General features: G+C 38.8%; 7 protein-coding genes, 1 long non-coding RNA gene and 6 pseudogenes across 33 annotated transcripts; 6 read left to right on the top strand and 8 right to left on the bottom strand.

Moving 5' to 3' along the window:
• Positions 1-56,910: 56,910 nt before the first annotated feature.
• LOC101434038 (UPF0547 protein C16orf87) lies at positions 56,911-93,226 on the bottom strand. 2 transcript variants are annotated; one of them, XR_189043.5, is made up of 5 exons: positions 93,003-93,226; positions 87,203-87,299; positions 67,118-67,300; positions 62,516-62,700; positions 56,911-60,614 (listed from the first exon to the last, which is right to left on the bottom strand). XR_189043.5 is itself a non-coding variant. In XM_004479675.5 (4 exons), exons 1-4 carry the CDS (start codon positions 93,066-93,068, stop codon positions 60,496-60,498), a joined length of 465 nt encoding a protein of 154 aa, XP_004479732.2. In that variant the 5' UTR covers positions 93,069-93,196; the 3' UTR covers positions 56,911-60,495. The 2 variants fall into 2 exon arrangements, 1 of the variants encoding a protein (XP_004479732.2); XM_004479675.5 differs by lacking the exon at positions 62,516-62,700 and having other exon boundaries at positions 93,003-93,196.
• A 22,958-nt stretch (positions 93,227-116,184) lies between these two features.
• Positions 116,185-149,653, bottom strand: LOC131274336 (histone-lysine N-methyltransferase SETMAR-like). The gene is made up of 3 exons (XM_058280068.2): positions 149,500-149,653; positions 125,883-125,979; positions 116,185-116,768 (listed from the first exon to the last, which is right to left on the bottom strand). The coding sequence occupies exons 1-3, from the start codon at positions 149,533-149,535 to the stop codon at positions 116,386-116,388; spliced, it is 516 nt and encodes a 171-aa protein (XP_058136051.1). The 5' UTR covers positions 149,536-149,653; the 3' UTR covers positions 116,185-116,385.
• An 8,721-nt stretch (positions 149,654-158,374) lies between these two features.
• Positions 158,375-162,533, bottom strand: LOC101437869 (glycerol-3-phosphate acyltransferase 3-like; annotated as a pseudogene).
• A 34,296-nt stretch (positions 162,534-196,829) lies between these two features.
• On the top strand, positions 196,830-363,351 carry GPT2 (glutamic--pyruvic transaminase 2). 6 transcript variants are annotated; one of them, XR_011646317.1, is made up of 13 exons: positions 196,830-196,971; positions 197,190-197,453; positions 204,622-204,711; positions 206,728-206,836; positions 211,226-211,359; positions 213,418-213,661; positions 218,106-218,185; positions 220,004-220,140; positions 221,210-221,384; positions 222,452-222,607; positions 223,746-223,858; positions 224,791-225,054; positions 239,464-243,044. XR_011646317.1 is itself a non-coding variant. In XM_004479680.5 (12 exons), the coding sequence occupies exons 2-12, from the start codon at positions 197,211-197,213 to the stop codon at positions 224,879-224,881; spliced, it is 1,572 nt and encodes a 523-aa protein (XP_004479737.1). In that variant the 5' UTR covers positions 196,830-196,971; positions 197,190-197,210; the 3' UTR covers positions 224,882-227,275. The 6 variants fall into 6 exon arrangements, 2 of the variants coding, with proteins under 2 accessions (XP_004479737.1, XP_004479736.1); XR_011646316.1 differs by lacking the exon at positions 239,464-243,044 and adding an exon at positions 362,244-363,351 and having other exon boundaries at positions 196,842-196,949; XR_011646315.1 differs by having other exon boundaries at positions 196,842-196,949; positions 239,467-243,044.
• Positions 227,943-228,663, top strand: LOC101436184 (large ribosomal subunit protein uL6 pseudogene; annotated as a pseudogene).
• Positions 247,833-262,756, bottom strand: DNAJA2 (DnaJ heat shock protein family (Hsp40) member A2). The gene is made up of 9 exons (XM_004479681.5): positions 262,034-262,756; positions 260,534-260,593; positions 260,000-260,223; positions 257,391-257,471; positions 257,015-257,148; positions 255,399-255,595; positions 250,476-250,620; positions 250,181-250,308; positions 247,833-249,704 (listed from the first exon to the last, which is right to left on the bottom strand). The coding sequence occupies exons 1-9, from the start codon at positions 262,109-262,111 to the stop codon at positions 249,513-249,515; spliced, it is 1,239 nt and encodes a 412-aa protein (XP_004479738.1). The 5' UTR covers positions 262,112-262,756; the 3' UTR covers positions 247,833-249,512.
• On the bottom strand, positions 283,264-327,990 carry LOC101438307 (estradiol 17-beta-dehydrogenase 8 pseudogene; annotated as a pseudogene).
• Positions 363,352-390,721: 27,370 nt separating the features above from the next.
• Positions 390,722-393,667, top strand: LOC131274155 (target of rapamycin complex 2 subunit MAPKAP1 pseudogene; annotated as a pseudogene).
• Positions 393,668-478,955: 85,288 nt separating this feature from the next.
• NETO2 (neuropilin and tolloid like 2) lies at positions 478,956-558,147 on the bottom strand. 3 transcript variants are annotated; one of them, XM_004457058.3, is made up of 9 exons: positions 553,651-558,147; positions 542,124-542,180; positions 539,863-540,003; positions 538,940-539,188; positions 536,018-536,062; positions 535,807-535,934; positions 515,018-515,246; positions 493,353-493,466; positions 478,956-483,502 (listed from the first exon to the last, which is right to left on the bottom strand). In XM_004457058.3, the coding sequence occupies exons 1-9, from the start codon at positions 553,682-553,684 to the stop codon at positions 482,922-482,924; spliced, it is 1,578 nt and encodes a 525-aa protein (XP_004457115.2). In that variant the 5' UTR covers positions 553,685-558,147; the 3' UTR covers positions 478,956-482,921. The 3 variants fall into 3 exon arrangements, with proteins under 3 accessions (XP_004457115.2, XP_004457116.2, XP_004457117.2); XM_004457059.3 differs by having other exon boundaries at positions 536,039-536,062; XM_004457060.3 differs by lacking the exon at positions 536,018-536,062.
• Positions 554,133-592,060, top strand: LOC139436861 (uncharacterized). Its single transcript, XR_011646313.1, has 4 exons — positions 554,133-554,372; positions 572,994-573,095; positions 589,464-589,817; positions 591,787-592,060. It is a non-coding gene; the product is annotated as an uncharacterized lncRNA (long non-coding RNA).
• Positions 577,668-846,196, bottom strand: ITFG1 (integrin alpha FG-GAP repeat containing 1). Of its 3 annotated transcripts, XM_004457050.4 has the most exons (18): positions 845,683-846,196; positions 843,932-844,004; positions 840,664-840,809; positions 839,427-839,484; positions 837,735-837,809; positions 817,751-817,845; positions 751,513-751,574; positions 744,633-744,714; positions 717,519-717,613; positions 715,048-715,214; positions 656,058-656,208; positions 653,976-654,084; positions 626,428-626,471; positions 611,283-611,361; positions 584,620-584,744; positions 583,948-584,030; positions 581,381-581,498; positions 577,668-579,115 (listed from the first exon to the last, which is right to left on the bottom strand). In XM_004457050.4, the coding sequence occupies exons 1-18, from the start codon at positions 846,194-846,196 to the stop codon at positions 579,056-579,058; spliced, it is 2,136 nt and encodes a 711-aa protein (XP_004457107.3). In that variant the 3' UTR covers positions 577,668-579,055. The 3 variants fall into 3 exon arrangements, 2 of the variants coding, with proteins under 2 accessions (XP_004457107.3, XP_004457108.3); XR_011646312.1 differs by lacking the exons at positions 583,948-584,030; positions 584,620-584,744; XM_004457051.4 differs by lacking the exons at positions 577,668-579,115; positions 581,381-581,498; positions 583,948-584,030; positions 584,620-584,744 and adding an exon at positions 599,488-602,143.
• Positions 787,165-788,240, bottom strand: LOC105745984 (serine/threonine-protein phosphatase PP1-gamma catalytic subunit B-like; annotated as a pseudogene).
• On the top strand, positions 845,972-1,104,641 carry PHKB (phosphorylase kinase regulatory subunit beta). Of its 16 annotated transcripts, none has more exons than XM_004457055.5 (32): positions 845,972-846,931; positions 848,365-848,459; positions 876,446-876,535; positions 878,461-878,599; positions 897,742-897,841; positions 910,543-910,650; positions 912,255-912,335; positions 923,361-923,476; positions 957,174-957,237; positions 967,849-967,944; positions 969,041-969,238; positions 974,220-974,277; positions 974,786-974,863; positions 977,003-977,161; positions 997,703-997,797; positions 1,044,489-1,044,544; positions 1,045,042-1,045,135; positions 1,049,724-1,049,807; positions 1,050,247-1,050,351; positions 1,051,383-1,051,465; positions 1,052,212-1,052,302; positions 1,061,081-1,061,142; positions 1,061,232-1,061,394; positions 1,062,507-1,062,588; positions 1,064,005-1,064,062; positions 1,066,215-1,066,305; positions 1,069,109-1,069,311; positions 1,087,490-1,087,624; positions 1,096,541-1,096,670; positions 1,099,870-1,099,977; positions 1,102,288-1,102,428; positions 1,103,075-1,104,641. In XM_004457055.5, the coding sequence occupies exons 2-32, from the start codon at positions 848,405-848,407 to the stop codon at positions 1,103,210-1,103,212; spliced, it is 3,261 nt and encodes a 1,086-aa protein (XP_004457112.1). In that variant the 5' UTR covers positions 845,972-846,931; positions 848,365-848,404; the 3' UTR covers positions 1,103,213-1,104,641. The 16 variants fall into 16 exon arrangements, with proteins under 16 accessions (XP_004457112.1, XP_058136039.1, XP_071065278.1 ...); XM_058280056.2 differs by lacking the exon at positions 1,066,215-1,066,305 and adding an exon at positions 1,065,176-1,065,266 and having other exon boundaries at positions 845,974-846,931; XM_071209177.1 differs by having other exon boundaries at positions 846,099-846,249.
• On the top strand, positions 1,053,061-1,053,160 carry LOC111763812 (U6 spliceosomal RNA; annotated as a pseudogene).
• Positions 1,104,642-1,143,521: the final 38,880 nt, after the last annotated feature.

The raw sequence follows: 1,143,521 nt of genomic DNA, 5'->3' as shown, positions 1-1,143,521 counted from the left end.
TTTATTATTGTTCTTTTTTTTTCCCTCTTGGCTTCAAGTTATAGTCCAGTGTCATTTTTTCAGCCTGATAAATTCCTTTTAGCATTTCTTATAGGGCAAGCCTACTGGTAACGAAATCCTTCAACTTTCATTTATAAGCAAGTGTTTTAATTTTTCATTCATTCTTGGAAAGATCACTTTGCCAGATACAAAATTCTTGGTTGAAAGTTGTTCCTTTATAGACTTGAAATATGTCATCCCACTGCCATTTGGCCTCCACGGTTTTTGAACTCATATTTCTCCTCTTCTGTCTTGGTCTACAGAGTATATAGCAAGTAGAACTCTCATGGGTAAATGTCAGGATAGATTCTTCCTTTTCTGAGACTGCTCCTGTTTTAGTTTCAAAGCGAATACCAGAAAATGGTTTGGCTTAAACAATGGAAATTTATTTGCTTATGGTTTTGATGCCAGGAAAATATCCAACTCAAGTCATCACCAAATTGATGTTTTCTCTCCAAAGACTGAGACATTCTGGGGCTGACTGCCAGTGGTCTTTGAGTCCTCTATCACATGGCAAGACACATGGTAATCTTCCAGGATCTATTTCAGCATCATGCTTCCTGCGGCTTTCTTTTTCTCTCTATCTGAATTTCATTCTCTTGTAAAGGACTCCAGTAATAGGATTAAGACCCATACTGATTGCTGTATAGGACACACTTTAACTGAAGTATCCTCATCAAAAGGCCCTACTTACAATATGTTTATACCTTTTACTTTCTATATGCAAAGTACATTCATTCCATCACAATAGCTCAAAAGTCTTATGTCATTTCAGAAACAATGCTTAGGACAAAGTACCATCAAAATAAGTTATGGGTATTGTCTGTCCTGGGGCACAATTTCCCTCTGTGGACCTGTGAAACCTAGAGAACAAGTTACCTGCTTTTGATATACAAGGAGGGACAGGCATAGGATAAACATTCCCATTGCAGAAGGAATAAATTGGAAGGAAAACAGGAATAACAGATCCCAAACAATTCCAAAGCCCAGCATGGCATACTCTATTAGATTTCATGGTCTAAGAGTCATGTTTAGAATGAGGTTTTGTTCTCTGGACCTGATGGAGTGGAAGTCCCACCCCTTCCAAGTGCTTTCTCAGCAGCCATTGCTCTTCCTGAACAATGGAATGAAGGCTTCACCTTTCCCTAACACTGGGATGGCCACCAAGCTCTCCACAAATGCCAGGACATAGGCTCCATCCTCTCAGAGCATTGGGGTGATGGCCAGCCTCTCCACAATCCCTGGGTCACAGATTCTAGCCTCTCTGAGCACTGGGGTGGCAGCACCCTTCTTCAACAATGGGGTAGAAAGCCCACCCTTTCCAAGCACTGGGGCAGACTCACCCTTTCCACACACATGGGTAGTCCCACTCTCTTGGCTCAAGAAGATGTCTTTGTTTCATACCTAAGCTTCCAAGGTTCTGCTCTTAAAGAGATTTTTTCCTTTGATCTGTCCCTTTTAGGCTAGTTTGGCAGTGGTTCCATGCAAATAAATTATGCAACAACAACAAAAAAGCAAACAAACAAACAAAAACTTGTTTTGCATATAGTACACAGAGTTCCAAACTATCAGAAAGTAGAACTTTCCACAGATCCTTCCTGAATTACACAGAATTAGCTGACTTATCCATGTTTAATGCTACTTTACATGGAGCACTGTTCTCTGGGAACCCACTTTCCAGAAAGCTCAGAATTTTCCATTCTATCCATTTCTAGTTTCTTTGTGCCCAGGAGTTCCATTCACAACTTATCTCTTTCCTCTCACATTTTACTATAAGCTGCAAGAAGAAACGAGATTGCACTTTCTACACTTAGTTTGGAAATCTCTTCAGCTAAATACCAAAGTTTATCAATTTCAAAATCTGTCTTCCATCTAACATCAGAACTCAATTTTGGGGAGAGTATATGTGGCTCAAATGGTTAAGCACCTACTTACCACACGGGAGGCCCTTGGTCAGTCCTGGTGCCTCCTAAAACAAAAACAAACAACACGCAAAACAAATGAAAAAGAACAACTCAGGGGAACCAATGTGGCTCAATGGTTGAGCACTGGCTTCCCACATACAAGGTCCTGGGTTCAATCCCCAGCCCCCAGTACCTCAAAAAATGAAGCAAAACAAAACAAATGACCTCAAATTTTGTGTCTGAAAACAACAATAAAACATGCATTTAAAAAAACACAAGTCAATTTTGCCAAGTACACTGCCACTTTAAAACAAGGTTTGGGGAAGCACTTGGCCCAGTGAATAGGGCGTCCGTCTACCACATGGGAGGTCCGCGGTTCAAACCTCGGGCCTCTGTGACCTGTGTCGAGCTGGTTCACACACAGTGCTGATTCGTGCAAGGAGTGCCCTGCCACACAGGGGTGTCCCCACATATGGGAGCCCCATGCGCAAGGAGTGCGCCCCATAAGGAGAGCTGCCTAGCACAAAAGAAAGTCCAGCACGAAAGAAAGTTCAGCCTGCCCAAGAATGATGCCACACACATGGAGAGCTGACACAACAAGATGACACAACAAAAAGAAACACAGATTCCTATGCCTCTGACAACAACAGAAGCAGACAAAGAAGAACATACAGCAAATAGACACAGAGAACAGACAATGGGGGGTGGGGAGGAATAAAATAAAATAAATCTTTAAAAAAACAACAACAAGGTTTGCCTTTCTTCCAGTTTTCAATAGCATACTCATCATTTCCTTCTAAGGCCTCATGGCAGTACATTTAGCATCCATATTTCTACCATTGTCTCTTCAAAGCAATCTAGGCCTTTTATATCAAGAACCCCAACATTCTTTCAGCCTCCTCACATTATCCAATTTCAAAGATGTTTCCATATTCTTGGTATTTGGAATAGCAGCATATTCCCCTCTCCTGCTTTCAAAATCTGTTTATTAGTTTATTAGGCTTCTCGAGCAAATACCGTGAAATGGTTCAGTTTAAACCAAGGGTATTTACTCACTCAGTTTTGAGGTTAGGAAAAATGTCCAAATCAAGGCATCATTCAAGTGGTGCTTTCTCCCCAAAGACTGTGACATTCTGGGGTTGGCTGCCAATGATCCTTGGTTTCTCTGTCACGTGGCAAGGAACATGTAGCATCTCCTGGTCTCTCTCCTCTCCTGAGTTCCATTTCAGCTTCTTTCCTGTGGCTTTCTCTTTCTCTCTGCCTGAACTTCATTCTCATAAAGGACTCCAGTAATTGGACTAGGACCCATCCTGATTGAGGTGGGATGCACCTTAATTGATATAACCTCATAGAAAGTTCCAATGTACAATGAGTTTACATCCACAGGAATAGATTAAATTTAAGAACATATTTCTCTGGGGTACATACCGCTTTGAACCACCACAGCTCCTAACACTCATAGGTAAACTCCCAGAAGCCTTAACTGTATTATAGGACTCTGGCCCCCACCTGACAGTCCATGACTGTTCCAAAGGTACATTTCTGATCTAAAACAATTGGATTTACCATCCTGAGAAGTTGAAAATTGGTCCTCTAAGGCAGAGATCCTAGAGACAGTCTCAAGACTTCAATCAAAAGAGAGGGGCCATGAACTCCCATAAATTGAAAGGAATGTGGTGGGAGAAAAAACATAAATGAGAAAGTACAATACAAAAGACTTAAAGTACATTTGTCAAGAACCAAGACAGATAGTGGGACTATGATTTAGCCAAAGGAAGAGGACATAGAGATTTTCAGACTTCAAATGAAGAAGTCAATCCATTAAAGACAGACTTACATAAGCCAGCCAAGGATGAGAGGTTTAAAGAAGAAGACAAGGTAATAATTGTTAAGAAAGCAAACTTTTAAAGAGAAGTTTTGTTCAGGTAACGCAGTGAGAACATAGTAATTGTGATGGTTAGGCTAATGTATCAACTCAGCCTGGTAATGGTCCCCAGTTGTTTGGTCAAGCAAGGACTGGGCTAACTGTAATACAAGGGCATTTCATGTACTTTAATCATCAGTGAGTTGATCGCATACATTGCTGACTACATCTACAATCTACTTAGGAGACTGCCATGAGCAATAAGTGACATCTCATCCAATCCATCGAAGGCCTTAAAAGAAGTGATTTCAGCATTCAGAGAGAATTCCCATCTCTACTTCAGACAGCCAGCATCTCCTGGGGAATTCATCAAGGACCTTTATCAGAGTCCCTGCCTTGCAGCCTGCCCTACAGAACTTGGACTTGTGCTTCCCCACAGTCACATGAACAATTTTATAAAATCCCATACTATTTACAGATATCTCCTATTGTTTCTGTTTCTTTAGAGAACAAGCTGACGAATACAGCTTGGTACCAGAAGTGATTCTTAAGAAACCGAATCTTTAAAATGGGATTTCTGAGTTGGTCCTGGGATTTTTGCCATTAGCTCTCTACTCTGATCAGATTCAAGGGAACTAATGACTCCTTCTAATAAAAGGCCACTGACAGTCCATGGTGTGAGCTGGCAATAGAGATTTTACCAGATAAAACTGTAATGGTCTGCCCTGAGGAGACAACCACCTGACCTCCTCCCTGCCCTAAAATGACCACCCGATATTAAGGCTGCATCACCTAACCCCCAGCCTGCTCCAAGGAGTACTTACTTCCTCCCCACCCTGAAGAGAGGACCACCCAACCTCTAGGCAGCCCCAAGGAGTCCAAACCTCCTCTCTGCCCTGAGGGGTATGAGATCCAACCTCCACCTGAAGGATTAATCCTGTCTCACTAGATGAAACTGTAATGGAGTACCCTGAGATAACTAGCTTGCAAGACACTTCTAATGCTTCTCCTTACCCACTTCCACCACCCCTCTTTTCTTACACACCTATAACTAGACAAAAGTCACAAGTCCCCAAAGTTAAGTACAAAGTATGTGGGAATGGATATTATGGGTATGGGATAATGGTGGAGGGAATATAAAGTTGGATCAGGCTGGATTTGTTTATATGGGCCCACTAGGCAGAGATTGTGGATTCAATGTTGTATTAATAGCTCAAAGGGTTAGAAAGGTCTATAACAGTTTGTTCAGGTGGCTTGCTGAAACATGGACCAAAAGATGGCCGACACTGTCTGAGGTCAAGATGCCAGAATTTCCCTAGTATACTGTAGATGACAGGATCCAAAGGCATAGAGAAATTGGAATGTTAGACTGGATTTACCATCTAAGACATGCCCACTCACTCCAGGACTATCCAGAGGAAACACCTTTCACCAGAACTGTGAGGAAAAAATTTGTAAATACATTTGCAAGACTAATTCCATCTTCCCTGAAGAGCTCTGTGGTTGCTCTTCTCTGTAGTTTAGGTATTACCCTGGGAACTGCTGTTATGGAACAAGGATCCTTAGATACTATGGGAATAATTGGATCCTGGGCCAGCAGAAGGCAAGTGGCAGCACTTAACTGCCAAACACAAGGTGGGTGTGGTTGCCACAATGAAAAGGAGACTCAATGCAACAATCAAAAAAGTCTAAGCTGCACAGGCCTATGGCATTGGCTAATAGATCATGGGGTACCTAGAAGCAAAATAGATGGCCAGTCTATTAAATTCCGACTTGATATGTATAAGCATAAAAGTTATACAATGAGTGAACAAAAGCCTAACTTGAATTACAGAAACAGAGTCATGTCCCCTTAATCATTTCCCAGACTTGAGTCAGTTTGCAGAGATAGAGCCACTTGAATGAGGGGAAGGCCAGGTCCCCTTGGGAAGCATCCTGTTACACTGCCAAAAATTTATGCAGTTAATCTTCCTCCCAGCATTCCCCAAAGAGACCTACAGCCATTTACCAGGGTCACTGTGCATTAGGGAAAAGGAAATAATTAGACATTTCAGGGATTATTAGACACTGGCTCAGAAATGACATTAATTCCAGGAGACCCAAAATGTCACTGTATTCCACCAGTCAGAGTAGGAGCTTATGGAGGTCAGGTGATTGATGGAGGTTTAGCTCAGGTCCATCTCACAATGAGTCCAGTGGTTACCTGGACTCATTATGTGGTTATTTCCCCAGTTCCAGAATACATAATTGGAATAGACATACTCAGCAACTGGCAGAATCCCCACAATGGTTCCCTGACTTGTGGAGTGAAGGCTACTAACGAGGTTGTGACTCCAATTGCAGCTGCTGTTCCAGATGTGGTATCATTGCTTGAGCAAATCAACACATCCCCTGGAACCTGGTATGCAGCTATTGACCTGACAAATGCTTTTTTCTCAGTCATCATCAATAAGGACCACAGAAACAGTTTGCTTTCAGGTTGCAAGGCCAGCAATATACCTTCACTGTCCTGCCTCAGGGGTATATCAAGTCTCCATCCCTATGCCATAATATTGTCTGCAGGGATCTTGATTGTCTCTCCCTCCCACAAGATATCACACTGGTCCATTATATCGGTGATTCTGGCAGTTTGAGTTTCTTTATGAATTCCAAAAAGAGAGATTATATTTGTAAACTGGTCTTTTCCTCTGGGTGTGATCCCCTTTGATTGTATTAGATTCAGCTGAGATGTCTTTGATTAAATTATGTTAAGATTAGGGCTTTGATTTGGGTATAACTCAGTTTAAGTCTCTGCCTGCTCTACAAATGGACACTCACTCAAGAAGACACATAAAAGAAGGCACAGAAAGAAAGAGAGCTCCATGGACACGGCAGAGGAGAGAACTTGTTCATTTCAGTCCTGCCATGTGACAGAAAGAAGACTCATACAGCTAAAGTTCCAGGGAGAGCTGAGCCAAATGCCTGATAGTTTGCAGCTGAAGAGACAAGCACCCTGAGCAGCTGAGAAGTCCTGGAAAGAAATGAGTCCTTCAGCCTACAGATGAAATCAGGAGAAGCTAGGCCCACAGAGCCTTAAGAAGAAGAAGGAAGGCTGAACCCTCACAGGGATCTGTAACCATCTTGCTTCAACACATGGCAACTAACTATGGTGAGAAATTAACCTTGAGTTGGACTCTTTATGGCCTCTTACCAGTAAGCTTTTACCCCAAATAATTACCCTTTATAAAAACCTGCAGATTTCTGATACTTTGCATCAACACTTCTTTGACTGACTAATATAACGATATCATGCTGATTAGACCTACTGAGCAAGAAGTAGCAACTACTCTAGGTTTATTGGTAAGGCATGTGAGTGTATGGGAGATAAATCCAATAAAAATACGGGGGAGTGGCTGTGGCTCAATCAGTTGGGCTCCCATCTACCATATGGGAGGCCCGGGGCTTGCGTCCCAAGCCTCCTTATGAAGGCACGCTAGCCTGCATGCCACAGAGAGCTGCCAGCCCACAAGCACCACAGAGTGTTGAATACCAGCTTCCCACATACAAGGCCCTGGGTTAAATCCCCATTCCCCAGTACCTCAAAAATAAAAAAAAAATTTTTTAAACAGGGGCCTTCCACCTTGGTGAAATTTCTAGTTGTCCAGTGGTGTGGGACATTTGCGATATCCCTTTTAAAGTAAAGGATAAGCTGATGCATCTGACCCTTGCTATGACCAAAAAAAGAGGCACAATAGTTAGTTGGCCTCTTTAGATTTTGAAGACAACCTATTCTTCATTTGGGTGTACTATTCTTGTCCATTTACCAAGTGTATTATCAGCCAAAGGTGTGCTCATGCAAAATACCAGAAATCAGTTGCCTTGCTCTCTCCACAAGGTCAGCTGTAGATTATCAGACAGCTGGCTCTGTCTCCTCTCCCAGGGTTCAGTTCTCTCTGGGTTCAGCTGCTCTGTTCCTCTGTGTGCTTACTTTCTGGGCTCCAGCTCAAAACTCCCACTCTCTTCTCTGCTTTGTGGTTTTCTCTGTTCCCTTGGGGGGCAGGGACTCAGTGTCGTACTGACATGGCCCAATCAAAGCCCTAATCATCATTTTATCATGCAAAAGTGAAGCCTCTGAATCCAATATAATCTAATATGCCCTGAGGGACAGACCAGTTTACCAACATAATCCAATATGTATTTTTGGAATTCATAAACAATATCAAATTGCCAAACTGAGTGACCAAAAAAACAACAACAGGAGACTCTGCGTCAGGTCCAATCTACTGTATAAGCTGCACTGCCACTTGGGCCATATGATCCAGCAGATCCAATGGTGTTAGAAGTGTCAGTGGCAAATAGAGATGCCATCTTGAGCCTTTGGCAGGCCCCTACAGGAGGATTGCAATGCAGACCCTTACAGTTTTGGAGCAAAGCCACCATCCTCTGCAGAGAACTACTCTCCTTTTGAGAAACAGCTTTTGGCCTGGTACTGGGCCTTAGTAGAGATTCAATGCTTTATGGGCCACCAAATTACCATGAGACCTGGGTTGCTTATCATGTGCCAGGTCCTGTCTGACCCACCAAATCATAAAGTTGGGCATGCACAGCAGCACTCCATTATAAAAAAGAAGTGGTATTTATGAGATAGGGCTCAAGCGGGTCCTGAAGTCACCTGCTTTTTTCTCATTTGGTGGCCCATATGCCCATGGTCACCACTCCTGCCACATTACCTTATTTTTCCCAGCCCACAGCTATGGCTTTTTGGGGAATTCCTTACAATCAGTGACTAAGGAAGAGAAAATTCAGGCCTGGTTTATAGATGGTTCTACATGATATGCAGGTACCACCCAAAAGTGGACAGAAGCAGCAATGCAGCTCTTTTCTGGGATATCCCTGAAGGACAAGAGGAGAGGGGAAATTCTCACAGTGGGCAGAACTTGGAGCAGTGAACCTGGTTGTTCATTCGCTTGGAAGGCCAGAGATGGATCTGTACACTGATTCATGGGTGTTGCCAATGGTTTGGCTGGATGGTCAGGGACTTGGAAAGAACATGATTGGAAAACTGATGACAAAAAGGTCTGGGGAAGAGGTATGTGCATCCACCCTTTGAGCGGGAAAAAATATATGAAAAGATATGTGTCCCACATGAATGCTCACCAGAGGGTGACAAGAGCAGAGGAAGATTTTAATAATCAAGTGGATAAGATGACCCACACTGTGGCTAGCACTCAGACTCTTTCCACAGCCATCCTTGTCATTGCCCAAAGGGCCCATGAACTAAGTACCATGGTTGTAGGGATGAGGGTTATGCATGGGCCCAGCAACATGGACTTCTCCTCACCAAGGCCAACCTGGCTACAGCCACTGCTGAGTGCTCAATTTGCCAGCAGCAGAAACCCATGCTGTCCCCACTAAGGCACCTTTCCCTGAGGTGATCAGCCTACTACCTGGTGGCAGGTTGATTACATTGAACCACTTCCATCATGGAAGAGGCAGCAATGTGTTCTCTTTTTCACTTTTTCTCCTCTAGTATTCACCGGGATTTGATCCTGGGGACCTCTGATGTGAAGACAGGTTCCCTGTCAGATGCGCCACCTCAGTTCCTGGTTTCTACTGAACTTCACCTTGACCCTCCCCTTCATCTCTCTTTTGTTGTGTCATCATCTTGCTGCATGACTCACTTGTGCGCCCGGGCACTGGCTCACTACACAAGCACTCTGCTCACCACTCAGGCACTGGCTCACTGTGCAGGCATGTTTTCTCTTCTTCTTTTTCACCAGGAGGCCCCAGGGATTGAACCTGGGTCCTCCCACATGGTAGGCAGAAGCCCCATCATTTGAGCCACATCCACTTCCCAGCAGCAATTTGTTCTAAGTGGAATAAACACATACTCCTGACATGGGTTTGCCTTCCTTGCACATACTGCTTCTTTCAAAACTATCATCCATGGATTTGCCAAATCTCTATCCACTGCCATGGTATGCCACACAGCATTGCTTCTGATCAAAGAACACACCTCACAGCAAATGATATGTAGGAATGGACACATGCTCATGGAATTCATTTATTTTTACCATGTTGCCCATAATCCTGAAGAAGCTGGATTTATACTACAGTGGAATGACCTTTTTTTTTTTAAGATTTACTTTTATTTCTCTCCCCTCCCCCCTTCCCCTCCCCCCACTGTTGTCTGCTCTCTGTGTGGACTTGCTGTGTGTTCTTCTGTGCCCATTTGCACCCTTGGTGGTGCTGGGAAACTGCATCTTTTTTTTGCATTATCTTGCTGCGTCAGCTCTCCGTGTGTGCAGCACCACTCCTGGGAGGGCTGCGCTTTTTTCACATGTGGTGGCTCTCCTTGTAGGGCGGACTCCTTGTGCCTGGGGCACTTCCATGTAGGGGCGCCCCTGCATGGCACGGCACTCCTTGTGCATGGCAGCTCTGCATCTGAGCCAGCTCACCACAGAGGTCAGGAGGCCCTGGGTATCGAACCTTTGACCCTCTCATATGGTAGGCAGACACTCTATCAGCTGAGCCACAACCACTTCCCTGGAATGACCTTTTGAAGACTCAATTACAGCATCACTTAGGTGGCAATACCTTACAGGGCTGGGGCAGTATTCTCCAGGAGGTTGTGTATGCTCTAAATTAGCATCCATTCTATGATGCTGTTTCTCCCGTAGCCAGGATTCATGGGTCCAGGAATAAAGGGGTAGAAATGGGAGTGGCACCACTCACTGTTACTCCTAGTGATCCACTAGGAAAAATTTTGCTTCCTGTTCCTGCAACTTAAACTCTTTTGGTCTACAGGTCTTAGTTCCAAAAGAAGGAGTGTTTCCACCAGGGAACACAGTAACAATACCATTGAACTTGAAGATAAGACTGCCACCAGAACACTTTGGGCTCCTCATGCCTCTAAATCAACAGGCAAAGAAGGGAATTACTGTACTGGCTGGGGTGACTGGTCCTGGCTATCAAGGGTGAAATAGGACTGCACCTACACAATGGAGGTAAAGAAGAGTTTGTCAGGAGATCCTCTAGTGTGTCTCTTAGTACTACTATGCCCTCTTATTAAAATCAGTGGAAAACTGCAACAACTCAATTCAGGCAGGACTAACAATGGTCCAGAATGTACAGCAATGAAGGTTTGGGTCACCCCAACAACATGGTCACCTGAGGTGCTTGCTGAGGGTAAAGGAAATATGGAATGGGTAGCAGAAGGTAGTGATAAATATGAACATTGACCACATGACCAGTTACAGAAATGAGGACTGTAATGATCATGGATATTTTTCCTTGTTTTAATATGAGTATGTTTGTGCATGGGCATAAAATGAATATCTTTGTTTTCTTCCCTATCCTTTCCCTTTATCATAAGATATGTTATATTAGTTTCATGTCATAGTATTTAAGGATGTCAAGTTTAAGAGTGAATATTACCCAAGGACTAGCACCCTCTTCTGGAGGGATTCAGTGTGTTTCCAGTTGTATGCAGGACAGTTGAATATTGTTAGGTGGGGGGGAAAAAAAAAAAAAAAATATATATATATATATATATATATATATATATGTAGGTCTGTTTTTATGGAGGACTGTGATGGTTAGGCTAATGTGTCAACTCAGCCAGGTAATGGTGACCAGTTGTTCGGTCAAGCAAGCACTGGGATAACTGTAATACAAGGATATTTCATGGACTTTAATCATCAGTGAGTTGACTGCATATATGATGGTTAGGCTACTGTGTCAACTTGATCAGGTAATTGTGCCCAATTTTTGATCAAGGAAGCACTGGGCTAACTGTAATACAAGGACATTTATGGACTTTAGTCACCATTGACTTTACTACAGTGGCAAATCATAGATAGCTGGTTATAATTACATCAGTCAGAGAGATTGCCATCAGCAGTGAGTGATGCTTAACCCAATCAGTTGAATCCCTTAAAAGGGGGAGTGATTCCAGCATTGAGAGAGAACTTCCCAGCTTGTCTTTGGACAGGAAACATCTCCTAGAACTCACTAAGAATCTTCACTGGACTTTCATCGGAGTTCCTGGTTGCAATCTGCCTGCGAAACCTGGACTTGTGCATCCCCATGGCTGCATGAGAGAGACTCTGATAAATCTATTACTATTGACAGACATCCCTTGTTGATTCTGTTTCCCTAGAGAACCCTGACTAATACAGCTTAGTACCAGGAGTGGGGTTCCTCTGTTGATCCAAGGTGAAGTCTTAATTCCAGATCTCAGCTTCCATGCTTTTCCTCTTAAAGCTGTTTCTCCTTCAATCTCCCCTTTCCATGCCCTTTTTATTCCAGGCTGACAGTGATTTTGTTCATACATCTCTCTAAAAAAATCTGTTGGTTTAGCATGCAGGAAGCAGGGGTCCGGTCCAAGCCATCAGACATTAAGATTTTCCACAAGTATTTCCAACATAACTGCATTTTCCATTCTGATTTACATGTTCAAAATTTAGTTAAGTCCTCCAAAGGGGCACTTTCATCTGGGAGCCTGATTTCCAGAGGCTTGGAATTTCCAGAATCAGTTTCTGTTTTCTTTGTGCCCAACAATTCAATTGTCAGCTTATTTTGCTCATCTAGCATTTTGCTATAAGCTGCAAGGAGAAGCTGAGCTGCATTCTTAAAGTTTACTTTGGAAATTTCTTCAGTTAAATGCCCAAGCTCACCATTTTCAAATTCTGCCTTCCATAAAACACCAGGAGTTAATATTGCTAAGTTCTCTGCAACTTTAAAACACAGATTGCCTTTCCTCCAGTTTCCAATAATAGTTTCATCTTTTACTTCTAAGGCATCATAAAAAGTCTCGTTAGCATCCATATTGCTATCAACAGTCTCTTTAAAGCACTGTAGGTCTTTTCTTTCAAGCATCTCACAATTCCTCCAAAAAATATCCCTTACCCATTTATAAAACCATTCCAGCATTGTGGTAATTGCAAAAGCACTACCCCACTCCTCGTACCAAATTCTGCTTAGTCAGCCAAAGGCATGCTGATGCAAAACACCAGAAATCTGCTGGGTGTTATAAAGGGTATTTATTTGGGGTAGGAACTTACAGTTACCAGGCCATACAGCATAAGTTATTTCCCTCATCAAAGTCTATTTCCACAGGTTGGAGCAAGATGGCTGCTGACGTCTGTGGGAGTTCAGGCTTTCTGGGTTCCTCTGGGCTCAGCTACTCTGTTTCCTCTGCAAGATCAGTTGTAGACTATTAGGCTTTCTAGGCTTTGCCTCTCTCCACAAGGTCAACTGTAGACTATCAGGCAAACAGCTCTGTCTCTTTCTCCGGGGCTCTAACTTAAGACTTCAGCATCAAACTCCAACATCAAAACTCCAACATCAGAAACCTGCAACTCTGTCCTTTGTCATGCCTTTTATCTGCAAATCTCCACCCACCAAGGGGTGGGGACTCAATGCCCTAACGACATGGCCCAATTAAAGCCCTAATCATAACTCAATCAGGCCCAGGTACAGATCAGATTACAAACATAATCCAATATCTATTTTTGGAATTCATAACCATATCAAACTGCTACAGCATATATAGCTGATTACATCTACAATCAACTGAGGAGACTGCCATCAGCAATGAGTGACATCTCATCCAATCCATCAAAGGCCTTAAAAGAAGTGAATTCAGCACTCAGAGAAAGAATTCCCATATCTACTTCAGACAGTGTCTCATGGGGAACTCATCAAGGACCTTCATTGGAGTCCCTAGCTTGCAGTTTGCCCTACAGAATTTGGACATATGCGTCCCCCTGGTCGTGTGAGACAATTTCATAAAATCTCATGCTACTTACAGATATCTCCTGTCAGTTCTGTTTTCCTAGAAAACCCTGACTAATGCAGTAACTGAAGTAAAAGTCAATTAAAATACAAACAAAATATTTGTGCCCAAATTTTGAATCTGAAAAGAAAACCTGCAGCATACTTGGAGAGGACACCAGCATCCATCAGGAAGGTGAAAATGACCACTTGGCTTTTGTGTTTCTATGCTCCATTCCCAACAGTTGTTTTTTTGTTTTGTTTTGTTTTGTTTTTAAGTCTTTTTATCTACTTAATGCAAACAGAATATCTGATATTTTTAGATAATGTCTCAGTAGTTTCCCTAGCCAGTTGCAATAATACTAAACTTTTGAAATACATTTCCCTGTTTCTCATCCATCTTACATGCTGTCAGTACTTCTGTTATGAACCTGGAGTCCCTTTTTCCTATGTTAGTATCCAGGCTCTACCACTTACCAGTATGTGATCCTATAATCTTTCTTAACTAGCTCTTTGAGCTTCAGTTTCTTAATTAATAATTATTAAACACAATCATACATGTAAAGCATTTAGTATAGTGATGGAGATATAGTGAGTTTTTACTATTATTTCTTTTTTTCACACTCAAATATGAACACTACTATAAAGGCATAAATAATTGCACTCAAATATGTTCAACTGATCCTTTTAATTTGTTACAAATGCTAATTTTACACTTTTAACATGTTTTATATTTCCACAATCTTAAAATTGCAATTAAAACTTTTACACTGAATTTCCTAATGAAGGGCAGGAATTATATTTATATGTTTCCCTAGCACTAGTATATGTGGCTCCTGGCACAAAAGAGGCACATAACATACTTGTATCAGAGCTTGTGCTGCTGGAGCTAGAGCAGATTTTCTTAATGATAGCATGTGAAAATTAGAGAATTAGTTTCTTATTTGAAGATCTCATTAAAAACCAGACGCCAAGGAATGAGATTTGTTTGTTTTATTTTATTTTCTATTTCACTGCAGAGATAAAATTTCCCAAAGGAAAGAAAAGTGAAATTTTACAGTTTATCAGTGGAGACTTTGGAGAATCTCAACCCCAAATCGCATCCTGTTAATCTCAATCAGCCCTTGTTTTCTGGAAATTAGGGATGTAGAAAGAGAGGGAGCACACTCTGGAAACAGCCCAGGTACATGTGGAGAAACCTGGAATTACCTTTTACTTCATCTCTTGCAAAGAAAGATCTGTCACTAAGTGGACATTTATCATGGAAGCATGAAATAATTTGCTTTGGATCATTTCCTAGTATAAAAAGTATATAAAGTATATACTTTTTTATATACTTTATAGTATATAAAGTATAAAAATGAAATTCAAAACTCCCAGATCTTTTGGAGAGAAAATTGGTTTGGGCAGTAAAACATGACTCCACCCCAACCCACATCAAATTAAAATAAGGCTTCTAAAGCACCAAGGACCATTGATAATTCCATAAAAGTGTGTGTTCTGGTTTGAGTCTTTTATGGAGCCCAGAAAATCATGTTCATAAAGTTAATCCATTCCTGTGGGTGCAACTCATTGTAAGTAAGATCTTTTGGTGAGTAGGATCTTAACTTAAGAGGTGACCCACCTCATTCAGGGTGGGTCTTAATCCTTTTACTGGAGTCCTTTATAAACAGAGGACTGAAAAGCCACAGAAAGAAAAAGAAAAAAAAAAGCCTCATAAAATGGAGAGGTTCCAGAAGCTGAAGGATAGAGTCAGTGGAGCACAGCAGCACAGAAAGAGGCCCCCAAGAGGACTGAGACCCACAGAGCACCTTGAAGTTGAAGAGATGAGGCCTGGAGGAAAGGGGAGAGACCAGCAGACTAGAAGTGAGACAAGCTATGTGCTTGATCATCCACAGCTGAGCTCTGAGAAAAAGCCTGGAGGAGAAAGCTGGGACTGGCTATAGTTTTGCCTTACCCCGCAGCAGAAATCCAGGATTGCCAGCAGCCAACCTTTGGTAAGACACCATCTCTGATGATGCCTTGGTTTGGACATTTTTACAGCCTCAGAACTATAGGCTTTTAACCTAATAAATTCCTATTATAAAAGCCAAACCATTTCTGGTATTTTGCATTTGCAGCCTTTAAAAAATTAAAACAGTATGTAATAACTGCATCTGGGAAGCAACTAAGCCCAGAATTGTGATACTATAATACCATAACAAATACCAAAGGGCTCTGAAACACTCTACACCTTAAGTAACTTCAAAAAGAAAAGCAAAATAAACCCAAAGCTAGCAGAAGGAAGGAAATAATAAAGATTATAGCAGAGATAAATAGAAAATTTAAAAACAATATAGAGATTCAGTGAAACTAAAAGTTTGCTCTTTCAGAAATCAACAGAATTAACAAGACTTTAGCTAGATTGACTAAGAAAAAAAAAAGAGATGATTCAAATTACTAAAACCAGAAATGAAAGAGGGAACATTAATATTGACTTTACAGAAATTAAATGGATTTTAAGAGAATACTACAGACAACTGTTACACCAACAAATTGGATAATCTAGATGAAATGGAAAAATTCCTAGAAACATACAAACTACCAAAACTAACTCAATAAGAAATGGAAAATCAGAATAGACCTGTAATAAATACGGAGATTGAATCAGTAATCAAAAGCTTCCCAACAAAGAAAAATCTAGGAACATATGACTTCACTCATGAATTCTACCAAACTATCAAAGAATGAAGAATAAACGTCCCCAAACTCTTCCTCAAAATTGAAGAGAGAACACTTATTAACTCATTCTATGAGGCCAGCATTACCCTGAGACTGAAGCCAGAAAAAGACACTATAAGGAAAGAAAACGACAGACCAACATCTCTTATGAAAATAGACAGGAAAATTCTCAACAAAATACTAGCAAATGAAATTCAGCAGCACATTAAAAGGTTTATACACCATGTTCAAGTTGGGTTTATCCTTGAAATGCAAGAGTGGTTCAACATAAGAAAAGCAATCAATTTAATATATTACATTAATACAATGAAGGAAACACCATATGATATCGCAATTGATGCAGAAAAAGCATTTGACCAAATCAAACACTGTTTTGTGATTTTAAAAAAAATGCAGCAAACTGGGAATAGAAGGGAACATCTTCAGTGTTGTAAGTACTATATAATAAAAACCCATAGCTAATATTATACTCAATGATGAAAGACTAAATGCTTTTCCCCTAAGATCAATAACAGACAAGATGCCTACTTCCACCACTTGTATTCAACATAGTACTGGAAGTTCTTGCCAGAGCAGTTAAGCAAGAAAATAAATAAATAAATAAAAGCATCCAAATTGAATAGGAAGAAGTAAAACTAGTAATAGCTTTATTCAAAGATGACATGAATTTGAATGTAGAAAACCCTAATGAATATACATGCACACATACATACACACAGGTTCAAGCTAATAAATTCAACAAAGTTGCAGGGTATAAAATTAACACATATCGGGGAGCGGATGTGGCTCAACCAGTTGGATGTGGCTCAACCAGTTGAAAGGTCCCGGTTCAGTTCACCCCATGCCTCCTAAAGAAGACAAACAAACAATCAGCAGACAAATAGACAATGAGCAAAAACAATGAGCAGACAATGAGTGCAAACAATGAACATAAACAAGCAAACCAACTGAGGGAGCCATTTCAGGAGCGGGGCAGGGCGGGGGGGGGGGGCGGTTAACACATAAAATCAGTTATATTTTAATATACTAGCAATAAACAATCTGAAAAGGAAATTAAGGAAACACTTCCATTTACAATAGCATCAAAACCAATAAAATACTTACTAATAAATTTAGTCAAGGAGGTACAAGACTTGTACATTAAAAACTACAAAACATTGCTGAAAGTTTTAAAGATGATGAATAAATGGAAAGGCATCTTGTATTCAAGGATTAGAAGAATCTTGTTAAGATGCTAATACTAACCAAAGTGATCAACATATTCAAAACAATCCCTAGCAAAATTCTAGCAGCATTTTTTACAGAAATGGAAAACCCATCCCAATATTCATATGGAATTTCAAGAGACACTAAATAGCCAAAACAATCTTCGAAAAGAACAAAGTTGGAGAACACACACTTCCCTAGTAAAGCTAGAATAATTACAGCAGTATTGTATTGGAATCAGGATAGATATATAGACAATGGAAAAGAATTGAGATCCCAGAAATAAATCCTCACATCTATGGCTAATTGATTTTTGACTAGGGAGCCAAGTCCATTCAATGGGGAAAATAACAGTCACTTCCACAAATGTGCTGAGAAAACTAGACGTCATTTATAAAAAGAATCAAGTTGGACCCTTATGTTATATCATACACAAAAGTTAATTCAAAATGGGTCAAAGATTCAAATTTAAGAGGTAAAACTATAAAACTCTTAGAAGAATAGAGGAGTAATCATTTCTTACATATGGCATCAAGAATAAAAGCAACAAAGAAAAACTAAATACAAAAGATTTTATCAGAACTAAAACTTTTTTGCATAAAAGGACACTATTAATAGGATAACGAGACAAGTCACAGAAAGGGAGAAAATATTTGAAAATTCTATGTGATAAGAGTTTAGGGAAACGGACTTGGCCCAGTGGTTAGGGCATCCGTCTACCATATGGGAGGTCCGCGGTTCAAACCCTGGGCCTCCTTGACCCGTGTGGAGCTGGCCCATGCGCAGTGCTGATACACGCAAGGAGTGCCCTGCCATGCAGGGGTGTCCCCCGCGTAGGGGAGCCCCATGCGCAAGGTGTGCGCCCATAAGGAGAGCCGCCCAGTGCAAAAGAAGTTCAGCCCAGGAATGGCACCGCCCACACTTCCCATGCCGCTGACGACAACAGAAGCGGACAAAGAAACAAGACGCAGCAAAGAGACACCGAGAACAGACAACCGGGGGAGGGGGGGGAATTAAATAAACAAAAAAAAATCTTAAAAAAAGAAAAAAAGAGTTTAATTCCAGAATATATAAATAATTTTTACAGCTCAACAATAAAAAGGTAAACAACCCAAACAAAAACTGAGAAAAGGGCTTGGACATACATTTCTCCAAAGAAGATACATAAATGGTCACTAAGAACAAGAAAAGATGCTTAACATCATTAGTCACAAGGGAAATGCAGATACCCCTTCACTACTACTAGCATGGCTATGAAAAAACAAATAAACAAAAAACAAAATAATAAGTGTTGGTGATGATGTGTTGAAACTGGAATCCTCATGTATTCCTGGTGGAAATGTGAAATGATGCAGTCACTATGGGAAATAGTTTGGTGATTCCTCAAAAAGTTAAACATAAAATTCCATATGGGGAAGCGGATGTGAGTCAAGTGATAGAGCTTCCGCCTACCATATGGGAGGACTGGGTTCAATCCCTGGGGCCTCCTGGTGAAAAAGAAGAGGAAGTATGCCCGCATGGCAAGCCAGTGCCTGCGTGAGTGCCCACATGGTGAGCCAGAGCCCACACAAGTACCTGCATGGTGAGCACAAGTGCCTGTATAGTGAGCACAAGTGCCTGCACAGTGATCTGGTGCCTATGTGAATGAGTCACACAGCAAGTAATGACACATCAAAAGAGAGACAAGGGGAGAATCAAGGAGAAGCGCAGCAGAAACCAGGAACTGAGGTGGTGGATTGACAGGGAATCTTTCTCCCATCAGAGGTCTCCAGGATCAAATCCTGGTGAATCCTAGATGAGAGAAAATGGGAAGAGAAGACAACACAGACAGCAAAAACAGCAGGGCAGGAGGAGGGAAAGGGGGAAAATAAATAAATCTTAAAAAAAAAAAAAATCCACATGACCCAGCAATCCCACTCCTTGGTATATTCCCCAAAGAATTGAAAACAGGGACTCAAAACATTATTTGTATGCAAATGTTCAGAACAACATTATTCAAAGCAGTCCAAAGGTGTAATCAACCCAAGCATTCATCAACAGTTGAATAGGTAAACAAAATATGGTTTATCAATACAATGAAATTTTTTCAGCCATAAAAAGAAGTGAAGCTTTGATACATGCTACGACATGGATGAACCTTGAAAACATTCTGCTAGCTGAAATAAGCCAGGCTTAAAAGAAAAATATTGTATGATTCCACTTATATGAAATATCTAGAAAAGGCAAATTCATAGAGATAGAAAGTAGATAAGAGGTTTAACAGGGGCTGGAAGTAGGGGGCAATGGGGTTCACTTTTAATGGATACAAAATTTTTGTTTGGGGTGATGAAAGGGTTTTGGTGTTAGACAGTGGTGATGATTGCATAACAGTATAAATGTAATGGATGCCACAGATTTATAAACTGAAAAATGGTTAAAATGGCAAATTTTATGCTATATATATTTTTACCACAATAAAAAGAAAAAAATCGCATGGTACAAAAAAGTCTCTAAAGTTGATTTCTCTTATCAGTAAGAAAAAGGTAAATTTTTAATTTAAAAAAATAAAGATAAAAATCCAAACTTTTTGATGACTATGTTGTTTTAAAAAATAGTATCTGTACAAAGGTTAGTATAGAGGCCAAAGAGAGGGCCTGTGCTTTCCAACGCATGAAGAAAGACATGTAACATGAAAATCTAAAGGATTTTCTATTGATGGCAACTGGTTAAAACCAGTACGTGAGGAACGGATGTGGCCCAAGCAGTTGGGTGCCTGCTTCCCACACGAGAGGTCCTGGGTTTGGTTCATGGTGCCTCCTAAAAACAACAACAAAAAACAAACAGAAGCAAACAAACAACAAAAACCAGTATATGACTTTTTTGCACGTTTTAAGATCTGAAAGTCAATATAAGCTAAAAAAAGTAAAGGCAGGGGACTTCTGATTTTATCTAAGATGGAGGAAAAAGGACTGGACTTTTCCTCCCACCTGAAACAATAAAAAATCTGACAAAATATCCAAAAGAAGGATACTCAAGATATTGGACATTAGGCAATGAAGGGCAGTGATGCTTGACAGATGGGGAACAAATGAGGTGAGTTCTATAATTGCCCCAGTTTCCAAGAAGCTAGAAAAAATGTAGAACATGCTAACTATAGACATGGAAGATATAAAAACTTCCAAGTAGAAACTCTAGATATAAAAACTACAATGTCCAATATGAAAAATACATGGAATAAATTAAAGACAAGTTACATGTGGCAGAAGAAAAGATTATTAACTTGAAAACAACAATAGAAGCTACCCAAAAAGAAACAGAAAGAAAAAAAAATTAAAAAAAAAAAAAGGAGCAATGGTGAGCTACTCCTAGTGGACTGATATACATATAATTGGAGTATATATGTATAAAAGGAGAGGAGAGGAAATGGTCAAAATTTTTCCAAACTCAATTAAAACTATAAATCGACAGATACAAAAATCTCAAGGAACCATTATCATTGAGGTCTCTACTGAAATGTGACCATCTCAGAGATGTCTTCCCTGACCACTAAGCATCAAATATCATTATGAAATTACATTGTTTTTTTAAAAATTTTTACTATTTTAATTCTTATCCCCCTACTGCCACTAAACTGAACCTAAGTTCCATAAAGACAGGGACCTTGTCTGCATTCTACACCACTGTGTCCCCAAAACCTAGCACAGAGAGGATGCTCAATACATATTTCTTGAGTGAATGAATAGATGAATGAAGATATGGCCTTTTCATCCATTCCTAACCCTTAGGAATAAGTTACTATTTCAAAATCCTCCTCAAATTATCAATTCCATTCTTTTATCCCAATATTTCCTTTTCTTCTCAAACTAATATAATATGTTGTCATTAAACAATATTCTTTCTTATTAGTATTAGTTCTTTTTGCCTAATGTCATCTCACCATTTGTAGTGGTTTGGAACTGTATATACCCCAGAAAAATATGTTCTTAAATGTAATTCATTCCTATGGCTGTGAACCCACTGTACACAGGACTTTTTGATGAAGTTACTTCAGTTAAGGTGTGGCCAAACTCACAGGATGGGTCTTAATCCTATTACAGGAGTCTTTTATAAGCAAAATAAAACTTAGAAAGATAGAAAGCCACAGGAAGCAGGAGCTGAAGATCAATGGAACCAGAAGAAGAGAGGCAAGGAGAGGTCACTATGTGCATTACCACGTGACAGAGGAATCTGGGACTAAGGAATGCTTGCATCCAGTCCCAGAATGCCAGTCTTCAGGGAAAAAAAGCATTGCCTTGATGATGCCTTGAAATTTGGACTTTCTCTTAGCCTCAAAACCATGAGCAAATAAAGTCCCATTGTTTAAGCCAACCCATTGTACGGTATTTGCTTAAGCTACCAAGGAAACTAAAACACCATTTCTTCAGGAATGATCTATAAGAAAATCTTCTCAGTTGAAACTCACTCAAGGTAAGGCCCTGGCAACTCTTCTGATAAGACTAACTTTCAGTTCTCCAGAAAACATACTCTTAGTTCCCTAGTAAAGCATCATTTTCATCATAACAATGACTATTGGCAGGTGCTTTGTGCTTTACTTATCTATTTAATCTATGATAAGGTTACAGATGAGGAAATTGGGGTCTAGGAGGTAAAATAACTTGCCTAGTCACACAGCTACTAATGGCAGAATCAGAGTACAAACTCATATCTCTTTGACTCCAAAATTTTGTTTTTTACACCACACCAAGATGAAATTTTTTGTTTTTTTTAAAGATTTATTTATTTCTCCCCCCACCCTTGTTGTTGCACTTGATATCTGTTCTCTCTGTCCATTTGTTGTGTGTTCTTCTGTGTCTGCTTGTCTTCTCTTTAGGTGGTCCTGGGAACTGATCCTGGAAACTTCTGGAGTGGGAGAGAGGTGTTCAATCTCTTGCACCACCTCACCTCCCTGGTCTGCTCTTATTGTCTCTCCTCTGTGTCTCTCTTTTGTTGTTGCATCATCTTACTGTGCCAGCTCTCCATGTGAGCCAGTACTCAGTGCAGGCCAGCACTCCTGCACAGACAAGCACTTTGCGTGGGCCAGCTCTCCGCTCAGGCCAGGTCACCACATGGGCCAGCTTGCCTTCACCAGGAGGCCCCAGGTATTGAACCCTGGGCCTCCCAAGATGAAGTTTTAATGTTATGAAATTGTAGCCAATGTCAAACAGTATACATCTCACCAGAAGAGATATAAACTTTCAGTTACCTTTTCCATCTGATAAGATGAAAAAGACCAAATTCTTAATATGTGTGCTCAGCAGCTAAATTATAGAGCCTCCACTATTACCTGAAATGAGAAATAACAATGAATCCTTGCCTCAGGCAAGGTATTTTCCTCTTAACTATCAAGATGAAAAAATCTTAAGCCATGAGGAAAGGGAATTTATTTTACAGTAATTCATGTGTCAGTCATGTATTGTAACAAGAAAAATATGTTCCTACATTTTAGAGGATTGGCTGAAGGAAGACAGATCATATTTCATTGACTTTAACATGTACTTTTTTCTCATGTTTTAACAACTCTGAAATTGATGTGCACCTTACAATCAAATGGTGTCTGACCAGTAGTTATCACTGCATATGAATGTAGTCATGATTGCACATGAGTGAACTTGGTCAAAGCTGTTAATATTGACACTGTTCCTGTGTCTAAATAGGTGAAAATAGTTCTTTAATAAGTATAAAATTAAAATTCTAAAGGTTATTCGGCTTATTTCTGAGTGGTACATAAAATAATGGCATATTTTACAGTAGATAGTGTCTTCAATTTAATGAAGTACAACATTTTGTTTAGGAAGACACTTTCACTGGCCTTTTTTTCATTATGAACAGGTTGGGACTGATAGCCCCTCAACTTCCCACTCCCACGATAGAAGGCACATTAGTCAGCATAGCAAAGTACAGGAATTTTCCATTTCTACACATACACACAGGTGCACACATATTGGGGAACCTGAGAAAGATGATGGGGCTAAGAGAAAGGCCTCTGTAAGGAAAGACTAGACGTCAAAGGGAGAAATTATAAGTGAAAGTTCTTTAAGCTAAAGCATTCAGCAATAGGAGCAACAGCATAATCATACCAAACTCTGAGAACCTAAGACGTGTATCTTAAGTTTCCCAGGGCTACTATCCCAAAACACCACAGATTGGTTGGTGTAAGCAACAGGAAATTATTGTCTCACAGGTTTGGAGGCCAGAAGTCTAAAATCAAGGTATTGGAAGGCCATGCCTTCTCCGAAATCTAAAGCAATCCAGAGCTGCCTTGCTTATGATCAATCTCTGCCTCTGTCACATGGTGATATGCCCCCTCTACGGTTTCTACTTCTATGCAGTGGTCTCTGTCTAGATTTCCTGTCACAGTATATTAAACTCCACCCTGATTCAATTTGGCCTCATATAAACAAGATCTTCAAAATCTTATTACAAACAAGTTCACACCTATAGGACCAGGTGCTACGACTTGAATATGACTTGTAGGGTCATGACTCAATCCCCAACAACATGCCAGGCACTAAGTGCTTTACATTAATTCAATTAATTCTCTAACAATTAGGTACTATTATTATCCCCATTTTACAGGTGCAGAAAGATTAAGTAATGTGTTCAAGGTCATATGGCCAATAAGAGTGACTTGAGCAGGTAACTTTAGCTAAGCCAGTTCATGGAAGTCATGATATCTATAAGTTTTCTTGTTGTTGCTGTTTTTTAAAGATTTTTAAAATTTATTCTCCCCCCCCACGCCCATCATATTTGTGCTCACTTTCTCTCTGTGTCCATTCATTGTGTACTTGTCTTCTCTTTAGGGCACACCAGGAACTGAACCTGGGACTTCTCATGTGGGAGGGAGGTGCTCATTCCCTTGAGCCACCTCCACTTCCCAAATATTTATTTATTTATATTTCTTTATTTATCCCCACCTCCCCCAGATGGTTCTCTCATCTGTCTGCTCATTGTTTGCTCACCTTTTTCAGGAGGCACTGGGAACTGAACTTGGGACCTTCCACATGAGAGGCAAGTGCCCAATGACCTCAGCCACATCTGCTCCCCCTATAAGCTTTAAAGACAAGATATATGCAAAAGACCACAGTCAACTAGAGAGTCAACCAGGTGAAAAGTTACTGTCAATGGCAAAAATGTGGAGATGAGTCAAGACATCTTGAGGGCTTAGGTTCCTAGTAAGGAGAAGATTTGGAGAAGATTTAGAGAAAACTTAGAGAAGTGTGAATTAAATTAGTACGTTAATTGATGGAGATAATTCTCAAACAAACAGAATTTTCACCTGGAATGGCATTCCAAATGGGTAAAATGGAAGGATGCTTAGTGGATGAAGACATTAAAGCACAGTCCTAATCATCCATCTGTAGATCTGAATGATTTTCTCATAGGGATTAAAGTCTTACTCAAACATCATTCTGTTCTCTTAGGAAGATTATCTAGGAGGACAGGAGTCAATCTTCAGCTACCTCCTACATATCTGTGGCTTTATATCAGGGCCTGAAATTTGTGGTCAAGAATTGACTCCCTGTGCTGAGTTTCCATTCTGGGGAACTCTGTTGCACTCGCCAATGGAGCAGCAACAATCCCCCAAATGCAAGGGCAAAGACCAGTGAAGAAGAATGGTCCAATGATGGGCCCTTGATACTGATGACTATGCTTAGGAGCCTGTGTGCTGGAAATATCAACTAGGCCTAGAGCTGCAGGGTGCCTGAGTTACCTCCTGAAAGGCTCCATGCTGCTCAAATGTGGCCAGTCTCTAGCCAAACTTAGCATATAAATGTATTACCTTCCCCCCAGCATGGGGCATGACTCCCGGGGATAAGCCTCCCTGGTGCCAAGGGATTTCTACCAAGCACCAGCTGGTGATGCAACTAGAAAAAGACCTTGAATAAAAGGGGGAAATGGTAAAGACATAATGAGTTTATATGGCTAAGAGGCTTCAAAATGAGACAGGAGGTCATCAGAGGGGTCGTGCTTATGTATATCTCAGCAGGATCTCAGAGACAGCCAAATAGATACAACCCCAAGTAGTGACGCTCCTGAGGGCTATGGAGACATCCAGGTCCTATGGTCATGGCAGATGGCTCTGAAGTTCAATGCCTACCAGTGGACCCTACTTTGGAATTTGTGCTCCTCAGTGTGATTGAGTTGGACTCAGATGTGATTTCTCTACACATGCCTCTTCTGTCACTTTTACTGAACCTGTGGTTGGTGCTAGGGTTGGTGTATGCTCAGGAGACTTGAATCTCTGGACTGTGTGCAGGCTGGGTCCCAAGTCTCAGCAGAGTAGCAGCATCTACTCTCTGGTTCATTGGACTTACCCATGTCAGCTAACAGGGGTTGGTAACCACCACACCATGGAACCAACAGAGTCTACAACTGCAAGCAGGAGAATCACATCCATCAGCCATATGGGATCTAAGCCCCCTCTCGAGTTAGAGGCAGAGTGGGCATCACCATCCCAGGGTCCTCAGGATGGAGGAATAAAATATGGATTAGAATGGACTTACTGGTGTTCTGCTATAGAATTACTGTTACTCTAGCAATGGAAGAAACTGTATCATTGATGTGGAGACAGTGGCCATGGGAGTTGCTGAGGCAAGGAGAGGGAAGAAGAGGTGTGATATGGGGGCATTTTCAGGACTTGGAGTTGTCCTGAATGATATTGCAGGGACAGATGCAGGACATCACATTTCCTTCCATAACCCACTGAATGGACTAGGTGAGAATGTAAACTACAATATAAACTATAATCCATGCTGTGTAGCAGTGCTCCAAAATGTATTCATGAAATGGAATGAATGTGCCACACTGATGAAAGAACTTGGTGATGTGGGAGAAGTGGGGATGGTGGAGAGTGAGGGTGTATGGGATCCTCTTATATTTTTTAAGGTAACATTTTGTATGATCTATTTATCTTAAAAAAATTTTTTAAGGTAACATTTTGTATGATCTATTTATCTTAAAAAAATTTTTTTAAATCTATTAAAAAAAAAAAAAAAAGAATTGACTCCCTGATTTTGTGAGATTCCACCATTCTTAACATTACTGGGCTGTCAGGTAATCCAGCAAGGAACAGTGTACTCCATCCCAACAATCTAATTGAAAATAATCTTAGTTATAACACATCTTCATTAACTGCCAAAATAAAATTAGGAGTTGGGAGGGTTTATACATTAAATGGATCCTCTTGCATCCCTACTTAAAAAGGAATTAATCGATACTAGACTTGATGAAGGCAGACAGGTTAATGACATGACCCCAAAGCCTGTTTTTGCTTCTTTACTCTACCTTCTCCTATGTAATAATTACATACGCCTAGCACTATGCTACACACTATACAAATACGCATTGCTTCTCCAAAGAAGAAATTTCACCAATGGACAGCAGATTCACCCCATGCGAGAAATTTCCAACCTATCCTACCTGACGGCCTGCCCTATGGATTTCAGACTTGTCTAGCCAGAACCCTCAATTATGTAAGACAATTCCCAGCAATAAATCACCTCATATGTATTTCCTACTCGATCTGTTTCTCAGGTTGAACTCTGACTGATACAGATTATGGTCATGGAAGTGGTTCTAGAGGGCGGAATATTCAGGAGTTCTGTGAATTGGTTCTGGGTTTTCTGGAATTGATTCTCTAATCTTCTTAGATTTAATGGCATTAATGACTGTTTCTTGTAGTAAACAAGCCATGGCATCGTATGGCAATAGAGATATACAAAATATCACCACTGGGGAGATGATGTCTTCAAGATGAAGGAGTGAGATGCTCCAGGGTTCTGTCCCCACAGAAATTTTCAAAAAACAAACTAGAACTTGAAGAACCACCTCAAAGTTCCAGAAAACAGTTAAAAGTTGCAGTAACAAGGTGAGTGCCAAATAAAGAAAAAGGCAACTTAAAAATGGTAGGATCTTGGTTTGATACACGAATTCAGCAAAGTGGTGGGGTACAAAATCAACATGCAAAAATTAGTTGGCAAGATGGTGGCTGAGTGAGCTTGCCTTGCCATCTCTCCTGGGAAGAGGCAGCTGGGCGCCGCCGGAGGTTCTCTGGGACTAGGCTTTTTCTGGATTTTTGCAGGGCAGGAAGTGTCTGGACATCGATTTGGTGGGAAGGTAACAGAGAGGATTGGTCTATAAGATATAATTTGGGTTCTATTGCCCAGAGGAGAGACCTGCACACGGGTTGCTCCCTCCTTGGGGGTGGGTGGAGCCGCGGAACCTGCACTGCCGCCGTGCTTTTTGGTGGCTCTGCGGTGTTGGGGAATTTGCGAGTCCTGGGCGGGCTGTTGGGGGGTTGACGGGACGGGACGCCTTTGCAGATCGATTTGGGGAGACAGGCGGTGTTTTGTTGTGAAGCGGGGGAATCTTTGATTGCGGACACAAATAATAGCGCTTCTGCCTGGAGCCCCACCCCCACAGGCCCGGCTGCCGATCTGCAATGGAATTAGATTGTGGGCAATAAAGGGACGTAATTGGGAAGTTGTTACAGGGTGCGGTGAGGGAGGGGGACATGTCTGGAAGTTGATTGGGGAATATTTTGCAAAGCTTGGGAATTCCGGTTGTGGAATCTGTTTTCGGCGTTTCCAACTGGAGCCCAACCCACGGGCCGGGCTCCGGAGCTGCGTCATTAAATTGGCTGCGGTGTAGAGGCGCCCCCAGGTGGCCGTTTTGTGGGATCATAGGGTGGGAGTGGTCCAAAAGCTGAATTGACGAAATATCCACAAAAGTAAACCCTAGTGAGTAAGTGAATTGCAGGGTTCAGACATAATATAGAGTTTGCGGATCTGACTTCCCCCATAGGACTGGCACCCAGCTGTGGGGATCTCTGAGGGCTGTGTTACACTGCGGGGCTCCTAGGCTTCCTGTTGACCAGATTAGAGGTTGCCGGGTCTGAATCCCCTAAACTCTGGTGGCCCACACCCCAGAGTCTCACACCTCTTGAGCCTTCAATATCTCAGACTTTCCACCCCTGAATCCATCATGCCCTGAGGTCCATCTGAGGTCCTTAAATGCCCTAGCCTTCAACATTTGCATTTTTTCTTTACCGTTTCATTTTGTTTTGTTGTTATTTTCATTTTATCTTATTTTTTACTTTTTTTAATGTCCTGGTTGCTAATATTGCATTATTCCCTAGTCTTTTCTCCCAGCATATCCCCCAAAGTCTTTTTTTTATTCAGTTATTTAGGGTTTTTTGTTGTTGTTGTAGTTGGTGTTGCAATTGTGGTTCACGTATATCTGTTTTTTGCTTACCCCTACCTGTTCCCCACCCTTTGCCCACCCCCCTTTTTCTTTTTTCCTTTCTTCTCTTCTTTCTTTTTTTTTTCATTTTTTTTCATTTTTTATTTTTTCTTTTTCTGTTTTTGCTCTCCCTCTTGTCCCTCATTTTCTACTTATTTTATTTTAACTCAATTATACAATAGGTGCTGCAGGGAACACGTCACATTTGCTGGGTTCTCTCATCCTCCACTGCATCGTTTCTAAGTGAACTGATTTAGGCTACCTACACTATCCCCTCTCGCCTACATCTTAATATCTGCCATCATCTACTGTCTCTCCTATATTCCACCTCCCATCTCCCTTTCTTTGATCCACAAAGTATCTAACTCTTAATTCCTAATACCCTTGTTTTGTTTTCTGTCTGTTATCCACTCTGAAAACTATTACCTTTCTTTTCTCTTTCCCTCTCTCACGAAAACAATAGCTTTTTAGCTCATACCATATTCCTCCCATATTCAGTCAGCTACTCATAATAGGTACTCTACCTACTGCTATAACTCTACACAATTTTACATGAATCTAACCTCCATCCTCCCAGATCTCATATTTTTGCTTTGTTAACATATGCCACCAATCCTACCTTACACTTTTTCCTTGCTTACACAATTACCTTTCCCCAGCACTAATACTTTCCTTTAAAGTGAATGTAACCAGCACCAAGAAATTAGAATAAGAAGAACAAAGTGACAAAGAGAAGATATAACACTTATGGCAAAAACAACAGCTAATCAATCTCCAAGAGTAGACAAAGAAGCTAAGGAACTGATTAAACCCATCAAGATAAAATGATGACCAGACAGCAACAAAAAACTACAAACCAAACCAGTAATCAGGAAAACATGGCTGAATCCAATCAACAAACTAAAAATCAGGAAGGGGAACAGAACTTCGCTCAAGCAATGAAAGATTTCAGAACATTTATCACTGACAAATTTGATGAAGTAATGAAAGAGGTTAACAACATGAAGACAACACTTGGAGGGGAAATTGCAGACATACGCAAAAAGATAACAGATATGATGGGAATGAACACCACAGTTCAAGAAATCAAAAATAGGGAAACGGACTTTGGCCCAGTGGTTAGGGCGTCCGTCTACCATATGGGAGGTCCAGGGTTCAAACCCCGGGCCTCCTTGACCCGTGTGGAGCTGGCCATGCACAGCGCTGATGCGCGCAAGGAGTGCCGTGACACGCAAGGGTGTCCCCCGCATGGGGGAGCCCCACGCGCAAGGAGTGCGCCCGTGAGGAAAGCCGCCCAGCGTGAAAAGAAAGAGCAATCTGCGCAGGAATGGCGCCACCCACACTTCCCGTGCCGCTGACGACAACAGAAGCGGACAAAGAAACAAGATACAGCAAATACCTGGCCAGGGGGTCACTGTTGTGGGCCCTGGGAGAGCAGCGGCAATCCTCCAGGTGCAACGACAAGAACCAGGAAGGAAGGAGGGCCCAACAGTGGGCTCTTGATACTAATGGCTACACTTTTGAGCCTATACACCTGCAATAAGAACAAGGCCTAGAGTAGCATTGTGCCTGGGGGTTTCCTCCTGACAGCATTCATGTTACTCAAATGTGGCCACTCTCACAGCCAAACTCAGCATGTAGATGCGATGCATTCCCCCCAGCATGGGACACGACACCCGGGGATGAGCCTCCCTGGCACCGAGGGATCACTACCACATACCAGCTGAAGAAGCAACTAGAAAATGACCTTGAATTAAAGATTCAATGCGGAACAGCAGAATATACCTGTCTACATATAATAACATGACTTCGGGAAGCAGTTTGACCTAATGTAAGGGGGAAATGGAAAGGAGAAATGAGATTATAAGGCTGTGAGTCTCTAAAAAAGAGTCTGGAGGTTGTCAGAAGGAATACCCCTATGTACAACTGAACAGAGTCTAAGAGACAGATAAGGTAGATACAACCCTAGGTATTGGTTCTTTTGAGGGATAAAGAGACCCACGGGTTCTATGGTCATGGCAGAAGGGGTTCACTGCCATGACAGATGGCCCTTCTTTGGAGCTGGTGTTTCTGCGTGATGGAATTGGACTCAGAGGGGATCTCTTTTCACAAGACTTGCATGCTACTTTATTGGAATTGTAGTTGGTGCTGGGTTTAAGATATATGTAGGGGATTTGAATCTCTGGACTGATAATATGACACCCAGGCCCAGAGCCTCAACAGACTTCAGCTCCTACACTTTGATTTATTGGACTTAGTCCACTCAGCTAACATGGAGTTGAAGAAGGTCAACCACCACGACATGGAGCCTAGAGTGTCTACAACTAGAAGCGGGAGGAGTGCATCCAGTACCCATGTGGAATCTAAGCCCTCACTTGACATAGGTGTGCAATGGACACAACCAATCCAATGTCCACAGAGAAAATGTGGAATGGGTGTGAGAACGGTAGCCATGGGGGCTGCTGGGTTTGGGGAATGGGAGGAAGAGATGAGATGTGGAGGTGTTTTCGGGACATGGAGTTGTCCTGGATAGTGCTTCACGGACAATTACGGGACACTGTAGATCCCCCCAGGGCCCACTGGATGGAACGTGAGAGAGTCTGGGCTATGATGTGGACCATTGACTATGGGTTGCAGTGATGCTCAGAGATGAACTTACCAGGTGCAATGGATGTGTCATGATGATGGGAGAGAGTGTTGCTGTGGGGGGAGTGGGGGGAGTGGGGGGTGGGGGCGGTGGGGTTGAATGGGACCTCATTTTTTTTAATGTAATTAAAATAATAATAATAATAAATAAATAATTTTTTTTAAAAAAGATGCAGCAAATAGACACCAAGAACAGACAACCAGGGGAGGGGGGGGATTAAATAAATAAATAAATCTTTTTAAAAAAAAAATAGATTAAAAAAAAAAGAAATAAAAAATACACTTGCAGCAAATATCAGCAGACTAGAAGAGGCAGAGCAGAGAATTAGTGATGTGGAAGACAGTACATCAGAAATCAAACAGATAGTAGAAGGGGTCGATAAAAAGATAGAAAAAATCGAGCTATTACTCAGGGACCTGAACGACAATGCAAAATGCTCAAACATACATATTATAGGCATTCCAGAAGGCGAAGAGAAGGGAAAGGGGTCAGAAGGAGTGTTGCTGAAAACTTCCCAAATTTACTGAAAGAGACAGATGTACATATCCAAGAAGCACAGCGCACTCCACTAGTCATAAACCCCAACAGGCCCACCCCAAGACATATACTTGTCAAATTATCCAATGCTCAAGACAAAGAAAAAAATCCTAAAAGCAGCAAGAGAAAAGAAAACCATCACATACAAGGGAAGCTCCATAAGATTAAGTGCTGATTTCTCATCTGAAACCATGGAGGCAAGAAGGCAGTGGTATGAATAATCAAAGTACTAAAGGAAAAAAATTTCCAACCAAGAATACTCTATCCAGCTAAACTAGCACTCAAACATGATGGAGAGTTCAAAATATTCGCAGATAAACAGAAACTGAAAGAGTATACCAACAAGCAACCTCCCCTTCAAGAAATTCTAAAGAGAGTTCTGCAGGAAGAAAGGAAAAAACAGGACAGGCAGAGTTGGAGGAGAGTATAAGAGCAAAAAAAAAGACAAAAATAGAAGGGAAAAAAAATACAAACAAAATATGACAAACACAAACCCAATCAAAATATGGCTAACACAAATAATTCCTTGAAAGTAATAACACTGAATGTCAACGGATTAAACTCACCTATCAAAAGATTCAGACTGGGACATTGGAGAAGGAAATATGACCCATCCGTATGCTGTCTACAAGAGACACATCTTAGACCCAGAGATGCATGGAGATTGAAAGTGAATGGCTGGAAAACAATCATAAAAGCAAACAATAACCAAAAAAAGGCAGGAGTAGCTATATTAATATCAGACAAAATAGACTTTAAAGGTGAAACAATTGTGAGAGACAAAGAAGGATACTACATTTAGTGAAAGGGAAAATCTGTCAAGAAGATCGAACAATCATAAATATTTATGCTCCTAACAAGGGTGCCTCTAAATATGTGAGGCAAATGCTGGAAAAACTAAGTGAAACAATAGATGCATCTACAATTATAGTGGGGGATTTTAATACACCACTATCTACCTTGGACAGAACATCTCAAAAGAGAATCACTAAAGGAACAAAACACTTGAACAGTATATTAGAGGAGCTGGATCTAATAGACATATATAGATCATTACACCCAAACACAGCAGGATATACATTTTTCTCAAGCGCACATGGATCATTCTCCAAGATGGACCATATGCTAGGCCATAAAGAAAAGCTTAATGAATTCAGAAAGATTGAAATCATACAAAACAATATCTCTGACCACAGTGGACTCAAGCTGGAAATTTGCAAGGGACAGAGGCCCAGGTTTCACACCACGATTTGGAAATTAAACAGCACAATCTTAGAAAAACAGTGGGTCAAAGAGGAAATATCAAAAGAAATCAATGACTACCTTGAAACAAATGATAATGATAACACAACATACCAAAATTTATGGGATGCAGCAAAAGTAGTACTAAGAGGGAAATTTATAGCCATAAATTTATATATCAAAAAAGAAGAGCAAAAATTGAAGAACTAACTGCACATTTAAAGGAATTAGAAAAACAACAACAAAGTAACCCAACAGGAAGAAGAAGGAAGGAAATAACAAAGATAAGAGCAGAACTAAATGAAATAGAAAATAAGAAAGCACTTGAAAAGATAAACAAGACCAAGAGCTGGTTTTTTGAGAAGATCAACAAAATTGACAAACCTATAGCGAGAATAACAAAGAAAAAAAGAGAGAAGATGCAAATACATAAAATAAGAAATGAGAAAGGCGATATCACCACTGACCCCACAGAAATAAAGACTATCATAAGAGGATACTTTGAAAAACTATATTCCAACAAAAATGACAATTTAGAGGAAATGGACAAATTCCTAGAAACAAATAAGCAACCCATATTGATGAAAGAAGAAATTGATGATCTTAACAAACCAATCACAAGCAGAGAGATAGAAATCAGTCATTAAAAATCTCCCAACTAAGAAGCGCCCAGGGCCAGATGGCTTCACAGGAGAATTCTACAAAACATTCCGGAAAGAACTAACACCAATCCTGCTGAAACTATTCCAAAAAATCGAAACAGAAGGAACATTGCCGAACTCCTTCTATGATGCCAACATACTCTAGTACCAAAGCCAAACAAAGATACCACAAGAAAGGAAAATTACAGACCAATTTCTCTAATGAACCTAGACGCAAAAATACTTAACAAAATACTTGCTAATCGTATCCAACAACACATTAAACGAATTATACACCACGACCAGGTGAGATTTATTCCAGGTATGCAAGGATGATGCAACATAAGAAAATCAATCAACGTAATACACCATATAAACAGATTGAAGGAAAAAAATCACATGATTATATCTATAGATGCAGAAAAAGCATTTGACAAAATACAGCACCCTTTCTTGATAAAAACACTCCAAAAGATCAAATACAAGGAAAGTTTTTGAACATGATAAAGAGTATATACGAAAAACCTAAAGCCAACATTGTTTACAATGGAGAAATCCTAAACCTTCCCTCTAAACTCAGGAACAAGACAAGGATGCCCATTGTCTCTGCTCCTATTTAACATTGTCTTAGAAGTACTTGCTCAAGCACTGAGGCAAGAACCAGATATAAAAGGCATTCAAATCGGAAAGGAAGAAGTCAAAATTTCACTATTTGCAGATGATATGCTCCTATACATAGAAAACCCTGAGAGATCTATAACAAAGCTTCTAGAACTCATAAATGAGTTTAGTAAAGTCGCAGGTTATAAGATCAATGCGCAAAAATTGGTAGCATTTCTGTACACCAATGATGAGCAAGATCAGAAGGAAATCAAGAAACAAATACCATTCACAATAGTAAATAAAAAAATCAAATACTTAGGAATAAATTTAACTAAAGAGGTAAAAAAGTTATACACCGAGAACTATACAAGACTGTTCAAGGAAATCAAAGAAGAACTAAATAAATGGAAGAATATTCCTTGTTCATGGATAGGAAGACTGAATATTATTAAGATGTCTATCCTACCAAAACTGATCTACACATTCAATGCAATCCCAATAAAAATCAACACAGCCTTCTTTAAGGAACTAGAAAAACTATGAAATTTATTTGGAAAGGAAAGAGACCCCGAATAGCCAAAGACATACTGAAAAAGAAAAACGAAATTGGAGGAATCACACTACCTGACTTCAAAACCTACTACAAAGCTACAGTAGTGAAAACAGCATGTTATTGGCATAAGGAGAGACACACAGACCAATGGAATCAAATTGAAAGCTCAGATATAGAACCTCACATATATAGCCATATAGTATTCGATAAAGCCATCAAACCCTCTCAACTGGGAGAGAGTGGCCTATTCAACAAATGGTGCCTGGAGAACTGGATAGCCATATGTAGAAGAATGAAAGAGGATTACCATCTCACACCTTATACAAAGATCAACTCAAGATGGATCAAAGACCTAAATATAAGAGCCAAGACCATAAAAACCTTGGAAAGCAGTGTAGGGAAATATCTACAGGACCTTGTAATAGGAAATGGCTTCATGAATATCACACCAAAAGCACGAGCAGCAAAAGAACTAATAGATAAATGGGACTTCCTCAAAATTAAATCCTTCTGCACCTCAAAGGAATTTGTCAAGAAAGTAAAAAGGGAGCCAACACAATGGGAGAAAATATTTGGCAACCATATATCTGATAAGAAACTTATAACTTGCATATATAAAGAACTCCTATATCTTGAAAATAAAAAGATAAACAACCCATTTAAAAAATGGGAAAAAAGATTTAAACAGACACTTCTCCAAAGAAGAAATACAAATGGCTAAAAAGCACATGAAAAAGTGCTCCAAATCTCTAGCTGTCAGGGAAATGCAAATCAGAACTACAATGAGATACCATCTTACTCCCATAAGATTGGCAGCTATGAAAAAAACAGAAGAATACAAATGCTGGAGAGGATGTGAAGAAAGGGGAACACTCATCCACTGCTGGTGGGCATGCAGAAGGATCCAACCATTCTGGAGGACAGTTTGGCAGTTTCTCAAAAAACTAACCATAGATTTGCCATATGACCCAGCAATACCACTGCTGGGTATATACCCATCAGAACTGAAAACAAGGACACAAACCGATATATGAACACCAATGTTCATAGCAGCATTGTTCACTATCGCCAAAAGTTGGAATCAACCCAAATGCCCATCAACAGATGAGTGGATCAATGAAATGTGGTATATACACACAATGGAATACTACTCGGCTGTAAGAACAAATACACTACGAACACACGTGATAACATGGATGAATCTTGAGAACTGTATGTTGAGTGAAGCAACCCAGGCATTGAAGGACAAATACTACATGAACTCAATGACATGAAATAAGAAAACTGCCTCAGAGAGCTAGAGACTGAACGATAGGCTTACAGGAAATTGGGGGGTGGAGGAAGGATGTGAGCCAACGTCTGCAGGGGTGGAATTTATGATGAGCTGGCAGTAAGTATGAACACAAAGAAGAGATAAAATGGGGATAAGGGGTTTCCTTTGGGTGGGACTTTATGGGTTTGAGGGGGGCTGGGGATGGGCGGATGGGTAATATTGCCCAAAAGTGGGGGGAGGGAGGGGTAGCATATGAACATAGGAAAGTGTCAGGTGTTGGTTGAGAGTAAAATGCTGGGAAAATCGTATCAAAATATAATTAAGAGGGTTGCCTGTTTAGGATGCTCGGATGGGATGGTCGGATGCGAGACGGGCTCCTGGGGAATGTCTGAATGCTCATTTTGCCAGAGTAGGTGGTACCATTGGGTAGAGACCCAAGGAATGAGAGTGGGGGTGGACCCACATCCTGGGGAGGACTAATGCCATCAGATAGAGGGAACTGTATTGCTCAAGAGAAAGGGTGGCTCCCAGGGCATTGGGGTAGTTGAGCAAGTTAGGCCCTGAACACTGTTGCAAGTATCTCTGGACGGGGCTCCTCGGGAAATGGAGGTTGGCTGTCGCTGTGGGCCCCAAGGGGAGGGGAAAATGGATGTTAAACGTGTGGAACCAAAGTAAATGTGGGGTAAGGGAGGAGTTTCACGAGAGTACACAAGGATGGATATAAAACATGTAATATTACACCATAAACATATAGGGGACGACAGACTAATAAAGTAAACCACAATGTAAAACAAAGGATAACTAAAAATTTAGAAAACTGTAAATCCTAAAGTATGGAACACAATGTAAGCACAGATGTCACCTTATTTGAAAGCTATTGTCTCGGAGTCTGTACATCACTTTAAGTAAATATGATATGAATAAGTTATAGGAATATCGCTGTGGAAGGGAAAAGGTTTAATGGTAGATGTGGGGGAATACTGTATATTGTATATATGAATTACTGTGGACTAGGGCTCTTGTGAAGAGAAGTTCAATAATTAGGGGAAAAAAAAGAAAAAGATAGGATGTAGAATTTTTCCAAGTCAACACATATTCAATATCTAACCTTTAAACCCATCGCTATACGCCATTTTACTAGTAAGGGAACCTGACATTATATTGGGCTTCAATTTTCAGGAAGTTTTGGATCACAGAGTGGTACAACAATGGCAGCAGAGGAATACTGGTATAGGATACTATCGACAGGTGATATATAGCTGACAGGGAGCTGTACAGGGCATATGTCCAGGGTGCATGGTAATGTTTGGATATACTCATAGTGGCAACAATTAGAAACTACAGCTGGGGGGGTACTGAGTTCCTGGCCGGAGGTGCTCTGTCGTGGTCCCTAGGGGAACAGTGGCAATCCCCCAGGTGCAACGGTAAGGACCAGGGAGAGCATGATACTAATGACTTTGCTTGTGAGCCTATATACCTGAAATAAGAACAAGGCCTAGAGCAGTACTGTGCCTGGGAATTTCCTCCTGACAGCCTTCATGTTACTCAAATGTGGCCAGTCTTGAAGCCAAACTCAGCATGTAGATGCAGTGCATTCCCCCCAGCGTGGGACATGACACCCGGGGATGAGCCTCCCTGGCACTGAGGGATCACTACCAAATACCAGCTGAAGATGGAACTAGAAAATGACCTTGAATTAAAGGTTCAATGCGGATCAGCAGAATATCCCTGTCTACATATAATAACATGACTTTAAAATGCTGTTTGACCTAATGTAAGGGGGAAATGGAAAGCAGAAATGAGTTTATATGGCTACGAGTCTCTAAAAAAGAGTCTGGAGGCTGTCAGAAGGACTGCCCCTGTGCACAGCTGAGCAGAGTCTGGGAGACAGATGGAGTGGATGCAATCCCCAAATGTTGGTTCCTTTGAGGGCTAAAGAGACCCACGGGTTCTATGGTCATGGCAGATGGGGTTCACTGCCATGTCAGATGGCCCTTCTTTGGAGCTGGTGTTTCTGCGTGATGGAACTGGACTCAGATGGGACCTCTTTTCATAAGACTTTCATCCTACTTTACTGGAATTGTAGTTGGTGTTGGGGTTTAAGATATATTTAGGGGATTTGAGTCTCTGGACTGACAATAGGATAGCCAGGCCCTGAACGTCAACAGACTCCAGCTCCTACAGCTCCTGATTTATTGGACTCACCTCACTCAGCTAAGATGGAGTTGAAGAAGGACAACCACCACACCATGGAGCTATGGATGCCTACAATTGAAAGCAGGAGGATTGCATCCAGTATCCATGTGGAATCTGAACCTCCTCCTGATATAGAGGTGCAACAGAGACAACCAATCCAAGGCCCACAGAGAAAAGGTGGCATTGGAATGGGAAAAGTGGACATGGTGGCTGATGGATATGGGGAATGGCAGGAAGAGATGAGATGTGGAGGCGCCTTTGGGACTTGGAGTTGCCCTGGATGGTGCTTCAGGGGCAATCACCGAACATTGTAAATCCTCCCAGGGACCACTGGATGGAATGTGGGAGAGTATGGGCCATGATGTGGACCATTGACCATGAGGTGCAGAGATGCCCAGAGATGTACTTACCAAATGCAATGGATGTGTCATGATGAAGGGAGTGAGTGTTGCTGGGGGGGGAGTGGTGGGGTGGGGGTGGTAGGGTTGAATGGGACCTCATATAATTTTTTTTATGTAATATTTTTACAAAATCAATAAAAAAAATTTTTAAAAATTAGTAGTGTTTCTACACATTAGAAATGAACAATCTCAAAGCAATCAATGTACAGAGGCAATGTAATCCCAATCAAAATCCCAACAGACTTCTTTGCAAAATGGAAAATTTAATCACAAAATTTATATGGAAGGGTAAGGGACTCTGCATAGCAAAAGCCACCTTGAAGAAGAAAAAAGAGGCATACACACTTCACAATCTTAAAATTTATTACTGACTTCAAAAGACAATGTAGACTAGAAAGAAATGGGATTCTCTTCTCTTCCAGAAAAGTAGCTAGAGAACAGGCTGAAATGGCCTGGAAAAAGTCTTCTATGGTTAAGGACCCAAGGCAAAGGCTGGACACAGCCCAGAAGAGAGAGGGACAAAGGAGAAGAATCTCAACAGCAAAACTCTTGAGTTGAAAGCCATGGTTGCTACTACCGGCACCCTCCCCTACACTAAAGACACTAGAATTCTCAGGTCTCTGGTCCAGCTACAGACAAAGGGGGCTCCAGGGATCCAGTGCCTCAGGAAAGGGGAGAGAAAGGGACACAGCCTAAGGTTGACTCAACTTCTGACCCACAAATTTGGTCTGCTGAGTCCCACGAGCCCTTCTAGGCCAGATGGAGTCACACCACTGTTTGCCTTGGGAGCCGGCTCTGAACTAAAGAGATCCAGGACTAAAGAGCTTCGGCCTCTCAGTGGCCTTGTCTACTGACCGGGCTTGATTATTGAGGATGCAGAGGGGAGTGGAATTATTTCCTACCCAGAGAAAGGGACTTTGCTGCCAGTGAAGGCTGTCCCTGGTAAAGTTGAATTACAAGCCTCTTAGCCTCCAGGCAGGAAACTTCATCACATTGATCTGGTTGCCGCAAATACACTTTAACCAAGCACTGAAATGAGAGGGCTGCCAAAGAGCACCATCTGCTGGCAGACCAAGGAAAAGTATGTGAGAAAATTAAAAGTAAATGAGAGAGGGGAGACAACAGCAAAATGGTGACAGAGTATGGAGCTCCTAGAGTCAGCTCCTGATACAGGGCAGTTAGTAAACACCCAGAGCTATCTGGAGCTAGCTGAAGCACGTATTTGGGGGCTTCAGGAGGTCAGAAGGGCATCCTACAACATCCTTGAAGGAATGGAAGAAGGAGGCTGCCCATCTGCAGAGAAGACTCATAATTAGAGCACTCCATGCTCTAATAAAGCCAGAGGCCAGTGCCCATTCTCCACTGGAGGCACATGCCACCTCGGGAGCTGTTCTGCGGCTGGAATCGAAAGCTCCACTTCCCAAAAACAGGGGAGGAAGAGACAATTGGGCACCAGCTTCAGCTAATCACGAGTAAAATTCAGCGGGCTAAAGTATGATCCTGAGAACAGGTAAAATTTGAGTCTGTCCAAGTCAGAAAGAGGCCCGGAGCCACCATCTTAACTCCATACCTGGCACAAGGGGAAGCGGGGCAGACTGAAAATCCCAGTGCTGGTGGGGACTGGCTTCTTCCCATCCAGGTCAGATTGTGAGTCTAGCCTAAGACCCAGTGCCACCTCTGACAGGGAAGAAACTGCAGGGACCTGTGCCAGCCTCTCCAGACAATTGCCAGCCAAGCCATGGAGGCCGGTGATTGTCCTACTCTGGTGGTGCAAGCCACCCCAGGAGCTGTTCTTTGACCAGAATTGGAAGATCCATTTCCCAAAAATGGGAGGAGGAGATGGTTGGCTGCTGATTTCAGCTACTGATTGGTAGACTCAGGTGGCTAAAGAATAACCCTAAGAACAGCTGGGGTGTGAATTTGTCCAAGTTGGAAAAAGGCTGGTGGTCACCATTTTGACTCCACCCCTAGCCTAAGGGGAAGTTGGCCTGACCAAATATCACAGTGATGGTAGGAACTGGTTCCTTTCACCTGGATCAGCCTGCAGCCCTAGCCTACACTTCAGTCCCACCTCTGGCAGGGAGGAGGCTGGCAGGCCCTGCACCAGTCTATCCAGGTAATGAAGGGTATCTCTGGCTGGCACAAACTGAATAATTAAAAAGTCTACTGGGGCAACTGCAGTCATCTTGGACCTGCAATGCATAGATTGCTGCCCACACCAGCAGCTCCATCCATGTCCCAGGCAGGGGAGAAAGGGGTGTGAAGCTTCATCAGTCTCTCTGGGCAACTACAATCTAGGCCTGCATGACTTGATTATTCCACACAACTGTGACTCTGTCCCTACCTCCAGGAAAGGAGAAAGTTGGGAGAAGATTCACTGGTCCCTGGGGCAATGAGGGCAGTTTGAGCCTCCACAGCTTATAGCACCAATTACATCCTTGGCCCCTACTGCACAACCAGCAAAGCAGAAAGGGCAGGAAACCCTAAACTAAAGAGAAAAATCGCATCCAGAATAAATACTCTAGTAAGCCAGATGCCAAAACACCAACAAAAAATTACAATCCACACGAAGAAACAGGAAGCTATGGCCCAGTTAAAGGAACAAGATAAGCCTCCAGATGACATAAAGGAGTTGAGACAACTAATCATAGATGTTCAAACAAATCTCCTTAATAAATTCAATGAGAAGGCTAAAGAGATTAAGGATATTAAGAAGACACTGGATGAGCACAAAGAAGAATTTGAAAGCATACTTGGAAAAAAAGCAGATCTTATGGGAATGAAAGGTGCGATAAATGAAATTTTTAAAACCTTGGAATCATATAATAGCAGATTTGAGGAGGTAGAAGACACGATTGTTGAGATTGAAGAAATGGCCTCTGAAAGTGAACATACAAAAGAATAGATGAATAATGGAAAACACTGAGCAAGGTCTCAGGGAAATAATGACAGGAAAAGACATGCAAACATATGTGTCATGGGTGTCCCAGAAGGAGAAGAGAAGGGAAAAGGGGCAGAAGGAATATCTGAAGAAATAATGGTAGAAAACTTCCCAACCTTATTGAAGGACATAACCATGTCCAAGAAGCACAATGTATTCCCATCCAAAAAAATCCGAAGAGACCAACTCCGAGACACATACTAACCAGAATATCAAATGCCAAAGACAAAGAGAGAATTCTGAGAACAGCAAGAGAAAAGAAATGCATAGCATATAAGGGACACCCAAAAAGATTAAGTGCTGATTTCTCACCAGAAACCATGGAGGCAAAAAGACAGTGGTATAATAAATTTAAGATACTACAAGAGAAAAACTCCCAACCAAGAATCTTATATCTGGCAAGATTGTCTTTCAAAAATGAGAGCGAGTTTAGAATATTCACAGATAAACAGAAACTGAGAGATTTTCTAAGCAAGAGACCAGATTTTCAGGAAATACTAAAGGGTGTGCTAGAGCCTGAAAAGAAAAGACAGGAGAGAGGCCTGGAAGAGAGTCTAGAAATGCAGATCAATAAAAGTAACCAAGAGTGTCAAGAGAGGTGAAAACAAAATATGACAGGTAAAACTCAAAATAGTCAGGAATAAACTTAACCAACAATGCAAAGCACCTGAATTCAGAAAACTGCAACTCAATGTTAAATGAAATAAAAAAAGGCCTAAATAATTGGAAGAACATTCCATGCTCACAGATTGGAAGACTAAATATCATTAAAATGTCAATTCTACTTAAATAGATATACAGATCAATGCAATCCCTATAAAAAGCCCACTGGAATTTTTTTAAATTGAAAACACAATTATCAAATTTATTTGGAAGGGTAAGGGGTTCTGAATAGCCAGAAACATCTTAAAAAGGAAAAGCAAACTCTCATCTCTAGACTTTAAATCATATTGCCTAGCTATAGTGGTAAAAACAGCATGGTACTGGCATAAAGACAGATACATAGACCAATGGAACCAAATGAATGGTTCAGAAACAGACCCTCACATATATCATCAAGTGATTTTTTTTTTAAAGATTTATTTATTTATTTCTCTCCCCTCCCCACCATCCCGGTTGTCTGTTTTCTCTATTTGCTGCGTCTTCTTCTTTGTTCACTTCTGTTGTTGTCAGCGGCATGGGAATCTGTGTCTCTTTTTGTTGCGTCATCTTGTTGTGTCAGCTCTCCATGTGTGCGGTGCCATTCCCAGGCAGGCTGCATTTTCTTTCGCGCTGGGCAGCTCTCCTTACAGGGCGCACTCCTTGCGCGTGGGGCTCCCCTACATGGGGGACACCCCTGCATGGCACGGCACTCCTTGTGTGCATCAGCACTGCGCATGGGCCAGCTACACACGGGTCAAGGAGGCCCGGGGTTTGAACCGCGGACCTCCCATGTGGTGGACGGACGCCTTAACCACTGGGCCAAGTCCGCCGCCATCAAGTAATTTTTGACTAGCCTGTCAAACCCACACAGCTTGGGCAGAACAGTCCATTCAACAAATGGTGCTCAAAGAACTGGATATCCATAGCCAAAGTAAGGAAAGAGGACCCCTATTGCACACTTTATCAAAAAATTAACTCAGAATGAATCAAAAACCTAAAAATAAAAGCAAAAACCATAAAGCTCCTAGAAGAAATTGTAGGAAAATATCTTCAAGACCTGGTGGTAGGAGGTGGATTCTTAAGAGTTGAGAGGAGGACTGGGATGTTTAATGTATGTTTAATGTATGTAGAAGTTTTAATTAGCTTTACTGTAAAAGTGTAGAAATGTATAGAGTGGATGGTGACACATAGTAAGTAACAGCTAGTTTACAAATGGGGATATGGTTGAAAATGGTAGTCTAGGGATGTAAATGCAAATTGATAGAATGCTAGAGAATAATCAAAGAATAGCACAGTAAACCAAGAGATGGATGAGAACTGTGGTTGATAGTATAGATGCAAGAGTGTCTTTTGTGAGCTGAGCAAATGTATATCACTACTGCAGGGCGACGGGAATGTGGAGAAGCATGAGGAAACTACAACTGGAATGATCTATGGACTGTGGTTAGCAGTAATAATATAATATTCTTGCATCTATGCCAAAGATGTACTGTGTTGATAATGGGGCAGTATGGAAAATGTGTGCCAAATGTACACTTATGGACATGGTAACAATCAGATGATATTATTATCTATAACAAATGTTCCACCACAGCGTGGTGTGTTGATAGAGGGGTGCTGTTTGGGAATTCTGCACATGTGTATGATAGATTTATATATATTTTAAAAATAATAATAGAGGGAAGTGGATGTGGCTCAAGTGATAGAGCTTCCGCCTACCATTGGGAGGACCTGGGTTCGATCCCTGGGGCCTCCTGGTGAAAAAGAAGAGAAGGTGTGCCCACACGGCAAGCTACCCACATGCAAGTGCCCATGCAAGTACCCACATGGTGAGCCAGTGCCAGCATGAGTGCCCCTATGAGTTCCCACGTGGTGAGCCAGTGCCCCGTGCAAGTGAGTCACACAGCAAGATGATGACGCAACAAAAGAGAGACAAGGGGAGAGTAAAGGTGAAGTGCATTAGAAACCAGGAACTGAAGTGGTGCAATTGACAGGGAACCTTTCTCCCCATGAGAGGTCTCCAGGATCGAATCCCGGTGAATCTTAGAGAGAAAATGAGAAAAGATGACAACAGAGACATCAAAAACAGCAGGGTGGGAGGAGGGGAAGGGGGAAAAAATAATAACAGTGTGGGCTGGGAGAAAAAACATCAAATGTAAGATAAGAACTATAATTAGTAGTATGATTTTGACAATATTCTTTCATAATTTGTAACAAACACCTCACGACAATGCAAGGTGCTGGTGGAAGGTTGATGTTTGGGACCACTGTACGATGTTATTATGCATGTTATTTTGTAAGTTCACGACTTTTACTATATACTTGTTTACGTATGTTCATATATAAATGACAAAGACAATAATAATTGGGAGGGTTGGGGGAAAATATTTTGGTTAATAGTAATATTTTGACAATGTTCTTTAATCAGTTAAAAATGTTTAACAACAATGTAAGGCATTGGTAGTAGGGTGAGGTACGAGAGTCCTATATGATACAATGTAAGGCATTGGTAGTAGGGTGAGGTACGAGAGTCCTATATGATATCACATAAGTTTGTTTTGTAAGTTCACAACTATTACTATACACTTACTATGTATGTTTATGTATGAGTGATATATTTCAATAAATTTTTTTTTTTAAAGTAAATGACAGGCTTTTTCCAGCCTTTATATCCTCCCTTGCAGAGGGCCTAGGAAGTGGGTCTGCAATCTGTTACAGTGTCCAAAGCCCAGTTTGGAGCAACTAGCAGGGACAATCTTAACAATCCAGGTTGAACCAAGAATCAAAGAGCAGCAATAACACAACCTCCTGCCACTAAATCCCTATGAAAAAGAAAATTTAAGAATCTGAGTAAACTACCATCCAAATCAGATGCCTGGACATCAGAAAAAAATTACAAGTCACACTAAGAAAATGGAAGACATGGCCCAAGAAAAGAAATATACCAAAGCCTTGAAGAGACAAAGGATTTGAGACAACTAATTAATCAGATGCACACAAATTTTAAAAAATCAAAATAATGAGCTGAAGGACAATATGGCTAAAGAGATGAAGGACATCAAGAAGACATTCAGTGAGCACAAAGAAGAATTTGAAATCCTGAATAAAAAAGTAACAGATCTCATGGGAATGAAAGACACAAAAGTTGAGATAAAAAAACAATTAGAGACATATAACAGCAGATTCAAAATGACCGAGGAAAGAACAGGCAATACCAAAGACAGAACAGCTGAAATTGAAGAGAGAAAAGAATGGAAAAAATTTGAGCAGGGGCTCAGAGTTGAATGAGAACACAAAAGTCAACAATATATGTGTCACAGGAGTTCCAGAAGGAAAAAAGAAAGGAAAGGGGGCAGAAAGAGTATTTGAGGAGATATAATTCAAAATTTCCTAACTCTCATAAATGAAATGACATGTCCAAGAAGTGCACCATACCCCAATTAGAGTAAATCCAAATAGACTTACTCCAAGACTCAGACTCAGAATGTCAAATGAGAGACTTCCGGCAAGATGGTGGCTGAGTGAGCTTGCCTTGCCGTCTCTCCTGGGAAGAGGCAGCTGGGCACCGCTGGAGGTTCTCCGGGACCAGGCTTTTTCAGGAATTTTTCAGGGCAGGAAGTGTCTGGACATCGATTTGGTGGGAAGGTAACGGAAAGGACTGGTCTATAAGATATAAATTGGGACTGTTCAGGAGGGGGAGGCAAGATGGCGGCTGAGTGAACTTCCCGGTTACTAGCTCCTGGGGGGAATTGGCTGGGAGGCGTTGGAGACTCTTTGGGACCGGCTGTTTCGGGATTTTTCCTGGTCCGGAGGTGTCTGGACATCGATTTGGAGGGAAGGTAACAGAGAGGATCCATCTGTGAAATATACACGGAGATCCCAGCTACGTGTGGAGGATTCCCTCCTTGGGTAGGCGGAGCCAAGGCAGCTAGCACCGCGCGGAGCCCTGGCGGGCGGCGGCCAGGGTAGCCGAGTCCGGCCGAGCCCGGCTGAGCCGCGGCGAGCGGGGGGGCAGAGCCTGGCTGAGCTCAGCCAAGCCCAGCCGTGCCGCGCCGTGAGCGGGAGAGCCGAGCCGCGCTGCGCCGCGCGGGGCGGCGGGCGGGAAAGCCAAGCCCGGCCGAGCCCAGCCGAGCCCAGCCGAGCCGCGGTGGGCAGCGGGCGGGGGACCGGAGCCCAGCTGAGCCCAGCCGGGCCTGCGGGGTTTCTGTTCTTTGGTTGTTTTTTTTTTTTTTTTTTTTTTTTTGTTGTTGTTCTTGTTCTTTTTTTTTTTCAATCCTCTCTTTCTTGTCCCCAATATTCTTCTTATACTATTTTACCTTAACAATACAATAGGTCCTACAGGAAATACCTCACATTTGCTGGGTTTCCTCACCCTCCACTGCCTCATTTCTCTGTGAATAGATTTAGCCTATCTACACTATCCCCTTTCCCCTACAACTTGATATCCTCCACCATCTGCTATCTCTCCTATATTCCATCTCCCTTTCTTTGATCCACAAAGTGTCTAACTCTTAATTTCTAATACCTTTGTTTAGTTTTCCATCTGGTATTCGTCCCTGAAACTATTACCTCTCTTTTCTCTTTCCCTCTCTCACGAAAACAATAGCCTCTTAGTACGTACCACATTCCTCCCATATTCAGTCATCTACCTCATTATAGGTACTTTCCTACTACTATAACTCTACACAATTTACATGATCTAACCTCCATCCTCCCAGAACTCATATTGTTGCTTTGTAAACATACATCACCAATACTACTTCACACTTTTTCCTTCCTTACACAATTGACTTTCCCCAGCACTAATACTTTCCTTTAAAGTGAGCTTAACTAGCAATAAGAAATTGGAATAAGAAGAACAAAGTGACAAAGAGAAGATATAACACTTACGCAAAAACAACAGCTAATTAATCTCCAAGACTAGACAAAGAAGCTAAGGAACTGATTAAACCTGTCAAGAAAAAATGTTGACAAGACAGCAACAAAAATCTACAAACCAAACCAGTAATCAGGAAAACATGGCTGAATCCAATCAACAAACTGAAAATCAGGAAGGGGGGCAGGACTTCGCACAAGCAATGAAAGATCTCAGAACATTTATCACCGACAAATTTGATGAAGTAATGAAAGAGGTTAACAGCGTGAAGACAACACTTGGAGGGGAAATTGCAGACATGCGCAAAAAAATAACAGATATGATGGAAATGAACACCACAATTCAAGAAATCAAAAATACACTTGCAGCAAATATCAGCAGACTAGAAGAGGCAGAGCAGAATTAGTGATGTGGAAGACAGTGCATTGGAAATCAAACAGATAGTAGAAGTGGTCAATAAAAAGGTAGAAAAAATCCAGATAGGACTTAGGGACCTGAATGATAACGCAAAACGCTCAAACATACGTATTATAGGCATTCCAGAAGAAGAAGAGAAGGGAAAGGGGTCAGAAGGAGTGTTGCAGGAAATAATGAATGAAAACTTCCCAAATCTACTGAAAGAGACAGAAGTACATATCCAAGAAGCACAGCGCACTCCACTGGTCATAAACCCCAACAGGCCCACCCCAAGACATATACTTGTCAAATTATCCAATGCTCAAGACAAAGAAAAAATTCTAAAAGCAGCAAGAGAAAAGAAAACCATCACATACAAGGGAAACTCCATAAGATTAAGTGCTGATTTCTCATCTGAAACGATGGAGGCAAGAAGGCAGTGGTATGATATAGTCAAGGTACTAAAAGAAAAAAATTTCCAACCAAGAATACTCTATCCAGCTAAACTAGCATTCAAACATGATGGAGAGTTCAAAATATTCACAGATAAACAGAAACTCAAAGACTATATCAACAAGAAACCTCCCCTTCAAGAAATTCTTAAGGGAATTCTGCAGGAAGAAAGGAAAAAACAGGACAGTCAGAGATGGAGGAGAGTGTAAAAGCAACAAGACAAAAATAGAAGGGGAAAATAAAATAATACAAACAAAATATAACAAACACAAATCCAACCAAAATTTGGCTACCATAAATAACTCTCTAAACGTAATAACACTGAATGTCAACGGATTAAACTCACCTATCAAAAGATTCAGACTGGGACACTGGATAAGGAAATACGACCCATCTATATGCTGCCTACAAGAGACACATCTTAGACCCAGAGACTCATGGAGATTGAAAGTGAATGGCTGGAAAACAATCATACAAGCAAACAACAACCAAAAAAAGGCAGGAGTAGCTATATTAATATCAGACAAAATAGACTTTAAATGCGAAACAATTGTGAGAGACAAAGAAGGATACTATATTTTAGTGAAAGGGACAATTTGTCAAGAAGATCGAACAATCATAAATATTTATGCTCCTAACAAGGGCGCCTCTAAATATGAGGCAAACGCTGGAAAAACTAAGTGAAAGAATAGATGCATCTACAATTATAGTGGGGGATTTTAATACACCACTATCAACTCTGGACAGAACATCTCAAAAGAGAATCACTAAAGAAACAAAACATTTGAACAGTATATTAGAAGAGCTGGATCTAATAGACATATAGAGATCATTACACCCAAACACAGCAGGATATACATTTTTCTCAAACGCACATGGAACATTCTCCAAGATTGACCATATGCTAGGCCACAAAGAAAGGCTTAATGAATTCAGAAAGATCGAAATCATACAAAACAATATCTCTGACCACAGTGGAGTCAAGCTGGAAATTTGCAAGGGACAGAGACCCAGACTTCACACGACAATCTGGAAATTAAACAGCACACTCTTAGAAAAACAGTGGGTCAAAGAGGAAACCTCAAAAGAAATCAATGACTACCTTGAAACAAATGATAATGATAACACAACATACCAAAATTTATGGGATGCAGCAAAAGCAGTACTGAGAGGGAAGTTTATAGCCATAAATTCATATATCAAAAAAGAAGAAAGAGCAGAAATTGAAGAATTAACTGCACATTTGAAGGAATTAGAAAAACAACAACAAAGTAACCCAACAGGAAGAAGAAGGAAGGAAATAACAAAGATAAGAGCAGAACTAAATGAAATAGAAAATAAGAAAGCACTTGAAAAAATAAACAAGACCAAGAGCTGGTTTTTTGAGAAGATCAACAAAATTGACAAACCTTTAGCGAGACTAACAAAGAAAAAAAGAGAAAAGATGCAAATACACAAAATAAGAAATGAGAAAGGTGAAATCACCACTGACCCCACAGAAATAAAGACTATCATAAGAGGATACTTTGAAAAACTATATTCCAACAAAAATGACAATTTAGAGGAAATGGACAAATTCCTAGAAATACATAAGCAGCCCATACTGACGAAAGAAGAAATTGATGATCTTAACAAACCAATCACAAGCAAAGAGATAGAATCAGTCATTAAAAATCTCCCAACTAAGAAGAGCCCAGGGCCAGACGGCTTCACAGGTGAATTCTACAAAACATTCCGGAAAGAACTAACACCAATCCTGTTGAAACTATTCCAAAAAATCGAAACAGAAGGAACACTGCCTAATTCCTTCTATGATGCCAACATTACCCTAGTACCAAAGCCAAACAAAGACACCACAAGAAAGGAAAATTACAGACCAATTTCTCTAATGAACCTAGACGCAAAAATACTTAACAAAATACTTGCTAATCGTATTCAACAACACATTAAACAAATTATACACCATGACCAAGTGGGATTTATTCCAGGTACGCAAGGATGGTTCAACATAAGAAAATCAATCAATGTAATACACCATATAAACAGATTGAGAGAAAAAAACCACATGATTATATCTATAGATGCAGAAAAGGCATTTGACAAAATACAGCACCCCTTCCTGATAAAAACACTCCAAAAGATCGGAATACAAGGAAACTTTTTGAACATGATAAAGAGTATATATGAAAAACCTAAAGCCAACATTGTTTACAATGGCGAAATCCTGAAATCCTTCCCTCTAAAATCAGGAACAAGACAAGGATGCCCATTGTCTCCGCTCCTATTTAACATTGTCTTGGAAGTACTGGCTCGAGCACTGAGACAAGAACCAGATATAAAAGGCATTCAAATTGGAAGGGAAGAAGTCAAAATTTCATTATTTGCAGATGACATGATCCTATATATAGAAAACCCTGAGAGATCTACAACAAAGCTCCTAGAACTCATAAATGAGTTTAGTAAAGTCGCAGGTTATAAGATCAATGCGCAAAAATCAGTAGCATTTCTATACACCAATAATGAGCAAGATCAGGAGGAAATCAAGAAACAAATACCATTCACAATAGTAAATAAAAAAATCAAATACTTAGGAATAAATTTAACTAAAGAGGTAAAAAACTTATACATCGAGAACTTTACAAGATTGTTCAAGGAAATCAAAGAAGACCTAAATAAATGGAAGAATATTCCCTGTTCATGGATAGGAAGACTGAATATTATTAAGATGTCTATCCTACCAAAACTGATCTACACATTCAATGCAATCCCAATAAAAATCAACACAGCCTTCTTTAAGGAACTAGAAAAACTAACTATGAAATTTATTTGGAATAAAAAGAGGCCCCGAATAGCCAAAGACATATTGAAAAAGAAAAACGAAATAGGAGGAATCACACTTCCTGACTTCAAAACATACTACAAAGCTACAGTAATGAAAACAGCATGGTACTGGCATAAGGAGAGACACACAGACCAATGGAATCGAATTGAAAGTTCAGATATAGAACCTCATGTATATAGCCATATAATATTCGATAAAGCCACCAAACCCTCTCAACTGGGAGAGAATGGCCTATTCAACAAATGGTGCCTGGAAACTGGATAGCTATATGTAGAAGAATGAAAGAGGATTACCATCTCACACCTTATACAAAGATCAACTCAAGATGGATCAAAGACCTAAATATAAGAGCCAAGACCATAAAGACCTTAGAAAGCAGTGTAGGGAAACATCTACAGGACCTTGTAATAGGAAATGGCTTCATGAATATCACACCAAAAGCACGAGCAGCAAAAGAACAAATAGATAAATGGGACTACCTCAAAATTAAAGCCTTCTGCACCTCAAAGGAGTTTGTCAAGAAAGTAAAAAGGGAACCCACACAATGGGAGAAAATATTTGGCAACCATATATCTGATAAGAGACTTATAACTTGCATATATAAAGAACTCATAGATCTCGAAAACAAAAAGATAAACAACCCATTTAAAAAATGGGAAAAAGATTTAAACAGACACTTCTCCAAAGAAGAAATACAAATGGCTAAAAGCACATGAAAAAATGCTCCAAATCCCTAGCTATCAGGGAAATGCAAATCAAAACTACAATGAGATACCATCTTACTCCCATAAGATTGGCAGCCATGAAAAAAACAGTAGAATACAAATGCTGGAGAGGATGTGAAGAAAGGGGAACACTCATCCATTGCTGGTGGGAATGCAGAAGGATCCAACCATTCTGGAGGACAGTTTGGCAGTTTCTCAAAAAATTATCCATAGATTTGCCATATGACCCAGCAATACCACTGCTGGGTATATACCCATCAGATCTGAAAACAAGGACACAAACCGATATATGTACACCAATGTTCATAGCAGCATTGTTCACCATCGCCAAAAGTTGGAATCAATCCAAAAGTCCATCAACAGATGAGTGGATCAATAAAATGTGGTATATACACACAATGGAATACTACTCAGCTGTAAGAACCAATACACTACAATCACTACAATCACACGTGATAACATGGATGAACCTTGAGAATCTTATGTTGAGTGAAGCAACCCAGGCATTGAAGGACAAATACTATATGACCTCAATGATATGAAATAAGTTAACTGCCTCAGAGAGCTAGAGTCTGGAAAAGTGGCTTACTGGAAATCGGGGGGTGGAGGAAGGATGTGAGTTAATGTCTGTAGGGGTGGAATCTGTGATGAGCTGGGGGTAAGTACGAGCACAAAGAAGGGACAAAATGGGGGCAAGGGGTTACCTTCGGGTGGGGTTTTCTGGGTTTGAGGGGGGCTGGGGATGGGAAGAGGGGTAATATGGTCCAAGAAATAGGTGGGAGGGAGGGGCAACATACAAACATGGGAGAGTGCCAGAAGTTCGTTGAGAACTAAATGTTGAGTAAAACATATCAAAGTATAAGTAGGAGGGTCACCTGGTTAGGACGCTCAGGTGGTATGGTCTGATGCGGGACGGACTCCGGAGGGAATAGCTGAAGGCTCATTTTGCCAAGGTGGGTTCTACCATTGGGTGGGGTGGACCCATATCCTGGGGAAGACTAGTGCCGTCGAATAGAGAGAACTGTATCTCTCATGAGAAAGGACGGCTCCCAGGGCAAACACCAGGAAGGAAGGAGGGCCCAACAGTGGGCTCTTGATACTAATGGCTACACTTTTGAGCCTATGCACCTGCAATAAGAACAAGGCCTAGAGTAGCATTGTGCCTGGGGGTTTCCTCCTGACAGCCTTCATGTTACTCAAATGTGGCCACTCTCACAGCCAAACTCAGCGTGTAGATGTGATGCATTCCCCCCAGCGTGGGACACGACACCCGGGGATGAGCCTCCCTGGCACCGAGGGATCACTACCACATACCAGCTGAAGAAGCAACTAGAAAATGACCTTGAATTAAAGATTCAATGCGGAACAGCAGAATATACCTATCTACATATAATAACATGACTTCGGGAAGCGGTTTGACCTAATGTAAGGGGGAAATGGAAAGGAGAAATGAGATTATAAGGCTGTGAGTCTCTAAAAAAGAGTCTGGAGGTTGTCAGAAGGAATACCCCTATGTACAACTGAACAGAGTCTAAGAGACAGATAAGGTAGATACAACCCCAGGTATTGGTTCTTTTGAGGGATAAAGAGACCCACGGGTTCTATGGCCATGGCAGAAGGGGTTCACTGCCATGACAGATGGCCCTTCTTTGGAGCTGGTGTTTCTGCGTGATGGAAATGGACTCAGAGGGGATCTCTTTTCACAAGACTTGCATGCTACTTTATTGGAATTGTAGTTGGTGCTGGGTTTAAGATATATGTAGGGGATTCAAATCTCTGGACTGATAATATGACACCCAGGCCCAGAGCCTCAACAGACTTCAGCTCCTACACTTTGACTTATTGGACTTACTCCACTCAGCTAACATGGAGTTGAAGAAGGTCAACCACCACAACATGGAGCCTAGAGTGTCTACAACTAGAAGCGGGAAGAGTGCATCCAGTACCCATGTGGAATCTAAGCCCTCACTTGACATAGGTGTGCAATGGACACAACCAATCCAATGTCCACAGAGAAAATGTGGAATGGGTGTGGGAACGGTAGCCATGGGGGCTGCTGGGTGTGGGGAACGGGAGGAAGAGATGAGATGTGGAGGCGTTTTCGGGACGTGGAGTTGTCCTGGATAGTGCTTCACGGACAATTACAGGACACTGTAGATCCCCCCAGGGCCCACTGGATGGAACGTGAGAGAGTCTGGGCTATGATGTGAACCATTGACTATGGGGTGCAGTGATGCCCAGAGATGAACTTACCAGGTGCAATGGATGTATCACGATGATGGGAGAGAGTGTTGCTGTGGGGGGAGTGGGGGGCGGGGGCGGTGGGGTTGAATGGGACCTCATATATTTTTTTAAATGTAATTTAAAAAAATAATAATAAATAAATATTTAAAAAAAAAAAAAAAAAAGAATGTCAAATGACAAAGATAAGGAGAAAATTCTGAGAGCAGTAAGGGAGAAGCAAACCATCACAAACAAGGGAAGCCCAGTAAGACTTAGTGCAATTTCTCATCAGAAACCATGGAGACAAGAAGAAGGTGGTATGATATAATGATGATATTAAAAGAGAAAAACTGCCAGCTGAGAATTCCTTATCCAGCAAATTTAATTTTGTTTTTAAAGATTTACTTTTTTTTAAATCCCCTTCCTCCCACAGCTGGTTCTCTCATCTGTCTGCTCAATGTTTGCATGCCTTCTCCAGGAGGCATCGGGGACTAGAAAAAAGAACAGCAAACCAATCTACTACAGGAAAAGAAAATTACAGACCAATCTCTCTAATGAACATAGATGCAAGAATTCTCAAGAAAATACTTGCAACTTGAATCCAACAGGAAATCAAAAGACTTATAAACATCACGACCAAGTGGGATTTATTCCTAGTATGCAAGGCTGGTTCAACATAGAAAATCAATCAACATAATATATCACATTAACTAATCATACGGAAAAAAACACATAATCATCTTGATCAATCCAGAAAAGGCAGTCAACAAAATCCAGCATCCTTGCCTGATAAAAACACTTCAAAAGAAGTAATAGAAGGAAAATTCCTCAATATGGTAAAAGGCATATATGAAAAAACCCATAGCCAAAACCATACTCCAATGGGGAAAGGTTGAACACTTTCCAAAATCAGGAACAAGACAAGGATGCTCACTGTCATCACTGTTATTCCATATTGTACTAGAAGTTCTAACTAGAAAAATAGACAAGAAAAAAAATTAAAGGCATCCAAATAGGAAAAGAGGAAGTAGAACTCTCACTATTGGGGGATGACATGATCCTATGTTTAGAAAATTCTGAAATGTCTACAACAAAGCTACCTGAGCTAATGAGTTCAACAAAGTGGCAGGATACAAGATCTACATGCAAAAATGTTTTTGTATACAAGCATTGAATAATCTGAAGAGGAAATCAGGGGGGAAATTCCATTTACAATAGCAACAAAAAGACTCAAATACCTAGCATCAATTTAACCAAAGAAGTACAGGACCTCTATGCAGAAAACTACAAAACAATGCTAAAAGAATCAATGAAGGAAGGTGGGGGGGGTATATGGAGACCTCATATTTTTTAATGGAACATTTAAAAAATAAAGACAAAAAAAATTGAAAAAAAAAGAAATCAATGAAGACCTAAACAAATGAAAAGACATTCCATATTCATGGACTGGAAGACTAAATATCATGAAGATGTCAATCCTACCCAAGCTGATTTTATAGATTCAATGCAATACCAATAAAAATTCCAACAGCCCTGAGCAGCTAAGAAGGCCTGGAAAGAAATGAGCCCTCCAGGCCATATCTGAGATCAGAAGATGCTGGGCCCACAGAGTCTTAAGAGGAAAGAGGAAGGCTGAATGCTTGCAGACATCGCCTGCCATCTTGCTTCAACACATTTTGCAACAACAGATTTTGGTGAGGAAGTACCTCATAGGGTACCTTGAGTTGGACTTTTTCAGGCCTTGTAACTGTATGTTTCTACTCGAAATAAAAACCCTTTGTAAAAGCCAGCAGATTTCAGGTACTTTGCATCAGCACCCCTTTAGCTGACCAATACAGGCAGTTTGAGATTATTTTATGAATCCTAAAAACAGGAAAACTGTAAACCATCTATTCCTCTGGGTGTGATACCCTTTTACTGCACTAAATTAAGCTGCATTGCATTTGATTGCATTAAATTATGTCTTTGACTAAATTATGTTAAGATTAGGGCTTTTTTTTTTTTTTTTTAAAGATTTATTTTTATTTAATTCCCCTCCCCTCCCCCAGTTGTCTGTTTTTCTGTGTCTTTTTGCTGCGTCTTGTTTCTTTGTCCGCTTCTGTTGTCGGCACGGGAAGTGTGGGCGGCGCCATTCCTCGGCAGGCTGCTCCCTCCTTCGAGCTGGGCGGCTCTCCCTATGGGTGCACTCCTTGCGCGTGGGGCTCCCCTACGCGGGGGACACCCCTGTGTGGCACGGCACTCCTTGCGCGCATCAGCACTGCACATGGGCCAGCTCCACACGGGTCAAGGAGGCCCGGGGCTTGAACCGGGGACCTCCCATGTGGTAGACCGACGCCCTAACCACTGGGCCAAAGTCGGTTTCCCTAGGGCTTTTGAATTCAACCACTCAGGATGAGTCCCTACCCCTTTGGTGGGTCTGATATAAATGGACACTCACATGGACAGACACAAGAAGACACAAAGAGAACTTTTGTCATTTTGATCCCGTTATGTGACAGAAAGGAGAAGACTCAAACAGCTAAAGCTCCACAGAGAGATGGACATTTGCCTTGCCTGGATAGCTCACAACTGACCTTGAGAAGAGAACAGAGACTGATATAGGAAGCCTTGAGAGACAAACTCTATGCCAGCCTGCAGCCGAGATCAGAAAGAAGCTGGGCCCACAGAGCCTCAAGATGAAGAGGAAGTCCAGAGGGGAAGGCTTCAACACAAGGCAGCTGACTTCAACACATGGCAGTTGACTTTGGTGAGAAAGTGCCTTTTATGGTACTCTAAGCTGGACTTCCCATGGCCTTGGGGTTGTAAGCATTTACCCCAAATAAATACCTTTTATTAAAGCCAACAGATTTCTGGTACTTTGCATCAGCACCCCTTTGGCAGACTGATACAGAAAGTAAAATGGAAGGAAAAATAATTTTAAAGAATGATAAGCAAAATGTTTTAGGAACAAACACATTAAATTTGGCAGGATTAGTGTCCAGAGCATATTTTATAAGCAGAATCAAACAAATGTGATTAACACATATGCAGTTAAGTGTTTATAAAGAGCTTGATTTCTCCAAATTTAAAATAAACACGTGCAGGTTGGGAGGCAAGTCAAAGTTAAATATATCATTAAAACATTTTCACAGTAAGAATTAAAGAAAATCAAGTGCAATTATCTAGCATTTGGGAGTCAATACTTTCCAGTATTTGAATATAATTATAATGTCTTTTATAAGACATTATATAAAATTGCTAAAACTCAGTCACTTTAGGAAGCAACACTAGTGGCATGCCATACTGACCATTATTTTTTTAAGTATTTCTAAAATTAAAAGAAATTGGAATTTACTCTGGCTGAATTTTTAAAGTCATTTGTAATTTTTTTAAAAAGCTCATCATGGGAAGTAGATGCAGCTCAAGCAGTTGGGTGCCTGCCTCCCACATGGAAGGTTCTAATTTTGGTTCCCAGTGCCTACTGAAGAAGATGAGCAAGACAGTGAGCTGGCACCACAAGATGATGTAACAAGATGACCTAACAAGGAGACACAGCAAGAGACACAGCAGAGAGTGGATGTGGCTCAAGCAATTGGGTTCCTCCCTCCTACATGGGAGGTACCAGGTTTGGTTCCCAGTGCTTCCTAAAAAGAAGATGAGCAAACACAGAGAGCAGACAGCAAGCACAAACAAGCAGGGAAGGGTGAGAAATAAATAAATCTTTAAAAAAAAAAAAAAGCTAATCATAATACAAACTGCCACAAGTCAATTGATCTTTTCCAATGATTGCTAAGAAAGAAATAATTTACATTATTTCCTTCTCTGTTAGATAATTTAAACAGTCTAAGGCCTCCCTGCACATTAAAACATAACATGTTGATGTTTAAAACAAAAACCAAACCTCAAGTTTTTAAGTGTTCCAAAAAACACTAAGAAATACCACAGGGTAGGGGGTGGGGGATACATAAAAATTTGTATAGTTTACCCCTAACAAGTCCCAAATAAGGTTTATTTAATCTTGCTTACATTTTTAGCAGATCTTCAACACATCTAATCTAATCACAGAACCATTTCAGGACATTTTTAATATTCAATCCATTTATAGTCATTAGAGCAGAACAAATTTAGAAATAAGCAATTAAAGAACTACAGGGGAAGCAGACATGGTTCAACTGATAGAGGAATCGTCTACCACATGGAAGGTCCAGGGCCTCCTGGCCCGTGTGGTAAGCTGGCCCATGCGCAGTGTTGCCGTGTGCAAGGAGTGCCGTGCCACACAGGGGCGTCCCCACACAGGGGTGTCCCACACGCAAGGAGTGCGCCCCATAAGGAGAGCCCCCCCGCGTGAAAAAAAAGCACAGCCCGCCCAGGAGCGGCACCGCACATATGGAGAGCTGATGCAGCAAGATGACGCAACAAAAAAGAGATGCAGTTTCCCAGTGCCAATGGATAATGCAAGCAGACACAGAACACACAGCAAATGGACACAGGGAGCAGACAAGGGGGGTAAATAAATCTTTAAACAAAAACAAAAAAGAACTACAGTTATGTCTTAGGACATCAAGAGAGGTTTCTACAGTACCAGTGACAAAGTAATTTTTCTGAGACCAAATTAAATTCGTTAGCTTTCTAACGAAGCAGATTATAAATATAGCTACTTATAAAAATTGTTAGAGAAATTAAATAGGTTATGTTACAAATAGGGGAAATCTAATTTGCCCTCTGCCAAAAATTTTTTTAAATAAGCCTATGATTTAACATTATGAGCATTTGAAGTAAAACAATTAATTTTCTACATGACAACCTCCAATCTAATTACCAGTCTCCTTCCTTACTATAACCCATTAAAGTTTTCACATGACTTTCCAATTTGATCTTCAACTTTAGACTCTGACATCAATAATCTTCAAAGAGATCATTAAAAAGCTGTTCTTGCATTTTCTGAAGTTATACATTTTTGCAAGGGTTTTTATATATTAATTATTTTTAAGGTTCTCCTAAAATAAAAATAGTTTTCTGTTTCAAAGATAAAATCAAATCAGGATTCTTGGGAGTAAACTTCATTACTAGGACTTCAAAATGTACACAAGATCATTGCGGTAGTACCTTCAAGAAAATATGGGGAATAGACTAAGGAATTCTTAGGAAAATTCTATATCCTACCAAGAGTACCTCTTAAGGTCCCTCTGCTGGCTACCATTTAAATAAAGAGGGAAAAAGTAGATTTTTCTTTTTGGGGAGGGATGGGAGGTTCAGGATGAAGCTGACAATGCTGTTACTGAATTCATTCATTTGTTTGCTTGTCTGTCCGTTTTAGGAGGTACTGGGGATTAAACCCAGAACCTTGTACATGGTAAGCAGGTGCTCAACCACCTGAGCTACATCTGCTCCCATGTTGTTGAAATTCAAAGGGATATTTTCTTAAGTAGAGGCTATCTAACTGATATGTATTTTCCCTAATGAGGCTTCAAGACTTCCAAACAGATTCAAGAAAAATCCTGAAAATATAGGGATTACTGTCAAGTTTGAATATATAAATCCTTAAACTGATATGCAAAAATGCAAAAACATTTAGTATAAATCAACTATAAAGTTATGATTTAATACAAGAAAATAATTTATTTCATAAACTTGATTAGAAAAAAAGTTTATACCACAGTTTAATCTACTTAGTTTCAATGTTTATTATTTCTTTCATAGTGAGGTTAAGTAACAATTTAAATAATTATCAGAATGATAATTTATCCATTCAGTTAAGCTTCAAAGTGACTAAGAAATATTGTGTAATAAATATACCTTATGTTTAGGTTAACAGGCACCATCTTGAGAGCAGAAAATTTTTTATTTTAAACCAATAAATAAATTACATTTAAGAAAAAGAGGTTTATATATCTGAAGTATGATATATCCTTTAAAAATAGGATATTTATCCTATTTCTCTTCATGTAGCACCCAAATTTCCAAACTGTCTAGAAAGCATCTTCCAAAACAGAATTCATGCCTTAAGTCATAAAAATAAAGGCCAAGAAAAAGAATCAGTTTAAGACAAAATTTACAGTTTATATTCTTAATTCCCCATTCAATAAAATATCAATTGCCAATTTATTAAAGGTAAACTAACTGTATATATGTAATTTGTTAGTGCTGAAAATCTGAAATATATATTTTTAAAAGTCACTCTTTCTGAAAGTATTTAAAATATTGCATCTCTGGTGGCAAACCTGAAAACTATCAAGCACTTTATTTCCCTATTTTTCATACCCCCCACCCCAACCCTTAATCCTTTAACATCCATCCAGCATTTTTTTAAAAAGGTAAATACACTTATATCCCAAACACGAAACACTGACAATGCTCCTTGGTAAACAAGGAAATCCCAGAACAGTCCAAGCCTACTAAGCTTTGCTCCCGAAGTGTAGCACAGGTTAAATGATATGGAGGATAAATAGGTGGGGTGGGGTAGGGGAATCAATGGCCCTTATTGATGCAGTGGAAATGCTCTTAAGAGTCCATAACTGTTTGACAATTTGCTGATGTAATCCTGAAGAAAGTTTGAACAGATTTTGCAGACAATTATCAGAGAATAAGTCTTTGATTGATAATTTTTCTATTTATTTCTGCCAAGGCGACTGAAAACACGAAAGCCTTTTCATCAGAGAGGTTAGCATAGATGTCAATTTCCTTTTCCTGTTTCTCTGTTAAAAGAAAAAGGGAAAGCTTAATAAAAGGGGTAGTAGAAACAATAACCAAAAAACTGTTAAATGCTTCAGATAATTCTTTAAATGTTATTACACATAATACCATACTGTATGTTAAATGTTATAAAGTACTACTGAACTGAAAATTTTTTAATTACACAAAGGAAACTGAAAAGTCATGAACCAAATACTAAAACTAAAGGGATATATACTTCTATGCAAACACACAATCTAATTCTACTACATACGTCATTTCTATAAGAATCTAAAATATTTTCTCACTAGAATGAGCTCACTGAGTCAAAATTAATTTTCTCACCCTAAAAATGGTCCTCTATGAATATCGATGGTGACTTTATGAATATATTAAGTTTTTCACCTTAGCTCTGCTACAGAAAATAAAAATAACCAACATTTTTCTTTTTAAAAAGTTACCAATATGATCTACTCCTGATTGACGAAGTAAAACAAAGCAAGAGAAACTCTTTAAAAAATACCATATAATGAGGGCTTTTCCCCCTCTCCTAATTACAAAGGTAACCTAAAATCATGGTAGAAAATCTGAAAAATACAGAAAAACAGAAAGTAAAAATCAGGGAGCAGGTGCAGCTCAGTGGTTGTGCACCTGCTTCCCATGTACCAAGGTCCTGGATTCAATCTCTAGTATCTCCTTAAAAAAAAAAAAATCACCTTATCTCATGAACCAGCTAAAATTACAGTTAACATTGTGATGTACATTCTTCCAAATTCTTTTCTCAGGCTCTATTTTGATTCTATTTTAGTTTTGTCTTGACTTTATCAAGAATTTTTTTTTATTAGAGAAGTTATAGGTTACAGAAAAATCATGCAGAAAACAGAGTTCCCATATATCCCCCTCACACACGCAGTTTTCCCTATTATTAACACTTTGCATCAATGTGGTAAATTTGTTACAATTGATGAAATAATACTATTAACTATAATCCACAGTTTGCATTGTTTCACTATTTTTGTTGCACAGACCTACATGTTTTGTTTTGTTTTTATTCTAGTAACATATATACAACCTAAAATTTCCCCTTTAAACTACATATGGTTTTGGGTTTTTGTTGTTGTTGTTGTTGTTGTTGTTGTTTTAAGGACATACTAGGGATTGAACCCAGGACCTTGTACATGAGAAGCAGGCCCTCAGCCACTAAGCTACATCTGCTCCCCAATGAGAGGTGTTTTTTTTTTTTTGTTTTTTTTTTAAGGAGTTATCGGGGATCAAACACCAGACCTTGTACATGGGAAGCAGGCACTCAAACGCTTGAGCAACATCCCCTCCTCGGTTAATTTGAATTATATTCAATGTTGTGCTACCACTTGTTTTGACTTTTTAAACAAAGTTAAAACATTCATATAAAGACTCAAATCATTTTTATCAAACGTGTTAGCAAAAATGGAAATCCTTCCCCCCCATGCACATTTCCCACTCTCTAAATGAAACATTTTTTTCGTAGTTCTTCCTTTTCATTTTTACCTATTTCTAAGGGATATTTTTATATGATGCGGTTTCTTGTTTTTCTGGCTTTAAGCATTACTTAGTTTCCACCTGAGAAAGTTAGGATTTCATTGATTCACCTCTCTTGTCCCTACCACAAACACTCTTTCCATTCCCTCCATCCTTCTTAAACAAAAACAGCAGTGAGATCAACTTTCAATGCTTACATACTTTGACTACATAAATGATTTTCACTCTTCTTTCCATTTTGTTTTCACTCAGGTGATTCTTTTTTTAATTTGCTTAATTTTTATATACCCATTTCTAATTCAACCCAAACTCTCCCCTGGTTGTATAAATCTTCTTTCAGAATGTAAACACATTATGAATTTTATCAATTTCATCTTCTTGAAGAAATCTTTACAAATCTTCTGACCTGTCCAATATGAAATGGCTGCTCTCTAGTCCTGCTGCACAATTATCATCTTGAGATCTCTCTTCAACATCAAGGTGGAAATCATCCTCATCTCTCTCTTGAGTTGGATCCTCTGTGTTCTGGATCCCAGTATCCTTTGTTGGTTTACTTCTTCATTTTAGTGGCACATATCTTGTAGGAGCTTCCTGAGAAAGGGAGCACGGGAAGCAAATTTTTTGAGATCTTAAATGTCCAAAAGCATCGTTAGTCTACCTTCACACTAATTAATAGTTCTCAAGTAAAGGCTTTTAGGTTTCCCCCGAACGGTGGAGGCAATAAATTATCTCCTGACTACTGGTGCTGCTGTTGAGAAAATCCAGTACCTTTTTTATAGTTATTTTTTAAAAATTATTGATGTATTTACAAATAGTGAAATACAAAGATCTTAAGTATACAATTTGATAAATTTGGAAAAATGTATATTGTACACTTAAGTAACCCACCTCACAATCAAGATATAGAAAATATCCTTCACTCAGGAAAATTCCTCATATTCCTTTCATCAATCCCTCCCTGTTTCCCACCTATAATGACTGTTTTGAATTCTACCACCATAAGTTTTCTTGAACTTCATACAAATGGTATAATAAGGCACATATATATTTTTATGTCTAGTTTCTTTCACTCAATATCATGTTTTTGAGATTCATCACTGTTGTTTATATATCAGTACTTTGTTCCTTGCTGGGTAGTATTCCATTGTATTAATTACAATACCATGTTGGTTCTTTTCTCTGAAAATCTGAAGAAGTATTTTCTCTTTACCCAAGCCATGTGAGATATGATGATATGCTTTGGTGTAACTCCTATTTTTTTTCATCTATTGAGCTGGGCATTTGATGAGCCCTTTCAATCTAGAAACTCAATGTCCTTCAGGTTTGGGAAAATTTCTTGTACTATTTCACTGACGACTTCCTCTCCTCCATCGTCTCTGTTCTTTTTCAAAAACTTCAATTATTTATAGATGTTGCACCTCAGACTGGTCCTCTAAATGTCTCATCTTTTCCGTTCTATGTTTTTTTTTCCATCTCTTTTCCTTTTGCTCTACTTTCTGAAACATTTTTTGAATTTTATCTTCAAACCTTCTATTAAGTTTTTTCATTTCTGCAAATCATTTTATAAAATTTTATTCATTTTATTAGAGAGACTGTAGGTTTACCAAAAAAATCATGCATAAAAAAGAGTTCCCTTATACCACCCTATTATTAACACCTTACATTAGTGTGGTACATTTGTTAAAACTCATGAAAGAACATTTTTTATAATTATATTATTAAGTATAGTTCTTCATTTACAATCTCTGTAAACCATATTTTAAAATTCATGTTCCAGGAGCTTTTTTGACCTTTGCAATTTCCTTTTAAATGTCATCTTGTTCTTGTTTCATGACTACAATATCTTCTCTTGCTAAGGATACTAATGATAGTTTTAAAATTTTCTTCTCTCTGCAAAGACTTGTTTTCTCCAAATTACCTTTGTTCCCTATTGTTTTGGTCTCAGCCTTTTATACTAGATGCTTTCTTCCAGAATTAGAAAGAAGCTCGTGCACATCTGAAGAGTTTGTCTCTGTCATCACTTTAGAATGATATGACTGGGCTGTTTCTTTGCAAAATCCCTAATGGAAGTATCTCTATTTTAGACCTTTTTTCTTGGGTTGTTCAAATTCTTTAAAGAAGATATTTCCAGTCTCTTACTTGGAAGTTATATATAAGCCTGGCTGCAGAACTTAATATTCACCATATCCAATTTTCACCTACACTTCCTGATTTTAATATAGTAACCTCTGCCCTCAATGATGGCTGGTGTTTCCTAAATCAGACACTGTTTTGGCTCATCCTTTCCAAAGGATAAACTTGGGGGAAGGGGAAAGTAAAGGCCCTAGTGGGCTGTTCATAAACAGAATTTCAGACAACCTTCCTGTTTTTAACTCTACCTTCACCCTCCATTTCCTAGCATAACTGATGTAGTTCTTAGCTCTCCCAAAAGGAGCTTACAAATTTAAGTTTTGCAAGTCCAAAGTACTTTCAAGTTTCCAGAATTTTGTCACTATTGTTTCTTCTCCCATTCCTTGTCCTTATGGGACTTTTTTGCCCTTAAAAAAAAAAATCCCTTTTTTGTCATTTTACTACAATTTGGGAAGGGAGCAGAGCTAGATGCTTATTCAATCCATCATCTTTAACTTGAAATCTACTTCCATACCATAACTTCATTAAGATATTCAGAATTGTCCAACATATTTTAATAAATCAAAATGTCATTCCTACATCATAATGGCCAGAATAATCTAATCCCCACATAGAAAACAGAGACTTTCTTATAACAACCAAAGAATGATGAAGTTTAATGATTAGATTTTATGATTTTATTAATGTTATTTTATTGGTATCTAACAACTTTTCCTTTTCCATTCTTTTTTTAAATACAGAAAACAATAAAGCCAATTAAAACAGCTTTGTTTTTTAGACAGTGTCAGGTTTCTTTAACTCATATACTAAAATAAAGTTAAACATTGTCCAAATTTTTCATGTACCCTATCAGCAGGGAGTCAATAAAAATAAAATTAAATGATTACTTAGCACTAAGAAAAACATATCCAAAATATATAGCTATTTCAAAAGCTCTTATTTCTTATACCTATTTTAATTAGGTAGTCTACATCAACCTATAGCCCGCAAGCCAAATCTGACCCACCATCTCTTCTTACAAGGTTTCATTGGAACACAACCAAACCAATTTATTTACATATTATCTATGACTGCTTTCCAAATACAATGGCTAAGGTGAATAATTGTTGACAGATACTGTATGGCCCACACAGCCTAAAATATTTACACTCTGGCCTTTACAAAAAAAGTTTGCTGACCTCTGGGTCCACATTAAAATATTCTAGTTTATGCTACAAAAATTGCTTTGACCAGCTTCCTTCAATTTGTATAAAAAGCAAATAAATGCTTATCTTACTCTAGAAATGGAAAGATTTCTTAATTTTTTTCTGTAGTAAACTGAAAATAACTGAAAAAATTATAGCCAAATAAATACTTCTTTCTTTTTTCAAGTTAAAAAGGAATAAACATTCAAGCCTGTCTTGCACAACTACACAGACTTCATTTCTGTGACTAAATGGCTGTCATTATCTGTTTTCTCATCTTTCACCCACCATTAGGAACATTCCTTCTCTGTTCTTTGGGTTTATATTCCGGGTTTATATTCCCTTTACTTCAACTGAAAAGAATGTTCTATTTTCTGGGCCAAGCAGTATTTCTCCTCTTTTGTTTTTCCTTTGTTGACTTTTCTTTACCCAATTTCCCTTCTGGAACAAACTTTGGCAAAGATTTTCTGATCATACCATTGTTAAAGAAGTATATTCAAATTGAGAGGATGATTCAAACTCTCTGGGAAAGCATAATAGAGGAAAGAGAAAATTATCTAAAATTATCTAAGAAATTTAAGGAGTATAGAGCACTTAAGTACAGCTTTCACAGAATACAGTCAGATATGATATAAATCGTATTCCTTTAGTCACACATTAAGATATCTTTAACTTTGATAGAAGCTAGAGGCAGCTATATACCAGTAAAGTTATCATCCCTGGAAACAGTTATTCAAATAAAAGCAAACAAAGCAGAGAGAAATGGTAAACAAGCAAAAAGAATTCTGTCTGAAATAAGATAAATTTACATTTATTCAGAAAACATTTGAGTACTTAAGGCAGAATATCTTAAGAAGCAAAGCATAACTCACAAATAAAGTAAGATACTATAAATGTATTTTGAAGATTAAATCATTTTAACAAAGAAGTTTTTTTTTAAAAGATTAATAAAGAGTAACTATACCCTTTTTAAAATTAACTACTTGCTTGAAGTTCTCAATTTTAAAAAGATATTCTTGGGTCAATGCAGTTCATTATACTATTCTTCCTAGTCTTGTACATGTTTAAAAATTTCCATGGTACAGAAGTTTTTTAAAGGATGTATAAATCAAAGAAAGAAGAAAGCTGAAGTTTCAGTTAAATGGTTAAAAACAAGTTATTGGTAGATTTACTATTTATTAGAAGAAAGAAGACCTATAAGAGAAATACAAATATACTTTGGACCAAGAAACATTCACCTAACTAACCAAAAGCTGCCTCAAAATAGCACACAAATCTCCCAACAAACAATTTAAAAATCCATACTTTCAATAGTAAAGTTTTTAAACTTCTACTAAGAGTTTGAAATAGGTCTTAACAGAACTCAAAGTTGCCTTTAAAAATATTAACGACCAAAGTAACATTTTAACAGACCTCTCCTGAATGTCATATAGAAATTAAAATCCCTTAATTCTACTACCATCAGTTTATAGCAGGTAGATGTTATCTTCAAGCCTTTAGGTTTCCAATATGAATTAAATTTCTGTGATTTTTTTATAACCATACACCATAGAGGAAATGCTTTTAAACTAAAATACAAGTTCTGACTTTAAATCCAGGAGCTCAATGCCTACCAAACACTTTCTTCACTACTATCTAATTAAAGAATTCAGATCAATTTAATACTTGGAAAAACAGCTTAAATTTATTCATACCTCTTTCTTCCTCATGTTTTTTGGCAGATGCACTTTTAGGTCTTCCTCTTCCTCGTCTGATATGACCTGAATGGCTGTTACTCCGAGACCTCTTTCTGTTCTCTAAGTCCTTATTTACAGTAGAATTTATCTTCTCTCGCCTAACTCTCTCCGTTCGCCTTCTCTTGGCCTCATGCTTGTTTTCTGTATGGATGAATAAAAATGATAACTTTTAGGGCTTAGAAAGAACTCTTTGCCCAATTCCTCATCTTCTCCCTTTTTCTTTCTATTACAACTAGAGTTCACTGCCTGGCATATTTTATAAACTCAATAATAACATATATATTCCCAAATACACACAGGAAAAAAAGAAATTCAGTAGAATTCAGGTTCACAACATATGAGGTAGGTAGGTAGGAGTAAACTTTGAAGAAAAGACTAGTTTCTTCATTTAGCAGGTTTAATTTTAATACCTACAAGTTCATACAATTCCACAGCAACCTTTCTGCCTTTTTCTTCCTCTCTGCTTCCAAGCTAAACATGGAAATTAGGAAATGAAAAAATATATATTTATATATTTTTATATATATTTCCAATAATTTTTTTTCTCTATCTGAATACCAGAATGAAATAATTCAAATATGCAGATAATTAATCTTCTCTTACAAAAGAAAAGCAAAGCTGAACTTAGCCATAATATACCAGGATTACCGATAAAAAGCAAACAGAGGGAAATGGATATGGCTCAACCAACTGGGCTCCTGTCTATCACATAGCAGGTCCAGGGTTCAGTGCCCAGGGCCTCCTGGGAGGGCAAGCTGGCCCATGCGGCATGCCAGCCCATGAGGGAATGTGGCCCTGTGCAGGAGAGCCACTCTGCGTGGGAATGCCACCTCACACAGGAAAAGCCACCAGGCAGGAGTGCCAGCCAACACAGAGAGCTGGCACAGCAAGATGACACAACAAGAAACACAGAGGAGAGAAAATAAAAAGACCCAGCAGAACAGGGAGCTGAGGTGGCGCAAGAGAGTGACTGCCTCTCTCCCACTTCAGAAGGTCCCAGGATCGGATCCTAGAGTCACCTAATGAGAATACAAGCAGACACAGAACACACAGTGAATGGACACAGAGAGCAGATAATGGCGGGGGGGGGGGGGGGGGAGAAGAAATAAATAAATCTTAAAAAAAAAAAAAGCAAACAGAAAGCATCCGGGAAAATATAAAGGCACTAGGAAAGTGAATAGTTTTCACTGTATCCCCAGATGAGGTCATTTCTGACATATTAAGAGCATGTTTTTCCAAAAATAGAATGGCAATAAAGGAATTTTACTCAATGCTTTTTATTAATGTAAGAAACCACTTTTCCCCACTCAAAAAAAATCAAACTGAATTTGCTTTTATCCCTTAAAAAGTCCTGCAGATGAATTCACTTCAGTACACAGAAAATTTCCTCACTCTCTTTTTATAATTGAATAGGTTGTCATTATGTGGATATACCATATTTATTTAATCTTTCTCCAACTAAACTAATTTGTTTTTTCAATTTTTGTTATTCAATATTATACAGGTTTAGAGGTTTATTTCAAATGTTTTATGGTTTAATATTAAGTGAGAAATATAATGTTCTCAAACAAAGATTAATATAAATATTGGCATTATCCATAAAAAAATTAAAATGCTGGATAAGCTGTAACAACAAATTTTAAGAAGGAAAAAAAACCACTCCTATTTTAATACATACCTGAATTCAAAAGCAAGAAAGAAAATTCCAAAAATGTCTAAAATCATACCAGTGAAGAGGCAAAATTAATATGAAAATCTATATCCCAAGTAACTAAAGGGAAAAATTGGAAAGACTGTAAAAAAGTATGCTTACTAGGCTACTGGGAAAAAAAAAACTAACCACAAATTAAAATAGTAACAGCTAGTTCCAAATACCACATCCTTAAAGAATTAGTTAATTCCAGGTCTCAGTTAAGATTTTATACCATATGATGTGGTAGCACTTAATTATTCCAGATTGCAAGAAAGCTATCAATGACAACTACGGTCTTATTAAATAAAGGACTCAGAGGCTAACATAAAAAGGTTCCCACTGACCAACAATAGGACAATTTGAGCATCAATAAAAACATTAATAGGGTTGAAATATATGAAATATATTTAAAATCATGAGCACATGATATTAAAAACAAAAGCTAAATCAAAGTAGTTGAGGGAAATGGGTGTAGCTCAGTGATTGAGTGTCTGTTTTACATGAACAAGGTCCAGGGTTCAATCCCTGGTACCTCTTTAAAAAAATTAAATTAGTTGATAACCACAAAAGAACCAAGTCATTATTCTGAAAACTTAAATAAGGGAAAAGATAGTGTCTTTTCTATTTAAACTGTACTACTAGATAACCAAAAGGTAGATAAAGAGAAGTTTCTCATTTAAAAATTATTATAGGCTAACAAAATTTTCAACTTGTAATGAATTAAAGGATCCATGCACTAAACACCAGCAGTGTTATACACTAACATCATCAAAAGAAAGATAAACAAACTTTAGTTCTTCCTAATGGAAGAAACACCAATATCTATTAAGTAGTCTTGTCAATAAAAATTTTTTTTAAAAAATCAAATCTCATCAAGCCTATAGATTCACCTTATACTTTACAGGATGTACACAAGTCAGAGGACTGTGAACCTAGATAGTAGGGAAGGAAACAGCACAACCAAATGGACAAACACCACAGTATTTTTACTATATAACATGCATGGGAGAAAAAAAGAGAGAAAATAATATACAAAAAGAGACTTTTAAAAAGATAGCAACCATATGCAATGCAATGTGTGAACCTTATTTCAAATCTGTTTTTAAAAACTTTAAGACCATTTAAGACAAAACTGGAAATTTGAATACCAATTGAATATTTGATATTAAGGAACTGTTAATTTTTTGTGTTATAATATAGTTTGGTTATGTTTTTAAACTCTATCTTTTATGTTCTGCATGATTGTGCAATGATGGATACAGGCCAAGTTAAATTTCACCAAAAATTTATAAAAGCGTAGTCTAAAATGGAAACCATAATGGAAATCATAATGGAACCATGGTTAGTAGCTATGTTTCAATATCTGTACATCAGTTGCAGCAAAAGTAACATCCACATGTAAAAAGATCATTGCTGGGGAAGGGGGAGAAAAGTTTGATGTTGGGTACATGGGAGTCCCCTATATTCTATATGTGACATTACTGTGACCTAAAACTTTTTGGAAGACATATAATCTAAAAAAAAAAAAAAGGATGCAGACAATGAGGAAGAAATGTAAGAGACTGCCTTGCCACTGTACATACAGGGCAACACCTATTATAGTGATAAAAGATAAAACGCCAAAAAAAATTTTTATATTATTTTTCATTTTTTTAATACCCCAATTTATTTTTTACTTTATTTTAGTTTTTCTAAATTATTATTTTATTTCTAATCTTTAAACCTATCATTACTATTTCATTTTCCTATCAAATGAATTTGACAATATATAAGGCTTCACTTTTTAAGAAGTTCTGTATGACAGAGGGGTTCAGCTATGGCAGGGGAGGAGCACTGGTGTGGCTGTCATTGATGGGGGATGCATGGGTGGGAGGGAGTTCTCCAGGGTATGCATATAAGGCATATAGATATATTTGGATGTTCGTTAGGTATGACATAGTTGGAAGAGTTTCACACAACAACTGAGGGAGTACCCAGTTCCAATCTCAGGAGCTCTGTTACATTCCCCAATGGAACAGCAACAATCTCCCAAGTTAAGGGCAAAGCCCAGTGAAGGATAGTCCAGTGATGGGCCCTTGATACTAAAGACTATGCTTATGAGCCTGCATGCTGGAAATTTCAACTAGGCCTAGAGCTGCAGGGTACCTAGGAGTTACCTCCTGAGAGTCTCCATGTTGCTCAAATGTGGCCACTCTCTAAGCCAAACTCAGCATATAAATGCATTACCTTCCCCCCAGCAAGGGACATGACTCCCAGGGATAAGCCTCCCTGGCGCTGAGGGATTACTACCAAGCACCAGCTAGTGATGCAACTAAAAAAGACCTTGAATAAAAGGGGGAAATAGTAAAGACAAACGAGTTTATATGGCTAAGAGACTTCAAAATGAGAGGGGAGGTCATCAGAGGGGTCATGCCTACACATCTCAGCAGGATCTCAGAGACAGCCAAAGTAGATACAACCCCAAGTAGAGGTGCTCCTGAGGGCTTTGGAGATACCCATGTCCTATAGTCATGTCAGATGGCTCTGGAGTTCAGTGCCTTGCCAGTGGGCCCTACATTGGAATTTGTGCTCCTCAGTGTGATGGAGTTGGACTCGGATGTGTTTTCTCTACACATGCCTCTTCTGTCACTTTTATTGAACCTGTGGTTGGTGCTGGGGTTGGTGTATGCTCAGGAGACTTTAATCTCTGGACTGTCCATGTGCCAGCTGGGCCCTGTGCCTCAGCAGAGTTGCAACACCTACTCTCCAGTTCACTGGACTTACCCAGGTCAACTAACAAGGTGAGGATGGTCAACCACCACACCAAGGAACTGAGAGAGTCTACAACTGCAAGCAGGAAAGTCCCATCCATCAGCCATGTGGGATCTAAGCCCCCTCTCAATTTAGAGGTGGAGTGGGCATCGCCATCCCAGGGTCCTCAGGATGGAGGATTAAAATATGGATTAGAGTGGACTTACTGGTATTCTATTATAGAATTATTGTGAATCAAGCAATGGAAGAAATTATATCACTGATACAGAGACATTGGTCACAGGAGTTGCTAAAGGCAGGGAGAGTGAAAAAGAGGCATGATATGGGGGCATTTTCAGGACTTGGGAGTTGTCCTGAATGATACTGCAAGGAAAGATGCAGGACATTATATATCCTGCCATAACCCACTGAATGGATTGGGAAAGACTGTAAATTATAACATAAACTATAATCCATGCTGTGTAGCAGTGCTCCAAAATGTATTCATCAAATGCAATGAATGTACCACACTAATGAAAGAAGTTGTTGAAGTGGGAGGAGTGGGGGGTGTGGGTAGTGAGGTATATGGGAACCTCTTATATTTTTTAATGTAACATTTTGTGTGATCTATGTAAAAAAAAAAAAAAGATAATAAAAAAATTCCCTTTTAGAAATATATAATGAAATATTTGTAACTGAAATATGGGATTTGCTTCAAAATAATAAAAGCATAGAGAAGGAGTGGATATGGATGTGGATAAGACAGGGTTGGTCATGTACGCTTTTATGTATGCTTGAATTCCCCTAAAAAAACTTTTAATTAAGGTGATAGATAAAGCTTTATATATCATACCTCTTAAAGTTTAGCATTGAATTTAGGTTTGCTCCTCTAGCTATACACCCATCTTTCAAACTTCATAGCCAGACTTCTCAAAGAAGGTGTCTCTCCTTTGTGTCTTTACTCTCACCTTCCATTTACATACCAGTCCACTCCAGTATAGTTCCCAACCCAATGAAACTGATCATCAAGAAACAAAAACCTGTATGCTATCAAATCCAAAAGATACTTCTCTTTTACAATCGTAAAAGCACATCTCTTAAAAGCACACAACAAACATGACTATTCCTTTCCTTGAAATTATTTCTTCAAGTGATTCCCAGCACTGTCTCCCCAGCCATTCCTCCTCATATCTTTGCTGAGCCCTTTTTATTTATATTCTACCTATATAATCTTGTAATCTCGTAAGGCCCATAGCATTAAACACTATTGCTATGGTGGCTCTAAAATTTATACCTTCAGCTCTCAGCTCTTTCAAAACCTCTAGGCTGCCTACCCAACAAATTCACTTGAATGTCTAACAAGCATTTCAAAAGTATCAAAGAACTCTTGATTTCCTCTCATCTAAGTCTGTTCCTCCTCCAGCCTCCACCATATTAGTAAATAGCACCAACTGGGTTCAAAAGCCAAACAACATGTAGTCCTTTGTGACTTATCATGCCTCTTATTCTGATCAAAAAATCAACAGATACTCCCTCCAAAATATATCTATCATTTATTTACTTCTTTCCACCTCTATTAGCAATATCCTAGCCGAACAAACCATTCTCTATATAGCAGTCAATGCTATCTTAAATATATATAATAAATTGTATAGCTGCCCTTCTATTAAATAAAATAATTCATTAGCTTTTCACTATATTTAGAATAAACTTAAAATTCCTTAACAAAAACTACAAGTCTCTATAAGATCTGACCTTCTCCTCTCACCAATCTCATATCATTTTGTTCACTACACTACAGACATAACTTCCTTTTAATAAAACAAGCTCCTCTTGACCCCTGAGTCTTTGCATTTGCAATTCCTCTGCCTGTATCTCTCTTTCCCAAAGGCTCTTCATGAGCTAGGCTGTTTTTCCCTTCAGATATCAGTTTATAGGTTACCCAATCCCCCCCTCAGTCTCACAGCCAAATTATTTTCTATAATCTACTACTACTACTATAATACATACTACTGTAATCTGTCAATTTTTAAAATGTATATGCTTACTATGTCTCCCCCATCAAAATTTAAGCTCTAGGAAAGTAGGGACCAAGTGTGTCTTTTTTGCAGAACCTAAAACATTACCTACATATTAAACATACAATAATATTGCTGAATGAATGAAAGCAGAATTGAGCATATGCATTTACCTCACCAAATTCCTAAAATCCCACGGGCATGAGTTGAAATTTGGAAGGAAGAAAGAAAATAAATCTGTAGTGATGGAAACAAGGAAAAGATCAGAAATTACAGAATTTCAACAAACTAGCAAGCTGAAGTGTTCTTATTGAGAAACCAGAATAGAAGGAACTGTGATCCAAAACAGAAATTAAAAGATGCCTCCTATAGAAGGGACAGCCATTTTTCCCAATGGAGTATCGCAAAGATACTGCCAGAGGTGGCAAAAAATGTACAAAAAGTAGGAGCAGGGGAAGTGGATGTGGCTCAATCGATTGGGCTCCCATCTACCATATGGGAGGCCCTGGGTTCACTTCCCTGGCCCTCCTTGTGAAGGCAAGCCTACCCGTGCCCGCAAAGAGCTGACGGCCTGCACCCATGGAGAGCTGGCACAGCAAGATGACGCAACAAAGGGAGACAAGCAGACACAGAAGGCGGCACAGCGAATGGACAAGAGAGCAGAAAGCGAACAAGAGGCAGGGGAAGGGGATAAGTAAGTTAGAAAATATAATAAAATAAATAGGTAAATCTTTAAAAAAAAAAAGTAGGAGTAGGCCATGGATGATCATCAAGGTAAATATAGGACTACTGCAAACAGTTGGGCCAGGCATTTTCCTTTTTATTCCTGTGTATAGAGAACAACTGACATAAGGAAGTGAAATTCTCTAAACCTAGGCCAAAGCAGGAAACAGAGCAATGTTCAAAAGAATTTTAAACATCCATAACAGAGAAAGAGACCAAAAAGTAAGGCAGTTCCTCATAAGAATGAAATACTGTAATGGATTTCACTTTCTGTCCCAAAATAAAGCGTTCCTTATTTTGGCAATGATGGAATTCACCGGCTTCCTATCTGCTCACCTAAGATAAAACCAAAAGCCTGCCAATTAACTCCTTCCATTTATATAATAAATGGACCTTTAAAACAGTATAGGATATTTGTACAAACTCATACATATGTAAATATCAACAGGCAAATAAGATTACCTGGGGAAAGTAAAAAGCATGAAAGAGAAGAACCAAGATAAAACACAGAAAATAAAGTTCAGGAAACAAGAAAAAATTTTAAAACACTGTAATGCATACCTTCAGAGAACTCTGAAAGGATTATATTACATCATTAAATATGAAAAAGCTGTTATGTAAAAATAAGAAATTAGAAAAAATGAATTAAAGTACAGAAGAGGAGCTAAATAATGGACATGTCTAAAGATTGAATTATAGGTTTAGAAAAGAAAGTAAATGAAATTTTCTGGAATAAAGCAAAAAGACAGAAAGGTAGGATAAGTGAGAAAATAAAGAAAAATGAAAAGATCCAAGAAATCTATTATCTATAACGGAACTGCAAATTATCTATCCAATATTTATTCTTCCCTTTTTCATTAAGAACAGAATCCTGTTCCTTCAAGATGGCAATTGCCCAGCTAAAACATACACATTGTCAGACTCCCCTGAAGGAAAACTGCCCATGAAATTTGGTTGACATGTAAGTGGAAATGGTTAAAGTTCCTAGAAATTGGATAAGCATGGCTGACATGCCCCTTGGTCAATCTGCCCTTCCCTTCTGTCTGCTTGAAATGCTTATGGAATACCTGGCGGTACAACTGCTACCTTGTAACAATAAAGATGAGCCCCACATTTTCTCATGATGGAAGAGAAGAGCCTAGGTCCTTGAAGATTTCACTGAGATACTGTATAAGTCCTGGCTTGCCTACCTTCACAAGTCTTCACTAAATAGGAAAAATAAACTATTTGCCCAATCCAGTATCAGGGTTACTGTGGATGGCAATCCTGATACATCATCCAATAACCATTCCAGAAAGAAAAGAGAATGGGTAAAAGAAATAATACATGAAAATTGCCCTGAGGAATTTTGAGTCTTCAGATGGAAAGGACCCACTGAATGCCAAGGAAGAATGAGAATGACGTTTAAGTGTGAGTAAAAAATGCTATTCTCCATGATCAAAGACAGGAAACATACTACCACCTGTCTTTTCTGAAAATTTTTTCCAAGTCTGAAACAATTTCTGGAAAGCGTGTTCTAGAAATAAAAACACATGGCTTGGGAGTGGATGTGGCTCAAGCAGTTGAGTACCTGCTTCCCACATGGGAGGCCTGGGTTCAGTTCCCAGTGCTTCCTCAAGAAAACAAAAGCAAACAACAAGCAAAACAAAAATAAGCAACTTGGTGGAACCAATGTAGCCCAGTGGTTGAGTGCCGGCTTCCCACATATGAGGTCCTGGGTTCAATCCCTTGCCCCCGATACCTCAAAAAAAACACACTCCTGTTGTCAGGAAGTGGATGTAGCTCAGTGGATGAGTGCCTGCTTCCCATGTACAAGGTCCAGGGTTCAATCCCTGGTACCTCAAAATAATAAAATAAATAAAATAAAACAAAACTATTGCCAAGAAAAACAACAAGTGTTGGAGAGGATGTGGAGAGACTGGAACATTAATTCACTTTCGGTGGGAACAAAGAATTGTACGGCCAATGTTTGGCAGTTCCTAAGGAAGTTAGACATAGATCTGCCGTGTTACACAATAATAACACTACTAGGTATATACCCAGAAGAATTAAGAGCAGTGACACAAAAAGACATCTGCACACACATGTTCACGGCAGCATTAGTCACAATTGCCAAAATATGCAAATAACCCAGGAGTCCATCAACCTACAGATGAATAAACAAACTGTGTTATATATACACAATGGAATATTGTGTGTTTATAATATAGCTGTGGAACACACAGTTATAAGAAGAAATAGGGAAGGGCTCAATCAGTTGGGCTCCCATCTTCCACATGGGAGGCCCTGGGTTTGTGTCCCGGGGCCTGTATGTGAAGGCAAGCTGGCCAGTGCGCCACGGAGAACAGACGGCCTGTGCACTGCAGAGAGCTGACGCAGCAAGATGATGCAACAAAGGGAGACAAGCAGACACAGAAAAAAACGTGCAGCATATGGACAGAGAGGACAGCAAAAAACAAGCCACAAGGGGGGAAATGAATATATAAATAAATCTTTAAAAAAAGAAGAAATGAAGTCGTGAAGCATACGACAACATGGATGAACCTGGAGGACATTATGCTGAGTGAAGCACGCCAGGCACAAAAGGACAAATATTGTGTAATTTCGCTATTATGAACTAAACATAATAAGCAAATCCATGGAGTTGATAGCTAGAATATAAGTCACCAAAATGGAAAGCTGAGGTTTAATCTGTGCAGAATTGGTAAAAAGTTGTTTGTAAATGTTTGGAAATGAACAGAAATGGTGAAAGCACATCATAGGATCTGTAATTAGTTGTGTTAACAAATGGATATGATAGTAGTTTGTTGTTTGTTTTTTTGGAGTAATGAAAACAATATTGACTGAAGTGACAAATGCACAACTCCGATTAGATTAAATGCCATTAACTGTACACTTTAGATAAACAAAAATAATAATAAGGTGGGTTGGAGGAAAAATACACCAAATGTAAGATACAATTAGTAGTAATATTTTTTGATGATGCTCTTTTATAATTTGTTATAAATGTTTCACAACAATGCAAGGTATTGGTGGTGGGGTGATGAATGGGAGTCCTGTATGATCTTTGTTTTTGAGGTTCACAACTTTTACTACATACTTGTTGTTTATTTATGTTCATGTATGAATGATATATGTAGCAGTTTGGCATTATTTATGAATTCCAAAATTAGATATTGGATTATGTTTGTGAACTGGTCTTTTCCTCTGGGCATGTTAGATTATATTGGATTCAGAGGTTTACTTGATTAAATAATGATTAAGGCTTTGATTGGGCCACATCAGTAGGACGTTGAGTCCCCAACCCCTTGATGGCAGAGAAGGGAGGTTGTAGTTCTTGAGCTAGAGTCCAGGAAGTGAACACATAGAGAAGAACACAGAGGAATAGAGAAGGCTCCTTAAACAAGGTAGAAGCCCTGCGGAGAGAGACAGGGCTATTCACCTGATAGTCTAGAGCTGGTCTTGTGGAGAAAGCACAGCAGCTGAGCCTGGAGAGAAACGGAACCCAGGGAAGAGAGGAACCCAAGAAGCCTGAATTCTTGGCAGATATCAGCAGCCATCTTGCCCCAACATGTAACAACAGACTATGGTGAGGGAAGTAATTTATGCTTTATGGCCTGGTAACTGTAAGATTCTATCCCAAGTAAATACCCTTTATAAAAGTCAAGAGATTTCTGGTATTTTGCATGAGCACCCCTTTGGTTGACTAATATAATATACTTCAAAAAAAATTTTTTAATCAAAACACAAAACTCTCTTGTCAAGTAACTCAGAGATGAGGACCACCTGCTACTGAATTAAATCACTCTGAATTTATAAAAGGTGCTAATAATCATTTCTCCATTATTTTTTCTTAATTAAAAGTGAATTTGTCATTTATAGACTTCTTTGCTTATGTATCAGTCCTGGCCAGTAAACTTGTCTTAAAAAAATCATTTAAAAAATAGGTTTTAATTTTTTTCCCTCGGTTTTTTCCCCATTAATATCGGGAGGTTGTTGGTCTAAGTTTAACCTAAAACTCATGCCCATTGGGAAATAAATACACAAACTATTAATAAGCAACTTCAAAATTTTTTTCTTACCCTCAGAGGAAGTCTTTTATGAGCTAGTATCTCATTTAAAATTTCATATAGTTTTTATAATTAAAATTTTTTTAAAGGAAAAAGGTATACCGAGGGTTATTAAATGCAAAATGGAAGCCTTGATGTCATTTACCACCTGGGATACCCCCATCTGGAAAACCAAATTTAAAAATTTGGAACAGGATGAGCTAATTACTGCTTCTGTCAATATCTGGTGAGTGACCAAATATTTGATTAGATAACTACAACAGAGTGCAAGGTTTTATCCACAGAACAGACACAATTTTAGGAAATACAGTATTTCCTAGTAATCCCTTTTTAAAAAGAACTCTGTAAGACTTAATTTCAAGGCTACTTTTAAACCCTCAGTCAACCATTCAATTTAGAAAGCCTATATAAAAAAAAATTTTTTTTTTAACATTTCAATTTCACTAAAAAAAAAAAAAGGATAAAAGAAACAGCACATACCTAACTCACCTGGGAAAGTATCAAATAGTTAATTGCCTTGAGACTCGATGTACTTGTACAAAATCCTGAGCATTTCTTAACACAACTTTATTTGTAACACTTATTTCTCCTTCACCAAAATTAATTTTAAAACTTAATTACCACAATAAATTCTATTTGTTTATATATATTTTCAGCTACACTAACTTCTACATAGTTCTATTCTATCATCTCCCTATTTCTAGGTATGTTTTGAAGGTATAAAAATAACTAGCATATTTTAAAACATGAGTTTTTTAACAACTCAAACCAAATTAGCTTAAAATTATCTTCTCCCTGCATGTCTCAAAATGTGTACAATAATCAATTACAAAGTAGGTTTCAATCTCACCAAAATTTAAAAGCAACTTTTATAGTTTGATTTCATTTTTAAAATAAGTGAATTTGAGCTTTAATAATGGTCCTCTTTGTTCTTTTAAACTTTTTTTTTTTAAGATTTATTTTTTATTTATTTCTCACTCCCCCCCGCCAGTTGTCTGCTTTCGGTGTCCATTCGCTGTGTGTTCTTCTGTGACTGCTTCTATCCTTATCAGCGTCACCAGGAATCCGTGTTTCTTTTTGTTGCGTCATCTTGCTGCGTCAGCTCTCCATGTGTGTGGCTCTCCCCACAGGGCACACTCCTTGCATGTCGGGCTCCCCTATGCGGGGGACACCCCTGTGTGAAAGGGCACTCCTTGCACACATCAGCACACACAGTGCTGTGGGCCAGCTCCACACGGGTCCAGGAGGTCCAGGATTTGAACCGCGGACCTCCCATGTGGTAGGCAGACACCCTATTCATTGGGTCAAGTCCACTTCCCTTTTAAATTTTTAATTATGCAAAAAGTCTTCCTTGACTTCCTCCTTGTTATTCAGTGGTCTATCTCTTTACGCATTTACGCATTTACTAATTAATACCACATATAATAATCATTTTGGGGACTTGTAACACAAACAGGCTCATGCTGCAAATATGCAGCATCTTTCTAAAAATGTTTTAATGATCTTCCCATGTTAGTACATAAAAATCTATACCATTCTTTCTAACTAGTACATAGTGCTCTCTAATAGATGACCCATACTTCATTTAACCATTCCCCTACTGATAATATTTGGCTTATTAACAACTTTTTTGCTATTACTTAGTGTTAGTTTAAAAATCCTAGTAAATACTTATTATGCATAAAAACAATAATATCTCCCAGCTACACACCGATTGCGAAAGCACTCTAGATTCTAGGGTAGGTGCATTTAAAACTTTAAACAGCTATTATACAGGATGCTCTCCAAAAAGGCTGTGCCAATTTACAGTCCCACCCACTGTATAAAAATACCCATTATACCATACTCATAAAAGCACTTAGAAATCCTTTACATTTTTGCTAAGCTATGGGCAAAAAGAATGGCATTTCATTTCAACTACATTTCCCTGATTACTAGTGAAACAGACTTTCCAGATATATATTACTGTGTTTGTGTGTGTGTGTATATATATATATAAAATTTCTTGCTCTAATTTGCTTTCCTTAAAATTGAAATATTAAAGATATGCCACAAATAAATTGAAAAGCCTTGATAAATTGAAGTCCTTAAAAATTACATTCTTCTCAACTCCATACCTATGGAAAACCCAAGGCAAATATTACTGAGAACCTATAATGTGCCAAGCTTTGCACATTATAACATTTTCATATGTACTTCAACTGCACATCAATCCTCTAAAGTAGTTACTATAAATCCATCTTACAAACTAACAATCATTACTCACAGAGGTTCATTAACTTGTTTAGAGAGTGGCAAAGTTGGAATATGAATCTGAAGCAAGATCTTCTGACTCCTATGTCTGTACTCTATAAAAACTACTTATCCAGTTTTGGTTTTTTTTTTTTTTTTTTTTTTTTAAAGATTTATTTATTTATTTAATTCCCCCCCTCCCCTGGTTGTCTGTTCTTGGTGTCTATTTGCTGCGTCTTGTTTCTTTGTCCGCTTCTGTTGTCGTCAGCGGCACCCGCTTCTGTTGTCGTCAGCGGCACGGGAAGTGTGGGCGGCGCCATTCCTGGGCAGGCTGCTCTTTCTTTTCACGCTGGGCGGCTTTCCTCACGGGCGCACTCCTTGCGCGTGGGGCTCCCCCACGCGGGGGACACCCTTGCGTGGCGCGGCACTCCTTGCGCGCATCAGCACTGCGCATGGCCAGCTCCACACGGGTCAAGGAGGTCCGGGGTTTGAACCGCGGACCTCCCATATGGTAGACGGACGCCCTAACCACTGGGCCAAAGTCCGTTTCCCCTTATCCAGTTTTGAATACTCTTATCTCTCCTTAAAACCCTTTCCTCCTTTGGTTTCTACTCTACAAACTTTCTAGCACAACCTCATCCATTTCTATGATGTCAACTATAAACTATTCACTGATAATTCATAAATTTTATCTCTAGCTGAGACTATTCCCTGAGCTTCAGACTATATGCATAATTGGGGGAAAAAATCTACGTGAGTGTTTCACAACTATGTCCAAAACTAAATTCTTCATCTTTCCCTCAAAACTTGTCTTCCATCTTATAGTCCCTTTCTAAGCAATAATCCAAAACAGAAATCTGAGAATTATTCAAAACTTTCTCTGGTTCACCTGGTTCTGACTCTTTTAACACTTATAGTGTCTGTCCCTCCTCTCTACCCTCACTGGGTTTCTTCCTTACCTCATTTCTCACCTGGATCACTGGTACAGAGAAGTGTCAAAATAAATATTTGTTGAATAAAAAAAGAAACCAATAATGCTCTGTGCCACTAACAGCAGGCACCATTCATCTTTGGACACTCGGCAGTGAATTGACATGCCACCTCAAAATGTTTACTGAATGAATCATCATTCCAGGATTCTCATATCTGAATGAAACTTTGAGGGAGTTAAGACCCAAGAATCCATTTTTAACAAGCTCTCTTGATGATCCCTATATAGCCAATCCAGCAACAGCCTTTAAAAAACAATGAATTGGGAAGCAGATGTGGCTCAAGTGATAAGGCCTCTGCCTACCATATGGGAGGACCTGGGTTTGATCCCTGGGGCTCCCTGGGGAAAAAGAAAGTGTGCCTGCACAGCAAGCCAGTGCCTATGTGGCAAGCCGAGTGCCCACACGGTGAGCCAAGTGCCCGTGCAGCAAGTCAAGTGACCATGTGGGTGCCCACACAGCAAGCCAAGTGCTCACGTGGTGAGCCAAGTGCCCACGCAAGTGCCAGTGTGGCGAGCCAAGTGCCCATGCAATGAGGAGAGTGCCCGCATGGTGACCCGAGTGCCAAACGCCGCATAAGTGCCCATATGGTGTGCCAGTGCCTGCAGAGCGAGCCAGTGCCTGCAGAGCGAGCCAGTGCCTGCGTGGCGAGCCGAGTGCCTGTGCAAGTGAGTCACGCAGCAAGATGATGATGCAACAAGAGAGAGACCAAGGGGACAGTCAAAGTGAAGTGCAGCATAGAGTAGGAATTGAGGTGGTGCAATTGACAGCGAACCTCTCTCCGCAACAGAGGTCTCCAGGATTGAATCCTGGTGAATCCTAGAGGAGAAAGATGAGAAGACAAGAAGAGAAAGAAATAGAGAGGATCATACAACAAATGGACACAGACAATAAAAACAGCAGGGTGGGGGAGAAGAGGAGAAGAAAAAAAAAAGACATGAGAATGGGTGTGGCTCAAGGAGTTGAGCACCTGCTTCCCACACAGGAGGTCCTGGGTTTGGTTCCTAGTGCCTCCCCCAAAAAAATCAAAAACAAGCAAAAAAGCAAAAGAAACAAAAAAAACCAACTCAACAACTCATAGGAGTTGATGTGCTCAGTGGCTGAGCACCAATTTTCCACACGAGGTCCCAGGTTCAAACCCCAACCCCAGAACCACAAAAAAAAAAAAAAAAGAATGAAGTCCATTCCCATGACACAAAGTGAACAAAATGAAGAAGAAATGGAATTAAAAGTTTTCCTGCCATCTCTAAATAAACCTAGGATAGATCTCTCAAAGACATAAATATAATTTTTGAATCATCTACGAACATTTTTTTTTAAGATTTATTTATTCCTCTCGCCTTCCTCTCCCCCCTGTTGTCTGCTCTCTGTGTCCATTCACTATATGTTCTTCTGTGTCTGCTTATATTGTCAGGTGGCACTGGAAACTGTGTCTCTTTTTTGTTGCAATTTCTCGCTGCATCAGCTCTCCGTGTATGCGGCACCACTCCTGGGCAGGCTGCGCTTTTCTCACGCGGGGCAGCTCTCCTTGGGGGGTGCACTCCCTGCACATGGGGCTCCCCTATGTGGGGGCACCCCTGCGTGACACGGCACTCCTTGCGCACAGCAGCTGTGTGTGGGCCAGCTTACCATATGGGTCAGGAGGCCCTGGGGACTGAACCCTGGACCCTCCAAATGGTAGATGGACGCTCTATATCAGTTGAGATACATCGGCTTCCCCAAACATTCTTTGTCTAAATCAGCATCCTCTTTCAGTTAACCCACTACAATAGCCCACTTCCCATCTTTGTACCCCTACAAACTATTCTGCACATAATTGCCAGAATGATCTTTCTAGAATGCAAATCACAGCATGCCATCTCCCCTTCCCCCCATCCCATGTACCAAGGATAGTTTCTCATCACATTTTTAAAATAAAACCCAAACTTCTTCCTCGGTTTACAAAGCCCCTGCCTATCCCTCTGACTTCATGTCACACATTCTCCTCCCCTTACTGTCTATACTCTAACTACACTGGTCATTTTTTTTTTTTTGTCTTTATTTATTTTTTTAATGTAACATTCAAAAAATATGAGGTCCCCATATATCCCCCACCCCCCTCACCCGACTCCTCCCTCCATAACAACAACCTCCTCCATCATCATGAGACATTCATCGCACTTGGTGAATACATCTCTGAGTACCGCTGTACCTCATGGTCAATGGTCCACACCATAGCCCACACTCTCCTACAGTCCACCCAGTGGGCCATGGGAGGACATACAATGTCTGGTAACTGTCCCGGCAGCACCACCCAGGACAATTCCAGCCCCCGAAAATGCCCCCACATCACATCTCTTCCTCCCACTCCCTACCCCTAGCAGCCACCATGGCCACTTTCTCCACATCAATGTCACATTTTCTTTGATTACTAATCACAGTAGTTCATGAATAGAATATCGATAAGTCCACTCTAATTGATACTCTATTCCTCTATCCTGTGGACCTTAGAATGGTTGTGTCCACGCCACATCTATATCAAGAGGGGGCTTAAATTCCACATGGATGCTGGATGCAATTCTCCTGCTTTCAGTTGTAGGCACTCTTGGCTCCATGGTGTGGTGGTTGACATTCTTCACCTCCATGTTAGCTGAGTGGGGTAAGTCCAATAAACCAGAGTGTAGGAGTTGCCAGTCTGTTGAGACTCAGGGCCTGGCTATCACATGGTCAGTCCAGAGATTCAGGTCCCCTGGGTATACACTAAATCCCAGCACCAACTATAGGTCTGGTAAAAGTAACAGGAGAGGCTTGTGGACAAAGACCTCATCTGAGCCCAGCTCCATCACACAGAAACACAAACTCCAAAGTAGGGCCAACTGACACGGCACTGAACTCCATCTGCCATGACCATAGAACCTGTGGGTCTCTGTAGCCCTCAGAAGAACCAATACCTGGGGTGGTATCTACTTTATCTGTCTCTGGGACTCTGCTGAGGTGTGCATTAAGGGCAACCCCTCTGATAACCTCCCGGCTCCTTTTGGAGACTCATAGTCATATAAACTCATTTGTCCTTTCCATTTCCCCCTTTTATTCACACTGGTCATTTTTATTTCTAAAATACACCAAACTGGGAAGCAGACTTGGCCCAATGGATAGGGCGTCCGCCTACCACATGGGAAGTCTGTAGTTCAAACCCCAGGCCTCCTTGACCTGTGTAGAGCTGGCCCATGAGCAGTGCCGACGTGCACAAGAGTGCCGTGCCACGCAGGAGTGTCCCCCGTGTACGGGAACCCCACGCGCAAGGACTGCACCACATAAGGAGAGCCGCCCAGCGCAGAAGAAAGTGCAGCCTGCCCAAGAATGGCGCCACACACACAGAGGGTTGACACAACAAGATGACACAACAAAAAGAAACAGATTCCCAGTGCCACCAATAAGGACAGAAGCGGTCACAGAAGAACACAAAGCGAGTGGACACAGACAGCAGACAACTGGGGGGGTGGAGAGAAATGAAAAAATAAAGTAAAATAAAATACACCCAACTTTTTCCAGGCTTAGAACTTTTGCATTTACTATTCCCTCTGCCAAAAATGTTCTTCCTCAATGTTCTCACTACTCGCCTATTCTTATTCAGGCCTCAGCTTAAATGTCACATCCTAAGGGAAGCCTTCTCTAACCACCCAATCAAAAGCAGCCTTCCAGGGAGCAGATGTGGCTCAAGCAATTGGGTACCCACTTCCCACATGGGAGGTCCCAGGTTCAGTTCCTGGTGCCTCCTGAAACAATAAGAACAAAACAACAAGCCAAACAAAACAAAACAAAAACTCAGGGAAGCCAATGCGGCTCAGTACTTCAGTGCCAGCTTCCCCACATACCAGGTCCTGGGTTTAATCCCCAGCCCCTGGTACCTCAAAAAAAAAAAAAAGTGCCTTTCCAGTTACATATGAAGATGGAACCCTATTTTAATTTCCTACAGGGCATTTATTACAAGCTATTTTTCCCATTTTTTTTTTCATTTTCCATCCTATCTGCCATCAAAATGTAAGCTCCATGACAACAATGAACCTGCTTGGTAGGAGAGTCACTTCTTTATGCCTAAGTCTTAGAACAGTGTCTGGCACATAGCTAGTACTCAATTAACATCTGTTTTCCTTCCCACCCCACCCCCCAAGTTGTCTGCTCTCTGTGTCCATTCTCTGTGTGTTCTTCTGTGTCTGCTTGTATTCTTGTCAGTGGCACCAGGAATCTGTATAAGACTCTTTTTGTTGCATCATTGTGCTGCATCAGCTCTCCATGTGTGCAGCACCACTCCTGGGCAGGTTGCACTTTTTTTGCGCTGGGCGGCTCTCCTTTCGGGGCACAATCCTTGCACATGAGGCTCCCCTATGCAGGGAACACCCCTGTGTAGCAGGGCATTCCTTGTGCGCATCAGCACTGCGTGTGGGCCAGCTCACTACACAAGTCAGGAGGCTTTGGGTTTGAACAACGGACCTCCCATGTGGTAGGCGGACAGTCCATCCACTGAGCCAAATTCGCTTGCCTAAACATTCGTAATCAATCTACTTTTATTTTGGAATCATCACTGTATGAAGTTCTGATTTTATCAAAGAATAAATAACAAAACCTCATAGTTTTATGAATAATTCATTGAATAAATCCAATTTGCCTATATTAATGAGAAAGTAACAAGTTCAAACAGAATTATAACAATTTTTTACATATTCTAAACCAACCAACTGTAGAAAAATAACCAGTATGTCTAACAACTGTATTCACACCAAAACCAAGCTATATTTTTCTACAGTCACTAGTTTAAAAAAAAAAAAAAAAAACCCAAAACTTTAAAGTTGCTACAAGTTTTACCCACATTTTGAGGAAAATATCCAAATGTCCATCAACAGATGAACGGATAAACAAATTGTGGTATATCATACAATGAATATTACTAAGCAATAAAAAGGAATAAACTATTATTGATACAACAATATGGCTGAGTCTCAAATAATTATGTTCAGTGAAATATGTCAGGCAAAAAAAGAGTATATACTGCATATTTCCATTTACATAAAGTGCTAGAATAGTGACAGAAATCAGAGCAGTGGTTCCCTGGGATAGGAGGAGAAGGAGAAGGGATTATTTTGATTGTGATGACTGTCTGCATGGTGTATACACATCAAAACATAAACTGCACACCTTAAATATATGTGATTTATGTAAATTATACCTTAATAAAGCTATTTTTAAAAATCAGATCAGGTGATCCTCTGCTTAAAACCCTTCAATGGCTCCTATCTTCTCCCCTGCATGAGCTGCAAGCTTAATCAGCATTGTAAGGGAGTTAACATTTAAATGGAATGAACAGCAAACCAAGGCCAGAAGCTGATTTACTATAGATAATAAAAGCCAAAGACATATGTCAATAGATTTAATTTTTTTTTTAAGGAGGTACTTGGGATTGAACCCCAGACCTTGTACATGGGAGGCAGGAGCTCAAACCACTGAGCTACACCTGCTCCCCCTAGATTTTAATTTTTAACTTCATTGAAAAAAACATAAATAATAAATCCACAAAAGTTTAAATTTCTAATTAAAAAAGCTCTCACAATTACCTGTAGAAGGTGGTGATTTCTCTGAATGTCTTGCATTTAAAAGTTTTCTGCTAATAAATATGTAACCACAGGGACATGATTTACATGCAACAGGAACCTATAGATAAAAAAGGAAAATACATTACTATTTTTCTATTGTTAAACCTATTTGTGATAACCTCAACTGAATGATAAATTACTTGAAGTATAAATCATAGACTTATTTAAATCCCATCTTCTTACAACAAATTGAGATGAGAATCATGTCCTAGACTTCTTCACATTCTCCTAGTGCTTAACAATACCATACATACAGTGATTGCATGATGTATATTGCTGATGTGAATGACCAACAGAAAACTATATCAGCATGAGAGCCAGGGGAAAATGTAGAGAAAAAGTAGTATTTCCTAAAATGTCAACTGATAGCAGTTTATGGTATAGAACAAACTGAAAAAGGTTAGATTGGTTAAGAGGCATTAAAGTAATTCCAGTGTAAGATTATAGGGCTCAGCTAGAAAAATGAGCACGGAAATGTGAAAAGGTAAATCTGACAGACATTTCAAAGGGGAGAAAACAAAGGTAGGCCCAAACTGACTTTTTTTTTTAAGAACTTTTTTTTCAAAGATTTATTTTTTATTTAGTTCTCTCCTCTTCCCCCCCAACACCCCCTCCCAAGTTGTCTGCTCTCTGTTTTCCATTTGCTGTTTGTTCTTCTGTGACTGCTTCTATCCTTATCAGTGGCAACAGGAATCTGTGTTTCTTTTTGTTGTGTCAGCTGTCCGTGTGTGTGGCGCCAATCTTGGGCAGGCTGCACTTTCTTTCGCACTGGGCAGCTCTACTTACAGGGTGTACTCCTTGCGCGTGGGGCTCCCCTACACGGGGGACACCCTCTGTGGCACAGCACTCCTTGGCACATCAGCACTGTGCATGGGCCAGCTCCATACGGGTCAAGGAGGCCCGGGGTTTGAACCGCAGACCTCCCATGTGGTAGGCGTATGCCCTATCCATTGGGTCAAGTCCGCTTCCCCCAAACTGGCTACTGATGATTAAGTAGGAAGTAGTGAAAATGACTCTCATGGTTCTAGCATGAAAGGGCAAATACAAAGCACCACTAACAGAAAATGAATAGTTTGTAACAACAGCTTCAGAGCAAAAGTATAGTATAAGCAAAAGGGACTGTAGAAAAGGCAGTAGTTGAAATCTAGGTTCTTCTCCTCTGAGCTCCAGAGGACCTTGGATAAAACATTTAAGCTCTTTCATGCTTCTATTTCCTCATCTGTATAATATTTACAGTTTCTTTCTCTACATCAAGCAGTCTATGAGCCTATACATATGTTTTAAGCTGAACTTTATTGAAAATTCAGTCTGTTCACATGCCAGTTGAGCACTGAATCTCAGCAGTGCTGCAACACCTACTCTCTAGTTCATTGGGCTCACCCAGAAAAACTAAAAAATGATGTACAACACCCATCCCAAAAAACAGAGAGCATCTACAACTGCAAGCAAGACAGTTCCATCCATCTGCCCCACAGGATGTGGGACCCCTCTTAATCAGAAACAGAGTGGGCATTACCATCCTAAAATTTTCAACATTAAGGAATGAGGAATGAACAAACATATGAACTAAAGTAGATTATTCTAGCAATGGAAGGTCTTATGATATTAATATAAAGGCAGTGGTCATCAAAGGTTCTGAAGGGAGGGAGAGGGAAGAAGAGGTGTAACATGCAGCATTCTGGGGACAGTGGAATTGTTCTCAATGACAGTGCCATGACGGATACAGGTCTTTATACATTTTGTCAAAACCTATAAAAATGTGTGGTGCAAAATATAAACTATAATATAAACTATTGATCATGGTTAGTAGCAATGCTTCAATGTGGTCATCAGCTATAACCAGTATAGCACACTAATGAACGATATTGTTAATGGGGAAAAATGTGGGAGGGGGAGGGGATGAGCTATATGGGAATCCTCCTATATTTTCAATGGTCATTTACGTATTATAAAGCTCTTTAAAGATAAAAAATAAAAAGATAAAAAAATTTTAAGTCAAAAATTTTATTGAAAATCACTGAAAAAAAAAAAAGATTTTCTCCCATAATCACTTCACAAATATTAATTAACCTTACTGATCCTTAGACTCCAAGACATGTTCACCAAAAACCAAAAGTAAAAGTCTACAAAAAAGTACTCACTGAATTACAGTCAGAAAATTGCAGTTGCATTTGTAAAATAAATTCCATCTGTCCATTTTTCTTCCTTGTGTAAAAGTTCAGTTATAATTATAAAGCTTTTTATCCATATATGTACAGATTGCCTCATATTCTAAATACTTGGTCTAATTAAATAAGCTGAAGTATTGACTGAAGAGTTCTTTTTCTTTGCATAAAAATACTGAACAAAGGATCTCTAATTTTAAGAGAAATAATGAATCCTATAAAAAATAATTAAACTTCAGATATGTCCAAGAGCTTGCTTTATTTAAAAAAGGGATGAGGTTCCTTCATAACTGAACTATGGCTTAAATGTAATACATTTTTTTTAATAATTTTAAATCTGCCCAAAATAGTCCTGTTTGTCATTTTTTAAATTTCAGTTCTTCATAGAAACTAATCTCAAAGGTACTGACTCATTTCCTTTACACCAAAACACATCATTAAACACAGTCACAATAATGAAAATTGTTTTAATTAGTGCTATCCAAAAAACACAGGAACAAGATGTTCTTATGCCACAGAATCTTTGCTACTCAGCAAGCATTTTCTTCTAGCTACTGAAACTCAATAAATTTCAAAATAATAGGTGCTCTGTCTCATATACAAGAAAACAATAGCAACCTATATCCAGAACTAATAAAGAGTGCTGCAGTTAGATGTGAATTACACATTTAGCTTTGGGATCCAGAATACACAAACACTAATTCAACTGACACGTTAATTTTTATCCCCTAACGAAAGTGTTTTATGTTCAAGAAACATTCATATGCATGAGCTAATTGACTCGCTTCATTCCTCTAAAAAACAACCACCCACCACTACCACCACCAGATCCTTTAAAAAAAATTATCTTTCAGGTTAGACAACTTTGGTAATACTAATCTCACTAAACTCATTATAATTTACATTTAAAACAAACAGGCTAAACTTCCTTTAAATTTCCGTTGATAATGCTTAAAATAATGCTACACTTTCAGACTTTTAAAATAAAACAAAATTTTAAAAACCCACCAAATTATTCTTTACTGAAGGTTTACTGTGGATGTACTCTATTCACTCCTTGAAAAGTATATATAGATTGTTTATATGTTTTACAAGTAAAACAGGTAAAAAGCTTCAAGAAAAAACATCTTGGTCATATACTGTCTCACTGGCTAAAAAAGTTTTAAAGCAAACATGTTATAGAGAAGTCATTTATATTCTTGCTAAAAGAACTGAAGTTACCTATAGCAGACATATTTCCATATGTCACTTAAAATTTCTTTCAATGGGAAAAAAATCTACTCTTTAAAATTAAGGCAAAAACAGAAACCCACACAAAAGATATCAGAAAAGAATCCTAAATATTACTACACACAAAATGCTTCAGTGAATTTTGAGTGGTTAATGGCTGTAAAGCCCCTTGAAATGAAAAGTAATATGGTTTAGATATTTGAGAACTACAATTTCAATAGAGGCCTACAAAGGGGGTGTTATAAGGCAACTGAGAATCTCCTAGCTTTCTTCTTTGCTGGTCTCTGTACCTATGTTTTTAAACTTCATACACATACACAAGACATATGGAAATCTATTCAACTGGGGAGACTTCAAGTTTTAAAAATTTTACATTTATGTATAAACTATATCTAAATTATAATTTAATATTCTTTAGGCTAATTAGAATCACAGCAGTATTTTAGTATGTTGTTTTAAAAAATCTGATAATTTTTCCAGTTTATAATTAAAGGAAGATTGTAGTTTTAAATAATGATAGCTACAACTATAATTATATTTTAAATATATTTATAATATAAAATTTTCTTTAGCTCAGAAAAACCACTTTTAAAAATCATCAAGTTAGGTTAAGTATTCAGAATAAAGAATAAGTCAACATTTTAAATTATATAGCAACTGATTTTACATAAAAGAACATAAGTAGTGTGTAGTGTATGTGTATGTATACGTGTGCAACAAAATTAATGTAATCTTTCCAAACAAAATGTTGATGACATTTTGTTGAATAGTTGTTAGGGCCTCCTACAAATTTATCTTCCTTTCCTCTTTCTTTAATCAGGATATTAAAAACAGGTTTTCTTCCTGAAAGGTTACTTTATGCCAAGTAAAAGAAGGTCAAGATTTGCAACAACTTGTGCCCTTACAGAAACTGGAATGCACACTGCATACCATGTAAACCTTATACTTCCACACAATTAACTGGAACAAATGGAAATGATTTAAATACTGAAATTAATCTCCTGCAAAACGACATATCTCAAAGTCCAATTTTGTAAGGATTAATTTAATGACAAGAATGGAATTAATTCTTTGGAAAATATGACTAAATTATTTTTATGCTGCATACTGGTAATGCTCAAAAAACTGTGGCACAATGTTTCTCTGATGGGCATTTCTACCACTGTCCCTGAAAAATACTGAACAAAACAAGTAACAGATTTGGTCAACCCACAAGAGTATTCCCTAAAGAATGCACTAAAATCAGCTTTTTGTTTTTAAAAGTCTGCAGTCATTTCAAATTACTCTTTATAAAAAAAAAAAAAGGAAAGGAGGAGGTGAGAGAGGTAGTCATTTCGAAAAAATTCACACAGTGGAAATGGAAAAACACTCAGATCTGCATGTTGGCATGAAAAGAGGGTCTCACGAATGGTTTTAATTGAGTTTTAACTCTAAGACTGTAAGGCTTAGAATATCATTAATATATTCTAGTTAAAAGGAATCTCACGTTTAAATGCAGAAAACAGCAAACGTATTTTTTTAAATTGCAGTTATGAAATGCATTCAGTAAGAAAACATTCAAAATTCACAAAACTACATGTATATTAAAAGATCTGGATGTAGACATGCCAAATTCTTAACAGTGGATGCCGCGGGGGGACGTTATTCAATAATGTTCTGTTTAAAAGAATGCAAAAACTGATTTACAATTACTTAAAACAGGAAAAAAATAAATAAATGTATCTAATAAAAAATATAATAAATACATTTAGGAGAAAATCTCCAAATTCGCCGAAACTTAAAATCACATTGCCGTCCCTTTTGTCACATTTTAGTGTTCGCCCAGGTCGCCATGGGGGGCGGGGAGGGGACAGTTAGGGGTCCGCTATACACGTCTGAAATGGGAACAAAGCAATCCTGCGTGGCAAGAGGGGGCTTTGGTAGCCAGGGGCTGGACTCGGAGTCGGTCACACTGGGCATTCGAACCGGGGCAAAAGGGGGCTACTGGTTGTTAGGGGTCGAGCCAGTCCACTAGGGCCAAAGCCCAGGCTCCCGCCGCTGTCACCCGGAGCCAACAGGGTCTGGACTGGGCGTCCGGTCGCTCACGACAAACCCACGCCCCCTCCCACGCTACCGAGCCACAAGAAGGACCCACTCGCCCATCAGACCACCGCCAAGGCGGCGCCGACCAGGCTGTCGCCTGGGACGTCTCCCGGGCACCCTCTCGGCGCAGCCCGGCCACCGAGCCCAAGGGCCAGCCCCCCGCCCGGACCCCGGAGAGGCGGCCTCTCCACAGCCAACTGCCGCCGCACAACCGCCGCTCGCCCGCGCATCCGCCCGCGCATCCGCCCGCCCCGCAGACTCGCGAGTCCAACCCCGGCGCCCACCTGTTGGTCGCACTCGGGGCATGATTTGGTGGCCATCTTCACTTTCTTGGCTCGAGTTGCAGACATGCTCCTCTCCCCTCTGCAGCTGCGGCGGCGGAGGCGGCGGCGGTGTCTCGGGCTCCTCCCCTAGTTCCTCAGCCGCCTAACGCCCGCCCGCCCTGCCCCGCTGTGCGCAACGGAGTTCTGAAGGCTACGAGCGCGCGTGCGTGAGCTCGCGCGGAGCCTGCGTGGCGGGCGGGGCGTACAAGGAGGCGGGGCGTACGAGGGGGCGGGACACTGCGCGCCGAGGGTCTCGCGGGTCGGCTCTTGGGGTCCGTGAGCCGAGCTGCCTATGCTGACCCGCGGTCTCCAGTCCGAGACGGCCTGGAGCCCGCCAAGGGCCCCACGAAAGGATACTGTCCCGATCACCTGACGTGACAACGGCCACGCCTTCTCCCAACCCGGAGGACCGCGTAGGGGCGTGGTTTGGGCGGGGCCCGGCGTAACGGGAGTCCAGTTCCACCAACGAATGCACAAAGAGGGCCGGTGGTGGTGCTAGACACGCCCCTTCTTGGGGAGAGGAGAAAGTGAGAGTGAAAGAGGAAGGGAGAGGAAAAGCGTTGAGCCCTTACCATAGCATTTTATAAACCTCAGTAAAGCTGGCAAATCTAACCATTGAGGAATTATCATGGACATTTGCTAAACCTACTGTATGTAAAGCCCTGAGCTCGGTGCTGCGAGAGATTAAATTCGTTAAGTCAATAAAATTGACTAAATTTATTGAAGGCCAATTGTGTCAGACAAATGTGAATTTTACTAGGTACCTGTCCTCAAAGAACACACATTCTAGTATGCAGATGCTGTAACATTCGAATACAGAGGAGTTGGATTGTTTGCTGGAAAGGGTAAATCAGTTGGCTCTCTTAAGAAGACAATATGTATCAAAATTTAAAATGCACTTACCCTTTGACCTAGCAATTCTATGCTCAAATGCAATGTGCAGAAATGTTGCAAAATGCAGCATTTTTATTAGAACAAAATTTCAGCCCAGGTGCCTATCAACATGAAAGTGTTTGAGAAAATTAAGGTATGCATACAATAGTTTTTCAAAAGAATGAGATAGATCTATATGAAGTTATACGATGTCCAAGACATAGTGGTAAGTGAAAACAAAGGGACAGAACACCGTGTTTAGAATGTTACTATTTGTACAAAAATAATATAAAAATACATTTATGCTTGCATATATGTTAACTATATTAGGAAACACAAGAAACTGGAAAAGGAACTGGAGGGCAGGGATGGGTGGGAGGTTTACTTTCCATTCCATATCCTCTTGTATTATTTGAATTTCCTACTAAGTCAATGTAGTATGGCCTTTTCCCCAGGAAAAGGGGAAAAGATTTGTTCACAGCTACTGTGGAGGCCACTTGATCCACCGTGGGGGGAGTTGCAGATCCTGTAAGGCTTCCTAGAAGATATGTCTCCTAAACTGAATCCCTAAGGATGAGGTGGAGTTGCCCAATAAAGAAAACCTATCAAATAGATGGGACAGTGTGAGCAAAAAAGGGGAAGCTAGCAGTTTAGTCTTGTGGATACACCAAGTCAGGAAAGAGAGATAAGATGGAGGGTGGGCCATTTCCAGTTCTGCAGGGCTTTTGGTACCAGGGAATGGAGTTTGGGCTCCATCCTGAGCGAAAGCGGGCAATAAGCATTTTAAGATGGGGAGTTCACAAGATAGGATTTTAAGTCAAGAATAATAAGTCTAGCAAAATGCCCCAGGTGTCAGACCTGAGGCAAAGGGAGAGGAAGGGCAGTAGCCAAGAAAGAAAGGAATGGGGTTGAAAAACATTAGCAAGACTTGAGGGGCTATTTTGCTGTGGAGGTGAGGAGACCAAGGTGAGGGGCTATTTTGCTGTGGAGGTGAGGAGACATTTCCAGGGTGACTCTCAAGTTTTTATTGCAAGGGACTGGAGCAACAAAAGTAGAAAAGAAGATAGTACCTGAGTTTCCCCCTTATGAAACTGGAGTAGGGTGTGAATCAGAAATCCAAGCCCTGTAGCCTGAGGTCAGTCTGAGGACAGCTTTTTGAAAGTTTCATTTAAATGGGTCCTTTCTCTGAAGATCTCCCAGAAAGGACACTTGACTGGAGTTGTGTGGAGGGATAGGCCTTTAACTGTGTGGGGTCTATAGAATGGTTGATATGGCAGACACTGAGAGCTGGCTAATGTGACTCCATTCAAATCCCGTTCCTCTCTACCTACCTACTAGTTTTGAGTGGTCATATGCCACGTGGTCCTCTGGCCAATAAGACATAAACCAAAATCTGCTGGGTAGGTTTTCTGGCAAGATTTGTGATTTCCTAATAAAAATGGACAGATTCATCTCCCCCTCAAAAAAAAAAAATCTTTGTCCTTTGCTTTTCATACTTTCTCTTACAGCCCAGAGCAAGAAAATGAGACCCTAAAAGTACATCTCTTATAACAATGAGATAATGAGAAGTTGTATTATGTATTGTTACATAATAAGTTATCCCAAAACTTACAGCTTAACACAACATACATTTATTATCTCACCGTTGCTGTGGGTCAGGAATCCAGGTGTGGCTTTGTTTAGTGCCTCTGCTTTTGAAGTCTCATTTGAAGACTCCACTAGGAGATCTGTTTCTAGGCTCAATCAACTGATGTTGGCAGGCCTCAGTCTCTCACCATGTGGCCCTCTTCATAGGGCTGCCTCACAACATAGCAGATGGCTTCCCCTAGAGTAAGACATCCAAAAAATAAAGAACAGGAGAGACTACCCAAGCCAGAAGCCTTTTTACAAACTAATCTCAGTGGTATCCCATTGCTCAGTGGTATCCGATTACATAAGGGTGAGAAAATCAAGAGACAGAGATCATTGGGGGCCATTTTAGAGGCGGCCTATCACAGGTGTCATTCATGGGAACAATGGCCAATTCACTAAGAGGCATGAACAGAAAGCTAAAAAGCGCCTGAGTCCCCAGTCCTAGCCTGCTTCCCTAAAGAATATGTATAGGGGGTGGAAAGGGGAGGGTATAGGTTACAACCCACCAGAATGGATAAAATTAAAAAGATTGACAACATCAAAGATTAGTGAGATTGTAAAGCAACTGGAATAGTCATTATTGGAGGGAGTGTAAAATGGTGCAATCACTGTGTAAAGAGGTCTGCTAAAACTAAACATACACAGTTTATGACTCAATATTGCTAATCCTATGTAGTTACCCAAGAAAAATGAAAACATAGGTCCACAAAAAGACTTATGTGAAAATATTCATAGTAGCTTTATACATAATAGGCTCAAACTGGGGGTCGGGACAAATGTCTATCAAAAAGGTAAATAAGGGAAGTGGACTTGGCCCAATGGATAGGGCATTGGCCTACCACATGGGAGGTCCGTGGTTCAAACCTCGGGCCTCCTTAACCTGTGTGGAGCTGGCCCATGCGCAGTGCTGATGTGCGCAAGTAGTGCCTGCCATGCAGGGGTATCCCCCGCGTAGGGGTGTCCCCCACGTAGGGGAGCCCCACGCGCAAGGAGTGCACCCTGTAAGGAGAGCCGCCCAGCACAAAAGAAAGTGCAGCCTGCCCAAGAATGGTACTGCACACACAGAGAGCTGACACAAACAAGATGACGCAACGAAAAGACCTGTGCCCCTGATAAGGATAGAAGTCGTCACAGAAGAACATACAGCAAATGGACACAGAGCTGATAAGAATAGAAGTGGTCACAGAAGAACATACAGCGAATGGACACAGAGAACAGACAACTGGGAGGGGGGAAGGGGAGAGAAATAAATAAATCTTAAAGGGAAAAAAAGGTAAATAAACGGTGGCATATTCATTCAACAGAATGTTAATCATCATTAAAAAGGAACAAATGCAACAACGTGGATGAATCTCTAAAACATGCTGAGTGAAGGAAGCAAATATACAAAAGAATACCTATTGTAGAATCCCATTTATATGCAGTTCTAGAAAAGGCAAAACTCTCCTAAGGTGGAAAAAAAAAAAAGCAGAGCAATGGTTGCCTCTAGGAGGTAAGGCTGAGAATTAACATAAAATGGGAATGAGAGTACTTTCTAGGCTGATGATATAGTCTATATCTTGATAGGGGTTTGATTTACACAAGGGTTTACATATGCCAAAATCTAATGAATGGTATACTTAGGATTTGAACATTTTATTGAATTTAAATTTTATCTCAACCGAGAATCTTAAGCAAATATTCAACTCTAGTAAATGATGTATATGCTCAAAAATTTAGGGTAATATATGCTGATGCTGCAACTTACTTTGAAATGCATTAAATAAAAGATAAGATTGATGGATGGATACAAGAATGGCTAGAAAGATAAGTGATTTTTAAAAAGTAAAAAATCAATGATAGAATTTAGTTGGTGGACATATGATGTTCACATTAAAATTCTTTGAAATACTTTCTATGTTTGAAATTTTTCAAAGATATTGGAAGCAAAACCTACTTGTCTAAGCCATTGTTCATTAGGTTTTCAAGTATTTGCTTCCTTACAATGAGTCAGATACAAGGGTTTTCCACTAAGTGGATGAAATGTGCCTTTTACACTAAGTTATTCATTCAACAAGAATTTACTACATACATACTATGTGCTGGACCTTATGCTCTTGATGGGAGTACAATCTTGTGAGCAAAATAAAGTCCCTGCTGTTGCAAATTTTGTTACCTTGTAGAGAATACAGATACTACATAAACATTCATACAAATAAATATATAATTACTGTGATCAGAATTTTGAAGGAATCATACCTGTTTTCTAAGGCAATTCGTCAGGAGGACTGGCCTTTTGTAGGGTGGGGAATCAGGGAAAACTGTCCTTGAGGAAATATGCATGATGGGTAGAGTTAAAGAGGGAAAGGTTAGCAAATATTCCAGGCTGAGACAACAGCATAGGTAAATGTCCTGAGGAATAAGGAATTAAAAGAAAGCTATTGTGGCTGCAGCAGAGACAGTAAGAGAAGAAAGAATCCCAAAAGGGCAGGGTAGAGCCCACAGGGATTAGAGGGCCCTGAAGGAAATACTGAGGACAGTTATTGGAGGAATCCACTTTTCAGTGGCATTAGATGCCACTAATTTTGCTCAAGATTTTTCATGCATACTGTTAAAGTGGCTGTGGGTACTCTAATCTCACAATAAACAATTAGACCAGGCAGGGGCTTCTTTAATAACAAGTATTATGTACCAGAGGAACCGAAATGGCTATTCAAAGCCACTTTTTCTCTCTCATAATTAGGAACCAATCTACCTCAAGGAGGCTGGGGAAGTAAAATGTGGCAGCGCCATCTCCAGTTCCATATTTATTTTGCTATTCAAAACTCAAAGTTTCTATCAGGGAGTCTTTTTTTTTTAGATTTATTTTATTTATTTCTCCAACCCCCACCCCTCAATTCCCCACAATGTCTGCTCTCTGTGTCCATTCGCTGTGTGTTCTTCTGTGTCTGCTTGTACTCTCATTAGGTGTCTCCGGGAACCAATCTTGGGACCTCCCAGAGTGGGAGAGAGACAATTACTTTCTTGCACCACTTCAACTCCCTGTTCTGCTATGTCTTCTTATTTTCTCTCCTCTGTATCTCTTGTTGCATCATCTTGCTGTGACAGCTCTCAGCGTTAGCTGGCACTCCTGCATTGGCCAGCACTCCTATGTGGGGCGGCTTTCCCACGCAGAGGGGCACTCCTGCACGGGGCGGCATTCAGCGTGGGCTGGCACTCTGCATGGGCCAGCTTACCATGTGGGCCAGCTTGCCCTCATCAGGAGACCTTGGCATCAAACCCTGGACTTCCTATATGGTAGATGGGAGCCCAATTGGTTGAGCCACATCCATTTCCTGCCAGGAAGTGTTTTTAACCTCTAGTTTTTGCTTTCTCAAAGAAGAGAATGAGACTTTTGGAACACTTGGCAGGTCTTTATGGGCATTAAGTATTCTTCTTAACTATCCAAAAGTAGCTCCTGTATTAAAGGTTAAAATTTATAAATTTAATTCCTATTTTTCCAAAGCAACATAGAGATGACCATCGCAAAATTGAAAATGCAGTCATTTCATGTTTATTTTGTTTACAATATTTATCCTCCATACTTCCAAAAAGGAACAGTTCATGATTTTAAAAACAATACAAATAATTGTCAAAGTAAAGAGAAAGAGGGTGAGAAGCTTAATCTCTGACCTGAAGGAGGACTTTTCTTTTCTCTTGCTTGGCTAATAAAACCAGGTCACCGAGCACTCATTAGAGAAAAGCCTCAGGCTAAAAGAGACTTGAAGAGGCCAGCTCTCCTTTACATCAGGGTAACTCTAGACAGTTCAAGTCAGGCACCAGCTTTCACTGAGCACTGGCCTTAGCTCAATGGCCTGCCCTAAACACAGAAGGGCTTCCAGAGGACTCCCACACCTTGTATATTAATCAGCCAAAAGGGGTGTTGATGCAAAGTATCAGAAATCTGTTGGTTTTTATAAAGGATATTTATTTGGGGAGAAGTTAACAGTCACAAGGTCCTAAGGAGTCCAACTTAAGGTACCATAAGAGGTACTCTCTCACCCAAAGTGATGTCTGCAAGATGGTGAAGCAAGATGGCAGGTTATGTTTGCAAGGGTTCAGCCTTCCTTCTTCCTCTTAAAGCTCCATGGTTCCAGTTTCTTCCGATCTCAGCTGTAGGTTGACATAAAATTCATCTCTCTTCCCAGGGCTTGTTTCTTTCCAGGCTCAACTGCTCTGGTCTCTTCACAAGGTCAGCTGTAAACTATCAGGCTCATCTCTCTTCCCAGGGCTCCAGTGTCAAAACCAAGTTCTCTCCTCTGCCATCTATTTCTCTGCATCTACTTCTCTGTGTTCTTGATTGAGCGTCTGTTTATATAGCCTACCAAGGAGGTGGGGACTCAACCCTGCACACCCTAATGATGTGGTTGAATGAAAGCCCTAATCTTGATTAAATAAAGTAAAAGTGAAAACTCTGAATTTAATACAAACAAAGGGGTATCATGCCCAGAGGAACAGACCAATTTACAAATATAATCAATATCTCTTGCTGGAATTCATAAATAATATCAAACTGCCATACCTTGTTTTTGCCTCCTTTCTTTTATTTTCACAGTATTACTTTTCCTTGTATTTCATTGTCATCTACTCTGTTCCTTCTCCTTTATTTTAAAGATTTATTTTATTTCTTTCTCTCCCCTCCACCCCCCCCCCCCCCAGTCCCAGTTGTCTGTTCTCAGTATCTATTTGCTGCATATTCTTTGTCCACTTCTGTTGTTGTCAGCAGCACGGGAATCTGTGTTTCTTTTTGTTGTGTCATCTTGCTGCGTCAGCTCTCCATTTGTGTGGTGCCATTCCTGGGCAGGCTGCACTTTCTTTTGCACTGGGCAGCTCTCCATACGGGTTGCACTCCTTGTGCATGGGGCTCTCCTACGCGGGGACACCCCTGCGTGGCATGGCACTCCTTATGGGCATCAGCACTATGCATGGGCCAGCTCCACAAGGGTCAAGGAGGCCCAGGGTTTGAACCACGGACCTCCCATATGGTAGACGAACGCCCTAACCACTGGGCCAAGTCTGCTTCCCTCCTTTATTTTAATTGTCACTGTTTTTTCTAAACTCTGCAAGGTATCATCATGAGCTTCATTTTACAGGTAAGGAAAGGGAGCATATCAATCCAGAATCTTTCTTTTGCCAAAGTGGAAAAACAAATTCAAAATGGTTTAAGCAAAAAGGATGTTTATTGGTTCACATAGCAAAAAGAAAGACACAGCATACCAGTTTCATGCACCACTGGATCCATAAGCACAGTTTGTTTCTTGGGCCTGCACTCTTTGTTGGAAGTGGTAGGGCAGATCTCTAGGATAGCTCAATGACCCATATCTTCTTTTTTTGTCTCATCATGGTTTACTCCTGCTGTTTGGACTTTTCTGCACATCCCTGAACCACTCATTGGGGCTGGAGCATTGATATCCATTGATTGTTTTAGACCCAAGTTCAGTATACCACTCTGGAAGCCTGACAAGGGCTCTGGAATTGGCGAAAGGATGGACTGTCATAAAACAACTACCATTTAGGTGGGAAGATGGTAGAGTAGAAACGTCTAGGAATTAGGATACATCCACCAAAACAACTACTGAACTGGCAGAAACTATCTGAAGCAAGTATGTTGGAATTCTGTAGTCTAGTTGAACATTGGCATTTTCCAGAGAAGAGCTGAATAAAAAAGAGCCTGGAAAATTCTGGTAAATATCAGCGAATTTCACCTTCCTTGTAGTGGCTATCATCACCCATTCCCCAACCATGTGTGGCAGGCATCTGTGAGGAGTGCAGCCTGCTATCCTGGTGCAGCTTGCTGGTGCCAGGGTGAGCTAATAGGACTTTGTCCTCCAAAAAATGTGGTCTGACTGCTCTTGGCTGCTTTTGATTCCTGAGGAGGATAGTATGGAGGGTAGCCATTGATTCAACCCCTACAGGCAGAGGACTCTTAAAGAGAGTAAATTTTTCCCTCTATTTTCTCTGTTTGGGAGCAAAAATCATTTCTCTGTTTGGGAGCAAAATTCAGATGGATGGGTCTAGCCCTCAAGGAGAAACACAAAAACAAACAACAAACCAAAAAACCAGCAATCTCCGAGGAAAGGAAAAATTAGACTTCCAGAGTTAACAATATAATACTTAGAATATCCAGTTCTCAACAAAAAATGACAAAACACACAAGAGAGAGGTACATGTGGATCATTTTCAGGGAAAAAAAAAAGAATTTGACAGAAACTATCCCTGAGGAAGCTCAAACATGGGATGTATTAGTCAAAGACATTAAATCAATTATTTTAAATACATTCAATGAGCTAAAAGAAAACATGGACAAAATGAAAAAAAATAGAAATTATGAAAAGGAATCAAACAAATTCTGGAGCTGAAAACTGCAATAATTGAAATGAAAAAACTTACTAGAGGGACACAACGGTAGATTTGAACAGGTAAATGAAAGGATCAGTGAATTTGAAGAAACACTTGAAATTATCCAGTCTGAGGAGCAGAAAGGAAAAAAAGGATGAAGAAAAATTAGCTGAGCCTGAGGGACGTGTAGTAGAACAACAAGCATACCGACATATGCATCATAGGAGTCCAAGAAGGACAAGAGAAAGAGAAAGGGGCAGAAAAAAGTACTTAAAGAAATAATGGTGGGAAACTTCCCAAATCTTACAAAAGGTGAATAAACACATCCAAGAAGCTCAAAAGTCTTCAAGCAGAATAAACTCAGAGATAACCTCACAGATACATTATAAGGAAATTGTTAAAATCCAAAGACAAAGAATTTTTAAAGTAGCAAGAATGAACCAACGTGTCAGTACAAGGAATCCTCAATAAGATTATCAGCCAATTTCTCATCAGAAAACAATAAAGGCCAGAGGCAATGGTATGACATATTTAAAGTCATTAAAGAAAAAAACCTGTCAACCAAGAATTCTATGTCCAGCAAAATTATCCTTCAAGAATAAAAGAGAAATTAAGACATTTACAGACAAATAAAAACAAAACTGATAGAGAACATTACCAAAAGACCTACCCTGCAAGAAATGCTAAGGGAATCTTTCAGGCTGAAACAAATGAAACCAGACAGTAAGTAATCAGAAGTAATTAGAAGAAATAAAGAACACTGGTAATGGTAACTACATTAGTAAATATAAAATACTGTATTATTGTACTTTTAGTTTATAACTGCTTTTTATTTTGGTTCCACTATATGACTTAAAAGGCAAATGTAGTTAAAAGGAGAAATGTTAGGTAGTATATATGGTACTAGATTTTTTTAAAATTTTAAATGCCATGGAACTGCACAACACAATGAGCTCTAAGGTAAATCAAAGACTGAAGTTAATAGTAAAATAATTAAAATTTGCTTTTATTAGTTGTAACTAATGTAGTACATAAGCAATGTGTTAATAATAAAGTGGTATATGGGAATCCTGCATTTTATGCATGATTATTCTTTAAATCCACAAATTCTCTAATAAAAATTTTACATAAAGGAAGGAGAGGTAAACAAATAATTCTTCCTAAGCAAAATGTATCCACCTGGTTTTTCTTAGTATTTATTAAGTGATTTTTTAAAAAAAGATTTATTTATTCCTCTCCCTCGCACACACCCCCATTGTCTACTCTTTGTGTCCATCTGCTGTGTGTTTTTCAGTGTCTGCTTGTATTCTCATTAGACAGCTCCAGGAACCGATCCTGGGACCTTCTGGAGTGGGAAAGAGGCAATCATTCTCTTGCACCACCTCAGCTCCCTGGGCTCCTATGTCTTTTATTGTCTCTCCTCTGTGTCTATTGTTGCATCATTTTGCTGCACCAGCTCTCCGTGTCAGCTGGCGCTCCTGCGCAGGGCGGCACTCCTGTGCGGGGCAGCACTCCCATGTGGGCCAGCACTCCCGCATGGGCCAGCACTCCACGTGGGCCAGCTCACTGCACAAACCAGCTTGCCTTCACCAGGAGGCCCTGGGCATCGAACCCTGGACCTCCTATATGGTAAATGGGAGCCCAACTGCTTGAGCCACATCCATTTTCTTATTAAGTGATTTTTGAATAGAAATTATAGTAATCTAAGGATACAGGGTAGTGCCCAGGATGATGAAGAAACTGTTTTCTAGGGAAGAGGGGACATTCTTAAATGGGGGAATTCCTAGGGCCACAGGCATGCCCAAGACAGGATGCATGTGGAGAAAGGACCAGGGTATTCCCTACTCTTTGGGCCTGGAGCTATTCTCTAAACTCATTGTATGGATAAGCCCTGAAGAAGACCATTCACACAAGTCAATCTGCAAAGACTGGAAAAGGTGTGGTTCCCACCCCCGCCCCCTTTTTGTTGGTGTTGGTGTTAGCTCCTGGCATTCAAAAGAAAGCTCTGTTATAACACTAGCTGGGTACAAGTTGAAGGAACACAGACACCTTGGATTCTAAATTCCAGTGTTAACACATTAAATTTTAAAATGTCCAGATTTCAACAAAAGATTACAAAACATACTAATAAATTCAAAGCAAAGAGAATGGCAAAGCATTAGAAACCACTGAGGAGGACCAGATCTGGGTATACCAGATAAAGACTTTTATTTTTTTATTTTTTATTTTTTTTAAAGATTTATTTTCATTTATTTAATTCCCCTCCCCTCCCCCGGTTGTCTGTTTTCTGTGTCTTTTTGCTGCGTCTTGTTTCTTTGTCCGCTTCTGTTGTCGTCAGCGGCACGGGAAGTGTGGGCGGCGCCATTCCTCCTTTGCGCTGGGCGGCTCTCCTTATGGGTGCACTCCTTGCGCGTGGGGCTCCCCTACGCGGGGGCACCCCTGTGTAGCAGGGCACTCCTTGCGCGCATCAGCACTGCGCATGGGCCAGCTCCACACGGGTCAAGGAGGCCCGGGGCTTGAACCGCGGACCTCCCATGTGGTAGACCGACGCCCTAACCACTGGGCCAAAGTCGGTTTCCCAAGACTTTTAAATAATGGCCATTAATATACTTAATGAGCTAATGGAACACATAGACAAAGAACTCAAGGAAATCAGAAAAATTATAGATGAACACAGACAATATCAGTGGTGGAAATTATGAAGAGGAACCACAGGGATAAAGGCCACAGTAACAAAAATTTCCTAGAGGGGTTCAAAGCAGGTTGAAGCTGATTGTGGAGCTAGGTGCTACATAGTACATCATGGGAACACAGGCTCAGGCACAAGAGAAACTTTCGGCAAATAAATGCTTTATTACTAACACAGAACAAAGGGCCCAAAAGAGCAGGGGAAGAGATCCCACTGTGGCCAGTCTCCTGGGAAGGCCAAAACTGCTCAGGTCAAGATCAATGGATAGCATCTTTGTATGCCCCACTTCACATTAGAGGAGAGAGACAAATCTGTGCTGCCAACTGTGGGGTATTTATTACAATCAGGGAGAGGTAAGCCCTGCCACTGAGATTTCCCACCCTGATAAGCAGTTGAGGCTGCCTGTTCTCAGTTTCCAGGTTTAATGTCTGGTCAGGTCTTTTCATTAGACCTAATGTCTCCCCCGGGTTGTGGAAGGGAAACAGACTGAAACATAGTCACTCAATAGAAAAAGAGGCGGGGGTGGGGGGGGCCTTGAGGGGATAGGCGGGGGCTAGGAGATGGTCACTAAACATGTGTCCGCAAATCGCCATTGTTCCCTTCATCTGCGAGGGACCAGTTGTCCTGGTTCTGGGCAGCAGAAACCTGCAGCTCAACTGGAGACTCAGGCTCCAAAGGTCCCAGAGGCAGGGGTGTTGAAACAGTTGCTTTTACCTTCTGTAGGGCCTGCTTGCTTCTGCTCCATTCCCCAGTTGAAAGTACCTTCCTTTTGTGTCACTCAATATAGAGGTGCCAGGAGGATACCAAGATGAGGAATATGCTGGTGCCAATATGCAAGTGGTACAATGTCTAAGACTGTAGGCAGCCAAGGGGACACTTCTGCATTCAAGCCATGCTCCACTTGCCTTTTTCACTGGTGACACCAGGCTATTACAGGCAGAGATAGTGGAGCAGGGGATACCCATGGATAGAAGTTCCTTTTCGAGTTCATTGATGTCCTTTTCCCAACCCAGGATGTGGTATTGCCATTGCTAGACGTGACAAGGAGATGGGAGCACTGAGGGTGCCTGGTCTGTCACTTGCTCAACTGTGATGGCCAGAATTTGTTGGGATGGGTATGGGGAGGTATATCCTTGCAGTCGCAGCTGGGAGGTGCAGGAATATAAGATATCGATTCCTATAAGACATTCCTCAGAGGAAAATGTGACCACAAGGTGGCCAGAAAGCCATGGAAACCAACCCATAGGGAAGCAGTGACCTATTGTTCCCATACCCATGTGGAATGACCAAAACCTGCCAATGCTAACTGCTGCCCTCTCCCCTCTGCCTCTCCTAGAATGATAGTGATCTGGGTGTCTGTATCCAAAAGCACCATAAGGGTTTGTTTACTGCCCCCAAATTGTACACATACTGGGGCATATGGTTTTCAGTCTCTGGGGTGGTGGCTGGGTAAAGAGGTCCCTCCCAGGGACCAGACTCTTCAGTCAGGCAGAAGGGAGAGGTGGAAGATCCACAGAATCCTCCTTCCACTTCACTGCCCCCATCAGAATATTGTGGGGAGGTGGCTAGGCAGGGCCAGACTGTTACTGCCAAACATACAGCTCTGCCCCAGGCCATCTTCCCCATTGGAGTCCCTGCCGATGGCATCCCCCAGGACCCTGGCTCAATCAGCCATAATAACATAGCTCCCCAGGTGGGAACCCCAAGAAGAACTGCCAACATATCCTCCAGTTCCTAGGTTAACAGGCATGTGCCTACCACCCTGTAGCCCCCTCCCGTGCCAGTTACCGCAGTGGCCACTCTTCCAGTACAGGAGCCCTTGTCCCAAACAGGAAGAGTATTACAAACCCAGTGTTGTGATCTGAAGCTGTATATGCCCCAGAAAAATAAACATGTTCTTTTTTTTTTTTTTATAAACATGTTCTTAAATTTAATCCCTCCCTATGTGTATAAACCCATTGTAATTAGGACCTTTAGATGAGACCACTTCAATTTAGGTGTGATCCACCTCATTCAGGAGGGTCTTAATCCTATTACTGGAATCCTTTAGAAGTGGAGAGAGAAAGAGAGAGAAAAATAGAGAGAGGGGGAGGGAGGCAGGAAGGGAGAGAAAGGCCAGGAAGCAAGAAGCTGAAATCAACGAAACCAAACGAGAAGGAAGAGATCAGCAGAGCCGCCAAGTGGCAGAAGAGCCAAGGATCGCCGGCAGCTAGTCTTTGGGAAGAAAGTATTGCCTTGATGATGGCTATGATTTGGACATTTTCACAAACTCAAAACTGTAAGCCGGGAAGTGGACTCGGCCCAGTAGTTAGGACATCTGTTTACCACATGGGAGGTCCACAGTTCAAACCCCGGGCCTCCTTGACCCAAGTGAAGCTGGCCCATGTGCAGTGCCGATGCACGCAAGGAGTGCCCTGCCACGCAGGGGTGTCCCCTGTGTAGGGGAGCCCCATGAGCAAGGAGTGCGCCCCGTAAGGTGAGCCGCCCAGCGCGAAAGAAAGTGCAACCTGCCCAGGAATGGTGCCGCACACACAGAGAGCTGGCACAACAAGATGATGCAACCAAAAGAAACACAGATTCCCGTGCTGCTGACAACAGTAGAAGCGGACAAAGAAGAACACACAGCAAATAGACACAGAGAACAAACAACTGGGGCAGGAGGGGGGAAGGGGAGAGAAATAAATAAAATAAATAAATCTTTAAAACAAACAAAAAACTGTAAGTCAACCCATTTCATTTTATTTGTTTGAAGTAGCCTAGGAAACTAAAACACCCAGCTCAATCATGTGTCCCAGGCGTGAGGAGCAGAGCCAGCCCATTGCCCCACTCAGGAGAGCCCCCTCCAATAAAATCATCAATGTCCCATTGTGAAACAGGAATCTGGCAGGGATGGAACACCCACACACCAACACCCAGCCATCAGAGCACAACCACGACTTTCTCTTCATAACTTCAAGGCTTAGGGGGGATCTGGCAGAGGTCGCCCTGATGGTAAAAATCAGGACAGCCATGAGTGGGATCCTCAGCCAGAATCCTCTCCTGGCTTCTGCCCATACCTATCTTTCATATCCTGTATCTCCTTCTCTGTAAAAACTCGCACTTTTGTTTCCAACTCCAGTTCCCCATCTTTAGTTCTAATAATCTCTTGAATAATGACCAGCCTCACATTTACCACAAGATCAGTCTAGGTGACCTGAGTGCGGGTATGCCTGGTTCCATAATGAGAACAGATATTAGAAGCCATGAGCCAGGAGAGTATAGGCTTGGCAGTGAAAGCTCCAACCTCACTGATCTCAGCGTGGAAGCAGCTAGCTAGCTCTGTGGTGCTCGTGGGGGGATTCTCAAGTCCCTTTTATTGTCACCCTTCCCCCAGAAGATGGAGACAGCATGCCCTACATCCCCTAGCCATGGGTCAGTACCTCTACCCAAGCTGATAGGGCAGGAGTGACCCCTAAATTTAGCACACAAAGCCATGAGTCCTGTGTTACCCAAATGCTCCTGTATAAAGGAATGCAGGAGTGATTTTAAAAACACCAAAAAATCAATCCATCCCATACTTCCACACGTACCCTCCTCACTGCACCAAAATCCATGGAACAAGTTGCTACACAGTGCATCATGGGAACACAAGGCTCATGCACAACAGAAACTTTCAGCAAATGACCACTTTACTTTCACAGCACAAGGATCCAAAAGAGCAGTAAAAGAGGTCCCATTGTGGCTGGTCTCCTGGAAAAGCCAAAACTGCTTGGGTCGGTGTGATGGTTCGGCTAATGTGTCAATTTAACCAAGTAATTGTGCCCAGTTGTTTGGTCAAGCAATCTCTGGGCTAATTGTAATACAAGGACATTTATGGACTTAAGTCACCAGTGAGCTTACTGCATAGATAGCTGATTATATCTATATCAATCAGGGAGATTGCCATTAAGCAATGAGTGATGTTTTATCCAGTCATTTGAATGCCTTAAAAGGGGAAGTGAGCTCAGCATTCAGAGAATTTCCCAGCTTGTCTTTGGACAGCCAACATCTCCCGCAAACTCATCAATGATCTTCATTGGACTTTCATCAGCATCCCTGGTTTGCCTGTGGAACCTGGACTTGTGCACCCCCATGGTCACATGAAAGACTCTTACAAAATCTCATACTATTGACAGATATCTCCTATTGATTGTTTCCCTAGAGAACCCTAATACAGTTGGGTTCTGGATGGCAGCTCTGCACTCTCTACTTCATGTCAGAGGGGAGAGACAGATCTGTACTGCTCAGAGTAGGGTATTTATATAACCCAGGGAGAGGGATCCTTGACACTGAGATTTCCCACCCTGATAAGCAGCTGAGGCTGCTTGATACCAGTTTCCAGGTTTAAGGTCTGGTTGGGTCTTTTCATTAGACCTCATATCTCCCTTGGGTTGTGGAATGGAAACAGACTGAAACATTATCACATAATAGAAAAGAGGCGGGAGATAGGCAAGGTAAGGAGATGGTTATCGAGTGTGTCTGTGACTTTCCAAGCAATGGCAGTATACTTGAAAATAAGACAACTGAAATCATCCAGTCTGAGGAGCAGAAAAAAATGAAGAAAAATGAACAGAGCCCAAGGAACCATCAAATGTACCAATATATGCATTATGGGAGTCCTAAAAGGAAAAGAAAGAAAGGGACTGAGAGGATATTCAAAGAAATAATGGCTGAAACTTTCCAAACTACTACAAAAGACTTTAATATATGCATCCAGGATGTTCAATAAACTTCCGAACAGAATAAATCTAAACACACACCAAGAAATATTATAACCAAACTGTCAAATGCCAAAGATATAGAGAGAATTCTGAAAGTTCCAAGAGAGAAGCAAAATGTCATGTACAAGGAAGCCTCAATATGATTAAATGCCAATTTCTCATCTTTATAGACAGATAGATAGGTAGGAAGAGGGATTGGTGGACAGATAAAATAATGAGGCAAATGTAAAAAATGTTAAAATGGGCGGATCTGGATATCTGGGAGTGGAGTTTGGGGTATATTAGAGTTCTCCATATGGGGTTTGTATTATTTTTGTAACTGTCCTGTTAAGTTTGAAAGTATTTCAAAATAAAAAGTTAAAAAAACTACATTGAGGTAACACTTTATGTCCACTAGGATGGCTATTATTAAAACAGAAAATAACAAATGTTAGGGGGATGGTGTCTTAAGTTTCCCAGCTGCCATCACAAATACCACAGAATGGGTTTCCTTGAACAAAGGGAATTGACTGACTCATGGTTTCGAGGTGAGAAGTCCATCTCCACTGCTTTCTCTCTGATGAATGTACTGTTCCAGTGCTGGCTGCCAGTGATCCTTGGCTTTTCTGTCATATGGCAATGCACATGGTGATGTCCTCTCCTTTTTCTTTCAGCCTCTATCCATGGCTTTATCTCGTTATGCCTGAATTTCATTCTGCATATAGAGGACTCCTGTAATTAAAACTAAACCCAGCCTAAAAATGAAGAGTAAAGTAGGACTCTCATTGCCTGACCTTAAAGCATATTACAAAGCTTCAGTGGTCAAAACAGCATGGTACTGGCATAAAGATAAGATACCTTTATCAATGCAGTAGAATTGAGAGTTTAGAAATAGACCCACATCTCTACAGCCAACTACTTTTTGATAAACCCACCAAGTCCATGTTAATGGGACAAAACAGTCTCTTCAACAAATGGTGGTGGAGAACTGGATATCCATAACCAAAGGAATGAAAGAGGACCTCTATCTCACCCCCAATACAAGAATCAACTCGAAATGGATCGAAGACCTAAATATAAAAGCCAGGACCAAAAAACTCCTAGAGGAAAATGTAGGGAAACATCTTAAAGACCTTGTGGTAGGTGGTGGTTTCTTGAACCTTACACCCAAAGCACATACAACAAAAGAAAACATAGATAAATGGGACCTCCTCAAAATTTAATACTTTTGCATCTCAAAGGACTTTGTCAAAAGGGTGAAAAGGGAGCTGACTCAATGGGAGAAAATATTTGGAAATCACATATCCAATAAGCATTTAATATCCATGATATATAAAGAGATGCTACAACTCAACAATCAAAAGACAAATGACCTGATTAAAAAATGGGCAAAAGACTTGAATAAACATTTGTCCAAGGAAGAAATACAAAAGGCTAAAAAACATGAAAAAAACGTTCAACATCACTAGCAATTAGGAAAATGCAAATCAAAACTACAATGAAATATAATTTCACACCTATTAGACCAACCACTACAAAAAAGTCAGAAAACTGTGTTAGAGAGGAATAAGGAACACTTATTCACTGTTGGGGGAAGGTAGAATGGTACAGCCACTGTGAAGGACTGTTTAGGAGTTCCTAAGGAACTTGAATATAGACTTGCCATGTGACCTGGCAACACCATTATAGGTATATACCCAGAAGAACTGAGAGCAGTGGCAAAGACAGACATCTGCATATCGATGTTTATAGCTGCATTATTTATGATTGCCAAAAGTTGGAAACAACACAGGTGTCTATCAACTGATGAATGGATAAACTGTGGTGTATACACATGATGGAATATTATGCATCAGTAGCAAGGAATGAAGTTGTGAAGCATATGACAACATGGATGAACCTGGAGGACATTATGCTGAGTGAAGCAAGCCAGACACAAAAAGACAAATACTGTATGATTGTGCTATTATGAACTAAATATATTGTGTAAACCCATGGAGTTAATAATTAGAATATAGGTCACCAGAAAATAACAGGAAGGTAGAGAATGGAAAGCTGAGGGCTAATCTGTGCAGAACTGGTTCGTAAAGAGGTTTTTTGTAAATCTTTACAAATGAATAGAAATGGTGAACACACATTATAGTGTCTGTAACTAGCAAAGCTCTTATATGGGTATGACAATGGTTAAAAGGGTAAGTCTAAGGTCATGTATATTACTACAAGGAAAGTTTAAAAATATAACTTGGGACTGAATAACAAGTGAAACCTCATGTAAAATACAAATATGAATGATCCTGCATATAAAAGATTATTTTTACAAAATATAAATACAAATAAACTAGAGAGACAGAAACAATAGCAGCTATATACGGCAGGAGAAACACATAGGGATTGAAAGGTAACGATTTTTTAAATTATCATAATGAAAATGCTCTAAAAATTGAAGTGATGAATGCACAACTATGTGATTATACTGAATACCATTACTGATTGTACACCTTGGATGAATTTATTCTTTATTAATATGTATCAATAAAATTGATTTGCTAAAAAAAAAAGCCAAACCTGATTTTAGTTCACCATGCCTTAACTAAAACTAACATCTTTGAAAGTCCTATTTACATTTTTTTTTTTTTTTAATTTCTCCCCCCTCCCACCATTGTGTGCTCTCTGTATCCACTCACTGTGTGTTCTTCTGTATCTATTGTGTTCTCATTAGGCAGCTCCGGGAACCAATCCTGGGATCCCTCAGAGTGGGAGAGAGGTGCTCAATTCTCTTGTGCCACCTGAGCTCCCTGGTCTGCTGCTTCTCTTATTGTCTCTCCTGTGTCTCTTTTTGTCACGTTATCTTGCTGCGCCAGCAGTCCTGCACAGCGCAGCACTCCTGCGCCAGGCAGCACTCCGCGTGGGTAAGCTCGCCACACAGGCCAGCCTGCCTTCACTAGGAGGCCCTCAGGTATCGAACCCTGGACCTCCTATATGGTACACAGGAGCCCAATTGCTTGAGCCACAACCACCTCCCCTTATTTACAATTGATTCACACCCCACAGGAATGGATTAAGAGCATGTTTTTTTCTGGGGTACATAATTCAACCTACCATATATGGAGAGAAATAGGAACTCTTATAAATTATTGGTGGGGAAATAAAACAGTGAAACCACTGTGGAAAACAGTTTGGCAGTTCCTCACAAAGTTAAACATAGAATTACCATATGACCTAGCAATCCCACTTCTAGGTATATATCAAAATAATTTTAAGTAGATATTCATATACCAATGTTCCTATCAGCATTATTCGTAATAGCCACAAGGTAGAAAACCCAAGTATCCATCAATAGATGAATAGATAAACAAAATGTGTTATATCCATACAATGGCTATTATTCAGCCCTAAAAAGAAGTGCTGATACATGCTACAACATGGATGAACCTGAAAACATCATGTTAAGCAAAATAAGTCAGACACAAAAGAGCAAATATTGTGTTATTTCTCTTATATGAAAAATTCATAGAGATATAATAATAGAAAACAGAAGAATGGTTACCAGTTGTTGAGGGAAAGGGGAAAAGGGAGGTATAATAATGAGTTTCTGTTTGGGGTGATGAAAATATCCTAGAAATAGGTAGTGGTGAAAGTTATACAACATTATCAATGTACTTAATGTCACAGAAAATGTGTACATTTAAAAATGTTTAAAATGACCTTTATGTTGTGTTTTACAATAAAAAATTTATAAACCAACTACTATAGAGACTAAGTAAACTACAAAACACCGTTTCCTTTCACATTGGCCACACTATTGCTCTGCCCTCTGTGACCATTTAGCTTCAGATCGATGTTGCCTTTCAAAAAAGTCCTTCCCACACTTATAGTCTTAGCCCTGTTACCCTACCATTCTGAGCAAGATCAGAAACTTCCCTGTGTTGAGAGAAAGGAGTATCCACCAAAGGACTGGGTAGATATATTCCCTGACAAACCCAAGAACAGAGTACTAAACAGACAAGTACTTCAGGTCAGGGCATCTAGCCAAGAGGGTAAAATAGGGCTGAAATCAGGATAAGTTTTGCTCACCAAGCCTTGTGTCATGGTGCAGCGCAGCTTCCACCCAAAAGAAGGGGCAGCTTTTTTTTTTTTTTTTAATTTGCACCAAAGCCCAGCACTATTACCTGGCAATGGTCCTGTTCCAAGTAGGTCACAGCCAGCTCTCCTTTAAGGGATTTTCATTTTATATGTCTCCAGGTAAAACAAATTTCAGGATGCCCTCCATTAATCTTTCAGGCTTCCTTAATCTCCCCTCCTTCGTTGAAAAGACTTATCAGGTTGTCAGGAAGGAGAGAGGCAGGAAGACTATCCACTATCTTTACCCCAACCTAATCTCTGGAGGCCAAAGAGAATAACTGCAATCTAGCTACATCATAAGGAGGCCATTAATTATGGTCTACAGAAGGCTCCCTACATTTTTTAAAAATCTAGAATTGGGGGAAGTGGATGTGGCTCAACTGATAGAGCTTCCACCCACCATACAGGAGGTCCAGGGTTTGAGAGCCAGGGCCTCCTGGACCATGTGGTGAGCTGGCCCATGTGGAGTGCTGCTGCATGCAAGGAGCGTTGCCCTGCACAGGGGTGTCCCCCACGCAAGGAGTGGCCCCTGCTCAAGGAGTGCAGCCCCACACAGGAGAGCAGCCTGCCTAGGAGTGGTGACGCCCACATGGAGAGCTGACACAGCAAGTTGACGCAACAAAAAAGAGACACAGAACATATAATAACATGACTTCGGGAAGCGGTTTGACCTAATGTAAGGGGGAAATGGAAAGGAGAAATGAGATTATAAGGCTGTGAGTCTCTAAAAAAGAGTCTGGAGGTTGTCAGAAGGAATACCCCTATGTACAACTGAACAGAGTCTAAGAGACAGATAAGGTAGATACAACCCCAGGTATTGGTTCTTTTGAGGGATAAAGAGACCCACGGGTTCTATGGCCATGGCAGAAGGGGTTCACTGCCATGACAGATGGCCCTTCTTTGGAGCTGGTGTTTCTGCGTGATGGAAATGGACTCAGAGGGGATCTCTTTTCACAAGACTTGCATGCTACTTTATTGGAATTGTAGTTGGTGCTGAGTTTAAGATATATGTAGGGGATTTGAATCTCTGGACTGATAATATGACACCCAGGCCCAGAGCCTCAACAGACTTCAGCTCCTACACTTTGACTTATTGGACTTACTCCACTCAGCTAACATGGAGTTGAAGAAGGTCAACCACCACAACATGGAGCCTAGAGTGTCTACAACTAGAAGCGGGAAGAGTGCATCCAGTACCCATGTGGAATCTAAGCCCTCACTTGACATAGGTGTGCAATGGACACAACCAATCCAATGTCCACAGAGGAAATGTGAAATGGGTGTGGGAACGGTAGCCATGGGGGCTGCTGGGTGTGGGGAACGGGAGGAAGAGATGAGATGTGGAGGCGTTTTCGGGACGTGGAGTTGTCCTGGATAGTGCTTCACGGACAATTACGGGACACTGTAGATCCCCCCAGGGCCCACTGGATGGAACGTGAGAGAGTCTGGGCTATGATGTGGACCATTGACTATGGGGTGCAGTGATGCTCAGAGATGAACTTACCAGGTGCAATGGATGTATCACGATGATGGGAGAGAGTGTTGCTGTGGGGGGAGTGGGGGGCGGGGGCGGTGGGATTGAATGGGACCTCATATATTTTTTTTAATGTAATTAAAAAATAATAATAATAAATAAATATTTTTTTTTAAAAAACCATTAAAAAAAAAAAAAAAAGAGACACAGAGAAGAGACAATATGAGATGCAGCAAACTAGGGAGCTGGTGGAGCAAGAGAATGATCTCTCTCCCACTCTGGAAGGTCCCAGGATGGGTTCCTGGAGCCGCCTAATGAGAATGCAACAGACACAGAAGAACACACAGCAAATGGACATAGAGAGCAGACAACAGAGGGCAGGGAGAGGGGAGAAATAAGAGAAAAAAAAAACAATAAAAAAAAAATTTAGAATTGGAATGGAGAGCACATGAAAGGACTGGCTCTTTGCGACAGAATAATTATCATCATCTAAAAGCATTCACTGGGCCCTGTCTACTGTGTACATCTGGCTTTAAGTATTACAGAGAAAACATGCTTTCATTTCTTTATTCCAAACATTTCTTCTGAGAGCCTGAGGGCCTTTATATAGCTCTCTTTACTCAGATCTCTGTTATGACAGATGATCTCTGAGATGACTCCTAGGCCTCTTTCCCACGCATACGTACTTTGGTTGTTCTACATTACTCCAAAGAAAAAGCCATAAACTCAGAAACACCTTTTAGTTTTACAACATTCTGGATACCTTTCAGTCTTTATGCTCTACCACCTGGAAAGGTATTAGGTTAAAACCTATGAAATTCCTGTTTTATATAGGTCAAAATGAAAATGCTATACTTTCAAGAATTTTTTTTCAATCAAAATACCATTAGCACACTTACTCTAATGGGGTATTAAGTTACATATACCATAGTTACAAAATTCAGCATTTTTAAACTGATAAAATTTACTCAAATCCTCCAATTACTACCTTTCAGCTGGGGAATGTTCTGTTTTCTTAGAGTTCCAAATAATGAAAAAGGTGGTAATATGTTGAAAAGAGGTCCAGTGAGTATGATGGATGTGGCAAAACTTCTTAGCTCAATTAACTTTGCTATGGTGTTTTGTGATGTCTGTGGTCTAACACTGTCATGGGAAAATATGGGTCCATGCCTTTAGATCAATTTTTGATACATAATTTCAATTTCTTGGCAATAAGATGTTATTGTTTCACCTAAATTAAAAAGCGGCAATGAAATATTCCCTTTGCAGACTACCATACAGTTGTCAGAACATTTTTTTATTTCAATGACAGTTTTGACACGTTTGAAAACTTCATCAACATCCAGCCATTGTCCAGATCACTTTCAACTGTCATACAATTATCCATTTTTTATCATAGATTATAATCTTCTCCAAAATAGGTCTCTGCTTTTTCAAATCTTAAAGGATGAGCACATCTCTAACCATCTCAGTTTATAATCATCCATCAACTGGTGTGCTACCAACCCACTTGTCCAATTTTTTCACCTTCCCTATTGCAGCCAAGTGTCGAGAAATTGTTGTAGCAGAAACTCCTAAGTCGGCTGCAAGGGCTCGAATTGCCATTTTGGGGTTAGCTTCCACCACAGCTCTTAACTGATCTTCATTTAAAACAGATCTGGGTCTGCCACGAGGCTCATTTTTCAGACTCATATCCCCAGAACGAAATTTTTCAAACCACCACCGGATAGTCCTTTCACTAACTGAACCTTTTCCAAAGACGAAATTGATATTTCTACTTGCCTCAGCTGCATTATGTCCCAGTTTAAATTCATATAAAAAAAGTATTCGCAAATCTTTCAAAGATATGGTATTGTTCACATCTGTGGAGAAAATAAACAAGAACTCAATTAAGGAAAACTGAATAGTACACCATTATGAATACTAAAAAGTACAACTGAAAATAGGTCAGATCACTTTACTAATCATGGTCAATTTTCAATGAGTCAAATATTAGCAATTTCATCTGAAGGAAAGATATCTTTTTATTTTTAAAGATAGACATCTTTATCCCTGTACTCTGCTGTCATCAGTTTATATCAGATGGATGTTATTTTCAACCCTTTTAGCTTTCTAATAAGAAATATAATTCCCTGTAATTTTATAAACATGAAGGAAATGTTTTCAAATTAAAATAAGATTTTTAAAAAATTTTTTAAAGATTATTTTTTTATTTTTCTCCCCAACCCCCCCACCAACCCAGTTGTCTGTTCTCTGTGTCTATTTGCTGCATGTCCTTCTTTGTCCACTTCTATTGCTGTCAGCGGCACGGGAATCTGTGTTTCTTTTTTGTTGTTGTTGTTGTTGTGTCATCTTGTTGTGTCAGCTCTCTGTGTGGGTGGCGCCATTCTTAGGCAGGCTGCACTTTCTTTCGCGCTGGGTGGGTCTCCTTATGGGGTGCACTCCTTGCACGTGGGGCTCCCTACGCGGGGGACACCTCTGCATGGCACAGCACTCCTTGTGCGCATCAGCACTGTACATGGGCCATCTCCACACACATCAAGGAGGCCCAGGGTTTGAACCACGGACCTCCCATGTGGTAGGCGGATGCCCTAACCATTGGGCCAAGTCCGCTTCCCTAAAATATGATTCGAAAGCAGTTAAAATGAGAAATTTTGAGTTGTATATATCTTACTACTTTTTTTTTTTTTTAATTAAAATGTGAGTTGTGCCTTTTTTTTTTCCTTCCTTAGAAGGCACTGGGGATTGAACCCAGGACCTCATGGGAAACAGGCACTCAACCACTGAGCTGCATCTGCTGCCCATGTATTGTTCTTTTAAATTGAAAAGCTCAAATCCTACCAAACAATTTTTTTCAGTATTATAAAATTCAGACCTAAGATCAATTTATATTTGAAAAACGTTCTCCAATAGTGTGTTGATAATACTGTTTCTTGTGTTTGTTGACAGAAGTATTTTAAGTCTTCCTCTTCCCCATTTCATCTCAATGGCTTTACAACCTCTGTTTTCTAAATCCTTATTTACTGTAGAATTTATCTTCTTTTGCCTAAAAATGTTTGACTCTTTTGGGTTTCATGCTTATTTTTGGAAGGATGAATAAAAATAATGTATTTAAGGACTGTGAAAGAACTATGTGCCTAAGTTCTCAAATTTCACCCTGGCAGTTAAGTATTCTAAATGGCACTAGAGTCTACTCCCTAGTGTACTTTTTTTCTTTTAAGATTTATTTTACTTATTTCTCTCCTCCCCCCACCCTCCCGCCACCCCAGTTGTCTGTTCTCTGTGTTCATTTGCTGCATGTTCTCGTTTTTGTCCGCTTCTGTTGTTGTCAGCGGCTCGGGAATCTGTGTGTTTTTTTGTTATTGTTGCATCATCTTGTGTCAGCTCTCTGTGTGTGCGGCGCCATTCCTGGGCAGGCTGCATTTTCTTTCGCGCTGGGTGGCTCTCCCCATGGGGCACACTCCTTGTCCTATACGGGGGGCACCCCTGCGTGGCATGGCACTCCTTGCGCACATCAGCACTGCGCGTGGGTATGTCACGGTTCTAGTGTACTTTCTGTAACTACAACCTTGACATGCATGTCCCCTGAGCCCATCAAGGGGTTTGAAGGAAGAGAAAGATTCAGCAGAATTCCTATCTGCAAAATGCCTGAGGTAATGAAGAATCTTAGGATGGAGAAGAAATTTATTTTAGTAGCCTTAGCTCCACCTATTATATATAATAGTAATAAACTATAAGTGTATATTATTCCACAGCAACTTTCATGCCTTTTTTCTCCCCTCTGCTTCTAAGACGGTGAACGGAAAGGGAAAATTCCTTTCTGTTCTCACTCAAACTCGATTTATCTTTTTCAAATATGCAGATTCTATTTTTTTTTTAAGATTTATTTTTTATTTATTTCTCTCCCCCCTCCCCACATTGTCTGCTTTCTGTGTCCATTCACTTTGTGTTCCTCTGTGTCTGCTTGCATTCTTGTCAGCAGCACCAGGAATCTATGCCTCTTTTTTAGTTGCATCATCTTGCTGCAACAGCTCTGTATGTGTGCAGCGCCATGCCTGGGCAGGCTGCGCTTTTTTTGCGTGGGGTGGCTCTCCATGCAGGGCACACTCCTTGCACGTGGGGCTCCCCTACGCAGGGGATACCCCTGCATGGCAAGGCACTACTTGCTGTGCATCAGCACCAGGTGGCCCAGCTCACCACATGGGTCAGGAAGCCCTGGGTTTGAACCCTAGACCTTCCATTTGGTAGGCAGATGCTCTATAAATTGAGCCTAATCTGCTTCCCACTAATCTTCTATTACCAAAAAATAAAAATAATCTGACCTTAATCATAATATATTGTTACAAGAAAACAAGAACACTTATTACAAACATAAATTAAGTATAAGGAAAGTAAGTAGCTTTAGCTCCTGATACACTGAAAGCAATTATCTTGTTGCTCCTATATGTAATGAAAATGAGGAAGAGGAGTTTCTAGGAAATAGAGTAGATTTAATTGATGTAAGATGTCACCCCTTCTACTGCTGATAAGCAAACATACTAGTTAAGATAAAATAAAAAAACAATTGAGGGACACTGGATGTGGTTCAAGTCACAAGGCGTATGGAGGACCCAACCTGGTTTGATCCCTGGGGCCTCCTGGTGAAAAAGAGAAAGCATGCCTGCGCAACGAGCCAAGTGCCCATGTGGGTGCCCACACACCTGAGTGCCTGTGCAAGTGCCTTTGTGGCGAACTGAGTGCCCATGTGAGTGCCTGTGTGGCAAGCCAGTGCCCGCATAGTGAGCCAAGTGCCTGCATGGAGAGCCAAGTGCCCACATGAGTGCCTGTGTGGTGAGCTAGTACCCACATGAGTCACTCAGCAAGATAATGATGAAGCAAAAGAGAGATGAAGGGGAGTGTCAAGGTGAAGCACAGCAGAGACCAGGAACTGAGGTGGTACAAATGACAGGGAACCTCTCTCCACATCAGAGGAGGATTGAATCCTGGTGAATCCTAGAGGAGACAGACGAGAGGAGAAGGTAAGAGAAACAGATACAGAGGATCACACAGCAAATTGACACAGACAGCAAAAACAGCAGGGTAGGGAAGGGGGAGGGGAAGGAAAAAAAACAATTAAAACAAAACTAGTTTTAGTTGAGTCCAAAAGCAAGAAAGAGCATTTACCAAATGCAAAGAAAAAAAAAGGATGGAGAGAGGGAATCGGATGTGGATCAAGCAATTGGGCTCCCATCTACATTTGGGAGGTCCAGGGTTCGATTCCTGGGGCCTCCTGGAGAGGGTAAGCTGGCCCGAGTGGAGAGCTGGCCCAAGCAGAGTGCTGGCCTGCACAGGAATGCTGGACCATGTGGCAAGAGGGCCAGAGCAGAGAGCAAGATGATGCAACACAAAGAGACACAGAGGAGAGACAATAAGAGACACAGCAGACCAGGGAGCTGAGGTGGCGCAAGAGATTGAGCACCTCTTTCCCACTCTGGTAGATCCCAGGATCGGTTCCCAGTGCCACCTAAAGAGAAGACAAGCAGGCACAGAAGAATGCACAGTGAATGGACATTGAGAGCAGACAATAAGGGGGATGGAGAGAAATAAATAAATAAATCTTTTTTAAAAAGGGGGCAATGGGGGAATGGGAGCAGATGTGGCTCAAGCAGTTGAGTACCCACCCCCTGACATGGGAGTTCCCAGGTTCCGTTCCCAGTGCCTTCTGAAGGAGCAAAACAAACAAGAGGCAAAACAAACAAAAAAACCAACTCAGGGGAGAGCCATATCAACTGCCCACATACAAGGTCCCACCCCAGTACCTCAAAAAAAGAAAAGGATAGGGTAAGACAGACTCAACACCATAGTGGTGAAGGGACACATGAACAGAAGAATTTATATTCCAGAATTATAAAGAATAGAACAATTCAATACAAAGATATTTAAAAATAACTATGCTTAAAATGTTCCAAGAAAAACACTTAAAAATAGAATCCATTAGGCAAGAGGGCCAAAGTAAAAAAAACAAAACAAACCCATATTGCATTCATTCATTCATTCACTCACTCACTCACTCACTCACTCACTCACTTACTTATTTATTTAGAGGTCCCAGGGCTGGGATTGAATTTGGGACCTCGTATGTGAGAAGCTGGTTTTCAACCACTGAGTCATATTGGCTCCTCTGAGTTGGTTTTGCTGTTTTTTGTTTTAGGAGGTACTGGGCATGGAACCTGGGACCTCCCAAGCAGGAAGCAAGCACTTTACCACTTGAGCCATATCCACTCCCCCCACATTGCATTTAGATTTCATGTCTCTTTATTCTCTAATCTGTGACAGTTGTTCAATATTTCCTTGTTTTTCATGACCTTGACTCTTGAAGAGTGCTATGGAGTTTGCCAAATGGTGATTTTCTATTTTCCCCATTCCGTCTACATTTATTAAAGTTGTCCCTTCTCCCTCATTTACTTAATTATATCAATATGGACTCATGGATATTTACTTTATTCTACAGATTACAAACCAATGACTATTCATTTTGTTGTTCAGATTGCTTCATTTTTGGCCATTAGGAGTTCCTTCAAGTTGGCTTCCAAGTTGGTTCTCATTCTGTTTTGGGGGGTTTTATTTTTGTTTTCTTAGCATTTCCTTAGTTCTGGCACCTCAAGATGTTCCAGCCTCTTCTAGTATTTTCCTTGTCACAATCCTGAAATCAACCACATCCCCAAAGAGCCTTGGTTTCTTTTATTGGAGAATGGTATTTAGAAATCCAAATCTGGGTACTAGGTTTGTTCACTACTACCGGGGTGTCATTGCTTTTAAATACATGAATGCATACTAACCTATTGGTATACCGGTATCTCAGGTTCTAATCCAACCCCACAGAGTTCATTTCAGCCTTTCTCTTTCCTCATTTATGAGGAACTTGGTTCTTATTATCTAAAATATATTTATCTATTTGTTCAATCCTAATATTCACAAAAGTATTTCAGAATTACTAAGGCTCTGAGAAACACATTCACTGATTCTATTCCAGTATTTATGTCCAGTTCTTTTTGTCTTTAGCTTTACAATATCTAGTCAAGATACAGTTTTCCAAAATTATTTAGGTTTATTATTTTGTTCCCCACCCCCTTCAGTGTCACTCCTTCCTCACCCCTGCTACCCAGTTCCCATTCCCCATTTCTTTGCACTCCCTTTCCTATCCGCCCCTACAAGTAACCAGCCACTTAAATTTCTGGATTATCCTCCCAGTATTAAGTTTGCATAAATGAGCAGATATGTATGCCCTGTCTTTTTTTTAAAGATTTATTTTATTTGTTTCTCCCTACCCCTCATTGTTTACATTTCCTGTGTCTATTTGTTGTGTGCTGGTGTTCTCTTTCTAGGAGGCACCAGGAACTGAACCCAGGGACCTCCCAATGTGGGAGGGAGACTTTAACGGCCTAACCCACCTCCATTCCCAATATGTACTGTCTTATATCCCTTTCTTTCTTACATAAAGAGTAGCATACTAGAGATACTCTTGTGCTTTGCTTTTTCCCCTTAATATCATATTCTGGCAAACAGTCCATATATCAGTACACAGAGATCATCCTCATTTTTTTTCTTTTTTTTTTTAATGTATGACTATACCATTGTTTATTAAATCATTTTCCTATTTAGGTTGTTTCCAATATTTTGAAATTACAACGATGCAGAAATGAATACCTTGTGCATATATATTTTCATATGGCCAAGGTATAGTTTCAGGGCAGAATCCCAGAAATGGCCTTACCTATTCTTTTTTTTTTTTTTCAGGAGGTACCAGAGATTGAACCCAGGACCTCATACATGGAAAGCAGGCACTCAAGCACTTGAGCTACATATACTCTCCCCTTGCCTAGTCTTTTAATTGGGTTATTTGTCTTTTTATTATTGCGTTGTAAGAGTTCTTTATATATCCTGGATACAGGTACCTTGCATTATTAGATATATGAATTGCAAATATTCTGTCTTTTCACTTTCTTGGTAGTATTATTTGCAACAGAAAAATTTTAAATTTTGATGTAGGCCAATTTATTTTTCTTTTGTTTGTTATTATTATTTATTTGTGAAATTGTTGCCTACTCCAAGGTCACAAAGATTTACAGCTCTGGTTTTTTTCTAAGTTTTAGAGCATAAAACTCTTATAGAATAGTATAGCTCTTAAATTTAGGTCTATGACCAATTTTAAGTTAAATTTTGTGTACATTGTGAGATAGAGGCCCAAATTCACTGTTTTGCATATGGATATCCATTTGTCCAAGAAACATTTGTTGAAATGACTATCCTAACTCCATTTAATTGCTTTGGCATCCTTGTTGAAAGTCAGCTGGCCATTCTTACATGTTTGCTTTTCCATATGATCGCCAGTATCGGCTTGCCTAACTATAAAGTAGCTTGTTGGTATTTTTATTAGGATTGCTTTGAATTTAAAACTTAACTTAGGGGGGATTGACATCTTTATGGTGTTGAATAATCCTATCCAAGAACTGAGGATGTCTTTCCATTATTAAAAATCTGCTTTAGTATCTTTCAGGAGTATTTTAAATTTTCCTTGTAAAGGTTTTGTACATTTCCTATTAAATGTATCTCTAAGTATCATATTTTCTATGTTGCCATTGTAATTGGGGTCTTCTCAAACATTACATGCTTGGTTTATTATTTATGTATATGAAAGCCACTGATTTTTGTATGCTAATTTCATATTCTACTACTTCATTGAATTCTTTCACTTAAGTTAGATTTATCACTGATTTTCTGAAGTACAGGTATACTATCATAGCATTTGGAGATAGAGGTAGGTCTACTTCTTTGTTAGCTATTCTTATGCTTCTCTCTGATTTCTCTTGTCCAACTGCATTGGCTAATTTACCTCTAATATAATGCTGAACAGTAGTGGAGACAGTGGGCATCCTTACTTTTTTCCTTATCTTAATAGAAATGCCCCTAGTATTTTCCCATAAAATAAGCTACTAGCTTTAAAACCAAAGCATATAGACTTATCACACTAAAAAAAAGTATTCCTCATTTCATATTTTCTAGTATGTTTTTTAAATCATGAATGGTACTGAATTTTGTTAAAAGCTTTCTCACCATCTATGGAGATAATTTTGATTTTCTTTTCCTTAGGTTTATTAATAGGATATATAATATTATGGATTTCCTAATACTGAAAAAAACCTTGCATTTCTGGAATAAATCCAGCCTTAGAACTTTTTCATTTGCTCTTTCCCCTGTCTAGAATTTGCTTTCCCCTGGTTTTCACTTGTCTAGCCTCTGAAACTGTGAGCGAATAAATTCATGTTTTTAAACCAACCCATTGTATAGTATTTTTTTATTTTATTTTTTTAAAGATTTATTTATTTATTTCTCTCCTCTCCCCTCCCCTCCACCCCGGTTGTCTGTTCTCTGTGTCTATTTGCTGTGTCTTCTTCTTTGTCCGCTTCTGTTGTTGTCAGCAGCATGGGAATCTGTGTTTCTTTTTGTTGCATCATCTTGCTGTGGCAGCTCTCCGTGTGTGCAGTGCCATTCCTGGGCAGGCTGTACTTTCTTTCGCGCTGGGCGGCTCTCCCCACAGGGCACACTCCTTACGCATGGGGCTCCCCTACACGGGGGACACTCCTGCGTGGAACGGCACTCCTTGTGCGCACCAGCACTGCACATGGGTCAGCTGCACACAGGTCAAGGAGGCCCGGGGTTTGAACCGCGGACCTCCCATGTGGTAGACGGATGCCCTAACCACTGGGCCAAGTCTGCCACCAGTATAGTATTTGTTTTAGATGCCCAGCAACTAAAACAATCCTATTCAGGCCTTAGCTAAAAATGTCAACTCCTCAGAGGCATTTCCTAACCATAAAGGTAGCCTTCTAATCCTCTAGGACAGTATCCTTTTTTAATTCCCTACCCAGCACTTATTACTAGCTGATATTTTTCTTGTATATTCACTGTGTATCTCTCTCCACTAGAATGTAAGCTTCATGACAGCAGTGAACTTGTCTCAATAGATTTACTGCTATATGCTCAAGACATACAGTACCTGGCATATGCCAGGCACTCAATAAATGTAATAACTTCTGTTTTGAGTTCAAAACTGTAAGAATATCTGATTTCATCATGGGAAAACAATAACAAAAGCCTGCCTTCTCTGAACAAATTTAATGAATAAATCTAGATTTGTCTACACTGAAAACAAAGCTACAAGTTGAAACAAAACTATAATCAGCAATTTTTTCATCTAAATCAATGAATTAAAAAAAAACTACTTGAAAAAGTATATTATATTAACACTAACACCAAGGTTCCCTTTCTTTTAAAGTCAACATTTTCAAACTAAAATTTCTCATTAAAATTTTTTACAAGCTTTATCATTATGGTGCAGTAATTAATATTTAAATTGGATAAGGAACAAACCAACATCATAAACAGACTTACTGTCTCTAACAAAAGCCATACAATAGTTAAATAGCTTTTAATATTTTAACTTTGGGAAGTGGGCGTGGCTCAACTGATAAGAGTGTCCGCCTACCATATGGAGGGTCCAGGGTTCGATACCCAGGGCCTCATGACCTGTGTGGTGAGCTGGCCCATGTGAGTGTTGCTGCAACACAAGGAGTGCCATGCCCCTAAGCAGGGGCGCCCCACATGCAAGGAGTGAGCCCTTCAAGGAGAGCTGCCCCACATGAAAAAAGTGCAGCCCACCCAGGAGTGGTGCCACACACACAGAGAGCTGACACAGCAAGACAATGCAACAAAAAGTGACCCAGTTTCCCAGTGCCGCCTGACAATGCAAGCGGACGCAGAACACACAGCAAATGGACAAAGCAGACAACAGGAGGGAAGGGGAGAGAAATAAATAAAATAAATCTTTAAAAAAATATATTTTAACGTCATCAAAAAAAAAACCTCACAAAAAGTAAATCTTAAAATTATGATAGAAACTAGAAAAGGTGGAAAAGTTGTAAGAATCTCACAATTACCTGTAAAAGGGGGTGCTTTCTCTGTGTGTTTTACTTTTAGAAGTTTCCTATTAATAAATATGTAACCACAGGAACAAGATTTACATGCAACAGGAACCTGGAAGAAAAAAAGAAAGAAAAATATATTACTATACTATTATTAAACTTTTAAGTGTTTATGCAGGCTCTTTTTTTTCTCTCTCCCCCTGCCCCCCACCGCCATTGTCTGTTCTCTGTGTTCATTTGCTGTGTGTTCTTCTGTGTCCGCTTGTATTCTTGTCAGAGGCACCGGGAATCTGTGTCTCTTTTTGTTGCATCATCTTGCTGTGTCAGCTCTCTGTGTGTGTGTGGCACCACTCCTGGGCCAGCTGCGCTTTTTTTTTTTTTTGCGTAGGGCAGCTCTCCTTACAGGGTGCACTCCTTGAGTGCAGGGTTCCCCTACACGGGGACACCCCTGCATGGCATGGCACTCCTTGTGCGCATCAGCACTGCGTGTGGGCCAGCTCACCACACGGGTCAGGAGGCCTTTGGTTTGAATGCTGGACCTCCCATGTGGTAGGCAGACACTCTACTAGTTAAGCCAAATCCACTTCCCATATGCAGGCTCTTTAAACTGAACAGTAAGTTACCTGAAGGTAGAAGTCACATTTATATTTAAATCTACCTAAATATAAAATATTATTTGAGATAGGAATTATTACTTTCCCATTCTCTTAATGCTTAACAGTTCCATGCACATAGTAAATGCTTATTATATGCTAATGTGAGTGCCCAGGGAAAGAATGTAATGAAAATAAGTATTTCCTAAATTTTGGAAATGGATGATAGTGATGGTAGCACAACATTGTGAAAGTAATTAACACCAATGAATTATATATCTGACTGTAGTTAAGGGGGGAATTTTAGATGGTATATAGATTATTAAAATTTTTTTAAAAACAAAAAACTTTCCAACCCAGAAAACAAAAACAAACATAGAAGACATTATTGGGACAACTGAAAAAAAATGGGATACGAACTGTACATTTCATTATCAATGTTAATTTTGAGCTTAGGTTAACAGTTGTATTTAAGGTAGTTACATAGTGTCTTTGTTCTCAGGAAATATAACTAGAACTGTTAAGTGTCAGAGAAGCTTAGATAACAGCTGATAGACAAAATAGAAATAATGATACAATAATGTCACAAAATGCTAAAAGTTGATAAATCTGGGCATTTAAGTAAGGGGGTATATTGGAGTTCTATGTATTGTTTTTATATTATTTTTACAACTTTCCTATAAGTTTGAAGTTATTTCAAAATAAAAAGTTTTTTTAAAAATAAAGATCAGTGAGAATAGTTTACAATATAGATTAGATTACAGAAAAGAGATTGGTTAGAAAATTATTGCTTTAATTCCAGGATGAAATGCTGTCGGCCTGTTTTGCAATGGTGGCAGGGAGAATATATTAAAGAATAAAAGATACATTTGATCAACATTTTAAATGGGGGAGGTGACGGGATTCAGGCACAGACTGATTACCAGCAATAAAACAAAATAGAAAATGACTCTCTTAAACAGTTCATCTCTGAGAGGGAAGGTGGCCAGTGCCACTGACAGAAAAAAAGAATAATTTACAATAGCCAGATTGAGGGGCAGGAATATGGAAGTGCAGAGGGAAAAAGATGTTGAGATAGAAGTTCTCCTATCTCTGCTCCAGGAAAGACCTTGAACAGATCCCATAGGTCTTGCAAGATTTCTGTTTCCCTTAACTATAAAATGAAGCAATCCATGATCTTTACTTTTTTTTTTTTAAAGTGAAGAAATGTTATTATACTATTTAACAGCATTATCAAGATATTATAAACAATAAATCGCACATATTAAAAATTCTAATTTAAGTTTTGACAAATTTGACCTGTAGAACCATCACCATATTCAAGATGGCGAACAATTCGATCATACCTAGAAGTATCTTCATGTCCCTTTGTAATCTTTCCCTCTTGCACTTCCCTGCCCCTCTTCAATATCTCCGGGCAACTACTTTCTGCATTGTCACTTTAGATTAGTTTGAATTTTCTACAGTTGTGTTTAAAGGAAATCATAAGTATGTACTTTTTTTTTGGCTTCTTTCACTCAGTATAGTTATTTTGAGACTCATCCATGTTGCATGTAACAAGCTCATTTCTTTTTATGGCTGAGTAGTATTCCATTGCAAGAATATACCACAATTTGTTTTTCTTTAACCTACTAATGGACATTTGGAACATTTCCAGATTTTGGCTTTTAGAAATAAAGCTTCTATGAACATTTGTCTGTTACGAGTCTAGTATAAACATATGCTTCTCTTTCTTGGAAAAATATCTAGAGTGGAATGGCTAGATCATAAGGTAAGTTTAACTTTTTAAGAAACTGCCAAATTATTTCCCAAAGTGGTTTTGCCATTTTACATTCCTACCATGACAGTATGAGAGTTCCAGTTCTTCCACCTAACCAACAGCTGGTGTGGTCATCTTTTTACTTTTAGCCATTCCAATAGACAGGTAGAGGGATCTCATTGTGGTTTTAATTTGCATTTCCCTGATGACTAACAATGTTTAGCACCTTTTCACGTGCTTATTTGCCATGCAGTTATCTACTTTGATAAAGTAGATGATGACAATGATGATGAAGATGATGATTCATGATGATGATTCAAACTTTGCCCATTTTTATTTTCTTATTGAGTTCAGAGAGTTCTTAATATTCTGGACACAAGTCCTCTATCAGATAAATGCTTTGCAAAGATTTTTATCCCAGTCTGTGGCTTCTTTTCATTCTCTTAACAGTGACTTTCAAAGAGCAGAAGTTTTAATTTTGATGAAATCCAACTTAACAATTTATTTTCTTTTATTGGTCATCCTTTTGGTGTTGTATCTAAGAAATATGTGCCTAACTCAAGGTCACCAAAGAGTCTTCTCTATATTCTTTTACAAGTTTTATAGCTTTATAATTTTCATTTAGGTCTATCATTTATCTTGAAATAATATGATACATATGGTATAAAAATCAAAGTACTTTTTTTTTTCTGTATGGATATCCAATAGATCCATCAGCATTTTTTAAAATCCTTTCTCTAATGTGGTCACCCCACAGAAAAGGGATGGACCTCCACCCAAACTTTCATACGTTAAAACTGATGATACCACACATACACCAAGAGGGTATGAAAAGACTTTCATGAGGTTTTCTGGAGAGAGCAGGACAGCCTCTCCAGCAGGCCCAAAAACAGTTTGAAAGAGTAAGGAAAGGAGATTATCTCAGTTTTTATTGTTGTTAGGGGGTGGGAAATGGAATGAGGGTTCCTGTGTGAAAGTCAGAGCTTGCTGGTTTGAACTTCCTGCTGACACTAAAAGAGGGAGCACTTTGCATTTTATCACCTTGCCCAAATGTGGGGCAGAGGGGAAAGGAGTGGTGATGCTTCAAAGCTGTCAGCAATCAAACATCACAAATGGAATCACACTACTACAATTCACCCTAATGTTTAACTGATGACTTTGAAATATGCCATGTTTCATCTTAACAAGAATTTGAACTTGTTTAAGCAAGTCCCTACGATGCTCTATGAAGCCTGCAGCCAGAAGCCAGAAAAGGAGGTGAAATTTCATTAAATGCCTTGTTCAAGAGCACAGGATTGTGAATTTTGAGAAGCAAAATGAGTGTCTTGGTCATTATCAATAATGTCTGCAACTCCAAAGGGGATAAGCAATGTCTTGGTGAGGCCTTGAATTGTGGCTTTAGCGTGCAGAGACACGTGCGACCTTAATTTATATTTTGAATATCCGTAAGGTAAGGGATTCCCAGAGTTCTTTACCCCAAAGTGGGCAACCCTGGGTAAAGAATTGCTGTTGACACCATTGGCCAGATCATTGACAATAGCCCAAGAGTCAGTAAAAATGGGACATTTGTTGGCCAGGGCATCCAGTGCTAAGATAACTGCCTGAAGTTTGGCTGATCCTTGATCAGGAAATTTCCCATTAAGAAAGGACAACAGCAGTTTTCCCAAGGGCTCCATCATGTGTAACAACATCTTTAAATGTACAAACACCCTTGGCTATTCACTCAGTTGATCCCAGTGGACTCTCCAGAAGAGGGGTGGCTTGTTCTAGCACTGTGGCATCTGGCAAGGGACTGAGGACAGGGAAGGTCACCACATCCTCCTACAGGTGGGATATGTCAGAGGGTCCAGATTTGGCTCTATATTGTAGATACTGTTTCCATTTTAGCAGGGAGACCTTGATGGCCATGCAGAGTTTGCAGGGTGCTGCTTCTGTGACCTAAGGCATAACAGGCAGGGCTGGGAGGGTCATAGACTCAGGGCCTGTGAGAGTCACTATTTCCAGAAGAGCCCAGCAAGTGCTGCTACTGGTATATAGCATGGGACCGAGGAGGGCAGGTTATTGTATCAAGGCTATGGATAACTTATGGCCATAGGTGGTCCAGACTCCTTAAGGCAAGGAAGGAGAGTGCTAAAGCCTCTATAGTGAAGAAGTCTCTGGGGCACTAATGGGAATGTCTGTTGTTTGCAATTTGGACAGATTCTAGAACCTTTTATTGTAGGGATCCCATTCAAAGTGGACTAATTTGTAAATAACAGCATAAAGGGATTTAAGGAAATGACGAATATGCTGCCTCCAGAAACCAAAAAGGTCTAAAGGATGTTAGGCTGGCTTTAACATTGTGGGAAGGGAAGGGAAAGGGCGGGGAGGGGAGGGGGAGGAGGAGGAGAAGGGAAGGGTGTGGGAAAGGAAGGGAAGGGCCAAAGACTTAAATTTTTTCCTTTTAGTTGATGTGTCAGAGTATCCATGCCAACTACAAGATATTTTAGGACATTGGATATTATTACTATGGGGAATTTAGGCAAATTAATAGTTCTAACATTGTCTTCTATATCTGGTAACTCCCCTGTATTAGTCAGCCAAAGGGGTGCTGATGCAAAGTACCAGAAATCTGTTGGCTTTTACAAAGGATATTTATTTGGGATAGAAGCTTACAGTCACAAGGCCCTAAAGAGTTCAACTTAAGGTACCATAAGAGGTCTTTCTCACCCAAAGTCTGTTCACATGTTGATGCACGATGGTGGGCAATGTCTGTGAGGGTTCAGCCTTCCTTCTTCCTCTTAAGGCTCCATGGTCCCAGCTTCTTCACAAGGTCAGCTGTAAACCAGCAGGCTCATCTCTCTTCCCACAGCCTCTGCCACGTCTAGTGAGCTGTCCCTCTTCCTCTGTGTTCTTCTCTGGGTTCTTGATTGAGCATCCATTTATATACAGCCCACCAAGGGGGCAAGGACTCAACCCTGCACGCCCTAATATGGTCAAATCAGAACCCTAATCTTAACATAATTTAACCAAAGGCATCTCAGCTGAATGTAATACAATCAAAGGACATCACACCTAGAGGAACAGACCAGTTTATAAACAGAATCAATTATCTATTTTGGAATTCATAAATACTATCAAACTGCCACATCCCCTAAGAGTATAGGGGCACCTTGTTTAAATTTAGTGGCATCCCCAAGTATAATTGTAATTTGAGAGCCAGTATCAATCAAGGCACTGAGCATTTCAGCAGACATTAAAGTTAATTCAGAAACTACATTCTAGAGGTGCAAAAGTCTTTTACAAACTGTTATATAAATTCTTTTAGTAAATTTTGGATTTCCAATAGAGGCAAACTGAAAAAAAAAAAAAAAAAAAAAAACCTTTGTTTCAGTTTTATTTTTGTTTTTTTGAGGTACAGGGGGCTGGAGATTGAACCCGGAACCTCATATGTGGGAAGCAGGCATTCGTCCACTAACTCAGGGAACATAGGCTTCCCTGAGTTGGCTTTTTTGTTTGTTTTGCTTGTTGTTTGTTTTTGTTTTCTTAGGAGGCACTGGGAACTGAACCCGGGCCCTCCCGTGAGGCAGGAGCTCAACCACTTGAGCCACACCTGCTCTCCTGTTTCAGTTTTTTGTTTCCTTAGTATTTTTGGATGCTTACCCCCAATCTCCTCATCTCAGAATCTGTGAGGCTACACCTGAGTATCCTTCTCTGCATCATGGCCCAGAAATTCTCTTAAAACAGTAAATTAGGGCAATCATAGGTTTTGCCTTGCTTGTGTCCCATTTCTCAAGGTCATCTGTCTTTCATTGCCTGATATCTAGTGTCTTGAAAACCACAGTTGCAAATACTTTGTCTATTTTTTTATGGTTGTTTCAGACAGGAGGGCAAAATTGATCTATTACTAGATCTTGTCCAAAAATGAAAGTCTTTCATCATATTGTTTGTTTTGTTTACTTTTTATGGGAAATAACCGTAGATTCACAAGCAGTTGTGATAAATAATAGAGAAATACCTTGTATATTTTGTCTAGTCTCCCGCCATAGTAACACTTTGCAAAGTGTTACTATTTCATCACATTTTAACACTTAAGTTCCTGAAAGGAAAACTTTTGAGGACATTCGCCTGAACCCAAAAAACAGTTTCACACATGACAATCCTTACAATGATGAAAAATATGTCAAAAAATTTAATTTTAAATTATTTTTTATCCTAAATTTTTTTTAAAATTTTGTATTTTATTTTTAAAACTATCATTATTATTTCATTTTCTTATAAATAGTAGTTGGTTATTTTCTTAGCTTCATTTTTGAAGAAGTTTTGGATCACAGAAGGTTTACAACTGTGGCAGGGGAGGATCATTGATGCAGGGTGTCAGTGAAGGGGACACATGGGAGGAGGTTCACCTGGGGCATACCCCTAAGGCAAGAATGTGTTCAAGTGTTCATCGGGCGTTGTCAACAGTGGGCGGAGATTCACACAATAACCAAAAGAATATGAAATTCCCATCCAGGGGAGCTCTGCCACATTCTCTAATGGGACAGCGAGAATCCCCTAGTTATGGAAGCACTGACTAGTGAAGAAGAATGGACCATTGATGGGCCCTCAATATTGATGAATGTACTTATGAACCACTACTTTTGAAACTGAAACTTGGCCTAGTATTATAGGATGCTTAAGCATCCTGAGATGCCTCCTTGTTGCTCAAATGTGGCTTCTCTCTAAGCCAAACTCAGCATATAAATGCATTACCTGCCCCCCCAGTATGGAATATGATTCCCAGGGATGAGCCTCCCTGGCACCAAGAGATTAATGCCAAGCACCAACTAACAATGCAAATGGATAAAGACCTTGATCAAAAGGGGGAAAGGGTAAAAACAAATGAGTCTATATGGCTGAGAGATTTCAAAGTGAGTTAAGAGGTCATTCCAGAGGTTACGCTTATGCACATCTCAGCAGGATCTCCTCGACCACCGAAGTAAATATTGCCTAAATACTGGAGACATCCAGACAACTACAGGCAGAGCAGACAGCTCAAGAGTTTGGTGCCCTGCCTGTGGGCCCTATTTGGGAATTTATGCTCCCCAGGGTGACAGAGTTGGACTCAGTTGTGGTTTCCCTACACATGGCTCTTCTGCCCCTTCTGTTTGAACCTATAGTTAGTGCTAGAGTTGATAGGTGTATGTCCAAGAGACATGTACCAGCTGGGCCCTGAATCTCAACAGAGTTGCAACACCTACTCTCCAGTTCATTGGACTCACCCGAGACAACTAACAAGGAGATGATAATGGACAACCATCCCAAGAAGCAGAGAAAATTGCAACTGCAAGCAAGATAGTCCCATCCATCTGCCCCATGGGATCTAAGCCCCCTCTCAACTAAAGGTGCACTAGGCATCACCATCCAAGAATCCTCAGGATTGGGGAATGAATGATGGACTAGAGTAGTCTTACCAGTATGCTAGTACAGACATATTGTGATTCTAGCAATGAAAGAACTTTTATCATTGATGTGGAGGCAGTGGCCACTGGAGGTTCTGAGGGGAGGGAGAGGCAAAAAATGGTATAATAGGGGGACATTTTGGGGACTTGGGAATTGTCCTGAATGACACTGTAGGAAATGCAAATCAAAACCACAATGAGATATCACTTCACACACACTATGGGGCTACAATAAAATTTTCATTAAAAAGGAAAATAACAAGTGTTTGCCAAAATATGAAGAAACTGAAACCCTTGCTCAGTGCTGATGGTAATATGAGTAAAGTCGTGCAATCACTAGAGAAAAATTTGGTGGTTCCTCAAAAAGTTAAACTTAGATCCAGCAATTTAATTCCTGAGTATATACCCAAAAGAACTGAAAACAGGTATTCAAATAAGTATTTCTACAGTCTACATGAATGTTCACAGCAGCACTATTCACAATAGCTAAATTGCCAAATGGTGGAAACTACCCAAAGGTCCAATAAATTGTGGTACATCCTTACAATGGAATATTACTCATCCATAAAAAAGGAATGAAGTACTGATACATGCTACAACATGGATAAACATTAAAAACGTTATGCAAAGTGAAAGAAGCCAAACACAAAAAAGGTCATATATTATGTGATGCCATTTATATGAAATATCCAGAATAGGTAAACCCATAGAGAAAGAAAGAAGACTGGTTGCCAGGAACTGGGAGGAGGGGGGACTGGGAAATGAAAGCTAAAGGATATGGGGTTTTCTTCTGGAGTGATGAAAACGTTTTGGAATTAGAAAGTGGTGATGGTTGCACAACACGAGATAATGTACTAAATGCCAAAAAATCGTACATTTTAAAGCGGTTTATTTTGTTTTGTGAATTTCAACTCAATTTTTAAAAGATTGTTCATCAAAACCAGAAATGAATTTCAACAAAATACTGAGCTACCAGCAAGAATGAGTAGACAGAAAACTGCAATTCCCTATGTTAAAAAAAAAAAAGCCCACACTTCTACCATTTTTCTTTGGTAAAGCTTACAGTGTTTTATATTCATGTATTTAAAAGACGTCTCACACTCAAAGTACATAAACATTTTACCTAATTAAACTAAAGCTAAATAAGCTTATCAAAATTATGAGAGTACTTTTTCTTCACATAAAAATACTAAAAAAGCAGATTTCCAGATTGTATTTGAGAGAAAAAACTTGGATAACTGCTTTCTTTTTTTTAAATTTATTTATTTCCCGGCCCCCCGCCCCGAGTTGTTTGCTCTCTGTGTCCATTCAGTGTGTGTTCTTCGTGTCCACTTGTATTCTTATCAGCGGCACCGAGAATCTGTGTCTCTTTTTGTTGCATCATCTTGCTGTGTCAGCTCTTCATGTGTGCGGCACCACTCCTGGGCAGGCTGCGCTTTTTTTGCACGGGGTGGCTCTCCATGCGGGCCACACTCCTTGCGCATGGGCTCCCCTTCGCAGGGGACATCCCTGCGTGGCATGGCACTCCTTGTGCGCATCAGCACTGCACATGGGCCAGCTCATCCCGAGTCAGGCGGATGCTCTATCCATTGAGCCAAATCCGCTTCCCTCTTTTTTTTTTTTAAGGTTTATTTTATTTATTTCTCCCCACCTCCTTCTTGTTTTTCGCTTGCTGTGTCTGTTCATCTTCCTTGTTTCTTTAGGAGGTACCAAGAGCTGAACCTGGGACCTCTGATGTGGGAGGGAGGTGCCTAATTGCTTGAGCCACCTCCACTTCCTGCTTTTGTTGTATCTCTCATTATATTTTTTCTCCCCACATCTCTTGTTGCATCATCTTGCATCAGCTCACCGTATGTGCCCATCAAGCCAGCTCACTTTTTTCTTTAGGAGGCACCAGGATCCAAACCAGTGACCTCGCATGTGGTAGGTGGGAGCTCAGTTATCTAAACCACATCTGCTTCCTGAATGACTGATTTCTAAGATACAACTGGACTCCAAATATGTTCACATCCATATTTTACTAGGTATATCATGTGGCTCCTTCAAACCACAACTAAAAATATTAATTTATTTTAAAAGTAAAATATGCCAAAATGTTTGTCATTATTTAACAAAGCTGTAAAATGAAAAAAGTTCAAAGGTATTGATTCATTTACTTTACAAATAAATATCTATCATAAAAAAACCATATATGCCCATAATCAGAACTAACAGAGACTGCTATAGCTGAATAAAATACTGACATTCAATTAATAGGTTGATTTCCATTACTAAATGAAAATCTTGAAGGTCCAAGTTAAATTTCTGTGACAAATTACTGCCTCAGAAAATGCACAAAAATGACCACTACCTTCACTGAATCCACTTACGAAAAGAAAGCGTCCTCTAATATCAATTGCAAAATGGGTTAGACAAACAGATAATATTAATCCAAGGAGTTAATTACAATGTAATTTCCATTTTGTGAAGATAAACATTAGTGCATTGTTCTAATGTTACATTTCCAGGATGTTAGAAAAGAAAAAATCCCAAGAATATACTGATAAGATTTATTGTGGGAAAAGCATATCGATTGATTGATTCCTTGACCAGTTTTTATGTTTTCCAAGTAAAACTGTAAACTATAAGAAAAAAAATCCTTCTTTAATTGTGTTTCCAAGATTAAAAGGGGCTACAAAATAGCCACATTATAAACAATTCATTTCAATCATTTATTAGAGAATGAAAATCACTGTCAGTAGACATAATTCATATGTCCAAATAGAAAAAAAAAAATTGCTCTATAAGAAACACAAACAGAAAAACACCTAAGGTAAAAATTAAAACACACATGCACAAAAAATGCCAGAAGGGTAACAATAATCGGGAAGGCTATATACTCATAATGATGCACTGAACTGAGTGATATGAATAATACATGTGAAATACCTTTAAAATGAAAACACTATGGTTTGACTCAGGATTTCTCAACTTTGGCACTATAGATGTTTTTGTCGTTGTTGTTGTTTTGAGTTGTTATGCTGTTTATTCTCAACACATCTTGGTCCACACAGTTGGTATAAAATCAGAAAAAGCAAAGCAGCTTCCCCCTAGGGCTGGCAGCCCGGCCGCGGCTATCCCTGAAAACTTTGTTGTGCTGCAGTGTTCCCAAATCCTGAGTGGGCTGTTCTGGGGGCTTGCAGGGCAGGAGGTGTCTGGATGTTGATTTGGTGAGACAAGAAGAGATTCTTGCAATAGGTGGAATTTTGGGTTTTTGACATGGAGGTCAGAAGTTGTGGGCGGGACCCTTCCCCCTAGGGCTGGCAGCCCGGCCCCAGCGATCCCTGAAAACTTTGTTGTGCTGCAAACCCTGGGTTTACCGGATGCGTGGTTCCCAGGTCTGTGTCACCTAAACCCTGGTACCCACACTCCACAGACTCACATAACTTGAGTCTGCAATATCCCAGACTTCCGATTCCTAGAACCAGGGAGCCCTGAGGTCTGTCTGAGGTCTGTCATTACCCTAGCCCTCCGAGTTTTGTTTTTGTTTTTGTTTTTCTCTTTGAGCTTGGAGGAGAATACCAGCTGACTTGGGGAGAGGCTGGGAAGAAAGAAGAGGCGAATCTGCTGAGAAAGCCCAATTTACCCAACCGTCCTGAGATAGGAAACTTGGTCAGGGAGAAAGTGGAGTTAGAAAATCAATTAGACCTCCCCTAGCACACCTAAGGGGGAGGGACTGTAGGGTGTACTATCCAAACTTCCTATAGCATATTTGAGGTTTCTGGTAAGGTGGAGGTGCTCTCAGGCTGGAAATAAAGAGTCATTGTCTTCTGTGTTGAGTTGGTTCAAAAAGGACCAACTTGAATCTCCTATTGGAACCCTCATGCAGCTTTCCTGCTGCCCTGGGAGAGTGAGAAGTGAGGATGGGAGAAAGGGGGAAAGTCAGATCCCTAAGCATTTTATTTAACTGCAAAGAGGATTCCTAGCTTGAATCGTTGGTTCTTTTTTTTTTTTTTTTTTTTTTTTTTGTCGTGGTCACTATAGTTGAATTGTCTTCTGGTTTTTCTCCTGCATTATCCCCCAGTCCCTTTTTCTTTTCTTTAGTTTTTTTCTCTTTCTTTTCCTTGCTTGCATCCCCCTCTTTTACTGACCCCCCCTTTTTTTTTTCTCTTTTTTTCCCTCTTTTTCTTCTTTTTTATTTTATTTTCATTATATAATAGGTGCTACAGGGAGCGCTTCACATTTGCTGTGTTTCTTCATCCTCCATGTCTTCCTTTCTGTATGTATTGATTTTGGCCACCTACACTATCCTCTTTCCCCTACATCTTTCTATCTGCTATCATCTACTGTTTCTCTTACATTCCACCTCCCTTTCTTTGGCCCCCAAATTGCCTGACTTTCTATTTCTAATACCTTTGTTAAGGTTTCTGTCTTTTATTCACTCTTTATATTATTGTCTTTATTTTCTCTTTCCTTCTCTCATGAAAACACTGGCCTTTTAATTTACACTATATTCCTCCCCATATTCAGTTGACTATCTCATTATATGTACTCTACTTACTGCTATAACTCTACACAACTTACATGAGTCTAATATCCATTCTCCCAGATCTCACATTGTTGCTCTGTTAACATTTATTATCAATACCACTTTATACATTTTCTTTTCCTACTCATTTTGCTTTCCCTGGCCCTAATATTTTCCTTCAAAATGAATTTAGCCAGCAACAAGAAAATAGAGTGAGAAGAACAAAGTGACAAAGAGAAGACATAACATTTACGCACAAACAACAACTAATTAAACCCCAAGACTAGACAAAGAAGCTAAGGAACTGATTAAACCAGTCAAGATAAAATGATGACAGCAACAAAAAACTACAAACCAAACCAATAATCAGGAAAACATGGCCGAAACCAATGGACAAACTAAAAGCCAGGAAGAGGAGCAGAGTATCAGACAAGTAATTAAAGATCTCAAGACATATATTAGTGACGAAATTAATGAAGTAAAGGAAGAGATTAACAATATGAAGAAAACACTTGGAGAGAATACAAAAGAAATTGCAGTCACACACACAAAAATAACAGATATGATGGGCATGAACACAACAATTCAAGAAATCAAAAATACGCTCTCAGCAGATAACAGCAGATTAGAAGAGACAGAGGAGAGAATTAGTAATGTGGAAGACAGTACATCTGAAATCAAACAGACAGTAGAAATAATCGATAAAAAGACAGAAAAAATCCAGCTGGGACTTAGGGATCTGAATGACAATGCAAAACGCACAAACATATGCATTATAGGCATCCCAAAAGGAGAAGAGAAGGGAAAGGGGGCAGAAGGGGTGTTGGAGGAAATAATGGCTGAAAACTTCCCAAATCTACTGAGGGAGAAGGATATACATGTCCAGGAAGCACAGTGCACCCGAAACAGCATAAATCCCAACAGGCCCACCCCAAGACATATACTTGTCAAATTATCCAATGCTCAAGACAAAGAGAAAAGTCTAAAAGCAGCAAGAGAAAAGAGAACCATCACATACAAGGGAGGCTCCATAAGATTAAGTGCTGATTTCTCATCTGAAACCATGGAGGCAAGAAGGCAGTGGTATGATATAGTCAAGGTACTAAAAGAAAAAAATTTCCAACAAAGAACACTCTATCCAGCTAAGCTAGCATTCAAAAATGATGGAGAATTCCAAATATTCACAGATAAACAGAAACTAAAAGAGTACGCGAACAAGAACCCTGCCCTTCAAGAAATACTAAAGGGAGTTCCGCAGGAAGAAAGAAAAAAACAAGAGAGGCAGAGTTGGAGGAGAGTGTAAGAGCAAAAAAAAGGCAAAAAGAGAAGGGAAAAAAAACAAAATATGACAAACACAAATCCAAAGAAAATATGGCTAACATAAATAATTCCTTGAAAGTAATAACACTGAATGTCAATGGATTAAACTCACTCACCTGTCAAAAGATTCAGACTGGAAGATTGGATAAGGAAATATGACCCATCTATATGCTGTCTACAAGAAACACATCTTAGACCCAGGGATTCAAGGAGGTTGAAACTAAATGGCTAGGGAAGCAGACTTGGCCCAGTGGTTAGAGCATCCATCTACCACATGGGAGGTCTGCGGTTCAAACCCCGGGCCTCCTTGACCCATGTGGAGTGGTCCAATGCGCAGTGCTGATGCACCCCGTGCCATGCAGGGGTGTCCCCCACGTAGAGGAGCCCCACGTGCAAGAAGTGTGCCCCATAAGGAGAGCCACCCAGCACAAAAGAAAGTGCAACCTGCCAAGGAATGGCACCGCACACACGGAGAGATGACACAAGATGATGCAACAAAAAGAAACACAGATCCCCATGCCGCTGACAACAACAGAAGCTGACAAGAAGAAGACACAGCAAACAGACAGAGAAAACAGACAACTGGGGTGGGGGGAAGGGGAGAGAAATGAATGAATGAATGAATGAAAGTGAATGGCTGGAAAACAATCTTACAAGCAAATAACCAAAAAAAGGGCAGGAGTAGCTATATTAACATCCGACAAAATAGACTTTAAATGTGAAACAATCGTGAGAGACAAAGATGGACACTACATATTAGTGAAAAGTATAATCTTTCAAGAAGAATGAACAATCATAAATATTTACAATCCTAACAAGGGCGCCTCCAAATATGTGAGGCAAACACTGGAAAAACTAAGTGAAAGAATAGCTGCCTCTGCAATTATAGTGGGGGACTTTAATACACCACTATCAACTTTGGACAGAACATCTCAAAAGAGAATCAATAAAGAAACCAAAACTTTGAACAGCGTATTAGAGGAGCTGGACCTAATAGACATATACAGATCATTACACCCGAATACAGCAGGATATACATTTTTCTCAAGTGCACATGCATCATTCTCCAAGATAGACCATATGCTAGGCCACAAAGAAAGGCTCAATGAATTCAGAAAGATCGAAATCATACAAAATAATATCTCGGACCACAGTGGAGTGAAGCTGGAAATCTGCAAGGGCCAGAAGCCCAGATGTCACACCAAGATATGGAAATTAAACAGCACACTCTTAGAAAAACAGTGGGTCAAGGAAGAAATCTCAAAAGAAATTAATAACTACTTTGAACCTAATGAAAATGATAACACAACATAACAAAACTTATGGGCTGCAACAAAAGCAGTACCAAGACGGAAATTTATAGCCATAAATTCATACATCAAAAAAGAAGAGCAAAAATTGAAGAACTAACTGCACATTTGGAGGAATTAGTAAAAAAAAACAACAAAGTAACCCCACAGGAAGAAGAAAGAAAGAAAGAACAAAGAGAAGAGCAAAACAAATGAAATAAAAAAATAAGAAAGCACTTGAAAAGATAAAAAAACCAAGAGCTGGTTCTTTGAGAAGATCAATAAAATTGACACACCCTTAGCTAGAGTAACAAAGAAAAAAAGAGAGAAGATGCAAATACACAAAATAAGAAATGAGAAAGAAGATATCACCACTGACCCGACAGAAATAAAGACTATCATAAGAGGATACTTTGAAAAACTATATTCCAACAAAAAGGACAATTCAGAGGAAATGGACAAATTCCTAGAAACACATAAGCAGCCTATATTGATGAAAGAAGAAATTGATGATCTCAACAAACCAATCACAACTAAAGAGTTAGAATCAGTCATTAAAAACCTCCCAACTAAGAAGAGCCCTGGGCCAGATGGCTTCACAGGTGAATTCTACAAAACATTCTGGAAAGAACTAACGTCAATCTTGCTTGAAGCTCCCCCAAAAAATCAAAATAGAAGGAACATTGCCTAACTCATTCTATGATGCCAACATTTCTCTAGTATCAAAGCCAAACAAAGATACCACAAGAACAGAAAATTACAAACCAATCTCTCTAATGAACCTAGATGCAAAAATTCTCAACAAAATACTTGCTAACCATATTCAACAATATATTAAACGAATTATACACCACAACCAAGTGGGATTCAATTGGATATGCAAGGATGGTTCAACATAAGAAAATCAATCAATGTAATATACCATATAAACAGACTGAAGGAAAAAAATCACATGATTATATCTACAGATGCAGAAAAAGCATTTGACAAAATACAGCACCATTTCTGGATAAAAACACTGCAAAAGATCGGAATACAAGGAAATTTTCTAAACATGATAAAGAGAATATATGAAAAACCCATAGGGAAGCGGACTTGGCCCAGTAGCTAGGGCATCCGTCTACCAAATGGGAGGTCCGCAGTTCAAACACCAGGTCTCCTTGACCCGTGTGGAGCTGGCCCATGCGCAGTGCTGATGCGCACAAGGAGTGCAAGTGCCATGCAGGGGTGTCCCCGCGCAGGGTAGCCCCACATGCAAGGAGTGTGCCCCGTAAGGAGAGCTGCCCAGCATGAAAGAAAGTGCAGCCTGCCCAGGAATGGCGCCGCACACATGGAGAGCTGACACAACAAGATGACACAACAAAAAGAAACACAGATTCCCGTGCTGCTGACAAAAACAGAAGCGGACAAAGAAAAAGACACAGCACATAGACACAGAGAACAGACAACCGGGGCTGGGGTGGGGGAAATGGAGAGAAATAAATAAAATAAATCTTTTTAAAAAAACCTACAACCAACATCGTTTTCAATGGTGAAATCCTCAAATCTTTCCCGCTAAGATCAGGAACAAGACAAGGATGCCCACTATCACCCCTTCTATTTAACATTGTCTTAGAAGTACTTGCTCGAGCACTGAGGCAAGAACCAGACATAAAAGGAATTCAAATTGGAAAGGAAGAAGTCAAAATTTCATTATTTGCAGATGACATGATCCTACACATAGAAAACCCTGAGAGGTCTACAACAAAGCTTCTAGAACTCATAAATTAGTTTAGTCAAGTCACAGGTTATAAGATCAATGCGCAAAAATCAGTAGCATTTCTGTATACCAATAACGAGCAAGCCCAGGAGGAAATCAAGAAACAAATACCATTTATAATAGTCAATAAAAAAATCAAATACCTAGGAATAAATTTAACGAAAAGATGTAAAAAACGTGTACACAGAGAACTACACAACACTGTTCAAGGAAATCAAAGAAGACCTAAATAAATGGAAGAATATTCCCTGTTCATGGACAGGAAGACTAAATATTATTAAGATGTCTATCCTACTCAAACTGATCTACACATTCAATGCAATCCCAATAAAAATCAACACAGCATTCTTGAATGAACTAGAAAAAGTAGCTATGAAATTTATTTGGAAAGGAAAGAGGTCTCAAATAGCCAAAGACATATTGAACAAAAAAAAATGAAATTGGAGGAATCACACTACCTGACTTCAAAACATACTATAAAGCTACAGTAGTGAAAACAGCATGGTCTTGGCACAAGGAGAAACACACAGACCAATGGAACCGAATTGAGAGTCCTTATATAGATTCTCATGTATATAGTCATATAATATTCGATAAAGCCACCAAACCTTCTCAACTGGGAGAGAATGGCCTAGTCAACAAATGGTGCCTGGAGAACTGGATATCCATATGTAAAAGAATGAAAGATGATTATCAACTCACACCTCATACAAAAATCAACTCAAGATGGATCAAAGACCTAAATATAAGAGCCAAGACCATAAAGACTTTGGAAAGCAGTCTAGGGAAGCATCTACAGGACCTCGTAATAGGAAATGGCTTCATGAACTTCACACCAAAAGTACGAGCAGCAAAAGAATAGATAAATAGGACCTCCTCAAAATTAAAGCCTTCTGCACCTCAAAGGAATCTGTAAAGAAAGTGAAAAGAGAGCCTACACAATGGGAGAAAATATTTGGTAACCATATATCTGATAGGAGACTTATAACCTGCATATACAAAGACTCCTATATCTCGAAAAGAAAAAGACAGACAACCCATTTAAAAAATGGGAAAAAGATTTGAACAGACACTTCTCCAAAGAAGACATACAAATGGCTAAAAAGCACATGAAAAAATGCTCCAAATCTCTAGCTATCAGGGAAAGGCAAATCAAAACTACAATGAGATACCATCTTACTCCCATAAAAGTGGCAGCTATGAAAAAATACAGAAGACTACAAGTGCTAGAGAGGATATGGAGGAATGGGAACACTCATCCACTGCTGGTGGGAATGCAGAAGGATCCAGCCATTCTGGAGGACTGTCTGGCAGTTCCTCAAAAAACTAGCTCTAGTGGAATGAGGGGGTGGGGAGTATACAGGGACCTCATATTTTTTTAATGTAACATTAAGAATTTTTTTTAAAAAAAAGCAAAGCAAATAATAAAAAATAAAGGTCTGGAGTCTTAGCTTCAGAAAGGCACCACATATACATCTCCAGTAGGTGGCCAACACAAGTCATTGCCAGACAGTCCTTGGGAGCAGAGAATGGTCTACAGCCACCAACGCCCTGGGAGATCCTAGCCCCAGAGAGTCTAGAAGTGTGTTTGGCTGCTCCAACCATAATAAAAATGGGAGGCATAATAAAGGTTTAAACCAGGTAATTATTTGGTGTGGGGAGCTGTCCTGTGCATCATTGTAGCATGTTTGCCAGGATCCTTGGCCTCTACCCATTAGATGCTAGTGGTACCCACTTCTCTTTCCCCTTCACCAGCACAGTGTGACAACCAAAAATGTCACCAGATATTATGAGGGATATAATCACACCTAACTGAGGATCACTGGTTTAAATGTTTCCAAATTGCATTTTAAAACACAGGTCTAAAACGAAAATTTATAAAGAAATCTTCTAGTTCTTTCCTTTTTTACAGCATTTCTGTAACTGTTTTTAAATTTTAAAAAAGTATAAATAAGTATATTCAAATGGCAAATTACTTCAAGTCTCAAAGATTTTATATTTTATGTATAATATATAATTTAACATGATACTCTTTTAGATATTGTAGAATCACTATATTCTAACATGTTTTACAAACAAAACAAAAAGATGGCTTTTTGGTTTACCAGAAAACTTTAGTTTATAACTAAAAGAAAATAATTTTTAAACAGATTTATTGAAAAAATTTACCTCAGTTTTGAAAATATAATATGAAATTACTTTCTTCACTTGTTTTTACTAAAAGAGAAATTACATTTAAGAATCAACAAATTGTATTTATTTAATCCTATTATGTTCCCTTAAATATTTATATTAAAGAACAAAACAAAAATCAACTTATATAATATTTGATATATTCAAAAGGATATATGGGTAATGAGACAAAAGTAATTCTGACGTTTAAAACATATATATATGTAATGTAATTAATGAGTTCTTTTCAAATTAAACCCAGTTCTCATTGTGATGAATATTTTTAGTTGACTTTGGGTATTTTCTTTTCATCTTTAAGTCAGCATATTAATAGGTTTTTTTCTTTAAAGATTATTTTATGACAAGTAAAACAGGTCAGGATTTGCAATGATCTGTGACCTAAAGAAAATGGAAGGGAAACGGACTTGGCCCAGTGGTTAGGGCGTCCGTCTACCACATGGGAGGTACGCGATTCAAACCCCAGGCCTCCTTGACCCGTGTGGAGCTGGCCCATGTGCGGTGCTGATGCACGCAAGGAGTGCCCTGCCACACAGGGGTGTCCCCCGTGTAGGGGAGCCCCACGCGCAAGGAGTGCGCCCGTAAGGAGAGCTGCCCAGCGCAAAAGAAAGTGCAGCCTGCCCAGGAATGGCGCCGCCCACACTTCCCGAGCCGCTGAGGACAACAGAAGCAGACAAAGGACCAAGACAACAAGACGCAGCAAATAGACACAGAGAACAGACAACCCGGGGAGGGGGGGAATTAAATAACTAAATAAATCTTTAAAAAAAAAAAGAAAAAGAAAATGGAAGACATTATGAATACAATGTCAACCATAGCTTTCACTCAATCAGAAAAAATAAAAATGTTTTAAACACTGAAATGATTTCTTCCAAAGAGATTTATAATTACTTGTGAAATTAAATTATGTCAGAATGTAATACATTTAATCTTAAAATAAGAATAGAAACATTACTTTGGAAAACCTCATGAAATAATTTTTACATGACATATTGGTAATATAAATGTGTCACTCGACAACACAAATGGTATTTCTCTTGCTTAATCTTTCTCTGACCATATTTCCAACACTGTCCATAAATCATATTTGTATAAAACACAATGCAGGGGACCAGATATGGCTCAAGCAGTTGAGCACCTGTCTACGGCTGACCTTGTGAAGAGAGAAGAGCAGCTGAGCCTAGGAAGAAGTGGGACCATGGAGCCTTAAGAGGAAAGAAGGAAGGCTGAACCCTTGCAGACTGCCCATCATCTTGCTCCAACACATGGCCAATGACTTTGAGTGACAAAGTACCTTTTATGATGCCTTGAGTTGGACTCTTCAGGGTCTTGTGACTATAAGCTTCTACTCCAGAAAAATACCCTTTATAAAAGACAACAGAGTCTGGTACTTTGCATCAGCACCCCTTGGCTGACTAATACAGAGTCCTTTATATATTCTGGGTATTAAACCCTTATTAGATATATGGTTTCCAAATATTATCTCCTACTCTGTAGGCTGTCTTTTCACTTTCTTGATAGTTTCCTTTGAGCCACAAAAGTTTTTTATTTTTTATTTATTTATTTTTAAAATTCTCCCCTCCCCTCGCCTCCCCAGTTGTCTGTTCTCTGTGTCCATTTGCTGCATGTTCTTATTTTTGTCCACTTCTGTTGTCAGCGGCACAGGAATCTATCTCATTTTGTTGCGTCATCTTGCTGCATCAGCTCTCCATGTGTGTGGCCGACATTCCTGGGCAGCCTGCACTTTCTTTTTGCTGGGTGGCTCTCCTTATGGGGTACACTCCTTGCATGTGGGGTTCCCCTACGCGGGGGACACCTCTGCGTGGCAGGGCACTCCTTGTGCACATTAGCACCACGCATGGGCCAGCTTCACACGGGTCAAGGAGGCCCGGGGTGAAGGGGGTTGGGGGTATATTGGGACCTCGTTTTTTTTAATGTAACATTAAAAAAATAAAGACAAAATTAAAGAAAGGAGGCCCAGGGTTTGAACCACGGACCTCCCATGTGGTAGACAGATGCCCTATCCACTGGGCCAAGTCTGCTTCCCCTCAAAAGTTTTTAATTTTATCCTTTTTCTTTTTTGCAAATGCTTTGGTATAAATCTCCTAGGTTTTTTGTTGTTTTTTTAAGGAGGTATCAGGGATTGAACCAGGACATCGTACATGAGAGGCAGGCACTCAACCACTGAGCTACATTCATTCCCCAATGAGAGCTGTTTTTTTTTTCCATTTGCTTGTTTGTTAGCTGCTGTGGAAAATAGTTTGGTAGTTCTTCAGAAAGTTAAGTATAGAATTAATATATGATCTGACAAGCCTACTTCTAGGTATATACCCAAAATATAACCAGGGATGCAAACAGGTATTTGCACACCAATGTTCATGGCAGTATTATTCACAATTGCCAAAAGGGGGAAGCAACCCAAATGCCCATCAGTGGAAGAATTGATAAACAAAATGTGGTACATACATACAATATTATTCAGCTGAAAAAAGGATGAAATTCTGAAAGACGTAATGTGTTGACAGTACCACAACATTATGAATGTATTTAACACCACTGTTAAATATATTCACTGATTCATTTTAGGTTGTATATATATATTGCCAGAACAGAACCATATAACACAAAGAGTGAACCCTAATGTAAACTACAGTTATTTTTTTAAAGCAAATTAGAGTTGACTTCCCAGAGTCAACTGAAAAGTGCTTGAACGTTCTTTGCTGTAAAGTCTGTCTCAACTTCCTATTTCAAATGGTTACAAAAGGGATGCGTTTGTTCCAACCCTGATTATTGAACAAAACAAAACAAAAACTAGAATATGCATTTTAAGACAGGTACTCCTAGAAAAATAGAGTGCCAATAGGAACTTAGCTTTTTCAGCAATTGTCTATTAAAAATTTAAAAGATTAGAGTATAGGTTATAAGGAGATAAGCGGAGAGTTGAAAAGAACTATGGATGCTTAATGTACATAGAAATTTTAATTAACTTGACTGGAAAAGTGTGGAGATGGATAGAGTCGATAGTAACGCATTATAGTGAGTAGCAACTGGTTTATAAATGGGAATGTGATGAAAAGGATAGTCTAGGGAAGTAAACGTCAATAGAAAGAAAGCTAAAGAATAACCTAGGGACTGAATAACACAGTGAACCCAGAGGTGGTTAAGAATTGGGGTTAAGGGTACAAACGCAGGAGAGTCCTTCTATGAGATAGAGCAGATGTACATAACTATTGCAAGGTGATGGGTATTGTTGGAAACTGAGGCACAGTGGCCTCTCAAGGAGAGACGTGCTGTCTCCATGGATACGCTTACAATTTAAGGAATGTGGTAATTAAGAGTTCCCTGCAAACAGGATGAAGCTGTGAAACGCTGAAAGAAAGGATGAGCAGATAACATTTGTGTAGTAAATAGAACACTTATCTTTGTACCTTGAGATATGATTTTTTAAATTCCTTAGACTATGAGTAATGTTGAGGGTTAACTGCATGTTGCTGCTTCTACCCATGTGGACTGGGGTATATATAGAGGCCCTTGTGAACAATAAAGTTTTCTGGGGAGTCATTACTCGCAGACCCCCTGATCCCAGCTCTCTCGTTCTTTCTCTTGGTTTCCTTCTCCTTTTTCTCTTTCTTTCATTCCCCATACCCTTCGGGTCCAAATCTCCAACAGGGTATATGGAGAAACATGGGAAAACTACAATTGATGGGACCTGTAGACTGTGGTTAACAGCAATACTATAATATTCTTGCATCAATGCCAAGCTGTACTGTATTGATAATGGAGGTGTATGGAAAAAGTGTGACAAATGTATGCTATGGACCATGATTGGTGCTAATAGTCTGATGATAGTATTTCATAATCAGAAACAAATGTTCCACCAGGGTGTGGAGTTATATGGAAAATCTACACATCTGTATGATTGTTTTGAAAGTTCACAATACCTTTTTTTGAAAGTTCACAATATTTTTTAAAAAATAGTGTGGGTTCGGGGAAAAAATACACCAAATGTAAGATAAGGAATATAGTTGGTAGTAATATTTTGATGATGCTCTTTTATAGTTTGTAATAAATGTTTCACACCAATACAAAGAGTTGGTGGAGGGGTGATGTATGAGAGCCCTGTGTGATGTTATGTATGTTATTTTGTAAGTTTGCAATCTTTACCATTCACTTATGTGTGTTCATGTATAAATGATAAAATGCAATTTTAAAAAATCAAAAATTTTTTAAAAGATTAACGATTTGTATTATAAAATTTAAAAACATTAAAAGCACCTACTTAATGAAATCTGAGAGAAAAAAAGACATTACACTGCAACCCTTTTTGCCTCATTTCAATGTCCGTCCAGTTCGCGGTAGGGGGGTGCCGGGAGCGGAGGGGAGAGTTGCGCGGTCAGCGGTTCTGGGTCTCCTGCCGTGACACAAGGGGGCTCCTGGGGTCTTGAACAGAGCTGGAATGGGCCGAGCCAGTCCACTGGGGCCACTGCCCCAGGCTCCCGCCGCTGTCACCCGGAGCCGACAGGGTCTGGACAGGGCGCCTCGTAGCTCACGACAAACCCACGCCCGTTCCCACGCCGCCGGGCCACAGAAAGGTCCTACTCGCCCGTCTGACCACCGCCAGGGCGGCGCCGGCCGGGCTGTCGTCTGGACGTCCCCCGGACAGCCCTCGGCGCAGCCCGGCCACCGAGCCCAAGGGCGACTCCTTGCCCGGACCTGGCGAGGCGGCCTCTCCACAGCCAATCGCCGCCTCCCACCCGCCCAGCAGACTCGAGCGCCCGACCCCGGCGCCCACCTGTTGGTCGCAGTCGGGGCATGATTTGGTGGCCATCTTCACTTCCTTGGCTCCAGTTGCAGAGAAACTCCTGTCCCGCCTGCGGGGGCAGCGTGGACTCCTCCCTTAGCTCCTCAGCAGCTGAGCGCCCGGCTGGGTGCACCCAGGCACTGAAGGCTGCTGGCGCATGCGCGAGCTCCGGAGGCGCCTGCGTGGGGGCGGGGCATGTGAGGGGGCGGGAAGCCCAGCAGGCCTTACAGGCTGGCTAAGGGAACCGGGCCCCAGTAACCCAATCCCACCCAAGCCCCAGAAAGTCTGAGCTCGCTAGGGTCCCTGTAGAGCAGGGGTTCTTAAACTTTTTTGCTCCATGGACTCCTTTGCCAGTCAGGTGGAAAACCCAGACCCCTTACAAAGTCCATACTATACTGTGTTATGTAATATATCACACGCACACCAACATGTCCCCACAAGAATAATATTTCTTTGACTTTCAATTCAAGCTTATGGACCCCTTGTTAAGAACCCCTACAATAGAGAAACAGTCTCAGTAGCCCCTGTTGACAAACGCCAGTCCTCTCGGGACCTGGAGGGCTGGGTAGGGGCGTGGTTTGGGCGGAGCTCAGCTCTAACAGCCATCCTGCTCCATCAAGGAGTGCAGGAAGAGGGCCGGTGGCGGTGGCGGTGGCGGTGGCGGTGGCGGTGGCGGTGGCGGTGGCGGTGGTCGTCACGGCCTTCTCCGGGAAGAGGAGAAAGTGAGCAAAAAAGAAAAAGCGTGAAGAAAATCGTTGAGGCAGTCCGTAAACATGAGTAATGCTAGCAAATCTAACCATAGAAGAATTATTATGGATTTTTGCTGTGCCAGCTGTATGCCTAGCCCTGGACTCGGCACCGGGGGATTTAAAATTCATTCATTTATTCAATAAATTTTTGCGTAGGGCCCACTATCAGACGAATTTGAATAAAATTCTGCGTCTGCCTTTAAGGAGCACAGCGTGAGTAAGCCAGTGTTTCTCATTGTCCACAATAAAGGACAAGTATTTTTTTTTCAATCCGTCAGTCACCTATATTTACTAAAATAAAATAAAAGCAAATTACTTGAACATGCAATGAAAAAAGATGTACAAACTGTGAGCCCACTTTTCAAATACTAAATTTAACGCACTTAAGATTACATTTCAGTAAACAATCAGAAAAAAATAACAGAGAAAAATAATTTAAGAAATGTACACTTTGCACAGAAAAAATTAACCAGCAAGCTAATTTTATTATAGAAAATGACTTTTCATTGACATTTTGTTCCACAATAATAATTAAAACAAAGTTATAAGTGAAGTTGCTATTCCATATATTAAATATCTGTAAACACATTTTTAATGATGTAATGCAAGTTTCAATGTGCTTCTTGTCTGTTCAAGTATTAATATCTAAACTAGGTTGTATTGACAGTAGCACTTTTTTCAAAGAAGACTTTATATCTAAACTACTTTTATGTTCTCGTGGTTAGGATACCTGTCTTTCAGAGGTATATTTGTGGAAATGGAAGAGAAATTTTAAAGCAATTTCACCAAATTCATGACATTCATTATTAACTTATTTCTCTTATCAAAGAAATATATTCCAGATCTATGACTTTCCTAGGCAGGGATTTTCTTTTCTTTTCTTTTCTTTTCTTTTCTTTTCTTTTCTTTTCTTTTCTTTTCTTTTCTTTTCTTTTCTTTTCTTTTCTCCTTCCTTCCTTCCTTTCTTCCTCCCTCCCTCCCTCCCTTCCACAGCAACAAAAAATGATTTCTTTTTGCAGTGTATTTACCAATACCAAAATACAATAGTTTAAAAAATGAGATAGAATGAAATCCTGTATATGTAGTTGTATTCATAAAGATAAGTATGTTAAACAAAAGCTACATAACAATGTGATTAATCACAAATACAAGCAAAAATGTTCCTCTGAATTCACGTTTCATGGGGCGTCAAAAACCCCCACTTTTAGTCTTTTTCTTGAATATTATTCTAGATCCACATTTTATGCATCTGATTGGATTCCTGGATTTTATTTCATTTTCTGTGTGATATTCTCCATAGATATTTATCACTGGTTGCTGCTTTGGGAGTTGGACATCATTCTCTGTATCTGCTGTTAGTCCCTATGCAGCACCGAGAACATCGAGAACATCTCTCACACAAGGGATTACAAAGAGCACCCATGGATATTCTTTTGAGGGGAAATAAAATTTAAATTTTTATATCACATTCATTAACATATAATGATAACTTTTCGCAAGTTGGCAATGTCAAGTTCATAACCTTTCACTGATAATTGTTAAAATATGATACATATCATAATAATATGTAAAATCCCTGTTCTTCCAAGTTTCTAATTTTTGTCCTTCATTCTTATCTGACATTGAAAAACATGTTGCATTCCTTTCTTTCATTAAAATATTAAGTAATTTAAAATATTGAAGATAAAAAAATAAAGCAGTTCTGACTGAACATTTTTTTTCTTTAGGAGGTACTGGGGATTAAACTCAGAACCTCATACATGGGAAGCAAGTACTCAACCACTGAGCTACACTGCTCCCCCTGACTGGACAATTCTTATCTTTAGGAAGTGGAAACCTCAACATTGTATTGGAGGTTTTAGTGAGGGCAATTATGAAATAAAAGAAAATAAAAATCATCTAGATTAGAAAGGAAAAAGTAAAACTACCTTTATTTGCAGATGACATGGTCTTGCATTTAGAAAATCCCAAGGACTTTACTCAAAAACTGTTAGAATATAGAATTCAGCAAAATTGCAGGATACAAGACAAATATACAAAAATCAATTATATTTCTATACACTTGCAGTATATAAACAATCTGAAAATGAAATTAAGAAAAAAATTTCAATTTAACTTAACATTAAAAGAATAAAATACGAATACATTTAATTCAAAAAGTATTAATACAAAGTTTATACTGTAAAAAATACAAAACAGTGTTAAGAGAATTGAAAGAAGACCTAAATAAATGGAAAGACATCCTATGCCATGAATTGGAGACTTAATATTGTCATAAAGTGTCAATTATCTATAAATCCAGTACAATCTCTATCAAAATCCCAGCTTGATTCTTTGCAGAAATTGACCTGAAAATGATATGGAAAGTCAAGGGCTGTGGAATATCCCATACAAAGTTGAAAAAGAACAAAGCTAGAGGGCTCACATCTTCCATATTTCAAAATTTACTACAAATCTACAGTAATCAATCCAGTGTAGTACTGGCACAAGGATAGATATATAGAATGGAAAAGAATTAAGAGTCCAGAAATAAACCCTCATACAATTGATTTTTGACAAGTGTGCTAAAACCATTCAATGTGAAAAGAATAGTCTTTCCAGCAAATTCTGCTGGAAAAACTGGATATCCACATGCAAAATGAAATTGGACCCCATCTAACTGGATTAAAGAGTTAAATGTAAAAGAAAGAAAGAAACAAACAAACAAAAAAACACTTAGAAGAAAACATAGGCATAAATTGACATGACCTTAAAACTAAGAAACAAACACTTCATGAACTTGGATTAGTCAGTGGTATGTTAGATCCGAATCTCAATTTCAATAAATAGGGAGGGGCTGGGCTAAGAAAGGGAGTTTCTCACCTCTATGCTAGCCTCACTCACCAGGAATTTAGCCTCTTCAACTAGGAATTGTGATATTGTCTTATATATTTAGGATGTTGATATATTTTTAGTTAATTTTTCATGTGGCCTGAGGTAGAGGTCCAAATTGCATGTGACCATCCAATTATCTGAGCACCCGTTATTGAGGAAACTCTTCTTTCCCCCATTGAATGGACTTGGAACCCTTATGAAACCCTTATTATAAATCAATTCACCATAGATGAGTGGGTTGACTTCTATTCTATTAGTCTATATTTATTCATTATGCTAGTACCATATTGTTTTGATTACTGCAGCTTTGTAAGAAGTTTTGAAATTGGGAAGTGTGAGTCCTCTAACTTCCATAAAAATTTGATGGTTGACTTTTCCATTTCTGCAAAAAAAAAGCTGCTGGAATTTTTATCAGGATTGCATGGAATCTGTAATTAACTTTGAGTAGTCTTGCCATTTTAACAATATGAAGTCTTCCCACTCATGAACACAGGATGTCTTGCTATATATTCAGGTCTTAATTTCTTTCAGCAATGTTTCGTAGTTTTCAGTACGTGTCTTTTACATCCTTGCTTAAATCTATTCATAGACATTTTATTCTTTTAGACACTACGTAAATAGAATTGTTCTCTTTTTTTTAAAAGATTTATTTATTATTTATTTATTTCTCTCCCTAACCCCCCCCAACCTGTCTGTTCTCTGTGTCTATTTGCTGCGTCTTGCTTCTTCGTCCGCTTCTGTTGTTGTCAGCAGCGTGTGTTTCTTTTTGCTGTGTCATCTTGTGTCAGCTCTCCGTGTGTCCGGCACCATTCCTGGGCAGGCTGCACTTTCTTTCGCGCTGGGCGGCTCTCCTCACGGGGCACACTCCTTATGCGTGGGGCTCCCCTACGCGGGGACACCCCTGCATGGCACGGCACTCCTTGCGCACGTCAGCACTGCGCATGGGCCAGCTCCACATAGGTCAAGGAGGTCCGGGGTTTCAACCGTGGACCTCCATATGGTAGATGGACACCCTAACCACTGGGCCAAGTTCACCACCTAATTGATTTTCTGACTCCACCTTCTCCCAGACCAAGTTTCCTCTCCCAGGACGTTTATGTAAATTGGGCTTCCTCAGCAGATTCACCTCTCCTTTCTTCCCAGACTGTCCCCAAGTCAGCTGGTATACTCCTCCAAGCTCAAGGAGAAAAAAATAACAACAAGAAAAAACATGGAGGGCTAGGGTAACCAAGGACCTCAGGTGGACTTCAGGGCGCAGTGGATTCGGTAATGGGAAGTCCGTGATATTGCAGACTCAAGGTGTTTGAGTCTCTGGAGTGTGGGCTACCAGGGTTTAGGAGATACAGACCTGGGAACCACACATCCGGTTAACACGGGGTTTGGGAACACCGCAGCACACCAAAGATTTCAGGGATTGCAACAGCTGGGCTGCCAGCTAGGGGGAGGGGTCCCGCCCACAACTTCTGACCTCCGTGTCAGAAACCCAAAATTCCAACTCTTACAAGAATCTCTTCTGTCACTGTCTCACCAAATCAGCATTCAGACACCTCTTGCCCTGCAAGCCCCTGAAACAACCCACTCGGGGTTTGGGAACACCTCAGCACAACAAAGTTTTCAGGAATCGCTGCAGCCGGGTCACCAGCCCTAGGGGGAAGGGTCACGCCCACAACTTCTGATCTCCATGTAAGAGACCCAAAATTCTACCTCTTGCAAGAATCTCTTCTGTCACTGTCTCACCAAATCAACGTCCAGACACCTCCTGCCCTGCAAGCACCCGAAACAGCCTGGTCCAATAGGACTCTGACCCTACTCAGCCACTTCTTTGCAGGAGAGATTATGAGGTGCACTCTCTCAGATGCCATCTTGCCCAGCCTCCAATGCAGCACTTTTTTCTGCCATTTTGCTTTTTGGTTTTGTTTTTTTTGTGAGTCTTTTTTTTTTTTGTCTTCTCTGTCACTCATTTCTCCATTATTGCCTACTTCTCTCTTAGTTGAGTTTTTGTTGTGAACCATTTAGAATCCCTCTTCATTTCCTTTTGAATGTATTTTTCAGATGTTTTTTCTATGGCAATTATGGGGCTTAAATTTAGCATCCTAAATCTATAACAATTTCATTTGACTTGATACCAATTTAAATTCAGAAGCATATAAAAACTATGTTCCTACACTCCTTGCTCCACTTAATGTTGTTTTTATTGCAAATTACATCTTTATTCATTGTGTACCCCAAAACAGATTTAAAATTGCTTTTTGTGCATTTGCATTTTAGATCCCTTCAGAAGTAAAAATGGAGTAACAAACCAAAGCCACCATAGTACTGGAGATATACCAGGAGACTGGGTTCATTAGGAGACTTGCTTCTAACTACCACAGCATGGAATGACAATTTTTTATCATCAGCTGCTTCCATAGTATCATCTAATAAAAAGAATAACCTTGAGTGCAATGCATTCATTTTTACATAATAACACAATTTATGCTGAATCCCTAAGGGCACTATTTACTTCAGCTGAAATTTTTTCATAGCATGATTTTCTTAATGAAGAATCAGTATCTTTTTTTTTTTTTAAAGATTTTATTTATTTTATTTAATTCCCCCCCCCCCCATTGTCTTGTTCTCTGTGTCTATTTGCTGCGTCTTGTTTGTCCGCTTCTGTTGTCGTCAGCGGCACAGGAAGTGTGGGCGATGCCATTCCTGGGCAGGCTGCACTTTCTTTCGCGCTGGGCAGCTCTCCTTACGGGGCGCACTCCTTGCGCGTGGGACTCCCCTACACAGGGGACACCCCTGCGTGGCGCGGCACTCCTTGCACGCATCAGCACTGCGCATGGGCCAGCCCCACACGGGTCAAGGAGGCCCGGGGTTTGAACCGCGGACCTCCCATGTGGTAGGCGGATGCCCTATTCATTGGGCCAAGTCCGTTTCCCAAGAATCAGTATCTTAATTCATATTCTGATCCTTGCTCCTTAACCTTGTTCCCTACTCCAAAGTGTAATTCTATTGCATCTGTGCCACCCAAACATACTACTATACAATTCTTAAACTCTAAATTGCATTTTTTGGCACTGTAATCTTTCATGGTTGCATCTACTTCACAGCTAGTGTGTTTGTGGCCAGAGAAGCAGAAAAAAATATTTTTTCATATCACCACTATATATATATTTTTTAAAGATTTATTTTATGTATTTCTTTCCCCTTCCTCCCCCCACCGCCTGTTGTCTGCTCTCTGTGTCCATTTGCTGTGTGTTCTTCTGTGTCCACTTGTATTCTCGGCAGCACTGGGAATCTGAGTCTCTTTTTGGTTGCATCATCTTGCTGCATCAGCTCTCTGTGTGTTTTGCACTGCTCCTGGGTGGGCTGCACTTTTCTTACACAGGGCTGCTCAATGTGGGATGCACTTCTTGCACGTGGTGCTCCCTTATGCAGGGGACACCCCTGCGTGGCACAGCAATCCTTGTGCACAGTGGTGCTCTGCGTGGGCCAGCTCACTACATGGGCCAGGAGGCCCTGGATTTGAACCCTGGGCCTCCCACATGGTAGGTGGACACTATCAGTTGAGCCACATCCACTTCCCACCACATATTTAAATTGCACATATTAGCAAAATCTGTGCATTTACCAAGTTGAAATGAAAAATACTTTGCTAGTTTTATTTGTTTATTAGTCAGCTCCTGAATATGTTAGACTACAGCATCATTGGAAAATAACATTTAACCTTCTTTGCTACAGATCTGCCCAATATATCCAAGCAAATATCTCTGATATTGTCTTTCATCAATGACACATGATCATATGATTGTTTTGGTTATATTAGACTCCTGAAAAGCCATAATTTTTAATGGGGAATGTTGAATATCTGCTTCTGTTGACTTTTTTATCAAAATATAATTCATATGCCATAAAATTTAAAGTGTTTTTATAACAGCTTTTTTGAGATATAATTCACATTCCATTTAAAGTGTACAATTCAATGATTTTTATTATATTCACAGAGTTATGAAACCATCACAACTATCTGATTCCAGAAAATTTTCATCACCCCAAAAAGAAGCCCTGTACCTATTAGCAGTCAGTCACCATTGCCCCCTCCCCCAGCTCCTGGCAACCACTAATTTAATTTCTGTCTTTAAGGGTTTGCCTGATGTGGACATTTCATATAAACGGAATCATACATTTATGTTGCCTTTTGTGTCTAGCTTCTTTCACTTAGCATGATATTTTCAGAATCCATCCATGTTGCAGTATGTGTCAAAGCTTCACTCCTTTTTGTTCCTGCATAATATTCCCTTCTGTGGATAAATGAAATGTCCAGACCATTATGCCTATCCATTCATCAGCTGATGGACATTTGCTCTGGCTATTACGAGTAATTCTGAGATAACCATTTGTATACAAGTTTTTGTGTGGGCATGTATTTTCATTTTACTTGGGTATAAAGCTAAGAGTAGAATTTCTTGGTGGTATGGTAACTTGATGCTAACTTTTTAAGGGACTGCCAAAATGTTTTCCAAAGTGTCTAAACTATTTTTCTGTTGGCTTCCCACCCCCCCCCTTTTTTTTTTTTTTTAACACAATAAGGGTTTATTTCTGACTCGTGTAACACTCTACTTTCTCACTCATGTAACAGTAACTCAATGGTCAGTGATTAGCTTTCCTCCATGAGGTGACTGAAGAAGCCGGACTACTTCTGTCTTGTGGCTTCATCTGTCCCTGGACCTTGGGGTTCTCTGCCTCCACCTAACAGACAGGAAGGTGGAGAAAGTATACCCATTACTTATTGACCTCACATTCTTAACAACCGCACATTTCATTGGTGAGAACAAGTCAATGGCTCCACCGAGATTCAAGAAGCAGTGGGAAATGTGGCTGGGCAGCCACAGCCCAGTGACAATGCTACTCTGTGGAAGAGGGAGCATAACTTTATGGTGGACTGCTAGTCATTTGTGCCACAGATACTTCAAGTGGTTAAGCAATTACATAAAGGCTACACAACTAGTAGATACATATATTAGTTACCTATTCCTAGGTAACAAACTACCACAAACAGAGAGGCTGGAAACAACACACATTAAGTGTCTCACGGTTGCTGTGAGTCAAGAGTCTGGGCATGGTTTCACTGGGTTCTCTGCTTCAATGTCTCACAAAGCTGCAATCAATGTGTTGGCCAGGACCTGAGTTCTCTTGTCTCTTGTGGTGGCTCTGTAAGGGAAGAATTGACAGCATTCAGTTCTTGTAGCATTCAGTTTCTATGATTTGTGGACGTTTCCTTCAGGGGAGCTCAAGCAATCCTTCTTGTGCAGCAACAACAGACTTAACCTATTAGCAAATTGGACTGCATCCTTCCTTTCTCTCTGGTGATGGGGGGAATGTACTACACGTCACAGAAGATGCCTGAGCTGGTCATCATTTGAAGCAGGAGCTCACAATGTTGAATTTACTACTGTTCCAAAATGCATCACCAAACTGAGGGTTGTACTTAATTGCAATGGATGTATGGTTCCTCTAATTTCTAAGCTTCCCTTTTTCAACATCATGACTGAAATGTTGTTGATGCAAGTTCCTTCAGGAAAGATTAATATAGGTAGTTGTTTTCCTTATCAGCAATGTGTTCTTTTAGTCTCTTGGTTACCAGGTGTCAATTTTTCATTTCTGAGTGTTCAAACCAGACATGTGGACAAGCCTTGACCATTATCTCTTTGACTGGTTCCCATCAGCCCACCATGAACCTGGCCAACCATAACACAGCACCCGTCTGTTGTCAAGACAAAATATCTATGGCAACACAAATGCTTCCCTTCTGGAATCTGTACTGCTTGTTATGGTAATGAATGGTACCAGAGAGTGCTAGCTCACAGATCTGGCAGCAAGATAGGTGGATCACAGCTGGGCCGTGAACCTCAGCAGAGTGGCGACTCCTACTCTCTGGTTCATTGGTCTTACCCAGGTCAGCTAACAGGGAGGCGAAGATGATCAACCACCACACCAGGGAATCAAGAGTGCCTACAACTGCAAACAGAGGAACTGCATCCATCATCCATGTGGAATCTAAGCCCCTTCTTGATCTAGAGGTGGAGAGGACATCACCATCCCAAGGTCCACAGAATGGAAGAATATAGACTGGAGTGGACTTGCTGATATTCTGCTATAAAACTATTGTGATGATTAGTGGAGGAAATTTTAGTATTGAGGTGGAGAAGGTGGCCACAGTAGTTGCTGAGGGCAGGGAGAGGGAAGAAGAGATGTGATTTGGGGGCATTTTTGGGATTTTGAGTTGTCTTGAATGACATGGCAGGGTCAGATGCTGGACTTTGTATATCCTGTCATAACCCACTGAATGTACTGGAGAAGAGTGTGAACTACAGGGTAAACTATTATCTATGTAGTGCAGCAGTGCCCCAAAATGTGTTCACTGAGTGCGATGAGTGTGCCACAATGATAGGGGAGGTTGTTGGTGTGGGAAGAGTGTGGGGGGGTGATATATGGGAATCTCTTATATTTTTTATGTGATGTATATATCTTCAAAAATATAATTTACAAAAATGATGTGGTGTGGGTGGGGAGTGGGTAATATGGGAAAAAAGAAAGAAAGAAGGAAGGGAGGGAGGAGAGAGAGAGAGAGAAAGAATCAGTTTGTTCAGCCAGTTTTATTTTTGGGGGAGTGGGTGGGTGGGGGACAAGTAGCGGGTTGGGGTTGAATGCCAGACCGCATATGCAGGAAGCCACTAATCCACATCAGCTCCCCTGAGGTGTTTTTTTATATATATATTTTTTCTGTTTATTTGCTTGTTGTTTTTGTTTTAAGGGGGCACCAGGGACTGAACCCGGGACCTCCCCTGTGGGAAGGAAGCAATCAATGCTTGAGCAACATTCACTCCCCAGACAGTTTTTGAGGCTGCTGTCTGGCAGCTGCCCAATCAGTGTAGTTCCTATAACCATCAAACTGATCACAATGAAAGCCAAAGTAACCTGGAGAAGTAAGAGGACACTGTAGAAACTATAGGAACTATGACAGCCAGAACCCAGACCATGGTGAGCCCCAGGCTGCTGTAGTGGAAACTTATATTGGTCCTGGTGAGGAGACACCATGACACTAGCTTCTCTCAGGAGAACCTCTGGGTCACTTCACCTTCCACAGTAGCTTCCAATCTCTTCTGGGAGAAACAAAAGCCAATTCAAAGTCCCTTCCTCACAGACCAGAGAGCTCTTTTTCTATTATCTTTGAGTAATACCAACAGAAGCTGTTTTTAAGAACCGACTCCTTTTGGACTCGTTTTTCAATTCATATTGTGGCCCACTCAAAGAGACACTGCTAAGGCCGAAGGTAAGAAGATGAGGCAAATCATCAGAGTCAGCCTGATGAAGAGGCTCTGCCCTGCTAGGTCTGCGCTTTCCACGGCTCCTGCACACACTCGGAAGAGTCCACGGAGACTACCCGAACTCCACAGCTGTCCCTGACCCCAGACAATCGGGTGGGAGCTCCAGGGGCGGAGCCGGGCGCTCTGCACAGACGGGGTACCAAAGCAACCAAAACATCCCCGCGCGTGTACGCTTTCGTCAGGATGACATGCACCTCCTGAACCTTCAGAGTATCCTCGCTGCTACCGTGCTAGCCCGTTTGAGAGCTATGCAGGACAAATTGTCTTAGTATTTACTCCACTACAGTTGACGTCTGTATAGACCTTTTAAGAACGAGCATGAGAAGGGGTGTTGAGAACTGCAGTACATAAGAAAATCAAGCTGCCCAGATCACCCCTGAATCAAACCAAAATTTCTTTTTTCTATTGGCTTTTTAATTTAATAATCTTCCTCTTAAAAATTATTTTGGTTTTGAATTTCTTTACATTTTCTATGTAAGTGTCATTTGTTTGGTTTTATTGCTTCATTAACCAATACCTCTCCACAAATACTCTTGTTTTATTATAGTTCTTGACCATCAATTTTGGCTTTTTTTGAAACATACATGCAAGAACGGTGAAGCAAAACAAGCCATATTATAGTGAAAAATAAAACAAGTTATGCTTCTCTAATTTAGCTAATATATTAAACTATTTTTTTAAAGGCTTGATTAACAATTCGAATTATTATAAATTTGGGAGCAGCGTCACTGGGTAGTTCTGACTCAGGGTTTGTCCTGAAGAGGTTGCAGTCAAGTTCTAACAAGACTGCAGTCATCTGAAGACTTACTAAAGCTAGAGGGTCCATTCCAAGATGGCTCACTCACATGGCAACTGATAGGAGACTCAGTTCCTCACCACGTGGACCCCTCCAGAATGATGCTTGAGAAGCTTCATGACATATCAGCTGGTTTACCCTTTGGTTGAGGGATCTGAGAGAGAGCAAGGGTAAAGCTGCAATTCCTTTCATGACTCACTCGAAGTCATGAATCATGACTTCTGCTATACTATTCATTAGAAGTGAGTCAATTGTGCAGGAGAGAGTGTAAATTACAATGTAAACTGTAATCCTTGCTTAGTCTCAATGCTCCAAAATGTTCATCAATTGTAACAAATGTACCACACTAATGAAGGATGTTGTTAATGTGGGAAAATGTGGGAGGGGTTGGGAGAGGGACATATGCTAATCCCCTATATTTTTTATGTAACATTTATGTACTCTAAGTATCATTATAAAAATTTTTTAAAGTATATTTTAAAAAAAGAAGTAAGTCACCAAGTCCAGCTCACAGTCAAAGAGAGAGGACTTAAGCTCTGCTTCTTGAAGGAAGGAGAATCGAAGAATTGCTAGACATATTTTTTAATATACCAATTTTACTGATACTTATTAATAAAACATAAATCCATCCAAAATACACAATCAATGGTATTTAGTATAATCACATAGTTGTGCATTCATCACTCCAATCATTTTTAGAGCATTTTCATTATTCCAGTAATAATAATAATAAACAAAAAGCAACCAAACAAAACTCATCACCTCTCAATTTCTCTATGCTTCCCCTGACATACATAGCTGCTATTCTATTTTCTTCTCTCTAGTTTGTTTTCATTTATATTTTGTAAGAACAGTCATATATGCAATATCACCCATATTCATATTTTACATGACATTTCTCTATGTTATAGTCCCATTTTACATTTTTTAGCCTTCTTTCTAGTAATATAAATGTCCTTAATCTTTCAGTTTCAACCATTGTCATACCCATATAATTATTCTGCTAGCCACAAACACCATGATATGCTCTCACCATTTCCATTTATTTCAAAGATTTACAAACAACTTTTTAATCAATTCTGCACAGATTAACCATCAGCTTTTCATTCTCTACCCTCATTCTATTTTCTGGTGACCTATATTCTAATTATTAATTCCATAGTATATTTCACTCACAATAGCACAAATCAAACAGTATTTGTCCTTCTGCTTCTGGATTGCTTCACTCAACATAATGTCCTCCAGGTTCCTCCATGTTGTCATAGGCTTCACAACTTCATTTCTTCTTACCACTGCATAATAGTCCATCATGTGTATATACCACAATTTGTTCATCCATTCATCATTGATGGACACCTGGGCTATTTCCAAATTTTTGCTATCATGAATAATGCTATGAACATTGGTGTGCAGATGTCTGTAGCACTGCTCTCATTCTTCTTGGTATATACCTAGTAAAGGTATTGCTGGGTCACATGGTAAGTCTATACTCAACTTCCTTAAGAACTGCCAAACAGTTCTCCACAATGTCTGTACCATTCTACATTCCCACCAATAGCGAATAAGCATTTCTATCTCTACACATCCTCTCCAACACTTAGTTTTCCGACTTTTTAATAGTGGCCAGTCTAATAGGTGTGAAATGATATCTCATTGTAGTTTGATGTGCATTTCCCTAATCACTAGTGATGTTGAACATTTTTTCATGTATTTCTTTGCCATTTGTATTTCTTCTTTGGACAATTGTCTTTTCAAATATTTGCTCATTTTTTAATTGGATAGTTTGTCCTTTTATTGTTGAGTTGTATGATCTCTTTGTGTATCATGGATATTAAACCCTTATCGGATATGTAATAGTGAAATATTTTCTCCCATTGAATTAGCTGCCTTTTCAGCCTTTTGACAAAATCCTTTGAGGTACAAAAGTGTTTTAATTTTGAGATCACATTTATCTATTTTTTCTTTTGTTGCATGTGCTTTGAGTGTACGATTTAAGAAACTATTGCTGGAGTGATCATGGCTCAAGCAGTTGGGTGCCCACCTCCCATTATGGGAGGTCCCAGGTTTGGTTCCCACTGCCTTCTATAGAAGACGAGATGAGGCAACAAGAAGGAAGCAGATGTGGTTCAAGTGCTTGGGTGCCTGCCTCCCACATGGGAGGTGCCAGGTTTGGTTCCTGGTGCTTCCTAAGATAAGCATACAACAGGCAGAAATGATGAGCAGATAGACAAGGGAGCCATCTCAGGGGAGAAAAAAAAGAATAGAAGCTACCTCCTACCACAGGATCTTGAAGATGTTTCTGACATATTCTTCTAGGAGTTTTATAGCTGTTGCTTTTATATCTAGGTCCTTGATCCATTTTGAGTTAATTCTTGTATAAGGGTGAGTTGGGGGTCCTCTTTCTTTCTTTTGGGTATGGCTATCCAGTTCTCCCAGCACCAGCACCATTTGTTGAGCAGACTGTTCTGGCCCAACTAGGTGGGCTTAACAGCCTTGTCAAAAATCACTTGATTGCAGATGTGAGGGTCTATTTCTGAGTTCTTAGCTCAGTTCTATCAGTCAATCTGACTGTATTTATGCCATTACCATGCTGTTTTTACCACTAGCTAAGCAATATGCTTCAAAATCAGGAAGTAAGAATCCTCTAACTATTCAGGCTATTCAGGGTCCTTTATCCTTCCAAATAAATTTGATTACTGGCTTTTTTATTTCTGAAAAAAAAAAAAAGACTGTTGGGATTCTTATTGGGATTGCATTGAATCTGTAAATCAGTATGGGTAGAATTGACATCTTAACAATATTTAGTCTTCCAATCCATGAACACGGATTGTCCTTCCATTTATTTAAGTCTTCTTTGGTTTCTTTTAGCAATGTTCTGTAGTTTTATGAATACAGGTCCTTTATGTCCTTGGTTAAGTTTATTCCTAAATATTTGATTGTTTTAATTGCTATTATAAATGGAATTTTTTTCTTACTTCTGCCTCATATTGCACATCAGTATGTATAGAAATGCTATTGATTTTTGCATACTAATTATGCCACTTTGCAGAACTCATCTGTTAATTCTAGTAGCATGTGGATTTTTCAGGAGATTCTAGATATAGGATCATGTCATCAGTGAGTAGTGAGAGTTTTACTTCTTCCTTTCCTATTTGGGTGCCTTTTTTTCCTTTGTCTTGCCTAATTGATCTAGCTAGAACTTCTAACACAATATTGAATAATAATAATAATAACAATGGCATCCTTGTCTCATTCCTGATCTCACTGGGAATGCTTTCAGTCTTTCACCATTGGGTACATGCTAGCTGTAGGTTTTTCATATACCCACTTTACCATATTGAGAAAGCTTCCTTCTATTCCTATTTTTTGGAGTGTTTTTATCAAGAAAGGGTGCTATATTTTGTCAAATGCCTTTTCTGCATCAATTGAGAGGCTCATGTGATTTTTCTTCTTCAATTTATCAAGTGGTTTTTTACACTAATTGATTTTCTTGTGTTGAACCACCCTTGTATACCTGGGATAAAACTCACTTGATTGTGGTATATAATTATTTTAACATGCTTTTGAATTCTGTTTGCAAATATTTTCTTGAGGATTTTTGCATCTATATTCATTAGAGATATTGGTTTGTGATTTTCTTTTTTCATAGTATCTTTATTTGGTTTTGATATGAGGGTAATGTTGGATTCATAAAATGAGTTTGGTAGCATTCTTTCCTGTTCAGTTTTTTGGAAGAGCTTGAGCAAGATTGGTATTAAATCTTATTTGAATGATTGGTAGAATTCACCTGTGAAGCCATCTGGTCTGTGCTTTTCATCTTTGGGAGGTTTTAAGACTGTTTCAATCTCTTCACTTGTCATTGGTTTTGCTGAAGTCTTTTATTTCTTCTAGGGTTAGTGTAGGTGGTTCATGTGTTTCTAGGAATTTGTCCATCTTGTATAATTGTCTAGTTTTTTGGTATGCAATTGTTTATAGTATCCTCTTATGATGTCTATTATTTCTGCAGGATCAGTGGTAATGTTCCCCCTCTCATTTCTGATTTTATTTATTTGTAGCAAGACATATTTTAAATCAACATACTAGTTTATGGAAGAAGACCTCAATTCCTCACAATATGAGCCTCTCCATAAGTCTGCTTTAGTGTCCTTATGCCCTGGGAGCCGCCTTCCACTGGAGCAAAGACCCAAGGGAGAGCAAGAAGGAATCCACAATGCCTTTCATGACCTAAATTTAGAAGTTACATTCTATCATTCCTTCAATATCCCGTCAGCTCTACTCAATATAGTTGGGGACTAAATAAAGGTGTATATTCCAGAAATCGGAGATCTCTGGGAGCCGTCTTGGGTGCTGGCTATCACAGATACCCAGGGGAAGCAATAATTAATTCCACCAGTGTGTGCTGGAGAGGGTTTCACAGAGGAAGTGATGTAAGAGATTGGCCTTGGAGGTCCCACTGACCCCGAGAAAAATTAGTCTATCCTTGATTTGAGAAAGTAAGAACTAGGACAGATGCCAGAGAAGTCCGCTTTTCAGTGTTTTGTTTTGTTTAAAGATTTATTTATTTATTTATTTATTTATTTATTTATTTCTCTCCCCTTCCCGCCCTACCCCGGTTGTCTATTCTCTGTGTCTGTTTGCTGCGTCTTCTTTTGTCCGCTTCTGTTGTTGTCAGTGGCATGGGAACCTGTGTTTCTTTTTGTTGCGTCATCTTGTTATGTCAGCTCTCCGTGTGTGTGGTGCCATTCCTGGGCAGGCTGCACTTTCTTTCGCACTGGGCGGCTCTCCTTACGGAGCGCACTCCTTGCGCGTGGGGCTCCCCTACGCAGGGGACACCCCTGCGTGGCAGGGCACTCCTTGCACGCATCAGCACTGGGCATGGGCCAGCTGCACACGGGTCAAGGAGGCCCGGGGTTTGAACCACAGACCTCCCGTGTGGTAGACGGACACCCTAACCACTGGACCAAGTCCGCCACCTCAGTGGTTTTTGATGCTGTTTCTAACTTTGCCTAACATTGTTCACATGTGCTGTTAAAGTGGCTGTAAGTGCTCTAGTCTCACAATATGCAATTAGACCAGGCAAGAGCTTCTTCAATAACACGTTACATACTTGATGAACCAAAATGGCTATTCAAAGTCACTTTTTATCTTCTCCTGTAATTAGGACTTGTGCTTCCTCCAGGAGACTGAAGTAAATGAGATGTAGCAGGCCCCACTTCTACTCCTATCTTTGTTTTAACATTCAGAACACGAACTCTCTTCCAAGGAACCTTTTAAAGCAATTTATATTTCTCAAGGAAGAAGGCAAGAAGAGCAGTGGGAAACTTGGCAGATCTTTAAGTGTATAAAATTTCCCATTTCTTGCAGAAAACTGAAAATATCTCCCGAGTTATAAATTAGAGGTCTTTGTTCTTGCCTTTTTAATTCACCAAAGCTTTGGAATAATCACACTGCTGAAAATGTGGTCATTTCCTGTTTACTCCTTTTATTTTGTTACAAATTTTGCATAGTTCCAAAAAGAATAGTTTTAGATTAGTCACAACAATAACAAAAACAGATACAAAGAACTGTTCAGGCAAAAAAGAAGAGGGTGAGAAGCCTTATCTTTGGTCTGGAAAAGAACCTTCCTTTTCCTCCTCCATAAAACATAAAGAACTGGATCAGGAAGCACTCATTGGAGAAAAGTCATGGGCTCAAAGTAACTCAAGAGGCCAGCTCTCCTTTACAGCTAGGTAATTCTGTACAGTCTGAGCCAGGCAGCAATCTTCACTGAGCACTGGTCTCTGTTCTCTGGCCTTCCCTGTACAAGAAAAATAAAGAACTGGGTCAGGAAGCACTCATTGGAGAAAAGTCATGGGCTCAAAGTAACTCAAGAGGCCAGCTCTCCTTTACAGTTAGGTAATTCTGGACCGTGCGAGCCAGGCAGCAATCTTCACTGAGCACTGGTCTCAGTTCTCTGGCCTGCCCTGTACATGAGGGGTCTTCAGGGGAGTCCCACACCCTGCTTTGCCTCCTTCGCTTTTTCCTTTCACAGTATTAAATGCTATTTTTTTTATCTTCCACTCTGTGCCTTATCCTTTACATTAATTGGCATTATTTCTCCTTGTCTTAGTTTCCTGACAAATACCACATAATGGGTTGGATTAATAACAGGAGGGAAGTGGATGTGGCTCAAGTGATTGGGCTCCCATCTACCATATAGGAGGTCTAGGGTTCGATACCCATGGGCCTCCTGGTAAAGGAAAGCTGGCCTGCATGGCAAGCTAGCAGGGGCAGAGAGCTGCCCCATGCAGGAGTGCTGCCCCATGCAGGTGTGCTGGCCCACATGGAGAGCTGGTGCAGCAAGATGACACAGAGGAGAGACAATAAGAGATGCAGCAGACTAAGTTGCTGAGGTGACACAAGAGAATGAGTGCCTCTCTCCCACTCCAGAAGGTCCCAGGATTGGTTCCCAGAACTGCCTAATAAGAATACAAGCAGACATAGAAGAACACACAGAAAGCAGACAATGAGTGCAAAACAATGAGGAAGGGGGGTAGTAATTAATAAATAAAATAAATCTTTAAAAAAAACCACAGGGAAGTGGATTTGGCTCAACTGATAGAGCATCCACCTACCACATAGGGGATCCAGGGTTCACACCCAGGACCTCCTGGCCTGTGTGGTAAGCTGGTCCATGTGCAGTGCTGATGCACACAAAGAGTGCCATGCCACACAGGGGTGTCCCCCGCATAGGGGAGCCCCACACGCAAGGAGTGCACCCCATAAGGAGAGCTGCCCCATGCAAGAAAAGCGCAGCCTGCCCAGGAGTGGCCCCGCACACAAGGAGAGCTGACGCAGCAAGATGATGCAGCAAAAAGAGACATAGATTCCCAGTGCCACTGACAAGAATGCAAGCGGACACAGAAGAACACACAGCGAATGGACACAGAGAGCAGACAACAGGGGGGAGGGGAGAGAAATAAATAAAAGTAAATCTTAAAAAAAAAAAAAAACCCTAGAATTTACTGGCTCACTGTTTCAGAGACTAGAAGGTTTGCCTCCTCCCAGGGTCAGTAACATTCTAGCTGGTCAGCAGTCCTTAGGTTCCTTGGCTTTCCCATCACATGGTGATGTCCTCTCCTTTCTCTTCTGGGTTCCATTGACTTCCAGCTTCTGGCTCCTTCCCATGGCTTTTTTCCTCTAAGGTCTCCAGTATTAGGATTAAGACCCATCCTGATTCAGTTGGCCATACCTTAACTAAAAATAACATCTTCGAAATGTCCTATTTACAGTGGGTTCACACCCATAGGAATGGATTAAGATTAAGGACATGCTTTTTTTTCTGGACTTTATAACTCAATCTGTCACACTCCTAAACTCTACAAGATGATATGATGAACCCCATTTTTTAGCATAGCAATCAAGAATCTTTCTTTTTCTGAATTGTAAAACCCAACTCGAATGGCTCACTTATCCAAAAAAGTCAGGCATGTGACATGCTTTAGGCACAGCTGGGTCTATGTGCTCACATGAAGACTCCTTTACAGGCAGGCTCTTCCTCAGGATTAAGGGGGAAGCATCATGACTGGGAGCGCCCAAAGCCCTACACTTCATCAAACATGATGGCCATGGATGTGCTCGTTTGGATTTCCCTTCAAAAATATAATAACCTGCCATTCAACCGCAAGGAGCACAGTTAGCTGACAGCCTCCAGGTGTAGCACCTTCAGGATCCATGCCCTTCCCAGGCAGCCATCAGCCAATGACTGCACCTAGCAAGGGGTTGTAGGGCCTTGGTCATTTCTGGCCGATAAAGCAGGACTCCTTCAATGGGCAATCCTTGCTCCAGAGTTCCTGGTAGGATTGGCCAAGACTGTCAGATCTGATTATGGCTCTCCCTGCCCTGTCTGTATCCTCCCCCTTTATCTTTCATAGGCATTATCTGCTCCCCTCAACAAATGTCTTGTACTCCAAACTTCATCTCAGAAGCTTCTTCCAGGAAGAAGAGCCTCCCATATAACATTTCACCGCCCCACCTGAAGTAGATAGTGTCCTTGGTTCACCCAGATTCCCTGGGATTTCTTTGTACTGGTTTTGGGTTTGGGTGCCCCCACCCTTTCATGTGCTTTTTTTTTTTTTTTTTTTTTTGAGGTACCAGGGCTGGAGATTGAACCCAAGACCTTGCATGTGAGAAGCCAGCACTCAACCCCTGAGCCACATTGGCTTTCCTGAGTTGGTTTTTTTCCATTTGTTTTGCTTGTTATTTGTTTTCATTTATTCAGAAGGCCCCGGGGAACCAAACCTGGTTTGGTTTGGGACCTCCCATGTAGGAGGTGGGCTCTCAACCACTTGAGCACATCCACTCCCCCATGTGCCCTTTTAACACCCAGCACCTTTGCTTTTCTTGATTGACCTGCTCTCAGAAAACTGGAGCCACGTGGCCCTAAGTGAAGATGCAGAAAGTCAGCAGTCCCTGGGGTTTACTCCTCTGCCCTTCTGCTTGGCCAATGACTGGCAGGTCAGGAGTTTCAACATTAAGCTACCTTGCCTCCAGTCAGATCTTCTGAGTCAGGGTCATGCTAAAGTTCCCTTCCACCGGATATGTCTGAAATTGCACCTGCTTGGCTTCCTTCCCTTTACTGCCTTGCTTCCCATCTGCCCTGGGAGCCCTTCCTTAATAAATCCTTTCTACATGAATCCTCATCACAAGGTGCATTTCTTGGAAACCCAGCCAAGACACAGCACCAGGGATCGCTCTCCGGTCAAGTGGCTGTCTCCTACAGTACATCTGCCACTGTGGCCTGGCAATCTCTCCAAGCCCCCCAGGCCTCTGTCACTAACCCTGGTGTGCTTTCCTGTCCTTGTTGGCTTCCTTTAGTCCCTTCCCACCCCTTTGCCAATAGCCCTTTATTGAACTCTCTCCAATTACTCCTTTTGAAGTTTGCTATTTCCTGCCAGAGTCCTGAATTTACTTTTTTCTTAAACTTTTTCTTTTGAAATCATTTCAAACTTACAGGACAGTTGCATATATTATACAAACCTCATACAGAGAACTCCAACATCCCCTCATCCCCTCCCAGATACCCAGATCCACCAATTTTAACAGTTCCTCTATCATCTATCTATCTATCTATCTATCTATCTACCTATCTATCTATCTATCTATCTATCTATCTATCTAAAATTTATAATACCCTAGGAATTTAGAATGAGACACAAGTTTAAAGGTGTGGAACTTTATCCCCATCCAGTCAATTTAGTGCTGGGACTATATGTATAATAAGCTAATTTGGAGGTGATACAAAAAATCTGATTTGGAGGATCTTCCTGAATGCGTAATCGGCAGCAAGTACCTCTCTTCCCCAATTCCCCCTTGGCCTTCAAAAGGTACTCCAGGAAAATAGCTAGTAAACAACCTGCAAAGGCTTATTTCTGACGCTAGATGGCAGCTGTGACCCACCAGTGTTAATTTGTTCGCCTCTGGAAGCTCATTTACAGTCCCAGCTTGCCTGGCCTTCCTGTTCTTAGTTCACAGTCCAGGAAAAGCGAACTCTCCTGCCACCTCTCCACTTCCAACTTGTGGCTTGTTCCACATTCCTCCAATGCAGAAGCAGTTCATGGAGATACATGGGCCTCCCTGCCCTGCCAGGACCTGGGAAGTTTCCGAGTTGTATCTCTCTACCCACCGTCCCTCAAGGCACCAGTTGCTAGACACTTGAACACAGATGCCACACCAAGGGTCTTTGCCTCTGGGGAAAAGGCTGTAGAATATAGAACCTTAGGGAGAATCCTCCTGGTATAGGAAATATGGGTGTGTTTGAGCTACCCTTCTGCCTGACTGTATGACCTCTCCAATTGCTTTAGCTGACCCCCTTCCACCTCGGGTGGACTTTGCAATGAAGTGACATTAGTTAATATCATTGTATTAATAATGACACTTTTATTTGCAAGTAACTGAAGTTGAGTGCAAACTAGCTAAAGCCTGGTAAAGTGAAGGGGGAGTCATTTAGCCAATAGCCTTAAGAGCCACAGGTCTATGAATTCAGAGAAAACCATATTCACAAGAATATTTCAGGCATGGCTGGATCCAGGTGCTAAAAAAAAAAAAAACCTCATGATCAAGAATCTGTTTGTCTCCATGAATCTCTACCTGCCTGTATTCTAGCTGAGCAGCCTTGGAAGAAATACGTGTTTTTCTTCATGGTTCTGCAAGAGCCCCAGACTCAACTTGGATCAGCTCATCCCTAAACTAAGCACATGGGAGGAAGCCTAAGGAGACAGCACACTGGCTTTGCTAGACCTAGGTCGAGTGCCCATCACTGGAAACAGGATTGGGTCAGAATGAGAATGAGGGAAGTATGACTCTTCAAGAAAAAAAAAAACAGGGAACTTTCACCTGTAAAAGGGACACAGGGCAAGCCAACTCAGCAGATGTCTATGATAGCCATGCAGCAAATTTCCTTTCCCCTCCCACTCACTTACTCACCCACTCATCTATTTACTCATTCAGCACCCCATTGGGTCTCCTACCTGGAAATACTTCCAGTCCTCTCTACCCCCAGCCTCACCTGGTAAAAGTCCTGCTTCTCTGACCCCCTGGTGCTCCTATCATCCAAACTCCTAACATCCTGTTTTTTACATTCAAGGCGCTGATGAATCTGTGCTTATATAGTGATCTGCAGTATTATTAACCTTGGGTGTGTCTGACCACCAGACTCTAAACTTCGTAAGGACAAAGGTCAGGTCTTGATGTCTCCAGGGCCTAGCAGTGTCAGGTACATAGTAGGACATGCAGTAGATATCTGTTTATTCATTCTTTCATTCATTCATTTGGTGATTTCTTATTAGACGCTGGGGTAGTAAGTCCCATGAGACATGGTCTCTGCTCGGCTTCTCCCCTAGTGAGAAAGACAGCCAAGTCAATCAATGATCACAGTCCAGTTGCAATACTTTCTCCAAGAATGGTAGACTCAAGGGAGCCTGGAGGAGGCGTATCTAAGCTAGAGGGCTCCAGGAAGTTTCTCAGAAGAATCATGATCTTGGACTAATTTCAGAAGAATGAGAAAGGCATTAGCAAGATGAAGGAGGGATCCCCTCTGAAGTATGTCAGAAAACAAGGAAATGTAACATACCCTGACATATTTTGAGGGACCTGATGGCTCTGGTCTCATTGATATTAACCCTCCCAAAGAGGAAGGGGTTAACCCACAGAGGAACTAGGTCCTTTACCTAAACCAATGTCTTTTAAAGTATAGTAAATAAAAGGGCATAGTATCCAAGCTAGAATGTTTTGGGGCAAAGAACTGGCTAAAAATGTTGTGGAGGAAGTAGATTCTCAAGTGTGTGAGTGCCTGGATGAAAGTAATTGGAGTCTCTGGTGTTTCTTCAAAGAGAGAAGTAAACCAGCCAAGGATACGGTCCATTATGAATCCAAGCAAACTCCTTGAGGCACACAAAAGAAATAAATAAATAAAGGGCAAATGAAATTACTTTAAAACAGGAAGAATTATATAACAATTTTTGTGTAGTATTAAAAAGTGTTCTCATGCCATTGGCTGCTCGCATGCCATTGGCTGCGAGGATCTGGGATTGTTGCTAAGAAAGGGATGGGAGTAGGATGGTGAGGGAAATAAGATGTCAGGCCAGAACACAACGCAGAGAGATTTCAGCATTTGAAGGGTATAGAAAAAACACCTCAATAGTAGACAATCATTTGAAACGCCATCCTCTTTTGTTTTTCAGGCTGCTCTTAATTACCATGTTTATACCTGGAATTTACTAAGAAAGTTCTATTCAAAAGGACAGTTTATACTTCAGTATAGAGAATGTTCAATCACAATCCCCAATTTTCCCTTCAGTTGCAACCTGAATCGTTTGTGGAATGGCTGTGTTAAGTGGAGGAGAAAGCTATAAATGGTTTATAAATCAGTGTGTTGCCGTCACAAATTGAAGCAGTTGCTGCTCCCCAGGTTGGCAGGGAAATTGTGAATCAGAGTCTAAAGCTCTACGAACAATGCCTCTGCAAATCGAACCTCACAATGGATTGTCCTCCATGGCTTTCAAAAGCGCACTGCTGTTGGGAAACGGACTTTGGCCCAGTGGTTAGGGCGTCCGTCTACCACATGGGAGGTCCCCGGTTCAAGCCCTGGGCCTCCTAGACCCGTGTGGAGCTGGCTGGCGCAGTGCTGATGTGCGCAAGGAGTGCCCTGCTACACAGGGGTGTCCCCCGCATGCGCGCAAGGAGTGCACCCATGTGGAGAGCTGCCCAGCTCCAAGGAGCAGCCTGCCGAGGAATGGCGCCGCCCACGCTTCCCGTGCCGCTGACGACAACAGAAGTGGACAAAGAAACAAGACGCAGCAAAAAGACACAGAAAACAGACAAGGGGGGGGGGGAATTAAATAAATAAAAATAAATCTTTAAAAAAAAAAAAAGTGCACTGCTGTCCAGACCAGCCCCAAGGTGAACCACACCATACCCTGGCATGCAAATAGGCGGAATCTGAACCACTTTTTTCCAGACTAATGAAAGCGCCACTTTCACCACATCACAGCCTCAGTCCAGAGGAACCCCGTCCTTTGTTGGATACTTGCCGTACCTACCTACCACTTTCCCCTACTCTCTCTCCTCTGAATCACTAAAGCTCAATAATGGCAAAGACTTATCAAGCTCTCCAGGCTGGTCACAGTTTCAAGTATTTTACACATATTAAATGAATTGTAGGTCACAGTGATCTTATTGGGGGTAGAGGTGGGGGTGCTAATATCCTCCATTTTACAGATGAAGAAACTGAGGCCCAGCGAGGGTCCAGCTTTGTGCCCAAGGTCACAGAGCTCTGAGATGGGAAAGCCAAAGTGCTTTGGCTCCAGAGTCCACACTCTTGACCACTATGATATGCTGCCTCTTAAAAGGGGGTGCCACCATATCCATACTGATCTATCCCTTGTCACAGTCCTCTCTGTTAACCATGCCTGATCTCCTCTTCTCTCCCTTGTTATCCAAGAGGTTCTGAAGAAGCTGCTTTCTCCACTGTCAATGACAGGAGTGAAGCCCTTAACCAGGATGAACCAGTCTGTGTATCAGCATTCCCCTGACCTCAGCTACTGGTTCAGGAGGACTGGGCCTTTGCCAGTCAGAGCCAGGGAGTTCTGACGAAACTCTTTCTGGGGGCTTCTGCGAGAAAGAAGTCTTCTGTTCTCCCCTAGTTTTGGAATGAAGAGCTGCTGCAGCCATATTACTGCCACGAGGGTAGGCTGCCCAAGGGCCAGATAATAAACAGAGAAAGCAGATCAAGTGCTGGTGGACTCCGTTCTATACCAGGGCATTTCTGGCAGTGAACCTACAGAATATGTTCTGCCAAAGTTCAATGGGCACATAAAACTGAAAAACAAAGCAGGCTACTCCATATAGCAAAATAGTAACATTTTATTAGGGAACTTACAAACTGGGAAACTGGTCCTGGTCAGTCACAGGACATTCAGAGTAGTACCCAGGTAGTTACAGGGAATCATACCAGGTAAAAACAAGGAAGGTACAGAGACAAGGCAGGATTTGCAAGATTGTAAACATTTCTTCAAAGTTACTGACATGTAGCAGGAGTACTTTAATATAGATAGCTATTGTGTTTAGGAATGTAGACGTGCACTTTAAGACGCACCTACAGGGGAGGGTTTTTATGTTTTTTGTTTTTTTTTTTGTTTTTCTTTATCTAGGAATTTATGGCTTCTCTGGTTTATGACCTCACAATCCACCCCTCAAAAAACCTACTGTTACATTCTACATGCCCCTCTTCTAGGAATATCTCTGAGTGGCAATTGAGGGGCACATTTGCAGGCAGAATCCATGACAGCAATATAAAATACATAAACTAATATCTATGCCTGCTAATGTCAAGAGGAAAACCAGTAAAGCAGATCCCCAAACTGTCAGGTTGAAAGGCAAAATTGTCCCTTTCTGGTGGAAGTCAGCAACTGTCCACACACCCAACAGTCAGTCTGGTTATGGACTGCAGCTACTTCAGTTGCCCATTTCAGGAATTCATTTCCTTTTGCTGTAAAGACTAGAAACATTAGCTTAGAGGCAAAATTCAAGATGTTTAGTAGGAACTAACATAGGGAGGTCATGACTGTTTGCTAAGATGCAACTTATAGGCCCAACTCCTGACAAGACAGTTCTCAACATTGGTTTCTTCCCCAGGAATATGTACCAAACTTTAGCCCCCAAGAGTTCTATGGCATTGGGTAGGACATTACATAAAGGAGCCTGTGTATTAAGCCATGAAAGGAATATGACTTCTGTACTGGCTTCTATAGAGGAGGCTGTCTGTGAACCAGAACAGGGATCGTCTATATATATATATATATATGTATGTATGTATGTATATAAAATAGGAGTCAGAGTTACTGCTAATTCCTTTCCCTGTCCCCAGGGAATAACAATACCTACCCACTTGGGTGGTTTTTTCCAACATAAGCCCCACCAAATTTGGTGGGTGCCTTTGCGTATAGCCTGTGGCAATCTCAATATGCGTTCCTGTTCATTTCTAACTAGAGGAATACCTTGTTCCAATGTTACTTCTATTCTTATTGCTGATGGATTGGACATCAGTGTCCTGAAACACTCATCTGCTGAGTTTTGTCCCATCGTCAGTATACTATTTATCAGCCTAATTGCCTCCTGTAAATGAGGCATCCGCCGATGCAATGAGTGGCTAGGAAATAATTGATGTCGCTTTTGTTTCAAAATATCATTTTTCCTTTCTATCAGGCCAGTGGCTGGGGGGTTATATGGCTGATGACAATGGCAAGCAATTTCTTTCTTGCACCCAGACCTGGACAATGGGTGCCTTGGTTGCCATCAAGGTGCTGTGGATACCCATACACACAGGAAAGTTTCTCGAGTCTTCATGTCATTGAAGCTTCATTTGCTTGTTGACATCCAAAGGCCTGCAGAACGCCCGAAGTGGTATCTACACAGATTAGTATGAACTTTTGCCCATCTGACAGAGGAAGGGGTCCTATGTAGTCTATTTGCCATTATTGCCCAGCCTACATTCCCCATGGTATCTGCCCTTCTGGATAGTTGGTAACATCCAATTCACAAGCTTGCCCTGCTATTAAAGTAACTAGGGGAAGTGGGTGTGGCTCAGGCAACTGAGCTCCTGCCTACCACATGGGAAGTCTGGGTTCAGAACCCAGTGTCTCCTGGAGAAGACAAGCAAGATGACAAGCTGGCACGGCGAGCTGACACAACAAGATGACGCAGTGAGGTGACACAACAAGGAAAGACAATGAGAGACACAACAAAGCAGGGAGCAGTGGTGGCTCAGGTGATTAGGTGCCTCCCTCCCACATGGGAGATCCTACGTTTAGTTCCCGATGCCTCCTAGAAAGAGACCAGCGCACAACAAATGAGCACAGCAAATGCAAACAACGAGGGGGTGGGGAGAAATAAATAAATTTTAAAAATCTTTTTTTTTTTTTAAAAAGTAACTAGGGACTGGATCTGCTTTACAGCTATTTTTGTTTGTTGGAACTCTTGCTCAACTTCAGTATCCCAATACCAGTGAACCCCTTTTTTTATCAATCTATACCAGTAAGCCCTCTTTTTCTAATCAACCTATATAATGATTGAAGTATTTGAACTAGGTGGGGTATAAAGGATCTCCAGTAATTCAACAAGTGTATAAAATCTTGCAATTCCTTTATGGTGTGAGGAGTGGGACACATTTGTACTTTATCTATGACCGCTGCCAGAATAGCCTTTTACCTGACCAAACCACCTCTTTGAATTTTACAGACTGTTTAGACCCCTGGATCTTGGCATTGTTGATGGTCCATTGACTTGTTAAAAGTCACTGTAATGACAGGGCCACCATTTCTAGAGATGTAATACTATCAGAAGTAATAATAATATCATCAATATAGCGAAACAGCAACATTTTTCAGTCTTGCTAGTTCAGCTGCCACCATTCTGTGACAGATGGTGGGGCTATGTAGGTATCCCTGTGGCAAAACCTGGAAAGTCCACTGCTGCCCTCCCCACGTAAATTCAAATTGATCTTGGCTACCTTCAGTTCATGAGATACTGAAAAATGTGTTACCTCTGTACTGTTTGGCTTTATGGGCCAATAAATGCCTTTTTTACAGCCAAAATGAGTACAGCTTTCTTCCACTTGAATCACAATGCATCTTAATCAAAACCATCTCAATAAGCCTTGAGAAAGGCAAGCCAAAGAACCCATCAGTTACAAATGCTGTTTTGGCATAGTAAGCTTCCTGATTAAAAATGCAGTTCTGAGGAATGAAGGTTGACCATGACTTGAGTCTCAAGGTCCTCCCAATGGTAAAGACCAGAGAAAGGTCTAGGAGCAGGATACTAAAATTCTCAACCAGTTCTCAACTTCTACATTTTTGTACAAATAGAGGACAGCACAGAAAATCCCCCAAAATTGCTGAGTCACTTTCATAATTACATTTAACTTTAGTTAATGTTAAAAATTACTTTAAATGCTACCTCAGCAGGACAGGGGAATGTTGAAGATGGGGCAAAGTCAAACCAGGCATAAAAAAATAGTTGGGGTATATGAGTTGGTGAGAGGTGGTCAAAGGGGACTTTAGCTTTATTCTATCTGCTAGTATCTTATAAAGGAATGTATTTGCAACTCTGATAATTAAAATTTAACTTTTAAGAAGATCAGATTAAAGGACTAGTCCTTTAACTGCACTATCTTAGATGAGTGTTTTCATACTTTTTTCTGTTAGTGGAACTCCTCAATTGAAGCCTTATATGAAATGTTGTAGTGAACGTCTCTTGTGTTTTGCCTTCTTTTGGTAACAGCACCCTAATTTTTATTTGGGAACTACTGTCTCCTATTCATGCCTAATTGTGATTTAAGTAGGGTTAGGCACATGGTCCTGTCCTGGCATGGCCTCAGGACTTTAGCCGGAGCCACTGGGAAAGAGGAGCTAATATTCTGTGCAACTGGCCCAATGGTAGAATGTGAGCCTGGCACTACTGAAGTCTTTTAAATTATCTGCAGGGAGAGTTTGCCTGAGAGCAGAGGATGATAGTAAGTTTTAACCATGACATAATCCAGTAAAATCCATGGACTTTAAAGATAAAGAACAAAGTTTTGGGAGTGGATGTAGCTTAAGTGGTTGAGCACCTGCTTCCCATGTACAAGGTCCAGATTTGATCCCTAGTACCTCCTAAAAAATATATACATAATACATACATAAAGAATAAAAGTTCTAGGGTATTTAGGCAAAAAAAAAAAAAAGCCAAGTGATTATAATACAAAGAAAATCAGATTGTCACTATTTTTCAACTGCAATGCTTTATGCTGGAAGAAAATGAAGTAACATGTTTAAGATAGTCAAGGAAAGAAAGTGTGAAGTAAGAGTTTTGTATACAATTGAGCTGAGTGTAAAGGACACAGAAACAGAAAATGTGTTATCAACATCAAGAATTCAGGGAATCTTGCTCAGAATTATAGTCACTTGGAGGGGTTGGAAGGCAGGGTTGTGATTTCTGAGTTGGTTGGAAAAGTTCTATCTCTTGTACTTAGCGATGGTTATAAGTGTGTTAACCTTAAAATAATTCATGGGCTATATGTATGTTTGGTATAGTTTTCCATATCTGTGTTTTATTTAATAGTTAAAAGTTTCATTTATTTTTTTAAAAGATTTGTTTATTTCTCCCCACCCCCTTGTTGTTTGCCCTTACTGTGTTTGTTCATTGTGTGCTCATCTTCCTTCTTTTTTAGGATGCACCAGGAACTGAACCAGGGACCTTCCATTGAGAAGGAATGGCTTGAATCACCTATGCTCCCTGCTTTGTTGTGTCTCTCATTATGTTATCCTCCTTGTGCCTCTTATTGTGTCATCCTGTTGTATCAGCTCTCTGCACTAGCCCATCGCATCAGCTTGCTGTCTTGCTCATCTTCTTTAGAAGGCACCAAGAACTAAATCTGGACTCCCCATGTGGTAGGCAGGAGCTCAATAGCTTGAGCCACATCCATTTCCCTGTAAATATAAGCTTAAAACAACAAAAAATGAAATATTTAACAATTTCATTTAGGGAAATTTATATATGGATTCATGTGGTGGCTTGAAGTTATGTACCCCAGAAAAACAGTTCTTTAATTTCATCCATTCCCCTATGTATCAATCTGTTATAAATAGGGTCTTCTGAAGAGGTTACTTCATCTAAGGTGTACAACTAAATCAGGATGGGTCTTAATTCTATTACTAGAGGCTTTTATAGAGAAGGCCACAGAGAAAGAGAGGCCACTGGGAGCAGTCAGAAGCTGGAAGTCAAGGGAACCCAGAAGAGAAAGGAAAAGATGCCACCATGTTCATTGTCCTGTGATGGAAATGCCAAGGAACCTCAAAGATTCCTGGCCAGCCTGAAGATATCAAGCCTGGGAGGAAGCAAGCCTTCCAGCCTGGAAACTGTTGAAGCCGGTGAGTTTAGGGAATGAAAAGATGAAGCTGCAACCTGGCAGAAAATCACAGCTGTGAAACTTGTGGCCATGGGAACCCTCCCTGAGGGAATGACCCCACGAGATGGCTGCTGGAAGTACCTTGCGAGAAAGCCCTGGATATTCTCAAGAGGCCTTGCCATTGAACTCTCCCCCTTCCCCTGACCCTGAACCCCCTCCTGGGAGATTGACAGGTGGGGTAATCAATCAAAAGAGCAAACAACTGGGTCTCCTCGCCTGAAAGTAGCAAGTGGAAAGAAAAATTAATAGCTTAAAAAGCCAGTGCAGAAACTAAATCCACTTTTTCAACCCTATTTTGGCCTGTTTTTGCATTTTCTTGCTTTGCCTGGACCAGCACATAAGTATACCTGGGACCCATAATCTGTTATTTTCTCCCATTTCTCTTCTCATTTTCTGAATAAACTATTGGCCTAACTAAAGTGGCATGTACTTAAATTTTTTTTTTTTTTGTAACATAGCCAAGAACCTAGAGAAAATCTGGCACTCTGTAAGCCAATAAATTCCTGTCGTTAAGCCAACCCTTTTGTTTTAACAGCTAGGAAACTAAAATAACTAGATATTTAATGATAGTAGGTAACTATTGTTAACTCTTTATGCATGATATATTGGTATTATACTTATATAATAAAATGTCCTTATTTTTTAGATGCATGCTAAAGAATTTACAGTAATTTATGTTAAAGCTCTCTACCAAAAAACCCAATATTGATTCTGTCATATTCTGTTATTTTAATTTTTTACTGAAGTGTAATACATACATTATGCATTATGGACAGACATTAAGAGTTTTAGTGAGATGAGTTTTGACAAATGCCAATACCCTATCAAAATACAAACAGAGGGAGGACAACCAGCAAGATGGCGGTGGAGTAAGGAACTCCTGGAGTCAGCTCCTGCTACAGGGCAGTTAGTAAACACCCAGAGCTACCTGGAGCTAGCTGAAACACCTGTTTGGGGGTTCCAGGAGACCAGAAGAACATATTGCCACATCCTTGAAGGAATGGAAGGAGGAGACTGCCCATCTGCTGAGAAGATTCATAAGTAGAGAGCTCCACGCCACAGAGGCCACTGCCCATCCTCCACTGCAGGCACAAGCTGCCTCAGGAGCTGTTCCACAACTGGAATTGAAAGCTCCACTTCCCAAAAATGGGGGTGGAAGATACGGTTGGGCACCAACTTCGCCTACTGATGAGTAAATTCGGCAGGCTCAAGTATAATCCTGAGAACAGCTAGTTTGAGCCTGTCGGAGTCAAAGAAATCTCCTTAATAAATTCAATGAGATGGCTAAAGAGATTAAGGATATTAAGAAGACTCAGAATGAGCACAAAGAAGAATTTGAAATCATAGATAGAAAAATAGCAGATCTTATGGGAATGAAAGTTGCAATAAATGAAATTTTAAAACATCGGAATCATATAATAGCAGATTTAAGGAGGCAGAAGAAAGGATTGTTGAGCTTGAAGAAATGGCCTCTGAAAGTGAACATACAAAAGAACAGATGAAGAAAAGAATGGAAAAAATTGAACAAGATCTCAGGGAACTTAAAGACAGCAAAAGATGTGCAAATGTGTTATGGGTGTCCCAGAAGAAGAAGAGAAGGAATATTTGAAGAAATAATGGTAGAAAATTTCCCAACCCTCTTGAAGGACATAGATATCCATGCCCAAAAAAGCACAACATACTCCCATCTGAAAAAATCTGAATAGACCAACTCCAAGACACATACTCATCAGAATGTCAAATGCCAAAGACAGAAAGAGAATTCTGAGAACAGCAAGAGAAAAGTAATGCATAACATGTAAAGGATATCCAATAAGATTAGGTACTGATTTCTCACCAGAAAACATGAAGGCAAGAAGACAATGGTATGATTTATTTAAGATACTACAAGAGAAAAACTTCCAGCAAGGAATCTTATATCTGGCAAGATTGTCTTTCAAATATGATAGAGATTTTAGAATATTCACCGATAAACAGAAACTGAAAGAATTTCTAACTAAGAGACCAGATTTTCAGGAAATGCTAAAGGTTGTGCTAGAACCTGAAAAGAAAAGAAAGAGAAATGCCTGGAAGAGAGAGATGAAGATTATATCAATAAAAGTAACCAAGATGTGGCCGCCGCTGCGGTACCGCGGGCGGGTCGCTGCCGCGCGGGCGGATCGCTGCCGCGCGGGCGGATCGCTGCCGGGAGTCGGGCCGAGCCCACGGCCGGACTGGGGCGGCAGCGGGCGGCTCAAGGCTTGGTGGGGACGCGTGGTTCGATGGAAGAAGAACCACGGAGACGAGGTCTATGCGCAGGTCTGATTTTATTCGGGAAGTACATAGGGTTTTATAGTCTCATGGAGGCGGGGAGGTTGTGGGAGGGGCATGTCCGCGGGGCAGCTGGGGATTGGCTGCAGAGGCAAGGGCGGACCTGCAGTTTATGACGTAAGCCATTGATGGCAGAGGGGGTTGTTTCGGAGGTTGTGCCGGGGCGGATACGGGATGAGGGCGGTTGGAATGAGGCGGGGAGAACAGCGATCGGCTGGGAGGGGGAAGATAACAGTGGCTGGGAGGAGGGGCGGAGGGAGGCAGCAGCATAAGCTGCTGCTGAGAAGGGCCATAATACAGAGAGATTTTGAAGAACAGGTGGGTAAAGTACAAGGAAGCGAAAAGCAGGGTGGGAGCAGGGGACACCAAGAGTGTCAAAAGAGTGGGGAAAATAAAATATGACAGATAAAACTCAAATTGGAATAAACTTAACCAACGATGTAAAGCACTTGTATTGAGAAAACTGCAACTCAGTGTTAAAAGAAATCAAAAAAGGCCTAAATAACTGGAAGAACATTCCATGCTCATGGATTGGAAGATTAAATATCATTAAGATGTCAATTCTACTCAAATTGATATACAGATTCAATGCAATCCCAATATAAATTCCATCAGCATTTTTTAAATTGAAAACACAATTATCAAATTTATTTGAAAGTGTAAGGGGTCCTGAATAGCCAGAAACTTCTTTAAAAGGAAAAGCAAACTTTCATCTCCAGACTTTAAATTATATTCCCTAGCTATAGTGGTAAAAACAGCATGGTGTTGGCATAAAGACCAACACATAGACCAATGGAACCAAAGTGATGGTTCTGAAACAGACCCTCATATGTATTGTCAAGTGATTTTTGACCAGCCTGTCCAAACCACACAGCTCAGGCAGAACAGTCCATTCAACAAATGGTGCTGAAATACTGGATATCCATAGCCAAAAGAAGGAAAGAGGACCCCTATCTTACACCTTATAAAAAAAAATTAACTCAAAATGGATCAAAAACCTAAATATAAAAGCAAGAACCATACTTCTAAAAGAAATTGTAGGAAAATATCTTCAAGCCCTGGTGGTAGATGGTAGATTCTTAAAGGATATAAGAGGAGGACTGAGATGAACTACTGATGTTTAATGTATGTAGAAGTTTTATTTAGATTTAATGTAGAAGTGTAGCAATGTATAGAGTGGATGGTAACAAATAGTGAGTAACAGCTAGTTTATAAGTGGGGATATGGCTGAAAATGGTAGTCTGGGGATGTAAATGCAAATTGACAGAATACTAGAGAATAATCACGAAACTGAATAGCACAGTAAACCAAGAAGTGGATGAGAATTGTGGTTGGTGGTACAGATGCAAGAGTGTCTTTTGTGAGCTGAGCAAATGTATATCACTACTGCAGGATGACGGGAATATGGAGAAGCATGGGAAAAATACAACTGGAATGACCTATGGACTGTGGTTCGCAGTAATAATGTAATATGCTTACATCTATGCCAAAGATGTACTGTGTTGATAATGGGGCAGTATAGATAATGTGTGCTAAATGTACACTGTGAATGTGGTAACTATCAGATGATATTATTTTATCTGTAGCAAATGTTCCACCACAGTGTGGTGTGTTGATAGATGGATGTTGTTCGGGAATTCTGCACATGTATATGATTGCTTTATAAGCTTACAACTTCTTTCATAAAAAATATATATTTAAAAAATGATAATAGGGTGAGTTGGGGGAAAATACATGCAATGTAAGGTAAGGACTGTAATTAGCAGTAAGATTTTGACAATAGTCTTTCATAATCTGTAACAAATGTCTCAAAAAAATGCAAGGTGTTGATGGAGGTTTGATGTATGGGACCCCTGTATGATGTTATGCATGTTTGCTTTGTAAGTCCACAACTTTACTATACACTTATTGTTTATGTATGTTCATATATAAATGATATAAAGATAATAATAATATGGTGAGTTGGGGGAAATACACTGGTTAGTAGTAATATTTTGACAATGCTCTTTAATCATTAGTTTAAAATGTTTAACAACAATGCAAGGTATTAGAGGTAGGGTGAGTTATGAAAGTTCTGTATGATGATATCTATGTTTGTTTTGTAACAAAGTTTAAAAACAAAGTTTACAAAATTTATTGTTTATGTATGTTTATGTGTGAGTGATATATTGCAATAATTTTTTTTAAAATTACAGACAGAGGGGAGTAGAAGTAGCTCAGTGGTTGCGTGCCTGCCCTGCTTCCCATGTATGAGGTCCTGGGTTCATTCCTCGGTACCTCCTAAATAATAACAATTAAAAAAACACAGACAAAATATTCCCCTAGAAAATTTCCTCATGCCTTTTCCCAGTCAATCCCTTCTCTCACTCTCTACTGAGGAAACCACGGTTCTGATCTAGACCTTCAAAAACATGGAATCATACAGTATGTACTCTTTTGGCACTTTTTTTTTTACATTTTAATATCCCTGCAATTACGATGTAGCTTAGAAATTGGTAGTGTCTAATAATTAAATGGCAGTTTTTTCTTTTTATGGTTTCACTTAAATTAATGGGATTTCTTACAATGGTATCTTTGATTTGATTAAATACTTTGTAGCAGTTTGATATAGTTATGAATTCCAAAAATAGATATTGGATTATGTTTGTAATCTGGGGGAAGCAGACTTGGTACAACGGATACAGCATCTGCCTACCACATGGGAGGTTCAAGGTTCAAACCAATGGCCTCCTGACCCATGTGATGAGCTGGTGCATGCGCAGTGCTGATGTGCGCAAGGAGTGCTGTGCCACACAGGGGTATCCCCCGCATAGGGGAGCCCCACGCGCAAGGAGTGTGCCCCCAAAGAAGAGCCGCCCAGCATGAAAAAAGTGCAGCCTGCCCAGGAATGGCACCGCACACATGGAGAACTGACGCAGCAAGATGACACAACAAAACGAGACACAGATTGTGGGTACCACTGACAAGAATCTTTGTAATCTGGTCTGTACCTGGGCATGATTAAGTTATGATTAGGGTTTTGATTGGGCCACGTCATTAGGGCATTGAGTCCCCATCCACCAAGATAAAAGGCATGGCAAAGGACAGAGTTGGGGGTTTTTGATGTTGGTGTTTAATGCTGGAGCCTTAAGCTGGAGCCCCAGGAAGTAAGCAAACAGAGGAAAGAGAAGCAAGCCCCAGGAAGGAAGGAACCCTGAACCCAGAAAGAAGCAAGACCCTGGAAGGGAGGAACCCAGGAAGCCTGAACCCTCGCAGATGTCAGCAGCCATCTTACGCTTTATGGCCTGCTATCTATAAGCTCCTACCCCAAGTAAATACCCTTTATAAAAACCAACCAATTTCTGGTATTTTGTATCAGCACCCTTTTGTCTGACTAATACATACTTAATATAGAGACGAAGCAAATATGGCAAATATGTTAACAGTTGTTGATTCTAGGTGGTGGGTACATGAATGTCCTATTTTTCTATGAGTTTGAAGTTTTAAAAAAAATTTACTAAATACATAAATAAAATTATACCATATCATTGTATCCTACTTTGGCCTCTTTTCCTCTTAATTAAACAGTGAGTCTCAAACAACGGAATTGGCTTGAGTCTTTCTTGAGCTCTGAGAGACCCTAGCTGTAGCAGGAATTTGAGTGCTCTAGACTGGGATAAGATTTTCAGGTCTTTGTAAGATTTGCCTTTTTCTCGCATTTTATTTTTGTCTGGTTTGTTTCCCCTAGACTTTTTTTTTAAGATTTATTTTATTTATTTATTTCCCCCATTTTGTTGTTTGCAATAGCTGTCTGCTCTTTGTGTCCATTTGCTGTGTAATCTCTGTGTCTGCTTGTCTTCTCTTTAGGAGGCACGAGGAATCGATCCCAAGACCTCCCATGTGGTAGGCAAAAGCCCAATCACTTGAGTCATATCCATTTCCCTCCCCTAGACTCTTGACTAGCCTCTGCTCTCCATATTCTAAGACAGCGAGAAAAGGTGGCCAAAGTGTCAAATCAGTTCTAACCCATAAAACTGAGTGCCCAAGTCTGAGGGGAGAAAGGAGAGCTGGAGGTACTTGCAGCTGGAAGGTTGAGGTGCCAAATCTCTAAGTATAGAAATACTCTCTCTATAGAAATAGTTCTGTATGAATGGTGCTCTTGGCTTGCCAGCTGATACTTTTCCTTGTATTTGCAAGAAAGGAGTCTGGGGCTTGCGTCACTGCTGTATCACCCAGTCAGAAATGATCCTGAAAGTTCTGTCCTCCTTTCCTGGGGGCCATTCTCCCTTGTCCCTTCTCCTTGTCACTGTCAGAAGGGCCAGCATGCCCTTTGTCCACAGAAGCAGAGAAGGCATCTCCTCACTGAATATGTGATTTCAGCCAGGAGCAGACTGACTGTTCACTGGCATAAACACAGGCTTCCATCGGAACTTCTGACTCTTGACGCTAGGAAACCTGTGTGATCCTGAAGAAACCCTTGAGCTCTCTAGTCCCATTGTCCTCATCTGTCCCACAGGCTTACAGCATTCATTTCTCAGGATGGTTGGAAAATTGAATGAGAGGAACAAAGGAAAAGCATGTAGCACACTGTAAAGCTGTTTTCCATATGTGGAGCTGGTCTTATTTCCTGAGGTGGGAGAGAGTAACACTGCATTTCTGATCTCACTGGGCTTACCGATAGACAGCAGTAACAACGTCTGGACCCCTATTCTCACAGTAAGGGGTGGGCCTAGATGACTTCAAGGGTCCTGTGGGCTCCAGCATTCTTGCCTTCTGTCATCATGGAGGATGTGGACACAAGATCCTTGGACAGGCCCTGACTTGCCCCACTTCTCAACCCATTAATTGCCTGGCAGAGAATTTACTATGGCCACACACTGTTAAAAAGCTGCGTGGGGGAGAAAAAAAAAAGGTGCTTGATCATAAAACGCCAAGGGAGGTCATGGTGCTTAAAACCATAGACCTTGGAAACAGACAGACCCAAGTTCAAGTCTCAGCTCTGCCACTCAGTAGTTTTGTGATTTTGGCAAGTAAACTGAACTCACCGAACCTCAATTTTCTGTATTAATGGGGATAATAGTGGTAAGATTGTCTGTCATAGGGTTGTTGGGAGATGCTGTAGTAAAGCACGTAAAATCCTCACATTAAAAATGCTCAATATTTTTCAAATTTGCTGACATGTTCTTCCAAAGGTCCTTAACCAGCTCAGTAAAACTTCGAAAACGTCAGCCTTTCTGTCAGATCAGAGAAACCAAAAAATGTGACATAAATGTGATAACAAGCTCTGCATTTGGTGGCGGACTTTGCCCAGTGGTTAGGGCGTCTGTCTACCATATGGGAGGTCCGTGGTTCAAATCCCGGTCCTCCTTGACCTGTGTGGAGCTGGCCCATGTGCAGTGCTGATGCGCGCAAGGAGTGCCCTCCCACGCAGGGGTGTCCCCACATAGGGGAGCCCCACACACAAGGAGTGCGCCCCATAAGGAGAGCTGCCCAGCACGAAAGAAAGTGCAGCCTGCCCAAGAATGGCGCTGCACAAACGGAGAGCTGACACAACAAGATGATACAACAAAAAGAAACACAGATATCCGTGCCACTGACAACAACAGAAGTGGACAAAGAAGACACAGCGAATAGACACAGAGAACAGACAACCAGGGTGGGGGTGGGGGTGGGGAGGAGGGGAGAGAAATAAAGAAATAAATCTTTAAAAAAAAAGCTCTGCATTTATTTTTCTCCCGCTTTGTGAACATATATCCATATTTGCCAAGTTGAAACTGTGGCATCTGGTTCAATGAATCGAAGTTCAGGATCTCCCTGTGCCCAGCCCGTGAGCAGAGGTCACTAAATGACTTTTCCCCCCACTTGTCTGATAAGCCCCAAGCCCATTGCTTTTCTAACCAGGTATCTGTACACAGTTTCTCCTTGTATAGCAGCCAGTATGAGTCAGTATGATGACTGTCAAACCCATGGCTCTTCTGTGTTATAATTTAACAGATGATGGCTGTAGGGAGAAGACAATGTAAATAGGAAACAAATTAAACTGGATTTCCATGGCCTAGGTTTTGTACATACAGAAACTGCACATATAAATTATTGTTTCTGATAATGTAAGCAGTTCCTTTAAAAACAGCAAAAAGTTTAAAAATTTATAAATGATCAACAAATATTTTAGCTGTAATCATAAATGAAGTTTTGTGCCAGAACATTCTGGTGATAAGCCCAAATCACAGATAATACTCTTGGGCAAATATCCTTTTTTGTATCTGTTTCTCTCTCCATAAAATAGGAAACAAATTTCCGTCTTTGAAACATAGAGGGAACTGAAGTATAAAGTACTAGAATTCACATAATAAAATGAAAGAGTGAGAATTATAAAGCATGTTAGCTTATAGTTATGCATAAACTTTGTTTTCTCCTGAGTTGCTAGGCTCCGAAACTATTTTTGCAAGCTCCCCTAGAACAAAGACTCGGATGCCTCATGAAGAATATGCATGGGAAAACTTGGAAAGCAAACCATTTGGAAATAATGATTTGAGCTTAATATTCTCATCTGTACCTTGGGGCCCTATTATGGCTTGGTCCTGGTCCTGTGGGTATGAGTCCACTTGTAAATAGCATCTTTGAAGATGTTAGTTAACCAGAGATGAAACCGAATGAGGGTAGGTCTCACTCCAATATATGACTGGAGTCCTTATAAGCAGAGGAAATTTGGACGCGGTTAGGAGGAGACTGATAGGGAAAGCAATGACCATGTGAACCGAGCAGAGATTGAGTTACAGATTGCTGGCAAGTCACCACCAGAAGGCTACAGACTTCAGAGAAAACATGATCCTGCCAATACCGTGATTTTGGACTTCTAGCCTGCAAAACTGTAAGACAATAATAAATATCTGCTATTTAAGCTACTCAGTCTGAGGCATTTATTAATCAGCCCTAGCAGATTAATAGACTCTCTAACAGACGAAGTCGTGAAGTTTGCTGTTAAGGCTTCTCTTATTTCTTTGGACTAAGAGAAATCATTCTCAAATGTCCTCCGTGGCAGAAGTAAAAGTCAGAGTTCTAAATCCATGCAAAACCAGGAAGCAGGAAACCAAGGAATATAGAACCACAAACAGGTTCTGAAAGAAGTCTTTTTGTTCAGGAAGTTTATACAATTGTTCTATATCACTTCTCCCCTCCCTCTCCTCCTCCCCTCATTCTCCAATACCACCTGGATTTAGCTTAGTCTATAGTAAAGACCAGAATGGGCCTGTCTCTGCTTTGAAATGTTATCAATGCACTACTGACCTGTAAATACTGCTTTTCTGAATTGTCTTTATTCAACCTCAATCTCCATAAATTACATAGATGTTGAAGGTGTCAGTTGTCTCTTTCTCACTTCACTTTGCATCACAAGTTTACCTTTAATTTACTTTGTACATCATGTTGAAAGTTTACTGAAACATGTGTCCTGGCTGTTAGCTCACCTCAACTACTATTTGCTTGTTAGACAATGATTTGTTTCAAAGGGATTCAGAGCAGGTAGAATTTCAGTGACGCCATCCTGACCCTTCCCAAAAAACTCAAGGTTGACTTTAAAAATTGAAGAAAGAAGGGATAGGAGCTGACTGAAATGGGGGGGGGGGGGGTAGGAGGGCAGCACGTGGGAGAAGAGAGCCCAGGAGATGTCTCCTAACACCAGTGTTACTGGATTTTACCTAGTTTCTTTGACTATGCTGGAGAAATGAATTTCAAGAGCACATCTGGTGAGTTAGGCCAGTAATTTATTCAGGTAGGGAGGGAAGAGAAATGGGAGAAAATAACAGAAATAACAGAGCAAGAGTCCCAGGTAGTGAGGAAGGGGATGAAAAGGGATGAAGAGGGCTAATTTACAAGGTACAATTCCCCATTATAGATTATAAGTCCCCAGGTTTACTTGCGTGGCCATGTGGCGGAGGAAAAATGGCAACAGCGGTGTACAGCGGGTAGGACAGGTGCATAGGCAAAAGAGTATGATAAAAGCCAGCTCAAACCTTGAGGTTTGCTTTTAAATTGCTAATTATTCTGCCCCCTTGCTAATGGAAGGGGAGGGAGCTCCAGCTGTTTGCTGTTTGGATTGATTACCCCATCTGTCAATTCCTTAGTGAGGACCCAATGATAAAGTTCCTAGAGAACATCCAGGCTTTTCCTTGTTCCCAGGAAGAAGTCTTTGTTCTAGGTAGCAGGATCCCGGGGGTGGGGTTCCTCCAGCAGCCATCTTGGGGGTTCCAGATGTCCACATGGACTCCTTGTCAGGTTCCAGATCCATCTATTAATTCCCTATCTTATAGCCTGCTTCACCAACACTGCCACCAAATGGCTCAGCAGCCATTGCTGAAACAAGGCCCCAGGTGTTTTAAGATTTATATAGTCTCCCTTTTTAAATTGTCTTGCATTTCTCATGAAATCCTCATTCATTATTTTTTAAAACTTTGAAAATACATAAGCAAAAAGAAAAATTAACTACCCGTAATCCCACCCCTCAAGATGACTACTGCTAACAATAGAGTGTTTATCCTTTTGGACTTTCTAAGCTACCCAAATATCCATTAGGGAAAGACTTTAAAAATATTGCTTCAAATCTTCTTAGAACCCCTCTGAGGCAGATGCTGTTTTCACCCTAACTGACAGGTAAGGAAACCGAGGCTCAGTTAGAGGGCTGCTGCTTGTGTGGGGGCATCAGTGAGGGGGCCCCAAAACTAAGTATTTGCCAGAGCCATTCCACTGAGTCTGGGCACAAGGGACTGGGAGTTACCTTTGAAAGACTCACCTAAGCCCCCAAGTCAAAGCATGATTTGGTATTCTGGGAGGTCCCCCCAGTGCCCCTTTTTATCTGAATGGTAGAATGAGGTGGGGCCACTTCTAACACCCTCTGTGGAGAGTAACTGGGGAGGGGGAGGCGACGGCTATACTCAGCGCAGCATGATGGAAAGAACTCCCTAAACCCTTTGGGCAGTCCATCAGAACTCACTAAGTTATCAGTGGGCCTGGAAACCAACACATGATCTGGGAGGCTGGGGGCAGGGGTTAAGCGGTTTGATATAATTGATGAATTCCAAAAAGAAATATTGGATTATGCTTGTAATCTGATCTGTACCTGGGCATGATTAAGTTATGATTAGGGCATTGAGTCCCCACCCCTTGGTGGATGAGGACTCACAGATAAAAGGAATGGAGAAGAACAGAGTTGAGGGCTTTTAATGTTGGAGTTTTGATTTTGGAGTTTGATGCTGAAGACTTAAACTGGAGCCCTGGGAAGTCAGTACGCAGAGGAAAGAGAAGCCAGCCCCAGGAAGGAAGGAACCTTGAAGCCAGAGTAAAGCAAGCCCCAGGAACGTAGGAACCCAGGAAGCCTGAACCCTCACAGACGTTGTCAGCCATCTTGCTCCAAATAGACTTTTGTGAGGGAAGTAACCTATACTTTATTGCCTGGTATCCATAAGCTCCTACCCCAAATAAATACTCTTTATGAAAACTAACCAATTTCTGGTATTTTGCATCAGCAACCCTTTGGCTGACTAATACACCAGCCCAGCATGAAATATTCTTATCATCCTCCTCAACCTGTCAGTCTCACTAGCTGGGACACTTGGAGTTGCCTTCCTGGCTAGCTCAGGTGAAATCAGATTAAAATTAACTTCTAAAGTAGTTGGAAAGGGAGGTGGGAAGAGCAAGTACTCAGAAATCAGGTAGAAATGCAGGTAGTTCTGCAGATGAGGAGGCTAAAGCCCCAAAAGGGGATAGCACTGTCTCAAGGTCACCTAGCAGATTAATGAAGAATTTAGAACAAGAAATCAGGACTCCCTGAGCTGGGCTTTTCCCACCATGACACCTCTGAGCCTTGCCCTGTACCTGTTGTTGTCAAACTTTATTACATATTTCAATCAGAGGGAGGCATCTGATAAGGGGCAATCTCCTGGGCCAAACTTTCCCTGGGGTTTCTGAAGCAAGGCCCTGGAATCTGTGTTTTTAGACAATGCTTTTAAAATCTGCAAACTGCACTCTAAACAAATACTCAGGCAATCTTTGGATAACAACTTTAGAATCACTGCTCCGTGCCAATTGCCGAAGCATTTGCTCACTGAGAGTACTAAGCTCCGCTTGGCTCTCCAGGTGTCCTTGGGGGCAGGGGACTAAGAGTTACCTTTGACAAAGTCACCCAAGCACCTAGCCAGAGCCTGATTTGACATTCTGAGAGTTCAGCCTTCTCTTTGCAGCCCCACAGTGCCTATGTGCTCTTCCCAGGGGACCCTCTCACTTTCTTTTCTGCCCTGTGGTTATTTATGAAGTTCCCTCATCTTCCCTGCTAAGCAGAATGACCCTCATCTGACTCCCAGGACTGGCTGGTCTGTACTCTTGGGGCTGCCCTTATTACCCTTAACACCCACAGGCCGTCTCTCTGCTGGACTGCAAACACCTTCAGAGCATTTCCTCATTCAATTCAATTCATTCGTTCATTGAACAAAAGTGTCTTGAGAACTTCTGTGTACCAGGTCATATGCTAGGTGGTGGGGATGCTGAGGAGTCTGCCCACTTCTCATCACCCACCCCCTACTCCAGGCCAACACCGAACCTAGCTAGTACCACAATTCATCCTCCTGCACTCTCCTACATCCCCTTCCAATTCATTCTCCCTGCAACGGTCAGAGAGTAAAAGATAAACCTGACCTTGTCTCTGCCTAAATCATTCCAGAGTCGTCTTTTTTTTCTCCTTTTTTTTTTAATGTTACATTCAAAAAATATAAGAGGTTCCCATATACCTCCCACCCCGCCTCAACCCACTCCTCCTACATCAACAACCTCTTTCAACATCACGGCACATTCATTGTATTTGGTGAATACATTTTGGAGCACTGCTGCACCACATGGATAATGGTTTACATTGTAGTTTACACTCTCCCCCATTGTTCTTAGGATGAAGATCAATTTACTTACCTGTAGGACCTATCTGCCTGCCCTAGAGGGGTTCACCTCTGACCCCTGTCTTTCAGATCTGGCCCTTCCTCACCATCTGCCCTTCAGTCACCTTCTTGGATTTTCATCTTCAGCCATCCTTGGCCTGGGATGCTGCCACTTCCGCCCCTTATTGCATGCTGGATGTGTGGTAGGTTCTCCAGAAATAGAAGATGAGATGGATTTTGGGGTGCAAGATGGATATTAGGGATCAACTTGTATAAGACGGATTGGGACAAAGTAGGATCTGGCAGAGAAAACAAAACAACACAAAACAAAAAAATCACAAGGTACAGGCTCAACAAAGCCTCGGTCAACCCAGTGGAAAGCCCCAGAGCAAATACCACTCCAGCATGTCCAGCAAAGTGGCCAGATCCTCAGGTCTGGTCTTGCTCAGTCTTTTCTAGAAAGGCTGTGACTTCAGTTTCCTTCCAGATGACACGTGGAGGCTGACTGCATTCCCTAGCTTGGATCTCAAGTTCTCCGGGGAAGCAGGAGGGCATTTCTCCATGCCTACCACACCCACCAGTACTGCTGTCCCTTACCATCCCTTCTAAGCTTCAGGACAGCTAATGGGCCACTTCCTCTGGGAAGTCTTCACCCAGACTTCTGTTATCAGCTTTCATAAAACCCCATCCTTTTTCTTCCCAGCAGATATCACAGTTTATAATCACGCGTTTGCATATGTGATTATCTGATAGGTGTATGCCTTCTCTAAGAAACTGTAAGTGCTCTGCCGGCAGGGACAGTCTCTGTTTGGCTCATGGTAGTCCCAGAGTTGAGTTCAGTGCCTGGCACATAAGTGCCTAGTAAAAACTTGTTGAGTGAATGAAGACTGGTACCTGTCTTGCAAACATACTCCCAACTATGTAGGCAGATGGACCATGCTGTGTATTTGAAGATCCATCCAGTTAATGGGGAGGGCATTCATGACCATTTCAATCAGATTTTGTCTTTAATAATGTTCCTACCCTACCCCCACCTGGTTTTGAGGCAAAATAAAGGCCGATTTCATACTATTACCAGTACAAGTACAGCCCAAAGCCTTTTCAGGGCTCAGTACACATGCAGTGGGCAGCCTAAAGTTCTAAATCTAGAGAGCTACACAAGCCTTGTCCCCTTATGAGTCACAATTTCTGCTCTCCACCTATTACCTGTGCTACCTGAACAAGTCACTTAATCTCTCTCAGCCTCATCTATGAAATGGGGATTATAATGCCTGCTCCTTCTACTTCACTGCTGTCTGAGTTGTAGATGCAGTGATGGGCAAGAAAGTGCTTTGCAAAAGGTAAAGTGTAGTTCTTAAGAAAGCAAGGGCGCTTTCTTATCATGCAGTTAATACAGACAGGCTGGCAGAGAACACATTTGGGACACTATCAACTTGTTTTGTATGATGGTGACGTGGGAGCTAACGTAGGTGGGCTGTGTGCTGGGTGTTGTCTTTCCCAGTGTGCGAATGGATATGTGTTTACCTCTCTAAGCCCTCCCTCCCAGTTCCCTTGTTCTTCTTGCTACTCAGGGGTGGGGACAGCAGAACAGATATGCTGCACCACCCATGGGTGGACAGTGAGAGACTGTGTTTACATTATATGTAGGCGAAGGTTTAAGTGTATTTTGGAGGGGCATGTGTGTGTGTGTATGTGCACATGTGTGTATGTCTATCTCTTTGCTGGGCAGGGCAGGTGAGGACGTGGCATTGAAGGGAGTGGAGGGAAACGGACTTTGGCCCAGTGGTTAGGGCGTCCGTCTACCATATGGGAGGTCCGTGGTTCAAACCCCAGGCCTCCTTGACCCGTGTGGAGCTGGCCATGCGCAGTGCTGATGCGCGCAAGGAGTGCCGTGCCACGCAAAGGTGACCCCCGCGTGGGGGAGCCCCACGCGCAAGGAGTGCGCCCGTGAGGAAAGCAGCCCAGCGCGAAGGAAGGTGCAGCCTGCCCAGGAATGGCGCTGCCCACACTTCCCGTGCCGCTGACAACAACAGAAGCGGACAAAGAAACAAGACGCAGCAAATAGACACCAAGAACAGACAACCAGGGGAGGGGGGGGAATTAAATAAATAAATAAATCTTTAAAAAAAAAAAAAAAAAAAAAAGGGAGTGGAGTGCTCCGGGAAGTTCAGTCCACTGGGGGATCTTTCACCTGGATAATGAATACGTCACCATTGAGACAAAGGCTGGGAAATATTGCCTACACAGGCACTGGGAGTGGAGTAAAACCAGTGGGTTAGTAGCCCAAATAACCTTTCAGGGCCCTCAGAGGGCAAAGGCAGTTTGCTGACATAGGAATACACACAGATACCCTTGGCTTCTATTGTTCTCCTCACCTCCTTTCCCCCTTTGCCAAAAACAATTTAATTAAATATGACACATTTAATGAAACTATATAGCATTCTCTTCAACAAGGATGAACAAGGACTCAGAGCACTAGGTTCCAAATGCTCTGCTTTTACAGTTACCTCTTTGCATTTTCTCTATGGTGCCATAAAGTAGATATTGTTATCCCCATTTTACAGACAAGGAAACTGAGGCTCACAAATGCTAAGTAACATGCTCAAAGTCAGCCAAGCAGTTAGTGGCTGTATGCAACATATTCAAGCCCAGATTTCTAGTGCCTTCTCCCCTACAGCCCGGGTTTATTACATGTCGCCTATCCCCAGCTTTCAAATGTTAATATGCGCATATACAGGGAGCTCTGGGCCGTTTTTCTGCCTAAAAACACCTAGACTCACAAAATTTCCATGAGGGGAAGAGACCTTGAGGTCACTTAGTTCTATTTATTTTGTGCATGGAATCCCAGAGAGGGGAAGTGACTCCTTCAATGGCCTCTCTGTGGATTCAGTAGTCTCAATTAGACCCCAGGTTTTCTGATCCCCACTCTGTATCATCTTACAGCACCTCCTACTCTTGCCGTGCACTCACTCTGGGGGGAGCCAGGGATCCTTTCGCCTGGAGACTCTTTTGCCAAAAACAGTAATTACCCTGTGCTGAGCACTTGTTCTTCAACAGTTTTCACTCAGTGCCTACTATGTGCTGGCACTATTGGAGGTACTGTTTATTGGAGGAAGGAGCTTGCATGCTTAATGGGGCAGGTAGACCATAAGCCAGTAAAAAGTATCTAACCAAGGCAATTGCAGATACTAGGAAGGCATAACAGGTGATGGAGGTGGGGAAGAGCTTCAGACGGCCAAGAGGAGCCTGGCCAACAGGTGTACGCCGGGTGCCGGGTCCTTGAAGTCTCACAAGCCCTAGAGGCTGCGGGTTATCCCCGTTTTACCGATAATAAGTGGTCAGAGCATAGGGGTTAAGATGGGATTCCCAAATTCCTAAATCCCCACTTCGGACCAGTCCCAGCTGAGCGACCGCTTCACGGTCTGGCCTGGATGATGAAACTCCGGGTGAGGACTACACCATCTGGCGGCCCGCGACCCGGCACGTACGCGGCCCGGGAATGCGCCCCCAGCGAGAAGCTCCAGAGAGCTCACATTCGCTGAAGGCGCTAAAAGAACGTCCCCCACCCCGGTCCCGCCCCGGCCCCAGCTCTCGTTCTCCAACCCAGCCGCCAGCCAGGACAAAGCGCCCTCAAGCGAGGGGCTGAGCCAGATGGACCATTCCCGCCTTCTGCCCGGCCCCCGCCCGGCCCCCTCCTGGTTCACTCCCGGGGCGACGCGAAGAATTGTGGGAGTTGTAGTTCGCCCTGTGCCCTGCGCCAGCTCCGCGCACGGCCGGCGGAACTACCAGACCCGGCGGGCGGCGCGCGGGGGCGGGCGGCGCGCGGGGGGCGGGCTCGACGGTGGTGGGTGTGCGAGCGCAGAGGCCGGGTGGTGCGAGCACCCGGCGCGGGGATGCGGCTGCGGGCGGCGGAAACCGAGCAGGGGAGCAGCTGGGGGCGCGCGTGCTAGCCCGAGCGGGGTGAGGGGCTGCTGGGCGGCAGGCACGTTGCATGCGCGGGGCACCGGCTTTACAAAGGCCGGCTGTGCGGCTCTCGGGCGCTGCAGTGGCACGGTGGAGGGTCCCGGTCGCCAGCTGGCACCGCGCGCTGAAAGAGCCCTGAGCCGGGGCTGGGGCTGAGGGTGGCGGTGGGGGTGGCGGTGGGGGTGCCCGCCTTGGCCTGTGCGTGACGAGTGTTTCTCATTCTTTTTTTGTGTTTAGGTTTCCCTGGGCAGGCGAGCAATGCAGCGGGCGGCGGCTTTAGTCCGGCGGGGATGCAGCTCTCAGCCCCGGAGCTCCTGGGGCCGCAGTCAAAGCAGCGCGGCCGCCGAGGCCTCTGCGGTGCTCAAGGTGCGGCCCGAGCGGAGCCCGCGCGAGCGCATCCTCACGCTAGAGTCCATGAACCCGCAGGTGAAGGCAGTAGAGTACGCGGTACGGGGACCCATCGTACTCAAAGCCGGCGAGATCGAGCTCGAGCTTCAGCGGGTGAGCGACGCGCCGGGGCCCGCGAACCGGAGGGCGCGCTGTCCCCTTTGACGTCCGACCACCGGGTACCCTTACGCATAGCCGGGTTCTTAAGTTAGGACGGGAGAATGCACTCCTCCCATCCCTTTACCCACGAGTGCCTGTCACTTGGCATGAAGTAAGACCCTCCAGTACGGTTCGCTTGTTGAGTTGAATTCATCTATTATGATTGAGCGGCCCATAGTGCCAGGCTCCGAGTGCACTGGGGGCTCCCTGCCCACGTGGAGCCAAGATCCAGTGGGGGCAGGAATAATCAAGAGTTTCAGGTAATGAATAAAATGCCTTGAAGAAGAAAAAACGGAGGAGGTTTTGGAATGGGGTGTTGGTGGTGGTGGGAGAGAAACCACTTGAGGTTGGAAGGTAAGAAAGGAGGCCCTGAGGAGGGTTTGTTTGTTCCAGAAGCTTGCCAGTAAGGATTCCCTGACCAGAGTGAGTGGGCTGGGGAGGGGGTTGGAGGAGCATCTGTACAATTCCTTCAGGCCCCTTGGGGAACCTTGCCTGACCCAGGGCTTCCAGCCACATCTTGTTCTGTCTGGGAGGCTTGTGCCTTTAGGGCCTTGGTGAGGTGGCACTGGGACTTTCTTCATTTTGGCAGCTGACTGGCTGGGATCTTGGCTTGAGTTCATAGTTCCCTGTAAAGTGATCTGACAGCCAGGAGTAATTTCTGGGGCGGGTTTAAGAGATGGTCCCTGTGGGATACCAGAGTCCTTTCTGGGGTGGAATTCAGGAGGCAGAGTCTAGAGGCGTTATCTACAAAAACATCACCCTCCTAACATTTGTAAGAAGCTGCTTGCTGAAGATAGTTCTCACCCAGATGGGGGCTGGGGACTCCTTGACCTTGCTCTCAGTGGCTCCAGATCCTGATCTCTCAGGTGCAATGTGGTGGTCTCCTAGTGAACTTTGGAGGCATGGGAGGAGCTGCCATGATGAGGGTTATGATTAGGCCCTATTCCCACGGGACTCTGAGGGTTTGATAAGTTCATAGCCCTGCAGAAACCTCTGTCAGGACACCCAGTTCTGCTGACATAAAAGAATGAGCTGGACAAGTCAGAGTCCAGTGTCTCCCTGCCAGCTTCTTGCCAGGCTAAGTTTAAAGCCTGGCCCTTTAGAAACCCGGCTTCATTTCTGCACTTTCTTGTCCTGGAGGTAGGCCAGGGGCAGAGAACTGTGTTTTTGCTCTGCTTCTTGTTGCCTTCAGACAGGCTGGAGCTGCTTCTCTTTGTGGCAATAGGAGAATTGAATAGGCTGAAATTAAGTTGTCCCCTTAATCACTTTTCACTGGAGAGTGAAGAAATTATCTGGACATCCCTGAAGAGATGCTGCCTTTGCCTTCAGGGAGCTGGCTGCCTTACTATTTCCTGGGTCTGAATGTCCTCTTATCCCAGTTTTTAAGGACTGCAGGGATTTTTTTAGTGGACAGAGAAAAGGAGAGAGCATTCCAGGTGGGAGCAGTGCTCTGAGCAAAGGCAGGAGGTTAAGCAAGTCCTGGGCTGGTGGGGAAGGGGGATGGTGCTATGTGGAGAGACTAGAAGAGGATGTGAGAGATGAATGGAAAAGGTGGGTGGGGTCTTCTGTGCCGAGCCCAGAGTTTATTGTGTGTTTTGGTAGGAAGATGGGAACCAGAAAAGGGTTTCTAGTGGAATGGGGCTCAATGATTGCAGGTAGGAGTACTTCTTGGTCATTTAGGCCAGATGGAACTATGCCTGGGACAGCTGCTGCCACACCTTCAACCCCTAAATTAGCTGGGTTCTTCCTCTCCACCCACAATCTCTGGTGTTTTCATTCAAGCTCACCCCTTCTTGTTCTTTTCACTCATTTCTCTTGATTTATTGAGTACCTGCCTTGTACTGGGCATGGCTGTAGATGCTAGAGATAGAGCCCTGGCTAGGCCACCATAGCCTCACTTAAACCTTCCATTACCAGGGAAACAGCCTCCTGTCCTTACTTTGGTATCTTAAATAATATCTCTTCTGAGAGAGCCATCTTTTTCCACTTTTGGGAGGTGGGGGGTAGGGGATGGGGCGCTTGGCTTGGCTTTGCACAGCTTTGTTTTTTTTTAACCTCTTGCTTTGAACTGCATTGATCAAAACTGGACTGCTGCTAAAAGGAGTTTGATTTTCTTTGAGATGGGATGGGCTAGAGTTTACAGGGTATAGGGTGACATGGGGCAAAGCCCATAGCCTGCCTAGGCCTCAGTTTCTCCAGTCTGTCAAAGAAGAGGAGGGGCCTCACTGGGCTTGGAGGTGCCCACTTGCCTGAATTTTGCATCTCCTTGTCCTGCTGTGGTGTCCTGGGGGGCCCGAGATGGTTTCTAGTTGTACCAAGCACTTGTACTATCTCATAGAATTGCTTCCCAAGTCTTCTGCAAACAGCATGGGCTATTTGGGCAGCAAGTGCTTTCTGTGTTTGACTTTGGGGGTGGCTGATGAACGGAGCTCCTGTCATTGCTATTCTGACACAAGTGGAGAATGCTCAGGGGAGCCTGAGGGAGGAGGGGGCAGGCTAGTGAGTGTGAGCTGGGATGCCCTCTTCCCCCAGCCTCTCTGTTGGTCCTCTCTGACAGCAGTGCCAAGGCAGAGAATCTCTTAGTTTCCAAATCCTGTACTTGGGTGCTGATTTGGAACAGCACTTAAAATAAGCTGTAATTAGTAGGGTTTTTTAAAAGAACTGTCAGTTCTTCCTTCAACCTGCTTTCTTTATCCTTGCTGTATTTGGAGGTGGGTGCAGGTGGAGACAGGGAAATGGCTTCACTTTTCCCAATTGTAAAATTACACACAGTTAGGGTAAGACTTTCAAAAATAGCATAATTGGTTAGCACTGTTAAAAGCAGTGAATATTACCTTCAAACACAGGTAAAGAGAGGCGGGGACACAGGTATAGCACAAGGCTGTAGCTGGCTAAGGATGAGGACTGGAACCCCTGGATGTGCCGAGCACAGATGGTTGTTTATTCTTTAGAGTTTAGATGTGACACTGCTTTAAAGAAATTTGTACAGTAGGCCTCCAGTGGGAAGACCCTTCCAGCATGCTACCTTGCCCAAGTCCCTACAGACATGCATTCTGGGTTATGCCTGGACTCGCCATGGACCCCAGGCAAGTCACTCAGAATGCTCTGTTCTCAGAAAGAGCCAGTTTCTTTCAGCTAAGGGCTTGCTAGTCATCAGGATTTGAACCTCTAGAAGCCAATTATGATTCTAAAGAGTCTTTCTTCTCAAGTTGCTTGGACAGTGAAGTGCTGTGAGTCTGGCCTCCTCAGTTGTTCTGGGTATGGGAACCTGCTCTCTGGGGCTTGCCTTCTCTGCCTAGCTCTCCTGAAATACCCTGTTTGAAGCTCATTCAGCTTTCACCCGGCTGCTTCTCCAGTTGACCCACCCACAGAGCCCCAGGGCCGGCACCCAGCCTTCTCTGCTTGGTTGCTTAAGAAAGTCTAGGAAACTCAGCCCTTGGTATTCCTACCTAATCTCTTAGTCACCTGAGCCACAGCTCTGATTTCTTCCATGCCTTCTTTTGCTTTCCCTGATGGCCCAGACCAGACCCTGAGCTAAGCCTCAGTCTCTAAGCTGTGAAACAAAGCTGCCTTCAGGGAGCATAGGGTCAAATTGGGGTTGGTTTCTGGGGCCTCTTTCTAGAACTTTCTGTAGGGTTCTTGTCTGTGCCCTACCCTCCCAGCGTGAGCCTTGGGGCCTTTTCACTTGCTGCGCTGTCTGTGGGGCCTGGTGTACCCTCTTCCTCCACCCCCTGCTGGGCCCCTTCCCCATGCCGGTGGCTTCCTCTGCTTTGCTCACCCTGTCACCTGGGCATGGGTGATGAATAAGTATTTGTTGAATGAGAAGGAGGCAGGTCTTCTGGGGGGGTGATCGTCCCACCCAGCCTTCACCCACATGTCACATGAAATGACAAGAGCCATCCCTTGTGTGAGGAAACTGCCTTTGTGCCTGTTGGTCCATCCATCGACCCCTTAACCCTCATCTCGGAGGTGGGAAGGCCAATGGTGAGCCTATTTTCTTCTACTCTCCAACATGCTCTGAAATATGCCATCCCCAGAGCCTGGGAGCCTTTTCCATGATCCTACCTAAGCATTTCCACTCCCCTACCGCCACTCCGGGCAGGACCTTCCCTACAGGGAGGCAGCTCTGGGCTGGGTGTGTGCAGATGGATTAGACAGGTGGGCTCTAGGATGCCGTGAGAGGAAAGCAGGGTGCTATATGCTTGTTAGTGCCTCTGACTCAACAGGGCCCTGGGGTCTGGCTGAGATGAGATCACCTTTGGGTGTGCCTACCAGGCCTGAGTCAGTGGGCAGGGGTCTGCCCCAGGCTTCTTGATATTTCCCAGCCCATATGTTTCATGTGGACCCAGATGTAGGTGCCCAGAACCGTGTCCTCTCTGATGGCCCTTGACTGGTGGGCTTAGCCCCGTCCCCCCCTTGCCTATTCAAGGGAGCCAGTTTACCACCACAGCTCATCCATCAGAGCAGTGTCAGGGGCTGTAGGAGCCCAGACCCAAGAAAGGAGGTGCTCCATGTTCCCAGGCTCCTTGTGACAGGCCTTGAACTGGTTAAGCAGTGCAGGGAGAGGCTCTGTTCCAGGCATTGTTCTCACCCTGGAGTGGGCTATATTGGTTCCTAGCCCTCATGTCTGTGACAGATTTATTCCCTATCAGAAAATGGACTGTGCCACCACGGAAGTCACCTGCACTCAGCCAGCCAGGCGAGGGCTGTGGCATTTCAGTCAGGCTGGCAGTGGGAGCTGGTGCCAGGGGGTGGGTCAGGCCCGCCCCTGTACCCTGTGACTTGGGCAGCTACCCACCTCCAGCCTTCTTGGCGCCCGCCTGCAGAGTGAGCCCTGGGACTGCACGCCCACAACCTATGTGCCTCCTGGCTGCCCCCCTGCCCTGGCTCACCAGACACATTAGCTTCTTCTCTTCCTCCACCTTGGCCAGGCCTGAAGAACTTGCTGGAAGGGACACAAGAGATTTAAAAGGCCCTCTTTCCCCCCTAGAAACATAGCTGTTAGAGACTTACCAGTCCCTGATCTGTTTGCAAGTGTCCAGGACCATTCCTGAGGTACCCTCCCCAACCTTTCTCCATGCCTCCTTGCTCCAGAAACAAATGGAATTTCTTCAGGCTGGGCTCAGGGATGCCTGTTTGACTGGGAACCTATGCTAGGAGACTTGTTTTGCTGCTGCTTTTGTCTCAAGGCTGCTAGTTTTTGTTTTATTTACTTGAGTTTCATGTTACTGATAAAAATAAAAGGCAAAGAATTTGCAAGTTGCTTTCATTCACACATTGCATGGAACGGAAGGGAAAAAACAGTCAAGACCATAGAGTTGTCTTTTTAGAATCTGTATTTGGAGTGTCTTTGGGGAAAGGACAGCTAGAGATGAGGAGCTGGCCAGGCCCTCTCCCCAGGCCACCCAATGACACTGACACCTCCTTGCCCCATCCCTTTCTTTTTCCACAGTGACCCTTATAACCTTATCCCTTGTCTTGATTTGTAAGACAATGATATCTGTGCTCTGTGTTCAGTCAGATAATCTTCTCAACCACCATGGGAGATTATTGAACCTGTTATTGGTTCCTGTTCTTGGCCTGGCTGTTTCTGGACTTATCAGGGAACCTCCCCCAGTTTCCAGATCCCACAGTGCTCAAAGCTAAACTGCATGTTCCGCTTTGTAGCAGCTGGCTGGCGGAGAGGTAGCCTTCAGTTGCTTCCCCAGGGGCATTGGAAGGGTCTCTCAGCCCCTCTTCTGTGACCTCATTTCTGAGCTAACCATGTTGCTCAAGCAATGGCCTTGATTTTGCTTTTCAGTCAGCCTTTTCATCCCTGATGTCTTTTGCTTAAAATGTGAATATTAGCCCTGTTCTTTCTGCAAAGGCAAGGTTGCAAGGAGACAACCCTGAGAGTTCCTTGCTGTGGATGATCCTGGATTGAGGGGTCCTCAGGGTCCCTGGCCATTTACTTAGGTGTAGAGGTGGAACTATGCTTGGGGGCAGTGCTAAGGAGTTGTGGGGTTCTCTTTCCCTGACATCTGGTGTGTTCTAATGCTGACCCCTGCTTCCTCCTACCTACCACATTTGCTCAAGAGCCTTCTTTTAGATATCATTGTGAGGCTGCGGTTGGGTCAGAGGCCTGCAGTTGGGTCAGAGGCCTGCAGTTGTCTCAGGATGTGCCAGCAGCCTGGAAATCTCTTCCAGCCTCTCCAGAAAGAAGGGGCAGTGGAGCATAATGGTTAAGCAGAGAAGCTTGGAGCCTGGCTTCCTGGGCTCAATCCCAGAACTTACCAATTCTGTGACTTTGGGCAAGTTTCTTCACCCTTGGGAGCCTCAGTTTCCTCATCTGTAAAGTGGAATTAACAGTCGTTTTGGCATGGGGTGGCTCTGAAGGTTGAGGGAGATCAGGCATATTAAGGGCTTGGCATAGTGCCTATCACCTGGTAAGGCTCAAAATATGAGTGCTTAGTTTACTACATACAGTGATATATATCTGTACGCGCACAATTCAGTGACTCTTGGTAAGTTTATAAAGCTGTTCCATCCTCACCAGAATACAGTTTTGGAACATTTTTGTTACCCCAAAACATCCTCAGGCCTGTTTGTAGTCAATTCCCAGTACTACCGTGAGCTCAGGAAGCCATTCGTTTTTTCCTGTCTCTGTAGACGTTGTTTTCTGGACATGATACATGTGAAATCATGCATGATGTAATCTTTTTCATCTGTCGTATTTTCACTGAGCATGTTTTTGAGGTTTGTCCATGTTGTAGCATTTACCAGTAGTTTGTTCTTTTTACTGCTGAGTGGTATTCCATTGAATGGCTATGCCACATTTTGTTTATCCATTCATCCATTGATGGACAGTTGGGTTGTTTCTAATTTGGGGCAGTTGTGAATAGCACTGCTATGAATATTTGCTTATCTGTGTAGACACATTATCATTTCTCTTGTGTAGGAACACGAGTAGAATTATTGGGTTGGGCAGGAGTTTTATGTTTAACTTTTTAATAAACTGCCATGCTGTTTTTCAGGGAAAAAATATATGAGTACTTGTTAATATCCTGAGGGAGCACTGCTCAGCCTCTGGAAACCAAAATCTCAGTGTCTCTAAATAACCACTTGTTGCCTTCTCTCTGCTCAGGGTATTAAAAAACCCTTCACTGAGGTCATCCGTGCCAACATTGGGGATGCCCATGCCATGGGCCAGCAGCCAATCACCTTCCTCCGACAGGTAAGCTGTCCCTTAGGGGCAGAGGCTGCTGGGAGAGCCAGGGGGTCAGGGCTGGATGGGGCCACTCTGAGGTTATAGGACCAAACAACTCCTCTTGCCTCTCCTCCTTGTCCACACAGTCCCCTTGGAACATAGTAGGCACCACAGTCCCTCATAGAGGTGCCAATGAAGTCTTAGCCCCCAAGTTCTCTCCCTTTCTCTCCCTTAAACTCAGTTTTGGGGTTGGTCTGGTGCACATGGTTCCCAGGGACGCTTCTCCTGGTTTGTGGTTGTGGATGCTGAGTTAGTCTCGGGGTTGGCAGCAGCCCAGGAGAGATGTAGAGGCCAGGGGGCCAGGAGTGGTGTGTGGTGGTCACGACGCGGCTTCCCCAGCCAGACCCCTGGCTTTGTGTCCTGGCCCTCACGCTAACCAGCTGGGCAGTTGGGCAAGTGGAGATCGCCAAGTCATCCTTTGGAGGATGGCAGGGGACTTGGTGAGATGGCGTGTGTGGGGAATGGGGCCATTGTCAGCTGGTGCTCTTCAGCAGCTCCACCCTGAAGTCCAGCTGGCTCCTGAGGGCTCCAGGAAGAGGTGGGCTTCATCATTTCAATTTGAGCATGAGGATGCTGCGTAGAACAAAATTGTGGGGTTGATGGGCTGGGGCATAAGGGAATGCCATAAGACAGCCTGTACTGAGGCTGGAGACCCAGCTGTGGGAAGCCTTTTTTTGTGTGGAGTAGAACTGAGACCTGTTTGGTTGCATAATATTGTCCTTGTCTGTGGTGAAGTTTCACAGGGCTGGGGCAGGCAGGCAAGTTGAGCACTGAGCTCCCCAGCCCCCTATTCCCTGCTCTGCTGCCTGGGGCTTCCCCCACTCTGAGGGGAAGTAGGGGGAATGGGGGCCTTAGCTGGCAGTCCCTGGGGGAGTGTACTCAGGGTCGTGGAGTAGAGGACCGAGGCTGGTAGGGGCTGAGGACTGTCCACCCACCCTCTCTTGTGGCCTTTCCTGCCTGCCCTCTGGACTGCCTGCCATGGAATCCAGAGTCCCAAGGCCAGGCCCATGGTAGGGGAGTGGATGGAGCAAGGAGGAGCCCAAACAGAGCAACCCTGCCGAGGAAGTTGGGCCGCATTCTGGAAGCTGTGGCTTTGGGGGAGGAGGGGAGTGTTGAGTGGCCTCTCCCCACAGAAGTTACCCACCCATGCCTGGTCACAGGGCACAGATGGACTCCTCTGCCTCAGCCTCTTCCAGCTGGCAGTCACATTCCCATATGCAGCCTCCTGCCCTGTGCTGCCTTCTCCACTCTTCACGCATCTACTCTGACCTTCACGGGTACCCTTGCAAAGAGGGCAGGCCTGGCCTCTGCCACTGGACCCATGAAGGAAAGCTGGCTCCAAAAAGCAGGACCCATCCAAAGCCAAGGACTGGGGTCAGAGCCGTGTGTCCTGAGCCCTCATGCTCCTGGCAGAGCCCCCTCCCCACCCCCTACTGCTGCCAGCACAAACTTGCCCAGTGAACTGGGCTTTACCAAATACTCTCACACCATTTCCTTGCTTAGTTCTCTCAATTTGTGAGGCTAGGGTGGTTTTCTCTGTTACATAGATAAGGGAGTTGATGGTTTTTGGACCTGGCAAGGAGTCCGGGCAAAGGGACCCAGAGTGTGTGGAAGGCACCTCCAGCTATAAGGAGGAACTGTGCAGTTCTGCTCCTGCCAGCTGGGACCCACCTGGCCCCTGCTCTGGATACCCTAGGTTCTTGTCCTGGGTATGTGAGCCCAGGGACTGAGTGGCCACCTTGCTCTCTGCAGCTCCACCCTTGTCTGAGCCCAGGCCTTGCTCTTATTATCTCCCCTTTGGCTGCAGGGAGCCCCGGTCCTGCTCCCCACCTACTCCTCAAGCTCCCACTGTCCGGAGAGGCCTGCTGCAGCACTGACCCTCAAGTCACCCTCTTCCCATGCCTTCTGCCCGGGGTCTTGGTGCCCTTCTGGGGTTCTGAGATGGGAGTGCGGGGAATCCAGCCCATGCTTCTGTTCCCCCAGGTCATGGCACTCTGCACCTATCCAAACTTGTTGGACAGCCCCAGCTTCCCGGAAGATGCTAAGAAACGAGCCCGGCGGATCCTTCAGGCTTGTGGCGGGAACAGCCTGGGTGAGGCCCCAACTTGCCAGGCCCTGGCAGGCGTGAGGTGAACGTGTGTCCACAGCATGGGCCTGGACTTGGCCCTGCATGAGGGTGATACGTGTGAGTGAGTGTGAGTGTGTCTGGGCTGGCCAATGTGCGGAGTAAACACCTCTGGCAGCCCCTTGTTTGCTGAGCTGGTGGTGAAAATGCAGTCTTTTGGGCTTATCAGAGCACTTTAGGTATAAACGGTTTAGCCCCTGGGAGCTAGCTTCAACAGTTGGGCTTTGCATCAGAGCAAAGGTTTAATGCCAGTGACCGGCCTTAGCAGCAGAAGGCTGGGTGGAAGCATAGCATATCTCTGGGAACCTCAACTCTGAACATACATCCCTGCACTGTGCAGGAGGCGGTGGCTGATGGTTGGGCAAGACTAGCGCTGGGTTGGCTCCTGTTTATGGCTCACTTCAGGCTGCCTGAGATCCCGTTGCCCTGGCCTTTGCTGCGCTTTGCCTGGAAGCTCACCCTAGAGCATGCCAGGTAGGTAGGATTCCGTGGAGGGAGAACCTGGAAGGTGGCCCCTGTCGAGTGAAAATGAGTCTCTCTCCCTTCCCTACTGAGATGGATTTTCCAGCCTCTGAACTCCCACTTCTTTGTTTTCATCTCATATTCTTCTGTATGTTTGTTTGTCCCCCTTCCCTTGCCCTGAGGAAATCAGTTATTCTTAGAGCTTTTTTTTTTAGGATATGTGACCTCATAATGTTCCAGATCGCAGCACTGAGGGCGACCCGGGGCTCTTGAGGCTTGCTGCCCTTGCTTTTCTCTAACCTCTTCCTGCCTCTCCCCGTACCTTTTAATGTTCTACCTCTTTACTGAGAGCCCTGTGCAGACCCTCCTGCAGGCAGTCATTCTGCTAGCCCTCTGCGCAAGCCTGGGCCCTGTCCTGTGTGGTGGTCCTCTCATCAAGGGGCCACCCATCCCTTGCATTCCTGCCAGCCAGCCTGTGTGGTGTCTGGGCCGGTGGCCTTGGGTGCCAAGGCCTAAGCTGCAGGTCGGCAGAGAACAGCCTGATAGCCTGAGGCCCCTCTCTTGCCTGGACTGGCATAGCCCAGAGGACAAAGGCACTTCTCAGAGACCTGGTGGCTGTGGATCTGAGCCTCCTGGGAGCCCCAGGCAAGAGGAGGGATGAGCGGGAGGGAGGGAGGGAGAGTTTGCCTTCTGTGTGTCAGTCGTGGGAGGGGCAGAGCTGGGGATCTTTGATGAAACAGCAGTCTGTGTGTCAGCCAGCTTTTGCAACTCTGTGTCAGCCAGGGCTGGGGGGATGGAATAGGACCTCTGGGGGAATGGAATAGGGCAGCTGAGTTCATGGGAGGCCACTCCTAGAGTGTGGTAGCAAGGGCCCAGTGAGTCCACCGGGTTTCACGACCTGCTCAGTGCTCACCAGCGCACAGGTGAGCTAGGCTGGCTCTGAGCCTCTTGCCTCATCCTTGAACGGAAAGTGCTTTGTTACCCACCTGGGAGCTGACTGGGGAGGTTAGCACTGTGTAAAGCTTTTGGATAAGGAGAAGCCCCGCCAATGGCAGGTGAGGGTGGGACATGCCAACGGGCAGGCCCGGAAGTGCTGCTCTCTGTCGGCCGAGCCCCATCAGCCTGACTACTTGCCCGTATTGGTCAGGAAATAGGCTCTCGTCCTCTTTGTCCTCCGTGTCCTCCAAGGCCATGTGGACCCAGGCACGGGTTGTTGAGTATGTACACAAGCCCTCACTTAGGGCCTTTAAAACTTTTCCAGTTCTCAAGTTGGGTCTTGGACAAAAGAGAATTGAAGGCAACTTCGCCCATGCCTGGGGGAGGCGGGAGGCATGTGTCTGTCTGCCTGCTCCACACTGAGCACACTGCATGTTCCAGGCACTGTTCTAGGCACTGAGGGCATGAATGGTACAGAGGGAGTTTCTGCTCTCACAAAGTCCACTGTTGGATTTGAGGGGAACAGACATTAAAAAGAAACCATCCATAGTAGTGGAGGAAATTGTATCATTAGTGTGGAGACAGTGGCCGCGGAGGTTGCTGGAGGCAGGGAGGGTGGAAGGGGGGTATGATATAGGGGCATTTTCGGGACTTGGAGTTGTCCTGAGTGATATTGCGGGGACAGATGGCAGGATATTATGTATCCACTGAATGGAATGGATATGTCGACTATAGTCCATGCTATGTAGCAGTGCTTCAAAATGTATTCAAGTGCATTGAATGTGTCACATTTTTTTTTTAAAGATCTATTTATTTATTTTTTTCTCTCCCCTCCCCCCCCACCCCCGTTGTCTGTTCTGTGTCTATTTGCTTTCTTCTTTGTCCACTTCTGTTGTTGTCAGTGGCACGGGAATCTGTGTTTCTTTTTGTTGCGTCACCTTGTTGTGTCAGCTCTCCATGCGTGCAGCACCATTCCTGGGCAGGGTACACTTTCTTTTGCGCTGGGTGGCTCTCCTTACAGGGCGCACTCCTTGCGCATGGGGCTCCCCTATGCAGGGGACACCCCCACGTGGCACGGCACTCCTTATGTGCATCAGCACTGCACATGGGCCAACTCCATATGGGTTAAGGAGGCCTGGGGTTTGAACCGCAGACCTCCCATGTGGTAGACAGATGCCCTAACCACTGGGCCAAGTCTGCCGCCCTGAATGTGTCATATTAATGAGAGAAGTTGTTGATATGGGAGGAGTGGGGGTTTGGGGAGTAGAGTATATGAGAACCTCTTATATTTTTTAATGTAACATTTTGTATGATCTATGTATCTTTAAAAAATAAAAAATTAAAATTAAAAAGTCATTCAAATCCATAACCCCCAGTTTTGATGAGTGCTAAGGGAAAGAGTAGGGAGCTGAGGGGTTATAACAAGGGATTCTAATGTAGAGGGAGAAAGTGGAATTCAAGCTGAGACCTGAAGGATGGGTAAGGGGGAACCTATAAGGGCATGCCAGGCAGCGAGGACAGCATGTGCAAAGGCCCTGAGGTTTAAAATGGCCCTGATGGAGTGAAGGGGCCAGTGTGTGTGGTGGCATGAGGTGAGGCTGGGGAAGTTCGTGGTGGACATGGTGCCAGTTGGGTTGTCCATGGGAGGCAGTTTGGCCACCAGGGCAGTGGGTCTTCAGTGGTGGTGTGGGGGAGCAGGGGCTATCAGTGGGCTGGCTGCTCTAGGATAAATAGGTAACAGTCCTTGCCCTCAAGACAGGGTTTCATTTGTCTAAAATAACTGGAGAAGTTATAGCCCAGGACAGGGTCTGAGGGTAGGGTAGACCCCCTGGGGACAGACTAGAACTGAGCCTTGAAGGATCAGTGTGGTTTAGAGCATAAAATAAGATCTAAGGGCAAAAGTAAACCTAGGAACCTTCTCAGAAGAGTGGAAGGTCTTTGGTCTGCAGGAGCAGGGAGGTTGCTAGTGGGTGAAGGCCTTGGAATTCAAGGGGCTGGTGGGATTGAGGCAGGAAAGAACAAAGGCCTAGCTGGGGTGGGATGGCCAGGTCCCATGGAGCAGAGAAGAGAGTATTGAAAGAAGTTGGAAAGTTTCTGAGAAAGGGAGCCCAGAAGTACAAAATAAATTGCTTGAATAGCTTTTACACATGTACACTAGTTAACATTCCCCACCCCTGGAGGTAACAACTCTTCTGACGTCCGGCACCATGGATTAGTTTTGACTGATTTTGAACTTCATATACATGGTGGCCTGACTTTTAAACCCCAGATGGCAGCTGGAGGATGTTGACATGTGGGGCATACCGGCAGCTCCAGGGATCTGTGGTTGGTGTTGGACAGGGTTCTGGGGGCTAATTATGCGTCCAGGCATTACCATTTTGGAACACCACAGGTGAGACCCATTCTCTCAAGCTCTGTGGAATGATGTGTGGCAGCAGAGATAAAAGCAGAGGACTTCCCATTGTAATGACTTATTGTTGTAGCACATGTATAAAAAGCGAGGAGAATGAGTAAAATGGGAATTTGGACAGTAGATTAGAAGCTGGGGCCTGACATATAGTAGGTACTCAGTAAATATTGGGTGGATGAGTGGACAATTTGATGGATGGGTAGATAGATAGGCAGATGAATGGGTGGGTGGGTAGATGGATGAGCAGATGGTTGGCTGGATGAATAGATGAGCAGGTAGATGAGTGGACAGATGGACGGATGGATGGGTGGGTGGATGGATGGATGGATAGATGAATGGATGGATAAGGTGGTTGAATGGGTGCATGAAGCCCAGATAGGTAGTTTAGCAGATTGCCACAATTACAAAGCCCAGAGCAGTGGGAGTGGGGCCCCAACTGCCGACCTCTCTTCCTTTCTCCCAACCCCAGTTAATTGTATGAACACTTTACCGACTCCATTGAACCAGATATCCTGCCTCTAGTGGCTGTCTTGCTTGCTGTCTTACAGGATCTTACAGTGCTAGCCAGGGTGTCAACTGTATCCGCGAAGATGTGGCTGCCTATATCACCAGGAGAGATGGTGGCGTGCCTGCAGACCCAGACAACATCTACCTGACCACTGGTGCTAGCGATGGCATTTCTGTATGTGGGAGGGTGGCTCATTGTTATTCAGTGTGTGGTGGAACCAAGAGTGTGAGCTGGCTAGCAGGGAGACAGGCCTGGGAGGAGTTGGCTGCCTTCTGTTCCACCTGCCCTGGTAAACCTATTGTCCTCGCCTTGTTTACTCTCCATGAACCTGGAATACACTGCAGCCTTGATTTCCCTCCTAAGTGTATTCAGCCAGCCCAGCTTGAGAGGAGTCATTCGGCACTTAAGGGTGCCCAACCGTCTGGCAGCATCAGTGTTCCTCTTCTGCCAGGCACTATGCCAGGTGCTAGGAGATTATGGAGAAAGAAACACATTTGGCTTCTGTTCCCACACAAGTGCTGGAGCAGGCTAGCATTAACATTGTCGTATCACTAACTTTCAGTTTCCCTTCCACAGTGCTACAGAAGAGCTGTAGGGACTCTGACCTAGTCCAGGGCCTGGGTGAGGAAGGGGTGGCAGGAGGGAAGGTGAGCCAAGGAATGCTGAGCAGAGATTTGAAGGATAGACATATAGGAGTGAACTGGGGAAGGCAGGGAAGGGAGTGTGTTCTGGACAGAAGGTCATCCTATGCAAAGGCCTTGAACTGGAGGGAGGCCCCGTGTTTGGAAGTAGAAAGAGAGGGTGGATGAGCACGGCAGTGAGAGACAGTTGCAGATATGGTGCTGGAGAGGCAGATGGGGGCGAGTCCTGCAGGGCCTTGGAGGCCACTTGAAGGATTTGGGTTTTTGTCCTTAAGAGCAAGAGAGAGCCTGTGAAGGTTTTGAAGTTAAGAGGGTGACGTGTAGATTCATCTTCTTAAATTTCGACTTTGGCTGGGAGGAGGCATAGCAGATGTGAAGGGACCATTTAGGAGGCGAGAGCGGAGGTGGGTATCGGTATTAATAGGTACTTGTAGGAGGAGTCTAAAATCCTACATTGAGTGACCTGTGGCCCCACCATCCCCCATTGGCAGGCTGCTCCCATGGCCCGGTTCAATGCTGGGTGTCACCATTTCTTTCCCTGTTCCTCAGGGGCGGTTTGCTGTCTGACCCCTTCCTTTAATGGGGTTATCTTTGTCTGCTGGCCTCCAGAGGCCCTAATTGCTTTTGATGTGTGTTCAGTGCTTTATTCCTTTTCCAGAGTATCCAAATGCATTAAACTTACTGCAGTGCATGAGGAAACTGAGGCCTGAGTTGATCTGCCTACTTTTCAGTCATCCTTCATGGCACTTGGGATTCTAACGGGGCTCCAGTGCCCACCCATGGCCCCTTCCATTTTATGTCCTGCTGTCCCTCAGATCCCCAGAGAGGCCTTGATATGGGCAGAGGCTCCTGAGGAGGGAGGAGGTATCTATAAGCTTCTGTGAAAAGAATCTAGTCATTGCCCTTTTCGATCTGGTGACATTCTTGCAGCTTGAGAAGGGACCTAAGACTGTGTATGAGGGGAACTCATCCTGCAGAGAGCTTTGGCTTATTAATTCAGTTAATTAGCTCCACCTCTAACGTTACCCCACAGGATTCCCACAGCCTGGCCTCTCTGGAATCTTATGAATGCTCAGCCCACTCAGCTTTGCAAACATCAAAACACCACCTGGTGGCAGTAGATGGTATTCAGTTTTATCCCATTTCAACGATCCCCATCTGGGGGACTTTTTAACTTGGGCTCTGATATTTACTGATAGGACAGATTCCTGGGCCCCAACCCAGACAGAGTCAGAGTTCCAGAGGGTAGGGTCTGTGACAAGTCTAGTTAAGGGACCTATTGCTTTAGAAGACTGCCACATGCCTCTGAAAAATCACTAGCAAGTACTGAGTCCTTACCTTTGTGCCACACCCTCTGATAAGAATTTGAACACACTTTCTTTTGTCTGTTCCTGGCTTCAGACCACATTTTACAGAGGAAGAAATGGAGACTTGGGGAAGTTCAGCCATTGGGGCAGGGTGGTACTGGAAGCAGGCAGTGGGGTGGCTGGTGGGAGGCTGGACTGGGGGCCGCCCAGCCTGACTGCCTGCCCGCCAGCCCCCAAGGGCTGGGGAGTGGCGGTGGCCCTCTAGAAGTGGCTTCTACTTGTAGACCATCCTGAAGATCCTGGTCTCCGGGGGTGGCAAGTCGCGGACTGGAGTGCTGATCCCCATCCCGCAGTATCCCCTCTACTCAGCCGTCATCTCAGAGCTGGACGCCATCCAGGTGAAGTACTACCTGGATGAGGAGAACTGCTGGGCCCTGGACGTGAACGAGCTGCGGCGGGCTGTGCGGGAGGCCAAAGGCCACTGTGACCCCAAGGTGCTCTGCATCATCAACCCTGGGAACCCCACAGGTCTGCGCTGCGCTTCCTTGCCAGCTTCTCGGCAGTTTCTTGGGATGGGGTGGCTGGTGTTCTGGACATGGAGGCACTTTCAGTTAAATAATGCAAGGGAGCGGGTGTAGCTCAGTGGCTGAGCACCTGCTTCCCATGTACGGGGTCCTGAGTTCAATCCTTGGTACCTCCTTAAAAAAAACAACAACAACAAAAGAAATAATGTAAGGTCCTCTCTGTGCTCTGTTTATCAACCCAATTCTGGATTTGCTCACATAAAACCATAAAATTTGCCACAGGCCAAGTAGGAGGAGAGCAAATGCAGACATTTTCTTGGGCAAGGTTGTATTAATAGGACTGTTTTTTTTTCCTGTTCTTGAATTTACGGAGTCACCTCAAGGTACAAGCGGTTTGGAACCGACACCATTAATCCTTACCTAAACAATTCATAGGTCTCATTTTACCTTCACGCCTACTTAATATTGTTTTTCTGAACTGGTTTTTGGAATGCTGAGGCATGTATGTTTGTTATTCTTTGACTCAGAATTGCTGGGTACCTTGAGGCCTGAGAAGGAAATGGCATATTAAAGACGTATACAAAACCAGGAAAAAACCCTGTTTCCAGAAGTAGAAAAGCACTTTCAATTTTGCATATTTTTCTTTTGAAAGACACACAGTCCTGCCTGTTTGGATCTTTCTGGGCTGTTGGCTTCATTTGTCTCTCATGCTGTTTGGGATGCAGAGAACAAGGGCTCCTCTTTCCTCCTTTGTTGAGCTAAATTGGGCCTGGCCCAAAACGCCTTAGAGTTGATTGTGGATTCTGGCATCTCGGGAACATCAAATGATGCTTCAATCAGCTGAAAGCACCACTTGAATTCCTGAGTGCAGAAAATGGGCACAGCTGGCTTCAACAGTTGTTTATTTACCCCATCTCCTAGGGGGAAGGGATAAAGATTCTAACTGTGGTGCAGTAGGAAAATGACATAGAGCTGGTTCTCAATACTGTCTGTACATTAGAACCACAAAGAGAGCTTTTAAAGATTGAAGCCTCCAGGCTACACCCAGAATCTTTGGGGATGGGACCCTGGCATCAGTATTCTTTGCAGCTGAGGATGACAATTCCTGCCTTAGAAAAGTGCTTCTCAAACTTGGGCTTGTAAGAAAAAAACAAAAACAAAACAAAACAACACACAGCTTGCTGGGTCCCTCAGATATTCAAATCTAGTTGTTCTGGGGTAATGTTTGAGAATTTGCATTTCCACCAAGCTCCCAGGTGATGCTGATGTTCCTGGTTCAAGGACCATACCTGGAAGAATAAGTCCTGCAGCTTAGGGAAGAGGCTCTACTACTAGTGTACAAGAGCAAATAGGTCATTTCTTGGCCAAGAGTTCATGAAGAAATTTTAAAAACATTTTTAGAGCATTTTTAGGTTTATAGAAAAATTACAGAAAGTCCAGATTTCCCATATACTTCCTCCTCACACTCACGGTTTCCCTAATTAACGTCTTGCATTAATTTGTTACATTTGTTACAATGGATAAACCAATATTAATACATTATTAGTAACTAAAGTTCATAGTTTATGTTACGGTTCCCTCTTTGTGGTGTGCTGTTCAATGGGGTTTGAAAGATGCATAATGTTATTTATCCACCATGACATTATCACATAGAATAATTTCACTGCCCTAAAAATGCCCTATGCTCCACCTGTTCATTCCTGCCCTTGCCCTTTACCCCCTGAACCCTTGACAGTGATTTTTTTACTGTCTTTGTAGTTTTACTTTTCTAGAATGTCATGTAGTTGGAATTATACAATGTATGGCTACTTTTACTTGATATGCATTTAAGGTTCCTTCATGCCTTTCTGAGGCTTGATAGCTCATTTCTTTTTATCACTGAATAATATTCTATTATATGAATTTCTTAGCTTGTTTATACATAAACAACCTGGTTATCTGGAAGAAATATCTGCACCAGAGATTTTCCTGTTCTAGACAAAGCGACCATGTGAGTGTATGTTAATTGAAGTAGTGTTTATAAAGAGTGCCTTTATGAACGGGCAGAAGCTGGTTTTGCTTTCTGCGATCTTATTTTGCAAAAAGTGGTCAGGTATTGGTAGATAGAGGATGGGAAATAGAAACCAACTTGTTATGGCCATGTGCCTTGTCCAGACCACAACTCTGCCACTTTGGCTAAAAGATGTCAGATGGTTTGGGGTGTTAAGCCAGGCTCTTTCATCTTCAAGGCAGAAACCCAGCTCAAGGCTTAAGTGATGGGTTACAGAACTGTAAAAATCCAGGGGTGAAGAGGTGTACTTGAATCAGTGTCCAGGAAGGATCTGTCCTTGGAGTGGCCTTCAATAGCTCCAGCCATTGCCCACCTGCTGAGCCACCCCAGCAGATGACCTCTCCCATAGTTTCATCAAAAGCCCCAGGTCAGCCTCTCGTTGCGCCAAGTTAGTCACCTGCCCATTCCTGAACCAACCACTTGGACCCTGGCCAGGCCTGTATAGCATGTTGCTTGCTGGAGTGCAAAGGTGGGGGTGGGGGGTTTCCCAAAGGAACGATCTAGATGGGAAGGATGCTGGGCAGGTACAAGCCACAGATGCTCCTGTCAGTTTGCTGAGCCTCTTTTCAGGGACTTTTGGGGGAAATCTCTCCCTAGCCTTCAGGGCCGGTAACAAAGCCCCTTCTGCAAGGCCGCCTTGTGTGTCCCCCAGCTGGCACAGCTGTGCCCTGGCTCCTCTAAAGCTACAGGACCTTTCCCTTCTCCCCCACACAGTTCATGTGTTTGTTCATTTGTTGGCTCAGCAGACATGTACAGTGTGCTGCTGTGTCCTTGGCCCTGGAGAGAAATAAGCTCTTTGTCCTCCAGTTTACATCACATTTGCATACATCTGGCTTTCATTTCCATTGTTGGCTGAAGGGTGTTTGAGGCCCTGGTCCCTGTTCAGTCCCCCTTTGTGTTTCCATCAACACTTAGTACACATGGTTTGGCATATTCTGGTGCTCTTTGCATGAATTCTGACACGATGCAGTTTATGTAATATAGGCATGGGAGAGGCAAGACCAGGAGGCTTTAAAGGCAGGATCTACCCTCTGGGTTGCCAGCCCCTGTCTGACTGTGAGAACAGTGGCTGGTTCCTAATGGAAACTGGAGCTGGCTTGATCTCCTGGACTCCCAGAACCCAGAGTTTGCTTCACATGAAATACGCTGACTCCTCAGAGAGCTAGGTGCTTGTTCAGTAGGAGAAACGTTGGTCCCCTTAGGAAGGGAATTGGTTCATTGCTTAGATAGTTTGAGGCCAAAATCTTGGCTGAATTTGTTCCATGCTCATTCAAGATAGATTCCTTTTCCCCCAGAAATTGTCTACATATTTTTGCATAAACAAGAATATAGTTGTTTTTATTTTTTTGACATTTCTCTATATGTTCTACATTTATCTAAATATATTTGTACACATATACCCATATATATATATATACACACACAAATGTACACACACTGAGCTAAGGATATAAATGTGTATTTAGTAAAGCCCCATAGCATTTTTAAGAAGTCAGCAGGCTTGACTGTATGGTGCTTTTCAGCGTGTATTGTAGTACCTCATATGCCCCAAGCCATGCTCACAGCATCAGGAAATATTGGGAAAGGGGCCCGTTTCTATCTTGTTCCATTGTTCCTTTCCCCAGCTAAACCCATGGTATTTCCTATAAACTGATGGACTGGTGCCTCCCTGTTGCACTCATTTGTCTAAAATGGGTGGAAAATGTTTCTGCTGTTTGTGCTGACTCAGCCCTGAAGGGGGAGAGAGAGCGTTCAAAAGCTGCGACAGGCTCCTTGTCGTCTTCAGCCATTGTAGCACCCCTGTAGCTGCTGACAGGAGACACCACCACATTGGTGCCAGGATTTTCCATTCCGCGTTTATTCCACACATATTTATTAAGCACCTGCTGTGTGCTGGCTTTGAGGATAGCCAAAGAGCCAGCACAAACCTTGTCCCTGCCTCAGGAGCTCATGCCCACCTCTCTGAGGAGAAGGTACAGTGACTTGCACCAGGTTCCATGCCAGCCTGCATTCTCTCCTTCCTTGGCTGCTGGAGTGAAGTAAGGGCAGCTGAGGCAATTGACTTAGCTCTGTTTCATTTTCTTTCTCTTATTGAAACTTCTGTGCTTTCCTGTCCTCCAGCACAGATAACCAAATGCACACACCCCTCTACTAAGAATCACAAGGAAGTTGGATGTGAAAACATGACTCCCTCCCCATTTGTGGCATGAGTTAGATGGGATGAGGTGACTTTCCGGTCTCTGAAGGTTGTACCATCAGGCACAGGAACTGGGGAGATGGTTGCTGGGGGGTCTTGAGAGAATGCAGGACATCTGAGAGGTTCTGGGTGGGAATCTGACCTGGGAACAAATCAAGTAGGATTACAACCTAAATTTTGGTTTTGTTGGGGATTTTTCAGGTCAAGTACAAAGCAGAAAGTGCATAGAAGATGTGATTCACTTTGCTTGGGAAGAGAAGCTCTTTCTTCTGGCTGATGAGGTAAGAGCAGCTCCACTATTTCCTCAGAGAGAGGAGGTGGTGAACTTTCTCTTTTAGCAGACAGGGGTCCAGGCCTGATTTGTGTTCTGTAGCCAAAGCGAACATTCTAGGTGTTGGAGGAGAGGCTCTGGCCAAGGGTGAGGATGTTTGGTACTATAACCTATGAACCTGTGACCTAAATCAGCCCCATTTTGGTTTGGACTCTTGGTTATAAGTTTTAGAAACTTAATCCAAACCACTTTAAACTTTAAAATAAAAATAAAGGTAACAGGTCACATGTATGGGACTAGATCCAGGGACTCAAACCATATTGTTGAGATTCTTTCTCATTCCATCCCCTCATGTTGGCCTCATACACAGGCCCGATACCTTCCCAGTATGGAATTCCCAACATAGAAAGAGGGTCTCCCTGATTTTTCCAGCAAAATTCTCAAAGTTGAGCCTTGCCAGTCATTGTGCCTCTGGGACACAATCAGCAAATTGGCCAGGCCTAGAGCAAGAGGCAGGGTCTTGCCCTGTCCTGTAAACCTTCAGATGGAGAACAGGGATGGGGTATTGCCTGAGGACAAACTGAGGGGCTCACCCAAGAAGGGAGAATGAGTGGCTGCAGGGGAGGCAGAAACAGTGATGCCTGCTACTCAGCCTGCAGTACTTCTGTGCTATCTCAGTACATTCTTAAAGCAGTCTTGGGGAAGGGCCCTTAACCTCTGTGTCACCCATGAGAAAACAATCCCTGAAGGCTGATTAGCTGCTGCTTCTTAAACCCCAGAGTAGAGCCAAGGCCTGCCCATCCTCCTTCTTTATAAGGAAGACATTGAGGATCTGCCAAATCCTGTTTTCCCATCATCTTCTTTTCTGCGTTATTTCTGTTTAGTTGTAGTTTTTAGCACACTTGCTTCATCTCTTTTCTATTTAGCCCCTTCCCCAAGCCCACCAAACAGTCGCCATAATCTGTAGCAGATGGCCTTGAATCATAATTTCTAAAGGAGGGAAGGAGGTAGCTAAGCCTTCTCCCCACTGGCAGGAGGACAGATGAACTCAGCCTGGCTTGTTGGAGATGGAGCTGGCCAGGTTTGCCCCCTCAACGGCAGGGCCCAGCAAGCCTGGACTTCCCAGATCTCTAAAATGGCTTTGGGAAGTTGATCTCATAGGGAGTGTGTCTGCTGTGAATGCTGGACTCTGGGGACAGAGGAAGAAAAGAGCAGATGTGGGTATTCCTGTGCATGTTTCGAGTCTAGTGGGGGAGACCTACAGTGAAAAGTGGACAGAACAAAATAATTCCATACCGAGTAAATGCCGTAAGGGAACACAAAAGGCTTGAGAGGACAACAAGGTTAGCTCTTCAAATAAGGGAGGTTAGGCAACCAGCACAATAACTGCTAATTGTTCTAATATTATAATCATTACACTTCGGGAAGAACATTTGCTTGGGAAGACAAGAGTCCCTGATATTGTCACTGGTCAGATGAGGTGAAGAGGAAGTCTGGAGATGGGTGGGGGTGAGTGTGGGAGAAATTAGATGGGCCCCTGGGGCTCAGCGTCCAGCCCAAGACCTTACCTCCTTGCTTGTTCTGGAAGGTTCCTCCTGGCATGTCCTGGCTCATCCCTGGATGTGGCATCAGAGGCTGGACTGGCTGGTCTGTTTGGGGCTGGGCCTCCCGCACACAGCCTGGCTGTGGGTTAATGCTGCACACGTGTGCCTTCCCTCTCCTGGGGCCTCCTGCGTTGCCCCAGACACACTCTTGCAGCACCCCGAGTACGCCCAGACCTCTGGGAAGGTACTTGTGGTGACAGGATCTGGTGTGTCCTCCCCTGCAGGTGTACCAGGACAATGTTTACTCTCCAGACTGCAGATTCCACTCCTTTAAGAAAGTGCTTTACGAGATGGGGCCTGAGTATTCCGGCAATGTGGAGCTGGCCTCCTTCCATTCCACCTCCAAGGGCTACATGGGCGAGTATGTTGGCTTCCGTCCCCCTCCTTCCCCTTCCTTCCCCCTCCCTCCTCTAATGGCGTGGTCTCCTCACTACCTGCTCCCCTGCCTCATTTGAACAGCAGAGAAGGCCGCCTTGGCTATGCCTTCTGCTGATCTAAGAATCAGGAAAGGGCAGGCCACACCTCCTCAAGTGCTGAACCCAAATGGTCAGAGAACAGTCCTTGTGCTAGAGCTCAAAATAAGGCCATGCTTGAAAGGAACCACTATGGATAAATGATGAAAATGAAAACAGGACCTCACAGCAGCTTCCAGCACTATGTTTCCTGCCAGCCCTGTCACTGTTGCTCTTACACTGACTGGTGTCCGAGGGTACAGGGAGGGCAGTTTGAGAGGACAAGCCAGTGCTGCCAGGCCAGTGGGCTAAGCTCTGTACGAAAGGGTCCCTAGCACTGGTGACCCCAGGGACCAAGTCAGCTTCTATCTGAATCTGTTTGTTCGTTCAGCTAATATTTATTAAGCACCTACTATAGGCCCAGTTCTGATCTCAGCACTGATGATGCAGCAGTGAAGTAAGCAATAGCAATCCTGCTCTCCCAGAGCTTATGTTCTAGTGAGAAGAGAGGCAGTAGACAAATAAGTAAGATCATGAGTCAGATGGAGAAAAATAATGGGGAAGAAGGTAGGAGTGCCAGGAGACAGGGATGGGGCTGCAGTTTCACTGAGAGGATGGCTTTTGAACTAAGACTGGAAGGAAGCTCTGCAGATACTTGGAGGAAAGGCGTTCCAGGCAGAGACACATGGAAAGGCCCTGAGGTGGGAGCATTCCTGGCATGTTCAAAGAGCAGCAGTAGGGGCCTTTTTGCCTGGAAAGGAATCAGCGAGGAGGAAAGTGGCAGAAGTTGACACCACAGAAGTCACTGGAAGTCTAATTACCTGGGGCCACCTAAGTTAGTTTTTACCTTTACTCAAGAGTGGGACAGAAGCCACTGGAGAGTTTTGAGCAGAAGAGTGACCACCTCTGACTTGTGCTTTGATATCTCCCTCTGGTTTCTCTATAACTGGTGTGTCCTCTCCCCCTCTTCCACCTCAGGTGTGGCTACAGAGGAGGCTACATGGAGGTGATCAACTTGCACCCTGAGATCAAGGGCCAGCTGGTGAAGCTGCTCTCGGTACGTCTGTGCCCACCAGTGTCTGGGCAGGCTGCCATGGACATCGTTGTCAACCCCCCGGTGTCAGGAGAGGAGTCCTTTGAGCAGTTTAGCAGGGTGAGTCAGCTGTGTCCAGGGGCTTGCCCTTGTCCCTACTGCAGCCAGGGCCACAAAGTGAATGTCTGTGATGGCCCTGTCCAGGTGGCCTCCTTAGGGTTGGCCTCTAGGGGGCACAAGGTTCCACCCCCAAAGAGGAGGCGAAATCAGGGATGAGCTGGGCTGTGATTTGAAGTGGGAGAACCACTTCTCTTGTGCGGTTGTTTGGGCACCTAGAGGGGAGGGCCATTCCCTGGCACTTGGGATAACACTCTGGGGGACTCTGTTACTAACCTAAGAAGGAGAAATGGACAGCATCACTTCCAGGCCCTGGTCTGCCTCTGGCCACCCCAGGAGTCCTTGCAGCTCAGTGTGGTATAGTCAGGACCCTTTCTATTACAAGTGATAAAAACCCAACTCTACTAGTTGAAGCTTCCAGCTGTTTCAGGTTCCCATCTTCATATAGCCCCCTTTCTCAACAGTACCTGGAGAAGTCCTGGGCTGACTCTACTCCAGCTTTAGACCTATGTCCAGCTCTCAGCCAGTCATTGGCTCTTAATGGCTTTGCCTGGGTCATGTGCTCTGTGCCCACCACAGGAACTGGGCACAGGGAGGTTTGGTCCCCCCTCATGTGCTCTATACCCACCACCTGGACTGAGGGGAAAGGAGTCCCCCAAATGAAGATGTGGAGCCTGTCATGTAGAAGGGGTACAAGCGTGTTCTAGGGTGTTCCATAAGGAGGCTGAATGCACTGAGTATAAACCCCAGGGCCTCGTCCATTCAGGGACAGGAGACCGGCTTTCCTTGTTTTCAGGAAGGATGTCCTGGGATGAGAGGAGAACCCATGACACAGGCTACCCCATGGCCTTGAACACCCTATGTTCTCACGTGCCTCTCTCCTTGGCTAGCTGGCTGGGAAAGAAGTTCCTGCCAGAGGACGTGCATTCGCCCACCTCCTCATGCCCACACAAGCGTCTTTCAACAATCTGTCCAGTTACCCTGGTTGTCAGAGGAATAGTTTCCACTGGCCAGAGTCATTCTTGGTTGTGCAGAGATGCTAACCCTGTGCTTTCTCCATCTCTCATCAGGAGAAAGAGTCCGTACTGGGTAACCTAGCCAAGAAAGCAAAGCTGACAGAACTCCTGTTTAACGAAGTCCCAGGAATTCACTGCAACCCCCTGCAGGGAGCCATGTACGCCTTTCCTCGGATCTTCATCCCAGCCAAAGCTGTGGAAGCAGCACAGGTGCGGGCACCAGGCTGGGTTCAGGTCTGGGATCACTGGGTGCAGGTCTGGGGTTGCTGGGAGCAGGTCTGGGGTAAATTACTGGGTGCAAGTCTGGGGACACTGGGCTGGGCTTGGCTGGGCACCAGGCTGGGCTCGGCCTGGGGGCGCTGGGATCAGGTCTGGGGGCATGGGCTGGGCTCAGATCTGGGGGAGCTGACACTGGATTGAGCTCCAGTCAGGACACCAGGCAGGGCTGGGTCTCCCCAGTCCCATATGTGGAGCTGCTTCTTGTCTTGGGAAGCAGAAGTGTTTGTGCCCCAGAGTCTTACCTTTGATGGGTCCCCGGGCTTTGTGGGCCTCATGGCCAGGTGGCGTAAAGATGGAGGGCCTCTTGGGGCTAGCCGACCAGTGTGCTGTGGAGGTGGGTGGTGAGCAGAGCTGATGTGGGCTCTGTTAGTACTGAAGGGAGATGCTGCTCATGGGGTGATGCGTTTGTAGCTGAACAGATGCTGGGAAGCGCCCAGAATGGTTTCCTCCACCCAGCCCCAGTGTCCTGGAGCCATGCTTCTTGAACACTCTTCTGGCTCCTTAAGTCTGCCTCAGGCTAAGAGTCTGCATTTCTAAGCAGTCCTGGGGTGGTGCCAGAGACTCCACTGTGAGGAAAGGGCCACGGGAGTGCTTCTGAAAGTACTGCCTCCCACCAGCCCTTGTCTCCTGAACACCTTGTTAAAAGTTCACACTCTGGGCCGGAGGTGATGGAATCAGAAGTCCTGATGTCAAAGCCTGAGGATTTAACAGGCTCCCCAGGGGCTGCCATGCAGGCTGTGGGAAGCGCCCGCTCCAGTACACCTCGAAAGTCCCACTGGGCACCCACCGTCAGGACCCATGTGGTGGGTGCTGTGTGGTTTGGTGTGCAGGAGGCCACCACGCATGCTCAGTGACCCGGGAAAGTGGCTGAGCACAGACGAGCCTCAGCCCATGCTTCTCCCAAGGCATCTGCAGGAACCTTGGTCCTGCCCCAGCTTTCGGCAGCGCCCCAGTGCCCTGCCTCAGGAGAGCCACCTGCCTTTAGGTTGTGTTTGACTTTGGGCTTTTAATGGCATGCTTAGGCAGTACAAAGCCAGGAACAACTCCTATTTCTGTCCTGCTCCCACAGGCCTGTAAAATGGCCCCAGACATGTTCTACTGCCTGAAGCTCCTTGAGGAGACTGGCATCTGTGTCGTGCCTGGCAGCGGCTTTGGACAGAGAGAAGGCACTTACCATTTCAGGTACGGCTTTCTCTATGCTGGGGGCTTCTCCTGGGTCTGTCTTGGGACACATGGGCTTTTTAACCTTGAGTACAAGGCTGGCTGCAGAGACCGAGATGTGTGGTGCCGCTGCCCTCCCTTTTTTACATCCCCCCATCCACCAGGGATGGGTTCAGAGGCTGCCTCCTCGGAGAGGTTTTCCTGGATCACTCTCTCTCTCCCCGCCATGCCTCCTCTGACATAGTCTTGGCAGTGTTTTTTCTTCTTTAGTCCCCTTTAAGCTCTGTAATAGTAGCACACAGCACCCAAGAGTCTTAGCACTGCCTGGCATATAGTAGGTGCTTGAGTGATGCACAGGTGCTTGAGTGTGCCTGAGAGCCTGCCAAGATGCTCCATATGAAACACGATGAACTGACCCCACTTACTGTGACACACTTTTCCAGAGCCTTTTCTTGTGCTTCTTACCCCGACTGAGCCCCCTGCACAGATGGGAAAACACCCACTTCCAGAGCTAAGCAGGCTGGAACACTGCAAGTCTGCAAGGATTTCCCAATGAGGCCATTTCTGTTCAGAACAACATCTTCCCCTTGCCTGATGCACTCAGTTGTCTCTTGCAGCAGATGCTGAAAAATGAAATGTCACGAGCTTAGCTAGCCCCAGAAGCTCAAGTGTTCCTTAGCCAAGGCCAAGGACAGCATCCCCCAGATGGACAAACTGTGTGGTTGACTTTCTCCCCTCAGTCAGGTGCAGTTCATGGTGCAGTCAAGTAGTGGTTTAACAAGTGCTGGGCACTGTCTGGGGGCTGGGGCTATGGCAGGGAGCAAGATTGATCCCTCCTTCCTCATGCAGTGCATTTCCTCTCCTGTTGGTGCAAGAACATGCTGCCGGTTCTTTCCTCTCCCTTTTTCCAAGGTAGCTTGTGTCCCAGCTGATGCTCTTTTCTTTCCTGACAGAATGACCATTCTCCCTCCAGTGGAAAAACTAAAGGCGGTCCTACAAAAAGTGAAGGACTTCCACATAAAGTTCCTGGAGGAGTACGCGTGAGTGCCCCAGGGGGAGGCCAGCCTTGGCCTTCTTTCTCATGGTGCCTGGGTCAGCCTGGACTTGCCCCCCTCCCCTGGCGACTCTGCCTCAGGCCTCGCAATCATCGTCTTTCTGCCCCAGGAGACTTCTTTCTCTGTGCCTTGATGTTAGGAGCACCTCTCTTCTGAGCAAAGGTGAATTTGCAACACCTCAGAGGCCCCGTATTTTGATGCAACCAAAGTAGAGGGGACTTACTCAGCAGACATGGCCGGGGTTCTCTGAATCTGTTGTTGCTTTCAGAAGGTTCACTTGGGGTTTTCAAACAACCAGGGTGTGTTGGGGGGTATGCTTCAGATCTGGAGAAACAAGCAGGTATTGGGAAATGTCATGTATAACTTTACCATGGTGAAGACTGGAAACCCCAAACTCACCAGCGTGATCTATGAAATAAAACTCAGTGGTGTCAAAATCTAGTCCTTCAAACAGTGGAGCCTGGAAGTCCATTGTAGGCTTGGAAAGAGTCTCCCTTTCCGGGCTGGAGGCAGGCAGCCCCTGTCAGTTCAGGGGAAGGCAGTAGCACATGGGGTGGACAGGAAGCCAGGTTAGATTGTGGCAGGCATGGGGAGCTTTAGGCCAAGGTCAGAAGGTCCTGCAGGGGATGAGGGGGTGAGCCAGGCTAAAGCTGAACTTGTGACCACTCCAGGGTAGTGCAGGAGGTGCTTGGGTACGAAGGGTTCCCTTGGACATGCTTAGGCTGAGACCACTATTTGACTGGGATCTCTGACTTCAGGGATATGAGGTGCATGCCCAGCAATGTCCCAGTTACATGGAGAGTCTCTGCCTAGTGAAGTGGATCCATCCCCTTGACAGTTTGCTGTCAAGGGCCTGAGCCTTTACACACATCGCCCCCTGCTGGCAGCAGGAAGAACAGCAAAAGGCTGAAAATGTCCTCATCAGGGCACGGGTCCTCAATGACTTGAGTACGGTCGAGCACCCGTGGCAGCTTCTGAATCATTGAATTTGTTCTGTTCCCTAGCTCTTAATTGGTCAGAATGCCTGGGAGCTTGGCTGCTATGGAGGAGGACATGTGATCTGATTCAAAATTTATCCCAAGTGTTTTAGCAAAATACAAAGTGTCTGCGTCTTTCCACATTGGCTGCTGGCTCCCCTCCCAGACTCTGTACTGTCCTGTAGCATCAGCCACCTCTCAGACCGGGGGGTATCATCTACCAGGCATGCTGCTTCCCTAGTGTTTGCAAACCTAGGAAGGGCCTAACCCAGACTCCAAGCAAGGGGCTCTGGGCAGCAGCAGGCTTGGTACCTTCTTCCCTTTACCAAGAGCCCTTCCTGCTCTCTGCCTAACTGAGCAGTTAGGGAATCCAAGGCCAGTTCATTTTGGGACCCAGCAAGTCCCAAAATGAAATTGAAGAAGCCGGAGAGAGAAATCTGAAGAGGCTCAAGAGATGAGGTTTGCAAGCAGCCTTCAATGCTGTAATTTCCATGCTGGGTCCATGCAGGCCATGCAGGGAACTGCAATGGAAAACTTAAAATTCTCATCACTCACTAACATTACAATTCCTAAGAAGAAAGCAGCCACAATTTCAAATTATCAAAGTGAATGTTTTGGAACTCTGTTTTCCTTAAAAAAAAAAAATTTGAAAAAATTATACTCACACTTGCTGCCCTGTGTATAAACTAGAATTTGTACCAGAGGTGTGAGATTTCTGCTTTGTTGCTTAGAAAGGATAGTGGTCACTCAGTACATTCTATGTGAGTGGAAAGGTCAAATGGTTGAAGCTAGTCTATTTTTTTATGTTTTTATAACAATTGCTTTTTTCATAGGGGGAGGAGGGTAAGTATTTGTAGTCTTAACAAATTTGATTGTCTTTTTTTAAAAAATAAATCTCTTCAGATTATAAATAACCCCTTTAAAGACTGCAATGTTTACATTTTTTAAAAGATGCCATATACACTTGGTTTGCTTTTTGATAAAACAAAAGCATGATAAGGTCAGCTAGTCTAGGGGGTTAATTTCAGGTAGTAGTGCTGATCTTGGTGGATTTGGTTTTCTACCAGTTCTATACTGGTGCCTTCCTTATATGGGTACCGCAAGAGAAAGTTGTCATTTTGGGTCACACTTTGAATCTACACGTGTACCGTTTTCTGTGTGTGTCCAGATCCACATGTGGGTGGAACTGGGAAGCATTGGCTAGGCTGGACCTGGTACACACATTACCTCACACCCCAAGGTGGCTGGATCTTCTGTTCCAATGTTGTGTGCAGTTTGCACGAAGAGCACACAGGCCTGCCTGTGCCTGTTGTCCAATCTGGGTTCACCCAGGCACCTCCTGACCAAGGTACTTAATGATAGCTCTGCTGGAAATTTCTAAACAATAAAATTCATGTCCAAAAGGCTGACTGTATTTAACTTTCCTTGTAGTTTAAATCTAAAAATTAAGTGGACATCGCCAATTTTACATGTTCTTCATAATTTATGTTCTTAGCACAAGAAGCATTTTTTCCAAATACTACAAACTCTAGTCAGCTCAGCTTTTATTTATTACGTGTCAACCCTAAGGGCTCTGAGCTACTGTTGTTTCGCTTGATGTAGGGAAATAGTACGGGTTCTTTGAAATTGAATGTTACTAAAATTAATACAGAGATTTGCTTTCTGGTGGAAGTGAAATAAGAATTACCGGCTTCTTATAGTAGGATAAGTTGGGGAGGAGATAAGAGAAGAAGCACTATGAAGCCAGTGGGGAGAACTCCCTATACAAGGAATTGCATTACTTTTCTCCAGGCTTTCCCATATCTTTATGTTTAATTTTAATGTGTAGTTTTGGAATTTTCCAGAATTAAAATTTCAGTCTTTATTAAAGAAAATTTGGGAAATAGAAAAATAAAAATAAAAGTAGGACTCTTTCATTTGGAAGATATAGAGACTCACTCAAGGGAGCCTAAGCAGAAAAGGGGAAATTAATGCCTCATGTAATGGAGAAGTCCTGGAGGGAAGGTTTGAGTCTTGTGTTCACACTCTTAAAATGTGAAGGCCTGTCTCATCCAGTTCCACATCAGAAAAGCCCAAGAACTCTTTTTGCCGCATCTACAGCGAGAATGAAGACCATTCTCAGCAACCAGACTGTTGACATTCCAGAAAATGTCGACATCACGCTGAAGGGACGCACAGTTACTGTGAAGGGCCCAGAGGAACCCTGCGGAGGGACTTCAGTCACATCAGTGTAGAACTCAGTCTACTTGGGAAGAAAAAGAAGAGGCTTCGGGTTGACAAATGGTGGGGAAATAGCAAGGAACTGGCTACAGTTCGCACTATCTGTAGTCATGTACAGAACATGATCAAGGTGTTACATTGGGCTTCCGTTACAAGATGAGGTCCGTGTATGCTCATTTCCCCATCAACGATGTTATTCAAGAGAATGGGTCTCTGTTTGAAATCCGAAATTTCTTGGGTGAAAAATACATTCGCAGGATTCGGATGAGGACAGGTGTTGCTTGTTTATTATCTCAAGCCCAGAAAGATGAGTTAATTCTTGAAGGAAATGATATTGAACTTGTATCAAATTCAGCTGCTTTGATTCAACAAGCCACAACAGTTAAAAACAAGGATATAAGAAAATTTGGGGATGGGATTTATGTCTCTGAAAAAGGAACAGTTCAGCAGGCTGGTGAATAAAATCTAACAGTTGTGCAGCAGTGGGAACAACAAGATTCCAGACCTATTTGTGCTACTTTAAAGATACAATAAAATTCATCTTTAACGTGAAAAAAAAAAAAAGAAAAGAAAAGCCCAAGAGCTCTGATGGGCTGCCTCAGTCCATGTGCCGTTCCCCAAACTAATCTCTGGCCCGTGTGCAGAGGTGAAAAAGGGTCTTGGGTCTGCCAGGCCCACGACAGCTGTAACATTGGAGAGAAACTGGTCCCTGGAGGAAAGGGGGTTGGAGGTGGAAGTGCACCAACAAAACTCATTTACCACAGATGGCTCTTGCAGAGGGGGTGGGGGTTGGTGAGGCTCATTGCTGGTTGATACCCAAGTGGACTGGAGATGTTTTCTCCTTCCCTCACCAAACCACAAACACAGGAACATATAGACCTCTTCAGCTGGGGTGTAAACTTGGTGCTGTTTTTTAAATATAGGGGTTGGAAAAGAGTTATTATTCTAGATGATTTTCAGTATAGAGTTTGCTGAAACTACACCAAGAAATCATTTCAGAAAATGTTCAAAAAGAACACATGATGAGCCAAAGACTTGCAGGGAATGGGTAGTTAAAAGCTAGTAAGGGGGAACAAATGTGGCTCAAGTAGTTGAGTGCCCACTTCTCACATAGGAGGTCCTGGGTTCAGTTCCTGGTGCCTCCTAAAGAATACAAAAATAAGAGGAGATGCCAAGCAGAAACAAAAAGCAGACAACAGAAACAAAAAGCAGACAACAGAAACAACAAGCAGACAACAAGCAAGGTGCCTATTGGCACCCTGTCAGTGAGCCTTACTTTGGAATTTATCCTCCCCAGTGTAACAGAGTTAGACTCATTTATAGGTTCCCTACACCTGGCTCTTCTGCCCCTTTTACTTGAACCTGTAATTAGCACTATACTTGGTAAATATATGTCCCAGAGACTTAAACCTTTGATCCATCCATGTGCCAGTTGGGCTCTGAATTTCAGTAGCGTTGCAACACCTACTCTCTGGTTCATTGGACTCTCCCTGGACAACTAATGAGGGAATGATGAACAACACTCATCCCAAGGAACAGAGAGTGCGACTGCAAGCAAGATAATTCCGTTCAGACTATTGGTTTTTGCATTTTAAATCCACTTGTATTTTTGTGTGTGTTGTACTTGAGGAAATAACTAATTGTGGAAGAAAAGTGAAGTATTCTATGTAAGTAAAATACTCATTCAGGAAAATATATACAATTTTTAAAAAATTAAACATATTCAAGGCATCTTGGGGGGCTCACTGTAACTTAGAGATTGGCACACAAAGCACAAAAAGACTTTTGTACAAATCATATAAACTGTTTGAAATTAGCAAATAATTTCCATCCATCTGCCCCATGGGATCTAAGCCCCCTCTCAATTATAAGCAGAGTGGGCATCACCATCCCAAATCTACTATAGACTTATTATTTTTCTAGCAATGGAAGAACTGTTATCATTGATATAAAGGCAGTGACCACCAGAGGTTCTGAGGGATGGAAGAGGGAAGAATATGTGTAATATGGGGGCATTTTCAGGACATTGCAGTTGTCCTGCATGACATTGCAGTGACAGATACAGGCCATTGTATATTTTGTCATAACCTACAAAATTATGCAGGACAGAGTGTAAACTGTAACGTAACTTGTAATCCATAGTAGCAATGCTTCAGTATGGGTTCATCAGTTGTAAAAAATGTACTACACTACTGAGTGATTTTTTTGATGTGGGAAAGTGTGGGAGGGAGAGGAAGTGGGGCATATGGGAATCCCTTATATTTTTAATGTAACATTTATATAACTTAAAGCTTTAAAAATAAAAAGAATTAACAACAAAGCAAGAAAACAAGCAGGGAGCAGATGTGGCTCAAGCAGTAGAGCACCTACTTCCCACACGGGAGGTCCTGGGTTTGGTTCCTGGGGCCTCCTAAAGAAAAAGCAAACTGACAGTGAGCAAAAACAATGAGCAAACAAACGAGGGAGCCGTCTCAAGGGGTGAAAAAAACCTTATAGGCGGGGAGAAGATGTAGCTCAGTGGTTGAACACCTTCTTCCCAAGTATTAGGTTGGTGCAAAAGGATACAGTTTCTGACCGTGAATTTTAAATCATTACAACTAGGCGCAAATACATCTTTATTAATCAAAATCAAAACCATTACGATCAACACATTTTTGCCAACAAGAAATAAGTTTGTGTATTCCCATAGCATAAAAATCCATGCTTTGGGGTTTGGGATGAACTCCTGGAAAGTATTTCCTGCATTCTGCTGGTTGTGGAGGCATTTTCCCTGAAAAAAAGTTGTTGAGATGCTTGAAGAAGTGGTAGTCAGTTGAGAGGTCAGGTGAATATAGTGGATGAGGCAAAACTTCAAAGCCCAATTGGTCCAACTTCTGAAGGGTTGGTTGTACAACGTGCAGTTGGGTATTGTTGTAGGGAATAATTGGGCCCTTTCTGTTGACCGGTCCTGGCTGCAGGTACTGCACTTTTCCGTGCATCTCATCAATTTGCTGAGCATACTTCTCAGATGTAGTGGTTTCACCAGGATTCAGAAAGCTGTAGTGGATCAGACTAGCAGCAGACCACTAAACAGTGACCATGACTTTTTTTGGTGCAAGTTTGGCTTTGGGGAGTGCTTTGGAGCTTCACCCAGCCACTGAGCTGGTAGTCACCAATTGTCATATAAAAGCCATTTTTCGTCGCATGTCACCATCCAGTTGAGAAATGGCTCATTGTTGTGTAGAATAAGAGAAGCAGCTGTGTGCCAGAGGCAGTGCTAAGTGATGGGGATACAGTGGTGACTAAGACAGGCTCCTGGGGCTTTTAAGGTTGATAATGACCCATGATGGTAAGAGTGGGGAAACCAACACAGATAGACTTTTGGAAAGGGTATGAATTTGTACAACCTTTTGGAAAGACAAATTGGCAATGTCAACATTAAGAATACAAATATCTGCCTATTCTAAAATGACAACAATCAAGCATGGTATTGGTGAAAGGACAGACAGTGGAACAGAACTGAGTCTGGAAATAGACTCATACATTTATCACTTTGGCATAAAATAGACCTCCACTACCCCCCAACACATGTATGTATATACTGCTTTGGCATGCTCGTACTGACAAAATAATTTTGACGGGCAAGCCAAAGCTATACAATGGGAAAGAAAAGTCTCTTCAACAAATGGTGGTGTAATCATGGATGGGGAGAAATAAACCTCATCCCCTACCTCATACATACACAAAATTTGAGATGGGGCACAGATGTAAAACATAAGCACTACATCTCTAATGTTTCTGGAAGAAAACAGCTTTGAAAATCTGAGATACGTGAAGATTTCTTGGGGCACAAAGGCACAAATCATAAAAGAAAAACCAAAGAGAATGTCATTAAAATTAATGTGTCTTTTTTGAAAGACACAATTAAGAAAATGAAAAGATAAGCCATAGATGGGAGGGCGGGGGGAGGGACATTTTTAGAACATAGATCTGATAAGGGACTTGTATCCAGAATACATAAAGAAGTTCTACAACTCAAGAAGAAGATGACAAACAACCCAATAAAAAAATGGGGGAAGGGCTTGAACAGACACTTCATAAAAGAAGATATACAAATAGCAAAAAAAACATAAGGAAGGATTCTCAGCATCGTTGGTCATCAAGGAAATGCAAATTAAACCAGTGTAAGATGGAGCGGGTGTAGCTTAGTGGCTGAGCACGGGCTTCACCTGTACGAGGTCCCAGGTTCAATCCCCAGTACCTCCTTGTGATGGTTAGGCTAATGTGTCAACTCGGCCAGGTAATGGTGCCCAGCTGTTTGGTCAGACAAGCACTAGGCTAATTGTAATACAGAGACATTCCATGGACTTTAATTATCAGTGAGTTGATTGCTCAGATGGGTGATTACATCTACAATCAACCAAGGAAAATGCTGTTAGCAATGAGTGATGTCTTATCCAATCATTTGAAGGCTTTAAAAGGGGAAGTGGATTCAGCACTAAGAATTTACAGCTCTACTTTTTTTCTATGTTATTTTTTTTTAATTAAAGTTAATAGATCACAAGGAATGCTACATTAAAAAACTAAAAAAACAAAAATAAGAGGTTCCCATATAACCCAATCCCTACCCCCCCCCCCCATACAGTTCTATTTTGGACAGCCATCTCCTAGGAACTCATCAAGGACCTTCATCAAGCACCTGGGTTGCAGCCTGCCTACAGAATTTGGACTAGTGCAACCCCATGGTCACATGAGAGAATTTTATGAAACTTCATACTTTTTACAGATATCGCCTATTGGTTCTGTTTCTCTAGAGGACCCTGACTAATACACTCCTAAACAAACAAATTACATGTAAAATAGCACTAGAATGACTAAGATGAAAAAGACTTACAATACCAAATGTTGATGTGCAGCAATCAAAATCTCATACATTTTTAATGTGGCTGAATAAAGACACAACCATTTGGCAAATGTAATTTCTTAAAAAGTTTAACATATATCTACTCTCTAACCCAGTGGAGTTCCACCCTTAGCTAGGAGAAATAAAAATTTATGACCACAAAAACCTTGTATAAGAAGGCTCTGTTTGGGGTCCCCTTCCTGGGTTGTTGCCTGGAAACTCTCTCCAAGAGGAAAAGGTCAGGTGATTCTGGGGCTCCTTTCATTTCCCCTCAGGGAATCACTGTCTTGTGCCATCTGTTGTCCAGTGTCAGAAAACTGTTGTCCTATGCACACCCCCTCCGCCAGGTTTTTCAGTTGTTTAAGCTGAGAGGGTAAATCTAGTCCCTCCTGCTCTATCATGGCCTGGAATAAAAGATCCATATCTTTTTCCATAGGGCTGTGGGATATGCTGATGTATTCATTTGTCAAAACTTATTGTACTGACCACTTGGAATTTGTGCATTTCACTGTACATGAATTATAACTCAATAGACTTAACAATCGGTAGAAAATTACATATGTCTTTTGATCTAGCAATTCTACCTCTAGGAATTTATCCCAGGATGTTTTCCCATGTGCAAAAGATATATTGTACAAGGATGCTCTTGGTAGCATTGATGGCCATAGCAGAAGGGGGAAAGAATCCTAAGTAGCCATTACTAAGGAACTGGTGTATTCCTTCAAAGGAATGCTATGCAGCTATTAATCCAAGTGACTACGTCTATATCTATGGACAAGAAAAGTCATCCAAGGTACACTATTAACTTGAAATAGCAATTGCAGTCGTCATATATAGTAGAGCAGTTGACATCTGTGGTATTGTCTGATTGGATTCTCCTTGTCCCTCTCCCGGAAGCATCCTTCCCTCCCCCGGGAATGTCTTTCTTTCCCCCAAATACATCTGGCGATGAGAAAGCGCCCTTATTCTTACATCACTCTGCATCCTCTGGTATTTGGGTGGGTCAGTGAGTCCATTCCAGGATTTTTCTAACTCAAAACACAGAATCTAATTCACCAAAGGCTGAAACTATATTAAACAAACAAATAAATCTCAAGCCCCAAAGACAAAGTTGGATCTTGCCTCATGAAGGAAAAGGGATGTTCAGCAATGGAACAAAGCTGACATTCAGAGACATGGAGATAAGAATCCACCGCCCAGAGGCCTTCATATGTTTTGCCCTGAAATCCTTCAGTTGCTTTGAAGCTACATTCCAGTCCTTCCTGGGCCTTGGTTATCTGATTTCTGGCATTCTAAGAGTCAATAAATCCTCCCTTTTGCCCAAGTTAGTTGGAGTTAGTATATGTATGGGGGGAAAACCCATTAGTTATATATATATATATGCTCTCTAGATGCTCAGACAAACCTCTCGCTGTTTTTTGGCAAAGATGATTTGGAGGAGGAAATTCTGTGACCACAGCTCTTCACAACTATGCCTAGTTTGTCAGATCAGTAAGTGTGGCTGGGACTGTTTCTGGTTGTTTAAGGCAGGCAGGGGCCTGCTGGGCAGGTTTTTATTTTATTTTTTATTTTTTTAAAGATTTATTTATTTCTCTCCCCTTCCCACCCCTCCCTCCCCCCACCCCCAGTTGTCTGTTCTCTCTGTCCATTTGCTGCATGTTCTTTGTCTGCTTCTGTTGTTGTCAGCGGCACGGGAATCTGTGTTTCTTTTTTTTGTTGTTGTATCATCTTCCTGCCTTAGCTCTCCATGTGTGCGGCACCATTCTTGGGCAAGCTGCACTTTCTTTCTCGCTGGGTGGCTCTCCTTATGGGGCGCACTGCTTGCGCGTGGGACTCCCCTACGCAGGGGACAACCCTGTGTGGCAGGGCACTCCTTGCACGCGGGCCAGCTCCACACGCGTCAAGGAGGCCCGGGGTTTGAACTGTGGACCTCCCATGTGGTAGACAGACGCCCTATCCATTGGGCCAAGTCCACTTCCCTGGGCAGCCTTTTATTCATTTATTTATTATTTTTTAAAGGATTGATTTTATTCGTTTATTTATTTATTTTTTATTTTTCTCCCCTCCTCCCCCAATTGTCTGTTCTCTGTGTCTATTTTGCTGCGTGTTCTTTGTCCGCTTCTGTTGTGTCAGTGGCATGGGAATCTGTGTTTCTTTTTGTCGCGTCATCTTGTTGTGTCAGCTCTTCGTGTGTGCGGCGCCATTCCTGGGCAGGCTGCACTTTCTTTCGCACTGGGCGGCTCTCCTTATGGGGTGCACTCCTTGCGTGTGGGGCTCCCCTATGTGGACTACCCCTGTGTGGCAAGGCACTCCTTGCACGCATCAGCACTGCATATGGGCCAGCTCCACAGGGGTCAAGGAGGCCCTGGGTTTAAACCCCTGACCTCCCATGTGGTAGACAGATGCCCTAACCACTGGCCCAAGTCCGCTTCCCATGGGCAGCCTTTTAGATAGCACTGAACCCACATACTATTTGTCTATTTCATTAGGGAAATCTCTTTTTTTTAAAGATTTATTTTATTTATTTCTCTCCCCTTCCCCACCCCCAGTTGTCTGTTCTCTGTGTCTATTTGCTGCGTCATCTTCTTTGTCCGCTTCTGTTGTTGTCAGCGGCACAGGAATCTGTTTCTTTTTGTTGTGTCGGCTCTCAGTGTGTGTGGTGCCATTCCTGGGCAGGCTGCACTTTCTTTCACACTGGGCGGCTCTCCTTGTGGGGTGCACTCCTTGCGCGTGGGGCTCCCCTATGCAGGAACACCCCTGTGTGGCATGGCACTCCTTGCACGCGTCAGCACTGCATGGGCCAGCTCCACACTGGTCAGGGAGGCCCAGGGTTGAACCGTGGATCTCCCATGTGGCAGACGGATGCCCTAACCACTGGGCCAAGTCCACTTCCCATGGGCAGCCTTTTAGATAGCACTGAACCCACATACTATTTGTCTATTTGATTAGGGAAATCTCTCTCTTTTAAGGACCAGGAATCTTCCTCAGCCCCCGTTCAAAATGTTTGACCTAAAACACTTAAGCTGGCAAATCTTAAAGAATTCTTAATTCTTGAGAGTCATTAAACTGTTAAATGCTTTAAACCCTTTTTTGTCTTTAGAGCTTTGTTGGATCCTTTAGATCTATTATTTAATTGCATAATGTCATAAGTGTGTTATTTGTTGGGTGTGAAATTGGTATGGTAAACACGGAAGAAATGTAAGGAAGTGGATGTGATTCAAGTGATAAGGCTCTGCCTATCATATAGGAGGACCCGGGTGCATCCCTGGGGCCTCCTGGTGAAAAGAAGAAGAGAAAGCATGCCTGCATGGTGAGCCAGTGCCCGCGTGGTTAGCCGAGTGCATGTGAAGTAAGCCAAGTGCGCACACACTGAGCCAAGTGCATGCATGGTGAGCTGAGTGCCCATGTGGATGCCTGTGCAGTGAGCCAAGTGCCCATGTGGTGAGCTGAGTGTCCAAACAAGTGCCTGCATTGTGAGCTGCGCAATGAGCTGAGTGCCCACACGGTGAACTGAGTGCCCATGTGGGTGCCCGCGCGGTGAGCCAACTGCCCACATGTTGAGCCAAGTGACCGTGCGAGTGCCCACTTGGTGAGCCAAGTGCCCACGTGAGTGCCCATGTGGTAAGCCAGTGCCCAAGTGGCAAGCCAGTGCCCAAGTGGCAAGCTGGGTACCCACGCAAATGCCCACATGGTGAGCCAGTGCCTGCGAGGCAAGCCGAGTCCCCATGCAGCAAGCCAAGGGCCCACACAGTGAACCAGTGCCTGCACAAGTGAGTCACACAGCAAGATGATGATGTAACAAAAGAGAGACAAGGTCAGAGTCAAGGTGAAGTGCAGCGGAGACCAGGAACTGAGGTTGCGCAATTGACAGGGAACCTCTTTCCACATCAGCGGTCTCCAGGATTGAATCCCAGGAAATCCTAGAGGCGGAAGATAAGAAGAGAAGACAAAAAAGAGAAACAGATACAGAATGGACACAGCCAGCAAAAAAAAGCAACAGGGCAGGAGAGAAAAAAGAAAAAGAAACATACTTTTTAAAGGTGTCTGTTGAGGTATGTAGGGATAAAATACAGTGATGGCTAAGATTTGCTTTAAAGTACCTCAGGAGGGAAGGGGGGAGTAAAGTAAGTTAAAAAAGAGTAGATGAACAATTGTAACAAATGTACCACCCTAACGAAGGATGTGGTTAATGTGGGAAAATGTGGAAAGTGTAAGGAGTGGGGAATATGGGATACCCTATATTTTTTATGTAACATTTATGTAATCTAAGTATCTTTTTAAAAGAATAAAAATATATTTTAAAAAGTAGGTGAAGCAAGTTTGGTAAAATATTGATTTTTTTTTTTTTTTTTTTTTATAAAGATTTATTTTTATTTATTTAACTCCCCTCCCCTCCCCCGGTTGTCTGTTTTCTGTGTCTTTTTGCTGCGTCTTGTTTCTTTGTCCGCTTCTGTTGTCGTCAGCGGCCGGGAAGTGTGGGCGGCGCGATTCCTTGGCAGGCTGCTCCCTCCTTCGCGCTGGGCGGCTCTCCTTATGGGTGCACTCCTTGCGCGTGGGGCTCCCCTACGCGGGGGACACCCTGTGTGGCGCGGCACTCCTTGCGCGCATCAGCACTGCGCATGGGCCAGCTCCACACGGGTCAAGGAGGCCCGGGGCTTGAACCGCGGGCCTCCCATGCGGTAGACGGACGCCCTAACCACTGGGCCAAAGTCCGTTTCCCAAAATATTGATTATTGTTAATGAATCAGAGCAATGGGTATATAGAAGTTCAAGGAAACCTTTCTAGTTTTTGAAAAATTTTTCCAATGTCTGAAAATTTTCATAATAAAAACTTTATAAACATCCATAATCCTCAATCCCTCCCGCAAAAACATTATTTTCAACTTTGAGTATATCCTATCAGAACAGTTATGCAGACATATATTTTAAAAATAGCATCACATCTAAAGCATTTTCAGTTATTATGTAATGAATGTCATGTCACAAAACATTGTTGTAACATTGTTTTCAATAACTACTAGCTATACCATTGAGTGGATGAAACAAAATCTAATGGAGGGGAGTAGAGATGGCTCAAGTGATTGGGTGCCTCCCTCCCACATGGGAGGTCCCAGGTTCAGTTCCCAGTGCCACCTAAAAAGATGAACAGAGAGCAGACATTGAGTGCAAACAACGGGGGGTGGGGTGGGGAGGAGAAGTAATTTTTAAAAAACACAATTAAGCAATCCTGAATAAAGTCCAACACAAATATTAAAAAAAAAAAAAATCTAGTGTAGGATATTTCCATTTCCTTACAATTATACACAAGATTTCATTGAACACTCTTACATCTAATCTTTATGCACAACCATGATAATTCCCTAAGAAAAAGGTCTAGGGCAGGAATTCCTGGATGAAAAAAATTTGAACACGAGGGGCAGCTGATCACCCATGGGATTCCCACAGATGGTGTTTTTTGTTTTTTGTTTTTTTGTTTGTTTAAAGCAAACCTTAACCCTTTAACCTAGCAATTGAGCACATCTAGACTGTCAAATTTCAGCTTTGAAAGATTAAAGGGCAAAACGTCTTGGGCACCCAGGAATCTCAACAGAGCTCTAGTCTAAGATGGACAACGATGGATTCAATGGGCATTATGGGTGTATGCCAATTATATGCATAATTATATCAACTTAGAAATTCTGTGCATTAAGAGGGCAGGTGCATGGAGTGTTCATACTCACCAGAGTCCAGCCAGGGGAGAGCACGTTTCCTTCTTTATGACTCACTGGCCTGGTGTTAGCCTACTAATGATTCTTTCTGGTACATTCTCTTATGCATAGACTTGTAGCTATTTTGACCTTTTGTCTGGCATTGGGAGCTGGATCAGACATTTTCACCAGGTTGCAGGGGAGAAACTGAGATGTTTAACAGGGTCTTGCCTCAGAGGTTGTCAGGGTTCTAATTCAGGATTCCTCAGTTCCAGGTTGTATTAGTCAGCCAAAGAGGTGCTGATGAAAAATACCAGAAATTGGTTGCTTTTTAAAAAGGGTATCTATTTGGGCTAGGAGCTTACAGATACCAGGCCATAAAGCATAAGTTACTTCCCTCACCAAAGTATATTTTCATGTGTTGGGACAAAATGGCTGCTGATGTCTGCAAGGATTCAGGTTTCCTGGGTTCCTCCTTCCAGGGTCTTTCCTCTGTGAGCTTACTTCCCAGGGCTCCAGCTTAAGGCTTCGGCATCAAACTCCAACATCAAAACTCCAACATCAAAAACCCTCAACTCTGTCCTTTGCCATATCTTTTATCTATGAGTCCCCACCCACCAAGGGGCAGGGACCCAACGCCCTGATGACGTGGCCCAATCAAAGCCCTAATCATAACTCAATCATATCCAGTAATAGACCAGATTACAAACATAATCCAATATCTATTTTTGGAATTCATAACTATATCAAACTGCTACACAGCTACTACCACAAGTCCCATCTCTGACATACATTTCTTTGACAGAAGGGGTGCTCAGAGGGTGAACTGTCAACTTTCCAACTGGTTAAAGATGGCAGTGGAAAAGATCAGAAGCACCAAGGCCACCAGCAGAGGCAGCACCAACATGCCCGCTCCTCTCTCCTCAATCTTTAACATGGAGAATTGATGTTCCTCAAATGGACATAAAGTGCTATCACCTTCAAGCCCCAAGTCCTTTCCATATGAAAATGCACTGCAATTGCCCAGGTCATTTCAATAAGGATGGCCCACCCCTCAGACTCAAGGGTTGGGCATATAAGCGGGCCCATCCAATCAATTCCCCTATGTTCTCTGACCCCAGCAATTGGTTCAAGGATGCCATATAAACCAAATCAAACCAATGAAAGCCACCCAAGACTTTGGATGGAAGTGTGGGATAAGAAGAGGTGTTGCTTACTTGGTTGTATAGCATCAGTGTTTAAGCCTTTGGGATTTGGACTTGAATTGGAATCCCTTTCTCATCACTTACTCTGTGACCTTTCTCAAATTCCTTAGTATCATTGAGATTTGGATTCCTTCTCTGTAAACTGAGGCAATAATAACTTCTACCTTACAACATTTTTATTAGTTTTGTGTGGTGTAATGTGTGAAACACTAAGTGCTGAGCCTTGTATGTATAAATCATTCAATTGTATTGGTTGGCTGTTATGATACAGCCCCACCCTAAGGTGTGTGTGTGTGTGGGGGGGCAGTAACAAGCTAGTTCCATCCTGCTAAGCCTGTTAGTCCACAGCATTACTGCTCTTTCACCAATTTTTTTTTTTTTTTTTAATGAGGCTTCACCAGATGGTGGCTAAATACCTGTGATTTTCTGGCAAACTCCTGATTTCAAATATTCAAGCCTGTTGATAGAAAATGTCAAAGGAATATAGTTCCTGTCCATATATGATGAAGATGGGCCTGAGCTGTTACTTGGGCATTTATATTAAACCATTCCAAGGAAAGAGTTATTTGTGTTGCCTACCCTTCCCCACTCCCCCTCACACACCCCGTGTCAGGGAAGACTCAATTGACAGAAAACCTAACTCAAAGTGGCTCAAGCAAAAGAGTTTAATGGGTTAATGAATTACAAGATAGTTTTGATTCACAAGGATTGAGAGTTAGGGAGGTAAAGGTCCTCTGGGCAGAAGTGGGCCACCTGTCCCGATAAAGGGCCATTTAGTAAATATTTTAGGCTTTGCAGACCACTTGGTGTCTGTTGAAACTACTCCACCGTGCTATTGTAGCACTAATGCAGCCAAAGACAGTACATAAAAGAATAAGTGTGGCTGTGTTCCAATAAAACGTTATTTACAAAAATAGGCTTTAGGCTGGATTTGGTCCATGTGCTATATAGTTTGTGTACCATTACACAAAGAAAGAGGATTGCATGAAGATGGTCAAAACCAAAGCATGCTCATTATAAATCCCAAACTTGCCTGGAATGGTCTGCTTTTTTTCTGTAAGGAAATTAAGTTACTAGCCTGGGTCAGTCTATGTGGCTAGAACAGAGAGAGGTTCTTTTTTCTTTATAGATCTATTGATATATCAGGGGTTCAAACTTAGAACCTACCTTGAAGAAGGGTAGAGTATATTCTGGGGAGCTTATGTTCTGAGGTTTTACTTCTTTGCATGCTGATTGATTTTGTGTCAACCCTAATTTCTTAGAGACCTCTGGACCCATGATTACCAGTGACTCAAGTCTCTTGTATGTACAATGGCACAAGATGATGCATTAGGGACTACTCACCCTAGTGAGGATGTGCCTCACTACTGGTAATGACTGGAGCATTTTTATTAATTTTAATCACAAGATGGCTTATATGCAAGTATGTACTGAGCAGTGTCAGCAGAATATTATCCGCCATTATCTCCCCATGCTTTGGAATGTCTCAGTTAGATAAAACTATAACATTGGCAAAGACATCCTGAAGATTTTAATCTGACCAAATAGTAAATAGTTTGAGGAATCTTTTGTAGATTTACTCCTCTGTGAGTAAATATGAGGAAGGACAAGAGAACTCTATAGATAAATTCTATCAGACAGAGGCCATTCCAAAGGTGAGAGTTAGAGGGTTTCTAAAAGGGATGATGGGAGAGCTGGCCAATGGAGCACTGCTTCTCTATCTTTTAATGTCTTGATACTTTCCCATCTCTGAAGAATCAACTATGGCAAGAAACTGACCAATAGCTAAATGTCTTCTCTTTGGATAGCAAGAAAAATGAAGCATTGAAAGTGTAAATTCCAGTAGTGGGGTCATTGCAGTAGAATGTTGGTAGACACCAGGCAGATCCAACCCTACTTTCCTGGGATGATAATTCTGGGTGTACAGCTACTAACTATTGTCCAGGATCAAGCCAGAGAGGATCCAGAACTTAAAATACATAACAATCTTCAGCTGTAAGACAGGTCATATCCCTGCACCAAGGGCATGTGAAAGATAGTAGGGTGAAGGTGTGTCATGTGGTCCTGTCACGACTGCTTCCCACATTAACAGGCTTGTTGGGGGAGCCTGGGAGTCCAGAGAGTTAGGAAAAGGGACCGGCTACACCTTTTGAGCGAATGGCCTCTCTTGGTAAGTTCTATAGAACCCATCTTTAGTTGCCTGGGAGAGGTCAGAACCTTGGAGACTCAAATACAGTTGCAATCCACTGCCCATAGGGGAAACCTAGTTCCCAGTGCATCAGGACATAAGGCTTAGTATGGGGCTTTCTGTAGTTGGGTGTTTCACTGAGAGTGTTCCTCAATTGTCTCAGGAGGTAGTCTATACAGGTAATATCCTTGACTGAATCTTGTGACCCCTTCAAGTACATAGGTCTCCATTTTGTGAGTTTGTTTCTACTGTTACATCATGGCTTTCAGGACTAAAAAATATGTCTTAGTAAAGTAAGAATTTAAATAACCATTATTTGTCTGGTAAGAAAAATATTTGCACATAAGGTCTTTGGTAGTGAAGAGGTTGAGAAATCACTGGGGCCCAATCCTGTTGGTCTGTACTCATTTTATATACATTTTGGTTCTGACTCTCAATCCTGGCATACTAACACCAACATATTGCTTTCTAGGGATTTAGGTCATAATTTCAGATCTCTCAGATTTTAGACTTGGTTAAGCAAGATCAAGATTTCCTTCCTTCATTCAATAAATATTTATTTAGGTTTTTCTATATATTGGTGTTCTATAAACAAGAAGCTTAACTTTGTAACCTGGCTTTTTATGCATTGAGTATCATTGTACAAAGACACATACATGAAGGTATTACCCATTGCATTGTTTGTAATTAAAAAATTGGAAAGGACCCAAATATCTATCAATGGAAGATTGGATAATGGTTCATCCAAATAACAGAACTTTGAAATCATTAGAAGAGATAGATCTTTATATATTAGTACACGTTAAAGGAATAAGATAAAAATAAGTTGTAAAACAAGTTACTATATCCCATTTTTGCATATACTCACACACTCTGGAAGAATACAGAGAAATTGGTAAAAGTGGTTGTATCTGGAAAAGGGAACTAGGATGGGAGATTTCATTGTATTTGTATTTAAAAAATCTTAAAAAATAAAGACTACTCCATTTCGTATTGAATATCTCCAGTGAATGGAATTTGGGTGTACAGTCTTTCCTCTGTCATATATTTCTGTAATATTTGATTTTTAAAACGATCATACTGCCTTCATAACAAAAAGTAATTTGTATCCTATTTGTAGATCACGAGGGGATAAGATGCTCATGTATGGGCTGGTATAATACAGTCCAAATATGATTTTCAACCCACTGCTGCTAAGAGCTTTCTCAGCCAGGAAGTCAGGTCTTCTAGCGTCTTTAGCCTGGTACTGATACATGGTCAGTATTGGTCCACAACCAGATTTAATTGAGCTTTCAGAATTAAAAATAAACACAATTCTTTATTAATAAAGTTCTCTAGAAATCTTTGCCAGACTATGTGGATTTGAGAATTTTATCAAATCTCTTATAACTGGAGATGATTTAATCACAAAACTTTTGGACTAAATATCAGATTACATGAGTCTCTTTGTAATCAAACTCCTTTTGACCTTTTGTCAGATATTTATATTAATATAAAATGTGTTTACTTCACAGTGAAAGAACACAAATCTTCCAAGGTAGCAATCAAAAAAAGGAAGTCTAGGTTTATGAATCTAACTTACTCTGTGTGGCACAAGTGATTGGTGACAGGGAGAGGCAAGAAAATGAAGCAGTGTTTGTTGGGGCAAAAACACAGAATGTAATTGATACAACTGTTGAAGAGCAATTTCACGTCGAATTTCCAAGTAAACTGTCATTTGCCAGATAGTCTCTACAATGCCTTACCCTCCCCAGCACCAGATGACATATATGTAAAAAACATGAATAATGAAGAAGAGCTTTAGTCTGTTTGACTAAAATTCTTTGTATGATACCAAAAGAACGAGTAACAAAAGGGAAAAAAAAGATAAATAGGACTTATTCAAAATTAAAAGGTTTGTGCTTCAGAGGACACCATCAAGAAAGTGAAAAGACAACCCAAGGGAGAAGTGGCTGTGGCTCAACTGATGGGCTCTGGTCTACCATATGGGAGGCCCTGGGTTCACATCCTGGGGTCTCCTTGTGAAGGCAAGTTGGCCTGTGCTGGTGGAGAGCTGACACCCGCATCTGTGGAGAGCTGGCGCAGCAAAATGACCCAACAAAGGGAGACAAGCAGACACAGAGTAATGCGCAGCGAATGGGACAGAGAGAGCAGACAGCAAGCAAACCGCAAGGGGGGGGGGGGGCGGGGGGAGGGATAAATAAACAAATAAAAGGGGAAGTTTGAAAAAAAAAAAGGTCAACCCCAAAAAAGGGAAAATATTTGCAAATTAAATACCTGATAAGGGATAAATAAACCGTGATATCTCCATACAATGGAGTCTTATTCAGTGATAAAAGGAAATGAGCTACCAATCCACAAAAAGACATGGATGAATCTTAAATGCATGTTGCTAAGTGAAAGAAGCCAGTCTGAAGAGACTACATACTGTATAATTCCAATTACATGAATTTCTGGGAAAGGCAAAACAATAAAAAGTGATTGCAAGGGATTCGTGTGGGGTAGGGGGGCAGGGGAAGAGTTGAATAGGTGAAACGGGATTTTTTAGGGTGATAAAATTATTCTGTATGATACATGGCACTATGACTGACAGTAGGCACTTGTCATATCCCATTGAACTTTATAGCACAAAGAGTAAAACTTAATGAATGTAAATTTTAAAATCATTTAGCAGGTGAGGGGAGGCAGAAATCCCAAGATGGAAAGCAAAATGCAACAAAACAATCTAGCTGAATTATGAGCACTTTGGAAATGAAGTCAGTAAATCTAAGAGCAAAATAGATTGTACATCAATTCTAGCTGATAAAGTTGTTTCTCATGGGGCTATGGAGTATTAATAATTAAGTAAATGGTAGATATTGGGAGCCAGGCTTCTCACTGTTGGTTTATGGTTTACAGATAAGCAAAGGGAGGAGGCTAGAAGTATGATAATGGATTACAGTTGTAGCCATCAGTATTAACTCATGTTTAGCTTAATACAGGTACAGACCATTACAAACAGAAATATTTATAGATATGTGTACATACAGAGGTTAGCATACACATGTCCTTTCTCTGTCAGCTGAGAGGACCTAGAAACTCAGTAGGATCAAACACACCCAGTGCCCAGATCTTTGTTTCTAATACCATTCTTCAATAAAAGGAACCTGGGCTCCTTAAGAGAAATGGCTGATGAAACAAACCCACAACAATGAGGATATTTGGTCAAAGTAACACAGAAATCAACAGAAAGAGCTCCCAATGACCAATGCTGTGCCAAATGGAGCCACAAAATAAATAAGATAGTATTGGATTATAAGCCTACATATAAACAACCACAGTACATACTGATATAATTGAATAAATCAATTAATGGGGGAGGAGAATCTCCGGTGCAGAAGAATTCCAAGTATTTTATGTAGATACTCCAGCCTAAAGAAGAGAAAGTATAACTACCCACTCCTTAAGTGCATGTTGTGCAGTAACTTCCCTCCAAAAAGTATGGTATAGAAAGAGGGAAAAGGGGCAACTTAAGAGGAGAAATCTGACAAACACTACCTCAGTCAGGTGATCCAGATCAACATCAACAGTGTTAATTCATGCTGATATTGTGTCCTTGATATGATGTGATGAGATTGGCACTTTACCTCTGGGGTCTTCCTCTCCAAAACCACACTAGACTAATGAGAAAACCATCAGAAAAATTTCAAAAGAAAGGCATTATACAAAATATCTAACATGGTCATAAAAAACAAGAAGTCTCAGAACTGTCACAGCCAAGAGGAGCCTAAAGAGGTATGATGACTAAATGTAATGTAGGGTCCTGGATGGAATCCTGGAACAGTAAAAGGACATGCATAAAATCTAAGAAAATTTGAATACAGTATGGACTTCAGTTAATAATAATGATACATATCTATATACACATAGATATCTATATATATAACTTGTATCCAGCATATATTAAAAACTCTCATAACTCAATAAAGACAGCCATTTCACACTCACTAGAATAGCTATTAAAAAAACAACAAAAAATAAGTGCTAGTGAGAATGTAGGGAAATAAGAACCCTCATATATTGGTGGGAATATAAAATGGTGGGAATATAAAATGGTGGTCACTTTGGAAAAGCAATTCCCTAGAAAGTTAAACATAGAACTACCATATGACCATGCAGTCCCATTTGTAGGTATATACCCAAAAGAAAAGCAGGAACTCAAATATATTTGCACACTGATGTTCAGAGTTGCATTATGCACAATTGCCAAAAGGTGGGAGTTACCCAAATGTCCATCAACAGAATGGATAAAAAATTGTGGTATGTTCTTACAATGAAATATTATTCAGCTGTAAAAATGCATGAAGTTCTGATACCTGCTACAACATGGATGCACTTGAAGACACATTGAGTGAAACTTGAAGACACATTGAATGAAATAAGTCAGACTGAAAAAACAAATTTGCATGATCTCATTGACATAATTAGAATATGCAACTTCATAGCCAGAATTAGAATACAGGTTTCCAGGGTCAGGAATGGGGATGGAGAATAGGGAGCTAATGCGCAAATGGTAGTTTGGGGTGAAACGTTTTGGTAATGGATGGTGGTGATGGTAACAAAACATTGTGAATGCAATTACCAATGAATTGTATACATGAATGTGGCTAAAATGACTAATTTTAGGTTGTATGTATGTTACCGTGTGTACAAGAGTGAACCCTAGTGTAAACTATAGTTAATATTTCATTTGTACAAAGTACCTCTAATGCAAAATGTTAAAATTTCTGCAAATATAAACTATTCTAATTTCAAAAAACTAAAAGAAGACAAAGACTGGGCAGAGGATTTAAAGACATTTCTCCAAAGATATATAAATGGCCAAATAAGCACATGAAAAGATGCATAATTTTAGCCATTAGGTAAACTAATCAAAATCATAATATCATTAATATTTCATATTCATTAGGATAGCTACAAGTGTTGGTGAGGATGTGGAAAAATTAAAACCCTCATATATTGCTGGTGGGAATGTAAAATGGTACAGCTGCTTTGGAGAAGCATGGCAGTTCTTCAAAAGGCTAAACATAGTTACTTTACTATATGACCAAGTAATCCACTCCTAGGTATATACCCAAGGGAACTGAAAACATATGTCCATTAAAGAACTTTATAAACAAGTGTTCACAGCAGCATTATTCATAATAGCCTCCAAATAGAAAAAAACAAAATAAAACATGTCCATAACTGATGAATAGGTAAACAAAATATAGTATATTTACACCAGAATATTATCTGGCAATAAAAATGAAGTACTGAAACATAGTACAACATGGATGAACTTCAAAAACATTATGCTAAATGAAAGCTGGTCAGTAAAAGCCACACATTATTATTCCACTTACATGAAATGTCCCATATAAGCAAACCCTTAGAAATAAATCAGATTGTATCAGGGGCTGGGGAAAGGTTGGAATGACTTCTTAGGGTATGATGAAAATGTTCTGGTATTAGTGGTGATGGTTGCATGACTGTAGATATACTAGAAACCAGTGAATTTCTATGCTTTTAAGTATGAATTTTGTATTATGAATTATATACCTCAATAAAACTATTCTAAAAATTTTCCTGCACTGCTGGTAACATAAATGCTAATTTTTTTTCCTACATAGGCACTTCACAATGTAGAGCAAGTAGACTGAGTGCAACAGATCTTAACCAGTTTTTCCTTTCCAAATGATGTTCTTTGATACAGTAAAAAACCTGGGTAGATGATTTAAAAGAAAGACTACACTGAACAAGTCTGTTTTATAAACCTTTATTGGAAAGGCTACAAACTTTATATTGCCACTGCATTTCTTAATCTTATAGTGGTTGTGGGGAAGTAACCTTGGATATAAAACTACTATGCTGTTGGATCTTGCCCAGGCTGGTTGTGAAATAATTTTTGTACAATGGAGGTAGAGTGGATAGGGCAATAATTTAAGCCTCATAGGTCTTGATTAGTGTCTAGACACGTTTTTTATTCATTCAGGTTCTAACAGACCTAGAAATAAACTACAATTAATATATTTAGGCTCGAGGATGGCACAATACAATTTAAAATTTTAGTTTTCAGTTTTCCCCATTTGCCTCTTTACAAACGTAAAATGTGCAACTGACTTGTCTCTCAAATAAGTGTGTTCTAAAAATATCTACTTGGGCGTGAAAAGAAGGTAAGAATCAGAAGACGGAAGAGGAACATAACATTCTTTTCATAGTAGTTTTACCTGATTTTTTTCATACCAGCCTAAGGAGTCTTAGTTTTCTAAAATATTAGTAAAACCATCACTGCTTCCCCCAATTACAGACATTCAACTTAATGGACATAGCATATCTTTAACATTTAACGAACGCAGAGTATATTAACAGGTTCTATGCAAACATCGTTCTACTCTTGATTTGATGTTACCTTATTTTTTAAAGGGGGCAGAGGGGGATACAGAGGCTTAAGTCAGCCTGGCCCTGGTGCTCTGGATCGTAGCTTAGACATTTGGATCGTAGCTTAGACATTACATAACTTAGATGTCCTTGGCTGATAGGTGCTTTAGAAAGGATCAATTGAAGCCAATAAAATGCTTGTTTCTACCAATAGATCAGACTTTTCCTTTGTCTTTTAAAATGGGCACATGCCTGAAGTATACGTTTCTGGCCAATGGGTTTTGAAGGGCTGGCTATTCAAGAACCAAAATTAAGGATACTTTCTCCAGTTTAAGGATACATTTAACAGCTCAAAATCTGTTCTTCCTTCTAAAGATGTGACGCAAGAATATTTACACCAACTGCTTTATTATCAAGTTTCAGAAGCCGTCCACAAGATAAAAAAAAAAAACAAAAAACCCAAAAACAAACCAAAAAACAAAAGAAAAAAACCCAAAACAAAAAAAAAAAACCCAGAAAAACCAACCCACAAAAATCTTTACAACCACAGCTAATGTATTTTTCCATTGTTCCCAGTCAGCTCCAAACCCATTGTGCAAAGCCCATTTTCCATGCATCTAAATGATAGATACTGGCTATGAAATTCTTTATTCTATTTGTAGCAGCTAATGCAAGTACAGCCAAACACAAAGCTTGAGGACAAATTGTACACAAACTTTACAAGTGGGATTTGAATTTAAAATACGAAACATAAAAATCTACACGAAACTGATGAAAATCAAGCAGATACCAGGATTGAAACTTATAATCCATGTATGAAAGGGAGTTTTGTTTCCTTTCAAGTGCTTTATTCTGCTACAGAACAGTCAAAATGAAGATGTAAAGCTTTGTGGTTAGTTTAAATTATACACTCTGTAGATACTATACCAATTTTTAAAGTTACACATAGACCAACAGATGTCCATCAGTTCATCTGGATTGATCAGATACTCCAGCTGGATCGCTGAAAACAAATCAGGCAAACGTGGAAAGAAAATCCACCTGTGCACTTTGCTGCAGCTGTTACTGATGGGCACACTGCACTCCAGGTCCGTGATGGCTGCTGCTTTCCTCATCAGAGCTATCATTGTAGGCTTCACGCCTCTGACCACCTCCCGAGCCCCGAGTGCTATCAAACTCCTGAAGCTCTACCTCCTCTGTGTCTCCAATGACATTAGGAACTTCTGGTCTAGATGGCAGAAGATCTTCTAGTTCCTTCATTAAAACAAGTCAAAACTATGTTAGTTGTAAGGTATTTTCATCAACTTCCCTTTTGCTACAATCCAAGTGGTACCCTCGTGGGCTCATCAATACCCAAATTGAGGGCCCACAGGCTAAATCTGCACATCTTTTGCACAACTCATCTATTAAACACACACACATACTTACAACAGAATTAGTTGCTAACATTTAAACAATGGGAAATTTCACATTAAAGTCAAGATTTCTAGCCTTTAAAAAACAAAATAAAAACTAAAAACTCTAAACATATCAGATATGCCTACTATGCATCCCAGGCAGGCCCATTTTATTCCTTAACTGCCACCAACCCTCACTTTAACAAGCAGGACAAACTGTCAGTCACTCAGGGATTTAAAAAGTAAAAATTTAAGTTATGTGATCTACAAGGTGTCAAAGAAACACAACTTCATAATTAAGTCATTTGTTGCATAAATTTAGAGAACACTTACAGAAAGCTTGTCTGGGTTAATCCAGTTGTTTTCAGGAAACTGTACATCAAACTTTATGTAAAGATCACCTTTTTCAAAGGGATTCCGGTACTGTGGCATTCCTTCACCTCGAACTACACGAACACATCCTATTATTTAAGTAAAGGAGAAACTATTAAGAATTTTACACATGAAAAGTATTCAATAATTTTCTTTTGAAAATCACCCACAATAAAAAAAATTACAAATTTGTGTAAGAATACAGGGAAACCTGGCTCAGATACAATTAAGTTCTTAAAATAAAACCAAAATTTACCTGGTTCAATTACTTTGCCAGGGGGGTATTTCACCACAATCTGACGGCCATCAAGGTGCTTAAATGTGAACTGAAATCCACACAGAGCTTCAACAAGTCCTATCTTATACGTCATGTGCAAATCATTTCCATCTCTCTGGAACACCTAATTGATAAAACACACAAGGAACACATTTTTAAAAAATCCCTTTCTAAGACCCAAATTAATTCTATCCATTTCACTGCAAAAGCCAAACTGCCACCCATCCAAATCCCCCAAGTTTATATTAGGAAAGCTAGCTATTTCTGAGAAATATGAAAGAAACTTCTATAAGGAACTAAGGGAAAAACTGGCCCAAAGTAGAGGCTCCAGAATGAATATCAGGTGTATTTTGGCAGTTATGGCCCACTTACTGACTCTGTCTCTGAACAAAAAGGTAAAGGCCTTTGACTCTGTCTCTGAACAAAAAGGTAAAGGCCCAGAAGGCTCTGCGGAGCAGGCTCACCTGGAGTATTCCCTACACATGATCCTAACAGGGGAAGAGGAGGGTACAAATTCAACATCATAAATCTCAACCTTTAATGCTCAGCCAGTAAAGTCAAAGGGCTCAAATCCATGCTTTGCATGTACATTTTTTCATCATTTAAAATCCCAAACTTGCTTTTAAATGTAGCAAACACTAAAGATGGCTTTTTAACTATTATGCTATCCTCTACATAGGCAATGCAAAAGTTATTGAATAATCACAATGAATGTTACTGAACTTTCAATAAGTAGGAAAATACGTCTAATTTCACACATGCTCAACTTGCAATTTTTGTTTAGAATTCAGAAAATCTATACTTAATTTTGATTTTAAAAATGAAGCAAAACTGCAGAGAAAGTTCATCTAGATTTAATTAGAATGCCCCTCTTCTAAAGAAAAGCATTGGCCAGTTCATTTAGAAAAAAGAGGAAATCTGAAAGACGACCTATTTTTTTTTTTAACCAAGTTTATCTTCCTAAATTTACCCATGGAAAAAAAAACCTAAATGGAAACCATTATCTTGACCAAGGGGTCTCAGTGTGTTCCTGGACCAGCAGCCTCAGCAGCACCAGGAAACTTATTAGGAATGCACATTCTTGGCCCCTACCCTTGGCCTACTGCATCAGAAACTCTAGAGGTAGGCCCAGCAATCTGTTGTTTTAATGAGTCCTTCAGGTGATTTTAATGTAATCTCAATAGAATATTATTTCTCACAAGGGTGGAAACAATGTTCAATAAGGTTTCTTTAGTAGAGGACTCCTCAATGCTTTGAAAATGTTCACGTATGATGTGAAATGCCAGCATTTCTGAAAAAGAACATCTATAATACTAGCATTCTAAAAAATATCTTTAACCAAATATCTTTTTTAAAAAATAACTTAATTCTTATTTATTAATTTCTCCCCACCCTCTCACTGTTTTGCATTTGCTGTGTCTGTTTGTTATGTTCTGGTCTTTTTTTTTAGGAGGCACTGGGAACTGAACCTGGGATCTCCCATGTGGGAGATAGGTGCCTAATCACTTGAGCCACCTCTACTCCCTACTTTGTTGTTTGTTTTCCTCCTTGTGTCTCTTGTTGCATCAGCTTGCTGTATTGCTTGTCTTTAGGAGGCACCGGGAACTGATCCTGGGATCTCTTGTGTGGTAGGTGGGAGCTCAATCGCTTGAGCCACATATACTTCTCCAAATATTTTTCAATAAAGCTGTATCAGAAGTAGGAAGCAGGAAGGCATACTATGTTCTTGGATAGGAGGGCTCATCTTGAAGTGATCTAATTAAAAAGTGGGATCAAGGTACCTTTTTTTGGTGTGATTGTTTTCCAGGGGCATGGGGAGTGAGCAGGCTAGACTATTTGATGCTAAAGTTTGAACAAAGAAATAAACAAGCAAGAACAGCCAGTTGGAAAACAAACAAAAAACAAGATAAATGAGGAGAGACTACTGGCATCAGGTAGGAAAATCTTTAAAAGCTATAATAGGGAAGTGGATGTGGCTCAACCAGTTGGATGCCCGCCTACCACATGGGAGGTCCCAGGTTTAGGTTCCGATGCCTCCGTAAGAGGAGCAGACGCCTGTACCTGCCACAATGAGCTAGATGCCAGATGCTGCACCCTGCCACAATGAGCTAGACGCCAGAAGCCACAACAAGCAGAAGCCTAAATGAGCAGATGCCACAAGCCAGCAGATGTGGCAGCTCATGGGGAGTGGATGTGGCTCAAACCATTGGGCACTTGCCTCCCATGTGGGAGGTCCTGGGTTCAGTTCCCTGTGCCTTTTGGAGAAGGCAGACAGACAAGAGAACCATCTGGGAGAGGGAGAGAATTAAAAAAAAAAAAGCTATAATAATTTCTGAAAAACAAGAATATACATAGTATATGGAGAAGCAACTAGCATCACCTGATAATGTGGTTCTGTCAAACTGGCCTACTGAAAAGTAACAGGACAAGAAAGTAAAATAAACAAGAAAATAGCACTCTAAAAATTGAATGCTTTTTTGGTTGCTCCCACCCTAACCTCACTGTAGCCTCTCATCAATTCCTTCAGCAAAAGTGCTAGGGTTAAAAAAAAAAACCAAAACCAGAATGACAGCAAGTTATTTCATGTCAAATAACTAGTTCTGTGTTCTAGGTTAAACTATTCTAGTTTTCTTCAGAAGATTCATGGTATTTTCAAAGGAAGAGATGAAACAAGATGCCTAATCCTCATCTTTGGCTCAGATTTATTTTATGTTAGAAAACTAAGAAGGAACAACTTTTGACCTCTCACTAAATAAATTTCTATTCTAATCTTTACCATCATCTAGTTTCTACTTCAGATAACCAGTTACATGTGCTTTCTATTGGAATCTAGATATAATTCCACTACTGCCAACAATTTTAAAAGTGACTTGCTTCCAAAAGGAAAGATTATTATTATCTCATTTGATTTTACAATATCCTTCAGAGGGAGGTCTATCCACAGGGAGGCTACAGCTAGCAAATGGGAGTCAAAATATAAATCAAATCCAGTGATCTCTCTACTAAAAAAAACCCAATTTAATTATACAGCAACATTAAAGACCAGATTTAGAAAAAAGATTTCAAAATCAGTATGACATGCCAAAACCCTGAAAAATTATCTTTAACCACCTCCAAGTAAGCATTCCTTCTTAACTTCCTCACTAATTTCTGTAGACATTGTTTGATAACTGCCCCAAACTGCTCTGTCACCCAAAGCACAATCTTAAAATAATACAGCTTCACCCATATCCAAGTATACTACAAACTCTTCAATTACTTGGCTATTTTTCTATCTTTCTGCCTCTTAGAATGCCTTCTTTGGTGTTCTGTACAGTAGGCAAGATTGATCAAATGAGGAAGTAGGTAAAATGTCCAGGAAATACGGAACTCATAAGTTAAAAATATTTCAACCTACGAGACTCTTAAGACAGAATTCTAAAAACTATTCTGTTTTAGCAATATAAGATGCCTTTGCCTCAATTTGAAGATTTGGCAATATCCTTGAAGAGCCAAGATACATAGTAATTTATAGCTTTGCTGAGCATGAAATCTGACGAGTATATCCTGAAAGGCTAGTGTAAGAGGAGCAATCCACCTTGTGAGAGAATCAGTCAAATTTCCAGATCCACACTCAACATGGCTTTGTTGTTTCTATTAGATTCTTAAAGTGATTTTTTAAAAAAATTTATTTATATAAGTGACCACTGAATGGAAGAGAAATTAAATTTCTAGTGTAAAGTAAAAAAGTACGTTAACCTGTAACTTGTAAAGACCTTCAGAGGAACTCTTGAGAAAATGTGATTAGGTATGAAGCCAGAATCTCCGTCAAATGTTTCTATATTCAAGAATTTGGGTGATTACTGAAGGAATGTTTCATGAATAGCTTGATAAATTCTTTATGAATAAAGATTTAGCATATCCTACAGTACAATGAAAAACACAGGCATAATAGTATAATCAATATAACATATACTAGACCTCACTTTCAGAAAAATTCATTTTCCTTGTATACAGCAAATATAAAACATATCAGAAATTAAAAAAAGTTTTTTAACCACAGAACCCTTTTTTTTCTCCAAGAAAAGCTCACCTGGATACCCAATATGTAAAACCTATCAACAGAACAACTCAGGACGGGGGCTGGGAACTGAAACTCTGTCCACTCACCACCCATCAAAGAGAGTTCCATAGGGTAAAATAAGCTGCCTTGGATTGCATGGTCCAATGTCCTTATTTTCTTAGACAAGAAATGTGAGGTCCAGAGACATAGGATTACTTAAGGTTACAGTACTCAACTAGCTGGAATTAAAACTGATTCCTGGGAAGTGGACTTGGCCCAGTGGATAGGGCGTCCGTCTACCACACGGGAAGTCCGCAGTTCAAACCCTGGGCCTCCTCGACCTGTGTGGAGCTGGCCCACGCACAGTGCTGATGCGCACAAGGAGTGCCCTGCCACGCAGGGGTGCCCCCCGCGTAGGGGAGCCCCACACACAAGGACTGCAGCCCAGCACAAAAGAAAGTGCCTGCCCAAGAATGACGCCGCACACATGGAGAGCTGACGCAGCAAGTTGACGCAACAAAAAAAGAAACACACAGATTCCCATGCTGCTGACAACAGAAGCAGACAAAGAATACTACGCAGCAAAAATGGACACAGAGAAGACAACTGGGGGGTGGGGGGGAAGGGGAGAGAAATAAACCTTAAAAAAAAAACAAAACAAAAACCTTATTTCTCCTCCTACTGACACCACTTAGACTGCACCTGCTGTGCTGGTTCACTGCAAGCAGTTTTTATGAACTCAGCCAGGATCCCTTAACTTCGTATGTTCAGTGTTGCTTCAGGGAATCCCAAAAGATCTAACCTATATCTGGCAAGCAAAACCTATTTCTTAATTTAAAAAAAAAAAAAAAGGAAATTACCTCATGTTCTTTCTCTTGTAGCAAAAGAACAATGTCTCCTGGTTCCACTCCTGGGGCCTGGTCTGCTTCCCCAGTAAATGTAATTCTCTGTCCATGTTTCATGCCTTTGTCTACGTGGACTTCAAGAATCTTGACTTCTTTAATCACTTTCTTGCCCTCGCATTTTTTACAGCGGTCTTTTTCATTAATTACCTCTCCTGGAGAAAGAGAGGTCATTCAAACTTCCAGCACTATTAAGTAAGATCACTTCTGACAAGCCTACCCACCCCCCTCACCCCCACCTTCTTTTAATAAATACCTTAACTTTGTTCAAAAAGTATCATGCTAAAAAACAAAGCTCACATCTCACTGCAGGTTACCTGAAGGACCCAGTTACCCAGTCTACTCTACTTCAGAATGTGACATCTTGAACAACACTTTTTTGGCTCCTGATTCTACTTCCTAAAGTTAACAAAACCTAAAGGTTAAGGAAAATGATAATGCTAAGACTTTCTACAAATGCTTTTTCAGTAAAAGTACTTTTAAGTTCTAGTTCTATGCAAATTTAACAAGAGATAAGCCAAATGAAATTTAATTTATATAGCTGGTATGAGATTTTATTTATTTCATAGACTAAACCCTAAACCCTGCTCAAGTGTCCTACTAGGCTTTTATTTAGGTATAATATCATTGAGAATTTCCAAAATCAATTAGCAATGGCTGAATTTCAGCTGACATTGAGCATCCCCAAACCACTTTTAGGATAACAGAGCTTCTCTCCTCTTCTATGTAATCTTTTGAAACATTTGATTAGTGGTATAAGAAAATAAAAATGAAGTTATACATAGTATATCATAAAAAAACAGCATATCAGTTTGTAATGGCTGATCACTGGCACAATTTCATGGCTTAAATGATTTTAGTGACTGTTTCTACAAGAGTGCTTTCACAAAGTATGTTCTGCAAAACACCAGTTCCTCAAAATGGTACTAGGACATATGTGGAAAATTATTTCAGCAAACTTTAGTCTCTTGATAGCAGGAATTGTCAGAGTCTCAAAATTATCTGGTCACTTCCAGGAGCAATTTGGAAAAGGATGTTTCAAAACTGGGCTAATATGGTAACCACTAGACACATGTGGTTATTTACATTTAAACAAAATTGAAAATTTAGCTCTTCCGTCACACTAGCCACATTTCAAGGTGATAGCTGTGACAGAAACCAAATGGCCCACAAAGCCTAGAATATGTACTTTTGTGAAGAGCTTCAATCCAGTACCCATCCTCAAAACCTCAAAAGTAAACTAATGTTTACAGTAAAATCCTCCACTTATCAGAATGTTAGCTAAACAATTTTCTCTCTTCCTCTTTACTTAAATATAACTTTTTAAAACACAAAGGGGCAAATAAACATCTTGCCCATTTTTGTGTAATTAAAAAAGACTAATCTTTCATTGCAAAGAATACAAATTTACTGTGGTCACTCAGCCTGTACATAATGGAATGATTTACTTTTAGAATTCACTGTATCTTTTCTTTAATAAGATAAACACAAGCAGACTCTGAAAACTTGTTACCTTCTCCAATTTCTGCACTTCTAATCCATTCAACATAAGAGCAGGGTATTGGCATGCATACCTTCTCCATTACAATCAGAGCACACGGACTGCATCTGTTGCACCATGCCTGGAGCCAGCTGTCTGATCATGATGCGTACACCTCGACCTCGACAAGCACTACACTTCTGAACAGCTCCAGACTTTCCGCCTTGGCTAAAGCAATCAAAAGTATACATTACGTTTTGCTCACAGAACATTATAATAAGCCATGACACAAACAGGAATCATGCTTTCAACCCCATCTTTAATCTCTAAGGAGTAATATTTAAATTGACTTTCAGAGGTATCAGAAAATATTCCATGTTGAGTAGTTTTAAATCATGAACAATGTTTACATAGTACAGACTTTCAATGTGCCAGATGAAATTTATTTGTAAACCACAACACAAACTTACCCACTGCATGCACTACAGAGTACATTCTTGCTAAGTTGTAGTTTGGTTGTCTTGCCATTATACAAATCTTCTAAAGATACTCTGGGGGAAAAAGAATCAGGTTCAATAAAATTTTGCTAAGTTCTTTTAAATACAAGACAAATGACAGCTGAAACAGCTAATTCCACTAAAACCTCTTAAAAGAATTAAATAATACCCCACATTAAAATGATTCAAATGAAGTATTATTTTGTGGCTCAAATTAGCAAAGACTTTTGGCTATGGACACTATATATGGTACTCAAAGCCAGACAGCATCAGGCCAACAATTTGCTCCATTTGCTGATAAAGTTGATGATGGCACAAACTCAAATTTTATAACCTTTTGGCCTCAGGCAGGAGCCCTCAATCTACTTCTCTGAAAGAAGTACAATTATTACTACCATTTTATGCCCATGATCACACATGAAGTGTGGCTCCAGTATCCATGCTCTTATTAGAAAGCTCAGCTCCCTGAGAACAATACAGAATGATTACAAAGTTACATTACAGCCCAAGGGAGGCACTTAGTTTGGCCACATCTACAATTTGACAGGAGGGAATGAGCAGGTTTTCAAGAGCCTAAAACAAGGTTTATAGAGCAGGGGTTTTTAATAAGGGGTCCGTGAGCTTGTATTGAAATGAATAAATTAAAAAAACAAAACAAAACAAAAAAAACCCCCAAACCCAAACATTATTCTTGTGGGGACATGTTGGTGCAGTGTGGTATATTAATTAAATAATACACACTATAGTGTAAACTTAGTAAAGGGTCTGTGGTTTTCACCTGACTGGTAAAAGGGTCTGTGGAACAAAAAGGTTAAGAAATCCTGGTTTAGAGGTTCCTAAGAATCTGTTGAATCATAAGCAAAACTGCCTACATGCACAGCTTTTACCAAATTGCCCAGGGGGTGTCTAAATCCAAAAATGTTTGCATAAAAAGTCTACTGAAAATACACACCTGATGAAACCTAACTTACCTTTCTTTATCCATATATCGTATATGAATAAACTAATATTAAAATCTCTCTATATATATCAAAAGTCTCAAAGCAAAATAATTTTTGTTTATCCCATCATCTTGTGTTTTTAATTTTCTTTAGTAGCATGATTTTAATAATTTAAAATTTGGTGAATTAGAAGAATAAAAATTATTTGAGTATTTTTCAAAACATCTATATTATTAAACTTTCTCAAAAGCCAAAACTTTTATCATTCTAGACAGTGTAAGAATAACACGCTTATAGAAAAAACACACTTTGAAATCATGGCGTATCTACAGCTTAGCCTGGGACAAAAACACTTTGTAACATAAATCTTTTAAACTCATTGAAAGAACCTTTAATCAAATTACTTAAAAAAGAAAAGGTAGGTTAGTTTTTCCTACATATTAAATTACAATTAGTACGAAAAGCCGCCAACCAAGAGGCCAGAAAAAAATTTTTTTTCCCCCAACAATAGCCAAGGCAGGCAAAATATAGGTAAGGGTCTGGCAAAGCTAGTAGTCTCCCCTGCCAGTGAAATCAAACTGGCATGATCCCTCTACAAGGCAATTTAGTAATATGTACCAGCTTTGAAACAATGATGCGTGCTTGGGAATTTATGCCAAGGAGAGACAATGCTGTAAAAGACGATGCTCATGGCAATACTATTTATTACAGCAAAAATCTGGTACCCTACACAAAAGGTGAATGATTGAATAAATCATGGAATAGGATACTATAAAGCCATACAAAATTACACATATGAAATGTTTATATTAAGAAAATTTTAAATAAAGTTAAAAGGAAACAGCAGGAAATAAAACTGCTTTTACTGTATAACATGAAAACTTAAAAGGAGAACTTGAAGAACCAGAAGGTACAGCAAGTAGGACTCTTTTGGTCCTATTTACTTTCTCTACCATTCTTACATCAGGCAAAAATATGAAAGCACTAATTCACATTGTGTATTACTCCAGAAATGGTAGCCAAATGATAATTTATTTGAGATAATTTAATTCTTTTAAAAGGCAAACAACGATGAGACTCAAACAAAGTAACAGGTATACATGACTTCTTCTAACTTACTTAAACCAGATAATATGAAATATTTTAAATGAGCACTTGAACTTTGGTCTCTGGCATTTCCTAGTAAGCCCATTATCAGTTCATGAAAAAAATCAACTGGGGAAGAAAAGAGCTCATAAATTCTGCAAAGTGAAATAGCTATCTTCATATTGTAGGCTTGTGGGCTCACAATCTAAGAGCAGGATCAGGCACCATTCACATATTGGCAGGTTAATTTAGGTAGGAAATCACAAGTTCCAGGAAAACCAATTTAGGAGAGTTCACACCGAGGATCAAGTAATCAGTGACTATAATACATAAACAAACTAGCCAGACCAGTCATTCATTTTTAAGTTTTCAACTAAAAAGTAACCTGAAGATTTAGATACATCAAAGAAGATAATCTTCAACTTAAAAATGTAAGGCAAATGAAAGACATATTTTTCTTCTGATGGACAGAATATTCTATATACTTTTTCTCTTCTACTGAGTATTAACATTTCAAAAGAGGTATTTAATATTAAAAAAAAAAAAGATACTCACTTGAGCGGATGCATCATGTCTTCTCCTCTTCTTCTGCCATTTCGACTTCTACTCTGATTGCCCATGAAGCCAAACAATCCCCCACCAAAAATGTGAGAGAAAATATCATCCATGCCACCACCTCCGCCGCTACCTTCCCGAAGACCTTGCTCTCCATATCTGTCATATAACTCACGCTTCTCAGGATTTGAGAGTACTTCATACGCAAAACTTATTTCTTTGAACTATAAAGAAAAAGCAAAAAATGAAAACATATGGATTTTCAAATAGAAGATGGGGGAAGGCGAAAGGAATCAAAGAGTCAATTCCCGAAGGTAACGATTCTAATAAAAGCTACATGGTATCTTTGGTTTTACCACCTACTACTACTCAGAATGTTAGTATGCTCATTACAAACCCAGAATACTCTTAAAGTAAAAAATCATGTTCTATGGGAATAGATGTTTCCCCACAACATTCCTTTTTTCAAGGAGGGCAATTTAAATTTAAAACTAAAACCCCAGAAGAAAAACAGTCTCAAATGATTTAACATACTTTGTCTCCAGCATTTGGATTTTTATCAGGATGGTATTCCTTGGCCAATTTTCTGTATGCCTTCAAGAAAGGATTAAAAAAAAAAAGTTACATACAATGACTGGTTTAAACACTTGTAATTACTAACTTAATATCCACTTTTATGAGAAGCACTTTTCCCATTATCGGAAAATTTCTAAAGTTATAACCTTGCAAAAATATCTTCTATACATTGGAATTCTTGCTTGATATATTCCATATCAATATTGTTTACTCACTAATGTAACATAACAAAGTAAATGGTAGTTATAGTTGAAAAGTTCTAAGTAACTTTAGTCACTTAGAGCCAGATACAAATAATGAAACAATATCACAGGCAAAAACAAAATACTGAAACATCATTATAAAGAAATGACTGCTAAGCTTTGCAGATAGCAAACAATATTACTATAAATTAACCCTAGTAAGAATCCAGACTCATAATGGCTCCTCCCGTCCCTCTCTAACTGTAACAACTGTAACAACAGAAACTCCTTAGGCAGTCCATTCTTCTGTGTTTTATTCTCACAAGCCGGAGAACAGGGCTCTACAGTCATCTCGGTTTTTTAGGTGCATACATTCTCAACCAGGCAGTTGGCATATACTGCACTTAAGTCTTCACACAGACACATGAATTATATAATGCAGACTAGCACTTCCGGTAAGGTAACAGGAAGTCATTTTATTCTCAATTGTACCAGTCCCACTGCTTAAGGAGCATTTTCATTTTCCTCAGCTTACAAATCCGGATATTCTAGGCCCTGTGAGGATGCTCTGTGGTTAATTAAATACTTCAAGTGCTTTGAAATCCTATGATGAAAGATCTCGCAGCGTTGCAAAAGGCGATAATAAGGCCTTCTATTTATTTTTAGTCAGCGTACATTCAGGTGTTTGGCTGGGGGCCCAAGGGTTATTCCAGAAGCGGGTTCAACCCATTTAGATTACCTGCCCACGAACAATGGACCCCCACACAGACCCACTCTACTTCAGGGTCAATGGGTAAGGTAGAGTGGAGGGCGCTCCTGCCGCCGGCGCCGCGGCGGTCACTGCTCCCCGGAAACCCGCGTCCCGCGGGGGCGGCCACCACCTCCCACCGCTCCGTCTCGCGAGCCCTAGGCCCGGCCTGACTCGCGGCGAGGGCAGCTTCTCTTCCGGGCCGGGATGCGATGGGCGCTTCGGTTCAACCTGTTTTTCCAGGGTAGTGACCTCGGCGTGGGGAGCGCCTCCGGCATCCGCCGGGACAAGGAGGAAGGGTTTGCAGCGTGTAAGCGCAGGGATGGCTTTTATTCGCTGCATCTGCCGGCGGGCGGGGCTGACGGCCCAAGGTCAGCTGAGGCTGGAAGCACCCGGCCCCTGTCGCGCCCGCTCCGCAGCCGTCCTCGTCCCCAGCCCCGGCCCGCTCGCGGGTAGCCCCGCAGCGCGGTCCCGACCTTCCGGCCGCGCAGGCCCCGCGCCCCACACCCGCCGGCCCGCTCCCGCTACCTTCTTGAGCTCGTTCTCACTGGCGCCGGGCGGGACGCCCAGGATATCGTAGAGCTTCGTGTCGGCCACGTTCGCCATGTCGGCCGGCCCGGCAGCGCGCGGGTAGGAAGGCGGCGGAGGGCACGCAGCGGAGCCGGACCCACGAGCGGCGGCGGTGGCGGCGCAGGCCGAGGCAGACAGCGAGGGGAAAGCGGGGGCGGTGCCGAACTTTGACCCGGCGCATGGTGCGCCGTGACGTCGCCGTGCAGTACCCGCCCCGAGAGGTGGGGAGTGGCCGGCGGGGTCGGTCTGGCCAGGCGGAGGTGGCGGTGCGCTCGCTTCAGGTTGGGGTCGTGGCCGCGGGACGGATTCCAAGGAGGGAAATTGGGCAGGACTCCGCCCGGCGCTTTCCAGGAATTTTGCCCACTGTGAAAGGCGTTTGTTGCGTGTTTGAAGCCCCGCGGAGCGCTCATGGCAGCTAGAGGCCCATTGCCGTCGCCTGCTCCGCGCTATCTTGGAGGCCGGCGGGAAAGAAATCCGTCCCAGGCCCTCGCTGGAGGCTCGCCGGTTCGTGGAGATCGTCCTCGGAATCAGAGATCCGGTGGACTCTTCGGGTCAGACTCCTTCCGGGCTTTCGATGAGAACTCGCATCTGGGCTGTGTGTGTGTATATATGGAGATTTTTAAACATTCACCACCGAGGATAGTATAATGTATCCTAACGTATCCATCACCCAGCTTTAACAACTAGCCACATTTTTCCAATTTTGATTCATTTGTCCCGCCCGCATACTTCCCGCCCCCCAGTGTTCTAAAGGGAAATAATTTCATTCGTAAATACTCTAAATATGTATCTAATGAGAGAACTTTTTAAAGGCACAGTCACATGATTATTACATTTAATGACATTAACTCCTTGTCCATGTTTAGGTTTTCCCGAATTGCTTTATATCCTTTTACAATTTGTTGGTAGCATTCACCTACAAACCCGAGTCCAGGCGTTGCATTTGGATCATGTGTTTTAAGTCTCGCTTGATAGTGTTAAGGCTATCTGGCTGGAGGAACACACAATCATCTGGTGACTGATGCACAAGTCATTTACATTGCTCAGAAAATGTTTTCCGCACACCCACAGTATGTTCCCATAAGCCGAAGCGGGGGAGTGGAGTGTTACAAAAGAGAATAGTCCATGATACCTGCCTTCAATTCACTAACAGTTTATGGAAAGAGAAAAATAAGGTATTCTGATCCTTTTAAACCTGAACTTGTAGCTTAGAGTCCAGCATTAGCATCTCTGTCAAGATAATCTTTGTGAACTTTGCATTCCCTCAGACCTAGTTCTGGGGTGGTTGGGGAGTTTGAAATTTACCCTGAAAATCCTAGAGAGTCATTTATGAGAAGCCATGATATTCCTCCACCACACTGTTCCTTAAATCCCACCTGAAGTATGACTTCTTTGATAGCATCATCTGGTGAAAACTGGTGTCTTGTTTGAGTTTCCATTATCCTTAGTTTGTGCCTTGTGTGGATCCCTGAGCGGTGGTGGTGTAAGTGCCTTTTATATTTGGGTGTGTGAGTGTGGACTGAATTAATAGGCTGTAGGTTGCTTAAGGGATTTTCATTCTTCTGTGTCTCACAGGCCTGCCTTTGAATGTAGTCCTCACCAGCTAAATGCATGAACGCCATTACCATTTAAATGCTGACCCCCATCTTTCTCTCATGCACTGCTATGGCATACTGCTTCTCCACTTCCTTTTCACATTTTGGGATGTTCTTAAGAAGCAGTCTAAAGTCATGGTGGAGTTAGACTGTCTGGGTTGCAGTCTGGCTCTGCCATTTATTAACAGTGTGACCCTAAGCAAGTTACTCACCTTATCTGAGGCTGTTTTACTCATGTGTAAAAATGGGGTTTAAAAATGGTATTTACACTTTGGCTTGTTTTGAGGATTTAAGAAGTTAAGCATGTAGCATACTTAAGACAGAAGAAATTGGTTAAAACTAATTATTAGCTGTTCTTTGCGGTTTCTACATCCCGATGTTGTCTTTTTTTTTTAAAGATTTATTTTGTATTTATTTCTCTCCCCCCACCCCACCATTTGTCTGCTCTCTGTGTCCATTCTCTGTGTGTTCTTCTGTGACCACTTCTATCCTTATCAGTGGCACCGGGAATCTGTGTTTCTTTTTGTTGCGTCTTCTCATTGTGTCAGCTCTCTGTGTGCGGTGCCATTCTTGGGCAGGCTGCACTTTCTTTCGTGCTGGGCAGCTCCCCTTATGGAGCGCACTCCTTGCGCGTGGGGCTCCTCTACGCAGGGGACACCCCTGCGTGGCAGGGCACTCCTTGCAGGCATCAGCACTGCGAATGGGCCTGTTCCACATGGGTCAAGGAGGCCCGGGGTTTGAACCGCGGACCTCCCATGTGGTAGGCAGACACCCTATCCATTGGACCAAGTCCACTTCTCCCTATGTTGTCTTTATTCAGTTCAATTCCTGGCCTCCATAATGGGGTTTCCCAACATCCTCTATTATGTCTTTGGAATTTTCCTCAGTCATTTTTCATGCGCTCTTACTTCCCCCATCTGCCTGCTTACACATAGAATATTCTCTTCTTCATCCTTCAGTTCCCACTCCACATGAGAAAAGGAACTGAAAACTATCTTTACTGCAACCTGGTAATGTTTATTATCCTATTTTAATCTTATTTTCTTTGTGACCATGAAGAGTTGAAAACAGCCAGACTTTTCTATTTTTTCAGTTTTACTCATTGGGTTTTTTTTTTTTTTTTTTTTTTGCAAGGGGAAAAAACTCCTCACTTGATTCTGTTTTAGCTTCAGATATTCTAATGAAGAGTAGCTGGGTAAATGGGTAAATTCACTCCCTAGCTCTAAGCTGTACTTGACACCAAACCAGACACCGCAGTTCATATTTTAAAGTTTTGTTTTCATTTATTTACAGGATTTTCTTCCTTTCTGAGTGCTAATTGTATTCAGCATTGTTATTTGCTAGTTTTATAGGTTAAATTATTTCAGAACAGCTCTGTGTGCTTCAACTAATACATGCTTTACCTCCCTGTCATCGCCTGCTGAGTCAAACCTGTACAGCATGAGCACTGTAGTGTTTCAGCCACTGGCTGTGTTTTTGAGGTGGCTCAATTATTTGAGCTCCAAATTTAGCCAGTGCCACAAAGGGCATTTATCTCAATTCATGTCTTAGGCACCATAAAATGCTGAGTCACAGTGCATTTGAGGGCTGATCCACAAGGCAGATGACTTACAGTCATTAATGACTTAAAGTCATTTAAGCTGGAGTGATTTCAGATTTCTGCCAGGGTAGACTGTTGTTCAATTCCTTTCTTTATTTTAATTTGACTTGCTTGTGTAAGTACCTTTGTGGGGGTAGGGGTGAATAGGAGGTGGATAAAGATGAGAGAGGGAGTATATGAACTACAGTATTTTTGAAGGCCATGTTTACAGAGAGTTGAATGCAGAAATGTATAATACATTTCTTTAGACAACGCTTTTATCTGATTCAGACAATTTCGCTTCCTGCCTTTAACTAATTTTGAATATATAGAGCAGATAATACAAGTTAAAATATTTTTCAGGGTGTATAAGAGAAGGTGCTAAGGACTTGTCATGTGGGTTATCAGGACACAGAATCCGTGACTGTTTGTACTCTGAAAAGGAAAAATCATGGTGGTTTGGATCACTGGATAATCTCTGAATTTTTTTGCAGTACAACTAGATTTATTCAGCGATGGGGCAGCCTGATTGTATGTGGTGTTTTAGCCTTGCCGCTGTCAAACCTACCATGTTAATTGGTGGATGGTAAAAGTTCAATTTGCTCGTACTGTTACAATGGTAGAGCGATCAGAGAAACTGATGGGATAAATTTAGCTAACTAACATTTGTGGGGGGAAAAAAGCAGAAAAGATATGTCTGTATACTCATTTATTCAGCACATATGTATTGTGGGCCCTCTGTTCAGTGCTAGAGATAGTCTTAAACAAAATCCCTGCTTTCACGATCTTACATCCTAATGGGGAGATATACAAACAAATGTATAGTATATCGGATGTTAATGTGCACTATGGAGAAAAAAGAGGGGGACGGGGAGCATAGGGACTGAGCAGTATTTTTACTTAGGGCATTTGGGGAAGGCCTTCACTGATAGGGTAGCATTTGACCAGCAATATAAAGGAAATGAGGAAGTTAGCTCTGAGATTTGAGAAAAGCTCCCAGGCAGTGGGCCCTGCGAAGGTCCTAAGGCAGTAGTACATGCTTGGCTTCTTACAGTAGCAAGGCTGGTAGGGGCTGGATAATAGCAAGTTTAGAGATAGTGGAAGGAGCAGATGTCAGAGAGATTGCGAGGGCCTGATTAGGTAAAGCCTTGTAGTTCACTTAAGACTTGGCATTTACTCTGAGTGAGAAAGGAAGCCATTAGAGGGTTTTCTGCTACAATTTTTTTTGTTTTTTTTTTAATTAAAAAAATTTTTTTTTAATTAGAGAAGATGCAGGTTGAAAGAAAAATCATAAAAAAAAAATATGCATTCCGATATATGCCATCTATTGTTAACACTTTGCATTAGTGTGGTACCTTTGTTGCAATTGATGAGAGAATATTAAAATTGTTTAATTAACTGTAGTCCATAGTTTACATTAGAGCATATTTTTTCTGATATTATAAATCATGAAATATCATTTTTATAATTGTATTAGTAAGTATAATCCATCATTTACAGTAGGGTTCACTGGGTTGTACAGTCCTATGTTTTATCTTTTAATTGTTATTGTGGTAGCATGTATATGTCCTAAAATTTCCCCTTCACATTTATAATTCCGTGCTATTAATTACTCTCACAATATTGTGCTACCATTACCACCATCCATTTCCAAAACTTTACAGTCAACCTATTAATAAGTAGAAATTCTGTGCAAATTAAACATTAACTCTCCATTCCCTATCTCCACCAAGCCCCTGGTAACCTATATTCTAGATTCTAACTCTGTGAGTTTGCTTATTCTAATTATTTCATAACAAAGAGATCATATAATATTTGTCCTTTTGTGTGTGGTTTATTTCTCTCCGCATGATGTCTTCAAGGTTCATCCATTTTGTTGCATTTATCAAGAATTCATTCCTTTTTATGGCTGAGTAATATTCCATTGTATTTGTAGACTACATTTTGTTTATCCATTCATCAGTTAATGAGTACTTGGGTTGCTTCTTGCTTTTGGCAATGTGAATAACACTACTATGAACATCGTGTGCAAATATTTGTCGGCCCCTGCTTTCAGTTCTTTTGAGTATATAACAGTGTAGTGAGATTGCCAGGTAATTTGATAGTTCTATACTTAGCCTTCTCCAGAACGGTCAAACAGTTTTCCACAGCGACTACCATTTTATGTTGCCACCAGCAAGGAATGAGTGTTGTATTCCTCCACAGCCTCTCTAACACTTATTATTTTCTGGTTTTTGTTTGTTTGTTTATTTGTTTTTGAGGTACCATGAACCAGGGATTGAACCCAGGGCCTCGTAAGTGGGAAGCTGTTGCTCAACCACTGAGCCACATCAGCTCCCCTGAGTTTAATTAACAGAACCTAGGACCTCCCATGTGGGAAGCAGGTACTCACTGCTTGAGCCAGAACCTTTCCCCTTTCCTTTTTTTTAATTGGGTTGTTTGTCTTTGTTAAGTTGAAGGATTTATTTTTATGTACTGGATATTAATCCTTTATCAGATAAGTGGTTTCCAAATATTTTCTCACATTGTTTAGGTTGTCTTTTTACTTTTACTAAGGAGATACACAGAAGTTTTTAATTTTGAGGAGGTCCCATTTAACTATTTTTTCTTTTGTTGCTTATGCTCTGGATGTAAGGTGTAGGAAACCATTGCCTAACACAAGGTCCTGAAGATCTTCCCTACATTTTCTTCTACGAGTTTTATGGTTCTGGTTCTTATATTTAGGACTTTGATCCATTTTGAGTTAAATTTTTGAATATAGTATGAGATAAGGGTCCTCCCTCATTCTTTTGCATGTGAATATCCATTTCTCCCAGTACCATTGGTTGAAAAGACTAATGTCTTCCAATTGAGTGGACTTGGAAACCTTGTTAAAAGTCAATTGGCCGTAGAACTGAGGGTCTATTTCTGAACTCTCAGTTTGATTCCATCAGTCTTTATATCTTTCTTAGTGCCAGTATCATGCTTTTTTGAGCACTGTAGATTTGAATTAAGCTTTAAAGTCAGGAAGTATGAGTCCTCCAACTTTATTCTTCTTTTTCAAGTTTTTTTTTTTTTTTTTTTGCCTATTTGGGGCTCCTTAACCTTCCAAATAAATTAGATAATTGGTTTTTCCATTTCTGCAAAGAAAGCTGTTGGAATTTTGATTGGGATTGCTTTGGATCTGTAAAATCACTTTGGGTAGAATTGCCATCTTAACAATATTTAGTCTTCCCTGAATATGGAATGTCCTATTTATTTAGCTCTTCTTTGATTTCTCTTAGGTATGTTTTATAGGTTTCCATGTATAAGTCCTTTACATCCTTGGTTAAACTTATTCCTAGATATTTGATTCTTTTAGTTGCTATTATGAATGGATTTTTTTCTTGATTTCTTCCTCAGATCGATGACTAAGGGAAAGCTTTCAGTCTTTCTCCATTAAGTATGATGTTAGCTGTGGGTTTTTCATATATGCCCTTTATCATACTGAGGAACTTTCCTTCCATTCCAAGTTTATCAAACACTGTGCTAAACTCATTTATTAGCTCAAGTAGATTTATTGTAGATATTTTAGAATTTTCTAAGATAGGATTATGTCATCTGTGAATAGTGAGAATTTTACTCTCTCTTTTCCTATTTGGGTGTCTTTTATCTCTTTTTTTCTTGCCTAATTGTTCTAGCTAGAACTTCTAGCATAATGTTGAATAACAGTGCTAATGGTGGACATCCTTGTCTTGTTTCTGATCTCAGTGGAAAAGCTTTCAACCTCTCCCCATTGAGTATGACTTCGGGCTGTGGGATTTTCATATATGCCCTTTATTATGTTGAGGAACTTCCCTGCTATATACCTATGTTTTGAAGCATTTTTATCAAGGAAGGATGCTGGCTTTTGTCAAATGTCTTTTCTGCATCAATCAAGATTATCATATGGTTTTTTTTCCCCTTTGTTTTGTTAATGTAGTGTGTTACATTAATTGATATTCTTTTGTTGAACCACCTTTACATACTTAGGATAAAACCCACTTTATCATGATGTAAAATTCTTTTAATGCATTGTTGGATTTGATTTGCAAGTATTTTGTTGAAGAATTTTGCATCCGTATTAATAAGTGAAATGAGTATTTTTCTTTTCTTGTGGTGTCTTTTTTTTTTTTTAAAGATTTATATATTTATTTCTCTCCCCTTCCCCCCCCCCACCCTGGTTGTCTGTTCTCTGTGTCTATTTGCTGCGTCTTCTTTGTCTGCGTCTGTTGTCAGCGGCACGGGAATCTGTGTTTCTTTGTTGCATCATCTTGTTGTGTCAGCTTGTTGTGTCAGCTCACCATGTGTGAGGTGCCATTCTTGGGCAGGCTGCACTTTCTTTCGCGCTGGGTGGCTCTCCTTACAGGGCGCGCTCCTTGCACGTGGGGCTCCCCTACGCGAGGGACACCCCTGTGTGGCAGGGCACTCCTTGCGCACATCAGCACTATGAATCCACACGGGTCAAGGAGGCCTGGGGTTTGAACCGCAGACCTCCCATGTGGTAGACGGTTGCCCTAACCACTGGGCCAAGTCCGCCGCCCTCTTGTAGTGTCTTTATCTGGCTTTGGTATTAGGGTGATGTTGGCCTCATAGAATGATTTAGGTAGTATTCCCTCCTGTTCAATTTTTTTGAAAAGTCTGAGCAGGATTGGTATTAATTCTTGTGATGATTAGTAGAATTCACCTGTGCATCAGTCCTGGGCTTTTATTTGTTGAGAGGTGTTTGATGACTGATTAATCTCTTTACTTGCAATTGGTCTGTTGAGATCTGTTTCTTCTCAAGTCAGTGTAGGTTCATGTGTTTCTAGGAATGTGTCCATTTCATCCAGGTTGTCTGACTTTTGGGCACATGATCCTTTTTGTTTCTGTGGGGTTAGGGGTAATGTCCCCTTCTCCTCTCTGACTTCATGTCTTCACTCTTTTTTTCCCTCTTTGTAAGTTTAGCTAAGTGTTTTAGTTTGCCAAGGATACAAAGTACCAGAAATGGGTTGGCTTTCATAGAAGGGATTTATTTGGGATAAAAGCTTACAGTTCCTAGGCTTGTGAGAAGTCTAAATCAGGGCAACGTAAAGATGTGCTTTCTCACCAAAGTCAGCTACCACATGGCAAAGCAAGATGGCTGCTGATCTCTGCCAAGGTTTCTGCCTTTCTGAAACTGTGGGCAAACCTGGCATAGGGCTTGTCTCCTACTGGGCCTCCTCTCTCTCTCTTTCTGGGCCTCAGCTCCTTGAGCCTCTCGTGGGCATTCTTTCTTTGCAGTTCAGCTGTGGGTGAAACCTCTCTCACATGGCAGGATGAAATATGGTGGTTGTCTTTTCGTGTCTGTTTCTCCATGTGTTTCTGTTTGTATCAGACCCAGGAGCAGGGCAGAGACTCAATCTGAGTCATGCCTGACTGACTTAGTTTAAGCAAAAGTTCTAAATCATCTTATCAAATAATCTAATCAAGGGAGCCGCAACAAAATTAATTTAAAAAATATATATATATATTTTTAAGATTTTTTAAATTAATTTTTCTCCCTCCCCCCACCATTGTCTATTCTCTGTGTCCATTCACTGTGTTCTTCTGTGCTTGCTTTTGGTTTTGCTAATGCCTTCTATTTTTTTAATTCTCAATTTCATTTATATCTGCTCTACTTTTTTTTTGGAGGTACTGGGGCTAGGAATTGAACCCCAGACCTCATTTGTGGGAATCTGGCACACAACCGCTGAGCCACATCAGCTCCCCTGATTTGTTTTTTTGTTTTTTTGTTTTCTTCTTGTTTGTTTTTTTGTTTTTAGGAAGCACCAGGACCGAACCTAGGACCTCCCATGTGGGAAGCAAGTGCTCAACTACTTAAGCCACATCTGCTCTCTTTTTTTTTTTTAATTTATTTTTCTCCCTTTCCCTGTCCTGCCCACCCCCCCAGTTGTTTGCTCTCTGTGTCCATTCACTGTGTGTCTTCTTCTGTGTCCTCTTATATTCTTGTCAACATCACCTGGAATCTGTGTCTCTTTTTTTGTTGTGTTATCTTGCTGGCTTCACTTTTTCGCACTGGGCGGCTCTCCTTATGGAGCTCACTCCTTGCACGTGGGGCCCCCCTACACGGGGGTCACCCCTGCGTGGCACAGTACTCCTTGTGCACATCAGCACTGTGCATGGGCCAGCTCATCACATGGGTCAGGAGACCCTGGGTTTGAAAGTTGGACCTCCCATGTGGTAGGCGGATGCCCTATCTGTTGGACCAAATCTGCTTCCCAACATCTACTCTCTTTAATCTTTTTTATTTCTTTCTTTATGCTTGCTTTGGATTTAGTTTGCTGTTATTTTTCTTTTTTAAAGATTTATTTATTTCTCTCCCCTTCTCCGCTGTTGTCTGCTCTCTCTGTCCATTCGCTGTGTGTTCTCTGTGTCTGCTTGCATTCTTGTCATGCAGCACGGGGAAACTGTCGCTTTTTTTTGCTGTGTCACCTCTCCATGTGTGCAGCACCACTCCTGGGCGGGCTGCACTTTTTTGGCCCGGGCTGGCTGTCCTTGCAGGGTGCACTCCTTGTGCGTGGGGCACCCCTATGTGGTGGACACCCCTGTGTGGCATGGCACTCTTTGCACATGGCAGCACCACATGTGAGCCAGCTCACCACACGGATCAGGAGGCCCTGGGTCATGAACCCTGGACCCTCCATATGGTAGGTGGATGCTCTATCAGTTGAGCCAGAACCGCTTACCTGCTCTTATTTTTCTAGTTCCTCCAGGCAAGTAGTTAGGTCTTTGATTTTAGCTCTTTTTTAGTATAAGTTTATGGCTATAAATTTCCCTTTTAGCACTGCCTTTGCTGCCTACCATAAGTTTTGATATGTTGTATTTTCATTTTATTCATCTCATGATATTTACTGATTTCCCTTGTAATTTCTTCTTTGACCCACTGATTGTTTAAGAGTGTGTTCTTTAACTCCTATATATTTGTGGGTTTTCCAGTTCTATTCCTGTTACTGATTTCCAGTTTCATTCCATTATGGTCAGAGAAGATGGTTTGTGTAATTTCAATCTTTAAAAAATTTTTTTTTTATTTTAATTTTTTAAAAGATTTATTTCTCTTCCCTTCCCCACCCCCCAATTGTCTGCTCTCTGTGTCCATTCACTGTGTGTTTTTATGTGACTGCTTCTATCCTTATCAGCGGTACCGGGAATCTGTGTTTCTTTTTGTTGCATCATCTTGTTGTGTCAGCTCTCTGTGTGTGTGGCGCCATTCTTGGGCAGGGTGCGTTTTCTTTTGTGCTGGGCAGCTTTCCTTACGGGGCGCACTCCTTGTGCGTGGGGCTCCCCTATGCTGGGGACAGCCCTGTGTGGCACAGCACTCCTTGTGTGCATCAGCACTGTACATGGGCCAGCTCCACACGGGTCAAGGAGGCCCGGGGTTTGAACCGTGGACCTCCCATGTGGTAGGTGGATGCCCTATCCATTGGGCCAAGTCTACTTCCCAACAAATTCAGTTTTATTGATACGTATTAATAAAGCATACATTTCATCCAAGGTGTACAATCAGTGGTATTTGGTATAATCACATAGTTATGCATTCATCACTTCAATCATCATTAGAACATTTTCATTATTTTAATAATAACATAATAATAATAAACTAACAAGAAAATTCTTTACCCCTCCATCTCTCTATACATCCCCTGCAATACATAGCTGCTATTTCTGACTATTCTTGCACAATTACTTATTTATTAAGCAGTTTTATTGAAATAAATTCATATACCATATAATCTATGCAAAGTGTATAGTCAGTGATTTTTCCCCCCTAATCACTAGTGATGTTGAACATTTTTTCATGTATTTCTTTGCAATTCGTATTTCTTCTTTGTACAAATGCCTATTCAAGTCTTTTGCCTATTTTTTAATTGGGTTGTCTTTTTATTGTTGAGTTGTAGCATCTCCCTATATGTCATAGATATTAACCCTTATTGGATATGTGATTTTCATATGTTATCTCCCAATGAGTTGGCTGCCTTTTCACCCTTTTGACAAAATCTTTGAGGTGCGAAATTTATTTTTTTTAAAAGATTTATTTATTTATGTCTCTCCCCTTCCCTCCCCCACCCCCCCACAGCTGTCTGCTCTTTGTGTCCTTTCACTGTGTATTCTTCTGTGATCGCTTCTGTCCTTATCAGCGGCACCGGGAATCTGTGTTTCTTTTTGTTGCATTATCTTGTGTCAGCCCTCTGCATGTGCGGTGCCATTCTTGGGCAGGCTGCATTTTGTTTCGCACTGGGCAACTCTCCTTATGGGGCGCACTCCTTGCATGTCGGGCTCCCCTACACGGGGGACACCCCCGCGTTGCACGGCACTCCTTGCACGCATCAGCACTACACATGGGCCAGCTCCACACAGGTCAAGGAGGCCCGGGGTTTGAACTGCACACCTCTCATGTGGTAGGCGGACACCCTATCCATTGGGCCAAGTCCGCTCCCCCCATTTATTTTTTTTTGTTGCTCATGCTTTGGGTGTAAGGTCCAAGAAACCACCACCTACTACAAGGTCTTTAAGATGTTTCCCTATATTTTCTTCTAGGATTTTTATGATCCTGGCATTTATATTAAGGTCTTTGATCCATTTTCAGTTGATTCTTGTATAAGGAATGAGATAAGGGTTGTCTTTCTTTCTTTTGGTTATGGATATCCAGTTCTCCCAGCACCATTTCTTGAAGAGACTATATTGTCCCATTAACCTGGCTTTGGTAGGTTTGTTGAAAACCAGTTGCCCATAGAGGTGAGGGTTTATTTCTGGATTCTCAGTTCTATTCCACTGATCGATGTTTCTATCTTTATGCCAATACCATGCCGTTTTTCTGTCTTTATGCCAATACCATGCTGTTTTGACCACTGTAGCTTTGCAATGTTTCAGGGTCAGGAAATGAAATTCCTCCCACATCACTCTTCTTTTTTAGAACGCTTTTGGCTGTTTGTGTGCACTTTCCCTTCCAAATGAATTGGGTAATTGCCTTTTCTATTTCTGTAAAGTAGGCTTTTGGAATTTTGCTTTGTATTGCATTGAATCTATAAATCAGTTTGGGTAGGATTGACATCTTAACAATATTTAGTCTTCTAGTTAATGAACATGGAATAGCCTTCCATTTGTTTAGATCTTTTTTTTAATTTAAGCATTGTTTTGTATTTTTCTGCATATATATCCTGTATTTTTTTGGTTAAATTGATTCCTAGGTATTTGTCTTTTTGTTGCTATTGTAAGTAGAATTTCTCCTCTGATTTTCTCCTCAGATTCTTTAATACTAGTGTACAGAAACACCACTGATTTTTGCATGTTGATCTTATATCCTGCCACTTTGCTGAACTCGTTATTAGGTCAAGTATCTTTGTTGTAGACATTTCAGAACTTTCTCAATATGTGATCATGCCATCCAATTAGTGAGAGTTTTACTACTTCTTTTCCTATTTGGTTGCCTTTTATTTTTTCTTGTCTAATTGCTCTAGTTAGAAATTCTAGAACAATGTTGAATAAAAATGGTAACAGTAAATATCCTTCTTTTGTTCTCAGTCTTAGAGGGAAAGCTTTCAACCTTTCCCCATTGAGTACAATGTTGGCTGTGGGTTTTTCATATATGGCTTTTGTCATATTGAGGAGTTCTCCTTCTATTCCTATCTTTTAAAGTATTTTTTATCAAAAAAGAATGCTGGATTTTGTTATTCTGCATCAATTAAGTGATCGTGTGTTGTTTTTCCCTTCAATTTGTTAATGTGGTATGTTACTTTGATTTTCTTATGTTGAACCAGTCTTGCGTACCAGGAATAAATCCCACTTGGTTGTGATGTATAAGTCTTTTGATATGCTATTGGATTTGAATTGCAAGTATTTTGTTGAGAATTTTTGCATCTATGTTCATTAAAGAGATTGTTCTGTGTAGCAGTTTGATATTATTGATGAATTCCAAAAAGAAATATTGGATTATGTTTGTAAACTGATCTTTTCTTCTGGGCATATTCAATTATATTGGATTCATAGGTTTACTTGATTAAGTAATTATGTAAACCTCTTGTGCCAGTAAGGCATCGAGTCCCCACCCTTTTGTGGGTGGGGACTCACAGATAAAAGGCATGGCAAAGGACAGAGTTAAGGGGTTCTTAATGTTGGAATTTTGATGTTTGAGTTTGATGCTGAAGCTGGAGCCCTGGGAAGAAAGCAACCCTCAGCCCAGAGAGAAGACCTGGAAAGAGAGGAACCCAGGAAGCCTGAACCCTGACAAACGTCGGCAGCCATCTTGCTCTAATATGTGGAAATAGACTTGATAAGGGAAATAACTTATACTTTATGGCTGGTATCTGTAAGCTCCTACCCCAAATAAATACCCTTTATAAAAACCAACCCATTTGTGGTATCTTGCATCAGCACCCCTTTGGCTGACTAATACAGTCTATAATTTCTTTTCTTGTATCTTTATCTGGCCTTGGTATTCGGGTGATGTTGGCTTCATAAAAAGGGTTAGGTAATTTTCTCTCTTCTTCAATTTTTTGGAAGAGTTTAAGCAGGATTGGTGTTAATTCTTTTTGAAATGCTTGGTAGAATTCATTTGTGAAGTCATCTAGTCCTGGACTTTTCTTTGCTGGGATATTTTTGATGACAGATTCAATCTCTTTAAATGTGATTGGTTTGTAAAGTTCTTATATTTCTTGTAGCATCACTGTAGGTTGTTTGTGCATTTTTAGGAATTTCTCCATTTCATCTAAGTTGTCTAGTTCTTTGGCATATAGTTTCTCATAATATCCCCTTATGATCCTTTTAATTCTGTGGGGTCAGTCATATAACTCCCGCTCCTCCTTCATTTCTGATTTTATTTATTTGCATCTTCTCTCTTTTTTTCTTTTTAATCTAGCTAGGGGTTTGTCAATTTTGTTGATCTTCTCAAAGAACCAGCTTTTGGTTTTGTTGATTTTCTCTATTGTTTTGTTCTCAATTTCATTTGTTTCTGCTCTCATCTTCATTATTTCTTTCCTTTTGCTTGCTTTGGGAGTGGTTTGCTGTTCTTTTTCTAGTTTCTCCAGTTGTTCAGTTAGATCTTTGATTTTAGCTCTCTCTCCTTTTTAAATATAGGTGCTTATTTATGTTTTCATTTTAATATATTCCATTACTTTTTAATATAGGTATTTATACATTTCCCTCTCAGTACTGCCTTCACTGTATTCCATAAGTTTTGGTAAGTTGTATTTTCGTTTTCATTCTTCTCAATATACTTACTAATCTCACTTATAATTTCTTCTTTGACCCCACTGATTATTTAGGAGTATGTTGTTTAGCCTCCACTCATTTGCAAATTTACCTCTTTCCTGTATATTTTATTGATTTCCAGTTTCATTCCATTACAATCTGAGAAGGTGCTTTGTAATATTTCAATCTTTTTATATTTATTGAGGGTTGCATTGTGACCTAATGTGGTCTATCCTAGAGAAAGATCCATGTGCACTTGAGAAAAATGTATAACCGCTTGAATTTGGGTGCAACATTCTGTATATGTCTGTTAGGTCTAACTCATTTATTATAATATTCTAATTCTCTGTTTCCTTGTTGATCTTCTGTCTAGTTTTTCTATCTAATGACAGTTTTGTCAGTTTGCCTCATGTCTTTTGGGGCACCCTGGTTATGTGCATAGATATTTATGACTGTTATTTCTTTCTGGTGGATTGTTCCTTTTATTAATATATAATGGCTTTCTGTATCCCTCATAACTTTTTTTGCATTTAAAATTGTTTTGTTTGATATTAATATAACTACCCCTTCTGTTTTTTGGGTACTGTTTGCATGGAGTATCTTTTTCCAGCCATTCACTTTCAGCTGGTTTGTATCCCTGGGTCTAAGGTGGATCTCTGGTAAGCAGTGTATGGATGTCTCATGGTTTTTTTATCCATTCTGTTGGCCTGTATCTTTTGATTGGTGAGTTTAATCCATTCATGTTCAATGATATTATTGTAAATGCATTATTTACTTCCACCATTTTATTCTTTGGTTTTGCATATCATATTTTTGTTTGTCTTTTTACTCTTTTGGTTGTCCATACTGCTGTTCTTTCATCTATACTCTCCTCCAAGCCTCTCTCTCCTGTGTTTTTCTTTCAGGCTCTAAGACTTCCTTTAATATTTCATGCAAAGGTGGGTTCTTTTTTTTACCAACTATCTTTAGTTTCTGTTTATATGTGAATATTTTATACTTTCCTTCATATCTGAAGGACAATTTACTGAATAAAGAATTCTCAGCGGGCAGTTTTTCTCTTTCAGTCTCCTGATTGTATCGTACCACTGTCTTCTCACCTCCATGGTTTCTGCCGAGAAACCTGCACTAAACCTTACTGGGTGTCCATTGTACATAATGGTTTGTTTCTCCCTTGCTGCTCTCAGAATTTTCTCTCTATCTTTGACATTCTAAGTAGTATGTATCTTGGAGAAGGTCTGTTTAGATTTATTCTGATTGGGGAACAGTGGGCTTCTTGGTCATGTAGGTTCATTTCTCTGGTGAGAGTTGGGAAATTTTCAGCTATTATTTCCTCAAATACTCTTTCTGCCCTCTCCCCCTTCTCTTCTCCTTCTGGAACTCCCATGACACATATGTTGTTCTTCGTGCTCACTCAATGTCTTTTTGATATCGTTCATCTTATTAGCCATATTGTCTTCAACTCATTAACTTGATTTTGGAAATTTGTGTACATCTCGTTAGTTTTCTCAAATCCTGCGTCTCTTCTAGAGCTATAATATATTCCTTTTCCTTGGCCATGTCTTCCATTTTCTTATTATGGCTCCTAATTTTTTTGCTGATATCTATACATCTGATTAGGATGTGATTTACTCAAATGCTCAATTTCTTTCTCTTTTATAGAGATTTTTAGTGGTGGGAGGCTATGTGTTATGTTGCTTTTTGATTCTTGGTTCTACCTTGATCGTTAGGATTGTTTCTGTTAGTTGCACAAAACTGGACTTTGATTCCAGTGATGTGTTGCAGACCCACTTCCTAGGGCCTTGGGAATGAGGCTATAAAGGCCAGAAAAAGCCTCTCCAAATTATTTAATTTTCTCATGTGCTGCCAGAAGATGGAATTCTCTGATAGCCCTTTCAATTCAATGCCTGGTCCAAGTGTTTTTTACTGTAACACAGACCAGATCAATTTGATAGAGTTTTCTGCATGGAGGGTAAGAGCCTTATAGTTCAGACTTTCTCAGAAACAGTTCTCCAGCCTTCTCTGGCAGCCCCCTCCCTTTTCCCAGATAAGAAATAATTTCACTCACCTCTGAGTCCTCAACAATCAGTTCTGGGTAATAGAGAATGAGACTGGGAGGGTTGGATTTCTTTAGTCCCTTGCTGGCTTCCAAGGTAAACAATGGCATGGCCCCACACAGCCTGGAATGGCTTGTGGGACACAGCAGAACACATTTGTGGGTCAGAAACTGAGTCTGCCTTAGGCTTTGTCCCTCTCTTTCCCCTCTCCTGGGGTGGTGGATCCCTGGAGCCCCCTTTGTTTATAGCCAGCTCAGAGGCCTGAGAATTCTACAGTGTCTTTACCTTGGGGGAGGTGCCAACAGTTTCTTCTCACAGTTTCACTGTCCCTATTCCCTTCCTTTGTCCCGTTCTGTTCTGGGTGGTGTCCAGTCTTTGCCTGGTGTCCAAAACCCTAGAAGATCTTTTTCTAGGCTATCAAGAAGAGAGTCTTTCTAGTCTGTCATCTTTCCAGAAGCCCTTCAGATTTATTCTGATTGAAATATGCTGAGCTTCTTGGACATGTATTCTTTTATGAGAGTTGGGAAATTTTCAGCCATTATTTCCTTAAATACCCTTTCTGCCCCTTTTCCCTTCTCTTCTCCTTCTCGAATTCTCATGACAAGTGTGTTGTTGCATTTCGTGTTACCATTCAACTCCCGAAGCCCCTGCTCAATTTTTTTCTGTTCTTTTCTCTCTTCAACTTCAGCTGTTCTGTCTTTGGTATCACTTATTCTTTCTTCTGTCATTTAGAATCTGCTGTTATATGCTTCTAATGTGTGTGTGTGGTTTTTTTTTAAATGATGTATTCAGGTTTTCAAATTCTTCTTCGTGCTAGCTCAGTTTCTTCTTGATGTCATTTATCTCTTTAGCCATATTGCTTTTCAACTCATTAATTTGATTTTGGAAACTTGTGTTCATCTCATTGATTAGTTGTCTCAAATCCTGCATCTCTTCTGGGGCTTTGATACATTTCTTGGGCCATGTCTTTCATTTTTTAGTATGGCTTGTAATTTTTTTGCTGATGTCTAGGCATCTGATTAGGATAGTAAGTTTACTCAGATGCTCAGTTTTTCTCTTTTGTAGAGATTTAGTGGCAGGAGGTTACTGCTGTTCTTTGATTCTTGGTTCAACCTCTTCTGGGTCTTTAGGACTGTCCCTTTTATTAGCTCAGTATTGGCTCTGGACCTAGTAATGGGTTGCAGACCTGCTTCTTAGACCTTGGGGAGGGAAGCTGTAAAGGGTGGAAAAATCTTCTCTTATTTATTTACTTTTATATCTTCATGTGCACTTTCTTAGTCTGCCAGCAAATGGCACTCTTTGACAGCCCTTTCAGTTTACTGTCTGGTAGGAGTGTGTTTGCTGCAACAAGGACTAGATCAAAGTGACAGAGGTTCCTGCCTAGAGGCTAAGAGCCTCCTATTTCAAACTTTCTCAGAGGCAGTTCTCAAACCTTTCCTGGCAGCCACCTCCTTTTTCCCAGGTTGGAACTAATTCCACTCCCAACTTTGTCCTCAACATTCAGTCCCAGTCAGTAGAGCAAGAGATAGAGAAGGTTGGATCTTGTCAGTCTCATGGGGACTCCCAAAGAAAACAATGGCAGGCCTGGAGGGGCTTGTGGGACACAGCAGACCAAATTTGTGGGTAAAAAGCTGAGTCAGCCTTAGGCTTTGTGTGTGTGTCTCTCTCTCCTCATCCTTGGGGAGGTGAATCCCTAGGCTCCCTTTGTCTATAGCTACCAGCCCCACAGCCTGAGAATTCAGAAGTGTCTATAGTGTGGGGGCAAATGCCAGCAGTAACAACTGCCAGTTTTAACTCACAGTTTTTCCATCACAATTCTTTTTCTTTGTCCCTCTCTCTTCTGGGTGATGTCTAACCTTCTCCTAGAGTCCTAAATCCTAGAGGATTTTTTTCCCAGGCCATTTCTGGCTGTCCTCTAGTTTTTTTTTCTGAGAGAGAAGAGAGTCCCATGTTTTTCTAGTCCATCATCTTCCTGGAAGTTCTCTCAATGTTTAAAATTTACTGAGACTTGTTTTGTGACCCAACGTGTGGTCCATCTTTGAGAGCAATTGTCTCAGTTTGCCACAGGACTGCCAATGCAAAGTACCAGAAATGTGTTGACTTTTATAAAGGGAATTTATTTGGGGTAAAAGCTTACAGTTCTTAGGCCCTGAAATGTCCAAATCAAGGCACCATCAGGGATGCCTTCTCTACCCAAATCAGCTACTGTTGATCTGGTGTCCTGTCACATGGCAGTCAGGCATGTGACAGGGCTAGTCTCCTCAGACTTTAGCTGCTCCATGGGCCAGCCCTTCGGGGGCCTCTTTCTGTTCCTCTGTGCTTCGTTGATTCCAGACTCTGGGACCTCTCTCAGCCTCTCAGTGCTTTGCTACCTTTCTGCAGCTGTAGGCAAACCTGGGGTCCTCTCTTTTATATGGCCAGGTCAAAATGGCAGAGCTCTCTTTTCCTGTGTGTCTCACTCTATGTGTCTGTTTCTATAAGACCAAGCAAGAGGGTGGAGACTCAACCTGAGTCATGCCTCACTGACATAGTCCAATCAAAAAGGGTCTCGCTTCTGGGGATGAGCCTCCCTGGGGCTGAGGGATTACTGCCAAGCACCAGCTATGATGCAACTGGAAAAAGACCTTGAATAAAAAGGGGAAATGGTAAAGACAAATGAGTTTATATGGCTAAGAGACTTCAAAATGAGTCAGGAGGTCACCAGAGGAGTCATGCTTATACATGTCTCAGCAGGATCTCAGAGACAACCAAAGTAGATACAAACCCAGGTAGTGGTACTCCTGAGAGCTACAGAGACACCCAGGTTCTATGGTCATGGCAGATGGCTCTGGAGTTCAGTGCCTTGCCAGTAGGTCCTACTTTGGAATTTGTGCTCCTGAGTGTGATGGAGTTGGACTCAGATGTGACTTCCTTACACATGCCTTTTCTGTTCCTTTTACTGAACCTGTGATTGGTGCTGGTGTTGGTGTATGCCCAGGAGACTTGAATCTCTGGGCTGTCCATGTGCCAGCTGAGCCCTGGGCCTCAGCAGTGTTACAGGGCCTACTCTCCAGTTTGTTAGACTTACCCAGATCAGCTGACAGGGAGATGTGGATGGGCAACCACCACACCAAGGGATCAAGAGAGTCTGCAGCTGTGGACATCAGAGTCCCATCCACTAGCTATGTGGGATTGAAGCCCCCTCTCATTTGAGAGGTGGAGTGTGGGCATTGCCATCCTAGGACGGAGGAATAAAATATGGATTACAATGGACTTACTGGTATTCTACTAGAATTATTGTGACTCTAGCAATGGAAGAAATTCTATCATTGATGTGGAGACAGCGGGTATGGGAGTTGCCAAAGGCAGGGAGAGGGAATAAGAGATGTGATACAGGGGCATTTTTGGGACTTGGGGTAGTCCTGAATGATATTAGAGGGACACATGTAGGACATTATATATCCTGCCATAACCCACTGAATGGACTGGAAGAGAGTGTAAAGTACAATGTAAACTATAATCCATGCTGTGTAGCAGTGCTCCAAAATGTATTCATCAAATGCAGTGAATGTGCCACTGATGGAAGAAGGTCTTGATGTGGGAAAAGTGGGGGATATGGGGAGTGGGGTATATGGGAACCTCCTATATATATATATATATATATACACATTTTTTAAAAAAATATTTATTTATTTCTCTCCCCTCCCCACCTCCCAGTTGTCTACTCTCTGTGTCCATTCGCTGTGTGTTCTTCTGTGACCGCTTCTATCCTTATCAGTGGCACCGGGAATCTGTGTTTCTTTTTTTGTTGTGTCATCTTGTTGTGTCAGCTCTCCGTGTGTGTGGCGCCATTCTTGGGCAGGCTGCGCTTTCTTTCACGCTGGGTGGCTCTCCTTACAGGGCGTACTCCCTGTGCGTGGGGCTCCCCTAAGCAGGGGACACCCTGTGTGGCACGGCACTCCTTGCGCGCATCAACTCTGTGCATGGGCCAGCTCCACACGGGTTGAGGAGGCCCAGGGTTTGAACCGTAGACCTCCCATGTGGTAGGAGGATGCCCTATCCATTGGGCCAAATCCGCTTCCCTCCTATATTTTTTAATGTTACATTTTGTGTGATCTATGTATCTTTTAAAAATAAAATATATATATTTTAAAAAGGGTCTCATACCCACAGGAATGAATTAGTTCATAAACATAATCCTTCTATTTTTGGGATTTACCAAATTCATACTGTTACGGCAATCCTTGTGTACTTGAGAAGAATGCATATCCTGCTCTTCTGGGCTGCAATGTTATATATATGTCTGTTAGATTTACTTCTTTTATCATTTTCAAGTTCTTTGCCTCCTTATTGATCTTTCATCTAGATGTTTTATCTGTTGATGAGAGTAATACATTGACATCTCCAACTATTTTTTGCCAGCATTTGCCTCATATATTTTGGGACACTGTGGTTAGGAGCATAAAGATTTATGATTGCTTTTCCTTCTTGGTGGATTGCCCCTTTTATTAATACAATGTCCTTCTTTGTCTCTTATGACAGCTTTTGACTTAAAATCTATTTTGTCTCATATTAGTATAGCTACTCCAGCTCTTTTCTGGTTGCTATTTGCATGGAATATCTTTTCCTGTTCTTTCACTGTCAGTGTAATTGTGTCTTTGGGTCTAAGATGAGTCTCTTCTAAACAACATATGGATGGATCATGCTTTTTTTTTTTTTTAATCCTCTCTGTGTATTTTTTATTTTTTGGCAGGGAAGATGATTTGGAATTTGTTAGGGTCACAAGCACCCCTGCTTCCCATATTCAACATTCCTGAGCTGTATACTGTCACCCCTTTTGTAGTGTGGAAACGTACTGTCCTCATTAGCAGGAGTCTGGGCTGAATGGTGGGGGAGTGAGCAGAGTCCAGAGTTTTTGAGGCAGTTACATGAAAAGCCTCCAGAGACTTCCATTGAGACTCCCATAATTTATCCACTGTCTTTAGATGCCAAGAATATAACCACAACTGCCACATCCTTAGAATCCCCCATATGTCCCATTGGGATCACCTTGTACAGCACTTTCTATAGCACCTTTTGTGTCATGGATGTTGTAAGGAATCCTGGGAGGACAGTGTTAACAGCATTTCCCATTTCGTCCAAACTTGGTCTGCAGTCTGGGCCAGCCCACTCATTCTAACCTTGGATGCAACATGGTTTGCCCCTCATTCCCCACTTTTCTTGTGATACTACTAATGTTGATGATGGAACCATGACATCCACTGGACACCAAGGCTTGGCCTAGAGCCTGAGTGACTGGAAAGGTGCCCTGGAGTTTGACAGCTATGACTTTTTCCAAATTATCCTCAGATGTGGAACAGAAACTCATCATGGGTGATGCCTGCACAGGACACATTTACAGATGGTGGGTGAGAAAAGTAGGCCTCTGATTTTTCCAGTAGGTGCCTGATGAATGTGTTTTGGAGGTGTTTCCCTAGGGGCTTCCCTTCAAATAGGGAACTTGATGCTAGGGAAGTCAGATGACATCCTAACCTTGGGGTCCTTAGACCCAGGGGATGACATCAGTTCCACACAGTCTCAAAGGTCTAAGAAGCCAGCAGTTTCTCTGGCCTGTAACCCTGTATGGATGCTTCTCTTTCTTCCTCTAGTAACTCCCTGAGCTGGGACTCCCCCAGCCTGTAATGAGGGACACCAAGAAGCCCATCCTCTTTCCCACAGAGGAGAATTCAGAAATTCAGTAAATCAGTCTTCCCCTATCCCAATTTGGTCCTGTTTCTCTCCTGCTCTGGGCCTGTTGCTGCTGCTTCTCTGGGTGCCAAGATGTGGGCTCAGGTGTTTTGGTGAGTTGATGATAGATACTTAGCCTAAGAGGCTAAGAAGAGTGGTCTGTCGGGCAGGATGTGGGCAGAGGGAACCGGTCCTACTTATACTAAGAAACACTGAAATCTCCTGATGGTGTCGGATTCCTGCTGGGGGAGTTTGGGGAGGGCCCTCAGTGGTAGGGTATTGGGACCTTAGGCAGATCCTAAACTAAAGGGAGCCAGAGGCTTGAAGTCATTAGTGATTTGAGTGGAGAAAGAAAAAAAGAATCTTGGAGGTCTCAGGCTGCTGGGAAGGGAATGGTGATGCAAAGCACTGAAGTGGGCAGGGGTGCTTTTTCACTCACTCTGGACCAAGGCCCTAGCTCCTTGCTAGAAGCCAAAGCTCATGGGCCTGAGGTTTTTAGCATAGCATCCTTTGTAGTAAATCTCAAGCCCTTTGCTACATTTGGCACATTGGAAGCAGGACTTATGCCAAGACTTCCCAGCACAGGTGACTTTCTCAGCAGCATCTACAGCCTGGCTGCACCAGGGGCAGTCCTCAGAGTTGCCAATCTTCTGGGCAAACTTGGATGTACTGGGGTTGTAATGGGCCTGTGACCAGGGACATCCTCATGCTTGATGTTCAGCAATTCCCCCTTGTCCGTGCTCAGCATGCTTGTGCCCTACCCAAAGCTATTGCCTTTTGGTCCATACTTTTTGTGGTAGCAGGACTTGCAGTAGATCTCACTATGCACAGCCACTGTGGTGCTATCCAGATTCTTCTTTCAGACCATGCACAGGAAGCAGGATTCATGGAAACTGTTGTCTTTGCACTGAACATCTTTAGCAAACTGTTTTCTGGCACACCCCACATTTCTGGGCTCCTCCCCACTCAGCATTCTGACAGCTGGCCCCAGCAATGTGCAGGCAGGAAGCACTGTTGGAAGTGGTGGTCTTTGATTTTTAAATGTCATATAGTTTTTCCTTTACTGCATCTTCTTTTTCTGTATAATTTATTTTTTGGTGATGTATCTGACCTTTCTCATTTCTGTTTCTGTGTGTGTGTGTATGTACACAGCCCCCCTCCCCCATATATATATATTTTTGAAGTACCAGGACTGAGGATTGAACCCGGGACCTTGAATGTGGGAAGCTGGAGCTCAACCACTGAGCCATATCTACTCCCTCTCAGTATATTTTTAAAAGATTTTCTTTGTGGGTACCCTGGCGTTTGTATTACACAACCTACATCTATAAACTACTAATTTGAAAAGATACCAATTTAGTTTCAATAGCAAACACATTCTGCCCTATCCTCTTTCCCCTGTTTATTATTCCCCCCACCCCACATTATTGCCTCTTTATGTTTTACATTTTCATTATCAGGAAATAAGCTTGTTTTTCCTCTTCAATTGTATTCTGACTCTCATAGGAATTTAAGAGTAAAATTGTATATTGAGGATACAGTACTTCCGGGTTTTACTCTTTTAGTTACCTTACTGAAAATCTTCATTTCTTCACACTGTTCCAAGCCACTCTCTCCTGTCTTTTCCTTTCAACCTGCAGAACTCCCTTTAGTAATTCTTGAGGGCAAGTTTTTTGTTGACAAACAGTTTCTGTTTATCTGTGAATATTTTAAACTGTCCCTCATTTTTGAAGAATGATTTTGCTGGATAAAGAATTTTTGGCTAGCTGTTTTTCTCTTTCGGTGCCTTAAATGTATCATTCCATTGCCTTCTCACTTCCATGGTTTCTGATGAGAATTCAGTACTTAGTCTTTTTTTATTGAGGATCCCTTGTATGTGATGAATCACTTTCTCTTGCTTTCAGAATTCTCTATCTTTGGCATTTGATATTCTGATTACTACATGCCTCAGAGTAAGTGTATTAGGATTCATTCTGTTTGAAGTGCGTTGTGCTTCTTGGACATGTATATTTGTGTCTTTCGTAAGAGTTGGGAAATTTTCAGCCTTTATTTCCTCAAATATTCTTTCCACCCCCTTTTCCTTCTCTTTTCTTTCTGGGAGTCCCATGATGCATATGTTTGTATGTTTCATACTCTCATTTAGATTCCTGTGACACCTCATTTTTTTCTATTCTTTATCTGTCTTCTGACTGTATTATTTCGATTGTCCTGTCTTTTAGTTTGCTGATTTTTTTCTTCTGCCTGTTCAGATCTGCTTTTGTATGCCTCTAGTGTGTTTTTAATCTCTACTCTTGTGCCTTTAATCCCAATATTTTCTCTTATGCTTATATATTTTTAAATTCTTCTGTATGTTCACACATTTGTCTTCTTAATGTCCTTTAGCTCTATATCCATATTTTTCTTCATCTCCATGAATTGATTTAGATTTGTTTTAACTTCTTTGGTTAGTTGTTGCAATTTCTGTGTCTCCTCTGAAGTTTTAATTTGTTCCCTTGAATGAGTCATGTCTTCCTGTTTCTTAATATGATTTGTAATTTTTTGTTGATGTCTAGGTATCTGATTATCTTGATGAATTAGTGCTGAAGGTAAGTTTCTCCCTCTTGTCTAGGGTTTTATTGTTGATTGGCTTTGGGTTAAGGCTCTTTTTTTGACGCTTGATCTAACGTCTTCTGGACCTTAGAGTAACCCATGTTTAACTTGTCAGATTTTCTCAGCTATCTTCATCTGATTCTTGCCTTGGAAACACAGTACAATTTTCGTTTTTTAAGGAGATACCAGGAATTGAACGTGGGACCTTGTACATGAGAAGCAGATGCACAAACCACTGAGATACACCTGCTCCCTGAGTACAATTTTTAAGACTGTGCTTTTTGTGTAATTGTTTCACCTACAGGAGAAAAGTTCCTTTCCTCTGTTCCTTCCCCAGGAATCTTGATCTGTTCTATTTGTTTTTGTGCAGAATTTTCTCACCAGTTCCTATGGTTTGTTTAAATTCTCTCACTCAGTGCTTTCCTTACACTCTTCAGTTCTGGGACTTGTCCTGTCTTATAGCAGGTCAGAACGTTCCCCCACCTTTTTTTTCTCTCTTTGAGGATTTTCTGCCTTTGGCTTCTTTCCTGTTAGGGCATCCTGCCTTGGGGACCCAGCTGAGGTCAATCCAGAAACATGGGTCAATTCAGAAAAGTCTGATTTGCATTTAGGTGATCCAGCCAACAAAAACTGGACTGAGTATGCACACCTCTTGCCAACAACTCTGCCACAGCCTCTCATTTTTACCTTGGGGTCCCTTTGGTATGCAGCACTTCTCAGCTGCTTGTGTTCTGCCCTGGTTGTCTGTGAACTTGGATCCCTGTGCCTGGATATATGTGTGGTTCTAACTTGCTGCTATCAAATGGCTCTGTAATCTGCATCTGTAGCAGGAGAGACCCAGGCCATGGCTGCCTTTGCATGACTCCCTAGTGGCATGGAACTTAGTGAGGGGGAGGAGTATGGACTGGCATGTCCGGGAGGAATATTTCCTACCTGATCTTGGAGATTATTTTATCTTTGATTCAGCATTCATGGATTCCTTTTCCAGTCTCTACCATCCTTCAGAGTTCAAGGAAGTGAAATTTGTCCTTTTATTGGCTGAATCTAAGGGGATGTCTTATGTTGCCATGTTGGTGACATCACTCCGTTAGAAGGTTTTGAGCAGAGGAGGGACGTAAGCCAAGTTGCATTTTTAAAGCATCACTCTGGGAGCTGTGTTGAAAAGGTATTGCAATAAAATCCAAATGAAGTGGTTGTGGCTCAAGTGATTGAGCTCCCACCTACCAGATAGGAGGTCCTGGTGTTGGTTCCTGGTGTCTCCTAAAGAAGATGAGCAAAAGAGCAAGCTGATGCAACAAGATGAAGTAACAAAGATAAACGAAAACACAATGAGAGACAAAAAAGCAGGGAGTGGAGGTGGCTGAAGTGATTAGGCACCTCGTTCCCACATGGGAGGTCCAGGTTCAGTTCTGGTGCTTCCAAAATGAAGACAAGCACACAATGAACAGACACAGCAAGTGCAAATAACGAGGGGGTGGGAGGAGAAATAAATAATATATCTTAACAATGAAAAATCCAAATGAGAGGTGACTTGGTGGCAGAAGTAGAGTTGGTGAGAAATGCTTGGATTCTGGATATATATTTTAACTTTTAGCTGAAAAAATTTAATATCGGTGGAAATAAGGTTGGGGTGAAAATAAGAGAGTTCATTTTAAGTTAGAGATACTAAACTTTCAAGGAGAGATGTTAGTAAGCAATTGGGTTTTATAAAAATGGAGTCAAAAGTAGTGAATAGCAAGATAATAACAATCCTCCATTAAGGGTGAAAAAAAAGGAAATATACTAAGTGAAAGAAACTAGACAAAAGGTAGTATTATGCATGTGGTTTGACTATCTAATTAAAATATAAATACAATTAAATTAGATGGAAACAGAATATCAGCTATATAGGGTAGGGGAAGGATAGATTGAGAGGTGACTATTAGGTAGAGTTTTTTGTTTTTTTGTCTTTTATTATTGGAGTAATGAAAACTCTACTACTGACTAAAGTGATGAAAGCACAGTTCTGTGATTATAACAAATACCATTGATTGTACACTTCTTTTTTTGATTGCACACTTTAGATGGATTGTATGTTTAATGAATATGTACCAGTAAAACTGATTTTTTAAAAATGAAGTTGAGACTGGGATATAAATTTGGGACCTACTCAACGTATTTTTTTTTTTTTTGAGATGGTAGAAGGTACTAGGGCTTGAACCTGGGACCTCATACATGCACAGCAGGTACTCAACCACTGAGCTACACCCACTCCTTGATGGTATATAAAGATATGAGACTAGATATATTCACCTGGGATAGATAGTTCACTCTTACTGCCCATTTGATTCCCTGGAGGAGCTTTTTATTTTTTTTAAATTTTTCAAAGATTTATTTTTTATCCCTTCCCCCCCCATCGTCTACTCTCTTTGTCCATTTGCTCTGTGTTCTTTTGTGTCCTCTTGCATTCTTGTCAGCGGCACCGGGAGTCTGTGTCTCTTTTTGTTGTGTCATCTTGCTGCATCAGCTCTCCGTGTGTGTGGCATCACTCCTGGGCAGGCTGCACTTTTTTTGTGCAGGGCAACTCTCCTTGCGGGGTGCACTCCTTGCACATGGGGCTCCCCTACACGGGGAAATCCCCACGTGGCACAGCATTCCTTGCGCACATCAGCACTGCATGTGGGTCAGCTCACCACATGAGTCAGGAGGCCCTAGGTTTGAACCCTGGACCTTGCATATGGTAGGCGGACACTATCAGTTGAGCCCAATCCCCTTCCCTGGAGGAGCTTTCTAAAAATTTTGGTGCTTGGACCTCTTTTCCCAAAAATTCTGATTGAATTGGTCTGAGGTAGGGTTAGAGCATTGTATTTTTATAAAACATATATTTAAGAAGTGAATGTGGCTCAAGCAGTTGAGCACCCACCTTCCACAAGGGAGGTCCCAGGTTCAGTTCCCAGCGCCTCCTAAAGAAGACAAGCAGACAAGGAGACAATGGGCAAAAACAATGAGCAAGACAATGAGCAAAAAAAAAAAAACGAGCAGGGAGCAGATGTGGTTCAAGCAGTTGAGTGCCCACCTCCCATGTGGGACGTCCTGGTGCCTCCCAAAGAAAAAAACAGTGATTATCATAGGTTCCGAGGGGAGGGAAAGGGAAGAATAAATTAGATAGAATGTAGGGCATTTTTAGGGCATTAGAATTGTTCAGCATGATCTTGGAATAATGGATATAGACCACTTCAAATTTTGTCAAAACCTGTAAAAGTGTACAATCCAAAATGTAAACCATAATGTAAACCATTGACCATAGTTAGTAGCAATGCTTCGATATTTGTACATCAACTGTAACAAATGTATTATCCATATGTAAAATGTTAATAAGGGAAAGGAGAAAAGGGGGAGGATTTTCAGTATATGGGAATCATCTGTATTCTCTATGTGGGTTTTGTGTATCCTAAAGCTCCTCTGAAGATAAAATGAAAAAAAATTAGACACTGGGGGAATATATGGGAGAAAATATCACTATACATACAAGACAAAAGTTCTTACAGTGATGAAAGACACAATGTCTAAAATTTTTAAAAAATTTTTAATTTCAAATTGTTTTAAATTTTTTAAAATGTTATTGGTTTTTTAAAAATATTTCATTTTCTTTGATTTTATTTGGTTATTTGGTTGGCTTCATTTTTGGAGAGGTTTTGGATCACAGAAGGTTCACAGCAGTGGAGGGGAGGAGTATCACTGGTGCAGGATGTCAGTAATGTGGGGACACATGGGAAGGGGGTCACCTGGGGCATGCCCCTAAGACATAGAAATATGTTCATTTATTTATGGGACATTGTCTTGGTGGGTGGAGATCCACACAATAACCAAAATAATATTGAAGGGAGGCAGATATGGCTCAACTGACGGAGCTTCCACCTACCATATAGAAGGCCCAGGGTTTGATACCCAGGGCCTTCTGGCCCATGTGGTGAGCTGGCCCACATGGAGTGTTGCCACACACAAGGAGTGTCACCCTGCACTCGGGTGCCCACCACAAGAAGTGGCCCCCACACAAGGAGTGCAGCCTGTGCAGCGCAGGAGAGCAGAACATCCAGGAGTGGTGCCGCCCACATGGAGAGCTGATATGCAGCAAGAGGATGCAACAAAAAAATGAGGCACAGAGAAGAGACAATACAAGGTGCAGCGAATTAGGGAGCTGAGGTAGAACAAGAGAATGAGCACCTCTCTGCCACTCCAGAAGGTCCCAGAATGGGTTCCTGGAGCCACTTAATGAGCATACAATAGACACAGAAGAACACACAGTGAATGGACACAGAGAGCAGACAACAGAAGGGGGGCAGAGGGAAGAAATAATTTTTTAAAAAAAGAATATTGAATTCCCATCCTGGGGAGTTCTGCTATATTCTCAGCAAGAACCCCTCAGTGCAAGGGCAACGTCTAGTGAAGAAAGACAGAACATTATGTGTGGCCCTTTCACATTGAAGACTGTACTTATGAACCTTTTCTTGTGAAATTGAAACTTAGCCTGGTATTATATACTGCCTAAGGGTTAACTCCTGAAAACCTCTTTGTTGCTCAACTGTGGCCTCTCTAAGCCAAACTCAGCATATAAACATACTACCTTCCCCCTGGTGTTGGACAAGACTCCCAGGAATGAGACTCCCTGGCACCAAGGCATTATTACCAAGCACCAACTAGTAATGTATCTAGAAATAGACCTTAACCAAAAGGGGGAAATGGTAAATACAAATTAGTTTTTATGGCCAAGAGATTTCAAAATGTGTTGGGAGGTCACTCCAGAGTTTACACTTATGCAAGTCTCAATAGGATCTCATTGACTGTCACAGTAAGCAGTGTCTCAAATAGTGGGGTTGCTGAGGCTTCTAGTGATATCCAGAAACTATAAGCAGGTCAGACAGCTCAGGAATCGGCACCCTGTTAGTGGAATTATGCTCCTCAGTCAAACAGAATTAGACATTTATACATTCTGTACACATGACTCTTCTGCCCCTTTTATTTGAACCCATAATTAGCACTGTACTTGATAAATATATATCCCAAAGACTTACATCTTTGGTCCACCCATGTTCTAGTTGGGCCCTGAATCTCAGCAGAGTCGCAACACCTACTCTCCAGTTCACTGGACTCACTCAGTACAACTAATGAGGAGATGGTGGGCAATGTCTGCAATGGCAAGCAAGATAGCTCCATCCATCTACCCTCAATTAGAAGCACAGTGGGCATACCATCCCCAAATACTCAAGATTGGAGAATAAACAATGGATTAAAGCAGACTTATTATTCTAGTGTAGACTTTATTGTGATTCTAGCAATGGAAGAACTCATCACTGATATAAAGGCAGTGGCCACCAGAGGTTCTGAGTGATGGGAGAGGGGAGAGTAGGTGTAATATGGGGGCATTTTCAGGACATTGGATTTGTCCTGCATGACATTGCAGTGACAGATATAGGCCATTGTATATTTTGTTATAACTTACAAAATTGTGTGGGACAAAGTGTAAACTACAATGTAAACTGTAGTCCATGGTTAGTAGCGATATTTCAGTATGTGTTCATCAATTATAACAAATGTATCACCCTAATGAAGGATGTTGTTAATATGGGAAGGTATGGGAAGGAGAGGGAGTGGGGTATATGGGGAAAAAAAGAATGACACTAGCAACTACTTTGAGATATGCATATAATTTTATTTAAGGAAATATTCTCTTACTATTTTACAAAGGATTATTCTTTGACATGTAGTCAATTGTACTGGTTTATTTCATATTATTAAACATTCTTGCATTCCTAAAATTAAAAAAAAAACAACAAAAAACAGTTAATGAGCAGACTACGGAAAAAAAACAATGAGTAGGCAACAAGCAAAAACAAGCAGATAACGAATGCAAGCAATGAGCAAAAACAACGAGCAAACAGATGAGGGAGCCATCTAGGGGGGTGGAGGAACATATATTTAAATGTTTAAAACATCTGTTTAAATGATTTAAACATCTATTTTGGAACATATATATAATTTACACTTTTTAAACATGCTAAGCAGTCTTGTAGTCTAATTTTTGTGTACATCCTTAATTGTTTCCATAGTATACATTTCTAGAATATTACTAACATTTTTAAGTCATCAGTTTAAGACATGAAATATACATGATTTCATTCTGACATACAATCCCTAAATTATTTGCTCTAAAGTCAGAATGGATTTACTTATTTTCATACATTAAGTGTTAGAACAATCAATAATCCTTTATATTATGAAAATATCAAAATCTGCAGTGAAATTTCAAATACCACATCTTTCTCCTAGACACAATGTAAAGAGGCTTTAACATTGTTTAATCAGAAAAAAATAAATCGTAGGTAAGAAGGAGAAAAACAATGAAAAGAAAACAGCTGATTCAGAGTCTGGGATTCAGTTTAATTTTGTCAGGTACCTTCTTAGTGAATTTAATTAGTTAAATCATAGTATCAAAGATATACTAAATAAAGTGTTGGTAAATCAAGGAAACAAGAAAATCAATCGGGAAGTAATTGCAGGGATCCAGGAGAAAGGAGGGCCTGGGGGAGGGGGGAGAGAGAGATAGGAGAGAGAGGATGGTAGGAGCTGATCTAGGATAGTAGCAGTAAAAATAGAGAGGAGTTCATGGATTTGGGATCTGTTTTAGAGGTAAAGCTTGGAAGTGAGGTAGTTGCTCCTTATTGCTCTTTCCAGATCTTTGTCTCTCCCACTTTCCAAAGGAAATGTTCAGAGGAGTTGAGGCTTTTGAGACTTTAATGGACAATGAATTTCAAGACCACAGAGGAAGAATTTCAGGCTTAAGATAATTCGGACCCAACCCACAGGAATTTTAACTTCTGCTAGTACCAATCAATATTGCTTTGAAACAGTTTCAAATTTGGCGTAGTCTGGTTGCATGAACCTTAAGGATGGTTTATTACAGAATTTTCTATTAAAAAGTCTGCTATTTTCCCAATTCTAGCTTAATCAAGAGTCTCAAGGCTTTCTCTCTAAATTTCTGGATCTGAAGGAGTGACCAGTTTCTTAAATGAAAAACGAAAAATAGACCTTGGTTTAATATCGCTTAGAAAAATGTCACTAAATGATTGTTTCATATTCAACTTTTCATAGTTATGTTTATTTTAACTTGAATATTTCTTAGACCAAATCTATGAGTCTAGGCATCTTCCTTATAAAGGAATTAAGATTTAAAAAATTATTTTCCATTAATATATTTATGTGATTCAGAATTCTAAACTATATAAAAACTATTGCCATCACCACTCCTGTTTACCTCAATACCAATACTCCATTTTATTTATTTATTTATTGTAATAAACCTTAGTTTACTTACAGACAAAGAAGGGAATATACTTTTAAATTTCTTGTTCATGTATAGAGTTATGTATTTACATATTTATTTTACTGTACTGGTTGCTAAATGTTAAAACTTTACTGTAATAAAAAATATACAACTAAAAATTTCCCTTTTTAACCACTTTCAGTTATACAACTCAGTAGTATTAATTACATTCACAATTATTGTGAATTACATTCACAATATTGTACTACTGTCACCAATATCCATTACCCCTAAATTTCATCACCTCAAACAAACTCTTTATCCATTAAGCTGTAAATACTGTCTTTCTACCCCATCCTCATCCCCACCTCTGGTAACCTACAAACTCTGTCTCTATGAAGTTTGCTTCTTCATAGAAAGTATTTTTATTTTTGAGCCTAGATTATTTCACTTAACATGCTGTCTTCAAGGTTCATCCATGTTGTAGCATTCCTCTTTACTGCTGAATAATATTCCATTGTGTATATATACCACATTTTGTTTATCCATCATCTATTGATGGACATTTGGGTTGCTTCCAACTTTTAGCTTTTGTGAATAATGCTCCTATGAGTATTGGTGTACAAATATCTGTTCAAGTCCCTCTTTTCAAATCTCTCGGATATTTACTAAGAAGTGGAGTCTCTGGGTGTATTAGCCGGCCAAAAAGGGGTGCTGATGCAAAGTATCAGAAATCTGTTGGTTTTTATAAAGGCTGTTTATTCGGGGTAAAAGTTTACAGTTACAAGGTCCTGAAGAGTCCAACTCAAGATTACTTTCTCACCAAAGTCAGTTGCTACGTGATGAAGGAAGATGGCTTCCAATCTCTGTGAGGGTTCAGCCTTCCTGTCTCTCAGCTACAGGTTGGCATAGGGCTTGTTTCTTTCCAGGCTTTCTCAGCTGCTAAGCTGCTAACTATCAGGTGAATGGCTCATCTTTCTTCTGGGGTGGCAGGATTTGCCATGTCTATGGAGTTCACTCTCTTCCCTTGTCTTCTTGAGTGAGTGTTTGTATCAGCCCACCAAGGGGGCAGAGACTCAATCCAGAGTCATACCCTACTGACATGGTTGAATCAAAGCCCTAATCTTTTATTAAGTAAACTTTTTAAAAAAAATTTATTTATTTGTTTATTCCCCCTCCCCCCAGTTGTCTGTTCTCTATTTGCTGCGTGTTCTTTTGCCTGCGTCTGTTGTTGTCAGCAGCATGTTTCTTTTTGTTGCGTCATCTTGTTCTGTTAGCTCTCTGTGTGTGCAGCGCCATTCCTGGGCAGGCTGAACTTTCTTTCGTGCTGGGTGGCTCTCCTTACGGGGCGCACTCCTTGCGCATAGGGCTCCCCTATGCTGGGGACACCCCTGTGTGGCACAGCACTCCTTGCGCGCATCAGCACTGCGCATGGGCCAGCTCTACATGGGTCAAGGAGGCCCGGAGTTTGAACCGTGGACCTCCCATGTGGTAGACGGATGCCCTAACCACTGGGCAAAGTCCACTTCCCTATCAAGTAAACTTAAAACCTTTGAATTTAATACAATCAAAGGGTATCACACTCAGAGAAACAGACCAGTTTACAAACATAATTTTTCTCTTTTTGGGGTTCATAAATAACCTCACACTCCATCCTCTGAATCCTAAAAGAGATACTGTAATATTCAAAAAACCTTAAATCCTTTCAGTTGGCAATGTTAAGTACAAAATCAGATCGTGTTATAAAAATACAATTTGTCTTGGGGCAAAGTTGCCTCTGACTGTAGGCTTGTGAAACTTAACAAAATAATTTATCTGCTTCCAATATACAAAGGAACAGACATAGGATAAACATTTGCATTACCATAAAGAGAATTTGGGAGGGAAACATGAGGCACGGGTCCCCAGCTGTTCTGAAAACCTGCAGGGCATACTACATTAGATTTCAAATCTTAGAGTAATTCTTTATGTGATGATTTCTTCTCCTTGGGACCTCATGGGGACCCACCCTTTCCACAGATTTGCCAAACAGGCATTTTCCTGGTTCTGCCCTCATCAAGCATCTGGATGGTGACTGAGCTCCAGACCTCACCTCCAAGAACATTGGGGTGATAGCCACTCTTTCCTTAATCTCTGGGGTATAGTCTCTACCCCCTTAGTACAGTGAGGAGGTAGCAACACTCTCCCTAATCTCTGGCATATAAGCCCAAATTTCTCAGAACAGTGAGGTAGTGACCTGGCCTTCCCTAATCTATGGTGAACAGGTCCACCCCTCTCAGAGAAATGGGGTGTCTCGATCTCACTCTCCCCAACCCTTGGAGAATATGCTCCACCCTCTCTATAGCCTGGGGTGGCAAAACTCCCCCTGAACAATGTGTTGGAACATCCACCCTCTTCAAATGCCAGGGAAAACTCACCCTCTCTGTACACATGGGTGGGGCCCCTCTCTTGGCTCAAGGAGATGTCTTAATTCCAGACCTCAGCTTCCATGGCTTTCCTCTTAAAGCTCTTTTCCCTTCCATCTCTTCCCTCCAATTCCTTTTCTGTCCAGGCTGACCATAGTTTTGTTTATAGAGCTCTCACAAAAAGCTTGTTGGTTTAGAATGTAGGAAGCAGGGGTTCAATCCATCAGACAATAAGACTTTCCACAAGTCTTTCCTGGATAACTGCATTTTCAATCCTGAATTACAAATTCCAAGTTTAGTTAATTCCTCAAATGGGGCACTATCATCTGGGGGCTTAATTTCCAGAGGTGTGGAATTTCTGGAATCAGTTTCTGTTTTCTTTGTGCCCAACAATTCAGTTATCACCTTATCTCTTTCCTCTAACATTTTGCTATAAGATGCAAGGAGAAATCAGGCTGCATTTTCCACATTTAGTTTGGAAATCTTGGCTAAATATCCAAGCTCATAATTTTTAAGTTCTGCCTTCCATATAACATGTGAAGTCAATCTTGCTAAGTTCTCTGCAACTTTAAAGATTTATTTATTTAATTATGCCCCCTCCCCCACATCTGCTTTCTGTGTCCATTTGCTGTGCATTCTTTGTCTGCTTGTCTTCTCTTTAGGCGGCACTGGTAACCAATCCTGGGACCTTCCAGAGTCGGGGAGAGGTGCTCAATCTCTTGCGCCACCTTAGTTCCCTGGTCTGCTGCATCTCTTATTGCCTCTTCTCTGTGTCTCTTTTTGTTGTGTCATCTTGCTGTGCCATTTCTCCACATGGGCCAGCTTGCCATGCAAGCAGGCACTCCTGTGCAGGCCAACACTCCTGTGTGGGCCAGCACTCCTGCATGGGCCAGCACTCTGCTTGGGCCAGCTTGCTGCATGGGACAGTTTTCTGCGAATTTAAAACATGGATCACCTTTCCTCCAATTCCCAGTAATAGTTTCATCATTTATTCCTAAGGCCTCATCAAAAGTCTCCTTAGCATCCATATTCCCACCAACAGTCTCTTCAAAGCAATCTAGGCCTTTTCCATCAAGCATCTCACAATTCCTCCAAAAAATACCCCTTACCAATTTATAAAACCATTCCAGCATTTTTGGTAATTGCAAAAGCATGACCCTACTCTCTGGTACCAAATTCTGTATCAGTCAGCCAAAAAGAGGTGCTGATGCAAAGTACCAGAAATCTGTGGGTTTTTATAAAGGCTATTTATTCAGGGTAAAAGCTTACAGTTAGAAGACCCTAAAGAGTCCAACTCAAGATTGCTTTCTCACCAAAATCAGTTGGCACGTGTTGTAGCAAGATGGTTGCCGATCTCTGTGAGGGTTCAGCCATCCTCTCTCTCAGCTACAGGCTGGCAGAGGGCTTGTTTCTTTACTGGTTGTTTTAGCTGCTCAGCTGCAAACTATCAGGCAAATGACTTTTCTCTCGCTGGGGCTCCGGGATCAAAACTGGCAAAAGTTCTTTCTCTTTTGTGTCAATGGAGCTCTTTCTCTTCAAGTGTATTCTTGAGTGAGTGTCCATTTGTTTCAGCTCACCAAGGGGGCAGAGACTCAACCCTGAGTCATGCCCTACTGACATGGTCAAATCAAAGCCCTAATCTTTTATCAAGTAAACTTCAAACCTTTGAATTTAATACAGTCAAAGGGTATCACATCCAGAGGAACAGACTAGTTTACAAACAACTTTTTTCTTTTTGGGGTTCATAAATAATCTCAAACTTCCATATCAGGTCATATGGTAATTCAGTTTTCAAAGTTTTGAGAAACTGCCAACTGCTTTCCACTGTGTCTGCACCATTCTTCAGAGCCACCAGCAATGGATGTGTTACTATTTCCCCACATCCTCACCAGACTGAATATTTTCTGTGCGTGTGTGTGTTTGTTTTTAAAGATTTATTTATTTCTCTCCTCTTCCCACCCACCCCGCCCCGCCCTGCCCCAGTTGTCTGTTCTCTGTGTCTATTTGCTGCATGTTCTTCTTTGTCTGCTTCTGTTGTTGTCAGCAGCTTGGGAATCTGTGTTTCTTTTTGTTGCGTCATCTTGTGTCAGCTCTCCGTGTGTTCAGTGCCATTCCTAGGCAGGCTGCACTTTCTTTCACACTGGGCGGCTCTCCTTATGGGGCACACTCCTTGTACATGGGGCTGCCTACGTGGGGGACACCCCTGCATGGCACGGCACTCCTGCGCACATCAGCACTGTGCATGGGCCAGCTTCACACGGGTCAAGGAGGCCAGGGGTTTGAACTGCAGACCTCCCATGTGGTAGATGGACGCCCTAACCACTGGGCCAAGTCTGCTTCCCTGTGTTTTTTAATAGGAGCCATCCTGGTAGGTGTGAAGTGGAATCTCACTGTGTTTTTGGTTTGCATTTCTCTTTTGGCCAATGATGTTGAGCATCTTTTCACGTATTTATTTGCATATCTTTATTAGAGAAATGTCTATTCAAGTCCTTTACCCATTTTAAAAACTGGGTTATTTATCTTTTTGTTGTTGAGTTGTAGTTCTTTATATATTATGGGCGTTAAATACTTATCAGAAAAATGGATCACAATTATTTTCTTCCATTTTGTAGGTTGTCTTTTTTACTTTTTTTTTAAGATTTATTTTTTATTTATTTCTCTCCCTTCCTGCCCCTTCCCCCAGGTTGTCTGCTCTGTCTGCCCATTTGCTGTGTGTTCTTCTGTGTCCGCTTGTATTCTTGTCAGTGGCACCAGGAATCTGTGTCTCTTTTTGTTGCGTCATCTTGCTGCATCAGCTCTCTGTGTTGTGTGCAGTGCCACTCCTGGGCAGGCTGCACTTTTGTCACACAGGGTGGCTCTCCTTACAGGGCACACTCCTTGCGCATGGGGCTCCCCTACATTGGGGATACCCCTGCGTAGCACGGCACTCCTTGCGCGCATGAGCACTGCGTTGGCCAGCTCACCACATGGGTGAGGAGGCCCTGGGTTTGAACCCTGGACCTCCCATGTGGTAGTTGGATGCTTTATCAATTGAACCAAATCTGCTTCCCTTTTTTTACTTTCTTGTTATGGTCCTTTGACATACAAAAGTTTTTAATTTTTACAAAATCAATTTTAAGTATATTTTCTTTTGTAGTTAGTACTTTTGGTGTCTTATCTAAGAAATCACTACCAAATCTCAGGTAATAAAGACTCCCTCCCAGTTTTTCTTCTATGAGATTTATGGCTGTAGCTCTTATGTTTAGGTCCTCAATCCATTTAGATTTAAATTTTGTATGTATTATGAGGTAGAGGTCCACTTCATTCTGTTGCAAGTGCATATTCAGTTTTCCCAGCACCATGTGTTGAAGAAACCATTTCCCCCCAATTAATATAGTTGGCACCCTTGTCAGAAATTAATTGGCCATAGATGTGTGGTTTATTTCTGAACACTCAATTCTATTCCATTGGTCTACATGTCTCTCTTTATGCCAGTACTGCACTATTTTGATTACTGTGTGGCTTTGTAGTAAGTTTTGAAATCAGGAAGTGTGATAACTCCAACTTTTTTGATTTGATAACTCCAAATCAATATTGATTTGGCTAAACAGTGGCCTTTATATTTTCATATGAATTTGAAACTGGCTTTCCCATTTCTGTAAAAAAGGTGCTGGGATTTTGATAAGTATAGCATGTTGAATCTGTATATAATTTTGGGTAGTATTGACCTCTTAATAATATTGTCTTCCTATCCATGAACATGGATATCTTGCCACTTACTTAGATCTTCTTTTATTTCTTTCAGCAATGTTTTATAGTTTTCAATGTACAAGTCTTTTATCTCCCTGGTTAAATTTATTCCCAAGTATTTTATTCTTTTAGGAGCTATTGTTAATTGGATTGGTTTTCAAATTCCTAATTCAGAATATTCTTTAACAGCCTATAGAAACACAACCAATTTTGGGGTGTTACTCTTGTGGCTTGCAACTTTGCTGAATTCACTGAGAGCAGTTCCAGTAGTTTTCTTGTGGATTCTTTAAGGTTTCCTATATAAGGATCATGTAATCATGCAAATAAATTAAATTTATTTCCTCCTTTCCAGCTTGGATGACTTTTATTTTTTTTTCTTGCCTAATTGCACTGGCAAGGGCTTCCAGGTATAATGTTGAATAGCAGTGGTGAAAGTGGGCATCCTTATCTGATTCCTGATCTCAGGGGGAAGGCTTTTAGTCTTTCACTGTTGAATGTGGTTAGGTATGGGTTTTTTATATATGTCCTGTTAAGGAACTTACCTTCTATTCATATTTTTCTGAAGTGTATTTCATGAAATTGTGTTGGATTTTGTTAAATATTTTATCTTTATCAACTGAGGTGATCATGTGTTTTTTCCCTCATTTTGTTAATGTGGTGTATTACATTGATTGATTTTCTTCTGTTGAACCACCTTGCATTCCTGGGGTAAATCTCACTTGGTCATGGTATATTCCTTAGGATTCAGTTTGCAGTATTTAATTGAGGAGTTTTGCATCTATATTCTATAAGGAAAATTGCTTGGTAACTTTATTATGATGCCTTATCTGACTTTGATATTAGGGTAACCATGGCCTCATAAAGTGAGGGAAGAGTTCCCTCCTTTCCATTTTTTTGGAAAAGTTTGAAAAGGATTGGTTTTAATTCTTCTTTGAATATTTGGTAGAAGTCATCAGTGAAGCCATCTTTTCCTGGACTTTGCTTTATTGAGAGGTTTTTGATTTTTTATTTAGTCTCTTTTCTTGTTATAGATGTGTTGAGATTTTCTATTTCTACTTGATTCAGTTTATGTAATTTATTTCTAGGAATTTTTCCATTTCCTTTATTTTTTTTAAGGGTTTTTTAAAAAAAATTATTTTTTTATTTTATTTCTCTCCCCTCCCCTCTCCCACCCCAGTTGTCTGTTCTCTGTGTCTATTTGCTGTGTGTTCTTCTTTGTCCGCTTCTGTTGTTATCAGCGGCTCGGGAATCTGTATTTCTTTTTGTTGCGTCATCTTGTTGTGTCAGCTCTCTGTGTGTGTGGCGCCATTCCTGGGCAGGCTGCACTTTCTTTCATGCTGGGCGGCTCTCCTTACAGGGCGCACTCCTTGTGCGTGGGGCTCCCCTACACAGGGGCACCCCTGCGTGGCACAGCACTCCTTGCACGCATCAGCACTGCGCATGGGCCAGCTCCACACGGGTCAAGGAGGCCCGGGGTTTGAACCACGGATCTCCCATGTGGTAGACAGATGCCCTAACTACTGGGCCAAGTCCGCTTCCCTCCTTTATTTTTTTGTTCTTTTTATTTTTGTGTATTTCCTTTAATTGTTAGAATACAATTGTTCACAGTATCTCTTATAATATAATGACTTTGCTGCACCCTATCAGTTTTTAAATGTTTTCATTTTCATTCACCTTGAAATATTTCATATTTTCCTTTGTAATTTCTTCTTAGACCCATCAACTGTTTGAATGTGTTTCTTTAGACTTCCACATATTTATATGAATTTTCCAGTTTTCCTTATGTTATTTATTTCTAGCTTCATTCCAATGTGGTTGGAGAAGATACTTGGTGTAATTTCAATCTTTTAAATTTTATTGAGACTTGTAACCTAACATGTGGCCTATCCTGAAGTATGATACATGAGCACTTGAGAAGAATGTGGGTGTATGTTCTGCTGTTATCATGTGTAGTTTTCTGTATGTATCTGTCTGTTAGGTCTAGTTTGTTTATACTCTTGTTCAAATCCTCTATTAATCTTTTGTCTGGATGTTCTGTTTATTAATGAAAGTGTTGTATTGAAGTCTCAGACTATAATTGTAGAGGAAACTTTTTCTCACTTCAGTTTTGTCAGTGTTTGCCTTGTACTTTGGAGTTTGTGATTAGGCGCATATATGTTTGTAACTGTTATATATTCTTGGTGCTTTGCCATTTCACTAATATATGATATCTTTCTTTTTTTGTCTCTTTTAACAGTTTTTGACTTAAAGTCTACTTTGTCTGATATTAGTACGGTCACACCATCTCTCTTTTAATTATTATTTGCCTGAAATACTTTTTTCCTCATCCATTCACTTTCAACCTATTTGTGTCTTTGGGTCTAAGGTGAGTCTCTTGTAAATAATGTAAGGTTGGATCCTGTTTGTTTTTTTTTTAATCCATTCTGCCTATCTTTGTCTTTTAATTGGATAGTGTAATCCATTTACATTAGAGTAATTACTGATAAGGCAGGACTTACTTCAGCCATTTTGTCCTTTGTCCTATACATATTTGCATAAGTCCTATACATATTTGTCCCTCTTGTCCTTCTTTGCAGCCTTTTTAAACCTATAGTTGATCTTTTGTAATGAAACAGATTGGTCCCCTTCTCATTACTGTTTCTGTATATATTTTACTTTCTTTGTGGTTATCATGGGGTTTGATAGTTTTTAACAACCTTAATCTATAATCACCTAGTTTGAAATGATACCAATTTAACTTCAATAGCATACACAGTCCTTTTGTTTTCCCTCTTCATGTTGTTTTTGTCACATTTTACCTCTTCATCTTTTATGTGCCTGCATGTGATTATTATTCAACTGTATTTTTAAAATTTTTATTTTTCCCTCCCCTCCTTGTGGCTTGCTTGTTGTTTGTTCTCTGCATCCATTTGCTGCATACTCTTCTGTGTTTTTTTTACTTGTCTCCCTTTTTGTTGCATCACCTTGCTGAGTTGGCTTTCCATGACACTTGTGGGCTGGCAGCACTCCATGGTGCTTACGGGTTGGGCGGCATTCTGCGGTGCTTGCAGGCTGGGTGGCACTTCAACTGTATTTTAAATCTTATAAGAAATAAGAAGTGGAATTACATACCAAGAATACTGCCATTTGTAATTACCAATTTGGCTACCTTTGCTAGAGATCTTTGTTTCTTCATATTCTCTACTGTCCCTTCCTCTCAACCTGAACAACTCCCTTTAGCATTTCTTGTAGGCCTGTCTTGTGGTGACAAACTCCCTCTCTTTGTTTACCCATGAATGTCCTAAAAATTTCCTCATTTTTGAAGGACAGTTTTGCTGGATATAGAATACTTTACTGGTAATTTTTCTCTTTCAGTATTTTAAATATGTCATACCACTGCCTTCTTGCCTCCATGGTTTCTGATGAGAAATCAGCACTTACTCTTTCTGAGGATCACTTGTATGTGACAAATCACTTCATTCTTGATGCTTTCTGAATTCTTTATTTTTGGCATTCAACATTTTGAATATAAAATATCATGGGTCTATTTGATTTTATACTGTTTGGAATTGTTGGGCTTCTTGGATGTGTATATTCATGTCTTTCTTCCTATTGGGAATATTTTTGACCATTATGTCCTCAAATATTCTTTCTTCTCCCTTTTTCTTTTCTTCTCCTTCTGGGACTCCCTTGATATGTATATTAGTATACTTCATGTTGTCCCACAGGTCCCTTAGGCTCTGCTCACTTTTTTCACTCTTTTCTCTTTTTTTCAGACTTTATGATTTCCATTGTCCTGTCTTCTAGTCACTGATTCTTCTGCCTCTTTAGATTTGCTGTTTAATGCCTCTAATGTTTTTTTATTTATTTCAAAATTTTTTCTAGTGTATTTTAAATCTCTGTTATTGTGTTTTTCAGCCCTGAAAGTTCTGTTTGGTTCCTACTTAAAATCTCTAATTCATGGGAGTTAATGTGGCTCAGTGGTTGAGCACTGGCTTCCTACATATGAGGTTCTGGGTTCAATCTCTAGCCCTGGCACCTTAAAAATTTTTTTCTAATTCCTTCTTCTGTTTGTGTATTGCCCTCTGTATTAGTGAGCCAAAGGGGTGCTGTTGCAAAATACCAGAATCAGTTCATTTTTATAAAGGGTATTTATTTGGGGTAGAAGCTTATAGTTACTAGGACATAAAGTGTAAGGTACTTCCATCACCAAAGTCTATTGCCACATGTTGGAGCAAGATGGCTGCTGACATCTGCCAGGTGTTAGTCTTCCTGGGTTCCTCTCTTCTCAGGGCTCATTTCTCTCTGGGCTCAGCTCCTCTGTTTTCTCCATATTATCAGCTGTAGACAATGAGACTCTCTAGGCTTTGCCTCTCTCCACAAGGCTAGCTGTAGACTATTAGGAGACTGGCTCTGTCTCTCTCTAGTGCTACATTCTCTCTGGGCTCAGCTGCTCTGTTTCTCTGTGTGCTTACTTCCTAGACTCCAGCTCAAATCTCCAGTACAAAATCTCCAACATCAAAACTCCAACTAACTCCTCTTCTCTGTTGTGTAGTTTTATCTGTGAGTCCCTGCCCCCTTGGTCCTACTGATGTGGCCCAATCAAATCCCTAATCATAACTTGATCACACCTAGGTTCAGACCAGTTTACAAACATAATCCAATATCTATTTTTGGAATTCATAAACCATATCAAACTGCTATATTTTCTTTATTTCCTTTAGTTCTATGTCGATATTTTCCTTTAGCTCATTGAACTTATTTAGGAAATTTGATTCAGTGTCTTTATTAGTTGTTCCAGTGTCTGTGTTCCCTCTACAGTTTTAATTTGTTCCTTTTCATGGGCCATCTCTTCCCATTTCTTTGTGTGACTTGTGATATTTTGTTGTTGCCTGGGCATTTAATTATTTTGGAGTACTAACTCTGGAAGTCAGTTTCTCCCTTTTCCCTAAAGTTTTAGTGTAGATTGGTTATGTATTAAGTCTCTTCTTCAAAGCTTACCCCAGGTTATACTGAACCTTTAGAGCAGTGCATGGTTAACAATTTGGTTTTTCTCAGGTCTGACCCTGCATCTTGCCCTGGGTATGCATAGTAACTTTTGAGAATTCCCTAGTATGTGCAAGGGTTTCCCATCTAGGAGAGGATTTCCCTTCTCTAATTTTTCCTCCTGAACCCTGGGTTGTGCACATTGTTTTTATAGTTTTTTTTTCCTTCCTGGCAGCTGCAGTTACATCGTTTTCACTCCCATTCTCTGGTCTACCTTTTCACTCCAGCTTTTAGTCCTGGGTCTGTGCTTGCCACTCAGTGGCTCTGTTCCCCTTTCCATGGAGCTTTTCTGCCTCCAATATTATCTGATTTAGGGGACCCAGACCCACACAGAGCCAGATAGGGCTGATGTACAAAGACACCTAATATTTCTGTTGTGCACCAGTAATCAGGCACTAAGGACACAGATTGGTCACTAAAGTAGCCCAGTGGGTCAGTCTGCCTTCTGGGAGCTGTACTTGAGTGTCTGTGTGTGGAATGCCATTGTGAGATTATGGGATTTCAGGGCCCTACATTTGAATGTACATGGTTACCCCATTCACCATCCTGGGTGGATTTATCATAGAGACCAGCAGTAGAAACCTCTCTAGCTGCAAAAAGCCCTCACATTGAGTCACACACACAACCATATACTTTCAAGTATGGGGAAGAGGCCCAGATGATTAATTTGTCCTATTGCTCTCCTGTTGTTTTTAGTTGTTTTATTTTTCTTTCTGATTCATATTCATTGAGTTGTTCCCTAGTCTTAACCATCTTCCAGAGATTTCAAAGAGTTGATTTTGCTGTGGGAAAGCTTTTAACATGATGGCTTATGCCGTCATCCTGATGACATCTCCTCCCTCTCTACTTCTTACTTAGCCTCCCATTGTTCCTTGATGCAAGTTCAAGCAAATGCACATTACATTCTTATTCTCACATTTTTAAAACCTCAAAAATAGTATGCTATACATGCTGTTCTGCACTTGCTTTGCTCACTTAATAAATTCACATCAGTTCATATTTTTCTTATTCTTTTAAAAAGTGAGTAACATATATACAACATAAAACCCTCATTCTTTTTGTTTTTGTTTTTTGTTTACCTCATTCCTTTTTATATCAATGCATTTATGTAAGAATGCACTATATTTTATTTAATCAATTCTTTTTTTTTAAAGATTTATTTTTTATTTGTTTCTCTCCCCTTTCCCCCTCACCCCCCACCCCATTTGTCTGTTCTCTGTGTCCATTTGCTGCGTGTTCATCTTTTGTCCGCTTCTGTTGTTGTCAGTGGCACAGGAATCTGTCTCTTTTTGTTGTGTCATCTTGCTGCATCAGCTTTCCATGTGTGCGGCGCCATTCTTGGGTAGGCTGAACTTTCTTTCTCTCTGGGTGACTCTCCTTACGGAGCGCACTCCTTGCATGTGGGGCTCCCCTACGCGGGAGCACACCTGCGTGGCATAGCACTCCTTGCGCGCATCAGCACTGCACATGGGCCAGCTCCACACGGGTACGGGTCAAGGAGGCCGGGGTTTGAACTGCGGCCTCCCATGTGGTAGACGGATGCCCTATCCACTGGGCCAAGTCTGCTTCCCTAATCAATTCTTTTTTGATGGATACTTGATTTATCTGGTAATTAAGATATTTATACCAAAGATGAAGTGCCTTAGAAGTTATTCTTTTTCTCCCAACTTTTGAAAAATAAGATCTAGTTCTTCTGGTGCATTCTACAAGGTGAATCCAGTTTTGAATTAATTTTGATAGTTTAAATTTTAAAGGAATTTGCTTTAATCAAAAGAAACTCTCACATTTTCTTTAGAACAGAAGGAATTAATTTAAAGATATCCTGAAGTTAAAGAGCTCCCAGGGGTCTATCTAAACCCAACAGCTATTAGCATCAGTATTTGCTATTTGAGCTTGAGGCTATTAGTTTTCTTCTCTGATTCTGAGAAAGATACCTCAAAATTGTAAGAACAGTAGCTTTGAATTATAGTTTCTAAGTCAAAGTAATGGGGACATTACTTTAGCTGTGGATTAGCTATGTTATTGGCTGGCAGATCTTCCTTACTAAAGAAATAAACTACTCAGGCCCAATTGGAAAAATTCATAGAAGAAATCCAGAGGAAAAGTTGGCATTGGTGATATAAGCTCTCTTTTCCTCTAAGAAAATCCACAGTAAGACTCTTTAGGGATATCCCTATGAGGGATGAAAGTCATTGAAATAGTTTAAGTTGTCTCTCCTTATAAACAAGATCCCATTCTGAGATTTTCTTTCAGTAAACCACTTAAATGCTCAATTTTTTTTCTGCCAGATTAGTGCACTGATACACCAAGAAGGGTAAAGAAGGAATAACCTTTCTTATCGAGAAAGACATCATTTCAGTGGTGGCCAAAAGAAAGTGCCATACCTTAACTCCTGTAAGGATTCATTAAGAGCTCTTTTCTCTCTCTTGTCAACTATCTTCTCACCTTTCTCTACATTCCTGTAAATCCACTCTGGGAAGTCCCCTTGTTGTAGCTGTTCTTCTTTGCTGAAGTGATTGTCAGTAACTAGCTAAAATTTATTGAATACTCCCTTTATGCCAGGCACTGGAGAATGGACATGGTCGCACTTTATGCAAAGACTGTGCACCATGAACAGAGCTTTCAACACTGACTATTTTCCAGCAATTGGATTCTAGGATTGGATGGAAACAAAAGTGGCTTGGCACTAATATGTAGTGTTCCATTGCTCTTTGGGGGTGTGAGATAAATGATACTATAATTGTTATGTTCTGGGATGCTATATTAGGAAAAAATCCATCCATGGATTTGTGCACAGATTGAACCATAGTTCTGAAGCAGGTTAGTAAGATAGGAAATCAATAGATGGATCTGGAACCTGACAGAGAGTCCACGTGGACATCAGTAATCCCCCAAGATGGCTGCTGGAAGACCCCCACCTCCAAGATTCTGATATTAAGAACAAAGACTTCTTTTGGAAGCCAGGAAAAGCCCTGAATATTCCCCAAGGACTTTATCATTGGGCCCTTACGGGGAATTGATGGGTGGGATAATCAATCAAAACAGCAAACAGCTGGAACCCCTCCTCTGCCATTAGCAAAGCAGTGGACTAATTAACAGTTTAAAAGCCAGGCACAGGCCTGAGCATGCATGTGCTCCACTCTCTTGCCTCTGGACTTGTTCCTGCCCTCTGTGTGCTGCTCTTGCCATTTTTCCTCTGCCATGTGGCCATGCAAGTAAACCTGGGGATTTATAACCTATAATGGGGAATTGTAGCCTATAAATCAGCCCACTTTATCACTTTTCAACCCCTTCCTCTCTACCTGAGACCCCTGCTCTGTCATTTTCTCCCATTTCTCTTCCCTCCCTGAATAAATTACTAGCCTAACTCACCTGGCGTGCTCTTGAAATTCCTTTCTGCCGCATAGCCAAGAACCTAAACAAAATCTGGTAACAGTTCCATGTTTTAAAAGTTCTTTTAGTTATGGATATATATATATATATATACACACACACACACACACACACACACACATCACAACCACTTAAACGTACAATTCAGTAGTATTAATTGTATGTGCATTGTTGTGCATTACCATCCATTACCAAATCTTTTTCATCACCCAAATCAGAAACTCTGTGCCCATTACTACTTCTACTTCTTCCCCCAGCTCCTGGTAACCTTTAAGGGAAACATCTACCTTCTGTATCTATGAATTTGCATATTCTGGGTATTTCATATAAGTGGAATCATACAATATTTTCCCCTTTATGTCTGGCTTATTTAATTTAGTGTTATGTTTTCAAGGCTCATTCCTGTTTTTGTGTGTATCAGCATGTATTTTATGGCTGAATAATACTCCATTGTACAGTATATACCACATTTTGTTTATCTATTCATCTGTCGATGGATACTTGAGTTGTTTTCACCTTTGGCTACTGTGAATAATGCTGCAATGAACACTGATATGAAAGTATCTGTTTGAGTTCCTGCTTTCAATTCTTTTGGTATATACCTAAGTGTAGAAATTACAGGTTATATGCTAATTCTATGTGCTTTATACATAGTAAGCAATCAATAAATATCTGTGGAATGAATAAATGAATTCCTTTAATAAAATATTTGGGTATTCACCCATTCATTCATTTAACCATTCATTTATTCTGCAACTATTTATTAGGTGACATATTTATTGAGGCACTGTTCTAGACACTGCAGAAAAAAAAAAATCAGTGAAGAACACCCAGATAGATCCCTGCCCTCCTTTTTTTTTTTTTAAAGATTTATTGTCTGCTCTCTTGTGTCCATTCGCTGTGTATTCTTCTGTGTCTGCTTGCATTCTCAGCAGCACCAGGAATCTGTGTCCCTTTTTGTTGCATCATCTTGCTGCGTCTGCTCTCTGTGTGTGCGGTGCCACTACTGGGTGGGCTGCACTTTTTTTTCATAGAGCAGCTCTCCTTGCAGGGTGTACTCCTTGCATGTGGAGCTCCCCTACACGGGGGACACCCCTGCATGGCATGGCACTCCTTGGGCGTGGCAGCACTGTGTGTAGGCCAGCTTACCACATGGGTCAGAAGGCCCTGTGTTCAAACCCTGGACCTCCTATATGGTAGGTGGACACTCTAGCAGTTGAGCCACATCCGCTTCCCCCTGCTCTCTTGGAGCTTACATTCCAATTGATAAACAAGATAAATAATCAAAATATATAATGAATGAAATAGTGATCTAAAGGGAGGAAAAGAGCAGGAAAGGGGAACTGGGAATGCTGGGAAAGGGTATGTTTTTGAAATCTTTGATACAGTGGCCAGAGAAGACCTCTCTAAATTTTATTTAAGTAAAGCCCTGAAGGAAGTGAGGGAGGGAAATTCTGTGTTTTATGTATGTTACCAAAACAAAACAAAGCAAAACAAAAAAAACCTTTAAAGTTTGCAAACCACAACAGTGACCCTGATCACACCCAGGGCCCCACTGCCCCTTTTCTCCAGTACTTTCACATTTACAATATAATGTCCAGCATCCTTCCAGTTACTCCCTGAGTACCACTTTCTCATTTTTCATACACTCTTGTCATTTAGTGGCTATCTCTTCTAAAACCAACACATGAAGGTCTCTATTGAGTCCATCATGGGGACTGGTGACCTGACTTATATCAAGTTCGAAGGAAAATAAAATTTAAAAAATCCTCCAGATCTCTTTCTTACCTCTCTATGACACCTGATAATGGAAAGGCAACAGGAACCTTTCCCTCACTTTCTTCCTATCCCCAGCAGTTGTTCAGATTCTCTTACTGAAAGAACTGGGCCCTGTCTAACAGACAAGATTCTTTGTAAATATTTCTAAAACTTTTGAACTCTCTATGTATACCACTTTAAAAAATAGGTCACCCTGATAAATACATACATAGTAGACAGGTGGATTGATAGATAAATGGATAGATAGATAGATAGATAGATAGATAGATAGATAGATAGATAGAACGATAGAGAAAATGTGGCAAAATGTTAAAATTGGTGTTCTGGATATCAGGGAGGGGGGAGGTATGTTGGAGTTCCCTATATGGGTTTTGTGTTTATTTGTAACTGTCCTATAAGTTTGAAGTTATTTCAAAATAAAAAGCTTAAGGTAAAAAAGATCATTCTGAGCACACATATTTATAAAATTTTTTATACATCATCTTAATCTATATAACATTAGCTACACTGTAAAGAACACCAACCACCCTTAATTTGTAAGGCTAAGGAAGCAGATACAGCAGTGAATAAAACAGCAAATTCCCTGCTCACATAGAATTTAGATTCCAGTTGTGAGTGGGAGGAAGAAAGATAAAAAACAAAAATATAAAGGACATCTAATTGTGCTAAAGGCTAAGGAGAAAATAAAGCAGGGAATGTGGCTGTGAGTGCCAGAAATGTGTGGGACTGAGTGGGAAAAGCCATTCCAGGTAAGGTGACCAGAGAAGACTTCGCCTACAGCTGACATCCTACTTAATGGCAGGAACAAGACAAGGATACCCACTGTCACTATTATTCAACCTTGCACTGGCAGTTCTTGCCAGAGCAGTTAGGCAAGAAAAAGAAATAAAAAGCATCAAAATTGGAAAGGAAGAAGTTAAACATTTCCTAATTGCAAATGATATAATTCTATATACAGAAAATCCCAAAAAATCCACAACAGAGCTCTTACAGTTAATAAATGAATTCAACAAAGTGGTGGGTACAAAATCAACACCCCAAAAAAACAATGGATATTCACAACAAGAACTCAATAACAGCAACTAAAAGAAACAAATTTATAGGAATAAATCTAACCAAGGATGTAAAGGACTTGTACATAGAAAACAACAAAACATTGCTAAAAGAAGTTAAAGAAAAACAAATGGAAAGATAGTCTGTGTTCATGAATTGGAAGACTAAATATCATAAAGATGTCAATACTACTCAAAGCAATTTATAGATTCCTTACAATACCAATCAAAATTCCAACAACCTTCTTTGAAAAACTGGAAAAACCAATCATCAAATTTATATGGAAGGGTAAGGGGCCCCAAATAGTTAAAGTCATCTTGAAAAAGAAGAATGTACCTAGAGGACTCACCCTTCCTAATATTAAAACTTATTACAATGGCACAATAATCAAAACAGCATGGTACCGACACAAGGACAGAATAGGACCAGTGAAACTGAATTAAGAGTTCAGAAATCAACCTTCACATTTATGGCCAACTGATTTTTGACAAGGTGGCAAATACTACTCAATTGAGAAAGAATAGTCTCCTTAACAAATTGTGCTGGGAAAACTGGATTTCCATTTGCAAAAAAAGAGGAGGACCCCCACCTCACATCATATACAAAAATCAGTGCAAAATGGATCAAATACCTAAATATAGGAGCTAGACCAATCAAACTCCTAGAAGAAAGCATAGGGAAGCATCTTCAGGACCTTGTGTTAGGCAATGGTTTCTTAGATTTTACATCCATAGCACAAGGAAAATGGGACCTCATCAAAATAAAAAACATTTGTTCCTCAAAGGACTTTATAATGAAAGTAAAAAGACAGCCTGCATAATGGGAAAAAATATTTGGAAACCACACATATGATAAAGAATTAGCATCCAGTATATACAAAGAAATCCTTCAACTTAACAACAAAAAGACAACCCAATTTAAAAATGGGCAAAAGACTTGAACAGAGGGAGCTGATGTGGCTTAGTGACTGAGTGCTAGCTTCCCATATATAGGGTACTGGATTCAAACCTTGGGACTTGTACCTAAAAAAAAAAGACTTGAACAGCTATCACTCCAAAGAATATATAAATATGGCCAGAAAACACATGAAATGCTGCTCAATGTCATTAGCCATCAGGGAAATGCACATCAAAACTTCAATGAAATACCATTTCACACCATTTAGAATGGCTGCTATTAAAAAAAAAAAAAAGGAAAATAACAAGTGTCGGAGAGGATGTGAAGAAATAAGGACTCTCATTCTTGCTGGTGGCAGTGTAAAATGGTGTAGCCTCTTGGAAGACAGTTTGCTGTCCATAAGAAAGCTAAGTATAGAACTTATGACTCAGCAATCCCCACTACTAGGTATATACCCAAAATTTGAAAGCAGGAGTTATAGTAAATATCTGCCCACTGATGTTCATATAGCATTATTCACAATTGTCAAAAGATGGAAGCAACCCAAGTGTCCATCAACTAATGAATGGATAAATAAAATGGGGTGTAAATTATTCAGGAAGCAGACTTGGCCCAATGGATAGGGCGCCCGCCTACCACATGGGAGGCCTGCAGTTCAAACCCTGGGCCTCCTTGACCCATGTGGAGTTGGCCCATGCGCAGTGCTGATGTGCACAAGGAGTGCCGTGCCACTCAGGGGTGTCCCCCGTGTAGGGGAGCCCCACGCACAAGGAGTGCGCCCCGTAAGGAGAGCTGCCCAGCGCAAAAGAAAGTGCAGCCTTCCCAAGAATGGCACCACACACACGGAGAGCTGACACAACAAGATGACTCAACAAAAAGAAACATATTCCTGGTGCTGCTGATAAGGATAGAAGTGGTCACAGAAGAAAACACAGCAAATGGACCCAGAGCAGACAACTGGGGGAAGGGGGGGGGGGGGGCGGGAAGGGGAGGAAAAGAAAAACATAAACAATATATTATTCAGCTGTAACATGGAACAAATCCTAATAGGTGCAACAACATGGGTGAATCTTGAAGACATCATTTGCATGGAATAAGCCAGATATAAAACGACAGATATTATATGACCTTACTTATCTGAAACAGTTAGAATAAGCAAACTCATAGAGTCAAAATCTAGCTGTGTCTTCATATGGAGACTTCACTAGGGAAAAATCTTTTTACAAGTTCCCTCAGGTTGTTGGTAGAACTCGTTTCCTTGCAATCGTGGGAATGACATCCCCATCATATTGCTGTCAGCAAGGACCACTCTCAGCTCTGGAGTTCACTTTGAAGGCCTTGCCACTTGGTACCTCACACACTTTAAATCTTTGATTTTAGGAAGGGTCCAGTGGTTTAAAGAGCCATCCAGAATATTTTCCTTTTTTATGAACTCAAAGTCAACTGATTAGGGACCTTAATTACATCTGCAAAATCTCTCCTGCTATATAGAGAAACATAGTAATGCAAGTGACATCTCATCATATCCATAAGTCCCATTCACTCTCAAGGGGAATATATACACAACATATAAAACAGGGGTGGGAATCTTGGGGGCCACCTTGGAATTCTGTTTCCCACAATATAGCATGGCAAAATAGGAAGCATATCAAAGTGCTTAAGAGCAAGGGCTCTGGAGCCAGGATGCCTAGGTTCAAAGCCCAGGACCATTTACTAGCTGTGAGGCCTAATGGCTCCATGCTTCAGTTTCCTTAGTTGTGAAATGGGAGAATGATAGCTATCTACCATGTAGGATTACTATGAGGGTTCAGTGAGGTAATGCAGGTAATTCCTTGGAACAGTTTCTGATTAATAACTGTTCATACTATTGATATGATTTACAAAAGTATGCAAGTTGTGAATTCTGAGATTTAATTACTTCATCAAATTGTTAAAAATTTTAAGAAGTGTGAAAATAGTTTGCAATGTAACATCTCTGGAAACAGTAGAACAAATGCTAATTAGAGGAGCTCTCAAATAGTCTATGAAACTCAAAATACTAGCTACAATGACAGAGAGAACAATGAAGAAGAAAAGAAAAAAGGGAAATGTTCTAGAATTAATGAGATAGAAACACCTGAGGTAACTAATCCATGAGCTATTGCCAACATTAAAATGAGACACATGCATGCCAAACCATCTTACAAATATTCCTTTCTTGTTCAAAAAATAAATCTATGTATTTAAGCATGTTGATGGTTATCCAAAAGTGATAGGGATGGATGTTTAACAGAGCCTGGTTTTCTCTTCCAAAGCCTGCTTTTGACTATCAACAATGTTATTCTCTCAGGAATTTAACAGTTTATCTCATTAAGTGGAATTGTTTATTATGTTTATAGTTTAAAAAGAAATCAGGAGTCAGTAAACTACAGCCTATGGGCTAAATCCGGACCTCTGCCTCGTATTGTAAATAAAGTTTTGTTGGAACACATCCATGCCTATTCATTTACATAAGGACCATGGCTGCTTTCATGCTACAATGACAGAGTTAAATAGTTGTGAGAGAGATCAAAAGGCCTATAAACCCTAAAATATTTACTGTCTAGTCCTTTACAGAAAAAATTTGCTGACTCCTGCAATATAATAAATAAATAAAATCATATGAATACTTATGAAGACCTGCCAGAACAGTCTGTCAACCCTGTGATATTGGATTAAGCCTGTTTGTGAGAACTGTGCCAAGAAAAGAAAGAGAAGAGGCATCTCCACTGCCAAGCTCCAAAAGGTGGGAAACACAGGGTACCAAAAATGAGTCAGATCCATTTCCATTAGAGATTTTGTTTTCAAATCAGCCTTCCTTTCACAGGGATCCATGATTTCGGTGAGGGCTCTTTGGATGACAAAGAACAGCGATCCGTTTGAGTTTGCCCAAGTCCAGATTTCATATGGGATTGGATTGTTTGAATCAAGACCAGGAACACCACCAAGAAATTGGAACCAGAACAAGTTAGCTGTCTGCCCCACTTCCAAGCCCCATTCTGTCCTCTCGACCCACCAGCTTCCTCCACTCCTAACTCTGACTTACCAATGGCTTTCTTTGGCTTTTTGTGGCCACACCTACTTTAATGTTAAAATTAAAGTAGTACATGCAAAAGTAAAAAAAAAAAATTATATCTTTCTCACTATAGACCCCCACACTCTTCCCCAGGAAGCAATTAATATTATATACAGCCTTTTATGTATCATCAGCTCAGAAATTTTCCATGCATTTACAAGCACATATATTGCCATTTTATTCACAAATAAGGACACACAATGCAGTTTTTCCATCTTCACCAAATTTTCATAAAACTCGTATCCAGGAACAGATTGCTTTACTAATTTACCTTCTTTGGCCAAAACAGAATTCTTGTTAGAAAATATTCCTTAAAATAGTTTTAAATTTTTCTATATTTTTATTCACTCTTTAGTTTCCAATTTTAGGTTTCCAAATCAGATGAGTTCCTTTTTCTTTTCTTCTTTATTTCTCTCCCCTTTCCCCGTCCGCCCCCCCGGCCCCCCTGCCGCCAGTTGTCTGCTCTCAATCAGATGAGCTCTTGAGAGGCATATTAAAGGGTTTAAAATTTAGACCAATAAGATAAAATTTTAAAAATAAAAATTAAAAAACAAATCATTCATTCCTAATAAATAGTACAGTGCCATGTCCTAGTCATTTTCAGACATGCTGACCAAGGCTGCCTGTGGCTGGGACGTGTTTTATTATTTCAGATTCACAGTGCTTTCCTCCTTGGCAAAAAACATGTCAACTTACATTTTGCAGTGGGCATAAACCTCGGTCCACAACGGAGGTGTGCAAGAAATACAACTTTCTCTATTGTTCTATAAATCAACTTAATTTTTACCTAGGACCACCCATTTGACTGAGGTTGTGGAAACTTAATTGTAGTCAAGGTGGAGTTCCTCCCTTGCCTGGGATCGTGTCTAAATTTCAGGGGCTTTTGTCAAAACAGGAACTTGGCTTTAGTCCTTGATGTTGCCCATCGGGTGTCCACAGAGCTGTGCCTTCCCCTGTCTGTCTGCCTAGTCCCTCTGGGTAGCTCTGTCTACACTGTTGTAAATGGCGTCAAGGTCATTCTCTGCAACTTCCATGGCTGTACTTGGGCTTGGGAATGACTGTCACTTTCTGAGGCCACATCAGCCTAGTCTCCTATGCAGTCACTTCCTCTCTGGACTTTTCCAACACAAGCCTACTCTGCTCTCAGTTTCTTGGGTTTTAGTACTTCTTTCTCCTTGTCTAGGGGATAGTGTTGGGGGCTCCCTTTATCCAAGAACCACCTGTGTCTTGACTTTTATCACTTCCCCTCCATGCCTTCCCTTCCCTCTCAGTATCCCAGCCCTCAATTAAGGTATCTTTTTTAGTCTGGGATGGAGGCAGGGGGGTAAAGGGCAAAGGGACAAAAGGACATATTATTCTGCTACAGTGTTATCATTCTCTTAGCATTGCTTTTAGGTTTATGTTCTGGAAAGCTACCCAGCTGGCCCTCCCTCTACCTATATCTAGCCCCAGCAAAACAGCTCCCTCCTGCTAGTTCATGTAAAGAGGAATCCATCAGAAATGCTCTACCTGGTCTGCATTTAATTTTTCAGAGAGCTCTGTTCCCTAGTTTGGTCTTCCTCTTTCCCACTTTTAAAAAAAGATTTATTTATTTATTCCTCTTCCCTACCCCCACCCCCCTCATCGTTTGCACTTGCTGCCTGCTCCTTGTGTGTGCACCTTCTTTTTAGGAGGTACTGGGATATAAAAACTAGGGGTCTCACATGTGGGAGGGAGGAGCCTAATCGCTGGAGCCACCTCCGCTCCCTCTATCCCACTTTACAGGGTTGAAAGGGGCAGGGGATTTGATGACCCTGAATCAGAGGTAAGAGGTTCTGTTCTTGGTCTGCTTCTGAGGAAAGAGGGCCTATACAAAATAGCTCAGAGGGTCCAGGCAGGAGGCTGAGCTGCCAGGTCTGGAAAGTGGTCTGTATTAAGTCTTTGGTCCTGGGATTTGGAACAGTCCAGGGGTAGGGTTGAGAAGGTACAACCACTTTTGTCTCTCCAGCTCACACTGGTCCTCTCTGCTTTCTGGACTACTGGCCTTTGTGGTTTCCAGCCTTCAGCCCCATCTTCCAGACACAACCTTACCCAGGTCCTGCTGACTTTAGACAAAGGGAGATAAAAAATCATAAGTCCAAGATACTGTGTATATGTCTCCTGATTTAGGGTTCTAGCATGCAGCCCAGAATTTAGAAACTCTTAAGACAAATGAATAAAAAGGAGTATATATTCTATTAGATTGAGAAAAGTCAGGTCCTTTTTAGGTTTATTATAGTATCATAAATTAAGCTTTTAGGGAAAAAATGTAATTATGTACAGTTTTGTTCATGACATAGACATTAAAATGTTAGTGTCCAACATAGTCTGAAAAATTGAGATGTAGACGGCCACCATGAGCTCAGATACTGTTATAGGAATTTACCATGCATGCCTCAGTGGTGCCTGCGCTGCTCTCCTCCCAGCAGGCTCTGTAATCTTAGCAGCAAAGTGTCTTATTTGTGTCACTGAGCTGTTGGTCAAAGTGCAGCAAAGTCTCTGATCTGTTTCATTATTTCAGCATCACTTACCATGTTCCATCATCTGAGGTCTGATGTTTTCTAATAATAATTACACTTAGAATTTAGGAAAACACTCAGGAAATACATGTGCATAGCATGTAATCTAAAAGTCACTAAGACTTCATAGGATCCCTTGGCAACAGGAAAAGTGGATGCTGGTTAGGAAGTGACATAGTTTTCCACGATAAACAACATTGTACCAAGAATTCCAAATTTTGGCTGGCAGGTTCAAGAGTATTATTTCAAAAGTTGTACACTTATAATAAAGTGCTGTGCTGTTATTTATTGCTTTATTCCAACAATGTGTAAAGTGATGACTTTAAAGTCTAAAATGTTTAAGTAATGGTTTTGTACAAGTTTGCACAAGGTTTGTTTTGCTTCCTATTTTTGGTTATTTTCTCTTTCTCTTTAGGACACCTCAAAGAAAATCATTTAGACCAAGAAGATATCTGGTATTCTAGATCAGGATTTGGAAAATCAATTAGGTGCAGAGAAGCATGAATGGGGTAAAATAGGTGTGATACAATATGGGTTGGTGAGCATTGTGGCGCTCTGTGGGACTCCCACATCAATTAAAGGAGGAAGCCCCTTTCCGGGTCCAGCTGTTTGTAGCCAGATGGAAATGTGAGCCCAGTGTTGCCAGGACTGCTACTTCAAAGAAATATGGAGGGATGCAGATTTGACTCAACTGATAGAGCGTCTGCCTACCACATGGGAGGTCCAGGGTTCAAACCCAGGGCTTCCTGATACATGTGGTGAGCTAGCCCATGCACATGCCACGCAGGGGTGTCTCTTGTGTAGGGGAGCCCCACGTGCAAGAAGTGCGCCCTGTAGGAAAGCTGCCCTGTGTGAGAAAAGCACAGCCTGCCCAGGAGTGGCGCTGTACACACAGAGAGCTGACACAGCAAGATGATGCAACAAAGAGAGGCAGATTCCTGGTGCCACTGGCAAGAATACAAGCGGACACAGAGGACACACAACGAAGGACACAGAGAGCAGGCAATGGGGGGGGCGGGGGAAAGGGAGAGGAAAAAAAAAAAGAAATATGGAAATCCAGATTTTCATGTCAAGTTTCAGAATTGGCCTACGGTTTGCCAGATTGCAACTTCCGTTCCAGACATTTTGGTTTATACCTCTTTTGTAATAAAAATGAAACCATTACAGCATGTTTTGGCATCATATATCAAATAGATATAGACAGTAGGGAAATTGCTTTTTTAAAAAATGTCTCCCCCTCAGATGGTTTCCTCATCTGTCTGCTCATTGTCTGCTTGCTCTGTCTGCTCATTGTCTCTGCTCGTCTTCTTTAGGAGGCACAGGGTACCAAACTCAGCACCTCCCATGTGGGAGGCAGGTGCTCAACTACTTAAGCCACATCCACTCCCAATAAATCACTTTTAATCCAATAAAGAGAGTGAGATATTAAAACCTCTTCCAAAATGGTGGCAATATTGACATCATTCTCCAGAGAATAAGAGTAGAGCAAGAAGAATTTGCAGAGGTTGGAAAATGCCTTTTTAAAAAAGTCATGACGAAAGCTGCTGAAGGAACCCTTGGAAAATCTGAATACATTCCAAGCCACCAAGTGCAGAGGAAATACCTCCAATTCCTTACATTTATAGTCTTCATGCCTCCTTGGTCTCCTCTGGTCTACAACATACCTTCAGTCTTTCCTTGTTTGTCATGACCTCGACAGTTTTTAGAGTAGTGGTCAGGTATTTTGTAGAATGGGTCTTAATCTGGCTTGTTTTAATGTTTTTCTTGTGGTTAGATTGGAGTTATGGGTTTTGGGGAAGAACATCACAGACATGAAATATGCCTCTTGCCATGTCATATCAGGGTACATGCTATCAACATGACTTATCACTGGTGGTATTAACCACTTACTTTTTTCTCATTCATTAAATTCTATTCTTTGGAAGCAAACCTACTCTGGAGATGGCAAAGGAGTTAAACTACACTCCTGGGGGGAGAGTATTTACATAAATTTTTCTGTAAAGATTTGTCTCTTTTTTCCCATTTATTTATTTGTTCAGTCATTTATTTATGTGAGGATGGGCCTATGTATATTCATATTTTGGGTTTAATCCAATACTGTTATTATAATCTGTTTTAGTTTCCTAGGTAGCTGAAATAAATACCATGTAATGGTTAGGCTTAACCATGGGAATTTTTTATCTTACAATAATGAGACTGAAAGATACTCCAAATCAAGGGGTCATCAAGGAAATGCTTTCTCTCTGAAGACTTTGTCCTCTGGGGATGGCTGCCAGTAATTCTTGGTCCTTAATTTGTCACATGGCAGGGTACATGGTGGCATCTCTGGGTTCCATTGATGTTCAGCTTCTCACTGCTCTGTCTGTGGCTTTCTTGCTCCATGTCTGAATTACTTCCATTTATAAAGGACTCCAGTAATAGGATTAAGATCCATCCTGGATGTAGCCTCATAAAAGGTCATACTTACAATGGGTTCACACGCACAGGAATGGAAAATGCTAAGAACATGTTTTTCTGGGGTACCTACAGCTTCAAACCACCACACTCCACCCTCTGGACCTCCAAAAGATGTTTTTTTCTATATGCAAAATACATTCATTCCATCACAATATTTCATATCATTAAACCAATTAAATTCCATTTAATTAAGCATAAAGTTACTCTCACATTTGTCTACAACTAATTAAATACAATTCTTGGCATAGAGACACAGACTTTTGAGTTTAAAACATTCCCAGCTGCAAGATTATATATATATATATAACTCCCATTATCATTTATGTGATGATGTGTAGGTTAATCAAATTAAAGTAGCTATACTATCTAGAATAAAATACAATGGAAATAATTTACTCATAAGATTCATATTTAAATCAGTTTTATTTACAAAATACTATCCTAAGAATTCTAATTCATTACGTGAAGAGAATTAAATTGCCCAGGGTTACATGGAAGTGGCAGAGAAGCCTGATACCTGGGTCCACTCTTCTCCACATCCTCAGCAAAATTTAGTTTTTCTTTGAGGATTCAGGAAACATTTCAGAGTCCCAATTCTGCATATTAGTGCTAAGTGGTCTGCAGATGCGTGGGTACACCACAAACCAAGATTATGATTTCTTGAATTTTATCAAGAATTTTCTTTTCTTTTTGGTTATCTGGATTTGCTTTATTTTCTATATGTTTTAAGTTTATATTAAGAAAAAACTGTAAACATTTTGTACTTACTTATTTAGAATAATGACAGTTGGCTGCTCCTCCCTATCCAGAGATTCTCCCTCTGTTTCCAGTCTTGGAATATCAGTGTTTAATTTTATTAAGGGGGCAAGTGGACTTGGCTCAATGGATAGAGCATCCGCCTACCAATGGGAGGTCCACAGTTCAAACCCAGGGCCTGCTTGACCCATGTGGAGCTGGCTGACGCACAGCGCTGATGTGCCCAAGGATTGCCCTGCCATGCAGGGGTGTCCCCCGCATAGAGGAGCCATCGCACAAGGAGTGTGCCCCCTAAGGAGAGCCGCCCAGCATGAAAGAAAGTTCAGCCTGCCCAGGAGTGGCGCTGCACACACGAAGAGCTGATGCAGCAAGATGGCACAACAAAAAAGAGAGACACAGATTGCTGGTGCCGCTGACAAGAATAGAAGCGGACACAGAAGAACACACAGTGATTGGACACAGAAAGCAGACAAGTGAGGCGGAGGAGGGGAAGGGGAGAGAAATAAAAGTAAATAAAAAAAATAAAGGGAAACGGACTTGGCCCAGTGGTTAGGGCGTCCGTCTACCACATGGGAGGTCCGCGGTTCAAACCCCGGGCCTCCTTGACCCGTGTGGAGCTGGCCCATGTGCAGTGCTGATGCGCGCAAGGAGTGTCGTGCCATGCAGGGGTGTCCCGCGTAGGGGAGCCCCACGCGCAAGGAGTGCGCCCCATAAGGAGAGCCGCCCAGCGTGAAAGAAAGTGCAGCCTGCCCAGGAATGGCACCGCCCACACTTCCCGTGCTGCTGACGACAACAGAAGCAAACAAAGAAACAAGACGCAGCAAACAGACACAGAGAACAGACAACCAGGGGAGGGGAGGGGAGGGGTGATTAAATAAATAAATAAATCTTTAAAAAAATTTAAAAAAATAAAAATTTTAATAAGAGAATTTCTCTTATACTGATACACCTTTTTTGATAATATTTTGTATATCTTCCATCTCACTTTGGCTGTTTAGAAGGTCAATATAATATAGGTTTTTATGGCCTGTTATATTATTTTTTGTCTTAATTTCCATTATTTTAACAATATTAACCCTAGTTTGGATTTCAGAATATGATACAATAAGCTAATGTGGGCCTCCCTTGTGCTACAAACAGTAGATTAAAATATTTTTAAAAATTGAAATCTATGGTCAAACTCAAAATAAATAAAGAGAATTTCTCAGATGCCAACACCAGAGTGGTACCCATGCACGTTGGTGGCATGATGGCCCAGGAGGTAGGGGATCTAGATATAGGACCAAACAGTTCACTGGCCTCAGTGAAATTACAGACATGGCCTCCAGCCCACGTGCAGTAGAAAGAGGGATCTGAATCAAGCATAAATTGAGGGCCTGGAATGGATGCACTTTTGCATCCAGGAGACCAAAAAACATTGCCTACTTACCCAAGGAAGGCCATCTTAAGCTCAAACTCCAAACCTGTGCCACACATGAATATGGAATCCAAATGTTTTCTTCCGGCTCACTGGGAATTCAGAGCCAATAAATTAACATAAAAGTGAGTCACAGACAGATGATGTCCCTGGAGTACTTAGCTGAGGCAAACTTAGACCAGCTCTATGCACCCATTTCTATAAGCCAGAGCTTACAGAACACATGCATGTGCATATTCACACTCATGAACACATTCACACACACATGCACCCATGTGCATACACACTCGCACACCCCAGGAAAGATAAACTCATGTAGAAATTGATATAACATTAAAGAATATCAGCAGACATAGCAGTAAAAGGATTAGTACCTGAGAACTTGAGATAATTGAACCAAGTGAAAAAGATCTCTGGAAAAAAATAATTAGATTTGATGAGATACTTGAGTCTCCATGTTGAAGAAACACCCTAATTCTGAGACAGGATAAATAAAACCTAATGTTCCCTTGAGGTATTTGTTTTGTCAGTTCAATTTTTCAGAAATTCCATGTACTTAAAGTGGGCCCCACAATACCAAAAAAGATACATTTGGAAGGATTTGGGACCACCTCAAAAAAAGAGGTCTCCTACACCCCAGAATGCATGGATGCCGTGACAAGAAATCAGACTCCTGAAATGCTTTTTCCCTTGAAGAGTCTCCCACAGTGCCCTGGCTCCAAGGCTTGGTGCCCACTGCATGTCTTAACCCATTCCAGCAGACACAGGATTAAAAACGTGGTGGGTCAACATAAAAGGAAGATTAAAGCAGCTGAAAATGAGTGCTTGGCCCAGTGACATATCTGAGTTGACAAGACAGCTGCCTTCAAGGTCCTGAAGCTGACAACTGATGGATCACCATATGAGGAGGGGAGGTAGAGCTCCTGTAACCACAGCCACGGATATGCTGCTTGAAACCACCCATCACTTAACAAAGGCAATCACTAAAGCTGAAAAGGGAAAGTTTAGAATGTGTGCCAGAGGGAATGTGCTGCCAGTAATACTGTCCTCTAGAAGAGAGGACATTTCCAAGGAGAGAGGACCCACCCCTATCTAGCCCATGTAGCATATAAGGGAGTTGCTGCTGCCAGTAGCTGATTAGTTAGATCCCTGGAGACAATAAGACCTGCCACTTAGTGTTCTCTTATTTCTCCTTCAGGAACCTCTCTGTCTGATCCATCCCAGGCTCAATTGAGCCCCCTCTCAGACAATAAAGGATTTGTCTGGCCTTTGTCCCCAATCCTGGGAGACAACCACTAAATCTTTGGAATTTCCCTTGATAGGAGCATCTTTGTTATTCATGGTGGGCTCCAGACCACACGTGATAGTCTATGCCATCAGATTGACTGAAGGTGGAAGGGCAAACCTTTGGTCTTAGGGTGGGGCATGGCCATACCAGAATGACTAGCCAGGTGATAGGGGGTTGGGGCTTTGAGCCACACCTTATCAGCCTTATCTTCATGGAGGGGCTGGGGGCTGGAAATTGAGTTCATACATGTGAGCATTGATTCAGTCAGTCATGCCTACATAGTGGAACCCCAATAAAAATTCAGGACACCGAGGCTTGAGTGACTTTCCTGTTTGGTAATACACATTGTATGATGGGAGGGTGTCACAGGGATAGGACATGGAAGCTTTGCATTTGGGGATCCTCCCAGATCTTGGCCTGTGTGTCTCTTCTCTTGGATCTTTCTCATTTCTATTCTTTTTGCTATAATAAACCTGCAATAGTAGGTGTATTAGTCAGGGTTCTCTAGGGAAACAGAACCAACAGGAGATATCTGTAATTGGTATGAAATTTTATAAAATTGTCTCATGTGACTGTGGGGATGCACCAGTCCAAACCAGGGTTATGATGAAGGTCCTAAGGTAGGTTAGTATAGGAAAGGAGGAAAGGCCACTGGTCAAAACAAAGCTGTAAGCATCACAACTGAAACCCAGCAAAGAATAGGGCCACAGGACCCTGCCTGGAAAACCCCTGAGGAAGGCAGCTGCTCAAAAACAGATGAAACCCTTACAGTGGAAAGCCTGCCAAGAACCTATGACATCCCACATGAAACTCCCCAGCTCAAAAGGAGCCCTGGATAACTCCAAAAAAAAAAGGCCTTGCCATTGGTTCCCTGAAACTCAGGTGCAACTTGAGTGGCCCATAGTGTAAACCAATAAGAAGACAGAAAAGCAACCAATTAGGATGGCAAATAGCTAAGATCTCTCCTTAAAATGGGGAGAGGGATGGAGGAAAGGCCAGACTTAAAAGACCCCAGCCCCAGCCCCAGGGAGCCCCTCTCTCGAGCATTTTCACACCCATGTCTCCAGTGCATACTTTCCATTTTCTCATTTCTCAATAAACTCTTTGTTTGCCTCCCCTATGGTGTGTCCTTAAATTCCTTTATGCAACATAGCCAAGAACCTAGAAACCCATCTGCTGGCAACAGTCCTTGATGAGTTCCTAGGAGTTGCTGTCTGTCTGAAGTAGAGATGAAATTCTCTCTCTGAATGCTGAAATCATTTCCCCTTTTAGGGTCTTCAAAACTAATTGGATAAGATGTTACTCATTACAGATGGCAATAAACTCACTGATTATTAAAGTCCATGAAATGCCCTTGTATTACAATTAGTCTAGTGCTTGCTTAACCAAACAGCTGGGTACCAATGCCTAACTGAGTTGATAACATTAGCCTAAACATCACAGTCCACACTTGTCAACTTGGCAGCCATACACATCACCTTAAACTATACTTAGTCTCAAAATAAAAACAGTAACAGATATCTATCTATCTATCTATCTATCTATCTATCTATCTATCTATCTATCTATCTATCTATCTATCTATCTATCTAGATATAGATATATATATAGATATATCTATGTAACAATATTCATCTGTCCTATGTACAGCCAGAAACACACTAAATCCCTCCAGAATACGGTGCAAGCCCTTGGGTAATATTCACTCAAACTTGACATCCTTAAATACTATCGCATGAAACTTACACAATTTATGTCATATGATAAAGGGAAAAGTTAAGGGAGAAAACAAAGATATTAATAATTGTACATATATAAACAAGCTCTTAACAAAACAAGGAAGAAATATTCATGATTGTTACAATCCTTGTTTCCGTAACTGATAATGTGGTCAAAGTTCTTCTTTATCACTACCTTCTTCCACTACCCAACCATCTTCCCTTACTGTCAGCAAGCACCTCAGCTAACTGTGGTTCTTTGCCTGGTGGGGTGACCTAAACTTTCATTCCTGAAGATTCTGGGCCATTGTTAGTCCTACATGGACTGACTTGATGCAATTTTCCATTGACTTTAATCACAGGGCATGGTAGTACTAAGAGACCCTAGGGGATTTCCTATATTCCAGGCAAACTCTTCTTTACCTCAATTTCAGGTAAAATCCTATTTTCCCCTTGATAGTCAGGATCAATCACCCCAGTCAGTACAGTAATTAATTTCTTTGCCTGGTGATTCAGAGGAACATGGAGCCCAAAGTAGCCAGGGGGCAGTTTTTAAGTAAAATGGAATCACTTTTTTCCCTGGTAAAGCACTACTTCCTTTGGAAATAAGACCTAGACCAGCAGAGCTTAAGGTTGCAGGGACAGGAAACAAAAATTTTCCTAGTGGATCACTAGACTTAATAGTGAGTGGTTCCACAACCATTTCTACCTCTTGATTCCTGGACCCATGAATCCTGGCTATGGGAGAAACAGTACCATAGAGTGGATGTTAATTTAGAGCATAGGCAGCCTCCTGGAGAACACTGCCCCAACCCAGCAAGGTAATGACACCTAGTTGGTGCCATAATTGAGTCTTCAAAAGGTCATTCCACCATTCTATAAATCCAGCTGCTTCAGGATTATGGGCAAAATGGTAAAACAAGTGAATTCCATGAGTATGTGCCCATTCCTGCACATCATTTGCTGTAAAATGGGTTCCTTGATCACAAGAAATGCTATGTGGAATAACATGGCAGTGGATAGGACATTTGGTAAGTCCATGGATGGTAGTTTCAGAAGAAGCATTGCATGCAGGGAAAGCAAACTCACATCTGGAGTATGTATCCTAGCTAGAACAAATCAATAGTACCCTTTCAAAGATAGAAGTGTTCCAATATAATCAACCTGCCACCAGGTAGGTAGCAATCTGATCACCTCAGGGAATGGTGTCATATTGGGGGCTGACTGTGGATCTCTGCTGCTGTTGCATTGGACACTCAGCAGTGGCTGTAGCCAAGTCGGCCTTGGTGAGAGGAAGTCCATGTTGCTGAGCCTTTGCCCTACAATCATGGTCACTTTGTTCATGAGTGCATTGGGCAATGACAGGAGAGGCTGGGGAAAGAGGCTGAGGGCTAGCCACAGAGTGGGTCTTCTTATCTACTTGATATTAAAATCTTCCTCTGCTGAAGTCACCCTCTGGTGAACACTCACATGGGACACAAATATTTTCATGTTTTTTACCCACTCTGAAAGGTCTATTGACATACATCTTCCCCAGACCTCTTTGTCACCAATTTTCCAATCATGTTCCTTCCAAGTCCCTAACCATCCAGCAAACCATTAGCAAAGCCCATGAATTAGTGTACAAATACACCTCTGTTCATTTCTCCTTCCAAGCAAAATGTATAACCAGAGCACTGCTCTAAGTTCTGCCTGTTGTGAGGATTTGCCCTCACACTGGCCTTCAGGGACATCCCAGAAAGAGGCTGCAGTGCTCCAACTGTCCACTTTTGGGTAGTAGCTGCAAATCATGCAGAACCATCTGTAAAACAGGCCTGAATTTTCTCTTCCTCTGTCAACTAACTGTATGGAACTCCTCAAGTGGCCATAGCTATGGACTGAGAAAGAAGGCAATGTGGCAGGAGTGGTGACCATGGGCATTTGGACTGCTTCCTCTTGCAACTTAATTGTGCCTTCAGAACCCACTCACTTCCACTTTATGATGGAGTTTTGCTGTGCATGCCCAACTTTATGGTTTTGTGGGTCAGGCAATACCCAGGTCAAGACAGGCAACTCAGATCTCATGGTCAGTTGTGGTTCATGGTTAAGTGTTCAGTCTCTACTAAGGTCCAGCAGAAAGCCAACAACTGTTTCTCAAAAGGAGAGTAGTTATCTGCAGAGGATGGCAGGGCTTTGCTCCAAAATCCTAAGGATCTGTATTGTGATTCTCTTATAAGGGCCTGCCAAAGGTTGCGGATGGAATCTCTTTGCCACTGACACTTCCAGTACCATTGGATCTGCTGGATCATACGGCCCATGTGGCAGTGCAGCTTGCATAACAGGTTGGAATTGTCAAAGAGCATCCTCTTGTTCTGGTCCCCATTCAAAACTAGCAGCTTTTCTTTTCTGGTAACTCAGTAAATGGGCTGGAGTAGCACACCCAAATGAGGAATGTGTTGTCTCCAAAATCTGAAGAGATCAACTAAGCATTGTGCCTCATTTGTGGTCATAGGAGGGGCCAGATACAAAAGTTTATCCTTTTTAGAAGGGATATATCTACATGCCCCACATCACTGGACACTTAGAAATTTCATTGCAATGGAAGGCTCTTTTATTTATCTCCCATCCTCTCTCATGCAAATACCTTACTAGTAACTCCAGAGTAATTGCTACTTCTTGCTCACTAGGTCCAGTCAACATGATATCATCAATATAATGGACCAGTGTGATGTCTTGTGGGAGGGAGAGATGGTTAAGTTTCCTGCAGACAATATTATGACATAGGGCTGGAGAGTTGATATATCCCTGAGGCAAGACAGTGATGGTATATTGTTGGCCTTGCCAGATGAAAGCAAATTGTTTCCGGTGGTCCTTACTAATGGCAATTGAGAAAAAAAGCATTTGCCAGATCAGTAGCTACATAAACAGGTACCAGGGGTATATTTATTTGCTCAAGCAATGATACCACATCTGGAAAAGCAGCTGCAATTGGAGTCACCACTGTGTTAGGTTTATGATAATCCACTGTCATCCTCCAAGATCCACCTGTTTTCTGCACAGATTAAATAGAAGAGTTGAATGGGGATATGGTGGGAACAACTACCCTGCATCCTTCAAATCCTTGATGGTGGCATTTATCTCAGCAATCCCGTCCAGGAATCTGGTATTGCTTTTGGTTTATTAAATGGTAGTAATTTTGGTTTAGAACATTGAGGTGGTGACCTGGCCTTCCCTAATCTATGGGGAACAGGCTCACCCTTCTCAGAGCAATGGAGTATCAACCTCACTCTCCCCAATCCTTGGGGAATGTTTTCCACCATTTCTGTAGCCTGGGTGGCAAAAATCTAACTGAAGAATGGATTGGAACATTCACCCTCTTCAAATGCTGGGGCACACTCACTCTCTCTGTACACATGTGTGGGGTCCCTCTCTTGGCCCAAGGAGATATTTTAATTCCAGACCTCGGCTTCCATGGTTTTCCTCTTAAAGCTGTTTTTCCTTCCATTTTTCCCCCTCCAATTCCCTTTTTTACCAGGCTGACAGTGATTTTGTTCATAGAGCGCTTGCAAAAAGCTTGTTGGTTTAGCATGTAGGAAGTAGGAGGTAGGGAACCAGTCCATCAGACAGTAAGACTTTCCACAATTCTTTCCTGGATAACTACATTTTCAATCCTTGTAAGTTCCAAGTTTAGTTAATTCCTCAAATGGAGCACTATCATTGGGGGTTTGATTTTTCAGAGGCATGGAATTTCTGGAATCAGTTTCTGTTTTCTTTGCACTCAACAATTCAGTTATCAGCTTATCTCTTTCCTCTAACATTTTGCCATAAGATGCAAGGAGAAGTCAGAATGTGTTTTCCACTTTTATTTGGAAGTCTTTTTGGCTAAATATCCAAGCTCATAATTTTTAAGTTCTGCCTTCCATAAAACATCCAGAGTCAATCTTGCTAAGTTCTCTGCAACTTTAAAACATGGATCACCTTTCCTCCAGTTTCCAATAATAGTTTCATCATTTCCTTCTAAGACTTTATCAGAAATAACTTTAGGCTCCATATTCCTTCCAACAGTCTCTTCAAAGAAATATAGGTCTTTTCTATCAAGCATCTCATAATTCCTCAACAACAAAAAAAATACCCCTTATCCATTTATAAAACCATTTCAGCATTTTGATAATTGCAAAAGCATGACCCCACTCTTGGTACCAAATTCTGTATTAGTAAGCCAAAAGGGGTGCTGATGCAAAGTACCAGAAATCATTTGAGGGAAGCAGAGGTGGCTCAAGCAGTTGGGTGTCCACCTACCACATGGGAGATCTCAGGTTCAGTTCCCAGTGCCTCCTGAAGAAGATGAGCAAGACAGCAAGCTGATGTGGCAGACTGGCATGGCAAGCTGATGCAAAAAGATAGTGCAGCAATATAATGCAATGAGGAAACACAACAAGAGATACAACAAGCAGGGAGCTGAGGTGGCTCAAGTGATTAGGTGCTTTCCTCCCACATGGGAGGTCCCAGGTTTGGTACCTAAAGAAAAAAAGAAAAGAAAGAAAGAAAAAAAGAAGAGAAGCACACAATGAATAGGCACAGAGAGCAGACAGTGAGTGCAAACAACCAAGGTGGGGAGGGGGGGCAAGATAAATTAAAAAAAAATTTGTTGACTTTTATAAAGGGTATTTATTTGGGGGGTTAAAGCGTACAGTTACAAGGCCCTAAAAAGTCCAATTCTCACCAAGTCAGTTGCCACATGATGAAGCAAATTGGTGGGTCTGGTCTCTCCTTACTTAGCTGCTCAGCTGCTCTGTTCTCCTTGGCTGCAAACTATCATGTGAATGGCTCATCTCTCTTCCTGGGGCCACAAGATCAAAGTCCTCTTCCATATCTATGGAGTTCTCTCTCTTTTCTTGTGTATCTGCTTCTGTCTCCATGATCGAGTGTCCATTTATATAGGCCACAAAGGGGTTCAGGACTCAAACTGAGTTGTCCTAATGATGTGATCAAATCAAAGCCCTAATCTTAACATAATTTAATCAAAGCCACCTTGGCTGAATCTAATACAATCAAAGTGTATCACACCCACAGACACAGACCAATTTACAAACATAGTCAATATCTCTTTTTGGAATTCATAAATAATATCAAACTGCCACAAATATTTTAAAAATATTTTTTCCAGCTAACTATGAAGGACAGATGTTCATCAGGAGAACCAGCAATCTATTTCTTTTTTGACTTTTTATTTTGAAATAGTTTCAGATTTACAAGAGAGTTCTAAAATAATACAAACCCCATACAGAGAACTCCAACATACCTCCACCCTCCCAGATACCCAAATCACCAATTTTAACATTTTGTCACCTTACCTGCTTATCATTCTCTCTCTCCCCTTTCTCTATCTCATCTATGTATCTATCTTCCTTCCATCCCTTCCTTCTTTCCTTCCTTCCCTTCATTCTTTCCTTCCTTCCCTTCCTTCCCTCCTTCCTTCCTCCCTCCCTCCCTCCCTCCCTCCCTCCCTCCCTCCCTCCCTCCCTCCCTCCCTTCCTTCCTTCCTTCCTTCCTTCCATTTTCTGAACATTTGAGACTAAGTTGGATGCATCATAATATTTGAACACATGATACTTCCATGTGCATTTCCTGTGAACAAGGATATTCACTTAAGTGCAGTTATCAAGTTCAAGAAATGTAACATTGACATGAAGCTTACATTCAATATTCCAATTTTTTCTTATGTCCCAATAATGTCCTTTGAGTCTTTCTCTTCCATTCTAAGATCCCACCCAGTATCATATATTGCATTTAATTGTTATTTTCTCTTAGTTTATCTTTCTTTTTCTTTAATTGTGGGACCATATATACAACATAAGTCTTCCCATTCCAACTCCTCCCAAGCATATCATTTAGTGAGATTAATAACATTTACAGGGAAGCAGATTTGGCTCAACTGATAGACCATCTGCCCACCACATGGGAGGTCCAGGGTTCAAATGCAGTGCCAGCTGACTCATGTGGTGAGCTGGCCAGTGCACAGAGCTATTGTGCACAAGGAGTGCCATGCCACGCAGGGGTGTCCCCTGCGTAGGGGAGTCCACATGCAAGGAATGTGCCCCATAAAGAGAGCTGCCCCACTCGAAAAAAAGTGCAGCCTGCCCAGGAGTGGTGCCACACACATAGAGAACTGACACAGCAATACGCTGCAACAAAAAGAGACAGATTGCCAGTGCTGCTGACAAGAATACAAGTGGACACAGAAGAACACTCAGTGAGTGGACACAGAAAGCAGATAAATAGGGGCAGGGAAAGGAGAGAGAAATAAATAAAAAATAAATCTTAAAAAAAAAAAAGCCTTTGCAATGTTGCAGTATCCTCACTACCATCCATTACTAGAACTTTCCCTTCCTCCTATGAGTTTGTGCACTTTCTGATATTTCTTTGTGTTTACCATGGGGCTTAATTTTAATATCCTATATTTATAATCATCTCCTCTCCTTTGATGCCAACTTAAGCATTTCAATACCATACTAAAATATATTCCTATACCCTCCATCCCCCATCTTTATGTAATTCTTGTCACAAATTACATATTTGTGCATTATTACTTCAAAATATTGATTTATCATACATTTAATACATTTGACTTTTTTCAGACTTTATTATCCCTTTTTAAAGATACATAGATCACACAAGATGTACATTAAAAAATATGAGATTCCAATATACCCCATTTCCAACACCTCCCACTCCTCCCACATGAACAACTTCTTTCATTAGTGTGGTACAGCCACTGCACTTGATGAATACATTTTGGAGCACTGCTACACAGCATGGATTATAGTTTATGTTGTAGTCCACACTCCCAGTCCATTCAGTGGGTTATGGCAGGATATATAATGGCCTGCATCTGTCCAGCAATATCATTCAGGACAATTCCAAAGTCCCAAAAATGCCCCTATATCCCACCTCTTTTTCCCTCTCCCTGCCTTCAGCAACTCCCATGGCCACTGTCTCCACGTCAGTGATATAATTCCTTCCATTGCTAGAGTCACAATAATGCTATAGTAGAATACCATTAAGTCCACTCTAGTCCATATTTTATTCCTCCATCCTGAGGATCCTGGGATGGCAATGCCCACTCCACCTCTAAATTGAGAGGGGCTTAGAGCCCACATGGCTGATGGATGGGATTTGTATTATCAGCAAAAGGGGTGCTGATGCAAAATACCAGAAACTGGTTGGATTTTATATAGGCTATCTATTTGGGGTAGGAGCTTACAGATACCAGGCCATAAAGCATAAGTTACTTCCTTCACCAAAGTCTATTTTCACGTGTTGGAGCAAGATGGCTGCCAATGTCTGTGAGGGTTCAGGCTTCCTGGATTTCTCTGGGCTCAGCTCCTCTGTTTTCTCCACAAGGTCAGCTGTAGACTATGAGGCAAAAGGCTCTGTTTCTCTCTCCCAGGGTTCCAGATTAAGACTTCAGTATCAAACTCCAACATCAAAACTCCAACATTAAAAGCCCTCATGCATTTTATCTGCAAGTCCCCACCCACCAAAGGGCAGGTACTCAATGCTCTACTGACACAAGAGATTTACATAATTACTTAATCAAGTAAACCTATGAATCCAATATAATCTAATATGCCCAGAGGAAAAGATCAGTTTACAAACATAATCCAATATTTCTTTTTGGAATTCATCAATAATAACAAACTGCTACAGGATTCCCCTGTTTGCAGATGTACTCTCTTGGTTCCTTGGTGTGGTGGTTGACCATCCTCATCTCCATGTTAGCTGACCTGGGTAAGTCCAACGAACTGGAGAGGAGGTGTTGCAACTCTGCTTAGGCTCAGGGCCCAGTTGGCACATGAACAGTCTAGAGATTCAAGTCTCCTTGGCATACACCAAACCCAGCACCAACCACAGGTTCAATAAAAGGGACAGAGGAGGCATGTGTAGAGGATACATCTGAGTCCAATTTCATCACACTGAGGAACACAAATTCCAAAGTAGGGCCCACTGGCAAGGTACTGAGCTCCAGAGCCATCTGCCATGACAGTAGGTCCTGGGTGTCTCTATGGCCCTCAGGAGCACCGCTACCTGGGCTTTGTATCTACTTTGGCTGTCTCTGAAATCCTGCTGAGATGTGCATAAATACGACCCCTCTGATGAACTCCTGACTCATTTTGAAGTCTCTTAGCCATATAAACTCATTTGTCTTTACCATTTTCCCCTTTTATTCAATATCCTTTTCTAGTTGCATGATCAGCTGGTGCGTGGTTTTAATCCCTTGGCGCCAGGGAGGCTTATCCCCAGGAGTCATGTCACATGCTGGGGGGAAGGTAATGCATTTATATGCTGAGTTTGACTTAGAGGGTGGCCACATTTCAGCAACGTGGAGGTTCTCAGAAGGTAACTCTTAGGTACCCTGCAGCTCTAGGCCTAGTTGAAATTTTAAGCACACAGGCTTATAAGCATAGTCATCAGTATCAAGGGCCCATCATTGGACCATCTTTCTTCACTGGTTTTTGCCCTTGCACTTGGGGGATTGTTGCTGTTCCACTGGGGAATGTGACAGAGCTCCCCCAGATTGGGAACTCAGTACTCTCTCAGTTGTCATGTGAATCTCTACCTCCTATATCAATACCCAGTGAACATCTAAACATATCTATATACCCTATAGACCTGGAAAACTCCCTACCACCCATGCATCCCCTGTCAATGACATCCCACACCAATGCTCTTCCCCTGGGGTAGTTGAACCCCTCTGTGATTCAAAACTTCTTTAAATATGAAGCCTAAAATATTGCCAAATGCAATTAATAGGAAAATGGAATAGTAATGATAGGTTTAAAGATTAGAAATAAAATACATAATAATTTCAAAAAACTAAAATAAAGTAAAAAATAAGTTGGGATATTAAAAAAATGAAAAATATAAAATTTTTTTTGATGTTTTGCCTTTCACCACTGTAATAGGTGTTGCCCTGTATGTACAGTGGCCAGGCAATCTCTTCCATTTCTTCCTCAGTGTCTTACATATATATATTTTTTATGTCTTCAAAAAAGTTTTAGGTCACAGTAAAGTCACATATAGAATACAGGGGGCTCCCACATTCCCCAAACCCTCCCACTCCTCCCCCCTTCTCAGCAACGATCTTTTTACATGTGGATGTTGCATTTGCTACAACTAATGTACAAATATTGAAATATAGCTACCACCAATGGTTATGTTATGGTTTACATTATGGATTACACTTTAGACTGTACAGTTATATAAATTTTTGGTTGCATTATGGTTTACATTTTGGACCATATATTTCTACAAATTTTTGGTAAAATTTAACATGGCCTGCATCAATCACTGAATCATCATGTAGAACACCTCCATTGCCCACCAGTTACCCCTTCTTTCATCTACTCTATTCCTCTCTCCCACTCCCCTCGGGGTCCACAGTGACAACCAAGCTTCACTGCTTGAAGGACAAGATTCATAGATACTTGCAACAAGGCTGAGGGCTTGACACACTAGTGTGTCCTCCCCCATTGGGAGCCACCCATGCTCTTGAAAGACACCCTTCCCTCTGCTTGAGAACTTCAGGCCTCTCTGGATGGGGGTACAACACCTTCTCTCTCATTGTATGGGTCTTCCCCCACTGATACAACACACTATGACAAGATATGAGCAATCACACACCCCCTAGAAGCCTGACCCAGGTGAACCCTGTGCCAGATACCCCCCATCAAACACCTTAAACCTATAACCCTTGCTTATTGTATTTTCTAAAGAGTCTTCTCATCATTATAGTTTCAACCACATACTTGACAACTTCCCATTTTCACCTGCTTCCTCCCAACCTCCCCCCAATTCAATGGACCATCTGACCCATCCTCCCAACTCTAGCCCCCCTCAAGCCTGCAAAGCCCAACCCAATAGTATCTCTATGCCCCCATCTTATCCCTTCTCTACACAATAACTTACCTCCACTATATCATAGATTTCGCCCATGTAGACACAACCTCTCCCCCCCCCCCATTTTCTGTAAGCCTATCTTCCAGTCTCTAGCTCTTTGAGACAGCTTGATTTGCTTAATTCATATCAGAGAGGCCATGTAGTATTTGTTCTTCCATGTCAGACTTGCTTCAGTCAACATAAGGTCCTCAAGATTCACCCATGTTATCCCGTATGTTAGTACTGTATCCCTTCTTACAGCTGAGTAGTATTCCATTGTACGTATATACCACATTTCGTTTACCCATTCATCTGTTGATGGGCATTTGGGTTGATTCCAACTTTTGGCAATAATGAGTAATGTTACTATGAACATTGGTGTGCATATATCAGTTTGTATCCTTGTTTTCAGTTCTTCTAGGTTATACCCAGTAGTGGAATTGCTGGGTCACATGGCAAATCTATAGGTAGTTTTTTGAGGAACTGCCAAACTGTCCTCCACAATGGTTGGATCCTTCTACATTCCCACCAGCAGTGGATAAGAGTTCCCATTCCTTCACATCCTCTCCAACACTTGTAGTCCTCTGATATTTTAATAGCTGACAGTCTAATGGGTATAAGATGGTATCTCATTGTAGTTTTGATTTGCATTTCCCTAATAGCTAGTGATGTTGAACACTACTTGCGTGCAGCAGCACTGAGCATGAGCCAGCTTACCACATAGGTCAGGAGGCCCTGGGGATTGAACTCTGGACCCTCAATATGGTAGATGGACGCTCTATCAGTTGAGCTATGTCAGCCTTCCTCTCAGGATTTTCTATGTATAGGATCATGTCATCTGCAAGTAGTGAAATGTTGACTTCTTTCTTTCCAATTTGGTTGCCTTTTATATCTGTTTCTTGCCTCAGTGCTCAAGCAAATACTTCTAGGACACTATTAAATGGGAGGGGTGATAGTGGTCATCCTTATCTTGTTCCTGATCTTAGAGGGAAAGATTTTAGGATTTCACCATTGTATATGATGTTAACTGTGGGTTTTTCATATATACCCTTTATCACGTTCATAAAGTTTCCTTCTATTCATATCTTTTGTAGTGTTTATATCATGAAAGGGTGCTGTATTTTGTCAAATGCTTTTTCTGCATCTATAGATATGATCATGTGATTTTTTCCCTTCAATCTGTTTATAGGGTGTTTTACAGTGATTAATTTTCTTATGTTGAACCATCCTTGCATACCAGGGATGAAACCAACTTGATAATGGTGTATAATTCATTTGATGTGTTGTTGAATATGATTGGCAAGTATTTTGTTGAGAATTTTAGCATCTAGATTCAGTAAACAGATTCATCTGTAATTTTCCTTTCTCGTGGTGTCTTTGTTTTGCTTTAGTATTAGGATAATGTCGGCATCATAGAGTGACTTAGGCAATGTTCCTTCTATTTCAATTTTTTGGAAGAGTTAAGCAAGATTGGTGTTAGTTATTTCTGGAATGTTTGGTGGAATTCACCTGTGAAACTGTCTGGCCCTGGGCTCTTCATAGTTGGAAGGTTTTAAATGACTGATTCTATCTCTTTATTTGTGATTGGTTTGTTGAGATTGTCAATTTCTTCTTTTGTCAATGTAGGCTGCTTATGTGTTTCTAGGATTTTGTCCTTTTCCTCTAAATTTTCCTTCTTGTTGGCATATAGTTTTTCAAAGTATCCTCTTATGATACTCGTTATTTCTTTGGAGTCAGTGGTGTTATCCCCTTTCTCACTTATTTTGTGTATTTGCATCTGTAGCAGTTTGATATGGTTATGAATTCCAAAAATAGATATTGGATTATGTTTGTTATCTGGTCTGTACCTGGGCATGATTAAGTTATGATTAGGGCTTTCATTGGACCCTGTCATTAGGACATAAAATGCATAGCAAAGGACAGAGTTGAGGGTTTTTGATGTTGGAATTTTGATGTTGGAGTTTGATGCTGATGCCTTAAGCTGGAGCCCTGGGAAGTAAGTTCATAGAAGAAACAGAAGCAAGCCCTAGGAAAGGAGGAACCCTAAACCCAGAGAGAAGCAAGACTCTGGAAGAGAGGAACCCAGGAATCCTGAACACCAACAGTCATCTGTCAGCAGCCGTCTTGCTCCAACACATGAAAATAGACTTTGGTGAGGAAAGTAACTTATGCTTTATGGCTTGTTATCTGTAAGCTCTTACACCAAATAAACACCCTTTATAAAAACCAACCAATTTCTTGTATTTTGCATCAGCACCCTTTTGGCCGAATAATACATAATTTGGTACCAAGGAGTGAGGAAGTGCTTTTGCGATTACTGAAATGCTGGAATGGTTTTATAAATGGGTAAGGGATATTTTTTGGAGGAATTGTAAGCTGCTTGGAAGAAAAGATCTACAGTGCTTCAAAGAGACTGTTGATAGCAAGATGGATGCTAAAGAGACTTTTTATGATGCCTAGAAAGTAAATGATGACACTATTATTGGAAACTGGAGGAAAGGTGGTCCACGTTTTGAAGTTGCAAAGAACTTAGCAAGGTTGTCTCCTGGTGTTGCATGGAAGGCAGAATTTGAAAATGGCAAGCCTGGGCATTTAGCTGAAGAACTTTCCAAAGTAAACTCAGAAAATGAGGCTTGGCTTCTTCTTGAAGCTTATAGCAAAATGCTAGAAGAGAGAGATAAGCTGAGGACTGACTTGTTGGGCACAAAGAAAACAGAAATTGTTTCTGGAAAGTACAAGCCTCTGGAAATCAAGCTCCCAGATGAAAGTGCCCCATTGGAGAACTTAACTAAACTTGGCACTTGTAAATTATGATTGAAGATGCAGTTATCTTGGAAAGACTTGTGGAAAGTCTTACTGTCTAATGGCCTGGACCCCTGCTTCCTGCATGCTAAATGAACAAGGTTTTTGAGAGAGCTGTATGAACAAAACTACTGCCAGCTTGGACTAAAAGGGACATGGGAAGAAGAGATTGAAGGAGAAACAGCTTTAAGAGGAAAACCATGGAAGTTGAGATCTGGAATTAAGATGTTACCTTGGGGGAAGTGGGTGTGGCTCAACTGATAGCACATCCACCTACCATATGGGAGGTCCAGGGTTCAAACCCAGGGCCTCCTGGCCTGTGCGGTGAGCTGGCCCACGTGTGGTGCCGCCACGCACAAGAAGTGCTCTGCCACACAGGGGTGTCCCCCACATAGGGAGCCCCATGTGCAAGGAGTGCACCCTGTATTGAGCCATCTGGAGTGAGAAAAGTGCAGCCTGCCCAGGAGTGGCACTGCACACATGGAGAGCTGATGCAGCAAGATGATGCAACCAAAAAGAGACACAGATTCCCATTGCTGCTGAGAATACAAGTGGACACAGAAGAACACACAACAATGGGGGGGGAGGGGGAGAGAAATAAATAAAATAAATAAATAAATAAAAAGACATTATAGTGGGCTAAGAGAGAAACCCCACCCAAGTGTACAGAGAGGGTGAGTTTGCACCAGCCGTTGAAGAGGGTGGATGTTCCTGCCTGAAGTTCAGGGAGAGTTTTGCTGCCCAAGGTACAGAGAAGGTGCAGCACATTCCTCAAGAATTAGGGAGGTTGAGGTCAATGCCCCATAGGGCTGAGAGGAAAGGACCTGTCCCCAAGGATTAGGGAAAGCCAGGTGGTCAACTCATTGCTCTAAGAGTGTTGAGCCTGTATGCCAAAGGTTAGGGGAAATGTTGTCTTCATGTCACTGTACTAGGGGGGTTAAGAATCTAACTCAAAGATTGGGTAAGGTGTGGCAATCACCCCAACAATCTTGTAGGGTGAGGTCTGGAGCTTAGTCGACACCCACATGCTTGATGAGGGTGGAACCAAGAAAATGGCCATTGGGCAAGCATGTGGAAAGGGTGGGTTCCCATAAGGCACCAAAGAGAATAAGCCATCATCTTAAGAACAACTTTCAGACTGAAATCAAATAAAGGATGCCCTGCAGGTTTCTTGAACTGTAGAGGACCCATGACTCATGTTTCCCTCCCAGTTTCTCCTTATTTTAATGAAAATGTTTTTCCTTTGTCTGTCCATTTGTGTATTGGAAACAGATAAATTATTTTGTAAGTTTCAGAGGTCTGTAGCAGACGGGACTTTGCCCTAAGACAAACTGTGTTTCTTTAATTTGATTGTGATATGATTTAGCGCTTGCATTGTTACTCATTTAAGGTTGTTTTTTTGAATATTGTAATGTCTTTTTGGAAATCAGAGGGTGAAGTGTAGCAGCTTGATATGGTTATGAATTCCAATAGTAGATACTGGATTATATTTGTTATCTGGTCTGTACCTGGGCATGATTAAGTTATGATTAGGGCTTTGTTTGGGCAACATCATTAGAGCATTGAGTCCCCACCCCTTAGTGTGTGGGGACTTATAAATAAAAGGCATGGCAAAGGACAGAGTTGGGCATTTTTGATATTGGAGTTTGATGCTGATGCTTTAAGCTGGAGCCCCAGGAAGTAAGCTCACAGAGGAAACAGAAGCAAGCCCTGGGAAGAGATGAACACTAAACCCAGAAAGAAGCAGTACCCTGGAAGAGAGGAACCCAGGAAGCCTAAACTCTCATAGACGTCTTTCAGCAGCCATTTTGCTCCAACCCCTTTGGCTGACTAATACAGCATCTTCTCTCTTTTATTCTTTGTTATTCTAGCTAAGGGTTTGTCGATTTTATTGATCTTCTCAAAGAACCAGCTCTTGGTTTTGTTTATTTTTCTGGTGCTTTCTTATTTTCTATTTCATTTAGTTCTGCTCTAATCTTTGTTATTTCCTTCTTTCTTCTTCCTATGTGGTTTTTTTTTTCACTAATTCCTCCAAATGTGCAGTTAGTTCTTTGATTTTAGCTCTTCTTTTTGATATTTGAATTTACAGCTATGAATTTCCCTCTCAATACAGCTTTTGCTGCATCCCATAAGTTTTTTTTTTTGTTTTTTTGTTTTAAAGATTTATTTTATTTATTTAAATCCTCCCCCCCCCCCGGTTGTCTGTTCTCTGTGTCTATTTGCTGCGTCTTGTTTCTTTGTCCGCTTCTGTTGTCGTCAGTGGCATGGGAAGTGTGGGCAGCACCATTCCTGGGCAGGCTGCACTTTCTTTCGTGCTGGGCGGCTTTCCTTACGGGTGCACTCCTTGCGTGTGGGGCTCCCCTATGTGGGGGACACCCTGCATGGTGCACTCCTTGCGCGCATCAGCACCGTGCACGGGCCAGCTCCACACGGGTCAAGGAGGCCCGGGGTTTGAACAGTGGACCTCCCATGTGGTAGATGGACGCCCTAATCACTGGGCCAAATCCGTTTCCCCATCCCATAAGTTTTGATATATTTTGTTGTCATTTTCATTTGTTTCTAGATAGTTTCTGATTTCTTTTGAGATTTCCTCCTTGACCCACTCTTTGTCTAAGTGTGTTGCTTAACTTCCATATCTTTGTGCCTAATCTGTTTCTCTGCTCCTTACTTATTTTCAGCTTCATTCCATTGTGGTCAGAGAAATTACTTTATATGATCTCATTCTTTCTGAATTCATTGAAACTTTCTCTGTGGCCTAGCATTCTTGTAGAATTGATCCATGCGAGCTTGAGAAGAATGTATATCCTGCTGTATTTGGGTGTAATGCTCTGTATATGTCTATTAGGTCCAGATCCTCTGATATATTATTCAAAGTCTTTGTTTCTTTATTGATTGTCTGTCAAGATGTTCTGTCTAATGGTGATAATGGTGTATTAAAGTCCCCCATTATAATTGTGGAAGCATCTATTACTCCACCTAGTTTTTACAGTGTTTGCCTCATGTATTTTGAGGCACCCTGGCTAGGTGCATCAATGTTCATGATTGTTCTTTCTTTTTGAAAGTTTACCCCTTTTACTAATATATAGTGTCCATCTTTGTCTCTCACAATAATTTTGCATTTAAAGTCTATTTTGTCTGATATTAGTAGAACAACTTCTGCCCTTTTTTGGTTATTGTTTGCTTGTGAGATTATTTTCCAGCCATTCACTTTCTTTTTTTTTTTTTTTTAGATTTATTTATTATTTAATTCCCCCCCCCCCAAGTTGTCTGTTCTCTGTGTCTATTTGCTGCGTCTTGTTTCTTTGTCCGCTTCTGTTGTCGTCAGCGACATGGGAAGTGTGGGCGGCACCATTCCTGGGCAGGCTGCACTTTCCTTCATGCTGGGCGGCTCTCCTTACGGGGTGCACTCCTTGCGCATGGGGCTCCCCTACACAGGGGACACCCCTGCGTGGCACAGCAATCCTTGCACACATCAGCACTGCGCATGGGCCAGCTCCACATGGGTCAAGGAGGCCCAGGGTTTGAACCGCGGACCTCTCATGTGGTAGACAGACACCCTAACCACTGGGCCAAGTCTGTTTCCCACCATTCACTTTCAACCTCTGTGAACCCCTGGGCCTATGGTAGGTTTCTTGTGGGTCATATTTCCTTATCCATTCTGCCAATCTGTGTCTCTTGACAGGCGACTTCAATCCATTAACATTCAATGTTATTACTCTCAAGGAATTACTTACATTAGCCATATTTTTTTGGTTTGTGTATGTCATATGTTGTTTTTATTTCTCTTTTTGTCTTTTTAGTTGTTCTTACACTCTCCTCCAACTCTGTCTCTTCTGTTGTTTTCTTTCAACCTACAGAAATCCCTTTAGTATTTCTTGAAGAGCAGGTTTCTTTTTGGCATACTCTCTTAGTTTCTGTTTATCTGTGAATATTTTGAATTCATCATTTTTTAAAAAGAATTTTAAATTATTTTTTATTTATTTCTCTTCCTCCCCCCCCCCCCCCACCCCATTGTCTGCTCTCTGGGTCCATTTGCTATGTGTGTTCTTCTGTGTCCACTTTGCATTCTTGTCAGCAGCAACAGGAATCTGTATTCTTTTTGCTGCATCATCTTGCGGCATCAGCTCTCTGTGTGTGCGGTGCCACTCCTGGGCAGACTGTGTTTTTTTCGTGTGGGGCAGCTCTCATGGAGCACACTGCTTGAGCATGCCCTAGAGGGGGCAAATGGCTGAAGCTCCTTCCTCAAATGATGGGTTTGGAGTGGAGAGGCTCAGAAGCACAGCTCCTTTCCCCAGGAGCCACTGTCCAACTCCACCAGGACATGCTCTGCTCCACACCTTGCAAAATGTCCCAGTCCTGCACTGCCTGTTGCGTAATTCTAATTCTGGAGTTTTGCATGCAGAAGTCCACTCGCATGCCAATCAGTAGCATGTGCCCAGTATCTGTTCTTTATGTTGTCTTTAAAAGTAACAGAGGAGATAGGGCCAAGAGTGCACTGTGGCTGAGGGGCATGTGCTTATTTTATTTTATTGTTTTGGGTTTTTAAAAAAATCAATTTTATTAATACATATTAATAAAGCATAAATCCATTAAAAAAAAGTTGCACAATACTTCTTGTGCACATTAGCACTGTGTGTGGGCCAGCTCACCACATGGGTCAGGAGGCCCTGGGTAGGCAGATACTCTATCAGTTGAACCAAATTCACTTCCCTCTCCATCATTTTTGAATGCCAGCTTTGCTGGACTGTGTATTCTTGGCTGGAAAAAAAATTTTTTAGTACCTTAACTATGTCATACCACTGCCTTCTTGCCTCCATGGTTTCAAATGAGAAATCAGTGCTTAGTCTTATTGAGCTTCCCTTGTATGTGATGGTTCTCTTTTCTCTTGCTGCCTTCAGTATTTTCTCTTTGTCTTGAGCATTGGATAATTTGACAAGTATATGTCTTGGAGTAGGCCTTTTGGGATTTATACTGTTTGTGGTGCATTGTGCTTCCTGTACATGTATATACATCTCCCTCAATAGGTTTGAGAAGTTGTCAGTCATTATTTCCTCCAACACTCCTTCTATCCCCTTTCCTTCCTCTTCTCCTTCTGGGATGTCTATAATGCATAGGTTTGTGCATTTTGTATTGTCATTTAGGTTCCTAAGTCCCTGCTGGATTTCTCTATCTTTTTATCTATCAATTCTACTATCTGTTTGATTTCAGATGTACTGTCTTCCACATCACTCATTCTATCCTTTGCCTGTTCAAATCAGCTGTTATTTGCCAAGAGGGTATTTTTTATTTCTTGGATTGTGCCATTCATCACCATCATATCTGTTATCTTTTTGCATATGCTTACAATTTCTTCAGTATGCTCTCCAAGTGTTTTCTTAATATCCTTAATCTCTTCCTTCACTTCATTAAGTTGGTCAATGATATTTGTTTGGACAGCTTTGATTAGTTGTTCAATGTTCTGCTCCTCTTTCTGGTTTTTAGTTTGTTCATTGGACTAGGCCATATCTTTCTGATTATTGGTATGGTTTGCAATTTTTTGTTGCTGTCTGGTCATCATTGTATATTTATGGGTTTGCTCAGTTGATTAGCTTCTCCCTCTAATCTCAGGTTTTATTTAGTTGCTGTTTTTGTGTATGTGTTAAGTTTTCTCTTTGACACTTTGTTCTTCTTATTCTATTTCCTTGTTGTTGTCTAAGTTCCCTTGAAGGAAAAAGATTAGGGCCAGGGATAGCAAAAGAGGTAAGAAAATAAAAAGTATAATAATATTATTGATAGTAAAAGTTAGCAGAAGGATCATATAAGACCTAGGAGAATGAATATTAAACTCATGTAAGCAGTGTAGAGTTATAGGAATAAAAAAGTGGTGTACCTACAATGAAACAGAAAACTGAACATGGAGAAGAATATAGTATGAATTAAAAGGCCAGTGTGATGAGGATAGAGAGAAAGAGAAAAGAAAGGACAAAAACAGAAAGATAGAAAACAGAATAGAAGCGTCAAAAATAAAAAGCCAGAAAAACTGGGGACTAAACAAAGAGAGTTGGAATGTCAGAGCAACAACAGAAGGTGGAAGATAGAAAGATGTAGCAAGGAAAAGAGATAGCATTGGTAGTCAAAATCAGTATACATAGAAAAGAGGAAATCGAGGAAGAGGAAGCACAGCAAAGAAGAAACAAGCTGGCAATAATTTTTTAAAAGGGGGGGATAAAGAGGAAGGAAAGACAAGAAAACAAAACAAAACTAGACACATCCACAAGCAAAGAGTTAACCAAACACTAAGAATAAACAGACCCTGTGGAACTTGTCAGGCTGCTGGTGTTTATCAATCAAATACTCTGCAGCTTTCTCACTGCAGATTTTGAAGTGCATTTTAGTGAGTAAACTAAATTAAATTATATAACAAAAGTAAATTTTTAAAAAGGAATAATAAGAGACCCAGGGGAAGCTAATACAAGGATAATGCCTATGTTTCCCCTGTCCTAAAATATCAACTAGATGTTTAATATCCCAGTGGGTCACTACTCTAAGAGGAGCCAGGAATTGAACTAGAGACCTGGTATATTCAAGGCTGAAATGCCTCCACTGAGCCAAACCTTCCTGCTGGGTTGATTAGCTCTTCAATCCTGGAGCAGGATTGACTCTTTGCAATTGGATAAACTGCTAATTAGGAATCTGTCCTCTCCCCACTTTTTTTCTAACTGCTTTCTCTCTCAGGGCAGCAGGAAACAACATGTGTGAGAGTTCCCTTTTGAAATTCAAATGGGACCCTGGTGACTTAACTCACAACAGAAAAAAAAATAACTCTCAGTCTCTTTAAGAGAGAGCACCTACACCTTTCCTGGAACCCTAAATAGGCTCTTGAAAGCCTATTAAGCACTTCCAACTGTTCCCCTCCCTTAGTTGAGTTGCACAGGACTAGCTAATTGCCTAACTCCACCTTCTCCCAGACTAATTTTCCCTATCCCTGGGAGGTTAGGTAAGTCAGGCTGCCTCAGCAGATTCACCTCTTCCCTCTTCCTGGTTTCTCCTCAAGGCAGCTGGTATGCTCCTCAAAGCTCAAAAAAGGGGGTCCAGACAATAGAACCCACACTCAGAGGATCCCTCTTCACCCTTCACCAGGACTCTCCCACTCTTGGAGTTAGTCTCTTCCAACTGACTGACCAGCAAGGGTCAGGGAATGCTGTGGCTTCCTGTGCAGAGGGAGGGGCTCAGCCATCCCACAATTCCAGCCTCAAGTGCCAAAAACTCATGGTTTTACCTTGAACAATCATTCTTTTGGTTGTGCTCTCTTCAGATCGATGCCCTGAAGCCTCCTGCTTTGTGGGTTCCCAAAATAGCTCACTTAGGCAGGATGTGGTTGAACTTACTCCAATGCCATCTTACCCCTTCTCCATTTGCCTTTTAGATTCTGTAGGAAGTAAAAAGTGGAGTTACAAATAAAAAATACAATAATACTTGTATTTGTAATTACCCATGTCATTAACTTTACCACAGATCTTTATTTCTTCATGTAGGTTCTATCAATTTTATAGTGTTCTTTCCTTTCAACTTGCAAAACTCCCTTTAGCATTTGTTGTAAGGTCTGTCTGGTGGTGGCCAAGTCCCTCAGCTTTTGTTTATCTGGGATTGTCTTAATGCCTCTGTCATTTTTGAAAGACAGATTGCTGGATACAGAATTCTTGGTTGGAAATACTTTGCTTTTAGCACTTTAAATATGTCTTCCCACTGCCTTCTTGCCTCCATGGTTTCCAGTGAAAAAATGGCACTTGGTACTCAATCTCATTGAGATTTCCTTGCATGTAGCATGTTATTTCTCCCTTGTGGCTCTTAGAATTATCTCTTTATCTTTGCCATTTGACAGTTTGACTGTAACATGGTGCAGTGTAGGTCTATTTGGGTTCATCTTGTTTGGAGTTCATTGGACATTTTGGATGCCTATATTCACATATTTTGTTAAATTTGGGAAGTTTTTAGCCATTATTTATTTGAATATTCTCTCTGCCCCTTTTATAAGTATAGTGAGGAATTGTATAAAATGACAGCTTTTGCCAAACTGAGAGGGATACATCAGACCAAAGAACAACTCAGACAAATCCAGCTTGGTGAATCCAGCTTGGTTTATTAGGGGACTTATGTGAGGTCCTCATCCTTGGCAGCAGGAGGAGAGATGACAGTTCCAAGCTCAATCACCTGCATCTCACTGCAAACAAGAGGGGACTTTAATAAAGCATGTTTACATGAAGATAGGGAAGGCACATGAGGGACAGCAGGACTTTTAAAGAATGCAGTGTTCTGGCAGATAACCTTCATAATGTTTCTCAGTAGGACAGAAGTTGCATATTGATAGTAACTAAGTGGGGGATCTATTGATATAATGTAATCAATGGAATAGATATTCTCACAGGTTTCTAGGAAAAGAGGTCCAGTATTTATAGTACAAGGCTGACTGATAAGTTACACATTAGCAAGCAATCATTTCTCAAGGCTTGCCTTTTACCTATTTAGAAATGGAAGAGTGCTGCAACTGAAAAGGGCGGGGGAGAAAATGCAAAATCATATATGCCACAGTGCTTTTCTCTCCTTCTTCTCCTGGGGCTCCCACAATGCCTATATCGATATGCTTGATAATGTCCCACAGGTTCCTCAAGTATTGTTCACTTTATTTTTTCCTTTTTCTCCTCCTCAGAATGAATGATTTAATTGTCTTATCTTCAAGTTCACTGATTCTTTTTTTCTGCCAACTCCTATCTGTTCTTAAACCCTTACAGGAAATTTTTAATTTCTTACACTGTGGTCTTCAGCTCTGTTTGGTTCCTCTTCATCATTTCTGTCTATTGATACTTTCCCTTTGTTCATTTATCATTTTCCTGATTTTCTTTAATTCTTTATCCATGTTTTCCTTTGCTCTTGAGCATATTTAGGGTCATTTTTAAATGTCATTGTCTGGAATGTCCTGGGTCTGATCTTCCTCATTGATGGTTTCTAATCCCTTAATCTCCTCCTTTGCCTGGGCCATTGTTTCCTATGCTTTGTGTGCTTTTTAGTCTTTTGTTGAAACCTGGACATTTTGATATTATTGTATATCACAGGAATTTTAATTCAAGGCATCTGTTCTTTGAGATAGTATCCAGCTGGTGTTATGGCAGAACTTTCTTTGAATGCCAAGAGCTAACCAAAAAAAAAAAAAAAAAAAGGGAAATACAGAAAACACCTTTCCAAGTCTTTGCAGATTGATCTGTAGAATATTCTCCATCAGGACTTATCCATTCAATGAGTTTTGAGACTAGCTCCAGGCCAAAGCATAAGGGACTCCCAGGTCCTTTCTGTGCATGCCTCTTATCTGGGCATGTGTGTGTAGCCCTAGAAATCCACCCATTTGCATAGATAGAAATGTCTCCTGTTCTCTAAGAAACAGTTTCCTCATGGTCCTGAGCACTGCACAGTATGCCCCACAGCCAGCAATTCCTTGTCCCAGCAGCAGGACTTAAATGCTCATCCACAGTGTTCTGTGGGAGAGCTTGGTGAGCAATTTTCTACATGCAAGGCAAGTTCTGGGACAAGTCCCTCGAGTCACTACCAGACAGATTGGGCTAGGCATATGTGCTCTCAAAATGTTCATGAGGTATCTTTTCCCTCCAAAACCAGTGCAGCCAGCTTCACGCCCATTGTTGGGGGAGGGGCCATCTCATGCTCCATGAGGTCCTAAGTGGGTGGCTTTTTTCTGTTGCTGAAGGCCCTTAACTCTTTTCTGGAGCTTTGAGAAAGATGTCTTTGTCTGTTCTTGCTGGTTATTCAAAGCTTCTGTGGGAGAATGGAGCCCTGAAGCAGCTCATTCTGCCATCTCGATTGGGACCCAGCAAACTAACTTTCTTTTTTGGGTGATACTGGGGATTGAACCTGGGACCTTATACATGGGAAGCAGGCACTCAACCACTGAGCTACACCCACTCCCAACAATGTATTTTTTAGGAGGTACTGGGGATTGAATCTAGGACTCATATATGCAAAGCAGGCACTCAACCACTGAGCTACCTCTGCTCCCCCGCCCCCCAAAATCTATTTTTAAGTGTTTAAGTACTGTTATATTATTTTTTTTCCAGAGGACTTAAATATTTGTTTTAGCTATTAGGTTTGTTATGGCTCTTCAAGTCTTTCTTTGGGCGGTAGTGGAACACAGAGGGTAATATTACTTTAATAGAGAGAAATACAGTCTGTATGGAATAAGCCTCTCTTTAGACAGACTCCCTGACTTGTTAAAAGTGATTCTTATCATAAACCCAATTTCATGAATTAAGAACCGCATTTGTTAGAAGCATAAGCCGGCATGCTCCAGTGCTAAAATCAGAAGCAGGCAAGAAGTTCATAAAAAATCCATTTATAAGCACATGAATTTCCTTTTCAGAAGCAGCAACTTCTCTCCTGAATTGGTTCAGACTCACAGCTCTGATTACAGAGATGGTTCTGCTCTAGAAAGCTCTAACATGACTCTAGTCTATTAATGACTTGGAGGGCACAGAATTGTATTTTTCATGCAGCTTTCGATCTAATCTTTCTGCCAGAAAGGAACCTACAGTACTCCAGGAGCCACAATTGTGCTGTAAAATTGGAGGATGACAAGGAAAATGCAGTTTCCTATGAAGCCACCTATGTTGGGCTATGGCATATCTTAAATCTCTTTCTGCGTAGGGTGAGATGACAGGCACTCGGTTTCTGTCTTCTCTGGGTTACAGTTTGAGAGGGGCATAGGGTTAGAAGGGCCTACAGTGAGCATAATCAATGGAGTAAATGCTGACCTGGGACAGAGATCATTCAATAAAGAAAGCACTTTGTATTTTCAGATGCTAATGGCTGGATTTGAAATAAGTTATGCTAAGCTGATTTAAAACAGATTGGTTGGCTTGTTGTTTAAAGTCAGTGGTTAAATTAGATCAAGGTCACATTTAAGCCTTGTGGGGACATTGTATTTGGATTTGGGGAAGCACAGTGATGTTCTATAAATGTTTTACACACCAAGCTGGGCTTCAGTCATCCAGGAAACTTTCAGAACACAAATTCATGGGTCCAAACCCAGATTTACTGAATTAGGGGAAGAGGGCTGGGTCCAGGAATTCTGTATGGAACCAATTACCTCAGGAAAAGTTCTGGCTTAGGGACAGGAAGATTTTGTTTTGAACCTTGGTGTTGAACAAGTTTCTTGACTTTCCTGAGCCTCAGAACCTCACAGGGAGTGTGGCTTTAGAGTAAATCAAGGAGATAGCAGATGCCAAGAGTCGCAGAGGATTAGCCCAGAGGTGGGGCACTGTGGGGCATTTGGGAACCATGAGTTGCCCTCCCTTCCTAACACAAGATGGTCCTGAGACCACCCCATTCAGGATTTCTGTGGACACAACGATATCAAATTAAACCATAATCAGATTGTCACAGAGCAGGTCAAGAAGCTGGCTGAATCACAGAAAGAAAGTAATTCACCACCTGGTTAATTTTGATAACCTCAGGTAAAACCTGATTAAATGCATGGTCATCCCATTAAAGGCCAACAGCAGTTGCATAGAACCAGTTGAGCAGTCTGGGATGGACCTTCAGGCATCTGATTCATTCTGAGACACCCATTACCCTGGCTCCCTCAAAAATGGGATTATGCGGGCTTCTGGAAGATGGAGGGTTAGAAAGTCAGAGGGATCACTTCTCTTCCAGAAAAAGTAGCTAGAGGACAGGAGAAAACTATCTGGAAGGCTGCTCTGGGGATCAGGACACCAGGGGAAAGCGAGACACCACCCAGAAGAGAGAGGGGATAAAGAAGGGAGTCTCAGCTGGCTGAAAAATCCTGTGAGTAAAGCCACAAAAGCAGCAGGTGCCCTTTCCCCCACCTACACAGCACAAAGCAAATAGCAGTCTGTGGTTGCAGTAGCTGTGGACTGCAGTGGATGCAGGGGTCCTCCTTCCCAAAAAGGGGAGAGGGAGGAACACAGCTATAGCAAATTCAGATTTTGGTCATCAGACTTGGTCTTCTGCATTGGAAGGGTCACACACTTCCAGGCCAGGTGGGGCTGCAACATTGTTTGCCCTGAGAGCTGGCAGGAAGATAAAAATAATCTACCTTTTCAAACAACCTCCTTACTGCCCCAGGCTGGTTGCTGAAGAGGCAGAGGGAGGGAAGGTGTGGCTGGTCAAGGGTGGAGAACAGTCTCTGAGAAAGTTTGTTTGTGACGCTTGACCAGCCCTGAGGAGATAGCTTTTGCACTACTCAACCCTCTGAGTAGTTACACTGAATGCATTGCCCCCCCTAGCACCTGGGGTCTCAATGAGAGCGCTATCTGCTGACCAGACCAGGAAAGTGCACAAGAAAGGAAAATATAAATAAAAGAAGCAAGCAGGTGCCTTTACTGTCCCCGCCCCCCCTCCCCCCCCACCTTACCAAGGCCCTTGGAAACTGACCTATGCCCCAGTACTGGGTCCTTAGCCCTAGTTTGGATGGTTAAACAGGGACAATCTTAAATATCTAGAACAAGTTGAACTAAGAGTCAAAGAACAGTAGTAGTACACAGTTACTTAACAGTAAATCCCTAGGCAAGAGAGAAACTGAACATTGGCATAAACTCAGCATCAGAATCAGATGCCTAGATAGCAGCAAAAAATTACAAATCATATAAAGAAAGAAGAAGATATGACTCAAGCAAAGGAACAAATTGAAACTCCAGATAAGACACAGGACTTAAAACAGCTAATCAATCAAGTTCATACAAATTTCTTAAATCAAATCATGGAGTTGAAAGACAACATGGTTAAAGAAATAAAAAAACATTAAGAAGACACTGCATGAGCACAAAGAAAAATTTGAAATCTTGGATAGAAAAATAACAGAGCTTATGAAAGACACTATAAGTGAGATTAAAAATACAATAGAGGGAAGTGGACATGGCTCAACTGATAGAGCATCAGTCTACCATATGGAGGATCCATGACTCAATGCCCAAGGCCTCCTGACCCATGTGGTAAGCTGGCCCACACACAGTGTTGCCATGCACAAGGAGTGCCATGCCATACAGGGGTGCCCCCACATAGGGGAGCCCCACATGCAAGGAATGTGCCCTGCAAGGAGAACCAACCTGCATGAAAAAAAAAAGTGCAGCCCATTGCACAGAAGGAGAGATGATGCAGCAAGATGATGCAACAAAAAAGAGATGCAGTTTCCTGGAGCTGCTGAGAATGCAAGCAGATGCAGAAGAACACACAGTGAATGGACACAGAGAGCAGACAATGGGGGGAGGGGTGGAGAAGAGAAGAGATATAAATAAAATAAATCATAAAAAAATACAATAGAGACAACAGCAGATTTGAAATCATGGAAGAAAGAATCAGTGACACAGAGGAAAGAACAACTGAAATTGAAGAGAAAGAAGAACAGAGATGGAAAAGAATGGAAAAGATTGAGCAGGGGCTCAGAGAGTTGAATGTCAACATGAAGGGCATCAACATACATGTTATGAGAGTTCCAGAAATGGAAGGGAAAGAAAAAGGGGCAGAAAGAGGATTTAGGGAAATAATGGCCAAAAACTTCCCAACTCTCATGAAAAACATGAATGTACATGTCCAGGAAGCACAATGTACTCAAATTAGAAAAAATCCAAATAGACCTACTCTGAGACACATAATATGTAGAATGCCAAACACCAAGGATAAAGAGAAAATTCTAAAGCAGCAAGGAAAAAGCAAACCATTACATACAAGGCATGACCAATGAGACTTAGTGTGAATTTCTCTTCAGTAACCATGGAAGCAAGAAGGCATTTGTATGATTACAGTACTGAAAAAGAAAAACTGCCAACCAAGAATTCTTTATTTGACAAAACTGTCCTTCAGCTATGACAATGAGTATAAAATAGTCACAGATAAACATAAACTAAGAGAGTTCATAAACAAGAATCCAGATCTTCAGGAAACACTAAAGGAAGTTTTGCAGGCAGAAAAGGAAAAACAATAGAGAGAGGCTTGGAAGGGAATGTAGACATGAAGACTATCAGAAAGGGTGACCAAAAAGGTAAAAAGATGGACAAAAATAAGACATGACATTGAAAGCCAAAGGATAAAATGACTGAAGTAAGTAATGCCTTTACAGTCATAAATTGAATGTTCATGGATTAAACTCAATCAAAAGACATAGACTGACAGAATGGATAAGAAAACATGACCCAACCATATGCTGTCTGGAGGAGACTCACATTAGACCCCAGGATGCAAATAGATATTTCACACAAATAGTAATCAAAAGAGGGCAGGAGTAGCTATAATGGTATCAGACAAAATAGACTTTAAATGCAAAAAATGATGAGATGTAGAAGGTGATTATATTTTAATAAAAGGGACAATCCACCAGGAAGGAGTAACAGTCATAAATATCTATGCACCTAATCAGGGTGCCCCAAAATACATGAGACAAACTCTGGCAAAACTGAAAGGAGAAATAGACATCTCTATAGTAATAGTTGGAGACTTCAACACACTACTCACTTCAATAGATAGAACTAGAGAGAAGATCAACAAGGAAACAGAGAATTTTAATAATATGTTAAACAAGCTGGATCTGGCAGACATATACAGAACATTGCACACCAGGTCTGAAAGTTATACATTCTTCTCAAATGCTCATGAATCTTTCTGTAGAATAGACCACATTTTGGGCCACAACATGGCTCTCAATACATTCAAGATCGAAATTATACAAAGCACCTTCTTTGATCATAATGTAATGAAACTGGAAATCAATAATAGGTGGGAAAGGGGAAATTTTGCAGCTATATGGAAGCTAAACAACACACTCAATCAGTGGGTCAAAGAAGAAACTGTGAGAGAAATTAGTAGATACCTCATCTCAAAATGACTGAAAATGAGAACACAACATATCAAAACTTATGGGATACAATAAAGGCAGTGCTGAGAGGGAAATTTATAGCCCTAAATGCCTATATTTAAAAAGCTGAAAGAGCTAAAATCAAAGAACTAACTGAAAACTGGAGAAACTAGAAAAAGAACAGCAAACCATTCCCAAAGCAAGCAGAAAGAAAGAAATAACAAAGATTAGAGCTGAAATAAATGAAACTGAGAATAAAAACATAAGAAATCAATAAAACCAAAACCTGGTTCTTGAGAAAATCAATAAAATTGACAAACCCCTAGAAAGACTAGCAATGAAAAAGAAGTGAGAAGATGCAAATAAATAAAATAAGAAATAAAAGGGGGGAAGTTGTGACTGACCCCACAGAAATAAAAAGGATCAGAAGAGGATGTTATGAGAAACTGTATACAAACAAACTAGACAACCTAGATGAAATGGCCAAAATTCCTAGAAATCCACAAACAACCTACACTGATGCTACAAGAAATATGAGAACTTAACAAACCAATCACAATGAACATAGATGCAAAAATTCTTAACAAAGTATTTGCAAATAGAATCCAACAGTTGGGAAGCAGATTTGGCCCAACGGATAGGGTGTCCGCCTACCACATGGGAGGTCCAAGATTCAAACCCAGGCCCTCCTGACCTGTGTGGTGAGGTGGCCCACGCTCAGTGCCAATGCATGCAAGGAGTGCCGTGCCACGCAGGGGTGTCCCCTATGTAGGGGAGCCCCACACGCAAAGAGTGCACCCTGTAAGGAGAGCTGCCCAGCACACAAAAAAGTGCAGCCTGCCCAGGAACTGCACCGCACACACAGAGAGCTGATACAGCAAGATGATGCAACAAAAATGAGACACAGATTCCGGGTGCCGCTGACAAGAATACAAGCAGACACAGAAAAACACACAGTAAATGGACACAGAGAGCAGACAACTGGGGGTGGGGAAGGGGAGAGAAATAATTTTAAAAAGGAATTAAAAAAATAATCCAACAGCATATTAAAAACAATTACACATCACTTTTCAATTGGGTTTTATACCTGGTATGCAAGGGTGGTTCAACATCAGGGAAAAGACAAAACCCCTATTTAAAAAGACTGAATAGGAAACGGACTTTGGCCCAGTGGTTAGGGCGTCCGTCTACCATATGGGAGGTCCGCGGTTCAAACCCCGGGCCTCCTTGACCCGTGTGGAGCTGGCCATGTGCAGCGCTGATGCGCGCAAGGAGTTCCGTGCCACGCAAGGGTGTCCCCCGCGTAGGGGAGCCCCACGCGCAAGGAGTGCGCCCATGAGGAAAGCCGCCCAGCGTGAAAAGAAAGAGCAGCCTGCCCAGGAATGGCGCCGCCCACACTTCCCATGCCGCTGACGACAACAGAAGCGGACAAAGAAACAAGACGCAACAAATAGACACCAAGAACAGACAACCAGGGGAGGGGGGGAAATTAAATAAATAAATAAATCTTTAAAAAAATAAAAAGACTGAATAGACATTTTTCTAAAGAAATACAAATGGTGAAAAAACACATGAAAAGTGCTCAGCATTACTGGCTATTAGGGAAATGCAAATCAAAACTACAATGAGATATCATTTCATACCTGCTAGAATGGCTACTATTAACAAAATAGAAAACTACAAGTGTCAGAGAGGATTTGGAGAGATAGGAATGTTTATTCACTGCTGGTGGGAATGTACCACCGCTGTGGAAGTCTGTATGGCGGTCCCTAAGGAAGCTAGATATAGATCTACCCTGTGACCTGGCATAGGCTTCATGACTTCTTTCTTCTTATAGCTGAATAATATTCCATCATGTGTATATACCACAGTTTGTTTATCCATTCACCTCACCTGAGTTGTTTCCACCCGGTATACACTGAGTAGTATACACCCAGAAGAACTGAGAGCAGTGACACGAATAGACATCAGCACACTGATGTTCATAGAAACATTATTCACAATTGCCAAAAGATGAAAACAACTCAGGTGAGGTGAATGGATAAACAAACTGTGGTATATACACAAGATGGAATATTATTCAGCTATAAGAAGAAAGAAGTCATGAAGCCTATGCCAAAATGGGTGAACCTGGAGGACATTATGCTGAGTGAAGCAAGCCAGGCACAAAAGGACATATATTATATGATTTTGTTATTATGAACTAAATATAATGAACAAACTCATGGAATTAATAGCTAGAATGTGTCACCAGAGCAAAGAATGTGGTTAGGGAATGGAAATTTGAAGGTTAATCTGTGCAGAATTGGTAAAAAGTTGTTTGGAAATGGATAGAAGTGGAGAAAGCACACTTCAGGAGTTGTAATTAGTAGTGTTAGCATGGGATTGATAGTGATTTGGTTTTGGTTTTGTTTTTTTTTGAGTAATGAAAATGGCTGAAGTGATGAATGTACAACTTGGTGATTATACCAAATGCCATTGATTGTACATTGTAGATAAATTGAATGGTTTATGAACAAAAAGAAAAATAATAGGGTGGGTTAGGGGGAAAATACACCAAACGTAAGATGTGGACTATAGTCATTAGTAACACTTTGATGATGCGCTTTCATAGTTTGTAACAAATGTTTCACAACAATGCAAGGTGTTTGTGGTGGGGTGATGCATGGGAGCCCTGTATGATGTCATGCATATTTGTTTTGTAAGTGCACAACTTTTTCTATACACTTACTGTTTAAGTGTGTTCATTTATGAATGCTATACTTCAATAAATTGTTTTTAAAACGAAAAAGAAAAAAATGTGATTATCATGCGTCATGCCTGCAAGCCCTCAATGTCTTCCAGGTTCACTTGAATCCCACCATAATTGGGTGAGGGGCATTTTGTCCTGGAGAGCACCTGGCTGGCCTGAGATGGGTGTTCTTGCATTTATATCAGGAGCAGAAACTGAGGAAGCTCAGTATTTGAAGCCACACGGCAGGTTTTCCTGCAGTGTCAATTTAACTCAAAGACAGGGGAGACAAACAGTATTTTTACATTAATAGTAGCTGGTATTTATTGAGTGCTTGCTTTATACCAGGCACTGTCCTTTATGTATATTATCCTATTTCATCCTATGAAGAAGCACTGTGAGATGGGTGCTATTATTATCCTTATTTTACAGATGAAGAAAAACAAAGAATGACTATGTATTGGAGGGGTGGGAGGGTGTGAGGAGAGAAGGCATTCCCAGAAGTGCGCCTGGCATGTGCAAAGGCCCTGAGGCAGAAAGAAACTGCATTTGAGGAAAAGAAAGGCCAGTACAGCTGATTGTACAGAGCTAGAAAGCAAGGGCCACCAGGACACATGTGATCTTGTGGGGCAGAGATTTTCTCTGTTATCATAAGCACGACAGAAAGCAATTGAGATTTTGTTTGTAATTTAACTTTTTATTATGGAATTTAAAAAATAATCACAAAGGTAGAGAGAAGAGTAGAATGGGCCTCTATGTAATATCACCCAGCTTCAACAATTAGCCATCACAATGTTTTAAGCAGAAAGGAGACATGGTCAGATTTATGTGAAAAACAAACAAAAACAAACCCTCAGTTCCTGAGAAGGAATTGGAGGGAGCAAAGTGGATGTGGAGAGACCAGTGCAGGAGGCCACTGCAGCAGCCCACCTAGTACCATACCTAGGTGAGGGCAGACTGAGCGGAACAGACAGATTCCAGAGAAATTGATCTGGAGAGATCTTGGTTTGGCTCCCTCAGAAGCAGACCCTGTGACAAGGGAATGTGGGAAGAAAGACAGGAAGGAAGAAGAGAAGACAGCCATTGCAGGGTGCCTGGTTACCCCTTGGACAGGGACACCTACATAATTTGCAGGACCAAGTGCAAAATGAAAACGCACGTCCTCTTGCACATAAATAACTAGGGACTTCAAAATGATGACAGCAGAGGAAGCAGCCAAGCCCAGAGCCCTTTTAAGGACGAGGATCCTGTACGACTGCTTTGGTGGAATGCTGATGAAGCTGTTCTGCCCTTGATATCCTGGACCTTCATTCTGCAGGGAAAATTGTGAAATGGTGTAAAATATCCATCTCACATTTACCCCACCCAAGAGGTGAGGGAGCTAGCAGGGCTGGGGGCTGTGCCTGGAGAGTTATAATTTCCTGTCTCTCATCCTGGCTCATCATGCTGATGTGAGCAGTTGGCAGAGTTGCCAGAGCCACTGCCATGGTCAGTCCTGAGGGTCATGGGCCAGGCACCAAAGCACCTGCCATAGGGGCTGAGAACCAGGGAGGTGTCTCAAAGGAGTCACAAGACATCTGCAGAGAGGCTTTAGGTTTCTGGCTCGAGCCCTGGAAGGCTGGAGGGTCCTTGCTTGAGACAGGTGGGAGCTGACAGGGGAAGCACCTGAGTTTAGCTTGGACACATTGAGCTTGATTCGTTCAAGTAGAGACGTCAAGAAGACAGCTGGAGTTTTGGGTCTTAGAGGAAATGTCTGGCCATGGGAGTGGATGGCAGTGCCCAGAGAGAGCATGCAGAGGGCTCTGAAGAGCCTGGTTAGCCCCGGACCAGCACTGAGGGTGCAAAGTAAACTAAAGCAGAAAGCTGATCTCCTGCAACCCCTGCTCCTCAGGCTCCTCCTCGGGACAAAGAGGGTCATGTGGACACCCCACCCATAAGGCCCTCAGGATTTTTGCTTAACACAAGGGGAAGGATGGCACCATCACCCCCAACACCATCACCTGGTTCAGCACTGCCTCCAGCCCCGTCCTGGCCCTGGGAGAAGCCCAGGCCCAGGCCCTGAGAGAACATGGTCTATACCCATTTGTTCAGGCTGACCTTCCACCACTATCTTCCATTCACTCCTCCAGCCAGGTAGAAGCCCAAAAAGGGAGATTCCAAACCACCTGCACAAATGCTGAAATTGCTCCTTTCTATTTCTCGGGCTTTCTCTGAGCAAATAAAAGTGTCTGTTTACCAAGGTTATTAAAACAATGAATTCGTACTCCTCCCCCCCTCTGCCCGCCCATGGAGACAGAGATGGCTGGAGTTTTACGGAGTCTAATTACAAGAAGCAAAGTATCCAAAACAGTACATGGTTGTCCATATGGCATACATATTCTTGCAAATTTCAATGTCTATTTAAAGAATGGCTGTCCAGGCTCTATTAGTGTTGAGAGAACTCCTGGAAGCCACGTTTCCCCCATCATTAAAGTCAATCCGAGCTTGCCAACAAAGGAGAGGTTAAATGAATCGGACCTGCCAAACTCAAGCAGCCCTGGGCTCCTTGGCCCCGTAATTGCTGCCTTATTGTTCCTTCTCATTAAAACAAAGGTCAGAGGAGTCACCAGGCAGCTGCTTTTCTCGCTTTTACAGAGAAAAATCTTCTGTGGGGAGTTGGAGATAGTGCAGAGAGCCTACGGCAGAGGGCGTGTGGGTTCAGGACCCAAGCCACAGGGCAATCTTGCATCCCTTTACTTCGGGTTTTACTGGGCAGAATTTTTCTAGTTTTCTCCTACATATAAAGAATATGGACATACAAAACCATTTTCTACGTTTTAGTACGGGCAAATTGCAGTAAACTGGAAAAGAGCGAGCGTGCATATCTATTTATCTCTAAGACATCAAGATGGAAAAGAGAAAAAAAAAAGATGAATGTATTCTATTTGTCACCATGGAAAACTAAACATCTGGCCCATTCGTTAATTTATAATCTTTTTTAAAAAAAGATTTATTTATTTATTTATATCTCTCCCCTTCCCTCCCCACCCCCACCCCGAGTTGTCTGCTCTCTGTGACCATTTGCTGTGTGCTCTTCTGTGACCGCTTCTATCCTTATCAGTGGCACCGGGAATCTCTGTTTCTTTTTGTTGCGTCATCTTGTGTCAGCTCTCCGTGTGTGCGGTGCCATTCTTGGGCAGGCTGCACTTTCTTTCATGCTGGGTGGCTCTCCCTACGGGGCGCACTCCTTGTGCGTGGGGCTCCCGTACGCAGGCAACACCCCTGCGTGGCAGGGCCCTCCTTGCGCATCAGCACTGCGCCGTGGGCCAGCTCCACATGGGTCAAGGAGGCCTGGGGTTTGAACCGCGGACCTCCCATGTGGTAGGCGGATGCCCTATCCATTGGGCCAAGTCCGCTTCCCTTTTTTTTAACTTTTTAATCCAGCTATTTTGACATGGCAAAGGCATTGCTTGAGAGGTTCTTATAATTTCATGGATGTTTTACTCAGGGGTGATATTCAAGTATTGAACATCAGGTTCAGCATGAGCACTGACCAGTAGAATGGATGCCAGCCCAAACAAGTCAGTATATGGTATTGGTGCTGGTATATGGTACATGATATTGGTATGTGGCATAGGGCATTGGTATTGGTATATGGTGTTGGTGTATGGGATAAGGTATTGATGTATGCTGGCAGATGGCAATCCTGGTTATACTCCTCCCTCAATGAGTCAAAGGAAGAAGAGGAGACATTGAGGCAGGACTTTCAAATGGCATTTCCATTTGTCTTAATGTCTTGCTGTAAGCAGGAGGTGCAATGACACTGGTGAAATGCTGACCCTGGCATGTCCCTGGTAATTCAATTCCTGGGGGCTGATGCTTGCGTGGCTGCCCACTCCCGAGGCAGGTTTGCTGCTACTTGCTGTCCTCGTTGCACTGGAGCATGAGAACACAGATACTAAGGACTTTGAATCTGAAGATGAATACTCTGTGATATAAAAAATGACAACCCAAATTGTTTCCAAATACAAGGATGTTTCATAATGGTGTTGGCACTGATTGTCTCACGTGTCCTCATACTTCAAATATTATTCAGCCAAATGAAAAGGACTAATAGCCATCAAACTCTTGTCCAGTGTAATTACTATAAATCATTATTAATGGGTTCTGAAATTGCTAGAGACAAAGATGCACTGCCATGGTCATGAACCCCCCAAAATGCCTTGCGGCTGTTACAGGTATCATCAAGTGTGGAAAAGAACCAGACTGCAATACCTTCCTGGGTGAAGAGTCAATGGTAATTCCTATCGCGGTCAACAGCAACAGTGAAAATAACATTTACCAAGCACTTACTGTGCGGCAGGCACCCTTCTAAGCACTTTACCTTATAAGGTGGGCTTGGGTATTATTCCCCTTTTAGAGATGAGGCATAGAACGGTTGCAGAACTTGTCCAAAGTGATTTAGCTTTTAAGTGCCCAGGCAGGCACTGCCTGGTGACGACTTTCCCCCTTTATATCCATTAATTTCAGGGCAGTTTTTGAGATCCAGGTGTGTTGAAAGAAACAGAGGAAGGAAACCTGATTTCTGCCCTGAAGATTGTGGCTGGGGTGATTAGCCTCTTACAGATATCCACACTCAAGGAGATCATTTCAGGTGCTGAGTGTATCTTGCAGACACAAGTAATTTTATACTGGAGGGGTGACCCCTTGAGGTTGGAGGAGCCAGGGAACGCTAGAAAAGGGCTACATTTGAGCAGAGCCTGAAGTATAGGTAAGATTCTCCTTGCTTTGAACTGTTTTCCCCATAGATGATGTGGAGTAAGCTCCAGGTGAAAATGCACAGCTTGCATTGCTGCTTTCCTCTCTTGGGTCCAAAGCTGCATTTAAAGATTTATTTATTTATTCCCTTATTGTTTGTGCTCACTGTCTGCTTGTTGTGTGTTCTCTGTGTCTGCTCATCTTTTAGGAGGCACCGGGAACTGAACCTGGGAACTCCCATGTGGGAGGAAGGCACCTAATTGCTTGAGCCAGCTCAGCTCCATGCTTGTTGTGTCTCTCATTGTGTTTTCTCATTGCTTCATCTTGTTGCGACATCTCATTGCATCAACTTTTGCATTGCTCTCTGTCTTGCTTGTCTTCTTTAGAGGGCAACTGGAACCCAACCCGAGACCTCCCATGTGGGAGGCAGATGCCCAGCTTCTTGAGCCACATCCATTCCCAAAGCTGCATTTAGAGCCAGCCCCTGTGCCCTACATCTCTGGGGTCCCATTTACCCAGCCACCTCCCACTCACCCCTCATCCTGACCAGATTGGCATCACCTCACCCAACTAAAGTGGTCACGTTTAGCAAATAAAAATGCAGGGCACCTAGTTAAAATTTTTAGTATAAGTATGCACCATGCAATATTTGGGAGATACTTATACTAAAATATACGTGTTGCTTATCTGAAATTCTAATTTAACTGGTAGGTTTGTACTTTATCTGGCAACCCAGCTCTCAGAGGAGTCTTCCTTCATCACCTGCCATCCTCCCCCACCTTAGGCCTAAGCCCTTCCAGTGACACCTTTTTCTGGTATCTCTTAAATTCATTTATTGATTCTTCAGAAAATGTCCACGCACCGGGCTCTTTGGGGTGAGATGGCCTGGCAGGGTCTGCCCTGAGAGACCCCCTAGCGGAGTGGGAGAGAGGACAGGTCCACTAGCAGCACTGAAGCAAGGCAGGAGTTGATAGAGGCCGTTGGAGGCTTCCAGGAGGTGTCCCGAAGGGGACCGCGAGGGCGAGGGGCAGGCGGTGCTCGGGAGCTGGGCTCGGGGGAGATGTAGCGCCTCTGGTGCCAAGACCCTCGGGGAACAGCCTCGAGGAGCAATGCCTTGGGGTGCGCCCTCGACGCAGGCCTCCACGAGGAGCTACCTCAGTCCCGCCCTGGGTTTTGTGATGGGAAGCACAGCAGTTCCAGCTTCCACCACCGGAGGGCGGGCTGGCCTGCGAAAAGCTTTTCCTCCGCTGCTGGGAGGAGCTTGGCGCTGGACAGAAGGGTGCCTTTCATATTTGCTCAGAAACCCGAAGAGGTGAGAGAACTGCAGGCATCGCCTCTCCTTTTGAAAAGTCTACGAGGCAAGGACGGAGTCTTTTAGGTCACAGCTGCATCCCCAGCACCCAGAGCAAGGCCCGTCCCTCCGTGGGTTGTCAGTGCTTTGTTTGAAGGGAAAGGAGGGAGGGAGAGAGAGAAGGGGAGACATTTTCTTATTTCGCAGATGGACAGGTTCAGTCATTCGCCAACAAATGTTTACTGAGCCCCCGTTTCCTCTGTTTCAGCCACAGCCCTGAAAGCCACAAGATCCTCGTGTATCTGCAGCACTTCAGAGTTTGCAAAGCAGTTGTACAGTTAATTTTTCTCCCTGTTTTAGAGACCAGGAAGCGAGGTTCTGAGGTACCACTTAGCTAATAGTGGGTCAGCACAGCCTCTTTTCAAATCATACTGGAAATGTAACCATTTGCAAAACCTATCAGGAGGAGGTAATTGTGTTTGTCCAATAAATGAGTGAATTTGAAAACTGTAACCAAGCTACGTATTCATCAACAGAGGAACAGAGACTGGACAGTCTGACTGTGGAAAGCTCCTTGCTGCTCATTTTGAGTCATCACCTTGGCCTCCCTTGGTTTAGGGCCCTCTGGGCAGCACTGGGCTCTGTGCTCAGCCTTCCACCCAGGTATCCCTTTCTCCCACACAACAGCACCCCAAGGTGGGGACTCAGGGAGGCCGAAAGGACCTGTGCTGGTGGAAGTCTTTTGTGGAACCCAGAAAGTTATGTTCTTAAGCTAGCCCATCCCTGTACACGTGAATCTATTGTATGTGGTGGGACCTTTGGGTTAAATTTAATTAAGGGACTTTTTGGTTAGATTGTGGGTAGGGGACCCTTTGATTGGATTGAATTCAGTCGGGGGCCTTTGATGGAGTACTTCAGTGAGGTATGACCCAGGGCAGGTCTCTGACGTCTTGCTGGAGTCTGTTATAAGCAGTGGGAGAAACATTCAGAGACACAGAAAGACAGCTGCCATTTTATCCTGCCATGTGAGAGAGGATTCCAGAATTCCCTTCAGCCACAGAAAGAAAAACTCTGAGAGGCCAAGAGAGAGGCCAGAGGCTGGACAGTGGAACTGCTCAAAGCTGAAGCAGCGAGGCCAGGAAGAGAGAGGGGAGAGATGAGCCATGTGCTTGATAGCCCACAGTGGAGCTCGGAGAGAAAGTGAGCCTGGAGAGAAGACAAGGATTGGCTGCCATTTGGGCTTGCCACACGGCTCCAGGATCAGCAGAGCAGCCAAACTTTGGTAAGACAGCATCTCTGGTAACGCCTGGATTTGGACATGTACTGTGCCTCAGAACTGTAAGATTTTACCCTAATAAATTCCCATTATAAAAGCCAATCCATTCCTGGTATTTTTATATCAGCAGCCTTTAGCAAACTAAAACAGGAAAACAAAAGGGGCTTCTGGGAACTGGTCATGTTCTGTTTCTTGATCTGGGTGCTGATTACACAGGTGTGAAAATTAATGATATTTCTTTTCTGTAAGTAAATTACATCAATAAACAGTTTAAAACATAGGGAGGGATGGGTGGGGTTAGATTTGTTTAATTCCAGATAATGGAATTAAGTTCCATTGGAACCCAACAAGGGCTATTTCATAAAATCCACAGGATACTTTGCTTTTCCCAAAGTGAAGCAAACCATGGAACTCTTTTCTTCTCAAAGTGCCACTAATGTAAGCAAAGAGGAATTCGGCTATATTCAAGGAAGCTTCATCCACAATGGGTTACTAAGAGAAACAGGGTTAATAACCCTTCATATGCAGGCTATCTTTTGTGGTTTTTATTTTATTTTTGTATTACAAAATATTTATTCACATAGCTCCTTTTTAAATTTTTTACTTTTTTGTCTTTTTTTTTTTTTTTAGTGTTACATTAAAAAAATATGAGGTCCCCATATACCCCCCATCCCCCTCACCCCACTCCGCCCATAACAATAACCTCCTCCATCATCATGGGACATTCATTGCACTTGGTGAATACATCTCTGTGCACTGTTGCACCACATGGCCAATGGTCCACATTATACTTTACACTCTCCCCCATTCTACTCACTGGGCCATGGGAGGACATACAATGTCCAGCAACTGTCCCTGCAGTACCACTCAGGACAACTCCAAGTCCTGAAAATGCCCCCACATCACATCTCTTCTTCCCACTCCCTACCCTCAGCAGCTACCATGACCACTTTCTCCACATCAATGCTACATTTTCTTCAATTACTAATCACAATAGTTCATGAATAGAATATCAGGAAGTCCACTCTAATCCATACTCTATTCCTTCATCCTGTGGACCCTGGTATGGTTATGTCCACTCCACATCTATATTAAGAGGGGGCTTAGATTCCACATGGATGACAGATGCAATTCTCCTGCTTTCAGTTGTAGGCACTCTTGGCTCCCTGGTGTGGTGGTTGACCTTCTTCACCTCCATGTTAGCTGAATGGGGTAAGTCCAATAAACCAGAGGGTAGGAGTTGCCAGTCTGTTGAGGCTCAGGGCCTGGCTATCATATGGACAGTCTAGAGATTAAGGTCTCCTGAGTATACACGAAACCCCAGTGCCAACCACAGGTCCAGTAAAAGTAACAGGAGAGGCTTGTGAACAAAGATCACATCTGAGTCCAACTCCATCACACTCAGGTTTTTAAACACACTCATACCTATCTGATCTTCATGCAAGAGTATGAAAAACTTATTATGTCAATGGCTGGCGCTTCTTTAGGAGGACACTATCTCGAGGAAATTCTCTAATAAACTGATATTGGGGATGGGAGGTGACAGATAGCAAGCAAAGAGTTCATCCAATAGCTCTACGTAGGATGTGCAAGGAGACTTTGGGTGAGATGGGGCAGAGTAGAGAGGAGCTGAGGTAATGGTAGGGGGCAAGATGACATAAAGCTGATTTCTAAACAATAAGTAACCCTTACACAGCAGTTCCACACACACATACATACACATATACCCCATGTATATCCCAGGATTCCAGAAACTTGGGGGAGGCTGCTGGACTTCCTGTTGAACCGGGGATCTGGGGTCCCGGCCTATTCCATTTAAAGTTCAAAGAGCAGCCTGACTGCAACTGTTATCTGGGTTACACTCACAACAGCTGTGAGATAAGGGGAGGAAAGGCTTTGTGATCCCCAGTTCAGAGTCTAAATTAAACCTGGAGATATTAAGAATGCATCCAAGGTTATACAGCAAGTGTGCTACTGTGGGGCTTTAGCCACAAGCAGAATAATGCACAGACCTAAAAACCTGGGAGAGGGTTTGTACTGACAACAGCCACCTAAAAGTACAGTCTACTAGTTTTTGCTGCCCAGGTCCTGGGCTACCCTGGCTCCCAACTTTCCCAAGGCTGACCTCTTCAGCCTTTCCTCTTGATCTGTGAGCTGTCCAGATGCTTCTACTAATTCTCTTCTTTGGCCTCAGATAGCCAGAGGTGATTTCTAAGCTGGCCACCAAGAACTTCAAATAACAGACACATCTTCCCCTGCATTGTGTCCAGCCTCAGCCAGGGCTCTGAGACCTGGATGCCCTTCTGGAGGAGCTCACAGTCAGACGGGGAGGCAGGGAGCAGCCAGCTGCACAGGAAGACTGATGAGAGGAGTGGGAACCCGAGGAGGGGCACTGGCCAGCTCACCTAGTCCTGAGCTTCCCATGAGCATTCCTCCTCAAGAAGCTGGGGCAGGAGCAGTGGAAGACGGGAGAGAAGGAAAATGACCCTCATTTGCAATGATGGGTCTGCTGTCTATAAATAGCCATCAGAAATAGAGCAGAGAGAGAAGAGAAATCATTTGAGGGTTTATATTTAATTTAACAGGGGCCTTTTTTTTCCTTCAGAGACAAGCGATTCGATTCTATTCAAACTGAAAAAAAAAATAGTAAAACCACCTTGAATTATCAAAGAATCTATTTAGCCCCCTCTCAGGCCTGAGAATTCATAGCACAGCAGCCCTTGTCCAGGGGACCGGGGTGCCTGGGGTGTGGAAGGGCCACTGCCAACACCAGCCGCCTCCCCTCAGCCCCGCCCAACAATACCAGCAAAACTAATCTGCGCTGGCAGCCCTAGTGGGAGAAACTCATTAGCAGATCTGGTTTTGCATAATTTAGTAGCTGGCATTAGCAAATTAAGTCTGCTTGGCTTCTCTCGTTGTATCAGCCATTAGAGAAAACGTGAGGAAAACACGGGCTTGTAATCCCAGCAGTTTTCTGGAGATGATAATTAATAACAACAATAATAAAGTGCTAATAAGACGACAGTTTTCCCTTCTACTCACATTTTCTTGCTGGTACTTAAGAACTGTAGAAGAGGAAAGCAAGTCCAGATCCTTCTTTCATCTGATGGACAATGAAATGAGACTGTGGAGGTGGGTACAGTGAGGCAAGGGCCTGTCCTGGAAGCTGCTTCCTCAGCGGTCCTCACTGCCTGCCTCAGGTGTGCCTGGATTCAACAGCTCTGGCTCCCGGGGCAGGCCAGTGAGTGACCGCCAGAAGCAGGACTCAGGGCCAATGGCTAAGGCCCTGCTCCACTCCCTCCCCAACCCACAGCCTCCTCAGTGGTCACCTCACCCCCACCTGGCTGGAGCAAATCCTGTTGTTCTCCACAACAGCAACAGTAGCAAAGCCTAATATTTCCTGAGCCCTTCCAGTTGCATAAATACGCAGTATCTCTTCAACATCTCACAGCCACCCACAAAGTAAGTTGATTTCAGCCCTGATTCACAGATGAAGAAGATAAAACTCAGAGAGGTGAAGCAGATACCAATTGGAATGGTTTCCTGATCTCGAAAGAGTCCCCTTCTCTGGGAGTGAGCTGGACATACAGAGGTAAGCCCCAGTGATCCTGTCTTTGTCATGTGGCTGGATTTGCCCCTCAACAAGGGACTGGGTTACAGACCCAAGCTGGGCCAGAGTCCTTGTCTGAGGCTTGTCGGGCTGGAACTAAGGCAAGGGAAGCAATCTCCCTTTGGTAATGGGAGCTGTGGGATATGAGGGCTGGAGATATGGCAGCCATGTTCTTCCAATGTGGAAGAGCCAGTCTGCAGCAGGAGATCGAAGGCAGATGCAGTGACAAGGGCACAGAGTAGCCGATGAGCATTCTTTCAGTATTTGAGTCCTTTATTCTGGTTGTCCCTGAGGAACATGAGCAATGAAAAGTCCCAATATCCTCCCCATAAGTCCCTTTTTCCTTGAGTAGGGTGGATGTGGGTTTCTGGCTCATGAAACCACAAGTCCTGAGTGAGGACCTTGTCTGAGGCCCCCAAGAAGTGTGTGGATTGGCAGGGACTGAAGTCTCAGACCAGGATCACCTGGCCCTCTCCTCATTCAGAAGATATGTCTGGGTAGGTACAGGGGCCAGTCCTCAGCTGAACCCCAAAGTCACTCATCAGTGGGGACTCAGGCCTCATTCACTCATACTTATGCTCTGGACAGGGCTAACCAAGGTGGCCTTTCTGGGCTCAGAGATTTTGAGTTTTGAGAAAACACCATGTCTTTCTCATGCTTCCACAGCTGGGTGATTCAGGGCTTGGCTAGGGCCCCCACCAGCCCATTCTACACTTTTGGGTGAGCTCGTCCACCAAGCACGAGGTACAAAGCTACACCCAGAAGTCCTGGCCTGGATTCAGTCCCTGGTTTATGCTTCAAGGACCCAGTTCCATCCTCCCCAGAGTAGGATGAGGGGAACAATGAGGGGATGGTGGAAAGATCTGGAACACCATGATGGGAGAGGCCCTTGGTGAAAGAGTTTGAAAAGTCTGGTCTTGGGATGCCAGGCTTTGCTCTAGGTGAGTCATCATCAAGGCAGATTCCGAGACTAGCAGGCAGGCCATGTGCCACCCTGACTGGCAAGTGCCCAGCCAATGCCCAGAGCTTGGTGCAGACTTCTTCACGCTGTTTATTAAAACTCGTGGACCACAGACCAACAAAAACATCAAAGAAATCCCCATGTCCTCATGTCATGAAGTCCCAAACAGCACCAGCAGAGGGGTCCCCGTGGAAAGTAACTTGCCGCAGGGCACAGCCATGAGGTCTTGTGCTCCATCCAACCCTGCAGCTCACTGAAACCTCTAACCCTCCTTGCTGCTAGACTCCAGTTCAAATCATCAGCAAGAGCTTGGTGAGCAGTGCCTAAGCACTGGTCTTGAGCCAGGCACAGCAAGGAGAGGATGAAGACACAGCCAATGTTCACATCCAGGGCCAGGAGATTAGGCCTCATCTGTTCACCTCTCTATCTGTCCACTTACCCATTTAACACCAAGTGCCCACTAGGAAGAAGTTTCTAGTGGAAAGTGCATGTAAACACTGGGGTCAGTGTGTCATGGGAAAGGCTGAACCTCAAGTGACCATGCTGTTGGTAATTTCAGCACAGACCTGGGTCCATCCGTCAGTCTCTTAGGCTGACTCTCCACCTGGTCGGCATCTCAGGGAAGCTGACTCATATCCCCAAAGCCCCCGGATGGAGGCAGAATCATGCACCTCCTGACTAATCACTAGAGAGTTGATGCTGCCAGGCAAGTTTGTGTGTCCTGACTAGCTAGCACCTTCTCTCCCTGCTGACAAGGTTGGGGCAGGCCTGCTCATTGTAAGGAAACATGGTGTACACAACTTCAAGGGCATCATTGAAGGGATGAGGCAGCCCCCAAACCCCAGTGTGGTTCTTCCTTCCTCCAGAACCCCAGGGATGAGTCCTGGGGCTACAATTTCCCATATATGCTACTCAGGAGGGTCTGGCCTGTCTCTGCTGCTGTGACTCCCCCTTTTCTATGCATTCAGAGCCAGCCACCGCCCCCCCCCCAGCATGTTCTGCCTTTGACGTGTTATTCGTTCATGTCATGGGGGTATAGTTGGTCTTGCTGAGTGAGTGTCCCTCTGTCTCTCTAGGATGCCAATGTGTGGTTCAGCTTTTCTCTGAGCTAATCTCATCATTAACTCCCAGAGAGTGACCTTCCCTCTTGTTTTCAAGTCTTTGGGGGTGCCCTCCTTTCCCCCAGCATCCTCTTCCAAGTGGCACAAAGAATACAGAGATGACTAGCACACAGTATCTGCCTTCCTTACAGTTTGGGAGGGACTTACAGGGCACACTAATGATTAATGGACTACCTTTCTGGGGGTCTCCTCTGGCTCTCCATCTCTGTTCAGGGCAGGCAGATTGTTTGCTAGGAATGACTCAGGAGGACAAAGGAAGAAGGAGCTTTCCCCTGGACCCCCCAGGCTGATGCCACTACTTTCCACCAGTCATTTTACACCTAAGCTGGGCTTCTTTCTGGGTTTCCTTGCCAGGGACCAGAGAAGCCAGGCTCTGGTTGCTTCCAGGCTGTCTAAGTCTTTGGCATGCGTGAGTTGCTCCCTCTGATCCTGGGAGGTCCTGTCCCAATCAAGATGGCCTGGCCTAACCGCAAATCCAGGGCACTTCACCAAAGTTTCTCAGCCCTTGGGGACCTGAAGACTATTTATTTCTGGTCCTTCTGTTTTTGGAGGGAGGCAGGCTGGTTGTGTGACCTCTGAGACTTGGCTTCCTACCTCCCAGGGTTGCTGGAAGGACTGAGTGAGATGTAATCTGCCTGGCACAGTGAGAATCAAAAGAAAGTCAGATATGGGTGTCCATGTGCTTGTGTTCCCTCAGCAGGGGGCTCTGGCTGGGCTGTGGGTCACTAAACCCCCATGGCCTACTCAGCTTCAAGGGCCTCATCATGGGAATGAGCTGGCCCCTGTCCTGCTCTCCTGGTGTGAAGAGTCCCTCATACTTTATGGGGTCCAGTCTGAAAAGCACTTCCATATCTATATTCTGTGGAGTCTGTCCACTACCCCCAAATCCAGGAAGGACAAGGAATATTGTACTAGTGTTTTAGGTTTGAGAGAACATGGGACTAAAGTCACCTAAGAAGGTGAAGACAGAGTCAGAATGAGGTCACGTCTTCTGCCTCCCATGGACTTTCTCCCCTTCCTCCACCACTCACTCCCACCCAAATCTGCAGCACTCCTCTGAGGAGGCTGGGCACATGGGGCATGAGCAGGCGCGCTTGCTTCTATTAATCTTGAGGAGGATAGTAAGCCATGAAAATAGGAGAGGAGAACAATGAGCATTTGAAATCCAGCAAAACATCCATGTCTCAAGGTCTCAGGGTATGCCAGTCAGATAATGTGAATATCACAAAGCACACAACCCCATCTATGATGTATTGTGGCCCAAAGTGTTTAGCTTGAATGTGTCAAGTAGAGCACCCAACTAAATAGCACTTTATGAAAGCAAGGAGACAAACTCAGCAGACGAGTGTTCTAGAGATTGAGCGGTCCAGGCTCCTTATCAAACTCAGGCACATATCAGGAACCCCATGCTAGATTAATAGAGACCCAATTTGCAATTTGTGGTCCTGGATTGGTTTAGAACAAGTAGCTGTCATCAGTGGGGAAAATTTGATTGTTGTCTGAGTATTACACGATATGAACATTAAAATGGAAGGGGGCCTGTTGACTGCACAAAGTAGGCTATGGAACTATATGTATCAGACAAATCCAAATTGAAGGGGAGGCTGCAAAATAAGTGACTAGACCATTCAAAAATGTTGACGAAGATGAACCTTGAAGACATAAGCGACTAGACCATTCAAAAATGTTGACGAGGTGAACCTTGGAAGACATGTTGAGTGAAATAAGCCAGACACAAAAGAACAAATATTGTATGATCTCACTGGTTGAAATAATTAGAATAAGCAAAACTCATAGAGTCAGAATCTAGAATATAGGTTATCAGAGGTTGGAGTGGAGTTAGGGAGTGGGAAGTTAAGGCTCCTATACAGGGCTCCTATTTGGAATGATGGAAATGTAATGGTAATGAATGGTGGTGATGGTAAGACATTGTGAATGTAATTAACAGCACTGAATTATATATTTGAATGCAATTAAAGAGGTAAATGTTAGATTGTATATTTAGTAACAGAATAACATTTTTAAAAATCCATGGAACTACACTACACAGTGAACCCTAACTTAAATAATGGACTACAGTTAATAGTGCAATTACCTCAGGGATAGAAAGCCCAACCATTCTGGTTTCATTTGATACGTGGAAGGACAGTTCTCACTTCAGAGCTTCCTACTTTTTGGGGCTTTGTCAGGCCTGCAGCGCTGTTCAACTTCTTCCTCTGCCCAGTCTTGCTTCTTCCCTCTTCCTTTCATGATGTTGATGCCTGATGAACATCTTTTTTTTTTTTTTTTTTTAAAGATTTATTTTTATTTATTTAATTCCCCTCCCCTCCCCCGGTTGTCTGTTTTCTGTGTCTTTTTGCTGCGTCTTGTTTCTTTGTCCGCTTCTGTTGTCGTCAGCGGCACGGGAAGTGTGGGCGGCGCCATTCCTCGGCAGGCTGCTCCTTCGCACTGGGCGGCTCTCCTTATGGGTGCACTCCTTGCGCGTGGGGCTCCCCTACGCGGGGGACACCCCTGTGTAGCAGGGCACTCCTTGCGCGCATCAGCACTGCGCACGGGCCAGCTCCACACGGGTCAAGGAGGCCCGGGGCTTGAACCGCGGACCTCCCATGTGGTAGACGGACGCCCTAACCACTGGGCCAAAGTCCGTTTCCCCTGATGAACATCTTATACCCCAAATTCCATCTCAGCATGTGCTTGCAGAGAATCCAACCTGCTATACCAACTGTAAAGGACAATATTGGGAAATTAGAGAATTTGGAAAGTGTACTGTATCTTTGCTAATAGTTTTTTAAAAAGATTTATTTATTTATTTAATTTCTCTCCCTCTCCCTCCCCCCCCAGTTGTCTGCTCTCTGTGTTCATTCGCTCTGTGCTCCTCTGTGACCGCTTCTATCCTTATCAGCAGCACTAGGAATCTGTGTTTATTTTTGTTGTGTCATCTTGTTGTGTCAGCTCTCCATGTGTGCGGCGCCATTCTTGGGCAAGCTGCACTTTCTTTCGCACTGGGCGGCTCACCTTATGGGGCGCACTCCTTGCGTGTGGGGCTCCCCCACGTGGGGAAAACCCCACGTGGCATGGCACTCCTTGCCCACATCAGCGCTGTGCATGGGCCAGCTCCACACGGGTCAAGGAAGCCTGGGGTTTGAACCCTGGACCTCCCAGGTGGTAGGTGGACACGCTATCCATTGGGCCACGTCTGCTTTTCTGTTAATAGTTTTAAGTCTTGGGTGTGGGGTTATATGGTGGTCATTTAGGAAAATTTCCTTGTTCTTAGATGGTACATGCTAAGGTATTTAGGGGAAAGGGCCATAATATATACAGCTTACTCTCAAATAGTTAATATATAGCTCTGTTTGTATAGCAATATCTATACAGATCTCTCTCTATAGATCTCTTTATGTATAAATATCTATATAATTGGCTGTAGATCTATAGATATCTACATATATATTGGGGACAGAGTGAATGTGGTAAATGTTACCAATTCATGAATCTAGATGAAGTGTTTATAGATGCTCATTTTACTATTGTAGGTTTGACATTTTTCAAATTAAAAGTTGAGAGGAAAAACCCAACATGTGTAGTATGATTTTATTTAGGTAAAAACAATATACATACATACCTATGAACAATGATAATCTGTGGGTGGTTAGAAATGTATTTTATTTATTTAAATTTATTTTTCTTTGCTTGTTTTTTCTTATTTTCTAAAATTCATTTGCAGTGCTTCTGTAATGAAAGATTATTGAAATAATTAATAAGGGCCCATGGCAGTGGAAAAGCCCATTCTCTTTCTAATCCTGGAGAAGGGTGCTAAACCCCACCTTGACCATCAACAAATGGACAAATCCCAATAATGTCCCTTCCTTCATTGGCTGCTTCAGCCTCAAGCCAATGTGGCACTGGCATGAGAAAATATGATCACTTGATGGGCTATAGGACAATGGATAAAAGATGAGGCTGGTCCTGTAGGCAGGATAGGCTGAGCCAGTCACTGGCTGAAGCACCCAGAGCTCTATGGCTACAGACACATGCTATTTTCCATTTCTGGCTCTGTGTGGGTGTGGGGAAAACGTATTAGGATTGCTTTGAGTTATATCTAAAAGTGAATTTTTTCACCCCTCTTGAGTGTCGTTGTGCAACCAACTGTACTGATATTTTTGTAACCTATTTTTAAAAAAATCTTTTCCATCTTATCACATTGCTTGCAGTGTTAGAAAGGTTTCTCAGCAATATTGAGTTTAAAGGGAAGATTACAACTTTTGCAAGCTCCCAGCATGAGTGCCTGGAAGAGTGGGATATTCAAGCATTTCCTCACACAGCCCTCCATGTGGCCTAAGCATCTCAACCCGCACCCTGGAGGCCCAGCAGAGCATGGGGTGGCACTGCCCTTAAGAGTGGGACTCAAGGGGATCCAGAACTGGGTCATCTGGGAAGGGATTTATTTTTTTAATTAGAGAAGTTTTAAGTTTACAGAAAAAACGTGCATGAAATATAGAATTCCCATATACCACCCTATTATTAACACCTTGCATTAGTGTGGTATATTTGTTATAATTCATGAAAGAATGTTTTTATAATTGTACTATTAACTATATAGTCCATCATTTACAACAGGGTTCACTATTTGTATTGTACAGTCCTATGCTCTGTTTTGTTTTTAATCTAGCAGCATCTATACAACTTAAAATTTACCCTTTTAACCACATTAAAATTGGAAGGGGTTCTTCTGGGCAACAGGAAATGGAGAATCAGAATTGTCATTAGGAAGAGCAAAGGCTATGCCCAGAGGTAGGAGAGGTGGAAAGAAACAGGAGACAAATTGGTGTCATGGAGAGGTAAAAGCAGTCCAGAGGAAGAGATAGAAGTGGGATGAGGCTCTGAGGGGAGTTTATGTGCCAGAGATTCCATCAAAGTCTGCCCCTCAGGGTTTAGACTCCTCACCCCTTTCTCTGGGCCAGTACCTGCCTCAGTTAGGACACCTGTCTTTGTGGCACAGGCCTGGTAACCATCACCAACAGAACAACAAATAGCACCACCCTCTTATTATTTCTTATGTGGCAGTCATCAGCTTTCTCTGAACAACCGAGTATAACCTTTGCCGAGTATAACCTATGTTTATGAAGGCATCATAAACATAGCATGTGTCTCTCTACCTCCTATAACTTCTCTTTTGTTTCAGAGTCCATTCTCATTTCTTTTCTGGCCCAGGGTTTTCTGGATACAAACCTGTCTGTGTTTGTTGGTTTCACATCCTAGGTGAACTCAGTCCTGTGTGGGCTGGGATCCTGAGAACTGGTATCGGTCTGGGCAGGAGGACATTTACCCCAAGCAGCAGAATCACATATATGTCTCCCAGGCCCTACAAATTCAACATGTCCCACTTAGAAACCTTCATTTTTCCTGGGATGACTTCCCTGAGTGCTGGACCAGATTTAGGGCCTCACCCTGTGCACCCACAGATCCCTCTAATTCCTTTAGAACATGCATCATTCTTTATTTTAATTGCTTAACAGCAGCCTTCTCTAAGAGCTTCTATGTTCCATGAGGACAAAGGACCATGAGTGTGTCTTACTCAGTAAGGGATCCTTCATGCCTGGCATTGGTAATACTCAATACATATTTTTGAATGAATGATAGAATGAAAATTCAAGTTACAGTTGAAAACAGAATCCAGAAATCAGTCCAGGAAGAGCAGCAGCCTCAAGCAAGTGCTGAGATCACAAGCCAGAGAGAAAATGAGGAAGCTACAGTCCAGTGTAGGTCAGGAGATAGTGCCAGGCAAACATGGTTTGGAACATAACCAGGGTGCTGGGATCTGATCATACATAGAACAAATCTCATGGTAAGTGGGCCAGTTTAGAGATACAGACCTCAGCTGGACACCAGCCTCCCATTGTCAAGTGCTCTTAAGTTACTCAATACTAGATCTTGGTGACTGGATTTTCACATTGAAAATGTGTGGGAGTCCTCAGCAGAAATCTTGGCACTCAGTGGGACTCAGTACCCACTCTAAATTCTAAACTCTAACCTCAAAAGAGCAGAATTATATTATCCAATCAAATAATTGTATGTTCTCTAGTTATAAGCAAGAGAAACTGACTTTGGCTCACTTAAGCAAACAGTTAGCAGAAAGAAAAGTAGAAGAAGCAGGATTTAGCATGGGTAGGACCCAGCATAACTCTGGGAGTCTGGGAATCAGAAATGATGAAGGTTTCTTCATGGGAGAGAATCTGTTCCATCTGTTCTCAGTCCTGCCAACAGTCTGTTTAATAATTCAAACACTGGGGAGGGAAGGCACCTTTACTGACAGTCCCACCAAGGCTGTATGCAATGGGTGAGGGAGCTCTACAAAGAAAAGTGGTGTGGTGGGAGGGCAAACCCCACAGACATTCACCATGCTCACCGTGTTGGTTACACGGGATTCTCTCCCACTACAGTCACGGCTGGCTTGCCTGGTCATTGTCTCCAACTCTTTCTTCTCCTTGAGTGGTTTTCCTTTCGTACACCTTGGGCTAGATACGTAGAAAGCTTTGGCTTCCAGCATCACCTGATTCGGTTCCCCTTTGCTTTGCATTTTGCATCCTTGGGCCTGGACTTCCCACTTTTAAGTTCCAGAAACTGGTCCCTTGCATGCCTTGGAGGAGAGTTCAGACAAAGATCTCAGAACATTTGATATCCATGGTTGTGATCTGACACCTTGTGCCCAGAAATGGAAAGAAACTTGCTCAGGGTCAGTGAGTGAGTAAATTCAGGGTCATAGCCCAGGTTTCTCTTTTTCTTCATATATATGTTTATGAAAGAAAATCTAGAAAACATAAGAGAGTAAAAAGTGCAACACCCACCCACATACTCCAATACTATTTATATGTTCAAACCCAGTCTTTTGGCATCTAGTTTAGCTTGGGAGGCCATATCATACAGTACATAGGTTCAGAGCATGGACTCTGGAGCTCTCCAAAGTTGCCAGTTAGGAGCTGTGTGGGCCTGGAAACATGCCTTAATCTAAGCTACCTGTAAAATAGAGGTGGTGTGAAGAAAGGGTATAGCATTATCTGTTATATAGTAATTACTCAGTAAATATTGGTAAAAGCTGAATAAATATTAAAATTCATTAACAACTTTTGTTCTCTCCATGCCTCCATGCTGCCTGTTGCAACTGTTTCCCTTAATTCCTTACGCAACTTCCCATCTCACTTTTGTGCTTCAGAGGGACGATCCACTGGTTATGGGGAGTGATTTTTTATTCACCTCATGCCCTCCTGAAAACACAACTAGCATCCACAAGACTGTATTGAGAAATTTGGATAAGGATTGTGGGGAGGATAAAACAAAGAGCACGTAAGTGTAGACTGAACTTATATTGGACCATAGCAGCTCAGTAATATCTGCTCTTCTCTTAGTAATAGCATCCCTACCTCCTTTTCCTTTGAGTCAATATGCCCCTACTCTGGATATTTTGTGGGGCTGTCAATCACATTATCTGGTTCTGCCTCATCCACACCACAGGGGTAGGCAAGATTCAGGCCCAGGCAATCAGAATATCCCTGACCTCAGAGAACAGTTCAGTAACAGGCAATTTCAACCTCAGACAAGCCCCTGCGATTTCTTCTTGGGACTTTGGAATCTAGGTACCATGCAAAAATGCACTAAACCTGCAGAGGAAGCCTCCTTGCAGGAAGAGACAATGAGATCAACACCAAGAGAAGCAGGCACATGCAGAGATGAATCTGGAAGTATCAAATACCCAGCTCCTGCCCCTGAATTCCTGGGCCTTGCGGAGATTATGAATTATGTAAGTTTTCCCACCATGCTTCCCAGCCATGTGAACCATAGAAATTTCCTTCTCTTTTTCTCATTTCTTTTTTGCTTACACTGAATTGTGTTAAGCTGTTGTTCTTTTCAAGTCAGAGTCCTGACTGATACAAATGCTTTGTTTGTAAAGAGGGAATGTGGTCGTGTAGTCATTTGTAATTTTGTCCACTCTGTCTCTGATGAGAAGCATCATTATTCCCAAGTGGGCAGGACTTCCAGCACACTGCCCAAGATAAAAGGAATCCCTATCTTTGGAGGTTCAGTCTTCTTGATTTATTATTCAGGCTCTCTTTGGAGTTGTACTCTGTCTTACTGATGGCTGATGTGATCTTCTGTATTCACCCCACTGAGCAGAATTTGAGTCTCAAGTTATTTGAAGAAACTGTGATCTTCTTATCTCTTTGGTTTCCTTGGAGTTTTCTTTTTCTATTCTCTTTCATCTCTAGCCAAGCACTAGGAAAAGGTGTAATGGCATGAGATCCTGAGTATGGATGTATATGAAAGTATTTGGCATATTCTGAGCTATCATAATTAATCACGTGGCACCTGTATCCCGCTCCCTTTATAATCGCAGTCCTTATTTTTCACTTTTATAAACAAGCCTGGGTGAATGTGACATCCCCAGAGAGGTCTTGCATAGCCCTCCCTGTAAAGCTGTAGGTAGAGGGCTGGTCACATTTAGTCAGACACAACAGGCTTCTAGTTTATTGCTGGCTTAAGGAATTCTCCCACACACCCCAATCTGCGTCTTCCCATTGTTTGAGAATCCTGCCCATCTTCTCAGCAGTTTGTCCCTCTTCTCCTTCAGAAAAATGCTCAGAACACTTCTGGAAGCTTTCATGCTTGATTCCTTTCAGTGCCAGCCTATCTAACATTTGTTTCTTCTTACATGTGCCCTTTTATTTCCTTGTGCTCAGATTCCCCAATGGACTATAAATTACTTGCAGGCAAGAACAGTGTTTCTTATGATTTCTTTAAGAACATCATAGGGAAAAAAAAAAAACAGAATAAGGGGCTCAATGGCAAAACTGTAAGTGGGAGAGATTAGTGGATGCTGGGGCATGACTAGATTTTCATCATCACTGTGAGGAAATAGAACTGAAAGGAATATATTTTGTGGTTTTTGCCTTCTAGGATAAGAAGTCTGTAAGAATTGTGTCCCAATTTGGCTTGCCAGTTTCACAACATTAATGAGAAAAATAATAAAGGAATTTTTTGAACATTTACATAGACACACATTGATGTACAAGTGCCCACAGAGACTTTTTTTTGGCTTGTTTTTTTGGCATTTGCAAATATAAATGTTATTGTGATAAGTTCACTACAAACTAGCCAACCAGTCATAACTGAACTAAAAGGCAATGAAGACTTTGAATCAATGTTACTCTTCTGGACCTTTTTAGAGCTCCAAGGAGTGGGCAGAAGTTGTGGATTCACCAGAATACAGGATCAAAGTGAAACTCTTGGAGACATCTCCCTCATACTTGCCACTACCCCTAACCTCATATGACTTCTTTAGAAATCAAGGGGATCCTTAATTTGGTTCCTGAGTTGACCAAAAATAAACCATTCAAAAAAGATTTCAAAGATGAAGAACAGATTCACATTAGAGGAGGTAAGGAAATATGACAACTGGATAGTATATGATCTGGGAGTTTCTTTTGCTAAAAAGGAGAGTTAGTGAAATCTGAATGAGATTTGTAGATTAGAAAATAGTATTATATCAATGTTAATTGACTCATTTTAATAATATTACTGTATTTATATAATAGCTTGTCCTTTTGGGGGAAATACACATTGAAGTATTTGGGGTCAAGTGGCTTCATGTTGTAAATTACTTCCAAATGATATCTATAAATGTGAGTGTGTGTTTGTATGTGTGTGAAATGAAAGGAGAAATAAGAAGCCTATAATTAGAGCTTGATATTTCAGTTTACCTCTCTTAATAACTGATTGGAAAACATTAGGTACAGAGAAGACTTAAACAACACAAGCAACACTATCAGCCAACTGGACCTAATTGATATTTACAGAACATGACACCCAGCAACTGAGGAATACACATAACTTTAAATTGCATGTGAAGTATTTACCAAGAGAGACCATATGCTGGGTCATAAAACAATTTGTAATGAATTTACAAGGGCAGAAATCATACAGAATGTACTATCTAACCATGAAAGAATTAACTTTGAAATCAACAACAAAAAGCTTAATAATAGAAAAAAGAAAAATCTAAAGCCAATGATCTAAGCCACCAACTTAAGAACTTAGAAAAAGAGTAAATTAAACCCAAATCAAGTAGCAGGAGGAAAACAAATATATAAGAGTAGCAATCAATAAACTTTAAAGTGGACAAATTATAAAGAAAATCGATTAAACCAAATACCTAGGTAAAGAATTATAAAATTGCAAATATCTAGCTGAACTGATATGAAAAAAGGAAAGAAAACACAAATTACTAATATCAAAAATGAAAGAGGTGATATCACAATGGATTCTATAGATATTGACAGAATAATGGGGTAATATTATGACCAAATGTAATACACAAAATCCTTGAAAGACATATTACCAAAACTGTCTGAAGAAGAAAAAGAAAAACTGAATAGCTCTATACTTATTTATTTATTTATTTATTTATTTATCTCCCTTCACCCCCACCCCGGTTGTCTGTTCTCTATGTCTATTTGCTGCGTCTTCTTTGTCCGCAGCGGCATTGGAATCTGTGTTTCTTTTTGTTGTGTCATCTTGTGTCAGCTCTCCGTGTGTGCGGCACCATTCCTGGGCAGGCTGCACTTTCTTTCGCGCTGGGCGGCTCTCCTTACAGGGCGCACTCCTTGTGCATGGGGCTCCCCTATGCGGGGACACCCCTGCATGGCAGAGCACTCCTTGCGCGCATCAGCACCGTGCATGGGCCAGCTCCACACGGGTCCAAGGAGTGGTAGACGGACGCCCTAACTACTGGGCCAAGTCAGCTGCCTTAAAAATGAATTTAAAATAAAATTAAAACCTTTGCAAAAATTTCAGACTGAGATGGCTTCACTAGTGAATTTTATCAAATATTTAAAGACAACACCAATTCTAAACAAAATCAGAAAATGGAGGAAGAGATAAACATCACTCAACTCATTTTGTGAGAACAGTGTTACACTTACACCAATATCAAAGAATTCATAGGAAAGCGGGAGGGAGCGCGAGAGTGGGAGCCACTGGCAGGCAGTTAGTGCCTGTCCTCAGGACCAGCGAGGGGACTTTACTGTTTACAGTGAGCCAGGCCGCTAGGAGCAGCGACCCCCACCCTGCAGTCCCCCTGCAGTCCCAGGAGTGCGTGTGCGAGCTGGCTGGACACAGGGCCCACCAAGGTCCTGCCAGCTGACTAGAAAGCACTTGCACAGCTCTCCAAGAAAGACCCACATGGATCCCAGGACTGGCTGAGTGGTGACGCGATCCTGCTGGAGCAATTTCTGGAAACTACAAAGCAGGAGGTGTCTGGATGTCTATCTGGAGAGACTGCGACAAAATTAATGCTTCCTCAGGGTAAAATTGTGGGTTTCTAACACTGAACTCGGAAGCTGTGGGAAGGTAAATCCCTTCCCCCTAGGGGCAAAGGGCTGCAACTTTCCCTGAGAACTACCGGCCACAAGGCAGAGTTCCCAAGCCCTGTGTTCCCCTAAACGCACGAGCCCTAGCCTATGTGCCCTGAACCCCTGCAACCCACATCTCACAGACCCATGTACACCGAGTCTACATTCTCCTGGGCCTCTGTTTCCCAAACCCAGTACTCCCGGAAATCTGGCATTGCCCTAGCCCGCCAGGCTAACTCCAGGAGTGGGAGGGTTAGGTGGGAGGTGCAGAGGGGCCCAAGGAGTGCAGATTCAATTTTCCGTCCCCCGCTTTTACTGAGTTTGGAGGAGCATAAGCACTGACTTGGGGAGAGCCTAGGAAGAGAGGAGAGGTGGATCTGCTGAGAGAGCCTGATTTACATAAATGCCCTGGGATAGGAAACTTAGTCGGGGAGAATGTGGAGTCAGAAAAATAACTAGCCACTCTGTAGAACACCTAAGGGAGAGGGACAGTAGGCTGTGTTTTGCAGGTTTACAAAAGCATATTTAAGGTTCCTGGGAAGGGATGGGTGCTCTCTCTCAAGAAATTAAGAGACATTTTCTGAGGAGAGTTGGTTCACTGGGGACCCATTTGAATCTCCTCCGGGGGCCCTCACACAGCCTTCCTCCTGCCCTGGAGAGAGGGAAGTGAGGAAGGGAGAAAGAGGGTAGGTCAGACTCCCAAGCAGTTTATTCATTTGCAAAGAGGATTCTTTCCTTGAGGACTTGTCTAGTCTTTCTTTTTGGCTTGTTTTCTTGTTTCTCTTTCCTCTTTATACCTCCATGGCCCTTTTATTTCTTTTTTTTCCTTTCTCTTTCTCGCTTCCCCCCCTTTCCTTTTTCCCTCCTTTTTTTCCTTCTTTTCTTTTCTTTTTTAATATTAGGTGCTGCAGGCAACAATTCTTATTTGCTGTGCCTCCTCATCCTCAAATTCCTCCTTCCTGTGTGTACTGATTTTGGCTACCAACTCTATCCCCTTTCCTTTACACCTTTCTATCTTCCATCATTTATTGTTTCTCTTGCATTCCACCTCTTTTTGTTTACCCCCCAATATTTCTGACTTTTTATCTCTAATACCTCTATTCTGTTTTCTATTTTTCATTCACTCTTTATATTCTTGTCCTTTCTTTTCTCTTTACCTCTCTCTGGACCATACTGGCCATTTAATTCATACTATATTCCTCCCCATATTCAGTTTACTATCCCATTATAGGTACTCCACTTTTTTACTGTTATAACCCCACACAGCTTATATGAGTTCAATATCCATTCTCATAGATCTCACATGGTTCTTCTGCTAATATCCACTATCAATACTATTATGTTTTTCTTTTCCCACCCCTTTTGCTATCTCTGGCCCTAATATTTTCCTTCAAGGTAACTTAGCCAACAACAAGGAAATAGAATAATAAGAACAAAGTGACAAAGGGAAGACTTAACATGCATGCAAAAACAACTAATTGAACCCTGACATGAAAAAATTAATCAACTGAATAAACCCATCAAGATATAATGATGACTAAACAGCAACAAAAATTACAAACCATACCAATAATTAGGAAAACATGACCCAATTCAATGAACAAACTAAAAATCAGGAAGATGAGTGGAACACCGAACAACTAATTAAAGCTCTCAAATGCATATATCATGGGCCAATTTAATGAAATGAAGGAAGAGATTAAGGATATTAAGAAAACACTTGGAGAGTATACAGAAGAAATTGTAATCATGTACAAAAAGATAATGGCTATGATGGGGATGAACAGCACAATCCAAGCAATGCAAAATACACTCTTAGCAAATAACAACAGATTTGAAGAGTCAGAGGAAAGAATTAGTGATGTGGAAGATAGTACATCTGAAATCAAACAGTAGAATTGATCAATAGAAAGACAGAAAAAATCCAGCAGGGACTTAGGGACCTGAATGACAATGCAAAACGCCCAAACATGTGCATCATAGGCATCCCAGAAGAAGAAGAGAAGGGAAAGGGGATAGAAGGGGTGTTGGAGGAAATAATGGCTGAAAACTTCCCAAACCTCCTGAGGGAGATGCATGTACATGTCCAGGAAGCACAACACACCCCAAATAGCATACATCCCAACAGGCCTACCCCAAGACATATACTTGTCAAATTATCCAATGCACAAGACAAAGAGAAAATACTGAAAGCAGCAAGAGAAAAGAGAACCATCACTTACAAAGGAGGCTCCATAAGATTAAGTGCTGATTTCTCATCTGAAACCATGGAGGCAAGAACGCAGTGGTATGACATAGTCAAGGTACTAAAAGAAAAGAATTTCCAAACAAGAATACTCTATCCAGCAAAGTTAGCATTTAAAAGTGATGGAAAGTTCAAAATATTCACAGGTAAAAACAAACAGAGAGTATGCCAACAAGAAACCTGCCCTTCAAGAAATACTAATGGGAGGTTTGCAGAAAGAAAGAAAAAAACAGGAGAGACAGAGTTGGAGGAGAGTGTAAGACCAACTAAAATGACTGAAAGAGATAAAAAAATCAAACAACTTATGACAAACACAAATCCAAAAAATTATGGCAGATATGTCATTCCTTCAAAGTAATAACACTGAATGTCAATGGATTAAACTCACCTGTTAAGAGACACAGATTGGAAGATTGGATAAGGAAATATGACCCATCAATATGCTGTCTGCAAGAAACATGTCTTAGACCAAGGGATTCAAGGAGATTGAAAGTGAATGGCTGGAAAACAATCTTACAGGCAAACAATAACTACAAAAGGGCAGGAGTAGCTATATTAAGATCAGACAAAATAGACTTTAAATGCAAAACAATTGTGAGAGACAAAGATGAACAATACATATTAGTGAAAGGGATAATCTTTCAAGAAGAAAGAACAATCATAAATATTTATACCCCTAACAAGGGACCTCCACATATGTGAGGCAAACACTGCAAAAACTAAGGGAAGGAATAGATGCCTCAACAATTATAGTGGGGGACTTTAACACAACACTGTCAACATTGTACAGAACATCTCAAAAGAGAATCAATAAAGAAACAAAGACTTTGAACAATATGTTAGAGGCTCTGGACCTAATAGACATGTACAGAACATTACACCCAAATACAGCAGGATATACATTTTTCTCAAGTGCATATGGATCATTCTCCAAGATAGACCACATGCTAGGCCACAGAGAAAATCTCAGTGAATTCAGAAAGACTGAAATCATGCAAAACAATTTCTCTGAATATAGTGGAATGAAGCTGGAAATCTGCAAGGGCCAGAGACCCAGATTTGGCACCAAGATATGGAAGTTAAACAACACACCCTTAGAAAAACAATGGGTCAAGGAAGAAATCTCAACAGAAAAAAATCTCAACAGAAATCAATAACTATCTTGAAACTAATGAAAATGATAAAACAACATATCAAAACTTATGGGATGCAGGAAAAGTTATACTGTGAAGAAAATTCACAGCCAAAAATTCATACTATAAAAAAGAAGAAAGAGCTAAAATTGAAGAACTAACTGCACAATTGGAGAAATTAGTAAAGAAACAACAAACTAACCAAACAAAGAAGAAGAAAGAAATTACAAAGATCAGAGCAGAACCAAATGAAATAGAAAATAAGAAAGCACTTGAAAAGATAAACAAAACCAAGAGCTGGTTCTTTGTGAAGATCAAAAAAATTGACTAGACTAACAAATTAGCTAGACTAACAAAGAAAAAAGAGAGTAGATGCAAATACACAAACTAAGAAATGAGAAAGAGGATATCACCACTGACCACACTGAAATAAAGACTATCATAAGAGGATATTTTGAAAAACTATATTCCAACAAGAAAGACAATTTAGAGGAAATGGACAAATTCCTAGAAACACATAAGCAGCCTACATTGACAAAAGAAGAAATTGATGGTCTCAACAAACCAATCACAAGTAAAGAGATAGAATCAGTCATTAAAAACCTTCCAACTAAGAAGAGCCCTGGGCCAGATGGTTTCACAGGTGAATTCTACTAAACATTGCAGAAAGAACTAGCACTGATCTTGCTTAAACTTTTCCAAAAAAGGAAAAGAAAAGGGACATTGCCTAACTCATTCTATGATACCAACTTTACCCTAATACCAAAGCCAAACAAAGACATGATAAGAAAGGAAAATTGCAGATCAGTCTCTCTAATGAACCTAGATGCAAAAATCCTCAACAAAATACTTGCTAATTGCGTTTAACAACACATTAAACAAATTATACACTATGACCAAGTGGGTTTCATTCCTGGCATGCAAGGATGGTTCAACAAAAGAAAATCAATTAATGTAATATAGCACATAAACAGATTGAAGGAAAAAAGCACATGATCACATCTATAGATGCAGAAAAAGCAATCAATAAAATATAGCACCTTTTCTTGATAAAAACACTGCAAAAGATAGGAATAGAAGGAAACTTTGTTAACATGAAAGAGGGTATATATGAAAAATACACAGTGAAGTGGACTTGGACCAATGGATAGGGTGTCTGCCTACCACATGGGAGGTCCGTGGTTCAAACCCTGGCCTCCTTGACCCATGTGGAGCTAGCCCATGAGCAAAGCTGATGTGCACAAGGAGTGCCCTGCCATGCAGGGGTGTTCCCCATGTAGGAGAGCCCCAGGCACAAGGACTGCATCCCATAAGGAAAGCCACCCAGCATAAAGGAAAGTGCAGCCTTCCCAGGAATGGTGCCACACACACGGAGAGCTGACACAAGATGATGCAACAAAAAGAAACACAGATTCCTGGTGCCACTGATAAGGATAGAAGCAGTCACAGAAGAACACACAGTGAATGGACACAGAGAACAGACAACTGGAGGGTGGAGGAGGAAAGGGAGGAAATTGAAAAAAAGAAAAAAACACAGCTAATATCATTTACAATGGTACAATCCTAAAATCTTTCCCTCAAAGATAGGAAAAAGGCAAGGATGCCCACTATCACCTCTTCTATTAACACTGTGTTTGAGGTACTTGCTCCAGCACTGAGACAAGGACCAGATAGAAAAGGGATCCAAATAGGAAAGGAAGAAGTAAAAAGTTCACTATTTGCAGTTGACATGATCCTATACATGGAAAGCCCTGAGAATCTACATTAAAGCTTCTAGAACTTATGAGTTCAGTAAAGTTGCAGGTTATAAGATCAATCCACAAAAATCAGTAGCATTTCTGTACACTGATGATGAGCAATCTGAGGAGGAAATCAAGAAACAAATACCATTTACAAAAGTAAATTAAAAAATCAAATGCATGGGAATAAATTTAACTAAAGATGTAAAAGACTTATACACAGAAAACTGCACAACACTGTTCAAGGAAATCAAAGAAGACCTAAATAAATGGAAGTATACTCTCTCTTCATGGATAAGAAGACTAAATATTATTAAGATGCCTATCCTACCAAAACTGGTGATCTACAGATTCAGTGCAATCCCAATAAAATCAACACAGCATTTTTTAATTAACTAGAAAAACTATGAAATTTATTTGGAAAGGAAAGAGGCCCTGAATAGCCAAAGACATATTGAAAAAGAAAAATGAAGTGAGAGGAATCACACTACCTGACTTCAAGACATTACAAAGCTATAGTAGTGAAAACAGCATGGTATTGGTGCAAGAATAGACACACTGACCAATGGAACTGAATTGAGAGTTCTGATATAGATACTCATATATACAGTTATCTGATATTTGACAAGGCCATCAAAACCACTCAATTGGAAGAGAATGGCCTCTTCAACAAATGGTGCCTAGAGAATTGGATATCGATATGCACAAGAAGAAAAGAGGATTACTGTCTCACACCTTATACAAAATCAATGCAAGATGGCTGAGAGACCTAAATATAAGAGCCAAGACCATAAAGACCTCAGAAAATAATGTAGGGAAGAATGTATAAGACCTTGTGATGGGAAATGGCTTCATGAACTTCACACCCAAAGCATGAGCAGCAAAAGAACAAATAGATAAATGGGACTTCCTCAAAATTAAAGCCTTTTGCACCTCAAAGGAATTTGTCAAGAAAGTGAAAAGAAGGCCTACCCAATGGGAGAAAATATTTGGTGACCATATATCTGATAGGAGATTTATATCCTGCATATGAAAGAACTTCTACATCTTGAAAATAAAAAGACAAATAATCCACTTGAAAAATGTGCAAAAGACCTGAACAGATGTTTCTCCAAAGAAGAAATACAAAAGGCTAAAAAGCACATGAAAAAATGCTCCAAATCTCTAGCTATTAGGGAAATGCAAATCAAAACTACAATGAGATATCATCTTACTCCAAAAAGACTGGCAGCTATAAAACAAACAAACAAACAAACAAAAAAAACCGAAGAGTACAAGTGCTGGAGAGGATGTGAAGTAATGGGAACACTCGTCCACTGCTGGTGGGAATGCAGAAGGATCCAGTCATTCTGGAGGACAGTTTGGCGGTTTCTCAAAAAATTAGCAATCGATTTGCTGTATGACCCAGCAATTCCACTGCTGGGTATACACCCAGAGGAACTGAAAATAAGGACGCAAACCGATATGTGCACACCAATGTTCACAGCAGCATTATTCACTATTGCCAAAAGCTGGAATCAACCCAAATGCCCATCAACTGATGAATGGATAAATAAAATGTGGTATATACATACAATGGAATACTACTCAGTTATGAGAAGGAATACAGTACAAACACACGTGATAACATGGATGAATCTTCATGATCTTATGTTCAGTGAAGCAAGCCAGGCATTGAAGGACAAATACTACTTTACCTCTCTGATATGAAACAAGAAAACCAAGCTGTCTCAGAGAACTAGAGACTGGAAGATAGGCTTAAAGGAATTTTAGGGGGGGAGAGGAAAGTTGCAAGCTGACGCCTACATGGGTGAAGTCTATGATAAGCTGGAGTTACGTATTGGTACAGGGAAGAGATAAGATGGGAGCATAGGGATAACATTGGGTGGAGCTTTGAGGGCTTGAGAGGGACTAGGGTTGGAAGGATGGGTCAGATGGCTCAAGGAATTGGGGGGAGGGCCAGGGAGAACAGTTGAACATGGAGAATCTCAGGTATATGGTTGAAGATATAAGGTTGAGAAAACTCTTTAGAAACTATAAGGAAGGATTACATGTTTAAGGTACTTAAGAGGGGGCATCTGGCATGGGGGCATGCTGCTAGGGAGTGAGTGAGTGCTCAGTTTGTCATAGTGTTAAATCATTGGGTGGAGACCATACAATGAGTGTGAAGGTGTACCTATGTCCTGGGCTCCCAAAGGGTTAGGGCAGTCTAATATGTCAAGCCCTCAGCATTGTTCCAAGTATCTGTTAATCTGGTCCCTCAAGTAGTGAAGACTGATTGTCACTGTGGGCCCTGAGGGGTGAGGGAGAGAGGTAAAGAATAGATGGAGGCAGGGCAACTGGGGAGCAATGGAAATGCTCCAGATCATGTAATGATGGATATAGGACATGTTAATGTACACCAAAAATGTATACAAGTTTATAAGCTAAAATGTAAACCATAATGTAAAACATCAGGAAACTAAAATTTAGACATTTTTATAGTCTAAAATTTAAACCATAATGTAAACCAAAATGGTACCATGTTTGAAAGCTATGTTTCAAAATCTGTACATCAGCTGCAGCACATGTAACATGGACATGTAAAAAGATCATTGCTGGGGAAGGGGAAAAGGGTTTGATATTGGATATATGAGAGTCCCCTATATTGTATATGTGAATTACTGTGATCTAAAACATATGTGGTGCTCACTTCGAGACAAACTTAATAATTAGAAAAAGAAAAAAGAAAGGAAGTAGACACTGAAGAAGAAATGGAAGAAATTGCCTTGCCACTGTGCATACAGGGCAACACCTATTACAGTGATGAAAGGCAAAATGTTAAAAGCAAATCTTTATAATATTGTTCATTTTTATTAGTACACCAATTTATTTTTACTTTATCTTAGTATTTCTAAATTAGTATGCATACGTCTGGTCTTTAAACCCATCACTATTTCATTTTCCTATTAGTTGAATTTGGCAATATGTTCAGCTTCATTGTTGAAGAGGTTTTGGACCACAGAGAGGCTCAACTGTGTCAGGGGAGGAACATTGGTGTGGGGTGTTATTGAAGGGGGGGCACATGGTTGGGAAGGAGTTCTCCAGGGAATGTATATAGGGGACATAAAAATGTTAGATAACAGTTACAGATGACAACTGAGGGAGTGCTGGGTTCCTATCCAGGGGAGCTCTGTCATATTCCTGAATGGAACAGCAACCATCCCTAAAGTGGGACAGTAAAGACCAACAAAGAAGGATTTTCCAACAATGAGCCCTTGATACTGATGACTATGCTTGTGAGTCTGTGTGCCTGAAATATGAACTAGGTCTAGAGCTGCAGGGTGCCTAAGAGTTACCTCCTGAGAGCCTCCATGTTGCTCAGATGTGGCCATTCTCTAAGCCAAACTCAGCATGTAGATGCATTGCCTTCTCCCCATCATGGGACATGACTTCCAGGGATGAGCCTCCCTGGTGCCAAGGGATTACTACCAAGCACCAGCTGATGATGTAAATAGAAAAAGACCTTGAATAAAAGGGTCAACTCAGACTGACATGTAGGATCATGTGTTAAAACTGCTTTTTGACCTTGAATAAAAGGGGGAAATGGCAAAGTCAAATGAGTTTGTATGGCTAAGAGTCTTCAAAAAAGAGTCAGGAGGTCATCAGAAGTGTCATGCTTATGCACTCCTCAGGAGGACCCTGAAACAGCTAAAGTGGAAACAACCCTAGGTACTGGTTCTCCTGAGGGCTATGGAGACCCACAGGGATATGGAGCTCAGTACCATGTCAGTGGGCCCTACTTTGGAATTTGTGTCCCTGAGTGTGATGGAGTTGGACTCAGATGTGACCTTTCTACACAAGCCTCTTGTCTCACTTTTACTGAACCTTTGGTTGGTGCTAGCATTTGTGTATACTCAGGTGACTTGACTCTCTGGACTGCTCATGTGCAACTGGGCCCTGAGCATCAGCAGAGTTGCAACTCCTCCTCTCTGGTTCATTGGACTTAGAGAGATCAACTAACAGGGAGGTGAAGATGGTCAATCACCACACCAGGGAACTGAGAGTGTCTTCAGCTGCAAGCAAGAGAATTGCATCCATCAACCATGTGGAATCTAAGCCCTCTCTCAAAATAGAGGTGGAGTGGACATCACCATCCTAGGGCGCACAGAATGGAGGAATAAAATATGGATTAGAGTGGACTTACTATATAATACTACAAAACTTTTGTGACTGCTAATGGAAGAAATTGTGTTATTGATGGGGAGAAAGTGGCCACGGTGGTTGCTGGGGATGGGGAGTGGGAAGAGATGTGATGAGGGGACATTTTGGGGAATTTGGAGTTGTCCTGATTGATACTGCAGGGTCAGATGCTGGACATTATATATCCTGCCATAGCCCACTGAATGTGTGGGAGGAGAGTGTGAAGTACAGAGTAAACTATTGTCCACGTGGTGCAGCAGTGCTCTAAAATGTGTTCTTCGAGTGTGATGAGTATGCCACAATGATAGGGGAGGTTGTTGGTGTGGGAGGAGTGGGGTGGGGGAATGGGGAGTGTATGGAAGCCTCTTACATTTTTTATAATGTGGCCTTTTTGGTGATGTATGTATCTTCAAAAAAATACAATTTACGAAAATGATGGGGGTGGGGGAGTGAGGTGTGGGTTATGTGGGAACTTCTTATGTTCTTTTGATGTAACGTTCTGTGTGATCTATTAACTTTAATTTAAAAAGTTTTATTAAAAAAAAAAGAATTCATAGGAGAATGCACAAAGCAATATCCCTGATGAGCAAACATACAACAAATCCTTAACAAAATATTAGAAAACAAATCTTGCAGTTTATACAAAGTATGTACACTATGAGTAGGTGAGTTTATCCCAGGAATAGCAGATATTTAGTTAATGGAATTATAGACTATGGAATATAAAATATATTTAAATGGCTAAAGAAGAATTTAAATACACAAGGAAAGAAAAACACCATCAACAAAGAGTAGGTATTACTTTTGGCCTTTAGCTCAAAGGACGTGAACTTTCTTCAGTCATCCTGCATTTAGGTTCAGCTGATACTAACCGCCTTTGCTATGCCACCCAAACTCTGTACCAACAAGATTGAAGTCATTTACCTGAGTTGCACCAGTCAGGAAGTCTATGCCACATCTGCCCTAGCCCCCAAGATCAGCCCCCTGGTTCTGTCTCCAAATAAGGCTGATGATGACATCACAAAGGCAAATGGTGACTGGGAAGGTTTAAGGATTATAGTGACTGACCATTCAGAACAGACAGGCCTAGATTGAATGTGGGACCCTCTACCTCTGCCCTGATGATCCAAAGCCCTTAAAGAACAACCCGGAGACAGAAAGAAGCAGAAAAACATTAAGCACAGTAGCAATATCACCTTTGATGAGATACCCAACATTGCCTGACAGATGTAGCAGCCATCTCTTGTCCAAAAAACCTTTGGAAGTATTAAAGAGATTCTGGGGACTGCCCAGTCTGTGGGCTGTAATGTCAATTGCTGCCACCTCATGCCATCATAGATGACATTAACAGTTGTGCAGTAGAATGCCCTGCTAGTTAAGAACTACAAAGGAAAATATTTTGATAAAGGACCATTTGACAACAACAGCAACAACAACAAAGAAGGGCAGATATCAACAAGTGATGCCAGGAAAACTGTATCTGAATGAAGGAGGACCCCTACCTCACAGCATATGTAATGGTTAGGCTAATGTGTCAACTTGGCCCAGTTGTTTGATCAAGTAAGCACTGGGATATTTGTAACACAAGGGCATTTCACAGACTTTGATCATCAGTGAGTTGATTGCATCTATTACTGATTACATCTACAATCAAATGAGATTATCAGCAATGAGTGACTCTCATCCAATCAATTGAAGCCCTTAAGAGGAGAAGTTGTTTCAGCATTCAGATGGAGAATTCCCATCTCTACCTAAGGTAGCCAGTGTCTCCTGGGGAACTCATTGAGGACTTCCATCAGAGTCCCTGGCTTGCAGCCTACTCTACAGAATTTGGACTTGTGCATCCCGATGGTCGCATGAGACAATTTCATAAAATCTCATACTATTTAAAGATATTTCCTGTCCATTCTGTTTCCCTATAGAACCCTGACTAATACAACATATAAAGAAATCAACTCAGAATTGATCAAAGATCAGTCATGGTGCAACTCTGCGCATCAGGGTGCTGTTCTACCAGCCAGTGGCCAGGAGCAGCAGTGGCATAAGGTCAGCCTGGAAAGTAGCAGGTGAATAGGCTGGGAGGATCGCCAGTCCCCAGAGGATGCTGAGAGAGTGGATTTTGGGGCAGGGACCAGGAGGTGCTGGGGACCTGGGCTCTCTCCTCTGAAATGATCATGGAACTTGCCTGGCCCACTGTGTGGGAGCAGCTTCAGGTATGTCTGTGGAGAAGTTTGAGATGCACTGTACTGTAGAGGTTCCCTTTCCTTGAATTTTGGCAGATGACAAAGTACGCATTTTACTGTAAAAAAAATTAAAACAATATAGGTGAGTACTAAAAAGAAAATGAATCCTCACACTCAGAGGTAGGTGAGGCTACAAAGAGGAGAAAATAGCCTTTTAAGGAAATTGGCCCTCAGAAAGGATAGCCTTCTCAGACAACTCAGATATCATTCTAGCTCATATTTGACAATCACATATGACCAGTGATTACTCAGGAATGTGTGAGATGGTTCTCATTGATCATGATGCTGACCTAGAGAAATTTCATCCTCCTTTAATGCCTGGACACCATGGGTCAGAAGTTTAGAGGAGCAATGGTGAGACTCAGATCTATGTATATGCCCAGGCACTATTATCTCAAGTTGAGACTCTGGTATTAGAAGATGCTCAAACACAGCTCAAAGATTAGAAAGACTGAAAAGAGAGAAAACCAGATCAAATGCAAAAATATTCAGTGGAAAGAAAGAAATTCTAGGCAATCAACCTAGGAGTTACAGTCACTGTTTGAAAAAAAAAAGTCCCTCAAAGAAAAACCTCTGAGAAAAAGCAGACAGTATTATCTGTATGCTGGAGCAGTGCTCCGTGCAGCTGAATAACCCTCTGAACAAGTATTCTAGTTTTGATGGCAAAGGTCATGTAGGGATAATAGTAGCCAGGAAGATCAACATCTCCTTTCCCCTGCACTTCAGCCAGGACAGACTGCTACCAATGACTGTGGTGACAATGGCCAGCTCCAGAATGCAGGACCTAATTGGGTTCATCTGTTGGACAGTGAAGGACAGGAGCCAAAGCTCAGTGACAACACCAGTGCCTACTGCCTGCACACTGCTGAGGATGATGGGGAAGATGACATAGATTTCCCCACACTGGATTCCAACAAGCCCATTCATAAGTTTGACCTCAGTACTTTGGCTCTGGTTGAAATGTATTCATCTCCCAGTCTGACATCCAAAGAGTCACTCTTTTTTGAATAAATGCCACTTGTGTTTTCTCCCTTATTCAGGTGGACACCACAAAGGTCACCATGAAAGAAATCTTGCCAAAGGCAGTGAAGTGAAGGAAAAGATCCCAGAAAATTTCAGGTTCAAAGGCAGACAGGTTTTCGAGGAGGATTCGCAAATTGATGTACTATGGTACAGGGTATGCTTAGCAGTCACCAATTACAAGTCATTCAAAGTCAGCATGATCCATATACTATGATTCACAAACAAAGTGCACTTAGGTATCTCTGGAGACAAGGTAGAACTAGATCCTGCTATGAATCAGAAAGCCAGGACTAAACTTTGGATTAAGCAGAAACCCCTCTCAATCGATTCTGACCTGCTATGTGCCTGTGACCTTGCTGAAGAAAAAAGCCCCATTTACATATTTAAACTCACATATCTAAGCAATCACAATTATAAACACTTCCAGTTTGAATCTAATGCTGCTACCATCAATGAGATCATGCTCAAGGTTAACTCCATCCTGGAATCATGAGCAAGCACCACCCAGGCTGACAATTTTGCTCAAGAACAAAGAAAACTGAAGAGACATGCAATAGTTAGCTTCCAAGAGAAGCAATGAGGGCAGCAAGGACACTGGCCTCCAACCTCAATTGTTGCTGAAGCTCAAAGTCTGTCTGCCAGGGCCCAAGTGGTCTTAGAAACTGTATCCTGCAGTCCTGGGGAGGGAGGCCACTCCCTCTTCATGGGCACAGGGCTGGTGGGCTCTTGGGGAAAGTATAGGGAGGACACTACCTAGGATGGAGCTGAGTAGCAATGGCAATGGTTAGTAGTGCCCAGGGACTGGACCACCACCAAGAGGAACCATGTGTTGCCCAACCATTTTCACTGTCTGGTGACCCTGCCTAGGATGCATATAGCTATGTCCAGACACTTCCTTGCAACCACAATCAAATTTCTAAAAGCAAATGAAGAGCAAAATTGTACTTTTCTTTTTTCCTTCTAATAAACAGATATACTCTTAAAAATTGACCAATTATAACTGGTCAATTGACCAAGTATAAAAATTATACTTAAGTATAAGAGAAAAACTATAAAACTCTTAGAGGAAAGCACAGGGAAATAAGACTTTGTATTAGGAAATGGATTCTGAGACTTTATACTAGACCATGAGGAACAACAGAAAAATAGATAAACTGGACTTCATTAAAATTAGAAATTTTTGTTTACTTAAGTACATTATCATAAAAGTGATAAAACATCCTACAGATATATTGATATTTTTATCAATATTTAAGTTCTTAAATATAATTTTACTTTAGGTATTTACCTAAACAAATATCCTTGTTCTTAGGAAATGTACAGAGAAGTATTAAGTGTTCAAGGAGCATGATGCATACAACCCACTTTCATATGCTTAGAAAATTAGTGGATAAATAGATTAGATATTAAGAGAGATAGGGAAATAGATGGAATTTATACAGCAAATGTGGCAAATGTTAAAACTGGTGGATGATTATGGGGGGGGCGGCATGTTGGAGTTCTCTGTATGGGCTTTGTATTATTTTTGCAAGTGACCTATAAGTTTGAAATTATTTCAACATAAAAAGTTTAAGAAAAAAAGAGTAGGCAGATTTCAAAAGGAACTAAATAGAATTCTGGGAAATAAACAATATAATCATTCAAAGTAATACTTGTTGGAAATTAAACAGAAAATTAGATAATACTGAGAGAACTTGTAGCATATTGAAAATATGAAGATAGGAAATTATGAGCGATTAAGGGATAGGGAAGATAGAATGAGGGATCTAACATATCTCCAACAGAAGGCCAAATGGAAAGAATAAAGATTATGGAAGACAGGCAACATTCGAAAGAGATAGTGTCAGAATTTTCCACTACTGTTGAAAGATAGGAATCATTAAATTCAAGAAGCATTTTGAGAGACTTCCAGTTGACCAAGATGGTTTAGAGCAATAATCCAGGGTTCCATTCTCACACAGAATCTATGAACAACTAGCAAAAACTGGCATAGCCATCTTTCTCAGACCTCCAGAAAACAGTTTACATATTGCAGTAACAGGGCAAGCACCAAACTAAGCAAAAGGCAATGTAAAAACAGTAAGAAAACCTTGTGGTACCTTTGCTGGTTCTTCCCCCACATCCTCCCGAGCTCGGAATGGAGCTGGTCTGTACTATCAGTGCTGATCCCTGATCTTAGTTCTGGAGAAAGGAGAGTAGACCCTATGTGCACACCAGGGTGCACATATGTCTGTGTCAGGCTATCTGGTGTCAGCCTGAAGGACTGAACAACCACATTCATTTCTTGCTCACTATCCCAGAATTCATCTTGCTTGCAGAAGCAGCTTGCAGATAAATCACTCTAAGAAATGAATTGCAGTGGCCAGGGGCAAAAAATTAGTGGATTTATGGCCTACAAAACAATGCCCAGGACTGGAAGGAAAGACTATTCATAGGAAGAAAAGGGGTTGTTCAGATGCCTGGGAGTGGCAGAATTCATGAGGTCACAAGCAAAGGCCCAAGATGAGATGCTCAGAAAGGACCAGTGAGGACCCCGTGGTTTCACCTAGGGCTGTTATTTAAGTTTACTGGTAGGAGAGAGAAGTTCTAAAGGAGAGCATCAGCCAACACGAAGTCAATCTGTAAAGGTTGTAAGTGTTGATTTTTCCATTTGTTTTCTGTTATTGCTAGCCCCTGGCATTCAAGGAAATTGCTGTCATATAACTAGGTGAATACAAACTTAAAAATCAGACAGCCCAGGGACTAAATCCCACAATTAGCATATTAAATTATTAAAAAGTATAGTGTTCATGGGCAAAAAAGATTACAAGGGGGGAGAGTAGGTGTAGCTCAGCGATTGAGGGCCTGCTTCATATGTACAACATCCTGGATTCAAATCCCAGTGCCTCCTAAAAAAAGATTACAAGGCATAGAAAGAAATATGGGGAAAAAATAAATGTGAAATAATGGCCCATCCAAAGGAATAAGCAAAAACATTTAAAAAATAATAATAACATCAATGAGAAAAGCCAGACTTTGGACATAGCAGAAAAAGATTTTTAAAAAATGATCTTAGGGGAGAAGATGTGGCTGAAGTGGTTGAGAACTTGCTTCCTACATACCATATAAGGTCCTGGTTCAATCTCTGACCCTGGCACCTCAGAAAATAAAAATAAAAAATCTTAAATATGCTGAGAGAGTTAAAGGAAAACAGGGAAAAAGTAATAAAGGACTTCAGGAAAATAATATATGAACAACAATAACAATAAAGAATCTCCATAAAGATGCAGAAATTATAAAAAGGAACCAAACACTGGAGTTAACATCCTCAATACCTGGAATAAAAAATTGTGGGATTTACAAGCACATTAGAGCTGGTAAAAGAAAGAATAAGTGAACACAAAGATAAGACTATTGAAATTATCTATTCTGAGGAGCAGAAGGGAAAAAAAATGAAGAAAAGTGAAGAGAACCTAAGAGAACTTTGGGACACCATCAAGCATACCATTATAGCTTTATGAGAATTGCAGTAGGATAAGAAATAAAGAAAGGGACAAAGGAAACATTCAAAGAAACAATGTAAAGTTCCCAAACTTAATCAAATATATGAATATACATATTCCAGAATCACAAAGAGCCCCAAACTGGATACACTTGAAGAGATCCATGCCCTGACACATTATAATCAAACTGTAAAATGCCAGCAACAAAAAGAATCCTGAAAGCTGCAAGTATGCATCATGTTCAAGGGACACTCAATAAAATTAAGTCCAAGTTCCTCATCAGAAACCATGGAGGCAAGAAGGCAGTGGTATGACATAATTACAGTACAGAGAAAATAATAGCCAATCAAGAATTTTATGTCCAATGAAACTGTCTTTTGAAAATTAGGGAGAAATTAAGGCATTCTCAGATAAAAAAAGCTAAGGGAATTCATTGCCACTTGTCTTGACCTACAAGCACTGTTAAAGGGAGTTCTGCAAGTTAAAAGGAAAGAAAACTAGAACACTAGACAATTGACTGAACCCACATGAAGAAATAAAGATCTCCAGTAAAGATAATTACATGGATAATTATAAATACTAGCGCTATTGTATTTTTGGTTTGTTACTCCACTTTTTTCTTCTTACAGGATCTAAAATGCAAATGCATGAAAATGAATGATAAAACTATGATTTTGGGCACACAATGCATAAAGGCTTAATTTCTGACAAGAACAATGTAAAGATGGGGAGAGAGAGGTATAGGAAGATAGTTTGTGTATTCTATTGAAGTTAAGTTGGATTCAACTCAAACATGATTGTTATAGATTTAGGATGTTAAATTTAAGCCCACCATAACCACAAAGATAATATATTAAAAATACACACAGTAGGAAATAAGAAGGGTCTCAAAATGGTTCATTGCAAAAGATGAACTAAATTCAAAAATAAGCAGTAATGGAAGAATTGAGGACCATAAAAGGTATAAGCCCTACAAAAACCAAGCAGAAAAATAGCAGGAGAAAATCCTGCATTATTAGTAGTTACTTCAAATGTAATGAAATAAAGGAAGGAAGACAATGGGCTTCTTCTCTTGTCCCTAATCTTAGAGGGAATGCTTTATTTCAGTCTTTCACCATTGAATGTGATGTTAACTATAGGTTTTTCATATATACCCTTTATCATATTAAGGATGTTTCCTTATATTCCTAGTTTTCTGAGTGTTTTTATCAGGAAGGGGTGTGGAATTTTGTCAAATGCCTTGTCTGTGCTAATTGAGATGACCTTGTGTTTTTTTCCCCTTCCTTCTATCAATGTGGTGTATTACATTAATCAATTTTCTTATGTTGAACCATCCTTGTATACCTGTGATAAATCCCACTTTATCATGGTGTACAATTCTTTTAATGTACTGTAGGATTTGATTTGCTGGTATTTTGTTGAGGATTTGATATCAATATTCATAAGGGATATTGTTCTGCATTTTTTTTCCTTGTGATACCTTTATCTAGATTTGGTATTAGGGTGATGCTGGCCTAATAAAATGAGTTGGGGAGTGTTCTCTCCTCTTCAAGTTTTTGGAAGCTTTTGAGCTGTATTGTTAATTCTTTTTAATTAGTTGGTAGAATTCACAAAGGAAACCATCTGGTGCTGGGCTTTTCTTTGTTCAGAGGTTTTTTGTTTTGTTTTTTTTAAAGTGTTTACTTCTCTCTTTTTCTTACAGATTTATTTCTATTTATTTCTCTCCTCCCCCCCCCACCCCCAATTGTCTGCTCTGTGTCCATTTGCTGTGTGCTTCTGCATCTGCTTGCATTGTCAGACAGCACTGGGAAATTGCGTCTCTTTTTGTTGCATCATCTTGCTGAGTCAGTTCTCTGTGTGTGCGTGCCACTCCTGGGCTGTCTGTGCTTTTTTTTCCCATGTAGGGTGGCTCTCCTTGCAGGGAGCACTCTTATGCAGGGGTGCCCCTGTGTGGCATGGCACTCCTTGCACATGGCAGCACTGCACGTGGCCCAGCTCACCACACAGGTCAGGAGGCCCTGGGTATCAAATCTTGGATCCTCCATATGGTAGGTGGACACTCTATCAGTTGAGCCACATCCACTTCCCTCTCTTTTTTAATATATATTTTTATTAGAGAAGTTGTGAGCTTACAAAACAATCATGAATAATGTGCAGAATTCTCATACTTCACCTCTCCACCAACACCTTGCATTGTTGTGGAACATTTGTTACAGATTATGAAAGAACATCATCAAAATATTATTACTATGGTCTACAGTTTACATTTGGTATATTTTTTCCATACACTCCCTATTATTAACACCATGAATTATATTGTACATTTGTTATAGTTCATGAGAGAATACTCTCATATTTGTATGGTTAACCACAGTCAAGCATCCCCCACAGGTTCACTCTGTCATGCAGTCCCATGCCTTGTACAACATATCCAAGTGTACATTCAGTAGCTCTCACTTTCATCAGAGTTGTGAAGCCATCAACTCAGTAAATTTTTGAGTGTTTTCTTAATCCAAAAGAGAAAATCCCATACCCCCTGTATTAGTCAGCCAAAGGGGTGCTGATGCAAAATACCAGAAATCAGTTGGTTTTTATAAAGGGTGTTTATGTGGGCAAGGAGTTTACAGATAACAGGCCATAAAGCATAAGTTATTTCCTTTACCAAATTTTATTTTCATGTGTTGGAGCAAGATGGCCACCAATATCTGCCAGGGTTCAGGCTTCCTGGGTTCCTCTCTTCCCAGGTCTTGCTTCTTTCCTTTATTTTCTCCACGAGGTCAGCTATAGATTATGAGGCTCTCTAGGCTTTGCCTCTCTCCACAAGGTTAGTTGTAGACTATCAGGCAAACAGCTCTGTCTCTCTCCCCAGGGTTTCTGCCAAGTCTAAGGAGCTGTCTCTATTCCTCTGTGTTCTCTCCTGGCTCAGGTCCTCTCTTCCTGAGGCTTGCTTCTCTTTCCTCTGTGTGCTTACTTCCCAGAGCTCCAGCTCAAGACTCCAGCATCAAACTTCAAATCAAAATCCAACATCAAAATCTTCAACATCAAAATCTCCAGCTCCAGGAAGTGGACTTGGCCCAGTGGTTAGGGCATCCACCTACCATATGGGACTTCCATGGTTCAAATCCCAGGCCTCCTTGACCCGTGTGGAACTGGTCCATGCACAGTGCTGATGCGCACAAGGAGTGCCATGCCATGCAGGGGTGTCCCCACATAGGGGAGCCCCAGGTGCAAGGAGTGCACGCCGTAAGGAGAGCCACCCAGCGTGAAAGAAAGGGCAGCCTGCCCCGGAATAGTGCCACACACACGGAGAGCTGACACAACAAGATGACACAACAACAACAAAAAAGAAACACAGATTCCTAGCCGCTGGCAACAACAAAAGTGGACAAAGCAGAAGACACAGCAAATATACACTGAGAACAGACAACGGGGGTGGAGGGCGGGGGGGGGGGGGAAGGGGAGAGAAATAAGTAAATAAATAAATAAATCTTTTTTTAAAAGAAATCTCCAGCTCCATCCTTTGTCATGTCTTATCTGTGAGTTCACTGGTGGGTGGGGACTCAACACCCTACTGACATGGCCTAATCAAAGCCCTAATCATAATTTAATCATGCCCAGGAACCTTGAATAAAAGGGTCAACTCAGACCAGCAGAATATCTCAGCCTACATGTAATATCAGGAGTTAAAGATGCTTTTTGACCTTGAATAAAAGGGGGAAATGGGAAGGACAAATGAGTTATATGGCTATGAGTCTCCAAAAAAGTGCTGGGAGGTCATCAGAGGGGTCGCCCTTACGCACACCTCAGCAGAGTCCCAGAGGCAGCTGAAGTAGATACAACCCTCGGTATTGGTTCTTCTGAGGGCTACAGAGACCCACAGGTTCTATAGTCATGGCAGATGGACTTCAGTGCCATGTCAGTTGGCCTTACTTTGGAGTTTGTGTTCCTCAGTGTTATGGAATTGGACTCAGATGTGATCTTTGTTCACAAGCCTCTCCTGTCACTTTTACTGGACTTGTGGTTGGCACTGGGGTTTAGTGCATGCTCAGGGGACCTGGATCTCTAGATTGTCCATGTGATAGCGAGGCCCTGAGCCTCAACAGGCTTGCAACTCCTACCCTCTGGTTTATTGGACTTACCCCAGCAGCTAACATGGAGGTGAAGAAGGTCAACCACCACACCAGGGAGCCAAGAGTGCCTACAGCTGCAAACAGGAGAAGTGCATCCATCATCCAAGTGGAATCTAAGCACCCTCTTGATACAGAGGTGGAGTGGACATAACCATCCTAGGGTCCACAGGACGAAGGAATATAGTATGGATTAGAGTGGACTTACTGATATTCTATTCTGGAACTACTGTGATTAGTAATGAAAGTAAATGTAGCATTGAGATGGAGAAAGTGGCCATGGTAGCTGCTGAGGGTGGGGAGTGGGAAGAAGAGATGTGATATGGGGGCATTTTCAGGACTTGGAGTTGTCCTGGGTGGTACTGCAGGGACAGTTACCAGACAATGTATGTCCTCCCATGGCCCACTGGATAGAATGTGGGAGAGTGTAAAGTATAATGTGGACCATTGACCATGTAGTGCAGCAGTGTTCAAAGATGTATTCACCAAGTGCAATTAATGTTCCATGATGTTGGAGGAGGTTGTTGTTATGGGAGGAGTGGGGTGAGGGAGGTGGGGGGTATATGGGGACCTCATATTTTTTGAATGTGACATTAAAAAAAATAAAGTCAAAGAAATTTAAAAAAAAGAACTGTATCAAACTGCTACACCCCCTATTATTGACACTTATCATTGATATAGGACACTTCTTTGACACTGATACAAGAATATTACAATTTTTCTCTTAACTATAGTCCAAAAGTTACATTAATTGCATTTTCACCATGCATCACCATATTCTTACCACCTTGCAATAGTATTTATATTTGTTCTAGTTCACAGAAGAACATTCTTGTATTTGTAGAATCAACCACAATCTTCACCCACATCCAGGTTCATTATATTATACAGATGTTGGGAGATTTTGTTTTGTTTTGTTTTTGTTTTTTCTTCTTTATTTTCTTTTAAATGTTACATTAAAAAATATATGAGGTCCCCATATACCCCCCACCTCCCAACCCATCCACCCCAACCCTCCCACATCAACAACCTCTTCCATCATTGTGGCACATCCACTGCACATGGTGAATACATTCTTGAGCACCACTGCACCACATGGATAGTAGTCTACATTGTAGTCCACTCTCTCCCCCAGTCCACCCAGTGTGCCACGATAGGACACACAAAGTTCAGCATCCATCCTTGCAGCACCACCAGGACAACTCCAAATCCTGAAAATGCCCCCGCACCATATCTCTTCTTCCATCTCCCTAACATCAGCAGCCACTGTGACCACCCTTTCCACATCACTACTACAGTTTCTTCCCTTACTAATCACAATAGTTCCCCAGTAGAACACCAGTAAGTCCACTCTAATCCATACTCTATTCTGCCAGCTTGTGGACCCTGGGACTCTACATCAAGAGAGGACTTAGATTCCACATGGATGATGGATGCAATACTTCTGCTTGCAGCTGTGGGCACTCTTGGCTTCCTGTTGTGGTGGTTGACCCTCTTCACCCCCCTGTCAGCTGGCCAGGGTAAGTCCAAGAAACCAGAGGGTAGGAGCCACAAGTCTGCTGAGGCCCAGGGCCTGGCTGTCATGTGGACAGTTCAGATATTCAGGTCTCCTGAGTATACATCAACCCAAACACCAATCACAGGTCTGGTAAAAGTAACAGAAGAGGCATGTGTAGAAAGGTCATATCTGAGTCCAACTCCATCACACTCAGGAACACAAACTCCAAAGTAGGGCCAACTGATGTGGCCCTGAACTCCAGAGCCATCTGCCATGACCATAGAACCTGTGGGTCTCTGCAGCCCTCAGGAGAACCAGCACCTGGGTTTCCATTTACCTTTGCTGTCTCTGGTACCCTGCTGAGGTGTGCACACACATCACCCCTCTGATGACCTTCCGACTCTTTTGGAGACTCATAGCCATATAAACTCACTTGTCCTTTCCATTTTCCCCTTTTATCCAAAGTAAAAAAGCAGTTTTTAACACCTGATATTACATGTAGGCTGAGATATCCTACTGGTCTGAGTTGACCCCTTTATTCAAGGTCTTTTTCTAGTTATATCATCAGTTGGTGCTTGGTAGTAATCCCTTGGTGCCAGGGAGGCTCATTCTTGGGAGCCATGTCCCACACTGGGGGGAAGGCAATGCATCTACATGCTGAGTTTGGCTTAGAGAGTGGCCACATTTGAGCAACATGGAGGCTCTCAGGAGGTAACTCTTAGGCACCCTGCAGCTCTAGGCCTACTTCATATTTCAGGCACACAGGCTCATAATTGGAGCCATCAGTAGCAAGGGCTCATCAATGGACCATCCATCTTTGTTGGTCTTTGCCATTGCACTTGGGGAATTGTTGCTGTTCCATTGGGGAATGATATAGCTCCCCTGGCCAGGAACTCAGCACTCTCTCATCTGTCATTTACAACTGAAACCACTATGAAAATATCCAAACCTTTCTATGTACCCTGTATGCATACCCTGGAGAACTCCCTCCCAACCATGTGCCCCCCACCAATAGCACCCCACACAAGTGCTCCACCCTTGCCATAGTTGAAAAAATAGAAGAAAACCTTTTCAAAAAGGAAGCCTAATATATTGCCATGTTCCATTAATAGTACAATGGAATATAGTGATGGTTTTAAAGGTTAGATATAGAATACATAGTAACTTAGAAAAATTAAATAAAGGAAAAATAAATTGGGGTATCAAAATGAAAAAATGGAAAAGCTTTGTTTTTGACTTTTTGCCTTTCATCACTGCTACAGTGTTGCCCTGTATGTACAGTGGCAAGGCAATTTCTTCTATTTCTTCCTCAGTGTCTACCTCCTTTCTTTTCTCTTTTTCTAATTATTAAATTTGTCTTCACATATGTTTTAGATCACAGTAATCCACATATACAATATATGGTACTCCCACATATCCAACACCAAATCCTTTGTCCCTTCCCCAACAATGATCTTTTTACATGTACATGTTACATTTGCTGCAGCTGATGTACAGATATTGAAACAATAGCTTTCAAACATGTTTCCATTTGGGTTTACATTATGCCTTATATTTTAGACTATACAATTTTCTAAATTTTTTGTTATCTTATGTTTTACATTATGATTTACATTTTAGCCTATAGGCATTTATACATTTTTGGTGTACATTAACATGTCCTATATCCATCATTGCATGATCTTGTGGAACACTTTCACTGCCCCACAGTTACACTGATTCCATGTATTCTACACCTCTTTTCCCCTCCCTTCAGGGCCCACCATGACAATCAACCTTCATTACTTGAAGGACCATATTCAGAGATACTTGCAAAAATGTTGAGAGCTTGACATACTTGACTACCCTAACCCGTTGGGAGCCACCAATTCTCTTGAGAGATACAATTCCCTCTGTTTGAGAACATCAGTCCTCCCCAGGATGTGGGTATACCTTCATTCTCATTGTATGGGTCTCCACCCAATGATATAACCCACTATGACAAAATGAGCACTCACACACTCCCTAGAAGATTGCCCTCCCCCTTAAGGGGGAGTTGCCCCCCTCTTAAGCATCTTAAACAGGTAACCTTCCGTTTTATATTTTCTAAAGAGTTTTATCTGCATTATAATTTCAACCACATACCTGACAATCTCCTATGTTCAAATGTTCAAATGTTCCTCCCACCCTCCCCCCAATTTCTTGGGCCATCTGACCCATTCTCCCATCCTTAGCCTCCCTCAAGCCCACACAGCCCCATTTTTATCCCTATGCCCCAAAGTTATCCCTATGCTCCCATTTTATCCCTTCCTGGTACAAATACTTACCTCCAACTTATCGTAGATTTCACCCATGTAGGTGTCAGCTCGCAACCTTCCTCTATTCCCCAACTTCCTTTAAGTTTTTCATCCAGTCTCTAGCTCTCTGAGACAGCTTGGTTTACTTATTTCATATCAGAAAGGTCATGTAGTGTTTGTCCTTCAATGCCTGTGTTGCTTCATTCAACATAAGGTTCTCAAGATTCATCCATGTTATCACATGTGCTTGTACTGTATTTGTTCTAATAGCTGAGTAACATTCCACTGTATGTATACACCACATTTTATTTGTCTATTCATCTGTTAATGGGCACTTGGGTTGATTCCAACTTTTGGCAATAGCGAATAGTGCTACTATGAACATTGGTGTTCATATATCGGTTTGTGTCCTTGTTTTCAGTTCTTCTGGGTATATACCCAGCAGTTGAATTGCTGGGTCATATGGCAAACCTATAGCTAGTTTTTTGAGAAACTGCCAAACTGTCCTCCAGAATAACTGGATCCTTCTGCATTCCCGCCAGCAGTTGATGAGTGTTCCCATTCCTTGTTGGGAGATTTTTTGATTACTGATTCAATCTCTTATTTATTATTGGTCTGTTGATATCTTCTATTTCTTCTAGAATCAGTGGAGGTAGTTTGTGTACTTTTAGGAAATTTCCCATTTCATCTCATTTCATCTTGTCAATTTCATTAAAAGTTTGCTGGTTTTATTGATATTTTCAAAGAATCAAACATCATTCATTCATTTTTTTTTTCTTTAAGTAGGTATGGGGGATTGAACCTGGACCTCATACATGGGAAGCAGGCACTCAACCACTTGAGCTACACCTGCTCCCCTATTGTGTTTTTTTCCCCTCTATTTTATTTGGCCCTCCTATAAATTATTTTCTTCCTTCCTCTTGTTTTGTGATTAGTATGCTCTTTCAGTTTCTCCAGATGTGGGGTTAACTCTGTGATTTGACCTCTTCTTTTTTCTTCCATTTTTTCAAATTAGGTAGTTGTAGATTTACAGAAACATTATGTAGAAGGTACTAAGTTTCAATATACCCCTCTTGCACACTCAATTTTCCTTATTAACATTTGCATTATTGTTACCTTTGTTATAATTAATGAAATAATATCATACTTATGCTATTGTATTTAGTACGCTGTTTACATCAGTGTTCACTCATTTTGTTGTACGTTCAATGGGTTTCTGTGTGTGTTTATATACAAACTAAAATTCCCCCCTTTCCTCTTTTTGAATATACAATTCAGTAGTGTTAATTACAAATGCAAAATTATGCTTCCATCCCATTATCTATTCCCAGAACTTTCCCATAACTCCAAACAGAAATTCCATACCAATTAAACTCTAATGCCCATTACCCTTTCTTACTTGTATTCTATTTTATAACTTTGTGTATATGTATATACTGTTTGTTTCATATAAGTGAGAATATACAGTATTTGTCCTTTTGTGTCTGGCTTATATCACTCAACATGATGTCTTCAAGATTCATCAATGATGTAGCATGCATAAGAACTTTATTCCTTTTTATGGCTGAGTAATATTCCATTGTATATATATTTTGTCAAATGCTTTTTCTGCATCTATAGATATAATCATGAGATTTCTTCCCCTTCAGTCTGTTTATATGGTGTATTACATTGATTGATTTTCTTATGTTGAACCATCCTTGCATACCCAGAATGAATCCCACTTGGTCATGGTGTATAATTTGTCTAATGTGTTGTTGAATACGGTTAGCAAGTATTTTGTTGAGGATTTTTGTGTATAGGTTCATTACAGAAATTGGTCTGTAATTTTCCTTTCTTGTGGTGTCTTTGTTTGGCTTTGGTACTAGGGTAATGTTGGCATCACAGAATGAGTTAGGTAATGTTCCTTCTGTTTCGATTTTTTGGAAGAGTTTCAGCAGGATTGGTGTTCTTTCAGGAATGTTTTGTAGAATTCACCTGTGAAGCTCTCTGGCCCTGGGCTCTTCTTAGTTGGGATATTTTTAATGACTGATTCTATCTTTTCCTTGCGACTGGTTTGTTGAGATCATCAATTTCTTCTTTCATCAATATAGGCTGCTTATGTGTTTCTAGGAATTTGTCCATTTCCTCTGAATTGTCCTTTTTGTTGGAATATAGTTTTTCAAAGTATCCTCTTATGATAGTCTTTATTTCTGTGGGGTCAGTGGTGATATCTCCTTTCTCCTTTCTTATTTTGTGTATTTGCATCTTCTCTCTTTTTTTCTTTGTTAGTCTCGCTCAGGGTTCATCAATTTTATTGATCTTCTCAAAGAACCAGCTCTTGGTTTTGTTTATCTTTTCAAGTGCTTTCTTATTTTCTATTTCATTTAGTTCTGCTCTTATCTTTGTTCTTTCTTTCTTTCTTCTTCCTGTGGAGTTATTTTGTTGTTTTTTTTTTTACTAATTCCTCCAAATGTGCAGTTAGTTCTTCAATTTTTGCTCTTTCTTCTTCTTCTTCTTCTTTTTTTAAAGATTTATTTTTATTTATTTAATTCCCCTCCCCTCCCCCGGTTGTCTGTTTTCTGTGTCTTTTTCCTGCGTCTTGTTTCTTTGTCCGCTTCTGTTGTCATCAGCAGCATGGGAAGTGTGGGTGGCGCCATTCCTCAGCAGGCTGCTCCCTCCTTCACGCTGGGTGGCTCTCTTTATGGGTGCACTCCTTGCGCGTGGGGCTCCCCTACGCGGGGGACACCCCTGTGTGGCACGGCACTCCTTGCGCGCATCAGCACTGTGCATGGGCCAGCTCCACATGGGTCAAGGAGGCCCGGGGCTTGAACCGCGGACCTCCCATGTGGTAGACGGACGCCCTAACCACTGGGCCAAAGTCTGTTTCCCTCTTCTTTTTTGATGTATGAATTTATGGTGATAAATTTCCCTCTCAGTACTGCTCTTGCTGCATCCCATAAATTTTGGTATGTTGTGTTATCATTTTCATTAGTTTCAAGGTAGTTATTAATTTCTTTTGAGATTTCCTCTTTGAGCCACTGTTTTTCTAAGAGTGTGCTGTTTAATTTCCATATCTTGGTGTGAAATCTGGGCCTCTGGCCCTTGCAGATTTCCAGCTTCACTCTACTGTGGTCAGAGATATTATTTTGTATGATTTCCATCTTTCTGAAGTCATTGAGCCTTTCTTTGTGGCCTAGCATATGGTCTATCTTGGAGAATGATCCATGTGCACTTGAGAAAAATGTATATCCTGCTGTATTCAGGTGTAATGATCTGTATATGTCTATTAGACCCAGTTCCTCTAATATACTGTTCAAAATTTTTGTTTCTTTATTGATTCTCTTTTGAGATGTTCTGTCCAAAGTTGATAGTGGTGTATTAAAATCTCCCACTATAATTGTAGAGGCATCTTTTCTTTCACTTAGTTTTTCCAGTGTTTGCCTCACGTATTTGGAGGTGCCCTTGTTAGGAGCATAAATATTTATGATTGCTCATTCTTTTTGAGAGATTTTCCCTTTCACTAATATGTAGTATTCTTCTTTGTCTGTCACAATTGTTTCGCATTTAAAGTCTATTTTGTCTGATATTAATATAGCTACTCCTGCCTTTTTTGGGTTATTGTTTGCTTGTAAGATGGTTTTCCAGCCATTCACTTTCAACCTCCATGAATCCCTAGGTCTAAGATGTGTTTCTTGTAGACAGCATACAGATGGGTCATATTTCCTTATCCAATCTCCCAGTCTGAATCTTTTGATAGGTGAGTTTAATCCATTGACATTCAGTGTTATTACTTTCAAGGAATTATTTATGTTAGCCATATTTTGTTTGGACTTGTGCTTGTTATATTTTGTTTTTTTTCCCTTCTCTTTTTGTCTTTTTTGTTGCTCTTACACTTTCCTCCAACTCTGCCTCTCCTGTTTTTTCCTTTCTTCCTGCGGAACTCCCTTTAGTATTTCTTGAAGGGAGGGGTTCTTGTTCGTGTACTCTTTTAGTTTCTGTTTATCTGTGAATATTTTGAACTCTCCATCACTTTTGAATGCTAGTTTAGCTGGGTAGAGTATTCTTGGTTGGACATTTTTTTCTTTTAATACCTTGACTGTATCATATCACTGCCTTCTTGCCTCCATGGTTTCAGATGAGAAATCAGCACTTAATCTTATGGAGCCTCCCTTGTATGTGATGGTTTTCTTTTCTCTTGCTGCTTTTAGAATTTTCTCTTTGTCTCGAGCATTGGATAATTTGACAAGTATATGTCTTGGGGTGGGCCTGTTGGGATTTATAGTGTTTGGGGTGCATTGTGCTTCCTGGACATGTACATCCATCTCTCTCAGTAGATTTGGGAAGTTTTCAGCCATTATTTCCTCCAACACCCTTTCTGCCCCATTTCCCTTCTCTTCTCCTTTTGGGATGCCTATAATACATATGTTTGTGCATTTTGCATTGTCATTTAGGTCCCTAAGTGCTAGCTGGATTTTTTCTAACTTTTTATCAATCAGTTCTACTATCTGTTTGATTTCAGATATACTGTCTTCCATGTCGCTAATTCTCTCCTCTGCCTCTTCTAATCTGCTGCTATTTGCTGCGAGTGTATTTTTGATTACTTGAACTGTGGTGTTCATTTCCATCATATCTGTTATCTTTTTGCATATGTCTGCAATTACCTATCCATGTGTTTTCTTCATATTGCTAATCTCTTCCTTTACTTCATTAAGTTGGTCTCTAATATATGTTTTGAGATCATTAATTACTTGTCTGATGTTCTGCTCCCCTTCATGGTCTTTAGTTTGTTCCATTGGATTCAGCCATACTTTCCTGATTATTGGTTTGGTTTGTAGATTTTTGTTGCTGTCTGGTCATCATTTTATCTTGATGGATTTAATCAGTTCCTTAGCTTCTTTGTCTAGTCTTGGGGATTAATTAGTTGTTGTTTTTGCATAAGTGTTATGTCTTCTCTTTGTCACTTTGTTCTTCTTACTCTATTTTCTTGTTGCTGGCTAAGTTCACTTTGAATGAAAATATTAGGGCCAGGGAAAGCAAAATGAGTAAGAAAAGAAAATGTATAAAGTAGTATTGGTAATAAATGTTAACAGAGCAACAATGTGAGATCTGGGAGAATGGATATTAGACTCATGTAAGTTGTGTAGAGTTATAGTGGTAAGTAGAGTACCTATAATGAGACAGTTAACTGAATATGGGGAGGAATATAGTATGAATTAAAAAGCCAGTGTTTTCATGAGAGAGGGAAAGAGAAAGGAAAGACAATAATATCAAAAGTGGATAAAAGGCAGCAAACAGAAAAAAGTATTAGAAATAAAAAGTCAGACAATCTGGGGGCCAAAGAAAGGGAGGTGGAATGTAAGAGAAACAGTAGATGATGGAGGTTAGCAAGATGTGGGGGAAAGGGGATAGTGTAGGTGGCCAAAATCAATTCACACAGAAAAGAGGAAATGGAGGATAAGGAAACACAGCAAATGTGAAGCACTCCCTGCAGCACCTATTATATAAAGCAAATAAAATAAAATAAGAAGAAAAAGAGAGAAAAGGAAAAAAAAGATAAGAAAAAGGGGTGGGCAAAGAAAAGGGAGGGAAACAAGCAAGAAAAAGAAAAGGAGAAAAAAAACCTAAATAAATGAAAAAGGACCTTGGGAGATAAAATGTGAGAAAAGACCAGGAGACAATGCAATATTAGCAACCAAGACAAAAAAAGAAAAGAAAAGAAAAAAAAACACAAACACTGAGGGCTATGGTAATAAAGGACCTCAGATGGACTTCAGGGGATGGTGGATTCAGGGATGGGAAGTCTGTGATATTGCAGACTCAAGGTGTGTGAGTCTCTGGAGCGTGGGCCACCAGGGTTTAGGGGTCACAGACCTGGGAACCATGCATCCGGTTAACAGGGGGCCTGGGAGAACTGCAGTGCAACACAGCCTTCAAGGATCCCTGCAGCTGGGCACCAGCCCTAGGGGGAGGGGTCTTGCCCACAACCTCTGACCTCCATGTCAGAAACCCAAAATTCCACCTCTCACAAGAATCTCTTCTGTCACTGTCTCACCAAATTGACATCCAGACACCTGCCCTGCAAGTCTCTGAAAACGCCTGCTGGGGGTGCCGCTGCACTACAAAGAGTTCAGGGACCACTGTGGATGGGTTGCCAGCCCTAGGGGGAAGGGTTCCACCTAGAACTTCTGACTTCAGTGTCAGAAACCAAAAGTTCCACCTCTTGCAAGAATCTCTTTCATCACTGTCTCACCAAATCAACATCCAGACATTTCCTGCCCTCTTACAAGAATGTCCTCTGTCACCATCCCACCAAATCGATGTACAGACACCTCCTGCCCTGCAAACACCTGAAACAGCCCAGTCCAGCGGGACTCCAACCTACTCAGCTGCTTCTTTGCAGGAGAGATTATGAGGTGCGCTCTCTCAGACCCCATTGTATATATATACTACATTTTGTTTATCCATTCATCTGTTGATGGACACCTGGGTTGTTTCCAATTTTTGGCAATCATGAATAATGCCACTATGAACATCAGTGTTCAGATGTCTATTCATGCCACTGTTCAGTTCTTCTGGGTATATACCTAGTAATGGTATTGCTGAGTCACATGGCAAGTCTATATTCAATCTCTTTAGGAACTGCCAAACAGTCCTCCCAGTGGCTGTAGTATTCTACATTCCCACCAATGGTGACTAAGCATTCTGATCTCTACACATCCTCTCCAACACTGACAGTTTTCCAACTTTTTAATAGCAATCAGTTTAATAGGTGTGAAATGACATCTTATTGTAGTTTTCATTTCATTTTATTTCATTTTCTTTTTAGACAAGTGAGTAAAGAGTTTATTAAGAAACAAGAAAATGAGAAAAGTACATGGTACGAGGCATGGACTGTGGGCATACTGCAGGGTGAGTTAAAAGCCCCAGGTTAGGGCTTTTAAAAGTCTTTCCTCCATTCCTTTATAATGTTGGGGTGGAGCCCCAGTTATGCTGTTCTGATTGGGTGCACCACCTGTCATTTCTCAGGGGACCAGTGGTGAGGTCTTTTGAGGTATCTAGGCTTTCTCTTGACCCCGAACAGGATTCTCATTCCAAATAAGATTCTCATTCCAAGGTCTTGCAGGATCTCTCATGAGGTTTCCAGGCAGGGTCTCACAGACATGTGGTCTGCCAGCCATGTTGTCTGCCAGATTTTCAGCTGTGATACAAGTCTTCCCTTTCCCTATACTAATCTGCCTTAACTCCCCCCTCAGGCAGTTTTTACCCTTAATCTTAAGGTGGTGCTGAAGGGTGATGGTTATTCTCCTGTAGCTACTTCCTGCTGGTTAGGGGGAGTAAGCCCCACCTGATAAGATGTAAAACTTTATGGTTAGTCTATTGCAGTTGAAGGAAGATGGGCCCAGCATCCTGGTTGGAACTAGATGAAATCCCCACATGACTAATAAGGCATTGATTCTGTAAGAAATAATCTTAATTAGAATTTTGAAGATACATGGTCCCACTAAAAGGATAAAGAAGACGTTGATAGGAAAGCCCCAAAAGGGGGCCAGTCATGACATACTGGACCATGAGAGTGAGCAAGATCAGGTGCCTTCAGATGCTGCATCCTCCCAAAGTTGATAGGAAACAGCATTCTTCCTTGAGTTCTTTTATGCTGTTGGTTAACTCTAGGGAGAGATTATGGTAGACCTGCTGGGTTTGGTATAAACTGCCAACCCTAGTTCACACAGTGGTGTGGTATAGCAGTTTGATATGGTTTGAATTCCAAAAATAGATATCAGATTATGTTTGTAATCTGGTCTGTACCTGGGTGTGATTGAGCTATGATTAGGGTTTTGGGCCACATCATTAGGGCATTGAGTCCCCATCCCTTGGTGATGGGGACTCACAGATAAAAGGCATGGCAAAGGACAGAGTTGAGGGTTTTTGATGTTGGAGTTTTGATGTTGGAGTTTGATGCTGAAGCCTTAAGCTGGAGCTGTGGGAAGTAAGCTCACAGAAGAAAAAGAAGCCAGCCCCAGTAAGAGAGGGCCCTGAGCCCAGGAAGAAGCAAGCCCTGGGAAGAGAGGAACCCTGAACCCAGAGAGAACCGAGACCCTGGAAGGGAGGAACCCAGGAAAACTGAACTCTTGCAGACTTCAGCAGCCATCTTGCCCCAGCACATGAAAATAGACTTTGGTGAGGGAAGTAAATTATGCTTTATGGCCTGGTATCTGTAAGCTCCTACCCCAAATAAATACCCTTTATAAAAACCAACCAATTTTTGGTATTTTGCATCAGCACCCCTTTGGCTGACTAATACAGGTGGTTATGCCTAGGACAGCTAGGAGAGGTATGATGAGAGGCAAGGTCCTAGACATAAATTCACAAGGACAAAACAAGCATATGGCAAGCAAAATAAAGACAGCACTTATGAGAGCCATTCTTTAGTCTTATAGGCACATTCATTAATTACTTAGAAAATGAATTACGTTTGCCAGGACTTTTAACATGTTCAATATCCCTCTGCATATGATCTAGAATAGAAAAGATATTATCCTAATTATCAGGCATATAGGTACAGTACTTAATATTAATCAATGCACAAGTTCCTCTTTGAGCTCCGGTTATTAGATCTAAGCTCCAGGTTTACAATACCTTTCATATTGTCTCTTCCTGGGAGCAGGTCACAATGCCAATTGTGCTTATTTAAGTTCTATTCACATCACTCTGGTAATCATTGTTCCACTTGGTTTGCCTTACACACAGCCAGCATGCTCCAGCACTGCTGACCCAAAAGAGAAGCTAGGAAGGTAGGCTCCAGTATTTCACTGGTGTGGTGCATTGCACCCTTCAGCACTATGAAACAGTCAGTCTGGAGGCAATGCCCATTGTATATATGGCCATATCAAGCCATTTCCAGCTGCTGCAGGACTCCAAAGCTGCAACATAGCCTCCATCCACTTCAGGAGCATAACCAGAGATGTAGTAAATACCTTTCTTATTTTAAGGGTGAGTGACCAACCTAGCCAATAGCTCAAATGGAGAGGCACCATGTAGGGTATTGAAGGCCTAGTTTGAATGTACAAGAGAGTTTAACAATACTGAAGTCTATCTCTTTTGATTTTTTATATACTTTCTAAATACTTCCAATGCAATGTTTAACATCAAATGACTTTCTTTTTTCCATGGTTACATTAATTACCATGTATTTTATTTTAGTGGTACAGGAAAAACTACTTTCTTCATTATTTTATGAAAATCTGAGACTCCCAATGGAATCAAGATTATCTTCCCTTACCACCACTTTATTTTTTTTTAAGATTTATTTTTCATTTCTCTCCCCTGCCCCCCTCCCAGTAGTCTGTTCTCTGTGTCCATTTGCTGAGTGTATTGTTTTTGTCTGCTTCTGTTGTTGTCAGCGGCACAGGAATCTTTGTTTCTTTTTGTTGCATCATCTTGCTGCGTCAACTCTCCGTGTGTGTGGCACCATTCCTGGGCAGGCTGCACTTTCTTTCATGCTGGGCAGCTCTCCTTACGGGGTGCACTCCTTGCATGTGGGGCTCCCCTATGCGGGGGGCACCCCTGCGTGCACTCCTTGCGCACATCAGCACTGCACGTGGGCCAGCTCCACACAAGTCAAGGAGGCCTGGTGTTTGAACTGTGGACCTCCCATGTGGTAGATGGATGCCCTATCCACTGGGCAAAGTCCACTTCCCAACCACCACTTTAATATGCAGATCAAGGTGGCATCTAACAGGTTTCCCTGTTATGAAGTTACTCTTTGTTATTAATATCAATTTGGGTTTCTAATTAATGATAGTTTCCTGGAATTAGCTATTTAAATGCTTCAGATTAGAAGATACTTTTAAAAACTTCTTATAATTATCATAAACAATTACATTACCTTTATTTTTTAAGGATTTTTTAAATTCATTTTTAAAAAATATTACATTAAAAAAATATGAAGTCCCATTCAACCCCACTGCCACCAACCCTACTTCCCCTACAGCAACACTCTCTCCCATCATCATGACACATCCATTGCATTTGGTAAGTACATCTCTGGGCATCGCTGCACCTCATGGTCAATGGTCCACATCATAGCCCATACTCTCCCACGTTCTATCCAGTGGGCCCTGGGGGGATCTACAGTGTCCCGTAATTGTCCATGAAGCACCACCCAGGAAAACTCCAAGTCCCGAAAACGCCTCCACATCTCATCTCTTCCTCCCATTCCCCACACCCAGCAGCCACCATGGCCACTTTTCCCACACCAATGCCACATTTTCTCTGTGGACATTGGATTGGTTGTGTCCATTGCACATCTATGTCAAGAGGGGGCTTAGATTCCACATGGATACTGGATGCAATCCTCCTGCTTTCAGTTGTAGGGACTCTAGGCTCCATGGTGTGGTGGTTGACATTCTTCAACTCCATGTTAGCTGAGTGGGGTAAGTCCAATAAATCAGAGTGTAGGAGTTGAAGTCTGTTGAGGTTCAGGGCGTGGCTATCATATTGTCAGTCCAGAGATTCAAATCCCCTAGATATATCTTAAACCCCAGCACCAACTACAATTCCAGTAAAGTAGCATGAAAGTCTTGTGAAAAGAGATCCCATCTGAGTCCAGTTCCATCACGCAGAAACACCAGCTTCAAAGAAGGGCCATCTGACATGGCAGTGAACCCCATCTGCCATGACCATAGAACCCGTGGGTCTCTTTATCCCTCAAAAGAACCAATACCTGGGGTTGTATCTACTTTATCTGTCTCTGAGACTCTGCTCAGGTGTGCATAAGGGCAATCCTTCTGACAACCTCCAGACTCTTTTTTAGAGACTCATAGCCATATAAACTCCTTTTTCCTTTCCATTTCCCCCTTACATTAGGTGAAACAGCATTTTAAACTCCTGTTCTTTTATGTAGACAGGGATATTCTTTCTACTGGTCCACGTTGAACCTTTAATTCAAGGTCATTTTCTAGTTGCATCATCAGCTGGTATTTGGTAGTGATCCCTCGGTGCCAGGGAGGCTCATCCCCGGGTGTCATGTCCCACGCTGGGGGGAATGCATTGCATTTACATGCTGAGTTTGGCTTTGAGACTGGCCACATTTGATTAACATGAAGGCTGTCAGGAGGAAACTCCCAGGCACAGTGCTGCTCTAGGCCTTGTTCTTACTTCAGGCATATAGGTTCACAGGCATAGTCATTAGTATCAGGGGCTCACTGTTGGACCCTCATTCCTTCCTGGTCCTTACCGTTGCACCTGGGGGACTGCCACTGCACCCCTAGGGACCATGAGAGAGCACCCCGGCCAGGAACCCAGTACCTCCCCAGCCATTGTTTTTAATTGTTTCCACTATGAGTATATCCAAGCATTACCATGCACCCTGGACATATGCCCTGTATAACTCCCTGTCAACCATATATCGCCTGTCCATAACATCCCATACCAGTATTCCTCTGCTGCCATTGTTGAACCACTCTGTGATCCAAAACTTCCTGAAAAGTGAAGCCCAATATAATGTCAGGTTCCCTTACTAGTAAAATGGAATATAGCGATGAGTTTGAAGGTTAGATCTAGAATACATATTGATTTGGAAAAATTCTACATCCTATCTTTTTCTTTTCTTTTTTCCTAATTATTGAGCTTCTCTTCACAAGAGCCTTAGATCACAGTAATTCATGTATACAATATACAGTACTCCCATACATCCACCATAAAACCTTTTCCCTTCCAAAGCAATAATCTTATAACTTATTCATATTATATTTACTTAAACTGATGTACAGACTGAGACAATAGCTTTAAATAAGTTTATTAAATCACAATTAGCAACCAATGAAATTTATCTTTATCTTAAAAGGATTACAAGGCAAACTGATTCTTAATTCCCCAGCCTAGAAGATAGAGTTTTAATCTGCCACACTTAGCTCCTCCCTCATAGCTCTTGCACAGAGAAAGTCCTGGGAGCTGGGTAGGTCAAAGAACTTGGGAAAATCTTTTTCCCTTTCCCAATAGTTTCTATATTCATATTTCTATATGGCCTTTCCATCTTGCTTAGTCTAATTTGGGCTCCAGGAATATTCATTAACATATATAATTGCATATTTAATTTTTAACAATTTGCATAGAGCTCCTTCAAGAATTTTCATTTGTTAATTTGATATTACCATTCTGGTGCATGAAGAAATAGCAAATAGGCAGACACAAATAGAGAGATAAACACAAAAACACAACTCATTAAAGTTACTTATAAAAACAGAGGGGGCAAGATGGCGGCTGAGTGAACATCCCTGTTAGGGTCTTCTGCAGGGAATCGGCTGGGCGGCGTTGGAGACTCTTTGGGACCAGATTGTTTCGGGATTTTTGCTGGTCCGGAGGTGTCTGGACATCGATTTGGAGGGAAGGTAACAGAGAGGATCCGTCTGTGAAATACACACGGAGATCCCAGGTACCTGTAGAGGATTCCCTCCTTGGGTAGGCGGAGACGAGGCATCTAGCCCCGCTCGGTGGGGCTGAGCCAGGCCGGGCCGCAGCGGCGGACGCCGGAGCCAGGCCGGGCTGCGCCGGCGGCGAGCGGGGCCGGGCGGGGCCGAGCCGGGCCGAGCCGGGCTGCGGTGGCGTGCGGAGCCGGGCGGGGCCGGTTCAGGCCGTGGCGGCGGGCGGCAGACGCCGGAGCCGGGCCTGGGTCGCTGTAGTGAGCAGAGCCGGGCATAGCCGGGCCGGGCCGCGGCGGCGTACGGAGCCGGGCGGGGCTGGTCCAGGACGCGGCGGTGAGAGGCGGACGCCGGAGCCGGGCCGGGCCACAGTAGCGAGCGGAGCCGGGCGTAGCCGGGCCGGGCCGCAGCGGCGTACGGAGATGGGCGGGGCTGGTGTAGGCCGCGGCGGCGAGAGGCGGACGCCGGAGCTGGGCCGGGCCGCTGTAGCGAGCGGAGCCAGGCAGAGCCGGGTCGGGCCGCGGCGGCATACGGAGCCGGGCGGGGCCGGTCCAGGCCGCGGCGGCGGGAGGTGGACGCAGGATCCAGCTGGGCCGCTGTAGCGAGCGGAGCCGGGCGGAGCCAGGCCAGGCCGCGGCGGCGTAAGGAGCCGGGCAGAGCCGGTCCAGGCCTCTGCGGCGGGCAGCGGCGGGCAGAGCCGGGCCTGCGGAGGGGTTTCTGTTCTTTGTGTTTTTTTTGTTTTTTTTAAAATTTATTTTAATTATTATTATTTTTTTTTTTTGGAGCATCTGCAGTACTGGGGAGTTCATGGGCCCTGGGCGGCCTATTGGGGGTTTGTGGGAAGGGAGGTGCTTGCAGACCCATTTGGGCAGACAGACGGGGGGTTTTAGGGCAAAGCAGGGGGAAGTTGTTGTTTTAGATAGTGTTGCAATTGTGACACGTGTGTACCTGTATCTCTCTTCCCCCTATCCGTTCCCCACCGTTTGCCCATCTTCTTTTTCTTTCTTCCTTTCTTCTTGTCTTTCTTTTTTTCTTTATTATAATTAGTTTTTTTTTTCGGTTTTCTCTTTCCCTCTTGTCCCTCATCTTCCACTTATTTTATTTTAATTCAAGTATACAATAGGTGCTACAGGGAAGACCTCACATTTGCTGGGTTTTCCCATCCTCCACTGCCTCATTTCTGTGTGAACTGATTTAGGCTACCTACACTATCCCCCTTCCCCTGCATCTTGATATCCACTATCATCTACTGTCTCTCCTATATTCCACCCCCCACCTCCCGTTCTTTGATCCACAAAGGGTCTAACTCTTAATTTCTAATACCTTTGTTCTGTTTTCTCTCTGTTATCCACTCTTGAAACTACTACCTTTCTTTTCTTTTTCCCTCTCTCATGAAAACAATAGCTTTGTAGTTCATACCATATTCCTCCCATATTCAGTCATCTACTTCATAAAAGGTACTCTACCTACAGCTATAACTCTATACAATCTACATGAATCTAACCTCCATCCTCCCAGATCTCATATTCTTGCTTTGTTAACATACATCACCAATACTACTTTACACTTTTCCCTTGCTTACACAATTGCCTTTCCCCAACACTAATACTTTCCTCTAAAGTGAACTTAACCAGCAACAAGTAACTAGAATAAGAAGAAAAAAGTGACAAAGAGAAGATATAACACCTATGCAAAAATAACAACTAATTAACCTCCAAGAGCAGACAAAGAAGCTAAGGAACTGATTAAATTCGTCAAAATAAAGAGATGACCAGAAAGCAACAAAAATCTACAAACCAAACCAATAATCAGGAAAACATGGCTGAATCCAATCAACAAACCAATAATCACGAAGGGGAGCAAAACTTGGCACAAGCAATGAAAGATCTCAGAACATTTATCACAGACAAATTTGATGCAGTAATGAAAGAGGTTAACAACATGAAGACATCACTTGGAGGGGAAATTGCAGACATACACAAAAACATAACAGATATGATGGGAATGAACACCACAGTTCAAGAAATAAAAAATACACTTGCAGCAAATATCAGCAGACTAGAAGAGACAGAGCAGAGAATTAGTGATGTGGAAGACATCAGAAATCAAACAGATAGTAGAAGGGGTCAATAAGAAGATAGAAAAAATCCAGTTAGGATTTAGGGACCTGAATGACAATGCAAAATGCTCAAACATACGTATTATAGGCATTCCAGAAGGTGAAGAGAAGGGAAAGGGGTCAGAAGGAGTGTTGCAGGAAATAATGGCTGAAAACTTCCCAAATCTACTGAAAGAGACAGATGTACATATCCAAGAAGCACAGCGCACTCCACAAGTCATAAACCCCAACAGGCCCACCCCAAGACATATACTTGTCAAATTATCCAATGTTCAAGACAAAGAGAAAATCCTAAAAGCAGCAAGAGAAAAGAAAACCATCACATACAAGGGAAGCTCAATTAGATTAAGTGCTGATTTCTCTTCTGAAACCATGGAGGCAAGAAGACAGTGGTATGATATAGTCAAGGTACTAAAGGAAAAAAATTTCCAACCAAGAATACTCTATCCACTAAACTAGCATTCAAACATGATGGAGAGTTCAAAATATTCGCAGACAAACAGAAACTGAAAGAGTATACCAACAAGAAACCTCCCCTTCAAGAAATTCTAAAGGGAGTTCTGCAGGAAGAAAGGAAAAAACAGGAAAGGCAAAGTTGGAGGAGAGTATAAGACCAACAACAAAAACAAAAAAGACAAAAAAAAATATACAAACAAAATATGACAAACACAAATCCAATCAAAATATGGCTAACACAAATAATTCCTTGATAGTAATAACACTGAATGTCAATGGATTAAACTCACCTATCAAAAGATTCAGACTGGGACATTGGATAAGGAAATATGACCCATCCATATGCTGTCTACAAGAGACACATCTTAGACTCAGACGCATGGAGATTGAAAGTGAACGGCTGGAAAACAATCATACAAGCTAACAATAACCAAAAAAAGGCAGGAGTAGCTATATTAATATCAGACAAAATAGACTTTAAATGTGAAACAATTGTGAGAGACAAAGAAGGATACTACATTTTAGTGAAAGGGAAAATCTGTCAAGAAGATCGAACAATCATAAATATCTATGCCCCTAACAAGGGTGCCTCTAAATACGTCAGGCAAACGCTGGAAAAACTAAGTGAAAGAATAGATACATCTACAATTATAGTGGGGGATTTTAATACACCACTATCAACTCTGGACAGAACATCTCAAAAGAGAATCACCAAAGAAACAAAACATCTGAATAGTATATTAGAGGAGCTCGATCTAATAGACATATATAGATCGCTACACCCAAACACAGCAGGATATACATTTTTCTCAAGCGCACATGGATCATTCTCCAAGATAGATCATATGCTAGGCCACAAAGAAAGGCTGAACGAATTCAGAAAGATTGAAATCATACAAAACATTATCTCTGACCACAGTGGAGTCAAGCTGGAGATTTGCAAGGGACAGAAGCCCAGATTTCACACCACGATTTGGAAATTAAACAGCACACTCTTAGAAAAACAGTGGGTCAAAGAGGAAATCTCAAAAGAAATCAATGACTACCTTGAAACAAATGATAATGATAACACAACATACCAAAATTTATGGGATGCAGCAAAAGCAGTACTGAGAGGGAAGTTTATAGCCATAAATTCATATATCAAAAAAGAAGAAAGAGCAAAAATTGAAGAACTAACTGCACATTTGAAGGAATTAGAAAAACAACAACAAAGTAACCCAACAGGAAGAAGAAGGAAGGAAATAACAAAGATAAGAGCAGAACTAAATGAAATAGAAAATAAGAAAGCACTTGAACAGATAAACAAGACCAAGAGCTGGTTTTTTGAGAAGATTAACAAAATTGACAAACCTTTAGCAACACTAACAAAGAAAAAAAGAGAGAAGATGCAAATACACAAAATAAGAAATGAGAAAGGCAGTAATACCACTGACCCCACAGAAATAAAGACTATCATAAGAGGATATTTTGAAAAACTATATTCCAACAAAAATGACAATCTAGAGGAAATGGACAAATTCCTAGAAACACATAAGCAGCCCATATTGACCAAAGAAGAAATTGATGATCTTAACAAACCAATCACAAGCAGAGAGATAGAATCAGTTATTAAAAATCTCCCAACTAAGAAGAGCCCAGGGCCAGATGGCTTCACAGGTGAATTCTACAAAACATTCCGGAAAGAACTGACACCAATCCTGCTGAAACTATTCCAAAACATCAAAACAGAAAGAACATTACCCAACTCCTTCTATGATGCCAACATTACCCTAGTACCAAAGCCAAACAAAGACATCACAAGAAAGAAAATTACAGACCAATTTCTCTAATGAACATAGACGCAAAAATACTTAACAAAATACTTGCTAATCGTATTCAACAACACATTAAATGTATTATACACCACGACCAAGTGGGATTCATCCCAGGTTTGCAAGGATGGTTCAACATAAGAAAATCAATCAACGTAATACACCATATAAACAGATTGAAGGAAAAAAATCACATGATTATATCTATTGATGCAGAAAAAGCATTTGACAAAATACAGCACCCTTTCTTGATAAAAACACTCCAAAAGATTGGAATACAAGGGAATTTTTTGAACATGATAAAGAGTATATATGAAAAACCTAAAGCCAATATTGTTTACAATGGAGAAATCCTAGACTCCTTCCCTCTAAACTCAGGAACAAGACAAGGATGCCCACTGTCTCCGCTCCTATTTAACATTGTCTTAGAAGTACTTGCTCGAGCACTCAGGCAAGAACCAGAAATAAAAGGCATTCAAATTGGAAAGGAAGAAGTCAAAATTTCATTATTTGCAGATGACATGATCCTATACATAGAAAACCCTGAGAGATCTACAATGAAGATTCTAGAACTCATAAATGAGTTTAGTAAAGTCGCAGGTTATAAGATCAATGCGCAAAAATCAGTAGCATTTCTGTACACCAATAATGAGCAAGATCAGGAGGAAATCAAGAAACAAATACCATTCACAATAGTAAATAAAAAAATCAAATACTTAGGAATAAATTTAACTAAAGAGGTAAAGAACTTATACACCGAGAACTATACAAGATTGTTCAAGGAAATCAAAGAAGACCTAAATAAATGGAAGACTATTCCTTGTTCATGGACAGGAAGACTGAACATTATTAAGATGTCTATCCTACCAAAACTGATCTACACATTCAATGCAATCCCAATAAAAATCAACGCAGCCTTCTTTAAGGAACTAGAAAAACTAACTATGAAATTTATTTGGAAAGGAAAGAGACCCCGAATAGCCAAAGACATACTGAAAAAGAAAAACGAAATTGGAGGAATCACACTACCTGACTTCAAAACATACTATAAAGCTACGGTGGTGAAAACAGCATGGTATTGGCATAAGGAGAGACACATAGACCAATGGAATCGAATTGAAAACTCTGATATAGAACCTCACATATACAACCACATAATATTCGATAAAGCCACCAAACCCTCTCAACTGGGAGAGAGTGGCCTATTCAACAAATGGTGTCTGGAGAACTGGATAACCATATGTAGAAGAATGAAAGAGGATTACCATCTCACACCTTATACAAAGATCAACTCAAGATGGATCAAAGACCTAAATATAAGAGCCAAGACCATAAAAACCTTAGAAAGCAGTGTAGGGAAACATCTACAGGACCTTGTAATAGGAAATGGATTTATGAATATCTCACCAAAAGCACGAGCAGCAAAAGAACTAATAGATAAATGGGACTTCCTCAAAATTAAAGCCTTCTGCACCTCAAAGGAGTTTGTCAAGAAAGTAAAAAGGGAGCCCACACAGTGGGAGAAAATATTTGGCAATCATATATCTGATAAGAAACTTATAACTTGCATATATAAAGAACTCCTATAGCTTGAAAATAAAAAGATAAACAACCTATTTAAAAAATGGGAAAAAGACTTAAACAGACACTTCTCCGAAGAAGAAATACAAATGGCAAGAAAGCACATGAAAAAATGTTCCAAATCTCTAGCTATCAGGGAAATGCAAATCAAAACTACAATGAGATACCATCTTACACCCATAAGATTGGCAGCTATGAAAAAAACAGAAGAATACAAGTGCTGGAGAGGATGTGAAGGAAGGGGAACACTCATCCACTGCTGGTGGGAATGCAGAAGGATCCAACCATTCTGGAGGACAGTATGGCGGTTTCTCAAAAAACTAGCCATAGATTTGCCATATGACCCAGCAATACCACTGCTGGGTATATACCCAGCAGAACTGAAAACAAGGACACAAACCGATATATGTACACCAATGTTCATAGCAGCATTGTTCACTATTGCCAAAAGTTGGAATCAACCCAAATGCCCATCAACAGATAAGTGGATCAATAAAATGTGGTATATACACACAATGGAATACTACTCGGCTGTAAGAACAAATACACTACAAACACATGTGATAACATGGATGAATCTTGAGAACCTTATGTTGAGTGAAGCAACCCAGACATTGAAGGACAAATACTACATGACCTCAATGATATGAAATAAACAAGCTGCCCTAGATAGCAAGAGACTGAACGATAGGCTTACAGGAAATCGGAGGGTGGAGGAAGGATATGAGCCGATGTCTGCAGGGGTGGAATTTAAGACGAGATGGTGGTAAGTATGAACACAAAGAAGAGATAAAATGGGGGCAAGGGGTTGTCTTTGGTTGGGGCTTTGCGGGTTTGAGGGTGGCTGGGGAGGGACGGATGGGTAACGTTGCCCAAAAGTGGGGGGAGGGGGGGTAGCATACGAACACAGGAGAGGGTCAGGTGTTGGTGGAGATTAAAATGCCGAGAAAATCATATCAAAATATAATAAAGAGGCTTACCTGTTTAGAATGCTCGGAGGGGAGGGTCTGATGCAGGACGGGCTCCTGGGGAATGTCTAAATGCTCATTCTGCCAGAGTGAGTGACACCATGGGGTGGAATCCCAAGTAGTGAGAGTGGGGGTGGACCCACATCCTGGGGAGGACTAATGCCATCAAATAAAGGGAACTGTATCCCTCGAGAGAAAGGGTGGCTCCCAGGGCATTGGGGCAGTTGAGCAAGTTAGGCCCTGAACACTATTCCATCTATCTCTGGAAGTGGCTCCTCAGGAAACGGAGGTTGGCTGTCACTGTGGGCACCAAGGTGGAAGGGAAAATGGACGTTAAATGTGTGGAACCAAAGTTAATGGGGGGTAAGAGAGGAGTTTCTTGAGAGTACACAAGGATGGATATAAAACATGTAATATTACACCATAACATATAGGAGATGACAGACTGATAATGTAAATCATAATGTAAAACATAGGATAACTAAAAATGTAAAGAACTGTGTATCCTAAAGTATGCACCATAATGTAAGCACAGATGTCACCTTGTTAGAAAGCTAATGTCTCAGACTCTGTACATCACTTTAAGTAAATATGATATGAATAGGGTGTAAGAGTATCACTGTGGAAGGGAAAAGGTTTTCTGGTGGATGTGTGGGAGTGCTGTATATTATATATATACATTGCTGTGGTCTAGGACTCCTGTGAAGAAAAGCTGAATAATTAGGGGAGAAAAAAAAAAAAAAAAAGAAAAAGATAGGATGTGGAATTTTTTCAAGTCAACATTCTTTATCTAAGTTCTTTATCTAACTTTATCCAAGTTCTTTATCTATCCTTTAAACCCATTGCTATATGCCATTCCCTAGTAAGGGACCATGACATTATATTGGGCTTCAAATTTCGGGGAGTTCTGGATCACAGAGTGTTTCAACAATGGCAATGGAGGGATACTGGTATGGGATACCAATGACAGGTGATATATGGCTGACAGGGAGCTGTACAGAACATATGTCCAGGGTGCATGGTAATGTTTGGATATACTCATAGTGGCAACAATTAAAAACCACAGCAGGGGGGGTACTGGGTTCCTGGCCAGTGGTGCTCTGTCGTGGTCCCTAGGGGAGCAGCGACAGTCTCCCAGGTACAGTGGCGGGGACCGGGAGGGAGTGAGGGTTCAACAGTGAGCCCCTGATGCTAATGACTATGCTTGTGAGCTGATAAACCTAAAATAAGAACAAGGCCTAGAGCAACATTGTGCCTGGGAATTTCCTCCTGTCAGCCTTCATGTTACTCAAATGTGGCCAGTCTCGAAGCCAAACTCAGCATGTAAATGCAATGCCTTCCCCCCAGCGTGGGACATGACACCCGGGGATGAGCCTCCCTGGCAACGAGGGACCACTATCAACTACCAACTGATGATGCAACTGGAAAATGACCTTATATGGAAGGTTCAATGCGGATCAGCAGAATATCCCTGTCTACATAAAATACCATGACTTTAAAATGCTGTTTGACCTAAAGTAAGGGGGAAATGGAAAGGAGAAATGAGTTTATATGGCTACGAGTTTCTAAAAAAGAGTCTGGAGGCTGGCAGAAGGATTGCCCTCATGCACAACTGAGCAAAGTCAGAGAGACAGATAAAGCAGATACAACCCCCAGATATTGGTTCCTTTGAGGGCTAAAGAGACCCATGGGAGTTATGGTCATGGCCGATGGGGTTAACTACCAGGGCAGATGGCCCCTCTTTGGAAATGGTGTTTATGTGTGATGAATCTGGACTCAGATGGGATCTCCCTTCATAAGACTTTCATGCTAATGTGCTGGAGGTGCAGTTAATGTTGGGGTTTAAGATATATTTAGGGGATTTGAATCTCTGGACTGACAATGTGATAGCCAGGTCCTGAGCCTCAACAGACTCCAGCACCTACAATCTGATCTATTGGACTTACCACACTCAGCTAAGATGGAGTTGAAGAAGGACAACCACCACACCATGGAGCCTAGAGTGATTACAACTGACAATGGGAGGATTGCATCCAGCATCCATGTGGAATCTGAGCCTCCTCTTGACATAGAGGTGCAATGGACACAACCAATCCAATGTCCACATAGAAGAGGTGGCATTGGATTGGGAAAAGTGGACATGGTGGACGATGGGTATGGGGAAAGGCAGGAAGAGATGAGAGGTGGAGGCGTCTTTGGGACATGGAGCTGCCCTGGATGGTGCTTCAGAGGTAATCACCGGACATTGTAAATCCTCACAGGGCCCACTGGATGGAATGGAGGAGAGTATGGGCCATGATGTGAACCATTGTCTATGAGGTGCAGAGGTGCCCAAAGATGTACTTACCAAATCCAATGGATGTGTCATGATGATGGGAACGAGTGTTGTTGGGGGGGGAGAGGGGGGGTGGGGGGGTGGGGTTGAATGGGACCTCACATATATATTTTTAATGTAATATTATTACAAAGTCAATTAAAAAAATATTTCCTAAAAAATAAAAAAAATAAAGTTACTTATAACTTTCATTCTCTTATAAAATAATTTTAACTATAAAATAACATTTAAAAATCTTTTTGAAGTCTATTTCTAATTACTCTAATTTGCCCTGTGAACATGCAGTTTTACACAAGAATTTCATTCCTTTTAATCATTAGCTTATAACCAAACTGTTCCCAATACTTTAAAGTGCAATTTACAACATTTTCTTTTGGTTCAGAGCTTTGCTTATTTCCCATTTTGATTTTGACACACCTTGGATTAGCAAGACTAATTCCAGTATATACTCATTGAGGTCATTGAAGTCTCAGGAAAAACTTTTATCTCATGACTTGCTGCTTTTAGGAACACCATCTTTTGAGGTGGGAGACCCCCACTCCCCAGTCCTCAGACATAACTGGCCTTTGGTGGTGGCTGGACTGGAAGAGTGGATATTCAAACTCAAGGGTTGAGAATTCCACCTGGCAGCAATCTAGTCCACACCTGGGTAAGCATGACAGAAAGCAGGATCATCGATACTGGTGGAAGGACAGGAAACAGAGATGTCCCAAATTTGCCTTCCCCTGAGACAAGGGGCAGAAGTTGTCATGAAATAACTGTAAGCAAAGACAAGGGATGAAGCTAAACCTGAAGTAACCATAAACAAAAGCAAAGTCAGTTTATAATTATCATTACAGTAGTAGTTCCAGGCTAAATCCACCCAGTTATAGCAATTTCAGATATTATCGTTCTGCTGTTTTATAATATAAAGGCTTACCTCTTAGTTACAGTTTTTATTAAGTTTTTACTTAAGAACCAGTTGGGCACTTTAGCTTATTAACTAAGCAACTAAAATTATTTTATTAGTAACATAAATGTTGCTGAGATTTTTGTTCTTCCAGAAGTTAAATTAATTTCACATTATTTCTTTTATACATCAAATTCAATTGTAAGATAGTATTGACATTTAAAGTTTCATTTTTAGGATACCTTTTACTGTTATCCAATTTGTAACAGGTGAACACCAAATATGATTTACAAGTTCCTAGCCATGAGCCGATTAAAAATTTAAACACAGTTTAAAAGTTAAACACAAAGTTAAGCACAGATTAGAACAGAAGAGAGAAATTTACACACTTAACAGCTTAAGGAAAAACCTGCCTTTAGAATCACCTAAATGCAAAGCTCCCAGTGTCTGTCCACAGCAGAAGTCTTCCGTGGGACCCAGCTTCATACCTCCAGGAAAATTCCTGGGCAGCTGCTAAGTATGGAGCTAAGAGATCCAGAGGAGCCCTGCCCCCAATGAGACATGAATTTGGGCAGTATTCCATTAGTTACCTCCTGGCAAAGAGTAAAGCCCTGCGAGGCATTTTCACTGGAAAGACTGGAGTATTAAAAGGGAATAGACAGGGAGCTAGGAATAGCCAGGAAGCTTTTAATTTTAAGTGATGGCATATGAGGAGGTTCTTTATTCTACAGGGCTGAGGTTTAGTAAATGGTTTAGATCTTGATCCCCCATTCACTCCCCTTATTAGGCACAGCCAGGGTTAGGAGAGGTATGGAGTGCAGGCTAGGAACAAGCCTGGATTTGGGTAACTCTGAGGTGACCAGTGACTTTAACGGTTGCAATTAAAAGGTGACCCTGTCCCAGACCCTGTACATGCTCTCCCTTACCTTCTCCATCTTGGTGGCATGGTCTTGATTGCTGAAAATGGAAAAGGCTGTTTCTAAAAGGAAGTTAATGGAAGTTTGGGGACCCAGGGAAAGTTTCTGCAGGTTTCTATGGATATCCAAGGCAGACAGGCATTCCTAGGAGGAACTGTCCTTTTCTAGAGGTAGGATCTGTTAAGAGGGAATTTTTATTGCCTCTACAAGCTTTCTTTGAAATAAGTCTGGGTTTCTAGGTTCTGCCTCTGAGTGACTTCCCTGAGCTTATTTAGAATTGACTGGTTTGGTAGCACATTTCCTCATCCCTCTAAGGAGTCATGACCTCATGGTCTCTAGCCCTCAGATCTGTCTGTCCTCTCCTTCTCAGGTTTAATTGCTATTCAGGATCCCATAAAGATAAAGATCCCACTTTTGGCCATAGTGTGGCCACATGGTGTGGCAGGAAAATATTAGCCTCTTTCTTTTTAGACTATTGGTAGGCAAGTTTTCCCAACTTGAAGCTGCCCATTATCTTAGGAGAAGATAAATGTGTTCTTCAGTCTGGGTGGCATCCTACTGCTAGATGTGGTTGAATGGATTGCTGGCTGAGCCAGCATCCTGAAGGTTGGGAGCCCAGTGCATTGTACACACATTCCAGGGACTGGAAGCCTTATGTCTCTGGGTGTCCCCAGAACTTTAGAGGTCTTGGGAGGCATCTGGTTCCAGGTCTGAGACCTTAGCTCCCAAATGGGGCTTTCCTGCTAGGAAAGGGCCTGGCTAGGGGCCTTTCTTTTACCTACTTTGAAGAGGTCTTAAGAGATAGCCATGAGAGAGCTCACCTCATGGCTACACCCAGGGACAAGATATGCAGTTAAATCTGAAATTATGAGGCATATTAAAAGGCAGAGATGGGGAAGCGGACTTGGCCCAGTGGTTAGGTCATGAGCCTACCACATGGGAGGTCCGTGGTTCAAAACCCAGGCCTCCTTGACCCGTGTGGAGCTGGCCCATGCACAGTGGTGATGCGCACAAGGGGTGCCATGCCACACAGGGGTGTCCCCATGTAGGGGAGTCCCATACGCAAGGAGTGCACCCCATAAGGAGAGCTGCCCAGCATGAAAGAAAGTGCAGCCTGCCTAAGAATGGTGCCATCCACACGGAGAGCTGACACAACAAAAAGAAACACAGATTCCCGTGCCACTGACAACAACAGAAGTGGACAAAGAGCACGCAGCAAATAGACACAGAGAACAGACAACTGGGGCGGGATGGGGGGGAGAAGGGGAGAGAAATAAATAAATAAATAAATAAATAAATAAATAAATAAATAAATAAAATAAAAGGCAGAGATGGTTCTGTAGTTTACAGGCTTACAGCATCAGGAGCCCCAGAGGTAGTGAATTAAGAGGAATTCCAGGGTCTCCTGGGGGCTGGGTAAGAAATAAACCTCCTGGCACAGCCCAGGGTGAGGGTCTTGGGGTTCAGGGCTTTGCTAATCACAGGCAGGCCTTAATTAAAACTCACCAGTCCTCAGTGGGGGTTGGGGAGTGCCACTTACCTCTGTCTCCTGGCTGACTCACCAAATAATGTTACCAGAGGGCTCTGGGTTCTGGGCTTCTAGCTTCTTGGCTATGTCACATAAAAGAATTTAAGGACATACCATAGGATAGGCAAGGGAGTAAAGAGTTTATTAAGAAACAAGAAAATGAGAAAAGTACATGGTCTGAGGCATGGACTGTGGGCATAATGCCCCTCATTGTAGTTTGATTTGCATTTCCCTAATTGCTAGTGATGTTGAACATTTTTCATGTGTTTCTTCATCATTTGTATTTCTTCTTTGGAAAATTGTCTTTTCAAGTCTTTTGTCTACTTTTTAATTGGGATATTTGTCTATTTATTGTTGAGGTGTATGATCTCTTTGTATATTATGCATATTAAACCCTTATCAGATATGTGATTGCCAAATAATTTCTCCCATTGAGTCAGCTGCCTTTTCACTCTTTTGACAAAGTCCTTTGAGGTGCAAAAGTGTTTAATTTTGAGGAGGTCCTATCAATCAATTTTTTCTTTTGTTGCTCATACTTTGGGTGTAAGGTTTAAGAAACTACCACCTACCACAAGATCTTGAAGATGTTTTCCTACATTTCTTCTAGGAGTTTTATGGTCCCAGGTTTTATAGTTAGGTCCTTGATTTTCAATGTGGCTTTGATTTGCATTTCCCTGATGACTAATGACTTGATCATCTTTCATGTGCTCATTGGCAATTTGTATGTCTTCTCTGGAGAAATGTCTATTCAAGTCTTAACCTCATTTTTAAACTGGGTCATGTGTCTTTTTATTGTCGTGTTGTAGAATTTTTTATATATTCTGGATATTTAAACCCTTATCAGATATATGACACCAAACATTTTCTCTCATTTTGAGGGTTGTCTTTTTACTTCCTTTATAAAGTCCTTTGTAGCACAAACGCTTTTTAATTTTGATTGTCTCATCTACTTTTTCTTTTTTGTGCTCATGATTTTGATGTAAAGAAACCATCATTTACCATAAGATCTGGAAGATGTCTCCGTATGGTTTCTTCTAGGAAACTATAGCTTTAGTTCTTATATTTAAGTCTTTGCTCTATTTTGAGTTGATTTTTGTATATGGTGTGAGGTAGAGTTCCACCTTCATTCATTTGCATATAGCTATCTAGTTCTCCCAGCACTATTTATTGAAGAGATTATTCTTTCCCCACTGAGTATACTTGACACTTTTGTCAAAGATCAGCTGGTCAAATATGTGAGGGTTAATTTCTGAACTTTCAACTTGATTCCATTAATCTATATACATGCCCTGTGCTATTACATGTTGTTTTGATTATTGTAGCATTGTTATAAGTTTTAAAATCAGGAAGTGTGAGTCCTCCAACTTTGCTCTTTTTCAAAATGGTTTTGGCAATTTGATGCCACTTACCCTTCCATATGTATTTTATTATGAGCTTTTTCAGGTCTGTGAAAGTGTTTGCTGGAATTTTGATTGGAGTTACATTGAATCTATATATCCCTTTGGGTAGAATTGACATCTTAAGAATAGTCTTCCAATCCATGAACACAGAATGTCCTTTGATTTATTTTGTTCTTCTTTAACTTTTTTTTAAAAGATTTATTTCTTTATTTCTCTCCCTTTCCTACCCCCCACCCCCCACCCCAGTTGTCTGTTCTGTGTGTCTATTTGCTGCGTGTTCTTTGTCCGCTTCTGTTGTCAGCGGCACAGGAATCTGTGTTTCTTTTTGTTGCATCATCTTGTGTCAGCTCTTCATGTGTGCAGCGCCATTCTTGGGCAGGCTGCACTTTCTTTCACACTGGGCGGCTCTCCTTATGGTGCACACTCCTTGTGCATGGGGCTCCCCTACGTGGGGGGCGCCCCTGTGTGGCATGGCACTCCTTGCGCGCATCAGCACTGCACATGGGCCAGCTCCACATGGGTCAAGAAGGCCTAGGGTTTGAACCCTGGACCTCCCATGTGGTAGATGCGGCCAACCACTGGGCCAAGTCCGCTTCCCTTCTTTAACTTCTTTTCCACAATGTTTTGTAGTTTTTCATGCACAAATCCTTTGCATCCTTGGTTAAATTTATTCCTAGATTTTTTATCCTGTTAGTTGCAATTGTAAATGGAAATTTTCTTAATTTCTTATTCAGATAGTTCATTATTAGTGTATAGAAACATTACTGAATTTTGTTTGTTGCTCCTGCACCCTGCCACTTTGTTGAATTTCTTAATTAGATCTAGTAACTTTGTTGTAGATTTTTCAGTATTATCTTTCTCTAAGACCCTGTCATTTGCAAATAGGAAAAGTTTTATTTTTCTCTTTCTAACTTGGATGACTTTTTTTCTTGCCTACTTACTGTGGCTAGAACCTCCAGTACAATGTTGAACAATAATGGTGATAGTGGGCATCCCTGTCTTGTCTCAGATCTTAGAGGGAAGGATTTCAGTCTTTCACCATTGAGTACAATGTTAACTTTGGATTTTTCAAACATGCCCTTTATCATGCTAAGGATATTTCCTTTTATTCCTAGTTTTCTGAGTGATTTTATCAAGACAGGTTTCTGAATTTCGTCAAATGCCTTTTCTAAATCAACTGAGGTGATCATGTGGTTTCTTCCTTTGTTCTATTAATGTGGTGTATTACATTAATTGGTTTTCTCAAATTAAATCACCCTTGCATAACTGGGATAAAGCCAACTTGATTATTTTGTGCTTCTTTTAATGTGCTGTTGATTTTGGTTTGCTAGGATTTTTTTTTAAGATTTATTTTATTTATTTATTTGTTTATTTATTCATCTCCCCTCCCCCCCACCCCGGTTGTCTGTTCTCTGTGTCTATTTGCTGAGTCTTCTTTTTTGTCCGCTTCTGTTGTTGTCAGCAGCATGGGAATCTGTTTCTTTTTGTTGTGTCATCTTGTTGTGTCAGCTCTCCATGTGTGCGGCGCCATTCCTGGGCAGGTTGCACTTTCTTTCACGCTGGGCGGCTCTCCTTATGTGCGCACTCCTTGTGCATGGGGCTCCCATACGCAGGGGACACCCCTGCATGGCAGGCTCCACATGGGTCAAGGAGGCCCGGGGTTTGAACCGCGGACCTCCCATGTGGTAGACGGACGCCTAACCCCTGGGCCAAGTCCACTCCCCTGCTAGGATTTTGTTGAGGATTTTTACATCTATATTCATGAGGGATATTGTTCTGTAATTTTCTTTTCTTGTGATATCTTTATCTGGATTTCGTATTAGGGTGGTACCAGCTTCATAGAATGAGTTGAGAAGTGTTTCCTCCTCTTCAATGTTTGGAAGAGTTTGAGCAGTATTGTTGCGAATTCTTCGAATGTTTTACAAAATTCACCTGTGAAGCCAGCTAGTCTTGGACTTTTTTTTTTTTTTAGTTTTAAAAACACTGATTCAATCTCTTGTTATTGTTCTGATAAATCTTCTATTTCTTCTAGAGTTTGTAAAGTTAGTTTGTGTGCTTCTAGGAATTTGTCCTTTTCATCTAGGTTGTCTAATTTGTTGGCATACAGTTGTGCATAGTATCCTATTATAATACATTTTATTTCTGTGGGAATGGTAGTCATGTCTTCCCTTTTATTTCTGATTTTAATTATTTTCATCTTCTCTCTTTTTTCTTTGTCACTTTTGCTAAAGTCAATTTTACTGATCTTTCAAAGCACAAACTTTGGGTTTTGTTTATTTTCTCTATCTCTAGTCTTTATTTCATTTATTCTTGCAAATCTTTATTTCCTTCCTTCTTCTCACTCTGGGTTTCATTTGCTGTTCCTTTCTAGTCCTTCCAGGTGTGTGGTTAGGTCTGTGATTTGAGCTTTTTTAAATGTAAGCATTTAGGTTTATAAATTTCCATCTGAGCACTGTCCTTGCTGTATTCCATAAGTTTTGATATCTTGAGTTCTCATTTTCACTCATCTCAAAGTATTTCCTGGTTTCACTTGTGATTTCTTCTTTGACTCTTTGTTTAAGAGTATGTTGTTTCACATTCATATATTTGTGGATTTTCTGGTTCTCTGTTATTGATTTTTAGCTTCATTCCACTGTGGTCAGAGAAAATACTTAGTATAATTTTTAAAAAACAAATCAATTTTATTGATATTTATCAATAAAGTATGCAATACATTCAAAGTGTACAATCAATGGTATTTGCTATAATCACACAGTTGTGCATTCATCAATTCAATCATTATTAGAGCATTTTCATTATTTCAATAATAATAATAATAATAAAAAACAAACAAGCAAGAAAATTCCTCCCTTCTCAATCTCTCTTGCTTCCCCTAGCATACATAGCTGCTGTTCCTGGCTATTCTTCTGCATGTATAATCAATGGCTTTTAGTATCAAAACTGCTGTATGTTCATCATCAAAAATTTTAGAACAATTTAATTACTCCAAAAAGAAAGATTCCAACCCCTTAGCATTCTTCTTCACTAATCTACTTTCATCTTTCTAAGCTGATTCATATTTACATTTTATATAAATGGAATCATACTATCTGCACTACTCTGTGTCTGGGCTCCTTCACTTAGTATAATATCTGATATTAACATTTTATACTATTAACTTACAATTGTTCAGCTTCAAAGAAAAATGGTCTTATATGTACAATTCTACCCATATTTATATTTCACATAATATATTTATATTTTACATAATATATTTAGTTCATAATAGGGCAGTCATATACTATAGTCCTTATGTGTCTGGCTTACTTCACTCAACATAATGTCCTCCAAGTTCATCCATGCTGTCATGTTTCATGACTTCATTTCTTCTTACTTCTGCATAATATTCCATCATGTGTATACTCCACAATTGCTTATCCATTTAATCAGTTGATGGGCACCTGGGTTGATTCCAACTTTTGGCTCTTGTGAATAACACTGCAATGAACTTCCATGTGCAGATATCTATTTGTGTCACTGCTCTTAGTTCTTCTGGGTATATATCTATCAATGGTATAGCTGGATCCCATGGCAAGTCTATATTCAACTTCCTTAGGAACTGCCAAACAGTCCTCCACAGTGTCTGTACCATTCTACATTCTCACCAACAACGAATAAGCATTCCTATTTCTCTGCCTCCTCTCCAACATTTACAGTTTTCCAACTTTTTAATAGCAGCCAGTTTAACGGTGTGAAATGATTTCTCTTTGCAGTTTTGATTTGCATTTCCCTAATCACTAGTGGTGTTGAACATTTTATGTGTTTCTTTGCCATTTGTATTTCTTCTTTGGACAGTTGTGTTTTTAAGTCTTTTGCCCATTTTAAAATTGAATAGTTTGTCTCTTTGTTGAGTTGTATGATCTTACATATCATGGATATTAAACCCTTATCAGATATGTGATTACCAAATATTTTCCCCCTTTGAACTGGCTGCTTTTTCACCTTTTTGACAAAGTCCTTTGAGATGCTAAAGTGTTTAATTTTGAGGGGGTCCCATTTATTTTTTCTTTTGTTGCTTGTGCTTTGGGCATAAGGTTTAAGAAACTACTGCCTACCATAAGATCTTTTTTAAAAAAAATTTATTTATTTTTATTTATCTCCCTTTCCCAGCCCCTCCCCACAGTTGTCTGCTTCCTGTGTCCATTCACTGTGTGTTATTCTCTGTCCACCTGCATTCTTGTCAGCAGCACCAGGAATCTGTGTCTCTCTTTGTTGCATCATCTTGTTGCATCAGCTCTCTGTGTGTGTGGTGTCACTCCTGGGCAGGCTGTGCTTTCTTCGTGTGGGGTGGCTCTCCTTGCAGGGCACGTTCCTTGCACATTGGGCTCCCTTATTCAGGGGACACTCCTGTGTGGCACGGCACTCCTTGTGTGCATCAGCACTGCACATGGGTCAGCTCACCACATGGGTCAGGAGGCCCTGTGTTTGAACCCTGGACCTCCCATATGGTAGACAGATGCTGTATCCATTGAGCCAAATCTGCTTCCCGTACCATAAGATCTTGAAGATGTTTTCCTACATTTTCTTCTAGGGGTTTTATGGTTGTTGTTTTTATATATAAAAGTCCTTGATCCATTTTGAGTTACTTTCTTTATGAAGTGTGAGATAGGGGTCTTCTTTCTTTCTTTTGGATATGGCTATCCAGTTCTTCAGCACCATTTGTTGAATAGACTGTTCTGGCCCAGCTGGGTGGGCTTAACAGCCTCATCAAAAATTATTTGACTGTAGATTGGAGGGTCAATTTCTGAGTTCTTGATTTGGTTTCATTGGTCAATTTGTCCGTATGCTAGTACCATGCTTCTTTTACTACTGTAGCTAAGTAATATGCTTTAAAGTCAGGAAGTGAGAGTCCTCTAACTTTGTTCTTCTTTTTAAGACATTTTTTGCTATTTGGGGCCTTTTACCCTTCCAAATAAAGTTGATTATTGGATTTTTGGTTTCTGCAAAAAGGCTGTTGGTTTATTTTTATTGGGATTGGGTTGAATCTGTAAATCAGTTTGGGAAGAATTGACATCTTAATAATACTTGGTCTTTTAATCCATAAATATGGAATGTTCTTCCATTTATTTAAGTCTTCTTCAATTTCTTTTAGCAATGTTTTGTAGTTTTCTGAATATAGGTCCTTTATGTCCTGGTTAAGTTTATTCCTAAATATTTGATTGTTAGTAGCTATTATGAATGGAATTTTTCACCCTGATTTATTCCTATTGCACATCAGTAGTGTATAGAAACACTTGATTTTTGCAAATTAACCTTGTATCCCACCACTTAGCTAAACTCATTAATTCTAGTAGCTTTGTTGTGGCTATTTCAGGATTTTCTAGATATAGGATCATGTCATCAGTGTATAGTGAACTTTTACTTCTTCCTTTCCTATTTGGGTACCTTTTATTTCTTGTCTAGCCTAATTGCTCTCTCTAGAACTTCTAGCACAATATTGAATAATAATTGTGACAGATGTATTGTTCCTGATCTCAGAGGGAACAGTTTCAGTTTTTCACCATTGAGTACAATGCTAGCTGTAGGTTTCTCATATATGCACTTTACCATATTGAGAATGCTTCCTTTTATTCCTATCTTTTGGAGTGTTTTTTCTCTAGAAAGGATGATGTATTTTGACAAATGCCTTTTCTGCATCAATCGAGAGGATCATGTGATTTTTTTCCCTTCAAATTATCAATGTGGTTTATTACACTAATTGATTTTCTTGTGTTGAACTACCCTTGCATACCTGGGATAAAATCCATTTGATCATGGTGTATAATTCTTTGAATGTGTTTTTAGATTCTGTTTGCAAGTATTTTGTCAAGGAGTTTTTCATCTATATTCATTAGAGGCATGGGTCTTTGATTTTCTTTTTTCATAGTGTCTTTATCTGGTTTTGGTATTAAGGTGATTTTGGCTTCACAGAATGAATTTGGTAGCATTCTTTCCTGTTCAGTTTTTAGAAGAGCTTGAGCAAGATCAGTATTAGTTCATCTTTAATGATTGGTAGAATTCAATTGTGAAACCATCTGTTCCTGCACTTTTCATCTTCTGGATGTTTTTTATGATAGTTTCAATCTCTTCACTTGTGATTAGTTTGTTGAGGTCTTCTATTTCTCTAGGGCAGTGTAGGTGTTTCACATGTTTTTAGGAATTTGTCCATCTCGTCTATATTGTCTAATTTTTTGGCATAAAGTTGTTCTTATGATTGCACTTATTTCTGTGGTGTCAGTGTTAATGTCTCCCTTCTCATGTCTGATTTTATTTATTTGCAACTTCTCTCTTTTTCTTTCTTTTTTAAGATTCTTATTTTATTTATTTCTCTCCCCTTCCCTTCTACCCTGCCCCCCCAGCTGTCTGTTCTCTGTGTCTATTTGCTGTGTATTCTTCTTTGCCCGCTTCTGTTGTCAGCAGCACAGGAATCTGTGTTTCTTTTTGTTGTGTCATCTTGTTGTGTCAGTTCTCTGTGTATGCGGCACCATTCCTGGGCAGGCTGAACTTCTTTCGCACTGGGTGGCTCTCCTTTGGGGCACACTCCTTGTGCGTGGGGCTCCCCTTCATGGGGGACACCCCTGCGAGGCATGGCACTCCTTGTGCGCATCAGCACTGTGCATGGGCCAGCTGCACACAGGTCAAGGAGGCCTGGGATTTGAACCACGGACCTCCCATGTGGTAGACGGACGCCCTATCCCCTGGGCCAAGTCTGCTTCCCCTCTCTCTTTTTCTTTGTCAGTTAATTAATGGTTTATTGATTTTGTTGATCTTCTCAAAGAACCAACTTTTGGTTTTGTTGATTCTGTTGCTTTATTGTTCTTAATTTCATTTATTTCTTCTCTGATCTTTATTATTTCTTTCCTTCAGCTTGGTTTAGGATTAATTTGCTGTTCTTTTTCTAATTCCTCCAGGTGTGCAGTTAAATTCAATTTTAGCTCTTTCTTCTTTTTTAATGTAAGCATTGAGGCCTATAAATTTCCCTCTCAGCACTGCCTTTGTGGTGTCCCATGGGTTTTGATATGTTGTGTTCTCATTTTCATTCACCTAAAGGCATTTGCTGACTTCTCTTGCAATTTCTTCTTTGACCCATTGTTTAAGAGTGTGTTGTTTAATCTCCATATATTTATGAATTTTCCCTTTTTCTGTCTGTTATTGATTCCCAGCTTCATTCTGTAATGATCAGAGAAAGTGTTTTATGTAATTTCAGTCTTTTAAAATTTATTGACACTTGTCTTGTGACCCAACATATGGTCTTTCTCAGAGAAGGATCCTTGCATGCTTAAAAAGAATGTATGTCCTGCTGTTTTGGGGTTCAGTGCTCTATAGATGGTTGTTTCACTTATCATATTATTCAAGTTGTCTGTTTCTTTATTTATCTTCAGTCCAGATGCTCTATCCAGTACTGAGAGTGGAGTATTGAAGTCTCCAAATATTATTTTAGAGACATCTATTTCTCCCTTCAGCTTTGTCAGTGTGTGCCTCATGTATCTTAGGGCACTGAGGTTAGGTACATAAATATTTAGAATAGTTATTTCTTCTTGTTGAATAGTCCCTTTTATAATATAATGACCTTCTTCATCCTATATAACAGTTTTGCATTTAAAATCGATTTTGTCTGATATTAGTATTACTACTCTAGCTCTTTTTTGGTTAGCTTGCATGGAATATATGTTTCCACCATTTCACTTTTAACCTCATTTTGTCCTTATGTCTGAGGTGAGTGTCTTGTAGACAACATATAGATAAGTATTACATATATTTTTTTTATCAATTCTATTCTATTAATTGATTTCCTTTGACTGGGGAGTCCAAGCCATTAACATTCAATGTTATAAATGTAAAGGCATTACTTATTTCATCCATTTTGATCTTTGACTTTCTGTTGTCACACTACAGTCTATCTTTTTACGCTTTCTAATATTCTTCATTTCTACACTCTTCTCCAAGTCTCTCACCCTTGTTTTTCCCTTTCAGGCTGCAGCACTCACTTTAGTATCTCTTGTTATTCTTGTCTTTTGATTACATATTCTATCTGTTATTGTTTGTCTGTGAGGACTTAGAACTCCCTTTCATTTTTGAAGGACAGATTTGTTGGATACTGAATTCTTGGCTGGCAGTTTTTCTCTTTCAGTACCTTAAACACATCATACCACTTTCCTCTCTCCTCCATGGTTTCTGATGGGAAGTCAGCACTTAATCTTATTGAATTTCCCTTGTATGTGATGCTTTGCTTTTCTCTTGCTGCTTTCAGAATCCTCTATCTCTGATATTTGTCATTCTGAATATAGGTGTCTCAGGGTAGTTCTTTTCAGGTTTATTCTGTTTGGGGTGTGTTTTACTTCTTGGATATTGATATTTATGTCTTCCACAATGGTTGGGAAGTTTTCAGTCATTATTTCCTCAAATATTCTTTGTTACCATTTTCCATTTTCTTCTCCTTCTGGGATGCCAATAATGCATATTGCATTTTTTGCATTTTGCATTGTTATTCAATTCCCTGAGACCCTGTTTCATTTTTCCCATTCTCTTCTCTTTCTGTTCACCTGTCTTTTCCAGTTCAAATGTTCTTTCTATGAAATCACTAATTCTGTCTTGTAGCAGTCTGATATGGTTATGAATTCCAAAAATAGATATTGGATTATGTTTGTAATTTGGTCTGTACCTGGCATGATTAAGTTATGATTAGGGCTTTGATTGTGCCACATCATTAGGGTGTTGAGTCTCCACCCCTTGGTGGGTGATAAAAGACATTGCAAAGGACAGAGTTGAGGATTTTTGATTTTGGAGTTTTGATGTTGGAGTTTGATGCTGAAGCCTTAAGCTGGAGCTCTGGGAAGTAAGCTCTCAGAGGAAACAGAAGCAAGCCCCAGGAAGAGAGGAATCCTGAGCCCAGGAAGAAGCAATCCCTGGGAAGAGAGGAACCCTGAACCCAGAGAGAAGCAAGACCCTGGAAGAGAGGAACCCAGGAAACCTGAACCCTCATAGACATTGGCAGCCATCTTGCTCCAACACATGAAAATAGACTTTGGTGAGGGAAGTAACTTATGCTTATGGCCTGGTATCTGTAAGCTCCTACCCTAAATAAATACCCTTTATAAAAACCAATCAATTTCTGGTATTTTGCATCAGTACCCCTTTGGCTGACTAATACATGTCTTCAAGCAGTTCAAATGTATTATGTGCCTCTAATGTGTTTTTAATCTCATCTATCCTGTCTTTCTTTTCCATACAGTCTGTTACTTTTCCTTGCAGACTTTCAAATTGTTTTTTATGTTCACTCTGTGTTGTTTTAATATCCTTTATCTCTTTAGTCATATTTTCTTTTAATTCTTTATATTGATTTAGAAGAGTTGTGTTATTATTATTGATTAATTGTCTTAAATCCTAAATCTCTTCAGGATATTTAGTTTGTGCCTTTGGCTGGGCCATCTCTTCTTGTTTCCTAGTATGGCTTGTAATTTTTTGCTAATGTCTAGGCATCTGATATGTTGGTGAATTTACTCTAATGGCCAATTCCTCTCTCTTGCCTATTGTTATTATTTTTTCACAGCTCTTTGATATTTGGTTCTAAGTCTTTAGAATTGCTCAGCTTAAGTCACCAAAATCATTTCAGGGACTCACTAGCGGAGTACAGGCTTTCTCCCAGGGGTTCAGTAAAGAGTTCTAAAAGCAGCTTTTGTCCATATAGTTTCCAGACTGGTCAGCAGATGGTGCTTGTTGGTGCACCTTTCCAAGGAGGTTTATCTTTTTCAGTTTTCCTTTGTTTTCTTCTGGTCAGAGCTGAGATTCAAAGTGTACTCCACTGGCTGAATTCACTGGAGAAAAGCCCCCTGACTTCCCCTCCTTATCCCCTTGTAACAGCTGGTGGGGAGAAAGGCATCTGCTCTCCTCTCAGTCAGCTGCAATGAGCCAGTGATTTTACCCCTACTGAATATCTCAGGGGTGGGGGAAGGGAACCCTTTCTAGCCACAGGGAGGTTTAGTAACTCACAGTCTGTTGTTTCAGCCTCTTCATCTCTCTGTCCCTCACCCTTCTGGGAGTTGTGAAGCACTGTCCTGGTCTGCTGACCCTGAAAGCAGGTCTCTTGGGCAGATTTTTTGCTCTTTATCCATTGTTTTTGTGATAGTGCTGAGCCTTATCTGCCTAATCTGATGCTGTGTTCCCACAAACCACCTTTGTTTAATTTTAATCTTTTTAAATTTATTGAGACTTGTTTTGTGACCTAACTTATAGACTGTCTTGGGTAATGGTCCATGTGCACTTGAGAAAAATGTGGTTTCTGCTGTTTTGATGTACAGTGTTCTGTATTTGTAAAGTGTAGTTCATTTATAAGACTGTTCAGTTCTCCATTTCCATATTAATTTTCTGTCTATACAGTCATACCTTGGTACTCAACTATTGAGTTAAAACTTGTTGAATTTGGCACTTGATCCATTTTGACATGAGACATTTGTCCTAGTATTCACAGTTTGTTTGGTACTAGATGTGCAAGCTAGAACTTGTCAGTTGCCTTGTGACTTGCTACCTTTCCAGCTGAAACAAAGGGTCATGCATTAGTCATGTGGTAGCTCTTGCCCTATGCATAACCCATTGTGGTCTTACCTTAGCGTCTTTGGTCATTTTGTGTACTTTTCCTTTTTTTTTTTCTCATGATGAGTCCTAAGAAAAGGAGCAGTGATAGCTCTAAGCAGAAAAGAAAATTACTTTGCACCACCATTAATTAGAAAAAAAAAGAAATAATAGATAAATATGAGAGTGGTATTTGCATTACTGACCTTGCTAGGGATTATGGTATATCTAGAACAATGTTCTCCACCATCACTAAGAATAAAGAAGCAAAAAAAAAAAAAAAAAAGGCTGATGTTGTGAAAGGAATTAAAGCAGTAACAAAGTAGCATTCCCAAACACTTGAGGACGTTGAAAAGGTGTTATTAATTTGGGTACATTAGAAGCAGTTAGTGGGTAACAGTGTATTGGAAGCCATGATATGTGAAAAAATGAAATGCTGCATGCCGATCCTTTGAAAAACAAAACAAGACTGGAACCAAGTGATGAGTGTTCAAGTTTTTAAGGCCAGTCATGACTGGTTTGATAATTTTTAAAAGAGGACCAGCATCCATAGTGTTCTGAGGCATGGTGAGGCAGTGAGTGCTAATAAAAAGGCTGCTGATGGATTCAACAGTGAATTTCAAGATTACATAGACCCTGAGGATGTTATTCTCCACCACAGTTTTAACTGTGATGAGACCAGAGTTTTTTGGAAAAAAATGCTGAATAGAACCTACATCACAAAAGAGGAGAAGGCATTACTAGACCTGAATTTGTGGCCAGGAGCTGTGACTCAGTGAAACTTCAAAGGGTTTGAGGCTCATCCCAAGCCTGCAGGTACAGAGAGTACAGTTGTGAAGGATATTATATCTTTGGGTCAATCCATGGGTCTCAAAGTTGATGCTGCTAATGTTGAGGAGTTAGTGGAGGAAAATGATGAAAAGGTCCGCACCTAGGAGCTGCAGGAACTACAGAAGGAACAGCAATAGGAGGTGGATGAAGAGATTTCTTCAGGTGATAGGGAGATAAGGGAGGGTGTTCCCAGTTCCTTGATAAAAGAAATATGTGCAAAATGGGCAGAAGTTCAACTTTGTGGAGAAGTACCATCTGGACAAAGCTCTGACAAGCAGAAATGTGAATTTATTCAATGACCAAACAATTTCACACTTTCGAGGAATTCTGAAAAGACGACAGAAGCAGCCTTCATTGGATAAGTTTTTAGTGAAGGTGACGAAGAGTGTGTCAGAAGCTGAGGTGCAAGTTGAAAAAAGGCAGAAAAGAGAACACCTGAAATGTAAGTACCCAATGTTCTGTTGGAGGGGGACTCTCCTTCCAAGCAACACTCTATGTAACCTCTCCTCACTCTCTTCCCACCATCCATTAGGCCATGGATTCTTCTCAGTACAGGTAAGTGAAGTTTTTATTTTATTTAATCTAAGTATTTTATTAATTTTTAGGTTTATTTCTCATGTAAAGTAATGATATACAAACCTATCTTTTTACATATTGCCTTAAAAATTTGTATTGTCTTTGGCTTTGGAATGCATTAAATTTATTTACATTACTCCTTATGGAAAAAGTTTGTTTGGTATACGTTGTTTTTAGTACTTGTCACAACTCTTAGAACCAATTAATGACAAATACTGAGGTACCACTTTGTGTTCTATCTATTCATGCAAGTGTTGTATTTAAGTACCTAACTATTGGTGTAGAGATGTCTATTTCTATCTTCCATATTTTCAGTGTTTGCTTCATGTATTTTGGGCCACTGTAGTTAGGTGCATAAATATTTATGATTGTATATATTTCTTCTTGGTAGATTAACTCTTTTATTAATATTTTGTTTCCTTCTTTGTTTTTTGTAACAGTTTTTGACATAAAGTCCATTCCATTTATATTTATCTATCTAAGTGAGCTCTTTTTTATTAATATTTGCATGGAATATTTTTCCATCTTTTTCCTTTCATAAACATGTTTGTGTCTTTGTTCTTAAAAGTGGGTGTCCTGTAAACAATATATACTTGGATCATGCTTTTAAGCCATCCTGCCAATCTGTGTCTTTTGGTTGTGAGATTAATCCATGTAAATTCAATGTAAATACTGATAAAGTATGACTTACTTTAGTCATTTTGTCCTTTGTTTTACATCTTATCCTTTTTGTTCCTCTTTTCTTTTATTACAGCTTTCATTTGTGTATAGTTGATCTTTTATGATATAAATGATTGACTCCTTAATCTGTATATATTTTAAATACATTTTGTGGTCACCATGAGTTTTGTGTGAAACAATCTAATTCTATAACCTACCATTTTGAAAGACACAAATTTAACTTCAGTTGTCTCTTCTCTTACACTCCTCCATTTCCTCTCTTTATGTTGTTTTTGTCACACACTACCTTTTTATATTTTGCATATCCATAACATGGAAATAGTATTATTTCTTATTAAATTGTATTTTAAATTCTATAAGAAATAAGAGTAGAGTTACAAACCAAGGATACCACACTATTGGGTTTTACATTCACTTACCTTTACTGGAAATCTGCACATCTTCATACCTCTCCAAGCTACTATTGCCTGTCCTTTATTCTCAACTTGAAAATCTCCTTTTTGCATGTCAGGTCTGTTTGATGAACTCTCACAGTTTTTACTTATCTGAGGATGCCTTAAACTCTCCCGCATTTTTGAAGGACAATTTTGTTGGATAAAGAATTTTGGGGGAAGAGGATTTGGCCCGATGGATAGTGTGTCCATCTACCACATGGCAGGTCCAAGGTTCAAACCCAGGGCCTCTTGACCTTTGTGATGAGCTGGCCCATGCGCAGTGCTGATGAGCACAAGGAGTGCCGTGCCACGCAGGGGAGTCCCCCATGTAGGGGAGACCCACGCGCAAGGAGTGCGCCCTGTAAGGAGAGCTGCCCAGCACGATAAAAGTGCAGCCTGCCCAGGAATGGTGTTGCACACATGGAGAGCTGACACAGAAAGATGATGCAACAAAACAAGATACAGATTCTGGGTGCCACTGATGAGAATACAAGTGGACACAGAATAACACACAGCGAATGGACACAGAGAGCAGACAGCTGGGGGGAGGGTGGGAATGGGGAGAGAAATAAATTTAAAAATGGAAGAATTTTTGGCTAGTAGTTTTTCTCTTTCATTTCTTTAAATATGTCATACTGTTGCCTTCTTGTCTCCATGGTTTCTGATCAGGAATCAGCACTTTTCTCTTGCTGATTTGAGAATTTTTTTGTTTCTTTTTTTTCCACATTCTAATCCATATTTTATTCCTCCAACCTGAAGACCCTGGGGTGGCGATGCCCACTCTACCTCTAAACTGAGACGGGGCTTCAATCCCAGTGGGTGATGCATGGTATTCTTCTGCTTGCTGTTGTAAACTCTCTTGGATCCTTGATGTGGTGGCTGACCATCCTCACCTCTTTGTTAGCTGACCTGCATAAGTTCAATGAACTGGAGAGCAGGTGCTGCAACTCTGTTGAGGCTCAGGGCCAAGCTGGCACATGAACAGTCCAGAGATTCATGTCTCCTGTGCATACATCAATCCCAGCATCAACCACAGGTTCAGTAAAAGTGACAGGAGAGGCATGTGTAGAGAGGTCACATCTGAGTTCAACTCCATCACACTCAGGGACACAAATTCCAAAGTAGGGCCCATTCGCAAGGCACTGAACTCCAGAACAATCTGTCATGACCGTATGACCTGGGTGTCTCTTTAGTCCTCAGGAGCACCACTACCTAGGTTTGTATCTACTTTGGCTGTCTCTGAGATCCTCCTGAGATGTGCATAAGCGCAACCCCTCTGATGACCTTCTGATTCATTCTGAAGTCTCTTAGCCATATAAACTCATTCGTCATTACCATTTCCCCCTTTTATTCAAGATCTTTTTCTAGTTGTATCACCAGCCAGTGCTTGATAGTAATCCCTTGAAACCAGGGAGGTTCATAACTGGCATTCATGTCCCATGCTGGGGGGAAGGTGGCTTGGAGAGTGGCCACATTTGAGTAACATGGAGGCTCTCAGGAGGTAACTCTTAGGCACTCTGCAGCTCTAGGCCAAGTTGAGATTTCAAGCACATAGACTTATAAGCATAGTCATCAGTATCAAAGACCCATCACTGGACTATCCTTCACTGGTCTTCACCCTTGCACTTGGGGGATTGTTGCTGTTCCATGGGGAGATGCAACAGAGCTCCCCAGAATGGGAACTCAGCACTCCCTCAGTTGTAGTGTGAAACCCTACCCACTACGTCAATACCCAATGAACATCCAAACATATCTATATACCCTATATTCATGCCCTGGCAAACTCCCTCCCACCCATGCATCCCCCATCAATGACACCCCACACCAGTGTTTCTCCCTTGCCATAGTTGAACCCCTCTGTGATACAAAACTTCTTCAAAAACAAATCCCAATATATTGCCAAATTCAATTAATAGGAAAATGAAATAGTGATGATAGGTTTAAAGATCAATAAGATTAAGTCCTGATTTCTCATTTGAAACCATGGAGGCAAGAAGGCAGTGGTATGACATAGCCAAGGTACTAAAAGAAAAAAAATTTCCTGCCAAGAATACTCTATCCAGCAAAGCTGGTATTTAAAAATGATGGAGATGTAGGGGTGTCCCCTGTGGAGAGAACCCCACATGCAAGGAGTGTGCCCTCAAGGAGACCTGCCCCATGCAAAAAAAGTACAGCCTGCCCAGGAGTAGCCCATATACATGGAGAGCTGATGCAGCAAGATGACACAACAAAAAGAGACATGGATTCTCAGTGCCACTGACAAGAATGCAAGTGGAGTCAGTAAGCGGGGCGGGGGGGGGGTGGTGGTGGTGGTGGTGAAGGAGTAGAGAAAGAAAGAAAATAACTTAAAAAAAATAAAAATGAGGAGAATTCAAAATATTCACAAATAAATAGAAACTAAGAGGGTATGCCAATAAGAAATCTGACCTTCAAAAAATACTAGAGGGAGTCCTGCAGGTTGAAAGAAAAAAAGGAGAGATAGAGTTTGAGGAGAGTGTAAGAACCACTAAAAAGACAAAAGAAAAAAGAAAGAAATAAAAACAACATATGACATACATAAATCCAAATAAATATGGCTAATTAAGTAATTATTTGAGAATAATAACACTGAATGTTAATGGATTAAAGTCAACAGTCAAGAGACAAAGATTGGCACAATGGATAAGGAAATATGACCTATCTATATGCTGTCTACAGGAAACCCACCTTAGACCCAAGGATTCAAGGAGATTGAAAGTGAATTACTAGAAAATAATCTTACAAGCAAATAATAACCAAGAAAAGGGGAGGCATAGCTCTACTAATATCAGACAAAACAGACTTTAAATGCAAAACTATTGTGAGAGACAAAGATGGACACTATATATTAGTAAAAGGGGTACTCTTTCAAGAAGAAAAAACAATCATAAACATTTTTGCACCTAACCAGGGTGCCTCAAAATACATAAGGCAAACACTGGAAAAACTAAGTGGAGGAATAGATGCCTCTACAATTATAGTGGGGGACTTTAATACACCATTATCACCATTAGACAGAACATCTTGACAGACAATCAATAAAGAAACAAAGACTTTGAATAATATATCAGAGGATCTGGACCTAGTAGACATATACAGAACACTACACCCAAATACAGCAGGATATACATTCTTCTCAAGCTCACATGGATCATTCTCCAAAAATGCTAGGCCTCAGAGAAAGTCTCAATGAATTCAGAAAGATTGAAATCATATAAAGTAATTTCTCTGACCACAATGGAATGAAGCTGAAAATAAGTAAGGAGCAGAGAAACAGATTAGGCACAAAGATATGGAAGTTAAGAAACACACTCTTAGACAAACATTGGGTCAAGGAAGAAATCTTGAAACTAATGAAAATGACAATGTAACATATCAAAACTAATGGGATGCAGCAAAAGCTGTATTGAGAGGGAAATTCATAGCCACAAATTCATATATCAAAAAAGAAGAAAGAGCTAAAATTGAAGCCCTAACTGCACACCTGGAGGAATTAGTAAAAAAAACAACAAACAAATCCCAAAGGAAGAAGAAAGAAAGAAATAGCAAAGATCAGAGCAGAACTAAATTAAATAGAAAATAAGAAAGCACTAGAAAAATAAACAAAACCAAGAGCTGGTTCTTTGAGAAGATCAATAAAATTGACAAACCCTTAGCTAGACTAACAACGGAAAAAAGAGAGAAGATACAAATATGCAAAATAAGAAATGAGGAAGGTGATATCACCACTGACCCCACAGAAATAAAGAGTATCATAAGTGTATACTTTCAAACACTATATGCCAACAAGGAGGACAATTTAGAGGAAATGGACAAATTCCTAGAAACACATAAGCAGCCTATATTGATGAAAGAAGAATCTGATGATCTCCACAAACCAATCACAATTAAATAGATAGATATAGTCATTAAAAACCTCCCAACTAAGAAGGGCTCAGGGCCAGTGGCTCCACAGGTGAATTCTACCAAACATTCCAGAAAGAATTAACACCAATCTTGCTTAAACTCTTCCAAAAAATTGAAATAGAAGGAACATTGCCTTACTCACTCTATGATGTTGACATTACCCTAATACCAAAGCCATACTAAGACACCACAAGAAAAGAAAATTACAGACCAATCTCTCTAATGAACCTAGATGCTAAAACCCTCAACAAAATACTTGGTGATCATATTCAACAACACATTAAATGAATTATATCCCTGGACCAAGTGGGTTTCATCCCTGGTATGCAAGGATGGTTCAACATAAGAAAATCAATCAATGTAATACACCACATAAACAGATTGAAGAAAAAGCATTTGGCAAAATACAGCACCCTTTCCTGATAAAAACACTGCAAAAGATAGGAATAAAAGTAACTTTCTGAACATGATAAAGGGTATATATGAAAAACCCACAGATATATTGGTGAAATCCTAAAATCTTTCCCTCCAAGATCAGGAACAAGACAAGAATGCCCAATATCACCCCTCCTATTTAACATTGTCTTAGAAGTACTTCCTTGAGCACTGAGGCAAGAAACAGATATAAAGGGCATCCAAATTGGAAAGGAAGAAGTCAAAATTTCACTATTTGCAGATGACATGAATCTATGCATAGAAAACCCTGAGAAATCTACAACAAATCTTCTAGACTTATAGAGGAGTTCAGTAATGTCGTAGGTTATAAGATCAATGCGCAAAAATCAGTAGCACTTCTGTACACCAATAATGAGTAAACTGAGGAGGAAATCAAGAAAAAATACCATTTACAGTAGTAAATTAGAAAAATCAAATACCTAGGAATAAATTTAACTAAAGATGTAAAAAACTATACACAGAAAATTACACAACACTGTTAAAGGAAATAAAAAAGACTTAAATAAATGGAAGAATATTCCCTGTTCATGGATAGGAAGGCTAAATATCTTTAAGGTGTCTATCCTACCGAAACCGATCTACAGATTTAATGCAATCCCAATAAAAATCAACACAGCATTTTTTAATAAACTGGAAAAACTAACTCTGAAATTTATTTGGAAGGGAAAGAGGCCCTGTATAGTCAAGGACATATTGAAAAAGAAAAATGAAATTGGAGAAATCACACTACCTGACTTTAAAACATACTACAAAGCTATAGTGGTCAAAACAGCATGGTATTGGCACAAGGATAGGCATACTGACCAATGGAACCAAACTGAGAGTTCTGATATAGATCCTTGCATACACAGTCATCTGATATTTGACAAGGCACCAAGACCACTCAACTGGGAGAGAATGGCCTCTTCAACAAATAGTGCTTGGAGAACTGGATATCCATATGCAAAAGAATGAGAGAGGAATACCGTCTCACACTTTATACAAAAATCAACTCTAGATGGATCAAAGATCTAAATATAAGAGCCAAGACCATAAAGATCTTAGAATTCTTTCTTTATTTTTGGCATTTGACATTTTGAATGTATCTGTCTTGGAGAATTAGTCTATCAGGGTTTATACTGTTTGGAGTTTGTTGCATTTATTGGACATGTATATTTATGTATTTAATAGGATTTTGGACATTTTTGGCTATTATTTCCTCAGATATTCTTCTGCCCCATTTTCCATTTCCTCTCCTTCTGGGGCTCCCATTATGCATATATTGGTCCACTTCATGTTGTCCCATAGGTCCCTTAGGCTCTGTTCATGTTTTTGCAGTTTTTCTGTCTGCTCTCCTGATTGTATGATTTTGATTTTCCTGTCTCTAGTTCACCAATTCTTTCTTCTTCCTGTTCAAATCTCCTTTGAATGTCTTTAGGGTATTTTTAATCTCTGTTATTGTGTTTTTCATCCCCACATGTTTTGTTATGTTTCAATTCTTTACCACCTTCCTCATATCCTTTAGTTATCTAAATTTAATTTTTCTATCCATATTTTCCTTTAGCTCCTTAAATTGATTTAAGTGATTTGACTCAACTCTTTGATTTGCTGCTCTACTGTGTGTTTCCTCTGCAGTTTTAATTTGTTCCCTTGGAAGATCCATCTCTTCCTGTTTCTTTGTATGGCTTGTGATAAATGTTAATGTCTGGACATTTGATGGTATGATGTGTTCAATATGGAAATCAGTTTCTCCTTTTGCCTGTGGTTTTAGTGTAGATTGATTGAGTGTTAAGGTGTTCTTCAATTCTTGGTTCAATTTATACTGAACCTTTAGGGCAGCCTGTGTTTAATAGTTCAGATTTTCTCAGGTATTTCTGCTCCTACCTCTTGCTTTGGGTATGCAGAGTAACTATTAAGATTACTCTGTTATGTGCAAGTGTTTCCTCTCCAGGAAAGGATATCCTTTCTTCTGTTCCTCCTCCAGAAGCCCAGGGATGTTATTTTTATTTCTATACAAATTTTCCTCTGCAGCAGCTATGATTTGCTCAATTCCTCTCCCAGACTATAGGCAGCCTTTTCACTCCAGCTTTCAGAGCTGGGTCTTTCCTGTCTGATAGTGTTTCAGTCTCCCTTTTTCATAGGGATTTTCTGACTCTGTAACTTCCACATTAGGGAATCTCAGTCCATGGAGCCAGATGTGGTCAGTGTTCAAAAACATGTGTTTTTTTCAGTTAGGTACCTTGGCAATTAGGGATCAGGCTGGAGTGTGCATAGTACCAGTTCTGCCACAGTCCACTCTCATTTCAGAGATCTGCTTTGTATGGTATTGGTAAGACTATGCTGATTGGTAAGATTATGGGGCCCTGTGTCTGCATGCCTGAATGTGTGTGGGATTCTAAGTACTGCATGAGTGCTCTGTGGTCAATGCCTATGGCAGGTGGTGACCAGGTCAGAGCACTGCCCCTATGTGTCTCTTAATCCATGAGGATTGAGCATGGGGGAAGGGTCCAGATGGGCAGACCTATGTCACTCTCTTACCCCTTTTTGCTTTTTTTTTTTAATTCTTTGAGTCAGCATTTTTTGAGTCTTTCTCTAGTCTTTATTATCCTACAGTAATATAAGCAAATTGAAATTGCCCTTTTATTTAGCAGTCTCTAAGGGGAAAGGTTCCCAGGATGTCTTGCTACATCATCTTAATGATATCACCTCCTGGATTGCTTTCTTTCTTTTTTAAAATAACAATACATTCCCCCAAAAAAAAAACTCATCCTAAGGGGGAAAAGAGGGTCAAGGTGTGCTTCAGAAAGACTGCTTAGTCTAAGGGCTGGAGAAGGAGGGATAAACATACCAATGAAAAGGGCAGCAAAACATAGCAAGTCTCAAGAGACTTTGTTGTGAGATGCCAGCTAGGTGGAACAATGTTGACTTTGAAAACCACATAAGGGAAGCAGATGTGGCTCAAGTGATTGTGCTTCTGCCTACCACAAAGGAGGTCCATGGTTTGGTTCCCAATGCCTGCTAAAGAAGACAGCTAGCTGGCATGATCAGCAGGCATGGCAAGCTGAAACAACAAGATGACACAAGAGACACAAGAGGAAAAACATAATGAGAGACACAACAAAGCAGGGAACAGAAGTGGCTTAAGCAATTAGGTGCCTCCTTCCCACATCAGAGGTCCTGGGTTTGGTTCCTGGTGCCTTCTAAAAGAAAACAAAGAGATGAACAGAAACAGCAAGTGCAAACAACAAGGGGGTGGGGAGAGATAAATAAATAATAAATCTTAAAAAAATAAAACCACATAAACTATTACACAATAATGAAAAGGAAATAAAGCATTTTCAGAAAAATAAAAATTTTAACAGAAAACTAGGCAAAGTGTCAATAAATAACTTCTAAAGGAAGGCGGGGGGAAGTAATCACAGGTGTAAAGTCTCAGAATGGTAGAAGGTACTAAGAGCAAATAAACTGATAAACATGTAGAAAATATAATATTATCTATAAAATAAAAATATTGACTCTTTGGAAAGAATAATAAACATGTTAGGCCCACCCAATCAAGATGGTAGAGTAAGTTTCAGGGCTCTGTAGACCCACAGAAGTTCTGAACAACCAGCAAGAGCTGGCAGATATATTTTTCCTAAATCTACAGAAAAGAGTTAAAGACTGCAGTAACAAGGTGAGTGCTTGATGTGGGCTATGGGTGGCAGGCTCTTTGTCTCTTCAGAGATAATCTAAACTATCTGTGACTTGTGGGTGTGGGATGATGAAAGGCTGCAGTCCTGCCTTTGGGGAGCAGGAAACAGTTTAACAATGCAAGGTCTATAAACTTTAAGTATTTAGGGGAAATGCAAACCAAATATGCTAAAGGCTTATCTAGAACGTCTGGAGTCCATGCTAAAAGCTTACCTAAGATGTGGAAGGTATATATGCTAATTGAAGCCTATTGAGAACTGAAACAAAGCGACCATTTGGCCTTTCCTCGCGGTATAAAAGACATTTGAAGATCTTGTTCAGGGCTCGGGATTCAAACAGAAAGCTCCCGAGTCCGGCCAGCCGTCAATAAACCATTTTTCCTTCTCAAAATCATTCCTGAGTCCTGGCCTCTCTATACACAAATAATTGAGCCTCTCTCAAATTCTACAACATTTTTGGTGACCCAGATGGGACAACAAACGAAGGCCAGAGACGGTAGCATTTTTCTGCCCCTTCCAAATCCCTGAGGAAGCCGGGAGGACTCGGGTGAACCCCAAATCTGGGCACCCCTGGATTAAATTTAATCCAGAAAAGATGTGGGCTCCACCAGATCTTTCCGACAAAAATTGAGGGCAATGGAAGGTCTGAAGAGAAAGATTCTGGGAACGAAAAAGAACTCCGAACATGGAAGAAGGTAAGACTCTCTGGGTGAGCACAGTCTGGAAGGCCCTAGTTTTAATTGCTAGGAAGGGGAGGCTGATCACCTCCCGAGAGAACCCTAGTAGCCCCAGAAAGTTGGGGGGAAGCCGTTCTCTCTAGGCTTGGGAAAAGGAGAAAAACCGGGAAAAAGCCCTGGTGTTTTGGGTTTGTCTAACTGCATGTTAGAATCTGGTACTAGTCTTATATCCACTAAAGGAGTGGAGTCTTGATTTTAGTAAAAAGGGCTCTTTATAGGTTCAAGTCCTAATGTCCTGGAAATTGGTCTAGATTAAGAAAAACAAAACTTGGTTACAGGAAAATGGATTGGCTTTTCTGGTGGAGCTTGGTCTGGGTGTAAAGTTTAAACAGTGGAAAAAGTCTAGTTGAAATCTTTTGTTATGGTGCTAAATTGTGAATGAATTCGCTTTATACCAAATGTTAAGTGTTCTGAGGTTTGTGATGGCTGTGGGGGCAGCCATGGTGAAAATATATATATAACTTGTGGGTCAGATTAGTGACCTTTGTGCTTCTGTCTGTGTCAGCTCAATGCTAGTGTTGGAGTTGTGTCCTTATGTAAAGTAGAATTACAGCTGAGCCCTCCCTTGCCATTGGCAAGGGGGTGAAATGATTCTGGGGCAAAACTGAAGAGTCTGGATGTTTGCGGAGTCTATATGTTTGTGCATGCTCTGCTGTCTTGTCTCTGGTCTGGCCCTTTGCCGGGGCTTGGAGGCCATCTGTGTCCACACCATGCACCCAAGTTTGTTGGGGCTGCCCCAGTCAGGGTGGCTGGGTCCCCTGGAGAGTTAATGAATTTGAGTAGGTTCTATCTGCCCATTTTGGCCTGAAAGCTGGGAAGGGGGGAGCGGCTTGCCCCTTTCCAGTGAGTCCACACCTTCTTTTCATAAGCTGCATTCCTGTTTGATTGCTGTGCACCCGACTGCCTGCTGTGAAGGGGGTAAAAAGCAGAATCAGAATAAATGCAGTAAAGTTCCCTCCCTAGGTTGTCAAAGCAAAAATACCTTTGCATTCTGCCCAGGTTCTTAGAAGGTATTGTAGTAACTTTAAGTAAGAGAATGTGTTCTGTGAAGGTAAAAATTTGTCTTAAGGGTATAAATAATTATAAAAGTTTTACAAAGCATTGTTTAAATTAAGGTATTTAAATGGCTAATTGCAGAAGGTCATTATTTAACAAAAACTGAATTGATAATAATTATAATAAAAGGCAATTTTATAACAAACTTATTCGGCAGCCAGTCTCCCCTGCCAACTTGCTTCCAAAAAAACTGTTTCTGGTATTACATGCTACTAAATATTTAAGTGAAGAAAAGTTCATTATTTTAACAAACTTGTTTAGTATTATTGGCAATTATATGTTGTAAGAAGTTTGCCTGGTAACTTAGTATGTGGGATATATGGAGTGTGTTTTTATTGTTAAGGAAACAGAAGATGATTTTGTCCTAAGATAAAATGATTGATTATTGGAAAGAGTAGAGTGTGGGACAGAACCTGAATGAATACTGAAAGTGTAGAAGGTTTGTGGAAGGAAAATTTTTATGATTAAAATTGAGTAAGATCAATATACAAAGAAAATCTTTACAAAATAGATCTTTACAAAATAGCTTCTTGTGCTTTAACCTCATCATTTCCTCAGTGTTTGAAGAAGAGTCTTACCTCTTTTAAAAGAACATTTTATGTTCTAGAAATCAAATCCTGAAAAATAGCTTTTTATTTCAAACTAACTGCAGGAGATTTATTCTTTTACTTTAAAGGAAAAATTAAAGTAATGCTTAAGTTCATTTAATATGTTATAAGTCGAATGAAAGGTATTTAAAGGTGTTATAAAACTAATAGATTTTTTTAAAAATTAATAAAAACTGTAACTAAGAGTTAAAATCATTTATAAATGCATTTATGTTATAAAACAGTGGAAAGGCAATAACTGAAATTATAGCTGGGTGAATTTAGCTTGAAATTATTAAGTGTAAACTCTAAACTTAACCTTTCCTTAATTTATGGTTACTTCAAGTCTAACCTCACCCCTTGCCTTTGCCTATGGTTATTTCATAATAGCTTCTGCCCCTATAGGCCAGAGAAGAGCTGGGACATCACTGTCTCCTCCCCTGGTATTAGTAACCCTTTCTCTCATGAATTCAAGTGTAAATTAAATAAATTGCTGCCTGATAGAATAAGGTTAAATGACCACTGGAGTTTTATTATCTCCAAAATCAAAAAGGGGGGTGGAGGGGGGGAAGTCTCCTGCCTTGACGGTCAGTGTTCCTAAGAGTGGCAATTCATGAGAGAAAGCAGTCTGTCACCCTGAGGCTTCAAATAGCCTCAGTAAATACATATAAAATTAATCTTGTTGCTTACCCAAAATTCTGCTAAATTCAAAGTAAAATATAAAGTTCTGAAACAAATAGTTCTAAAGCATTGAGAACATTTTCGTTACAATCCATTAAGAAAGAAAATTCTTGTGTAAAACTATTGCATAGTCATAGTATAAAACTGCACAGTCATAGTGCAAATTTTAAGAGTTTCAAGAGTCTTTGAAATGTTTTGCAGTCACACTTGTTTTGTAAGAATTAGAAGTTTAAAGTAACTAAAGTTATGTTGTTGTGTCAAACTATTCATGTCTGCCTATATGCTCAAATTGTTGAGGTTAAAGATGCAGTTATAAGTAATATATATTTCAGGACCCCAAATTAAGCTAAACAGTATATAAAATAATGCAAATTATAAATAATATCAATGAGTTTTGTTTCTGTGTCTAACTCTTTGTGTCTGCCCATTTGCTCAGTGTATGTCTTCATACATCAGGATAATAATATCAAATTAACAAATGAAAATTCTTAAAAGAGCTCTATTCAGATTGTTAATAAAATATGCAGTTATATATGTAAATAAATATTCTTAAAGCCCAAATTAAACTAAGCAGGATGAAAAAGTCATAGAAATCTGATTATAGAAACAATTGGGAAAGGGTCTCCTCTTTGCAAGAGCTTTAAAGGCAAGACTAGGTGTAGCAGATTAAACCTATCTACTAGGCTAGGGAATTAAGAATCAGTTTGCCTGGTAATTTCCCAGTTTAAACCTTTTGTCAGCCATAAAATGCAAAAAAACAAAGATTAGGTTAATTTTCACATAAGAAAAATGTTGATGTAACCTGGCGGCCTGCTGCCTCAGTCTCCCACTCCCAGGTTGGACAGCAGTGGAGGAGACCAGTTTAGGCCAGTCCTGTGGACAGTGGAAGGATGTCCAAGAAGGAGCTAAGTCGGTGCCATTTCAGCACTAAATTCTATTCCTTATTTGACAAAGGGGGGAGCAGGTAAAACTAAAATGGTTGGAATGTGATAGAGGAAGCAGTTAAATCAAACTTTTGCGTGGGAAAGTTAAATCTCAGATAAGCTGTAACATCTGAAGTATCCAATCTATGGAAAAACAGAGGAAGAGCTTGCATGCTAGGCTTAGGGGTATAAATTGTGTCACTTCTTTGTTCGGGGCACCAGCCATATCTGGCTCTGCGCCCCTTCTTGCAAGATTGAGAATAAATTATTTTCTTCTCCACAATCTGGTGAGCCTTATTTTCTTCCAGAAGATTTCTTTCCAACAAAATAAAGGTAATTAGTGGCTCTATTAACAAATTTCAGTAAGTAAAGGAAAGTCCATAAAAACTATGGAGAGATCTTTCCTGGGTTATGATTTTAAAAAATTAAGTAATTGTGTAATGTGTTTTAAAACCTGGTAATCAGTATGCATGTGTTTTAAAACCTGGTAGTCAGTATGCTTTTAAATTAATAATTTTCATAACTTAAAGAAAAGAAGTTTTTAGCTTCCTGTAAGGGAAAAAGAGAACATTCCTTGCATAAACTATTATGGTTTCAATTTTATTTAACTTGAGTGTAATCTCCCATAGTTAATTTATAAACTAAATTAACATTATGTATGAAATCTTTAGAGTAATGAAAATTGTAAGTTCACATTGGTGAAATTAGGCTAAAGGAAAAAGATTGTAGATATGCTCTCTTAAATAAATAGAGTAAATTTCTTTGGTAATTGTAATTTAATAAGTTTATTTAAACATGAGGTGTCTAGTCAATGTGGTTATAGTCAATTATAAGGAGTTTGTAAAACATCTGCCAAACTGAAAATGTTTAAATAGTTCTAGTTCTAGAGAAGTCATTGTTAACTAAAACTTAGATTGGTATTGGTAGCAGAAATAACTTAATGATAATAAAACCTGTCTGAAGGCCACCGCAAAGTACATATTTAAGTAAATGGTAATAAAAAGTTATCTTGATTATATTGGAAGTCTTCTGTTTTCATTTTAACAATGAAAAATAATATTTTTCCTCTATTACTAAAGTAAAGTACCTACTGTTATCTTCATAATAAAATTGTGTAAGTAGACAGTCATTTAATATATGATGTGTTGCATTAAATTGTTTAAAATATATATATATATAAACAAGGAATAAACGTTAACATTATCAAACTCTTGTGCATTCGAACCAGGCCTTGTATACATTACAGGTGGCCTCTCCATGTGAGTTATTGGCTAGGCTGGTCACTGACCCCTCAATTAAAAATATTTGCTATATCAGCCTCTGGTTCTGCTCCTGAAGTCGATGGAAACTATGTTGCAGTTTCAAGCTCCTGCAGCAGCCAATGATGACTCGGTACAGCCAAGTGTACAATGGATATCACCTCCAGACTGGCACTGTTCCATAGTGCCAGAGAGCACTATGCACCAGGCTAGCAGAATACTGGAAAATCTCTCTTAAGATCAAGGATGCTGCGACTTGCTCACTGCATTGAAGAACATGCTAAGTGGAGCCATGATACCAGGATACTGTAAGTGAAACCTAAACACAATTGGCATTATGGCCTGCTCTCATGGAGAGATAACATGTAAAGTATTACAAACCTGAAACTCAAAACTAATAATTGCAACTCCGAATCCTTATGTATTAAGTAATGCATTAGTTAATATTAAGTGCTGTACTTTTATCCTGTACTAAATATATGCCTAATAATTATAACGTTATCTTTTCTATTTTGAATCAAGTGCAGAAGTATATTAGACATGTTAAATTCCTGGTAAAATCATTTTCTAAACAGTTAATAAACATGTCTGTAGAATAAGGTGGCAGTCTCAGTCAGTCTCAGTCAACTTCTATATTCTGCTCTACTCTGCTGTGTAGCAAAAGTGAGGCTTGCTTGCTGATGGTGAGTCACCTATTGAACAAGTCAAAATTGCTAGAAATTGTACAATGAAAACCAAGGTGTAAAAATCTTTATTCTGTAGTTCTGATCACTCCGACAGGTGAAAACTAAGAGTATTTCCAAATTAGTGTTCTAATCCTGAGTGAAGCCAGTTGCCCAAGGAGTGCCAGTTCACCAGGAGCATCTGACAGAGTGAATGAGTGTCAATCATTGAACAGCTTGGAATGTGTCTTCAGACAAAGCTAAGTGTCTGTTGCAATTTCTCTCTAAAGATGGATAACTTAAAAAAGAATATATATGCTGTTCCCACCAGCTTTTAAGGAGTGCCATCTTTATAGGCACCTAAACCTTGTCTACCTCTGTAATCCAATGTGTCCTCTTTTAAAAACGGGTATTCCAAATTTTTAATTAAGTTTGTTTCTTTCAGAGTGAACATCTTATTAACCATATGAAAACTTCATCCAACTTTGTACAAAATGCCAGATCCATCTTCCCCCAGTTAGAATAAATTAAGAGTTTTACACCTTATTAGGCAATGACTACAGCCCATGGCCAGCAGGAAGCAGTTACAGAAAAGAGATCCATCTCCCTTCAGCACCCCTTTTAAATTAAAGGTGTAAACTCTTCAAGGGTAAAATAAAAGTAATAGATGGATCTGGAACCTGACTGGAAATCCATGTGAGCGCCGGTGGCCACAGGATGACTGCAGGAGGCTCCCGCCCCAGGATTCTGCTGTCCAGAATGAAATCTTCTAAACTCTTAAAAACAGTCCTGGATGCTACACTAAAGATTGATAAATAATCAATCAAAACAACAAACAGCCATCCACCTCATAGCTCCAACAATAATTATGCCAAAGCTTAGCAAGTTAAACTTTGGCAAAGGGGGGAAATGATGTGGGCTATGGGTGGCAGGCTCTTTGTCTCTTCAGAGATAATCTAAACTATCTGTGACTTGTGGGTGTGGGATGATGAAAGGCTGCAGTCCTGCCCTTGGGGAGCAGGAAACAGTTTAACAATGCAAGGTCTATAAACTTTAAGTATTCAGGGAAATGCAAACCAAATATGCTAAAGGCTTATCTAGAATGTCTGGAGTCCATGCTAAAAGCTTACCTAAGATGTGGAAGATATATATGCTAATTGAAGCCTATTGAGAACTGAAACAAAGCGACCATTTGGCCTTTCCTCACAGTATAAAAGACATTTGAAGATCTTGTTCAGGGCTCGGGATTCAAACAGAAAGCCCCCGAGTCCAGCCGGCCATCAATAAACCATTTTTCCTTCTCAAAATCATTCCTGAGTCCTGGCCTCTCTATACACAAATAATTGAGCCTCTCTCAAATTCTACAACATGCTGAATCAAGAAAAAAGCTATTTAGAAGCAGTAGGATCTCATGGCTCCCTTACTGGCCCTTCCCCCACCCTCATCAGGTTGGTACATAGCCAGCCAATGCTCCCAGTGCAGGTTCCTGGTCCCAGTTATTGAGGGAGCAGAGTAACTCTTCTGCACACACTGAGCATGCATGGCTGGCCAGTCTGTCTGGTGATGGTCTGAGGAACTTGCTGTCCCAGAAATTTCCCTGTTTGAAGAAGGCAGTTCACAGAACTCTGCTACAATGTACAGTGGGAGAGCCATCAAGAGGCTGCCTGGGAAAGGAGATTGTTGGCTTTTGGGTATTCAGTGCTGTGTCCTAAACTGTGAGGAAACTATTTCCTAGGGAAGAGGAAACACTCATATCTGTGTAAATGTGGGAATTCCTATGGCCACAGGCAGATACAAAAGACAAGATGCATGATCAGAAGGGTCAAGGAAGGCCCCTACTCCCTGGCCTGGAGCTATTCTCTAAACTCATTGTATGGATGAACTCTGAAAGAGCTCTGAAGAAGGTCAATTTGCAAAGACTAGGAAAGGTATATATTTTTATTCCTTTTTTTTTTTTCCTTGTGAGCTCTTGGCATTTAAGGAAAGCTCTGTTGTAAAGCTGGATACATTTTTAAGGAACTTATAGTCTAAATTCCAGTGATAACATTAAAATATCAAATGTCCAGGTTTCAACAAAAGATTATAAAGCATACAAAGAAACAGGAAGTGATGGTTCAGGCAAAGGAGAATATTAAAGCATTGAAAATCATCAGTGAGGAGGATCAGACTCATGACATTCCAGCCAAAGACTTTTTTAAAAAGTGGTCCTGAATATGCTCAAAGAGCTAAAGAAAAACCTGGACAAAGAACTATGGGAAAATGATAGAAGAACTCAATAGAGAGATAGAAACTGTTGGAGAAAAACTGTGCTTACTGGGACATGGAGACTGATTGCAGGCAGAAAGTTAATTGGGAAGCTCTCCCAACAGAGGGGGTCTGAAGAACAGACTTCAGCCCACTCCTGGAAGGGGGGGGGGGGGTTGAATTTATACATAACTTTCCTAGGCAGGGAAATGATAGTCAGTGGGAGGGGGTTGAGAGTCCAAGTGAGGGGCAGGGGCCAATAGGAAGCCCTAGAGGTGAAAATTTTCCTTTGTATTGCTAGACAGTAGTGAGTTAAGGAGTTAGGTTTTCTTGGAATGCTGGAGGAGTGGGTGTTCCTTTAATCTGCAGGGAGTAAAGGATTTTATCTCCCTTTGTTTTTTTTTTTTAAAGATTTATTAGTTTTTTTTTAAATTTCTCTCCCCTTCCCCCCCGCCCCAGTTGTCTGTTCTCTGAGTCTATCTGCTGCGTGTTCTTCTTGGTCTGCTTCTGTTGTTGTCAGCAGCATGGGAATCTGTGTTTCTTTTTGTTGCATCATCTTGTGTCAGCTCTCTGTGTGTGCGGCACCATTCCTGGGCAGGCTGCACTTTCTTTTCCACTGGGCAGCTCTCCTTACGGGGCGCACTCCTTGCGGGTGGGGCTCCCTTACGAGGGGGACACCCCTGCGTGGCAGGGCACTCCTTGCGCACATCAGCGCTGCACATGGGCCAGCAGCACACAGGTCAAGGAAGCTGGGGGTTTGAACCGTGGACCTCCCATGTGGTAGATGGACACCCTAACCACTGGGCCAAGTCTGTTTCCCTTTATCTCCCTTTGATATGCAGGTAGTGAAGGTTTCCCTCTGCCTTTGATCAATAGGTAGTGAAGGTCTCCATTTCCCTTTATTCCCATTTCTTTGTGGTTTGTTCAACCTTTGGGGAAGTGCTGTGCCCTCAGACATGTAGGCTTATGGGGGAAGGGGTTTGCCTTTCCCCAATGCATATCAGGGGGAACTGATTATTGTAAACCTAGTGAGGGGGAACCTCTAATAGAAGCTGTGAAAAGGATCAGAGTAGAACTGAAGACTGCAGTAACCAAAATGAAGTTAGTCTTTTTATGTAATGCCTTAACTACAGTCACCTCTCTTCCATCTTGTTATTTTGTGCAGTGTTTTTTGTTAAGGCATTGTGTGATTTTTTTTTTTAATTCTTTTTTTTTTTTTTAAATACTGGGGGCTAGGAATTGAACCTGGTGAAGCAGGCTAGATAGGGAATCAATAAATGGATCTGGAACCTGGCAAAAAGTACTGTGGCCATCAGTACCCTCAAGATGGCTGCTGGAAGACCTGCATGAGATTATCCCTTTCTGAATGATATTTCCTCTGGAAGCCAGGAGAAGTCCTGGATATTCTGCAGGGACCTTATCATTGGGCCCTCCCAGGGGATTGATGGGTGGGGTAATCAATCAAAACAGCAAACAACTGGAACTCCTCCCATGTCATTAGCAAAGGGGCAGAAAAATTAATGGTTTAAAAGGCAAGTTCAAAGCTCTTTTGCTCTCTTGCCTTTGCCTGGTCCCTGTGCCTGTTCATGCCCTATTCTGGCCTTTTTTGTCCCCACCTGGATCAGTATGCAAGTATACTTGGGGATTTATAATCTACAATGGGGAACTGTATTCTATAAATCAGCCCTCTTTATCAATCTTCAGCCCCTTCCTCTCTACCTGGAACTGTTGTGGAATTAGAGAGAAGTTCAATTATTTGAGTATAGAGAGGCCAGGACTCAGGAATGATTTTGAGAAGGAAAAATGGTTTATTTGACGGCCAGCCAGACTCGGGAGCTTTCTGTTTGAATCCCGAGCCCCGAACAAGATTTTCAAACGTCTTTTATACAGAGAGGAAAGGCCAAATGGTCCCTTTGTTTCAGTTCTCAATAGGCTTCAATTAGCATATATCTCTTCCACATCTTAGGTAAGCTTTTAGCATGGACTCCAGATATTCTAGATAAGCTTTTAGCATATTTACTTTTTGCATTTCCCCTAAATACTTAAAGTTTATAGCCCTTGCATTGTTAAACATTTCCTGGGACTGGAGCCGCTGCCACTGTCCCTAAGGGCAGGACTGCAGCCTCTTACGATCCACACCCACAAGTCAAACAACTTAGTTATCTCTGAAGAGACAAAGAGCCTTCCACCCATAGCCCACATCATTCCCCCCCTTTTGCCAAAGTTTAACTTGCTAAGCTTTGGCATAATTATTGTTGGAGCTATGAGGTGGATGGCTGTTTGTTGTCTTGATTGATTATTTATCAGTCTTTAGTACAGCATCCAGGACTGTTTTTAGAAGTTTAGAACTTTTCATTCTGGACAGCAGAATCTTGGGCAGGGGCCTCCTGCAGCTTTTCTGCTGCCACTGGCACTCATGTGGATTTCCAGTCAGGTTCCAGATCCATCTATTACTTTTATTTTACTCTTAAAGAGTTTACACCATTAATTTAAAAGGGGTGCTGAAGAGAGATGATCTCTTTTCTGTAACTGCTTCCTGCTGGCCATGGGCTGTAGTCATTGTCTAATAAGGTGTAAAACTCTTATTAATTTATTTTAACTGGAGGAAGATGGATCTGGCATTTTGTACAAAGTTGGATGAAGTTTTCATATGGTTAATAAGATGTTCACTCTGAAAGAAACAAACTTAATTAAAAATTTGGAATACCCGTTTTTAAAAGAGGACACATTGGATTACAGAGGTAGACAAGGTTTAGGTGCCTATAAAGATGGCACTCCTTAAAAGCTGGTGGGAACAGCATATATATTCTTTTTTAAGTTATCCATCTTTAGAGAGAAATTGCAACAGACACTTAGCTTTGTCTGAAGACACATTCCAAGCTGTTCAATGATTGACACTCATTCGCTCTGTCAGATGCTCCTGGTGAACTGGCACTCCTTGGGCAACTGGCTTCACTCAGGATTAGAACACTAATTTGGAAATACTCTTAGTTTTCACCTGTCGGAGTGATCAGAACTACAGAATAAAGATTTTTACACCTTGGTTTTCATTGTACAATTTCTAGCAATTTTGACTTGTTCAATAGGTGACTCACCATCAGCAAGCAAGCCTGCCTCACTTTTGCTACACAGCAGAGTAGAGCAGAATATAGAAGTTGACTGAGACTGACTGAGACTGCCACCTTATTCTATAGACATGTTTATTAACTGTTTAGAAAATGATTTTACCAGGAATTTAACATGTCTAATATACTTCTGCACTTGATTCAAAATAGAAAAGATAACGTTATAATTATTAGGCATATATTTAGTACAGGATAAAAGTACAGCACTTAATATTAACTAATGCATTACTTAATACATAAGGATTCGGAGTTGCAATTATTAGTTTTGAGTTTCAGGTTTGTAATACTTTACATGTTATCTCTCCATGAGAGCAGGCCATAATGCCAATTGTGTTTAGGTTTCACTTACAGTATCCTGGTATCATGGCTCCACTTAGCATGTTCTTCAATGCAGTGAGCAAGTCGCAGCATCCTTGATCTTAAGAGAGATTTTCCAGTATTCTGCTAGCCTGGTGCATAGTGCTCTCTGGCACTATGGAACAGTGCCAGTCTGGAGGTGATATCCATTGTACACTTGGCTGTACCGAGTCATCATTGGCTGCTGCAGGAGCTTGAAACTGCAACATAGTTTCCATCGACTTCAGGAGCAGAACCAGAGGCTGATATAGCAAATATTTTTAATTGAGGGGTCAGTGACCAGCCTAGCCAATAACTCACATGGAGAGGCCACCTGTAATGTATACAAGGCCTGGTTCGAATGCACAAGAGTTTGATAATGTTAACGTTTATTCCTTGTTTATATATATATATATTTTAAACAATTTAATGCAACACATCATATATTAAATGACTGTCTACTTACACAATTTTATTATGAAGATAACAGTAGGTACTTTACTTTAGTAATAGAGGAAAAATATTATTTTTCATTGTTAAAATGAAAACAGAAGACTTCCAATATAATCAAGATAACTTTTTATTACCATTTACTTAAATATGTACTTTGCGGTGGCCTTCAGACAGGTTTTATTATCATTAAGTTATTTCTGCTACCAATACCAATCTAAGTTTTAGTTAACAATGACTTCTCTAGAACTAGAACTATTTAAACATTTTCAGTTTGGCAGATGTTTTACAAACTCCTTATAATTGACTATAACCACATTGACTAGACACCTCATGTTTAAATAAACTTATTAAATTACAATTACCAAAGAAATTTACTCTATTTATTTAAGAGAGCATATCTACAATCTTTTTCCTTTAGCCTAATTTCACCAATGTGAACTTACAATTTTCATTACTCTAAAGATTTCATACATAATGTTAATTTAGTTTATAAATTAACTATGGGAGATTACACTCAAGTTAAATAAAATTGAAACCATAATAGTTTATGCAAGGAATGTTCTCTTTTTCCCTTACAGGAAGCTAAAAACTTCTTTTCTTTAAGTTATGAAAATTATTAATTTAAAAGCATACTGACTACCAGGTTTTAAAACACATGCATACTGATTACCAGGTTTTAAAACACATTACACAATTACTTAATTTTTTAAAATCATAACCCAGGAAAGATCTCTCCATAGTTTTTATGGACTTTCCTTTACTTACTGAAATTTGTTAATAGAGCCACTAATTACCTTTATTTTGTTGGAAAGAAATCTTCTGGAAGAAAATAAGGCTCACCAGATTGTGGAGAAGAAAATAATTTATTCTCAATCTTGCAAGAAGGGGCGCAGAGCCAGATATGGCTGGTGCCCCGAACAAAGAAGTGACACAATTTATACCCCTAAGCCTAGCATGCAAGCTCTTCCTCTGTTTTTCCATAGATTGGATACTTCAGATGTTACAGCTTATCTGAGATTTAACTTTCCCACGCAAAAGTTTGATTTAACTGCTTCCTCTATCACATTCCAACCATTTTAGTTTTACCTGCTCCCCCCTTTGTCAAATAAGGAATAGAATTTAGTGCTGAAATGGCACCGACTTAGCTCCTTCTTGGACATCCTTCCACTGTCCACAGGACTGGCCTAAACTGGTCTCCTCCACTGCTGTCCAACCTGGGAGTGGGAGACTGAGGCAGCAGGCCGCCAGGTTACATCAACATTTTTCTTATGTGAAAATTAACCTAATCTTTGTTTTTTTGCATTTTATGGCTGACAAAAGGTTTAAACTGGGAAATTACCAGGCAAACTGATTCTTAATTCCCTAGCCTAGTAGATAGATTTGATCTGCTACACCTAGTGTTGCCTTTAAAGCTCTTGCAAAGAGGAGGCCCTTTCCCAATTGTTTCTATAATCAGATTTCTATGACTTTTTCATCCTGCTTAGTTTAATTTGGGCTTTAAGAATATTTATAAATATAACTGCATATTTAATTTTTAACAATTTGAATAGACCTCTTTTAAGAATTTTTATTTGTTAATTTGATATTATCCTGATGTGTGAAGACATACATTGAGCATTTTTTAAAAAATGGGCAGACACAAAGAGTTAGACACAAACACAACTCATTGATATTACTTATAAATATTTGCATTATTTTATATACTGTTTAGCTTAATTAATTAGGGGTCCAGAAATACATATTACTTATATAACTGCATATTTAACCTCAACAATTTGAGCAAATAGGCAGACATGAATAGTTTGACACAACAACATGACTTTAGTTACTTTAAACTTTTCAAAGACTTTTGAAACTCTTCTTTTTTTTTCTTTTTTTTAATTATTATTCTTTTTATTGACTTTGTAATAATATTACATTAAAAATATATATGTGAGGTCCCATTCAACCCCACCCCCCCACCACACCTCTCCCCCCCCCCCCCAGCAACACTCGTTCCCATCATCATGACACATCCATTGGATTTGGTAAGTACATCTTTGGGCACCTCTGCACCTCATAGTCAATGGTACACATCATGGCCCATACTCTCCTCCATTCCATCCAGTGGGCCCTGTGAGGATTTACAATGTCCGGTGATTGCCTCTGAAGCACCATCCAGGGCAGCTCCATGTCCCAAAGACGCCTCCACCTCTCATCTCTTCCTGCCTTTCCCCATACCCATCAGCCACCATGTCCACTTTTCCCAATCCAATGCCACCTCTTCTATGTGGACATTGGATTGGTTGTGTCCATTGCACCTCTATGTCAAGAGGAGGCTCAGATTCCACATGGATGTTGGATGCAATCCTCCCACTTTCAGTTGTAATCACTCTAGGCTCCATGGTGTGGTGGTTGTCCTTCTTCAACTCCATCTTAGCTGAGTGTGGTAAGTCCAATAGATCAGATTGTAGGTGCTGGAGTCTGTTGAGGCTCAGGACCTGGCTATCACATTGTCAGTCCAGAGATTCAAATCCCCTAAGTATATCTTAAACCCCAACATTAACTGCACCTCCAGCACATTAGCATGAAAGTCTTATGAAGGGAGATCCCATCTGAGTCCAGATTCATCACACATAAACACCATTTCCAAAGAGGGGCCATCTGCCCTGGTAGTTAACCCCATCGGCCATGACCATAACTCCCATGGGTCTCTTTAGCCCTCAAAGGAACCAATATCTGGGGGTTGTATCTGCTTTATCTGTCTCTCAGACTCTGCTCAGTTGTGCATAAGGGCAATCCTTCTGCCAGCCTCCAGACTCTTTTTTAGAGACTCATAGCCATATAAACTCATTTCTCCTTTCCATTTCCCCCTTACTTTAGGTCAAACAGCATTTTAAAGTCATGGTATTTTATGTAGACAGGGATATTCTGCTGATCCGCATTGAACCTTCCATATAAGGTCATTTTCCAGTTGCATCATCAGTTGGTAGTTGATAGTGGTCCCTCGGTGCCAGGGAGGCTCATCCCTGGGTGTCATGTCCCACGCTGGGGGGAAGGCATTGCATTTACATGCTGAGTTTGGCTTCGAGACTGGCCACATTTGAGTAACATGAAGGCTGACAGGAGGAAATTCCCAGGCACAATGTTGCTCTAGGCCTTGTTCTTATTTTAGGCTTATCAGCTCACAAGCATAGTCATTAGCATCAGGGGCTCACTGTTGAACCCTCACTCCCTCCCGGTCCCCGCCACTGCACCTGGGAGACTGTCGCTACTCCCCTAGGGACCACGACAGAGCACCACTGGTCAGGAACCCAGTACCCCCCCTGCTGTGGTTTTAATTGTTGCCACTGTGAGTATATCCAAACATTACCATGCACCCTGGACATATGTTCTGTACAGCTCCCTGTCAGCCATATATCACCTGTCATTGGTATCCCATACCAGTATCCCTCCATTGCCATTGTTGAAACACTCTGTGATCCAGAACTCCCCGAAATTTGAAGCCCAATATAATGTCATGGTCCCTTACTAGGGAATGGCATATAGCGATGGGTTTAAAGGTTAGATAAAGAACTTGGATAAAGTTAGATAAAGAACTTAGATAAAGAATGCTGACTTGAAAAAATTCTACATCCTATCTTTTTTTTCCCCCCTAATTATTCAGCTTCTCTTCACAGAAGTCCTAGACCACAGCAATGCATATATATAGTATACAGCACTCCCATACATCCACCACAAAACCTTTTTCCTTCCACAGCGATACTCTTACACCCTATTCACATCATATTTACTTAACGTGATGTACAGAGTCTGAGACATTAGCTTTCTAACAAGGTGACGTCTGTGCTTACATTATGGTGCATACTTTAGGATACACAGTTCTTTACATTCTTAGTTATCCTATGTGAAACTCTTCTTAATTTGCACTGTGACCATGCAGTTTACCACAAGAATTTTCTTTCTTACTTAATGGATTGTAATAACCAAAATGTTCTCAATGCCTTAGCACCATTTTGTTTTAGAACTTTATATTTTACTTTGAAATTAGCAGAATTTTGCATAAGCAACAAGATTAATTTTATATATTTACTGAGGCTATTTGAAGCCTCAGGGAGACAGACTGCTTTCTCTCATAAATTGCCACTCTTAGGAACACTGACCGTCAAGGCAGGAGACTTTTCCCCCTCCACACCCCCTTTTTGGTTTTGGAGATAATAAAACTCCAGTGGTCATTTAACCTTATTCTATCAGGCAGCAATTTATTTAGTTTACACTTGAATTCATGAGAGAAAGGGTTACTAATACCAGGAGAGGAGACAGTGATGTCCCAGCTCTTCTCTGGCCTATAGGGGCAGAAGCTATTATGAAATAACCATAGGCAAAGGCAAGGGGTGAGGTTAGACTTGAAGTAACCATAAACTAAGGAAAGGTAAAGTTTAGAGTTTACACTTAATAATTTCAAGCTAAATTCACCCAGCTATAATTTCAGTTATTACCTTTCCACTGTTTTATAACATAAATGCATTTATAAATGATTTTAACTCTTAGTTACAGTTTTTATTAATTTTTTAAAAAATCTATTAGTTTTATAACACCTTTAAATACCTTTCATTTGACTTATAACATATTAAATGAACTTAACCATTACTTTAATTTTTCCTTTAAAGTAAAAGAATAAATCTCCTGCAGTTAGTTTGAAATAAAAGGCTACTTTTCAGGATTTGATTTCTAGAACATAAAATGTTCTTTTAAAAGAGGTAAGACTCTTCTTCAAACACTGAGGAAATGATGAGGTTAAAGCACAAGAAGCTATTGATAAAAGATTTTCTTTGTATATTGATCTTACTCAATTTTAATCATAAAAATTTTCCTTCCACAAACCTTCTACACTTTCAGTATTCATTCAGGTTCTGTCCCACACTCTACTCTTTCCAATAATCAATCATTTTATCTTAGGACAAAATCATCTTCTGTTTCCTTAACAATAAAAACACACTCCATATATCCCACATACTAAGTTACCAGGCAAACTTCTTACAACATATAATTGCCATTAATACTAAACAAGTTTGTTAAAATAATGAACCTTTTTTCACTTTAAATACTTAGTAGCATGTAATACCAGAAACAGTTTTTTTGGAAGCAAGTTGGCAGGGGAGACTGGCTGCCGAATAAGTTTGTTAAAAAATTGCCTTTTATTATTATTATTATTAATTCAGTTTTTGTTAAATAATGACCTTCTGCAATTAGCCATTTAAATACCTTAATTTAAACAATGCTTTGTAAAACTTTTATAATTATTTATACCCTTAAGACAAATTTTACCTTCACAGAACACATTCTCTTACTTAAGGTTACTACAATACCTTCTAAGAACCTGAGCAGAATGCAAACGTATTTTGGCTTTGACACCCTAAGGAGGGAACTTTACTGCATTTACTCTGATTCTGCTTTTCACCCCCTTCACTTCCCCCCCTTCCAGGCAGTCGGGTGCACAACAAACAGGAATGCGGCTTATGAATAGAAGGGTGGACTCACTGGAAAGGGGCTAGCCGCTCCCCGCTTTCCAGCTTTCAGCCAAAATGGGCAGACAGAACCTACTCAAATTTGGCAACTTTCCCAGGAACCCAGCCGCCCTGACTGGGACATTCCCAACAAACTTGGGTGCTTGGCGCGGACACAGATGGCCTCCAAGCCCCGGCAAAGGGCCAGACCAGAGACAAGACAGCAGAGCATGCACAAACATCTAGACTCCGCAAACATCCAGACTCCTCAGCTTTTGCCCCAGAATCATTTCACCCCCTTGCCAATGGCAAGGGAGGGCTCCAGCTCAGCTGTAATTCCACTTTACATAAGGACACAACTCCAACACTAGCATTGAGCTGACACAGACAGAAGCACAAAGGTCACTAATCTGACCCACAAGTTATATATTTATTTTCACCATGGCTGCCCCCACAGCCATCACAAACCTCAGAACACTTAACATTTGGTATAAAGCGAATTCATTCACAAATTAGCACCATAACAAAAGATTTCAGCTAGACTTTTCCACTGTTTAAACTTTACACCCAGACCAAGCTCCACCAGAAAAGCCGATCCATTTTCCTGTAACCAAGTTTTGTTTCCCTTAATCTAGACCGATTTCCAGGACCTTAGGACTTGAACCTATAAATAGCCCTTCCTATTAAAATTGAGACTCCACTCCTTTAGTGGATATAAGACCAGTACCAGATTCTAACATGCAGTTAGACAAACCCAAAACACCAGGGCTTTTCCCCGGTTTTTCTCCTTTTCCCAAGCCTAGAGAGAACGGCTTCCCCCCAGCCTTCTGGGGCTACTAGGGTTCTCTCGGGAGGTGATCAGCCTCCCCTTCCTAGCAATTAAAGCTAGGGCCTTCCCTGTGCTCACCCGGGGAGTCTTACCTTCTTCCAAGTTCGGAGTTCTTTTTCGTTCCCAGAATCTTTCTCTTCAGACCTTCCATTTCCCTCGATTATTGTTGGGAAGATTCTGGTGGAGCCCACATCTTTTCTGGATTAAATTTAATCCAGGGGCGCCCAGATTTGGGGTTCACCTGAGTCCTTCCGGCTTCCTTGGGGATTTGGAAGGGGCAGCAAAATGCTACCGTCTCTGGCCTTCGTTTGTTATCCCACCAGAGTCACCAAAAATGTTGTGGAATTAGAGAGAAGTTCAATTATTTGAGTATAGAGAGGCCAGGACTCAGGAATGATTTTGAGAAGGAAAAATGGTTTATTTGATGGCCGGCCAGACTCGGGAGCTTTCTGTTTGAATCCCGAGCCCCGAACAAGATTTTCAAACGTCTTTTATACAGAGAGGAAAGGCCAAATGGTCCCTTTGTTTCAGTTCTCAATAGGCTTCGATTAGCATATATCTCTTCCACATCTTAGGTAAGCTTTTAGCATGGACTCCAGATATTCTAGATAAGCTTTTAGCATATTTACTTTTTGCATTTCCCCTAAATACTTAAAGTTTATAGCCCTTGCATTGTTAAACATTTCCTGGGACTGGAGCCGCTGCCACTGTCCCTAAGGGCAGGACTGCATCCTCTTACGATCCACACCCACAAGTCAAACAACTTAGTTATCTCTGAAGAGACAAAGAGCCTTCCACCCATAGCCCACATCAGAACCTATGACCTGTTATTTTCTCCCACTTCTCTTTTCACCATTCCTTAATAAATTACTGGCCTAACTAACCCAGCATGCTCTTGAAATTCATTTTTTTGTATTGTAGCCAAGAACCTAGACAAAATCTGGTAATACCAGGACCTTGTATGTGGGATGACAGCACTTGACCACTGAGCCACATCGGCTTCCCTGAACTGGTTTTGTCCTTTGTTTTGCTTGGTGTTCATTTTTGCTTTTTCAGGAGGCACCAGAATTCAAACTCTGGACCTCCCAATATGGGACGTGGGAGCTCAACTGCTTGAGCCACATCCATTTCCTGATTCTTGCAGAAATTTTAATTTTATATTTGAATTATGTATGAGAAAACTTGAAGGTCAGTCACAAAAACAAGAGCAAAATAGTATATAACTTCTAAGCAATCTATACATGGGAATGATAAACACCAAAGTCTGGATCTCTGGGGGATTGGGTGGGAAAGAGGGAAATGAAACTCAGGACCGGTTCACTCAAGACTTTAATTGTATTTATAGAATACTGTATCTTAAGGAGGGTTCTGGGTATATGTTTGTCATTATACTTTATATCTTTTTATAACTCTGATATACTTCTTTAAATAGAATTCAACAGCTTTGATTTAGTAATTATATTTTTGTTAATCATTTTAAACTTTCTATAGCAGTGGTTCTCAAATGATTTTGCCACCCAGTGGACATTTAGCCATGTCTGGAGACATTTTTTGGTTGACACAACTGCAGGCAATGCTATTGACATCTAGTGGGTAGAGGCCTGAGATGCTATTAAACCTCCTACAATGTACAGGCAGCCCCCACAGCAAAGAATTATCCAGCCCAAAAATGTCAATAGTGAAAGCTTGAGATACTGTTCTATAAGAACATTTATTTTTTCAAAAACTAGCCTCACCTCTCCCATCTATGTAAAAGGAAATGAAACCCCATTTTTCAAATCAAAAGAAGTAGAAATGATGTTGCCACGTGGTGATTTAGCTCACAATACTTCTCATACATAATTATTTTCAAAAAGTAAAAATGTTTGATAAAAGTCTTCAGGAAAAACACTAATTTCATAGAAATATTTTTTAAAGAGTTAATATATTAATTTAGCTTTGGTTGATTGATAAAGTGCCATGAATATAGCAATAAATATAAAGGAATGCTTTTGACTGAAGTGTGTTGATGAGATGAGGTTTCCATGGAATAGTTGTTTTCAGTTTCTCCATTGTCAAGAAAGGAACAAAAAAGATATGAGAAAGAAGCTGTTTCTGTTCTTGTTTTCTTGTTAGTGGCCCATTAGTATTCAACAGTGGTAATGTACTCAATTCTAGGGCTGCTACTGAAATGTCGTCATTAAATCCTGACTTCGCACATCTGGCATACTGCCTAAATGTAGCTCAGTGTGTTAAAGTGTAGATTACAGTTCAACAAATCAATGCTCTTGAATTGCAGGTTTATGTAACCCTGCAATTAAAAACAGTATGCAATCACTTTCTTTGCCTACCTGATGAGAGAAGAGAAGCAAGATGTTTTTTTCCAGGTTGGAGAGGTGAGAATGCTAGCTTAAAATAGAAGCATTCTCTAGCATATCCATTAAGACATATATTTTGATAAAGGCAGTTTTGCTATATGTCTCTGAGTCCTTGAACTATTAGGTGAAGTTCTCTAATTTTCATTGACAGACTTGGGAGTTTCTTTAGGAAACTTGGTTTGGTAAGTTAGTATTTCCTTCAAGAACCTGTGAGCACTTGTAGGTAATAGGTAAGGAAATGTTCAGATCCTCAAGAAAGGAGATAGCAGTAGCAGGACAGGAAGGGGGGTATGTTTATTTAAAACTGACTGAGAGGATATTCAGGGGCTCCTCGTAGAAAGGCAGACACTTCTCTTTGCCCTGCAGAAGAAAATGAAAAGCTCAAGTATAGTTCTGATTATAGGTTCAAATAAACAGGGCAGTCTGCCATGTGTAGGGAAAGTATGAGACTGTTACAATGGGGGACATAAATTTAAAAGTAAGGCCCACTAACAGGGTGCCAAATTCCTGAGCCCTGAGGAGCCCTGCTGTTTGAGGCACTGTTTACCGTGGCAATGAGATCCTGCTGTGATGTGAGTAAGCATAAACTCTGGAATGACCTCCCAACTCACTTTGAAATCTCTTAGCCATAAAAACTTATTTGTATTTAATATTTCACCCTTTTGGTAAAGGTCTTTTTCCAGTTAGTCAGTGCTTGGTAATAATCCCTTGGTGCCAGGGAGGATCATCCCTGGGAGTCATGTCCCACACCCAGGTGGGGGGAAGGTAGTGAATCTATATAGTGAGTTTGGCTTAGAGAGAGGCCACCTTTGAGCAACAAGGAGTCTTTCAGGAGGTAACTCTTAGCTATTGTATAATACCAGGCTACGTTTCAATTTCACAAGAACAATCATCAGTATCAAGGGCCTGGCATAATGGGCTGTCCTCCTCTGCTAGGCACTGCACATGTATTCAGGGGATTTCTGCCACTCTATTAGAGAATGTAGCAGGACTCCCCAGATTGGGAATTCAATATTCCTTCAGTTATTGTGTGGGTGCCCACCCACCAAGACAACACCCCATGAACAACTGAACATATTCATCTGCCTTAGAGGTATGCCCCAGGGACACCCCTCCCTCCCACCCCCACCCCAGTGTTCCTATCCTCCCGACACAGTTGTGACCCTTCCATGATCCAAAACCTTCCCCAAAACAAAGCTCAAAAATGCCAAATAAAAATTTAAAAATAATAAAAATAACAAAATACAAAATAAAATAAAAAATATATTTTTCATTCATTATCCTTTATTGCTGTAAGAGCTGTTATCTTTATTTTTTTTAATGTTACATTAAAAAATATGAGGTCCCCATATACCCCCTCACCCCCCATTAGCTGTTATCTTTTATGTGCAGTAACAATTTCTTTCATATGTTCCCCCAGTGTCTCAGTTGTTTTGCTTTATCTTCGAAGAAGTTTAAGGTTACAGAAAAGTCACACAGGAAATATGGGCAATTCCCATATGTCCAATGCCCTCTCCCTCTTCCACTCTTCCCTATTAATAACATTTTACATATGGATGGTACATTTTGTTACAGTTGATGTACAAATATTGAAGCATTGCTATTAACCATGGCCTATGGTTTTTATTATGGTTTACATTTTGCACCATACATTTTTATTGGTTTTGACAACATTTAAAACAGCCAGTATTTGTTATTGCAAGATCATGGAGAACAATTCCAATGCCTTAAAAATGCCCTATTTTACATTTATTCTAGTCTTCCCTGCCCATCCCCTTGGAACCTTTGGTAACCACTAAGTTTCAATTTTTGAAGAATAAGGTTCATAGTTATATGCAGTAATATTGAGGGCTTGGTATATTGGTCTGTTTTCTTTTATTAGGCACTGCCTATGTTCTTGAGAGATTCTAGCCTCTCTGAGAACAAAGCAGTACTTCCCAGGATGGAAGTTTAATATTTTCTTGTTTATTGTGTGGGTCTCCATCCATTGAGATAACACACTATGACAACATGAACACTAACATATTCCATAGAGGCATGCCCTGGGTGTGCGTTTTGCATATTCCCCACCCCCAATGCCCTGCACCAGTACCCCTCCCCTGCCATATTTGCCAAAAGAACCTTCCCACCATTGTAGTTCTAATCACAGACCTACAAATCCTCAGAGTTCATCTGCATCTTCCTCTAATCCTCCCCCCAATTCCATGGATAGTCCAACCCAATTCCCCACACCCTATTCCCCCTCACATTCTTGCACCATAAAACCCAATCACATCACTGAACACTATCACCCCCATCCTTCCACCTTAACATAGACTTTGCCCATATTGAACTTTAGTTCACCTGTCTCCTGTTAAGTTATCTTTCAGACTTTAGGTCTGTGAGTCTGCTCAATTTGCTTAAGTCATATAATTGAGATCATGTAATATTTGTCTTTCAGTGACTGGCTTACTTCACTCAACATAAGGTCTTCAAGATTCATCCATGGTATTCAGTGTATTAATACTGCATTCCTTCTTACAGTTGAGTAATATTCCATTGTATGTATATACCACAATTTGCTTATCCATTCATCTATTCATGGACCCTGGGGTTGCTTCCAACTTTTGACAATAGTGAATAATGCTGCTACGAACATGCACATGCATATATCTGTTCATGTCTTTGCTTTCAATTCTCATGAACCTATAATTAGCACTATACTTGTTAAATATGTCCCTAAAGCTTCTTTAAAAACAGAAAATATATATATAAACAAAAAACCGAAAAGCTCAGAGAAGTAATAAAAACAGCATGAAACAGTCACTGACTGCCATGCGGCAGGAGGACAATGCTCTGGCATCAAGTAATTAAAAACTGAAAACAATTTCAGAAAGAAAAACTTGCCAGAGTTGGTCTTTTGATCATTTTGGCCAAAGCAAAGCAAAGCAAAGCAAAAAGAGCATTGTCTTCCTGGAAATCCACTTTTCCTTATCACGACAGAAAAATTCCTATATGGAATGTTTGGCCTACATTTCTCAATTTGGAGTAGGGTAGGATCTGTATATGAAGGATTTGTATTTCCTTTTTTCAGTGATCCAGATGGTCCCCTCCACTATAGGGTTTTTGTTTTTTTTTTGGCTCCACTGCTTTCTAAATCAATTGTCCCAACAACCATCTTTTCATGTAATTTTAGAGGAGCAACTGACCCTGCAACCCAAGAAACCCAGTGTCATTGGGACTGGAAATATGTCAGTGGTGTAATTGTGAGAATCCCACATAGGATCTGAATAGAGTTTTATCCCATATTCATTTTTAGATCATTTCATCTTACCCCCAGTAGAACTGATGAGTGACTTCAAAGGGACACTGCTCAAGAGTCAGGGTTTAATTGTATTCTAATTTACCTCTCAAATGCAGACATAAAAAATTTCTATCTTTTTTGCTATATCCTTGGAGAGAGTGAATCTGGTTAAGTGCTTTTGTCTATGGCTCGGGCAGCTAAGATAACTGAGAGGTGCTCAGGAAGGGGGAAGATCAGCTCTCCTTAATCCAGCTCTTCAGATGCTGACAGATTCGTAAGGATGATGTGACCATTGCATTGTGAGTCTTTCTGCAAACATAAATTATCAAGTTAGATTTCCATCAACTACTGGGTCAAGTTGGGATATGCCATTGTCTTCTTTTTCTAGCTTTGCAATTACTTAGCTATGGTCGTATAGCAAATTACCCCAAGATTCAACAGTTTAAAACAATGAACAACTATCGCAATTTCTACAAATTGGGAATCTAGATGTGGCTTAGTTGGGTCCTCTGGCTCAGGGTCTCTCACAGGCTACAGGTGTCTCAAGGCTCCACAGGGGGAGGACCTGCTTCCAGGTCTACTCACTGTTGTTAGCAGGATTTGGTTCTTTCACAGCCTCTTGTGATGTGGGCTATGGGTGGGAGGCTCTTCGTCTCTTCGGAGATAACCTTAACATAGGCTGTCTGTCCTGACTTGTGGGTGTGGGATGATGGGGGGCTGCAGTCCTGCCCTTGGTGACCATGGTAATGACTCCAGTCCCAAGAAATAGTTTATCAATGCAAACTCTATAGACTTTGAATATTCAGGGGAAATGCAAACCAAATGTGCTAAAAACTTATCTAGAATGTATGAAATCCATGCTAAAAGCTTACCTAGGATGTAGAAGATACATGCTAATTCAAGTCTATTGAAAACTGAAACAAAAGAACCATTTGGCCTTTCCTCTCTGTATAAAAGGGACTCAAAAATCTTGTTTGGGGCTCGGGATTGAAACAGAAAGCTCCCAAGTCCAGCTGGCCATCAATAAACCATTTTTCCTTCTCAAAATCATTCCTGAGTCCTAGCCTCTCTATACGCAAATAATCGAACCTCTCTCAAATTCTACAACACTTGGACTGGGGCCTCAGTTCCATGCTGGCCGTTGGCTGGAGAACTCCCTGAGTTTCTGCCACGTAGGCCTTTCCATAGAACATCTCATGGCTTCCATCAGAGCAAGTGAAAACAAGAGTGTGTGAGCAAGGCAGAAGCCAGAGCATTTTGGTCATCTAATCTCAGAAGTGACATCTATCATTTTTGCTGTATTCTATTTATTAGAAGCAGGTTACTAGATCCAGTCCACATTTAAGGGCAGGGTATTAGACAAGAGTGGGAATACCAGGAGGTGGGGACCACTGGGAGCCATCTTAGAAGCTCTGTCTCTTTTTAAAGTGATAAACTAATTAGGAGAGGATGTGGCACAAGCAGATGAGCACCCACCTCCCTCACAGGAGGTCCCAGGTTCAGTTCCAAATGCCTCCTGAAAAAACAAAAAAACACAAACAACAAGCAAAACAAAGAAAAAACCAATTCAGGGAAGCCAATGTGGCTCAATGGTTGAGCACTGGCTTCTTAAATATGAGTTCCTAGGTTCAAACCCCAGCCCCACGTACCTCAAAAAACAAACCAAAAAAACTAATTTCTGAAGTAAGACTGCCTTAAGACTCTGAATTTGAATAGCAGAGGCTATATATCTGAGTCAGTTTCAGTGAGCTCACCTGTGCACATTTTCAGAGCTAAATTGTTTTTTGAGGTATACACATAGGAGCGATAAAATAATTCAAGGGTACAGAAAGAAACAGATTTGAATATTGGATCAAAAAGAACCCTTACTATCTTACTAAAACTCAAGACTGTCTATATTTTTGGTCCAAAATCTGTGACTACTCTGAAACACCACAAAATACAACAGGACAAAGTTATCAATGGAATAATAAAAAGATTTGAAAAGCATGATTCAATATCTAGATTTCTGATGAAAATTCCTCCTAGCAATCAGCAATTACTCAAATCGTTTCAATATACTATATACAGATTGGGTTATCTGAGTACCAGATGTTGCTGAGTATGATAAAATTTGGTAGAAGAACACACTTTCAGATAAAACTTGTTTCTTGATCCTAAATATACAGAAAGTAACACTGTTCTGTAACTACCTGTTGAGACAGACTTGTGACAACTACCTTTTTCTTTCTTCCTTGATCTGTGGCTATCTGAGAGTAAAACTCAGGGGAGTTCTTGCCTTCCTTTGCTTACCCCTCCATTCAGTGCACACTTTTCTTGAGATCTACTCATCCATCTTAATTAAGCTGGGCTATGCATTCTGTACCTTAGAAGGACAGTGTGGGTATGACCATGGAAGTTCTCATGTCACTTCAGTTACTGGACACAGTAAAGCAGACCTGCAGGCAACCTGAGACAATTTGGTAGAAACTATATATATATATGTGTGTGTTTATCTTACTTGAGATTAATTAATTTGAAAACACAAAATGGTTCTTCCTGTAACAGCTCATGGATGCTTTTTTTTTTTAATGCTAACTAGTTATGATTACTATTTTGGAAGTTAATGGACAGGAAATATTAACCTTGCACTGATACCATCAGTGGTCTTAAAATTCTTTGTCAGGTCCAGAGATTCTGACAATCAAGGAAATCAAAACACATGTTTTTATTTCCAAGTAAGCTTTCCTAAAGGTCAAAATTCTTTTCTGTTAAATGCCAAATGCGAGATTAAGCATATGAGAATCCTCATATTGTCTGGAAGTTCAACTCTAAAAAAAAATCCATTGTTTTTTTTTTTAAATTACTCTAGACAGTACATAGTACTAAACATGCATCAACTGTTATTAAACCACAGAAATATATGAAAAGAATTAAAGGAAAGCAAATTCAGAATTCTGACTTTGTTATTAGTTAATGTGTGTAAAACATGAGCAATTGATCTTTCAGGGAGTTAAAAAAAAGATATCTGAGGTCCATTTGTCCTTTGTAGTGGCTCAAACCTCAAGTCATTTTCCAAAACTCAAGAGACATAACATGGCGCACAAATGTTTAATTTCTAGAGCATACATTGTTCCTTTTAGATTTAACAAAGATCACAAAAGCAAAAACAGTGAAGCTCTTTCTATCTAGTATCAAGCCTATAAATTAACATTATTTATTAGAAATTCACAGCAATTGTCTTGAAGAATTCGCAGGTGCCAAGAAATTATGGCAAACAATACTGCAGAATTACAAGATGTTACATTTATTTTTAAAGGTAAAATATAATGCATTGAATGAAAAGTTATTTCTATGGAACAAATTACATTTTAAATCAAAATGACTGACAAGTTTACATGGAACACCTGTGCTGCTATTTAAGAACTGCCTGACTTTTAAAACTTAAGCCAGCTAAAGCAGGGAGACAGCACAAAGCAGGTAAGGAGCACAGGGGCAGTAATTCTAAGATATGGGTACTCACTCCACTTCTCTGTGCTTCAGTCTTCTCTATAATAAAGATGGACCAGGTTACTCTTTCTTGGATCTTAAAAAAAGAAAACAACTCAAGGCTCTTTCTGGGTTGAATAAGTAGGAGTCATGGCATATTAGGTCTAGTACTTGAAATAGAGTAACATGAGGAATATGGCAGGCATTATTTTGCAATGAAAGCGTAATCTACTTTGAGAATTATTCCTGGAATCACAACCAGGCTTTCAGTTAACACAATTCTTAAACAAGGAAGCATCCTTCTCCTCAGACAAGAGTAGAACTATAAAAATGTTCAGAGACAGACATTAAGGAGGTTCTTCTACTGTCTAATAATTACATGAAACATGACAAAAACTGTTTCAAGTCAAAGAGGCCTTTAAAATCTCTTATGATATGAAATATGAAAACTCTTTTATTTTTTATAATACCTTTAGATTGAAAAATCCCCCCCTCCCACCCCCCGCCACCAAAGGAATATTGCACTTTATTGCAACATAATTTAGATGTTGGGATTAGTAAATTCCTGTAATTTGGGGAAATTTGGAGGTTGATATCTTGCATTAAAGTAGGGATTACTTGTGTCACAAATGGAAGATGATGACAATACTATAGAGGTGTCATTTTCCTTAATGCTGCCCTAAAATGGTGATATTCCCTACTCCAGATTTACATTTTGTTGGAAGATGTGTTTAACACTGGGCTACTGCACTGTCTGTGGACAGTGTAATAACTTCCATAAATGGCTAAATTTCATGTCTTCTAGTACTAAAATTTATGGCTTTCACTTTAGTAAACAATTCATAAAGTTTTCCCACTGACCTCAAATATTAAAGATTACATATGCAGCAGTTAGCAGCATTATCTGGTAATAATGCCTAAAACTTACACGTTCCATTCTCATCTTCCTAAGGTATACTGGCAAAATGTTAGACTAAGAAATAAATGAGATCTAATACCCATCTATAGTTCAGTGAAGGCATAAAATATATTACACTTTAGTGCTGGCTTATCTAGTTTTTTAATTCTATCCTTGCAGATAGATTGATCAGAAACCACTGTTCCTAGATGCCATGAAGTTGTGTCTTCGCTGGGTTAATTTTTCCATTACCTCTTTCTGTATTTTGTACCGTCTTTAAATCCCAAGGACATGCTGCCTTGCATAAAGGCTCTCTCTAACTAGTTTTCAAGGGAAAACTAGCCTCTGCAGATTAGTTTGGGTTTTCTACTATGAAAAACACTGTTCCCTGTTTGTTTTAACAGCCAGAAAATTAAGAACCAAATTTGTTGTTCAAACTCTACTTGCTAACCTGAGTTGCCTGAAATCATGTGCTTCTGTGCTGTTTTAACTTTAAATGTCTTTTTAAAAGGTTCTGTATTCTGTAGGCTTCTTCAAGCCATATTTAAAAGAAGATAGGAGACAAATTTCAAACGTAAACATACAGTTACAAGTGACTATAATGTTCAGCATACTGTATAATATAGTTTTACATAGAAAATATGCTAAGTTTCCTTTCATCATCATCATAAAGAAAGAGATCACATTTATTCTTATTATATTAAATATTTAGTATGCTGCTCAGATGTTGTCTGGTTTAAGTTATGTACTAAAAAGCCTATTCAACACAGCTACTGAAGAAAATCTGGCTCTGGCATTAGTTCAAGATATACTATATTCATTAAGACTTTTTACTTCTCCAAGCTGTATTTTTAAAATGAGAAAATTATGCTGACTTACCAAAATTAAATCATAACTATACTATGTATTGGTATTCAAATTTCTGGAGTATTATTATAATTTTTTAAAATGTGACATAAGAAAAGTTTTGTATTATACATATCTGTATCATATTTAATAAGGTCACAGTTTTCACTAATCTGCAAAAACATATTTATGTAATATTTTAAAGAATAAAATCCAGTGAAAGATAAAAAGTATAGTAAACAATAATTTACCTCTTTTAAATGGCATATCTATTATTGGCCATAATTCTGTACACGTATTCCTCTCCATACATATCTAAGACCCAAAATCTCAGTAGCATAAATAACTTGTTTGAAGGATCATGTAACAATGTATATTTTAATATAGGATTTGTGTAATGATTTAGAGCAATAAATATCACATGGTAAAAAACTTATCACAAACTAAATATAGTAACAAAAGGAAAAAAAAGCTATGTACACATTACCAAGGTCTTTACAATAAATTAGAGTGTACAGTTCCATTACAGCAAATTTGTATACATAGCTGCTAATGTGAACATTTAAAGAAATCTGCCATGTAGGTCTTTAATCTAGATTTAATAAAGTTTGTACAGTATCAAATAATATCAAAAGTCTAAAAAAAGACTGAGTTTTTATATGTTTATAAATTATTGTTTTATATACCATTAAAAAACATAAGGTCAAAAGCACAGTTTAAAAAAAAGTAAAAGTTGTTATTCTTGATAAGAGCTAGAAAAATGTACTGTCCCAAGTAAGAAGCAATGTAAAGGCTTATACAGTATCTTAGGAATTTCCCTTTAACTCTCATACAATCTTGGCTACCATATGCCATAAGATAAACCCATACAAAGGGAGTAAGCAATTTTTTACAAAAATAATAGGAAATAGATCTGGTGATGAGAAACACTGCAAATAAACATAATTACAGGCATCTCCCAAAGGGAACTAAATGATTCTTTGCTTACTGGAGTGAAGGGGTTATCACTGGATGTGACTAAATTTGAGAAACTTTGAAGGCTTGCTAGAAGTTTTATCTTTCTCAAGTTTTTAGTCATAACTGGCCATAGTGCATACATCACAAGTTTATACAATTTTCCACTATAACTAAGATAAAATATGATTAAAAGGTGATAAATCATATCATCTACTTCTCAAAGGAAATAAAGACTAACAATGCAGTAATTAAAAGGAAGTAGTATAAAAATTAGTCAAGAAGAAACAGATTGATGAAACAAAACTCTGGGTCTTAATTGGCACTTAGAGTAGCTAGCTATAATTTGACAAATTCAACAAATGTCTATTGGAATATGTATGGTACATTAATCATTTGTATTTTTTAAGAAACTAAATGGTAAAATTACAGGCTTATAAAACCAATTAAAATTAGTGGAAGGAAAAACAAAAAGAATCTAAAATGTACTGAAAAATTTTATTTTTAAACCTGTTGTGGGATCAAAACAATGAGAGAGTTATATCAATCAAGAGTAGTCTTCCTGTTGCAAAAAGTAACTGGCAGCCTGAGTGTGGCTCAACACAACCCGTTCCTTATTTAAATGGTGTCTAACTGGTGCTTTGTTTATATGAACCAATAGATGATTTTTTTTCTTCACTGAATGGAGTTAAGTTCCTTGGTTGGTTTAACATTTGGATTGCCTGAGACAATAACTTCACCATTACAATAGGTTAATGAAGATCTTCCTACTTTTGATAGGGGAGACAAGGGTTGGCTGCTGAAAACAGTATGGGTGCTCTGTAGGCTGCTGCATACATACATACATACTTAATAATTAGCATCACCTTTAGAAGATTAAAAATCAATGGATATAGATGTTTGTGCAGAATCTTCTCGCCCCCTGACATAAATTTCACAGGGAATCTCCTCCATTACTCTGTCTTCTAGAGCCTGTTCAGGGCACTCATGTGCCTGTTTGAAAGTGTAACTACTTTTTTTGAAGGTGCTGTTAAATGTTTTCATTGGTTGTGGTTGTGCAAAATCATTTCGGAAAGGAAGTTCCATTGAACTGAGGTTGGTCCTGCTTTGTTTGACACTGGATGCTTGCGACCCACAGTGATGGTCATGAATGCACCGGGAGGCAGTGGAGGAGCGCCGCATTTTCTGGTAGTTGTCCAGTTCTTCTGATAAGTCAGCCAGGTCTGCAGAAATCTCTTTGTCCCTCAGCGAAAACAGTTCATAATGAGGAGGATCAAACACTTCTTGGAACCCAGTTTTATTAAAAGCAGTTTTGCAAGCCATAACCTTTTTTCGAGGTTGTTTCACTTGTACTAAAATAGAAATAATGAGAAGGACTAAGACTATCCCTGATGTAATGCCAATAATTGTTCCATGAGTTTTAGTGATTTGTTCAAATAATCCTGCTTTTTTCTTCTCTGTAGGAAGAGAAAGAAACATTGAGGTTTTCAAAATTCATCAAGAGGAATCCTGTCACAAATTGGGAAGGAGGCATTTTTAGGTAAAGCACTTAGGTCAAATACATCATAGATAACACAATTTAAAGTTAGATTTTTAAAGAAATAAAGCAATTCTATCATTATCTGGTTAAAAATAGCCAATCATGAGGAGGGGCAAGATGGCAGCTGAATAAGGAGCTCCAAGAGTCAGCTCATCCTACAGGGCAGTTAGTAATCACCTGGAGCTATCTAAAGCACCTGTTTGGGGGCCCGAGGAGACCAGAAGAGCACCCTGCAACATCCTTGAAAGAATGGAAGGAGGAGACTGCCCATCTGTAGAGAAGATTTGTGAGTAGAGCACTCCATACCACAGAGGCTGGTGCCCATCCTCCAATGGCAGCACAAGCTGCCTCGGGAGCTATCCCATTGCTAGAGTTGAAAGCTCCATTTCTCAAAAACTTGGGCACCAACTTCAGCTACTGATTAGTAAACTCAGCTGGCTAAAGTATAATCCTAAGAACAACTAAAGTTTGAACCTGTCTAAGTCAGAAAGAGGCCGGGAACAGCCATTTTAACTTCGCCCCTGGCATGAAGGAAAGCAGGGCTGACTGAAAATCACAGTGACAAGTAGGGATGGGCTTCTTTCCACCCAGATCAGAATGCAGCATTAGCCTAAGTCCCAGCTCCACCTCCAGCAGGGAGGAAGCTGGCAGGACCTGGCTGGTGTTCATTTTACTGTGGTGGTGTAAGTTGCCTCAGGAGCTATTCTGTGGCTTGAGTTGGAAGCTCCATTTCCCAAACACACAGGAGGAAAAGAGAATCACCAACTCCAGCTACTGATTAGTAAATATGGCTGGCTAAAGTATAACCCTAATAACAGTTGAAGTTTGAACCTGTCCAAGTTGGAAGGAGGCCTGTAGCTGCCATTTTTAACTCGCCCCTGGAATAAGGGGAAGTGGGCTGACTGAAAATCACAGTGACAGTAGGGACTGGCTTTTTTCCACCGAGATCGAACTGTAGCCCTAGCCTAAGCTCCACCCCTACCTCCAGCAGGATGCATTCGCCTGGACACTGATTAGTTGGACACCCGAGGCTCCATCCCTGCACTCCAACAGGACAGGAAAAAAAGGAGCTGTGTTTCCTCAGCCTCTCTGAGCCTCTCTGAGCAACTGCAGGCACACTCAGTCCACAGACTGAACGATTGGACACCTATAGCTCTAGCTCCACCCCCAAGTAAGATAGGAGGGGAGCTGTGTTTCCTCAGCCTTTCCAAGCAACAGCAGGCACTTTCAGCCTACACAAACTGAACTGTTGGATGTCGGTGGTTCCAGTCCTACCTCCTAAAGAAAGGACAATACTCCTTCAGCCTTTCAGGGCAACTGCAGGCACATTTGGCCCACATGAATTAGATTGTTGGGCACTCCAGAGGGTCCATTCCCACCCCTGGCAGGGAGAGCAGGGCCGATGCTACATCTACCCAGGCAACTGTGGTCAATTTGGACCTGAGTGACATAGAGGGTTGTCCACACCTGGCAGGGGAGGGAGGGGCATGAAGTTCTTCAGTCTCTCTGGGCAACTACAGACTGTATTGGCCTGCATGATTTGGATTATTATACACAGCTATGGCTCTCTCCCTTCCCCTGGCAAAGAAAAAAGGTAGGAGAAGCTTCATAGGTCCCTGGGACAATGCAGGCAGCTTCAGCCTCCACAGCTTACAGCAGCAACTGTATCCTCTTCACCTACTACACAACTAGCAGGAAAGAAAGGGCAAGAAAGCCCTAAACTAAAGAGAGAAATTATACCCAGAATAAATACCTAGTAAGGATGTCAAGACCTAGCAAAAAAAAAATTACAATCCAAACCAAGAAACAGGAAGATATGGCCCAGTTAAAGGAATGAGATAAGCCTCCAGATGACAAAAAGGAGTTGAGACAACTAATAATTGATGTTTAAACAAATCTCCTTAATAAATTTAATGAGATGGCTAAAGAGAGTATGGGTATTGAGAAGACACTGGGTGAGCAGAAAGAAGAATTTGAAAGCATACATAGAAAAATAGCAGATCTTATGGGAACGAAAGGCATAATAAAATAAAAAATACGTTGGAGGCATATAATAGCAGATTTAAGGAGGCAGAGGGAAGGATCAGTGAGCTTGAAGACATGGCCTCTGAAGGTGAATATAAAAAAAGAACAGATGAAGATAAGAATGGAAAAAACTGATCAGGGACTTAAGGAAATAAATGGTGGCAAAAGATGTGCATATGTACATGTCATGGGAATCTGAGAAGGAGAAGAGAAGGGGAAATGGCAGAAGAAATATCTGAAGAAATAATAGAAAATTTTCCAACCCTACTGAAGACATAGATATCCATGTCTAAGAAGTACAAAGTACTCCCATATGAATAAATCTTAATAGACCAACTCTGAGACACATACTAATCAGAATGTAAAAAGCCAAAGACAAATAGAGAATTCTGAGAGCAGCAAGAGAAAAGTGATGCATAACATATAAGGGATACCAATAAGATTATGTGCTGATTTCTCATCAGAAACCAAGGAGGCAAGAAGGAAGTGGTATGATATACTTGATTCTGCAAGAAAAAAACTGCCAGCCAAGATTCTTATATCTTGCAAGATTGCCTTTCAAAAATGAGGGCAAGTTTAGAATACTCACAGATATCAGAAACTGAGAGGGAAGCAGATATGGCTCAACTGATAGAGCGTCCATCTACCATATGGAGGGTCCAGGGTTTGATCCACAGGGCCTCCTGACCCATGTGGTAAGCTGATCCACATGCAGTGCAGCTGCTGTGCGCAAGAAGTGCCATGTCATGCAGAGGCATCCCTGTGTAGGGGTCCCTCATGTGCAAGGAGGGTGCCCCACAAAGGAGAGCCGCCCCATGCAAAAAAAGTGCAACCTGCCCAGGAGTGGTGCTGCATACACAGAGAGCTGATGCAGCAAGATGACACAACAAAAAAAGAGACACAGTTTCCCAGTGCCACAGGATAATGCAAGCAGATGCAGAAGAACACACAGTGAATGGACACAGAGAGCAGACAATGGGGGGGGGGGCAGCGGGGAATGGGAAAAGGAATAAATAAAATAAATCTTTAAAAAAAAAAAACCCCAAAAACAGCAACTAAGAGAGTTTATAAAAAAAGAGACTGGCTTTGCAGGAAATACTACAGGGAGTGCTGCTATAGCCTGAAAAGAAAAGACAAGACAGAGAGGCTTGGAAGAGAGTATAGAAATTAAGATTATATCAGTCAGGAAGTGGATTTAGCTCCACTGATAGACGTCCACCTACCACATGGGAGGTCCAGGGTCCAAACCCAGGGCCTCCTAACCCATGTGGTGAGCTGGCCCATGCATAGTGCTGATGCACTCAAGGAGTGCCGTGCTACGCAGTGATGTCCCCCGTGTACGGAAGCCCCACACTCAAGGAGTGCACCCTGTAAGGAGAGCTGCCCCACGTGAAAGAAGTGCAGCCTGCCCAGGAGTGGCACCACGCACACGGAGAGCTGATGCAGTAAGATGATGCAATAAAAAAAGAGACACAGTTTCCCAGTGCCGTGACAAGGATACAAGTGGACACGGAAGAACACACAATGAATAGACACAGAGAACAGATAATTGGGTGGGGGGGGGGGGGAAGGGGAGGGAAAAAAAAGATTTTATCAGTGATAGTAACTAAAAGTATCAAAAGAGTGGTGAAAATAAAATATGACAGATAAAATCCAAAGGTCAAAATGCGTGAAATAACTGTCTTTAAAATAATAACACTGAATGTTAATGGATTAAACTCCCCAAATAAAAAACATAGACTGATGGAATAGATAAGAAAATATGAGCTATCTATATACTGTCTACAAGATACTCACCTTAGACCCAAGGACACCAATAGACTGAAAGTGAAAGGCTGGATAAAGATATTCCACATATGTAGTAACCAACAAAAAGCTGCAGAAGCTCTACTTATATCAGAAAAAATAGGCTTTAAAAGCAAAACTGCTATTCGAGACAAGGAAGGATATTATATATTAATAAAAGGGGCAATTCATCAGAAAGAAATAACAATCATAAATGTATATGCACCTAACCAGGATGCCCCAAGATATATGAGGCAAACCCTGACAAAACTGAACAGAGAAATAGGTATCTCTACAATAACAGTTGGAGACTTCAATATATCACTCTCAGTATTGGACAGAACATCTGGGCCTAGGATCAATAAAGAAACAGAGAGTTTGAATAATATAATAAATGCGCTAAACCCAATACACATATATAGAACACTGCACCCCAAACAGAAGGATATACATTCATGTCAAGTGCTCATGGATCTTTCTCTAGAATAGACCATATGTTGGGTAACAAGTTAAGCAGATCTCAAAAAATTCAACAAGATTGAAATTATACAAAGCAATTTTTCTGATCGTAACGGAATAAAGTTGGAAATTAACAAGAGGTAGAAAAAGAGAAAATTCACAAATTTATGGAGATTAAACAACACACTCTTAAATAATCAGTGGGTCAAAGAAATTTTGAGAGAAATCAATAAATATCTTAAGATGAATGATAATGAGAACACAACATAGCAGAACCCTTGGGATGCAGAAGGTGGTGCTAAGAGGGAAATTTATAGCTTACATTAAATTATGCTTACATTAAAATATGCTTACATTAAAAAAGAAGAAAGAGCTAAAATCAATGACCTAACTACACAGCTGGAGGAACTCAAAAAAGAACAGCAAACTAATCCCAAAGCAAGTAGAAGGAATGAAATAACAAAGAGCAGAAATAATGAAATTGAGAACAAAAAAACAAGAAAATTAACAAAACCAGGAGTTGGTTCTTTGAGAAGATTAGTGAAATTGACAAACCCTTAGCTAGACTAAGAAAAGATTAGAGAAGATACAATAAATGAAATAAAAAATGAAAATAGGGACCTTACTACTGACCCCTCAGAAACAAAAGAAATCATAAAAGGATACTATGAATAATGGCATGTCAAAAAAGTAGACAATATAGAAAAAATGGAAAAATTCCTAGGAACACATGAGCAACCTACTGGAAGAAATAGTTTTCAACAAACCAATCTCAAGAAAAGTGAATGAAACAGTCATCAAACAACTCCCAAAAATGAAAAGCCCAGGACAAGATTGTTTCACAGTTGAATTCTACAAGCATTCAAAGAAAATTTAATACCAAACTTACTCAAACTCTTCCAAAAAATTGAACAAGAAGGAATGCTCCCAAACTCATTCTATGAAGCCAGTGTCACCCTAATACCAAAGCCAGATAAAGATACTACAATAACAAAAAAAATTTACAGACCCATTTTCCTAATGAATACTGATGCAAAAATCCTCTACAAAATACTTGCTAATCAAATCCAAAAATACATTAAAATAATTATTCATCATGATCAAGTGGGTTTTATACCAGGCATGCAAAGGTGCTTCAACAAAAGAAAATCAACCAGGGCAATATACCATATATTAATAAATCAAAGAAGAAAAATCATATGATCCTATTGATTGATGCAAAAAAAAAAAGTATGTGACAAAATACAGGACCCTTTCTTGATAAAAATACTACAAAATATAGGGATTGAAGGAAACTTTCTCAACTTGATAAAGGCCATATATAAGAAACCCATAGCTAACATTGCAACTCAATGGTGAAAGACCTAAAGCTTTTCTGTTGAGATCAGGAACAAGAAAAGGATGACTAATGTCACCACTACTGTTCAATATAGTGGTAGAGGTTCTAGTTAGAGCAATCAGGCAAGAAAAAGAAATAAAAGGCATCCAAATTGGAAAGGAAGAAGTAAAACTTTCACTATTCACAGATGATATGATCCTATACCTAGAGAGTCCTGAAAAATCTACAACAAAGCTGCTAGAGCTAATGAGCGATTTCAGTAGAGTGTCAGGATACATGATTAATATGCAAAAATCAGTGGTGTTTCTATACAATTGTAATGCACAATCAGAGGAAGAAGTCAGGAAAAAAATTCCATTTATAATAGGAACTAAAACAATCAAATATTTAGGAATAAACTTAACCAAGCATGTAAAGTACTTGTATTCAGAAAACTACAATGCATTGAACATTCTATGTTCATGACTGGAAGACTAAATATCATTAAGATGTCAGTTCTACCCAAACTGATATATTCAATGCAGTCCCAATAAAAATTTCACCAGCATTTAAAAAATAAATGGAAACACTATCAACTTTATTTGGAAGAGTAAGGGGTCCCAAATAGCCAGAAACATCTTAAAAAGGAAAAGCAAAGTTGGAGGACTCCCACTTCTGGACTTTAAATCATATTACCTAGCTACATTGGTAAAAACAGCATGGTACTGGCATACAGACAGACACATAGATCAATGGAACTGAACTGATGGTTCAGAAACAGACCCTCGCATCTATAGTCAAGTGATTTTCGTCAAACTCACCCAGCTGGGCTAGAACAGTCTATTCATCAAATGATGCTGGGAGAACTTGATATCCATAGCCAAAAGAAAGGAGGAGGACCCCATCTCACACCTTATACAAAAAATTAACTCAAAATGGATCAAAGACCTAAATATAAAAGCAAGAACCATAAAGCTCCTAGAAGAAAATGTAAGAAAACATCTTCAAGACCTGGTGGTAGGTGGTGGATTCTTATATCTTACACTGAAAGCATGAGCAACAAAAGAAAACATGGATAAATGGTACCTCCTCAAATTAAACAATTTTGTGCATCAAAGGACTTCATCAAGAAGGTGAAAAGGCAGCCTACTCAATGTTAGAAAATATTGGGAAACTACATATCCAATAAGGGTTTGATTTCCATTCTATATAAAGAGATCATACAACTCAACAATAAAAGAGCAAACAATCCAATTGAAAAATGGGTAAAAGATTTAAATAGACATTTCTTTAATGAGGAAATACAAATGGCCAAAAAGCACATGAAAAAATGTCCCATATCACTAGCTATTAGGGAAGTGCAAATCAAAACAAGAATGAGATATGATCTCACACATCATAGAATGGCCATTAATTAAAAAAACAAAACAATGTAAGTGCTGGAGAGGACGTGGATAAATAGGAACACTTTCACTGTTGGTGGGATTGTAAAATGGTGCAGCCTCTGTGGAAGACAGTTTGGCAGGTCCTCAGGAAGCTAAAAAGAACTGCCATATGATCTAGTAATTCCTCTACTAGGAATATATCCAGAAGAACTGAAAACTGTGTCACAGAGATCTGCACACTGATGTTCACAGCGACATCATTCACAACTGCCAAAAGATGGAAACAATCCAAGTGTCCATCCACCAATGAAAGGATGAATAAAATGGGGTATATACATACAATGAAATACTATCATGGAGTAAGAAGAAATGAAATTAGGACACATATGATAAAATGAATGAATTTTGAACACATTATTCTAAGTGAAGTAAGCCAGACACGAAAGGACAAATATTGCATGGTCTCATTAACAGGAACTAAATATGAAAAATAAACACATGGAGTTAAAACCTAGAGTATAGTTTATTAGAAGAGGATGGCTGAGAAGGCCTACTGATGCTTAATGCATGTAGGAGTTTTAACTAACTTGACTGTAAAAGTATGAAAATGGATAGAGTTGATGGTAAAACATTCTAGTGAGCAGGATCTGATTTATAAATGGCATTGTAGCTGAAAAGGGTAGTCTCAGGATGTGAATGTCAATTGAAAGAAAGCTAGAGAATAATCTAGGGACTGAATAACACCCTGAACCCAGAGGTAAATGAGAATTTTTTGTGGCTGATGGTACAGATGCAAGAGCGTCCTTCTGTGAGCTAGACCAGATGTAAGTCACTATTCCAAGGTGGTGGGAATGTGTAAAAGCATGGGAAAAATACAACTGGTGTGACCTATGGACTGTGGTTAACATCAATACTGTAATATTCTCGCATCTATGCCAAAGATGTACTGTGTTGATAATGGGGGAGTATGAAAAAAGTGTGCCAAATGTACACTATGGACCATGGTTGGTGGTAATAGCCTCATAATTTTATCTCATAATCAGTAACAAATGTCCTACCATGGTGAAAACGTACTGTATGGGAATTCTACACATGTGCATGACTTTTTTAAGTACACAATTTCTGTAATAAAAATATATTTAAAAAATAATAAGGTAAGTTGAGGGGAAAATACACCAAATGTAAGATATAGACTATAGTTAGTAGTAATATTTTAACAATATTCTTTCCTAATTTGTAACAAATGTTTCACAACAATGCAAGGTGTTGGTGGTGGGGTGATGTATTGGACCCTTGAAGATATTATGCATGTTTGTTTTGTAAGGTCACAACTTTTACTATACACTTATTTACGTATGTTCATGTGTGAATGATAAACTTCAATAAAATTTAAAAAACCACCACCACCACCACCAATCACAACATAGCCTGATAGAGGACAGAAAAGATAAAGAACTTGGTTCCTTTACTGAAAGGCATGTGACTATATACAATTTGCAAATAAAATTAAACACCATGAATATAAAAAATGTCAAAATAAATACTCTTGTTCTATTAAGTCTAACTTTCTGCTCTATAGGAGATTTGACCTATAGCCCCTAGATGTATATTCCCAATATGTCTACTGATGATTATCAGCAAGAGAGAACCAACCCAGTCAGGTATATTATCATGGTCTCTGGTTTGGAATGATTACCTGAAAATACTTCATATCAAGTATTTAAGATAGCCAGATCAGATTATATCATGCTTTCATAGTAAGTTATTATATAGACATTTATTGAAATTTTAGAGGAAAAAATGAGGAAGAACTTTGGTTCTGATGATTTTAAAACCAACTTATAGACATTCAACTATTATCACAGGCTGTATTTATCTTTCACATAGTTATATACTAAAAATATAGAATAGGAAATTTTATGATAAAAAAAAAGTTCTTAGAGTGGGTTTGCTTTTATGTTACAATGTTGAATCCATCAGTTCATTTTTATTAAATATGAAAAATAGCATTTCCATATAATTATGAAAATAATTTAAGCTTCTTTTAAAATTATTTTGACAAGTAAGGTGTCTATGGTAGAAATGACTAATATAAAAACAACAGAAAAATAATACGGCAGAAAATATCATGATGCACTTTTGAACAACGAGGGTTTTAAAAAACATACTCTGTAAACCAAAATAATTTCTGTCGAAAACAAATATTTTTCTTTGCTTTTACCACATTCCAGGGAAGCTCTGTAATCCATTTAAAAGAACATTTGGGGAAATGGATGTGGCTCAGGTAACTGAGTTCCCGCCTACCACATGGGAAGTCCCGTGTTCGAGTCCCGGTGCTGCCTGGAGGAGATGAGCAAGACGGCAAGCGGCGCAATGGGCAGGTGCAGCAAGCTAATGTAACAAGATGGTGCAACGTGGTGACACAAAGAGGGAAGACAATGAGAGGCACAATAAAGCAGGGAGCTGAAGTGGCTCAAGCAAGTGAGCGCCTCTCTCACATATGGGAGGTCCCAGGTTCAGTTCCTGGTGCCTCCTAAGAGAAGACAAGAAGACACAGAAAGCACATAGCAAATGGACACAGAGAGAAGACAGCGAGAACGAAGAACAAAGTGGGGGGAATGAATAAATAAAATGAGACCATACCATATTTGTCCTCAAAAAAAAAAAATATATATATTATTTGTCTCATTTTCTGCCAAAATACCTATGCAAAACAGATAAAGAAAAATATATTTTAATTCTTGAGGCAGCAGCCACTTTTATCTCAAAATGGTTGGTGTTTGCATCAGACTCACCTTTACAATGATTTTCATCCCAAGGGTATGCACAGTTTTGAACACCATTACAGACTAAAGAATTATTGATGCACATGTTGCTATGGCAAAAGAAAGTGCTGCCTCTGCAGGGAGCTGTAGAAAAAAGAAAATGGTATTGCTAAGAAAAGAGAGTATAAAGATTATGAACCCATCTCAATTTATTTTACACTTCTACTTTTAAAGTCAATTTCTTACTTCAAAGGCCTCTCTAAGAATACATTTTGTAGTACATTTTATACAACAAGACAAAAGCCAATATTCTTTAGCCCTGACTCATGTAAAGTTTCACTCATGTTGGGCATCACAAGGCCATTGTTATGCAATGGCAATTTGAATATTCCATACTTCTTATGGAACTAGAATATACCCTGGCATGATGGTTAACTTTATATGTCAACTTGGCTAAGATGTTCACTTGCTTGTTCACATATTGTCCTAGATGTTGCTTTAGTGGTATTTTTTTTTTATTAAAGATTTTATTTATTTATTTATTTCTCTCCCCTTCCCCCAATCCTGGCTGTCTGTTCTCTGTGTCTATTTGCTGCATCTTCTTTGCCCGCTTCTGTTGTTGTCAGCGGCACGGGAATCTGTGTTTCTTTTTGTTGCGTCATCTTGTTTTGTCAGCTCTCCTTGTGTGCGGCACCATTCCTGGGCAGGCTGCACTTTCTTTCGCGCTGGGCAGCTCTCCTTATGGGACGCACTCCTTGCGCGTGGGGCTTACCTAAGGGGGGGACACCCCTGCGTGGCACGGCACTCCTTGCGCGCATCAACACTGCGCATGGGCCAGTTGCACACGGGTCAAGGAGGCCCAGGGTTTGAACCGTGGACCTCCCATGTGGTAGACGGACACCCTAACCACTGGGCCAAGTCCGCCACCTAGCGGTATTTTTATACATATGATTAGCAGCTATAAGTAGTTGACTTTAAGTAAAAGTGATTACCCTTAATTATGTGAGTGGGTCTCACATAATCAGTTGAAGGCCTGAAGAGCAAAAACTTTGGCTTCCATAAGAAATTCTTCCTTAAGACTACACCCTCTACTCCTCTGTGAATTTCAGCCTCTGGCTTGCCCTACAAAACTCAGATTGCCAGCTCTCACAAACACATGAGCAAATTCTTTAAAATAAATCATATATATATACACACACACATACATATACACATGTGTATATATACGTATATATGTATGTGTGTGTATATATATATATGTACACACACATACATCCTGTTGGTCCTGTTTCTCTGGAGAACCCAGACTAACAGAACTGAGTTCTTTCAAAAATTTAAAGGACTTCTGTACACTAATGTCCATAGTTGTAAAATTATTCTCAATTGCCAAAAGGTGGAAGCAACCCAGGTGTCTAGCAACAGATGAATGGACACACAAACTATGGTATATTCATACAAAGGAATATTATTCACTTGTAAAAAGGAATGACGTTCTGATAGATGCTACAACATGGATGAACCTTGAAGACATCACATTGAGTGAAATGTCAGACACTAAAGGACAGATATTGTGATTTCACTTGAAGAAATATCGAGATAGGAAAATTCATAGAGTCAAAAAGTAAATTACATGTTACCAAGGGTGGGAGAGGAATGAGGAGTCAATGCATAAAGGAAGCAGAGTTTCTATTTGGTGTGATGGAAAAGTTTAGGTAATGGATGGTGGTGATGTTAGCACAACATTGTGAATTTAATTAATATCACCGGATTGTATATTTGAAAGGGGTTAAAAATGGGGAATATAATGTATATATGCTACAATAAAAATGTTTCAAAGTACAATAAAGATATCTGAAGTAATTTCTTATTTTGTATAATCTGTTCTTTCAGCCTAAAATATTTCTTTTCCCTTGTTGGTGATCACCATTAAAATCATCTCAAATACTGCCCTCTCTGTGAAGACTTCCCAATTGTCCTAGGTAGCTAGTCATTAGTGTGTGTTCCTGTCACACTCTGTATACTCCTCTTTGCACAGTTCTCAATATATTTGTAAATATTTTGTTATACTAGATTATGATTCAATGTGTGTACTTCTGTTAGGAAATAAATCCCAGATAAGAGACAGAAATACAAAGTAGTTTAAAGTATTTCAGTGTAAAGACATACACAAAAAATCTGGAAGAAACAGGACAACTTAATTTTTACTATCTACTTAAAGACAAGAAAAAGGTATGACAGATGCCCCCAAAAGTAAACTAACCATTTTGACTTGTAAAATTATAATCTGACAAAATGTTTTTTTTCTGCTTAAAAAACTTTTTACATTTTTTATTTGCAGAAAATATGTGCTTTATCAAGCTAGGAAAATTGAGTATCACTTTCTATCAGACTGACAGAACTTGAAACATTTTTCGCATTTTCTTTTTAAAGTTTCTTCTCAAGATTTCAAGATGAAAGAAATACCTACAATTTTAATTCTAATAAATAACCTCTTCCCACCCAAGATGGGCTTGCATGGGGTTTTCTCCCTAAATATTATCTTTCTTTCATTAAATGTACAATGAATCTCATTAAAATAGCAGGCATGATGTTAATGTATCTTTTCCTGTAAAGAAAAGGCTCTTTGTTTAGGTTACCATCCCAGACCTTTGTTTGCTTACTTGTTCCTCCCGCAGGGAAGAAAAGTGAATTATTTTACTGGTAAATCTGGGAGCAGGACTTGGGGATTCATAGCTCCGTCCCTCCCCTTATTTACTTGGGGGTCCAGTGGCATACAGGAAGCCAACACTGCTCAGAACCTCTCTCTACACTGTTACTTTAAGGGTCTGACTCCCAACCAGATTGTCTAGCTCTATGCTGGTGACTGAGTGGGCAAGACTAAAATTCTGGGCTGCAATCTTAGGAAGTTTAGGGATATCTAGTCATATTCTCCAAAGGCATTATCAGTATTAAAACTGATATGTTGCTATCCACTTGCCTGTTTCCCTTTGTCTCAGCTGGCTCTGAACATGGGCTGGAAAAACTGGTACTATATTGGGTCCCCAGAAAACCCAAAAACAGAATCTGATAAATTTAAGTCAATCTTTTCTATTCCAAAATCTCCATTCTTTATCCAAAATTTTTTGGTATTAGAGTGCTGATTGATATAACTTTTCTTTAAGGAAATATCCCCCAAAAGGCATTATTCACCCACCTTGAAATGTAGTAGATTAATAATGTATGGAATCATTATGAATTAGGGCTTGTTTGCTACTTTCCCCCACTTTTAAACAACCTGAGTGTAGGCACTGACACCTTTTTTACAATTAAATAATCTCCATATTAAACTTTTTAATGTTCTTATAATGAGAGTCAAGGTAGTTACTGACATGGGATTCTAATGACAAATTTTAATTCAGAACTATAATAAAATAGATGAATAATGAGTCTATATATGAGGGAGACAGATAATAGCAAAAATAGTGCCAGTTATAAACCACTCACTACTTACAGCCCGAGGACTCTCTACCTCCTTTACTCACCCTTGGGTCATGGCACGGGAAAGAAGAGGAAGGTTAGGATTTCAGCTCCTCTCTACTTGTGATGAGATGTGGCAATGATGCTGAAAAGATGGTTCTGTCCTTCAGCTAAGCCTGGAGGCGACTCTTAGGCAATATATCACTGAAAATCACATTATGGATTCATTCTAACAAAAGTATGTACTGCTTTCACAGTTCTAATCCTTGAAATTATTTTCTTAAAGCCATATCCTTTCTTAAAGAGTCACGTATAAGAATTCAGTGCCTGGAGAGAAGTCAAACATATCCTGATTGCTATTCTGAATTGTCCTATTTAGCTAAGTGATACTATTTTAGTCATATCTGCAATGTATAATGGGTAGGCATGAAATGAATCTCTGATGCAGAATTAGCCCATTTATATGAGCCTTATTAAAATATTGATTGTTTTCATGGATGGATTCATAACAATTACAAATCATTAACAGCTTAGAGAAGATCCAAAGATATAGTTCAATAATTTGAATTAATTATAAGGATGTAAAAATTTACTGTTTTCACCTCTGAAATGTGCTTATCAAAGAGACATTTTCAAGCTGGAAATCTTGTTTTAGAAAAATCCATGAAATCCCCAAATTTATCATACACTCACAAATTTTTTGGAGGGTGTTTCCTTCTTGCTCTTGGGTAATGAAGTTAAATTTGGGATATGGTGCTAAATCTATTGCAGTCTTACAACTCAGTCTTACATTTAATGATTAGTATAAAGATATAGCTTTAGGGAGACTTTTCACCTATTTAATTATCAGGATTGTACTAAGAGAGAAATCATTAGTGTATATACAGAAAATAACTACATCAGTGTACAATTTCCATTTAAGATTTAGGCCAGCACTCTCCAAAATAAATATGAGCCAAAAAATATGAGCTAGGAGCAACATTAAAAAGTAAAAGGAGGTGAAAATAATTTGACTAATATACTTTACTTAACCCAATATATCTGTGCAGAAAAGAGTTAAAGCAGGCTTTAGAAAGGCCTTCTTGTAAGGCTGGCCCTTGGTTGGCATCTGAAAACTTGGCTTTCCTTCATTCTCTAATGATAGTTCACTGTGCCTAGACAGTTTGTGCAAGCAATGTCATTTATGTTGAACACCTGCTTTCTGGCTGTATGAAATTTTGGGGTTTGCTCAACAGAGGATGATATATGACCAGTTTCCAGTAAAAATATTGGGCACCGAGTCTCTACTGGGCTTCTCTGGACAGAACATTGCATACATGTAACATGTAACAGCATTATGTGTTGCTGGAAAAATAAGCCTGTTCAGGGTGCCCTTCATGGGAGGCAGAAAACGTAAGGAAGCTTGTGCAAGGATTTCTCTAGACTATGTCTGTATCTTTCTCCCTTGCTGATCATATATTATATCCTTTTGCTGTATTAAATCTTATGTAAATAAAATGACATGCCAAATCCCATGAATTCTTCTGGTAAATCACCAAATATGTGGGTGGTCTGGGGGAAACCTGGAAGAGTATAGAGATATTCTCATTTAAACATGTGATCAATAAAAACATAATTAAGGAGATACTTTACATTCTTTATTTGAAAGCTGGGGTGTATTTGTATAATTAAAGCACTTTTCAATTTGGACTGCCACATTTCAAGTGCTCGAACACCAACCATGGCTACTGGACACTGTCCTGGACAGGGCAGGTAAGGATGTTAGGAATAATAAATTGAAAAGTGAAAAAGACAAATAGTTTTCTTGCAACCAATGTGTTTCTATGAAGCACTCATATGGAATTACTAGAAACAGTCTTTGTGTCAATGTTTTTTTTTAATTAGAGAAGTTGAGGGCTTACAGAAAAATCATGCATAAAACACAGGGTTCCAACATACCACCCTATTATTAATACCTTGTATCGGTGTGGTACATTTGTAAAAACTGATGAAAGTCTGCCCCATGGGATCTAAGCCCCCTTTCAATCAGAAGCAGAGTGGGCATCACCATCCCCAAATCCTCAAGAATGAGGAATGAACAAACATAAGAGGAGAATACAACTATGGACTAAAGTAGACTTATTATTATTATAATAAAAGAAGAACTTGTAACACTGATATAAAGGTAGTGGTTACTAGAGGTTCTGTGGGGAAGGAGAGGGACTAATATGTGTAACATGGGGCATTTTGGGGGCATTGGAATTGCTCTGCATGACACTGCAATGAAGTATACAGGCCATTACACATTTTATCAAAACCTATAATATTGTGGGCACAAAAGTGTAAACCATAATGTAAACTATAGACAACGGTTAGTAGCAATGCTTCAATAGGTGTTCATCAATTTTAACAAATGTACCACCTAATGAAAGATGTTAATGGGGAAAAGTGTGTGAGGGGGTGGGGTATTTGGGAATCCCCTATATTTTCAATGTAACATTTATGAAATCTAAAGCTTCTTTAAAAATAAAATTTAAAAACTGATGAAAGTCAATTTTTATAACTACTATTAACTATAGTCCATGATTTAACTTAGAGGTCAATGTTTGTATTGTGCAATTCCATGGATTTAGAATTTTTAAAATCACAGTAACATATAAAAAACCTAAAATTTCCCCTTTTAACCACATTCAAATACATAATTCAGGGCTGTTGTTACATACACAATGTTGTGTTACCATCACCATCATCCATTACCAAAATGTTTTATTGTCTAAAATAGAAACTGTACATTTTAAGCCTTAACTCTCCATTCCTTACTCCATTCCATCCTTGGTAACCTATATTAGATTCTGACTATGAGTTTACTTATTCTAATTATTTCATATGAGTGAGATCATATGATATTTGCCTTTTTGTGTTTTGCTTATTTCATTCAACCTGATATCTTCAGTTTATCCATGTTCTCACATGCATCAGACCTTCATTCCATTTTACAGCTGAATAATATTCCATTGCGTGTTATCTATCACATTTTGTTTATGCATTTATCAATTGATGGACACTTGGGTTACTTCCAACCCCTGACTATCGTGAATAGTGCTGTTATAGCCTTCAAGGACCTGCTTTCAGTTCTTATGGGCTTATACCTAGAAGTGGGTCTGCCAGGTCATACAGTAATTCTATACTTAACTTTCTGAGGAAAAAGTCACAATGTCTTCCACAGTGGCTGCACCATTTTATATCCCCACTAGCAGTGAGTATTCCTATTTTATAACATCTCCTCCAAACTTGTAATTTTCCACTTTTTAAATAGCAGCCATTCTAGTGGGTATGAAATGTTATCTCATTATGTTTTTTTTTTAAGACTTATTTATTTTTCCCTTCCCCCACCATGTTTTTGCTGTGTCCATTCGCTGTGTGATCTTCTGTATCTATTTCTCATTTTGTCTTCTCTTCTCATTTTTCTCCTCTAGGATTCAAAGTGATTCAATCCTGGGGACCTCTGATGTGGAGAGAGGTCACCTGTCAATTGTGCCACCTCAATTCCTGGTCTTTGCTGTGCTTCACTTTGACTCTCCCTTTTGTCTCTCTTTTGTTGCATCATCATCTTGCAGTGTGACTCAGTTACACAGGCACTGGCTCACTGCACAGGCCCTGGCTCACTGTGCAGGCACTGGTTCACCATGCAGGTACTCACATAGGCACTTGGCTCACTAAGTGGGCACATGCGCAGGCACTCAGCTCACTTCGTGGGCACTGGCTCACCACGCAGGCCATGCTTTCTCCTCTTTTCACCAGGAGGTCCCAGGGATTGAAACTGGGTCCTCCCCTATGGTAGGTGGAGGCCTTATCACTTGAGCCACATCTGCTTCCCTGATTACGGTTTTGATTTGCATTTTCCTAACGGCTAATGATGTTGAGCAAAATGGCAGCTGAACTCTGCCTCCTTCTCTAGGCTCACTTTCTAAGCTCAGCTGTAAGCAATCAGGCATATGGCTCATCTCTCCCCAGGCTTTGTCTCTTCAGCTTTGGGCTGCTCTGCTGATTTCAGCCTCTGGTTTCTCTCTCAGCCTCATGAGGTTTCTATCTTTCTATGGCTGTAGGTGATCCTTGGATCCTCTTTCACATAGCAGGGTAAAAAAATGGCAGCTCTCTTTCTCTGTGTTCCATTTATCTAAGTCTCCTGTAAAAGGATTAGGATCTACCCTGGGATCTAAAATCTAATCAAAGGCCCTTAACTGAAGTGATCATCAAATCAAAAGTGATCTGATCCGAAGATCCCTTAACTGAACATAACCAAAAGTTCCTATATAAAATAGGCTTACATGTATAGGAATGGGCTAGCTTAAGAACTTAATTTTCTAGGGTCCCCAAAAGACTCAAACCAAGGCAATATCCATAAAGTAACAAAAAGCAGCAGCAACATTTACTCACGGCAAGGACCACTAGTGAATTCTTCGTATTTCCAAGTCCTTGAGGAACTAACTATATTTAAAACAACTCAACAGTGTCCTCATAATACCTTTTCAGTTTTAGTTTTCCAAGTCAGTCATTCAAAATTTTAGTTAACTTTTCATTCTAAAATAATTTCAACTTTATAGATAGTTGAAAAATACAAAACCTATGCAGAGAACTCCAACATAACCCCCACCCAGATATGCCCCCTTCCACCATTTTGCCACATTTGCTATATAATTTATCCACCTATCCATTTATTTTCTAATCATTTCAGAGTAGGTTGTATACATATCATGCTCCCTGAACACTTAATACACCTATGAATATTTTCTAAAAACAAGGATAGTTAACCCCCTCACGAACAGATTTCAAGTTTAAGAAATTTAACAATGATATAAAGCTTATATTCTTTATTCCAATTTTTTCTTAAGTTCCAATAATGTCTTTTTGGGCATTTTCTCCTCCATTATTAGATCTAGTCCAGGATCAGGCATTGTATTTACCTGTCCCTGTCTCTTCAGCCTCCCTCTTTTTAAATATATAAAAAACAAAGTTTCCCATTTTAAATACTCCCAAAGATAAAATCCAGTGAGATCAATCATATTTACAAGTCTATACTACCCTGACCACCATCTGTTACCAGAGCTTTCTTATCATCCCAAACAGAAATCTTGAACCTATTATGCATTAAATCCCCATATTCCCTCTCTCCTGCCCCTGGTAACCTGTACTCTACTTTCTGTCTCTATAAATTTGCATATTCTTGCTATTTAAGATAAGTGAATTAATATTTCTTATGCATCTGACTTATTTCACTCAACATTTCAAGGTTCATCCATGCTGTAGCATATATCAGAACTTCATTCCTTTTTATAGCTGAAAAGGATTGCATGTCTTGTATATATCATATTGTCTTTATCCATTCATCTTTTGATGGACACTTTGGGTTGCTTCTACCTTTTGGCTATTGTGAATAATACAAATATCTGTCTGCTTTCAGTTCTTTGGGGTTTATACCTAGAAGTGAAATTGCTGCGTCATCTGGTAGTTCTGTTTAATTTCTTGAGTAACCACCAAACAGTTTTCCATTCCTACCAATAATGTACTAAGGTTCCTATTTTTCCATATTCTTGCATTTATTTACTGTTTTCTTAATAATAACCATTCTAGTGAATGTGAGGTGATACTTCATTGTGCTTTTGATTTGAATTTCCCTAATGTATAATGATATTGATAATCTTTTCATTGGCCATTTTATCTTTTCTGGAGAAATGTCTATTTAAGTTCTTTGCCCATTTTTAAACTGGGTTGTTTATCATTTTGTTATTGAATTTTAGGAGTTCTTCATATATTTTGGGTATTATATCCTTTTCAGACGTATGGTTTCCAAATATTCTCTCCCACTCTGTTGACTGACTTTTCAATTTCTTAATAATGCCCTTTGAGGTACAAAAAAAATTTCATTTTGATGAAGTCCAAATCTATTTTTTCTTGTTATTCATGTTTTTGGTGTAAATTTTAAGAATCCATTGCTTAATACAAGGTCTTGAAGATATTTCCCTATGATTTCTTCCATGAATTTTATGGTTTTAACTCTTAATTTTGGTCTTTGATTCATCTTAAATTTTTTCAAAAAGATTTATTTATTATTTATCTCTCCCCCCTGCCCCAGTTGTCTGTTCTCTGTGTCTATTTGCTGCGTGTTCTTCTTTGTCCGCTTCTGTTGTCAGTGGCATGGGAATCTGTGTTTCTTTTTGTTGCGTCATCTTGTTGTGTCAGCTCTCCGTGTGTGCAGCACCATTCCTGGGCAGGCTGCACTTTCTTTTGCGCTGGGCAGCTCTCCTTACGGGGCGCACTCCTTGCGCATGGGGCTCCCTTACATGGGGACACCTCTGCATGGCACAGCACTCCTTGCGCGCATCAGCACTGCACATGGGCCAGCCCCACACAGGTCAAGGAGGCCCGGGGTTTGAACCACGAACCTCCCATGTGGTAGACGGACACCCTAACCACTGGGCCAAGTCCGCTTCCCCATCTTAAATTAATTCTTGTATATGGTGTGAAGTAGGGGCCCATTTCTATCTTTTGCATGTGGATATCTAGTTTTCCCAGCATGGGTTGTTGAAGAGACTATCATTGTGTCTTTGTCAAAAATCAAAATTCTATTTACAATAGCAACTAAATCAAATATCTAGAAATAAATCTAACAAAGGATGTAAAGTATTTGACACAGAAAACTACAAAACATTGTTAAAATGAATCAAAGAAAATAAAAAATAAGAATAAATTTTAAAAAAACCAAAATTTTAAAATGAAAAAAAAATTAAAAGAAAAAAATCAAAACAAAACGAATGAAGACCTGAAAAAATGAAGGAAATTCTGTGTTCATGGATTAAGACTAAATATTGTTAAGATGTTAATGCTACCCAAAATGATTTACAGACTTAATGCAATCTTAATCAAAATTTCAACAACTTTCTTTGCAGAAATGGAAAAAACAATCATCAAATTTATATGAAAAGGTAATGAGCCCTGAATTGACAAAGCCATATTGAAAAAGAAGAACGCAGTTGAAGGACTCACACTTCCAGATTTTAAAAGTTATTCCAAAGTTGTAATAATGAAAACAGCATGTACTGGCACAAGGACAGACATATAGACCAATGAATTAAATTAAAATTCAGAAATAAATCCCCAGAAGTGGGTGTAGCTCAGTGCTTGAGCACCTCCTTCCCATGTACAAGGTCCTGGGTTCAATCTGGGGTACCTCCTAAAAAAAAAAAATCCCACATCTAATAAACCCTGGCCAACTGATTTTTTAAATAAAATTTTATTGAAGTATATCATTCATACATGAACATATCTAAACAATAAGTGTATAGTAAAATTTGTGAATTTACAAAACAAACATACATATCATTATACAAGATTCCCATACATCTCCCCACCACCAACACCTTGCATTGTTGTGAAACATGTTACAAACTATGAAAGAGCACTGTCAATGTATTACTACTAACTATAACCAATATTTTACATTTGGTGTATTCTTCCCCCAACCCACTGGTTATTGATACCCTGTATTAGTATCATATATTTGTTACAGTTCATGAGAAAATGTTCTCATATTTGTTTGGTTTGTTACAGTCCATCTTCCACTAAAGGATTCACAGTGTTATACAATCCCATGCTTTGTACAATCGATTCAGTGTATACTCAGAGGCGCTCGTATTCATCACAGAGTTGTACAATCATCACATCAGTCAATTTTAGAACATTTTCATTACTCCAAAAGGAAAAATCCCACCCTCACTTATACCCCCCTATTGTTTGTTGCCCTTTAGAACTGATATAATATCTTCTTTGCCATTACTACAAAAATATTATAAAATTAATGTTAATTATACTCCATGCTACATTAGCTGTAATTTCCCCGTGTATCACCACATTTTTCGCACTTTGTAAAAGAGCACTTATATTTATACTATTAACCAGTCTTCAGCCAGTACTGAAATCACTGCTACACATTCTCTTTTCCTTTCAATTGACCTTTACACCCACAGATTATCCCTTTTAGCCATAATCACATTTATAAATCAGCAGTATTATACTCATTATAATGTGTTAACTCATCTCTATTTCATTTCCATGCTTTTACAATTAACCTTATTAATAATGCTACATACATTAAGCATCAGCTCCCATTCTCAACCGATATTCTATTCCCTAGCAACCTATACTTTAGAGATGACTGCCTCAAGTTTACTCACTGTATTTAGTTCATATAAGTGAAAACATACAATACTTGTCTCTTTGTCTGGCTTATTTCACTCAACATAATACCCTCTAGGTTCATCCATGTTGTTATATATATCCTGATTTCATTACAGCTCAATTGTATTCCATTGTGTGTATACCACATTTGGTTTATCCATTCATCAGTTGATGGACACTTGGGCTGATTCCACATTTTAGCAATTGTGAATAATGCAGCTATGAACATCAGTGTGCAAATGTCAGTTTGTGTCCTTGCTTTCAGTTCTTCTGAATATATTCCTAATAACATGATTGCTGGATCATATGGCACTTCTATATTCAGCCTCTTGGTGTACTGTTGAGCTGTTTTCCACAGAGACTGCTGCTATTCTACATTCCCGCCAACGGTGAAGGAGTAGTCCTGTTTCTCCACATCCTTTCTAACACTTGAAGTTTTCTGTGTATTTTATTGTATTTTTAAAAAATAGGGAAACGGACTTTGGCCCAGTGGTTAGGGCGTCCGTCTACCATATGGGAGGTCCGCGGTTCAAACCCCGGGCCTCCTTGACCCGTGTGGAGCTGGCCATGCGCAGCGCTGATGCGCGCAAGGAGTACCGTGCCACGCAAGGGTGTCCCCCGCGTGGGGGAGCCCCACGCGCAAGGAGTGCGCCCGTGAGGAAAGCCGCCCAGCGTGAAAAGAAAGAGCAGCCTGCCCAGGAATGGCGCCGCCCACACTTCCCATGCCGCTGACGACAACAGAAGGGGACAAAGAAACAAGACGCAGCAAACAGACACAGAGAACAGACAACCAGGGGAGGGGGGAAAATTAAATAAATAAATAAATCTTTTTAAAAAAATAAAATAAAATAAAAAATAATGGCCATTCTATAAAGTGTGAAATGGTATTTCATTGTAGTTTTGATCTGCATTTCCCCTAATAGCTAGTGATGTTGAGCAGTTTTTCATGTGCTTTTTGCCTGACCAACTGATTTTTTTTTTTTAGCATTAAAGTTTTGGGTTTTTAAAAAAAATTATTTTAACAAATCAAGTTTATTGATACATATTAGTAAAGCATAAATCCATCCAAAGTGTACCATCAATTGCATCGGGTGTAATCACATATTTGTACATTCATCACTTCAATCATTCTTTAAGCACTGTCATTATTCCAATAATAATAAACAACAAACAAGCAAACAAAACCCTCTCAATCAGTCTGCGCATCCCCTGCTATACATAGCTGCTATTCTTTTTCCTTTTCTTTAGTACATTTGTATTTGTATTTTGTAAAAACAGTCACATATATGCAATATCACCCATATTTGTGTTTTACATGAGGTTTTACAATCTTATAGTCTCATGTTATAGTTTTTTAGCATTCCCTTCTAGTCATATACATGACCTCAGACTTTCCCTTTCAACCACAGCCATACCCATAAAATAGCACTGCTAGTTACCAACACCATGATATGCTTTAACAATTTTTATTCCGTTCCAAAGATTTACAAACAACCTTTTTATCAATTCTGCACAGATTAACCCTCTGCTTTCCATTTTTAATCCTCTTTCTATTTTTTGGTGACCTATATTCTTATTATTAACTCCATGCTAACTGATTTTTGACAACGGTGGCAAGTCCACTCAATTGTGAAAGAATAGTCTCTTCAACAAATGGTGCTGGGAAAATTGCATCTCCGTGAGCAAAAGAATGAAGGAAGACCCCTACCTCATATAAAAAGATCAACTCAAAATGGATCAAAGATCTTACTATAAGAACCAAAACTATAAAACTAGAAGAAAATATAGGGAAATATCTTAAGAACCATGTGTTAGGCTATGGTTTCTTGGACTTTAAACCCAAAGCACAGCAGAAGAAAAGTAGATAAATGGGACCTAATTAAATATTAAATATTTATATAGTCAAAAAAACATAGTTTTATGGCTAAGAGATTTCAAAGTGAGTCAGGTCATTCCAGAGGTTATGCTTATGGAGATCTCAGTGGGTTTCACAAACTGCTTCAGTAAACAAAGCCCCAAACAAAAATGCTTTGGAGGGCTCAAGGAACATAGGGACACCACAGGCAAGCCACACAGCCTAATGAAATTAACACGCCCCCTCAGTGGGCTCTATTTGGGAATGTAAGTAAATCTATTTCCTCAATACAACATAGTTACACTCATTTATAATTCCCCTTTTATTTGAACCTACACTTTTCAATGTACCTCTTAAATATATTTCTTAGAAACTTAAATCTTTGGATTGTTCATATGCTGGTTTAGCCCTGAAACTCAGCAGAGCAGAGCCAACTCCTACTCTCCAGTTCTCTGGGCTTGCCCTGGACAACTAACAAAATGATGACGGACAAGTCCCATCCCCAAAACAAGGAGTATCTTCAACTATAAGCAAAATAATTCCTTTCCTCTGCCCCATAATATCTAAGACCCTCTCAGCTTGAAGAAGTCACAGCAGATATGATTCCAAATCCCTCAAGACTGAGGAATAAGAGTAGAGTGTAACCACAGACCAAAGCAGATTTACTGCTATTGTAGTTATTATCTTGTGTGAACAGAGTAACTTGTAACATTGACATAAAATTTCTGTTTTAAAGTGAAGGGATAGGGAAAGAAAAAAATTAAGATCTTTTATTCATCAAAGGGCTTTATCATGAAAGTAAAACAACCTATATAATGGGAGAAAATATTTGGAAACTATCTATCTGATAAGGGTTTAATATCCAGAATATATAAAGAAATTCTTCAGGTCAACAACAAAAAAGCAAATATTAATAATTCAGTTGAAAAATCAGCAAAGGACTAGAATAAACATTTCTCCAAAGATGATATACAAATGTCCAAAAAGTATATGAGAAGTTGCTCAACATCATTAGCTATAGGGAAATGAAAATCAAAACCACAATGAGATACCATTGTATCCACTAGAATGGCTACTATTTTAAAAAGACAGAAAATTTTAAGTATTAGAGAGGATGTAGAGGAATAGGCACACTCATTCCTTTTTTGATGGGAATGTAAAGTGTTCCACAGCTGCTGTGGAAGATGTCTCTTCTAGCTATATATGCAAAAGAATTGAAAGCAGGGATTCAAACAGGTATTTGCACACCAATGTTCACAGTGGCATTATTCACAATTGCCAGAAAATGGGAGTAACCCAGGGGTCCATCAACCTATGAGTAGATAAACTGTGGTATATACTATTTTAGGTGTAAAAAGGATTGAAGTTCTGATATGTTGTCACAACATGGATGAATCCTGAATGCATCATGTTGAATGAAATAAGCGAGACACAAAAGGACAAATACAGTATGAGCTCACTGATATGAAATAATTAAAATAAGCAAATTCAGAGTCAGAAACTAGAATACTGGCTATCCAGAGCACAGGCAGGGGTAGAGAATGGGGTGTTAATACTTAATTGGTATAGAATTTCTACTCGTGTTAATGGAAAAGTTTTGGTAATGGATGATGGTAATGGTAGCACAGCATTGTAAATGTAATTAACAGCACTGAATTATATATTTGAATGTGGTTAAAAGGGGAAATTTTAGGTTGTATATATTTTATGAGAATAGAATATTAAGGAAAAAAAACCATAGAGAAAAGCGAGTATAGCTCAGTGGTTGAGCCCTGCTTCACACGTACAAGCTCCCAGGTTCAATCCCCGGTACCTACTGAAAAATTAACAACTCATAGGACTGCACAGTAAGCCCTAATGTAAACTATAGTAAATATAATATTCTTTCATCAATTGTAACAAAGGAAACATACTAATGCAAGGTGTTAGTGATGGGGTGGCAGGGGGAATATATGGGAACTCTGTTTTTCTGCATGACTTCTTGCAATCCTACTACTTCTCTAATAAATTTTATATTAAAAAATTGGCCATGGATGTGGGTTTATTTCTGCACCCTCAATTCTATTCCATTGGTTTACGTGTCTGTCCTTGAGTCAATATCACATTGTTTTTTAAAAATATATATTTATTTTTCAAAAGATTCTTGGATTACATAAATGTTACATAAAAAATATAGGGATTCCCATATGCCCTGCTCCCCATAGCTCCCACATTTTCCCACATAAACAACATTTTTCTTTAGCGTGGTACATTCATTGCAATTGATAAACGCATTTTGGGGCATTACCACCGAGCCTGGACACATTTTTTGATTAATGTATTTGTGTAGTAGTTTTGAAATGGAGAAGTGTGAGTCCTCTAATTTTGTTCTTCTTTTTCAAGATTGCCTTGGCTATTTGGGGTTCTCTGGCCTTCTGTAAGAATTTGATGATTAGCTTTTCCATTTCTGCAAAAGAGGTTGTTGGCATTTTAATAGGGATTGCATTGAATCTGTAAATCACTCTGGGTAGTACTGACATCTTAATGATATTGTCTCCTAATCAACAAGCATGGAGTATCTTTCCATTGGTGGTCTTCGATTTCTTTCAGTAATTATCTGTGATTTTCCTTGAATAGGTATTTTACCTCCCTGGCTAAATTTACCCCTAGGTATTTTATGCTGTTAGTTGCTATTATAAATGGAATGGCTTTCTTGATTTCCTTTTTGGAATGTTCATTACTGGCATATAGACCACCACTGATTTTTGTGTGTTATTGTAGTAACTTGGCTATTTTTCTGAATTCATTTATTAGTTCTAGTACCGTTCTTCTATATTCTTCAGGATTTTCTATATATAGGGTAATGTCATCTGTGAATAGGGAGTTTTATTTTTTCCTTTCCAATTTGAATGCCTTTTATTTCTTTTTCTTGCCTAGAGCTTCCAGTACAATGTTGAAAAGTAATGGTGAAAGCAGGTACCCTTGGATGTATCCCTGATCCTAGGTGGGAAGCATTTAGTCTTGCACCATTGTGTATGATATTAGTTGTAGGTTTTTCATATGTGTCCTTTATCATGCTGAGGAAGTTACCTAGTTTTCTGACTGCTTTCATCAAGAAAGTATGTTCTCATTTTTAAAAAATGCCTTTTCTGAGGCAATTGAGATGATCACGTGGTTTAATTCTTTCATTCTATTAATGTGTATTACTTTGATTTTCTTATATTGAATCACCACTGCATTCCTGAGATAAATCCCACTTGATTGTAGTATATAATCTTTTTAATGTGTAATTGAAATGGTTTGCTAGTATTTTGTTGAGAGTTTTTGCATTTATATTCATAAAGGGTATTGCTGTAATATTTTTTTCTAAAGATATCTTTCCTTATCTGCTTTGGTGTTAGGGTAATGCTGGCCTCACAGGATGAATTATAAGTCTTTTCTCCTTTTCAATTTTTTGGAAAAGTTTAGCAAGATTAGTGTTATTTTTCTTTGAACTTTTGGTAGAATTCAAGACTGAAGGCATCTGTTCCTGGATTTTTCTTTGTTGGGAGAATTTTGATCACTGAGTATATTATTGGTCTGTTGAGGTCTTGTAATTTTTTTTCATTTTTACTTTTAAATTTTTTCTTAAGCAATTTTTAAAATTTTACTGATACACATTAATAAAGCATAAACCTATCCAAAGAGTACAATCAATGATATTCGGTGTAATCACATTTGTGCATTCACCATCCCACTCACTTCTAGAGTACTTCCATTATTCCAATAATAATAAACAAAAACCAAACAAGCAAGCAAAAAAAACTCAAACAAGCTAAAAAACTTCATCACTTCTCAATCTCTCCATGCCTCACCTGCATACATAGCTGCTATTTTTCCTTCTCTCTACTAAATTTGTACTTATATTTTATAAAAAGTCTTCTATGTGCAATATCACCCATATTAGTGTTTTACACGAGGTTTTACTATCTTATACAGTCCCATGTTACACTTTTTAGCTTCCTTCTAGTAATATACATGACTTAGATTTTCCTTTTCTACTACTGTCATACCCGTACAACAGCACTGCTAGTTATAAACACCATGATATGCTTTAACCATTTCTATTCATTTCCAAAGATTTACAAACAACTTTTTTTAAACCAATTCAATACAGACTGACCCTCTGCTTTCTATTCTCTACCCTCTTTCTACTTTCTGGTAACCTATATTCTAATCATTAATCCTATGGGTTTAAACAGTATGTTTAGTTCATAATACTGCAATCATATAGTATTGAAGAAAATGGAGAAAAACATGATCAAGATCTTATGGTAGGCAGTAGTTTCTTAAACCTTACACCCAAAGCACAAGCAACAAAAGAAAAAATAGATAAATGGGACCTCCTCAAAATTCAACACTTTTGTACCTCAAAGGACTTTGTCAGAAGGGTGAAAAGGCAGGTGACTCAATGGGAGAAAATATTTGGCAATCATGTATCTGATAAGGGTTTAATATCTATGATATACAAAGAGATGAGACAACTCAACAATAAAAAGATGAACTTACCCAATTTAAAAAATGGGCAAAAGACTTGAAAAGACAATTGTCCAAAGGAGAAATACAAATGGTGACGAAACACATGAAAAAATGTTCAACATCATTCGTGATTAGGGAAATGCAAATCAAAACTACAATGAGATATCATTTCACACCTATCAGACTGGTGAAAAAAGTGAAAAAATAAAAAAGCTGTAAATATCGGAGAGGATATGGGGAGACAGGAATGCTTAGTCACTGTTGGTAAGAATGTGCAGCCACTGTGGAGGATTGTTTGGCATTCCTAAGGAAGTTGAATACAGGCTTGCCATGTGACCTAGCAATACCATTAATAGGTAGACACCCAGAAGAATTAAGAGCAGAGACATGAACAGACATCTGCATACCAGTGTTCATAGCGGCATTATTCACAATTGCCAAAAGCTGGAAACAACCCAGGTTGTATCAACTGATGAATGGATAAACAAATTGTGGTGTATATACATGATGGAATATTATGCAGCAGTAAGAAGAAATGAAGTCATTAAGTATACAAAAACATGGATGAGCCTGGAGGACGTTATGCTGTATTTCTTTTTTGAGTAGGTTTAGGAAATTTGTATGTTTCTAGGAAATTGTCCATCTCATCTAGGCTATCTAATTTGTTGGCATGCGTAGTAGTAGTTTGAGACAGTATGTACCCCAGAAAATCATGTTCTAAAAGCTGGTCCATTCCTGTAGAAGTGAACCTATTGCAGGTGGGACCTTTTGATTAGGTTACTTCTGTTAAGAGCCTTTTGATTTCCACCAACATTCTATTTTGTTCAGAGAACATATTTTGTCTGATTTTAATGTTTTAAAATTTATTAAGACTTGCTTTGAAACCTAATATATGGTCTATCCTAGAGAATGATTCATGTACACTTGAGAAGAATATGTATATTGCTTTTGTTGGATGAAATGTTCTATATACGTCTGTCTGATAGGTTTATATATTCATAGTATTAAGTCCTCTATTTCCTTAATGGTATTATTTCCAGATGTTCTATCCATTATTGACAGTAGTATATTGCTGTCATATATTATTAATTTATTATATTATTAATTTATTAATTATAATAATTTAATTATTATAATATATAATAATCATATATTATTAATTTAGAACCTATTTCTCCTTTTAAGTTAGTCAACGTTGCTTACTATATTTTGGGGATCTGTTGTTGGTTGAATATATTTTTATAATTATTATATGTTCTTGATGAATTGACTCTCTTATCAATACATAGTGTTCTTCTTTGTTCCCTTTAACAGTTTTCAACTAAATGTCTATTTTCTCTTTGGTTATTATTTACATGGAATCCATGTTTCTCTCCTTTCACTTTCAAGTTTTTTATGTCATTGAATATAAGGTGTATCTTTTGTAAACAGCATATAGTCAGGTGATGTTTTTTAAAAATCTATTCTGCCAATATCTGCCTTTATATTCCTTGTGGGAATTTGTTAATCCTAATTACTGGCAGTCCTAAAATCTGTCCTCAAATTTCTGTACTTTTAAAGTTGGATCAGTGACTCTGTAAGAGCTACAATATTCTTTAATATGAAAATGTTCACAGTGTTCATAAAATAGTAAAGATGACTTCTGAAGAGATAAACAATTTATAAAAAAGGTAAATCCCTCTGGAGGAGTATTTAATAATAACTTAACTACATATGCAATTACCTTTTGACTTCCTGCTTCTAGAAAAGTACCCTGAGGCTACACCTCAAATTGTGAAAAAGAATGTGCCTTACATTCTTTGCAGCATCATTTATAATTGCAAAATATTTTAAATAATTCCTATGACTACATATAGGAGAATTGACTAAAGTAACTGGTACACACAATGTACTACTATGCATATTGTACGTCTTGACTTACATGAAATTACTAGAATAAGCAAATTTATAGGCAGAAAATAGATTAACTGTTACCAGGGCCTATGAGGACAGGAAATGAGGAGTCAGTACATTATGGGTATAGAGTTTGTTTAGGGTGATAGGAAAGTTTTGGTAATGAATGATGGGGATGGTAGCACAACACTGTGAATGTAAGTAATGTCAATGATTTGTATGCTTGAAAGTGGTTAAAATGGGAAATTTTATTCTGTATAAATAACAATAAAAAAATTTAAAAAAAACAGGGCATATAGAAAGGATATAGGAGGCAAACTGCAGGAGCTCCCAAAGGCCAAAGTTGCAACTTTGAACAAAATAATATCTGTATTGGATTATAACCCAGTAGAATAAAATAAATATCCATGAGCCAATACTGATATAAATAATTGAATAAGTGGAAATAAAAGAAATAGCTCTTTTGCATAGTAGACTTCCAATTAATAAGTACAGAGGAATGGTGGAATAGAAAAATCACCATTAGGCCAAACCTACAGAAATAATTGCTAGAGGCAAAAACCATCAATGGTTACTAAAATCTGTGAGTAAAAGAATATTTGCATAGTCTCAAATAAACTTATAAATAAGAAACTAAAAAATCATAACTTAATAGTGCAGAAACCTGGAATAAAGCAAATTAATGATGTGATCACTAGCAATAAGACTGCTTACCCCACTGATACGATGCAATGAATATGGTGTAATATAATTTCTTTGGTATTCTTGACAGAAATAAATGAATCCATGAGAAATATTTAGACAAACTTAAATTGACAATCTATAAAATAGCTAGCCAACTGTCTTCAAAAGTACGAAGGTCATGAAAGACAAAGAAAGACTGAGATAGACTGGAGAGAAAGCAGACATGACAACTAAGTGCAATGTAGATGGTGAGATTGGGTCTTGGACCAGAAAAAGGACACTGGTATAAAAAAATGGAAAAATTCAAATAAGGCCTGTAGATTAGTTAATATTGTATCAAAGTTAATTTCTAATTGTACCATGCTTTTGTAAGATATTAACATTAGAGGAATCTGAGTGAATGGCATATGGGAACTTCTTTGTACTATTTATTTATTTACTTATTTAATAGTCTTTTTTCTTTTTAAGATACATAGATCACAAAAATGTTACATTAAAATCTCTGTACTATTTTTGCAACTTTCTGCAAATCTTAAGTTATTTATAAAAAAGTAAGCCTATCTAAATCTTTGATAACCATGCTTCAGGTGGATTTTTTAATTCCAAGCTGAATTAAGACTGTTGATAAGTGTTGCTATTGTAGAAAATTTTGCAGGTCCCTGGTCCCAGAACCAAAGGGCACAGTGTAACCCTTGTGCACATACTAGAAGATGTATGTCTGCCACAATCTAACTGGTGGCAGCATGAGGGACTGAGCCAGGATATGCACCACAGACTAGCCATCCCAGAACTTGACCTGCATGTAGAAGGTTGCTCATAGAGCTCTCCACAGAATGCTGGATGAGAGCAGTCAAGTATATGAGTATGTAAGAGACCACTCTGCACCCATTGTCTATTAACATTTTTTATAATAGTGTTGCATTTTAAGCACTAACATGCTTTTACCTATCACACTCAATTCTTTGAGAGAGGGATCAAGTCTTAGTTACTTCAGTATCTTTTGACTGTATAGCCTTCGCAAAAATAAATGCTCAGTGTCTTTTGAATGAATAAAAATTATGCAAAATATCTCAACAATAGAGGAATATTTACTTACGTTCCACAAAGGAGGTAAAGAGCATTCTAAACCTGCTAAGCCGACTACCTTCATCTGCCCACATTCGTATTACAGCAACTCCTGTTTTAAGCATTACGTCATTGGCCACAGTGCTGCAAAACTTGGCCTTCAGATTTTCAATAGAACTGCTTCCATCATAGACTGCAACAAAGTTTCTCTTGCATTCATTTGAGTGCTCCATTTGATAATCCAGAAACCTCAAATAAATCTGTAACAATAAAACAAAGAAAAACACTGCTTTTAAAAAGACACTTTAAATTTTCTGTTTCTCTTATCCACAGTCTAGATAGACTTATAGATAAAAGGCTGACCACTAACTGTCTTAAGTAGTTAAAGAATTAAGACTATCTTTGGTTGCCTTAATAATGAAAGCAGGCATTAAGGAACCTAAAGCTTACATTAAGTTTACAAGAATAAACATTTTGCTCCATGAAGCATAACCATCTTAAATATCTTCCTCATTATAAAAGCAATCTCAAGGTACTGACAAACTGGGAAAATGATTTGAACTGTATTATCATAGTAAGCACTTTTAGTATTCTACTTTTGTTTGCATCTACTTTCTTTGAATTTTATAGGAAGTTTGCTATAAAATGCACTTTGGCCATTCTTGTTTTTAAGTTTTCTGCTTGTCCTCCTTAGATTGTAGGTTTACAAAGACTGAGTGCATTAATCCTTAAAAGAACCTAATGAAGTAGTTATTTTCTTTTTTTAGGTAAGGAGGAAATTAGGGCTCAGATACCAGGAACTTGCCCAGGGCTATGCAAGGCCATAATATGAACACAGGTTGGTCTGACTCTAAATTCAATAGGGTATCTTCTACACATACAAACATACCCATTCACTTTTTGCCTCTGATTGCTCAAATGTGATTCTACAATTAAAAGAAAATTTTAGTGAATGAAGAATAAAGGTTTCTTTTGAATTGCCACTGAAGATGTCCAGTGAGTATTCACTTTATAGCTATTATCTTTGGGGTAGCAATATGATGCCATTCCACCCTTTAATTTAAAGGGCTTTATAAAACAAAAATGTTTTCCCCCTAAAACATCTCGACTGCATAAAACTAAAGGTAAACATTGAAAAATAGAGCTCAGTGAGTTAAATTTTGACCAAATCATTTTGGCTTATTTGAAATGACCAGTTGCCACTTTCATGAGAATGGAAATTTGCAATGAAATAGGATTTTTCAAAAATTCACAGAATCTTTATACATGTATTTTAACCATAAAAGCAATGTCTTCTTAAATATATCATACATTTTCATTAATTTCTCCATCACTTATATAAACAAAATACTCTGTTTATGTTTCTATGGTAGTATCACATATACTGTATTTAATTATTTTAGGCACTAAAGAAAATGTAATTGTTTTCTTATTTTTTTGTGTGTTCATTACTGGTATATAAAGATAACTAATTTTTGTATGCTGTATTTTTGACAGATTCAATGGAGAAAGTTTTTAGTTTTAATAAAGTCCAGTTTATACATTTTTGCTTTTATAGATTTTCCTCTGTACCACATGAGAATTCTTTGCCTAACACAAGGTCATAAAAATTTTCTTACAATATTTTTTTGGTAAAATTTTATTATTTTAAATTGTGTCTTATGATCTATTTTGAGTTAACTTTTGTTTAAGGTATTAGGTCAGGTTTTTTTTTTTTTTGGCATATGAATGTCCGATTGTCCCAGTACCATTTGAAGATATAAAAATTGCTAATAAATGTATGAAAAGATGGTCAATGTCATTAGTTACTAAGGAAATGCAAATCAAAATCACAGCGAGGAAGATCCCACAGCCAGCAAAGAAAGCACTTATCAGAAAGAACGTATTTTTTGAGGACAGCATCTCACTTTGTTGGACAATGGAGAATCAAAAGACATATTATGGACACACCTGATAAAGCTGGCAGAATGAGGAGCTTCAGGTCTGACCCCAACTGAACTATAGAACAACCAGTAAGAACTAGCAGAAACATCTTTCTCAAAGTTCCAGGAAACAGTTAAATGTTTGCAGAAACAGGACGAGGGATGACTTAAGAAAAGGCTACTTAAAAGCTGTAGGATCTTGTGGCATCCTGGCTGGCCCTCACACATCCTGTGCACATCCCTGGTCCTGGTTCTGGAGGGAACAGAGTAATCCTCAGGTACATATGGGAGGAACATGTATTTCTGGCACAGTCTCACTGGTGGCAGCCTGAGGGACTGAACCAGGATACTCATCACTGACCTGCCATCCCAGAACGTGTCCTGAGGTTGAAGGTTGCTCATAGAGCTTGCCTTAAGAACACTGTGGGAGAGCATTCAAGTTATGGCTGCCTGGTACAAGAGAATGCTGACTGTAGGACATACAGGACCATAAGGAAACAATGTCTTAGGAAAAAGAGGACATTTGTGTCCACATAAATGGGGGAATTACTAAGGACACATGCACATGACTCAGGCAAGAACTGCAAGGGCCCCAAATTGTCTAAACAATCTTAAAAAAGAAGAATGAATTCAGAGGACTCATACTTCCTAATTTCAAATAGTATTACAAAGTGACAGGAATCAAAAGTGTGTGGTACTGACACAAAGATAGACAGACCAGTGGAAGACACAAAGATACACAAATAGACCAGTGGAACAGAACTGAAAGTTCAGGAAGAGAACCATATATTTATGGACAATTAATTTTTGACAAAGATACTAAGGACATGAAGGGTGAAGGGAGAATAGTTTCTTCAATAAATGGGTTGGGAAAACTGGATATCCACAGGGAGAATGAAGTTAGACCTCTATCTATATACCGTGTACAAATACTAACTCAGAATGGATTAAAGACCTAAACAAAAGAGGTAAAACAACGAAACTCTTAGAAGATAACATAAGGGCAAATCTTCATGATTTAGGATTCTACAATGAATTCTTAGATATGACACCAAATCCACAAGCAACAAAAAGAATAATAAATTTGAATTCATCAAAATTAACAACTTTTTTTTTCATTGAAATAAATTACCAAGAGAGTGAAAAAACCTATTGCAGGGGAGAAAATAGTTTCAAACCATTTTTTGGCTAAGGGTTTAATATTTAGAATATATTAAGAACTTCTAAACTCAACAACAAAAGCCAAACAACCCAATTAATAAGTGGACAAAGGACTTGAATAGATATTTCTCCAAATATACAACTGGTCAGAACACACATAAAACGATGTCCAACATCATTAGCCATCAGGGACATGCAAATTAAAACCATGAGATACCACTTCACATGCACAAGGATAGCTATTTTAAAAGGGGGAAAAAAGGAAAACAGTAAGCATTGGAGAGGTTGTGGAAAAACTGGACCTCTAGTGCACTGTTGTTGAGAATGTGAAATGGTGCAACCACTGTGGAAAGCAATATGGCTATTCTTCAAAATGTCAAATACAAAATTATCATTTCACTGGGAAACCTACTTCTTGGGATACATCCAAAGAGAGTGGAAACAGCGTGGTAAACAGATATTTGTATACCAATGTTTACAGCAACATTAAAAGATGGAAACAACCCAAATGTCAATTAACAATAAATGGATAAACAAAATGTGGTATATACACACAATGGAATATTATTCGGCCATAAGAAAAGGTAAAGTTATGAGATATACTACACTATGCAGAAACTTTGGGGGAAAAAACTTAATGAAATAAGCAAGACACATAAAGACAAAAACTGTGTGATTACTTATAAGAGATGACAGAAATAGGAAATTCACAGAGATAGAAAGCAGATTAGAAGTTATTGGAGGAAGTTATTGGAGGAAAGGGAGGTGTTTGGGAAAAAAAAGAGGAAGCTAGAGAGAGATGCTTAAGATAGCTCTACAGGTTGAAAGGAAAGGAAAATAGACAATAGACTGAAGTCAAAGGAGAAATAAAGATCCCCAGTAAGGATAAAGTGTAAATAGAAAGGCCAGAACTGTTGTATTTTTGGGCTGTAATTTCACTTTTACTTCCTACATAATCTAAGAGACAAATGCATAAAATGTAATGACAAATCAGTGGTTTTGAACACATAATGTATTAAATGCAATTTCTGACAACAACTACATCAAGGTAGATGGGGTAGAAACATAGTTTGTGTATACTTTAAGTTCTTATCAAAGCAAATGAGACTGTTATAGACTTAAGATGTTAAATTTAAGCCCCATGGTAAAAACAAAGAAAGTAATGGAGAATATGTAAGCTCATAGAGACAGAATAGAGAGTACAGATTACCAGAGGTAGGTTAAATGGGAAGTTAATGCATAAAAGATACAGGGTTTTAGGTTAGGGAGGTAAAAAACTTAGTAATGGAAGGTGGCAAGGGTACCACAATGTTATGAATGTGATTAATCCCACCAAATAGTATGTTTGGGAGTAGATGAGCAGGGAGTTTAAGTTGCATTTATGTCTCCACAAAAAAATACTTAAAAGTAACGAAAAAGACAATTAAATGCAATACAAGATCCTGAACACAACCTGACAATTGAGGAGGAAAAGGCTCAAAAGAATATTACTCAGACTTATGAAAAACTGGAATATAGACTACAAGCTTTGTATCAATGTTAAATTTCTTGAATGGTATAACAGTACTTAAGGTGGCTACATAAGTGAATATCCATCCCCTCTACCTCCCAAAAGAAAGGGGAAAAAAAAAAAAAAGAAACAAGCATAAGTGAATATCCTTAGTCTTAGGAAACACACATGGCAATATTAAGTGTTCAAGGAGCATGATGTATACAATTACACTCAAGTGCAAAACACAGATTCATAAATAGACAAATAAGTGAATGGCTAGAAGGACCAGTAAGAGTGATATAACAAATGTGGCAAAATGTTAAAATCAGTGAATCTGGGCATTTTGGGTTAGGGGTATTTTAGAGTTCTCTGTCTGGGGTTTGTATTATTTTTGTTACTGTCCTTTAAGTTTGAAAGTATTTTGGAATAAAAATTTAAAAAAAAACAAGGAGAAAAACAACCCCACAATGGTACCATTTCATACCCACTAAAGATGGCTATTATTAAAAAATGGAAAGTGTTAGTGAGAATGTAAAGAATTTGGGGCCCTTTTATCATTGCTGGTGGAAATATAAAATGGTACAGCCTCAGTGGGAAAACAGTTTCTCAAAAAGTTAAACACAGAATTACCATATTATCTGGTAATTTCACTCTTAGGTATATGCTTGAAAAAATAAACGAAAACAGGATCTCAAACAGATATTTGTACACCAAAGTTCTATGCAGCCATTATTTAAAATAGGCAAAAGGTGGAAACTACCTAAATATCCATCAACAGATGAATGGATAAACAAAATATAGTATATAAACATACAATGGATTATTATCCAGTCAAAAAAAGAGCAAACTTCTGATCATCCTATCAGATACATCTGATACATACATGCTGAATGAAGCAAGCCAGATACAAAGGGAAAAATATTGTATGACTACACTTACATGATTATCTAAAACAGGTATATTTATAGAGACAGAAAGTAAAGGTTACCAGGGGCTGGAGGGAGGTAGGAATGGCAAGTTATTATTTAATGGGTACAGAGTTTCTGTTTTGGGTAATGAAAAGGATTCAGAAATAAATCATGGAAAGGGTTGCATAACATTGTGAAATGTAATTAATGCCACTGAATTGTACAATTACAATGGTTAAAATGACATTCTTGTTATATATATTCTGCCACAATAAAAATTCTTAAAAAGTCAATGGTAAAGACTCTTATTTATAGACTTTTTACTCTGTTCCATTGATCTGTGTCTGTCCTTTCCCAGTACTACATTGTCTTAATTACTGTGGCTTTACAGTAAGTCTCGAAAGCAGGTAATGAGTCTCCCATTTTCATTCTTTTTCAAAGTTGTTTTGGTTATTATAATTTCTTTGCTTTCCCATTAAATTCTAGAATCAGTTTGCCAATATTTACAAAAATATAGCAGGAATTTTAATTGGGACCATGTTCTATCTATATAGATCAATTTCAGGAGAACTAATTATTTAACAATACTGAGTCAGTCAATATATATACTCAACATGTCTCTTTTATTTAGGTGGTCTTTGAATTTTTTCATCAGGGTTTTGTTGTTTTTAGTTTACAAATCCTGCACTTATTTCTTATTCTGAGGGGAGGGGAGTTTCTAAATTAAATGATAATGTTTTCTTAATTTTGAACTCCAATTGTTCACAGCTAATATATATACAAATGATTTTTCTCTGTTGGTCATGTATCCTACAACCCCGTTAAACTGATTTGTTATATGGTTTGTCTTTGTTTTGTTTTGTTTTTGTTTTTGGTAGATTTCACCCTAAAGATTGTGGCATTCTGGGGCTGGCTGCCAGCAATCCTTGATTTTTTATTACATGGCAAAAGCAATGGCAATGTCTTCTTCTTCTGGGTTCTGGTGACTTCTGGTATCTGGCTGCTCCCCACAGATTCTCTCTCTAGGGCCTTCTCTATAAGGCCTCCAGCAATAGGATTAAGGCCCATCCTGACTAAGTTGGGCCAAACCTGAATTGAAATCATCTCATCAAAACATCCTATTTATAATGGGTTCACACTAACAGGAATGGATTAAGTTTAAGACCATGTTTTTCTGTGACACATAGTTTCAAGCTACCGCAGTCTGCCCCTGGATTCCAAAAGACATGTACTTCACCCATGCAAAATACATTAATTCCATTACAATATCCCAGAAGCCTTAACTCATTTCAGTAAAATTGCTATACAAAGTCTCGTCTTCTAATATACAATGGAGGAATAGGCAGAGGACAAACATCCTCATTTCAGAAGGAAGAAATTAGAAAGAAAACAGGGATCACAGATGCTTAAACATAGCAAAACAAACTCCATTAGATTTCAAGGTCTGAGAGTCATGTATGGATCAATATTTTGTCCTCCAGGGTGATGGAGCAGCAGTTCCATGCCTTCAATGCACTTACAGAGTGGCCATGCTCTCCCTGAACAATGGGGTGTAGCCCCAACCCTCTCTAAGAATTGGGATGGCAGCCAATCTCCATGGATGCCAGACACAGGTTCCACCCTCTCTGAACATTGGGTGGCAGCCAGGCACTCCCCAAATACTGGGCACAGGCCTTACCATCTGTGAGTACTGGTGTAGCAGCACTCTTCATGAATAACAGCAGGCAAAGCCCACCCCTCTCCAAGTACCAGGTAAAATAGCCTACCCTTCCAAATTCAGGGGTGAACCTGTACTTTTTATACAAATGGGTGGGTCTATTCTCTTGACCTGAGGAGCTCTTTTTTGTCAAGACTCTGGCTTTTGTGGTCTGCCCCTGAAGCCATTTTTCCTTCAATTTGTCTCTTCTCTCTTTCAGTCCAGAATGGCAGTGGTTCTGCACAGAGAACTCTGCAAACACCTTGTCAGTTTTGTGTGCAGTTCATAGGGTCCAAACCATCAGGAGACAGAAGGCGCCATACACACGGAGAGCTGACACAACAAGATAACGCAACAAAAAGAAACACACACTCCCGGTGCCACTGATAAGGATAGAAGCAGTCATAGAACACACAGCGAGTGGACACAGAGAGCAGACAACCTGGGGGGGGGGGGGGAGGGAAGGGAAAGGGGAGAGAAATTAAAAAAAAAAAAAGAATCTTGCACAGATTCTTCCTGCATAACTGCATTTCCAATCTCAACTTCCACTGAAAATGGAAAGTGTTCAGTTAAACCACATGAGGACTTATTTCCAGAAGCTCAGAATTTCTTTGTGCCCAGGAGTTCAGTTCTCACCTTATCCTTTCCTCTTGCATTTTACTACAAGCTGCAAGGAGGAGCCAGGTGGCATCTTTCACACTTAGTTTGGAAATCACAGTGAAAATGACTTAAAGTTCTGCCTTCCATATGACATCAGAACTCAATTTCACCAAGTTCTCTGCCAGTTTAAAACAATGATCACTTTTCTTTCAATTTCCAATAACACAATTAACATTTCTTTCTAAGGCCTCCTGAGAAGTACCTTTAGCATCCATATTTCAACCAACAGTTTTTTCAAAGCAGTCTAGGCTTTTTCTATCAAGCACGTCACAATTCTTCCAGTCTGTAAGAAATACCCAATTACAAAGCCATTTCCACATTTTAGGTACCTGTAATAGCAGTACCCCACTCTGTGACACCAGAAACTGTTTTAGTTTTCTGGATGCTAAACCAAATACCATGCAACGGGTAGGCTAAAACAATGAGAATTTACTGGTGCACGATATGAAGCTAGTCGTAGTCCAAAATCAAGGTGTCATCAAAACACTGGCAGTCAGTGATCCTTGGCTTTTGTCACATTGCAATGCACATGGGACCTTTCCTGGCTTTTCTTCTGGGTTCTGTTGACTTTCATCTTCTTCCTGCTTGCTGTGGCTTTCTCCCTATGTGTCTGAATTTTATTCTCCTTATAAAGGACCACAGTAACAGGATTAAGACCTATCCTGATCAGTTGGGTCATACCATAACTGATCTAACCTTATCCAAAGGTCTTATTTAAATTAAAAAAAAAACAAACCCACAGGAATTAAGAACTTGCTTTTCTGGGTACACAGCTCCAAGTCACCATAGATATCAAAAACTTTTATTTCAATATGTCTAGACCTATTTCTTGGTTTTATTTTGTTTATCCATTTGTTCATCACTGAGCTTCTTCAACTTGTAAATTTGTCTTTCATGAAATAAGGGACATTTTAGCAACTGTTTGTTCAAATATCCTTTTCTGTACCAATTTTTTTCTCTTCTCCTTTTGGTACTCAAATGTTGAGCTTTCTGAAATTTCCCCAGATTCCTAAGGCTGTTAAATTTCCTATCCTTTTCACTCTGTACTTCATATTTGACAATTTCTACTGATTTATCTTCAAGTTCACCGTCTATCCTGGCATCACCTTTTTCCTATTGAATCCAGAGTGAATTAAAAAACACTTTCAGATATATTTCCCTTTTTCAGTTATAATATTTCCACCTAGTTCTCTTCTGTAGTTTCGATTTCTTGGCTGACAACTGCCTTTCTGCTCATTTCAAGAGGGTTTGCTCTACCTCATGGGGTATGGTTAAATAATTGCTTTAACATCTTTAATAATTCCAACTTTTGGGTCATTAGGGTTGGAATCAGCTGATGATCTTTTCCTTTCAGAATTAATAAGATTTTCATGTTTCCTTGTCTTTTTTTTTCATATCCTGGATATTTTGAATATAATGCTGAGGTTTGGGGTCCTGCTAAAAATCTCTGGAGAATGATTTTTGTTGTTCTGTTTCAGCAGGCAATCTACCTAGTTAGGTTCAGACTGCAAGTTCTGCCACACTTTTTATGGGTAGTATTTCCAATGTCATTCAGTTTTCAAAGACTTGGCTGTGTTGTTTAGGTATGTTCAGGATATGCCCTTCTCAAGGACTTAGATGGTAGTTTATGTTGTAATTTGATTCCCAATGAATTTACCACATATTTTTAGTCCATTTCATACATAAACAGCTCAGGGTAAATCAGAATTCATTCATTCCCTTCTCTAGCTCTCTCATCTCTAAAAATTCTCTCATATTCTCTGGACAACATAGCCTCCTTTTCTATATTCCCATGGCAAAAAAGACAAGTTTCCTTCAGAGTTTAAGCCTCCTATCTTGATGCAAGTTCTGACTGACTAAGATACCTTTATAGTGGTGAGAGAAGAAAAACAAAACAAAACACGTATTCTCCCCCATACTTTCCAGGCAATGTATCTTTTTTTTTTTTTTTTAAATCAGTTTTTCTAGTTAAAGATACAGGGTTTCTCTTGGTCATTTACTACTGCTATAGTGCTACACTGCCAGTCTGTGACTGAGGATGGCCTAGGGCAGACATGGCAGAAAAAGAGGTAAAAACAAACAGGAAACCAGCACCTGGCTCATCGGTTTGCAAGAGCTCCCTTTTCTTATTTGCTGGTTAGTGTGTTCTCTCAGATTCTGGTGTCTTTGCCTGATATATGGTTCCATGAAACATCCTGCACTCAGTTCAGAATCTCACTCCCTTTATGAGTTTTTATTCAGAACCCTCACGTAGCTGCTTTTTGTATTCTGTCCAGATGTTTTAGTTGTAATCAATAAAAGTATGCTGTATTGGGCTTATCCCATCTTGGCTGGTTCTGAAAGTTGAGAGGTTTTATTTTAACACATAAAATTGATGAATTTTATTTTTATGCTTTGTACTTTGTATGTACTGTTCTTGTTATTAAAGACCTGTTTCCTAACCAAAGTCTTGTACTTATTGTCCTATATTATCTCCTATAAGCCTTAGTTTTGATGTAACATTTAGGAACTGATTTTACGACATGTGAGATAGGGATCTAACACTGATAGTTAATATTTGCAGTGTCAATGATCAATAATCTATCCTTTTTCATCTGTAATGTTATGTTATATACCAAGTTTCCATATATGTGAAGACTGTCTTGGGGTACTTTTTCCAGGTATGAGCTGGTATACTCCCGTGACAAATTTATACTCTTCAATTACGACTTTTGTATTAAAGGGTTAAGTCCCTCCATGTTGTTTTTATTCAAAATGGTCATATTTTTGACCCTTTGTCTTCTATGGGAATATTAGACTTAGCTTGTCAAACTGTATAAAAATCCCTACCAGGATTTGGACTGGGAATTATTTTAAGTGAGATTAAATTGGGAATTAACATATTTAGGATATTGACTCTTACATTCATGAAAGTAATCCCTCTTCTCTCTCCATTTCTCTAGGTCCTCTTTTATGTCTTTCAATATAATTTTGCAATTTGTTCCTTAAAGACCTTCAACATTCTTTTATATTTATTTTTAGGTACCTTATTTGTCTATTGTAAGATGTTTCAGAAAGTTGTATATTCTAAGTGTACAGTACAGAAAAGTGCTTGACTTTTATAACTGATGGATTTTTCTCTCATTTTGTTGTACTAACCAGGATATCTGAACAACACAATAAAATACTGAAATCAGACATCTTTATCTTGTTACTGAATTTAAAGGAGATGCTTCAAAGGTGTCACCATTAATTATGTTTGGTCATACATGGATAGAATACTATTCATAATGCCAAAGACATGATATATGTTGGAGTGTTTTTCTTTTATATCAATAGATTTTAAGTTTTATTGCATGTTTTCTGCATCTATTGAGATATATGGATTTTCTGCTTTAATCTGTTAATATGATAAACTACCTTAGTTTTTCTAATATTTAACTATCATAAAATGTAGGATAGACCCAACTTGGTCAGATTTCTAAAAAGCACACAATTTAGTTGGTTGTTGCTTAGTTTTTTTGTGTGTATGACATTTTCTAAATGATACTGGCTTTTAAGTTTCTTCTATTATACTATCCTTATTTGGTTTTGATAGAATGGGTTGGGAGAGATTCTCCGTTAGTGTTCTAAAACAGATTTTATGTTCACTGAGTATTTGGTAAAAACTAGTGAGACCAGTTTTTCTATTAGAATGTTTTAACTACAAAATTAATCTCTAAATGGGTAAAAGTTTATTTAGGTTTTCTATTCCTTTGATTTAATTTTGCTAAGTTATATATAGGCAGATATTCCAGGAAACTGTCCATTTTGTCTGTTTAAAAATGTATTAACAAACTGTTTATAATATTATTTTATGAGAGTCTAAAACAGTTTTTATAGTTATGGAAAATTTCAAACATATGCAAAAGTAAAAAATAGTATAATGAACCCATGTACCCATCCCCCACTTCAACTCAGAATTATCAACTCAGAGCCCATCTTGCTTCATCTCTTCTCCTCCCCATTTCTGCCCCTCATGTTTCCAGGGAAAATCCAAATGTTATATCAATTTGTATTTCCATATGTATCACTAAAGGCCACTTAAAAATAACCCCATTACTATAATCAATACAAAAAATTCTTAATATCAATAATTTCCGAATATTAGTGTGCAGAGTTCTGTCTCAGATGTCTTTAGTTTTGTTCCTCATTGTATAGTTTGTTACTATCATAAGCTTTTTTTTTTTTGGTTATCAAGATTTACAGAAAACTAGTGCAAAAAATAGAGTAATCATTCACCCCCACTCACATGTAAAGATTTCCCTATTATTAACACTTCGCATTACTGTGGTGCCTTTGTAACAATTGATGAAACAATACTATTATGATTATACTATTGACTCTAGTCCACAGTTTACATTAGGGTAATAACTGTGTTGTAAAATCCTGTTTTTAAAGAAAATGTTGTTTTAGTAACATACATAATAACCAAAACTTTTTTCAAAATTACATTAACATTCAAATATATAATTCAGTGATGTTAGTAACATTCATGTTGTGTTACCATCACTACCATCTATGACCAAAATGCTCCTATCAACCCAAACAGAAATTCTGTACTATTTAAGCATTAATCCACACTCCCTACACATACTCCTGTTCTGGGTAATCTTTATTCTAGTTTCTGACATTATGAATTTGTTCATTTGAATTGTTTCATATTAATGAAATCATACTGTATTTTTCTTTTTGTGTCTGGCTTATTTAACTTAACATGATATCATCAAGGTTCAACCATGTTGTTACATGTATCAGAACTTCATTTCTTTTTATGGCTGATTAATACTCAATTGCAGGTATATGCCATCCGTTCTCCTGTTGATGGGGGCACCTTGGCTGTTTACAACTTTTGGCAATTGTGAATAATGTGACTATGAGCATCAGTGTATTGAGTCCCTGCTTCAATTCTTTTGGGTTTATACCTAGCAGTGAGATTGCCAGGTCACTGCTTCTCACAGCTCTACCATTTTACACTCCCATCTCCAATGAACAAGTGCTCCTATTTCTCCACATCCTATTATTTTTCATTTTTCTTTTTATAGCAGCCATTGTAATGAGTGAAGTGGTATCTCATTGTGGGTTTGATTTGCATTTCTTTAATAGCTAATGATTACTAGCATCTTTTTCTGTGGTCATTTGAATATCTTCTTTGGAGAAATATCTATTCAAGTATTTTGCCCATTTATTAATTGATTTGTCTTTGTTGTTGAGTTGTAGCATTAAAAATATATATTCTGGATATTAGACCCTTATAAGATATGTCCTTTCCAATATTATCTCCCATTCTGTAGGTAGTCTTTGTACATTCATGATCAAGTTTATCTAGTTTTTTCTTGTGTTGCTAATGATTTTGGGGTTAAAGAAATTGTCCAACACAAGGTCCTGAAAAAGCTTTCATATGTTTTCTTCTAAGAGTTTTATAGTTTTGATTCTTATATTTAGATCTTTGATAGTTTTTAAGTTCATTTTTGTGTATAGTGTGAGGCAGTGATCTACCTGCATTCTCTTGCATATGGTTATTGAATTTTCCCAGAACCATGTGACAAAGATTTTTCTCTCATTGAGTGGACCTGGCACTGGCCATAGAAAAGAAGGTTTATTTCTGAACTCTCAATTCAATTTCAGTGATCTGTACATCTGTACTTGTACCAGTACCATGATGTTTTGATTACTATGGCTCTATAGTAAGTTTTAAAATTTCTAACTTCATTCTTCCTTTTCAGTATGGTTTTGGCTTTGGGGCCCTTTATCCTTTTATATAAATTTAATGATTGGCTTTTCCATTCTGCAATGAAGGATGGTGGAATTTTGATTGGGATTGCACTGAATCTTTAAATCACTTTGGGTAGTACTGACATCTCAACAATATTTAATATTCCAATCAATTAATGCAGATGCCCTTCATTTTATGTAGGTCCTGTTTGATTTTTTTTTTTTTTTTTTTAGCAAACAATGTTTTGTAGTTTTCCACATATAAGTCCTTTACATCTTTGGTTAAATTTATTCCTAGGTTTAATTCTAGGTATTTGATATTTTAAATTAATATATGCTATGGTAAATGGAATTTTTTCTTGATATCCTCTTCAGATTGTTCATTCCTAGTGTACAGAAATACTACTGACCTTTGCAATGTTGATCTTGTAATCTGCCACTTTGCTGAATTCATTTACTAGCCTTAGTAGCTTTGTTGAATTATTTTCAGGATTTTCTTTATATAGAATCATTTTGTGGCAAATAGGAAAAGTTGTACTTCCTCCTTTCCAATTTTGATGTCTTTTATTTCTTTTTCTGGCCCAAATGATCTAGCTAGAATTTCCAGTTGAGAATAACAGTGGTGACAGGGGCATCCTTGTCTTGTTCCCGATCTTACAGGAAAAGATTTCAGTCTTTCACCATTAAGAAGGATGTTAGATGTGTTTTTCATACATGCCCTTTATCATGTTAAGGAAGTTTCCTTCTATTCTGAGTTCTCTTGTCATCAAATGGGGTGTTCAATGTTGTCAAATGTCTTTTCTGCATCAATTGAGATTTGGTTAGGGATTTTTGCATTCACATTCAAAGGTTATTGGTCTGTAAGTTTTTCTTGTGGTATGTTTATCTGGCTTTGGCATTAGAGTGATATTGGTTTCATGGAATGATTTAGTAAGTGTTCTCTTCAATTTTTGGAAAAGTTTGAGAAGAGGTTCTAATTCCTCAATGTTTGCTAAAATTCAACAGTGAAGCCATCCAGTCCAGGGTTTATTTTTTTTGGGAGGTATTTGTTGGTTCAAACTCTTTGGTTGTTATTAGTCTACTGTGGTCTTCTATTTCCTTATAGGTCAGTATAAAGTTTGTGTATATCTAGGAACTTGTCCACTTCATTCCAGTTACCTCATCTGTGGACCTACTGTTTATATTACCCTCTACTAATCCCTTTTATATCTGTGGGTTTGGTAGCAATGCCCCCCTTTCATTTCTGAGTTATTTGGGTCCTCTTTTCTTATCAGTCAAACTAAAGGTTTGTTGATTTTCTTGATCTTTTCAAAGAACCAACTTTTGGTTTTGTTGTTTCTATTTTTAAAATATATACTTCATTTATTTATGCTGCAATCATTGTTATTTTCTTCTGTTCACTTTGGATTAGTCTTTTTGTATAATAGTTCCTCAAGTCAGATTAATAATTTGAGTTAAAGAAATGTAAGCAGTTAGAGCGATGAATTTCCCTCTCAGCATTGCCTTTGCTGCATCCTGTAAGCTACAGTATGTTTTTTCAGTTTCACTCTTCTCATAATATTCCCTATTTCTCTATTAATTTCCTCTCTGACCTTTTGGTTAATAATGCACTGTTTAATTTTCATGTATTTGTGAATTTTCCAATTCTCCCTCTATTGATTTGTAGTTTCATTCCTTTGTGGTAGGCAAGATACAGTGTATGATTAAAATATATTTGAATTTACTGAAATTTGTTTTGTTACCTAACATGTAGTCTATCCTGGAGAACGATCCATGTGCATTAGAGAACATGCATTTTTTTGTAGGGGAGTTCTAATGGTGATGAACTCCCTCAACTTTTGTTTTTCTGGGAAAGTCTTCAACTCGTCTCCATTTTTGAAAGACTTCCTTACCACATATAAAATTCTTGGTTGGCAATATTTTTCTTTCCTCACTTCAAATATTTTGCCCCACAGCTCTTTTTCCTCCATAGTTTCTGATGTGAAATCTGTACCTAATCATATTGGGACTCTCCTGTAGATAGCACATTGCTTTTCTCTTGCAGCTTTTAGAACTCTCATTTGTCCCTGACATTTGACAGTTTGACTATGTGTGTGGGTTTGGCTCTCATGGAGTTTGTTCCTTTTGGGGTTTGTTGAGATTCTTGAATGTGCATATTCATGTCTTTCATTAAATATGGGAAGTCTTCTGCCATTATTTATTATTTTTTAGGAGGTACTGAAACTGGGACCTTGTATATGCAAAGCAAGTGCTCAACCATTGAGTTTCACATACTTTGCTGTCATTAATTTTTTACTTTTTAAAGATTTTTATTTATTTCTCTTCCCCACTTTCCCCCAGTTATCTGCTCTATGTGCTGAGTATTCTCAGGTGGCTCTGTCATTATTTTTTAATACTCTTTTTGCCCCTTTGTCTCTTCCTTCTCCTTCTGGGTCTCCCATAATTTATATATTGGTATGTTTGACAGCATCTCACAGGTTCCTCTGGCTCTGTTCACTTTTTTCACTTTTTCTGCTTCCCAGAATGAATCATTTCAATTGTCTTGTTTCCTAGTTCACGGATTATTTCTTCTACCAGCTCCAATCTTGCTGAAACCCTCTCCAGAGAATGTTTAATTTCAGTTATTGTGGTCTTTGATATCAGTTTTGATGACTTAAAATATTCCTACATTTTCATTGAGATTTCCATGTTATTTTCCCAATATCCTTTAATTATTTTTCTCTGTTTTCCTTTACCTCCTTTAGCATATTGAGGATTAGATTCTAAAAAATCTTATATAATGTGTTTGTTCAAAGTCTGGTCTTCTTCATGGATGGATGATTTCTAGATTTTCCTTTGGTTCTAATGAATAGGCCATCATTTCCTGTTCCTTGTTTGTCTTATCTTTTTTTGCACACAGTACATTTAAATACTTTAAAGTATAAATTCTGGGATTTAGCCCCTGAGCTCTTTGTTCTTTAAGTTGGTATCCAGCTAGAAATGACAGATTTCCTTGAGTGCCAAGAACTAACAATAGCATACCAATGAAAGAAACACCTTTTAGTCTTTGGCTTGGTGGTATCCTTCAAAGCTGAATCCTCCTAATCAAAAATGTCAGCCTGAAATGAACATGAAGTGCAGGATACTCGACATCTTATCTGAATCTGCATCTTGTCTTTGGCTTGTGCGTGCTGGCTGTCTTAGGAATCCTCCATTTAGAGGAATTTGAATACTCCTTCTATACCCTATAAAATAGACTTCCTCCTTCTCCCAGGTGCTCTATTTTATGACTTCAAGCCGGCAATCCTTTGCCCTAGGCTGCTTTCTTAAATAATTTCTGCCTGCAGGACAAGTTCTGTGAGGGAGAACCAGAGATAAGGTACCTGTTTCAATCTTTCAGGCTGCCACCTAATAATGTATCATCGACAGGCACTGCATATGAATATAAGTATTACTCTACTCCCTCCAGAATAAGAGAAGAACCCCACAATGGGAGTGGAGGTTGGCTCTACACTTCTCTGGAGTGGGATGAGTGGACAGCAAAGCTGCCACGACTTCCTCCTACATTTCAAAGCTGTGTTTTCTTGATTCAGTACTCACCTTTAGCATATTGAGGAATAGGTTTGTAAGTGTCTTTGGTGTGTATGTGCAAAGTCTGGTCTTCTTCACTGATGATTTCTATATTTTTTCCTACATTTCGAAGCTGTGTTTCTTGATTCAGTACTCACCCAGTTATAATAACCCTTTAACTGTTCTGAGAGTTGTGAGGAAAATGGCCCTTCTGGTTTTTGCTTTTCATTCAAAGAGTCTGTGGGGGAATGGTATTTTGCAGTGTTGTACACTGCCATCCTAGATGAAGTCTCATTTGTCTTTTAGTACCTCTTTTAATCTAAGTCCCCTTGTATTTTCTCCCCACCATCATTTATATATTGAATTAAGATTCATGATTTTTTTTCTCTTTTGTTTGGCTAGAATATTTCCTTTTAGAGTTAGTTTGTTAATACAAATAGTTTTAAATCTCTGCTCTACTTCAGGTTATGACCTTATTCCATTTCTAATGTCGTTTCATCTTTTTCCTCTAGATCAATCTTGACAGAGGCTTATTGTTACTTTTTCCAAAACAAAAAACAGCCTTTGCTTTTGTTGTTTCTTTCTCTTTGTAAATTTTTAAATTTCATTAATTTCTGCTTATATTATTTCCCTTTTACCCTCTTTGTAGATACCCTGGCATTCTTGTAATATCTTGAGTCATAGCACATTAAATTTTTTTTTTTAAATTTTTCTTGTAAAGAAAGGACTTAGGGTCATAAATTCCCTAAATGTACTGCTATTGGGAACCCATAATTTGTGATGTATTATCATTATTAATGAATTCTAAAATTGTTCAAATTTCCATCATGATTTCTTTTGTGACCTAATGAATTACTTATCTATGATCTATGAATTATGAAGAAGATTAAACTTTTTTCAAACACGTGCATTTAAGTTATCTTTTGATTGCTGGTTTCCCATTTAATTGTGCTTTTGTCAGAGGATACCCTGCACAAACCAAGCTCTGGTGTATGCTGAGACTTGCTTTTTATCCAATTGTGTAGAGAATGCGTGTTTTCTGGTTGTTGAAAGTTTAAGATACCATATCCATTAGGTATAATGCATTGTTTAAATCTTTTGATCCTATCTAAATTTTTTTATATGCTTAATAAGAGAAATAAATAAAATTACTATAATTATAGATTTTATAATTGTCAATTACCAGTTATGTATGTTAATAAAGAAATTTTAAAATTATTTTTCTGGTGAATTTGTGACTGATTTTGATCCCTCTCCTCACTCCTGACCCCCAGGAGATAATGGGAATTGAATCCGGGATCTCATACATGTGAAGCAGGCACTCAACCACTGAGCTACTCCTGCTCCTGATTTTAATTTTAATAGCTACATCGACACTTTTCTGGTATTTGCTATTTCTTTTCTATTTTTGTATTTTCAAAATTCCTTTAATTACTCTGTAAAATAGGATATATTTGGATTTTAACTGTAACATTTGGTTACATTTATTCATTTTGTCAGAAATGTTATCTTTTCCCTCATTTCTGAATGACAGTTTAGTTGGCTATGGAATTTTAGATTGCCAGCACTTTGAAGACCTTATTCTATTGTCTTCTGGCATCAATCTTAATATCATTCCTTTGTAGGCACGCTCTCTTTTATCTCTAGTCATTTAAAATTTTTTCTATGGTGTCTAATATAATGAGGTCTCTATTCAAAAAATGTCTTTTTCTACTAGGGAATCATTGTATTTCATGCCTTTCATTAATTCTTGAAAATTTTAATATTCTGGCACCTTCTCTCAGTGCTGTATCTAAGTAATTTCCCCGGATCTGTCAATAACCATACTTATTACTTGTGGAAGTTTATTTGGTTATATAGGTGCCTGGTCTTTTTCCTTTGTCTTTTTTTTTTTTTAAGATTTATTTATTTTCCCCCCTTCCTCTCCTCCTGTCCTGCTGTTTTTGCTGTGTCCATTCACTGTGTGATCTTCTGTATCATTTCTCTTTTTGTATTCTCATTTTTTCTCCTCTAGGATTCACTGGGATTAGATCCTGGGGACCTCTGATGAGGAGTGAGGTTCTCTGTCAATTGCACCACCTCAGTTCCTGGTCTTTGCCGTGCTTCACCTTGACTCCCCCCCTCATGTCTCTTTTGATGCATCATCATCTTGCTGCATGACTCACTTGCGCAGGCACTGGGTCACCGCATAGGCGCTTGGATTGCTGCATGGGCACTGGCTCTTTGTGCAGGCACACTTTCTCTTCTTTTCACCAGGAGGCCCAAGGATCGAATCCTCCCGTATGGTAGGCGGAAGCCCTGTCACTTGAGCCACATTTGCTTCCCTCCTTTGTCTTTTTGATTACTTATTGTCATATATTTCAAATGCCTATTAAAATATCTAAAATATTAAGATCACATACGTATGGTTTCTCTTTCTAATCACACTACTGTCTGAAGTTCTTGGGACTCTAAGAAATATGTTGTATTGTCAAGCATGTGTTTACTAATTTTAGATTATGAGTTTATCATTAGCAATAATATGATCTCTAGGGAGATTATGGATTTATTTCTGCCAGGTGCCTCAAAGTTTTTATTCCCAGGATCATTTAATAAATTTTTGGGCTTAGTGGTTTCTTGATCAAGTAGAAAAAGTAAATTCATATTTGAAACCCTAATAAAGGTAGGTTTCTAGGTGTAAAGTTTTAGGGAAACCCCAACCCCAGCCCCACCCTGAGCCTAAGTCCAGAAAGAGACCTTTCTTTGTCATCAACTGTGCTAGTAGAAGATTTTTTTCTAATCTACTATTTCATGACAAGAAATTCACTTTGAGTGAGGGAGTCTCAAAAAGGTCACAAAACTCCAGGCATTTTTTTTTTCTGCTTTGGTATAGGTATTAAAACCAAACTCCTGGGCATATATACCTCTGGGCAGTTGTAGGCTACTGAGATCAGTAAGGGGCATTACTACCATCAATTTCAGTTAATTGCTCTGATTTATAGTTATCTGTCTTATAGTCCAAAAGAATTACCCTTTCTTTGGAATGTATCTATGCTTTTAAAAGAATATTTGTTACATTTTATCCAATATCTCCAAGTGCTTTGTAACAGGTAAATTTTCAGGTTATCAAATTCATTACACTGTAAATTTGATTTTTAAAATGTATGTTTTTCCTACTCTGTCTCCTCTCTACACATGCAAAATATAATTTTAATTCTGTTGATATTCTTAGAAGTATATAAATTAAAAACAAGCAGCAAAAGTAGTTAATAATCCCAATCTGTCAGAATTATTTAAAAACATTCTTCCTGGTATTTTCCAATGAAAGCTCTATACGAATAGCAGAGAATGGTATGAACACAAAAGGAGATTCAACACATTTGTGGTTTGGTTTTGACACTGCTAGGACCAGCCCACTCTGTGATGTTGGCAAGACCCTTTAAACTCATGCGGCCTGTTTTTCTTCCTCATAAAAAGGTTTTTATCAATCTATGCTTCTTAATATTTTAAGAATTTTAACATATGTGTGATACTCCTTAAAACTGTATTTTAAGTTGTTTAACTGTAACAATGCTGGGACCATAATAGATGCTCACTATTAAGTGACAAAATTAATTTTTTTAAAGTTTATATAGAAAATAAATATGTGCATGAACCAAAATACATTATAGAAATAATGTATTATGTTCTTCTTTGAAATGACTCAATACACAATAATACCTTAGCTTTCGGAGTAGCTTTAATTGTCCATATGCAATCAACTGCTTGGCCAGGTTTTGTTTTTTCTTCTTGTTCTACCTGACTAGAACGTACTATCCCATCAGCTCCTGAAAGCTCAAATTGGCAATCTAGAAAGAATAAATGAATGATGTTAAAAGGAAAATAGGAGGAATAAGAAATGCCATGAGAAAAAAGAGGTAATATACTAAACCTGGAATGGGATTTAAAATACCTCCTAGGTAAGTAAAGTCTGGATCTGTAACAGAAAAAAAAAAAAAAAGAAGAAAATCATTTGCACTGAGATATTTTATACTTACTTCTAGGTTTAACATTTTAAGTCATACCTAATGTTCCATTTAATAGTAAGGCAAGAGAAAGCAGCTTTCATTGGTGAAGATTACCAACCACTGGTTCTTTAGGAATATATTCAGGCTGCTTACTTATAGGATCAATGTTTATTTAATGATAATATTTAGTCTTTGGATTGGAGCCCATCATAAATTAATAAATAATTTTTGCTGCTTCAACATTTGTATCAACTCACTGTCAAAAATAGCAGCAAATCTTCTATTCCAGTGAGTTCACAGTGGTAAGGGAAAGGAAGATGACTAGGGGATTCACAGGATATTCTGTCCTGTGAAGTAGTTCATAGAAGTTTGAAAGGTAACAGTATATATCAAAATTATTGATTTGATTAAATTAGTCAGATATTTGACTCTTATTTGAAGTAACTGATACTGGTTACAAAATGTTATATATGAATCAGATCTTTGCAAATAGGTTTATACTACTTGAAAGGGGAAAAAGAACAGAAGCAACACTCTTGATTATTCTGATGTTTTTAAATACTAAGAAACAAAATCGGGCTAATTCGTATGTAAAGGTGTTTGCTTTTAGGAACAACAGCTTTTTATTAAAATCAGTTTTATGTATTCTGAGAGCAACTTTACATGGCTGATAGCTAAAATATAGACAAAATGTGTAATATTTCTAGACTTCATCATCTCACATTTGCATTTTGTAGTACTTCAGAGTCCACATAAATTATTTCTAATTTTATGCTCACAATATCAGGATGATTATATAATATCTCATTTTACAGATGAGGAAACTGAGTTAAAGAGAGAGATTAAGTGATTTTCTTCTATCAGATTGTGGCAAAGACAGGACTAGATTCTAAATCTCTAGACATCTACTTTGGAACTTTTCCCACTCTACTATGTTGTCTTTATAGTGTGTGGCAGAATGCCACAATTTTACCTCTGAAACAAAAAAACCCAAATGTCAAAATAAATATGCAACATATAATTAGTCTTAGACAATATATGGCTGAATCTGTAGTTATTTAAAGTCATGTTTTGTATAGACGTTGGTAAATCTGGAAGAAACCTTTTAAGATTAGGGAGAAATTAGCATTTTTATATATGAAATTCTTTTAGCTATTGGTTGGGGCAGACATTCAACATAGGGTTGTTACTTCCTGGAAGTCAATTAGATAATTCTGGAAACTTCAATGCAATAATGACAGTAACCTAGAATTTTTGCCTACATGTGAAGAAATTCTGATTAATTTTTCTAGGTAACTCCTATGATCCCTCCAGCTTCCAATGCTGTCTAAGATTTACATTTCCTTTTGATAATTCTCTACAAAGAGCTGAAGTGTCTTTTATGTGTTCCCTTTTAGCAAGGTTGTGTTTACTTTATTATGATTTTTTTTTAAAGTCTCTGAGATGTATACTATATTAGGCTAACATTTAAAAGACAAATTTTTTGAAAATATCCTTTTGGCATTGAACAGATAAATACTGAAGCAACACTTTAAAATTCCCATAATATTTTTACTGACAGAAAAAAGTTTTTTAATGTTGTTCTGGCATAAAAAGCAGGTAATAAATCGGTATGTACAGCATGATCCAAGTTTTTGAAGAGATACACATCAGAATGCTAACACTGGTTTTATAAGAGTGTGGTATTATGTGTATTTGTTTACTTAGATGTGTTTTAATTTTTTTCAATTAAATTTCTTTTGTGAAAATAAAGGCAAAAGGTGGTATAATACTAAATTATTTTCACCTTCTTTGTAAGTTCTTTGAAGATAGGAAAAATAACTGGCATCTTTGTGCTTTTCACATGCTTTTATACCAGAAAGGGCTACAGAGTTTATAAAGTGCTTTTATATACTCTAAAATAGGTAAGATAGGTGTACTAAGGTGAATGGTGGTCCCTCAAAAGATGAGTCCATGCCCTAATCCCTAGCACCTATGAATATTACCTTATATGGTTAAGAGCTAATATTATCTTACATGGAAAAGATATGATTAAGAATTTTGAGAAGAGAAGACAGACACACAGAGGCAACAATGTGAAGGCAGAGGCAGAAACTGGATGGATACGGCCACTGCCCAGGGATGTTGGGGAAGCCACCAGAAGTTGGAAGAAGCAAGGAACAGACTCTCCCTCAAGAGGGCCCCTGGAGGGAGTGGGGCGTGGTCTGGCCGGATTTCATACTTCTAGTTTCCAGAATTGTGAGGAAATAACTTCCTGTTGTTTTAAGCCACAAAGTTTGTGTCAATTTGTTATGGCAGTCTCAGGAAACAAATACAGCAAGTATTCCCATTTTCTGGATAGCAAATCTCAAGCACAAATCTGTGACAGTCTTATTGCTCTAAGGGGCAGAGAAAGAATTCAAACCTCTTCTGCATCCAAGTACAGTACAGTATTCTTTCTACTGCTCGTCATTTTCTAGAGATTATTTATTCATATGAGTTGATTACCAATCAGTCCAATGAAAAAAGAATATCTTCTAAATTAATTTTTAGTGGGATTATGAAAACAAGACAATTTGATGATTTTATTTTGATGTTTTTGGCCTTTGAGTATATGCTATAAAACATAAAACTAAGACAAAAAAGTGCCACCATCTATGATATGCTTCAAAATTGAAGTGATATGGTTCTATTTCCAATTTTTGTTAAGTATTTTACTTGTTTATTGATTGCTTTCTCTTTGACCTTGCTAATTTCTATAAAGCCTTGAGATTTTAACTAGAGCATAATAAATTATCTCTTTTCTAATCTTAAGACTCTAAGAATAATAGGTACCTAGCCAACTGAAAAGATCATTTATTTTTTACCTGGAATAAATGAATATTTCGCTCGAAATCCCAGTCCTTCTAGCTCTTCATCAGAACTAAACTTAATCCACATGAATCTCCCTGTTGATCTAATTAATGGAGGGTTTTTCACACCACAATAACGATCTATAAGTGGAGAGAAACCAAATGGTCCATCTCGAACTTCCAAGTGATCAAACCGACATTCAAATGATGGTTCTATATAATAATGTTCATCAAAGGTCAACTCTATTCTTTGACGTGGAGCAGCTAAAAAATAGGGTAAGCAGATCAGGATAATATAACCAAGAAAGAATATAACGGTACTGATACAAATAAGAAAAGCAAAACAACTGTTCTATTACTACTTCATAGATGAGGCTAATAATGAAAATTGTTATATACAAAATCATAATAAATATTATTTTTACATTACTGGTAATGCTACTTTTTGTAGAACTATAGTAATCTTTCCCTTTGGTATATATTATTTATTTAATTAGTCAAATGTTCTTAATTTCTTAAAATTGAAGAATTGAGAAGCCAATGTTTAGTTTATGAGATACAACCTATCAAGATACATAGAAAAATAAACTGAAGCAATGTAAGTAAGTAAGATAACTATGGACATAAATTTGCATAAATTCTCAAATGGGATGCCAGTAAATTTAAGAGTTTTTTAATCAGAGAAGTTTCTCATGTATACTGATGCACCTAGCTGAATTAAGTTCTTACATGACTTAAACTATTTTGAGGCAATTCAAATTTCCTATAAAATTTCAACTATTTAATGTATTCAATATTCAAAAATTTGTAATTACTATATTTTAATCCAAATGGCATGTTTAAATTTTGTTCAAACTGACTTACGTAGAGAACTTAATCTATGTATTTAGTTTTACCATAAAGTAAAAATTCATTCAAGACAGACATATGTTGAATACCTTCCAAAATATAGATACACTCCTTGTTTGGTGGATATGAATCAGGATAATTTGGCGAAGCAAAATGACCTCCATTGCTGGTTCGAACCCAAATGCCACACTGGGTTGCAGGAATGTGTTTGATTCCAATATTTTGTCCATCTTAGAGAAAAATACCATTTAAAACATTAATTACAGCAAAAGAAAACAGCATTCTTTTCTCTTCCCCACAACTCCCCCCCAAACTATGCTTTTGTAAGAATTCCTGCCAAATTTAGCACAATATATCTGTTTAGAATTTGTTTGATTTCCAATACTCTCCCCTTTTCCACAAAAATATAGCTGCTGCTCTATCACCACATCAGAAAACTGGGGATTATTTCTTTGGAGAGTAAAACCTTTGTTTTACTCTGGACCTGGGGACATCAGGCACAACAGAGGGTGAAAATACCAACCTAACAACAGGGAGATTAGGTGAAGGTTAACATACTGAACTTATGCCCAGCTTCACCCCCTATGAGCTCTCGAAAACCTGGCAGACAGATGTAGAGCCTCTAAGCAGGAAATGGAAAGATTCTTCTCTGGGAAATCTCATCAGCCCAGAGGATAAGACCTAAAGATGCAGACTCAGGGGCTCCTCAATGTCAGATCACTCAACAGCAAGGGCCACAAAACAAGCCCCAACTACATTTGGAGGGAGCTTAAGATCAGTTTTTTAGTGTCCCTCTCATAAAGATGAACAGTTATCCGAGGATCACTAGACATCTGAGGAAAGACTCAAATAAGAAACAAACAGAAAAGAAATCAAAGACCACATAAGATTAAAAGAAAACAACAAAAACCAACATAAAACAAAATTACCATTTAATGTTCTCGGTGAGCTTTTTAAAAGATAGTATTATCCATAAAACAAGAACAGGATACTTAAAAAAAGGAATACTCAGAAAACAGAAAGATCATAAAAATAAAAGAAATGAAAAGTTGTGCAAAAGTTTAGAGCAAAGGTTGGCAAACTATGGCCCTGGGCTGCCTGTTATTGTAAATAATGTTTTATTGGAATATAGCCACATCCATTTATTTGCATAGACATATTAATATAACTGCTTTTACACTATAATGCAGAGTTAAGTACTTTGTACCAGAGAACATAAGGTCTACAAACCTAAAATGTTTATAATCTGGCTCTTTATAGAACAAGTTTTCCAACTTCTGATTTAAAGGATAAAATGAAAAAGTTTCCAAGAAAGTAGAGCAAAAAAGACAGAGATAGAAAATAAAAAAAATATTTTTTAAAAAGCCCAATAAGAGGACCAATAATTGAATAATAGGACACAGAACAGCGAAATTAGAAGGAAATAATTTTTTTAAATTAAAAAATCAGGGGGAAAAAAGGAAAAGGAAAAAAAAGAACAAAATTTTGATATTAATAAAGTTCTGTGAATGACAATGTAAATTCTGATTTAACCAGAATTATAATTATATTGAAGAGGGCAGACAGATGGAAAGTGAAAGTATATTTGTATTGTGGCTGGTATGAAGAGTAGGTATGTGAAAGAACTAAATTCACATCTTCCATGTAGACAAGTTACTACCTATTGCTGAAAATGGAAATAATCAAGAAGTAGCAATATGGCATGTTATTTAGAGATATGAATGGAAATATCAAAAGAATCAGCTAAAAGAATGGTTATCTATATGGAGCAGGAAATGGGGGAGGGGAAGATGGGAAAATGATTTTCTCAAATTTACCTTTTAGAACTATCTGACTTTTGTCATGTGTATGTGTAACCTTGAAATATTTTTTAAAAAATCAAGTTATATTCTATGAAATGTCTTAAACTCTGTCATGAAAATCTGGCTTAAAAATCACACTGGCTAATCTTTCCTAAACCAGGAAGACCAAACAGGTAGAAAGGGCCTTGAATAAGATAATGATGGAAATATTTCAACTGTCTACATTGGAAAGGGGATTTTCATTTTTGCTTACTGATAAAGCAAAACATCTCATTTAATTTCTGGACATAATCCACAATGTGCCAGGAGTGGTATGAATGATGTCATTTTAAAAATTTTACTGGAGTAAGACTTTCTTTTGACAATTTACTCTGCTTAGCTGCAGCTGAACCCAGTTAACTTGAGGCTACTATATGAACAGAAGGCCTTAGAGAGCACTGGGAAACCCCAGAAGGATTATGAAAATTATACTGAAAAGTTGCAACCCTTTCAAATAAGCACCCCTATTGTCCTCAACATGCCATAAGTTATCACAGCAAGTACTTTACCTTGGGTCTTTTGGGCCACAGCAATCCCTTCCACTACAAGTAGTGTTATTAACAACACTAGAGAAAAACAGAAAAGAGAAGTTAAAAATTTGAATCAATAGTACATTTTACTACACTTAAAAGGAAAATCAGATGGGGAAAAAAATTTAAACTAAAACAGTATTTCTTACCAACATTCACTCTAAACGTTTTTAGGGATGAACTGTTATGTTCTGATTTACTACATTATTGATTTTGTACTAATTTAAACAAGTATAAATAATACATGACATTTAAAGCATTTTTCAACTTTACAATGGATTTTCAAAATTTTTTCTTTTAGTAATATACACATATAAGCTAAAATTCCCACTTTTAATCACATTCAGATATATAATCTTAGGATGGATTTTAAAAAACACATTTTTTTGCATATCATTTTGTTGTCTGTAACTATCCCTACATTTACTGTATTCTACCTTAAGAGAGTTTACATGCATTATGGCTAGCTGTGCATTATATTTTGTCAGTGAAAGTTCAATTAGATTATCTGACTTTGAGAACATTCATAATAAAGACAGAAGTAAGGTAGCAGCAATCTCCTAGAAATCAATTCACGATGTTTTCTAGTTTTGCAGTACTATGCTATATATTCAGTGTTACAAGAGCTGGCCACATTTAGAAAATGAAACTTTTTTCAAGCTGTTAGCAGTTAACCTTTCTTAGATCCAATCAACAACATATTGATTTTTCCTGTGTATGTGTTTAAAAGATTTCTTTAAATATTTTATTTTTATAGATGGTGCACTAATAACTTTCATTCTCCCCTTTCAATGGAAACCACACTACCAGCTTATCCCCAAACTACTGTGTGAATTGAAGTTTTTATTATTCAGTCAATAAGTACTTACAAAGTACCTTCTGGACAGCAGGTACTAAGGAAAGGCAGATGTGGGGGGACACATACAGCAAAATAGTTAAAAAGTATGGACTTTAGGAGTTAGATAGACCTGGGTTTGGGTTCCAGTTTTGCCTTGTGCCAGCGGTGAAACCTTTTCAGCTCAGTTTACCTATTTGCAAAATGGGAATGATGCACTTTTAATATGCATTATGAATACATAGGGTTGTTATAAAGATTAAATGAGATGCTATACAAAGCACTTTCTGTGGGTTGGGCATTCTGCTAAATAAATAATATATATCATGACATTACCATCCTCAAGGAGGCAATCTATGGTCAAATACAATCTACGACACAAGGTGAAAAGGAGTTTAACAGGAGGTATACAGAAAGCATCATGGAAGCATAGGGAAAGGAACCACTTATTCTGCAGGGGATTAAGGGAAATAGGGTTAGGCAAACTTCAGAAAAGAAGGTATATTCTGGTTGACCCTTATAGGACACTATGGGAGAGGGTGAAATAGCCTAAAGACATGGAGGCAGAAACAGGTTTTAGGGAACTCTGAGTAGTACAGTAAGGTTAGCATGTGGAGGGGGAATGGTGGTATATTGGATTAGAAAAGTAGTATGAGATCTGATTATAGATAGCATGGAATGTCATGCTAATTGTCAAGAACTCAATGCAGGGAAGAAGGAAGGGGAGACCAGGCAGAGATTGCCCATCATCTTGCTACAACATGTGGCAGCTGACTTTGGTGAGAAAGTATCTCTTATGGTACCTTGAATTGGACTCTTTAGGGCCTTGCAACTGTAAGCTTTTACCCCAAATAAATACCCTTTATAAAAGCCAACAGATTTCTGGTACTTTGCATCAGTACCCCTTTGGCTGACTAATACAGTAGTGTTGAATACAATCACATGCTCTGTAGGTATAATCTTTCCTCAAACTCTACTTTACACTGGATATGAGATAGAGAAAGGGAGTCTCGGAACATTTATTTTAAACAGAAGAACATAATTTTAAACAGAAGAATTATGATAAGAAACCCAGGGTAATGTAAGATATTTGACAATTCTGAAAATAACACATTTGTCTCTACCCATTTATATTGTTAGAGGACACTACCACCCAGATAATATATAACTGGTCAAAATTTTGTGCTCAGTACATATTTTCTTCTGAATCTCAGGAGTAACAACTTACCAGTTTTCAGATTCATAATGCACAGTATGTAAGTAAGTAACTACAAAAACATGCAGACAAAGCAAGAAACCAGAAACTGAAACCAGGAGAGCAAGATAAGACTATGAGAAAAGATGACTGTGCAAGGAAAAGTATATTATATAATGGGCAATAAATATTTGAGTAAAATTATCTGATTTATGGAATCTGCATAGACTTTTCTTTTCCCAAATAGTTAATAACTAGTCACAATCCAATCTCTAAATATAAAAATGACATGTAAATAATAGGGTAAATCTGCAAAGTAACTAGGGATAGAAATACTTAGTAATACAATTTTGGGGGATAAAATTGGGACTACTCATCATTGCAAATTCTATATCATAATAAACAGTTTCTCTGAATTGTATAATAGAATCTTTGTAAATGGCCTGAGTTATAACCAGGCTGAGTTATTAAAACAAATTCATTAAAGCTATACTGTTGAAATATTTAGTACATTAAGCCATTTTGTACTTTGCTTTATCCTTAGTCCCAATCTGTGGTGCCCTCCTTACCAAAAGGATCAAACATTTCTCAAATCCAGAGATACTTCACACTTTGAATTCAAAGACAACATATACAGTAAGACAATGATTCTTTTAAGGTGGAAATTCACACCAAAACAAAAATTCTGAACTCCCTAACTTTAGTTTGGTTATGCAGATAACTACTTGTGATTTGATGCTTGAAAAGAATAGTGCCCACTATTTATGCCCTTATTTCTGATTTTAGAGTTCAGCTGAGGTTTTATAAGAACCTGTGCACAGATATGACTTAAAAGAAAGGCTTAAATAACATTCAGTGTTAAATGCAAATCCTCAAAGCCACTCCCCTTATTCCACCTCTTTTTACTCAGAATCACTTTTATTTTATTATAGCTCTAGGCAGAGATTTCTTCCCTAGACCTTCCATTTAAAGGTCCTCCTTTCCACTGTAAAAATCAAGGCTATATTTACTTTTCACAAATATTTAATATTGGCAACACTGGCCAATGCAATAAACACAGGAAAAGAGCCAAAATTAGTATTTATAGTATTTAAAACCCTCAAATCCCAAGAGAATTACTTGGAGAAAAATTAATAGACCTATTAAAAGAATAAAGACTAAAATAAATTCTGTGTATAAATAAGTAAATTGAATAAATGGAGAAGCAGCATGTTTCTGGATAGTAAAACAACGCTGTAAAGGTAACAATTCTTCCCAATTCACCATATATTTAATATTTTAATCGAAATGTTAATTTTTTTTTAACTTCACAGAATGTTTATGTTCAATTTGAAGATTTTTTTACATCAAGTAAAATTTTAAAAATATATAAATATTTAAAATAAAATATATACTTACAAAACTACAGTAATTTTTAAATGTAGCAACAGTAGAGGAATAATGAGACTGTTAACCAAGCACATCTAGTAGCCACTGTATAACAAACAGAAAGTCAGTCCTTGGGGATATAGCAATGAACCAAATAGACATGGTCCTTATTCTCAAAGAGCTTACAGATAAGAAAATGGAAGAAGAGAAAAGAAACAGACCCATAGATATTCAAGAACTTATTATTAATACATATGATATTTGAAACCCTTGGTGAAAGGATGGGCTTAAATGGTTCTGGGATAACTTAGTTATTGGGGGAAAAAAATTAGAGCTCTACTTTAAGCTAAATACAAAAGTAAATACAATATTGAAAAAATAGTGTAAGAAATAAAAACTAAGGAAAAAAAGTATAATACAAGTACTTTTGAGTGGAACACCTTCATTTGCTAAAGACACATAAGTGAAAATTATAAATAACTGGAGGGAAGCAGATTTGGCTGAATGGATAGGGCATCTGCCTACCACATGGGAGGTCCAAGGTTCAAACCCAGGGCCTCCTGACCCATGTGATGAGCTGGCCCATGCACAGTGCTGATGTGTGCAAGGAGTGCCATGCCACACCGGGGTGTCCCCTGTGTAGGGGAGCCCGATGTGCAAGGAGCGCACCCCATAAGGAGAGCCACCTAGTGCGAAAAAAGTACAGCCTGCCCAGGAATGGCGCTGCACACAGGGAGAGCTGATGTAGCAAGATGATGCAACAAAAAGAGACACAGATTCTGGTGCCACTGACAAGAATACAAGCAGACCCAGAAGAACACAAAGCAAATGGACATAGAGAGCAGACAACTGGGGCGTGCTGAAGGGGAGAGAAATAAAAAAATACCTGGAAACAATACCACCAGAAAAACGCACCAAAATTAAAAAACAAAGCAAATATTCAGTCCTATTAATATAAAAAAACCACAGATTCAAGTGTTTGTCAGGATATAGGAAACTGGCAGACTCATACTAGTGCTGCACAACTTTTTAGTGGGTATTTATTGAAGACTTTAAAAAGTGCAAATTCCATATCCAGCAATTCTATGTCCAGGTTTGGGAAATGAATCACTAGGATAGTTGTTCTCAAACTTTGGTATGCATCATAATCACCTGGAAGGCTTGTTAAAACACAAATTTAGCAGGGAGGGGGCACTGTCAGACATTCCGATCAAGCAGGTTTTGGGGTGGGCCTGAGAAGTTGCAATTTAACAAGTTCTCTAGTGACACTGAAGCCTGGGACCATACTTTGAGGACCACTGCAAGAGGAGAATGGTAGTATACTGAAAGAAACAGAAGAGGCAGCCCTTTTTTCCTTTGGTCCTGATAGGAGCAAATTTGGGCCTATAAGAACGGGGCAGTTTGGGATGGGGGTGGAGAAAAAGGAGTAGTTGTGTTGGTTTGGAAATGCTGAACTTGAGATAAATGTTCTACTACCTACTTATGGGAGACCGAATTGGGTATCCTAATTTGGACATGTTTTTAATTCATATTCCTGTGGGTATGAATTCACTGTAAATAGGATATCCTAAAGATCTTATTTTTAGGTAAGGTATGACCCAACTGAATGAGATTGGATCTTAATCCATTACTGGATTAAGAATTACTAGAGTCCTTCATATGCAGAAGAAATTCAGATGTAATGAGAGAAGGCCACAGGGAGAAGTTGGAAGTCAGGAATACAGACTAAACAGGAGAGGACACAGGATTCCCAGCAGGCCAGTACCAGAATGTTACAGACTGGAGAGAAGACATCACCTTGCTGATGCTATGACTTTTGGACTGCTGTAGTTTCAAAACTGTGAGTCAATAAATTCCTGTTGTTTAGGCCAACCCACTATATGGTATTTGTCATAGCAGCATGAAAAATGAAGGCACTATTCTTACTATGTCCCCACAAATATTTGTTTCTGAGCATCTGTGCTTGCCGTGGACCTCCTTTTGCTCTGCCAAATCTACCTTTACAAGGTTTAAAACCTACTTTCTCTAGGAACCCTTTCCACATTAAATTTACTTGATAGAATTCAGACATTTCACTTCTGTGACTATCCAACAGCTCTCTTTTTCTATCAAGCTTTTTATTTCTTTCATTGATTTTGTATGCTTTTATTAAATACTATAAAAAAGCATTAGTATTAGGTTTGGCATGAGTAAAAGAAAAACCCAACTATAGTTTAAATAAGATAGAAGTGTATTTCTGTCATGTAAACAAACTGTGGACATAAGCAGTCAAGGGCTAGAAGGTTATATAATAACCAGATCCTATGTTCCTCCTACCCTGTTGTTCCCCTGTGTTTGAATTTCATTTCCAAAGTCACCTTATGGTCCACTGTGGAGGCTGGATTGCCAGCCATTACAGGCATATCTTGGAGATATTGCAGGTTCAGTTCCAGATCACAGCAATAGACTAAATATCTCAATAAAGTAAGTTACACTAATTTTTTGCTTCCCAGTGCATATAAAAGTTGTTTAGTCTATACTGTAGTCTAAGTGTGCAATAGCTTTGTATCTTTAAATATGTACATATCTAAATTTAAAATGTGAGAGAGACAGGAAGTGAGCACATGCTGTTGGAAAAATTGTGTCTGTAGACTTGCCTGACGCCAGGTTGCCACAAACTTTCAATACGTAAAAAATGCAGTATCTGAAGTGCAATAAAATGGGGTTTGCCTGTACATCTTCATTATAGCTACTATACCTGCATTCTAATCAGCAAGAATGAAGAAATGATACAGGGCATTTCCTCTCGCTTTAAAAACAGCTCCCCAGAATCTCCAATTATCTCAGAGTAAAAGGTTTCACTAAATAACAAGATCAACACTTCTCCAAAGCTGTATACCTTCTACTCACATCTTACTGGCTAGATCTGATTAGTAATATGGCCATACACACCCTAAGGGAACCTGGAAGTGTAGTCATTTTGGGCAATCACGCATTCAGCAAAAATCCAGAGAATCAGTGAAGGGTAGAACGGATATTGGTAGACAACTGGCAGCTTGTCCCACAAGCTCCTATAGTCTATTCAATACACAGTAGCCAGCGAACTTTTCAAAACATAAACCAGATCATGTCCCAGCCTTTCATTACATCTACCAATAGATTTCCATTACAATTAGAATAAATCCATATTCCTTACCCTGGCTTCAGAAAACCCATGTGATCTGGCCCCTAACTACCTCTTATCTTCTACCTTTTTGATAGCTCAGGCCTTCTTTCCAGTCTTTCAACACCCCAGCTCTTACCTTAGGCACTAGCTATTCCTTCCGTCTAGAATCTCTTTGCATATTTGTTTCCTTCCTATCATTCAGGTCTTGTGAGGCCTCCTCCTCTAAAGTAGTTCTACGTTTTGTTTTGGTTATTACTTATTACCTGGTATTTTCTTGTTTATTGCCTGTCTCTTCCTACCTTATTTCTCTGATTCACTGATGCATCTTCAGTGCCTACAAAATTGGGTCACAAAAAAAACGATGAATTAATGAAATGATGCATGATCCTGATTACATCTTCTTTTTAAAACCACAACACAGTACTCTGTGCTAACATACTGACAAGCACATGTCTCCAGCAGTCACACATGACCCAGCTTCTATTTATTTGAGCATGAATCAGGGGATGGGAAAGGAAATAGTTTTTTGTTTTTCTATTTCATATGTCTAACCACTACTCTTACTCTCTTCTAACTGGCTTTGTTTACCTTTGCTAGTAATTAAATTTCTTATTTCTAAGCGCTCCTGTTTCAAGCAGCTAAGTGATAAACTTAAGTCTGTTAAACCCATCAAGAGATGCCAGAATATGACTACTGATTAACTGGTCTCTGCTCATTACTATTTTCTAAAATGAAAATAGAATGGAATTCAGTTAGAATGTGCATACCAATTGAGGGAGTAATAACCTGTTTTTAATAAACTCTGTCCAAAGAACAGAGAGTACTCAAATTTAGTCAAACTCAATCTTAGGTAGAGTTAAGAAAGAAGATGGATCCTGGTGAACTTTGAGATCACTCCAGCCCACACATGCTAATCACACTGCCAATCATTTTTGTAAGAAAGAGTAAATCTGTGGCAGAAGTGCATTCTCTTTTCTGCAGAAAGTGACAACCTCCTTGTTAACCAAAGTGCTCCTAAGATAGAAGTATTATATGCTCTGCTTTAATTGCAGAGTCCTCCTCCTTAGACATCCCCAACTACTATCAAATTTTAACATGACCAGGCCACATTCTAAGGAGTATTTGATATTTTCTTTTTATTCACCAGTGCTCAATTTCCTATTTCCTATTATCCTAGGCATATTTAATGTTATTTTGTTTAGGAAGAACTGAACTTTCATATTAGCATATTTGTGATTTTCTAAGTGATATAACAAACATGTTGGAAAATGTCAGTTCTTCAGGGGCCACCCTGATGTTAGCGGTAATTAAGAGGATAAAGCACCCCAACCATCAGAGCAGCCTATTATTTTTTCATAAAGGTTTCTTTACGAAGGGGTTCTGCTATTACGGAAAGTTTGTAAATTATGGCTCCCTCTTTCAACTCAAAGATCATATAGCTGGAATCTCAAGTACTTCAGGGACATAGATTTTTTAATATCAATAATTATTCCACAGTAGCATAAATAGAAAGATAATAGATTGGGCTGAATAAACAGCAGGAATGCAAAAGCAGTCTTTGGATTGTTTTTAAAATTTTAGATACAAACTTTATTTATAGTCTTATTCCAAAAAGGTGAGCAAATGGCTTTGATTTGAACTTGTTTGTAATACACATGTATATTAGAGGATTACATGTTTTTCCTAGAAGGCAAGTTTTTACTTCAAAATATAGATTTCAAAATGTGGATTCTAGTTGTTTGAGGATTTACTATAATAAAAACCATACTTTATAAGATTTTTCAATTGTCAGGGTTAAAACCAGCTCTCCAATTTCTGGGGGAGAAGAGCAAAACGTAAATTTTTAGTAAGATTGTGTTTAAAAACTTCACTAAAATGGGGAAAGCATTTCAGTACCATACTGATCCCTGTATAGTTAAAGTTTAATTTCTTGGATGAGGTTTATGAAGAACAGTCTCAGACTAGATTTTAAAAATATAATGTCAAGGGATAGCTGTATTTTGTTACTTTGTAAATTTAACCACAGTTTATATAGCTTTAAATCTAGTTGAGTTTGATAAGATTCTCCTGAAGCAAGTGTGAATAAAAATAGATGGGTTTATGTAGTGAAATACTTTCATGTAACTCTGCTTACTCTGACAAAAGGTAAGTCAAAAAGTGAATTATGCAGCTTCAACAATATATGAAAGTTTTTTTAAAAAGCCTAGTAGGGAAAGCGGACTTGGCCCAATGGATAGGGCATCCGCCTACCACATGGGGGTCTGCCGTTCAAACCCTGGGCCTCCTTGACCCGTGTGGAGCTGGCCCATGCACAGCGCTGATGCGCACAAGGAGTGCCCTGCCACGCAGGGGTGTCCCCTGCGCAGGGGAGCGCCACGCGCAAGGAGTGCGCCCCACACGCAAGGAGAGCCGCCCACAGTGAAAGAAAGTGCAGCCTGCCCAAGAATGGCGTTGCACACACAGAGAGCTGACACAGCAAGATGATGCAACGAAAAGAAGCTGCTGATAAGGATAGAAGTGGTCACAGAAGAACATACAGCAAATGAACACAAACAGCAGACAACTGGTGGGGGGGGGAGGGGAGAGAAATAAATCTTTAAATAAATAAATTAAAAAAATTAAAAGCCTAGTAGTGTTATCCTTTTGTTGTCACTGCTGAAAGTGAAACAAAAAGAATTCAATAGCAACTTTAAAAACTAATATATCTAACTACTTAAAATCTCAAGCACTCATTATGGCTGATACGTTTTAGTAGAAACTGATCATAATATTCCAAACAAGGCCTTTGGTTAGGAATATTTGTTTACTATTATATAAATGTTAAATAAAGGTTTCAGACAAGAACCTCTTTGATCTTGAAGCAATTCATCTTACAGGAAACTTAAAGGATACTTTTTCAAGCCTTCCTGCATACAATGAAAAATATCATAGGGAAAGGACAATTTTTGTGTAACACATATTTAGTAAAGAAAAAAATCAAGTAATATGAATGGGTGTTCTGGGGAAGGTAAGTTTTCCCTTCATTCTTGTCTCTCAGTCCAGGGATTCCCCTCTAGAATCAACTACTATTAATTTCTCAAATCCTTCCAGACCAATCCCCTGACTTTACAAGTATATAGCCACAGAAACTATACAAGAAATAGGTTGTTTTCTTTCTAGTAAGTATATAACAATTTAGCTTGAGCTTTAAAAATATTCCGGCATGTAAAAATAGTGTAGGCTGGATAGTAAAAAAAAAAGAAAAGCCACATACTACATTGTTTTCACCGTAGCTCTGCCAGCACTACAGAAGTATTTTGTGAAAGCTGCCAAAACTCAGTGCTACACCACGGTGGCCAGAGAGGGCAGTGTGTACCAACGACAAAAAGCAAAGACAGAAAAGCTGCAAATTTCGTTTACCATTGAAGCATTATCTACAGAGACTCAGTCCTATCCAGCTCCGTTTCACAAGTTCTGCAGGTAAAGCTGTTTAACAGATTTAACGTGATTTTCCCCCAGGGGACCATTCTCAAATGGACTGTCATTATGATGTTGATAATGTAGTGTGTGTAGCAGACAGAACAAGGGGAGACAATTCAGACAAGCAGCACCACCAGAAACCCTACTATGTACGTGATTATGAAAGAGTAAAGCAAAATCTTAATTTCCAAAGAATAACTATATAAATTAGGAATTATAAATATGAAAAATCACAGGATTAATTCCAGAGTTTTAAATTTCAATATAATGAAGGAATCACTAAAAATTTACAGACTGACTTGAAATATTCCCCAGCCAGACAGTCCTAGGATATCGTAGTATACAAGCTACATGCATAAGTATATGGGTGGGTAGTTAAACATTTTAATTCTCTGACATCTCAATTACGAATTTAGTGATATTTAGTGAGTAATATGCCCAATTAAAATTAAAAGCAAACTTATACTGATTTTTTTAAAAAAAAGGAAAACAGTGGTAATATGGAATAGCAAAAAACACCAAAATTTGCCACCAAAATATCAATATTCAAAAAGCTATAGATGACACAGCTAACACAAAGCCTTAACGGTCTCTCCCTATATAAATAATATTCTATAACAAAACAAGTAGAGAGAGAATTACTTTTCAATCTAAATCAGCGCGGGGCGTGGGGTTTGATTGAGTTTTGTTGTCTTCCTCCGAGAACTGAAAAAACAATAGCTTCTGTCCGAGTTTTACAAGCAACTTTGTATCACAACCTTAATGATCTACGTAGATAAATTTTTGCCTAAAACACCACCTCCTGGGAAATGCAAAGCAGTTACAGTGTGTGTTTTATTAGAGCTTCCTTGCACTGGACGAACCGATCGTTTTCATCCTCAGTACAGCACATCAGCCCCAGCGGCAGGCTTTCTGGAGCCATCCCGGCGAGAGCCCGAGGAGGGTCACCGCGGAGCGCCTGGGGCTGCGGGGCCGAGTCGGGGGCCGCAGTGGTGCCGCAGCCTGCGCGGCCGCAGCAGGTGGAACCCACTGGCCAGGCCCGTTGCGCTGCACATCGCGGCTAAGTCCGGCCGCGACGCGGGGCTTTTCGAACATTGCTCCACGACGTCTCTGCCGGGGCTTTAGCTGATTGTGTGGGATGACTTTTTTGTTCTCGAATTTTGAAAAAAAAAAAAACGGCCTTCGCTCCGCTTACATAAATAACCCCACAACTTTGCAGGGCGATGAACAGGATCCTAGGGGTAAAGCTAGAACCCGGAGAAGCGCGCGCGCAAGGATCGGAGGGTCTCCGAGGCGCGGCCTCCCTGTTCAAGCAGACCCTGCGTTCGGACCCCAGACAATTCCGCGGCTCCGAGGGCAGCACCTGGAAAGGGTCGGCCGCATTCGCGGGCATGTCCAAGGTGCGCTCAGGTCGCCGCGAGCCCCGGCAGACAAAAGAGTCGGCAGGTCGGGGCGGGCGTCGGGCCGGCCCGCAGGGGGCGCCGTCCGCGGCTCCGGCGCTTACCTTTGAGGACCGCGCAGAGCTGCTCCAGGGCCATGGTCTCAGCGGCCCGGCGCTCCACGAGGGGCTGAGGCGGTGGCGGCGGCGAGCAGGCGGCGGCAGCAGCGGTGGCGTTCACGGCCCGGCGCGGCGGCAGTCCCGCTCTGGCTCCATCGCCGGCCAGCACGCTCCTTCCTCACGAGCCAGGGCTCAGCTCCTGGGGCCCGCCGTGCCCAAGCCCTCCGGGGGGCTCCCGCCCCGCCCAAGACCCCCAAGCTCCCCGACGGCGCTGCGTCCCATCGGCCGCCCGGAAGCCGAGAGCTGTGAAGGCGAAGGAAGGGGGGGACGCGGGCTGCCCCGGAACGCGGACCCCGAGCTACTTCGCCTGCCGCGGCAGCTCCGACTCCACTGAAGTGGCGGACCTGCGGAGCCGAGGTTCATTTAAGCTGGAGCGCGAGCGCCGCGTGCCGGCCGCGCCGCCAGTGCGCATGTGCCCGCCCCTCCCCGCCTCCGCTCGCGTGCCCCTCGCATCGGTCCAAGCCAATCGCCGCGCGAGCCGGCCTGCGACCTCGCGCCCTGGGAGGGTGTCGCGCGCGGGGCTTGCGGGCGGCCGTTAGGCCAGGAGGCGGGGCCAGGAGGACCCGGCTGCCAAACTCCGCGCGGATGCGACGCGCACAAGTCGCTTGAAGGGGCGAGGAGAGCTTGAGGAGAACCGGCCCTGCCGCCCTCCCGGAGAAGCACCTGGGGTAAGCAGGTTGGAACCCTCGAAGCTTCCCGTCCGAGGGCCCTATCGCCCTCCTCGTAAAGAGAAAGATCGGGCGCCGAACCCTTGATCTCCTAGGTCCTCAGTTCAATGTCAGAGCTTTGCCCAGCTCAGTGCTGCTCTCATATCTGCCTCGGGCGGCGAAGCCCAGGTTCGGGTGTGGCTGAGGAAGAAGGGGCCTCAGGTTCTTACCTGTCCTTAAGCGCTTACGGATGTGCCGAAGACTTTGTGTATCAACCCAATCCTCAGAGCCCCCGCAGGTACTCTTAGAGGACGGGGAAACCGTCCAGGCCACAGAGGTTAGGTAATTTGTCCAGAGCCACACACTGAACGACAGAGGCTGTTGTGAACCCGAGGAATCTGCCCTTGTGACTGCTAAGCCAGGAGGATGGGTTGTTTCACTTCACCAATCAGAATGTCCAAATTTAAAAAACTATTGTGAAGTATGTGATATTAATTATTCTGTTTTATTTTCTCCTTAGGAGTTATCACGCTCTGAACTTGCCTTTCTTGTTTATTTATTTATTCAGCATCTGTATCCCCCAATCCTCACCCCATTAAAGTGTAAGCTGCTTGAGGGCAGGAAAGCTATGCTCATTTTTTTCACTCAACACATACTCATGGGCAATACTTAAATGCAAATAGCCATGATAGATGCTGGAGAAACAACCACGATTAAGGTCCTACCAAAATAAATAGAATATTTCTGCCTGTATCGGGTACAAAGTAGAAACAGTATAAATGTCTTTCAAATTTTGTTAGGGCTTACAAGGTAACTGGAAAAAAATCTTCCAAGGGCGTTTAGTTCTCTTTTCTTCTACCGTTCCAAGAAAAACACGGAAGAGTAGATAATTTACACGTGAAACATGTTTAACATCAATTAATCAAGTATCAAGGTATTTAGCCTTTGCCACGTGCTATGGTGGGTACAAAAGATAATGTGAATTTGGATTCCTCAGGACCAAATTCAATTATACTGAAATTGCGCACAGGGGCCAACTAGGACCTAAAACGGTATTTTACACCAATGTAATATAATTGGGAGACTAAGACAGTAAATAACAAGGAGTATTAAGTCTAAGTTACAATGGTGGACAAAAAGAATGGGGAAGAAGGGACCTTTATAACTTCTGGAACATAAAAGGTTCTTAATGCATAGCTGTTGACTGAAGGAGAAACCAGTGTGTGTGTGATGTCATCAGAGAATGCTTCATGAAGGAGGTGACACACAAAGAATGCAAAGGCTATGGATGGCAAGTGGAGAAGACAGAAGAAAGAAATATCCACTTCAGGCAAGGGGCAGGGTGGGCATCACATTGGGACAAGTGCTGTGTTTGGTAGCAGTTAAAAGTAAATTTGAATATGGTGGGCTTTGATTATGAGATCCTTGCTTGAATGCTAGGCAGTTTGTTAAGAGTTTGTACTTGATTCTGGAGGCCAGAGGGTATAGTTTTTAATAGAGGGATAAAGATTAATCTTGCAGTTGCTTTGAGGATATAATGAAAGAGAACAACCGCAGTAATTTAAAAAGAAATACAACACTTCGTCATTCATCCTCCTAGCCCATACTGGTAGCACCATTGTGATAAAATCTTAAAAAGTCTTTTCTCCTTTAGAGTAAACTTGGGAGTAAATTCCAATTGAGAATGTTCATTTTCTGGCTTCCTTTTAAGACACCTATCTTTTAGATATGCTAGTGTAATTGACTGTAGTAGATTTTTCGAGGAATGTAGTAAAGCACAGATTTTAACAGACTACGGTGTGGCCATATGTTAGTCAAAAGGAAAGCAGTTTGCATATCTCTCAGCTGGGGTGCTCTGTTTTTGAATTATTATTTTCCTGGAACACTACCCAGTAACACCCAGTCTGTCCCCAGATTACCTGCTAGTTCCCAGGTGATCAAGGACTATGCTTCACTGTATCCTGCCAGTGCTTACAGGCATCAGTCTAGCCTCACCAACTCCTCATGGAATCATTTCCATAGTTTAAATCTGTTTTTCTCTGATCAAGTTCTATGCAGTATTTAAAATGGTATTGCTTGGCATTGACTTTATTATGAGAATCAGGAAAAAAACATTTTATTTTAATGTTTATGAATTTATAGATTTTTGTTTTCTCGTTTTTACTATAGCTTTAGTGTTTTATTAACCGATGGCCTAGGAAGGCCTGTTATATTTAGAAATATATGAAGCTTTAATGCTTTTAACTGATATCCTAGGAAGGCAAGTTATATTTAGGATATAACCAAGGAAGAGCAAGGGATTTACACAGAATTAAACTTTGAAGTACAGAAAAATCTATTTTTGGAGAATAGAATAGGGATTGCAGATTCCTCTTATTAACAGTATGCAAATATAGCTACATTAATGGTGAAATTTAGTGATAAATGAAATCACACAGGATCTCACTGAAGATTTCATTGTTCATTATACAACTGTAGGGGAATTTGGGAATAAGGAAAAGAGAAAAAAATTAAATTATTTTTTAATGTATGAACCAGAATTATTAGTATGTTAGTAATATTGAAAAACTGCCTCCAGGGAGTCAAAAACAGTTCTTTTAGTACCATTGTCACCTAAAGTTGTTTCTGATTTTCTGGTTAGCAAGATTCTACCCCTAGAAAGCATAAGAATTATTGCCTACTACCAATACTAAAGTCTTTCAACTATTAAATTATCGTGAAAATTTCTGCTCATTTAATTACTTTTATTTGATTGTTAAAAATAATAAAGCTCCTAATTATATTTCTTAGAATGAAGTCCTTACATATATGGTATCTTTTTCTTAAAAGTCAAAACCCCATTTTGCAATCAGACTTGTTTACTTTATCCTTAAACCTGTTTTGTTGTTAAGCTAGTTTATTTGGTGAATATGAAAGCATAATTTTAAAGTATAAAATTCATAATGTAGTTATTTATAATGCTGGCTAGATAATTAAAATTTTTTATAAGTTCAATTAAGGGCTTAATGGGCTACAGATATCTGTTCTGCTTGATACACCTATGTTATTTAATACTAGCATGATTGGAATGTTTATATTCAATTGTATAATGGTGTTACTCAATTTTTGGTCATATTGGTCAGGAAGATGTATTTGAATTATTGCAATTATTAACAAGTCTCAAACTTTTTTGCTGTTCTATGAAATATATAATTTAAGATTTGTAATGTAACTCATTTCTAGATTTATGATCTAGGATGGGATCTCTGGGAAAGTTTTATGATCATTTTTAAAAAGTGATATATAACATATATTCAGAAAAGTGTCAAAAGCAAATTTGTATGTACAGTTTAACAAATAATTTAAAGTTAAGTGTCATATTAATACCACCCATATCAAGAAATAGAGCATCACTCATCCTGAAGATCCCCGTGTGCCTCTGCCTGGTTATAATCCTCTCCCAATAACCTAGAGTTGATCACTATTCTGACTTTTATGACAATCATTTCATTCCTTTTCTTTAGAGTTTTCCATTTATAAATGTATAATTAAACAATTTGGTAAAGGTTTCCTATTTTTGAATTTTATATTAATAGAATTATTCTTTATATAGCCTGTTACTTGCTTCTTTTGCTCAATGTTGTAAGCCTAATCTGTGGTGTTTTGTAAAACTGTAATTCACTAAAAATCGTGACTGTATAGTATTTCATTGTATAAAAATCTATGTTGACAGACATTTAGGCAGTTTATAGCTTGTGGCCATTATGAACATTGCTCCTATGATCATTTTTATCTCTATATCCTGGTGTACATGTACAAGAATCAATCTGGTGTGTGGGTCGTGGTATCTTAGTGAGATTTTAATTTGCATTTTCCTTACTAATAGGACTGAACACCTTTTTATATGTTTAATAATCTTTTCAAATCTTGTGCACAGCTTTTTTTTTTTTAAGTACTGTAGGCTAGAGATTGAACACAGGACCTCATATATGGGAAGCCGGCACTCAATCCCTGAGCCACATTGTCTTCCCTGATTTGGTTTTTTGTTTATGTTTGTTCAGGATTCACCGGAAACTGTACCAGGGATCTCCCGTGTGGGAGGCACACACCCAACCACTTGAGCCACATCCGCTCCCTCAACTTTTTATTGGGCTGTCTTTTAAAAAATTGTAGAATTTCTTTCTATTTTTGGATACTATTATCAGTTATATATATTGAAAATATTTTTTCATTTTGTGGCTTGTCTCATCACCCTTTTTATGGTATCTCTAAATGAACGGAAGTCATTAATTTTAATTACTCCAATTTGTCATGCATTTCCTTTATAGATTAGTGCTTTTTGTGACTAAGAAGCCATCACCAAGCCAGGATCATGAAGTTATTTACTAATAAAAACTTATAATTTGTATTTCACAGGTGTTTAATCCACCTGGAATAGATTTTTGGGAGGTGATAGGAGTAAAATTAATTTTCACTTTTCTTAAGAATAATCCCAAACTATTTTATTGTTAATGGGCTGCATTGCTCTGCAGTTCCACCTCTTTCTTGAATCAGATGTCCATGTATGTGACTCTATCAATGATCTCTCATTTGTCTTTCTCTCACCAAGAACACACTATGTTAATCACTATATCTTTATAGTTACAGTTTTAAGATCTAGTAGAACAAGTTCTTGTTCTTCTCTTTCAAGGTTGCTTTGACTGTTTTTGGCTCTTTGTATTAATATTTCCATATACATTTTAGAAACAGCTTGCCAAATTCATCATCACCAACACCAACAATAATCATGGGGTTATTGACTGGAATAGGGGGAGATCTGACATATTTATATTATTGACACTTCCAATTTATGACTGTGGTAAAATGTTCATTTATTGAAGATCCCTTTAATGTTTCTTAGAAATGTTTTATAATTTCTGGAAAATATACACTGTGGAAATTAAACACTCAAATAGTGAGGTAAAGAGGAAATTACAAGGGAATTTAAAAATACTTATGGGTGAATGTAAAGAAGACACAACACACCAAAGCTTATGGGATAGAGTAGAGACAGTGCTCAGAGGGAAATTTATAGCCATGAAAGTCTTTATTAAAAAAGAAGGGGGAAGCGACTGTGGCTTAACCAGTTGGGCTCCCATCTACCATATGGGAGGCCCTGGGTTCATGTCCCGGGGCCTCCTTGTGAAGGCAGGCTCACCTGCAAGCACCGCAGAGTGCCACCCGGCCCGCAGGCGCTGCAGAGAGCTGACTCAGCAAGGTGACACAACAAAAAAGGGAGACAAGCAAAAAGCACGCAGCGAATGGACACAGCAACAAGCAAGCCACAAGGGGGAAGGGGAAATAAATAAATACAGACGTAGAAGAACACACAGTGAATGGGCACAGAGAGCAGACAGCACACAAAAGCCATAGAGGGTGGGGGGATTAAAAAAAAAGGCATGGATGTGGCTCAAGTGGCTGAGCACCTGCTTCCCACATAGGAAGTCCTGGGTTTGGTTCCTGGTGCCTCCAAAAACAAAGGAAAAAACAAATAACAAGCAGACCAACAAAACAACTCGGGAGCCAATGTGGCTCAGTGATTGAGGGCCAGCTTCCCACATAGGAGGTTCTGGGTTCAATCCCTGGCCCTGGTACCTCAAAAAAACAAAAAACTCAAATCAATAACCTAACTTTGTGTCTTGAGGGAATAGAAAAAGAAGAACAGAGTAAACCCAAAGTTAGTGAAGGAGAAAGGAAATACGATTGGAGCAGAGATAAATACAGAATAAAAGAACAATGAAGAGAAAAAACGAAAAGTTGATACTCTGAAAAAAAATAAAACTGACATCTTTTACTAGACTAACAAAAAGAAAAAAGAAAAAATGTGCGAATAACTAAAATCAGAAAGGAAACTCCAGATATCACTACTGATACAGTTACAAGGCCATAAGGAGTCCAACTCAAGGTACTATAAGAGGTACTTCCCAGGTCAGTTGCCATGTGTTGAAATATGGTCGGCCTGGTCTCTTCTTCCTCTTAAGGTTCTGTGGGCCCAGCTTCTCCTGATCTCAGCTGTAGGATGGCATAGAGTTTATTTCTGGGCTTCAAGGTGTGTAGCTTACCTCCTCATGGTTTTAAAATGCATTTCCCTAATGACAAAAGAAGGTGAACATCTTTTCATCTGCTCATTTACCATGTGTATATCCTCTTTGGGGAATTGTCAAGGTTCTTTACCTATTTTTTTTTTTTTTAATTAAAGAAGCTTTAGATTACATGTGTTACATTGAAAATATAGGAGATTCTCATATACCTCCCCTCTCCCCCTCCTACACTTTTCTCCATTAACAACATCTTTCATTAACATGGTATTTTTTCCAATTGATAAATACATATTGAAGCATTGTTTCTAACTATGGGCTATAGTTTATATTATGGTTTACACTGCACCATTTTATACATTTTGACAAAATGTATAATGGCCTGTGCCTGTCATTGCAATGTCATGCAGAAGAATTCCAATGCCCCAAAATACCCTGTTTTACATGTATTCTTCTCTCTCCCTCCCTCAGAACCTCTGGTGACCACTGCCTTTATATCAATGTTACAAGTTCTTCCTTTGTTAGAATAAGAATGTCTACATTAGTCCATAGTTGAATTCACCTCTTATATCTGTTCATTCCTCAATCTTGAGCATTTTAGGATGGTGATGCCATCTCTGCTTCTAATTGAGAGGGGCCTTAGATCCCAATTCCATGGGACAGATGGATGGACCTGTCTTGCTTGCAGTTGTAAATACTCTGTTTTTTGGAATGGTTGTTGCCCATCATTTTGTTAGTTGTCCTGTGTGAATCCAATGAACTGGAGAGTAAATGTTGGCTCTGACTTATTCTGAGATTCAGGGTTCAACAGGCATATGAACAGCCAGAATGTTTAAACCTCTGGGACACATATTTAGCAGGTTGTGCTAATTATAGGTTCAAATAAAAGGGGCATAAGAGCCATGTGTAGGAAAATTATGAGTCTAAGTCTGATACATGGGGGGGTGGCACATCATATATTCCAAGGTAAGACCCACTGACAGGATGCTGGATTTCTGAGATTGTCTATAGTGCCTATAGTGTGATGTCTCTAGAGCCGTCAGGAATCCCACTGCTTGAGGCACTGTTTATTGTGGTAGTCAGTGAGATCCTCATGAGATATGCATAAGAATAACCTCTAGAAGGACCTGACTCACTTTAAAATCTCTTAGCCATAAAAACTCATTTGTGTTTAATATTTTCTCCTTTTGTTCAAGGTCTTTTTCCAAATGTATCACTAGTTGATGCTTGGTATTAATCCCTTGGTGCCAGGGAGTCTCATCCCTGGGGTTCATGTCCTATCCTGGGGGAAAGGTAGTGAGTTTTTATGCTGTTTGGCTTAGAGAGAGGCCACACTTAAGCAAAAAGGACTCTTTCAGGAGTTAACTCTTAGGCAATATATAATACAAGGCTAAGTTTCAAATTTACAAGAAGGAGGTGGTCTAGAAAGACAGGGACTCTATTCTCTATCAGAAAAATAGCTAGAGGACAGGCAGAGATAGCCTGGAAAAAGGGTTTGGGACAACAGGGGAAGGCTGAACACCCCCCAGAAGAGGGAGGAGAGGCAAAGGAAAAGAATCATGATGGCAAAACTGTGATTTAAAAGCCACAGCAGCCAGCATCTTCCCCCACCCTATAGATACTTTTGAATTCTCAGGCCTCAGGGACCAGCAGTTAAAGATAAAGGAGGCCCCAGGGACCCAAATCCCCAGGAAAGGGGAGAGAAACAGCCAGACTTAGCTTTTGACCAAGAAGCCCTTTCAAGCTCGGTGGGGCTGCACCATTGACTATTTGGGGAGCCAGCAAGGGACTAAAGAGATCTGACCCTCTCAGTCTTCCTCTACTGACCAGAACTGGATATTGAGGATGCAGAAGGAAATGGAATTATTTCGTACACAGGAAAAGGGAGGGGACTCCCAGCAAAGGTTGAAGAACTGTCTCTGAGAAAGTTTGAATTACGAGACTCTTAGCCTCCAGGCAGGATCCTCTATCATATTGAGCTGTCTGTGCAGGAAACACACTCTGACCAGGAACTGAACTGAGAAGGCTGTCAAAGAGTGCCATCTTCTGGCAGACCAAGGAAATGCACATGAGGAAATTAAAAGTAAATAAGTAAGAGAGGATTTTTCTGGACTTTACAACCTCCCTTCCCAATGTTCTAGGAAGCAGGTCTGCAATGCATTACTGGGTGGAGGACCCAGATTTAAGCAACTAACGAGGCTGATCTAAAAGACGCAGAACAGGTTGAACCAAGAATCAAAGAACAGAAGTAACACACAGCCTCCCATCACAAAATACCTATGAAACAGAGAGAAATTGAACATATGAGAAAACTTACCATCCTAATCAGATGCCTAGATAGCAAAGAATTATAAGCCATACAAAGAAAATGGAGGAAATGGCCCAAGAAAAGGACTATAACAAAGCTCCAGAAGAGATGCAAGATTTGAGACAAATAATTAACAAGATAAAAACAAATTTCCAAAATCAATTTAATGAGTTGAAAGAAACATGGCTAAAGAGTTAAAGAACATGGGAAGCAGACTCAGCTCAATGGATAGGGTGTCTGCCTACCATATAGGAGGTCCATGGTTCAAACCCTGGGCCTCCTTGACCTGTGTGGAGCTGGTCCATGCCCAGTGCTGATGCATGCAAGGAGTGCCTTGCCACGTAGGGTTGTCCCCTGCATAGGGGAGCCCCATGCACAAGGAGTGTGCCCCATAAGGAGAGCTGCTCAGCACGAAAGAAAGTGCAGCCTGGCCAAGAATGGCACCACACACATGGAAAGCTGACACAACAAGATGACGAAACAAAGGAAACACAAATTCCTGGAGCCGCTGATAAGGATAGAAGTAGTCACAGAAGAAGACACAGCGAATGGACACAGCAGACAACTGGTGGGGAGGGGAGAGAAATAAAAAAGTAGTTAAAGAACATTAAGAAGACACTATATGAGCACAAAGAAGAATTTGAAAACCTGAATAGAAAAGCAACAGAGCTAATGGGAATGAAAGACATAATAGGTGGGATCAAAAACACATTAGAAGATGGGAGTGAATGTAGCTCAGTGGTTGAGTGCCTTCCTCCCATATATGAGTTTCCAAGTTCAATCTCCACTACCTCCTTAAAAATAAAAACAACAGCAACACATTAGAGGCATACAACAGCAGACTGGAAATGATAGAAGAAAGAGTAAGTGATACAGAGGACAGAACAGCTGAAATTGAAGAGAGACTGTAACAGTTTGATACTATTGATGAATTCCAAAAAGAAATATTGGATTATGTCTGTAAACTGATCCTTTCCTCTGGGCATATTAGATTTTATTGAATTCATAGGTTTACTTGATTATGTAAACCTCTTGCACCAGTAGGGCGTTGAGTCCCCACCCCACCTTTAATGGGCATGGCAAAGGACAGAGTTGAGGTGTTTTAATGTTGGAGTTTTGATGTTGGAGTTTGATGCTGAACCTGGAGCCCTGGGAAGAAAGGAACCCTAAGCCCAGAGAGAAGACCTGGAAGAGAGGAACCCAGGAAGCCTGAACCCTGACAGACGTCAGCAGCCATCTTGCTGCAAAATGTGGAAATAGGTTTTGGTTAGGTAAGTAACTTACGCTTTATGGCCTGGTATCTGTAAGCTCCTACCCCAAATAAATACCCTTTATAAAAGCCAACCCGTTTCTGGTATTTTACATCAGCACCCCTTCGCTGACTAATACAGAAGTTGGTACTGAAGAGTGGGGAAGTGCTTTTGCAATTACTGAAATGCTGGAATGGTTTTATGAATGAGTAAGGGGTATTTTTTGAAGGAATTGTGAAATGCTTGATAGAAAAGGCCTAGATCACTTTGAAGAGACTATTGATAACAATATCAATGCTAAAGAGACTTTTTATGATGTCTTAGAAGTAAATGATGCAACTTATTGGAAACTGGAGGAAAGGTAATCCATGTTTCAAAGTTGGAGAGAACTTAGCAAGATTAACTCCTGGTGTTTTCTGGAAGGCAGAATTTGAAAATGGTGACCCTGGGCATTTAGCTGAAGAAATTTCCAAAGAAAATCCGGAGAATGTGGCTTAGGTTCTGCTGTAGCTTATAGCAAAATGCTAGATGAGAGAGATAAGCTGAGGGATGAACTGTTGGGCACAAAGAAAACAGAAACTGATTCTGGAAATTCCAAGCCTCTGGAAATCAAGCTCCCAGATGAAAGTGCCCCACTGGAGGACTTAACTAAACTTGGAACTTGTAAAGCAGGATTGAAGATGCAGTTATGTTGGAAAGAATTGTGGAAAGTCTTACAGTCTAATGGCTTGGACCCCTGCTTCCTGCATGCTAAACCAATAGACTTTTTGAGGAAACCACTGTCAGCCTGGAATAAAAAGGACATGGAAAGAAAAGATTGAAGGAGAAACAGCTTTAAAAGAAAAACCATGGAAGCTGAGATCTGGAATTAGGACATCACCTTGGGCCAAGAGAGGAACCCCACCCATGTTTACAGAGAGGGTGAGTTTGCTCCAGCAGTTGAAGAGGGTGGATGTTCCTGTCTGATGTTCTGGGAGAGTTTTGCTGCCCCAGGGCACAGAGAGGGTGGAGCACATTCCCCAAGGGTTAGGGCAGTTCAGTTCATCACCCCACAGGTCTGAGAGGGGTGGACTTGTTTCCAAAGGTTACAGAAGGCCAGGTGGTCAACTCGTTGATCTGAGAGGGTTGAGCCTATATGCCAAAGGTTAGAGAAGGCAAGGTGGTTAATTTATTGTTCTGAGAGGGTTGAGCCTGTATACCAAAGGTTAGGGGGAACGTTGTCCTTACATAATTGTACTAAGGGGGTTAAGACTCTAACCCAAAGATTGGGTATTGTGTGGCCATCACCCCAACACTCTTGGAGGGAGAGAGCTGGAACTTCATTGACACCCAGGTGCTTGATGAGGGTGGAATCAAGAAAATGGTCATTGGGCAAGCTGGTGGAAAGGGTGGGTCCCCATATGGCCCCAAAGAGAAGAAACCATCTTCTTAAGAATGACTCCCAGAATTTAAAGTTGAACAGAGGATACCCTCCAGATCTAATGAACTGTAGAGAAACTGTGACTCACGTTTCCCTCCCAATTTCTCCTTATTGTAATGAAAATGTTTATCCTTTGTCCATTTGTGTATTGGAAGCAGATGAATTGTTTTGTAAGTTTCAGAGGTCTCTGACAGGACTTTGCCCTAAGACAAACTGTATTTCTTTAAATTGATTATGATATAATTTACTACTTGCATTGTAACTGATTTAAGATGTTTTTTTTTTTTAATGTTGTAATGTCTTTTTGGAATTCAGAGGGTGGAGTTTAGCAGTTTGATATTATTGATGAATTCCAAAAAAATATTGGATTATGTTTGTAAACTGATCTTTTCCTCTGGGCATATTAGATTTTATTGAATTCATAGGTTTACTTAGTTAAGTAATTATGTAAACCTCTTGTGCCAGTAGGGCATTGAGTACCCACCCTTTGGTGGGTGAGGACTCACAGATAAAAGGCATGGCAAAGGACAGAGTTAAGGGATTCTTAATGTTGGAGTTTTGATGTTGGAGTTTGATGCTGATGCTGGAACCCTGGGAAGAAAGGAACCCTGAGCCTGGAAAGAAGCAAGCCCTGGGAAGAAAGGAACCCTAAGCCCACAGAGAAGAAGACCTGGGAAGAGAGGAACCCAGGAAGCCTGAACCCTGACAGATGTCAGCAGCCATCTTGCTCTAACACGTGGAAATAGACATTGGTAAGGTAAGTAACTTATGCTCTATGGCCTGGTATCTGTAAGCTCCTACCCCAAATAAATACTCTTTATAAAAACCAACTCATTGGGAAGAAGACTTGGCCCAGTGGATAGGGCATCTGTCTACCACATGGGAGGTCCGCGGTTCAAACCCCGGGCCTCCTTGACCCGTGTGGAGCTGGCCCATGTGCAGTGCTGATGTGCGCAAGGGGTGCCATGCCATGCAGGGGTGCCCCCGCGTAAAGGAGCCCCACATGCAAGGAGTGCGCCCCGTAAGGAGAGCCCCCCAGTGTGAAAGAAAGTTCAGCCTGCCCAGGAATGGTGCCGCACACACAGAGAGCTGACACAGCAAGATGACACAACAACAACAAAAAAGAAACACAGATTCTCATGCCACTGACAACAACAGAAGTGGACAAAAAGAAGAACACACAGCAGATGGACACAGAGAACAGACAACTGGGGCAGGAGGGGAGGGAAGGGTAGAGAAATAAATAAAATAAATCTTAAAAAAAAAAAAAAAGGAGAGACTTAGGCTTTAAAAAAAAAAACCAACTCATTTCTGATATTTTGCATCAGCACCACTTTGGGTAACCAATACAGAGACTGTAACAGACAAGAATGGAAAAAATTGAGTAAGGGCTTAGGGAGTTGAATGGTGACATGAAATGCAACAATGTACATGCCATTGGAGTTCCAGAAGGAAAAGAGAAGAGTAAAGGGGCAGAGTTTTTGAGGAAATAATAACTGAAAATTTCCCAACTCTCATGAAAGAAATGAACTTAGACGTCCAAGAAGCACAGCATACCACAATCAGTAAAATGAATAGAGCTACTCCAAGACACATACTATTCAGAATGTCAAATGTCAAAGATAAAGAGAAAATTCTTAGAGCAGCAAGGGAGAAGTAAATCACATACAAGGGATGCCCAATAAGGCTTAGCATGGATTTCTCATCAGAAACCATGGAGGTGAGAAGACAGTGGTATGATACAATTAGGATACCAAAAGAGAAAAACTGCCAGCTGAGAATTTTTTATCCACTAAAATTGTCCTTCAAATATGAAGGTGAGTTTAAAATATTCACAAACAAACAGAAACTACGAGTTCATAAAAAAGAATCCAAGTTTGCAGGAAATATTAATGGAAGCCTTATAGCCTGAAAGAAAGACAGGAGAGAGGGTCTTGGAGGAGAGTATAGAAGAAAGGCTAGCAGAAAGGATAACCAAAAGAGTAAAAAGACAGATGAAAATAAGACATGACATATGAAAACCAAGTAATAAATTAGTGGAAGTAAATAATGCATTTAAAGTCAAATCATTGACTGTGAATTGATTAAACTTCCCAATCAAAAGATAGTCTGACAGAATGGATAAAATAACACGAGCCATCCATATGCTGCTTACAAGAGACTCATCTTAGACCCAGGGATACAAACCAACTTGAAAGTGAAAGGTTGGAAAAAGATACTTCATGCAAACAGTAACCAATAAAGCAGGGGAAGCTATACTAATATTGGACAAAACAGACTTTATATGCAAAAATATTAGATATAGAGGGCCATTATACATTAATAAAAGGGAAAATTCACCAGGAAGAAATAGCATTCATAAATATCTTTGCACCTAACCAGAGTGCCCCAAAAGACATCAGGCAAACTCTGGCAAAGCTGAAGGGAGGAATAGACATGTCCACAATAATAGTTGGAGACTTCAACAGCCCATTCACATCATTAGATAGAACAACTAGACAGAAGATCAACAAGGAAACAGAGAACTTGAACAATATGATAAACAAGATAGACCTAACAGACATATATAGAACACTGCATCCCAACTCAGAGGGCTATACATTCTTCTCAATTGCTCATGGATCTTCCTTCAGGATAGACCATATGTTAGGTCACAATGCAGGTCTCAATAAATATAAAAAGACTGAAATTACACAAAATACCTTCTCATACCATAGTGGAGTGAAACTGGAAATCAATAAGAGATGGGAAAGAGGTAAATTCGCAAGTGTATGGAGACTGAAAAACACACTCCTAAATAATCAATGGGTCAAAGAAGAAACTAAGTGAAATTAATAAATATATTGAGATGAATGAAAATGAACACAACAAAATGCATGAGCTACAGCAAAGGCAGTCTCAAGAGGGAAATTTATCACCCTAAGTGCCTATATTAAAAAAGGAGAGAGCTAATATCAAAGATGAACTGAACAACTGGGGAAACTAGAAAAAGAACAGCAAACCATTCCCAAAGCAAGCAGGAGAGAAATAATAAAGATTAGAGCAGAAATAAATGAAATTGAGAAAAACAACAAAAAACAATAGAGAAAATCAACAAAACCAAAAGCTGGTTCTTTGAGAAGATAAAGTTGACAAACCCCGAGCTAGACTAACAAAGAAAAACAGAAGATGCAAATAAATAAAATCAGAAATGAAAGGGGTGAAGTTGTGACTGGCCCCACAGAAGTAAAAAGAATCATGAGGCTATTTTGGGAAACTATGCAACAAACTAGAAACTTAGATGATATGGACAAATTCCTAGAAATGCACAAATAACCTACTATCATGCTACAAGAAATACAAGAACTTAACCAATAACATTTAACGAAATTGAGTATGTTATCAAAAGTCTCCCAACAAAGAAAAGTCCAGGACCAGATAATTTCAGAAGTGAATTCTACCAAGTATTTTGAGAAGAATTAATTCCAATTCTGTTTAAACTCTTCGAAAAAATGGAAGTGGTGGGAAAACTACTCAACACATTTTATGAAGCTAACATCACCTTAATACCAAAGCCAGATAAAGATACTACAAGAAAAGAAAATTACAGACTAATCACTCTAATGAACACAGATGCAAAAATTCTGAAGAAAATACTTGCAATAGAATTCAACAGCATAACAAAAGGCTTATACACCACAGCAAATCAGGATTTATTTGTGGTATGCTAGGGTGATTCAACATGAGAAAATCAATTAATGCAATACACCACATTAACAAATTGAAGGGAAAAAAAAAACACATGATCATCTGGTTTGATGCTGAAAAGGTATTCAACAAAATCCAGCACACTTTTTTGATAAAAACACTTTCAAAGATAGGAATAGAAAAAAAATTCCTCAATATGATAAAATGCATACATATGAAAATCCCACAGCCAGCATCACACTCAATGGGGAAAGGTTGGAAGTGTTCTGTAGAACGAAAGAGGGCCCCTATCTCACTCCTTATATGAGAATCAACTCAAAATGGATCAAAGACTTATATATAAAAGCCACAACCATAAAACTACTGGAAGAAAATGTAGGGAATCATCTTAAAAATCTTGTGGTCGGTAGTGGTTTCTTGGACTTTACACACAAAGGACAAGCTACAAAAGAAAAAAAATAGATAAGGGACCTCCTCAAAATGAAACATTTTGCATATCACAGGACTTTGTCAAAAGTGTGAAAAGGCAACCAACTCAATGGGAGAAAATATTTGGCAATCACATATCCAATAAAGGTTTAATATCCATGATACCTAAAGAGATGCTACAACTCAACAATCAAAAGACAAATGACCTGATTAAAAAATGGGCAAAAGATTTGAATAGACATTTGCCCAAAGAAGAATTACAAATGGCAAAAAAACCACACAAACACATGAAAAAATGTTCAACATCACCAGCGATTGGAGTGATTAGAGAAATGCAAATTGAAGCTACAATGAGATATCATTTCACACCTATTAGAATGGGCACTATTAAAAAAACAGAGAACTAGTGTTTGAAAGGATGTGGAGAGATAGGAACTGCTTCACCAACTGAAATTCACTGTTGGTGGGAATGTAGAATGGTACAGCCACTGTGAAAGACTGTTTGGCAGTTCCTAAAGAAGTTGAATATAGATTTGGAATGTGACCTGGCAATACCACTACTCCGTATATACCCAGAAGTGCTCAGAGCAGTGACACGAACAGACACCTGCCCTTCTATGTTCATAGCATCATTATTCACAATTGTCAAAAGTTGGAAACAACCCAGATGTCTATCAACTGATGAATGGATAAACAAATTGTGGTGTATACACATGAAGGAATATTATGCAGCTGTAAGAAAAAATAAATTTGTAAAGCATAAGATAACTTTGTTGAACCTGGAGGACACTATGTTGAATGAAGCAAGCCAGACAAAGGACAAATACTGTATGAATGTACTACAGTGAACTAAATATATTGTTTAATTTCGTGGAGCTAATAACTTGAATATGGGTTACCAGAAATTAGAATGAGGTTAGAGAATGGAAATCTTAATGTTAACTTGTGCAGAATTGGAAAAAAGGATATGTGTTAATCTTGGAAATGAGTAGAAAAAGTGAAAGCCCAACATAATGTTTGTAACTGGCAGTACTATTATGTGGGTATGATAGGGGTTGAAAGGGAGTCTAAGGTCATGTATATTACTAAAAGGAAAGCTAAAAAATGTAACACTATATAGCATAGTAAAACCACATGTGAAATATGAATATGGGTAAAATTACATATATAAGACCATTTTTTCTTTGTAACTGAACACATGTATATTAATGCTACAAGATGTTAATAACAGACAAAAAACCCATTATGCTAAGTGAAAGAAATCAGACACAAAGTACTACATATTGTATGATTTCATTTATATAAAATGTAGTTATAAATCAATTTATAAAGACGAAATTTGATTAGTGGTTATGGAGGTCTTGGGAAGGACTACTAAGGGGTGTGGAGTTTTTCTTTTTAGAGTAATGAAATGGTTCTAAAATTTTTTTGTGGTGATGAATGCACATCCTTGTGATTATACTAAAACCCATTGATTATACACTTTGGAGAGGTCATATGTTATGTGAATATATCTCAATAAAATTGCTTAATAGATAAATAAGTAACTGTTCAAGAATAGTCAGAAATCCCAGCCATGTACAGCATAGGATGCACAGAGAGGTGAAGAATTTTCTTATTTGTTTTTTTTTGGTTATTTTTATTATTATTCAAATAATGAAAGTGCTGTAATAATGATTGAAGTGATGAATGCACAACTATGTGATTATACATATACCATTTGTTGTACACTTTGGATGATTCATATGCTTTATTAATATTTATCAATAAAATTGATTTGTTTTAAAAAAATATCAAGGGCCTTGTGTATTGGTCTGTCTTTCTTTGCTAAGAATTGCCCAGGTACTCTAGGGATTCTTGTCACTCTATTAAAGAATATAACAGGATTCCCCAGAATGGGAAGTCCTTTTGTTTATTGTGTGGATTTCCACACACTGAGACAACACCCCATGACCACTTGAACATGTTCATATTCCATTGAGGCATGCCCCAGTGTTTACCTATTTTAAATTTCATTTTGTGTGTTTTTGTACTGTGGAGTTCTTTATACATTCTGGATACAAGTCCTTTGTTGGATATTTGATTTGCATATATTTTCTCTGAGTATGTAGCTTGTCTATTCTCTTGAAAGTGTTTTTTTTTTTTTGCATAGCAAATGTTTTCAATTTTCATGACGTCATTTTTATCAGTTTTTTCTTTTATATATCATACTTTTGGTGTCATTTCTAAGAACTCTGCTAAACCCCTGCTTATGAAGGCTTTCTCCCATGTTTTATACTAAAAGTTTTGTAGTTTTATGTTTTAGATTTAAGTTTTTTATCTATTTTAAGTTAATTTTTGTATAAAGTATGAGGTTTATGTCAAGGTTTTTTTTTTTTTTTTGGCGTATGGATGACCAATTGTTTTAAACGCTCTGTTGGAAAGACTCCTCCACTGTATTGCGTTTGCACCTTTGTCAAAGATCAAATAGCTTTATATATGTGGGTTTATTACTGTACTTGTTATTCTGCTCCATTGATCTATGTGTCTATCTCTCTGCCACTACTTGATTACTATAGCTTTTTAAGTTTTAAAATCTGGTAGTTTGATTCCTCCAGCTGTTATCCTTCTTCAAAATTGTTTTAAGGTATTCTAGTTCCTTGGTCCTTTCATATAAATTTTATAATGTTCTTGCTGAGATTTTGATAGAATGGTGTTAAATATATAAATCACTTTGGAAAGTACTGATTTCTTTATTGCATTGAATATTCCAATCCATGATGAACAGTTTAAGTCTTCTTTGATTTCTTTCATCAGTATTTGTAGTTTTTAGCATACAGTTCCTGTGCATATTTTGTAGGATTGCTACCTAAATAATTCATTCTTTTAGATCTATGTACATGGTATTTAAACAATTTTTCATTACCTTTGTATAAAAATGATTTTCACAGCAACCTTGTATCCTGTAACTTTGATAAACTCACTAATGTTCTAGGTTTGTGTGTATGTATGCATGTGTGAGTATATAGAGATTCCTTGGGAATCATGTCATCTGTGAATATGTACAGTTTTCTTTCTTTCCAACCTGCCTTTTATTTCCTTTTCTTGGCTTGTTAAACTGCTTATGACTTCTAGTACTGTAATAAAACGTAGTAGTGAGGGAGGACATCCTTGTCTTGTTCTGATCTTATTCAGGAAAGCACTAAGTGCCTTGTTAACTGTAGATTTTTGTAGATACCCTTTATTAGGTTGAGGCAATTCCCTTCTTTTCTTAGTTTGCTTAGGCTTTGTTTTTTTTAAAATCAGAAATGGATGTTAAAATTTGTCAAATGATTTTTCTATCTAGATGGTCACGTATTCTTTCTTATTTATTCTGTTAATATGAATTACACTGCTTGTTTTATAATATTAAATGTCTTGCATATATGTGAAACCTCTTAGTTATGACATCATATATATATATATATATTTTTTTAAAGATTTATTTACTTTATTTATCCCCTCCACCTCCAGATGGTTCTCTCATCTGTCCGCTCATTGTGCGTCTTCTCCAGGAAACACCGGGACCTTCCACATGAGGGGAGTGCCCAGCGCCCTGAGCCACATCCACGGAGGGTGAGGCATCTGCTGGCTTGTGGCATCTTTGGGGGCAGGAAGGTGGTCTGACTTGTTGTGGCAGGGCAGCTTTTAGCTGGTTGTGGTGGGGGCAGTGTCTGCTCTTCTTCTTTTAGGAAGCACTGGGACCCGAACCTGGGATCTCCTAGATGGTAGGTGGGCACTCAACTGGTTGAGCCATATCTGCTTCCTGATGTCATGTATTTTTAAATATATTTCTGGAAAGAATTTGCTGTTTTGTTTAGGATATATTTGTGCCTATGTTCTTGAGGGATATTGGCCTGTAGTATTATTTTCTTGTAATGTCTTTGTCTAGTTTTAGTATTATATAAATTTTGACCTTTTAAAAGCAGTTGTATTCTCTCCTGTTTTCTACAAGATGTTGTGTAGAATAAGCATTATTTATTTAAATATTTTGTAAAATTCTCCAGTGAAACCCATCTATTTCATTGAATGTTCTATTATGGAAGTTTTTTTTTTTTTTTTAAAGTTCTATTACAGAAGGGTTAAAAAATATGTATATATAATTCAACTTTGTAAAATATAGGGTTTATTGGTTTCTTCTTGGGTGAGTTTTGGTAGATTATGTCGTTTAAGGACTTTGATGCATTTTATCTAACTTATTCAATTCATGAGTGTAGATTTGTTCAGTGTTCTATTAGTATTCCTTTCATGTCTGTGGGAAGCAGTGGTTTTCCCTTTTCATTTATTATATTGGTGGTTTCTGTCTTCTCTTTTTCTCCTGGTCAGCCTGGCTAGAGGCCTATCAATTTTGTTGATCTTCTCAAAGCACCAACTTTTTGATTCATTGATTTATTTTACTGGTTTTGATTTCATTGATACCTGCTCTAATCTCTGTTATTTCCTTCTGTTTTCTGTTGGCTTTGCTCTTCTTTCTTTAGTTTATTAAGCTGGAAACTTACGTTACTGATTTTAGATCTTTTTAAAAAAATTGTGTAATAAGAAGTTTGGCCTTGCCCAAGGAGAGGTCTGACTTTGATTTCTACTGCTGGGGGTTAATCCCTAAACATTTGAAATTTCTGAGTGATAAGAATGTCTTTGTTATTCACAGAGGAATCCTGATAATTTATGCTAATGAGGTGATTCAAGGTAGGCTTCTTGGAGGCCAGGCACTGGAGTTTGAATTTAATCATGTGAGCAGTAAATCAATCATGTAGACCTACGTAATGAAGCTGAAATAAACTCTCTGGACACTGGGTCAACTTCCCTAAATGGCAGTATTCTGTGTGTATTATTTCATACATTAGTCAAAAGGAGATAGCAACATTGAGAGTCCATGGGGAAAGGATGACTGGAACTTCTATGTTTGGACACCTGGCAGACTCCACCCTGTGTCTTTTGTTTCCACTGGTTCTAACTTGAATCCTTACCCTGTAATAAATGTAAACGGAAGCATAATAGGTTTTAGTGGCATCTGTTGAGTCTTTCTAGTGAATTATCAAACTTGAGAGTAGTTTTGGGAACCCCTTGAATTTGCAGTCAGTGTCAGAGTGAGGGTTGTCTTGTGTAGACTCTTCCCAATAACTTTGTAGTTGGGTTCAGAAATCTTGTAGTTGGGTTCAGAAATCTTGGGCAGACTTGGCAGTCTGGAGGACTGTGCCCTTAACCTAGAAGTTTGGCCAACTCTGGGATTAATATATGCCTTTAATCCTACAAATTTCCCACCAAGCACTGATTTATCTGCTCCTAAAATTTTGATATGTTGTAAATTTATTTTCAGTTTGTTCAAAATATTTTAAAATCTCCTTTGAGTTCGTCTTTAACCACTGTAATTTATAAAGTGTGCTGTTTTATTTCCAAAAATTTGAGGATTTTCCAGGTGTACTTCCAGCTTGATTCCATTATATTTTTATGATTTATATTTTTAAAATTTTGTTTTGTTTAAATATGGTATCTTTGTGACTGTTCCATGTGCACCTAAGAAGATAGTGTATTTTGCTGTTGTAGGTTATACATTGTTAAGTTGGTTGATAGCGCTTTTCAGGTCATCTCTACTCTTACAGATTTTTTCCCTTACATTTTCTATCAGTTATTAAAGAGGAATCTCTAACTTAAAATGTGGATTAGTCTCTTTCTCCTCCTTATAAGTCTATTAGTTTTTATTTTGTTTATACACACTTTGGTTTTTATATCAAGTGTGAGGACAGCAAATGTGGCAAAATATTAAAATTGGTGGGTCTGGTTATCTGTGGGGGATATGTTGGAGTTCTCTGTATGGGTTTTGTATTGCTTTTGCAACTATTCTATAAATTTGAAATTATTTAACAAAAAATAAAAAAGTTTAAGAAAAAAGATCTTAGCAAGTCTGCTCTTATGAGGTGGTGAGGCAGTCCTTAAGCTGGGCTGCTGCTGTATATCTGCTGATGTCAGTCCCAGAAGTTATGGTAACGCAACCTTTATTCTTGAAGAAAGATACTAACACCAACTCACAGTAAATTCACCAGGAGTATTCAGGTTTGGTGCTTCTTCTTGTGTCTGTTTTGGTTATATTTTCCTAGGAATTGGGTCCATTCTTTCTAAAATTTCAAATTCATTGGCATAGACTTGTTCTCATGTCTTCCTCTTTTTGATACATACATGATCTGTAATTATATCTCCTTTTTCATTTCTGATATTGGTCATTTGTGTCTGTTTGTCTTAATCACTGGTGCTGGAGGTCCTTACGCCAGCCTATACACAATGATTGCTGGATGTGGGGGTATAAAGACCAGCCCTCTTACCCTAACTTGGGACAGGTTAGGAATAGGGTCATCCTATCTCAGAACTCTCTGTAGGTTAGATAAGGCATTCCATTGAGAATACATTACAACTTGGTTTTCCCCTCTGCTCTATATTGCTTCTTTTCCTTTCCCTTGTACAGGTGTTGATTTCAAGAGCGGTTAGTAATCTGTTAGTCTTTTAAAATACCAACCAGGTGATATCAAACCAGGCTGCTAGTCATCACAAGAGCTGGTTTACTCTTAGTTTACCTTCATCTTAAGGAGTAAACCCTCAAGTATCTTAGCTTAACCCTTGGTATACCATCAGGGTTTGTTGAACTCATTTTAAATTTTTTAGTTTCTTTTTTTGAGGAGTTCTAGCTGTTTATAAGAATTAATATTTCCTGACTTTTATTCTTTCTTAGAGGTATTCAAAAGAAAAAAGAAATTTACTTAAAAAAAAATGGAATAAACTCATTTTCTCTTTAAATTATACATGAATCCATTGGTTACCTTTATATTAATAATGTAAGACTTATTATGGAATCTAGTCACCTTAGTTTTCTTGTATCTTCAAACATATTGTTACAGGATTTCTCTGCTCTGGAAAGGACATCTGTAAAGCCCAGGTCTTTTGTCCTTTGATGGTTTAGTAACCACTGCCTCTGAGTAAAGATGTTCTTCATAGATTTGTAGGGATACATTGTAGTCTGAGGGTGAATCTCTAGCCATCTCTGGCCATAATAGGTCTCTGTAATTCCCTATCAAGAGTAAGAAGGGGAGAAAGGAAGGGATGTTGAAAAGTTATCATCATTAATCTGAGGCTTTTTAGGAGTGGCATTTTGGAAATGAAGTTTCTGAAAACATATAAAGTTTTGGCTGGTAGGATGGGGCTAGTCCACATAAATGGTGTATTAACAATGACATTTGAAATATTTCCAAGTACTGTAATTTTTATCTTCAAAATGATTATTAAACTCTTTATTACTCCTCCTGGTTCCCCAAAGGAGGAGGACCATAGAAGTATAGATCGGTGAAGAGAAATGTCAGAAAATGTCAATAGTTTGTCATTGCAGTGGGAAATGGAAAGTAAGAAAAGCATCAGCACTTATCAAGTAACTTCTAAATACATATTGCTATTATAAGACTCAAAAACAGTCCTTTAAGGTAAGTATTACTCAGTATTCTTGTTTTACAGATGAGAAACCAAAGCTTTAAGAGGAAAAGTGACTGGGTCATAAAATGGGGGAGCTGGGTTCCAAATCCAGACTTGACTGACCTTACTGTCTTGTGCTCTTTCTACTCCAGTATTCAAAATTAATATAAAGTTCTGATTTTCAACATTGTGACATATATATTTTTTTGCCTGCTGCCCCTTAATAAAGACATTAATATTGCATGTGGAGTTTAGTATCAAGAACATACAGAAATATAGTACTTATGCCATTGGTTCTATTTTTTTTTTTTTAGGAGGTACCAGGGATTTAACCCAGGACCTCATACATGTGAAGTAGGTGCTCAACTACTGAGCTACACCTGGTGTGCTGGTTATATTTTTTTAATTGCCATTAACATTTTATTTGCCTATGACACTGAGGGAATTTTAAAGCCCATTTTATATTAAGTGATAGCTATTAAGTCTAATTATTAGAATACAACTTGGCACAGTGCTGTGGGATGATAACTATTAAGTGAATTTAAAGTATATAGTCAAGAGAGCCCCTTTTTGCCCCTGATTAAGAGGCAATGGGCCAGTCATCTTATCGCTGTCTCATGGTCCATATGAGTGATTTCGATCTTATAATCTCAAAAGCCTCTTCCAAAATAATTATTTAAAAACTCACCAAAATACTTTATTTCAGTAAAGAATATTTATTAAGAAGACATATTAACATGCTTAGGTACAAAGTAAACTGAACACATGCCTTTCTCAGTGAATTGTAAAGGGAAAATTAACATGCGGAACAAACAAAATTATTTTCAGAGAAGTTTTGTTTTATAGTCATCACATTTTCAATTGGATATTAGAAAATTATTAGCACTGATATATAAACTTTCCCCCAATATTAGACTCAAGTCTTTTCAAAATAACTTTCTGGCAACGTGCAGTCAACAATTCAAAATTTGAATTGAAATCTGAATATAAATTATAGACTCCCCCAAGCCTGTAAGAACAGAAATGTGATTGAAGATTTGCATTCTAAGATGCTGCCTAGAGCACTTTGCTTTCAAAAAATCAAATGCTCTTCATTACTGCATGATGAGGATCGGTCTTCAAATGAAAATTTTTAGGGCATATTAATTCTTGACATGTACTCTAATATAATTTTTAGCTAATGTAAGCAAGTAATAAATTTTTATATAAGATGCCAACCACCAAGAATTTAGGCTTTTCAAAGAATATGATTTCCTCAAGCCTGAAAATAAATTTCTATTGCTTTTTTATATCTTGATAATTAGAAAGTCTGTAAAAAAAACATCTAAAAATAATAATAATGACAACCACTATGTATTGAGCAGTATGTGCTAAGGACCAAGCTAAGTGATTTACATTTGTCATCCCATTTAATTTAATTTTACAGTAGGTCAAGTGAGTAGGTAATATTGTCCCATTGTATAAATGAGCAAACTGAGGCTTACAAAGTTTAAGCAGTTTGCCAATTTCAAACAGCTAGTAGGTGGTGGAACCAGGAGTTTAAGGCAAGCCTGCTAGACTACAATTCAAAAGCCAGAGTACTCAGCCACTATACTGTATGCCAACCAGTGAGAGAAACCTGACCTGCTATGAAGATTGTGACTTTTTCATGACTGTTTCTGTGATAAATTCACAAAAGTATAATTTGTTTCTTTAGAATAAGAAGCAAGGTCAATTGAAGTGAAACACAAAAAAACCCACTCATTTAAATATTTTTATTTACATGTCTTTTTCCATCATCGGTATTCTAATGAGATTATAAATACATAAACACCTCAGTACATGCAACACATTCCACAAAGGAACAAAAATGTCCAGCACTACTGAATAAAGAACCCAAAATACCTTCTACAAAGTTCTTAAAAAAAAAAAGATCTGCTACATTTTCAGATCATATTTATTTGAATACCTTCCAATAATTACCAAAGGATGCATAATTTATAAATAATATTCAAAACAATCCCCTATTTTATTCTATAAGCCAAAATTTAGTATTTCAATTAATCAAACGAATAACAGTTCCTTTATGTAATATTAAAGGCAAGTTACATAGCATCAAAATGAAACCGGTGGGCTTCTTGTCGTTTTTCTCTATCATCTGCTTTCTGAAAAAGAATTTTAGACTAGTTTATAAATGATAGGAAAATGTCATGAAAAAACTAATTTCTGAAAGACAAAGAGGTTAAGTAAAACAAAGCCTTCAGCTCTTAGTAGATAGGTGTGATTTTATAATTGCAATAACCTCATGAAATAATTTTGTAGTTTATACTAGCTATTTTATAATTAATGATCCACTGGTTGAATTTAAAAATCACCAAGAAATGTTCCTTAGATACTTTGTTTATCATTTATTACTTAATTGAAAGTAGGAATAAACACTAGATTCTATGATGATGGAATCAATTATTGTATTTTCCATTTCTAACACTGATGCCAATAAAATAAATGATATTAAAGTACATTAATTATTTTTGGGTAACCTTACTGATATAACAGATATTTATTGACCCTCTACTCCCAGAAAGATACTCTGCTTGTTTTCTGAAGGAATTGAAAGCCTAACCTAGAAATAAAGTACAACATATTGAATAACTATATTTCAGGATAAAAAGTGGAAAATGTTACCAATATTCTCGGAGCGATTTGCTTCTAGGTTGGAGTAAGGAAAGAAAGAAAGTTTGAAAAGAAAGTGTGTGGAAATGGGGGCTACAGGGGCATTTAGTCTAAGCTGGGAGTAAAACAAGGGCAGCATGGGAAGCAGAGTAGGATCATGGACTATGTGAAGGAAAGTGGGAAGAAATGAGGTGGGAATGTATATTGTGCAGTCACGTGGAAATACATAAAGGAAGGCCTAAAGAGTTTATTAGGCAGGGATTTGACATAGCAGTATGACATTTGAGCAGGAAACTGACATGATTAAGGCTAAACTTGAGTAATCTGGCAGCAATGTGATAAAAGGAACGGAAAAGGGGGTGGATGGAATCAGGGAGACCAGATAGGATGTACCAAGGGGCTGAAGTAAAGAAGTGGCAGAAGGAATGCAGAAGCAGATTTGGCTGTAGAATCAATAGGGCAATTGATTAAATCTTATAAGTAAGAAAGACACAAGAGTTAGAGATGAAGCTTTAGAATACTGGCTTTAAGGTACCTGTAAGTGATGTTGGTAGAGTTGTCATGAAGACAGCTGGAAATGGGGGAAAAGAACTAAGGAGAGAGATGAGGACTGGAGATATTTGAAGTAATAGCTGAAGCCATGATTTTATATGAAATTGGCTGGGACAGTGTAGGAAGAACAGGGCCTAGGACAGAAACTGGAATGTATGCATTTAGAAAATGGAAGGAAGAACACCTATAGTAGGTAAAAAGAGGAGTGGTCAGAGAGGTGGGAGATACAGTACACAAGGTAGAGACTTCATGTATCATGGCATGGTCAAAGAATATGTTTGTCTTTAAAATCTTTAGCTGCTGCATCATTGTGTAAGTGTGTGAACACTGTGTAAGTGCACAGTGGCTTATGCTGCAGTCAGATCTCCTCAGAAATTAATAAAATTAAATTCCTTCATAGGTTTAGAGCTGTGAGTACATTCAGACTACATTCTGATTCTTATGGACAAATGTGTGTAGGGCCATCCTTGATCTTACCTCTTACAGTGCAATCTTAATGTTAAATTAATATGAAACTTTATATTACCACTTTTATATATAAAGACAAACTTATGAACATTTATCAGAACAATTAATATGTTCTTTTTATCTTAAGTCAAAAGAGCAGTTGAGATAAACTAGATGGTAATTTTAGTTAACAAAAAAATGAATATGCTGGGGATAATCCAAGGAAAACAGGTACTAAAAAAACATGTTTCTTTTTTGACACAAAAAGTCTTTTTGATATTTATCACTTTGGTTGTTACTCCCCCCCACCACCCGCCAACCTTGAGAAAATCATTTAACTTCTTTCTGCTCCACTTTCTTTATCTATAAAATGAGATAGCTGTTTTTCCTGGAAAAACAGTATCCATGGCTCTGTCAATAGATAATGAACACAGGGTCATTAAAAAATTTTTTTTTCAGGCCATTATGAAATTGTTTCTAATTAAGGTTTTCTATATACCTGGTGATTTTGGAGTGATCACTCTATGTACAGCATCAAATTTAAATAGTCTTCTATGATTTTTTATGAATTTCTAAGAGACATTAGTGACTTCAGGGGATAAAAGAAATCATCAATAAGATAATATTCTGGATAGAACTTGAAAAATTAGGAAATCTCAGTCATGTAAAAAAAGTTTTAAAAAAATATAGCATTTTCAAGAGTAATACATTACTGTAATAAATTAACCAAAGTTAAAGTTTCATTTAATTAAACAAACCTTTTCCTGCCAATGTAAAATGCCAATTATTGCCAAGATGAAAACACAGACACCAATGAGAGCTATAGCAGTGAGCAGAACAATGTTACTTGGTGTAAGATACAGTTTGGCACTCCAGCTGTAGATGAAAACAAGAATTAAAATTAGAAATTTTTAACTTAAAAATTACAAACTTCTACAGAGACCCAGAAAGCAAAAAAAGCTTATTAATGAATGAATCAGTTGTTTCATTCATTAACTCATTCACTTATCTGTCCATTCATTATAGATTAAAACAAAAGCAATGAAATTTAGATAGTGCTAAGGTTGTAAAAAATCCTGCCAAGTTCAGATTTACTCAGAACTGAAATAGAACACAATTTTTGATGAACACTTTGATATTTTTCTTTTTTTCATGTTTGATCCTGTGAGAATTATTCTTAAGTAAACTTAGCGAGGGTACTTTGGACAATCTCAGAAACCTATTTTTACATCTTGACTGACTTGATGAATGTAAAACTTCTAACTCTAAGGCTTATGTAGTCACATGATTTCCACAGAGCTTCTCTATCATATTTGTGATCTCTGATTCCATATGTACTATGACCATCTAAAACAACCATATGGCCAAGTGGTTGCAGATAGATGACTTGTGCAAAACCTTTCCCATTCCTGTCATGTTGGAAAATTTACATTACTATAGTGCATTTTAGAGGACTATTATAAAATCACTCCCATTTTTCATTGTTAATGGCAATATACAAACTAAAAGGTCTTTAGCATACATGCTGCGTTTTGCTTTTTAATTTTTGTACCACACTGTCCTAACAGTTTGTTCCATGTCAATGGCATTACAAAACAACCTGTGTCATGGTATTGCACTGTATAGCAGTACTGTAATTTGTACTGTTTCCTATTTATGGTCTGGTTTTAAATTTCATGTATAGAAAACTAATACAAACGCACAAAATAGGCTTATTTTAAAAAGTTTCAAAAAGGAGAATAGGGAAGCAGATTTGGCTCAACTGATAGAGCATCTGCCTACCACATGGGAGGTCCAGTGTTCAAACCCAGGGCCTCCTGACCCGTGTGGTGAGCTGGCCCATGGGCAGCACTGATACACACAAGGAGTGCTATGCCACCCAAGGGTGTCCCCCACGTAGGGGAGCCCCACGTGCAAGCAGTGTGCCCTGCAAAGAGAGCCGCCCTGTGCGAAAAAAGTGCAGCCTGCCCAGGAGTGGTGCCGCACACATGGAGAGCTGATGCAGCAAGATGATGCAACAAAAAAAAAAGAGACACAGATTCCCGGTGCCACTGAAAAGAATAGAAGCAGATACAGAAGAACACACAGCGAATGGACACAGAGAGCAGACAATGGGGTTGGGGAAGGGGAGAGAAATAAGTAACTCTTGGAAAAAAAAAGGAGTATAACTTTCTAATGTGGTTATCTCATTTTAAGTATCATTCTATAACAAAGTTTTTCTTAAGAAATTTGGTTCTAAAGTCCACAAATCTACCATGAAATACATATACCCAGTGGTGCTGGTAAACTAGCTCTCTGAAAAACAAAAGATGTGATTTGTGGCATCTGCCAATTTTCATGGTATAAATACTCCTACTAAGGCTGATTTTAAGCTACCAAAGTCACTTAATTGAACACTAGAGTTGGGAAGAGATTTACGTAATCTTATTTGTGAGTTGGCACGAGCTGGCTCTAGAATACCAATGAATATATCTAATCATTTAATAAAAAACAAGTAAGTCTATATTTTGAGGAGAAATGTAACAAGCAGGACCCCATAAGTTACATATTCATATATATATATATAACTATTACTCTGTTTCTCTGGTTATTTTCCTCTAATGGTAGATTGGACATAAGAACAAGTTTAAGTTTTCCCAATGAAATTTAAATGTCAGTGAGTACCTTCATCACCTACTTTTAAAAAATAGACTTAATCTAGTAATTTAAAGAAAAATGGATAAAGGTAAGTTGGGGATTTAGAGTTACACACTATATTACGAAAAGGACATTCTGCTGGCACTATGTTAGCTTTAATCCTCAAAATAGCTTTATAAAGTTGGTATTCTATCTACCATTCCACAGATATAGAAATTGAGACACAGAATAAAGGACTAGCACCCAATTTCACAGTCAGCAGCACAACCAAGTCTTTAACCTAGATCTGTTTGACTCCAAAATTAGTGCTTAACCACCATGGGATATATACCAATTCTCAAAAACTTTATAAATAAAATCAGTATGTATTAAAAAAATTCAGCATCCTGAAACTTTAGAATTCATAACTAGTAAATGGAAGACCAGTTTGTTTAACCAGAATATGTATGAATCCCTAATTAGTTAACCTACTGTTTTTCTAATAGGATTTCATTTGCTCTTCATGAAATATGTCAGGGACCTTTTGTGTAGGCATGCTTAGTCATTTAAGATGAGCTATAACCAAATTAAGTGTTGGCACTTTTACAGGAACACAGCAGGATTAAGAGAGTTTTTAAAAGAAGTAACTACCTCTATGATTCACAGTTGACAGTATCTTTATCAAATTCAGTTCAAATACAGACATTACCTCCGAGGAACATTGTGAGGGTATGGAATGACAATTAGCTGGGAATTTGGGATGATTGCAGTCCACTCTTGTTTTCGAATAGACTGGAAAAAGAATTTAATAACATTTAAAATCCAGTATATTTTAAAAAATGTTTAATTATTATTCAAAATAAATATAGGAAAAAGCTCAAGTACTTGTTGAGAAACTGAAATTTTAGGTCTGGCTTAATCTAAATTTACACATGCACTTTAAGTCTAAAAGAGAACTCCTCTGCCACCTGTTGGCAAAAATTTTCTAGTCTTTCTGGGGAAGGATTATATTTGTTTCTCATAGATTTATTCATTCATTCATCAACTATTGATTGAACATTCTTATGTAGCAGGCACTGCTCAAAGTTGTATATGTAAATGTTGCTTAGAACTAATATCAAGTTGAGGGGAAGACTGACAATAAATTGAATAAGTAAAATACATAGACCGTTAGATGGTAAAAGTGATAAGGAGAAAAGAAAGATTGATAGAAGTTGTGAGGTTTATGGGAAAGGTGGTAGAACGATATACTATATCTTCAAATCAGGATGTGCTCTGTATAAGATAAGCTTTGGTCACTACCAATCCATTTTTAAAGTTCTCTTTAAAAAGTGAATATTAAAAAACAGATTAATTGTAAACAAAATAAATTTTTACTCACCTTCTCTCCAGATGGACGCGGGATACCAACATAAAGATGATCAAGAAAATTTGCACTTCGACCTAAACCAAGTACATTGTATGGCAGCTGGAGAGCTAAATGTGCTGACTGGCTGAGCTGTCCAGCTAGATATATTAAAAAAAAAAAATCTTTGAATATATTGCTCATGTCCAGTGTTAAAATGATAAGGATAAAAAACTGAAATTAAATCTCCAGTTCATTACTATTAGTGACAGCTTTATTGAATTATAATTCACCTACAATAAAAATTGTCCATTTAAATGTACAGTTCAGTGGTTTTGAGTATATTCAACTCAGTTGTTCAACTATCACAACAACGTCACTTTAGAGTGCCAGAATGTTCCAAAAAGAAAATGCATACCCATTAGCAGTCAATCTTGTTGCCAGTATGTATTCTCCCAGCTGTAGGTTACCACTAATCTTCTGTCTATATAGTTGTGCTTATTCTGGAGAATTCACTTAAATACAATTATATAATTTGTGGTCTTTTGTGCCTGGCTTATCTTAGTAAATAATGTTTTACTACAGGTTCATCAATACTGTAGCATGTTTCAGTACTTCATTCCTTTTAATTGTCAAATAATATTCCACTGTATGGACATATTACATTTTGTTTCTTCATTCATCAACTGATGGACATTTGGGTGATTCCCATGTTTTGGCTATTATGAATAATGTTGTGATGAACACTTGTATTGTAGTTTTTGTGTCAACTTAGGTTTTCATTTCTGTTAGGTATATACCTAGGAATGGAACAGCTAAATTGCGCGGCAACTCTATGTAACGTGGGGAGAGACCAAACTTTTTCCCAAAGTGGTTGCAATACTTTACATTCCCACCAGCAATGTATGAGGGTTCCAATTTTTCCACATCTTCCCTAACACTTAATATTGTTTGTTTTCTTGACTATAACCATACTTCTGGGTCTGAATAGGTGATCTCATTGTGGTTTCGCTATTCATTTTCCTATTGACTTTCATTCCTGATTTTAGTAATTTGAGATTTCTCTTTTTCTTGGTCAGTTTAGCTAAAGGCTTGTAAATTTTGTTGAACTTTTCAAAGCATGAACATTTGGTTTAATTTATATCTTCATGTTTTTCTATTCTCTAACTTATTCCCATTCTTGATATTAGTTACTAATTGCTTTGGGTTTAGTTTGCTTTTCTTTCTCTAATTTCTAAAGGTGGAAGATTAGGTAATTGATTTTAGAGCTTTCTTCTCTGGCATTTACAGCTATAAGTTTCCCTGTAAGCACTGCTTTGGCTGCATCCTACAAGTTTTGATAAATTGTTTTTGTTTTCAGCCAACTCTAAATATTCCCTAATTTCCTTTTTGTTCTTCTTTGACTCAGTGATTATTTAGGAGTGTTTTAATTTCAACAATATATTTGTGAATTTACCAAATTTCTCTCCATTTTTGTTCCAGGAATGTCTAAAATTCTCCTAAAGTTTTGAAGAATAGTTTGGCTGGATATAGAATTCTGGTTGATAGTTTTTTTCTTTCATCACTTGGAATAAGTTATACCATTGCCTTCTGACCTCCATGGTTTCTGATATGAAATTATCTCTTAATCTTATTAAAAATCCCTTGGACAAGATGAGTTGCTTCTCTCTTACTGCTTTCAATATGCTCTTTTGTCTTCCAACAGTTTGACTATTATGTATCTTGGAGTTTATCCTACTTGGAGTATGCTGAGCTTCTTAGATGTGCTGAATCATTTTTTTAAAAAAATCATATTTGGGAAATGATACATCATTATTTCTTCAAATACATGTTCCTCTTTCCCTCTCTCCTCTCCTTCAGGGATTCCCATTATGTTTATGCTGGCATTCCTATGGTCCCTGTGGCGGTTTGAGATTATTGATGAATCCCCCAAAGAGAAAGATTATGTTCTAAATGAATCTATTTCTCTGGGTGTGACAGCCTTTGATTGTGTTAAATTTACCTGAGATGTCTTTGATTAAATTACTTGCTAAGATTAAGGCTTTAATTCGACCATGTCAGTAAGGTGTGACTCAGGTTGAGTCCCAGCCCCCTTGGTGGGCTGATATAAATGGACACTCACTCAAGAAGGTACATGGAAAGAGACAGCTCTGTCATGTTTGATCCTGGGGCTCTGGAGAGAGATGAACCATTCACCTGATAGTTTGCAGCTGATACAGAAAACCCAGAAAGACACAAGTCCTATGCCTTCCTTCTTTCACTTCACATAATGTACTCAAGGCTCATCCATGTTGTAGCTTATATCAAACTTCATTTCTTTTTATAGCTGAATAATATTCCATTGTATGTATATACCATACTTTATCTTCTAATCTGTTGATGGGCACTTGGGTTGTCCTTAGTTATAACAGCTGATTTAAAGTTTTGTCTACTATATCTGGCTCTACTCAGGGATATTTTCTGTTGCTTGTTTCCCTGCCCTCTTCCCCCATTCATGTGGCATACTTTCCTGTTTCTTTGCATGTCTTGTAAATTTTTTGTTGAAAACTGGACCTTTTAGATAATATAATGACTCTTGTATCACCTATTCCACACCTAGAGTTTACTGTTTTTGCACTTTTGTTTTTCTTGCTACTTGGCTTATTTAGTGAAATTTTTGTACTAATTCTGTACATTTTATATTCCCTGCAGTGTTGGGCACAGAATTCTTTTTTTGTTGTTTAATTTTATAGTTCTTGTACTTATTTTTTTAAAATTTTTATTTTGTATTTTTTTGGGGGGGTGGTTAAACTTTTATCTGGTAAATATCTACAACCTAAAATTTCCCGTTTTACCCACTTTTAATTTTACAATTCATTGGTGTTAATTACATTCACAATGCTGTGCCTTTATTGTGAATTTTTAAAAAAAATTATGGCAACTATAGGTTTACAGAAAAATCATGCAGAAAGTAGAGATACCATATAACCTCCCTGTCACATAGTTTTCCCTCTTGATACTTTGCATTAGTCTGGTAACTTTTTTTTTCCCAAAGATTTTTATTTATTTCTCTCCCTTTCTCCCCCCCTCCCCATTGTCTGCTCTCTGTGTCCATTTGCTGTGTATTCTTCTGTGTCCACACCTATTATCAGGTGGCACCAGGAAACTGCGTCTCTTTTTTTGTTGCATCATCTTGCTGCGTCAGCTCTCTGTGGCACAAGTCCTGGGCAGGCTGTGCTTTTTTCACGTTGGGTGGCTCTCCTTGCAGGGCATACTCCTTGCACGTGGGGCACCCCTGCATGGCATGGCACTCCTTGCACACAGCAGCACTGCATGTGGGCCAGCTTACCACACAGGTCAGGAGGCCCTGGGTATCAAACCCTGGACCCTCAATATGGTAGGCTGATGCTCTATCAATTGAGCCACGTCCGCTTCCCTAGTCTGATAACTTTTTAATAACTGTTGAAACATTCTTATAATTACCTTTAACCTAGCCTATAGTTTACATAAGGTCTCACTCTGTGTAGTACAGTTCTATAATTTTTTTTATTCTTGATAATTTATATAAAACCTAAAAGTTCCCATTTTATCCACTTTCAAATATACAATTTATTGGTGTTAGTTACATTCACAAAGTTATGTCTCCATCACCATCATCCACTGCCAAAACTTTTCCATTGTCACAAACAGAAATACCAATTAAACATCATTTTTCCTTCCTCACCCCTACCTGGCCCCAGGTAACCTCTATTCTAGTTTTTGACTTTTATGAATTTTCATATTCTGCTTATTTCACTTAAGTGAGATCATACAGTATTAGTTCTTTGGTGTATGGTTAATTTACTCAACATGATGTCTTTAATGTTCAACCATATTGTCGCATGTATGAGAAATTCATTCCCTTTTATGGGTGAATAGTATTTATAGATTACATTTTGTTTTATTTATTCATTTGTTGATGGACATTTGGGGTGCTTTAACCTTCTGGCAATTGTGAATAATGCCACTATGTACAAATATTTGTTCAAGTCCCTGCTTTCAATTCTTTTGATTATATGCCTAGTAATGGGATAGCCAAGTTATATGGTAATTCTATACTTAACCTTCTGGGGAACTGCCGAACTGTTTAACACAGTGGCTGCACCATTTTACATTTCCACAAATACTCTATGAGGGTTCCTATTTCTCCAGTAATTGTTATTTGAAAGTCTACTGTTTTACTCAGAATAAAAATCTTTCCTATATAATTTATACTCTTCTCTATAAATGTGCTTTCCTTAGATGGAATAGCAAAGCCTGGAAGACAGCACATGTTTACAACTTGATTTACTGAATATTTTATGTCCTCTCTTGAGACATTACTCAGAAAAAAAGAGATTTCTTTCAAAATATTACTACTCATTGACAAAGCACCTGGTCACTTAAGAGCTCTGATGGAGATGTATAATGAGATTAATGTTGTTTTCATGCTTGCTAACACAACATCCATTCTGCAGCCCTTGGATTAAGGAGCCATTTTGACTTTCAAGTCTTATTATTTAAGAAATACATTTCATAAGGATATTGCTGCCATTGATAAGATGGATCTGGACAAAGGTAACTGAAAACCTTCTGGAAAGGATTCACCATTCTAGATGCCATTAAGTACATCTGTGATTCATAGCAGGAAGTCAAAATAGCATCATGAACAGGAGTTTGGAAGAAGTTGATTCCAACCCTCATGGATGACTTTGAGGGGTTCACGAATTCAGCCGAGGAAGTAACTACAGATGTGGTGGAGACAGCAAGAGAACTAGAATTAGAAGTTGGGTTTGAGGATGTGAAAATGTGCATGATAAAGTTGTAATAGATGAGGAGTTGTTTCCTATGGAAGAAAAAAAATGTTTTTGTTTTTGTTTTAGATATAATCCACTGGTAAAGATGCTGTGAACATTGTTGAAATGACAACAAAGGATTTTGACTATTACATCAACTTAGTTGATTAAGCAGCAGCAGGGTTTGAGAGGACTGATTCCAATTTTGAGAGAAGTTCTACTATAGGCAATACGCTATCAAACACCATCACATGCTACGGAGAAATCTTTCATGAAAGGAAGAGTCAACTGATGTAGCAAACTTTGTTGCCATATTTTAAGAAATTGCTACAACCACTCCAACCTTCAGTAACCACCACCCTGATAGTCAGCAGCCATCGACACTGAAGCAAGACCTTCCACTAGCAAAAAGATTATGACTTGCTGAAGGCTCACATGAAGGTTCGCATTTTTTTTTTTAGCAATAAAGTATTTTAAATTAAGGTAGGTATATATTCTTTTAGACAATGCTATTGCACATTTAATAGACTAAAGTATAGTGTAAACATAAATTTTATATGCACTGGGAAACCAAAAAATTCATGTGACACACTTTATTATGATATTTATTTTATTGAGGTAGTCTGGAATTGAACTTGCAATCTCCAAGGTATTCCTGAAATGCAATTCTAAAATACATTATGCTGTTATGTACGGTCCCAAATTAAGTAACAAAGGATAGAGAAGAATTATAATTCCCATGTACTTTGTTTTCAGGCAAAATATCAAAACCAACTTTTGTCTACAAGTACTAGACATAATTTTTGCTCTAACATTTGTCAAAAATAAAACTTAAACAAGGTGTATAGCTAACATAGGAGGAAGGAAAAGCATAAAGGGAAAATGTGCTAGCCAAAAAGAAAAAGTCACTGAAATTTCATCTTTCTTGGTATTTGGGTATGTGTGTGTCTCTCTTTTTCTCTGAGTCAAAAGAACATTGAAATATATCTGCCTCCAACACTTTAAGCTACAGGGAGTTTTCATCTAACAAAAGAGTATCTCTGTAAAAATGAAATAAAAGGAGACATTCAAACAACCAATGTTTTGTGTTACTTTAAAGAAAAACATGCCTCTCCTTGGAAGAGAAAACTGTTCTGAGAATTGTCAATGTCACAATGGCAGCTTTGAAACAATACTTCATTGACATCAATTAAAATGAAAAAGAGGAACACCAAAAAAGAACACAGTATAAAAAACAAAAACAATGAAAATACCTCTGTAATAAAAGAATGAACAGGTACTGAATGTGCATGATGTACCAGCCACTGTGGCAAGTGCTTTTCCTGTATTACAATTATTTTGACAATAATTGTGTGAGGGTAAGTACTACTATTATTCTGACAAGAAATTGAGAGGTAGGTAATTTGACCAAAACCACAAAGCTACTCAGTGACAGAGCTGGGATTTCAATTTAAGCAGCCTAATTCCAGATCCCATTCCTTTTACCATCACCTGCACTCTTGTCTTCAGTTGAAACTGAAATGTGATATTTGTCAATGCTCTATAAAAAGGACTTCTAATGGCACAGTGCCACCCCCAACCCCCCTCCCTGCCAAAGCCAGTTCCTTTCTTTTACTATTTGCATTTCTATAATATCTGTGAGGTCCTAGGATATGATCTGGGATTCTAATTTATATCTAGCGAAAGAGTCCAGTTAAAATGGCAGTTATCGATTTATGTAAATCTATGCTGTAGGGTCATACTTCATGGCCTTGGTGTTTGACCCCAATGATATTTTGTGATATTTCCATTCTACACCTAAAGCCTGGGCTATTGAGGCAATTATTCCGAGGCATGAGACTTGTTGATCTTTGATGAAGGACACCAATTGCCTGGGAAGAGCTTAATCCACGTATAATCCTACAGGAAATGATTATGAAAAAGACAATGCACTGGGTATGGACTAGCCCTTGACCTATACTAGAATATCAGTTCAGGTTTCCTTGAGGTCTTAAACATATCATATCAATGATTACACTGTTAAAGACACCTAATTGGGCTTTGAATTCTAACGTGATAGCTTGAAGTCTGGAGCAGGGGGCACAGGAGACTCATGATGAGGTATTATGGAAAACAGGATTTGAATGCCACAGACATATATTTTAACACTGATCTTTAGTAAGTCCTTTGTCCTCTCTAATCCTCAAGTTATTTGTCTATTAAACATTTATTGAATGCCCCCACCATACCTTTTATATAAAGATGAAAAAGACATGAACCTTGACCAGGAGCTGCTTAAAGATACAACAGCAGAGAAATATAATGGAATGTTTTCTTATCTATAAATAAGTACAACAATATTATGTACAAGCTGATTTTGTTAGGCACTTACAAAAATAGTACTTACCTTTTTTTTTTTTTTTTCTTTCAGGGAATGAAGCCAGACCTTGTTAATGGGAAGCAGGCACTCAATCACTTGAACTCCATCTGCCCCAAGTACTTAACTTTTAATGCATTTAAACGTGTTTTGTAAATGGCAAAGCATGATACAAATGTTAGTTATTATTTTGATGACTGTATAATCATTCCTGATACTTCCGGGTTTCTTTAGGTTGGATTTCTACTTGATGTTAGTTCTGGAAAAATAGTGTAATGACTAACAGTTTTCTAATATCTCTTTTGAAAATAAACCAGGAAGCTTGGTACCCTGCTTTAAATTATATTTGTCAACCTGCTTCCAAACTATAAATGTAGAAAGTAATTTTTTCTCATTCTTGATCTTTTCTTTTTTAAAATTGAGACATAATTCACCCCTTTAAAGTATACAGTTCAGTAGTTTTTGGTATAATCACAATGATAATCACTATAATATTTCATCACCTCTAAAAGAAACCCTGTACACAGCAGTCATTTCCTGTTCCCTCTTACTCCAGCTACCACTAATTTCCTTTCTGTCTCTATGGATTTGCCTAATTCTGGAATTTTGTGTAAACAGAATCATACAATATATGGCCTTCTGTGTCTGGCTTTTTTCACTTTGCATAATATTTATAAGATTCATCCATGTCATAGCATGTATCAATATGCCATTCCTTTTTAGGGCTAAATAATATTCCATGGTATGATGTACCATTTTATTTATCCTGTCATCAGTAGATGGACATTTTTTGGCTATTATGAAATGCTGCTATGAACATCTGTGTACAAGCTCTTGTGTGAACCTATTTTTTCAATTCTCTTAGGTATATATCTGAAGAGTAGAATTAGTGGGACATATGGTAACTCCATATATATATATATACACATATACTATACATACATATATATATATATATATATATAATCTGTAATTGCCAATTTTATTCCTCTGGCTAAGAAACCCAGAGATAATGTGAGGTTTACATCTTTTTGCTTATAGTTCTTTCATTATGAGTTTAAGTGCCCTCATTAATCCTTATACACCGGTTGCAAACTATTTAATTGACTTATGTGTAAAAAAATCCTTAATTCTTTGTATGTGTGACATAAGTAATGTGTTCAATAAAAATACATATAAGAAAAAAAACAAACCCAAACAAACCAAAATCTCACACCATTCAGAAATAAGCAGTCAAGTTATTGATATATGTATGTATGTATACACACACAAACACATAGTTTGGAATTTTATCCTATATATGTGAGCTGATATTTAATACACTGTTTTATAACATGTTATGTTTATTTTATAATATGGAAAAACATCTTTTCACGCATATGTATGAAAATTACCCAACTGAAAAACAGACTTGGAGAATGGTTCAAAAATACAAAATCCAACAAGATGTTGGTAAGAAAGAAACTACCTAAAACAAAATATTGCCAGATGATTCAAAGTAAAACATAGGTCAAAGATACATGAGAAAATGTTAACAAAAAAGAAAGCAGGTGCCAGAATTTAATATGAGACAAAAAAATAACTCAAGGCCTAAAGCATACAGGATAAGGATGGCTGTGTGAATGTCTTTGCTTCCAATTCATCATCACAAACTTGCTTCTTACTCTTCTTATCTCTTCCCTAAGCCTTTCCAACTCATTTACTCCTCTTATCATTTCTTCAGGGTCCAAATGCCTAATGGGAGTATCCTCTTTAAATCCTTGGTCAGGTTGAAGTAGCTCTCCTCTAAGGTTTCCCTCTGCTTCCTGGCTTACACCTTCTCTGTAACGATGAGGATTTCCTTCTGCCTCTGATGGTGTATCTTCCAAAGGGTAGGTTTCCTCAGCCTTTGACATGTTCTGTGACTTTCCTTCATTTTCCTCACAAAACTTTTGCATGTTGAGTATATTTTTCTATTTTTTTCCTTTTTGAATAAATTAATCCTCCAGGGACCCAGGGGATTTTCCTCCCTCTTCCCTCACCTCAATTTGTGCCGTGCCCCAAAGACCGAAAAGTCCTGAGGGTATCTGGGACGCTTTTTCTCCAGCAATAGGGGCTGCTACAGAGAAACAGGCCCTGAACTATGAGGCTTGTAACTCCATATTTATCTTTTGAGACACTGAGTAGTTTGATTTTGATTCCTGCTTTTCTATAGCTTGATGGACACAATATGTCCAATGAAGGAATGATAAAAGGCCAGTGTGAATGCATGTTAAAAACAATGCAAAGAGAAACAAGAAAAGCAATTCATAGTGCTCATAAAACCAAATTGTTATTACTTGTGGAGTTCCAATTTAATAGTCAGTGCTCCTTTACAGAGCTGAATTATGGAGGTACACTTTCTGAGGTTATGTACAATTAAATTTCATTTGTCACTGATTAAAGAAGATAAACTCTGGTTTCCAAAGTGGACAGTGTAGTATGAATTAAATGGGAAAATTTGGCTTATCCCGTAATGTATCTCATTTTCCATGTTAGAGATCTACACCTCTCCACAAGGCAAACCATTAACTAATGGGCCATGCCACTTTGTGATAAACTGCCTTTTTCAGTAGTGACAAAAAGCACAAGGGGGAAGCAGACTTGGCTCAATGGATAGGGCGTCTGCCTACCACATGGGAGGTCCGCGGTTCAAACCCCAGGCCTCCTTGACGAGTGTGAAGCTGGCCCATGCGCAGTCCTGATGCATGCAAGGAGTGCGTGCCACGCGGGGGTGTCCCCCGCATAGGGGAGCCGCACGCACAAGGAGTGCACCCCCTAAGGAGAGCCACCCAGCCCGAAAGAAAGTGCAGCCTGCCCAAGAATGGCACCGCACACATGGAGAGCTGACAGAACAAGATGACACAACAAAAAGAAACACAGATTCCCAGTGCTGCTGATAAGGATAGAAGCGGTCACAGAAGAACACACAGCGAATGGACACAGAGAGCAGACAACTGGGGGTGGGGGGTGGGAAGGGGAGAGAAATAAATAAATAAATCTTTTTTTAAAAAAAGCACAAAGGAGTAAAATTTCTTAGTTATGAAACAGGGATAAAGACACGTATTTTCTTTACAAACCAAATGTGAAAGAAGGTTATTTAAATTCCAGATTGCAAGATAGGCTATTTTTAAATAAATGTTCTTTAGACTAGGTAGCTATCACATGTTATTCAACTTGGAGACACCTGGAGGTAATTAGTTGGCTATCAAAAGACATTGAACACAAAATAAAAATACCTTATAACTTTTTCCTTTAGCAAAGCCATCTTTTTCAAGTGTATCTTCCTAAGAACATGACTTAAGTTGTGACAGTGAGTGTATTTTTTTAAACCTTAATGTCTCACCTTCTGGATTTCTTTCCTTTTCCTATCCACTCAAGACTGCTCTGCTCAAAACATCTTTTTATTAGTACTGACACACCCATCTTTGCAAATTCTTTTATGCTGCCTAAAACTGTCTCTTCCTTCCCATCTCAGGCCCTGTTGCCACCTCCTCTTAACAAATTCCTCAAGACAGACTTTTATGATTATTTTCTGAAATCCTCACAACCACACATGGAAATATGATTCATATTAAAGATGTCAAGTGATCAAAAATAACAGCTCTTCATGAGCTTATTCCCTATTCTCCGAGCACATTTCTGGGGAACCCCACCTTTGCTTTCTATTTAGATTATGTGATTTCTGGGAAGGGACCATATTTAAAACCATTGATAACATCAATGTCAGCCAACTTCAGAATATAAGTAAAAAAACAAGGAGAGGGAGATGGAGGAAAAAGAAAATTGAATATTTTGGTGCAGATTTTTAAAAATTATAAATGTATAACAGATCTTTAACCACTGTTGAAATGAAAAAGAATCATTTCTAGTATTTAATAATGACCCGTCCCACCAAAATACATACGCTCACACACAAGTCTGGTTATTTATGGAAATATTTACATATACAGACTAAGTCTGAGTTAGTAATCACATAATTCATCTTGTAACTATATTATTACAATGTTTCTTTTGTTGCTACTCAACCTATTATTTATTTGCTACTAAGTTATTTTATTAGTTACTGGAGCTTATCTTATAGTTTCAACTCAATTTTATTTAGTTATCACAAGCCTTTATTTTTTTAAGGTAGGTTTTATTTTTTTATAATTATCTTTTTTTAAGGATACATAGATCACACAAAATTTTACATTAAAAAACATAAGAGGTTCCCATATACCCCCACTTCTTCCACATCAACCTCTTTCATTCATTCATTTGCTATTACAAGGCTTTAAATAAATGTATGGTTGTAACAATATTATTTCATGTGTCAAAATCATCCCCATGTTTATTATATTAAGACTGGAGTTAATATATAGTTCACTTGAAAGAAGGCAGAAATTTTCTTTTTCCCAAAGTTAGATGAATCCTGATTATATTCTCCTTTCTTTAAGGAGTGGATTACCTAGAATTGTAGCTTATAAATTATTTTTGAATAATAATAGTAATAAAATAAATCTGTATATAACAGCCCACTGTGGAGATTACTGTTTATATGTACAGCCCCCACCCTCAAAAAACACACACATTACAAAAGATTCTCAAGTCCCTAAACTTTGCACCTGTCAATTTTCAATCATTCTCGTACCATTTTCTATTTATTCTCTTGCTTTTGTGTCCTTATTTCCTTGCTTATACTTACTTTATACATTTGTCCTTATAAGTATCTTTCTGTTTTATTATCCTTTTCCCTCATTTAATCTTTATCTATTTGGTTCTCTAAAAATTTAGAAATGTTTCAAAGTTATGATTTTACCTTTAGAAAAAAGAATATAATAAGTTTAAGCCCCCTGTTTTTTCACTGACAGGAGCCATCATACAAAGCTGGTGGTAAGGGAAGACGCTTGATCATGATTTTCAGGAAAGAACCAATTTTAAAAAATAATAGAGTAATCCCAATTTCTCTTTCCCATCCCTTATGACTTTGCTGTCATTCATTTATCCATATGCTATAAGCACCCAATACATTGTCATTATTATTAAACACTAGTTATCTTTTATATCAGCTAAGAATAAAAAAAGAAAAGATTTAACCTTTATTTATTCCTTCTCCAGTTCTCCTCCATATATTAGATATATGCCATTTTCTAATATATGCCATTTTCCTTCTCCCTGAAGAGCTTTTAAAATTTCTTGCAGGGCAGAGCTTCTGGCAATGAATTTTCTGTTTTTGTTTGTCTGGGGAAATCTTTATTTCTCCTTCCCTTTTTTTCTTCTTCACTTTTGAAGGACAATTTTCCTAGGTAATAGAATTCTAGGTTGGTAGTTTTATTCTTTTACTCCCCTCTCATCTTGCTTGCATGGTTTCTGACAAGTCTGCTCTAATTCTTATCCTTGTTCCTCTAGGTGCTTTTTCCCTCTGGCTTATTTCAAAATGCATAGGTACAGATTTTTTGGGTATTTACCCTACTTAGTGTTTTCTGAGCTTTCTGGATGTTGTTTAGTGTTTGCCATTAATTTTCAAAAATTCATGGCATTTATTTCTTTTTTCTTACTCTGGTTCTTCAATTACATGCATGTTTTCATCCTTTGAAATTGCTCTACAGTTTTTGGATGATCCATTCTATTGTTTTCATTCATCATTTCTCTTTGTATTTCAGTTTGGGACATTTCTACTGACTCATCTTTAAGCACACTGATTCTTTCCTCAGCTGTTTCCAATCTAATTATGAGCCTACCAAAGGCATTTTTCATAGGTTATAGTGCTTCTGATTTCTAGCATTTACTTTAGATTTTTTTCTTAATTTTCATGTTCATCTGAAATCCTCTCATTATACTCAAGCCCTGTTGGCATGGTGTTAAAATGTGGGGGAGGGGAAGCATTCTATAACCTCTCAGCCTTTACTGGGCCTGTTGCCCTGAGCTTTGAGCTTCACAATTGTTTCTTAGTTGCCCCCTCCTCTAGCCCTGGCCTTAGATGAAACAAGAAGGCTAGAGGGTCTGGAGTTGGGTAAATGCTCTTACTCCAGGTGGATAAGGCTCTGGAGTAAAGCCATTGCCCCAGAGTCTAGGCTTCTGGAGAAAGCTCTCAGCATATTTCAAAATGGTGAATTTCCCCTCCCTTTGACCAGAGACAATCAGGGACCTTTCTTGGCTCTTTATTGTGAGAACCTGCTAGGGCTCCTGGTGGTAAAACCCATAAAAGTATAGGGGCCAGTTTTAATGAATACATACTAAACTCTTTTCCCTGATTTTACTTTAGCATATTGTCTCATTGATTTATATTTCAAATCAGGGAAAGTAAAGATGTGATAAGCTTTCTAATATAATTTCTTCTTATAGGGACAGGAGATTTCATTTTTGTAGGTAGTGAAATCAGGCCATTGTTACTGGTTTAATTTTAAGAAAACATGAAAATATTGGATCTCTCACAATGAATCAGATCTAACAAAGAAAATGGCAAAATTATTCATCCATCAACCATAAAACTATCTGAATTCTCTGTATTACAAGATCAATAACCTTGGGGTCACAATATTTGCCTCCAAATTTATCAGTGAGTTTAGAATGCCATATCTGATTATTTGAAAGTTTCACAATTTACTACTGAAAATTTAAATGGGATTTCAAAATCACAGGGGTCACTGATTATAATTTACATTTCCACATAGTAGGGGTTACAAATTAAAAACAAGTAATCTATAATATTTTATTTTTTATAAGAAAATGACATGTACGTAAGCAAATGATAACAAAAGTGATGATGATAATGATTAGTAAGTAAAATTTTATTTCCTATATAGAAATCTTAAATTTTATTACATCTGACAAAAAAAGTCAATTATGAGGACCTAGAAAAGCCAAATGAGTTATTATAAGTCTGCAAATACCTTATCTTAGAGAAGAAGTGAAAATATATTTATACTTCAAACTTCAGGAATATTCTCACTTGTAAAAAATTATTTCCAGTGGTTCTCAAAATGTGGTCCCTGGAATAGTGTAACAATGCCTGGGAAGTTATCAATAATGCAAATTTCCAGACCTATTGAATTGAAACTCTGGAAATGGGGGTGAGGGAAGCAATTTCTGTTTTAATTATTTCTCTAGGTGATTCTGATATATGCTAAAGTTTGACAATCAATATCAAAGATACTAGAAAAACACAATATTCCTTGAAGAGAAACAGCTGTAATATGTCACCAAGTTCCTAGATTCCTGGCTCAATTTTCTCATCCTATGCACAAGTAACAGTTGACATCAGGATTTTTTTTAAAGCAATGAACCACTGCAATAGGGAGAACATTCTCTAGAGATTTAATTACATTTGTAATGCATACTTGATAGTGGACCCAAAAGTTATTTCTAGAATAAATATAACATCTTTTCTAAAATTAATAAAAGAGAGGGAAGAGCATTTACATTTAGGGAGTAAATTTCAAGTTTTTAAATTCCTTCAATCTAGGACTGTTCATACTGAATTTATCTTGGTGCCAAATTCTTATTCTCAGTTTGCTGATGGTAGGGCATCATGAAAAAAAGCCAAACAAAACAAGGTGGAATGAACTGATGAAGCTGTAAGTCAGAAAAAAGGAAAAAAAGGAGGGAGGGAGGGTGAGAGAGAGGGAAGGATAATTCTTACAAGTATTATAAAAGAATGTTCAATATATTTTCTCTTATAATTAATTATATTATAATCTTATCTGACAATGATGTAAAGTTTTAAGCAAATCTTGACAGTAATTTCACTAGCCCTTTATGGAAAGAGTTGGTCTTTTATTATTCATCTTTGTATCTTCATCAAGGAGCCTGGCACAATAATTCTGAATACACTTAGTAATTAAAAATATGTACAGAACCAAATAACATTATTTCAAGCTTATCAAAGTGATCCCTTATTGTTTACAATCTGGTGTTGGTGACAATTTTCTTACTGGGCAAGAAATGCTGGATTTTAAGAATTCTGTACTATCAGACCAGCAAAATATCTCAGCCTACATGTTGGATCATGTGTTAAAAACTGCTTTTTGACCTTGAATAAAAGGGGGAAATGGCAAAGACAAATGAGTTTATATGGCTAAGAGTCTTCCAAAAAGAGCCGAGAGGTCATCAGAGGGTTGTGCTTACGCACGCCTCAGCAGGACCCCAGAAAAAGTCAAAGTGGATACAACCCTAGATACTGGTTCTCCTGAAGGCTACAGAGATCCACAGGGTATATGGTCATGGCAGATGGATTTGGAGTTCTGTGCCATGTCAGAGGCCCTACTTTGGAATTTGTGCTCCTGAGTGTGATGGAGCTGGACTCAGATGTGACTTTTCTACACAACTCTTCTCTCACTTTTACTGAACCTGGTTGGCGCTAGGGATGGTGCATACTTTTGACACTTGAATCTCTGGACTGCCCATGTGCCAGCAGGGCCCTGAGCCTCAGCAGAGTGGCGACTCCTACTCTCTGGTTAGTTGGTCTTACCCAGGCCAGTTAACAGGGAGGTGAAGATGGTCAACCACCACACCAGGGAATCAAGAGTGCCTACAAATGCAAGCAGAGGAATTGCATCCATCATCCATGTGGAATCTAAGCTCCCTCTTGGTCTAGAGGTGGAGTAGATATCACAATCCCTGGGTCCACAGAATGTAGGAATAAAATATGGACAAGAGTGGACTTACTGATATTCTACTATGAAACTATTGTGACTAGTAATAGAAGAAATTTTAGCATCGAGGTGGAGAAAGTGGCCACGGTAGTTGCTGAGGATAGGGAGAGGGAAGAAGAGATGTGATGTGGGGGCATTTTTGGATTTTGAGTTGTCCTAAATGATACTGCAGGGTCAGATGCTGGACTTTATATATCCTGCCATAACCCACTGAATGCACTGGGGGAGTGTTAACTACAGGGTAAACTATTATCTATGTAATGCAGCACTGCCCCAAAATGTGTTCAATGAGTGCGATGAGTGTGCCACAATGATGAGGGAGGTTGTTGGTGTGGGAGGAGTGGGGTGGGGGGGATCAGGCATATATGGGAACCTCTTTTTTTTTAATGTATTTTTTTTTGTGATGGATATATCTTAAAAAAAACACAGTTTACAAAAATGATGAGGTGGGGGATGGGGAGTGTGTTATATGGGAACCTCTTATGTTTTTTGTTTTCTTATGTTTTTCAATGTAACATTCCTTGTAATCTATTAACTTTAATAAAAAAACCCATAAAAACAACAACAAAAAAGAATTCTGTACTATTTTAATTGTAAATAAGATTGATGGATTTTTATGGTAGAGTTCTGATCTACTATGTAAAATGCCACATCAAAATTGCAAGCCATTGTGCTTTTAAAACAAATAGATATAGAGTTGCAATTTATATATTGGTAATATGCCTGATAGTCAAAGCCATTTTGCTTCAAGTTAAAAATTATAAGGCTAATCACAAAATATGAACAGAATAACAAAATGCCTTTATGCCTGAAATATACCAAACAAAATAAAATAGCACATATATTAAGTGTCTTCCTTGCAGACATTTCATTTTAACTGCTAAAATCATTTTTATTGTTGATTTACTATGTGTTTTTTTCTCATTTAATTTAAGGGCCAATTGTGAGCATCAATGGAAAGAGATACACACATAAAGATACTTGTTTCATGTCTTAAATAATTAAGCTGAGATATATATACTCTGCTCATATCAATCTTTTTTACGTCACAAATAGAAATAATTGAATGGGAATAGGGATGTTGAAACACTTCACTCTGGAAGTATATCATTGAGAATGAACCATTTGCAAATCAAACCTGAAACATTTTTGGCTATCCATCCAAGTAAAATGGGTTTAAGTCAGTATAAACCCAAACCCTTCCACCACACACTTACTGGATTTCAGATGGAATTTTGAGTATTATAAAAGTTTAGTACTAGGGCTCTTAATCACGGATTCTTTCATTTTGTCTTTGTGATACAGTATCCTTGTAAATTACAATGTTCTCCTCACAATGCACAAATGAATCAATAAACAAATTGCTTGTAGGCACTGCATAAACTAACTCTCACCAGATGGAGGACTGTATTTATCTTTATTCTAGAAGCTGAGAAAGGGAAAGATGTTATGAAAAGTGAGGTCGCTATTTCATAAGAGTAAGGGTAAGAGTTTTATACTTAGGAATATAAATATTTAGGCAGGAACATTGATTTAATAGAATAATTTTGATATTGTGGAATGAATTGTATTTGAGTAATGCCAAGACATATAAATTTGAGGCTCGCCCCCCACATTCACTTATTTGAGAAGCTAAGCTTCATTTGTGTTCAAAGGAACAGGCAAAGTTAAACTTAGAAGTACAAAACCTCCAGGCAAGAAACTTTTACCCGCAAGTTTTCTTCTGGATAAAGATCACTCAGGCCAAACTTCCTCTTCTGAAAAGATAAAGAAGATATACTTTTTTGTATAAAATAAAACCCTTAGCTATCATGTGGGCAGAAGAAGGTAGACCAGCAGGAACATGGCTTTTTATTTTTCTTTTCTCATATACTGCAGACTTCAAGCTGAAGAAGCTGATAATTAAGAAATGCCGGGAAGCGGACTTGGCCCCGTGGTTAGGGCATCCGTCTTCCACATGGGAGGTCTGCAGTTCAAACCCCAGCCTCCTTGACCCATGTGGAGCTGGCCCATGTGCAATGCTGATGCGCGCAAAGAGGGCCCTGCCACGCAGGGGTGTCCCCCGCATAGGGGAGCCCCACGTGCAAGGAGTGCGCCCCATAAGGAGAGCCGCCCAGCGCAAAAGAAAGTGCAGCCTGCCCAGGAATGGTGCCCCACACACGGAGAGCTGACGTAGCAAGATGACGCAACAAAAAGAAACACAGATGCCTGTGCCGCTAACAATAACAGAAGAGGACAAAGAAGAAGACGCAGCAAATAGACACAGAGAACAGACAACCAGAGTGGGGGGGAGAGGGGAGAGAGGGAGGTGAAAGAAAAAAATAAATCTTAAAAAAAAAAAGAAATGCCAACATGTGACAAAAAGATTACATGGGAGATCAGAACTCCCACTCCTGTCTAGTAGTATCAAGCAGTGCCCTGTCTACTTGGTTGTCAAACCTGAACTTCTACTACCAACTGGTAGTAACAAGATGGTGCACCCCTCTCAAATTTGAGCAGTGTCAGAGAAGACAAGCTAAAACACAAAGTTAAAATAAGATCAAGAGTCTTGGAATATAATACCACAAAATCCAAATTTCAATAAAAAATTACTTGTTTTTCCAAAACTCAGGAAGATCTCAAAATGAATGAAAAGACAATTAATAGATAACACTGAGATGAGATGTTAGAATTATCTGACAAAGGTTTAAAAGCAGGCATGAAAAACTGCAACACAGAACTACAGACATGTTTGAAACAAATGAAAAAATAAAAATCCTCAAAAATGAAATAAAAGATATAAAGTAAAAAATATTTTTGAACTAAAAAATACCATAACTGAAATTAAAAGGTCAATGGATGGGCTTAACAGCTGAATGGAGGTCAGACATGAAAGAATCAAAAGAACAACAAAAACATTTAGATTGCAGAATATAAGAAGAGATCACTAAAGGTGTATTGGTAGCTGAAGGAGCCAGAGTAAAGCAAGAATGAAAAAGATAAGGGAGGTAAAGAGAATAATATCACAAAAGGAGGACCCAAGATGACAGCTTGGTGGTAGACTAGAGTACTAGGCCAAATATGGAAAGAAGAGTTTCAGGGGTACTACCCGAAAAAAAAATTGAACTAATAGATTATCAGACAATTTTAGTTTTGCAGAAAATTAGAAAAAGATGAGTACCAACCAAATGTAATAAAAGAGGCAATTAATTGCAGAAAAACACAGAAGTCTTTAAGAAAGGAAATAAACTCAGTATATTGCTTGGCTCAGCAGTAAACAAACCAACAAACTAAAAAACATCTTTTTAGTAATGAAAACCTGCCAACATGGAATCAACCAAAAATGAGTTAAAACTATATTGTAAGGAAGGAGGGGATAAATGATAAAAGAGAGTAAATTATAAATTCTTATTCCTTAATAGTGTGAAATAAATGGATACTATCTAAAAAAAAATTAAATAACATCACCATTTTAAAGAATAATAAAGAAAAGAAATAACAGCTAGAAGAGATGAAAGTTGTTGTCAATGGATATTGGGCCATGAGGGAACTGCATTTTTCATTATAAGCTTTGTACTACTGTTTGATATTTTTATCATTCTGAATATTTATGACTATGCTAACAATAAAATACAAATATCAACAAAACAACAAAATAATAAGTGCTTTGCCTAAAAGAATAACAAGAGCCTCATAAACATTTGGCAGAAAGCTCTATTATTATTTTTTTAAGTGATCAGTTTATGAGCTAGAAAAGCATTTTTTAACCAGAACACATATTAGGACATTTCTGCTTTTTACAATAAAACCATCAGTACTATTTATTACTGAAAACTTTGAAAAGTAGTTCTGCTTACATGAAAAGGATTTAATGATATCAGAAGGAAGACAGTCAAAATGAAGTATATTTAATAGAATCTCATATATTTTAGTTGTAAATATGGTCAAGTTCTTTGATTAAAATGACTGAATTTTTTATAGTGTAACTTAAAAATGTAATTTCTTTGGTCTTAAATGAAGAATATTAAGGTGAATCCCATTGTTTTCTTCAAAATGTATTAGGAAAACTGATGTTTGTCTTTGTTTATTGATTTAATAAAGACAGAAATATCTGCAGAACACCAGGATTTGTATTTACTGTACTGGAAACTTTTCTCTTCTTTCTTTTCCTTCAATCTATGTAGTATTATGATACTATTTTAGAGTGTTTTTTTAATCTCATGTATTTTATCTTTAAAAAATTTTATGCAATAGACAAACCTGACAGGAAATTTCATACTACAATACTATTGAATGAGAATATCCATGTAAAGTGCTTAGCATGGTATCTGGTGGAAAGTAATTACTAATCAGTATTAGTTAATATTACTACTTAGGAGTAGTCTCTAACTCCTAGGAAATAAAAGATTATGATGACATTCCTTAAGAATAAACATCAAGCAATTTGTTAAAATAATTGGATTAGTGGATTATAGACTATCTTACTATTACTCCACTACTAAATCAAGTAGAATCTGCAAACCTCCAAAAAGTCAGGGAATGTACCCATAATCTCAGTGATATTTCTGAAATCATGAGAGAAAGACCCATGAAATGTAGAAATCATAAAGCCTAAAGCAATGAAAAGGGAACAGGGGAAGTGGACTTGGCCCAATGGATAGGGTGTCCGCCTACCACATGGGAGGTCCACAGTTCAAACCCTGGGCCTCCTTGACCTATGTGAAGCTGGCCCATGTGCAGTCTTTATGCGTGCAAGGAATGCGGTGCCACGCAGGGGTGTCCCCTTCGTAGGGGAGCCCCACGTGAAAGAAGTGCGCCTCATAAGGAGAGCCGCCCAGCGCAAAAGAAAGTGCAGCCTGCCCAAGAATGGCGGCCGCACACACAGAGAGCTGACACAACAAGATGACGCAACAAAAAGAAACACAGATTCCTGATGCTGCTGATAAGGATAGAAGCAGTCACAGAAGAACACACAGTGAATGGACAGAGAGAGCAGACAACTGGGAGGCGGGGGAAGGGGAGAGAAAAAAAATCTTAAAAAAAAGAAAAAGGAACAGAAACATCAGGAAACAACAGTTTGCATTTGTTTAACTGCGGTCATTATTTCACTTTACAAAGTTACTATGTTTTAAAACTAAATGAAACAAAGATTTTTAGAGATAATTTCCTCCTTTTTGTATATTTCAAGCCTTTTACAAAATACTGGTGTAGTGTTAAGATTGTGTAGGTTTTGCAGTCAGATAGTCCTCAGTTTAAATCCAGTTCTACTAGTTAAAAGCTGGGTGACAAAGTAAGTAATTTAAGCTCTCAGTCTCATTTCCCTCAGCTGTAGAATGAATATAACAAGAGCGATCATGCAGGGATATTGTGAAATATGGGAAACCACATTGGATTGAGGTGTAAGATGTGCAAAGGGAATAGGGAAAGATAAGGCTGGAATGTAACGTAAGGTTCAGTTATGGCAGTCATTGATTCTTAGGCAGTAGGAAGCCATTTAGGGTATAAACAGAGCTGGGCTTTAGAAATATTATTTTCTACAGTTGTATTTCTAAGACATCTCTTTGAGATAATAAAGATTTGGAATTTGTTTCATGGCAGAGCGTGCCTAAAAATGGCAAATACTTATAAGTTACTAAACAATGTGATTTCTAACTAAATCAGTACATCTTCTTTAAATCACTTATTTTACTTTACATGATATTCTAATTATAATGAATTTAAGATAAGGAGTGGTAAAAAATTAAATTAGGACATACAGTATCTAGTTTTTTGCAAATACTATTCTATTTCAATTTAGATTCAATTTATAGGAAATAATTCCTTGTATCGGCAATATTATATTTAAGCAAGCAAGCAAGAATTGTCTCAGGAATTTTTTTTCATTCTTGCATTTCTTTAATGTACTAAGTGCTTATTTTATAGGCATTGTATATATAATATTTGTATTTGTGAGTTTTAACCTTTAATGCTGATAGTAGCTTTTTATGACTTTTGTTGGACACTGAGCTTACAGGAAAACATGGATATTGAAAATAGTTAAGTCCTTAAATAAGACAATGAGAAAGAATGTACCAATAATATTACTGAGCAATGAATGGGATTTTAATCAAATTCCTTTGTACTAAATATACTTGCACAGCAGACGGGATTTGTTGAATTATTTACAACTGTGGAATGACAAAACATCTGCTAGCAAAGCCTATGTAAGGAGAAATAGACAAATTATATTCTTTCTTCCACTTCCTGCTCCCAAAGCTGTTACGTGGCATTTCTTCCTTTGGCATTAGGATCTACACTGACTGTAAATACGAAACTACACATCAGTCTATAAATACAATTTCATGAAGCAAATGTCTGTTTTGTTCGCACTACAATGTCTGATTTTCTTTCTTTTGATATTTTTCCAGAATAGGACTTTGACTCATTTGAATCTGCACAAATGGGGTCTCAGCTAAACAGCTGAATAATTTTTAAACTTCCTCAATTTCTCTGAATTTCTGTCTTTCTTATCATTCATTCATTAATTCAATACTATAGAGTTATACCCTTCCTCCTGTCAATGACTTCTTTCTTTCCTTTCTTTCTTCCCTCTATCCCCCTTTTTTTTTGTAGTGAAAGAAAACAAATCACCACTACTGTGTCAAACCCCATGCCCCAACACCATTTCTGCTGACTTAGCTATTCTTGTTAGATCTTTAGCTGATATGAGATTAAGGTGAAAAAATTCATTCTTTAAGAGAGGAAGCATGTCATAGATGATATAAGAGGGCATAAGAATTTTCCTGTTTGCTTGTGTTATGCATTATGATTTTTGCTCCGGCTAAGATTTTTGGCTGAGCTATGAGTATGACCATTTAAAATGTGCTGAATGATTAAATAAATTAATATGGGACTAAAAAAATTCATTTATGGGTAATTACATATGGATAAATGGAACATGACTATACTTCTATGGAGTTAATTTCAGAAAATATCGATGTGAGAAATGAACATAAAGAATCAAATGCTTTCTGACTGTGGAAGAGGTAATTGAGACTTAATAATTAAAATGGAGAAATTTGAATGGTTATAATAATTATTGAAAGACAGTGTACTTATGAGTTTGTTAAACTATTCATTTTCCTCAATTATCTCATGTTCACCATCAATATGAATTTTGTTAAATCTTAGTCCAAATGCTTCCTTACCCTTCTATATGCTGTGACATATATTTTTAACTGCTCTTCATTTGAGGCATGTGACTGCTTAATACCACTTTTTTAATAGATGAAGGGTATACAGAAGTTAAGGGTTGCTTATGTCTTTCTAAACTATATAAACAAATTGTAATTTAAGATGCCTAAAGCGGAATAAATTTCCACTGGATTTAAATTATAGGGCCAAATGAGTAATTTAAGAAGTAGGAAACAATTCTTAGTCTAATAATGTTACTATTCACAAGTGACCTCACTAGTCCACAAAATTTTGCGAACATGTTCCAATCTAATAAAGTCTTATGAAACATTTTTTAAGGGAATTTGGATCACTATTGTAGATCTCTGGCTCATTTACAAGATTAGTAACCAAAATCTTTGATTCAAAACCAGAGGAATTTAGCTCCTAAAATGCTCATGATAGAGTATGATTTTAATTTTTTGATCTGTCACAAGGAACTATTGTTTATTTAGAAAATTAATGGCTTCTTTATAATATAACTCACTATTAAGATTTGGCTATTGCTGGGAAATAGAGTTAGACCACAGAATTTTGGGTATGATAAAATCTGTCTATAAGCAAAGGTCAGTCCTTTTTTTTTTTCAAGGAGGTACCAGGGAGCGACATCTGCTCCCAAATAAGAGCTGTTTTTTTTTCATGAGGTACTGGGAATTGAACCTGGGAGCTTGTACATGCAAAGCAGATGCTCCACCACCTGAGCTACATCTGCTCCCCAAGACCATGTTTGAATATACTATTGCTGGATTGTTGTTTCTCTTTGGCAGGGACTTTCAAAATTTTTTGACCACAGCTCATAATAAGAACTCAGCTGGTATAAACACACATGCACATACACACAACTAAAATATAACTTTCATGAAACAATAATTAACTTTACTATCTTTGATGTACTCTGACATTTTCTACTGTTCTCTTTTATTCTAATAAGTAAAAAATGCTGGGCATAGACCACTAAATTAATTTCATGACCCACTAATGGGTAGTGACCCTCAGTAAACAAAACGTAGTGGTCTATGAGAAAATCAGGGCTGCAACTTCTGAAATACATAAATGTGGACATTATTTTTTGAGAGTGGAGAGTTCTCTACCAGTGGGACAGAACTGGATGAGAGGTATATTTTACCAGGTAATATTTCCTTAGATTTGATTGTACTTAATATTTAAACTAGGGATTTTCATTCTTTAAAAACTGGGGAAGGTTTTCATGATAGTACTGAATAAGCCAGATACATCAAGTGCCACTTTTCTGTTTAGAATATGTATTTATGCATGGACTACAGCATGAATGAAATATTTTAAAAAGCCTTTCTTTAAATAAAAAAGCAATATACATCAGTAAACTAATATGCAAAAAAATATACTTATGTACGACTGAGACATAATATTTTGATTTTATATTTTCCTACACAGATACTTAAAAATACATACATGCAGATGGGCTTCCTAATCATATACATCTGTGATTTCATCAAAAAATTATTTTAACATATTTTATAGGTTGGAAGATATTACAAAATGGCATAACTTAATTATCTTTCTATTGTTAGACATTTAGATTTTCCCAGTTTGCTACTACTGGGAAATTTTAATTTTATGTTTTGCCATGTAAATTTATGCAATCATTTCATTTATGTATTTGACCATATTTATCTTATCCTTAGATATATCTCCCTTGCTTATATGCTTATAAATTCCTTCCAAATTCAGAACACAAGGACATATTCAACTTAGTAAGAATAAGTCTAATGTTTCATTGTTGTTTTGGAGTAGATTTTAAAAAATATTATGCTAAGAAAGTATTCTTTCATTCCTTAAAAAAAAATTAGCAATGGGTACTGAAAATCATTATATGGGTTTTCAGCATCATGTAGTATATCACACTAGGTGCCAAATGCCTGGTTGGCAGTTTGGGTTTAAGAAATAGTTTTTGATTCAATAAACAAACACAGAATTAGAAAAAAGTTTTCTACATTAATTTTAAGAGAGATATGTATATATTTTAATGTAAAACAAAATTTCATATTTTAACCATTTTTGAGTTTATAATTCAGTGGTAAGAGTAAGATTTTTGATAGACTGATTTGTTGTAAAATATATATATATATATATATTTTTAAAAGATTTATTTTTATTTATTTAATTCCCCTCCCCTCCCCCGGTTGTCTGTTTTTCTGTGTCTTTTTGCTGAAAATTAGTCAATAGTTACAGAAATGTGAAAAAAATACGCATACAGATGTTTACTGTTTACTGTTATACTGTATTAACAGTGAAAAAAGCTATTAAATAGAGGACTGGATAGATTAGTTGTTATTGCTACACGAAATAGCCCAAAAAGAAATTAGGACTATGTGAATGAATAGATAAGGAAAGACGTACACAGTATATTATGATATGAAAAAAATAAAGACAGGTCGTTAAAAAATTGACCAATTGCTATGATACCATTTTAAATGATACCATTTTAAATCATCAGTGCATTCTGAAATGGTGTTAAGTTGTTCTTTCTAAATATGGCCGAATGTAAATTGTTATTATTTTAGATCGGATTTTTCACTGATAATTCACCAGTGAGCTAAATTTTTAGTTTTAGGTGTACTGGCTTTGTCTGAATTATACTAGCTTCATGAAATAAAAAGAGTAACTTTTCATCTTTTCCCCTGTGTTCTGGGACTTCTCACACAGTAGTCAAATGACCTATACTTTGAAAGTTTAAAAAGACCCAAGCAATAAAACCAGTTGATTCTGGAGGCTTTTCTGTACAAACCAAAGTTTAATATGCACCTGAATTAAAACTTAAATAAATAATGTGTACAAAGCATTATATCATTATTTACTTTTATATTCTTCCACTGACAGTGGTACATTAAAGTATTTGTATAATGATGTTTGTCAAGTTCTCCTTGAATTTTTAAAAGTCTTTGTTTTATGGACTATGTTTCCATGCTGATGCAGCAGTGTGATTCTCTTAAATGTGTAAAATTTATTCAAAAGAAGCTTACTGTGGTATGTTTGATTCATGTTAGACCATTACATACAATAAGGCAACGAGAATGGCCACATAAATAAATTTTTTTTTTCGGTCCAAAAATGTAGAGGAGTCTCAATGAATTATATTAATACATTGGGAATGCTTTTTTTATTTAGTTAATTGAAATGATCACAGTTGTATTTTACTGTGATATTGGTTATCACTGCAGTCAGCCCATCTGTCAAAAGAAGACATCTTCTATAGTCTTACTTCTTTTTTGTCTTGATTCTATTTCCCTTTATTATTTATTTAAATGTTTAACTAGAATTTTAAAGATAATTATATAGCAGAAAAACTCTAGATAATAATAACATTCCAGCTTCTACACCACGTGGGAGAAATCCAGAATTAGTCCAGATTGTAATAGATTGGATTCCTATTTTTTTGAGATGTTAATTATGAACTAATTTACCTCTTCATTGTTTGCTCAAGATAATTCAAGTAATTCAATCTCTCTATTAATTCAGCTGTAAATAAGGAAAAAGATTTTGTTCAACCACAATGAAGCTATTTGAGGAAGTAAAATGTTAGCATTTTTGTCCTGGAGACCTTTAATAATCTACCAATGTAAATCTAAAGAAAGTCTAAGTATAATCAAAATGTCACCAAGTTTATCTTGCAAATACACTGTTTAAGATGCTTTTACATATTGTGGACATTGTATCTAGTCTTACCTGAACCATTCTTTGGATACCCATTTGCATCTACAGTTGTGTACATGATATAGGGTCCAGGCTGATTCACGCCAAAGGGCTGTAAGTAAAAAGCAATAATTAAGCCTTGAAGAGTAAATGAATTATTTGAAGTTTTAGGTGAATCTTTTACAAATAAGGTAAATATTTCTTATATAATTCTTCTTTAGATTACAGTTACTTAGAACACTTCCATAAATAGATAACACTTCAAAAGAAAACTTGCATTAGTAGAAATTTCTTAACACTTTAAATTATTTGATAGTTGTATCTGTTGTACAGTTCATTAATTTAATTGGATATTTCTACCATTTAATAGTATCTCTATTATATAAGGGGGACTATTTAAAGCAAAATTTTCTTTAATATTTTTGTTTCGACATAGAGTAGAACTGCTTGGCTTGGATATAGTTCACATTTTTCCACTGAAACACTAAAATAAATAAAATCCATTCATAGTGATCACAGTAAAATGAAAATATTGATGATTAGTTCCAGCATAATGGAACTAAGTTATAATAGTTTTGTAATGGTGAGATTTTTTATCAACTTGTATATTGTTACCTATTTCTGGAACATAAATAAAACTTTATATTCCTTTTCCTTAGAAATCAAGGCTAATTAAATAGGTATAAAGAAATCAATGACTGCAATGAATTAGCCTAAAAAGAGAAGACAAAATGTTCAAGTTATACTTTAAATTCTTTTTGCAAACTTTTCACAGAATTAAGTTTCTACTGTTCTTACCAATAAAAAGTTTTTCTTCCATGATAATAGACAAGAAATAATTAATTTCATTGATAACACAATTGCCTAACTAATATTTTAAGAACTTTAAAGGTCCATAGGCCCAAAGGCTCTGAGAAAATAGGTTGCTATAAGAATAGAATTACTCATAAGATATTAGTAATTGAATAAAAGATTACAAAGATATAATACAAATATTAAAAACCAACACAATTTGTTGGGAGCAGATGTGGCTCAAGCCATTGAGTGCTTGCCTTACACATGGGAGGTCCTGGGTTTGGTTCCCTGGTGTCTCCCGAAAAAACAAAAACAACAAGCAAAACAAAGGAAAAAAACAACTCAGGGGAGCCGATGTGGCTCAGTGGTTGAGGGCTAGCTTCCCATATATGAGGTCTCAGGTCCAATTCCTTAAAAAAACAAACATACAAAGAAAAACAAAACCAAACAAAAGTCCCCCACAATGCTAATTAAGTGTTTTTATGTAGAAAGAAGACCATTACAGACTTGTACTACAAACTCCACCCATGAAAGAACTACCAAAATTCTCTATCTTTACCACTGTTTTGACGATGGGCAAAGAATAGCATTGTTCTTTTGACACAGAGGATTTAAGGTCAACCAAAGACAACTGAAGAGAAGTTAAGCTATGGAATTATGTTCTTCATCCAATTATATTTTTCTTTATTAATCATATATGTAAATATCTTAAATATTTAGTTTTTAATTTTTATATAAATGCATAAAACTATGTATGCATATATATTGTGACTTGCTTTTTTATTATTTTGAGACTCACCCATGATTAAGCATGTAATTGTAGTTCATTTTTACAGCAGTAGAGTTTCCACTGCAAGACTACAGCATGATTATTTTCCATTCTATTGTTGATGGACATTTGTTTCCAATTTTTTGCCATGATAAACATGGTTTTTATATATGTCACCTGATGTATATGTGCAAAAGTTTATCTGGGGGATGCAGAATGGGTGTAGCTCAGTGGCTGAGAGCCTGCTTCGCATGTACAAGGTTCTATGTTCAATTCCGGATACCTCCTAAAAAAGTTTATCTGGAATTATGTACCTAGAGTGAAACTGCTAAGTCATAGGATATATTCATCTTCAACTGTACTAGTAGTGTCAATTTTCTTTCTGAAGTAGTACCACTTCACACTTGTATTATATTTAGCACTACATGAAAGATCCTGTTGCTTCATATGCTTAGTAACAAACACTGCTAATGTGGTTATGTCTCTTCTTTTTTTAAATTTAGAGAAATTGTGGGTTTACAGAACAATCATGCATAAAATTCAGGATTCCCATCTACTACCCTTTATTAACATCTTGCATTGGTGTGGTAAATTTGTTACAGTTGATGAAATCACAATTTTATAATTGTACTATAAAGTATAGCCCATGGTTTAACTTGGGGTTCACTGTTGGTATAGTACAGTTGTATGGATTTTTTCCCCCAATTTTTCTTCTATTACCATTTATATAACCTAACAGTTCTCTTTTAAACACATTTTATATTTCAGTGCTGTTAATTATGTTCAGTCTTGTGCTATCAACACCATCATCCATTACCAAAGCATTTACATTGTTCAAATAGGAACTCTACATTTTAAGCCTTGACTTACTATTCCCTACCCCCATCCTGTCCCTGGAAACCTATATTCTAGATTCTGATGCTCTGAGTTTGATTATTATTCTAATTATTTTGTATCAGTGAGATCATAAAATATTTGTTCTTTTGTGTCTGGCTTATTTTGTTCAACCTGATATCTCTAAGATTCACCAATGTTATCCCAGGAATCAGAACTGCATTCCTTTTTAAGGATGAATAATAGTCCATTGTATGTATATAACACATTTTGTTTATCAATTATTGGGTTAACGGACACTTGAATTGCTTCCATCTTTTGGCAATTGTGAATAATGACACTGTGAATATCACTGTGAAAATAACTTCTTGTCCCTGCATCAATCCTTTTGGGTATATAATAGTAGTAGGATAGCCAGGTCATATGATAATTGTATACTTAACTTTCCGAGGTACTGCTAAACTGTCTTCCACAGTGGCTGCAACATTTTACATTACCACCAGCAATTAATGAATGTTCCTGTTATAAAGTTCCTTTCAAGGCAACAACATATCATAAAAAAATTGAATATAGGAGATATGAGAATCTGCTATCTTCTATTATACAAGGTTTTAAAGAGATTTTTACAAAAATATAAAGAAAGGCCATTCTTTTCACTAATTTTTTTTTGTTTTGGAAAAGTTATTTTTCACAAAATATTTTATTAAACTAAGCATTGAAAATAGTTCAGTTTTAATTTCAAATAGAGCAATACTTTTTTAAAAAAAGATTTATTTTATTATTTATTCCCCCCCACCACCCGCCGCTCTCTGTGTCCATTTGCTGCGTGTTCTTCTTTGCCCACTTCTGTTGTCAGCAGCACCGGGAATCTGTGTTTCTTTTTGTCGCATCACCTTGCTGTGTTAGCTCTCCGTGTGTGCGGCACCATTCTTGGGCAGGCTGCACTTTCTTTTGCGCTGGGTGGCTCTCCTTACAGGGCGCAATCTTTGTGCGTGGGGCTCCCCTACGTAGGGGGCACCCCTGCATGGCATGGCACTCCTTGCATGCATCAGCACTGCGCATGGGCCAGCTCCACACGGGTCAAGGAGGCCCGGGGTTTCAGGCGCGGACATCCCATGTGGTAGATGGACGCCCTATCCACTGGGCCAAGTCCGCTTCCCTAGAGCAATACTGACTGATATAATTCCCACAGAGAAAAGCTCTTTTAATCTATAGACCAAATTGTTAGAGAACTGCTGTTCTGTACCATCATGAGGAATTCAACTCCCACTTTGCTTTTGTCAAGTGAAATGATATAACTGATACTTGTGCCTATATGTCTTTTGGTTTCTTATCCCTTATATCATAGCATTATGCATTTCAGAGTTTTTTTTTCCCCAAAATAGTGCCATTAACCTCCATATGAATGTTTTGTACAGAATGTACTAAAAATGGTTGTTTACAGAAAGTACAAGAACATCTGGAATAATTTTTATTTGTGTCTCTTCTAATAAAGTAGAGGTGTTTGAGTACTGCTGTTCTCTTTCATGCCTTTTACATGATCTCAGTTATATTAAGCCTGGTTGAAAGAAAATCCCAGTTTTTATAAGCCCATAATTTGGGGGTGTTATTAATTTGCTTCATTAAAGGAATTTTCCATTTAAATAGGATTCGATAAGATCTACTTAACCAATTAATCCCTACTGCATTAAAATATTTGTGCACACATCTTAAATTCATTCCCATGAAACCTGAAAAGTTTATATGCCAAGAGTTCAAAGTATAGGGATTTCAATCAGCAGCGGTGATGACAAATGTGTAAAAGTAACATAAAAGTTAATGTGAAAATGATTCATTTTTATATATACTTCTCTGAAATAATTTAGTTAATAAATCAAGGTCTGTGGGTTTACTGTATGTTTCATGCCATATGAAATTCTGAAAATAAGAATATAGTCTTTAGAGTTAGATAATCTGGGTTCAGATTTCTCCTCTTACATTTTTTTTCTATTACTTTCTCACTTACTTTCTTTGTGACCAAGGGCAAGTCATTTAACTTTTCTGTGTTTCAGCCTCCTCATTTTAAACTACAGATACTCACAGAACTTACTCATAGTATTATAGTGAGGATTATATGAGTAAACACGTTTAAATAATTAGAACAGTATCTGGTACATATAAGTGCTGAATATGTATGGGCTTTATTTTTTATTTAGGTCACAAAGTTAATGTCATTTTTCATAATGAAGTATTGAAATTTCATTTTCAGTTATATTGAATTACTGAGCATAAATTATTTTGACCAAAACCAGAAATATTTGTAAAGTTTATATTCTTGTTTTATTTAATGTATTGTAGGGTTCTAAATCCACTCTAATGGTTCTTAAACCTTAACATGCATCTGAATCACCTGGAGAGCTTGGTAAACTAGATTCATTGGCTGTTCCCTCAGAGTTTCTGATTTGGTTAGGCTGGGAATGCCTGAGAATTGCATTTCTGACAAGGTCCCAAGAGATGCATGCTCAGAGGTTTGGGGACCTCTCTTTGAAAACCAATGATCTGTTGGGATTATACTTTGTATCACTAATAAAAATGGCAGCATGTTAGAGAATTTAGTGTAAACTAAACCTTCTTATGTGGACTGCATTTGAGTAGAAAAGAATAAAACCATTAATTCAGTTGAGTGTGGGAAAAAAAAAGAAAACCAACTAAAAAACACAACGTTTGAAACACTTCTCATTCTTTTCAGTTGCTTTCAGTGGTGCAGAAAATTGTCTCAACCAATACAAATGCACAGGCATGGACTGAGGCAGTAGTACAGAACTGAAAGGTAGAGAAAGATTCAGGTTGGGATTCATTAAGAAACTATTTGAATTGTTTGATACAAACAGCAACTTTTAGATTTATTTTAACTTATGTAGCTCTATAAGGTATGGTCTTAAAGTATATGTTTTCACAGGGCATATACCATTTTGACATCAGAATGTTCATTTTTCCTCCCTAATCATGAAATAAAGCATGACCTTTTCTCTTAAAGGAAAACTTCAGGTTCTCTTGTCAGCTAGTATATAAGTGAAATGTAGAATCTTGTTGGAATGTCCATGGGCACAGACATGCCTTGAGAAACAAAGAAGCAAGTAGAATACACCAGAAAATAAAGGTATTTTGACATTAAACAACCTTATTAAAAATTACAAGCAAATTTTAATTTGCAAGTGACTTAAATTTAAGAGAAATAAGCATAAAGAGGGGAGCAGTCTTAGCTTGGGCAGTAAATGCAAAGTAGTTTAAATGAAAGAATCCTATAATTTATGCAGTCACAAAAAGATAAGAAAATGTGTTAAGGTTTTTGAAAAAACACAGCCAAGAGCCTTAATTTAAAAAGGATTTGGAAGGAACATCTCAGAAAGAGAAACTGACTGATTAAATGGATAATTAGGGTGCTGACTTAAAGAATTTAGGTGGAGTAGTCAGAACACATAGCAAATCAGAGAAAGTTGAGAGTAACTTTGACTTTCTACTGCAGTTGTTATGGTAGCTCACAGTTAGCAAACTTTATGGGTAAAGGGCCAGAAAGGTAGTATATATTTAAGCCTTTGTAGAGTATAAGGTTTCTGTCAGAATTGCTGTTATAGCACTAAAGTAGCACAGACATTATGTAAATGAATCAATTATGTAAACAGGCAGCCTGGATTTGACTCACAGACTGTAATTTGCTGACCCCTGTTCTATCCAACAGAAGAAACAAAGCAGATATCATAAACTTTGTCAAATACCAAACAAAAGGTTTAAGGGACAATGCTTTGTGTTAATGTTTAGAAGTGTTTTCTATATACATGGGGTACAGAAAAGATATACAAAGGCATACTTTTAATGATTCATTAAATTTTATATGAAGTGAATAATTAAAGAGTATTTCAGAATTTTGGGAGACAATTTCCTCTCTTTTACCATGAGCTATCTAAATTCTGAATAGGACAGAAAAAGGCTCAGTGCTTTTCTCCTGGTTTCTAAGTGGTGGCATGAATTTGACAGACACAATTTTTAGGATGCAACCTATGGTAAGTGGTGGCTCTGTATTAGTGCACCTCCCTACCTTTATCAAAAAGCATATTTATCTTCAATAAGCTGATTATTCTCTTAGTTTTTGTGCTCCTACAGCTTTTTATGCCATCTGCCCTACCCATATGTTCTTTGGGTCAATATCCTCTTTTAGAATACTGGAGTATTACAAATTAGTATTACTAATACTAGAGAAGGCTTTTTTTTTTTTTCTTTAGAAAAAAATCTTATTAAGTAGGATAGAAATAAGAATGGAATAAATACATTTGAACCGTTTTGGCCAAAAATATGATTTCTGCTTTTAACAAATTATAATGTTATCAACATTTAATGAAATATTAGTCAAGTTGGAAATACTTTCCTCTTGCTCTCCAGGAAATTTATGTTCTCATTCCTAACATCTTCTATTTTTTTTTTTCAAATTCTGCTCAATTTATTCATTTTTTAAAAAATATTACATTCAAAAAATATGAGGTCCCCATTCACCCCCACCGCCCCCACCCCACCACTCCCCCCACAGCAACACTCTCCCCCATCATCATGACACATCCATTGCATCTGGTGAGTACATCTCTGGGCATTGCTGCACCCCATGGCCTGTGGTCCACACCATAGCCCACACTCTCCCACGTTCCATCCAGTGGGCCATGGGAGGACATACAATGTCCGGCAATTGTCCCTGGAGCACCACCCAGGACAACTCCAAGTCCCGAAAATGTTAGAGAAGGCTTTTGAACGCTACAGTTCCCTGTGGCTAGAGAATATCAAGGAGTAAAAAAGGTACTGGCTATGACTAGGACACATACTGTGATTTACAGGAGCCAAAGGACACTGGATTTCACCAACAAAAGAAATAAATTGGAGACCAAGAAGCCAGCATCTGGAAGTCATGAAGAATTGTCCTATGTTCTGTATTTGGCATGTACTTCACCTGGGACTACAATAGAACAAACATGATTACACACAGAGCTGGAACAAAGACAACAACTTAAAATTATGGATACATTTTAAAATTGGCACTTCGAATAATGAATATGAGCACACAGGTACTATAAAGCATGATGGCAAACAACTTTGGATTAACCTATAAACTGTAATCACCTGTTAAACTGAAACCTGTAGAATAATATTCCAAATGCAGGGGCAAAATTAATGTCAGCAGTCTGGGATGACATTACTGAATTACAATGATATATGTTATGCCTAGAACAGTAGGGAAATGAAAAGTTGAGAAAGTTATACTCAGGCAGAAATGAAGAAATAAAACTGCTGGGAACCAAGAGTTCTGCTGTACTACTGCAATACTGCTTAAACGAGCAATTCACACATACCATGCAAAGGGCTAAAGGAATGAAAGAACTCACAAAATGTCAGCAAAGGACTTCAAAGAATAGACAGGACTTTTCCCTACCACTCTAGCTCATATGGGAGAGAATCACGTTTAAATTTAAGTTAAATTAGATGCATGTGGATGACCCTGATTTTCCAAGTCTGAAGTTTATATATATTTAAATTACATAAGTGCAAAATTTCTTGCTTAATGAAATACATACTACAGTTTCTAAAAATGAATTCTATATTTGAAAGTTTTTATAAACCAGATATATATTTTCATGGAAAACTTTCAGTAATCTGACAATAAATTCTGGCAGGAAAGGCCTGAGACATCAGATGTTCCTATTCACTTTCCATGAGAAAATATTAGTACAACTCTGTCACAGATTGCCCCACTTTTTCCTGTCTGATCCCTGTTTGAATGACTTTAGAGACGTTAAAAATATAAATTATTGCTCAAGTTTTCCATATTATAAGTAAAAAGTACTACCATTGGCTTCCCTTTTCTTATTCTAGCATGTGTCATATTGATATAAAGCAGTGTAGGGGTTCAATTACACAGATTTTTTTTTTTTTGTTAACTAATTGCCCTCTCTATGCCTGCTGATGGGCTGTAGCACCTCTATAGTTTCAGTGGCTATCTTTTTCAGCAGCCTGGACAAATCTTAATGGGTTTTATGTCTGTGTCTAATGTTTTGTTTCAAGGTCTTGGTGCTCCTACAATGGAGACCAAATATATTTTATATCATTAGCTCTGGATAGTTAAAAAAAACCTGGAAGAACATATAAGACATATTGTTAAGGACTGTACAAAGGCATATTAAGGAAATAAAATGATTATGTCATAATTTTTCTATCTTTGGAAGAGGAAGCATGATATTACCACTCAGGTGTGAGAAGAAAGGCAAATATTTAAAATTGAAGAGTGAATACTTTAAGAAAATGACAAATCAGTTGTAATTAACAAATATTTGTTGAAATAATGCCTGTTATCCTTTAAAGAATGGAGAATACAGTACTAAATAAAATAATCCAATTAACTAAAATAAAGACAAAGCGACGATTACTTGTCAGAAAATTCTTAAATTAGAACAGGAAAAAGCCTGAGAATTTTATGATCGAAAGGGTGAAAAAAGTGTTAAAGGCACCTTGTTCTGCTACATACATTAAAAATGTGTTTGTAGTAGTAACAATGGAAACATTTATGTCTCATCATGAGGTATTTCTGAGAATATAAATAATGTTTTTCCTTTGTATCAGGGCTTTGCAGAATGCGTCTCTTGTGAATAGCTTGTATTTTGCAAGTGAAGTGTCTACCAACTACAGAATAGAAGTGAAAAGTGCTAGGCTTAACTAAGCACTGGGAACCAAGAAACAAAAGATGGTGTTCCTAACTCTTTATCAAGGGGAGCCAGGAAATGCTTCTCAAAGGATATACTGCCTGAGATTCAACCTGATGGTCCAGAAGGCACAGAAGAGGCTTCAGGGCAGAGGAATGATGCAAGGGTCTGGAGGTGAGAAAGCATGGCAAAACTCAGTACTTCAGTTTGGCTGACATATAGAGTTGATCAGAGTGTTAGGAGGTATTGGAAAGGAAGAAGCTGAGAGGTAAATAAGGGCTCTATCTCAATAAACTAGATTTGGACTATATCTTAAGGGCAGAGGGACACCATTGAAGGTTTTTCTTTTAGAAAGGTTTATGGTAGCTTTTTGAAGGATGGCCCAGATAATTTTAACAGTCTAGACAAAAGAGGACAGTAGCCTGAACTCAAGTAAAAGGATAGATAAAAGGGACAATTAGGGGGAGAATAATCCTCTAGTAGATTTGGGAGTTAAGGGAAGAGAAAAAGTAACTGACAGGTAACATAGAAAAAAGGAGTAGTTTGTTTGTGTGTGTGAGTGTATGTGTGGGGAAGCACTACCATTTCAGTTTTAGGGGCTCCTGTAAGACATTCAGACATAACGGTTTTCGGGAGAGATGGCTAGAAAAGTAGAGTTGGGAATAATCTTTCACGGTAAATAAAGCTGTGAGAGAGCTTGGGATTAACTAGTGGAATCAAAGAGAACCTCTGAGTGAAAAGCACTAACATTAAAGGGTGGCCAGAAGAAAGTCCATTAAGACACCTGGAAGAATGGTCAGAGAGACAGAAGTTAGAATCTGGAGGGTAGAATGTAGAAGAATATAAGGATAGGGAGTGATCCCAGAAAAAGTGATTCAATAGTATCAAATGCAATTTAAATGGCATGAGGTCAAAGGCTAGGTTACAACAGTGGTAATGTTAAGGAATATGGAGAGCTCCAACTGTAGAAAACTTTAAGTTTGGCTCTGAAGAGAAATCAGTGTATAGTAGGTGGAGGGTAAGTGGGGTTTAGGAAGGTACATATGTATGCATTTATAGATAAGAGTGATTTGGGCATCCTTAAATGCTGAAGGGAAGGTACTGATTTGCTGAGGTTGAATATACAGGCAAGAAAGAGTAAGCAACAAAATCCCTGAGAAGACTGATGTGAAGTATGTGGGCCCCAAGCACAATTGGTGAGTTGATTTTGTTTTTATTTTTGTGTGTGAAGCTGGTGATCAACCACTGAGCCACACTGGCTCCCCTAAGTTGTTTTTTGTTTATCTTTTTTTTTTTTTTTGAGGCACTGGGACCTCCTATGTGGGAAGTAGTTGCTCAACAGCTTGAGCCACATCTGCTCTCTTGCATGATTTTTTATCAAAAGGTAAAGCAAAAGGGATGGGTGTGGATACAGAATTAAGGTCAGTGAAACAAAGTTCAACTGACAAATCTGTTAAGCACAAGGCTGGATTATAATATATACTGGCAAATCAAACAGATATGGTCTCTGCCCCCATTGTGCTCTTTGCAAAGGAATTTACACACTTTTTTGCATACAGAAAAGCCAAAAACTAATTTTAAACTCTTTTGCTGTTCAAGGGGAAAAGTACTTATTTGCTTGCTTCTAAACTCCTAATCCCTGAGGTGGGAAAAATGATCATTCCTTGGCAGAATATATCAAGTGCCAGAGAAGGAAGTTAGTATCAACATAGAGGAAGGCCAAAATATGCCATAACTTATAATGAGAATAAAAGATTATACTGAGAAAAAGATTAAATACTAGTCTGGTATGTAAGAAAAAAAAAATCAAGAAACTGTAATATAAGTATTCTTTTCATTGTCAGACATTTATGGTAGCTTTCACCAAAAATAATTATTTTCCCATATCCATGTTTCACCAATTTTTGATATATGTTAAAAAAGATTTACATAAGAAAATGCCATATGGAAGTCAAGTAGACCCCCAGTCCTATACCAAAGGCAATGGAACACCATTTCTCAAATATTTAAGTCTTACCATCTCTACCAATACAGGAATGTTATTGAGATAGGGGAAATACCAACAACCATTCATAACAAGGACTACAATTTTTTTGAGTTTTTTGTGTATTGGGACCTCTACTATTATTTATCTACATTAATTCCTCTATCCTTTATAAAAACCTTATGTGCTAGAATGGTATAGGTTGTATAGTGGTTCCCACCAAAAGATGTCCGTGTCCTAATTTTCATAACCCCTGAATATTACACATGGCAAAAGGAACTTTGCTGATATGATTAAGGATCTTGAGATAGGATTATCCTGGGATTATCTGATGACCCAATGAGATAAGTGAAAGAGGAAGGCAGGACAGGGTCTGAGTGAGAGATCTGAAGATGTTATGCTATTGGCTTTGAAGATGGAAGAAGGCACCATGAGCCAAGGAATGTAGGCGGCCTCTGGAAGCTAGAAAAGCAAGGGAACAGATTCTCCCCAAAGCCTCCAGAGGGAACACAGCCCTGCCATCTCCTTGATTTTAGCCCAGTGAAATACATTTCCGACTGACATCCAGAACTGTAACAGAAAAAATTTGTATAGTTTTAAGCCACTAAGTTAGTGGTAATTTATTACAGCAGCAATAGGAAACTAATACAGGTAGGTACTATTAGTTTTCCCATTTTACAGATGGCGAATAAGGCTTAAAGAAGTTAAATAACCTCATCAAAGTTACTACAGATAGTTGAAGAAATTCCCATTTTTTGTCTTTTTGAAGTAGGAAGTGAGATCAACTACTGATAGTTTGAAGTTGGTGGAGAGTATAAAGAATATAAAGTAGTTCTTATAAAGAAAACAGTGACTTGGGGTCTGTACAAGACTACGATAAAATGATGAATGCTCATTTGAAGTTGAAAATCATGAATTAGTGGTGGTGCCAATATACAAAGCTATATATTTCTTTTCAGAAATGCCAAGTAGCTTAGGTATAAGAGTGAGTAAGAGATAGCTGGACTGATCCAGGTATGGAACTTTGCCAGGTAGATACAGTAGAAAGGCAGTGATTTATGGGACTTAAAAATAGTGGTGGAAGTGATGATTGATGGTATGGTAACTAAATAGGGAGGGAGGGAGATAAATCTCACAAGAGTGGGTCATAAATCTGACATAAAGAGGTCAAAGGACTAAAGGTCTTAAAGTTGAACAGGTATAGAGTGAGAGGGCTGGAAAGATAAGGTATACTCAGAGTTGGATAGATGAAACTGAGATTTTGGTAGTAGGCCAGTTCTGGAAGGTAAGCTCCAGGTTAGGTTATGGCCATGCGAGTGAGTAGGTAAAGTTATATAAGAAGTAAAGACTCTGAGGTGTTTAAAATGAAAATAAGGACTCATGGTGGGATTAGTTGCTGAGTTGAATAATTCTTTCCTTTCTCCACATATCAGCTAGCCTGTATCAGGTGGGGAGCCAGCAGAAGAGCTATTCAGCTCATGAACTAACTTAAATGGTAAAGAATATCATATGGTGTATAAATTTACCTCCTTCATCAAGCACTAGGTTGTATCTAATATGATAACATTTTCTACTAAGATCAAGTGGCTCTCATGTCAAAATAATATGAAGAAGGACCATTTCTCCAGAAGAAGATATTAGTAATTTCACAAATGGGCATATTCCACTTTATATAGAATAGTATGGAAGTATACTGACGTATTTCTTTTAAGTTTTCATAGAATGGTGATCTATAATCAGTCAGGAAGGAAAACAATACATGTAAAGGGCAGTTCAACAGGATTTGAACTTCAAAGAAAGCCATAAACAGATGAATGGGAGGTAGAGGTATCACCTGCAGAAAAAGCCCCAAAGTGCTGGACTGTCAGTAATCGATGCTTACTCTTAAGTAGCTCTGCTTGCTGGCCTTTACCTTATGTGGCTTTCTAAATGATTCTGTTCTCCATAGGATGAAAGTGGCTTATATTTGAAGATAATGAGAAATGGATCATTATTGGCCTTAGAAGTATAGCCTGCCTTATCATACAGCCTTTCCTATCAAACTCTCTCCTTCCTTCCTTCCTTCCTTCCTGCCTTCCTTCCTGTCTCCCTCCCTTCCTTTTCCTTTCTTTTCTTTCTTTCTTTCTCCCCCCTCCCTTCTTTGTCTGCTCTCTGTGTCCATTTGATCCTGGAACCTTCCGGAGTGGAAGAGAGGTGATCATTCTCTTGCACCACCTCAGTTCTCTGGTCTATTGTATCTCTTATTATCTCTCCTCTGTGTCTCTTTTTGTTGAGTCATCTTGCTGTGCCAGTTCTCCACGTAGGCCAGCACTCCTGCACAGGGCAGCACTCCATGTGGGCCAGTACTCTGTGTGGGCCACCTCGCCACACGGTCCAGTTTGCCTTCACCGGGTATTGAACCCTGTATCTCCTATATGGTAGACGGGAGCTCAATTGCTTGAGCCACATCCACTTCCCTCCTATCAAAGTTTTGCTGGGTAAAATGAGTGGGTTCATTTTTAACTTAATAACTTTAAAAAATTCTCTGCTTGATGATGTAAGGAAAGAGCCATTGAGTGGGTTTACAGATAATGAAAGAAATAGGAGCCTGGGGTCTTAATATTTCACAAACTGGGTAGACAATAGTTGAATAACCTCTGATTATCACATCTACATTTTTATAACAATATAAAGGCATATGAGTTTGGTCAGGTCATATGCATCCTGTACTGGATGTGTCATCCAGAAACTCTCTCAGTACTGTGGCACTTATTCCCTGAGTTGCCTCAAATATTGGATGTTGACAGCTCACAGATGGATCCCTCCTGGAAACTGCTCTCAAATAATGGGATCTGCATGGCCCAATTTATAATCCCCTACAAGGAACTGCCTGCATGCAGTTTCCCCACCTTTAAATACGTTATAATTTCTTTTGAAACAAGGATTATGATGATGAACCAAGCAAGGACACACACACACACACACACACAAGCATGGATTCCTGTACTCACACAGAAATGCATACTCTTTTTTTTTTAAAGGTTTATTTATTTATTTCTCTCCCCTCCCCCCCTTCCCGGTTGTCTGTTCTCTGTGTCTATTTGCTGTGTCTTGTTTCTTTGTCCGCTTCTGTTGTTGTCAGCACAGGAATCTGTGTTTTTTTGTTGCATCATCTTGTGTCAGGTCTCCGTGTGTGTGGCGCCATTCTTAGGCAGGCTCCACTTTCTTTCGCGCTGGATGGCTCTCCTTACGGGGCGCACTCCTTATGCATGGGGCTCCCCTATGCGGGGGGCACCCCTGCATGGCACGGCACTCCTTGCACGCATCAGCACTGTGTTTGGGCCAGTTCCACACGGGTCAAGGAGGCTCGGGAGTTAGAACCGCGGGCCTCCCATGTGGTGGATGGACGCCCAAACCACTGGGCCAAGTCCGTTTCCCCATACTCTTACTAAATGTAATATTCCTACTACAATTTACATGAAATTGCTATTTTAAAAACTAAACATAATTATTTTCATATTTTATTATTTGCCTGAAACATTCCATTAATCATCAAGTCAGTATTTAGGTCACACTCAAAAAATTTATTAATTGCCTACAAAATACGGCTTTACCATGTGCTATGTATGAACGATCCAGAGATGATATGGTTCTTGACCTCAAGGGGTTACAGTCTAGTGTGGAGAGCCATCAAATCTAAACAATCAAGTACTACTAAAATTAGCAGTAGGATGCCCAGAAGTAATGAGAGGAGTGGTTATTCTTCCAAGGGCATCAGAAAAGGTTTCATAAAGGAGGTAACCCTTCAAGTAAGAAATTTTTTCAGAAAGGTACTTTATTTCCAGCAAAGTCTTCTTTTTTGTTTTGGAGGTACTGGGGATAGAACCCAGGACCTCATACAAGGGAAGAAGGCACTCAACCACTGAGCTACACCTGCCCTGCACAACAGCAAAGGCTTCTTGAGCAGTGACGGATACTTTCATCACTTTCAAAAAGCAATAACAATTTGATTATTACTGTCAACTATTTACTGTATTTGTGTGTATCTATCATACAAAGAATTTTCACAAGTATTTTCAACTGAAAGTTAAGTTTACTTACTGTTATCTTACGAGGACAGTCATTAGAACAGAGACCACTAAGAACTGTGGAAAAACAAATAAAAAACTTATTATTGTTATATTGTAAGCCAATATTTAAAGTAAACTCTAATTTTCCCCCATAAAATCCATTAATATGGTGTATTATTCATGATCTGAGCAAATTAAATTTTGTTGTTCATGTTATACTAATATTTCAAAAGCCTTTTAATTAGTTGTCAAGATACTACAATTTTGTGTAATATATAAATAATTGTAGTTATATCAGACCACACCTACTGTTTTTCTAATTTTTAGTTTGTTAGCTAAATTCCAAGGGTGACTTAAAACCTGACAGAGAGATGAAAAATGCAAATTAATTAAAATGTATATGAGAATAAGAAATAGAACATTCAGTATTTTATATCTTAAATTTCATTTTCTCCATTTATCTATTTCAAGTTTCAAGGGTCAAAGTTTCCAGGCACCCTTGATAACCATTATGGAGAACATAACTATAAAATAATTGAAGAGAACATTTGAGGGTCTACAACACATACAAAAATAACTTACGACACATTTTTTGACAATCACCTCCAAAAAGAAAAGGTTAGATTATTTGAACACTCTTTACGTAAATAACATGAAATCTGAAATATAACTATATTATTACCATTTCTCATGAAGTGGCACCTTTGTAAGGAATGGACATTGTGTGCTATTAGTTAAATATTCTGAATATTATAAGTTAAAAGTTGGCTGACAGTTATGCTCACTAAGCAATTTTTCACAGTAATTATGAATATATGTTAATGGAGTCAAATATATCCATAAGAAAATATTTTCTTATATTTGTTTATATAGTATGAATGGACATGAAGTGACAATCATTCTAATAGCAATAAGTAGGGTATGTAAAATATAGACATGACATCAGTATGATATATTTCGTAATAAAAGAAGAAACCTGTTCATTTTCCATAGGACTTTTACATTAAATACAATCTGAAGAAACCATGAAATAAATGTTTTATACTTGCAAAAAAGTTTTCAGTGTTTAAAATTAGTACCCTAGCACAGCAACTTTTTTTTTTAAATACATGCTTTATTGAGTGCTATGTACTTATACTGACTTAAAATCTATGTTAAAACACAGAATGCACTTAGTGAAAATAGTATAGTGATCAGTTTTGAAAACTATGTAAAAGCAATTGGTTTTTAAAAAGCAACAATTGAATGAATGATCTAAAGGAACAATTGGTTGTTCATATGCCAAAAAACAAAAAACAAACCCTGACCTAGATGTACAGATGGCCAATACGCATATGAAAACATACTCAAATCATTAGCCAGCAGGAAAATGCAAATTATCTCATACCCACTAGGATGGTTACAATAAAATGTCAGGTAACAACAAGTGTTGGGGGAGGGTGTGGAGAAATCGGAACCCTCATACATTTCTGGTGGGAATGAAAAATGGTGTAGTTTCTTTTGAAAAATTTGGTAATTTCTTAAAAATTTAAACACTGCCATGGCCCACTGGGTGGACTGGGGGAGAGTGTAAACTACAATGTAAACCATTATCTATGTGTTGCAGCAGTGCTCCAAAATGTACTCACCAAATGCAGTGAATGTCCCATGATGATGAAAGAGGTTGTTGATGTGGGAGGAGTGGGGTGAGGGGGTGGGAGGTATATGGGGACCTTTTATATTTTTTGAATGTAACATTTAAAAAAAATAAAGAGAGGAAAAAAAAACACTAAACATATACTTACCATAAAACCAAGGAATCCCACTCCTAGGTATATTTCCAGGAGAAATGAAAATAAATGTCCACACAAAAACTTGTACATGAAGGTTCAAGGCATTATTATTACTAATAGCCCAAAGGTGGAAACCACCCTAATGTCCATCAACTGATGAATGGATAAACAAAATGTGGTATATCCATATGATGGAATGTTAGTCAGCAATTAAAAGGAACGAAGTACTGGTATGAGCTATGGCTTCACTTATACTAAGTGAAAGAAGTCAGTTACAAAAGGCCACATATTATGTGATTCCATTTATATAAAATATCCAAATTAGGCAAATCTATGGAGACAGAAAGTAGGTTAGTGATTGCTTGAGATTGAGGGGTTTCTTTTTGGGGTGCTGAAAATGTTCTAAAATTTATTGTGATGGCTATGCAACTCTGTGAATATACTAAAAGTCATTAAATCGTATACTTTAAAAAGGTATATGAATTATATTTTAATAAGATTACAAAAGAAGGACATCATAAAATGGTAAAAGACTAATGACAGGTGGGGTGAAACTTCTGTAAAATATATTACAAAGAGATACTATCCCTAATATGCAAAGAGCTTCTAGTTATCAGTTAGGAAAAGATAACTAATAGAAAACAAAAGATTTCCAAAAGTAATATCTGGAAGAGAAATGCAAGTGATCAAAAAACATGAAGACATTGAACCCAACAGGTAGGCACAAATAAATAAGAAAGATAAACTGTAGAAAAAAAGACAAATGACAAACTATAGTAGTTTGATATGGTTATGAATTCCAAAAAGAAATACAGGATTATGCTTGTAATCTGATCTGTACCTGGGCATGATTGAGTTATGATTAGGGTGTTGACGCTCTACCCCTTGGTGGGTGGGGACTCACAGATAAAAGGCAAGGCAAAGAACAGAGTTGAGGGTTTCTGATGTTGGAGTTTGATGCTGAAGACTTAAACTGGAGCCCCGGGAAGTCAGCATGCAGAGTAAAGAGAAGCCCACCCCAGGGAGAAAGGAACCTTGAACCCAGAGGAAAGCAAGTCCCGGGAACATAGGAACCTAGGGAGCCTTAACCCTCACAGACTTTGGGAGCCATCTTACTCCAATAGACTTTGGTGAGGGAATAACTTATGCTTTATGGCCTGGTATCCATAAGCTCCTACCCCAAAAAGATACCCTTTATAAACACCAACAGATTTCTGATATTCTGCATCAGTACCCCTTAGGCTGATGAATACACAAACTACGAAAAATACTTGCAACATGTACACAAAGGGTTAATTTCCCTAATATATACTATAGCATATTTAAAAATCAATAAGAAAATAAGAATGGACAAGGACTATTCATAGAAGTAAAAATAAAAATGACTCAAACATATGAAAAGATGCTCAACTTTACTCCATTATAAAAAAATGCAAAATAAAAATGAGATTGTTTTTCCATCTATCTAGCAAAGATTAAAGTTTAAGTGAAGGTGTTAGGAAATAGATTCCTATATACTGTAGGTGGAAGTATAAATAGATACAATTTGTTTGAAGGTTATCTTCTAAAATAAAAATATTTAATTATAAATTTCAAACCCAGGCAGAAACTTGGTGTTGGAAATCAAAATAGTTTAACTTTAGGGGGAGGGGGCTAGTTAATAATAAAGGAGCATGAAGGTATTTCTGGGTAATATCGATTTCTTGATCTAGGTGTGATTACATGGGTGCATTTACTTTATGAAAATTTATAGACCTGTATATTGATGTATATTTTCTGAATTTTTATTTTAAAAATGCAAATATATGTTCTTTAAACTTAATTCCATTTTTAGGAATTGATCCTCTAGTACATTCACTGCAGCATGATTTATAATAAGAGATTGAAAATAGCCTTGATATCTATCAAATAGAAAATCATTAAATTATGTTTTACCCATATTGTACACTATTAGTCAATAGCTAAAATAATGAAGCAGCTCTATATTGTACTGCTACGGTATAGTCTCTAAGATATACTGTTAAGTGGAAAAAGCAAGGTTTACAGCTATCATTTATGGAACGTAAAAGCAGGTACAAGTATATGCTATACACACATATCTTGGATAGATACAAACTAGTTACAGAGGTGGTCTCTGGGAAGAGGACTGGGCAACTGGGAGACAGGGGTAAAAAGGGTAGTAATTTTCATTATACATTGTTTTGTATATATATTTTTTGTCTACCATTTGTATGAATTACTTATGAAAAAATTAATTAAAATAAAAATTTAAAACTCTCAAGTTAATGTGGCAAATTGGGTACTGTTATATGCTCATGAACATATAACAAGGTAATTTGGTATTATCTCTTAGTGCTGAAAAGTCTCTTCAAATCAGAAAGAGTTGAAACCAGAAGAGTAATAATAAAATATTGGAAACCACCTGAATATCCACTAATAGAGGCTGAATCAACTGAGAAACATCTATATTATAGAATGATAGAAAGCTAATAAAAATCAGCTAAGTGCTGACTTGACAGGGTGTTTATACTCTTTTTAAAATGAAAAAAAAAAAACAAGATGCAGGTAAATATGTTTAGAAAGTCTATTAAGAATATATGTATTGGATGAATCACAGACAATATTCAGCAAAAGAATACATAACTATATGATTCATTTACATATTCAGAAACAGGCAAAACTAATCTATAGTGACAGAGGTCAGAAGAATGGTTATACCTTTGCAGGGGTCTGGATGGGAGGATATGAGGGAACTTTCTGGGGTACTTGAAATATTTCACCGTCATCTGGGCATGCTTATAAGGTATTAACATATGTAAAAATTCACCAAACCATACACTTTGATTTCCTCTGTATATCCATTGCTACATCTTCCCTTCTATTATATTGTCACCTCATACCAACAAGACAGTATTCTAAGTTAGTCACCATGTGTGGCCTTTAAATTATGAACATCTATTTTTTTTCCTCTGAACATTGCTATAAAATTCATTTCCTTAATCCATACATTTTATCATAGCTTCTCTGATGAAGAATATAAAGAGTCAGAACCGTCAGAATCTGCAAGTTATTCAGTCCCTGAATGTGCCTCAGATGCACATTTATCAACTGATAGAAGAAATATTCTTTCAATATTCAACAATGGAAGAGGGCGAACCAGTCTCTACTTATTATCTGTTCATTCTTTCCTATTGTGACCATGGCCTCCTACCTGAAACATTTATGCCACTACACATTTTGATTCCAAACCTTAACCATCTTTGAGGCCCTAGGTTCTCACCTCATCTTCACAAAGCCTTCTTTGACTTTAACAATAGTTTAGGACATACAATTTCTTTTCAGGATTCCAGTATACAGTCCTTTTTTTAAAAAAAATCATTGTTTCTCTTTTAGAACAGAAAAATTTGTATACTCTTCCAAGTATACAAATTCACTGAGAAACACTGAGTACTAGTCAAAAGGCAAAACAATAATGTGCACTGTGGGAGAACATACTGGGTTGTAATGTTTGGAAATGATCAACACATCTCCAAAACTCCATTCACAAAGGAATGTATGTATATATGAATGTACACACACACACACAAACACAGAGTTTTGTAACAGCTCTATTGAAATTTAATTCACATGCCTTAGCATGCATTCATCCATTTAAAGTATACAAGTCAATGGTTTTTAGTATATTTACCAAATTGTGCAACAATCAACAGCCAATTTTAGAACATTTTCATCACCCCAGAAAGAAATATACCCTTTAGCTATCTCAGTCCTCCCTTCCCTCTGTAAAGTCTTAAGCAACCATTAATCTACTGTCTCAATATATATTTCTTGAATTTTTTGAGTACATGTATGTTGTAGAAAAATTTTAAGAAATACAGAAGTGAAAAGAAAATAATTTGTAGTTCAGCCATCCAAGACTATTGCCATTTTGTTGTAAGACATCACATAAAATTAAAAAAATATATTTTTACATAAATCATACCATATACTCTTTTGTAACTGATATTTTTATTTGGGATTGACTTTATTGAATACTTTCCCACAGCAATAAAAATACATCTACCACATAATTGCATGGTATGCCATGGAACAGATGGATGGATATGGATATATGCACATACGTATATATGTGTATGCATACACACACACACACAAATACATATACACAGACAATACCAATCTTATTATTAGAATTTTTGGCTCTTCCCTCTCCTTTACTCCTGACTTTTTCCTCTTAAAAACACCATTGGGGGGAAGCAGATATGGCAACTGGACTCCTGCCTACCACATGGGAGGTCCCGGTTTGGTTCCTGGTGCCTCCGAAAGAAGACAGCGAGCTGGTGTGACAGGCAGGCAGGGGAGCTGATGCAACAAGATGATGCAACAAGAGACACCAGGAAAACATAATGAGAACAAAGCAGGGAGTGGAGGTGGCTCAAGCTATTAAGTGCCTCCCCCCCACACTGGAGGTGCTGGGTTTGGTTCCCAGTTCCTCCTAAGGGAAACAAGGAAGATGTGCAGACACAGCAAGAGCAAACAATGAGTGAATGGAGAGAAATCAAGTAAATCTTAAAAAAAGCACCATTGGGAAGATAATCTGTATAGACTCAGTGCATATAAACAGGTCTTTGGTGGATATCTGATTATTTACTTGGGTTAAATGAATAGGAATAGAATTTTTACATTAGATTTTAAAGCTTTTGAACTGTACAGAAACTATTCTCCAGAAAGGTAAGCAAGCAACCTTTTTAGCAAATATTTATTGATCTTCTGGTAAGTACCAAGCTCTGAATATGAATCTTCTTTCACATATGCTCTTCAATCCTCATAGCAAAACACTGAGATAAGTCAAATAATTTTTTTTTTTTTCCAGGAGGGAACTTAAGATTGGGTCATAAGCTTACTCAAGGTCATATAGTAAATGGAATTCTTTTGGTGGACTATGTGGTTGCTGCCTTCAAAAAGAAAATAACTCATTTAAAGAACATTATTGGGAACGGGTGTAGCTCAGCGGTTTAGTGCCAATATTTCCCATGTCTGAGGTACCAGTTTCAATCCCTAGTACCTCCTAAAAACAAACAAAACAAAACAAAACAAAAAACCCCACCATATTATCTTACTACTATGGGAGATGGAAAATTGATAAGACTGTTGGATTATTTTCCTGTATAAGATAAACTGTTTAGTTTAATAGTCATGAATATTTACTCAAATTTATTTAATACCCTCTTTTTGTACATAGTAAGCTAAAAATAGGGTTCTTGCATCTTTTTTTTAAAAAGAAGACTTCTGAGAAATGTGAAATTTCACATTATGGCAATAGGATCTGAATGATAAAATTTCAATGTAACCTTAACTTTCTTACATCTTAGAGTTTTTCTCCCATAAGGAATTTTATACAATGAAGCAAAATTAGATGTAAAACATGAAAAAATATAATAAGAGATGTCTACATAATAGAAATAGAACATACATTTCCTTCGTTTTTGAAACCACAGATTCAAGAAGAATCAATAATACTCAATTAGCAATCAAAACTTCCAAACATGCCATTATATAGGTTAACTTGTTCTTAGCTTGAAATTATTATTTTATCCTAAGAATAACCTGATTATTTTCCAGTGATGTCCACATGGATACTGCAGCAGGTGAGGCAGACTTAGACTGCATGGTTTCTGGATTGTACTAGGTATACATGTGTGAGATAAGGCAAAAGAAAATGATCTCTTTACTCCACTTTAAGTAATTATACTGTTTTTGTAAAATACTATAGAAATAAGAATCCCACTTTTAGTTTGGCCTTATCACTAAATTTCTCTGTGAACCATCCTTTTAATTTTCCTATCAGAAGAAAAGGGACACATCCACATACAAATATGTTTCTTGCCATCTTCTCCTCTTGAGTTAATGAAATAGGAAAATGTCTGAAAAGATTTAGGTTTCTTACAGTTTTACAAACCATGTAAGGAAAATTTTATTCTCATTTCATTTTCAAAATATTATCACATTAATTTTTTGAAAAGGATAAGTCATAGTTTACAAAAGAAAGGAAGAACTGAATTAAATGTTACAGGAAACACCTAATATAGCACAAGGCTTATATATGTGTTAGATTGTCTTTTGTTATTAATAGTTTTTTTCCTTGTCATATGGTTTCTGTTTGCATCAAATTAATTTCACTAAGTCTATAGGTCATGGGCGCTGTGATCCAGAGTAAATCCCAAAGTGATATGACACCAAGATGGGCTAAAAAAGCATAAGGACAGCTCCTCCAGGCATCCTATTCATACAGTACAGGACAACTCACCAAGTAGGACCATGTCTTGTTTGAGAGTCAACACAAAGTGTGGTCATGGGCAAATCACTGCTCTATGCTTCATGGTTTTAAAAAAAATTAATAAAGTTGGATTAAATAATTTATATGGTTTATAAAAGTTCCAAATTCTAGGATTCCGATTGGGATCCATTAGCACTTTGCCCTAACAGAAGAGTTCCTTGTCTAAGTTTGCATGACAAAATTAAGTGAAGCCTTGAATAGGCAGGATATGAATGAATCAATGAATGAGACTGAACTGCTCCCTACAGTCTACTATGCAGAGTATTAGTACAGAAGTACAACTTGTTATTCTGTGAGTTAATTTTCTCTTTCTCCTTATCGGAATGTGTAATATACTATTTTTAAAAAGCTATATGTTCTTACATATTTTCACTTAATTATCATATATAGGATACTATTTATGATATGTAATACTCTTGGTAGAGTGCCTAGCACATGATAAGCAATAAATACTAATTACTATTTATTTTTTAAACAAATTATGGATTCTATAATTCGATTCCAGAATTGTAAAAGTATTTATTTTCATTGCCACAACTTCTTTTGGTGTGTTGGAAACATCAGGAACCATCATAAACAAGTAGAGAATGCTCAGTGCACATAGTAGTGATATCTAATAAGTGTCAAAGAATACATGTTATAAAATTTTTTTTTAAATTAGAGAAACTGTAGGTTTACAGAAAGATCATGCAGAAAATACAGCATTCCCATATATCCCCCATATTGCTGGCTCTTTGCCTCAGTGTGGTACCTTTGTTACAACTGAGAAAAGATTATTAAAATAGTACTATCATCTATAGTTTACATTAGGTGTATTTTCCCCTGATATACTACCCTATTATTAACACTTTGGTATTAGTGTCATACATTTGTTATAATTCACAAAAGAACATTCTTATATTTGTACTATTAACTATACTATCGACAAGGTTCACTGTGTTATATAGTCCTGTGTTTTATCTTTGACTTTTTATTCTAGTAACATATACTACTTTAAGTTAACCACATTCACATATATAATTCAGTGCTGTTAACCTTACAAAAATGAGAACATTGCTTTTTAAAAATATTTTTTCAAACTTTCCAAATGTCTTTTACAATATGCTGCATTACTTTTGTAATCAGAAAACAAAGTAAATACCAAATCAAATCTTCCAACAAAAAAGAAATGTTTTAAAGTTCTCTTGCATAATCAAAAGTTATGTTTCTACAAGTGTCACTCTGAAATTACATTATTAGAATTCCATAATGTCCAATTTATGAACAGGTAAAAAGTACCAATAGTCTATTAAATCAGTGCAATAATGTAATTTCCCCAGTGATACCAGAATAAAAATTTCACGATTCAGTGCTTTAATCAGCAAACCCCCACCCACCCACAAAAAAACTCAAACCAAAACAAACAAAAAACACCCCATCAAAAACCCAGTACTAAATACTGCAAGGCAAAATTTACTTAGTAGGGCAAAGTTCACTTTCTAGAAATGAGACAATTATATTTTTGAGATAAAAGTATAGGGTGATGAAGAAAGTAAAACAGTTTTCTTAAGTAACTACCAACAACAACAACATCTGGGAAGATGTGATAAAATATATTTATTATAGGAGCCCATTATGGAAAAAGAAAATTTAACAGTATAGAAATCTATATATAATAACTGCTTTCTACCTACCATTTGTGTTGTCTGTCTTGAAGGCAAGGACTATTTTTTTTTTTAGTATCTCTCTATGTTGCTCATTCCAGTTGTCAATAAATGTTTTCTAATTATCTACCTATCTTAGCTACACTATAGTTTCTAGAAGTTTACATTTTAAAACAATTACATAAAACTTTACAGTTATATATTTGTATTTGTAATCATATTACAAAAATCTGTGATTTATTATAATACTTTATAATACATTTTAAAATAAATTGTCCTAAAAAGTAATTTCTAATACCTCTGGACTTTTATAACCAAATTTAAATTATTCTCAGAAGATAGCCTATTCACAGTATTAAATGAAAAATTTAATTTTTAAATAAATAATTAAAATACTTAATGAACTATGCAAAGTACTGGTTATTAGATTTAATTAATTTAAAACTTTGCTAATGGGATGTATATTGCATAAGTTTCCTTTAAAATGACAATGCTTAGGATCCTACCATTTTGAATTAAACCATATTATATGTTATAGCTCATACAGCTCTTAAGGATATTTAAAATATAAAAACTTTGGTTTCCAGCTGTGTGATTCAGTTTACATTAACAACGTCATATAAATACCAAAACCCAAACCAAAGAATAGCAATAATCAGGTACAGATACTACAGCACCAAACCAATGTGCAGGGTGGGACAAGGATGAGTTGAGTAAAGTCAAAGCCATAAAGGTCAATACTGTATAATAGTTCTAGTAGCTTTAAAAATGAAAAATCCTTACCTCAATTATGGGTGACTGGTCATATTCTCTGAAAATATCTTTAGTTTTTGTTTCTTTACTCATGAATACAAGATGAATAACATGACCTCTCTACCAATAGCTCAAGCGTTTTCTACATGTATGGACGAAGCCCCCACTACTCGACATTTTTGGCATTTAGAAAACATTCTTTTAGATCTCATCTGGCAAGTTTTTTTTTTCCTTTTCTTTTGATTACCTTTCGTTGTTGATTTTTTAAATTATAAGTATCACATGCCCATTGTAAAAACTTAAATATAGGAACATATAAAGTAAAAAATGAATGATCCCTCAAGTGTAAGTTTTTTCAAGTGTAATTTTGATCCTGTTCTCTACATATTCAAATATATTAAATGTGGTAGGTATATGTTTTATACATACTTAAATTTTTGTACATATAAAAATATGTTTACACATACAAATAGATTTTTTTTTAAGGAGGTACTAGGGATTGAATTCAGGGTCTCATACATGTGAAGCAGGAGCTCAACCACTGAGTGACACCTGCTCTTCACAAACAGATTTTTATTTTTTATTTTTTTTAAGACTTTATTTATTTCTCTCCCCTTTCCCCCTCCTCCCCCCCGCCCCGGTTGTCTGTTCTCTGTGTCCATTTGCTGCGTGTTCTTTTTGTCCGCTTCTGTTGTCAGCGGCAGGGAAATCTGTGTTTCTTTTTGTTGTGTCATCTTACTGCATCAACTCTCCACGTGTGTGGTGTCATTCCTGGGCAGGCTGCACTTTCTTTCACGCTGGGCGGCTCTCCTTATGGGGCGCACTCCTTGCATGTGGGACTCCCCTATGCGGGGGGCACCCCTGCATGGCACAGCACTCCTTGCGCGCATCAGTACTGCATGTGTGCCAGCTCGACACGGGTCATGGAAGCCTGGGGTTTGAACTGCGGACCTCCCATGTGGTAGATGGATGCCCTATCCACTGGGCCAAGGCTGCTTCCCTTACAGATAGATTTTTATACACATAAATTTGTTAACTTTTTTTGGTAAATTCTGGAGAGACCTCACCTTTAAAAACAAATTTGGATCTAGGCAAATAGATTTGAAAGAATTTTTAGTAAACAATTTCAAATACAATTCATATACTTACCTTCCTTCTCTAAATGTCATGAGTTGATTTAAAAATATGAAAATAAAACTACATTCATCAGTAGCAGGTGTTTTGAGGAATTTCTGAAGGATATTAAAGAAGTAAATAAGACTTGAGAAAACAGTCAGTGCTGTACAGTTCAGAGATCCAATGGGGCATTAGGGGAGGGATGCCCCAACAGATCACTGGAAAACCTCTGTATCATAGAAGCAGCAGCTGAGAACAAGGGCAAGCCATGGTGGGGCTGGGAAAAGAAGAAGGAACTAAAGAACTCTGGAAACTGCCAGAGTCTCAATTAGGGAATAGCTACCATTTGTCACTTGATGGGTCTTCCTAGCTAAGTAAAGTAGGGGATTTTCTGGTACTTCTATGCAGTGCCCTTAATAATTTCAGAAAGTTGCCAGAAAAGTAAACTTCTAAATCCATAGGGTGAAATAACACAAAAAGAGTCAGCAGAGCAGTGAAATCATCTAATGAGCTTTGCTCCCTATAATCCCCCTTCTTCCCACTGGAAATTCTGTTCAATCTGAGCTGTTTCAGACTCAGAGAGCATGAGGACTGCTCCCAGTTGAGGCCAGAGGAGTAAGGCAGGGAAGTGTCCCTCACTAGTGCTTCTCCCGGAGGGTGGTTTTACTATTTGAGAACTTCTACAACCACCATCTTGTTCAAACATGGCTTTCACCTTCTGGTCTGATCCCAGCTTGTGAGCCCCCAAGTAGCTCCTGTATGGGGAGGGAAGAACAGGAGTAGTGGCAATGGTTTGCTGGGCAAAATTGTATGAGTAAAATGGCTTTTGCCATCTACTTTACTTACCAACACTGATTTGTTTTTTAGAAATATAAGCAAAGAAAAATTCTCAGATGTATGAAGAAAACCATCAGCTTAAAAAGGAGGGCCACCAAGGTGAAGAATCATATAAATGACCCCACCAAAATAGGAGAACATGCAGAAAAGAGAATCTGAGAGACTGCCAAACTATGTGCAAGAAGAAAATGCATCCCAGGCACCCTTCACATAGGTTTAACAACTGTCAACAGCACGTGGCAGTAGCCAATCTTGTTTTACCTATATTCCATTTCCCAGGATAACTTTGAAGAAAAACTTCAGACATGTCATTTCACTTTCAAGGAGTTTGTTGTGTCACTATTTAAAGGAACAGGAAGTCTACTTTTCTCAAGTGGGAACACGAGTATTCTTTCACTGTAGCTATAATTTATAGACATTTGGCTTTAAGGATTGAAAAAAAAAAACTGCAATCTCATCAGGATAGTTTTTTATCCAACAGAAAATTATCAAGGGCCTATAATATACCAGACATTAGTATCAATGGATAGAAGAAAATAAATACACACATTGAATTTTATGTAGAGTATGTCTTCTAATTAAATCAACTCATAAAAGAATTCTGTTATTGCTTTATGAAGAGGTGGGCTTCCACTTAATTGCAAGGTATTCAAGCAGAAGTCAGTTTAGATGTTGCATTAGGTTGAACTTGGGTAAGATGCTTTCTGAGGCTTTTCCCATAACTAAGATCCACAAATTTTGTTTTGGTAATTTAAAAATATGTAAATGAATAAATACCAGGGAGAGCCTGAGGACCTTAAATTATATGTATGCATTTTTCCATGTGACCAATTTCCCAAATGATCAAATCTATAATATAAAATGTCAGACCTGCTTCTGCTTCACACTAAGAACTGCTTTCTCTCTTTAGCATTTAAAAAAATTATTATGGGAAGTGGATTTGGCTCACCTGATAGCACGTCCGCCTACCACATGGGAGGTCTAGGGTTCAAACCCACGACCTCCTGACCTGTGTGGAGCTGGTCCATGCACAGTGCTGATGCATGCAAGGAGTGCTGTGCCATGCAGGTGTGTCCCCTGCATAGGGAAGCCCCACGTGCAAGGACAGCGCCCCTTAAGGAGAGCTGCCCCGTGCGAAAAAAGTGTAGCCTGCCCAGGAGTGGTGCCACAGACATGGGGAGCTGACGCAGCATGATAATAGCAACAAAAAGGAGACGTAGTTTCCCCATGCTACTGACAAGAATACAAGTGGACACAGAAGAACACACAGCGAATGGACACGGAGAGCAGACAACTGGTAGGAGGGGTGGGGGGAAGGGGAGAGAAATACATAAAAAGAAATCTTTAAAAAAAATTATTTCAACAACATCAATAGGGAATAATACATTTTATTCAGAATCCCTTATGAATGTTAGGAAAACGTTATGCCCTGATTTACTTTTCCTTCTCATAACTAAGAACTTGTGCACTAAGAAAGAAACTACAGAATTAAAAACATGGAAAGCAATGGTATCATATGCCTTATACTAGTAAGCAGATTTCTATAAATGAAAAATTCAATCATAATTTTTAAGAGCACAAAATAGAAAATTTTAGTATAAAAATAATCAAGGCTTGAACAAATGAACTTCCTGAGTGCAGAATTAATACATTTTAACTTAAAGATTTCCTTATATTGCAATGCCAAACATCTATCCTGGAAAGCATTAATCCTCAATCCACACAGATAGAGAAAAGAACAATACTACATTCAAATGAGGATTCTTAAAGAACACATCTCCTCATAAAGCAGTAAGTCTGTGTTTCCTTTTGAAGATTCAAACTTTAAGATAAGTTTCTTCAAAGTCTACTGACAAAACTCAAACCAAGGACACAAATGCTACAGATATCTCATTAAAAAGAAAGAAAAATATCTTGAAAGTTAACAGCTGATTTGAATTTAATATAGATTTTTGAAATAAATACCATTTTAGGTTGGAGCAAAAGGATTATTTTCACAGCATTACATTAGGAGAGAAAGAAATCCTCCCTTACTCATTTTGTGTTACTTTTCTGTATATTTTTAGTATTGTAAGCCTGGGAAATCATATAGGTTAGACTTTCTAGTCACAGAGAATCTAAAAAGATGGATAGACTTGTTAAGTTGAGCCAGGAAAGGATAACTCATTCAACAGGACTCAATAGTAACAAGAAACGAACTACTGATGAACCATGTCCCTGATATGAGAATATGGGCAAAGGTGCCCTTGAATTGAAGTTTCCATTTTGACAGAATGCTTCCTAGAAACATAATGTGGGGTCAGAGCCATCAAGTGTTGTCTGAGTGCTAGAGGGGCAAGGAATACATTTAGGTTAGGATAGCCAATCTGTGCCCTTGAAAGGTGCCAACTGGTTGACATAAAATTTCTGAATGCCTCTTATGTGCCAGGTCCTGTGTTAAGCACCAGGGAATCAAATATAGATAAGACAGATACCTCACTCTCAAGTTTTTTTTAGGGTATCACAGTATGCTACAGGAGACAGATGCTAACTGCAGGTGACACAAATAAATTTACATTTTTGAGTATTTCATATACCTCAGAATGGATAGAAAATATATTAAAATAAATGGAGACTAACAGTGTGCTGTCCTTGAAAGAAAGATGATTCTAGTGATGCAGGGTCACAGGACAGATGTTTTGAAATGTTTTCTTCCTAGAAATGATGTGATTTCTGTTGACTGTCACTTTGCCCAGAAAGGATTAAACCCCAAATATTCAATCAGCCCTATGTTTCAAATAAATTAACTGAGCTAGGTTACTATAATTACTTACACAATTAGGGTTAGCAAAAGTTTTACGGATTCCATGTTGTCTTATCTAGAGGTTTGAAGTGGAAGAAAAGCCACTGAGGAAAAAAAAATACATTTCAAACTACATAAGTTAATAGCATAACAAATGTATAGTATATATGTTACATTTTTCAAAGCTCTAAAACAGCCAAATAAAACTTTGTAGAAAATGACAATGGAAGGAAGACAGTGAAATGGATAATTCTGTGGCTGTAGGAGCAATGATGATGGGACTTACTCTTTATTCATTTACTAGTTAGAAAGGAAGATTACATGTTTTGTCATTTTCATCTCTCAGATCTCTCAACATTCATTATTCTAATACTTTTCTGTGTTCAGCCACTTAAGCCCATTTCAAAACTAACAAATATTTCTATAACATATATGTGGCATCTCTTAATAGATTGACATGGCTGTCTTGATGCTGACTTTAATAATAGTAACATAGTCACCTTCCAATACTAATTCATGATAAAACTCAACAAACTAAAAGGAGAAAGGAACTTCCTCAACTTGATAGGGAGCATCTACAGCTAATATCATACTTAATGGATAAAAGATGGAATGAATTTTCCTCCTAAGATCAGAAACAAGGCAAAGATGTTGAATATCACCACTCTTATTCAACATAGTTACTGGAAGTTCTAGTCAGCACAAAATAAAGAGGCATATACATTGAAAAGGAAGAAAGAAAACTGTCCCTATTTACAGATGAAATGATCATTTATATAGGAAAACCCAAGGAATTTACAAAAACCTCCTAAAACCAAAACGATATCAGCAATTTTGCAGGATACAAAATCAATGCTAAAAAATAAATTACAGTTAGACTTACAAAGAAAAGAGAAGCAGCAAATAAAATCAGAAATGAGAGGAGGGACACTACTATGACCCCATAGAAATAAAAAGGATCATAAGAAGATACAATAAACAACTGTATGCCAAGAAATTACTCAACCTAGATGAAAAGGACAAATTTCTAGAAACAAAGTCTACCCAGAATGATTTACAAATTCCTAGAAACAACCTACAATGACTCTAGAAGAAATAGAAGATGTCAGCAGACAAGTAAAGTGATTGAATCAGTCATCAAAATGATCCCAACAAAGAAAAGCCTGGGACCAGATGGCTTCACAGGGAAATACTACAAAACATTCAAAGAAGAATTAATACCAATCTGCTCAAACTCTTCCAAAAAATAGAAGAGGAGGGAACAGGAACAAATTCTATGAGGTCAACATCACCCTAATAGCAAAGCCAGATAAAGATACTACAAGAAAAGAAAATTACAGACCAATTTCTCTTATGAATATAGACACAAAAATCCTCAACAGAATACTTGCAAATCAATCCCAACAGTGCATTATAAGAATTACACACCATGATAAAGTGGGATTTATCACAAGTATGCAAAGGTGGTTCAATATAAAATCAATTAAAGTAATGCATGACATTAACAAAAAGGTGAAAAAACACATGATCACCTCAAATTATGCAGAAAAGGCATTTGATAAAATCCAGCATGCTTTCTTTATTAAAACACTTGGAAAAATATGACTAGAAGGAAACTTCCTAAACACGATAAAGGACACAGATGAAAAACCCACTGCTTAATTCATACCCAATGGGGAAAGACTGAAAGCTCTGCTTCTAAGATCTAGAAAAAGACAATGGTGCCCACTGTCACTGCTATTATCCAACATTATAATGGAAGTTCTAGCAAGAGCAATTAGGCAAGAAAAAGAAATAAAAGACATCAAATAGTAAAGGAAAAGTAAAACTTTCACTATTTGCCAATAACATTACCCTATATGTAGAATGTCCCAAAATATCCATGAGAAAGATACTAGAGCTAAAAAATGAATTCAGTAAAGTGGTGGGACACAAGATCAGCACCCAAAAATCACTCACGTTTCTATACACTAGTAATGAGCAATCTGAGGAGGAAAGCCAAAAAAAAAAAAAAAAAAAATACACTTATAATAGAAACTAAAAAGAATCAAATATCTAGGAAGAAATTTAATCAAAGATAGAAATGACTTGTACACAAAAAACTACAAAAAATTGCTAAAAGAAATGAAAGAAGATCTAAATAAATGGGACATTCCATGCTCATGGAATGGAAGACTAAATATTGTTAAGATGTCAAGTCTACACAGAATGATTTACAGAATCAATGCACTCCCAATTGAAATTCCAACAGCTATTTTGCAGAAAAGAAAAGTTAATCATCAGATTTATTTGGAAGGGTAAGGAGCCTGAGTAGCCAAAACTACCTTTAAAAAAAAAAAGAATGAAGTTGGAGGACCTCATTCTTCCTGATTTTAAAACTTATTACAAAGGGAAGCAGATGTGGCTCAAGTGATAAGGCCTCTGCCTACCACATGGGAGGACCTGGGTTCAATCCCTGGAGTCTCCTGGTGAATAAGAAGAAAAGAAAGCATGCCTGTGCAGTGAGCCAGTGCCTGCATGGTGAGCCAAATGCCCACGTGGTGAGCTGAGTGCCAGTGCAGCAAGCTGAGTGCCTATGTGGTGTGTGGTGCTCACTGTGTGGTGAGATCAGTACCCATTCAAGTGCCTGTGTGGTGAGCCGAGTGTCCACACGGTGAGCTGAGGGCCCATGCAGTGAGCTGAGTGCCCACACAAGTGCCTGTGTGGCGAGCCGAGTGCCTGTGCAGCAAGCTGAGTGCCCGGGCAGTGAGCCAGTGCCCGTGCAAGTGAGTCATGCAGCAAGATGATGATGCAACAAAAGAGAGATGAAGGGGAAAGTCAAGGTGAAGAGCACCAGAGACCAGGAACTGAGGTGACACAATTGACAGGGAACATCTCTCCACAACAGAGGTCCCCAGGATCAAATCCCTCTGAATCCTAGAGGAGAAAGATGAGAAGAGAAGACAAAAAGAAAAACAGATACAGAAGATGATACAGCAAATGGACACAGCAAAAGTGGCAGAGTGGGGGAGGGGGAGGGAAAGAAAAAACACTTATTACAAAGCTACAGTGGTCAAAACAGCTTGGTACTGACACAGAGATAGATATATAGAGCAATGGAATTGAATTGAAAGTTCAGAAATAGACCTTCATATCTATAGCCAATTGATTTTTGATAAGACTGCCAAGTCCACTCAAGGGGGAAAGAATACTCTCTTCAACAAAGGGTGTAAATGGATATGTATATGCAAAAGAATGAAAGAGGACCCCTATCTCACATGAAATGTAAAACTTAACTCAAAATAGATTAAAGACCTCAACATAATAACTAGAAATATGAAAGTCCTAGAAGAAAATGTTGGGAAACATCATTAGGATCCTGTGTTAGGCCATGGTTTCTTAGACTATAAACACACAAAGCACAAGCAACAAAAGAAAAAAATAGATAAATGGGACCTCATCAAAATTAAAAACTTTTTTGTGCATCAAAGGACTTTATCATGAAAGTGAAAAGACAAATAAATGGTAGAAAATATTTGGCAACAACATATGCAATAAGGGTTTAATATACAGAATAGAAAAGAAATCCTATAACTTAATAAAAAGACAAACAAGCCAATTAAAAGATGGGCCAAAGACTTGAATAGAAATTTCTCCAAAGAGGGTATACAAATGGCTAAAAAGAAAATGAAAATATGTTCAACATTATTAGCTATTAGGGAAATGCAAATCAAAATCACTATGAGATACAATTTTGTACACACTAGAATGGCTACAAATTTTAGGTCATATGTTACTAGAATGAAAATTTAAAGAAAAAACATAGAACTGTACAACACAATGAACCTTATTGTAAATTATGGACTATAGTTAATCATACAATTTAAAAAATATTCTTTCACAAATTACAACACATGAAACACACTAATGCATGGTGATAATAATAGTAGGGGGAACTTTGTATTTTATACATTTTATGCATGATACTTCTGTAAAGCTACAACTTCTCTAATAAAAAAATTAAAAACATACAAGGTTTTGGTTTGCACAACTATGGCAGGGGAGGATCATTGGTATCGGATGTCAGTGATGGGGGGATGTGCAGGGGAGGGGTGCACCTGGGGCATGCCTCTATGGCATATGAACATGTTTAAGTGGTCATGGGGCATGGGCTTGGTGGATGGAGACCCACACAATAACCAAAAGAATATTGAATTCCCATCCTGGGAAGTCCTGCTACATTCTCAGAGTGGCAAGAATCACGCAAGTACATGGGCAGTGCCTAGCAAAGGAAGACAGACCACTATACCAGGTTCTTGATGTTTGTACTTATTATTTTTTAAAGATTTATTTTTTATTTATTTCTCCTCCCCCCAGTTGTCTGTTTTCTGTGTCTACTTGCTATGTGTCCTGTGACCGCTTCTATCCTTATCAGCGGCACCAGGAATCTGTGTTTCTTTTTGTTGCGTCAGCTCTCCATGTGCGCGGCGCCATTCCTGGGCAGGCTGCACTTTCTTTCACACTGGCGGTTCTCCTTACAGGGTACACTCCTTGTGCGTGGGGCTCCCCTACGCGGGGAACACCCCTGTGTGGCACAGCACTCCTTGTGCACATCAGCACTGGGCATGGGCCAGCTCCACACAGGTCAAGGAGGCCCGAGGTTTGAACGGCGGACCTCCCATGTGGTAGGCGGATGCCCTACCCACTGGGCCAAGTTCGCTTCCCTGATGGTTGTACTTATGACCCTTGTTCTTGTGAAACTGAAACTTAGTCTAGTATGATAAATTGCCTAAGAGTTACCTCTTGTAGCCTCCTTGTTACTCAAATGTGGCCTCTCTCTAAGCCAAACTCAGTATTTATAACTAAGAGATTTCAAAGTTAATTGGGAGGTCATTCCAGAGGTTATGCTTATGCATGTAACAGGATCTTATTGATTGCCACTATGAACAGCGTCAAACAGCACGGCTCCTGAGGGCTCTAGAGACATCTAGATACTATAGGCAGGGCAGACAATCTCAGGAACTCGGCACAATGTTAGTGGGCAAACTTTGGAATATATGCTTCCCAATATAGCGGTGAGACTTATTTATAATTTCCCTACACATGAGAAATTGTAGGGAATTCTGCTCCTTTTATTTGAACCTATAATTAGCACAATACTTAAATATACGTCTCAGAGACTTAAATCTTCAGTCTGCTCATACGCCAGTTGAACCCTGAATTGCAGCCAAGTTGTAGCCAACCTATCCTCTAGTTCACTGGACTCACCTAGAACAACTAGCAAATGGATGATGATGGACAAGACACATTGCACAAAACAGAGTATCTACAACTGTAAGCAAGACAATTCCATCCATCTGCCCCATGGGAGCTAAGCCCCCTCTCTGTTAGAAAGAGAGTGGGCATCACTATCCCAAAATCCTCAAGATTGAGGAAGGAACCAATATAAGGGGAGGGGTGAGGAGTGAAATTAGGGACTGAAGTAAGACTAATTTTAGCAATGGAAGAACTTGTATTATTGACATAAAGGCAGCAGCCCCCAGAGGTTCTGAGGGAAGGGAGAGGGAAGAATACATGTAATATGGGGCATTTTTGGGACACTGGAATTGTTCTGCATGACATTGCAACGATGGATACAGGCAATTATACATTTCATCAAGACCTATAAAGCTGTGTGTTATAAAGTGTAAACTATAATGTAAACTACAGACCATAGTAGCAATATTTGAATATGTACTTATCAATTGTAACCAATATACCATACTAATGAAAGATGCTGTAAATGGAAGAAAGTGGGTGAGGGGAAGGGGGTGGGTATATGGGAATTCCTTATATATATATATTTTTTGTCTTTTATTTTTTTAATGTTAAGTTAAAAAAATATGAGGTCCACATATACCCTCTACCCCCTCACCCCACTCCTCCCCCCATAACAACAACCTCTTCCATCATCATGAGACATTCATTAAACTTGGTGAATACATCTCTGAGCACCGCTGCACCTCACGGTCAATGGTCCACACCATAGCCCACACTCTCCCACAATCCACCCAGTGGGTCATGGGATGACATACAATGTCCGGTCATAGTCCCTGCAGCACCACCCAGGGCAACTCCAACCCCCAAAAATGCCCCCACATCACATCTCTTCCTCCCAGCAGCCACCATGGCCACTTTCTCCACACCAATGCCATGTAACATTTTTGTAATCTACAGCTTCTTTAAAAATAAAAAATGTATTTTAAAAAACATTCATAGTGGCATAAAATACTTGTTCATAGCAGCATTATTCACTATTGCCAAAAGTTGGGATCAACCCAAATGCCCAAGATGAATGGATAAACAAAATGGTATACGCATACAATGGAATACAACTCAGCTGTAAGAAAGAATACAGTACTAATAAGTGGGATAATATAGATGAATCTTGAGGATCTTACATTAAGTGATGCAAGCCGGGCACTGAAGGACAAATACTAAATGACCTCTCTGATACGAATTAATCAAATCAAGCTGTCTCAGAGAGCTAGAGACTGGAAGATAGCCTTACAGGAAACATGGGGGGAGAGGAAGGTTGTGAGCCAATGCCCACAAGGGTGAAATCTATGATAAAGTGGAGGTAAGTAGCTGTGCAGTGAAGGGATAAGATGGGGGGCTAGGGATACAACTGGGTTGGGCTTTGTAGGCTTGAGGGGGGCTAGGGTTGGAAGGATGGGTCAGATGGTCTATGGAATTTGGGGGGAAACAGGTGAACACGGGAGATTGTCGGGTATGTGGTTGAAACTATAATGTGAAGAAAACTCTTTAGAAAATATAATAAGGAAGGGTTACTGGTTTAAGGTATTTCATGGGAGGATTCTGGCACAGGGTTCACCTGGGGCAGGCTTCTAGGGAGTGTGAGAATGCTCATCTTGTCATAGTGTGTTATATAAGTGGGTGGAGACTCATACAATGAGCAGGAAGGTGTTATACCCCCATCCTGGGGAGGCCTCACGTTCTCAAACAGAAGGGAGGGTGTGTCTTGAGAGCATGGGTGGCTCCCAATTAGGGAGGACAGACTGGTGTGTCAAGCCCTCAGCATTGTTGCAAGTATCTATGAATCTTGTCCTTCAAACAGTGAAGCTTGGTTGTCACTGTGGGTCCTGAGGGCAGGGGGAAAGAGAAATAGAATAAATAGAAGTGGGGGTAACTGGGGGGCAATGGAAGTGTTATGCATGATCCTGCAATGATGGTTATGTTAAATTTCACCAAAAATTTATAAAAGTGCATAGTCAAAATGTAAACCATAATGGAACCATGGTTAGTAGCTACATTTCAATATCTGTACATCAACTGCAGCAAATGTAATATCCACGCATAAAAAGATCATTTTTAGGGAAGGGAGAAAAGGGTTTGATGCTGGGTATATGGGAATCCCCTATATTCTATATGTGACTTTATTGTGAACTAAAACTTTTCTGAAGACATAATAATAATAATAAAAGGATGCAGATACTGAGGAAAAAACCGAAGAAAATGCCTTGCCGCGGTACATAAAGGGCAACACCTATTACAGTGATGAAAGGCAAATGTCAAGAAAATATTTTATGATATTTTTCATTTTTTAATACACCAATTTATTTTTAATTTTTAGTTTTCCTAAATTATTATGTATTCTATTTGTAATCTTTAAAGCTATCATTACTATTTCATTTTCCTATTAATTGAATTTGGCAATATATTAGACTTCATTTTTGAAGAAGTTTTGAATCTCAGAGGGATTCAACTATGGCAAGGGAGGAGCACTGATGTGGGGTGTCATTGCTGGGGGATGCATGTGTGGGAAGGAGTTCTCCACTATATATCTATATATCTATAAGGCATATAGATATGTTCGGATGTTCGTTGGGTATTGAAATAGTGGGCAGAGTTTCATATGACAACTAAGGGAGTGCTGAGTTCCCATTCCGGGGAACTCTGTTACACTTCCCAGTGGAGCAGCAACAATCTCCCAAGAGCAGTGAAGAAGGATGGTCCAATGGTGAGCCCTTGATACTGATGACTATGCTTATGAGCTTGCGTAACTGAAGTTTTACCTAGGCCTAGAGCTGCAGGGTGCCTAAGAGTTACCTCCTGAGAGCCTCCATTTTACTCAAATGTGGCCACTCTCTAAGCCAAACTCAGCATGTGAATGCATTACCTTCCCCCAGGGTGGGAGATGACTCCTGGGGATGAGCCTCCCTGGCACCGAAGGATTACTACCAAGCACCAGCTGATGATGCAACTAGAAGACCTTGAATAAAAGGGGGAAATGGTAAAGGCAAATGAGTTTATATGGCTAAGAGACTGCAAAATGAATTGGGAGGTCATCAGAGAGGTTGCGCTTATGCACGTCTCAGCAGGATCTCAGAGATAGCCAAAGTAGATACAACCCCAGTTAGAAGTACTCCTAAGAGCTATGGAGACACCCACGTCCTCTGGCCATGACAGATGGTTCTAGAGTTCAGTGCCTTGCCAGTGGGCCCTACTTTGAAACTTATACTCCTGAATGTAATGGGAGTTGGACTCAGATGTGATCTCTCTACACATGCCTCTTCTGTCACTTTTACTGAACCTGTGGTTGGTGCTGGGGTTGGTGTATGCCCAGGAGACTTGAATCTCTGGGCTGTCCATGTGCCAGCTGAGCCCTGGGCATCAGCAGAGTTGCAACACCTACTCTCCAGTTCATTGAACTTACCCAGGTCAGCTAACAGGGAGATGGGGATGGTCAACCACCACAACAGGGAACTGAGAGTCTACAATTGCAAGCAGGAGAATCCCATCCATCAGCCATGTGGGATCTAAGCCCCCTCTAGATTTAGAGGTGGAGTGGACATTGCCATTTCAGGGTCTTCAGGATGAAGTAATAAAATACGGATTAGAGTGGACTTACTGGTATTCTAATATTGAATTATAGTGACTCTAGCAATGGAAGAAATTGTATCATTAATGTGGAGACAGTGGCCATGGGAATTGCTGAGGGCAAGGAGAAGGAAGAAAAGGTATGACATGGGGGCATTTTCAGGACTTGTAGTTGTCCAGAATGATATTGCAGGGACAGATGCAGGCCATTATATATCCTGCCATAACCCATTGAATGGACTGGGAGAGAGTGTAAACTACAATGTAAACTATAATCCATGCTGTATAGCGAAGTTTCAAAATGTATTCATCAAATGGAATGAATGTGCCACACTGATGAAAGTTTGTTAATGTGGGAGGAGTGGGGTGGGTGGGGAGTGGGGGTATATGGGAACCTCTTATATTTTAAATGTAACATTTTGCGTGATCTATATATTTTAAAAGAAAAGATAGTAAGAATTTACATGCAAGTAAATTTAAAGAAGAAATCATAGGATAAAGAGAAAATGAAAGAGCAAAAAAAGAAAAAAAAAACCATAGGGAGGGAGTGACGAGGATGTAGCTTATGTGGTAGAGTGCCTGCATCCCATGTATGAGCCCTGGGTTTGCTCCCTGGTACCTCCTAAAAACAGAAAACAAAAGAAAAATTCAACTTTAATGTGGAGTTGACCTTCAGAGTCTTCCCATGTACGAGGTCCTGGATTCAATCCCCTGTACCTCCTAAAACAAACAAACAAACAAACAAAACATAGGGAATCATGAGCCCATATTGATGTAAATAAATGAATGAATGAACAGGAAATCTGATGAGAAAGAGGATAATTTACATAGTTTTATAGCATTTCTCTACAAACTACTTATTAATTACACAGAAAGAAAAAGAATAACTTTATAGTAGAGAAGCCTGGCAGATACCACATTTATCAATTGATCATAATAAACATCAGTAATTGGATAAATCAAAATCATGTACCACTTGATAGGAAGCAATGAGTATTCAGGATCAGTTTTCTGGTATTCTTGCAAGAAATGAGTGAGATATATCATTAGGAAACAGACAAACCCAAATTGAAGGACATTCTACAAAATAACTGGCCTGTTCTTTAAAAAAATGTCAAGGCCCTGACTATCAAAGAAAGACTGAGAAACTGTCCCAATCTAAAGAGGCTAAAGAAATTTGACAACTAAATACAACATGTGATTCTGACCTGAATCCTTTTTCTATAAATGACATTATTGTGAGAAATGGCAAAACTTGAATGAAGTCTAAGGATTAGAAGGTATTAATGTATCAAAGTTAATTTCCAAATATTGATGTTTGTATTGTGATTGTGTAGGAAAATGTCCCTGTTTCTAGGAACTGCATACTACAGTGTTCAGGGGTGATGAGGCAAATGGTTTAGGAAAAAAACATGATTTTGGCTTACTTACAACTTTTCTATAAGCTTTAGATTGTTTCAAAATAAAAATGAATTTATACAAAAATATTGAAGAAAATCAATTGCATTTCTAACAAAAAACATGTGGAAACCAAACTTAGAAATACAACAATGTTTGCATTCACGACAAAGAAAATTAAATACTTAGGTATATACTTAACAAAATATGTATAGGATCTTCATGATGAATATAATGGCTGGTGGAAGAGAAGGATGGCATGATTGGGAAGTAGTTACACTGAGCAAATAAATATACAGAGGATAATGGAAACGAAGTTTCTCATGCTAAAAAGAGTTTTACAAGCATGGAATGGTTGGACAGAACCCTGAAGTGTTGTGTTGGATTGGACATGGAAATGTTGGTATGAATTAACAGTATTATACTACATTATTATAATTAATACAGGGAAGTGGATGTGGCTCAACGGATAGAGAGTCTGCCTACCACATTCAGGAGGTCCAGTGTTCAAACCCAGGGCCTCCTGACCCGTGATGAACTGGCCCACGTGCAGTGCTGCTGCACGCAAGGAGTGCTGCGCCACAAAGGGGTGCCCCTGCGTAGGGGAGCCCCACGCCCAAGGAGTAAGCCCCATAAGGAGAGCCACCCAGCATGAAAAAAGTGCAGCCTGCCCAGGAGTGGCACCGCACAGATGGAGAGCTGACGCAGCAAAATGACACAACAAAAAGAGACACAGATTCCCAGTGCGACTGACAAGAATACAAGCAGACACAGAAGAACACACAGTGAATGGACACAGAGAGAAGACAATTGTGGGGGGGTGGGCAGGGAAGGGGAGGGAAGTAAAAAATAAATCTTAAAAAAAATACATATATGTGTCTATATGTAAAACATGACTAGATGTAAAAATATAGCTGTGTATATATGTGTGTGTGTGAATCCATACCTTCAGTTCTGAGCTCTGCCCAATGATAGAGCATAGAAGAAATGACAACTCAGTAGAAACAAGGATGTTAAACATCCACACTTGGCTTTTAAATCCATCTGTACCAAAAGGAACCAGGGCTCTTTGGAGAAATGTCTGATTCCAAGGTTGGGGCATGTGAGGTAAAAAACAAACCTGAAATATCTTGCTGTGCCAAAGAATAGATTAAAATGATATAGAAGCGAGCTTGAAGGAGCACCTACTGCCCATATTATGAACAATTTGAGCATCAAAATAAATGATAGTAATGGATGTAATGGATTATAACCCATTAAATGAAGTATGAATCCACGAAATCTATAGTGAATATATAAATACACAGCAAAGAACTGAAAGATCTTCTTTACAGTAGCATGTTAACTGACATATATAGAAGGATAATGGAAATAGAGAATCGCCATTTGGCAACTATCATCTAGAATGTTTATGCAAGAGTTATCATGGACTCTGTATAGTAGGCAGAGGTTTCATGAGGAGAAAGGATATTAAATTATTATCAGAATATTTCCTCACAAAATACTAATCACTTAAAAGGGGAAAATGTTGAATTTAAGGTGGAAAAACCTGGTGGTCATCAACATGACCAGTGATCAAGGGTAACATTATGGTGGTGGGCAGCTTATCATCATGTGGCTCCTGATATAGTATGCTGAGAATACATAGTTTCTATTCTACAACTCATGCAGTGGAATTTCCACAAAGAATGTATAATCTGAGTTGGCAAATGAGAAAACATAGGGTTAGGACATCCTATAGAATGTAAGATGTGTATTCTTTAAAAATAATAAGGATATGAAAAATAGGGAAAGACTAAGATGCTGTTCACACTGTATCATCTGAAGAGATATGATAACAGAATACAATAGCTATTCTTAGATAGGATCCTCATCCAGAAAGAAAAAAGACATTGTTGGGACAGTTGGTGAAATTTGAGCAGACTCTGTGTATTGGATGGTAATGCTGTACTGAAGTTAAGTTAGTGATTTCGGGGGCTGCGTGTCCCTTTGCTCTTCGGAAAAATATATACCAGAGAGAAAGTGTGTGGATGGTATACAAAATAAAATATTAATTATAAAATGTATCAAAGAAATACTCACCAATGACTTTAACAAAATAAGCATCTGCTTCAAAGTTATTTTTTAGTGTATGGATGGCAAAATCATTCTTTGTATACCCTTTACTTAGTACTATGATGTCCAAGATTCCCTGGAAAAAAAACAAACAAAAAAGTGAGAACAAGCTACTAGACTGACTTAAAAATGATAATTAAAATACAAGGTATGTTTAACAGATGATGTAAACCTTATCTATTAAACCTGATGTTTAAAAGCAAATTACTATTTTAAAAAATTATACACAACAATGAATAGTAAGATATAAATAAAATAAAGAACATCTTTAAGTTTAGTCTCTGAATATAACTGTTAGAATTTTGTTATTTCATGCCAGTCATATCTGCATACATTTTTTTTAAAAGATCTATTTATTTTATTTATTTCTCTCCCCATCCCTCCCACCCCAGTTGTCTGTTCTCTGTGTCTATTTGCTGTGTGTTCTTCTTTGTCCACTTCTGTTGTTGTCAGTGGCACGGGTATCTGTGTTTCTTTATGTTGTGTCATCTTGTTGTGTCAGCTCTCCGTGTGTGCGGTGCCATTCCTGGGCAGGCTGAACTTTCTTTCGTGCTGGGTGGCTCTCCTTACGGGGTGCACTCCTTGCACGTGGGGCTCCCCTATGCGAGGGGCACCCTTCCTTGCGTGCACTCCTTGCGTGCATCAGCACTGAGCGTGGGCCAGCTCCACATGGGTCAAGGAGGCCCAGGGTTTGAACTGCGGACTTCCTATGTGGTAGACGGATGCCCTAACCACTGGGTCAAGTCCGCGTCCCTGCATACATTCTTAAAGGCCCATGATATAAATACCAAATTGTTTCCAACTATCAGCGAAAGAGAGTACCTTTTTATCTGCCACTTACCATTACTGCATAGTTTTTTCCCTAAAAATGAGGGAAACTTGGCTACTAATTTTTGATAGGCAACAACAACCAGATTCAAAATTAATTTCTTTGACTTTTTTTTAAACACAACCCTATTTTAAAATATCTTTTGGATAAATATTAAATGAGTGTGATTCCTAAAGCATCTTCAACTCTTTAATGTGGTCAATCATGTATCATATTTTTTCATGTTAGAAATTGTGTTTTTTCTGTAAATTGACTATGGTTTTTTTAAGAGGGGGTTTTAATGCCACAATTCAGTTTATATGAACTCTTTTTATATTACAGTTTTGGCTGTCTCATAGCAAATTTATTTTAAAGACAACTTTTAATTTTATTTATGATCCTTTTGATGTACAAAAATTAAAAACTGATTTGTAGTCAATTCTCTTGATTTTTTTCCCTTTGTGATTTTTTTTTTGGTTTGTAAATTGCTAATGAAACGTGAAATAGTATGAGTTAAATGCACTAGAAACAGATGAAAACAAGAACTAAGATAATTTATACAACTGAGTATCAGGTCCTTAAAACTAAACTAAAAACAGGGATGGCGTAGACATAAGTGTCCTGATGGGCACTTAACTTTTTAAAATAATCAAATTATTTTGCAAGGAAATACTGTGATATATTTACTCTAGAATTTTACATAATTTTTTTTTAGAATTTATTATTATTTTTTTTAACAGTCTGAGTGGTAAATTACCTTTCCACTTTAGAAAGAGGTATCTAGGACCCTGAAAGCCTTTCACAAGGACACCTGGCAACCAAAGACAGTCACAAGGATCTGTGGAAATAGATGGTACAAAGGTAAAACTGAGTACTGAATTTATTCTTCTGTAATCTTGTGCAGGTTCCAGGGTCTATTGTCATTGATCGTGCTCTTATCTACTACAGAACATGAAGATTCATCAGTCTCAGAATATGATTCTCCAGTGGTTTAATCCAAATAAGCAAAAAAGCAGATAAGGGTGTTTTCATTTTTTTATACTCATCAGCCAGTGGTATCAATAAATTTGTTCCCTCTGCCATTTAACATTAAAAAGGGTTCTCTTTCATTAACTCATTTGCTTTCATTATCTCATCTACATTTTCTGGTCAAACAAGGTGAAGCTGAAAACAGAAATTCAAGTGAGACGAGGTGGATGGCAAATTACATCCAAAAACATACAGGAGAGCTCTCAACTCACATCTTCATAAATGTCAAAGAAGGTGGCAACCACAGCATCTCTGATTTGATTTAGGTCCGACAGTTCCCAATAGACTTTAAACATACGATGAGCCCCTTCACAGCTTGCATTATTACAGGGAACATTCTCCAGTAAAAAGGCCTGCTGATTGCTGTAAGGCAAGGAAAAACTATTTAGTTATTGTAACATCAATGCAGTAGAATCAAAGGAGATGGTAAATGGTATACAGTGAAATTATACTAAAAAATCCCCACATTTTATTGAGAATTGTCCTTTGTCATAAAAAAAAAACCTTAAATTTTTGGCAGTCCTTAGTTAGGCTTTGGCAAAAATCCTCTGCTAATTAGCTGCTGGTCTCTTCATCCTGTAATATGGAGCTTTCAAGTCCATTTCCCTTCCTACCCCTGCTATTTCATAGTCTTCAACCCTGTGTTCCATTACTGAATCCTTGCACACTGTCATTACTCCTTCAGATGTGTATTATTCCTCAAATGAGAAGTATTTGCATTTAAACTGGAAACTCTTGATATCCTCAAGTTTTGCAAGCACAACACAATGAATTTATGATAGAATTTCAGCTGCCCTGACAGGCAGTAGGGTACATATTGCCAGCACTTCTCAGATAACAGAAGCATCTTATTTCACATATTCATGAAATCCTCCCTCTTTAATCCTACTCTTTAGACCAAGTGGTTATAAGCTTGGATTCTTGAGACTAACTGCCTAGATTCAAATCCTGGCCCTTCATTTTGGCTCTGCATGACCTTGGGCAAGTTATTTAACCTCTCTAAGACTCAGATCCTCATTTGTAAACTAAGTAATAAGAGCACTCATAGGAATGTTGTGAGAACGAAATGAAATATGGCATGGAAAGTACTTGGAAACATTCTTGACACCGTTAATACTCAGTAAAGCTGTTGATATTATCATTCTTATTACAATGTGCAACACAATGCCATTCAACAATAATTCTTTTAGATGTAGAAGTAACTTTTGTAAACAGTGTGACTTTATGTAATAGCTCCTATTTATAGGCATTTTCTTATATAAAAGAGAATATATAAATCCTTTTATTTCCCTCTATGTACATAGAAAATAATAGGTTATACAGCTCAAATCACTGCTCAATTTTTCTCTAAAAATTATTTTAAATAACACCATAAGGACAAATTTCTCCTTTCCTTCATACAAAAATATTGAGTCTGGATGATTTAGAAAAGAAAAAAAAGCTCTACTGCAAGAAAAGAAGAATTCCAAGTGTTTAACACAGTAATGAACAGAATACTCAATTTGTATGATGCCCTAAATATATGATTGACTTCAAATTGTTTTTCTAGATAAAAAGTTCCAACACATAGAGAACAATTCTTTAATAAAGGGGAAAAACTACTAGACTATAACATGTACTTGGAAATTTTTTAGGTAACCTTGCTTAAAACCTAACATATAACAGTATTCTTCCACTAAAAGTAATAAATGATTTCTTTTCTGTATGCAGCCTAATAATTGATTTTTAAATTCTAAATTGTAATATTCTTTCCAGGTTACTTGTCCATCCTACCCTATTTTTAATCTAAAAAATTTTACTAGATATTTCATGAAGATACATCATGTTCTATTTTATTATTAAGAGATCATGTTAAAACATGAAACATATGATAAAAGCACTCTTTCCACAATCTTTTGTAACCATTGCATCATACTGGCCAACATTTTGAATAAGTGTGTACCAATACCAATGTTTTTCCTTTTTCAAAGCTACTGCATGGAATTTCAACATTATATTGTAAATGTGGTCACAATTTCAAATATATAACAACCTACAACAATACTTATTGCAGTTGGACAATTTAAAATGTCACTTAACTTTTAATGAGTTTGTAAAGATTATAAAGCTAGAATGCCATTCAGCCATTATCCTTGTCAAGAGCTCACCTACTGCCTTGGTCTTAGACTGTAGAGTGTATGATCTTTAAAAGTTCAATTCTTTTCAATTTTCCTGGTAAGAGCCCAGCATCTTACCTTTAAAAATAAAATTCCATTTAAGCCCAGGAAGGAAGAAGCTTAATCCATATGATTTGGGGAGTTAGTTTCTCTATATGTTCTTGGTAATTATAATTAATATAACTTAAACAAATTTTTTTTTCAAAACTGTTACTGAAGTTGTAAAATTCAGATATTTAAAAAGTAGAAATCTTTCCTTTTCAGGGATAAATACTGCTAACAATCTGGTGTGCATTTTTCAAAGCTTTTTTTCACATATAGATATATGAGTACATACCCTTAAAATGGATGAATTGTACAGTATCTAAATCATATCTAAACAAAGCTGTTATATATTGAAGAGAAGATACACAAGGTTAGGGGAAATTAAAGTCTGGAGTGGCTATATTAATATACTACGAAGTAGACTTCAAAGCAAGGAATATTACCGAATAAAGACAGCTATTTCATAATAAAATAGGATCAATTCACCTAGATAACATAAGAATTCTAAATGTTTATGTACCCAATAACATAGACAAATCTGAGAAGATAATTTCACGATTATAGTCAAAGATTTCAATATGCCTCTCTAAATAATTGATAGACTAAGCAGATAGAAAATCAATAAGGATGAATAGGACTCAACATTATCAACCAATTTGACCTAATTAATATTTATTGATCACTCAACCCAACAACACCAGAATTTACAACCTTTATTTTATTTTTTAAGATTTTATTTTTTATTTATTTCTCTCCCCTTCCCTCCCCGCCATGCCAGTTGTCTGTTCTCTGTGGCATTTGCTGCATGTTCTTCTTTTTGTCCACTTCTGTTGTTGTCAGTGGCTCAGGAATCTGTGTTTCTTTTTTTTGTTGTTGTTGTTGTTGCATCATCTTGCTGTGTCAGCTCTCTGTGTGTGCGGCGCCATTCTTGAGCAGGCCGCACTTTCTTTTGCTCTGGGCGGCTCTCCTTACGGGGCGCACTCCTTGTGCGTGGGGCTCCCCTATGTGGGGGTTACCCCGGCATGGCAGGGCACTCCTTGTCTGCTTCAGCACTCCATGTGGGCCAGCTTCACATGGGTCAAGGAGGCCGGGGGTTTGAACCGCGGACCTCCCATGTGGTAGACAGATGCCCTATCCACAGGGCCAAGCCTGCTTCCCCAATTTACAACCTTTTGAAGCACACATGGAATGTTTACTAATATACTTAACCATTAGGGCATATCCTAGGTCATAAAGCAATTCTCATAATGTATACGGATTCAAGTTATATAAAGTTGTATGTTCTCTGACAAAAATGAAACTAAATTATAAAGTCAATAACATCTGAAAAATCCTCAAATATTTGGATATTAAGTAAAACATTTTAAATAATCCAGGCATAAAAGAAATCAAAAGGGAAACTAGAAAGTATTTTGAATTGAATGAAAATGAAGACACAGGTACATTAAAATTTGTGGTATGTCAATAAAGTAGTATTCAGAGGGAAATTTATAGGACTATATGCCCATAGTAAAAAAGAAAAGAAAGGTCTCAAATCAATGACTTCTGTTTCTACCTTAAGGAACTAGAATTAGAGGAGGAAATAAAATGTGATGTAGTAAATTCACAACTATTATTATACACTTAATGTTTATGTATGCTTATGTATGGGTGGTATACTCTAATAAATTTTTTAAAAATGTTTTAAAAAGAAAAAAAAAATAAAATAAAATAAAATAAAATGTGATGTAAACAGAAGAAAGGAAATAATGAACATTGGGGATATCAATGAAGTAGAAAACAGAAAAATAGAAAAAAACAATGAAATCAAAGGTTTCTTCTTTGAGAAGATCAATAAAATTGATAAACCTCCAGTAAGATGATCATTAAAAACTACCAATATGAGGAATGAGAGAGATGATATCAATGTACACTTTACAGATACTAAAAGGATAATAAAGACTGTTAGGAACAACTTTGTATCAATATAGTAGACAAGTTAGATGAAATGGACAAATTCCTTAAAAGGTGCAAACTACCAAAGCTCACTCACAAAGCAGAGAAAGAAAGAAATTGAAATTGTAATTGAACACTTTGCAAAGACTAAAACTGTAGGCTAGATGGCTTCACTGGTGAATTCTACCAAATATGTAAGGAAGGATTAATAACAGTTTTTTACAAACTTTTCAGAAAATAGAAGACATAATTCCTCCTTCTATGAAGCCAACATTAAACGGACACATAAATGATAAAGACATTATAAGAAAAGAAAACTACACATCAGTAACCTTCATGAACACAGATGCAAACATTTTAAACAAAATTCTAGCAGTTAACTCCAACAATATAATCATACCTCAGTTTGCATAGTACTCTTTTTACTGAACATGTGCAAATTGGACTGTGTCCTTACTTTCTAATCACCAGAAAACTATGCAGAAAAAGGACATGGCTTGGAATTGGATGAGTTTCACAGGACACAGTACCATACAAAGTGAAGGCTACCAATATATAAAAGTGATAAAAATCAATACCAAATAGAATTTATCCCAGGAATGCAAAGTTGCTTTAATATAAAAAAAAAAACAAACCAGTGGAATTTACCATATTAACCCATTAAAAAGGAAAACCACATGATCATTTTAATAGACACAGAAAATGTAGTAACATCCACTCATTCCTGTTGCTAGGAATGAATGTGTATTATGGCAACATTGATTATGGCATCTACAGAAAACCTACAATTAACATAATATTATGATAAATTCTAAATGCTGTTCTGAAAAGATCTGGAACAACACAACGTGGCAGAACATAAGATCAATACACAAAAGTCGATTACATTTTGATATACTACAAAAGAAGAATAAAAAACTGAAATAAAAAATAACTTATAATAGCATAAAAATATGAAATACTTAGTATGACTCTTACAAAAATGTGCAGTATAGTTCAACATTTAGAACTACAAAACACTGTTGAGAGAAATTAAAGATGTAAATAAAAAAAGATATGTGTTTGTGTATGTACATACATGTATCATGAATGTGTGTGTACGTATATATATATATATACCTTGTTCATGGGTCGGATGGCTCAGTATTGTTAAGATGTCTAATATCCCCAAACTGATCTACAGATTCCATGTAATTACAATTAAATCTCAGACTTTTGTTGTTGTAGTAGAAACTGACAAGCTAATCCTCAAATTCATAGGAAATGCAAAGGTCTAGAATAGCTAAAATGACTCTGGAAAAGAATTCACTACTCATTAAAGTAATCGAAACAGTATGATATTGCTGTAAAGATAGACAATAGATCACTGGAACTAAAAAGAGAGTAAAGAAATATACCTCCAAACATGTCATTTCACACAATGAAAGTTCACTGATTTTTCAAAGGCAACTGAGTGAAAAAAGGAAATCTTTTTAACAGATGGTGCTAGAACAACTGGATATTCATTTACCAAAGAACTGAACTTGGCTCTATACCTTGCACCATATATGAATACTAACTCAAATGGATCACAGAGCTAAATGTAAAACCTACAGCTATAAAAATTCAAGAGTAAAATAGGAGAAAATCCTTATAACCTTAAGTTAGATAAAGATTTACTAGATATAAAACAAGAATCATAATCCATAAAAGAAAAATGAATAGACTGGATATTTTGAAAATTAAGAACTGTTCTTTGAAAGTAGAATGAGAAGATAGGCCAGTGTTTGGGAGAAAATATTTGCAAATCACATGTCTAATGAAGGACTTATATCTAGAACATATAAAGAACTCTCAAAACTTAATAAGAAAACAAATAACTCAATTATGATATGGGCGAAAGATTTAAACACACACTTCACCAAAGAAGACATGTGAATGGCAAATGAGCACATGAAGAGATGCTCAATATTATAAGCTGTTAGGGAAATTAAAATAAAAATTACAAAAAGATACACTAAAAACCTACCAGAATGGCTAAGATGAAAAAGACTGATCATTACAATGTTGGAGAAAATGTGGAACTGGAACTTTCATACACTAGTAATAGGAATGTAAAATAATACAAGAGCTTTCAAAAACTTCTTTTAAAAGTGCTCTTAAAAATTTAAACATGCACCTATCATAAGAATCAGACATTCTTTGGTATTTACCCAAAACAAACAAAAGCATATGTCTAGGTGACTTATACACAAATGTTTACAGCCAACACCTGATAAAAACTTAAATGTTCATTAACATGTGAATGGATTGTGAGATCCATACAATGGAATACTACTTGAAAACTACTCAAGATACATGTAACAACATGGTGAATATTAATATATGCTGAGTGAAAGAACCCAGACATAAAAGAACATGTATTTTATGATTCCATTTCTATAACATACTACAAAATGGAAACTAAACTACAATGACAGAAACCTCATTTATTGTTCTCTATGGGCTGGAGATGGATAGGCAGTGTGGGAGGGACCGATTACAAAGGGCTCAGAAGAAATGTTTGGGGGGTGATAGATATGTTCATTAACTTGACTGAGGTAATATTTCATAGGTGTATGCATACGTCAAAATGTATCAATTTACACACCTTAAATACGTGTAGTTCATTCTGTGCTAATTTGATAAAATGGTTAAAAATACATGGGACCACTTCATCATAAAAACACCAAAAGCACAAGCAACAAAGGGAAAAAAATAAACAGAATATCATCATACTTAAAAACTTTTGTGCTTCAAAGGACATCAGAAAGAAACTGAAAAGGCAAACTACAGAATGGGAGAAAATTTCTGCAAATTGTACAATGATAAGAGACTGGTATTTAAAATACACAGAGAACTCTTACAAATCAAAAAGAACTCTCACAACTCAATCATAAAAAGACAAATAACTTAATGAAAAAAATGGCAAAGAATCTGAATAGACTTTTTCCCAAAGAAGATATACAAATGGCCAATAAGGATATGAAAATATGCTCAACAATATTAGTTATCAGAGAAATACAAATCAAAACTACAGAGATAGATATCACTTCATACCCACTGTGATTGCTATAATCTAAAAGGATAAAAATAAATACTGGTAAGGATGCGGAGAAATTAGAACCCTCATATTGCTGGTGAGAATGTAAAATGGTTCAGCTGCATTGGAAAACAGTCTCGCAGTTCCTCAAAAGAGTTCCTAGGTATATCAAAACTGAAATGTAAACATGTCCATGCAAAAACTTGCACATGAATGTTCATGGCAGCATTATTTGTAATAGCCACAAAGTGGAAACAACTCAAATGTCCATTAATTGATGAATGGATAAATAAAATGTGGTATACCCATACAGTGGAATAATATGTGATAACAGAAAGTACTGATATATACTGTCATATGGGTGAACCCTGACAACATTAAGCGAAAGAAGTCAGTCTCAAAGTATTGCATAATGTATGACTACATTTAAGTGAAATGCCCCAAGAAGGCAAAATTACAGAGACAGAAAGTAGATTAATAGTTGCTTAGGACTCAGAGGGGAGAGATTGGGGATTTGGAGGGTAATGGCTAAGGGGAGCAGGATTTCTTTTTAGGGTTTTGAAAATGTTCTAAAATTGAGTGTGGTAATTGATGCATAATTTTGTGAATATACAAAAAACACTGAACTGTGTAATTTAAATGGATGACTTGTATAGTATCTGAATTATATCTTGATAAAGCTTTTAATAAAAAGAAATCATTACAGGAAATTTTTTTTTTAGGTACTGGGACTGGGGATTGAACCTGGGACTTTATATGTAGGAAGCAGGCACTCAATCACTGAGCTACATTGGCTATTGTGAGTTGGTTTCTTTGCTCAGTTTTTTGTCCTTGTTTCTAGAAGGCATTGGGAACTGAACCCAGGACCTCTCATGTGGGAAGCAGGTACTCAACTGCTTGCGCCATATCTGCGCCCCAATTCCAGGAAATTTTGACCCGTGTAAAACACTGGAAAGTGTTTAATGACATAACATGTAAATTTCACCTATCAAATACTGCTTCTCTGAAATTTATATATCTAGTGTGCAGACTTTAGAGGCTGGTTTAAATTTCTCTTCAAAGGTCACAAAATCAGTGCTGTTTCTCAATACATGACCACTTGACAGATTTTGGTTTATTCTAAGTTGTTAATGTGCTGTGTGTGTCAGTCTTATTTCTCATTAAGAAAGGTAGCTGATGGATCATTTAACTTGGAGTTTGATTTTCTCCATGGCTGCTCTTAGAGCTTCTGTGTCCACTTTAGTCATTTCTATCTCCAGTGAGTTTTGCTCTTCTAGATAGTCCTTAACTCCATTTCTCTTAATTCCCCAATTTATCAGCCAAGGCTCACAAGGAAGGAAAAGAGTTTCCATTTGGGGATCTATATGTCTTTCTTCATAAACCTTAAAAAAAGCTACAGACAAGAGCAAAACACATTAAGAAGAAGCACAAATAAGTCCATTAGGAATCCTCTAAAACTGAAACAATTTTTTGAATTGCTACTTTGAAACTCCTGCTGCCAGCTACTGGTAAATGTAGAATCCTGAGCTAAGCTAATATATAACAAAGTAAAATTTCCACTTTGATAGTCTAAAAATTATTGAAGTATCTGTTATAGAGTTAGAAATGCTCATATAAGGTGATGAACTTGATATTCAGAGTAAATTTTACTTGACCTCTCCACATAGTGTCTAGAATATGAGATTCAGTAGGTAGAGAGTAATTGTTCTTGAATGAAACAAGGAAGCAAGCATCTTCTGCAGAGTGGGTTCAACTGGAAGGAAAAACTTAATGGATTTAAGAAAGTTCCTGTCCAGTAAATGGTTAGAGAATATTTCATCATGTTTTATCTTTTTTCCAAGGTGTTCTTTACATTGGCTATGTTGGTGGCTACTAAAACTTTTCTTTCTGGTTATTAAAATGCCTTTTATTTTTAAAAATGAAATAGAATGGGCATTTTGTTACTTGGGTAATGGTATAAACACTATACTCAGATTTTAAGAGTGAGAAGTTCATGGACATCCACAACTCATACAGTACATATACAGAAGGAACAAAGACTGGTTAGGAAATTATACTAGACCTTATTTGGTTGGTAACACTGTAGGATGTAATGATGAGTTGGATAAAGGGGAAGGGAGAGAAGAAATGATCACTTCAACATTTCTGGTTTGAGTGGGTGAATGATGATACTATTATTTGAGATAGAAAATACAAAAAGAACAGGTTTACAGAAAAGAGGATACTTTCAGGTCTGGGGTATCAGAGGTGAAGCATTTGGGGGGAAGAATCCACCAGGTATTTACATATATAAGTATGAAGTCCAGATACAGAGTTTTAAAAGTCTTAAGCTTATACAAAGGAAAATAGGGATTCTTAGAAGAAAAGGAATAGATGGATAGAGAGAACCAGGATAGTTTCAGGAGTAAGTCATTAACAGCAGAATGTTGGCAAGTCTGGTAACTAAGACTGTAACCACTGGATCTGTCAATGAGAAGTCACTGGGAATGAAGGAGAGCTTCAGAAGACTGGGGTGGGCTGATGGTAAATTGTAGCAGGCTAAGGGTAAATTTGAGATCATAAAGTCAGAAAAAAAGGGGTTTTGTTTGTTTAAGGTGGGCAAGACTTGCATAGATTTAAATAGATTGGGGAAAGAGTAGAATGAGAAGATTTTGAAGACAAAGGAAAGGGAATAATTACGAGCAAGATCCAGACAGGAGAGGTGGGATTGAAATGGAGAATATACTGAATATAGAGATAAATCAATGAGGAGGTTGTTAGAATAATTCAGGGAGATGAGAATGTGACCTGAATTAGGAAGGTGGCAGTGAAAAGTAGAAAAGAAAAGAAGCCTGAAAATCTCATTATGAAGGATACTGTACCTGCTTGGTGGAGAAGAATCAAAGATAATGGGGCCATGATGACATCTTTGTGGTAAACAGGGAAATTATGAGGGAGAGCTGGATTTGAAGAGAAGGGGAGATATGTATAAGTTTGGTTTTAGACAAGTCAAGTTTGAGGGGATGGAAGGACATCCAAATGGCAGAGAAAACAGGATTAGAGGTGAAGACCTGGGAATTATTCATCTTGTAAATTTGAATGAGATAGCAGGGTGAGGTAAAATAGGGTGAAAAAAGGAAATAGACTGGAGATTCCAAATTGTGGAATGTCCTCACAAGGGTAGATAAATACTTTTTAAAAAAATCCAAAGTATGGAAAATATGTATCCTAAAGCTATGGAGAGAAAACTTGTGAAATTCAATGTTAGGAATGAATGATTTGCTTGAACATGAACTTTAGCTAACTATAGCATCTTCCCATGTAATATTTTAAAGAACCATGGCATGAGACAATCTAAGCATGCAATAACTAAAGATTAATTAAATCAATCCAATGAAATATTTTGCAATTATTAAAATATTATAAAAGTAATTTACTGATATACAATTGTTCATATTATGTTAAGTGAAAAAAGGGTCGCAAAATAGTAGCAATGGTATGATTTCATTTTGCAAGACAAACAAACAAAAACATCACACACATACACATGCACGCTTATGAGGACCCAGAAGTAGAGCAGGGTTTGGAAGGATATATACTGAAGATTAACAGTGGTGGTTTCTCAGTGGGTACAGCTGTGGGTATGTTTTATTTTATTTTGTTTGATTTGCATGTATTTTTCTGTAGTAAGCAGAAAACAGCTGTTTTTTATAGTTATGAATCACTCTCCCTCACATCACCTATTTCATTCACTGCAGTCTTAGCAGTATCTTACATTTTTCTTATTTATGATTTGTCTACTATTAGTATCTACCACCCCCAACTTCTCTGTTATTCACACTTGTATCCTCTGCATCTAGAACAGTGATTCAATTGAGCAGGTGCTCAATATTTCTTGAGTAACAGTTAACAGTTGCTATTTTATAACAATAAACACTAAAAGCTTATTTTAACCACTATCATCTTCCTCTTAAGTTCCTTTACTTACGAAGTGATCAAATATGTTAGAAGCTAAGGAAATGGTATAAGAGAGGGTTTGGCTAATAGGGACTTTTATTCATAAAAAGACTCTGAATCTGAGGATGGTCAACCACGTCTCTCAAGGGTTTAGTGTAGGAGTTCTTAATCATTTTTGTTCCACATAAATGTTTACCAGTGAGGTGAAAACCATGGACCCCCTCTCAGAATGTAACAGTATTTAATAAATATATCACACCTGCACCAACATATCCCCACAAGAATAATTTATTTTTGAATTTTCAATTCAAGCTCACAGACCCCCTGGCTTAGTGCAATATCTCACAATGCCCAGTGTAGCCCCAGACTGCTATACAAGAAAGGACTGAAAGTGACAAGCTGGTGTGACTGAGTTGGTATGACTGAGTTTTAAAAAATAATCCTTTCACAATACATACACATCCCCAAATCTTGTGTCTTCTATGTCAAGTCCTTTTGATGCTCCATACTTACTTCACTTGCTCACACCATTGTTTTGATTTTCTCTGAGGATACTTTTAGAAGTTGTTGACATACTCAGTGATGGTCCATCTTCAATTCAAGCAGTAAATTTGGACTTAAGTCTTGTGGTTAAGATGAGTAAATAGGTTGGCTAGTACAATATTTGTACAAAATCCAAGTCTATATAAAGCAGTGAGGCTTAGAGTTTGACTCTAATTGACTTTTAAAATTGAGACAAAATTCATATACCATAAAATTTGCCACTTTAAAGTGTACAATTCAGCCATTTTTTCTATATTCACAAGGTTGCGCAACCAACACCATTACCTAATTCCAGAACATTTCCATCACTCCCAAAAGAAATCCCATATCCATTAGCAGTCACTCTCCATGACAGACAATTCTTAATGAGGAATTTTTGAAATGTTTTAAGCCTTATTAAAGTGTCTATTCTCCCAAGTGATTCCGCTATGTACATCATTATTTTTAGATAAATATCGGCAATATTCATTCAGTTAGGGAAACACATTTTTTCTCCTGTCACAGCAAATTTTGTGTCAAAAATGCGTTATGTTTTTTCTTTTTAAATTTTAGCAAAAGATGATGTGCACATGGGAGTCTCCTAAGCAGTTTTCATTGATCATCTAAGAATGTACTGGTTTCAAACATACAGTAAGGTTTTAGACCATATTCTAAAACTAAAGTCTATGAAATATTTCTTAATTCATAAAAAGTAAGAAGCCTAAGTACCTTAATGCCTGTACTAGAACTAACCACATTTAAGTTCAATTTTATCTTCTTGGAAAAAGCTTGACAGCCTGCTGTGTTAAGATAATTATGTACCTTTAAAAAAAGGCAATATCCTGTCAATGGAAATGCATTAAAATCAGATTAAACCAGTAATGTTTACATAATCACCTATTAAACCCTTTATTAAGCAGAGGACAAAACATTTAGATAATTAACTAAAACTCCAACTGCAAGAAAAAGCAAAACAATTAGTTTTCCGGTAGAACTAAAAATGTTTTCCTCATTAGGTCTTTCTTGAGTGACCCCACGTGGCCCCATTTTAAGATCTCAGCATGCTACATTACCTTTTACCATTACTCAAAGGTGAGTTAAAATTCTCTCCTCATGGGATAATGATGGCTTTAAAATGACCAAATAACAGCATACCTATATGATAATGTGAATTTACAGAAAATATCATTAATAACCTGTGAATCCCATATTAATTGGCATGCTTAGGCTAACAAATAAGTTGTTGGAGAAGTGGCAAGATGGAGCTGTAGTGGGAAAGACCATGAGTTCAATTTATATTCTGTGGGAAAAAAAACCTGTTGAAACACCCTAGCTGAAAAGCAAAAACAGAATGAATTCAAGTAGGACATGATTCCTCCATCACTCTTTAGATCTCAATTTCAAACTCCACAGTATACAAAAAATGAGTTTATGTACTACCCTCACTTTGGTGTTCTATTAGGTTTGAGGTTCACTTATCTCAAAGAAAGGGAAGGAAGGAGTTTCTTTCAGAAAGCCAGGAATGCTGCTTTACTTTGGAATACAAGACCTATGATCAGTAGCATCCTAAGGCATAATAACATAGTTGGAGGTTTTCTCTGGTGAATTTTATGTATCAAATTTATGTTCTTTTAATAGTCTTTCCTGTTTGGTTTCATATCCACAAATCATCTGCTAAATTTCCCATATGTACCCATGCATATGTTAACGTGTTGTTCTACTCTGTTAATTGACATTGTCTGCTTCCTGAAAGGACTTAGAATGAATAGTATATTTTCTTAGAATTTGGGAACACTAGGTTTCTCTCTTGCTATTTTCATTTTTCTAGGGTAAATTGCCTAGAAGCAGACCTGATAGGTCATATGATAAACAGATGTTTAACTTTATAAGAAACTGCCAAATTGTTTTATAGAGTGGCTGAATCATTTTACAAACCCACCAGCAAAGTATAGAAGAATGAGTTCCATCTGCTTGTTCGGTATCCTCACCAGCACACAGTACCATTAGTATTTTTTTTGTTGTCGTTCTATTAGGTGTATTATAGTATTATCTCACAATAGTTTTAATTTGCTTTCTCTAATGGTTGTGTTGAACTTATTTTAATGTGGTTATTTGCGACCTATATATTCTTTATGGTGAAACATTCAAGGTTTATTTTTTGTTTTGATGCCTATTTTCTAATTAGATCATTTGTTCTTGCTGAGTTTAGAAAGTTCTTTAAATATTATGGACAAAAGGCCTTTGTTGCATATAAGATTTGAAAATATTTTCTCCTTATCAGTGGCTATTTTCATCCTCTTGATAATGACTTTTTCAGAGGCAAAAAGTTTTAATTTTTATCAAAACCTATTTATCAGTTTTCTCTTACTGTTTTTTTGGTCATGTCTAAGTACACTTCACCTAACCTAGGTCACAAAGATTTTCTGCTATGTATTCTTATAAGAGATTTACAATTTTATGTTTTACATTTAAGCTTGTGATCCACTTTGCATTAATTTCTGTATAAGGCGTAAGGTTTAGGTCAAGGTTCTCTCTCTTTTTTTTTTCCTATGGATAACCAATTGTTCCAACACCCCTTGTTGAAAAGACTATCTTTTCTCCATTCTGTTGATTTTGAACATTTGTCAAAAATCAGCCCTACTTGTGTAACTCTAATCTGTTCCACTGATCTATGTGAATATCACTTTACCAATACTACACTGTCTTGATTACTGTAACTATATAATATCATGAAATCAGAGTGTTATTTTATTTTAAAGATTAAAAAAAAATATTTCTCTCCCCTCTCCTCCCCATTGTTTGCTCTCTGTGTCCATTCGCTGTGTGTTCTGTGTTCACTTGCATTCTTGTCAGCGGCATCGGGAATCTGTCTTTTTGTGTTGCATTATCTTGCTGCATCAGCTCTCCGTGTGTGCGGTGCCACTCCTGGGCAGGCTGTGCTTTTTTCTCATGGGATGGCTCTCCTTGTAGGGTGCATTCCTTGTGCGTGGGGCTCCCCTATGCAGGGGGACACCTGTGTGGCAAGGCACTCCTTGCATGTATCAACATTACTGTGTGTGGGCCAGTTCACCACATGGGTCAGGAGGCCCTGGGTTTGAACTCTGAACCTCCTATATGGTAGGTGGACACTCTATCAGTTGATCCAAATCTGCTTCCCTTATTTTACTTTTATCCCTATTTTTCAAAGTTGATTTAGCTATTCTAGTTCTTTATCTTTCCATACACATGAAAGAATCAGTTTGTCTATATGTATAAAAAAAATCCTACTGGGATTTTGCTAGGAATGGCATTTGAGAAGAAATGATATTTTTGTAATGTTGAGTATTTCAATTCATGAATATAGCATATCTCTTCAATAATTTCTGTCTTCTTTGCTTTCTTTAATCAGCATTTTGGAGTTACCAGTGTTCTGATACCATACATGTGTTATTTATATTAAATATTTCAACTTTTAAAGCTATTTAAAATTGTATTGTGTTAAATTCCATTTCCAATTGTTCATTGGCAGTGGAAAGAAACAAGATTGATTTTTGTGTATTGACCTTACATCTTTCAACCTTCGTAAACTCACCTATTAGTTATAAAATGATTTTTTTTTTATATTTAAAAAATTTTACTACATATACAATCATGTCATCTGAAAATAGGGAAAGTTTGATCTCTTCCAATTCAAATTATATTCCTTTTTCTTCCTTTTCTTGACTTGCTTCCTGGTTAAAACTAGTACTATGTTTAGTGGAAGTTTTAAGAATCCATACACTTGTCTTGTTCCCAGTTATAAAGGGAAAGCATTAGTCTTTTTTTCATCAGTAAGCATAAGATTAGCTATTGATTTTCTTATATAAATTCTTTATCAAGCTGATGAAGTTCTCCTGTATTCCTATTTTTCTGAGAGTTTTAAATCATGAATACATGTTGAATTTTGTTGAATGTTATTCCACATCAATCAATATATTTCCCTCACTGAGACTGTTAAGATGGAGGATTACACTTTTAAATCTTAAACTAGCCTTGTACTACTGGAATGAAGCCTACTTTGTTGTGGTTTACTATTTCTTTGACATATTGCTGGACTGAATTTGCTGATATTTTGTTTAGCACTTTTGAATCTTTGTTCATCAGGCAATATTGATCTGTAGTTGGTTTTCCTTTTGTACTAAGTCTGGTTTTCGGTACTAAGTCTGGTTTTAGTATCAAGGTAATGCTGACGTCTCAAAATGAGGTGAGTTGGGAAGTGGGCCGTCCTTTTGTGTTTTCTAGAAGAGATTATATAGAATTGAAACGATATATTCAATAAATATTTGGTAGAATTTGTCAGTGAAACCATCAGGATCTTGAAATTTCTTTTTCAGAAGGTTATTAATGAAAAATTTAATTTCTTTAGTAGTTATAGGATGGTTATATTCCTTATTTCAAAATTTTATTAGTTTGTTGTTTTCAAGGAATTGGCCCATTACCAATGCATGTATGTAGAGCTGTCCATAATACTCCCTTATTAACTTTTTAAAAATTTACTTAAAAACATTTTTTTTTACAAGATACTTAGATTACATAAATATTGCATAAAATATAGGGGATTCCCATATGTCCAACTCCACACCCCTCCCACATTTTCCCACATTAACAACATCCCACATTAGTAATATGGTACATTTGTTACAATGATGAACACATATTAGATAATTGCCACTAGGTGTGGATTATAGTTTACATTGTAATTTATACTCACTCCGACACAATTTTGTAAGTTATGACAAGATATATAATGGCTAGTCTGTGAGGGGCTTTGGGTGGGGGTGGATGGATTGGATTGTTCCTTATTAACTTTTAAAATCTGTGAGCTCTATAGTAATATTCTCTTTCACTTTGTTTCTTTCACTTTGCTATTAGCAATTTGTATCTTTTTCAATGTCAGTCTTGCTAGAGGTTTTTCAATTTTTATTGATCTTTTAAAAGAACAAACTTTTGACTTTGATTTGTTTGTATTGTTTTTCTGTTCCAATTTTATTTAGTTCCTTACCTATGTTGCTTTCTTTCTTCTGTCTGCTTTTCTTTTTCTAGTTTCTTGAGATGGAAGCTTAAATTACTGATTTGATAATTATTCTTGTTTAAAGTAAACATTAAGGGTTATAAATTTTCTAAGAACTGCTTTATTTACACCCATGTAAATTTTGACGTTATATCTATATTTTCATTCCATTCAATATATTTATAAATTTCTCTTGAGACTTTCTCTTTGACCCACAGATTATTTAGAATTTTCTTATTTAATTCCCATGGTTTTGGAGATTTTCCTAGTATCTTTTATTACTGATTCTTAGTTTAATTCCATCTTGGTAAAATACTGTAACATGTTGGTTCATTGTAATTTACATTATTTCAATTCTTTTAAATTTGTTAAGGTTTTATGACCTAAGAAATACTCTTATCTTGGTGATGTTCCATGTGTGCTTGAAAAGAATGTATATTCTGCTGTTTTTTGGGTAGAGTGTTCTATAAATGTGAATTATATCTTATAGGTTAAATATTCAATTCTTCTATATCTTGATTTTCTGCCTAGTAGTTCTATTGATTGAGAGGGGCACTGATGTCCTCAAACATATTTTTGTATTTCCCCTTTAAGTTCTATCAGCTTTTGCTTAATGTATTTGCAATTCTGTTTTCTGAGGCGTCCACAACACATGACATGTGTTCATGGTTGTATTAGTCAGGGTTCTCTAGGGAAATAATCAACAAGAGATATCTGTCAATAGTATGTGATTTTATAAGAGTCTCTCATGTGACCTTGGAGATGCACAAGTCCAGATTCTGTAGGCAGGCTGCAAACAGGGGCTCCAGTGAAAGTTCAATGAAGATTCTTGATGAGTTCTAGGAGACGCTGGCTGTCCAAAGACGAGCTGGGAAATTCTCACTCAATGCTGGAATCACTTCCCATTTTTAAGGCAATTGACTGATTGGATAAAGCGTCACTCCTTGCTGATGGCAATCTCCCCGATTGATGTAATCATAATCAGTTATCTATGATTTACCACTACAGTAAAGTCAATGGTGATTAAAGTCCATAAATGCCCTTGTATTACAGTTAGCCCAGTGCTTACTTGACCAAACAACTGGGCACAATTACCTGGCCAAGTTGACACATTAGCCTAACCATCACAGTCCACCCCTTGTCAACTTGGTAACCATCATATTACCTTGAACCATACTTAGTTTCTAAGTAAAAACAATAACAGACATACATATATATATATTTCTGCCTAACAATGTTCAACTCTCCTGTGTACAACTGGAAACACATTAATTCCATACAGAATAGGGGCAAGTTCTTGGGTAATATTCACTCTTAAACTTGACATCCTCAAATATTATGACATGAATTGATAAAACTTGTTACATGATAAGGGAAAAGTTTGGGGAAGAAGACAAAGAAGTTTGTTTTGTGTATTTATATAATCATCATCAAAAAGGAAGAAAGATTCATGACCACTACACTCCTGGTTTCTGAAATTGGTCACGTGGTCGAAGTTCATATTTATCACTACCTTCTTTCGCTACCCATTCCTTGTTTCCATTACCCTCAGCAAGCACTTCAGCTGGCCTTAGTTCTTTGCCTTGTGGGGTGACCCAAACTTTCATTCCTGAAGATTCTGGATCATTGTTAGTCCTGCTTGAATTGGGTTGTTGCAATTTCCTATTGACTTTAATCACAGGACACGGCAGTACTAGGAGATGCCCTAGAGGATCTCCTATATTCCAGGCAAACTCTTCTTTACCCCCATTATGTAGATGCAATCCTATTTCCCCTTAATAGTCAGGATCAATCATCCCAGCCAGTAGAGTAATTCCCTTCTTTGACTGTTGATTCAAGGTAAGAGAAGCCCAAAGTGGCCAGGTGGCAGTTCTAACTTCCAGTTGAATGGAAATGTTGTGTTCCCCGGTGACAGCACTCCTCTGTTTGGGACTAAAACCTGTAGATCAGCAGAGCTTGAGGTTACAGGGACAGTAAGCAAAAATTTTCCTAGTGGGCCACTAGGGGTAATAGTGAGAGGTGCCACTCCCATTTCCACCCCTTGATTCCTGGACCCATGGATTCTGGTTAAGGGAGAAACAGTACCATAGAGTGGATACTGATTTAGAGCATACACAGCTTCCTGGAGAACACTGTCCCAGCTGGTGCCGTAATTGAGTCTTCAAAAGGCCATTCCGCCATTCTATCAATCCAGCTGCTTCAGGGTGATGGGGAACATGGTAAGACCAGTGAATTCCAAGCGCATGTGTGAAATGGGTTCCTTGATTGGAAGCAATGCTGTGTGGAATGCCATGGCAGTAGATAAGACATTTGGTTAAGTCCATAGATGGTAGTTTTGGAAGAAGAATTGCATGTAGGAAATGCAAACGCATACCCAGAGTATGTGTCTATTCCAGTTAAAACAAATAGCTGCTCCTTCCATGGTGGAAGTGGTCCAATGTAGTCAATCTGTCACCAGGCAACAGGCTGGTCACCTTCAGGAATTGTGCCATACTGGGGGCTGAGTATGGATCTCTGCTGCTGGCAGACTGGGCACTCAGCAGTGGCTGTAGCCAAGTCAGCCTTGGTAAGGGGAAGCCCGTATTGCCGAGCCCATGCCTAACCTCTATCCCTACTTCCATGGCCACTTTGTTCATGAGCCTATTGAGCAATGACAGGAGTGGCTGGGGAAAGAGGCTGAGCATTAGTCACAGAGTGGGTCATCTTATACACTTGATTATTAAAATCTTCTTCTGGTAAAGTCCTGCTCTGCTGAGTATTCTTTTGGGTCACAAATATTTTCATGTTTTTTGCCCACTCAAAAAAGTCTATCCACATACCTCTTCCCCAGACCTCTTTGTCACCAATTTTCCAATCATGTGCCTTCCAATTCCCTGACCATTCAGACAAATCATTGGCAACAGCACATGAATCAGTGTACAAACACACCTTGGCCATTGCTTCTTTCAAGCAAAATGAACAACCAGGTGCACTGCTTGAAGTTCTGCCCACTGGGAGGATTTGCCCTCAACACTGTCCTTCAGGATGTCCAAGAAAGGGGCTGCAGTGCTGCAGCTGTCCACTTTCAGGTGGTACCTGCATACCATGCAGAACCATCATGTAAACCAGGCCCAATGTTTCTCTTCCTCAGTCAACTGATTGTAAGGGACTCCCCAAGAGGCCAAAGTGTGGGCTGGGAAAGAGAAGGTAACATGGAAGAGGTGGTGACCATGAACATTTAGCCAATTTCCTCACATAACTTACTTGTGCCTTCAGGACCAGCACAAGCCTTATCTCATATATACCACTTCCACTTTATTATGGAGTGCTGCTGTGCATGCCCAACTTTATGATGTGGTGGGTCAGACAAATACCCAGCTCATGATAGGCAACTCAGGTCCCAGGGTAACCTGATGGTCCATGGTTAAGTGTTCAGTCTCTACTAAGGCCCAGTAGCAGGCCAAAAGCTGTTTCTAAAAAGGGGAGTAGTTATCTGCAGAGGATGGCAAGGCTTTGCTCCAAAATCCTAAGCGTCTGTGTTGTGATTCTCCTATAGCGGCCTGCCAAAGGCTCCAGACAGGATCTCTATTTGCCATGGAAACTTCCAACACCATTGGATCTGCTGGATCATTTGGTCCAAGTGGTAGTGCAGCTTGTTGCATAGGAGCCTGGACCTGACGCAGAGCCTCTTCTTGTTCCACTCTCCAATCAAAACTAGCAGCTTTTCTGGCCACCTGGTACATGGGTTGGAGTAGTACACACAAATGAGGACTGTATTGTCTCCAAAATCCAAAGAGACCAAATAAGTGCTGTGCCTCTTTTTTGGTCATAGGAGGGGCCAGATGGAACAGCTTACCCTTCACTTTAAAAGGGGTATCTTGACATGCTCCACACCACCAGATACCTAGAAATTTCACTGAGGTGAAAGGACCCTGCAATTTAGTTGGATTTATCTCCTATCCTTTCTCATGCAAATGCCTTACTAATAAGTCTAGAGTCTTTGCTATTTCTTGCTCACTAGGTCCTATCAATCTATATCAATATAATGGACCAGTGTGATGTCTTGTGGGAGGGAGAAATGATTAAGATCCCTGTGTACAATATTATGACACAGGGCTGAAAAGTTGATATACCTCTGAGGCGGGACAGTGAAGGTATACTGCTAGCCTTGCCAGCTGAAAGCAAACTGTTTCTGGTGGTCCTTACTAACAGCTATTGAGAAAAAAGCATTAGCCAAATCAACAGCTGTATACCAGGTACCAGGGGACATGCTGATTTACTCAAGCAATGATGCCACATTTGGGATAGCAGCTGCAATTGGAGTCACCACCTGGTTAAGTTTACAATAATCTACTGTCATCCTCCAAGATCCATCTGTTTTCTGTACAGGCCAAATAGGAAAGTTGAATGGGGATAAGGTGGTAATCACCACCCCTGCATCCTTCGAATTCTTGATGGTGGCACTAATTTCTGCAATCCCTCCAGGAATCTGGTATTGTTCTTTGTCCCCTGCTCCCACCCTGCCTTTCGCTTCCTTATACTTTGCCCGCCTGTTCCTCGTAACCTCCCTGTATTATGGCCCTTCTCAGCAGCAGTTTGTGCTGCTGCCTCCCTCTGCCCCTCCTCCCAGCCACTGTTATCTTCCCCCTCCCAGCCGATCGCTATTCTCCCCGCCTTATTTCAACCGCCCTCATCCCGTATCCGCCCCGGCACAACCTCGGAAACAACCCCCTCTGCCATCAATGGCTTACGTCATAAACCGCAGGTCCGCCCTTGCCTCTGCAGCCAATCCTCAGCTGCCCCGCGGACATGCCCCTCCCACAACCTCCCCGCCTCCATGACACTATAAAACCCCATGTACTTCCCGAATAAAATCAGACCTGCGCATAGACCTCGTCTCCGTGGTTTTTCTTCCATCGAACCGCGCGTCCCCCAAGCCTTGAGCCGCCCGCTGCCGCCCCGGTCCGGCCGTGGCGTAGGCCCGATCCCCGGCAGCGACTCGCCTGCAGCAACCTGCCTGCAGTGCCGCAGCGGAGGCCAACAGTTTTTGGTTTACTATTTTGCTAAGGGGCAGTCCTAGTGGCTCCCACTTGGCCTTTCCAACCATAATAGCCCTCACTCCATAAGTCAGGGATCCAATGTGGGGATTCTGCCAGTTACTGAGTATGTCTATGACCAATTTTGAGATGGACCTGAGCTAAAACGTCATTAATCTGACCTCCACAAGCCCCTACTCTAACTGGTGGACCACAGTGACATTGTGGGTCTCACGGAATTAATGTCACTTCTGAGCCAGTGTCTAATAATCCCCGAAATGTCTGATCATTTCCTTTCCCCTAATGCATAGTTACTCTGGTAACATCCCCAAGATCTCCTTGGGGAAAGGTGGGAGGAAGATTAACAGTAAAAATTTTGGGAAGTTTAACAGTATCCTTCCTCAAGGAGACCTGGCCTTCTCTTCATTCAAGGGGCTCTGGGTGTGTAAACTGTCTCAAGTCCAGAATTGATTAAGGGGCCATGAATCTCTGTGTTTGTAATTTGAGTTAGGATTTTGTTCACTCGACCTAGAACTCTTCTGTTTATACAGATCCAGAAGAAATTTAGACTGCCCATCTATTTCACTGCTGGGTACCCCATGATGTATTAGCCATTGCCATAACTCTACAAGACTCAGATTATTTTGAATGCTTTTTTGAATTTACCTTTCATTGTGGTAGCCATGCCCACCTTGACTTTTGTGATTAATTGCTTATACTTGACTTTTACCAGACTGACATCTGCTCATCTCCACAATGTTTAAGGATTGTAATTCCATCACAGCCCTCCCTATAGTAATATCTGGACTACAGAGAAGAGGAACCACAGAGCTCTTCAGGGAAGATGGAGTTAGTCTTACAAATCTATTCCTCACAGTCCTGGTTAAAGGTGTGTCCTCTGGACATTCATGGGCTAGGTGGGCAGCTCTCAAATGGTAAATCCATTCTAGCATTCCGATCTCCCTAAGCCTTTGAATTCCTTCTTTTTCTGTATACCAGGGCAAATCGGGCATCTCAACCTCAGACATGCTGGTCTATTTTTCAGTTAGTCACCCAAACAAATTGTCAGAGCCTTTTCTAACCCCTTGACTTACAGCATTGAATCCAGAATTCCTGCTTAGTGGGCCCATATAAGTAAATTCAGCCTCATCCAACTTTATATTCCTTCTACCATTATCCCATACCCTTAGTTATCCATTCCCATATATATTCCTCTCATTTCTGTCTATATACCTTACCTCCTCATGGGTCATACTTTATATTTCACCTTTAGGGGGCTTGTTGTGATTTTAGTCTAGTAATAGGTCTTGAAGACCAGAGAGGTGGTGGGGGTGGGTAAGGAGAAGGATTAGAAATGACTCTAAACTACTGACCTCAGGGCATTCCTTTGCATTTTCTTCTGGAAAGACAGCATTAATCTCTTCAGGCAGGGGTTGGAAGGCAGTTTCCTCAGGGCATACTGGAGGCTCAGCAGTGCATGCTGGAGTTTGGCTGGTACATGTCCCAGGGCTGGGAGGAGGTCCAGACTCTCTGGGGCAGGCTGGAGGCTGGGCAGGGCAGGCTTCACTTTGACTGATACCCACCTCAGGGTTGGAAGGAGGTTAGGACTCCCTGGGGCAGGCTGGAGGCTGGGTGATACAAATTTGGCAAGGTATGGTCTCCACAGGGCAAGCCATCACAGATTTATCTGGTAAAGTCTCAGCAGATTCAGGGTTTCAATGTCCTCCCCAATATTATCATCATCCCATATATTTCCACCCCAATTCTCTGAATTCCACTCTTTACCAATCAGTGCCTTCACTTTAACTGCAGAAACCCTGTGGTTTGAGATTTTCGTTTCCTTTGTAACTTTGCTACTCATACAATTGAGAGTCTGAGTTGGGTGCTCAGATATTTTGAGCCTGTGGCTATAGAAGACAAGATTTACTTTCAGAGCATATATAGAAACTTTCTTATCATTCATTTGGTGTTTAAGTTTCAAATTTGAAGCCTTTAATGCATCTCTTTCTTTTGTAACAGTATCCAGAGTATTTAGGAGGAGCCAGTCAACATCATTATACCGTTTGACTCCACAAAACTCTGTTAAGGTGCTGAAAACACTCTCACTCAGATCCTTGCTTTTTATAAGCCTGGAAGTAGGGGAATCTAGTGATGATATTGTGCATATCTCGATTGCCAACTCGTGCCATGGACTGTTAGCAGCCTCTTCGTTACTGGAAAGGGAGTCATCCAAATAGAGAGCCAATTGCAAAACTCCCAGAATGACCTTGGACACCCCATCTTTAAGAATCTGTTCCTCAAGAACCACTCCTGGTACCAAGCTGTATTAGTCAGTGTTCTCTAGGGAAACAATCAACAAGAGATATCTGTCAATAGTAAGAGATTTTATCAGAGTCTCTCCAGTGACCTTGGGGATGCACAAGTCCAGGTTCCACAGGCAGCCAACCAGGGGCTCCAGTGAAAGTCCAAAGAAGGTTCTTGATGAATTCTGGGAGATTGGCTGTGCAAAGATGAGCTGGGAAATTCTCATTCAATGCTGGAATCACTTCCCCTTTTAAGGCATTCATCTATTGGGATAAAGTGTCACTCATTGCTGATGGCAATCTTCCTGATTGATATAACTGTAATCAGCTATCTATGATTTACCACTACAGTAAAGTCAATAGTGACTAAAGATCATAAATGCCCTTGTTTTACAGTTAGCCCAGTGCTTGCTTTACCAAACAACTGGGCACAATTACCTGGCCGAGTTGACACATTAGCCTAACCTTCACAATGGTAAATGACCCTCTCTCATAATCATGTAATAACACTCTTTGTCTCTGGTAATTTTCTTTGCACTGAAGTCTACTTTATTGACATTAATATAGCCACACTAGCTTTCTTTCGATTAGAGTTGGAATGGTATCTTTTAAGTCCCCTTTACTTCTAACCTACATATATCATTAAAGTGATTTTTCTTTTCTTTTCTTTTTTAAGATTTATTTTTTATTTATTTCTCTCCCCTTCCACCTCCTCCCCTCCAGTTGTCTGCTCTCTGTGTCCATTCACTGTGTGTTCTTATGTGACCGCTTCTATCCTCATCAGCGGAATGGGAATCTGTGTTTCTTTTTGTTGCGTCATCTTGCTGCATCAACTCTCCATGTGTGTGCGGCGCCATTCCTGGGCAGGCTGCACTTTCTTTTGCACTGAGCGGCTCTCCTTATGGGGGTGCACTCCTTGTGTGTGTGTCGCTCCCCTACGCAGGGGGCACTCCTGCGTGGCAGGGCACTCCTTGCACGCATCAGCACAGCACATGGGCCAGCTCCACACAGGTCAAGGAGGCCTGTGGTTTGAAACCTGGACCTCCCATGTGGTAGGCAGATGCCCTATCCATTGGGTCAAGTCCGCTTCCCCACCCCCACCCCCTCCCATTTACTTTTGATTCCACTCCAATTGAACTTAAATCCTCTTAAAATGCTCTTTTCCAAATTACCAGGAACTTGTGCATTGCTAAATCTAATGGTCAAGTCTTAGACCTCAGCTTATTTAGCCTGTTACGAACATTTAACATAGCTTATCACTTCCTCCTCCTTTAAATGCTTTCTTTTATGATGTTTTTCCCATCTCAGGAAATAGCACTTGCATCCACCCAGCCACTCGGGGAAAAAAACCCATGGAGTCATCCTTGACTTCTCTCTTAGACTGTACATAAAATCCATAAAGAAGTCCTGTTGGTTCTACCTTCAAATATACGCTAAATCCGGTCACTTTCTTATACTTCCACTGCTACTACCCTAAGTTGCTATTATTTCTTGCCTAGAATTCTGTAACAGCCTAAGAGACAGTCAACTTTAGCCCATCCCCACTCCAAATCCATTCTCCAAATAGGAACCAAAATAATTAGGAATGACACCTTTAAAGTATAAATCAGATCATGTCCTACTACCTCTGCTTAAACCTTCTAAAGGTTTCCTATGGCACTTCAAGTAAAATCCAATGTCTTTACTCTGACCTATAAAGCACTAAATTATTTGGACTCTGAGTACTTCTCTGGTCTCATTTCCTACCATTCTTTGAATCACTCAATCTAGCCATACTTGCTTTCTCGGGATACTCTAATATGCTCCCACTTCAGGGCCTGTTTTCTCTCATAGAATGTTCTTTAACCATATAATCCCATGGCTTCTTGCCCACATCACTCAGGTTTCTCCTTAAATAGCATCTCCCTGGAAAGGTCTCACCTCACTTACATATTTAAAATTATATACTTCCTTTTTTCCTAACAATATTCCTTGCGTTGTCTTTCCTGACACTTTTCTCTTACACTTTATTATACTTCATTAATACTCATGTTATTATTTCCTCCTCATCATATCAGCCTCATCTCAAACGCCATTAACTTAATGCTTTATTTGCTCATTATAGTAGACGTCTTGATCTGTATTCTATTAGCATATTTATATATTCTTTCTGGATAATAAGAATTACACTTTGAAATTCTATTATTTATTTAAATGTCCCATGCTTGTTTACCCACAAGAATGTAAGACTTGATAAGAGGCAAGGGCTTTGTCTTTTGATATTCCTGTTACATCTCCAACACAAAAAGTGTCTAGCATTTTTATTTACTGAAGGAAGACACAGGTATAGTTTACATAAGAATTAATACCTTGAAAAACTAAACACAAAAATTAGGATAGACGATAAAGAAAATGATAAATAAATAACAGAATAGATTGGATTAGTTGATGAATTTGTTAGGTAAGTTATGGTAAGGGAAAACATTTTTTCCTCTCTTAAATGACACACATTGTATTTTCTCTATTTATGTATAAGCAGACAACTCTTAATATTTCATTAAATTATTTAAAAAATTTAGTTTAAACTCCATTCACCATCAAATATCTTGTCATTATGTTCAGTTTATTCCATGTCAACCTCAGTTTCATCATTTGTAAATTGGGTAATAACAGTATTAGCTTCCTGGGGGTGGCTGTGAGGATTAAATGATCATAACTAGATTTAAATAGCCACATACGGCTAGTAGATACTGTACTGGACAGCACAGAGTTCTTCCAGGATCATGACAACATACCATAGTTTGTTTATTTTTAGTGAGATATAATTCATGTAACATGAAATTCATCAATTTAAAAAGTATAATTCAGTGGTTTTTAGTATATTTACTATGTTGTGCAACCATCACAACTATATAATTCCAGAGAATTTCTGGCAATACTGAAAGAAACCCCATACTTATCAACAATCAGTTCCAATGATCCCCTCCCTCAGGTTCTGATAACCATTAATCTACTTTCTGTTTCTAAGATGTCTATTCTGGATGTTTTGTAGAAATGGAGTCATATGATATGTGGCCTCTGTGTCTGGCTTTATTCACTTAGCATAATATTTTCAAGGTTCTTCAGTGTGGTATCATGTATCAGTACTTGGTTCATTTTTACAGCCTATATTATTATTCCATTCCATGGATATAATACATTTTGTTTATCCATTCAACAGGTAATGAGCCCAAACTAACCATGAGCTCAAATTAATTCATAAATGAGGGAACTGGACTATGTGATTTAAAATTCTTTTAGCCCTAGAAGCACATTCATGAGTTTAAATTAAAAAAAGGATAGAAACAGAATTCTATGTGCTTTATATAAGCAAATAAACTCAAGGTTAGACTGATTAAAGACAAATGAGAGAGCGGGTGTAGCTCAGTGGCTGAGTGCCTGCTTCCCATATACAACGTCATAGTTTAATCTCCAGTACCTCCAAGAAAAAAAAAAAAGAACAGAACAAGAAAAAATGGCAATACACTGACTAGAAATGGGCAAAACAATGCCCATTAGACAACTCTCTTCCCATACTGACAATACACAAAGAGCCAAAGGTGAGTCCTGGTTCAGATTTTCACTGAAAGATAATGGACTAAAATTTGGAGATAATAAGGACCAATAAAGTATTTCCAAGTCTATAAAAAGCTTTTGTGATTCTGTGTCAATTTAGAGTAAAAAACAAACAAAAAATCGACTAAAGCACTGGCGATATTTCCAATCTTTTAGCTAAATATTTTACATAACTGGCAAAAAATAAATGCAAAGAATGTAGAAAAGGAAGATTTGACAGAGTATGACCCAGAGAAAATTTCATTTGCATCTGGTGCTTATTTCTAATAAACTATCCCAAAATTCTAGTTAAAGTCTTGTTTAAAAACTACTTAAAATTTCTAGTTAAAAGTTTGTTTAGTAAGTCTCATTTTATTGGTGGGTCAAAATCAGTCAGAATTTTTTATTAGCAGAGTATAGGATTTGATAAGCTCAGAAAGGCCTTAATTTTTAACTCACTGCGTTAGGTATTTTTACAAGGATGCCAGATGCTGAGGAGGCAGCCAACTATATGGATGTGACCTTATCCAGTTTCTCTAAGTGCCTCTGAAAAAAATATTAATTTCTGATCACAATAGTAATGCTGTGCTGCAGAAAACTTGAAAAGCAGCCCAAGAAAAAATAAAAGGTAAGTCCTGTTAAAATAGAAAGGTATTTTTCTGGTGCTTTAATAACCTTGCGCTTCAGAAAATCTGAATAATTTATTCTATTAACAGTAGTGTTACGAATCAAAAATGACGCACATATTTATTAGGCTAGAGAAACTTATACTTTGTCTTTCAAAGCAAGTCAGAAGCATCTCTCCTAAATACTTCAATTAATATACGTTTTATTAAGGAATAGACTCTTCTTTAGCTATGACTCCTTTGTCTATTTGGTCTGTCTTTAGCAATGTAAATTGCTAACATATGCCTAATATAAAATACCTTTAAAGATCTTAATATTGTAATCTTTAAATGTGCCCAATTTAAACACTGTACATACTTGCTCTGAGTGGTAAAAAACTGTTACTTGCAAATTAAAGTCTCAAATAAAGCCTCAATTTAAAACAGTTGGTAGTTTTATTTTTACAACTTCTCTGTAATGTAAGGCAAGTAATAGCTTCTGTTTTACTTTACAGATTAGGAAATTATGACCTAAAATCAAGATTTTAGGGCAAATCTTCTCACTTTAAATCTAATTGGCAGGAAGCAGACTTGGCCCAATGGATAGGGCGTCTGCCTACCACATGGGAGGTCCGTGGTTCAAACCCTGGGCCTCCTTGACCTGTGTGGAGCTGGTCCATGCGCAGTGCTGATGCGCGCAAGGAGGGCCGTGCCATGCAGGGGTCTCCCCCGCATAGAAGAGCCCCATGCACAAGGAGTGCGTCCTGTAAGGAGAGCCGCCCAGCGCAAAAAAAAAGTGCAGCCTGTGCAAGAATGATGCTGCACACACGCAGAGCTGACACAGCAAGATGACGCAACAAAAAGAAACACAGATCCCTGGTGCCACTGATAAGGATAGAAGCAGTCACAGAAGAACACGCAGCAAATGGACAAAGAGAGCAGACAACTGGGGAGGGGGGGGGGGAAGGGGAGAGAAATAAATAAAAAATAAATCTTAAAAAAAACAACAAAAAAAAACACTTAAGACTCCTCAGAATCAAACCTCCCCTATGCAAAAAACAGCCTAGTTTTAAAAAATCCTATTTAGGTTTAATTTAGTGACAAAGATACAAAGAAAAGTAGATAACAATGTTGATTTATATCTTCATTTTGTACTACATATGTACATATGTACTTTCTATATAGATTATTTATCTTTATGACTGTCCTTTTCTCTTAAAAAGAAAGTGAGGGGAAACGGACTTTGGCCCAGTGGTTAGGGCGTCCGTCTACCATAAACCCCGGGCCTCCTTGACCCGTGAGGAGCTGGCCATGCGCAGTGCTGATGCGCGCAAGGAGTGCCGTGCCACGCAGGGTGTCCCCCGCGTGGGGGAGCCCCACGCGCAAGGAGTGCGCCCCTGAGGAAGCCGCCCAGCGTGAAAAGAAAGTGCAGCCTGCCCAGGAATAGCGACGCCCACACTTCCCGTGCCGTGCCGCTGACGACAACAGAAGCGGACAAAGAAACAAGACGCAGCAAATAGACACCAAGAACAGACAACCAGGGGAGGGGGGGAAATTAAATAAATAAATAAATCTTAAAAAAAAAAAAAAAAAAAAGAAAGTGAGAAAAGTTGGTATACTAATGAAAAAAAGATCTTGTTACTATGGACCTATTATATTTTTCACAATTCATGTATAAAACACTGAAAACAGTGACCCACTGTAGCATTTAAGCTATCAGCCCTAGGGAGATAAAGTTTGCAAATTCAGTAATCAAAGAATTTGAATATTTTAAGTTACTACCTTGAAATCAATACAGAAGAAAACTTTTTCCTATCTTTTAATTCTCCCTTTAGTGGTACTGATTTTCCTTTTCAAGCTATGAGATGATCCTACCTTTACTTAAAATATTCCAATTTGACTAAGCCACTTAGACTTAGAAGAAAATATTTTATAGGTTTAATTTTATGTTTAAATTGGTATGTTTTAGGGAAACGGACTTGGCCCAGTGGTTAGGGCGTCTGTCTACCACATGGGAGGTCCACATTTCAAACCTCGGGCCTCCGTGACCCGTGTGGAGCTGGCTCATGCGCAGTGCTGATGCGCGCAGGGGATGCTGTGCCATGCAGGGGTGTCCCCCACGTAGGGGAGCCGCGCGTGCAAGGACTGCGCCCCATAAGGAGAGCTGCCCAGTGCGAAAGAAAGTGCAGCCTGCCCAAGAATGGCACCACCCACAAGGAGAGCTGACACAAGATGACGCATCAAAAAGAAACACAGATTCCCGTGCCGCTGACAACAACAGAAGCAGACAAAGAAACAAGATGCAGCAAATAGACACAGCAAACAGACAACCGGGGTTTGGGGGGGGGCGACGGGAGAGAAATAAATAAATAAATCTTAAAAAAAATTTTGATATGTTTTAGATTTTCTACTACATAAACAAACTGCTCATTGCCACAGTGGTGGATAGAGATTTCACACAACTGAAAGAATAGAGAATTCAAACCGTGGGGCGCTTACCACTTTCTCCAATGGAACACCAACAATCCCCCAAATACAGGGGCAATGACAAGTGAAGAAGGATTGTCCATTGATGGGCCCTTAATATTGATGACTATGCTTACGAGCCTTTTGCTCTTGATACTTCAACTTAGTCTAGTGTTGTAGGGTGCCTAAGAGTTACCTTTGAGATCCTCCATGTTGCTCAAATGTGGCCACTCTCTTAAGCCAAACTCGGCATATAAATGCACTACATTCCCTGCAGTGTGGGACATGACTTTTGGTGATGAGTCTTCCTGGCACTGAGGGGTTACTACCAAGCACTGGCTGGTGATACAACTGGAAAAAGATCTTGAATAAAAGGGGGAAATGGTAAAGACAAATGAGTTTATATGGCTAAGAGACTTTAAAATGAGTTGGGAGGTCATCAGAGAGGTAATGCTTACATGCGTCTCAGCAGGATCTCATAGACAGCCAAAGTAGATGCAACCCCAAATAGTGAGGGTCCTGAGGGTTTAGAGACACCTAGGTCCTATGACCATGGCAGATAGCTCTGGAGTTGATGCCTTGCCAGGGGCTCTACTTTAGAGTTGTTGCTCATGCGTGTGACAGTGTACTCAGATGTAACTCCTTTTTATTGAACTTATAGATGGTGCTGGAGTCAGTAGGTGTATGTCTAAGAGACTTGAATCTCTGTGCTGCCCATGTGTCAGCTGGGTCCTAAGCCTCAGAGGAGTTGCAACACCTACTCTCCAGTTCACTGGACTTACCTAGGAAAACTAACAAGGAGGTAAGGATGGACAACCACCACATCAAGGAACTAAGAGAGTCTACAACTACAAGCAAGAGAGTCCCATCCATTAGTCATGTGGGATCAAAGCTCCCTCTCAATTAGAGGTGGAGTGGGCATCACCTTCCAAGAATCCTCAGGATTGGGGAATAAAATATGGACTAGAGTGGACTTACTGGTATTCTACTATAGACTTACTGTGATTCTAGCAATGGAAGAAACTTTTATCATTGATGTGATATAATTATTTTATATCCAGTGGCCACTGGAGGTGCTGAAGGAAAGGAGAGGGAAAAAGAGGTATAATATGGGGGCATTTTCAGGACTTGGAATGACATTGCAAAGACAGCAATAGGACATTACATATCCTATCATAACCTACAGAATGGAGTGGGAGAGAGTGTAAACTACAATGTAGACTATAATCCATGCTGTATGGAAATGCTCCAAAATTCATCAGTTGCAATGAATACACCACACTAATGAAAGAAGTTGTTAATGTGTGAAACGTGGGAGATATGGGGAGTGGGGCATATGGAAATTCCCTATAATTTTTTATGTAACATTTTATATTATCTATACATCTTTTAAAAATAAAAAATATATTAAAAAAGAAAGGGGGTATGACAAAGCCATCAGTGCTTTCCCTGCCAATAATCTGTAGAGGTTGTAGTTAGTAAGCCACTTAGCTGTCCCACATCTTTTGGAGCTAAAGTCAACATACAGGTTGCTGCCTGTCTAGATTAATCATTTTAGGCTGAGAGGAAACAATGACATATCACTCAATTCTCAAAACAACCTTGCAGTGTAGGTATAAGGTGTACCTATCCTTGTTTTCATAACCAAGGCACAATGAGGTTACATAACTTGCTGAAGGAAACAGCACTACTAAGTGGAATTACTGGCATTTCAACTGAGGTCATCCAAAGTCTGCTGTGTTTAGAAATAAAGTTTTCATTTAACTTTATGTGAGATATAATGTAATGGAGCACATGTATTTCACATTGTGTCCTCACCTAAATTTCTTTTAGGATAAATTCTGTCCAGTTAAATTTGAGAAAATAACCTTTATTTATGTTTTATTTTTTCCTTTAATTCATATATCTGACTCTAAGCAGCATAACAGAGAGGTCTGAATCTTCATGGACCATTAAGAAAGGAAGTTTCTATTCTGTTATCTTCAGACATGGACTGCATACTGACAGTTTCCACCACAATCAGTCTGATTCATACAGATGGTAACAATTATAAAAACAAAAGTTTCAAATCTTCCATGTCACTGCTCTTTTGAAGAATGTTACTGTTCCTTTTCCTTAGAAGCTATAAAACTTTGTGCCTGGTCTTCTAGTAAGGAAGCTAAGTAAAATGAAATAAAATGGATTTAAGTATATAATTCTAGAGGACCTTTCTCCGTTCCCAGAAGCCTTCCCCAATACAAAAGTTAACAACAGCTAAGACGCTTACTTTAAGAAAGTATAATATTATGCAAAAACAAAATTAGCAATGTACTTAATTTTATAGAAAATGCTTATTGGAATTTATCTTAGCAATAAGGTAAAGTAATAAAATTTGCCAATATAATATGTCAGGAAAAACCAGCATATACACTCATACATCATTCACCACTCTTTCTCTGTAATTAATTATTTGCTGTCCTGTACATATAAAATGCTTATAAAAATGATGCACCTGATACACTAGTCTATAGACTAGTTTATTTCCTGTTCATTTCAGTAATCAATGTAGTTAGTGAGTTGAACATTTGAGCCAAGATATTTTCCAGAACCTAAGAGAAAAGAATAAAGGGATAAAAAAAATGAGAGGGAAAAAAAAGAAAGAGAGGCAAGAAGACAGATCGAGAAGTTCTTTCACCTGTTCAAATATGAGCTTCAGAAAATAGAGAGAAATAATATACATCTTTATATATTATGGATAACATACAAAAATAAAATAAAAAATAGATAAACTTTAGACATGCAGGGATTCAGTAAAGTTTACTATCTGTGGAATCTCCATGACAGAATTACTTGACATTTGTGGCATATATGAGTGTGCATTTTCTCCCACAACCCTTTCAGTTGTTACCCTTTCTAGTTGCAGCAACATTCCATTGCTAAATAGTTAAGAGGCAAGTCTTGGGAAATGATGACTGTTCAGTAAATCCTATAACACAGCATTCTTTTAGAAGTACTTCTGCTGCCACATGCCTTCCCCATCTGTACTGAAACATGCCTTATAAAAGACTCCTCTCATTTTGCAGTGAATGCTGATGACTGAGTTCGGAAAATCCTGTATATTCTCCCGTGACCAAGGATGAGGAACCTACATAAGCACCCTAAATAAATGCTCATTACTCACCAAGCTGGACTTGTCCGAGTCTTTCTTTGGTCTGACGTATCCACCTCTATTCAGCAGGAAGCTGTCATTTTATTCAGCTCCTCACCATACTTGGGACAGTTGGCATCGTTGACAGGATACATCAAACCAAAACATGAAACAGGGTGGGGAATCTGCAGGGTAAATCTCGGGGTAGCCTTCTACAGTCTATGTAGGGAGAGGTTGCCTGATTGTTGCAGACCTCTGCATGAGTATGGGATGCCCTGAAAAAGCTGGAGGGAATGGAGTTTATATTGCAACAACAAAAGATTATGAAGTTTAAGAGAGATAGTGTGCTACCACAGCAATTGGCTGGTTGTTGTTAACGGAGGTACAGTTAGCTACAGCAGACTGTCTGAGAAAGTCAGAGAAATTCATAAATTGAAGTAGGAAAATGGCTGGAGTATGGTTCTGTAGAGAAGAATCATGTTTCTCAATTTGGCCAGGATGGCTCTCTAAAATTAGCAGCTGAATCAGCAAAATTTCTACTCTGGGAAACACCTCCAGGAATAGACAAAAATTTTTTATGCAACCATTCCCCATGACAGATTTATATAACTGGGGAAATATATCACACTCTATAGGGGAGTCCTAAAAAAGATAAAAAGCTTAATTGCTACAACTGGTAACTTGAATTTACAGGAAATAAAGTAGTGTAAGAACTCCCAAAGAATCCCTAGGCTTTCCTTAAAGGTCAAGTTGAGAAAAGCCTGTGATTTAAAAGGCAAAGAGCACTACTAAGGTGAATTAGAGCAGAATTAGAACAAAAAAGTAAGACCCCTTTGCCCACCCCTCAAGGGATGGGAGACATTCTGAAGAAATTAGAAAGCCCCAAGGACAGATAGTTGGTAACCAACAGAAACCTGTAATGAAAGGGGCTGGGATAGGGTGGATGTGGGTGTGGAAGGGTGGAGCCTTACTACAGGATTAAAACAAAAATATTTAAAGCATAGCCTCTTGAATATAAATCCCTTGCTGAAAACCTGTTAACCAAATAACGCCCAGATAACTTTTGTCCAGTTTTCTTTTATATAATAGTATTTCAAAGAACAAGCTTGCATATTGTAGGCAACAGTGATCACAGAAGAGGTCTTAAAAGGTATAAAAACTAGAAGCAATGGGATGATAGAAAACCTGATGACAACTATGGTTGTTTCAAAAGAATGAGAATTATGAGTGAAATTAGTGAATTTAATGTTTCTGTTTGTGTGTCTAACAATTTGTGTCTATCTGTTGTACATTTTCGTATCTCCAGATGGGAATATCAAATTAACAAATGAAAATTTGTGAAAGCGCTATTCAAACAGTTAAAAATTAAATAAGCACACACACACATGAATAATCCTGGAGCCCCATATTGGAAAAACCAAGCAGGATGAAAAGGTTTTTCTAAATTATGACTGAAACAAATTAAACAATTGTAATATATATTCCAGAGCCTGAGAGTCAGCTTTTGAGGTTGTTCACAATTTAAAAATATTATGGAGGGAAGAGGCTGTGGCTCAATCAGTTGGGCTTCCATCTACCATATGGGAGGCCCTAGGTTCGAGTTCTGGGGCCTCCTTGTGAAGGTAGGCTTGTCTGCAAGCGCCCCAGAGCGCCGCCTGGCCCACAAGCACCACGTAGAGCCGATTCAAGGTGACGCAACAAAAAAAAGCGAGACAAGCAAGAACAGAAGAGTGTGCAGCGAATGGACACAGAGAGCAGACAGCAAGGGGGGAGTGGAAATAAAAAAATAAATATAGACACAAGAATACGCAGCAAATGGACAGAGAGAGCAGAGAGCATGCAAAAAGCCATGGGGAGGGGAATATAAAAAATTATGGAAATGAGATTTTAGCCTCCTATGGAGGAAGATAAAAAGCATTTCTTGCATAAACTATAATTTTTCAATTTTTTTCAAGGTGGGTATAATCTTCCTAGGTTTATATGTATACTAATAAGAAAAATTAGCATTATATTTACTAGATCTTTAAGATAATGAAAATTTTAAGTTTGTGTTTAATGAAATTAAGTTCAAGAAGAGAATATAGATCTGTTCTAAAGTGAAATGATTAGTTTTTCACAGAACAGAATGAGGGATGTTACGATGAGACTTAAATGGATATGTAAAGAAGTGAATACATAAGACAAGAACTGAATGTATGAAAAGTTGTAGAGGGCTTGTTAAAGTCAATTTTGTTTGTTGCTGACTGTAATTTAATAAGTTTGTTTAAAGGTGAAATTTGTCTTAAGGGGAAGTAACTGGTCTAAATGGATATGAATATTTTTTTTTTTTAAAAGATTTATTTATTTATTTAATTTCCCCCCCTCCCCTGGTTGTCTGTTCTCGGTGTCTATTTGCTGCGTCTTGTTTCTTTGTCCGCTTCTGTTGTCGTCAGCGGCGCTTCTGTTGTCGTCAGCGGCACGGGAAGTGTGGGCGGCGCCATTCCTGGGCAGGCTGCACTTTCTTTCACGCTGTGCGGCTCTCCTTATGGGGCGCACTCCTTGCGCCTGGGGGCTCCCCCACGCGGGGGACACCCTTGCGTGGCCCGGCACTCCTTGCGCGCATCAGCACTGAGCATGGGCCAGCTCCACACGGGTCAAGGAGGCCCGGGGTTTGAACCGCGGACCTCCCATATGGTAGACGGACGCCCTAACCACTGGGCCAAAGTCCGTTTCCAGGATATGAATATTTTTAAGAGGTTACAGGAAGTTATAAGTTATTAGAAGTTTTTAAAAGCATTTTCTAAATTAAAGGATTTCAATGTAAAGGGTTCCGGGAAGCTATTATTAAGTAGAAATATATGAGCTGATATTGATAACAAAAATAACTTCATAATAGAGAAATCTGCCAGATGCCATCCCAATTTGCATATTAAGGTGGTGGTAGGGGGAAGTCACCCGTAATTTCACTGGGAATCTTAGGTTTTTGTAAAAATAACCGGGAAAATAGTTTTTCTTGTACTGAAGTTTATTCATGAATACTGTGTATCTTACAGTGAAAAGTGTGGAAACTCTTCATTTTAGTCTGAAGTAAAATACTTTTTTTAAAAAAAATTTTTAAATTCATTTTTAAAAAATATTACATTAAAAAAATATGAGGTCCCATTCAACCCCATCGCCCCCACCCCACCACTCCCCACACATCAACACTCTCTCCCATCATCATGACACATCCATTGCATTTGGTAAGTATATCTCTGGGCATCGCTGCACCTCATGGTCAATGGTCCACATCATAGCCCATACTCTCCCACGTTCCATCCAGTGGGCCCTGGGAGGATCTACAATGTCCAGTAATTGTCCCTGAAGCACCACCCAGGACAACTCCAAGTCCCAAAAACGCCTCCACATCTCATCTCTTCCTCCCATTGCCCGCACCCAGCAGCCACCATGGCCACTTTTCCCACACCAATGCCACATTTTCTCGTGGACCTTGGATTGGTTGTGTCCATTGCACATCTATGTCAAGAGGAGGCTAAGATTCCATATGGATACTGGATGCAATCCTCCTGCTTTCAGTTGTAGGCACTCTAGGCTTCATGGTGTGGTGGTTGACATTCTTCAACTCCATGTTAGCTGAGTGGGGTAAGTCCAATAAATCAGAGTGTAGGAGCTGAAGTCTGTTGAGGCTCAGGGCCTGGCTATCATATTGTCAGTCCAGAGATTCAAATCCCCTAGATATATCTTAAACCCCAGCACCAACTACAATTCCAGTAAAGCAGCATTAAAGGCTTGTGAAAAGAGATCCCATCTGTGTCCAGCTCCATCACGCAGAAACACCAGCTCCAAAAAAGGGCTAACTGACATGGCAGTGAATCCCATCTGCCATGACCATAGAACCTGTGGGTCTCTTTAGCCCTCAAAAGAACCAATACTTGGGGTCGTATCTACTTTATCTGTCTCTGAGACTCTGCTCAGGTGTGCATAAGGGCAATCCTTCTGACAACCTCCAGACTCTTTTTTAGAGACTCATAGCCATATAAACTCATTTCTCCTTTCCATTTCCCCCTTACATTAGGTCAAACAGCATTTTAAACTCCTGTTATTATATGTACACAGGGATATTCTGCTGATCCGCGTTGAACCTTTATTCAAGGTCATTTTCTAGTTGCATCTTCAGCTGGTACTTGGTAGTGATCCCTCGGTGCCAGGGAGGCTCATCCCCGGGTGTCATGTCCCACGCTGGGGGGAAGGCATTGCATTTACATGCTGAGTTTGGCTTCGAGACTGGCCACATTTGAGTAACATGAAGGCTGTCAGGAGGAAACTCCCAGGCACAGTGCTGCTCTAGGCTTGTTCTTATTTCAGGTATATAGGCTCACAAGTATAGTCATTAGTATCAGGGGCTCACTGTTGGACCCTCATTCCTTCCTGGTCCTTACTGTTGCACCTGGGGGACTGCTGCTGCTCCCCTAGGGACCATGACAGAGCCCCCTGGCCAGGAACCCAGTACCCCCCCAGCTGTTGTTTTTAATTGTTGCCACTATGGGTATATCCAAACATTACCATGCACCCTGGACACATGCCCTGTATAACTCCCTGTCAACCATATATCACCTGTCAATAACATCCTATACCAGTATTCCTCTGCTGCCATTGTTGAACCACTCTGTGATCCAAAACTTCCTGAAAAGTGAAGCCCAATATAATGTCAGGATCCCTTACTAGTAAAATGGAATATAGCGATGGGTTTAAAGGTTAGATCTAGAATACGTATTGACTTGGAAAAATTCTACATCCTATCTTTTTCTTTTCTTTTTTCCTAATTATTGAGCTTCTCTTCACAAGAGCCTTAGATCACAGTAATTCATATACACAATATATAGTACTCCCACACATCCACCATAAAACCTTTTCCCTTCCACAGCGATATTCTTATAACTTATTCATATCATATTTACTTAAACTGATGTACAGACTCTGAGACAATAGCTTTCAAACAAGGTGACATCTGTGCTTACATTGTGGTCCATACTTTAGGATATATAGTTTTCTAAATTTTTAGTTATCCTACGTTTTACATTATGGTTTACATTATTACTCTGTCATCCCCTATATGTTTTTGGTATAATATTACATGTTTTATATCCATCCTTGTGTACTCTCGTGAAACTCCTCTCTTACCCTCACATTTACCTTGGTTCTAACCATTCAACATCCATTTTCCCCTCCCCCTGGGGCCCACAGCGACAGCCAATCTCCATTTCCCGAGGAGCCACGTCCAGAGATACTTGCAACAGTGTTCAGGGCCTGACTTGCTCAACTGCCCTAATGCCCTGGGAGCCAGCCTTTCTCTCGAGAGATACAGTTCCCTTTTTTTTGATGGCAGTAGTCCTCCCCAGGATGTGGGTCCACCCCCACTCTCACTACTTGGGTCTCTATCCAATGATACAACCCATCCTGGCAAAATGAGCATTCAGACATTCCCCAGGAGTCCGTCCCGTGTCAGACCATCCCCTCTGAGCATCCTAAACAGGTAACCCTCTTATTTACATACTTTCAAGACCTAAAACATACAGTTAATTTCATTTATTATAAATTACATGAGAAGTGTGTTTTGGAAATGTTGTAAAATTGAAGGAATTTCCTCATGCTCTTTTGGTTAAATCTGTGTAAGCAAAATGTTACTTATATGTTATTTATATATGTAGGAATTGTATAAAATTTTTATTTATTTATTTATGGAATAAATGTAAGACATGGCATGCAATGGTGACCAAAGAAACTATTAAATGTTGTAGCTTGATGTAAATAACTATGGGAAAGAAATGTGAAATAAATAAGTAAATAAATAATCCTTGATTATATCAACCTGGTGATGGTATCACTGAATAACTTGGGTATTGGGAGAGAGAACTGAAAGTATGCTATAAAATTCTTGTCTTATGTATTAACTCTAGGAGTTCATTAAAATACAGTTTCAGTATATATGTTAAACATTTCAGAGTAACCATTACAACAGAAATGAACTTCATAATATATAAACCACCTTAAGTAATATAAAAGGAAGAAGTCTGAATGATCCAACAGAAGGTCAAAAAGAAGGAAAAAAGAAACCAGAAAAAACATAATTAATACAAAACATAAAATGGCAGGAACAAATCCAACCACATGTGACTATATAATCATACCACTAAATAACTGAAGTACTTAGTAGTGGTACACATTCACATGTCACCTATACCGTGCCAGGAAGTCCTTTAAATATGTTAACTCATTTGATCCTAACCTTATGAAATAAGTACTACAATTATTCTCAATTTCAGATGTTAAAAGTCACATACAGAGAAATTATGTTGCTTGCCCATGATCACACAGTTAATAAGTTGTAGAGCCAGAATTTGAATCTAGACTCCAAGTCTAAATGTTTAAACATTAAACTATACTCCCTTTTAGAGTGGGTTAAGTTCTACTATTAAAAGAGTTATATATATTTGACTTCTAAAAATTCCCATAAAAAATGACTGTATTTTGTACTTCACATAAGGTCTTTGAGATTCATCCATCTTGCTGACTTCCCTTTCTTCAGTACTTCAATCTTCTAAAAAATATATTTTTTGGAAGTTCTGAACTTCCAAAACAATCATGCACATGCGTGGAATTCCCATACAAAACCTCTCCACCAGGACACTACACTGTTGTGAAACATTTGTTATAATTATGAGTAATATCATCAGAGTATTAGCACTGACTATGGCCTATCGCATATATTTGGTATATTTTTTCCAAACCTCCCTATTATTAACACAGTACATCTTTGGCATTGAGGCAAGAATACTACAGTTTTGCTGTTAACTATAGTCCATAGATTACATTAATTTTATTTTTCCCATACTACTCCACATTCTTACCACCTTGCAAGAGTGATGTACATTTGTTTTAGTTTACAGAAGGACAATCTTTATTTGTACTATTAACCATAATCCTCATCCACCTCTGGGTTCACTACGTTATTCAGTCCCTAGATTATTTTTTAGCTTTCTTTCAAATGACATTTACATTCCTAGACTACCCATTATAGCCAGAATCCCATTTATAAACCAGCTCCATTAGTTCTACTCAGTATAATGAGTTATCACCAACACTATCCATTTCCATGCTTTTACAATCAAGTTAATTAAAACTTCTACATAAATTTGTAGACCCCTTCTCAACCCTCCTCTTATCTCCTAATAACCTATACTCCAGACTTTAACTCCCAAGTATTTATTCTTTGTTTTTAGTTCATATTAGTAAGACCACACACGATGTCTGGCTTATTTCACTTACATGTCTTCAAAGTTCATCCATGTTATCCTATGTGTTCCAATTTCATTTCTCCTTACAGCAGCATAGTATTCCATTGTATGTATACAAGACATTTTGTTTTGTCCATTCATCAGTTGATGGACACATGGGTTGCTTCCATCCTTTGGAAATTGTGAATGCTGCTGCTATGAATATTGGTTGTGAAAATATTTGTTTTGCGTCACAGTTTTGAGTTCTTCTGGATCTATTCCTAGTAGAGGGATTACCAGATAATATGGCAGTTCTATACTTAGCTTCCTGAGGAACTGCCAAACTGTTTACCAAAGAGGCTGCACCATTTTACATTCCCAGCAACAGGGAAGGAGTATTCCTATTTCTCCACATCCTCGCCAGCACTTTTTTTTTTTTTAAACAATGGACATTCTATGCTGTGTGAGATGATACCTCATAGTTATTTTGATTTACATTTCCCTAATAGCCAGTAATATTTAACATTTTTTTCATGTGCTTTTTTGCCATATGTATTCCCTCTTTGGACAAATGCCCAATTAATTGGATTCTTGCTCTTTTATTGTTGAGTTGTATGACTTCTTTATATAGAATGGAAATCAAATCCTTATCGGACATGTGATTTCCAAATATTTTCTCCCATTGAGTGGGCTGCCTTTACACCTTCTTGATGAAGTCCTTTGAATCACAAAAGTGCTTTAAGTTTAAGGAGGTCCCATTTAGTCATGTTTTCTTTTGTTGCTCATGCTTTCAATGTAAGGTTTAAGACTCTACCATCTACTACCAGGTTTTGAAGATGTTTCCTTACATTTTCTTTTAGGAGCTTTATGGTTCTAGCTTTTATATGTAGGTCTTTGATCCATTTCGGTTAATTTTTGTGTAAGGTGTGAGACACAGGTCCTCTTTCCTTCTTTTGGATATGAATATCCAGTTCTCCCAGTACTACTTGTTGAATAGAATGTTCTGCCCCAGCTGCATGGGTTTGACAGCCTGTCAAAAATCACTTGACCATAGATTTATGAGCATCTGTTAATGAACCATCAATTTGGTTTCTTTGGTCTATGTGTCTATCTTTATGCCAGTACCATGCTGTTTTTACCAGTGTAGCTAAGTAATATCATTTAAAGTCCGGAAGTGAGAGTCCTCCAGCTTCACTCTTCCTTTATAAAATGTTTCCGGCTATTTGGGGTTCATTACCCTTCCAAATAAATTTGATAATTGTGTCTTACATTTCTTTAAAAACTGCTGGTGGAATTTTTATTGGGATTGCATTGAATCTGTATATCAATTTGGGAAGAATTTGCTTTACAGAGTTAATGGGGATTGAATCCAGGATCTCATATATGGGAAGCAGGCACTTAACCACAGAGCTACATCCATTCCCCAATTTGGATAGAAGTGACATCTTAATGATATTTAGTCTTTCATGAGCATGGAATGTTATTCCATTATTTAGGGCTGTTTTTGATTTTTCAAAAATTTAATTAAAAAAAAATTTATTCTTCCTCCTGAGATGGCTCCCTTGTCTGTCTGTTCATTATCTGCTTGCCTTCTTCAGGAGGCACCGGGAACTGAACCCGGTACCTTCCATGTGGGAGGTGAGTGCCCAACTGCTTGAGTCACTTCAGCTTGTGGTGTGTTGTGGCTTGTTTTCTTTAGGAGGTACCGGGAACTGAATCTGGGAACTCCCACGTGGGAAGCGGGAGCCCAACTACTTGAGCCACATCTGCTCCAATGCCATGCATTTTCGATTTCTGAAGACACGTGCTTTATGTCTTTGGTTAGGCTTATTCCTAAATATTACTTTTGGTTTGTTAATTCTCTCTCTCTCTTTTTTTCCTTTTCAATTTCATTTATTCAGCCCTGATCTTTGCTATTGCATTCCTTCTGCTTGCTTTGGGAATAGTTTGCTGCTCTTTTTCTAGTTCCTCCAGCTGTGTAGTTAGGTCACTGACTTTAGTGTTTTTCCTTTTTAATCTAAGCATTGAGTGTTATAAATTTCCTTCACAGCACTGCTTTCACTGCATCCCATAGGTCCTGATAGGTTGTGTTCTCATTTTCATTTATTTTGATATACTTATTGATTTTTTCCACAAAGTCTTCTTTGACCCATAGACTGTTTAATCTCCATAAATTTGTGAATTTGCATTTTTCCACCTGTTGTTGATATCCAACTTTATTCCATTATGATCAGATAAAGTGCTATGTAAAATTTTGATCTTTTTAACTTTGAGATATGCTTTGTGAACCAACATATGGTCTATCCTGGAGAAAGACCCATGAGCACTTGAGAAGAATGTAAGTCCTGCTGTTTTGGGGTGCAATGTTCTGTATATGTCTATTAGGGTTTAGTCCATTTATCATATTATTGAAACTCTCAGATTCTTTATTGTTACTCTGCCTAGATGTTCTATCCAACCATGACAATGGTGTATTGGTCTCCAACTATTACTGTACAGGCATCTATTTCTCCTTTCAGTTTTACCAGTGTTTGCCTCATGTAATTAGAGGTATCCTGGTTAAGTGCACATATATTTTTGATTGTTATTTCTTCCTGGTGAATTGCCCCTTTCATTAATATATTATGTCCTTCTTTGTTGTTAATAACAGCTTTGCTTTTAAAGTCTGTTTCATCTTACATAAGTATAGGTACTCTAGCTTTTTTTTTTTTTTTTTGTTATGCATGTGTGGAATATCTTTTTCCAGCCTTTCACTTTCAATCTGTTGGTGTCCTTTGCTCTAAGATGAGTTTCTTGTAGAGAGCATATAGATGGATAATATTTTCTTATCTATTCTGCCAGTCTGTGTGTTTTGAATTGGGAGTTTAATCCATTAACATTCAATATTATTATTTAAAAGGCAGTTCTTAATTCACCCAATTTGGCCCTTAGGTTTTATCTGTCATATTTTATTTTCACCATTCTTTTCATACTTTGTTACTTTTATAGATATTTACAGATATAATCATTTTTAGATTCTCATCCAAGCTTCACTCATCTACCTTTTCTTTTCAGGTTGTAGCATTCCCTTTAGTATTCCTTGCAAAGCCAGTCTCTTGGTTACAAACTCTCTTGTTTTCTGTTTATCTGTGAATATTCTAAATTTGCCCTCATTTCCGAAAGATAATCTTGCTGGATGTAAGATTCTTGGTTGGCAATTTTTCTCCTGCAATACCTTAAACATATCATACCACTGCCTTCTTGCCTCCACAGTTTCTGAGAAATCGGCACTTAATCTTATCGGGTGTCCCTGGATGTGATGCACTGCTTTTCTCTTGCTGTTCTCAAAATTCTCTTTGTCTTTGGCATTTGACATTCTGATTAATATGCGTCTCAGACTAGATCTATTCAGATTTATTTGAATGGGAGTATAATGTGCCTCTTTGACTTGGATATCTATGTCCTTTAATAGGGTTGAGAAATTTTTGACCATTATTTCTTCAGATATTCCTTCTGCCCCTTCTCCTTTCTCTTCTCCTTCTGGGATACCATGACATGTATGTTTTCATGTCTTTTGCCATCATTTAGTTCCCTAAAACCCTGATGAAGAATTTTCCATTCTTTTTCACATGTTTTTTTTTTTTTGGTGTATGTTTGCTTTCAAAGGCTATGTCTTCAAGCTCACTGATCCTTTCATCTTCCTCTTGAAATCTGCTGTTAGATGTCTCCAGTGTCTTTTAAAATTCATTTATTGTGCCTTTCATTCCCATATTTTTCTATGTATGCTTTCAAATTCTTCTTTGTGCTCATCCATGTCTTCTTAATATCCTTAATCTCTTCAGTCATCTCACTGAATTTATTAAGGAGATTTGTTTGAACATCTATGATTAGTTGTCTCAATTCCTTTAAGTTTTCTGGAGGCTTGTCTGGTTCCTTTGGACCATGTCTTTCTGTTTCTTGGTGTGGATTGTAATTTTTTTTTGGTGTCTTGACATCTGGCTTACTAGATGTATTTATTCTGGGTGCAGTTTTTCTCTTTAGTTTAGGGCCTTCTAGCTGTGTTAGTCAGCCAAAGTGGTGCTGATGCAAAATACCAGAAATTGGTTGGTTTTTATAAAGGGTATTTGGGGTAGAAGCTTACAGTAACAAGGCCAGAAAAAGTAAATTCCTTCCCTCACCAAAGTCTTTTTGTCATGTGTAGGAGCAAGATGGCCGTTGGTCTCTGCTAGGGTTCAACCTTCTTCTCTTAGCCCCTGTAGTCCCAGCCTTTTCTGGTCTCAGTTGTAGGATGGTATAAGGCTGGTCTCTCTCCCCAGGGTTCATTTTTTTCCTGGGGTCAGCTGCTCTGTTCTCTCCACAAGGTCAGCTGTAGATTCTCAGGTGCTCTCTCTTCCCGGGGCCTCTGCCATGTCTATGGACCCATCTCTATTCCTCTGTGTTCTCCTGTGTATTTACTTCCCAGGGCTCCAGCATCAAAACTCCAACTCTCTCCTCTGCTGTGTCTTTTTCTCTGTGAGTCCCTGTCCCCTTGGCTACTGATGTGGCCGAATCAAAGCCTTTACCATAATTTAATCAAGTAGAAGTGAAATCACTGAATTTAATAAAATCAAATAAGCCTAGAGGAATGGACCAGTTTACAAACATAATCCAATATCTATTTGTGGAATTCATAAGCAATACCAAACTGCTAGAGTAGCCATTTCTTCCTTGCTAGTTTTGCAGTAGGAGCCAAGGATGTAGTTACACTATAAGCTATGGAGGATGAAGCTGCCCACATTGCCTCAGGAACCAATGAAGCTTCTTTCACCTTTCTCCTTTGCCAGGGGTAGGGATGGAGCCCTAGCTGTGTGTAGTAATCCAAGCTGTACAGGCCAAGAATGTCTGTAGTTGCCTGGAGAGACTGATGAAGATTCACATCCCTTCCTCATCTGCCTGGGCAGGCATGGAGTTGCAGGTGTTGGCAGCAAACCAAGCTGTGCAGGTCAAAATTGACTGCAGTTCAGATAGACTAATGTTGCTCCAGCCCTCCTCTTCCCCTGCTGAGGTGGGAGGGGGATGGACCCTTCACAGTGCCCAACAATCTAATCCTCATAAGCTGAAAGTGCCTGTAGATGCCCTGAGAAGCTGCAGGAGTACTGTCCCTTCTGCCCTATAAGGGGTGAGGATGGACCCACAGATGCTCACCAAACTAGTCCATGTGGGCAGAAAGCACCTGCAGTTCCCCAGAAAGGCTGAGAAAACACAACTTCCCTCCTATCTTATTGGTGGACAGAGATGGAGCTACAGATGTCTGAGTATCCAGTCTGTGTGGGCTGAAACTGCCTGAAGTTGCCCAGAAAAGCTGAAGGTACACCAGCCCCACTGTCCTATGGAAAGGACAGGCAGGGATGGAATTGAAGGCACTCAACAAACCAGTCTGCAAGGGCTGAAAGCACTTGTAGTTACCCAGAGAAACTGAGGAAACACAGCTACCCTCCTATCCTATTTGGGAGGTGAGGATGGAGGCCTAGGTGTCGCCTATCCAGTCTGTGTTGGCTGAAAGTGCCTGCAGTTGCCCTGAGAGGCTGGTACAGGTCCCTCAGCTTCCTGCCTGCTGGTGGTGGGGCTGGAGCCTAGACTACAGTCTGATCTGGGTGGAAAGAAGCATTCCCTACTGTCACTATGATTTTCAATCATCCCTGCTTCCCCACAAGTGGAGGCACAGTTAAAATGGTGGCTATGGGCCTCTTTCTTACTTGAGACAGGTTCAAACTTTAGCTGTGCTTAGGATTATACTTTAGCCAGATAAATTTACTAATCAGTAGCTGAAGTTGGTGTTCGACCGTCCCTTCCTTCCTGTTTTTGGGAAATGGAGCTTCCAACTCCAGCTACAGAATGGCTCCTGAGACGGTTTGTGTCACCAGTGGGACAGGCACCAGCCTCTGCAGTGTGGAGTGCTCTAACTCATGAATCCTCACCGCAGATGGGCAGTTTCCTCCTTCCATATTTTCAAGGAGATTGCAGGATGATCTTCTGGTCTTCTGGGCCTCCCAAACAGGTGTTTAAGTCAGCTCCACGTGATCTCTAGGTGATTACTAGCTGCTCTGTAGGATGAGCTAACTCTTGTGGCTCCTTACTCTGCTGCCATCTTGCCCCTCTCCCCAGTAATTCAGTCTTGTACCATGATTTGTCCATCTCCTGTTGACAGACATTTGATTTATTTCTAATTTAGGACTATTATGAATAAAACTACTATGAGCATTCCTTTTAAGTCTTTTTGCACACATACATTTTCATCTCTCTTTCATAAATACCTAGGAGTGGAGCTGCTGGATTATAGGGAATGTATGTATTTAACTTTATAAGCAACTGCCGAAGTGTTTTCCAAATGATAATGCCATTTTTCATTCCTAGCAGAAAAAGTATTAAGAGTTCCATTTATTCGATACCATGACCAACATTTTGTGTTTTTGGTCTTTTTAACTGCAATCATTCCAGTGGGTGTGAACAAGTATCTCATACTAGCTTTAAGTGTATTTCTGTAATTACTAATAATGTTAAGCACTTTTCCATATATTTATTGACCGTTCATACATATACCTTCCTTATGAAATTGTCTTGGCATCTTTGTAAAGAAATCTGTTGAACATATATGCTTTATTTCTGAACTTACTGTTCTATTGATCTTTATATATATCATTTTGCCAGCAACACATGGTCATGATTACTACAGCTTCATACTAAGTCTTAAAATCAGGTAGCATGAGTCCTCCATTTTTGTTGTTTCCTTTGAGATAACCTTGGCTAATCTAAGTCATGTACTTTTTAATATAAATATTAGATTCAGCTTCTCAATTTCCACAAGGAAGCTTGCTGGGACTTTGAATTGCATCCAATCTAAAGATGAAGCTGGAGAGAACTGACATTTTAACAATATTGAGCATACTGATGTGTAAATAGGGTATACTTCTCCAGATTTTTAGGTCTTTAATTCCTCCCAGCAATATTTTGTTCAAGAATAGGCAAAATCAAGCTTTGGTGTCAGAAATCAACTCTGGTTACATGAGGCTGGGGAATGCTATAAGAGGGGCATGAGAGAATTTTCTGGAGATGATGGGAATGTTTTCTATCTTGACTGGTGTATTGGTTACACAGGCATAAAATTTTATCAAAATTCATTAAGATTTTTCCAAATACTGAATGTAATCTTTTTACTGAAAATTACAAACTGAATGTAAATTTTTACTTCCGTAAAATACCAGAAGAAAGTGGATGTGGCTCAAGTAGTTGGGCACCCACCTACCACATGGGAGGTCCTGGGTTCGGTTCCCAGTGCCCCCTAAAGAAGACAACCAAGACAGCAAGCAGGCATGAAAGGCTGCCATGGTGAGCTGACAGAACAAGATGATGCAACAAGATGAGGCAACGAAGACACATAACGAGGAAACACAATGAGAGCTACAAGTGGAGCAGAGGTGGCTCAAGCCTTTGGGTACTTTTTCCCCACATGGGAGGTCCCTGGTTTGGTTTCCAATGTCTTTTAAAAAGAAAAGGAGCAGACACAGAGAGCAAAAAACTAACAGATACAGAGAGCTGACAGTGAGTGCAAACAGGAAGAGGGGAATTAAAAAAAAAAAGCCACAGGAAAGTTGAAAATAATGGGATGGGAAACTATTCCTGGTAAATGCTAAGAAATAGTGTCAGAATTAAAATTTTATAAAAAAAAGAATTCAAAGCAAAAAGCGTCTTTATTTATAAATGGGGTAAGGAAGATAAAACAGTCATAAACTTATGACCCTAACAATTAAGGTTACATGCACATAAATGAAAATTTGATGGAAGGATAAACTTATGACCCTAACAATTAAGGTTACATGCACATACATGAAAATTTGATGGAAGGAGAAGCTGATAAATGTATGTTCATAGCAGAGGAGTAGCATACTTTTTAAAATATAAAAAATGTGAGTAAGGGCATATAGAGGATTTAAAGAACATAAGTAACAGGAATGATAGTTTATTAGCCTATCTATTAAACTACCAAAAAAATCTCAACAATCTCCTAAAAGTCATCACACAAGCCACATTTATGTTTGAAATGCAATAACTTTATGAATACACAGTAGATACATACTCCCAACCCCACAACAACCTCTCAAACATATCTATGTGAACACTTTAAAACAACTTTCTAAATAAGTTAAGAGAAAAATACAATGAAAGCATTAATTATCAATAAAATATGTGGTATGATACCAAATATTGAGAAAATATTGGGCTTTAAAAGCACCATTAGAAATAAGAGTAAAATCTATTAACTAAGTACTCAATGAAATAAACTAAAAAGAAACAATCAAGAAAAACAAGGTAAAACAGGAAAGAAAAAAGTATAAAAAGAAATAAAATAATCATAGAAAAAATTAATTTTGTAAATGAAAGTAATCATGATTTTTTGGGACAAATTATAGTAGTAACAAACACAGAGATGAATGAAATAAACAAAAAAGCCTTTATCAAATCTAATGAAAGAAATAAAAAAAGGTAAACAACATTAGAAATGTTTAAAGATACCTAAATATTTAAAGAAATTAAAAAATTAGAAAAGAGTACAATTTTATTGCTAATAAATTTAGCATGTAGTAGTAATTATTACTAGTTTTATTAAAAACTACTGATGGAGTAAATAATGTTTAATACATCTCAGTTTGGAATTAACAGAAACTGCCAGTATTTTAGCTGTCTACAAAACATTTTTTCTTTCATAAATAACTAGGGGGTTGTTTTCATTTCAGTGTAAGATTAAGAAATGCATTAACATTAGGGCAAGAAAATAGGCAACATTACTGTGGAAAATCTAGCATCTTTTCAAATTCCACCTATAGAAATTGGAGCTTCTTGGTGAGTGAAGGTTAATCAGTATAGCAGTATGAGTTCTTCAATGATGAGACAGAACAAGTTATCATTTGGTACACGATTACAAAGAAAATTTTTGCATTTTGGATTCTACCATATCATATTGAATTAATTTTGTATTCTCCCTCATTTGAGAAACAAATCTATTGAACAAGATATTATGATAAAAAATAGTAAAAAAATTATGTTTCTTAAAATGTAAAAGTAAATTTAATTCTGATAAGATACTCTACACTGTAAAAATTCATTTTTTTAAAATCACATTTTGGATATTTCTGAAAGCTTCACAATAAATTGTTTAAAGGGCAATTACCAACTTATATTAAAACCACCAGTGAAGGGAATACAACTTGAATTCAGTACCATTTTTCATCGTGAGAAACAATCATTTGACAAAAAATCCCCAAGAAAATCCACTCTATAATTTTATAAAATGCCCTAAGCAAAAATTAAAATATTCTCTAGTTTTCAATCATCTGCATAATGCAGACAACATCCATACTCAGAGTTAATATATATAATTCACTAACTAAAGATTAGTGATCTAGGTCATAAGACTTAATAAGGTAGGTCATAAAGTTAGAAATAGGCTATTCTCCTTACTAACATTTGAACACATGAAAATATTGATATGGTAAGATTTATTTTGCAAACTACCAGCAAACATTGCTAGGAAGAAAGTGCATTGAAAGTTTTTTCTTTGTTGCAAATTAGAAAGCCTGTTACATTTTCACATTCATGGAAAATATGGCAGTTAATTTGATGAGCCGTTTGAGATATAAAGTATAAAATTAGTAACATGATTTAATCTAATTCAAAATGATGATGAAACCCTTTGATATACTTCATAAAGAAAATGAAGAACAAAAGTGACTACAAATGTTCACAGATATGCAGGCTCCTATAAACTCCCTTGCCTTCTAAAGCAGAACATCTGAAACATAATTTAATCTTTTCTTTGTGAGTCAGGGTCAAGTGCATGCACCTACATTATTCTATAAAGCTGAAAGTGCAGATAAAAATGCAGCTTATAATGAATGGGTAATCAATTCGCTTATTACATTTGGCACAAGTCCCCAGCACTGATATTTTTGACAGAGTCATAGATCCTAATTTGCCAACACATTCATATATTACCTCTGGTTTCTGAATTAACACAAGAGACTACGTGCTTGGATATAATCTATTTGACAGCCAGTAGTTTCAGTGAGGAGCTATTGTTATGGGATATATATTTGAATTTATTTTTAACTCTCCAGGACTCAGAGAATTTCTGGATTTTATTTATTTGTCTCTAGGTTGCTCCTTTTCTCTCTTGTTAGAGTGACTCTTACTAGCTACCCATATCATCACTTCTAACTTCTGCGAATAATCTGTAAATTTTGTCATCTACAACTTTCTTCCTATCTTCTAATTTTTTTCTTGCAGACGAAAAGTAAGATTGGATTCTGAGGACCTGAATTGGAGTTCTGACAGAGTATGCAACTTATTAGCTGGGTGATCTTGGATACATAGTTTGACTTACTCAAGACTAGTTCCACATTTATAAAATAAAGACAATATCACCCTAAAAATGTTTGTTGGGAGGTAATATTTAGGAAAATAACTTTACAAACTGATGTTATATGTTGCTTGTATTACTATTGCCATTTCCTCCCTGGCATTAATTGGCAGGCAATATATAGCATTCAGCCATTTATTATTTACTTGCCATTTAACAGGTTTTGGGTAGTCTCATGGCAAATATTCCCTGAAGTCCTTTGACACTAAAGCCTTTTTCTTTTCTTCTTTTATAGCTACTTCTAGGCTTGGATGTCCTATAAAAGTCTGACGGAACTTATACAGTTTTGCCATACAGTTTCTTCCACTGATGTGTATGGTAAGGTACTCTGAAATATATTAACATTCTGAGTGAAACAAGTGATGGTGGTATGGAAAAGGGAGAACACAGGGTAGGACATGCTGAATTATACAAAGCTACAGAGTTAAGTTCTCATAATAAGGAGGTAACAATATGTACTGTATGGGCTTGATATTATGATAAATCATTAGTATAACTTCTAGATTATAGGACCAGCATTAAAAAAACATGCATTTATTCTGAGAAAATCACGAACAATTTTCTATCTTTGCTTTTAAAAAAAAATGACTTAATAAGATCTAGAACATTAATTTAAATATGAAATGATATTATAATTCAGATTTAATTAGACCGATAACATTAGGGCATCCAGGGGAGCATTTAGGGGAAAATTCTTTCCAATATACACATAAAATAAAATTTTCCAATATGGGGCAAAAATAATTTAAACTCAAAGTGTTCCTTTTTTTTTTTTTGTATTAGATTCTCTAGTAACTCTGGTTAATTTAAAAATAATCATGATAAGAACAATAAGAGTTTAATTAGATAAATCATACCTCTAAATAAACTTTATTATAATATATCTTTCAGAGACTTTCAAATTATATTTTCAGTTCCAAACTAAAGATTCAGGACATAAAACATCTTTTCAGTTTTATCTTTAAAAAAAAAAAAAAAAAAAAATTTCTAAAAATAAGATTATATTTTATTATAGACTTAAGAGTACACTATAGGAACAATGTCACTTTTAGTTTGTCTTTCCTCTCTCAAAAAAACAAAAATATGGAGAATTAAGACAATGTGATTACACACATACTATGCCAGTAAACACAGGGCAATTGCATAGCAATAGGACCAATACAATGAAAAAAAAAAAACCAGGATTTTTAGCCCCTAGTATTGATCTCTAACCACGCTGTTGACAGTTACTAGCTGTATCTATAAAATGTCCTTTTTATAGAGACATTGTTTATATAAAATTATTTTAAAGATTGAACTAAGACAAATTAGACCTTTACTGTAAAATAAGACATAAATAGAAATCCAAACAACACCCTTATTAAAAAAAAAGCACCAAAAAAACAGAAAGAAAACAAAACCAAAAAACCTACAAAAACAAAAACAAAAAACCACAAAACAAGTTAATCCCACCTGATTTGAAAATCTTTAGGAAAACGGAAAAAGAATTCTCAAGATAGCATCTTTTCAATTAGAAATAACTTTCATTAATTCTCAACAAAAGGTAGTCTTGAAATCAGTTAAAAATATATCAAAAAAAGTAAATTCATCTAAGAAAGAATTATAATGCACACTATATCTTTTTTGTTTCTTCCAGTTCTCAAATAATACAGTATGTTGAATTCTCCTAGACCCACATCTCTCTTTCATGAATAGGGCTTTTTCTCATTTAGTGATTAAATGATAACGAACACCAACATTTATGGATTTATCCCTAATGATTTATCTCTAAAGGACAAAACTCTGATTTATCCCTAAAGGACAAAAACAACAACAACAAACAAACTGAGTTTTAAACAGATGCTTTAATAAAAGAATCAAAAGCCTATGAATGGGAAAACGAGCAAGATGGTAGTGGAGTAAGGAGCTCCTAGAGTCAGCTCCTGCTACAAGGCTGTTAGCAAACACCCACCGCTCTCTGGAGCTAGCTGAAGCACCTGTTTGGGGGCTCCAGGAGGCCAGAAGAGCAATGCAAAGTCCTTGGGGGAGTGGAAGGAGGAGACTGCCCAGCTGCAGAGAAGACTGGTAAGTAGAGAGCTCCACCCCATGGAGGCCGGTGTCCATCCTCCACTGGAGGCACAAGCCGCTTCGGGGTGCTGTTCTGCGGCTGGAATGGAAAGCTCCACTTCCCCAAAACGGGAGAGGAAGAGATGGTTGGGCACCAATTTCAGCTATGATGAATGAGGAAATTCAGGGGGCGACGGCAGGATCCTGAGAACAGCTAAGGTTTGAGCCTTCCAGGTCTCTTTCACGCAGATCAGCCTGCAGCCCTAGCCTAGGCTTCAGCCCCACCTCTGGCAGGGAGGAGGCTGAGGAGCCCTGCACAGCATATACAAGTAACCGCAGGGAACTTCGGCTGCAATAGACTGAAAATGAGAAGTCTACCAGGGCAACTGCTGTCATCTTGGACCCGCACTGCATAGATTGCTGCCCACACCTGCAGCTCCATCCCTTCCCCAGGTAAGGGAGAAAGGGATGTGAAGCTTCATTAGTCTCTCTGGGCAACTACAGTCTAGGCCTGCATGTGGATTATACCACATAGATGTGACTCTGTCCCTATACCTGGCAAAGGAGAAAGGTGGAAGAAGCTTGATTGGTCCCTGGCGCAATGAAGTCAACTTGAGCCTCCACAGCTTACAGCACCCACTACATGCTTGGCTCCTACTGCACAACCAGCAAGGGACAATGACAGAAAGCCCTAAACTAGAGAGAAAAACTGCACCCCGCAGAAATATTCCAGTGAGCCAGATGTGAAGACACCAATCAAAAATTACAATCCACACCAAAAAACAGGAAGCTATGGCCCAGTTAAAGGAACAAGACAAGGCTCCAGATGACATCAAGGAACTGAGACAACTAACTACAGATGTTCAAACAAATCTGTTTAATAAATTCAATGAGATGGCTAAAGAGATTAAGGATATTAAGAAAACACTGGATGAGCACAAAGAAGAATTTAAAGCATACATAGAAGAACAGCAGATCTTATGGGAATGAAAGTTGCAATCAATGAAATTAAAAAAAAACATTGGAATCATATAATAGATTTGAGGAGGCAGAAGAAAGGATTGGTAAGCTTGAAGAAACGGCCTCTGAAAGTGAACATACAAAAGAAGAGATGAAGAAAGGAATGGAAAAAATTGAACAAGGTCTCAGGGAACTAAATGACAGCAAAAGGTGTGCAAACATGTGTGTCATGGGTGTCCCAGAAGGAGAAGAGAAGGGAAAAAGGGCAGGAAGAATATTTAAAGAAATAATGGTAGAAAATTTCCCAACCCTATTGAAGGACATAGATATCCCTGTCCAAGAAGGACACTGCACTCCCATCTGAAAAAATCCAAATAGACCAACTCCAAGACACATACTCATTAGAATGTCAAAGGTCAAATACAAAGAGAGCATTCTGAGAGCAGAAAGAGAAAAGCAATGCATAACATAAAAGAGATATCCAATAAGATTAAGTGCTGATTTCTCACCAGAAACCATAGAGGCAAGAAGACAGTGGTCTGATATATTTAAGATACTACAAGAGAAAAACTTCCAGCCAATAATCTTAAATACAGCAAGACTGTCTTTGAAAAATGAGGGTGAAATTAGAATATTCACAGATAAACAGAAACTGAGAGAATTTCTAAGCAAGAGAACAGATTTTCAGGAAATACTAAAGGGTGTGCTAGAGCCTGAAAAGAAAAGACAGGATAGAAGGGCCTGGAAGAGAGTCTAGAAATGAAGATTATATCAATAAAAGTAACTAAGAGTGTCAAAAGAGTGGTGAAAATAAAATATGACAGATAAAACCCAAATAGTCAGGAATAAACTTAACCAATGATGTAAGGCACTTGTATTCAGAAAACTGCAACTCAATGTTAAAAGAAATAAAAAAAAGCCTAAAAAACTGGAAGAACATCCATGCTCATGGATTGGAAGACTAAATATCATTAAGATGTCAATTCTACTCAAATTGATATACAGATTTAATGCAATCCCGATAAAAATTCTACCAGCATTAAAGAAAAAGTTGAAATCATGATCATTAAATTTATTTGGAAGGGTAAGGAGTCCTGAATAGCCAGAAACATCATAAAAAGGAAAAGTGAACCCGTATCTCCAGACTTTAAATCATAATACCTACCTATAGTGGTAAAAACAGCATGGTACTGGCCTAAAGACAGATACAACAGACCAAATTTATGGTTCAGAAATAGACCCTCATAGGTATGGTCAAGGGATTTCTGACTAGCCTGTCAAAGTTACACAGCTTGGGCAGAACAGTCCCTGCAACAAAAGGTGCTGAAAGAATGGGACATCCATAGCTGAAAGAAGGAAGGAGGAGCCGTATCTCATACCTTATCCAAAAATTAACTCAAAATGGATAAGAAAACCTAAAAGTAAAAGGAAGAACCATAAAACTTATAGAAGAAATTGTAGGAAAATATCTTCAAGACCTGGTGGTAGGTGGCGGACTTGGTCCAGTGGTTAGGGCTTCCGTCTACCACATGGGAGGTCCCTGGTTCATACCCCAGGTTTCCTTGACCCATGTGGAGCTGGCCCATGCGCAGTGCTGATGTGTGCAAGGAGTGCCGTGCCACTCAGGGGTGTCCCCTGTGTAGGGGAGCCCCACGCGCAAGGAGCGCGCCCCGTAAGGAGAGCCGCCCAGCGTGAAAGAAAGTGCAGCCTGCCCAGGAATGGTGCTGCACACACAAAGAGCTGACATAACAAGATGACGCAACAAAAAGAGACAGAGATTCCCGTGCCGCTGACAACAACAAAAGCGGACAAAGGAGACGCAGCAAATAGACACAGAGAACAGACAACCGAGGTTGGGGGGGGGGGGGGCGGGGAAGGGGAGAGAAATAAACAAATAAATCTTAAAAAAAAAAAAAAAAAAGGCCTGGTGGTAGGTGGTGGATTCTTAAAGGAGATAAAAGAAGGACTGAGTGGACTACTGATGTTTAATGTATGTAGAAGTTTTCATTAGCTTTACTATAAAATTGTGGAAATGTATAGAGTGGATGGTAACACACAGTGAGTAACAGCTAGTTTATAAATGGGAATGTGAGTGAAAATGGTAGTCTAGTTATGTAAATGCCAGTTGACAGAATGCTTGAGAATAACCTAGGTTTACTGTAGCACAGTAAACCAAGAGGTGCGTGAGAATTATGGTTGATGGTACAGATGTAAGAGTGTCCTTTGTTAGCTAGAACAAATGTATATCACTACTGCAGGGTGTTGGGAATGTGGAGAAGCATGGGAAAAATACAGCTGGAGTGACCTATGTACTGTGGTCAGTAGTAATAATATAATATTCTTGCATCTATGCGAAAGATGTACTGTGTTGATACTGAGACAGTATGGAAAATGTGAGCCAAATGTATACTATGGATGTGGCAATAATCAGATGATATTATTCTATCTGTAGCAAATGACAAAGCACATTGTGGTGTGTTGATGGAAGGGTGTTGTTTGGGAATTCTGCACGTGTACATGACTGTTTTATAAGTTTACACCTCTGTCATAAAAAAATATATATTAAAAAAAATAATAAGGTGGGTTGGGGGAAAACACACCAAATGTAAGAAAAGAACTATGATTAGTAGTAAGATTTTGATGGTGTTCTTTCATAGTTTGTAACAAACATCTCATGACAATGCAAGGTGTCAGTGGAGGGTTGATGTATGATGTTATGCATGTTTGCTTTTTAAGTTCACAACTTTTACTATGCACTTAATTGTTTATGTATGTTCATATATAAATGATATATAGATAATCGATTGGTTAGGGGAAAAATACTTTGTTTAGTAGTAATAGTTTGACAATGCTCTCTAATTATTAGTTAAAAAGGTTTAAAAACAATGCGAGTTATTGGTGGTATAGTGAGATGTTACATATGTTTGTTTAGTAAGTTCACAACTATTATACATTTATTTTTTATGTATGTTTATTATGTATAAGTGATATATTTTAATAAATTTAAAAAAATGCAAAAAAAAAAAAAAAAGGCTGTGACTGGGAGGCAGACGTGGCTCAACTGAGCGTCTGTCAACCATAGGGAGGGTCCAGGGTTTGATCCCCTGGGCCTCCTGACCCGTGTGTTGAGCTGGCCGATACGCAGTGCTGCCTCATGCAAGGAGTGACGTGCCATGCTGGCACGTAGCAGGGGTGCCCCATGTGCAAGGAGAGCCGCCCCGTTTGAAAACAGTGCAGCCTGCCTAGGAGTGGTGCCGTACACATGGAGAGCTGATGCAGCAAGATGACGCAACAACAAAAAAAAGAGACATGGTTTCCCAGTGCCGCCAGATAACGCAGAGGAACACACAGTGAATGGACACAGAGATGCCAGGGGGAAAGGGAGAGAAATAAATAAAATAAATCTTAAAAAAAAAAAAGCCTATGACTGCCTTTTTTATCTTGCATTTCCTATAGAGTTATAGTGTTCATGCTGAATTAACTAGCTAGAACAGAGCAATTTTACATTTGTTTTTATGTGCCACTATACCTTTAAAATAACTTTCAGAAGTTCTTTTGGCTACATAAGATTTGCTTCAAACATATAGGTCATGAGTACATGTAAACTCTGCACTACAGAGCATAAGGACAATATCCCTGGAAAATTTTGTAACCACAACTTAGATAATTTCAAGGTCCTTGGAAATGTTTGAGTTTGAATGTAAAGCATGGCTGCTCCATTATTTTCAATATATACTTTAGGGCTACCTAACAATGCATGCTTTTCTAAAAATCAGACTTACAGACAATTGTTATCTGGTGTTAAAAGCAACAATAGGTCTCATTGTTTTCCAGAGAAGTTGTATTAATCATGAACCTGGCAGTGGTATGGATAGCTGAAGCACCCTAATTCCAGGGTCAATAAATGAATTAATGCTCTGAAGACAAAGTACTGACAGATAAATAATTCAGGAGGCAAAAAAGAATAAGGACTAAGAAATGTAACTAATTATGAACTAAACAAAAAAATAACCATATTGTAAGAATCTGTCAAGAGGTTAATTTTGCATTTATATTGGCTTAACTACCAGTTCCTCAATATAAAAAAAGTTAGCTGCAGCATTTACAATTACTGATAACACAATAAATGTACTCATATTCTGTTTACACAAATAATATCAATTTGAAGAAGTCATATTGGACTTTTCAATGCCATTGTAAAAAAAGAAACAATAAGGTAACATTTACTGAAAGCTTAGCATGTACTAAGTATCTTACTAAGTGCTACATTTGCTTTTACCTTATTTAATTTTCACTACACCCTATGATAGAGGTCTCATTATTACTCTCATTTCACAAATGAAGAATTTGGGTATTCTGCCCAAGGTCATGTAGGTTGCAAGCGGCTGACTGGCATTGAAATCTAGCCTGTCTGATCCTAAAGACCCAAGCTCTAATCATCATGGTGTTCAGTCTCAAAATAACTGGATCATTTGGTATATCATCTGTCCATAAAAAAATGTGACCAAAAAAAGATCACATGCTAATGAACAAAAAATAAGCTTTTTATTTTACTTTAGATTAGACGTTAATTTCTGTACCATAGCAGTTGGGAGTAGTTCAGGGACCATGTAAAAAGGAATCGAACTCATCATGTTCCTTATCTAAGAGGCTGAAACATTTTTAGGTGCTATTCAATTACAAGGTAGAATAATGAAGATACTTTACAAATATCTCTCAATTGATTTAATTTCCATACCTTCCAGATACATTCTTCAGTATGGCAAGAGCATCTGGATAGCCATCCATGTTGTAGTCTCCAATATGAAGGGCAATTGGAATTGGTATTTCAGCTGGTTCATGTACAAATGGCACAAAGCTCCAGAGGGTACCCTTATTGCTGAAATCCTGTAGCACTGGAACCCACTGTGGTTTAAGGGAAAAATGATTAGTATATAGGTATTTTAGGGAAAAAAAATCACCATTTGCAAAGCAAATGACATGTTCTGCTAAAAGTGTTGTTTTCAATGTCAATTCCTTTTTATATAGATAAAAGTCCTCAGATAAGCACCCTTTTTGAAAGAAAAATTTCTTTATCGCTGTGATATAGTAGAGTGTCTATTATAATGTATTTTGGGGAACAGGTGACTGATACTCTGGAAAAACAAGACTCCTTTGCAATTAGTCAACTTTGAACTGGCACATAGGGATCTAGAAGATTTTCCATAGAATCAGGGAATCTTAGGGTTGAACTGGTGTTAATGATCATCTAGAGGAACTGTCCAGTTTAAAATTTGTATTGAGGAGAAATATAACTGCAAATGAATATTTTAAAATAGTAAAGCAAAATGTAATATTATCTAATTCTGATGTCCCTTCAGGAGGATCAATTTAGGAAGAAAATTAGAACATGACAGGATTTCCCTTGTTCTCCTGCTGAGCCTCATCCGTGAAGATGGCGTGGACTCTCACTCTTATAGCCAAACAGCTCTGAAGCTTCCCAAACGACACCAGCCCTGACAAGTCCTACCTCCAGCAGACAGCCACATCTTGCTTGGCCCAGGAGAATGAGCTTTGCCACTAAGAGGGTTGGAAGCTATATTTTTAGTAAATTATTTTATTTACATATTGATTATAATGAAGACAACAGAGAGAACAGGCTGATTGTGAAATGAGCTTTATAAAAATCCTCTTTCTTCTGATGGCCCAAATCTACTTTTTATTAACCTAATTCAAAACTAAACATCTGAAGACTGGAAATTGTGCCGTTAAAATTATAGACGTGCATATAATTAGCTAAGAGTACAGCTATTAACATATAACCTGGAGATGTCCAAGCAGAAAGAGGCATAGCTAACTTGAAAATGCAGGGAGCCAGACATACCTACAAATGTTTGTTCTTATATATATAGGTGACTCATTTATATGGCTCCAAGCTAAAGTCTAATAAAAAAAGGCCTATTTAATATAGTGGTATGACCAATATTTTATAGGTTATCCAAAGAAAGTATAATTTGCCATGGAAAATGAAAAGAAATAGCTTAATGATGAATATATATTTAGAGAAACTGAGTTGTTTTAAAAGTGGTCTGTTCTTTAATCATTTTTTCCATCTTTCTTAAAGCAAAAAAAGAGTATTATTTTGTATAGCAGCAAAATGTTTTAATATTTCACTTGACTTTGAAAAAAATAATTGATTTTGTTTTGGAAGATAATGGGAAAATTTCACCAAACACCAAGTTATCATAAATTTCTGAAAAGGATCACAGTTTATTAATGTCATAATAAATCATATCAAATAAACTATTCCTGTTAAGGTAAATTATCAAGGCCTAATATATAAAAAGATTTTTCACTTACTATGACATCCATAACAGTCACCAAAGAACTGACATTTTATCTTCCCAGAGAGATGACTGTACAATTTAAAAATATTCTTGAGATAACCTGTCACCTGAAGACAGCCTGTAACTACTAGGTTTATTTAAACCTATGAATCAATGATGAGGTGTTACTTGACCTTAACTTGTTTTAAATGATTAAAAACTTGAAAAAAGTTCATGATAATCAAATTTATAGGTATAACAGTTAAATGCTTTTAGAATGCTGACTGTATGAAGATTTGTTTTCCTTACTGTTAGTATAAAATGTGAAGTTCCCTATTTATATGGGCTATAATAGTAAACATGTTATTCTAACATTTATTACCACCCAAAAGAAAATAAAACTGATGAATTCTACTACAGTCTATTACTGGTTTCACATCAAGTGCTATCAAAATGGAAAAATTCTCAATGATACAACCCATCATTTCCATATTAATTCTCTGCTGTGACTATCAGATTCTCAACGGTCACCCACAAGCTTCAGGTAAACATCAACAGAAGAAAATGAAATAGATCTAGATAACAGAAATAAAAACAAGATTACCTTGAAAATAACCCTTTATTAATAGTGTTTTATTATTTTCCTGGCATGCAGGATGCTAACAGATCATTTAATTACTGAATCCAGAATGCATTTTCTACACAAGAAATGATTATAACAGAACGTTTCCTGTGAATGAGTTAATAAAAACAGATTTAAAAGTATTTCATTAAGTTAAAATGCAGAAGTCAATAATTTAATTTTGGGTTTCTCTCTCTTCTTATTCTTCAGATACTTTTTCTAATCTCTGATGATTTTTTGGAAATACATAATTCTTCTTACACTAAAGACAAGTCGATATACCTGTTTTGTTCCAGGTTTTGCTAAGTAGATGATGCTTTTCTGGCAATTTTTATCTTCACAGCCTGGCAGTAAGTGATCTGTGTGTCCATCTCCATCTGCCAAAAGAAACTTCAGGTCCATTAACAGCTACAAAATAAAGTGCTCTTATATGGCAGATTAAATTTCCTATTTGTTTAAAGTCACATCAAGCTGGAGAAAACTGAAGAATCTGACATACGACATAGTTTTATGAATATTATTTGATTTTAAAAAATTCCTCTGACTCTTCTGCCTATTGTCTGGACTGTGTCTTGTTATACACAGCACACTTTTCTGTGATTAAATACCCAATATTAGAAAAAGGCTTCACTTCAGGCTTTAATAGTAAAATAATATATATATTTTTAAATGTGATTTTTACTTACATAAGTATCACTGCTGCCACAGGAGAAAAATAAACATGTAATATTAACTCATTATTATGAAGCTTATATTAAATGAAACTTATCTTTTAAAATACTATTAAGTGCTTCTGATATAGCATGAACTTCAATTTAAGAGTTATAAAACTCTCAGCACCCTGGCTACTAAAAAGCATTAATACATTTTTATCTATAAAAAAGTAAATGTAAGTACTACAGATGTCCTTACATTTAACTGGTTTTCAAAAAGCTGAGGTCAGCTCCCAATGGCTAGATTTTCATTCCCATCAGCCTAAAATTCTTTTTTTCCCCCTTTTGAATAGTCATTGGAGCCTTGATAGGCTTATCACAGTTACATGTTTTTCTTAATGTCCTTCATAGCATTTTTCCCCCTCCAGTATAGGATACAGTCTAGGAGTAGGAATTAAATTTAGTTATTATTTTTAGCCTCCTTTAATCTGGAGTATTTCCATAGCTTTTCTTTGTTTTTTAATAACCTGCATGTCTTTTTGCCTCAGATTATAGGAATCTTTTACTTTTTAATAAGTTGTTATGCCTGGGGAGGAAAATAGATTGAAGAAGAATCGGTTTCACATGGGAAAAATCAGAAGTGCCAGGGTAGGAACTAAAATTTGCTTAAGCAAATTCTCTTAAAAATAATGAGATTTCGTTGAGTATACTAAGAGGAAAGTCAGTCATATGTTGGTGAAGGTGTCAGTTGGTGAACTTGTCAGTCAGTCCTTAAAAGAAGTCCCCAGAGTTGATAACTTTGAACTGCCTTCCCTCAAGACTCAAACGCAATACATATCTCATTTTCTTAAAGGCTAAAATCCCTTCTTGAAAACAACAGAAATTTTAACAGAAGGAATGGCACTTCAATTGATGTTTAGAGACTGTAGTATAAAAACTGGTTTTCTGTGTGGCTGCTGATCACCAGAGACTAAAGAGCAAACAGAACTCATTCTAAGCTCTATTAGATGCTAACCAAACAAAATTCTTCTTTAAAACATGTAAATAACTTTACAGAAATAGTTTCAATGATTCAAACTGATTTACAGAGAATTTTTAATTTTAAAAGCAAGAGGACACTAAAACAAAGGTATAGTTTCTGTTATAAATACGGATTATAATGAGTTTTTACATATTTTTCTGCTTTTTAAAATTAAGCAGGGGACAAAAAAGAAGATCCATATAAGAATGGGTCACATTTATCAGTTCATTCTCTTAAATATTTGTAATATTTTTGGTCTCATGATGTTAACTGATCTGTGGTACCATTTAAGCCAATTACAACCCACTATTCTGCCCCAAACTCGGACCAACTTTGCATAATTCAACTTCTCTATTGTGGTGGTAATCAAAGTTTGGCCCCTACATAAGCAGCCCCAGCATCACCTAAAAAACTTGTTAGAAATACAATTTTCAGATCCCTGCACATACCCAATGAATCAGAAGTTTTGGGGATGGGACCCAGCAACCTATATTTTTCATAAGTCCTTCAAGTGAGTCAGATGCATGGTAAGGTTTGAGAACCACTGCTTTAAGGCATGTACCCCAGTCTCCCATTGACCCTAGAAGGTGCTATGCTTATTGCTCTCCATGTCTCTTATCATGCTCCTCCATTTAGAATATACTTTTTCTCTTGCTAATCAAATCCAACTAGCCGTTTAGCATTGTCTGTATCTCTTCCTCAGGAGCTATGCTCCAGCTTCCTGGGACCCCACATCATAGCCTGCAAATTCTTAGGTCAACTCCCTATGGCAAAATATCAAAAATGGTCATATAAAACTGTAATTGTTCACTGTGAATTTTTGCAACCTCATGAGAACGTATGGAGATTTTTAATGTCACAAAAAGAAGACAGAGCCGGAATCAGTTAGATGTTGATTTTTAAAAAATTTCTCTCTCCTTCCCCCTGCCCCCAGTTGCCTGTTCTCTGTGTCCATTTGCTGCGTGTTCTTCTTTTTGTCCGCTTCTGTTGTTGTCAGCGGCACGGGAATCTGTGTCTTTTTGTTGTGTCATCTTGCTGTGTCAACTCTCCGTGTGTGCAGTGCCGTTCCTGGGCAGGCTGCACTTTCTTTTGCACTGGGCGGCTCTCCTTACGGGGCGCACTCCTTGTGCGGTGGGCACCTCTGCGTGGCACAGCGCTCCTTGAGTGCATCAGCACTGTGCATGGGCCAGCTTGACATGGGTCAAGGAGGCCCGGGGTTTGAACCGGGGACCTCTCATGTGGTAGACGGACGCCCTATCCACTGGGCCAAGTCTGCTTCCCTAGATGCTGACTTTTAACCTGGTTTAGCTCCTTAATCAGTAATCTTGGGAAAGAAACTGGAAAATAAATTTTGAAACAATTTTGTTTTGGAACAAATAGAGCTTTATTTTGGAAGTTAACAAAGAGTATTCATTGTAAAAAACTCCTCTCCAATAGCAGAGACCACTTTAGCAGTTCCTTGCATATCCTTCCAAAGAGTCTATGCATATACACACACTATATACAATTTTGCACAAATGGTAGCATACTCTACATGTTATTTGACACTTGTGATTTTTTGATTTATTGTATCTTTGAGATTGTTTTATATCAATAACTTTACAGTTGCCTCATATATAATATAGTATTACATTATATGGTTATATATCAAATATAACAAATTCCTCAATTTGCAAACACTGGGTTGTTTCCAATCTTGATAATACAAATAATCTAACAATTAATAACCTTATATGTAGATGATCTCATCTATGTGAGATACCTGTGGTATCAATTCCTTAAGAGGAAATTACTGTTTCAATGATTATATGAAACAAAAATAATGTCCATGAACTTTCCTCTGCTAATTAAAATCTACTGGTCTATCTTGCACTTTGGATGGACGTTTAGCCAATGCATGATTTTGTAAAATCACATATCAGGCAAATAAAATATCAGTTCATTGAGTTATGCAGACCTTCCGAATGCTGATCAATTTCATTATACAATATTTAAAAACCATATTTGTTAATATCACCACCTATTTAATCAGAAAAACTTTTAAGTAATGGGAAGCTGTGAGACTCACAATGGCAGATGTAATTTTCCAAATTCCAATTTTCCTTGAAAACTCAACTTCAATAATTGGTATCAAAGTCTTATCAGTTGTTTTCTTGAAGTGACAGGCTCACTTTGTACATTTTTGAGAAAATTTCTACTGAATACCAAAGTCCTGATGACCTGCATTTCCTTAAAAGCTGTTTTTTCAAGTAAATATGGTATATTAAAAAAAAATATTAGTGGGTAGTTAAGCTTGCAACTCAAACAATTATCTCACTGGTTTTCATCAAGACAACCATTGTATTTGAAGTTGAGCAGATGCATATTTTATATATTCTCACAAAGAATATTAAAAAGATGTATTCTTAAGAGTCTTTAATGAAACATCTCCTCATCGTGCCTTCCTTTTCCTTCTTCATTTTAACACTGAGTGTATGGCGGTGAAGAATACAATGACTGTTAGGAGTTTGGTGCCACTGCTTTGAATTGCACTGAACTGTAAGGAGCTTTTTCCACCATTGCTTGTGCCCCATCAGTGTAAATATCAACACTTATGAAATAGGTTTGATCTTTTGAACCCCAGGAGCCTTTAGGGATTCACACTTTGTGAATCACTGCCAGAGCAGTTGCACTTATAAATGAATTATCTAATGTTTTGATTTTTGGCAGAGTGATAGGGGAAACTATTATCTCATTGTGGATTTTTTTTTCACATTTAAAATATTACTTTAAATTATATGAAAGGAAAAGGAATTGAACATCTATCCATTAACAGTAAACTTTCCCAAGTGCAATAACAAACCGTATCATTCTTAGTCCTTCCCTATAATAAATTTTTTAGAGAAAGAAAGGCAGACATATTGAACCTTGACTATATTTTCTAAATCTTTATTTGGACTTGGGTTTTCATCTCTTATATCATATCTTTTTCCTAAAGCAAAGTACAGACATAAGTAAAACAGAGATTGTTTAACCTCTTAGGCACATAAACCCGACAAAAGTCCTTAAAGAATTGTTCATAAAACAAGAGAATAGATATATAAATCAACCATTGTGGTTTTAATTTTTAGTTTTCATATGAATGACATTAGTGGTCTTTTTTCTTATCAATTTATAGAACCCTTCTCTATATTAATCAAACAGCTATTTTGTCTTTCATTTATTAATATTTTCTTTCATGGTTTCTAGGTTTTGCTTATACTTTTAAGTTGCCTTTCCACTTTACAGTAATAACACTCCTCTCCCTGATTTCTTCTATATTTTAAGGTACTATTTTTACTTTTAATTATTAGATTCACCTGAAATTTATTTTGATATGAGATGTAAGTTAGGATCCTATTCTCCTTTTTTACAGATGGATATCCAGTTGTCCAGTACCACTTACTGAATGATCAATAGTTTCAGAAAAGAAAATCTCCCTTGTACTATATAAAATGGTCAAAAGGAAAATAAGTTGGCTACTACCTGGGGTCATGGTGAGGATTAAATGTGTAGGAAAAAATTTGAGATAAAGTGTAAAGCAGTAAATACAGAAGAATATATCATTGGCATGTATCCATTCTTGCATGGTGGTATACTGTGTATACACAGTACAGTGCTATACTGTGCTTAGTAGGTAGACAATAGAATAAAAATACGTAAGTCCTGGAAGGACAGAAGTGCCTTATCTTCAGAGTTCTCACTTCCAGTACTTTTTTTTTTTTAAAGATTTATTTATTTACTTCTCTCCCCTTCTCCCCCTCCACCCCAGTTGTCTGTTCTCTGTCTATTTGCTGCGTCGTCTTCTTTGTCTACTTCTGTTGTTGTCAGTGGCATGGGAATCTGTTTCTTTTTGTTGCGTCATCTTGTTGGGTCAGCTCTCCATGTGTACGGCGCCATTCCTGGGCAGGCTGCACTTTCTTTCGCGCTGGGCGGCTCTCCTTATGGGGCGCACTCCTTGTGCGTGGGGCTCCCCTATGCGGGGGACACCCCTGCGTGGCATGGCATTCCTTGCGTGCGTCAGCACTGCACATGGGACAGCTCCACACGGGTCAAGGAGGCCTGGGGTTTGAACTGCAGTCCTCCCATGTGGTAGATGGATGCCCTAACCACTGCCAAGTTCACTTCCCCACTTCCAGTACTTATTACAATGCTTTTAGAAGGAAACACTTAAACATTTGACCATGAAAAACGAAAGCAACAATTTAGGATTTGATAAACATTATGCATGGTGGAAAAAAAATGTGAGTAGATTAGCTAAATATTTTGATCTATAACCGAGAACTCTGAGTTCAACAAAAATAAATCAATGATTTTTGAGTTACATGTTAAGACAGTTCAAAAAGGAAGTAAGTCAAAATGTCTCATTCCACCATCTGGAAAATTTACTCTTGGGTGGCTGTAGCATAAATGACCTATAAAGATTACCACAAGTCTAATAATAGAAGAAAGTTCTAAATAGAATTTGAGGCTTAAGTATTAATGTGTGGGGCCCAAGTCTGAAAGATTTCTATACTGGATTTCTAAAACTTCATTTCTTGCTAAAGTAGACCCAGAAAATAGGTAAAAGTAACAGCTTTCTCATCACATTTGTTAAGAGACATCTGAGACATAAGACAATGTATTCACATATAAAGCCACTTTTCTGTGACTCATTATTAGAATAAAGCTGGAAATACTCATACTACAATAAAATTTAGCAAATGATCATTTCCATTTTACTTCCAGTGAAGTATACGAAGAATATCATTTTATATTTTCAGAGGAGCAATATCATTAACATAAGAGAAATTAATGGCAAAGAAACAAATTGAATATGATACAAAAACTAGTGCAATAACCAGACTTGACTTTTTAGGAAAACAAAATTTAGACTTTTAGAAAGAATAAAAAACAGTAAAAAAAAAAAAAAAATAGATGGCATGAATGAAAATATTTAGATTTCTTTAGTTTTTGTTTTAAAATTGCTCATAAACCAAACTATGAGAATGAGAGACAGGTGCTATGTTAGGTAAAAATGAATTAAAAAAAAAATAGTAAGAGGAAAATATAATCTTTATATTATCATATAGAAGATATAAACTTAATTTCTTCAAAATACATACATTTGAAAAATGACTTAAATGACAGAAAAATTATGAATATGTACATGAGTTTACTTATTCTGCTTCATAAATAGCATATAGACTGATTTTAAGTTGTATACATATAGATATAGCATGAATGTACTCATGTGATTGAAATAAGTCTTATGTCCCAGGACCTCTAGGGAACTTCTATGATGAGAAACACATATCATACAAAAATGTGAACATGTTCAAAACAGAAAACTGTAATTTTTTGAGGATACTGCTGGACACTATCAGACATGGTGATGCAGGAAAGTATGATACAGGGCCAATGATATAGGAAATTAACTAAGTTTGCTCTCACATAAATTTAAGTTTTGTGAATAGTTGGTCATAAGACAGGACTTTTATGATGAAGTTTTTTTCTCTTTTCAAGGTCTGTGATAAACCATTCTATTTGAATGATTGAATATGATATAATATTTTTCCTTGTCATTTTGATCTCTAAATATCTATCAGGCTTTAATAATGTTTCCTGGATACTTATGGGCTGATGCATTTGCTGAAGATTCTGATTCTATGACTTCTATACCATAATGAATTTCTTCTTAAAACAGAATTTTATAAAGCAAAGTCATGACCTATTCCATTTCCTACTCTGAGTTTCCCATGCTCTTTCCAATAAGTGAATGAGGTAAAAGCCAATTATCTTGGTGATTGGGGGGGGAAAGGGTAGACTGAAGTCCGATTCCAGCCCAGTTGCCAGCAGGTAGGTATGGTGGTGGAAATGTCTCCAAAACATTCTGCACAGTATTTTTCTGCACAGTAAAGGCCTCACTTTTTTTTTTTTTTTGCAGCTTTTTGTTGTTGTTTAAAGATTTATTTATTTATTTCTCTCCTCATCCCCCCTCTATCCCCCTCACCCCCCACCCACGTCTGCTCTCATGTCCATTCACTGTGCGTTCTTCTGTGTCTGCTTCTGTTCTCAGGAGCACCGGGAACCTATGTCTCTTTTTGCTGCATCATCTTGCTGCGCCAGTTCTCCAGGTGTGCAGCGCTACCCCTAGGCAGGCTGTGCTTTTTCTTTTTTCCCCCGCATGGGGCGGCTCTCCTTGCAGGGCAGACTCCTTGAGAGGGGGCGGCTTCACTATGCAGGGGGTGCCCCTCTGTGGCATGGTTTGAACCCTGGACCTCCTATATGGTAGGTGAATGCTCTATCAGTTGAGCCACATCTGTTTCCCGTAATGGCCTCATTTATTTCACTTTCTGAAGTTGGAAAAAATTGGGAGAGGAGGAACTGGTTATATTATCCTTAAGATTCTTATGCTTAAATCTAAATCTCTATGGCTATTATTGTAATATTAATTATAGAATGTGCTATGAAATGATTCTTTTAGTTTTCTTTTTTTTTTCCCTTTGAGGTACTGGAGCTGGGAATTGAATCTAGGGTCTTGTATGTGAGAAGCTGGTACTCATCCACTGAGCCACATCAGCTCCCCTGAGTTGGATTTTTGCTTGTTGTTTGTTTCTCTTTTTTCAGGATGCACCAGGAACTGAACCCAGGACTTCCCATGTGGGAGGCAGGCACTCAACTGCTTGAGCCACATCCGCTCCTTTTTTTTACCTTTCTTTACTACAACAAACATGGCATGTTTAAGTATGTACAGACACAGCATAATTTTTCTCTAATGTTTATCATAAAAATGAAGAGAAACAGCCATATGAATAATGCTTTCTAATTTTTAAATATATCTTAAATTACATGTTAGTTAAAATTTGGATTAAATGCAATAGCTGAGGAAGAATGAAACCATACTTGTTAAAATTCTTACATATATTTGCCATGTTGATGAAATAGGAGAAAAAGACAACTTTTTCTATAACTAATTAGTTTACCTTAAGTATCCTTCCTATTTTCCACTAAGCAGAGTATTTCAAGAGTATTACTTTGCTCTTGACATAGCTCTCACTATATCATGAAATTCTCTGTGGGGGATCATCTTAAGATCAGCTCTTTAAAATATAAGAGCTTAAAATTTTTTTCTTGCAATAGTATCTCATTTCATTAATAAAGCAATCTATTATGACAAAATACCAGTTTATCAAACCCACAATTAGTCACCAAATGCAATGAATGTGCCATAACGATGAAAGACGATGTTGATGTGGGAGGAGAGCGAGTGGGGTGTTGGGTATGTGGGAACCTCTTATATTTTTTAATGTAACATTTTTTGCGATCTATGTACCTTATAAAAAAGACAATGAAATAAAAAAATAAAAATTAAAAACAAAACAAAACAAAACAAAACCCACAATTAGATTTCTAAAAATAAACAACAAACTGAAATTAAATCTTGTTTTTGGTTTATACTTTTATTCACATACACCTGACAGGGTAGGAAAAGGCCTTTGCTAGTCTTATGTTGTTAAATACAATCCTGCATCAGAAATATGGCCTTCACATCATAAGAACAGAAATGTATTTAAATGTGAAACTTCACATTTAAGTAAAAAAGGCAGTTAAGTAGCTCTAATGCTTATTTTGATAAGAATAAGGAAATGTAAAATGATAGAATAAGTAAAATTAATTTACAAACAAAATCAGTATACTCAAAAGCTTTAATTAAATGCTAACAATCCAGTATTTTAAATGTGGGCAGAAGATGAGAACAAAAATGCGTATGATAAAAGCTACTACAATGAATTCTCAGGAAATGCAGGCATGCCTGTGATAGTAGAAAGGATAATGGATTAGGAATGGGAAAATCTGGGGTTTTAGTCCTGTTCTGCCATTGTAAGGAGCTTGCTTGGCCAATTCAGTAACTTTCCATCCATTAAATGAGAAGGTTATATTTCATGTAAGACATTCGAAAATGCTATCCAGGGTTCACTAAGGCCACAGTATAGTTTAAGAGCATGGGCTTAGGTTTCAGAAGGACCGGGGTTCATGACCTACTAGTAGCACAACTCTGGGCAAGTTATTTATCATTTCTAAGCCTCAGTTTCTTTATCTGTAAAATGCATACAGTACCACAATATTTTCTTGTAAAGGTTAAATATGATGACAATGATACTACTAGTCAGCATTCACTGTTTACTATGTGCAAAACACTGTTCCTAAGTTTTTTATATGTATTATTTCTTTAATTTTCACATTAACCCCTATTGGTTCATTAGCTTATACTATTACCCCTATTTAACAGAAGAAAAGGAAGTATTAAGAGGTTAAGTAATGAGCCCATGATGACAGTTAGTAAAATGCAGAGCTGGAATACAAACCTAGGTAGTCTGACTCTAGAATCCATGTTCTAACCTCTGCCCTTAAAAGACCGGTATGTATAAATGGTAGTTATTGCTAGGATGATGAATGATAAAAGGTGTTAAATGCTGATATTAAAATGTCAAAAACAGTTGCTATTATGTAAGCCAAGAGTGACTATCCAAAGAAAGGAGGCTATGGCCTCATTATCTCTTCTGGAGGGCATGAGGGTGCTATCTCCAAAGAGGGTTGAAAAATGGATCCCATTAAAATGGACACTGATAATTATTGCTACAAAGGATTTTCCTAAGACTTCTGCCTATACTCATCTTTCATTTGAAATATGTATCTTTGGAACTTTTAGTTGGAGAAAAAAGCTCTAATGAATAGACCTAGGGAAAAAAGAAGCAGGCAGCATGTTACCGTCATTTCCTAATGAAAGTCCCCTTCGAGATCCTTTAATAACTGGCAATATTTTAATTAAAAATGGGTTACTTTAAAAGTTTGAAAAAAAGGCCAAATTTCAGAAATATGTAGACTAATCTGATATATCCCTTTGAAAAACAGGAATACTCTGATCATGCTGATTTGGAAATATCCATGAAAAAAATAGTTTTGATCTTTTAAGGCATTTGGTTGTACAACCAATAAGCTAATTAGCACTTTTACTCATAAAATCTTCAAATTCCTTCACAACTGAATAGTTATATATATAACATATATTAATACATAATATTATATGCTAATTTTATATATAATTATATATTATATATTAATATATAACAGAATAGTTATAATTTCCATTTGCAGGTAACTATTTATTTTAGGTCGACTATGAAATAACCAAATCAATAATCTTTGCAAATATCCAACAAGTTATTAGACATCAAACTCACAGGTCTTAGCTCCCAGTCCTTGGAAAATGCAAATTTCCCCTCATAATACTAATAAAAGATAATTATGAATGTAATATTTGAACTAATGTCTTTTTCTAGCTACAGCTGAATTTTTGCTTCACTGGTGAGCTGCGAATTTCTTGTCAGAAGGTTGGGAGTGGTGAAATAAATAACTGTTGGCAATGATAACTACCATCAGTCTTATAAGATACTCATTTTTCAAGATCAAAGCTTTTATTATCTATCCTTTTCAAAGGAAAAACAGGAAATCAAACTTTATGAAGTTGCTAAGTTCATCAGCAAGGTAAAACAAAGTATACTATGGCAACTGTGATCGCTGCAATTATTTCATGGTTCAGTAAAAGTAAAATGATCTACCTAAAAAGAGGTGTAAAGATCCCTTCTAATTCTAGTGTTTTCATCACATGTTTTATTCATAGTTTCCTAATTTTTAATCTCTTTAAATAGTGAACATAATATAATGATCAGTTTTGACTGGATTAATTTCTGAGTTCAAGTTATATGTTAGAACTAGAAAGGGCTATAGAAATTGTCCTAAACCTCCATTATTTTACAGATAGGAAAACTGAGGCCCAGAAAGATGAAATCATTGTTCAAGATCCCATACAAGGAAGAATCACAATCATTTGTTCCTTCAACCAAGCAAGAATACCTCTCAATTCAAAAAGGCCCAAACCAGGTAATTATTTAACGTGTTAGCATCAGAATATTGATATCAGGCCTCCCAACTATCTTTTGCATTAGAAGAGCAGTTTATTCAAAGGTATCAGAGTAATTTAAGGGGTTATTCATCTATAAAATCACTTCGCCATTTACTATTGCATTTATAAGCACATTTTAATTGTGTTTGTAAGTACTGGAATAATCACAGAAGAAGACAAAGTAAGGAAAGGGGGAAACAAACCAGACACCATCTAACTGTGGTAAAGTCTTTTGCTATACATATGATGGGTATATCCTGGGATGGAGGAAGGGAACTGATAATTCCTAAATATCTACTAAGTCTTAGTAGAGGTTTTTTTAAAAATTTTATTTTATGGTCAAAAAACTTATATTTAGAATTAGCCAGGTGGATTCGGTTTAGATGATTCCAATTTTGTTGTCAATTCCTAAGGCATCATAGCCAGGAGCCAGTTGATCTTTCTTCTTTCCATTAAGCCTGACCATGGTGTTGACCTTGGTTATGTCAATGTCATAGAACTTCACAGGCTGTTTGATCTAGTGCTTGTTGGCCTTGACATCCACAATGAACACAAGTGTGTTGTTGTCCTCAATCTTCTTCATGGGGTGACTCTCTAGTCAGATGTCAGATGGCATAGTAGTCAAACTTGTTTCCTCTGGGGGCACTCTTTTGAGGATATTTGGATTGTCTTCTGAGATACAGCATTTTAGGCCTCTGGAAGGTAGGTGACAGGTGGATCTTTTTTTTTTGTGGCTGTGGGTACATTTCAGTTCTGCCTTCTTGGCTTTCAAGGCCTTTGCTTTGGCTTTAGTTTTGGGAGGAGCAGGGGCTTCCTTCTTTGCTTTTGGCATCATCTTCATAGCAAAGGTTTTTTTTTAATATATACTTTCACACATAATTCTGACAAAAGCCATGAAGCAAATATTACTATTTCCATTTTGTAGATGAGGACATTGATGCATGGAGATAAATATCACCTAGGGAAAAAAACCAGTAGGTGGCAAGCAAAAGTGGGGTTTGAACTCAAGTCTGTCTGAGTTCATTATCCAAGGCTGTTTCCTTCCCTTATTGAAGGTGACATGTAATTGTGAAGGGTTCAAACAAAATGAGAGACTTAGAAAAGAGCTAGGGAATATGGTTTTTCTCTGGGTTGGAAAGGAATGGCCAGGACTAAAGAACACATCCTCAAATATGATTTTTTATCTTATTATGAGTTGAGCAGCTCAGATACAACAAAAGTGAACATTCATTCTAAAATTATTCATATAGTAATGCATATTAACATTTTATTAAAAGCAATATAAAATGGTCAGGTAATTTTCATTAAGATAACAAGGGGTGGATCTGGGATTCTTACCAAGAACTGTTTGGATTTGGGACATAGGCAAGTTGCTTTAATTCCTTAATTATCAGTTTTCTTATCATAAAGCAATCATAGTGAACATGAGGCCGCCTTCTTTGCTTTAAGGTACTGACCCTATTTACCTAGCCCTTAAGCAGGAAAGCAAATCTATTTCCTATCATTGTCTGGATATTTACTAAGTATTACTGAACCTTGAAAAATAACAATACTCTGAATTGAGATTTCAAAATTCAAGAAGCTGTGACATCCATATCTGTGTGGCTTAATGGTTTCACTGTAAATTAACAGTGGGCTTATAATAATTTAGATATTCACAATAGCATTTAAAACATGCCATTCACCATACTGCTGTATTGGTTCACCAATGAGAATGTTGTGAAATAGTAGTATTAGTATGTGAAAAAGCTTTCAATTGCTTTCCATTTGTTTAATCACTGATTTTGCTAAATACAATGACATTCATAAAATGAATTCCATCCAAAGAACCTCTCCTTCACATAAGAGTAAATTTTTTGTTAGTCTCTTGATAAATGATATTATTTCTGTGTACTAGGAAATACAGTTACAAAAATGATGTTCTGTATTAAACAAATACTTTCAGTTGCATTGGACATTAAAAAATCCTATAGCAAGTAATTTCAGATTTTTTTGGTCTATTATTCATTGTTTAGCTGAAACCCTGCATCTAAGCAAATTATACATCTTTATATGGGGGAAGAATTACCAACAGAATTATAATACTGATAGTTAATAATTTCAATTCTGACAACCAAGAAATTCCTGCAGCTTCTTCACTCTAAATTATTAGCAAATAATCATGAGTCAATTAGTTTCTCCCACAGGTCCACTTTATGATACTATTCTTCAAACACACAAATATTGTTATTAAAACTATTCATAATTAATGCAATAGTCTAAACTGAGAAAAATAGATGTTTTTGATAATACATAACAATTAGCTTTAAAAAGTTAATTTAAAATGCATCATAACCCTAACAAAAGAGGGGGGAGGAGAAAGGGAATAGGAGCACACTTTGTGTATATATGTTAGTGAAGTTAAGTTGGCATCAAATCAAGTATGATTGTTATAGATATAGATTATGATGTTAAATTTAAACCATATGGTAACCACAAAGAAAATATAGAAAAAATATGCAAAAAGAAATGAGAAGGGGTTCTAAATGGATGTATTATATATATATGTAATATATAGTCTATGAGTTATGTATATATACATAATTTTAAAATGAGATCATACTAATGTAGGGTGGGCTCTTACTCCAATACGATTGGTGTCCTAATAAGAAGGGGAGAAGAGATATGGAGGCACAGAAAGAAGGCATCTTTAAGGATGTCAAGTATAAGAGTGAATATTACCCAAGGATTTGTACCTATTCTGGAGGGAATTAGTGTGTTTCTGGTTGTATGCAAGACAGGTGAATATTGTTAGGCAGAAACGCACACATACATATGTCTGTTATTGTTTTTATTTAGAGACTAAGTATGGTTTAAAAGGTGATATGTATTGCTTCCACATCGACAAGTGGTGGACTGTGATGGTTAGGCTAATGTGCCTACTTGGCCAGGTAATGGCACCCAGTTGTTTGGTTAAGCAAGCACTGGGCTAATTGTAATAAGGACATTTCATGGACTTTAATCATCAGTGAACCGATTGCATAGATGGCTGATTACATCTACAATCAACCAAGGAGGTTGCTGTTAGCAATAAGTAATGTCTTATCCAATCATTTGAAGGTCTTATAAGGGGAAATGATTTCAGCATTCAGAGAAAGAATTACTAGCTCCATTTGGAGAGTCAACGTCTCCTGGGAAGCCATCAAGGACTTTCATCAGAGTCCCTGGTTTGCAGCCTGCCTGGGAGAATTTGGACTTGTGCCTCCCCACAGTCGCATGAGAGAATTTTATAAAATCTCATACTATTTATAGATATTCCCTGGTGGTTCTGTTTTCCTAGAGAACCCTGACTAATACAAAACGCAAGAACCAATCATATATAAATATGAACATAGATGCTTCAACGATTGGGAAAGACTACATTTTCCTTATATTTGCATACTTTAAAAGAAACAAATACAGCTTGGTCTGATTTAAATTCTGGGTACGTATAAAATCAAGACCCTGAAGTAGCAATTTTATAATTTATATATAAATTACCATTTCCAATCAAAACGCATTTAAAATATTTATTGGAATTACATCTGGCATCTGTGACTCACCAAGACACCTGCCTAACAAAAATCTTTGCTAGAAAGTAGAAACTCCTTTTGCTATGGCAACCACCGAACTGCAATAACCACAGTGAGATGGAATGGAAAGGAAATACTAATGAACTTGGCTTATTTAGTTGAAAGAGTAAGGCAAATGTTAGAAGAATACTCTAAGAATGTCTAATCACTTTAGGGATCATATGGCAAACTGCGTGCACACAAAATACTTGTTTTACCAAAATTTATAATAGTAATGTCTTTCTTTGGTGAGATGGGTAGGATATGGCTGAGAGTTAAAGGTAGCAGGTTAGAGGCAGAAATATTTAAACCAATGGCTTTGACTTGGATCACATCAGAAAAAAATGGCACTATAAAGTAGAAAAGGCTTTTCAGCTATTCAGAAGCTGTGCAAATTTTAGTTGGCCATTTAAATGTTAAATAATATAAATAGGGTAGATAATACATATTTTTCTCTAGTGATCAGAGTTCAAGAATGAGAATGGAACTATGAGGACTTAAGAATTATAATTTACAGCCATCTAGGACGTCTCCTATGGAAATTAGAAGCCATCTACTTTAAATACAAAGGAAAATTTTTAGTTCAATCACTTAACTTTAATCAAAATAAGCAAAAGTACTTTTATATCAGTATGCACCATGTGAATGGTTTAGGTCTATTGTTGAAGATGTTTAAGATGTTCTAAATTTGGGTTCAATTCTTAAAAATCAATTAGTGAATTCACCTACAATATTCTTTTCATTTAATTAATTCAAAATTATTCATTGGGTATTTACAATGTGCCTGGCAAATATTCCAGGCTTGGGAGATATAGCAGTGAACAAAACACATCAGTGGACTACAGTCTAATGTAGTGATAGATCCAATGGAGAAAAATAAGAGGGAAAGAGGGTCAGGAATACCAGGGGGAATGGTTACTAAGCTAAATATCATGGTCAGGGAAGGCCTCTTATAGAGAGTTACATTTTACCAAGACTGGAAGCTGGTGAGGGAGTGAGCCATGAGGAGTATCTGCAGGAAGAGCATTCCATAATGATGGATGAGCAAAGGCCCTTAGAGGGTAAGATGCCTGGACTGTTTGAGGAACACTAAAAAGGCCACTGTGGCTGAAGTGCAGTTGCATTTATAGTGTTAGGAAGGTGAGATACTTCGGGTATAGACTTCTTCATTTAACCACCTTCTAAGAGGAATGTAAACAAGTATACTGTATCCCAAATACAACTCTCCAGCTCTGTGTCTCTCCAAAGCTTCTATCTCCCACTCTTATCCTGACTTGTGGTCTAATAGGCACATCTCAAATTAACAGAACTATTAACATAACTCCAAAGTTCCTTTTCCTCCTGGCTACGTCTTTCCTATTTCAGTGAATAGCACAACTATCCAGACAACTGTTCAAGCCAAAAATCTAGAAGTTATCCTTGGATCCTCCTTTTCTTTTCTTTTCTTTCCAACATCTGGATTCATCAGCAAGTCCTGTCAACTGTCTTCAATATGTCCTAAAGATGACCATTTCTCTCCATCTCCTGCTGACTGTCCTGGTCCAAGACATATAGCCTTTGCCTTATGAACTGCATGCCCTCTAAACTAATCTACTAAAAATTCCTTTCATTCCCTTACCTTCCATTCTGCACACAGATGACATCACTTGCCTGTTTAGAATCCTCAAATAGCTTCCAATTAAATTTAGAATTGAATCCAAACTCCTTACCTTGGCCACAAGGCCCTACATGACTTGGTCAAGCTCCAGCTTGAATATCAAACCCATTTTTTGCCTTAGAAATCTCACTTACATGTTCCTCTCCTCTAAGACCTTCCATGATTCATTAAGTCTCAGGTAAAGTATGAGTTCCAATCAGCTACCCAAAACAGCCCTTGTCACCCCCATTACCTCACCTTATTTTATTTCCCCAAAGATCTTTATCACTTTCTAAAAATACCTTACTAATTCACTTGTTTGTTGTATGTCCTAATTCAATAGAATTTAAACTCCAGGGGAGTTGTATACTTGATTCATGGCTACATGCCAAGCATCAAGAACATAGTCAGCCGACACAGCAGGCACTCCAAAAGAATTGTTTTAATAGAGGAATCAACACTTTGTATACAGCATTAATATTTCAATTTAAAAAAGAAAGGAAACTGAATGGAAGAAAAAATGATCACTACACAATTTTAAAGAATAAACAGATTAGACTGTTTCACTGAACTGGTATGTCCATACCACAAAATGGATTCAAAGAAAATACAAATTATTATGTTTCAAGTTCATTGAATCCAGCACTTACATATAATTTGCTCATATTTCACATATTAAAATACTCTATTTACTTAATAATTTCTCCTGGAGATGAAGGTGATATCATAGTACAATTGAGAAAATATCAGTATCTGAAACCTCAAACATTTTTCTGTTTCACTGATCATTCTAAGTTGGAGTTCAATGTCCCCTTTTAAGGAAAAAAGAAAGAAACAAACACCAAAAAAAGCAAACACAAACAGAACCCTAAAACACTCAACAATAAAACCAAGCCCAGAAGGCATAACACTTAGAACTTTCCCCTATACATCCTCTTTTATAATATTCAACCATCTGTCCATTTGACAGCATTTGAATTTTAAAATTCTTTTGTAAGAGAATATAAACATTCAATTATCACCAATTAGCATTCAGGCTAAATGTGAAATTTAAATTTCTATACATGGCATATCTGATTTAAATTTATTTCCAGATCAAGCACAATAAAGAAATAATTTTGTCAAATTCTTATCAAATACACACCATTATAAAACAAAAAAAGCATGACTGTGATGAATGTTATTTTGAACTAAGCATTTCAACTCTACCATGGTTAATTTGAAATTATTATCTGAATTTTACCATGAGTTTTCATTTCCTAGGCTGCTTAAAGCAAATACCAAGAAACAGTTCAGGTTTAAAAAAAAGAGGGAATTTATTTGCTTGCGGTTGAGACCAGAAAATGACCAAATCAAGGCATTATCAAGACAATGCTTTCCTCCTAGAGACTGGCTGCTGGCAATCCTTGGCAATTCTGCCAAATGGCAAGGCATATAGTAGTGTCTGCTGGTCTTTCCCTTCTCTTCTGGGTTCTGCTGATTTCAGCTTCTTGCTTCTCTCTCTTCTCTTTTAAACTGTATTGATTCCAATTACAAAGGACTCCAGTAGTAGGATTAAAAGTCCCATCCTGAATAAGGTGGGTCACATCTTTTTTTTTTAAGATTTATTATTATTATTATTTTTTTATTTATCTCCCTCCCCCCAGCTGTCTGCTCTCTGTGTCCATTTGCTGTGTGTTCTTCTGTGACTGCTTCTATCCTTTATCAGTGGCACCGGGAATCTGTGCTTCTTTTTGTTGTGTCATCTTGTTGTGTCAGCTGTCCGTGTCTGTAGCGCCATTCTAGGGCAGGCTGCACTTTCTTTCGCGCTGGGCAGCTCTCCTTGCACGTGGGGCTCCTCTATGCAGAGGACACCCCTGCGTGGTATGGCACTCCCTGCGCACATCAGCACTGAGCATGGGCCAGCTCCACATGGGTCAAGGAGGCCCGGGGTTTGAACCGCAGACCTCTAATGTGGTAGGCAGACGCCCTATCCATTCTTAACTGAAGTAGCTTCACAAAAGATCCTACCTACAGTGTGTTTACATCCACAGGAATGGATTTTTGGGGGTACACAGAGCTTCAAACTTGCAAACAAAGCATCATAAAGACTTCATAAAATAACTTCTGTGGGGCTTCCCTCCTTTTCACCTTCACTCTAAAAAATATCATTGGGTTAAGGCAACGGGGACACTCAGCTGAATAAAATTTGGTAGCAAGCATCAATACCATCTGTAAGCTGTTCAATATTTTCTCATATGATAGTAAGTCCTGAATGACAATGAATTCCATTTTCATAGGTACCATTATTTAAAATAGGATTATCTAAGAGGCCTGATTAATAATTCCAAGGCGTTGCCATCATGCCAGGTATTCTTTATTCACTTGCCCTTTTTAAGGTGGTTCTTATGATCTGATAGACAAGACAGAACATCAGACTTGGGTCTCTTACATATTATGAGATTTAAAATATGATTTAATTTCTAGAAAATGCTGCCATTCTGTGTAAAGTGCCTGTTTTCTCTTCAGTTTTGTAGCTTTTTATTGATTCTCATTACATCTGGTATTACATGCAAAATTAATATAAGATTTCTCTAAGTCTGGTCCTAATGTATTTTTTTAATTGATAAAAAAAGATGTATTTCATTTTTATTGACTTTTTTTGGGTCCTATTGTAATGTAAAAAATAGATTCCTCAATCTTTGTAGAAATCTAGAATTTGATATTCATAGGTTACATAGAAACAGGCTCAAGTTTAACATAAGAAGGGTGACAGGGTAAAGGATGAAAATATAAGACTAAGACACAAAACGTCTTCTAGAAGATACAAATTCACTGATGTGCTTAACTATTAGAAGCATTTATGTGCTGTGGATCTCCCAAACATAAGGCTGGGGCCCAGCATTGTGTCTAATGCTAATCAGGAGCAGCCACTCTTCACTGGGTGATTTCTACAGTTAAGGGACTGCTGTAGGACTTTCTAAATGGTAACTTTGGGACAAAATTCTAAATCCAAAGGCCCTTTCTTTGTCATCCTCTTATCTCACATTTTTTAGAACAAATCAATTTTATTGATATATATTAATAAAGCATAAATCTATCCAAAGTGTACAATCAATACTATTTGGTATAGTCACACAGTAGGGCATTCATCACTTGAATCATTATAAGAGCATCTACATTATTTCAATTAAAAAACAAAAGAAACAAAGCATTCACCACCTTTCTCTCTCTCTGTTTCCCTTGCTGTACACTGCACATATATTTATTTTTTAAAGGCAGTTTTATTGAGATATATTCACATACCATGCAGTATGTCCAAAGTGTAAAATCAATGGATTTTAGTTTGATCACAATCTTGTGTATTCATCATCACAAAAAATTTTAGAACAATTTCATTACTCCAAAAAGAAAAATTCCATACCTCTTAGCAGTCATCTCTTAATACTGCTATCTTTCCCCAGTCCCACATAAACACTAATCTAATTTCATCTTTATAAACTGATTTATATTTACATTTTATATAAATGGAAGCATACGAAATATGTAGTACTTTAAGTCTGGTTTCTTTCACTTAGCATAATGTGTTTTTTTTGGTCTGATATTAACATCTTGTAACACTAACATATACTTGTTCAGTTTCAAAGAAAACCAGTCTTATATATGTAATATTATCCATATTCATACTTCACATGAGGTTTTATTATAACTATACAGTCCCATGTTACATTTTTTAGCTTTCCTTTTTGTAATATACATGACCTTAGATTTTCCCTTTCAATCACTGTCATACCATAAGTTACAGACTTTGTTGTGCTTTCAGCTTTTCTTTTCACTTTCAAAGATTAAAACACACCCTTTTTTCCAATTCTGCATAAGTTAACCCCCAGCTTTCAATTCTCTAACCTCATTTTATGTTCTGGTGACATATTTTCAAGTTATTAACTCCATGAGACTCCACAATATATTTAGTTAATAATAGTATAATCAAATTGCATTTATCCAATTAGTGCCTGGCTTACTTCACTCAACATAATGTCTTCCAGGTTCACTCATGTTGTCAAATGCTTCATGATATCATTTCTTCTTATAGCTGCATAATATTTAATCATGTGTATATATTTCAGTTTATTGATTCATTGGTGGATGAATACCTGGGTTGTTTCCATCTTTAGGCAATCGTGAATAATTCCACTAGGAACACTGGTGTACAGACATCTGTTCATGTCACTGCTCTCAGTTCTTCTGGGTATAGAGCAGGTAGTGCTGGGTCATGTGGCAAATCTATATTCCATTTCTTTAGGAACTGCCAAACAGTCCTCCACAGTGGCTGTACCATTCTACATTCCCACAGTGAATAAGAGTTCCCATCTCTCCACATTATCTCCAACACTTGTAGCCTTCTTTTAATAGAGGCCATTCTAATAGGTATGAAATGATACCTCACTGTTGCTTTGATTTGCATTTCCCTAATTGCTACTGATGTTGAACACTTTTTCATGTGTTTTTTTGCCATTTGTATTTTTTTCTTTGGACAAATGCCTATTCAAGTCTTTTGCCCATTTAAAAAAATCAGGTCATTTGTCTTTTTATTGTTGAGTTGTAGCATCTCTCTATATATCATTAAACCCTTATTGGATATGTGATTTACAAATATTTTCTCCCATTGAGTCAGCTGCCTTTGCATGATTTTGATAGTTTTTTGAGGTACAAAAGTGTTTAATTTTGAGGAGACCCCATCTATCTATTTTTTTCTTTTGTGCCTTGTGCTTTGAATGTAAGATCCAAGAAAAATACTACCTACCATAAGATCTTTAAGATGTTTCCCTACATTTTCTAGTAGTTTTACTGTCCTGGCTTTTATTATTTAGGTCTTTGATCCATTTTGATTTGATTCTTCTATAGGGACTAGGATAGGGTCCTCTTTCGTTCTTTTGGACATGGATATCAGATTTCCCATAACCATTTGCTGAAGAGTGTTTTATCCTGATAACATTGCTTGGTAGGTTTGGTGAAAACCAGCTGGCCACAGGGGCAAGGATTTATTTCTGAACTCTCCATTCTATTCCACTGATTGATGTGTCTATCTTTATGCAAATATCATGCTGTTTTCACCTCTGTAGCTTTGTAATATATTTCAAGGTCAGGCAGTGAAAGGTTAAAAGCTGTCAACCTTTCCCCATTGAGTACAACACTGGCTGTTGGTTTTCATATATGCCTTTATCTTACTTACTGAGGAATTTTCCTTCTATTCCTATCTTTCAAAGTATATTTATCAAGAAAGGATGCTGGATTTTGTCAAATGCCTTTTCTATATTGATTGAGACAATCATGTGTTTTTTTTTCCTTCAATTTGTTAATGTGGTGTGTTACAATAATTGATTTTCTTATGCTGAACCACCCTTAAATACAAGGAATAAACCCCACTTGGTCGTGATGTATAAGTCTTTTGATATGATGTTGTATTCTATTTCTAAGTATTTTGTTGAGAAATTTTGCATCTATGTTCATTAGAAAGATTGGTCAGGAATTTTCTTTTCTTGTAGTATCTTTGTATGGCTTTGGTATTAGGGTGACGTTGGCTTCATAAAATATGTTATGTAATTTTCCCTCCTCTTCAAAAATTTTTTGGGAGAGTTTAAACAGGATTGGTGTTAATTCTTCGGGAAATGCTTGGTAGAATTCACCTGTGGAGCCATCTGGTCCTAGATTTTTCTTTGTTGGGAGATTTTTGATGACTGATTCAAACACTTTAAATGTGATTGGTTTGTTAAATTCTTGTACTTTTTGTAGTGTCAGTGTAGGTTGTTTGTGTGTTTCTAGGAATTTTTCCATTTTATCTAGTTTGTCTAGTTTGTTCACATATAGTTTCTCATATTACCCTCTTATGATTTTTTTTTTATTTCTGTGGGGTCAGTCATAACTTCTTCCCTTTTATTTCTGAATTTATTTATATCTTCTCTCTTTTTTTCTTTGTTAGTCTTGCTAAGGGTTTGTCAATTTTATTGACCTCAAAGAACCAGCTTTTGGCTTTATTGATTTTCACTTTTTTTTACCTCAAGTTCTCTCTCTTTCCCTGGGATTAGTCATAGGAGGCTATGTGCTACGTCTCTTCTTTGATTTTTGGTTCAACCTGTTCTGAGTCTTTAGGATTGGCCCTGTTAATTGCTCAAATCTGGGCCCTGGACCCAGTAATGGGTTCAAGAACTCACTTCCGAGGGCCTTGGGGAGGGAGGCCGTAAAGGCCAGAAAAAGCCGTTCTTACCGATTTATTTTCAGTTTTCTCATGTGCACTGTCTTTGTTGGCTAGTAGATGGTGCTCTTTGGCAGGCCCCACAGTTCAAATCCTGGTAGGAGTGTTTCCTCTAACAGATACTGGATCAAAGTGATAGAGAATCCTTCCTGGGGGCTCAGAGCCTCATAATTTAAACTTTTTCAGAGGTTGCTCTCTAACCTTTGGTGGTAGCTCCCTCTCATTTCCCAAGTAGGAAATAATTCCACTCCCTTCTGTGTTCTCAACAACCAGTCCTGGCCAGTAGAGAGGGTGACTGAAAGGATGGGATCTCTTTAGTCCAGTGCTGGCTCCCAAGGCAAACAATGACGTGGACAGGCCTGGCCTGGAAGGGCTCAAGGGACACAGTAGACCCAATTTGTGGGTCAAACGCTGAGTCAGCCTTAGGCTGTGTCCCTCTCTCCTGTTTCCTGGGGAGGTGGATCCCTGTGGCCAACTTTGTCTATAGGTGCTGGTGCCAAGGCCTGAGAATTCAAAATTGTCTATAAGGTGGGGAAGGGTGCCAGCAGCTGTAGCTTTAATCAGTTTTGCCATCAAGATTCTTTTTACTTGCCCTCTCTTATGGGTGCTGTCCAGACTTCCCCTGGAGTCCTAAACCTTAGAACACTTTTTCTCCAGGGCGTTTCTGCCTGTCCTCTAATATTTTGGTGGGGAGAGGAGAGTCCTGTGTCTTTCTAGTCCACCATTTTCTCGGAATTTCTCTTTTATCACATTTTAATATCTGACAATGGCTTCTGACCACCATTTAGCACCCCTTTTCCTCCCTCCCACCTCTCTGAGAGTTCTATTTATACTGTCTTCTGTGGAGGGCTCATCCAGGACTTGACCTCTTACCTCTTTGTGAAGGACTCTCAAATCTGTGTTGGCTTTATTCCTGAACTTGGTTTGCCAAATGTTTCTGCTTAGTTTCTTACCTGCATTATTAATGTGGCAAGTCTAAAGTAGCTTAATATCCAAGCCAACTTTCTCACCTGCTATACCAATTACTATGCATATTATCATTATTTTCTTAGTCATTTGTAGTTAATTTAAAATTTCACACTCTCTAGTGTCAAACCAATTACCCAGTTTACTGATTTCTTTCTTTACAAAGTTTTCTATACCTGTGCATCCATATATTGGCCTAGTTGTAACTGAGGCTCTCACCACCTTTAGAAAATCCAGTGTTTTAAAATGCTGTTTACCTTGTACAGTGTTGGTGGTAATGTAAAATGGTGCAATCACTGTGAAAAAGTTTGGCAGTTCCTCAAAAAGTTAAACAGAATTACCATATGATCCAGTATGTCATGTACTCTGAAGAATTGATTCAAAGAGATACTTACACTCCAATGTTCATATCAGCATTAGTCACAATAGCTAAAAGGTGGAAACAACCCAAATATTTACTGACAGATGTATGGATAAATAAAATGTGGCATTTCCATAAAATGGAATATTATTCAGCCATAAAAAGGAAATAAATCCTATATACTACAACATGGAAGAATCTTGAAAAAATTATGCTAAGTGAAATAAGTCAGATACAAAGAACCAAGTAATTTTTAAAAACCTATTTAGAATTTTTGTCATAATATTTCTAACTTCACATATAATTGATCCTATCTTCTTGACTGCTTGAACAACTACTTTAGAAAAGGTCATGTACTTTCACAGAGTCTTTACTACAAATAAAATGTAAAAATAATACTTAAAAATATTGTGCTCATTGGCAAGAAGATATTATTTCAATACCAAGGGACAAGACAACAATGGGGCAGGGGTATAAGGGAGTATGGGATTTTTCCTTTTGGAGTAATGAAAACATTCTAAACTTGCCTGAGATGAAGACAGCACAACTCTGAGAAAAATGTGTATACTTCGAATGGACTGTAGAAGGCATGGGACTCTATAACACAGGAAATCCAGTGGTGGATGATGATGGACTGTGGTTAATAAGACATATATGTGATCATTTCCTCACGAACAATAACAAATTTATAATACTAGTATATAATATAGGGTGTTAATAATTGGGTGGGTAAGGTGGAAAATACACCAAATGTAAGATATGGACTATAGTTAGTGGTAATATTTTGAGGATGCTCTTTCACAGTTTGTGACAAATGTTTCACAATAAGGCAATGTGTTGGTGGTGGGAAGATGTATGGGAGCCTTGTATGGTGATACATATGTTTGTTTTGAAAATTCACACATTTTAATATATACTTATTGTTTAATTCTTAATTAAGGTTCTTAATTTTGTGTGAATTTCAACCACCCTACCGAGCCCTCTTTGGCTATGCCAATATACCGTAGAGTAGATTTTTTGATATTAAAAAAAACCAACATTTCCAACCCCCATCATAGCTATAAAAATATTCTTTTCCTAGACAACTTAAGAGAGCTGATATACATCTAAACATTTGGTAGAGGTTTCCTCCTGTCATCCATATCATTTATTCAAATGTGTGCTTTCTCTATAAAGAGTGGCTAAGTTTCTGAAATCATGCTGACTTTCCTGGCTTTAAGTCATTTCCTTTGCCTTATGTTCAAAAGGAATGGATGATGTGGAGGATGGAAGGTAGAATACAGTTCACAGATGTATTAAAATTTATGATTTTCATAAGAAAATCCATATTTTGGGTATATTAACATTATATCATTATTCATTGCCATCTGCTTTTGTGTACTCATTAGAGCTCTTGATTTTGACAATACTCAATTTAAAATACAAATGGACTTTTAAAAAGGCATTTGAGATATCTTTAAAAGTTTAATGATAAACTTAAAAAGTTCACTAATAAACTCCCTAAATTTATTAAAAGCAGGAGGAAAATACAGTAATGTCTTATTTTAATATATCCTATGCTCTGCACAGTTTTATAATACCAACATGTAAATACCTACATATATGGTTAGCACAGTTTAAAATAAAATTTTTAAGTTACTAATAATTTTGTTAAAAGCAAGGGAGTTTATTATAGAACACAGAGAAAAATAAAATATATAACTTTAATTTGGATGTTTTTAACCAGATAATATATGGGATACAAGGAGGTCTTTGAGACCCTGAGAATAATATATTACATATACACTTTTTTTCTAGGGAGAGACTGACTTGCAAAGGGATCTGTCATTCCCCCAAACCTAAGAATCATTTTTTAAAGCTATTAATCCAGCTAATCAAATCAATCAGTAAATTTAAAAAATAACTTCATATATTTTATCACTTAACTATTTGCATCAAAAACTGTAACACAATGACAAGAAATTTATTCAAATCTAAAGGGCTATTCAACTTAATAAAACTAAAATGTAATACATCATAGAGATATGTATTGAAATGTTCATCAAAAAACATTATCAAACCTACTGCTTAGTTGTCCTGGGATACATCTCTACAATGAACAAGTTGATTTAGTTAACTGAGTAAACAGTAATAACAACAAAAGATCACGTAAGTCCCATGAAAAGACTTAAACTAATCAATAATTTCTTATGCTCTTATTCTGAGCCTGACACTTTGCTGTATTGGCGTCATTGGATATTATTCAATAGATATTATTGTCATTTTCATTATATAAATGAGGAAGCTGAAGTCTCTGGACATGGTAACATCTTATCTACATTTTTAGAGAGAGGATGAAATGTTTGGTGGAACAATAAAGGAACACCATGTTGGGAGTAAGCTTTAGACTTCTTTTAGAGGTGTCTAATGACTATTTTCTCATCTGAAACAAATATCCTTTTTACAATAAACCTGACAAATGATGAACATGCCATATATGTTTTGGTAGTCCCTTGATTTACTGGTAGTGAACTTAATTTACTGTGTAGAATCTTACATAAAACAAAAATCCTTCTTGTAGGAAACTCATAATAGATATTATTCTTCTTTGGAATTAAGCTGTGAATAAAAATGGCTTTTAATATTCAAGTTTCATTAACTTCTTTAGTTATTTTTAACTTCTTCAGTTAACTTTTCAGTTATTTTTCCATACTCTGGGTATGGAGAATTCGTATAACTATGTGGTATTTTCTAGGTAAATCTCAACAGACTTCCTTGATTTGCATATTACCCCTGCAAACAGGAGTCCCTTCAAACTATATTTAAACATGCATGCCACAAATTGTTCCTTATGGTATTATGGAATTGAGCACACACCATGTGGAATACAGGCATTTTTAAAATCCATAATATTACTGAAGACAATGATATTATTTTTTCATATGTATAGTTCATAGAGGGAGAAAGAGAATTTGAAAGGCAAAAACAACTTACCAAAGTCTGCAAACGCTGACTGTCCAACTGCCATCATATTTTGAGGTTTTTCAAGTATACTACTGATGGAGAAATTTCCACCCTGTTAAATGCAGAAAGTTTTAGATGAGATCATCAAAATCTACTCATATGTCATATGTGGAACTTTAACTGAAGCATGGAAATAAATTTAGGATTTTTAATGAATTGCACAAAAATTATTTCAATCTCTTCTTGTACCACTTTTATCATGGAACAAAACACACTGCTGTGAGTTGATGAATTGCATTTGGAGTGCTTTCCTCACTGTCAATTCCAGTATGATATACTTTACTAATTTATCATAACTTCAGATATAAAAAAACGTCTTCCACTACCAAGCACTGTGGAAGGTTCCTGTAATATTAAGAAATACAAAACATAGTTCTTACTTCAAAGGGTTTATAGTCTAGTTGGGAGATAGAATAAAGCCAGGAAGGTAGAATTTCTGAAGGTAACATATAAGTGCTACAAGTAAATAGCAAAGACACTATGTTTTACAGATTTTAAGGAAGGAAGACGTTCTATTGGGGACATCTAAGAAAAGGTGTTAATGAAGCGAATTTGGCCCAACTGATAAGAGCATCCGCCTACAATATTGGAGGTCCAAGGTTCAAACCCAGGGCCTCCTGACCTGTGTGGTGAGCTGGCCCATGCGCAGTGCTGATGCGTGCAAGGAGAGTTGCCCTGAGTGAAAAAAAGCACAACCTGCCCAGGAGTGGCGCCCCACATATGGAGAGCTGAGGTAGCAAGATGACGTAACAGAAAGAGACACAGATTCCTGGTGCTGCTGACAAGAATGCAAGTGGACACAGAAGAACACACAGTGAATGGACATAGAGAGCAGACAACAGGGGGGTGGGGGGAAGGGAAGAGAAAAAAAAATCTTTAAAAAAGAAAAGGTGTTCAAACAAGGGGAGAATTACACTGTCCTTAAAGGGCCAATTCATCATCAACTCAAGTTTATGTATGGGCAAGAAAAGGAACAAAGGATTATAACAGCTGCCCCGTACTAATTAGAGGCAGTTAAGCTAAACAAACAAGCAAAAATAACATATCAGAGATTCTTTGTTTCAGTTATTCTTTCCAAAACGATGAAGTAGAGATCTGATTCCCAAAAATAATATGTATTTCTTTAAATTATTGCCTATTTTTCTGTAATTTTAGATTACGCAAGAAAAATAAAAACACTGATTCTGGGATTTTCAGCTCTTAGTTTTATAAAAAGTTCTCGTCTAATCACTCAAATCTAGTCACGGTTTGATCTACTGACTCTGATTCCTATATACTGAGATGCTTTAAAACAATTTTTCCCTTCCTTGTTACTACAGGTCTGCAAGTCAATTTCTTCAGAAATCATTTCTGACATTTAGAGAGAAAGCATCACTGCAATGCAAGTACAAAGATCAAAAGCAAAGACCATTTAGGAAGTGAGTAAGATTTATCTTCTGACAGGCAATTTTCCAACCATTTTTTAAAAAAAGATTTATTTTTTATTTATTTCTCTCCCCTCCTCCCCTCCTCCCGATGTCTGCTCTCCATGTCCATTCGCTGTGTATTCTTCTGTGACCGCTTCTATCCTTATCAGAGGCACCGGGAATCTGTGTTTCTTTCTGTTGCGCCATCTTGTTTTGTCAGCTCTGTGTGTGGCGCCATTCTTGGGCAGACTGTGCTTTCTTTCGCGCTGGGTGGCTCTCCTTACAAGGCGCACTCCTTGCACATGGGGCTCCCCTATGTGGGGGACACCCCTGCGTGGCACAGGCATCAGCACTGTACATGGGGCAGCTCCAAACGGGTCAAGGAGGCCCGGAGTTTGAACCGTGGACCTCCCAGGTGGTAGGCGTACGTCCTATCCATTGGGCCAAGTCTGTTTCCCTTTCCAACCATTTTAACATTCCATTATCCCCATGCAGAAACATGTTTCCCTTACCATTACTAAAGGACTTTTCACCTGATTTTACTACAGGAATCTTATTTACGTAAGCATCTCAAATCTTGGGGTTCCCCTCTGGTTTTACCTAGTACCTGAAATTATATTAGAGATGTTGTTATCAAAGTTGCCAAATTTCTGTATGAAATGTTTTTTTCTAAAATGCAAAAGGACTTCACTGAACTGTCAAGTGCTTTTGAATTTTAGAATGATTAGAGCATGGGGTACAGAGTAGATACAATGTTTCATCAATGAATGGGAATGTCTCTTAAAATACCTCAGCCTCATATGAGATAAAGCTGAACATCTACCCATTACACTGACTCAACTGAATTACACCACTGAAGGCCTGTGAAAATTGGAAGGACTTTTAAAATATAACCTTAACTGGAAATATTTTTAGATATAACTCTTTCAACAACTGCAATATGCAGAGCAAGCATCGACAGCAATTCTTCTAATTGCTGGAAAAAGAGATAAATCCTTGTCACAGAAAGAGGATGCTAGACACATATTTATGACATAATTGGGGAAAAGGGACAGTACAAATTTAGTTTTCAATCACTATCATTGTTTGTTTTTTCTCCACTTGGCAGTACAAATCTGTATAACTTAATTTCCATGCAGATTAGTGTCATTTATATATTTAGTATTTGATAAATATGATTTAATAAAGGGCATAATCAACATGCTATTAATCTTATCAGATAGCACATTTTAAAGTGGAGAATGACTGTACTTACTTTCAAAGATAAAGGTGTTATGCAGCTTTTCAATATAGGAAGGACAAACGTGATCAATGACCTTTTTCATTCTGATCATGTACTGAGAGGACAGAATAGTCTAGTGGAAAAGAGCACTATATCTGGAGTAGGATGACATGGGTTCCAGTCTTGCTTTCATTGATGAGTTATGTCATTTTGAGGCACTTTACCTTGAGTCTCAGTTTCTCAATTGCCAGAAGACAATTGTCTTACAGGGCTTCTACCTACAGGGTTCTTAGGAAGATCAAATGGAACGACAGATAAGTGTGTTCTGCAATGTGTAAAGCATCTTGTACCATTAAGGTATTTTTATAATGGCTGTCCTGTGTCATGAGCTGCAAATACTTTTTCAATGGACTGGTTTTTGGGACTCATTTACTCCACTGCTTGCCCCACTCTTTGTCACGTTGTTCTTACTGGCCCTCACTATTTCCTGGCAATCCAAAATTGGGCCAAACACTCATCTCTAAAATGCATTTTTATAAGGTTTTGTGAGGGTTAATGAGATAATCCATATAAAGTGTTTAGCAAAGCACTTAGCACATGCTGTGTATTTAGTTAGCATTAACAATGACAGTAGGAACAGTAATATTAACACTACTACTTTTTCTTCTTTCTTTTTTAAATTTTTATTTCTCTCCTCTTCCCCCTCAACTGCTCCCCCCCCCCACTGTTTGCTCTCTGTGTCCATTTGCTGCGTGTTCTTCTTTGTCCGCTTCTGTTGTTGTCAGCGGCACGGGAATCTGTGTTTCTTTTTGTTGCGTTATCTTGAGTGTCAGCTCTCTTTGTGTGCACAGTGCCATTCCTGGGCAGGCTGAACTTTGTTTTGCGCTGGGCGGCTCTCCTTATGGGGCGCACTCCTTGCGCGTGGGGCTCCCCTAAGCGGGGACACCCCTGCATGGCACGGAACTCCTTGTGCACATCAGCACTGTGTGTGGGCTAGCTCCACACGGGTCAAGAAGGACCGGGATTTGAACTGCGGACCTCCCATGTGGTAGATGGATGCCTTATCCACTGGGCCAAGTCTGTTTCCCATTACTACTTTTTCTACCACCACCACCACTGAAAGCTGCTACCCCACCACCATTGATGGGGGTGACATTTTGCCATTTTCTGCTTGAATTCCAACCACAAGTGTAGTAAATATTTTCATGGATGACTAGCTATGCTTCAGCATTCACATTTTAATAATTTGTAAAACTACCACATCTATAATGCTAATAAATGATCAGGAAGCAACATGCAATATCTATTGTGTGTCTGTATCTTCCATCATATAAAGCAATAGGTCTTAAATGGAGGCAATTTGACCTCCCAGGAGAGACACTTGATAATTTCTGGGAGACATTTGTAATTGTCACAGCTGGGGTAGGGGGTGCCTCTGTAATCTAGTGAATAGAGTATCAAGGTCGAGGAACTGACATAAAGGGTTGTGGGTCTTCTCAAAGCATCTGTCTTTGCCACTACTTTCTTACCTCTTTCCTTTCATGATACTGGCCTACTCTCTCCCTTCAATTTTAGTCCCACATTTTTAACTATCTTGTTGACACGTCTCCTATCTAAAATAAAACTTTTCCTGCCCCAAATTACCTGCTGCTTCTGTCTTTCCTAGTTTTGTTACTTACCACCAGCACAAAACCCAAGTTAATAGTCATCCTCTCTTCTCATGTCTATCTTTTCTTGTTCATTCTCAACATTTTACTACTTTAATCACTTACCTTTTTCCCAGATTATTATTGTAAATACTACTCAAGTTATCTCCCCAGCTCTAGATTAACCATGCCAATCTATTCGATATAAAGCAGCCAAATTAATAACAATAACGAAAACTTTATTCATCTCTCAGTTCTGAAACCTTTATTAGCTTCTCAATAGTTTTTTAAAAGATTAAATCATTTAATTTACTTGAAAGAGAAATCCTTAAATATTTGAGATACTTGAAAATGATTTTAAAAATAGTTTGCTGATCTTGTCTAAACTGATCATTCTAATCATACCTTTCCAATACCTCTTTCATATTCTGGCACAAACCACCCCCTTTCTAACTCTCTGAATATGGCCTTTGTTTCCCACCTGTGCATTTCCTTGCCTACCTTCTCCTTTTTCTCATTTTCAATCACTAAAATCTTGCTCATCTTTATTAGTCATTTTAAATGCCACATTTTCCTCAAAGTCTGCTCTGATAATTCTGGGAGGGCCAGATGGAAGTACACACACTGTCTCAAGTCTGGTAGCATAAGGTTTCAATTTCTCATTATATCAGCCAGCACTGTTCAAACTAACACCTTAACTCTCCTCTTAGCCTACAAGCTCTATTCCCTTCTGGAACCCTGAGTGCATACAAAAAGTAAAAATACTTGTTGCAGCTCTTATTCTTCTACTAGCTAGTAAGGTTTTATTGGTTTTGAAGTTGTTTTGATTTTTGCTAATTAGTGTTACTGCAAAGTGTACTTACCCAGTCTTTAAATGAAAATGATTCTCCATTTTATGAAAACTACACTTTATCTGAACTAGTTAATTTTGAGTTTACAGTCTCCTTAAATTGTACTAATGACTTATTCATTGTTAATATGGGTACCTCACTCACCCACCTGCTTTATAGTCCCTGTTGCCAAACAGCCAATTTATTTTCCTTAAAGAAAACAATATGTGGAAAAAAGATCCCAACCAAAATCTACTCTTTTCAGGATTTCTCGTCTATTGAATTGTTAACATTTTATTACCTTTAAATAAGTGTAGGTGGAGATGACACAACACTCTCAAAAATGTTTCAAAATTTTATATACACATTATACTTGTTTGTAATGAGGCCTTCCCACCCCTAGGTGGACAGAAGTTGATCCAATGCAGGTTTTATAATATCTCAAGATTCACCTGAGGTGGGAATGAAAGATTATCTGCAAACAAGTTAACATCCCCAGAAACAGGAGACTTAATTTACAGAAATCATTACGAATAATATAACCATGTTTTTATCATTAGAAAAGCAAATATATGTACTTCGAAATAAAGTACATTAAACAAGGAAATCTTCCTGGTTTAGTTGGCTTTCTTACTTTTCTTGCCCCATTAGAAAGTAAAGATAAAATTATAGTTTAGAAATCAGTTGTAGTTAGAAGACCTGATCTTGTCTCAACAAAGCTCCTCCCCCATCCTAGTTTCCTCCATGAAGAAATGTGACCAACATCATATATTCATTACTGGCCATGCAAAAGAGACTGCTGATAAAGAATTTCCCTCCACAGGACTGCGGTTTACATACTTCATAGATCTTCTACTCTTTTTCATTAGTATTTTAATTAAAATCTATGAAAGGCTATGGGCTTAATTTATATTAAATAAAGGACAATCAAGATCAAGAGTAAAGGGATGGGAAATCAAACTAAAATTTAGTGTCTACTGTATGCCAGACACTTTATACACATTGCTTCATTGAATTTTCACATTCTAGGAAGTGGAGATTTTAAAATATATTTTCGAGATGAGGAAAGGAAATTTAATAATTCACCAATGTTTAAGTAAAGTTACTGAGTCAAGCAGGCATGCCTGACCTCAGATCCTGTCTTCTACAATGCAGCCTGAAATTCAACTTTAAAATTTCAGGTGGTCTAATACTCATTAATTAATTTTTCATTTAACCTATATCAAGGTAAAAATCAAACCAAATCAAACCATGGCATCATTTTAGAAATCTTATTCTTACAACTAAAAATAAACTTTTGAGACAAACTCCTTAATCTTGATCAACTTGGTAGTATGTTTAGTGTCTGTGGTTATTTCTTTATCTAAGCCTGAAGGCAAGGAAGAAAAATTAGTCATTTAAAAAGGTTTTTCTTCATAAACCATCATGCTGGCAAATTAAATGAAAGTAACCTCTCTCAACAGCTGACAGCTTAGCAGGGGCCCTGTTAACATGTGCATTAGGGCAGACTGATAGGTTTAATTGGCAGTCATGCCTATAAACCTGCAGAGGAATTGATGCTGAATGAATCATTTCCTTCAGCAATATTTAGCAGTTTGAATGCACCATTGCAACCAAAGGCTCTTAAAGTTGTTCTATTTATTGTTGAAACCAATCAACCAAGGGATTACTTTTGCTTTATTTTCTAAAATTGTGTGTTTTTTGAAAGCCATCATTTAAAAATATTTCAAAGAAAAGATTTCTTACCAAATTTTCCCATATCTCAAATTGGAAGGTACTGGAGGCAGACAATGTAGTGAGGAATAAATCTAGAAATGAAGATAACAGAATTTTAAGTTTTGTAGTCATACTGACATGTACATATAAAAACAGGAAGAAATACAATACATAAAAGTAATCATTAATACAATTCTACTTAAACGTATTTTAAATTAAACTGTAACAGGCTTGGTTCCATCAAGAAAAGAGACTAGACGACCTTGTGTTTTAATTTCCTGGCTTAACAACAGGAATTTATTGGCTTATGGTTTCAGAGGCTAGAAGGCTTGCTTCCTTTTGTAGTCAGAATCTTCTGGCTGGCAGGCAATCTTTGGTGCTCCTTGTCAAAACTGTCACATGGCAATGCACATGGTGGAGTCTTTTTTCTCTTCTTGATTTAAGAACTTCCAACTTCTCGCTGCTCCCCATGGTTTCTCCTTCTTTGTCCAATTTTCTTTGTTCATACTGACTTCAGTTATATTGGATTAAGGACTACACTTATTCAGTTTGGGCACATCTTAACTAACGACGTCTTCAAAGGTCTTTTTGTGGGGGACATGATTCAATCCCCAACACCCTGTATCAGTACTATTAGGGAAAATTTATTTAAAAGGCACATTTAACATTAATCTTTCAAAAGCACCCCTCCTTTTTTTCAAGAACAATTATGCGTAGAATTTTTTTGACTTATATTTTTATTCTAAAGTGGACTATATTTTTAAAAAAGATATTTTGATCATAATCACATTTTGCTTTCTTACTCTAAAAATAACACTTGTCTATATACCATAGTTAGGTTTCAGCATTAATTTAAATTACTGTATTGGAGAATCCAAAATCATTAGCTTTCATGTTCAATGAGAGATTATACTTCACATTTTGAGTAATGGAGGAATAATCTTCATGATAAATTCCAATAAAGTTTGTTTTATTAGAAAATTTAATATATATATATATTTTTTTACGATCTCTTTATTTTTTTAAATGTTACATTAAAAAAATATGAGTGGTTCCCATATACCCCCCACCCCCCTTCACCCAACTCCTCCCACATCAACAACCTCTTTCATCATTGTGGCACATTCACTGCATTTGGTGAATACATTTTGGAGCATTGCTGCAACACATGGATAATAGTTCATGTTGTAGTTTACACTCTCCCCCAGTCCATTCAGTGGGTTATGGCAGGATACATAATGTCCAGCATCTGTCCCTGCAATATCATTTAAGACAGCTCCAAGTCCCGAAAATGCCCCCACATCCCTTCTCTTCTTCCCTCAACCTGCCCTCAGCAACTACCGTGGCAACTTTCTCTACATCAATGCTATAATTTCTTCCACTACTAGTCATAATAGTGCCATAAATTTAAGAATATTAATCATATTTTTTGAAAAATAAATTGGCAAATTAAACATCCTATTAATGCAAAGGCCAGTTGAACTGCATATCCATTCTGAAAGCAGCAGTTATTATGTTTGCATAATTGCTATTTTACTTATCGAATATGCAAAGTCTCAAAATGATGAGATAACTGAGAGGAATATTAAAATGACAGTTCTCTTATGCTTAAAAATGGAAATTATTCAGGGTGATGTGAAGATGACCAGCTTAAAGATTTTTTTTTTTTTTTTAACCTACGTTAAGTTTAGAAAACTATCATTCATGATTTAATGTGGCCTTATACAAAGACGGTTTCTTTACTCTGTCACATATATACTCCCAATGCAGTGTCTGCTTCTGTACTCATCGGGAAACTCTCCTGCTCTCTGGTATCCCCCACATTTCCCTCAGTATAATTAAAAAGAAAAATCAGTCAAAATTTGATCTCATTCCTTCTCTTCTATGAAGTAGGGCAAAGCTCTATGTCTATTATGTGAAGGCCTTCTTATCTGTTTCCAGGTTCATTTCCTGCTACTATTTCACGAGCAGCTTGTGCTCCAGAGACACCAAAGTAGTTACCTGATTTTATCAAATTATTTCACCTCTATTTTGCCTCAGTACATGCCATTGCTTCCCTTTGCAGTATCCTCACAGCCAGTTGGTGAACTAATTCTTCAAAATTAGAGCAAATGTCCTCACCCTTCGTGAGGCTGCTCACCTTTCCCCTAATCATACCTTTCCATCCACTGTTATTCCAATATGATAGCTCTATCACAGCAGATGCTACAATATACCATGATATTCTGGTTTCACATCTTCTTTACATGAGCTTCTTGAGGGCGGGAGTCATGTCTAATGTATTTTTATATCCCCATGTTCCTATGTGCTAGGAAACAGTATGCATTCAAATCATGTTGAATAACTAAATGCCACCATACTACACATATATATTGTGGTTCTTGCAAATTTGCTTGGTCTGTTTAAAAATTTCTCTATTGCATCTTTAAATGGAAAGTCTTAGATAAAGAATGGTCTTATTAAAAGCATTATATTAAAACTAAGTGTGAAGAATCACATTGAATACGAACGAAGACTGTTTAGAAGCTGTTACCTTTTCATATTATCTGAAAATGTGGGTAAATCAGCATATGAAAGTGATTAAGGATTATTAAACACAAAGATTTCTTCTAAGAATCACCAAAAAAGAAGTGTCAATGCAAGCCCTGAGTTTTAGGAAACATGCAAAATCCCCAAAAGGGGCAGTCATACTATTACATAATATAGGACAGGTCAATTTGTTCAAATGGAAAACATCAAACTGTTGAAACTCTTAACCCATTTGAGAATAAACAAAGAGGTGGCTTTCCAACAAGGCGACCAAAGACTCAAAGCCTTGATAAGCCAATTAGCTTTGTCGAACTGGAAGAACTATTCTGTTACCATATATGGGGGTAATGAGGGATGAAGGATGACTACAAACAATCTATCACTACTACTGGAGAAACAACTCAAAATGATTCTTCTATTGGTGTTGTGTTAGTCTCAATATCTTTGTATAAAAGTTAAGAAATTATGAGCTTACTGTTGTTACATGTATATTTAAAACATATAGGAAGAACTATTGCATACATTGTTTCTTGATTTCTGTTCTCATAGCTTTACTACCTGTTTATTAAGAGAATGAAAAATAGTAAAACTAGATGAGGACTGGAAGTAACTTGTAAAATAGATTTAAAAAAATTTCATGTTCACTATCCAATGATGTAAAGAAGTCATATAAAAAACAAATGATTATTTGTAAGGTCAGAACTTCTCCAATAAAAATATATTTTAAAAAGGTAAAAAATCCCAAGTTATTAATTAATTACATGGAGAAATAAAATTAGATAATTATTAATTGTTCAGTTATGAAGAATCATGCCTCAGACTTTGAGAATGAAGTACCTGTCCTCAAAAAATTTTAGTCAACAGAGCTATTAGGTTCTCACCTTCCCACATTGCTAAGGGAAAATTCACACAATAAAATTAAATGAAATATACTCAATGATATTGTAATGGATGCTGTGATATGCCACACAGCCCATTAGGAATGAAGGACTTATTTCCTCAGCTGCTGGAGATAGTGCTGGTAGACAGCTTCTAGTAGTCAGTTCTCTTTTAAATAGTTTTGGCTGAAAGAGCTACCTTGCATCCAATATCTTTCTGAGCTATCCTAAATCCAATAACTGGTCCATTTAGAGGTATAAAGGCTGTACTCCCACATTCAGGACAACTCTACAGGACCATTCCACATAAAGAACTCCCAAGAGTCAGCTAAGGCTATTTTGGACATTCCATCATACTCAAGTCTGCTTCCCTCCTTTCCCTTCCACTGGTATTGACTATAAGAGCAGTCTCTAAAAAACTTTCTGGACATTAATCTCCACCTAGGAGTCTGCTTCCCAGGGAACCCAACCTACAGTAGTTGATATCAAAAGTGATTTGGGAAAGCAGACACTAAAATGAGATTCGGGAGTTGGATCATCCAACAAGGGGCTAGCAATAGGATTTCTTTTATGGTGATAAGGGGAGCACAAATAGCCCTGCAGTTAAAACATTTACTAGTGCTGTCCGGGGACAGTAATCTGGTGACTGATTATTGCAGGTTTTTGAGAAATAAGGAGTAAATATTAACTATAAAGACAGTGAATTAGATGACTACTGCTAAGCTCATCTGAGGAAGTATAGGAAAGACACAAAGCAGAGTGACTGACTGAAAATTAAATGCTAAGTGTGAAAGAGAGGGCCTCTTGGGTAGCATGTATATAAAAAGGCTCTCATATCCTACAGCACAAGGGCAGAGAAAGTTACGGACTAAAATCAGGAATTAATGGTAAGAGCAGAAGAGCTCCCAAGAATTTCATATTCTCAACCTAAGCAGGTTGGCTCAGCACAGGTTAGCTATGCTAAGATTAGGGCCCTGGATGGACAAGAATGATACCTTGACCCAGGGGATGGGGACATCTGGTTTGATGAATCCGAAAACCTTGCAACCCCAGATTCAATTAGTCCTTCAGAGACTGCAGAAGAGGTCCATTCTTCACTGTCCTCTTTGAAGATGATGAAGAATCCTCTCTCCCCCATTACAAAACATGACACCCTTAAGGCCTACCCTACATTCTCTCCTGGCCACTAGGTTAAGAATCTACAAGATGGTTTGGTAAGGGATGTGGTAAGCATTAGGGAAAAAAGGGACTATATCCTGAAGGAAGGCCAGGACCTAGCAAACATGTACTGGCAGGATCAAGGAAGAGTATGCAGGGGACTGTGTATGCTTGATGAAGGCAGATAGGTGGGAGGTGGGGAAATGGGAAGTTGGGAATAAAGAATTGGTGGCAATTGATTACATTGGTCCTCTTTCAGCCTGAAAGTAGCAGAAACTCATTTTGACAGGAACGGGCACATATTCTGGGTATGGGTTTGCCTTTCCTGTCTTGAAAACTAACTTAAAATGCTAATAGAAACAGCACCATGATAGCTGACATTACTGGTATTCATTTGAAGAAATAATCCTTAAAAAAAGATCAGGGAAGTGGACTTGGCCCAGTGGATAGGGCGTCTGCCTACCACATGGGAGATCTGCAGTTCAAACCCTGGGCCTCCTTGACCCGTGTGGAGCTGGCCCATGTGCAGTGCTGATGCGCGCAGGGAGTGCCATGTCCTGCAGGGGTGCCCCCTGTGTAGGGGAACGCCATGTGCAAGGAGTGCACCCTGTAAGGAGAGCCGCCCAGCATGAAAGAAAGTGCAGCCTGCCCAAGAATTACGCCATAAACACGGAGAGCTGACACACAAGATGACGCAACAAAAAGAAACACAGATTCCTGTGCTGCTGACAACAGAAGCAGACAAAAAGAACATGCAGAAAATGGACACAGAGAACAGACAACTGGGGTGGGGAAGGGGAGAGAAATAAATAAAAAAGAAATCTTTAAATAAAAAAAAAAGATCACACCATGAATTAGTGAAAAATTCAGGAAATAAACCCAAACTCAATTCAATTCTTTTCATTAGACTCATCTAACAAGTAAAATTGTGAAAATATTCAATGTATATGCAGTTTCTTCCCTAGGAACTACAGATACATAGTCAAGTAAATGTGTACAAAAACATTAAATGGTTTATGCTTCAATTATCTCCATTCATAGTTTGAAAGGATTAAGCTAGAGCATTTTAATCATTGCCAAGTATAGCACACAGCGCTTCTTTCAAATGAAGAACCCTATGGTAAAAGCTGGCATCAAATGGAAGCCTTGGGAATTTTAGAAACTTAAGCTAAAAGTTTGGCTATGTGAACGAAACCATGTTACGAAAACCAAAAGGTTACTGATTAATAAAAAGCATGTAACACCTTTTTGATATAATATGAAGAAAGAGGTTAAAAATTGTGAGTTCTGGGACTGTATTCCCATGGAAACTTTTACAGAGTACTCGTAATGTCAATTTAGAGTCCCTGCATGAAGAAATTCTCCTTTGATGATGACAGTTACTATATTCCCAAAGATGAAAAATTATGATTCATTTTGGAAAAATATAGTTAAAAAGTACATTTGTATCATTTTCTTAAAGTTTCAGACATTTTTACAAAGAGTGGTTCAAAGAAGCATTATAATCCATACTATCTCTATGTCCAAACCAAAAGGATATGCTAAACTCATCTTTGTATCTTTTCTACAGTACTGTCAGTTCTTTAAGACCAGTTATATTAGTGAAAAGGCAGCAGAACAGAATAGAATAAAAAATATCTTAAACCTGCTTCCACTTATTCTTTAAAAAGTACACTTAATACACCTAACAAAATGAATAATCATTCTTTAATATTAAAAGAGTTCTTTGGGCAACCTTATTTAATATTAATAGTGGCCTGGGAAGAGGATGTGGCTCAAGTGATAGCCTACCATATGGGAGGACCTGGGTTTGATCCCTGGAGCCTCCTTGTGAAAAAGAAGAGAAAGCGTGCCTGTGCAGCAAGCCAGTGCCGGCATGGTGAGCCAGTGCCCATGTAAATGCCAGCAAGGTGATCCACTGCCTGCATGAGTGCCCACGTGGTAAGCCAGTGCCCTGTGCAAGTGAGTCATGCAGCAAGATGACACATCAAAAAAAAGACAAGGGGAGAGTCAAGGTGAAGTGCAGCAGAAACCAGGAACTGAGGTGGCACAATTGACAGGGAACTTCTCTCCCCATCAGAAGTCTCCAGGATCGAATCCTGGTGTATCCTAAGGGAGAGAAAATTAGACGAGAAGACAACAGAGACCACAAAACAGCAGGGCAGGAGGAGGTGAAGGGGGGAAAATAAATAAATCTTATTGTAGTGTTCTTTTGGCAACTGCGGCAGGGGAGGTGCAGGGTATTGGTGGTGGGGGGATGTGTGGGGAAGGGTGCACCTGGGGCATGCTTCAATGGAATATGAACATGCTCATCTTGTCATAGGGTGTTATCTCAGGTGCTGGAGACCCCCACAATAATAACAACAACAAAAAAATTAAATTCCCATCCTAGGGAGTACTGCTACATTTTCAGATAGAGTAACAAGAATCTCTACAGTACATAGGCAGTGCCTAATAAAAGACAACAGACCAACCTGCCAAGCCCTAGATATTAATGAATGTACTTACGAACATTATTATTGTAACACTGAAACTTAAACAAATAATATCTATTATCTAAGAGTTATCTCCTGAAAATGTCCTTGTACCTCAAATGTGGTCTCTCTCTACACCTAAGATAGCAAATAAATTTAATACCTCCTCCTGCCCCCAGTATGGGACATCACTCTCAGGGATGAACATCCCTGGCACCGAGGGATTAATACCAACTGCCACCCAGCAATGCATTTTGAAAAAAAGGTCTTGACCAAAAAGGGGAAACATTAAAAATGAAAGAGTTTTTATGGCTAAGAGATTTCAAAATGAGTCAGGATGTCATTCCAGAAGTTATGCTTATATATGTCTCAGGCAGATCTCACTAACCGCTATAGTAAACAGAGCCTCAAACAGTGTTCCTCCCAAGGGTTCTACAGACATCTGGACACTATATGCAAGGCACATAGCTGAAATCAGCACTCTGTTGGTGACCTTACCTTGGAATATATGATCTCCTATTTCCCCAGTATAACAGAGTTAGACCTATTTAAAATTTCCCTACATGTGGTTCTTCTACCTGTTTTATTTGAACCTATAATTAGCACTATACCCATTACATATATGTCCAAGAGACTTAAATCAGGGTTCAGTTGAACCCTGAACCTCAGCAGAGTTGTGGCTAACACCTACTTCTATGTTCATTGGACTTGTCTGGGACAACTAACAAAATGATGATGACAGACAATGCCCATGCCAAAAAGTAAAGAGTATCTACAACTGCAAGCAAAACAGCCACATCCATTTGCCCTATAAGGTCTAAACCCCCCTCAGTCTGAAGCAAATCCTCAAGATTGATGAATGAATAAACATAAGGGGGCATGCAATCATGGACCAAAGTAGATTTATTATTATTGTAGTAATGTAAGAACTTGTAACATTGATATAAAGATAGCGGTTACCAAAGGTTCTGGGGGGTGGTAGGGAGGGACGAATGGGTAGAACACAAAGCATTTTTATGGCATTGGAATTGCTATGCATGATATTTCAATGAAGGATACAGGCCACTATACATTTTGTCAAAACCTATAAATTGTATGGTGCAAAGTATAAACCATAATGTTAACTATAGACCTTGGTTAGCAGCAGTGTTTCAATATTTGTTCATCAATTGTAACAAATATACCACACTAATGTTAGATGTTATTAATAGGGGACAATGTGGGAGGGGGGAGGGGTAGGATATATGGGAATTCCCTATACTTATAACTTTTCTGTAATCTAACAATTCTTTAAAAAAAAAAGTTAATTACATGAAAAAAAAAAGACACCTGTTTAAAAAGTGGTTTGAAAATATACATCAAGAATAAGTTCATATGCTTTGACCTACTTTGCTTATGATTTTCTAACTAATTACTGAGAAAAGTCTATGCTGTAGCCTTATTTGTAAGAGAAAACATATTACTGGAAACAACCCAAGTGTTTAACAACAGTTAATAGTATGTTCATGTGATGGTATTTATAAAGTTTTAAAGTTGGGTGGCAATGTTTTAGTTAAGGTGAATAAAAGCAGGCAGTATATTTTTAAATTATACTTAAGTCTGTATGACTGCTAAAATCACTCAGTAGGAAAGACAAACCAGCAAACGCCAACTTTAGCATAGTTTAACTGCATTCTATTGTAGCTCAGAGGTTAGCAACTCAAATACAGGAAGTGTATGGTTTCTGTTAAGCCATAGAAACATTCCAACACTTAAATAAGTGAAGAATGCGTGGTGAAACCAAGATGCTAAAATAGTAAAAAAGCAGAGGGCACATGACTAAGATTCTCAGGATGGGAGAGAGAGCAGGAAAGAGGGGACTATGATGAACAGAAAGCCAATCCCTGCGCAAAGAGGATGGCAACTAATCACCTCCAGCCAATTGTTATTGTTATGGAGATATTATGTTTCAAATATGAAAACTGATACTTTTAAAATATTAAAACCTAATTCAGGGAAGCAGATGGACTCAAGTGACTGGGCTTCCCTGTACCATATGGGAGGTTCAAGGTTCATTGCCCAGGGCCTCCTGGTGAAGGCAAGCTGGCCCGCATGGTGAGCTGGACTGAGCAGAGTGCTGGCCTACGCAGGAGTGCTGGTCCATGCAGGAGGGCTGACCCACGTGGCAAGCTGGCCCAAGTGGAGAGCTGGGGCAGCAAGATGATGCAACAAGAACTGACAAGGAGGAGAGACAATATGAGATACAGCAGACTGTGGAGCTGAGGTGGTGCATAAGACTGAGCACCTCTCTCCCACTCTGAAAGGTCGCAGGATCAGTTCCTTGTGCCTCCTAAAGAGAAGACAAGCAGACACAGAAGAAAACACAGCAAATGGACCCAGAGGGTAGACAACAGGCATGGGGGTGGGGTGGGGATGGGAGTATAAATAAATCTTAAAAACAAAATCAAGAACATCTTAATTCAAACTATTTTAAACACACTATGGATCCTTCCCCAAAAAGTGAAGCACACTTGAAGGCCAGTACCCATAGGTACTAGTTTGAAACCTCTGATAAGACATTATGTATTTCCTTAATTATGTAAATTATGTATATGCAGAAACCAACCATATACATACTTTTCCCTATACCAAATAATTCTTCCAGATAATATTCTGTACAGATACATACTAAAAAAAGGTATCAGGAAAGTGTATTTGTATGGGTCATCATTTAAAAAGTTATTCTTATGAAAAAGTCTAATATTCTAGGAATCATTAAAAAATTTCACTAACTTGCATCTAGACTTCCCTTCCTTTGCCTTGACTATCCTGAAACAAAGTTCAAAAGGAAGAGTCACCATGACTGGCAGACAGCTCTCATGAGCAGACAACTCCAAATAGCCCTAACTTAAGAGAGAATACATAAAACATGGAGAGACTCAGACACCACTCTGGAATACAGGCATACATTATTATAAGACAGAAAGTCATGAATGCCCCCATGTATTCTTCTTAGTCCAACGATGAATCTGAGTAAACAACAGACATATTCCCATTCTGCCTTCCCCATCAGTCAAATCATGATCAGTGGCTTTGTACTTAGAATTTTAAAAACTGATTTCAGATTGTGTATTAACATGAAAATTTTTGCTAACATAACATGCCCCAACTAATAGTCTACTGGCCATAAATAATGATGGGAATCTAAATTAATTGCACTGAAATAGAATGTCTAATGGGGTTATAATTTTTATTTGATGAAGATTATTAACAAATGAGTAATGAATATATTCTAATTAATATAATTTTATCATAGGGGATTTATATTTCACAACTTTTATATTGAATAGCTAAATGTAATCTAGGTAATTATGATAAATTAATGATCCTTGAAGACATATTTTAAATTATAGAATACTGGAATATGTATCTCTCAGTTGAAGTCACATGTCTTCTCCCCCAAGAGGTTAAAGTCTTAAGGAATTAGAGGAGTTTTTTTGCAGTTTTAATATTTTAAGTGTAGGAATGTTTCTATGGACTAACAGACATTAATATAAAATTCCAGTATGAGAACGTGCTTCACCTTTAGAATAGTCCTCTATGTTCCAAAAGGTAAAGAACTCATTAAAGATAACACTTAATGATGAAAGAATCTGGAGAACAGGAATTTAGCATCAATCACCCCTAAGATTTTTTTACCAACTCTCACATGTAAATTCACTTTGAAGGAAGGTTTTCTAATATAGATTTTAGAATTGCATTACACCTGAGGTTTTTCTTAGGGCAGTAAAGCCAATCTGCAACCATTTGGTTTATGCAATGAAGCTACCTGCTTCCATTTCAAAATCCTGATCCTTTATCATGTCCTATGTTTATAACATATCAAACCTCTGTTTCAGTTTTCAGTGTATAAAGTATTAGACATTGAAACCAAATAAACATAGTTTTCAAACCTATGTTTCGGTTTTCAATGTATAAAGTGTTAAATTTGCTAGTAGGTCAACAACTGCCTAAGGAAGAACTACAATCCAAAAATGTTCTTTTGGCATATTGGATATCTGCGTATTTATTTCCTCTGAATGAAAAGACTGCATGTCAAACTATGCTGACATTAAAGGACACCAAGAAAAATGCATTTTTAATGCGTTTGTTTCCTGAGGTATTTCATCCTTTATGGAACTCTAGATTTTCATTACATGATGGGCTTCTACTCCTGGGATTTGGGTCAAAGAAATCAATTTGGTGCACAAAAATAGTGACCAGACATTTAAAATCAAATTCAAACTGAGAGTGACTTATTTTTTAAGTGGCACAGTTCAATCATGATGCTAAATGCTCTAAAATTTATAAGCACAAGTTGCTCATCTCTCTGGATAGTAATCTGTCAGACCAAACTTCAAAACACAATAATGGATGTGGTTCAAGCAGATGGGTGCCCGCTTACCACATGGGAGGTCCTGGGTTTGGTTTCTGTTACCTCCAAAAGAAGATGAGAAAGAGAACGATGCAACAAGATAATGCAACAAAGAGACACAAGGTAGAAACCCAATGAGAAACACAACAAAGAGGGAGCGGAGGTGTCACAAGCAATTAGGTGCCTCCCTACTGCATGGGATGGTCCTGGGTTTGGTTCCTGGTGCCTCTTAAAAAGAAGACGAGCACACAACAAACAGGTACAGAGAGCAGACAGTGAGTGCAAACCACGAGGGTGAGGGGAGAAATAAATATTTTTAAAACAATCGAAAAACAAGAAAAACAGCCAGCAAAATTTAACTTTATCCCTCTTGTAAATCCAAAGGTTTGATAACAAAAAATACAAAATGAGTTATTTAAAATAATTTAAACTCATATTCACTGTAAAGAAAGCCTCTAATAGTAGCCAGTTATGACCCATACAATCTAGAAACTCTGATTTGTGTACTGCTTTTTCTTCTTGACTGGTCTCTATTCTCCTTCTATGGTCCAGAGAGGAATGTTCTGCAGACTAGATTAGCAGTCACATTACTGAGATAATGTCTTTATGGTTTCCAAGCATAATGTAGCAGTTTGATATTATTTATGAATTTCACAGATACTGGATTATGTTTGTAAACTGATCTGTTCCTCTAAGCATATTAGACTGCATTAGATTCAGAGGTTTCACTTTAACTTGATTAAATTATGATTAAGGCTTTGATTTGGCCATGTCAGTAGGACTCGGAGAAAATGACAAGGCAGAGGAGATAGTTTGAGTTTTGATGCTGGAGTCCTGGAAAGTAAACATACAGGAGAAGAACACAGAGGAATAGAGATGGTTCCATAGACATGGCAGAGAACCTGGGAAGAGAGAGAGCCTGATAGTGTAGAGCTAACCATGTGGAGAGACAAGAGCAGCTGAGCCTGGAAAGAATTGAGCCCCAGGAATAGAGACAAGTGTTATGCTAGCGTATAGCTGAGATCAGAAGGAGCTGGGACCACGGAGCCTTAGGAGGAAGAGGAAGGCTGAACCCTTGCAGAGACCAGCAGCCATCTTGTTCCAACATGTGGCAATAGAGTTTGATGAGGGAAGTAACTTATGCTTTAAGGCCTTGTGACTGTAAGCTTCTACCCGAAATAAATACCCTTTACAAAAGCCAGCAGAGTTCTGGTACTTTGCATCAGCACCCCTTTGACTAATACACATAATTTCTAGAAACATACTGAATCCAGAGCAGTGTAGTGATAAAATGTCAAAAATTTGGGAAAAATAAAGCAAAATATTAATCTCTTTGGTTCATTTCCTTGCCTATAAAATGATCTTTAAGATTTCTTTCATATATCATCTACTCAATCAACATCTTTTAAGCACCACATATGCAGTGTAGCAGTTTGATATAGTTATGAATTCCAAAAATAGATAATGGATTATGTTTGTAATCTGGTCTGTACCTGGGTGTGATTAAGATATGATTAGGGTTTTGATTGGGCCACGTCATTAGGGCATTGAGTCCCCACCCATCAAGGGGTGGGGACTTGCAGATAAAAGGCATGGCAAGGCACAGAGTTGAGGGCTTTTAATGTTGGAGTTTTGATGCTGAAGTCTTGGGGAAAGAGACAGAGCCATTTACTTAAGAGTATACAACTGGCCTTGTGGAGAGAGGCAAAGCCTAGAGAGCCTCATAGTCTATAGCTGACCTTGTGGAGAAAACAGAGGAGCTGAGCCCAAAGGAACCCAGGAAGCCTGAACCCTAACAGACATCGGCAGTCATCTTGCTCCAACATGTGGAAAGAGACTTTGGTGAGAGAAGTAACTTATGCTTTATGGCCTGGTAACTGTAAGCTCCTACCCCAAATAAATACCCTTTATAAAAACCAACCAATTTCTGGTATTTTGCAACAGCACCCCTTTGGCTGACTAAAACTTGTGGGCTGGCACACAATGAGGTATGAGAGAGAAACACAAACGAGACATGCTCTTTGGTTTTGAAGAGGATACATTTTTGTATCTAGAGGATACTGATACAGAAACAGGAAGAATCATGTAGTAATGATTGCTAGAATTATGAAAATGAACATGAAAATAGCAGAGTAAGTCACTGCTTGGATGAATCTGAGGACTTCATTAATTAATGTGGCATTTGCACTGGTCAGAAAGTTAAGTAATAAATTTTAGGAATTATGATACATCAGTGAAATCCTAACACTACAAACACATGGCATGTTATAGTTTATAAAGCCTTTTATATACAGATCAAGTTAAAACATAACAGATCATTAAAAAATTTGAAGTTAAAGAAAATTGTTAAAATAATGGAACATACACTTATGGCCTCATTCTAAAAAAATATATTAGGTAGGGATTATTTTATTAAATGTAATGTAAACACTAAAAAAACCTGCTCATATATCCATTCCAGCTGAACACAATATGAAGTTAATGATAATTCTGAGAAGGAAAAAATTTCCTCAGCATTATGGCATTTGATTAAAGTAGACCCTAAACCTCACATGAGAAATTATAAACAAACTTCTTTTTAAGAAGAAACAGTATAAGTAATTAAACATGAAAACTAAGTGTACATCAAAACATTAAGGCTTCATCTAACTAAAAAATTTAAGAAATACAATGTTAAATCCAAAAGTGCATCTTTAATGATACAGAAAGTATCATATAACTGATACTTTGCATTATAACATGCAAATAGAAAAATGTATAGCGGCTAATAAACCTACAGTCAAATTTCTTTCTCCTCAGTCTTCTCTGCCTGTTGTAACAGGAGAATGCCATTTGTAGGTCAGGCTAAGGATGCTCATTTCAATAAGAAGAGATTTAATCTTTCTTTTTTTAATGTCAAAGGGCGCTATATGAGAACTGAAACTTTTAGCATTTGAAACTGAAAATCTAATTAAAACACTGCACCAAAAATAAGGAATGGCTTGTTAAGTAGTGTAGGAAAGTTCTAATGCTGCTTCATTAAGCTATATTTAATTTATATATGGATAATCTATAATATGTCAAAATCTTATGGATCATCAATCATAAAATCTTCATCCAGCAAAAGGCTCACCAAGAGTAAGCAAACAAAATTCAAGGCTTAAACAAAAATTGCCAGCTACGTGGCATTAGGATTGACAGCTTTTAGATTGTCAAATGCCTACCAAATGCTTAAGTTCCACAGACCTGCTCCCCAATAAAACAGGCATAATAGAGGAAAATTACTGAGAAAACAAACACTTAAAAGTCTCTGGAAATTGACCAAGGGCAACATATGAAGAAACAATTATTAAGGAAAATCTACTAAAACTCAGTAAGAATATCAAGAGTCTATGGCATTGGAACCATGACCTGTTTCTCTTCCTTCCCCTTTCCTATCTCAGTGTAATGGAGACTCTCCTCCATAAAGATGCAGCGATCAACACAGGGGTCCTTTTCCCACAGATCCTAGGAAATGGCTATAGTATCAGAGGCTTAATTATAAGTGAGTGCCGACCAAGAGGTCAGAGATTCCCTTCTTCCACCCAGCCCATAATCACAGAGTAGAGATTCTACCTCACAAATGGCAGGCCAAGATTACTGAGTCCCCAATAGCCCTTGCCCAGCTTGTTCATAGGATGAAGGTACCTTAGTGGAAAAGGCATGCCAAGAAGACCCTACCATCCTCACCAGGGACTTCTAAAACAGGAGTGTCATTTAGAGGGCAGTACACACTTGTCCCTGCTGCTAGCTCTGAAGCCATGATTCAAACATTTTGTCTAGGAGGAGACTCAGGTTGTAAAACAAAGATCTGAAGAAAGATCTAATAAATGTTGATCTAAAAAAACAAAAACAAAAACATTACCCCTGCAAAAGAGCCTAAATTTAATTATTTCAGGCTACAGAGAAATTTATGACTCAGATTTTGCAAAAAACACCTGGTAATTAATGAAGCATAATAACTGGGTGTGAGAAGGGAAAGAGAAAAAGAGACCTTCGCTAAAACCACTGCCATCCCAGGGTGACTGTGCCCACATCCAACATTTTTCCTTCTAAGAAGCAACATCAGCAGCTTCACATTGCAGGGAGAAATATACTTCACTAAAATAGTCTAACCAGTCAATAAATAAACAAACAAACAGGAAAAGAGCAATAATAAGCCATGGAAGAGGGCGTGTGGGATGAGATGTCAGTATCTAGAGTTGCTACTACTTATTACTGTAAAAATGAACCTGCCTTCATATTTTGTTTAAGCCTCACAACTCCCTTGCATCCCACATCTAAGAAAGCTGGTAAGAAAGTCAGGTGTGTCTTCCTTTGATGTTGGTGGGGACTTAGAACCACATAAGCTCCTACCTGCTTGCAGGCACCCTCATTCAGGACCTACCTCTGGAACAAAATAAAAACTCTAAGCCAGTCTCTTGCTATTTTCAGAACATCTTGGGAGGCCTGCCCTGCTCTTCTCAGTAAGCCTCATTATATGAGTAATAAACCTTTTCATACCCTCTTGGTATGTGTGACATCACCAGTTTCAACAACTGAAAACAAATTTTGGTGGGTGAGGATTCATACTATTTCTGTGGGATGGTGGAAGCATTATCTAAAATGTTCAGTTTTCATCAAAATATTACAGGAAATGCAGAGGAAGAAGAAAGTATGACCCATACACAGGAAAAAAAGCAGGTAACAAAAGCTGTTATGAAAGGGACCAGATTTCAGATTCAAGACAATTTCAAATTAGTACTTATAAATATGCTTAAAGAACTGAAGGAAAACATGCTTTAAGAAGTAAAGGAGGTATGAGGACAAAATCTAATTAAAAGAGATGAAACAGAAATTATGAAAAAGAATCAAATGGAAAAGATTATGGAGTAGGAAAGTTCATGTACTGAAATGAAAAATTCATCAAAAAAGCTAAACCTTAGCATTGAACTGTCAGAAGAATTAGTGATCTAAATTGCTAGAGATGATGCAATTAAAGAACACAGAAAAAAGAATGAAGAAAAATTAAGAGTCTGAAAAAAAAGTGGAACACATTAAACACACTGACACGTGTAATGGAAGTACCAGAGGAAAGGAAAGGAGGGAAAAAACAATATTTGAAGAAACAATGGCTGAAAACCTCCAAATTTGATGAAACAAATTAATCTACATATCCAAGAAGCTAAATGACTGCCATGTTGAGTAAATGGAAAGAGATTCATACCCAGGCAAATCATAATAAAAATTCTGAAAACCAAAGCAAAAGAAAATCTGGAAAGCAGCAAGAGAACAAACTTTAAGCACAAAGGAACCCCAGTAAGATTAATAGCTGATTTCTTATCAGAAACAAGGGAGGCCAGGAGGCAATGGGATGGCATAACTGGAGTGCTGAATGAAAACATAATACAACTGGGATCAGCAAATATTTGGCCAAATTCACATTAAAAAGTGAGGGTAAATAAAGACATTCCAGATAAACAAAAACCAAGAGAATTCACTCCTATTAAATCTGCCTTATACAAATACCAGGGGAAATTCTTGAGGCTGAAAGCAATGGATCCCAAACAGTAAATTACTGGAATCCAAATTAAAAAATAAACACTGCACAGGTAAAGGTAATTATGTCATTGAAAAATAGTATAAATGACAATTTCTTTTCCTTTCTTGTCTTATTTAAAAAGCAACAGTAGGGAAGTGGATTTGGCTCAACTGATAGAGTGTCTGCCTACCACATGGAAGGTCCAGGGTTCAAATTCAGGACCTCCTGACCTGCGTGATGAAGCTGGTGCATGTGCAGTGCTGGATGAGCACAAGGAGTGCTGTGACACGCAGGGGTGTCCCCCATGAAGGGGAGCCCCACGCACAAGGAGCGCGCCCTGTAAGGAGAGCCGCCTCATGTGAAAAAAGTACAGCCTGCCCAGGAACAGTACCGCAAACACGGAGAACTGACGCAGCAAGATGATGCAACAAAAAGAGACACAGATTCCCAACGCCGCTGACAAGAATATAAGCAGTCACAGAAGAACAAACAGCGAGTGGACACAGAGAACAGACAACTGGGGGTGGGGTGGGAGAAGGGGAGAGAAATAAATAAAAAGTAAATCTTTAAAAAAAAGCAACTGTATAAAACAGTATGTATTATAATCTTATTGCTGGGCCAATAATATAGAAATGTAACATATTTGCCAAAAAGAGCATAAAGGAACAAAACTGTAGTGGACTAAGGAAATGACACCAGATGGTAACCTGAATTTACCATCAGATGAATTTTCATCAAATGAAAAGAACCAGACATGGTAAATAAGTTTTTTTTTTTTTTAATCTTTAAAAGAAGATTTATTTATCCCTCCCCCATTTGTAGTTTGCACTCGCTGTCTGCTTTCTGTGTCCATTTGCTGTGTGTTCTCATATGTCTGCTTATCTTCTCTTTAGGGAGCACCAGGAACTGATCCTGGGACCTTCTGGAGTGGGGGAGATGTGCTCAATCTCTTGCGCCACCTCAGCTCCCTGGTCTGCTGTGTCTCTTGTCTCTCTGTGTCTCTTTTTATTGCATCATCTTGCTACGCCAGCTGTCTGTGCGGGCCAGCAATCTGTGCAGGCCAGCCCTCCTGCATGGGCCAGCTGTCCTGCAAGGTCCAGCTCTCCGTGTGGGCCAGCACCCCACATGGGCCAGCTTGGCTTCACCAGGAGGCTCTGAGAATCGAACCCTGGACCTCCTATATATGGTAGACAGGAGCTCAATTGCTTGAGCCATATCTGCTTCCCAAATAAGATGTTAATATTTAAATAAACTTGGTCTCACCTCTTATCTCAGGTCCTTTAATAGATCTAACATTTTATAAAGTAATAATTATAACAATACATTGTGGGTTTGTAATATATTATAGATGTAATAAGTATGATATAACAGTACAAAAAGGACATAGAAGGAATAGAGCTAATAAGAGTAACATTTCCATATCTCACTGGAATTATTTAAGATGTATATGGTAACTCATTGACTGCCACAGTAAGCAGTGCCTCAAATAGCAGAGTTCCTGGGTTCTCAAGAAACATCCAGAAACTATAAGCAGGGCAGATAGATCAGGAATTCGGCACCCTGTCAGTGGGCCTTGCTTTGGAATTTATGCTCCCCAGTGTAACAGAGTTAGACCCATTTATAGATTCTCTACATATGTCTTTTCTGCCTCTTTTATGTGAACCTATAATTAGCATAATACTTCATAAATATATGTCCCAGACTTAAATATTTGGTATGTCCATGTGCCACTCGAGATTTGAATTTCCGAAGAGTTGTAACACCTATTCTCCAGTTCAGTGGACTTACCAAGGACAACTAACAAGGAGATGATGACACACAATGCCCATCCCAAGGCACAGACCGTGTCTGTGACTGAAGCAAGATAGTTCCATCATGGGATCTAAGCAGAGTGGGCATCACTAAATCCTCAAGATTGAGAAATGAACAATGGACTAAAGACACCGTTATTCTACTACAGACATTATTATTCTAGCAATGGAAGAACTATCACTTATATAAAGGAAGTGGCCACCAGAGGTTCTGAGGGATGGGAGAGAGAAGAATAGGTGTATATGTGGGCATTTTTGGGACATTGGATTTGTCCTGCATGACAATGCAGTAATGGAGACAGGCCAGTGTATATTTTGCCACACCTACAAAATTGTGTGGGACAGAGTGTAAACTATAATGTAAACTGCATTCCACGGTTAGTAGCAATACTTCAATATGTTAATCAATTGTAACAAATGTATCACACTAATGAAGAATGTTGTTAATGTGGAAAACTGGGAGGGAGAAGGAGTGGGGCATAGGGAATCTCATATTTTTTATGTAACAGTTATGTAATCTAAAGCTCATTTAAAAATAAAAAAAATTTAATGAAAATAAAAGATATGGTAAGCCCTAGAGCAACCAGTAAGAATACGCATGTGTGTGTGTGTCTGTGTATAGGTTTATATGGGAAAAAAAAAGAGGAATTAAGATGCTACACCACAAAATATTCTCTTACTGCAAAAGAAAGCAGCAAAGAAGGTATAGAGGAAGAAAAAAGACATAAGACATATAGAAAACAAAAGTGAAATTGCAGGCAGCGGACTGGGCCCAGTGGTTAGGGCATCCATCTACCACATGGGAGGTCTGCGGTTCAAACCCTGGGCCTCCTCGACCCGTGTGGAGCTGGCCCATGCACAGTGCTGATGTGTGCAAGGAGTGCCGTGCCATGCAGGGGTGTCCACTGCGTAGGGGAGTCCCACGCGCAAGGAGTGCGCCCTATAAGGAGAGTCGCCCAGCGCGAAAGAAAGTGCAGCCTGCCCAGGAATGGTGCCACACACACGGAGAGCTGACATAACAAGATAACACAACAACAAAAAAAAGAAACACAGATTCCCATGCCACTGACAACAACAGAAGCGGACAAAGAAGATGCAGCAAATAGACACAAAGAACAGACAACCGGGGGGGGGGGGGGGGGAGGGAGGAGAGAAGGGAAAGAAATAAATAAATCTTAAAAAAAAAAAAAAGTGAAACTGCAGAGGGTCAAACAAGATAGTGACATAGGATACTCCAAGGTTCAGTTCCCCACAGAATCTTTAAACAAAAAGTAAATAAATAGTAGCAAAGCTATATTTCTCCAAGCTCTGGAAAAGACAGGGTTGAATCAACAGATGGAGCGCTGAATCAAAAAAGTGCACTGTAAAATACGGTAGAAGTTCACGGTACCCTTGCTTGGCCCTTTCCTAGCTCCACAGCACAGTGTGGAGCTGACCTGTGTGCCCACTGTTGGGTCCCTGGCACTGTTCATGAGGGAACAGAGAAACCCTGCATTCTAGGGAGACTGTGCATTGGTGCCATTTTAGTGGGAGGCAGCACAAAGAACTGAGCCCAAACACTCACATCTGCCTACCTTCCCAGAACTTGCCCTACAAGCAGAAGTAGTTTGCTGACAGCTAAGACAGTTTAAGAAAAAGGTGTACTGCCTCAAATTACCACTTCAAATACCACTTCAAATCAAAGGGACCAGATGCAAAGGAGTCCCAGGTTTCTGACATATAACAGAGTAGCCAAGGGGAAGAAGTCTTTTTTTAAAGGAAGTAGAGGGTATATTTTAATCCTTATAAATCGGAAATTCTTAAGGCCAGGAACACACACCTAGGACAAGATGAGCTTAGAAATGAGAAGACACTTCCATGCTTTTACTTTGGAATGACCTTCTTGGTAGAGATCTATACTCTGAAGAGTGCCAGCCTGCAGAGAGTAAATTTGTGAAGATTATGGAGTGTTTTTTTGTTTGTTTGTTTGTTTTTACATTGGGCTGTTTGTTTTTGTTAGTTAATGGCACTCAAGAAGTCTCTGCCATGTCACTAGTTGGAGAAAAATTTTGGGACAGCACAGGGACTAAATTCCAGAGTTAATACCTTAAATACTGAAATGATCAGTGTTAAACAAAAGATTCTGAGACAAACAAAGCAACAGGAAATGATAGCCCATCTAATGGAACAAGATCAAACCTCAGAAACCATCAAAACAAAATCAAATAACAAACATCAGACAAAGATTGTAAAAATTGGTCTTCAATATGCTCAAAGGGCTAAAGGAAAACAAACACAAAAATAAATAAAGGATATCAAGAATACAATAAACAAAATCAGAATCCCAAAATTAAGAGATAGAAATTATAAAAAGGAACCAAAAGGAAATATTCAAGGTGAAGTCCACAATAACTGAATAAAAAAATTCCTTAGAGGGTCTCAAAAGTATACTGGAGCTGGCAGAAGAAAGAATCAATAATCTTGAAGATAATTGAAATGAATCAGGCTGAGGAGCAGAATGAAAAAAGAATTAGAAAAACTTAAAATAGCCTGAGACATGTAGGATACCATGAAGGATACTGATATATGTATTAGGGGAGTCCCAGAGGAAAGAGAGAAAGGAGCAAAAGAAATATTCAAATAAATAATGACAGAAAAGTCTCCCAATTTGGCAAAGCACATGAATATACACATCCAAGAAGCCCAAAGAACACTAAACAAGATAAACTTGAAGAGAAATATGCCCAGACACATGGGAGAGGGGTTGGAGAGAAAGTTCTGAAAGCTGAAAGAGAAAAGTAATTTATCATGGACAAGGGTATCCATATAGATTAAGTTCAAGTTGATTAAGTGCTGATTTTTCAACAGAAACCATGGATTCCTTAAAGACATTTATATGAAGTACCTATTTGAACAAATTTTCTCTATGTCTTAAGATTCTATAACTGAAGACTGTCATATTGTACCATAATGTATCATATTGTATCATACTGCATTATTATATTATATTTCTACTGGATTGGAGTTTCAAGTAAATTCTGTAGATGATGGTGAGTGCTTTCTTCTGTGAAACTCAAACTTGACACTCAAAGAAATTTCCTTTCAGTCTTAGCTATTGGGAAATTCAGAGGAAATCAGTACTCAAATGTTTTAATTTACTCAAATGTTTAGGTCACATTAGATGCCCTCAGTCTAACAAACATTCCTCTGGTCTTTTAGAGAATCTCTGAGCTGTGCTAAAGTTTTTTGTCCTTATTTTATAGCATATGTACCTTTAAGATTCCTTTAAATTCTTTCAGAAGTAGGTCTATAAACACTAAATATATTTCTTTTTAACCATCACATGTCAATCAAGACCTATCCATGTGAAAGGCTTCCAAAGATTATTTTAGAAAATAAGCAAAGATAAATACTAGAAATACACAAAAGCATGCACCTGCTAGAAAGTGGAAGATTCTATTGATTATTTCCTGTCAACTCTGCTCCTCTGATTTGGGAACAATGACTGAGTTATTAATACATTACGTCTGAAGCATTAATATCCTAGGAATTATTTCAGTAGTAGGAAAAATATGTGTACACGTCATCCATCCATTCTTACATTTTTTGGAGGGATTTTTACTCAATGCCTAACATAGGCCAGGCATGGTTCAAGCTGGGAATGTATCAGAAAAAAGGCAGAAATATTTGTACCTTCTTTTTTATATACAAATAAGGAACATATGTTGTGCTAGAGAGAACAATAAAGCAGGGGAGGTGGATAGGAAATGTCAACTTGGGAGGAGTGTTAAGAATTTCAGGAAGGCCCATTTAGAAAGTAATATTAGAGTAAGAATGGAAGACAATGGAGTGAATCATGGATATCTAGCTGGAAAGCAACTCTGCAGATAGTTCAGTAAGTGTAAACACATGAGGTTTGAGAAAGGCTGGCTTGTCTGAGAAAAATATGGTACAGAGGCTTCTGTACCTGGGGCAGTGTGTGCAAGAGAAAGAGGAGATAAGGTTAGGAGAGGTCAGGGAGTGATGTCACACAGAATGCTGTAAGGCCACTGTAAGGACTTGAGTTTTATACATTGTGGTATAAAGTGCAGAGGACCCAGGTTTTGAATCAAGAGAGTCAGCTGAGTCAATCATTAGCTGTGTGATTCATGAGGAAGAAATGTTATAGAGAAAGTACTTGAGCAAGCAGCCCAGGACAGGAGGTGGTGGTAGGAGAGTGGGGTATCTGATTAGTGATTTTGGAAATGGTATATTTTCTGGCATCTACAAAGTGAAAGTGCAGGGAGTGAACCAGGAAGTGTGTGGCTTTGGTGAGGATGTAACACTGCTGGTCTGGGTCATCTCTGTGGACAGTGAAATCACCTAAAATGACGGGAAGGTCTAGAGAACTGTCCAGTAGGTATTACTAAGAAACTGGGAGATGTTAGTAATGAGAAAGAGAAGATGATGGTGTAGCTGAATGGCAGAAGTCACAAAAGAGGAGGAGATTTCCAGAAATACATGGCAGAAATAATTTATAAGTGGAACTGGGGATTAAAGATGCTGACCTTATCTCTTAACGCAGTGAACTTATGTGGTATATACATATTCCATTTGTGAGGGCTAAAGGGCAGAAGTAAATTAATGGTGAAGGGAACGGTATGAGAAGAAACAAAAATACAGGTGAGTCTGCTGATCATGGAGTTGGTGTCCCAGAAGACAGAGAGGAAGTATTTGAGAAAGAATCCATGGAATAAGTGAATTCTTATAAAGCTAGAGTAATTACAGATCATTGGGATAACTCTTACCAGGCACTGGAAAAACAGCTGTGAATAAGGCAGGAAACAGGGAAGCAATGAGACAACAGGAAAAGGTCTTAGAACAAATACTATTGGAGATAAAGCTTGAAAGGAAGACAAGTAAGATGTAGATATGGTAGAGCTGAATAGCTCACCATAAAGAGCAAAAGTTCTCAATCAGGGGTGCATTTGAAAATGTCTGGAGACATTTTTAGTTGTTACAAAAGAGGTACAGGTGCTACTGGCATCTAGAGGGTAGAGGCCAGGAAGGCTGCTGAATATCCTACAATGCACAGGACAGTCCTCAAAACAAAGAGTTAGCCAGTTAAAATGTCCACAGGGACACGACTAGAAATTGTGAGGCAGAGGGAACAGCATATGCAAAGGCATGGCAATCAGAAAATAGCATATGCAAAAGAAATGGCACACTCAGGAAAAAGCACCGTTTGGTTCAGCTGAAGCACAGGATATCAGCAGGGTTGCAGGAGATAAAGCTGGAAAGGAGGCTAGGGTCACACTGTATGCAAGCTAAGGAACTAGGATCTAATTTAGAGAACAAATAGGAGACATTGAAGGTCCCTGAACAAAGAAATAGCACTACATTACTGAGTTGGGAAGCGTTACATTAACTGGAGCCTTATCAATAATTTGTCTTTTCAGTTTACAAGCACTTTTTAAGCATGGCTTTAAATACTTATTAATGCTTCATTTATGTCTCATCTCTTTACCAAAACAGCAAGGCTAGATGATACAAATCATGTTCTACAGTTGACCAGGAATATAGAGGACTAGCCTGAAATTCAGACTTTAAAACTACAACCAATTTTAACAGTCTTGTCTCACATACTTTTCAGCTATCCAAAACAGAGAAAATATGGAAAAATTCCAATGCCTATTTAGATATCCTGAAGAACAATTAAATGGCAAGCAGCACGTGGGAAAGAATAGAAAAAGGGGGAAAAAAGGCTTATATTAACATATGGAGTTTCTAAATACTTTCTGAAAAACTGAGTGCAAACTGTTTTTTACTGGATTTGGAAATATTCACTAAAATTAAAATGTGGGTCATTAAAGTTCTTCAATCATTTTAACCCCTCCTCCTCAAAAGGAAATCACTAACAGCTTAAGCTTCTCAATCTTTTTTCTTTTTTTAAATTATCTGTAAATCTGTTTGCCTCGCTTCAATCAGTTACTTTGTGTAATGATGGTAAAATATAAAAGCCTGAATATAACCAAGGCAAATGAATTCCTGTTTCTAAGAAGAAAATCTTAACTTGATTCAGGCTGCCTTTTCTGTTCCGCTTCCTGAAACAAATTCACCAAGGCAATATATGCCCCCAAATGAATTAGATCCTTTCTGACAGGTAAAGAATTTAATCCTCTGGCAGGCATTCTGTTCAGAATGATAACCACAATGTCCAAGTGTCTTTTATTCTTTCTCCAGTGTACCAAATGGAGTCCTAGTGACGTAAAAGAGCTAATACTATTTCAATGGTACTCCATTTATACTGTGGGAAAGCTTATTCACTAATGTTTCAGTGAACATTAATCAGAGAGAAAAGCCCAATTCTCCAAATCACATGTATAGAGCAAGGTAGACACAACCCAAATGGGAGGAACCTTCCACATGAGGAAGGAGAGTTCCTTTTCCAGTGCTTTTAACAAGTTTAGAGAAAAATGTTTCCATATTCACAGACCAGATTCTGAGGGCCAGGAGTACCCAGGCAAACTGAATAAAGTATAAGAAAAGTTACCAAGGTGCAAATAAATTGGTATAATCTATTAATACATAATGAATTCAGCGAAAATGAGATAAGGGAAATAGAACAATACTATTAAGTATATTTTAACAGATAGTTACATTTTATTTTCCTTCTTTAAAAAAAAACCACTTTAATAGACATACCTTTGTAGACATTAGTTTTCATCAGAGAAACTTTAGAAAACTCACATTATTTTCCATCTATTACCAGATACAATGAAGTCACGCTTTTATTTCATGCATTAAAAAGCACATTTTTAATATTCTGTAGTTAGCCTCATAGTTTCCTTTGACAAGTAAAGATTTTGTTGCTGCTATGATGATTTATTTATTTATTTTATTATTAAGTGTTTTTATTAATTTTTTAATTTATTGAAATATCACTCATACATAAACATACATAAGCAATAAGTATATAATAGTTGTGAACTTACAAAATAAACATATATAATATCAAACAAACATACATAACATCTCACCCTACCACCAATAACTTGCATTCCTTTTAAACCATTTAATTAATAATTAAAGAGTATTGTCAAAATATTACTACTAAACACAGTATTTTCCCCCAACCAATTCTATTATTATCTGTATATCATTTATATATGAACATACATAAACAATTACGTCTATAGTAAAAGTTGTGAACTCACAAAGCAAACATGCATAACAGCATACAGGGGTCCCATACATCAACCCTCCACCAACACCTTGCATTGCCATGAAACATTTGTTACAAATTCTGAAAGAATACTGTCAAAATCTTACTACTAATCATAGTCCTTATCTTATATTTGCAGTGTTTTTCTCCCAACCCACCCTATTATTATTTTTTAAATATATATTTTTTATGACAGAGGTTGTAAACTTACTGTAAACTTATAAAATAATCATGTAAACTTATAAAATAATCATGCATATATGCAGAATTCCCAAACACCCCTCCATCAACACACCACAATGTGGTGTGTCAGTTGCTACAGATAAAATAATATCATCTGATTATTACAAAGTCCACAGTATACATTTGGCTCACATTTTCCATACTGCCTCAGTATCAACACAGTACATCTTTCGCATAGATGCAAGATTATATTATTACTACTAACCCCAGTCCATAGGTCACTCCAGTTGTATTTTTCCCATGCTTCTCCACATTCCCAATACCCTGCAGTAGTGATATACATTTGTTCTAGCTAACAAAGGACACTCTTGCATCTGTACCATCAACCACAATTCTCATCCACCTCTTGGTTTACTGTGCTATCCAGTTCCTAAATTATTCTCTAGCATTCTATCAATTGGCATTTACATAACTAGACTACCATTTTCAGTCACATCCCTATTTACAAACCTAGCTGTTACTCACTGTGTGTTACCATCCACTCTATACATTTCCACAATTTTACAGTAAAGCTAGTGAAAACTTTTACATACATTAAACATCAGTAGTCCATTCAGTCCTTCTCTTATCTCCTTTAAGAATCCACCACCTACCACCAGGTCTTGAAGATATTTTCCTACATTTTCTTCTATAAGTTTTATGGTTCTTTTATTTTTAGGTTTTTTTAATCCATTTTGAGTTAATTTTTGGATAAGGTGTGAGATACGGTTCCTCCTTCCTTCTCTCAGCTATGGATGTCCCATTCTTTCAGCACCTTTTGTTGCAGGGACTGTTCTGCCCAAGCTGTGTGACTTTGACAGGCTAGTCAGAAATCCCTTGACCATACCTATGAGGGTCTGTTTCTGAACCATAAATTTGGTCTGTTGTATCTGTCTTTAGGCCAGTACCATGCTGTTTTTACCACTATAGGTAGGTATTATGATTTAAAGTCTGGAGATGCGGGTTCACTTTTTCCTTTTTATGATGTTTCTGGCTATTCAGGACTCCTTACCCTTCCAAATAAATTTAATGATCGTGCTTTCAATTTTTTCTTTAATGCTGGTAGAATTTTTATTGGGATTGCATTAAATCTGTATATCAATTTGAGTAGAACTGACATCTTAATGATATTTAGTCTTCCAATCCATGAGCATGGAATGTTCTTCCAGTTTTTTAGGCTTTTTTTGATTTCTTTTAACATTGAGTTGCAGTTTTCTGAATACAAGTGCCTTACATCATTGGTTAAGTTTATTCCTGACTATTTGGGTTTTACCTGTCATATTTTATTTTCACCACTCTTTTGACACTCTTAGTTACTTTTATTGATATAATCTTCATTTCTAGACTCTCTTCCAGGCCCTTCTATCCTGTCTTTTCTTTTCAGGCTCTAGCACACCCTTTAGTATTTCCTGAAAATCTGTTCTCTTGCTTAGAAATTCTCTCAGTTTCTGTTTATCTGTGAATATTCTTATTTCACCCTCATTTTTCAAAGACAGTCTTGCTGTGGATATAAGATTCTTGGCTGAAAGTTTTTCTCTTGTAGTATCTTAAATATATCAGACCACTGTCTTCTTGCTTCCAAGGTTTCTGGTGAGAAATCAGCACTTAAGCTTACTGAATATCCCTTATGTTATGCATTGCTTTTCTCTTGCTGTTCTCAGAATTCTCTTTGCCTTTGGCCTTTGACATTCTGATGAGTATGTGTTTTTTTAGTTGGTCTATTTGGATTTTTTCTGATGGAAGTACGTTGTGTTTCTTGGACAGGGATATCTATGTCCTTCAATAGGGTTGGGAAATTTTCTACCATTATTTCTTTAAATATTCCTTCTGCCCCTTTTCCCTTCTCTTCTCCTTCTGGGACACCCATGACGTGTATATTTGCACGCCTTTTGCTGTCATTTAGTTCCCTGAGACCTTGTTCAATTTTTTCCATTTTTTTCTTCATCTGCTCTTTTGTATGTTCACCTTCAGAGGCCATTTCTTCAAGCTCACCAATCATTTCTTCCACCTCCTCAAATCTGCTATTATATGATTCCAATGTTTTTTTTAATTTCATTGATTGCACCTTTCATTCCCATAATATCTGCTATTCTTCTATGTATGCTTTTAAATTCTTCTTTATGCTTATCCAATGTCTTCTTAATATCCTTAATCTCTTTAGCCATCTCATTGAATTTATTAGGGAGATTTGTTTGAACATCTATGATTAGCTGTCTCAGTCCTTTATGTCATCTGGAGGCTTATCTTGTTCCTTTAACTGGGCCATAGCTTCCTGTTTCTTGGTGTGGATTGTAATTTTTTGTTGGTGTCTTTGCATCTGGCTTACTAGAGTATTTATTCTGCGTGCAGTTTTTCTCTTTAGTTTAGGGCTCCCTATCCTTTCTCCCCTGCTGGCTGTGCAGTAGGAGCCAAGCATGTAGTTGGTGTGGTAGGCTGTGGAGGCTCAAGCTGCCCTCATTGCGCCAGGGACCAATGAAGCTTCTTCCAACTTTCTCCTTTGCCAGGGTAGGGACAGAGTCAAAGCTATGTGGAATAATCCACATGCAGGCCTAGACTGTAGTTGCCCAGAGAGACTGATGAAGCTTCACAACCCTTTCTCCCTTACCTGGGGAAGGGATAGAGCTGCAGGTGTGGGCAGCAATCTATGCAGTGCGGGTCCAAGATGACAGCAGTTGCCCTGGTAGACTTCTCATTTTCAGTCTATTCCAGCCAAAGTTACCTGCAGTTTCCTGTACAGGCTGGTGCAGGGTTCCTCAGGTTCCTCCATGCCAGAGGCAGGGCTGAAGCATAGGCTAGGGCTGCAGGCTGATCTGCGTGAAAGAAACTGATTCCTGTTGACACTGAGAGTGTCAGTCAGCCCGGCTCTCCCTCAGGCTGGGGCTGGAGTCAGAATGGAGGCTACTGGCCTCTTTCTGACTTGGGTTGGTTCACACACTAGCTCTTCCCAGTGTTATATCTTAGCCAGCTGTGTCTACCAATCAGTAGCTGAAACCGGCAGCCAACCGTCTCCTCCTCCCGTTTCTGGAAATTTAACTTCCAATTCCAGCCGCAGAATAGCTCCTGGGGCGGCTTGTGCTGCCAGCGTAGAATAAGCACTTGGCCTCCATAGCTGACCGGTAATTTACTGAAAAGGCTAGCACAGGTCCCTGCAGCTATCTCCCTGCTGGAGGTGGCACTGGGGCCTAGGCTAGAGCTGCAGTCTGACCTGGATGGAAAGAAGCCAGTCCCCACCAGCACTGGAATCCTCAGTCCACCCACTTCCCCTAGTGCCAGGTACAGAGTTAAGATGGTGGCTCCCAGCTTCTTTCTGACTTGGACACGCTCAAACTTCAGTTATTCTCAGGATTACAAGGTAGCCCACTGAATTTACTCATCAGTAGCTGAAATTGGTGCCCAACCGTCTCTTCCTCCCCTGTTTCGGGGAAGTGGAGCTTTCAGTTCCAGCTGTGGGAAAGCTCCCGAGGCAGCTTGTGTCTCCAGTGGAGGATGGGCACCGGTCTCTGTGGCGTGGAGTACTCTACTTATGAGTCTTCTCTGCAGATGGGCAGTCTTCTCCTTCCATTCCCTCCAGGATGTTGCAGGATGCCGTTCTGGCCTCCTAGAGCCCCCAAACAGGTGCTTCAGCTATCTCCAGAGAGCTCTGGGTGTTTGCTAACTGCTCTGTAGCAGGAGCTGTGTCTAGGAGCTCCTTAGTCTGCCACCATCTTGCTGGTTCGCCTATGATGATTCATTGTTACCTAACTGGGAAGTTTGTCATCTTTTTCTAATATTTCAGGGGCTGAGGGTCACATATAATAGTGTGCTTCATGTCTTCAAATATTAATTAAGCAATCTCTGTCAGTGGGGTCATTCCTCTACTTATGTATGCTTTCAATGTCAAAAAGAATACAGTAATAATCAGATGGCTTTTTAGTTTTATCTTTTCACAAATCATAATGGAATGACACTGTATACTTATTAAGCTCTAGGCACGGTACTGGGTACTTTGGACCTGTTGTCTCATTTACTTCTTACCCTGCAAGGTAGGAATTATTATCATTACCATTTTTATAGATGAGGAGTTTGAAGCTTAGGCTAAATACCTTCCCCATGGCCACACATGGTCAGTGGTAGAACTGAGATTGGAACCTGGATCCAATGGCCTTCAGATCCTGCATTATAAGCCATAACACACCCTCTTCCTTTGCAATTGCCTTGCTTGCACTTATCTTCCTTCATTCACTTATTCAGATAGCATTGGGCATCACCATAGGACAGGGCCTGGAGCTAAAACAGTGAATAGGGCAGACAGTGTTAATTTCCTCAAGAGCAGATACTTTCCTCAAGGAAAGACAAGTAACCAAGAATAAGAGAGTAGCTGCCATTACACTGGGGACTAGGGTAGTCTTGTAAAAATCAAAAAGAAATTTCATTTGGGAACTGAAAGATATGTAAAAGTCAGCCAGGTGAAAGGAAGTGGGGGAAATAAGAACACCTGTGGCAAAGGAAATAACATGTAAGCACAAGGTGGCAGTAGTACAGAGAAAGAGATGGGGATTGGAGAGCTAAGGCTGGAGCACTGGGTAGGGGCTAGAAAAGGAAGGGCCTTTTATGCCATTATAAGGAGCAAGGAATTCTTCCTGCTGGAAATAAGGAGCCATTATTATTTTAAGCAAGGGTGTCATAAGGTCAAATCTCTAGTTCAGGTGTTAGGAGTCCAGGTGGGAGAATGAAATGGAAAAGGAGACTGGTAACTATGAGACACCAGTCAAGAGATGTCACTATAAAGTAAGGAAGAGGTCACAGTGGTCTAAACCTGAATAGCTGCAATGGGGATACACAGCAGTTGATGGTTCAAAAGATTTTCAGGAGGTGAAGTCAAGGAGATTTAGGAACTGACTGGATGTGTGGAGTGAGACAGAGAGGATCAAGAATAAGTCTTGGGTTTTTTCCTTGACAACTAGAGGGATGGCATTGCAACCCACTGAGAGAGTGAGTAAATAAACGAAAAAGAAGGTTCTGAAGTAAAGATAACTTGCTCTGTTTTGGAGATGCTGAGTTTGAAATATGTGTTGGTTAAAGAAATGGAGAAATCAGCAAGCAGTTAGATCTTATAAGAGATCTGGAATAAGAGCTATAAATGTGGGAGTTGGTGGTATAACTAATGTAACTGACATAAGCCATAGAAGCAGACAAGTCAATGTAGTGCTCAAGGAGAGTGTTTAGCAGAAAAAGTAAAGAGGGTTGAGGACAAAATCCTGAGCTTTACCTATATCTCAGGATTAAAGAGAGGATGAGGAGCCCACAGAAGGTTCTAAAAAGGATGAAATAGAAACTAGAAAGAAAACCAGATTTCATAGAAGTCAAAGAAAGTCAGGGTTTGCAAGAAGGCAAAGTAGTAGGTATTAGATGATCCAAGAGGTCAATTAGGAATCAGAAGGAAAGAAGGTTGTGGTTAGGAGTTCTGGGAGATGGAACTAGATGTATACATGGTACAAGGTACCTGAAATGAAATGGGTTTCACAGACTACTGAGAGAACCATTAATGGAATGGGATAGCTAAAGATTAAAATCATTTGAGAGAAAGAGATCATAGACAAGAAATAGCACAATAGGAGTTATACAGATTCCTACCTCTACCACAAAAATAACTTATCTGGAAAAAATGTTTGGAATTAACTCAGTGGTAAATGTGGAATCAGATTGAACATTTAGAACAATCATGGGAATGCCAGAGGAAAAGAGTTCAACTTTAATAAATGTCTGATCTAGTGATCAGTTCCTATTTTTCAGCCCTACAAAGGTCTGTCTGAGAAATCCCTGAGGGACTGGCATGGTCCTGTCAAAAATTAGGTCCTTTGGGCAGCAGTGGCTTCTATTCTCCAACCAGCATCCCCTGGTATATAAAGAGCCAGTGTACTTTTTTATTCCGTTGGTTATTTTTGTATGTGTGGTAAGTGTTTCTTGGTCTGGCAGATCCCAGAAGGTCCAGTGCATACATTAGTCTTCATTTCAGGTCTCTGGGCAGCAGTGGAGTCAGGCCTCCCACCAACACCTATGAGGATATAGAGAGCCAGGGCATCATTTTCAAATTTTATTTTATGTGTGGCTCTTTCCTGGTCTGGTAGATCCCTAAGGTACCAGTGCTGATACTGGCCTTGGTTCCAGGCCTCTGGGCAGTGGTAGCTTCTGGCCTTATATTAGCATCTACAGGGATGTGAGGAAACACTCTTTTTTGGAGTTGGTTTTATTTCCTTCTGTTGGTGTTTTTAGGTCTGGCAGATCCTTGAGGAAGCATGTACTAGTCCTCTTGAAATATGGGTTCTGGGCTTGCACCAGTGGAGATAGTGGGCATCCTTGTCTTGTTCTGGATTGCAACAGGAAACCTTTCAGTCTTTCACCACTGAGTACAATGTTATCTATGGGTTTTTCATATGTGGTCTTTATCTTGTTGAGAAAATTTTCTTCAATTCCTATCTTTTGTAGTAATTTTATCAAGACAGGATGCTGTATTTAGTCAAATGCCTTTTCTGTATCAATCGATAGGATCATGTGACTTTGATTTATTAATGTGGTGTATTATGCTGATTGATTTTCCTGTGTTGAAACACCTTTGCCTGGTATAAAACCCACTTGTAGATAGCATATAAATGGCTCATATTTCTTATCCATTCCACCAGTCTGTGTGTTTTGACTGGGGAGTTTAATCCATTAACATTCAATGTTATTACCATAAAGGCAGTTCTTATTTCACTCATTTTGACCTTTGAGTTTTATCTTTCATATTTTATTTTCACTACTCTTTTTACTTCTTTAGATACTTTTACTGAGGTAATCTTCACTTCTAGACTCTTCCAAGACTCTCTCTCCTGTCTTTTCTTTTGAGGCTGTAGTACTCAGTTTAATATTTCCTGCAAAGCTGGTCTCTTGGTTACAATTACTCTCAGTTTCTGTTTATCTTTGAATATTCTAAACACACCCTCATTTTTGAAAGACAATCTTGCTGGATATAAGATTCCTGGGTGGCAATTTTTCTCTTGTAGCATTTTAAATATATCATCACCATTGCCTTATTTCCTTCATGGCTTATGATATGAAATGGGCACTTAATCTTATTGGTGTCCCTTGTATGTAATGCATTGCTTTTCTCTTGCTGCTCTCAGAATTTTCTTTGTTTTTGGCATTTGATATTCTGATAAATATGTGTTTCAGAGTTGCTCTATGTGGATTTATTCAGATGGGAATATGTTGTGCTTTTAGGACATGGATATCTATGTCTTTAAATAGGGTTGGGAACTTTTCTACATTATTTCTTCAAATATTCCTTCCGTCCTTTTTTCCTTCTCTTCTCTTTCTGGGATACCCATGACATGTATGTTTGCATGTTTCTTACTGTCATTTTGTTCACAGAGACTCTGTTCAATTTTTTCCATTCTTCATCTGTTCTTTTGTATGTTCACTTTAAGAGGCCATCTCTTCAAGCTCATTGATCCTTTCTTCTGCCTCTTCAAATTTGCTGTTATATGCCTCCAGTGCATTTTTTATTTTATTGATTGTGCCTTTCATTCCTATAAGATCTGTTATTTTCCATGTATGCTTTCAAATTATTCTTATTTAATAAGTCTGAATTCATTTTCACCACATGGTATTATACACTGTCATCTGCTGAAACAGATTTTTATTTTATTTCTCTCTCTCCTGCCCCCAGGTGCCTGCTTTCTGTGTTCATTCGCTGTGTGTTTTTCTGTGACTGCTTCTATTCTTATCAGCGGCACTGGGAATCTGTGTTTCTTTTTGTTGCATCATCTTGTTGTGTCAGCTCTCTGTGTGTGCAGTGCTATTCTTGGGCAGGCTGCACTTTCTTTCCCGCCGGGTGGCTCTCCTTACGGGGTGCACTCCTTGCGCGTGGGGTTCCCCTACGAGGGGGACACCACTGCGAGGCAGGGCACTCCTTGCGCGCATCAGCACTGCGCATGGGCCAGCTCTACACGTGTCAAGGAGGCCCGGGGTTTGAATTGCGGACCTACCATGTGGTAGGCGGACACCCTATCCATTGGGCCAAGTCGGCTTCCCTGAAACAGATTTTTAAAAATTTATTTTGACTTGCTTCTCTTTTAAAAAAAGAAATTACTTGTTTATTGTAGTTTTTTTGTAAATACATAAAATCACAAAAAATGTTACATTAAAAAACATAAGAGGTTCCCATATACCCCACACCCCACTCCTCATCAATAAACTCTTTCATAATTGTGGCACATTCATTGCATTTGATGAATACATTTTGGAGCACTGCTGCACTGCGTGGATAATAGTTGACATTGTAGTTTACACTCTCCTCCAGTCCATTCAGTGGGTTATGGCAGGAATATATAATGTCCAGCATGAAACAGATTTCTTTTTAACAGATCTTAGACACTGTGAGTTTTGTATAAACTGGTGAATAATAAGTAAGTTCCTTTCTTTTTACTTATAAGCCTCAACTTCAGAATATAGAATATAGGCCAAAGAAAGTACAATTGGTCACTCACATAGAACAGTATTGTTTGTATAATTTGAAGTTTTCTGAATGATTGGGTTTAGGCCTGATATTACTGTAAAAAGATTACTTAATGAACACACTATATGGAAATTGCACAAAATGTTACTAATATTAATCTTTAACTGCTTAAACAGCACTGCACTACTAACTGCTATTCGAAATAAAAAACCCCTAGAAGATGGCATGTGTAAATGATCACCCCACCTAGTGTAAATACAGATCCCAAGAGAAACTTTGGCTTTAAGAAAGAGTCACAAACATTTAAAACTTAATTGTCAATGACATACTTAGTTGTCATTTTAAGTATACAGTAGGGGAAGAGTGTGCTTTAATTAAATATACATCATACCAGCAATGCTGGCAAGGTTGAAAGTTACTCCTGATGTTGAAAACTACAAAAAAACTAGTTTGTACATGACAAGACAATGAGAGAAGAAAAGGAATCCCTTTGAAACAAAATAAAACAAAACAAAAATTTCACAGTGGTTTGTTTCTACAGTATGCATTTTATGATAATAACACAGATTCAGAGCACCCTAGGGCTCTCTTTATATCCTAAAGAAAATAAGCATTTATACTATCCATTAGTTGGACTGAATTAAAAAAAAAAGATCAACAGTACACTTACCCCTTAGGTTAAATTGTCCTGGAGTGTACAGTTTTAACACCATCATGAAGTTTGCAATAGAAACAGATTTAAAAAAAACAAAATACTATTCTTGGGAATAGAAAAGTCTTTCATTTGCTATTATAACCAGCAAACGCCATTCATTACGTCAAAACTGGAAGGGGGTGGAGCCCCACAAACACAGATCTATTTGAGCAAGGTGACCAGTACACATTAGTTTTAAAAATAAGGTTTATATACTATGTGTTACAAGTCCCAACTAGGCAGTGTCAAAATGACATTTTTTTTTTGCTTGCTTTGTGATCATACCCTTTAGTAGTATTTCAGGTCTAGTAGCATTTGGCTACTTTTACTCTGCAGGCTTTAAAATCTGAAAAGAACAAATTAGTGTTTCATCCACACTCATCATGGCACTTGCATTGTCAAACTCTCCACAATAACTGGGTGCAGAAAACAGAGTGACAACTGACTCTTGGCAAAAAACTCATAGCCATCTTCAACCACATGATGGGTTCTACATATAAGATCCAAATCATACTTGTGGAGAAATTTTGGAACCACTTCTGCACCAGATGTGAAGGACACTCCTATGTCATTTTCACCCCAGCCTAAGACATCTTTATTGGGGTCAGACCACAAAAGATCACAAAGAAGACTTTGATCCGTTATATCAGTTGGTCACATAATTTGGTGAATCTGCTCCACAGACTGAAGATCTGATGACAAACTTCCATGACAGCAGAGTATTTTCTCATCCACAATGCCTGATATTGGTAAAGAGTTCAAGCCACTATGAAAGTTTTGCATAGTTTAATGTTGTATCTTCTTTTACATTCATAAAATCCAGAAATTCTATTGATGCTGGCACATTCATGGTTTCCTTGGAGAAAAAAATTCTTGGGATATATGATTTTGTAGGTCAGTAAGAGGCAGATAGTCTCCAATGACTGCTTCCCTCTGTCCAAACAGTCCCCGAGAAATAGGTAGTTGCTTTCTCGTGAAACTCCACTGTACTCAAAAAGTCAAAGCAAACCATAGTATTGCCCATGGATATCACCACATATTTTGAGTGGTGCCTCAAGTTCTAGTAGGATAGGCTGACTGAGAAAGTCTCACAACACTTTAAGCACCGTCTTCTGATTTCATTCTCCTGTGGCTGGACATTTTAACCACACTTGGACCCTTTCACTTCCAGAATACTGTTGGATGACGCTGTTGATGCTGAGCTTATCTTTATCTGCCATCGCCTTCCCACCACTGATTCTTCTGCAGCTGCGCCACTGCTGGCTCATGCCCAGGACTCACATCCCCTTCCCCATGCCACGAGCACAGAGGTGGTGGCGGCAGCAGTTGTGGTGGGTTCCCCCTGGCCGTCCTGCTCCCTGCTTCCTCCTTCTCTCCTTGCTGGAACCACAATTCAAATTCTTCTTTATGCCCTCTCAATGTCTTCATAATATCCTTAGTTTCTTTAGCCATCTCGTTGAATTTATTCAGATTTGTTTGAACATCTATGATTAGCTGTCTCAACTCCTTTATGTCATCTGGAGGCTTACCTTGTTCCTTTGACTGGGCCAAATCTTCCTGTCTCTTGGTAAGGATTGTAATTTGTGTTGCCATCTTGGCATCTGGCTTACTAGATGTATATATTCTGGGTGTAGTTTCTCTTTTTACTTTAGGGTTTTCTTGCCCTTTCTGCCTCACTGGTTGTGTAGTAGAAGCTGAAGATGTGATTGGTACTGTAAGCTGTGTAGGTTGAAGTTGCTTGCATTGCCCAGGGAACCAAAGAAGCTTTTCCCACCTTTCTCCTCTGCCACGGTAGGGACAGAGCTTGTGTAGCAATCCAAGAAATGCAGGCCAAGACTGTTTGCCCAGAGAGACTTATGAAACTTCATATCCCTTCCTCCCCTGCCTAGTGTGGGGATAGAGCTGTAGGTGTGGGCTACAATGTATGCCATGTGGGTCCAAAATAACCACAGTGCCCAGGTAGGCTGATGCAGCACCAGTTGCCCTCCTCCCTTTCCAGATGTGGGGATGGACCCTCCACATTGGCATTGTGAAATGCTAATTTCACATTATAAAACCTTATCTCACGCCTATAGAAAATGAACTGAAAATGGATCAAAGATCTAAACATAAGACCTGAAATCATAAAACTCTTCATTACTAGGAAATTTGTCAATGAATTCTTAGATGTGACCTTAAAAGCATGAATAAGAAAAGATGGAAAAATTGGATTTCAGTAAAATTTTTAAAAAAAATTGTGCAAAGGACATTATCAAGAAAGTGAAAATAAATCTTTCAGAATGGTAGAAAATAGCTGTAAAACATATATTGAAGAAACTTAATATGCAGGATAGGGAAACAGATGTGGCTCAACCAACTGGGTTCCTGTCTACCATATAGGAGGCCCAGGTTTCGATGCCCAGGGCCTCCTGGTGAGAGCAAGCTGGCCTACGCAGAGAGCTGACCCACATGGGAATGTGCCCCTGCGCAGGAGAGTCACCCTGCATGGGAATGTCGTCTTGCGTAGGAAAAGCCACCTCGCAGCACCAGGAGTGCTGGCTGACGTGGACAACTGGCACAGCAAGATGACACAATAAGAGACACAGTGGAGAGAAAATAAGATTTAGCAGGACAGGGGATCTAAGGTGGTGCAAGAGAGTAATTGCCTCTCTCCCAAACCGGAAAGTCTCAGAATCGGTTCCCGGAGCCACTTAAATGAGAATACAAGCAGACACAGAAGGACACACAGAGAACAGATAATTGGGAGCTGGGGGGAGGGGGGGGGCGGACAGGTGTGTGGGGAGGAGAAATAAATAAAAATAAATCTTGAAAATAAAATATGCAGGATATACATAGAATCTTCACAATGCAAACAGAGAAAGACAACCTCATTAAAAACTGGGCAAAGGATGGAACAGATCTAAAGAAGATATACAAATGGCCATAAGCAAATGAAAAGAGGCTTAACATTATTAGCATTATTGCATTAAATGCAAATCAAAACCACAATGAGATACCACTTCACACCCACAAGGATGGCTATTATTTAAAAAATGGAAATAAGGGAAAGAATGTAGAGAGATTGGACCTCTAGTGCACTGGTGGTGGGAATGTAAAATGGTGCTTCCATGATGTAAAACAATATGGTGGCTCCTCAAAAAGTTAAATATAGAATTACCACATGATCTGGTAAGTGTACTCCAAATTACATACTCATAGAAAGTGAAAAAAAGATCTAAAATGGTTACTTGTACACTGTAGCTGTTTGATAAGTTATGAAATCCAAAAATAGAAATTGGATTATGTTTGTAAACTGGTCTGTACCTGGATATGATTAAATTATGATTAGGGCTTTGATTGGGTCATGTCAGTAGGGCCCTGAGTCCCTGCCCCTGGGTGAGTGGGGACTCATAGATAAAAGGTATGGCAAAGGACAGAGTTGGAGCTTTTTGATGTTGGAGGTTTGATGCTGCAATCTTGTGGAGCCTGGAAAGTGAATACACAGGAGAAGAACACAGAGGAATAGAGATAGCTCCTCAGACATGGCAGAAACGCTGGGGGAAGGGAGAAAGCCATTCGCCTGATAGTCTGCAGCTGACCTTGTGGAGAGGGGCAAAGCCTAGAGAGTTTCATAGTCTACAGCTGACCTTGTGGAGAAAACAGAGGACCTGAGCCCAGAGACAAATGAACCCAGGGAAGAGAGGAACCCAGGAAGCCTAAAGACTGGCAGACATCGGCAGCCATCTTGCTCCAACATGTGGCAAAAGACTTTGGTAAGGGAAGTAACTTATGCTGCATGGCTTGGTAACTGCAAGCTCCTACCCCAAATAAATACCCGATATATAAACCAAATGATTTCTGGTATTTTGCATCAGCATCTCTTTGTCTGACTAGTACATACACCAATGTTCACAACATTATTCACAACAGTCCAAAGGTGGAAACAATTTAAGTGCCCATCAACATATGACTAGATAAACAAAATGTAATACATATCCTTAATAGAATATTATTACACTATAAGAAAGAATGAAATGCTGAGACATGTAGCAACATGGATGAGCTTGAAGACAATAATGCTCAGTGAAATAAGCAGGGCACCTAAGGACAAATATTGAATGAAGTCACTTATGTGAGAAATTTAGAATTAGCTGATTTGGAAAGACAGAGCTGTGATTAGAGATTCCCAGAGAATGAAGGGTGGGTGATAGCAAGAACAGTGGTTAATTGTGTGAGAAGTAGAGGTGATTGGAAGGAGATATTAGGGGGACTGCTGACATACTAGTAAGTCTAGAACCTAGGTGATGATTACAATGAATGAGTATGTTCACACTATGATGGTTCATCAAGCTTATGATTTGTACATTTTTCTTCATGTAAAGGTTTACTTAAATAAAATAGGTTACCAAAACAAATGATTACAAAAGCAAAATTTTAAAAAAGTATTTAGGAAAATTACCTATGGAGAATATTATTTATTTGGTTGATTACAATTAGATCACTAAACAATAATCAGTGATACCAGTGAACTCTGGAGGCAAATAAAGAACAATTTTCAAGCTTGTTTAGTCATAAAAACGCGACGAGGGAATTTTCCCATTCTTCCTCTGGTTGCTTTAGTATTCTTCCTTCTTTAACTCCCCCTAAATTCCACGCCAAATCTAGCACTGATCCTCCCCGGTTTTCATTCACATAGCATCTCTCCTGTGCATCTCCTCATAGCTTAGATGACAGTTCACAATGACACCTTTTCTTGTTTATTTTCTCTCTTTTCTTGAACCTGCAAACTCTACAAGAGTAAAGACTGCCAGTTTTTGTTCATACAGGCACATAAATGCTTAATAAATGTTTGCTGACTGAATGAACAAAGTGGAAGAATCATTTTGGTAGCAGACTGTGAAACTAATTTTTTTAGTTTGAAAAACTAAAAAAAAGTTTACTTTGAAACTTGGTGATTTCAAACCAAGGGTCATAACCCATTTATGGATCATGATGTTAAATTCATCATTTTGCAATAAAATAGAAAAAAAGTGACAATTACTTAGTATGGGTAAACACTGCTATGTAAAAATGTTTGTGTATATATCTATAAACATACATTATATACATATATTTGTTACCCAAAATATTATCTTAGAATATTTTAAAATACTTTCTAAGAAACTTTCAAAACCAATCCATTTGGCTGCATAATGCTTTCCCCATTTTTATAAATGAGGAGATTGTGTCTGTAAGAACAAAAGGACTTGCCACAATGTAAGCACTGAGAATAGAAAGCAAAACCTGGTTGGGTGCCCAATCACTTACCCTTCTGTGATAATAAATACATGGAAAAGATTTCTATTTGGTACCAAATGTATAGTTACTTCAATTATTTTGTCTGATTTCAAGATGTTTTATAGACTGAATTGACCAGTTAGTGATTTAAATAACCAAATAGATCATGTACATAAGAAAACATACTTTTATCTGTATAACCATAAAACATAAATATGAATGTCAAATACCTTTACATAGAACCAAAGAATTGCTATACAACACATTAGAAGCTTATGTGCTGAAATATAACTGTTTTAACAATTCTTTTTAATAGATTTTTAACATTTTTTAAAAGATAGATTAAAATAAAAAATATGAAAAAAAAAGAAAAACAAAAGATACATAGATCACACAAAATGTTACATTAAAAAATATAAGATGATCCCATATACCCCCACTCCCCACCCACACTCCTCCCACATCACCAAACTCTTTCATCAATGTGGCATACTCATTGAATTTGATGAATAAATTTGAAGCAGTGCTACACAGCATGGATTACAGTTTACACTGCAGTTTACACTCTCTCCCTTGTTTTTAATAGATAGGAAAAAATCATACTTTATGTAATAGATATTTTGAACTATTTGAACCTTCCATGGTGTTATTTGTGAACAATAACTAATATACTGCATTGATATAAGAAAAAAGAAACTTAAAATAACTGATGCATTTTAAAAGATCACACTCATTATACTTGAGAGTTCATTAAAAAGTATTTGCAATTTTTATAGTATTTATTCCTTCCCTTTCATCATATTGAATAAAAACTGGTTCATTTATTTTGTCAAAAAACAGGAAACAGTGAGCTTAGTGGTGTGCCTCTTTTGTTTTTGTTTTTTTAGATCAGACTTCAGTGATGAAAAGTTAAATACTACGATGTGGAAACAACCAGACAAATCCAAAATGAGTGACATGCTATAGCACAAGACGTCCCAAATTGTCAAAAAGGATATGAGAGAAAAAAAAGAAGCTATAGCTAGATTAAGAGAGATTATGAAAAGATAACTACCAAATGCACAAATGAATTTTGATTGGATTCTAAATAGGGAAGAAAATCATTATAAAATATATGTTGAGGACAACTGGGAAAACTTGAATATGGATTGGTTATCAGATGATATAAAATTAGTGTTAATTTGTTTAAATGTGATCATGGTATTATGACTGCATAGGATTGCATTGGAGGTTCATGTTGAAGTATTTAGAGGTGAAGAGTTATGGTGTCAGTTCAGGAAAAGAAAGTAGATTTTGATCTTTCTCCCTCTCTTTTACTTACATACACATGTACATACTATGACAGTTAGGTTAAAGTGTCAAGTCCACCAGGTAGTGGTGCCCAGTTCTTTGATCAAGCAAATAGTGGGCTAACTGTAATACAAGGGCATTTCATGGACTTTAATCATGAGACTGCATAGACGGCTGATTCGATCTACAATCAACTGAGGAAATTGCCATCAGCAATGAGTTGACCTCTCATCCAATCAGTTGAAGACCTTAAAAGGAGAAGTGATTTCAGCACTCACAGAATTCCCATATCGAATTTAGACACCAATGTCTCCTGGGGAACTCATCCACACAGCTTGGTATTGAGAATGGTTCTTGACATACAGAATCACTTCAGGATCTCTGAATTGGTTCTGGGCTTTTTGCAATTGGTTCCTACTCTGACCAGATTCCAGGATGCTAATAACTAATGACTCTTTCCAACTAATCAAGAGGACAATGACAGTCCATGATGTAAGTTGGCCACTGGATACGACTACTTTTGTACTTATAAGAGGCAAGTTTCTGGGTGAGAGTGTTTTTTTAATACCTTAATAGATCTGAGGCATTAAAAGGTACAATGATGTTGGCTGAATGTTCCTAAATACACTGGACAAATATGTAACTTAAATGCCACATAAATAATGCGGAAGTTTCTATGTGTGCCTTGAAAGAAAATCTTGTTTCCTGCAGTCACAAACTTGAGATGTCTAAAAACCAGATGTAAAGTCCCCTTGTGCAAGTAGCAGAGTTATAATGGAAACTAAAATCTCAATCTTCCAGGGTGTCAGCTGCTAAAGTGAAGGCACTGACTGGAAAGGAGTGGAACACTGAGGAATGTCATGGAGACATATGGGTTGATGATGATGGCAATGGGACACTGAAACCCTAAATGCTGCTGAGACTTTGTTAGGTAACCTTGCAATAATCTCCCCTTAGGAGACAGCCACCTGAACACCTCCCTGCCCTGAGGAGAAGATCACGCATCCTCAAGCCTGCACCACCTAAACTCCAAGGTGTCCCAATTAGTCCAGACAGTGTCCCTGCCCTGAGGAGACAAAAACCCAACCTCTAACCTGTCCTGAGGAGTCTGCCATCCATCCCCCACCAGAAGAGATTAAACTTGTCTCACCAGATGAAACTACAAAGGAATACCCTAAGGTAATTAGATTTGAAGACAGTTCTAATGCATCTCCTTACCCACCTCCACCATGCCTCTTTTCTTCCAGACCTATAACTAAAGTCACAACAAGCTCCTAAAGGGTAAGTACCAAAGTGTGACCAATGAGGAAGTACACTATATTCTAAAAGAACTGCATGAGTTTTCCAATTTATACAGAAAGAAAACAGGGGAATATGTGTTGGAATGCATATTAAGGGTACAGGATAATGGTGGATGGAATATAAAGTTGGATCATGAGTCCACTAAGTAGAGATTCTGGATTCAATGTCATATTCAAGGGGTTTGAAAGGGCTCTAATAGCTTGTTCTGTGGGCTGGCTGAAATATGGACCAAAAGATGGGTGACATTGCCTGAGATGAAGATGCCAGAACTGCTCTGGTATATTGCAGATATCATTCCAAATATTGGAATGATAGAATGGATTTACCATGAGGAACTGCCCACCCACCCCAGGAATATCCAGAGGAAAAATCTATCAATGGACTGTGAGGAATATATTTGTGAGAGTAACTCCTTCTTCCCTGAAGAGCTCTATGGTTGCTTTTCCCTGTAGGTCAGATATTACTGTGGGAACTGCAAGAATTAACAACTACTCAAGAATTATTGGTAAGGCATTTGTGTGAGAGAGGATGGGAGATAAATCCAACAAAAATATAGGGGCTTTCCCCCTCGGCGAAATTTCTAGGTGTCTAGCAGTGTGAGGCATGTAGAGATAATCCTTTTAAAGTGAAGAACAAGCTATTGCATTTAGCTCCTTCCATAACTAAAAAAGAGCCACAACGCTTATTTGGCCTCTTTGGATTTTGGAGATAATATATTCTTCATTTGGGTGTGCTACTCCAGTCCATTTACTAAGTGTCCAGAAAAGCTGCTAGTTTCGAGTGGGGACCTGAACAAGAGGAGGCTCTGTGACAGGTTCAGGCTGCTGTGCAAGCTGCACTGCCACTTGGGCCATATGATCCAGCAGCTCTAATGGCGCTGGAAATGTCAGTGGTAAATAGAGAAGCTATCTGCAATCTTTGGCAGGCCCTCATAGGAGAATCACTACACAGACCCTTAAGATTTTGGCGCAAAGCCCTGCCATCCTCTGCAGATAACCAGTCTCCTTTTGAGAAACAGCCTTTGACCTGCTATTGGGCCTTTGTAGAGACAGAACATTTAACCATGGGCCAGCAAGTTACCATGTGACCTGAGTTGCCTATCAAGAACTGAGTATTGGGAAACGGACTTGGCCCAGTGGTTAGGGCATCCGTCTACCACATGGGAGGTCCACCGTTCAAACTCCGGGCCTCCTTGACCTGTGTGGAGCTGGTCCATGCGCAGCGCTGATGTGCGCAAGGAGTACCATGCCACGCAGGGGTGTCCCCCGCGTAGGGGAGCCCCATGCGCAAGGAGTGTGCCCCGTAAGGAGAGCTGCCCAGCGCGAAAGAAAGTGCAGCCTGCCCGGGAATGGCGCCACCCACACTTCCCGTGCCACTGACGACAAGAGAAGCAGACAAAGAAACAAGACCAGCAAATAGACACAGAGAACAGACAACCGGGTGAGGGGGGGTAATTTAATAAATAAATAAATCTTAAAAAAAAAAAAAAAAAAGAAGAGCTGAGTATTGCCTGACTTGCCAAACCATAAAGCTGGGCATGCACAGCAACACTCCAAGATACGGCTTCAACAGGTCCTGAAGGTACAAGTATGTTACACGAGGAAGTAGCCCAGATGACCATGGTCACCCTCATGTCACATTACCTTCTCTTTCCCAGCTCACAGCTATGGACTGTTGGGGAGGTCCATAAAACTGGTTGATTGAGATAGAGAAAACTCAGGCTTAGTTTACAGATGGTTTTGCAGGATATGCAGGTACTACCTTAAAGTAGACAGCAGCAGCACTGAAACCCCTTTCTGGGACAGCCCTGAAGGACAATGGTGACAGCAAATCCTACCAGTGGGCAGAGCTTAGAGCAGAGTACCTGTTTGTTATTTTGCTTAAAAGGAGAAATGGCTGGAGGTGCATTTCTACACTGACTTATGGGCTGTTGTCAATTATTTGACTGTGAGTCAGGTACTTGGAAGGAACATGATTAGAAAATTGGTGACAAAGAGGTCTGGGCAAGAGGTATGTTGGTAAGCCATTCTGAGTGTGCAAAAAACATGAAAATATTTATGTCCCATGTGAATGTTCACCGGAGGGTGAATACAGCAGAGGAAAATTTGAATAATCAATTGGAGAAGATGACCCCTTCTATGAATACCAGTCAGCTTCTTTCCTCAGCCACTCCTGTCATTGCCCAATGGGATAATGAACAAAGTGGCCATGATGGTAGGAATGGAAGTTATGCATGTGATCAGCAACAAGCACGTCCCCTCACCAAGGCCGTCCAGGCTAGAGCCACTGTTGAGTACCCAATCTGCCAGAAGCACAGACCCAACTCAGACCCTGATATGGTTCTGTCCCTCAAGTTGACCAGCCTGCTACCTGGTGGCAGGTTGATTACACTGGACCACTTCGATAATGGAAGGGGCAGCAATTTGTTCTAAATGTAACAGACATATACTTTGGATATGGGTTTGCCTTTCTGCATGCAATGCTTCTAAAACTATCATCTGTGGATTTACCAAATACCTTATCCTCTGCCATGGTATTTCATATAGCATTCCTTCTGATCAAAGAACCAATTTCACAACAATTGATGTGTGGATATGGGCACATACTCAAGGAATTCACTGGTCTTACCATGTTCCCCATCATGCTGATGCAGCTGGATTGATAGAACAGTGAAATGGCCTTTTGAAGATTTAATTATGGCACCAAACAGGTGGCAAAACCTTGCAGGGCTGGGGCAGTGTGCTCCAGCAAGCTGTGTATGTTCTAAATCAGCATCTACTCTATGGTGCTGTTTCTCCCATAGCTAGAATTCACGGATCCAGAAATCAGTGGGTAGAGGGGCATCACTCACTATTACCCCTAGTGATCCACTAGGAAATTTTTGCTCCCTGTCCCTGCAACTTTAAGCGCTGCTGGTCTACAGGTCCTAGTTACAAAAGGTGGAGTACTTTCATCAGGGAACACAATGATTCCATTGAACTGGAAGTTAAGACTGCCCCCTGGCTACTTTGAGCTCCTCATGCCTCTGAATCAAGGGTCAAGAAGGGAATTATTCTACGGCTGGGGTGATTGATCCTTATTATCAAAGGGAAATAGGACTACACTTAACAATGGAGTTTGCCTGGAATACAGGAGATTCCCTGGGGTTTTTCTTAGTACTACAACGATATATGATTAAAATCAATAGAAAATTGCATCAGCTCAATCCCGACAGGACTAACAATGGTCCAGAATTTTCAGGAATGATGGTTTGGATCACCCCACAAAGAAACATGGCTAGCCAAAGTGCCTGATGCAGAGAAAGGAAACATGGAATGGGTAGTGGAAGAATGTAGTACTAATACAAACTTCTACCACATGACCAGTTACAGAAAGCAGGACTGTAATGGTCATGAATATTTCTTTCTTGTTTTGTTACGAATATGTCTGTCATATACAACTTATGTTTTATATATGACAAATATACATACAAAAAAGTGCATGTCTCTACATAAAATATCTTTGTTTTCTTTCCTATCCTTTCTCCTTATCATATGACATGAATTATACTAGCCTTATGTCATAGTTCTTAAGATGTCAAGCTTAGGAGTGATTATTACCCAAGGACTTAATATCCTCTTCTGAAGGGATTTAGTGTTTCCAGTTCTATGCAGGATTGTTGTGTTTCATCCAGTGGCAGGAAGGGGAAATATATGTGTGTGTGTGTGTGTCTTTTATTGTTTTTATTTGGAGATTAAGTATGAATTAAAATGATATGTATGGGTGCCAAGCTGACAAAGGGTGGACTGTGATAGCTAGGCTAATGTGTCAACTCTGACAGGTAATGGTGCCCAGTAATTTGGTTAAGCAAGTGCTGAGCTAATTATAATAAAAGGCACTTCATGAACTTTAATCATCAGTGAGTTGATTGCATAGATGGCTGGTTACATTTAAATCAACTGAGGAGACTGCTTTCAGCAATGAGTGACATCTGATTCAATCAGCCAAAGGCCTTAAAAGGGGAAGTGATTTCAGCATTCAGAGAGAGAATTCCCATGTTTACTTCAGATAATGGCTCCTGGGAAACTCATGGAGGACCTTCATTGGAGTCCCTGGCTTATAGCCTGCCCTGCAGAATTTGGACTTACGCATTTGCATGGTCCTATGCGACAATTTTTCAAAATCTCACACTATTTACAGATTATCTTCTGTTGGTTCTGTTTCCCTAGAGAACCCTGAGTAATATACATACATACATAAACACCTATATACACACATATGTGTTTGTATGTACATGTAAGTACATATATATAAGAAAATGCAGAAAAGTATTAAAAATTGTTGATCCAGATGAACAGTATTAAAATATTCTTGAAAAATTTTTCTGAATGCTTGTAATTTTTCAGAATAAAAAGTTAGGAAAAGAAAAAGAAAGTGCTGAAATGTACAATATCATGTTCAATGCAGTCACACTGAAAGCAGATTTAGTGAGACATACAAAAATACACTGGCATTATAGCATGAATTTGTTTACATTAAACTTTAAAACAACCAAATATAGATTTATATTTTAACAAATAACAAGCCTCAAGAGCACTGTTTAGGGAAATGGACTTGGCCCAGCAGTTAGGGCGTCCGCCTACCACATGGGAGGTCTGCGGTTCAAACCCTGGGCCTCCCTGACCCGTGTGGAGCTGTCCCATGTGCAGTGCTGATGCGCGCAAGGAGTGCCCTGCCATGCAGAGGTGCCCCTCGCACGTGCAAGGAGTGCGCCCTGTAAGGAGTGCGTCCTGTAAGGAGAGCCGCCCAGGGCGAAAGAAAGTGCAGCCTGCCCAGGAATGGCGCCGCACACGGAGAGCTCCTGCTGCAGCAAGATAACGCAACAAAAAGAAACAAAGACTCCCGTGCCACGGACAAAGGAGAACACACAGCAAATAGACACAGAGAACAGGCAACTGGGGTGGGGGGAAGGGGAGAAAAATAAATAAATAAATAAATCTTTAAAAAAAAAAAAAAGAGCACTGTTTACTTAGGTGGCAGACAGTACGAGAAACACTCAAGAACATAAAATACCTTCACAAATAAGATTATGGTAAATTTTAGTTATTACTGGGGCCATTCCAATATGTCTGTAATGGCAAGACTTAAGGTGTTAGAAGAAATAAACATTCATATGAAGAAACATCATTCAGCTCTGATATACGTGAAGCACTGAGTGGAATGTATCCAAGAAATTAAAGGAAAAAAAAAAGGAAGGTATAAAATAGCTCACACAGTATTATTTTGTAAATTGTGAAATAATTTACATAAACAAGAAAAATCAAAGATACAAAGAATGATAAAATGAATACTTAAGTACCCTCTGCTCCTTCAACATATAGATTACCCCGTGACACTCAAAACTCCAGTGCGCTGTTGAATCTTCTCTTATTTCTCCTCCACAAAGATTACAGAATGTTTATTATTTTCCCCACTCTTTTGTCCACACTGACCACATACACATGTACAAACATATATATTCTTTGGTCTTTTCACTTAATGTTTACAAATCTGAGGAGTGTAAAATGGTATCTTGTGGTATTAACTTAATTACTGTGACTTCTAAAAATGTTTAACATGTTTATTGCCTTTTCTTATTTGTTCTTTCGTGAACTGTAATTTTCTGCCCAGTTTTTAAATATGTTGCCTTTTTCCTTGATTGACAGTATTCTTAATTTTGGGACACAATTCATTGTTGGTTATATGTGTTGCAAATACCGTCTCCCAATTTGTGGCTTGTTTTCTATATTAGTCAGCCAAAGGGGTGCTAATGCAAAATACCAAAAACTGGTTGGTCTTCACAAAGGGCATTCATTTAGGGAAGAAGCTTACAGACATCAGGCCACAAAGCACAAGCCACTTCCATTACCAAAGTCCATCCCCACATGTTGGAGCAAGATGGCTGCTGATGTCTGTGAGGGCCCAGGTTTCCAAGGTTCCTCCCCTCCAGAGTCTTGCTTTACTCTGCGTTCAAGATTCCTTTCTTTCCAGAAATCTTCTTTCAGGGCTTCTTCTTCCTGGGCTCAGGGTTCCTCTCTTCCTGTGGCTGACTTCTCTTTCCACCGTCACTGTGAGCTTACTTCCGGGGCTCCAGCTTAAGGCTTCAGCCTCGAACTCTAACATCAAAACCCTCAACTCTGTCCTTTTCCATGGCCCCTATCTGCAAGTCCCCTTCCATCAAGGGGTTGGGACTTAATGTCAATGACATGGCCCAGTCAAAGCCCTAATCATAACTTACTCACACCCAGGTACAGACCAGATTAGAAAGATAATCCAATATCTACTTTTGGAATTCATAACTGTATCAAACTGCTACATTTTTCCATTTTATTTTCAAAATAATTTCTAAAGAATAGGTGTTTTTTATTTTAATATAGTCCTTACACCGTTTAAAAAAAGCCCCCAAAATCAAAGTCAAGTCACATATTTTCTTCTGTCCACAGAATATGCTTAGAAAAACAACCTGTAAATACAGACCAAAACAATAACAATGTTTCAGATTATGTGGGCCTTTTGTTTTCTGCATTATATATCTGTAAGGTTTATGTATTTAAAATGAACACGTTTTGGGAAGTGGACTTGGCCCAATGGATAGGGCGTCTGCCTACCATGACCCGGGCCTCCCTTGACCCATGTGGCGCTGGTGCATGCACAGTGCTGATGCACGCAAGGAGTGCCCTGCCACACAGGGGTGTCCCCTGCATAGGGGAGCCCCACGCGCAAGGAGTGCGCCCGGTAAGGAGAGCCGCCTAGTGTGAAAAAAAGTGCAGCCTGCCCAAGAAAGGTGCCACACCCACGGAGAGCTGACACAACAAGATGACGCAACAAAAAGAAACAGATTCCCGGTGCCGCTGATAAGGATAGAAGAGGTCACAGAAGAACATGCAGCGAATGGACACAGAGAGCAGACAACTGGGGGCGGGGGGGAAGGGGAGAGAAATAAATAAATAAAATAAAATAAAATGAACACGTCTTACTTCATTCTTAATTGGGAGTCCATGGGCTTCCTAGGGGTTAAGGAGATGGGTTTCAGTGTATTCCTGAGCATAAAACTTTACTCTTACCTGCATTTTTCTTGGGGGAGGTTACATAAATTTTCCCAGATCTTCAAAGACAATGGTAAGTGCACAGCTCTTGGCAATTATGTACAATAGCAACTCCACAGTAATTAAACTGAAAAAATTAGAGGCAGGAAGGCTCTTGGGTTCCATGGTGTGGCAAATTATTAAAACTCTCTATGCAGTTTCACAATGTATGCAGTGGGGTTAATAATAGAACTAGCGCCTGGCTCATCAAAATGTTCAATTAATGTTAGGTATTCTTATTAATAATTACAAACCTTATTTTAGATACAGACCAGAGAAATTATGACAGAGTCAATGCTTTGATGAGCTTATTTTGGGGGCACAGGGTTAGGGTGAATAGGTAAGGTGTAGGTAGACATCCCTGGATTAAGTCCGGGTACTAATGAATAGGTACTAAAAACTATAAGTCTTGTATGTGTAATATTGCTTCAACAGACTTACATCACTGTAAAGTTTCTCTCAGAAGTGTTTACTTTAGGAGTAAATATGTATGAATATCAGGGAAGCCATAGCAATCTTTCAATAAAACATTTTCTATTACTTTTCTCTCTCCTGCCTTACCCTTATCAGACAACCTATTCATAAAATCAGAAACAACTGCAGTTTTTAGTAAACAGGTCTGTTCATCTTTGCTGATAAACATCAAGTTTGTATTTAGAAAGGAAGTTGAATCAGTCCAAACAATGCATTTAGAAGCTATTCATAAGATAACTGGTTGGACAAAGGTTGGAGTGGTTTAATTTGTATTTTTAGAAAAACAAACAAAATTCTTGAAAAAAGTCTCCATTATTTTCCACCTCTGCATAGAAAAAATTAATTCTGACAAACCCCTTATGGAGTTTTCAAAGAAAGGCCATCCAAAAACGTATGCCTGAACTTCAGTAAAGAAATACTAATTTCTTTACAAGCTTCCTTGACCAGCTTTTAAATTTTCAGCTAAAAGATATCTACAAAATTAGGAAAAATTTGAACAATTAAATATATCGAACATGTTCTCTGTTTCTGTTCTGCCAAAAATGTGACTATTCAACAGATATCCATCAAATCTCTATTTGGTGCCAGGCACTGTTCTAGGCACTAGAAAAATGATAGTGAAAAGAACAAAAAAAACCTCTGAAAACAGAAAACATAATGAAAATGTGAGTGATTTGTATTGTAGCACGTAGAAGGGCTTAGAGTATATCTAAAGCAGAGTGAGGGCAAAGGGGAGTGCTTGAGGGCTGAAATTTTCATAACTCAAGGCAGGTGATATGGGTATCTGGAGAAAGAAAACTCCAGGCAAAGCTATGAGATTAGACCTTGCCTTTTAGTGTTTCATGAATAGTGTGTCCAGAACACGTCAGAAAGTAGAGAAATGGTACAAGATAAGGTCAGAGGGTTAAGGCAGGGCCAAATGAAGTGGGGCCTACAGACAATTAAAGGACTTTGGCTATTTCTCTAAATGTAAAAGTCACTGGAAGAACAATCAATAAGATGGCGGCAGAGTAGAAAACTCCTAGAGTCAGCTTGAGCTACAGGGCAGTTAGTAAACTCCCAGAGTTATCTAAAGCACCTGTTTGGGGATTCCAGGACACCAGAAGGGCATTCTGCAACATGCTTGAAAGAATGGAAGGAGACCGCCAATCTGAGAATATTTGTAAGTACAGCACTCGACTTGGAAGAGGCTGGTGCCCATCCTCCAATGGTGGCATTAACTGCCTCGGGAGCTATTCTGTTGCTGGAATTGGAAGCTCCATTTCCCAAAAATGGGAGAGGAAGAGACGGTGCCCAACTTCAGCTACTTATTAGTAAATTCAGCAGACTAAAGTATAATCCTAAGAACAACTAAAGTTAGAACCTGTCCAAGTCAGAAAGAGGCTGGTAGCTGCCATTTTAACTCCGCTCCTGGCAGGAGAGGAAGCCGGGTCTACTGAAATCACAGTGTGGGTAGGGATCAACTTCTTTCCATCCAGATGGGAATGCAACTCTAGCCTAACCCCCAGTTCCACCTCTGGCAGGGAGGAAGCTGGGGGGACCTGGAGCAGCCTCTCCGGGAAAATACAGGTTTTGCCGTGGAGGCTGATGATTACCCTACTATGGTGGCTCAAGCTGCCTCAGAAGCTATTCTGTGGCTGGAGTTGGAAGCTCCACTTCCAAAAAAGGAGAGGAAGAGACGGTTGGCAACCAACTTCAGCTGATTAGTAAATTTGACTGGCTAAAGTACAACCCCAAGAACATCTGAAGTTTGAGCCTATCCAAGTTGAAAAGAGGCCAGTAGCTGCCATTCTAACTCTTCACATGGTGTGAGGGGAAGTAGGGCTGACTGAAAATCAGTGAAGGCAGGGACCTCTTTATTTTGTGCAGATCTCACTGCAACCATAGCCTAGGCTTTATCCCATGTCTGGCATGGAGAAAGACCGCAGGACCTTTATCAGCCTCTTTGGGTAACTGTAGGTACATCTAGCTGGCACAGACTGAATAGCTGGAAGTATACTTGGGCAAATGCAGTCATTTTGAACCCTCACGACATAGATTGCTACCTATGCCTGCAAACCCATCCCCAACTAAGGCAGGGGAGGAAGGGGTGTGAAACTTCATCAGTTTCTCTGGACAGCTACAGTCTAGGCCTGCACACATGGCTGTGGCTCTGTCCCTATCACTGGCAAGGAGAAAGGTGGGAGACACTTCATGGGTCCGTGGGGTAATTAGCGTGGGCAGTTTGAGCCTCCACAGCTTATAACACCAACTACATCCTTGGCTCCTACTACATTACCAGCAAGGGAGAAAGGGCAAGAAAGTCCTAAACTAAAGAGAGAAATTGTACCCAGAATAAATACATCTAGTAAGCCAGATGCCAAGGCTTTACAGAATTATAAAGAGATTATAATCCACATAGAATTATAATCCACACCAAGAAACAGGAAGATATGGCCCAGTTAAAGGAACAAGATAAGCCTCCAAGGTGAGGATGGACAACCACCATACCAAGGAACCAAGAGAGTCTACAACTGCGAGCAAGAGAATCCCATCCATCAGCCATATGGGATTGAAGCCCCCTCTCAATTAGAGGTAGAATGGTGCTCAGGGAACTGGGTATCCATAGCCAAAAGAAAGAAAAAGGACCCCTATCTCACACCTTATACAAAAATTAACTCAAAATGGATCAAAAGTCTAAATATAAAAGAACTGTAAAGATTCTAGAAGAAAATGTAGGAAAACGGTTTCAAGCCATGGTAGTAGGTGGTGGATTCTTATTGGAGATAAGAGTACTGAGATGGACTACTGATGTTTAATATGTGCAGAAGTTTTAATTAACTTTACTGAAAAAGTACAGAAATGTATAAAGTTGATAGTAACACACTATAGTAAGTAACAGTTTATAAATGGGAATGTGGCTGGGAAGGGTAGTCTAGGGAAAGAAATCTAGGGAACAGTCTAAGGCTTGAATAACACAGTGAACCCAGAGGTGGAAGAGAATTGTGGTTGATGGTATAGATGCAAGAGAGTCATTTGTGAGTTAGAGCAGTTGTACATCACTACTGCAGGGTAGCAGGAATGTGGAGAAGCATGGGAAAAATACAAGTGGGGTGACCTATGGACTGTGGTTAATAGCAGTAGTGCAATATTCATGCACCTATGCCAAAGATGCACTGTACTGATAATGGGGAAGTATGGGAAAAGTGTGCCTTATGTATGCTATGGACCATGGTTAGTGGTAATAGCCTGATGACATTATCTCATAATGTATAATAAATGTTCCACCATGGTGTGGTGTGTTGATAGAGGGGTGCTGTATGGGAATTCTGCACATGTGTATGATTATTTTGTAAGTTCACAACTTCTGTAATAAAAACATATTTTACAAAACAATAATAGAGTAGGTTGGGGGGAAATACACCAAATGTAAGATATGGTTAGTAGTAAGATTTTGTTATTTTTTCATAACAAATGTCTCACAACAATGCAAGGTGTTGGTGGTGGGATGATGAATGGGACCCCAATATGATTTTATGCATGTTTTGTCAGTTCACAACTTTTACTATACACTTTTTAAAAATGTATGTTCACGTATAAATGATATAAAAATAATAATAATAGGGTGGTTAGGGAAAAATATACCAAATATAAGATACTTTGGTTAATAGTAATATTTTGAGGATGTTCTTTCATCATTAGTTAAAAATGTTTCACAACAATGCAAGATATTGGTGGTAGGGTGAAGTATGAGAGCCCTGTATTATGTTATGTATGTTTGTTTTTCAAGTTCACAACTATTACTATACACTTAGTTTATATATGTTTATGTATGAGTGATATACTTTAATATATTAAAAAAAGAAAAAGCAGCAGCAGCTACTGGAAGATGTTGAGCAGAAGAGTACATGACCTGACTTATATTTTAACAGGTGCAGGATGGCACATGCGTTGAAAATAGAGTGGAGGGGGTGGGGCAAAGGTGGAAGCAGGGGAACTATTTAATTATAATAATCTAAGTTTAAAATACTGGTGTGCCTTGGAACAGCATGTGGAGGTGGTGAGAAAGGATCAAGTTGTGGCTATATTTTGAAAGCAGAATGAATGGACATGATTTCATAAATCTCATGTTGAATGCCACAGAAAAAGGAGGCAAGGATGACTCCCACATTTTGACAGAGGAACTAGAAGGAAGGGGCTGTCATTTAGTGAGATGGAGAAGAAGACAAGCTGAAAGGTTTGGGGGAAAGATCAGTTTAGCTGAGATACATAATGGTTTGAAATGTCTATTAGACATAGACAAAGAAATGGAGATAGTTAACAGGCAGTTGGATATGTGATTTTGGAGCTAGAGGGAGGTCCAGTCTGGAGTATAAATTTGGGAGTTGTAAACTCATAGATGGTATTTAAAGTCATGAAATCACTGAGGGTGTATGTTTTAGTTTGCCAAAGGGCTGCCAATTCAAAATACCAGAAATCTGTTGGCTTTTATAATGTGGATTTATTTGAGGTAAAAGCTTAGTGTTCCAAGGCCATATAATATCCAACTGAGGCATCAGCAGAGATGCTCTCAGTAACGTCATCTGGCGTTGTTGCCACGTGGTGAAGCAAGATGGCCTCCAGTCTCTGTGGAGGTCTCTGCCTTCCCCTCCAAATCAGCAAGTTTATAAACCAAGTGTAAACTTCTGAATATAGAATGAACAAAATGATGTCTTGCTATAATGACATCCTTGAGGTTCATGCTATAGTAGCACTTGAGTCTAGTGATCTCACTTTTCACCTTTAAACTCTTGGTTCCTAGCATAATGCCTGGCAGATTAGAGGCTCAGTAAATAATTACTGAATTTGATAAATGAATAAAGAAAGATGTTAAAATAAGTTTTCAGGTCATGTTTCCTTTGCTTTGCCAATGACAGAATATTTACCATTTTAAATGCCTCATAAGCCCCATCCAACTACCCTTTGCTCAAAGAAGTAACTAGGGAGGCATTCTGAGTGAGCTTTTCAGTTCTACTAAAAGTAAAACATGTGCCTGACCTAACCAATAAATGAAAGACAAAAAGTCCCATAAAGTGATACCTTTCCCATTTTGTAATAAGTAGAAAAATGACATAACGAAGAAAATGGTAGGGAGTCCCTGGGGTTAAGAGCTCTCTCTCTATTTTATATCACCTCATCGACAGCACAGGCTCTAAGTTCCTTTCTTTGGCTGCTTCTCAAGGCTACATGCTAGAACCCGGACAACTATTTGGCATGAAGAAGAAAGGGGAACAGAGGCTAAGCTCAAAGAGATCATTATAATCTATCAAAGATGCCACGTGCTAAATCTTATCTTTACTTACTATATGTATATACCAGGGATATTACTCTTTCCTATGACTTTGTATAGCAACCCCAGTAAGGGAGAGGCATCCATTTATCTAGGGCAGCAATTCTTAAAGTGGTATTGTTGAGGACAACAAAAAGGTTTTGTTTTTATGATTTATATCTATTGATATTTACCATCTTAGAAATTAAAACATATTTAAAAGACAAGAATACACAAGCATGCATATAAGTCATCAGAGTAATGAAGTCATTACATGTTATGAAGTATCTGGAAAGCTATATTGTACACATGTGTGAAAAAGGCAAATGATGTTTTATGGCTTTTATAAAAATCATATGACCTCGCAGACCCTTTGAAAGGGTCTTTGAAACCCTCAGGAGCCACAAAAGACCATATTTTGAGAACTCCTGGCCCGGGAAAAGTTCAGGGTTACTACAGTAGGACAGGGAAAAAAGGTCCATATTCAGTTACTTCTACAGACAGAAGATAGTATTGAAAACCGGCTTTTCTAAGAATGCAAAAAGATTACCAAATTCCAAATTTCTATTGCATTTTAATCAAAATCTGGGGATCTGAACAAATTTCACATGTAGACAGGAACTCGGGTCAAGAAGTCAGGCTATGTAGGGAAGCAATGGGAAGGCTTGGGACAAGGAGGAACCAGAGAGACTGGAGGAGGAAAGAGAAGATCTGATGCTAATTTCCTTGACTATATTTCCTGGTCTCATTTTCAGAGAACAAACTCAAAGTGGGTAGCACTGAGAATATAGAAGAAACTCATGAAGTTGAAGAGAACTCAGGGAGAAGACTGTTCTGCGAGATGATTGGTACCAACAGGGGTTATCCGCTGTTACACAGAAAAACAGAATTCTCAAACTTCTCTTGATTTTCATGTATAGAAAAGGGAGTCAAGATCATCTCTGGTGGATATGAAAGGTAGCCAAATTGATGGTCAATGGGCCTTCCATGGGAATACAATAGTATAAGGCAAAGGAATATGATGGTAGAGGATAGATAATGAAAAGTCCAAGTCAGAGTGTTAGATGGAGAGGATGGAGCTTCAGGAATTCAAAAGGACATTAAGATCCAAGGCAGGGTCAAGTCAACCAGGATAGGCTATTAGGGTCTGACCTAATCAAGGAAAGAGATAAGGTCGCCAGCTGCCAACTTCAGTAGCAAATGCCAGCAGGACACCAAGTACAAGGTCAATCCTTGTAGTGGAACAAGGACCTCAGGGCAGATACAAAGAAAGGCCTGTCCCTCCAATTCACTGAGGACATAAAAGCCTACCCCTTTTGTCCACCCAGCTACCATCTTTGCTAGGAGAAGGAATGCAACAGATCCAGCAAGATTGCAAACTGACACGACAAGACTGAATTGAAACATCTAGATACTAAAAGCAGGGCAGACAATCTCAGGAATTCGACACCCTGTCTGTCAGCAGGCCTTACTTTGGAATTTATGATCCCCAATGTAACAAAGTTAGACTTATTTATAATTTCCCTACATATGGATCTTCTCCCCTTTTACTTGAACCTATAATTAGTACTATACTTGTTAATTTTATCTCCCAGAAATGTAAATCTTCAGTCTGTTAATATGCTGGTTGGACACTGAATTTCAGCAGAGTTGCAACAACTACTTTCCAGTTCACTGGACTTGCTCAGGACAACTAACAAAAGGATGATGAAGGACAACACCCATCCCAAAAAACAAAGAGTATCTATGACTGCAAGCAAGACAGCTCCATCCATCTGCCCGCTCTCAATCCGAAACAGAGTGGGCATCACTATTCCCAAATCATCAAGATTGGGGAATGAACCATTGGCTTAAGTAGACTTATATTTATTATATTATTATTCAACTATAGACTTATTATTCTAGCAATGGAAGAACTTGTATCATTGATATACATGCGCTGGCCACCAGAGGTTCTGAGGGGAGGGAGAGGGAAGAATAGCTAAGACATGGGGGCATTTTTAGGACATTAGAATTGTCCTGCATGACTCTGCAATGACGGATACAGGGCATTATACGTTTTGTCAAAACCTATAAAATTGTGCGGGGCAAAGGTGTAAACTATAATGTAAACTATAGTCCATTGTTGTGGCAATACTTCATTCAATATGTATCTATTAATTGTAACAAATGTTCCACACTACTGAGAGAGTTAATGGGGAAAAGTGTGGGAAGGGGAGGGAGTGGGATATAAGAGAATCACCCTATATTTTCGATGCAGTATTTACATAATCTAAAGCTTCTTTAAAAAGAAAAAATTGAAAAATAAAACCCTTAAGAGACCAAAATCATTTTAACTGACAAATTTAAATTCCCTTTCTCCCACAGCAGCTCAAAACACAAAGCCTTGTTAACATCAAGTTTACAAAAAAGAAAATTCTTTTCTGTTTATATGTTATAAGAATTTTCTAAAATTTTAACACCACTACATATGCTATTCCTTTAAAACTAAAGCTTCTTTTAGTTAAACACTAATTATTTTATTTAAATGTCCAATGATTGGGACTATTCCTTTTATTTATGGCAAACTTTATTCAAGTGTCACCCACAACCAAAATTTGCCAAAGAAGTTTGAGATAATGAATACCTGGGGCAAAGTATTATCAGCTTGCTTTAAGCCCAGTAGTGGAACATCCAGGAAAAAAGATCTGCCTCCTGAGAAGTAGAGAGGGTATTCAAACTCCTATAAACAGGGGACTCCTAAGGCCACTAGCAAGTACAAGTCCAGGACAAGACACAGGCCCAGAAAAGACAGGGAGGACCCTGTATTTTGCATTTGCTTTGGGCAGACCTTCATTATGAGAGGACTGACACTAAAGAAAATCTGTTATATCATCAGCTGGTTACAAATACATGAAACAGACAACTCAGGGGATTAATTCCAAAGGGAACATTTTAAAATATAAAAATGTACAGGGTACAAGAAAACAAAGACAGGAAATGATGGCCCCTTCAAGGGAAGAGTATAAAAATTAAAAAAAAAAAAAAAGCATTAATGAACAAGACCAGACTCTGGACATATTGGCAAAGATTGAAAAAAAAACAAAACAAAACTCCTGTATACTCAAGAAAGAGAAGGAAGATACAGAAAAAAAAAAAACCTAAAGTGCTTCAGGAAAATAATGAATGATTAAAATGAGAATCTCAATATAGAGATGGAAATATTAAAAAGGAACCAAACAGAATTATTGGAGTTGTAAACCACAATAACTAAAATGAAAAATTCCCAGGAGGGTTTCAACAGCAGAAGGAAAAATTAGCAAATCAAAGATGAGGCTTTGGAAATGAGTCAGGCTCAGAAGCAGAAGGAAAAAAGAACTGGAAAAAGTGAAAATAACCTAAATAGATCTTTGGGAATCCATCAAGTGTATAAATATCTGCATTGTGGGGGTCTAAGAAGGAGAAGAAAGAGAGAAAGGGGCAGAAAGATTATTCAAAGAAATAATGATAGAAAACTTCCCAAACTTAGCAAAGACTAAATATTCACATCCAAGAAGCCCAGGGAACATCAAAGAGATACACACATCAAGTAAAATATGCCAGTCACATACTAAGCTAAATGTTGAATGCAAAGAACAAGGTGAGAGTTCTGAAAATTCCAAGAGAAAAGCAACATGTTATGTTCAAGGGAATCCCAATTACATTATGCACCACACTCATCAGATAACCACAGAGGCATGGGGTAGTGGTTGAAATACTTAGTGATGAAAGAAAAAAATCGCCAGCATAGAATTTTATACCCAGTCAGGCTTTCTTCCAAAAATAAGGGGGAGATTAATACATTTCCAGACAAACAAAAGATGAAGAAGGGGAAGTGGATGTGGTTCAAGTGATTGGATCCCATCTACCACATGGGAGGTCTGGGGTTCGTTTCCTGGGGTCTCCTGGTGAAGGCAAGCTGGAGAGCACGGCGAGCTGGTCTGAATGGAGAGCTGGCCCAAGCAGAGAGCTGGAGCACATAGGAGTGCTGGCTTGCATGGCAAGCTGGTGGTGCAGGAATGTTGGCCTGTGCAGGGGTGCTGGCCCATGTAGGAGTGCTGGCCCACACAGCAAAATGGTCTGAGTACAGTGACAGTCCATGCAACAAGCTGGCCTGAGCAGAGAGCTGGTGCAACAAGATAATGCAACACAAAGACAGGGGAGAGAAAATAAGAGACGCAGCAGACCAGGAAGCTGAGGTGGCGCAAGAGATTGAGCGCCTCTCTCCCACTCTGGAAGTTCCTAGGATTGGTTTCCTGGTGCTGGCTAAAGAGAAGACAAGCAGACACAGAAGAATGCAGAGCATATGGACACAGAGAGCAGACAATGGGGGGCGGGTGGTGCAGGGGAAAATCAATCAATCAATCAATCTTAAAAAAAAGACGAGGGAGATCACCACCACCAGAACCATGACCAAACTTAAACAATCCTTAAATGCAAAGATATAAGTAGGATGAAAATGAAAGGATGGAAAAAATTATACCATGCAAATAGTAACCAAATGAGAGTTAGGATAGCTATAATAATATCAGATAAAACAGATTTTAAGTAAAAAAAAGTTTCATGCTTGTATATGTTATGAAGGACAAAAACAGTCATTACATATTGATAAATGGGTCAAGTGAATGAGAAGATACAATAATTATAAATATATATGCATCTAACAGCAGAGTACCAAAATATATGAAGCAAATATTGAGGTTTGGAAGGGGGAAATAAATGGATCTACCTTAAAAATAGGAGTTTTCAACACACAACATTCAAAAGTGTATAAAACATCTAGACAGAAGTTCAATAAGGGAAGAGAAGACCTGAATGATATTCTAAACCCATTAGACCTATTAATAGCAGACACATATAGAACACTTCATCCAGCAACAGCAGAATATACATTCTTTCTGATGGCACATGAATCATTTCAGGATAGACCATATCTTAAGTCACTAAACAAGTCTCAATAAATTGAAAAAAAATTGAAATCAAATAATGTATCTTCTCTGACCAGAATGGAATAAAGCTAGAAATCATTAAAAGAGTAAGAAACAGAAAATTCATAAATATATGGAAATTAATCAGCATACTCTTCAACAACCATTAAAGAGGAAGCACAAGGGAATCAGGAAATATCTTGAGGTGAATGAAAATGAAAATACAACATACCAAAATCCATGGGAGAGGGAAGCAGCTGTGGCTCAATCAGTTGGGCTCCCGCCTACCATAGGGGAGGCCCTGGGTTTGCATCGCAGGGCCTCCTTGTGAAGGCAGGGTCACCCGCATGCTGTGGAGAACTGTTGGCCCGCGAGCACTGCGGAGTGCCGCCTGGTCCGCAAACACTGCGGAGAGCTGACTGAGCAAGGTGATGCAACAAAAAGGGAGACAAGCAAGTATGCAGAAGAATATGCAGCAAATGGACACAGAGAGCAGACATCAAGCAAGCTGCAAAAGGGGGGGGCGGTAATAAATTAAAAAAATTAATAAAAATACAGACAGAAGAACACTCAGCAAATGGACACAGAAAGCAGACAGCAAGAAAAAGCCGCAAAAGGGGGGCGGGGTGGATTAAAAAAAAAATTCAAGGGATAGAGCAAGGGTAGTGCCATGATAGAAATTTATGAGCTTACATTCAAAAAAAAAAAGTAGAAAAAAGAGAAAGAGCAAACTAAACCCAAAGGGAGCAAAAGGAAGGAACGTAAAAAGACGAGAGTGGAGATAAATGAAATGGAAAAAAAAAAACCTCAATATAACCAACAAAATCAAAAGTTCTTTGAAAAGATTAATAAAATGGACAAACCTTTAGCTTGACTGACAAAGGAAAAAAGGGTACACAATTGATTAAAATCAGAAATGCAAAGGGTTGTAACACCAATGCTATTGAATTAAATAGTACCAAAAGAGGATAGTATGAACAACTGTAAATTAGATAACCTAGGAAAAAAGGACAAATTACAAGAAACACAGAAATCACCTACACTGACTCAGAGAAACAGAAGATCTCAATACACCAATAACTAGAAAGAGACTGAACCAGTAACCAGAAATCTCCTAACAAATAAAAGCTCAGCACCAGATGGTTTCACAGGGGAATTTTATCCAATATTCCAAGAAGAATTAACAACAATCCTGCTCAAACTCTTCCAAGAAATTGAAGAGAAGGGAACATTCCCTAATTCGTTTTTTTGTTTGTTTGTTTCTTTTCTTTTTTTCCCCTAATTCATTTTGTGATGCCAACATCACCTTCACCAAAGCCAAAGATACCAAAGGAAAACTACAGATCAGTATCTCTTACAAATATAGATGCAAAAACCCTGTAGAAAATATTAGCAAACTGAATCCAACAACACATTATTCAAGTGGGATTCATCCCAGGTATGCAATGGTGGTTTTATAAAAGATAACTAATGCAATTTATACCATATTAATAGAATGAAGGTTAAAAAAACCCCAAAAACACATGATCATCTCAATTGACACAGAAAAAAGTATTCCACAAAACCTAGCATACCTTCTTGATAAAGCACTTAGAAAATTAGGAAAACAAGGAAACTTCCTCAACATGAAAAAGGGCATGTATGAGAAAACCATAGCTAATAGTCTACTTAATGGTGAAAGACTGAAGCTTTTCCTCTAAGGGAAAAAAGCACAAGGAACAACAACAACAAAATAGACAAATGGGACCACATCAAAATGAAAACCTTTTATGTTGCATAGGACTTTATCATGAAAATAAAATGACAACTTACAAAACGTTAGAAAATATTGGAAACCACATATTTCAATAAGGGCTTAATACCCAGAATATACAAAGAAATCTTTGACCTGAGCAAAAGACTTGAATAGACATTTCTCCAGGCAGACTTCAAAGATTGCGGGTTCTTTTCCAGAACACCACAATAACGTGAGTATCACAAAAAGGCAAATCATACAATTATTTAAATTTCCCTGTGCATATAAGATTTATATTTACAGTACACTGAAGTCTATTGTATGCAATACCATTATGTAGAAAAAAAGCACTATTACATACCTAAATATACTTTATTGCAAAAAAAATAGTAACAATCATCTGAGGCTTCAGTGAGTTGTAATCTTTTTCCTGATAGTGGGTCTTGCCTGTTTTGATGGCTGTTGACTTATAAGGGTGGTGGTTGAGGAAGGCTGGGAAATTTCTCAAAGAAAGACAACAATGAAATACGCTGCATTGATTGGCTTTTCCTTTCATGAAAGATTTCTCTTTAGCATGTAATGATTTTTTATATCATTTTACCCAAAGAATTTCTTTCAAAACTGGAGTCAATCCTTTCAAACTCTGCCACTGCTTTATTAACTAATGTGATGTAACATTCTAAATCTTTTCTTGTCATTTCAACCATGTTCAGAGCATCTTACCAGGTATAGATTCTATCTCAAGGAACAACTTTTTTTCCCTCATCCATAAGAAGCAAATCCTCATCCATTAAAGTTTTATAATGAGTTGCAATAATTCAGTCACATCTTCAGGCTCCCCTTCTAATTCTAGTTGTCATGCTATTTCCATCATTCTGTAGTTACTTTCTCCATCAAAGTCTTGCATCCCTCACCCATGAGGGCAGGAATCAACTTCTTTCAAAGTCCTTTATATATTGCTCTTTTGATCTCCTCCCATGAATCACAAATTTTTAAAATGGCATCTTGAATGGTGAATCCTTTTCAAAAGGTTTTTAATTTACTTTGTCTAGATCCACCAGAGAAATCACTATCTATGTCAGCTATAGCTTTATGAAACATATTTAAATAATAAGATTTGAGAGAAGAAATGACTCCTTGATCCATGGGCAACAGAATGTTTGGTGTATTAAGACGCCTGAAAGGAACATTAATCTCATGTACACGTCAGTAAGAACATTTGGGGAAACCAGGTGCTTTGTTAATTAGTAATAGTATTTTGAAAGGAATCTTTTATTCTGAGCTGTAAGTCTCAACAGTGGGGTTAAAATATTCAGTAAGCCATGTTCTAAACAGATATGCTGTCAACCAAGCTCCACTTTTCCATTTAGAGAGCACAGGCAGAGTACATGCAGCATAATTCTTAAGGGCCCTAGATTTTTAGAATGGCAAATGAATACAGGCTTCAACTTAAAGTCACCAGCTGCATTAGCCCCTATCTAGGGAATTAGGCTATCCTTTGAAGCTTTGATGTCAGGAATTGAGTTTTCCCTAGATATGAAAGACCTAGATGGCATCTTCCAATAGAAGGCTATTCTGTCCACACAGAATATCTGTTGTTAAGCGTACCCACCGTCATTAATTATTTTAGCTAGATCTTCTGGATAACTTCCAGCAGCTTGTGTGTATATCAGCACTTGCTGCTACCCCTTGCACTTTTATGTTATAGAGATGGTTTCTTTCATTTTACCTCATGAATCAACCTCTGCTAGCTCAAATAGCTTTAAACTTTTCTTCAGCAGCATCCTCACTGTCACCCTTCATAGAACTGGAGAGAGTTAGGGCCTTGCTCAGGATTAGGCTTTGGCTTAAAGGAATGTTATGGCTGATCTGATCTTCTATCCAGACCAATAAAATTTTTTCTATATCAGCAATAAGTCTGTTTCACATTTTTACCATTCATGTGCACACAGTAGTAGCACTTTTAATTTCCTTCAAGAATTTTCCTTTGCATTCACAACTTGGACACAACTTGGACATGAATAGATATTTGGACATTGATGCTCATAGCGACATTACTCATAATTGCCTAAAGATGAAAGCAACTAAAGTGCCCATCAACTAATGAATGGATAAAAAATATGATATATATACACAAGGAGTATTATTCAATCATAAAAAGGAATGAAACTCTAATACATGTGACAACACGGATGAATAATGAAGACATCATGTTCAGTGAAATAAGCCAGACACAAAAGGACAAATGTTATATGACCTCACTGGCTGAAATAATTAGAATAAGAAAACTTAAAGAGTCAGAATGTAGAATCTAAGTTACCAGGGGGGACAAATACTGTATGACTGCCCCTATCATGAACTAAATATACTATGTGAAATATAAATATATATTATGTGAAATATGAATATGGGTAGAATTGCATATATAAGACTGTTTTTCTTTGAGGCCGAACACATGTAAGTTACTACTACAAAATGTTAATATCAGACAAAAAAAAAACCATTATACTAAGTGAAGGAGATCAGACACAGAGTACTATATATTGTATGATTCCATTTTTATAAATGTTAATTTATAAAGATAAAATAAGATTAGTGGATATGTAGATCTGAGGAAGTAATGCTAAAAGGGTATGGAGTCTTTCTTTTTGGAGTAATGGAATTGTTCTAAATTTTTGAGATGATGAATGTACAACATTGTGATTATACTAAAAGCCATTGATTACACATGTTGGATCACATAGCCAGAAATAGCAGCTACGTACAAGCACACAGAGATTGAGAGGTGATGAATTTTCTTATGTGTTTGTCTCTTTTATGGTACTATCATCAAAATAATGAAAATGCTCTAATAAGGATTAAAGTGATTAATGCACAACTATGTGATTATTCCAAATACCACTGATTGTACACTTCAGATGAATTGTATGCTTTATTAGTCTGTATCAATAAAATTGACTTGTTAAAAAAAAACATACAGAGTTTCTATTTGGGATGATGGGAGTTTTTGTAATGGATGGAGGTGATGCTAGCACAACACTGTGAAAGTAATGAATACCTCTGAATTATATATTTGTTGTTAAAGTGGGAAATTTTAAGTTGTATATGTTACTAGATGAGAAATTTTAAAAAAAATTCCATGGAATTTTAATTATCTAATTTAAAAAGTCTTTGAATTTTTTTTGTACATAAGCTAAATATTTTCTTTTATTTCATAGCATCTATTAGTAAACAATTTTCAAATGGAAAGGGAAATAATCAGGCAACAATGTATCCAAATTTTCAAGAATGGAGAATTCAAAGTTTGAGGTAGTTAAGAGTAATAACAACAGACTTATTTTTTATTATACATAATAATTTCTCTAGATTTTCAATACCACTTTTTAAATAACTGATTATCATTATGGATTCAATTTTCTGTTCATCAGCAGATGAATATTGATTAAGGAGTTAGGAAATAAAATCTCAAGATTCTCTGGCAAGTCTACACAAATATTTCATATTCACAGGCAACTTACCTGCTGTAAAATCTTCAGTCAGATCAATAAATGCATGAGAATGTGGAATTCGCATTTTATTTTCAGTGGGCAATGCAGGATGCCATGATAAATTCCTTCAAAACATAAAAGTAATAATTTTCTTAATGTATACATAAAATGAACCTTGTTTTAAAAGAGAAAAATCTTCAAATGAAAAACTTAAAAAAGTGCATATTTTTATTGATATATTTCACAAAGCATAAAATTCAGTTTTGAAAGTGTACAATTCAGTGCTGTTCAGCATATTCTCAAAGTGTGCAACCATCACCACTATTTAATTCCCAAACTTTTCAACACTCCAGTAAGAAATCCCATACCATCAGCAGAGACTTCTCATTGCCCTCTCTCCACAGCCTCTGGTAGCCATTAATCTACTTTCTGTCTCTAAGGATTTGTCTATTCTGGACATTTCATATAAATGAAATCATATAATATATGACCTTTTGTGTCTTTTTTTTTTTTAACTTAGCATAATGCTTTCAGGGTTATGTGAAAACATGTATCAATAGTTCATTCCTCTTTATGGCCAAATAATATTCCACTGTGAGGACACTTATGTATTCATCAGTTAATGGACATCTGGTTGATTTCTATTCTTTGATTATAAAAATTGCTGTTATGAATATTTCTGTACAAGATTTTGCATTAACTTACATGTTCAATTCTCATGGATATATAGGTGTGAATATGTTGGGTCATATGATAGTTCTGTTTAGCATTATTTAGAAACTACCAAACTGTATTTCATATTAACTGTATCATTTTACATTTACAAAAGCAATATTGACAAGGGTCCCAATTTCTCTATATCTTGCCAATACTTGCCATATCCTACTTTTTAATTATTGCCCACTGTGATGGTTTCTTCAGGGCAGGGAGGAGGTGGAGACTCCTTGGGGCAGTCTTGAGATTGGGCAGTGCAGACTTGAGTTTGGCTGGTACCCGCCTTTGGGTTGGGTAGGTCCAGACTCCCTGGGGCAAGCTGGAGGTTGTGTGATCCAAGCTTGATATTATATGGCCTCCAAAGGGCAGACCATCACAGGTTTATCTGGCAAAGTCTCAGCAGAATTTAGAGTTTCAATGTCCCCACCGATACCATCTTCCCATCTTCAACCCATATATCTCCATCTCAATCCTCAGAGTTTCATTCCTTTCCAATCAATACCTTCACTTTAACAGCAGAAACCCTGGAAGATTGAGATTTTAGTTTCTGCTGTAACTCTGCTACTTGCACAATGAGACTCTGAGTCTGGTTTGCAGAGATCTCAAGTCTGTGGCTGCACAAATTAAAAATTTTTCTTTCAGAGCACACATAGAAACTTTCACATCAATTCATGTGGCACTTAAGTTGCAAATTTGAAGCTTTTAGCTCATCCCTTTTCTTTATAACTGTACCCAGCATATTTAGGAACAGTCAGCCAACATCATTGTATCTTTTAACTCCAGAAAACTCTGTTAAGGTGTTAAAAACACTCTTGCCCAGATCCATGCCTCTTGTAAGTATAGCAGTAGTTGTATCTAGTGGTGATATTTTGTGTATCTCTATTGCCAACTCGCACCATGGACTGTCAGTGGTCTCGTGATTATCGGAATGAGTCAGTGCCCTTGAATCTAATCAAAATAAAGAGCCAACTACAAAAATCCCAGAACCAATTCAGAAATCTCATTTTTAAGATTCTCTTTCAAGAATACTCCACTCCTGGAACCAAGCTGTATTAATAAAGGTTCCCTAGGGAAAAAGAACAGAAAATATTTGTAAGTAGTATGAGATTTTATAAAATTCGCTCGCATGACCGTGGGGATGAACAAGTCCAAATTCCAGGGAAACGGACTTGGCCCAGTGGTTAGGGCGTCCGTCTACCACATGGGAGGTCCGTGGTTCAAACCCCGGGCCTCCTTGACCCGTGTGGAGCTGGCCCATGCGCAGTGCTGATGCGCACAAGGAGTGCCCTGCCACGCGGGGGTGTCCCCTCGCATAGGGGAGCCCCATGTGCAAGGACTGCGGCCCCTAAGGAGAGCCGCCCAGCGCGAAAGAAAGTGCAGCCTGCCCAGGAATGGTGCCGCCCTCACTTTCCGTGCCGCTGACACCAACAGAAGCGGACAAAAGAAACAAGACGCAGCAAATAGACACAGAAAACAGACAACTGGGGGAGAGGGGAAATTAAATAAAATAAATAAACCTTTAAAAAACAAAACCAAAAAACAAGTCCAAATTCCACAGGGCAGTCTGAAAACCAGATGTTCTGATGAAGGTCCTTAATGAGTTCCCTAGGAGATATTGGCTCTCTAAAGTAGAGATGGGAATTCTCTAAGTGCTGAAGTCACTTCCCCTTTAAAAGCCTTTAACTGATTGGATGAAATGTCACTCTTTGCTGATGGCAATCTATTTACTTGACTGTAGATGCAATCAGTCATCTATGCAATCAACTCCCTGATGATTAAAGTCCATGAAATGCCCTCATATTACTATTAGCCCAGTGTTTGCATCATCAAACAACTGAGCACCATTACCTGGCCTAGCTGACACATTAGCCTATCACATCTACCTAGTAGGTGTGAAGTGGTATGTCACTGTGATTTTGATTTGTATTTCCCTAATGATTAATGGTATTGAGCATCTTTTTCATGTGCTTGCTGGCCATCTGTTTATCTTCTTTGGATAAATGTCTATTGTAGTCATTTGTCCTTTAAAAAGAATACATAATGGTAATATATAAAACTTGAATTTACCATTTTAACCATTTTTGAGCACACAATGCATATCAAAACTTTCACCATCCCAAACAGAAATTCATTAAGCAATAACTTCCCATTGCTCCTCTCCCCCTGGCCCATGGTAACATGTAATTTACATTCTGTCCCTGTGAATTTGTTTATTCTAGATTATTTCATAAGTCTAATCATATAATATTTTGCCTTTATTGTCTGACTTACTTCACTTAGCATAATGTTTTTCCACGATATTCTATGCTGTAGCATGTATCAGAACATTAGTCCTTTTAATGGCTGAATAATATTCTAAAATATATATATTTTTGTTTGTTTGCCTATTTACCCATTCATCTATTGATGCACATTTAGGTTGTTTTTTTTATTACACACTAGACCTCAAACTTTAATTTAAACAAGACAGTAAAAACAAAAACAAACAGAATTCATAAAATCTAATTTCATTATTTCAACTAAATCCCCATAATAGAATGGCTTGGTAATAGGAAAATGTTAAAATCAACTGGGAAGTTGAATTTAGCATTTATTGTAAGGTAATTCATGCCAATCAACTAGACTGTTTAACCTTTCATACCATACAAAGTTAGAAATCTTTAAAATAATTTCAATTAAGTCCAGTTAAATAACGTTGATTCATTTCTTTTTAAGATAGGCCATTTACTCATCAGTTCTTTAAATTCTAAGCATTAAAGCATTTTTAACTAATAGGAAAATAATTAGACTCAGGAGATTTTACAACAAGTTTAACAGAGTTATTTCAGAAGACTTTCCTAATGTTCCTAACAAATTTGTAATTATAGGCCAAAAATGAATTAAATATCAGGTTTTTATAGGGTTGAGCTTGATTAGATTGTTCATGTGGCTCTGTCTTTAATTACTACCTGAGCAGTTATTGATCTTATTCTCTGCAGAATTTTTAACAGGTTCACTTTGAAATAAGTCATAGCTAGACTTCTGGAGAACCTCAACTAACTCGTAATATTTTGTTCAAGGAGATTTAAGCAGATATATATGAATATATATATGTATGTACATGTTAAATGAGGAAATCTAGAATAGTGATAAAATGAAATTTATAAAGTGGCCTACTATGGGGCAAATTCAGTAAAAACATGAGTTTTATTTGATCTATACATTGTTTTAAAAGTCTTGGTACTATATAAGCCAAGACATTTTATAAAATCATATTTCACATAAAAATTTGTATTTCCAGGTTTTTGTAAAATATTAGAAGTCTGGCACCCAACTGTTCTATTTCAGACAGAGTTAGAACCTAGAGGCAGCTGAAGCCACAACCTTTCCAAATTACATATTCATGTTGGTATCCTTCTTGGCCATGTCAGACATTTGAGTTTGTAAATTCTAAGGAAGCATTAATTGTAATCTTGTTTTCTTGAATATTTAAATCAATATTCAAATACTTCACAGCCTTTCAGATCTTATACTCTGTCAGCTCTGCTGTTGGTATTTTACATTAACATCTTTTTAAAAGCAGTAGAAGACCCTCAGAGTTTGTTTACCAAGGTGGTTGGGGAGGGGAGAGAAAGAACTGTTTCTTTTTGCAGTAAATTTTAAGATGGTTGAAAATTTAATATGGATATATGTATGCTAAAACAAAAACCTGAGCAAAATTTGATTAAATCTCAGAGCTTTACTGAATCAGGTCATGAATTAGGGAGATTTCAATTGCCACAAGACAGAGAAGAATTTTGTTGAACAAAATGAGCAATAGGGTTTAATTGACAGAACACAGGAGTACATTAGGAGGAAGTTTTTATTGGTTAATGCAGACTACATTTCCTAATATGGTTAGTGCAGGATTTGCTTAGCAATGAGGAAGTAAGTTGGTTTAAGAGTAGGGCATTGGCAGTAGCTGAATGGCTGATTTAAACTTTGTTTTCTGGGCAAGCTGGGAATTTACAGGAAATAGCTATATAGTTGGTTTTGCTGACATGGGGCTTAGCGCAGTCACCTCTGGTTGGGCCTATTAGATTTTATTTATCAATTCCCCCTTTTTGATCTGGCCCTAGAAAAAGGAGAAGGCTGAGATAAAAATTTAAGGCATGGAAACTGATGTGGCACAAGTAGTTGAGTGCCTGCTTCCCACATACAAAGTCCCAGGTTCGATCCCCAGTACCTCCAAAAAAGAGAAAAAAAAATTAAGGCATTAGTGTCTGTAGCAGTTTGATATAGTTATGAATTCCAAAAATAGATATTGGATTATGTTTGTATTCTGCTCTATTACTGGGCATGATTGAGTTACGATTAGGGCTTTGATTGGGCCATGTCATTAGGGCCACCCAAGGGGTGGGGACTCACAGATAAAAGGCATGGCAAAGGACATAGCTGGAGCTTTTGATGAGAGGGTTTTTGATATTGGGGTTTTGATGTTGGAGTTTGATGCTAAAGTCTTAAGCTGGAGCCCCAGGAAGTAATCACACAGAGGAAAGAGAAGCAAGTCCTAGGAAGAGAGGACCTGAGCCAGGAGAAGAACACAGAGGAATAGAGATGGCTACTTAGACACAGCAGAAATCCCAGAGCCATTCACCTGATAGTCTACAGCGGACCTTTTGGAGAAAACAGAGGAGCTGAACCCTCACAGACATCAGCAGCCATCTTGCTCCAACACATGGAAATAGACTTTGGTGAGGGAAGTAACTTATGCTTTATAGCCTGGTAACTGTAAGCCCTACCCCACATACATACCCTTTATAAAAACCAACCAATTTCTGGTATTTTGCATCAGTAACCCTTTGGTTGACTAATATAGTGCCACTCTCAGTTACCATCTACTGGCTTTAGATGGCTTTGTAGGTTGATTAACTCTAGATAACAGAGGTCAAGCGGTTGGCCATTTTTGTACTCTTCACAATTCTGCAGTTTTAGGTAGATGGACATCATCTGGAGAGATGGCTGCGTGTAACCATTTAACATTTTTGAAAGGATACAGTATATGAGGGAGACTAGTATGATTACATTGAGTAACAAAATGCCCAATGTTTGAAGTATGCTTTTAAGCCAAAGACTCCAGGATCCAAACAAACTGAAATCAAAGAGATCAAAATATGATCCCAAGGAAGGGCTCACTTGTTTGAGCCATGTGGCTTGTTTGACTATTTCCTTTAACTGCATTTCAAGTGCCCCAGAAGTGTTTATCCAAGTGCAGTGGTACTGATGACAGCACAAACCATTCCTTGCTCATCCAGCAAGTAGTCAAGTGCAACTCTATTATCTAAAACAATTCCAGCAAAGAAACTAAGGATTTTTGTTGTACAGCTATAGCTGTTGCAGTGGAGTCAACAATTTATCCTACTGTTATAAATTTATCATATTTTCATTGGTGTTCATTCCTAAACAAAGGAACAAGAGTCTAATGAAAGAGGTCCTTTGCCCTTTTGACAGGAAGTCTGTAATTGGCTCAGGAATGTAAATTAAGTGGAGCAGTCCAGTGTCAAACTTTGGACTTATGAATTTCAAAGGGAACAACAAGAATTCCTGGATCACTTTTATTATTTTGGGTGATAAATGAATTCCTTCAGCACATAAATCATGACTCAAGTAATGGACTATCTCTTGAGAAAATTGAACATTAAACTTTTTCCTTTGAAATTCATGTTCCTTATGAGCTAGCTTTAGAGTAAATAAATAGAATCTTTTAAGATCTCTAGTAGAAGAGCAGAACAATAAATTGTCCACATATTGTAATAGAGTAGAGCCATTTTAGAATTGTAGGGTGCTCAGGAAGATGCCTTTGTAAAGTCTTGAGGCCTAAGTGTCCAGGTGTATTGCTGATTAATCAACATGAAAGGAAATATATAGTGTCTATCTTCATCTACTGGAATGCTGAAGAAAGCACAGTATAGATCTACAACTGTAAACCATTTAGAATCAGGAAGACTCTGGGATAACAAAATATTTGGGTTTGGAACTAAAAGAAAGTGAGGGATTGCTAATTTGTAAATGTCTCTTTTACTGCCGTCTGCACCGTTTGGTTTCCTTATAGGTAAAATAGGAGTATTACAAGAACTGGTAAAGGGAATAATTAGCCCTTGAGATACTAAGTCTTTAACTTTTCAGGTTAGCTCTGCAATAGCTTCTGGTTTAAACAGACGTTGAGGAAGTTTTGGTAAAGGTTTCAATGTGCCTACATGCATTTTTACAGGTTGGATACTTCGGATTTTTCCTACATCAATACTGGCTAGATATAGCCATAGAGATTCTGGTATAGGAGATAGGTTGGGATGTTACAAGTAATTTCTTCATTCTCAACATCTAATAAAATTTGTAAAGAGCATATGAGGTCTTCCTCACTATTTTCAGGAAATTCTGAAGAGAATTTGATATTTGATAGCAGGTTTCTTCTCCGAAGATTTACTGGGGCAGAGTGGCAAAGCAAAAAGGAATATTTTTCAATAAAAGGGCCTTTGGATTGGTTGGGATAAATCCTCCCATTGGACTTTACTGCTATCCCCCACTATTATAATTTGCTTTTGACTTCAAGAGACCCGTTGTTTTAACAGTGTGGAGCTCAGAGAGTGGCCCCAGTATCTACAAGAAACTTACATGTCGGAGGGTAATCTCTTCTCCAATGGGCAGGTTGATTTCTAGGACATTGTTTGGGCATTTGATTTCTGGTATTAAAATTGTAATTAGTTGCAAATTAATTGCTTCATTCAATCTACTTTTGTGTATGTTTGAAATCTTCCATAATAAAATGTTTTAAATAACGCAAATTTTGAGTGATAAATTTAGTTTAATTTATGCTGAATGCCTGTCATAAAAGCCAATTAGCAAAGCCAGTCCTCATGGTCAAATCAATCTCCAAATGAAAGGTTTTTTTTTTTTCTCAAGATTTGACCTTATTTTTTTTATTCAAATAATTGTGTTAATATGTTTAAAGGAATATTATAAAAACTGAAAAATTAAAGAATATATACTGTAGGACAGATCACTAAAAGTTAAATTTAAAACAATATAATTCTAATAAAATTTGTTTACTTTTATAAAACAGGTTAAAAATAAAATAGTAAAGCAACATTCTGTCTATAATTAATTTTTAGCAATGCAATACAAAGCAACTAAATTAATTTATGATGAAAGAAGTCTGATCAAAGACAAAAAGCCACTGAGTGTGTGTGCATATTGATTTCTGGTGTCTCCAGCTTCTGGAGTAAACTTAACAGTGTATAAAAATTAGAAATCAGATTGTAAAGGTTTGGAAATGGATGGTGGTGATAGTAGCACATTATTATGAGTATAATTAACAGCATTGACTTATACAGGTGAATGTGGTTAAAGAGGAAATAAATGTCAGTTCATATATGTTACTAGAATAAAAAATAATAAAACATAAGACTGTGTAACACAGGGAGCCTAATTGTAGATGATGAAGTATAGGTAATGCTATAAGTATATGAATGTTCTTTCTTGAATTATAACAAATATACACCACTAATACAAGGTGTTAGTAATAGAGTGGTATATGGGGAAAAAATACACCTAATGTAAACTATGGATGATGTTAAAAGTACTATTTTAATGATAATTCATCAATTGTAACAAAAGTACCAACTGTTAAAAAAATAGGACAATTACAAAAAAGTGCTATGATAACTAACAAATGTTCCACACCAATGCAAGGTGCTGGTGGTGAATAGCGTAAGGGAATCCTATATTTTCTGCATGATTGTTCTGTAAACCACACTTCTCTAGATCACACAAAACATTACATTAAAAAACATAAGAGGGAAGCGGACTTGGCCCAATGGATAGGGTGTCCACCTACCACATGGGAGGTCTGCGGTTCAAACCCCGAGCCTCCCTGACCCATGTGGAGCTGGTACACGCGCAGTGCTGATGTGTGCAAGGAGTGCCCTGCCATGCATGGCTGTCCCCCGCGTAGGGGAGCCCCACGCGCAAAGAGTGCACCCGGTAAGGAGAGCCGCCCAGCGCAAAAGAAAGTGCAGCCTGCCCAAGAATGGCCCCGCACACACTGAGAGCTGACACAACAAGATGACGCAACAAAACAACCATACAGATTCCTAGTGCCGTTGATAAGGATAGAAGTGGTCACAGAAGAACACACAGTGAATGGACACAGAGAGCAGAAAACTGGGGGGATGGGGGGGTGGGGGTTAATAAATAAATAAATCTTTAAAAAAATAACCAAAAAACATAAGAGGTTCCCATGTACCCCAATCCCCACCCCCATCATTTTTTGAACTGTATGTTTTTGAAGATACATAGATCACAAAAAATAACCCCACCCCACTCCTCCCACATCAACAACCTCTTTATCATTGTGGCTCATTCATTGCATTTGTGAATACATTTTGGAGCACTGCTGCACCACATGGATAATAGTTTACATTGTAGTTTACACTCTCCCCAGTACATTCAGTGGGTTATGGCAGGATATATAATGTCCAGCATCTGTCCCTGCAATATCATTTAGGACAACTCCAAGTTCCGAAAATGCCTTCACATCACTTATCTTCTTTCCTCTCCTGCCCTCAGCAACTACCATGGCCATTTTCTCCACATCAATGCTATAATTTCTTCCATTACTAGTCATAATAGTTCTATAGTAGAATATCAGTGAGTTCACTCTAATCCACATTTATTTCCTCCTGAGCCTCAGTGGAGTTGCAACTCCTACTCTCTGGTTCATTGGACTTACCTAGGTCAGCTGACAGGGAGATGAAAATGAATAACCACCACACCAGGAAACTGAGAGTTCCTACAATTGTAAGCAGGAGAGTTACATACAACATCAATGTGGGATCTAAGCCCCCTCTCAATACAGAGGTGGAATGGATACCACTATCCCAGGGTCCAAAAGATGGAGGAATAAAATATGGATTAGAGTGGACTTACTGATATTCCACCAGAGATTCTTGAATCATTTAACTGACCCCTCAAAAACTTCAGGTAGGGCTCCAGGAAAAAAAATTATGGATCCTTAAGTAACTATAACCTACCACTTGAAATAATAATAATAATACATAAAATTTAAGTCATCTGCTGAAGATTTTCACTGTTTCTGTTACTTATTTTCAAAAGAACAAGGTTTAGGTGAGAAACACTGGGAAAAGAAATGAATATCCAAGAGCAAAGTTTTTTTAGGAAAGGACAAATCTTAGAAAGAGGATATAGTGTTTCCGTGGATATACTTATAAAAACTGATTTCTTAAGTTCTAATGGATTATTTTTAACAGGAATGTTAAAATATAAATGATATGTAGGGTGGGCAGGGGAGGGATCTACCAATGAAATCTAAAGAAAATATGAATCATCTCAAAGCCACCTTTTTGTCTAGAATTTTGAGTACTAATGCTGATTAAGATATTTTAAAGCTGTCTTGAGGATTATTTAATTTTATGTTTCAAATCTCTTAATTTTCACATTCCTTCTAAACAATAAGGTTCAAGTGAATAATGGTATTATGCTTTTATCAAGAGAAACACTTGTAACATTTTCTCCAATGTATCAGCAAACAAAATTAGTAGTAAATATGAAGGATGATTGTTTATAATGTGAGAAAGGATGTATGGTTAGATGGATAAATAGGGATTTATCCTTTTTGGATTGAAAATAGCTAACTATAAATAAAAGATACAGAGATTTTCTGATAATGGAGAATTAAAAACTCACCACTCAACTTACAGTTAAAAATGGCTGCTTTCATGCAAGAAGTTTAAAGTAAATACCGGATTGGGAAAAGTGGACATGGTGGCTGATGGGTATGGGGAAAGGCAGGAAGAGATGAGAGGTGGAGGCGTCTTTGGGACACGGAGCTGCCCTGGATGGTGCTTCAGAGGCAATCACCGGACATTGTAAATCCTCACAGGGCCCACTGGATGGAATGGAGGAGAGTATGGGCCATGATGTGAACCATTGTCTATGAGGTGCAGAGGTGCCCAAAGATGTACTTACCAAATCCAATGGATGTGTCATGATGATGGGAACGAGTGTTGCTGGGGGGGGCGGGGGGGAGAGGTGGGGTGGGGGGGTGGGGTTGAATGGGACCTCACATATATATTTTTAATGTAATATTATTACAAAATCAATAAAAAAAATGTAAAAAAAAAAATAATAAAAAAAAATAAAGTAACATCACAGATTTCAAAAAAAAAAAAAAAAAATACCGTATGGGAAAATACATATATGTTACATACCTACATTAATATCCCCAAGTATACAACCCTGGCCTGGCCCAGAAATACGCTTGAACTCAATATATGAGTGACAGAAAATTTGAGCAGATTAACATTATATTTGGCTTTGATTAAAATTATAGGTACAAGTGTTTTCACTTCAATACTAAAAACAATATTTTGAATGTTTTTGCAACATCAGTTTAAAATACCCTTTTATAGAAAATGCTTATTAATGATAACCTCATCCCTGCAAAAGCTGCTTTAACACTTAAGAGCTAGGTGTTATTTCTAAGGAATGTGACAAAATATTACATTATTTCAAGTCATTATAAAGTGAGGTTAAGGTACAAACTGAAGCCTCACCTTTGACCATTTAACGCATTTCAATTATCTCCAGCACCAGAGATTTAATACCCTTCCAGTCACAGGTAATTCCCCCCACATTATCAATTAGAAGGGATTCTTCTGCTTATTACCACTACCTGCCTAGGTTGGGCATCTGTATCCTTACTCCTGCCAAACTGGTCCTGCTAGTTTTTTTTTTTAATCCCCCCCTTGTGGCTTTTTGTGTGCTGTTTGCTCTCTGGGCACATTTACTGTGCGTTCTTCTATGTCTCTATTTATTTTATTTCCCCTTCCCCCTTGTGGCTAGCTTGCTGTTTGCACTCTGTGTGCATTTGCTGTACGTTCTTCTGTGTTTTTGCTTGTCTCCCCCCTTTTTTGGTTGCGTCACCTTGCTGAGTCGGCTCTCAGAGATGCCTGTGGGTCAGCCAGCACTCCTCAGCATGCTGGCAAGCCGAAGCCAGGGCTTCCCATATGGTAGACGGGAGCCCAACTGATTGAGCCACAGCTGCTTCCCTGATCCTGCTGGTTTTACCTGTGTTGTTTCCATGACTGCACAGAGTATGGAAGCATTGAGCATTGCACTTAAAGATCATTGCAAATTTCCCATAAAACTAAGGTGCTGGCCAAATTAAATTCAATTTAAGATAACCTTGGTCTGCCCATAAAACATAATATTTAAGTTGCAAAAGTGAAGTTATATTTCTTGGAAATCAGGTTTAGATTTCTTGATAAATAAGATTAGTCTGTCCATCAAAAACATCATTGAAAGTAGTCCCAAATGTCATCGTTGATGTTTTTTTCACTTATGCACTACGCTTATGAAACTGATATGGCCTAAATATATTTTTCTTATTTTAGTAACACATTAATCTTTGATCCCAGAGGGACTTGTTCAGGTTTCTGATGACTCAGACATAAAAATATTGCTGGGCTACATTCATGCTAACAATGCTATTGACAGAAATTTATGTAATTTGTATAATTTCTGTCAAATTACAGAACTTCATTCTTTATATTGGCATCAGGATGAATCTTAGATTGGTACTTATCACTTAGAGGACAGATAGCTACTACTGTTAACTCAAGTTTAAATGACAGGTATCATAAAATACCAGAGTACTCCAGGTATACCAAATCGAAGCGAATAAGTCTTTAGGCAGAACAAGTATTAAAAACTACACTTTTTCAAAAGGCTTTAGAGAAAAAACCTAATATAGACTTCAGAACAATTAGATAAACTACAACACTATCACATGATATTCTAAATAGTCTTCTTGTAGATTAGGTATAAAATCCATAAAGATATAAGAAATTTTATTTCTTGAATTAACAATAGCTATTTCAAAAGTTTTAATTTCTAAAGGTCAAATTATATCAAGATTAAAAATATTGCAAATTTTTTTTTACTAAAATAGATGTTATAATGAAATAAACCAGGCAAGAATTCAACATCATATTCTCAATCACATGTCGTCTGCTTTTTAAGAGAGCAAGGAAAGGAGAGGGTTTTCTATGATAGCCCAATCCCAGGGATAGCAACAGGACTTGCCATGGTAGCAGTAGCCTGTGCAAAGCTCTTTCACATATATTTGAAAGTTGGGGGTAAAAACAGGTTTCTTCATAAGTCTTTCAAAGTTCACTATAACTAGTATCAAAACATCCATATCTTTTATGTAAAATTTCAAAAAAGTGACAGGAAATGTGACAATTTTTTCTCAGAATACCTTAACTCTTGACAATTTACTCTATGTGCCAGACAATAATATTTAAAAAACTAATGATGAAGGAACAGTACTTCTCCAAAATACAGAATTAGATTTTCAAATACCTGGAGAAGACAAATTCATGGAGGCAGATCTATGCACTACCTGGAAAGCCAACAAACTAAACATATTGTGCACTCCTGAAATAAATTTTCCCTTACCAGATACAGAAAAAAAATTAACCAAGTTGGAAGTATCACAAGAAAAGTATCTTGCTATCATGAATTCCTGCATAAGGAGAACCATTTTATTTAAAGTCAGAAGAATTACAAAGGAGATTCTGAATTACAAAGTTCCAGGCAGTTTTCCTAAGAGAAGAATGTTGTACTTGTTTAACAAGGGAGTTCTAGCACACATACTCGTCAAGAGTAAAGATACACTAACAAGTTTCCAGAACTTAGAAGAGAAGTATTTACATATCCATATAATTATTGCTCATTGAACAAATGAAAGAAAGGAACAAAGCCAACATGACTAAGATGGAGGTTCCAATCAAGAATTCAGCTATTGGGAAACCGACTTGGCCCAGTGGTTAGGGCGTCCATCTACCACATGGGAGGTCTGCGGTTCAAACCCCGGGCCTCCTTGATCCGTGTGAAGCTGGCCCATGCGCAGTGCTGATACGTGCAAGGAGTGCCCTGCCACGAAGGGGTGTCCCCCGCGTAGGGGAGCCCCATGTGCAAGGAGTGCTCCAGTAAGGAGAGCCGCCCAGCGCTAAAAGAAAGTGCAGCCTGCCCAGGTATGGCGCCGCCCACACTTCCCTAGCAGCACACTTCCCCTGCCGCTGACGACAGCAAAAGCGGCCAAAAGAAACAAGACAACAACAAGATGCAGCAAATAGACACAGAGAACAGACAACCGGGGGAGGGTGGGGAATTAAATAAATAAATCTTTAAAAAAAAAAAAAAGAATTCAGCTATCTATCCTATTTAAATTAAATCCTTCCATCTCTAAAAATATTAGTGAATCACTAGGATGGTTATCATTTTAAGATGGAAATTATGGTCAATTGATTTTTGACAAGGGTCCTAAGTACAGGAAGTGGGTAAAGTATAGTTTCTTCAACAGCTGGTAAAGGAAAAACTGAATATCCATTTGCAAAAGAATGAAGTTAGAACCCTACTTCATACCATGTACAAAAATCAACTAAAAATGGATCAAGGACCTAAATATAAGAGCTAAAACTATAAACTCTTTGAAGGTAACACAGGGGCAAATCTTCATGACCTGAGTGGGATTTGGCAATGGATTCTTAGGTATGACACCAAAAGCATGAGTGACATAAGAAACAATGAATAAATGTGATTTAATAAAAATTAAAACCTTTTGTGCATAAAGATAATTATCAAGAAAGTGAAAAGACAACGTACAGAATGGGAGGAAAACAGTTTCAATGCATATATGGGATAAGTGCTTAATATCTCGGATATTAAAAGAACTTCTATAACTCAAGAACAAAAAGATAACCCAAATTTAAAAATGGGCAGAAGTCTTAAAGCAATATTTCTCCAAAGAAGATATACAAATGACCATAAAGCTAATGAAAAGGTGGTTAACATCTTTAGGGAAATACAAACTAAAACCACCATGACTGATATTACATATTTAAGACTGTTTTTACAAAATACAAATACAAATGTACTAGAGAAAAGGAAAAAGCACTGCAGCAATACACAGCAGGGGAAGCATAGAGAGACTGAGAGGTGATGAGTTTTGTTTGTTTTTTGTTTATTATAATTATTATTGGAATAATGCAAGTGTTCTAAGAATGACTAAAATGATGATTGCACAAATATGTGATTACACTGAACACCACAGATTGTACACTTTGGATGCATTCATGCTTTATTATGTATCAATAATACTGATTTATTAAAAAGAAAACATACCATGACATACCACTTCATATTAACAAGGATGGTTACTTTTTTTTTAAAACGTGGAAAATAAATCTTAAAACTGGAACTCTAGTCCATTGTGGTTGGAAAGAGAAAATGGTACAGTCACTGTGAAAGCAATATAGCAGTTCCTCAAAAAGCTAAACATATATGTATATGATTCAGCAATTTCACTTCTGTGATACGGAAGAAAGGGAAAATGGGATCTCAAACAGATATTTGTACATCAGTGCTTATGGTAGCATTATTCTATTATAATAGCCAAAAGCTGGAAACAACCTAAGTGTCTACAAATAAATGAATGGATAAACAAAATGTAGAATATACACAAACTGGAATATTATTTGGTAAAAAGTAAGATTGAAGTATGAGATAGGCTGCAACATGGAAGAAACCTGAAAATATGTTCGGAAATAAGTAAGGCACGTAAGGACAAATATTGTATTACACTTATAACAGAGGACTAGAAATAGCAACGGTGCAGAGATAGAAAACAAATGAGAAGTTGGGGGTTTGAACGCAGAAAGTGGAAGTAGTTGCTTAAAGAAAAAAATGATAAAAAATTAAAAATAATTGTAAAAACAAATGGAAAATGTTGAAGGTGTGGGGAAATTGGAAACCTCAGGCTTTGCTGTTGGGACTGTAAAATCATGCAGCCATTGTGGAAAACATTTTGATGGTTCCTCAAAAAGTTAAATATAGAATTACCATATGACCTGGTGATTCTACTCTTAGACTATATGCCAAAGAACTGAAAGCAGGTACTCAGATATTTGTACACCAATGTTCACAGCAGCATTAATATGAGCCAAAAGGTAGAAGCAATCCAAATGTCCATTTGGCAGATAAACAGATAAACAAAATACTGTCTATACATACAATGGAGTATTATTCAGCTGCAAAAAGGAATGAAGTTCTGATAAATGTTCCACTACAGATGAACCATGAAAACAGTATGTTAAGTGAATTAAGCCAGACAAAATGTATGAAGTTCTGATAAATGTTCCAATACAGATGAACCATGAAAACAGTATACTAAATGAAGCCAGCCAGACAAAATGTGCAAATACTATTCCACTTATATGAGTATGTAAAATAAGCAAATCCAGAGACAGAAAATGGATTAGAGGTTACTAGGGGCTAGGGAGGGGAAAGTGGGAGGTATTGTTGAATTGGTAAAAAGTTTCTGTGTGAGGTGATGAAAAGTTTTAGTAACGAAGGTGGTAATGGTAGCATAACATTGTAAAAACAATTAATGCCACTGAATTGTACATATAAAAATGGTTAAAATGACACATTTTATCTTTTATATATTACCACAGTTTTAAAATAAACAAGCAAACAAACCAAAAAACGGGTGAAATCTGAATTAGGTCTGTAGGTGAGTTAATTGAATTGTACCAATATCAATTTCTTGGTTTTGATAATGTACTATTATTGGCTTTATCAAACACCATCATTTGGAGGAAGCTCGGTAATAGGAACCTGGGCCCTCTCTGAACTATTTTTGTAACTTCTTGTGAGTCTATGATTAATTAAAAATAAAAATTTGGGCTTCACTTTTCAAGAAGTTTTGGATCACAGAGAGGTTCAACAATGGCACGGGAGGAATACTGGTGTGGGATGTTATTGACAGGGGACACTTGGTTGGCAGGGAGTTCTACAGGGCGTATAACCAGGATACATAAAAATGTTTGGATATTTTCATTGTGGATACAATTACAAACAACAACTGAGGGAGTGCTGAGTTCCTAGCCAGGAGAGCTCTATCACAGTCCCTAAAGGAACAGCAACAATCTTCCAAGTGCAATGGCAAAGACCAAAAAAGAATGACGGTTCAACAATGAGCACTTGATACTAAAGACTATGTTTGTGAGCCTGTGTACCTGAAATAAGAACAAGGCCTAGAGCTGCAGGGTGCCTAAGAGTTACCTCCTGAGAGCCTCCGTGTTGCTCAAATGTGGCCAGTCTCGAAGCCAAACTCAGCATGTAAATGCGTTGCCTTCCCCCCAGCGTGGGACATGACTCCCGGGGATGAGCCTCCCTGGCACCGAGGGATCACTACCAAGTACCAGCTGATGATGTAACTAGAAAATGACCTTGAATAAAAGGGTCAACTCAGACCAGCAGAATATCTCAATCTACATAAAATACCAGGAGTTAAAAATGCTTTTTGACCTGAATCAAAGGGGGAAATGGAAAGGACAAATGAGTTTATATGGCTATGAGTCTCCAAAAAGAGCCAGGAGGTTATCAAAGGGGTTGCCCTTATGCACACCTCAGCAGTCCCAGAGACAGATAAAGTAGGTATAACCCCAGGTATGGGTTCTTCTGAGGGCTAGAGACCCACAGGTTCTATGGTCATGGCAGATGGAGTTCAGTGCCGTGCCAGTTGGCTCTACTTTTGAGTTTGTGTTTCTGCATGATGGAGCAGGACTCAGATGTGATCTTTGTTCACAAGCTTCTCCTGTTACTTTTACCAGAACTGTAGTTGGTGCTGGGGTTTAATATATACCCAGGGGACCTGAATCTCTGGACTGAACATGTGCTAGCCAGGCCCTGAGCCTCAACAGACTTCAGCTCCTACACTCTGGTTTATTGGACTTACCCACTCAGCTAACATGGAGTTGAAGAAGGTCAACCACCACACCATGGAGCCAAGAGTGCCTACAACTGAAAGCAGGAGGATTGCATCCAGCATCCATGTGGAATCTAAGCGCCCTCTTGATATAGATGTGGAGTGGACACAACCATTCCAAGGTCCAGAGGATGGAGGAATACAGTGTGGATTAGAGTGGACTTACTGACATTCTATTCATGAACTATTGTGATTAATAATGGAAGAAAATGTGACATTGGTGTGGAGAAAGTGGCCATGGTGGCGCCTGGGGGTAGGGAATGGGAGGAAGAGATGAGATGTGGGGCGTTTTTGGGACTTCGAGTTGTCCTGGGTGGTGCTGCAGGGACAGTTACCAGACATTGTATCCTCCCATGGCCCACTGGGCGGAATGTGGGAGAGTGTGGACTATGATGTGGACCATTGACCATGAGGTGCAGTGGTGCTCAGAGATGTATTCACCAACTGCAATGAATGTCTCATGATGATGGAGGAGATTGTTGTTATGGGGGGAGAAGTGGGGTGAGGAGGGTGGGGGGTATATGGGGACCTAATAGTTTTTGAATGTAATATTTTAAAAACAAATAAAGACAAAAAAATTTTTTAAAAAAAGGAAAAAAAAGTTTAATGAAAAAATAAATTTAAAAAAATCAATAAATTAAATGGGGACCTATAAAGTTTCTATCTCTAAATTACAATGGGATAAAAAGCTAGGTTGGGGAAGCCGACGTGTCTTAACTGATAAGCGTCTGCCTACCATATGGGTGGGTCCAGGGTTCCTTCCATACCCAGAGCCTCCTGACCCATGCACAGAGCTGCTGCGTGCAAGCAGTGCTGTGCCATGCAGGAATGTCCCTGTGTGGGGGTGCCCTACGTGCAAGAAGTGTGCCCTGCAAGGAGAGCTACCCCACGTGAAAAAAGTGCAGCCTGCCCAGGAGTGGCGTCGCACACATGGAGAGCTGATGTAGCAAGATGACACAACAAAAAAGAAACGCAATTTCCTGGTGCTGCTGAGGGTGCAAGAGGATAAAGAAGAACTCACAGTGAATGGACACAGAGAAGACAATGGGAGGGGAGGGGAGAGAAATAATAGGTTGACTTTGCATAGAAAGCAGTTGCAGATCAAATCCAAATTGCTAACCAAATACCCTTATAAAAATCTTTAAGAACAAGGATTTCTATTGAACTGGATTTTTTCCTAATGGGTTAAGCAATGAGTTAAAATAGACACACAGGGCGGCGGACTTGGCCCAGTGGTTAGGGTGTCTGTCTACCACATGGGAGGTCCGCGGTTCAAACCCCAGGCCTCCTTGACCCGTGTGGAGCTAGCCCATGTGCAGTGCTGATGCGTGCAAGGAATGCCGTGCCACGCAGGGGTGTCCCCCATGTAGGGGAGCCCCATGCACAAGGAGTGTGCCCCGTAAGGAGAGCTGCCCAGCACAAAACTAAGTGCAGCCTGCCCAGGAATGGTGCCACACACACGGAGAGCTGACACAACACAATGACGCAACAAAAAGAAACACAGATTCCCGTGCTGCTGACAACAACAGAAGCAGACGAAGAAGACGACGCAGCAAATAGATGCATAGAACAGACAACTGGGGTGGGGGGGGGAAGGGGAGAGAAATAAATAAATCTTAAAAAAAAATAAAATAGATACACAGTTCCTTTAGCATTAAATAAGTATATAAAAATAGTACAGCCTCTGTGGAAGAGTTCAACAGTTCCTCAGAAAGCTAAGTACAGATTTATCATATGACCAGCAATCCAACTTACAGGTATATAACCCCCAAGAACTGGAACAGAGCAGGCATACAAACATAGCTAAAAATAAGACAAAACTGAACCCTAATCCTGGCCATGGACTGAAACCTAAGCTGAGATCATAATCTGAGTCCCCATCCTAGCAACAATTTCACTCTAAATCACTATTCACTGTCACTATTTTACTAATTATGAATACAGTAGAGAACATGGATGGACTGAATCCATATTCTACCAGTACCATCCTTCTTCAGGGTCCCTAGCTTTCAGTTCAACTTTCCATAATGAAAGCAACCAGGCATAGGGGATTGACACAAAAAAAATCACCTTAGTACAAAATTAGAGAAGGTTATAGCTAGAAAGGAACTTACATACTACCACATCCAAACTCTATTTTAAAATGAGGAAACTGGTATCCAAGAAGGAAAAAAACCCAACCCAAGGTCATGCAAGGAGAAAGCACAAACACATGGCATAAACATTAATTTTCTTAAGTGCACGTCTACCCCAAATCAGAGGTCTATATAGGTATAGAAACACCAGCCATAGAGGAGATCAGTGCCTGTCCCCTTGGCTCCTAAGGAACGGGCACACTACCCCAGCCTTACCCATATGAGGAGGAGCACAGTCTGCATACAGCTATATGAACAATATATTAAGTAAATGGTTATAATCATATTTACTCACCGTCCTAATAGTACCTGTGGCTGGTTGGACTCATTTGTGATACCAAATATATCAGGAATTAAATCACCATTGAAGCTGAAAAGAAAACATTGAAAACATTACGCAGTTATCCTATGAAATTCTCACTTCTCCTTTAGCTTTAAAAGAAAAAGCTCTGGCAAAGTGTGGTAGACATAACAATGTTCACCAGTGTTTCGTTATAGTTAATGAAACGTGACCATAAGAGACACATATCACTTCCAAGTCAAAGCATTTAATTTTACTAGACCCTCTAACTCTCTCTAAGGCTGCTGTGGCAATGAGAACTTATATTTCAGATGATCAGTCCACAAAGATGGTGGAAACTTTGGTAGACTGATAACTTATCTCTCACCCACAATGGACATGTAGTAAGACTGAGAAGCACACTTTTGTTGTGAGATTTTGGGATTGTCTATAATCTCTGTATAATCTAGACCTGAGTGTTAGGAGATGGCACCAATTTCTAAAAATTTATTTCAGAATCTCACTCAATCTGTTAAATCAGACGGGTTTAGGAGAAATAATCCAAAAAAGTAATCTCTAGCTGGTAAAAAAATCCATATTGGCCACTGAATATTGTGATAACAATGAAAATACACAGCTATGAATGAAATCAGGTTGAGCACCCTTAAGAAGATTAATCCAGGGAAGCGGATGTGGCTCAAGCATTTGGATACCTGCCTACCACATAGGAGGTCCTGGATTCAGTTTCTGGTGCTTCCTAGAGAAGAGGAGCAAGATTGTGAGCTGACCTGAGGGCCTAGCGCAGCTACCTGATACAACAAGATGATGCAACATGGAGACACAAGGAGGAAACACAATGAGAGATACAACAAAGCAGGGGGTGGAGGTGGCTGAAGCGATTGAGCACCTCTCTCCCACATGGGAGGTCCTGGGTTCAGTTTCTGATGACTCCTAAAAAGAAAACAAGCAGACACAGAGAATACACAATGGATGGACACAGAAAGCAGAAAATGAGCACAACTGGGGGGAAGGGGTTGCGTAGAAATCTTTTTTTTTTAAACAAAGATTAATCCACAGATTTACAGTTCAGACTTCTAATGGCCACTGACATACTGATGTAAGGGCAAGAAAGGCAGCACTAGAAACAAGTATGCGGTCATACACTGCTTCAGTCCCATGAATGAGCTCTGCTTATTCCCAAAGTATCCTGTCAGAAATATACATTACATTTATCATGGTCTCTGGTTCTATTTTGAGGAAATAAATGATAACACGAAGGGAGACTTATAAATAGAACAAAAATTTCTCCTTAATTTAGGAATCTTTCTAAGTCTTTGGAGGAAATCTTATACCCTTTTTATCTGTCAATCAAGCAGTAGTAGATTTTCCTGATGACAATTACCTTAATTCTTTGAATAAGTGCATGGCTATAATTAGCACAGATCCTTAACCGAGTCACTCCAAACTAATGAAACAAACAAACAAAAACCAAACCACCTTCTTCTTACCAAAATACTGAATTTCATTTTTCTCTTTTCACTATTAGATAAACAAATATCATAACATCTAGAGTGGACACCCCTAATAGTTTTACGCGATAATGAATTTAGTGTCAGTATTACTTCATGAAGGAGTTTCCGATGGGAAAGATTTTATTTTATATTTATAAGTTCAAAATAACTCAAATGGAAGCAAGCACATACTTACTCCATAATTAGTGGTTCATCTTGAAAGGTTCTATTGAGTATGGTCATATTGTTAGGATCTGTAAAGGAAGAAAATATATAAATTAGACATTTTATATTATTTTTGGTATCTGCACAGGAAAATATTTTTATGGTTTTTAAGATTCATCTCTAATTTATTCCAACTATTACCACTAACATGATACCACAAATCTAACTTAATTGGCTATCACATGTGTAACTAAACTATTGGAAGAATTCATTCAGTAGTAAAGACCAGCATTACAATAATGTACTTTTGAGTCTTTAATCTGAAAATCCCTTACATGAGTCTTGCTAAACAAAATTTTGCAATGGAGACATTGATAATTAACAAGGTTTTGGTGTAGATAAGTCAATATGTACAATACTACCTGACTCTAATGTCCATGCTTATCTATGAACAGTATCTTGCACATAATTCTTAAAGACCTATTGATTGTATGATCATTCAGTCAATAGGTATTTAAATAAGATTACTGCCTATATCCACAATGGTTACAGAAAACACAACTCCTTAAAATCTGGCTCCCTGAACAAAGTTGTCTATTTATGTATAATTACTTGGCCTTTCTGTTAAGTCTTGAATGTTTGTGGATGGATATGACAGAATGGCTCTCAATCTCCACTCCAACATTGTTGGTGCAGACTAGAATCTAAAAGTAGCACTTCCCACATATCCTTGCACCTGAAATTCTTAAAATTTATGTTTTGCCCATTAGATAAACATTGAGTTCTGGAAGGCAGAATTGAGGCAAAGGCTGTCTCAATGTCTGATCACTAAATTTGTGGGTATCAGAGGTAGGTGTAGGAACTCATATTGCTGGTTAGGTATGGCAGGCATGGCAGTTGTTAAGCATATGGCCATATTCTCTTGCTGTAAAAGTGGGAGCAGCTTCCTTGATGGCTTTGGAGATAGCTCCTGAAAGTTCAACCTAGAGCCATCCTTCAGCCATCCCAATAAAGCCATCAAGACTCTAAAAATTCTTTTTTCCCTAACCTGTTCTGTTCTCTGCATTTGATTATAGACCAACTCTAGGTTGAAAAAACTCAGAAATTGATCTGTTTAAAAAAAGTTTGTGTAGATAATTGATGACACTCAAGAACTCTATTTTCGGACAGACTCCAGGACAACGTTTTTGTTATATTACCTAAGAATAACAGGGATTTCCCCCTCAATATCCAACAATAAATATTTAAAATTTTGCAAACAAATTCACCTAATGTTTGATTTTGTCCCCAGAAGATAACGGCTCCTAATTCACTGTTGGCATGATTTTTGGGAAGATATGTTAGAAGTACATCCATTTGTGAATCTCCATCGTAATCCCCAGGAACTACACTGGTTATCAATGCACTATGATTTCTAAAAAAAACACAAGCATTGAAAGATATACAGTTAAATTATAATACAGAAAGACACCTCTATTTTACTACTGTACAAAAGGTAGTTTCAGTGCAAACGTTAGAATTTCACAGAAGCGATCCATTTCATTCTCTTCTTCAATATCGTCTCATCCCTCATGAGGGAATATACCTAGGAGGCAAGAAACAGTAGAGAAGTCCCATGTATGAAATGAGCTTGCAATGAACTCTTAAGTGCCTTACTCTTAACTATGAATAGACACCTGCCTTTTGAAAAAAATTATTAATATTAAAGAGTGAAAACAAATAGCAATAATGAACCTGATGAAAACAGAGATAATGGAGGCAACTCAAGAAAACTTTAAAGATACACTTAGAAAGATAAGAGAAGAAAGGATGACCATTAAAAATGGTACACGGAAGGTGGTCATGGTGATGGTAGAACATCGTAAAAGTAATTAACGGCGAATTGTACAAAAAAATTGTATATCTCTGTATACACACACATATTCCCACTTTTAAAACAAGAACCGCATGCTAAGAGAAAATAATAATTAGAGAACAAGGAAATCTTGGAAATTAAAACATGACAGGTGAAATAAAAAAAAATTCAATAGAAGACTTGGAAGGCAAAAGAAAAAAAACTAGATAAAGGAATAAATGAAGCCAGGCAGTCCAAAAACCAAGTGATAAGAATTCCTGAAAAAGAGAACAGCAGCAATAAAAAACGATAAAAGAAGTCACATTTACTGAGCCCCAAAGATAGAAACCTACAGCTTGAAAGGGTCCAACAAATGCCAGGATAATGAATGGAAAGTAATCCATACCATAACACATTAAAAAATTTCAGAACAAAAGGTTTGAAGACAATACTCTAATACTTCCAAAATTAAAAATAAATCAAGCCACATTCAAAGGTCTAGGACAAAGAATAGCATTGGATTTTTCAACAGCAATCCAGGAAGTTAGAAGAGCATAAGTCAACTAAAGTGGTAAAAATTAGAGTGAGTACAAAATGTTTTTGGACTTGTAAGGACCTATCATGCATTCTTTCTCAGGAATTTCTTGAAGAACGCCCTCCAGTGAAATGATATAGGAAATGAAGAAATAAGATGGCACAATATACAAGAAATGGGGAATTGAAAAAGATGTGAGAAATAGGGGACCAAGCAAAAAATAGAAAAGAGAAAGTCCCCAAATAGCAACTCCGCAGAAGGTCTAGAAAGTGAATCCAAATTGCAGAGAAATCTAGATGACTCATTGGGGAAAATAAAAATGCATGACAGGTAAATGGCAAATATGTTGAAACATCTGTAAAGAAAACTATGCAATTTATTTTTAAAAAAGCAATCATTCACTCCAAGCAGGAAAAACTGCATGAGAAAAAAATATTGTACACTGCTTGGATCTGAAGTACACAGAATTTATGTGGTCAAAATGTAAGCAATAATAATTGATTTAACTAAAGATTATGACAAAACTATATTGGAATGACAGATAAGTTAAAGATGCTAACTCCTTACCTATGCTAACAAAAAATCAAGAGATGAAGATTAAAAATGATAACAAAAAAATTAAAGAGCAAACATTTTTTAAAAATATGGAAATAAATACCAGAAGAAAAGGCTAAATATTTTTAAATTGGTTCCATATGAGAAAGAAATAGGGCAGTGGAAGAGGTGTCAGGAAAGTTTGAAGGATAAGTTATTTTGACTTTGAAATATATTTTTAGTAAAATAAAACAAAAATTTAGAAAGATGTAAAAATATGTAAAATAGCTGACATTGCATTCATTAAAGAAATTGGGATTTTTTTTAACAAGCAGAACCGAAGTCCTTTTTTTATCCTAAAACCTTCTTTAACCTCTCATTTTCCAAAGAAAACCACTTCTATGGAGTTAATTTCTTGTATATAACATTTCCCAACTTTTATTTCCTCCCCACTCCCAAGCATGCTGACATCTAGTACCCACAAATACTTTTCAAGGGGAATAAGTTTTTATTTTTCCATTTATAACTCTCAATGTTCTAATTCAAAGCAAATTTTTGTAGTTGTTACATCTATCCACATCTAAATTAAGTACTGTAGAGTCCTGGCACTTATCACCCCATATAATGAGTTTAACAACAGCATCCTAAGGAGTTTCTCATCTTCCCTCATACCAATTAATAAGTAAATAACTTAAAATACCATTTCATTATTTCTCCTCTGCACAAGAACCTGTACTGATTTCCCATTGACCATATGATCAAGTTCAAACTCTTTCTAATACTTATGAAAGTCTCTAGTCTGCCCTGATCTCATCTTCCTGGGTTATAAATCCCCAAAGTATACCCTCCAATTTTGCCAGGCAACTCTTCTACCCCTCTCTTCACCATATGCTGTTTTTACTGCCATTCTTTGCCAATGTTATGTACCCAACCTAGGACTCTCATACCTAAATTTTAATCATCCTAAGGTCAAGCTCAACACCCATGACTTGAGTGGAAGCTGCTACCCTACCCTGCACTGACCCATCTCTTCCTCCTTGAGTCTACAGCAATCAATACTGCATTTTGTAGCTTTAAAATGACATTCCTCATTATTGCTGAGGGTCACTGTTCCCAGAAATGCGTGCTATATAAAAGAACTATTATTTGAGCAACATTTTAAAAATTATGGTAATTTCAAAAGCTTGATTTGAATTCCTTCAAAATCAACCTTAAATCAGCCAATAAACAAAATAATTAGAACCGAGGACATTGGCCGTTTCTCCACTGCGTACTATTTCTTTCCCCCCAATACGTGGTTGTCCTGATGAGTCTCCTGTGAGGCCACAGGCATACCTGGGGTAAAAGCCAATTTCAAACACATTCACAAAAACATATCAGATTGTAAGGAACAAAGGGTGTTTTTGTAGAAACAGCCCTGAATTCACTCAAATTTATTTATTATTGAAAAGTAAATTATTTTACTTTGCTACTTACACTATTTTTCCTAACAAATTACTTGCAACTCACAATTTTGTGTCACAATACCACAGATGGGGTAAGATTGATTTCAAAGGCAATCAAACAAGCTACTATATACACATTATTACACAAACAACTAATATTTTTCAGAAACAAATACATTTACACTTACTTCAAGGACAGTTTTACTTTGGGTTTAAAATAGGGTGCATTCTGGTCTGCCAAAAAGACGGTTAAATCATTTCCTAAAAAAAGTGAATATATAATATTATAAAAATGTTTCCTGATAAGGAATCCAAACAGTAGTTACAAGCAGTTTTTCTGGTACTGTTCTAAACAAGGAAACTTTTGTACTTTTCCAGTTAATCTGCCCTTTCAAGAACAGTCCTGCTAGCCTAACAGCATGGGAATTCCTAATAGTGTAGCATAAGTTCAATGTTCAAAGCAGCAGAGAAACAGGCAAGAAAAGTATGATAAAACTTGGTTGATCAAGACAAACGAAAAGCTAATGGCTTCTTCCATTAGTCACATTGGTTAACTTAAAGAATTATACAGCAACATGCTTTCTAGCTACATATTAAGACTTGCCATTCCTCAAATTGACAATACAGTCTCTTTTAAAGCTGATTAGTGTGTCACAAAGATGGTTAAACCAAGCATACAGAAATTTCCACTGTAGTGGACTAGTAACAAGGACATGATTATGCGTTTATGCAGACAACACTGATTCCTCCAAGACACCTTTTCCTGTGGGGCCTATGGAATCAACCCCAGGTTGAGGCATTCTTGGAGCTCAATGGACACTCATTGGGACAGACTATAGACAGCTTAACCAAACAGTTTAAGAGAAGAGTCTCCGTGTCCAGGTTGGATGAAGTAGCTACAGGTTTGGCAGTATGCATATTTCTTGCAACGGCAGAGTCATACAAAGGTAGGAAAAATATCTAGGGACCACAGACACTCTGAGTTTCTAGGAAGGGCACCAGAAGCCTGATCCAGGATCCTGTCAGTCAGGTTCTGTGTCAGCTGTCATTGCCTACCTCCCTGGCCTTGATCTTAAGCAATATTTGCTTTCCTGGATACTCAAGAATGTTAAGACTCCCCAATGTCCACTGTCAGCGTCAAGATTTATTAAAAAGTTCGCTTAGTGATGGTTATAGCAATTTGACAAAGAAAGTAGGGATATGAAAGACTAGAGGAGTTACTAAGGTGAGAGAGGGTCAGGTGCACACAAAAGACCAAGCTGCTCAAGAGGGAAAAGAGTCTGTAGTTTGGGAATGCTTTCTCAATGCTTTCTCAAGGAGGCACTGGGATTTATCAGTGATTCTTTCAAAATGCCGGTGTGAGCTTTGGAATATTTAGAGCCTTGGGAGGACACAGTGACTTCAGAGAAAGGGGATCCTAATAAAGGGAAGGGAAGATGTATTAGGTAAGGGGGGAGGCAGGGAAGAAATCTCCTATGAGAAAAAACGGTCAAATTGCATCTTTTCCTGTTCATCTAAGGGGAAGACGGGTTGGGGGAAGTAAAGCATAAAGGAAAGTAGGGGCCTTATGAGTGAACGCATTGGTAAGCTACAGAGACTCCTGGAATCAGGAAGGCCTTTGGAAGACAAATGATTCCATAAGGAGGAAGAAGGTGGGGTGCATGAATGGAGGCCCCGGGCTTCTTAGGAAAAAAACCGGGGTGCGCCAGGGCTTCTGGGTGTAAGTCAATCTGTGGGGTAGTCGGATGAAGCCCTGAAGTTGGAAAAGATGAATAATAGGGATAAGCTATCAAGGATGCCAGAGATAAGAGAAGGGGACAAAGATGGGAGAAAAGGGGCCGGAAAACGCAGGAGGACCGCCCACCGGGGTAACGGATGTGGAAGACACAGGGGCTGGGCACAAGACCGCGGAGAAAGGGAGGGCACGGCAAGCACTGACTTTCCCGCAGCACGAAGAGATCCGTCTGCTTGTCGGAGTTCAGGTCTCCGAAGGCCGCCAGGGTGCCCCAGGCCTCGTCCCCAAAGAGCTCTGCCGTGACGTTCTGCAGCGCCCAAGCCGGGACCGGCCCGACTCCCAGTAGCACGACCCCCCAAAGTAGCGGCACCAATAAAGCCCAGGAGTTCGGCAGACGGCTCGCCGCCGCCATAGCAGCCCTCGGCCCCCGCCCGCCGGCCCAGCGGTGTGCTTGACGGCAGCCGTAAAACGCCGCGCCGCGGGCCGAGAAAGAGCGAGCACACCCGAAGCACTCTCCCTGCTGGCCTCCTCCCTCTCTCCGTTGCGGCCCCTCAGACGCTCGAGAGCCAGGTGGACGATCGCCTTTACGCTCATTTCCGGCCGGCGTGCCTTCCGACAGCGTCGCGCGGGGTGGGGGGCGGGGCAAGGGCGGAGCTGAAAGGGCGCTTCGGGGGCGGTGGAGGCAGACGGTTACGATGGCTGGGGCTGCGGAACTCATGGCCGAAGTGAGCAAGAAGGTCCTGGAACGGAGAGCACGGACCAAGCGCGCAGGTTTGACTCACCATAGGTGGTGCTCTTCTTCCAACGCCCAGGGCTGGAGGCAGGTGGGGGTGATCGAAGTGAAGCGGTGCTCTGCCTGTGTTCCCTCAATAAGCGGGCGCCGGCGCAGGCCTTGGCCCCAATATCTGCCGTCCCATATCTACAAAGTAGGTGGCGACCTCAACTCTGCTCGGGGTGTTCTCTTTCCTCAGAAAGTCGGTGACTATCCCGGCTTGGTCCTGAATTTTCCCGGAGAAATCAGGCAGCGGCCACATTCTTGGAGAAGGGAATTGGTCGTCCTTTGTGTTCCTCCGCAAAAATTGGATAGTTTTTTTCTTAGGTATGACTACAGTCTGGCCCTAGAAAACCGACGGCTGATCGTTGTGTTACATTATCTTTTTACATTTCCCACAATTTCTCACGTGGTAGAAATTGAGGGGGCTAGTTCCTGGGGTAGTGACCAATGAGGTCAGTTACAGCATAATTGTCGCGGAAGGAAGCGGACCCCTTCTCTTTGCAAGTTGACCTCAGGAGCACCTCCCCCCACCTTTCCCGAGTTGTGGCTCCAAAACTACGGAGATCAGAAGACGTCGTGCAGACAGTTGTAACAGTTCAAGTGTCCCAAACTGACTTGGTCAAATTGCAAAGTCACGACTTGGAACTTAGCTTTTGTGGCTAACTTCTCTGAGATCCGGTATTGAAACTTCCTTTATTTCTGTCTGGCTGGAAATAAACTTAAGCTAAAAGTGTGCCTATAAAAAGGAAAGGTGGTGGAATGACTAGTCTGTAACTAAGAACTCTCTTATAAGAGATTGTACTATTTATCGGTATAAATGCTGGCATTAATCTAAGAAAAGTAACTGCATTTGGGTGGATATTAATAGATCTGGTTTTTTTCCTCAGCTAAAATAATCCCCCCCCCCCCCTTTTTCCCCTATCTATGACGTACTTTATCTATTGTCCTATTTCTTTTTTTAGTTTGGAGAAATTATCAAATTCCATAAGTCATGTCGGAGAAATTCCCCCAATCTTTGTTGTCAATTTCGTTGTTTTAAAATTTTAATTTAAAACTTCTGCATTTGTTTGCTTATAGTTATAGTTAAAATCACCAGCAAAGTCTGAGAGAATTTTCCAAAAATAATCCTTAGTACTTTTAGAGTCAGTGTAATTACTTGAAATAGTCATGGATTTTTGTTTTACACTATTTTATTGAATTTTTTGTGTCATATAGAAATACTGAGTTGCCCACTAAACTATTTGGCTGTCTTGGCTATAAAAAGTGTTGTTGGGTTGATTATATCTGAAACAAGAGAGTAACCAGAGTTTTCTTACAGGGAACTGAGTTCTGCCCTCAACATACTTTTGCAGCAGTTCTCTTTTTCCTTTAATAAGCACATAGGGTTTATTTTCTCCTTCAGTCTTTACTTTGTTTCCTCTAAAATGCATGTCATAACAGTAAGCTGTGAAAACCTTGTTTTTTCACTGAGGAAAAAAATCCAAATTTTGCTTAACTGTTAATGAAGGCAATCACTTAAGTCTAGTTTCACTTGAAAAGTAAAGCGCTTAGTATCAATGTCAGTGTTCCTATATATGTTTACATCATGGAAGTGAAACGAGGTACCAATTAAAGTCATTCTTCTAAATTAGTAGTGAAATTTGAAGTTTTAGATTGTTTTGATAACTCTATAAAGTTTCTTTAGGGAATCATTTACCTCCTGTGTCAGTAAAAATAATTAAATTGATTATGTTTATTACTTTTAGAAGAAATGTAAACAGAGCTTTGTTGGAAACTTAGACTAACCTGACTCTAGTATAGACTCCACTGCAGAGTTCTGAGCATTATTACATAGTAGCTTAATCACTTCATTGCACAATAGAGAATGCTACTCTTATGTTACATTCAATAAATGCATATTACATATTTCCTGCCTCATCCATATAAACAAATATAATTTATCAAAGCAAAAACAATCAAATTTTCAAGTTATATAAGAGAACAATTATAATGAACCTCAATTATTGCTTTTGTTGCGCACTGCATTGTGTTAATACTGCTCACATTGCTTTTTATTAATTTAATGCTGATTGCTTCTAATCTTCACTAAACATTTTTGAAAATTGCTGTAGTTTAGCCTGGGACGCTTTTGATTAGAATCAACAATTTGAAATGGCCAGCTCAAGTGATGCAGTCATCGCCTCTCCACCCGCTTTCTTAAGGTCTGGTAAGTGTGTAGACCCAAAAGGGTCACTTGGTATTTTTAAATACCTTTGTTTAGGAAGGTTTTTGTCATCATATGATATCATTTGGGTTTTCTTTGATGGGCCAGAACCTGAGCACCATTTCCACTAATGTTAGGATTAGGTTTGCATTGTATTTCAAATGTGGTCTGTTATGGTGGTGTTTTGGTACAGGGCAAGAGAAGGGCAGAGTAGAGTTCCTAACCTGACACTTGCAAGCTGTTAGTCGGGGGCAGTTCCTCAGTGTCTGGGACCCTCACTTGTCAACTGAGTATGTAAGGCAGCTCCTTAAACCATTTTTTGTTGTCTTTCAGAATGAAAGTAACTTGTAAATTAAGAAAGTTTGGTCAGTGCCCCAGAATTTACTCTTGCACCATTCCCTATGAAGTAGATAGCATATATATGTTTTTGCAGACAAGAAATGGAAGGTCACAGAGGTGAAGTGATTTGCCCCAGGCTGTGAGACTATTATGTTTGAATGCATGTGCTCTGTGCCCCAGCCTATGTGAGGGCTGGAGGAGACCTTGGTGCAGTGGATCTTGGCATGTTGTAGTTGGTGACGCCCTTTGAAAGTGAATGAATGCTATGGAATTGCTCCCCAGATTAGTGCACAGGATTTTGAAAACAATTTGGGGAAGGTTCATGGACCAAAGAAAGACCATGTGTGAGCTCCTATTAGGAATCCATACCTCTGAATTCATTCATCTCATTTTACAAAAGAAATGGGCTTTGTTAAATGACCACAGAGCTAATTTAAGACCAAATTCTTTAGGGCCATGTCCTGTACACCGTGGCTTACCTTGAGTCATTCAAAACCTGTTATGTGAGACTGCTATGAAAGAAGCTTGTTGGCAAAATGCTATATTTTCTCTAATGTAGATGAAGCAGAAATTTCAATCTCAGTATACAATAACAGATAAATGTGAGATGAGCCAACCCAAAGAGTGACAGTGAAAACTCTTCTTGGCCTCACCATAGACATTCAGAAGTAGGTCCCCTTTTATTTCCATGTATTTTTGCCTGTCTTGGCAAGATGGAGGAGGAAAATCGCTAGGAAAGTAAATAGAAAATAGCTTCGGGAAGAATAACAATCAAACAGGTGAAAACAAAGGTTATGCTTTAAGGAACAAAAATGATCCTTGTCTTGGTTGTTACCTGCTAAATGACACAATATGTACAATGTCAAGTGATTCTATTTTAATTTGTGAACTGTAAGAATAGGAGAACATATGTTTCCACCTGGGCTTTCCGAATAAGGACTTGATGAGTTTTCAGCATTAACAAAGTCATTCAGTAGTGATGAAGAAATAGAATGCTAAACATGTTTTTATGTATCAGTGGTCCTGAAAATTTCAAAACCCAGGAATTGTGCTTTGACATTAAATAGAGTATTTGAAGGCAAATGTAGGTAGCTTTTCCAGCACCATATTACTACATTGAAATAGAAGGTACCAAGGAACACAAAAAAATTACCAAACTTCTCTATTTCAAAGAATGATTCTTTATAAGTCATTTCCTATATTTGAACTTTCTTTCTGATTCCTCAAACCAAAATTTAGTAAGACTATAAAGAAATATTTAACATTTATCTGTTAAAATAGTAATAGAGTAGTTTGCATTTATAGTTTACTGAATTTATGTTGGAAATGGTTTGTTTTCCCCTGTTGTAGTTTCTTGGACATTATTATTATGGGAGAGTGTTTCATTGTATGATTTAATTTGACAATCATTTTGAAGCATGTACTGGGTTCACGATTGAGGTTTTCACTGGTACTTTTGGCTAGAAACTAACCAATATTGCCAAAAATGAAAGCCAGTATCTTGATTTTAGAAAATTAGTTTCTTAAATTCCTGAATTGTAGCATGCTTTTTAAACCTCCTTATTCCTTCTGGATATCTGCTCTGCTATCTATTTTTTCTGTTTCTATTTCTTGAGATTAGTGTGAGAACGTGTGCGTTCGTGAATGTAATTTATTTTTGACTGCTTGAATTCCAAGAGAGATATAGATATCCAGGTGGTTTTTTTTTTTTAAATATCCTTGGAGTAAAATGTCTAAGAAACTGAATTTAAAATGTAATTCAACAACCAAAATAAGGTAAAAACTTCAGTAGAGAAGGCTTGTAGCATGCTTTACCTTCGATTGCTTTCTCTGGTGACCACTACAGTTACACAGTATATTAGATTTGAAGAGTTGATCATATTTTAGCTCTCACATTGACTTTGCAGTTCCATTGTTTGTAGTAATGGTTTTGGCATATTGTAATGAGGTAAGTATTATCCTGGCATTTTTGCTTCTATTCTGAAGTGTCAAGATAATTTAAAAAATGACTCTTTCTTAAAATGAGTCATCAGCTTATCTTTATGTTGATACTTATCAGGTTTGCCAGCATGTGATAAGTGAGTTTATCAACATCTGACTTGAATATTTTCCTTTATTCATTTTCATTTCTTTTATGGTTCTTTGATTAATTTCCTTTTTTTAATTTGATTTGATGAATGTCTTAATCTGCCAGGGCTGGTATGACAAATACCACACACTGTTAGGCTTAATAGCAGGAATTTATTGTCTCACAGTTTAGGGAATCAAGGTGATGACCAGGCCATGTTTTCTTTCAGAATCAGTAGCATTCTGGTGATGGCAGTCTTCTGTCACATGGTAATCTCTCCTCTTTGGTCTCTCTGACTTCTGGCTCCTTGTCCTTTGGCTGCTTCTTTTTTTCTGGTTTCTACTTACTAACTGTATCTTAATTCCCTCTTTATAAGGCCTCTGGTAATATGGAGTAAGACCTACCCTGATTTAGTTTGACCACATCTAAATAGGATCTGAGATGATCCTATTCACAAATGAGTCCACATCTTTAGCTGATAATACATCTTCAAAGTGTCCTGTTTACGATGGGTTCACACCCACAGGAATGTAGATTAAGACTAAACATGTGTCTTTTGTTGGTGTACTTTATCAGTCTATCACAATGGGTATATGTGTATTTGGTATAAGGTTTTATTGTTTATTCTGGGCAAAATTCAACTTTTTATTTTACGTGTTTGACTCTCTTCTTTCAGGCATTTGTGTAGATAGCAGCCTTGTTTTCAGCCTACTTTAACAGCAATCTAATTGAAAAGGTTATTGTGGCCTGAAGAGACCATAGGCCCCAGGTACCTGTGGGTTTATTTTTGAGGATTGTGACCCCCTTTAAGAACTTAAGTAAAGGGCATACATTTTGTGGTCAACTAGACCATGTTCTAATTCTGGTTCAGTTGTTTATTACCTGTTTGATCTTGAGCAAGTTACTTAACACTTTTGAGACTTCTTCTCTGTAAAAATGAGGATAATCAAGCTAATTTGGAGAGATTATTGTATTAAATAAAATGTTATATACAAAACACCTGATATTTAGTAGCTGTTCAATACATTTTAGTTCTTTTTTTTTTTTTTAAAGATTTATTTATTTATTTAATTTCCCCCCCTCCCCTGGTTGTCTGTTCTTGGTGTCTATTTGCTGCGTCTTGTTTCTTTGTCCGCTTCTGTTGTCGTCAGCGGCACGGGAAGTGTGGGCGGCGCCATTCCCGGGCAGGCTGCTCTTTCTTTTCACGCTGGGTGGCTTTCCTCACGGGCGCACTCCTTGCGCGTGGGGCTCCCCACGCAGGGGACACCCTTGCGTAGCACGGCACTCCTTGCGCTCATCAGCACTGCGCATGGCCAGCTCCACACGGGTCAAGGAGGCCCGGGGTTTGAACCGCGGACCTCCCATATGGTAGACGGACGCCCTAACCACTGGGCCAAAGTCCGTTTCCCCATTTTAGTTCTTATCTTTCCTAAAGTATAGGTTTCTTTTACAATATTGCTGATATGTATTAAAGAATAGGATTTAAGGGGAAACAAACAGTTGTTTCTCTTTTTCCCTCATTTTGATATCTAGTAGCCATTTGATTAAGAAAACCTGTCATGAAAATACAATTAGCTTGAATCAGATTACCCAGAATCTAATATTAATAGAGTTGTGTGATTTAATGGTCTGTTCTATTTTGTAATTTTAGCTTTCATTTTCCTCTGAGTCCATCTCATTTTTGTCAGTATTTAGCTCGAAGGTTAAAGAAATTATTTTTTCTGGTTTTCAGGGTAACTCCTGGTAGATAGCAGAGAGATCAAGGGTTATTTTTAAGTATATTTAACTGTTGTATTTTTTTTTCTTTTATTAGGTATGCAATGGATTCCCTGCAACTATGATTGAATTTTTTTTTTAAAGATTTATTTATTTCTCTCCACGCCCATCCCCCCTTGTCTGTTCTCTGTGTCTAGTTGCTGCGTCGTCTTTGTCTGTTTCTGTTGTTGTCAGCGGCACGGGAATCTGTGTTTCTTTTTTTTGTTGCATCATCTTGTTGTGTCAGCTCTCCGTGTGTGCGGCACCATTCCTGGGCAGGCTGCACTTTCTTTCACGCTGGGCGGCTCTCCTTGCGCTTGGGGCTCCCCTACGCGGGGACACCCCTGCGTGGCAGGGCACTCCTTGCGTGCATCAGCACTGCACATGGGCCAGCTCCACACGGGTCAAGGAGGCCCGGGGTTTGAACCGTGGACCTCCCATGTGGTAGATGGTCTCCCCAACCACTGGGCCAAGTCCGCCGCCATGATTGAATTTTTAGAAATCACTTAGAAATTTTATCCTGCTAGGAGCTCTGATCTCTTCTTACCAGGTCCTAGCATGTAATCTTAGAAGATGTAAGAAGTGGAGGCCACATGATATGTCTTAACTCCCTTGGCATAAATCTCATTGACCTTAGAGCTTACTGTCTTTCTATGTCATTATCCACAACAAAGATGATGCTTCAGATTTCCTGGGTGAAATGCTTTGGATTGTTACTAAGTACTTACATTGTGCTTCGAAAAGCTATTTTCCTCTTATTGTTTTCTTTATCTTTTGTCTTCTGTGAAGCCAGAGAAGTGGTAATTCCTAATTCCTAATTCTGATCCTGGTGTCTACTAGACATTTTCAAATGGATTTATGTAATGGGTGTCTGAAACATAACTTGACCCAAACAGAACTCTTTTTCATATCCAGTCTTCTCCATATTAGTAAACTAAACCACCATTCTCCCTATTGCTCAAGCTAAAAATATAGGTTTTATTCCTCATTTTCTTTACGCTTTTTATTCAGTTCACCTCTAAATCCTTTCTACTCAAGTTCCTACACATATACCAAGTCTGTTTCTCTCTAGCTGTATTACTACCTCCCTAGTCCATGCCATTTCATTACTAGTCTAGACTGGTATAAAATCACCTCATCTCCTGCTTCTGCATTTTTACTTCACTACAGGCTGTTCTCCACATTACAGGTAGAAGGATCTTTTAAAAATGTAAGTCAGATCACATCACTGTCCTGTTTAAAATCTGCCAGTGGTCTTTATTACCCTTAGCATAACATGTACAGTCCTTTCCCATGGGTCACAAAGCCTGAGTGACTTACTTTTTGTCTACGTCTCTGACCTACTTGCACAACTCTTCTCTCTTCCTCCATGACTTCAGCCATATTAGCTTGCTTTTTTGTTCCTTAAGACACAATCTGATATTCATGTTAGGCTATTTGTAATAGTGATTTCTTCTTCCTAGAAAGCTATTCTGCTATTTGTGTAGCTTGTTTCATCTGGTGGTCTTAAACTTACCTTCCTTGCAAAGGTCTTTTCTGCCCACTCAATATAAGCAGCTCCAGGCACATCACATTTGATTTTTAAAAAAATTTTATTGAAGTATAGCATTCATACATGAACACACATAAACAATAAGTGTATAGTGCAGATTGCGAACTTACAAAGTAAACATACATAACATCGCACAGGGTCTCATACATCACCCCTCCACCAACTCTTTGCATTGGTGTGAAACATTTGTTACAAACTGTACAAGAGCATCCTCAAAATATTACTACCAACTATAGTCCTTATCTTTCATTTGGTGTATTTTCCCCCCAACCTATACTATTTTTTAAAATATATTTTTGATACAGATATTGTGAACTTGCAAAACAATCATACAGATGTGTAGATTTCCCATACAGCTCGACACCCCGGTGGAACATTTGCTACAGATTATGACACAGTATCATCAGACTGTTACCACCAATCATGGTCCGTAGTGTACATTTGGCACACTTTTTCCATACACCTCCATTATCAACACAGTGTAACTTGGCATTGATGCAAGAATATTTTAGTATTGCTATTAAGCACAGTCTATAGGTTACACCCCTTGTAGTTCTCCCATGTTTCTCCATATTCCCATCGCCTTGCAATAGTGATATACATCTGCTCTAGCTCACAGAAGGCCTTTCGTGCATTTGTACCCTTAACCACAATTCTCAACCGCCTCTGGGTTCACTGTGTTATTCAGTCCCTAGATTATTCTTTAGCTTTCTTTCTACTGACATTTACATCCCCAGACTACCTTTTTCATCACAATCCCATTTATAAACTAGTTGCTACTCACTATAATGTGTTACTCTCAACTCTATTCGCGGTCAAGTTAATTAAAACTTCGACGTACATTAAGCATCCATAGTTCTTCTCAACCCTCCCCTTATCTCCTTATAACCTATACTCTAGATTTTAATTCCATGTGTTTATTATTTGTATTTAGTTCATATTAATGAGACCATGCGATATTTGTCCCTTCGTGTCTGGCTTACTTTACTTAGTATAATGTCTTCAGGACTCATCCATGTTATCACATATGTCCCAATTTCATTTCTTCTTATTGCAGCATAGTATTCCATTGTACGAATATACCACATTTTGTTTATCCATTCATTGGTAGATGGACACTTGGGTTGTTTCCATCTTTTGGCAATTGTGAACAGTGTTGCTGTGAACATTCGTGTGCAGATATCTGTTTGTGTCATAGTTTTTAGTTCTTCTGGATATATTCTTAGTAGAGGAATTGCTGGATCATATGGCAGTTCTATATTTAGCTTCCTGAGGAACCAGGATTCTTGATAGCATATGTCTCACTAATTGATTTATCTTTCCCCCTTAGCTTCACTGTCCATCTCCATCCACTAGAAAGTTAGCTTGATGTGAGCAGGCACTGTATCTATTTTTTACAGTTATACCCCTAGAGCCCAGAATAGTTCCTGGAATATAGCGTATGCTCAGTAAATCATATTGCTTATCATACCTGAGGCCCTGTGCCTCTTTTGATAGACAGTGTTATAATGTAGTTCGTGTATGGATTTGAGACTCATTCAGGTAGTCTCAAATCCCAGTACTGATATTTACAAAGTGCATGAACAGCTTTGGTAACTAATTTTCCTCATTGTACGATGTTGATAATAGTATAGCTCTCACATTTTTAATAATGTCAGTAGTGACTACGGTGTTGATGGCTGTTATGACAACTTAAGCATTTAATTTTTACTGAGTAGTATTTTCTAAGTTAGTGTTCTAAGTGCTTTACATTTAAATTTTACAAAAATCATGTGCTATAGATACTGTTACTATTCTCTTGAAAAATCAAAACACAGAGAAAGAACTTAAAGTCACATGCTAGTAAATGATAGAGCTAGGATATAAAAGCTTAGGCAGAGCCATGGCTCCAAACCACTATGTGTACTGCCTACCTCTTCTTCATCATTACATAGGGATTCTGGAACTAGATAGAGCTGGGAATTTGAGAAGGTCAGTGTGGCCAGAGCATGGTCCATGACAGAAATAAGTAAGAGAGGGAGATTGGGATGGCAGGACCTTGGGAACCCTAACTTTTTTGAATTTTGTTGTAAATGGAAGGGAAAGCCATTGAATGATTCTGAAGCAATGGAGTGGTAAGACCTGATTAATAATTTATGAAGCTCCTCTGGCTATTTATGTAAAAAATGGATTGATAGGGAAGCGGATTTGACTCAACTGATAGAGCATCCGCCTATCAGGTAGGAGGTCCAGGGTTCAAACCCAGGGCCTCCTGACCCATGTGGTGAGCTGGCTCATGCACATTGCTGATAAGCGCAAGGAGTGCCGTGCCACACGGGCATGTCCCGTGTAGGAAAGCCCCATGCACAAGGAGTGCCCCTTCACAAGGAGAATTGCCCTGTGCGAATAAAGCACAGCCTGCTGCATACATAGAGAGCTGGCACAGCAAGATAATGCAACAAAAAGAGACACAGATTCCTGGTGCCACTGACAAGAATGCAAGCAGACACAGAAGAATACACAGCGAATGAACACAGAGAGCAGACAATGGGGGGGGGGGGAGAAATAATAAAAAATAAATCTTTAAAAAAAAATGGATTGATAGTGGTCTAATAGCAGAAACTATGTGTTACATGTCTCTGTGTTTAACATCCACCACAGTATACAATGGTGCCCACATGGTGGGCACTCAATCCATGTTTGATAATGAATAGCTATGAAAGGACAGATTGATGGGTCATCAGTCTGTATTCAGAAAATATGGTCACCATGATTATAGACTGTATCTACTACTTATAATACATCTTTGACTAAGAGACTAAATTTTAGAATAGGCCCATTTAATAAGAGAAAATTCTCTGTGTATACATACGGTAAAATCTTATATACAATTTTATACTAGTATGATAATCTGTGTCCATATTTTGAAATGGCATATTGACATTCTCTTTCTGAGGAATAATTGAAAAACTGTACAAGGTGTACTGCCTAGTTTTTGCATGCTTCAGGCTGAAAGATTCATATGGACGTTTTATCTATTGAAAGATTTTGGCTTTGTGGGGGATACAATTTGCTGTTTTTTTAAATTGGTAAATACTGTGGAAGTTGGGACATGTCTTTTATGATTTTTATTTGGTCTATTTTCAAATCCCTGATTAGAAAACAAATAATAAGTCAAATAATAAATTTAACTGTAAATGTTATATACTTATTCTTGAAAACTTGGTAAATGCCTTCTGATAGTTCATTATAGCTTTTGAAGATGTATTTTTTTTTTATTCCCCCACCCTTGTGGCTTGCTTGCTGTCTGCTCTCTGTGTCCATTCACTGTGCATTCTTTTTTTTTTTTAAAGGTTTATTTATTTATTTCTCTCCCCTCCCCGCCCCCGGTCGTCAGTTCTCTGTGTCTGTTTGCTGTGTCGTCGTTTTTGCCCACTTCTGTTGTCAGCGGCACGGGAATCTGTTTCTTTTTGTTGCATCATCTTGTTGAGTCAGCTCTCTGTGTTGGCGGCGCCATTCTTAGGCAGGCTGCACTTTCTTTCGCGCTGGGCGGCTCTCCTTACGGGGAGCACTCCTTGCGCGTGGGGCTCCCCTACGTGGGGGACACCCCTGTGTGGCACAGCACTCCTTGCGTGCATCAGCACTGTGCATGGGCCAGCTCCACGTGGGTCAAGGAGGTCCAGGGTTTGAGCCTCGGACCTCTCACGTGGTAGATGGATGTCCTAACCACTGGGCCAAGTCTGCTTCCCAACTGTGCATTCTTCTGTGTCTGTATTAATTTTTATTTATTCCCTCCCCTCCCACTTTGCAGCTTGCTTGATGTCTACTCTCTGTGTCCGTTCACTGTGCTCACTTCTGTGTTTTTACTTGTCTTCCTTTTTGTTGTGTCACTTTGCTGAGTCACCTCTCCGTGGTGCTTGTGGGCCAGTGGCACTCTGCAGTGCCCTGGCCGGCACCTCCCCGTGGCGTGCAGGCGAGCCTGCCTTCACAAGGAGGCCCTGGGACATGAACCCAGGGCCTCCCATATGGTAGACAGGAGCCCAGCTGATTGAGCCACACCCACTTCCCTTGAAGATGCATTTTTAATAAATCACACTTGTTCTCATTTTTGTCACATTAGGTTTTGGCTGCCTTGATTAGAAGTGATTTTGAGAAGATCAAATATTATTGGTGGTTTTTATTTTATTATTTGTTCCTATTTTTCCTACAGACTATTTTATTTTACAATGATTTGACTATATCTAGTCGTTTAAAAAGAATTATTCACTTTTAATTACTCAGTTTCGTAACTTTCTTTTACAGTTTATACTTGACAAATATTTGGAGGAAGTTGCTTTCCATTGATGAACATAAGACTAGACTTATGTGGCTTCCAAAAATCACAATGAGAATTTTTTAAGTGTGCATTTGAAATTTTTTTTAATAGTTTCCAATATGTTTCATGTGTTCCTGTCCTTTCTGTCTTTCACTACATTGCTATTAGATAATTATGTGTATGTCTCCCTTACTAGACTGCAAAATCCTTCAGGGTAATTACAGAGTCTTTTGTGGTTTTTGGGTTTTATATCAGTTCCCGATAAAGGGCTTATTGCCAGAAACTCAAAAGTTGAATAAGAATGATAGCTGAATGAATTAATGAATCATGCTAAAAGGATATAGTGCTGTTTTGGTCCAGAATGAACTTCTCAGCACTTTATATGTTGAATAATTATTTTACCTGTTTATTTGGTGAATGAAATTTTGTGGATTAATTTTTCTCCTGTTCTTGAATAGACCGTATTTGCATTTGAAAGTATTTTCCCCTACTTGTGAAGTCCAGAAAGTTCAAAGTTCAAGTTCAAAAAAGAAATGTAATTATGAAGCAAAATGGTGACCCAAGTGTGTGATAACTTTGTGTCTACATGAGGATAGGCTTGATCTTATGAGCTGTGGACATCTTCAGTGCCAAACTTCATAGCACTGATTGTGTTTTCCTCTTGCTTAAAAACTCTCAGCAGTCTCTCTATACTGAGTTTTGCTTTCCCTGAAGGGAAAAAGGAAGAAATATCAATGCTGTGTAATAGGTCTTTTCTGTCAGTTTATAGAATTTACCTAGGTAGCAGAGAATTTGAGCTTGCCATTTATATTTCAGGAGTATGGTAATGAAAAGAGAGTGAAATGATATACTTTAAAATGAAGTAGAGAAATAAAAATCACTTCCTAAATCTTACCAGATGTCATAATTTCACAATTTTTCAGAGTAAGAAATGATCTAAAACCTGTTTTTGGCAAAGTCCTAAATGGCATGTTAAATCATGCTTTAGAGAAAAATCTCTTGATTTTACCATCTAGATCTCTTCAGATAAGACCTAGCAACTCTTAGGTATTTAACTTATAGAAGAAAGATTTTTTATTCTTGTGCATTTCAGTTGTCTTGAACTAATATATTTGGAATTGTAGGTAAAGGGCAAGTACACTAAGAGCGTGGTGGTTGAAACAGTTCATTTATGTAATTGAGAAGGATAAAATATGTCATCAATATTAGAATAACTTAGAAAACAATGTTTGGGAAATATTGTCATTAAAGCAATATTTTTTATTTAAATGTCACCTTGGAAGCAGATTATGTATTGATATGAATCTGTATTCTTAGAGTAACAAATGAAATATGAAGAAAAAGTTTACTTTTTAATTACAAACACTGCAGAAACACCCCTACCCCTAGGTAACCACTAATCTGCTTTCTATCTGAGACTTTGCTATTTCTAGGTATGTCATACAAGTGACATCATATAATATTTTCCCTTAAGTGTCTTAGCATAGTGTTTTCAAGGTTCATCATGTTGCAGCATGCCATAGAATTTCATACCTTTATTAGTCAGGGTTCTCTAGGGAAACAATCAACAAGAGATATCTGTCAATAGTATGTGATTTTATGAGAGTCTCTCACGTGACCTTGGGGATGCACAAGTCCAGGTTCCTCAGGCAGGCTGCAACCAGGGGCTCCAATGAAGTCCAGTTCTGGGAGACTCTCAATGCTGGAATCACTTCCCCTTTTAAGGCATTCAGCTAATTGGATAAAGCATCACTCATTGCTGATGGCAATCTCCCTGATTGATGTAATTGTAATCAGCTATCTATAATTTCCCACTGCAGTAAAGTCAATGGTGACTTAAGTTCATAAATTCCCTAATATTACAGTTAGCCCAGTGCTTGCTTGGCTAAACAACTGAGCACTATTACCTCGCCGAGTTGACACATTAGCCTAACCATCACACTTTCTTATGGGCAAAACTCCATTTTGTTTATTATGTACCACATTTTGTTTATCCATTCATTTATTGATGGCCACTTGGGTTGTTGCTACCATTTGGCTATTGTGAATAATTCTGCTATGAATTTTGGTATTCAGTTATCCATTTGAGTCCTGTTTTTATTATCAGGTCATCTGGTAATTCTATATTTACCTTAGCGGGAACCACTATATTGCTTTCCACAATGATTAAACCATTTTATATCCCGCCAGTAGGGCACTACATTCCAGTTTCTTTGCATCCTTTCCAACACTTGTTATTTATCATTTTTGTAATAATAGCCATACCTAAGCGTGCAAAGTAATGTCTCATTGTGGTTTAGATTTATATTTTCCTTCTGGCTAATGATGTTGAGCATCTTTTCATAGGTTCATTGGCTATTTAATAATCCTTTTTTTGAAAATGTCGGCTGAAGTCCTTTGCCCATTTTTTAATTGGGCTCTTTGTCTCTTTGTTGTAGCATTGTAAAATTAATTTACATTTTCTATATAGCTTGCAACTATTTTCTCCTACTCTGGTAGGATGTCTTTTCCTTTTCTTTAAAATGTCCTTTCATGTGCAAAGTATTTTAATTTCAATGAAGTACAATTTATTAATGTTTTTCTTACTGCTTTGTATTTTCAGTATCATGTCCAAAAATCGACTGTGAATCCCAGGTCATGAAGATTTGTTTGTATGTTATCTGTGTTCGAATTTTATAGTTTTAGCTCTTAGACATAGGTCTTTGATCCATTTTGAGTTAACTTTTGCATATTGTATGAGGTAGGGGCCTAATATTCCTTTTTCAAAAAATCATTTTGGAAAGCAGATGTTGTCTCAAGCAATTTTATTGATATATGTTAATAAAGTGTATATTCCTTCCAAACTGTACAGTCAGTGGTATGGTATAATCACATAGTTGTGCATTCATCATTTAAATCGTTAGTAGAGCATTATTCAACATTATTCTTCTGCATGTAGATATCCAGTTTTCCTAGCACCATTTGTTGAAGAACTGTTCTTTTCATATTGATTGGACTGACAGCTTTGTCAAAAATCATTTGGCTATAGATATGTGGGTCTATTTCTGGACTTTCGGTTCTATTCCAATAATCTATTTGTCTGTCTTTATGTCAGTACCACACTGTTTCAATTACTCTAGCTGTGTAGTACAAGCTAAAATTAGGAATGTGTGTTCTCTACCTTTGTTCCTTTTCAAAATTGTTTTTGCTATTCAGCATCCCTTGCAGTTCCATATGAATTTGAGGAACAACTTTTCCATTTCTGTAGAAATGTCTGCTGGAATTTTTATATTAATTGCACGTAATTGGTAGATTGCTTTGGGTAGTACTGGTATGATGGACTCTCTTTAGCATTTCTTATAAGGCAGGTCTGATGGGATGTACTTTCTTGGGCTTTTGGATTTTCCTGGAATGTCTTAATTTTTCTCTTAATTTGAAGGACAGTTTTGCTGGCTATATTATTTTTAGTTGACAATTTTTTTTCTTACAGAACTTTAAATATTAGCCTATTGCCTTCTGGACTCCATGGTTTCTAATGACAAATCAGATATTAATTTTCTTAAATTGTATGTCATGCATCACTTCTCTCTTACTGTCTTCGTTAGTGTGACTCTGTGTCTTTGTGCTGGTTCACTAGTTCTTCTCCAAGCTCTGACTTCTGGACAGGATTTACTGGCCCACTTCTTTTTACTCAGCTGAGCCAGGGCATCTATGTTGTAGTCCAGGACTTCCATTTTGAGGCCATTGTTGTATGTTAATAACATAAGTTAAATTTTCTAACAGTTATTATTTTGAAATGACTGGGTATTCTTCTTGTAGCCTCTTTACTGTATTTGATTACGGTAATTATATCTGTGATCCCTTTTATGTTCAAAGATCTTGTCGTTTCTGTTTTAGGTAGCTGTGCTTCAGGATATATTGACAACCTTCAATTTTAGGGAGTTGCGTATCTAATTGAATGTAAAGGAAAGGTATAACTGGTCAGCACTAGAAGTTAATCTGATTTTTCCCTATTCCAATTTATTTTCCCCAAGTTTTGAGTCACTTAAGTGCCCATTGCTTGAAGGACTTTGTGGAGGCCTGTAAGTGGTGATAGATTCTTCCTGCCTCTTTCATATCTCTTGCAGTTTATCATTTAAAAAGCAGAGCAATCCTGATAAACATTGGCTTTAGAAGTCAAATAAGATTCAACCATCTTATAGAATGAGCATAAAATTGGGGTAGGTGCTTCAAATAATAAAATGTGATTTTCTTTAGAAAGTAGAGGAAACAGCAAGCAGTCTTCAAATTAACTACAAAATACTAGCAAATTCAAGGCTGATTTTCATTCTGATTTCATGTTATAGAAGTAGTTTAGCTTCCTTTGCAATAGTATAAGCTAAATACTTTTAAATATCCATTGTCATGACTCCAGTTTTCCTTTCAATTTTTTGCTACAGTGAAATCCTTATAACCAAATTATAATGCAAATTGAAGTACAGCAAAATCTTAATAGTCTTAATCTTCACCAGTAGTCGCATTCTTTGAGTTTTGTATTATATAAAAAACTAAGTCTTTAAAGATATGGTAATGTTAAGGTATACTAAGAACAGACATGAAAATTTTAAGCCGTTTGGATTGTTTGAATGGTGTATTGCTTGATGAGTTAAAATTTAAAGAATGCCTGTTTTAGCTGTTAGTGCGTTCCAGTTCTGTAAATTGAACTATATGTATTAGAAAGATTAATTTACATCTTAATATCTCTTTTATAATATGGTTGTGATAGCTTAATACTCATTCTACAGTTCTGAATGAGACTTGATTCCATTCACAAGGGTCTTGAGTTTGCTTTGTTTTCGCACTGAGAGAGCATTGCTTTCCTGGGATGTTTGACAATTGGCCCTATTTAGGTATGGTGGTTATAAGTGACTTTTTATTAAAGTTAAGATTAACTCTGAATGAATAGTCATGCCTCAGAAATAATTATTCATTTCTGCAATAAAATTTTGTTTGAGGACTGTTAGCTTCATCCCTGTGAAGCACAGATCATGTTTTGCTGGAGCTTTTCTCTTTTTCACTCAAGTAAGATCCTTTCTTGGTCATGGTTTGAGAGAGTATTAATTGTGGTTATATACAGCTCCGCACATGGACACTAAACTGCCTGTGGCAACCAAGGGTGCTTTAATATCACATTTGTAACTTAAAAACCACTCAGTTACCTTTTTCTGTTTCTTAAAAATTACTTATTATTTAAATTCTTGACTTAAAATTCTATCTATCCTTGCATTGAACCAAGAGGATTCTGATGTTAACCTGCCAGAGCCAGTCAATAATTCTTTGATTTCCTATTTTGTGCCCATTCTTGTACTAGGTGCTGCAGGAGATTTAAAAGTTTAAGGGTTAGAAAGGAAACACCTTTCTTATTTATTGAACACTGTAGTAGTTATTTTGCTTAAAATATTTCATGTAAATCCTGCATCAACACTGTGAGGTTATGTAATTTTCCCTATTTTATAGATGAGAAGACCAAGTTTGGAGAAAACCTAAGCCCTGAAAGTTGCCAAATAATGTTGTAGTTTAGGTCTGTCTTGTTTTTAAAACTCCTGATCTCTCCATAGCCACTTAGAAATTAAGGCAAGCTACCTCCAAGAGTTTGTTTACATTGTGGGTAGGGAGACCTCTCTTTACTCTGTCTAACCTTGGGTTTAACTTTATTCACTAAAGAGTGAAAGATATCTTTAAAAGATCTGGCTTGGATTCCATATAAGGAAGTTCAGTCAGTTAATGATTGATTGTAGGTTCTTCACTTAAAACGTTAGTTTCTTAACGAAGACCCTTGGGACAACATGCGGGCAAATCATCGAAGTCTAATGGCTGTATCAGAAGTATAGCATAGGAAAAGGCAATGTCATATCTGCTCTGTTTTACTTAGCCAGTGATCTAAACTTTTCTGCAGTTTGATGGGAAGATTAACCAGTATTCATTACCTATGCACTATACATTCTTTCAGAAGTATTTTGTGTTTTATTATGTATATGGATATTTTTTATTCCTATGCCTAGCGTACTTCACTAATTCATAATATATTGTGATTTTGTTTTCAATTAACATTCAAGACTGTCCCTCTATTCATGCCTGTCGCACATTAGGGCAATTTTTAATTAATCATTTTAATGTTCTTATTAATTTATTGCTACCCTTTGCCAAGACAAAAATATAGACCAGACTTTATCAAAATGTAAATGATAACTGAACATGGCTCAAGTTCATTTGTCAGATTGCTAAATGGCTTGAAATGTATATCTCAAGAAATCATGTAGAATATCAATGCAGAAAAAGGCCTAACATTGCATTTTTTCTCACTATAACAGAAGGAATAATAAAATTAATTTTTTTGATAAAGTTTTGAAATGATATATAGTGAAGTTCTTTTTTCTCATTTCATGTAATTTAATTATTATTGAACTAAGGTTCTATTATTTGTTCAGACTTTAGAATTTTTCACCTGTAGTATAAGTATGAATTATTGACTGGGTTTCTGTTGTCAAATCTTACATATTCAGATCCTTTGTAAAGTGATCCACCTGTAGTGCTATTTAAATTTATTCTAATGATTCTGCAGTTGCTCAAATCATTTTTTTATCATCTTTCATGATTTCATTCAGATTCCCTTTCATAGGCAATAGAAGAATAGAAGAGAATAAAGTAGAATAGAAGGATAGAAGGAGTTGAACAAGGATGGTCACAGATTAGGTTATTGATGAATTAGAGTCTACTAATTTTGCTGACCTATTTTGGTGCATTTTAGATACCTTAGAATTTTACTTCATTTGTCCAATAAATGTTTATTAAGTACCCACTATGTACTAGGTGCTATTGGAACTGAGGATTCAGCAGTGACTAAAACAACCACTTTTGAGAACATTTAAAAAGTAGTGCCATGTATGAAATCACTTTTTTTTCCTAAAGAGGAGTTCTAAAAACTTTTCAGAAAAATGGGAATTGTTGGAATATTACTTTAACCTCACAAAAATCACACAAAATCATGGTACATTATGGCAAGCTACTGTACAGGACTAGAAAAAGGAAGGAAAATGAAATAGCTGAGTAATTGGTATTCATAAGGTCAACACATGAAACGTCAACTGAATTTAATATCCTTAAATAGATTTTATAGGCCATGCTCCTCTCATAAAGGTCACTGGAAGAACTTAATACCTTTTTATTAAGAATAAAATAGAAATGGTGGAATGGCCTTTTCACATCTGATTTGGGTAAGCTGAATAGGCAAATTTTACTTCATTTTTATAAAGTAGTGTTATTTCACATTTGCAATTTTATATTTTACATTTATAATGTCTCCTGCCAGCTTGACACCCACCATAGGGAAATATTTAGATTTAAAAAGTTGAGGGTTTAGATGAATTGTGATGATAAACAGGGGTAGTTAAGGAAGTAAAAGTATATACATTTGTATATATACAGAGTCACAGACATACATATGCATATAATATTAGGGCAGTCTGGTGGTTAAGGCATAAATGAAAGCAAGGAATAACGGCTCTTAATACTTCTAAGGCAAGCATTTTTGTGAGGTTTCATGGCACAAGGAAATGAGTCCACATAAATTTCTCTTCAGAAAGCCCTGTATTCAAATTCAGACTTCCGTTTTTAGGGAAATTATAGATGAGTCTAACTCTTATGTTGGGGAGCATATATTCCAAAGTAAGGCCCACTGACAGGATGCCGAATTCCTGAGATTGTCTGCCCTGCCTATAGTGTCTAGATGTCTCTAGAACCCTCAGCAGCCCCCCAGTTTGAGGCACTATTTACTGTGGCAGTCAGTGAGATCCTCCTGAGACATGCATAAGCGTAACCTCTGGAATGACTTCCTACTCACTTTGAAATCTCCTAGCCATAAACTCTCACTTGTATTTAGTATTTCCCCCTTTTGATTTAAAATCGCATTCATTAGAACTGCTGACTTTCAACTTGTTCAATTCCCAAAGTTAGAGAGTCAATAATAAAACATAGATGGGAGATACTGATTGATTTTTTTCTTTGTACTAAGAGTCTCCTTTCACAAATTTCGTGTATTTTTCTGCTGGAACTCAGACACAAAGAAATATAAAAGTATGTTGTTTACTTAATGTTTTAACTCTGACAATATTTAGTATTGAGTAACACATTTTTTTTTAATCAATATAGGTTGCTTTAGGCAATGGGGATTTTTTAGAGAGTACTGCAAATATACATTAAGCTTTGACTATTGTTTAAGTAAGCTATTTGTGAACATCAGATGTCCCTGATAGATTTTATTTTTTCTATTTTTTTTTTATTTTATGAAAACTGGGGACTTTAGTATAAATAAGAGGTCCTGAGGGCGGGGAGGGCCCCAAGGGGCTTCCATAATTTAGCACAGACCGTAGCCAGGGAGGGGCGGGGCCCGGGGAGGGCAGACACTCTGCCACGGGAGGGGGTGCGTTGAGAAGCTGGACTCTCGCGGGCAGGGGGCTCCCCCCCAGGAGTGACCAGTCACATGCTGGGGACAGGGATGAGGGTAACATTGATGTCTCAGAGGAGGGGTCATTGTACTTGGCAGTGGGTGGGGCCAAGGCTGCGGCCATACATTCCCAGTCCTGTCTGGCCAGTCAGGGAGACCCTCTGTCCCCCAAGTTTGTGCAGGGTGGGGGAGGGGCGCAGTACATGGTCATGGTTAGTCCTGTTAATCTGCTGCTCGGTGAACTCAGCAGGAAGGGCGCGGGCAGGTGGCGGACCTGCCCAGGGCTTCACACCACCATGCCGCTCAGGGAGTTGCTGGGTTGGGAGGAGACGCCCTGCGAGCAGAGGGGAGGGAGGGTCAGGGGCCACCTGAGACTGTCACCAGACGCCCCCAGAGGCTGCTGCTCTAGGCTCCCTGGCTGATCCTGAGCAGAGGATGGGGTAGGATGGGGTAGGGAGAGCGGGAAGCTGGGGTCTCCTCTGACTTGGGGGTCCTGAAATTCTGGAGAAAACCCTCAGGGACAGTCCTACCTCTACCACTGACTTGCCCGGTGACCTGGGCCAACCTTCCCTTCTGGGCCTCAGTCTCCTCATCTGGGAACTAGGGAGACAGAAGGGGTTCTGTCAGGGCTTGCCAGGGTCCCCACGTCCCAGTGCCCTCGACTGACACTCTAAGACTGCGACCCAGGGCTCTAGATTCCAAAACCACCCAGGAGCAGAGCTCTGGCCCTACACCTGCCAGCTGAGAACCTGCACCCAGCCCTGCACCTGGGCCCACTGCCCCCAAATTTACCAGGCCCATGGCTGCCCCAGGAGGTGGAAGCACCCGGCCCCCCAGCCATCTCAAAGGCTCTCTGCTCTAAGAGGTGACAGGTCAGGGAGGGGTGGCGGTGACAAGCCCAAGGGCACAGTGAATAGGCCTGGAGGCAGGGACCTACGGCCCAGGTCTCCAGCAAGGAGCTGGGATCCCAGGCTCAGCTTTGCCCGGGAATATGTTTAGTTTGCCCCACAGTGTTTTTTTTAAAGTTTCACCATTTAAAAACTTAACTTGCCACAGAAGTGCAGCTTCTGCTTCAGCTCACCAGCGGCTGGACCTGGCCATGACGCTCTCAGACAAGCTTTGGGTGGTGGTCCCACCGCCCCCAGCTACCCACCCCTACAGCCTAAGCCCCTCTCTGAGGACTTAAGGCCCAGGGTTCTAGAAGCCCATCCTCTAAGGCTGCAGTGGCTTTGTGCTCCGACTCTAAGCTTTCATCCCACTGTGATGATGGCGACAAGGGCCTGGGCCAAGAGTCCTGCCGGTCCGGGGGGCCACTGGGAGCGACTCACCGCCTTGCCCGGCCGGGCCCAGATGCAGATGAAACCCTCCTGGCAGGCGGTGGTGATACAGTCCTCCGGGAAAAGGAAGACGGTCAGGCGCTCCTTGGCGATCTTCTTGCACCCCAGGGGCTCAAGCAGCGGCACATTGTGGATGCGCGGGCACATCGCAGTGCCCAGTACCTTGGCCGGATCCGCCGGCTGCAAGAGGTTGGGCTGCTAGGCTTGTCCCTGCCGCCCCCACCCCCATCCCCGCTCCTGCCCCTGCTCCCCCTCGGGCTGATGTTCCCAAGGCTGTGGTAGCGCTTGTGCTCCTCTGCCCCCCCTCCCCCGCCCCTCCGCTCCTGCAGCGTGAGGGTGGCGAAGCCGCTGATGCTGAATGGGGTGCCAGGCTTGCCGCCGCCCCCCGGGTGCCCCGCCTTACTGCCACCTGCTGGGTGCGGGAGGCTGTTGGAGCGGTACAGGGAACAGGGGAGGGGACCTGTCCCTGATAGATTTTAAATCTTGCCTAAAATTGATTAATCTGTGAGAAAATGTAAATAGGCCAAATTCCACATTGTTAGATAGTAAAATTTATGTTTAGCTTTTAAAAATTGTTTTATTGTTTCTAAAGGAAAGTGTTTCTTTGAATACCATAACTTGGGATGGTATCTGCTCATGATAAATGGATCTTTATAGCCAATATTTTATAACCTAAAAAAAAAAAAAGATTGGATGAATGTAGTTTCCTTTTAAAAATATGAAATATATTACTTTAAAATCAATATTTGAATCTTCATTCTGTTTTTAAAAGCAAGTTCCCAATCGATCAGATAACTGAATGCATAAAGTACAGTAATAAAAACCATAACAGAAAATCAGGTAACTATATGAATAACGTATATGTTGTCAAAAATGTTTAAACAGACACCTATCAGATTGGAAAAAACTTGAAAAGAATGGAACACTTGAAGTTCTGGTAGATATAAGATGTTTTAGCCCTTTATAAAATGCAATTTGTTATTATTTTGTAAAAAGTATATTTGCCATTTAATTCAATAATGCTTCTGAGAATATAGACTACAGGTGGACAAAGTTTTTCTATAAATGGCCTCATATTAAATATTTCTGTATTTGCAGATTATATATAGTCTTTTCTTAACTACTTAATTTTACCAGTGTGACATCACTGAATGCAGAGTTGAGAAGAAATGTGTCTTAGTTTTCCAGAACTGCCATGGCAAATACCACACCCTGGTTGGTTTACAACAGGAGGTAATTGACTTATGGTTTAGAAAGCTAGGAGGCGAAAATGAAAATTGATGCATCAGCAAGGCCAAACTTTCCCCCCCAAATCTGTAGTATTCTGGTAATGGCTTTGCAGAATCCTCAGGGTTCTGTCTCTCCTGTCTATTCTGATTTCCTCTGTTTTTTTTCACTTCTTCCTATGTCTTTCTTTGACTTCTCTTTCTTTTCTAGCTTCTTTTTATAAGGCTTCCAGTAATATAGAGTAAGGTCCACCCTGATTCATTTTGTCCATACCTGAAAAAGATCTTAGAAGATCCTATTGACAAATAAGTTACATCCTAATTGATAATGTATTTTCAGTGGGCCACACCCACAGGAATGTAGATTAAGATCAAGAGCATGTCTTTGGTGGGGTACATGATTCACATGATGACATAAAATGTGTTATACCATGCTATTAGGTGGTATTTCCATTTTACAAATATAATAGATCTAGATAGTAATATGTAGTAAAAATTAAGGAAGTGATTAAGTTTGATTCTTTATTACTTTTGTAATATTTATTTAGGTGTAAGTTTAACTAATTTAGTTTTTAGTAATGACTGTTTCCTAACCAGCTCCCCAAATTACTGAAAATTTAACTTGTTTCTCATCAGCTGATAATAGCTTGTTCTAGTATACTCTAGCTGGTACTAGTACACTATTAGCTGCATCTGTCGCTAAAGATTTTTTTACGGTATTATGTTGGCAGAAACAGGAAACAAAGGATATGCTCATCGATTAGGGAATAGTTGACTAAGTTGTGCAATTTCTACACCATGAAATATAGAAAGAACTGCTATTTTGGAGTGATTTCTGTGTATTTTAAAGTGAGAGGATCAAGACGCAAGAGTGGATCTATATCATGATCTTGTGTATAAAACAAGCTACGTCAATTTTTTACCAAAGTTTTGTTCGATTTTGATTATATAAGCATGGAAAAAACTATGGTTACCTGAAAAAGAGAGAAGAGAGCAAGGGGTATGGTAAGAAGAGAAAAGAGTTTTGTCCATGAAAGAAGTAACATGAATAGGGAAGTGGATGTGGCTCAAGCAGTTGGGCTCCTGTCTACCATATAGGAGGTCCAGGGCTCGATGCTCAGGGCCTCCTGGTGAAGGCAAGCTGGCCTGTGAGGGAAGCTGGCCCATGCAGAGTGTTGACCTGCGTGGAATGCTGGCCTCTGTGGACTACGCACAGGAGTGCTGCCCTGCACAGGAGTGCTGGACCACGTGGAGAGCTGGAGCAGCAAGATGGAGCAACAAAAAGAGACAGAAGAGAAATAGTAAGAGACTCAGCAGACCAAGGAGCTGAGGTGACACAAGAGAATGATCGTCTCTCTCCCACTCCGGAAGGTCCCAGGATCGGTTCCTGGAGCTGCGTAATGAGAATATAAGCAGACACAGAAGAACACACAGTGAATGGACACAGAAAGCAGACAATGGAGGGATGGGGGAGAAATAAATAAATAAATAAATCTTCTTTTAAAAAACATGAATGTTATGATTCTATGTGTGGTAAATTTTATCTTTGTTTATATATATTGCTTAAAGAAATGCCTGAGAGGTATACATCAAAATGTTAATGGTGGCTGTGTTTTGGGTGGTAGAATGTCTAGTCACAATTTTTTTTAAGCTGAAAAAATATTATTACTGACACCACTGAAATGAAAGGACTATAAGTGGATACTATGAACAATAGTATGCCAATAAATTAGATAACCTATATGAAATGGAGAAATTCTTCGAAACACACAAATAGTTGTGGTAGAAAGACTAAGTCATGAAGCTCCCTACGCTAGGAAAGACTGGAGCTTCACTGGAGTCTTCCTGTTGATTCAGAATTCTTCATTGGCAATTTTTGGCTGTCAGCAATTTAAATTTGTTTTCCCAATGCCTTCTTGCCTCCTTGGTTTCTAAAGAAAAATTGGCTCGTAATCTTATTACTTTTAATCATTTCAACCTAAAATCTAAACCAAAACTGGTTATTTTGCATATTTCATATTCTTTGGGCACTCAGTACATTGTTTACTTTCTCCACATTTTCATTTTTAATTGCTTTGCAGATGTATAACTCTTGTCTAAAATGTTACCATGGGTTACTTTTCCTTCGACTTTAGATTGGTGATATAATAAGTTTGTTTTGTTTAAGCATGGTAATGAGATGATTCCTATAATATGTTATTTATATTTACTAAATCGCTGGACAACCCAATATAAAGATCATATAGATGGAGCTCATAACAGGAATTGTATGGTGATCCTGTATTCTTCAATTAATTTTTATTATAGGTAAACTCTAATTTTTAAAAGCCTTGGTAAATATGACCTCATTTTTTTAATTAGGGAAGTTATAGGTTTCTGTAAAATCACGTAGAAAATACAGAATTCCCATCTAACATCCCCCAAACTGTAATTTTCCCTATTATTAACATTTTGCATTAATGTAGTAACCTTGTTAACAACTGATGAAATATTATTATAATAATTATACTAAGAACTATAATGTATTATAGAGTCCTAAGTTTCCTTTACAACTTTTGTTCTAGTAACATATATATAACCAAAAATTTCACCTTTTAATCTTATTCAAGCATGTAATTTAGTCACAGTAATTGCATTCAGGGTTATGCTACCATTACTTACCATCCATTATTGAAATTTTTCCATCACCCAAAATAGAAACTCTATACCAATGAAGGATTAACTGTCCCCTATCCCCAACTTGGCCCTGATAAACCTGTGTTCTAGTTTCTGACTATGAATTTGCTTATTCTAATTATTTTATATCACTGAGATCGTGCAATACCTTCCTTTGCTGTCTGACTTATTCCGCTCAACATAATATCTTCCCTGTTGTCATATGTATCAGAACTTCATTCGTTTTCAGAGCTGTATAATATTTTATTGTACATATATATCACATTTTGTTTATCCATCCATCTTTTTTTTTTTTAATTTATTTTCTATTTCTTTCTCTCCCCTTCCCACCCCTGCCTCTGTTGTCTGCTCTCTGTGTCCATTCACTGTTTGTTCTTCTGTGTCCACTTGCATTCTTGTCAGTGGCACTGGGAATCTGTGTCTCTTTTGTTGTGTCATCTTGCTGAGTCAGTTCTCCATGTGTGGGGCACCACTCCTGGGCAGGCTGCACTTTTTTCGTGTGGGGCGGCTCTCCTTATGGGGAGCACTCCTTGCGTGTGGGGCTCCCCTACACGGTGGACACCCCTGCATGGCATGGCACTCCTTGCAGACATCAGCACTGTGCATGGGCCAGCTCACCACACAGGTCAGGAGGCAACCCAGGGCCCCCCATGTGGTAAGTGGACACTTATCAAATTGAACCAAATCTTCTTCTCTTTCCATCCATCTTTTGATGGACACTTGGGTTGCTTCTACCTTTTGGCCATTGTGAATAATGCTTCTATGAACATTGGTATGAAAATATCTGTTCAAATCCCTCCTTCCATTTCTTTTGGGTCTATACTTAGAAGTGATTATTGGGTCATATGGGAATTCTATATGTAACTTTCTGAGATACTGCCATTGTTTTTGCTGGCAGTTGCACCATTTTACATTGCCAACAGCAGTGAAGATGTTTCTTTGGCTGTATTATAATCTTTTGTTGCACACTGTACATTTTAATATTTTAAAGTATTAACTCTGCCATTTATTTCCTCAGCTGTCTATTCCTTAAGTGTGTTAATCCTGTTAGTGATAATATATAGAATTTCTTTGAGTGCTAGGAGCTAACAAAAGCAAACCAATACAAAAACACCTTCAACAGACTTTGCACATTGGCTCCCTGTTGTGTGCGCTTTTCTTCAGAGTTTAACCCTCCTATCAACATCAACCAGAGCTGAAAATAAACTGTGGGGTCCTCTCAGTTTTTTTGAGGCTATGTCTTGCCCCTCCCTGGGCTGTGCTGGCTCATAACTTAGGAATTCCCTATATTCCTTATGAATTAGACTGTTTTCGTCTTAGGGGTGCTCTCTTGCTTACCATTGAGCTATAATCCTCAGCCCCAGGCCACTTTAAGTTCATTGTTTTTGTTTTTTTAACTTTATTTTGTATGTTTAATAATTGAAAATATTATAAAGTTAAAAACTGAAAAGAAAACATAGTTGAATCAAAACAGATTTCTCAATTAAATGTACTAGATACCTATAAATTTTTTTTTGAATCATGCAATATGTTACACAATATATTTGGTTCATAGTAATACAATTATATAGTATTTGTCCTTTTGTGTCTGTCTTGCTTCGTTCAACATAATGTCCTCCAGGTTTATCCATGTTGTCATATGCTTTATGACTTCATTTCTAGTTACAGCTGCATAATATTCCATTGTGTGAATATTCCACAGTTTGTGCATTCATCTGTTGATGAACATCTAGGTTGTTTCCATCTTTTGGCGATCGTGAATAATGTTGCTGTGAACATTGATGTGCAGATGTCTGTTCATGTCACTGTTTTCGGTTGTTCTGGATACATACCCTGTAGTGGTATTGCAGGGTCACATAGTAACTCTATATGCAACTTCTTTAGCAACTGCCAAGCAGTCCTCCACAGTTGTTTCTTACATTGCTTTAACTGTCTGTGAACTACTTCTATCTGAAGGACAGTGTCTGGGAGCTTGAGCCTAAGAGGAGTTTCCTGGTTCAGTCTTTCAAGTTGCCAGGTGATAGACTTGAACAGGCATATTTCAGTGGGTATGTGGATAGTGATTACTCTGCTTTCTCTGGAACATTCAGCATCAGGAATGTACATGGGAGCATAGGCTGGCTCAGGACTGCTGGGGAGAGGAGCCAGTTAGGGCATCATGAGCTTCTCCTAAAGTTTTTAAAGCTGCCTTTTTAAAGCTCCGTTTCTTTGATTCAGCACTTGCTTTTAACTAGTTGCATGGTTTTGAGGAGAAAGCTATACCAGGTTTTGTTAATGGTTCAGTGATTCTGTGGGGAAACAGAATCCTGGAGTGTCTTCCTCTTGGGCAAATATACTCATTTGTTTAATTTTGTATAGTTACTTCAGGAACAATACAATAGTGACCACTAAAATATTAACATTATCTAACCTAGCTGTTCCTAATTCACTATGGGCTTTCTTTGAGATATAGGAATGTATAAGAAAATATTGATTTTATAGAGTTAGGTGATTTTTTAATGCTTTTCTGTTCTGATTTGAATATCTTCTCTTCTAGCTCTTAAGAGATATTATCTTGAGAAGTCTGATTTTCAATTTCTTTTTTCATTGCTACCTTTAGAAAACTTCACTGGTTGATAACATTTTGAAAAATTAGATGACAGTTATTTTAGTCTTTTATGGGGAGGGACAGTCGCCTTAATAGCACTTTAAAAACATTTTTTCTATTTCAAACCATGATACAATACCATTAAAACAATGTCAAAATTAATTCATTTACCATTTTATTGCACATTAATATCAGTTTTGCATATTCTATCTTCATCTGTATGCAGATGTATTATTTAATAATGGTTATAAAAGTATGTATATACTTAATGGTGCTTTTATTTTTTATATAATATAAAATAATACTCATTTGGTAGAGTTCTAAATTAAATCTAAAATGTTATTTGCACAGTTTTTCTACCCTAGTAAATTTGGCCCCTTTTGTCTTTGTATATACATGTACTCAATTTTGAAATTGTGATCATTTCTACTTGATTTTATTTTCTTTCTTTGTTGATGGGCTTCATTAGGAGTTTGTAGAGTTCTAGAATTTGGCTGTCTGTATCATTAGTTCTGCCCAGAACTAACAGAATTCAGGGACACAAAGGGCATGTGTTGGCTTTTGCTTCTTGTGCTCTCTTGTCTGTGTTAGATCTCCTGAGCCTTTACTAGGAAACCGTTCTAGTTGGTGTCATTATGAAGACTCTCTTTAGAAAATCTTCTCTTGGCTCAAGCAGGTCAGTTCCTGTTTCCTATTTTATCCAAAAATCAGTTCTTTTTCCATCAGAAAATAATGGGACTATTGCTTACATGTATATGTTCTTTCTTCATTTCCTTTGGAATGTTTTCCATCTGTCTAAACGTACAGGTATTCTCAATACCCTGGCTTTAAACTAGCATAGTGTACATAGCAATTTTGTGAATATAAATGCTTTAATTTTCTATAAATTCAGTATCTTAATGGATCTCAATATGATTTTTACCCCTTTGAAAATTGTAGGTTCACTTTTGTGCTTTGTTGTTTGACATGCATTACCTGAATCCAGAGGTGGATTAATTGTGACCCTGAGATGTTTATAATTTCTAAGTGCTTTTAAGAAGAATTAGAGACGGTGCTTAGTTTGATGGCTGAAAGTTCAGATGTCTTCCTTTTCAATCAGCTGTCAAGTGAACAATTTTCTGTATCCATTTTGTGACAAATTATCATGATTATTGGGTATTTGGTAACTTTTGAGCAGTGTGCTCTAATACCTTATAGTAATTTTCATGGCTGAGAAGTAGAGACTGTCTCTTCTTATGGTCCAGGTAATAAGGCCTTATTCACCTGGGATAAAGTGGCATCCTAAGAATTTCAGTATGAAGACTAACTGAACATTAGTGGAGTAGATGGCTTTGGAACGTGAGGTTTTTGGGTTATGATTATTTGACAATAATCAAAGGAAATGATTGAACTAGTGACTGCCATGTGGTCTTTGATTTGTCAGGACCAGTATACACATCAGTTTGTGGAACTGATTGTCAGGAATAAGGATGGGGGTTTCCTAGGATATTTAGAGCACTTCTATACTTGTTGACTGGCATTTTTTTTCTCTCTCCTGCCACTACCAAAAACATTTTACCAGTATTAAAATAGGGCAGTTTACATATGAAAATGAAAATCACATTGCTAAGTAGTGCTTCTTCATTTGCTTACAAGTTTTATTTCTGATTCTGGGTGAAAATGACCAAATTTGACATGTTTTCATTTTCTTCTAGGTTCAGTTTATGAACCTCTTAAATGCATTGATCTTTTAAGACCTGATAATGAAACTCTGTGGGATAAACTGGATCATTATTACAGAATTGGTAAGTAAAACTGAGGAAAAAAATATCTTTAAAGAGCTTTGATTAGTATTTATTCTACCCTGTTTATACACACCTATTATGTAGATATTATTTTATCACTTGGATGTTGGGATAGTTTGAGTGTTTAGGCAGCTAAATATTCCAATTGCCCATTGATACTGGGACTATAAAAGAAATCTGCAAATCATTTCTGGTTTTGTAACCTTATTAAACATTACCAGATTTCAAAACCTGAGAATGTTTCTTAGCACTTACACAAGCAAAAGTTTTATGTAAGTATTCTTTCTTCATTTACCTATATGTGCTGCCCTGATAGTTCTGAAACTTTTATATCCATTTCTAATTTGTTGAGACACAAACAGGTAATATCAGGTTACTGTTGTTAATTGCATGCTACTAGTGTTTTTGTGTGTGTGTGCCATGATAAATCTGGCAAATTTTGTTTTTCAGTGTGAGCAAACAACTTTGAGATGTGCATGTACAGTGCTCCACTTCGTCAGATCATAAATTGGAAATTATTAATTTTTTGTTAGTTTATTTCTTGTGCCATTTACTTGGCCTACAACCACAAATAATATGAAATTTGGTTTATTTGTCTCTCCCTAAGATAGGGATTTCCTTTTATTTCAACCTTATGTAAAATCTGATTTTGGGAGCAGATATGGCTCAATCTGTTGAGCACCTGCCTCCCACCTTGGTGGTCCCATGTTTGGTTCCCAGTGCCTCCTGAAAAAACAAAAACAGGCAAAACAAACAATAAAACCAACTCAGGGTAGCTGATGTGTCTCAGTGGTTGAGTGCTGGCTTCCAACATACCACATATGAGGTCCCAGGTTCAATCCCTAGCCCCTGGTACCTCAAAAAAAAAAAAAAACAACCCAAAAACCTTATTTCAGTCCAGATACTCTTATATTATGTTACCCTTTTATCTTTGTAGTTATAGAAATGTCAGTCGTTCACTTTGGACTATACAGACCAATTCTTTACTTATTGAAAATAATAATATGTACCCTAGTATTCTGAAAGAAGTGTTTACTTTTTAGTGTAAACAACAACTGTGGTGATAGGATTAGTTTAATCTGAAAAAAATAAAATAAAGAAAAAACTTAACCCTTTAATTTCTGTGAAGGACCAAATCATCTAAGATCTTTGAAAAATTATCTTAAAAAGTAGTTGGAACACAGGAATCTAGATTAGATTACTAATACACTTTAGGGGAAAATATTACCCTTCCATTTATAGTTAGAGAAGAATAAAATTGCTTTTAGGAAATATAATTTTAGTCTATTTTCCTATTTTAGGACTCATAAAACGTGTTGAAACATTAATTTCAGACTTCTTTTAAATAAAATGTTCATAAAATTCTTATCTACTTGCTGTTGTTTTCATGTCCTGTAAGAATGGGATTCAGTTTTAAAATGTTAAATATCTTCCTAACCTTTATAGTATAATAAATAAAATGAATACAGTCCTCTAAAGACTAGGCACAAATTAGTCATCAGTGAAATACAGGATTCTGTGCTGTTCTAGGATCTTCTTATAATCTATCTTCTTTCTGAATTATTGCTTATCCTTCCTAAGTTGTTGGTAATTTACTTTACTCTTAGTAGTTGAATTGGCTGTAGATTTAGCAACCATGTGGTACTCCTTGTTATACATTAAGTGCTAAGTGCTAATTATCTGAATCATCTCCTCAAAACCCGAAAGACACCTTCATGCAGGATGGTTTCCAACTTAGGTTGGAATAATTTACATGAAGTTATTTGTATATCTACAAAATTTTATCCATGTAAATAGAGCTAAGTTTAGAAGCAACAACAAAATGATCAGAAGTGGAATGAGTAAAACCAAAGACAATGAACACATTCAGCCTAAGGAAAATTGATGGCTGTACAATTCATTCTTTGTCTTTTCTTCAATTTCAGTCAAATCAACACTGTTGCTGTATCAAAGTCCAACCACAGGTCTCTTTCCCACTAAAACATGCGGTGATGATCAGAAGGCCAAGATCCAGGATAGCCTCTACTGTGCTGCTGGAGCCTGGGCTTTGGCTCTTGCATATAGGTAAACTGGTTGTGCTCTACTAATAGCTCCAAGTCTTGGTAGAATTCTTTTCACCTAAGCCAAATCAGGCAGCTATGTTTTTGATTCTGCCACTGACTCACTTTGTCACCCGTGACTGCTCACATACCCTTTTAGGCCTCTAAGCCCTTTAGTTTTCTAAGGGTTTATATGCAAGCTCTAAGATTCCTTGCAGTTCTAACATTTTATAATGTTGTTATCATAATTTTTCATTTTTAGTCTTTGGGTTTTTTAATTTTTTTTGTTTTTTATTTTATTATTATTTTTTTTTAAATTTCTCTTCCCTTCCCCGGCCCCCCCGAGTTGTCTGTTCTCTGTGTCTGTTTGCTGCGTGTTCTTCTTTGTCTGCTTCTGTTGTTGTCAGTGGCACGGGAATCTGTTTCTTTTTGTTGTGTGATCTTGTTGTGTTAGCCCTCCGTGTGTGCAGCACCATTCCTGGGCAGGCTGAACTTTCCTTTGCGCTGAGCAGCTCTCCTTACAGGGCGCACTCTTTGCACATGGGGCTCCCCTACGCGGGGACACCCCTGCATGGCACGGCACTCCTTGCACGCATCAGCACTGCATGTGGACCAGCTCTGCACGGGTCAAGGAGGCCCGGGGTTTGAACCTTGGACCTCCCATGTGGTAGACGGACGCGCTAGCCACTGGGCCAAGTTTGCTTCCTTCGGGTTTTTCAAATCTTTTTTTTTTATTAGAGAATTGTGGGTTTACCATCTCTAGGATTTAAAATCAGCCTTAGTCTTTGTCAGAATGAACTGTCCATTCTCATGGTGTTGATTCAATTTAATAGCAGAGAAAATTGATGATGGATTTTGCAGATGAAAAGCCTGGGGTCCAGAGTAATTAACAGATTTGTCCAGAGTTACAAAGCTAGTTAATGATAGAACCAAGCCATAGCTCCTGTTTTTCAGTTTCAGGGTTTTTTTCCCCCACTGTACTTCTTTGGAGTATCAGTTGTTGAAATTAGTTATAAGTCAAATAATTATGTTATTAAAAAATCCTTTTGCAATACAAAATTCCCAGTGTGAGGCTTGATAGTAAATAGCAATACATTTTAACCCATATTATTAGGATTAAGATTAGGTTTCTGAATGTTAATTTTTCTGAAGATGATACAGAATTTTTCTGAAGAGATATTCTTATTTGAAAATGCTGTTTTCCACATGAACATGATTCCCCATATTAAACACTGATTCTTTCATTTTTTAAAAGAAAATCATAGTGAGGTAATCTTGAGCATACTTCTGTGCTTATGTCACTACAACCATTTCCTTGCATATTTAATATAAATAGACCACTTCATTCAATGTAAAGCTACTATCAGTAGCACCTTAACCAATTCGTCAAAACAATAATTGGGCTATATATTTTATACCTCCTAATGTAAGACAGTGGAAACTGCAGAACATTCTCCCATGTGAACTTTTTACCGTAATATCTAAACATAATCAGACAAGGTCAGGTTGTAGCTTCTAACAAGATAACTGGTTTGGACTATTAGAACTATGAGTATCATAAAAGATTAAAAAAAAAGCCCTAATGGTGTGAGGATAGCCAGCTTTAGAAAGACTTAAAGCAGTATATGATCCTTAATTTTAGATAATGCATTTTAACATTATGAAATACAGTTTGGGGATAATTGGATAAATTTGGGTAAAGGTTATTAGATATATAGTATCAATATTAAATTTCTTGGGTGTGATAATGGTATTATAGCTATGTAAGATAATGCCCTTGTTTTTAGCAGATACTACTGAACTTGTAGGTGTGAAGGGGTCATGGTGTCTACAGATTACTTTCAAATAAGGCAGAATAAAAAAATAGAGAATGCAAGCTAATGTTAACAGTTGGTGAATCCGAGTTAAGAGTAGAAAGATTTATTCGTTGTAGCATGCTTTCAACTCTTATATAGACTTGTAATTTTTCCGTATAAAACATTGGGAGAAAATTGCTCAAATAGAAAATACTGTGGTATGGGCAGCATATGGATAGAAGTCAGATCTTGACCTTTTCTCAGAAGTCTTCTAACTTAGTCTTCTTATTTTTTTCTGCACATTATCAATGTACTAACTCTGAGGATCATTTATCTTATCTACTAAAAGAAGATTTTTTTTTTTTTTTGCATATGTGAGTATTAGGGTCATGACTTACATTTAGAGAAAAGCTAGGGTACTCATCTTAGAAACATGAAACCCTTTTTAATTTCACAATATAAGGTTAATATAAATATATAAATTTTGTTTCCATCTACATATAAATGCTGATGAAATCAGAGATTATTTTAGGAGGAATTTCTCAAAAATTAGATTAAATTTTCTCTACAGAAGTTTCTTTTTTATTGAATGCATGGTCTAAAGTTATTTTATAAAAATTGAATTTTCTAATTGTATTAGTTTTCTATCAGCCCTGTTAAAAATTCATGAAATGTCATCTCTATTTAAAGTTGTGTGTCTTGTATGTGTATGAACTAAAAGATTGAAAGTCTGTTTTGTAGTATAATTTCATGTTATTTAATTAGTGAAATATAATTAATATTTTATTATTGAAAGTGAAATTTATATAAGTACATTTTGAAATATTTTTTATTTCTCTTAAATGATATGAGTCCACTTTATAATTTGATTTTGTTTAATCTTGGAGGAGGAAAAAATGTTATATATTAAGTTGTAGTTCTCACTATCATTATGTATAATAAAATTTTTTAAATTTACATCCTTCAGCTTAAAACTGTTTCTGAACCTACTGAAATATTCAGAAACAGCTAAAAGAAAATTACCTTATTCCTTATATTAAAATATTATCATATAGGTTTGGGCATTTTTTATTTTTAATTGGATTGCTTGCTCTTTTATTGTTTAATTGCATGATGTCTTTATATAGCATGGATAGCAAACCCTTATCGGATATATGTTTTCCAAATATTTACTACAATTGAGTGGGTTGACTTTTCACCTTCTTGATAAAGTACTTTGAAGCCCAAAACTGTTTAAGTTTGAGGAGGTCCTATTTAAATTGCTTATGCTTTTGTTTTAAGGTTTAAGAACCTTCACCTACCACCAGGTCTTGAAGATGTTTCTCTGCATTTTCTTTTAGTAGTTTTATGGTTCTACCCTTTATATTTAGGTCTTTCATCCATTTTGCATTAAAATTTTTATAAGGTGTGAGGTGGGGGCTCTTTCTTTTGGACATGGATATCCAGGTCTCTCGGCTCTATTTGATCTTTGTTATTTCATTCCTTTTGCTTGTTTTGGTAATAGTTTGCAGTTCTTTCTCTAGTTCCTCCAGCTGTGTAGTTAGGTCGTTAATTTTAGCTCTTTCTTTTTTTTTAATGTAATCATTGAGGGCTGTGAATTTACCTCTTAGCAGTGTTTTCATTGCATCCAGTGGGTTCTGATATTTTGTATTCTCATTTTCATTCATCTTGAGATATTTTAAAATGTTTTTGCAATTTTTCATTGACCCAGTTATCATTTAATAGTATGTTGTTTAATGTTCCCTTTTTCTACCCGTTAATTTCCAGCTTTTTTCCATTATGATGAGAGAAAGTGCTTTGTATAATTTTGTTCTTTTGAATTTATACAGAACTGCTTTTTGACTTGTGGTCTATCCTGGAGAAAGATCTATGAGCACTTGATAAGAATGTAATACCCTGCTGTTTTGGGGTGCAATGTTCTGTGTATTTCTGTTAGGTTAATTTGCTTATCATATTATTGAAGCTTTTTGTTTCTTTATTAATCCTTTTCCCAGATGATCTATCCAGTGATGAGAGTGGTGTAGTGAAGTCTCCAACTATTATTGTAGAGGCATCTATTCTCCCTTCAGTTTGCCTCATGTACTTTGGTGCATCCTGGTCAGGTTACATTTATGATGGTTATTTTTTCCTTGAGAATTGCCCCTTTTATTATTGTATATTGATCTTCCTTGTCTTTAATAATAACTTTGCTTTTAAAGTCTGTTTCAGTCTGTGTAAATATAGCTAGTCCAGCTCTTTTTTGGTTACTAAATGAGTGGAATATCTTTACCAGCCTTTCACTTTAAGTATATTGGTATCCTTGAGTCTAAGGTGAGTATCTTGTAGATAACATATGGATGGCTTATTGTTTCTTATCCATTCCTCCAGTCTTTTAATTGGAAATTTTAATCCATTAACATTCAATGTTATTAATGTAATGGCAATTCTTTGCTCATTTTGATCTTTCAGTTGCATCTATCATAACTTGTTTTCACCAGTCTTTTACACTTTTAGTTACTTTTAATTATACGTTCTTGATTTCTAGACTCTCTACCAAGCCTCTGTCTCCTGGCTTTTCTTTTCAGGTTGTAACATTCCCTCTAGTATTTTCTGCAAAGCCAGTCTCTTGGTTAGAGACTCAATTTCTCTTTATCTGTGAATATTCAAAATTTGCCCAGTTTCACACTTTTTTTAATATTTACACACTTATTTACCATTTCTGATCTCTTCATTCTTCTTCATAGATCTAAGTTTCTATCTAGTTAATTTCCCTTCAGTCTGAAGAATGTTCTATAGCATACTTATAGTGTAGGACTGCTGATAAGAAATATCTCAGATTTTGTTTATCTGAAAATGACTCTTCTTTTTGGAGAGAGGATTTTTATTTTCCTTTTAGCACTGTAAGTATACCATTACTTTTGTCTTATGGCCTCCATTTTTTCTGTTGCACAATCAATCATTTTTCTTATCTTTGTTTCCCTAAATATTATGTATCCTTTTTTTATAGTTACTTTCAAGGTTTTTTCTTTAAGGTTTAGATTTTTAGTGTTTTTACAGTGATATACTTAGGTATGGCTATTATTATTTTTTATTTTTGCAACTTGTGTTTCACTGAAATTCTTCAATATATAGGTTTATGCATTGACCCTATTTTTTTTTGTTGTTGCCATTTTTGCCTTTTTTTAAACCCTTTTTCTTCAACTATTTTTTCTGTTTATTTTCTTCTGGGTCCTTGATTACATTTCTTTATATTGATTATATTGACCACAGGTTCATTAACTTTCTTATTAAAAGCTTTTTTCCTTTTGTTCTTCCAAATGGATAATTTTTATTAATCTGTATTCAAATACACTGTCTCTTTTTATGCCATTTCTAGTCTTTAAGCTCATCCAGTGACTTTTTCATTTTAGTTATTGTACTTTTAAGTTCTGTAGTTTCCAGTTCTCTGTTGACTTTCCCTATCTGTTTACACTTTAAGACTATATTTTCTTTTTATTCTTTGGTTATATTTTCCTTTCATCTTTTGAACATATTTACTGTAGCTGATTTAAAGTGTGTTTCCTAAATCAAATATCTGACCATTTCAAGATCGATTTCAGTGGACTTCTTGGTGGTGAGGAGCTAATGATATTTTCCTGTTTCCTTGCATATCTAATACATTAATTGTTCACTAGACCTTGAGAGTGATCATTGTAGAGACCCTGGATTTTATAATCTTTTTCTGTAGCATGTTGATTTTTACTCCAATAAGTAATTCATTTATTAGCTGGTGATCATTAACATTTGTAGGCTTAGTTTTACACTTTGTTAGGTTGGCTGTGGAAAAACCAAGGTGTTTTCCAATAGCATGTAACTTAATAGGACACAATTTGTAAGCTATCGCCTCTGTAGCTCTTGTCAAGACTTAGTTTGGGCTTTATTAGTGCATGATATTTAGATGCTGCTAAAGTTTGATCTTTCTGGCACCTTAACTGGGTACCTGAGAGTTACGGAGGTATTAAGGACATCCTTCCACTGTGGCTGAGCTGGAATTCCAGACTACGTTATTCAACCTCTGGCATCTCTTATCTCTTTATAATCCCATAGGAACTGCTCTGTGGTAAGTCTCAAGTTCTGTTCATGTATTGATCTTCCATCAAAAGAATCACAAGGACTCCCAGTGGACATCTTTCTCTTCGCATGCAACTTCCTTCTTTCCAATTTCCTGCTGTGCAGATTTACCTACTTCACCTACTCTGGGATCTAATCTCTGCCTTCATTCAATGGAAGTGCCTTGCTTTGATTGAATTCATGCTCTGTGGGAAATGTTCCCCAGGTTAAGAGCCACAGGGGCATTGTGGGGGTCACCTATGGATGAACTGCCTGTTCATCCACTGCTTCAAAGCAGTTGCCTCATTTATTTTGTCTGATGCTGATAACAGTTTCCCTTTCATTGCCAGAAAATGTAGCATTTTTATTTTGTATTATTTTTCTGTATACTTTAAATTTGTACAAGTATTTTCAGATTAAAGTGTTAATTTTGTAGGAGTAGGCTTGTAGTTATTTTTTTTCATACTTCAAATTTTCTCAAAACCTATAGATCAGAATGAAATATTCCTAAAATATTCTTAAAGAAATATTCTTAGATATTTTTAATTTACAGATCAGTGTGCATACTGTCTTCTTTATATCTAAGTTCAAACTTCAGCTATGTATTCCCCAATATTACCCCTCTCTTGGCTTATTACAACCTCCACAACTGATCTCCTATTTTCAAAATTGAATCCCTCCAGTCTATTCTGTTCATTGCATCCAGGATGAGAATTTTCTACCTAACTCACCATTCACCCAAGCCCACTACACTTTAGCTGAACAATATTTCTTTCCTTGAAACTAACAAGTAGCTTGCTGTTCCCATCATCCCTCCCCATCACGTGGCTGCTAACTTTTGTTCATCTGTCACTTGTCTGTAAAGTCTTCTACTACCATCTTTTTTTTTTTTGAAGATTTATGTTATTTATTTCTCTCCCCTTTGCCCCCCTCCTCCCGCCCCAGTTGTCTATTCTCTGTGTGGATTTGCTGTGTGTTCTTTTTTCTTTGTCCGCTTCTGTTGTTAGCGGCACGGGAATCTATTTCTTTTTGTTGAGTCATCTTGCTGCATCAGCTCTCCGTGTGTGTGGTGCCATTCTTGGGCAGGCTGCACTTTCTTTCATGTGGGGCAGCTTTCCTTACAGGACACACTCCTTACGCATGGGGCTCCCCTACGTGGGGAACACCCCTGCATGGTAGGGCACTCCTTGCCTGCATCAGTACTGCGCATGGGCCAGCTCCACACGGGTCAAGGAGGCCCAGGATTTGGACCGCGGACCTCCTATGTGGTAGATGGTTGCCCTATCCACTGGGCCAAAATAGCTTCCCTCTGCTACCTTCTTGTCAGCCCTTTCTTCTCAATCCTCCCAGACTTTATTGCCCTTGCTATTTATTTCCATAACACTTGCCCATCTTCACTGATCATAGCCCCTATCATCGTTTATTTTTACTGATTATTCTTCTCTGCTGGATTGTAATTTCCCTGATGGCAATATTACTGTACGTAGAAGACACTTGATAAATATTTGTTGAGTGAGTGAAAAAATAAATGAATGACCAGATATTTTATGCTTAGGTACTTTTATCAGCTATTAAAACTTCAAATTGTAAGTTTTTTAGGGAAAGATTCAGGTTGCATGATGGAATAGTTTCATTCATCTTCTCTGTTTGAGAAATATGTATAATGATGCTACAGTTTCTAAGGGTGTAATTTTTTTTTAATTTTTAGTAATTGCAGGGTGAGGCAAACTAACTAATAAGACAAGTCACATATAACACCACTGTTGGAACTATCAGATCAGTCATAATAGTCTGGTTGGTTGCCCATGAGTGCTTATCCTCAACTATTATTCTTTCTTGGAACTTAGACCCATTTTTGAATTCTTTTTTCATGCACATAAACTGGGCTTTTGGATTCTGGTACACATATAGAGAAATCCTTCACAACTAGCTCTGTAATCATGGGTAAGTTAATAATCTTTCCAGTTTCTTCAGGAAAAAGTGGGATTATTGTGGTGATTAAATGTGATAATATATCTGTAGGACTGAGCATAGTACCTGGCATAAAGGAAGCCTTCAGTAAATGATAGCCATTATTATTATATTATGTTGCATCATCATCAGTGTCATCATAATTACCAGATCATAACTTCACTTTCTTTGTCTTCTTTATTATTATTAATGTTATTTTCTGTGGCCTACCTAATTTTCTTATTTGATGTATTTATTTATTTATTTTTGGATGTATTTTTTTTTTTTAAGAATTTAAAATTATTTTTTTAATTTTTAAAGATGCTTTAGATTACATAAATGTTACATAAAATATAAGGGATTCCCATATGCCCCACTCCTTCCCCTCCCACACTTTCCCACTTTAACAATATCCTTTATTAGTGTGGTATGTTAACATTGAGGAACCCATACTGAAGCATTGCTACTAACCATCGTCTACAGTTTACATTATACTTTACACTCTATCCCACACAATTTTGTAAGTTAGGACAAAATGTACAATGGCCTGTATCCGTCACTGCAGTGGTATGCAGGACAAATCCAGTGTCCCAAACATGTCCCCATATTACAGCTATTCTTACCTGTTCCATTGCTCTGAACCTCTGGTGGCCACTGCCTTTACATCAATGATAAGAGTTCTTTCATTGCTAGAATAATAATATGACTACTTTAGTTCATTGTTCATTCCCCATTCTTGAGTATTTGGGGATGATGATGCCCATTCTGCTGCTAATTGAGAGGGGTCTTAGATCCCATGGGGCAGATGGATGGAGCAATCTTGTTTGCAGTTGCAGACACTCTGTTCCTTGGGATGGGCATTGTCTATCATCATCTCCTTGTTAATTATCCTGGGTGAGTCCAATGAACTGGAGAGTAGGTATTGCAAACTCTGCTGAAATTTAGGACTCAACTGGCAAGTGGACGGATCAAAGATTTAAGTCTCTGGGACATAGAATTATCCAGTATAGTGCTAATTATATGTTCAAACAAAAAGAGCCATGTGTAGAGAACCTATAAAAACAAATCTAACTCTCTTATACTGGGGAGCATAAGTTCCAAAGTAAGGCCCACTAACAGGGTGAAAAATAGCAACTTTTGGACATGAGTTTTGCTTTCAAAAGATTACGGCATTTCCTTTTGGGGTGATATAAGAATTCTGTATCTAAATAGCAGTAATGATTGTACAGTATTACAAATGTACTTAGTCACTGAATTGTACACTTTATAATCGTTAAAATAGACTATGTTATATGAATGGTAGCACAATAATAACATTTTGGATCATAATATCTTTAGATATAAGTGTTGTTGGGGATAGAGTTGGGGTGGGGAGGGAATCTAGACCTGGGGGAAATATCAAAGGTTTTCTTTTCTTTCTTTTTTTTTTTTTTTTCAGATTTGATTATTATTTATTATTATTTTTTTAAATTACATTATGAAACATATGAGGTCCCATTCAACCCCACCGCCCCCGCCCCCCACTCCCCCCACAGCAACACTCTCTCCATCATCATGACACATCGATTGCACCTGGTAAGTTCATCTCTGAGCATCACTGCACCCCATAGTCAATGGTCCACATCATAGCCCAGACTCTCTCACGTTCCATCCAGTGGGCCCTGGGGGGATCTACAATGTCCCGTAATTGTCCGTGAAGCACTATCCAGGACAACTCCACGTCCCGAAAATGCCTCCCCATCTCATCTCTTCCTCCCGTTCCCCACACCCAGCAGCCACCATGGCTACCGTTCCCACACCCATTCCACATTTTCTCTGTGGACATTGGATTGGTTGTGTCCATTGCACATCTATGTCAAGTGAGGGCTTAGATTCCACATGGGTACTGGATGCACTCCTCCCGCTTCCAGTTGTAGACACTCTAGGCTCCATGTTGTGGTGGTTGACCTTCTTCAACTCCATGTTAGCTGAGTGGAGTAAGTCCAATAAATCAAAGTGTAGGAGCTGAAGTCTGTTGAGGCTCTGGGCCTGGGTGTCATATTATCAGTCCAGAGATTCAAATCCCCTACATATATCTTAAACCCAGCACCAACTACAATTCCAATAAAGTAGCATGCAAGTCTTGTGAAAAGAGATCCCCTCTGAGTCCAATTCCATCACGCAGAAACACCAGCTCCAAAGAAGGGCCATCTGTCATGGCAGTGAACCCCTTCTGCCATGACCATAGAACCCGTGGGTCTCTTTATCCCTCAAAAGAACCAATACCTGGGGTTGTATCTACCTTATCTGTCTCTTAGACTCTGTTCAGTTGTACATAGGGGTATTCCTTCTGACAACCTCCAGACTCTTTTTTAGAGACTCACAGCCTTATAATCTCATTTCTCCTTTCCATTTCCCCCTTACATTAGGTCAAACCGCTTCCCGAAGTCATGTTATTATATGTAGACAGGTATATTCTGCTGTTCCACATTGAATCTTTAATTCAAGGTATTTTCTAGTTGCTTCTTCAGCTGGTATGTGGTAGTGATCCCTCGGTGCCAGGGAGGCTCATCCCCGGGTGTCGTGTCCCACGCTGGGGGGAATGCATCGCATCTATACGCTGAGTTTGGCTGTGAGAGTGGCCACATTTGAGTAACATGCAGGCTGTCAGGAGGAAACCCCCAGGCACAATGCTACTCTAGGCCTTGTTCTTATTGCAGGTGTATAGGCTCAAAAGTGTAACCATTAGTATCACGAGCCCACTGTTGGGCCCTCCTTCCTTCCTGGTTCTTGCCGTTGCACCTGGAGGATTGCCGCTGCTCTCCCAGGGCCCACAACAGTGACCCCCCGGCCAGGAGCCCAGTACCCCCCCAGCTGTTGTTTTTGTTTCCACTATGAGTATATATAGACATTACCATATACCCTGGGCAAATGCCCTGTATAACTCCCTGTCAACCATATATATCCTGTCAATAAAATCCCATATCAGTATTCCTCCGCTGCCATTGTTGAACCACTCTGTGATCCAAAACTTCCCGTAAAGTGAATCCCAACATAATGTCAGCTTCAGAAGAGTCTTAGATCACCGAAATTCATATATACAATATACAGTATTTCCCCAGATCCACCATAAAACCTTTTCCCTTCCACAGCAATAATCTCTTAACTTATTCATATCATATTTCCTGAAACTGATGTACAGATTCCGAAACTATAGTTTTCAAACAAGGTGACATTTGTGCTTACTATGGGGTCCATACTTTAGGCTGTACAGTTTTCTAAATTTTTTAGTTATCCTATGTTTTGTCTTATGGTTTTCATTATTAGTCTGTCATCCCCTATATGTTTTTGGTGTAATATTAGCTGTTTTATATTCATCCTCGTGTACTCTCACATAACTCCTCTTTTGCCCCCTTATTTACCTTTGTTCCATCCATTCCACATCCATTTTCCCCTCCCCTTAGGGCCCACAATGCCTGCCAATCTAATGCCCTGAGCCGTCCTTTCTCACGAGAGATATAGTTCTCTCTATTCAACGGCATTAGTCTTCCCCAGGATATGGGTCCACCCCACCCAATGGTAGAACCCACCTTGGCAAATTGAGCCTTCACCTATTCCCTCCGGGGTCCGTCACGCATCAGACCATACCCCCTGAGCGTCCTAACCAGGTAACCCTCCTACTTATACTTTGATACGTTTTACTCAACATTTAGTTCTCAACGAACTTCTGACACTCTCCCATATTCGTATGTTGCCCCTCCCTCCCACCTATTTCTTGGACAATATTACCTCTCTTCCCATCCCCAGCCCCCCTCAAACCCAGAAAACCCCACCCGAAGGTAACCCCTTGCCCCCATTTTGTCCCTTCTTTGTGCTCATACTTACCGCCAGCTCATCACAGATTCCACCCCTGCAGACATTAACTCACATCCTTCCTCCACCCCCCGATTTCCTGTAAGCCACTTTTCCAGACTCTAGCTCTCTGAGGCAGTTAACTTATTTCATATCATTGAGGTCATATAGTATTTGTCCTTCAATGCCTGGGTTGCTTCACTCAACATAAGATTCTCAAGGTTCATCCATGTTATCATGTGCGATTGTAGTGTATTGGTTCTTACAGCTGAGTAGTATTCCATTGTGTGTATATACCACATTTTATTGATCCACTCATCTGTTGATGGACATTTGGATTGATTCCAACTTTTGGCAATAGTGAACAATGCTGCTATGAACATTGGTGTACATATATCGGTTTGTGTCCTTGTTTTCAGATCTGACGGGTATATACCCAGCAGTGGTATTGCTGGGTCATATGGCAAATCTATGGTTCGTTTTTTGAGAAACCGCCAAACTGTCCTCCAGAATGGTTGGATCCTTCTGCATTCCCACCAGCAATGGATGAGTGTTCCCCTTTCTTCACATCCTCTCCAGCATTTGTATTCTACTGTTTTTTTCATGGCTGCCAATCTTATGGGAGTAAGATGGTATCTCATTGTAGTTTTGATTTGCATTTCCCTGATAGCTAGAGATTTGGAGCATTTTTTCATGTGCTTTTTAGCCATTTGTATTTCTTCTTTGGAGAAGTGTCTGTTTAAATCTTTTTCCCATTTTTTAAATGGGTTGTTTATCTTTTTGTTTTCAAGATATATGAGTTCTTTATATATGCAAGTTATAAGTTTCTTATCAGATATATGGTTGCCAAATATTTTCTCCCATTGTGTGGGTTCCCTTTTTACTTTCTTGACAAACTCCTTTGAGGTGCAGAAGGCTTTAATTTTGAGGTAGTCCCATTTATCTCTTTGTTCTTTTGCTGCTCGTGCTTTTGGTGTGATATTCATGAAGCCATTTCCTATTACAAGGTCCTGTAGATGTTTCCCTACACTGCTTTCTAAGGTCTTTATGGTCTTGGCTCTTATATTTAGGTCTTTGATCCATCTAGAGTTGATCTTTGTATAAGGTGTGAGATGGTAATCCTCTTTCATTCTTCTACATATGGCTATCCAGTTCTCCAGGCACCATTTGTTGAATAGGCCATTCTCTCCCAGTTGAGAGGGTTTGGTGGCTTTATCGAATATTATATGGCTATATACATGAGGTTCTATATCTGAACTTTCAATTCGATTCCATTGGTCTGTGTGTCTCTCCTTATGCCAGTCCCATGCTGTTTTCACTACTGTAGCTTTGTAGTATGTTTTGATGTCAGGAAGTGTGATTCCTCCTATTTCGTTTTTCTTTTTCAATATGTCTTTGGCTATTCGGGGCCTCTTTCTATTCCAAATAAATTTCATAGTTAGTTTTTCTAGTTCCTTAAAGAAGGCTGTGTTGATTTTTATTGGGATTGCATTGAATGTGTAGATCAGTTTTGGTAGGATAGACATCTTAATAATATTCAGTCTTCCTATCCATGAACAGGGAATATTCTTCCATTTATTTAGGTCGTCTTTGATTTCCTTGAACAATCTTGTATAGTTCTCGATGTATAAGTTTTTTACCTCTTTAGTTAAATTTATTCCTAAGTATTTGATTTTTTTATTTACTATTGTGAATGGTATTTGTTTCTTGATTTCCTCCTGATCTTGCTCATTATTGGTGTACAGAAATGCTACTGATTTTTGCGCATTGATCTTATAACCTGCGACTTTGCTAAACTCATTTATGAGTTCTAGGAGCTCTGTTGTAGATATCTCAGGGTTTTCTATATATAGGATCATGTCATCTGCAAATAATGAAATTTTGACTTCTTCCCTTCCAATTTGAATGCCTTTTATATCTGGTTCTTGTCTCAGTGCTCGAGCAAGTACTTCCAAGACAATGTTAAATAGGAGCGGAGACAATGGGCATCCTTGTCTTGTTCCTGAGTTTAGAGGGAAGGATTTCAGGATCTCGCCATTGTAAACAATGTTGGCTTTCAGTTTTTCATATATACTCTTTATCATGTTCAAAAAGTTTCCTTGTATTCCGATCTTTTGAAGTGTTTTTATCAGGAAGGGGTGCTGTATTTTGTCAAATGCCTTTTCTGCATCTTTAGATATAATCATGTGGTTTTTTTCTCTCAATCTGTTTATATGGTGTATTACATTGATTGATTTTCTTATGTTGAACCATCCTTGCATACCTGGAATAAATCCCACTTGGTCATGGTGTATAATTCGTTTAATGTGTTGTTGAATACGATTAGCAAGTATTTTGTTAAGTATTTTTGCGTCTAGGTTCATTAGAGAAATTGGTCTGTAATTTTCCTTTCTTGTGGTGTCTTTGTTTGGCTTTGGTACTAGGGTAATGTTGGCATCATAGAAGGAATTAGGCAGTGTTCCTTCTGTTTCGATTTTTTGGAATAGTTTCAACAGGATTGGTGTTAGTTCTTTCCAGAATGTTTTATAGAATTCACCTGTGAAGCCGTCTGGCCCTGGACTCTTCTTAGTTGGGAGATTTTTAATGACTGATTCTGTCTCTTTGCTTGTGATTGGTTTGTTAAGGTCATCAATTTCTTCTTTCGTCAGTATGGGCTGCTTATGAGTTTCTAGGAATTTATCCATTTCCTCTAAATTGTCATTTTTGTTGGAATATAGTTTTTCAAAGTATCCTCTTATGATGGTTTTTATTTCTGTGGGGTCAGTGGTGATATCACCTTTCTCATTTCTTATTTTGTGTATTTGCATCTTTTCTCTTGTTAGTCTCGCTAAAGGTTTGTCAATTTTGTTGATCTTCTCAAAAAACCAGCTCTTGGTCTTGTTTATTTTTTCAAGTGCTTTCTTATTTTCTATTTCATTTAGTTCTGCTCTTATCTTTGTTATTTCCTTCCTTCTTCTTCCTGTTGGGTTACTTTGTTGTTGTTTTTCTAATTCCGTCAAAAGTGCAGTTAGTTCTCCAATTTTTGCTCTTTCTTCTTTTTTGATATATGAATTTATGGCTATAAATTTCCCTCTCAGTACCGCTTTTGCTGCATCCCATAAATTTTGGTATGTTGTGTTATCATTATCATTTGTTTCAAGGTAGTCATTGATTTCTTTTGAGATTTCCTCTTTGACCCACTGTTTTTCTAAGAGTGTGCTGTTTAATTTCCAAATTGTCGTGTGGAGTCTGGGTCTCTGTCCCTTGCCAATTTCCACCTTCACTCCACTGTGTCAGAGATGTTGTTTTGTATGATTTCGATCTTTCTGAATTCATTAAGCCTTTCTTTGTGGCCTAGCATATGGTCAATCTTGGAGAATGTTCCATGTGCGCTTGAGAAAAATGTATATCCTGCTCTGTTTGGGTGTAATGATCTATATATGTCTATTAGATTCAGCTCTTCTAATATACTGTTCAAATGTTTTGTTTCTTTAGTGATTCTCTTTTGAGATGTTCTGTCCAGAGTTGATAGTGGTGTATTAAAATCCCCCACTATAATTGTAGATGCATCTATTCTTTCACTTAGTTTTTCCAGCATTTGCCTCACGTATTTATAGGCGCCCTTGTTAGGAGCATAAATATTTATGATTGTTCGATCTTCTTGACGGATTGTCCCTTTCACTAAAATATAGTATCCTTCTTTGTCTCTCACAATTGTTTCGCATTTAAAGTCTATTTTGTCTGATATTAATATAGCTACTCCTGCCTTTTTTTGGTTGTTGTTTGCTTGTATGATTGTTTTCCAGCCATTCACTTTCAACCTCCATGAGTCTCTGGGTCTAAGATGTGTCTCTTGTAGGCAGCATATAGATGGGTCGTATTTCCTTATCCATTGTCCCAGTCTGAATCTTTTGATAGGTGAGTTTAATCCGTTGACATTTAGTGTTATTACGTTTAGAGAGTTATTTATGGTAGCCATATTTTGGTTGGATTTGTGTTTGTTATATTTTGTTTGTATTATTTTATTTTCCCCTTCTATTTTTGTCTTTCTTGTTGCTTTTACACTCTCCTCCATCTCTGACTGTCCTGTTTTTTCCTTTCTTCCTGCAGAACTCCCTTAAGAATTTCTTGAAGGGGAGGTTTCTTGTTGATATACTCTTTCAGTTTCTGTTTATCTGTGAATATTTTGAACTCTCCATCATTTTTGAATGCTAGTTTAGCTGGATAGAGTATTCTTGGTTGGAAATTTTTTTCCTTTAGTACCTTGACTATATCATACCACTGCCTTCTTGCCTCCATCGTTTCAGATGAGAAATCAGCACTTAATCTTATGGAGTTTCCCTTGTATGTGATGGTTTTCTTTTCTCTTGCTGCTTTTAGAATTTTTTCTTTGTCTTGAGCATTGGATAATTTGACAAGTATATGTCTTGGGGTGGGCCTGTTGGGGTTTATGACCAGTGGAGTGCGCTGTGCTTCTTGGATATGTACATCTGTCTCTTTCAGTAGATTTGGGAAGTTTTCATTCATTATTTCCTGCAACAGTCCTTCTGACCCCTTTCCCTTCTCTTCTCATTCTGGAATGCCTATAATACGTATGTTTGAGCGTTTTGCGTTATCATTCAGGTCCCTAAGTCCTATCTGGATTTTTTCTACCTTTTTATTGACCACTTCTACTATCTGTTTGATTTCCAATGCACTGTCTTCCACATCACTAATTCTCTGCTCTGCCTCTTCTAGTCTGCTGATATTGTTGCAAGTGTTTTTTTGATTTCTTGAATTGTGGTGTTCATTTCCAACATATCTGTTATTTTTTTGCGCATGTCTGCAATTTCCTCTCCAAGTTTTATCTTCATGCTGTTAACCTCTTTCATTACTTCATCAAATTTGTTGGTGATAAATGTTCTGAGATCTTTCAGTGCTTGTGCGAAGTCCTGCCCCTCTTCCTGATTGGATTCAGCCATGTTTTCCTGATTACTGGTTTGGTTTGTAGATTTTTGTTGCTGTCTTGTTAACATTTTTTCTTGACGCGTTTAATCAGTTCCTTAGCTTCTTTGTCTAGTCTTGGAGATTAATTAGCTGTTGTTTTTGCGTAAGTGTTATATCTTCTCTTTGTCACTTTGTTCTTCTTATTCCAATTTCTTATTGCTAGTTAAGCTCACTTTAAAGGAAAGTATTAGTGCTGGGGAAAGGCAATTGTGTAAGGGAGGAAAACGTGTGAAGTAGTTTTGGTGATATATGTTAACAAAGCCAGTGTATTTTAGATTTCTTGAACTGTGGTGTTCATTCCCATCATATCTGTTATCTTTTTGCGTATGTCTGCAATTTCCCCTCCAAGTGTTGTCTTCATGTTGTTAACCTCTTCCTTTACTTCATCAAATTTGTCGGTGATAAATGTTCTGATATCTTTCATTACTTGTGCGAAGTTCTGCTCCCCTTCCTGGTTTTTAGTTTATTCATTGGATTCAGCCATGTTTTCCTGATTACTGGTTTGGTTTGTAGATTTTTGTTGCTGTCTGGCCATCATTTTATCTTGACGGGTTTAATCAGTTCCTTAGCTTCTTTGTCTAGTCTTGGAGATTAATTAGCTGTTGTTTTTGCGTAAGTGTTATATCTTCTCTTTGTCACTTTGTTCTTCTTATTCCAATTTCTTATTGCTAGTTAAGCTCACTTTAAAGGAAAGTATTAGTGCTGGGGAAAGGCAATTGTGTAAGGGAGGAAAAAGTGTGAAGTAGTTTTGGTGATATATGTTAACAAAGCAGCAATATGAGTTCTGGGAGGATGGAGGTTAGATCATGTAAATTGTGTAGAGTTATAGTAGTAGGAAAGTACCTATAATGAGGTAGACGACTGAATATGGGAGGAATGTGGTACGTACTAAGAGGCTATTGTTTTCGTGAGAGAGGGAAAGAGAAAAGAAAGGTAATAGTTTCAGGGACGAATACCAGATGGAAAACTAAACAAAGGTATTAGAAATTAAGAGTTAGACACTTTGTGGATCAAAGAAAGGGAGATGGAATATAGGAGAGATAGCAGATGGTGGAGGATATCAAGTTGTAGGGGAAAGGGGATAGTGTAGATAAGCTAAATCTATTCACAGAGAAATGAGGCAGTGGAGGGTGAGGAAACCCAGCAAATGTGAGGTATTTCCTGTAGGACCTATTGTATTGTTAAGATAAAATAGTATAAGAAGAATATTGGGGACAGGAAAGAGAGGATTAAAAAAACAACAACAACAACAAAAATAAAATAAAATAAAAAATAAAAAAAACAAAAAACAAAGAACAGAAACCCCGCCGCCAGGCTCGGCTGGGCTCGGCTCGGCTCCCCCGCCCGCCGCCCGCCGCGGCTCGGCTGGGCTCGGCTGGGCTCTGGTCCCCCGCCCTCCGCGGCTCGGCTCGGCTTGGCTGGGCCCGGCTGGGCTCAGCTTCCCCACCCGCCACCCGCCGCGGCGCAGCGCGACTTGGCTCTCCCACTCGCTGCCCTCCGCGGCGCGGCTGGGCTCGACCAAGCTCGGCTGGGCTTGGCCCCCCCGCCCTCCGCGGCTCAGCTGGGCTCGGCTGGGCTCGGCTCCCTTGCCCGCCGCCCGCCGCGGCACAGCGTGGCTCTGCTCTCCCGCCCGCCGCCCGCCGCAGCTCGTCTGTGCTCGGCTCCCTCGCCTGCCACCCGCCGCGGCACAGCGCGGCTCGGCTCTCCCGCCCGCCGCCCGCCGCGGCGCGGCTCGGATCCCCCGCCTGCTGCCCACCGCGGCCCAGCTAGGCTACCCTGGCCGCCGCCCGCCGGGGCTCGGCACGGTCCTAGCTGCCTCTGCTCTGCCTACCCAAGGAGGGAATCCTCCACACGTAGCTGGGATCTCCGTGTATATTTCACAGACGGATCCTCTCTGTTACCTTCCCTCCAAATCAATGTGCAAACACCTTGGGACCAGGAAAAATCCCGAAACAGCCCGGTCCCAAAGAGTCTCCGACGCCTCCCAGCCGATTCCCTCCAGGAGCTAGTAACCGGGAAGTTCATTCAGCCGCCATCTTGCCTCCCCTCTCCCTGTATTTTTTATTGAATGAATTCTTGAGTGTGGACTGAAGTGCTAGCCATAACAGTATTAAACACATGGCAGGGCAAATTCCTGGACCTAACTGAACCTGAGCTTCCTTGAATCCATGTATCCCTTACATAACCTAAAAGGATTCATATTACAAACTATTTCTATATCACATTGAATTTAAAAATCCATTGGTGGATTTTTCCAGTATGAAAATAACCTTTTAAAGTTACAACCTAGTTATAGAAAATACTGTATATTATATTAAAAGTGATTGGTGTACTTCCTTAAAAGAATTGATCTTTGGGTAAGAAATAGGCACAAGTTTCACACTGAGATTTTTTTTAAATTGTAACCTTTCTACATCTGCTTAGAAAATGTGACAGAATTAGTTAATGTCACCAGAACACAGGATTAGCCAAATAGTAAAATATTTAATTATCAAAAGCTCTGCTTCCTTTTTAGATGCATTTCCAATTTGTTTCATGAGTTATCTCTCTCACCCAGGCGCATTGATGATGACAAGGGAAGGACCCATGAGCTGGAGCACTCGGCAATAAAATGTATGCGAGGAATTCTCTACTGCTATATGCGTCAGGCTGATAAGGTAAAACACTGCAGTGTGGCCTGAGATTCTCCCATCATTCTGAAAGATTTATTTAACCAATAGCAATAGAATCTTCTAAAAAAGAATGTACTAAAAAACGGTAAAGGCACATTCTAGGCAGTCTAGATAGATTAAAAAGGCCTCTGCCTTCGAAGCCTAGGGCTTTGAAATCCTAAAATTGAAGGAACACCTTAAGCCAGAGGTAACCGAGAATTGTTACTTAAACTCAAATTTGTGTATGGTTTGCATCTGGTATATGCCTAATAAAAACCTTGTTTCCTTGGAACTCTGCGATATCCAAACTTGTAACCAATTTTATATTTAGGAAAATTCATATCAGAATAACTTTTGGATATGTGAATTGCTCTGGCTTAAGTGAACTTTAGTTTAAAAATATAATACTTCATTTCTTTATGTGCAAAAAGGTCAGGAATTACAGACTTAGAAAATAGCAGAATTCTCAGGATTATTGTGGAAATTTTATAATAGTGTACATAATAACACTTTTTCAATTGTAAGGCTCTATGGATATAATATGCTATTCCCTACTTGCCTTCATTTTGATGTCCCTGGATCCTAACATTGTATGTGAGGGTTATATATGTGTTTTGGGAACCTCTAGACTATCCCATTTGAAGATTTGTTATGAAGACTCTCAGAACTCAGCATATAGTTGTACTCTATGTATGACTTATTACAGTGAAACATTACTAAGTATAATCAGCAAAGGGAAAAGGTACATGGGACAAAATCCATGAAAACCAGGCGCAAATTTGAAAGAGCTCTCTGTCAGTGGAGTCATACAGGATGTACTTAATTCCCCCCAGCAGTGAATTATGAAAATTATATATAAAATATTATCTACCAGAGAAGCTCATTAAATATGCAGTGCCTGGGATTTCTATTAAAGGTTGTTTACATAGGCAGTCTATGCTTAACAATTATCAAAATTTCAGAATTTTAGAATGAAAATAAGTGTTTACCATAAACCACATTGTGTAAACAATTAAGACATACTGAACCATTTTTATCAGAGAGTAGTAGTGAACTCGAAATTCAAGTTCCCAGATACCAGCTAAGTCCAAACAGGCAAGCAGGCCTATCTTTGGATAGCAGTCTCAAGCCTGTTAACTTTTTCTACACAAAATATGCGTACCAGTTATTTTGGGTTTCTTTTGAAAAATAAGAGCTAATATACAGAAAGCACCTCACACAAGGCCTGGCACCAGATGAGCACACAATTAATATTCATTGATGTTGTCATCACCAGTATTCCCCCTCCTTTCCAGAATATGTTTCAGATGTGTTTTCACCTTCTACAACTTAGTAAATTTTCACACCAGTGAATATGCCAGCAGTTTTGAGCATTTAATCTTATGTGTGTTTTTATCATGTGAATATCTTTATAGTAAGTTTAAATTATGTTTGAAAAAGGGTCAGAATTTGTGGTAGCAAATTTTTGCCTAAAGATCTATAAGTGAAGTCAAAATTTCCTGTATTCTTTCACCAGAATATGGTAAACCTATAATTTGTCTGCTGATATTTGACATTGTAAATCATTATTACAGGGTTTTTTGAGATGCTTGAAATAAATGAATATATCATAGATTGGCATACTTGAAATAAACCAGCATGTAATATGTTACATGAAGTAATTGTTGTTGTTTTTTTAAAAGGTTTATTTCTTTATTTCTCTCCACCCCCTCCCCCCCAGTTGTCTGTTCTCTGTGTCTATTTGCTGCATGTTCTTCTTTGTCCGCTTCTGTTGTTGTCAGCGGCATGGGAATCTGTGTTTCTTTTTGTTGTGTCATCTTGTGTGACAGCTCTTTGTGTATGCGGCGCCATTCCTGGGCAGGTTGCACTTTCTTTCATGCTGGGCTGCTCTCCTTACCGAGCGCACTCCCTGCACATGCGGCTCCCCTACGTGGGGACACCCCTGTGTGGCAGGGCACTCCTTGCACGCGTCAGCACTGTGTGTGGGCCAGCTCCACACGGGTCAAGGAGACCCGGGGTTTGAACCGCAGACTTCCCATGTGGTAGGCAGATGCCCTAACCACTGGGCCAAGTCCGCTTCCCATGAAGTAATAGTGATTAAAGATATTTTTCCTGAGTGTGAGAACTTATTTTATGTCATCTCATTAATATCTAATATCTTTATAAATATAACTTTTTTTTATCAAGCAAACTTTGTGAAAGTCATGAATTTCATGGTTGTTAGACAAGCTGTTTATGAGAAGGAAGGCAATGATATAATAGTTTTAAGTTTTTTCTTTGCAGCTTATTTAGCCAATTGGTAGTGACTTCTTTTAAGTATTACTCAGCCTTACTGACTAGTCTTCACAATTATGTTAATGTTTGATTACTTTGACTATGACTTATGCTTTCTTGATTCCTTAAATCATAAAGGATTAGCATTTCTTCCCTATGTAGATATGCTATAAGCACATTAAAATACATGAAATCCCAAGAAGATCAGAAGCATATTTGGTATTCATACCACAAAATGTGGAGTCTTGTTATTCTTGTAAATAAAAGATACTTTACAAATTTTAAAACATTGTCATTGAAATCATTTTCCTTTATGCTCATAACCTTTTGGAGTAGGAAAGGAGGATTAATCCACTTGTAACTGAGGGGACCAACTCACAGAGGTTGAACAGTGTACCCAGGTAGCTGCTTCCTACCATGCTTTCACCTCTTAGTGCTCACCACTCTTTTCCTGTGGTCTTGGCCATTTCTTGTTAATGTATTTTACAATGTGAAATATTTATCTGCCTTTACTTAATGAAAACTAAAGTAGTAAAGCACCTTTGTCTTGTTTGTTTGCAGTTTGATCTCCAGCCTCATGTCCTTTGTCTTCTAGAATAAAATTTGACCCTAAAAATTCTAAGACTTCTCCATTTTCTCAGTTTCTTATTGTAAAACTTGATTGGTAACAGATTTTCTAAAACCAGTAGCTAAAAAAGATAGTTTTGATTTATTATGAATTTAAATAAATAAATCCTTCCTTTGATACACAGAATGTAAGGCAATCTAATTTGTCTATTATTCTCCTGCCACTTGTATTAATGCCACTTATTAGTGTTAGGTATGTTTTACCTCTAAGAGTTCACATACATATTTTCTCATTAGAAAAAGGACAGACATCTTAATGATATTTAGCCTTCAAATCTATGAACATGGAATAATCATCAATTTACTTAGGTCTTCTTTGAAAGATTTTCTTTAGCAACATTATATAGTTTTCTGTGTATAAGTCCTTTACATCAGTAGGTAAGTTTATTCCTAGATATTTGATTCTTTTAGTTGCTATTATTAGTGGAATTCTTTTCTACATTTCCTCCTCGGATTGCTTCTTATTGCTGTACAGAAATGCTATTGATTATTGCATGTTGATCTTATATCCTGCCACTTTTTAATGCACTTCCCAGCTCTAGAAGCTTTGTTGTAGATTTTTTAGGGCTATGCATAGGTTCATGTCATCTGCAAATAGTGAAATTTTTATGTCTTCCTTTCCAATTTGGCTGCCATTTACATCTTTTTTTTTGTCTAAGTGCTTGAACAAGTGCTTCAAACACAATGTAAGTAAGATGGGTGAAAGTGGGTATCCTTGTCTTGTTCCAGATCTTAGAGGGAAAGGCTTTAGCAGTTCACCATTGAATATGATGTCAACTATGGGTTTTTCTACATACACTTTTTATCATGTTGAGGATATTTCCTTCTTTTCCTATCTTTTGAAGTGTTTTATCCAAAATTTGCTGTATTTTGTCAAATGCTTTTTCTGCATCAATGGAGAGGATCATGTGTTTTTCTTTTGAACTGTTAATATGGTATATTCCATTGGTTTTCTTACCTTGAACCATCCTTGCATACCAGGGTTGAAACCCAGTTGATCATGGTATATATTAATAATTCATTTGATGTGTTGTTGAATATGGCTTGCAAGGATTTTGTTGGGGATTTCAGCATCAGGTTCATTAGAGGTTTTGATTCTAATTTTCTTTCTTGTGGAGTTTTGGTATGGCTTTGGTATTAGGTTGATGTTTGGTATTAGGTTGATGATGGAATGAGTAAGCGATGTTCCGTCCACTTCTGTTTTTTGGAAGAGTTTAAGCAAAACTGGTGTTAGTGTTTTTCTGATGTTATTGCTAGAATTCACCTGTCAAGCCATCAGATCTTGGGCTTTTCTTAGTTGGGAGGTTTTTGATGAAGTTCATTCTTGTTACTTGTGATTTGTCTGTTGTGTTCTTATTTCTTCTTTCATCAATGTAGTCTCCTTTTGTGTTTCTAGAAATTTCTCCATTTCATCATCGTTATCCATCTTGTTGGCATACAATTTTTCAAAGTATCCTCTTATGGATACTCTTTATTTCTATGGGACCAGTGGTGTTATATCCTCTCTCATTCCTGATTTCATTTATTTGCAACTTCTTTCTTTTTTTCTTTCTTAGTCCAGCTATGTGTTTGTCAATTTTGTTAATCTTTTCAAAGAACCAGCTTTAGGTTTTGTTAATTTTTTCTAATTTATTTTTTACTCTCCATTTCATTTCATTCTGCTCTAATCTTTGTTAATTCCTTCCTTCTGCTTGCTTTGGGATTAGTTTGTTGTTATTTTTCTAGTTCCTCCAGGTGTACAGTTGTATCTTTAATTTTAACTATTTCTTCCTTTTTTATATAAGCATTTATGACTATAAATTTCCCTCCCAGCACTGCTTTTGCTGCGCACTCATAGTTTTTGATATGTTGTAGTCTCATTTTCATTTGTTTCAAGGTAGTTACTGATATCTTTTTGCAATTTCCTCCTCGACCTACTGATTGTCTTTGTGTGTGTTTAACTTTCCTATCTTTGTGGCTGTTCTGTTTCTTTGCCCCTTAATAATTTTCAGCTTTATTTTACCAGCAGTTTTTTGATATTGAGAATTCAGTAGAATTCTGCATTGACCCTGAATTGTTTGGCCACTGTATAAAAAGAGAACATACCTCCCTTCCTTTACCCTCATTTTCTCAGACCTTATTACCAACTAATAGGTCCTGACTTTGAGTTTTGTTCATCACATGTTTCAAACCTAAGGTAGGTTATCTTCCTTTGTAAGAGGCCCTTGGAGGATGCAAAGATTTATCAGCCCTTTAAATAAGTGCTCCCCAGTGGAACTTTCTGTGATGACAGAAATGTTCTATATTAATGTGTTAAACAATGGGAAGACCCTAGTCACATGTGGCTACTGAGAACTTTAAATGTGGTTAGTGTGACTTAGGAAAAGACTTAAAATTTTAATTTAATTTAATTTTTAAGATTTATTTATCTCTCCCCACCATCCCCATTGTTTGTGCTTGCTGTCTGCTCCTCTTCTTTTTAAAAGGATCTGGAAATTGAACCCGGGACCTCATATGTGGGAGGAAGGCACCCAATCGCTTGAGCCACCTCTGCTCCCTACATGTTGTGTCTCATTGTGTTTCCTGATTGAATCTCTTTAGTGTGTCATCTTGTTATCTTGTTGCATCAGCTTGCCATGCCAGCCTGTTGCATTGGATTGCTGTCTTGCTTGTCTTCTTTAGGAGGCATCAGAAACCGAACCCAGTACCTCCCATGTGGTAGGCAGGTGCCCAACTGCTTGAGCCACATTCTCTTCCCTTATTTAATTTTAATTGATATTATTTTAATGAGCCACATATAGCTAGTGGTTATACCATGTTCAGCAATGTAGTTTCTACAATCTGTACGATAGTACGAGATATAGACCACTAGTGAAGATATAAGGCAGGAGTAATAATTGCGGTATACACCGTGATGAGAGAGTCCAAGAAGGAATTTTGGTTAGGTTTTAGAAAGGACTTTGTTAGAGAAGGTAGGTTTTTGTTTTTTTTTCAATAGCTTACGGAATTAAAAAAAAATTTTTTTTAATTCATTGAAGTATATCACACATACACAAACATACATAAACAGTAAGTATATAGTAATAGTTGTGAACTTACAAAATAAACATATAAAACATCATACAGGACTTTCATACCTCATCCTACCATCAATACCTTGCATTGTTGCAAAACATTTTTAACTAATGATTAAAGAGCATTGTCAATATGTTACTACTAACCCAAGTTTTTTCCCCCCAAGCCACCCTATTGTTATTATTTTCTTTATATCATTTATAAATGAACATATGTAAACAATAAGTGTATATAAAAATTGTGAACTTACAAAGCAAACATGCATAACATAATACAGGAGTACCATACGTCAACGTTCTACCAGTACCTTGCATTGTCATGAGACATTTGTTACAAATTATGAAAGAATATTGTCAAAATCTTACTACTAATTATAGTCCTTATCTTTATATTTTGTGTACTTTTCCCCTAACCCACCGTATTATTTTTTAAATATATTTTTATGACAGAAGTTGTAAATTTAAAAAGCAACATGCACATGTGCAGAATTCCCAAACACCCCTCTATCAACATATCAAACAGTGGTGGGACATTTGTTACAGATTATAATATCATCTGATTGTTACCATGTCCATAGTGTACATTTGGCACACATTTTCCATACTGTCCCATTATCAGCACAGTACATCTTTGGCATAGATGCAAGAATATTACATTATTACTGCTAATCAGTCACAGTCCATAGGTCACTCCAGCTGTATTTTTCCTGAAGTTCTGCACATTCCCACCACAGTGCAATAGTGATGTACATGTGCTCTAGCTAACAAAGGATACACTTGGATCTGTACCATCAACCACAATTTTCATCCACCTCTGGGTTTACTGTGCTATTTAATTCCTAGATTATTCTCTAGCGTTCTGTCAATTGGCATTTACATCCCTAGGCTGCCGTTTTCAGCCGCATCCCCATTTATAAACTAGCTGTTAGTCACTATGTTACCATCCACCCTATACATTTCCACACATTTATGGTAAAGCTAATTAAAACTTCTACATACATTATACGTAAGTAGTCCATCTCAGTCCTCTGCTTATCTCCTTTAAGAATCTACCACCTACCACCAGGTCTTGAAGATATTTTCCTTCAATTTCTTCTAAAATCTTCTATGGGTCTTGCTTTTATATTTGGATTTTTGATCCATTTTGAGTTAATTTTTGGTAAGGTGTGAGGTACGGGTCCCCTTTCCTTCTTTTGGCTATAGATATCCAGTTCTCTCAGCATCATTTATTTTTATTTTATTTTTTTTATTATTATTTTTTTAAAATATTACATTCAAAAAATATGAGGCCCCATTCAACTCCACTGCCCCCACCCCCCACTCCCCCCACAGCAGCACTCTCTCCCATCATCATGACACATCCATTGCACCTGGTAAGTACATCTCTCAGCATCACTGCACCCCATAGTCAATGGTCCACATCATAGCCCGCACTCTCCCACGTTCCATCCAGTGGGCCCTGGGGGGATCTACAGTGTCCCGTAATTCACCGTGAAGCACCACTCAGGACAACTCCACGTCCCGAAAACGCCTCCCCATCTCATCTCTTCCTCCCATTCCCCACACCCAGCAGCCACCATGGCCACCCTTCCCACACCCATGCCACATTTTCTCTGTGGACATTGGATTGGTTGTGTCCATTGCACATCTATGTCAAGTGGGGGCTTAGATTCCACATGGATACTGGATGCACTCCTCCTGCTTTCAGTTGTAGACACTCTAGGCTCCATGGTGTGGTGGTTGACCTTCTTCAACTCCATGTTAGCTGAGTGGGGTAAGTCCAAAAAATCAGAGTGTAGGAGCTGAAGTCTGTTGAGGCTCAGGGCCTGGCTATCATATTGTCAGTCCAGAGGTTCAAATCCCCTAAATATATCTTAAACCCCAGCACCAATTACAATTCCAGTAAAGTAGCATGCAAGTCTTGTGAAAAGAGATCCCCTCTGAGTCCAGTTCCATCACGCAGAAGCACCAGCTCCAAAGAAGGGCCATCTGACATTGCAGTGAACCCCATCTGCCATGACCATAGAACCCGTGGGTCTCTTTATCCCTCAAAAGAACCAATACCTGGGATTGTATCTACTTTATAGCATCATTTCTTGATTGGACTGTTCTGCCTGAGCTGGGTGGATTTGACAGGCTAGTCAAAAATCACTTGACCATACATGTGAAGGTCTGTTTCTGAACCATCAGGTTGGTTCCATTGGTCTATGTGTCTTTTTATGCCAGTACCATGTTTTTCCCACTGTAGCTAGGTATTATGATTTAAGGTCTAGAGATAAGAATCTTTCCACTTTGCCTTCCTTTTTAAGATATTTCTGGCTATTCAGGATGCCTTACCCCTCCAAATAAATTTGCTAATCATTTTTTTCAATTTATTTTAAAAATGCTGATGGAAGTTTTATCAGGATTATATTGAATCTTTTTATCAATTTGAGTACAGTTGACATCTTAATGATATTTAGTCTTTCAATCAGTGAGTATGAAATTCTAACATTGAGCTGTAGATATCTCAATATAAGTGCTTTACGTTTTCAAGTTTATTCCTGAATATTTGGTTTTATCTGTCCTGTTTTATTTTCACCACTCTTTTCACACTTTTAGTTACTTTTATTGATATAACCTTCATTTCTAGACTCTCTTCAAAGCATCTTTCTCCTGTCTTTTCTTTTCAGGCTCTAGCACACCCTTTAGTACTTCTTGAAAATCTGGGCTCTCTTGGTTAGAAATTCTGTCAGTTTCTGTTTATCTTTGACTATTCTAAACTCGCCCTCATTTTTGAACGATCTTGCCAGATGTAAGATTCTTGGTTAGGAGTTTTTCTTGTGTAGTATCTTAACTTTATCATACCACTCTCTTCTTGCTTCCAAGTTTTCTGGTGAGAAATCAGCACTTAATCTTATTGGGTATCCCTTGTATGTTATGTATTGCATTTCTCTTGCTGTTCTCAGAATTCTCTCTTTGTCTTTGGCCTTTGACATTCTGATGAGTATGTGTCTCAGAATTGGTCTATTTGGATTTTTTCGGATGGGAGTACATTGTGCTCCTTGGACATGGCTATCTATGTCCTTAATAGGGTGGGGAAATTTTCTACCATTATTTCTTCAAATATTCCTTCTGCCCCTTTTCCCTTCTCTTCTCCATCTGGGACACCCATGATATGTATGTTTATGTGCCTTTTTTGCTATCCTTTAGTTCCCTGAGACCTTGCTCAATTTTTCCATTCTTTTCTTCATCTTTTCTTCTGTATGTTCTCTTTCAGAGGCTATTTCTTCAAGCTCACCAATCCTTCTGCCTCCTCAAATCTGCTATGTGATTCCAATGTATTTGTAATTTCATTTATTGTGCCTTTCATTCTCACAAATCTATTTTTCTATGTATGCTTTCAAATTCTTCTTTGTACTCATCCAGTGTCTAGTTAATGTCCTTAATCTCTTTAGCCATCTCATTGAATTTATTAAGGATATTTGTTTGAACATCTATGATTCGTTGTCTCAAGTCCTTCATGTCATCTGGAGGCTTATTGTGTTCCTTTAACTGGACCATCGCTTCCTGTTTCTTTGTGTGGAATGTAATTTTTTGTTGGTGTCTTGGCACATGGCCTACTAGAGTATTTATTCTGGGTGCAATTTTTCTCTTTAGTTTAGGACTTTCCTGCCATTTCTTCGTTCCTGGTTGTGCAGTAGGAATCAAGGATGTCTTTGGTGCTATAAGCTGTGGAGGCTCAAGCTGCCGTCATTGCCCCAGGGACAAAAGAAGAATCTCCCAACTTTTTCCTTTGCCAGGGGAAGGGACAGTCACAGCTGTGTGTAATAATCAAGTCCTGCAGGCCTCAACTAGTTGTCTAGAGAGACTGATAAAGCTTTGTGCCCCTTTCTCCCTTGCCTGGGGTGGGGATGGAGCTGCAGGTGTGGACAGCAATCCATGCAGTGTGGGTCCACAATGACCGCAGTTGCCCTGGTAGACTTCCAGTTACTCAGTCTCTGCTAAACCAAATGTACTTGATTTCCCTGGATTGGCTGGTACAGGACCCGCCAGCTTCCTCCTTGCCAGAGGTGGGGCTGAAGCCTAGGCTAGGGCTTTAGGCCGATATGGGTGAAAGAAATCAGTCCCTACTGTCACTGTGATTTTCAGTCTGCCAGGCTTTCCCTCATGCTGGACACAGAGTCAAAATAGTGGCTACTGGCCTCTTTCTGACTTGGAAAGGTTCAAACTTTAGCTTTTCTTAAGATTATATTTTAGCCAGCTGAATTTTCTAATCAGTAACTGAAATCGGTGGCCAACTGTTTCTTCCTCCCCTGTTTTTGGGAAATAGAGTCTCCCAATTTCAGCCTCAGAATAGCTCCTGGGGCTTCTTGCGCTGCCAAAGTATGGTGATCAGCGGCCTCTGCAGCACGGCCTGTAATTTCCTTGAGAAGCTGGCACAGGTCTCCCCAGCTTCCTCACTGGTATAGGTGAGTTTGGGGCTTATGCTAGAGCTGCCATCTGGCCTGAATGGAAAGAAGTCAACCTCTACCAGTTCTCTGATTTTCAGTCCATCCTTCTTCCCCTCATGAAAAGGTGCGGAGTTAAGATGGCAGCTACCAGCCTCTTTCTGACTTGGACAGGTTCAAACTTTAGCCGTTCTTAGGATTATACTTTAGCCTGCTGAATTTACTCATCAATAGCTGAAGTTGGTGCCCAATTTTCTCTTCCTCTCCCGTTTTTGGGAAGTGGAACTTTCAATTCCAGCCACGGAACAGCTCCCGACGCGACTTGTGCCTCCAGTGGAGGAAGGACACTGACTCGTGTGGTGTGGATTGCTCTACTTAAACGAATCTTCTCTGCAGATAGGCATTTTCCTCCTTCTCTTCCTTCAAGGATGTTGTAGGATGCTCTTCTGGTCTCCTGGAGCCCCCAAACAGGTGCTTCAGATAGCTCTCAGTGTTTACTAAATGCCCTGTAGCAGTTGTTGATCCTAGGATCTCCTTACTTGCTGCCCTCTTGTTGGTTGTCTCAAGAAGGTATTTTTTGAGATAGGTTTTTAAGGATGAGGAGAATTTCTTCATGTCCAGTAGGAATACAGTTCTTTAGCCCACTGAAACAAGGCAAGATCTTGAAAAAGCTGCTATTATCATCATTTATATTTTTTCAAAAATAGAATAAAATTATTGTCTTTGCATAAAATCAAATATCATTGTATTCATTCTTTGTTCCTCTTTATTTTACACTTCCACAGACTAGACAGTAATAGGTACATATTTGGTATTAGTAACTATTTCCTGAATTGAATTGATTCTGACCTAAAAAAGTAAATGGATATTTTGTTTTTGCCTTTTAAGTTTGTCTGTCAGATTATTTAGCACTTGGTATTCTTAAGTAGTTAAATTTTACTTTTTGTTAATAAATAAAGGTATGGTCTATGTTCTCTTGGAATTGATGCTGTAATAAAGAAAGATTATTTGGAAATGGAAATGAGCATGTTGACAGGAGCATCATTTAAAATTTTTAATGCTTTGAAAGAAATAGCATTTCATGTTTTGGAACACTTTCTGAATTAGATTGTAGTCTGAAGCATTTTTAAAATTTTTAATATTTTTTGGTGGTGTAGTTTTTTTTTTTTTAGTTAATTTATCATTTTAAGGAACCTTTAGATTATATAAATGTTATATAAAAATTACAGGGGATTCCCATGTGCCCCACTCCTTCCCCTCCCACACTTTTCTACATTAACAGCATCCTTCATGAGTGTGGTACATCTGTCATAATTGATGAACACATATTGAAGCAACTGTGGATTTTATTTTACATTAGTTTACACTGTGTCCTACACAGCTTTGTAAGTTATGACAAAATATTTAGTGGCCTGTATCCATCATTGCAACCTTGCGCGGGACAATTTCAGTTCCCCCCAAGTCCCCTTTTGAGTGCTGTGTAAATCTTTACAAAAAATAGTACAGTGGGGTGCAAACCACTGAAATCGTCCCAAACCAAAACCATTATTTGACTCCAAAATAAAGATGCAAAACATTGCAAAATTCATTGCTACTGCTTTAATATGCTCCTTACTATATTCGAGTTGCTGTGTTCATGAAATATCAATAAAATATTCAGCAATCATGTTAATTTCAATAAATTAGTGGTTATGAACCTTTTCTGGGTTTTGTTTCTTCTGATAAGGTAGCAATTCTACTTTATCCAGTTCTCTGTCAATAAGCCTTAGCTTATTACTTCATTAAAATGTTCCATGAGAAATAATTTGAAATCTGTAATCTTGGATAAGTGTGTTAATTACTTGTGTTATTTAAATTTTATGCTTAGGGAAGCAGATTTGGCCCAACGAATAGGGCGTCTGCCTACCACATGGGAGGTCCAAGGTTCAAACCCAGGACCTCCTGACCCGTGTGATGAGATGGCCACACACAGTGCTGATGTGCCCAAGGAGTGCCATGCCAGGCAGGGGTGTCTCCTGCGTAGGCGAGCCCCACCGCGCAAGGAGTGGGCCCCGGAAGGAGAGCTGTCCAGTGCGAAAAAAGTGCAGCCTGCCCAGGAATGGCACTGCACACATGGAGAACTGACGCAGCAAGATGACGCAACAGAAAGGCACAAATTCCAGGTGCCACTGACAAGAATACAAGTGGACACAAAACACACAGCGAATGGACACAGAGAGCACACAACCTGGGAGGGGGGAGGGGAAGGGGATTGAGAAGGGGAGAGAAATAAATAAAAATAAATAAATCTTTAAAAATAAATAAATTTTATGCTTGATTCTAGGTCCAGCAGTTTAAGCAGGATCCACGTGCAACAACATGTCTTCACTCTATTTTCAATGTGCACACAGGTGATCAAGTCCTCTCCTATGAGGAATATGGTCATCTTCAGGTAAAAAGAAAGGATTATGTATTTTCTCCATCTCTACACTCCACGTTATAGTAGATTAGTGATTGTTTATAATTTAGAAAAATAAGAGTATATAAATTTTCAAAGTGGAGGTAGAAAGATCAGCCTTTAAAGGGAGAAGAAAGTGAAATGCTAACCCTGAGGAGGGGCATAGTTAGTTACTGTGATAGAACATTAAATCCTACTGTGAGTTCTTGGTCTTTAAGCAGAAAGCTCAGTTGGATGGATGATAGAATTTTCACTAGAAGAAGGAAGCCTCCAGTTCTTTTGGTGACTTGTTATTAAATTTAGACAAATTTTAACACTTAGGATTTAGGCAATGAAATACAATTGACAGAAGTTTTTTTTCACATGCCTGTTAATTTTTTTTAATATTCAATTTCAATAAAGCCAAATGCATACCATTGTAGTGCAATTCCAAAAGGCCTTTGTTGAGTCGATAAAATTTTTATTCTATATTAAATTAAATTTTTATACATTTGCTAAGAATGCCCTTTAGGAATCTGTTTTCAATTCACTTTTTCTTTCACTTTTGCACTTTGTTTTTAGCTGAGATTCCTGTTGTCTTGTTTTTAGGATACAAATATGATTTATAGTATTAATTTCCAATGAATTTTCTTCCTGCTCATCATTTGGTCCTATTGTTCAAACAGAATACTTACTTGTTCATCCCCTACCAAAATTAATACCATCTTTTCATAGTGGTCCTCTCTAGTGATCTCAAATATATTACTTCATTGTGATTTATCCGAACACAGAAAATGCAGTGTCTCCATTTCACTGCAGAAATAACTCTTGTACTTATTTGTATCCAGTTCCTTGAAGAATTGCTCTAAGAAAATATTTGGGTGAGTTTGGCAGTGGGATGAAGCTCTTCTCCAGGTTCTAAGAAAGGTCACTCAAGAGTTTATGATTTAGAGTACCTAAAACCAGAATTCTAAATTTCCTGTGGTACTTGACAAGGCCCTGACAGCCTTTGGACTCTGAGAAGGAAGTCAGGAGACATCGAAGATATGCCTGGTTGCTGAGAAAGCTGCCAGCAGTGCAAGGCCCCTGGCGACCCATTGCTGCTTTCCCCATGGCCTTCTGGACACTGATAATTTTCTGCCTCAACGTTCCATCAGGCATTCAGTAAGGGTTTGAGGAGAGTCAAAGATAACAGAAGCTACAAAGGCAATTAAAGGATAATTATCTTCTGAGTCAGAAGTGTATGGGAACATATGTACATCTTATCTTGCTTTCTATTTGTTTTTAACTCATAATTTCCTGGCTAAATGAAAATTTTTACTCCCTTTTTCTATCCCTCCTTCTTTCCTTCTCTTTTTATTTCAATATAACTTTATTGAGAAAGATTACATATAACCTACAATTCACCAATTAAAGTGTGCAATTCAGTGATTTTTAGTACAATTTGTACAATCATTACCACAGTCAATTTTAGAACATTTTTATTGTCCAGAAAGATACTTTGTACCTATTAGCAGTAATTGTCCATTTCTTCCCAATTCCCCAGCCCTAGGCAACCACTTCATAACATAATATTTTGTTTGTTTCTTTAACCTTTTAATGTTGTTATTTGTTTTCAGATAAATGCAGTGGCACTCTATCTCCTTTACCTGGTGGAAATGATTTCCTCAGGACTTCAGATTATCTACAACACTGATGAGGTACTATTGACCGAAATTCTTCAGTCCTAAAATTCATTTCTTAAAATATCCTTTAGTATGTCCTTTTACTTTTTTCATTTTTAAAATCTTATGTTTGATTTAAGAAAGAATGGATTATTCTTAGTCATATCATCAGATATTGAATGTTTGTCAAAAATTATATATTTTCACTGCATGTAATTTAAGAAATCAATGAAGTATATAACAGGGTACAAAACTTTATTCTTATGAGGGCTCTTTCATGTGATCTGAAAGTAACAATGAAAGTAAGGTAGCAGTTTCAGATATTCTTATAGTTATTACATTTTTTACTTCATTGCTTTTAGTAGCCATCATTTAAAAAGTAAAAAGAATTTTGTATGCTATCATATTGTATTATTCTTATCTTTTGACCTGGCTGTGGCTTGCTGATAAGCCATGGTGTTTTCACATGGTATTTTTCCCTCTGTCTCTATCTATCCACATTTCATCTCCTTTTCAAAACACCCATAGTGTTGGATTAGGGCCCCTCCCTAATCCAGTTTGGTTTCTTAACTATTAGTATCTCCAAAGTTCATATGAAAGGATGGGAGAGAAGAAGGGAGGAAGGAGGGGAAGAAGGAAGGAAGACATAATTACATTTTCATCGCTTTTGGTTTTTAATAAGCCATTCTTTTTTTTGCAGTTCATCATCATATTTTTATATTTGTAAACTTCGTGCCCACATTATAATTCCTTAAGGAGGGGACCTTGTCTTAAAAGCCATGCTTCCTCTCACGAAGGTGCTATGGGCATATTAAGCATTAATGTTTGACATCATGAACCTTCTTGCTTGGGAATATATTCGTAAAGACAAACAGCAGTGTACATTCATTTTCTATCATCTTTCATTCTCCACAGTAGTGTTTTATGTTTCATGAGTACTTAGTCTGCATTGCTGTGTCAAATGTATACTGGCTTTGAAATAAAAATAACTGTGAAAGAGTCAAAATTTAATAGTTCTGCACTGATATTATTATTTTCTTTCCCTTTTATCTGATGAGAAACTCAAAGTATACATTAAATTTACACCTATGTATAAAGTTAACCTACATTGGTTCTTCTGTTTACTAATGGTTATAATCTATTTACTAATGGTTACATTTGTTGGAGAGGGGTGATAAAATAATGAACTATTACATGGTATTATCATTTTTTATAAATACAGTTTCAAAAAGTTGAACAAAAGAAATAAGGATGAAATCATTCAGGAACAGTTCTGGAGAAACTCAATTTATTTTAAAATGAAGAAATCCCACAAAAAATAATATAACAATGAAATTTCATTTTTTCTTTAAGATAATATTTTCTTGCTTTTTGTGGAAAAATTTCATTTTCTGCAGATTCATAATACTTTTATAAGGAAGAGATTTTTCAGTAAAGAAAAACAATAACAAAAATAAATAAATAAAATAAAAAATCGAAGAAGGATTTTCCTAAAGCCCAGAGCTATAAGTCATAAAGAATACTTTGAAAGTCCAAATTTACAAGCTTAATATTTTGATTTCCCTTCCTCATTTTGTATTTGCTTTTATTTTTAATTAATGCGTAGTAGATAGCACAGCTATGTCATGTTTGCGATGAAGTCACCTAATTTTCCAGAGTCTTATTTCTTCTTAGGTATTTGCTTTTGTCTGAGGTAACTTGGCATCTTAGTATCTTTATAGTAATTTTTAAGCAAATTGAGTGTTGCCATTTTACTTACCTGTACCTTTTAAAATTAAAAAAATTGAAATATTATTGAATTCAGTAAACATGATTTTCCCTTACTTTGTTCCTTTCAGCTGTAGTATGTATTTTTAAAATTAAACTCAAGTTTTCTCTCCCAGATCATGATTTTGAGGGAGATTCAAAGAAGTAGTTGGTATATAAAGTACTTGTTTTAATAATCTTAACTACCTTTTTCTACTCATTTACTATATAATTTTTGTTAGTTTTGCTAGGTTGTATTTTATAAAAAAATTTCTTTCAGTCAAAATATTAAAACATTTGCCTAAAATTGTTCAGTATTATCCTTTTATTATTTTAACATCTGTAGTTTGTGTAATACTCTCCCCCTTTCAAATCCTGATTTAATATGTGCATCAGTATTTTTTGGCTTGCTCATGAAGTTTGTGGTTATTGGTAAGTTGCTTCAGGGGTAGTTAATTATGATAGCATTGACTGATCTAGAAACAGCCCTACTCCAGCTGGTCTCTCATACTTTGGCAGGGAGCTAGCCTTGTTCTCATGGTAGATATAGGATCTGAGAGAGAGAATGTGAGGCCTCTTGAGAGCAGTGGTCACAGTTGGCATGCTATCACTTCTCTCACGTTTTGCTTGCTAAAGCAAATCATCTCTCTCAGCTTTTGTTGGAAAGAGTCATAAAATCATGTTTCAAAGGGTGTAGATAAGGGAAAGGGAAAGTATTGAGGTCATTTTGCAGTCAGTTTACCATGTGCCTTATGGACTAGAGACAGTAGTGGTTTTTGTTTGGTTGGTTTTTATTTAGGAGGTGCCTGAGATCAAACTCCAGACCTTGTTCATGTGAAGCACATGCTCAGCATTTGAGCTATATCTGCTCCCATGGGAATGTAGTTTTAATGCTCACATAGGAGCAAAATATGTTAGTTCCATTCAAGGTGGGGAGCAAGTGAGACCTGCTCCCTCTTTGGAAGTGTGAGAAGAAAATCTCTGCCTACTATCCAGCAAATAGGAACTTAGGTACATTTTAACATATGGAAACCTTTGCTAAAAATGAGTTACCAATAAATAATTATAAATCACATGAGGAAATTATTCAAAATGAAGAATACCCAGATACCTTAAATAGGAAAGTTTACACACCAAAAACTTGAGATAATAGAACAAACTGAAAGAGATTCTAAAATAAAAATGTTTAAATTCTTAAATATGAAAATGATTTTAAAGACAAAATATGAGAAAAATGAAGTATTGAAAAAGAGATGAATGTGATTTTTAGAAATGAAAAATATAAAGAACTAAAAATTCATTAGACATGCTAAGAGTAGATTAGACAGCACTGAAGAATTTACATACTGGAAGGCACTTCTGTGTGTATTATCCATAATGCTGGACAGAGATATAAAAAGGTAGAAAATATGAAAGAATCTGAGTAACTAAAGATAGAGTGAGATCATCTAACATGTTTCATAGAAAGAAGAGAACAGAGAGAACTGTGGAGCGGTCCTCTTTGAAAGAGGTGATTACTGTGAATTTATCTGAATTGAGGAAAACATGAGTCTGGTGCAGAAAAATAAAAATAAATCCCCATCCTCTTACACGGCCCCCTGCCCAATAGGGAAATTCAGAAGAATAAATGAAAGGAAGCTGGGTGTCTTAATGGCTTCATGGAACTAATCTGTCACACCATCCTGTGCCAATCATACATTTTAGTTAAGAGTAATCAATTATACCTTAAATGCCAATGTATTGAGGGTTTTTCTTGTTACTGTAGTTTAGATTTTACCCTATGTATTTAGGGTGAAGATATATAGAGTGAAATTACTTAATGAACAAAGGAACAGTTTACTGGGAAGATGCACCTAACAATGTAGCCCCTAAATACATAAAGAATGCTTTAATGGAAAGAATCCATAATCATAGATAGGGTATTTCTAACACATTTCTCTGAGAAACTGGTAGACCAAGGAGACCAGAAGAAAAAAGAAGTCTCAATAAGTTTCTATAAATATCTAAACGAGTATGAAAGAATCAGTGGTTAAGTTCTTTGACCATGCTGAAATTAAATTAGAACTATGTAACTAACAGATGCCCTCTAAGTGCCGTGTTTATGCATATATAAATATATATATACACATATACATACATATACACACATATTTCTGTTTTATGGGCTTGAAGAAATGAGAAAAAATTGAATAAAGGCGTGGAATGACAATGAAAACTAAGTATTAATACTTACAGCATTTGTCTAAAATGTTATTAATTGGAAATTTTTAGCCATGAATGCACATCTTAGAAAAGGGTTATGATAGAAAATTCATTAATTAAGTACCCATTTTAGAAGTTAAGGAATACCTTAGTAAACTAAAGCAAGTAGAAGGAAGAAAATAATAAAGGTGAAAATAGGAATAATTAAATAAAATGTGAAACAGTAGAAATTGTCAGTAAACCAACAACTGTTTCTCCAGAAATTAATACATAAATCAACCTAGGGTGAGACTGCCCAAGCAGACAAGGAACAGTTAAACCAATAAATGATATTAAGTATAAAAAGCAAAGAACCTCAAAAGACAGACATTTAATGATAGAAAATATGCTACAAGAAAATGTGACAATTTTTATAATTATTCACAATGGAGTATGTTCTAGCAAAAGCATAAGTAACTTAAACTGACTTAAGAAAGAAATAACAAATGAAATAGATCTTTACTGAAGTTTCTTACCTTACTTTCATTTTTGCTCCTGAGGAAAAATATTAAACTTTCTCTAATGAGAAAATTATGTACCCAGCAATATGATTTTGTCAGGTAGAACACACCTTTGCAAGATCACAATATGTTGCAATATCTAAATTGGATTTTGCTCTCATAGAACCAGCTTTTAACCTCTTAGGAATACATGAAGAAAGTAAATTATTCAAAAATCTTACCCCTTCTCCTCATCTTCTCCATGAAAGAACAGCCCCATCTAGATATATTGGCAAATTTTACCAAAGCATTAAAGAACATATAATTACTATTTCATAAAATGGAGAAATCCCAATAAATTTTATTAGACTGGGGTAAAACATGACAGACCAGTGGCAACTAATTGTTCACTCATTTTTCATTCTTCATGTTTACTTTTTCATTTAGTGGTTCATTCAAATAAATATTTACAGATCTTCTACAATGTGCTAATTACTATTCTAGCCTGTAGTGATACACTATGATGAATACCAACAATGTCCCTACCTTGTGGAATTTATATATTAGTTTGTAATATTGGTAATAAAAACACAAATTTCTAAATAGGGAAAAGATAGGATACAGCAAATGTAAAAATAATGTTGTATGGTAGAGAATGACAAACATACTTCTGATTGAGTGGACAGGGAAGGTAAAAATACTAAATACAGAGATGTATTCACCAAGTGCAGTGAATCTCTCATGATGATGGAGGAAGTTGTTGTTATGGGGGAGGAGGGGGGTGGGGGGTATATGGGGACCTCATATTTTTTGAATGTAACATTAAAAAAATAAAGACAAAAATAAATAAATAAAGACCAAAAAAAAATACTAAATAATTTACCAACCAGCTCCAGCTGAGAGGCAGAGGAGGGAGAGAGTAGAGAATGAGAATGTGAATGAATCATAGATAACGTATCATTAAAAATTGCATTTGGTTACACAAATAGTAGAAAATTCAACAAAGAGTACCTTAAACAAATAGGAGATTTATTGTCAGCACCCACAAATTCTAGAATTTGGAAGTACTGGGCTAGAACTGTGACTGATCATTGTCATCAAGGACCTAGCTTCCTCTTACCCTCCCTGCCATCCTTAGCATAAGGCATTTATACAGATAATCATAATATAGCTGCTCTTCCTCCAGGTATCATGCCCACAGTTTTAAGTAAAAATTGAGAAAGAGGAAAAGTCCAGATTTTTAAAGAAACCTTACCTAATGACTTCTGCTTACTCTCATTGGCCAGAACTTGGTCCCTTGACCAACAGCGTTGCTGTCTAGCTTTGTTAAGTTAAAAATCAGTGTTCTATTAATGAAGAAAAGTTATGGAATTAAAACCATATGAACATCTCAGTAGATGAACAAAAGTATTCAGAAAAGGTGTTCTTATAATACAGTCGTAGAATGGAATTTCCTTAATCTGATAAAAGAGTATCCAGCAAAAACGTATAGCAAAGGTATTTAATAGTCAAATGTTCTTTATGTTCAAGGTCAAGAAAAGGGTATTAATTATACCAACTTCTATTTAATATTGTACAGATGACCTAGTGAAAGCAAGAAGAAAATAAATGAGGAATGAGGACAGAAACGACTGAAATGGAGTTGTCCTTTGCATTGATTGTTATTCTTTATACAATAATTCCATGTGAATCTTTAATTAAACTGTTAAAAGGCAAGATAAAATTCAACCACAATAGCGGATACAAAAACTTGATGAGGAAATCAATAACCTGTCTACAGATTAGCAAAAATGCATTAGAAAATAAGTATAATTTAAAGTAAAAAAATCCATTTGTTATAAGGTACCTAGAAATTAATCTGATAACAGAAAGAGAAAATTATAAACCTTTGGTGTTATCATAAAAAGAAGATCCAAATACTTATAAAGATATAAATCATGTCAATACACAGGAGGGCTTAATATTATCAAGATACCAATTATCCCTATGTTAATTTCCAATTAAAAAATTCCTGTAAAAATCCCAATAGGATTTTTGTGGGACATGGCAAGGTAACTCTAAACTTTATTTTGAAGAGTATGTAGTAAAAATAGCAAGGCCTTTTTAAAAAAGGAAATTAAAGGAATGAAGGAAGGGAATCTCCCCTACCATATATCAGTATTAATTAAACAGTGTGATATTGATGTAGCAATAGACGTTAACAGCAAGTAGAACAAACTGGAAGTCCAGAAACAGACTGAATAGACTATATGTACACACACGGAGGTTTGATTTATTGTTTTCAGAGCAGTAGGGTAGGTTCTTTAATTAACTGTGTCCCACTATTCTTAAAGACTTATTTTCTTCATTATTTCTCCCCCCATCACCCCCTCTCCCTCCCTCCCGCCCCATTATTTGTACTCACTGTCTGCTCTCTATGTCTGTTCATTGTGTGCTCATCTTTTTTTTTAGGAGGCATAGGGAACTGAACCTGGGACCTCCCATGTGGGAGGGAGGTGCTCAGTTTCTTGAGTCACCTTCACTCCCTGCTTGTTGGGTCTCTTATTGTGTTTCCTTGTTGCATCACGTTGTTGCTTCACCTCGCCATGCCAGCCTGTCACATCAACTTGTCATGCCAGCCTATTGTGTCAGGTTTCTGTCTTGCTTGTTTTCTTTAGAAGGCACTGGGAACCAAACCAGGATCCTGCCGTGTGGTAGGTGGGCACCCAACTGCTTGAGCCACTTCTGCTTCCCCTATATTTTTTTGTGTCTTAGAAATTAAAGCTAAGGCACTTTAAAATTAATTCATTAAAAAATGAACTTATGACATGTTAACATAAACACCGTATTTGTTTTTAAAACTATGTTTTCCAAACAAAATAATTTACTGAAAAGAGTAACAGTTTACATTTTTGCAAATCTCTTTAATGCCTAATTTAAAAAGCATTCTTCTGCCTATTGTATTATTACGTATCATCTGGAAAATTCCAGTGAATGTTTATAAAAGCAAGTGAAAATATTGTTTGGTGATCCTCCAAAGGTTCCTGGAGGTCACCTTGATAATTGCTATTTTAGAGAAAAATACAGAAGAATATCTTTCTGATACCATTTTAGTGGAAGCTTTCCTCAACAAGACACAGTAAGTGCAAAATATAAGAAAAGATCATTTTTACCACATTAAAATAACAAGTCTGTTCATCAAAACAACAAACATACAACAATAAAGAGGATCAAATGATAAACCATTACTTGAGAGAAGATATTTGCAGCACATGCATCTGGAATAGAATAAGTATATATAATATATAATAAGCTACAATTAATCAATAAAAATAAACTTCATTATAGGAAATTAAGGAACCTAATTAGGAAAATTTAAATTAAAACCCAAATGATGTATCATTTCACACCCACCAGACTGGTAAAAAGAGTTTGTTGATTCTGCATATTAGCAAAGAATGTAAAGCAGAGAATTTTTTTTTTTTAAAGATTTATTTATTTATTTCTCTCCTCTTTCCCCCCACCCCTGTTGTCTGTTCTCTGTGTCTATTTGCTGCGTCTTTTTTGTCTGCTTCTGTTGTTGTCAGTGGCACGGGAATCTGTGTTTTTTTTTGTTGCGCCATCTTGTGTCAGCTCTCCATGTGTGCGGCACCATTCCTGGGCAGTCTGTACTTTCTTTCGCGCTGGGCGGCTCTCCTTATGGGGCGCACTCCTTGCGCAGGGAACACCCCTGCGTGGCACGGCACTCCTTGGGCTCATCAGCTCTGCACATGGGCCAGCTCCACATGGGTCAAGGAGGCCTGGAGTTTGAACTGCAGACCTCCCATGTGGTAGACGGATGCCCTAACCACTGGGACAAGTCCGCCACCCCCTAAAGCAGAGAATTCTGTATACTTGGAGTTGCATATATTTTTACTTCTGCTATGGAGATCAATTTGACCACAATTATTAAAATTGAAAATCTAGCAATTCAGCTCTCAGATATATATCCTAGATCTGTGTTTCCGTGCTTCAGTGCTACAGACAGGTAACAAGTATGCAAAATCCCTTATCTACAAAGTGGTCATGGAACATGGGGTGGTTATAACCTCCCAGGCCACCGGTAACTTTTGTCTGCAAATGGTCTTGTTCAGTTCTCTCCATGTACTATACAAATATTATCTCTGTGTGTAAAATGATATTAAAATGGTGTTTGAGAACCTCTTTTTTAAATGACATACTAAATGTTCATTGTAGCAATGATGTGGTAAAAAAAAGAATTTACAATAGAATTCTAATTAATGTAGGAAGAATAAGGGAAAAATGAAAAATCTGCCTTGGACAAGAACCTCAATAATAATTTCTGTAGGCATGATCCACTGATGGATGTTAAAATTCATAAGCAAAACTATGAGGAGAAACAGAATTCGTGTAATCTCAAAGCATTACCCTTTAGATATTTATTAGCTGCAAAGGAAAAGGTTGTAAAATAATAGTGGAGAACCCCAGTAGAAGTCAACGCAAGTTTTTGTTCAAGTCATCATCATTAATAAGAAGACATAGCAGGTCCCCATGATATGATGCACCAGGAAGGTCACATTGTCACCAAACATGCATAACCTCAGTGCATTCATGAGAAAACATTTGAAAAATTGAAACTATGGGACATGTAACAAATTGATCAATACTCTTCAAAACTATTAAGGTCATGAAAACATGGATGCAGTGTGGAAGACATAACAACTAAATGGAATTTGATATATTTTATAAGCTCCTAAACAGTAAAAGAATTTAAGTATAAAACCTAGTGAAATTCCAATTATGACTTTTAATTTAGTTAATTGTATTGTAACAATGTCAGTTTCCTGGTTTTGATCATTTTATCACAGGTAAGATGTTAACAGTAAGGAAAGTTGGGTGAGGGATATGTGGAAATTCTCTGTTCTCTTTTTCTCTAAGTACTAAGTTACTCCAAAGCAAGTTTTAAAAATTTTGATAACTAAGTATATACTGCTCCTTTGTTGGTGGAGATATAGTGGTGTAGGTATATGTTTGTGGTCATCTAGATTTAACTCTTGTTGAGTTCTATTTCTCTGAGACCCTAGCACCTTTCCTTCACTTAAATTAGGAGCCTCAGGGCAAATATTTTCACTTTCGGGAAGGAGAATGGGAAGGGCAGGCCTTCAAGTGCCCCAGCCCTTAAGCATTTAAAAAATATTTTGGAATATCAACATATCAGCTTTAAAATTTTTTTGGAGGCCCTAGAAAACACGGGAGGACCATTTTGGGAGTCATTGGTTTCCTCTGATCAATTTATTGACAAGTTCAGTCCCTTCTGCGTTCTCTCTTCCTGTAATTTGTCAAGATTTATGATCTACTGATGGAACCTTATCTGGGATTTCAGTATTGGTTTTGTTTCACTTTTACAAGTATATACATTATGTTACTTATGTGTGTGCACGAGAGAAGGGAAATATGTATTGCCACTTTAGAGATATGTTGTGAAGCTGAGGAAGATGCATGTATTCAGATTACCATATTGAACCAAGTGCACATATGTAGCCCGCTTAAGAAATTGCCTTTAAGACTTTATTAAATAAGGATCAATCACAATCTTTGCTTTCCAGTTACTTTTTATTATTATTATTATTTCTTTTAAAGAAGCTTTAGATTACAGAAATGTTACATAAAAAATATGAGGAATTCCCATATCCCCCACTCTCTCCCCCTCCCACACCTTCCCATATCAACAACATCCCTCGTTAGTGTGGTATATTTGTTATTAATACGTAATTGATGAACACATATTGAAGCATTGGTACTAACTGTGGATTACAGTTTACATTTTAGTCTACACCTGCTCTGCACAATTTTATAAGTTATGACAAAATATACAATGGCCTGTATCCATCCCTGCAATGTCATATAGGACAATCCAGTGTCCCGAAAATGCCCCTATATTATACCTGTTCTTTCTTTGCCCATTCCTCAGAATCTCTGGTGGCCACTGCCTTTATATCCATAGTTACTCTTAATATTATAAATGGAATCAAATGTCTGGAATCTTTATGTGAAAGCTTTGAATCCTAGTCTATAACTTGGAATCCATTACCAACTGTGAGCTTCCAGTTTATAATGAAAGATAACTGTAGCTAAAGAAATCATAGAAGATTAGATTCCAGGAGAATGAAGAAACTGCAAACTCCAGATTGATCCAACATGGGACTTTGTATGACAGAAAAATAACTTTTTGTCTTCAAAGTTTTAGATTTATTTAACATTTCATATGAGCATTTCAGATTATAAATATTATTATCCAGTATTAAAACAGCACTCTATATCTTTTAGCTACACAACCCTCAGAAACTCTGAAGAGATATGTCACTGAAGAATTACTGTTGATGAATACTGAGCATTTAAATTTTACTTCTGTAATATACAATATTAGGTCCTTACTTTAGGCTTCGTGTTAGAAAAACCAGGTATAGCAGAATACTCATAGTAATGTGAAAATCCTAAGAATTTCAACATGTTAAAATAAGTTGAAAAGAAAATATAGGTTTGGATTTTCAAATGATACCTAATTTTATTCGCTGATATATTAGATTTACAATATCCAAGTAAATAACGGTCTTGTTATTACATGTGTTCTTACGTTTCATTTCTTTTCTTTTAGGTTTCTTTCATTCAAAACCTTGTATTTTGTGTAGAAAGAGTTTACCGTGTGCCTGACTTTGGTATCTGGGAACGAGGAAGCAAATATAATAATGGCAGCACAGAACTACATTCAAGGTAATTTGCTGATTTCTGAGTGTTTCTCTTTATTTAAATGTTTGTAATTTGAATATGAATAGAAAATCAAAGCATGAGATTGGATCTATGGTTTCTATGTTAATTTTCAACCAATTTGTATTTCTACTTATGATGCAGATGAAATTCACATAAAATTAAAGCTAAAGAACCAGTTTTCAGAAAGCAAAAACAGTTGCAAGGAAAGGAGCAGGTAGTCTTTCCCAGACTCCCAATATCAGTTTCATCATAAATCCATTGTTTGGCTCATCTGCTTCAACAAGTCATTTTCTTTGATGCATTACATTTTCCAAAACCTGTTTGGTGTGCCTTACATATACAATTCCCTCCCATGTTAGACACCTGATTTTTATTCTAAGCACAGTTTCCAGTATTCTTAAGTGTTATCTCTAAGAGTATGATTAGCATCGGGGGCTGTTATTTGGTGAGCTTGAATAGTTGGTGACTGATGTTAATAGTTTGTGAAGTTTCTTTATTTCTTAAAAATAAGGAAATAGCTTTAGTAACTGATTGCTCCTCTCAAATATCTAATTTTATGCCTGGAAGATGATCTTTTAAATATAAAATGTAACTCAGGTAGTGTCAGAAAAAATGGTTGAGTTAGAGAACTCCAGGGACCCATCCCTATACAAAACACACACACACACAAAACCACCTGAGATAAACTATCAAAATCTCCTTTATTGGAACCCTGGATTTACAATAACCAAGTAAATGCTTAATCAGGAAAAATAAATAAAAGGAAAAAAGTGACCTAAATGGATATGAGAGCTTTGTGGTGTCCTCACTTATCCCTGCTCTAACCTTTTCTTCCCTGGCTCAGTGGGAGTCTTGAAGACAGTAGCCAACGTTCCAGTGTGGGTTCCTGATGTCAGAGAGAGCAGGGTGGACTTTGTTCCTAAAGAGTTAGAGTTATTTGTTTTGACTTGTCCTTAAGAAATAAGAACAAGGTCTTGCCTTATTGCACCATATTTGGAACTCTCCATGGGTGAAGAAGCAGCAAGGCAGAGGGCAGTCATTCAAAATATTAAAGGCAGATGATCCAGCCCTTGCAACCTGGGCCAAACAAAAGGCACATCAAAAAGCCTCAGAATAGGGGAGCAGGTATAGTTCAAGTGGCTGAGCACCTGCTTCCCATGTATGAGGTCCCAGGTTCGATCTCTGGTACCTCCTTAAAACAAAACGAACAAATGAATAAAATAGCTCTCATTGGGGAGCAGATGTAGCTCAGTGGTTGAACATCTGCTTCCCATGTACAAGGTCCTGGGTTGAATCCCTGGTACCTTCTAATAAAAAAGCCTTGGAATAAAACTGGGTATTGCAATAAAAATCAGCAACAGCAAACCCTGGGGAGGGTTGAGAATCTGATTTTCAGAATTGCCACTTTATGGTATTGAATAATGGCTAGGCTAATGTTTCAGCTCAGCCAGGTAATTGTTCCCAGTTTGATCAAGCAAGCACTGGGTTAATTGTAATGCAAAGACATTTATGGACTTTAGTGTCAGTGAATTTACTGCATAGATGGCTGATTACATCTGTGATCAACAAAGGAGATTGCTATCAGTAATGATTGACGTTTTATCAAATCAGTCAAATGCCTTATTAGGGTAAATAATTTTATCATTTGGAGAGAATTTCCCAGGTTGTCTTTGGACAGCCAGTGTCTCCCAGGAACTTAAAAAGAACCTTCATCAGACTTTCATTGGATTCCCTGGTTTGCAACCTGCCTGCAGAATCTGAGCTTGTACATCCCCAAGGACATGTGAGAGTATTTTATAAAATCTCATACTATTTACAAATATCGCTTGTTCATTCTGTTTCCCTAGAGAACCCTGACTAATAACAGCTTGGTACCAGGAGTGGTTCTTGAGGAACAGAATCTTAAACATGGTATTTCTGAAGTGGTTCTGGGAGTTTTGCAGTTAGCTCTCTTCTCTAATTGGAATCAAGGATATTAATAACTCCCTTTGCAATAATGAAGAGGCCACTAACAGTCCCTGGTGTGAGTTGGCAGTGGAGATACGCAAAATATTGTCACTGGATTCGCCTACTTCCATGCTTATAAAGGGCAAGGATCTGGGTGAGAGTGTTTTCAACAATTTAAAAGTTTAGTAGAGTCAAAAGGTACCATGATGTTGGCCGGCTTCTCCTAGATAACTCTATATACAGTTATAAAAGAAAGAGATGAGCTAAAGCCTTAAAATTTGTAACTTAAATGCCACATGAGTGATGTGACAGTTTCTATGTGTGTTCTGAAAGAAAATCTTGTTTCCCGTAGCTCAGACTTGAGATCTCTGAAAACAGACTCAGACTCTCATTGTACTAGTAGCTGAGTTACAAAGAAAACTGAAATCTTAACCTTGCAGGGTGTTCGCTGTTAAAGTAAAGGCATTGATTGGAAAAGAGTGGAACCCTGAGAATTGGGTTGGAAACATATGGGATGATGGTAATATTGGTGGGGACATTGGAACCCTAAATTCTGCTGAGACTTGGCCAGATAAACTTGTGATGGCCTGCACTGTGGAGACCATATTTGTCACCTTGTCACCCAGTCTCCAGCCTGCCCCAGGGAATCCTGACTTCCTTCCAGACCGGAGGTGGGTACCAGCCAAACTCCAGCATGCACTGCCCAAACTCCATCCTGCCCTGAAGAATCTGCCTTCAACCCCTGCCTTAAGGGATTATTCCTGTCTCACCAGATGAAAGTGCAAAGGAATGCCCTGAAGTCTGTAGCTTGTCAGGCCTTTCTAATAATTCTCCTTACCTATCCCCACCACCCCTCTTATCTTTTAGACCTATTACTAGACTCAAATCACAACAAGCCCCCAAAGGCAAAATACAAAAGTGTGACCCATGAGAAAATATGCTGTACTTTAAAAGAACTTAATGAGTTTTCTAATTTATAGACAGAAATCAGGGGAATATGTGTGGGAATGGATACTAAGGGTATGGGACAATGGTGGGAGGAATATAACATTGGATCAGGCTGAATTTATTGATAAGGGGCCACTAAGCAGAAATTCTGCATTCATTGTTTTAACCGAAAGGGTTAGAAGGGGCTCGTACAATTTGTTCTGGTGGCTGACTTAAAGAAGCACCAAAGGATTGCCTAGCTTGTCTGAGGTTGAGATGCCCAATGTGCCCTGGTATACAGCAGGAGGAAGAATTCTAAGGCTTATAGAGATTGGAATGCTAGAATGGATTTACCATTTAAGACTGGCTCACCCATCCCAGGAATGTCCAGAGGACACACCTTTAACCAGTACTGTGAGGAATAAATTTGTAAGACTAACTCCTTCCCTGAAGAGCTCTGTGGAGGTCTGTAATGGAATTAGAATCCTTAAACAGTGTGAGTATGATCAGATCTCCAGCCAGTAAAAGTTAAGTATCCAGAGCTAATTGCCAAAGACAATATAAACGTGGCTACCACAATGAAAGGCAGACTCAAAGCAGCAATCAAAATAATATGAGACCATAGAGTTATGGCATTGGCTAATAGATCCTGGGGTATCTAGAAGTGAAATAGATGGTCAGTCTACCAAATTTCTTTTGGACCTATAAGCAGAAGAGTTGTAGATGGAATGAACAAAACCCTAACTTGATTTACAGACACAAAGAATCACAGCCCCTTAATCAATTTCCAGACTTGAGACAGTTTACAGACCCAGAACCCCTTGAATGAGGAGAAGGCCAGGTCCCCTTGAGGAAGGATCCTGTTAAACTGCCAAAAATTTATACTGTTAATCTTCCTCCCAGCTTTCCCCAAGGTGACCTTCCAGAGTAACTGCAGTGAGGAAAAGGAAATGATCACACATTTTGGGAATTATTAGACACTGCTCAGAAGTGACATTAACTCCAGGAGACCCAAAATGTCACCAGTCAGATAGGGGCTTATGGTGGTCAGGTGATTGATGGAGTTTTAGGTCATGTCTGTCTCGCAGTGGGTCCAGTGGATGCCCAGACCCATTCTGTGGTTATTTCCCCAGTTCCAGAATGCATAATTGGAATAGGCATACTTAGTAACTGGCAGAATCCCCACATTGGATCCCTGACTTGTGGAGTGAGGGCTATTATAATAGGTAAGGCCAAGTGGAAGCCACTAGAACTGCCCCTGCCTAGCAAAATATTAAATCAGAAGCAATACTGGATTTCTGGAGAGATTGCAGAGATTAGTGCCATCATCAATGATCTGAAAGATGCAGTGGTGGTACTCTCACCACATCCCCATTCAACTCCCATTTGCAGGAAACAGATGGATCTTGGAGGATGGCAGTAGATTATTATGTTGAGATAGCCCTTCTCATATGAAGGATAAGCTGTTGCATCTGGCCATTCCTATGGCCAAAAAAGAGGCACAGTTCTTATTTGGTCCCTTTGGGTTTTGGAGATAACACATTCCTCATTTGGGTGTGTTTCTCTGGCCCAATTACAGACTGACTAGAAAAGCTGCTGGTTTCTATTGGAGATTGGAATAAGAGGAGTCTCTGACCACTTGGGCTATATGATCCACCACATTCAGTGGTGCTGGAAGTTTCAGAGGCAAACAGAGATGCTGTCTAGAGCCTTTAATAGGTTCCTATAGAAGAATCATAATGTAGACCCTTAGGATTTTGGAGCAAAGCAACAGCTTATTCTTCACTTAAGAAGGAATATCGTCATATTCCCCACACAACTGGATGCCTACAAATTTCACCACGGTTGAAGGCCCCTGTATTTTTGTTGGATTTATCTCCCATCCCATCCTCTCTCACACAAATGCCTTAAGTCTATCTGCAGATAATTACTCTCCTTTTGAGAAACACACTGGGCCTTTGTAGAGACTGAACACTTAACTGTCAGCCATCAAGTTACCATGACACCTGAGTTGTCTATCATGAGCTGGGTATTGTCTAACCCAACAAGCCATAAAGTTGGGCATGCATAGCAACACTCCTTAATAAAGTGGAAGTGGTATATACAAGATAGGGCATGAGCGGATCCTGAAGGCACAGGTAAGTTACGTGAGGAAGTAGTCCAAATGCCCATGGTCTCCACCCCTGCCATGCTACCTCTCTTTCCCAGCCCACATCTTTGGCATCTTGGGGAGTCCCTTACATCTTGGAAAGTCCCTTACGATCAGTTGACTGAGGAAGGAAAAACTCGGGCCTGGTGTATAGATGGTTCTCCATGATATACAGGTACCATCCAAAAGTGGACAGCTGCAGCACTGCAGCCCTTTTCTGGGACATCCCTGAAGGACAAGTGGTGTGGGCAAATCCTCCCAGTGCGCAGAACTTCGAGCAGTACACCTGGTTGTTCTTTTTGCTTGGAAGAAGAAATGGCCAGAATTGCATTTATACTCTGATTCATGGGCTGTTGCTAGTGTTTTGGCTGCATGATCAGGGACTTTGGAGGAAGGTTATTGGAAAATTGGTGATGAAGAAGTCTGGGGGAGAGCTTTGTGAATAGACCTTTCAGAGTGGGCAAAAAACATGAAAATATTTGTGTTCTATGTGAATGCTCAGCAGACAGTGACTTCAGCAGAGGAAGATTTTAATAATTAAGTGGAAAAGATGACCCACTCTATGGCTAACATGCAGTCTCTGTCCCCAGCCTCTCAGATCATTACCCGATGGGTTCATGAACAAAGAAACCATGGAGGTAGGGATGGAGGTTATGCATGGCCTCAGCAACATGATCTTCCACTCACTAAAGCTGTCTTCGCTACTGCCGCTTCTGAGTGCCCAATCTGCCAGCAGCAGAGACCCATACACAGTCCCCAATGGCACCATTCCCAGAAGTGATTAGCCTGCTACCTGATCACAGGTTGATTATATTGGACCATTTCCATCATGGAAGGAGCAGCAATTTGTTTGAACTGGAATAGACACATACTGCTGATATGGGTTTGCTTCCCTTGCACGCAATGCTTCTTTCATAACTACCATCCGTGGGCTTACTCAATGTCTTATCTACTGCCTTGGCATTCCACACAGCATTGCTTCTGATCAAAGAACCCATTCCACAGTAAGTGATGTAAGGAAATGGGTACACGCCCATGGAGTTCATTGGTCCTACTATGTTCCCCATCATCCTGAAGCAGCTGAATTGATAGAACGGTGGAATGACCTTTTTGAAGATGGTACCAACTAGGTAGGAATACCTTGCGGAGGTAGGGCAGTGTTCTCCAGGAGGCTGTGTATTCTCTAAATCAGCATCCACTCTATGGTGCTGCTTTTCCCATAGCTAGAATTCATCACTCCAGAAATCAAAGTGTAGAAATGGGAGTGGCACCATTGACTGTTACCCCTAGTGATCCGCTGGGAAAATTTTTGCTTCCTGGTCTTGTAGCCTTAAGGTCTGCTGGTCTAAAAGGAGGACTGCTGCTACCAGGGAACACAATGATTACACCTAGCCACTTTGGGCTCCTCTTACCTCTGAATCAACAGGCAAAGAAGGGAATTACTATACTGGCTGTGGTGATTGATCCTGATTGTCAAGGGGAAATAGGACTGTGCCTATACAATTTAAGTAAAGAAGAGTTTGCTGGAGGACAGGAGATCCTCTAGGATGTGTCTTAATACTGCCATGCCCTGTGATTAAAGTCATTGGAAAATTGCAGCAACTCAATCCAAGCAGGACTAACAGTGGCCCAGAATGTTCAGGAATGAAAGTTTGGGTCACCCCACCAGGCAAATAACCATGGTAAGCTGAGGTGCTTGATGAGGGTAATGGGAACATGCAATGGGTAACAGAAGAAGGTAATAATAAATATGAACTTCAACCATGTGACCAGTTACAGAAACAGGGTTTATAATAGTCTTGGATTTTTCTACTTTGTTTTGTTATGAGTGTGATTGTGTATGTATATAAAATGAATATCTTGGTTTTCTTCCCTCTTTCCCTTATCATGTGATAAGTTAAATTAGTTTCATGTCATAATACTTAAGTATGTCAAGTTTAAGAGTTAATTATACCCAAGGTCTTGTACCCTATTCTGTAGGGAATTAATGTGTTTCTGGTTATACGCAGGACAGTTGAGTATTCTTAGGAAGAAATATATATAAGCATTTCTGTTATTGTTTTTACTTAGAGAATAAGTATTGTTTAAGGTAATGTGTATGGTTGACAAGTTGACAAGGGGTAGACTGTAATGGTTAGGCTAATGTGTCAACTCAGCCAGGTAATTGTGCCCAATTGTTTGGTCATGGAAGCACTGGCCTAATAGTAATACAAGGACATTTATCAGATTTTGTCATTAGTGAGTTTACTGCATAGATGACTGATTACATACTAATTACAGATATCTCCAATTGATACTGTTTTCCTAGAGAACCCTGGCTAATACAGAATGTGTCTGGCTTTTAACAAAACACTATAAGGAGACAAGGAAGTATGGCCTATCCAAAGGAAAAATGTAACAGAAACTGTTCTTGAAGTATTCTGGATAGCAGAGTTACTAAAGGGAAACTTCAAATTGAACAATCTTAAATATGCTTTAAATTATAAAGGAAACCATGGAAAAGAATAATACTATCCCACTAAATAAAGAGTATCAGTAAGGAGTTACGAATTATTAAAAAGAACCAAATAGAAATTCTGGAGATGAAGTACTATAACTAAATGAAAAAAAAAAAAAGTAGAGGGATTTACCTTCCAATTTTAGCAGGCAAAAGAAAGAATAAGTGAGCACAAAGATAGGCAGATTGAAATTATTCATTTTGAGGCACAGAAAGAAAAAATAATTTAGAAAAATAGAGCCAAAGAAATATGTGAGATAGTATCAAGAATACAAACATAAGTATAATGGGAGTTCCAGAAAGAGGTAAGAGGAAAGGGACGCAAAACGTGTGTGATGAAATAACAGCTTAAAACTTCCCAAATTTGATAAAGCATGAATCTAAACATACAGGTAGCTTAATGAAATAGCACTAAGACACATTATAATCAACCTGTTTAAAGAGAAAGAGAATATTCTCCCCCCATCCCCCCACCCCTAACATGGCTTCCATGTCTCTTTTACTCAATGTTTTTGTTCGTTGTCTGCTTATTGTTGTTGTTTTTTTTTCCATTGTCTTTTTTCTTTAGTAGGCACCAGAAAGTGAACCCAGAACTTCCCATATGGGAGGAGGGTGCTCAAGTGCTTGAACCACATCTACTCCCTGCTTGTTTGTTTTTTTGCTTGTTGTCTGCTCTCTGCTTACTGTTTTTGCTCATTGTCTGCTAAGTTTTTTTTGCTCAATATCTTCTTTAGGAGGCACTAGGAACCAATCCTGGGACCTCCCATGTGGGAGATGGGTGCTCCGTTGCTTGAGCCACATCTGTGCCCAAGAGAGAATCTTAAATGCAGCAAGAGATAAATGAGTCATCTTGGACAGTAACCATGGAGGCCAGGAGGCAGTATGATAACATTTTTTTTTTAAGATTATTTATTTCTCTACCCTTCACCCCCCGCCCCCCGGTTATCTGTTCTGTGTCTATTTGTTGCGTCATCTTCTTTGTCCGCTTCTGTTGTCAGTGGCATGGGAATCTGTGTTTCTTTTTGTGTCATCTTTCACCCTGGGTGGCTCTCCTTATGGGGCGCACTCCTTGCACGTGGGGCTCCCCTTCATAGCAGACACCCCTGCATGGCACAGTACTCCTTGCGCGCATCAGTGCTGCCCGTGGGCTAGCTCTAAGTCAGTGAGGTTGGTCCTTTCTGTCTAGCTTACTTTGCTCAACATGATGTATTCGAGGTTCATCCATTTTGTGTGTATCAGGAATTCCTTTGTAGATTTTAGAACTTTTTTGTTCCTCACTTCCATGCAAGTCTATTTTTAAATTTATTTGCTTTCTTGTTTTGTACCATATTGAGTGCCTTTTCATGTCTATCTGCATATATCTGTATTTTTTAAAGAGTTATTTATTTATTTATTTCTCTCCCCTTCCCTCCGCCCCAGTTGTCCGCTCTCTGTGCCCATTTGCTGTGTGTTCTTCTGTGACCCCGTCTGTCCTTATCAGTGGCACCGGGAATCTGTGTTCCTTTTTGTTGCATCATCTTGTTGTGTCAGCTCTCCGTGTGTGTGGCGCTGGGCGGCTCTCCTTAGGGGGCGCACTCCTTGCGCGTGGGACTTCCCTACACGGGGGATGTCCCTGTGTGGTACGGCACTCTTTGTGCACATCAGCATTGCACATGGGTCAGCTCCATACGGGTCAAGGAGGCCCGGGGTTTGAACTGCCAACCTCCCATGTGGTAGGTGGACGCCCTATCCATTGGGCCAAGTCCACTTCCCCAAATAGTTTATAACTAAAGTAGCGAAGGTAAAACAAGTGCTAATTTGCAATTAGCCAAGCCAAATAGCAAGTTTCCCCTTTTCGGGAGTGAGGGAGTGGGACTTAAACCCATAAGCCTCTTCCACTGTAACTAAACCTTCACAACTTTAGTGAAGATAAACTAAGTGCCCACTTGGAGTTAGCCAAAGTTGAAGAGAAAGGGCAAAACTGAAACCAAATGCTAACTGGTAGTCAGCCAGAATTAAAAAATGAACAGAAGTAATACAGAAAGGGACGAACTCACCCACCAAGGAAAGGAGACTTACCGGCTGTTATCTTTCATGTAGGAAGAAACTGAAGCTTACGATGTTTGGCATTTCCCCCATCTAAAATCATACAGTTCAGTTAGCTGGTAGAGCCAGAACTTGATTCCATGTTGTTGGTCTACAAATCCAAAGCTATTTTTACTTTATCATGTTGTATTCTAAAGTCTTAAAAAGATTCTTCCAAATTTCAAAGAAGAGCAGAATTTTAACTGCCAGCGTAATTGATATATTTCAAGTAAATGTTCCTTCATTGAACAGTACAACTTGATTCAGCTTCATCTGAATGATAAATACTTCCTAATCTGCTTTGATTCAGCCCTAAGTTGCTGGTATCCCTTGTAGTCCAAATTTATGAATTATTTAGTACTTCTTAGGTAAATCCCAGGAATTTTCTCCTACAAAATGCTGTCATTACATTTATTTCATCCCCTTTCTAGCAGCAGCTTCATCCTCTTCAAGACTCATTGAAAGAGTAGAATACTGTAGGATTACTATATTTTCTGGAAATGTGTCATAAGCAACTACTCAGTGCTCTCCTGATTTATCTGTTGACTTAACTTTCCATTTTCCCTAGGATTTCTGGGTCTATATCAAATAATTCTCTTTTCTCTTTTTTCAGTTTCTAAATCTTTCATAAAAGTATGCTTTTAAAAATATAATTACCTCATTTCGGTACATACAGAATTTTTAATAATTTAGGCTTAAAATTTTTTAATATTATAGTAACTATAATCCATAGATTACATTAGTGGTCACTCTTTGATTAGTACTGGTGTATTCTGGTAGCTATTACAACCTAAAATAAGTCATTTAGCTACTTTTAAGTATACAACTCATGATTTTAAATAGATTCATAGTATTATAGAAACGTCACCACCTTCCATTGCCATTTTTTTTTAACCAACTTTTCCATCACTTTCCAATGAGAAACTCTGTACTAGTTGAACATTTACTCCCTATTCCCCATGCCGAACCCTGAACATAGAGGGAAAATTTTCAGTCTTTCCTCATTATGTAAGATATTAGCTGTGAGTTTTTCATATGTGCTGTTTATCATGTTGAGGAAGTTTTCTTCTATTCCTGGTGTTCTAAGTGGGTTGTTTCTTTGTTTGTTTTTCATGAAGCAGTGCTTGATTTTGTCAAATGCCTTTTCTGCATCAGTTCAGTTGCTCATGTGGTTTTTTCCCCTTCATTTTGTTAATGTGGTATATTAATGGATTTTCTTTTTTTTAAATAAAGATTTCTTTTATTTATATATCTTTATCCCCTGCTTCCCCCAGATTTTTCACTCATTGTTTGCTCATCTTCTCCAGGAAGCACTGGGAGCCAAACCCAGGACCTCCCACATGAGAGGCAAGCACCCAATGGCCTGAGCCATATTCACTCCCCTTGGGCTCCAGCGTCTGCTGGCTTGTGGCTTCTGCTTATGGAGACAGGGGCAGAGTCTAACTAATTGAGACTGAAGGCAATGTCTAGCTTGTTCTGGCGGGAGGTGGTGTGTGCTTACATTGTTTTAGGAGGCAACAGGATCCAAACCACGGCCCTCCCAAGTGGTAGACTGCTGCCCAAGTGGTTGATCCACATCTACTTCCCTTATTTGATTTTCTTGGGTTGAACCATCCTTGCATTCCTTTGATAAATTCCACTTGATCATGGTTCACAATTCTTTTAATGTGCTAAGGAATTTGGTTTGCAAGTATTTTGTTGAAAGGACTTTGCATCTATATTCATAAAGGACAGTGATCTGTAATTTTCTTTTCTTGTAATATCTTTATCTGGATTTGGTTTTAGGGTGTTGCGAACCTAATAGGATGAATTAAGAAGTGTTCTTCCCTCTTCAAGCTCTTGGAATTTTATCAGGCTTGCATTGTATCTGTATATCAATTTGGGTATAATTGACATCATAGATGCTTTCTCACTAAAGTCAACTACTGATGATCATGCTGTCCTGCCTCCTGGGGAGGCAAGATGGCAGCCAATCACTGCTGAGATCCCTGCCTGTCCTCAAGGTTCTCAGTCTCCAGGAGCTCAGCTGTGGGTGATCAGGCATAGGGGTTCTCTTTCTGGATTTCCTCTCTCAGCTTTGGCTACTTTACTTTCTCTCTGATCCCAGCTGTAGGTAATTAGGCATATGGCTCATCTCTTCAGCCTTCTGCTGCTCTATGTGTCCAGCCTCTTGGAGGCTTCATGCCTCAGCCTTGGCTGCTAGCAATCCTTGAGTCGTCTTTCTCATGTCGCCAGATCAAAGTGGCAGAGCTCCATTTTCGCTGTGTCTTCTCTCTGTGTCTTCCTGTACATAAGGTTCCAGTAAGAGGACAGAGACCCAACCTGAGTTAAGCCTCACTAAAGTAGTCCATTCAGAAGTGATCTGATCAAGGTTCCTTAACTGAATTTTATTCAGTCCAGGGTCCCACATCCACAGTAATGATTTAGTTCAAGAACTCTTCTAGGATTCACAAAATTCATACTGTTATAAATGCCTGTATAAAGTTTTTCCACAATGGCCACCTTACTATATGGTGCCTGGTTTCCAATATATACCATCCCAAAAGAGTAGATTCCCAGGTGGAATCTACCAACTGTATAACCTCAGAAGTCACACAATACCACTTCCACTACTTTCTATTTGCAGTACTCACTGAGAACTGACCATAATCAGCTGAGGAGAATTAGAATCCACTACTTGATGAGAAGAATGTTAATGCATTTTCAGATTTTTTTCCTTTATTTTATTTTTTTAGTGTTACATTCAAAAAATATAAGAGGTTCCCATATATCCCCCACCCCCTCTCACCCCACTCCTCCCACATCAATAACCCACCCCCCACCAGCACGGCACACTCACTGTACTTGGTAAACACACCCGGAGCACCACCGCACCACATGGATAACAGTCCACATTGTAGTTTACACTCTCACCCAGTGTACCCAGTGGATTATGGCAGGATATATACTGTCTAGCATCTGTTCCTGCAGCTTCATTCAGGACAACTCCAAGTCCCAAAAACGCCCCACATCACATCTCTTCTTCCCTCTCTGCCCCCAGCCACTACCGTGGCCACTTTATCCACAACAATGCTATAATTTCTTCCATTATTAGTCACAGTAGTTCCATAATAGAATATCAGTAAGTCCACTCTAATCCATATTTCATCCCTCCATTCTGTGGACTCTGGGATGGTAATGTCCACTCTACCTCTATATCAAGAGGGGGCTTAGATTCCACATGAATGGTGGATGCAATTGTCCTGCTTGCAGTTGTAGGCACTCTCGGTTCCTACCGAGATGGTCGACCGTCTTTACCTCCCTGTTAGCTCGCCTGGGTAAGTCCAATGAACCAGAGGGTAGGAGTTGCAAGACTGCTGAGGCTCAGGGCCCAGCTGGTACATGGACAGTCCAGAGATTCAAGTCTCCTGAGTATACACCAACCATAGTGCCAACCACAGGTTGAGTAAAAGTGACAGAAGAGGTATATGTAGAAAAGTCACATCTGAGTCCAACTCCATCATACTCAGGAATACAAATTCCAAAGTAGGGCCAGCTGACACAGCTCTGAATTCCAGAGCCATTTGCCATGACCATAGAATCTGTGGGTCTCTATAGCCCTCAGGATAACCAGTACCTGGGGTTATATCTACTTTGGCTGTCTCTGGTGTCCTGCTGAGGTGTGCATAAGTGCAACCCCTCTGATGACCTCCTGACTGTTTTGAAGACTCTTAGTCATATAAACTCATTTGTCTTGGCCATTTCCCCCTTTTATTGAAGGTCAAAAAGCAGTTTTTAACACATGATCCTACATGTAGACTGGTCTATTCTCCTGGTCTGAGTTGACCCTTTTATTCAAGGTCTTTTTCTAGTTACATTATCTATCAGCTGGTGCTTGGTAGTAGTCCCCTCAGTGCCAGGGAGGCTCATTCCCAGAAATCATGTCCCACACTAGGGGGAAGGTAATGCATTTATATGCTGAGTTTTTAAACTACTTCAGGTTCTTCTTGGACTTTATTCCTTCAGGTTCAAAACTTTGTCATTTCTTAATAATTCATAGGTTTCTTGTTGAAATTTCAGTAGCTGCATGATCTAGGGTATGTGTTTGTGTTATGTTTATCTTTTTAAAAGTGTCATTTTTTTTACTTGAAAAACCAGACTTTTGGTTTTATCTTAAGGGCAGTGGCCATATAATGTGAAGTGTCCTGGTACTTGTTTAAAATGTAGAATAGTTTAAACAAATTGTTTAAATTTCACTATCTTAAATGGTCGTGAAGTACGTGACTACAGGTTTGAGTGAGTAGATCAATATCTTATGCACATTATTGGCTTAATTGTTTTTTTCAAAATCAGGGTAAACGGTCAGCATAGAATCTAGTAGAAATCTGAGTTTTCACCAAAAAAGAAAGCAAGGATGCAATTGAGGATCACTTATACTTACCCTCTCTGAGCTTACTCATCTTAAAATTGGAGAGGGTTACCAAAGGAGATGGACAACTTCTATACAAAACTTTATTGAAAGAAATATAGAAGATCTATATAGATGGAAAGGCATACAATGTTATGGATTAGAAAACTTAATACTGTTAAGATGGCAATACCCCCCAAATTGTTCTATAGTTTCATTACAAGCCCAACCAAAATCCCAGCTGTCTTTCTTTGCAGAAATTTACAAAATCTTAAAATTTATATGGAAATGGAAGGGACCTACAGTAGTCAAAACAATCTTGAAAAAGAACAAGTTGGAGTACTCAGACTTCCCAATATCAAAACGTACTACAAATCTAAATTAAAACTGTGGTACTATCATGAGGACAGATGTAGTCATGAGTTGAACAGAATTCAGTGTTCAGAAGTAAATGCACATATAGGATTTAATTAGTTTTTGACAAGGATGCCAACATAGTTCAATAGGTAAATAATAGTCTTTTCAACAATGATGCTGAGACAAATGGATATCCACATGCAAAAGAATGAGTTTCTACTCCTACCACATACCATGTAGAAAAATGAACTAAAAATGTATCAAAGACCTAAAGATGAGATAAAACTCTTTTATAAAATTTAAAACTCTTAGAAGAAAACATCCTTGTAATCATTATGAACTTGGATTAGGCAATGGTTTGTTACATATGAGACCTAAAGTACCAGCAACCAAAGAAAAAAAATTTTTGTACAAGCCTTTCATTTCTATGGTATAAACAACCAGGAGTGCAATTGATAAACCCATAGGATAGTTGCATGTTTAATTCTTTTAAGAAACTACCTAGCTTTTCAAGAGTGCTATACCATTTACATTCCCACCAACAATGTGTGAGTGGTCTTTTTCTGCATTCTATCCAATATTTGGTGTTGTCTTCTGCCATTGTCCAATTGGTTTGTTTTGTTTTTGTAAATCTTGAGGATTCTTTATGTAGCATAGATACTAATCTTCTGTCACATGTTTCTTATAGGTATTTTTTCCTGGTTGGTACCTTGTCTCTTCATCCCCTTATAGGGTTCTCTCACAGAGCAAGAATTTATGATTTTGATGAAATCCAGTTTATCGATTTTTCCTTTTTTAATTGATCATACTTTTAGTATCAAATCTAACACTCTTTGTATTTCCCTATATCCTGAAAATTTTCCTTGTTTATCTTCTCTAAACATTTTACAGTTGCACATTTTATATTTATGTCCTTGATTCATTTTGTGTTATTTTTGTATATGATGTGAGACTACGTTAAGATTAATTTTTCTTCCCACATGGATATGAAATTGTTCCAGCACCATATGATAAGACTGCTGTCTATTCCTCCATTGAATATCTGTGAGGTCCTATTTCTGTGTTCTATTTTTGGTTCTATTAATGTATGTGTTTATCTTTCCACTGATAGCACACAGTCTTGGGTACGATTGCTGTTTTATTTGGTCATCATGATATTTGGTAGACAGATTCCTCCCACATTATTCTTCCTTTTAGAAATTGATTTAGCTATTGTCATTCCTTTGAATTTCCGTGTAAATTTTAGAAGCATCTGTAAAAATATTCTCCTGGAATTTTAATAGAATTTGACATCCACACTGTATATTTTCCTTTGGTTTTGTGGATGTAATATATCTCTCCATTTGTTTGGATCATCTTTCAATTTTCTCATCAGCATTGAACTGTTATTAGCACACAGTCCTGTATGTGTTTTGATACATTTACACTCAACTCTTTATTTATTTTTTGGTTCAATGATTGTAAATGGTTTTGTACTTTTAAGTACAGTGTCCAAATGTTCTAGTATACAATTAGATTTTTAAGTTTGATCTTATATCTCATGACCTTCCTGAACCTGCTTATAATTTCCAAGAGTTTTCTGGATTCCTTGGGATTTCCTCGTTTTTTTCTTTTCCTTTTAATTTCCTCTTTTCATTAACTTTATTTTTACATTATAGTTTATATTTTGCACATATACAATTTTATAGGTTTTAACAAAATGTATAATGGCCTGTATCTGTCATTGCAGAATCATGCAAAACAATTCCAATGTCCTGAAAAATTCCCTGTATTCCACCTACCCTTCCCAACACCTTCCCTCAGAACCTCTGGTAACCACTATCTTTATATCAGTGTTAAAAGTTATTCCATTATAATGTTTGGTTAGTATTGCCACAGTGGGTAGAGATTCCTGCAGCAACTGAGGGAGTGCTGGGTTCCCATCCTCGGGAGCTCTGCCACATATTCTAATGGAATAGCAATAATCCCCCATCATGAATGACATTCAGGGACAGATACAGGACATTATCTAACCTACTGAATGGACTGGGAGATAGTGTAAACTATAATTCATGCTGTGTATCAGTGCTCCAAAATGTGTTCATCAATTGCAGTGAATGCACCACACTAATGAAAGAAGTTGCTAATGTGCGAAAAGTGGGGATTAGAGGGAATGGGGCATATGGGAATCCCTTATATTTTTTAAAAAAATGTTCTTCCATTATGCTGGTCCATAGTTGCATCCCCCTCTTCTTTGTTCATTACTGAATTTCCGTGATTTTGGAATGGAGATACCTGCTCTGCTTCAGATTCAGAGGCCACTTAGATCTTATTGGGGAAATGTCAGGAAATATTTTGCTTGTGGTTGTACATACTCTTTGCTTTTTTGGGATAAGGTTTGTCCATCTTCATCATTTTGTTAGTGTCCTAGACGAGTCCAATGAACTGGGCAGTAGGGGTTAGCTGCAACTCTACTGAGATTCAGGGTTCAACCGGCATATGAACAGACTGAAGTTTTAAGAATCTGGGACATAATCGTTTTAAATATAATGGGATTTAATGGTTATACTGCTAATTATAGGTTCAAATAAAAGGGGTAGAAGAATCATGTGTAGGGAAATTATGAGCCAAACTCTGTTAGTGTGGGGGGAATGTTATCATATATTCTAAGATAAGTCCTCCCCATAGTGCTGATTTTATGGGGTATAGTGTGCTTTGCTTTTAGCATCCAATTGGCCCTGGAGCCCTCAGAATCACCACTGTTTCAGGCTTTGTTTACTGTTTTAGGTAGTGAGATCTGCCTGACGTGTGTAAATGTAACCTCTGGAATGATGTCCCGACTCACTTGGAAATCTCTTAGCCGCAAAAACTCTTTTCATATTTAATTTTCCCCCTTTTTAGTCAAGATCTTTTTCCAAATGCATCACTTGTTGGCAAGTGGTATTAATCCCTTGTTGAAGGGATGCTCATCTATGGAGTCATGTCCCACACAGGGGCGGAAGGTAGTGGGTTTATTTGCTGAGCTTGGCTTAGACAGAGGCCACATTTGAGTAACAGAAGTTTTCAAGACCTAATTCATAAGCAATAAATATTATTAGGCTAGATTTCGATTTAAAATATAAGGTTCATAAGTATAAGCATTAATATTGAAAGCTTGGCATATTGGTCTGTTCTCTTTTTTATTAGGTACTGTCTGCATACTCTAGAGTTTTTCTGCCACTCTATTAGAACATAGCAGGTCTCCCCAGGATTGGAATTTTATATTTTCTTAGTTATTGTGTGAATCTCCACCTGCTGAGATAATACCCTATGAAAATATGAGCACATTCATATTCCATATTGGCATGCCCCAAGTACAGCCTTCTTCACACATCCCCTGCACCAGTGATCCTCCCCTGCCATAGTTGGTATAGCAGTTTGGTATTATTTATGAGTTCCAAAGATAGATATTGTATTACGTTTGTTAACTGGTCTGTTCCTCTGGGCATATTAAAATGTATTGGATTCAGAGGCTTCACTTTTATTTGATGAAACAATGATTAAGGCTTTGAATGGGCCTTGTCAGTAGGATGGTGAGTTCCCGCCACCTTGGTAGGCAGGTACTCACAGAAAACAACACAGCAGAGGAGTTAGTAGGAATTTTGAGCTGGAGCACCAGGAAGTAAACACACAGGAGAAGAACATAGAGGAATAGAGATGGCTCCATAGATATGGCAGAGACCCCAGGAAGTGAGAGAGCCTGATAGTCTATAGCTGACCTCGTGAAGAGAACAGAACAGCTGAGCCTGGAAAGAATCAAGTCCCAGGGAAAGAGACAAAGTCTGAAGGAACTGGAACCACAGAGCCTTAAGTGAAAGAGAGAGGCTGAATCCTTGCAGGTGTTGGCAGCCGTCTTGTTCCAAGATGTGGCAGCAGACTTTGGTGAGGGAAGTAACTTAGGCTTTATGGCCTTGTTAGTGTAAGCTTCTATCCCAAATAAATTCCCTTTGTAAATGCTAACAGATTTCTGGTATTTTGCATCAGCACCCCTTTGGCTGACTAATACAGTTGCCAAAAGAACACTCTCACAATTATATTCCCAACCAGAGTCCTCTATTTTCCCAGAGTTCACCTCTTCCTTCCTCCAACCCTCCCTTGAGCTCTATGGATAGCCGTACCCACCCGCCAACCCTGGTCACACTCACACTTGAACATTGTCGATGCTATTCACATAATTATACCACCATCACAGTCATCCGCCTTACCATAGCTTCTGCCCAGATTGACTATCAGTTCGCCACCCTCTACTCACTTTATCTAACTCTGATAACCTATCTTCCAGACTCTACGTCTATGATTCTGTTCACTATCCTTTTCATGTCAGTGAGTTCATGCATTATTTTCCCTTTAGTGACTGGCTTATTTCATTCAACATAAGGTCTTTGAGAGTCATCTATGTTGTTTCATATGTCACTACTTCTTTCCTTCTATCTAAGTAATATCCCATCATATGTACACATTATATTTTGTTTATTCCTCTGTTGATGGACACTTGTTGGACATGACAATAGTGAATAATGCCACTATGAACATCGATGTGCATGTATTTGTTCATTTCTGTGCTTTCCTTTCTTCTGGGTATATATTCCAGTATTGGAGTTGCTGGGGCATATAAGTGTTCTATAGTTAGCTTCCTGAGGAACCATTAAACCGTCCTCCACAATGGCTGCACCCTTCTACATTCCTACTGGCAGTGGATGAGTGTTCCTATTCCTCCACATCCTCTCCAACACTGGTAATTTTCTATTTTTTTTTTTCAATGTCAGCCAGTCTGATAGTTGTGAGATGATATCTCATTGTAGGTTTGGTTTGCATTTCCCTAATAGCTAGTGATGTTGAGCATTTTTTTATGTGCTCTTTAGGCATTTGTATATCTTTGTAAAAGTTTCTATTTAAATCTCTTCCCCATTTTTAAAATGGGTTATCTTTTTATTTCTGAGATGTAGAATTTCTTTATGTATGTTGGATATTAGGCCTTATCAGATAGGTGGTCCCAAATATTTCTTCCCATTAAGTAAGCTGTCTTTGCACTTTCTTGACAGACTTCTTTGAAATATAAAAGTTTTCAATTTTGAGGCAGTCTCATTTATCTAAATTTTTTTGTTGGTGGTTGTTAAGTTTATGAAACCATTTCCTACTACCAGATCTCATAGATGCTTCCCTACATTTTCTTTTAGAAGCTTTATGATCTTGGCTCTTATATTTAGGTCTTTAATTCATCTTGAGTTCGTTTTTGTATGGATGTGAGATGGTGATCCTCTCTCCTTCATTTGGATATGGATAATTAGTACTTCAAGCCCCACTTGTTGAAGAGATATTCTGTGCTGGTTGAGTGAGCTTGGTGGCCTTGTCAAATATAAATTTGCTGGAGATGTGCAGGTGTATATATTAACTGTTATTTCAGTTCCATTTTTCAGTATGTCTCTTCTTATACCAATACCATGCAGTTATGACCATGTCGCTTTGTGGTATGCTTTAGGTTGCTTGTTTCCCCCAATTTCATTTTTCCTTTTTAAGAAGTATTGGTTGTTTGGGGTCCCCTTTTGCCCTTCCAAATAAATTTCATAATTAACTATTCCAATTTAGTGAAAAATGCTATTGTAATTCTTACTGGGATTGCATTAAATCTGTAAAATAATTTGGGTATGAGAGATATCTTAACGATATTTCGTCTTCCAGTCCATGTACATGGAATATTCTTCCATTTATTTAGGTGTTCTTTGATTTTCTTTTGCAATGTTGTGAAGGTTTCTGTGTACAGGTCCTTTACATCTTTAGATAAGTTTACTCCTAGATATTTGATTCTTTTAGTTGCTGTTATAAATAGAATTTTTTCCTCCATTTCCTCCCCAGATTGCTCATTATTGTTATACAGAAATACTATTGATTTTTTTAATAAAGATTTATTTTTATTTATTTCTCTCCCATTCCCCCCACCCCCCACCCCCACCCCAGTTGTCTGTTCTCTATGTCCATTCGCTGTGTATTCTTCTGTGTCCGCTTCTGTTCTTGTCAGCAGTACCGGGAATCTGTCTCTTTTTGTTGTGTCATATTGCTGTGTCAGCTCTCCGTGTGTGTGGCTACTATTGATTTTTGAATGTTCATCTTATATCCTGCCACTTTACCAAACTTGTTTATCAGCTCTAGAAACTTTGTTGTAGAATTTTCCAGTCTTTCTATATATAGAATTATGTCATCTACAAATAGTGAAAATTTTATTTCTTGCTTTCCAATTTGAATGCCTTTTATATCTTTTTCCTTGCATAAGTGCTTGAGCAAGTACTTGTAATACATACAGTGTTAAATAGGAATGGTGACAGTGGACATCCTTGTCTTGTTCCAGATCTTAGAGGTAGAGCCTTTAGGCCTTTCACCATTGAGTATGATATTTGCCATGGTGATTTTTGGTTTTCCTTTTCCTTTTTGAAGTACCAGGGGCCATGGAATGGACCTGGGACCTAGTATGTGGGAAGCCACTGCTTGACCACTGAGACGCATTGGCTCTCCTGAGTTGTTTTTTGTTTGTTTGTTTTGCTTGATGTTGTGTTTTTTAAGAGTTAGAAGGACTCAAACCCAAGACCTCCCAGTGGGAAGCAAGCTCTCAACCACTTGAGCCATATCTGCTCCCATGTGGGTTTTTCAAATATGCTTTTTATCATGTTGAAGAAGTTTCCTTCTATTCCTATCTTTTGAAGTGTTTTTACTGAAAAGGATATTGTATTTTGACAACTGCCTTTTCTGCTTTCATAGAGATAATCATGTGATTCTTTTTTTCTTCAATCTGTTAAAAATGAATACATTGATTCATTATTATGTTGCACTGTCCTTGCATACTTAGGATAAAACCTACTTGATCACTGTATATAATCTGATGTGCTGCTGGATTCTATTAGCAAAGAGGATTTTTATATTGTAGTTCATTGGAGAGATTGGTTTATAGTTTTGTTTTCTTGTAGAATCTTTATGAGGTGTTGATATTAGGTGGGCACCATAGAATGAATTAAATAATGTTACCTCCTCTTCAAGGTTTGGAAGAGTTTGAGCAGGATTGGTATTAATTCTTCCTGGAATGACTGCTTGAATTCACATGTGAAGCCATCTGGTTTGGTCTTTTCTTAAATGACAGGTTTTTGTTTTGTTTTTTTATTTAGCCTAAAATTTTATTCCATCATATAGGGAATAACTTCACAAAACTCCTCCCATTGTAGGGGTTCTTAACCTTTTTGTTCCATAGATCCCTTTGCCAGGCAGGTGAAAACCACAGACAAGTCCCCACTATACTGTGTATTATTTAATATATCACACCTACACCAACATGTCCCCACAAGAATGTTTTTTGAATTTCAATTCAAGCTTGTGGACCTTTTATTAAGAACCCCTGTCCAATTGGGTGGGTTATAGGGAGAAAGTAAGAAGGGACCTGCCCTTCACATGGGGGTGGGATTAAATGAGAGTTTTTTGATGACTTGTTCAATCTGACTACTTGTGATTGGTCTGTTGAGTTCTTCTGTTTCTCCTTTAATCTGTTGAATTCTTCTGTATATTCTTTCGTCAATGTACGTTGCTTGTGTGTTTCTAGAAATTCATGCATTTCATTGAAATTGTCTTATCTTGTTGGCATGAATTTTTCAAAGTATTTTCTTATGATCTTTAGTTCTGTGAGATCAGTGGTGATATGATATCCTCTCACATTTCTGATTTCATTTATTTACATGTTCTCTCTTTTTTTCTTGGTTAGTCTGGCTAAAGTGTTTGTCTATTTATTAATCTCAAAGAACAGCTTTTGGTTTTGTTAATTCTTTAAGGGCTTTTTTATTCTAATATTTTCAATTTCATTTTATTCTGCTCTAATCTTTATTGCTTCCTTCCTTCTTTGCTTTTTTCCCCCCAAATAACATTTCCTTTTATTAAGACCACTTGAATCTTTTGTGATGACACATTATATATTTTTTATTTGTTATTTTATTTTTTTAAATTTATTGAAATATATCACTCATACATAAACACACATAAACAATACATGTATAAAGTTGTGAACTTACAAAACAAACATATATGACAGCAAACAAACATATAAACATCTCACCATACCACCAATAACTTGCATTGTTTTTAAACCTTTTTAACTAATGATTAAAGAACATTGTCAAAATATTACTACTAAACAAAGTATTTTTCCCCTAACCAATTCGATTATTATTATCTTTATATCATTTATAAATGAACATACATAAAAAATTAAGCGTATAGTAAAAGTTGTAAACTTACAAAGCAAACATGCATAACATCATACAGAGGTCCCATACATCAACCCTCCACCAACACCTTGCATTGTCACGAGTAGTTTGTTACAAGCTATGAAAGAACGCTGTCAAAATCTTACTACTAATCATAGTTCTTTTCTTACATTTGGTGTGTTTTTCCCCTAACCCACCCTGTTACTATTTTTTAAATATATTGGTTTTTTTATGACAGAAGTTGCAAACTTGTAAAACAATCATGCACATGTGCAGAATTCCCAAACAACACCCCTCCATCAACACACCACAATGTGGTATGTGATTTGCTACAGATAGAATAATATCATCTGATTATTACAATGTCCATAGTGTACATTTGACTCACATTTTCCATACTGCTTCAGTGTCAACACAGTACATCTTTTGCATAGATGCAAGAATAATAATATTACTACTAACCACACGTCCACAGGTCACTCCAGCTGTATTTTTCCCATGCTTCTCCACATTCCCAACATCTTACAGCAGTGATATACATCTTTTCCAGCTAACAAAGGACACTCTTGCATCTGTACCATCACCATCAACCACAATTCTCACCCACCTCTTGGTTTACTGTGCTACACAGTTCCTAGATTATTCTTAAGCATTCTATCAGTTGGCATTTACATAACTAGACTACCATTTTCAGTCATATCCCCATTTATAAACTAGCTGTTACTCACTGTACGTTACCATCCACTCTATACATTTCCACACTTTTACAGTAAAGCTAATTAAAACTTCTACATACATACTCAGTCCTTCTCTTATCTCCTTTAAGAATCCACTACCTACCACCAGATCTTGAAGATATTTTCCAATAATTTCTTCTAGAAGTTTTATGGTTCTTGCTTTTATTTTTAGTTATTTTTTTACTCCATTTTGAGTTAGTTTTTGGATAAGGTGTGAGACAGGGGTCCTCTTTCTTTCAGCTATGGATGTCCAATTCTTTTAGCACCATTTGTTGAATGGATTGTTCTGCCAGAGCTGTGTGAGTTTGACAGGCTAGTCAAAAATCACTTGACCATACCTGTGAGAGTTTGTTTTTGAACCATAGATTTGGTTCCATTGGTCTGTTGTGTCTGTCTTTAGGCCAGTATCATGTTGTTTTACCACTGTAGGTAGGTATTATGATTTAAAGTCTGGAGATGAGGGTTCATTTTTCCTTTCTATGATGTTTCTGGATATTCAGGACTCCTTACCCTTCCAAATAAATTTAATGATCATGTTTTCAATTTTTTCTTTAATGCTGGTGGAATTTTTATCAGGATTGCATTAAATCTGTATATCAATTTGAGTAGAATTGACATCTTAATGATAGTTACTCTTCAATCCATGAGCACGGAATGTTCTTCCAGTTTTGTAGGCCTTTTTTTACTTCTTTTAACATTGAGTTGCAGTTTTCTGAATACGAGTGCCTTACATCATTGGCTGAGTTTATTCTTGACTATTTGAGTTTTATCTGTCATATTTTATTTTCACCACTCTTGATACTTTCAGATACTTTTCTTGATGTAATCTTCATTTCTATACTCTCTTCCAGGGCTCTCTCTCCTGTCTTTTCTTCCCAAGCTCTAGCACACCCTTTAGTATTTCCTGAAAATCTGGTCTCCTGCTTAGAAATTCTCTCAGTTTCTGTTTATTTGTGAATATTCTAATTTCACCCTCATTTTACAAAGACAGTTTTGCTGGATATAAGATTCTTGGCTGGAAGTTTTTCTCTTATAGTATCTTAAATATATCAGACCACTGTCGTCTTTCCTCTATGGTTTCTGGTGAGAAATCAGCACTTAATCTTTTTGGATATCCCTTATATATTACGCATTGCTTTTCTCTTGCTGCTCTCAAAATTCTCTCTTTGTCTTTGTCTTTTGACATTCTGATGAGTATGTGTCTTGGAGTTGGTCTGTTTTGATTTTTTCGAATGAGAGTACGTTGTGCTTCTTGGGCAGGGATATCTATGTCCTTTAATAGGGTTGGGAAATTTTCTACCATTATTTCTTTAAATATTCCTTCTTCCCCTTTTCCTTTCTCTTCTCCTTCTGGGACACCCATGACATGTATGTTTGCACGCTTTTTGATGTCATTTAGTACCTTGAGACTTTGTTCAATTTTTTCCATTCTTTTCTTCATCTGCTCTTTTGTATGTTCACTTTCAAAGGCCATTTCTTCAAGCTCACCAATCCTTTTCTTCTACCTCTTCAAATTTGCTATTATATAATTCCAATGTTTTTTAAAAATTTCATTGATTGCACCTTTCATTTCCATAAGGTCTGCTATTTTTCTCTGTATGCTTTCAAGTTCTTCTTTGTAGTCATCCAATGTCTTCTTAATATCCTTAATTTCTTTATCCATCACATTGAATTTATTAAGGAGATTTGTTTGAACATCTATGGTTAGTTGTTTCAACTTCTTTATGTCATCTGGAGGCTTATCTTGTTCCTTTAACTGGGCCATAGCTTCCTGTTTCTTGGTGTGGATTATAATTTTTGGTTGTTGTCTTCGCATCTGGCTTACTAGACTTTTTCTGGGTGCAGTTTTTCTCTCTGGTTTAGGGCTTCCTATCATTTCTCCCTTGCTAGTTATGCAGTAGGAGCCAAGCATGTAGTTGGTGCTGTAAGCTGTGGAGGCTCAAGCTGCCCTCATTGCGCCAGGAACCAGTGAAGCTTCTTCCAACTTTCTCCTTTGCCAGGTGTAGGGACAAAGTCATAGCTATGTGGAATAATCCACATGCAGGCCTAGACTGTAGTTGCCCAGAGAGACTGATGAAACTTCACATCCTTTTCTCCCTTACCTGGGGCAGGAATGGAGCTGCAGGTGTGGGAAGCAATCTATGCAGTGCGGGTCCTAAGATGACCACAGTTGTCCTGGTAGACTCTGAATTTTCAGTCTAAGCCAGACAAATTTCCCTGCAGTTACCTGTATAGGCTGGTGCAGAGTTCCTCAACCTCCTCCCTACCAGAGGTGGGGGTGAAGCCTAGCTGGCTGCAGGCTGATCTGAGTGAAAGAAACTGTCAGCCCGGCTTCCCCTGAGACTGGGGGCAGTGTCAGAATGGTGGCTACTGGCCTCTTTCTGACTTGGGCTTGTTCTTACCCCAGCTGTTCCCAGGGTTATCTCTTAGCCAGCCAAGTCTCCCAGTCAGTAGCTGAAAGTGGCAGCCAACCATCTCCTCCTCCCCTTTTTCTGGGAAATGGAGCTCCAATTCCTGTCAAAGAGCAGCTCCTGGGGCGGCTTGTGCTGCCAGAGTAGGACAATCACCGGCCTCTGCTGATTGGCCGGTAATTTCCCAGAGAGGCTGGCACAGGTCCCCCCACAGCTTCCTCCCTGGTGGAGTTGGCACAGGGGCCTAGGCCAGACCTGCAATATGATCTGCATGGGAGGAAGCCGGTCCCCACCAGCACTGGGATTTCCAGACCGCCACGCTTCCCCTTGTGCCAGGCACGAAGTTAAGATGGCAGCTCACTGTCTCTTTCTGACCTGGACAGGCTCAAATCTTAGCTGTTCTCAAGATCATACTGTAGCCCACTGAATTTCCTCATCATAGCTGAAATTGTGCCCAACTGTCTATTCCTCCCCTGCTTTGAGGAAGTGGAGCTTTCAATTACAGACTCAGAACAGCTCCCGAGGCGGCTTGTGTCTCCATTGGAGGATGGGTACCGACCTCCGGGACTTGGAGCACTCTACTTAGAGTCTTCTCTGCAGCCTGGCAGTGTCCTCCTTCTACTCCCCCAGGGATGTTGCAGGATGCTCTTCTGGCCTTCTGCAGCCCCCAAACAGGTGTTTCAGTTAACTCCTGAGAGCACTGGGTGTTTGCTAACTGTCCTGTAGCAGGAGCTGACTCTAGGAGCTCCTTACTCTGCTGCCATCTTACTGGTTCTCTGCTTTTTTTAAAAAAAAATATTTTCAATTTCACTTTATTCTGCTCTAATCTTTATTCCTTCCTTCTTTGCTTCCTTGCTTTGAATTTTTTTTTTCTCTTTTCTCCAGGTGTGTAGTTAGTTCTTTGATTTTAGCTCTTTTTTTTTTGTCTGTCTTCCTTTTTTAATGTAGATCTTTAGCGCTATAAATTTCCCTTTTAGCATTGATTTGGCTGCAGCCCATAAACTTTGATATGTTGTTTGCTCATTTTCATTCGCTTCCAAGTAATTGCTGATATCTCTGGCAATTTCTTCCCTGACCCACTGATATTTGAGAGTGTGATTTGACTTCCATATATTTGTGCCAATTCTACTTCTCCATTTGATTTCTAGCTCCATTCCATTGTGGTCTGAGAAAGTGCTTTTTTTTCTATAGTTTAATCTTTCTAAATTCTTTGAGACTTTTTCCATGACCTAGCATGTGGTCTGTCCTGGAGAATGATCCAGGAGCCCTCAAGAAGCATGTATATATCCTGCTGCTTTGGAGTGTCATGTTCTATATACGTCCATTAGGTTTGGTTCATTTTTTATATTATTCAGTCTTTTTTGTGCCCCTATCAAGATTTTCTGATTGTGATAATGGTATATTGAAGTACCCCTGTATGATTGTACAGGTTTCTAGTTTTCTCCTTACTTTTGCCCATATTTGCCTCAAGTATTTTAGGGCTCCCTAGTCAGGTGCATAAATATTTATGATTTTTCTTTCTTTTTGGTTGCGTTCCCCTTTTATTAATATATAGTGTCCCTTTTTTGTCTTATAGCAGTTTCGAATTTGAAGTCTATTTGTCCAATATTAGTATAGTACTCCTGCCTTTTTTAATTAATGTTTAGGTATAAAATCATTTTCCAACATTTCCCTTTCAACCTGTGTCCCCTGGGTCTATGGCGAGTTTCGTGTAGACAGCATATAGATGGGTCATATGTCCTTGTCCATTCTGCCAATCTGTGTCCTTTGATAGGAGAGTTTAATCCATTTCCTCTAACTTAGTATAGCCTTTTTTTCCTTGAGATTTAATTACATCATTTTTTGTTTTTCTCTTTTTATCCTTTAATTTTTATTAATTTTCCTTTCTATACTCTCTTTCAACCCTCTCTCTCCTTTTTTTTGCTCTTTGATATACAGAACTCCCTTTATTATTTATTCAAAGGCAGTACTCTTCTTGACAAACTCTCAATTTCTGTTTATCTGTGAATATATTAAACTCTCCCTCATTTTTGCATGACATTTGTACTGGATACAGAATTCATGGCTAGCAGTATTTTTTTTTCTTTCAGTGCCTTAACTATGTCATACTCCTGCCTTCTCACCTACATAGTTTCAGGTGAGAAATCACTTAATCTAATTAAGTTTGCTCTTATGTGCTGGATCTCTTATCTCTTTCTGCTTTTAGGATTCTCTCTTTGTTCTAAGCATTTGACAATCTCATAAGTATATTATGTCTTTGGGTAGATCTGCTAGGATTTATTGTGCTTGGCATACATTGTGCTTCCTGGGCATGTAAAACTGCATCCCTCATAATAGTTGAGAAATATGTGGCCATTATTTCCTCGAACACTCTTACTGCCCCCTTTCCCTTCTCTTCTCCATTTGGAATGCCAGTAATAAGTATCTTTCTACATTTTGTGTTGTCATTCAATTCCCTGAGTCCCTGCTGATTTTTTTCCTTTTTTTTTTGGTCTATCTTTTCTACTATCGGTGTGATTTCAGATATCCTGTCATCAACATAATTAATTCTTTCCTCTGTTCAAATGTGCTTTTCTGTGCTTCCAGTGTATTTTTAATTGCATTGTGTCTTTCATCTCTGTAAGATCTGTTATCTTTTTATGCGTGTTTACAATTTCTTCTATATGTTCCCCTAGTGTCTTCTCAGTATCCTTTATTTCTTCCTTCATTTTATTGCATTGATTAAGAATATTTGGACATCCTTCATTTGTTTTTCCATGTTGTATGTTTCCTCCTGCTTTTTTAGTTTGTTTTTTACACTGGGCCATGACTTCCTGTTTCTTAGTATGGCTTGTAGTGTTTTGCTGATGCCTCGGCATCTGTTTATCTTGATGGGCTTATTTAGTTGGTTAGTTTGTCTGTATAGTCTAGGTTTTATTTTTGTTCAGTTTTGAGTTTGGAATCCTCTTCATCAGCTGGTTCCAATTATTCTACTGTGTTATTGTTGTCCGTTTTCAACAGAAAAACAATTAGATCTCCAAAATAGGAAAAAAAGAGAGAAAAGTGAAGAGAAAAAATTTAAATGGACAGGAAAAGAGAAAAAATAAAGAAGATAGAAAATAGTAAACAGGTATTTTTAAAGGTGCAAAAAAGAACCAGAAAGAAAAATAAAATAAAATGAAATAGAATAGAGTAACCAGATGATTGAGGAGAGAAGAAAAGAAAGACAGAACAGGAATGGCAAGAAGGAAGAAAAGGGGAAAAAATGAAAGAGAAAGACAAAAGAAAAAATAAATATAGAAGCCAAGAGAAAAGAAAAAGAAAAATGAAGGTTAAATAATAAAAGATTAAAAGGAGGGAAAAAGAAAAAGAAAAGGGAAAATAAAAGACAAATGGCAAGCAAAGTAAAAGAAGTAAAACAGAAGAAGATGGAATGAAAATAAGGAAGAGGAGAAGAAATCAAGAAGCAAAACAAAAGAAAAAGGAAACAAAAATCTGGGACTAGCTAGTCTCTCTGACTGCCTTTTTTGGCCAGTAGGTCACCCCACACAAAAAAATATATATATACGTTTCCCTCTCAGGCCACCAGCAACTCACTAGTCTGTCCCTCTCTAGCTGCCTGTACCTGCCAATCATTCACCTCACCATCTGGCTTCTCAGCTAGTACAGGGAGAAAGGGGAAAAAAAAGAAAAGAGGCAAAAAAAAAAAACCCTCTAGCCAAGTGCTAGTTGCTCACCCATCTCTCTCCTTCCCTGAGCAGGCTGTGTACAGACCTGTCTGTGGGATAGCACTCAACAACAACTGTCTACCCCAGGGCCAGCCATGTGACTTCCCCTCCTTCAGGGCCAGCTGGGCAATTTTCCCTACCCCCTGCTCCTGCTGGTATGTTTCCTTCTCTGGGAGACTGCTGGTAAACTCCATTCTTCTCTGGGGCCTGCTGAGCAGCTCCTCTTTTCCTCAGTACTCAGCAGGGACCCCTCCCTCTTCAGCGGCCCTTTTCTATTGCCCCTGCAACACCTGGCTTCCCATTTGCCCTGCAAGGCTGTCTACCTTCCCATAGGTTCTACAGGAAGAGTGTAGCCTGCCCCTCCCTACTCTGCCATCTTGGATCCCTCCCCTCAGTATTGTCTATGTACACCATTTTATAACTTCCTTACTAACATTACACCTTTTCCTTTTCTTGTTTTATTATGCCGACTAGAACTTTCAATATTCTGTTGAATAATAGTGGTGAAGGATGACATCACTTCCACAAAATCTATCTTAGGAAGAAAGCATTCAGTCTTTCACCTCAAGTAAAAGGTCAGATGTACCTTTTTTTTGTAGTTGCACCTTATCAAGTTGCAGAAGTTCTTATCCCTCTTTTATTGAGAACTTTTGATCATGAACTGATATATAATTTTGGCACATGAGTTTTCTGCAATATTAATAAAACCTTTTGATTTTTCTTTGGTCTGTTAATATTGTGCATTATATTGGTTGATTTTCAAATATTAAACCAGGCTTGTATTCCTGGAATAAACCCCAGGTTTTATTCTTTACTTTCTTTCTTTATAAATTTTGATGCTGTGACAGTGCAAACAGTATTAATTTCATTGCTCAACTTCAGCAAGGACAGATACTTAATTTTTGAAAACCTTTTATTCAGGTGTTATTGATAAAGCTCTTTAGCAACTCAGTGAAAATACAAAGAATAGCAAAGTTAACACTAATAAATACAAATAAATGGAAATGATAAAAGTTTGCTTTTAAAAGTTGGTTTGAAGGAAGCGGCTATGGCTCAATCGATTGGACTCCTCTCTACCATATGGGAGGCCCTAGGTTCACATCCCAGGGCCTCCTTGTGAAGGCAGGCTTGTCCACTCCTGCGGAGAACTGACGGCTCACACCTGTGGAGAGCTGATGACCTGGGCCCACAGAGAGCTGGCACAGCAAGATGACATAAGAAAGGGAGACATGCAGACACAGAAGAACATGTGTGAATGGACACAGGCAGCAGACAGCAAGCAAGTGGCAAGGGGGTGGAGATAAAGAAATAAAAAATAATCTTTAAAAGAAAAAAAAGGTGGGTTTGAGACTGTAGCTCCCCTGACATCTTCACTGCAACCTCATGAGGGACCCTGAACCGGAACCACCCTTCCAGTAGTACATTCTTAGATTCCTGACCCTAAGGAAATGTTTTAGAAAATTAATTAATGCTATTTTTTTTTAAGATTTATTTTTTTATTTATTTCTCTCCTCCTTCCCAGTCCCCCTCCCCCCCCCCCCTCGCCCCCCCCCCCCCGCCCACCCAGTTGTCTGCTCTCTGTGTCCATTCGCTGTGTATTCTTCTGTGACTACCTCTGTCCTTATCAGCAGCACCGGGAATCTGTGTTTCTTTTTGTTGCGTCATCTTGCTGTGTCAGCCCTCCGTGTGTGCAGCGCCATTCTTGGGCAGGCTGCACTTTCTTTCACGCTGGGCGGCTCTCCTTATGGGGCACACTCCTTACACATGGGGCTCCCCTATGCAGGGGACACTCCTGCGTGGCATGGCACTCCTTGCGCGCATCAGCACTGCACGTGGACGAGCTCCACACAGGTCAGGGAGGCCCAGGGTTTGAACTGAGGACCTCCCATGTGGTAGGCGGACACCCTATCCATTGGGCCAAGTCCGTTTCCCTGTAGTATTGTCTTAATATCCTTTTATTGTCTACAATTTCTTTGGTGATAGCCACAATTCTTTCCTGTTTTTGGCAGTTTGAGCCTTCTCTCCTTTTTGGTCATCTTGCTAAAGGTTTACCAATTTTACTGATATTTTCAAAGAAACAATTCTTTGTTTCATTGATTTTCTCTATTGTTTTTCTGTTTCTGTTTCATTGATTTCGGCTCTTATCTATGTATTCCCCTCCATTTTCTTTGAGTTTATTTGTAAATATGTATAGCTATATACATTTATAACTCAAAGAACATGAGTGAGGTATGCTTTATATACTTTATTTGTACTGTTGTAATGATGGTACCAATACATAGTGATAAATAATGTGTATTTAATGTAAAACATGGAGAACTATTCTTGTTATTTCAGTAGTAGTTGCTATAGGTAATACATTAAATACACATAATTTACCACTATGTATTGGTAGTGAAAAATTGGTACTAAAAAGTTATATGAAGAGATATATACTCAATCCCCTTAGAACAGTGGGGTGGCAGCCAGACTGACCTCAATCCCTGGGGAATGTACTCCACCCCCTTTGAAGACCGAGGTAACTTACTCTTCCTGTATAATGGGATGGAAGGCCCACCCTGGTCGAGTGCCCCTTTCCACACACATGGGTGATCTTGCCCTCCTGGCCTGATAAGATGTCCTTCAGTTCAGACCTAAGCTTTCACAATTCTGCCTCTGAAGTCATTTTTCCTTTAGTCTGTCCCTCTTAGTCCAGGGTGGCAGTGGGTCCATTCCTAAGGATATGGCAAATAATTTGTCAGTTTTGCATGCAGCACGTGGGGGTCCTACCTGTCATACAATAAGACTGTCATACAATAAGACACATCCTTTCTGGAGAGCTGCCTTTCTAATCCTCACTTGCAGTGAAATGGCTGGCTGTTTCCATGCTCAGTTGAGTCCTCACATTTGGCACTATTCTTTGGGGACCTGTTTGCCAGAAGCTCAGAGTGTTCCAAACCATCACATTCTGATTTCTCTGTGCCCAGGAGTTCAGTTCTGAACTTATCCCTTTCCTCTTACATTTTACTATAGGCTGCAAGGAGAAGCCAGGCTGCACTTTTCAAATTTAGTTTGGAAATCTCAACTAAATATTTAAGCTCATCACCTTCAAATTCTGAATTCCATCTAATATCAGAATACAATTTTGACATATTTTCTGCCCCATTAAAACAAGGTTCACCTTTCTTCCAGTTTGCAATGACACATTCATCATTTCAGTCTAAGGCCTCTTCAGATGTACCTTCATCATCCATCTTTCTACCAACAGTCTCTTAAAAGCAACCTAGTTCTTTTCTACCAAACACCTCTCAGTTCTTCACATGGATCCAATCTGTAAATTGTTTCTACATTTCTGGTATTTGCAGTAGCAGCACTGTACTTTCCTGGTACCAAAATCTGTTTTAGTTTGCTAGGCTGCCAAAAGGCAATAAACCAGAAATGAGGTGCCTTTAATAGTGGGGATTATGAGCTTAAAACTTGCAGTTCAGGGGAGTGGATGTAGCTCAAGTGGTTGAGCTCCTGCTGCCTGCTTCCCAGGTATGAGATGCATGTTTCAATCCCCAGCCCCGGTACCTCAAAAAGCTTACAGTTTAGAGACCATGAACATGACAAAATCAATACATCATGTGGCAATGATTTTTCCCTGAAGATTGGTTGCCAGCAGTCCTGAATTTCTCTGTCATATGGCAAGACACATGACAGTATCTGGTGGTCTCTCCCTTCTCCTCCAGGTTTTGTTGCTTCAGCTTCTGGCTGCTTCTGATTTTCTCCCGTTGTTTGAATTCTTCCTGTTTATAAAGGACTCCAGTAAGAGGATTAAGACCCACCCTGGGACTTGCTCTAAATGACGTAATCTAATCAAAAGACCCTTAATTGAAGGAACCTAAACAAAAAGTCCCACCCACAGTAGGCTCACACCCACAGAAGTGGACCTGTGTTAAGAACATGATTTTCTGGGGTACATGTAGTCTTAAACTACCACGGTAATGGTATATGCAATTCTTTGAATTAAAATGTACAAAAAATTGTTTGAAAAGGGAAAATTTAAATTAATAGGAGCTGATGTAGCTCAGTGGTTGAGGGCCGACTTCCCACATACAAGGTCATAGGTATAATTCCTAAACCTGGTACCTCAGAAAAGAAATTATACCATCAAAAAGTCTCTTAGAAATTCTTCTCTTTTGGAAGTTTTATATGTATTAATAAAGAAACATGCTTGTAAATGGTTCTTAGCTTGTAGCTGGAAGTTTCAGAATAATAATCTGTTTCCTTTTCTCTTTTAGTTCCGTTGGCTTAGCAAAAGCAGCTCTGGAAGCAATTAATGGATTCAACCTCTTTGGCAACCAGGTAAAAAATAATAAACTTTGATTATTTATTTGAATTGCAAATTTAATTAATTGTAGTCTATCATTAATAAAATCCTTTCCTTGTAATCAGAGACTATCTGAAATTTATGTAGTCTCCCATGCTTGAACAATTTTACCTTTAGAAATGATTTGTGAATCCTCTGGACTTGTGTTGACAGCAATAATATAATATTCATGCATCTATACCAAAGATGTATTGTGTTAGTAATGGGAGAGTGTGAAAAAAGTGTGTTAAATGTATGCTATGGACCATGGATGGTGGTTGTAGTCTGATAATATTATTTCATAATCTGTAACAAATGTTCCACCACGATGTTGTATGTTGATGAAGGGGTGTTATATGGGAATTCTACACATGTGCATGGTTCTTTTCTAAGTTCACAACTTATGTAATAAAAGTATGTTTTAAAAAAATAATGTGGGTTGGGGGAAATATACACTACATGTAAGACATGGACTGTAGTTAGTAGTAAGGTTTATAGTTTGTAATAAATGTCTCACAACAATGCAAAGTATTCGTGGTGGATTGATGTCTGCGACCCTTGTATGATGTTATGCATGTTTTTTTGTAAGTTCACAACTTTACTATACATTTATTGTTTATGTATTTTCATGCATGAATGATGTACTTCAATAAAATTTAAAAAAATATATAAAACAAAAATTTGTCAATTAAACTTTAATTTTTAACTGAAAATCTTTCCATAATTAAAAAATCTCTTGGTGAAGAATATTTATTTTCTTTGCTCATCAACTTTTTTGCCTCAAATCTCTTGGTCTTTTCTTAGTGCTTTCACATTTCTAAACCTTCCTAACTAAACTATATGTGTTCCATATCAATTCACATGTTGGTAGGTTTTTACTTAATGTGTATTTCATACAGAGAGGAATTTGTATAATATATGCAGGCAGAGATTTGGATGTTCTGGTCTTATGTGAAATGTGAAAAATCTTATTTTCTCTGAGGATATAAGGAAAACCCTAAAGATAAGCTTAAATTTTCTTAAGACTTACATCCAGTTTCTGCACCAGAAAAAATTAAACCAATCACACCACCACGGGATTGAGTTGTCAGTGGAAGGAGATAAAATGTAGGGATTTAAGTAATTACTCTGAATCAAGAAGTAGAGTTATTTTTCTTGAAAATTTTATATAAAGATTCCTAAGAGAGCAGGGTGTGGTGAATTTTCCAAGTGATAATTATAATTAACCCTAAACTCTTGAATGCTGAGTTAGGAGGGATACATTTAAGGAAGTTATGTAAACATGCAAATAACTAACGTGATTTTGTTAAGGCAGTTTTAATGATCTATGCCTCAAGTCTTGAATTTAAGAAAGTTTCAATTTGCAGTATGGTAACATACTCTCTCTCCAGCCTACATATACAAACTAATCTCCCTTCTCTTCTCACTCCATCTTCTTCTGGAGTATTATCTCTGCTAACATCTGGCAACATGAGATAGATACCATAATGAAGATTGACCAAAACATGAAAGGGAAGAGGCAAGCAGCACCTCATTTTGATCACCTATGAGGTGACTCTGGGTCACCCACTTCCTACACTCCATTTCCTCCCAGACAGTATCTAGCTCATAATGTTTAGTCTCCACTAAGGCCCAGTAGCAGGCCAAAAGCTGTTTCCCAAAAGGAGAGTAGTTATCTGCAGAGGATGGCAGCGCTTTGCTCCAAAATCCTAAGGGTCTGTGTAGTGATTCTTCCATTAGAGCCTGACAGAGGCTCCCTATAGCATCTCTATTTGCCACTGACACTTGCAGCACCATTGGATCTGCTGTATCATATGGCCCAAGTGACTGTGCAGCTTGCAAAGCACCCCAGACCTATTGCAGAGTCTCCTCTTGTTATGGTCCCCACTCAAAACTAGCAGCTTTTCTGGACACTCAGTAAATGGGCCACAATAGCACACCCAAATGAGAAATAGTTGTCTCCAAAATCCAAAGAGGCCAACTAAGTATTGTGCCTCTTTTTTGGTTGTAGGAAGAGCCAGATGCAACAGGTTATATCCTTCACTTTGGAAGGAATATCTCTACGTGCCCTGTATGACCAGAACCTAGAAATTTCACAGAGGTGGAAGGCCCCTATAATTTTGTTGGATTTGTCTCTCACCCTCTAACACACAAGTACTTTATCAATAAATCTAGAGTAGTTGCTGCTCCTTTTTCACTGGATCCAGTTAACATGATGTCATTAATTTTATGGACCAGTGTAATATCTTATGGGAGGAAAAGATGATCAGGGTGCCTGTGGACAGTATTATGGCATAGGGCTGGAGAGTTAATATACCCCTGAGGTAAGACAGTGAAGTTGTATTGCTGGCCTTACCAGATGAAAGTAATCTGTTGCTGGTGGTCCTTACTAACGACAATTGAGAAAAAGCATTTGCCAGATCAATAGCTGTGTACCAGGTACCAAGGAATGTGATACCACATCTGGGACAGCAGCTGCAATGGGAGTAATTCACCGTCATCCTCCAAGATCCATCTGTTTTCTGCACAGGTCAAATAAGACAACTGAATTGGGTTGTGGTGGGAATTACCACTCTTGAATCCTTCAAGTCCTTGATGGTGACACTGATCTCAGCAATCCTTCCAGGAATCTGATGTTGCATTTGATTTACTGTTTTCCTAGATAGGGTAAGGAGGAGCCGGCTGACTGAAGTAGAGGTGAAAATTCTCTCTTCTCATTGCTGAAGTCATCATTTCTTTTAAGGCCTTCAGCTGATTGGATGAGATCTCTCTCATTGCTGATGGCAATCTCCTCAGTTGATTGTGGATCTAATCAGCCATAGATTCAATCAACTGACTAATGATTTTTAAGTCCATGAAATGTTCTCACAATAGCAATTAGGTCAGTGCTTACTTGTCAAACTTTTGGGTGCCACTACCTGGCTAAGTTGATATATGATCCTAACCACTACAATTCTCCCCTGGAAATCCTCTGTGCCTCTGGCAGTGATCCCTTGGCATGTGTCAACATTTCTCTCCGCCAGGAAAAATCAACATTCCCATGGAATTCCCACATGTATCTTCAAATACTTTTAACTTCCCTTTCACCTGTCTTACTATTGATGCAGCCATTTGTACATCTAGATACATACATATTCATACATACATAGAAGTAGAGAGGTAGTATGGTTTAACAGTATCTCAGTGTACTGGGAATCAGGAGACTTAAGGTCACTGTATGCTCTGTAGTCTCATAAGTAAGCTCTGTGGTAACTAACTAGTTTTGTTTTTTTTAATGATTTATTTATTTCTTTCTCTTCCTCCCCCCCCCAGTTGTTTGCTCTTTGTGTCCATTCGCTGTGTGTTCTTCTGTGACCTCTTCTATCCTTATCAGCGACACCGGGAATCTGTGTTTCTTTTTGTTTCATCATCTTGTGTCAGCTCTCCATGTGTACGGTGCCATCCTTGGGCAGGCTGCACTTCCTTTCGCGCTGGGCGGCTCTCTTTACGGGGCTCACTCCTTGCGCGTGGGGCTCCCCTACACGGTGACATCCATGCGTGGCACAGCACTCCTTGCACACATCAGCACTGTGCATGGGCCAGCTCCACACAGGTCAAGGAAGCCGCAGACCTCCCATGTGGTAGGTGGACACCCTATCCATTGGGCCAAGTCTGCTTCCACTAACTAGTTATTGGCCTGCCTAAACCTCGGATTTCTCATCTGAAAAATAGATATAATGATAATAAAATCTAACTCAGAACATTATCATTTGAATAAAAGACTTTGTTAGTATAGTGTTTGGCAAAAAGTAAACCCTCTGTAAATGTTTTGTTTTATTTTAATTATTAATGAAATCCTGGTAATACTAATAGGATTTGAAAATATTGAAGTAAATGACCTCTAGAGACGTTCTCAAGGAGGTGGAGAGGAGTGATGAAGTGATGCAGCAGTGTTGAAGCAACAGCCTGGAAAGATAGTATCTCACTCTCCTGCCTTTTGTGGCATTGCAAAAAGTGAGATGTTATGATGCTGTGTGCCTCTGGTAGGTGATTGGCTTTTTTTTTAGTTTTTAATTTTTTTTTACAATCACACTGTCTCTGAAGTATTTGAGTCTTTTTTTAAAAAGATTTTTCTTTTTTCATTTACTTCTCTCCCTTGTCTGCTCTCTGTGTCCTTTCACTGTGTCCGCTTTCATTCTTGTCAGCAGCACCAGGAATTTGTATCTCTTTTCATCACGTCATCTTGCTGCATCAGCTCTCTGTGTGTGTGGTTCCATTCCTGGGCAAGCTGTACTTTTTTCGCATGGGGCGGCTCTCCTTGAGAGGCGCACTCCTTGCGTGTGGGGCTCCCCTACGCGGGGACACCCCTGCATGGCACAGCACTCCTTATGTGCATCAGCATTGCACATGGGTCAGCTCACCACACGGTCAGAAGGCCCTGGGTTTGAACCCTGGACCTCTTATGTGGTAGGCAGACTCTATCAGTTGAGCCAAATCCGCTTCCCTAGTATATGAGTCTTAGTTAATGTTTTCATATATGGAATACGCCCCGTCCACCTTCATATACCCTCACACAAATGCATACCCTGTACCTTTCTTAATTCTGTCCATCTTTGCCTTAGCCCTACTTTTCCCAGTAAGCTTTTATAGGTCACTCAGCCTTAACTTTGAAAGAAGTGAATTGCTTACTATGAAGTCTGGTTCTGAGTTTTAAACATATCTAAGACTAAGTTTCTCATCCTTAGTTGTATATGGAATCATTTGAGCAATTTAAAAATAAAATACTGATGTCTGGACTCTATGCCAGATATTCAAGGCAGAAGTCTTTGTATTGAGATTTTTCAAAACTCCCTAAGAATTCTAATGTGCAGCCAAGGATGAGAACAACTGCTCTTAGCAGAATGAATTCTTGACTTTGTTTAGGTCATGTCTGTTTCCAGCAAAGCTGTGTATGCTTGCTGAGTTTACCTACCCTTTGATTATTTCAGATAGAAATACAGACAAATAATGTCTTCTTTAGCCATACAGATGTCATATCTTGCAAGTAGAGTCTCTCCATCTTGCATTTTTCCCTAATGGTATCCAAGAGTTCCTAGTTTTACAAATTCCATTTTGTCTGTTTATCTTGCAGAGAATTGCAGAAAACTGACTTTGAAATTTCCAGTCTTCATAGCAGTTAAATTAAAAATGGACCTGCTAAACAGTAGCACACTTTTTAGTGTTTGTCTTTGACTGTCACTCTGTATACTTAAAAGAGCTGCAGTTTCATTAAATATCAGTGGCTATGGAAAGATCTGACATAATAAAGAAATGTTCCTATCCAAACAAAAATCCAAACGCAAAAAAACCTTCTCAGGACCCAAGGGAACCTAGACCAGATGGATGTTCTCCTCAGTTATTTCTAAAGACTGTCAGTACAGTGTTTTTGAAAGATCTAACTATATATGTTTAACCAAATTAATTTAGAGCTTTCAAAAGTATGTCCCCTGTTTGTGGCACCTCAAAGAGTGACAGATCTTTAGAACCAAAGTGCCCTCTTTCCAAATGAATGGTCATTTTGTTGAGGTAACTTTTTTAAGTCACACAGCTAATGTGGGACAGACACAGAAATTAAAGCAAAGATACTTGGTAATGAATTTGCATGATCAGATATTCAAACAAATTTTAGATGCTTTCTACCTTTAGGAGTTAGGAGCTCTTCATTATCTTTGAAAGTTCTTAATTCTGCCTCTGCATAATAATTACTGAGTTTGTAAAGGAGGTACCCACTTCACAAACATTGAAAGACTTGTATTTTGCCCTTTTTGTGCTTCAAGGTATGATATAAGACGAATGTTGATTTTTATTTTTATGGAAAATGGATGGGTAGAATAGACTTTTACCTTTGGTTATGATTTTTATTCTTTCCTATATTTCCTTTTTTTAAATAATCAGATATTGTTTATCATTGTTCAAGGAAAAAAATCATGATTTAAATCTTCACTATGGGGAAATGGACTTTGGCCCAGTGGTTAGGGCGTCCGTCTACCATATGGGAGGTCCGCGGTTCAAACCCCGGGCCTCCTTGACCCGTGTGGAGCTGGCCATGCGCAGTGCTGATGCGCGCAAGGAGTGCCATGCCACCCAAGGGTGTCCCCCGCATGGGGGAGCCCCACGCACAAGTGCGCCTGTGAGGAAAGCCGCCCAGCGTGAAAAGAAAGAGCAGCCTGCCCAGGAATGGCGCCGCCCACACTTCCTGTGCCGCTGACGACAACAGAAGCGGACAAAGAAACAAGATGCAGCAAATAGACACAGAGAACAGACAACCAGGGGAGGGAGGGAAATTAAATAAATAAATAAATAAATCTTTAAAAAAAAAAAAATCTTCACTATGAAACTATTTTTCAAAGTTGTTTATTTTTTGGAGCACTCTCTAACTTTGCTTCATGACTAATTTGCAATAAAGGTTAATTTGGGTCAGAGGTACATTTAGAAACATATATAATCCTCAATATTAGGAATCACATTTTATCATGGTCTCGAATACATTCTATATAATATAGTGACAAGTATATTTTAATTTTTAAGTAATTTCATTTAATATTTGAAAGTATTTTAGCAGTAATATTTAAACAAATGATAATTTACACCCAGCAAATGTCAAAGACATGGTTAAGCAACAATTTTGTTTTCCCCATATTTAAGTCTCATCTCTGCTCTTCTGAGATCCTGAGAATTAATGCTCAGCTTACTTTTACTTCTTGTAGTATGAAAATTCCTTCAACTGTATATGGGCAGGGTGTTCTGTTGAGGAGAGAGAAGCCTGACTTGTGAGAAGGACTATTGGAAGCTTCTTTTAGGTCAGTAGGTAAATGTGGCAGAGAGGAATTGCCCATCAGTGAATATACTTTTTGTGAGAATACTGCTCTCTAGGCTGTGACATAGAGCAAAGTGTCAGTATAATGCTGGCTTGTTGAAGAACATCTGCTAACTATAGTTTTGTGGAGTGGTTTTACTTCCAGAAGAATAATAGGAAAGACCATGTACAGATTTAATTTGATCCTAGATAAGGGCAAGAAACTATTAGCTCAGACTCAGAAGAGTGGGAAAAAGAAAGGTCCAGACAGTCCTCCAAATCATTTCACTTTCATCTGAAACTGAGGAGATCTGCAATGTCTTGTCATCACAGATGGCACCCTTGACTTCAAGGACCATCTCAAAATTGTTCGTTATGGTTATGGAAACTGATGGAGACGTGGATGGTTTAATGCTTCCCCACCATTGGAACTCAAGTTCCAATGCCAGTGGTTAGTTAGAATCATTTTGTAGTTCATTTACTAGGACAAAAACAATCATAGAATCTCAGTTTGGGGGTAAAATTTGAGCTATCGGTTCTAAAATATACGCTCTTTAGGGATGGTTGGGATATTATGACATAAATTGTGATGATTTCAGGAAATAGATAAAAATAAAATATCTAAAAAATATGTATGTCCAAAGACTTTAAATCTTTGATCTGTTCATATGCCAGTTGAGCCTGAATTTCAGCAGAGTTGCAACCAAAGCCTACTCTCCAGTTTATCAGACTCTCCCAGGACAACCAACAAAAGGATGATGGTGGACAACGCCCATGCCAAAAAACAGAAAGTATCTGCAACTGCAAGTGAAACAGTTGCGTCTGCCCCATGGGATCTAATACCCGGTCAGTCAGAAGCAGAGCGGGCATCACCATCCCAAAATTCTCAAGACTGAGAAATGTACAAACATAAGAGGGTAAAGCAACTATGGACCAAAGTAAACTTAATTAGTCTAGTAATGGCAGAACTTGTAACATTGATGTAAAGATAGTGATTATGAGGTTATGAGGGCAGGAAGAGGGAAGAATAGGTGTAACATGGGGCATTTTGGGGACAGTGGAATTGTTCTGCATGATATTGCAGTGATTGATATAGGCAATCATACTTTTTGTTTAACACCCATAAAATTGTGCAGTGCAAAGTATAGACCAAAATGTAAACTGTAGACTATTGTTAGTAGCAGTGCTTCAATATTTGTTCATCAGTTGTAAGAAATGTACCACACTAATGAAAGATGTTATTAATAGGGGAAAATGTGTGTGTGGGGGGGTACAGTGTATGGAAATCCCTTATATTTTCCATGTAACTTTTCTGTAATCTGAAATTTCTTTAAAAATAAAAATATTTATGTATGTAAAACATCATTCATATTCCTGTCTTTAATTGGAGAAATCAGTATATTGACAAATGAGTTGAGGCCAGAATCAGAAGATGATGATTAGAGAGATTGCTTATTTCATGCAGTGTGGTCAATGTCTTTGAAATTTGCACACCTAAAATAAATGTGTCTGATGAATTAAAGTAGATGATAACTAATTCCATGTGTGGGCTCTCCTAAGTGACTTTTGTAAAAACTCACTTCTGAATGGGTAATATTTGCCCATGGCCTTGGATGATTTTATCCTGAAAATCTGGGCCATGATGCCTGAAACATGGCATATTTTTGTACTAGGTCCACCAGATGATATAGTAAGTATTCTTTAATCTTAGTGTCAAAATATGCTAAAAATATGAGATTATTTTTCCCTTTGTGTGTATATTTTAGAGGCTAGAAATGGAAAACTGAGATCTGAACAAATATTTTGATGTATTTATATAACAAAGCCATTTATTTATGGCCAGGAAATAGAAGTTGACTGTTGATGTTAATGAAATAATGGAGATAATTGCCAAATTTGCCATTTCACTTCATTATTTATAAATTACCCTACCTTTCATTGTATCTTTTAATAATACAATTCAAGGCAGGCAAATTTGGCAGGTAATTAATTTTATTAATAAATTACAACGTCTATTGTTTTGCATATTCACAGGTTTCCAGCACATTATTATACCCATTCCTTCCACTGAGTTTTGTTCTAACGACACTATTTGCTTCAGTTTCCTCAAAATTTCGGATGCCAGCTTTGTCCCTCACCTTTCTCACAAAGTGCCCAACTTCCCTGTTTTTTTCTCGTTAACTCTAGAGGTTCATTGCCATTTTAAAATTTCATCTAAGTAATTCACTCAGCACTTAGTCATGTACTGCTATATGCAGTTTTGTGTGTGTGTGTGTGTGTGTTTTAAATCATACTGTTCAAGACTGTTTATCACCTGGGTCACTCCTTGAGAGCAAAGGTTAAGTTTGATCATGTGTGTATTCATCAAAGGGGAGAGGACGGTATTTTCCAAGCAGCAGCTACTGCATAAAGCTTTGTTGAACAAATAAAAATGGGAAGTCAGGACTCTCAAGTAATAGAAAGAACAGTTTAGCCTAATCTGATTTTGTTGAGATCGCGCCACTAATTTCCAGTTCATTTATTAATTCACGTCATAGTTAGACGATTTAATAAAATGACAAATGAGAAATCTTTCTTTGTGAGTTCATATTCAGGTACAAGCATGTGTTAACAGGAAAAAATAACATCCCTGTAGGGAGTCTAACATTTTGATCTAGGGCATAGTGCTACTAGATTTTGAAGTTTCAGGCTAGGTAATTGATTCGAGGTAGTTTAGTTTCAAGGTGAATACATTTTTGAAGTAGCTGAATTGCAGTGAGACTTAGAGGTAATATTGAATCTGCATGAAATTTATGATAGCTCTCTTTCCCTTTCCCCACATATTTTTTCTGAGTATTTTCTTTTATTGGAAACAGTCATTATATTCCCATTTCATTCTCTGCATTTTCAAAATATTCACCTCCCCAGGAAAAGTACAAATATGTGTTTACTCACAATTTTACCCTTAAATGTAGAATATATACATGGCTAAATAGTAAAACTTTTTAACCCAGATTAGTAGGTAAATAGACATATCTTTTACATCTGTCTTTTTCCACATTTTTGTGAAATGTGAAAAGATTTGTTTTCCAGTTCTTGGTTCTTGGTTAAAAGATATGTTTTTCCAGTGTGGAAGATTGTGTAATCTAGTGGTTAAAGTGTGGACTTCTGTGTCAGAGACTTCATTTTTTAACTCTTGCTGTTAAGATTTAGTACCCTTTTCAGTAAAATGAGGATAATTATATCTATACATGTAGCTTAAATGAGGTTATCCTTGTGAAGCATAAGACACACTACCTTATATACATACTATTAGCTAGTATTATTTGAATTATTTGAGTTCTTCTGTCTTCATATTTTAATCAAGATTTTTACATCCATAATGATAGATTATATCTAATTATAATAGGATCTTATAATCAACATGCCTTATTAGAAATGTGTGATCCAGGTTTTGTGAATCTGAATTCGTTCCTGCATTACTCCTTGTCAAAAATTTTAGCTACGCTATTTGTATTTTCATTAAAATAAATGTTATTAATTAGTTGGTTATTTTATAATCAGTATGTTTTGATTTACAAGAAAACCAAGATAAAAATAGGAAAAAATTTAAACATTTTTTGTTTATAAACTGAATATGTTTATTGTAGGAAATTTTTAAAATACTGCAAGTATAATAAAACAAAATGCAAATCTTCTATAACCCTACCAATAAACTAATGTTATTATTTTTGTGAAATTTCTTGCAATCAGAATGCCAAGTGCTCTACAGGTCCTTTTTCTTACCTTAGGAAGTGTTTTTCTCTTGTTTCAGGGCTGTTCTTGGTCAGTTATATTTGTGGATCTCGATGCTCACAATCGCAACAGGCAAACTTTGTGCTCACTGTTACCCAGAGAATCAAGATCTCACGTGAGATATTTTTGTATTAAAATATGAGCTACCATTTTTGATTGTTATGTAGTTTTGTTTTATTTTCCAAGAAAATACTGTAAAAGGTTAGAGGTTATCAAGAAGATGTAATAAATATTGCCCCTTGCTTCCCTGGCATTCAGATGTCTTACTAAAAGAGTGAGCAGAGTTGTGGGCAAAGGTAGAGTTTTGTTCCTTGAGTCTTTGTATGACAGTAGATAATGAATATATTCTTTAGAAATAGCACCATATTTTACCAAAATGAATCTTTTTTGTTTTAGAATATTAAAAATATTTTTCATAATTTATATTTCTTTTGAATAAAATTACCTCTCTTTTCTTGTTTCTTTTCTCTCATTCATTTTACTTTTTTCCTTTGGTAAATTTTCTGATTGAAAGTCTTTCTAGTGATTATTTGTGGCTCTATTCTTAGAAAACATCCAAAATTGAATTACTTTATTTTAAAATTACTTTTTTATATGTGATGTAAGTTGATGATAAAAGTGAGACAAAAATCCTCAAATAAGCAAAAAATAATAATACAATATCCATCTATTATTCCGTCATTCAGATTTAATCTTAGGATGCCTATGTTTGGATTTATGTATTTCTGCATACTTTATGCACACATACAATATTCTTATTTTACAAAATTAGATCGTTAGTGTTCATAATGCTTAGTAACCTAGTCCTATGAATGAAAAACATGTTTCCATATCAATAAACATATTTCTAAATTTTAAATGGTCAGCTAATTGTTGCTTATTTAGATTGTTTTCTGTATTTCACTATTATAAGAAAGTGGTTATAACAGAGTTATGATAAATTATTATTGGTTTTAAATTTTTACGTACTTAATATTTTAAAGTTTGAATTCAGTGTTGAACATTGAATATAGTCTTTATTAATGAATAAAGTTTTATCTCTGCTGTAAAGTTTACTAAAGCATGCCGCATAAACATATCTCTTCCTCAGGGCAGAGAATCGCACTGTTATTTAGGTAACTTTATTCACTTTTCATCTCCATGATGCTTTGGCTTTGTTGATCTTGTCACTGCAGACACTTAAATTCTGTTTTTTTTCTTATGGTCTCAAGAACACAGATGCTGCCCTGATCCCCTGCATCTCTTATCCTGCATTTGCCCTAGATGATGAAGCTCTGTTTAGCCAGACACTTGATAAAGTGGTTAGAAAATTAAAAGGAAAATATGGATTTAAGCGTTTTTTGAGAGATGGTTATAGAACATCATTGGAAGATCCCAACAGACGTTACTACAAACCAGCTGAAATTAAGGTATCAAACACCTCCCACAGCAACATCGCAGAGTGGTCAAAGCAGAATCAGGAGGCAGACTTCTTGAGTTTGAATTCTACCTCTGCCTCTGCCTCTTACTAGCTGTGTGGCCTTGGGCAAGTTAATTAACCTTTCTGCTTTTAATATTCTTCACTGGTAAAATAGTCATAGTACCTGTCTCATGAGGTTCATGAGAGTATTAAATCAGTTAATATATATAAAAGTGCTTACAATAGTGCCTGGCATATTGTAAGTGCTTCATAAGTGTTAGCTCTTTTTACCAGTCAGGTTCTCTTGCTCATATAGGGCCACTTTGATTCACTGACTGATTATTTTTTCTATTGCATTTTCAGCCTTTTTCCTGCCTTCTACATATATCTACTTGTGATCCAGTTTTCAATCTTTTAAGTAAATACTGTCATTAAAACTCATACTTCTTTCCTCTTCCTTTTTCTGTTTCATTTAGATATTTCCCTTTGAAATATAGGCCTTCTAAATTTCAGTTTTAAAATATTTTATTTTTCAAATATACATATGCACAACTATTTCCAGCTTAATATTAACTATCTTTATGCCTTTCATAAAAACTACCAGCCTAACCCCTCCAAAACATTAAAATAATAATAAACATACATATATGTACATTGCTAGAGGCAAATTATCTCACATTTCCTTTAGTGGAATAGGTTGAAAATCATTTTGATAAGGATGGTCGTAACTTTGACTCACTCATCGGAAAAAAAATAAGACCCTTTCCTCAGGAATTATTTATAGGAAATGTCTAGGCAACATTGTAACTTGTAATTTGTTTGGTAATTAACTCTTAATTAGTTTTGCAGGACAAGCTATTTGTTATTTTATTTAATTTCACAGCTGACTACCATTTGGGAATATTTTAGGAACAATTTTATTTACATTTTTGAGATTTTCCTGCAGTCTGTTACATGGGGTCAAAACACATTCAAATGTTTCTTTTCTATTTAATTCAGGGGTTCTTAACCAGGGGTCCATGGATCCCCAAAGGGTCTGTGAAAAGATTTCAGAGGGTCCATGAGCTTGAATTGAAAGTTCAAAAAAAATATTGGGGATGTGTTGGTGCAGGTGTCATACATTTATTAAATAATACACAGTATAGTGTGGACTTAATAAGAGGTCTGTGGTTTTCACCTGACTGGCAAAGGGGTCTGTGGAACAAAAAAGGTTAAGAACCCCTCATTTAATTCATTTTTGTGCTGATTTGCACTTGTATTTGAATTGGATCTCTAGTAGTTACCTCGCTGCATATTTTCACCTACCAGTGAAAATATGTAAGCCTAGCACACCTCTACTTTTAAAACTTCTGTTGCAAGGAAAACCAAAAACCATGTGGGTTGTTGGCATCCCAAAATCAGGACATCCATCTCAGTTCAGTGCTCATCCCTGCTTTGACTGTCAGTCCTGCTACGAGCTCCCCTTGAAAGCTTTTCTAGCCTTTTCCCATTTCTTCTTAAGTTTTCAGACTTGATACCTTTTTTTTTTTACCAAATCAATTTTATTGATACATATTTAAAAAGTATAATATTCGTCTGAAGTGTACAATCAGTGGTATTTGGTGTAATCATATTGTTGTGCATTCATCACTTCAGTCACTATTATTTTCATTATTTTAATAGTAATAATAATAATAGTACACAAAAAACAAGACAGTTCTTCACCTCTCAATCTCTCTGTTTCGCCTGCTGTACATAGCTATTATTTCTGGTTATTCTTGCACAATTATTTACTTATTAAGCAGTTTTATTGAGATGTATTCACATAACATATGATCTATCTAAAGTGTATTATCAGTGGCTTTTAGTATTATCACAATGTTTTGCATTCATCATCACAAGAAATTTTAGAACAATTTCATTAATCCAGAAAGAAAAATGCCACATCCCTTAGAATGCGTTCCCTAGCCAGACTTGATTTCTTACTTACTACTTGATAGACTTTAATTTCTGTATGCCTCACCACTGCATTCATACTTATCCCATCTCTCTTATCTCATGGAAGATGCTGCCCTTCAATCTAAGTAAACCTCATCATATGCCACATCTTGTTCTCTATTCATTCCTTGAGACCCTCATTGTTATCATTTGTTTTCTTCTCTGATATAATAATGTCCATGTCTCTTTTTGTCTTTTATCTTCTCTTCACTTCTGCCTTCCCTCTGTTTTTCTCCCCAAATTCAATTCAGCTTTTTTCCCTCAGCGTAAATACTTTGATATTCAAAAGAGGAAAACCTCCCTCAGCCTTTGTTCCTTTCTACCTCCCATCCCCTCTTTCTTTATAGCCACTTCTGAATAGCATGATCTGTACTTGGTGTCTCTCCTTATTTGCATATGCCTACTCCTACCCCTTAAAATCTACTTCTTTCCTTACTCACTTTGGTAACTTTGCCGGGTTCAGTCAATTTAGGCTACTGGGTTATAGTGGATGCTTTTCTGACCTTATTTTACTAAACTTCTCCTTAGTATTTGAGTGTCTTAACAGAGTCCTTTTTATTGAAGTGTTTTCCGTTTCTTGCAACCCGACTCTCTTCCTAGTTCTGTGCTTACTTTTCTCACTACTCTTAGTTTCTTTTGCAGGTTGCTCTTCTGCCTTCTTTTAAACATAGCTCTTTTCCTAGTTCAATTCTCAATCATATTCTTTTATTATGCTACCCTGATCTGTTTCCAGAGCTTTAACTACCACTGTTAGCCCCAGATCTCTTTTCCTAACTTATATCTCTCCCCCTGTCTGACCTATCCACATATCCAGCTGCCTTTTGGACATCATCACTTGGATACCTTACAATTCATCTCTTACTCCTCTGTGCAAGCCCCAAACCTGAGAGAAATTCAAGGTTCTTCATTCTTATTCACCCCTTTTATCAGTCAACAATACTGGCAGATTTGGCCTCCTTATAATCTTAGAAATCTGTCCCTTCCTCTTGAGTGTGGTCACCCCTCGGGCTGAAGTGTGGTTTGCTGGCCTGGCGAGGGGCGGCGGCCGCGGTAGGCCTATTCCAAACCGCTGCCCCCATAATAGGGTGGTTGGTTAGGCCCACCGCCACCCCTGAAGGAAACTCGGCATGGGCGCAGAGTGCCCTCGGGTCTCCCCTTCTCGGCAGCCATGCTTCCGCGGCTGCCCCTCCTCCCGGATGGCGCCACACGATGCCTTGTGGGGCGGCCCTTTTCCCTCCCCCCGACAGCAGCAACAGCCAGGCGTGGGCGGAAAAATCCAGTCTGCCCTCTTCCCTTCCCCCGACAGCAGCAACAGCCAGGCGTGGGCAGGAAACTCAAGTCTGCACTCCACCCCAGCAACAGCAGCCACCAATCACTAAACCCTGCCCCTTCCCCCAGCAACAGCGACAGCCAATCCCTAACCACCACCCCTCCCCCGTCCAGCACCGCCCACTGACCTTTCTCCGGCAACCAATCAGAGCAGGGCATGACTTCGACCAATCAGCCTTCCCCAGCCCCTATAAAACTGTTGCCTCTCCCTCAATAAAGTGGACTTGCGTGTTTACCTTGTCTCCGCGGTATTTCTTCTGCCGTGCGCCCCCCAGTCCTGAGAGCCCCCGACAAGGGCCTGGCCTCCCTTGTCCCCAGTTCATCGCCTGCTTCTCCGGGCGACCCCCTCGTCGCCGGCTTCGCTGGGCGACGCTGTCAGCCGAACCGCGCAACCCCTGTGAGACCGACCCCTCGTCTGCTGCCGGACCGACCCCTCGTCCCAAGCGGGACCGACCCCTTGTCCGCAGCCAGACCCCACCTCTACCGACCGAGCAAACCGTCACACTTGAGTACTTCTTGATTTAGGTGAATGGTTCCTAACCAGAGGCAGTTTTGCCTCCCAGGGGACGTTTGGCAATATCTGAAAACACTTAGGTTTTTACAAGTTGGTGGGTGCTACTGTAAAGACTAGAGATACTGCTAAACATCCTGCAGTGTACAAGACAGCCCCCCAACAACAAAGGATTATTTGACCCAAATGTCAATATTATCAATATTCAGAAACCCTAGTTTGGCTATCATCATTTCTCTTTGGATTGTTCCAGCAGCCTTTTTTTTTTTTTCATTTATCCTACCTTTCCTTTCAATACTTCCAATCTAGCAAGTAAATCTAAATGAGTAAATCCTATCCTATTCAGTATTCACCAGTAATTCTCTGCCACTTACAGATCATCTTAATCTCTTAGTGTGACTAACAATGCCCTTCCTGATCTAACTGCTCTGGCCCTCCTCTTGGGTTTTAGCTTTCATTACTACTGCCTTGCTTGTACCAGAAATACTGAATAATTGGTTGTTTTTTAATTTACTTTGTGTTTTCATGCATCAATAGTTCACATCACCCAGTGAAATCCATTAGGCGATAGGCAAAGCGTCTCCTTACCTATTAACCCTTCCCTAACTCCATAGGCAGACTCAAGTGTTTCATTCCTATGTTCCTATTTAAACTATATTTAGACATTTTGTATTGTACTACAGTTATTCACTTACATTACCTGCCTTCCCACTATACTCTGAACCCTTGACGGCAGGTTCTTTATTGTTTTACTTTATAACCTGTCTATTAGGAGTCAGGTATTAGTAGGTACTCAGTAAATATTTATTGAATGATTGACATCTATTTGATGGATTGAATGAATGAGTGAACTTTTGAATAATAAGAATCTTGAGTAATTTAAAAAACCCTATTGTAAATAATGGACCTTAGTTAATAGTACAATTATAAAAATGCTCTTTCATGAATTGTAACTAATGTACACACTAATGCAAGGTGTTACTAACAGGGTGGTATATGGGAATCCTGTATTTTATGCATGATTTTTCTGTAAACCTATAACTCCTCTAATTAAAAAAAACAAGCAAAACCAAGGAGCTGCTTATAATATAACCTTTTACATATATCCTAACTGGAATTATTCTACTTCCATTATTGAAAATTTAATTTTAATCTAATTTTTATTTTGTTTTAGCTCTTTGATGGCATTGAATGTGAATTTCCCATATTTTTCCTTTACATGATGATTGATGGTAAGTGAGCTTTTCTCTGAAATTTAAAATAATAGGATATAAGTGGTTTAAAGAAAAGAAGAAAACAAATATGTCTACTTTCAAGCAAAATAGACTACACTTCAGTGATATTAACTACTCTGCATTTCTGTATACCACTCTTATGCTTTCTTAGGGGATGTTAAAATATTTCTGAATTAAACAAAAATACTTTAGAATAAATATTCTAATGTGTTAGCCATATTTATAAAGAATTGTTTTATGAAGAGAAATTGTGTGTGACATTGTGAATATCTAAAAACACACTTAAGACTAGAGAAATTTTTAACAATTAAAATTAATGATAACTTGACCTTTTAAAATCAATTTCTTAGAAATAAACACACATGTATATTACTTCTTTCCATTTAAATTTTATCACTTACATAGAAAGTTACTGAAGTAAGTATAAGGAGGATAAAAGATTTTTCTAAGACAAACTACCTGACATTGTTCCTAAGTTCCACTGCTTTTGGATTTTCTATTTTAGGAGTCTTTAGAGGTAACCCCAAACAAGTAAAGGAATATCAGGATCTTCTGACTCCAGTACTTCATCAGACCACAGAAGGTATAGTTGTGTTTTTTCCTCAAGAAATTCTTCATACCAATAATTCATTAGTGTTCCTTTGAGATTTATGAGTGATCCCATTTTAATCCATAGCAATTTATATTAAATTTTAAACATAACACCTCAAATACAATTGGAAAGAAGAATCTCTATTAATTGGGCAGAAGTCCTTTATAACCTTTTCACTTCATGTAGTGTGACAGTGATAACAGATGACTGATTTTTGTCCAAGTCACCAAAAATGTTGTTCTCTGGTGAACATTATCCCCTTCAGAGTGCCACCTGGAGAGGTTCTGTTCTAGTCCAAAGGTACTGCCATTTCTGAGAACATTCTGGTCTCCTTTTTTGACTTGACTTCAGGGTCCTTAGGATGTTACTTTGAATGTCTGGAGTGGTACTAAAATGCCATCGTTTGGGAATGGATTTAATATTTTAGAAATGGTCAGAAGGCCCATTATTTTGAATAAGAATGTATTGGTTTTGTTTAAACACCAACAGGGACTAAAAAAAGAACATCAACCTATTTTTCTATATAACCGTAAAACAAATTCTCAAAGGAATTCCAAAGGAGAAGTTCTAGATATCTTGGGTTTTAGAAGTAGTGTTAATAGAATAAGAATATAGTCTCTTAAGTTTCTTATGTGAAAGTTAAGTATGGTGGATTTGTAAAAATTGGCTTGCCTTATAGACACAGTATACAAACTAGCAATTGTAGTAACCTACATGAAGTTTATGATTTTCATTATCTTACATGACATTTATTTTTGTTGGTGTTTCCCACAAATATCTCAGAGTTAAATGGTTCATATTATGTGCTTATCCTTTAAAACATTTGCTAATTTTAAAGTTTATGGGTAAAAATTGAATTCCAAAAAATATTAATTTTTGAAAAGCAGTTATTTATATTATGTCTTTATGTTTGAGATAGTCACTTCTCCAATGTGAGAAATATGTAATGATTTTTTTTTATTTTTTATTTTAATTTTTTACATTAAAAAAATTTATTGAAATATATCACTCATATATAAACATACATAAACAGTAAGTGTATAATAGTTGTGAACTTACAAAACAAACATATTTAACATCAAACAAACCTATGTAACATTTCATCCTATCACCAGTAACTTGCGTTGTTTTTAAACCTTTTTAACTAACAATTAAAGAGCATTGTCAAAATATTATTAGTAAACAAAGTACTTTTCCCCTACCCAATCCTATTATTATCTTTTATTTGCAATTCCTTGAATCAGATCTTTTGGTATTCAGTGGTAGAACTTTGATTGATACATATGAGGTGATAGTTTAATGTGTTTAAGTTCAAATTAAGCTTTTAAGCTTCATCATGCTCAGAGAGTTATTTCAAAATATTCTGTTTATCCTAGACTTTTATATTGATTTTAGAAATGTACATCACTATTGACTGATACATGAGGAAAAGTCAAGTTTTAGAGAAATTTATTGAATTTTATTAGGAAAATTAATTTTATTGAGTGCTGAAGTTGCAGAAGTCTTCTGTAATGGTCTCCTGGACCATTGTGCTTCTTCGTCCCCCTCCCCCCCACCCTTCTTTTTTATCACACAAAGATACTACACTATAAATAATTTTTACATTGCACCAAGGAAAATTTTTAAATGGGTTAGTCACAGGAAAGGGTGATTTTTTTTTTCTCCTGAATGATATTGCATTATAATATAATTATAATGGACTTAATATTTAAATGGGGATTTCTTTGCTCTGTGCAATGATTCAAGGTTATAATTCCTTATTTAAGATGGCACAGTATCTCATTTGTGAAGCTTCTACAGACTAATCCTATTAAAATAACCTCTTTGACTCTAAATATTTGCATACTCTATTTGTTGATTCATATAAAGGTTTTAAAATTAAATGTTAGTAAAGGAGATTAGGTACTCATTGTTGTTTGAGGCATAACATATGTTGTTGAATTAGTGTTTTAATGTCAAACCCTTTTCTCCATGTTTTCCTCTAGCAATTTCTGAAAGAAATCAGAATATCCAGTATCTGATATGACCTTACTTTCTCCCTGCTTTCTACTATTTTAGATTCTTGAAGGGAAAAATTGGGGAGAGCAATAATTTTTTAAATGTTAAATATTTATTTTTTAAATTCCACAGGATATCCTGTCATACCAAAGTATTACTATGTGCCAGCTGACTTTGTAGAATATGAAAAACAAAACCCTGGTAGTCAAAAGCGATTTCCTAGTAACTGTGGCCGAGATGGAAAACTGTTTCTTTGGGGACAAGCCCTTTATATCATTGCAAAACTGTTGGGTAAGTAAGTAGAGATGTTTGTGAACATTTTTGTCCTTGTTTTTAAGCTGTTAGAAATAAGTATGTCTTTGCTGGCATTTTTCTTGGATTTAGGTGGTGTTTCATGCTTCTAAGAGGTCTTTGAGGATTTTCTTAGTATTTAAAGGTGTATTAACCTGTCTGTTTCACTGAATGATGATGGACAATTTTGGGGAAGAAAGTAAATAGATAAGGGTACCAATGAGATCACTTAGGGGACTATATTATCCTTAAAGGATATGTTTCTAACTGTAGGCTTTGGGAATTTTGAATTATTTTCATATGATGTCGTAAAACTAATTTAATCTAGCAGTCATGCTTGGTCATAGCTTTAGTAAACCACTTGCCAAGGGATTAGTTTGGAAGTTCTCGTTTTTCTAATAAATACACATTGGCACTTATTCTCAGTGGAGGCTTAATGGGACCATTATTCATAATTTTTTGAAGAATTATATTTCTGCTTTTTCTATAACTTTAGCCGAATCAGAGGACTGTTTAGGCATATTAAAATGAAGGCTGTTTTTCTGAATACAAAAAGTATTATGCATCTTCTACACCATTCCTTGCAAAAATTTCAAATAGTCTTAGGATTTCCATCAAAAAGTTATCTTTATAGAGTCAGAATTCCTTTTTGTCAAACAGTAAAACTGATTAGAATCAGACTAATTGTAAATACTGTAACTAAAAGATCTGCTTACTATATGAAATACTATTGTTGTCTTTTTGTTTCTAACATTACTATATAGGTACTAAATTTCTGTGTTTTATAAGTGTAATCCTTTTTGGTTTCTTTTTCCATTGAGGAAAGATATTAATATTTCAAAGTCCAAATTTCCAGTTGAAGCATTTAAGAGCACACAGAAACCAACCAAAGCTGAGAAAATTAGTTACTGCTTTTTTGCCCCCATTCTGCTTCTGTTTTTCTGGATCTCTGTATTTACTTAATTCTAATTTAAGAAACTGTAGAAAAATTTTCTTCCTTTAATGAGACAGCTTTTTGAAAAGTTGTTATTAGTATTATACTAACTTTGCTTTTACTTTTTCCAAAGGGAAAAATATATATGTATTTTATATATGTGAAAAATTCACCACAAGAAGGAAATGCTTTCATATTTCCTATATAATAATTAATCTATTTGTCAATTCAGTAGTTATTTGCAGAGTGCCTATGCTGTGCTAATTCCCATGATATTAATTGCTTTATAGTTAAGGAGGGAATGGGATGACTTAGGAAATATTTCTTTTTCTGAGGGCAGCTTAGTTATTCTGATATACTACTTCCTAATTCACTGTTTATAACTAAGATCAGTCTATTTGCATCTAAAAATAGAAAAGCCACTGATAAAGCCTGCAAAGCTAATCCTTCTTAGGGTTAAGTTCAGTGACCAAGTACCTCCCTCATGTGCATTAGGACATAAAAATCTACAGTCTTGATTTTGGTTATTCTGTTGATTTTAATGCAGTTGACTCTTTACTGCATAATAGTACATGGTTTTGTTACTGATCAGTTAAAAGTAAAATGAATAGGTAAGAGTATACAGATATATTTCTACATGGTGGTTGCTAAGAAATTTCCTAGTTGTTATACTTTAAGAAACTTCAAGCAGAAACACCTTGATTTTTTAGTACTTTCATTATATTTTTCGGGGTATCCATGTGATTGCAAGTAGCCTACAGTGGGATTTCTGTGCAGCAGGCATTATAAATATCTTGAGAACACATATAATGTATTTCTTTAAAGCCTTCACCTAGGAATTTTGTCTTACATCAGCTTATATAAATGCCTGGCTTTCTTAGAACTAAGTTGTTTTAGTTGAATTGCTGCCAGGGCTAGAAATTTGTATAAAATTGTTTTGATCTCATCTGTAAATATTTTAGTGAAATTGGATTCGAAGATAGTAATACCTAGAGTCTGAGAAGGCTCTTCATACATATTGTCAGTTTCCCAGAAATACTAAACAACTAAAACCTCTCCTTAAAATATGTCACATTCTGTGCTCTGCCCTTTACAAATATAATCCAAAACAATCTTTTAACTTCTCTATGAGATGGTACTATATGTCATAAGTAAGGAAACTAAGGCTCATAAGAGTTTAGCAACTCACCAAGGTCACACAACTTGTGATTTTCAGAGACTTTATCAATTTGTTAAGCAGTCTGCAGGGTGCTTGTGTCACATATGCCCTCTCTGGCATTAATTATTCTCATTAAAAACAAAATGAAAAAACTTTGCTACCCTCATGATATATTTAATTGCATCATGCTTTTATGTATAGGCTGAATGTTGCAAACATTTCTTAGTCTTATCTATCTTTGAATCATCTATTTATTTGCTTTGTTTTATTATTTTTCCTATTAATCTACCAGAACATTTTGTATATTAAGTATACTAAACCTTACTGATATTTTCCTATTTTACTTGCCCCTAAATTTTGCTTGTGCAGGTTTTGTTTTTGTTTTTGTTTTTGAAGTACTGGGGGCCGGAGATTGAACCCAGGACTTCATAAGTGGCAAGCCAGCTCTCAACCACTGAACAACATCGGTATCCCTGAGTTGGTTTTCTGGTTTGTTTTGCTTGTTTTTGTATTTGTTTCTCAGGAGGCACTGGGATCCAAACCTAGGACCTCCCATGTGGGAGGTGGGTGCTTAACTCCTTAAGCCAAATCTGCTCCCTCTATGCAGATCCTTTAAAATAAAATTTTTTTTTTATATCAATGTTACAAGTTACTCAGTTAACACAATATAATAACTACAATAACAGTAAATCTGCTTTAGTCAGTGGTTACATTTCCGCCTTATTGTTGTTCATTCCTCAATCATGAGAAATTTGGAATGATGTCCACTCTGATTGCTTAAGATTGAGAAGGGACTTAATTATTATGGGACAGAGGAATGGAGTTGTTTTGCTTGCAGTTGAAGACACTCCTCACCTTTTGGATGGGGCTGGTCCCTCTCCATTATTTTATTAGTTGTCCAGGACATCTCAGGAGGGAAGTTTAATATTTTCTTAGCTACTATGCAGTCCTCTATCCAGAAAACATACCTATAGCAAAAAGGATACATTTATGTCTCGTTGAAGTATGTAGCTATATAACATTTAAGCTGATTAAAAATCCCTGTCTGTTTAGACACCTGAACAGATAAAACAATATAACTTACAGGGAAATTTTGATGTTTCTGTGACATAAAATACTTTTTTAATAATAAAATATGCAATATTCCATACCCCCTAAGTTTGTCGACAGAAACATTGATGTAGTACCTTTGTTACAATTGATACAAGAATGTTAGCTGTGGTCCATTTTTTGCTTTTGGTGCATTTTGCCCCATATACCACCCTATTAATAACACCTATGCTGGTGATGTACGTTTAAGATCCTGAAAGAACATTCTTATATTATTAACTTCAATCCTCATTCACCTCAGGGTTCAGTCATATGTTTTATCCTCTAGCTTTCTTCCTAGTAGACTATATTACACAAAAGCTCCCCCTTCAGCAACACACACCCACATACCTCAGAACTAACAGTAATGCTTAAACTATCATGATGTCTCCCCCAAACCACTACAATCAACCTAATTAGAAATTCTGTACAGATTAAGCATCAGTTCCCCCTTCTCTACTCATGTCTGGTGGTGCTCTCTTTTCTAGATACTACCTTCACATAAGTATGCTTATTATAATTAGTTCATATTAATGCTATCATAATATTTGCCTTTTATGCCTGGCTTATTTCATTCAACATAAGATCCTCAAGGCTCACCCATGATGTTGCATGCATCAATACTTCATTCCTTTTTACAGCTGAATACAATGCATTGTATGCATATTCCACATTTTATTATCCATTCGTCTACTGACAGACATTTGGGTTGCTTCTATCTTTTGACAATTACGAATAATGCTGCTGTGGACATTGATGTGCATATGTCTGTTCATCTACCTGCTTTCAGTTCTTCTGGGTCTATGTACCTAGTAGCATGATTGCCAAGCGAAAATATTATTTAGCCTGCTGAGGAACCGCCACATTGTCTTCCACAGTGGCTGCACCATTCTACATTCCCACCAGCAGAGAATGAGTGTTTCTATTTCTCCGTATCTTCTCCAACACATATACTTTTGTGTATTTTCAATAGTGTCCAGTCTGGTAGGTATAAAGTGACATCTTGTGGCTTTAATCTGTATTTCCCTAATAGCCAGTGATGATGAGCATCTTTTCATGTACTTTTTAGCCATTTGTATTTCCTCTTTTGAAAAATATCTATGCAAGTCCTTTTCCCCATTTTTAAAAATATTAGTAAAACATACAGTTCATCCAAAGTATACAGTCATTGGCATTTGGTATAATCACATAGTTGTGTGTTCATCACTCAAATCATTATTAGAGCATTTTCATTATTTCAATAATAGTAATAATAAAAAACAGACCAAAAAATTCCTTACCTCTCAATCTCTAGATGGTTCTCCTGCTGTATATAGCTGCTGTTTCTGGCTATTTTTGCCCAATAGTCTATTTGTTTATTAAGCAGTTTTGAGATATATTCATATACCATATGATCTATCCAAAGTATATAATCAATGTCTTTTAGTATAATCACAATGTTGTATATTCATCACCTCAAAAATTTTGGAACAATTTCATTACTCCAAAAAGAAAGACTCCACACCCATTAGCATTCCCCCCTCAGCATTCCATAACCACTGATCGAATTTTATATTAATAAATGTATTTATATTTACACTTTATATAAATGGAATCATGCAATATATAGTACTCTGTCTCTTCTTCTCTTAGTATAATGTGTGTTTTTTGGTCTGATATTAACGTTTTGTAGTATTAATCTACATTTGTTCAGCCTCAAATTTTACCTATATTCGTATTTCTCATATTTATATTTCACATTACGTATTTAGTTGATAATAGACAGCCATAACATATTTGTCCTTTTGTGTCTGGCGTGCTTCACTCAACATAATGTTCTCCAAGTTCATCCATATTGTCATATGCTTTACAACTTCATTTCTTCTTACCACTACATAATATTCCATAGGGTATATACACCACAATTTGTTTATCCATTCATCAGGTGATGGACATCTGGGTTATTTCCAACTTTTGGCAATGGTAAATAATGCCACTACCGAACATTGGTGTGCAATTGTCTGTTCATGTCTCTCCTCTCAGTTCTTAGGAGCATATACCTAGTAATGGTAGTGCCAGGTCACATGGCAAGTCTATATTCAACTTCCTCAGGAACTGCCAAACAGTCCTCCATAGTGTCTGTACCATTCTACATTCCCAACAACAGTGACTAAGCATTCCTATCTTCCACACCCTCTAACATTAACGGTTTTCTGGCCTTTTAATAGCGGCCAGTCTAGTAGGTGTGAAATGATATTTGATTGTCGTTTTGATTTGCATTTCCCTCATGACTAGTGATGTTGAACATTTTTTCATGTGTTTTTTAACGATTTGCATTTCTTCTTTGGACAGTTGTCTTTTCAAGTCTTTTCCCATTTTTTAATCAGATAGTTTGTCTTATTGTTGAGGTTTATGATCTCTTTATATATCATGGATATTAAACCCTTATCAGATATGATTGCCAAGTATTTTGTCCCATTAAATCAGCTGCCTTTTCTCCCTTTTAACAAAGTCTTTTGAGGTACAAAAGTGTTGAATTTTGAGAGGTCCCATTTATCTGTTTTTCCCTTGTTGTTTGTGCTTTGGGTGTAAGGTTTAAGAAACTACCCTGTACCACAAGACCTTGAAGATGTTCTCCTACATTTTCTTCTAGGAATTTTATGGTTACTGTTTTTATATTTAGGTCCTTGATCCATTTTGAGTTAATTTTTGTATAAGGTGTAAAATAGGAGTCTTTTTTCTTTCTTTTGGATATGGGCTGTCCAGTTCTTCCAGCACCATTTGTTGAATTGACTGTTCTGGCCAGTTGGGTGGGTTTAACAGTCTTGTAAAAAAATCACTTGACTGTAGATGTGAGAGTCTAATTCTGAGTTCTCAATTCAGTTCCATTGGTCAGTCTGTCCTTATGCCAGTACCATGCTGTTTTTAACCCCTGTAGTTAAGTAATATGCTTTAAAGACAGGAAGTGAGAGTCCTCTAACTTCTTTCTTCTTTTTAAAGACATTTTTTGGCTATTTGGGCCTCCTTAACCTTCCAAATAAATTTGATAATCGACTTTTTGATTTCTGCAAAAAAAGGCTGTTGGGATTTTTATTGGGATCGCATTAAATTAAAAAATGGACATCTTGATATTTAGTCTTCCAATCCATGAATATGGAATGTCCTTCCATTTATTTGTCTTCTTCAGTTTCTTTTAGCAATGTTTTATAGTTTTCTAAATACAGATCCTTTATGTCCTTGGTTAAGTTTACTCCTAAATATTTGATTGTTTTAGTCGATTTATAGATGGAGTTTTTTTTCTGAGTTCCTCCTCAGTAGTGTATAGAAATACTATTGATTTTTGCATATTAATCTTATATACCACCCCTTTGCCAAACTTGTCTGTTAATTCTAGTAGCTTTGTTGTAGATTTTTCTGGATTTTCTAAATACAGGATCATGTCATCAGCAAATAGTGAAAGTTTTATTTCTTCTTTTCTGTTTGGGTGCCTTTTATTTCTTTATCTAGCCTAATTGCTCTTGCTAGAATTTCTAGCACAATATTGAATAATAGTGGAGACAGTGGATAGCTTTCTCTTGTCTCAGTGGAAAAACTTTCAGTCTTTCACCATTGAGTGCAATGCTACCTGTAGATTTTTCATATATGCACTTTACCATATTGAGAAAGTTTCCTTCTATTCCTATCTTTTGTAGTGTTTTTTCTCAAGACAGTATGCTGTATTTTGTCAGATACCTTTTCTGTATCAATCAAGAGGAGCATGCGATTTTTCTTCTTCAATTTATCAAGGTCATTTATTACTTTAATTGATTTTCTTGTGTTGAACCACCTTTGCATACTGGAGTAAAACACTCTTGATCATGGTGTGTAACTCTTTGAATGTACTTTTGTTTTTTGTTTTTTTTTTTAAGATTTATTTATTTATTTATTTTCTTTCTCTTCCCTTCCCCCCCATCCCTTGTTTGCTCTCTGTGTCAACTCGCTGTCTTTTCTCCTATGCTCTTGCACCCTCAGTGGCACCAGGAAACTGCTTCTCTTTTTTGTTATGTATCTTGCTGCATCAGCTCTTGTGTGTGCGGCACCACTCCTGGGCGGGCTGTGCTTTTTTTAATGCGGGGCGGCTCTCCCTGTAGGGTGCACTCCTTGCGCGTGGGGCACCCCCACACGGGTCAGGTAGGCAGACACTCTGTCAGTTGAGCCAAATCTGGCTCAAATTAGTCAAATTTTCTTTCAGTTCTTTAAATTGATTTAGGAGAGTTGTGCGATTATCATTAATTGTCTTAAATCCTATATCTCTTCAGGATATTTGGTTTGTTCCTTTGGCTGGTCCAGCTCTTTCTGTTTCCTAGTATGCCTCATAATTTTTTGCTGATGTGTAAGCATCTTGAATATGTTGGTGAATTTAATCTGATGGCCAGTTTCTCTCTCTTGCCTATTGTTATTTTTTTTAACAGTTCTTCTTTGATATTTGGTTCAGTTTATCCTAGTTCTTTAAAATTGCCAGACTTAAGTTATCGAAATCATGTCAGGGACTCATTATTTGGACCCAGATTTTCTCTGAGAAGTTCAAAAGCAATTTTTGTCTGTTCAATTTCCAGACTAGCCAGCAGATGGTGCTCATGGGCGCACCTGTCTAGGGAGGTATTATTACTCTGTTTTTCTTTGTTTTGTTGTTTCCAAAGCTGATATTCAGTGCAGCCTCCGCTGGCTGAATACACTGAAGAAAAGCCCCCTGACTCTCCTCCCTTTTCCTTGTAAGAGGTGACATGGAAGTAGATGACTGTTCCCCTCTCAGTCAGCTGCAGTGAGCTCTTGGTTTTACCCCAGCTTAATATATTGTGGGTAGGGGAGGGGTGTCCTTCCCAGCTGCCAGGAAGTTTCGTAACTCACAATTGGTTTTTTTGGGTCCTTCCTCTCTCTGTTCCTCACCCTCCTGGGAGTTGTGAAGCATTGTTTTAGTCTACTAGCCCCCAAATCAGTTCCCTTGGATAACTTTTGACTCTCCATTGTTTTTGTGAGAGAGCTGAGCCTTGCCTGCCTAATCCTATGCCATCTTGCTCCCTTTTTTAATTGGGTTTTTTGTCCTCTTACTGTTAAGTGCTTGTATCTCTTTATATATGCTGAATATCAGACCCTTAAGGGATATTTCATTTCCAAGTATTTTCTGCCATTAAGTAAGTTGTCTTTTCATTTTCCTGACAAACTTCTTCGAAGCACAAGTTTTTTATGTTGAGGATTTCCCATTTATCTATTTTTTCTTTTGTTGCTTGTGCTTTTCATGTGAAGTTTATGAAACCATTGTTTACCACAAGATCTTGAAGATGCTTCCCTATATTTTTTTCTAGCAGTTCTATGATCCTGGTTCTTATATTTAGGCTATGATCCATCCTGAGTTGATTTTTTTATAGAGGGTGTGAGATAGCTGTCCTCTTTCCTCTTTTGGATATGGATATATAGTCTCCCAGCACCATTTGTTGCAGAGACTGTTCTGTCCCAGTTGAGTAGATTTGGCATCCTTGTCAAATATCACTTCACTGTAGATGTTTATGTCTATTTCTGAACTCTCAATTTGACTCCATTTGTCAATATGTCTATCCTTGTGCCAGTACCTTACTGTTTTGACCACTGTAATTTTGTAATATGCTTTCAAATCAGGTGTTATGAGTCCTCCAACTTTGTTCTTTTTCTAGATGGCTTTACCTATTCTCTCTCTAAATAGCTTTGCCTATTCACAGCCCCTTACACTTCTAAATAAAGCTGATAATTCAGTTTTCCATTTCTGCAAAGTAGGCAGTAGAAATTAGCATCAGGATTGTCTTGATTTTATAAATCATTTTGGGTAAAATTAACATCTTCATGATATTTAGTCTCCAAATCCATAAACATGGAATATTTATTTAGGCATATTGTGTAATATTCTGTGTGCAAGACCTTTACATCCTTAAATTTATTCCAGATTATTTGATTCTTTTAGTTGCTATGGCAAATGGAATTTTTACCTTTTTTTTATAAACTACAAATGGAAACTTTTTTTTTTTAATTTATTTTATTTTTTGTTTCTCTCCCCTTTCCCACGCCCCTCCCCCAGTTGCCTGCTCTCTGCGTGCCCTTCTGTGTCCGCCCGCACTCCCTTCAGCGGCACCCGGAATCTATGTCTCATTTTGTTGTGTCATATTGCCGCATCAGCCCTCCATGTGTGCGACACCACTCCTGAGCAGGCAGCACTGTCTTTGCGTTGGGCTGCTGTCCTTATGGGGCGCACCCCCTGCACGTGGGGCTTCCCTATGCAGGGGATACCCCTGCATGGCACAGTACTCCCTGCGCACATCAGCATCGCGCGTGGGCCAGCCCACCGCACGGGCCAGGAGTCCCTGGGCTTGAACCCTGGACCTCCCATGTGGTAGGCGGACACCCCACCTGTTGGGCCAAATCCGCTTCCCGGAATTTTTTCCTTGATTTCCTCCTCAGCTTGCTCATTACAATTATATGGAAATGCTACTGATTTTTGCACTTTGATTTTATGTACTGCCACTTTACTGAAATCGTTCATTAGCTCTTGTATCTTTATTGTAGATCTTCTAGGACTTTCTATTTTCTGCAAATAGTGAAAATTTGCCTGTTACTTCTTTTTCTTGCCTATTTGCTCTAGCAAGAAATTCAAACAATGTTGAGTATTGAATAGTGGTGACAGTGGGCATCCTTTTCTTCTTGTGTATCTTGGAGGGAAAGCTTTCAGTCTTTCACCATTGAGAATAATGTTAGTTGTAGTTTTTAATGTATGTGCTTTATCATGTTGAGGAATTTTCCTTTTTTCTATTTTTTCAAGTGTTTTTAATCAAGAAAGGATGCTGGATTTTGTCAGATATCTTTTCGGCCACAATAGAGATGATCATATGATTTTTCTCCTTTGATTTGTTAATATGATGTATTACATTAATTGATTTTCTTGCCTTCTTGCATACATGGGATAAAACCCACTTGATCATGGTATAATTCGTTTAATATTTGCCAGTTTTTTTTGAGGATTTTTGTATCTAAATTCATTAGAGAGATTGGTCTGTAATTTTCTTCTTGTAGCATCTCTGTCTGGCTTTGGTATGATAGTGTTGTTGGCATCATAAAATGAATTAGGGAGTGTTCCCTCCTCTTCAATTCTTTGAAACAGTTTGAATAGGGTTGGTATTACTTCTTTTTGGAATGCTTGGTAGAATTCACCTGTGAAGCCATTCAGTCTTGGGCTTTTCTTTGTTGGGAGGTTTTGATGACTGATTCAATCTCTCTACTTGTGATTGGTCTGTTGACATCTATTTCTTCTAGATTCTGTGTAGGTTGTTTTTGTATTTCTAGAAATTAATCCATTTCATCTAAGTTACCTAATTTATTGGCATAGTGTTGTTGTTCATAATGTCCTCTTATGATGCTTTTTATTTCTGTATGGTCAGGGATGATGTCCCCTCTCTCATTTCTGATTTTATTTCTCTTCACCTTTTCTCTTTTTTTCTTTGCTAGTCCAGCTAAGGATTTTTCAATTTTATTACTCTTCTCAAAAAATCAGCTTTTGGTTTTTTTAATTCCCTCTATTTTCTTTCTTCTCTATTTCATTTTTTCTTCTCTAATCTTCATTATTTCTTTCCTTCTGCTTGCTTTGGCATTATTTTGTTGTTCTTTTTCTACAGATGAGTAGTTTGGTTTTTGATTTTAGCTCTTCTTTTTTGATGTAGGCATTTAGGGCTATAAATTTTTTCTCAGTACTGTCTTCACTGCTGCTATAAGTTTTGATATGTTTTCATTTTGCCAAAGATATTTACTGATTTCTCTTGTAATTTCTTCTTTGACCCGTTGATTGTTTAGGAGTGTGTTGTTTAACTTTCATTATTTGTCAGTTTCCTAGTTCTGTTCCCTTTATTGATTTCTAGCTTTATTCCATTGTGGTCAGAGAAAGCGCTTTGTATATTTCAGTCTTTGTAAATTCCTTGAGGCTTGTTCCATGTCCTACCATGTGATCTATCCTGTAGAGTGATCCATTAGCACTCGAGAATATATATCCTGCTGTTTGGGTGTGCAGTGTTCTATACATATCTGTTAGTTCTAGTTCATTTTCCATATTATTCAAGATCTCTGTTTCCTTACTAATACTCTGTCTAGATATTCTATCTGTTGCTGAGAATGGTGTAATTAATGGAGTTGCAGTATTGTAGAGGTGTCTGTTTCTCCCCTCAGTTTTGCTAGTGTTTGGTTCATGTATTTTGGGGCCCCTGGTTAGGTGCACAAATACTTATGATTGTTTTTCTTGGTAGATTGCCCTTTTTATTAAAATATCTTATCCTTCTTTGTCTTTTAAGATAGTTTTGTGCTTAAAGTCTATTTTTTTCTAATATTATTGTATCTTCTCCAGCTCTTTTTTGGTTGCTGCTGTGTGGAATATCATTTTCCAGCCTTTCACTTTCAGCTTATTTTTGTCCTTCGGTATCCTATAGACAGCATATATGGGTCATATTTTTTTATCCATTCTACCAATCTCCACCTTTTAATTGCAAAGTACAATCCTTTAACATTCAATGTTATTACTATAAAAGCAGTACTTACTTAAACCATTTTACCCTTAGGCTTTTTATTTGTATTATCTTACTTTTGTCTGTCTTTTTACCTTTTACATTATCTTTACTAATAATCTTATTTTTTACTTTCCTCCAATCTTCTCTCACCTTCTTTTCCTTTCATCCTGTTGGGTAGGCCTTTTTGACAAATTCTTTCAGTTTCTATTTGTGATTTTCTTTTTAGGAGGTACTGGAGATTGAACCCAAGACCTAGTACGTGGGAAGCAGGCTCTCAACCACTGAGCTACATCCATTTCCCAGTGAGAGTTGGTTTTTTCATTTGTTTTTAGAAGGTATTAGGGGCCTTGTACTTGGGAAACAGGTGCTCAACTACTTGAGCTACATCCACTCCCCTATTTGTGAATATTTTAATTTCTCCCTCATTTTTGAAAGATAGTTTTGCTGGATACAGAATTCTTGGCTGAAGATTTTCTCTTTCAGTACCTTAAATATGTTATAGCACTGCCTTCTCGCCTCCATGGTCTCTGATGAGAAATCAGCATTTAATCTTAGTGAGTATTCCTTGTATGTAATGGATTACTTTTCTCCTGCTGTTTTCAAGATTCTCTCTTTATCTTTGATAATCTGATTAGTATCTGTCTCAGATTATTTCTATTAGGATTTACTCTGTTTGGAGTACGCTGTGCTTCCTAAACATATTTGTCCATGTTCCCATAAGAGTTGGGAAATATTCAGCCATCTTTTCTTCAAACACTCCTTCTGCTCCTTTTCCCATCTTTTTTCCCTCTGAAACACCCAAAGAGCCTATGTTTGTATGTGTCCTGCTGTCATTCAATTCCTAAGGCGCTGCTCTATGTTTTCCTTTTTTTTTTTTCCCTGAATCTTTTTTTTATCTATCTGTGTGATTTTGGATGTCCTATCTCCTAATTCACTAATTCTTTCCTCTGCTGTTACATGGTTCTGGTGTATTTTTAATTTCTTCTGTTGTGGCTTTCATCACTCTGACATACATTATTTTTCTATTATGTTTTCAATTTCTTCTATATGCTCACCCAGTGTCATCTTAATATCTTTTATCTCTTCAGAACTGATTTAGGAGATTTGTGTGGGACATCTTTTGATTAGTTGTTCCAGATTCTACATCTCTCCTCCGATTTATCAGTTTATGCCTTTGTTTGGGCCGTATCTTCTAGTTTCTAAGTATGGCTTGTGATTTTTTTTTTTTTTTTTGGTGAACATTTTTATTTGTTCAGTTTCATTTCACACTATATACCATCACTCTCAGTGCTATTTAAAAATTATATTTAAATTTACATATGTAAAATTTGTTCCATTTGATGAACTGTGAGTTTTGAAAGATACCTAGAATTGTGTAACCACCACTATAGTCAAAATACAGAAAAGCTTCATCATCTCAAAATGTTTCCTTGTGCTGCCCATTTGTAATCAAAGTATTCTTGCACCCTTAATCCCTGGAAACCACTGGTTTTTTTTTTTTGGTTTTTTTTTTTGCTGTTATCTAGCTATCTCCTTATCTTGATGAGTTTGCTCTGATCATTAGTTTCTCTCACTTGTCTAGAATTTTATTGTTGTTTACCTTTGTTGGAGGGCTCTTGTTTAGCACTTGTTTCAGCTTATTCTAATAGTTTAGAATTGTCTGTGTTTCAATGATCAAAACTGGTCCTGTGATACACTAAAGGGCCCAGACCTAGTTCCAAAGAGCCACTTCCTCTGGGGTGGCCTTTTCTCAATCTCCCTGTCCTATTCCTTCTTTGATGTTCCACAATCCCCTGGCCTCTGGAATACAAGCACCACTGTCTGGCTGCCACCTGCACCGACGTACACCCATTGAGACATCCCTCATGGGCTATCCGTGCCACTTCCCCCAGCCCCTGGCAAGGCCAACATCATGGGCTGCCTGCACTGCTCTGCTCAGGCACTCAGGACCTGTGGGGCCACCCACGAAGGCCTCTCTCCCATGCCTGGGGCTTCCCTTGCCACTTCAACTCCGACTGGCAGGGCCACCATGTGGACTTCATCACCTCTTCCCCTGGGACTGGCAAGGCTGTCCTCATGGGCCACCTGCACCACTCCCCCCCAGCTCCTCTGCTTCTTCCCCTGCACGGCTAGTCTGCCTATCTTCTTGCTGCTTCTGGAGAACTAGTGCACCCTGCAGCACTCTACTTCACCACCTTGCAATCTCTTTTATGCTGTTTTTTTGGATGAATGAAATATACAATTTTTATGCTCTCAGATCTATCCGTGTTTTTCTATCATTTTTATTGTGGCATGTAATCTTAGAATGCCCATCTTTAGTAGTCAGTTGAATATAATGTGTTTATTTCATCTCTTTTTTTTTTTTTTTTGTATTTTAAAATAATATTTAAACTTTTTGTATAAGGTATGAGGTTGAGGGTTTACAATTTATTTTTTTCCCAAATACTTTATTTCTTAATATATATGTTACTAATATTAGTTCCTATAGCTGAAAATCAGGCTTTTAAGTACAAAATATTTTATCCAGTTATTTATTTGCTAGGCCTGTTTTAGTGTGTCCTATGTAATTTTGGTGTTGTCATAAGAAAAAATTATTTCCTCCATTAACTTGCCCTTAAATTGTCTTTTCATACAAGAAACAAAAACCCTCCTTAATATTTTGTTTTTACCCTCAACATAACTTTTTAAGGTAGATTTCAAAAATCTTTTTGGGCATAGAAATGCAAATATCAATGAAAATTCCTGTTGGCTAAAGATTTAAAGACAGGTGTCCTTAACTATAGAAATATTTGATTATCTTAGATGTTTGGTATTGTATTTTTAAATGTAAAAAGTTAATGGTCATTTATTGTCCTATTTTAAATTTTAAACATTTTGTTGGTTATGTTATAGAAGCAGAGAGATTCATTGATCACATGTGGAAGGCCAGGACTCAGTAATAATTTTGGGAAGGAAAATTTATTTATGAACGGAGGGACTCGAGGGACTCTTGTCCTAATAAAAACCAAGCCCAGAATAGGATTTTTGGGTTTCTTTTATAAAGAGAATGTAGGATTGCCAGAGTCAAACGGTGGTACTTATATGCAAAAGGACTTTTTGTTAGTTTCTTAGAGTTTCAAGTGTTTTATCTGAGAATCAGATAGGTTTTCATTAACACATACTCTCTAGCTAGGCTGGAATTAACACATACCCCCCACACACATATCTTCCATATTCCATGTAAGCTTGAATTAACATATTTCGTTTGCATCCTCCCTGAATATTCAAAGTTTATAATGCCTGTATCACTTACTTGGCTTTCCAGGACTGGAGTGGTTGGCTTGATTACGAAAGGCAGGGCTGCAGTTCTTATTGCTTGACACATACTGCACAAATTATTTATGAAGAAACCTACAGCCCCCCCCCCCCCGCCCCCCGGCAAACACACACAGCTCATATCAGTTAGATATAGGTTATTTTAGTTTTACCACTCTTCGCCAGAAAACCAGTGTTATGAATTTGGCACTTTGAGGAGCTTAGTTTTTTGCACCCAAGCTGATAAATATCAGTGAAGTGAAAAAATAAATGTGTTTATTAACTTGAAAATGATATTTGTTATTTTTACCTTATGGGAATTAATTATTATGGCAATTAATATTTCTAGATTTGTCAACTCCTTCATTTATTCTTTTATTTAATGTCTGTTGATTGCCAAATATGTGCCGAGCGCTGAGCTAGGTTCTGAGATATAGCCATGAATTAGAGGCATACTGTCTATGAAACTGTAGAAAAACATACATCAAGCTAGATAGTAGGGATATGGCACAAAGACAGAAATAATAAGGAAAACAAATAAGCTTTTAAAAGATTTGGTTAATCTTTTGATTCATACCTGTTTTAATAGATTAGCATTTATGCTTTTCCAAGATATAAGATTTCTTAATTTATGTCACAATTTATGAATAACAAAATTGTTGGAGAAAAACAGCATTCACTGGGAAAGGGAGACTGATTGACCACAGGCAGAAAATGTATTTATTGAGAAGCTCTCCCAATGGAGTGGGGTCTATAGAACAGACTTCAGTCCCTCCATGAGCATGGTGGGGGTCTGAAGAGAGACTTTAGCCCACTCCTGGAAGCAGAGGACTTGAATTTATACAGAACTTTCCTAGGTGGGGAACTGGTAATGGGAGGGGGGTCATTTCTCTCTGATATGCAGATGGTGAAAATGTCCATCTCCCTTTACTCCTGTCTCTATTAAGTTCCATTGTTTATCCTGTGGGAAAGTGCCCTCAGACATGGAGGAGGGTGTTTGCCTTTTTCCCAGTGCATATCAGGGGTAACTGAGCTGCAGCTTGTCAATTATTGCAAACCTGTAACAAAAATAATAAAAATAGAATTTCATTTCCATAGAATAACAGTGAAATATTAATTATGTCAAATGGGCTTGTTGATAGTGAAAATGTGTTCGCATCTCAATGATATACAAATGAATGGAGAAATAATTGCTGCCTATTTAGAATATCAGTATACTAATCAACCCTGCATTGTGAGCTAAACTGAAATTAATAAATTGAAATTGTATGTTGATACTTACCATAAGAAGGCATATATATTGATTTGCAAAAGTACATTTTTGAGACAAAAAAGAAAATTCTGTGATATGCTACCTGATTTGAATAGGAAAAGTATAATATACCAAGGCCTAAATTGTTTCCTCCTCCTGGTATCTTTTCCATCCACACTGTATAGGATATCAGTGTCCTTACAGGGTAGAATTAGGAATGGTTAAGAACCCAGACTCCAGAGACAGCCTATCTATGGGTGAATCTCAGCTGTCATTTACTAGCCATGTACATGTTGCTTAACCTCTCAGTGACTTCATTTTATCATCTGTAAAATAATGAGGATTATGTGGGAGAATTAATGAATTCATGTATGTGAATGCTTGACACACACTAAGCACTATATACCCGTGCTGCTGCTGCATGCATAGCTCAGCATAGTGTCATTTTTACATGAATGGTGTAGAACTGTAGATCAAGAATGAAATGAGCACATTTTTATAGCTTAAGTGCAGTAAAAATTCAGAAATGTGCAGACTTACTATAGTAGAATTTAGATTCTTCTTTGATATTGTTCAATTAATTTGTAGATGTTGGAACACATCTAAAATAAGTGGATATAGATGTGGATTTCCTAGGTCAAAGACTTTGTTTCTGAATGTTTTGGGTAGATACTTCCAACATGCATCTGGAGAGATTGTAAAGAATTATATTGCAGGGATCTTGTTCTACTGCCACCTCTCCCCCTGTATTCCCCTCTAGGCTCATGGAGAATCCCTGCTATGCTGAGCCTCAGGTGCTGATCAGTATCTCTCAGATCTATGTTCAGCAGAAGAGAGCCAAGAATTGCTAGCTTATTGCCTTCTTCCCATCCTCTAAATTGACTTCTTTGTTATATCCTTGGATTTTATCAAAATTTCCACAGGTAACAACCATGTGAAAAGCTTTACCATATTAGCACTACAACAGGTATTGAAGGCATTGTCATCTTCAGACCCTATCTCAAAAATCTCTTACAATTTAGGGTGAGGAAATATTTAACTCTCATTAACAAACCTGTTTCCTTCCTTCAGAATACAAATGCAGTATACTTAAAATATTTAATAGCTTTTTTGAGATATAATTTACATAACATACAATTCACCAATTTAAATTGTTCAGTGGCTTTCAGTATGTTCGTACAGAGTTGTGCAGCTTTAATGTGATAACTTTTAGATTTTCATGACCTTCCCCCCAAAATCTCATACAGTCTCTCTTCTGTGTCCCTCAATAACCCCACTCTCCTTCCTACTCCAGAACTAGGAAACTGCTAATTTACATTCTTTTTTTTTTTTTAAGATTTATTTATTCATTTATTTCTCTCCCCGCCGCCCTGGTTGTCTGTTCTCTGTGTCTATTTTGCTGTGTCTTCTTTGTCTGCTTCTGTTGTTGTCATCGGCATGGGAATCTGTGTTTCTTTTTGTTGCGTCTTCTTGTTGTGTCAGCTCTCCATGTGTGTGGCACCACTCCTGGGCAGGTTGCACTTTCTGTTGCGCTGGGCAGCTCTCCTTACTGGGTGCACTCCTTGTGCGTGGGACTCCCCTACGCGGGGGACACCCTTGTGTGGCACGACACTCCTTGTGCGCATCAGCACTGTGCATGGGCCAGCTCCACACGGGTCAAGGAGGCCCCGGGGTTTGAACCGCGGACCTCCCATGTGGTAGACGGATACCCTAACCACTGGGCCAAGTCCGCTTCCTTAATTTACATTCTGATTCTGTAGATTTTCCTATTTTAGACAGTTTATATAAATGTGTTCATACAAAAGGTTTATTTCCATAGTCTTGATTTTATTCCATTGATTTACATGAGTCCTCCAACTTAGTTCTTTTTCAAAAATTGTTTTGATTAGTCTGTGTCCCTTACATTTCCATTTCAGTTTTAGGATTAGCTGATCAATTTCTTTAAAAATGACAGGAGGAAGGGGCTGTGGCTCAATCAGTTGGGCTCCTGCCTACCATGCGGGAGGCCCTGGGTTTGCATCCCTGGGCCTCCTTGTGAAGGCAGGCTCATCCGCACACCATGGAGAGCCACCTGGCCTGCAAGCACCACAGAGTGCCACCCGGCCTGCAAGCGCCGTGGAGTGCCGCTGGTCCACAAGCGCCACAGAGAGCCAAGTCAGCAAGATGAAGTAACAACAACAAAAAAAGGGAGACAAGTTAAAAAAAAACACAGAAGAGCGTACAGCGAATGGACACAGAGCAGACAACAAGCAAGCCGCAAGGAAATAAAAATTTAGAAACATAAAAAATAAATAAATATAGACACACAGAAGAACACATAGCGAATGGACAAAAAAAGAGAAAAATGGCAGCTAGGTTTTGATTGGAATCCTGTTGAATCTGTAGATAAATTTGAGTGTTACCATCTTAACAATATTAACTTATCTGATCCATGAACATGGATATCTTTCTATTCATTTATATCTTCTTTAATTTCTTTCAACAATATATTATAGTTTTCAAAGTTCAAATTTTATACTGCTTCATTAAATTTATCCCTCAGTGTTCTTTCTGATGATATGGGTAAATGGAATTATTTCCTTCATTTCACTTTTGAATTATTCATTAATAACATAAGAGAAATACAATTATTTTTGTGTTTTGCTCTTATATCCTGTAACCCTCACTGATCTTGTGTATTAATTTTTATAGTTTTGGATTTCCTATATGAAAGTTCATGTTACATGTGGAAATAGATTGTTTTGTGTCTTCCTTTCCCATCTGGAAGCTTTTTATTTTGTTTCCTTGCTTAATTCCTTTGCTGGAACCAGCATAATTTTATAGGAGGGACGGGAGCAGACATCTTTCTCTTGTTCCTGATCCTTGGGCAAAAGCATTCAGTCTTTCACCTTAAATATGGCATTAACTCTGGGTTTTCTGTGGAAGCCCTTATCAAGTTAAGGAAGTCCCCTTTTTGTTCTAGTTTCTTTTGCCTGCTTTTATCATAAAGTGGTACTGGATTTTGTCTAACGCTTTTTCTGTTGAAATGATCATGTCATTTTTGTCTTTTATTCCATTTATGTGGTGTATTATAATACATTGATCAATTTTTGCATGTTAACCTAATCTTGCATTTTGGGGATAAATCCCATTTGGTCATGATGCATAGTCCTTTTTATTTGTTACTGTATTCGGTGTGCTAGTATTTTGTTGAGGATTTTTGTGTGTTTATTCAAAAGTTTTTAGTCTCTATTTTCCTTTCTTATGATATCTTTGGTTTAGTATGAGGATACTCTTCTGTTTCTTTGGAAACGTTTGTGAAAGATTTGTATTTATTCTTAAGCCATTTAGTAGAATTGACCAGTGAAGCCATTTGTTCCTGGGGTTTTCTTTGTGGAAAGTTTCAGTCTCTTGTTATAGGCCTATATGTATTTCCTATTTCTTCTTGAGTCAGTTTTGGTATTTCATGTCTTTATAGGAATTTGTTCGTAGTATTCTTGTATAATCCTCTTTATTTCTGTAAGGCCAATAGTAATGTTTCCACTTTTATTTATGTTAGTAATTAAAGTCTTTCTTTCTGCATCAGTCTAGTTAAGGTTTGGCAATTTTTTTTTTTTTTTTTAATCTTTTCAAGGGCTAACTTTTGGTTTCATTGCTATTCATTACTGCTTTTCTTTACTTTATATCACTAATTTCCACTCTTTTTTTTTTCATTTCCTTTCTACTTGCTTTAGGTTTAGTTTGCTCTTTTTATTCTTTATCTTAAGGTAAAGAATAGGCTATTGAATTAAGATTTTTCTTCTATTTTAATATAGGCATTTACAGATATAAATTTCACTCAAAGCACTACCTTGATGTCATCCCATTAAGTTTTGGTTTGTTGTGTCTTCATTTCCATTCCATTAGAACTTACACTAGAAAATATTTGCTAATTTCCCTTTGGTGTCTTTTCTTCCCATTGGTTTTATATGATGCTGTTTAATTTCCACATACTTGTGAGTTTTCCATTTTCCTTCCTATTATATTAATTTTTAATTTTATTTCATTGTGGTTGGAGAACATGCTTTGTATAATGCTGATACTTTTAAATTTATTGAGGCTTATTTTATTGCGCAGCATATGGTCTATCCTAGAGAATGTTCCATGCAGCATATGGTCTATCCTAGAGAATGTTCCACGTGCACTTGAGAAGAATATATATTCTTTTGTTGTGTAGAATGTTTTATATGTGTCTGTTAATTTTACTTGGTTTATAATGTACAAATGCATTTCTTATATTGTTACTTCCCTTTTTTCTTTTCAGCTGATGAATTAATCAGTCCTAAAGACATTGATCCAGTCCAGCGCTATATCCCGCTACAAAATCAACGTAACATTAGCATGAGGTTTTCCAATCAGGTAAAGAGATGTTTTAATTCTTAATTTAGACTCAGCCAAAGCCTTTAAAGCTTAATTGAAGAAGTTATTTTATTATGAATGAGTTTTGTTGCTCCTACTTAGGGCAAGGCTTCTCCCTCTTGTAGTAACATAAAAGTTACTTGTGGAAAAGGGCTGTTAATGAAGAAATAGGAGTCAGAAGTGTCCAACAGGTTTCTTATATAGGTAAACATTTCCATTTTGAGAATGTCTGAGTCTTAGATGTCAGGTGTTTTTGAGAAGATGTAGTGTGTGAGTTGTCTTGGGGGCCAGTAAAAGTGTATTACTATTGAAGGGAGTGGGACTCCATGAAGTCGTTGTGCCTGGTATTTCTCTAGTAGTGCACCTCTGTAACAGGGCTGAATGACTGATAGTTGTTCTTAACGTTGGTGGCATGTCAGGGGAGGGAACAGTTTTTAATGTTTTACATGTAATAGCTATGGAGTCACTATATGTTTCAACAAATTAGTGTTTGCAGGATCAGCAAGATTGATGTTGTCTTGAGCAAACCCTGAAGTATTAAGTTATACCAGTAATGAGACTGTTAAAATGAAAACATTATGGATTGTGAAAACAGCCTGAGGAGAAAGGGAATGAATTTGAGTGTGTGCCTGGGATTCCAAGCAGTCAATAAGATTAGCATCCACACTTATGGAAGATATGGTTACAAATTGAAATACTCCTTTTGTTAAAAAAGAAATTTATGTATGTATATATGTGTGTATATATATGTATATATATATTATATCATACATGTGTACATGTATAAATCTCCAAGGCATCATTAACTGCTTGTTTTAATGACAAATGCAGAGCCTACCAACTCCATTAGATTGTTTCTCACTATTTTTCTCATTGTTTTGCTGATATTCACCAAATTATTTAATTATTCTGACTGGTTTGTAGATGAAAGGCTAATTGAGAGACTTGTAAATAAATGTTAAGTTTTTATCAAGAACATAAAATTCCTATGTTAATATGTGGTAGAAATTTCTCATTGTCCTATTAGGTCTAAGGTAGGGATTTTCCTTCATTTTTGTTAGCACTTGTATCAATAAAGTGCTAGTGTCCATTCTGCAAAAAATTGAGATATGCAATTTTACTTGAAGAAGTCCTAAAATAAGGAATATTTACCCAGTGCCTTGAATCTAAGCCATTTTAAGACTAGTTTATATTATTTTCATTTACTTCATGTGTATGATCTCCTTCCCTTGAATCATGAAACCTCAAAACCTTTACTTAGAAAATCTAGATTTGAGACATGGGAGCAGGAGCCCAGGAACATCAATGCATTTTCTAGGCACATGGCTACCCAAATCAACTATTTAAGCAGTTGTTTCATGATGGATGCATATGAGCAGTGCTGTGAGTTTTGTGTCATTTCTATCCTACAGTGTACTTGCAACACTTTCTCTTCTCTTATGGTTAGAAAGCTTATGGTACAGGTGAGTGGTAGTGACTTTTATAGAGAATTAACTCTAATGTTAACATCTTGCATAACTGTACAATATGAAAACCAGAAAAAAATTTACATTGGTATAATTCACATTGGTATAAACTTATTCAGCTTTTACCAGTTATATATACACTCATTTCTTTGTGTGTCTAGTTCTGTGCAATTTTACCACATTGTTTTAGTTTGCCAAGGTCCATTGATACAAAGTACCAGGAATATGTTGGCTTTTATTTAGAGCAAAAGCTCACAGTTCCAAGACTGTGAAAAGTCTGACTCAAGGCACCATAAGAGGTGCTTTCTCACCAAAGTCAGCTAATGTTGGTCCTGGCATTGTTGCACCTGGTGAAACAAGATAGCCACCAATCTGCAGAGGTCTCTGCCTTCCCCTCCAGAATCTACCATCTCTTGGAGCTCTGCTTTGAGCAACCAAGCATTAGGGCTTGTCTCTTTCCAGGCCTCCTATATCAGTCTTGGCTGTTCCGCTCTCTTCCCACCTTCAGCTGTAAGCTATCAGGCGTATAGCAGGGCTAGTCTCCTCTTGAGCTTCTCCATGGTCCCAGCCACATGGGGGCTTTGGACTTAAGCAATCCTCTCTCTCATTGCAGAATCAACTGTGTCAGCTTCCTTTTTTCTCTGTCTATCCATGTGAGTCCATTTATATTAGACAGCAAGGGGGCAGGGACTCAACCTGAGTCATGCATTACTGATTTAGTCCAATCAAAAGCCCTAAAGCAATCTTACAAAGTAATCTAATCAAAGGCCCCTCAGCTGAATTTAATGCAATCAAAGGGTGTCATATCCAGAGGAATAGGTTAGTTCACAAATATATTCCTACTCTTTTGGGGATTCATAAAATAGTCACAAACTGCCACACACCTGTATATAGCTTTGTGTAATCATCACTACAGTAAAGATACTTCACTGTTCTATCATCACAAAGTTTCCTTGTGCTACCTCTTTATAACCACACCTACTCCTTTCATATTCCCCTTCCCCTTTGTAACTACTAACCTATCCTCCATTTCTATAATTTCGTCATTTCAAGAATGTTATTTAAATGAAACTATATAGTATGTAACTTTTTGGAACTGGCTTTTTTCACTCAGCATAAATCCCATGGGATTCTTCCAAGTTGTTGCATGTATCAGTGGTTTTTTTCCCTTTTGTTGATGTGTAGTTTTCCATGGAATGGATGAACTACTTTTGTTTAACTATTCACCCATTGAAAAATACCTGGGCTGTTCCCAGTTTTGGGTTATTATAAATATAGTATTTAATTGTTTCTATGAAACTGAATTTTCATTTCTCTGGAGTAAATGTCTAGGAGTAGAATTTGTGGGTCCTATGATATGTCCATTTTTAGTTTTAAGAATAATGGCCCATTTATTTCCACAGTTAATATATATTTGGGGCAGTTACTCTAGCAGTCTATGTTAATTCCACTTTCTCTTCATCATTGCCAGCATTTGGTGTTATCGCTATTTGTGTGTGTTTCTGTGTATATGTTATAATGGCTACCTTTTATTGAGCACTAGCTTTTCACCAGGCCCTTTACATGCTTCTATACTTACAATTCTCACAACCACCTGGGAGGTAGGCATTATTATCACCATTTTCAGATGAGGAAACAGAGACTCAGCAAGGTTACTTAAGCAGCGTGCTCAAGATCACACCACTGGTAGGTGAGTGATAACACTGGCACTCAAAGTAGGCATCCCAAAGCTTTCATCAGGCATTCTCTACACTGAGAAAATAGAGGGAGTGGGCAAAGAGATGTGTTCTCCAGAGGTACAGGAGAGTGGTTCTGCTGTCAGAACTGTTGAGGGAAGCTGAGCCCTATCCTGTTTCACACCACCCATCCCTGACAAACCACTCTTCCCCAAGACCCAGCTGCAAAGTCAGGAAGAACTCTCTGTGGCCCTGGTTGCTTTTCTTAAAGGGAGAAAATGGCTGAGAAGAAAGACCTTCCCTATGTGTGTATTTACAGGCATCATTATGTGTGTGCAGCTCGTGCGCTATGCAGGAGCACACTACCACCAGAATAAGAACCTCACCCTTAAAGGCCACATGCCCCACTACATGCGCAAGGAGAGAGGCAGCTGAAGCATCTTGAAAGGATTGCTGATTTCCCTCTAGAGTCCCAGGGACATCACCTGAGATAGAGCAGGCTCAACAAACAAAGCTCCCTGCTCCCTCCCCGCACACCTATCAAGTCTCAGGGTGTTGAGTTCATTCTACTGACCCAGGCATACATGGCATCTTTCTCCCTCTCTTTGCCTCTCTCTCTTTATAGTATATAGGTTCTTGAGTTAAGATATCAAGTCTGACCTGCATGGCTTTGCAAATCTGTGTCACTCATGCTAGGATACAAGGCCCTGGCCCAGGAATGAGCCAACAGGTGTACACAGATGGGTCCGTGTAGGATTAGCAATCTCTTCGCAAACAGGAGGCAATGATGCTAGGGACAACAGTGCTGGCTCCATGCTTAGCCCAGTCCTCCTGTCCCCTGGTACATCTTGCCTCCTTGTTAGCCAAGCATCTCCATCCTTTCTCCCCAGTGGGAGTGGGACCAGGTCAGCCACAACTCAGTCACAGAGACAAGAGCCAGTGCTGGGAACTCAGAGCCTGGCTTCCAGCACCAAGAATGTGCTCTTCCTAATTGCAGCAAAGGTCTGTTTGGGGAACCTTAAAGAAGATCAAGCTCTCATGTCAAGAGGACATAGATGGACACTCAGGCCAGAATGGAGGGAGAGGTTTTGCTTTGTACTTTTTAAAAAAAGCATAACGATAAGAGAGCTAACCCTTTTCCTTTGAGCTCTCTCCCCATCCCAGGGAAGAGGTTTCTGCAGACTGGAGTGAGCCTGGAGGGGAAAGGGAACATGAGAAGATTGGGTATTGGAATGGGAGGTTGCCTTGCCAACCTCCCTCCCCCAGGCCCCTGCTTGAGCACATTTACTGTAAATACTCAGTAGGTGACACAAGGTGGGGCTTCCTGGGGGTCCGTGGTGCTGGTGAGATAGAAGGTTAAAGGCCTGGAAGAAGGCTAGGGTTTAGGATTGTGGGGTCAGGACACCCAGGTGAAGTAGGTGACCTCATCCAGGTCAACAGAGATGGAAAAATAAAAAAAATAAATTTACGAAAGAGGTACAGGAATTAGAGGGAGCAAATAGAAAATGAATAAATGGAAAATATGTTCTATCATATCAATAATTACAATAAATATAAATGGTCTAAATATACTAATTAAAAAATAGAGGTGAGTGGATTAAAAAAATGAGCCAACTATTGCTGTCTACAAAAACTCACTTCAAACATAACAGCATAGGGAGGTTAAAAGTAAAATAACTGGAAAAGGTGTATCTGTAATAGGAAATGGATTAATGAATATCACACCAAAAGCACGAGCGGCAAAAGAACTAATAGATAAATGGGACTTCTCAAAATTAAATCCTTCTGCACCTCAAAGGAGTTTGTCAAGAAAGTAAAAAGGGAGCCAACACAGTGGGAGAAAATATTTGGCAACCATATATCTGATAAGAAACTTATAACTTGCATATATAAAGAACTCCTATATCTTGAAAATAAAAAGATAAACAACCCATTTAAAAAATGGGAAAAAGATTTAAACAGACACTTCTCCAAAGAAGAAATACAAATGGCTAAAAAGCACATGAAAAAATGCTCCAAATCTCTAGCTATCAGGGAAATGCAAATCAAAACTACAATGAAATACCATCTTACTCCCATAAGATTGGCAGCTATGAAAAAAACAGAAGAATACAAATGCTGGAGAGGATGTGAAGAAAGGGGAACACTCATCCACTGCTGGTGGGAATGCAGAAGGATCCAACCATTCTGGAGGACAGTTTGGCGGTTTCTCAAAAAACTAACCATAGATTTGCCATATGACCCAGCAATACCACTGCTGGGTATATACCCAGCAGAACTGAAAACAAGGACACAAACCAATATATGTACACCAATGTACATAGCAGCATTGTTTACTATCGCCAAAAGTTGGAATCAACCCAAATGCCCATCAACAGATGAGTGGATCAATAAAATGTGGTATATACACACAATGGAATACTACTCAGCTGTAAGAACCAATACACTACAAACACACGTGATAACATGGATGAATCTTGAGAACCTTATGTTGAGTGAAGCAACCCAGGCATTGAAGGACAAATACTACATGAACTCAATGATAGGAAATAAGAAAACTGCCTCAGAGAGCTAGAGACTGAATGATAGGCTTACAGGAAATCAGGGGGTGGAGGAAGGATGTGAGCTGACATCTGCAGGGATGGAATTTATGAAGAGCTGGCGGTAAGTATGAACACAAAGAGATAAAATGGGGGTAAGGGGTTGCCTTTGGATGGGGCTTTGCGGGTTTGAGGGGGGCTGGGAATGGGCGGATGGGTAATATTGCCCAAAAAGTGGGGGGAGGGAAGGGTAGCATACGAACATAGGAGAGTGTCAGGTGTTGGTCGAGAGTAAAATGCTGGGAAAATCGTATCAAAATATAATTAAGAGGGTTACCTGTTTAGGATGCTCGGAGGGGATGGTCGGATGCGGGACGAGCTCCTGGGGAATGTCTGAATGCTCATTTTGCCAGAGTGGGTGGTACCATTGGGTAGAGACCCAAGTAATGAGAGTGGGGGTGGACCCACATCCTGGGGAAGACTAATGCCATCAGATAGAGGGAACTGTATCTCTCAAGAGAAAGGGTGGCTCCCAGGGCTTTGGGGTAATTGAGCAAGTTAGGCCCTGAACAATGTTGCAAGTGTCTCTGGACAGGGCTCCTCAGGAAACGGAGGCTGGCTGTCACTGTGGGCACCAAGGGGATGGGAAAATGGATGTTAAATGTGTGGAACCAAAGTAAATGTGGGGTAAGAGAGGACTTTCATGAGAGTACACAAGGATGGTTATAAAACATGTAATATTACACCATAAACATATAGGGGACGACAGACTAATAAAGTAAACCATAATGTAAAACATAAGATAACTAAAAATTTAGAAAACTGTATATCCTAAAGTATGGAACACAATGTAAGCACAGATGTCGCCTTGTTTGAAAGCTATTGTCTCAGAGTCTGTACATCACTTCAAGTAAATATGATATGAATAAGTTATGAGAATATCGCTGTGGAAGGGAAAAGGTTTAATGGTAGATGTGGGGGAGTACTGTATATTGTATATATGAATTACTGTGGTCTAGGGCTCTTGAGAAGAGAAGTTCAATAATTAGAGAGAGGAAAAAAAAAAAAGATAGGATGTAGAATTTTTCCAAGTCAACACGTATTCTATATCTAACCTTTAAACCCATCGCTATATGCCATTTTACTAGTAAGGGACCCTGACATTACACTGGACTTCACTTTTCAGGAAGTTTTGGATCACAGAGTGGTACAACAATGGCAGCGGAGGAATACTGGTATAGGATACTATTGACAGGTGATATATGGCTGACAGCGAGCTGTACAGGGCATATGCCCAGGGTGCATGGTAATGTTTGGATATACTCATAGTGGCAACAATTAAAAACTACAGCTGGAGGGGTACTGAGTTCCTAGCCGGGGGTGCTCTGTCGTGGTCCCTAGGGGAACAGCGGCAGTCCCCCAGGTGCAACCGTAAGGATCAGGAAGGAACGAGGTTCCAACAGTGAGAGCATGATACTAATGACTATGCTTGTGAGCCTATATGCCTGAAATAAGAACAAGGCCTAGAGCAGCACTGTGCCTGGGAATTTCCTCCTGACAGCCTTCATGTTACTCAAATGTGGCCAGTCTCGAAGCCAAACTCAGCATGTAGATGCAGTGCATTCCCCCCAGCGTGAGACATGACACCCGGGGATGAGCCTCCCTGGCACCGAGGGATCACTACCAAATACCAGCTGAAGATGAAACTAGAAAATGACCTTGAATTAAAGGTTCAATGCGGATCAGCAGAATATCCCTGTATACATATAATAACAGGACTTTAAAATGCTGTTTGACCTAATGTAAGGGGGAAATGGAAAGCAGAAATGAGTTTATATGGCTATGAGTCTCTAAAAAAGAGTCTGGAGGCCGTCAGAAGGATTGACCTTATGCACAACTGAGCAGAGTCTAAGAGACACATAAAGTAGATACAATCCCCAGGTATTGGTTCCTTTGAGGGCTAAAGAGACCCACGGGTTCTATGGTCATGGCAGACGGGGTTCACTGCCATGTCAGATGGCCCTTCTTCGGAGCTGGTGTTTCTGCGTGATGGAACTGGACTCAGATGGGATCTCTTTTCATAAGACTTTCATCCTACTTTACTGGAATTTAGTTGGTGTTGGGGTTTAAGATATATTTAGGGGATTTAAATCTCTGGACTGACAATATGATAGCCAGGCCCTGAGCGTCAACAGACTCCAGCTCCTACAATCTGATTTATTGGACTCACCTCATCAGCTAAGATGGAGTTGAAGACGGACAGCCACCACACCATGGAGCCTAGAGTGCCTACAACTGAAAGCAGGAGGATTGCATCCAGTATCCATGTGGAATCTGAGCCTCCTCCTGACATAGAGGTGCAACGGACACAACCAATCCAAGACCCACAGAGAAAAGGTGGCATTGGAGTGGGAAAAGTGGACATGGTGGCTGATGGATATGGGGAGTGGAAGGAAGAGATGAGATGTGGAGGCGCCTTTGGGACTTGGAGTTGCCCTGTATGGTGCTTCAGGGGCAATCACCAGACATTGTAAATCCTCCCAGGACCCACTGGATGGAATGTGGGAGAGTATGGGCCATGATGTGGACCATTGACCATGAGGTGCATAGATGCCCAGAGATGTACTTGCCGGGTGCAATGGATGTGTCATGATGAGGGGAGTGAGTGTTGCTGGGGGGGGAGTGGTGGGACTGAATGGGACCTCATATATATATATATATATATATTTTTTTTAATGTAACATTTTTACAAAATCAATTAAAAAATTAAAATTAAAAAAAAAAGAAAAGGTGTATCATGCAAATATTTGCTTCATGTATTATGAAGCTTTGTCATTTGATGCATATATTATTTAACATTCTTTATATATCTTCTCTTTGGATTGTTCCTTTTCTAATTATGTGATGTTCCTCATTGGTCCTAGTAATTTTCTTTGCTCATATGTCGACTTTAATGCTAATATAGCAACTCCTGGCTATTACTTCTTGCATGATGTATCTTTCCCATTTTTTTTTCTCTTCCCCTCTCCTCCCCTCCCTCCCCCCCCCCCCCCCCCCCATTGTCTGCTCTCTGTGTCCATGCACTGTGTGTTCTTCTGTGTCTGCTTGTATTCTCATTAGGCAGCTCTGGGAACCAATCCTGGAACCTGCCAGAGTGAGAGAGAAGCCATCATTCTTTTGTGCCACCTCAGCTCCCTGTTCTGCTACATCTCTTATTGACTCTTCTGTGTCTCCTGTTGCATCATTTTGCTACACCAGCTCTCTGTCGGCTGGCACTTCTGCGCAAGGGGTGGGGAAGGTGCTTCTGCGTGGGCTGGCACTCTGCATGGGCCAACTCACCATGCAGACCAGCTTGCTTGCACCAGGGGGCCCTGGGCATCAAACCCTAGACCTCCTATATGGTAAATGGGAGCCCAACTGCTTGAGCCACGTCCATTTCCCCCCATTATTTTATTATAGTTATTGATATGATAGAACATAAGCCCTTCATGTACTCATTTTTTGTTTCTTGTATTTTTTGCTTCTCATTTTATTTTCTTTTCTTGCTTTCCTGTAGGTTATTTGAACTATTTTTAGAATTCCACTTTGATTTAATATTTTTCAGTATATTGCTTTTTATATATTCTTAATGTTTGCTCTAGGTATTATATAAAGTTTTTAAAGTTAACATTTTACAACTTTGAGTGAAATGTAGAATCTTGACTTCCATTTAGTTTCTTTTAGCCTCCTTTCTTTTTAAGCTTAATTGTCTTAATTTCTTCTATATACATTAAAGAGCACATCAGATCATATTATGATTTTTGCCTCACCCATAAAATTTGATTGAAGAAACACATGAGATGAAGGGTGGGCTATTGTACTCATTTCAGCTTTTGCCATTCCATTCTTTTTTCTTTTCTGAAGGTCCCAGACTTCTTCTGTTACCATTATCTTTCTGTTTGGAGAGCTACCTTTAGGTATCATTTATGTATGTATGCAAACAACAAATTTCTTTGTTTTTCTTTCAGAATATCTTGATTTCCTCTTCATTCCTGAAGGATTGTTTTGTCAGATATAAGATTCCTTGTTAACAATTGTTTTCTGCCAGTTCCTTCTAGTTCCCATGTTTTCAGTTGAGAAATCTTTTGTTGATTTGAATTAATGTTCCTTTACATTGGTAATATTGCCATTTCTTTCGGGATGAGATCTTCTAATACCACTGGGTACTAGGCCAAGAGACACTTGACTCATCTGATGCAGCCTGCTTGCTGGTGCCCTTAGCCTGGAGCAGGGGTTGGGTAGGTTTGTTGTTGCTCTGAAGCTGCTGCTGAAAAGAGATCAAATCACCCACTAGTGTACTGGTGGTGGAGTGGGTATTAGGACAGCCTTATAGAACTTTACTGCTCCCACTGAAGGTATATTCAGCTGTCCCCTGAGGCCCCAGTTGTGGAGTAGGGGTGAGGACAGCTCATTGGGACTTTGTTGAGGCATCTTGGCCCTTCAGTACCTGTTTGGCGCTGAAGGGGCTGCTAAAGGTAGATTGGCCAACTGGTGCCTCAATTGAGGCACTGGAGTTGGAGCTTCCCACTAGATTTCTGTTGAGCTTCCCTTTCCCAGTCCTTGTCTGTGCCTGTTGGTTGTTCCAGGTTACAACCTGGCCAGGTCTTTTGTGCCAACTACAACATATAGGTTCTCAGTGATCTTACCACCTTGCCATTCCTCAAGTCCTGAGGTCCACTGCTGTCTTTTCAGCTTTTAAAGTCCTTTTCATTTTTGTCATCAATTTTTTTCCTGGGGAAATAGTTGTATTTAGAGGGACATAGCAGGGAAAACTGAGTCTAGGCCATCTTGTTCTCACTTTCTATTTTTAAAATGGATGATTTATCCCCTTAAGAAGTCTTTCTATGAATAATCATTAGAGTCAAAATTTCTTCTTTTCCTTGAATCATCTTTTCTCCAGAGTAATTTTTAAAATATCAATGGCTATCATTTATTGACTATTTATTTTGACTAGAATTATTTTGAGATATATGATTTAATACCATACAATTTACTAGTTTAAATTGTACAATTCATTGGTTTTGCATATTTACACAGAGCTGCGCAACCATTACCATAATAAATTTTAGAACATTTTTGTCATCCTGAAAAGAAATCCTGTATCCTTTAGCAGGCACACGCCACTTCATTCCAGTCTTCCCTTCCCACCCACACCAGCCCTAGGTAATCACCAGTTTTATAGATTTGCCTATTGTGAACATTTCATATAAATGTATTCATAAAATAGGTGGTCTTTTGTGATAGGCTTCTTTCACTTATCATAATATTTTCAAGGTTCATCTATGTTATAGCAAGTATCAGCACTTCGTTTCTTTTTATAACCAAACAACTTTCCACAATTTATATAGATCCATTCATCAGTTGCTGGGCATTTGGATTGTTTCCACTTTTTGGTTATTGTGAATAATACTGCTATGAACATTCATGTACAAATTTTTGTATGGCATTTGATTTTATTTCTCATGGGTATGGAGTGGAATTGCTGGGTCATATGGTAACTCTGTGTTTAACATTTGAGGATCTGCCAGACTTTTTCAAAGCAGCTGTATTAGTTTACATTCTACCAGCAATGTGTAAGGGTTCCAATATCTCTTCATCCTAACCAATACTTGTTATTTTCTGCCTTTCTTGGCTATAGTCCATTTACTGGGTGTGAAGTGTATCTTATTCTGGTTTTCATTTTCATTTCCCTAATGACTGATGTTGTTGCATACTTTTTCATAAGCTTATTGGGCATTTATAGATGTCCTTCAGAGAACCCGTGTTTAAATTGGGTTATTTACCTCTTTATTACTGAATTGTAAGAATTCCTTTTCTATTCCAAACACGAGTCCCTGATGACTTGAAAATATTTTCTCCCATTCTATTGATTATCATTTCACTTTCTTAATAGTGTCTTTTGAAGTGCAGAAGCTTCTTAATTTTTATGAAGTCCAGGTTTTTTTGGTTGCTTGTCTTTTGGTGTCATGTATAAGAGATCTCTGCTTACTCAAAGTTCATGAAGATTTGTCCTGTGTTTTCTTCTAAGACTTTTATAGTTGTATATCTTATTTTTTAGGTGTATGATCCATATTGACTTAATTTTTTAATATGATATGAGGTAAGGTTTCACCTTCATTCTTTTGCATGTGGATAACCAGTTGTCACAGCATCATTTGTTGAATCTCTAAGTAATTTTTGTGTTTAACCTGGTGTTTCCCTACCTTGCTGCTGGGTATTTTGTCACATATCTATTGTCCCTGTTTTATCCATTTATATATAAGGTTGATAGATAAATGGGCTGATTATCCTCAGTGTATTAAGTATACTACAGTATATTAAGTAGTGCCTTCCTGTTCTCCTATCCCAGCAAGAGGCAAGGGAGTTGTGATGAAGAATTTGTCTACTGGCTAGCCTTGGTGATATGTCAGGGAAATGGTTGGGAACAAACTTTAAATCCTTGTTGCCCTTGAAACATGGCAGAATGAGGGCTTTACTTTTGGAAGGCCACTATCCCAGAATCATTAACTCACCTAAACCAGTTTGTTCAGTATATTTAGAGAATATTGCTCTCTGTGGGTCTCTGTATAGGTCATGGAGCTAACTGCTGTGACCTTTAATCAGTCCTCCACTTGTTTCTGCCCTCCATTGTACCTGAAAAACATCTGGGGTTCCTCTACTGGCAGGTTAGCTCCCACACCTACTGCAGCATTCTAGTGATACTGTAAGTGGTATACTTTGGGTTACACAGACTTCCTCTGCCCTACTTTATTCATTAATATATTGAAATGTCTTGTCATCTAACGGCCCTCTTTCTTTTTCTCTTCACCTTTACGACTTTAGTCTTTTGTTGTTTATTTTTACATCTATATGATCCATTTCTCTGGATTCTGAAGAGAGATGAGAAGTGAGTGAATATGCTCACTCTGTCCTTTAGAATCAGAAACCTTAGCCTTGCCTTCTATGCTTTTTGAGTTTATATCATTGTTTTGTTTATATCTCCTGCTGCTCTGTGTTTCTCAGATTTTGGTCAGTAAATCTGTTTCTTTCACTGGAATTTGAGCAGAGTAGATCTTCATTAAGCGATGTGATGGCTCCAAGTAGGTGTAAACCAAGTAAATTAAACACTGAAATTATTCCTAGTATCAGATAAAGAAACAGTTGAAAAAAACTGAAACTGTTAATTGGTCTGTCCTTTATTCTTGTAAATAGAATAACAATGCCTACTTCTCTGCCCTGTTGTCTTTTTTTTTGTTTAAAGATTTATTTTTTATTTCTCTTCCCTTCTCTGTCCACCCCCCTGGTTGTCTGCTCTCTGCGTCCATTGCTGTGTGTTCTTCTGTGACCGCTTTTATCCTTATCAGCAGCACCAGGAATCTGTGTTTCTTTTTGTTGCGTCATCTTGTTGCGTCGGCTCTCTGTGTGTGCAGTGCCTTTCCTGGGCAGGCTGCATTTTTTTTGCACTGAGCAGCTCTCCTTAAGGGGTGCACTCCTTGCACGTAGGGCTCCCCTATGCAGGAGACACCCCTGCGTGGCATTACACTCATTGCACACATCAGCACTGCATGTGGGCCAGCTCCACATGGGTCAGGAGGCCCTGGGTTTGAACCCTGGACCTCCTATGTGGTAGGCGGACACTCTATCCGTTGAGCCAAATCCGCTTCCCTCTGCCCTGTTTTCTTATACCATCTTTTATTTTGGGAAGATAAATTATAAGTGGCCAAATCATCTGTCCCTGAAAACAAATCATGTGTTTTGGGAAGCTACGCTATTAAGCCTGTTCTTCAGTAGTCCTTTGTATACTTCCATGTTACTATAATTGTCACCCTATTGTAATTGTTCATTTACATGCCTGCCCCCTCATCATGCAAGGCTCCTCATCACAGGAATGCATCATAGACTTCTTTGTAGTCTTTCAGCCTACTTTGATATTTGACAGAACAAGAGAAAGGAAATAAGAAAAATAAGCTAACTACTTCTGATTTTGCTCCTATTTTATGAACACTGTACAAACCATTTTATATGTATTATATCTGATTTTAATACCTGTTAGAGATAAATATTATTATGCCTATTTTACAGATAGGTAATGTGAGTCTCAGAAAGGTTTAGTGATTTCTCCAAGGTCACACAGTTGTTAACTGGCAGGACCGATATAAGCATGTTAAGTAACTAAGGAGGGAAATGAGGGAATGTAAACATTTGGAAGCCGTGATTCTCACCATGGCATAAAGGAGTTAACAGAATGAATCGCTTGTTTCTTGAACAGCCTGGATCAATATCAGAAAAGGCGTAATAATTGCACTTGTGCCTTAGGAGAGGATTGTGGATATGATTTTAAAAATTACAAAGATTTTGGTACATCAGTTTAAAATGTATCCTGGGATTCATTATATGTAGCATTTATCATACTGAAAGGGCCTAATTGTTTTTTTCTTTCTCCTTCTTTAGATAACCAATCCTGTTAGTCCTAGAGTGAGGCCAAGTCCATTGTTGGAAATTTCCTTCTTCTTTATTATCCAAAAGGAATATCTTTCAAGAGGCTTCTTGATTTGAGTGTTCTTTCCCCCTCCCCATTCACCAAATCTTATTTATCTTAGGGTGCAACGTTTGTTTTTTTGTTTTGTTTTATTTTTGTTTGTTTGGTTTTTGTTTTTGGTTGCTTAGGTAATTCTAGTGCTGGGTACCCACAGTTATCTGCAAATGAAATTTTGATTGTTCACTCTGTAGCACCTCCACCATATTGGTATGAGGTAATGGTCCCTTGAAGACTGTTTCCAACCTTTGCTATTCATTCATACTTGGAAGAAGTCTGATTTCTGCAGAAACTGCATGTAGCTGACCGTGTGCATTTCACTGCTTCATTATATTTTTCCTTTACCATTGTCCACTGGGGATAAGGTGACCCTGTAGAGGACATCCATTTATAACAACTGCGTTTCTGGATTTCTACAGCAAGTGAACTTTTATTTTGAAATGCTTGTTATACTAATTAGAATATAGAAGATTCCTGGCTAAATAGGAAAATATACTTAATACGTTTTAGATGTTTGTGGAATTCTGTCTGAAACTATCAGACTTAAACAGGTGATTGCAGAAGACTAGCCAAGAATGGTTTTTTGTTGTTTTGTTTTTTTCTCATTTTTTTAACCAATTTGAGAATACATTGACCTTGTTTCCTGAAATAAATGTTGAATGCAACAGAGTGTTTGCATAAATAACCATTCTAATATCAAGGGATTTTTATTATTTTTTTAAAAACACTCCAAAAAGAAAATGCTATTTTAATTTTCAAGTATATAAATAGAGGTTTCATATTGTTGGGCATCTCACTTAGCAAAATAGTTAAGAACACAGCCCCTCATGGCAAACTGCATGGGTTTCAACCCAAGCTTGTACAAGTTAATTAACTTCTGTGCATCTTAGATTTCACAAATATATAATTGGGATAGTACCTCATAGAGCTGTTGTGAGCATTTAAGTTAACACACTTAAAGAACTTAACAGTTCCTGGCTTGTAGTTAAGCACTCAATAACTGTTAATTATTATTATTATATTATATTTTGATAGCTCCAACCCAGACATAGTAGCTTATTGAGGTGTTCATTGGTTAATGAAGTAAAAGTGTACAAGGCTGTATTGCTATTGCACATTAGAGCCACACCTTGGCTATACTGTGGGTTCGATTCCAGTCCACTGCAATAAAGTGAGTCATGTGAATTTTTTGGTTGCCCAGTGCAACCAAAAGATATGTTTATACTGTACTATAATCTTATGAAATGTGCAATAGCCTTATGTCTAAAAAAAACAACGTGAAATAAGTAGACTTAAACAATGGGAATTTATTAGCTTACAGTTTTGAGGCTAAGAAAATGTCCAAATTAAGACATCATCAAAGGGATGTTTCTTCCTGAAGACGAGCAACTTTGGCTTCTCTGCCACATGGCAAAGCACCTGCTGGTCTCTACCTTCTCTTCCAGGTTTCATTGATTTCACTTCTTGTTTTCATGTCTTTCTCTCCCTTTGTTTGAATTTTATCCTCTTTTAAAGGATTCCAGTAATGGGATTAAGAACTATCCTGAAGGAGGTAACACCTTAACTGAAGTAATCTCATCAAAAGGTCCTACTAACAATGGATTCATCCCACAGAAACGGATTAATTTTAAGAACATGTTTTTCTGGGATACATACAGTTCTAAACCACCACACTCTACCCTCTGGACCCCAAAAAGACATGTTCTTTCTATATGCAAAATATTTAATATATTAATTCCATCACAATATCCCAAACACCTTAAGTCATTTCAGTAGTAATACTAAGTACAAAGTTATGTTGGAATCATTTATAGGTATGATCTCTTCTGGGGCATAGTTCCTCCATCCCTACCCCTCATATCTGTGTACTTGTGACACCTAAAGAGCAAGTTATCTGCTTCCATTATACAGTGGAGAGACAGTCAAAGGATAAACACTCCCATAAGGAGAAATTCGAAGGAAAACAGGGGTTCCAGGTCCTCAACAATTCTGAAACTGTGAAAGGCATACATCAATGGAATGATGTTTTGTCCTTCAGTGCCAGTAAAGCAGCAGTCTCACTCTTTCCAAGTGCTTGCACAGCAGCCATGCTCTCCCTGAACACTAGGATGAAGACCCCACCCTCTCCAACCATCCAAACTCTCCACAATCCCCTGGCACAAGCAAGCTCAACTCTCTTAGACTATTAGGATGGCAGCCAGTCTCTCTGTAGTCCCCAAGGAACAGGCTCCTGCCTCTGAATAGTGGGGTGGCAGCACTCTACCTAAACAGGAAGATGGAAGACCCACCTTTTCTAAGTGCTAGGGCAGACTCACCCTTTTCACACTTATGGGTGGGCCAGTTCTCTTGGCCCAAGAAGATGTCCTCAGTCCAGACCTCAGTGTCCATGATTCTGCCCTTGAAGAGATTTCCCCTTCAGTCTTTCCCTTTTTTGTCCCCACTAGTCCAGGCTGGCAGTGGTTCCATTCATACAGATCTCATATAAAACTCGTCACTTTTTAATGTAATACACAGGGTTCCAGACCATCAGACAAAAGAACTTTCTACAAGTCCTTCCTGAATAACTGCATTTCCAGTCCTTACTTGCACTGAAATAGTTGACTAGATCCGTGTTCAGTGAAAATCTCAAGTGGAGCACCTTTCATTTTCCAGAAGCTCAGAATTTTCCAAAACATCCATTTCTGGTTCCTTTGTGCCCAGGAGTTCAGTTCTCAGCTTATCCCTTTCCTCTCACAGGTAACATAAGCTGAAAGGAGAAACCATACTACACTTTTCATGCTGAGCCTAGAAATATCCTCAAATATCCAAGCTTATCACTCTCAAATTCTGCCTTCCATCTGATACCAAGAGTCAATTTTGCAAAGTTCTCTGCCACATTAAAACAAGTATTGCCGTTGTTCCAGTTTCCAATAACACATTCATCGTTTCTGTCTAAGGCCTCATTAGGAGTACCTTTAGTGTTCATATTTCTACCATCAGTCTCCTCAGAACATCTAGGTCTTCTCTATCAAGCACCTCACAATTCTTCCAGCCTCTACCTATTACCCAATTCCAAAACCATTTCCACATTTTTGTTATTTGCAATAACAGCACCCCACTCTTGGTACCAAAGTCTGTTTTATTTTACTAGGCTGCTCCAGTAAATACTATGAAATAAGTTGGCTTAAACAATGGGAATTTATTACCTTACAATTTTGAGACTGAGAAATTGTCCAAATCAAGGCATCATCAAAGTGATGCTTTCTTCCCAAAGACTGACTGCTGGCAGCCCAAACTCCTGTTTATGTTAATATTTGACCTCCTAGTATGAATCACAAATGTTCTTAATGCTATCCAGAATGGTGAATCCTTTCCAGAAGGTTTTCAATTTGCTTGGCCAGCTCCATCAGAGGAATCACTATCTGTGGGAGATATAGACTTACAAAATGTATTTCTTAAAAAATAAGACTCAAAAATGAAATTACTCTTTGATAGGCTGCAGAATGGATGTTCTCTTAGCAGGCATGAAAATAATGTTGATCTCGTTGCATATCTACATTGGGAAGTTCTTGGGTGGCCAGGTACATTGTCAGTGAGCAGTAATATTGTGAAAAGAATCCTTTTCTCTGAGCAGTAGTTCTCAACAGTAGAGTTAAATACAGTAAACCATGTTGTAAACAGATATGCTGTAATGCAGACTTTATCTTTCTATTTATAGAGCCCAATCAGAATAAAATTAGCACAATTCTTAAGGGCCTTTAGGATGTTCAGACATGTTAATGGGCATTGGCTTCAACCTAAAGTCACCAACTGCATTAACCCCTAAGAAGAGGGTTAACCTCTCCTTTGAAGCGTTGAAGCCAGACATTGACTCCCCTCTCTAGCTACAAAAGTCCTAGGTAGCATCTTCTTCCAATAGAAAACTGTTCTGTCTATACCAAATATCTGTTGTTTAATATAAGCCACCCTCATCAATTAACTCTGCTGGATCTTCTGGATAATTTGCTGCAGCTTCTACAACAGCATTTGGTACTTCACCTTGTACTTTTCATGTTATGGAGATGGCTTCTTTCCTTAAAACCTCATGAACCTATCTCTGCTAGCTTCTCTGCTAGCTTCAAACTTTAATTCTGTAGCATCCTCACCTCTCACCCTTCATAGAAGTGAAGAGAGTTAGGGTCTTGCTCTGGTTTAGGAGCAGAAGAAAATGTTGGAACTGGTTCAATCTTCTGTCCAGATCACTAAAACTTTCTCCATTATCAGCAATAAGTCTGCTTCTCTTATTCTTTTCATTCGTGTGTTCACTGCACTAGCACTTTAAATTTCCTTCAAGAACTTTTCCTTTGTATCCACAACTAACTTTGGCTCTCAAGAAGCCTAATTTTCAGCCTTTCTCAGCTTTCGACATGCCTTTCCTCATTAAATTTAAAATTGTTTCTAGCGTTTGATTTAAAGTGAGAGATGTACTACTGTTCCTTTCACTTGACTATTTAAAGGCCATTTTAGGATTATTAATTGGCCTAATTTCAGTATTTTTGCATCTCAGGGAATTGTGAGTCCCAAAGAGAGGAGAGAGAATGGGAACAGCCAGTCAATAGAACTGTTAGAACCCACACAACATTTACTGATTAAATTTGCGGTCTTATATGGGCACAATCTGTGATACCCCAAAACAACTGTAATAGTAACATAAAAGATCACTGATCACAGATCATCATACCAGATGTAATCGTAATGAAAAAGCTTGAAATATTGCAAAAATTACCAAAATGTGATGCAGAGAAGGAAGTGAGCACATACTGTCGGAAAAAATGGTAGTAGTAAACTTGTTTGATGTACGGTTGCCACCAACCTTCAATTTTTAAAAAACATAGTATCTGTAAAGTACAATAAAACAAGGCACGCCTGTATGCATGGTGGAAATTGAAATGGGGCAGATAATTCTTCAAAGGCCAGGCTAAAGGCTTAAGACATTGCTGGGGTGCACTTTATGCAAATAGTGGTATAAGGGATATTCAAGGAAGGGCAGGATGAAAGAATCTAGCAAGCAGGTAAAATGGCATCATGAATGTGAAAGTGTAGAGAATTTCGATCTTCAGACACTTGATTTTGGTTTTGAGACACTGATTATGTAATGGTTGGGAGGAGCAAAATAATGGCAGAGATTCAGGGTGCGTGATTCACCCACAGTATAATCTTGGGAAGGTCTCCTGTGGTCTTTATTAATTTTATAGGTTTCCCAATCTGTAAAATTATTTGGCTGAATTTGATTCTCAAGTTTCCTTCAGGCACTTCTGTTCTTGCTTGGATTATCTAGATGAGTGGTAATCTTTGTGATTTCTCTGGAGTGATATGCCCAGAAGCCAGATTGTAGGGAGTTAAAGAGCAATTAAATGGTACAAGACCATCTGTTGGGAAAGTTGTTTGCTACAAGAAAGGTTATAGGTGCCTCCTAATTTAGTAGATGGGTTATATAGATCTCTGACAAAATGGAATTACCTACTTCCCTTTGGTTTTTCTTGTTTCAAATCTATTCAGTTTTTAAAGTCATATTAATCTTGGGTCATTTAAAGAAATTTTGCTATTGCTCAATTTTATGTGCTTCTGTTCATTCCAATGCTCTCAAATAGTTTAACCAATTCGAGAAATAATTTTTCATTTAAAGGAAAAAACTCCACCTCCACTAGCTTGGCGGAAGAAAAGTGTGTGGGACCCAAAAGGCAACTTTATGTATAAGTATGGGGATGAATTTGAGTACTGAGCAAAGTCCTTCTGATTATCATAATAGAACAGAATAAAATAGTCAAGCCATCAAAATGCTTCTGAAAGCTTGACCTGCATATGCCATAGCTACACAAAAGTTCTTCTTCAAGTAGCACTGTCTATATTCTTTTGAAGAAAGGAGAGTCTTTTTATCAACTGAAATTTATACCAGAGCCAAAGAAAATAAAATAACTTTATAAAAAATATTCAGAAGCTAAGGATAGTTAAACTGGAAGACAAAGAATTGAGCTTAAACACATTTAATAACATCATTCTAATTAACACACCGAACTTATTAAAGTTAAAATTTCCAATGTTAGGCATGAGGTATAATGAATTATTTCATCTACAAGATGAATACTTCTTATAGTCAAGGCTGAAGTGTGAAAGGGGGAAAATATATCCAAGTAGGATAGGAAGATTCACGGTTCAGAATAAAAATGTACAAGAAACACTATGGCCTCGTATTGTGGTGGTTTTGGAGTGTTTTTGTTCCCTTTTGTTTTGTTTTGCTTTTTGAGGTACTGCGGACCAGGGTTTGAACCTGGGACCTTGTATGTGGGAAGCCAGTGCTCATCCACTGAGCCACATTGGCTTCCCGGGATTTTTTGGTTTATTTTGCTTGTTGTTTATTTTTGTTTTTCCAGGGGGCACCGGGAACCGAACCTGGGACCTCCCATGTTGGAGGCAGGTGCTCAACTGCTTAAGCCACATCCACTCCTATTTCTTGCATATTTATAAAAGGAAAATATTTTTTCACTCATTGGGACATTTGAAGAAAAATCTATCATTTCATTTTGTTCTAATCACCTTATTTAATGATCCATATTATAAGGAGTTGCCTTCAAAAATGAGAGAATTGGGCTCTGGGACACTCATCTTCCTTAAGGAGTGATATTCTCTCATGAGGTGCTTGGGATAGCATAGGAATATTTTGGTTAGCTACTTAAGGCATTATTTTATAATGTCATGATTACCATGATAATACAGATCATGTGTATTGAAGTACCCTTGAGAGAACTCAGTTTCACATTTGTCATTTTCATTGACACCCAAGCTTTGAATCTAAGAAGTAGACTAGCACCTTTAATATGCCAATTAAAATGGATTGATCTACTTTGACAGTCTTTGGAGAAAAGACCAATATGAAAGGAATGCTTTGTAATCATAGGATCCTATTTTCCAAGCTGCAAAGTGCCAAATTTAGGATGAAAGTCAATATTGATTTAATAAATCATTTGCTTATTTACAGACCTGGGTAAAAACATATACACTTGTTAGCCTCTTATTTTACAAGTTAATGAGGGAATGAGGGGGTTTTGTGTTTCGTTTTCTGATAATACACATGCATAAAATTTCCCCATGAATTATTTTCCTGAAGATTAAAGAGTACTACATATATGTGTAAATTATATCCTTATTTTTTTTTTTAAAGATTTATTATTCTCTGTCCTTCCCTGCCCCCACCCCAGTTGTCTGCTCTCTGTGTCCATTCACTGCATGTTCTTCTTTGTCTACTTGCGTTCTTGTAAGCGGCACCAGGAACCTGTGTCTCCTTGCTGTGTCAGCTCTCCATGTGTGCAGTGCCACTCCTGGACAGGCTGCACTGTGTTCACACTGCATGGCTCTCCTTATAGGGCACACTGCTTGCACATGGAGCTCCCCTACACAGGGGACACCCCTGCGTGGCATGGCACTCCTTGCACGCATCAGCACTGCACGTGGGCCCACTCATCACACGGTCAGGAGGCCCTGGGTTTGAACCCTGAACCTTCCATGTGGTAGGCGGACGCTCTATCCATTGAGCCAAATCCGCTTCCTACATCTTTATTTTTAAGGCAATGATGTAATATAGTGGCTTTGAGCTATATAGACCTGGTTGTAAAACCTATCTCTTCTACCTGTTAACCCTCTGACCTTGGACAATTTAATTAATCCTGCAAGCCTTCCGTTCTTCATCTATTAAATAGGGGTAATAGTTCCTAACTCATGGTGGTAATGTATGACTAAATGGTAAGTTATGTAAAGCTCATGACAAAAATGCCTGACATATTTTAAGAGTTAAAGAAATGGTAGTGCCATTTTATTTCCTTTTAAATAACTTATTATATATAGTATTACTTTCTCATTAAAGGGGATACGAAAATTCCTAAACAAGTCTAGCAGAAAACATATTTCCAATATTTTAGTTATTACTATGCCTAGCTTTCTTATTATGTGGTTATAAGCCTTATTGGGTATTTAGTTTTGCATTTACTAACACTTTATACTGTTATCATTATTTTGCATTATATTTCTTCATTTGGCTGTATTAAGGTTTCTTTTACTATATACCCTTTAATGTAATAATTTCCATTCTAGAAATTTATCCTAATGTGAGCTGATCGAGATTTAATGTTTACTGTAGTATTATAGCCATTTAAGATTGTTTATATGGCTAACTTGTTTTTCATTAAAAGGTTTCTACCTACTCATTGCTTTTCCATTCCTAAATTAAGTATTTTATATTCCATAGTGTCAACTAGCTAATGAAAATAAGTCAAGAGATAATTAGGTCAAACAGTTTCAATTTACACTTGCATAAAAATCATAAAAATAAACACTTTCTAAAATCTTTCCTTCCCCTCTATATTGTAGATTTTAGTTCAGATATGGAAATGTTTACTTTTTTAATCAAATATGTCTCTATAAGCTATAAAACTGCCCATAGCTCCACTAATAGGTAGGAACTAATTTCTTGTTACTACGAAAGTTCAGACTCATTTGCCATCCCCTTGTGTTTCTTGTTTGCACTTGACATACATGGTAAAATATTAAGAATATATTAAGAGAAAGTTTGGCGAAAATGGCGTCAGAATAGGCAGGCAGGGCTCAACTCTCTCACAAAAACAATAGAGAAAGAACCAAAAGTTGTCTGGGGGACTTGCATTGGGGGTCAGCAGACAGTGCTATGGAACTCCCAGGAGAGCAAGTAATAGAGACAACCCAATACAACAAACACAAGTTACTAAACCCCTGCAGCAGCCAGGAATGACTCCCATCCCCCCCCCCCCCCCCCTCAAGAAATTAAGCTGGGATAAAACCCCTGGCTTACTGCAGCCAATTTAGAGGGAAACTGACATCCTCTTCCCTGTCAGCTGTTACAAGAGAAGAGGGAGGGTGAGGCGAAGGGGCTTCTCTTCAGTGAATTCAGCCAGCAGAGCCCGTTTTAAATCTTGGGTCTGGACAGACCAGAAACATGGGGAAGCAGAGATTGAAAGAAATACCTCCTTGGAAAAATTCATAGACTATTGCCATCTGCGAAGTGGCCAGAAAATTGCAAGGGGAAATCTGCTTTTAGATCTCTCTTCACCCCACCATTGGGAAAACATCTGCACCCCATTAGTGAGTATGTGGCCCAATTTTGATAACTTAAGCTAGATAATTTTAAAGACTTAGAATAAGTTGAACCAAAAACAAGGCCTATGGGGGAAAGAAAAACTTAAGGAAGAGAGAGGAATTGACTATCAGAGTAAATTCACCAACATATTTGATGCCTAGACATCAGGAAAAAAATTGTAAGACATACGAGGAAACAAAGAGATGACCCAGCCAAAGGAACAAACCAAATATCTTGATGAGATACAGTATATAAGACAACTAATCAATGATAATCATAAAAATTTCCTAAATCAATCCAAAGAATTGAAGGAAAATATGAATAAAGAGATAACGGATATTAAGACACTGGGTGAGCATAAAGAAAAATTTGAAAGCCTTCAAAGTAAAGTAATAGAGCCTAAGGGAATAAAAGACATGATAGATTAGATTAAAAATAACATTAGAAGGCAACAAATGTAGCTCAAGTGGTTGAGCGCCTGCTTCCCATGTACAAGGTCCCAGATTTGAACACCGGTACCTCCTAAAAACAAAACAAGCAAACAAACAAAAAATGAAACCAACTCTCATTGTGGAATATATATAGCTCAGTGGTTGAGCACCTCCTTCCCATGTACAAGGTCCTGGGTTCAATCCCCAGTACCTCCTTAAAAGGAGGTAAAAAGAGGAACATAACAGCAGATTTGATGCTTAAAGACAGAATTAGTTATTTCAAAGACAGAACATCCAAACTGGAAAGGACAGGAGAACAGAAAGTAAAAAGACTGAAACAAATGAAACAGGATCTTAGGGAATTGAATGACAATAATGAAACACATAAACCATATGTATTATCATATGAGGAAATAATGATAAAAAACTTCCCAACCCTTATGAAAGATAAATATAAACTAAAGGTAGACAGTGCCCCCCAAACAGAATAAATTAAAGAAACCTATGCTGAGACAACTACTGTTAAGAAGTATTAAGGAACTGAAAGAGAAAAAACTGCTAGCCAAGAATTCTGTATCTGGTGAAACTGTCCTTCAAAAATGAGAGTGAGTATAAAGTCTTCACAACATGCAAATACTGAGAGAGTATGCTAACAAAAGACCAGAATTATAAGAGATACAGAAGGGAGTGCTGCAGTTGGACAGGGAAAAATCAAGGGCAAGAGACTTGAAGAAAAGTATAGAATTGAAGGTCATTAGGTGGGGTAACTTAAAGACAATAGTAAGAAAGGACAACGGAAAGCCAAAGAACAAAATGAGTGAGGTAAATAATGCCTTTTCAATAATAACAATGTAGAATGGTACAGCCACTGTGAAAGTCTGTGTGGCAGTTGTTAAGGAAACTAGATATTTATCTACCATCTGAACTGGCAATACCACTACTAGGTGTATACCCAGAAGAACTGAGAGCAATGACACAAACAGACATCTGCACAACAGTGTTCATAGCAACATTATTCACAATTGACAAAAGATAGAAACAACCTAGGTATCCATCAACCAATGAATGGATAAACAAATTGTGATATAGGCACACAATGGAATATTATGCAGCTATTAGAAGAAGTGAAGTTATGAAGCATATGATAACATGCATGAACCTGAGGACATTATGTTGAGTGAAGCAAGCCAGACACAAAAGGACCAACACATTATGATTGTGCTATTATGAACTAAATATATTGTGTAAACTCTTGGAGCTTATAATAAGAATATAGTTCACCAGAAAATAGAATGAGGATAGAGAATGGAAAACTGAGGGTTAATCTCTGCTGAACTGGTTAAAAAAAAAAAAAGAAAGAAAAAAGATATGTTGTTAGTAAATCTTTGGAAATGAATAGAAATGGTGAGAGCACATCATGGTGTTTGTGACAGAGCTATTATATGGGTAGATTGAAAAGGAAAGTAAGGATATGTATATTACTAGAAGGAAAGCTAAAACTGTAACATGGGACTGTATAACATAGTGAAACCTCATGTGAAATATAAATATAGGTGATATTGCATATATAAGACTCTTTTTACAAAATGTAAACAAACTACAGGGATGGAAACAGAATAGCAGGTATGTTCAGCAGGGGAACCATAGAGGGATTGAGAGTTGATGAGACTTTTTTTGTTTGTTTTTTGTTTTTTTAATTATTGGAATAATGAAAATGCTGTAATAATGATCGAACTGGTGAATACACAACTATGTGATTGTACTGAATACAATTGATTATACCATTTGGATGGATTTGTGTTTTATTAATATGTATCAATAAAATTGATTTGTTAAAAAAATAGAAAATATATATTAAGAGAAAATTAAGATAAACAAGATCCTCTTAACTCCTCTCATTTTTATAGAGCAGTTAACTGAGTTTCAAAGAGAAGTGATATTTCCAAGGTCTCATAGGTGCAGATCAAAGACTGAAACCCAGATGTCCTGAAATGTGACCTGGCAAGCCATAGTGCAGTGTGGTATAATGTGTGCATTTACTGTGATACATTATTAGTATAAGTATCTTTTTCTGTGTTCCCATCATCTCTTAGTCACAACTAAGGTAGGTTATTTTTAGCAGTATGCGTTGGATATTTTTACATCGCTCACACCAACACCTAGCTCTAGGCCATTCATCATCATTTCATTACTTACCAATGGGATTATGAAACCACTATGTAGTTTTGTCATTCCTTTGTCTTTCTCCTAGATTGAAAATGTTCCCATTTTACTGGTGTTCTTCTGAGTACTCAGAGAATTTGATCTTATTGATGATCATTATATACTAAAATACTTCTTGTATAATCTTTTATGATTTCTATTGATTAAACACTGTAATTGGGATATTTTGCAAAAATAAGTTGAGATTGAAATTTGGGAAAAGTGAATGGTGTGGAGACTAGCATCATGTAGAGATTATAATGTTACATATTATTCACTCTAGAAAAAATAAAATTTTGAGTATTTGACCAATTAGATTTCTTTTATATCTTTTTGTATCTCTGATTAAGACTGCCCTGTATACTCCAATTCATTCCTTTATTTCAGACAGGCTTTTTTTTTTTTTTTAATTTGTAATTTAGTTGCACTTTAAAAAATTAGCTCCGTATACTGATAATTTTGATTTGGAATAGATATGGCTTAATCACCCATTGTCTTTCTTAGATTACATTATTTTGTTGTATCCCATACTTCCTACGAATGATACTGATTAGAAATGTCAATAGCCCTTTGAAAATCACTTTCAGAATTTAGTAGAAGGCCCATATTCATGTAATTTTCATGAATTTGCTCATGAGATATCATATTCATATTTTAGTTTTCTCTTTATTTCCCAAAAACCCTATTTAAAACATTTTCATCATGGGAGCCTCTGGTTTGTAGAGCCACAGTCTCTTTTATGAAGATTAATTGAAAGGGACACTGTGGCATGGTCAGATAACTGGATAGCAACTATGATTCTTCCAATCATATCTTTAATAGAGAATGAAGAAACTATTAATAATGTCAGTCCAAGAATATGACTTAAATATGACAACAAAGAATGAATAACCCTGTGTATTAGAGTGTGAGCCCTTCCTTGTCATTACTGGACCAAATTATTAAAAGAAGGAAGTAGAGCTTTAAACTCTCAGAAAAGTCTATATTTTAAAAGTTAAAGTTAAAACTAGACTAGTGGATTCTAATACATGCTAAGATTTTTGTCTCCTTCTTCTGAATCCTAGAACACTAAGAAAATACCCCCACTCCCAGACATTATTCACCAAACTTTTTTCCTTCTACCCTTAAATTGTTCCATATTGATGTCTGCTTTAGTTTGCCAAAAGCTGGGAGCAATATACCAGTGAGTTGGCTTTCACAATGGGAATTTACTAGGTTAACAGCTTACAGTTCTGAGGCCATGAAAGTGACCAAGTCAAGGTATCATCAGAAATGCTTTCTCACTAGGCTGCACATGTGGACAATCAGGCACATGATGGTCCACTCCTCTCTCTCCTTTCCTCAGAACCTCTTTGCTTTCAGCTTCTGAGTTCCTTCCTATCTCTGCAGACTTCTTTCTGTGTCTGTGGCTTTTCAGTCCCTCACTTATAAAGGATTCCAGTAAGAGGATTAAGACTCACCCTGGGTCCCACAATTTAATCAAAGGCCCTTAACTCAAGTAATTTAATCAAAAGGTCCTCCCATAATAGGTTTATATGCACAAGAATGGATTAGCTTTAAGAACAGGATTTTCTGGGGTCCACCCAGCTTCAAACTGTCACAGTGTCTACTCTTTCTTTTATATATTTAATCTTTCTACTTACTCTTCTCAATATAGTTATTTTTCAGTTTCCCCTAATTAAAAAAAAAAAAGCATATCCTTAACTGCTCACCTGTACCCTTTCATCAAGGCACTCTCACCTCTCTTCTTCTCTTTCAGACATCTTGGAAAAATATGTATACTATCTCAGTTTCCTCAACTTCCAGTCATTCCTTACTGTACACGGTCTAGCTGCTTACGCTACTACTCTGCTAAAACTACATGTAAAAGGTTACTGATGACTTCTTGTTTAATAAATCAGTGTTCTCTTTTCAGATTTTAGTCCATTTCATCTCAAAGACATTTGATATCATTTGAACATTTCTTCTTCCTTTAAACTCTAGAAATCATAGAAGTGCTTAGGTAGTGCCTGACCCATTGAAAGTGCTATATATATGTTTATTACTATTTTTAAAAGGTAAATTACATTGAGTCTTTTCCTTCTTTATAACCCTTTAGTAACTTTTCATTGCAGTTAGATGAAAGCTTAGTGTCTGTTGGGACTCAAATGTGTCCACCATCATCTTTTGTCACTCAAATTTTGCTTGACTGTTGTGTGCCATGTGTACTGTTCTCCTCTCAGTTCCTGAAATACTTGTAGCTCTTTCCCATATTAGGGCCTTTACCAATACTTTCCTTCTCTCTGAAGTGCTCATGATATTACTACATTCCTCCTTTTTTGTTATTAAAGTCTCAAATTTAATGACAGTCCCTTTGAGTTATTTTCTGACCATCAATCTGAAGTAATCACTTTCTTCAGTTACTATATCACACATTCGTTTTATCACTGACTTTTTAATTTAATTATTTATGTATCATTTTAGTCATCTCTCTACCACTAAAGTATAAGTTTCATGAGGGAAGAACTTTGTCTTGTCTAATTTTCTGGCACATATGATAAATATTTACTGAATAACAGCAAGTTTTTATCCTTGAAGAACAACTTGGGTATCTTTTCTATATAAAGTCCTTCTGATTTCCCTGGGGCTAAATTGAATGCTTCCTTTCCTACCCTCAAGGCCCTCCTTAGGAGCATTGTATTAATATTGCACTGAATTCCAACTAGTTCTTTTTCTCTCTTATATGGTTTGTTCCTGAAAACAGGAATAATGTTTCATCCATATTTTTGCTATCCCTAATGTTTCACCATGGTGTCTTGGGGGCAGGGTAGGCTTTCAGTAGGTATTTTTCAATGACTGAACAAACCCCTCAAAAGCAAGAGCATTTCTATTGCACAGAATTACTGAATCAAGCTAAAACTCCAGACCCATGGGAAGCGGATTTGGCTCAACAGATAGAGTGTCTGCCTACCACATGGGAGGTCCAAGTATCAAACCCAGGGCCTCATGACCCATGTGATGAGCTGGCCCACACGTAGTGCTGATTTGTGCAAGGTGTGCTGTGCCATGCAAGGGTGTCCCCGCATAGTGGAGCCCCACGTGCAAGGAGTGCACCCTGTAAGGAGAGCCGCCCAGCACGAAAAAAGTGCAGCCTGCCCTGGAGTGGCGCTGCACACACAGAGAGCTGACACAGCAAGATGACGCATCAAAAAGACACAGATTCCTGGTGCCACTGCAAGAATACAAAGCAGGCACAGAAGAACACACAGCATATGGACACAGAGAGCAGACAACTGGGGTAGGGGCAGGGAATGTGAGAGAAATAAATAAAAAATAAGTCTTAAAAAAAACACACACACAAAAAAAACTCCAGACCCAGAAACTAAGTCTGTAAAAGCTAAAACCTAGGATCCCTTATTGACCCTTCCTCCTCCCTATGTTTACCCTCCTCTCATGGGGCAGGGACTCTTGGATTCAGAAGACCCAATATAGCCCACCCAAGTCCCCAAGGAGTCAGGGCCAGTCGGTGCCAGCCACCCCAGCGGGTATGACCCACCAGCAGTTAAGGAAAGAATTGGAACAATGTAGGAAGGATATACAGAACTTTCCATTCCCAAAGTCCTCTAAAGAAAAAAAGGTGAGTGAATATAATCCCATTGAGCCTCTACTTCCCTTGAGAGAAGTATCTATTGGGCCAGGAGAAATTGGTTATATAAATGCCCCACTAACAAGTACAGAAGTCAGAAACTTTAAAAAAGACATGAAGTCATTAATGGAAGATCCAGTAGGACTTACTGGGCAATTTGATCAGTTCCTAGACCCTAATTTATATACATGGTCTGAACTTATGTCTATACTGAATATCCTCTTTATTGGAAAAGAAAGGGGAATGGTGAGGAGGGCGGTGATGAAGGAATGGGATAGGCAGCACTCACCCAGATAAGGGTTAATGGCAGGAGAGAAAAAGTTCCCCAGTGTAAACCCTAACTAGGATAATAATGATTGGGGGATAGAGCACAAATGAAGGATCTTAGAGATTTCATTGTACAGGGGATAAAATTGGCCATGCCAAAATCTCAAAATTTAATTAAGGCCTCTGAGATAAATGAAGAAAAAAACAAGGCTCCCTCTGTTTACCTGCAAAGGTTGAGGGACCAGGTGAGGAAATATTCAGGAATAAATCCTGATGATCCAGTGACCAGGGAATGCTAAAGGTCAACTACATAAAGGGATCTTGGCCTGACATTCAGAAAAAGTTCCAAAAGATCGGTTGATGGTTGGATGGATAAACCACTGGAAGAGTTATTAAAAGAGTCCCAGAAAGTATTTGTGAGAAAGAAGGAGGAAAAGCAGAAGCAAAAACTAGTCATGATGAGCACAGTCAACCACCTGGTCCAGAAAAGATTAAAAACAAGGCAGGGAGGGGGCAGACAGAAACGAGATAGGGGAGCAGGCTGGGTCAATTTAAATAAAGGGGCTAAGAGAATGCAGGGCTCCGCAGGATATTATCACTGTGTGAAACCTGGTCATTTCAAAAAGGAGTGCCTAACTTTAAAGAAAGAAAATTGAGTCATAGCCCTGATGAATTTTGAGAACTAGGGGAGTTAGAGGCTCTTAATCTCAAGAACCAATCAGGAACCTTTAGTAAATCTAAAGGTGGGCCCACTTCAAGAAGAAATTACGTTTTTCGTGAATACCAGAATGGCTTGATCTTCTGTGAGCCATCTCCCGAAGGGGACCAAACTCTGATAGTTCCCTTACAGTCTTGGGGGTAAAAGGGGAGGGATTTAAAGTTTGCATTCTTGAGCCTACTGATATTTGTTGGAAAAATAACCAGATTAGGGCCCTCTGTTGTACATCCCAAAACCTGTGAGTAATCTGTTGGTAAGAGCCCTGATAATAGCCATGCTGCTGGATTTGGAAGTAAGGGAGGGACAGATGTTGTTTTAGCCCTACTCCTCGAGGAAAAAGAAAAGGACATCTAGAAGGAAGTATGGATGAAGGAAAGGAACAGGGGTGAAGGGGTTACAAGTCCCCCCTATTAAAATCAAATTGAAGAAGGAAGGGGAAGTTGTTTGTCAAGGACAATATCCCATTCCTCTAAAAGGGACATAGGGATTCAACCCATCATTAAAGATCATCTTCGAGATGCGTTCTTAGAAACTTGTATATACCCATTCGGTTCTCCTATCTTACCCATCCAAAAATCAGACAGCAGTTGGAAGATGGTACAGGACCTAAAGGCCATCAACCAAATTGTCCAAGTTTGGCGCCCTGTAGTTCCTAATACCTGCACCCTTCTAAGGAAGATTCCCTATCATTTATAAATGGTTTAGTGGAGTAGTTCTGAAAGATGCCTTTTGGGCCTGTCCCCTTGACCCAGAGAGTAGAAACTTGTTCTCATTTGAATGGGAGGATCCCTTCACTGGAAGGAAGCAAAACAAAGATGGACAGCCCTACCCCAGGGCTTCACAGAATCCCTCAACCTGTTTGGGCAAGAACTAGAGAAAATATTAGAGAGATTTTCAATTCCATTTGAAATTCACCCTTTTACAATATGTAAATAATCTAATATCGGGTTATAGCAGTTTGATATGGTTATGAATTCCAAAATTAGATACTGGATTATGTTTATAACCTGGTCTGTACCTGGGCATGATTAAGTTATGACTAGGGCTTTGATTGGGCCACGTCATTAGAACGTTGAGTCTCCACCCTTTGGTTGGTGGGAACTCACAGATAAAAGGCATGGCAAAGGACAGAGTTGGGGACTTTTAATGTTGGAGTTTTGATGTTGGAGTTTTGATGTTGGAGTTTGAAGTCTTAAGCTGGAGCCCCAGGAAGTCCACACACAGAGGAAACAGAAGCAAGCTCCTAGAACAGAGGAACTGAGCCCAGCGGAACCCAGGGAGCCTGAAACTTCGCAGACATTGGCAGCCATCTTGCTCCAACACGTGAAAATAGACTTTGGTGAAGAAAGTAACTTATGGCCCTGTATCTGTAAACGTCTACCCCAAATAAATACCCTTTATAAAAATGAACCAATTTCTCGTATCTTGCATCAGCACCCCTTTAGCTGACTAATACAGAATTTGGTACCAAGGAGTGGGAAGTGCTTTTGCAATTACCGAATGCTCAAACGGTTTTGTAAATGGGTAAGAGGTATTTTTTGGAGGAATTGTGAAATGCTTAATGGGAAAGGCCTCAGTTGCTTTAAAGAGACTGTTGATAGCAATATGGATATTAAAGAGACATTTTATGATGCCCTAGAAGTAAATGATGCAACTTATTAGAAACTGGAGGAAAGGTGATCCATGTTTTAAAGTTGCAGAGAACTTAGCAAGTTCAACTCCTGGTGTTTTATGGAAGGCAGAATTTGGAAATGGTGGGTCTGGGCATTTAGCTGAAGAAATTTCCAAAGTAAACCCAGAGAGTGTAGCTTGGTTTCTGCTTGCTGCTTATATGCTGAGAACTGAACTGTCGGGCACAAAGAAAACATAAACTCATTCTGGAAATTCCAAACTTCTGGAATTCAAGCTCCCAGATAAAAGTGCCCCATTGGAGGACTTAACTAAACTTGGAACTTATATATCAGGGTTGAAGATACAGTTATGTCAGAAAGACTTGTGGAAAGTCTTACTGTTTGATGGCTTGGACCCCTGCTCCCTGCATGCTAAACCAACAGAGTTTTTGAGAGAGCTGTATGAACAAAACCACTGTCAGCCTGGAATAAAAGGGACATGGAAAGGAGAGACTGAAGGGGAAATGACTTCAAGAGGAAAACCATGGAAGCTGAGATCTGGAATTAGGACATCACCTTGGGCCAAGAGAAGAACCCTATCCATATGTACCGAGAGGTTTAGTTTGCCCCAGCAATTGAAGAGGGTAGATGTTTCTGCCTGATGTTCTGAGAGAATTTTGCTGCCCCAGGGTACAGAGAGGGTGGAACATATTCCCTAAGGATTAGGACGGTTAAGGTAAGCACCCCACAGGTCTGAGAGGGGTACATCTGTCCCCCAGAGGTTAGGGAAGGCCAGGTGGACAACTTATTGCTCTGAGAGGGTTGAACCTTATGCCAAAGGTTAGGGAAAATGTTTTCTTCACATCACTGTACTAGGAAGGTTAAGACTCTAACCCGAAGATTCGGTAAGGTGTGGCAATCATCCCAACACTCTTGGAGTGTGCAGTCTGAAGCTTGGTCGACACCCAGATGGTTCATGAGGATGGAACCAAGAAAATGGCCTTTGAGCAAGTCTGTGGAAAGGGTGGGTTTCAGTAATGCACCAGGGAGACGAAACCATCATCTTAAGAATGATTTCCAGACTAAAATCGAATCGAGGATGCCCTGCAGGTTTACTGAACTGTAGAAGATCTGTGACTCATTTTTCCCTCCCATTTTCTCCTTATTGTAATGAAAATGTTTATCCTTTGTCTATTTGTGTATTGGAAACAAATTGTTATTTAAGTTTCAGAGGTCTATAACAGAAAGGACTTTGCCCCAAGACAAACTGTATTTCTTAAAATTGATTGTGATATGATTTAGTACTTGCATTGTTATTGATTTAAGGTTTTTTCAAATATTGTAATGTCTTTTTGGAATTCAGAGGGTGGGGTGTAGCAGTTTGATATGGTTATGAATTCCAAAATAGATACTAGATTATGTTTGGTATCTGATCTGTACCTGGGCATGATTAAGTTATGACTAGGGCTTTGATTGGGTCACGTCATTAGGGCATTGAGTCCCCACCCTTTGGTGGGTGGGGATTTACAGATGAAAGGCATGTCAAAGGACAGAGTTGGGAGCTTTTAATGTTGGAGTTTTGATGTTGGAGTTTGAAGTCGTAAGCTGGAGCCCCAGGAAGTCCGCACGCAGAGGAAATAGAAACAAGCCTCAGGAACAGAGGAACTGAGCCCAGGGGAACCCAGGAAATCTGAACCCTTACATATATCAGTAGCGATCTTGCTCCAACATAGGAAAATAGACTTTGGTGAGGGATGTAACTTAGACTGTATGGCCTAGTATCTGTAGGTTCCTACCCCAGATAAATACCCTTTATAAAAAGCAACCAGTTCCTGGTACTTTGCATCAGTACCTCTTTGGCCGACTGAAAATGTGTGAAAAAGGCAAGTGGTAGCCCAAACTATAAAGAACTTATTGAATTTCTTGTTAGGTCAGTGGTTAAGGATATCAAAAAATAAGCTACAGTTTGTAAAAAGGAAAGCCAAGTATCTGTGCCATTTCATCAGTGAAGAAAGGAAGAAGATAAATCCAGAGAGAATTCAGGCCATAATTGAATTACCTCTTTCCCAGACAATAAGGGAACTAAGGAAATTCTTGGGATTGGTAGGGTATTGTAGATTATGGGTAAATTGTTATGCATCTCAAGCTAAGATGTTATATAAAAAACTTTTGGAGGAAGAGCCTGACAAGTTAGAATAGACAGAGAAGAACATAGAGGCCTCAAAGGTGCTCAAATGAGCAATGGTGCAGGCCCCTGTTCTAGCCCTCCCTCCCCTCAAGAAACTTTTCCACCTGTTTGTTACAGTGGATAAGGGAACAGCCTTGGGGTTTCTGACCCAAATCTGGGGAGGTCAAAGGAAACCTGTAGCCTTCCTTTCCAAAATTTTGGATCCTCTCTCCAGGGAATGGCCCAGATGCATCCAACCTGTGCCGGCAAATGCTCGTCTGGTAGAAAAGAGTAGGAAGCTGACTCTCAGAGTAGCTTTAGTCATTAGCACCCCTCATCAGGTCAGGACCATTTTGGGCCTGAAGGCAGGAATATGGTTGACAGACTCCCGAATTCTGTAGTATGAAACTTTACTGGTGGAAAAAGATGATTTGATATTGACAATAGACCATAGCCTAAACTTGGCCTCCTTCGTTGGAAGGGACCTGATCAAATAGAAGCTCCTAAACATGACTGTTTAGACCTGATTAGGTATTAGAAAGAAAACAAAGACATTTACCTAGTTCCTTTGATGGCTGAATTTATCTATGTAGTATAGAGGTTCCCTGGGGAATCCAGATAAATTTAAGCCTAGAAATCAAGTAACTATAAGATTTAAGTCATTCCTAATCTGGCTGGTCACCATTTTTAAAAATGTAAGTTAGATTAACCATATATATTACAATCAGCAAAGATTTATTAATTATACTAGAAATACAGCCGAGGTTATAGCAGAACAATTTAAATGCTACCAGCCTAGTGACATAGAAAAATAGGATGATTGTGGACATAATGCTAGCTGAAAAAGGGGTCATCTGTGTTTTGGTTGGGGATAGTTGTATATTCATCCCAAATGATACAGCACCAGACAGAACTATCGCCAAAGCTTTGCAGGGCTTAACCTCCTTATCTGAGGAGTTGGTGGAAAATTCTGGCTTAACAACCCCCTGGGATGGTTAGAAAGCTGGTTTGAAAAATGGAAAAGGGTTGCACTGTCTGTCCTGACTTCTCTTATCATTGTAGCTGGGGTACTCTTGGATGTTGGATGTTGCATCATTCCATGTGCCCCAATGTTAGCTCAAAAACTCATTAAAACAGCCCTAAACAAACAAATGCCCATACAGTATAAACAAAATAACTTATATCCCCTTAAGGAAGAAGAGCTCTATAATGAAAAATGTGAGGAAGCTCTTAATAAATTTGAAAAACTAAATTGTGAAAACTAAAAAGAGTCTAAAGGAAAAGGAGGAATTTGTAAGAAAAGGGTTAAGTTTAGCTTTCACATGAAGGAGACATGGAATAGGGAAAAACAGAAACTAAAATCATCCTCATGGTTTATTGCATCAGCCATGCACATCCTAACAGGGAAACTAGCTAAAATGAGCTCTGCAGTTAACAGAAAGTCTCTAATGGCTCTGGTGCCTTGACATGCAGCACCAAGTTTGGAAGTGGAGCCAAATTGAAAGGTGGCACCAAATTTAAAAGTGGTGTCAAGTTTGAAATTGGTGCCAACTACCAAGTCGCTGGAATGTAGGGAATGAGAGCAGTAACTAAAAGCAAAAACCTACATAAGGTAGTTAAACCTCTCAGATAGGCTGTAACCTCTTAAGTACCCAGTCAGTGGAGAACAGGGGAAGAACCTGTGGGTTAAGCTTAAGGTATAAATGTTGTGTCTTGTTGCTTCGCACACCAGCCATTTTATTCAGTTTGTGTTCCCGTTCTTGGAAAATCGTGAATGAATTTTTCTTCTTCACAATCAAGCAAGCATTCATTCTCTTTTAAGTACAGCTTTTCTTTCTAAGGAGTCTCATAGGCTCCCTCCATCTTTTTCCTCACCCAGCTACCTCCCATATGATAAAAATAGCCCCTTTCATCTCTGACATTGACACCAAACAATCAGTTTAGTCTCAATCAAAAGAGAAAGGCCAAAAAGAAATTGGCTTTCTGTACTTGCTTCCTTTTCCCATGATTCACACATGGCTTTCTATTAGAGTCCTTTTGGGTTGTAACACACCCCTGAGGTCTTCTTGTTTGTTTGTTTCACGATTTATTTAATCATTTATTCAGAGGGTTTTCTTTTAAATCCATTTTATTGATGCATATTAATAAAGTATAAATCCATCTGAAGTGTACAATCAGTGGTATTTGATGTATCTGTGCATTCATCACTTAGTCATTCTTAAAGCACTTTCTTTATTCCCATAATAATAGTAATAAACAAAAAACAAAACTCATCATCTCTCAATCTATGCTTCCTCTGCCATAAATAACTGTTACTCTTTTTCCTTCTCTCTATTATATTTGTGTTTATATTTTGTAAAAAGTCTTATGTATGCAATATCATCCATACTCATGTTTTACCATGAGGCTTTACTGTCCTGTACAGCCCCATGTTATAGATTTTAGCTTTTCTTCTAGTAATATATATGACCTTAAAAATTCTCTTTTAACCACTCTCATACCTATATAATAGCTCTACTAATTACAAACACCATGATATACTTTCCCATTTCTATTCATTTCTAAAGATTTACAAACAAAATTTTTATAATACCAATTCTGTACAGATTAACCCTCCTCTTTCCATTCTCTACCCTCATTCTATTTTCTGGTGAACTATATTCTAATTATTAATTCCATGAGTTTGCACATTATAGTTCATAATAGCGCAATCATAACATATTTGTTCTTTTGTATCTGGCTTGCTTCACTCAACATAATGCCCTCCAGGTTCATCCATGTTGTCATATACTTCACAACTTTATTTTTTTTTACCGATGCATAATATTTCATCATGTGTATACACCACAGTTTTTGTTTATCCATTCATTAGTTGATGGACACCTGGGTTGTTTCCAGCCTTTGGCAAATGTGAATAATGCTGCTGTGAATATCGGTGTGCAGATGTCTATTCATCTCTCTGCTCTGAGTTTTTCTGGTTATATGTAGCAAAGGTATTGCCAGGTCACATGGCAAGTCTATATTCATCTTTTCTTAGGTCCCTTTATATGTTACAGAAACTCTGAAAGTGAAAAGGGTACATTTTTGGAAACTGTACTCTGTCTGTCCTTCTGTCTCTACCTGTCCTGTCTCATCCTCATTTAACCTTTCTTTTCTGATGTTGATTTTTCCTGCTGTTTTTCTGTAAGTTTCTCATTTGCTCTTGCCCCTTGTGATTAAAGTTATGTGAGTCCCACAGGTTAGAGTTTCTCCACCTGGGTCTTTTAATCATTTCAGCATTGTTTCTGGGAAGTAAGCAAGAATTTTATAGGGGAAGTGGATTTGGCTCAACTGATAGAGCATCCGCCTACCATATAGGAGGTCCAGGGTTCAAACCCAGGGCCTCCTGACCCATGTGGTGAGCTGGCCCATGCACAGTGCTGATGCACGCAAGAAGTGTCATGCCAAGCAGGGGTGTCCCCCACGTAGGGGAGCCCCAAGTGCAAGGAGTGTGCCCTGCCGCCCAGCACGAAAAAAGTGCAGCCTGCCCAGGAGTGGTGCCAAGAGATGACGCAACAAAAAGAGACACAGATTCCCAGTGCCGCTGACAAGAATGCAAGCAGACACAGAAGAATACATAGCAAATGGACACAGAGAGCAAACGGGGAGGTGGGGGGTGCAGGCGGAAGAGGAGAGAAAAAAAACCTTAGAAAAAAAGATTTTTACATTGTCATTCCTTCAAGATAAAAATATAGAGACATCCAGTTACAGCAAGTGCTTAAAAAGTTGTGAAAACAGTTTTACAAATCAATTCATTGTGACAGAGCATTCAGTGTTTTTCTACAAAATAAATTACAGCCATTGAAAGAACTACTGTCAGAAAGCATTGCCTGATTTACTCATTTGGGCATTTGAAACTGAGTGCTGATGTCTGAGAATACTTTATAATATTCATTTGTTTTCCACTTAAATAGAAAGCATATAATTATGAATCCTATATATGAATACAAGGCTCCTAAACGCAATTTTCTCCCTGGCCAGCACTACTCTCCAGCCAAGTTTAGCCTATTAGCCATGCTTAATATTGTTATTCCTCAGATATTTCTACTTAACCCTCCTCTGCTTTCCTATTCATTTTCTCCGCATTATTGCTTTGGCTTAGTTGGAAATGTCAGAAAAGGATGCCAATGTATCCCAATCAGGATATGCCTATGCTCAAACTGCCGTAGCTTGTTATTTGGCTCCTGCAGGAGAAATACTGCGGATGTGCTGTGTCTCCAGTTGGAATTGAGATGTATAAAATCATCTGCCTGGTTTCTTCAGCTAATGAGGTTTTTTTTTGAAAAATGAGTTTAATAGAAAAATTGCTGCATGTTGGCAGGACCTACTGATGAAGACTAATGAGCATAAATGAGTGTTCTGTAAGGCCCCAAAGCAGAGGCATAGAATGCTTTGAATGCACTGCCCTTGAGGCAAGACCTGCTAAGGCTGAGTGTGACCAGTTTATTTGTTGACTTCATCTTCCTTTCCTTCTCTTTCTCCCTTCTCACCCTTCTCTCAAGAGCCAGCAACAGCAGATTATTTTATACAGTACAGGGCATATTAAAAATAATACCTACTTAGATCAGGGTTTAATGGAATTTTGCAAAAATAAGAATTTTGCGTTTTACATACTATAGGTAATTTAATAGAAGAGTTAATTTAAAATTTTAATTGCCAGGAAATAACCATATATCAACAAAAAGCAGAAAAGAAATTAGGTGATTTATAGACAACCCTTGAAGTGTTTTCTTAATATTGAAAATGAGATCTCAAGTGGATGAAGAGTGGACTCTTAGAGATGCAAAGCCTTTTTTTTCCACCACCCTGCTCCCCCTGAATGCAACTCATTCCTCCAACCGCAAAAGCAAATAGTGTATAATCTGTGAAATACCTCCTGTATCCTTCAGATCTGGACATAACTGCCATCAGATTTAAGCTCTACCACTGACTAGGTGGGAGACCTTTGGCAAGTTATTTAATCTCTACACCTAATTTTCCTGGCCTTTAAAATAGGAGTTCTTATGTAAATTCACACCATTTTGTTTGAATAATATATGTCAAGGAAATACTAATTCCTTGACATTTTAAACTGGGCTACTAAACCTACTTAAGCAATAAAATAATAAAATATAAACCTTATTAAGAAGCCGTCGTGTTATTTACATGAATAAGCTTTAAATGGACATCTCTGTATCTTTCTTGCCATGCTCCTAGAAAAGTTTCAGATTTTTCCCACTATCCCCACCCAAAATCTAAACCTACTATTCTTTTCTTAACAGTCTTCTAGTATGGCAGTAATGCCACTGAGTGATTTAGATTAAGTGCTTGTTCTACTCCCTGTAAACAAAATTAAAAGCTGATATTTGATTGTACCACTGTGTAGTCAAAACCACAGGGAGTGGACAGAGATTTCAGTGCAAAGGGTTCACTAGCCTTCAATGATAAAAGTTGTAAAAAGATGACATGAGGAAGTATGATACATATACAAAATAGGATACCGTGTGGTTATAAAGAAAAAGAGGGCATGTACTATATACTAATATATGAAAAGAGCATCATGATATATTATTATGAAGTAGAAAAAGTGTTTACAGTATGCTAGTTTTGTGAGGAAGAAAGAATGCATATTTTCCTTTATGTATGAGGAAAGTCTGGAAAGAGGCATATATCATCACTGCAATTAACTGGTTGATAGACAGTAGGAAATTTGATGGATGGAAAGGTAGGAGAGACACTGAAAATGTCACAATTTTAAAATTTTTGAACTGTGTGAATGAATTATCCATTGAAAATTTTAAATTAAAAAAAAAGAACAAGGAATGAAATCATTAGCACATTTACATTAAGGTTTCTCAGTATGCCTTCTGAAAGTTGTATGACACTGTTTTATTTATAGCTCCCAGCTGCAAATCTCCCAGCCATACTACTTTGACCTAATTTGAATGATTTAAAACTTGAATGTAGGCAGATACACATGCAATGTCTTAGTTACTGTGTTTTAAATTTTAAAATAAGTAGCAATATTATTACAGATAGTGCCTAATTTAGCAGATTATTCTATAAAACTTCCTCTTCCAAACTGTCAAATGAGTACCAGTTGCCTTTCTTTTGATATTACAATGCTGTGCAAGTCTTAGCTGGGAAAAGTGAGTATCAGGGACCCCTCAAGGTAGTTATACTGTAGTTATACTGTCCACTCATAAGCATGCCAAAAGTTAAACAGCCTTTCTAAAGAGATGTGATGAGTTGGTCCCTGACTAGTGCCAAGCAACTCATACAGACAATAACTGCTCTTGCTTATAGGGGCTAAAGATTTCTAGACACTCCATTGTTGGAGGGAGTTTATGGAAGAGACTGAGTTGAAGGAGAAGAGTGAGTCGGAGTCTGGATAGACAGAGAGGAACAGAAGGGCTAATCTGAATGTAGAAATGAAGCAGGCTAGTAAGATGAGGAATCAATAAATGGATCTGGAACCTTGCAAGAAGTCCATGTGGACATCAGTAACTCCAAGATGGCTGCTAGAAAACTCATGTGAGAAATCCAGTTTGAAATGTTTTTGGGTGATTGAAGGGTGGGGTAATCAATCAAAACAGCAAACACTTGGGACTCCTCCCCTGCCATTAGCAAAGGGGTGGAATAATTAATGGTTTAAAAAGCAAGCTCAAAGGCTGAACTCTCCATTGTGTTCTCTTGTCTTTGGACCCCTATTCTGACCTTCTTCATCCTTACCTGGATAAATACGCAAGTAAACCAAGGCAAATTGTAGTCTGTAAATCAACCCGCTTTATCACTTTTCCGCCCCTTCCTTTCTACCTGGGACCCATGATTTTCTCCCATTTCTCTTTCCTTCCTACCTTAATAAATTACTGGCCTAATTAATGTGATTTGCTCTATAAATTCATTTCTGCAGCATAGTAAAGAACCTAGACAAAATTCAGTTACATACTGGAGTGGACATAAACTTTGGAGGTACGTGAGTAAACTAGTTTTTCTAGTGGAGTGTTCTAAGGACAGATGGGAGGTACACAAGGAGCATAGGTAGCAGCTGAATTGTAAAGGTCCTCAAGAAGTTTGAGCTTTATTTGGGAAACTAGTTCTGGAGTAGAGAAGTGATACCCTAAGTATCACATGAGTATATTTGCTTTCCCATCCACCCGCCTTTCTTCATTCAACAAATATTTTGTACCATCTCCTTTGTCCAAATCACTAATAGAAGAACATTAACCTGACAGAAGCACAGAAGATAAGCTGAGGCAGGTATGAAGTAGAGGCTCAAAGAATGACCTAGGAAGGTTATGGTTGTATTACTGAAACTGATGAAAGAGCTAATGTTTTTTTGCATTTACTATATGCATACACTGGTAAATGCTTATTTATATTCGGTAAATGTTTTATATTCTCATAACCCTGTGAATAGACATCTTTTATTATTCCCAGTTTACAGATGATGAAACTGTGGCTTGGCTAAGTGACAATAAAAGATCAAACAGCGAACAATAGCATAAATACCATTCATTTAGATCAAAGTTTGTAAATATTTTATGTATCCTCTTTTAGTTTAATCCTCCCCTGTGTGGTAGGCAGCCTTTTTGTTGCTTGTACCCATTTTTAGATAAACACACAGTTGAGAAACTTGCCCAGGCAATCAATCAGCAAATAGTAAGCACCTACTATGTGCCAGGAAGATCCACTGGGGATATAGCAGTGACAAGGTAGTCCAAGGTCTCTGCCTTCAGGAAGCTTACTGGTGGGAAAGAATAACAATGAACTTAAAAATAAATAGTGTGATATAATTTCTGGAGCCAAGTACTATGAAGCAGACAAAATAAGGTAAAGTGATAGAGAGGGGCTGGAGAAACAACTTTGGCCATGATGGTTAGAGGCATCTGTGAGGAAGGGATAATGATACACAATGAGTAGACAGTCATACAACAATTTGAAGGGGAAACTTTTAAAATAGATGTGCAGCAAGTCCAAAGCTTCTGTGATGGAAACACAGTTGGCATATTAAAGTGCCAGAGAAAAGTCTAGTGTGGTTGAAACATAGTGAAGGAGGGAAGGGTGAATGAAAAAGAAGTAGGCAGCAGCTAGCTTATGTATGCCTTAAAGCCTGTGGTAAGCAATTTACATCTTAGTCTTTGGGTGATAGGGAGCCAAAAGTGTGTATGGGTATAGTATGTATATATATATATGTTGTAGTATGGCAGCATGATCTGATTTACCCTTTTAAAAAGCCATCCTCATTGCTGCTTGCAGGATGGACAGCTGTGAATAGATGGGGCAAGACCCAGGTCAGTAGAGCAGTTAGTTGACCAAGTGAAAGATGAAGATGACTTGAGAAGGGCAAGGGAGATGGAGAGAAGTGGTGTGTTTGAGATATATTTTGGAAATAGAACCAAAAGAACTTGTCAATGATTTACAGCATATTAATGGTTAAGAAACAGATTATATTGCCCAGGTTTTAACCCCTACCTTGCCACTTATTAGCTATAAGATATTGGATAAGTTTTTTAACCACTCTGTGTCTGCTTTCTAATCAGTAAATGAAAATAATTGTAGTAACCTTCTTAATAGGGGTGTTTTGATGAATAAATGATTTTAATATAGCTACCTGGTGCTCAATACCTGCCTATTTTTTAAATCTGTTATTTATTATGAGGTGTGAGGGAAAAAGAGGAATCAAGGATGGCTTATACATTTTTTGATCACAGCAAGTGAGTATATAGTATTGAGCCTTTCATTGAGAAAACGAATGCTTTGGGATTTGGGGCATGCTAAGTTTAAGGTACCGATTAGATAGATACCTAGGATCATGCTGGCGGAAGTGATGAGATGGACCTTGTACGTGGGTCTTTCAATTCTAAAACCTGTCATCTTTCCACTCTGTGAGAGGCAAGATAAGTGAATGATTATGAGCAGTAAAGACTAGAAATATAGACATGTAATCATCAGCCTTGAAGTAATAATTAAAGCTACCAGAGTGAATGAGATCAATGAGAGAGAGAGAAGTAAAAAAGACTTGGAATAAATAGAAGGCCAAGGAGATAAGTGTGAGGATTGCCCGTCTCTAAAGGCAGAGTACAAGGTTTAGAGATGAAGAAGGTAAGGAAATAGTTATAGTCCATGTTTAAGAAAAGAAAGGAGAGAAAATCAGACTGCAGTTAAAGCAAGTAGTGAGTCAACTAAGGATTTCTTTTAAAAGATATTTTAATTCCTTGGGGAAGAGCTAGCTAGATAAAAATCAGATAATGTTACAGCAATGTAAGGTGTTGATGGTGGGGCATTGTATGGAAATCTTGTATGGTTATGTATGATTTTTCTTTAAAAATTTTAAATGAAAACAAGTGAAGTTAGAAATTTTCAAAATGGGATAATGGATCGTTCTGATGTCTTAGAAATATAGAAGTCAGTGACATCTAGGGCACGCTAGGTATTTTTAGCAAATCTCACAAAGAGAAAAGGAACAACTGTTGTAGAGTAGGTGTGAAAGTAGTATAAGTACAACTGCACCAGGTTTTACTGCTTTTTATTGAGTGTATGAAATATTATGCTGGGAAGCAGACTTGGCCCAATGGATAGAGCGTCCGCCTACCACATGGGAGGTCCAAGGTTCAAACCCAGGACCGACCTCCTTGATCCGTGTGGAGCTGGCCCGTGCACAGTGCTGATGTGCACAAGGAGTGCTGAGCCACGCAGGGTTGTCCCCCGCATAGGGGAGCCCCACACGCAAGGAGTGCACCCCGTAAGTAGAGCCACCCAGCGTGAAAGAAAGTGCAGCCTGCCCAAGAATGGCCCTGCACACACGGAGAGCTGACGCAACAAGATGACGCAACAAAAAGAAAGGCAGATTCCCAGTGCTGCTGATAAGGATAGAAGCAATCACAGAATAACACACAGTGAATGGACACAGAGAGCAGACAACTGGGCGGGGGGGGAGAGAAATAAATAAAAAATAAATCTTTAAAAAAAGAGAAGAAATAACTATGCTAACTTTCCCTAAATCCTCATAGCAAGTCTCTGAGATAGAGACAATTGCTATATTCGCTGTAAAAGTAAAAAATGAAAACCATCTAAATGTCCATCAAAGCAAACATTCTTTAAGTAAATTGATATACCCATATAACAAAATGCTCTACAGCCATTTTTTAATGAGGTATAGCTATATACTGCCAAAGAGGTTTATCAGTGAAATAATTTTACATGATAATAACAACGTGTGAAAACTTATCTGTTGTCCATCCTTCCTAATAAATTCCAAACTTCTCGAGAAGGGGCACTGGGCCATATTCACTTTATAACATCAGGGTGTAGCATGGAGCCATTAAACATTAGTATGCTGCAAGCATTGGTAGAACAAGTGACTGCATGAATGCATGTTAAGTGGTCAGTACTAGTACCACACAGGATTTGACTATGTGTATATATATAGACATACATATTTATATACATATACATACTACACTTTGTGAACCTGAAAGCAGAAAATATTATAATATTGTTAGGGAAAATAACTTCAAAATAAAGGATATTTATTATTAGGAAGGTATGAGAGACACTTCATAGGTTTTAGACAGCAATGTTGGTGGTTTGAAGGAACTAAAATCAGGGAGAAGATCATTCCAGTTCTGGCAGTGAAAGGAAGAGTTCTTGGGGTAGGATTGCCAGTGCTGAATTCTTTCTTTGGATGGAGAGTGGGGTGAGGGGTCCCACCTGGGCTAGATTTGAAGACCCAGGCTCATTAAGGTAGTTTATGAATTGGAACTTTCCAAAATGCTGAGTTTTTAAAGTGAAGGAATTCTTTAATCATGTTTAATAATTCCCTAACCAGATGCTCACTATAATTCAGTATGTGTTGTGGTCATTTTAGTCTGTCATACAAAATGGATGCAAAACTATCCTAAGAAACAGACTTGTTGAGTCAAAAAGAAGATACCAATTTGCCAGTTAGGATCTGTGAGCTGTCTTGTTTATTATCGAAATATAATCTGCATTCTAGTAGATGACTTCCTTTGCTTTTTATTTAACAATCCCATTATTTTCCTAGATTATAGATAGTGATACACTCTGTTATTCCTCCTTTTGACTGTGTAAATACTAGATTTCATCCAAGAGAAAGAAGTAAGGCTTTGTGGGGTTTTTTGCATTTGTTGTTAAAAATCTTAAGACTATTTTTTTCTCAGCCCTTTGAGAAACATTAAGTTCTAATATTTTTATCAAATAAAATAGAATTTATAACATTTTAGTGTTATTTATTTTTGTTGAATTGTTACATCGTATTTTTTCCTGGTGTATTCATTTACATCACATGAAAATCTGCCTGAAATGGCATTTTCATGATGATTCTGGGAATCATACATTTGATTGTATGATATTTACTGCTAATATATGTATCCTGGTGTTTCTTGCTTTCTATCATCCATACAGTCTAGTGGCATATTGCATGCCATAGAGAGGAACTGATGTGGTAAATCAAATGTTTTACAGCATTCTTTTGGGAAATGGATTCATTACTATAAAGAAGTTATATTTGATCAGTATTTTAGAGTTCCCTAATACTGTAATTTATTGGTGCTTCTGAATGCTCTCTGTTAATTACACACAGGCTCAAAATTGGGTTCATTTTAACAATGTATAACATGTTACAGCGAATCTTTTCCACACATTGGGAATAGCAAATATCCAACACTACCTTTGATTAAAACTGTTAAGTCAATCAGCTTGTATTTGATGAAGATAGTGTTAATTATATAGTCAATTGGGTAATTCATCTGTACCACAGGAACTATATATTAGAATAAAGCTGTTTTGATGTATAAGGTGCCAAAGGAAAATTAGCTAACAAGAAAAGGAATAGCTTTATATGTGGTTAAGATATCAAATGAACAATTTTAATTCAATATCTTTTTTTTGTTATTTTTATTTTTACAGAGAATACGTAGATTGGGGTTTTATTTTTAGTTTCTCCTCCTCATTCCAGAGCTAAGTGATGGAAAATGACTTTCAGTCCCCAAACTACTCTTCTGCTTCATTCAAAATAGCCTTGACAAGCTAGTCCCTCTGGTGGTGAGATTTATGGCTCTCCATTCCTTGGTGTTCCATTACTTTGTCTATGCCATCAAACTGATTAGTAGGCAGCAAAAAGCAAGGAAAGAGGAAGCTGCTTAGAGCCAGCCTTTGTCCATCATTTTAATGAACTGATTAGAGATGGTTTATGTTGTCCTCGATTCCCATTGTATCTAATGATGACCAGATCTTTTAAAAATGTTTTCCCCCTCCCTTATTCTGTATTACAGGGCCCACTGGAAAATGATTTGGTAGTTCATGTAGCGCTTGTAGCAGAAAGCCAACGGTATGAAATCCAGATGGGTGGTGTGTTCTTTTATTTGGGGAGGGAGAAGTAGGGAATGACTCCTTTATTTTCAATGTTGAGTATGGTGCAAGGATTAATTTCAGAGATCCCTTAACAGGATTTCAAAGATGTCATTAATGTCATTTTAAGTGCTAGCACAGCATTCCTTTAATTTAAAAAAATAATAATTTGTTTTAGTAAATATGACTCTTAAAGACTGACTAGTGCCAGTGTTTCCTGGAGTGTTGTTTTGAGAAATTAGTATAAATAGAAGACAGGGATTCCCAACATCACTGCTTTTTTTCCCTGCCACCCCTCCAAAGCATTCATTTGACACTTCATAGAGAATCCAAGTGAGAATGGCTTATAATTGACATTAACAAATTCATAGTGTGCCCCAAGTTGTACATACTCTTCCCTTTTATCCTTGTCATTCCACTTCCTAAACTATGGATGTATTGTCTAAAAATGTTTCTTTTTTTTCTTATGTTCATTAGGCTTCAAGTTTTTCTCAACACATATGGTATTCAAACTCAAACTCCTCAACAGGTAGAACCTATTCAGATATGGCCTCAGCAGGAGCTCGTGAAAGTAAGTGATTCAGCCTCTGCTTTCTACTTTGGGGGAGGTATTAGAGCATGATGATTTTTCTTAGTTTACATACAAGTCACATAATTTTAATCCAGTTCTGAGAAGGATCCTTTAATCTGAAAACCTTTCTAATTAAATTAAGAAGCCCTCTTTATTGGGCATTGTTACTAAGAAATCTACTGCATTGGTGTGCTTGGACATTGTTTCCTCCTCCTTCATAAAGTATAATACTTAACTTAGACTGAGCACTTAAATAACAAATTAGCCTTAAATTAGTCATCATGCGTAAACTGATCCTTAAATCAGTTTTCCCCTCTTGAAGAAAGCTTTTCATATCTAAATATTTTTGGTAATCACTATTTCCCTTTTATGTTTTGCCTTACTATTTAGAGTCTGTAGTAATTCCTGCCCCTTAGGTTTGCTGGGTCTCAAAGTAATTATAAAGTAATAGCCAGGTTTTTCTTTGCAGTTATGTATCTAGCTGGGATTGGATTAAAATGTGACTTTAGAGGCCTTTTCCATATAGTGCTATGTTTGGGATTGTTGACTCTGACTAGTTATTCAAAAATAGCCATTTTTGTTTGATAATTGTTGAAATGCAGGAAAACCTACTCAGTGTTTGGTGGAAGTATTTATAATAGTATGTCTCAAATAATCATGGTTAAATTGAATAGGTTGATATCAATGGTTGTGGTCAGAGTCTTGTTGCTGCAGTAATAGATGGTTTAGAGGAGTGGGGTATACATTTTTGAGGGGAATGTGGGGCTCCATAGTTGCTGGTAATCAGGTTGGGCTTTACAGGGTACCAGCTCTTTAAGAGTCCTTAAATCTCCTCTAAAAAATCTGGAGCCCTTTAGAGAAATAAAGCTGAAAATGCAAGGACCCCAAGGCCCTGGTAACACTTTAAAATCACACCAAGATGTAAATGATAGAGGTGTTTTTTTTTGTTTGTTTTTTATTTTCTTTATGATGAAGGAAGGGACAAGAGAATAAATAAGACCAAGAAAGAACTGATGATTTACAAGTCAAGGGGAGAAAAGAATGCCAAAATCTAAGGCTCGCACTCTGTATTGTTATTGTTCAGTTGTAGGCTATTTCTACTGATATACTTTTTTTTTTCTTTAAGGTACAGGTGGGAAGCCAGCGCTCAACCGCTGAGCCACATTGGCTCCCCTGAGTTGGATTTTTTGTTTCTTTGCTTGTTTTTTGTTTTGTTTTGTTTTTTTAATTTTTAGGAGGCACCAGGAACTCCCATGTGGGAAGCAGGCACTCAACCACTTGAACCACATCTGCTCCCCCAAAGGTTATTCTTTGATAGCCATGCCCTCAAAGAAATTAACTCAAATCTGTTTTTTCAGGTCTAACTTGTATTATCATCGTTTTTAACACTCTTTTTGACTGTAGAAGAGTATACTCGTTAACAAGTAACATGCACTCAAGGTAGAAAGATCAATAAGGCAAGCAAATGATCTGAGTGTGGCTTTTCATTCATTCTTTCATTCATCAGCAAACACCAACTATGTGCAGAGTACTGTGTAGGGCACTCTGACAGAAAGACTTAGACCCTTTTCTCAGTGATCTTTGAGTCTCATGGTACAACAGAAAAAAAACAGTTAATTGCAATCACTTTGTTAAGTCCTATAATAGATATTGGTACAAAGAGGTGGTAGTAAGCATTCTCTTGCAGAGTAAGGTGAAGACTTGTAGTAGATCCTGACAAATTTTATATTTTGCTGTTTTAAAGATGGTGTTAACAAGTGATGCATTCTTTGGGTGTGTGACTGCGTCTAAGAAGACAGACTGATCAGTAGTAGCTTCCTGTAGCCTCTGTATTCAAGCTAGTTGCTTTTTGATAGTCATGTTTTTAGTTGTACTGCCTAACATACTGCTTCTTATAAGTCTACCTTTTAAAAGTAAAGGTGTTCCCTCAAATCTTAGCTGGCTCACATATTTATATGCCAACAGCTGATCCTTTCCTGAAAAATCACACCCTCCTTCAGCCAACTGAAGAGGATATGAAAGCAGGCAGCTGAAAAGAGCTTTTACTGTGTGTAATTCAAGTTTCACGATGTGGTGACTGTGGTGTGGTTTTCCTCATGGGACATCTGAATCTTTTTAATAACAGGATTCTGATCTGCTTTGCAGCCCTAGAGTAAAAACCAAGGACCTATGGTATTAATTAGTTAGATATTTCAGTAAACTAAAGGTGTGAATGTGTATAACATGGGGATAGTATTTTCTGCATCCTAGAGTACAGGGAACATTCCAGGTATGTCTGTTTAATTGTCCCATTTAATTGGTTATAACTAGGTTCAGAAAGTTAAGCAGGATCCTTTTACTGTATAGAATATTTAATGGAATTCTACCTATATCAGTACATTTTAACTTGTGCACAGTTGATTAATATAATTGCTCAACTTAAAGAAGAAATCTAAAATAGTTTAACATACATTTATTTCTGAAAAATTGAAATTATTTGAGGGGAAGGGTGCTCCACCTAGTGCTGTGTGCTCTAATTTCAGGGCAGTTACACAATATAATGTTTTCTAGGTAGTTGACTTCTAAAATAATTGCCATTCCAGAATCAGTATTCACAAGCACTCCTGGTTCAAGAGTGTGTTCAATTGCTCTTTAGTCCATCAAGTATTTCCTTAGCATCACTGCTAGGGTAGGCACAATGCTAACTCAAGGGGTATACTGTTACCCAGGAACATTGACATAATAGAATCTATACACAATCACAGAATAAATAGAGAGCTCTGGCAATGACGTTAATTTTGCATACCATGAAGTTGTTATTTTAAATCAGTTTGAATCACAATCAGTAGATTGTGTAGAAGACAGTTCCTTTGACTTTCCATTTAGGAAATTTTAGTTTAGATTTCTGCTTCTCATCAAATGCAAAAATTAATTCAGACAGACTAAAGATTTGAATATCTAACTCTAGAAAAAAAAGAATATTTTTGCAACTGTTGGGGAAGTCCTTTCTGACAATGATACCAATGACAAAAAGCCATTCAGAAAAAGAGTGACAAATTTAACTATAGCTGAAGATGCCATGAACAACTTGGTCAATCAAATGTGCTTGTGGTATTTCCTATTAGAGCAGTGTTCAGATTGAAATACCATGTACTAAAATGATTTTTGACCTACTGTTCAGTCATTCTACATTGCATAACAAAATTGAAGAGGAGTAAACTGGGTAAAGTATCTGCTATAACTATTACAAAGGGTAATATTCTTAATATACTAAGATCTCTTACAAATCAAAAAGAATGACAAGTACCCTGTAGAAAAAGGAAAATTAAAACAAAAATAGAACTTACAAAGAGCCGTCATATCTATGGAAAAATGCACAGCCACAAAGTATTTGAATTCAGTAAATTGACACTAATACCAAATATCATTTTCACCCAAGAGGCTGACAGAAATGCCCATGTACTGTTGATGCTAATGAAAACTGGTACATTATTTTTGGAGGGTGATCAACCTGGCATTATCGTTCCAGCAAGTCTAGGAAGTTTCCTGCAAAAATAAATATACCATAGTATATTGTACAAAGATGTTTATTGAATTATTTTTTTAAATAATAAAAAATTGGAAACCACCTTGATTAGGGTTTAGGTTTTAAATAAAGTAAGGCAGCTTCTTGAGTAGATTAAGTGCTTAGTTCTTACTCTCATTAATTCATTCCAAGTCTATTCACTTTTACCTTCTAGAAATTCCTTGAAGATTCTGTTCCACTGTGGCACTCTTCCCTGTTATCTAAGACTTTTACAGATATTTTTTCACCGTTTATATTTCTTCAGTCATTTCAACGTTCAAATGAAGGATAAATGCATAAACTCTGTTTACTATCCTGAAACTGGAATATCACAACATTAAATTTTAAAAATTAAACACTAAACAGATTATGTAATAAATGAACCTATTTATATAAATATGCACACATGGATATATGTATATACATGAGTATATATTTATCTGTGTACTTTTAGAATCTATAACCTAAGTAAAGTATCTTTACTTTTAGTGTTTCTTAGCGATCACACAATACATTATACCCCTTCAGCATATACCAAAGTGAAGCAGTTGTTGCCTAAGAGGTTCTGTGACTAGACAATACCATTCACTTTTGACATGGTTTGAATCTTTCATAAAGTTCATATAATTAGAAAAATTATAAAGACATTTTCATTCTGATGGAAAATACTTGAAGGTGGAAATCTAATGGGAACTATATGGCTGCGTTTTTTAAAACTTTGAAATAGCCAGACTTTTTATCATAAAGGAAACATTTGTCTCTTGTGTGTTCTTTTAGGAATCAGAGCCATGCAAATTTTATATTTAGGACAACAGAACAGCAGTCTCTAATTCTAGATTGTTAGTAAGTGGATCAACAAAAATGTTGCTCTCAAATTGCTCAGGGTCCCAAAATCTAATTTGACATCATCGGCTAGCTGATTTTCTACATGTCCATTCTAGAAAGATCAGAAATCATCAGGTCAATTGCCAGGGGGGAGAAAAGGGTAAAATGTATAAGCATGGATTTTTGCCTGACCCGTATTTACAAATTTGTGTCTTACAGGCTTATTTCCACCTCGGTATCAATGAAAAGTTAGGACTCTCCGGAAGGCCAGATAGGCCCATTGGCTGCCTTGGTACATCAAAGGTGCTCATGAACGTTCCTCCTGGTGCATTGCTCAGATTATAATACCACATGCTCAAATGCGACACTTCAATGCATCCATCCTTACATTTTATTATATACTTGGGCTAATTAACTGAATTATTATTATTTTCTGCAAATATATCTTGTTTTGCATTATGCTTCACATATCTTCTAGGAATGAGTAAGTATTTGGCTTCTAAAATACCTGATAATAATAATATAAAACAGGTCTTTTCCATCATATTATAAGTGAAATACTTTATCCGTGTACTAATTCTATCAAGAAACTAAAAATGTCTTAATATTATGTGTATTTCACAAGCTAATATTTTATTTGCTTATTCAGAATTAAAAATCAATTTTAATTTTTATTAAGACTTACAGTTTTGTACCCTTGCCTTTTGATATGTTTTGTATTTTTTTTAATTATCCCTTACAGATTTATCGCATTCTAGGAAAGACTGTGGTTTCTTATCCCATCATCTTTGACCTAAGTGATTTCTACATGTCGCAAGATGTTTTATTGCTGATAGATGACATAAAGGTATTTTCTAAACATATTTTTATTGAAATGGGATGACTTTCTTTCCACTGACTTTATCATGTGGTATTAAATTGAGTGCTTCTGGGAATCTATGATGCTGGGTTAACACAGTATAAAATACTAGAGTAAAGCAACACCCACACAGCTTTGGAGAGTGAAATTACTTGCAGCATTAGAATAATAAATGAAGTCTATCTTAAATAAGGTTGTATGACTTGACTTATTATGACTTCCTAGTAATAAAATGAAAGGATATCGTTTGTAAAAGCAGAGGGGGTACTGTTCTGGAAACCATGTTCATACAAATGTTTCCATTTGACCAAAAGTTTAATTAGTGATATAATTTTATTTATGAAGAGTGTCCAGTCAAACCTCAATTAACTCATAACTCCCAGTGAGTTAAAATTTTTCCCCTTCACACTTGCAATGTAGGTGCTTAGAATCGTGGTTAAAAGGATAAAGTCTGGAGCCAGAGTGCCTTTGTTCAATCATGGTTCTACCATTTACTAGCTAAGTGATCTTGAGCAAGTTACATAACTTCTCTGTGCATCCATTTTCTCATCTGTAAAATTGGGTAATTCTTTTCTGAGAATTAAATGAATTAATACATAAAGAAGGCCCACACAATGGTCTGTATAGGTTCGGTCCACTTTCTTCTTCCCACTCTAACATAAATGTACAGTTATATGGAGTGAGAATAAGTCTTCTAAATGATAACCCTGGGAAGGGTTTTTCCCTATGGGACCACTTGAGTTGTATTTATTGGGCAAAATTAAAAAAAAAAAAAAAAGCTTTAAAACATATGTAATTACTTTTAAGAACAAAGTTTGAAATCAAAATTGTTTCCAGCTTAACTTGCATTTACCCAAGCACCCCATTAGAATATTTCATTACCTGCTTTATCCAGGGTTTGGTTGTGAATGTGTTTTGATACATAAGAGTTTTGTTGGCTCTTTGTCACCAATGGTTAAGCATCTTGATCACTTTTATACCATGCCATTACATCCTATCTCATTCTTATATTTTGATAGAATGCCCTACAGTTCATTAAGCAATACTGGAAAATGCATGGACGTCCTCTTTTCCTTGTTCTCATCCGTGAAGACAATATAAGGTAGGTTGATAAAAGGAGTGAGGTGCACCAGGGGACAGGGGCAAGAGGAAAGTAGTGTCCTTTAACCAGCTCATAGCTCAAAGGGCTGTGTGCCTATTGCTTGACCAAGCTAGACCAAGTACCCACCTCATCCACAGCCAACACCTGTGCCAACCAGCAACTAGGATATGGACTCATAATCCAGACAAGCCCACACCAGGGCGGTGGTGGGAGAGCATTATGACAGGGTACTATTAACTCTTTATGCCATCTATCACTTAGAACACTCCAGGGGAGAAGAGAGGTCCCAAGAGAGGTGATATCTCAGTAATCAGTAGAAACACGAGGGCTGGCAAATGTACTTCCCATCAAAACTGCCCAGCCCATGGCATTTGGTTCAAGACGTGTGCCCGAGCTGCATGTCACTTTTTAATAATAAATAATGGTGTTGGGTAGTGCCGGTTTTGGGGGAGGAAGATTTGAGGAGGAGGAGCTTAGTGCCTTCTACAGAGAGAGAGTACTGCTGTCCGTATGGGTAGAGACACAATCCTTGGCCATGGCCTACCTGCCCCAGAACCCAGTAATGCCGAACACCATAATAAATCCTTATTTTTAAAAAATTGGGAGTAAGATCTCCTTGTACTTTTTGGTGTCCCTTTTAATGTATGGCAAGGTACTCTACATATGTAAAGGACACTTAGTCAATATTAGATCATTAATGTCTCACTCCATTTTTAATGTACACATTGTTTGTTTATATTTTTTAGAGGTAGCCGGTTCAACCCCATATTAGATATGCTGGCAGCCTTTAAAAAAGGAGTGGTTGGAGGAGTCAAAGTACATGTTGATCGTCTACAGGTAGTCTTCTGAATTTCAGTGTGTTGCTGTTTTTAAGACAATCCACAGATACAGCTTTGTTTCTTAATATATGTTCTATTAATGGTTTTTGTCGTAAACCTTTCTGTAACTAGTTGGCTAATTCTTGTTCCATTGCTCTTTTCTCTACTCCACAGTAACATCCATTCTGGAGATATTCCTTGTTCCACTCAGAACTTCACAGCATTATCTTCACAGCTCCTAAATTACAAAAGCTCTCTGTGGTTCTCTGTTTAGCCATAACAGTCTCTGTCCATGATTATTTCCTACTAAACACTTTCTGCTTCAGCCAATACAAATTAATTACCATGTTCTGAACTGTGTGGGACTTCTTTTCCTCTGTGCATGCCATTCCCTCTACCTGGAATATTCTTTTAAGGCCTCTGGACTTTGATGTCTTTCCAGACTTCAAGGCCTAGCTCTTTTAAATCACAGAGGCCAAAAATAGCATTTATCTTCTTCAGCATCTTTTTGTGACCCTTTATATAAACTACTCAGATTGTAGTCCATCGTGGACTTCCATGTCTTGTTTCCTATAAAAATTGTATTCATCTCACAGGGTCTTTCACATAATAGGTACTCATGAAGGCATAAGAGTTTAATAGTATATGTTATTAAGGTAAGGGTCCATGTTCAGTCTTTTGCATGTGTATGTCCAGTTTCCCTGGCACCATTTGTTGAAGAGAAATTCTTTCCCCTTTGAGTAGCCTTGAAACCCTTGCCAAGAATCAGTTGGGCACTTGCTTCAGCAGCACATATACTAAAATTGGAACAATACAGAGATTAGCATGGCCCCTATGTGAGGACGACATCCAAATTCATCAATTATTCCATGTTTTTAAGAAGGTTTTTTCTTTTTTGTAAATCTTTATTCCTGATAAAGAATAAAAGAGTTAAATAGGCACACACAAAAAAATCAGTTGGCCTGAGATATATAGGTTTATTTCTGTACTCTCAATTTTATTCCATTGGTCATCCATTCAATTTTTAAGAGTAAGGGAGTAAAAAGTTTTTTGAATGCTATGTGTTTGGGGCAAAATTCTTGTCTTGTTGAGATCACTTATAAGATGGTCTAATGACAAGGGCCCATTTTTGGGGGGAGGCACCCAATGTGATTATCAGGACTGGAGGTCTTTTCTTTGACACTTCTCTGAGACTCTTCTGTTTCTCCAGAAAATAAACATCTAACCTCCTGTCTGAGGTGCTTCCTCATTTGCAAAAACGAGGTTTGAGCAGAGTTGGGGAAGGGAGCTGGCAGTCCTGCTGTATAGTGTATAGCCTTTCACTTACTCCATTTTTTAATCCTTGTTTTCTGCTTTTTCCTATGCCTTAAACCCTTGAGTATGGAGTCTTTGACCAGAAGATAAGCTGTTTGTCTCCCCAAAGGTAGAAAAATGGAAGCAGATAATAACTTCCTATTTAGGGAAGGAGGAGGAAGTTTTGGAGCCAGGCATTTTATATGTAGAGTGTCAACCAAGTTACTGTTTATAGTCCCCTTCTCTCTTGCCAGCAGTATCTTGCCCTCAGAGTCCTGAGTCTCTCAGGGCTTTGGAAGGATGTTTGTAGTCCCTTAGATGGCACATTCCTCTGCTCTGCTAAGTTAGTTACTCCTCTCCATCTGTTGTACTTACTTCAAAATTTTTAAAAGTATCTCATTCACTGGTGTCTCCTCTCCTGTTCTCTGTGTCCTAGTGGGCTTATACTTAACCCTTATTTTTCTGCCATCATTTTAGTGAGATTTCTGGAAAGATAGGAATTAAGTATATGTGTTTATCATATTAACCAGAAGTCTGCTATTGCTTTTACATTTAAAATGTTCTTCCCCATTCCAAGAGCACCTAGATATTTTTCTAAGCTTTATAAGAAATAAACTGAACAAAAAAACTGTATAATTTTTTTTCCTTTATTTTTTTATTTACTTGCCCCCTCCCCCCCCCCCCCCCCCACAGTTCTCTTGTCTGTCTGCTCATTGTTTGCATACCTCCTCCAGGAGGCACCGGGAACTGAACCCGGGACCTCCCACATGAGAGGCCCAACTGCCTGAGCCACATCTGCTCCCTGCCGACTGCAGCATCTGCTGGATTATGGCATCTTCTTTTTTTAGGAGACTCCAGGACTTCCATGTGATAGGTGGGCACCCAACTGATTGAGCCACATCTGCTTCCTACCTATATAATTTTGATAAAAGTGTAAGATAAAATTTAGTAAATGAAGGAATAAACCATATCCTTGGATGGAAAGACTGAATATTAAAAGATGTTAGTTCTTCCTAAAATAATACATTGGTTTAAAATCACAATCACTGAGGATTTCAGTGGGAATCCAAACAGAGCTTTTGGCAGTCTCATATACCTGACATGTCAAAAATTGGAGTCAGGACCTGCAAGGAGAAGGGATCCTGAGAAACACCTCAGGCTTTCAGATAACCATCTTTAAAGTCTATACCTTAGGAGTAAAAGCAAACCAGAAATAGTTGCATCCTCCTGAAGAGTAGAAAATAACATCATTCTGAGCCTCAAAGTGTTTCTATAGGGATTTATGTACAAAATCTGTCTTTTTATTTAAAAATTACTAGGAGAGAGGACCAAACAACTGAGAATCAAGAGGAAACACAGACATAAAAATAGATTCCCAACCACCACTGCCCCCTAAATATTGGAGTTATTAGACACAGACTTTACTATTAGATGACAGGATGGAGAATTTTTTCAGAGACTTTGAATCTGTAAAAAGAATCAAATAGTCTAAAAAGGAAAATTACAATCACTGAGTTAAGAACTCGGTGGAACAGTTTGGTACTTGCATAGTATAATTAATTGCAGGATATTGGTAACTCAGAAAAGACCCTACCATACACATAAGAACTTGAAACAATACATGATCAGGGAAATTTCAGGAACTGATGGTGATATATAGATTATTTAAATACTTTGAAGAAAATTAATGAGGTTAGAACCTTATCTTACCTAACATACCAAAATCCATTCCAAAGCTGATAAGATGGTTTAATGTAAAAAGTAAAGCCATAAAACTTTTTATTATAGTTTTTTTGTTTTTCTTTTTGTTTGTTTGTTTTTCTTTTTTTTTTTTTAAATGTTACATTCAAAAAATTTAAGAGGTCCCCATATACCCCTCACCCCACTCCTCCCACATCAACAACCTCTTTCATCATCGTGGGACATTCATTGCATTCAGTGAACACATTTTGGAGCACTGCTGCTCCACATGGATAATGGTTTACATTGTACTTTACACTCTCCCCTAGTCCACCCAGTGGGCCATGGCAGGACATACAATGTCCAGCATCTGTCCCTGTAGTACCACCCAGGACAACTCCCAAGTCCTGAAAATGCCCCCACATCATGTCTCTTCTTCCCTCTCCCTATCCTCAGCAGCTACCATGGCCACTTTCTCCACATCAATGCTACAGTTTCTTCCGTTACTAATCACAGTAGTTCCATAGTAGAATATCAGCAAGTCCACTTTAATCCATACACTATTCATCCATCCAGTGGACCCCGGGATGGTTAGGTCCACTCCACCTCTATATCAAGAGAGAGCTTAGATTCCACACGGATAATGGGTGTCATTTTAATTTTTTAAAGAAATAAAAATACTTTAAGGCTTTCATTTCTGGCTTAAGGTCTGACCGTTTCAGCCTTACATGTTGACACATTTGTATTTCAGTGTGGAATTTGAGTTTAAAAAGATGTTTACTTTGCTTTAAAGTTTTATATTCTGTCATGTTTTGGAGAGTTTCCATTTCATTTAAAAAGTCAAATTATAAAAATAACAATAGGGGGTGACATTTTCTCTCAAAACAATAAATTGGTCCTTTCACATTTGCTTTTAATTTATTTTTAATGTGAGACACAACATAGAATTTTAAAGTTGGAAAGAGACCCATTTTATCCTTAATGTGAAATTGGAAAATATATATACCATTATACACACAAACTCAGGTTGGCAGGACCCTGGGATAATTTGACATAATACCCTCATTTAACAACAAGGAAACAGGAGCCCTTGATGGAAAATTGACTCTCTACAGTCCTGTGAGTAGTTATTGCAGAAAAGGGACTTCACATTCTTGGATTGTGCTTTTTGTACTCAAGTATGTGGACCTTTTTCACTGTTTTTTTCAGCAACAGAGTTTAATGTCCATTTCACTATCCTTTTATTTTTCCATTTTGGTTGTGCCTTAGAAGTTAGAAGAGAGGGGTGAGTAGTTTGATTTTTCATGATTCAGAATGCTCTATTTCGGATTTTTAAAACGTAAATAGCAGCTCAGCATCAGTGTTTTTACTTTTCATCTGTGTAACATAGCAACTGACTGTGACAATAAAATCCTCTGGGATTTTATTTCAAGTCCTTTTGAATTTCCTTAGAAAAAGGAAAATCTTTCATTGCTGTGCCTCAGCCTCTCTTCCCACCTTCATCACTGAAGATACCTCTCCATGCAGTTCATTCCTGCCACACTTTCCACTCCCCAAGTACACTGGGTATTTTGTATATAATTAGAGTTTTCCCCATCAGGCTATTACTGTATTCTAGAGTTATTATTTTCCTTTTTTCCTTGTATCATAGTTTATTTTTACAAATTTGCTCTAATGTTGTATCTTTAATGAAGCCTCCTGGACTGGAATTAATTTCTCCATCCAGTGTGCTTCTCTTGCATTTTGCTTGAACCTCTCTATAGCACTTATTTCATTTTATATGTAGTTAGTTGCTTATATATGTTTCTTTCTTGAATTGTAAACTCTTTCAGGTCAGCTTTACTAATCTCTGCATTCCCAGAGTATGCTGCTCGCTACTCTTCTCTCTTTAGGAAATATGTAACTATTGATTACTTGATTTAACAAATATTTATTGAGCTCCCTCTCCAGACCATGGAGATATAGTGGTGAATAAGATATACAGATAAGCGGATTTGGCTCAATGGATAGAGCATCCACGTACCGCATGGGAGGTCCAGGGTTCAAACCCAGGGCCTCCTGACCCATGTGATGAGCTGGCCCACGTGCAGTGCTAATGTGCGCAAGAAGTGCCGTGCCACCCAGGGGTGTCCCCCACATACGGGAGCCCCACGCACAAGAAGTGCGCCCTGTAAGGAGAGCCACCCAGCATGAAAAAAGTGCAGCCTTCCCAGGGTGGCACCACACACATGGAGAGCTGATGCAGCAAAAAGAGACAGATTCCAGGTGCTGCTGCCAAGAATATAAGCGGACACAGGAGAACACACAGCAAATGAACACAGAGAGCTGACAATCGGTGGGGTTGGGGGATGGGGGGTGGGAGGAGTGGGGAAGGGGAGAGAAATAAATAAAAAATAAGTCTTAAAAAAAAAAAAGATATACAGGATCATGATTTCATGGGATTTAATTGGGGGAGCCAAACATGAAATAAAGCTAGTGGGGATGGAGAGTTATAGGAAGGAGTAGGGCATTCAGTTGAAAAGGACCTAGTGGAAACTAATTGTGTGTCTTAGTGTAGAATACCTTTTTAAATCTTATACTGTATTTAACATATATATATAGCAATATTAAGTTAATTACCATCAGAACTAGGGTATTAATGCCTACCAGTTAATCAAAAGTGTATTTTTATCAAACTAATTTAGAAGCCTTTTCAGCCAATGGAATTTTTTTATCAAAACTGTAGAGACTATTAATGGAATTTAGCATTTGCTTATTAACTCAGACTAAACATTATGAGCTGAATTGGAATATAAGGATCACTAGGTTTTAAAAAAATGGGAAATACTAAAATTATTTTATGTTTTCAGTATTAGCTATCAGTTTTAAGAGTTAAGTAATTCATGACTCTTTTCTTTCTCTTATACTGCACATTACAATCTATTATCAAATCCTGTTGTCTCTACCTTCAAATTATATCCAGAATCTAACCACTTTCCATCACCTTCAGCACTCATCAGGATCCAAGCTACTGTCTTCTCTCACTTGGGTTTTTTAATTAGTCTCCTAAACTTCTATGGCCATAAAAGACAGTTAGCCGCCTCCTGTTCTACCTGATTATAAGGTGATTAGGTTATGTCACATATCATAAACCTTCAGTGACTTTCACAATCACACAAAGTAAAAGCTGAAATACTACAAATGTAAGCAGCTCTCCATGGTCTGGGCCTACCTCTGACCTCCTCTTCTAGCACCCTTCCACAATTCCCTCTACTTAAACTGCACTGGCCTCCTTACTGTGCCCTAGAACATGCCAAGCATACGCCTGCCTCAAGATCATTGTACTTGAGTTTCCCTTTCCTTCAGTCTCTGTTAACATGTTAGGAAGTCTCTTAATCTGTATTAAAAATCTGTGTTAGTCACTTTGGTCTATATTAGAGTGATAAGATCACTATGAAGAATGACAATACTGCCTCCTCCTCTATCCCCACCTCAGTACACCCCATCCCCTCCATTTATATTTTCAGGAAAACAATTGCGTTTTGTTCATTAACGTTGTATCCTGAGACATTGCAGTACCTTCTCTTTAGTTCCAGGAGGTTTTGTTGTATTTTTTTTGTTGAATGAACTTAGTTTTCTTCTTTCCTTTCTATTCTGTATATATTTTGTGTATGTGTTGTTTCTCATCATATTTCTTTTTCTTTTCTAATCAGGAGTGCCAATATAATGTTGAATAGGAATGGTGAGAGAGAACATTCTTGCCTTATACCCAATATTAGGGTGAAAGCATATGATCTCACCTTTAAATATACTGTTACTTGTAGGGTTTTTTTGGATATTCTTTATCAAGTTTAGGAAATCCCTTTTATTCCTACTTTGCTAAGAGTTTTTACCAGGAATGGATGTTGGATTTTGTCACATGATTGTCAAATGATTTTGTGGCATCAATTGATGAGTTTTCTTCTATAGCCTATTTATATGTGGATTACATTAATTTATTTTCAGATATTGAACCAGTCTTACTTACCTGACTTGATTTGGTTGTATAATTCTTTTTATGTATTATCATATTGAACCACACTTGCACACCTAGGATAAATCCCACTTGAACATGGTGTGTAATTCTTTTAATGTGGTTTTGGATTTGGTTTGCTAGTAGTTTGTTAATGATTTTTGCCATGTGTATTAATAAGAGATATTGGTCTGTAATTTTTTTGTGTGTGTGGCATCTTTTATTTGGCTTTGGTATCAAGGTGATGTTAGTCTTGTAGAATGTTTTATGTAGTATTCCTTCCTCTTCAGTTTTTTTTTAAAGAATTTGAGTGGGATTAGTGTTAAGTCTTCTTGGAATGTTTGATAAAATTCCTCTGTGAAGCTATCTGGTCCTGGACTTCTCTTTGTTGGAAGGTTTTTTTATTATTGATTCAGTTTCTTTACTAGTTATCAGTTTGTTAAGAACTTCTACTTTATTATTTCTACTTTGCAGTTATCAACATCTGACATAATATATTTTGTTTATTGTCCACCGAACACAAACTTAGAAGGTTAGTGTTCAGAAGGCAGGGATTTTGCGTAATTCATGTAATATCCTCAGTACCTAGCACAGTAACTGGCACATAGTAGGTGTTCAATAAATATTTGTCTAACAGGTGAATTGTCTAAAGAACAAGATGCATAACTATACGTCTGCATCTTAGGAAATATCACTCAGCAGACATTTATTGTACTTGGCACTCATCGCTGCACTAGGCTCAGATTCTTTCCTTAGGGAACTCGCTGTCCACAAGTGATCTGAATGTGGCTGTGCCATATGAAAATGTGCAGATCATTACACATGTTTGGGTCTTTCTCACTTAAACTCTGAAAGAAGGCTTTATTATGATTGCTGGCAATCTGATCATCCTGCTGTCTGCAATGGATATTTGCTGATGGTCCACTGAGTTTCTACAAGCAGAGAAGGCAACATAACTCTGCATGCTCAGCCAACGAAAGCAATGTTCCTTTATGTCATGTTGCTTCATACTGGAATTGAACTGTGAGCAAATGGAGAAAATAATATATAAAAGACAGTTTTGATTGAAGAATTGCCTTATTTATAAAATAATAATTCATCACTTGTTTTTTATGCAGTGTTTTCCTTAGTATTCTCTGACAGTTCAACAGATAATTAGTAGTGACATGTAATGCTAAAAATCATTATAGATTATCAGTTATTTATACTATTCCTCATGAACCACTGGCAAACAAAAACTATGTTTGAATTTGGCCTCATTTAGTCTGCTCAGCATATAATTGGAAACTAATAGAAAATAAAATGATCAAATATGAATTGCCAGGATGCACACAAGCACTGGCCTGGATAATCACCACTTTCATGATATGGACAAATATGGAGACCTGGCAGTATCCCATTATTGAATAGCCCTAAAGTATATTACAGTAGTCAAATATGAAGTGCAGTTTCACATTGCTTCTTCTCAAAACAATTTAAGTATTTCACGTTGTTTTTAAATTTTTTTCAAAATGTTTTTAACTAAAATAATTGCTGCTAGTCTAAATTATTTAATTCCATCTTCAGCCTGGAATAAATGCTCATAATTCTAAGAACGAAGTACAATTCATCTCGTATTTACCTTCCTGTTTCTTATGATACATGAACTGGTAGCTTGAAATGTATGTTCTATTTTAGGAGGATTGCTGACTGTGAACACCTCTCTGATGGCAGAATGCTCATTTAAAAAATACTTAACGTTGTATATTTTAAGTATTATGTACTTACAAAAAAGTGTGTGCATAGATGATAATGGGTTTAAGAGTTGTGAATCTGCTCTCAATCACATTTCAGACACTGATATCTGGAGCTGTAGTAGAACAACTTGACTTCCTACGTATCAGTGATACAGAAAAGTAAGTCTCTTTGGATTATCTAATTTTGTATTTCTGGAAACAGCATTGGAAATGTTTCAAATCTGAAATTTTTTTCTTTTAATTTCCAGACTTCCAGAATTTAAGAGTTTTGAGGAGCTAGAACTTCCCAAACATTCAAAAGTCAAAAGACAAAGCAGCACCCCCAATGCTCCTGAACTGGAACAGCAACCAGATATCACCATTACTGAATGGAAAAACAAACCCACCCATGAAATTCTTCAGAAATTGAATGTGAGGAAGATTCAATACCCACATGACCCTAAGTGAGGTTGACAGAGCAGAAATTCCTAGGTTCTTGCCATATGTCTTTTTTTCTTCTCAGAGAAGATAACAATTAACTTGGAGGTGGATTGCCTGTCTATGCCGATACAGTAATGAGAGCTTGTTCTCATGGTCTAGCATTAGCATGGATGTCTTAAAGATGCTTAAGAAGTAGGATGACTGGGGTTGTCTTGGATATGAAAGTATTATATAGGCCATTAAAGATATTAAGTCAGTGATAGTTTTCTCTGGAATATTCAAATTTCCCTTTCAATGCCCTTTCCCTCCTTTTTTCAGCTCTAGTCTTTTCTGCTGCCCAGGTTTATGTCTAATGCTTGGTTTATGTCTCTCCTTTCACTAAGGAAACAATCCAATGACCACGTCCATATGAATATGTCAGCAACTTAATATTTTTCCTTTCCTAAGATTATTTACGTTCTAAAATGGGGGGCAGAGGGAAGGGTCTGAGCCAAGCAATTATCCAAGGAAATGAAACTAATGGTAGAACATAAGCACTGTGACATCTTGTTGGGCCATATAAATTTGAGCATGTAAGCTAAATGTATATTCTTCTAGACATCATCAATACTTAATTACTATTCTATAGATCCATGTAAGCATGAATATAACAAAGTGTTTAGCACAGAACCTTGATAAACAGTAAGCACTCTACACATATCCCCTTGTACTATCTATCCCTTCTTAATAGGTTGATAGCAGCATAGTCTTTCCCATTTATTAATAAATAAAGTCAAGAGTGGTTAAATGATTTGGCCAAGTCTTTCATAGAGAATCAGGATTAATGATTGCCGACAACACATTTTCTATTTATTGCTTATCTTGTTTCCTGGGAAATTTGATTATTAAATCCTGCTACCCCAAGAAGCCAGCTCCAAGATACGTAAGATAAATGGTTGTATAATGTCTTCTTATGCTTGGTAATATATCAGTGACATTTTATCTTTCCTTCATTCCATTGCAGAATATTTCCTTTCTGCATCATGTGGTTTCATGTTTACTTACCATCTGTGGTAACTCTTGTACCCATTCTTTCCAGTTACTCAGTGATTTTATATTTTCAGGACTGCAGTTGTCTGGCTAGCCAAGCCATCCTGCTGGGTATATTGCACAAAAGAGAAGGCCCCAACTTCATCACAAAGGAAGGTATGACTAGGGGAACATTTTAAATAACAAGACTTTTCTGTTCTTCAGTATATATCAGATGTATAATGAATATCTTGAGTGTTGAGTCACTACTCTAAGGAATCCCTGAGTTCTACAGTGTGGTCTACTTCTTGCAATTTTATGAACAAAATAACATAGAATACATTTCAACTACTTAATGTGTACCTACTGAATTTATTGGCTCATCTGAAAGCTCTCTGACCAGAGGGTCATGTTGATTTGGTTAGAATTAGAAATTGAATCATTGCCCTAAACCATAATTTAATTAATAAGATTCATAGTTCTGGCAATAAACTAAAATGTGTTTATTCAGGTGAGGTATACTTGAGATAATCATCTTGAATATTATACAGGTGAATAGTCTTTAAATTTCTTAGCTAGTTAAAGGCAGAGAACTTGAAGCAAATTTCAAACATTAGTTTCATCTCTTGAAACTATAAGCAGAATCCCTGTTATATTGGGGGCATTCATTTAAATTCGAACTTTAGGTTAAAACATAGGATTTTTAGAAATCGAACATTTCATTAAGAGCTTAGAATTGGAATGGTTATTTTTTTAAGCAAAACAGTTTATGTAAAATAGTTTGTAATGATAATGCTGAGGGAATTATTTTTAAAAACAATTTTTATTAACTTGGGAATAATGTTCATATTTTACTTAGATATTTGAAAACCTTTAAATTTTTTCTATTAAAACTATATGATATCTTAAAGATCATGAGCAGCTAGAGAATCAATATAATTTTATATAATTTATTATATACGCCTATAAAAATAAGTCCAGGGTAGAACATTAAAGTTCTTGTTCTTTACCCTTATTTCCTTTTTGGTGTCCTGTCCTGTCACATGGTTGATTTACTGGCAAAACCAGTTCTGAGACCAGACTACATATAAATTTCCATCAAAAAATGAAGCTCATCGTTGTCTTTTGGGCTTTAGTATATGTCATAATGATCATAGCCTTATATACATAAGATAGTCTCAATAAAGTTTTGTTGAAAAAAAGAATGGTTATATGTATTTGGAGTCTTCAGTATTTGTTAAATTTGCTAATTATTTACTATATTCTCTTTTAATTTTCTGCACTTAAATAACTTGTTTTTGTTGTTTAAAACTTAGATTGCATATTAAGAAAACAGTTGAATTTCAAGAAATAAATACTTGCCAAAATCATATACTCAGAATAAACATTAGCAAGTTCTCAAGACATTCATAGTTTATATATCTGGATTGCATATTTAAATTTGTGAAGTAGCTCAGAACATTAATGGATGGCTATGTCAACTCTACTAGAACAAATTGAAAATACTACAAGAGTGATTTTTTACAAAAGGAAATAAATGTTATGCATTTAAACAAAAGCCTCCTTCAACAAAGACTCTTATCCAATGTCTAGGTACCGTTTCTGATCACATTGAGAGAGTCTATAGAAGAGCTGGCAGCAAAAAGCTTTGGTTCGTATTTGTGTCCTTCTCAGTATGTTTTATTTTTGTGTTGTTATATTTGGTAGCCTTAAGACAGTGGACCAATCTTGAAGATGGTTATTCAGCCTAATTTTTATTTTTGAACTTTGAGTTTATAGCACTGTGACTCTGCCTACTTTCTAAAGATCTGCCTACATTCCACTGTAGCATACCTCTTCCAAGATGGGTGGGTGGGTGGGGGGGAGTGGTAATAAAAAACCCCATGGGGATAGAACCTGGAGACCATTCACTGGAATGATGTGCTTAATGAATGCCTCCTACCCTGTACTTCCTCTGTTTCAGCAATATACTTTTGGTTCTAATTTATATTCAGGAAATTTGTTCTGTCATCATAGAATGCCATGCAAAGATACCAAAGGTTCATTAATCATAAGAAAAATATACTTAGAAGGCAGTTCTCTCACCACTCGATTTAAATGCGTCCCAATGATTGTAGCTGCTCCAAGAAAAATAGTTTGTTTCTACAAATAGTCTCTTCCCAGGGATTTAAAACATATTGGGTAATTTGAGATAAAATGAAGGTCACAATGGGTTAAATATGCATAAATGCATGACATGTTGAAGCAATTCTAACAAATTTATTAGCAGAATCTAGCAAATTTTTAAATTAAGTGTATATTTTCTTTATAAGATGTATTATCTAATTTTGAAAAACATTTTAAATAATGTCATAAGAAAACTCCTTTAACCTCAGTGTGCCTCAGATTTCTAATCTCTAAAATAAGGGGATTAGACAAAACAATCTCTTGTTATTTCAACCTCTGTTTTATAATAAATATACCATTCCTGTACTGAAGAAATAATATAATAATCATATGGCTAAGTCCCTGAAATTTTCACCATAAATATTATCCACACAGTGAGACATGCAAACCAATAAACTTGTTTTGAAGTCAAATTTCAGATGTGGTCTACATCTTATTTTTGGCCAAGGAAACTTGTTCTTAATGTATTATGCATGCATTTTACATAAATCATTAACTGGGAAACATTTAGAATACTGACTTATATTTAAGAGCACAAACTCCTGGAAGTTTTATTTACAGTATTTTCCCTTCCATGGCTTCCCACTGATGTACCCAGGCTGGCAGTGCGCTCCGGGGCTGCATTCACCCAGAAATTTTCTTCCTCTATAGCCCCACACATTACTACCTTACTGGTTCATGGGAAACAGGTAACCTGCACTGCATTTGGAACTCAAGCTGCTTGAAATTTGTGGGGTGATTTGCATTCTGAGGTTTAAATGTGTCTTTTGATCATACAGTGTGTGGGAGATAGCTGATAGGAAATGTTTGTTTCACTAACTTTACCAGGTTTTTTACTTATTTATTAGGCCATTCTTTAATGAGATTAAAGATTAGAAATCCTTTTGTGGATATCCTAAATTCAAGAAAATTGCAGCCAGTTTTAAGCCTACAGCTTTATTTTATTTTCTCCTTCTGAAAATTCCACACAAATTTTTACTTTTGAGTAAAAAATATATAAAATGTCTTATGCATTGCATGTGCTGCGCTTTAAAATATGTATATTCTTCCTACTTTCCAGATACTTTTTTAGAAATGTAAAAATAGCAGTGTGAATTCCTTCGCCCAACATTCCAACTCTCTCTCTAACATTCTGGCTTCATCAAGAAAAAACAAAAACTGCTGATATTTCATTGTAGCACTTCCTAAAATTCAGTGCCAAGCAAGTCTCCAGTTCCAGGGATTTGCTTATGTAGGCATCAAAAGAAATATGATTTAATGCAATTGTAAGAATAGGTGACAAGTATCAGTGACAGACTTAATGCACTAAGGCAAAATTAGAATGTCCACTTAACTTCTTCCCCAAACTCCCATTCAAAGGAAAAATTAGGTTTCTGTTTCTTTCATTTAAAATTAATGATGCCATGAATAATGCTTTGTGGTACAGCTGAGGGCGAAAGAGAGATCCTTCGTTTATTCTGGCTGGTCTACAGTCTGGGAAATTTTACCTGTTTCTTCCAGGGACTTGAGCTCGGTGTTTCCTCCAAATAATTATGTGAGGACTCAGTCTTATATGTTCTTAAGACTTCCCAGCCATGGGTCCCATTCAGTGTCTTTTAGATTGTGAACATCTGGCCTGCTCTCTTCTTTGCCCCCAGGTCGGTTGTGCGCCATGCGGCAAGTCTTTTAAATAAAGTAGTGGACAGCCTGGCCCCATCCATTACTAATGTGTTAGTGCAGGGCAAACAGGTAAGTATTGCTCTTCGGACTCTTACTCTGTCATAGTCACAAAGGTTTTGGGTAGGACCCTTGCTTTTAAATCTGGCAAGCTTTGATGTTACCATGACTCAGGAGTTTCTACAAAAGTCTTCTTTCCCCCAAAAAGATTTAATCTTAAAGATGCAGGTATTAAATAGGCCATACCCTTTCCTACTTCACCTTAAAGCTGTAGTTTTCATCTCCTTTGTTAACTTAAGGCAGGTGCTGATGTAGACAATAGAATAATATTCCTTGAAGTACTCCAGACAGGTTTAGGATAGGCAGAGCAAATGCAGGTGAATAGTGAAGGCACATGTTGCCTTCTCTCCGTGGGGACTTCCTCCCACCTACCCCTTTAGAAATACATTGGTCTTTAGGCAGAGTCAGGTTCTGTACACCAAGGCTGTTATTCAGATCCCAGATCCTTTGCCTTCTTAACTACCTCTTTCTCTGGTATGCTTTCTTCCCAACCTGCCAGGGCCAGCACTGTCACCTCCTTACAGAACCATCTCCAGTTAGCAGTGTCCTTCTCCTCTGGGTTTTCATAAAAGGCCTGTGACATTTCTCTCTTTCTGCCCTGGATCCTACTTCGCTTGCATGTGTGGCTGGAGGTCAGGGCTTGAATCTTGTCCAACACAGCTTCCAGTGGGCCCACGATGGAGCCGGACATGGAGTAGGCACTCAGTGAATGTGAACTGAATCCAGCTCATGCACATGGATATGCAGAGTGGGGTGTGGCTGCCTATTTTTGTGCTTTTTTTCTATGTGCTCTAATTACCTGGCTGAATTACCATTTGGTTAGAAAGAAAACCTGTTTGTTTTCCTTTCTTTGTTGGAAATACTTGTTCTTTATTATGTGTTCCTGACAGTTAACCTAGGAATAAAATTAGCTTAAATATTATGAAGTACTTTAACCCTCTTTAATGCAATCACCCTATTGCTCATATTTCAAAGATATTAATTCATTAAAATTGAAATTATTTCTTCCTCAATCCAGCTTTTGGAATGTTAGAATAATAAGCTGTTTTTGCTATAATATTTAATAAAAATGAAAAAATAACTGTACTAATAACAAACTTCTTCTGAGAAAAAAATCAAATCACTTTTCATACATGCAGTTTTCTTTGTTTTTCCCAAATCGTTAAGAGGTAAAATTTTCATCCCCATTAGTCAGCTAAATAGACCAAGTTACAGTCACTTACCCAATGCCATTCCTCACTGGAATCCTCAACTATAACCATATAATTATATATTTTTGCCCTGAACCAAGCTACCTCTGAAAGAAGGTAGCTTTAAGAAGCTATTTTTTTTTCTTGAATTTCAGACCCCTATAATATATCTGAAAATATAGTTAATTCTACCATATAGGAGTATTACAAAGATTTTGAAGGTCTTCAAGGTCTCTGACATCTGATAGCCAAGGATGGAGAGAGTTAGGGTTGATCATGTCCATTCTGTACAATATCTAGACATGACTTGCAGCCTGTGATCTTGAGAGTCTACCCACCACATCCTAGAAACCTTGGAGCCTCTCCTGAAGCTGTAGCTGGACCAATGCCCATCAAACCAGCACATCTTCTTGGAAAACAGTCACTTACAGAGTTGGGTGAGCCTGAGAGGCTGACAGCTCACCTTCATGACCACATGCATTAAGTCTATTTGGTGACTGCATGTTACCCCTTTATAAAAAAGAAAAAAGAATGGAACATTAAAAGTTTACATTAGCTTAGTTATGTTTTGCCACCCAGAGAAATGAGATGATATTTCTACAAAGCAAAAGAATGAAATAGTTTAGATATCATTGCTTCCAGAGGCAATGATGTGCCCTTCCATTTTCTTCCTTACACACTGACATTTTAATAAAAGTAATTGCACTTGGACTAACTGGTTGATACTGCTTATGATATAATAAACCAGTCATTCTCAGTTTTTGCTCTGCAAATCACAAAATTTGGGGGCAAAACACCCCATGTTCTGCCCTCTCCCTTCATCTCTGAAAACACAAGTGTCCCTTGATATGCTATTCTTTCCCTACCTCTTGTGACACTACACCCTACATAGAAGAGAGAGATGGAAAGAAGTGATAAGGAGGAACAGAAGCAAATACCAAGGGTAAAGTAGAGAGTAAAACCAGATATTCCTCTTGCCAGCTTCAGGAAACACTTTCAGCTTTGAGTTTTCTTTAACATTTCTCTCTGTGCTTTCTCCTTTATCAAGCCTGTGGGCAGCCTCATTTATCCTCACCCACAAGTGAAAGATATACCGGCAAGTATTTGAGTACTCACTAGGTGCCTAGCACTATGGCAGGAAGTATATGCCCTAGCAGCTGCCTTTGAAAAGGTCACAATATTGTTAAAAGAGTAAAGAGTTCCACGTTAAACTATAAAATAGAAAACTATATCTCTCACATACCAAATTGTATAGATTTTACAGTAAAGTTAAACTAATATATTCTGGTTCCTCTGGGGAGTTTCTAGTACTAAAGTCATTCAGAATAATTTTACTTTAATAATTATTTATATTCCTTCTCTGCTTGTATCGACTAACCTCCACTTCCATAATTGAGGCCCTCACCTGCCCTTACATTTTAGACCAGACTTTGAGCCATCATGAACTCCAGTGGGAGTCATGCTATGGAAGTCACTTTAATAAATAGTAGGAACAATTATTCTACCTAATTCCATAGCTTGTGTAATTTCAGCCTGCCAGTCATCCTGAGCCTTTAATTTAATTTATTTATGTTTAATCTTTTAGTAGCTAGGAGATTTTTATAATAAAGTTCTGTCACTTGTAGGTAACTTTGGGTGCCTTTGGGCATGAAGAAGAAGTTATCTCTAATCCTTTGTCTCCAAGTGTGATTAAGAACATCATCTATTATAAGTGTAATACCCATGATGAGAGGGAAGCAGTCATCCAGCAAGAACTGGTCATCCATATTGGCTGGATCATCTCTAATAATCCTGAGTTATTTAGTGGCATGCTGAAAATACGGATTGGGTGAGTAGAGTACTTTGCATTTGCCTAAAAAGAATTGTTCAGGTTGTTCTCTAATAAATTTGGCCTCCAGGTGAAGTGCTGCCCCAGGTTCCAGGTGAGTATTTAGGAATATACATCTCTCCCCTAAGCCATGGAGGCAACATCTCCTGGTATGACAAAATAAATATTAATACCAGTGATCTGAAAAAATCCTTATATTTTAACTACCAAATTAGACATAGTGAAGTTACTCTAGTCTCTGTTAAAATAAATCTATAGGGATTTAAACTGCATCATGTAAAACACTAATACTTATAAAAATTCCTATAAATAAAATTGGATAAACCTTAAGAGAGGAATGGGGAAAGCAGACTTGGCCCAGTGGTTAGGGCATCTGTCTACCACATGGGAGGCCCGCCGTTCAAATCCCGGGCCTCCTTGACCGTGTGCAGCTGGCCCATGCGCAGTGCTTATGCACGAAAGGAGTGCCGTGCCACGGAGGGGTGTCCCCTGCCTAGGGGAGCCCCGTGCGCAAGAAGTGCGCCCCGTAAGGAGAGCCACCCAGCGCGAAAGAAAGTGCAGCCTGCCCAGGAATGGTGCCACGCACACGGAGAGCTGACACAACAAGATGACACAACAAAAAGAAACACAGATTCCTGTGCCGCTGACAACAACAGAAGCGGACAAAGAAGACGACGCAGTAAATAGACACAGACAACCGGGGTGGGGGGGGAGGAGGGGAGAGAAATAAATAAATCTTTAAAAAATAAAAGAGAGAGGAATGGGGTATCTGGAGGACACACCCCATAAAAATTTGGTTCTTTTAAAGCTATTCTGTATCCTTTTCTACTAGAAATCTATGTTCAAGAGTTTTGTGAGGCAGTATGATACAGGGAAAGTTGACCAGGATCTGGTATCCAACAGAACTGACTACCATTTGCCATTTGGGTAGCCTTTGGTAAATTAGTGAACTTCTCTAGCCTCACTTTAATACCAACCTCATTGTTTTATATGAGAATGAAATAGAAATATATGTTTAAAGTGTCTATCACAACCTAATAAAGTTTAAATATGTATGGTGCCTTGGAGTTATGTACCCCAGAAAAACAATCTTAATTCATTCCTATGGGTCTGAACTATTGTAAATAGGACCTATTGATGAGATTATTTCTGTTAATGTGTGGCCCAGCTGAATCAGGATGGGCCTTAATCCTGTTACTGGAGGGCTTGTAGAGGACACAGAGAGAGAAGCTTGGATTGGAAGGTTAAGGGAGTGTGGGGGAGAAGCTAGAAGAGAAAGAAGACACCGCCATTTCCATTGCCTTGTGATGGAAAAGCTCAGAAATCCCATAGATTGCTGTCCAGCTAGAAGATATGAACCCTGGAAAGAAACAAGCCATCTATTCTGAAACTGTGAACCAATAAATTCCCGTGGTTAAACCAACCTACAGTATGGTATTTGTTTTAGCAACTTAGGAAACTAAAACAATGTCATTCTTTTATGTATGTATGTATGTATATATGTATGTATGTGTGTATTTGTCTTGGATTGCACAAGTAGCATGTGAATATCTTCTGATTGTAAGGCATTAAACAATAGAGTAGCATATACAATAACTTAATACATGGCCAGTTTTGGGGGTGTTACCCAAGTATTTGTAAAGAGTATATATTCTGTGTTGCATACAAAAGTGTTTGTGTGTGTGAATAAGTATATATTTAACTTGCTAATTGTATAAGTGGATCTTTACTGTTTCTTTCCTACTTGATCCTTTAGTGCTGACAAATGTCTTGAAAGTTTCTCATTATAATTAGGGATTTACATTTTTATCAGTTTTGCTTTAAAGATTTTAAAACGTCCATTTTCCTTCATGGATTTTATCAGTGTATCTTTGTGTCATTTATTGTTTTCCACCTTGAATTCTTTTTATTTAAACTTTTTTGAAAAATTTCAAACATTCCCAAAAGTATACAGAATAGTATGATAAAGTCTCGTATGCCATACTATCACCCAGCTTCAATAATATGGTCATCTGACCAATCTTATTTCACTCATACCTCCTCTTACTACCCACTTCAAAGGCCAATACATCGTATCATCTAATCAGTAAGTACTTCAGTATGTGTCTGTAAGAGGTAAGGACTTTTCAAAAATAAGACCATAATACCATTATCATGCAATTAAAAATATTGAATTATACTTTGTTTAATATTATTGCCATACCTGATTTCTTTTTCTGTCATTACTAGCTTGAAATACTGTCTTCTCTCCCTTTACATTCAGTATTCCTTTATCATTTTGTATAGATATATCTTTTATACTCAGCATTTATGCTGCATTTATTTTTTTCAAGATTTATTTATTTCTGCCCACCCCCTCGTTATTTGCATTTGCTGTTCATCTTCCTTGTTTCTTTAGGAGGCAAAGGGAACTGAACCCCTCCAGTGTGGGAGGGAGGCACCTAATCACTTGAGTGACCTCCGTCCCTTGCTTTGTTTTATCTCTCATTATGTTTTTCTTCTTGTGTCTCTCTTTGTGTCATCTTGTTGTGTCAGCTTGCTATGCCTGGACTTCCCATGTGGTAGGCAGGAACTCACTCGCTTGGGCCACATCCACTTCCTAGCTGCATTTATTTTTAATGCAGCCTGAGATTTTGTCTTTTAATAGAAATAATTTATTTCATATTTGTGCCATTTCTCTTATATTTTTACTTATTCCTGCTACTTTATTGTATATTTTCTATTTACCATGCTTTTCTGTTATTTCCTCTTTTCCTGTTTATTGTTGGATTGATTTGCCATTTGTTTCTTAGCTTTCATTTTTTTACATGAATGTGAACCACATTCTGAGAAATTATGTTTACCCATTTTTTTACTTCAAAAAATTATGCATGCTATATTGTTTTCCTGATAATAGTTTAACAATATCTGTTATAATTTATACTTGCTGTATTTTGGCAACAATTGGCAATATCTGTTACCATCTAAAATTCACATGCCTTTTGATTAAATAATTCTCATTCTAGGAATTTACAGTAATCTACACACAAGTCTATATATTACAGTAGTCTTCAATGCATTGTTTGAAGTAGTAAAACATTGGGAACAACCCATCGGTAGGAAATAGTTTAAATAAATTGTTACAGCTGTATAGTAAAATACCCTGTAGCTATTATAAGGAACAATATAAAGTTCTATACTGACATTTTAAAATATCTAAGATAAATTTAGTGAAAAAATAAATTGTATTATTCATTTTTAATAAAATAGCAGTAATAACTGTACATATGTTATGCTATGTATGAAAAAATATCTTAAAAATATACATCAAATAGGTGTCAGTTACTGTCCTAGGAGATTTTGTTTTCTAAGTTATATTTTTCAATACTATTTTTAAATCTTCAGTTGAGTTTATATATTTTTTTTTAAAAGCTATTTGCCTGATTTTAACTATAGTATATTTCAGATAATGTCCCATTCTATCTTTTTTCTGTTGATGGAGAAGTAAATTACTACACCTGTGTAGAATCTGACCTTCATTTTTCTCTCTTAAATTGCTCCTTTCAAACATCTAGAGGTATTCTGAATCCTTTATAAGAACTTTGAATCATATCCTCATTTGTTCCATCTCTGTTGCAGTATTTCGGTTCCAACCTCTTGACTATGTGTGAGAATATACAAAAATAGTTCTTTCATGTGAATTGTCTTCATTCTCCATCCACAAACAGAGTATTGAAAATATTCTGTTATCACAAATTCAAGCATTTCTCTGAGACACCCTGAGAAGTCCAAGTTACTATTCTTCCAAAGCACATTTGGAACGTTCACTCATTCATTCTTTGTAATGAATGTTCTAGTTAGGAGAGTCTATTTAAGTGACAGTCATCCTTGCAGAGATTTACACAAAAGCTTAAAGATTAACAGTATCCAAAGATGTTATAATGCTGTGTTTTTCACTGTCTAGTTTTTCCTTTACTGCTTATTCAGCATTTTAGACTAATTCATGTCCTTTTAAAACTCTAATGTAATCTCCTTTCTTGAATTCAAATTCTCTTCATGAGAATGATGTGTGCTTAGTCTATTCTAAAAATAATTTCCTTCCCATTTTTGTATCTGCCAATCTGTATATTCAAGTGCTTTCCATGAGAAATAACATACTTTTTTCCTTAAACTGTGACATCAAATTAAAATGTCAAGATAGCAGCATGTAAGACTATTTAACAATACCAGAAAATTACCTCATAAAGAAATTTGCCATGGAACCTTAATTCTTTGTTGTCCTGAAACTCAGCCTGGAATTAATTGTGGCATTATATTCCCATTGTAAGTATTAACAGTGTCCCTGCCCAACTCATATGTATTTCTCTCTTAGGTGGGTCTCAGTTTGATAACAAGGTCAAACTACTGAAGACCTGAACATTTTCAGCTGGGGAGCAGTCTTAAGTTTTTTTTAATATAGAGTAATTCATATAAGAAATTTACTCCTGCTAAGGATAGAGACTACATCTTATATGGATTCCTGTCTGTATCAGGTTCTACCTCATAGGAGATAATAAATAAATCTTTGCTTGATTGTTTAATATCTAGGATATAAACTATGTCAGGTTGTTAGCCTTTATGTAGTGATGGACAATTTAGGAAAAATAACAGCATGCCTCTGTACTCATTAGAGAGAGAAATAAATCCCACGATATTGGGATTAAGTATAAAAAGAGTCAAGTCCTTTAGAATATGACTGAGTGAAACAAAGCTTTGTTTATATGAAAGTTCAGTTATATACTTAAGGGGGCAGTACTTTTTTCTATTTATTTATTAATGGAATGATGCAGCCCATCACATTCAAAGTATAGTACAGCTTACTTTTAATTGTACCTCTCTAAGCAGTGTTCCCAGTAAGGATCTTACGGGACACAAGTATGAGTAACGTGGTCATTGCACACTAAAGCTCGCTATAGTAAACCATCCTCCTCTTCTTCCTTCATCATCATAACCTGTAATAATATTCATTGAACACCTATTATACGCTAGGCACTATTCTAAAAATATTTGACATATATGATCTAAGTTAGTCCTTAGAACATCCTTTCGAAATAGGCACTAAGATCATTTACAAGAAATAAATTGAGACTCAGAGACCTTAGATGAGCTGCCATAATCAAACCAGTAAGTGGAAGACCTGATGTTTATACTGAGGTGTACCTGATCCATCATCTTTGTTCTTCAGTCTTAAGTATTTTGTGTGTGTTTTCATTTATGTATATGTAAATATACTGTTACCATTTTCTTAGGTAAACTGTTTAGAGATCTTTATTTCTAAAACCTTAACAGCCTTTATGTTCTACATGATTTTGAGTCTGATCCATGTGGTATTGAAGTATTTGTATAGCCAGTGACATTTGCCAGGGATTCCATGTGTTGTCTTTTGTCTGCTAGCCCTACAATCTAGGATCAGTACTGTTTAACAATGAAAAGTTTAGAGATGTTACAGAGAAAGCCTTTTATTTCCTAGTAATATAGGTTACCACTGGCAAATGGAGAGTTTCATCACGTTAACCACAAAAAAAGCTTGTCTAATATATAGATTTTCCTAATTATTGCTGAATCAAAGTTGACTTAGGAGGCAAAGTATAAAATTATTTATTTTGCCATATTTTCAGGGTCAGTATTTGCAGTGGAAGTAATACTTGCTTGGGGATTGAGCTGCTTTTGTAGGTCTAGAGTAGGTGCCTATGTTATCAACCAATCCAAAAAGTTTTAAGTTAATGATTACACACTGGCCCCATGGAGCCAGCAAAGGGAAAGGTAATGGATAAAGACAAAGCATAGACAGTTGCTATATGACTCCTCTAAGGAAAAATTTCAAACTCCCCTAAGGCAAAACCATCCCACCACCTAATTCAGTTCCCTGGATTTCATGTGAGTATTACAAGTGGAAAGACTCATTTCTGCCTCTGACTTATGTGACTTTCTCGAGCACATATTTTATCATTCTTAATCCTGAGTGAAAAAGTTCTAATGTTTCCTCAAGGTTGTCTACTGGATGCTGGCCCCTGAGCTGTCATGTAATCCTCAAAAAAAAAAAAAAAACTGTTTAGATAAGCATTATCCCCAGTTTACAAATAAGTTATTTGAAATTCAGTGAAAACAAGACCGAGAACTGGGATTAAACTAGGGTGAATGACTCCAAACTTCATGTTTCCTTACTCTCTTGTCTACAAAATAGGGTAATATCCCCTGCTTTGGCTATTGGGGTGATTCTAGGTAAGGAATGTGAAGATGTTTTATAAAGGGTAAAGCTTCAGCATAATTGCTGTTAATATTTGACAATTTATGGTGTTCTGTCTTCCATATTTGGAACAAGTATCTTGGGGGAGTTCTCCTTTTTACATACTACAAGTCCCAAGAATCCACGAAAGGAGGAAGCTTTCCCTTCCTCCACCATGTAGGCTCTGTCTTCTGGCCCTATGCTCCTGGAGGAGTCACTTTGTAGGCATTCCTTTCAGCCTTGGTTGATTCTCTTTCAGGGCCCAGGAGCATGGTTGCCAAGCATTACATAGAGAAACTCCAACCAGAATCCCTTTGGGAGTCTCCTCTGCCATCTGACATGGTCTAACCTCTCCATCACCTGCTGGGACCTCATGAAACACTTGGCAGACACTCTAAATACAATCTAAAGTATGCCTATACCTCTACCCACATTACTTTCCCATCACATTAGCCAGAAAGCTTTGGGACTCTTGTTTCTATTCTATGCCTATCAGACAACTTAAATGAATTTTATTTTTCCTGGTTGTGGGACTTGTGATAGTGCCCCTCTGACCAAGAAAAAGACATATTTGGGTCTTTTTCATGTATTTTTATTAAGCTTAGTCTTTAATAAATTTTACTAAGGCTTCAACTACTTAATAGAATGACTCCCTTTCCTGTTAGTTTACTGCCTCCAGCAAATACATATTCAGTATTTCCTAAGGTTTTCCTTTTTTGAAATCAGTGAGCAAATTACTCATTTCTACAGTCTTTAAATGTCAAATTTCTTAAAAATAGTTGAGCTTGTTGCTGCCTCTAAATCATGCTTTTGTGTATTTTACTGATTGTAGCATGATTTTTAAAGAAAGGGGGAGATGATTATAGAATACATTTTTTTCCCACTTATAGTGCAATATACTATCTCAGACTTATTTTTAGCTGGTTTTTTACTGTTATTTCACATCTTTAAACATTGATTGTGATTAAAGAAATTTATTGTGTGGTCAAATTGTGTTTCCATATTCTTTCTGAAATGCCAGCATTCACTTGGCTGAATGGACATAAGTACATTTGTCTTAATCATGGTATATCTTAAACAGCTATCCCCTATAATGTGCCCATTTTTTTTTCCTTTTTTTAATTAGAGAAATTGCAGGCTTAAGGAAAATCATGAATAAAATACAGTGTTCCCATATACTACCCTATTATTAACACCTTACATTAGTTTGGTACATTTGCTGCAATTGATGAGATGACATTTTTATAATTGTACTATTAATTGTACCATGGTATACTCTAAGGTTCACTGTATTATACAATCCTATGGAGAACATATATATATTTCTTTTATTAGCTTTTATTCTAATAGCATATACACAACCTAAACTTTCCCTTTTTAACCACATTCAAATATGTATTATACAGTGCTGTCCATTATGTTCTCTATCAGGTGCTACCAACTCCACCATCCACTACCAAATCTTTTCCATCACCCCAAATAAAATGGCACAATTTGAGCTTAATTCTCATTCCATTCCCCCACTCCAGCACCTCATAATCTATATTTTACTTTGAGTCTATGACTTTGTTTATTCTAATTATTTCATTTCAGTGATATCATAAAATATTTGTCCTTTCATATCTGACTTTCTCACTCAGCATTATATCTTTGGTTCATTCATATTGTCATGTTTCAAAACTTCATTTCTTTTTACAGGTGAATAATATTCCATTGTATGTATATACCACGCTTTATCAATTCATCGTTGATGGACATTTGGATTGCTTCTATCTTTTGATAATTGTGTATAATGCCATAGCGAACATCAGTGTATACATATCTGAGTCCCTGCTTTTAATTCTTTTGGGTTTATGCCTAGAAGGGGGATTGCTGGGTCATATGGTAACTTTCTGAGAAACTGCCATACTCTTCCACAGCAGATGCACCCTTTTACATTCCCAAGAAAAATGAACAAGTGTTCCTATTTCTCTAACACTGGTAATTTTCCATTTTTTTAATAGTCGTAGTAGGTATGAAATAGTATCTCATTGATTTGCATTTCAATGGCTAATAGTGTTGAGCACCTTTTCATGTGCTTTTTTGGCCGTTTGTATATCTTTAGAGAACTAACTGCTCAAGTCTTTTGCCTCTTTTTTAATTGGGTCGTTTTTTTGCTTTTGAGTTTTAGAATTTCTTTATATATTCTGCTTGATATATTCTGGACATTAAACCTTTATTGGATATGTGGTTTCTAAATATCTTCTCCTGTGTAGTTTGTGTGAAAGATAGGGTCTACCTGTATTCTTTTGCAAATGGAAATCCAATTTTCCCACCATTTCTTGAAGAGATGATTATTTCCCAAATCGATTGGACTTGCACCCTTGTCAAAAATCGGTTGGCCATTAATGTGGGGGTTGATAACTCAGGACTTTCTTCTGCCATTTTGCTATTTAGTTTTTGCAAGTCTTATAACCTTTTTTTTTTTTGATACTTAATTCTTCTGACAATACTTTCTTTATTTGATTTTTGTCTTGTACATATTGAGTCCCTTGTCTCTCCCTGGGGATATTTTTCATATATTTTCTTTGTGATTACCACGGAGTTAAAATTTAACATTCTAAAGCAGGGGTTCTTAATCTTTTTTGTTCCATGGACCCCTTTGCCAGTCAGGTAAAAAACATGGAACCTTTACTAAGTCCACACTATACTGTGTATTATTTAATATGTATTAGTCAACCAAAGGGGTGCTGATGCAAAATACCAGAAATCTGCTGGCTTTTATAAAGGGTATTTATCTGGGGTAGGAGCTTATGGATACTAGGCCATAAAGCATAGGTTACTTCCCTCACCAAAGTCTATTTCCACATGTTGGAGCAAAATGGCTGCTGACGTCTGCCAGGCTTCAGGCTTCCTCCGTTCCTCTCTTCCCAGGTCTTGCTTCTCCAGGCTCGGGGTTCCTCTCTTCCTGGGACTTGTTTCTTTCTGAGCTCAGGGTTCCTCTCTTCCCGGGGCTTGCTTCTCTTTCCTCTGTGTGCTTACTTCCCAGGACTCCAGCTTACTACTTCAACAGCAAAATCCAACATTAAAAAAGCTCCCACTCTGTCCTTTGCCATGCCTTTGAGTCCCCACCGTACTGACGTGGCCTAATCAATGCCCTATTCATAACTTAATCAGGTCCAGGTTCAGACCAGTTTACAAACATAATCCAATATCTATTTTTAGAATTCATAACTATATCAAAATGCTACAAAATACATCATTCCCACACCAACACATCCCCACAAGAATAATTTTTTTTTAAATTTCAATTCAAGATCATGGACCCCTTGTTAAGAAACCCTGTACTAAAGATACCAAGTCCATTTTTTATTCCAACTTAACTTCCATAGCTTACATGTATACCTCTGTTCCCCCCACCTTTTTTTGTACTTGTTATAAATTATATATTTATAAATTATATGTCCAAAATCATTACATTTTATGCATTTGCATTTTAGCATTTGTTGGAAGTAAGAAGTAAGTTACATACCAAAAACATTCAATATAACAGTGCTGGCATTTATAATTACCCAAATGGTTACCTTTGACAGAAGTCTTTATTTCTGCATGCTTCTTTGATCTACTGTCTAGTGTCCTTTCAGTATGAAAAACTCCCTTTGACATATCTTGTAGGGCAATTTTAGAGGTGGAACACTCCCTCAGCTTTTGTTTATCTAGGAATGTCTTCATCTCTCCCTCAGTTTTGCAAGAAATTTCAACTAGATATAAAATTCTTCTTGGTCATAGAGAGAAAGAAGTTCAGTGCCTACTTTGCATGTATGAATTCCTGGGTTCAATGCCCTTTACCTCTAAATTATTAATTTTTTTAAAAAATTTAAAAGTAAAATTTTAAAAATTTTTGTTTGGCAGTTTTTTCTTTCAGCACTTACAGTATTTCAACCCACTGCCTCCTTTCCTCCATGGTTTCTGATGAGAAATCTGCACTTAATCTAACTGGGACTTTCTTGTCCATAACCTTGTTGCTTTTCTCTTGCAGCTTTCAGAACTCTCTCCTTGTCCTTTGCATTTGACAGTTTGACCATCATGTGTCTTGGCTTATTTGTCGTCAAGTTTATTCTGCTTGCTGCTGCTTTTCATGTTTTATGTCTTTTGCTAAGTTTGGGGAGTTTTCCATCATTATTTCTTTGAGCATTGTCTTTACTCCTTCTCTGTTCTCCCCTGGAACTCCCATAATGCATTTATTGATACCCTTTGTTTGTTTAGTTTTATTTTGTATTGTAGTGTTTTTTTAAATATACTTTTTTATTTTTAAAAAAGATACTTAGATTATATAAATGTTATATAAAAAATACAAGGGATTTCCATATGTCCTGTTCTCTACTTCTCCCACATTTTCCCACATTTACAACATCCTTCATTAGTGTGGTACATTTGTTACAATTGATGAACACATGTTGGAGCATTACCACTAAGCATGGATTATAGTTTACATTGTAGTTTATACTCACTCCCGTATAATTTTGCAGGTAACGGCAAGATACATAATGGCCTGCATCTGTAATTGCAGTGTCATTCAGGACAATTCCCAAGTCCCAGAAAAGCCCCCATATTACACTTGTTTTTCCCCTCTCCCTCTCCTCAGAACCTCCAGTGGCCACTGCCTCAACATCAACGATATAAGTTCTTCCATCGCTACAATCACAATAAGTCTATAGTAGAATACTTGTAAGTCTACTCTAGTCTTTTGTTCATTCCCCAATCCTAAGGATCCAGGGATGGTGATGCCTACTCCACCTCTAGTTGAGAGATGGCTTAGATCTGATGGGGGGGGTGGTTGGTACTATCTTGCCTGAAGTTGCAGACTCTCTATTCCTTAGGATAGTCATTGTCCATCATTATTTCCTTGTTAGTTGTCCTGGGTAAGTCCAATGAACTGGAAAGTAGGTCTTGCAACGCTGTTAAGATTCAGGGCCCAGGTAGCACATGGATAGCCCAAAGATTTAAGTTTTTGTACATATTCCTGTCAACTCTAGTACTAACTATAGATTCAGATAGAAGGGGCAGGAGAGCCATGTGTAGGGAAAGCACAGCTGAGTCCAACTCTGTCACACTGGGGAGCATAAATTCCAGAATAAGGCCTATTGTCTGCCCTACCTGTATCTGGATGTCTCCAGAGCCCTCAGGAGCCCCACTATTTGAGGCAATATTTACTTGGGCAGTCAATGATATCCTGCTGAGACATGCATAAGCATAACCTGTAGAATGACCTCCTGACTCACTTTGAAGTCTCTTAGCCATATAAACTCATTTTTCTTTACCTTTCCCCCCTTTTGTCAAGGTCTTTTTCCAGTTGCATTGCTAGTTGGTGCTTGGTAGTAATCCCTCTGTGCCAGGGAGTCTCATCCCCAGGAGTCTTGTCCCATGTTAGGGGGAAGGTAATGCATTTATATGCTGAGTTCAGCTTAGGGAGAGACTACATTTGAGCAACAAGAAGTCTCTCAGGAGATAACTCTTAGGCACCTCCTTATTGGCACCTATAAGAGTTAGGCTAAGTTTCAGTTTCAAAAGTAAAGGTTCATAAGTACAGTCATCAATATCAAAGGCCCATCAGTGGTCCATCCTCCTTCACTAGTCACTTCCCCTGTACTCAGGGGATTCTTGCTCTCCCACTAGAGTATGTGACAGAACTCTCCAGGATGGGAATTGGATATTCCTTCAGTTATTGTGTGCATCTCCACCCACCACTACAGTGCCCTGCCCCGGGTGAGCCTCCTCCCGTGAATCTCCCATCACAAACACTTCACATATTGGCACTCTTGATGGTGTCCCACAAGACTTTCCACTTTTTCTAATTCTTTTTTCTTTCTGTTCTTTTGCCTGACTCATTTCAACTGTCTTATCTTTGAATTCACTTATTCTTTCTTCTAACACCAATCTGTTGTTGAAACCCTTGTGGGGATTTTTCATTTCAGTTATTGTGGTCTTCAACCTAAGTAGTTCTATTTTGTTTCTTTTTAAAATTTCTGTGTCTTTATTGCGATTCTCATAATGTTCATACTTTGTTTTCCCGATATCATTTAATTCTTTCTCTGTGCTTTCCTTTATTTCCTTCATCATATTGAAGATCATTTTATTAAAGTCTTTTTCTAGAATGTTCATAGTCTTGTCTTGATTGTTGATTTTTTTTTTAGATTTTTACCCTCTTCCTTTTGATAAGCCATAGTTTCCTATTTCTTTGTCTTGTAATCCTTTGTTGCACACTGTCCATTTTAATATTTTAAGTGTTAATTGTGGGATTTTGTTCCTGAGCTGTTTCTTGGGCTATTTCTGTTTCTGTATACCGCTGGTGATATGACAGAAATTTCCTTAAGAGCCAAGAAACAAATACAAAAAACACCTTTCACAGTCTTTACAAATTGGTTTTGTATTGGCTAGTGCTTTCCTTCAGCTTTCAGCTAAAGAGGGTCCACTCAAGGCGAATACAAAGTCCAGGACCTTCCCTGTCTTTTCTGGGCCTGAGTCTTTTCCTGGGTTTGTGCTTGCTATTGTCTTAGTTATTCCCCTGTTTAAAGGAATTTAAATTTTAAATGCTCCTTCTACTCCCCAGGAAGCAGGCCTTCTCCCTCTCCAGTTTGCTCTACTGCTGGATGTAAAGCAGGTAAGCCTTTGCACCAGGCTGCCTGACTCAATTGTTTTATAACAGTGCTTTCTCAAGTTGCTTTTGCCTGGGGGCAAATTTTGGAGGACCAGGAGGGGAGCAGTTTCCCAGGTCAGTCTTTCCCAGCTGGAAGAAGGCCTGGGACACACAAAGGGAGTGCTGGCCAGCTCTACATTGCCCTGGGGAGGGGGTGAGGAGAGGCCAGAACGGATGCCAGGAGCTTCTCTTCTTCATTGGCTCTTCAAAGCTGAGTTTTCTTGCCTTGGCTTTATACAGTAAATGCAGCCCTTTAGGTGTTTTCCTTAGTTTTGAAGAATGTCTTTAAGCCTTCTTGCTGCTCTTGCCTAGAGCAGGTTGGGATAATGGACTCCCTCAGAGTATATCATCCCAGTAATTTGAAGTAGCTGATCAAAAGCAGTGATTACCTATAGGACCACATATTCTTGGATCTTGGGGAACTAAATCTTTATATTCCCCTGGTACTAGAAAGTTACACCAGGGTCTAGGGTTGAGTACCGCATGCTCCCTGCCAGGACCTTGGAGAATGGGTGACAGGCGCCACTGCATTGTGTGTGCAGTTTACAGGTATTTACTGCAGTTCACCAGCCTCTTCGCACTCTTCCCTAGATGCTGCATGACATTCAGCTACACTTCATTTACAAAATAGTTGATTCAGACAGTTCCTGCCTCTTTAATAGTTATTCTAATGGAGGGACTGATTTCTGGAGCTTCTTACCATTTTCCCACAACCCTCTCCTGTAATACGTGCATCTCTTTAACTATGTATATCTCTGTTGTTGGGTTTTTTAATTTATTTTTATTACCCACTGTATCAATTGCTTTTAAACCAATACCACTATTTCTTTTCTTTTTTTTCCAAGGTTAATCTCCCAATGCAATTTCTTCAACTTTTCTGCTCTGAGGCATTCCAGTGAACAAAATTAACCTGCTCACAGGAATAATATTCTAGGCTGATAATGATTTGATTTGCTGTCTCATTATTGATTATGGCTCCAGATTTCATGTTGAAATAGATAAAGTTTCTGACAGACCCATTACTGTAAAGACCTCCAATCAACTGCTCTCTCTGCTCCAGGTCTATCAGTCAGGCCTTAGTGAGATCTATCCCCCTGAGGATATATGTTACCAGGCCTTTTTTACCTCTGCTTCTCATACTGTCAGGATATCCTCTGTAAGCAATTATGATCCAGATTTTTCTTGTCCTCTGATGTCCATAACTGCATCTGTGGTTCACATATCCAGTTCTTAGCCAATATCATTGGTATCATGGGTACCAAACTAACTAACAATACTATGGAATGAAGGAAAGAGGAGGCAATTACAACTTTTCATTAGCATGGTTCTGATACTCATTCGTAGTCTTTGATTTTGACATTTGCTGTGAAGTAAGGAAATAAGATGATTGAGTTCCTGTTCCATTCTGATTGTATCAGAGGGTAAATGAGTCATTGTCATCCAGTTACCAATCAGAAAGCCCAGTTGCTTCATCAAAATGTTTCTCCCTCCGTATTAATATTAATCAAGCAGTAAAGTGCTTTCTTGCAACTTTTCCTTCTTGTATATAACTTAGTAAAATGCTTACACAGATACTCAGCTGTTTAATAGCAAATTTAGCAGATTTTTTTCATGTTGAAAATGTCTCAAAATAATTATTTTTAAAATTGTTTTGGTTTTTTTGCCATGGATCATAATGTTTCCATCTACTTTATTACATATTTCATTCCTTTATCAGGGCATGTTGGAAAACTAATTGCTGATACACATGCAATATCTTTACTAGCCTCACAACAAGAGAATTTTTAGGATAGGTTTATTCCCAAGACTGCAGGAATGTCAGTCCACCTTACATTTGTCCAGCAATGTTGAGAAATTTGTTGTCCTCAAATCAAGCCTCCATACACATTAAGGTTGATTTGGTCAGTCATGTGTGTCTGCCACTTTCTCATTTGCTTATTGACAAGGAGAACATGTCCCTGGTTCTTCAGACAGATTGAATTCATAAGAACCTGGCCCGAGATTTAACTTTCAGACTTTTGGTCTTTAAGTTTGTGTTTCTTTCTTTCTTTCCCCCTTTTATATTGAGTGCTTTTACAAAAAAAATTTCAGATCAGGTTTTGTGACCTTGTCAGTGGGAATAAGAGAAAGAAGTCAGATTTTCCCACTTCAAGGTATTACTTCTCTTTTTTATTATTAGTCCTAAAAATGCATAAAATGTCTTTGAATTTTTTAACTTTGTTACTCCCTTGGTAATTTATTTTCTCTAAGTCTGAGACCTGTTTAGAAGTTTATGTCTAAGACTTTGTTTCTACTGTTTTTAGAATCTTTTGAAGAATTCTTAAGCAAGCAATAGTAATATTCCCATTTAAAAAATAACTTCCCCAAGTGAAAAGAGCTAATAAATGACAGAATTGATATTCAAGTCCATCTTTTTTATTTTTACTTTTCCTTATGGAAACCTTTAAATGTGCAATAGCAGAGAGAATAATTAGGTAAATTCCCATATAGCCATTATGTAAGTGGGTATAAAAATTGTTATTTTTGCTTTTTATTTATTTTTTGCTGTATATATTGTAAAGTTAATCCCAGACATTTTTACTTTAACCCCTCAACATTTTCTTTTACCCTCAATATTTTAGTTAGTATACATCTATTGTAAAGGACATTTTCTTAATAATCACACAACAGTTAGCATACCAACAAAACCAGCAATGATTCCCTAATATTACCTGATACCCAGTTCTTATTCATATTCCTCTGACTGTCACCGAAATGACTTTTTACAGTTGGTCTGTTTGAATCAGTATCCAAACAAGGCCTACACACCATATTAGTTATTCTGTCTCATTTATTCTAAAACAATACTTCCCACCCAGATCTTTGGATTTTGAATTCAAAGTTTCATCCATTATACTAAGCTGCCTGAAATGTAAATTTTGTATGTAAAACAATTTAATAAACAGAAGAAAACTCTAACGTATAAAATAAAAATGGAATTTATTTTATTTAAAGAATTCCATTGAGCCGGCAGTTTATTGTGACTGAAATGTTACTATAATAGGTAATTTCATATGCAACTTTTAACATCATAGCATCCAAAATAATTAGGTCCTTGTGACTTTCATGCTTGTATAACATTTTGGTTAAATGCAGTTAATAATAGTGAGGATGCACAAGTAAAGAAATCCTAGTCTTTGCCAATAATGTGGTTTAGTCTGATTTTTCTTTCCAATTAATTAGAAAAACACTAACGGTGAATCTTAATTCTTTACATGTTCTGGTGTTGTACATATCAGAAGGCTCTCAAATATTTATTTTGTTGTTTAAAAAGACGTCATCATCTTTCTTATCAATGAATAATTATTAAATACGTATTATTACAGTATCAACAATAATAGTTAACAGTATTTTAAAAATATATATTATATTCCATCCCTGTGTAGCTCTCATGCCTCTATAATCTATTTCAGTGTTTTAAAACACATATCCTGCAGTTGACTGAATTCCAGACAATTCCAGAAATTTCACCACAAGAAGAAGGGAGAGGGTAGGAGATAAAGAGCTGAGGTTCTTTGGCAGAGGGCATTGGAGATGGGAACAGTCACAGAGCAGGGACACTTTGCCTTGTGAACTGGCACAGCAGGGAAGAAGATGTTCCTGGCTGGTGTACTTCTGTTTCAATTCGGAGACCTTGACCTTTTTCTTACCATATTTTGTACCTAGAGGCATTAAAGGCATCCCATGAGGAGGATGCATTGCTATTGTTTTGCAAACCAGCCTTGGCAGAAAAAAGGACTTTAATCTTTTAGTTATATCCACCTAACCTTTTCATCTCTGTATCTGCATAGCTTGTGGGTTGTCATTCAAGCAAGCACATCAAAAGAAAGATAATCTTGGCTTTGCCGCTTTAGATCTTTATTGCTGTAACTAGACATTTCCCCCAACAAGCTGACTACACAGCCTGCTTTAGGGGACAAGCAACATGGGTGAATGAAGACACATTGTTTCCAGATGATGAGCTGTACCATCTCTTTTTGTTATTTGGGTGTTCACTGAAAGATTTAATGATAAAGCTGTGTAAAAGTAATTCTCTTGCTTTTCCTAATGATGTGTAGAGTTCTGGTTCCCTAAGACATAGTGTTATTTCCAGGGTTTTCTGTGGTCTTCACAACTATTTCAACTATTTTATCTGAATTCTTTCCTCAGAACACAATAAATGAAAGAAATTAGATGAAACTGCAAAAATACTTTTTAAAATCTTCTCAAATTAAAAAAAAATTACTTGCCCTAAAAATTCAGTGTTTTGGCTCTACTGAAATCTTTTGGTTAAAGTAGGTTCTCTTATGGACCAGTTTAATTAAGTTATAACTAATTTCAAAGATAGGTGCTTCTTCTCTGTCCCTTCCCATCCCAGGAAATTATTGCAAAATAAAGGAAATATGCAAAAAAATGCTTCTCCTTCCTGAGAAAGGAACATTTACATAATAGCACATCTTAACCCATTTCTTTATTTTTTTTAACTTTTTTTCTCTCCCCTTTCCCCCACCTTTGTCTGCTCTCTGTGTCCATTCACTGTGTGTTCTTCTGTGTCTGCTTGCATTCTTGTCATGCAGCACTGAGAAACCACTGTGTCGCTTTTTTTGTTGCGTCATCTGGCTGTGTCAGCTCTCCATGTATGTGGCTCCACTCCTGGGTGGGCTGGGCTTTTTTTGCGTAGGGTGGCTTCTCCATGCAGGGATGCAGTCCTTGCACGTGGGGCTCCCTTACATGGGGGACACCCCTGCATGGCACAGCACTCCATGTGTGCAGCAGCTCTGCACGTGGGCCAGCTCACTACACCGGCCAGGATGCCCTGGGTATCGAACCCTGGACCCTCTGATAGTAGGTGGACGCCCTATCAGTTGAGCTTCCCTTAACCCATTTCTTAAGACAAATTATGTCTTGTTGGTTTTTTGCATATACCTAGTATTAAGAAAATACAGTGTGGCAACTATTTGTATACAGTTGACTATTGTACAGAATTGGTAGCTTCTCACTGGTGAGGACCTAAGTGCTTACATATTTCCATGTTTTACAGTCTAACCACTTGTGTAAGAGTAGGCTCCATTTTTAAGAATCTGATGTGTCACATAACCTTGATGGAAATAGTTATAGCAGCAGTTCAAGTCTTCTCATACCCTTTGGATGGGTCAATGCCATTAAGGGCATTAACCATATGACACACAGTGATTTTATTTCAAGCTTTGTTGATTCATGCTTTCCCTATTTTGTTTCAGGTGGATCATCCATGCCATGGAGTATGAACTACAGATCCGTGGTGGAGACAAGCCAGCCATAGACTTATATCGGCTGTCACCTAGTGAAGTTAAACAACTTCTGTTGGATATTCTCCAGCCTCAACAGAATGGAAGGTAATGAAGGCCCTTTGTTACCTCTAGAATAGTCTGGATTTTAGGTAACATCATAATTTTTGTCCTGATGTATGGATGAAATTAGTAAGATACAGAACCATTCTACTAGATGGGAAGTGTAAACAGTGATGCTTAAATGCCTATCTTCAGTTGTAATTTTGTGTTTCTTTGGATTTTGCATTTTTGGGGAGTATAGTTTATAAGGGTTTCTTCATTTTTATTATTCTGTGCAGAATGTAACATTTCATGCCACTTTGGTCAATTCCACTTCCAAACTCTTGTAATGCTCACCATCTCCTCCCAATATTTTGGCATAAGGATGTGTTTGGTAATGTTATTTAAATTTGTTGCCTATGACTGTGTCTTCCTAAACAGACCATAAGCTTCTTCAGGGCTAAATCCTTTCATACACTTAGCTTGTGCTAATCATAGAATAAAAGTAATAAATAAAATAATAAAGAAATATTCTGTGTGCCTGTGCTATTGTTAAGAGCCTAGAAAATTGTCTCTAGAGAAGAGGTCTTCTACAAAGGAGATTTGAACAAATGGAAAGAATCCTTGTTCTTAGATAGGAACACTCAGTTTTATAAAGATACCAGTTAGAAAGTTGATGGAAACCCAATAAAATCCCAGCAAGCTGTTTTATGGAGTCAGACAAATTGATACTAAACTTCCTACTGAAAAACAAACATGCAAAAATAGCCAGAAAAACATAAAATAAGAATTTAACCTACCAGACATTAAAACTATTGTAAAACCCCTATAATTAGAATAGTATGATACTCTTGCACAAACAGTTCAATAGAACAGAAAGGAAAACCCAGAAATAGTACACATGGACCCAAGTACATATGAAAATTTAGTACGTGATAAAGGTGGCATCTCAAATTGCTGAGTCAAGCAAAGGACTTTTCAGATAAATAGCACTGGGACAACTGGATAGCCATTTGGAAAATGATAAAGTCAGAGTTACACTTTACGCCATACAAAGAGTAAATTCCAAATAGATTATAGATCCAAAAGTAAAACAATGAAAACATGCACGTGTTAAAAGAAAACAAACTAGACAACATAGATGAAATGGACAAATTCTTACAAACACATGAACAACCTTCACTGACCCTAGAAGAAAAGGAAGACCTACCTCAACAAACCAAGCATGAGTAAAGAGATTGAAAGAGTCATCAAAAACCTCCCAAAAAGGAAATGCCCAGGACCAGATGGCTTCAGAGGTGAATTCTGCCAGTCATTCAAAGAAGATCTAATACCAATCTTGCTCAAACTCACCCAAATCACCCTACTACCAAAGCCAGATAAAGATACTATGAAAAAAGAAAATTACAGACCATTATCCCTAGTGAACATAGATGCAAAATCCTCAATAAAGTACTTGCTAACCAAATCCAAAGGAACATTAAAAGAATTTTACAACACAGTCAAGTAGGTTTTATTCCTGGTATACAAAGGTGGTTCAACACAAGAATATCAATTAACATAATACAACACAATAAATTGAAGAAGCATCTGGATTGATGCAGAAAAGGTAAGTGACAAAATCCAGCATCCTTTCTTGATAAAAAACACTCCAAAAGATAGGAAGAGAAGGAAACTCTCTCAACATGGTACATGGTAAATTGCATAGACAAAAAATGCACAGCTAACATTGTACTGATTGGTGAAAGACCAAAGACAAGGATGCCCACTGTGTCACCACTATTGTTCAATATTGTGCTAGAAGTACTACCTAGAGCAAGTAGGCAAGAAAAAGAAATAAATGGCACCCAATTAGAAAAGGAAGAAGTAAAACTTTAGCTATTTGCTGATGATATGATCCTTTACCTCAAAAAACCAGAAAAATCCAAAACAAAGCTACATGATCTGATAGACTAGTTCAGCAAAGTGGTGGAATACATGATTAATACACAAAAATCAGCAGTGTTTCTATACAGTACTAATGAGCAATTGAGTAGGGAACAAAAATCCCATTTATAAGAGCAACTTAAAGAATCAAATATTTAGAAATAAATTTAACCAAGGACCTGTATTCATAAAACTGCAAACATTGCTGAAGGAAACCAAAGAAGACCTAAATAGATTAAAGGACATTCCACGTTCAGGAATTGGAAGACTAAATATCATTACGATATCAATTCTTTATCCAAACAATTAGAGATTCAACACAATGCCAATAAAACTTCCAATAGCCTTTTGTGCAGAAATGGAAAAGCCAATTTTCAAATTTATTTTTAAGGGTAAGAGGCCTAAATAGCCAAAACTGTCTTAAAAAAGAACAAATTGGGAAGACTCTCAATCCCTGATTTTAAATCATGTTACTGGCATAAAGATAGACAAATTGACCAAAGGAATCAAACTGAGAATTCAGAAGTACTCCCTCACTTCTGTGGTCAAGTGATTTTTGATAAGACTATCAAACCCATCCAGCTGGGTCTGAACAGTCTAGTCAACAAATGTTGCTGGGTAACCTGTATATCCATAGTTTAAAGAAAGAAAGAAAGGGCCCCTATCTCACACCTTATACAAAAAATTAATTCAAAATGGATCAAGGACCTAAATTTTTAAAAGTTAAAGCCATCAAACTCCTAGAAGAAAATGTAGAGAAGCATCTTCAAGATCTTCTGGTAGATGGTGGATTCTTAAGCCTTATACCCAAAGCACCAGCAATGAAAGAAAAGATAGATAAATGGGCCCTCCTCAAAATTAAACACTTTTGTGCTTCAAATGACTTTTTTAAGAAGATGAAAAGGCATCCTACTCAATGTGAGAAAAATTTCAGAATCTACCTATCAATTAGGGCTTGGTCTCCATGTTGTATAAAGAGGTCATACAACTCAATGATAAAAAGACAAGCAATCCAATTTTACAAGGGCAAAAGACTTGAACAGAAACTTTTCCAAAGAAGAAATAGAACTGGCCAAAAATCACATAAAAAGCTGCTCAGTATCACTAGGGAAATACAGATCAAAACTACAATGAGATATCGTTTCATGCCTTACAGAATGGACATTACTTAAAAAAAAAAAAAAAGACACTACGAGTGCTAGGATATAGAGAAATAGGAACACTCCTTCACTGTTGGTAGGAATGTAAAATGGTGCAGCCTCTGAAAGACAGTTTGGTGGTTCCTCAGGAAGCTAAATATAGAACTGCCATATAATACTATAATCCTGCTACTAGGAATATATTCAGAAGAGCTGAAAACAAGGATGTGGACGGACATTTGCACACTGATGTCCATAGTGGGATTATTTCAATTGATAAAAGATGAACACAACCCAAGTGTTCATCAGCTGATGAATGGATGAACAATGTGGTATAAATGTATGATGGAACACTATTCAGCTGTAAGAAGAAATGAAGTCGGGGTGCATATGATAACTTGGATGAAGCTTGAGGCCATTATGTTGAGTGAAATAAGCCGGAAACAAAAGGACAAATATTGTATGACCTCACTAACATGAACTGAATATGATTAATAAACTCATGGAGTTAGGAGATAGAATATGGGTTGAGAAGGGGGAGCTGATGCTGAGTATAAACGTGGAATGTTTAAGAAGGTGGATTGAAAATGTGTGGAAATGGATAGAATTGATGGTAACACATTTAATGAGTTCAACACTGTTGATTTATGAGTGTTAATGTGGCCGAAAGAGGTAGTCTAGGGAGGTTAATGTCAGTTGAAAGAAAGCTAAAGGATAATCTAGGGACTTCACATAGTGATTGCAGTGATGGGTGGTGATTGTGGTTAATAGTACAAATACAAGAATGCATCTCAATTACAAAATGTTAAGAATATGAAGATATATTGCAGAAATATAATAGATGTAACATAATGACTTTTTTTAAAGATTTATTTATTTATTTATTTCTACACACACACACACACACACACACACCCATCTGCCCCTGATGTCTCTTCCTGTGTCCCCGGATGTCTCTTCCTGTGTCAATTTGCTGCATCGTCTTCTTTGTCCACTTCTGTTGTTGTCAGCGGCACGGGAATCTGTGTTTCTTTTTTGTTGCATCATCTTGTTGTATCAGCTCTCTGCGTGTGCAGCACCATTCCTGGGCAGGCTGCAATTTCTTTTGCGCTGGGTGGCTCTCCTTACGAGGTACACTCCTTGCGCGTGGGGCTCCCCTATGTAGGGGACACCCCTGCGTGGCACGGCACTCCTTGCCTGCATCAGCTTTGCACATGGGCCAGCTCCACACAGGTCAAGGAGGCCCCGGGGTTTGAACCGCGAACCTCCCATGTGGTAGATGGATGCCCTAGCCACTGGGCCAAATCCACTTCCCCCACATAAAGACTTTAGTTAGAGTAATATTGTAATAGTTTTACGACATTGGCAAAGAAGGTAATATATTAATGCTAAGGGTCAGTACTGTGTGAGAGTTATAAGGATTTTTCCTTCAGGAGTAATGAAAAATGTTCTGAAATTGACCGAACTGATGACAGAACAACTTGGTGATGAGAGTGAGAACCACTGAGAGTACACTTTGGATAGATTGTACAAGAGAGTGGACCATATTACACAGTGTACCCCATGGTGAATGATGGACTATGGATAACAATACAAATATGAGACTATTCTCTCATGTACTATAGCAAATATGCAATACTAATGCATGGTGTTAATAATAGTATGGTTTGTAGGAAAAATAGACCAAATATAAGCTATGGACTGTTCATAGCAGTAATACTGTGACGATGTTCTTTTATCATCAGTAACAAAGGTGTCACAACAATGTAAGATATTGATGGTGGGGTGATGTATGGGAACCCTGTAAGGTATGTTATGATTGTTCTTTAAATTTTTTAAAGTAAAAAAAGAACAAACATTGAGATATCATTTCTTACCTATCAGACTGGCAAAATTTTAAAAGTATAGCAAACATTTGATGAGACTGTGGAGGATCAGGGACTCTCATATGTAACTGTTGGGCAGAAACCTTTGGGAAGGAAAATTGACAACATATGAAAAATCTACATATGCACTTTAACCCAGCCCTTTTAAGAATGTACCCTGAAGATATACCTGCAAAAATTTGTACAAGGCTTTCATTGCCTCATTGTTTATATTTGCAAAATATTGGAAACAATCTAAATGCCCATACATAAGAGATTGTCAGAATGAACATAACCCTATGAAGTGCTATGTGGCTGAGAAAAAGAATGAGAGTGGTCTCTGTGCATTGATATGTAGTCATTTCTAGGATATATTGTTACATAAAAACAGCAAAGTGCAAATTAACATCTATAACATGTCACTCTTCATGTAAGAAAGAAGAGGATATAAGAAGATATGTGTATCTTCTAGTTTGTGCAGAAGAAATACAGAAAGGATAAATAAAAACCTAATGAAATTGGTTATTTTCAGGGATTGGTTGGAGCAGGATGGAAAGAATGGAAGAAATAGTTACATATAGATATAGCTAGGGGAAGAGTAATACTTCTGCAAGTATACCTTTTTGTATAGCTTTGATCCTTAAACCATGGTAATGTTTCATGTACCAAAACTTGAACAATTAATTAAAATTAATCCAAGATGTTAAGCAAACCCAAAATGGAATTCAAATAGTAACAAATGAACCTAACTATATAATAAATGAACACTTTATCCCCACTAAAGGGAAAGGGGAAGAAAAGAATTAACCTAAGTGCCTTTGGAAAACATTGCTTTGACTGGAAATTATAAGGGTAAAGAAAAAAAAAGAACCACACACAAATATTGTACTCTAATAATTGTTTTCTCACAAGGATATGGTTTAGCAATTCTGAAATTATTTTATATGTGTGTGTGTGTGAATAGTAGGATTGAATAAATAAGCATATTATGGAATATGAGAGCCAGATTTCTTACTCTTGGAGAAGGCAGTTAGAAATAATGAAACATGGATGGATACGTATGGATGTGTATATGTATGTGAGTATATACATACATACATTTCCTAGCCCTGTCCACTGAGACCTAGAAGCAGTAAAACCCTAGTGGCAATATGCATACCTCCCACACAGATATTAATTTCTAGATACCATTCTCTAATGAAAGAAACCAGCACTCCTTAGAGAAATGGTTGATTCCCGGGGCAGGAAAAATACAAGATAAACTTAGAACATATTGTGGTGCCAGAAAGTAAGGAAATGTAACTGGATTTCCTCTAGGTTCTTGACTATGTTACATAAAAGAATTTAAGAACATGACAGTTTAGTTAGGCCAGTAGTTTATTAAGGAAATGAGAGAAGAGAATAGAAATGGGAGAAAATAACAGATTATGGGTCGGGTCCCCAGATGTACTTGCAGAAAGAAAGTAATTTAGCTTATGTGATTACTTCTTAACCATTAACAATTCCTCCCCTTGCTAATGTTTGGAGGAGGGATCCCAGCTGTTTACTGTTTTGATTGATAAGGCCACCACTCAATTCCCCTGGTGGAAGGATAAGGCCCCTTGAGACTGCCCGGGCTTTTCCTTTATTCTGGATGAAATCTCATTCCAAATGGGGCATTCTCCTGGGGTTCTTCCATGCAGCCTTCTGATGAGGTCTTTCCCTCAGGAGATTCCCAGAAGGGGTTTCCATGACCACATGTTCACAGCCATGTTTTTCTGCCAGGTTTTAGATTCATCTTCCCATTCCCTAAACTAGCCTGCCTCAGAAGTACTCAAACTTGATGGAATTTGGAGTAATAGAGTATGGATTAGAGGGGACTTACTGGTATTCTGCTATGGAACTATTGTGATTAGTAATGGAAGAAGTTGTGTCATTGATGTGGAGAAGGTGGCCGCTGTGGCTGCTGAGGGTAGGGAGAAGGAGGAAGGGATGTGGTGTGGGGCATCTTCGGTACTTGGAGTTGTCCTGAATGGTAGTGCAGAGACAGATGCTGGACATTGATGTCCTGCCATGGCCCACTGGGTAGACTGGGGGAAGAGTGTAAACTACAGTGTAAACCATGTGCAGCAGTGCTCCGAGATGTATTCACCAAATGCAGTGAATGTCCCATGATGATGAAAGAGGTTGTTGATGTGGGAGAAGGGTGAGGGGGGTGGGGGTATATGGGGACCTCATATTTTTTGAGTGTAACATTTTTTTTAAATAGAGAAAAAAATAAACTAAAAAAAAAAAAAGGCAATTAAAAACAATGATGCAACAACTAACCTCATGGGTATATATTTTCAGAGTCCCTCGGACCCTGGCAATTTGAAAGAATTTCCAGTGCTGAAAGGTGGGACAATTTGAGGAAAAAAAAAAAAATTATACTATTTGGTCCTAACCTGTAGAATAAATAAATATCCTTGAGTCCATGCTGACATAAATAAATAATTGAATAAATAAATAGGGAAGGTACTCATCTTTTCAGTAGAATTTCAATTAATAAATGTTTATGAAATAACAGAAAAAGAAAATCACCATTAGGCAAATAGCAAAGTAATAATTGTTATAGGCAAAATCCATCTCACTTGATTCTAAAATGAATAGGTGTAGTTATGACAAGAAATAGAAAATTTGCATAATTTCAAAGTATCTCCTCTCAAGATATTTTTTTAATTGCAAAGGGAAAAATAGGAACTTGAAAAATCCATCATACTCCACTTTAACCAAGTAATCAAGTCTAACATCACCATTGGTCTTCTTTCATCAAAACAAAAATGTCTTTTTCTGTTTACTGTATCCTTCATAGCTATTTTCATTCCTAGAAATATTGTAGGTCATTATAACACACCTCCCTTGTGTGACACATTACACTCTGTTGCCTTTTTTAATACCAAGTGTTTTTTAATGTATACTTCCTATTTCAGCTTTGGCAATAGTATACTACTATGTCATTTGTTCTGTTCTTTTCTAATTTTGCAAACTAGATCTTTAATCCCTTTAATGGTTGTGAATTATTTAAGAATGATATCTTTAAGCTTTATGTTTAATGCATGAAACTTAGATATGAGTTTTTCATTACTGGGACTTCAGTTATATTTAAACAGCAAACCTTATTTTTAATGAGGTTTAAAGGTAATTTCATTGTATATAAAATGCTTTACTTTAATCATTCAGTTAGCAATGTTTAATAAGCAACTTGCTGGAAGATGTATAGGAGTGATCAAGTTATATGATTTCCATTCCTTCTTGGGGCTTATATCTTACTGTAAGAACCACATAAACTTATTTTTTAATTCACTGCTCCTGTTTTTGTTTTTTGTTTTTGTTTTTTTTAATTAGTTTATTTTATTTACTTATTTTTTAATCCCCCCTCCCTTGTGGCTTTTTGCGTGCTGTCTTCTTTCTGTGTCCATTCGTTGTGTGTTCTTCTGTATTTGTATTTATTTATTTTATTTCCCCTCCCCCCTTGTGGCTTGCTTGCTGTCTGCTCGCTGTCCATTCGCTGCGTGCTCTTCTGTGTTTTTGCTTGTCTCCTCTTTCTGTTGGATCACCTTGCTGAGCCGACTCTCCATGGTGCCTGTGGGCCATGTGGTGCTCTGCAGCGTGTGGGTGAGCCTCCCTGCACAAGGAGGCCCTAGGATGCAAACCCAGGGCCTCCCGTGTGGTAGATAGAAGGCTAACTGATAGAGCCACAGTCACTTCCCTACGCCTGTGTTTTTATATGGTGCTGCTTTGTGTATTAGAAAATCATTTGATTACATTGTGAGCAACCTCATAATTTAGTAGAGAATAACATTTTGCCTGTTAAATTTTTTTAAATCTTGGGGATTTTCTCTTCTCCTGGAAGATATGTTTTTACTTTGAAATATTTACTAACTCCTGTAACACATGGTAACTATGCATCATTGATGGGTTTTGGCTTTTATTGCTCACCCTATTGGAACAACTAATCCATATTGTAAGCCTTGCTTTCTACCAGAAAAAAAGACTTGTTTTTCAACTCTGAGGCATTTTCCTTTGGTCTACAGATGTTGGATGAACAGGCGTCAGATCGATGGATCTTTGAATAGAACTCCCCCTGGGTTCTATGACCGAGTTTGGCAGATCCTAGAGCGCACTCCTAATGGTATCATTGTAGCTGGAAAGCATTTGCCACAGGTAACACCTAACCATGTTTATGTCAGTGAAAGGGAGTTCTAAAGGGAACTAAAGGAATATAGAATTTTTCCCCCTCTGCACTGCAAATAACCTTTCTTATTATTAGTTGTCTTAGAGTATTTAAGGAGGGTTATCCAGATACCTGGAGGGAAGAAATACTAGAAAATAAGAGTCTAATCAACTGGATTGGAAATACTGTTCCCCAATCTCAGTTACTTTTATTTTTCTATTTTAATATCCTTCTATACAAAAGGGCTGCTTTACCAAATGGATAGATATATTGCTGAAAAGTTGTATTTTATTTTATTTATTTATTTGTTTTGTCATTGTTCCTATGTTTCAGGAAACTTCCTGAAGAAAGCACATGGCCAAACCTTTTGCCAAGCAAACTGTGCTTCCTTTGTCATTAGTGAATTTAGGGTTTCTTATATTGGCTTTACTTTAAAGTAGGGATATCCCTTCACCACCCAACGTTGTTGTTGCTGTTTTTCAACTTAGGATTCACCATGTAGTATAATTCCGTGAATTTTTTTTTTTTAACTTTATTCTGTTACCATATATATACAAGGTAACATTTTCCCCTTTTAAGCATATTCACATTATATTTCAGTGCTGTTAATTACATTACAGTGGATGAACCTTGAAGGCATCATGTTGAGAGAAATAAGCCAGACACAAAAGGATAAATATTGTATGATGTCTCTGATTTGAAATACTTAGAATAAGTACTCAGGGCCAGAATCTAGAATACAGGTCATGAAAGGATGGGGCAGGGATATGGAATGGGAAATTAAGGCTTAAAATGTACAGCATTCCTATTTGGAATGATGGAAATCTTTTGGTAATGGATTGGTGATGGTAGCACCACCAAGTTTTAATCTCAAAAACAATAGACTGCTCCTGGGGGACCTCACAAACAATAAAATATACATTCAAAAGACAGACCAGATAGACATGAGAAGCAGGTAGTCTAGTAATGGTATGGACAAGGAAATTACTTCTTAAGAATAGCATTGAAATGTGAGAAATGCAGTAAATCTTAAGGCCATTAGACCGTCCAACAGTCACTTATTTTCCTTGAATTGTAACTTTACCTATGTGCCAAATGAATTAGTGCCCCTTCCCTCATATGGTTTCCCAAATTATATAAACTGACCTGCTTCTTTATTTAATCTTGACATTAATATCACTCTGCTTACACACAAAAGTGAATAATTAGCATTTGGAAGTGGGTTACTGTATTTGTTTTTGGTGTTGACACTTCAACCAGATTAATTTTGGTGGAGTTCTTTATACAAATAAAATATTTCTAAAAACACACACCCACACTTTTTATACATACACACACACCCACACATACAGTTTATCTCAAAAAACCTACAAGAAATTGGTAGCATTCTTTTTTTTTTTTTTTTTTTGCCTTTGGGAAAAGAAAATGTGTGGTTGGGGTGAGTTTTTCACTTTTTTAGCTTTCAAATTTTGAACTTTATGAATTGTTACTTAATAAAAAAATAAACATTTTTTAAAAGTATTCTTAGTATTACTCATGGATTGTTAAGTGGTTTTCTTTGGTTGCCAGCATCTGTGTTCCAGCCCTTTCCCAGATGCTGTGATTATTCTTATGGAGCCTCACTGTCTCTTGTGAGCAGAGAACAGGCTTCCATCACTAGCGTCCTGCTTCTTCCAGTAGGTCTTGTCTCTGCACACCTGGGCAATGGTCTAAGGCAACCTTTGATTAGCTTCTATCTCAGCCTCCAGTGATAGTTATTAGACTTTCGTTTAATTGATTGCCTGGACTAGTTACATTTAGTATACTCTTTGCTGATACTAACGACAACATAAATGAGAATTAAATACTTTTTATGTACCAGACACTTTCCTAAGTGCTCATTTAATCCTCACAATAGTCTATTGAGGTAGGTATTTTATTTGACGGATGAGAAAACTGAAGCACGGTAAGTAGTTTTTCCAAGATCACACTTCTAGTAAGTAGCAGACCCAGGCAGTGGACCCTGGTAGTGAGGCTTCTGAGACTTTATTCTAAACTTCTCTACTACATTGATTTTCATAAGTCCTTTCAGGGATCAAGAGATAAGACAAGTTTGATCTCTCTTCTTTAGGTTTAATTATCATAGTCACATAATAGCTAGGTTGACTTTTCAAATGAAATCTATTAAAAGGAAATTCATGTAAAACCATGACAAGTTCTCCTTTCTTTGTAATCCCATTAATCCCATTGCTATACATCTAAACAACTACAGTAACTGTGTTTCTCACCCAGCTTCATTTGTGCCAAATTGGTTATTACCCCTAAGCAGTAACAGTAAATGGATTGCATTGAATATAGGGCTGAAGATTAGTATACCTGGTTAAACAATACTATCATTTGATTGTAAGGAGAAATTCCTCCTGGGTCTCATTTTAAGTAATAAGTAGGTACATATTGTTCTGAAACTACAACTAAAATTCACTGTGTATCATTATCAAGGTAAAAGCAACTAATATGTCTTTATCATCTCTGGTGAAAATTCTGGTAACTCCATCTGTTTTCTTCCATACAAACCTAACGTTTGGACCGCTCCCATTTTTAAATTTTAGGGTTATCTACCATACTTGGCTTTGAAATTGGATTTGAGTTTATTTTCTGCTTTCATTTGCTTTGTGAAAGTTAATAGATGATACAATTCTCTCACTTTAAATGAAAGATAAAGGATGAAATAGAGAAAATTCTTTTAGTTTTGCCTTTTCTGTTTGGCTGCCATTTTGGCAAATAATGTTTTTACTTGCTTGCATGCATTTTTATGCTGCTTGCTCATAACGGACCTGTCACAGAAATTATGTAAATTAAATAGCTAGTCACTTACATGCTGAAGTTTGACAGCAACATAACTTTTTATGTTAATTCTGAAAACAATAGGTACTGTTATTTGTTGACTCATTTTTTGGCTGTTCCTTTTATGTTTCAAAGTGACTTTCTAATATAGTTCTTTTCCCCTAAAAACATTAATACAGTGAATATAACTACTAAAAATGGGAAGTTTAATTCACATTAGTCAGCTATTGGCTTCAGTAGTTTGATGTGTTCTCTCAGGCTTTATAGAAGCTGAGAAAGAGTATTGATTAGAAAATGAAGTTCCTCTATCAAATGAGAACCAGAGTATAGCAATGCAGCATTTTAATGTGCAGTTATTTTTTTCAGCAACCAACCCTCTCAGATATGACCATGTATGAAATGAATTTCTCTCTCCTTGTTGAAGACATGTTGGGAAATATTGATGCACCAAAGTACAGACAGATCATTGTTGAGGTTTGTATAAAAAAATGTAAATTGCTCAGAAAGTATTTTCTACCTGCTCTCTAAAAACTAAAATAAAGGAAACTGCCCAACAGACCCAGAATTTCATTCCTCACCTACTCCTGATCTTCTCTGATTCTTTCATGTGCCCAAGTAAAGGCACATATCCAGGTTGAGCATCTTAAATTTCCTTCAGAACGGAAAGATTCCCTCCCCATTTTTTTCCAGCTTTATACTCATCCCAAGTACATCAGGAATACCATAAAAATAGAGGAGGTAACCTTTTTCTATTTCTTTTGTTTCCAGTTTTTTCTATTTATAGAAATAATGTAGAAAGTTTCAACAATTCATAAAAGTGTAAGAAAGAAAGCAAAAATGTCCCCACACCCAGTAGCAAGAGATAATCACCTTTGATATTTCAAGGGACATCTTTGCAAACCTCTCTTTGTGGACAAAGAATCCATGTAATTGTGTGCTGTATCATCATTGCTCTATATAAAGTTTAATGCTAAAGTATACAGACAATTTAATATATAGCTCATAATCATTTTGTCTCCTTCTCTAGAAACATCTCCATTATGTGTCTCAGGGATAGGTAATATGTCTTATTGATACAGAAGAAACTTTCAATGAATATTGAGCAAGATGTGTGGTACCTTTTAACATCGAGGATATCTAGAGCTACAGTTAGAGCTGAGTTCTAACCCTGATTTGCCAATAATTGAAACAGTATCAGTCAGTTTCCCATAGCATGTGGAATGAGGCAGAGGCTACATCAGGAAAAGATGGGTTTATTAGAAGGGTGAATACCTTCCTTTGCTGTTACTTTAACCTTTCCACATCTAGTTCATTTGAGACATAAATAGACGACACAAATCCTTCTTATTAACCATAATGAGGTCATTCCTTTTGCAGGAAAACAAAGTGTTCCTTTAAGACTAGAGCATAGGGAAACGGACTTGGCCCAGTGGATAGGGCATCCGTCTACCACATGGGAGGTCCACTGTTCAAACCCCAGGCCTCCTTGACCCGTGTGGAGCTGACCCACGTGCAGTGCTGATGCGCGCAAGGAGTGCCATGCCATGCAGGGGTGTCCCCCTCATAGGGGAGCCCCACGTGCAAGAGTGTGCCCCGTAAGGAGAGCCGCCCAGCACGAAAGAAGTTCAGCCTGCCCAGGAATGGCACCACACACACGGATAACTGACGCAGCAAGATGACACGACAACAAAGAGACAGATTCCCATGTCGCTGATAACAACAACAGAAGCGGACAAAAAGAAGAACACACAGCAAAATGGACACAGAGAACAGACAACTAGGGCAGGGGAGGTGCGGGGGAAAGGGAGAGAAATTAAAAAAAAGACTAGAGCATAATTTAGCATTCTTCTGGCTAGAGCCCAGCTCCAAGTTCTTCCACCTTGTGACACCTGGTTTCTATTGAAAGTGTCACAACTTTGGGTCTTCCAGGTTCTGTTTCTGAAGCATTTAAAGTACAGTTCCCAAATGGGGAATTATGAGTTCTCTTTCCTGTTCCATGTACAAAGTAGCAACTATAAACATCATCGAAAAATCTTTACCAAGCAATCAAGCAGTGTATATTCAGACACAGTCTTTACCTATAAGAATTTATCATCTAAAATGAACATTACTACTTAGGATAAATGTATGGAATGGCCAAACAATAAGATGATGCGTTAAACTAAGATAAGATAGTTTATGCAGACTTGACTAGTCTCATGTCGAACAGAAGTCTGAGGTAAGTGTACTTTTTTAAAACATAACCATTCTGAGAAACTACTATGGCATCACAGTTATATTCATTTTGGGGTACTGAGGCTCCAAGATGCATAACCTTGATCTGCTAAACTCATCTGCCTTCTCAGGCTCTGTCCCTACCCCTTCATCTGTTGGCAGTCCCACAGTTGCACTGGGTATTGTTTGGTTACTGGTCTCTTGCCAACAAAGATTGATGCCCACAGACCCAGGAAAATTTCAGGTACTTAGGGTAATAGGGTGCTGTGTACTATGTACAAGGTTAGGAAAAGTATTTTTCTAAGTATTAGTTTTATTTAAGTGACTAAAAAAAACATATACAGCTATAGGGACACACGCAATAAAAAAATTCATATCACTTCCAAACAGAACCTAGACTGATTTGTTGGATTAGGAATATTCCAGAGGTGATCCTAAAACCTCTTAGTATACAGTACACACTGTGGAATGCTAGGATCACCCATCGATCTAATTAAAGAATAAAAACAAGTCCAGAGTGTTTCAGTTTTATGGTTCATATAACTGGCTTTCAACGTCTGTCTCTTCTAGCTACTGATGGTTGTATCCATTGTACTGGAAAGAAACCCTGAGCTAGAATTTCAAGACAAAGTAGATCTAGACAAACTGGTGAAAGAAGCATTTCATGAATTTCAAAAAGATGAGAGTCAGCTAAAGGAAGTGGAAAAACAAGTAAGTAGAGAAAAAAGCTCTTTGTAGAGTTTTTTCAGTCTTAATTCTTCAGAAAAATCCCTGATCTCTCGTCATTTAATTTACAAAACAACTTAGAGTATAAAATAGAATACTTGAGGAGCAGAGAGACATTTGACCTATTTGAGGAATTAGCGTTACTTTATAATTAATTACTAGTCAATTCAGCTATGAAATTCTGACTAGAAAGAAACCCAGGAAGAAGTAAATTCCCTTTATATATTTAGCAGCTAAAATATGTTTTATCAAGGAGGAGCCATAGAGTCAAGAAAGCTATAAAATTAAATTCTGGGAGGATGGGAATGCAGCAACCAACAATGTACTGGGAATGTGTACTGCCTGATATAGCTCCTTCCAGACTCTCTGTTTAATATTTTATGCTCATCCGAAAGAAGTACCCTAAGTAAATAAAAATTATTGGTAAAGAGGAGAATACTAAAAATGTCTGTCTTTGTTTTATATGCTGAGAAGACACCTCAGGAAAAATGAAAGAAAGCTCAGAAAGCTCTTATTTTCCACACAGAAATCTTTCTGTGGATTTATTTTTCCCCTAGGCTGACACTGATTTTACCTGTCAATTCTTTACAAACAAAAAATCAAACAGCTTGTTTGCTTTTTTCCTTTATAGGATGATATGACTTCCTTTTACAACACACCCCCCCTGGGAAAAAAAGGAACATGCAGCTATTTGACAAAGGTTGTGATGAATTTGCTGCTGGAAGGAGAAGTCAAGCCCAGCAATGATGACCCATGTCTGGTTAGCTAATGTTTTGTGTTGAAGCATAATCAAGGCAGCCGTTGTAGTATGGACTGATCATGCTAGTGAAGTGTTTGCCATGCCCACGACAGAGTTAATGAATCTCTCTTGCATGCCATAGCCAATCTAATGATAAATACTTTTACTCAGTTGAAAAAAAGCTCTCATGATTATACCAACAACAATCACCAGCACTATATGAGAGAAATTGTTTGTGGTTTAAAAATTCACCCTGCATGTTTCATGAAAATGAATCTTTGCTCTTTGGGCTAAATTCCCACCTCAGTGCCAATTAGTAGTGCATACTGGTGGACATTTTTTAGTGGTATTGTCATGCTAGATGAAGATGTTAATATGCTTCATAAAAGCAAAGTCAGCCAGCTGGTATTTTGATTCTTAGAAAGTGCATTATTAATAATAGCTAAGTTTACAAAGCTTTTGTACAATTTTACTGTATAAGCATGACAGGTTTTCTTTTTGTGCTATCAGTAGGGATTGGACTAAAATACAAGGCAGTAAATCTATACTTTATCAAACATTTTCTTTGAGCTTCTACTAAAAATAGGACATCTGTAGGATTGTTCAGAAGTTTGTTATATTATAGGATTGTTAACCTAGTTTGTACTATTAATAGTAAAAACAGAATTAAACATCATTAAATTTTATTTAGGAATTAATGGATGTTTCTGGACATGTTCTTTGTTCCTAGGTTCATAATACTCTTTATTACATCTAAATATTTTCATTTAATTGATTTGGAGGTGGAATGGAAGAGAATCTCTGGTAGCTTTTATTACACATATTTTGCTACCAGATTGATTTGAACAAACTTTAGTAAAAATAGGAAGTATATTAAGGATCTACATTTTATAAATTTATTTCCTTCCTGAGTTTTACAGTGTAGCATATTAGTTTGAGCCCTGGCCCCATAGTGAGTTATTTTACTGACCCAGTCTTATTGTGACATTTTACTTGAGAAGTCAGAGACTTGTCATATAAAAAATTCAGCCCATTTGTAGAGTCTTGGAAGGATCTAGTAAAGAAGAGGCAAGTGACTCCGGTAACAAGTCAAATTGATATCAAATATATGGATATATGAGTGAGCACATGGAAAAATCTGAAAAACGAGTCACACTTCTCATAACTTTGAGATAACACTACCTAAATCTTGCATAAGACATATATGCATCAGTTGGTATAATGGAGAAGAATGAGAGAGATAGTTTGCTTATAGAACATCTTGAGAACAGGGATATGACAAAGAGAATTAAGTTACATGACTAAATATTAAGAAAGTTTATAGAAGTAATCTTGAATGATGGTGCTAGATTCTAAAACTTTAAAGCATGAAGCCCATGGAGAGACAATTGAAGACTGACATGTCATAGCTGGGGAAACTGGAAATTTAAGAAATAAAAATTTTGTTAAAAGCCCTGAATTATTCAATGTTGACTGAAGTTTGGAGGGAAATAAACTGTGGGGGGGTTTTGTTTTGTTTTGTTTTGTTTTTTGATGTACTAGGGCTAGGTATTGAACCCAGGACCTCATATGTGGTAAGCTGGTGCTTAACCACTAAGTCACATTGGCTCTCCTGAATTGGTTTTTCCATTTTTTCCTTGTTATTTGTGTTTTTTGTTTTTAGGAGGCACCAGGGACCAAACCAGGATCTCCCATGTGGGAATCAGGCCCTCAACCACTTGAGCCACATCTGCTCCCTACATTGTATTTAAAAAAAAAAAAAAAATTCTTATTAGCTGAGCAAAATTGCCAGAAATCTGCTTCAGTCTTAGTTGGAAGAGGCACCATTTGTAAAATGTGTGTTTCCTGAGTGATTTTTAGCTTCCTGCTTAAATGTTACATATGCAAATTTTTGAAGTTTACACATGCTGCTGAAGGCAATCTGTGACATATATATCTACAATGTGTTTTGATGGAATTCAAAACTTATTTTTCTATAAGATATATTGGGATCAGTAAATTTTGATGTTCACCTCTAAAGAAGCTAATATCTATTTTCTAATTACAAAAGCAAAAAATAATATGATTTAGAACACAGAGCTCATATGAATTTTAGAAGTCCCATTTGGCCTACAGAGCCAAAATATTTAACAGCTGCACTAGAGACTAACTGAAAATATTAGCACACTTATCCAAGCATGAGAAGATTTAAATCTGATTCAAAGCTTCCTCTACCACAGTGGCAGATTCACTATGTAAGTTTATTATATAAGCAATGTCTGTTGGAAACTCGTGACTAAATATCAAATTCAACTACATTTCCACAGAATCATTTTAAGAAACATGGTATTTTCCAGATTTCCTGCCATTTTATTATTTGAAAAAATCATATTTCAATTTTATAAAATCAGGGTGTGGGATCATCTTGATATCATCTTCAATATGTGATAAGCTTGCAGTGGCTTATGGACACTAATTAGCATTTATTGTACACCTGAATACCTTTAACTTTTCACTGAAACTCTTAAAGAATAGATTCAAAGACATCCTTTTAGCCTTTCATGAGCATGCATATTAAATAGATGGCATAAAGAAGTTTAAGAGCCATTACAATGTAAAGACATAGTTATAACAGCACAGAGACCTAATTTAAATCAAGGGGAAGTTGGAAGCAGCATAGTAACATGCAGCCAGATCATAAAACTCCACTGTCTCAGAAACTGAAATCATGAATGAAAATTAAAGGGAGAGGATCAGCAAAACAACATCAGCAGCATTCAGACAAAAGAAGCAATACAACCTCATGTCATAAACTCCAAAAACCAGCAGGAAGACAAAAGATCCTTTGGGATTAGTATTTGGCTTCTATACTCCAGCCTCCCAAAAGCTCTATAAGAGTGAGGATGTCAGTAGATAAATTACAAAAAACCTAATGCATTTGGAGGGAGGCAGGTAAGTGTTGAATCAGCACCTAGGGTAAAAGACAGAGAAAGTCACTGCAGCATAGAAGTTGGTTCCTACCACACATTCTACTGCCCACATTACTTCTGGCTTCTGCCAACCCATGTGGTATTTTCTTGAAAATTAGAAACAGGCACCCCCTCTGGACACAGCCGGCCCTGTGGGTACAAGGTTGGTGATTGGGTGATACCTTTGTGCAAAGAAAAGTTCCTTTCTCTAAGCAGAGGCAACCCCATGCTCACACACATAGCTTTGAGAGCCAAGCATAAACTGATTTTCACCCCCCTGTTGCCCTTTTGCTAGATATCTTTGTGCAGTATACAACTGCATCGCTATTTGCCACAGTCCTACTCCCCAAAGAAGGAAAAAGCTACAGCAGTGGGCATTTTGATTTTCCAGCTGGGAAGGAGGCAGATGAGGAACATGGGTAACCATGATCCCACAGAATAGTTACCTCCAACAAAAGATGATCTGAGAACTGGTATACTGACCAGTGACTTATTGCATGAGAGGGAGGGACTCAGCGAGGCTTGAGGGCCGTGGCAATTGGTGGATTTGATAACTACCCTTTTTTTTCCTCTGCAGTTTTGTCTAAAAGTACTAGATCTAAGTTCACTTGGCCTATTCAGGGTATATCTTTATTCTCAAGGACAATGCCTTAGAGTAATAGGATATTGTTTCTCAGAACCGAGTAAATATGCTTTTACTTATGGCAGAGATGGTCAGCCTTAGAGGTAAAGTCCTGCTGCGTCTCCTAAGATGTTGCCATTGTTCTCTTAGCCAGCAGAGAAAGGCGGTGAAACAAATAAGAGTGGGGAACTTTGGGGAGGGCTTCCCATCAGTACATTTCCCCTTCTCTCAGTTTGGTTCCTGCCCTTTTTATATTTCTCTTTTTGCCTTTTCTGTCTTTCTGAGGACTGCATATCCCTGACTTGTATATTATTGCCTAAGAGGGAGGGAGGGACTCAGCTGGAACCTGCTGAGAGAGGACTAGGTAGGAAGAGGCTCAGGAGTCTATCCAGGAAGTGGTCATGGCTCAAGCAATTGAGCTCCCGTTTACCATATGGATGCCCTAGGTTCAATCCCTGGGACCTCCTGGTAAAAAGAGAAATAAAGCATCCCAGACCTGCATAGAAAGGCGCAGGCCCCCACACAGCAAAGTGATGCATCAAAAAGACGATGACACAACCAGATGGGAAAGAGAAAAAAGAAGTCTATCCTATGTACATTGTGTCGGGGCACCCAAAGAACTGCTGCGTCAGACATGAGAAAGATGAAAAGAAACTGCAAAGAGCTGTAGAACTGATTTTGAAAGAAAATTTACAATTCCAAATCAATTGTCCTATACACTAAAAGAAATCAAAGGCAAAAGGAATTAATGAAAGACAAAATAAGATAGTACAATGAGAAAGAAAAGAAAATAGAACTAAGGAAGCAAGTTTCATAGAACAAAAAAGAAACAGCAAAGAACAAAACTGAATTGCTGAATTTGAATTGCCTACATAAAGGTAAAGCTTGAGATAATGTACAAGTGATGTAATATACTTATTGAGCATCAGCTATATGTTCTAGGCAGAGTGGTGAAAAAATTCCTCTCATGATGGACCTTAAGTTCTAGCTGGAATGGTAATGGGGGACATGTAGTTGATGAGTGCTATGCAGAAAAGTAAGGCAGGATAAGGAAGACAAGGAGTGACAAAGGGTATTCACTTTCCTACAGTGATGAGAAAGTCCCTGATAAGGTGATGCTTGATCAGACAGATAATCACAGTGAATGCAGATAGAAAAGAATATAATAGAGATGGAGGGTGGACAAGGTTGAGCCAACATAAGGAAAATTGGCAACTCTAGGTGAAGAACCTCATGATTGGTGCAGAGAAAAATTATGTGATAAAAAAAAGTTTTTCCTAATAAAGAACTAAATCTGCAGATAAAGAGAACACATTATGTCCTAGGAAAAATTGATAAAGAATGAGCAGCCCAGAAACATCTTGAGGAGAAATAATTGATCTTCAGAGATAAAAAGCAATTCTTTAGGAATTCAGGCCAGAAACCAAAAAAAAAACCACCAGTCATATTCCAGGCAAGAAAATGTACCTCATTCAAGTGACCTAAGATTTTTTTATTCCAACCAGTTATAAACACAGATGAAGAATTCTTAAATATGTAAATTATTGGGAATTATGGAAATGGTTAGCGCTTCTCGAAAATGTTTGACTAAATCCACCCAACCAATAGAATCAGTCTGAAGGTCATAGTAATAGAAAACATAAGAATATATAAGAAAAAAACAAAAACAAGAATATATAAGAACCTTTGTGAACCATGATTCCATTACTAAACAACAAGGTTTACAGTTCAGAAAAGAATGTAAAGATGGCTTGAAAGAAAAGTCTCAAAATTTATAATAATAAAAGTAATGGACTGAGACAAGTATCCTAGAGCTTACTGACAGAAGTCAGTAGAGGCCAAGAAGGAAGTGTATGTGAGCCAATTTCCTTGTCTTTCTCAGCAAGAAGTCAATATACCCTTCATTTTTTGTTGTTGTTATTAAATCAAGAAATAAAGGCGGGGCAGTGGGAGAGTTGTGGTTGGAAAATTGTTTCTAAAGGTAGAAAACAAAAGAAAAATGACAGTCTTCAGATCCAATATAACTGGGACTTTCCACTTTAATATTAGACATGTGGATATCAAGGCAAAACATATTAAATCCGTAACTAGAATACAAGTGACCTTCAATATAAATCAGTATACAAAAAAAAAAAAATAGTATGGCAAAAACTGCTAGCTGTCCACCAAAATCTTTTCTTCGCTGCCGTATTAACAGAATTATATCAAGCATATGGCTGCTCAGGTAAAATACACCTTCTGTTCTCTCACAGTTAGGTGTGGTCTTGTGATTAAATGTTCTCCAATGAAATGTGAGCAGAAGAAATGAGTGCCACTTCTAGGCCTGCCTCATAAACCTGCCTGCCCCTCTGCTCTTTCCCCTTTCCTATGGGCTGCAATGACAGTGAGCCAAGTGACTCTGGTAGCCGTGAAAATAGCCATACTACCTCTCCATATCCCAACCTTCCTACTAGAACAATAGTCATTAACTAGGTACGTCAGGAGACTGAAAACTATCCACTATTTAAACAAAGGATTTAAAGAATTTTAAAAGCAGGTGTAAAGTTGTTAACTAGGAAACAGAAAGCCTTATATTTTTGAGGAGTGAGGGGTCTGTTTAGTTTTCTCTAACCAAAGTAAGTATCAAAATATATAAAGCAAGTGCCTGGAAAAGCAAGAAGAAAGAAAAGTATAATCAGAGTGAGAAACTTCATTCCATTTACCTCTGACAACCTATGGCAAATGAAATCTACAAACATAAATAATGGTAAAGAGCATGGGAATAAGATAATGTATTTAATTCCACTTCCAAATCCAAGCAAAAGAGATTGTGCCTTTTTAAGTTCCTCTGAAACATTTATTGAAACTGACCATGTTTTTTTAATGTGAACAAACACATACCATTTATTAAATCAACAAAATCATATATTAGATTTTCTAGGCTCAATCATCTGGAATTTTTTTAAGATCGTTTTAAGATTTTTTTTTTTCCAGTACCATACTGGTGTTTTAAAAAAATCTGTTTCATCTATACAAGTTAATAAAGAATACAGTCTGTCCAATGTACAATCAATGGTATTTGGTATAATCACATAGTTTTACATTCATCAATTCAATCATTATTAGTGTACATTCTTTATTCCAATATTAATAGTAATAAGAAACAAAAAAAAAAAACGAAACTGTACCCCTTAATATTCACCTCTGAATTTCTCTAAGCTTGCCCTGCCATACTTTACAGCTGTTTCATTTACATCTCTCTAATTTATTTTGAACATTCATATTTTTCTATTTTTAAGCATTTTTTACAATCTTATTGATACATATTAATAAAGCATAAATCCATCCAAAGAGTACAATCAGTGGTATTCAGTGTAATCATATGTTTCTGCATTTATCACCCTGGTCACTCTCAGAGCACTTTCGTTATTCCAATAATAATAAACAAAAAACAAACAAAACTCATCACCGCTCAGTCTCTCTTTGCCTCGCCTATAACTGCTATTCCTTCTCTCTAGTGTATTTATATTTTCTAAAAAATAGTCTTATATATGCAATATCACTCATATTTGTGTTTTACATGAGGTTTTACTATCTTATACAGTCCTGTGTTTACAGTTTTAGCTTTCCTTCTAGTAATATGACCTTAGACTTTTCCTTTTCAACCACAGTCATACCCATACAATAGCACTACTAGTTACAAATGCCATGATATGCTTCAGCCATTTCTATTCATTTCCAAAGATTCACAAACAATCTTTTTAACAATTCTGCACAGATTAACCCTCAGCTTTCCATTCTTTACCCTCCTTCTATTTTCTGGTGCCCTATATTCTAATTATTAACTCCATGAATTTACCCAGTATATTTCGTTCATAAAAGAGTGCAGTCATACAGCATTGTCCTTTTGTGCATCTTGACTTCCTTCACTCAGCATAATGTCTTCCAGGTTCATCCATGTAGTCCTGTGCATCACGATTTCATTTCTTCTTACTGCTGCATAATATTCCATCATGTGTTTGTTTATCCCTTCATCAGTTGATGAACAGCTGGATTGTTTCCAACTTTTGGCAATTGTGAATAATGCCACTATCAACATCAGTATGCAGGTGCCTATTCATGTCACTGCTCTCGGTTCTTCTGTGTATATACCTAGCAATGGTATTGCAGGATCACATGGCAAGTCTGTATTCAGCTTCCTTAGGAACTGCCAAATAGTTCTCCATAGTGGCTGTACCATTCTGCATTCACACCAACAGTGAATAAATGTTCCTATCTTTCCACATCCTCTCCAACATTTACAGTTTTCTGACTTTAATAACGGCAAGTCTAATAGGTGTGAAATGATTTCTCATTGTAGTTTTGATTTTCATTTCCCCAGTCCCCACTGATGTTGAACATTTTTTCAAGTGTTTCTTCACCATTTGTTTCTCTTCTTTGGCCAATTGTCTTTTCAAGTCTTTTGCCCATTTTTTAATTGGGTAGTTTGTCTCTTTTTTGTTGAGTTGTGTGATCTCTTTTATATCATAGATACTAAACCCTTATTGGATTATGTGATTTCCAAATATTTTCTCTCATTGAGTTAGCTGCCTTTTCACCCTTTTGACAAAGTCCTTTGAGGTACAAAAGTGTTTAATTTTGAAGGAATCCCATTTATCTATATTTTCTTTTGTTGCTCCTGCTTTGAGTGTAAGGTTTAAGAAACTACTGCCTACCATAAGATCTTGAAGATGTTTTCCTACATTTTCTTCTAGGAGTTTTATGGTTGTCGCTTTTATATTTAGGAAACTGACCATATTTTGAAAAGTCTTCATGCATTTCAAAATTAAAAATAATACATACCATATCATTGGATATCAAAACACAACACAACTTAATAACCAAAATGAAAGGGGGAAAATCCCAACCTCTTGGGAACTTTGGAATTCCTTTCTAAATTGAAACCAAAACCGAACTTCAGAATATATGGATGATAACCATATTTCTACAAATAAGACAACTAAACTCATAGCCGTAAACATTGGACTAAACAGAATAGAATGACAATAAATTAAATACTTATTTGAAGAAATTTTAAAATTACATTTCAAGAAATTTTTAAATTACAGCAAAATAAACATGAGAAAAGCCAAAGAAAGAAAATGATAGGTGAAACAAATTAATTTAAAAACAAAAATAATAAATCCAAGAACTGGTTTTTTGAAGAAAATGTCAGCCTAATTGAGTAAAAAAGGAGACTAATAATTGGATACATTTATTGAGCTCTTAATATACTAGGCACTGTGCTTGGGTGCTTTATAAAGTGGGAACTATTATAATCCTCATTTTACATATGAAGAAACTGAGGCACAGAGTTTAAATATCTTCTTCAAAATCACACAGCTAGTAAATAGCTAAACAGTCATATTCCAGATCACGAAATTAGAACTCAGAAAGGAAATAATCATAGCAGGAGTTAAGTTTAAATTTAAATGATACACATTAACAGAAAAGTCTCAAACTTGTAGTATGACTAGTTTAAAGTTGCTTCTTGAAGAAATGAGCTCATCCATTTTTCAAGATTCAAGAAACCTGGGTAGGGTTGGAGAAAACTTTTTTGCTGTCACCTAGCCCATGCCCACTTTACAGCAGCACTAATCCCTCTGTCATATAAAAAGTATCATGTTAATAGCAGAGTGGGACCCAAGGGAGCACTTTCCTAAATGAGGGAGAAAGAAACCCTACGGCTCTGAGAGAAGTACTTTTACTCTGGAATCTGGCTTAAGTGTCTTCCTTGCTAAAAGATTACCTGAGGCATTTCCAGCTGACAAAAAAGGCAGATTCCAGTTCCATCTTGCTGGCAGCACTGAACGGTACCAAGTAAGGACAAAAGTTCACAGCATGAGTGTGTTTTATTCTCTTTTTTTTTAGCTCACAATAAAATGAGAGTGAATAAACTCAATAACATCAAAGTCACTCACCATCAAGTGCCCACCCTACCATGTTCCTGTATTTAGGAGGGAAATACAATGTGAGGTGGATAATTAACTCTCCATCTTCTGCTATCAGCACAGTGAACTACAGGGCAGGTGTAAGTGGCAATTTTGGTTCAAGTACTAGCTGAGCCACCAGGAAAGATGATGAGTTCAGAAGGGGTTTGAATCATTTAGACAAGTGCTTTTTTTCTGAACTTGGGAGTAGGCGCTGTAATCAGAAATCTTTCATGCAACATACATTTCTGGCTCTTCTGAGTCAATTGTTTTTTGATGGAGACTTGGAGAATTATGAAAGCACAGCATATGATCTAGAAGTTTGGCAATTCCATCAAGTTTTGCTTCTGGTCATCTTCATGCAATACTCTGGGCTGAAAAGGAGCAGGATGAATCCAGGTAGAAATTAAATGTTTTTAATACTATTTTTTCTGCCTCACCTTATCCTGCAAAAAATATGGGAATGATTCCTCAGCCTTAGAAATCATTAATGTGGCTCAATTTCAGGGAGTCAGTTTAATTTTAAGATATTTTTCTGGTTTTGCTTTTTTTTTTTTTTTTTTTTAATTTCTTGACCTATGTTAAAGGACAAAGAATATTCACCTATTTAGTATTTGCAATTCTTTGATTCATATGTTTATTTTCCTCAAATGTAGAGGTTCCAGATTGCCAATTTCATTCAGCCTGGTGATCAACATCTATTACCATCCACTGTGCACATAGCTGTTTCCTAGACACCAGATTAAAATTGTGGGAAAGGACAAAAACTGGAAGTCTGAAAACTTATGTGCAAGCCCCAGATCTCTCATTTTTTATATGTTGTGGACCACCTGACAAATCAGTGATGTTCTCTGAACTTCAGGTTCCTTATCCTTAAAATGAGGGAGTTGAACTCCATTTTTGTAAAGGTCCTTCCAACTCCACCGTTTTATCAATTAATCTTCCATTTATTTAATGGTGGGCATCCCCTTTCCTTTAAGTGCTTGCTATTCACTGGTGGTGTGAATGGAGAATGGTACAGCCACTGTGGTACACCCCCGCATTGCATGGCACTCCTTGCATGCATCAGCACTACGCATGGGCCAGCTCATCACACGGATCAGGAGGCCCTGGATTTGAACCTTGGACCTCCCATGTGGTAGGCGGACGCCCTATCCATTGGGATGAATCCGCTTCCCCAATAAGGCTGGTAACATCTTTCTCTATTCAGGAATTACTCCTTTTAAGAGACATGGATTCAAAACAAACATCTGGATTCACTCCAAGCTGTGCCGTTTGTATACCATGAGCAGGAGGTGATGATGAAATGGGCACTTGAAGCTGTGCCCCTGCCCTGATCCTGGTGGAGCTGAAAGTCCTGCGGGACACTGCAGGAGGTAGTCAGGCCCCAGATGGACCTGAAAGGGAACCTCTCTGGGAGTGGCTCTCTCATCCACCGGCCAGCCTATTGAACATATAGAAGAAACTGCCAAACATGATATTTTTTGAAACAGTGTGAGTTGTACTCAATGCTGGATGATTCTTTTGAACCCAGAGGTCCAGAACCTAACAATTCAAGGCTGCCTGGAAGCCTCCTTCTGTGAGGGAGTGCACCTTTTACTTTCTCATTACAGTCCCTGTTACACTCCCCCTGCACCCACACAGAACCATTAAAAAGAACAGTGACAGGAATTGATCGTCAAGATATTTTTCTTGCCTCCCTATGAGACAAATGATGCCATTCTGTATAGTCTAGAATCCTTAAAGGAAGTCATGGTCAAGTTGTAGGACTTAAGTCACACTAATTCTGCTTCTTATTTAATATGCTGCTGCTTTCTCCCTCTAAAACCCCAAATATCCTGTGAGCTCCTCCATTGGCAGGAAATGGGAGGTTCACTTTATATCCCTCAGAGGATCTGTTTCACTGCCAAATAATTTATCTAACTCTTAACTACTGCCTGTCTGTTTCCTTCTATCACTGGTACAAAATTAAATGTATGTAAACACCAGGTTCCTCTTGTAAATAAGCCTTCAGTAGCTTCCTATTGTCTGCCACTTTGAACCAGTCCAGCCTACTCAGGGTCCTCAAAACAAAGCCACAGATGGAGTCTTCTTGTCTGAAATGCACTTGGATTTCTTTCTTTATTCAGTCCTTCCATCCATGTGTCCCCTGCTCCTCCAGGAATCTTGAAGCTCTACTACTTTCTGCCTCAGCCCAAGGATGCCAGGTAATTCTATATAATTAAAGACTATAGAATCTCCATTATTTCATGAGGCCAATGCTTTTTTAATGAAATATAACCTTCTGAGGTCCAGCACTCAATAAAAGCTAAATAAATTGGATGTCTTCACCCAGTACCCATCACAGTGCTGAACATATAGTAGAAACTAAATAAATGCTTGCTGACTGAGAGAAAAGTAAGTGGATAATGAATATTTAATGTGAATGAGGATTCACCCAAAGGAAATGTAATTGTCTGGTTGTCTGAAAATAGAAAAGGACTAGGGCTGTTTTGGTGGTTTTTATATATGACTGTGCAGTGAGACTTAGAGAAATTCAGTAAACCTGTACATGCTTAACTCATCTAGAAAATGGAAGTTTAAAAAATTGTAAACTCAACATTTATGAAAGCAGCTGATGAATAACTTCAGTCATTTGAAAGCAGAAAGCTGAGAATTCCAACACTGCTTTGTAAAAATAGCTTCAGAGTCACATTCTGAAGCTGGAAGGTTTTATGCAAATTAATAATACAAGTGATTTTTCAACTTCTATTGAACAGGGAAGTAAATAACTGGAACTAGCAGAATCAGCAGTTATGTGGTTCTCTCAAATGCATCAAGGACAGTGCCATTAATTTTCTCTGTTGTGGAGGTGGTGGATGATGCCACCACTGTTCCTTCTAGTTTTGGCCCAGTGTCCTGCATCCTTAATAGGAATTTAGTTGGCAACTGTTTGATTGAAATACATTATGCCAGGAAATTTTCCTTAGATTCTTTAGTTGAGAAGAGGCCCAAGGAAGCAGTACAGTGTATTAGTTGGAGCAAACACCTGCCTTTAGTCACTTTGCTCTGCCAATAACTGAAGAAAACATGAGCTTGTCTCTAGGTCTCCCTTGCCTCCCCTCTACTCCAGCAACTACTGGAAAACCAGTAAACAACTCTGCACACCTCAGAGTCATTGTGAAAAAAAATTGGAGTAATAGATTGGAAAATACACTGAAAATATTGTAACATTTTAATATAATTATTGAAGGTCGCTTGAATTTCACACATATCCAGTTTTATCCTCACAACCACCAAGTCCCTGCTCTGTGTCTTGTTTTCCCTCCTCCTAGTAGACTTTGTGGGTTTTTTCAGAATTTTCTGTATATAAGGTCATGTCTTTAAATAGGTATGTTTTAGTTCTACCCCTTCCAATTGCTGGCAATTCTTTTCTTTTCTAATTGTTCTAGCTAGTTTCCTGCATAATGTTGAATAACACTGGGCATCCTTGTCTTGTTCCTGATCTTACTGAGAAAGCATTTAGTATTTTACCATTGAGTATGGTGTTAGCTGTGCATTTTTCATATATTCCCTTTTTCTTATTAAGGATGTTTCCTTCTATTCTTAGTTTTCTGAGCGTTTTTTTCAGAAGGGGTGCTGGATGTTGTCAAATGCCTTTTCAGCGATCAAATGAGATGAGCGGGTGTTTTTCCTTTGTTCTATTAATTCAGTGTATTGCACTTAGATTTTAAAATAGGAAAAGGGAGGAATATGGGAAAATGGCAGAGTAGGGAGCTCCAGGACTCAGTCCTTCCACCAAAACAACTATTAGGCAGGAACTGCTATTTTGAAGCTCTGGAGGCTAGGAGAACACTAGAGTATCCAAGGAAGAGTGGGAGGGAATAGGAAAAGTATATGTGCTGGCTATTGTAGTGAAGTTGGTATCAAACCAAATATGATTCTTACATATTTAAGATGTTATGTTTTAACCCTATGGTAACCACAAAGAAAATAAATGGAAAATATATCCAGATAGAAATGACATGGCACTCAATATGGTAAACAAAAAATCAAATAAATATAAAATTAGGCATTAATGCATGTGAGGGACAGAAAAGGTATAAGACTTACAAAGGCTAAATAGCAAAATGGCAGAAGAAAGTTCTGTATTATCAGTGGGGACTTTAAATGTAAATGTGTTAAACTCTCCAATCAAAAGGCAAAGATTGGGAAGCAGATGTGGCTCAGATGATAGAGCTCCCACCCACCATATTGGGGGACATGGGTTTGATCCCTGGGGCCTCCTGGTAAAAAAAAGAAGGCACACCTGTGTGGCAAGCCAGTGCTCATACAGGTGCCCACATGGTGAGTTGAGTGCCCGTGCAAGTGAGTTATGCATCAAAATGATGACGCAACAAAATAGAGACAAAGGGGAGAGTCAAGATGAAGTGCAGCAGAAACCAGGAACTGAGGTGGCACAAGTGAAAGGGAAACTGTCCACATCAGAGGTCCCCAGGATCAAATCCCAGTGAATCCTAGAGGAGAAAAATGAGAAAATAATACAAAAAGAGAAATAGATTATAGAAGATCACACAGCGAATGGACACAGCAAAAACAGCAGGGGGGGGGCGGAATATGTACATAACTCAAAAAAAAAACAGTAAATTGTAATGTTAAAAAAAGAAAGGCAGAGATTGGCAGAATGGATACAAAAGCATTACCCAACTATATGCTCTCTGCAAGAGACTCACCTTAAAGTCAAAGAAACAAATAGGTTGGTGGTGAAAGAATGGGAAAAACATGGGAAGCGGACTTGGCCCAGTGGTTAGGGCATCCGTCTACCACATGGGAGGTCCGCAGTTCAAATCCTGGGCCACCTTGACCCATGTGGAGCTGGCCCACGTGCAGTGCTGATGTGTGCAAGGAGTGCTGTGCCATGCAGGGGTGTCCCCGCACAGGGGAGTCCCATGCGCAAGGAGTGTACCCCTTAAGCAGAGCCGCCCAGCATGAAAGAAAGTGCAGCCTGCCCAAGAATGGTGCCGCACACACAGAGAGTTGACACAACAAGATGATGCAACAAAAAGAAACACAGATTCCCATGCCACTGACAACAACAGAAGCGGACAAAGAAGACAGAGCAAATAGACACAGAGAACAGACAACTGAGGTGGAGGGAAAGGGGAGAGAAATAAAGAAATAAATCTTTAAAAAAGAAAAAAGAATGGAAAAAACATACCATGCAAATAGTAATCAAAAGAGACCTGTGGCTATACTAATATCAGATAAAAGAGACTTTAAGTCAAAAATAGTTATGAGGGGACAAAGATGGTCATTATATAATATAAAGGGGACAATTCAACAGGAAGATGTAACAAACGTTCCACTCCAAGGCAAGGTGTCAGTGGTGGGGTAGTGTACGGGAATCCTCTATTTCATGCATGATTGTTCTGTAAACTTAGAACTTCTCTAATAAAAATTATTTGAAAAAAAATCACCATCGTACTTTGGCTCCCATCTCACTGCTCTATCCTGGTTTACCTCTTTCCTCCCCAGTCATCCTCTTAAAATGTTGGAGTTGCATTTGGCTTAGCCTAAGGCCACCTTCCCTGCTTTACAGCCTCTTCCTGTTGGTCTCACCTGCCTGCAGGATTTCAATGGCCAAGGACCTACTGTAACAATGACTCTTAAATTTATCTGCAGCACAGATCTCACCTCTGACACCAGACTTCATTCAACTACCTGCTTGACTCAATACAAAGACCCTTCAAAGTCAATATATCCAATACTGAACCCATGATGATCTCTCCCCCAGCTCTAAAAATCCTAATTTTCTTCCAGTTTTCCTTCTATACCCATGTACCTAACTGTGGTGGCATCAAATTTGGGATTCATCTTTGATGCTACACCTTACTTGACTTCACTCCCAAAGTCAATCAATTACCAAATTCTTTCCATTCTAGTCTAATAAATCTTGCTTCAATCCACTTTTCCCATTTCCACCATCTTCTGCAATTGACTTCTAATTGGTCTTCCAGCTTTCACTCTTGCCTCCCACCACTCCATTCCCTAGCCATTAGCCAGAGATAGTCTTTTGAAATGCAAATCTGAATTTGGGGTGGGAAACAGGCAGATACTTAAAACTTAAAACCATAGAAAATCTATTGTTAGGATAAGGGTTAAAATCCTTTTCTCAGTTCCTAGATTCATTACAGAGCATTTGCTCCAATGTTCTCTTCTTGGAGCACTCTGCCTCCTCATTTTCACTCCTTGTGTCTGACGGCTCTCTCCCAATCATCACTCAGCTCTGTTAAAATGTCACTTCTCAGGGAGCTTTTTTGATTCCCGAGACCAGTGAGCACCTCCTGTTACATGGAACATGTATTTCATTCATGGAAATAGAAGCAGTGATCACAATTGTAATTCAATAATTGACTAAATGATTAGTTCCTTAAAACCTTATATTACCTTTAAGGGTAATAAAAATGTTCTAAAATGAATTGAGGTGATAGATGCACAACTAAATATATGGAAAGGCATTGACTTGTACATTTTAAATGGGTGAATTGTACAGTGTGGCTCAATAAAACCATTTTTTAAAGCAAAACAAGGCTAACACTAGTTTAAAACTCTTTAAGAGACAAGAACTATGTCTCTCTTCATTATTTAATACCCAGTATGCAACATGGCTTCTTGCACATAGCATTTGCTTAATAAATATTGGTTGACAAGTAATGAAATGGGTTAATAAATGATAGGACTGCCTTTCTGGGTGGGTCTGGCCTTGGAAATATTTTGTTTTTTCTTAGATGTAGGGAAGAAATGTTGGCTTTAATCTAACCCATCCTGATAATCTTTTTTATTTATTTACTTTTTTTTTTTTTTAAGATACTTATATTGCTTACATGTTACATAAAAAATGTAGGGGATTCCCATATGCCCCACTCTCTACCCATCCCACACTTTCCTACATTAATGACATCCTTAATTAGTGTGGTACATTTTTTACAATTGATGAACACATATTGGAGCATTGCCACTAAGTGTGGATTATAATTTACATTGTAGTTTAAACTCTCCCACACAACTTCCTAAGTTATGACAAGATATATAATGGCCTGTATCTGTCATTCCAGCATTACTCAGGATAATTCAGTGTCCGAAAAATGCCCGTATATTACACCTATTTTTCCCCTTTCCCTCCCCTCAGAATCTCCAGTGGCCATTGCCTCCACTTCAATGATAAAAGTTCTTCTATTGCTAGAATAATAAGTCCATAGAAAAGCAGTAAGTCTCCTCTAGTCCATCGTTCATTCCCCTATCTTAAGGATTCAGGGATGGTGATGTCCACTCTGCCTATAATTCAGAGGGGACTTAGATCCCATGGGGCAAATGGTTGGGACTCTCTTGCCGGCAGTAGACTCTCTGTTCCTTGGGATGGTCGTTATCCATCAATATCCTGATAATCTTAATGCTTCTTATATAAATGGCCCTAGACCAGAGGTTCTTAACTTTTTATCCCCCACAGGCACCTGTACCAGAGGCACAGGCACTTACTAAGTTCACACTACACTGTGCATTATTTAATAAATATATCACACCTGCACCAACATGTCCCCACAATAGTAATGTTTTTGGTTTTTTTTTTTCATTTAAATTCAAGCTCACAAACCCCTTCTTAAGAATCCCTGCCCTAGACCTCTACTCTGATGCAGACAGAAGCAGTGACCTTGAATTTGGAGGTTCCAAATCCTGTTAGGGCCCTAGAGTTTTCTAATTTCTCTCCTGAAAGCCGCCACTTGCAACACCAGCCCAGTTCTATACCCTCAGAGGGAGCCAAATGATATAGGAGCCACAGCCTCATAAAGAGGTAGGAATCAGAGGTATATGCACACCTTTCTTACACAGGGTTAACTGCAGTTCCTCAAATAAGTAAATGAGTCCAAATGTACAGCTGAATTATTATTGCTATTATTGTTATTTTGCATCTTGCAAACACCACCTTTATTTTTTACTGCACTTGCACAGAGGTACCACTCACTTCCATGTCCCATTTATGAGTCCTGTAATCCATAAGAATCAGTCATGGAAGGAGCCACAGAAGAGAATCCAGACTGACCATACCCTTTCTTCCTAAAAGCATTCATCTTTAGTTATTTTATAGTTGTCCCTAAGGGAACCGAACACAATGTGTTTGGCTCCATTTTTTTCCATCTCCTTATACTTTCCTTTCTGGTTCACTGATGATCACAAAATGAAGCAAAATATGCTCCACTGAGCATGCTCACATTTCACATAGTAGGAAAAACTGCCTTATTCTCTGGCTGTGCATGTGGCAGACTAAGGCAACATCCAAATGGATGTGCAAAGAAGAATGGGTAGGTAAGTGGAATTCAGAAGAAGGGTCCAATCCCATGTCTCATTTTGATCTCCAAAATCCTCTTTCCCAAGATAGAGCATCACTCTGGCTTTGAAATTACCGCTTGTGCACAGACTGCTTGAGACATTCTTTCAAAGACCTTCCAACTGATGCCCCTTGTGGCTTGTTTTTGTAAGATATTAATGGGGCCGGCTGCAGAACTGCAACTCTAGGTAAAAACATCAAACAGGTGGATATAAATGGCTCAAGAGAATTAAAACTAGAACTACTGTTTTGTGTGTGTGTGTGTGGTTTTTTGTGGGGTTTTGTTGGTTGGTTGGTATAAAGCAACTTCCCACAAATTACTTCTGTCTTCTCTCAGATACCAGCCAGGAGCTCAAGAATGGCCCTCATCCAAATGTGTGCTGAATGATCTCTAAAGCATTGCCAGTCTGGCATGTTATCACAGACGATTGCCTGATTGCTGAGATTTTTTAAAAATTATTTCTAGATTTCTAATTATTGGCAGTAAGTCACCTAACAAATTCACTCATTCAGAAATACTGATTGAACACTGCTCTGGGCACTAGGGATCTAGTGGAAACGTGACAGTCAATGCCTCTGTTCTCAAAGAGCTAATATTCATGTGTGGAAAAGCTGACCAATAAATAGGTAAGGAAATAAGGTAACACTAGAAAATGTTGGCCAAAACAAAAGAGTGGTGATTAGAGAGTTTTGGAGGAAGTATGGGATATTTTACATAGGGTAGGCCAAAAAGGCATCTGTAATCAGATGATATTTCAACTAAGACATGAATGATGGGAAGGAACCAGCCATGAGACTATCTGGGTGAAGAGCAATCCAGGATGAGAAAGCTACAGGTGCAAAGGCCCTGAGGCAGAAACAGGGTAGTTTTGTTCATAGAAGAGAAGGAAGTCCAGAGTGGATGAACTGGATGAACCAAGGGCCCTGATTAGGATGTGAGTGTAGAGGGCAGGGCAAGAGCTAGATCAGGTAGGGACCCTGCAAGGCCTTGGCAAGGGGCTTGGTTTTCAGTCTAAGTACAGTAGGAAGACATTTGGGGGTTTTAAGCTGTGGAGCTACATGAATGCCTTGGGGTGGGAAAGAACTTGACAAATCCTTGCAGCACTGGAAATGAAGAGGGACAGCCCCTGGGAAGGCCAAGGCCAGTGGAGAGTTTGTAGTCTCTAAGCCAGACTCAGAAAACCACCTCCCTTTACCCCAGTTAACAACTTCACCCTTAATTTGAGACTAGCCTTAAGAAGCGGTAGCTAAAAATCACATGTGCCTTTGGCTACATGTTTAGCCAGTCTCCTCCATCTTTCTGATTCATTGTGCTGTTACTGGATTTCAGAACTTCAGTGCTGTTTCTTGTTTAATGAACAGGCTCTTGCCTTAATTAAGATAACTTGGCCACATTTACAGAGTTAGTGCCCTAAACCAGCCACTTCCAAAAGCTGGGCTTTGCTGCTTCCTCCATGCCTCTGTCATGGGACAGGCAAGATCTAAGGGCTTCTAAGGGACCGCTTGTCGAATGCTGGCCACTGCTCCTCTGCAGCATTTGTTATGGTCATTAAAGGCAGCAAATTGCCAATTAACTACGTCATCTGCCTTTGGAATGCAGTCCAAACATCATTTGCTGAAAGAGCTAAATTACAAATCTTTTTCTGAGGGTTGTAGATAAGAGATCACAACAATTTTCAAATATATTGCTCTTTTCTAGGGAAGGACTGAAAATCCTAACACTTAAAAAATAGCAGCAACCAACTAGCATGATGTGCAGGAGCAAATTTTTATGTTCTTCACAAATGAGTGTTATTGTCTGGGTCATAGTGGAGTGTGGGAGATGAAAATGACTTTGTGATGAATTTTGGTTCTACTTTATTCTCTGCCTACTTGTGATTTCAACTCCCACTAGTGTATTCTAGAAAACTAATACTGAATTATAGCATTCTTTTCTTTAGCAAGGTCTCCTGACAGTTGAAACAAAGGTAATAATAATCGGGGGGAGAAGGAGGGAATGGACCTTTGATAAAGTTTACTGGGGTTAGCTTTGAGTGAAGCCTGAGAAGGGGGCTGGGTAAAAGGATTGACAATTTTAATTTTATTCTGCATATTTTAGAAAGTTAATCATCAAAGTGCTTTCATAATAGTCCCTCACAAGCAAGACAATTCTCCCTATTTTTCAGGAAACTAGTAAGGTTTTGGTAAGTTAACAATATCTGTGGATTGGGAGATTGGCAGAATAGGAAAGGACAAGGACTCAGCCAATGGAACAGTAAAACAAGCAAACAAAGACATTATTTGCCTTTAATTCCCCAGGGACTTCAGGTTACTATGTGGGCAAAAGATGCTTTCTCATGATGGGCTTCTCCCAGCTAAGGAAAATGAGAGATAGCTTTGTCAAGGTTTGAGAGCTTCCAGTGCCTCTCTTCCCAGAAAGATCTCACCCAGCTGCCCAGTCAATACCATGCTCCACGCTTAGTAGCCCTTTTGCTTGAAGTCATTTCAAGACTCATAGGAGAGTCTTGCTAAATGCATGCATGAGGCTAGTGGTACCACTAACCACATTTACATGAATGAATCAAACTGTCTAAAAGTGGGCTTAAGGTCATTTCTCTCCTCTTTTTCCACCTTCATCATCCTTCATTACTTTATATTTTTACTGCTCCAAGTACTTACCACCATCTCTTTTCAAGCCTGACTTTTGTCCTTCAGGCCCAGCTCATCTACAGCCATCAAATTCCCTTTCTTCTCAGAAACCTTTTTTGACTCCCAACTTTTTACAGAATAAAGTCCAGACATCTTAAACTGTATTTTGGAAAAGTCCAAATTTGTGTTCCACAACAGACCAGCTATCTGCTTAGAGGAGAGTCAAGCAGCCTCTTTGGTCCAAACACAGAACAAAGGAGCTATAGAGGGGACATACAACCCTATGCGTTCAGCTAGTGCTACAGACACCAAAGAGTTTTTTTTTCCTGTTACAACCTTTAGATTTATTGAAATATCAACCTCATGAACACATCTTGGTTTCTGTATGTATTTACCTATTTCCGGTAAATTTTGGGGAGTCAAAGGAAGAGAGTACACAAACAGTACACAAACTCTGCTCAGCCAGGAAAACAAGACCTAGCTCAGTGGCTTGCTGAGAGTTAATGGACCTGACTTTCCCTTAGATTCAATCCCAACAGTCCATCATTATTCTCCTCCTTTACCCCCTGTGTTAGATGTTTCTTACAAATCTGTGTGCTCTGCAGTGCCTAAAGGGGTGCCTCACTTTCATTTCTCTGCTTGAGGCTAAACTGGTAAAATTTCAAACCCGGCTACTGTTCTCCAATGACTTGCCTAGATCCTTGTGATCATCTAGCTGCATCTGCTGCTTAGGGTCCAACCTGACTGGTCTTTATTCCCTTAGTGTTTTTCTTTTCAAGATTTGTACAGTCTTAGCATGGGAACGACTTTTAAAGAGTATGTGAACTGTCACAGTTGTAAGACAGTCAGTCCTGTTTTTCATGCCTTCAATAAAGGAGATTCCCATTAATTAAGCCATAGCCCTGAGTCTGACTTCTTTAGAACAAAGAGTTTTACTCCTTCAATGCTGGGTGGATTCTAGTCCTAGCTCTACCTTTGACCTTGGTTGTGTGCTGGTATAAAATCAGTTCACTTCCCCAAACCATGGTTGTTTCAGTTGTAAAACTGAGACAAACTCCATTCCTTAAGCCTATGTTTATTCATCCTTGTTTGTGCCACATTGGAGATAAACAACCAACCACATCCTTTCAGTAAAAGCTCTAAAAGAATCTGCCTAACATTTCACAGAGGGAAGATGGGTAGCACTGTCCCCAACTGGTAGGTGAATATAACTCCAGGTTGGTTAATAGCAGAGGTGGACCATGGGTGTAAGCAGGCACTAACACCAGACACTATCATTTTGGGAGAGGGAATGTAGTACAAACATAAAAATGGTGCCACCTTTGGAGTGTTTTCTCTTTGCCACTAATGATCTAGTCTTGCTCGTATACTTTACCCTCTAATATCTTTTCATCTGTGTCAATATAGAAAGTGAGAAAAACAAACCTGAAAAAGCACCACCTTTGTAGAACATGCTCAATCTCTCTACCCCGCCCCCACCTCCCTATTATGCTTCTGGATGGGACTAGAACTAAGATCCCTTCACTCCTAGTCCAGCTACCCCTCATGTCCCCAGGAACATTCTCAGTTCCAACCTGACCCACTTCATCTCCACACTGTGTGGAGACTTTTCCATTTGGGCAGCGGTCTCTTGTAAAAGTTCTTTTTGTTTATTCCCAGCTGCCCTTCTCTTAACTCTTTTCAAAGTTTCTCCTCCTCTTCCTGGCTTGAGAAATTTGAACTGATATGGATGTCACCATACTAACATGATACTGATATCTTTTATGAATTGGGATGTTGTCTCTCCCTCAGGTCCCTCCACAGGAAAACAGTAAATGCATCTCTCTCATTTTGCTGTCCTGCCTGTTTTTGCTCCATTAACACAGAATGGTCTGACCACAGCCAGCCAGCCTTCCATCGCTCGCTGGCTTTCTTAGGGAATGTAGGAGTGATGCTGCAGCAATTTAATTTCGTCTCTCTTCCCCAATCAGATATGGCAGATGGCTATCCCTGGGAGCCAACAGATTGAAAACGGTCTCTTTCATCACACCGTATATTCAAGCTTCATCTTGTTTGAAAGTGTAATGAAAAGAAGGGAGTCAATCAAAATGAAAGCCATAGGTAGTGAGGGTTCCCCCTTCCTCTCAGCTCCACTTTTCTGTCTCTGCAACTCCAGCATAACCACTGGCACAGCTCTTCCTCTGACAAGAAACCAGATTTCCTACTGAATCCCTCCTGCCCAGTTGAGCTTGGGTGGTAATTCCAATTTAATTACTTTTCTATCACTATCATGGCAAATGATCTCCAATGGTTTTTTATGTCCTCATGTTGGAAGTCACTTTAGCTAAAGCCCTCAAGCTCTTCCTGTAAGGGGTTGAAAAGAGATTAAACCAGCATTGACAGATATTCTCTATGTGTACCTTACTAAATTCTTTACATGCATTATCTCATTAATTCTTTTTGCAACTTTGTAAGACGGGGGAGTATCTCCATCTTAAAGATGAAAACACTGAGGCTTGGGGAGCTCAGCAACTTGGTCAAGGTTTTATACCTAGAAAGTGGTAAAACTAGAAGTTGGTCTGCCTCTGGAGCCCATGCTCCCAAACGTGTCTCACAATGTCCTCTGTGAAGAACTGGAACCTGGACTTGCTTATTCAAGTTGTCCAACAGCATTAATATTCTGCATCTTCTCTTCTACCTGTCTCTGAGCAAATTATTTACCCACTCTGAACTTCCCATCCCCACAAAGGGTGATTAAGATGAAATACATTTTATGACTCTTGCACTTTATGTTGCCTCAGCCACCGAGCAGTTATTCAGAAAGTCTTAGTTACATTATGTACAGTCTTAGTTACATATGTAAAGTCTTAGTTACATTACATGCACCCTTGGTTGTTACTTGTAAAGAGACATTTGGATGCAGAAACTCCTTTTGCATGTCACTATCAAATGTAAAGAATAGCCTTGCTAGAGAATAATCTGTGAAGTGAGCCCTTTGCACTCAACAATCTATATTTTACTAGCCAAAATGAGGCCACCCACCTGGGTCAGACTAGAGGGAAAGAAACAGATTGGAGAGGACAGATGTGGCATAACAATGAGGCATTGATAAGAAGCCCCAAGTTTACTGTCTTCAGCTGAGCCATGTCCTCTGCCTACTGAAAACCTCACAGGTAATTAAGAGTCTTGTTTCATTGCCACTCCTTATAAACCTAGAAGCAAATTGAAGCATTTGTGGTTAGAGTCTATTGAAATCCTGGGTCTTCCTACTCCAATTTGATTTTTCTTTCTGGTTTTCTAGGGGCTTGTTTCATGAGTGGCTTGAGAAATCATGCAGTGTAATTGGATGATTGGTGTTCTTTAATTAAGGCATCCAAGATGCAGCATGCGACCCATTCCAAGTTGATTATAGTATGACCAGGCAGTTATCTGCCGGAAAAAGCTTGAAGGAGACGCTCATTTTAATAACCCATGATGTGAAATTGCCATCTGTAGGTTGGTTTGTGCTGTTAGAATTAGGGGATCATATTTGTACATAAAATTTGTGAGATACCTAAATAATCACTCCATAATCTTGCTCCATATGGGCTGTGTCTTAATGAATAATGATGACCAGTTCCCTGGTAGTGCAGGAAGTGCTCATTGCATGGACTTAAATGATCTCTTGGTAAATTTTAAGTCAGTCTAGTTTTCTTCTAGCCCTCATAGCTGTCCTTTCTAATCATGCCTAGTTTGTGCCTACTTGAATGCTTAACTAATTTTAATACTAAATTAGTTAGAGCACAATTCAGAAAGTAAAAAGAAAAATATCCTTTAACAATGTCATATTTCTAGCTCAGATGTAAATTACCTTTACATTACTTGGCATTTTGGATTGTGTGTTGTAATTGTTTTGAAAACCAAGTGTACAAAGATAAAGTTCTCCTTAATTAAAAAAAAAATGACTCAAGAAACTTGGGAGTATAGGTAATTATGAGAGAAAATGTCTAGAGTGAAAGCAAGTGCTATTTTATCATGGTGATAGCTATGCATCCAATTGGCATCCCATATAAAGCTTTCTGAGAATTGCTTTTCTTAGAGGCTTATCAAAAGATGCTTTTGTTGTGTGTTCTTGATTAACATGGCTAGATTGCTCTTGTCTCACGGGTAACTGCTTAGCACTTGTGACCATTTTTTTCTCCAGGTGTTTACCTGTCCCAGATGGTGTCTAGTGCAAGATAATGTGAAGAAATGGCACAATGACCTACTGCACAGGTCTCTCTCCTGAGACTCCCAGGAGACAGGGATAATTTGATGAGACTAGTGTAGCATTATCACTATGTGTGGTGTGTGTGTGTGAACAAAGATACTTATATTTAATAAGCAGGGTCCTCAATCTCTTCATTGAAGGCCACTTTATTTCTTCCATTGCCTTCCCTGACTTATCCAGCACACAGTAAACTCTTCTGTCTTCTCACTCTAGTACCATTTACCATCTGAGTGTAAATACAACCTCTTGTTAGTATTGATCTATAAGCCATTGCTCTCAGATGAGTCCACCTTGTCTCCTCAACCAGCTCCGTGAGCATGACCATATGGGAAATGATTTCTTTATCCCTCATAATATGTAGGACAGAGATCAATATCCATGGCATGTACTTAGCTTGCTGGTGAGGGAGGAATGAGGAGAATGTTTTTCTCTAAAGCTGCCCATTGTCAAATGATTGAACACACCCCTACTTTGTTAAAGGAGGAAAAGTACGGCTTTTTTTTCTTCTTCCTTATGCCATTTAAGCTAAATTTTAAACATTTTCAGAACTAGTAAGAACACTGAAAGAAGTTTCTTAGGCAGTTCAATTTTCTTAATAAGTATACAGAAAACCCAAGGAAATGTAATGCTGCTGTCTTTTGGGAAATCATACTAAATTGTGAGAATTGTCTGAATCTGTATATTTTGTGTTGTTCTGAACATGACCCATTTTTCACATTTAATTTTGTCTTCAAATTAAGATGCTCAATAACTTTGGGATGGAAGTATGAAAGGATGAGTAGTTGAGGTAGAATTAGGGAGTGGATAGGAAATTACTATCAGGTTTGCCATTCAACTGGCCCCACTTTGCTCAGCTCCCTGAACTAGCAAAGTAACATAGCAGGCCCCATATGGCCCAGTGAAGAAGCAACTTGACAAGAGGGCCTCCTCATTCTTTTTCTTGTCTTCCCTCATTTAACTTTTTTCCAGGTATTTCTTTGAACTCTCTATCTTTGGAAATTTAATGTATAAGCTGAAGTTCCCTAGAAGTTCAATAACTGGATATATCACATAGCTATTGTTTGTGTAACAAATCACCTCCAAAATTTAGAGGTTTAAAACATCAATCATTTATTTAGTTCATGATTTTGTGGGCTGTCTAGTGATTATTCTGGTCTTGACTAGGCTTGCTCATGCATCTTTGGTCAGCTGTTAGTCAGGGAGAAAATTCTGCTAATAATGGCTGGGCTTTCTCAAGTTGGTTGTCAGCTGGCTGTCAGCTGGTTTATGAAGACCTCAGGTCTTCTCCAAGTCCAGCCATTCCAGCTTGTTCCCTTAGCAGTGGCAGGAACCCAAGAATGAGAAATAAAGTGTAAAGTCTCTTGAAGCTTAGGCTCAGAACTGGCACAACATCACTTCTGCCATTCTATTGGCCAAAAGAAGTCATTAACCTGGCCTAGATTCAAAGGGTGAGATAATATCCTCTACCTCTTAATGGAAAAGCTGAAAAGTTACATTGCAAATGCATGGATGATACAAGGAGGGTAAAGAATTGTGAGAGTGGTTTTCTTTTTCAATCTTTCACACTGGGACCACACCAGAAAAGATTTATTTTATACACAAACACAGATACACACCAAAAGCTTGTTTTAGCTGTTGTAAGGTAGGTACAATGAATCAAAAAGAAGACTTTTTCCTGCACCCTAATTTTAGTTGTCCATTCTCTCAAGGTTTAATCTTCATTATTTTACTATTATCACTCCCTTCCTTCTCATTTGGCCACATTTTCTCCTGTGAAAGTCATGAGATTCCAGAGCAGGGATCATGAATTTAAGGGCGAAGGCAGACAAGGTCTGAGTGATCTCATTGTTTATCTTATTTGGGAAGCAATAGGTAGTGGAGGCCAGCACTTATCAAAATTTGCTACATGTTAAAATCACCTGGGGCTTTAAAAATATGCCCAGGCTGCATTCAAGACAAATTAAACTGAATCTCTGGAAATGGGACCTGGACATCAGTATTTTTTAAGCCTCTCAGGTAATTTCAATATGCATCCAAGTTTATGAACAAGAGAATTAAGAGCTTCTCAATCTTTGATGTGCAGACAAATCACCTGATGATGACTCAGAAAAATATGATTCATAAGGTCTAGGGTGTACCTGAGATTATGGATTTTCAGTAATACCAGTCCTGCTTGTTTTGATAGCAAGTGTTTAAAGTAAAGATCTTAAACAGCCCACAGACTTTCTTTTTGGTCCATTGCATATTTGAAAAATATTTTTTTAAAAAACCAAGGGATTGATCATGAAAGTTCATATTTCTGATTTCTCTGGAAGGAAGGAAAGACCCTGCAACACCAACTTTACATTTTCACTAGCTTAGGACTGAAGAGTGACCACCTCCGATGGGTAGTACATGTGACTAACTGAGGAAGGCTGTGAAATGCCTTCTCCTGCCCCTGCTTAGGATTAGGATAAATGTATCTACTACCTTTTCTATATGCACCGGCAGATCTACATCCAACATACAAGTGTACATGTGCACACTCAGCAAAAAACCATGAAGGTAAAATCCAAGTATTAAAAGTGGGAAAAGGTGAAAGGAGAGGAGAAAGAATAATGATACTGATTGCAACAGAAGCCTACTGGAGCTGTTTCAAGGGAAACATGAGTGAGGGGGTTTTACTAGGATATGGGTTAGTCAGGGACTCATGATGCAGCTGGATTTCAGAGACAGGAACTAGGAACATGGATATCACCAAGGACGACTTTTTCTGCCTTCATTTTGGTTCTCTCTGAACATCTTCCTCGTTTGTCTCCTTGCTTCCTCTGTTCTCCTGTCCACATGGTGATGGCATGGATATCAACTGTATCTGGGTTTATATGCTATGAACCTTGCTCTGATTCTGCATTCCTGGATAAGGGATTATGATTAGCTCAGCCTGAGAGAGGTGCTTATGCTTTGGGGAGTCACCCCCCTCAGCTTGTGACTGGGGATGACCTGAGAGGCTTCTGCTACATAAGAAAGGTTACTGCAACTGAGCATAAAGTTGAGCCCTGAGGGAAGTGGATTTGGCTCAATGGATAGAGCATCCGCCTACTACATGGGTGGTCCAGGGTTCAAACTCAGGGCCTCCTGACCCATGTGGTGAGTTGGCCCACACACAGCACTGATGCCCACAAGGAGTGCTGTGCCATGCAGGGTTTTCCCCCATGTAGAGGAACCCCACATGCAAGGAGAGTGTCCCATAAGGAGAGCCGCCCTGATGCAAAAAAAGTACAGCCTGCCCAGAAATGGTACTGCATACACGGAGAGCTGACACAGCAAGATGACACAACAAAGAGACACAGATTCCCAGTGCCACTGAAAAGAATCCAAGCAGACACAGAACACACAGCAAATGGACACAGAGCAGACTACGGGGGAGGAAGGGGAGAGAAATAAAAATAAATTAATTAAAATTCCTTAAAAAAAAAAAAAAAGTTGAGCCCTGAATGTGTAGGAAGCCTGCATATAGAAGGGGAACTAACAGCCTGGAACTCTGAACAACTGCAAACTCATCCCAGAGGTAGGGGAGGTAGATGCAAGGTCTCTGGACTTCTTCACTTATAAGGCATCTTTGCCCTTTAAAGGAGGAGACTCTGTCCAATTGCAGACTCAATTGTTTCTCAAAAAAGAAAAGGTATTAATGAGAATATCTGAAGGTACAACATGGGCAGCAGTGAATAAATGTATTGATTTCTTATCCAAAATATAATGCAATGCATGAAGATTACATGCAGACATCAACTCCTGACAGCCCACTACATGCAAACTTGTGTTTTGAGTGTGACCATGTTGGTGCATTGAGTAAATTACTCTTAGGAGGGAAGCAGACATGGCTCAACTGATAGAGCCTACCATATGGAGGGTACAGGGTTCAGTCCCCAGGGCCTCCTGACCTGTGTGGTAAGTTGACTCATGTGCAGTGCTGCCACGCTCAAGGAATGCGTGCCATGCAGGGGCATCCCTGCATAGGGGTGCCCCATGCGCAAGGAGTGCATCCCACAAAGAGAGCTGCCCCATGTGAAAAAAGCATAGCCTGCCCAGGAGTGGCACTGCACACACAGAGAGTTGATGCAGCAAGATGATGCAACAAAAGAGACACAGTTTCCTAGTGCTGCCTGACAATACAAGCAGACGCAGAAGAACACAGAGCGAATGGACACAGGGAACAGACAACAGGGGGGAAGGGGAGAGAAATAAATAAAAATCCTTTTTAAAAAATTACTCATAGGAATGGTCTCTGGATGTAAGATCAGGAAAACACATCCGAGTCTACACAAGACAGAGATGCACCATTTGAATTTCAACAGGGAAAAAACTGGGTTAAATGTGAACATGGGAAGAGAGAAGAGGAAAATGTTAATAAGCCAGGTTATTGAAGAATCTGAAGAGTGGTTCATAAGAGTGTGCATTTGCTCCCCTGTAATGAGATCTGGGACTATCCGTAAAAACAGTTAGCTCTGATTGTTTAAAAAAGAAGAGATAAATGTTTAATATGTGGCACCCTGGAGCTTGTCCTTTTTTTATATTTTAAATGGTAATTCTAATGAAACACCTATAATCTTTGAGAGACCAAGCTATACAGCCTCCCATCAGAGAGTGCAATTGAGAACAATGGCACAGATGTTGTATATTCACATGATGAGGTGAGAGCAGATTTGAGGATAAAAGGAACTGAAGTACCTCTTATAAGATAGTGTGAATACTCCCACCTGGGCCTAGGGCTCACCTATTTGACTTTGGCCAAGATGTTTCATAATACATGGAGCTAAATGCCATCTACCTCACAATGAAAATTATACTATAGAGCCCTTACTGAGATCTGAGAAAATGTTATTGTATAAATAATTACAATGAGTTTGGGGCCCAGACAAGTGGTTCCAGAACATTTTTGTAAGTGTGGACCCTTCATGGCGGGTTTACTTTGATTACAATAATAGAAGAAAGGCCAAAAGAATAGGGGAATCCATGTCAGCAGATGCCAGGAAGTTTGTAAGCAGCTCACCCTACTTGTTCTGGGCTCTAATCCTCACTTCAGCTTGTCAGGGGTCCTGTTCGTCTATTTCTGGGTCTACTAAATCTGTAGGCACTGGCCATTCTCTCTCTGGAAAACTGAAAAGCCATGCCTTCTCCCAAATAATCTGTTAGGTATGATTCCTATAAAAGCCCAGTTGATTAATATGGAGACAATCAGGGTAACTCATCACTATCTCTTTTCTATCCCTCCCCTTTCTTCTCCCTCTTTAAAATTGTGAAATCTTGCCCTTGGAACAATGCCATCAATTTGGTGATACCGAAACAAGAATTTATTTTTATTGAGGCATGGCTTCTTTCTAGAAGGACCTCTGCTTGGAAACCCAAATCTGAAGACTGATTAATGAGGACTCTGAAATGACCCATCTCTTATCACCTGGGCTGGGCTTGGCTGGCTCCTTCTCTTGGCCAATGCTTGAGGCTTTCTTCTCTATTTGTCTTAAATACTCCCTTTTCAATAGGTCAAGCTGCCCTTTCAGTTACGCTGACTGCACCAACATTTGTATTAAATACTTTTTGCCTGCTCCAGGGAGGTAAACTTTAGCATTTTCCATCTTCTGTCTTCACACCTGGTGATTTCCAAGGGTCTTTCATGAAAAATAGAATCTCTGCCTTTCTCAGACAAGAAATAGGTGCTTGTAACTCTTCTGCAGAAATCAAGGGGTAGAAATCACCATCCCTCTTCCTCAATTGTTCACAAACTTCAAGATCCCATTGACTTTGGAAGTAATGAATGTCTTAAAAGTAGATTTTAAAAGATTTTGTTTATGCAAGAAGTTAGAGTATATCTCCCACACATGCTCCATCTGAAAAAAAGAAATGCTAAAGAAAATACTGACTACAAAAAAAGGACTGCAAAAATAATAGAGCTCTCAAATTGGGGCAAACCATAAAAACAAAGAATAACAAAAAATTTAAATGGATATGGATAGAGTGACATGAAACAAGAGAGAATAAAGAGAATAAAGTCAAGATTCTTTTTTTAAAAAAAAGATTTATTTATTTTATTTTTCTCCCCCCCCCCCCCACCCGTCTGTTCTCTGTGTCTGTTTGCTGCGTGTTGTTCTTTGTCCGCTTCTGTTGTTGTTAGCAGCACGGGAATCTGTGTTTCTGGCGTCATCTTGTGTCAGCTCTCCGTGTGTGCAGCACCATTCCTGGGCAGGCTGCACTTTCTTTTGTGCTGGGCAGCTCTCCTTACAGGGCACACTCCTTGCGCGTGGGGCTCCCCTATGCGGGGACACCCCTGTGTGGCAGGGCACTCTTTGTACGCATCAGCACTGCGCATGGGCCAGCTGCACATGGGTCAAGGAGGCCCGGCATTTGAACCGCAGACCTCCCATGTGGTAGAAGGACGCCCTAACCACTGGGCCAAGTCTGCATCCCAAAGTCAGGATTCTTGAAACATGTGGTATGAAGGTAAATTCTAATAAGTCTCAGCAAATTTATGAGATTGGAAGTGGGAATATAGATTAAGTTTTAAAAGTTTGGGGTTGGGGTGAACTGTGGGTATATGGCTGAATAGGATGTTCCAGGTATCAGTCCCTCCACCAGAATGATTATTAAACAGTCAGGAACTGTCTGAATCAACTATTTTGAAACTTCAGAATCTCACAGAACAATTCGCAGCATCCAGGGAAGAGCCGGAGGAAGATGTTACCGGATTTTATCTAGGTTCTTGGCTATGCTGCAGAAATGAATTTTAAGAGCATGCCAGGTGAGTTAGGTCAGTAATTTATTCAGGTAGGGAGGGAAGAGAAATGGGAGAAAATAACAGAGCAGGGGTCCCAGGTAGAGAGGAAGGGGGTGAAAAGGGATGAAGAGGGCTGCTTTACAAGCTATAATTCTCTATTATAGGTTATAAATCCCCAGGTTTACTTGCGAGACCACATGGCAGAGGAAAAATGGAGAGGGCGGCACACAAAGGACAGGTATGGATCCAGAGGCAAGAGAACAGGGCGAGCACCCACTCAAGTTTCGGCAGTTTGCTTTTAAACTGTTAATTATTCCATCCCTTTGCTAATGACAGGGGAGGGGGTTCCAACTGTTTGCTGTTTTGGTTTATTACCCCACCCATCAATCCCTTAGTGAGGACCCAATGACAAAGTTCTTAGGGAAAATCCGCGGCTTTTCCTTGTTCTCAGGAAGAAGTCTTTGTTCTGGATAGCAGAATCCCAGGGTGGGGGTCCTCCAGCAGCATCTTGGGGATACTGATGTCCACATGGACTCTCTGTCAGGTTCCAGATCCATCTATTAATTCCCTATCTTACTAACCTGCTTCAGAAGGAGCATACAAATTCCTGTAAACAGGGGAACTCCTAAAGCCACTAGCAAGCAGAAGCCCAGGATAAGCCAAAGGACCAGAAAAGATAGGGAGGACCCAGAACATTGCATTCACCTTGGGCTGACATTCCTGATAGAACTCTGAAGGAAAGCATGAGCCACACAAAGCCAATTTTCAGACTGTTAATGGGTTTGTTTGTTTTGTTTTGTTTTGTTTTGAATTTTTAAAATTTGCCTCTGTAATATCACTATCTGAATGCAAACCCAAGAAACAATCAAATCAGGGGCTAAATCCAAGAGGTAAAATTTTAAAATATTAAAATGCACAGTGTACAAAAAATGTTTACAAGACCAAGAAATAGGAAATGATCGTTCACCTGAAGGAAAAGGATAAAAAGCCAGGAAACATCAATGACATAGACCAGAGTGTGGACATACCAGATAGACTTTAAAAAAAGATAAAAAGATCTTTAATATGCCCAAGAAAATGGAGGAAAATATAGAAAAATAACTAAAGGATATTTTTTAAATCTCAATAAAGAGAAATTTAGAAAGGAAGCAAGGAGAACTTCTGGAATTGAAACCCACAATAACTGAAAAGAAAAAACCCTAGGAGGGGTCCAAAAAAGAGATTGGAGATGACCAAAGAAGGAGTCAGTTAACTCAAAGACAAATCAATTTAAATGAGTAAGACTGAGGACCAAAAACGAAAAACAACTAGAAAAAGTGAAAATAGCCTAAGAGATCTGTGAGACAACATTGAGTGTACCAATATACCATAATGGGAGTCCCAGAGGGAAGAGATGGAAAGAAAGGAGCAGATGGAATATTCAAAGCAACAATGACAGAAAACTTCCAAAACTTGTTAGCGATCCGAATATGCATGTCGAAGAAGCCCATTGAATACCAAGCAAGATAAACCTGAAGAGAAATATATCCAGACACATGGTGGTCAAACTGTTGAATACAAAGGACAAGGAGAGTGTTCTGAAAGCTGCAAGAGAAAGACAATGTGTTATGTACAGGGGAGTCCTGGTTAGGTTAAGTGCTGATTGATTTCTCATCAGAAGCCATGGAGGCAAGAAGGCAGTAGGAAGACATTTAAAGGGTTGAAAGCAAAAAATCGACAACCAAGAATTCTATATCTGATAAAACTCTGTTTCAAAGATGAGGGAGAGTTGAATAAACAAAAGCTTAGGTAGTTTATTGCCACTAGACCTGCCCTACAAGCAAAAGGAGTTCAGAAGACTGAAAGGAAAGGACACAAGACAGAGGATCAAAGCAGCATAAAGAACTAAAGACCTCTGATATAGGTAACTATTTGGATAATTCTAAATGCCAGCACTCTTATATTTTATTTTTTTGGTATGTAACATTGATTCTTACTTCCTACAGGTGATAAAATGCTAATGCATAAAAAGTAATAATTTATCTATAGTTTTCAATGTAGTACAAAGATATAATTTGAAACAGGTACCAAAAAAAATAAAAATAAAAATAAAAAGGTGGTGGGATAGTGGGATGGAGGGTTAATAGGAATAAAGTATGTGTATGCTATTGAAGTTAAGTTGGTACCAAATTAAAAATTGTTGTTATATACTTAGAGTGTTAAATTTTAATTCCATGCTCACCACAAAGAAAATACATGAAAAATATATCCACAGAGAAATTAGAAGGACTAAATATGGTACAATACAAAAAATAAAAAATAAAAGAAATATGAAAGTAGCATGAATGGAAAAATTGAGGGTCAAAAAGGGTATAAGACTTGCAACGGACTAAATAGTAAAATGCAGAAGAAGGTCTTGCATTATCAGTAGTTACTGACTCCTTGATTATGGACTACTAGCCTCCAAAACTGTGAGTCAATGGATTCCTATTGTTTAAGTCAATGAATATGCAGTGTTTGTCATAGTAGCACTAGAAAACTAATACAGACTGGGAGAAAATTTTTGCAAAACATAGCAAAGAACTTATCTAGAATATATATAAAGAACTCTTATAACTCAAGAATGAGAAGTCAAATGACCAAGTGAAAAATGGACAGGTCTTTATAAAATGAGGGCAAAATTTGTGAATAGATAATTTACAAATGATATATGGCCAATAGGTATATGAAAAGATTCTCAATATCACTATTCATCATAGAAATGCAAATACAACCCCAACAACTTATCTTTATACACCTACTAGAATGGCTAAATTGAAAAATACTGACAATACTAAGTGTTGACAAAACTGTGGACCAATTGTAACTCATACCTTTCTGGGTGAAATACAAAATTGTACAGTCACTTTGGAAAACAGTATGATAGTATCACATAAAGTTAAACATACACATAACCATGTGATTCAGAAGTTCCCCTCCTGAGTATTTACCCAAAAGAAATGAAAACTTATGTCCACAAAGACATGTACACAAATATTTATAGGGGGATTATTTATAATAACCAAAATCTGATGAATGGATAAACAACTTATGGTTTACCTATACTATGGAATTCTGTACTTCAATAAGTAACAAAAAAGTTAATGCATTAAACATCATGGATGAATCTCAAAAACCTTATGCTAAGTGAAAGAAGTAAAGTACAAACATTTACATTGGATGTTTCCATTTAATTGAAGTTCTAGAAAAAGACAAAACTATAGTAACAGAAACAGTTCAGTGATTGCCTGGAGCTGGGACGAGGGGTGGGAACTGGCTTTAAAAAGACATCAGAGGAAGCCACGGACTTGGCCCAGTGGTTAGGGCGCCCGTCTACCACATGGGAGGTCTGCGGTTCAAACCCTGGGCCTCCTTGACCCATGTGCAACTGGCCCATGTGCAGTGCTGATGCTCGCAAGGAGTGCCCTGCCACGCAGGGGAGCCCCACGCGCAAGGAGTGCACCCCGTAAGGAGAGCCGCCCAGCGCGAAAGAAAGTGCAGCCTGCCCAGGAATGGTGCCGCACACACGGAGAGCTGACACGACAAGATGACACAACAAAAAGAAACACAGATTCCTGTGCTGCTGACAACAACAGAAGCGGACAAAGAAGACGGAGCAAATAGACACAGAGAACAGACAATCGGGGTGGGGGAGAGGGGAGAGAAATAAATAAATAAATAAATCTTTAAAAAAAAAAAGACATCAGAAAACATTTATGGGAGTGGAACTGTTCTATATCTTGACTGTGATGGTAGTTACTTGATTTTATACAATTGCCATAATTCGTAAAACCAAATACTTAAAATGGGAGATTTGTATTGTATATAAATATCTTAATTTTTAAAAATCAAGAAGAAAATGTAGGTTCTGCATGACCTAAAAGATGTGTCAAAAAGAAAAAAAAAAAAAAGACTCTTTCAAGAAAATTTAGGTGCCTAACACTTAGGGGTCAGGAAAAACTTCTTAAATAAGACCATAAACTTAGATGCTATTAAAAATTATACATCCTTGACTCTAGAAAGCAATAACTTTCTTTGATGAAAGAAGCAATTAAAATAAATTAAAAATAGTATCATGCAAATGACAGAGGAGTGAGTTTGTTCATATTATTCATAGTGCTTCTGAAAAAAGACTCACCACCATTAAAAATTTGATAAAGAAAATTAACAGAAGGGCAAATTTAAATGGCCATAGAGATATGAAAAGATGTTTAAATTCATTGGTAACTAGAAGAACACAAATTTAAATAGCAGTGAGATACTAGTTTATGTCCATTAAAAGAACTGCAACACTTAATACTCTGGGAATTAGAAGAAAACAGTACTCTTATATTCCTATGGAAATGTGCAGTGTTATAGCCTGATGGAGAAGTAACCTAGCAGCATCTATTAAAAAGAAAAACACATGTCATCTTTCCAAGCTACTCCCAAGAATGATAACAGTTATAAAAGCAAATATATTTTGCACATCTTACATTTTAATATTATAATTAATTTATAATGCATTAATAGTAACATGTACTGAAATGTTTATTGCAACATAGTTTCTAGTGGCACAGAACTAGATCCAAGTGGATGCCCATCAAGAGGCAACTGTGGGAGTTGTTGAGGGCAGGGAGAGGGAAGAAGAAGTGTGATATGGGGGCATTTTGGGGACTTAGAGTTGTCCTGAATGATATTGCAGGGACAGATGCAGGACATTATATATCCTGCCATAACCCACTGAATGGACTGGGAGACAGTATTAACTACGTGTAAACTATAATCCATGCTGTGTAGCAGTCTTCCAAAATGTATTCAGCAAATGCAATGAATGTGTCACACTGATGAAAGAGGGTGTTGATGTGGGTGGAATGGGGATGGGGTGGGGAGTGGGGGTATATGGGAACCTCATATTTTTTAATGCAACATTTTTTTGTGATCTATATATCTTTTTTAAAAAGATATAGTAAAATTTAAAAAATAAAAAGAGGCAGCTGGTTGAGTAAATTCTACTGCATCTTACTACATTCTATTGAACAATCATTTACAATGAATGGGTGACTTTTTAAAAAATTATTTTTAATTTTTAAAAGTTACTTAGATTATATAAATGTCACGTAAAAATATAGGGGATTCCCATATGCTCTGCTCCCCACATTAACAACATCCTTCATTAGTGAGGTACAATCATTGCAATTGATGAACACATTTTGGAGCATTGCCACTAAATATGAATTAAAGTTTACATTGTAGTTTACACTCTCTCCCACCCAATTCTGTAGGTAATGGCAAGATTTATAGTGGCCTGTATCTGTTGTTGCAATGTCATTCAGAACAATTCCCAAGTCTCAAAAATGCCCCTGTATTACACTTAGCAGATGACTTTATTCTACCAGCTACTATTGAGTTAGAAGTGCAAAATGTAGAAAAGAGTGTACAAACAGGTGTAAAACAAGGGCCAAAAGCCAATTTTCATTACATACATATGTTTTTATTTATATGTATATTTGTTAGTTTTATGAGCATGGAGGAAAATATGGAAGGAAACATATCAGATTTTTGACCACTTCTACCAAGGTGACCTATATTGTGTGTATGTGTGTGCATGTATATTAGAGAAGTTTCAGGGTTACAGAAAAATCATGCATAAAATATAGTGTTTCCATATAACGCCCTATTATAATACCTTGCATTGGTATGGTACATTAATTACAATTCATGAAAGAATATTTTTATAAAAACTATAGACCATCATTTACAATAAGATTCACTGTGATGGTTTTTATAAAATTTTTATTCTAGCATCATATATACAATATAAAATTTCCCCTTTAAAATCACCTTCAAATATATAACTCGTTGTTAATTATGTTCACAATGTTGTACTACCATCACCACTATCCATTAAACCAAAACTTTACATTCAACCCAAATAGAAACTCTACAATTTAAGCATTAACTCATCCCATATCTCCACCCCATCACCTGGTAACCTATATTCTACATCTGACTCTGAGTTTATTTATTCATTATTTCATATCAGTAAAGTCATGCAATATTTGTCCTTTTGTGTCTGGCTTATTACAGTCAATATGATGTCTTCAAGGTTCATCCATGTTGTTGCATGTATCAGAATTTCCTTCCTTTTTTATGACAATTATATTCCATTGTATATATATTTTATTTATCCATTCATCAGGTAATGGATACGAGTTGCTTCCATCTTTTGACACTTGTGAATAATGCTGCTATGAACATCAGTGTGCAAATAAATGTTGCAGTCCCTGTTTTCAAATGTTTTGGATAGATGTCTAGAAGTGGATTGCCAGGTCATATGGTATTTGTATACTTAACTTTCCAAGGAACGTCCAAACTGTTTTCCACAGTCCTGCACCATTTTACATTCCCACTAACAATTAATGAGTGCTCCACATCCTCTCCAAAACTTGTAAATATTTGTTTTTGTTAGTGGGTGTGGAATGGAATCTCATTGTTTTGACTTGCATTTCTCTAATAACTAGCAAAGTTGAGCATCTTTTCATGTACTTTTTGGCTATTTGTATATCTTCTCTGGAGAAATGTCTGTTCAAGTTCTTTGCCCATTTTTCAAATGGGGCATTTGTCATTTTATTGTTAAGCTGTAGGATTTCTTTATATATTCTGGATTTTAAACCCTTATCAGATATGTGTTTTACAAATATTTTCTCCCATTGAATAGGTTGTCATTTTACTTTAATGATTAAGTCCTTTAAGGAACAAAAGTTTTTAATTTTGGTGAGATACCATTTATCTATTTTTTTCTTTTCTTGCTTGTGTTTTGTGTGTAAAGTCTAAAAAACCATTGCCTAACATATAGGGAAGATGCTTCCCTATATTTTCTTCTAGGAGTTTTGTAGTTCTGGTTATTGTGTTTAAGCCTTTAATCAATTTGAGTTGATTTTTGTATATGAAGAGTAGTAGGGGTCAACCTTCATTTTTTGCACATGGACATCTCATTTTCTGAGCACCGTTTGTTGAAGAGACTTTTCTTTCCTTATTGTGTGGACTTGGCACCCTTATAAAAACTCAGTTGGATACGAACATAGGAGAGTGTCAGGTGTTGGTTGAGAGTAAAATGCTGAGAAAATCGTATCAAAATATAATTAGGAGGGTTACCTGTTTAGGATGCTCGGAGGGGATGGTCTGATGCGGGACAGACTCCTGGGGAATGTCTGAATGCTCATTTGCCAGGGTGGGTTGTACCATTGGGTAGAGACCCAAGTAGTGAGAGTTTGGGTGAACCCACATCCTGGGGAGGACTAATGCCATCAAATGGAGGGAACTGTATCTCTCGAGAGAAAGGGTGGCTCCCAGGGCATTAGGGCAGTTGAGCAAGTCAGGCCCTGAACACTGTTGCAAGTATCTCTGGACGTGGCTCCTCGGGAAATGGAGATTGGCTGTCGCTGTGGGCCCCAAGGGGAGGGGAAAATGGATGTTGAATGGATGGAACCAAGGTAAATGTGGGGGCAAGAGAGGAGTTTCCCAAGAGTACACAAGGATGAATATAAAACATGTAATATTACACCAAAAACATATAGGGGACGACAGACTAATAATGTAAACCATAATGTAAAACATAGGATAACTAAAAAATTTGGAAAACTGTATATCCTAAAGTATGGACCACAATGTAAGCATAGGTGTCACCTTGTTTGAAAGCTATTGTTTCGGAGTCTGTACATCAGTTTCAGTAAATATGATATGAATAAGTTAAAAGATTATCACTGTGGAAGGGAAAAGGTTTTATGGTGGATGTGTGGGAGTACTGTATATTGTATATATGAATTACTGTGATCTAAGGCTCTTGTGAAGAGAAGCTCAATAATTAGGAAAAAAGAAAAGAAAAAGATAGGATGTAGAATTTTTCCAAATCAATACGTATTCTAGATCTAACCTTTAAATTCATCGCTATATTCCATTTTACTAGTAAGGGAACCTGCCATTATATTGGGCTTCACTTTTCAGGAAGTTTTGGATCACAGAGTGGTTCAACAATGGCGGCAGAGGAATACTGGTATGGGATGTTATGGATAGGTGATATATGGTTGACAGGGAGTTATACAGGGCATATGTCCAGGGTGCATGGTAATGTTTGGATATACTCATAGTGGAAACAATTAAAAACAACAGCTGGGTGGGTACTGGGTTCCTGGCTGGGGGTGCTCTGTCATGGTCCCTAGGGGAGCAGTGGCAGTCCCCCAGGTGCAATGGTAAGAACCAGGAAGGAATGAGGGTCCCCTCAGTGGGCCCCTGATACTAATGACTATGCTTGTGAGCCTATACGCCTGAAATAAGAACAAGGCCTAGAGCAGCACTGTGCCTGGGAGTTTCCTCCTGACAGCCTTCATGTTACTCAAATGTGGCCAGTCTAGAAGCCAAACTCAGCATGTAGATGCAGTGCATTCGCCCCAGCGTGGGACATGACACCCGGGGATGAGCCTCCCTGGCACCGAGGGATCACTACCAAATACCAGCTGATGATGCAACTAGAAAATGACCTTGAATTAAAGGTTCAATGCGGATCAACAGAATATCCCTGTCTACATATAATAACAGGACTTTAAAATGCTGTTTGACCTAATGTAAGGGGGAAATGGAAAGGAGAAATGAGTTTATATGGCTATGAGTCTCTAAAAAAGAGTCTGGAGGTTGTCAGAAGGATTGCCCTTATGCACACCTGAGCAGAGTCTCAGAGACAGATAAAGTAGATACAACCCCAGGTTCTTTTGAGGGCTAAAGAGACCCACGGGTTCTATGGTCATGGCAGATGGGGTTCACTGCCATGTCAGTTGGCCCTTCTTTGGAGCTGGTGTTTC

This window comes from Dasypus novemcinctus, chromosome 18 (genome assembly GCF_030445035.2).
Source record: "Dasypus novemcinctus isolate mDasNov1 chromosome 18, mDasNov1.1.hap2, whole genome shotgun sequence".
In the NCBI taxonomy this organism is placed as follows: Eukaryota; Metazoa; Chordata; class Mammalia; order Cingulata; family Dasypodidae; genus Dasypus; species Dasypus novemcinctus.
This window is presented reverse-complemented; position numbering and strand designations above follow the sequence as displayed.

Excerpts from the sequence above, each read along its gene's own strand:
- GPT2 (XM_004479680.5), top strand. The coding sequence starts at position 197,211 with ATGCAGCGGGCGGCGGCTTTAGTCCGGCGGGGATGCAGCTCTCAGCCC. Across the intron at positions 206,837-211,225 it reads TTGTGGCGGGAACAGCCTGG|GATCTTACAGTGCTAGCCAG; the intron begins GTGAGGCCCCAA and ends GCTGTCTTACAG. Across the intron at positions 220,141-221,209 it reads TCCAAGGGCTACATGGGCGA|GTGTGGCTACAGAGGAGGCT; the intron begins GTATGTTGGCTT and ends CTTCCACCTCAG.
- ITFG1 (XM_004457050.4), bottom strand. The coding sequence starts at position 846,196 with ATGAGTTCCGCAGCCCCAGCCATCGTAACCGTCTGCCTCCACCGCCCC. Across the intron at positions 839,485-840,663 it reads GGGACAAAATCAAACATTAG|ATCCTAACAATATGACCATA; the intron begins GTGAATTTGTTT and ends CTTCCTTTACAG. Across the intron at positions 817,846-837,734 it reads CCACAGGTACTATTAGGACG|GAATTTATCATGGCATCCTG; the intron begins GTGAGTAAATAT and ends TATGTTTTGAAG.
- LOC101434038 (XM_004479675.5), bottom strand. The coding sequence starts at position 93,068 with ATGTCTGCAACTCGAGCCAAGAAAGTGAAGATGGCCACCAAATCATGC. Across the intron at positions 67,301-87,202 it reads GAAATCACCACCTTCTACAG|AAAACAAGCATGAGGCCAAG; the intron begins GTAATTGTGAGA and ends TCATCCATACAG. Across the intron at positions 60,615-67,117 it reads AAAACATGAGGAAGAAAGAG|AGAAACAGGAAAAGGAAATT; the intron begins GTATGAATAAAT and ends TTCTTTTAACAG.
- NETO2 (XM_004457058.3), bottom strand. The coding sequence starts at position 553,684 with ATGGCCCTGGAGCAGCTCTGCGCGGTCCTCAAAG. Across the intron at positions 540,004-542,123 it reads TGTGGCCCAAAAGACCCAAG|ATGGACAAAATATTGGAATC; the intron begins GTAAAGTACTTG and ends TTTTTCTCTAAG. Across the intron at positions 539,189-539,862 it reads GTGTATCTATATTTTGGAAG|CTGCTCCACGTCAAAGAATA; the intron begins GTATTCAACATA and ends CCTATTTTTTAG.
- LOC131274336 (XM_058280068.2), bottom strand. The coding sequence starts at position 149,535 with ATGGCCACCAAATCATGCCCCGACTGCGACCAACAG. Across the intron at positions 125,980-149,499 it reads GCCCCGACTGCGACCAACAG|GTTCCTGTTGCATGTAAATC; the intron begins GTGGGCGCCGGG and ends TTTTTCTTCCAG. Across the intron at positions 116,769-125,882 it reads GAAAGCACCCCCTTTTACAG|ATGTGAACAATACCATATCT; the intron begins GTAATTGTGAGA and ends TTTTCTCCACAG.
- PHKB (XM_004457052.4), top strand. The coding sequence starts at position 846,174 with ATGGCTGGGGCTGCGGAACTCATGGCCGAAGTGAGCAAGAAGGTCCTG. Across the intron at positions 912,336-923,360 it reads TTATCTACAACACTGATGAG|GTTTCTTTCATTCAAAACCT; the intron begins GTACTATTGACC and ends CTTTTCTTTTAG. Across the intron at positions 977,162-997,702 it reads TATCATTGCAAAACTGTTGG|CTGATGAATTAATCAGTCCT; the intron begins GTAAGTAAGTAG and ends TTTTCTTTTCAG.
- DNAJA2 (XM_004479681.5), bottom strand. The coding sequence starts at position 262,111 with ATGGCGAACGTGGCCGACACGAAGCTCTACGATATCCTGGGCGTCCCG. Across the intron at positions 250,621-255,398 it reads TACAAGAGAAAGAACATGAG|GTGTTCCAGAGAGATGGAAA; the intron begins GTAATTTCCTTT and ends TTTATCAATTAG. Across the intron at positions 250,309-250,475 it reads TGGCAAAGTAATTGAACCAG|GATGTGTTCGTGTAGTTCGA; the intron begins GTAAATTTTGGT and ends CTTAAATAATAG.